Source organism: Pseudorca crassidens, chromosome 1 (assembly GCF_039906515.1).
Source record: "Pseudorca crassidens isolate mPseCra1 chromosome 1, mPseCra1.hap1, whole genome shotgun sequence".
NCBI lineage: Eukaryota > Metazoa > Chordata > Mammalia > Artiodactyla > Delphinidae > Pseudorca > Pseudorca crassidens.
The window spans coordinates 147134422-148287854 of record NC_090296.1 but is presented as its reverse complement, the minus strand read 5'-3'; the positions used below and the strand labels follow the sequence as shown (position 1 = coordinate 148287854).

Genomic DNA, 1153433 nt, shown 5'->3' with positions numbered 1-1153433 from the left:
TTCCAGGTTAGAATATCTACGGAGAACTGGGCAACAGAGTGTTGCTTCATGTTCCTTCCTAGTCTTGGAGCTTTCCAAGTCCAATGACTCCCTCCTCAGAAAGTGCAGTGGCAAGAGGAAAACCAGTTCTGCTCCCAATTTCTCCCTTATTATTCAACCCCTGAGTCAGTAAAAATGTCTGCCTCTAGCCTTTGGCAAGTGATCATTAGCTCACCTGCTGACAGAAGGTAGCAACCTTCCAAGAAGGCCCTACAGATTCCCATCACTGCTGTAACTGATAACCACAAACTCAGTGGCTTAAGACAAATAAATTTATAACCGCGTCGTCCTGGACATTAGAAGTCCAGAATGGGTCTCACTGTTCCAACATTGAATGACTACGTTCCTCCTGGAAGACCTAGGAGACAACCTGTCTTCTTGCCTTTTCTAGCTTGCAGAGGGTGCCCTGATTCCAGGGCTCACGAGTCACATCACTCTGACCTCTGCTTCATCCTCACATCTTCTCAGACTCCCCTCCTTCCCTGATTCACTCATAAGTCCCCTTGTGATTCGGGCTTTCCCAGGTAATCCAGGTTAACCTCCGCTTGTCAAGATTCGATACCCTAACCACATATGCAAAGTCCTTTGTGTGATATGAGATAACGTGTTCACAGGTTCTAGTAATTAGGATGTGGACAACTTTGGGGGCTATTATTCTGTCTCCCATGGGGGCCAGGGCAGAGTTTCACGTGTACCAGTCCCTTTGACCTTTGCAAGTGGACAGAGGTAGTTCACTGGCTTATGGTCCTTGTGATGACCACGCTGTGAGGTGGCAGTCACCCGTGGGTCATCTTGGGCTCCAGCAAAGGTGACAGTGAGGACGAGGGTGGAGAGAAGGCTCAGGAAGGGACATAGGAACAAGGACGGTAAGAGGGCATCCAAACCAATGTAGGACACTTCCATGACCCGCTGTGCTGGGCAAGTCCATCTTTAGCCTTTAGCCCTAGGGGGGTCAAGGTAAGTAGCAAATGGGAGGGAAGGTGACAGGAGGAAGGAATAGGGAAGGTAAAGTGGAGATGATGCTTAGAGGAACCTCCCTAGCATTGGAGTCCTGTCCTCGGGGTGCTGCTACCACCAGAGGCCTCACCAGACCTCTCGCCTCAGAGGACAGATGTCCTCCCATAGAGAACCCACGAGGATAGGAGCCAGTTGGCAATACTGCACCCACAGAAGTTTTATTAGTGGTGACCTAGCAGCCAGGACTTCTGTTCCAGAACGCCTGCCAAGTTGGCCAGCAAGAGACGTTTTGTGAACACGCTAGGCCAGAAGAAGCAAACTCCATTTGCTCAGGTGACCCTCTGTCTGACAGGTTTAAGAAGCACCAGAAGTTAATTTTCTGAACCTTCATTTCCCAACCGGAGTAACAGAGCAAGAGAGATGTGAGTGAGAGACCTGCAAGACAAACCCCTCCCCAGGCCAGGCAGGCCCCGGCCACCATATTCCAAGGCCTGTTGTCATTTCATCCATGCTGAGCCTTCCAGGTCCCTGGCTCAGAGAGCATGCAAACAGATGCAAGAGCAAAAATACGTAAAACGACAAAGTTGTCACCTTCTGTGCTGGCCTATCTCTGGCTTTCTGTAAGACATGTACTTTCCTTCATAGTAGGCTCTCCAAATGTTTCTGTCATCTTCATCTGTTGTCCTAACGCTCCCCTAACTTCCAAATGAGGAAGTGGTCTCAAAGGAGTCAAGGGATGCAGCTTCATTTACTAAACTTTACTAACCAGCCTTGTGATTGTCTTGGGGAGCATTGCAAAGATGGGCAGGGAGCAATTCCTACCCCACGGGACTCAGAGCCAGGAGAACTACAGGTGCAGGTGGTTAGAATATGAACACGACAGTATGACGGGCTGTGAGTGGTGACACATAGAGTTCAGAAGAGTTGTGCGGGGCGGGGGCAGGAGACATCACTCTTAAATGGGGGAAAAGGGAAGTTTCCTCGAGAGTGGAGAGTTTGTGCTGAACTCAGAAGGAAGCAGAGGTGGAAGGGAGATTGGAGGGGTGGACCCAGCAGGGCCAGGGCTTTATTTGGGAAACAGTGACCCTCCAATTGGGTTGCAGTATCCAGTTCACAAAGGACACCAGAGAGAAGAAAGGGGTGAATGAAACAGAGCATAGGCTTCTTGTTTTCAGGTGTCTGCAGTCTTGAGTGCGCTCACATGACAATCGAGACAGAAGATGACATACAAAAACAAGCAGCTCCCTTGGTGGCCCTGAGCTGCACTGTGGCATTAGGAGCCTGTCCTGGCCACTTGGTCCTGAGTCTCTTCCTTAGGCTCCTCCAATACTGGCTAAGCTGTGTGCTGCCAGGAGATTTAACTCTTTCTGCTTAAACTAGCTGGAGTAGATTCAGCTTTCAGGAGTAGGGTCCTGACTCACATAAGAGCTAGGAATATTTCCTATTAGCCAGAGGGTAGTCATCTGAGACCTCAAAACACAGCCAAATAATGGCCCCCAAAGATGTCCCCACCCTAATCTTCAGAACTTATGAATATGTTACCTTACATGGTAAAAAGGACTTTACAGATGTGATTAAGTTGAAGATCTTAACATGTGGAGATCATATAATTATGGGCATTACCCACATGGGTACCCAGTGTGATCACAAGGGTCCTTGTAAGAGGAGACTCAGAGTCAGAGGAGATGTGAGGCCAGAAGCAGAGATCAGGGTGATGGAGGCCATGCCTCTAGAAGCAGGTGGCCTCCAGAAGATGGATAAAAGGCAAAGAAATGGATCCTCCCCTGGAGCCTCCTGAAGGCACCCAGCTGTGTCAACACCTTGATTTTAGTCCCATAAAACTCATGTCAAACCATGTCCAGAACTCATGTTCAGAACTGTAAGATTAAAAACAAAAAAAATTGTGTTGCTTTAAGCCACTTAAAGTCACTATGTGTAGTAGTAATTTATTATGGCAGTGATAAGAAACGAATAAAAGTGTCACTAGGGATCTGCCCTGTGGTGGCCGAAAAAGGCCCTGTACCCCTGTGTATCCATTTTCTGGGGCTGCCATATCAAATTACCAAAAACTGAGTGAATTAGAACAACCGAAACGCATCTCTCACAATTCCGGAAGGCAGAAGTTTGACATCCAGGTGTCAGGGCTAGCTGCACTCCCTCTGGGGACTATAGGAGAGAATCTGTTCCTTGCCTCTTCCAGCTTCCGGGGGCTACCAGCATCCCTTAGCTTATGAAGCCATTGCTCCAATTTCTGCCTCTGTGGTTGCATTGCTGTCTGCTCTTCTCCATGCGTCTGTCTCAAAACTCCCTCTGCCTCGCTCCTAAGGGATGATGCCTCATTAGGATAAACGGGATTGTACTCTTATAAAGGTTCACCCAGGTAATCCAGGACAAGTGCATCCTCTCAAGATCTTTAATTTCATGACACCTTTCACCACATAAGGTAAATGTCACAGGTTCCGAGATTAGGACGTGAACATATCTTTGGGGGGCCACAACCACACGCTGGCACAGGGAGGTTCCTGGGGTCTAGAAGAAGGTAGCCAGTTGACACTGAGGTGGACAGAGGCCCTCTCTCTGGGAGCTCCTTCAAGGACTGCCCTGACTTTCCTGGCATCAGTCTGGAGGTCCCCTCATCGCTCCTCTAGCTCATGCCCTGCGGGAAAGAGTAGCAATGTGGTACGTAGGACGGTAGGAAGGAAAAGTGGGTCTTTGGAACAGGATGAGCAGGGCCTGGGATATCCTGGACCAGTCTGAAAGCTTAGCTACATCTGTTGAAATCCTGAGAAATCTCCTTAATTAATATTTAGGGCTTCTTGGGAATCCAACAGTGACTCCCACTGAGACCCTCAAGAACCTCTAAGACTGAACAGTTAGCAAAAGACCTGAAGTAACCGGACAGAGGAGGCTACATGACATTTTCTCTTTGAAACCAAATTGTAGGAGCAATTAAAAATAGTCCAGCAGATTAGTGGGTGTCAGGGGCAGAAAGAAGAAGAGGATAGGCAATGCTTGTTTAATGGGCTTAATGGGTACAAGGTTTCCTTTTGGAGTGATGAAAATGTTCTAGAACTGGAGAGTAGTGATGGTTGCACAGCATTCTAAGAATGTCACCAGATTGTACACTTCAAAATGGTCGATTTTAACATATGTGTATTTTATCACAATAAAAAAAAGAAATCCTCTGCCCCTCATGGCTGGGTTACAGCAATAATGACAAACCATCAGAACATTCTGAAACTCTCTAGACACCCCTCAACCATGAGGTTGTACTGAGTAGTCCCTGATCCATCCCAGCCCCAAGAGCACCTGCCCTGGGTGAGCCTTAGGCTTGACGCTGACAGCTGGGGGGATTCCAGCTGGTGAGGATGCCCCAACCACCCATCAGCAGGGGCAACCCTGGCCGAAGGACCCACATCTCAATGTGTGAGTCCAAGAGGCTCCTGGACTCCTCACACTTTAATAATCCCTGCCCACCTCTGCTCCCAGTCATGCACTGAAAATAAATCAGGAAAGACGTGTAACTGGAGGACAGAAACTCCTGGGGTTTGCTCTGGACAAGGGAAGGAAAAATGTGTGTGCTACTGCTCTTCCCCTGCAGAGATGGCTAGACGGAGAGGATGCCCTGCCCCCAAAATTGTTCTCCTCTGGTTCTTTGCACAGCTAAGAGGAGCTTCCAGGAACATGGCTGTCCTCCTCGGACACGCTGGGTCTGCTGGATGAAGTCTATAAGGATGGTCGATGCTAAAGGTGTGCCAGGCCTCTGCTCATGGCTTAGTCCTCCCAGCCGGCCTTCCATTCTTTGGGAAAGATTCACTCTGACATCCATTTTACAGAAACTCGAGCCTTGAGTAGTTAAAGCCTCTATCCAGTGTCTCACATCCACAGAAAGATCCAGAACCAGACAGTCTGACTCCAGAGACTGCACTTTGAACCACTGCAGGAGAATGAGAAGATAAAGGTAAAATATTTGTACTTTATGTTGCTTTTAGGGAAAAAAATGTCTTTGCTTTGTCCTTAACATGGATTTGGACTGTATAGCTATTGTTTGTCAGGGGTAATGTGTGCGCATGGATGAGAGGGAAGCAGGAGAGAACACATCTTCACCTCTTCACCTCCCACCAATGGAGAGACTTCAAGACAACCTGGGCTTAAGGTGCTAAAGCCCAACCTGGACGGTCACACCGAAGGTGCCTAAGATGTTGTCCTGGGATCTAGAATGGGTACCCCTCCTCTGGGCAATGTGAGGCTGTGGGTTATCATGTTCCAGGGTTTGGTGGAGAAGAAGGAATGATGCTGAGAGACATCAATTTGGTGCAGGGTGGTGGGGGAGGGGAGGGAAGGGAGGGAGGCTTGAGACAGGGAAACAAGGTTAGGAACTGAGACGTACCCATTAGGGGACTCCTATCAAAAGATCATTTTTCCTTTTTCTTTAGACTCTGATAACAGTCACTCTTTGAACATTTTATTAAACAACTTTTATTAAACAACCACAAATCACATGTGTACACATGCACAAATCTTAAGTGTACATCTTGATGCACTTTCATAAATGGAATACATTCACGTCGCCAGAACCCAGCCCAAGAAACAGCATGACCAGCAAACGGACCCCTCCTTTGTGTCCCTTTGCAGTTGCTCTCCCCCTCCGGCCAAGTGTAACCACATTCTTGAACTCTTAACACCAAAGGTCAGTCTGTTTCTGAGCTACACATAAATAGAATCGTACAGTAAAAATTCTTTTCTGTGTGGCTTCTTTTGCTTGACAATATTTTTGTAAGTTTCCTCCATAATGTTGCATGTGGTTTAGTTTTAGTATATTCATTCTTGTTTTTGTGTAGTATTTATTTCATTCTGTGAATATATGTATCCATTCTACTACTGATGGATTTGGGGGTATTTTCCACCTTGGAACTATTTATAAATACTGGTGCTAAGAACATTCTTATAAAAGTATTTTGATGAATCTTTCATTCATTTTTTTAAAAATCCTAGTTTAGTATCTAGCTTTAAGTGTGTTTTTCCCCAACTACACTTACACCTCATCTCCAAATCTACAGTGAAGTCTCCTATACATAGATGTATATTGAGTTGGAAATCTGAAAAGAGAAATGAAATAAAAATGAAATCCCAGATGTCTATCAACATAGAATAGGTAAGAACATGTTGGTACGTTCACCAAATGTAATACAAAATTGTATTATGGAGTTGTGGAAACTTAAGTGATGGGGCAATAAAGAGAATGAAGTTTTATTGTTTACCCCCTTATTTCCCCTTCCCTGAGACCATCGTAACTGTAGCCACAACACAGTCAAGGAATGATCATCTCATGACAGCTGATGGCAATCTCTGTGTATGGTTGAAGATGACAAAGGCCCCAAGTAAGGACAATTAGAAAATCCAAGTTCAGATTAGAGTCACACAAGGGCCAACGTCACACTCCTTCAGAAATGAACTGTCTGCTGTCTTTCTTTTCTCCCATAATCTGATTCTGTGATTTTTAAATGCAATTTCCTCTTTTGATGTAATCCATTACACACGCTGCCGAGGAAATGTTCTCTGAGATGAGTAGAGACCCATTTTGAGGAGTAGGGTTAGAACGAGAGAATCATGAGAAAGCTTAAGAGAATGAATGTGTATGGGTAGAAAAGAGGAGGGAGGAAAGAGAGACAGAGACAGACACAGAGACACACAGAGAGATAGGGAGAGAGCAAAAGGGCAAAAGAGAAAGAGAGAAGCTACCCAATCAAATAGAGTTACCGTATCTTGCAAATGGGATTTGGACACTTGTCTCAAAACTGATAGAAAAGAGCAATTTGCATGCCTAGTAAGGTGCTCTAAGCCTGCCATTCATGCATGTGAGAGTGTCTGGGAAGGAAGTACCTGGTTTGTATTTACCAACCTCTCCTCATTTAAGTTTCTGTATTTGGGACGCTCATGAGGTGTATGACAGAATTTTGAAATATGAATGAGAACTTCTGTTTCCAAATCAAAAGCTAGGAGAGAGAGACCATGAGGTTGAAAACCAAAAGTTGAACAATACTCTGAGCAACTCATAGCTTGAGGAAAACACATTAATATTGATGGCTTTTCAATAAATGTTTTTGAACAAATATCTCTTCCCAAAGGAAGTAAGACAGATTGCTTCGTTTCAGATAATTTTCCATTATTTCCTCTAAGTTTCCATAACTCACTTCCATCCATCTTGAGAAGAAAACTGCTTTCCAGGATTAAGTCTCAACAAACACCTCCCCTTTGAAACAGCTCCTGAGACTGTCAGCGTGGAGACTCCAGTGAGGCTTCTTGGGTTTTTTTTTTTTTTTTTTTTTTACATAGATCAATTTCACTGGGAGAGATAGAGCTCATTCCTCGGGGACCACTTTTCACACAGTTCTGCATGCTTATTTTCCTTCCCAGAGAAGACAAATGATGAACTGCAAAGGACATCTCTTCTTTGCCACTGTCTGGGGAGGAAGTTTTGAAAGTCAGCCTAAACTGATTATTTTCCAATTTAACTGATGTGTTTTTGTATGTTTGTTTTTCATCTGTTTCCCAGACACCTCGCCTGAGATTTTCCCAGCGTGTTCCATTTCATATGAACTTTTCAGTCAGCTGTGGACACTGTCAAAGACCAGAACAGGGACTAAATGGCCCTGCCACGGGGACAGTGGGGCAGTGAGCTGGGGCTGCAGAAGCTGCCTGATCCTTGGTGCCCTGAAGATATGAAATGTGAACCTGAAAACCAAAAGGAAATCGCCTCCTAAATGAATCAAAGCCCCATGCGATTAGCAGTGAGATAGTCAAATACAAACACCACTAAGGTGTTGTAATAAGGTCATCTAGAATTCATGAGTCTTTTGAGCTCAGACCCAATCTGCAACTTACCATTTGCACACACACAAAAAGTATGAGAAATCATCTTCTTTCCATCATAATAGCACAGAAAGAATATAGGCAGCTGAGGAACGTATACACAGGCGTAACGGGGATAGACACCTGCAAGTGCATATACGCAGTCACTGATACAGCAAAATTGTGTTGAACGCCTACACTATGCCGGGAGCTGCAGTAAGCACTGGATGTACAGTGGAAATTAAAACAGATCAAGCCCTGCCCTTGTGGAGCCTACAGAATGGTGGGAAGACAAATAATATGTGTGATGAAAAACCAGCAAACCGGGTTCACGGGAGAGGCACGGTTGGATGGAGGAGTCAATGAAGCCTGTTCTGCGGAAGTGACATTTGAGGAGCATCTAAATGATGCGAGGGAGTCACAAACTAACTTGAGGGAACATCATCCCTGACAGCAAACAACAAGTGCAAAGGCCCCATGGCAGCAATAATAAGCAGGATACAGAACTAGTTTAAGATGTGCAAATGAGTACCTGGAAAACCCTGAAACCAGAAATTCAAAGTAATGTTGTCCAGTGGAAAGGCAAAGTAGCTATTTTAGCCACATCTCATTGGATGTTTTCATAAGTTTTTTAGTGGGTAGGAATTATATATGAATAATGAAACCCAATCTATTCCATGGAACTTGTAAACAGCGGGCAGAAGCAGCAGGGGCATACCTAGTTTAGATGGACTTCTCTCAGTAGGTGATCAACCCATCCCGACTTTCCTGGGACTATCCAGGTTTTAAAACTGAAAGTCCCACATCCCAAGAAACCCCATAGCCATGGGCAAGCCTACTTAAGGATGAATAATAGCATAGGAAGCTTATGCAAAATATTCTGCAATATAATGAAAAGATGAAATAGCAATCAAAGGAAGAGAATAATCTTGGAAAATATTTGTAAGAAGAAACAGAAGTACCTTTAGAAACTATCTTCTTGCTCTTCTTAAAGAGTTCAGAGAAAAGAGAGAAATACTACATATGAGTGTCAAAATTATTCTTGAAACAAAGAAATATAATGCAAAAATATTACTTTCAAAACAGATTTATAACCTGTTTATAACACGTAATTTATAATACAGATTTAAAATCCCAGGTTGTATGAACAAAGACAAAGAAGTTGGGATAAGGAATGATTTAGTTATGGATTCAATTCTTTTTTCAAGTCAAAATACTTGTTCAGGTTTGGTTAGGGGAAGCTGAGAAATGGCCTTGAAAAATGATTATAAATTCATCTGAAAGAAAAACCGTATTAAAATAGCCAGTATTCTGGGGAGTGAAAAAGAGTTGTAACTTGCATTCATATATATTGAAGCAGATTAAAAGCAATATTGTACTGACTTGATAAAAGCAATGGAATCAAATAAAAGGCTTAAAAATAATCTCAGGTAAATATAGCTATTTATATAAGATTAAAGTAATGGATTATTTAATAAATGGTGGTGGGAAAATTGGCTAAATATTTGGTGAGAGAGGAGAGTTAGATTCCCTATCTCAAAACTTACACTGAATAAAGTCTAAGCCATTAAATACAGAGAAAATTTTTTTAATTAAAAAAAAGTGAATATACAAGAAAATACAAGTGGACATATATAGGTTCAAAGTGAAGTGATGAAAAAAAAAATTCCACGCAAACGAAAAACAAAAGAGGGCAAGGGTAGCTATACTTATATCAGAAAATAGACTTTAAATAAAAAACTATAACAAGAGGGCTTCCCTGGTGGCGCAGTGGTTGAGAGTCCGCCTGCCGATGCAGGGGACACGGGTTCGTGGTCTGGCTGGGCCCGTGAGCCATGGCCGCTGAGCCTCCGCGTCCAGAGCCTGTGCTCCACAACGGGAGAGGCCACAACAGTGAGAGGCCTGCGTACTGCAAAAAAAAAAAAAAAAAAAGTATAAATTCTTTAAACATGCCGTTTAAGGCCCAGCACAATCTAGCCCTATCCTACCTACCAGCCTGCCCCACCCCATCCCATTCATGCCAATCACACTGGACCACCTCATGGCAGAAGGGTGGAATCATGGATGAGAAATCAGTCTTCAAAGCCAGTTTGCATGGGTTGGAGCCCCAGTTTCATGACATGTGCTGACTGTATGACCTTATCTAGTTACTTATTCTGTTATCCTTTCCCACATTCTTAAGATGGGATGGCAATGATACCTACTTCAGAAGACTGTGTTGAGGATTTAATGAGTTCATACAGGCAAAGCACTTAGATCACTGTCTTGTACTCAATATGTGCTCAATTAACGTTAGTGATTAGAGAACAAGCATTCACAGTTCCCATGATGCTATACCCTCATTGCTCCGCTGGAAATGCTGTTCCCAAGTTTCACATCTCCAAATCCTCTTCTTCTCTCAAATCTCAACTCAAATCTCACCACTTCTTTAAAGTTTTTAGAGCTTTTTTCCTTTTCCTATTCACCAATTTAAAATTAATCAGTGATTTTGTGCTCCCAGTAGATTTATACAGACCCAGGTAAAACAATAATAGCACTGTATTTATTTGAATTAGCTACTTAATGTGGCTTTACCCAGTACAAGCCAAGAGTGGGCTAACCCCTCCACTAAGGGTCACAAGCAAATTCCGAGCTCTGCGGTCTTTGATACACAAGTAATGAAAAGGAAGTGAACATTCTTAAACAGAAATAAAGAAACACCACTTGTTATGCTTTCAAGCAAAACCTGCTTTCCTGACTGCCTCTTGTCCAGTCACTCTCTTATACACCTCTACATCCCAAGTGTCTAAGTACGGTGCTCAGCACTTAGGAGGTGCTCAGTAAGGATCTTTTGGACCACATGAAATGGAATGGAGTAAGACAAAGGAAGTGAAAACAGTTATGTTTCAGGGAGATAGAGGTATCCACCACCCAGATCTCTCAAACCAAGGCACATTAAAACGACGTTTAACTGTTTTGAAGGAAAATTCTAAACTGAACCACTAAATACTATGAATAAATAAATGCATTTTAATGAGCAACAGAAAGCTTATAATATCCCACTGCTCTAGCCAGCAATATGTCCCTTTTCTTGCCAGTAATATTTTCAATGGGGAAAGTATCTACAAGTATTTCTAGCTGCCTTTAATGTTATTAAAAGTACCAGTGTAACCTAGCAACCACCAAGACACAGATATTAAAACAGTCACTTTAGAATATATTCCAGTACTTTGCCATCCATTTAGTATAAATGTCTACACTCTAATAATTACCCTTTTCTTATTTATAAGAATAACATTTCCTCCACTGTCTTTTTCAGGACGCTTTCCTTTTACGTCACCCTCCCTTCAGTGTTTTGACTGATCTATTCAGAGGTGAGGTGAGAGAAAGAAAAAGTCAGTTAAAGAAAAAAGAAATGAGAAACAAAAGAGTGCCTTGATGGGACAGGGAAGGTGGTATGAAAGTATTGTTGGACCAAGTCCAACAACATGAGTTGGACTTCCTCCTTTTAAACCTGGACAGCTACTTTATTCGCAATGGAAGAGCATTATTTTGGTAGAAAATCTATTGCATCATTATGCAAAGAGTCACACAGACCCTTGTGATAAATAACTTAGGTCAATGTATATTTCAGTCTGAGGATCTTGCATTTAACTGAACCATAAGGCAATGAACAACAGAATACTAGAAATGGGGATTAAAAGGAGTCTTGAAGGTTATCTCAGCCACACTCCCACATATTTTTGACAAGCGCCACCCATCCTGGTTTAATGCTTTGGCAACACAGACCTCACTGGCAGGGTTTGGTACCACTAAAAAAACGGGGACTGAGGGACTTCCCTGGTGGTCCAGTGGTTAAGACTTTGTCTTAAAATGCAGGGGGTGTGGGTTTGATCCCCGGTCGGGGAGCAACATGCCTCGCAGCCAAAGAACCAAAACAGAAAACAGAAGCAATATTGTAACAAATTCAATAAAGAGTTTTAAAATGGTCCATATAAAAAAAATCTTTAAAAGAAAAAAAGTAGGGGGGGCTGAGATCTAGACTAAAGGTGGGTAAGGAGGACCTGAAATCCTCCCTTTCTGGTGAAGCTTGGCTGTGAATGGAAGAAAGGGCATTGGGCATTCATTCAAGGCATAGAGCATCAAACAAGATCCTTTTAACCTCCCACTCCCTATAGTTGATATCTGCGGACTTCTATGGTAAATGAAGATGGAAAAATTGCTGGTCTTAGGGAAACATTCAAAAGAGGGTGCAAAGCCTGGAGGCTGAAAAGCTAGACGGAGTGTAGTCAATGAAGTAAGAAAATCTCCTCCTAGGCATTAAAAGGAAAGGAACATAATGTTTAGAACTAATAAATGAATTCAGTAAATTTTCAGGATACAAAATCAATATAAAAAATCTGTTACATTCCTATACACTAATAACAAACTATCAGAAAGATAAATTTAAGAAAACAATCCCATTTACAATTACATCAAAAAGAATAAAATACCTAGGAATAAATTTAACCAAAGAGGTGAAGGACCTGTACACTGAAAACTATAAAACATTGATGAAAGAAATCGAAGAAGACACAAATAAATAGGTATTCCACGCTCATAGATTGGGAGAATTAATATTGTTAAAATGTCCATACTACTCAAAGCAATCTGCAAAGTCAGTGCAATCCCTGTCAAAATGCCAATGGCATTTTTCACAGAAATAGAACAAACAATCCTAAAATTTGTATGGAACCACAAAATACCCCAAAGAGACAAAGCAATCTTGTGAAAAAAGAGCAAAGCTGGAGGCATTGCAATTTCTGATTTCAAGCTATATTACAAAACTATAGTAATCAAAACAGTATGGTACTGGTATTAAAAAAAAACACACACATAGCTCAATGGAACAGAATAGAAGGCCCAGAGATAAAGTCACATATATTTTAAAAAGGAAAGGAATGTAAAATAATTGGAGATGGAGCTATATTTCTACAAATATCTTTTTTATTTATTTCACTTTGATTAAACTATTCCTCTCTGCCAAGCACTGTCCTAGGCACTAGGGTTAAAACATAATTCCCTGTGTCTAGTAGTAAAAAGAGGTTCATAAATGGAAAATCATAGTTGTAATATTTAATAAGATAATAAAACAAAGCAAGAGATCAAGAGGAGGGAGATGCTTCATCCCTGCCTCAGGATGATTCCAAGGGGAAGTGGCATATAATCATGATAAGGAGGAAAGATGGTAGAAGGTGTTTTCTAATCCACATTTTTTTCTTTGCAATTAACAAGGATAGAACTAAGGAACCACATGTAAGCTTAAATAAATAAATAAGAGCTGAGAGTATGAGAGGGTCAGTAAAGCAATCAGACAGCATCTCCTTCTGCATCTTCTACATTAGAATAGAGTACCTTGCTCCATTCTAGAGACCTTGTTTTAAGAGCATATACTGATAAATGATAGATGCCAGAAGAAGGTGAGCAGATGGGAGCATCTGAGGACATATCCTACAAAGAATATTTCAAAAGGTGTTGGTGAGTTCCGGCTGGAGCAAAGGGGATGGAGATAATCCTTGACTGCTGAGCACAGATATGAACCCTTCCCACAAACCACCCAGTCATCCATTGGTGGGAAGATGGCAGCATCAATTTCCCACATCCAGGTTTCTTGCTTCCCTTCCGCCTGCCTTATGATTGAAGAACAAATGGGACCGTGACTCTTTCCTGAAAAATTGCTGCCTGCAAGCTAAGCACCATCTGTCATACGTCCCAAGATCAATCCCTCTTTGCTGATGGCATTGGCTTCTGTCCCGGTTAGTAAATGTTGTCTAAATACCTAACATACATGGGGTGGGAGAGACAGAGGGAGAGAGGACCAAGTGGTTATTCACTGGGGTTAAGGATGGGGTAGAAAATTCATACTGGATGCAACAGAGGTCATCATAAGCCAGTGAGGTGGCGCATAGAAGGATCTCACATCTGTTGAAGAAACACCAAGGCCGATCAACAGAGAAAGCTAGTGAAGAGCAGAACCAAGGGTCTGGAGCTCTACAGTAATAGTATTAGAATGGATGAAACTTGGCATAGAATTCAGGAAGTTTGTGGAATAATTGTTGCAAAGGCCTGTGGGTGTTTGCAGATTCTCTTCACAAGCCTGTGGTCCATCAGCTTCTGTGAAGGAGCCAGAGGCAGGGCAAATAATTAGTGTCCACCTGAGAAAGCAGGCCTCCTTCTCCACTACGGTTCCATCACCCTCCTCAGCTTCTCCTAACAATATCTTACAGGAAGGACACAGACAATATGTGTAAGTGTGAGTCCTCCTGCCACACATTCTTACTGTTGTGGCTGTCACCAGTAGCTGCAGACAGATGAAGGAAGTGAATTCTGGAAGAGCTTTTGCAAATTTAGCTGAGAGAGTTGGATCCTCAGCAGAGGTTCAACAGCAGTGTTTCCTGCTGGGCTTATAAAGCAGTGGGTGTATTTTGGCCTCATGTAGGACCCGTTGTAAGCGATGCTAGAGAACTAAGGTACATCCCGCAGAGGGCAATCAAAAGGGTGAGGGGGGCTTCCCTGGTGGCGCAGTGGTTGAGAATCTGTCTGCCAATTCAGGGGACAAGGGTTCGAGCCCTGGTCTGGGAAGATCCCACATGCTGCGGAGCAACTAGGCCCGTGAGCCACAACTACTGAGCCTGCACGTCTGGAGCCTGTGCTCCGCAACAAGAGAGGCCGCGATAGTGAGAGGCCCGCGCACCGCGATGAAGAGTGGCCCCCGCTTGCCACAACTAGAGAAAGCCCTCGCACAGAAATGAAGACCCAACGCAGCCAAAAATAAATAAATTAATAAACTCTTACCCCCAACATCTTCTTCTTCTTTTTTTTTTTTTTTTTGCGGTACGCAGGCTTCTCACTGTTGTGGCCTCTCCCGTTGCAGAGCACGCGCTCCGGACACGCAGGCCCAGCAGTCATGGCTCACGGGCCCAGCTGCCCCGCGGCATGTGGGATCTTCCCGGACTGGGGCACGAACCTGTGTCCCCTGCATCGGCAGGCGGACTCTCAACCACTGCACCACCAGGGAAGTCCCCGGTTATCCATTTTAAATATAGCAGTGTGTATATGTCAATCCCAAACTCCCTAGCTATCCCTCCCCCAACCCATCCCCCCTGGTACCTAAGCACTTTCATCCTGCCTCATAGAGGTAGCTAGCCCACTGTGCAGATGCAAAGTCTCATGGGACATGGACAGAATTCCTACAACGCGGGCTACAGCTAGAGCTAGGAGAAGACGGACATAAGCACGACGAACAGGAATTCCTACCATTTGCACTCTGCAACAATCCACTGACCAGTCTCAAGAATGTTCTCTGGAGCAGGAACTGGGTGACCATTATGTCAGTAAGGCACTGCACTGGGTCCAACATCTTGAAGATCCTCTCCAAATGAAGATTCTATTCTTGGATGATAGGTGAATATTAGAGAGTTCAGGGAACCCTAAGGATGTTTTTAGGGAGAGAGGCATCCACAATCACCCTTCTCCCATGCCCTCACCCACTGGAAGCCCCTCCCACAAGCTACCTTTCATCTCCTATGTTACAGTTCAGACCTGATCATTTCTCACCTGTAACTATGACTTCAGCCTCATGACTTACAGATCATGTCACTCTCCTGCTTCAATGACTTCCTAGTCTCTCTTGATAAAATCCCTAGCGTGACGTTCCATACTCCTCTTGATAAATCTCCCTCCATTTCCAACCTTACATTCTTCTTCATTCCCATAGGAAGCTGAAGCCATAAGATGTTGAACTACTTAAAATTCTAAAACACTGTTTTGTACTTACGAGTTTTTGCAAATTCTGTTCCCTCTATCCAGCACCTCCATCCTTCCCTTACCCACCAGAAATTTACTCTCCAGAAATTCAAAGATTTGGAACAATTTGCCTGATATTGCTAAGACCCCCATTTTTTTTTTTTTAGCATATATTATATTAAGTGCTTAATTGCTTTGCTTCTCACAGGTCTGGTAGCAAGGAGCACTTTTTTTTTTTTTTGCTGAATCAGGTCTTGGTTGCTGCATGCGGGCTTTCTCTAGTTGCAGCGAGCAGGGGCTACTCTTCATTGCGGTGCGCGGGCTTCTCATTGCAGTGGCTTCTCTTGTTGCGGAGCACGGGTTCTAGGCGCATGGGCTTCAGTAGTTGCAGCACGCGGGCTCAGTAGTTGTGGCTTGTGGGTTCTAGAGCGTAGGCTCAGTAGTTGGAGCACACGGGCCTAGTTGCTCCACGGCGTGTGGGATCTTCCCGGACCAGGGTTCGAACCCGTGTCCCCTGCAATGGCAGGTGGATTCTTAACCACTGCACCACCAGGGAATTCCCAGGAGCACTTTTTAATCCTTTCTTATTGATAGTGCCACCCAGCGACTCTGCTGGGTAAAAATCCTCCCTGGCTGTCAGGCATCCTCTTTGGTCACATGAGACAGTCCAGCTGGCGGTTAACAGCTGGTGGTTGCAGCAGCCATGTTGGTGACTACTGACTTCGCACATACAGCTCAGCTTCCCTTGTTCATTTCTATTTTTATTAGCGCAGGAGGAAAAATAGCATCGGTTGGTGTTTTATAATTAGAAACATGACCTATATATTCTTGGCTGCCCCAACCTTTCCTAGAAGGGGAAAAGAAAGTGAAATTTAATTTCAGAAGGAAAAGTTTCCTAATCTGTGTACTCAGCGTTAATGCCTCCAGGTTAATTAAGGACAATGAAATGTGGTTGACTGAAGACAATGCGGGAAGGAGGGAGAGAAGTTAGATTCCAGAAGTACAAAGCTTCCAAAAGGAAATTGAAGAATAGGATACATGCCCACAGCAGTCACGGAGTTTTAAATAGCTGAATCTACTTAACTTGCAATTTAAGTCTTCTGAACACAGCCTTGGGAAAGGAATGTTTCTGTGGGACTTGGGAAGCCAATCCAGACGTTCTATTCTGGCCCTTGAGATGTGAAGGTCCTAAGTCACCACCTGTTTCAGGGGACCATGAGGTAACTTAGTGTCCAAGCAGGAAGGACCCAGACTTGCAGGTCTGTTTGCCACCAGACTCGAGAAAAGCACAGTCTCCAGATAAGTGAAACTCTTTGACCCTTTTTCCTCCTCCTTTTCTCCCGTTTCTATTTTGATGTTATTGTCTCAAAGGCCTCTTGATAACTCATCGTCTCTTTCTGTTCATTTCCAGCATGGACCCTCAGCCCTACCAAATCCATGAGCCAATGAGACTCTGGTCTGGTTCCCATACATGGGGTCTGATCCAGCCCAGATCCCAGTATCTCTCAAATGAACTCCCCGTGCTGGGAATTCACCAAGCTGAAACTTTCCTCTGGGGGCCCCATGAGCCTGAGTGGGATTCAGCCTGCTTCCAGGCACTCCCCCTGGTCAAACAGGAGTCAGGCCAGACCAGTCAGAGACAAGATCCCCTCACAGTTTCTGCTGGTCCCAATCAAAGAAAGACTTGAGACCAGACCTTGTTGCCATGGATACCATGCTGTGAAGCTTCGTGGAGATAGCCCGCTAAACTTTCATGGCAAAGCTTTCTTCTATCACCTACTGCTTTAAAATTCTTAGGGGGTCTGGTTCCAGCTCTGTGATAGCCTCAGAAATGTCCCTTTCTGGGTTTGCTTCCTCTGCAGTGAAGTGGACACAATGACTTCTGCATTTGCCTCTGCAATTCTCCACTCTTCCACTCTGAGGCTGTCCCAGAGCCTAAGAGTGCCTTTCTTTGGCCCTCAAGCAAAAGAAAATCCTACCACGAAGGTGGAGTAGATCAGTGACCTTAGCTACCAGGTAACTGAGGAAGGAAGAGACAAAAGTGGGTGACTTGGAGTGACAAGTGTTACTATTCGCCCAGTAGGTTTTCATTCCTGTATTCTGATCACAGACCATTTTTAACTTGGGGAATGTCCTCCGTAACTTCCAGTAATTCTGGTGGAGCTGCCCACCAGGTGCTCTACTCTCTCCTCCCCACATAGGGGTGAACATGTGACCAAGAGTAGGCTTAGCATGCACTGTGGCCCCTCAACAATGTGACCGCAAATGAGCCAATCCAGGACATTTACAGATAGGAGACAACTACCTAGTTCTTTCCTTTTACCTGTGGAGTGAGAATTCTAAGGATTATGGACACACCGCTACGGATGACCATTTGTTCTCAGCCACATAGAGGAAGATAAGTGAAAATGAGGGTTTGCTCAGACAAAGCAGATGAAAAGGAGGTGGAAAATGATTCTTGATCCCCACTCTTTGCTTTCCTAGACGTACCTTTGTACTTCCTAGATATTTCCCAATAAACCCTCTCTCCCACCACCAACACCCCCCCCTTTTTTTTTTGGCTAAGCCAGTTTGAAAGTTTTTATTGTTTGAATGTGAAAGTGTCCTGAGTCATATCACAACTTCTTGCTCACCCCTCCTCTCTCTGTGTCTGAAACCCATCTCCCATTACATTTCAATGCCTTGATTTCCTCCATGGCACAAAACTGCCGTTGTTTGGACTTTCTGCCAGCCGTGATGGGGCCCTTCCGAGTCTTTTAGGGGTCCTTAGCCCTTGTGACAAACAGCAAGCACAGTCCCACTCCCAAGAAATACAGTGCAGGAGCCGTATCCAGTTGTGCTCTTTATGTGGGGGGCACAGTGTCCAGGCATGTGGGAAGATGGAAGGATGAGGACATACCAGCCAAGGAAGGTAAGCCCCAACCATGCCAGAGGGAAATGAAACCCACATTTGCAACGTTTGCCTCAACTCAGCATAGACCTCCAGAAAACAAATGCCCCTTCCCCTAATCCCCTTAGACTAATCAACTTTATTAATCTCAAATAAATGTTAATTAATCCCAAATGGAAATGCTTAGGTGAACTAACCTTCTGTCCACCCAGCCTAAGGAAAGTGGCCAGGATATATACGTGTGTGTGTTGTTTATACCAGCTATATATATAATCCCACAACCTCCGCTTTTTGAAAGCTCCTGATTCCCTAGGTTGTGAAAGGATCGTGCAGTTTTAAAACCCTAAAATATAATAATTTCACACTTTAATTATTCCATGAATAACCACATCCAGTTTAAATGTGTCATTTGGCAAAGCCACAGAGACAAAGGAAAATGCTCCTAATGAATAATCTTTTAGAAAACAGCCCTGGAAAATCTTAGTGCTTTTTGGAGCACGATATATTAAATGCAATTTTAGTTTTCCAGTTTTTGCCCAGGTTTCAAGTGGCAGAAGCAATCTGATGGGCTTATAGGCTCTGTATGTAGGTCACTGGCACATTTGCATGTCCTCCCAAGATCATTTTCCATAGGGTTTCTACTCAGGGAGTGAACACATCTAAAATTAAAACTCACTTTGGTGAGACTGATATTCAAATGGGAAAAAATAGAGTGGCTCCCAAGCTGCGCTGACAATGTTGGTTCCCTTTCAAAGTGTGTTCAAGCTGATGAGAATTACAGAGACGGCCACCTAAGCTCCCAGAGCATCAAACCGCTAAAACTGTATTTGGAAAAAAAAAATTGCGGTGTCGTTTACAATTCACATTTGCCCTTTCTAGATTTATGCCCAAAGGCATCTTGTCATTTATCGTTTGGCCAATGCCTCTTGGAGATGTTTTTCTGTAATTACTTCCATGCATTTTCACAGAAACATCTGCTCTCCAATGGTGATGCCCAAGAAGAACATTAGAGGGACTCTATATCCAGAAAGTCGTGGAATCTGAATTCTCAAAATGAGAAGCGACAAAAGCCAAGGAAGGACATGGGATAGAGTTTCCAATTCTGTATTTAGAAATTCTATATTCATCTATTAAGCTACGGAGGATGCAACAGAAACTACTTTTGCATTTGCCTTCATTCTTCCCTCTTCGGCCATCCAACAGAGGGTTAATCAGACCAATGTCACTGCAGGTCCCCTCAATGGGCAGGTTGTCCTAACGGTCCGTGAAGAAGGTTGAGAGCCTGGTGCACTTGCTTGTCTGTCTTCAGTCTGGGTTTTATCATTACCCCTTCCTGGGAGATGAGAACCAGGGACAACGGCGGCTTGCCGGCCTTTACGAGGAGCTCAGGCCTTACCTCCCTCCCCTCTCCATGCTCCCTGTGGAAGACGAGCAATCAGGGCCAAGGACTCAGTCGTTTCCAGGTACTAACTGTTGGTGAAGTTCAGAATAAAGACATTACAATCTACCTCTGCTGAATGCAGTGCGGCGTCACGTTTGACTGGCTCCCCGAGTTGACCGCCTCACACACCTGTTCCCCCCTCCCTATTTGCTCCCAGGCAACATTTACTTAGGACTTGGGGATGGCCCCCCACCCCTTATATGGGTCCATGTGGAGCCCAGAGAGATGGGATTTCAATGTCGTGGCTGAATCCAGTCCTTTTCTTTGCTTTGGGCTCCCGCTCTGACCCTGTGGGTGGAAGATGAATGGAGAAATAATCACTGGGCATTTTTTCTTGTGTCTCATTGAGGCTTGATGTTAGAGGAACCCAGGGGACCACATGAGTCCCTTATGCTTCAGCCCAACTCACCTCAGTAGGGTAAGTACATGCAGTTAGGAAGGACCATCTGCCACCCCTGGGAGTATTTCTGCTTCTCTGTTTCACTGACAAATCAACTCAACCCATCCCCAGTCTTAGACTCATTTACTCAACAAACTTTTATTGGGCCCTATGACAGGTGCTGGGGAAATAAAGTTGATCAAGGTACAACTGTGATCTAAGAAGCGTATAGCATGGTGCAGACGGAGTTGTATGTACAGATAGCTACAAGCCAGGGCAATCCACACAAGCAGGTAGACGTGCCAAACAGTGAGGTAGCCCATGGCCAGATGTTCCTGGTGACGGAGAGAAGACTCCAAGTGTGGGCTGAGTGATGAGCAGGCGTCCACAGCATCGGCAAAACAAGAGAGGAGGTTCTAGGCAAATGGAGCAGTAAATTAAAAAAAATACAGGGCAAGTATGAAAATCTTAGCTTTATCTGGAAACAGTGATTGGGTATTCCAGCATGGCTAGAAAATAAGACCTAGTAAAAGAAAACAGGAATACGTGAAAGAGATAGACCAGGGCCTCATCATGGAGGTTCTTGTACATTATTCACTCATCCATTTGTTCATTCATTCTACAAATATTTATTGAACATGTTCTCGGGATCTACACTCTTCTAGGCACTAGGAATACAGCAGAAAAGAAAACACACACAATCCTGATTTCACGCAGCTTACATTCTAGCAAGGGGAGGTGAATAAGCAAACAAATTAACAGGTGAGGTTAGTACTGTGAAAAAGAGTCAAGGTGGATAAGACAGCAGGAAGAGATGAAGGATGTTGCTTTACACAGGGCGCTCAGGATGGCAAAGAACTGAAGGAAGTAAGAAAGCGGACCGGGGACCAGGTCTGACCAGTGTTGTCATCTCTACAGCTTGGTGTTCATGGGTCTAGGCTGGGCCCTCAGGGCTGCTGAGCCATGTAATCATGGGTCCCCGGTCACTTGCTTGACCTCTGCCCCACAACAGTCCTTCCAACCCTTTCCATCCCCTGGAACTCTGCACCAGCTGACCCTACACAGAGTAATTAGAGGTCACAGGACACAGCTTCTGCCTTTTGTGCCACAACCGGAAATGCATTTCTGCGTGCACCCAAAGTCAGCTCGCCAAGAGCCAGAGCCCTGGAGTTCAGTTCACTGATTCACCAATCTGATGAAGACCATTGACCAAATCATTTGCTAAATTTACCACATGTCCGTGCTTATCAGAAATGCTGTTAACCACTTTAACAGTGACTATGTAATAGCTTTAAGAATGTTCAAACTTTATTCTCAGTAGTGAAATATAATTTTCTAAATATTTCATCATCAGAAACAAAAACGTCAGCATTCTATGTGAGAATTTTTCAGTTAATGTTGATACTTTAATTATTTTTGAGATGCTTTTTTTCTTCCGGTTTTATTGAGATATAATTGACACAGAGCACTGTATCAGTTTGTGTACAGCATAATGATTTGACGTATATTGATATATCATGAAATGATTATCACAATAGGTTTATTGAACATCCATCATTTCATGTAGGTACGACATTAAAAAAATAGAAAAAACGTTTTTTTCCTTGTGATAAGAACTCAGGATTTACCCTCTTAACTTTCATATGTGATAATTATATTTATTATGTTGTACATTACATCCCTCGTACTTACTTATCTTATAACTGGAAGTTGGTACCTTTTGACTGAGTTCATCCAATTCCCCTTCCCCCCACCCTCTGCCTCTGGTAGTCACAAATCTGATCTCTTTCTCTATGACTTTGTTTTTGAAGTATAACTGACCTACAACACTATGTTAGTTCCTGTTACACAACATAGTGATTGAGTATTTCTGTACATTTCAAAATGATCACCACGATAAATCTAGTTACCATCTGTCACCATATAAAAGTATTACATAGTTATTGACTATATTCCCCACACTGTACATTTCATACCTGTGACTCATTTATTTTGCAACTGGGAGTTTGTACCTCTTAATTTCCCTCACCTATTTCTCTCCTACCCCACCCCCTCCCCTCTGGTAACCACATGTTCTCTTTATATATGATTGTTTCTTTTTGGTTATGTTTGTTCATTTGTTTTGTTTGTTAGATTCTACATATACTTAAAATCATATAGTATTTGTCTTTCTCTGACTTATTTTACTTAGCATATACCCTTTAGGTCCATCCATGTTGTTGTAAGTGGCAAGATTTCATTCTTTTTATGGCTGAGTAATATTCCATGGTGTTATATATATATCTCACATCTTCTTTATCTATTCATCTATTGATGGGCACTTAGGTTAATTCCGTACCTTGGCTATTGTAAATAATGCAGCAGTGAGCATAGGGGGTGCATATATCTTTTTGAATTACTGTTTTCATTTTCATCAGATAAATACCCAGGAGTGGAATTGCTGGATCATATGGTAGTTCTGCTTTTAATTTTTTGAGGAATCTTCATACTGTTTTCCATAGCAGCTGCATCAATTTACACTCCCACCAACAGTACACGAGGTTCCCTTTTCTCCATATCCTCGCCAACACTTGTTATTTCTTGTCTTTTTGATGATGGCCATTCTGACAGGTTTGAGGTGGTATCTCACTGTGGTTCTGATTTGCATTTCCCTGATGATTTGTGGTATTGAGGACCTTGTCATTTGCCTTTTGGCCATCTGTACGTCTTCTTTGGAAAAGTGTGTATTCAGGTCTTCTGCCCATTTTTTAATTGGGTTTTTTGTGGGGTTTTCTGATGTTGAGGTGTATGAGTTCTTTTATTTTGGAGATTAACCACTTATCAGATATATCATTTACAATTTTCTTCACCCATTCAGTAAACAGCTTTTTCATTTTGTGGATAATTTCCTTCACGGTGCAAAAGCTTTTTAGTTTGATGCAGTCCCATTTGTTTATTTTTGCTTTTCTTTCCCTAGCCTGAGGAGCCATATCGAAAAAAATATTACTAAGACCAATGTCAAAGAGCATACTGCCTGTGTTTCCTTCTACGTTTTGTGATTTCAGGTCTTCCATTTAAGTCTTTAATCTACGTTGAATTTATTTGTGTGCATGGTGTGAAAGAGTAGTCCAGTTTGATTTTTTTGCATGTAGCTGTCCAGTTTTTCTAACACCATTTCTTGAAGAGGGTATCTCTCCTCCTTTGTCATAAATTAACTGTCCATATAATGTGGGTTCATTTCTTTTTTAAATGTCTTCTTGTTGCTGTTTTTACCAATCTTTAAGCAGTTTTAGGATTTTTAATCTTTCTTCACAATTTCACATTTGTAGTTAATAGATATGACATCTGAGGTACAAGCCTAGAGTCCACTACATTCATTTCTTCTGAGAATTCTCATTCTTTTTCTCTTGATTTGAATGGTATTAACATTTTCTGTCTAATTTTTATACAAATTATGACAAGTCAACACATCCAGACTCTTCCTTATTAGACATGAAAGTTTCATTTTAGCAATGTGTTTTCAGTCAATGCTGATTTCTTTAACATTTTTTTCATCTAGTTTATCTTTAAAAAGTTAATTGCTAGAAATATATACAAGGCTGATTTGAGGGATTAGCAAGTCAATACTGATGATGGAAAGCTTTTAAAAATAGAAAAATACTTTCAAAAGCACCAGAAAGATATCAGAAGTAACAAAGATGATCTTATCACATTTACAATATGTGCGAGTGACAGAAAAATAGCACTTTACACGGAAAAATGTTCATTTATCGTGATTTCTCTTTGGCCGAACTTTAAGAATTTCGGAATTGGCTTGCCAGTTTCTCAGGTGGCAGAACAATTTTAGATTAGCTCATAATTAGGAATTCTTATTACATAAAATCAGTAACCAAACTTGAGCATTTCTGCCAAAGCTATAAAACAGTCACTTGAAAGCTCTTAAACTCCAAAGCTACAAATGATAAATACGATAAGTTTAACGAGTTGGTCATTTGATGAACTGAATTTTGACTCATTGAATTTTTGAGAATTAACTTCTGGCCAGATTGCCTGATTTTGGAAAGACCAATTCCTTCCCCCCAGGGGAGTCTGTCTCCACACCCCGCCTCCCACAGGCAGTTGGTCTGCAGGCTTGTTGTGTTCTTATCTGTTCACTCTTACTAGCGTTTCCGATTAGATAATAAATCTTGGGAAAATCCGGAGCCCTCTTAGGATCTGTCACTTCAGCTTCCTTGGTAAGACAGGATGGGACTGGGATCATGAGCTGTACCAACACCTTAACTGCAGTCGAGTCCACTTCCATTCATCCTCCCATATATCACTCTACTACGATCAGGACCTTTCCTTTCTGTCAGCTTATAATGCAGGAAGGAAGCGTCTGGATTTCTGTTGAAACGCTGACTTCTGTTTTATTTTGTTTTGTTTAACATCTTTATTAGAGTATAATTGCTTTACAATGTTGTGTTAGTTGCTGCTGTATAACAAAGTGAATCAGCTCTACGTATACACGTAGCCCTGTATCCCCTCCCTCTTGCGTCTCCCTTCCTCCCTCCCTATCCCACCCCTCTAGGTGCTGACTTCGGTTTTTAAGCGAGTCACTGGCCCAGAGGCCATCCCATTCTGAATGAGTACCTAATACTCTTGATACCTGAATCCTACCATTCTTGTTTTGAGACAATTATTCTCCATTTTACTGTAGGAGGGTCATCCCAGGTTTGCAAAAGGAAAACCTGAGGATTTCCTTGAAATTGTAAAGGCTCCCTCTGCCAGGAGAATGACAACCTAGGATGGAGAAAAAGGCACCAAACTGAAGTCAGGAGACTTAACTCCATCCAGGATGCCTCTCACTGGGTGACACCGAGTGCATTTCCCTTCTCAGCACCTCAGTTCTTATCACTGTGCAACTGGGGTGCAGGTGGGGTGATCTGCAACCTCTCTCAGCATTAACTCTCTGTGATTCTGTTATGCCCAGAGCTACTGGCCATGTCCAGAAAATGAGGCGTCCTCTGCATAAACCACTCTTTCCTGAATCACTGACAAACCACTTTTCTCACTTTTTTTTGCTTCCTGTATTTGATTTCAGACTGATTAACAAAGATCTCTATTCCAAAGAAGCCAAACTTCCATAACTGGGATAGGAAAGCCAAGGGAGAAGGTGTCCACCATCCTGGTCCAATAAGACTCCATCCCAGACACTGTTGTGTCTTAAACAAATCACCACCTCTGTGCTGTCTTTGTCTTTCCTTTTATAACACAAGGATAATTGTACTCCTCTTCTGTATTGTAAAAGGAAAATATGTTTGCCAAGATATTAAAGTATTTTAAAGTTCAAGTAGTCATTCTATCCTAACATAGCAGTGTTTGGGGCTGGATAATTCTTTGTTGTGGAGGAGCAGCCCTGGCCTTTACCAACTAAATGCTAAATAACATCCCACCCTAAGTTGTGACAACCAAAAATGTTTCCAGATATTGTCAAATATCACCAGGGGGCAAAATTGCCCCCACTTGTGAACCACTGTTATATAATAAATGTAAGATACGAATCTAAAATTTAGACAAGTTATTTAGTAAATCATGTTAATGATTTACATATACTAATATCACTTGATGTCTGGAAGTTAAGAATTTTTAGGCACATTGGTAAAGATTAAGAGCAGACCTGTGAAGGAGATGAACTTGGCTTTGAATTCTGCTTCTCAGCCTACTAGCTTAGAGATCTTAGGAAGCCAACATCACTTCTCCAAGCTTCCATTTCCTCACCTGTAGGATAGGGTTGTTGGGAGGATTAAATGTGATCACACATACTTAGCTACGTGGGTGTTGCATGATGGTAACTTTTGTTATCACAGCGACATCTGTTGGCAAAATTTAATATTACCACTCAGCTCTGCTAGAACTTTTATTGAATATGATTTATTGACCACGCACTGTGTGTGTACCAGATACTACTGAGTGCTGGAGATACAAGGATGAACCAAACAAAATCACCCTCCTCAAGTTGCTCACCCATTATTGGGGGAGGCAAGCTAGTCAATTACTAGTGCCAGTAGAACAGTCAGTGTGATGGCAGATCTATGGGGGTACAGTGGTCCAGAGACAAAGCAGTGTCTAACACTGTACTACAGAGATTCACATTCTATCGGGGTGACAAAAATGTGAACTCAGGGCTTCCCTGGTGGTGCAGTGGTTGAGAGTCCGCCTGCCAATGCAGGGGACACGGGTTCGTGCCCTGGTCCGGGAAGATCCCACATACCTTGGAGCGGCTGGGCCCGTGAGCCATGGCCGCTGAGCCTGCGCGTCCGGAGCCTGTGCTCCGCAATGGGAGAGGCCACAACAGTGAGAGGCCCACGTACTGAAAAAAAAAAAAAAAAAAAAATGTGAACTCAAACGATCTCTACGGTATGCTTTGTGCTGTAGCAGAGGTATATAAGGGAGAAGCTAACATTGCCTGGGAGAATCAGAGAATGCTTTTCAGAGGATGTGATATAATGTACAACAAGGCCTTTGAGAATAAACTGTTTAGAGATCACATTAAAGATATTTTTCAGATTTCCTGTAAATGTAAGGAAAGATGAGCAAACGTATCCATCAATGATGGAATTTTACTATTAAGACCCATAGGAAGGGTCTCACCTGATGGGGAGTCACCTGATCATTGTACAAGCATTCTCTGTTCCATTGTGTCCAGGTCTGGTACATACGCTGGCATCTTAAGGAACTGACAAGGTGATACAGTCATTAGGATCATGATTAAAGCATAAGTGACCAACATTTTCAGGGCTTACCTAGTATTGAGACTTCCAAAGAAATCAGATCCGATTGCGTTACGCGGCCACTTTCCAATACAGAGTACCCCTATTGGGCAAAGTTGTCTTCAAGTCACCTCAAAGATGACTTCCTCATGCCCTACCCATTGTCTTTGGCTAGACACTGATCCCTGGAACAATCGGCTGTGGCCCTCATGGCTGGGGTGACTTCAGTCAAGGCCTACGGCACAAGCCACAGTAATAAATGAAGTAAAGATGTGCTTCAGGTCACCGTATGGCAGAAACTTTGAAGTAGATTGGCCTGATTAGCATATAAACCTGTATCTATGTGTTCGTTTCTAACACATTACCTGTGTGATAAATTATCATAAACTGGGTAGATGACAACAAAGAATAAATTTATTCTTTTACAGGTTTGGAGGTCTAGAACTCCAATATCAAGGTAACAATAGAGCCATGTCCTCTCCTATGGCTCTGGGGGAAGAACTCTTCCTTGATTCTTCCTAGCTCCTAGTGGCTCCTGGAAATGTCCGCATTCCTTGGCTTGTACGGCTGTACCTCTCCAATCAGCCTCCATCTTCACATGGCTTTCTTCTCAGTGTCTCTGGGTACCTTCTCTTCTTCTTGAGGACACCAGTCACTAGATTTAGGTCCCATCCTAATCCAGTACGATCTCATCTCAGTCTTTTTAACTAATTACATCTGCACGCTATTTGCAAATCAGGTCACTTTCTGAGGTTCAGGATAGATGCGAATTTTTGGAGGACATTATTTGATCCATTACAAGCTGCAGGGGTATTAGATATTGGTCTCCAACTATAAGTTCAGCCTTTGATGCAAGCGTGAATTTATTTTAAAAAGTTGACTGGTGTATTTCAAAAGGAAAATATTAAACAAGCTGCTTTGAAGGACTGAGAGAGGAAGTTTTCAAAGTCATGTATGTGAATCTGGAAAAGTCATGGTAAATCTGGGCCTTAGGGCTAGGTAAAATTTCCACAGGGAAATGTAGTTGGGTCTAGATCACTTTTCAAAGAGGGAACAACAACAGCCAATGCGTAAAAGCAGACTTAGTCATTCAGGAAATAAGAGGTAAGCAAGAAAACTGTACTTAAGAGTGGGCCTTTGGCTAGACAGAAAAGAAAGCTTTCAGGTGTAATGAATTTTTTAAAAAAGTACTACCATTCCTTGTAGATTTTGTACTTTACAAATATCTTCTTCAAAGTTGTGAATCAATCGTATTTTAACTTTTATATTAGTATCTTCCAACAAAGAGAAGCATTAAAGGTTAATAAAGTAGCAAGTTTAACTTTTTCTTTATTGTTTGTGCTTTCCTTTAGTACTTAAAAAATCCTTTCTAACTCCAACATCAAAAATATTTTCCTGCATTTTATTTTTTACTTGTTTTACACACTTAAGTCTTTTAATTCATGCTACCATCAATTCTTCTAAGTATGAGTTGGGGACCTAATTTTATTAGTTTGGAGAAATTGACATTATAAACATGAATGTGGCATGACTCTCCCTTTAATCAAGCCATTTTTCTGGCTTATAAAAATGTTTTATAACAGTTTTTTGTCACAGGTGGACAAAGTTATACAAGAATGATGATTGCGATATTTTTCATAATTGTAAATGAAATGTCCTTCAAGAATAAAATGGGTAAATAACTTTCAGTGTATTTATACTGCAGTAAGCATAACAGAACTGGAGCCACACGTATCAGCAAGGGAAGTCTGAAAATTATTGTGTCGAGAGAAAATAAAAAGTTCCAGAATGATATTCTTTGAAACCACTTAAAATAAATAATAACATAAAACACACAAAACAATTCCATATGCTTAATATGTAGTAATAGCATAAAAACATGCAGGGGAACCATAGATACAACTTTATGAAGTGACCACTGGGCAGCAAGAAAAGGAATGGAATCAAGGTGGGGTTCATGGGGTGGGGGAAGTTCTCTGTTCAACTCTATCTGTAATGTTAATTTAAAAACAAAACCTGAAATGATATTGTATGATGTTCTAAAACTGAGTGAAACTGGCTGGGATAGAACTGGGTTTGAAGTACTCAGGTGTTTGTTATAGTATTTTCTATGCAGTGATTTTCAAACTTTTTGACAGTGATCCACGGTAAGAAAGTAGTTATTGTACTTTGTGACCCAGAACACAGACGCAGGTGTGTGTACACACACGCACAAACACACAGAACTGAAACCAAAGTTTCATGAAAAAATATTTACCTTTACTAAATTAACGCACTCTGATATTTTCTACTTTATTCTATTTCTTTTCTAAACAAATGTTACCTGCAGTTTGAAAACTATTGGTTCAGATTTTTGTACGATGCACCAGTATACAATGAAAATATTAGCCAACATTTTAATTGGATGAAAGCACGGATTTATCTGGAAGGCTTGTTGATAATGCAGTAAAATTCATAGCTTGCTTGAGTCGCAAGAAAACAGTAATGTGCAATGGTTTTCAAACTATGTTCAGTCATGAAACCCTTTTAAAAAGCAAAATGGTCACCATATGCAAAGAAAGAGGAACACGTGACAACCTAAATACCAGCAACAGACTCTTTCTCAGGGGGAGAAATGTCGTCCTTTGCTGCACATCTCAAGTCAAAGGGGAGCCTCTCCAAGGCCTGGCTGCAAGCTTTGGAGGCAGAGAGAGGTTGCCTTGCACAACTGAAGAGGAGAACTTGGAACTTCCAGGGCAGCCCCACAAGGATGGGGTGAGGGGCAGGGTTAGGAAGGCAACAAGGAGCTGGCAAGATGGCAAAGGACTGTGAGCCCTCTCCCTAGAACCATCCTCCAGAAAAGGTTATTAAGCTCAAGGATGTCTGTGATACAGGAATTTGCTGCTGTAGAAATGAAGGGCTGCTGCGTATCAGGGTTGACTTGGTATGGCAGAGTAGCCCACGAGAAATCCAAAACCCAAGGAAGCCAAAGGAACAGTGGCATCCCTTGGATTAAACATAAATCAAGAGGAAGATTTGGATCTCCACCAGTGTCAAAGCGAGAGATCCAACATTTCAGCTAGATCATAAAGGGCAGGCAGTCCTTGGACGGATATTAGGTCGTGAGGTCATCTTGACATGTAAAACAGGCAAACACTGCTCTGATGAAGAGGGCAAGGGTAGGGGAATGGTGGGAGACAGGAAGGCAGAATGGGATGGGGAGAGCTTGAGTGGAGGCTTAGACTGCAGCCTCCCCCCTCCAGCAACTGAGGGACCACTGGTAAAATGAGCACTCTGGGAAATGCAGTATGCAACCCATTTTACAGATCAGGAAACAGAGGCCCAAGATGACCCAATTCAGAAAACAATCTGGGAGGAGACCTTCAAGATGGTGGAGGAATAAGACGTGGAGATCACCTTCCTCCCCACAAATACATCAGAAATACATCTACATGTGGAACAACTCCTACAGAACACCTACTGAATGCTGGCAGAAGACCTCAGACTTCCCAAAATGCAAGAAACTCCCCATGTACTTGGGTAGGGCAAAAGAAAAAAGAAAAAACAGAGACAAAAAAATAGGGACAGGACCTGCACCTCTGGGAGGGAGTTGTGAAAGAGGAAAAGTTACCACACACTAGGAAGCCCCTTCACTGGCAGAGATGGGGGTTGGGGGGGAGAATCTTCAGAGCCATGGAGAAGGGCACAGCAATAGGGGTACAGAGGGCAAAGTGGAGAGATTCCCGCACAGAGGATCAGTGCTGACCAGCACTCACCAGCCTGAGGGGCTTGTCTGCTCACCCACCGGGGCAGGAGGGAGCTGGGAGCTGAGGCTGTGGCTTCGGAGTTCAGATCCCAGGGAGCGGACTGGGGTTGGCAGCATGAACACAGCCTGAAGGGGGCTAGTGCTCCACAGCTAGCTGTGAGGGAGTCCAGGGAAAACTCTAGACCTGCCTAAGAAGCAAGAGACAATTGTTTCAGGGTGCATGAGGAGAGGGGCTTCAGAACACCACCTAAACGAGCTCCAGAGATGGGTGCAAGCCACGGCTATCAGTATGGACACCAGAGACGGGCATGAGATGCTAAGGCTGCTGCTGCAGTCACCAAGAAGCCTGTGAGCAAGCACAGGTCACTCTCCACACCTCCCCTCCCTGGAGCCTGTGCAGCCCGCCACTGCCAGGGTCCCGTGATCCAGGGACAACTTCCCCAGGAGAACACACAGCGTGCCTCAGGCTGTTGCAATGCCACACCAGCCTCTGCCGCTGCAGGCTCACCCCGCATTCCATACCCCTCCCTCCCTCCGGCCCGAGTGAGACAGAGCCCCCCAAAGCAGCTGCTCCTTTAACCCCGTCCTGTCAGAGCAAAGAACAGACGCCCTCAGATAACCAATACGCAGAGGCAGGGCCAAATCCAAAGCTGAACCCCAGGAGCTGTGCAAACAGAGAAGAGAAAGGGAAATCTCTCCCAGCAGCCTCAGGAGCAGTGGATTAAATCTCCACAATCACCTTGATGTACCCTGCATCTGTGGAATACCTGAATAGACAACAAATCATCCCAAGATTGAGGCAGTGGACTTTGGGAGCAACTACAGACTTGGGGTTTACTTTCTGCATCTAATTTGTTTCTGGTTTTATATTTATCTTAGTTTAGTATTTAGAGTTTATCATCATTGGTAGATTTGTTTATTGATTTGTTTGCTCTCTTGCTTTTTGTTTTTATATATAGATATATGCTTTTTTCCTTTTTCTCTTTTTGTGTGTATGTGTATGCTTCTTTGTGTCATTTTGTCTGTGTAGCTTTGCTTTTACCATTTGTGCTAGGGTTCTGTCTGTCTGATTCTTTTCTTTTTTTTTTAGTATAGTTTTTAGCACTTGTTATCATTGGTGGATTTGTTTTTTGGTTTGGGTGTTCTTTCTTTCTTTTTTAAATTACTTTTAAAATTTTTTATTTTTCATAATTTTTAAAACTTTTTAATTTTAATAACATTATTTTATTTTATTTTTTTCTTTCTTTCTTTCTTTTTTTCTCCCTTTTATTCTGAGCTGTGCAGCTAACAGCATCTTGGTGCTCCAGCTGGGTCTCAGACCTGAGCCTCTCAGGTGGGAGAGCTGAGTTCAGGACATTGGTCCACAAGAGACCTCCTGGCTCCATGTAATATCAAACTGTGAAAGATCTCCCAAGGTCTCCATCTCAACGCTAAGACCCAGCTCCACTCAACGACCAGCAAGCTACAGTGCTGGACACCCTATGCCAACCAACTATCAAGACAGGAACAAACTGCACCCATTAGCAGAGAGGCTGCCTAAAATCATAATAAGGTCACAGACACCCAGCGGATGCAGTCCTGTCCACCAGATAGACAAGATCCAGCCTCATCCACCAGAACACAGGCACAAGTCCCCTCCACCAGGAAGCCTATGCAACACACTGAACCAACCTAACCCACTGGGGGCAGACACCAAAAGAAAAGGGAGCTACAAACCTGAAGCTTGCAAAAAGGAGAGCCCAAACACAGTAAGTTAAGCAAAATGAGAAGACAGAGAAATACACAGCAGATGAAGGAGCAAGGTAAAACCCACCAGACCAAACAAATGAAGAGGAAATAAGCAGTCTACCTGAAAAAGAATTCAAAGTAATTATAGTAAATATGATTCAAAATGTTGGAAACAGAATGGAGAAAATACAAGAAAGGTTTAACAAGGACCTAGAAGAACTAAAGAGCAAACAAACAATGATGAACAACACAAATGAAATTAAAAATTCTTTAGAAGGAATCAAGAGCAGAATAACTGAGGCAGTAGAACGGATAAGTGACCTGGAAGATAAAATAGTGGAAATAACTACCACAGAGCAGAATAAAGAAAAAAGAATGAAAAGAACTGAGGACTGTCTCAGAGACCTCTGGGACAACATTAAATGCTATAAGACTAGATGTCAATTACAGGAAAAAAATCTGTAAAAAATACAAACACGTGGAGGCTAAACAATACACTACTTAATAACCAAGAGATCACTGAAGAAATCAAAGAGGAAATCAAAAATACCTAGAAACAAATGACAATGAAAACATGATGACCCAAACCTATGGGATGCAACAAAAGTAGTCCTAAGAGGGAAGTTTATAGCAATACAATCCTACTTCAAGAAACAAGAAACATCTCAAATAAACAACCTAACCTTACACCTAACGCAATTAGAGAAAAAAGAACAAAAAACCCTAAAATTACCAGAAGGAAAGAAATCATAATGATCAGATCAGAAATAAAGGAAAAAGAAATGAAGGAAAAAATAGCAAAGATCAATAAAACTAAAAGCTGGTTCTTTGAGAAGATAAACAAAATTGATAAACCATTAGCCAGACTCATCAAGAAAAAAAGGGAGAAGACTCAAATCAATAGAATTAGAAATGAAAAAGGAGAAGTAACAACTGACACTGCAGAAATACAAATGATCATGAGAGATTACTACAAACAACTATATGCCAATAAAATGGACAACCTGGATGAAATGGACAAATTCTTAGAAAAACACAACCTTCTGAGACTGAACCAGGAAGAAATAGAAAATATAAACAGACCAATCACAAGCACTGAAATTGAAACTGTGATTAAAAATCTTCCAACAAACAAAAGCCCAGGACCAGATGGCTTCACAGGCAAATTCTATCAAACATTTAGAGAAGAGCTGATGCCTATCCTTCTCAAACTCTACCAAAATATAGCAGAGGGAGGAACACTCCCAAACTCATTCTACGAGGCCACCATCACTGTGATACCAAAAACAGACAAAGATGTCACAAAGAAAGAAAAGTACAGGCCAATATCACTGATGAACATAGATGCAAAAATCCTCAATAAAATACTAGCAAACAGAAAAGAACAGCACATTAAAAGGATCATACACCATGATCAAGTGGGGTTTATCCCAGAATGCAAGGATTCTTAAATATATGCAAATCAATCAATGTGATACACCATATTAACAAACTGAAGGAGAAAAAGCATATGATCCTCTCAATAGATGCAGAAAAAGCTTTTGACAAAATTCAACACCCATTTATGATAAAAATCCTCCAGAAAGTAGGCATAGAGGGAACTAACCTCAACATAATAAAGGCCATATATGACAAACCCACAGCCAACATCATTCTCAGTGGTGAAAAATTGAAACCATTTCCACTAAGATCAGGAACACGACAAGGTTGCCAACTCTCACCACTATTATTCAACATAGTTTTAGAAGTTTTAGCCACAGCCATCAGAGAAAAAGAAATAAAAAGAATCCAAATCAGAAAAGAAGAATTACAACTGTCACTGTTTGCAGATGACATGATACTACACATAGAGAATCCTAAAGATGCTACCAGAAACTACTAGAGCTAATCAATGAATTTGGTAAAGTAGCAGGATACAAAATTAATGCACAGAAATTTCTAGCATTCCTATACACTAATGATGAAAAATCTGAAAGAGAAATTAAGGACACACTCCCATTTACCATTGCAACAAAAAGAATAAAATACCTGGAATAAACCTACCTAAGGAGACAAAAGACCTGTATGCAGAAAACTATAAGACACTGATGAAAGAAATTAAAGATGATACAAACAGATGGAGAGATATACCATGGTCTTGGATTGCAAGAATCACCATTGTGAAAATGACTATACTACCCAAAACAATCTACAGATTCAATCCAATCCCTATCAAATTACCAATGGCATTTTTTACAGAACTAAAACAAAAAATCTTAAAATGTGTATGGAGACACAAAAGACCCCAAATAGGAAAATCCATCTTGAGGGAAAAAAAGGAGCTGGAGGAATCAGACTCCCTGACTTCAGACTATACTACAAAGCTACAGTAATCAAGATAATATGGTACTGCCACAAATACAGAAATATAGATAAATCCAGCAAGATAGAAAGTCCAGAGATTAACCCATGCACCTATGGTCAACTAATCTATGACAAAGGAGGCAAGGGTATACAATGGAGAAAAGACAGCCTCTTCAATAAGTCGTGCTGGGAAAACTGGAGGGCTACATGTGAAAGAATGAAATTAGAACACTCCCTAACACCAGACACAAAAATAAACTCAAAATGGATTAAAGACCTAAATGTAAGGCCAGACACTATCAAACTCTTAGAGGAAAACAAAGGCAGAACACTCTAAGACATAAATCACAGCAAGATCCTTTTTGACCCACCTCCTAGAGGAATGGAAATAAAACCAAAAATAAACAAATGGGAGCTAATGAATCTTAAAAGACGCAGACGTAGAGAATGGACTTGAGGACATGGGGAGGGGGAAGTGTAAGCTGGGATGAAGTGAGAGAGTGGCAGGGACATATATACACTACCAAATGTAAAATAGATAGCTAGTGGGAAGCAGTTGCATAGCACAGGGAGATCAGCTCGGTGCTTTGTGTCCAGCTGGAGGGGTGGTGTAGGGAGTGTGGGAGGCAGACACAAGAGGGAGGAGACATGGGGACATATGTATACGTATAGCTGATTCACTTTGTTATACAGCAGAAACTAACACAACATTGTAAAGCAATTATACTCCAATAAGATGTTTAAAAAAAAAAAAGGATGAGTGAAGAGGTACCAAGAAAAATTTAAAAGGATAGCAATATTGTTATCATATTGAGAAAACTTCTAAACAAATAGCATTTCGTAACAATAAAATAAATCCACAATGAATGCATAGCAACTAAGAAAGATTATTCTGTGTATAATTATCATGAAAATATATAAAGCCAGTCTATTAGAAATAGAAGGAAAAGTTGACAGAATCACAATCACAGTGGAAGAATTTAATCCATATCTCTTGTGTTTAAAAGATCAAGTTGATCAAAATTACATGATGATACAGAATATTCTAATCCTAAAGCTAGTGACCTTCTTCAATAGACACACACTTTTAAACTTCGTAATTCACAGAATACATTTTCCTTTCAAATATTTCTAGAGTATTTAAAAAATTAATTTCATATCAGAACACCAAAACTCAATTACTTCATAAAATAGAAATTGCACATTACATTCTTTTGTGACAATTCAAAAAAAAAAAACCTTTTTGAACAAAGACGCTGAGAACAAAAGCTTATCCAAAGAAATCCAAACACTCAGGAATTTTAAAATACTTTAAAAAATAACATTGATATGAAAGAGGAAATAATGGTCTCCCCTCCAACACAGCCCTTTTTATAATCACACAAAGGCATCTTGTGTGCTAGTAGCATCCCTGGCTGGGACCATCCTGTTTATTCACCCTCCCTGGGAAATAGATGATGGGTGCTCTCTCCTCCTAGCGCCCCATTACTATCCGGGCTTCCTGCCTGCCAGGGACTGGAGGTCCTGGTGTGGGAAGTCAAAGGACATTCTTTTTTCTCAACACCTACTGAAATTAATTTTGACATTTTCTCCTTCCCCCAGTTCAGAGTCTATTTATTTTGGAAGCTTGGCTTTTTATGTATTCTTTCAAAATCCTTGTTTAGACCCTCCAACCTAACAGTAACACTTTTATTTTCCATCTTTTACTATGTTATTCCTTATGTGGTTCTATAGGCTTTAAATGCTGTAGCCATAGAGGAGCTGAATCTAGAAATGGCAAGGGTAACAGGAAATTTTAAAGAAAATTTAGCTAAAATAATATAAAAATATAATTTTTATTCTGCAATACGAGTATAAACTTGATTTAAAAAAACCATGACCCAATACATCACACACACAGGTGAAAACTAGGTCAATCTCACTTAAGAATATGGATGTAAATGTTTAAACAAAACATTAACAAAAAAAGAAATCCAAAGTACAGTACATAAAAACAACACAAGATTTGCCACAAACAAAATTGTATAAAATGTATTTTGAGTATTAGAAAATGTGAACTATGTGAAATGGCAAAATGTTGATAATTGTTGAAGCTAGGCATAAAGGTTCATTACACTCTTTTCTCTACTTTTGCTCACTTTTGAAAATTTCCATAACAAAATGATTTTTAAACAAATATGTACACCATGTCAAGGCAAAATTTATTTTATTACACTCAAAAATAATTCAATATAAAGAAATCTATTGATCATCAAATCAAAGGCAGGAAAAGAAAAGGCATTTGACATGATACAAAATTAATGCACAGAAATCTCTTGCATTCCTATATACTAATGATGAAAAATCTGAAAGAGAAATTAAGGAAACACTCCCATTTGCCATTGCAACAAAAAGAATAAAATACCTAGGAATAAACCTACCTAGGGAGACAAAAGAACTGTATGCAGAAAACTATAAGACACTGATGAAAGAAATTAAAGATGATACAAACAGATGGAGAGATATACCATGTTCTTGGATTGCAAGAATCAATATTGTGAAAATGACTATACTACCCAAAGCAATCTACAGATTCAATGCAATCCCTATCAAATTACCAATGGCAATTTTTACAGAACTAGAACAAAAAGTCTCAAAATTTGTATGGAGACACAAAAGACCCCAAATAGCCAAAGCAGTCTTGAGGGAAAAAAGCAGAGCTAGAAGAATTGGACTCCCTGACTTCAGACCATACTACAAAGCTACAGTAATCAAGACAATATGGTACTGGCACAAAAACAGAAATATAGATCAATGGAACAAGACAGAAAGCCCAGAGACAGACCCACACACCTACGGTCAACTAGTCTATGACAAAGGAGGCGAGGATATACAATGGAGAAAAGATAGTCTCTTCAATAAGTGGCGGTGAGAAAGCTGGACAGCTACATGTAAAAGAATGAAATTAGAACACTCCCTAACACCATACACAAAAATAAACTCAAAATGGATTGGAAACCTAAATGTGAGACTGGACACTATGGAACTCTTAGAGGAAAACAGAGGAAGAACACTCTTTGACATAAATCACAGCAAGATCTTTTTTGATCCACCTCCTAGAGTAATGGAAGTAAAAACGAAAATAAACAAATGAGACCTAATGAAGCTTAGAAGCTTTTGCACAGCAAAGGAAACCATAGACAGGATGAAGGGACAACACTCAGAATGGGAGAAAATATTTGCAAATGAATCAATGGACAAAGGATTAATTTCCAAAATATATAAACAGCTCATGCAGCTCAATATTAAAAAAACAAACAACTCAATCCAAGAATGGGCAGAGGACCTGGGTGGACATTTCTCCAAAGAAGACATACAGATGGCCAAGAAGCACATGAAAAGCGGCTCAACATCACTAATTATTGGAGAAATGCAAATCAGAACTACAGTGAGGTATCACCTCACACCAGTTAGAATAGGCATTATCAGAGAATCTACAAACAACAAATGCTGGAGAGGGTGTGGAGAGGGGGGAGCCCTCTTGCACTGTTGGTGGAAATGTAAATTGATACAGCCACTGTGGAGAACAGTGTGGAGGTTCCTTAGAGGGCTAGGGATAGAACTACCATATGACCTGGCAATCCCACTACTAGGCATATACCCAAAGAAAACCATAATTCAAAGAGACACATGCACCTCAACGTTCATTGCAGCACTATTTACAATGGCCAGGTCATGGAAGCAGCCTCGATGCCTATCGACAGATGACTGGATGAAGAAGATGTAGTACATATATACAATGGAGTATTACTCAGCCATAAAAAGGAAAGATATTGAGTTATTTGTAGTGAGGTGGATGGACCTAGAGTCTGTCATACAGAGAGAAGTAAGTCAGAAAGAGAAAGACAAATACCGTATGCTAACACATATATATAGAATCTAAGAAAAAAAAATGTCATGAAGAACCTAGGGGTAAGACAGGAATAAAGACACAGACCTACTAGAGAATGGACTTGAGGATATGGGGAGGGGGAAGGGTAAGCTGTGACAAAGTGAGAGAGTGGCATGGACATATATATACTACCAAACGTAAAATAGATAGCTAGTGGGAAGCAGCCGCATAGCACAGGGAGATCAACTCGGTGCTTTGTGACCACCTAGAGGAGTGGGATAGGGAGCGTGGGAGGGAGGGAGACGCAAGAGGGAAGAGATATGGGAACATATGTGTATGTATAACTGATTCACTTTGTTATAAAGCAGAAACTAACACACAGTTGTAAAGCAATTATACTCTAATAACGATGTAAAAAAAAAAAAAAAAGAAGAGAAGCTCCCTCTCTCTCTCTCTCTCCCCCTCCACCATGTGAAGACACAGCAAGAAGGCAGTTGTCCACAAGCCAGTAAGAGGGTCCTTACCAGAACAGACCATGCTGACACCTTGATCTTGGACTTCCAGCCTCCAGAACTGTGAGAAAATAAATTTCTGTGTTTAAGCCAACCCATCTGTGGTACTGTGTTATGGCAGCCCAAGCTGCCTAATATACCCAATAAGGTTTTTCATGTAAATATTTAATAAAATTGTTCTGCAGATCAACCCAAAGACTAACCTCTTAAGAGCTATATTCTAGAAAATCATTATTTGGCAACTTTCATTGATCAGTTAGGAGTCATCAATGGATGCTAAAACTAGTGGGTGAACATTTTATGAGTAATAGGATATTTATAGAATTTCAAAGGATTTCCCCACATGATACTCATTAATTACAAAGGGAAAATAATAACTGAATAATGGAAAAACCTGGCAGAAAAACCGCCTTCACTAAATTAGCCAAGCTACCATCACTAGTAAGAAATAGATTTGATGTATCTCCTAATATGACACACAGAGAATACAGCAACACTGATATTCCTGCCCAAGCCTGCATCATCTGAGTCTAATCTTGATGAAACATCAGATAACTCTACATTGAGAGACATTCTGCAGAATAACTGGCCTGCACCTTCCAAAACACTCAAATTCATGAAGTCTAGGAAAGACGGAGACACTATTCAAAAAATAAATAACTAAATAAAGGAAACCATAGAGATGTGACACCTGAATGCAATGTTATGATCTGAGATTTTCTTTTGCTACAAAAGACATTACGGGGGAATTCCCTGGCTGTCCATTGGTTGGGACTCTGAGCTTTCCCTGCTGAGGGCGCAGGTTGCATCCCTGGTCGGGGAACTAGGATCCCACAAGCTGCGAGGCGCTGCAAAAAAAAAAAAAAAAAAAAAAGACATTATTGGGCAACTAGCAAAATTTGAACAAGGTCTATAGGTTAGCTAGTAGTATTGTGTCAGTGTTACTTTCCTGATTTTGATCATTTTACTATGGTTACAGAAGAGACTTTGCCTTTTTTGAAGGAAATACACACTGAAGTACTCAGGGGCAAAGGGATGTCATGTCTGCAACTTGCTCTCAAAAAGTTAAGAAGAAAAACAAGTGTGTGTGTGTGTGTGTGTGTGTGTGTGTGTGAGAGAGAGAGAGAGAGAGAGAGAGAGAGATAAAGTAAACATGGTAAAATGTTAAAACTTAGAGGATCTGGTGAAGGATACATGGGACTTTTGTGCTATTCTTGCAATTTTCTGTAAATCTGAAAATATGCCAAAATACAAAGTTTAAAATAAGGATTCCATCTCGAGGATGACTTTAGCTCCAAGTTTTGAGGTAGACACACCACTGTTGTCCTAATCCTCAGATAAAAACTACTCTTAGGATCAAATGCTTTTATGGACACATTTGCACCCATATCTAAAAATTTAGATTTATACCAACATGTATAACATCTACATTATGAGCAAACTAAAACAAGCAGAAGGCAATCCCAGGATAGGAATTTAGGTCGATCCAAAGAGCCTCTTATGTTTCTGTCCTGGAAGCCAGGTGAATAAAGCCATCTTCAGTCAACCGGTGACAGAGTAAGTATCCTCTTGGCAAGTCTGTTTCTTTGGAGGAGCGAGGAGATTAGGAAATAAACTTCTTGGAAGGTTGAAACTTAAATCTTACCAAATGGCAGCACATACAATCAAAGATACTGCAGAAGTGACGAGATCTTCCTTGTGATCTGGTCCCATCTGGACAGAAATTCCACCTGAGGCTTATGTTAAATTTCTTCTGAAGATTCAACTCTCCGAGAGGAAACAAAAACTCTCCCCCATCTTGGGAAAACTGGACAGGACACACTTCCTGTCATTGTCAGTTACAAATGGCCTGCTCTCTCCAGAGCTCCGTAGAACAGGTGATGGGAAGTCTGCTCCTTGCCTGAAGGTAGCCCCTGAAATACATGGAGTCCAGGACAGAGCAGGCAGCCATTTCCTAAGCCCTTCTAAAAGCTGAGAAGGAATGTTCACATCCTCAGAAACCGCACCCAGTCATGACAACTTTTGCCAGCTGGAGTGAAACCTGCCACACTCAGTGCTCTAAAAGAGACAAGTAAAATCTGTTCTTTTTGTTTGGCTTGAAACCAGCCCTGGAAACCATCTCACATCCTATGTACATCTAGGCCCTCGTACAGTGAGGGAGAAGGTGCAAATGCAAAGCAAAACAGTTCCAGGTGACTACTGAGTAAACCAGGTTGAATTTCATTAGAATTCGCACGTGGTCCAGCCTAAAGTTGAGTCCAAGACAAAGGACTGAGTCCAGGTGGTATACTTTGAAAATGACCGGGGAATGAGAGTGAGGAACTGGGGAGATTCCAATGGTAAAGAAGAAATGCCAATCGAAGGCGCTTATCGAGCCGGTGACTGCTGTGGTCACTGGGCCACCGTCCAGTCCTGGTTGGACCTTCTGGGGAGCTGCACAGAATGCCCCTCAAAATCTACTCAAAGGCTTCCCTGGTGGCACAGTGGTTGAGAGTCCGCCTGCCGATGCAGGGGACACGGGTTCGTGCCCCGATCCGGGAAGATCCCACATGCCGCGGAGCGGCTGGGCCCGTGAGCCATGGCCACTGAGCCTGCGCATACGGAGCCTGTGCTCCGCAACGGGAGAGGCCACAACAGTGAGAGGCCCGCGTACCGCAAAAAAAAAAAAAAAAAAGAAAAAATTCTACTCAAGACGGGGAAGAAGGAGGTTTTAATGGTGAACGTCTATCCCACACTGATCCAGGGTTATTTTGGAGGGGTTAACCCTCTCATTCTCCCAGTCTTGTGCATGCATCAGGGCTTTGGGCAGACTCCTGCGGGGATCCTATGATGTTGAGGGCAGAAAGTGTGAGCTAGGCAGGGTCGCTCAGGAGAGGTGCTGTCAGCTACACTGGAATGTGGCTGTTTGCTGCAGCGTCCCCTGGAACAAAACAGTGAGCTGAAAGGCTCTAAGGGCAGTTCTACTAGACATTCTATACGATAGAAGCTCCATGCGAGGAAAAATCTGGGCCAGTGATGGAGAACCATCGAGAGCTCAGAAACAATGTCTGTAGTTTTAATTATATTTATTTAATTTAAGAAATATTTAATGAGCATTTACTATGTGCAAAGCACTCTGCAAGGTCCTTTGAGCAAAGCAGGATAATGCATAGATAAGAAAAGGATCAGCCCTCTGTAACTTCAATATCCACTGAGAAAAATCGTGCTTTCTCCCAAGGCCCACATTACTTAAGAAGCATTCTTGAACACCTTGCCGTAAGTGGATTACTGTACAGTGGACCTCATTTTTCCATAGAAACCATGTCATAATCCTTCAGTTTATTCCTGTATAAAGATTTGGCATCAAACACATATCTTCAATTAAAAAATGTATCAAAGAATTAAAAAATGCAAGAAGGCTAAGATTTTAGAACTTTTTAAAATTACAAAAGTAAAGTCTAAGTCCTATTAAGTAGGCCTCGTTGTATTATAGACATTGTCCACACAACTTTACTGTCCAGTGTCCAGTGCTGGGTAGTGGGACAGACTGGGCATTATAATCATCCAGCCACTCTAGAGACTATCATACAGAGTGAAGTAAGTCAGAAAGAGAAAAACAAATATTGTGTATTAACACATTATGTGGAATCTAGAAAAATGGTACAGATGAACCAGTTTGCAAGGCAGAAATAGAGACACAGATGTAGAGAACAAACGTATGGACATCAAGGGAGGAAAGTGGTGGGGGGTGGGGGTTGGTGGTGGGATGAATTGGGAGATTGGGATTGACATATATACACTAATATGTATAAGATGGATAACTAATAAGAACCTGCTGTATAAAACAGAAATAAATAAAATAAAATTCAAAAAAATAAAAATAATCATCCAGCCACAATTCCAACCCTACATCTGAACACTCACTGGACTTGGATAAGTCACTGCCCCTCCATCAACCCTGGCTCCAACTCACATCCTTCTAGAACCTTCCACTAAACAAGACTTTCTCCGTCCTTTGAACTCTTCCAAAATTCACCAGGATTTACCTCTGATTTTTAGCATTTTTTGTCTCTCAGTCTTATTCTAGTATTTCAAAGGTTCATATTGAAGTAACCCTCCTCCAAAAGTGAAATAAAGTCAACTTAGTTTTGAAGTACCTTTAGCCACAACGAAGTGAGAAAGTCAGGTGGATAATGAAAACTAAATATACGTGTGTGTGCGTGTGTGTGTGTGTGCGTGCACGCGCGCATGTGTGTTTGCCTGTGAAAAAGACCTGGAAATTAAGATTTGATCCCTGGAATCATAAACCCTCAAGGTCTCAGGGTTAGAAAGGATTTTAAAACGGATTCTTGAATTCTTTCAGCAATGTTCCCACCCAGGGGTGTTCAGAGTATGCCTCAATACATGCACTACAGGTAGCCATTAATAATAAAAATATGTATAATAATTAAGTGCTTATATGCTGGCTGCTGTGCTAAGCCCTTTGAACACCTTGTCTTTTTTAACCCTCACAACAGCTTCAAGAGGTACACACTATGATTTTCATTTTATAGAAATAGAAAGCAAGGCCAAAGAGGTTAAGAAACTTGTCCAAATCACAGAGCTAACCAGGCGGAAGATCCAGAGCCTTCTGTATTTTCATCGTATTAAAACTTCACCAAGAGGGATTCCCTGGTGGCGCAGTGGTTGAGAGTCCGCCTGCCGATGCAGGGGACACGGGTTCGTGCCCCGGTCCGCGAAGATCCCACATGCCGCGGAGCGGCTGGGCCCGTGAGCCATGGCTGCTGAGCCTGCGCGTCCGGAGCCTGTGCTCCGCAACGGGAGAGGCCATAACAGTGAGAGGCCCGCAACTTCATCAAGATTCTCTCTGTGCCCTTTGGTCACAGCTCAGCTCCTTGGGGCTCCATAAGTCCCATCATTTCTCGAATGGCTGCAGACTCCATATGGAAACAGGAAGCTCTGGGCCACTGGAGGAGGGCGGAGTAAAGAGGGGAAAATTGAAGCTTTAGGCAGAAAAATAGAAAATTTTTGAAAAGTGTATCAAGGAAGAAAAGGCCATTAGGAAAGGGAGGGGTGTCAAGTTGGGAAGTGAGAGTTAAAACGAGAGGCTCCCCGCTGAGAAGGGTAAGTTTGGTGCCAAGGTAAAAGCGTGCAGGAATTCTGCAAACAGAGCCAGGAATCCAAGTTCATGTGAACAGCTCTTAAGTTGCTGGGGTGTGCCTAGGAATCATAGGAAAAAGACATCAATTTTTCAGAGATTCAAGACTTAAGAGAAAAATTATAATAAACTGGAAGCATGCTAAGGTGTGGGAAACACAGGCACTGATATCAGACAGGCCCACTCACCGCCTGTGCAAGCTGGGCAAATAATTTAACCTCTCTGAACCTCAGTCTCCTCATCTATAAAATGGGAATAGCAATAGATTCTTCACAGCATTTTATAAGGATCAAATCGTTAAAGTACATAAATAAATGTTTAGAACATAGTAGGTACTTAATAAAGAGTTCTAAAGTTTGTGACTGCAGTGGAGGATGCAATGGAGCTTGAAAAGAGCTCTGCAGCAAATCAACCAAACAGCAGGAAAGGCCTGGCTGAGACCAGAGCATGGCTATTGAAGGGTTTGGTTCAGATCCTCAACACAATTTTTCTCCCACATGCTTAAGAGTCTGGGAGGAGGAATGAACATCCTCTCCCCTGCACTTCTACCCCGATAAAAACAGAAGAGGGGGTAATTGTTATGCCATGCAAAGTGCCTTCTATGGCAGGCTTTTAAAAATTAGGTATATTATGTCTTGCAAATTCATTTTCAATTATTTTGAAATGAGCTTGATCCAGCCACTTCTATAAGCAGAACGTTAAATGCAGCAAACATGGATGTGCTGAAACAATTGCAGTCAGGGGACCCTGCGTTCTGTGCCTATGTAGTCTTCATAGTACCAGACCACTTCAGCAGATCATCAGTGAATTGCTAAAGTCAGAGGCGAGTGGAAGATGCAGTGGACACATCACTATATCATGAAACCTGTTTGTACCAAGTGAGAAACCCAGTCAATACTGTCTCTAAAATGGTCTTTAATTCTGCCACAAAAGAACAGGTATGGCTAACTGCATTTCCAATTCAGGTAATTGTTATAATTTGCCAGTTATAAATCACTATTCTATAGCATAAAAATAGTCATTAAAAAGATTCCAGGTTTAAAAAAAATCAGCTGATGGGATGACTATAAAAGCCAAATTAAAGGGGAAACAAGATTCCATTAGTGTGGAAGAAACTAAGAAAGGCAGCCTGAACTTGTACTTGCCATGGATAATGGAGGCACAGTGGTCACTCTTGGTGGTACGATTCTTTTCTGCTCCCAGAATTGTACTTTGCAATGAATTGGGATGGGGTTAAGCAATTTTTCTAAAAAGTCTTGATGAAGCCTCTACTGTTCTAATGGGGTGTAGCTGTTATGAAATTCCGATTGTTGATTATTTTGCAGAAAGTTAATTATTTATCCTTTTCAGAACAAGGGAGTGTGGGAAAGGAAAGTGGTTGGATGTGAAATTATAGAATCTCAGTGCTGAAAGTGACCTCATCTCACTTAGTTTAACTCTTCACTTTACACATGAGGTGCCTGAGAGTCAGGAAGATGTGGTGGCTCATCCAAGGTCAAAAGGTGTAAAAGTGAGGGAGCCATGACCTTCACCTGTCCAGTATAGGCTCTCCCATTAGTACCTTCACAGGGACAGGTTATACATTTGAGATTTTTAATTTCAGGGTCAGAGCACACTGCTGCCTTACTTTGCAGCATCACCAGCTGCCCAAAAGACATAAATGAATCTAACCCTTTATAAGGACCAGATTTTGAAGCACTTTGAGGATGAACATATTCCTAAAATGAGCTGATCTCCTGCACCACCCTCCAAAACAGAGAATATTGAACATAATTCAGAATACCGCGCCACAAAGATGTCTACATCCTAATATGTCAATAGTGCCTTACGTGGCAAAACGTTTTGCAGATGTGATTAAGTGAAGGATCTTGAGATGGGAGATTATTCTGGATTATCTAGGTGGGCCCTAGATGTGATCGCAAGGGTTCTTATAAGAGGGAGGCAGGGGTCTCAAAAAAAGAGAAAGGGATGACCTGACATGACAAGGGGAACAGAGGTTGGTGTGATGTAGGGAAGGATAGCTCTAGTGGAAATTCTGTTTAAACTGGGACTTAAAAGATAAAGAGAAATTTACTAGGCAAAGAGGAAAGGTGCACTGAAAGTCATTAAAGACAGAGGAAACGGCATGTGAAAAGGCCCAATTTTTGGAAAGCATGGGACAAATTCAAGGAACTGAAAGCTGATGATCAGTATGGCTGGACCGAAGAGAACAAGGCATCCACCAAAACAGAGGGGGCCGGATTATGCATGACCTTCTAGACCAAATTAATAAAGATGAACTTTATTCTAAGAGCAATGGAAAACCAGTGGAGGGCTTTAAACAGGAGAGTATTATTAGCTTTAAACAGGAGAGTATTATTAACAGATTTGCATTCTGAAGTGGTCAGTTTGACACTGTGGTTAAGGGTAGATTGAAGAGGGGGCAGGAGAGGAAGTGGGTTAGCCATCCAGAAGCATGATGATGGTGGCTTGCTTAAGTAAGGGTGATGGCATGGGGGGGGGGGAAGTAAGGGGACACATTTGAGTGATCTTGAGATGACATAATCAACAGACCTGTGTGACTGTTTTAGATGTGGAAAGTGGAGGGGGGAGGGTGGAATCAAAGACAACTTTAAGGCTCCTGGTTGCAACAACCAGAAGGAAAAACAAATATCGTATATTAACACATATATGTGGCAGCTAGAAAAATGGTACAGATGACCTTAGTGGCAAAGCAGAAATAGAGACACAGATGTAGAGAACACATGTATGGACACTAAGTGGGGAAGGGGGGTGGGATGAATTGGGAGAGGGGGATTGACATATATACACTACTGATACTATGTATAAAATAGATAACTAATGAGAAGCTGTTACATAGCACAGGGAACTCTACTCAATGCTCTGTGGTGACCTAAATGGGAAGGAAATCTAAAAAAGAGGGGATATGTGTATACGTATAGCTGATTCACTTTGCTGTACAGTAGAAACTAACACAGCATTATAAAGCAAGCATACTCCAATAAAAAATTTTTTAAAAAAAAAGATGCAAAAAAAAAAAAGCAGAGGCAGAGGTTATTATTATTTTAAACCATTTAAAACCTCAATGCTCATCAGAATGGTAATGGCTTAGTAAATTCTGCCAGCCTTTACCGTGGAATACTCTGCAGCATTTACAAAGGAGGAACTATAAGAAAAAAATAAGAAATACTCCCCAGCTAAATAAAAAAAAGCAAAGTACAGAACACAGAGTAAGTGTGCTACCATTTGGTTTTTTTTTTTTTTAAATGTGTGTGTGTGTACTTGTTCACTTACATAAGCATAGAAACCGAATATAAAAGAAGTAACTGTGATTACCACTGGAGGCACCAGGTGGGAGAAAGTCTTGCTTTTCACTGTACAATGTTGTGCTACTTCAATGTTTTAATATGTGTTTGAATTGCCTATTTTTTTAGACTGAATTTCAAGTAAATACATAACTAAACGTAAAATGCATATCTTCCTAAAAGAACGGAAGGCATGAGATAATGCCAAGAACGCAAACAAAAGACAAAGGAGACAATATCAAACAAATTAGAATTCCTGCCAAAAACTTTTCACAGGATAAAGCAGGTTATTTTGAGCTGAAGAAAGATACCATGCAGAATTCATATGTAATCCTCTTGAAACGTTACCAAAAATCATAGCCTAAAGCACATGAAATTTTAAAACTTAGAAATATGAAGATAAATTGGCAAAACTAAAATCACAAAGGGAGATCTAAATATACCTTTTGAAGAGTACAGAATAAAACCACAGAAAATAAAGAAACTAATAAAATTTAAAGTATTATTTACAGAAACTAATGAACTTTGTAACCTACAGTCTACACATCCCTTTCAAATAAAAAAATTATCTCCTAGGGCAAAGTGAAAACTACCGTAAATTCCCCAAAGTAAAAATTATATAGGATTCTTTCTCTTCCCATAATACAGCAAAATTAGCAGTTAATATTTGGAAAGCAATCACCTGGAAATTTTAAATCCATCTCTGAGAGAATACTTAAATTGCAATTCCATGTTGTTTAGAAAAATAACAGCAGTGGCACAGTGAAAACATTACATATCAAAACCAGTGGGGTATGACTAAAATTGTACTCATAATATCGATAGCCTTAAATGCGTTCATTATTTAAAAGAAAGAAATAATAACAAAATGAATACACTTAGATCAAGCTCAAAAAGCTAAATGAAAGCAAGAAAGTAAATCCAAGGCAACACTTACCAAGTTGTTTTTTATTAAATATGACAGAATCCCCAGTGTTTAGATGCAACACACACACACACACACACACACACACACACACACACACACATTGAAGACAGATGGGGAAGTTCCATCCTTTCATAGTTGGTGAAACTTTTACTAGTATACCCTCTCTTGGTTAATCACCAATATACATTAGCATGTTTAAGTTCTAAACATTTTTACCTTTAAACAAGAGACTATTTAATTTTGTACAACTTTACTAGCACAATACTGATGTCATCTTACCCTGAAGGTAAAAGTATAAATTGGGATCATTTTTTATGAAAATAAATTTGTTAATATATATCTAAAGACATAGAATTTAATTGATAATTTGACTTTTGTGTAAATATTCTAAAGAACTAAACAATTCTAGAGATGTGCAATACCTGGCTAAAAGGATTTTCACAAGAGTTATTTTAATGGTGAAAATCGGCCAACTTTAAATGTGCCACATTGGGAGAGCGATGACTGATTTATTGGTCATGCACCAGCATCCTCTGCAGCATTTATATTCACACTGAGGATTTAATTATGGTCAGGAGGGAAAACAGCATATAAACACAGTATATAGAGTCCCAATTTTGTAAAATGCCTATGTTACCGAGTCCAAGCTCGCTCTGCTCGCCGAACGACAGGCCAATGAATCGGAGACGAGGTGTTGAGGCAAAGGAATACGACTTTATTCGGAAAGCCAGCAGACACAGAAGATGGCCGACTAGTGTCTCTGAAAAACCATCTTATGGGGTCTGGATGCCAGTTTGTTTAATAGAATCAGAGAGGGAGAGGCGGTGAGGAAGTAAAGTAAAAGGGCCATCGGTCTTGCAAAACATCCCCTGGAATGGCCAGCCTCGGGGAGGGGATGTGTTAATTTCTTCTTTTCTGCAGCCATCCACGGGTGGGCAGGGTCAGGTTGTCTCCCTGTGCACTGAACAGAGGCACTTTAGTTTAACATTCAGGCAGAGGGGCAGTGTTCCCCAAAGCAAAGAAAAGCAAAGTTTAAAGTCAAAGAAACAGATCGAACATGGAGTCCAATTTAGCTCTTGCCTGTTATACCTTGGCTACTTTAAAAAATAAAACCTCCATGAATAAGATTCAGAGATTTCCAAATAAAGTCATCTTTAATATGAGGAGAACCAGTTCCTGGTTCTAACTGTGTTTAGCTGCATGACTTGGGAAAACTTATTTTTCCCTCTGGACCCGTCTCCTCATTGGCGGGGGTTGACTTAAAGTATCCCTTCCAGGTCTAAAGTACTGTGATTCTTTTATTCTATGCCTTCAAAATGACAAAGTCATTTTAGGTACATCCTGTAAATTCAGATGTAAGTACTCATATTTTGTGAATGACTATTTTATGCAAAGCACTACTGTAGAGATAGTCAAAGGCTCTGATGTGATTCTCCTAACTCTAAGGTGTATTAATAATCAATTTACGTAAACCAATTTTCATCTTATAGCAAAGGAAGAAAGCAAGACAAAACGTAAGTTCTTGTTATTTCACATCATAATTTTAATAGCTCTGTTTGTTTCATTCTTCAACTTTGAGGGTATCTTAATGCAGCCAACATCTAATGATTATGGCTTGCTTATGTACACGGTATGTTAATTTAGGGATCTGTGCAGGTATCTTTTCCCTTCGAAAATGATTTGTTATTGTCTTGTAAGAATAGGCATTTCTAGACTTTTCATTAAAGCTCCTAAGATGCGAAACATATTTTGATTCTTTCTCTTGTATCCTTTTCCTTTCTTTCTTTTCCCTTCATGTCCTTCCTTCTTAGCTCAAGATTCAATGTTCAGTTGCTAGGATCTCAACATTCTGCAGTGAGTAGATAACTTTCCTTTGAATTTGTAAGTGCAAGGTAAATGACACTGCATTTCACGCAATGAAGATGTTGGTCTTCTGCAAGCTGGCTAACTACTCGTGGGGACCTGGGAGTCAGGAGGCCTGGCTCCAGTCCCCGCTTTGCAGTATGTGACTATGTGCGAGTCACTTCCCATCCCTGGTCTCAAGGGTCTCATCTGTTATATCACACAAAAAGGAAATGGAGGGGGAGGGAACTTTTTCCAGGGATTGCGAGCTGGGGATGCTTTCAGGTAGCACAGTGAGTGAAGTGGCCAGGTGGTTACTGGGGCAAAACGCAAGAGTTCATGCCGCAACTTCGAGAGCATCTGTTACCTAATCCAAGCTCGCTCTGCTCGCCACACGACAGGCCAATAAATCGGAGATGAGGTGTTCAGGCAAAGGAATACGACTTTACTTGGAAAGCTGGCAGACTAATGTCTCAAAATAACCATCTTATGGGGTATGGTGGCCTGTTTCTTTCATAGCACAGAGAGGGGGAGGAGGTGCGGAAGTAAAGTAAAAAGGCCATAAGATTTGCAAATGTCTCCTGGAATGGCCAGCCTCGGGGAGGAGATGTGTTAATTTCTTCTTTCTTGCAGCCATCCACAGGTGGACAGGGTCAGGATGCTTCCCTGAACAAAGGCACTTTGGTTTAACATTCAGGCCTAGGGGCACGGTTCCCCGAGGCAGTCCATTATGTATCCTTTTAGTGAAGAAAAGCAACGGAAAGCAAGGGTTAAAGTAAAAGAAACAGATCCAACATGTAGTCATATCTGGCTCTTCCCTGTTACACAGCTATGACTCAGCTTCAGCCCCAGATCCAATGCTGTATCTGATTTTTTTCCAGGGATGCTAGAAATGTGGGGTTTTATGTGAAATCCCCAATTATTCAACGTTGACTACTCATTCCGTATTTTCACATGGTGCAGCCACACACAAATGGCAACAGCCCAGATTCTTTCTATAGGACAACAGTTTACCACTTCTATTCTGGAAGAATATCAAGCCCACTCCAGTGAGAAGATGCCGCCTCCACGGTCTTGTTTACAGTTCCTTCCTTCACGTGGTGGTACAGTTTCCATCACCATCAATAACAAGCCTGCATGAAGCAGCTACTGTCAACAGAGCACATGCTCGTCACTGGCAATACAACACAAGCACAGATCTCCACTGAAGCCCTAATGGACACAGATACCAGGGAACTTTCGTCCTTTAAGTACAACTTGCCTGTCTCCCCCTTTTCAAAGACTTCCCTGACTCCTGCCCCCATCGTGACCCAATCCAAGCAGAAGAAATGCCTCTCTCTTTTACCTGCTTATAGCATCTTGCCCAAAACTCTCTTTCAGACCTTATTACACCGTATTAGCATTCTTTAGTTTAGTATCTATCATTCTCAATAGGCTGTGAGCTCCCTGAGGGCAGGTTGGTGTCCTTTTTCTTTTTGTACCCTCAGCGTTTCCTTTAGGACCTTCGACACTCTTTGCAAACAGATACATCGTCCAGGTAGGAATGCAGAACACACATGATCCGGGCTGGGTGCCCATACGGAGCTTCCCATGGAGAAAAGCAAGAGTTCAGAGGAAGCTCCATTCCTCGAACTGAAAGAAGAAAGAGTGGTTTTGTGGAAGAGATGCAGTTAAGCAGAGCACACAGCTGATGCTGGGTCTACAGGAGGCCATCTGAGACGGGAAGAAGGGCCCTCCTCTCCCTGGTGGGTACTCCCCAACCAGAGTTAGGCATGACCAATGCCATGTGGTAGATTTAACCAAGATGCAACCAGGGTCTCCATTTTCCTCAAAATACAGGAAAATTTTTATGGAAACTCAAATTCTATGGTTTATGGAAAGTGGGAAATTCTCCTATGACAGTTCAGCAGGCTTCAACTCTTAGGACCCCCTCCCTGTCTGGGTTTCAGCTTCATGCGCACTTTCTATGTGGGCCAACATTGACCCAGACATGACGCCAGATCCTCCTCTAATATCTACACACACATTCCCCTCCCCACCCACGAGACGTCACCCAAGGCTCGAGTCAACGTGGCCAATGTTCCTCAGGATCTGAGAGGGAGACAGATGAAGTGGTCACATGACAGCAACAGAAACAACCCTAGGTCCCACTGGAAGCTTTCCCACTATCACCTCCTCTTCTGAAATGCTTGGTTTTTCTGCAGCCAGCCAAGCCCTCAAGTGCACAGAAGCCATGTCTACCTGCAGCGACTTTCTCCACTGCACAGGGAGTTAGCCCTCTCCTCCAGCGGGTCTCTCTCTCCACTCTCTTTATTCTTCTCTCCCCACACCAATCCTCCTGCCGCCCAGAACCAGCGTCCAGTATTTCAGTTCCCTCTTTTTGCTTCTGCTCCCCTTTGTGGCTTGAGCCCCTGCCAGCTTCCATTGCACACGGGGTCTCCGCCTCACGCCAGTGGCGCATCACAGGCTATTCCAAGCAAAGGTAGCTTCCTTCGGAAGAAGACTTCTGCTGCCTGCATCGCCTCACGCTGAGTTACAGACGCTACAGGAAATCTGACTCCTGGCCCAGGCAAGAGCCCATCCGGGGAGCAGTCAGCACTGTCTTCATTTTGTAAAGTTTAGGATGGCGGAGTCAGCCGTGAGTTCGTGGGCAACTTGGTAGAAGACACCAAACTGCAGAATTCAGGGTTTCTCTCCACAGTTTTCCTGAGCTGTTTGGAGGTGTGACAGTGAGGCTATGACATCACCTCTTTTCTTGGTTCTTTTCGTTTTCTTGAGACCGGATTGGGAAGAAGGGAACGAGGTTTCCTGTGACTGATTCAAAGAAGGGAAAGCTTGAGTGACTTTAGAATGAATTTGGCTTTCCTTTTGGCCTTCCTGTGGGAGTGAACGTGAAATGTAAAATTCCATGATTAGGCATTTGCTGATCAGAAAAGCGTCTTGGGGGCAGCCGTGAGGGGCCTCACTGCAAAGAGTGGTTCACTTGGCACTTGACAGTGAGCAAGGGATCTTTCCTCTGGGGCCTCACACTGAAACATAAACTTCTGCATTAGCCACTCCAATTCGTTTTTGTTTTAATCCATTTTCTAAGCTAATGCAGTGTTTTCAGTATGATCTCACAGTGTCCTGGCATAGGAAGGGCCATGATGTCATACTCCAGCTATTCATTATGATTCTAATATGTGAGGGGAAATGGCCAATTCTTTTCTGGCTCCATGTGTTATGGCAGTTTGAACATTCTCTATCCAGTTAAGAGTAAATCAAGATGAAAAAGACCTATAATTTCCCAAAGAGGGCTGCAGCAGACAGCCCACATAAATTAGGAGTTGCTTACTTGGAGGATATATAAACTGGGTAATTATTTTTAGGTGTAGATAACTGTGATCAAATTAAAGAGCTCTATGGATAGAAAAGAGGGGGAAAGAGTCAGGGAAAGAGACAAAGAAATAAGGCCATTGAATACATCTCAGGAATTTTGATTCCTGTATTTATTCTCAGAAGTGAGGGAGGACAGAGGAAAGAGCCAGAGGAATGGAGTAGCGTGAATATCTTCCATGTGGGCTCGTTCACAAGTGGGTCTCCAGAGTCATAGACAGTTAGTTCTGGAAGAAACTGAGGCCCAGGGTTGGGAGGTAACTTGGCCGAATCTCTCAAGTGAGTTATGCCAGAAGAAGGATGAGGGAGTGCGTCTTCCAGTCTTCAGTTCTTAGTGGTCAACTGTTTAACTTCCACTTGAGTTCTCGTAGCTGTATGTTTCAGGAGCGCAAAGTGGTGGGATTTGCCTAAGTCATTTTTCCTGTAACTTAACTAGGAGAGCTGCCTGTTGGAGACTACTTGGACTGGGGATTTTTGCCGCTACCTAAAGCAAGCCTGGGAGGGAATTTCCCCTCAGGAGCAGTGAGGGGGTGGGAAGAGTTTCAGGATGCAGGATTAGAAGGTCAGGATGCTAGCTCGGACCTCCGTGCCTTTGTTCAGGGAGGCTTGGTCTCCTTGTCAAGATGAATGAACCAAGCCTGGCTCACAGAGTCAAGTGAGAATCAAGCCAGATGAAGAAGGGAGAAGCGCTCATCAATTGCAAAGTGTGAAATAACGTGTGGTGTTGACAGTGTTAATATTATGATTAAAAGCCTGATGGAGGAGGTCTTCCAAAAGAGTGTAGGAGTCATAGCCTAGGGCTTTGGGGTCATTTGTGCAGGCTGCCTGTCAGCCACAAGAAGAAGGAGACCCAGACATCAAATACCTCCCCAGAAGGGACACGAAGGACCCAGGAGCATGGATGGTTGGATAAGCCTGCTGGGACAGTATTCTCAGAGGGGATGCTAGCAACTGCCCTGAGGTGGAGCCTCCACGTCCAGCTTCAGGGCATGTCAATCCCAGGCACCAGACAGACAGTGGGAACACAGCTCACTCAACTTCAAAAGCATCACAAAAGGCAAAATCACACAGAGTCAACTTGTACCTTGCAAGTCCCAACCGATCCAATTTATTTTTTTAGGGTGAGAACAGGTTGGGGTCTCCCTAGTGGGACCCCTGTTGAAATAGGTAGCTGGTATTTCAGCCTATATTGTCCAAAAAGCACAGAATCACACTCAGAGAGCTGAGATGCTTAAGCTCTGAGGCCCTGGAGACTAGATGGGCTGAGAAGGTGGATGAGTCATGTTTCTCATCCTGTGCGAACTCGGGATGAGCTCCTTGAAGAGGAGGATAGGCAAAGTTCCCTCTGCCACTTAGATTGCTTCCTTTCTCTCCTCTCCCTTCCTCTGGCATTTATCATCGAGTTAGCACGTGTGATGTGACTTCTCTGAACAAGTGGTGGAGCTCTGGACCGTTCTCACCAGATCATTCCCCTCAACTGTGTTTACCGTGGAGGTCCCTCAGGCCCGAACACGTGTGCCATGGCGGGCTTAATCAGTGGAGTCAGGCATGGTCAGCTGATCATGGACAGAGGCTCCAAAGAACCAGCTGTGGCCCTTCTGCCCCCAGATCCTGCAGGAGTGCCAAGGCAGAACTTGTATCAAAGTCTCGGCAAAGGACCAAGAGGAATCTATTGGAAATGACTCCAGCTAGAGGCCCCTTCTCTTATTTCCTGGCTCTATGGACATGAGCTGTCTAGCCTGGGGAAATTCCTCTCCTTTCTGGGGTTTGTAAATTACAAAGATTGGACTAGGTGAGCTCTAAGTATCTCTAACATTCTACCTGGAGCAACAACGTGCTGATGCAGGCTGTAACTAAGCACGTTCGAAAGAGACTCAACGTGCTGGACACACCCCTTTGTAGCAGCACATTGCTACATCTCTGAAATTGTAAAAGGTATTAGTGTGGAGTCCTGGATTCAAAACGGTAGGACTAAGACATGGCTGGGATCCAAAGTCAAAAGGGAGGGGTTGGGGGATGCTGCTTCACTGTGGAATGCCGGGCCCCTTGTTTATTTTATTTAACAAATATCTGTGTAGCACCTACTATTGCCAGACATTGTTCCAAGTGCTTTACAAATATTTTCTTAGTCCTAGTTACAGCCCTATGAGGAAGGCACTATTATTATGTCCATTTTACTGATAAGAAAACTGAGGCACAAAGAAATTAAGAAACTTGCTTAAGATCATACTGCTAATAAGTAAGGGCTTATTAATATATTTGCTCAGATTTTAACAGGACTAGCATTCACATTAAGGAGGAAAGAGATCAAAAGCAGCATCCCCAGGGAGGAGAATAAGAAAGCTGGGAAGTATACCCAGGATTTTTGACCCTCAAGCTCATGCTTTATCCACTTCCATAGCATTTCTCACGGTATTTTTTTTTTCCAAAAGACATTAATAGGTAACTTACGAACATATGAAAAGATGTGGATGTGACTTAAACAAAGTTCAGCCAGTCTCTTTGCTATAAGACTTTTCAGAACCTTTACGGTAAGTCCCCCACATACAAACGAGTTTCATTCTGAGAGTGTGTTCATAAGTCCAATCAAGATAGCCTGGATACCCAACTAACACAATCGGCTATATAGTACTGTACTGTAATAGGTTTAGAATACTTTTCACGCAAATAATACATAAAAAAACAAACACAAAAAATGAAGAAAACATTTTTAATCGTACAGTACAGTACCTTGAAAAGTACAGTAGTACCAGTTACATCACTGCTGCTTTTATGCTTGCTTCCAGACATCCTGGGCTTGAAATAAAGATACTGTACTACTGTCCTCTCTACAGTACTGTACAGTAAAGTACACAAAAGCACAACCACTTGTCGAGGTTGCACACACGTGACAATGTACGCCAGACACGTGAACTAACCTAAGTGATTGGACATGCGAACTCATGTTCGCATCTTTGAAAGTTTGCAACTTGAAGGTTCGTATGTAGGGGACTTACTGTACTCTGCTAAGAATCCTTATGAATCTTCCAGGGAGGTGATAGAATGCAGCATCTCTCAAACGTGTTTGATGATAGGACCCTTTTTTTCAAGGAGTAGCTCAAGGGATGAAAGCCCTGACGAGCACACTTCGAAAACAATGCAGTGGAAAGTTGGTTTGTATTCATTATATCCTCCAAATGTGATCATTGACCCCTCCCCTTCTGAACGCTTCTATCACATTATCCTCTCATTCTTCAACATGTTTAACTTGCCGTTGTGTGCAGTGTATGCACACACCTGTCTCACCTCTACTGCTAGTGGGTAAGCTCCTTAGGGCAGAGCCCTCTCTGGTTTATCTTTGTGATCTTCTCAGTAGTGAGCACAGTGTATTGCATTTAGTAGACACTCAGATAGATGCGTGTTAAATGAATCAAGGAGTGTGTGAAAAACATTTCCACGTGAGAATAATAGAAACCAGTTCCATCCCCCCCACAAAAAAAAGAAAGGAAAGAAAATGAAAACTGAGAGCTCCATTTTAGGTTAGAATTCTATGGTGGTGATGGTGTGAAAAACAGTAAAGTTCAGGAGAAAAGGCTACTTCTCTCATGAGAGCTGGTTTGTTGGTAACAGAAAGAGTACAGAGAAAAAGCAAAAGAAGCAGCAAGATTACCCAGCTTTTCAAACTGAAGGGAACATTGAAGGTATACCTGCCTGAGCCCAGCACTTTGTAAGTGGGGAAACGGAGGCCTAGATATACACTGGGACATCCTCCAGGACAAAAAAATATCAATCCTGGGCTTCCCTGGTGGCGCAGTGGTTGGGAGTCCGCCTGCCGATGCAGGGGACACGGGTTCGTGCCCCGGTCAGGGAAGATCCCACATGCCGTGGAGCGGCTGGGCTTGTGAGCCATGGCCGCTGAGCCTGCGCGTCCGGAGCCTGTGCTCCGCAACGGGAGAGGCCACAGCAGTGAGAGGCCCACGTACCGAAAAAAAAAAAAAAAAAAAATCAATCCTCAGATGTTCATAATGCTATCAAGGCTGTAAAACCAAAGAATCATTCAAAACTGACCTCCTGAAATTCTTTTTAAGGAAATGTCATTATAGGTAGGCAGGAAAAAAAGCGATTTCTTATTAGATTCTTCTCCTGTTTGGAAACAGCGTGAGACAATCTAATGTGGAAGGGCCAAAGGGCAATTTTGCTGTCAGTCCTGAGCTCCCACAAGCCTCTCCTTCTCACGTCTCCCCTCTCCTACCCAGTTACGATGTCCCAAGCTCAGATCCAGACAGTTGCATAGGAGAGTCACTCAAAAATGCTAAGCCCTGAGTTTCCATCGGTCTGTACCAAGCCCACAAAGCATAAGGCTCACAGAAGAGAAACTGCAATTTTCGTAGCTCGCCCGTCAGCCAGCTTACCCAATGGATCATTTTTCCTAAATCTTGGTAAGAGCTGATGTCAAAAAATCATACATTTTAAAAAATTCAAGTCTGAAATAAATCAGCAACAGCGGATTCCCTCAGCCTAGTCACAAACCTGCAGCCATGAAATATGAAAAGGAACAAAGGCCATGGGGCCAGAATTTTTTGTTATGGTTTTCTGTGAAATATCATGTTACCTCCCCACGTCCTGGAGTTTTCTCAGCGTTCGCTGGAAGAGACCTCCATCAGATAATGGGAAGGGAGTAAAGAGCTGCCATTGAAATTCAGAGCCTTGTCTAAACCCCACACATGGGTGAACTCAGGGGACGGTTGTCTTGAAGTTCTTCTAAGGTCAAGGGTATTTGTTTGCCAGTAAGAATGCCTGCTGAGAACACGCCACAGACAAGCTGGAGTTCCCACACACTGTTCTTTGGAAAAAATCATGATGCTGCCCTAGTTCTGTCCGATCTAACCCGGTATTTCAGCACCTATCTGAATAATTCGGTCACGCTTTCATTCCTTAATGCATAGTTACATGTCCACGCGTATTTGGGGGCCAAAATAAAGGGACATGAGAAAAATAATCTAAGTCTTTATAAACAAGGATAAATGGCAAATAGAATTTCTTTTTTTTAGATGCCTTATGTGATTTATTTAATTATAAAATCCAGAATTGTATAAACATTGTAGATATTATCATCTCATTTTACAAGTGGTGCAACAGGCTCTGAAAAGTAAAGGAAATTTTTACAATATCATTCAGATAGTAATTAATGGAGACAGACTTTGAAAACCAATATTCCTAACACTCAAATCTTGTTACATTGAATTAAAACCACGATTTAGGTTTAACTGTTATGTTCTGTTTTATTGATGCTCAATATAAGAAGTAGTAGAGGGCTTCCCTGGTGGCACAGTGGTTGAGAGTCCGCCTGCCGATGCAGGGGACACGGGTTCGTGCCCCGGTCCGGGAGGATCCCACATGCCGCGGAGTGGCTGGGCCCGTGAGCCATAGCCGCTGAGCCTGCGCGTCCGGAGCCTGTGCTCCGCAACGGGAGGGGCCACAACAGTGAGAGGCCCGCGTACAGCAAAAAAAAAAAAAAAAAAGAAGAAGAAGTAGTAGAAGATACTGATTTCTCGATTCTTTGTAAAATCATCACTGAATTTTTTTCTGTTGTCTTTTGATTGTGCCTTATATGGAAACGAGTAAGATAAATCACTTCCAAATTTGGTTTGAGGATTTAAAAAAAAAAGCTTTTTCTCATTTCATTACACTTACCATGAATGCCCTTCCTTATTCTCTCCTCTGTTTATAGAATTTCTGTTTCACATATGTGAGGGACAATCTTTGTACTTTATTAAATACTTTTATTTATATGAAACACTTTTATCCGTCTTATTTGATCCCCACAAGGTACAGTCTTTGCCCCACTGTACACCTGCTGAGGCTCAGAGAAGTTAAAGAAACCACCCAGGGTAGCACAGAGGCTGCCAGAGTCAGGATTAGGGTGAGACTGGACTTCCTTCTCTGTCCAATTCCCATAAGTATTGGGTAATCCTCCTGTAGGTTTATGTCTTCCATCCAGTGTGGATTAGGTTCTGCCAATCTTAAACATGATACGCCGGTGTCCTGCTGCAGAGATGAATTTACGAAGCCATGGCTTGGGGTAGTGATTCCATACTAGGAGGAGATCTTCCTGGCCCGCTGCTGCCGGCAGTGTGACTGTGGGCGCTCACTGGGGGGTAGCCACACGGTGCAAGCTGGCAGAGCCTGTGGTCCAGGTTTCCTCTGGCACATGGTTCCATTCAGATTCATTGTAAACAGCTCTATTTTGAGAGCAGAGTGTGGCTATTACTAATTTCTATTGCTATGTCCAGAAATGGAATCAAAACGTAGAGGAAAATCGTTAATCGTTTCCACATTAATTTTCCACGATTATCAACAAGCGTTGAATCTACCCCTGACCTCTTCTCAGACTGAACTAGAAAACAGCCTTCCAGGGCAGCCCCTGTCGGGGGCACACACACAGCTCTGGCTCTGGTCCTGGTTGTTGGCTGCTGCCACCCCCTGCCCAGCTCCATTCCAGGTTTTAAAAGCCTTCTGCCCACCCACTGGCTCGCACCACCCGGGAGAGAGTGTGTCTGGGAGCCTTGCCCTCTCCTTCGATATGATCTGCCAAGAGTTGCCTTGCTGAGGACCTGTGCATACACACAAACACACACACACCAACAAGCACACACACACGCAAGTACACACTTCAAAGCGGGGCCGGAATCTACGAAGGATTATCTAGGACACAAGATATCTAGGACACATCCCATTTCCTTCCCCACGATGAGGGCTGAACTCAGAATGGGAGGATTAGGGACTTCCCTGCTGGTCTAGTGGTTAGGACTCAGCGCTTCCACCGCTAGGTCCCGGGTTCAAACCCTGGTCGGGGAACTAAAATCCCACACGCTGCGTGGTGCAGCCAGAAAAAAAAAAAGAATGGGAGGAGTGAAGCAACTCTAAAGAGACCTGGACAGAGGCTGTATTTCCCTCTGCTTACAGTAGGTTAGAAAGCCTGAGGTTAGCCGAGCTTTTGATTGACAGCTGCCCATAGGTGTGTATTATTTCATAGAATGTAGACACTAGGGAGTGATATAAATATCAGTATTTTTTGTATCCGTTTAAGACAAACTCACTTCCAGTTGCGCTATGACATGCCTTCAATTGTAAGAGACATCCCAATATCAGAAATGTTGAAATGTGAAAAAAAGGTCTTAGAAATGACAGAACAGTCTATGTTTATTTTATGGCTGGAGGGGGAGAGGAAGGAGGCTCAGAGAGGGTCACTGGTCTATTCAAGGTCACACAGCTAGTATGGGATGCAAATCCAATTACATCTGACCCCAAAGTCAAGATTCTTTCTACAAAAACACTCCCGTGTGCTACCCACTGAATTCAACCTTTCAGACAGTAAGCCCTTTCGGAACCAACCAGAGCCCTTAGGACATTGTGTATGAAGAAGCTGATCACCAACACAGGGACCAGCATCATGGCAAGGCCACTACCCCCAGACCTGGCCTGTGCTTACCCCTCCTAGCTGCCTGTTTTGCTGAACTCTCACTATACCCAGTGCCTGAAACTACCACCTACGTCAACAGCAGGTGCTCTAAAGCAATGATGCCAAAGAGATGTCGGAAGACTTTTGTTTTTATTTTTCTAGCACAACAGATCAGAATTGTCGATAGATGGGCACTATTGGTATTTGGAGCTTGATAGCTCCTTGTCGTCAGGGCCTGTCCTGTGCATTGTAGGACGCATAACAACATCCCTGTCCTCTACCCACCAGATGCCAGCAGCACTCTTCAAGCTGTGACAACCAAAAATGTCTTCAGACACTACCCAATGTCCCCTGGGATGGGAGGGGGGCTGTTTAGTGCGGGAACTGCACCAGTTGAGAACCACCACAAGAAACCTTTATCAGTCTCTTTTTGGCTTCAACATTTTTTTCAAGACATCTCTTTAGCATCCTCATTAGCTTCTAGAGTACTACATTGCCTCTGGCCCCAACACAAATAAGAAAAAGGAAAGAAGGGGAAATAGATTCCAACTGTCCTCTAAGTCCATGGTGATTGTGGTTTCCAGTAAGCCAGGACAAGCACCGTGTTAAAAGAAGGTTTTTCTCTCTGCCTGTCAAGTGTTTTGTCAACAGCGCATCATGTCGTAAGTCTATCAGCTGTGACCCACTTCTGAAGGCTTGACCTGTCATTTCACTGCTTGACACTAGCAGCTTCTAAAGACAATTGGCCACTTATTTCTTGAACATAATCATGGCAAATACACACAGCTAAATGATCAGGAGAAGTTACAGCGTCTCAGGCAGAGAGAACCCCAAACCATTGACTGCGGGAGGTTGACAGGAGCTGAGATAACTTCCAACACAATATCTTCATTTTAAATATAGAAAACCTCAGGTTTAGAGCAGACATTGCCCTGCTCGTAACGAGAACAGGTAACCAAGTTTTCAAGTAAGAGACGAAGATTCTCCAACTAGGTAACATCCCGGTTACGCAGATTTGATTTCAAACATATCTCGTCTTCTCCATTGCCATTTTGGTAACTTAACGAGTCTAAACTATGGCTGAATCTAAATTAAAACTGGAGTCTAGTGGCTTGACTTGGAGTCTAGGGAGTTAATTCTCTTAGGACAGGCTCTGAGAAATCGGCTGAGTTCTCATTTCCTCCCTTTCAAGCAAATCCCTGAAGCATGGATTTAAGAATAAATCTAAATAGTCTTCGGCTTATTTTAATGATTATTAGTTTGCGTTATCTTTCTCGTCAACTGCCTAGAGGACATGGTGTATGATTGTAACTCGATAGTAAGGCTAAACTAGCCCACTTGACACTGGAGACGCAAATGTAGCTAGAAAAATAGCAGCTTACCCTGGTCTGCATGTATTGTATTTTTTTTCCGTGGCTATGCAAATTACCCCACAAAATTATAAAGAAGCTGCAGCTGGGGTCCAGGAAACTAAGAAAATAAATAGGTAGTCATTGAAAGAGTGTTTCTATTAAATAGAAAAATAATAAATCCTTGACCCATTTATTCCTTTATTCACCCATTTATTTATTATTCATTATAAAAATATTTATTTAGCTGCTACTTTGGGCCAGACTGGGACAAGAAAGAGAATAGAGGCGATTCAGACAAGACCTCAGAAAGCCTACACCAACCTGGGTAAACAGACAAATAAGAAGCACTGAGTAGAGCGATTATTGTGATGGGGAATATAATGCAATATGTGCAATAAGAAGCATTTCTCTTGTCCTGGGGAAATAAGGAAGGGCAGGAAGATCCCTTGGAGATAGTGATTTTGAGGTTGAAACTGGAAGTAAGAGTAACTCCTATCATCACAGCTAAATGATCAGGAAAAGTGACAGTGTTTCAGGCATAGAGAATCCCAAACCATTGATTGCTGGAGGTTGACAGGAGCTAACTTCCAACATAATATCTTCATTTTAAACATAAGAAACCCGAAGTTTGGAGCAGACATTGCCCTTCACGTAACCAGAAGAGCTAGACCCTAACCAATAAATTCGACTCCCTTGACTCACCCTTCAGGGTTTACACACCAAGCTTCCACACAACTGGAACGACTGGCTGACTGATTCCTTCTGATTCATGCATTCTTACTTGCATTCAACCATTTATCGATGACCTCTGTATGTTTTGGATGATAAAAATATGGGTCATAGACTCTGCCTTCAAGGACCTTGTACCAAATCATTATAATAAAAGATAGAAACTGCTAAATGCAAAAAGAGGAGTGCGGGCTTCCCTGGTGGCGCAGTGGTTGAGAGTCCACCTGCCGATGCAGGGGACGCAGGTTCGTGTCCCGGTCTGGGAAGGTCCCACGTGCCGCAGAGCGGCTGGGCCCGTGAGCCATGGCCGCTGAGCCTGCGCGTCCGGAGCCTGTGCTCCGCCACGGGAGAGGCCACAACAGTGAGAGGCCCGCGTACCGCAAAAAAAAAAAAAAAAAAAAAAAGGAGGAGTGCAACAAGACGTGCTGGTGAGGATGTGGAGCAACAGGAATGCTCGTTCATTGTGTGTGGGACTGCAACATGGTGCAGCCACTTTGGAAGATGATTTAGCAGTTTCTTACAAAACTAAAGGTAGTCTTCCCTTCTGATCCAGCAATGGTGCTCCTTGGTATTTACTCAAAGGAGCTGAAGACTTACATCCACACAGAAAACCTGCACATGGATGTTTATAACAGTCTTATTCATTTGCCAAAACTTGGAAACTACCAAGATGTCCAACAACAGGTGAATGGGTAAACTGTGGTATATCCAGATAACGGAATATTATTCAACACCGAAAAGGAATGAGTATCAAGCCATGAAAAGACATGGAGGAAAGGTAAAGGCATATTACTAAATAAAAAGACCAATCTGAAAAGGCTACAGACTGGATGATTCTACCTATATGACATTCTGGAAAAGACAGAACTATGGAGACAGTACAAATATCAGTAGTTGCCAGGGAGAGCAGAGAGGAAGAAATGACTAAGTAGAACACAGAGGATTTTTAGGGCAGTGAAACTACTCTGTATGATCCTTTAGTAGTGGATACATGTCATCATACATTAGTCCAAACTCACAGAATGCACAACACCAGGAGTGAACCCTAGTGTAAACCATGGAGTTTGGGTGATAATAATGTATCAATGTAAGTTGATCAATAGTAACAAAAGTACCACCCTGGTGGGGGATGTTGAGAGTTGGGGAGGCTATGGATGGGGGGAGGGGCAGAGGGTAAATAGTAAATCTCTGTACCTTCAGCTCAATTTTGCTGTGAACCTAAAATGGCTCTAAAATATAAAGTCTATTAAATAACTTAAAAACTTAAAGAGAGGGCTTCCCTGGTGGCACAGTGGTTGAGAGTCCGCCTGCCGACACAGGGGACACGGGTTCGTGCCCCGGTCCGGGAAGATCCCACATGCTGCGGAGCGGCTGGGCCCGTGAGCCATGGCCGCTGAGCCTGTGCGTCCAGAGCCTGTGCTCCGCGGTGGGAGAGGCCACAACAGTGAGAGGCCTGCGTACCGCAAAAAAGCAAACAAACAAAACAAAAACAAAAAACTTAAAGAGATGTGCAAGTGTGAAGAGCCCAGTATTTGAATGGTGTTCACAAAATGCATTAGTCAGGAGAGAGCAAGCTGCTGTAATAAGAAGATCCCCAGAGATCAGCAGCTTAAAGAACAGTAAAGTTTAGTTCTCCCTCCCTGAACAGTTAGAGATGAGCACTTCGGACAGTGCCTGCCAAGGGTGTTTTCCTCATCCACATGGTCCAAGCTGGGTAGACCAGTCTAGAATCCACCTGGCAAAAGGGGAAAGAAGCCTCCCTCTGTCTCAGCCCCTCCCTCCAGAAGTGAAAGAGGACCTCCACTCATGTGCCATTGGAGAGAATAGAGCACAAGTGGCCTCACCTACCAGCCAGAGCTTCTGAGCAATGCAGTCATGGGCCCAGTTACACATCGATGACCATGGAACAAAAGGAAAACTGAATTTTGAGGACAGTTTACCATCTCCAGCAGCAGTGGGGACTTTCTTATATTTGGCTGACCCTCTCTAATCGTGCCTCCACTTTCCCCATAAATATGTTCAATTATTCCCCAGGCCCAGAAAAAGCACACCTTCTTTCCACCTTGTCTCCTCCCTATAGCTACTTCTCTACTTCCTCTCTTCTTCCAAAATTCTTGAAAGAGTAGTGAACACACACTCCATTTGCCCTGCTCACCTCGCTTACACTACAGGATTCTCTGTAGTCTAGATTCAACCCTGACATTTCCCAATGGTCATGTGTAACAGTCAATTATGTCATCTTTTTGCAGCATCTATCGATAATATTCATAATAACAGCTAATATTTATTGAGCATACACACTGTGCTAATCCCTGTGCTAAGTGCTTCATGTGCATTTTGGTTGATGTTTCCCAAGCTATGAATCAAACTCCATCTTTCGTTCCAAGCTCTAGACTAATCTAAGTACAGGCACGCCCAAATTCATCCTGATGCAGACAGAACTCATTAGCAAAATCCCCCTGCTGGGTGTCTCCTCCTGCCCCTACAGATCCACTGGCCAGCCTTGCCACCACGCTCTGCACTCCAAGAGGGTGACCCTTGTGGACGGATTCAATGGGCTCTTGCTTCTGGCTTCCAGCCGGGTTTGGCCAATGGAGGCCCCTGGCAGGAAGCTGGAAACAGAGAGCAGCATGGGTTACCTGTGTCCTGTGTGGTCTGTGTCCCTCTACTGATGGTCACAGCTCCTGTTGGGCAGCCCTTACACCACAGCTCTCCCTGGACTCCGGTAACTTCTCCCTTCCTCCTTCAGGCCTGAGGAGCTCACAGCCCCACGGTTGCAGTCCCAGGGCAGGGCACTGTCTCTGGGACTTTTCCTGCACCTTTCAAATAGCGTTTCTCTGTGAAAGTCTTCTCACATGACTCAGCATGATTGCGCCATCTTTTCTGGCCAGAATGAAGGCTGGTGCACGCCCCCTCTCCATTCTCTAGTTCAGCTAATGGAGTTGCTACCACGAAATCTCCTACCATGGAAACCAAGACTGACGCTCGACTCCTTCACCCTCACTCCTAACACACAGGAAGTCCAGGCCATCTTCCTTCAGGAACATAGACCCTAAATCACTCCCTCTCCTGGATCCCTATTCTCATTGCCTCACAGCTCAGACTCCCTCCTCACTTAAGAACTGTCATGTTTCTAAAATGACCATTGGACCATTTCAATCCTCTATGTAAAGACATCTCCATAGTCTGCAGAATTAAGAGAGAAGTTACAAGGAACGAAATTGTACCATTTGCAGAGAAGTGGATGGACCTAGAGACTGCCATACAGAGTGAAGTGAGACAGAAAGAGAAAAACAAATATCGTATAATATCGCTTATGTGTGGCATCTAACAAAATGGTACAGATGAACTTATTTGCAAAGCAGAAATAGAACACAGACATAGAGAACGGACGTATGGATACCAAGGTGGGGAAAGAGGGTGGTGGGATGAATTGGGAGATTGGAACTGACATATAAACACTATTGATACTATGTATAAAATAGAGAACTAATGAGAACCTACTGTATAGCTCAGGGAACTCTACTCAGTGCTCTGTGGTGACCTAAATGGGAAGGAAATCCAAAAAAGAGGGGATATATGAATACGTGTAGCTGATTCACTTTGCTGTACAGTAGAAACTAACACAACATTGTAAAGCAACTATATACTCCAATAAAAATTAATTTAATGAAAGAGAGAAGTTACAATTGACACAGGGGTTTATTTAAAGGTAAGTCTCTTTGAAACATATGAACAAATGACTTCTGTGAAACTTAGAGAGTTTCTATACCATCATATAGTTACCTATATCCATACCGAAGGATGAGACTTACAGTATCTCACTAAATGTCCTGATATCATTAAAACAGTTATTTCATGCTTCTGACATAGGCCTAGACAAATTGGATCTCTAATACCTAGGCCAAATAATAACAACAGTAGCAACAGAGATTATTTCATCTTTCCCAGGTCTGTGAGTGAAAAATAAAGAACAAATCTAAACTAGGAGGAAACTAGTTGCATCCTATCTAACAAATAAAAACACACCTAATTTTCCAGAGCAAGCAAGTGACAAGTGCTATCAAGCAATGCAGCAAAGGGTCCAATAATTCTATTGGGCTAGGCTTGCTGGGAAGGTTTCATTTTGTGTTCATTTCGGGGCAGCCCCCCACCCTGAATAATGAAAGCAGAGAAAAACAACCTCTGAGCCCAGGGCAGATGCCATGGCCACCAGGCCCTGCAGAGAGGGTGTGATACCACACGTTGAATCTTCTCAGCAGGATGGGAGGACATCAGCCAATTAGAAGGAAGGATCCCGAGCCACTCTGTTCTTAGCACAGCAAACAGAGCCCAGGGTTTTAACTCCCTGGGAGCCTTGCAGGAGAGAGCCTCACATAATTTCTTATTTAGGAAAGATTTAAAGAGATTTGTGCTGGAGTATTTAATCCAAAACCCTGGAACTGTCCCAGCAGTGGGTATAGATTAGGGGACAGTTGACTTCACACATTGATATTCAAACTAGAAAGTTGCTATTCTTCCAAAGGGGCAGGGAGATGGGTGGGTGACAGCATCCCCAGCTGTGCGGGAGCTCGGATCTCGCTCTCTCAAAACATTCAGGAGTTTCTGTAGCTCTTGGCAAGCTAGCTTCCCACTTGATGGAGGACTCCCCTGAGCCCTTGGATGCCCGGGACTTTGCAAAATCAACCACAGACTCGATTGCTTTCAAGAAAGGAGCTCTATCATCTCTTTCTCTCTCTCTACCCTCTCTCGCTATCACTCTCTCTCGGTTACCTTTTCTGTTCTATCTCACTGGATTTTCATGCCACAGACTAGGAACACTTGTCAGGGAGCCCTCAGTCATAAAACCCAAGAAGGGTTGTCTATTTATAAGCCTTCTGCAGTTAGGGTAAGTTCAAGAGAATGTTTCCACTGAAAGTAAGCAAGAAGCTTCAGGTGAGCCATCACTGATTTATATTTTACACTGAGGGAACAGCATTTATCACTCTCTGCAAAGAGCCGCACACTCCCTCTCAGTGTTCTGCCAAGTCAAATACCCAGCCGGTGAACGTTAGACAACACTGAGAGGAAGTGAATGCATAAATCAAGTCTCGGGGGTTCGTAGACGACAAGCAGAGAGCCACAGGAGATGCCCACAGAACCTGGAAAGAAGGTGACCCCCTGATATCCAAAGTTAGAAGGATTGATTCATCATGCTTTATATTTAGCCTCAAACAGAAGCGATTCACTGCAAGAGAATCGCAGTCTGGAAGGTGTCGTGGATGAGACCTAGGGAAACCCAAGTCCAAGCAGTGATCATGGCGGGTGATGCCAAGGAGACAGGGATGGGGGAGTGATTGATAGCAAGGGAGGCTGGTGATGTGCCCTGCCTGTAGGAACACTGTACGAACAAAGAGGGGAACAGACAGCACAAGGACAAAGAAAGGGGCCCAAAGAACGGGGTGTGGGTTAGTCCAAGAGCACCAGTCCTAGCTCCTGGGTTGGTAGACCAATGGATGAGAACCCAGTCACAGAAACCTCAGCAGAGTAATGCATCCCATTCCTGATACAAGTCTGGACAGCCAGATAGCCCAGTCTCATCCTTCCTTCTTCTTTGTCTCATCTCTGTGAAGAGTTGATGGCTTCTATTTTCACTCCATAACCCCCACCCACTCACCTAATCCCAATCTACCGCCATAAATCTACATGATGTCATTCTAGAGGAATAACTCAAAATGGGATGGATCTTGGGCAAGTACTTATAACCAAATGGAGAAGAAAGGCAGAGGCATGGCCAAGGTCTAGACTCACCCTGGCCCTGGGGTAAAATACATCACAATATTAACAGGAGTAATCTTATGCATGGTTCTGGTTGTTTTCTATATATTCCAAATATGACTATGATACCTAGTGAAAAAAATAACAAGGTTTAAAAGCATGATAAGCAAAAAGATAATAAAGTCCAGAAAGCAATTTAAAAAGGGGCTGGTGTTTAGTGGTACAGGAGGAGAACTTCTATGATGACAGTGAGTAGAGCTAGGAGCAGATTGGGGAATATCCCCAAAGATATTAAGGTAAGTGAAGAATCAACTGTCAACACACAGTAAACCTAGCCAATGGATCTGGCGTTGGGCGTAGCCATAATCCATGGGAGGAAGAATGAAGGAGACATGGCAAGACTCCAGTTCGAATTAGACATGGGGATACAAGGCAGGTGTCCTGAATAGGAAACAGGAAAAGATGTGGAGACAAAATTAAGTCAGAGGTCAAGGGGGAGAAGAGTCTGGGGTTCCAAAATGGGATGCCAGATTCCAGCAAGAGATGGAAGCGGTGGAAGGCATGTTGTTTTGCGTAAGGGAGGAAAAATAATTTTCTCTCCACCCTTCTGAGTTCTTGGCTGGGATCCCTGGAACAAAAGACAGACTTACTAACAAGAGAAACACAAACAGAAGTCTGTTAACATGCATACCTCACGAATATATGGGAGATACCTAGAGAACAATGAGTAACTCAAAGCAGTGCCTTAGAACTCTGGCTCATAAAACATCTTCAACAAAGAACAATAATTTGTAAAGAAATGGCAGGACAAAGGAAAGCAGTTTTGGGCTTCCAAGTGCAAAGATAAATGCTGGTTATTAAAGTTTGTTATGTAGCTTCCTCTGGTGCTGTCTCAAGGTTGATGGGGTCTAAAGTTGTCTCCAGTGATTAGCTCTTATCTTTCCTGGTAGAGAGGGAAGGAGAGACACCTTTGTCAATTGACATCTTGTTTTATGACCCATAGGAAGAGGGAAGGGAGCTTTTCTTGTATCTGCTTCTTCTCAATTGCCTTCAGCTCAAAATAACCCTTGTGCCAAAGTGGCACATTTTAGGGTGGCATATCTGCTACCTTTAATTTGCCTCCGATATTTTAGTTACTTTTGTGTAACAAGCAACCACAGAAATCTCAGTGGCGTAGAAAAGTTTGCATTTATTTAGTTCACACATCTGCGGATTCAACAGAAAGTCAGCTGTTGTAGGCTGATCTCCGCTGGGTGGCTCCCCCAGTCTTGGGAAGATGCCCCACACAACTGCAGATCAGCTGAGGTCTGACTGAGGTAGGCTTGTCCTGGCTGGGCCGTCAGGCTGGTGTCCCTCTGCTCCACGTGTCTGCTATCCTCCTCCTGGGACCAGTGGGCTAGCCCAGACATGCTCTTCCCACAGTGCAAGTACAAGTGCCAAAGAGTAAGCCCAATGGCGCTGGACATTTTTTAAACTTTTGGTACCGCTGGCCCCCTAACATTCCAGCGGCCAAGGAAAGGGATTACCATACCCAATGTCAGAGGGTAGAGAAGTATACTTCACCCTTGGAGGGTGGAGGAAGGGGGATGGCAATGAGAGGAATATATACTTCTGAACGACAACTCACCAGCCCTCAGGTTTTAAGACAATACATTCAGAAACAATGAGGAATAAAAAGAAAGATTCAGAAGGCAAGAACAAGGCTAGGTCTGATTCAATCGCCACTTTTGTCGGACAAACCACAGGTTCCCCAACCTCTCCTCCAAGATAACAGGAGACAGAAGTCAGATATTAATATTTTTTTTTTCTTACCATAACTGAGACCACATGACCCCCATTTGCACGTCTAGCTTTGCCCTAAAGAGAGAGTTTTAAAGCAGGGCTTCGGGGCTTCCCTGGTGGCGCAGTGGTTGAGAGTCCGCCTGTCGATGCAGGGTACGTGGGTTCGTGCCCCGGTCCGGGAAGATCCCACATGCCGCGGAGCGGCTGGGCCCGTGAGCCATGGCCGCTGAGCCTGCGCGTCCGGAGCCTGTGCTCCGCAACGGGAGAGGCCACAACAGTGAGAGGCCCGCGTACCGCAATAAAAAAAAAAAAAAAGCTAACCTCACTTTCAAAACTTGAACATCCGTGGTAATCCTATGATGCAAACTGCTCAGCTGTCACCATCCAAATAGTTGGCCCATTTCCCAGAAATGATTATTCTTTAAGTGGGGAGTAGACATACATTCTTTTTCTATCAGTTAAAGGTCAAGTATGAATAGAAACCAACATAAGGACTTGGGATCAGGATAACATAGTGATTAGTGCGAGAGAAGGACTTCCACACACTTGCTCGGCTAAGAACACTTAACGGTGATAAAGTACAGAAGTAGGTAAGTCAAATGACATAACTCAACTCAGAATGAATCAAGTCTCCATGGATCCGAAGTGGAGCAGAAGCCTGAGGTAATGAACAGAAATGAAGTGGAGGAACTGTTGGGTTTGGGATCCAAGAGAAGATAGCAATGAAAATGAATGAATGTATGCATCAATGTGGGTGGGTGTCAAAAATGTAACGATATGTGAAAGAAGTCAGACACGAAAGCATACGAACGGTAACAATCTGGTATAAATAATGTTCAAAAACAGGTAAGACCTATCTACAGAAATCAGGATCATGTTTACCTCGGAGAGAAATGGAAAAGGTAGTGGCTGTTAGGGGGCCTCAGAATGATTTCTAGGATGCTATTAAAGTTCTACCTCCTGATCCGGGCGGTGGTTACACACGAATGCTCACTTTGTAAAAAATTAATTTGTTGTGTACTTATGATTTGACCAATACACTATATGTACATTATGCTTCCATCAAAAAGTCCACCAAAAATTTTAAATTGTAACCATTCTGCTTTCAGCAATCATGGACCATGTTATTTGAGACTGACTGACCCGTCCACTAAGCAATATTTATTTTTAAGTCTAAATGCATCAGAGAGCTACCAAGGCAGGGGCTAAGGTACTGGAGAGATAGAAAGACTGAGTGAGCTCTGGCTGAATCCGGCACTGCATTCCACGGGTGGCGAGAAAGTGGTTAAAGTTTTAAGTTCTATTATATTTTAATAAGCCAGGATTCCATGGTGTACATGCTAGAGTAACCACAAAAAGTATAATAAATGGATTGAATAGTCCAGTCAAAAGACAAAGATTTAAAGCCAACATCAGTTGTATTTCACAGATTTGGATTCTCATTTGGGTAGGGAAAAAAATAGTGGAGTACAGCACTGTGACTATAGTTTACAGCACTACGTTATACACTTGAAAGTTGGTAAGCGAGTAGATCTTAAATGTTCTCATCGCAAAAAATAAAAAGAATTATGTTAGATGATGGAGGTGTTAACGAACCGTATTGTGGTAATCATTTCACAATATACACATGTATCAAGTGATCGTACACCTTAAACTTACACAATGTTATATGTCCACTATATCTCAATAAAGCTGGGAATGGAAAAAGGAGCAGAGACAGGAATATAATCCTAAATTGCTAGTTCATAGTAGGTCAACAATTATAAAAAGAATGTGGGAAACCCATATGGATGGATGGATGGATGGATAGATAGATGGGTGGATGGATGGATGGATAGATAGATAGATAGATAGAGAAGAAATGTTTACAGATAAAACTAAAAATTTTCCATTCATAAAATGAGGCACTGAGGACTGTACAGAGAGAAACTTGAAAAACATCTACTGTAGATTGAGGATCCACGAGTTTAGAATCCTGAGAACAAAAGATTTGACCACAGGTTACACCGTCCTGGCTGGCCTGTACCGCAGAGCCATTTTCACTGAGCAGTTTGTCGATTTAGTAATAGACAGTTTCTCCAAGCACTAACGGAAAGTAACCTCTAGAAACACTTCATTGACCTGTACAAGAAGGACAACCATGTTTTCTTTTATTCAGAATGGACTGGAGGGGGAAAAAAAATAAGGAGAAATTACTTCAGAGAGTATTGCAAAGTAAATACTGACCTTACATGATCAGGTACCAGGTAGGAAGCATAATTCATGACTTCTGTGTATGTGAAATGGAATTCAATATGTGTCACCAGCCACCCCTCTCTATAAGGAAATAGCATGAATACTCTGGCCCTTCTTCTGTAGTGGAGACATTTCCACATGTGCTATAGCACAGAAACATGCTGTTCCTCTAAAATCATTTAGGGTTTGTGGGTACAGCAGGTGCCCATGTGCAAGCAACATTATAATATTTATTATTTAATTTATTTTTATGATTTTTGGCTGTGTCCGTCTTAGTTGTGGCACGTGGGCTCTCTAGTTGAGGCGAGTGGGCTTAGTTGCCCCGTGGCATGTGGGATCTTAGTTCCCCGACCAGGGATCGAACCCGCATCCCCTGCATTGGAAAGCGGATTCTTTACCACTGGACCACCAGGGAAGTCCCACAGGCAACATTATAAAATGTAAAGTTTAGCACTGGGATAAATCCATCAGAACAGGCTCAACCACAACCCCAGGCTATTATCCATCCAAGCTCAAATTATTTTGACACCTTTGTGAAATATTCATATGTCTCTTTTCAAAGTGCTTACAATTCTAAACCAGATTCATGTTAAGGAAAGAAAATGTGGCCCATGTTTCTCTCCTCTTCCCACCCACCCTGACTAATGTGGGATTGTAGCCCATGGCGAAGTCTACCCACCCGCCTCCCCAAACATCATAAACACATTTGCACACCCAACATGCCCAATTAATTTTGGAAGAACCCAGGAAGGTTCTCATGGGTATTTGCAACATGTTCCAGGCATTACCATGTGCCAGCTGCAGTTTCAGCTCTCTTGTCCTGCAATGGCCCTCTCTGTGAGTACGTCCAGAATACACCCAGCACCTACGAAGACAAGTCCTCCCTCCCTCTAATTATGCTGCACCCCCTTATCTGTTTATGCCCCCAAAAGTCTGGCAGAGCTTTGCCTGAACCAGCGCTTTCAGATTTTATGGCTGGCCCTCCACCTTCCTCCCTAGCACTCAGTTGAGTGAACCGGGAGACAAGCCTAAGTAAAAATACAGCAGGCTTGACTCAGAATGGACCTTCCTCATTGATGACAGTTTCTCTTACTTGGCCAAGATTATTCTCTTTCTTTAATTTGGTTGCTCTTCCATTAAGGTGTTTTCTGTGCCAGGGGGCTTCTTCATCCCTCGTGCATGCCAGTTCCTGACAGGGCTACCCTGCAGTTCTCTAGATGAACAGGGGCAGGTCTGAAGCCCAGTGATGGGCATCGCTGAGGCTCAGACTGAGTTCTCACTGCCAGTCATCATCATCGTATCAACATTTGTTTTAAAATTAGGCCAAAAGAATTTTTTTAATGAATTGTTTGGGGTTGCAATCTTTGTACTGAAGGAATTTAAAATACCTATTTACAATAGCCAAGACGTGGAAGCAACCTAAATGTCCATCGACAGAGGAGTGGATAAAGAAGATGTGGTACATATATACAATGGCATATTACTCAGCCATAAAAAGAATGAAATAATGCCATTTGCAGCAACATGGATGGACCTAGAGATAGTCATACTGAATGAAGTAAGTCAGACAGAGAAAGACAAATATCACATGACATCGCATATGTGGAATCTTAAAAAAAATGGTACAAATCAACTTATTTACAAAACAGAAATAGAATCACAGATGTAGGAAACAAACTTATGGTTACTGGGGGAAAGTAGGGGAGAGGGATGAATTGGGAGATCGGGATTGACATATACATACTACTATGTATAAAATAGATAACTAATAAGGACCTACTGTATAGCACAGGAAACTCTACTCAATATTCTGTAATGACCCATATGGGAAAGGAATCTAAAAAAGAGTGGATATATGTATATGTATAACTGATTCACTTTGCTGTACACCTGAAGCTAACACAGCATTGTAAATCAACAATGCTCCAATAAAGATTTTAAAACAGAAAACAAAAACCAGACCTCTTGTGGGAAGCTTTTTAAAACCTAAAATAGACAAATTGCTCTGGCCTACTTTTCAACAAGTCCTAACAAGGCACCGACAGTTAAAAAAACTGGTAGTTTTCTTTTGGTCTTCACCAGACTAGGAAAGTGTTGAGGTTTGGTTTGCAATTTTCCACTGGTCAAAAAGACCACTTTCCTAAAGGACAGCCTAGAGCTATTGGCACCTACGGTGGTCCCAGACTCTGAGTCTTCACTCCCCGCCCCGCAAAAGGGAAAGTGTTGCAAGTGATCTTTCTGCCCATAGCTAATACATTTATCATCTAAAAGAGATGTATCTTTGTTGGCCAGATCAATGACTTCCCTAATGAAAAGCACATTTCTAGACATAGTCCTACTGAGATCTCATGGAGGGCCTATGAAGGCTGGAGAAGCCGAAGCCCGCACAGCTTTCAAAGCTAACTGCGTCCAGGCGAACGAAGAATACGACCTGAGCGCAGCTGAGCTCAGCTGGCGCTCTTTTCAACCTAGTGCCTGAGTGTCTTTGTTCTTACACGTGTAAAGTTTCCCTCATTCTCCTTTTTATGGCCACAGGTTTCTGGCTGGCCTAACACCCAATAAGAGAGCACAAAAGGGCTTAGTTTTATTGTTTTGCTGTGTTTTATTGACTCCATGTTTTATTCAACTAATGTGTGCCAGAGAGGCAATAACAGTTCAATTACACCATTCAGGCTCTTCCTCTCCTCCCAGAGCCCGACCACGACCCAGTGCACTTTTATTACATCCACATGCAGATGTGAAAGGGAAGAAGAAAGGAATGACTGGGAGGCGCTTGGTTAAAGTATTAAAGCTGGAACCACTCGTTTCCCAAATGATCCTTGAAGGCCAAGAGCTTTCCAAAGAATAGCAGTTTGTTCCTTCTGTGGCCATGGCATCCGTCACCCGATCTCTTCTTGGGAGAAGAATTCTATTGCTCTTTGGAGAAGACCCAGACGAAAATTTGCCTATTTGAAGGATTGGGGGCATTGCGATGGTTTCATAAGGGCCCAGCAATCCTGGAGCCGATGGTCCAGTCTTGGAACCAGTAGCATCTCAGTGGACGTGGAGGAACTCACTCACACCTCCTTAGATTTTGCTAATATTAATTTTCATGGTGTTTGAAGTAATTCACAAGAGGTCATAGAACCTAAGCTTTAGAATCAAAGAAACCAGGGTTCAAATCTAGGCTCTGTCACTTCCTAGCTCTGTGAACGTGAATAAGGTACTTAAATTCTCTAAGCTTCTGTTTCTTCACCTGTAAAGTAGGAATAACGTTACTCACCTCAGGGTTGCTGTGGGTAGTTAGTGAGAGAATTATAAAGCACGTGACGTATCACCTGAATGCACATAAACTGGTAGCATGTTACCTTTCATACATACATACAGTTGTAAAAAAATGCCCTCAATTTTTGTAGTTTGTTTGTTGTCACTAAAACCATATCTGTGGTCTTACACATCTTTGTTAACATTATTTTCATTGTATCATAATGTCCCACTGAGTAGAGGTATCATAAATTTTTCGCCATTCCTCATTGCTAAATATGGAAGATTTCCCCAGTACCTATGTAAATAATGCTATAATGTATACATTTGTGCATAAATTAATCAGCATTAATTACTATGTCCTAAAATAGATTCATAGCTGAGGACTTACAGGGTCAAAAGTTGGTAACATTTTTAAGATTCAATACGTATTACTAAATTATTTTCCAAGAAGGGTCCCCTTACGTTTCACAATGATGCTAATAACATCTCTTATTGGCCATCAGAAATGGGAAGAAATAGCCCAATTTTGGCTTCTTTTATGAAAGATGCATAGTTGGGCAAAGTTCACTTTCCCTTCTACATAACAAAGGAAGTGGAAAATAGTGGTAACTGTACAGCTAACAAGAATTACCCAGAAAATTGAACGAAAATGAAAATTGAGTTGTCTGAATATTTTCTTGATTCTCAACATTTCATTTCCAGACATAATCTCAGTAGCACAGAACTAGTTTCTACATTTTGCAGTCCAAATGCTTTTGTCCTAAATTAGAAGAGTTACAAGCTAAGACATCCAGTCACTTTATGGAGTCTTAAGTACTCAATAGGTAGAACATGGGTGCCCAATTAATGAATTCTGAACAGTTTAAAGGCTGCAGAGGACATAGTGTTTTCAATGCAACCATTAGCATAAGGTTAGCATCACTGTGGGACAGAGCTTATGGATGAGCTATCGAAACATTCTCATTTTTGCAAGTGAGCAAAATGAAACCAAGAGAATTTAAAGGATTCGTCCAGTTGCCCAGCTGGCAAGCTGCAGGACCAGACCCACCCACAAGCAATGCTTGTCCCCATGCTGCTTCCTCTTCCTACGGCATCCATACCACCACTAGATGGTAACCCTTCCTCGAGATGGCCCAGTTCTCAACAACAGTAACCACCTGAAGGACACATCCTGATGGGAGCCGAGCAATGTGCCCTAATGAGAAACAGCAGGAAACCATTAGTCTACGCGTTAGAATCATATACTGTTAGATTCTGTTTCACCAACAGAAGACGTGTGACTTAGCCAAAGCCCCACATTCACTCTCTCATCACCCCACGTTGGACCTCCTGCCACCTCTATGCAGATAGGAGAGGAGAAGGACTGTTTCCAATGGAGCAAAGACCCCCACAAGCATCCCGGTCAGGTGAACTCTTGCTCCAGAAATCCGGAAAGCACAGGCTCCTCGTCTTTGATCGCTCTGTGGTCTAGCAGACCAGCACCCGAATCCAGCTAGCAGTCTCTTTTCATAAGGCCTGTGAGCTAAGAATGATTTTTATATTTTTGTAAGCGTTGAGGAAAAAAATAAAACAGAATAAGTGACAGAGACCATATGGCCCACAAAGCCTAAAATATTTACTATCTGGCCCTTTACTGAAAAAGGTTGCCAACCCCACTGTAGATTACAGCTCATTACTGATTTATCAAGCATAGTTTCACGGTTCCGACTCTATGTTTGCACCTCAATTTCCCCCTTGTCTGTCAGAACACCTCTTCTCAAATACTGTAAAGGGTGATATTTGGAAACACGATGCCCAGGGGTTAGCAGTGCTGCTTTCAGAGTAAGTGGGTCTGAGTTTGAACCTCAGTGACTCCATCATCTGTGAGCTGTCAGACTGTGGGCAAACTGCTTTACTTCTGGGAATCATAATTTTCTCACCTATGAAATGGAAGAAATACTAGTAACTGCCTCATAGGATTGTAGTGAGGATGAAATGAGATTATATATATGTTCATATATATTTTTATAACCTATAAATTATATTTATATAAATACATTTATGTTATCTTCATATATACATAAATTAGATTACATATATATATATTTAAATAACCTGTAAAGTCCTACGGAGATAAAGGTATTTTAACTCATAATATCGGATCTGAAATGAGATTCTTTTTTAGACTTGCCCATTTTTAAAAATACGTTATATCTTTTCATCTTTTTTTATTGAGGTATAATTGGCATATAACATATTCGTTTCCAGTGTACAATATAATGATTCAGTATTTGTAGTTATTGTAAAATGATCACCACAGTAAGTCTCTAAGTAACATCTATCACCATACGTAGTCACAATATTTTCTTTTTTGTGTGATGAGAACTTCTAAGATCTACTTTCTTAGCAACTTTCAAACATGCAATACAGCATTATTAACTAGAGTCACCCGCTGCACGTCACATTCCCAGGACTTATTTATTTTATAGCTGAAAGTCTATACCTTGGGCTGCCTTCACCCATTTCGCCCATCCCTCACTTTATTAAAGTAATAAAAAAGCATGTTTATTTTTCTCTTCAGATCACCTGTAATGACTTGCCCTTTGAACTGAAGCAATGTAAGGAAGGCAAACGTACCAAAGGGTGTGTTTTTCGACAAAGCTCAAAGATATCCCTGCAGCGTTGAGCCTGTGGACAAAATAAAGATAGTCAAAGCGAGGGGAGAAGAGTCGAGAGAGAATATGAGATTCCTGGGATAATTAATACTCACTGATTCATCGACTCATGTAACAAATGAGTTTTGTACCTGAAAGAATTAAATTAGGCTGTAAAAAATGACAAGCATATAAGGATTTGTTTTTTTCTTGTAACGAGAATTGACAAGCTACCCAGAAGATGGCCACTCAGGCCCCTTTTATGTCCCAGCTCTGCCACCTGCTGCATCTGGCTTTCATGCTCATGGTCACAGGATGACTGACTACTCAAAGCATCAGGTTCATGGAAGTAAAGAGGGCAAATAGCCAAGGGTCCAACCAGCTGAGCTTTACTTTTAAATGAAGCTCTCCTCGTGACCTCAGCATACATCTCGTGGACTTCTGCTTCCAAGAAGTAAATGTATTTCTCCCTATTCCTCCAGCTAAATACAAATAAAAATCTTGGACGTTGTACAGCAAGTCCCCTACATGGGGACCTTCAAGTTGCGAACTTTCAAAGATGCGAACATGCATCTGGTTCCAGCAAGGAACCGATCGTGTTTGTTGGGTACCTAGGCTAACTTTGTTGGACTTACAAACAAATAGGACTTATGAACCCACTCTCGGAATGGAACTCGTTCGTATGTAGGGGACTTACTGTATTTAAAATGAATGTAAGAAGACTCCGAAACATGGAGACAAGAAGACAGACCAGCTGGGGATTTCGGGACTCAAGGAACGAAACAGTGGTGGGTTCTCTGGGTTTTCTTTTTGTCCTGTATCTCCCAGATTGGGAGCCAAAGAAGCTGACAACCAAGAAATGCCAACAAGAACAGGCAAAAAACCCCACAAAAGCCTGTTCTCTCTAGCCAAAGGATCAGGAAAAGGCAACCTAGAAAAACAAATCTTTTAGACAATAACCTCTCTACTCCAGCCAAATACCCTGGAAAAGAAAAACGTGTCACAAAGTGGCAACAAGGTGCCCCAATAAACACACACACACACAGGATGGTGTCAGAGAAGGCCAAGTGGTGACCCACAACCTCCATCACTGCCAACTGATCATGAGCCCCCAGCCCACAGTGTCAGAGAGGACCATTTCAGGTGCCAGAACCCTCCCTACCCAGCAGTAAATAGGACTCCCTCCACAACCACTGGGTGTCAACAGAGGCCAAGGGGAGAACCTGGGTTCCTACCTTCACCCGACTGTAACCAGGAGGGCCCTCCTTCCCCTGCCAGCATGGTGTCAGAAAAAGACATCTAAAACAGATTTAAACAAGACCACCTGGTGTCTTGTAACATAATACCCAAATGCCCAGGAGTCAATCAAAAGTCTTCTGTCATACCAACAACCAGGAATACCTCAACATGAATGAAAAAGGTTATCAGTAGATACCACCACTGACATGAAAGAAATGTGAGTTGTCTGACAAAGATTTTAAAGCAAGATAAAAATGCTCCAACTAGCAACTGCCCATGAACACACTTGAAAGGGATCTAAAAGGCAAAGCCTCAGCAAAGAAATCAGAAGCCTCAGCAGAAGATACCTCATTGGCCAGGATGGGTCACAGAGCCATCCCTAACTGCAAGGGAATGGAGAAAATGTGTCAGAGTAGAGGGGAAAAGGGAAAACAGGGCTCGTGAGTGGTTCGGAATAAGCAATCTGTAACGTATTCTGCAAACCTCCTTACAAAATATCTTTGAAGCCAACTGCTGTATTCTCCAAACCAAACTTAGCATTTTCTGTGGATCTTTTGAGCTTTCCTTCTAGTGTTTATTGCATAAGTGTGTGTATACGGCTCCTATTCCTTTGTGAAAATAATAAGTAAATGAATTATTCCTTCACCGTTGAGCGGTGATTGATGACTATTGGCAAATGGTCTCTGTAGAAAAAGACTATGAAGACTAGAATGCTTTCATTTTCACACTGATATTCTAATTACTGCTTTTAAGCAAGCTACAAAAAGGTCAATATTTCAGGGGACACATAAAAATGTTTTCTGAAGTTGCCGTAATATCAAAGGTTGTGTGTTTTCTAAGACAGTAGATGCCATCACAGATGTTTTCTTTCAAAGTGACTTAGAAATACATGCACTCAAACAAATTAATGTTCCCCTGACTGACTCCTTTTGCCAGGAGTGATATCACAAGCCAATTTGGATAGACAAGGAGGGATGGCACAGGCAGAAACTGGAGATACCCTTTACCACCGTGTAAGATACGTGCAGTGACACCTCATTCAAAAAAAAGAAAGAAAGAAAGAAAAGAAAAAAGGTGTTCTGCGTAACTAGTATTTAACCAAAGGAGTGGGGACTGGGTGGTGAGTGAGAATATAGCAGAATATTTCCAAGAACAGAAGGAGCCCCGTGGGTCCAGATTGAAGCCCTGGTTTCATGGTGAGACACACTGTTCCAGGAGCAGAGTGAGGTGGGCTCAGAACAAGAAGGCTGCTCATTAAAAAAAAATTAACAGTAATAAAGGATGCAGTAAAAATAGTTCACCGATTCAATTTCTTATTAGGTTCTGGGTTCACATGCCTTCAAAATTTTATTTTGAGAAAGATGTATTTCTCATATATGGTACTTGTGATACAGGAGGTTGGGAGGGAGGGGCTGCAGAGGGAGAGGATAATAAAGAAGGGGCTTGGGGCAAGAGTTTTCTGTGGAAAATAAAATAAAACTAGAAGGAGTGGTAGGTGCAGAGAGAGTTCTAGAAGTGGAAAGAGCTGCTGGGTGACCTTGATCGTGCTCTGAATCCAGAGGCATTTCCACCTCCCTCTGGTCTTCCAGAGTCTTTGGCTTTGCCAGGTGGTAGAGGAAGGCCAGGGCAGTCAGACAATTTGACCTCCTCTTGGACACTCATCCTTGGAGCTAAGGAGAGCTGGAGGCCTGATTCTGGTCATGTCACTTTGAACGCAGGTTACAGGAATAGCCTCCAGCTATAGAAACACTAATAGGAATTTTGTGCAAGAGACCTCATCTGAATACATCAGCTCCAGCTGTCTTCCTTCAAGATTTAAATGCCTGGGGGGAGCACATAATCAGCCCCCTGTGGATCACATGCCCACCTGCTCACCAAGGACCCCTGGTTTGGCAATCCCATTAAGATTAAAAGAATGTTGGAACAGTGATGGTCAAAAATGGGGTCATTAATGCCAAACAGGCAAAATCCACAGAAGTCCAGTACACGAGCAGAAGTCTCGGAGGAGTGAGGCAGTTCTGAGAAATGTAAAATCACAACGTTTTCAGTCAATGGGATTAGAAATGAAAATCAGAGTAAGTAGAGAAGATTGACACTGGGAAGAAGGAGGAAAGAGGTGATCTCTCGTCCTACTCTGAGTGCACATACCAGGCACCGTGCCCTGAACTTTGGGGGCATTACCTCTTCTGTCTTTAAGAAAACCCAGGAAGGAAAATTCTAATATTTATCCCTATTATACAGATGAGGAATGTGAGTTTCAAAGCAAAAATGGGGATTTTCTTAAGGTCACACAATGGGTAAACAGATGAGGGAGTTGGAATCAGAGAGCTGATTCTCTCTTGTTAAGAGTCACAGAATTAACAAGTCACAGAGCAAATGCACAGAACCAAGGGTAACTCCATCACAGCCTTCCTTATCTATCCCACAGGCCTGGCCCTGAGCCACTGTGTTCTATGGAAGATTTCTTCTTGCTCAAGACACAATAAACACACCCATGTTTTTAAAGCCTCTGATGGAGGTCAGGAGTATAGAGACTTCCAGATTCCAGCCTATGAAGAAATGATAGGCATCACATAAGACTTCTATAATGTACTGCTGAAATATATGGGTTGAAGTACTTCTTCGACAATAAGTATAATCACAGAAATTGGTTTCAGCAAGCATTTTATGCCATGGTGGCAGGGGGAAAAAAATCTGTAATTGGTTAAACTCCCATGTTAATTCCTTACAATTTGGCCGTTGCTACAGTACATGAGTCACTGAGCATATTTTCGTTTTCAGTCCTAAGCACAGTAATGTATTATATAGTTTAAAGTTGGAACTTTTAAAGACAGAGTCAAAATTAAAACCATTTTTAATAAAAAGGCTGAAAATTATTGCACGTCATCTTGATGGTTTAAACTATATATTTAATGTTTTAGTTCTTATATCAATCATTGTTATGAAATGTTATTTATTTAGCACCATTTTTCAACTCAGTGCACCCAAACTATATTCTTTAGTCCTCCTATTAATTGGAAATATCCCGCTATATCTGATTTTGTGTGCGGGAACTGTACTCTTGTAACAATGACAGGATTCAATTTTAAAGACTCTACTGTATTATTGCATAGGGTATAATTTGTGCCCAAAAGCTTTTGTTACTATTTCTACAAACTATTACTCTTTTACGTGGGTTTCATCATAGCGTTGATCTCGGAAAACTGAAATGCCTGTCCATGTCTTTCCTGTCTTTACCAAACAATTCAGCTTTTAGAGTTACTATTTCTGAGTCTAATTTCACCAAAGGAAACCCTCACCTAGCCGTGACACAGAGTGGCCCATACGTAGCCTCAGAGGGAAGGGGATGGGGAACAATAGGTCTGTGACTGCTGCATTTTCTTCCTGGAGTCTCTAAGATCATTTCTAAATGTGTAATGCAGTAGAGGAAACATGATTGAGGGTTGGAAACTCAGAGTTTAGCAAGCCATCTCCATGGCTAAGCTCCTTGGGCTTCAGTCACTTACTCTGTGAAATAGGGATTCCAACTTCTCAGCTCTGTTCTAGCAGATCAGCTCCCTGGAGCTCTCTGGAGCTCTGTTGTAGCAGATCTACAATTTCTGCAATTTTTTTTAAGAAAGTGAGTTATGAAGAGGAACTAAAATAAAGTTGAGATACTACATGGTGAATAACAATACCGAAGCACATTTGCATGATGCTTCCTTCCCAGGTGACAAAGCGATATGACATGCACGTTCCTTTTTCAAGGATTCAATAATTCTGTGTGGTAGAGAGAAGACACAGCTGAGAACGTGGATTCACACTCTTCCTCCACTGTTGACAGCATTGTAACTTTGGATCAGTTACATAACTGCTGTGCACCTTAATTTTGCCCTCTCTAAAATGAAAATTATAATAATGGAAACATTTTTATAATTTAAGTGAGTAAAGACACGTAAAGGATGTCAAACAGCACACGGCAATGCTAAGTGCATTAATGACAGTTGATCATCACTGTCGTCACCACCATTATTTTTATGCCTTCTGTGGTTGTATGGAATCTGAGAGGCTGAGTGGTGGATGCTGTGGGTTGCCTCATTCAATTTCCATTACAACCTACTTCTCGTCTGTCTCCCCAGAGTCAGAGTCTGAAAGCTAAAAATATTTCCCAGATTTCACTAGGCTAGAGTCCTGAGTAGGATTTTGGTTACACCTTTCGGATGAATTTACAAGTGGGGAGAGAGGCAAGGCTGAAGACATTCACTTTCCTGGTGCAGTTAAACAGAGGAGTGCAATTCTGGAGTGGGAAGCTGTGGTGGAAATTTCCAGATTGGGCAGCTTTTTAACTACATAGAGGCAGAAGCTCCTCTGGTGGCGTGGCTCAGTGGTATGGTTTTTGGAGTTGTTCCCCAAAGCTGAAGCCTCTGTTTCTTCCACACCCCCTATGATACTGTGAGCTATGTATATGTCTTACTACATCTCATTTTCTTAGACTAAGTAGAGAGGATTCAGTTGTCTGCAACTAAGAAGACTCATCAATGTGGAGGGTACAAGCCACTTTGCCTAAACCACAGGCATGAACCATAGAAGGCTGGGTTTATGACTCCAATTTTAATGGTCATTTCATTACCTCACAGTAAGAGAAAGGAAAATCAGCCAACTTTAATCTGATCGTATCTCTAAATATGATCATATCTCTTCTACATTCTAGAAACTGGGCTAGGCACTAGAAATGTTTCTGAGTTAACATGTAGCTAAATGACATCACCTCAAGGAGCTTTTAATCAGTGGAAAAGACAAAACAAAAGCAAATAATATGTAATATAAGTGCTTTAATAAAGACAAATACTGTACAGCAGGAACATGATGGAGAAAGCAATTATCCCAGGAAGCCATAGTATGGGTTTCTCAGGTGAGGAGGCCAGACAGAGTATGTGGGGAGGAAGTAATTCCATGCAAAGGCAATAGCGTTTGCAGAGGCACAGGAGACATAACCATTTATGGCATTTTTAGGGTTGTTTTAATATTCAGATACAAATCAGTATAATTTTGGGCTTCCCTGGTGGCTCAGCGGTTGAGAGTCCGCCTGCCGATGCAGGGGACACGGGTTCGTGCCCCGGTCCGGAAAGATCCCACGTGCCGCGGAGTGGCTGGGCCCGTGAGCCATGGCCCCTGAGCCTGCGCATCCGGAGCCTGTGCTCCACAACGGGAGAGGCCACAACAGTGAGAGGCCCACGTACCGCAAAAATAAATAAATAAATAAATAAAATAAAATGAAATAAAAATTGTAAAGAGCCTTTATTCAGTCCACAAGTATTCCTAAGAACTTGCAATGTGCCACGTGCTGTGCTAGACCAGAACCCAGCAAGATCCTTGCCCTGGAGAAACTGACGTTCTGAGATTGAAGGGGAAAGAGCTCTTTGTTTTATTGTTTTTTTAATATCCATTGACTATTAATAGGAAGAAAAATTTTGTAACTTCCCCTCCACGTTCCTTTGCCTGTGCCCAGGACTTTGGACATCTATTATTCCAAAAAACACTCATATCTTTCTCAATCCCTGGGGTCAACATTTCTACTGCTAACAGACTTCCCAGCCTTTTCTTTCTACCCTCTTCCCTACCTGCCCTCCAATTTTTAAGTATCTCTCAAAAGCTTCCCTTGATTTCTCTGCCCAACTCTTTTTTACCCATCTCTTGCTTAAGATCTCAGAGGACTCCATAGCATATTGTGATGGAAATTGCAAAGAAATGGGAGTCAGAAATTCTGGGTTCTCACATTTTTGCATCCTTGGAAAAGTCACACCCCCTCTCTGGGTCCCCATGTCCCAACTGTAAAACAAACCTCCTGAGAGAGATGACCTCCAGAGTTCCTCTAGTACCAACAACTTGAACACTTGTGCCTTTCTGAGCCAGGGAAGTTTCTTTCAGATGCAGATATAATTATGTTTGCTGAGGATAATTGAGATGGAACATGAGTGGTAGAACATTTGTTTTTTAAACTTGTTTATAACTAAATGAGGTTGAACTAAATATGGAGTTTCTCTACCTCTGGTCTAAGGAATATAGGGGGAAAAAACACAGACAAATTCTGAAAATGCCCGCTGTGGAAGCATCTGATGGTCAACCAGATGGAATGACTTGTATGCATAATTCCTATAGAATAAATAACCAAAAAACTGATAACTATTAGTAATGAAGCACAAATGTAATTTCTAATTTGGCCAGCTGGTTTTACAGGCTTCTGTCATCATCTTGAGGATACAGAACATTTTTCAAATCTAAAGCTGAATAACACAGGTTGAAATTAAATTACAAGCGTAGAGTCTGGACATCATGATTTCCAGGGACTGATGAGGACAGGGAAGTAGTCATAAAATCTGGTTCTGCTTCTGGTTCTGGTTCCTGTTGCATCCCTACTCACTGAGTAATTCCAGGTAAGTCACCCAAACTTTTTGAATTCATGCCAGCCCTAATGACAGGGCTTTTGTGGGGTTCAACGGAGACTGTGAAAGTGGGAACATTTTGCAAACTGTCAACCACTGTACATCCTTGGGGAATTCTTACTGTCTGAGAATCCTGAACATCTGTGTTTTCTCTTGTACTTAAAAGGAACTTTAATACGTGATCTCCCATTGTTCCAGATATGGAGCTAAGGGCTTTAAATACATTTTAATTCTCACAACAGTCCTATCTTCATTTTACAGATGAGGAGACAGAGATTCAGAAAGATAAAGTAACTTGTCCAAGTTCACACAGCTAGTTAGTAAAAACAGAGCCAAGACTCAAACTCAGACCTAGTTGAGTCTAGAGCAACTAGAAGTTGTTTTGTTTGTGAAGATACCTTCATAAGATATCCCATAGATAGCCAATAATAGGGGAGGCATCTTTATCAGAATAAAACATGAGGATTCTTTATCCATTTCCCAGCAATGAAGAAGGCAAGAAATATTCTTTGTCTATAGATCGTCCAACTTTCTGGCATCTTTCCAGCCTGCACATTCTGATCATCTTCTCAACTCCAACAGAAAGTTACTGTTCCGTCCTCTCGGGTGCCATGGGTGCTACTCTGGCCTGGGTATCACAGGGAGACTGCAATGTCCTGGCCTCTTAAAAGTGCCCTCTGAGAAAATCATAATTCAAAAAGACACATGCACCCTGAGTTCACTGCCAGCACTATTTACAATAGCCAGGACATGGAAGCAACCTAAATGTCCATCAGCAGAGGAATGGATAAAGAAGATGTAGCACATATATACAATGGAATATTACTCAGCCATTGAAAGGAATGAAATTGGGTCATTTGTAGAGACATGGATGGACCTAGAGTCTGTCATACAGACACTGAAGTAAGTCAGAAAGAGAAAAACAAATATCATATATTAACACATATATGTGGAAGCTAGAAGAAGGGTACAGATGAAACTATTTGCAGGGCAGGAATAGAGATGCAGACATAGAGAACAGATGTGTGGACATGGAGGGGAGGGTGGTGGGACAGAGGATGAACTGGGAGATTGGGATTGACATATACACACTACCATGTGTAAAATAGATAGCTGGTGGGAACCTGCTACATAGCACAGGGAGGTCAGCTCGGTGCTCTGTGATGACCTAGATGGGTGGGATGGGGGGTGGGGCATAGGAGGGAGGTCCAAGAGGGAGGGGATAGATGTATACGTAGAGCCGATTCACTTCATTGTACAGAAGAAACTAACACAACGTTTTAAAGCCACTGTACTCCAATTAAAAAAAAAAAAAGCGCCCTCTGCCTTTCCGTGTCTGAGCTGTCATATTGGCTTGGAGATCTTTGGCTCCCTGGGCTGTTACCACGTTAGTATCTCTCACAAGCACAGACTCGGCAGAGCAGGCCTGTTGGTAAGTAGCTGGAGGAGTCAAAAATGCTCCGACTCAGACAGACAAAGACAAATAGCATCACTTACACGTGCAATCTAAAAAAAATGATACAAATGAACCTACTTACAAAACAGAAACAGACTCACTGACATGGAAAACAAACTTATAGTTACTGAAGGGGAAAGGCCGGTGGGAGGGATAAATTAGGAGGTTTGGATTAGCAGATACACATTACTGTATATAAAATAGACAATCAACAAGATCCCACTATATAGCACAGGGAACTATATTCAGTATCGTATAATAACCTATAATGGAAAAGAATCTGAAAAAGAATATCTATATGTATATCTGAATCACTTTGCTCTACACCTGAAACTAACACAACCTTGTCAATCAACTGTAATTTAATTAAAATAAAAAATGCTCCGACTCGATGAAGAGAAGCTAAGAAAAGCCAAGGGCCAGTATAGTCAGGCTTCCTCCTTCCAGTCATTCAACCATTATTTCCCCAGGCTGTCCCCACATCACAGGTTCTGGGGAGGATACAAGTTACACCTAGCACTTGCTCCTGCTCTCCAAGAGTTCACCTTCAAGGAACAGAGATAAGACAGAGACGCAATTTCTCTTCAAAGAATGCAGCAATTTCTGGGTGTGAATGCATCTCATTTGTATACACGTGCTATTAAAGGTGTGGGAGAGTTAACAGAATGAAAGAAGAAATTTGTTTTATAAACTGATAAACAGCACATTGTCTGGGCTGGGGAGTTGGTCTGACTTTCATCTTTATGCTTGGTTCAAAATCCAAGGCAAGGATTTACAGCTGTTTCTGCAGATTGGAGAATAGTGTATGGCCAACACCACTTCTCATTTGCACCACAGAACGTAGGAGGCTGTAACCATGGGTAAATCCAGTATATATAATGTTCACTGTTCTTATTTCTTTCTCAGAACCCTAGGAGTCTTTATAGGATAGAGTGAGAAGAAAAGAAAAAGGTAAGAAATCCTGTTTCTAGAATCATAGCATCCTTCCCTACTGGAATGTTTGTAGACGTTTTTATAGAATGCCTGGTGGCAACTTGTCATGGGGCAAATGAGGAAACTGAGGCTGTGGGAAAAGTGGTGGCTTGCCAGAGTCACACAGCTAACAGCGAGGGCTAGGGCATCCTGACCCTGTGAATTCAGATGGCCCAAAAGTTAGTTTCTGTCAACCTAAAAAGAGAGAGGAAAGAAAGAAGGAAGAAGGGAGAGAGGGAGGGTGGGAGGAAGGGAGGGAGCAAGGAAGGAAGGATAAAAAGGGAAGGAGGGAGGGAAGGAGGAAGAGAGAGCAAAAGAGAAAGAAAGAATTTATATTTGGCTCTATTATTTTAATGATCACCAATAGATGCCACATTTTAACGTAGGGAGAAGATAGTATTTTTGAGACCTACGTTATTTGCAGTTCCCCATAGATAAGGGGCTTTTATTGGAACTTGTAGCTTGAGGCTTATTTAGCCTAGCCTTGCTGCTGTGATGTTGAAAATTAAATCCTGTCTACTCCTTACCCTCTATGTCCTACTCCTGCCCTAGCCCCTAACCAGTACCACCCTTAAACCCAGGAAAGAGGGGCCCCTGCCCAGAGCCCTGAGCTTTAGAAGGTCCCTTCCAGCCCTCCTCTAGCCACGCCTTTCCCTATGAGGACAGGAGTCCCCAGGACCACGGGGGCACACCCCTTCTCAGAACTTGTATTCCACCTTCTAGACCATGCACACAGTACCCAGGACCACACAATTCTCTGCCCAAGTGTCCCTGAGCCCACATGCCACCAGTGTGAAAATCACCATGCCCTAGAGGTGACCAAAGTGGGGCTGTGACTGGCATGGGTTGAGCTTGGAAGCCCAGGTCAAACCCAGAGGTATGGGCAGAGCTGGGTCACAGGCCAAAGTCTGGAGACCAAATCTTGACTGCCACGTTCTGAGGACACCATCAATCCAAGGAATCCCGATTTCCTTCAACTCTAAATTCTAACCTGGCCTTCCAGTTCATTATGAAGGAATATTTCTCATGGTATGAAGAGAGAACATTGATTTAATAATGTGTTAGCTTGACCTATAATGTTTTAACATGGAGACATAGGGTAAGTGGCTCTCCATTTATACTCTTGCTCTGGGCCCCATACATGAAGTTCTAAGCTGTATTTTGCCTGAAAATGCCTTTCCCCTGTGCAGAAAGCATTGACTTGATGCTTTCAAGCCTAAAACCAGCCACAATGGAGGGGTAGGTGTCTGGAGGCATGTTTCTTCCTACTGTTGGTGTTTTCTCTCATGGGAAGAAAGTTCCATTAGTAATACGCCTAGCCTCTCTCTAATCTTTAACTCAGCCCAGCCCAGGAGAGATGGAGTGAGTGCACTGATAGATTTAGAAAGATCTAAATATGTATCTAAATACATTAGAATATGTACCAGATTCCTTTTTGGGAAGAGTCTAAGTGTAAAGATATCAGATCAGTCCTCCCCAAAATAACTCATTAATTCAAAATGATTCCAGTCTAAATTTCTAAGAGATTTTAAAAATTTTGTCCAAAAAAATTTCTAATATTCATCTTGAAGAGCAAATAAGACCAAAAGAAATCTTTAAACATTAAATAAATAAAGGAGATAGCTTGCTAGATATTAAAATCTAATATAACTGCAATAATTAAAACATTGTGACACTGGTGCTGGACGAGACAAAGAACACAGGCCAGAAACAGAACAAAAAATACAGAAAGAGTTACGAATTTAGTACAACCAAAAGATTTCATTCAAGTAAACAAGCAAACAAAAAAAACGAATGTATTGAATTAAATATGGTCTTGGGGCTACTGACTAATATGGAAAATAGGAAATGTAAATCCCTCCATCTTCTCATATTTTTTAAATAAATTTTCAACAAAAATAAAATTTAAATATAAAAAATATGTTCACATATACTTCAAGTAAAATGGATTTTAAAGCAGGATAACAAAAATAGAAATAATAAAGGAAAAGATAAGTACAGATTTAAAATTGAATATCTAATTTATCAACTACCTCTTGAATGTCTACTGTGTCAGGCAGTGTACCAGACACTGGCCTTGCTGGGTTTTCCCTAAGTAAGTAGACTCTACTCCCAAGCTGCTTTCCATCTGGATGGAGCCACGTGACTAGTTGGGACAATAAAATGTGTCTGGAAGAGATGCAAGCCAATTCATCGGCCTGACTCTACTCAGTCTTCCTCTCACTCCCCTGTTTGCAGCAATCTTAGAGCCACACGTTGAGGATGCTATCACGTGATAGAAGCAAACTTGATCCCACAGTCACCACTTGGAGAAGGAGCCCAGACAGGAAGGCTACCTATCCATGAACATCCCCTTGGAACTTTGTAGGAGCAAAGAAGAAATCGTTCTTATATTAAGCCATTGAGACTTGAGGTTGTTTGTTACAGCACTTTGTCTTAACTGACTAATACAATTATTGCTGAAAGTGGGATGGGCTGAGCAGGCAGGGGCAGTGAGGATGCCCACGGCGGGCTGGGAGGCTGGATATCCATGCTATACAGAGGCAAAATATTCAGAAAGACTGTCTTAAAAGATAGACCAGGAGACTGTTGATCCTGGAGGAGAAGATAGAAGACACATTAGCTGTGTACATTGGTTGTCACTTGCTGACTTTGGCAAGGTCTGATAGGAAAGGGCTGCACCCAGGAAAGAAGAGCCTAGTTTATAAGCAAAACCAAAAGGGAACAGAAAGATTTCAAACATTTGCAACAATGAAGGGTGAAAAAGCCAACTGCTTCTAGATTCCAAATAAGAACAAGATGGGATTGTACAAAATCTTTAAGTGGCAAAAATCCAGGAAAAATTCTCAAGGAATCAAATGACCCCAGGCAGTGATTGCAGGAAAGGTGTACACTTCTTCTCAAATGCTGTTTTAGATAGACTCAAGGTGGCTACCTAAATCAAGACTGTGTATGGGTGGGGAAGCAGAGAGACCAAGAAAGAAATTGGCGGGGGCCTGGGATGGGGGGTGGGGGAGATTGCTAGCACCGAGTACTGAACGAAAGCAAAGAAATCAGAAGTCTTCTAAGTCTTAAAGGGAATTATGAATTGCTAAAGAAATTAATATTTTTTTTTAAAAGGAGCTTTGTTCAAGATACAAAACTTGGGGATTCGAGTTGCAGGAAGAGGAAGAAGGCAGCAAAGATGTATAGCTCCCAAAATAGTCCATCACCTCCACGTTCACTTCCTATTTGGCCAAGGAGCATAACAGAAAAAGGAAAGGTTTTCCAGAGGATGGAGTCAGGGGCCCCAGACAGCAAAGCAAGGCAAGGCACCCACTAGCTCTCTCTCTCTCTCTCTCTCTCTCTCCTTTCCCAGCTAGGTTCCCTTCCAGGACAGAATTAAGTCTTAAAGCCCCAAGGCATTACTTACCTTGTAAGGAATGAATTAACTTCTTTCCCATGTATCTGCAATGGTTCTAACTATGACCCAACCAAGGAAGAATTGGAAACAGTCACACAAGTCATTTTCTGTGTGGCTTATTCTCTCTTGGAACCCCAGCTGAGAAAGGATTCCAGGGAGTTCCTTCCAGAGAGTCAAACCTGGGTCTAATTAGGAAACCTCCTCTACCACCAAGGCAGGGGACTTCAGGATTTCGCCATTGACAGGGACAAGAAACTGCTGTGTGGAAAGGGAACACTCAAATTATACTGACAGGTGAGGAAAAATGACAATATCATTTGAGTATAATGTAAAAGGCCTTTAAAATATATGTATCTTTTTCAGCCCAGCAATTCCACTTTTAGGGTTGCATCTCAAGAAAATAATTGTAGATAGGTCCAAAGATGTTCATTCACTGAAATGTTAGTCATGGAGCAAGTTTCTTACTGTGCAGATTTGAATATGCAAGAAATATCAATATATTTTATAATTTTTAATAGAAATCAGGGTGAGGGGAAGGGATAGTTAGGGAGTTTGGGACTGACATGTACACACTGCTATATTTAACTTGGATAACCAACAAGGACCTACTGTATAGCACAGGGCACTCTGCTCAATATTCTGTAACAACCTAAAAGGGAAAAGAATTTGAAAAAGAATAGATCCATGTGCATGTGTAACGGAATCCCCTTGCTGTACACCTGAAACTATCACAACATTGTTAATCAACTCTACTCCAATATAAAATAAAAAGTTAAAAAAAATAACTAAACGCATAAATAAATAGAAATAAACATGGCATCCCCACCCAATCATACCAGGAAGGGGGGAAACCAGTCTTGGCTCCTTTTGAAGACTCCTCTTTCTTCTTGGGGTCTCCAGTCAAAGGAATCAGGAAGCTTACATTGAGTCCAACCTTGGTGGACATGGGTGACTTCCTTTTCCAAGCTGGCAGAGCCTCGTGTAGGCCGCGTCCCCCTGCTTCTGTGCCTTGCTTGGAGACGGGAATACTTGCCCAGGCTTAGAGCCTAACCCCCGCCCCGGCCCTCACCCAATATCAGCCCTCAGCAGCCATTCGCAGTGATGCCTGCGCCCCCTCCCAACCCCTGGGGCACTGCCAGGCCCAGACTCAATCCTTCCACTCTCTCGTCTCCCTTTTATGACTCCAAAACTCCTCTCTCACACAAAGCCACTTTGCCCTTGCTCTTTGCATAATCCCCTCAATAAACTCAGACTTAACCAACAAAAGCCAGGAAGAGAGAGCTGTCTTCCTGCCTGGTCACAAAGGATCTCAGGGGCTTTGGGCTCCCTTCTTAAAAGGAGGAAGAGTGAAAACTGGGGAGAAGGAACACAAAGAACTTGCGTCCTTTCACATTCTCTACCGAGGCAAAAAGAACACGCCAAATTGTCTTTGTCAATTGTTCTGCCCCTTTATGCCAGCAAAGCAACTGGACATAAACTGTACGATTTACAAAGTGAGGCTATTAAAGGCGTTACCATCTATTCAGTGCAAGAAATGAAACAAAATGCTAGAGAAGATTTAACAACAGAAAAAAGTTATTTAAAAACAGTAAAAGGGGGGGGACAGGAAAGGTGAAAATCGGGTGACAAAAATGTTTTTAAATATACCCCACTTCTAAACACCCAGAATTTATAATGTAAGGGGGTGTGTGTAGGTAAATGAGCCTGTACCCACAAAGACATGACATGCTAAGACACAGGGCATGCACTGCAGTGTGTGGTACAATTTTACATCTTTTGTCTTTTTGCTTGCGCGTATGTAATGCGGTTTTTAGAATGACGCTCGTTTTCATGATCACATGTATCTAAGGAACCCGTACCCCTCCCTCCGCTGCGACCCTCTCTCTGGTCCTGCTTGGCTTGCAGCTCCAGCAGCTGCCAGCAGCTTTTGCTCACTCAGACTTCGAAAGAGCAAAGCCCAAGCCCTGTGAATTATAATTGAAAACATTCTTCAAGGGCTTTAAAAGCATTATTGGCTCAGGCGTTCGTGCTGAGGATGAGCCAGCCTGGGCTTCATGAGGACTGAAGGGAAGACAGAGAGCCCTGTCAGATCTGGAGGACCTTGAGGGAAGTGGGGGGTTGTGGGAGAGAAAGGAGGTGAGGAAGTTGGGGGTGGTGAGGCAGAGGGCAGGGCCAGGTGTTTCCTTGGAGTGTCTCCTTTAAAGAAGAAGCAAAATATGTGGAAGGGCCCGGGCGTGGATGCTTGTGTGTCTACCTTAAATAAGGCCTGATTCATCGTGTGGTGATGAGGATTTTACCAGAGTGTAATTCTGGACATCTAGCCTTTACCCTGCTCCCAGATTCATCTTACTGTGCATTAACCTGTGGTCCCTTAAGGCTCACCAATGGATCCTTAGGGCCAAACCAAATTAAAGATCTCTGAAGTGTGGTCCAGGAAAATGAAGGTTGGCAGGGCACCCTGAGGAGCAAGATAGGCTCTGCCACTAATAAGATGCCACCTTCTGCAGACTTTCTCCCCCAGATGAGGAGACCCCAGCCAGGCTAAATTATGCTGATCAGGGTCACCTGCAGAGACCCCTGAGGGCGGGGATGGGGTGAGGGGTGTCACCTCTCCACTTGGGCAGCTCCTGCTTGGCTGGCTCTGTGTGTGTGTGTCTCCCTGAGTGTGTGTGTCTCCCTGTGTGTGTGTGTCTCCCTGAGTGTGTGTGTCTCCCTGTGTGTGTGTGTCTGTGTGTGTCTCGGCATCTCTCTCTCACACTTCGTAAATGCTTTCATGTCATTTTTTTTTTATGTTCTACAGCTGAAAAATGGTTCGGAAACTATGACCCTTGATTTTTGCATTCCCTTTCTCTTCTATCATTTGGTGATTTTTTTTTTTTCTTTTAATCAGTGTAGTAGCAACAACCAGGTAATTCAATACCAGTATGGGAAACACACCTAACACAATACAGGAACAGCATGGGGGTCCCTGCCATGGTCAGCCCTGTGCTTCTCCATCTCCTTAGAGAGGTTAGCACCTCCTGTTTGGGTGTTAAACAAGGGTTTATTAGAAGAAAGAGAGAAATAAAGAGGGAGGTAGAGAGAGAGTGCCAGGCAGGAGGAAAAGAGGGAGAGGGGAGTGAGCCTGCGGCCTTGGGCAGTGATAAAACACGAGCGGTATTATCACCTCCATGGGCCCTGGGCACTTTTGACATCCTGGGCCCCTTCCTCCAAAAAATGATATTAAAAATTTTATTTTACAGCTGCATTGTTATAAAGACAAATTTAATCTAGCTTTGATTATAGTCACATCGTCTTTCTTCTGACTCCTGATTTTAAAAGAAATAAAGGTATTTCGACGGCTCCTAAAATGATCACGGGCCCCGGGCACTGGGCTTGCTCTTGCCTGATGGGGAATCAGACCCTAAGCCCCGCCTACCTCTGCCCCTTGTCCGTGGTCAGCTCCTTCTGGGATGGGCCTGTCCCTACCCTGACCCCACGCTTGGTGCAAATTCCTAAAAGAGGGATCTAGTTTTTGCACACCTGAGAGATGGAAAGTTAAACATAACGTTCTGTAGGAATTTTTAAGGCCTCTCTGGAAGAAAAACAAACTGCCCCTCCTCTTCCCATCTCAACCCCTGCACCATCATCAAGAGAAAAGCAGGCGAATAAATAAACAATAGCTTGGAAGAAATTAGCAGATCGTCATTGGGTGATTTTGCTCGGTTTTAGTAAAGTGCAGTTGGCATTCTTTCTGGTGTAACAGGCAATTAACTGCACAGTGGTGACAAGAGGCAGAGGCTCATTATAAAAATAAAAGAAACGTGTGACCCGGGCACCAAAAGGGAAGAGACAGGGCTGCATATCTTTCCATTCGGGGCTTTGTAAAATAACTGGCCCTCAGTCCAAACGTCTAACACACAAAGTGAGCTGGGGGGGTCTCGGAAGGGCCCCATTTAAGAGCAAGGAGTCGACCATGGATGATCGAAGAAAAAAGAAGCCCAGCAAGGTGAGGGGACAAAGAAAGAGGAAGGAGGGAGGTGCCTGTGGAATGTCAGGGTGAAATCGGGAACTCGGTCCCCACGTTTGATTTATGACATCAAGCACAGTGTCATTGCTCAATCTTGAGAAGGAAGCAGACACTGGGGGTACAGCTGCAGATGGAGGTAGGGCATGGCTCTGCAGGGCCCCTTGGACAAACGGGCTTTCAGCACCATCACAAGGTCGCTGGGTGACCTTGGGTGAGTCAGCTCAGCTCTCTGTGCCTCAGTTGCCCCATCTGTAAAATGGGGAGGATTACCTGCCTCTCAGGGTTCCTGTGAAGATGGAACAAGAGCACACGTGGACACCGCCTGGTTAGAATATGAACTCACTAAGGGTTTGCTGTGACTGCCATCACCAGTCTTCTTATTGTGGTCAGCATCTTTAGACAGCTCCTGGGGTGTCATGGAGACGGGGCGGGCAGAGTCAGGGTTTGGCTGTGAGGGGTTCCCACTAAAGAGGTGTGTTTTGGGGACTTCCCCGGCAGTCCAGTGGTTAAGACTCCGCCTTCCAATGCAAGGTGCATAGGCTCATCCCTGGTCGGGGAACTCCCGCATGCCCCAGGGCGTGGCTAAAATTTTTTTTAGAAAAAGAGGTGTGTTTTTAAGATTTGGGGGATTGGAGGAGAATAGAATTGGTGAGGACCCATTAAGTTTTAGTGATTGTTTCTCTCTCTTTCTCACACACACACACACACACACACACACTACCTCGCACAAGTTCTTCATGGCTTTTTACATCAAAGTCAGGAGATGAAGCCTCATGTAACCTACATCCAGATATAACCCATTCTCAAACTAGAGCAGGACCCCAGGTTTCCTGTACAGACGCTGACATACCCGCTGACCCCACGCCCTCCCCTCACTCCCAAGGCCCTCTGGCCATCTCCAGCTCCGAGCTCTGAGAGCTGGCATTTCTGTGGCACAAGTGCATAAAGGAAAGTAAAGAAAGCCCTGGCTCAGCTGAGGGGGCCGGATGCTGGGAACAGTCCATGGAACCCCTGCTGGCAGGGCAGAGGCGGCATCTTCAAAAGGCAGCCCTGCTAAGTGAGGTGCTGCTGTCCCCCCGGCCCCGAGCCCCGCATGTCTGAGCTCCTTCGGGGCACATTGGAGTAGCTTTCACTGGATCTCCCTACCACTGTTCTCATTAGATTTGCCTCCTAAGTGCCAGCCGTGAAGGTTCATGTAACTTTGTAGCTATAATTTCTTCTGAGAAAAAAAATTAGCCATTTCTTGTTTGCTTTTTCTACGTTAGCCAACTTCCAACTTTTCCCTTCATCACCTGCCCAGCTCCAGGGTTAACCTGCTTTTCCACACTCTGTCCATTGTGAGGCTTACACTACATCGATAGCCAAAGTTGATGGCATGCTTACTATGTGCGGCACTGTGTAAGCATCCTATGTGCATTAACCCTATTATGTTTACAAATGATGGAGGTGACACTCAGAGAGGTGAAGTCACTTGCCCAAAGTCACACAGCAGAAATGAGTTTACCCAAAAGTCAAGGCTGTCTGATTCCAGAGCCCATGCTTAGAGCGCCAACGCTCTACTGAAATGGAGAAGGACCCTATGGTCTATGCCCCCCATGTCCTCCGCCTGCCTTCTGTCTGTGGAAAAACTTCAGCCAAAGGATCAGTTTAATCAGAGAAGTGAGAAAATGCAGAAACAAAAGAAAAGCAAACACAAAACAGTCATAGTTTAGTCAGTAAGCAAAGTCAAGGACCTTTAGTTCCTTCTCAAGGGCTATAGATAATATTCTGAGCCATATCCTGTGAGTTGTCTTATAGATATTGAAATAGCCACCAGGTGGAAGAAGTTACTACATGATGACCCGACAGTAGTCATGACATAAGCTGCCACAATGCAGAGAACTGGTCTCAAGGAAATGGGAACAAACCAGCCCTGGAACTGAAGATTAACTGTACCTAAAACAATCAAGATGACACTGATCAGACCACCGACAACCAAGTTCAAGATGACTGTCAGACCTGACTGTGCTGTTTCTGCATGTATATATTTCTCCCTCCGTCTATAAAAGCTCTTGCCCACTGATTGTCAGTGGGGGGAGTCAGCCTTTGGACAGAAGAAGTCCTCCCTCCACCCCCAGCTCCTTTCCCGGTTGCCAGCAACCAAAATAAAGCAAACTTTCCTTTCCACCAACCTTGCCTCTTTATTGGCTTTTTAGTGGCGAGCAGCCGGACCCCACTTTCGGTTACACTACTAGTTCATTCGAGGCAACTTGGGAAATGCAGAAATAGATGTGCTGTTGATAAAATCCATAATTAAAGCACATGCTAGGGTAATTTAAATAGTTAAATGAGGACGTATTATGCTAAGTCTGACCTACACACAGGATTGACCGCAGTACAGCCTCAGAGAACCCAGCCAAGCAGCACGCTAAGCAGACGCCTGGTGAAAGTGAAAAGAGGTGGACGGTTTCCACTCTCTGAGCTTAGGTCGACCAAGCAGGAGCAGGATAAAGGCTTAACTCTGAAAATAAACAAACAAATCCTCAGCTATATAAAGTCAACAGCATCGAATAGAAGTCAGTGGGCTGGGCGAAACCCGGATACGGATAAACTCTGAGGATGAAAATAACAGGGGAGGCACACCGTCTTAGGGGACCCAGTGCCTATGTGGTGTCACCCATCTGTCAGCTTTCTCCCAAGACTCTTTTTTTTTTTTTTCTTCGGTACGCGGGCCTCTCACCGCTGCGGCCTCTCCCGTTGCGGAGCACAGGCTCCGGACGCGCAGGCTCCACGGCCATGGCTCACGGGCCCAGCTGCTCCGCGGCATGTGGGATCTTCCCGGACCGGGGCACGAACCCGTGTGCCCTGCATCGGCAGGCAGACTCTCAACCACTGCGCCACCAGGGAAGCCCTCTCCCAAGACTCTTTAACCAATCTCAAAAGAGGTTAGATTTTGTCCTCTTTCAAGAGCATGGCTGTAAGAAGCTTGAATTGCTTCCCCAGAGGACCGGGGACTCCGAGGGGCTCCTCAGGCTGAGTGAGACCCGCCTTTTAGTTTCTCTATACCGGTTTTTACTGCCTGCAATGTCACTTGAAGAAAGGTCTCCACCTTGTTAAAGAGGTTGAAAACCCGTGGGCCATAGGGTCAACAAGTCCCTTCCAGCTGTTGCCGCCCATCTTCTATGACAAGTCCCTTCAGCCAGTAATCACAGGCACCAGGTGTGAGGGCCCTGCCGGCACCGGCCAGCCTGTATTGATTTCTCTCTGGCCCCTACCAGGACCTGGCTCAGACACTGCACGCCAATGCTCCAGGGACCAGCCCTGAGGGATGCTCTGGCTAGCTTTCCAGCTGATGGGCAACAGCTGGCCATATGCCGGCAGCAATCTCATGGTCCTGATGGCTCATCCTCTCCCCTCCCCCATCGTCACCCAGGCCACCAAGCCAAGGTCAGTTTCCTCTTTGTCTATGGAACCTCGGCAAAGTTCGAGAAGACAGACCCAGTGGGAGGCTTCCTGGGGTGGCCAGAATAGCCACTACGTCCCGGGGAGGGACAGGTGAACCTGGCGCAGCAGCCTGCTGGCAGCCGCAGCCTCCTGCAGCTTGCACAGTCTCGGGAAACCACCACGATCAGCGGCGTCCTCGTGCTCAGCCAGTCTCAAGTGGGAAGCCCGGCCGAGGACAGGACCACCAGCCGGTGGCCCCTTTCCCATGTGGAGGGCAAGGCCAAGGCTCAGGATCACATTCAGCCTGCTCGCCTGTGTGGCCTCACACAGACCTGCATTTGGACGAGATGCATTTGCATCCTGGTTCCCCGGCTTACTAATTAGAGGACCATGAGAATTTGTTCAGCCTCTCTGCGCGTCCTTTCCCTCATCTGTAAAACAGAGGTACTAACCCCTACCTGGCTGGGTTGCTTGAGGATCTGCTGAACTATTGTAAGAGCATAACACAATGCTTGCACCTTGTAGTGGGGGGTTTTATTCTTATTAAATTTTTAACGAGGTGTGTGCATCTGATGCTGTTCAAAAACGCAAAATCTCTCTCCAGGTGCATGCTGGGGAAGAATCTATCATTTAAGTGTTTATCACAGAATCCAGGTGACCTCACTGCCCTATCCACCTCCAATTCCATCTCTGCCACTTACAAGCTGAATGACCTGGATCAAGTCTCTAAAATGAAGGGCTTGAACTAGTCAGTGGTTCTCACATGTCAGCATGGCTGTCTGGGGCCCACCCACAGAGTTCCTAATTCAGAAGGTCTGGGTTGGGGCCTGAGAATCTGTATTTCTAGTTTCCAGGGGACGCTGATACTACTGCTGGTCTGCGCTACACTCTGAGAACTACTGGATCTTAAATGTCCTTTCCAGTTCAAATGTTTTCTATTTTATCTATTTATATTACATATTTATATTTTATGCTTTTAGGATTTTATAGTCTAAGACTATATCGGGGTCTTGACTGGATAAGTTTTCCAGGAAGGCACTGCAATGTAGTATTAAAGAACTGACAACTGGAGTTCATGAGTCGGCCTGTGGAATCCTGCCTGCTTACAAAGGTGTGTGCGTGTGACCTTGGAAAAATTACTTACCCTCTTACTACATCTTTCTCATCTGGAAAATGGGGGTAATAACACTATCCTACTTTATATAATTTGAGGTAGAGACTGATCCTTGTCCCCCTGAACCCCCACAAAAGAATACTGGTTTTGTGCCCAACCCCAAGATATGGGTCATACTTGGTCAAAGCCAGTTACATTCTCCTTTGCCAGAAACTGTTGGGGGGATGGGCACAGGACACAATTCTATAAAGGGGAAGTCTGCTGGGACCTTCTAGGAAAGATGTTCATCCCTAATTAATGACAAGAATTTCTCAAGGGAAATTCTTTTTTCCCTGTCCTTTTTTCCACTGCTTTCCTGCTCAGGTTGATGTCTTATGAAGATATAATGCTGGAGCTGCAGCAGCCACTTTGCAATCATGAGGCCATCCACCAATGACTCGCTGAAGATGGCTGAATGGAAAGACAGAAAGGACTCGAGTCCTTGAGGGGAACTTTGAGCTGCTGGGCCAACCTTGAGGCCATCAACTTCCCGATTCTTGTTCATAAGAGGACACATTGGCGAGCACTTACTATATTTACTATACACCAGATATGCTATTATATCATATGATACATGTGAAGCAAGTTTTTATACAATGCCTGGGACGAAGTTCATAATCAGTAAATATAAGTTCTGGGCAATAATGAAAAATCTCAACATTTTCCTGTTGGTAGCATCTTCTTTAATTTTTAATAAAATCTCTGGCTCAAGGAAACAGAGAGGCAGTGTACATTTACTAAGTGCCCACCTGATACCCTTTTTGCCCCTGAGGACACTATACAAAGTGCATGCACAGTCCTGTCCTTAAAGACATTACAATCTAATGAAGAAGAACAAACTAACATTTTGGAAAAAAATAAGTTTTAAAAATCATTATGTATAGCACTAAGATATTTTTAATTTTTTATTTATAAATAAAAGTAATAAAAGTAAATGGCTTAAAAACTTTAACACCTTAGAAGGTAGCAAATGAAAAGTACAAGTCTTCCTCAGCCTCTCTTTTTTGCCAAGGGTCACCAGTGTTTACAATTTCTTGTATATCTTATCAGGAAAAAAATTATGTACTAACACTTACACACATATTTATCAGTTTTATTGAGATATAATTTACAAACCATACAATTCACCCATTTAATTTGAATTCAGAGTTGTGCAACCTATATTGCAATCAATTTTAGAACATTTTCATCACCCCAAAAAGAAACCCCATCACGCTCCATTTCCCCCTCTCCCCACGCCCTGGCAACCTCTAATCTACATTCTTGCTCTATAGATTTCATATACATGGAATCATACAATAAATGGCCTTTTGTGTCTGGCTTAATTCACTGAGCATAATGTTTTCATGACTCATCCATGTTATAGAATGTATCAGTTCTTCATTTCTTTTTATTTCTGAATAATAATTTTATTTCTGAATAATATTCCCCTGTATGGATATACCACACCCACTCATCAGTTGATGAACATTTGCATTATTTCCATTGGGGGCTCTTATGAATAATGCTGTTGGGAACATTCAAACATACAAGCTTTTAAAAATTACAGAAAGGGGCTCATCCTGCTATACTTCACAGTTCGTTTTTCACTTAAAAATCCATTTCAAAGATCTTTTTATATTAGCACATTCAGATTGCCGGGTAGAAAAATACGTGCGTTGGAAGTTTGATAAATGCACTGAGGAGAAGGAATTTGTGAGAGGAAAAAGCCATCTTTTATTTTGAATGAAGCAAATTTATAGAGAAAGGAAACAGCTAAGAAGAGATGACACACAGGCAACCAGAAAAGGTGTTGATGAGGTAAATGCTGTTATCACCTACTCTGGTAAATACGGTAGCTTCTCTTGCCATCTCTAGCCTGATTTCTTACCAGAAAAGCACCGACAGTGGGTGAATTGTCAGAACTGACAGATTGAATTGACAGGTGACTCTGCTTGGTTCACATGACCCTGGCCAGACGTACCCACAGCCCACCATCATTAGAGCCAGCACCTTCCCCCACCCACCTCCTCTCACTGCATCTCTTGTCTTCATCTTTTCCCAACCCAGTCCTGCAACTATCCTCCTAATCTCAGCAGATAGAAGGTAAACCCCTCACATGCCCAATCCTTGACTATCTCCCAGTGTCTTTTTCTTTTTAACTTTTTATTTTATATTGGGGTATAGTTGATTAAAAATATTGTGTTTGTGTCAGGTGTACAGCCAAGTGATTCAGTTATACGTATACCTGTATCTATTCTCTTTCAAATTCTTTTCCCATTTAGGTTGTTACATAATATCGAGCAGAGTTCCCTGTGCTATACAGTAGGTCCTTGTTGGTCATCCATTTTAAATACAGCAGTGTGTATATGTCAATCCCAAACTCCCTATCTGTCCCCCACCACCCATCCCCCCTGGTAACCATAAGTTCGTTCTCTAAGTCTGTGAGTCTGTTTCTGTTTTGTAAGCCATTTCATTTGTATCATTTCTTTTTAGATTCCACTTATAAGTGATATCATACGATATTTCTCTTTCTCTGTCTGACTTACTTCACTCAGTATGACAATCTCTAGGTTCATCCATGTTGCTGCAAATGGCATTATTTCATTCTTTTTAATTGGACTATCTCCCATTTTCTTTATGAATGAACCCCAGAAGTACCCTGGAGTGTCTGCATTTTTAACCACAGGTACAGCCTGGGATGCTGAGAGCAGCTAAAGGATGGGGAGAAGGTAAGTAAAGGGAAGACTTAGGCTCCACATTTTTTCCCTTTGTTAACTGTTATTAAGGTAGCTGACACTAGCCTACTCATCCTGAATGCCCACCCACCCTCAGGGCAAACCTCATGCATGATAATGCAGGATCTTCTTATTTCCCACTTTAACACCCAAAGCTGTTATTTTTTCCCCCCTAAGTCAGAATTGGTTGCTGTATTTGTAAGAATCCATTACGGAGGTATTCCACCTGGCGACCAAATCAGACTGTCAGCGGAGTAAGGCTGATTATACAAAAACCCATCTGTCCTCATTAATCTGGGTAATGATGTGCAGAACCCCAGCCAGGTACCCTGGAAGCTGGCGCTGAGGACCTATGTGCGGGCGAGAGCAGGCGGTGACACTGTTCTACACAGCCTCCTTCTTTGATCTGCAGGAACCACATCAGAGGCGATGACAGCCTGAGGTCTAAACACAGCCATGGAGACAAATCATTAGCTGGTGTCAGAGGGGACAGGACCAGTTTTCTACAAAATTCAAGTCTGTCCCATTTCCAAAGGCTCAGGTGACTCAGTTAATCTCTCCTTCCTTTCCCCTGTTCCGCCATCACCAACCATCACCCTTTCTTAGATGTGAAAAAAATAATCTAGCTTTTTTAAAACGTGGTTTTATAACATTGTGGATGTTTGGAAGTAAAGAATACAAATTTGTGTGTTGCAAACTTTATCATCTCCCTCGCTGACCAGCTCACATGCAGACTCTAAATTCTGGAATGACCCCATGGGCGGACATAGGCTGCCATGGTTGGGATTTGGCTGACAGGCACGTCTACCATATGCTCACGACCCCAGCTCCAAAAGAGCTCAGAGCTCTCCCTTCCCGGCAGCAAAATCATTACCCGCACAGCTCCCCGGCACCGCTTCACTGGACGCATTGTATTTGTTCAATACAAACCCAGACTTGGTACTAAGAGGGCTGAAAATACCTTTGGTTTCAAAGGGAGCAGCTGTCTATCTAAAGTAAGGATTTGGGTACTTCCCTGGTGGCGCAGTGGTTAAGAATCTGCCTGCCAATGCAGGGGACACAGGTTCAAGTCCTGGTCCGGGACGATCCCACATGCTGTGGAACAACTAAGCCCATGCCCCACAACTACTGAACCTGCGCTCCAGAGCCTGCAAGCCACAACTACTGAGCCCGCATGCTGCAACTACTGAAGCCACATGCCTAGAGCCCATGCTCCACCACAAGAGAAGCACCTCAATAAGCCCACGCACCGCAACGAAGAGTAGCCCCCGCTCGCCTCAATTAGAGAAAGCCCGCTCGCAGCAATGAAGACCCAATGCAGCCAAAACTAAATAAATTTATTTAAAAATAAATAAATAAATTAAGGATTTGTCCTAATCTGCAATTACCCAGAAGTCTGAGGACTCGCCACTTGAATATCCCCTGGGACCATCAACTTCACCTAAAACTGAACTCCTTCTTTCCCCTCCCAACATCCAAATGAAGTTCTCTTCCCAACACTTGAATTTATATTCTGGCACCATTCTCCTCACGTTCACCTTCTCACACTCCTCTCTTCCCTTCCAAAGCTGCTGTCTCCACTGGATTGGCTTCGAAGCTCTGATGGTCATTCAGCAGCTTCCATTGATTGCTACAAAGTTCAGCAATTCATTATCTCCTATCAGATGAGTGCACATGCTTCTTAATAGGGGTCCAGTCACCAATCTCTCCAACCTCCAATACAATCAAATAAAACAAGAAAGAAGATATTCGAGGGTATTAATATTGGAAAGGAAAAGACAAGAGTCATTATTTTCATAGGATATGGTTGTTGCTCCTAAGTTCCAAATAAGCCACTTGGAAGCTATTAAACTAGTGAGAGAGTTCAGGAATATATCACACACATGATGAGTAAACAAAAAATTCCATAACCAATCCATACACATGCAATAATTAAACAAAATATAACAAAAAGAGATTGCCTCCTCAAAAGCAACAAAAATGTAAATGCTTAGAATTAACACTAAACTAGAAGCACACAAGACTTACATGAAAATTACAACACTTTACTAAAGAAGCAGAAGAATACTGCATATTCTTGGATAGGAAGACTTATTGTAAAGATGGTAATTTATCTCCCAACTTAATCTATGAATTCAATTCAATCCCAGTAAAAAAAATCACCACCAAAACTAATTATAGAATGTAGTTATTCAACAATTCTATAAAAGTCTATATAAATCTGAAATCATAGTGAAGAAAAACAAAAATAATGAAGAAAGTTTTGAAAATAATAACAATTTGACAGAACCAGTTCTATAAGAATTTGAAATGTATTACAGAATTATAGTAACGTGTGTCTTTTTGTGTCAGCAGAAAAAGACAAAGAGATCAGTGGAACAAAATTATGACAGAAATCCAGCAATATAGGAACTTAGTTTATGATATTCTGTAGAGAGTGAGCGCGTTAAAGATGGGAGATAAAATAATCAATAAACGCCATTTGGAAAAATTGTCTATCCATTTGGAAAAGCATGAGGATTCAACCTTACCTCACACCACACATAGGACTAAAGATAGAATAATATCTCAAGTGTAAAAGTCAAAACTTTGGGAAAAAAAAATATATGAGAATATTTGTACAATCTCCAGAAGCCATTAAGTATAAGACTAACTAATTTAACCAAAATTTAAATTTAACCCAAAAGTAAAACTTGTTATAAAAGAGACATAGTAACAAAGTTAAAAGATAATGTACAAATGTACATACTGGGAGAAAAAACTGCAACAAAGAGAATGGGGGACATGGTATGAGATAAGAGATAAGGCAAACCATGGAGGACCTCAAAGGCCACGGTAAGGAATTTCATCTTTACCCCTGGTCAACCACAAAAGGGAAATATACAAGACAATGACAATATGCTTGGAGATTTGCATTTAGAAAGATCATTCTGGCTGCAAGGTGGAGGGTGAATTGGAGTTTAGCTGAGGTGGATATGGGTAGACCAATTACAAGGCCTTATACTACAGTGGTCTAGGCAAGAGATGATGACCAGAGTTATGGTGGACATGGAGAGAAGAGGATAGAGGTGAGAGATACTGCAGGAGTAAAGTTAACAACTCATGGTCCTGGATTGTCATGGGGCCAAGGGTGAGGGAGAGGAAGGTGTCAGGAATTACTGCTAAGTTCTGGGCTTATGACACTGGATGGGTGGTGGTTCCATGCAATGAGATAGGAAACAACAGAAGAACATGCTTGGGAAGAAAAGTCAGAGGTTCAGCTTGGGATGTGTAAGGTGAAGATAGGTTTGAGACGTCATTGCCAATGTATCTATCTGAGTTCCATGGATCCTGGTTAACAGGACAATACAAAGATGTGGCGAAGTGTGGGTCCAGGAATGAAACAAAAAGACACCAGTCCTTGACTTCAACTAGTGTGTCCTCCAATGGGGAAGTGAGATCCTCCTTCCATGAGTGATAAACAGCTTGTTCTCCCATGTGGAGACACTTCATTTGACTCTGACTGAATCTGTGGAAAGTCTTAGGAACAGGATCAGCATGAGGTCACAACCAGGTCACCAGGGTCCCTGGCTGTTTTATTACAGAAATCATGATGGTGGGATTACAAGTAAACAGTATTTTCTGCTTGTTGTTTATAACTTCTAAATTTTCTCTAATGAACTTATTTTATTAGGAGACCAAAGACTCAGTAGAGATAAAATTTTTAATGTGCTTTACAAAGAAAGAAAAATGGAAAACTGAAGACGGTAGAAGGTTATTTTTTCCTTTTTATTTCCTTTAACACATACTATTTTGAAGAATAATAAAGGTTGGGGGGGAAAACAAGAGTGGAGGGGGGCCTGGAAGGCCACCAGTGTCCCAGGTTGTATTATGACTCTGTGGGAAGGAAAGGAAGGAGGGAGAAAGAACCCTAAGAGCTGCAGGAGACAGAAAATCCACAAACACCCACTTTTAAGACTAGTGAAATCACTTCACTGTACAGCAGAAACTAACACAATATTGTAAAGTAGATATAACTCAATTAAAAAAAAAAAGACTAGTGAAAAATTACAGGTGACGTCCCACCTCACAGTAAATGAGAACACCATTTCTTAACAAAAATGTTTTCCAAAAAATGTCATTGATGTTCTTGTTCTGTTCATCAGAATCACCCAATGTGGTTTCCAATTTAGAGTCTTTAGTACTTAAACTTAACGACATCACTGAGATTAAACAAACTTCTTCCTTTCCACTGCCAGTTCTCTTATTCTCTCTCTCTCTCTCTCTCTCTCTCTCTTTTGATGTGTACCTAGTAGTATAGGTGCTCAAAAAAATATTTGTTACTGACTAGCTGACTCTGATTCCCTGGCCCTGTGGGATGTGGGCAGGAATGTCGACATTTCCTCAAGTGCAGCCAGGGTTGCTGGGCTGGCGAGGGCTTCCCCAGCTCAGTTCTGCTGAGCGCCAAATCTCCTCTGCTTGGGCGTTTGTACCTTTTGTGTCTTTCTGAGCCTTCCTTGTCCCTGAGAAATCCCTCTCAGTGCCACTCCGAGCTGTGTTTCACAGTGTGAAAAGCAGATTCTCTGATACCTGCTTCCTGAGTTTGAATCTGTAGGCTCATTTTGATCTCCAGCAGCCTAAAATTAGATGATATCACTGGGAAGAAAAGCCATCTGGCCAGCAACCCAGCCCCCAACTCTCAAGCCACCCTTCTGTCTCTAAGAGACAGCACCCAACTCGGACGAAAAGAGGGGAGAATTGCCTTGGGAAATCAACCACATCAGTGGTTCAGTGTACCACCCTTCCCCAAAAGGGAACTTGGGACTTTTGTTACATGGTGCAGTACCTTTCAATTCCAGAGAGTTCAAGTCATGTTCAAATTTGGGGTCAGAGTCCCTAACGTTCACAGCAGCACAAAATATAAAACCTGGAGCTGCATTAGCCCGTTTCGTCTGATTAGAAATTGCCTGAAAGCAGCTGATTGTAACAACATTAGAAACATCCCTTCTCTGATCCACATAAACAATAGATATAAATATGTTTGTGTGTATAAATATGTGTGTGCAGCTATAGATATAGTTATAAACATATATCAGACTAAAGAAACTAAGGAAAGTAGTCTCATTTGCTATTTTCCCCCTCTAATCAAGATGCATTTTTTGGAGTCTGCATTCAATTCCAATTAAGGGATGTTTTTATACCTTTATAGAGGAACGACTATATTAACACTACCATTCACTTTACGTAGTAATTGAATTTGATAAGGTATGAAGCTTTTAATGCTACCTTGAGTCTCAAAAACTTCTCTCTCCTGCTCATGAGCCAGGTGGCTGAGCTCAAAGTACAAAGGCGCTATTACAGGAGCTACCCAGGCACCAGAGAACCCGTATCACATCTCTGTGCACAGAGATGTGGCTGATTTTCACATCCAACATCCAACAGAGGAAGCAATTCCCTTAAAACAAACAAACAAAAAAGTAATTTGAGGGAATTGGCCTACTGAATTTTTTAAGAATTCAGAATTAGGTTTTAAACATGACAGCTGTAAAGAAGGAAGAGGAGAAATATGAAGAAATATTTTCTGTTGGAAAATATATCAGTTAGGAGGAAAAAAAGGAGGACTTTTGCAATCTCGATTGAAATTAATCATGATGCGTCCCATCTCTGTCTGCTTTTTTTTTTTATTGGATAGTATCTCTTTTTTTAATACACTTAAAAAAAAATTAAGGTATAACATGCATACAGAAAAGTATGCAGATCCTAAGTGTACAGCTCCATGAGTTTTCAAAGTAAACACACCCATATAACGAGTAACCAGGTCAAGCAACAAAATATTAACACCATTTCAGAAATCTCTCTTGTTCCTCTCACTTCACTGCCCTCACTCTCACACAAGTGTCCACTATACTGACATTTTTTTTAACAGCCTTATTGAGATATAATTGTCTGTCTGCTTTCATGACAACAAATCAGAATTTCTATAACGTCACAAAACAATTATCTGTACAAAACTTCAAAGAAGTCAGAATGAAACATCAATTGTGTCAACAGGATGAGTTAAAAAAAAAATTAACCCTTCAGATGTGAACCTGCCCTTATTACAGCCCAGGCATCTGCTAGGGCGCCCATTTTCCTCCACAGGGTATTCACGAGTTGATGGACAAAAATGCATCAAAACAGATTTTCTGGATCCTGGGAAGATGGTGGTGTAGGAAGCACCAAGAATCTGTCTCCCCATCTAGACAAAAATTGCACTGGCAGAATTTGTCTGCTATAATTATTTTGGAACTCTGGAGTTTATTGAAAGCTTGCAACTTCCAGAAGAAGACTTGAAAGGTAAATTGCATTTAAGTCCTGTCAATTTCAGATCTTAGCTCATCAGCAGTTACCCATCCCCACCCCAGCCCCATGGTAGGCAGCTGTGCACCTATTCCTAGAGCAATTGGCATAAGGTTTTCAGAAGCCAGAGTGGGCAATAAGTACCTTGTCCTCCAACAATCAGGTATCCATGCTCTGATCACAGATTGCTGATTCTGGTCATATAGGTGCAAACACAGAGGCAGGCAGCCATGGTTATGCCTCCATCATTGATGTAAGCTCTTCCCCATCCAGCTGAAGTAACTTCCAGAGGATTTAAAAGGCTGACACCTTTCCCCCCATTCATTTTTCTCTTTTTCTCCTTCAGGGAACCAGGCATTAAGGACTAGATCATTCAAAAGCAACTACCATATACAGAGGAAATAAGAAAGTCACTGAGTATTCCCAGGGAAAGATTTAGGCTCAGAAAAGGCCTGAGAAGACCTTAAGTGTACACCTCAGGCTGATCCTCAACATGACGAGAACTTACAAAAAATTTTTTAAGGTAAAACAAAAATAGCAAACCCTAGAGAAAGGGAAGAATTCTGACTTACAGAGTTATCACATTATTAGATTCAAATGTCCAGCTTTTAACAAAAAATCACAAGGAATACAAAGAAACAGGAAAATATGGCTCATTCAAAGGAAAAAAAATTAACCAACAGAAACTCCCAGAGAAAGAACAGATGACTCACCAACTAGACAAAGATTTAAAACAACTGTCTTAAAAGTGCTCAGAGAACTGAAGGAAGATGTGGAGAAAGTCAAGAAAATTATCTATGAACAAAATTGAAATATTAATAAAGAGATAGGAAACCTAAAAAGAAATGAAAAAGAAATTCTAGAAAGTCTAGAGTTAAAGATACAATAACTGAAATGAAAAATTTACTAATCAAAGGCATATTTGAGCAGACAGAAGAATCAGTAAACTTAAAAATAGGACAGTTGAACTTATTGCATCTGAAGAACTGAAAGAAAAATATTGAAGAAAAATAAACAGTGTCTAAGGGACCTGTGGGACACCATCAAGTAGACCAACACATGCATTGTAGGAGTCCCAGAAGGTGAAGAGAGAGAGAAAAGAGCAGAGAGATTATTTGAAAAAATAGTAGCTGAAAACTTCCCAAGCTTTATGAAAGACATAAATATAAACATTCAAGAAGCTCAACAAACCTCAAGTATGATGAACTCAAAGAGACCCACACTGAAACATACAAACTATCAAAAGGCAATGATAAAGAAAGAATCTTGAAGCAGGAGAGAAGCAACTCATCACATACAAGAGATCCGTAGTAATAATATCAGCATATTTCTCATCAAAAACCTTGCAGGCCAGAAAACCATGAGCTAATATATTCAAAGTGCTAAAAGAAAAAAACTATCAACCAAGAATCCTATATTTGGCAAAACTGTCCTTCAAATGTGAGGGAGAAATTAAGACATTTCCAGACAATTCCCAAAGGTGAAGGAGTTTGTTACCACTAGATCTGCCCTGTAAGAACGACTAAAAGAAGTCCTGCAGGACTTGAAATGAAAGGACACTAGAGAGAAACTCAAAGCCATATGAAGAAATAAAGATTTCAGTAAAGGTAAATACATGGACAATCATAAAAGATAGAATTGTTGTAACAATGATTTGTAACTCTGCTTTTTATTTTCTATATGGTTTAAGAGACTAATATATTTTTTTTAAAAAATCACTTATTAGTTTATGCTTTTGGACACACAATGAAAATGTAATCTTATGACATAAACAATTGAAAGAGATGGGGACAGAGCTGTGAAGGAGGTTTTGCATGTTATTGAAGTTAAGCTGCTATAAATTCAAACTAGAGCTGTGTAACTTTAGGATGTAATCCCCATTATAACCACACGGAAATAGGTATAAAATTACACACAGAAGGAAGTAAGAGAATTAAATTACCACAAAAATCAACTAAGCACAAAAGAAGACAGAAATTTAAGAAAAGGAGGACAAAAAGATCTATAAGGCATATGGAAACAACTAGCAAAATGACAGAGCTCCCTCTTTATCAATAATTACTTTAAATATAAATGGATTAAACTATCTGAGCAATCAAAAGATAGAAATTGGTACAATGGATTAAAAAAAAACAAACAACACATGATCCAACTATATGCTGTCTATAAGAGACTCATTTTAGGTCCAAAGACAGAAACAGGTTGAAAGTGAAAGATTGAAAAAGATTTTTCCATGCACATGATAACCAAAAGAGAGCAGAGATAACTATATTAATGAGACAAAATAGACTTTAAATCAAAAAAAAGGTTACAAGAGATAAAGACATTATGTATTAATAAAAGTTTCAATACAGCAAAACAATATAACAGTTATAAACATTTGTGCACATAATAACGGACCATCAAAATATAAGAAGCAAAAATTTACCTAACTGAAGAGAGAAATAGCCAATTTTACAATAATAGTCTCAATAGAGTTAAACAGATAGACAATATACAAAGTATCTTCTCCAACAACAAAATGAAGTTAGAAATCAATAATAGAAGGAAAACTGGAAAATTCTCAAATTTATGGAAATTAAACCACACACTCTTAAACAACCAATGGATCAAAGAAGACATGACAAGGGAAACTAGAAACATCAAAAAGTTAAAAATAGGATCACCATATGCTCTAGCAATTCCATTTTGGGGTATATACCCAAAAGAATTAAGAGCAGGGACTCAAAGAGATATCTGTACACCTATGTTCACAGCAGCATTATTCACAATACCCAAAAAGTGGAAGCAATCCAAGTGTCCATCAGTGGACGAATGGATAAACAAAATGTGCTCTATATGTCAATGGAATATCTTCAACCTTAAAGAAGAAAGAAATTCCCACACATGATACAATATGGGTGAAACTTGAGGACATTTTACTAAGTGAAATAAGAGAATCACAAAGACAAATACTGTATGATTCCACTTATATGAGGTACCTGGAGTAGTCACATTTATAGAGACAGGAAGTAGAACGGTGTTTGCCAAGGGCTAGGGGAGAGGGGAGAATGGGGAGTTTTTCTTTAATTGCAACATGAAAAACGTTCTGAAAATGAATGGTGGTGATGTTTGGGCATCAGTATAAATGTACTTAATTCCACTGAACTGCACACTTAAACGTGGTTAAGATGGTAAATTTTATGTTACATATATTTTACCACAATAAAAAAAATGAAAAAAGAAAACAGATTTGCTGGTGTTGGGCTAAGCTCACAGAGTTTATGAACCCAATTCCACACCCTCCCACAATGTCATTTCCCCCTTCTCTTTATTTCATCTTAATCTGGATTTCATTACCTGGAAGTATTGCAGCTGAAGGATACCGCACCCACCCCAATTCTCCCAAGGTTCATTCTCTGTGGAATATGTTTTTCAGGGGCTAAGAGGACTGGCCCTTGGAGCTCGACCACCTGGGTTTGAATCCCAGCTCTGGAACTCAGTAACTGGGTAACATTGAGTAATTCATTTATTCCCTCTATGCCCTCAGTTTTCCTATTTGTAAAATGCAGATGATAGAAAGTCCTTTTCTAACAGAGTATTTCTAAGAATTAAATGTTAAATTGTAAGTGCAAAGCTGATCAGAATTCCCAGCTCACACTGGCTGCTCAATTATTCATGTTACCAACATTCCATTAAAACAAGCATTAAAAAAAAATCAATGAGGAACCAAAACCCATGGATTTGACATTCTTTTATTTCCCAGAGCCACCCACCTTAGCTTTGGTAGTCTAAATCATCTCCCTTCCTCCAGTCTTGGCCCTTTCCAATCCATTATCCACCTCCAGGCTAAGGAGATCTTTCTGAAAGACAAATCTGACCATTGCCCTCTCCTGTCTAAAATTGTTCAGCCACCATGGCCATGATCTGGTCCCTGTCTTTTGCTGTTCTCCAAGGCTTCACTCGCACTCCGATTGCACTGAACTGCTTGCAGTTCCTTGAGTTCGCATTTTTTATTTCACATCTCAGTGTTTTATCCACACAGCTCCCCCTCCTGGAAAGTTCTTTCATGCTTGGTCCACCTGGCAAACATCAGGCATCTTTTAAAGCCCAGCTTTGAGGTCACTTTTCCATGAGTTGTTTCCTGGTCACCTTGGTATCTGATCCCAGAGGTCCTAATGCTTGAGTGCCCTTACTTGTCTCCATCTGGTGGGACCGATGCTTATTCCACCTCGTGTTCCCAGTACCCAACAAGATTCTGGCTCAAAATAGATAAATAATGTGGGATGAATGAACCTACTGTGCACCAGCAGACAAGGGGACGTGAGTTATGGTGTCTGCTCTCAAAGAACTTGGAATTAAATAAGCTTAGAGAATACAATCAATGTGCTGTTAAATGTCTCGTTAGGGGTGCAGATATAGCCTCACCTTCAAAATAAGGAGATTTGGGGAGATTTTAGAAACAAATCTCATTTGGGGAGATTTTAGAAACATTAAAATAGTAGCCAGTATCTCTTGAGCACACCTATTGTGTGTCATGTTAATTGTGTTAAGGTCATTATGTCATTTAAGCCTCATTGATTGATTAAAACAACAGTTTGAGCAGACAGAAATCAGACACTAATGCACATAACTGCAGCAGCTCTTAGTTACTGCACTCATTTACTCTTCATATTGCGTGGGTCAGTTTGTATTTACTGACCCTGTTCCAGAAGGAATGCAGAGAGAAAAACAGAGTTAATATAACCTCTGATCCCACAGCAAGACAATGGTTTTGAAAGCCAAGCTTTAAATAAATAAGAAGGGGGCGCAGGGGGGCAGGGAGAGAATCTTAACTCCAAATGCTTCTTTTTACTTAGAGGCAAGCCAGGTCACCTTGTAGACCATAGGGCTTTCCTGTAAACCATGGAATTCAGATATGAAGTAAAGAAGTTTCTGCCATAATGAAAGGGTGGAATTCCACCTTTTCTGGTGCACAGAACGTGGAGAGGAGAGAGATGAAATGAGACGTGAATCCAGGATGCAAAGGCACTTGCCGAACTTCTCTAGGGTGACTGCTGGGACTAAAAGGTCAGTATCGTTAGATGGTTATGGAGGAGTTCAAGGATAGGATACTGTGGCTAATGGTCTGCTTCCCTGGGTGTAGCTTGAGGAAGCCTGCAGAGCTAGGAAAAGTCCTACATTTAGCCTAAAAACACATCTGAAAGGGGGTAAAATGAGAAGGCAGCACTGAGAAAGAAAACTTCTAATTGCCTAGCCATGAAGGAGACCTGGAAGTTCATGTGCCCCAGAGAAGGTCATGAGGGCAGAGGTATAGACGTGGGACAAAGACACTGCAGAACGCGAGCCTCAGAATAAAAGGAAAATGACCCAGCATCAGGTGCTCATTCAAGGTCCCAAAGTAGCACAGGACCCAGCACATCCGAGCGGAAACTGGGCAGTGATCCAGGGGCAGGACCACGCCAGCCACCCAACAGAGAAATCACTCAGGACACAGAAGCCAGCATCAGGTCCCATACCCACACAGATCTAAGATGACCCCTCACTTCCTCAGGGGTCATTTGAGGAGAAGCAAGAGGGAAGAGAAAAAAGTCTGAATGACCGAACATTTATCTAAAAGGGATTCATCCATTCAGTCTACAGATATTAAGCTCCTACCACCTGCAGGGCAATGCTGTGGACACTGGGAACACAAGCAGGGAACCATGAGGAAAAGAACCTGAACTCAGAGACCTCTCATTCTCATAGATAAACACACCTCCCGCAAATAAACAAGATGTGTCCTATATCAGAGGATAAGTGCCAAAGAAGGGAATGGGAGTAGGGGTTACAGTTTGTTTTTTTGTTTTTGTTTTTGTTTTTGAGGTACGCGGGCCTCTCACTGCTGTGGCCTCTCCCATTGCGGAGCACAGGCTCCAGACGCGCAGGCTCAGTGGCCATGGCTCACGGGCCCAGCCGCTCTGCGGCATGTGGGATCTTCCCGGACCGGGGCACGAACCCGTGCCTGCATCGGCAGGCGGACTCTCAACCACTGCACCACCAGGGAAGCCCGGGGTTGCAGTTTTATGTAGAGTGATCAGGAAAGGCCTCAATGGTGATATATGAGCACAGATCTGATAAAAGGAGTCGTGGGCCACAAGGATGTCTGGGAGAAGATGGCTCTGGGTAAAAGAGACAGCAGGTGCAAAGATCCGGCCCCAGGAGGATGTTCAAGGAAAGTCAAGGAGGCCAGTGTGTCTAGAACAGACAGAGCAAGGGAGAGGGTGGTCAGAGAAGAGCAAGGGGCCGAATCATGTTGGCCTTACAGGCTTTCAAAAGAACTTTGGCTTTTATCCTGAGAGAAAAGAGAAAGACTTGACAGGTTTTGAGCAGCAGAGTGACTTTACCTGACTTGTATTGTGAATGGCTCACCTCTTGGCTAAGGAATACACAAAGAGGTTATAACTTCCTAACTCATTGAAGGGAAGAAATGAAAAAAGGAAAGAAAAAAAAAAGAGAGAGAGGTACACAGTAAATATACAGTAGTGATTGATGTGATTATACACACACACACACGCACACACACACGCACCAGTAAGCATGAACAATATAAATGGACTAAAATCTCCAGCTAAAACCAAATATTGTCAGGAAGGATAAAAGATTTAGTTGCATGTTGTTTATAACACATATGTTTTAAACAGGAGGACACAGAAAATTTTGAGAGAAAAAAGACAAAAAGAGAAAATGCTAACCAAAAGTATATTGGTTAAAAATTTACTTTAAAACAGAAAGCGTCACTGAAGATAAAGAAAACTGTAGATGATTAAAGATTCCATTCTCCAGTAAGATATTAACAATTCTGCTGCCCTCAGTGCTTTGAAGATGAATGAAAGCCTCTCTAGAGGAGGGCACATCCAGGCCTTGGGGAGTCCTGTCAATGGCATTTCAAGGGAAATGACCAACACACAGTCAATGGTACCAGGAATATAAGGAAAGGACAAAGAATATTGATAAAAACATCCTCTTCATAGGAGGCAGCTAAAACTAAAAATATAGAACGATTGAAAGTAAAAAAGATGCCACTTACAATAGCAGCTAAAAATATAAAGAATATAGGAACAAATCTAGCAAAAGATGGGCAAGACTTGGATGGGATAATTTGCAAGACTTTATTGAAAAACAATTTTTAAAAGCTTAATGATTGGAGAAATACGCCACACTCTTGGATAGGATGACTCAATATTTTAAATATCACTTCTCACCTAAATTATCTGTAGATTCCATGCAATACACAACTAAAATCCAAGCAGATGTTTTTTACAACTTTTATGAGGCAAAGCACTATTGAAGAAGAAGACAAGAGACATGTGTCACAATGTATTATTAAACTGAGTAACTAAGACAATAGGCAATCAGTGAGAACAAATAAATAAAAAGACTAGAGAGTCTAGGAACATACTTATACCTATATGAAACCTATTATAAGACCAAGTAAGCATTGCCAATTAGGAGAAAAAAGAGGTGTACTTTTTTTTTTAAGTAAATCTGTTCTTTTTATTTATTTATTTATTTATTTATTTTTTGGCTGCATTGGATCTTCATTGCTGTGCATGGGCTTTCTCTAGTTGCGGCCAGTGGGGGCTACTCTTCACTGTGGTGCATGGGCTTCTCATTGCGGTGGCTTCTCTTGTTGCGGAACACGGGCTCTAGGCGTGAGGGCTTCAGTAGTTGTGATGCACAGGCTCGGTAGTTGTGGCACACGGGCTTAGTTTGCTCCGCGGCCTGTGGGACCCTCCTGGACCAGGGCTCGAACCCATGTCCCCTGCATTGGCAGGTGGATTCTTAACCACTGTACCACCAGGGAAGTCCTGAGGTGTACTTTTTAATGAATGGCATGGAGACAACTGATATCCATATGGAAAAAAATAATATTGGATACTTACACCATACCAGACATAAAAATCAATTCCAAGTGGACTCAAGACTTGATTATGAAAAGAAAATTTTAAAATTTTCAGAAGATAACATACATGAACATCTTTCTGACTTGGGGATAAAGAAGGGTCTCCCCAAATAAAAAATATTTGTGACAAATATCATATATTAACGCATATATGTGGAACCTAGAAAAATGGAACAGATGAACCGGTTTGCAGGGCAGAAATTGAGACACAGATGTAGAGAACAAATGTATGGAAACCAAGCGGGGAACGTGGCGAAGGGGTGGTGGTGGTGGTGGTGGTGGTGTGGTGAGTTCGGAGATTGGGATTGACATATATACACTAATACGTATAAAATGGATAACTAATGAGAACCTGCTGTATAAAAAAAATAAATTAAATTAAATTTTAAAAAATATGAACATTACAGTAAATTAAATCAAAAGAAAAAAACTAAATATTTTACAGTCTCAAAAAAAATCAGGGCTTCCCTGGTGGCGCAGTGGTTGAGAGTCCGCCTGCCGACGCAGGGGACACGGGTTCATGCCCCGGTCTGGGAAGATCTCACATGCCGCGGAGCGGCTGGGCCCATGAGCCATGGCCGCTGAGGCTGTGCGTCCGGAGCCTGTGCTCCGCAACGGGAGAGGCCACAACAGTGAGAGGCCCGCGTACCACACACACACAAAAAAAATCAAAAAGTAGAATATTTAAAATTCAGCTACATTAAAATTAAGTACTTCTATTTTTGTATATTATTGAAATTTTCTATAACAAAATATTTTAACTTCTGTTAATCAAAAAACAAAATAAAGATAAATAAAAATGGGCCATAAATTAAATGATATATTTAATTCAATTAATTAAATGATAAAGGATTAATATATAAAATACATAAAGAACTTCCCTGAGTCAATCAAGAAAAAGACAAACCCAAGAGAAAATGGATAAAAAAGAGTAACGTCATCGAAGGAAAATACAAATGGGCCATAAGCCTATATTCAATTTCATTAGTTTCATCAGGCATTAAAAAAATGCTCACTAAAACCACAAGCAGAAAACTTTTCACATCCACCCAAATGGTAAAAATTGAAAAGTTGGACAATACCAAGTGCTGACAGGAGTGTGATACAACTGTAAATCTATATCCACCACTGGAAGAAGAGAAAATTACTATAATCACTTTGGTAAACAGTCTGGCATCACCTAATAAAGTTAAACATGTATATTTCATATGGCCCGTATATTCCACTCCCAGGACTATATCCTGAGTAATCCTCACACATACGCACCAGAAGATTATTTCATAGCAAGATTATTTATAGCAGGGGTCAGCCAACTTTTTCTGTAAAAGGCCAAATGGTAAATATTTTATTCTTTGCAGGTTATCTAGTGTAGCAGGACAGCAATCATTAGGCAATATATAAACAAATGAACATGACTGTCTTCCAAAAGAATTTTTTTATGGACACTGAAATTTGAATTTCACATATCCACATGCCATGAAATATTATACTTCCCTTGATTTTTTTTTACCATTTAAAAATGTAAAACCTTTTTTATGTTGAGAGCCATACAGAATCAGGTGGATTTGACCCATAGGACACTGTTTTCCTGTCTCTGTTTATAATGTAAAAAAAAGATAAAGGTAAAAAGAAACAATACAATGTCCATCAACAGATAAAGAGCTAAGTAAGTTGGGAGGTATAAACAATGGATACTATACTGTTGAGAAAATGAATGAAATTGACACATCAACACAGATGAAACTCAGCAAAGAAATGTTCAGCAAAAGAAATAAGCCAAAAAATGCCACTACGCTAGCCAAGTCTTCCAAGAGGCAGACACCAAGATGGAATTCAGCGTGCAAGGATTTTTGTTAGGGAAAATGCCTATGTGAGAGAAAGTCTGGCAGAGAGAAGGTTGAGTAGAAGCATCCTGGGCTGCCTCCATGCCATCTCAGAAAGGTGCTCCAGGGAGTCCTTGAGCCAAAGTTGGCCCACAAAGGGTCTGTCTCCCACACAGGTCTCCATTAGTATCCTCATGAGCGAGCTGTGTGTGCGAAGTGGCCTTGGCACTAACACCCATGAATTTCAGAGTTTAGAGCTAAGCATTAGGTCAATTACACTCCTGTAGAAGGAAGTGCAAGGCATGTTCTCATGGCCACCATTATCACCCATGGTATACATCCCACTTACACAAAGTTCTAAAACAGGCAAAACTAAATACAGTTTTGTTGTTGATTTATACAGAGGTAATGAAACATAAAGATAAGCAAATGAGGGACTTCCCTGGTGGTCCAGTGGTTAAGACTCCATGCTTCCACTGCAGGGGGCATGGGTTCGATCCCTGGTCAGGAACTAGGATCCTGCATGCTGTGTGGCACGGCCAACAAAAAGAAAGATGAGCAGATGAATGACATACACTCAGGTGGTGGTTTGGTCTGGGGGGGAGGGTGGGGAAGTAATTGAAGAAGTTCACACCACAGCTCAGCACTAAGGCACTGGAAATGCTTCTTCAGCTGGATAGACGGCACATGGGTGTACATTTTGTTAGTATTCACTAAGCTGCACAAGGATGTTTTATGTACTCTTTTGTATGTATGGCATATTGCCCGATAATTTTTATTGAAAAGTATCTTTTGCATATCTAAGTAATAGTATGCGTCAGTATTCAACCATGTTACAGATATAAAGCCTTTGTGCTTGGATATTGTAAGCATTAGAGATTATGTATGTAAAGTCACCTTGCTGAAGCTCAATAAATAATGGCTCTTTCCCTCCTTTCCTTCCTGCAGAAGTCATCAGCACCTGTCTGCATTTCTTCAAGTTCTTTTAGGACATGTCACGGCAGTTTCACTAAGGAAGTCTGTCAGTGGAAGTAAATCATAGCTTTTCAAAAGGACCTCAGAGAGGATCCTCTCCATCTTTCTCCTTCTCTCATCCCTGTGGGGTGTCATGACTATTATCTTAATTTCTGCCACCTTCCTGATCAACAGTCACAGGTGCAAAGGAGTCCATCAAGGATAGATCAGCCTGTATTGGTAAAATGCTCTGTGTGATTCTGGCCTGTTCCTCTATCAACTTCCTCTGAAATTCACAAGTGCCTACATTGTATTCACACAGAGCTTTATATTCTCCACCAGCCAAATTCATTGTAATAGTCACTAAAGTGACTGCATTGGACTAGAAGTTAAGACTCCTGGCTTGAGAGAGAGCAACTTGATAAGATAGAAACTTAATAATGTTAAGGAAGAATTTTCCATTTCTAGTTCATTATTATTCATCAGTAATTGAATTTAAATTTTAACAAATTCCATTTTTGCTACCACTGAGGGGTTTTTTTTTACCTGTGGATATATATTATAGTAACATATTTCTGATATCAAATCATAATTGTATTTCTGTAGTGTTGCTAATTTGGTCATGAATTCATCTTCATTTAATGGAATGCTGGTCTCAAATTTGCTTATTTTCATAATTCAAATTGAACTTTTTTTTTTTTTGGATTGAGGTAGGCATCATGTCAATTCTGTTACCCAGGCTATTAACACATGAATAAGAAAAATTTCCATGTATTTCCTTCCTCTGTTTCTTGTACATTTAATGAAACCAACCAATAAAACCATCCATCTAGGCCCACGCGTCCTTTTTTAAGTGTAAATTTTGGCATCTCTGGAAATTGGTCCTAGGTTATTATATCCTTCAAGATTTCACTTCTAATGTAAATTTTTATGGGTATACTTTCCTTAAAATTAGGCTATTTTGAGATGTTCAAATTTTCTTTTTTAATTACACAGAAAGTGTTCTATATCCTTTTCTTTCTCCCTTCACCAAAAAAGAATTAAAGAGAGATGAGATTAATTTCTTTATAATTTCCATAGTTTACTGTCTTTTCATTGTTAATTTCTGGCTTAATACAGGCTTACCTAGAAGATCTTGTGGGTTCAGTTCCAGATCACCGCAATAAAGCAGATATCAGAATAAAACGAGTCACCATTTCTTTGGTTTCTCAGTGCATGAAAAGCTATGTTTACACGATACTGTAGTCTCTTAAGTATGCAATACCATTACGTCTAAAACCAATTTACATACCTTAATTTAAAAATACTTTATTGATAAAAAACGCTAACCATCACCTGAGCCTTCAGCAAGTCCTAATCTTTTTGCTGGTGGAGGGTCTTGCCTCGATGTTAGTGGTTGCTGACTGGTCAGGGTGGCGTTTGCTGAAGGCTGGGAGGCTGTGACAACGTCTTAAAATAAGACAATTAAGTTTACAGCATCTATTCGCTCTTCCTTTCACTAATGATTTCTCTACTGCATACAATGCTATTGGATAGCATTTTACCCACAGTAGAACTTCTTTCAAAATTGGAGTCAATCCTCTCAAAACCTGCTGCGGTTTTATCAACTAAGTTTTATAATATTTAAATCCTTTGTTGTCATGTCAACAATCTTCACAGCATCTTCACCAGGAGGAGCTCCCATCTCAAGAAACCACTTTCTTTGCTCATCCATAAGAAGCAACTCCTCACCTCGTTAAAGTTTTTTTTTTTTTTTTTTTTTTTTTTTTTGCGGTACGCGGGCCTCTCACTGTTGTGGCCTCTCCCGTTGTGGGGCACAGGCTCCGGACGCACAGGCTCAGCGGCCATGGCTCACGGGCCCAGCCACTCCGCGACATGTGAGATCCTTCCAGACCGGGGCACGAACCCGTGTCCCCTGCATCGGCAGGTGGACTCTCAACCACTGCACCACCAGGGAAGCCCACCTTGTTAAAGTTTTATCATGAGATTGCAGCAATTCAGTCACATCTTTAGGCTCCACTTCTAATTCTAGTTCTCTTGCTATTTCCACCACATCTGTGGTTACTTCCTCCACTGAAATCTTGAACCCCTCAAAGTCATCTGTGAGGGTTGGAATGCACTTCTTCCAAACTCCTGTTAATGTTGATATTTTGACCTCTTCCCATGAATCACAAATGTTTTTAATGACATCGGAATGGTGAATGGAATGGTGAACCCTTTTCAGAAGGTTTTCAAGTGGCTCTGTCCAGATACATCAGAGGAATCAACATCTATGACAGCTATCACCTTAAGAAACATATTTCTTAAATAATAAAACTTGAAGTCAAAATATTCCTTGATCCATGGGCTGCAGAATGGATGTTGTGTTAGCAGGCATGAAAATAACATTGATCTCATTGTGCATCTCCATCAGAGGTCTTGGATGACCAGGGCATTGTCAACGAGCAGTAATATTTTGAAAGGAATTTTTTTTTCTGAGCAGTAAGACTTAACAGTAGGCTTTAAATATTAGTAAACCATGTTGTAAACAGATGTGCTGTCATCTAGGCTTTGTTGTTCCATTTCTAGAGCACAGGCAAAGTATATTTAGCGTAATTCTTAAGGGCTTTCAGATTTCCAGAATGGTCAATGATCATTGGCTTCAACTGAAAGTCACCAGCTGCATTAGCCCCTAACAAGAGTCAGCGGGTCCTTTAAAGCCCTGAAGCCAGGCATTGACTTCTCCTCTCTAGCTATGAAAGTCCTTGATGGCATCTTCCAATAGAAGGCTGTTTCATCTGCATTGAGAACCTGTTGTTTGGTGTAGCCACCTTCATCAATTATCTTAGCTAGATCTGGATAACTTGCTGCTGCTTCCCCTTGCACGTTTACATCATGGAAGCAGCTTCTTTCCTTAAACCTCATGAACAACTTCTGCTAGCTTCCTCACCTCTCTTTATATAACTGAAGAGAGTTAGGGCCTTGCTCTGGATTAGGCTTTGGTTTAAGGGAATGTTGTGGCTGGTTTGATCTTCTATCCAGATCACTACAGCTTTCTCTGTATCAGCAGTAAGGCTGTTTCTCTAGCTTATTATTCGTGTGTTCACTGGAGTAGCGCTTCTAATTTCCTTCAAGAACTTTTCCTCTGCATTCACAAGTTGGCTAACTATTTGGTGCAAGAGGCCTAGCTTTCGGCCTATCCCAGCTTTCGACATGCCTTCCTCACCAAGCTTAATCATTTCTAGCTGATTTAAAGTGAGAGATGCACGACTGTTCCTTTCACTTGAACACTTAAGAGGCTGTTGTAGGGTTGTTAATTGGCCTAACTTCGATATTGTTGTGTCTCAGGGAATAGGGAGGCCTGAGGAGGAGAGAGATGGGGGACGGCAGGTCGGTGGAACAGTCAGATCACGCATAACATTTATGAAGTTTGCCAGCATGGTGCTCCAAAACAATTACCATAGTAACCAAAGATTACTGATTACAAATCACCATAAAAAATAGAATAATAAAGAAAAAGTTTGAACTATTGTGAGAATTACCAAAATGTGACACAGAGACAAGAAGTGAGCAAATGATGTTGGGAAAATGGTGCCGATAGACTTGCTCTACGTAAAGTTGCCACCGACCTGCAATTTATAAAAAATTCAGCATCTGTGAAGTGCAATAAAATGATGTATTCCTGTACTATACTTTCCTCATGTTTTCTTCAGATTTAGCTTGCCTTTCCTTTTCTAACTTGGATTGAATCTTCGATCAGTTGAATTCACTTCTCATTCCTATCATTTACTTTCCTTTTTGAGCCATAACCCTTCCTTTTTCATCACTGCTTCCATAGCACTTTTATGTCTGACATGGAGAATTCTCCTTTTCACTGTTTTTTAAGATGCTTGAAATCACAGGTTCAAGTTGACTATTTTTTTTTTAGGTGATTGCAATTTTTTTTCCATGTGATTGATATTTGTGGTCACAGAAAATGGGCTATATAATTTCTCCCATTTGAAATGTATTAAGATTTTCTTTGTCATCTAATTACATTTTATAGTTGTTCAATGAACTCTTACCAAAGGGTATTCAACTATTTGTAAGGTACAAATTCCAATTTGGTCTATTTAATTAAAGCCAGTAATGCTATTATCCAGATTCTCTATATTCTCACTTAGTTTTGGCTGGTTGAACTTTCAGAGATGTAGGAAACTGTGCCAAAGTCTTTCTCTTCTTCTAGCTTTCAAACTTTTTCTTCTTGTGCACCTTATACAGAAATATTTTGTATTATAAGTCAATGACTTGCTAGTCATTGCATGTATATTCCCTTATGTCTGTAGGGAGCCTTGTACTTTTTCTCAAAATAAAATAACCTCCATCAATTTTAATGTTTTTATACTTTTAATTCTTAATTATATATTGATAGTACTAATATAGCAGTCTTCTGAGATTTTTGCTTTTTTGTTAGTTTATTTACCTGTGCATATTAGCCCAGCATTTTGGTTTTACTCTTCTCATTTTCTTTTTTTCTTCTTCCTTCCTTTCTTAGATACAGACATACCTCAGTGATGTTGTAGCTTTGAATCCAGACCACAGCAATAAAGCAAGTTACAGAAATTTTGGAGCTTCCCAGTGTATATAAAAGTTGTGTTTACACTGCACTGTAGTCTATTAAGTGTGCACCAGCATTATGTCTAAAAAAGCAATGTACATACCTTAATTTTAAAATATTTTATTGCTAAAAAATCTTAACCATCTTCTGAGCCTTCAGCGAGTTGTAGTAGTAACATCAAAGATCACTGATCAGAGATGACCATAACAAACAGAATAATAATTTTTAAAGTTTGAAATAATGTGAAAATTACCAAAATGTGACACAGAGACACAAAGTGAGCAAATGCTGTTGGAAAAATGGTGCTTGCTCGACACAGCTGCCACAAATCTTCAATTTGTCAAAAACGCAGTGTCTGTGAAGTGCAATAAAATGAGGTATGCCTTCCTATACAGGTAACACATGTGATTTTGTTTGCTATTTTATTGCTGTTTTTCGTATAGTTTTACACCATGTTTCATTTATTTTGTCTTCTTATTGAAACTGGTCATTTAAAAAATTCATACCAGAGACTCCTCCTAAATTTTGTAAAACCATATGTAAAATATATATATATATACATATATATATATTTCTCTAATGATCAGAATCAAAAATAAAATCTCTTGCATGGTTAGATGGACCTATCCAACTATCCTATCTATAGGTGATAAAACAAGTATAGTAAAATGTTAATGGTAGAATCTAGGTGGTGGGTGTATTGATGTTCATTGTAAAATTCTTCCAACTTTATGTTTGAACATGTTCAGAAATAAAATATTGGAAACTTAATTAATTCATTAATGAATGAATGAATAAATAAATAAAACCTCTTTCACTATTCCTCTATTAGATGGCACATTTTGTTCACAATTACCTGTCTGTGACTCTCACTTACCTCTCCACAGTTTAGGTAATAATCCTCAGAATTTTTTGAAACATTATAATGATGAAATTATAATTTTTACATTATGTTTGTTCTGGTTTCTTGCACTTAGTTTACAGAGTATATATAAAACAATTCTATTTAACTAGTTTAATTCTCCAAGTCAGTACTTCCATACTGTAACAAGCTCATTTTTACTTATTTTGATTCATCTCTTGGCCAACTTAACTGTTTTGTGAAATAATATTCCTCAAAGAGAGTTTATGGATATTTTACTTTCTGGAAACTTTCAGTATCCCTCTCCCACCCCAAAACACACTACCAAATGTAAAATAGACAGCTAGTGGGAAGCAGCACAGCACACAGAGAGATCAGCTCGATGCTTTGTGACCACCTAGAGGGGTGGGATGGGGAGGGTGGGAGGGAGGCCCAAGAGGGAGGGGATATGGGGATATATGTATATGTATAGCTGATTCACTTTGTTATAAAGCAGAAGCTAACACACCATTGTAAAGCAACTATACTCCAATGAAGATGTTAAAAATAAATAAATAAAATAAAATTCAAACAAACAAACAAAAAGATCTTATGGATACCCTTCACTTATGAATAATTTTGCTAATATAAAAATTAGAGGCTAAAAGATTTTTCTTTCAAAAGAGTAATTTGAAGAAGTTTGAATTAAATAAATTTTTAATTTATTTTTTTATTTTATTATTTATTTTATTATTACTGTAAGCCTGAGTATAAATAAACTGCTATTTGTTATTTTACTCCCTACGTAGATGATTTTATATCTATTTATAAAGTACCACAACATACGATGGATCTGGTCTTTCCTTACCTTTCTTTTATTAATTGTACTTAGTGATTACTTATTCAGCTTCAGACAGGTTTTCTTCTGTCTTTATTATTATTTTCCTCTTTTCCTCTTCTCCAGGGATTCTGTTCCATACATGTAGTTTCAATATGGTATTGTACTCCATGTCATCTCCTCTCACTATTTTTATTTCTTTGTAATTTTCCTCCAAATTTTGGGAACTTTTCTCAATTTGATTCAACATCAAGAGTTTTCAGACTGCTTTAGCCATGGAAAACAATTTCAACCAAAATCTAAGATGACCCAATTATAAAGAATTATTCAAAAAAAAAAAAAAGATTACCTGCTCCGTTTGAAGTGGGGATAAGGAGCCCTTACCCCACTCCCTAAAACATGTACACCCCTTACACCAGCCTCTGGGACACCCTCATGAGGACCTAGGGTGCTCAGTTCAAAAACCACTGCTCTGCATTTCTCATTAAATTTTCTGCAGCATTAACTTGTTCCTTTACTACTTCTATTATTGATTTTGATTTGATGATTTTATTTTTAATGCAAAATACTATATTTAGTTTATTAGACTCATTCTAAACTTTGTAAAGCTGTGTACCTAATTCCTCTGTACATCTGTAACTTTACAAAGCTTAAACTCTACATTTAATTGGCAGCACAGACCAAAACGTTTAAAAGTCAGACTTATTAACATTTGGAGCAATTTTAATAGCACATTTGGCATTCATTGATGTTAGGTCTCTTTGAAAAGCCAAAATAGTAAAGAAGGAATTTAATTTATAATTTTCTCCTTTAAAAAAAAGTTAAATATACATTTTAAAAATAAATTTTGAACTACTGAAAACATCTGTCCCAAGGTGGGAGGGGTGCAAGATGTGGATTCAGCTCTGGTGACCACATAAATTGAAAAAGAATGCAATATTCTGTGCATTTTTATAAGTTTTTGTGTCCAGATCTGTTATCAACTATTTTTAAAAGTCATTAAATTTTAGTTTCCTTAAAAGCTGTACTTATCACAGTAATCTCTCTTTTCATCAAAGTCTATTGTGTTTTTATCTCATCCTTGGCTTCCTGAAGTTTATAGAGCTCAAGTTAGATATTGTCTAAAAGTTTTCTGCTCTTTCCTATCATAAACTTTTTTCCAAAGTACACTGTTCCTCAGCCTCTTAAGTCCCATGTTCATTTTCTTCCATGTTCAATCCTTTGATGAGAGAGAGAGATCTCAGTCTTGATATTTGCTCATAAAAAGTGTGTGTGATTCTGCTTTGGCCCCCTCCCTATCTTTGTGGTTTCTGTAGGACTTCACATCTCTGCCTATTCCAAACCAACTTGCCTGTGATTTGCAGTTTATTTAACCTGAGGAAGGATCTACCTGGTCAACTTGCTAGTCTGAAGCAGTGTATATTTACCTCCTTGTCAAAACATTAAATGAAAAACACAGTCTCCTGTTTGCGCTAATACCACAGTTTTTCCAGTTGCTAAATTCTCATTTCTCCATTAGCATATTGGGAATTGTAGCCCAGGAGTCAGTTGGAGAGAGGGAGAGCCTGAAAGAAAGACTCTATAATGAGGAAGAATTTCCTATGACCTCTTTTTCCCTACACAGCCTTACTTTGTTTCTTAGAACTTCTTCTAAGTTCAGTAAAGTAGAAATTCCTCCTGGCTTCTAGTAAGATTTTTAATAATATTTCTGGTTTCCAGCTTTGTTGGAAATTTGAATCTCCTTCTATATTTTTATAATTATGTCAGTGGGAAACTAGGGGATGGTAAATTAAGAGTCACTGGTTTCCTGCCATCATAACCCACAAACGAGTACCGTTATTCAAATGCATTAGGCCACTGATCAAAACTGCAATCGTCCCTGAAATTATTTGGAATGACTGGTAGTGCTGAGAGTGAATTTGTCCCTTGAGTACTAAGGAGTCAGTGGAGGTCTTGTGCATATACATATGCATGTGTGTGCCTATGTGTGGCATGTGGACATGTACATGTGTACACATGATGTGGAAGTGGTAAAATAATCAAGGGATGGACAAGCAAGAAATTTCATTGAATTTAAAATTGGAGAGATTGTTTACTAATTTCTGGGGTATTCCATATAGCAACTGTTAGTGGTCACTTATTTTATCTCCCCTCTAGATTCAATTCTACTTGGTGCATGGAATTGTAAGGGGCTTTTAGAGGTTAGGTATTCATCATCTACTCACTTCTTCTTCCATGCTAACACTACCCAGTTTTATTTCAGCTTTTCAATGTCTTTATTATTCCCTTCTGCTTTGGGGAAAGTTGATGCAACCCTCAGTGCCCCGCTTGGATCCCAATTGATCTAATCCATTCGGGGTCAGACCATCTCCCCTACCACAGGGTTATTGACCTGTGGTAACTGACCTGTGGCTCAGGTAATTGACTTAAACCAATCAGTGCCTGGCTTTCCCCAGCCTTAGGGACTGATCTAAAATAAGCAGGTGACCCGGTGAGATGTGAGGAGAGGTTTGCTGAGGAATTACAGGAACAAAAAAGAGAGAACATACTGAAAGATATGGTTTCTCTTTAGTTATATGGTGTATCTATATCAAACCTGGAACAGTGATGACAATTTGCTAACGTGAAGGGAAGTCACCTTGAAGCTGAAGTTGACGCTGCGAAAAGTTGAGCAGAAATGGGAAAAATGGCTACGTCCTTGAGAAACTGTCGAGTGACTAAATCGATCCCATCCTGAGGTCACCCCACCTTTGGAATTTTCAGTTTCATGAACCATCAACCATGGCTTTTGTCACTTAAGCCACTTGGAGTTGGATTTTCATTATCTCCAAACAAAGAGTCCCAACTAACTCAGGGATCACGGGTCATGTTCACCTCTGTATTCCTTCCTTTAAACATGACAACAGCTGTTTCACTCTATCTGTTTCCAAAGTGGTTAGCCTTAAAGGAGTGAAAAGCACAGTGGTTCAGAGAAGCCAGCAGTGGAGGTCAGCACCAGGGTGTCGACCATCTCTGCTGGACTGAACCATGCCAGCTGTCCCACCCAGAGGACAGCCTTGTGATCACTTCAGTCACCTGGGGTTTCTATTTCATGGCACACATGGCATCATCAGTTGAGACCATAGTCCGTCCCAAAGCAAGAGTACCTGTCTTATCTTTGACACTTCCCTCCAGGGTATTCTTGAGGGCCCTCTCACAGAAAAGGAGGTAACTGATCCTGTAAGTGAAGATTTCCTCTGATTGTACTAGGACAACTGCCTATGGGGTACATTCCTATGTCCCTAGCACTAAACCTAAGACCTGATTCACAGACTGCTTCCCAAGTGTTTTGTCAGTGATGGCACAGGAAAAACAGCCTTCTGGAAAATGACTGAACTCTGCCTAAATAACTAAATATCCCTTCTTACAATGCTCACAGTGACCTAATAAAAGCTAATTAATTGTCTCCAAATTGTAGGATTTATTGCACAGATGTTGTAAGAAAAAGGAACAAAAAGTGGTCAACCCAATTAGGAGTAACCAGACTGGTGAAGAGGCAACCAGGAGGGCCTCCAGATAGATCACAGAAGGGGACACATGGTCAGGGGGTCTGGTTCACCCTGATCTTTCTGTTGACAAGCTGTGTAATTGTGGATGGTAACACTTCTCATTCTCCCACCAGGCAGGAGTTTCCAAAGAGCCATATAGGATTGTGGATACAAAAAAGAGTTTCAATGGCAGCATGAGTTAGAATCAATTCTAGGTTCTGGGGGCAGGCAAGGTGAATAAGGCCCTCCAGGGAACTCTCAGTCCAAAGAAATGACCATTCAGAAACTTCCATGTGACACTGGAAAATTGAATGAACAGCTTTTTCCATTTCCATACACGTTGCCCAACTAGATTCCTGTTAAAATAACAAATGGAAAATAAATTAAAAGAGATGAATATCTTAAACGTATGGAACACTGACATCCATAGTTCAGTATTTCATGATATATTCTAGTATAACTACTTGGGAAAACATAAAATTAAATCCTTACCTCAAATGATTCTTCAAAATAAATTACAAATTTACATTATATTAAGTATGTTACAATAAATGAAATCAAACAACTAGGAGACAAGATAGCCCTATATTTTTCCAGTCTTGTTTTCTTTAGTTTTATTATTTTTTAAATTTATTTTATTGAAGTATAGTTTATTTACAATGTTGTGTTAATTTCTGCTGTACAGCAAAGTGATTCTGTTACATATATATATATTCTTTTTCATATTCTTTTCCATTATGGTTTATCACAAGATATTGAATACAATTCCCTGTGCTATACAGTAGGACCTTGTTGCTTATCCTATTTTTCCAGTTTTATAACAGATAAATGCTTCTATAAACACAAAAGAAAACAAAAATTTCAGAAGAGAAAAAAAGACTGAGAAGTGTCACTGTATTTTAAAGAACTATCATATTTCATCTGTTATATGATATTTTTAAACAGCTCTAAAATTGGGATCGATTACATCATGAAATTATTTTCAGACATGAAGTAGTTTTGAAGTAGTTGTCATGACTTACATGTGCCCTAGCTTGGTTATCACTATTTGTCTTACCTTTACTTCAACTGAGTCTGTTCATTATTTGTACTACATGGCCAAGTAACGTAAGCTGAAAATAGAAAAAACGTTGCCAAATGTTCAAAGCATCGAGAGGCTGGTACTACAAATTAACACATCAAGCAGGACTATAGTTAAGGTGTTGAACACTGGAAACTTCCTGCAGACTTTGAATAGAATCTAAGTTTAACTTTAGTGACATGAGATTCAATTAAAGAAAGCACCAAGTCATGAGTTAATTCAAATAGAAAAGTGACAACATAAAAACTTGCAGATTTGGCAAAGTGGGCAGAGTGGATAACAGCTTGGAAGAAAATCATAAAGATAGTCATGGGGTATGTTTTTTAAACTACTGCATCACCAATTGGTCTTGATGACACAAAGGATGATATTGTGTAGAAAACCATAGATATCAATGAAAAACTTCAGATTCTTTGAAAAAATACAACTTATCAAAACTGACACTAAGGAGATATAAAAAATTAGAATATCCCTATATCTATAAAAGAAGTTGAATGCCTAATTGTTTTTAATTTATTTTCTTTATTTTGGGGAGGACATTGGGTCTTAGTTGCTGCACTCAGGATCTTTTATTGCACCATGTGGGCTCTACATTTCAGCATGTGGGTTTCTCTCTAGTTGTGGAGCACAGGTTTTCTCTTTCTAGTTGTGGCACATGGGCTCCAGAGCACGTGGGCTCTGTAGTTGTAGCGCACAAGCTTAGTTGCCCTGAGGCATGTGGGATCTTAGTTCCCTGACCAGGGATTGAACCCACATCCCCTGCATTGGAAGGTGGATTCTTTACCACTGGACCACTAGAGAAGTCTCTGAATGCCTAATTTTAAACCCTCCCATAAAGAAATCTCCAAGCTCAAATAGCTTCAACAGTAAGTTCTTCAAATATTTAAAAAAGAACTTCTATCTTACACAAACTTTTCCAGAGAACAGGAAAATAGTAGGAATACCTTCCAGCTCTTTTATTCATCATCCAGCATTTCTTTGAGTCCAAAACCTAAAAAATTTATACAAAAAAAGAGTATATAGTCCAATGAACATTGATGCAAAAATCAAAAATAAAATATTAGCAAATCAGGGCTTCCCTGGTGGCACAGTGGTTGGGAGTCCGCCTGCCGATGCAGGGGACGCGGGTTCGTGCCCTGGTCCAGAAGGATCCCACGTGCCGCAGAGCGGCTGGGCGCGTGAGCCATGGCCGCTGGGCCTGCGCGTCCGGAGCCTGTGTTTCGCGGCGGGAGAGGCCACAACAATGAGAGGCCCGCAAACCGGAAAAAAAAAAAAAATTAGCAAATCAGATGAGCCAGTGATATAAGAAAAAGAAAATTAATAAGGATCAATCAAGTTGGGTTTATTTTAAGAATGCAACTTGGTTTCACATTTAAAACTTAATCACCAGATTAACATAAAAATGGAGAAAACAGGTTTTTTCAAATAAGTGAGAAAGAAAGACATTAAGGAAATTAACCACCCATTCGTGATTTTTCCTTCAATTTTAGCAAATTGGGAATTAAAGGAAACTTCTTTAACTTCCTGATCAAAGGAATCTGCAAAATAAATATACAGTAAACTTAATTAATGGTGAAATATTGAAACCGATTCACCTAAGTTTGGAAATGAGACAGATGCCACTATCACCATTTCTATTCAACATTGTACTAGAAATCCTAGTTAGTATAAATAAGTAAAGCAAGAAAAAAATAAAGTTCAAAGTATTAAAGAAAGTATTGGAAATCAGTATCCTTATGCACACATGATGTAACATCCAAAGAATCTACGGATAAGAAGTAAGAGCCCTCTATACAGAAAATGTTAAAAATGTTACTGAAAGGAATTTTTGAAAGACCTAAATATTTGGAAGAGTACACCATGTCCATGGACTTGAAGATTCAATATTATAAGGATGTCGGTTCACCCAAACTTATCAATAGATACAACGTAATCTTAATCAGATTCTGGCAGATCTTCCTGTAGAAATTGACAAGCTGATCGCAGAATTTATATGGAAATGCAAAAGGAGCAAGAACGTTGGAAAACAAACTTGAAGACAAAGAACATGTTTAAATGACTTATGTTTCCAGATATGACAACTTATTATAAAGCTCCAGTAAGTAGCACTGCATGGTACTGGCACAAAACTAGACAAAAGAACTAATGGAACTGAACTGAGAGTCCAGAAGTACGTATATATGTTCACGTAAATTTTGACACAGACTAACTTGCAATACATTGAGGAAAGGATGATCTGTTCCATAAATGTTGCTGGGTCAGTTTGCCATCCAGAAAAATTAAAATATCTGAATCCCTTACTCTTACTATAAAACAAATCAATTCCACGTGGGTCATAGACCCAAATATAATAAGTAAAACAATAAAGTTTCTAGGCAGTAGCATAAGAGAACACAAAGTCTTCATGACCTAGGGGTAGGCTGGTATTTCTTTAAAAAGACACCATCTGCCCTCTCCCCCAAAAAAGCACAAACATAAAAAAGAATAGCAAATAGAACTTCATTTAAGAATTCCTATTTATCCAAAGACACCAATGAGAATGTGAAAGGCAAGCCAATGAGTGGGAGAAGAGGATTTTTACCCAGCATGTATAAAGGACCCTTACATGTCAATTTAAAAAGAGTTAACAGATCCCTGTTCAACCCTAGAAAACAGTCTTAAACAGGAGATTCACAGAAGAGAACCTCCAAATGGCTAATAAGTATACGGAAATGTTCTCAACATTATTAGTCATCAGGAAAATACATATTAAAAACACAGAGACACTGCTATACACCTGCTAGAACATTTAAAAACAATTTTAATGTAACAATGCCAATTGTTGTCAAAGACATAGGACAGCTGGAACTCTGATAGGCACCTGATAGAAGTGTAAACTAACATAACCACTTCAGAAAACTGTTAATATGTACTAAAGTATAATTTACAGCTTTAGCTATAATTTACACATAGCATATGACCCTTTAGTGTTATAGTGTTTTTTATATATATATATATATCCCAAAGAATTGCATACGTATATGCACAAAATACATTATAAGAATATCCCAGGGCTTCCCTGGTGGCGCAGTGGTTGAGAGTCCGCCTGCCGATGCAGGAGACTTGGGTTCGTGCCCCGGTCCAGGAGGATCCCACATGCCGCGGAGCAGCTAGGCCCATGAGCCATGACCGCTGAGCCTGCGTGTCCAGAGCCTGTGCTCCACAACGGGAGAGACCACAACAGTGAAAGGCCCACGTACAGAAAAAAAAAAAAGAATATCCCTAGGGCTTCCCTGGTGGCGCGGTGGTTAAGAATCCGCCTGCCAATACAGGGGACACGGGTTCAATCCCTGGTCAGGGAAGATCCCACATGCCACGGAGCAACTAAGCCCGTGTGCCACAACCACTGAGCCCGCGTGCTACAACTACTGAAAACCACACACCTAGAGCCTGCACACCAGAACAAGAGAAGCCACTGCAATGAGAAGCCTGCACACTGCAACTAAGAGTAGCCCCCACTCGCCACAACCAGAGAAAGCCTGCACACAGCAATGAAGACCCAACGCAGCCAAAAATGAAAATAAAAATAAATTAATTTATTTAAAAGAAAGAATATCCCTAGTATCATATTTTAATAGCCCCAAACTGGAAACAAAAAAATATTCATCAATAGTATATTGTATAGATAGCAGTATAATTGCCCAATGGAATACTATATTTTAGTGAAAAATAAACCAACACACAGGAAGATGGATGAATCTCAAAAGCATAATAGTAAGCAAAAGAAGAGAGACACAAAAGAGTACATACTGTATGACTCCATTTACACTAAGCTCAAAAAATTGCAAAACAAATGTATGGTGAAAGAAGTCAAGATAGTGTTTCTCTTGAGGGGTATGATGTCTTGGTGAAGGCAAAGGAAGGCATCTGGGGTGCTGGTAATATTCCATTTCTTTTTTTTTTTTTTTAATAAATTTATTTATGGCTGCATTGGGTCTTTGTTGCTGCGCGCTGGCTTTCTCTAGTTTCAGTGAGTGGGGGCTACTCTGCGTTCAGTGCACGAGCTTCTCATTGCAGTGGCTTCTCTTGTTGTGGAGCACGGGCTCTATGCGCACAGGCTTCAGTAGTTGTGGCTCGTGGGCTCTAGAGCGCAGGCTCAGTAGTTGTGGTGCACGGGCTTAGTTGCTCCACGGCATGTGGGATCTTCCCGGACCAGGGCTCGAACGTGTGTCCCCTGCATTGGTGGGTGGATTCTCAACCACTGTGCCACCAGGGAAGTCCCAATATTCCACTTTTTTTTTTTTAATTTGCACAATCTTTTGATCTATAATTTTTACTGTTACTTTATAAACCATGTAAAAATTAATACATTAAATTTAATGGTGAAACATTTGCCCTTGAAAATTTTTAAATGTTTACACAAAGAGGAGCAAGAGTTTTTCACTTTGAAGAGTCACACATGGTACAGGAAGACAGTATTCAGGTCTTTTAGCTAAAAATATAATTACAAAGGTATGTTTCATGAGGTGTGGTGTGTGTGTGTGTATTTTGGGCAAAATGAATACCCCATTCCATAAATAAATTAATGCAAATATTAATATTGAAGTGAATCAAGAAAGGACTCTATATAAGTACTAAAAGTCAACCCACACTTAAATCACAGAACATACCCTATTATGATTAGGGAAGAAAGAGTTCTGTTGTGAATTGGAGTAAACTTTACTTTGACAGATTTCATTTCTCCAGGTTTTAAAATTAGTTTTAAAATTAAATGTTGGGAGAGGTGCTCTGTAAATCCTGATGAACTCTGCAGTGGATGAGTCTTGAATCATTGGATAAACAAATGGGAGTCATATGTATATTCTCTGGAAAAAATGTTTGCCCTTTACCCCATCCACAGCCCAGTATTAGTTTCTTGAATTGATCAACTATATAAAAAATTTTATCCCTGATGATTTAGAGGCTGGATAGCTGACAAGGAGAGCTGGGCAACCAATGATGATACTTTATATTCTGCATTAAGTCCCAGAAAGGACTTTGCTCCCCAGGTCACCAAAGTCTTCATGTTTGTACTAAGCACTTGTTTTTGTGTACAGATCTTTTTCTTTTTAACTTTAAATGTTTTGAAACATGACACAAAAACAGAAAAGGACACAAACCTAAGAGATGTGTAGCTCAGTGTTTTAGCACAAAGCAAACAGCTGCCAATATTCCACTTCTTGATTTGGGTGTTGGTTACACAGGGCCTGCCCAAGTTGGTCTAAAAAGTGAAAAGATTCAAACTCAAGTATATCTGACTTCAAAGCTGTGTTCATTAAACTATTTCTATAAATGTGTGTCTGTGGTGGTGATAAGGAGGTCTACTTTAAAATGGCTATGAATAAGAAAATGTTCAAATTACCTCTTCTTTTATCACCCATTTGGTGACTAAAATCAAAGAACCATGACTAAGAAACCACTGCCACCTAGTGGCTTCCTGCCCTAATTGCAGGATCAGGTATTTGGGGCATGATTCAATTTCCAAGCAGTCTACTGCCAATTCAAAATAGCAGGATGGGGCTTCCCTGGTGGCGCAGTGGTTGAGAGTCCTCCCGCGGATGCAGGGGACACGGGTTCGTGTCCCAGTCCGGGAGGATCCCACATGCCGCAGAGCGGCTGGGCCTGTGAGCCATGGCCACTGGGCCTGCGTGTCTGGGGCCTGTGCTCTGCAATTGGAGAGGCCACAGCAGTGAGAGGCCCGTGTACCGCCAAAAAAAAAAAAAAATAGCAGGATGACAGCAAAAACTTGTTTGATCTCCCCACACACACCAAATATTTCTTTCTCAAGCAATCATTTATAGAAAGCAGTCACTTTCCTTCAGACTGCTTATCTTAGTAACATAAATATTCAATCTTTATCCTATATTCATAAAAATAACAAGAACATTACCTACTAATCATTGAGCAGTTACAACATGCTAGACACTGTATTAATCTCGTTGCATAAATTATGTCGTTTACCACTCATAACAATTCTATGAGGATTCCACTATTCTTTTTTTTTTTTTTTTTTTTTACGATACACAGGCCTCTCACTGCTGTGGCCTCTCCCGCTGCGGAGCACAGGATCTGGACGCGCAGGCTCAGCAGCCATGGCTCACAGGCCCAGCTGCTCTGTGGCACGTGGGATCCTCCTGTACTGGGGCACGAACCCGTGTCCCCTGCATTGGCAGGCAGACTCTCAACCACTGTGCCACCAGGGAAACGTGATTCCACTATTCTTATACTCATTTTAGAAATGAGTAGACTGAGATATACAGAGATTTCCCAAGGTCTGCACAGACACTAATCAAGTTGAGATTTTATTCCAGATCCCTAGGATTCCAAATATCCTGCTCTCCTATTTTCCAAGCATGAAAGTTGGACCTTTCCTCCTCACAGTAGGAAATCCACAGTTGTGAGTTCCAGTGCTAGAGATGCCAAGGACTCACTGTGGACCAAAAGCAAATCCTTTTACTTCTCAGGAACTCAGTTTTCTTATCTGTAAACTTAAAGTCTTGCCCAGATGATCTCTAAGGCTCCTTCCTGCGCCATCACCTAATGGCTCCTGAACACAGAAGAAAGGCATTAATCTAAGTCACTTGCAATATGTTTTTGTGGTTTGGTATGACTATTTTTAGACAATCACAGAATAAGAGCTCATTTCATGGAGCCAGCCACAGATTTCCCACAATCTTTGGGGGAAATCCAGGCATGAGGGATTCTAGTGCTTAATGAGATGAGGTAATACAGGAAAATATATAGCTGGAAGAAAATTTTATTAGTGTGAGTAAATGTACATTTTCAAGTGAATTACAAGACCTTAAGAAGTAAATGTATATGCCCCATGGGGAAAATCACCTAAGACTTTAAAACAGAGCATGTAGTGTTCATTTTCAAGCATTCCGAGAACTTCTGCCGATGTGAGTAAAAAGGAAAATTGTGCAGGACTTTTAACCCTAGAAAGAAAAACAAATGACCTCAGAAAAATATCTTTAGTTAAGCAAATTGAGGATACTCTGTGACAGGTGCAATTGTTAGATAAAGGGGCTTTATAACACAACATGAATTAATGTATTCATTCAGCAGAATCGCACTTATGTGAAATCTACAGGATTAGCAACATTTAAGAATAATGCATGAAACTGGCCTGGCATTCAAATAGTAAAGCATGCGCCCTCCAGCTCAACATGACTATTTTCCAAAAAAATAAAGAAAAACAGCATGTCGGCTCATGCAAATACAAGACATAACATTCTGGGTCATATAATTCCTCAAAGTATTTCTAAGTTGTCACATACCTATAACATGTTCGACACATGCATCCTAGCAAATTCCAATCCTGTGATGTTGATTTCAGAATTTACATCTGTGACAGAACTGTTAGGGAATAGGATGTCTGGTTCTTTCCATAATTATTTCAATAGCCAACCTTAAATGAATAAAATAACAGAGGTAAGACACAGAGGTACAATGAGAAAGGTGCCCCAAAGAGATGCTCTTTTCTCCTGTCTTACCTGTTTTACCTCTGCAGAGGTGCTCCTGGTATTTTTCAGTCATTAAACAAGAACTTATCGGTGTGTAAGATAAGAATAAATTCAGAGATTAGGCATTTTAGGGAACACCTCTCAAGGATGATTTCAAAACCAAGAGTATTGCAAAGAACCAAGAGATCACAGCCTTGATGGGACTAAAGCAACTAATGCATCCCCAATCTGGGTCCCATCATGCAAAGGCCCATGTGGACACAGTCACAGATGAGGAGACTGAAGCACAGTGAGAAGGAAAAACTGTGCATGCATCCAACAGACCCAAGCGTTGGTGTCTCCAAGTGTGGCCTGAAGGTCCCTCTGTAGAATGCTCCCCTGTCCATTTTAGTCTTGTTGCTGCTGTTCACACCCAGCCCAACAGCCAACACCCCCTCCCAAGTATCACCTGGTTCCCCAGTACGTACTGCCTCCTCAAGGCTTGCTCTAACCCTAGAAGGCTTAGCTCTCCCTTGTCCAACAGTGATTCATAAATCCATGGATGCTACAGTAAGGATGGACCTTTGAGACATCTAGTCCTCTCTCTTTACATCAATTTCATCCATCCAACAAAAAAATTACGTACCCCTGGCGACTAGCACCATGCCTAACACAATAGATTATCAAAATTTATTTACTGGATATAAAGATTTGCAAATTGTTCACATTTACAAGTTGAACAAGATCCATTCCTTGCTTTCTCTGAGCTCAGAGCCCAGCTGAGGAGATGGGACATGTTCAAAAGTAACTCTAACTGAACAATAAGAAACCACAGTCATTTAGAGAGGCCTCGAGGAAGCGGCACTGGCGGTATATCTTAAAGGATGGAGATAAATTTCAACAGACAGATAAGAAAATGCTTTCTCTTTTCTTTAAAATCTTTGCCTTCTAGTTTCCTTGCTCACATTCTTCTGAGAACTTCAGCCACATGGGCTTTTACTTCCAAATATATGGGCTCATAAACAATCCCCATTGAGTGTTTATGGATTGGACAGATGGGTGGGTGGATGGGTGGATGGGTGGATGGGTGGATGGATGGATGGATGGATGGGTGGATGGGTGGGTGGATGGGTGGATGGATGGAAGGGTGGATGGGTGGATGAGTGGGTGGATGGATGGATGGATGGCAAATACTCCCTGCTCAAGTTCTGCAATAGCTCCCTATAGTCTACCATTTTGGGTTTTAGCTCATCTTGATTGACTTAATTGACCAAATCCATGTCATAGTTTAACCTTCATTGTGGTCCAGTCAATGTCCTAAATATCTTGCAGAAATCCTGTACTAGACCCAATCTTTGGATTTCCCTAAAGGGTTCTTGGGCTGTAAAATGGCCTATTTACCTTCTCAAACTCTCCATCCCCCAAAGCCCAGTTCAAGTCTCACATCTTCCAGGAAGTCATTTTGACTATAGTAGCCCATAGGGAAATCTTAATTTGAATTTCTGCAAGATTTGTAATGAGAACCACAGTTTGTTCCTCAAATACACAAAGGCTGAAATCTTCTTTAGTTCAAGTAAAATCAGATTACTGTGCAAGAGATTGCTCTTCATGCACAGAAATGCATTTTGCATTTATGATGTGTTCTTTCCTAGACACCTTGCACAGATCTTTACAAGCTGCTGAGCAAGGAGTGGGGAGGGGGTGGAGGGGGGGACAGATGGAAACTGAGCTGAGTTTGAATCCAAGCTTCCTCACTTATAAGTCATTCCTCATCTTTAAAAAAAAATGGTGGGCTCCCCTGGTGGCACAGTGGTTAAGAATCCACCTGCCAATGCAGGGGACATGGGTTCGATCCCTGGTCGGGGAAGATCCCACAAGCCGCAGAGCAACTAAGCCAGTGGGCCACAAATACTGACCCTGTGCTCTAGAGCCCACGAGTCACAACTACTGAGCCCGTGCACCTAGAGCCTGTGCTCCGCAACGAGAAGCCACTGCTATGAGAAGCCTGTGCACTGCAACGAAGAGTAGCCCCCGCTTGCCGCCCCTAGAGAAAGCCCCCGCGTAGCAACGAAGACCCAACGCAGCCAAAAATACATACATAAATAAATAATGTTTTTTAAAAAAGAGTTTAAAAAATGGGATCAAGATACCTCTATTGCATCCATGTCCTGGCTATTGTAAATAGAGCTGCAATGAACATTTTGGTACATGACTCTTTGAATTATGGTCTTCTCAGGGTATATGCCCAGTAGTGGGATTGCTGGGCCACATGGTAGTTCTGTATGACAACTGAATGAGACCCCTACGTGGATGCACTTAGTATAGCACATAGCAAACTCTAATTCTTCAATAAATGCTTGGTTCCCTCTTCTATTGGAAACTCTAAACTGTGGAGGTGGGGCTTAAGGCAAAATAGCCCCCTTTATCGAAGGGTCAATATCAAACTCTGAAACTAATAGTCTGATATTTAAATAATTTGTTGGAAGATGACTTTGAAAACGTCAAGCTTTAACTGTGAAATCTCTGTATTGCAGGGTCAGCCCTCATTCTATAAAACCCTGTCATCTGGAAGAGAACAGGATGGTGTTCTATGCAGGCAGTATAAATGTGCCACAGCCCCACAGAGTCAAGGCTTTATCAAAACAGTTCAGTTCTCTTACAAGCCGAGATCCTTGACAGCTACATTGCAGCTCTGTAATTATCTACAAAATGCCTGCAGGTCACAATGGCCCTTCATTCTTCCCTGTGTCAGTGGCAGCCTTTCCTTGCTATTTGGGGTCTTCTCTTGAGCAGGTGTGAACAGTCAGACAAGGCAATGCACTGAACTTTGAGGGTCCTGAATCAGAGGGAAGTTCATTCATCCTGGTGCCTTTCGCCAGCCCTGTTTACAAACTTCCTGTGACAGAAATCTAAACGTGCTTAAGCAAAATGATAATAATAATAAAGGGTGGGGGAGGGGATTTTTCCATTCGCCCAACTGGGAAGGACAAAGTGGAGAGTGCCAAGTACACTCTCTCCACACTTCTGGATTCTGCTTCTCCCTGGGCACCGACCACGTTTTCTCCTTTTCCATGTGGGCTTCCTCCTGGTGTCTCTTCCAGTTAGCACCTTATTTCTTTTCCCTTTGTGGTCAGATTTCATGAAATGGGAGTTGACACGAGATAGCTCTGTGTTCTCCTTTCCCTCTCCCTCCCCAAACCATCCCAGACTCATTTGTGTCCCTTCACTTCATTCTGAAACTGCTCTCATTCCCGTCACCAATAACCTCCAAATTGTCCAATTGACCGTGCCCTGAAGTCTTTGGCCTTATTGGGCTTTTTTATTGCCTTTGTTTCTCTTGGCTGGCTCTCCATCCTACATTTCCATGCAACATTCTCTCCTGGTCTCTTCCTATCCCCCTGGCTGCCCGTCCTTGGCGTCCTTTACTGGCTCCCCTTCCTCTCTCCTTCTCTTAGATTGTGTTACTCCCCAAGGTTCCACCCTCAGCTCTCCTCTCTTTTCACACCATATCTTTTCTTTGAATGTGACATATCCACATTCCTGGCTTTAATTGCCACCTCTAAGTGATGACTCTCTATCTCCAACACAGATCTTTCTCTTGAATTCCAGTCTTCTAACTGATAATTGATTATCTCCTTTCCAATGTCCAAAGGCACTTGGAATTCAACATGTCCAAACTAAACTCAGCACCTACTCCATGGCCCTCAAAGTTGTTCCCCTTCTTCTCTGTATGACGCCATCCTTCCCTCGGGATCCCAAGCTAAGACGTCTGATAACCATCCTCTGCTTCCCGGTTTAATTAACCCCAGGTCCTGTTCATCTCAAGACTATATCCTTCTCCCCCCAAAACCACTGCCACTGTGTTAGTTCAGGCCTTTGTCACTTCCCACCTGGAGGACCACAAAGACAGCCTCCCTGGTAGTACTGGTCTTCAGTCTCCCCTTCCCACCTCCTTCTAGTCCAATCTCAGAACTCCTTCAAGTGTGCTCTTTCTAAAACACAACATAATTGTGATTGAGTTACCCATCCATGCCCACTTAAAATTTAAGTTGCTTCCAGCTGTTCTCAGAACAGATCCTAGGGCAAAAATGTACTTTATCCTCTTGCCCATGCCTGTTTCACCAGCCTCATCCCTCTCTGTGAGTTCTCGTGATCCAGCCTCCCCTGCTCCATGCAGATGCTCCACTGTGGACGCTCTCTCTTACCTCTGCAAGTTGGCCTGAGGTGTTTCTCTGTACAGGGTGTTTTTCCCACTTATTCACTTGGAAAGTTCCCACTCATCCTTCAAGTCTCCATTCAGCCATCATATTAATGTCCTGGGGCTACCATAACAAACTACTGCTAGCTGGGTGGCTTCAACAAGAGAAATTTACTGTCTCTCCGTTCTGGAGGTTGGAAGTCTGAAATCAAGATGCCAGCCGGGATGGTTTCTTCTGAGGGCAGTGAGGGGGAATCTGTCTCATTCCTCTCTCCTAGCTTCGCATAAGCCGCAGACATTATTTGACGTATCCATGGCATTCTCCTTGTGAGCCCACACCATCTTCACTCTATGCATGTCTATCTCTGTGTCTAAATTTCCCCTTATTATTAGGGCACAGTCATACTGGATCAGGGCCCCCTCATGACCTTCACTTAATCACCTTCACCTGATGATCTGCAAAGACTCTACTTCCACATAAGGTCATATTGACAGGTACTATAGGTTAAGACCTCAACATCTCTTGGGGGGAATGCAATTCAATTATTGTTTCCAGTAATGATCCAGACCCTCCTAGAAACACTTCCCCACGAGGCTTTAGACACTTCTTTACCCAGCAATTCACAGGCCAAGACTAAGAAAAAGACCAGGACCCGGTGAGGTAATCTAACCCTACTCCAGCCATTTGTTCTTGCAGGGAAACTGAACTATTCTTTTCATGGCCTTCCGGGCCAAGGACCAAAGTACAGAAGTTAAAGCCAAGGGTCACCCATAGTGAGGAATCTGATATGGCCCTTCCACACCCCACATTCTGCCACAGTGATGAAAAGCTACACCCTGGGGGTAAAAGTGAGCCAGAAGTACATTGGACTCCCTTCCCCCAACTCAGCAATGCAGGGAGAGTTGCTTTGATGCTGAACAGAAAAGGGAGAGAGATGGTAAACTGACATTAGTCCTTACACAGAATCAGAGCCAGAATTCACATCACCAAGTAGTCTAAATTCCTCCTTCTCTCTCTCCCTCTCTCTCCTATTGAGACACTGAAACTAGGAAAGAACCTGTGTGCCCAAAAAGAAGATGGATGTAGGGATAAAAACGAAATGATTGGTGGAAGAAATATATAGCATCTTTAGAACAAAAAACAATTTAAATCAAAACCATGTAGTATTGATACAAGCACACTGACTTTTTTTTAAGAAAGGAGAGTGAAGAACTCCTTAGGTTTTGGGGGCTTGACGCTTTTAAAATTGATATTCTAACAGTATAGCATTTTTGTTATTGAAACTACATACATTGAAAATCCTTCACTGTTCTGACATCTGATTAAATTTCTTAACTTCTTTTGCTCTTTATGTGTTTTTTTAAAACTATTTGGGCTTTTTGGGGCGGGAGGTGTTATGACACTGGTGGAGAACATTGTATTGCTTGGAATCCAGGGGTTGTGAAAACATTAAGAAGCAGCAATGTTTTCATAATGTCACAGGCAAAACAATTCTCAGGTCTTGAGTTCTACGACCAAGGCGCCAGGCGTGGCATCTGTGGCCTCGGAAAGTATGAAACCCCTTCCTCGTCTCAACATTACAGTAGAAAGTCACCCTCTTTGTAAGAAGGCAGGTGGTAAGTGAAATAACAGGATAGCTGTCACATAAAATGAGGCATTTCAGGACTTGAAGCGGCCTTAGAAATCAACATTTGTGAAAGCTTAAATGAGTCCTTTTGTAGGACACAGTCGCTACTGAGCTGTTAGTCACGCAACAGAAGCCCAGGTGGAGGAAATCAAGGTGAACAGCTCATAGGACACCTTAGGAAGCTGTAGTGTTGCCTAAAGACTTCAGTCCACTGCTACGACAAATGTTCAGATGGTTCTTAAGCTCTAGGGTCCCTTGACCACAGAGGGCTTTACCTCTAGCCGAGAGGTACAAAGGCCAGTGGTATAAACCTCTCCTAAGAAGGACAGCCAGGGGAAGTATTTTGCAGACAGCAGGCTTTGCCAGAGGGGGCAGACCAGGTAAGCACACCTTCCCCCAACGAGGCTTATTCCTTCCTGAGTAACTTCCCAAGGAACTTTCACCTCTCTGGGCCTCAGAGTCCTCCTTTATGTAATGAATGGCCTGGACAACATCATTTGTGTAGTCCCTTTCAGCATCGCAGTTGTATTGCTGCTGTAACAAGTTACCACAAATGGAGTGACTGAGGCACCAGTTTGCAGTTGTATAGGGCAGAAGTCTGAAATGGGTCTCGCTGGGCTCAGATCAGTTTGCCTGCAGGGCTATGTTCCTTCCAGAGGCTCCAGGGGACAATCTGTTTCCACGCCTTTTCCAGCTTGTAAAGGCCTCCCACATTCCTTACTTTTCCCTCTCTTTGCAGCAATGTCAGGCTGAGTCCTTCTCACTCGGCCACCCCTCTGGTTCTCTCTTCTGATTTCCTTTTCCATTTCTCTGGACCCTTGTGATTACCTTGGGCCCTCCCAGATAACCCAGGAAGCTCTCCCCATCTTAAAGTCATCTGATTCCATTCAAGTCACCTTCTACCTGCAACCGTCATTTCTCTTTGCCACTTACCCTAACATAGGCACAGATCCTGGGGATTAGGGTATAGACATCTCTGGGCGATCGTTATTCTGCCTACCACACCAATAACACAAAATTCCGTTTCTATAATAATCATGTTGCATGCCTATCACCTACCCTTGACCTACCAAGAGCCCCAAAAGTGAGTGCCACTGAAACAAGGAATAAATACTTTGACTTCTAAACCACCTGATGCTGGGAAAGCTAGAAAAGGAGAGAGGAAACTGACATTTATTGAGAGTATAAGCTACTCTGTCACATGCTTCATCTACAGCGTCGCATTTGTTACCATTTTCATAGGAGAAAACTGAGAGTCAGGTCGTTTAATTAATATGGCTTGTAAGTGGTTGAGTGGGAATTCAAATGTATGTGCATCAGGACAACTGCAGAGTTTATGTTCTTTTTCATCCATTAGTCCTTTCCCAATTGACAGTCCCCTAACACAACTAAAAGAACCACGTGGTTGAATATACTCGGTTCAAAAGACTATCCTCTATGCTGAGATTTTGTCCTTCCTATTTTTTTTTTTGTTTTTAGAAGGATTTTTTAATTTATAGAAGTATAGAAGGATGGGGTGGAAAACAAGGGCTGTTGAACTCGTACAGACCTGGTCTTGAATCTCAGCTCTGCTGCCCACTGTCCATGTTACTGAGAAGCGCTGAGTCTCTGATTGCTTCTCTATAAAAGAGGATAATAAGGTCTATCTCATAGAGCTGTTTCACAGGTGGAGATAGTGCATAGTACCTGGCACGGTACCTAATATTGCTCTGATGTTGATATTGACATGAACTCTCCCATTCCACCATCTTTGCAATGCCAACCAATCCCTGGGCTCTATCTAGCCCTGTTATGCAAATGATGCCTGTATCCACATTCCTAGGCTGCTTTCTTCCTGGTCCTGATTTTCCCAGAGCATGTTAAGCATCTCCACCTGGATGCCTTAGCAGTGTCTCAAACTCAGTACATCCAAAGCTGAACTCTGCCCTACCCCAATGTCTGCTTTGTCTCCCATTCTCTTTGTTTCTATTAATGGTGCACAGCCACTATCCAGTCACCCAGGCCAGTAACTTGGGAGTCTTCTTTGATTCAGTTTTCCCTTAAACTGATAGCTCTTGCCTCTGTAACACCTCCTCCCGCAGGCTTCCTTCTCCCAGTTCTCACGGCCACTGTATCAGTGGTATCAGTGTTCATTGCTGCATCCCACACACATACTATGACCCATGGCCTTTCACCTCCAGCTTCCCTGCCCTGGGTTACTATTTTAGAGGTATCATCACTCCCCTGTCCAGAAGCCTTATAGTTTCCCAGTGTCTCTAAAATCACATCCAGACTCCTTAGCCTAGTTTTCAAACTCCTTTGCAAGCCCCCACCAGCTTTCCTGTGCTACCTTCTTTCCTACCACTCCCTCCATATGCCCTAAAGTCCAGCCAAATTATCAAGGACCTGCTTTTGCCTCACTTCTCCCCATTGTTGCCTGGTTCCATGCTTTTGCACACACTCCTCCTTCCACAAGATCGCCTCATGTCCTGATAAGACATCCTCCAGGATCTCCTCCCTGGGCCCTCATGTCTCCAGGCAAATGCCACCTACAACAAGCCTTCTTTTCTCTTTAGCCAGTAGACTGCTCGTTTTAGTGGTTGACGTCTATAGGTCTTCACTACAAAGCTGGGTGTTTACGATACATCATTTTGAATGTAGTGGTCAAAGCTGTATAGGAAATATAAATGCAAATTGGCTTTTAGTTATGTATTCATAAAGAATAGGTGGTCACTTTTGCCTGGGCAACTAAGCCACACAATACCTGGCCCTTCTCAATGAAAGTTAGGACTGCACCCACTTACTCTGTAAAACAGAGGTCCCAGTGGCTCTCCCAGTAATAGCTGCTTCCCTGGCACCTACCAAAATCCAGTGACAAAAGTGTGACGTCTTCCCTGGTTCCATGGGAAAGAGCCAGTTTCTTAGGGGGTCCCATGAGCTGCAGGAACACCCCCAGGATCCTCCCCTTTCCTCCCACCAGGGTCAGGGAAGACAGGAAGCGGCATTCAACTTTTCCTACATTCACATGCCCAACTTGTGAGTCCGTGATCTCTCTAGGGACCCACTGGTTTAGAAGGAAAAGAAGCAACTTCTAGCTCAACTCCTGCACCTGGAAAGCGAGTTCTTTATGAAATGACTAATCCTTCCCTTTCACCCACCCCACATGCTCACAAGCCCCACATCTACCAGGAACCAGCTGGTTTTGGAAAGCTTAGCTGACTCTCCGGCTGTCAGTCAACTTCCGCCACCCTACATCATGGTAGTTTCTAGTCCCAACTGTGCCTCAGAATTACCCATGGAGCTCTGCAAGCACAGAAATTCTGCCTCCCATCCCTAACAGACCCCATCATAACCTCCAGGGGCAGGGCCCGCATCTGTACCTTTTATTTAATTGGGGCTTCCTGATATCTAGTTTGTCATGAGGAGAATGGTCCCACCACAGAGTCCCGAATTACAATATTAACTCCCACGTTATGTGACATTTGGTCCCTCCTCTTGAGGATGCTTTCCCAATACTTATACCCACATGCCTAGGACCCTCCATGTGCTCATAAATGCAGCAGGCCCATCCCTTTCCTGGAGCTGCACCATCAGGCGTTTGTAGGCTCCACTGGTGACTGCAGCGCATGGTCAGCTCAGTTCCCTTCCAGCTTGAGGAGTTCCAGAATCCTCTTCAAGTGGCTCTCTCTGTCTTCCTGGTGGGAGTGAAGCAAAATTACTATTTCTACTCAACTCCCTGAATTGGGAAATGAAATGAATCCTGCTCTACTTAGAGAACTAAGCTGAAAGTTGAGAAAGAGAAAATGATTTTTGAAGCCCAATGCCGTACACTAAATTCATAAATTTTAAAAAATCACTTTTAGCCGCGGAGCGGCTCGGCCCGTGAGCCATGGCCGCTGGGCCTGCGCGTCCGGAGCCTGTGCTCCGCGGCGGGAGAGGCCGCAGCAGTGAGAGGCCCGCGTACCGCAAAATAAATAAATAAATAACTTTTAGATCCTTTTACTAGATTTTCTCAAGTGCTTTTTTTTACTACTGTATTTCAAATCCCTACTTCTGATGCTCCTCCTTCACTGCAGATCAATCTGTTCATTTTTTTAAAAATTCTACCTGCTTCTATTAAATGCCAGGAATGATGGATCTAAAAGACCAAAGATAAATGCATGTTATCCTGTCATTCATTTCTAGGAGGAAATCAGCTATAAATTTGGTTTGCTTCAACTCCATACCTAGTACAGTTCAGCTACCACTGATTTTCCTGATGTAAGTATTTTGCAAAAAAAAAAAAAAAAAGGGAAAACAGTCTGAGATCCTTTGCTACTTGATTTTAGTATTATGAGTATCTTGTCACAGAATTCCCAATTCCCTTTATGTGCTCTTTTTAAATAGTTTCTCTTCATTCTCAAGTGTGATTATATTTTGTCTTGGGAACAAAACATTTCCCAAGGAACATAGGTCCAACCATAGAGTGGGAGGCCATGGAAAAACCCTGTTCCATCTGTAGGTATTTGGTGTACATGGCACACATCCATCTTCAGGGGGAGGGATGCAATGATGAGAAGGAGCCATAATGGTGGTTCCCCAGTTCATCTTTCCTTTATCACAGCTTAAACACTGGGGAAGAGAAAACCAAATATTTTCGGATTCTGGCTAAGCATCAGCTGGACATTCCTGGGGACCCTGGGGAAGCCCGCTGATTTTGTAGTTCAGGGTGGATAATGGTCACTTGGTATCATTAAAGCAGGGACAGGCTGCCTATAAAAGCCATGGCACCAGAAAAATGTAGCCAACAGGGAAGGACTAAAATTCTTTAAGCTCCCATGATGTGCCGGGTGCATTCCGCTTGACCTCCCAGCACTGAGAGAAGCGGGAGGTTTGGATGCCACCCGGGGTACATTGTGAAAAGCTCTAAAAACAAATTTCAAATTTGCAGTTTACCAAAAACATTATTATTACCAAAGGCTGTGAGAAATGAAGACACTTACCCTCCTCCAGCCCTACCCACCATCACAGCTTTATTTTCTAAAGTGTGGGTGATGCCCGAGGGTGCAATGAAGCTCATTGAGGGGATACACAAGAAGCACGGTTAAGAGGGAGAGACCAACTCAAAGTGAAGGAAAGATGGGCGTTAGGGGTGCATTTTGGCTCCCTACTGCTGCCTGAAAGATCACCCCAAACTTAGTGACTGAAAACAGCAAACGGTTTTTGTCTAGCAAGTTCTGTTGAGTCAGGAATTCAGAAGTGGTATAACCAGGTGGTTTTGGCTTGGGTTTCCAGTGAGGTTGCAGCCAAGATGTCAGCTGGGATTTCAGTTATCTGAGAGCTCGACTGGGTTCCCAAGCTCACTCAGGTGCTCTTAGTAGGAAGCCTCCACTTCGTGACACCTGGCCTCTCCACAGGGCTGCTGGAGTGTCCTTAGGACGTGGTAGCTGACTGCTCCCAGAAGGAGAGATCCAAAAGAGAAAGCAAGGAGAAAGGCCTGTCGCCTTTTATGAACGAGTCTTGGAAATGGATACCAACATTACCACTTTATTCTCTTCACAAAAAATGAGTCACTAAGTCCAGCTCACACTCCCAGGAGGGAAATAAGACTCCACCTATCACAGCATTTGTTCACACAGTAAGTCCAGTACATATGAACGAGTTCTGTTCTCACAGCATGTTCTGTTCTCACAGCATGTTCGTTAAGTCCAACAAAGTTAGCCTAGGTGCCCAACTAAGACAATTGGCTTCACTGTACCAACTACATCACCACTGCTTTCACACTTTATTTCAAGCCCGGACATCCTGGGCTTGAAATAAAGATACTGTACTACTGTACTCTATACAGTTCTGCACAGTAAAGTAAACAAAAGCACGACCACTTGTAGAGGATGTGCGCACGCGACAGTGTACACCAGACACATGAGCTAACTTATGTGATTGGACCTGTGAACGCACGTTCACATGTTTGAAAGTTCGTGACTTGAAGGTTTGTAGGTAGGGGACTTACTGTATTTCAAAACCAGGATTTAGGGGATTCAGGAATGGAGTGATGGTGGAGAATTCTGCTGTGCACATTACTTGGCAATAAAAACACTATTTTTACGTTCTCACACAGTTGCTTCCAGACAGCCATTTCAAAATGGCAACTCCTTCGGAAGCGTGTGTCATCACTTGCAACTGTAGGAACCTACGGTTCCATATTAACACAGTCCTGTCAACCACCTTCTGTTTGGGTGCTCAAAGCTAATAAGCAATTGTATCGACTTATTAGGAAGGTCTTACAGGTCATGGGCCTTTTGGGAGGCCCAGGCTAAGCTCACTGCCCCCAGACTGACCCCATGGCTGCACTGAATGCAGCAAATTAAACACAATCTGTTGAACACTTTGCATATTTGCCCTGTGTATTAAATTCATATAATTTTGTAGCAAGAGATATAGCTTTGTCCCTGCAAAGGCTCCCTAACTCCATCTCAGATAAAAATAAGCAAAGCTGCTTTTAGAAGCTTTGTATACTTTTTCCCCTTCTGACAGCCTTCAAGTGGCAGCATATGATTTTGTCCCCGAGACATACAAAGTGTTTTAATTAAAGGTTGTCTAAAAATACAGAACGTTTCCACAACCACGTCTGCCATTAACTCTTCTGACATTCTGGCGGCATTAAGTCCCGGAAAATTCTTTACATATTAAAAAGTATCCAAGTGTGCCTGCACACTGCTGGCTGTCTGCACTGACAAAACCAAACGGTCTGTTTGCAGTTGGTGACCACAGTAATGAGAGGCACTGCAGGGCCCGAGGTAATTTGTTCTTACAACTTGAGAAACAAGCTTAGCGATTTTGTGGCATTTTGCTGAATGTCTCTATTTAAACATCCTAAGAGGAGAAGTAACGGCCTACGTGTCCACTAGACCAATCTGGGGAACTGTTTTTTTTTGTTTTTTTTTTTTTGTCTCAGTTGGTTGCCAACTGTTTCTGTGACCTTGAACAAATCAGTTAACCCTTATTGGCTTCAGGTTTGTTTAATCTATTGAGTTGGCCAAAAAGTTTGCTCGGGTTTTTCTGCAACATCATATGGAAATCCCGAACGAACTTTTTGACCAACCCAATATAATAATAGCAGTAGCTATTCCGCAGTGACAACGTGCCAGGGAGTATGCAAAATGCTTTATATTGATGATGACACCAATCCTTACCTCATCCCAATGAGACAGGGCCTATTATTATGCCCATTATATAAGCCTCCTTCCTCTTGCTTATTTATGTCTTATATGATGGCAAAGAAAGCTTTCCTCTGAGAGGCAATGGAGGGTCGGGGTAAACAGCAATATACTCGGAGAGAGTGCCTGGGTTCAGATGCTAGTTCTGTCATTTACTAGCTGTGTGATCTCATGCTAACATGTTAACCTCTCTGTGCCTCCTTTTTTTCCCAACAGTAAAATGTGGGTAATACTAGGACCTACCTTATAGGCTTGTTAATATGAATTAAATAAGTTAACATTTGCAAAGTACTTAGAACAGTATTTGGTACATAATAAGTTTGGTTAAAAAATTATAAATCTGGATGATCTTGGGCCAGGCTTTTACTGGAAAGAAGAGGTAGGTCGGGGAATTGGGTCCCTGATTAGTCAAGGCAGAGAGAGAAGATGTGCTTTCAAGAATGGCCTCTGTCCAGACGGGCCTCTAGAGTGCTGCCTCCCTGGAGGTAAAGAGCCTTGGGGCTGCCCTGCCCGGCCAGGCTGGAAGACAGCAGAGCCTCCCTGAGGTCTCCTCCTGCATTTGCAGACACTTGCATGAATGGTAGCAAAGCCCAGCCAAACACACAGCAACAAGAGCCATGTTCAGTGCAGAGCAGAAGTCACGGCACTACATGCAGAATTCCAAGCTGCTGGTCCCAATTAGGCCCAGTCATGACACCCCTTTCCTCTTTCTCTGTAATCCCTGCAGCAACCTTGCAAATAATCTATCAAGACCCAAGAGCTTAAATCCAATTTTTGCTCTGGTCCACCCTGGCCCACAGATGGACAGCAGCCATACATGAACAAAGTCTTAGCTCTTTCATTCCTTCTTCAGCCCAAATATTCTTTGCTACAAATGAGAGGCTGCTGTACATATTCCCAAGGCTACTGTGGGTAGTGTAGGAGTTCTCCTCTTTGAGATAAAAAGTTGAAGGTCTTTGTACACAGGAACATCTTTGCAGAGGCAACCAAAAACAAATCTTTCATTCATCAGAACTTAGGGAGTGAAGTGAGAAGTGTGGATTATCAAGAGAAGAGCTGTTCAAGTGGAAGATAAGGGACTTACGGCAGCTGGAGGGCATGAGGAGAAAGCAGATCTGCATTGAACAGGTTCAGGAAAATCAAAGGGAAGAGAGCAAGAGAAGAGATAGGATGTCAAAGAGAATTTGGGGCTGAGCATTGTTTCATGGGAACAGCTGCAGTCCATGTCGGGGATACTCAGAAAAGGAGACATGGAGAGAATTTTTAAGAAGTGTTGCTATGCATTAACAATGTCTCCCCTCCTTCCACCTAGCCTCTCCCTTGGAGATTTTTCAAGAGACTAAGTAAAAACTGGCAGTGTTTTCAATTCTATTATTCTGAGGGACTTTTAATTCCTGTAATTGATACTATGCAAAGATGGGGCCACATGGGGCCCCAGTTATAGTTAGGTTTTGTATGTGTATATATATGACAGACTGGCTTTCAGTAGAACCTCAACCCGGAGATTCCATAGTTCTGAGAACATAGTATCCAGGCAAATGTTACTTAAACGAGTGTGCCACGCCCTTCTAAGAAAAACGTGCCTTTTATCTTGCGGGCCCCCATGACCAATATTAGGAGTAGCTCAGAAGGAGCATTGCACAGAGTGTAAAACAGGGACATGTCAGAATCTCCTGGGGACGCCTACACTTGTGGGGAAGTAGTGGGGTTCCAGCAAACACATGTGGGTCCAGAACCAGCTGGCTGTCATTGGTTATTATTATTAGAAATCTCTGAGGACTTCCCTGGTGGTCCAGTGGTTAAGATTCCGTGCTTCCAATGCAGCCGGCACAGGTTTGATCCCTTGTTGGTGAACTAAGATCCCACATCCCGCTTGGCCGAAAAAAAAAAAAAAAAATCTCTGATACTCCTAGGCCTGGAAAGCAAGTTCTTTATGAAACAGCTAATCCCTCCCTTTCTCCCACCCCACATGAATTCTTCAGCTGTAAGCCAATGTCACTTGTAAGACACAAGAGCGCACCATTCATTTAAAAATAAATGGGAGGGGGCTTCCCTGGTGGCGCAGTGGTTGAGAATCTGCCTGCCAATGCAGGGGACATGGGTTCGAGCCCTGGTCTGGGAAGATCCCACATGCTGCAGAGCGGCTGGGCGCGTGAGCCACAACTACTGAGCCTGCACGTCTGGAGCCTGTGCTCCGCAACAAGAGAGGCCGCGATAGTGAGAGGCCCGCGCACTGCGATGAAGAGTGGCCCCCGCTCGCCGCAACTAGAGAAAGCCTTCGCACAGAAATGAAGACCCAACACAGCCATAAATAAATAAATAAATAAATTTAAAAAAATAAATAAATGGGAGGAGCTGAGTCAGAGACCACATAGGCTTCCATGGCTGGGGGAGGGATTGAATGAGCTCTGTCCCCTCTCCTTCATAGCACTTCCTCATCTCCCCTTCGCTCACAAACTCCCAGAGTTGTTTATGAGCCCATCATCCCATCAGTGATATCAAGAAGCCCCACGGAGATTCCTGAGCCCGCTGCTAACCAGGCTTCACAGCCACCTTCCGTGCTGGTGGGGACACTCTCTCCTCGGAAACATCGGCCCCTCCCCACTCGACTTCAATGATGTCACACCGACTTCAGTTGTCCTCCTAATCCACTGGCTGTGCCTTCTCTACCTAGTCGCAGGCCTACATTCCTCTACATCCCCATTTTATTTTTCCTCAGGGACTCCACGCCAGGCTCTCAACGTATTCCCCTGCTTCCCTTCCCCAAGCAGCCCATCAATGCACCCAGGTTCATTGCCATCCAGAATGTCAGCAGGCTCCTCAGAGCTCCGAAGAGCCCTGTCTGATCGTACCCTTTAAACCTCCACTCGGATATCTCAAAGATCATCCCTATTCTGTGTGTCCAAGACAGAACCTATTATCTACCCTTCCAACTTGGTTCTCTTCCAAGATTCCTCCTCTCAGTTAACCTCAGAAATAATAAGAGGGAGAACAAACAGACACTCTCTGCTTACCAGAGCCCCAATGCCATGCCACACATATTAAAAGTGACTTCTGTAAATCTCTTACTTTGCACAAGAATTCTAACGGTTGGTTCTTTATTGGCACTGTTTTGCAAATAAAGAAGCTGGGGAACCGAGAAGTTAGAGGATTTCCCTCCATTAATAAGTGACGGCTCCACTGTCTACAGAGCTGTCAAGCCAGAAACCAGGAAGACGTCATTGACATCCTTCCCCCAGCAACAACCTCCTCATCAACTCATCAGCAGTCTGTGGCCTGTTAGGAACTGGGCCGCACAGCAGGAGGTGAGTGGCGGGGGGGGGGGGGGGGAGCCAGGGAAGCTTCATCTGTGTTTACAGCCGCTCCCCGTCGCTTGCATTACTGCCTGAGCTCCGCCTCCTGTCAGCATCATGGTGAGTTGTATATTTCATTATATATTCCAGTGTAATAACATAAAGTGCACAATAAGTGTAATGTGCTTGTTGTCCAGTTTTGCTTCTAAACAGATGTTTATTCGCTCTATTCTCTTTATCTCCGTGGCCATCTCCCTTTCCCACCTTCCGCTGTTTCTTTTTTTAATTATAAAAAAAAATTTTATTTTTTAATTAATTTTTATTGGAGTACAGTTGCTTTACAATGTTGTGTTAGCTTCGACTGCACAGCAAAATGAATCAGCCATACATATATGTATATCCCCTCCCTTTTGGGTTTCCCTCCCATTTAGGACACCACAGTGCATTAAGCAGAGTTCCCTGTGCTATACAGTATGTTCCCCTCAGTTGTCTATTTTATACATAGTATCAATAGTGTATATTGCTGATACGCCTGCAATGGCCTCTCCACCTTCCTCTATCTCCTCTTGTTCATTTCTAAAACATTCCCCACACTGCAGCCAAAACAACAGTGAATTTGATCACCTAAGCCTTTTAATATCTCCCCATCGCTTTTAGAATAAAGGCCAGGGCTTCCCTGGTGGCGCAGTGGTTGAGAGTCCGCCTGCTGATGCAGGGGACACGGGTTCATGCCCCGGTCCGGGAAGATCCCACCTGCCGCGGAGTGGCTGGGCCCGTGAGCCATGGCCGCTGAGCCTGCGCGTCCGGAGCCTGTGCTCTGCAACGGGAGAGGTCACAGCAGTGGGAGGCCCGCGTATCGCAAAAAAAAAAAAAAAACAAAAAACAAAAAAAAACCCAAATTCCTAATGATGAGAGCCTGCAACACTCCTCAGGGTCAGCTTCCCTCAACCTTCAACTCTTCAGCTGAAGGCTGGGTGCCGGTCACACTGTGTTTTCAGTTCCTGGAATGCATCTTACTTCCTCCTTCTTTCACCCAGGCTCTTCCTTCTGCCTAGAATATTCTTTACCCCCTCACTCTACCTAGTTAGTGCCTGGTCATTCTTCAGATCTCAGACCAAATTCATTGTTTCAGAGAAAATTCTCTGCCCCCAAATGATGTGTTCTTTTCCTCAGGGCATTAATCTCCCTCAGGCGTTTGTTTCACTATTTGATTGACGTCTGTATCCCTGGCTGGTTGGTAAGTTCCTTAAAGCAGCGGTCCCCAACCTTTTTGGCACCAGGGACGGGTTTGGTGGAAGACAGTTTTTCCACGGACCGGGGCGGGGTCGGGGGTGGTGTCGGGGGGGATGGTTTCGGTATGATTCAAGCACATTACATTTCTTGTGCACTTTATATTATTACATTGTAATATATAATGAAATATACAACTCACCATAATGCTGACAGGAGGCGGAGCTCAGGCAGTAATGCAAGCGACGGGGAGCAGCTGTAAACACAGATGAAGCTTCCCTCGCTCCCCGCCACTCACCTCCTGCTGTGTGGCCCGGTTCCTAACAGGGCATAGACCAGTGCCAGTCTGTGGCCCGGGGGTTGGGAACCTCTGCCTTAAAGGCATCGACCATGTCTATTTTGTTCACCTTTGCATCCTCATTTAACCAGCACAAAGCCTGGCAAATAGTTGGCACTCACTGATGTCTGCTGGATGGATGGATGATGGATGACGGATGATGGGGGATGGATGGATGGATGGATGGATGGATGGATAGATGGATGAACGGGCAACTGATTAAATAAAGAGGGAATCAGAAGCCCAACCTACTTGCCCTTGTTTTTGTTCCCCATTTACCTAAAAGATAATTTTTTCCCCTCCTTTGCATGCTCAACCATGTCTTCAATATATTGCGTGGGTGTTAAGCACCAGAAGTCGATTCCTATAAACCTAAAAAGAGGCCAGCTGCCAGACTCATGATAGCAATGAATAAAACTGGAGAGGAAAACAGAGTTCTAATCACAGCAGGAGACAGTGCAAAGAGCACTAAACTGATGTCTAGAAACGTGCTTCCAGTCGCAGCTTTGTCACACATTAGGTATGATCCCGGAGAAATCTCTCTGCTTTCTTAGCTTCTCCAAACGCTATTTAAAAAAAAAAGTTGGCGATACAATGTTGTCTTCATTTCTCAGAATCTTCACTTGGCTTATTGATGAGTTTCAGTTTGTTTCAATTACAGTATTTGAATTCTTCACACAATGACTTCACATGGGGTACAAAAGGAAGGTTTAAAATCAGAAAATTCATATACGAAAGAAGTACCTGTTTTAAATTTCATTTGGCTTTTTTTCCAGACCAGATACTAGTGTCTTGCTGCATTTAAAAATAGCAATTTTGGGCTTGCCTTGTGGCGCAGTGGTTGAGAGTCTGCCTGCCAATGCAGGGGACACGGGTTCGTGCCCCGGTCCGGGAAGATCCCACATGCCGCGGAGCGGCTGGGCCCGTGAGCCATGGCCGCTGAGCCTGCGCGTCCGGAGCCTGTGCTCTGCAACGGGAGAGGTCACAACAGTGAGAGGCCCGTGTACCACAAAATAAATAAATAAATAATAAAAATAGCAGTTTAAACGTTCTCTTTTTATTCACTGTAGTCATTTATTTTCAATTCTATTGACTTTAAACTAACATAGAAGAAGCCATGGTTATTTCACTGTCAGAATTATTAATTTCTCTTTATCATAAATGCTGCTGAGTGAAGCCATTTTATGTACTGCAGCTCATGGCTGCAGCCTATCGTCTAGGTGTCCATCATCAAAACACATTTTCTTTAAAAAAAAAAAGTTAATAAACTATAAGCACCACAAATTGACCTTCATCTTCTTTCTATAATCGCTGAATTTTATTTGTGCCCTTTCCAGAAATTACCTCGGAAAGGGAAGAAAAGCAAGCTTCAGATCTGCATTAAGTCTAATTAAGATAAGTATAGTGCATGACTTGGAGTGAGACCCATACCACCAGGAAACTGCGGTTCATTTCCTGTCTAAGTGTAAATAAACACATCCACTTTGCTGTTAATAAAAGCAATTGCAAGGCAATAAAAAGCTTAGCTGACATGAAGAAAGATGGAGGTATGAATACTTAATGACAACATGCCCCAGTTAAGAGACACAGACCTGGAATATGTTAGTCCAAACGCATGTGAATTTCCACCAGCGAGAGAAGGACCTGCAAGTTTCACAGTGATTCTGAGCTTCAAATGTGTGAGTTCCAGAAACTCAAACTCAACCAAGATTTTGGGGTTTATTTTAGATTTGGTATTTTAAACGTGGGAGGCAAGCAACGCGTAAATGGTGGATTCAGTGTTCCTTTGTCAGGGGGTGGGTGAATATTGTTGAAAAGGAGTCAAGTTACAGATTTAAAGAAATGCAATCCTCTTTCATATAAGGGTTAACTACAAAAGTACAGTTTTTAAACCTGTTTAAAAGTGTTTATATCCAGAAGGTCAAACAAGACATTTTATCCAAGGGGAAGGAAAAAGGAGATGCAGGTGGTAAGCACATTTTGTTTGGAGGTCAGGCAATCTTGCAGATTGGGGAACAGGTTTACATACGTCAGCTGGGAGACCTTGGGCAAGTCTCTTCCCTACTCTGGACTCAGTTTTCCTGGCTACACACTTTAAGATGGAAGTCCTCCAATGTCTCTTTAGCTGGAATATTCCAGGATCATATTCATAATTTCATCAAACATGAGTTGAACTTTTACTGCTTCCAAATTTTCATAAGTGAAAATTTCCCATCTGATTTGTGCATGAACACCTCTTAAGTTTGGTTGTTGAAGGTCATTTCAGATCTACTTTATGGCCTTCAGTCATTAACTCAGCAAACATTTACTGAGTGCCCTGTACCTTGTTCCTAGAAAGTGTTAGGGAGCTACCCAGCTAAAAACTAAACCCTGAAATGAATGCCTTCATTTGAAATTGGTCCCCAGAGAGGCCCTCTCAGTACATCAGATGCTCCCTGCAACTACTATTTTATTTCATTGTTTTCTAACGGTATTGGTGGTCCTAATATTAATCTGTATGAGTAAAATAAATTTTACCTCTGTCTATGACTCTTTTATGACACCGGACTGAATAGAACTTCAACAAATTTAGTAAGAATGCTGGGAAGAGTCAACTGCACAATATAGAGTCCATGGCACATCTAAAATGTACTTTGAATTGAGTTATTTGTAGTGAGGTGGATGGACCTAGAGTCTGTCATACGGAGTGAAGTAAGTCAGAAAGAGAAAAATAAATACCGTATGCTTACACATACATATGGAATCTAAGGGAAAAAAATGGTTCTGATGAACCTAGGGGCAGGACAGGAATAAAGATGTAGAGAATGGACTTGAGGACACGGGGGTGGGAGGTAAGGGGAAGCTGGGACAAAGTGAGAGAGTAGCATTGACATATACCCACTACCAAATGTAAAATAGATAGCTAGGGGGAAGCAGCCGCATAGCACAGGGAGATCAGCTGGGTGCTTTATGACCACCTAGAGCGGTGGGATAGGGAGGGTGGGAGGGAGACGCAAGAGGGAGGGGATATGGGGATATAAGTATGCATATAACTGATTCACTTTGTTGTACAGCAGAAACTAACACAACATTGTAAAGCAATTATACTCCAATAAAGATGTTAAAAAAAAAGAGTTAAAAAAAAAACAACCTTTAGATAAAAATAAATAAATAAAATGTACTTCGAGTAGCCTACAAGTATGTCTGACAGAGAGGCGGTCCTCCCCCAAGCCAGCTAAACCTGAGGTTCAACAGGCTGTCCTGGTACCTGCCAGTTAGGAAATCAATACATTAGGATACTGTAAAATAAATATATAAAATAAGAGAAAGAATCAAAGTGAAGAAGAATAGTAGGTATAGTACAATATGAGTAAAAACGCACGCGCGCGCACGCGGGCGCACGAGAGAGAGAGAGAGAGAGAGAGAGAGCGGGAGAGACTTCTGTAAGGGTGAAAAGGCAATAAACTTTTCATTCTATGCTTTTTTATGCTTTTTGGTTTCTGTATCACATACAGGTATTACATCTATTAAAATAATAAGAATTCTATAACTTACTATAAGGAAGAGTGTAATGACCAGCACATGAGGGAGTTAGACAAAATTTCATCCACAGGAAGGTGAACATGGGTGGATTCAAGGTGAAAGGGAAATTCAGTGTAAGCCTAGATTTGCTGACCTCATCTGATTAGAGTCAAGGACACTCTGGAAAGACAGAAAGAACAAAGAGAGCAAAGGGGTGAAGAGACCATAGGCTGTATTTGTGGCAGGCTGGAGTGTGGGTATTTATAGGTGAGGTAGGCATACTATTAAGCCTAACAATCTTCACTACTAAAAAATTCAATGACATTTATCAACTGTTCTATCACTCACTTAAAGAAGGAAGAGAATAAGCAAAACTCTTTGCCAAGCATTGTCTCTAATGGATAAGACTACCATGTTGAATATCCAAAGTAATCATTCGATGTTTTCTATCCTATGTTCGATGTTTTCTATCCTATGTTACATTTTGGAAAAACACTATAAAAATGAAACCCTCTGATTCTCTGCTGATTTTCCCCCCACTTCCTTCTTCTCCATCTTTCTTGCCCTGCACGCTCTTCATCTACCTGGGGGAGTTGTCCGGCAACAACAAAATGTCTAAAGCCAATGTGGTTGGGAAGAGCCCATAGCTCCGCACACCACCACCCCCATCAGGGTATAACTGCTGGTCTGGGCCTTCTCTGAGTTCTGGAGCCCCAGGTGCTGAGGGAAAGTAGCAGATTCATCCATAGCGGGTGTCTCCACCCTTCAGCAGGTGTAGAAGACGTAACCGTGGTAGAAAGTGTCATGCATTCCTCCAGATTTGGTTTGCATTGTGCGTACTATCACACTTAGGGGCATTCAGGTTTTCTGCCAAGGTCTGAAATGGGAGCTTAGAGGCCTGTTCTTGCATACCCAAATTCAAGACTGGACAATTTGCATCTGTTAAAATGTGCATGTCCTTTGACCCACCCTTTCTATTCTAGATATTTATCTTAGAAAAATATACATACCTTCCCAAAATAATTCATATACGAAGATATCTATTGCACCAGTTTATAATAATGCAAAAAATTAACTACCCATTAATATGGAAGTGGTTAAGCAAATTATGATGTGTCTGTATTATGGCGTACAACATAGCTTGTAAAAAGAATGAGATATGCATGTACTCACATGGATAGCTCTCCGAGATATATCAACAAAGGAAAAAAATCAAGGTACAGAAACACGTATATGGCAGGAGGTTTATTCCAAACATACATCTATTCATGTAAGAATATTAATGTACTGGACTTCCCTGGTGGTGCAGTTGTTAAGAATCTGCCTGCCAATGCAGGGGACATGGGTTCGAACCCTGGTCTGGGAAGATCCCACATGCCGTGGAGCAACTAAACCCGTGCGCCACAACTACAAAGCCTGCGCTCCAGAGCCCACGAGCCACAACTAGTGAAGCCTGCACACCTAGAGCCTGTGCTCCACAACAAGAGAAGACACTGCATTGAGAAGCCCACACACCGTAATGAAGAGTAGCCCCCGCTTGCTGCAACTAGAGGAAGCCCGCACGCAGCAAAGACCAAACGCAGCCAAAAAAAAAAAAAAAAGAAGAATATAAATGTATTGGAAAAATGTCCCCTGCATCAGCAAGATCCACACCAAACTGATAGTGGTTGCCAAGGGCAAAGAGATTAGGAAAAAGGTTGAAAATGAAGTATTCTATTTCTTCTACATTGTTGGGATTTTTATGCAAGAAACATGTTTTTGTGTATTACTTGTGTCATAAAAGATAGTAACCCACTAACTTTGTGAAAATTTTGAAAAATACAAAAACACATAAAGAAGAAAATTAAATTCACTTATAATCCTACTGCCCAGAGATAGCTACAATTAATATTTGAATGCATTCTTCCAGCATTCTGTGGACCTTTTTACCACGAAGTGTTCAAGTGTTTTCAAACTTTAAAATCCCCAGTACAGAGCATAAAATGACAATGCTGGGCATGAGTTGTACCTTGAAGTTACACCCTTGTTAAAAATCAGCCCAGCATTGCATGGGCAATAATTATGATAAAGTTTTTAAAACTAATACCAAGGAAAATAAGAGAAATGAAATGCCCTGAAGTGCTGAAACAGGGCTTTTGATTGGGGCAGCCTCTAAACCTTCACCTATTTTAAAATATGCTGCAATTTTGTGTCACTTTTACCAAGAAAATAAACCTTTATAATCTTTCAAATTCTTTCAGGAGCAAGATTGTTTTTAATAAAAATTTACTATGGTTTATAATACTTCCCCTCCTCTATAAAGAAACATAAAGAAACCTCTATAAAGAAACATATAAAATTCCACAACGCCAAAAACCAAGGTCTAACAAACATGCCAATGCCAGGATCCAAGCGAGATCTTTCATAACTACCAGGCAGAGGGAGGTAAACTGAGAGAAATAGCACATCTCACCTCGCAGGAAACACAGGCTTTATCTAAGCAGGTAGCACAGCCTGGAAAAAGATGTGATGTCTTACTTCTCTCATTGCTTATTCAAAGAGACAGGGTCTGTGCCAAACTCCTAATTGGGCAGTGCTGCAGGTACATTTTCTTGGTGGCCGTTAGAGTGTGACCACCACTGCCACATGATCCAGTGAGGGGGTGTCCGCATAAGTAGATCTTGCTGGGGAGAACCAGAAGAGTCTCAGAAGTACGTGTTGGGTGTTGTGTCTTTGTGTGCTCTATTAGTTCAGCATATCAGAGAATAGAGATCATTAGGTTTCAACAAAGGAGAGTTGAAACAGGCAAGTAAAGGGGAAAGAGGAGAGAGAAGGATTAATTGGGGGGAAAATGCTCATAAAAAGAGTAAAAACCCTGGACATAGTAAATGCCAAAATTGATGGTGCAGAAAATTGAATCAGTAATGTGGAAAAAAGCTAGAGAATCATCCTTAGATTGAAAAGAAAGGGAGGAATAGACTAAAATGATAAAAGATAAAAAAGATACATGGAAGATAATGGAACAGTTCTCTGACATATACACGATTGAGATTCCTGAATTACACACCATAATAAATAAGAAAATAATCATCTACAATATAATCAAAGAAAGCATCCCTTAGGTAAGTAATTCTCAAAATGTGGTCTGCAAACCTTTGGGGGGTCCCAGTACACTTTCAGATAATTCATAAAGTCAAAACTATTTTCATAATAATGTAATGATATTATTTGCCCTTTTTCACTGTGTCACTATTTGCAGTGATAGCACAAAAGCAATGGTGGGTCAAGCTCTAACACCTAAGCTTGAATCAAAGCAATGGCACCAAACTGTATTATTAGACAGTATAGTCTTTGCTCTCATGCACTTTTTTTAAAATGCTAGTTTCCTTTAATAATGTCCTGGCTGCAACAGTAAAGTACTAATTATGAAATATCTTGTCCCGTGTGAACATGTCCATTTATGTCTGAGAGATGTGTGCTATGGTCCTGAGCCTCCAGGACATCCCCAGGGATTCTCCCCTCCTAGGAGTCGCACTCCTGTGTCACCTTCTCCCACACTGAATAGTGATGACCTGAGTAACCAACAGGATACTGCAGAAATAAGGGTGTGTATCTTCCAAGGCTAAGCCATAAAGATACGGTGCCTTTCTCCTTGTGTCTTAGATCACTCCCTCTGGGGAAGCCAGATGCCGTGTTATGAAGACGTTCAAGAAGACTTACAGAGAGGACCCCATGGAGAGGAATTGAGGTCTATCTACTGTCAATAACGAGCATGAATGTACCACGCATGTGAGTGCGCCATCTTGGAAGTGGATCTTAGCTGCAGTCAAGGCTTCAGCCAACAGCCAACAACCTGGCTACAACTTCATGAGAAACCCTGAGCCAGCATCACCCAGCTAAGCTGATCCCAAATCCCTTCCCCACAGAAACTCTGTGAGATACAATAAATGGTTATTTTTGCATTAAGCTGATAAATTTTGCGGTAATTTGTTATACCTCAAAAGATAGACATGAAGTTCTGTGTCACCTACAGAAGTTCAGTGGTTGCTCCAAGATAGTTGTTAGCAGAACTAGCCACTTTTCTCATGGAATAGCATTTTTACTGAATGAATAACTGGCAAACTATAGTTATTTAGAAGCAGACATGTGGCACACTTTTTCTCAAAAATAAACAAAGTGAACCTGACACTTCAAGGACAACTGACAGCATTTGTTGCCAATGACAAAATTGGGGCTTTTAAAAGGAAATTAGAATTTTTTAGAATTTTTTAGAATTTATATCTAACACCATGGGTCTTCATAGTTTTCCAATACATAAAGTCTTTTCTGATGAGACAGTGGTGATATTAGCTAATGTGATTTTTTTAATATGGTTTAGTGAAATCTGTCAACTTTTGGAAAGTCTATAGAACTCAGAAACAATATATTTTCTAAATGACCAATGCCTGGTGTTATAAAAGATCCATTTGAACTGCAAGATAAGTCCGTGGATTTCTTTTTTACTTTTATTTATTTATTTATTAATATTTGGATAATCAGTCATTCTTCTACAGTTACCATGGTTTATTTTATTTTATTTATTTATTTTCTGGCTGCGTTGGGTCTTCGCTGCTGCGCGTGGGCTTTCTCTAGTTGCGGCGAGAGGGGGCTCTTCGCTGCGTGCGAGGGCTCTTCATTGCGGTGACCTCTCTTGTTGAGGAGCATGGGCTCTAGGCACGCGGGCTTCAGTAGTTGTGGAGCTCGGGCTCAATAGTTGTGGTTCGCTGGCTCTAGAGTGCAGGCTCAGCAGTTGTGTAGCCTGGGCCTAGTTGCTCCGTGACATGTGGGATCTTCCTGGACCAGGGCTCTAACCCGTGTCCCCTGCTTCAGCAGGCAGATTCCCAACCACTGCGCCACCAGGGAAGCCCTAAGTCGGTGGATTTTAATGTAGAGGACAAAGAGTTCGTTGCTATGGTTTCAGCGTCTACATTGCAACTCATCTTTAAGAAACTAACATTTACCAAGTTTTGATGTAATATCAAAGAAAGTTTTTCATAACTATCCAAAAAGACTTTTAAAATATTCCTTTATTCTCCAACTACATAACTCTGTTGCTGTACTTTTTTTCATACACTTCAATCAAAACAATATAATGCCACAAAGCAAATGAAGAGAAGCAGATATGAGAATTTAACTATTTTTTATTTAGTACCTGTTAAAGAGATTTGCAAAAATATAAAGGAATGCCACTCTCCTCACTGAATTTTTATTTGGAAAATACAGGTAGTTTTCATTAAAATGTATTATTTATAAGTTTTAATGAGTTTATTACTATATTTTAATGAATTAATAAATATTTTTAAATTCTCACTTTTAATTTCTAATATGGCAAATAATGATAAATATATCCTTCACAAAGGCAAGTTTGCAGGGGAGGTTTTCAAACATCTCTAAACTCAAGACCACAATGTTTGATAACAACTGCCTTATATGAGGAAAACGACATTACGTGTATGTCTGATTGAAGGGATCACCTACCTCTCTGTTACTCAGAATTGGTTTGGTTACAAATAGATAGATAAATAGATCTCTAAATATATATGTATATTTGAAATGATATAAAATATAAAAGCAATAAAGCCATTCAATAAGGAAACAAAAGAAAAGCTTAGAAGAACAGAGCAGAAAAACTGAGGTCAGATATGATCAATTATGATGATGATTGAAGCTAAACCAACATCTTTTTTTAAATGGGAGAGACTAATGGAGTATTAAACATGCTGTTTATAAAAGGCATTCCTAAAATATGGTGGAAAGTAAGCCAGAAAAAAATGGTCAAATATGTACGATTCCACTTACATGTGGTACCTAGAATAGCAAAATGCACAGATACCCAAAATAAAATAGAGGTTGCCTACTGTTAGTGCGAGGGGGAAACTGGGAGTTATTGTTGAAGGGGTATAGTGTTTCTGTTTGGGATGATGAAGATGTTCTGGAAAGGTATAGTGTTGCAGCACAACACTTCGAATGTACTTAATGTCACTGAATTATACACTAAAAAATGGTTTAATGAATTTTGTTATGTATATTATAGTACAATAAAAATGAAAAAATATATAGAAAAACAAAATTTATTATTATTGTCTTAAGCTGATATAATAGTATGCCCAGAAAATAAAGAAAAACAAACTGAAAAATTATTAGCATATACTAGTGTTTAGTAAAAAGACTAATTACAAAGTAAACACACAAAATCCAATCATTTCCTATATACCAATAGCAGTAACTTATAAAATATATTAAAGATTCCATTTTCAAGAGGAAGTTAAAAATATAAAATGCTTAGAAAGAAAAGAGCTAAAACATCCTTATATAAAGAGATCTATAAGCTTTATTGAATGACTTAAAAAGAACATCTGAAAAATGGAAAAACATGTCATGTTCCTGGATATGTAAGCATATTGTAAGTACGCTTGATATTGTAAGTATATCAATTATCACCAAAGTAATCTAGAAATACAGCTACATTTCTATCAGAATTTGATATTTTTAACTTGACAAAAAGCAAATTTACAAATTCATCTGGAAGAGTAAATGTACTAAGATCACTAGATAAAAAGATACAACGATCTAAAATGTGTTCCTAGTACCAAGATAGGCCAGCTGTTCAATTCATTCAACACTTATGCCATAAAAATCATTCAGCACATACTATGTGAGATGTGCTAAGGATACAGTGATGAACAAGACAGACGACCAGTTCCTACCCTCTTGGACCAGTGGGAGGCGGGCATTCAGTAAATCCTGGGGAAAGGAAGAGAGAGAGAGAGAGACAGTGTAAGCAAGGAAAAACATAACTGTTTTCCTTTACCTGTCTTAGGTTTATTGGCTGTAGCTCTGCAGATTAGAGTTTTAAAAGATGAATTAACAAGAGAAAAACAGAGTTTGTTAACTCATGCATCAAGTGTACATGTGAGAGAACTCAGGGATGAATAACTCAAAGCAGTGGTGATAATAGGGGGTTTATTTAGCATTTTAACAAAGAACAATAAATTTGTGGAGAAGTGACAAGACAAAGGAAAAGGGGTTTAGGCTCTTAGAGGCAGCAAACCGTGAGAAGGTAAACATATGTGGTTAAGTAATGGAAGATAAGGGCTATTTTAGTAAGGTTTTCGTGCTCTGGGCTGATAAGTGTCGGAGTCCTGGTGAGTTCTGCTCTTCCTGGTGCAGGAAAGAGAGACGCCTTTCCAAAGTCTTGTCCTGCTTTGAGGCGTAGGAGGAGGGCAGAGAGCATTTCTTGTGTCTGCTTCTTCTCTACTGCCTTCAGCTCAAAATAACCTTTATGCTACAGAGACATTCTTGGGGTGGCATATTTTGATCCCCTAGGAAGGAAAGAGAATTAAAGTCAGCACTATGGAGGAAATAAACAGGATAACATGAGAGGAACTGACAAAATAAGGATGATCCCACCAAGATAAGATCGTCAAGGAAACGGAAGGGAGACCATATAACAAGTGAGAATTAAAGGATGAGAAGTCAGGGCTTCCCTGGTGGCGCAGTGGTTGAGAGTCCTCCTGCCGATGCAGGGGACGCGGTTTCGTGCCCGGTCCGGGAAGATCCCACATGCCGCGGAGCGGCTGGGCCCGTGAGCCATGGCCGCTGAGCCTGCGCGTCCGGAGCCTGTGCTCTGCAACGGGAGAGGCCACAACAGTGAGAGGCCCGCGTACCGCAAAAAAAGAAAAAAAAAAGAATGAGAAGTCAACTGTGGGGAAGACCTGAGTAAGTGGGTTCCACACAAAGGGAACGATGGGTGCAAACACCCTGAAATAGGGAAGGCTTTTGAGGCTTCATCAGGCGGTTATGTCACACGAGTAGCATAAGCTGGCCAGAGCTAGGCACAGGAGTTAGATCATGAAGAGACTGTAGGTCATGGTAAAAATTATGGATTGTAGTTTGGTAAGCCGTATACTTCATCTCGGTAAGGATTATATTTTATTTTGATAAGGAGGAGAAACTTTATACTGGAGGCAGTATGATCCAATTTGTGCTTTTAAAATGTTCGGCTAGTTGCTGTGTGAAGAATGGATTGTAGGGAGAACATAGTCAAAGCACAGTCAAAGCACAAAACACAGTCAAAGCACATAGTTAAGTTTTTGAAGTAATATAAGAAAAGGATGACAGTGGGTTGTACATTAGAGGTGACAGAGAGAATGGAGAAAAGTATACTGAGTTAAGGGACAGACAACATTTTTTTGGAATAGATACAAATATATATAGAGAAACTGAGTACATGATAAATATACATGTTTTAAAGCAGTGAAGAAAGAATAAATTATATAACAAATAATTCAGATGTAGTAAGCTCTTCATTTAGGTAAAAATTAAGTCATAACCCTACCCAATTCTTACACCAAAATAAATTCAACCTAATTGAAAATTTCAATGTGATGCATGGCTTTGTAATTGTTTGGGGGGTAACAAATTTACTATCTGAATTTTAAGCCCTTTAAAGTACCATCCAAGATTTTGAATTTGTGAAATCATGAAAGAAAAGAGATCAGATAAGAGAATAAAAATTATATTACATGTCATTGTCATTCTTCCTGAGGCTCCTTTTGGAGATCTTTCTTGTTTAGGATGACTTAGATCGTTTTGAGGAATGCTGGTTAAGTATTTTGGAGACTAGCCCTCAATTTAGATTTTTCCAATGCTGTTCTCAGGAACAGACTGGGATGATTTCCTTTGGGGAGGAGGACCAAAGAGGTAAAGCGCCATTGTCATCACGTCATATCGAGTGACGGCATACCATCAACATGATGACCTTGAGCACCTGGGCTGAGGCAGGAAGTTACTCTCTTCTCCTGTTTCCACAGTGCATTCTCTGGAAGTCTCTGCGCGCAGCCACGCTTAAGGAGGGGGAATTATGCTCCACCTACTTGAGGGCAGAGTTATCACGCTGTTTATTTGGAATTCTTCTACATGAGAGATTTGTCTATTCTCCTTCCTTTATTTGTTTATTCAATCATGATTTACATCAGTTTGGAGTCATGGATATTTGTTTTATGCTTAGCCTATAATCTAAATACTGCTTTATTCTGCTGCTTAAACCTTTGGCCACTGGAGCTCTTTAGTTGGTTCCTTTGACCTTTTGACATACAGCCTGCATCACTTTCTTTTATCAGCACTTCCTTACTTTCTGGCACTACAAGACAATCCAGGCTCATTTTGTATATTTTCTATCCCGCACCTAGTCACTTCTCCAAGAAGCCCTGGTTGCTTTAGTTGGAAAACGGTATTAGAAACCAAGATCTAGGCACTAGGTGTGAAACTACTTTTAAAAAATAATCTCATATGATACCATGCTGTCAAGGATGTATTAAAACTGGTGTTTTCATCCATTACTGATGGAGTGAATGATACAATTTTTCTGGAAAAGTAAATTTTCAATGTCTATAGGGCCTTGACTTTTTATTCAGACTTTAATGTTGTATTCTCATGTCTTAAATGCAAACATTTTTGCTATATTACTTATAATAGCACAATATTAGAAAAGTCAGACCACATGGAAATGGTTAAATAAAAGAATAAGAGTCATTAAAAAGTAAGTTTAAGCCATCTTAAATTATTTGTTGTATAAGATGGCCGGGGAAATAAATAGGTAAGTAAATGTATGGATGCCATAGGGAAATGGTTTTTATGGGAATGAGGAACAATAACATTGTGTGTTTGTGTGTGTGTGTTGAAATATATGTTACAATTTGTTTATAGGGAAATATCTTTTAAAATGGAAGGAAATTTTCTAAAATGTTAATAGTAATGGCCTCTGGACAGAATTATGTATTTTTTCTTCTATTTTTTTCTGTTTTTCAAAAATTCTTTTAAAAGCTGGTACTTATAATCACCCAAAGCTAAACACAAAGTAATTTTTTATTTTTTTTTACCTTGTTTATGTATGGTTTATTTAGTTTAAAATATAAATTATATAATGAACTAAAATAATGGCATATAATGCAGTTTTTACATAATTGATATGATAGGAAATTATATATCATACATAAATCATCTAGATTCAAGAAAAAAATAATTCAGTGGCTTGAAAATTATATACTAAATTCTGAGGCTGAAGGTATACTTATTTACATATCTGAAAAATGAAAATAAAATTTTTTATAAAATCTGCAAAAGATATATACACTCATGACTGTCCTGTGTGTAAATCTGTCATAGATTGCTATATAAAGTGGCCCTCTAAATAATGACTGTGGGCTATTTGTATTTTATGGATGACTAATTTACCTATTCACTGGATGACACCATGATTTCTTGACAGTAAGCTCCTTATCTGTAATAGAGGAGGAAGGTCTTAACCAGGGGATTGGATCAACTCTCTCAAAATCACACAGCAAGTTGATGGCCATTACCAGATTCAACACAGCATCAAACACTAGAAAGAGCGCCGGACTAAGAGTTGGGCTATCAAAATTCCTCTGGACTGATTTGCTTTGTCACCTTCTCCTGGCCTTGCTAACTCTTTAGAAACAGACATACCTTCCTGGGTCATAGGGGGGATGAGGGAAAGGAACAGACAAATCTCAGAGTACTACAGGGAGTAGGGCACATTGAAACTACAAAGTCAAACAAACTTGGCTTTCAGATGATGGCAAGGCGGGTAATTAATTCACATGGGACTTTGAGTTCTGGGTTTGTTTTTCTCTTATGCAAATCTGGGTTTGTTTTGGTGGAGAAGTTAAGTCATAATTTTGTGTCGTCTTCCCCAGCTACAGGTCACATGACCCAAAGTTTTACCAAAAGCAGCACTTTTATTCTGTAAAGTTGCCAAGGCAACACCAGCTGCTTATGACATCATGTGACTGAGGGGACACAGGCTGATTTTAGAAGCCTAAAATTATCACTCAATCTGCTCACCAAAATTCTGAAACCGCCAAGACGGCCCCAAGCCCAAGCAAAAGCTTCATTAATACTGTTCTGTGGAAATGATGATGGTAATGAATTATGTATTCTTCTCTGAAGTCTGGTACCACAGCCTCAAATCACATACTAAAAACGTACTCAAGATCAACACATGCCGGGCATACAGGACACACCTGCTGATCTGTTTTCAGTTAAAGTTTTTCCAATACCATGATGAATAAAAATAATTTTTAGTTTTTGTGGAGTTTAAAAATTAAAATTTATTTTTCTTTAAGTCAAGTTATATCTCAAATTGTTCAAGATATATTAAAGATGAAAAATAAGAATAGTATTTTTCTACTATCATATATAATTATATAGTAATTGGGAATATATATATAGTCAATGTTTCAATATTTTTATGATAATAAACTATAGTCCATGGACCATAGCAAAAGTCTAAATTTTAAGGGTTCTCAGAGAGAATTAATTGCATAGACACATTGAAGAGAACTAAATCGTTTGTCAGGCGTTTAGAAACAGGGACACTAGTCTCAACCTCCCATTATCACCTCTTAGAGGACAAATAACTCAGAATGGAAAATAAAAACCGGATTAACAGCAAATGTAACACTTTATCATATCATGTTGCCCAGGTTTTCCTCTTTTTCATTCTCAAAAACTCACTTTTAAATTAAAATAGTTGCACTGAAATTTATGCTTATCATGACAAATGAGTAAGATTATTGTCAAAGGAAAATATCCAGAATATAAATATTCCTTGTAAACAGAAAGACTTCTCATCTCCTTCCGTTTTATTTTGTGAAGTTGAATAGCTGAGCACCCACTATGTGCAGGACAATGTACTGGGTCCTATGAGGATACCAAGATGAACAAAACATCATCCTTTCCTCCAAGGAGATAAGATAAACATACAAATAGCTAAGCAGAGATGCAAATAATTAAAAGTGAAAGCAACAGAACCATGGGAGCACAGGAAAGGCAAAGGTCCTCTGGCTGGAAGGACCAAATGAGGCTTCATGGAAAAAGTGATATTTTGAACTGAACCTTGAAGGATGAGGAAGACTTTAACAAGTTAAATGGGGAAGAGCACACCAAAGAGGGGACACAGTGTGAGCTAAGGCTGGGGAGCTAAGAGAAGAGCTTGAGAAGAGGCGAAAGATAGTCAGGAAGTTGTTGGATGGGAGTGGAAGGGTAACACAAAGATTGGGACCAGGTCCCAGAGGAAGCTGAATGCCATTCTGAGGCACTTGGACTTGATTCTGAGAATAAAAGGAAATGACTGAAGACTTCTGGGCAGAAGAGCGACTCGTACAGTAAGATCAACTGGGGGAATGTCTACTGTAGGAAGGCTAACTCAGAAGAGTGGGAGTCATATCAGGGACCGGTGGAAACCACCTAGTGAGAAGCAATGGAGATGGGAACCGGATAAGGATAAGATGTATGAGACGGGAGATTGGTAAGACATGGTGGCCTGCTGCACTAGTCTAGGGGCAAGGGAGTATTTTAAGACAACACTGATGGCTATTACATGAAGAGAACAGCACTCTGATCCCCTTGCCAGCTAAAGGGTTCTGGCTTTGTCTACTGAGCTTCCTCCCACTCCATTCCTTCCAAGGAGGGGTGTGTGTGCCTGTACACCCATGTGCATGTGTTCACGTGTCTATGTGACCGGACTTGGAAGGAAAGAAAGAGGAGAAATAGACTTGACAGGGCTAGAGGAAAAGTTGTCAGGGACTCTAGAAGAGAGAGAAATCAGGGGATGGAACAGAAGAGAATTGAGGACAGAAAGTGAATACAAAAGAGGGGGTACGACTTTGATCCCTTAATACATGACAGAGCAAAGAATCAGATTCACTTAAAATTATTTTTCCCTAATGGATGTTTAATTCTGAGGCCACACTCCAGAACTGAAACGTGTGGATCACAACTTCAGAAGGGTGACATGTGTCATTAACTGTGGTTTGCTTTGGTCTGGTTCTGAGGATGGCAAAGAAGGGAGAGGTTTTTTGTTTAATTTATTACTTTTAATATTAAATGTAAAAGCCTAAGTAGCAATGTCCAGGAGGCAGTTCTAATCATTATAAAAAAATTATTGCCCTGAGATCCATGACTATTGTTGAAATGGATTTGTTCATCTGACCAAAATTACTGATGGCTCAATAAATATGGTCAATAAGTCAAAATTCAAATTCTAGCTATGGCTGCAAAATTAGCTCTTAGAATATTAATCTGCTGTAAAATAGACATGTACATCCTAAAAATTACACCTGTATCTAAATCCAAATTAAAAGAAAATATATATAAAATATATAGTATTCTATAAAATATATAGTATTCTATAAAATATACAGTATTCTCTAAGTAGTCTTATCAAACAATTCAGTTGCATTTTTCAGATCTGATTGAACCAAAGCTGTCTGAGTAATCATTTAAACTATATGAATTTGAAGTTTGTTAGATATGCCTCTTTTTAAAAATAATTCAATTTCATTTTAGAGAATTTGAAAAATATGGAAAAGTAGAAAAAAGTTCTATTTTGCCTATCACTCAAGTAAAAACTCTTTTCACGTTGATATATTTGCTTTCATTTTTTCCTCTATATAGATTTCTTGTTTGCTTTATATAGTTTAAATTATATTTTATGTGTAAATTTGTGTCACTTAATATGAGTATTTCTATGCTATAAAAATTTCGTAATTATTATAACAGAGAAGTAACATTCCATCAAGTCAATATACCATGGTTATTTAATTATTGCCCATCATCGAAACTGTAGTTATCTGATATTTTTGCTAATAGAGAAACATCTCATTGCATATTTTTTTCATATTTAGGTTTGCTTCCTTGAAATGTGTTCTCAGAAGCAGGATTTCTAATTTAAACGTAATTTGACTTTAATCAAAATATCTTCATCTGATGTATAAATTCAATCTCTCCCATTTCTAATTTGGGGACATTCCGTAGGAAAGAACAAAAAATTGTGAAATTTCACATAGCAATCCTTACCGTGACATCATTTCCTCTTTTTCTGTTTTTCTGCAATCAAGGACTAAAGGCAGGAAGGGTAAACTGAGGCTGGTGTCAGATGCACTGTCCTACCGAAGAGGTAATTAGACACCAGAGGGAAGGGTGTGAGGACCACTTGTTTCCCAGTCCTCTGGCTCTGACTGTTGGTCTCTGGTTTCTCCACCCAGTTCTGATTGGCAGTTCCCGACACCATCTGAAACGTTTCTTCGGCCTCCTCTGTCTGGTACCCCGGCCTGTACCTCAGAGCCCCAGAATCATGGAGAAAAGCAATAATGCCTGCCTGAACTCTGTTTTAACTAACTCAAACCTAGATCATGCAATATCAATACGTGACTCTCCTCCCCAAGAAAGCATTCTAGACTCCACTTAAAGTTGATTTACATTTGCGCAACTATTTTATGTTGCTGCCCAAAACTAAAATTTATTCACACTTATCACTGTCGACCAGTGTTTTTCAACACTCAACGTGCATCAGAATCATCTGAAGGGCTTGTTAAAACAGCATTGATGGCTTCCCTGGTGGCGCAGTGGTTGAGAGTCCGTCTGCCGATGCAGGGGACAGGGGTTCATGCCCCGGTCCGGGAAGATCCTACATGCTGCGGAGCGGCTGGGCCCGTGAGCCATGGCCGCTGAGCCTGTGCGTCCGGAGCCTGTACTCCACAACGCGAGAGGCCACAGCAGTGAGAGGCCTGTGTACAGCAAAAAAAAAAAAAAAAAAAAACCCAGCACCTCCAGAATTTCTGATTCACTAGGTCTGAAGTGGGACCCAAGAATCTGCATTCCTGACAAATTCCCAGGTGATGCTGCTAGTCCGTGGCCCAGGCTTTGAAAGCCACTACTGAAGAGTTTTCCATTATGTGACTATACCACAATTGATCTATACTTGCTACTTTTGACGGACATCTCGGTTGTTGTCATTTAGGAGCTATTATAAACAATGACTCTGTGAATTTCCTTGTACACATCATTTGTTCACATATGTACCACATTTCTGTTGGGTCCCTAGGAGTTATTGGGTTATAGGGTGTGTATACGTTCCAAGTTAGTAGATCCTGCTAACAGCTTTTTCAAAGTAGTTCAACTAACTTACACTCTGAAGAGCAGTAAATATCTGAGAGTTCCTGTAACTTGCAGGGTCCCTACCAGCTTAGGCTGTGGAGCTTTTAAGCTCCTGCCAATCTGTTAACTATGCGTGGTTTTCCTTGTGGTTTTAATGTTCATTTCCCTGATGACTAATGAGGTAGAGGCCTTTTAATATGTTTATTGGACATTAGGATTTCTTTTTATATGAAGTGTCTCTTCAAGTTTTTGCCCATTTTTCTAATTGATCTGAATGAGTTCTTTATACATTTTAGATACTAGGTCTTTGTCAGTTCTATGTGTTGCAAACATTTTCTTCCATTGTGCAGTGTGTCTTTTCGTCTTTGCAGGGCCTTCTTGTGAATAGCATTTCTTGATTTTAATGGAGTCTATTTCAGTGTTTCTCAAACTATCTGTGGTGAAGGACCTTTCTTTTTCCCCCTAAATCAACTGGAAACTGAAATTTTTGAAAATACAATAAAATGACTGAATATAAACATGAGATTTTAAAAAAGGCATTCAAAAAACTTTCAACATTTTATTATCAAGCAATGTATTCAAGAGACCCCTGCCTTTCTCCCTAAGCCTCACCCAATTTTCTGAGAATACTGTACCCAAGAATGAAGTGAAACTCAGGAGAGAGTGGAAATTTTGACATTTATACTTACCGATTAACCCTTAAACAAAAGAACATTCAAGATTTTTATTGCTGAATAAAGGTCACAAAAGATATTCTTACCTTATTCCCCTGAGTTTCTTCTCACCCTGTCCTTGACCTTCACTCCATTTCTCTCCCGTTCGTGAGCCTCCTATCTCCTTGAAGTACAGGGACGGTTAGAGCCATGGATGTGTACATATGATACCTGGTAATAAAAAAATTCTTTTAAAATTATATCAAAATGTCCCCAGAATTTTTATTTTACTCCGAGTCAAAATTTCATGTGGACTAGGTAAGTGTCCTACTCATAGTATAGCTTGATTTTTAACAAAGCATTTAAAAACTCTCTTGTAGGATCTAATTACAGATAAAATGGTGCAATAAAGCAGAAAGATTATATGGTTAGGTCACAGAAAAAGGAATGTTTGAGCAATATAATTATATATATATAAAGAAATTAAAATGTGATGACTGATTTAATTGAGGTGACCCTTATTTTCTTCTCTGTTAAGAGGACTTATAAATGGTTGTGATTCACGGCTATAACTGTTTCTGTGCTTATCTCCTTCTGATTTTGAACACCTTGAGGGCAGGAGTTATGTCTTATTCATATTTGCAGTAGATTTTTTTTATAGATAGTCTTTAACAGGTTAAGAAATTTCCCTTCTATTCCTAGTTCGTTAAAAATTTACCATGAACGAATGTTTAATTTTTTTACCAGTTTGTCCTGCATCTCTTGAAGTGATCATATGACTTTCTGCTTTAATCAGTGAATGTAGCAGAATGCATGAACAGATTTTCTAAAGTTAAACTCTTCTTACATTCCTGCGATAAATCCTGTTTGGTTAATGTACTATCACCTCTACACGTTGCTGGATTCAGGTTGCTAATTTTTTGTTCATTAGTCCATGTCTGAAAATGATCGGAAGTTTCCCTTTTTCTTACTGTCTTTGTCTGATTTTGGTATCAATGTGATGCTTGCTTTATTAAATGAGTGGGAGAAAATTCCTTTTTTTCCTATTTTACGGAATATTTTGTGCGAGACCAGAACTATATGTTCCTTAACTCTTTGTTAGAACCCAACACTAAAGCCTTTAGACTTAGATATTTCTTTTGGAGAAAGTTTTTAACTATTGATTTCTTTCCTTAAAGGTTTGTATGGGAATTTATGTTTTCCATTTCTCTTGAGTCAATTTTGATGAGTTATATTTTTCCAGGAAATTGTGCATTTTATCTGTTGTTAAAAATCAGGCACACAGTTGCTCATAATAGTACCTCATTACATTTCAATCTCTGCAGCATATGCACTTACGTTGCATTGATTTAAGCCAATTTTGTAGTTTGTATGGAAGCCATAGAAAACTAATACACCACCCCTTAATGTTAGTAGTGTTTCTGAGGCTCTCTCTATGCTCCACTGACCTTCAAATTTTATATTTCTCTGGGGACGTTTTCAAGATTTTCAAAAAATCTGTATGCTGCTGTCTCCCAAATCAGCATCTTCAGCTCTGACCACCTCCCCAAGCTTCAAATTTCTATACCCAACTGCTCACTGGATATGTCCACCTCCACATTCCATGATTCCTCAAATTCAGCACATCCAAACAGAACTCACCCAAACCTACTCCTCCGCTGACATTGCCCTCTCTGAATTAGGGGTCTTCTACCCAAATACCCATGCCAAAACCCAAGTTGTCTTTCACTCACCCCTGGCTTCTCCCTCTCTTCCACGGGTCATTCAGTCATCACGTGCTTTTGATTTTACTTCCTAAGTTTATTTTTCCTCTGCTGCCCATCCCACCTACTTACCACTGTCTTAGTTCTGACACTCATTACCTTGATTGTAACAATCTCTTCTCTGATCTCTTTGCATCTCAACTTGTTCTCCTGAAATTCACCCCCCACGGAGTTGAAAGTAATGTCCTGAAAATCTAAAACAATAGCACTTTCCTACTTAAAATGGCCAAAGCCCACACGGCTTCCTGTGACCTTCTCATAGCGTGAAAGTGATTTTGCAAATAGTATCTCATTTCTCAAAACAACAGAGGAGAAAGGTAGAAAAGACTATTATTATCCTCACTTTACTAATTTAAAAGCTGAAGTACAAAAAGTTAGGTAATTGCTGAAAGGCATATAGCTAGAAGGAAGTGTGAGACAAGCATCTCCACGCCTTGGAATCTACTGGCCACCATGTGTTCTGTTTAAAGCTGACAGCAAAGAGGGGAGATAGCTACCAGTAAGAATACGAAGGCAGGTTATGAGGGGTGGGTGAGTGAAAACAAAACAGAGACGTTGTTTTGTAACGTTGTAATTATTCCCCTAATGTTCAAGTCTAAATGTCTGTTCTCCCTTGCCTGCTGTCCAAGCCACCAGATGTCTTGAAAGACAGATGTTTCAGCATGTCAAACTTTGGGCCCCTTTAAAATGGCAAGTTATGGTCCCTGAAATACTCAATTACCAAAAATAAGTGTGCTGTACTTCATAAACCTCCAGCGAAGCCATAAGCACATGGGCAAGGCAGTATGGTAGATGTCATGTCACGAGAATAATTGTAACAGATGTGCCACCATGAAGTTCTTTCTGGAATAGCCTCTACTAGAAAATACACACTCCTGTTTCCTACTCCTTATTTCAAGGCAAAAAGTAGAGCATATTAATGAATGGTCTGGACGTACAGGAAAAAATATACATTATAGAATTTGGCCAAATGTCCCTGTCAAGAGTCTGCAAGACAACCCTTGTCCACCCTTGGGATTCCAGGCTCTTGCATATGATTTTAGCCATCATGGACTCTTCTTCAAGGCTTTCACTTTTCCTTCCTCTTCTCTCCTGTCTCACCAAGAATCTATAACTCTCATTCTAGAAAAAACAAATGGCATTGCATTGACAAATGTTAAATTCTAGAACTCCTAGCTACCCCTTCATCAGTGTAGCTGTGTGACTTTCCGAGTCACCGCACATCTCATCTTGTAGGAAGAGGTCACCGACCCTGATACCCCCAGGGCTGCCCAGAACCTCTGACTTTATGCTACAGCTGTGGCTTGAGCTTCCTCTCCCTGCCCTCTAAGTCAGACTCAGCCCCAAAAGCCACATGTTCCTGTCCTACCCTTGAGACCCAAGTCCCCCATCCCTGGTCTCTTCCAGTTTCATGGCTCTCCTGTTTTAACCACTGCCAGGACCTCATCTTCCAGGTTCAAATCTCAGAGGCGGTCAGGCAGCCCTAAAAGAGCTATGGAAGAAAGTTTAACCATGCGTCATTTATGATCCTGCGTTCCTCCACTCCCCAGCAAAGACTCCCTCTATCCAGGGAGGACTTCCCCTCCTAGAACCAGCATTGCTCATGGCGATTCCCAGGTCCAGAAAGACTGAGTCAGTAAGTAGAAATGTCCTAATCCAGCCTTTGCATGAGAAAGTAACAGGCATCGTCTCCTCCACTCTGACCCATGATCCTCTTCTTTACCCTCATCGGACTGGGTTTAGCTTTGAATCTCCATCCTCTGGGTTCCTCTTTAGTAAAATAATGAATGGTCATGGATAGAATTGGAAACCACTGATGATCACCATCTCATGTTTCTCTGCAAGGCACGCATACTGTACTCCCATGAAAAGGGTGTTCACATCCTGTAAAAATGTAACTGGAAACATAAAATTATATTAATATTCAACAGGCATGGCAGAGATCTCATCACAATGAGATCTTCCAAAATCTACCTCTGAGTTCCCTGACTCGTCTCTTCTCTCTTCTTTTACTTTCTAGAGCCAGGGATAGTTTGAAGCTGGAGAGTATTGACTATGGGAGCGCCTGCTGGGACTGAGGCATAGTGGAGAGAAGCACAAAGTAGAAAAGAAAGCACTGGCCACAGTTGCTCCTGGATGAGCCATGTGGATGGCTTGAGCTCCCCTACATATTTCTCATTAGCATTCCAGCCTCAGTTTTCATTCTTTTCTCTCTGAAAACCTTGTCTCCGATTCCACTAAGAATATTGCCTTCTTCCATCCCATCACCAATCACATTATTTCTGCATCCATCCTCCATCTCTACTCCAATTTCATTCTTCCTATCCACCACTTCTCCCCACACTTGTGCCTTTGACATCATCCCCTCCAGTTCCTTGGGAGCGCTCTTCATCAGTCTTGACCTCTCTGCCCGATTTCTGAAATCTCTTCCTCTCTCCTGGCACTTCCCCTTCAGTAAATATAAGCATGCTTGACTCTCCCATTCTTTTTCAAGACTTCTACTTTAACCCTGTGTGGTAGATAGAATGATGTCCCCTCTACCCCAAACATGTCCATCCTAATCCCGGGAAGCGGTGAATATGTTACCTTACATGGCAAAAGGGACTTTGCAGATGTGATCAAGCCAAGGATCTTGAGATGACATATGATTCTGGATTATCTGGGTGGGTCCAGTGTAGTCACCAGGGTCCTTATAAGAGGGAGCCTGGAGGGTCAGAATCAGACAAGGTGATATGACAACAGAAACATGGGTCACAGTGATGCCATCGGTGGAAGAGCGCCATGAACCAAGGAGTATGGAAAATCTCTACAAAGTGGAAAAGGCAAGGAACAGATTTTCTAGAGCCTTCAAAAGGAACACGGTCCTGCGGACACCCTGATTTTAGCCCCATAAGACCCCTTTTCAGACTTCTGACCTCAATAACTATAAAATAATAACTTGTGGTTGTTTCCAGCCATAAAGTTTCTGCAACTTGTTACAGCAGCAATAGGAAACGTATGAATTCTGCATCCCTTTTTAGCTGGCCTTCAAAGAATCTCTTCTTTTTCTCATTCGAAATTCCTTACTATCTCAACTTCTTTATCTGTTAACTCCTTCAGTCTCTCCCCAGATGTCACCCAAGGTATTTTCCTACCATTTCCCATTCTGGAACACCTCCCCCCTTCCCCTTCTCCCAATTTACAGCATGGCTTCCCTCAACCTCCTGAGGATTTCAACACGCAGGGGAGGTCCTGGCTCCCCTCCCTTCTCCAGGGAGGATGTGTTCCTCTGAGGCTGTCCTGGTCGCTGAGGTCAGCTGTTCCACCTTTTCCCGGTGCACCTTCTCCTGGGCCCTACACGGTTGGTGCCATCTGAGTGATGAGGAAGCTGGTATCTTGAAATGTCTTAAATGTCCTTGAATGGAGATGTTAACAAACAGACCCAAATCCACTTTGTATTACTTCTCCTATCAGAGGAGTCTGGGTCAGTTCTCCCTGGATGTCTCCCTTCAGCTGAGGAGAACTGGCTGCCTTATGTCTCTACCTCAGCAATGCTGTTCTTGCCTGGCCTACTTTCTTTTTACACATATCTTTTTTGGCATCTCGTTTTTCTCAGCTTGGCTGACATTTGATGCCACTCCATCTCCAATATATTCGTTTTCTATTTGAGCTCCAAGTTCTGAGACAAAGAGTCTTGACTCCAACTCCTTGAAGAAGACTCAGCAGCTGAAACTGCCCTTCACTCCAAGGCAACGTGCTCCAACGTGGCCTCCTGGGTGGGGAGGGGAACCGGCAACAGCAGGCCACGCAATAGAAGCCACGCTCTGCGTCGACCGTCACACTGGGGTCTCCATTCAGGACCTCTTTTTTTTTTCTTTTTAACTTTTTATTTTATATTGGAGTATAGTCGATTTACAATGTTCTGATAGTTTCAGGTGTACAGCAAAGTGATTCAGTTATGCATATACATGTACCTATTCTTTTTCCAATTCTTTTTCCATTTAGGTTGTCACGTAATGTTGAACAGAATTCCCTGTGCCATACAGTAGGGCCTTGTTGGTTACCCATTTTAAATGTAGCAGTGTGTACATGTCAATCCCAGACCCCTTTTTTTTTGAACCATTTTTCTATTGAAGTATAGTTAATTTACAATGTTGTGTTAGTTTCAGGTGTACAGCCAAGTGATTTAATTATACATATACAGGGCTTCCCTGGTGGCGCAGTGGTTGAGAGTCCGCCTGCCGATGCAGGGGACGCGGGTTCGTGCCCCGGTCCGGAAAGATCCCACATGCCACGGAGCGGCTAGGCCCGTGAGCCATGGCCGCTGAGCCTGCGCGTCCGGCGCCTGTGCTCCACAACGGGAGAGGCCACAGCAGTGAGAGGCCCGCGTACCGCAAAAAAAAAAAAAAAAAATTATACATATATATGTATGTATTCTTTTTCAGATTCTTTTGCATGATAGGTTATTACAAGATATTGACTATAGTTCCCTGTGCTATACAGTAGGTCCTTGTTGCTTATTTATACACAGTAGTGTGTACCTGTTAATCCCAAACCCCTAATTTATCTCTTTAACCTTCCCAACTCTGCTATCCCCTTTGATGTCCATAAGTTTATTTTCTGTATCTGTGAGTCTACTTCTGTTGTGTAAATAAGTTCATTTGTCTTCTCTCTTCCTTCATTAGAAACAAGTGCACATATTTCAGCCACTACCACCTCCTCAAAAAGCCTGATGGGATCGACAAAGAACAACCACCAATAAACAAGAGCAAGCTTTAGAATATTAAAGATATAATTGCCCAAATGTGTTTCTAAATTTTCAGTAGAAGTGTGGGAAGATAAAAGTGAGGAACTCTCCTAGGTGTATGCATCAAATCTAGAAGATCAAATAATTAAAACACAAATTCCAGAAAGATATATTAGAAGAGGGAGAATCCTATACAAAAATGAAAGAAAATTTCCCCCAGCCAACAGTAAACACTGACCTTCAAATTAAAAGTCCCCACAAAGAGCTGGGGTGGAATGACTGAGAAATGACCCCTATCCAGACATCACTGTGACACTTCAGAACATCAAGAATGAAGCCAATGATCCTCAAACTCCTAGATTCTAGAGAGAGAAAAGCAGGTCACTTAAAAAGAAAGAAGAATTCAACATAAGATTCTCATCAGTGATTCTGGATGATATAAGACAATAGAACACCCTGTTCTTCTGATGGAGCAGTGCCTTCAGAAGTTTATATAACTGGTTGGTCTGGAAAAAAAATGAGAGACAGGAAACAGTAGCTCCAACCCAACAGAGCAATGAAGGGATATCCCTTGTGACACTAAAGCAACAGGCCTAGAAAAAAAAAGCAGTGCAGGTTTCAACAGCCTGGCTGAAATAAATTTCCAGGATAAATGCAATGGTCTCACATTCAGTCCACAAATATCTCCTGCATACCTAGGACACAGCTGGCACAGAGGACATGGTGAGGGAAACACTGTTCCTGCTTTCATGGAGCTGACAGTCTAGCCCAAAGGAAACTAGCCCTGGTGACTTCCGGATGCGAGGCGCAGGCTAGCTCTTCTCCGGCTCCGCCCCACGCCTCAGCTTCCCGTCTGATTGGTGAAGCCGTGCGTGACTCAGCTGCTCTCAGCTGCTGGCAATCCAGCAGATGGGATTCCAGGGGTGGCACTCCCCTTCTGTCCCAAGGCCCCGATCTTCCGTATTCCAAACCAGGGTGTATTTCCTTGCATTCTTCACCACTCCACAGCTTCTCTGGAAGGGAAGCTGCAGGCGAGAGATTAGTACCTTCCTTCCGTCTGCTACATGGGTGAAAATGGATATAACACAATCCCATCAAGGAAAATCTGGAACCGGAAATAGAAAGTTGAGAGTCCATTTCACCCTAGTACCTTCCTTTCTCCTGTGGGTGGCGTCTTCCCTGAGACAGAATTTCCCGTTTTATATCTTTTTTGATTTTCAATCAAAATGGAATGGAGGTGGAATAAAATGGAGAAAGTAATTTCGTGTGTGTGTGTGTGTGTGTGTGTGTGTGTGAGAGAGAGAGAGAGAGAGATACAGCTACCATTTTACCCAGAATTGGAATGAACTGAGAGATGAAAGAGAGAAAGAAAATTGGAAGTTAATTGCTACTTAATAGCAGAATAAGGAACTGAGGCTGGCTTGCTTTACTTATTATCTGTCCTCCCTGAATTACAAAATAAACAGGATGAAACTTAGTATTTTCTCTATGCAGACTGAAGGGTGACATTAAGAGGCTTTGGTAATTAAATTTAATTGGAAGCAGATTTATAAAAAGGGATGTGAGCTGTTGAGGACAAGCATTCTGTATCATTCACCTTCCTCTGCAGCCAATGCCGGCTATTACTGCTGCTGTAGCCGCCGTTTCTAACCACCACGTGTAACAGAATTTAGAAAGAATTGCTTCTGACAATGATCAAAATGGGATTTTACTTTTATTGATGATTGAACAATTTTTCTAAGTTCAATCATGGCTGAACTAAAAGAACACGGACCTCTTTGTAAGTGGCGGCTTTGTACAGCAGGATTTATAGTTAAACGCTGCGAATCATATTTTTGTTAAAGCTTTTATGAGAATTAGTCGTTAAAAAGCTGTTTCTCCTTTTCTATCCACCGCACAGCCAGGACTTTATAGATGTGTGAAACAGAAAACTGCTTGTCTCTAAACACAGTCACCTGCCCCTATTTCAGACTGACCTCTTCCATCAAGGCAAAGGAGTGCAATGTCACAAAAGCCAGCAGCGGTTCCACGGAGCATTCAGAGCACAGAGGGGAAATGGAAGGGTGGCAGGGAAGCACAGACAGGAAGTAAAGAAGGGGACAAATCCGGGATGACCGAGTAAGTGTCACAGGAGGATGGAAACAACATAGGGGAAAGGAAAAGGTACTTGGGTAGAAGTGGCAGCTTGAAGAAGGAGAAAGGGAAATAAGAGCAAGGGGGAAAAGCAGCAGAAAACAAGAGTGAGAAGTGTGTGGGGAACGGATCTGGCCAAGGAGATGCTGAAGCAGGAGTTCCCCTCCATGCCTGGGTGGGAGCAAAGGGACAGATGGAGAAGCAGTTGTGCGGGGAGTGAAATGGACTCTCAACTTTCTATTTCCGGTTGCAGACTTTCCTTGATGGGAGTGTGTTATATCCATTTTCATCCATGTAGCAGGCACCACACATGTCTTCTATAGGACAGGTGATTCTGAAACTAGCGTTTACTGAGCAACTATTATGGGTCTTGTCCTCCACCCAGGCACATTGCTCATTGTTATTTCATTGAATCCTCATAACTAGCCTGTGAGAGAGTATTTATCCTTCTGTAAGGGGTGGGAAAAATTAGTCTGAAGGGGATTAAATAATTCTCTTCATGGTCTAACCTGGACTGATGTTTGTGTGTGTTTAAAAAGTCCTTGTCCTGAGCAAGAGGAAGACCTAAGGGGCTTGTAAAGTAAAAAGTCAAAGCAACACATTGTCCCTAGAGCCACGGGTTCATTAGACAGAGATCCTGTTTTTAAAATTATCAGTGGTAACAGTTTTACCTAATGTTTGTCACTGCATCATGTGGGTCTCCATCTTTCCATCATCTGATAGCCATTTTCTTGCTCTGTGATTAAGAAGTAAGCCAAGGACATGTATTTTAGGCTTTTGTTACAGCACCACCTCACTCCAAGATTCCAGGTACCAAGTTTCAAACTAGATAAGTCACACTAGCTGCAACAGAGCAGATAAACTACAAAATCTCAGGGTATAAGAGAATATTAGTTTATTTCTGCACCTTATTAATCCAAAAGAGGCATTTCTGATTAGCAAGCACCGCCCCCCTCGGGGATAATTCAGGAACCCAGAGTGCTTCCACCTGGTAGCTACCATCTCCAAGGTTGATGCAGAAGGTCAAGAAGAATGTGTGGGAGGCCTGAGTATTGGGCAGATCCCCTTAGCTCGCATTTCATTGGCTAGAACTCAATCACATGACCACGTTCGTTGCCAAGGAGGCTGGGAAATGTAATCTAGCTGCAGTTCCAGAAAGAAGAGAAAATGTATAAGGTTATCAACTAGCTCTGCCACATCCCTCCAGTTCCCAAATTTTAATTTAGCATTCTCTTCTGGTTTCTAGATAGAGATATAGCCAAAATAATGATGGGTTGTTTAAAGCGCTTTTGCTTCAAACATATTTTGAGCATATACTGTATGTAAATGAGTGGGCTAGGCAGGATATGAAGTTCGCTCGGAACTGTGGATGTCAGTGGAAGGTTCTCTGTAACGTCTGTTGCGTTCTTTGTTAACCTCCTTCTTTCCAAAAGGAGGAAGGAAGCGTACATGTTGCGTCCTGGGCCTTATTTCAGTAGAGAAGATGGAAGCAGTCGTTTTGATGGAGGCCAGTTTTCAGTGGGGAGAAGGACGCTCTGGCTAACTATCCCTCAGGCAGTTTTGGTTTCCAAGGGAACCTCTGCCCACCCCAGAGATGCCAGGTTCCCTCCCTGTACTTCCGGGCATCGGTACTCTCTTGCCTGATTCTCAGAGATATCCAGGCATCTCCCCGTCTTTCTTCTCCCACGCAGCCAGCACTATCATGAGGAGAAGTTCAGACTCGGCCGTAGGCAGACGACTATACTGCAGTTTACCTCTGCCACTCCTTCCAGCCGCGTTAGAAACGCTGTGCCCTCCAAGATGGCTTCCCTGAGCCTCTTCAGATTTGATTCCCAAGGTCTGTGTCACAGATACTGCAAGCTCCAGAGCGTCCTAGCGCATCTGGCAACTATAACCTGGGCAGTCTTTGCCCACCCCCTAGGCTGGAGCCCACTGAAAGGGATCTGTGTCCCTATCCTTTCCTCTAAGTTCTCCTGAGGTCCCCCACCCCAGGACCCAGCCCACCTCCCTCCCTCTCCCCTGGTCCTTCCCACACAGCTTGCTTGCTGTGTGTGTGTGTGTGTGTGTGTGTGTGTGTGTGTGTGTGCGCGCGCGCGCGCGTGTGTGTGTTTGGTTTGGGAGCACATAGTCTCTCTTTTTTTAAACATTTTTTAAATTGAAATAGAGTTTATTTACAATGTGTGTTAGTTTCAGGTGTACAACAAAGTGATTCAGTTACATGTATATATGTAACTGATTTTATACACTCACACACACACACACACACACACACACACACACATATATTCCTTTTCAGATTCTTTTCCCATAAAGGTTATTACAAAATATTGAGTATAGTTCCCTGTGCTATACACTAGGTCCTTGTTGTTTATCTTTTTTTTTTTTTTCGCGATACGCGGGCCTCTCACTGTTATGGCCTCTCCCATTGCGGAGCACAGGCTCCGGACGCGCAGGCTCAGCAGCCATGGCTCACGGGCCCAGCCGCTCCGCAGCATGTGGGATCTTCCCGGACCGGGGCACGAACCCGTGTCCCCTGCATCAGTAGGCAGACACTCAACCGCTGCGCCACCAGGGAAGCCCTATCTATTTTATATATAGTATTGTGTATCTGTTACTCCCAAATTTCTAATTTATGCCCCTCCACCTTTCCCCTTTGGTAACCATAAGTTTGCTTGTTTTGTTCTAGACATTACATCTCAAAACTGATCAAGTCATCCTGAATGAAAAGAGCAGCCTCAAATATGAACAATTCAAGGTCCAAAGCCAGTCAAACCCACAAAATGTTCTCAGTCCTCAATAGAGCTCCTTGGGGGTTCCCTGTGAGGCGGTCCAGGGAAGACCGTTCATAGAAGAGCCCACGGACTGATGGTGTCATAAAGCCAATGTCCACATGAAGACACTCGTTCTTTGCTACTGCTCAGCACGCTGTCCCTTGGCTTTTCCAGTGACAGACTGAGCCCGCCCATGAGCCTCTGGTCCTGGTCTTGGCTTTTAAGCTCCTCCCCACCCTGGGGCTACCTTTGCCTCAGTGTCCAGAGATGGTCCTGGTCTTGGCTTTTAAGCTCCTCCCCACCCTGGGGCTACCTTTGCCTGAGTGTCCAGAGAACGATCAGAATTGGAGCTGGAAGCAAAGGACGGTGGCTGTCATCCTCCCCACCCAGCCTCTTGTTTCCCTGTGAGAGGAATCTACAGCCTCTGGAAGCCAACAGAGAGTACACTGATGCAACCCCGCAAAGAGGCATTCACCGCCTCTCGTTAATTATCTAATTCATCTGATCAATCTACAGACATATGCTGACGCCTTCTCTCTGCCAGGCCCAGTGCTGGGCAATGAGGACAGGATGACTCACACAGTCCCTCCTCCCAGGCCAGGGGATTTTTCTACCAGAAGCCTCTTGGTCCTTTCTAGCATAATCCCTTTGCTAAAACAGAGTCTGGAAGGCCCCTTCTCAATACACCGGGCAACAGTGAGAGATTAGAATTTTAACGGATTTCCCCCCCACCCCCGGAGGTATGAGTGAGGGGCTTAAATAAAAACAGTCTTGTTCAAGCCAAATAGCCTTGGACTCTGAATATGCATTGCTTCGTGAATCATGGGCTCTCCTCAACTCTGCAAGGATCTCAGGAGACACATTTTCTCCCTGCTTCGGTGGGAGTTGCTAGGAAGAAAGGGGAAGGCGGTGGTCCTCAGAGGAAGGGATGTGAACCCATATCTCCTGCCCATAAGGTTTCCACACAGCCTGGCGGCTGCTCTGGTTCCTTCATGTCGCGGAGAACTGGTTCCCTCGGTCAAAGGTCAATCCCCTACACTCACGGCTGACATTCCTAGAACCTCTCCCATCCACCCATTACCCACAGAAATCTCTCTCCCGTGTAAGAGTGAGGCTCACACTCGGGTGCTAAACTCTGCTTTCCCGATTAGGCCCTGGTTCCACCCTCTTCTCTTGGGCATGGGTGTCCCTCTAAGGTCAGCTATTCTGAGCTTCCTCCCAGAACACCTGCTCCTGGGGCCAGTCCTGCTGGGCAATCCAGAGTGGGGGGATGGGTGGCAGATTCAAAGGTCCCTGACGGAGAGCCTCGAAAAACAGGACAAAACGTTCCACTTGGTTGATTTCTCTTCCGAAGTTGAAGAGGTTTATCCTCAGTCTCATCTTAGGAGCAGGGGATGCCTTGTCTTCCTTCCAAGCCTCCTGTTTTTTTGCATCCTGTCCAGCTGTTTTTCCAGCCTGTGCAGCTGCTGTCTCTGCTCACCCAACTGCTTTTGCAGGACTGGACATGTTTCTTTCTTTGCCTTCTCTTATCTCTTGGCATCAGGCCAAGCAACAGAAGCCACTAATAGTAACCAGCTATTCCAGCCGGGGTCACCGCCCGGAGCCTTTCTTTCTCCTCCATCTATCCCAGGAGCAAGTTCTGCTATTTCAGATTCTATCTTGTCTTCAAGGGTCCCATTGGGACTTCCAGGGGTCCTGTGCTAGTTTTGCTTATTGGAGAACAAACGCTGCCCTCTCCTGCAAGCTAGGTATGGAGGAAGGGGATCCTCAGTGGTTAAAAACATGTTCCCTGCTTCCCGTTCAATTGGCTCCTCCTCTAGGGTCCTCCACTGCTTCTCTGATGCCCCCCGGGTCCAGTTTTTTGGTCTTAAGAAAGACCCACCTCAGCTACCCACTGCCCCTTCCTGGATCTGGTAGGATTCTTTGTTTGGAGGATCCAGCCGAGAACGTTTTTCCTCTTCCATAGTGGAAATCCCCATGAGGTCTCTGGATCCCCTTCCTTGTCTATAATGTAGGGCAAATTCCCAAGCAGAGGCAATTCGACCCCCCAAGGAATATTTGGCAATGTCTGAAGGCATTTTGGATTGTCACACAAGGGTGAAGGGTTGCTGCTGGCCTCTAGTGGGTAGAGGTCAAGCACACTGGTAAACATCCCACGATGCATAAGACAGCTCCCTCAACAAAGATTACCTGTCTCGAAATGTCAGTGGTGGGAGGTTGAGAAACCTTGCCCTAAGGGCTTTGGTCTCAAGGGATCCATGAGGTTCTCTCCAGCCTGGCAGTCTATGAAATTCCATCAATTTTGTCCCACTCCCACCCCAGAGGCTTACTCTACCCTCATTTCAAGTTCTGGGCCCCAAGTACTTGGGGAATATCCAATTAGTGTGTGATTTCAAACAGACTAATAATAGTAATACCTAATGACAAACTTGTATTCAACCTAAAGAAAGCCTGCCTTGTTTGTATATATTGTGGCACATTTTGTACAGTACTTATCAGTTTAATTTGTTTTTAATTCCAGCATTTGTTTGTTGACTGTTGGATGAAGCTGTCCATCAGAACTTGGAAAAATATTTTTACTAAACCTTCAAAATGCAGTTTTGTGTCCATAGAGGAATACGTGATTCTCTTTAGTGACATTCTAGTTTAAGTAGGAGAAATATTGACCTCTTTAAAGGTAAGGCATCTTACATCAGCAAATATATTTAAGAAAGGAGAAAAAATCTTATGTTTCTGTTAAGGCTTTTACAAGATTTCCTGATACAGAGGTGTTCTCTCCCCTTGACAATGTTCCAGTAGGTTATCTATAGACTTGAAAGTAATGCAATTGCCTCTCTCTAAACATTTGCCTCTCAAGTCAAAGTTCTTGAATTCAGATTAACCTCTAGAGTGAAGTCCAATAATTGACATCTACTGTGTCTGAAATCTTTGAAGTCAGAAGCCAATTCCTCCGTCAAAAGCAGGGCCCAGGGAACTCAAAGGGAAGAAGAGTTTGTGAAAGTTTGTGTGTGTGATTGCAGTGTGTGAGGAGGGCAGGGCTGTGGCAGGAAGCACGGTATCCATCAGGAGAAGGCATGGGGCAGAAAGATGAGAGGATGGAGAAAGCAAAGGGGGATAACAGACGACAGCAGGGACGAGGGGCCAGGAAAGATGTGCAAAGAGTGAAACGTGGCAAGGCCCCAAGGTTGAACAAGAAATTCCACATTCTTGAGTTAGGCAAAGCAAACTTTTTTAAATGAGAAAAATAGGAAGTTCTTCCTTGCCAGTTCCTTGATCCCTGAGTGTAGGGTAGATGGGAAGGACAGAGAGGGGTAGAGGGACCCAAGGCAGGGTGGGCGGGCCCCGGCCTCAAAAATACAGCATCATCAGGGCTCTGGGTTTTGTCTGAAGTGCTATACACTCTTTCCCCACCCAACTCCCATGATCTTCTGGTTTCCTTTTGAATTCGCATTGAGGTCAGACCCATTCAGTCCCTGAGTGCTTCTTAATCCAGGGATCCCGTGCTGCCAGCTTGCCCCCCGGCCACCTATACCCTGACTCTCAGAACCTCTTTCCCTTCTTGTTCAGCCCAGGCATTTTCTCTGAGACACTCCATCTCTGCCCCCGCCCGCCCCCCCACCCCCCCACGCTCCCACGCTCCCTCTTACAGTGGCAAGAAATAAGGTCCCACAAGCCTCTCACTCACTGGTAAATTTCTGATTCTTCTTGGCACATGACCTTTGAGGATTCTTTGTTGGGCCACAGGACTCATGTCAGAGTAAACCCCTGACAAGAGTTTCCTGCCCCAGACCCCAGGCAGTTCCATCCTCCCTGACGACTTCCTTCATCCTGGAATTTCATCTTGGAACTGGATGACTCATTGCCAGATCAGCAAGGAGGACCTCATCTCCAGTGGAATGCAGGCACATTCCCTGGCATAAGGTGGCTACCTAATTGCTGTAGATTTCACAGGTGGTAACCTGAGAAAATGTCTCAGTGTGTGTGCATGTATGAGTATGTGTGTGTGTGTTGGGGGGTGCTTTCTTGATGCTATGATGGTTTTTAGAACCTGGAGAAATAGATGGCCCACTTACTAAGCAAAGAGGACATGGCTGAGTTACTTTAGCAAACAGCAGGGGAAGGGAAAAAAAAAAAGATCAGGTCAGTGGGCATGCTGGAATGGATATATTACGAGGCCAATAGACCCACTAGAGGATTACGTTCCATGGGTGGCGTGCACCAAGGCCACCAGAAAAGAGCTGGCCAGAGGGGCACCAAAAACACTAAGCAACGCATGGATAGCTCTCTTCTTCAGGCTGGCGCTGGCTATAGGTAAGATATTCACGAAGCTGGGCAGGTTAATAGCAATCTGTATTGACGGGGCCCCAGAACAATAGAGGCAGTGCTTCACTCCCAGAAGCCAAGAGGGCACGACGACTGCACATCCAAGGAGCACCCATAGGGAGGTGTGGAGTTTGCTTATAGAGCACAGTGCTCTGAGGAGCAAAGGAGGCAACCAGCCAACAAGGGGACTGCCTAACATCTGCAATCAGAAGAAGGCATGTACGAATGAGAGTAGGAGGCTGACAGAAGTCACCCCACCAGGAAGGATCCACCATGGAAGAGGCGATGGACAGCCAGCTAGACTTGGCCAGTTGGCTTCAGCCAGCCTTTGTCATCAGCTACCCCAGAACTTGCAGAATGAGCCCCCAAATGGAGAGATGGAGGCTACGCATGGGCCCAACAGCATGGCCTCCCACCACCATGGCCAATCTAGCCACTGCCACCTCTGCATGTCCAACCAGCATCAATAGAGATCAATACTAGGCCTTGGAAATGGCCCTATTCCTGAGTGGCGAGTTGACTCTTTTGAGCCCCTCCACCCTCTCTCTAAGCTTCAGGTCCCATACCCTGTGCCCAGACTGGTCTCTGTCAAACTCAGACAGATCCTATTAAACTACCTGGCGGGCGAGCTCAGCCTTAACTTTGACTTTGGCAAATTCCTTGGTCCTTGCCGTCTTAGCTCCTGAAGTAGTTCTACTGCTATTTGTCTAATAGGTACTGCCCCCTCCCTCAACTTTATCCTTTATCTTTACCAGAAAATTGCAGATTTCATTCAAGGTAGCGTGGTGTCCAGCTAAAAATATTTGATTTCCCAACGACAGGCACGGTTCTGGCCAATGAGAGGTAGTCCCTGAATGAAAAGGCAAAGGTGCACCAGGAACATGCTTTTTTATGGTCTTCTTCACCCTTTCACCCCCGTTTTCATGCTGGAACCACAGACGAGAGGCCTGAGGGTGCAGCAGCTGTCTTGTGACCCTGAGGCATTAAACACATAACAGATGACACAGGAGAAAGCTGGAAAGAGCTGTGAGTCCTGGTTGTGTCTCTGAGCCACCAGACAAGGGCTGATCGGCTTACTCTGGGGCTCCCTGTGTGTAAATCCACTCAAATTCTGCTTAAGCCACTACAGGAAGTGTTACGGATTAAATTTCAACATATGAAAAAAAAACACATGTTGTGGTCCTAGCCCCCAGGACCTCAGAATGTGACCTTCTCTGGAGATAGGGTCCTTAACAGAAATAATCAAGTAAACATGAGGTCATTAAGGTAGGCCCTAATCCAATATGACGGGTGTCCTTATTAAACGAGGAGATTTGAAAACAGAGACAGATACAGAGAGGGAAGATGATGTGAAGAGATCATATAAAGATGGCCATCTACAAATCAAAGTAGCCAAAAAGAGATCCTTTCCTCAGAGCCCTCAGAAGAAACCAACCCCGCTGACACCTTGCTCTCTGCTTCTCACCTCCAGAACGGTAAGACAACCACCAGAGAGATTCTCAGAGCTCTTAGCAAAAGCCGAGAGTCGAGTTCCCCCCACTCACAGAGGGCCCATCGCTTTCTGAAAATCATCAACTTGTGTACAGACTGCCTGTGGCCACAAGGTCCTATCACAGACTTGATTCAATAAGATAGGGCCACACAATGACTTGTTTTTGTATTCTGACTGTCCTGGGCTCTAAAACCTGCCTATTTCTCTATTTTGAGAAGCTTCTAAGTCTGATTGATTCATTTTGGACATCAATTTGGATGCAGGAGTATCAGTATTCTGACCATGAAAGGATTAATTGGGCTGCCCTGGAAGGGACTTCATTTTAGTTTCCAAGTTTGATATATGGCCTCGTTCCACCCAAAACGTGCAGACCTGGAGTGTGCTTCACTCTCTCGTAGTGAGCTACTTGGCAGCCTCAGATTTACGAAGCAAAGGGTGAGATATTGAGGCAGTATGTGCAACATCCCACCCCTGCTACGATTTCCTCTGTCCCAAACGTCTTATAAATGCTTGAGTGAAATGTGAGGCATTCTTTCTCCCTAAATGGGAAATGCAGACTGGAGGTTTTCATTCATTTTGATCTCTTCTTTGCAGTGGAATGGCTGGAATCTAGCTGGTACTTCTATATGAATGAAGACTGAGCTCTTGAGATGAAACTTTTATGACAATAACACATTGATGTACATGCTCGTACAAACAGAAGATTTGAAACACTGCTACTAATAGTAAATGGATCATAAAATCTTCCTAGTAACAAATGTTTGTCTTGGATATTTAATTAACACAAGCTGGATCCAGTGTACGCTACATTGTTTAGCAAATTCTAATGGTTACTACTAAAAGAGTGCATTTCTTTATTTCTGTGTGTCACTTAAATATAGTTAGCGATTTTTTTTTCTTCTCAGATCAATCATTTAGTGAGTCTGGGGGTCAAATATATTCCCATTATGTGCCTTACGGCTTACTATGCTATTGCATATGTAGTATTATATGTAAACCTGCTTACAGGTTACACTGTGAGTTCTTATAAAAAAGTGCCTCAGACAGAGGCCAAGTTTTAGAAGGTACATTTCTATACTTCTTAAATATCTTCAACCTTTATGTAATAAGTGCTCAGAAACACAAGATTCTTCTAAAAACACTGTTATTCACTGCAGTAAATTCACAGTCGATGACAAATGTTTAACCTTAACTGTTGTAGAATTTCTAAACAATTTCAAAAAGGATTAAATAAATGAATCCTCTGAAATGTCATCATCCCTATAAGCAGAAATTTTGTCCCTGTCATCGATGAGTGTCAATATGTGTATAAAGCAACAATGGAGATTTTCAGATAATTTCTGAAAATTGTATATTCATTGGTTAAAACAATTATGTAAAAACCACACCCATGAGAAGGCTGGAAAAAATTCTTAAGCTACACCCACGCGCACACACACACACACACACACACACACACACACACACACACCATTTTGAAATAAGCAAGCACACTGAGGCTCTCTCTTGATAGTCACTTCTTTATATGCCTGTCATGTCTTTGCTTCTAAATGCATCGTTTGCCTAAGGATATGGAAATAGACTTTTTATAGACATAATCAAGATAAACCTAGCACAAATTGTTTCAAGTTGTATAGAAACCCTGGTCCCCAATTCTCCTACTGAAGAGCAGTTCTTTTCTTCTTTGAAGTCATCCTCAACAGATAGAGCCCCTCCCCAGGTCCTCACCTGATTCTCAGGTGAGCCTGTGGGTAGAGGTGAGGAAGGTTTGCTTTCTTAACATGGTCAGAATATTACTAGGTATAAAAGTTTCTTTTCCCCAGATGACCTTTTTTCCTATCCACCTTCCCCTGGTGGGAAGGAAGTCTGTGATAAACAGGAATATAAAAAGAGGGCTCTGACTTCAAATAGTCAAATTCATAGGGACAGAAAGTAGAACAGCGGTTGCCAGGACCTGGGGGAAGGGAGGTAATGGGGAGTTATTTATTGTTTCCTGGATATAGAGTTTCAGTTTGAGATGATGTAAAGGTTCTGGAGATATATGATGGTGGTGGTTGCACAACAAGGTGAATGTACTTAATGCCACTGAATTGTACACTTGTATGTGTGTGTGTGTGTGTGTGTGTGTGTGTGTGTGTGTGTGTGTATGCACACAATGGAATATTACTCAGCCATAAAAAAGAATAAAATTTTGCCATTTGCAGCAACATAGATGGACTGGAGGGTATTATGCTTGGAGAAATAAGTCAGACAGAGAAAGACAAGTATGTTATCACTTATATTTGGAATCTAGAAAAAATAAAAGCAAATGAATACGTATAACAAAGCAGAAACAGACTCACAGATACAGAGAACAAACTAGTGTTTACCAGTGGGGGAGGGGTGGGGAGAGGCAAGATGGGGGAGGGGATTGAGAAGTACAAATTACTATGTATAAAATAAATAAGCTGCAAAGATATATTGTACCTTTTAAAAGTCAGATTCTGGGCTTCCCTGGTGGCGCAGTGGTTGAGAGTTCGCCTGCTGATGCAGGGGACACGGGTTCGTGCCCCGGTCTGGGAAGATCCCACGTGCTGCGGAGCGGCTGGGCCCGTGAGCCATGGCCGCTGAGCCTGTGCGTCCGGAGCCTGTGCTCCGCAACGAGAGAGGCCACAACAGTGAGAGGCCCACGTACCGGAAAAAAAAAAAAAAAAAAAAAAAAAAAGTCAGATTCTTAGGTTCTAACCCAGACCTATTGCACCAAGTTTTCAGTGGAAACAAAAACCAGGAATCTGTATTTTACATGTTCCGCCAGGTGATTCTTACACACAGTAAACTTTGAGAACCACTGTATCAGGTAAATATAAGCCCAAGGCAGTAAGCTTCAACTCCCAGATGATGAAGTTAATTTTCTCTACTTTTAGATTATGATCTGAAGAATAAGGTTAAGGCAGTAGTTCTCCAGCAGGGGTGATATTTCCCCCGGTTATATTGGGAAGTGTTTGGACATATTTTGGGTGGTCACATTTAGGAATATGCTACTGGTATCTAGTGGGTATAGGCTAGGGCTGCTACAAAAAAAAGTGGTTAAAATGGTAAGTTTATGTTAAGTATATTTTAACCACAGTTTTTTTTTTTAAGTTAAACGAAAAAAGAAGGGCATGTTAGTCAAATAACATCTAGACATCGTACTAGGAGAAGCTGTCAATATTAGAAAGATTTGTCTTGTAGATGCTCCTCTCTGTTGACACAGAAAGGCTTACACTCTCTCCCACAGTACGTGGTCTCAATATGCCTCCTGCCACGGGGGGTAGGGGGTAGGGTGTTAGAACTTTGAAGACTTTGCACCCACTCTCTGGGATGGAGTTGGGAACCTCATAGGAGGACCATATAGAGAATATCAAGAGGATCGTGGCAGTGAAGGAAGAGCGAGGAAGATAAGAGAGTGGAGGGGAAACCGCACACCCATCAGAGGTAGCCTCTGTATGAATTGGAAGGAGATTCCCTGAGAAAAGTCCAGAAATACTCCTCCATACGTGCACCCCCATGTTCACTGCAGCGCTAGTCACAATAACCAAGATGTGAAACGACCCGGGTGTCTGTCAACAGGTGAGCAGATTTTTAAATGTGGTATATATTTTATTTTATTTTATTTTATTTTATTTTATTTTGCGGTACACGGGGCCTCTCACTGTTGTGGCCTCTCCCGTTGTGGAGCACAGGCTCTGGACGCACAGGCTCAGAGGCCATGGCTCACGGGCCCAGCCGCTCCGTGGCATGTGGGATCTTCCCAGACCGGGGCACGAACTTGCGTCCCCTGCATCGGCAGGCGGACTCTCAACCACTGCGCCACCAGGGAAGCCCTGTGATATATATTTTAAAATGTGGTATTTTAAAATGGAACACCATTCAGCCTGAAAAATAAGAAGGAAATCCTGCCATCTGGGACAACATGGATGGGCCTGGAGGACATTATGCTAAATGAAAAAAACCAGTCACAGAAGGACGAATACGTCATGATCTCACATATATGTGCAGTCTGAAATAGTCAAACTCATAGAAGCAGAGAGGAGGACAAAGATTATCAGGGGCTGGGGGCAAAGGGGAGGGGGAGGTAGTGGTCAAAGGGTATAAAATTTCAGTTATGTAAGATAAATAACTTTTGGAGTTGAGGGGGGCAGGAAGAAACTTTGGGAAGTGATGGGTATGTCTATGGCCTTAAGGGTGATGATTTCCCAGGTGTCTACTGATCCCCAAACTCATTGAATTAAATACACTAAATTTGTACATAAACATGTATAGGAATGCATACATTAAATGTGTACAGCTTTTTATGTCAATCATGCCTCAATAAAGTGGTTTCTTAAAAAGGGCTCCGCAGCCTTTTCTGGATTTCCAATCTACTTATGGTTTCTAATCCACTCTCCACTGCTCTCCAACAAGTCCCCTTAGGGATTTGGAAAAAGACCTGGACCCTACAGACAACTTCTTCAGCTGGCCCAAAGCCAATCTTCATGACAGAGCCTCTGCTTGGAAAGTGGGTCCAATCCTCACTGACCTCCACATCCAGCCACTCACCAAAGCTGGCCACACACCTGGCAGCAAGTGTAATGCCACCCTCATGGTTTGTGTCAGGACTCACTCCAGCATGGGCCAGTGTGATTAGGCCACCAAGAAGGTGAATGCTTCCCAAGGCCACGCGAATGGAAGGAGGTGTCCCTGCTCTTCTCCTATCTGTCCACACCTAGAGTACAGTTGTCCAGTCGTGAGCTACCGGAGCTTAAGGTAAATGGGCCCAAAGCGCATCATAAAGCCCCTGAGCTACGTAGCATGGAAGCGAGAAAATTCGAGGTCTCACAGTCAGTGCCTTCAAATCACTGACGAGTTGTCAGGTAAAAGAATAATGTGGGGCTTCCCTGGTGGCACAGTGGTTGAGAGTCTGCCTGCCGATGCAGGGGATGCGGGTTCGTGCCCCGGTCCGGGAAGATCCCACATGCCGCGGAGCGGCTGGGCCCATGAGCCATGGCCACTGAGCCTGTGCATCCGGAGCCTGTGCTCCGCAACAGGAGAGGCCACAACAGTGAGAGGTCCGCGTACCGCAAAAAAAAAAAAAAAATAACGTGACTTGATCCATAAAATGAAAGCTGCCCGGTGGAGTTTCAGCTTTTGACTCCGGGCAAGGACCAGCTTTCTCACAGTGAGACCTGCCCAAAGGCACAAGAGTGATGATTTTCCAGACTGAGAATGACAAATACTGTATGATTTCACTTGTATGTGGTATCTAAAGAAAAATAAATAAATAAACAAAGGTAACAAAACAGAAAGATTCAGAGAACAAACAGGTAGTTGCCAGAGGGGAAGCGGGTGGGTGGAGGAGAGAAATAGGTGAGGTATAAACTTTCAGTTACAAAATAAGTGAGTCACAAGTACGAAATGTAGAGTATGGGGAATAGAGTCATTAATTGTGTAAGTTCTTTGGACGGTGATAGATGACAATTAGATTTATCATTTTGAAACGTATAGAAATATTGAAACACGCTGTTGTACACCAGGAACTAACATAGTACCGTAGGTCAATTATACTCCAAAACCAAGCAAACAAACTCATAGAAAAAGAGATCATGATCCCAGATGAGGGGGGTGAGAGCGAGTGGAAATTGGGTGAAAGCAGTCAAAAGGTACCAACTTCCAGTTATAAAATAAATAAATACTAAGGATGTAATGTACAACATGATAAAGATAAGTAACACTGCTGTACACCATACACAAAAGTTGTTAAGAGCATAAATCCTAAGAATTCGCATAACCAGGAAAATATATTTTTTTCTAGTTCTTTAAGGTTGTATCTCTATGAAATGATGGATGTTCACTAAACTTATTATGGTCATCATTTCATGATGTATGAAAGTCAAATCATTATGCTATATACCTTAAATTTATACAGTGCTGTCGGTCAATCACATCTCAATAAAACTAAGATATAAAAAAAAGAGTGATGACTTCCCAAGCTCTTCAAGGAAACGGTGGTTCCAGCATTGGTGGAGGTGCTGTTTGAACTAGATTATATTTAAACTCCCTTCTTGTGCTAAGATTCGCTAAGCCACGAAGCACCTCATCTCACTCCTCTCCTTCCTAATCCAACTGCTATCTCCTCGGTCCAGGCCCTCACCATCTCATCTTGGGTCACTGACAATTTTGCGGGGAATCAATCCTGCCTACGACCAGCAACATCCTCTTCCTAAAATATCACACTCCTTCGGGTGTTTCTCTGTTCCAAGGCCCATTCCCAACCCCGTCCAATGTTCATGATTCTTTCTACCTTTCAAATTTTTGATAATCTTCCTCCACCCCAGTGAGGTCATAAACTTTGCTCCAGGTAGACCTTTCTTTTCTCTATTTTATCAGGCTTCCACTTGGATCTTTACTAAAAAGAAAAAAAAAAAAATCAACACATTTCCTAGGCAGAGGGAATGGTTCAGGCAAAGGCATAAATATGTAGAAACACAAGACATATTCAGGAAACATAAGCAAAAGCGTTTGCTCTAAAATCCCACGGTCTAAAACTCCACGACACTCCATTTAGTCATCACCTCAAACATCCTCGTTCCTCTCTTTTTAATAACGGTGTTCTAGCCACTGAGACTTAAGTCCCCAAGTCTCCCCGTCCATCCTCACTCTCCAGAGATGCCCTCTGCCACCTCACGGTGTCAATTCTGTTAGGTTGAACCACATGAAATTGTGATTAATGTAGAGCAAAATGGTCCAATATCAGCAATTTCACATGATTCAACCTAATACTTTTTCAAGGCCCTCACAACTCTCTCCTCTTCTCTCATCATCCCAGATGCTCCGCGACCTCGTGCCTCACCGTCTACCTCCCGGATCATGGCCATGGCCTCCCCACTCCAGCCTGTCGTGGCCTTTTCCCAGCCCATCTGGCTCACTACGAAAACAGTGTCCCCTGATGCCTGCAAGACACACCCCAAAACCCCCAGTCGAGCTTTCCAGGCTCTCTACCACCTAATCTGACCTGCTTTTGCAATCTTACCCTCTACTCTTCTGTTCACCTGGAACCGTCAGTGGAAGGGGCCTTCCACCCACCATGTCCAGTGATTCCCAAATCTGGCTACACAGCAGAATCTCAGGGGCAGCTTTTACTTAGTCAGCCTGTTAATCAATCCATCAGTCTAGCCTTACATTCATTTACACATGGCTTTACCATGCCTAGCACTTTAAAAAATTGCTCTAATGAATAGACTTTAATTCTAGAGAATTTCTAGGTTCACACCAACATTGAGGAAAGTACAGAGTTCCCACCTCTCCCCCGATGCCCCCACCCACCCTGCCGCACACACAGCCTCGTCCACCATCAATGTGGTACATTTGTTTCAATCAATGGACCAACACGGATGCATCATTATCAACTATAGAAAATATTTTGAATAGGTCACGTACAAAATTTCTTTAAAGATCCAAACACCACAAAAGGATATACAATGACAAGTAGGTCTCTCTCCAGCCCCTGACCCCTGACCCCCAGTCTCCCTCCCCAGAGGTCCATTCCATGTATATACAATGATACTTGTAGGTAAGTCTCGATATACAATCTGAATACAAGTGTAGCATGCTGTAGGTACTCTAATGTACCTTAACGTTTTCCTCTTAAGAATGCATATTGTTCAATAGCAACACAAATCAATCTGCTTAACTCTTTTGAACAGCACTCTGCAGAGTTGTCTAAAGTCTAGGATTTATATCTTTAACTAACCATCCCCTATTGAAGCAATAGAGGGAGGTTTTTAAACTGCAATTTCCAGGCCTCATCCCAAATGTACTGAATAAGAATTCCAAAAGGTGGACCCAGGAAGTTCTATTTCATATACATTTTCCAGGTTACTCTCATGTAGGCATCTCAAGGGACTAATATGCCAAGAAAATTGGAGATGGAAGATGCATAGTGAATTCCCCGAAGTCTCAGAGCAAAGGCAGAGTTAACAGAACAACAGCGGTGCTCCCTGAATAGGAAGAGTGGATGAATGAACAGATCTGGGAGGTACACCATAAAAGTGTGGCTGTGATAAGTAACCCCAAATATCATAGTCCTTTTTATCAAGAGAGTTTAAGTGATCATTTTCTTGCTGTACAGTTCACTGATGGTGAAGTGTCTTCTGAGTCATCGGAGGAATATTAAAGTGAGGTCATCATGGTTTTTAATGAGAAGCGTGTTTTACTGGCCTCTAAGTCCATGGGTGGTAGGTTTGGATATTTTCAGTAAGCAGTCTATTAAATTTGCTCATAACTCATTGGAGTCACTTTGGGCTGTTCTGTAAAAGCAGGAGTCTTCTGTATGTCTGCACAGGGCATGGTTAAAAGGAACTAGGTTTCCAGAAATCTCTAGTCTCCACTTCACCAAAGACTGCCTGTTGGGCAAAGCATTTAAGCTCAGTTTTTTGGGCTGTAAAATGAGGATAAAAATGATAGCCATATTATTCACTGCTTCACGGGGTGTCTGTGAGATGATTCATGTGAAAGCATTTTGAAAAGTGTAATGTCTCCTATACAAAATAAAATAATAGCATTGTATTAAAGATATGATGTCCATCAAAATGTTCAGATGTAGAAGATCTGGCCCAGACAAAATCGACAAACACCCCTCATGCTTCCGATTCTAAATTTTTTAAATTATTTTTGACCTATGAAAGTAATATAATCACATAGTAAAAAAACCCCAAAGGTCATGAGGATATTAAGTGAAAAAATAATAATGGCAAACATAAGGACTGATAGAGATAGAGAGCGCATACCATACGCCATGCATTATCCTAAATGCTCCTCAGAGCAACCCTTTGAGGTATGTTACTGTTATTATCCCCATTTCATAGATGATAAAAGTGAGGCACAGAGAAGTTTAGTAACTTTCCCAAGATACACAGCTAAGAAATGGCAGAGCCAGTTTTCTGTTATCAACCCCAAATACCAGCCTTATTCTCCAAGGATGACCACTGTTTTAACAGTTAATTGCATAACTGTATTCATTTTCTATTTGTGCATAACAAACTGCCCTAAAGCTTAGAGGCGTAAAGCAACAAACATTTATTAGTTCACTGTTTCTGTGGGTCTGGAATCAGGGTTTGGCTTAGCTGGGTATTTCTGACTCAATGTCTCTTAGGAGGCAGTCAAGATGTTGGCCAGGGCTGCAGTCTCATCTGAAGATTCAACTTGGAGAGGGTCTGTATTGGAGAGGGTCTGTATTAGAGAGGGTCTGTATCTCTCCCCAAGTTGCCTTGCCCCCCATAAAGCTTCAAGGACAATTACTACCAGCATCACCCTGGCCAGCAGGCTCAAAACCTCCTTGAGATGGAGCAAATTTGTTCATATTTCTTGGAAAGATAAGGCTTAAGAGATAAAAGCTCTGGATCGCTTAGTGCCTGATAGTCACTGACAATAATAGAGCTTTTCCCAAGAGCCAATGTTGGTAGGACTACATTTTGAGTGTGTTTTACTACAAATACGCACAGCAAAATCTCAATGGTTTCTCCCTTACGGTTGTAGAAAGGATCACAGGAGACAATCGAAAAGAAAGCGCTTTGAACATTCCATGCAAACATTATTATTGATTGAGTGCAATCTACCACTCTTTGGTGAAGAAAAATGATTTCCTTAATTTTGACCTCCCGTGCTCACACATCAGCCTTGGCTTCCCCTGCAATATTCCTGATACCACTAGAGCTACCCCGGGTAGTGGGCAATCCCAGAGCACCACCGAGGGTCAACCTCTTTGCATTTAAATGTCAGAACAATATCACCAATTTCAAGGCAGTGAAAAGACAGCAGGGAAGACCCATTTTCTTTGTCTACATCAGGGTTTCTCACCCTGGGCTGGATGATTCTTTGTTGTGCTTTGCAGGATGTTTAAGCAGCGTCCCTGGCTGTTACCCACTAGATGCCAGCAGCACTACCCCACGTTGTCATAGTCCAAAATGTCTCCAGAGATTGTCAAATCAGGGGTGAGGGGGTTTGCAAAATCACCCCCAGTTGAGAACCAGTAGTCCACATAAAGAAAGGAAACATGGACCAATAATTCGGGGCAGAGATGTCTGTTAGTTGGTATTTTGTTGCTGCAGAAAGACGGATTTCAGATGGGTAGCAGAAAGTAGAAAGGGAAACTGCTAGTAGTTGCAAGGCATAAAAGTGGTACCTCTCATCTCTCCAGCTGGAGAACCTCCACAGCAAGCGACCACCTCCACAGTTGTCATTTGTGGGACCTGGGGGATGGGACAAAAAGCCTGCCTTGGATCAAAAGTTAATGCCATCTAATGCCACTAGCATGTGTCCACATCCTCCGCTGGTGACAAGGGCCTGCCCTGCAGAGGAAACCAATAGTGAAAAGCTCTCTCTCCTCTCAAGAATCCTGGTTTTATTAATATATTCCAAAACGTCATGTCAACAAAGGGGACCTCTCACCGCAAAGAAACACAAGCCATCCAAGGGCGTGTCAGTAGCCTCGAAACCTGATTTTTTTTTTCCTCATGTTCTAAAGCAGCATATGGACCGCAAAAAAATCTCAGTGAGTAAGAGCCCATGTGAAATTCAACCAATCAAGGCTTCGATTTTTCCTCGCCTTCTCTGGAATCATTCTGCTAAAGCAGCAAAGCAAAGCTGCATCACTAAAGAAATCAGTGCAAAAAGACTCTTGGTTCTGTTCTAGGCACTTCGGAACAGCTGAAGGAAAGCGGGCATTGGACCGTAATATTGCTCCTTGCCAGGCCTCAGCTAACCTCCAGTCCTTGAGGGAGCAAAGAAGGGGGTAAACACTGCCTGGGAACTTTCCAGAGTTGAAGATGATGCCAGAAATTTCCCAAGCAGGGCCACTCCTTTCTCTCCTCCCACCCCAAAGGCCTGTCTCCTGCCTTTGCAGAGAATCATTCAAACCAAACAAATCAGGAGCTATGACGTAGGCAGTGACTAAATTTCCGGACAAATAAAAATGAATACAAAGGGGAAAAGAGGAACAGCCAATATATGTTACAGCCTACTCTTTGGACTCACCTGCTAAATGTTACCCATCAGCAGAGGTTAAAATAAAAGGCTGCCCACGTTCCAGGCAGACACCGTTCTCCAGGGGCAGCTCAGCTCAGCCTGGAAGTCCTTGGCAATCCAGCGGTATGGTCTGGTCATTCCTAAATACTCTCTAGAAGGCAGAGCTCCTGTCAAGTGAAAGCATGCAGGCTCCATCCCTTGACAAAGCCCCACAGCCAGGGAGCAGGTGTAGCCTGCCAAAAACAAACAAAAACTTCTCGCAAACAACAACAGACAGTTAACACCTGCAGCCTGTCAACACCAGTTAGCCTGCCTGACGAGCAGAAGCCTATTAGGACCAGTGCTCAAATCTAGCCCGGTCCTCGACCAGCAGAAACTGGCATCTCTGGGCTTCCCCCAAGGAAGTGACCTTCAGTGGAAACTCAGCACAGCAAGCGCAAGCCCTCAGCCTCCTTAAACTCTTGAGGGCCCTGCTGGGTGGGATGATGACCTTCCTAGGCCCTAGGCGCTTCTGCTCCCTCCTCCATAATAATATTATTCAAATTTATTTTTGATATAACTTTCAATACTTTGATACCTTGTTTTCTTAATGTGTTAGGTAAAATTGAATAGGTTTTGGTGGGCCTGAAAATTAAGACATTGTCTTTGAATATTTTCACTTCCTTTGCTTTATTTTCTTCTAATTTTAAGAGAAATTAAACCTCTTCCTGGGACCCGAAAAGAATCACAGATCCTAGGCACTGTGCCCACACATGTCTAATGAGGAAGCTCTGATTCGGTAGATAACATGCAATTAAAAAAAAAAAAAATACTGTTACCCACGGCCTAACCATCCAACCAAACACAACCTTGGCCTCTTTTGAAAGTCCACTCTATTGATAAAGTACTGACATAATACGCCTGGAAGTTGTATCTTTCAATTTGTCACTTAAGAGTGATTCCGTATAAAGGTAGACTCCGAGAAGCTTAAAAAAAAAACAAAAAAAAATCAAGTTACCACACAAGATAGATTTTCTTCAATATTTTATTTATATAGAAATACTTAAAAAATGAAGTAGCACCATTACTTAAGTTTTACCTTTATTATGTAGAACTTTAAATGTCAGAAAAATAAAACTCTTGATACAATTTCAAATCTTGTCTCAGCAAATATAATATTAGTATTTGACCATGAGGTTAAAGGCCCTTTATCATAAAATAAAATATACTTTGTTTTTTTAAACTTTGCTCAGTAAAGTACATTTAAGCTCAAGTAACATCACCTACATATACATAAACAAGTGGTAAACAAATGTATTAAAATAGAAATACTAAAACTATAGTGGTGCAACAGAATTTTTGTAACTTGCACTGAATTCTATTTATACAAATGTTAGAAAGCATCAACAGTTCCTTTTGACATGTTTATACATTTCCGTTTTTTGTAATAATATAGAATAAAATATGCTTTATATCACTGAATAGAAAATATGCTGGGTGAAGCAGATCTAGAAGATTTGTCTGAACCTATAAAATCTCCATCCCAACAGAATACTGTTCAAAACATTACACATTTTATGGTTTGTAATTCCGTCACAATTGTGTGATTATTAAAATAATACAGTGTTCTTTGCCATAAGGCCATACTAAAATAAAAAGATTTAACCCAGCTACAAAAAAGTTCACTGAACTTAAATTAAAATACTTGTAAACATCTTTGCAATATGAAATATAATTTTTCAAGTCAAAAAAGAATAAAATACTTCAATCTGTATAATGCAATTTCTCTTTAAAACTTTTAAACGTTTTTTAATATATAAGAGATATGTTACAGTTTCTTTAACTTTAATAAAGCTGCAGTATCCTGGTTTCACAGGAACTCCTGGCCCTTCCACGAACATTCAGAAAGGATCCACTGTGTTCTATAATAAGCATCGTAGGAACCCAGCCACAAAGGGGAACACACTAAAACAGTCCACACATCCCATAGCACTATTATTATCATCTTCATCATAATAATTATTGTTCATTTTTTCCTACTTTAAGAAAATGGAAAACTTGTGGGGTTTTCTTCTTTTGGAAGCTTCCTATTAAGTACAGTGTAAAAACTATCATTACTAGAATGTCGCCGTTCCTATTATTTATAGAGCATGCATTTAAGGTGGTTCGGAGGTTTTCCAGGCTACAGTACTCTTGATGCAGATATCCTGGCAAGTTCCTTTGTTTAAAAATCGAAATTTAAAAAATGAGCGGATACTACAGCTTTCCAAGCTCCTCTTCGGATCTCAGAGTGTGAGCAGGGAGGCGGGGAGGAGAAGGTGGGGCACCAAGTAGGCAGAGAGGCGCTGGGGAGTGAGGATGGAGGGAAGCGGGTTCTCCATCCCCCGCGTGGTGCGCGCCGCCTTCAAGAAAAGATGCGGATGGCCTGAGTGACCGCGGTGTGGCAGACCGGGCATTCAGGCTCACTCTTCTCACAGATGCGGTTGGCGCACTCCATGCAAAAGAGGTTGTGGCCGCAGGGCACCAGTGCGGCGATTACTTCGCTCTCAAAGCACACGGAGCAGTCGCGGCTGCCCTTACGCCGCAACCCAGAGGAGGAGGATGAAGAGCTGGAGGAGGAGCTGGACGAGGACGAGGAGCCGGACGTGTCCGACGGCTGCAGGCCCGGCAGCTGCGCCCCAAGGCCGTTGGCATAGGCGGCGTAGGCCAGGCCCCCTCCGCCCGGGTCGCTGCGCACCCGGCGAGCCAGGTGGTGCTCGCCCGCCCCCGGAGCCATGTGCAAGGGCGGGGACAAACGGGGGCAGCTGGTGCCCGGGTGCAGCCGGCGGTGCACCAGCAGCCCCAGGTTGGCGTTGGAGGGCGCGCTGGCGCCGCCCCCGGGAAAGACCACAGAGGAAGACGAAGCAGACGAAGATGCAGAGGAAGAGCAGGAAGAGGACACGGGAGCTGCAGGTCCGCCTCCCGGGGACCTCTCAAACTGGGCCCAGAGAAGTGGAGCCCCAGGCGGTGGGGCGGGAGCCGGGTCGAAGGTGGGCTGTAGCTCAGGACAGCCGTCAGGGGAAGGCACAGAAGCCTCCCCCGCCGTGTAGGTGTATCCATTGCCATTGTTGTTGTTTCCATTGTGAGCAAAGCTGAGCGCGGGGCTGGGGGGACTATAGTCCGCCAGGCGCGGGGTGGCAGCTGCACTGCCGCTGGTCCCCCCGCCGAAGTAAGAGTCTGTGGAGGCGCTGCCAAGCGAGCTGGAGCTGTCGTTGCGATAACTAGAGAAGGGCTTGCGGCCCGGAGTGGGCGTAATGCTGGGGGTGGGCTTGCTCCAGAGGCTGCCTGGGCCGGACCCGCCGGACCCATGATGCAGATCAAAGCCCACATCCGTGCCATTGGCGTGGAAGTCGTTCTCATCTGTGAGCTCAATGATGCCGCCAGTGCGCAGGGCGATGTGCGCCTCGATCTCCTCGCGAGCTCGGTCCACGTTCTCAGGCATGCCGGTCACCTCGAACACCGGCTCCTTGTCGCGGCTGGGCGTCACGATGTACGTGTGCGTCTGCTGCTGGATGCGCTTGATCGTGGCGCCCTTGGGCCCCACCACGAGCCCCACCACGCGGTAGGGCACCCGCACCTGGATGGTGGTCTGCCCCGGCAGGTTAGGCGGCCCGGGCACTGCGCCGTTGAGCGCCGTGTTCTTATTCCGCGAGGCGCGGATCATGGAGAAGTGCTCGGCGGCAGAGATGATCTCCCTCCGAGCCATGGCCACATCCTCCTTCCTGCCCGTCACAACAAAGACAGGCTCCTCCCCACGAACTGGGGTCTTGATATAAGTGTTGGTCTTCGCCCGCAGTGCTTTGATTTTACAACCTGGGAGCCAGAGTGCAGGGGACGGAGTGGGAGAGAGAGACAGACACGCCCATTACCCCGGGGTAACCGCGGGGACCTGGGACTGCCCGCGTACGGGGCAGCGGGAAGGCAGAACGCGCGATGGGCGGAAAGGGGGCGGCTCCCTCACAGACCCCGGGCCGCTCCACGGGCTGGAAAGCGGGTTCCACCCGCGAGGCGCTCGAGGAACAGTCCGTTGGCTGCCCAGCCCTCCCCCAGTGACTGCAGTCGTCCCGAGTCAAACCCGAGAATCCCAGAAAAAGTCAGCTGGGGAGATGCCGCTGGTATCCAGCGGGACGCGCCGCCGTCCGCCCTGAAGACGAGGCAAAGGGTTCGGGGAAGGCGACCGAAGGCCGAGATCCTCCAGCGCGGGGGGGACTGGTGGGAATGGGGGGCAGTCCCGGGACCCATTGTTCCTCCTCTGGGCTCCATTCCGCTTTGCAGAAATCCAGAATCCTCCTCCCATCCGATGCTCACTCCTCCTCCTCCCCCCTCCCAAAGGACCGATCAAAGGCCCCCTCCCCCAAGCATCTTATATTTAAATTCTATTTCCCGGGGTGGGCTGGGTGGGGGGCGCTAGGGGAGAAGGCAGTGATTTTCGCAGGAGAAAGTGCATCCCGCCGTGGCCGCGGCGCGGCTCTGGGAGACAGCCTGCCTGCACTTTCTTTGTCTGGGGCGCCGGCCCTTCGCGCGGCTCTTCCTCCCTCCCCAAGGCTCCCCGGCGCCGCGGATCTCGGTTCCTCTCCCGCCTTCCCCGCGGGGCGGTGGCCCGAAACCCTCTCACCTCCAGCTGCCCATCCCTGCCGGACCCACCTTGCCGCCCCACGATCTCGGCGACATGCTCGGAACTGGGCACCGGCACGCACTCGGTCATGTTCACGCTCTTCTTCCTCGGCTCGCTGTCGTACAGAGACGCGCCCTCGTCACTGTCCAGCCCCAGCAGGGAGAGCTGGTCGAGCGCGAGCTGCAGGGCTCTTTGGTCATCCAGGGTCTCTCCCCCGCCGCTGCCGCCGCCGCCGCCTCCCCCGCCGCCGCCTCCTCCGCCGCCGCCGCCGCTGCCGTTGCGCTCCAGGTCTGCAAACAGCGAGCTGGGCATCGCTCGGCCGTGCGCACCGCGCCCCCGCCGGCCCTCTGCTCGGCGGCGAGAAACTGCGGCCACAAAGGCAGCCGGGAAGCGAGTGGTCAGGGGCGGAGAGGCCGGCCGGCTGCAGAGGGCTCCGTTGCTCCTTTCTCGGCGCCGGGAAGAGTGGGTCGCTCCTTACGGTCCACGCCGGGCAGTGGCTGCGGGAGCCCCCGCCTGGGTCCCCACCCCAGATCTGCTGGCGGGTGGGGTGGGGGCAGAGCTCGAGCGGCGGCCGCGCGTGCCCCCCAAGTGCCCGGCTGGCTGGCCACAATGCCGAGCGAGAAGCGAGCAGGCGAGCGACAGCAGCGTTTCTTTAAGGAGCCCCTCCCCGGCTCCTCCACTCCCTCCCGCCCGCCCGCCCGCCAGCCCTCACTCAGCGCTTTTTCCTCCTCTCCTCCCCGCCTCTTGACTGAGCCTCTGCAGCCAGACGGCTCCAGAGGGGGACGAGGGAGGCGCAACGTCACCGGCGCGAGCTGACTCTACAATGCTACTGACACTATCGCTGGGGGAGGCGATTGGCGCGCGCTGGGCCGGGGGCGGGCGGAGGCCGCAGGCTGAGCGAGCGGAGAGCGAGCGCCCCCCCCACCGCCGCGCTCGCCGCAGCCCGCCCCGTCCTCCTCCCGGCCGCGCCCCTCCCCCGCCGCCGCTAACGCCTCTCTTTGTTGTCTAATGCGGGACCGGCAGGCTCGGGACACTTGCCTGCACCTATCAGCCGAGAACGGTCACTGTCCCCAGGTCTCCTCCCTCGCCAGACTGAGAAAAGGAAACGCGCCCAACTCTGATGCCAGGGGCTCGGCTCTAAGAGACTGGTCCTTAGAAAGTCCCGTTAGTGTCCCCCAAATAAACCACCCCTAGAACCAAAGATGCCACTGGGAGAAGCGTCTATTGTCTGCCCAAAAGGCGGTCCGAGCCCTCGTACACGAAAGGCATGTCTCGAGGTCCTGGGGCGCACTGGCAAAGTGGCCCCCGGCGCGGGCTGCCCACCTGCACGGGAGCGCAGGAGACACAAAGGCAAACGCCCGGCCGCATCGCCGCTCGTGCGCGCGCGGGCCCGCAATTCTGTCCCCTTGGGCAACACTTCGCCCAACTGGCCCTGAAACTGCGGATCAGAAAGCCAGAAACGGGTTGCAGCGCGGACCTGGCCGGCCCCGCCTCCGGCGACCTCCGGAACGCACCGCGCTGGGGTCCTGCACATGCCACGCGCGCCAGCTGAGACCCCGCGGGCGCTGATACGCGCACGAGCGCCGCGCCGGCACCGCTAGGACGCCGGCCATACCTCCAGCGGGCGGTGAGGGCGTGCGCGCCTGCTGCTCTCAGGGCCCTCCCCGCCCCACGGTCGGGCCTGCGCAGTGCGCGCGAGGAACGGGCGGTCCCTTTAAGGCGGGTGCGGCGGAGTGCGCCGGCCCCTCCCGCAGCCCCGCCCAAACGGGAGGTGTGCGCTTGCTTCCCGGCCGCTCTTTGTGCATTTCTTGGGGTGGGGGTGGCGTCGGAGGGAGGGTGCGACGGGACCGGCCGGCAGGGACGGCGAGCTGCGCCCCCTCCCGGATCTCCCGGGGGCCACCTCCGAGCGCTAGAGAGAAGAAAGGAGGCTTTGAGGGGCGGGCCGGAACGGGGCACGCTGCCCGCCGGGCCAGCCACTCGATCCCTCTCCGCCCGATCCCCCCCTCCGCCACGCACCCGGGCGGATGCCCCCGGGTCCCGGCGCGCGCTCCCCTCCTTTGTTCCGGGCGCCGCCTGGCTCGCCGGGTCCCCTGCGCCTGGCCGGGGCCGTTCCGCAGAGCGGCCGGGGCCGCGGTTCGCGGAGTCGACCAACGTTGGCGCAGCGGGACTCCTGCTGAGGACAATGAGGCCATGTGGCCGCAACCGCAGACAGGCTTGCTCGGGAATCCTCGTGGTGCCGCGGGGCGATCTCGGCACTCGAAGACAGTGGCTCCCCCAACTGCTCCCTGCGTGACCCAGGGAAGAGTGAGGGAGCGCCCAGGGCCTTGGTTTCTCATCCATAAAATAGGAGAAACCATACCAGCCCTCCCCACCTTGTGGGTTCTGGGAATAAAATGTGACAATAGGTGGGAGCGCGCTTTGCAGGCAGTCAGGCAAACGCCTTTTGAGAAAACGAACGTGGTTTTCCTTCCTTGCTCACCTGGAGCTGTCTTGGCAAAGAGGTGCTGATTATTTCCTTAGGGAAATGAGACTTAGAAGCCACTTACAGTGGTTACTTCCTCAGGATGTTTACATCAGCTTCCTGGTGTGTGTTTTTCTTCAAAGGGAAAGCTTGGTGAGGGGGCAGGGATTGGGGTGGTGGGCGTGCTGCGTCTTCTGAGACAGCCACCACCTAGACCTCCAGTAGAGAATTCTTGTATTTTTTTTAACCTGGTTTATGGACTCAAGTCCTACCAATTTGAGAATGAGGAGGGAGTGCCCTTGAGGATTCCTGCCGAGATGGAGGGCTGGGAATAAAGGGTCCTGGCTGGGGAGGGCCATAGAGGAGGCCCAGCCTGGAGTCCCTCACTAAGGGCCTGTAAACACCGAGGCAGACAGGAAAAGCCCTCCTGAGTCCTTGGCATTTGTATCTTGCCGACACAACAGGCTAGCTTTGGCCTCTCAACTCTGTTTCTAGGGACTTCATAGACTCTGGATTGCGCCAACTGAGGTTTCTTTTTTCAAATCACAAACATGATGAAGGTAAAGTTGTTCTTCAGCTTCCACAGCTGATGAGGCCTGTACCCAGGTAAATGGGGGCCCTCCCCAAGGTTGCCTGTGCTCCCCAAGGTTGCCAGGCTTGCCATACATCCTCCCCCTCCTACCTGCAGTGTTAAGCTTTCAGTTGGTCAATTCAGAAATTGATTTGGAGAACTGGATACTTCCGAGTCCCTGGGTCATTCCCAGGAAGGTGAATACACTTTGTGGAAGTGACATGTTTCATATCTCTCTTCTCTACTAGATCAGGAAGACAGGAGCTCTACCTGCCTGTAAGTGCAAATGTTCAATGAAATCACCCATCTCACCCCCACCCCATGAAGGATAAGCTAAAACTCTGACCACAGGAATTCATGGAAAGCTGCCAATCTCGAGGTGCCCACGACCTTCCATGTAGCCCAGGTCACCCTCCAAGGACCAGAATGCTTCAGTTAAACCTATACAAAGGTCAGCATGGTTTTCTGAAGACACTCACAAAATCAAAGCCCCTCCTGAGGGTAGGAGGGGGATGATTGTGGTGGCAGGAGCTGAGATGGCTGACGGATCCGGTTCCCTGTCCAGCTCTCCCCAGTGTTTCTTGCCTGCAAAAAGAAGGTCGCGTCCCGCTTTCCATCTGCTTCCGGGGTGGAGGGTGGTTTAGCAAATGGATAATGAATGTAAAAGGGTGACTCATTGTACGTTGCAAAGTCCTAAGCAAGTGTACTGGGAAGTGGGTGCTGTCCCCACTGCCACTTCTTATCTACTTGTATCCAGTACTGACTGGTCAGGGTTATTTTCTGACACTTGAACGCTATTATAAAAGTAATCATCTGGAAATTTTAATTCACAGTTAATGGCTTGAATAAGCCAAGACATCATAAAACTTGCAAAGTCCAGTTCTGTTTTTAAATAGATAATACACCCAACCCCAAAGTATCTGGTTAGACTTTCCCAGGCGCCTTTAGGACCCCAGAGCTTAACTACTTTTCCTGATACAGGACATGTTCCCTAAGGACGTCCCCAATGCAGCCATATTATTTCTTTTTATTAGCACAAGAGAGAAGCTTGCAGAATGTGATCTGGTAAGATAATAGAGAAGTTCAGTTGTCATAAAATAAGAAAAGGTAAAAACAAACCAAGATTAGCAAAAGACCACCTTGTTCTTGTTTCCAGAGGCTCCAAACTATTTTGCACACAGCTTGCTTCCTCTTGCAAACTAAGTAGCTGGCAAAAGAAACTAAAATCCTCGTGGGAAAACAAGCACAGTTTCAATCAACTCATTCAACATTATCGAGCACCTACATACTTTTTTAAAGGCACAGAGGAAAGTGCTGAAGCTACAGAAATGAAAAAGGCAGAGGAAGGCTTTCCCTTGAACACGGTCTTGTCCAAATCCAGTTCCCAGCAGGGGTGAGCGCCCAGAGGGTAGTGAATCTGCCTAGGGTCCCAGGAAGCCTTCCCAGAGATGTGGACATTTGAGTTGTACTTTCAAAGGATGACATTAATTGAGACTAATGCCTAGCATAGCATATGATATCTCATAGGGACTCAGTTAATCTTTATTATATGAATGAGTGAGCCAGATTGAGAAGGCTCGAGGTATAACTTTCTTAAGTATGTGGATGAATAACAGTCTCTGGGAAACAGCTCAGATTACTTCAGCCACAACCACATGATTCTGAATAATAATAACCACAGGTAATACTTATTAAGCACTTATTATGTGCCTGGCAGTTTTACCAAATGTTTTATAATGCAGTCTCTTATTTAATCCTCTTAACTACCGGGGTCAATACTTTTATTATCTCCATTTTACAGATGAAAATACGTTAAGTCACTTGCCCAAGGAGAGGCACATTTATTCTTTTCCTTAAGGAGTACCCCTAAAATGATGTAATCTTCAAATATTAGATCCACTATTGAACCTAAGGTCTTGAAGCTAGTAAGTGGTACTTGAGCCTGTGATCTTTTTTTTTTTTTTTTTTTTTTGCGGTACGTGGACCTCTCACTGTTGTGGCCTCTCCCGTTGCAGAGCACAGGCTCCGGACACGCAGGCTCAGCGGCCATGGCTCACGGGCCCAGCTGCTCTGTGGCATGTGGGATCCTTCCAGACCAGGGCACGAACCCACGTCCCCTGCATTGGCAGGCGGACTCTCAACCACTGCTCAACCACTGTGCCACCAGGGAAGCCCCAGAGCCTGTGATCTTAATCAACCATAAGTTCCTTCCCATCTCTGAGCCATGATTCCTCAGAGAGGAAATATTTCCAGCCCTGCTTCTGTAACGATCACATGTGTGAGGGGACTTGAAAGCATTTTGTTTTTCTGATGTTCTGTGGTTTTTATATCATTAACATGTATGTGACATATAATACATGGAACACACATATTTTAAGAATATTTTAATAATATGGGAAATGTTCTCCTTATGTTGAGCGAACACAGAAAAGGATAGGAGTGTGTGTGTGTGTGTCTGTGTGTCTGTGTGTCTGTGTTACTAAACACTCAATAAGCATTAGAAAAAGCAAATGATGTATGGAAACACAAAAGACCCCGAATAGCCAAAGCAATCTTGAGAAAGAAAAATGGAGCTGGAGGAATCAGGCTCCCTGACTTCAGACTATACTACAAAGCTACAGTAATCAAGACAGTATGGTACTGGCACAAAAACAGAAATATAGATCAATGGAACAGGATAGAAAGCCCAGAGATAAACCCACACACCTACGGTCACCTAACCTATGACAAAGGAGGCAAGAATATACAATGGAGAAAAGACAGTCTTTTCAATAAGTGGTGCTGGGAAAACTGGACAGGTACATGTAAAAGAATGAAATTAGAACACTCCCTAACACCATACACAAAAATAAACTCAAAATGGATTAAAGACCTAAATGTAAGGCCAGACACTATCAAACTCTTAGAGGAAAACATAGGCAGAACACTCTATGACATAAATCACAGCAAGATCCTTTTTGACCCACCTCCTAGAGAAATGGAAATTAAAACAAAAATAAATAAATTGGACCTAATGAAACTTCAAAGCTTTTGCACAGCAAAGGAAACCATAAACAAGACCAAAAGACAACCCTCAGAATGGGAGAAAATATTTGCAAATGAAGCAACTGACAAAGGATTAATCTCCAAAATTTATAAGCAGCTCATGCAGCTCAATATCAAAAAAACAAACAACCCAATCCAAAAATGGGCAGAAGACTTAAATAGACATTTCTCCAAAGAAGATATACAGATTGCCAACAAACACATGAAAGAATGCTCAACATCATTAATCATTAGAGAAATGCAAATCAAAACTACAGTGAGATATCATCTCACACCAGTCAGAATGGCCATCATCAAAAATTCTACAGACAATAAATGCTGGAGAGGGTGTGGAGAAAAGGGAACCCTCTTACACTGTTGGTGGGAATGTAAATTGTTACAGCCACTATGGAGAACAGTACGGAGGTTCCTTAAAAAACTAAAAATAGAACTACCAACTACGACCCAGCAATCCCACTACTGGGCAGATACCCTGAGAAAACCATAATTCAAAAAGAGTCATGTACCAAAATGTTCATTGCAGCTCTATTTACAATAGCCAGGACATGGAAGCAACCCAAGTTTCCATCAACAGATGAATGGATAAAGAAGATGTGGCACATATATACAATGGAATATTACTCAGCCATAAAAAGAAACGAAATTGAGTTATTTGTAGTGAGGTGGATGGCCCTAGAGTCTGTCATACAGAGTGAAGTAAGTCAGAAAGAGAAAAACAAACATCGTATGCTAACACATATATATGGAATCTAAAAAACAAACAAAAAAATGGTAATGAAGAACCTAGGGGCAAGACCGGAATAAAGATGCAGACCTACTAGAGAAGGGACTTGAGAATACGGGGAGGGGGAAGGGTAAGCTGGGCCAAAGTGAGAAAGTGACATGGACATATATACACTACCAAATGTAAAATAGATAGCTAGTGGGAAGCAGCCGCATAGCACAGGAAGATCAACTCCGTGCTTTGTGACCACCTAGAGGGGTGGGATAGGGAGGGTGGGAGCGAGGGAGACACAAGAGGGAAGAGATATGGGGATATATGTATATGTATAACTGATTCACTTTGTTATAAAGCAGAAACTAACACACCATTGTAAAGCAATTATACTCCAATAAAGATGTTAAAAAAAAATGAAAGAAATAGCAAATGAATAGGCTAGAAAGAAATACATCAAAGTTTGATAGTGGGGGCTTCCCTGGTGGCGCAGTGGTTGAGAGTCCGCCTGAAGATGCATGGGACACGGGTTCGTGCCCCGGTGCGGGAGGATCCCACATGCTGTGGAGCGGCTGTGCCCGTGAGCCATGGCCACTGAGCCTGCGCATCCAGAGCCTGTGCTCCACAACGGGAGAGGCCACAACAGTGAGAGGCCCGCATACCACAAAAAAAAAAAAAAAAAAAAATGTTTGACAATGAATATTCTTTAAGTAGCAGGTCACAATTTTATTTTCATTTTATTTTTCTGTATGTTTCAAGTTCATCTTTATTCAATTAATTTTTTAAAGTAATGCATGCTTAATTTAAAATTTGAATAGTGCTAAAAGTCTTAATAAAATAGAAAGCACCCTGCTGTAAACAGAAGCAAAAAAAAAAAAAAAAACTAAGCTAATCCTAGCACACATTTATTCATTTAGTTTTATTAAAGCTTTTGGAATTGTGAGAGGAAAGGGGAAAGTTTCATAAATTTTGTTAATGGGCTTTTAAAAGTAGCTTGACTTCTAAAATTTAAACATCATTTAGTTAATATCAGTAATAACCATCCTACAATATCAGAAAGGAATAAGAATAAGAGAAAGTAATTTTAAAATCTCTGATAATACTGGAATTCAAAGAGCCTGGTAGCTCACCGATCTCCAGAAAGAAGGAAATCTTCTTTCTGAGCAGAGATGAAATAAATCAGTGGAATTCAAACTTTTTTTTGCAGTTGAATCCCCTTTTTTCCCCAAAGTCTTAAGTTGAACCCTTATCTATGAAATTGACAAAAGAATGTTAAGATCTCAGGTGTTAGTGAGTGTGTGGTCCAAAACCTTCCTTAGACAGTGAGCAAACTGAGGGCCAGAAATAGATAATCTGACCCAATGTCAATTGCCCAACCCAGAGTCCTGACTTCCAATGTGAGGTGCTCTGTTCTCTTATTTTAGGAAATCTGGTATGGCCCCTAGTAAGCCCCTTCAATGTTTCATGGGCCATCTTCACAGTAGTCTTACCGTCAAAACTGCTGGTATCAAACCTAAAAGGAACTCTATGATTGCTCCCCAAGTCTGGGTAGTAAAGAATAAGGAAGGGGGAGTGTTGGCGAAGATCTAAAGGCAGTGCCACTCACCTTTCCTCCCCAGCCTCTCTTTTCTGAGCTAAATAGTGCCTCTTTAGTGAAGGTACTGTCTCAAGGAGCTGTGCAGCCCTGCTCGGGAGAGACAGGTGATGCACCGGCAGTGAAGATTCCAGTCATCACAGTGGTGCTATACCTTCTCAGAGGGACTTCCATACCATAAATAAACAAAATGAGTGCTCCGTATTGGCATATGATACAAGTCAGGCACAATGCGAAACAGCTGGACACTGTCATCAATTCTCACAGCACACCCATAAAGTATGCACTGTCGATTCTATTATAGAAATTGACTTTCTCAAGGTCACACTTCTAGAAGACTTGGAACTAGGATTGCAATCCAACCACTCCAGAATCCAAACTCCAGCCAAACTTCTCAAATAGATGTGTGTCCAGAAAAAGACAAACCAGGATAGTGAAAAGCCTCAAAATCTAGATGTAAGAGAAATAATTGAAGGAATTATGACTCTTTGGACAAGAGGAGCTTCAGGCTAACAATATTTATCCCTCAGAGTTGAGAAGGACAAACAGATTAAAATAATAAAATAAAAGATAAAGTGTCTCACAATCATAAGTGCTCAGTAAACAGAGATTTAAAAAAAAAATCAAAAGTTGGAAGGGACAAGGCAGGGAATGGACGGTTTTCTGATATTTAAAGAACTACTCAGTGGGCGGCGGGTTCTGCGAAACTATGTGGGGTGAACAAGGACAGAAGCTACTGGAAGGTGTACCGGCAGAGGATAAGAACTTGCTTAAGTGGTAGATGGGTGGGGTGGGCCACTTCCAGGCGATGCTCACAAACGCCTGAGGACCAGGAGATACCTACAGAGGGTTCATGCACTGGCTGGGCGGACAGGTAACTTTAATCAGTGGTGAAATTCCGAGTTTTTTTCAGTTGGTCTGTTGACATTCAACTAGTCACCTAGTCTCTGAGCTTCAGTTTTCTCATCAGTAAAATAGGAATATTAGTCCTTACATAGGCAGGTAACAAATGTGGGATAGTCTTTCTTGCCAGTGGGATGTAGACATAGTCTGCATGAGGGTTTTCCCGTCAGACCTCTTATAAAAGTGATAGAGAACAGAATGAAAAAAGTAGTAAAAGCTCTTAAGTCTGTTTCAGTACTTTATATGAGTCCATTGTCTCTGCTCTCATAACTGTTTTTCAAAGTAAGGAATACTTCTATAACCTAGAGAATTTGTGTGTGTACGTTAAACGTCAGCCCCAAAGTCAAGATGCTAATTGATGCTATACAGCTGTGATATTCTCACAAAGAACTCTGAACTGTCATCTAATTTATCCTCATGATAAGAGCATTTTTTCCCGTACATTTCAGTTCAAACAATAAAAATTATGTCAACAGGGCTATTGACATTTTAGCTAATAATAGAATCCATTATGTTACGTTAATAAAACAAATCTGCAATTTTATTTATTAAAATTCTACCATTATCACTGTAGTAAAAGGTATACACTGCCATATAAAGAAGATTCACTAACCCTGACAAGCAAGGAAATCAAGTGAAAGAGTGCTTTTGAGTAAGCACAATCACTAGTGAACCTAGCCAAAGAATTAAAATAGAGGTCATAAAGTAAATTCCACATCTCAGGGGAAAAAAAGAAATGTAGTCTCTAGCTGGAAGCATTATAAATGGGAAGTAAAAACCAAAACACAATAAAGCATACAAAAGCATTAAACAACCAAATAAAGCAAATACCAACAAGTTGGTAGTAACAGATGTGAGGAGAATATATTCCTTCTTGAAAAGAGATTGATTCTCAGGTTGGATTTTACCTTGTAAAGGTCAAGGTCATGGTCTCTGCAGCTAGACTGTGTGGGTTTGAGAGCTTCCGGTCCTGCTAGTTTTGTGACCTTGAGAGCATGTCTCCTCTTCCCGTGCTCAGTTTCCTCAATAGAAGTGGTGATAGCACCTGCCTCCCTGGGCTGATGTTAGGCGTGACGAGTGATGCTTGCAGAGGCACATGGTGATGCTCGCATAGCTGATAAGAAAAACTCTGAAAAAAAAAAATGAGGAGCACTTGCATTCTCTTGTGTTTAACTATGTTACGCAGCTGTAAAAAATTAAAACAGCATATAATGGCATCAGATGAGGGCTAGATAATTCCAATGGACGTAAACATTTAGAAACAAACCCAAATTGAAAAGTATTTACTATATGACAAGGGTAGAAATGCAAATGAGTGGAGGAAAAGATTATTCCAAAAATGATGCTGAGATAGCTGGCTTTTTAGAAGCACTACATTTGGGATTTTTTTTTTTAACCTCACAGCATACAATGGGATAATTTCCAGGTGGGTTGAGGAGTTAAGTATGAAAAATGAAATCACAAAAGAACTGAAAGGAAATCACTGTTTCTATAATTTTGAAGTTGGAAAAGGGCTTTCTGAGCGTGACCCTAATGGTGGAAATTATTTAGGGGAAGGCTTATATAAAGAAACTAAGAAACTGCACTGCGGGACAAAATAATGTACAACAGAGCTCCCCGAAATGTGAGGTGCCAGCAGTGACACTGGAAGGTACACAGATGAGTCTACTTTGTTTTAATTATTATATATTTATTTTAATTGTATTATAAGATCTTAGTTTACCAAATCTTAGAATTCACTGATATCAAGGCAAGAAAGAAGCTAAAGTTGGTATGTACACTTAGAAGGAAGTCAATTTGAACAAAATATTAGATAAATAATATTAGAGTTTGTTCTCAGATATTGTAAAAATATATAATGCAACTGTTCACTATTCACAATAGCCAAGACATGGAAGCAACCTAAATGTCCATCGACAGATGAATGGATAAAGAAGATGTAGTACATATATGCAATGGAATGTTACTCAGCCATAAAAAAGAATGAAGTAATGCCATTTGCATCAACATGGTTGAGCCTAGAGATTATCATGCTCAGTGAAGTAAGTCAGACAGAGAAAGACAAATATTATATGATAACACTTATACGTGGATCTAAAAAAATGTTACCAATGAACTCATTTGCAAAACAGAAATAGACTCACAGGCATAGAAAACAAACCTATGGTTACCAAAGGGGAAAGAGGGGGGAGGGATAAATTTGGAATTTGAGATTAACAGATACACACTACTGTATATAAAATAGATAAATAACAAGGACCTACTGTGTAGCACAGGGAATTATAGTCAATATCTTGTAATAACCTATAATGGAAAAGAATTTGAAAAAGCATATATATATATATATGTATGTAACTGAATCAATTTGCTTTACTATGTATATATACATATATCTATAGCAATAAAATTACAAATGTATGGGTGAATGATGACTAGAGATGGAAACTATGGATGAGAAGATGTTCCAATTAAGCTAGTTCTTTAAAAATTCATTTATAATTAGAATTTTATATAATTCCAATTAAAACACCTGCTTTTGAGGGGAAGTCTTTCAGAAGTACATCTGAAAGAACACAGAAGAACCAACGGAATAAGGAGTAAGCCTTCACAATACCAGATATTAGCATATTTTATTCCATTGAACAAACAAACAGAACAATGTGGTATCACTGCATCGAAACAGGAAACTCAGAAATAGACCCAAGAGTGTGTAAAGCTTTGGTAGAGACACCATCCTTTCAGCAGATACTTGGAGTGCCCGTCCTGTGGGCACCGGGCTGGGGTATGGGAATAAAACGGTGAACCAGTGAGAGACGTGGGCCCTGCCCCGGCTCTGTGTACAGTCTAGAAGGGAAGGTGGCACTCGTGAAATCACAGGGCAGCGCCCACGACTCTGTAAAATTGCATCTGTGACAAGTGCCATGTAGGAGGGGACCGTGGTGCAAGGAGAGTTTATAAAAAGGGGAAGTTGGCTTCTTCTTATCCCATAGAGGACTTAATCTCTGACCTGGAAATAAATGAGACAAGAACATGTTTTCCTGTATAAGGTGACAAAAGCAGCATCAATTGTTCTTTATAACATTTTTTGGAGCACTTATTATACACCAGCATCAGGCCAGCCGCTCTAATAATCTCAGTAAACCAGTGAAATAGAGACCATCATGCTTTCCATTTTTGCCCTGAAGAGCACTGAGCCTTAGCTGGCATGTGACAGGCAGACCCGGGCTGTCCAAAGCCAGAGTCTTCCCTTACTCTCTTTTTCTTTCAACAGCTTTATGGAGGTATAATCAACATACCAAAAAACTGCACATATTCAACATTTACAAGTTGATGTGTTTGGACACACAGCACACCCGTGAACGTGAAACCACCACCACAGCAAAAGTAATAGATGTATCCATCACCTCCAAAATTCTCTTGTGTCCCTTTTGTGTGTGTGTGGTAAGAACACCAACCCGAGATCTAGTTTCTCAAATTTTTAAGCGCATATTACGATATTGTTAACTATAGGCTATGTGGACAGCAGAAATCTAGAACTTATTCATCTTGCATAACTGAAACTTCATACCCATCGAACAGCAAGTCCCCATTAACCCTCACCCCATCCATGGTAATCAGCATTCTACTCTCTGCTTCTAGAGTTTGACTACTTTAAATACCTCATATAAGTGGACTCATGCAGTGTTTGCCCCTCTGTGACTGGTCTATTTCACTTAGCATAATGTCCTCCAAGTTCATGCACATTAGCAGGATTTCCTTTTTTTAAGGCTGAATAATATTTCACTGTATGTATATACCACATTTAAAAAATTCATTCGTCTGTCTATGGACATTTGGGTTGTTTCCATAACACAGCTATGAGTGAATAAATCTGCAATGAACGTGGGAGTATAGATGTCTCTTTGAAAGTATGATTTCAATTCTTTGGGGGTATATACCCAGAGGTGAGCTTCCTGGATCATACGGTAGTTCTATTTCTTTACCTTTCCACCAAGAGTATACAAGGGTTCCAATTTCTCCACATACTTGCCAACACTTTGTTTTGTTTTAAAATAGCCATCGTAGCACAGGGAGATCAGCTTGATGGTTTGTGACGATCTAGAGGAGTGGGATAGGGAGGGTGGGAGGGAGACGCAAAAGGGAGGGGATATGGGGATATATGTATACGTATAGTTGATTCACTTTGTTGTACAGCAGAAACTAACACACCATTGTAAAGCAATTATACTGCAATAAAGATGTTAAAAAAATAAAATCAAATAAAATAGCCATCCTAACAGGTATGAGGTAATATCCTATTGTGGTTTTGATTTGCATTTCCCTGATGATTAGTGATGTTAAACATCTTGTATGTCTTCTTTGGAGAAATAAAGTCATTTGCCCATTTTTTAATCTGGTCTTGGCAATGAAATCATGGATATGACATGAAGAGCACAGTCATCAAGAGCATAAGTAAGATATCTGCACAGCAAAGGAAACCATCAACAGAATGAAAGGGCAACCTACAGAATGGGAGAAAATATTTGCAAACCATATATCTGATAAGAGATTAATATCCAAAATATATAAGGAAAGACTACAACTCAATAGCAAAGAAACATAACAAAGCAAAAAACAATAACCCAGTTGAAAAACAAGCAAAGGACTTGTATAAACACTTCTCCCTCTTAATCATTACACGGTGATACCAGCTGAATTTTAGGATTATACACACACACACATTCATGTATGTACGTGCGTCCTAAACATTTGCTCTCGTGCCATATATCTAAATATTTCAAAGTTATAAATCAAGCTATCAACTGTTGAATAAAATGTGTTCTAACCTCCTATCTAGACAAACAGACCTTCAAAATGGCCTGGGAGACCAGGTTAGAATTTAGAATTCTCAGCCTCCTTGGGGTTCTGTCCTGGACCTTGGTCACACAGGGAGGGGTAGCCTTGGCCATGACCCTGTGACTCCCACTCTCTTCCCACCCCCATCGGTTTCAGACTCCATCCCACATCACAAGGGGGCCTCAAGCACAAGTGTGTGGACCTCCCAGCTCCGTCCACACCTTGTTCCCTGCAGACAGTCACTCCCTTGGATGCCCCTTGGGCCTAGAGGGGCACACACTTCAGTGCAAGACCTGGGTGGGCCATCAGGAGAGGTCCACACTGGGAGTGTACTGGGGCCTCTGGGCAGGGAAGTCCCATTGTGACTTTGTACTCAGGGGAGGGGCATAGCCAGAGGACAGCAAAAGCATGGGGCCCAGGGCAGTGGCCTCTCTCGTCTGACATAAAATAACTTAAAATATTTAAAACAACAATTTGAGTTATCAAATAGCAATTGAGATAAGTACTATTATTATCTCCATTTTCTATGTAGGAACATATGACAAGTAAACCTGTATGCTGGGGGACAGAATGGTTGTAAAGAATCTTTCCCCTTGTAACATTTTTCGCTAGCTGCTTCTTTTCCTTGCTTTTTTTTCTTTCTCCCCCTCCCTTCCTCCCTCTCTTCCTTCCCTCCTTTCCTTCCTTCTTTACACAAATATTTAGAGAGTGCCCTGTGTTCCAGGCTCTGCCTGGGCCCTGGGGTTCAAGGCTGATCAAGACAAATGCTCTCAGGGAGTTTACAACCTAATGAGGGGACTAGCATTGATCACACACAAATAAATGGATAACTACAAACGGGGACAAGTGTGCTGACAGATAAGCATGTGTTGATTTGTTGGTTGCCTCTGATTTAAGGTTTCCTGCTGAGGCGGGAAGGAATGTAAATCTGTTTTTCTCTTAAAGCCAGAGGCCTTACATATTTTCACAAACTTCCCAGTTCTGTACGGCCGGTGTAATGAAACTGTTAATATTCCCCACGTGGATTTAGGCAGAGAAGACCTAGAAGCTTATTGTTATTAAACAGCTTTGTGTCGAGGAGGAGAATCCTAGAAGGAAAATCTGCTTGTGCCTTCAACATGGGCAAGTTGGACTTCTGATCGCCCATTGGCCTTACATCTTTTCACTAACAGTATTCATGGTTTCTGGTAAGGAGGAAATAAATCCCCATGAACTTTACCTTGGGAAAGGAATGATTATATCTTTACCATACCTAAGGGTCACTTAGGCAAACATTCCCTAAGAGGCGAAAGCAGCTGGTCTTACCCTCTCTTCCTCCCCTGCCCCGTACTGAACAGTCAAGTTTTTTAAAATTTGTATTCCTTGCAGGGGAAAACCTTATTTGAGAAGTTGTATTTTAGTACACGCACAAGACACAACACACACACACACACGTTTTCCTGTACCTTTCTCAGGTTTGGTCAGGTGTCCCAGGTTGGGGGGTGCCCACGGGAACTGGCACAACCTGGGATGGGTTTTCTGCCCTTCACTACTGTGTCCTCTCCTGCCAAACAGTCTCCGGAGGACTGACCTGGCTACTGCGAATGAGCTGCCCCCGCCCCTGGGACCGCTGGGTCTGCCCCACGTTCTCCATCCTGCCTGTGGTGTCTGCCCCCCAGGCCTTTCCTCTAAGTTACCTACAGACTGCACAGCAAGTAAAAGTTTTTTTAGAGGGGTTTTGCGGGGGTGGGGGGGGTTGTTTTGTTTGTTTGTTTGTTTGTTTTGCAGGATTTGGGAAAGCATCCAATACCAGAATCAGAGTTGAGAAAAGAATAAGGAAATGGCTGGGGAGGGGAGACTGTCTTGTCTCCAAAGCATCTTTTATCCTACGAGCCTGCAACATTTTAAAAAACCTCTCATATGCCCCCAAGCAGGGAGCAATCACCAGCTTGATCAAGGCAAGTGGGATAGAAGCCAAACTCCTAGTGCAGCTTCTGAAGTGCTCCAGGACTTAACACCCAATCCACCAACAACAACCACTGTTACTACCACTGCTACTATTATTGCTACTACTAATATTATCACTACTGCTACTGTTATTATTACTGTATTACTATTGCTGCTACTGCTACTGTTACAACTACTACTGTGACTCCTCCTATTACTACTACAGTAAGTCCCGTACATACGAACAAGCTCCATTCCAAGAGCACATTTGCAAGTCCAATTTGTGTGTAAGTCCAGCAAAGTTAGCCTAGGTACCCAACTAACACAATCGGCTGTATAGTACTATACTGTAATAGGTTTATAATAATTTCACACAAAGAATACATAAAAAACAAACACACACAAATAATAAAGATAACATTTTGACTCTTACAGTGCAGTACCTTGAAAAGTACAGTAGCACAGTACAACAGCTGGCATCCAGGGGCTGGCATCGAGTGAACAGGCAAGAAGAGTTACTGACTGGAGGAGGGAGAGGAGGTGGGAGATGCTAGAGCTGAAGGATCGTCAGCAACAGGAGACGGAGGGCGAGCTGCAACGTCACTCACACCTGACATGGATGGCACAGGTTCTGGCTCCTTGCTGGATTCAGTTCTATCTACCCTCTTGAAAAAATGATCCAGTGAGGTCTGGGTAGCAGCTCTTTTTTTCTTGTCATAGATGACATGGTGGCCCTGGATTGCATTCTGAACAGCTGCTGCAAACATCCTGTACCATTCTACGTTCGAGTCCTGTGCCTCAAAAACCAACAGTGCCAGTCAAGGCCAGCTGTTATCTTCTCAACCCCCGTGTAGTTTTTCCACCAACGCAGCCCTCCATAGCTCTGCCTTGAATCCCCTTCTCTTTAAAATTATTTTCCTTATGTAACTTTTCATCATTCTCTTAGGCGCTATACAAAGGCCACCTCCCCGATGAAGCTTCCCACACCGACCCCAGAATCAAAAGCGATTCCTCTCCCTTTTCATCTCCCAGCCAAGAGTTAGGGTCTGTCTTGGGCACCCCTTTCCTTCAGCCTGATATTAATGTTCATGGACCCTCTTACCTCCCCTGCGAGGCTGTAGGTTGGTTGGGGAAATCTCTACACCACTTTCTTCTAACCGTGTTACCTCAGAAATTGCTTAACCTCTGTGACTCGGCCTCCACTTCTGGAAAATGGGGGCGAGGGGTGATATTCATTGCACGATGCCCATGAATTTAGCACAAGAGTTTTTTAAAATGCTACACGTAATCACATCATGCGGTCCCCAGCAACAAGGAAGTAGATGCTTAGAAAATGTTTGTGGAGGGATTCTCATGACAGTTCATGCATTGAAGGGTGAGAAGGTCTACAACTGGAGGGACACAGGGTCGCCTTGGTGAATGAAGTCAGCAGATGTGAGGGCCACAGATAGCCCTAGCTGTCCCCACTCACAGGGCGCAATTCTGCAGCCACACAGACGCTACTGTCCCACGGCCCTGCGATGCGGAGGCCGGGGCTCTCCGACTGCAGCCCCACTGTTCCGAGGGGAGCCGCATCTGTGGCTGCAGGCCTGACACCACCTGGGCGTCTGCCCCAGCACGTGTTGGGTGGCTCCCCCAAGGCACAGGCGTCACTGTTCTCCCAGTGTCACATCTGCAAGGAAACCCAACTGCCTTTCACAGAACTGGGCCAGCTGAACTTGAAACAGATTCAAGGCATAGAAACCGGGAAGGAAACCTCGCCATGACAAGTCAGTCTAAAGGAACTCTCATTCAACCTCACCAGCCCCTGCTCCCTGTATTTCAAAGAAAAGCATTCATCACACCTTTTTCTCTGGAGTGTTGATTTTTCCCAAGGTCAGCACTTTTTTAAAACTTTTCATTTGGATGTAATTTCAAACTTACAGAAAAGTTGCACAAACAAGAATAGTGCAAAGAACATTCATATATTCTTTACCCAGATTCACGTATTGGTAACATTTATCCCATCTGCTTTATCATTGTCTTTCCCTCTCAATATAAATATAAGTACAGATATAGATGGATAGAGATATACACAAAACTAGGGTGTACGTCATAGTGTGTACGTCATGGCCCTTTACCCCTAAATACTTCATCATACATATTTCTAAGAATAGGGGTATTTTCTTAAAAACCCATGCTACAGTTACCAACTTCAGCATTGATACAATACTTTTATCAGCTCTACTGTGCTATTCCAATGTTGTCGATAAGGGTCAGCACTTTTAAAATTCTCTTCAAAATAAAAAAAGATGAAAACCTCAGATAGGTTGAATAGGGTCATATATATTTTAAAACCCTCAGCTTTTGGAGTAAATCTTCACACACACACACACACACACACACACACACACACACACACACACACAACTGGCAGTGTTTTAAGCAGCCCACCTTGGTTGGCCTTATATCCTTTTATGTTTCTGTTATCGTTGTGACAAACTGCGTCAGCATCCTGTGTCTATTGTGTATGCTGGTGTCACAGGTGTTCTAGGAAGGGAGCCCCAGCAGGTAATTAACACCTCAGGGAATGATCTACATGGAGTGGGGTCTGGCAAAGCCTGTAAAATGTGCTCATTCTTTCAACAGTGAGCCACTGAGCACCTCCCCTAGGCTGGGCATCGAAGATACAAATATCAGAGACAATCTCTGTCCCAAATTTGCTTACATGACAGCTGAGAGCACAGACTTAGGAGCGGGGTGAACCTGGGTTGTACTTACTTGTTGTGAGATGTGGGTGGATTACCAAGCTCTGAGCTTCACTTCCTTGAGCTGGGAAATGGGGGTGATAGTAAAAGCTACCTTGCAGGGGTGCTGTGCTGATCCAGTGAGAACATCGGTCCGAAGCTAGTACAGTGCCTGGTACGTGGAAGTACTCAGTAAGGGCTCACTGGTGTGATTGGTGGGGAGACAGGCACATAAACATGCAATTATTCTATCAATACAATCAACCTATTGCTATCATGGTGGTCTAGAGCACAAAGGGATCCCCAGAGATGGAAGCCCTGTGTCTTTCAAGTGGAATCAGAGATGTCCTCAGAGGAGGCATTTGAACCAAGACTGGAAAGGTGACGTATAAGCTGACCAGAGGGAGTCTGGAGGCTGAAGGGAAGTAAGAAGGCAGGAAGGGGAGGTCATCCATGTCCCATGCAGAGGAAATTGCATGAGCAAAGCACGGACGACCAAAAGACAACAAATTACTTCATTGAGGCTGGCCTCAGAGCCAGAGGGGTGGGTCACTAGGAGGCGAGGCTGAAAAATGACCAGGGGGCCCAACGGTACCAGTGATGTGCAGGTAAAACTCCCACGAAGGATCACACGCTAATGGAATCAACCACGCTGCCTTTCATCAGCATGAGGCAGAGGCTACCAGGTGAGGCTAGAGCTGAGCAAACTAAGCCCCAGTGCGGTCCTGACCTTCCCCGTGTGGCCCTCGCTGGGGATCACGGCAAGTGAGTCAGGCAGCAGAGGGGTCAGGAGAGAGGGAACCAGCTCGGCAGGGGCGGGGAGGGGGTGTGAGAGAAACTTCAGATAATCCACCAAGTAGTGATTGAGAGTTTGACTGTGAATTAATTTGACGCCATAAAAGACCAGTCCAATCCTGTTTGACTATGTAGCATCTTAAAAGGAAAGCAAACTTAAAATGAAACTCCAAAATTAAGAAAAAACAAAATTAAAAGGGAGGGGTGTGCGGTCAGCTCACCCCTCCCTTTTAATTGCTCAAAATGGCCAGATGCTTTTTCGCGAGAAATATTTTCTTCTGACAGTAAAATGAATAACGTTCATTACAGATGATTGCAAAAGTATTTCTTTAATCTCCTTTTCCCACTTTTCCAGTAATAGATTTGCTCAGTGAAGTCAGGTTCTGTAATCTGGCCTCCACTTGGCTCCAGCAGCAGTTAGTGAAATCAGCACGGAGCAGAAACTGGATTTTTTTAGATTGCTTGTCCTGTTCGCTGGGTCTTTTCCAAAATACTGCTTTTGTTTTCTGATTTTCAAAATATGATCTTATACACATGCTCATGAAGGGATGGTGGTCCACTTCACAAAGGGATTTTAAGAGGTTATAAGAGAAGAGCGTAGGTTCCCCCAAAGCACTGATAATCGGATTTAGTTTATCACCATTGGTTTTATATAAAATTCTTGGGGAATGTAGTGTATGCATCGGAGAGGCGCAGCTGCCACAAACGCGGCCTGGGTGTCCAAACCTCTCCACGGTCCACCTTTTGAATAAGGGCTACAGACTAGCGAGCAATGGCCTTTTCCAATAGCTCTGCCCATCAGAGCTCCTTGTCCTAGACCTTGAGCACAACCAGGCCTTGCTGTTAAAGGTGCACCTCTCCCTCCCCCTTCTCCCAATGTCTGTGAAAAATTAAGACAAAAATCAAAATGCTCTTGAGAAATACCTGAATGAATTCTTAAGAGGAGTTAGAAGGAAAAACCTCCTTCCTTCCCTGCCTTTCTGTTTGGATTATGTTTGGTGTTATCTGTGGTTTGCAGAACAGCAAACTATTCAACCCAGCTTTAAAACATACCCACACTGACCCCCACACCAGGGAAATGTGCTGGAAGGACCCAGGATTCTCTGCCAAGGGCAGAAAATACAGCCCCGCCTCGCCAGGGGCCGGGACCACTGGCTGGAGGGGAAGAGCTGTAGCTCACACTTTTCGTCTCTCTGGGGCTGCCCAGTCCCTGGCGTTCTCTGCATTTCTGCTTCATTCATTCACAGGCTACCTTTCTCTGCTTATCTCCATGTAGCTCCTCAATCCAAATACTTAACAGAACTTTCCAGAGTCTCTGAGTCACAAGTTTATTTTAGAAAAATTCTGATTGGTTCAGCTGGAGTCCAATTAGCTGTAACAAGAGGAGGCTGGGTACCCCTCACCCACCACCCTAGCACGCCTCCCCACGGCATCACCTCATCCCTGGCTCTGACTTTCATCAACTATTGTACGTTTCTGCTGCCTTTGTCCCCGCAGTCCCTGTAATAAGCATTGCTGGAGGGTCTGTTGTTTTGGCCTACCTAACATCTATTTCTCCTTCTTCTGGCATCAGAACCCACCTTTGCCTGTTGGAAAAAACCTTTGCCCCAAATGGCATCTTCCACTCCCCTAACTGCCTGGCCAGTGGGTCACAATGATTCAGATTCAGAAGATGAGCATGTGTCACAAGCAGGGCCACTGAGAACCTTATCTAGGATTTTTGCTGGACCATTCAGGGAAAGAACCATTCTCTTTTTGCTGCAGTTGCTAAAGTCAAGCCTGGAGCTGCTGGTGGCCATCTTGGCTTGCCCCCAAATGAAGCCAACACAGAATAAATGCGGAACCAAGAAACAGAAACAAATTGTGACAACATGGGTTTGAGCAACTAAAGCTGAACATGTCTGAAGCAAGTGGACCCCAAAAATCTCTTCTTTGCTTAAGCCAATTTGAGTTGGATTTCTGTCCCTTACATCCAAAAGAATCCCACCTAAAACACCAGTGGAAAGAAATTACTTGCATTCTTCTTTATCGGTTTCAGCCTCATCAGCTAACACTCAAAGAATGAAAGAGCCGAAAAGCCAGTAGAGTTGATGGAGCCCGAGGCTTTATGGTGCAGAGAAGTTTCGCGCTTCAAGGGCTGGAGAAGTTTGCCTGAAGCAGGCTGACCCCTAACGTTTGCGGCCTAGAATAAGAGGACAAGTGGAGGCCCATATACCACATGTCTAAATATTTAAAGGTTACACATCAAGCTAACAAACTATTAAAGACAATATAGTCGGGACTTCCCTGGTGGTCCAGTGGGTAAGACTCCGTGCTCCCAATGCAGGGGGCCCGGGTTCGATCCCTGGTTGGGGAACTAGATCCCACATGCATGCCACAACTAAGAGTCTGTATGCCGTAACTAAAGATCCCGCATGCCACAACTAAGACCTGGAACAGCCTAAATAAATAAATAATGTATTCTATCCCTCTGCCTTGACATATATACCTTCATTTTTTACCTAGCAAGGCAGACCCAAGTTTAGGATTCTCAGGCTGCTTGGAATTCTGCACTGGAGCAGATGGGCGTAGGAAAGCCCACCACCAGCATGGGGGCAACCTCCCCTCCCATCTCACTCCCTCCAGCTACATCTTCACTGCAAGAAACCTCACACTTGCAGGCTCACCTCTCAGCCCACAGGACCAAGCTCTGCAGATCTGCCCTTCCCCCCACACTCAGTGTGGTCTGCCCTCAGGAGGACGGACTCAGCAAAGGAGCCCGAGCAGGTCCCAGAATCAAGCCTTGGAGTTTGGGGGGTAGAAAATTCCAGCAACCTGGGTCCCCAGAGAATGGCCTAAAATGGGGAGGCACAGGCCTTGAGGGCTATGTTCCTTGGCCTTTAGACTCCTCCCCTGAGAGGAAGACCACACCTGCAGAAGAGCTAGGACAAGGCCTCTGAGAGCATGGAGCCTAGGGTAGGGCCCCTCCCGTCCAGGTCTAAGGATAGTTCTTGGTGGAGGTCACACACAGGTGGCTTGAACTTAGTTTGCGGGCCCCAAGCCATGTACTGGTTTCTACCTCATTATTGGTATTTTTACACTGTCAGGGAAAGGTGTTTGCACGGCCCTTCTGACTGTGTCTTCCTGCAAGATGAAGTTCAGTGATCCCATCAGCTGAAGACATGTTTGCATTAGAAGTTCATTTTCACAGGAATGATCCTGCCCAGGCACAGATTACCCACCGTGGGGCAGTTCTGCGGGCTGAACAACTTGCAGCATTACAACTCATTTACTTCCTGATTTCTCAAAGCACTTTGGATGTTGAACATACATAAGCAAAAGTTTCCTGTATGGGCTCTTCCATGAGAATATTGGCATCTGCAGCTATTTTCAAGAGACTCAGGATTATTATAATATTGGGTTGGCCCAAAAGTTTGTTCGGGTTTTTCCATCACATCTTACGGAAAACCCAAACTAACTTTTTGGCCAATCCAATATGTTGCTGGTGGGAATAAGAGTTTGGAAGAAAAATGGACATAATGTTAAAGACCTATGGGATTCAGCAAATGCAGCTTGGAGGCTCATACACAGATGGGAAGGCCTGTGTTGGAGTGTGTGACGGATAATTGTAGCATTTATTAAAAACTATTTATAGTACATCAGAAGCAATACAGTCCAGTCATGATACACAAGCACCAAAGTGTTAGACAAACGTTTTGTCCAATCCTATCAGTGTATCCCTGTGACTGTATTTATAACCTCATTTGGAGATAACCCTGAGGTGGAACTAGAGGCTCTTCCTGAATGGGAAGCTAAGTCACATGCCCCTCTATCCCCACCCAAGCATGAGCCTGGTCCTAGGTCAGTAGGGATCCTGGCTTTGGGGCAGATGCTCTGACCTCTGACCTGGAATATCAGCTTCCAGAGACCCACATGGTCCCTCTAGCCCAGGGCTGCTATTCACCTTGGAGGGTTTGCCGTCCTCTGTCTGCAGGTATGAAACGGAGCAGGACCCTATAGTCCTTGCCCACCGCCCCCACCCCGCAATGTCCTCAGCCTGCCTTTTGTCTGTGGAAAAACTTTAGCCAAAGAATAAATTTAATCAGAGAAGTGAGAAAGTGTAGAAACAAAGGAAAACAGTCAAAGGAGACCAAATAATAATAGTTTAGTCATTAAGCATAGTCAAGGACTTTTAGTTCCTCCTTAAGGGCTGCGGATAATATTCTGAGCCATATCCTGTGAGCTGTCTTATAGATACTGAAACCCACACCAGGTGGAAGAAGTTAACTACATGATGATCAGACTGTAACCATGACATAAGCTGCCACAATTCCAAGAATTGGCCTCAAAGAAATGGAAACAAACCAACCCTGGAACTGAAGACTAACTGTACTTAAAACAATCAAAATGATGATGCTGGTAAAAAAAAAAAAAAAAAAAAAAAAAGATGCTGGTCAGACCACCGATGACCAATTTCAAGATGACTGTCAGAGCTGACTGTGCTGTTTCTGCATGTGGCCCCCTCCCTCTGCCTATAAAAGCTCTTGCCCCATGGTTGTCAGTGGGGAGAGTGGGCCTTTGGACAGGCTTCTGCCCTCCCCCACTCCCCACCTGGTTGCAGGCATCTAAAATAAAGCAAACTTTCCTTTCCACCAACTTTGCCTCTTTACCGGTTTTTGAGCAGCGAGCAGCCAGACCCCGCTTTCGGTTACAGGTACCCAGAGGTCACCTTAAAGAAAATATTTTCTGCCCCGCTATGCAAAATGCAGCAATGGCTGTGGACCTTGATTAACTCTCTTCCTGCTCCTATTTTCCTTACTTTTCTGCCAAATCCATGTAACACATTCCTTCCTTCAAAACTGCAGTGTCATAAGCCCTTGCTGGGCGTTGAAGACACAGAGCTAATAAGCAGTTAGTTCTCCAAGGCCTCTCTGACCTAGTGAAAGAGACACATATGTAGAGAGAATCATCACCCAGTTGGATGAGTATAGAATTAGTTTTGGTTTATCTTTTACTTGATTTTACTGTTCATCTCCCCATCAGACTCTAAGCTCCTTGAGGATAGATGGTGGCTGTTTTGCTTTGTATCTCCCCACGGCCTAGCACAAAGTAGGTGCTCACTAAATACTTGTTGAATTAGACAAATACTACACAGACTTTCATATCTTGTTATTTCATTCGACATTCTTAGTGCTTAAAATGTCATGCGTATTTTTCAATACAATTACATTATCACTATAAACATTAGCTTCAATGACATTTCATATATTTCCTCTATCAGTGTTTTCCAAATTCATCTGATGATAAGAATCGCCTTGGAATGTAGATTCCTGGGCACCATCCCAGTCCCACTGAATCGGAATTTTCCAGGGACCGAGACCATAATCTGTATGGGTAACCAGTGCCTCAAGTGATTGTTAACAGGAAAATCTGGGACGTTCTAATGAATTTATCAAGGATTATTTAACTGACTTCTATTTAGATGATTTCTAAAAAGTTTGTTATTCTGCTTACAGATGATTTCTTTAGAATGTATGTAACAAGTGTAATTACCGGGCCAAGTGCAGCAAATCGCTTTCCAACAGGACTATACCAGTCCATCAGCAGAGAGGAGCACCTGTTTCACTTCACCCCCTCAGCAACAGCAGTAACAACTTCTTAAATGGCCCTCATCGTATAATTGAATATTTCTCTCCTTGCATTATTTTTATTCCAGTTTTATTGAGATATAATTGACACACAGCACCATGTAAATTGAAGGTGTACAGCATAATAATTTGAATTATGTATGTCATGAAATGATAATGTTCACAATAAATTTAGTGAACATCCATTATCTCATATAGATACAAAATTAAACAAATAGGAAAAAATATTTTTCCTTGTGATGAGAACTCCTAGGGTTTACTATCTTAACAATAACATACAGCAGTGTTCATTCTCTTTATCAGGTTGCACATTACATCCCTAGTACTTATTTATCTTATAACTGGAAGTTATATATAAAGTCCTTCTGCGCTAATGTGTCATTAAGACCAGTGTTTCTTTATTGATTTTCTGTCCGGATGATCTGTCCATTGATGTAATTCCTTGCTTTATTTTGCACTGGTTTGATTCCTACTAAGACTGAACATTTTCCTATGTTTGTGGGAATACATAGTTATAATTATATTTTCTCAGAATTTTTTGATCCTATTTCTTGCCTGTTTAATTTCGGTGACTTAATATTTTTTCTTATTTATCTTTAATGAACTCTTTATATATAAAATATCAGATCTTTTCTCATGCCTTAAAATGGAAATTAAGTCAGCCTATCTTCCTTGTTAGAGCCGCAGGGACAGTCCAGTCCCCAGAAATGCAACTGTTAACTTATTTATTAGCACCATCACTCTCTCACAACCATGGAAATGTCGCTTTGATTGAGCCCCTTGGCCCCATGGGACACTGGCAGTCGTTCCTGGCAGAGAAGGGGAGCATTTGTCTGGTGATTTCCTGGTGAATGTGCCCAAGTGTAACACAGAGGGTCAAAGTCCGGCTCCTCTACTTCCCAGGCTGCGTGACGTCAGAGCAGCTCCTTGGTGTCCAAGCCCGTGAGGCTGATGCTCCCAGCTCACCGGAGTGTTGCGAGGATTCAGCAAGGTAAGGCACGTTCGGTACTCAGCCCACCATAAATGCTCAACAAACGCAACGGAGATGATCATGAGCTACCAAAGCAAAAGCTGCATGCATGGTTTGTGGCGTGGGCAGGCACCTCAAGGCGGCACGCCACAGAAAGGGGCTTGGGGCTGGGGGAGCTCACAGACATCTCCAACTTGATGGGTTCAAGTGCTTTTTTGGCTTCCGTGTGGCGGGTAGCAGGTTTATACCTCCAGCTATGGTAAACTGAGTGTGCACAAAGACGCCAATGCAACCAGCCAGCTCTTACCCTCCAGCCCCTCAGAGTCCCTGCCTCTTCCCAATCACAGAAAAGAAACAATTTGGGGAGGAAATTCCCTCCCAGTGTGACACCCCCCACTTGGGTAGCTGCTCTCACTTCTGCAGACTGCTTTCAGGTCTCCCCCAGTGCATACAGATGTTGACGCAGCTGCCAGATTTTGTTTAATGTTCTCCATCTACACGCACCTTATCCCATGTGGCTGCATTGTTGTCCCAGTTACCAGTGCTGGTGGCAGCATACTATCTCTCAGGATAGCTTAACCGTCATTGATGGTCTTAACATTTCGTGACTTTAGAACATCAGGTTAGAGGGTTTTTTCAATGTCAAATATAATGCAGTGATCTTTGTGCCCAAAGCTCTTTTATTCTGCTGAATCTTTGTCTTTGATTTCCTTTAGAGAGATTCTAAGGACAGGATCAAAGCAGTACTACACTTGGATCAGGCAAGAGGTGTCTCTCCAACACTCCTCTGGCTGAGTCCTTCCCCATAGGGTAAGGAACCCCCAGACCAAAGGAACATGCCCACTTGAAGTCCACAACCCCCCTTCCAGGTACCTGGGACCCCCAGAAGTCCCTGCCCCAAGCTCATCTCCAGACCTGCTCCTGGGTCTCTCCTTCTGAGGTCCAATCTCATCAATAGTGAGCACAGAGCTGGACCCAAGAAATGGCTAAGGGGACCTGGGATTGTGGTCAGAGTTTGGACATGTGGGCTGTGGTGTCCATACACATCCACAGGAGGTCCCTCCCAATGACCTAGAAACTAGAAAGAAAATGGGTCTGGAGACCAGCGACTGGCATTCCCCATGTCATCACACTCCAATATGGAACTCCGAGGAGTCTGAGAACTTTAAACATGAACCTGGCCTTCAGTGGTTGTGAAAATACATTTGACACAGTAGAAGGACAGAACACATTGTATTTAACAGTTCGTAACCTGATCTATGACTCAAAACTATTTAAGCATATGGGATACGAGGCTCCAATTGTACTCTTACTTGGAACCCTGGAAATTATTAGGAGGAGTCCTGGGTTGAAGGTTGTGACCATTTTTGTAGTCTCTTCTATGTCTATATTGCCACATTGCTTTTCCAAATAGCTACACTGGTTTACCATTTACGACTGTATCCATTTCATTATACTTTCTCAGCCACTGAGGATTATAGTTGCTGCTGCTATTATATCTGCTGATTCAGTAGGTGTGAGATGGTCTGTCAACATTGCTTTGCTCTGCATTTCTTTGATCACCTGCAAGAATAATCATAAAAACCACCATTTATTGAGTGTTTATATGCCAGGCACTATGATAAAACGCTCTGCCTGCATTTTCTCATTCACTCCTCCTAGGAACTCTTTGAAGTATATACAATTAGGATACCTATTTTAGAGATGAGAACAATGAGCTTGGAGAAATAAAGGATCTTGCCCAATATTGCAGTTAGTAATCAGCGCAGCCAGAATTAGAAACTTGGTACATTTGACACCCAAATCTGTGATTTTTTAATTGTTATACACATCTTGCAGGTGTCTATTTCCTAAATGTATTTCCTCTTTGGTGAATGACTTTTTTATTATTTTAAACTTTTTATTTTGGACTAGTTTTAGATTTACAGAGGATTTGCAAAGATGGAACATAGAGTTCCCACATACCCTTCACCCAGCTTCCCCTAGTGTTAGAATCTTACATAACCATGGTCCATTGGTGAAAACTTAGAAATTAGTATTGGTACATACTATCTAGGGACTTCCCTGGCGGTCCAGTTGTTAGGACTCTGCACTTCCACTGCAGGGGGCTAGGGTTCAATCCCTGGTGAGGGAACTAAGATCCCACAAGCCGCATGGCGTGACCAAGAAAAAAAAGAAAGAAAGAAACCATCAAAAAAAAACTATCAACTTCTCCTCAAAAACCAACACAAAAGATGGAGACAACCACAATGTCCATCAACAGATAAGTGGATAAAAAATTGTGGTCTATCCATACAATAGAATTTTAGCCTTTGTATTGGTTTCCCAGGGCTACCATAACAACCACCACAGACTGGGCGGCTTCAACAACATAAATTTATTTCTCACAGCTCTGGGGGGTGGGAAGTCCAAGATCAAGGTGTTGGCAGGCTTGGTTTCTTATGAGGCTTCTCTCCTTGGCTCAGAGATGGTGGCTTCTTGCTGTGTCCTCAGACGGTCTGTCCCCGTCTGTGTTGTCTGTGTCCTGATCTCTCTTCTTATAAGGACACCAGTCATATTGGATTAGGGCTCACCCATATAAACTAGTTTTACTTTAATTACCTCTTTAAAGGCCCTATCTCCAAATATAGTCACATTCCAAGGGACTGGTGGTTAGGACTTCAACATATGAATCTTGGACAGACATAATTCAGCCTAAAACAGACACAAAAAGGAAGGAAGTACTGAAATGCACTACAACATGCATGAACCTCAAAAACGCTGTGCTCAGTGAAAGAAGCCAGACAAGAAAGGTCACATAGTGTATGATTCCATCTATAGTAAATGTCCAGAAAAGGCAAATCCACAGAGACAGAAGCAGCTTGGTGGTGACCAGGGACAGGGGTGAGGGGGAATGAGGAGCAATGGCCTGGCAGGTACAGGGTTTCTTCTGGGGGAGATGAAAACATTTTGGAACCATATAGAGGGGTTGGATGTACTAAATGCCACTGAACTGTTCACTTTAAAAGAGTTACTTTGGACTTTGGACTTCCCTCATGGCGCAGTGGTTAAGAGGTAAATCTAAAACTAGTCCAAAATAAAAATGCAGGGGACACGTGTTTGACCCCGGTCCGGGAAGATCCCACATGTCGTGGAGCAACTAAGCCCGTGTGCCACAACTACTGAGCCCACGTGCCACAACTACTGAGCCCGCACTCTAGAGGCCGTGCGCCACAACTACTGAGCCCACGTGCCACAACTACTGAGCCCGCACTCTAGAGCCCACAAGCCACAACTACTGAGCCCACACACCACAACTACTGAAGCCCATGTGCCACAACTACTGAAGCCTGCGTGCCTAGAGCCCGTGCTCCAGAACAAGAGAAGCCACCGCAATAAGAAGCCTGTACACCACAACAAAGAGTAGCCCCCGCTCGCCACAACTAGAGAAAGCCTGCGTGCAGCAACAAAGACCCAATGCAGCCAAAATTAAATTAAATTTTTTTTAAAAAAGGTTACTTTTATGCTCTGCGAAATTTCACCTCAACAAAACACCCACACACAGTTACCCACTTCCCAGAACCATCCTCCTTCTCATCCTCCCATCCGTTTCTGGGGTCCACCCCCAGCCTCCTGAAGTTCGCCCTTCAGATCCCAGGGTGCACCCCCTGACTCCCATGCTCTCGGTGCTGAGGCCCCCACTGCCCTCCTGAGGCCCTGGGAACATTCCTCCCTTCCTACAGCCAACTGAAACGCTGTCCTCTCTCCCAGCAAATCCGGGTTTTCTGTTTTCCTGTATTTTCCCACGGAGCAAAGTTTGATGCTTTTGTACAGGCTGTGCCGTGTTCCCAGAGCTCATTAAACAGCCTCCCCTGAAAAAACAAAAACAGAAAACCGTCTTGTCTACATATTTCTCCTACCTCTGCCCTGGATCCCTTCCTTTCTGCCTCTGTAGAGATCTAGCTTCATCATTTATCCTCGCACACTCACGTTTCTCTCTCTCTCTCTCTCTCTCTTTCTCTCCCTCTCTTTCTCTCCTGTATCTTCAAATTCTCCCTCACGTATGCTCTCTTCCCATTACGATGTCAGCCTGTTCCAGCCTCTCCTTCATAAAGAATTTCTTTCCTTCCCTCCACACCTCTCTCCAGTTCCTGCCCTATTTCTCTGCCCATTGGTGTGAGATTCGTTTTTACCTTTTAAATTGGAGTATAGTTGCTTTACAATGTTGTGTTAGTTTCTGCTGTACAGTGAAGTGAATCATCTATACATATACATATATCCCCTCTTTTTTGGGATTTCCCTCTCATTTAGGTCACCACAGAGCATTGAGTAGAGATCCCTGTGCTATACAGTAGGTTCTCATTAGTTATCTATTTTATACATAGTAGTGTATACATGTCAATCCCAATCTCCCAGTTCATCCCACCCCGCCTTTCCCCTCTTGGTGTCCATACATTTGTTCTCTACATCTGTATCTCTATTTCTGCTTTGCAAATAGGTTCCTCTGTACCATTTTTCTACATTCCCCATATATGCGTTCATATATGATATTTGTGACTCACTCTGTATGACAGTGTCTAGGTCCACCCACATCTCTACAAACGATCCAGTTCCATTCCTTTTTGTGGCTGAGTAATTGTCCATTGTATATATGCCACATCTTCTTTATCCGTTCCTCTGTCGTGTAAGATTCTTGAAAGAACTGTTGCCTGTGTCTCCTCCTTTCACCCCTGAAGTCACAGAGGCACCCTGGTGTCAGTCTCACCCATCCACTTGAAACGACACTTTCCGCTAGGTAATTCCACCACCTTTAGCTTCCCATCCTAGCTTTCTCTTCCTCTAAGAAGCCTCTGCTGGCCCCCAAGTCTGGGATGAGACCTCCTGGGTGTTTCCCAGAGCACCCAGGCTTACTTTGGCTGGAGCACCTGTCATATTGCACTGTGGTTGCCTGTTCAGCCCATGTCCCCTCCAAGATGGTGAACACCTGAAGGGACACATCTGGGTTTAAAAAACACTCTACACACAGCTCCTGAAAGCACTTGGCATGTTGTGTCAATGGACTTATCCCCCTGTAATTTTCTAGGTGTCCAGCAACACTTATCAGATAATCTTTCATTGTTTCCTGGTTCCAAAATGCTAAACAATAATTTTTTATATTAAGCCAAGTTTATTTCTGGGTCTTTTCTTCTGCTCTGTTAACCTATGTTTATTTATTTTGAACTTTCATGTATTTTAAATACCGACCTTTTAATAATTTTATTATAAATATTTCCTCTGTTTTTTAAAATAAAGCTTGAAATTCTTTTGTGTATCTCCATTAATAAGTCTCTTGGCTTTTTTATTCTGATTATATTGTCTATAAAACGTCTCACCGAGAAAAATCCTCTTTCAATAACATTTAGCCTTCCCATATGAAGCATAGTATAATTATTTATTCAAATCTTTATTTATGTATTCCAAAAATATTTTATATATTGTTTTCTTTCTAGAGATTCTGTATTTCTGGGTACCATGTGCCCTTTCATTACTTTGCCTTGTAATATGTATATATATTTTGCTTTGTGTGTGTATATAATATATATATATTCAATCATGTGTATAAAGTATTTCAAAATAAAAAAGATCGTAATATCTCAATTGTTTTATTCTCGTGTAATGAAATGTTTTTATTAAATTCATAAGGATGATTTCTCTTTTAATAATTTCTTTCAAGTTTCTTCATCGCAGTGCGTTCAAGAATGCTCCTTTAGCTATACTTATCTAGCATCTAATAATGTACGTTATTATGCCCTCTTAAAATGATGACATCCTTGTCTCTCTTTCCAATATTGTACTCCTCTTATTTATTTTTCACATCCAATTACATTGTCTGATCTTTGTATTGCTTCAAACACTCATCCTCCGTCTGTCATTGGAAGGGAAAATCAGGGGTTCTGATGGGAGTGTGATCTAAGCTTAGTCAGAGGTACAAAGACAGCTGAGTTTCCATGAAATCCTTTATTGATGACAGTGAAAAGGAGGCGTGGTCCCAGGTGGAGGTCGGGGAGTTGATAGGGAAGGTTTCTTCCACTATAACTGATACAGACATTAGGTTGTTAAATCCACGTTCAGTTTTGACGAAGTGAACCTTCCTTAGGAATCAGAACACTGGGCAGTACACAAATATGATTCTAAGTATCATTTTTGTACTAAATGTTCTTTAATCCTGATAGCCAAAAATGGTTGTTTTTTAAGCTCTCATGCCTTTGATTAATTTCTAAACTAAGAATGACAAAGAATTGTCTTCTGGCCATAAATATCTTCTGTCTGTTTGGGAGCCCCACCTGTCCCACCCTCCTGAGCAGTGCCTAGTCTGCACTCTACCTAAATGGCTTTCTGCTCTGAGCCTTAGTTCTCTTATTGATTAAAAAGTCATTGGACTGGATGACTGCCGTGAACTTGTGGGGATGTTGACCTATGCTGAAAGCACATTTCCTATTGGTATTAGCTGGTTGATTAATGGATTTGTTGATGATACCAAAACAGAGAAGTATGTTTCTGTGGGTGTGGTTGCCAGGCATCGATGAAAAGCTATGTAGGGGGCTAGACTTGAGGCTGGGCTAGAGCTGGATCTTCCAGGTTGCTTCTAAAAACAAATGTCAAGTCCAGGATTTTAGAAATAATTATTTGAACACACAGTTGAACATCACTTCTTTTGTGAACCTTTTCCAAGTATCCTCCAGACACAGAATTTCGCATGACTTCCTGACTGCTACTTAGTATACACCTCTGTTCTCTTACTTTCCACACTTCACCTGAATTATCTTTTATTTGTCCTTTGTCCCCATGAGACAGTAAGTTCTCTGTAGTGTGGGGCTGTGGCTTATGACCTCTGTAAGGCTATAAGCCTCCAGCTAAGCCCCTGGCAGGTAGCAGCTGGTAAGAGAACTTCTGTTGAATACGTGAGTGAGACAGAGAGAGTGAGTAGGTGAGTAAATGGCTTGAAACCAGCTCTGTGGTGTAGAGCTATGCTGTCCAACATGGCAGCCACCAGCCACATGTGGCCACCTAAAATTCACTAAGATTAAATGCAATAAAAACTCAGTTTCTCCATCACGCTGGCCACATCTCAAGTGCTCGAAAGCCACACGTGGCTGGTGACTACGGTATTGGACAGCACAGATTACAGAAAATTTCCATCATGGCAGAAAGTGCTTTTGGACAGTGCCGGTCCAAACTCTTATCTGTATTACACACACACACACACCGCGGAATTACAGGGACTCTCCGGTGGAGTTACAAGGAGGGCCATCTCACTGCAAGAAATTTAGCTGAGTCACTACCAGATATGTAGGGCTCCACCGCTTTTGACGGGATGGGGGTGGGGGGAGAAGAAAAAGTTCTAGAGGAAGCAAAAGGGGATGCCTTTGCTCCTAGACACCTTCTAGTCCCTACTTCAAGCCCTCTTAGAGATCAGGATGCAAGGGGAGACCCAACTGCCATGATGTTAGCCAGGATTTCATTCCTTTCCCAGACAATAAGCCTTCCATTATATTCCCATTACTCTATACTTTCGATTTATAAAGGGAAACTCCCATGTCTCACATGATAAATCATCTTTATTTATTTAAGGCTGGGAAGGGGCCAAAAAGCAAACCGTCAGTGAACAGCATGCTGTAACCACAAATGCCTGCCTGGAGAGCCCTCGTGGAGTGCACGCATTCCCTGCCGATCCCAAAGCGCTCTTTGTTGGGCAATGTTTGCCAGGACATTTTCAAGTGTGCTGTGTGTTTGTCCCTGGGGCTTGACATTAAGCTCTGCTCATCCGTCACCATCTGAAGGTCCACTCCTTCAGGAGAGATGCCTGGCCACAGAGATGACAGCCCTCTTTAGCCAATTAGGGCTGTGCTCAGACACGGCCAAACTCTCCCATTCCCTTTTTGGAAACGACAAGCAACGGTTACTGCAGGCAATAGGGAAACGCAATCGCTGGATTCTTAATAAAAATTCAAAACTGCCCATGATATTCCAGGCAGCAGCTTCTATGAATGGAAGATTTTACAAGAAAAAGATCTCAGAATTCTGCTAAACAACAAATGCCACATAAACCATGAATTGTCACAATCTTTGGCTGGACAAATAGAAGGGGACCTTCATATCAAGAAAGTAAGTGTCCCACTATGTTTGGCCCTGGGAATCACACACCAGTCCAGGGATGGGGGCAACACATTGGGATATTGTCTAGAGGGGAACACCAGGAAAGGGACAGAAATGGTGACGAACTATTGCCTTTGTCTACGGAAACCATATTAGCTGACATTTCTCTGGACAGAAGGATGAGGATTCAAAATAAGCCATCAAGGTGAAATTATGACGAGGTAGCTCGCAAACAATAAGGATGGACTCTGGCAGCAAAAAAAAAAAAAAAATTACCTGGTGCCCCAAAATTTATTTGTGAAAGTAAATGCCTAAGAGTTTCAGATAACCACAAGCTCATTATGAGGCAACAGCATAATTGGAATATTAAAAATAAAAATGTAAATGCTCGTGAATGATACAGAGTGAGTGGGGGTGGCTAAGAGCGCCCCCAGTGCTGAAGAACCAGTGTTCACCTCCAAGTGCTATCTTAGGAAAGGGGTTCAGAGCAGCGTGATCAGGATGGCATGGGCGGGGAGTGTTGAGTCTGGACAAAAAGTATTGGCAGCACTGATGGATCTCTGTGGACCTCTTAAGGGTCACCTTATAGGGGAGAGATTAGATAGACATTTCACCTGTATGGCTAATGGTTCTGAACAGGTTTCTGAGCAGAGAAAAGAGATGTTCTCGCTCTTTTCTCTGTGCTAGGGGCACCAAGCTAGGGGCATGATTTCATTTAGTCCTTAGGATAACTCCAGCAGGTAGGTCTTGTTATCCTCATCTGACACCTGAGAAAGCTGCTTATTAAATATCAAGCTCAAGGTCACAAGCTTGTAAGTGGCATAGCTGAGATTCAAACCTGCGCCTACCTGCCAACCAGGTCCCCTTCCTCCAGGGAGTCTCCCCTGACTATGTCTCCCCTGACTATCTAGGAAGTCTACCCCCTTGACCTTTGACCTCTCTCAGGTATCACCTTTCCTCTCAGGCTTCTCCTCCTTCTCTCTCCATCCACTCCCTGGGATCTCTCCTCCTCCCCCCTCCGCAGAACCCACATACAACGTTTCAACTTTCATCACTGGCTGTTGGTGAGTCCTAATATTATCGCCTTAGCTGACCCACTTGCCAATTTCCATTGCTCCATTTCTACCCCCAGGGCAGTTTCATCACTGTTAGGTGCACAAGGTTCTGGGATGACTGAATACAGCAATTAGCATTGCTTGAACATCTACCAGGCTCAGGGTGAAGTGGGGTGTGTGTGTGTCTGGGGGGGTGATCAGAAAGCAACCAACAGGAACAAAAAGATGCTCAGAAATCATCGTTTGATTGTCAAAGAGCACATTCTCTCCATAATTAGCTAGCACTCAGTCCCCGCCTTCCAGGAATTCCCCGTCCATTGGGAGAAAAAAGACAAAGACACACTAACCAATAATTCAGGAATTGTGAAGTGACGCATGGGAGCACAGAGGGGGAAGAGTGAGGGTCTGCAGAGGTGTCACGGCCGGTGTTCTGGAGGAGTTTGAGGGGGCAGACAACATGGGGAGGGCTTTCCAGGCAAAGTCACGTTGGAAATAGAGGGTGCGGGGACTTCCCTGGCGGTCCAGTGGTTAAGACTCTGCGCTCCCAATGCAAGGGGCCCAGGTCTGATCCCTGGTCAGGGAACTAGATGCCGCATGCATGCTGCAACTAAGAGCCCGCACGCCACAGCGAAGATCCTACGTGCTGCAACTAAGACCCAGTGTAGCCAAATAAATAAATAAATAAATAAATATTTTTCTTTAAAAAAGAAAGAAATAGAGGGTGTGGAACTCCAGGCCTGGGGCCTGCACTGCTCAGAGATGTCAACATGTGCGGGGTGATTTGGGGTGTTAATCACAAAGGTCAAGTTGTCAGCTAATAACAAGCAGAGGTGAGGTGACAGGCATTTGGCGTACACACGACTTAGGCACTCATGCTTGTTTTTCATTAGGTTTGTTTACTAGAATAAGAGCACAGAGACTTTGGGAAGGGAATTTGGACTGTACCTGCTGATCAGTTATAGATGTGCTGCCCTCTGATCCAGCAACTCCACGCTCGGACTCTACCTTACAGGAATGCTCATTGTTCAGCTCAGCATTTCTTTTTTGGAAACACTGGAAACAATGCAAATGCTTTTGGCCAAAGAATTACTTGGCAACTTATCAAACATCCATACAATGGAATATGATGGAGCTGATAAAAAGGAATGAGTTAAATACATATACATCAACATGGAAAGGTAACCATGAGAAACTGGTTTTTTTTTTCAGCTGTAGATTAAAATATAGAGAGTGTAACTTCATTGTGCTTGTGTGTGTGTTCGCCCAGGAAAACATCTGAAAGTATGTCTCAAACTGTACGTAAGGGTTGACGCTACATAGGGGAGGAAGCAAAGTGGGGGGAAGGGGAGGATTTCGCTTTTTACTACACACGCTTCTGGGTTGCTTAAAAGTTTTGCAACAAACATGTAAAACTAGTCATTTAAAACATTTAAAATAATTTTTTTTACCGCGTTGCACAGCATGTGGGATCTTTCCCAACCAGGGATCGAACCCAAGCCCGCTGCATTGGAAGTGCAGGGTCTTAACCACTGGACGGCCAGGGAAGTCCCTAAAACGTTCTTGAATGAAACAAATACAAAGAAGACACTGGCCTGTAATTAAATTAAGTAAAATCTAATAAAATATCTGCTCCATTCTTTCCCCACAGGGCCTCCCACCCACTGGATCTGAGAGCATGAACTGAGGGGGCAGACACGCAGGCAGGAACTGCAGCAAGTCGGCGCCTCCCGCTGCTGGACAGTGGTGAGTGGTGAGGGAGACAAAGTTTTGCAGTTCCAGCTGGAGGGGGGCCCCGCAAGGGGAAGACAGCCCATACCGAGAGATGGAGTTCTAGGAACCGACGTGTCTGATCCATTTCTGCCCTTCACCAGGCAACCTCTCTGTCATTGACTGTCCTCTTACCATCACTGTCCCATGTGCTAAGCAGACATCTCCCTTTCTCCTCCAGCCAGCATCACTCCTGGGGCCTGGCTTCTCACGAAGTCTCTCTTCTAACATAGCACATATACACACAGAACATCAGAATCTAAAACTGCAATATTAATGAACTGTATAAACCCACAAAAAAATGACATGGGTGCTGGACCAATGCCCAAGATCATACCGTCTCTGAGCAACTGACCATACTTTTTTTTTTTTTTTTTTTTTTTTTTTTTTGCGGTACGCGGGCCTCCCACAGCTGTGGCCTCTCCCGTTGCGGACCACAGGCTCCAGACGCGCAGGTTCAGCGGCCGTGGCCCACGGGCACAGCCTCTCCGCGGCATGTGGGATCTTACCGGACCAGGGCACGAACCCGTGTCCTCTGCATCGGCAGGCGGACCCTCAACCACTGCGCCACCAGGGAAGCCCTGACCATACTTCTTAAATGCACCTGCTAGCCTTGTACACATCAAGATTTTGAGGACTTATTACAAGACCATACCATGCATTCCTCCAGTCTTTTACCAAGACTCTGACTCTATGCCAGGCTCTTTGCTAGTATATTAGTTAGCTATTGCTTTTGGCTGCTAGTTACAGGGACCCAAAATAAGAGTGTTTTAAACAAGCTATAGGGGGTATTTTTCTCTCACATAATAGGAAACCCAGAGGTAGGGAGTCCAAGACTAGTATGGTGGCTTCTTGATTTCAGTAAAAACATTCTATATTTCTGCTTTATCTTTTTTCCACCATTTTTATCATGTGGCTTCCAGTCTCAAAATTGCCTCATGATCACAACATAGCTGCTGCACTTCCAGTCATCACACCTAAATTCCAGTCAGCAGGGAGGAGGAAAAGGAAATGACAATAAAGTCATACTTTCCATATGAATCAATCTCTTTCAAAACAACTTTAATGGAAACTTTACCCAATTTTATTTGTATCCCATTGACCATCTCTATGCGCAAGGAGAATGGGAAATGTAGGTTTCTACTACAGCTTCTGACGATACAGAGGTTCTGTCAGTAAGGAAGAAAAAAAAAAGAGATACTAAGAAGACATTTCTCACAGCTGGGCCCCATGGGTGATGCAGAGATTAAGACCCTGCTCTACCCTCAAGGAGTTCAGGCTTCAGGGAGAACAATTTCCTTCCAAAACGGTTAAAAGAATAATTACATCTTGAGACATAAACTTTCATCTCGAGAAAGAGACTCTGTAATTTAGGATGGCATTATCCCAGAAGATTCTAGACTGCAGAGAATTTTGCTGAGTTTGTTTGTTTTCGTTCACTAAGAATTGTGTTTCTGCCTTTGAAATCTGCTTGGGCCCTGCTCCTATCCACCAGCATTTATGTTCCTCACAGCTCTGTGGTAGGAAATGGGAGAATTTTTTGCTAATAGCAAATGTCCACAGAATTTCTGGGCAGATTTCCCTGAAAGACAAATGACAGCTAGACGCAGAAGGTGCTGCAGTCCTGTCTGTCCCCTCCCCCTCCCCTAGGCTTATCCCAGTCATATTCAGGTTGTGGGCACCAATGGCTGCGGCTTTATTAAGAGAGGTTTTACACTAGGTTTTACACCCACTAGGGAGGGTGTAAAACCCTCTGTGCGTTATGTGGCTTTAACTCCAGGCCCAGGAGAGACCCAATTTTTCTATTTCATTTTGAGCAGATCCCTTGTTTTCTTAGATAAAGTCAATGTGGCGGGCTCTGACGGTTTTCTGCCCCCAGGGGAGAGGGGTGGATTTCAAGCTAGTTTCTTCTATTTCTAGCTCAGCCTGGGGTGGGGATTTCCCCTGATGGAGCTAAGAATAGAGGAACCCGGAGCCGGAAGCCTGGGGGTGAGCACCCCCTGCTGTCACCTTGACCTCTGCCATTCACCTGTGCCACTGCCCTCTGACTGCTCAAGGGGCAACCCAGAGGCTCGGCGGTAGGTGGGAACGTCATGATGGGCGTGGTCCTGAGAGAGGGTGGGGCACCGCAGACGGCCTTGGGGAGTCCGCAGGAGAAGTGGGGTCGGGGGCACGGGAGGAGCAGAGCAGGGCCCCACAGACACCCCGACAACCTGGAGAATGACTCGCACATCAGCGCAGGTGATGACCCAGTTGTCTTTCATTCAGCCTTAATTAGGAGCGTTCTTTCTGCTGGGCGCTAAACCAGGCACTAGACACGCTATCCCTGCCCGGGGGCGGGAGGAAGTAGAAGGTCCAAGGAGGGCGCTGTACGAAGTCAAGGAGAAGCCCTCCAGTTGGGCTGATGGGCACAGAAAGCTTCCGGGAAGAGGCTCACCCAAATTGAGTTCCAAAGGATGGATCAGGCAAGCAGAGACTGGACGGAGCTGGGGTGGGGCTCTCTAAGCTTGCTCTGTCACCTGTGACTTGACGGTAAGGCTTCCATCTTCGCACAGGGGCGCTATGAGGCTTGAGTGAGGTAATGCACTGGAGCTACTCCACTGTTGCCGTTACTTAATAAGGGGACTAGAGGGGACCCTGCTCGGTGGGCACGACCCAAGGCCAGGGAGTCAGAGTCAGTCAGTGGAACATGGATTTCCACTGGGTGGTTTTTCTTATACCCAGCATCCAAAACAGCTGAGTTCATCCTCCCTCCAAAGCTACATGCAAACCAGAGTCTGGTCCCCAACTGGGATTGGAGGGAGAATTTAAAACCCACCGTCCTGGACTTCCCTGGTGGCGCAGTGGTTAAGAATCCACCTGCCAATTCAGGGGACACGGGTTCGAGCCCTGGTCCGGGAAGATCCCACATGCCGCGGAGCAACTAAGCCCGTGCACCACAACTACTGAGCCTGCGCTCTGGAGCCCGCGAGCCACAACTACTGAGCCCATGTGCCACAACTACTGAAGCCTGCACGCCTAGAGCCCGTGCTCCGCAACAAGAGAAGCCATGACAATGAGAAGCCCGCGCACCGCAACGAAGGGTAGACCCCGCTCACCGCAACTAGAGAAAGCCCACGCGCAGCAACGAAGACCCAACACAGCCAAAAATAAAATTAATTAATTAATTAATTAAAAAAAAAAAAACACCCTCCTGGTGGGCCTGACTTAGCCTGAGGCTGCGTACAACACTCCTGGCAGACACAGGCCAGCCTCCTTTGTGGACCCACTGGGCTCAGCGATTCGGTCCACACTTACCAGTCCCCCTCCTCCTCCCTTTCTGCCCGGTCCTCCCCGTCCAGGAGTTAGGCTTTGTGGAGTCGGGCCCAGGAGTGGGGTGGCCTGACTCAGCGGCAGCGATCAGAGCCCCGGTCTCAGGCAGGGGCGTGGGCAGGGCAGGCGAGAGGGGTCCAGTGAGGGGTGGGGGAAGCATGTCTTTGGGCTCTGCCTTTTGCACAGTCTGTGCCAAAGGCAAGCGGAAGATCTGACTCAACCCAGCTGCTTCTTCTGGGCTCTCGTCACATGCTCATGGTCGGGACCACAGGCCCCAGCGACAAGGGCACTTAACCATAAGCGACCCAGCTGACGAGCCCACTGTCCCATTTCTGGTAAGGTCTCATAGGATATCTTGAAATCTTGTCCATGGGGTTGCTATGGACCAGACACTCTTTTTAATTCTAAAGTTCAAATGTAGCCTTTTCTTTTCCAAAAAAAAAAAAAAAAATCTGCCACAATTCAAAGTGAACTGTGTTTCTATAAAAAGGAAAAAAATAGTACTTTTTCAAAAAACCGTAGCCCAAACTGGAACATTTAAATATGAAACTGATGTATAAATATGCATACCCTCTCATAAAAATAGAGTGGTTTCAGTATATGTTATTTTTTCCCTTCATTGGTTGAATGTAATTGAAAATCCACCAAAAGCCATCCTGCGGTGAGTTAGCAGGTCACATCCCTCCCCCGCTTATGGAGACAACTGTTCATCCGGAGAATAGATCTTAGAGCCGCTTACAGGGGCATGGTCTGTTGATGCAATAGTTATCCAGTCACCCGTCTCCGTTACCTCACACGGAGGTGTGTTTCCAGACCCCCAAACAGAGCTGAGGAATGGGTGGAGGCCTGAAAGAGATGGTGCTGAAGGGGCCACAGGGAGCATTTCAAAGGAGGGGAAGGTGGAGAAGACCCGGAGGTCCGTGTCCCCCTCAACGAGGTGCTGGGAGTACGCTTGCTCCAAGGAGAAGCTAAGGGAGCATCTAAGCTAAGGGAGCATCTCCTTGGAGGCGAGGCAACCGCATTGTGTAAGAGGCTTGGGTTCAGGTCCTGCTCCCTCTCTGTGTGGTTCTGGCCCAGTTATTTCACATCCCTGACTCACTCTAAACGGAGATGGATGATACTGATGCAGAGGTGTGCTGGAGTGACTAACTGAAAACATGCTTGCTCAGCTAGGAAAAGACGTGGGCAGTCGCTGGGTCACCCACGGAAAAGGGCTGGACGTGGCTGGCGCTCTGGCAGTCGAAGCATTTATTTTATTTCACGAGAACAAAGAATTAAGAACAGGACCAAGAATAGCCACGAGTGGGGATGAAAAGACAAGAAGGAAGCATCTGTAGTACCAGAAAGTAAGGAAGTGATTAAACACACGGGCACACGCACGGATGGGGGTTTGTCAAAGGACAGCAGGGCAGATGGAAGGAGCCCCCCCCCCATGGCCAAAGATGGAACAATCTCAGCAACACAATAAATAAAGGAATATTGGATTATAAACAAAAGTATAACATAAATATGCATGCCTCCATACTGATGGAAATAAAAGATTGCATAAATTAATAAATGAGAGAGAAGAGACAAATGCCCCGTGAAAAGAATCCCAAATCATTCCTGTTGGATGCTTCCGCCTACAGGAGCTGGAGCTTAACTCTCCATCCCTTCAGTGTGGGCTGTGTGTCCTGGCTTCCTTCAAAAGACCACGGGATGGAAAGGGGGGGCCAGAAAGAGTAGCTTTACCATGGAGAAGCCTGACCAACACTGCTCGCCCAAGCAATCAAGGTCAACGTCAGCGGCCATAAATCACATTGACAGTACGTACTGTTGATGCCGGTGTGATAGGATGTAAACGGCACTTTACCCCTTTGGTCTTCCTCGAAAAAGGAAGACCATAACCCCAGTCTCATCGTGAGTAACACGTCAGATCAATTCCAATAGAAGGTCAACCCCTCCACACTGTCTAGGCCACCCCAAAACAAGGAAAGTTGGATAAATCATCAGCCAACGGAGCCTAAGGAGATGCAGTGACGAAATGGAATGTGGTGTCCTGGATGGGATCCTGGAATGGAAAGAGGACATAGGGAAAAACGAAGGGAAAATCCAAATAAACTGTGGGCTTTAATGAATAATAATGGACCACTGTTGTTCCATTAATTCTAACAAATGGACCTTACTGGTATGTAAGGTGACAATAATAGGAGAAACTTTGTGGGGAGAAGGGGGGTATAGGGGGACACTCTGTCCTATCTGCTCAGTGTTTCTCTAAGTCTAAAACTCTTCTAAAAAAGTCTATTAATTTAAAAAAGAAGGAGGAGGAGAGAAGGAAAGGTAATTCTTAACACACTCCTCCATAAAGAGCTGACCTGAGGGAGGGCATGGTCAGCACATAAGGTGAGGGTGACCCAGAGGAGGGGAAAATGGGGTATCCTCATACCCCTCAAAGTTGTGGGGTGGTGGGTGAACCTCCAAGATGGGCCAGGAGAAGGAGCTGGTGTCAGGGAACCGAGTCCAAGTCTGTCCATGTGCCAGGGAATTCAATAGCAACACCCAAGGTGGGGAATTTCTGGTTCATTAAACTTGATTCTGTAAAGGAGGAAAATGTCTTTGCTATTTATAACCCCAAGAGCCTTCTAGGGAAGGGGCGCTCCATCCAACGAAGGCCCTTTTGTTCTGCCAAGCACCTCTATGGATTCAGACCCGCCTGGAGCTGACTTCAAGGGGATGAAAGGGAGAGGGAGGGAGAGAAGAGATGGAGAAGAATCAGCAAAGTGGCAGAAAGCCGAGGGCTCCATGGGGTGAAAGGGGCAGTGAGAAGCCCTCCTGGAAAGTCAGCGGAAAGGACTTTTATAACAGGAATGTCAGACGTGCTGTTGTAAGTTGCTTGCATTCCTCCCCACCACCTGAACTTCCTTGGTGACCCACAACTCCCCCATAGAAGGTTCCACTAAAGCGATGGCCCAGGACATCCCCGGTGGCTTCCCTGGGAGAGAAAGAACGTGAAGAGTTTACATGGGCAATCACTTGAATGGAGACAAAGAGGCGACTGCAGGGCACAGAGCGGGAAACAATAATTCAGTAGATGTGGGACGCTGGATATGGAGCTGACTGTGAGAATGGAGACTCCCCGCTAGGGGGAACCCAGGCATCTTGGGGAGAGTTGAGACTTCCATGCATCCTTTGGGGAGAGTCTGCCTGGAAGAGGGATGTCAGCCAGTATCTCCTGGACCACCAGGGGCCAGGAGATGCCCGCTGACATCTGGGCTGCCTGCAATACTCTACCTCAGCGTTGGAGAGCTTGCAAGGGTGATTGGATCCGTGTGGGCAGCATGGCGGGGGGCACATGTCCAAGGAAGTGTGCCCGGAGGCTTTCTAGGGAAGACAGGTACCCGGAGCTTGCACTCAGTTCTCACCATGGAGCCCTGCACTAAGTAGGTCCTCAGCATACCCTAGTTCCTTTTCCAGTAAAGCTCTGCTTAAAGAACACGCCAGCCTGATTGCACCAAAAGAACACAGTGCAATGCTATTCCTTTCATGAGGGTGTGTGTTTGCTCCTCTGCTGACGGTCATCTCTTATGGGTAACGAGGAACACACCAATCACTACTTAGCAGCCACAGAAAACATCTGTTTTTCTGCTTGATATTTGGAAATAGAAATCACTGAGTAGCTAAACTGGTCGTGTGTGTGTGTTGGCGAGGTGGGGAGTGGGAGAGCAGGGAGACAGCAATAAGTGACTCTATTTAAAATCTCCCCCCACCACCACTACTGGGCATATACCCCGAGAAAACCATAATTCAAAAAGAGTCCTGTACCACTGTGTTCACTGCAAGTCTATTTACAATAGCCAAGACATGGAAGCAACCTAAGTGTCCATCAACAGATGAATGGATAAAGATGTGGCACATATATACAATGGAATATTACTCACCCATAAAAAGAAACAAAATTGAGTTATTTGTAGTGAGGTGGATGGACCTAGAGACTGTCCTACAGAGTGAAGTAAGTCAGAAAGAGAAAAATAAATACCATATGTTAACACATATATATATGGAAACTAAAAAAAAGGTTCTGAAGAACCTAGGGGCAGGACAGGAATAAAGATGCAGACGTAGAGAATGGACTTGAGGACACAGGGAGGGGGAAGGGTAAGCTGGGACGAAGTGAGAGCGTGGCATGGACATACATACACTACCAAGTGTAAAATAGATACCTTAGTGGGAAGCAGCCGCATAGCACAGGAAGATCAACTCCATGCTTTGTGACCACCTAGAGGGGTGGGATAGGGAGGGTGGGAGGGAGGGAGATGCAAGAGGGAGGAGATATGGGGATATACGTATATGTATAGCTGATTCACTTTGTTATACAGTAGCAACTAACACACCCTTGTAAAGCAATTATACTCCAATAAAGATGTTAAAAAAAAAAATATCTCCGCCACCAGCCGCAGCTTGCTGGCTGGCACAGAATAACTGGCATGGGTTAGGCTTTCAATAAGTGGTGTCTGTGGTTGCTGTACTGTTGTCAGGAGGCACTGAAGGGTGGGGGTGGGGGGGGAGATGGCGGGGCATGAGCATCGATCTCTGCAGTGGTAGAGTGAAGGCGGGTAGAGGGTTCTGGAAAAGCAGAAGCTTTAGAGCATCACCTTTGATGCTGGCCACAGGAGGACGAGCTCTCAGTTGGATGTGAGACAGATGTTTTAATCTGGACCAGACTTTTTAATACTGACATGTGACCAGTAAGTTTTTAGATCTTTCTGGGATGACATCAAAAGAACTGAAAAGAACTGCATGGTTGCAGTTGGGATATTTTTTAAGGCAGTTCCTTGTCTGTATCCCCTTGAGTTCAGATTGTTCAGTGAACCAGTTATATAGTTCTAGATGTTCATGCAGACAAGTTTAGAAAACACTTGTCTGTAGATAGATGGACATAAAAATCAAACTAGATAAGGAAAGAAAAGTATTATTCATATTTTTGTGAATAACATTACAGTTTTCAATGTAGTTTCTTTGTAACTTTTTATTTTGATGTCATTTCAAACTTGCAGAAAAGTTGCAGGAAGAGTACAAGGCGCTCCCATATACTCTCCACCCAGATTCACCGATTGTTCACATTTTGTCCCATTTTCTTTATTTTTCTCCCTTTACTGTCCGTTTATTTTTTCCCTTTCTCCCCTGATGTATATAGATCCATATATACGTATATATTGTTATTTTTATAATATGTCAACTACATTCTAATATCTTTATCAATATATTAAATGGTATTGTGACTTAAAATAATAATAAATTTTAACAATATACTCATATATTTTAGACAGACACAATTTCTGAACCGTTTGAGACTAAGTTGCAGATATTATGCCCTTTATCCCTAAATACTTCAGGGTCTATTTCCTAAGAATAAGGTAGCTCTCTTTCATACCCACAGCGCTAGCATCAAAATCAGGAAATTTAGCATTGATGCTATTATCTAATCTGCAGTCTGTATTCAAAGGACATCATTTGTCCTAATAATCTTCTTTATAGTAAATTTTTTTCCTGGGTCAGCGGCTAACCCAGAATGTCACAATTTATTTAGTTTTCATGTCTCTTTCGCCTCCCTTAATCTATAAGAGTTCCTCAGTCTTTACCTTCCATGACCTTGGTACATATTTTAAAATACAGGCCAGTTAATTTACAGGAAGTCCCTCAGTGAGGGGTGATCTGATGTCTCCTCATGATTCCATTTGGGTTATACATTTTTTTGGTACAAATACCCCAGAAGTGATGTGTCCTCAGTACGTCCTATCAGGATGCAAATGAAGTGGACTCATCCAGCTATTGGTGATGATAACGTTCGCACCAAGGGATGGTCAGATATTAAGAGAATTGGGTTGCACCGGACACTTTTATAAACTGCTTTTTCACTTAACAATTTACTGCAATTACACAGAATCATTTTAATAGATGCATAGTTTTCCATTGTCACGTCATATTTACTTATTATAACTCCTATAATTTTGCCAAATTGGAACATTTTACCAAATATCTCCTACCATGAGCAATGTGATGCTGAATGTTCTTGTAAATAATTCTTTTTGTATCCCAAAGACTAATTCCTGAGGGTGAATCCCTAGGATTGGAATTGACAAAGGCTATGAATACTTTTAAGGATAAAAGATGCCGTTCAAGGGACTCTGTCCTCACAAGCTTTGGTCAAACTTACGCTCCCCATCAGAGCGTGCGAAGGGGCCCACTTCACCATCTGTCTCCCTACACCCTCCCCAGCTTGGGGTTTTGTCGTTTCCCCAAATCTTTTGCTTTCATTTGTAATCCTTTAGTTAGAAGATTTGACCTTTGCATATATTTTGGACCATTTACATAACTTCTTTTCTTTAGTTTCCTAATCATATCCTTTGCTACTTTTTCCTTGAGTTTCCACCTTTTGTTATAACATACAGTACTTATTGTTATTATTGGATGAACAATTTGTAAATTGAGTTTTGAGTACTTTCTTGTTTTTTCTTTCCTTTGTGGTTATTTTTTTTTTAATTTCCAAATAGCTTTCCTTTATTTATAAACAGAGTACATTTATACTTGTGTTTGTAGTTTTGTCACATGCTTGTAAATATAGTTGTAAATAATTGCTCCACTGGTAATTAACTTGTGGTGTTAGGTCTTCAGGTTGAAGAGGACTACCTAGAAGCAAGCATAGTTTGGTGGTGAAGAGCACAGGCTTTGGGGTCAGGCCAACCTCGTGTTGAGTCCCGGCTCCGCTGGGTGACTCTGGGTGAGTCAGCCACACTGGGTCTCAATTTTCTCAACAGTAAACTAGAAGATAATAATAAGGTCGTGGTGAACATTAAATGAGATATTGTGTGTAAAACGCCCGCTCCTGGGCACTCAGTAAATGTCGGTTGTTAGACGGTTGTTTTGTTATTGAAACCCGCTCTACTGAGGACCACATTCAAAGAGACTGATTCACCAGGGCGTGCGGAAAGGGCAGACACAGTGTCCAAAAGTGAGCCGCTAAGGACGAGAAGCGAGGCTTTTGAAGGAGTTCACGGCAGGGCCGGGTCTCAGGCTTGTTAGGTAACATCCAGCACTGACCTGCGTTACTGGCTCTTCCAGGAGACCCTGAACCCTCCTGACCCTTCCAGGTTCGAAGTTACAGCGTCTGAATGGTTAAGGGGTTGTTGTTTTGATGGCTTGACTTTTCTATGCTGCGCAGACGTCTGTCCCGTGGTGACATCCAACAGCTATTTAAGGTCCCCAGATGTACATCTGCAGGCTGCTGACTTGGAGTTGTAGCGTCAGTTGGTAGCACTTAGGAACCTCTAACTAAGTGAAGAATGAACTTGGAAAACATTGAGCCCAGTGCCTGGCACACAGTAGGTGCTCATCCAGTGCAAGTTGTTTCCCTTTCCCCCACTCTCTCTCTCCCCGTTACTAATGGACACAGCAGATGACGGGGAAAAGCATGAACCAGCAGCCCAGTCCCGGTTCTGGTCCTGTTCATTACCTACTGTATAATATTGGGCAAGTTAGGTACCCTCTGAACTTCTCTTTGCTCCCCTATAAAAGCATGGTTTTGGGGACAACTTGCTTTCAAAGAGCCCTTCCAACTCTAATATCCTATGATGTTATCATATAAGATTTGGCATAACTGCTTATCCCCGGAAGCTCACACCCTTGAGATACTTATACACACTCAAGAACCAAAACACGAGTCGTGGGATGAAAACTGCGCCAAGAAGGAGCGCCCGAGGGTCTGCAAAAGGGCCTCCACCCGCGTAGCCTCTTATCTGACCCGCTCGCCAGGGACTCAGTGCCCCTGTAGAAGCTCCCCCCCCGCCCCCCGCAGAGGCCAGGCTCCCTACTCGGCTCCACTAACTCACTACTTGTCAGGCCCCAGCTATGCAGTTGTTGGTAGCGGGAGGGCGGAATTCTTTCCAGCCTCACGATGGAAATTTAAAGAAAATAATGCGAGACCTTCACAGATAGCTGCACACTCACCACCACAAATGGCAGCATCACAAAGACAAATATATAACATTTCAGAACTTGGGAGCGACCCATGCTCAGAAAGGGAGCAATTTGGCCGATACATGGCCATCCTGTGGTACAGCAGAGGGAAGAAAAGCGAAGTTTCTAATTACCCGGCCACAATCCTGTATTTTGATGTAAAAGAGAGGAAATAACTGAGCTCTCTTCTAGTCACAGACACACCAAGGGGCCAAGAGAAAAGCCTTCTGCCCAGATCACTGCTGAGCCCACAGCTGGCCTTCGGCCCAGGCGGGCCCAGCCAACGATCCTCAGATGAACCCCCAGAAGCCGACAGTGGCCCACTTCATCCTCCCCCCCTTTTGCAGGGGCATCAGCAGCAATTTCCTTCTCAAAACCTCTTCACCCTCTTCCGTGTCCTTTCTCACACGTATGTGTTGGAATAGGAGGAATTGGGGTCAGGGAGATCAAGTAACAACCCTAGTTTACTCAGGAATACTGCAAACCAAATCACAGCTCATCCTGTGCACTGGGCACTTCTGATCTGGGCTCCCATCCCTCCTTCACTCTGTGCTTTCTGGAGCTCTGACACATCCTTCATCTCCACTGAATGTCACCTGTGGTCACGAGGTCAGCCAAGGTCTCCTCTATGATTGGGCTGCAAAATTAACGGAATCAAGCTTCAATCCTAAGATTTTTAGGGCATGACTCACAACCCATCTCAAGGATTTGTCAGAAGCGTCAGCACAGACAGTCTGGCAGGAAAGGATGCTACCTTCCTAAGAATGCTTGGGGAACGCTTAGCTGTGCCTCAGTTTCCCTTAGCATCCCTCTGAGCTGCGGGTGCTCGAGGCTAAGAGGACTTCCCCACTGTCCGGGGAGACAGACTTTGCAGCGTTCCCTGTCTCACAGCATAGAAGCAATTATTGTAGCCCCCCCTCTCCCTGACAACCCTCACAGAAACACACGCTCCCGGCTACCAGCCTGTCTGGGTTTTACTAGTCATTCATCTTATTTTCAGGATGTATAGGCAGGAGAATGAAAGAGAGACTGCACGGCACGGGTGAGGAGAAAAGGAGAAGAAACTTGGGAAAGGGGAATGAGGGATCCTCTTGTGCTGGTGCTACCTTGCGTCCTGACACCGCTGACACTTGATGTAGGATTATTTTGACATTTCTCCTATCCAGACAACAATAAATCATAAACAAAAATCAGTTTATCAGAAAACATACAAGGACAAAATAGTAACACAGATAGTTGTGATAGTTGCCCCTCCCACAGCCTAACACAGCAAATTCCATATCTGGCCACGTTTCCCCTCCCCTTCCTTCCATGGGCGATCCTGGGTCTGCCATCTTGGTTCCTGGGCTCCTGTTCTGACAAAACGGGGTCATACCTCCAAGAGGTGAAACAGAGGGCAAACTGATTTCCTTCACTGATTTGGAAAAGGGCAGAAATGTTGCTTATGGGAAAGAAGAAAAGATTTAAAGAGGGAGAGGAGGAGTGAGGGAGTCAAAGGCCAACCAAAGTTGGATTCGAGGACAGCTTTTCTCAGGCACTGAGGTGAGGAAGTGAGAAAGCAAGAGTCGCTTCATGGGCAAGGGAGAGCTGTAAAGAGCAAAGGTAATGGGGAGAGAGGATTTGTGAATTGTGAAATTCTCCTTTGACGATCTTCGAGGGGTCCCAGGAAAGAATTTGGAAAGACATTTGGAAATTCAGTCCTTGCCTCCGACAGGGCTCTCGTTTATTCTTCAAGATCTTCATCGGAAGCCATCTCTGGAAATCTTTAGAATGACCTCCTAGTGACCTCCCATGTCTCTGAATTCCTAGTAGGCAAGTCCCATCTCGGTCCCCAGAGTCCAGTAATCTCCTCAGGAGCGACCCCTGATTTTGTGGCATTGGGTGGGAGGGGCAGTGGCTTGTGTTAGGCCATTCGGGCTGCTCTAACAGAATACCAGAGGACGATGAAAATTTATATCTCACAGTTCCGGAGGCTGGAAAGTTCAAGATCGAGGCACTGGCAGATTGGGTAAGGGCCACTTCCTGGTTCCTGGACAGCCATCTTTCACTGTGTCTTCACATGGCAGAAGGGGCAAGAGAGTTCTCTGGGGTTACTCTTCTAAGGGCACTAACCCCATTCACGACCAGGAGACTCAGTCCGTCTCTGCCTTGCACGTGCTGTAGGGACTTGAGAGAGGTTTCAGAATGTCAGGGTCCCCATCGGTTAAATGATGGGTATAACTACGGGCTGCTTAAAATGCCCTCTAGCCCTGAAGACCCTTCACGTGGAGAGCTGGCCCCCTCCTGGTTGATGTTGGCCTGCAGAGCCAGGACCTGGGCTACCTCATGGCTTCTCATTGGGTGCAGGCAGGTCTTGGGGCTCCAAAGACTCCTCGGATATCTGAAGCCTTGGCCTCAGGCCTGGACCTAAGGCCAAGACACTGCTGTCAGCTCAGGTCCCAGTAGGGTGACAAATGGTCTGGGTTTGTCCAGAGCCTGAGTGCTTAAACTGGTGAAGTCTGGGACAAACCAAGACACAGTTGGGTGCTCCTGCATCCCCTCCCAGTGTCCTCTGGGCTGCTCTTCCGCTGGGTGGACCCTGCTCCACAGTCCCACCCCCTTCCCTGCCATCCGATCACAAAGCTCTCAAGCCTTGGGCCAGCCTCTCAGGGAGGGGCTGGAAGAGGAGGGTGCTGTGATAAAGCAGCCAATAGGAATCCAGGAGGCGGGAATTCGAGTCCAAGCTCCGCCAATCACTGATGGTGAAACCTCAGGATTTAATCCCTGATTTAATCACTGTAAACCTAGGTCTCCTCATATGTCACGCAAAGAAATAGATACGGGGGTGAGTGTGTTCCTACGTCAAAGTGATTAGAGGACTGGACTCTGCAGTCAAAGAGGACAATGTTTGAATCCTGAAGGGCCATTTATAAGCTGGATGAACTTGGACAACTCACTTAACCTCTCTGAGCCCAAATTTCCTCATCTGTAGAATGAAGATAATATCCCTGTTTTGGGGGACTTTTGTAAGGATTAAGTGGGATGAGGTTAAGTAAAGCCTTTAGCCCAGTGCCTAGCACATCATAAGCACCTGTTATTATTACTACCATTGTTATTGTTTGCTACTCACTAACAGTCTGTGGCTCTAAACCACACCGAGGGGAAACTGGGGGCTCAAACCCCCTGGCATCATTTGTTAACCCAGAACATGTAGGCAAGCAAGGCTTGTGCTATAGACTGAATGCGTCCTTCCAAAGTTCATGTGTTGAAACTTAATCCCCAGAAGGACGGGTAGGCGGTAGGGCCTTTGGGAGATGATTAGGTCATGAGAGTAGGTCATGAGAGTAGCATGACACTGAACTCCTCAGAGGCGGTACTGTATGACCTTTCTCTCTTCTTCGCATGTCCAGCATGGGACCTCGCTGTCAGGCAGTCTCAGTGCAGTAACAGGCTATGGTCCTGGGGTCCTGGGGCCCTGGGCCTCCAAAGGGGGTGGCCTCGATGGAGGTTGGGGGGAAAGGCAGGAGGCTCATTCTCCAAAAGGGGCGTCTGTTTAATGATTGCCCTTTAAGATAAAGTGGAGACTGTTAGGACTACGCTGAGAAGATGTTAGGGGAAGTGGTTGAAACCACATGGTGAGACAGGCAGACAGAGCAGGCAGAGGGTGGGGCTTATTTCAAGTGATCACCTCCCACCTCAAGCAGCCTGCCCTTGCCTGGTTCACTCACTGTTTTTAGAGCTCCCCAAGTGGCTGCCTGCAGGAACGGTGTCACCTGGACAAATTGACTGCTGGGGAAAATTCCTGAAAGCAGTTTGCCAGAACAGATCAATATTTAATTTCTAATGGGCAGTTTTCAATTAGATCCTAGATTGAGTGCCGTCTGATTGGTCACCTGTAACCACTGAAGGCCTTTGCTCCAGCCAGTGGCCGAGTGCAGCTGATATTACAGCCACGATACCCTGGGTGTTTGGTCCCACTGCTACACCTAGGGCAGCGGTTCCTAAGTGGGGCAGTTTTGCCATCCAGGAGACGCTGGACAATGTCGAGATATTTGCGGTTGGCACAACTGAGAGATCTAACGGCCTCTAGTGGAGAGAGGCCAAGGATACTGCTAAACATCCTTCAGCGCACAGGACAGAGTCCCCACAGCAAACAAAGGTAGAAAAACCTTGTCTTACTCAGGGTTTCCTCTCGCTGGTGGTCACAGTCACCTCCCTGATGGCCTCTCTCCCTCCAAGTTCACTCTTAAAAGCACCTTTGTTCGTGCCACAGCTGTGCGCATGCACACACACACACGCACACCCCTTCACAGCACCGGTCACCTACGGTCCAAACTCCACCCACTGTGTAAGCTCTGCACACCCAGGGCCCACTTGTTTTTCCATTTTTCTTTCCCCATCTCACTCCAGTCTCTGAACTAAAGTCTCTGTCCTGGTGACTCTCAGACTTGACTCTGCATCAGAATCTCCTGGGGAACTTGTTAAAACCGTGGTTACTGGGCTCCGTCCCCAGAGCTTCTGATTCAGTAGGTCTGGACGGGGGGCTGCAGGATGTGCATTTCTTCTGGGTGAGGCTGCTTCTGCTGGGCTGGGGCCCACGCTCTGAGAACCTCCACCCCACACCAGCTTCTCTTCACCTCTCGTCCTGTCCCCCAGCCTCTGCTTCTGTCCAGGATGCCCTTGCTTACTGTCCTTCTACCCACCCGAGTTCTACCCTCAAGGTCCAGATCAAACGCCACCTCCACCCTGCAGTTGCCCTCCTCTGATGCCCAAGGGAAGAAATATCCCAGCCTCGGCCCTCTTTCAGTACTGTGCACCTCTCCGTGGACACTTACTTTCTTCTTTCACTGACAGTTACAGTGAGTCCTCTACACAGGAACGAGTTCCGTTCCGAGAGCGCGTTCCTAAGTCCAATTTGTTCGCTAAGTCCAACAAAGCTAGCCTAGGTCCCCAACTAACACAATCGGCTCTCTAGTACTGCACTGTAATAGGTTTATCATACTTTTCACACAAATAATACATTAAAAAACAAAGAGTAAAGAAAACATTGACTCTTTCAGTGCAGTACCTTGAAAAGTACAGTAGCACAGTACAACAGCTGGCATCCAGGGGCTGGCATCGAGTGAACAGGCAAGAAGAGTTACTGACTGGAGGAGGGAGAGGAGGTGGGAGATGGTAGAGCTGAAGGATCGTCAGCAACAGGAGACGGAGGGCGAGCTGCGACGTCACTCACGCCTGACGTGGATGGGCCTCATGTTCGAATCTTTGAAAGGTCGCAACTTGAAGGTTCATATGTAGGGGACCTACTGTATTTAAATGCATGCTGTACAAGCCAGGCACATGCTCCGGAAGAGTAGCTGGAGAGAGTTTAATCAAAGGGACTATTTACAAAGATGTGGGCGGGATTAAGGGAAACTAACAAGTATGCTGAAGCACCCAAGGCGCGCCATGACCACCGCGATGGACAAGGTGGGGAAATGGTCACTGGAATCAGGAGAGGGTCACCTGATAGGAGCTGCAGGCTCGGGAAGAGGAGCACAGACACCACTAGAGGGCAGCCTGGCAGGGAGGGAGTCTGGGGAATAAATACCCCAGCCTTTCTCTCCAGCACCCCCTGCTGTCCTGCCAGTGCCTCCCACGGGCTAAACCCAATAAGAAAACAGAAGGCAAAGGGAACATGATGCAGCCCATAGACGTCAGCCTCCCAAGGCTCAGAGCAGGTAGAGAAGGTTGGAGAGTGGACCTAGTGGGGCAAAGAGAGGGTCTCCAGCACACGACTTCTCTCCCTACTATGAAATCCCAGAGTTATAGCATCGATGTCAGAAATGTCCCCAGGATCCACGACAAGCCGGGGCTTTGCATAATAGAGTAGGTTATTAATAAATATTTGGTGAGTGAATCGTTCATCATTAGCTGGTGAGTATGTCTGGTGATTAATTTTCAGATATTTTATGGAATTTCATCACTCATAGAAGTCTCTCAGAATATTCTAAGAATGTTTATAGCTCCACAGAAAAACCTGCCAGCTGAGGTCCCCATGACGTGGCTGGGAAACCCAGCTTATCGTATTTCCCAGCCCTGTCCACCAATTTCTCACTTACATATCACTTTATCTTTCAAAGCAAAGAATATAAACTGGGGATGCATCAGGCTTGTGGAGGAATATTTTCTCAGATCTCAAGCAATCAAGGAAAACAGAAAGGAATGGAATCAACAGCAGAGATACTAGTCTTTTTAAAGTGAAATATAACCAAACTAAAATTAAAGGGAAAAAGTTGTCTGCAAAACATACTTGCATTAGAAGTGATCATGAGTTCAAATTGATTAATTTCATGTAAATAGGTAAGAAAAACAACTTGAGCTTAAGAGAGAAGTCTTCTATTCTAGCACAACTGGCAACCATTTATTGAGCACTTACTATGTGCTGGCAACTGTACTAAATGCTTTATGTATTCTATCTCATTTAATCCTCACAACTGGCATTTGAGCTCTGAACCGTTATGATTTTCATTTTCACAGATGTTGAAACTGAAGTACTGAGAGGATAAGTAAATTTTCCTGGTTCTCGTAGTTGGTAAAAGGCAGTATTGGAATTTAAATCCAAGTTGCCTAATTAAATCCAATTCTCGCTGGAAAATAGCTAAAAGTTGAAACCGTAATCACTATACAAATTCAATTCAATGACTATCTGAGTGCCATTTACACCTACTAAATTAATTATCACTTTTTAAAATTATTATTCAGTTCCATTGCTGATGAGGCACTGGTGAAAGTTATACCCACAGAGCTGGTGCCATGGTGGATGAATATACACTTCTGGGAAAGCAACAAGGCAGAACCCGTCAGAAATTAGGACCACATTCAGAGCGTTTCTACCATGATCAGAAGGCTGGTTCGCTGTCCTGCGGGAACAGGATTCTGCATGAGGGGCAAGGATGTGAGGTCTCTGGGTCTGGGCTTTGCAGTCGTGGGGCAGGAGAAAGACGGTGTCTTCAGATATGGGATCCACTGTGCTTTCATCTACATGACCAGCCCCATCTAGAAGCAGCTTCCTCCAAAGGATCGAGGTGGGGGTGGGGTGCGGCACTGGTCAGCCGACTGGGCTGGATCAGGCCCAGGATATGGTCCTACTGAAGCCCTGGGATGGTGTGACTCAGGCACTGGGACCCAGACAGATGGGCAGAGCTGTGTTTGGAGTTGTAGCCTTCCCAGAAGACTCTTCATTTGCTCTCATTGACCGGCCCATGGCTGGTCCTAGAGGTGATTCATATTGATGTCCAGATGTTGAGCAGGTAGAGCGAGGAGGTAGCGGGGTGGAGGAGGTTCCTTGCTGCACCCTTCCTGAGCTGGAGGAGAGCGGCCTCCCTGCTGCCCCTGCTGGGAACTCTGAGAACTGCAGGGGTTTTTCTGACATCCCGGATCTTGATTTCTTCTGGAGACAAAGCAGGAATCTTCTTCTGCTCCCTCCCTGTCATCTCTTTGCCTGACGCTACCTCTGTATTTTAGCAGAAGCAGCACGCCGAGCATCCCAGCTCTGCCACTCACGCACTTAAACTCTCGCTTCCCTGCTCCGTCAACACTGCTACCTGCCTCACAAGTCTTTCCTGAACCCAGAAACATAGTGTTTCGTAAAGGCCCGGCACACAACAGGGAATCGATAAATATTCACTTTCCCCCTTCCTTATTTTTATCCCTTTAACGGATTACAGGTGAAAACACCTCGGAGTGGTCATTTTATACGATAAGGCCCATCTAGTGTGGGGCTTTCACCTTCCTCACACTTTTCTTACAGGACCAAAGGGCTGGACCTGGCGGCTGTTTCCAGCCTGCAAGAGTCAATCAATCAACCAGGGGCGGGCAGGGCAGTACGGCAGGGATCCACCAGGAGGCAGCAGAGAGCCGGCCTCCGCGGGCTCCGCTGGGCTGGGGTCTGCACAGGTGACCTCAAGAGCAGGGAGACTTTCCCAGGCTCTGTCATTAGAGACTGAAGGTCTGGGGGTTATGGGCTGTGTCACCAAACTGAAACTCTAGAGGCAAAGACCTAGGTGAGCGTGAGCCCAGCATGGCTGTTAGGTTAAAGAGGAAGTAGTTCTAGGACTTCCCTGGTGGTGCAGTGGTTAAGAATCCACCTGCCAATGCAGGGGACACGGGTTTGAGCCCTGGTCCGGGAAAATCCCACGTGCCACAGAGCAACTGAACCCCTGCACCACAACTACTGATAGAGCCCGTGAGCCTCAGCTACTGAGCCTGTGCACCACAGCTGCTGAGGTGCACACCTAGAGCCTGTGCTCCACAACAGGGGAGGCCACCGCAATGATAAGAAAGCCTGGACGCAGCAACGAAGACCCAACGCAGCCAAAAATTAATTAATTAATCAAAGGCCATTTCTTTAAAAAAAAAAAAAAAGAGGAAGTAGTTCTACAGAGTCCGGAAGAAACCCTCTCAATCAGGGGAGTAATAGTAATAATAGCTGCTATTAACCAAATGTGCTGATATCATAAGGATATTATTGGGCGATCTTTATATACATATGTACATATATAATACATATGTGTGCGTGTATATATATATATATTTTTTTTTTAGGCCGTGGCATGAGGGATCTTAGTTCCCTGACCAGGGATGGAACCCGAACCCTCTGCATTGGGTGTGCACAGTCTTAACCACTAGACTGCCAGGGAAGTCCCGCCAGTATATATTTTATCTGTGGTCATCTCTAATGTCAAACCTGGTAGACTCGGGCCATAGAGATTCTTCCGGAACATAGAGGAGCCCAGTCATGGGCTTCAGGACCTGGGGCGGGAGGAGGGTACTGAGTACAAGGAGATTCTCCCAGACAGGAGGTGGAAATGGAAACCCTGCTGTTTCCTCTTGATGGAGCGTGGAAGGAAGAGAGGCGGGGGAGGAGAGGCAGTGGGTCAGACGCGTGGGTCTTGGGTGCCCCACGCAGCCCCGCTCCCAGGTTGTGGTGGGGCTGGATGTTAACATGAAGGAAAAGCCAGAAGTGGAGGGAGGGGGGCTTGTGCTCTGCTGGTGCCGGGCATGGAGCAGGCACGCCGGGTACACACGGAGACCCAGAGGCGTGAAGTGGAGAGGAGGCCTGGGTTAGAGCTCTCCAGCCCTCTCTTGGCCTGGAGGGGCCCCCGAAGAGCCGGCGTGCGACAGCCACGGGTTGAGACCCAGGGGCCTGCCATGCTAAGGGGTGAGGTGACTGCACCATGAAGGCCACAGAGTCCCCAGCTTAGTAGGGGGCAGGTGGAGGGTGTGCCTGGGACTCAGAAGGCTGAGCAGCACCCTGAAGAGCTGGGGGAGGGGCCCGTCAGCAAGGGAGAACAACTGGACCCCAACCGAAACAAGAAAACAAGCTTCGCGTTAATCTCTGCACCCAGGGAGAAGTAGCCCACGGGGCAGGCATCCCTGCCTCTATGTCTGCTTTGCCTCTTGAGCCCCAGCCACTCCCATTCTCCTTCACAGCAGCCACGCTGGCCCTCTCAGGCCTTCAATGCTGCCATGCTTCCTCCAGCCACAGGGCCTTTGCACATCCCTTCTCTCCTCCCTCCAAACCCATCCTCCTGGCTCAGTCCTTTTCTTCTCTTCCATACTCTCTTTCATAACACTTGTCATTTCATTGAGTTGTCATTTTGCATCTATCTTTGATTAACACCCACCTCCCCCCTAGGATTATAAGCGCCATGGGGGCAGGGACCACGGTTTTTTTTTTTTTTTCCTTTTTTTTTTTAATATTTATTTATTTGGTTGTGCTGGGTCTTAGTCACGGCAGGCAGGCTCCTTAGTTGTGGCACGCATGTGGGATCTAGTTCCCTGACCAGGGATCGAACCCCGGGCCCCCTGCATTGGGAGCATGGAGTCTTAACCACCGCACCACCAGGGAAGTCCCACCGTGTTTATTTTCACACATCACCGTGTGCCCAGCACCCAGGAGACACTGGCAATGACAGACCCTCCATCGGCGTTTGTTGAATGACTGGACAAACAGCTGAATGAGCAAACGTGTGGCCACAACCTTGTCTCCATTTTCGGAAGGAGGAACGGAGGTGAGCAGTGAACTGTGTTCAACACAGAAGGTGGGGGAGGGGGACGGCAGGGGGCAGGTCCTGCCCTCGCTGAAAGAAGCAGACCTTTCCCCACATCACACAAGCTTTTCCTTTACCCCCCAAGTCAGAGCAGCATTTTCTTCTTCAGATGAAGAACCTGAGGATTTGCAGGGTCTTTCGGTTTTGTGTTTACTTCCCATGATGAAAATTTTCAGCAGACAAGAAAAGTGAGGAGGACTGTACCATATCCATTGGAGAATAAATATTTTAAAGTAAATTACAGATATCATGGCAACTGACTCTCAAAGACTTCACTTTGCATCTTTGAAAAATAAGGACACTTCCCTACGTAACCCAAGTACTGTTATCGCACCTAACAGAGTGATCCGGAATTTCTTATTATCATCTCACACTCAGGCCTTGTTCATATTGTGGGCTCCAAAATGTCTTCTACACTTGGTTTCCTAGACCCAGGAGCCAAACAAAGTCCTTGCACAGAGCAGCATGTTTTGAAAACCATCTCAGATGTCTTAATTCAGACCATATGTTGACCAGCAATGGAACACAGAACCAGACGTCTCCCATGTACATTCCGGTATCCTCGGTCCTTCTTCATTCTGATCCATTCCTGGATGGCAGGCAAGTCCAGGAAGGAATCGCCACAGATCCCTGGAGCCCAGGTCCCTGGGGACACAGGGCGCCTCAGGCATATTCCAGAAGCCCACGGCAGCCCCCAGGGGAGGCAACACGCAAGCCGCACTGCGGAGGAGCAGAAAGATGAGCCATAAAGAAAGTATTTTCTTTTCCCGAACTTGCCAAGCCCTCGCAAAGCCTCGCCTTCTGAAGGAAGGTGCTGCCCCCTAGGCAGGTCCTGGGGGGCGGTGGTGAGGTCGACCTTTGAAAAGCCATCCACTTAAGGGACAAAGCACTTTCTCCGGTTCTCGACCCCAGTGCTGGCCTGGTGACCTGAGGTCGGCCAGAGAGGCTGCAGACAGGCGTTGTGTCACCAGAATGCGTGGAGGTCGAGCTGGGGGGTGGACATGGGACTTGGCTGTGCCAGTGAGATTTTGTTTAATCTTGATGGGAATTTTGTGGTTTTCACAATTGCCTTGGGATAAAATAGGACCTTGCTTCATAGTCCCTCAAGTATGCAGCTGCTGAATTGTCCTTTAGATGACGCTCTTGACTTTCCAACTTATACTTTTTCCCTTGGGCGACGGCAGGAGGGCAGATTTCCCCGCCCCCTACCCTTGGCTTCCTTGCCTCTAAGATGAGGGAAAGACTGGGAAATTCCACCCCTAAAGAGAGTTTCCCCTAACCTTCCCCCTGAAACCGTGGCGTTTGGACAGACTGATACACGTAAGACTCAGTCCTATGGGGACGGTCACTCTCTGTGCTCCAGAAAAGCTGGGGGCAACCTGGAAACATCCTCAGTGCCTGCAGGAGCCCCACTGACCAGGTGGGTGCAGACGTGGTCACCCAGGCCACCATCCGTCACACCTTTGCCCCCGAGCTGCAGCCTGGACCCTGGTTCCCATCCGGCGTGGACCCCACCACCTTCCCTGCCCATCAGGACAGGGTGCCAATCCCAGACAGAGAGCTGTGGGACTCAAACAGGCTGGAAGAGACTCCTTGCTCACCATGCCCTCCCCTCCCATTCGGTACAGATACTTCTCTGCTGTGGCGCCTGTCCTGGGAACAGGAGGATGGTTACAGCGGCCCCGGTCTCTACCCACAAGATGCCAGGATCGTCTCCAGGCGTTGCCAGATGTCCCCTAGGGACCCAAATCAGCCTCAGTGGAGAACCCCTGGTTTAGATCTCGTTTAAAAAGCCAGGGAAGTTGCAGAGCTGTGTACACCAGCAGAGAGTTTCACTCTTTGTTGAGAGGACCTCAAACCATGCACTTCAGCAGCGTTCGGGAGAGCCCCCATTCTCTTCTTGGGGAGGCAGAGTGGCCACCAGGCCGGGCCAGTCGAGTCCCCTAGGTGTCCCTCTACTCATGCTCGGGAAGCTGCGGAACAGTGCTGTCCCTAAGATAGGATGAATGGGGCGTTTCCCCCCTGGAAGTGTGAACCCATGAATGCTTTCCAGCCACCGAGGCCCTGCGTCCCCACCCTCTCCCTTCTTCCTCCCTTCCTTCTCACACCCTCATCCCCCAACCAAGGCCTCTGGCTCTGTCCACCCTGAGCTGGACTCAGGATGGGCGGCTTCTCTGGCCACAGCTAGAATGGCCCTAGCTTGCACCCGTGGCTCTCCCAACACTCTCTCCTGCCCCTCCCAGTCCGTTCTTCCGCCAAACCCACTTCCCTACCTCACTGAGCGTCCCGCTGGGCCAGGCCTTTGTTCTCAGTCTCTTGGGCCCCTTCTGGCTTCAGTTCTTCCTTCGACCATCTCCCAGCAGCCTAAACTCACCTGCTCTCGTGGCCCCTCGCCTGAATCTCCATGCCTGCCCTGCTCAGCTCAGCAATGTCCCTGCCTGCCCTGCCTGGGAGCTTCACTGGGTGTGGGCGGGGGAGGGGGGACAGTACCAATGTGCTGATTGACCTTGTCGTAAAGAAGGTCACCCAAGCCCTCCAGGCAGCCCTCCATGATGCTACAAGTCCTCCAGCAGCCCCGCCCCCTTTTTCCATGACTGCATCCTCAACCTTCACTGCTGCTCTCAGGGCGCCAGAACCACCTCCAGCCTCACCTTTTCAGGAGGATCTTTCTTCCTCCTTTCCCTGAAAAGCAAAACAAGATGAAGCAAGGACCATCAGAGGACTTGCTCTGTCTCAAATATAACCTTTTCTCCATCTTCACAGCTGCCACCCAGGTCAAGCCACAGTCACCTCCTGCCTGAAGCACCACGATACTTCCCATGTGACCTCCACAGAGCAACCAGAGTGACCATAAGTTAGCTCACGTCACACCATCTAGAATCCTCCAAGACTTCCATTGCTCCTAGGAAAAAGATCAAATTCCTCAAATGGCCTTTCGGGCTCTGCCTGGTCTAGCACCACTTTCCCCCAGGCTGTCTCTGCTCTGGCCATGCTGGGCTTGTCTAAGTTCCTCAGACCTGCAAAGATTCCCCCTGTCACAGGGCCTTTGAACATGCTGTTCTTTCTGGAACACGATTTCCTCTCCCATCCTGGCCTAGATATGCTGAAAGGTCACTTTCTCAAGAGAAACTTTTCTGGTCCCCCCAGTAGGTCAGGTTGCTTTGGTATACATTCCTTCCTCCAAAGGCACTTATCCTAGATCACTGGGATGTCTTCCTCCCCAACTAGGGTCACCAATAGCTCCTGAGTGCCTGGCACAGTATTTGGCACATGGTTGGAACTCCATAAATGTTTCTTTGTTGAATAAACCTCACCTCCAATCCTTCATTCTCAGTGGACCATGTCCCATTCTCTCTCTCTTTTTTTTTTTGGCCGCACCTCACGGCTTGCAGGATCTTAGTTCCCCGACCAGGGATCGAACCCATGCCCCCTGCAGTGGAAGTGTGGGGTCCTAACCACTGGACCGCCAGGGAAGTCCCCGTTCTCTCTTCCTCTCCCTCTCTACCCATGCCCCACACCAAAGAGTCCATTAGAGGTGAACTCTTTCCACCGCTGTTCCCTTCACCACGCACCCAGCCGGGCTCTCACGTCAGAAATGGGCATTCGTGCCTTCACAGTCCCTCTGAGGCCAACCACGAGGATGCATGGGGTAGATTCTACAGCTGCTCTCGAGTCTTTCCCAAAGGCTTGAAAGTCTTTCCACTGAACACTAGGTTGGGTGGATTTCTTGGAAACAATGTGCTTCTTACGAAAGAGATGAAGTTTAATGTTTCTCAGCAGCTTCTTCTTGGTCTGGCTGAAGGTACCTAGCTAGCTGTGCTTTTCTGCCTTTTCTGGCTCTCATTTTCATCAGAGAGACAGCATGCCAATGCCCTGTGGGGTCGTGTTGAGAGCCAAGCTCAGGAACGAGACGGGCTGAGTCTGAGATTCTGTTGCACCACTTCTTAGCTGTGTGGCCTTTAGGAATTTATGGGGATATAACTAGTACATACCTGAGTCGATTGGGAGGCAGCCTAGCACAGGGTTTGGGAACATGAGGTCTGGTGTGAGAGCATCTGCATTCTAAGACCTTAATTCTTGTGTGTAAATAATGTTAAAACCCAGAGGGAAGGTGACCAAGGGTCACTCCATTTCATGAAAGAATTAGTAATCAGTGTGTGTGTGTGTGTCTGTGTGTGTGTGTGTGTTTCCCAAGAGCCCACAAGATTTGGAAAATATACCATTTACGAATAAGCAGTGCTTCTTTGGGCCACCATCGCAGGAAAACAGATGGAATCCCACCCCTCTGGCTCTTGTCCACCTGTCATTACATGACCTTTAGCTCTCAGAAAGGGGCCCCCCCCAGTTTCTTCTTGAAGTTCCCTGAGAGTATCTCTGAGATGCGCCCTCGAGGTATGAAAACGCAGCCGTGCTCCCTAGAGCCCTCGGGGTGTTGAGACTAAACTGTGTTCTGGGCATTAGTGGGAGAGGTGTCTTTGCTCTCTCCTCAGCTGCCCTTTGGACCAGGAAGAAGGAAACTGTACGGTCTTATGTGTCTGGGGCTCAGAGATTTAGCGTGGCAGCTTTTTCAGTGTTTACTCACAGCCTGCAATGGGGTCAGGGAGACAAATCTGAAATGCAGATCCTCGGTGAACTGAGTCGCTCCCGCCTTCTCTTCCTTGCCACTGTCTAGGGCAGCGGTTCACAAATACACGAGTGTGTGAGAATCAGCTGGAAGGATGATGGGGCGCACGCCCAGTTCCTGATCTGGTAGGACTGAGGTAGGGCTGAGCGTGTGTGTTTCTGAACCGTCCTCAGGTGGTGTTGACGCTGCTGGTCTGGGGACCGCTCTTCGAGAAGCCCTGCTCGAGGGCTTCCAAATCGAATCCAAGCGACTGTCCAAGGCCTCTTTCTAGAGTAGGACTCCTGGGACCTGGGACCGTGGCTGTAAGTCATCTAAATCCCTCCCATCCTTGCAGATGTAGAGACCTTGGTGAGGAGTCAGCAGGCAGCTGAGCTGGGCGCTGCACCCCAGAGCTGGCAGTGGAACTGAGCACGGTGTGCGCGTGTGCCATTCCGGGAGCCCAGCAAGGGGGATGGGGGTGTGTGAGCGGGGACGCTGAGGGTGTCGGCCGAGCAGGACCTATAGCTGCTGGTTTTCAGCCGTGCCCCACAGACCCCGAGGTGTCCCATGGATTCTGCCAGGAGCAGCTCTCTGCGCTGGCGGCCAGGTGTGGGGCTCCTCTTCTGCGCCCCTCCCCCTGCCCTTCCACTCCCGCCTGCAGCAGGGCAGGCTCTGCGTGCCAGGCTCTCAAAACCTTCCTCCTCTCACCAGAGTTCCAACAGGTCCCTCCCTAACACCGTCCAGTTCGTGTGCAGATGCCACCTACTCAGCCAACCTCTCAGCAACCAGACGGCAGCGCCCTGAGTGACGGTGGAGGGCTACTCGGTTATCTATCTTATCTCATCTAATTATTTTTTTCTGATTATTAAAGCAATACATGTTGGATGTGCGAAAGAAACACTTGCTAGGAAAACATAATGTGGAAAGAACAAATGGTCTGTCACGAAATCCATAGGGATAGTAAATTTAACAGGCTTGTAAATGTCTTCAGATGCTTTCTGAGCATTTCTTAATGAGGCATACATGCATTATAAATACTTAATAAAGTGGATTCAAAGTATAGTTTCGTAGCTTTTTAAAAAATATTCCAATAGATCTCAACTTTCTATGTCATTAAGTAAAGATTTTCTTCAAACTTTCTAATGGCTGTGAGTGACCCACTGTTCAAATACACCATCATTTACATAAGCAATTCTTCATTGGCTATTAGGATTTTTCCCCGTGGTGGCTGTTACTCTCAGCCTTGTTTGGGTGTTTTTGTGCACTTGTGTGAATGTTTCCGTAGAGGAGATTTCTAGAAAGATGTCTAGGTTAAAGTGTATGACCAATTTATGGTAACACATACAGTTGACCCATAATGCGGGTTTGAACTGCGTGGGTCCAATTAGACCTGTTTTTCAGTAGTAAACACCACAGTGCTACCCGATCCGTGGTTGGTTGTATCAGCTGCTGCTGAGCCGTGTGTACCGAGGGCTGACTGTAAAGTTATATCTGGGCTTTAGACTGCAGGGAACTTCAGTGTCCCTAACTCCCTGTGTTGTTCAAGGGTCAACTGTGTACCATATTGGGCTGGGCCACTTCTCAAAGCTGCTTGTCCACGTCAGAGTCAACAGCTCCAGAGGATGACATGTCCCCTCTAGCTCACTTCTCAGATCTCACCCTGCTGCAAACTACGGATGGATTCAATGGCATTCTGCCACGGCTACCAACATATTACAAAACATAATGGCAGTGTGGGTCTCCTTAGAAGGAGCTATGGGTATGACAAGGAGATCGACCAAGCTATTTGTAGGGGATCTGGGGAATTTTCTTGGAGAGAAACATCCTGTAAGAAGGCAGCAAACACAATTGGTCGAGTAGGTAGCAGAAGAGGGTAACAATTTTGAGTACAGCCAGTGACGGCCAATTGAATCCATCCCAAGCTAGACCTCAGGGACACTTGTCTGGTCTGCTGGAGAGCAAGGTGCCAAGGAGTTGATTCACTCAAAACTCCAGGACACCAGGGCCCACTGCTTTGAGGCCTTTCCGACATAACGACACAGAAAGGAAGAGGCGGAAAAATTCCATCTCTGCAGCCGTGGCAGGAGCATGGCTCAGTGAGCGGTGGCAGCAGCTGGCAGGGGACTGGGGTGCAGGTGAGAGGCAGCAAAGAAGTGACGGCTTCAGAGGAAAGGGAGCCCACAGAGCAGTGCCCAGGGAAAGCGGGTCTGATTGGGGGCCTGTGTGAGACCCCCTAGCCCCCAAACCCACCCCCTGGGAGCCTCCTGCAGCATTTGGGGGAAAGGAGGAAGCAGCAGGAGGTCCTGTATGAAGAGGGCCGTCAGCACAGTGATCCCTCCAGGCTGGATGGATCCTTGCACATCACTTAAGAAATATTAACCTTTTCTGGGGAAGGGAGTTAGCTCTCCAAGAGAGAAGCCCAGGGAGAGTCTCAAAAGACTCAGAAAGACTTGAGGGTACTTTTGCCTTCTTTGGAGAAATATTTGACCAGGAAGCACGCCTTTTCTACATCAAATTCCATTCCAAATGCTACATCCTATTTATTTTGAAGCATTGAAGGTGGCGGCAGCGGCAATTTTAAAACATTTCAAAGCCTCTGAAAACAGCCAAATGAATTCACCTCTGACTGACAGGCTCGAAAGTGCAGTTGTTTAATATACGAAAATGTCTTTGGAAAGGGTAGCATATAAAATGAAAAGTGTGTATTTTCAATGATCTCATGTGATACACTTAACAGAAGAATTTTCCCAGCCCTGGTTTTTCTAGACACTCTTTTAAAAAAAAAAAAAGATAAAAGAAGGGAAGTAAACATTCATAACTAGACATCTCATAAGGTTACTTCTTTTTTCTTTCTTGCTTTTTTTAAAAATTTTGAATGAGGGCAAATAAAAAAAGAAACATCTAAATCTGATGTTCAAACAACCTTTCCAGTTTGATCCAATCCTCTCACCTTAAAAGTCCATTTATAAGTGCCCCAGATCTTTGAGCTGGTTCCTCCCTTTCTTTGCTCCTTCTGGGTTTGAAAGGCAAATAACTTCTTCCTCCAAAAATGTTCTGTCCAGAATGAACACCATATGGATGAATACTTTTTGGTGAGTTCTCTCCTTTGACCTTTAGTCTCCCAATCCTAAAAGAACAGTGTACACACTTGGAAAGAGTTAAAGAGTTTCCATATCTACTGTAAGGTGGAAGAAAGTTAATTATCCAAATGAGGCCTTGCAAATTTTACTTAAAGTTAGACTTAAGATGTATAGTGTGCATTTCCACTTGTAAATCACGAAGAAGTTAAGATAAATTTCGAAAAGAGCAAAGTATAATTTTAAATAGTTGTCAACTGAAATCTCTATGGCGGTAGTTTTCAAACTGAAGTATGCATCGGAATCACTTGGAGGGCTTGTGAAAACACAGCTTACTGAGCCCACCCCAGTTTGATTTAGGAGGTCTTAGGCGGGGGCCGAGAATTTGCATTTCCCTCAAGCTTCCAGGTGATGCTGTCTGGGGACCACACTTTGAGAAGCACTGCTCTTGGACACATCCACGCCACTAAGGCTTCTCTCTCAGGAAGGAGGAAGTGTGGCATTCCAGAGACACTGGAAGAGAGCCAGGAGAACTATGTTCTCAGTGTGCTTCTACGTGACTAATTGTACACTCTTAGGCTAATCCATACACTTCCACGAGGATTTACTGAGCATCTACTATGTGCAAGGCACAGATGGTATAAAAAAATCTCACCTTCAAGCTTTCACATAAGTAAAAGGGCCAGGATCTGTACCCAAACCACACTTACCAGAATGCCGTGAGTACCATAAAAGAGATGCAAATAATATTATGGGCATCAGAAAAAGATAAGCTCATTTGGTTGGCAATGAGAAAGGTGACATCCTAATAGAGATGGCACTGGGCCCAGGCTTTAAGAGATGGGAAGGACACAGGGTGAAGGTGGGGGGACAGCGGGAACCACAAGACATTCTTGAGCAGAGGAGGGTGTCAGGATCAAAGGTGTTGTGTTGGTCAAGGCTGTTCAGTGCTTGTGATTTGAAGTCAACTCAAATTGACTTCGACAGAAAAAGGCGAGGAAACTTACTGCCTCGTGTACCTGAAAAGTCCAGGGATAGCTTTGGTTTAAGGTACAGAATTTAGATGCTCAAAATTGTTCAGAAATTGGTCTCTCATCCATTCCAAAGAGGCCAAGGGACTTGAATACACCAACTGTCCCATCCTGCGTCACATGCAGGTGTGGTGAGGTCAAACCCACTCCAACCTCACGGACCAAGTAGGAATGAGGTGGTTTCCCCAAAGAAAAGCAGGGTGTTATTTCTAGGCTTTTGTCTACTGGGTACTGCACAGGAGAAAACAGCCAAGAACTACTATAGATGTGAATAGCCCAAACATGGGATCCAACAGGTCACTATCAGAGGGGGAGCCAATTTAACAAAAGGTCACTACCCACCTCTCAGGTCCCTTGCCAAAGGACTTGCTACAACCTGGCTTCCATTCTCGGGGTCTGGTCCAGGGCAACTCCCTGGTCCTCTGTCCCCTCCGCCTCGAGCTTCTCTACAGTAGCAGGAATCCTGCAAGGGGGACTGTCCAGGTGGGGGGAGGAGGGGACGATTGCAGTGGTGGCCCCTGTAGACCAGGCCTTCAGAGACAATTTCCGGAGGATCCATTGTCTCCAGATGTCTCATCAGGGCAGGGTCAGCTCAGCTACCATGCATCCTTCTCCCACCAGCCTTGAAGCCCAGTCACTTTCCTAGAAGGTTCTGGATCATTCCTGTCCCTTGTGGATGCTGCTGTGCACTTAGTGGCCAGAGCAGGAGCCCCTGCTGCTCAAGTTCCTCCCGCTGCACCCAATTCTGCTGGGCGCCAGGCCTCCCCCCACGGTGGGCTCCCCGGGGAGCCCGTTCCCGAGTAATGGCAGCGTCACCGGTCCATGAACTGCTTTCTCCAAGGCTCTCCTGACCCACCCGCTCTTTGAAAAGGGGAAGGAATGGGCCCCTGTGCCAGAGGTACTGGAGCAGCCCAGAGGGCTGGCTGGAGGAAGCCCTGGCTCTGGCCACAAAGGCAACATCAGTGCCTTGAGCAGAGCAGGTCTGCACAGGGATGGTTCTGCTCGGTGGATGTGGCTGCCTGGGGACCAGGCCGGGGAGAAAAGAAAGTAAAGCCTGTGGAGGGTAAAAAGGTGGAAGGAAATGGTGGCTGGCAGAGTCGTGGTAAGTCAGAGCTTCCCAGAGTTGGGAAGACAGCAGGCTGTGGTGGGAGCAGAGCACAGTGACGTTCAAACGTCCCAGGTGGGGCAGGCCAGGCCCGTGGCGAGGGCCAGAGCGGCCCTGAGTGCTGCCTCCGAAGCAGAGGGGCAGGAAGGGGAGTTGGCGCAGGGGGGGCTTCAGGAGCTGGGAAGACCACACGGAGACCCAGGAAGCTGACATCTCGGCTGGGCCTAGCCCTCCCACTTTTCTGTAGCTCCCGTTCCAGCTGGAAGCACTGGCTGCCGCGGGTTCACGAAGGATGGATGAAGGGGAGCCCATAGGCAAGCTTATCTGGCTTGGCCTTAAGCAGAATCAGTCACTGTCCAAAGGCCAACTGTACGGCGGTCCCCAAAGCGAAGGGCCTCGGGGCTGGCCGATCCCACTTGCTATGCTTTGGGGACAGCACATAATCTGACAAGGGGCGCTGGCTACAGTGTAAAACCTGACCTGAAGGAAAGACCAAGAAAAGTGAAGAAACCAGAAAGCAAGCACCCCTGGAATTTCGAGTCCTGTCGCCCTCTCCACTTTAGGTCCAGAGCGCTCAAGCTCAGCAGGATGGGAAGACCTCACTAGAGAAAAAGAAAAGTGAAATACGCAGCCTGAATTTTTGTCTTATCAGATCAACTGATTGTGTAATCAGCCTGAACTGAGGTATCTTCCCTCTCCGTGCATGTGCACTGCCTCAGGATTGTAATAAAAATAAAAAAGCAATGATAATTGCTTTTAATACATTGGGCACTATACACCAGGTACTGTGTCCTAACATGGGTTATTTTGTTTCCTCCTCCCAACAATCCCTTCCACATGAGAAATTACCGACCACCTTACATCTGAGGGATGTAAGGCTTCCAGAGACTTGCCCAGGGTCACCCAGGTAGGAGTGACAGGACCCTAAGTTCTTGTCTCCCTGCTCCTGACCCCGCTGTGGTACTGTCTGATGATATCAGGGCTCTGTGGTTCACAGAAACGTTTTTTATTTTTTCAAAAAGACAACAGATAACTTTTTGGAAAAATATGCTTCAAATGGTCATTCAAAATTACGAAATAAAAATTCTTCAAGATCACTGATTTGCAAAAAGGTAAAAGTTGCAGCTGTGGTAAAAAGGCCTTTTAAATTGGACAAGAAAGGTTGTTTGTTTATGAGAAATCACACGAAATCTGGGACAGCAGAATTAAAGCTGCTACACCTTTTGCCACGAACCAAAATCATACAAAATAATCTGTCAGACCCAAAGGCCTGGCAGAGATGTGCAAAGGGCAACCCCCAAAGCAAACGTGCATTCCCAGCGCTCCCAGCCCTGAGGCTGAGGTGCGGGGTGGAATACAACTGCCTGGCCCTCTGGAACTTCCTCAGGAACACCGGAGGGAGGGGACACATGGGCTGGGAGAAACCCCATCCCCGTGACTCAAGATCAAGTCTCTGGCTTTCCAGCCCTGGGCCAGGAATGGCCAAGCTGGGAGGGCCTTGGCCCCTTCACTTCCAGAGCCCTTCCTCGTGTTCCGCCCCCTCCTCCCTCCCGTCTCCTCTGGTCGGTGCTCTCTTGCTTCCCTGGAGTCTGCGGCACATGGCTCTGCTCGTTCCCTGCAGGGCAGACATGCCACAAGGTGAGAAGCCTCCCCACCGCTCATTCCTAAATTGCGAGAAGATGCTCTCTGTGCCGTGGGTTCTGTCTATGGAACAGGATCAAAGGAAAGTCTTCTTACTCCCGTGGTCTGGTTTATGTTTTTAGGTTGACATTCATAATCCTGTTTTTAGAATCTGATCTAAATTCTTGGCTTTTATTATTAATTTTATCTTTTTTTCCTAGCTTAGGAAGTTTAAAGTGCTCTTTGCCTTAAAAAGAAAGGATTACTTGGACTGCTTCACAATGGCACACCTTCTAATTCTGGGATTTAATAATCTATTCACCTGGAGGGCTTTGGCTCCAGGACAAGCCTTCTACGGCTCTGGGCCTTATTTGTTGTTGTAAGACAGGAGAGAAGGGAAATCTCTTATCCAGAAATTTGGATAATTTCTTATCCAAACTTACCAGCCATAAATCTGAGCCATATAATGATTTTGAATCTTGGACACTGGCAGCTTTACCTAAGTTTGAGGCACAGAATATAAATATCATAAATATAAAGATGCCCCAAACCCTCACCTCGTCCTCTGCTGTAGTGAAGATTCAGCTTCTGCTGATGATTTCCCTGACCTAACACACATCAGGCAACAGTCCCTGGAATCCTTTTGCGATGTACTCAGAGCAGGGCTTACCCAGAGGTGCAACTAAATGAGATATGGGACCATGGGCTGTGAATGTAACTTCTACGAGGCCGTAATAATTTCCTACTCCTATTCCCATACAACAGGTGTGAGGATCCAGTAATTCTCTCTCCCTCTCTGCACAGACACAGACACACACACACACCACACACCCCCACTCCATACACCCAGGGTCATAATAGGAGATGGGTATTTCTCCTCAAGTCTACGAAAACTCTGACCCTTCCAGACCCCACGCCCCTGGCCCACCTGTGCCCTGGGGTTGCCTTGGAAAAGGCATTAGGTTGATGTTGCCTATGCCTGTCCTCTGAGACCTCAGGACCTCAATGCCAAGAATCCTCCAGGAGTGAGGGTCTTGATTTTGTGGCTTCCTCACTGCCCCTGAGGCCTGTCTGTAAATGACTGCCAGAAACCAATCCCTATGTAAGAACAGGAACACCCCCATCCCACTTTGGGACTGATAACTCCTTGGTTCACTTCCACTGAATTCAGTACACTGAGGCTAGGGTCTGAGCATGCCATAGGGACACGAAGTAGAGACACAGTCTCACTATGCTGTCACACGTGGACGGGGTATCCATGGCTGGGGCCCCGTCACCAACTACACACCACAGCAGATTACTCGCATGGCAGATTAGCTATAGCCCTTGGCCTGCCTGCTCGTGGTCATTCCTGCTTGTTGTTGTCTCCCCAAACGTGGAGAAGGAAGAGAGGCAATCTATCAACCTGACACGCCACCTCCCCACACCAGCACATCTGGCAGAGCCCAAGAGAATGCAGAAAGAGCTCCGACTCTTTCTGGGTTATGCCTCTTTTCTCTATTAAATGTAGCATTTGCTGATAAAGTGTATAGTCTAAGAAGACTTTTTATAGCACATCTGGAAGTTTGAATGATATGATTTACAAATGCTATAAATCGATGTGCTAGCTTTTCCTGTGTTATCAAAGTTTTCAGATAAACCAATACGTGGTATAACTCTCCTAAATTAATTCAGATATCAGTATCTGTTCCACTTAGACAGTGAATTATCTAGCTACATTTTCCCCAAAGTCTGGGTCAGTTAGACTTGACCAGATATGCCAGGGCTCTAGTACTAAGAATGACAGAGTTTAGGGCTTCCCTGGTGGCGCAGTGGTTGAGAGTCCACCTGCCGATGCAGGGGACACGGGTTCGTGCCCCGGTCCGGGAAGATCCCACATGCCGCAGAGCGGCTGGGCCCGTAAGCCATGGCCGCTGAGCCTGCGCGTCCGGAGCCTGTGCTCTGCAACGGGAGAGGCCACAACAGTGAGAGGCCCGCGCACCACACACACACACAAAAAAAATGACAGAGTTTATTAAAAACAACAAACAAACAAAAAAACATTAATAGCATTTCAAGCCTGGTCTGATAATTTTAGGTGTTTTGAAAAAGAATCCTTCTTTTAAGTGGCTATAAAAGATATTAGCACAACATCAAAAATTACAAAATCTATTACTGACTGGATTGCATTTGCACCTTATATGGGGATCTCCCTGAATGAGGCAACTGAGGAGATTTAGGGAAAGTATTTACAATCAAGGCAATAATCTCATCATATTAGCTAATATCCCTTCAGTAAGGCTAAGAGGAAACAGCCAAGAGAATTATAGAAATTTACCTTTTTTTTAAAAAAAGAAAAAGGTATAGGGCATAACTTTAATTAACATTTATTTAAATATGAGTGATGCAATTTAGGAGGGAGTGTAAAAACAGAAGGTTTAAAGGCTAACAGTTGACCATTACATTGGTTTGCTACACAAATAAAGATGTGTAGCAAGATGAATCAGCTGGAACAGTGACTTGGTTTAACTAACCTAAAGGCAGCTGGTCTCTCGAGTATGCGGTCTCTCCAAATGATGTTAAATGCTGTGATTCAATGATTAAATATGAAGTATGTTTAAGTGGAGAATGTAATCAGAAGAGCGACACTCTGATGACAGGCAGAGGGGTGGGTGCTCAGTGTAGAGGACCCAGCCCACTGGGGGATCTGCACACCCTGCCCCTGGCACTTAGCAGGTTGCCCTCATCACAGCACGAGTCTTGCTGCCAAGGGGTTATACATAGGGTAGGAAGAAGGCACCACTGCAATATTTATCACTTCTTGCCTTGTACCAGAACCAATTACAAAAACATTTTGGAACGCCCTCTTTAAAATATGATATGGATCAAATTTATTGAAAGTGAATGCACAGAGATGATACAGCATAAAGGAATTTTCCCAGGATCGAAGCCTGGGTGATACTTCCTAACTTATTACAAAGAGAAGAATCTGCCACCAGTGGTAGTTACTTATTTTTGCTGAGGGTTCTCTGCTTTTCTGCGTGCTCCACAATCTTCTCTTCCACATAAAGACCCTTCCGCTTTCGTACCGCATTCATGTACTTCCGGGCCTGGTTCTCAGAATCAGCCTTTTCCCCAAAGTGCAAATACTCCTCCTCAGTGGTTGGTACCCAGAAGGGGTCGCTGGGAATGATCTTGTAAAAGAAGGTGACAGAACGTGCTAGATTAGACAAGTATACTTTCATCTCAAATGCCAACTCATACAGTCTTAGCTTAAGAATAAAAGTGAAGCAATGAAGAGTTAAGCTTGCTAGAAATGGTAATAAACAAATATGAAGGATCACAGGCGGTATGGACAAATGCAAGTAGATTCAACAAAACTTGTGACATACATATTATTCTTTACTCCTAGAGCCTTTACATAACACTAAGTAAGAAAACTATTAACTTTGAATAATATAATAGAAAAAACTCTCCCTCTCACTAGGATATACCTGGGTATCAGTGTCACTTCACTAATTTTGCCTTTGTCCTCAGCAAAGACCAACACATGTAAGTCCATTCTTGATTATTCTGAGCTTTTTGCTCCAAAATTCAGTGCAGTATTAGGAGCTCGGTATTGCCTACAGATGAAGACCACATTCCACAAGATCAGCTTTATCAGTAATAACAGTGAGATTCTGACTTTTATATGCCTTGTTCTTTTCGTTGTTTTTTCTTACTTCTCATTTGGGAGGAAAGAGGTGCTATTTCTCAAGTGGTCTCAAATCCCAACACTTTTCAATTTAAAATGCAGAAATTTAAGAAAAATTTATTTTATAATAGTCACTCTTCAACACAAGAAAAGGAAATTTCTGTGGACTAGGAAGGGAGAGGTTCTTGGAGGGAGAGAAGAGAGCCCACAGTAATATGTGAGGGCAAAAGCCCCAACCACTTCCCATAGGGAGCCAAGACAGCTGTGCACCAGGAGGGCCAGGCTTTTACTGCCCACTTAGGATGGGCCCAAAGCCACATAAACCAGGTGTGTGGGGACCAGAACCATCCACTCTTCTCTGGAGCTGGAATAACCATGTCTGCCCAGGGCTGTGGCTGAAAATGAGTTGTAGGTCATGAGATAAAAGCCGTCACCTTCTGAAGATCAGACTCGGCCTGTGCTGAGTCTGTTGTCCTGCACCATCCACACTGGTGAAGGCACCAAGCTGAGCCACTGCAAATGCTACAGTTAGAGCTACGGCACTCAGGAGGACAGAGGAGGAGAGAATTCCTGCTGAAAATGACCCTACCAGTAAGATATACAGAAGACAAAAGGAAATCCAGCACCATGAAAGACAGGTGCCAGACTCAACAAAAGGGAGAATGAATAATCAAATAGAGATAATAAGGTAATCTGAAGAGAAAATTCTAGAGAGTTCATTTAAAAATCCTCCAAGAAATAAAGGAGATGGGGGTGGGGAATAGCATCCACAATACATTAGGCATTTGTGAAAAAGAAAGAACTAGAAATCCCAGAAATTAAAATTTTAGACATTAAAATTAAAAAAAAACAAAGAAACTCAGTGGGTAGGTTAAACAGAAAACTGCTGAAGCGAGAATAAGTAAATTAAAAAGACATTTGATATTCAGAATATATAAAGAACTCTTAGAACTCAACAACAAAAAACCCCAAACAACCCGATAAAAAATGGGCAAAGGACTTGAATAGACACGTCTCCAAAAAGGATATACAAATGGCCAACAAGCAACTGAAAAGATGCTCAACATTATCAGTCATGAAGGAAATTCAAATCAAAACCACAGTGAGGTACCACTTCACACCCACTGGGATGACTATTTAAAAAAAAAAAATGGAAAAAAAGCATTGGTGAGGATGTGGAGAGACTGGAAACCTCATGCATTGCTGATAAGAATGTAAGACGCTACAGCCACTGTGGAAAAGTCTGGCGGTTTCTCACAAAGTTAAACGCAGAATTATCATACGACTCCGCAATTCTACTCATAGGTATATACCCCAAAGGACTGAAAATAGGAACTCAAACAAGTATCAATACATATACACGCAAGAACACAGCAACACTATTCACAACAGCCAAAAGGTGGAAAAGCCTAAAGGTCCATCAATGGACGAACAAACTATGGTATACAGTACATACAACGGAGTGTTACACAGCCATACGAAGAATACTGATACATGCTAAATGTGGATGTACCTCCAAAACAGTATGCTAAGTGGAAGAAGCCAGACACAAAAGGTTACATATTATATGATTCCGTTTGTATAAAATGTCCAGAAGAGATGAACCACAGACATAGAATGCAGACTGACGGTTACCCGGGGCTGGCAGGGGAGTCTGTGTGTAAGCCCAGACCCAGGAAGGCTTTGGCACATCTCTAAATCCAAGGCAGGCGCGGAGGCTGGAGCGAATGTAACGCACGGGTTGACGGTGCTGGTGCTGAAGTCAGATCTGCATGACTGGGGCAAGTTACTTAAAGGCATCTTGTGCCTTAGTTCTCTCGTTTGTAAAGGTGTAATATTAAAAGTCCTAATCTCCTATGATTGTACGAGGGCTAAATGAGATCATCAATTTATGTCAAGTCATGCCAGGGACGCAGTAACAGCACATCACCACTCTCTGACACTGCTGAATTCAAGACTAGGGCTACAAGTGCAAGCACAGTTGAATGGAAGTGGAAGGGGCGAGTCTGGAAAGTGGGTAGTGTCTCTGCGTGCTCTTATGAACCACCAGCCTATTGTGGCTGGAAAAACAGACCCACTCAAAGAACTGCTACTGCGTTCTGTCCCCGGGAGATGAATCCCTTTGCTTCCACAGTCATCTCTGGAAACCCTGTCTGCCACTCTCCTCTACCACCCCCAGCCACAACCACGTCACAACCTCCTAAGTGTGTCAAAGCACAGACCAGTGCCCTCAGGCTGAAGAAGGATGACATGCTAGGTATGAGGACTCAAGTGTCATCAGGGTATACGTCTACAGAGGATAAGCAAAATCTCCAAGGTGCCATTAGCCAAGTATTAGCAGGTTGCTGGGGCCCTGCCACCCCCAAGTCTAATGTGACACGGTACCAGAGTAGTGGGGTGATGCTGCGGACCTGCAAGTTCCCACACACCGGTGAGTGGATTCAAGGGTGCTGAGAGGCTGGTGGAAGCCTGGGGGCAGGACAAAGGCAGCTGCGGGTGGGGATTTTGTGGCTAGAGACAAGTGGTTGGTAGGAGAGATTCCTGAAACTGGTTGGTGCCACCACACTGGCCCCAGCAGCCAGATGGGGCTGGACCAGTCAAGCCATTTCCTGGCCAAAGCCACTGAGGATCTAGGGTGCTGTGCTGAAGCTGAGGCTCCCCTCCCCCTTTCCACAGAAGGCCCCCTCTTGCTTAGAGAGGGGCAGAAGAAAGTCAGGAAATGGAACATTTACGTGGGCAGTCATCCACAAAGACTATACTTGTAAGAGACTAGTTTTAAGCGAGTTATCAGTGCCCTCCTCTAACTAGTTGGATGATAAACCCATCATAGAATATAAAGAAGCCACATGTTCTTAGCAGGTCTCAGTGGTAGCAGTGAACACATCTTTAATCCAGTTAAAAAAAAGTGACACATTTTATAAAGAGAAATGAGTGAGGTGTTAGTTGGGAGATATCAGACTCAGACTGGCCAACTGAAGACCAGAGTGTCCTCTTTTCAAAAATGTAACTTCAGAGCTTCAGAAGGGTCCAGTTTTGCCTGGGCCCTCAGTGTATGTTTCTGAGGTTTGCTCAGTTCGTTTCCTGAGCCGCCAGGGCCGCTTTCTGTGCCCATCTCCAGCTGCCCGGGGGACTCGACCCGATGCGGGTCCACTGCCCACATCTCTTCTGTCCAGCACGGGCAGCTGCTGTTTTCACCTTCACTCCTCCTGTATCTGTGTGGACATCTGGAAGCTTCTTGCCTCGACATGCCAAACAAAGTCTCAGAAAAGGGGCAATGGGGTACACTTTACCAGAAAGTGACTGGCCTGGTCCAGTCCCACCTGACCGTGTTAGGGTCGTTTTGAATTTTCCCAGTGGGGTGATGACAAGGCGACCCCAAAGGCTGTCCAGCTGATGCTCCACAGAAAGGCATCCTTGAGGTGACAGAGCAGAGCTTGCTATCAGTTTGGAAGACAAGATGCTTTCTTCTAACTGGCTCACCCAGAATTCACGTGCCTACAGTGAGAATGTTTTTTTTTTGGCAACTCCACCGCCTAAAGAGGATGCCATTTTCTAACTCACAGGAAGAAAGGCACCCAAGTGCTAGCTGTTGCCCTGAGCATTACTACAAAAAAAAAAAAAAAAAAAAAAAAAAAAGCCTAGAAGAAAAACGCTTTGGGAGCTCTCTTTCAATACTTTGCCCAATTTTCCCTATGGTTATGGCTGGCAGGTGGCAAACACCATGTCCATGCGATTGTGATCACTTCTTCCTTACCCTAACGTGAACTTTAGCCCACCCCTCAGCAGCGAGTCTTGAGGTTATGCTGACATACATGTAGATCAGCACTGGCTGGTAATATTTTTCCTTCTGTGTCTGTTATTAGCTCCTTTTCTTCCTTTTTCATAGAAGGGTAAAACATAGAAAGAGAAATTATGAGATTGCTGACTTCAAAGGTTTCCTCATGGAAAATGCCTGTAATTTTATTTTCTCTATTTTTTGAAGCACTTTCTCTCAAAAGCTCTTGATTGTAAATTACATGGTGTGGTAGAATACAAATGAAAAAAAGTGCCTTGGAGTGAGAAGCCAGATCTCAACAACTGTGTTATTTCTAAACCTAACTATGGGGGAAAACTGAGACAGCCAGAAAAGATCAGATCAATGACACTTAATTATAATGTAGTTTTCTAGACTTTCAAAAGATTTGAAGCTTTTGGGAACAGGACCATGACAGGTGGCAAGGGGATGACAGAAGGATGGTACAAAACTGGAGCAAACTTTCCTTGACTACATTTTTCTCTCAAGTTATTTATTAAAGGGCGGATTTGTAATGATTAGCTGTAGCTAAGTCAAAAACTAATATATTTTTAAAACTACTACTAAGTATGTCAGATTAACTTTCAGCCTCCCCGCCCTTTTTTTTTTTAAATTTTGAGAAAGAAAGGAGACTGAAAAACCATCATGGTTTTCACGTTGACAAAAACTGCCTGCTTTGTAAAACTTTGCTGTTTTATATTAACTGTTCCTAAATACTTATTATCCTCTTTTTCTTTGGTATTAGTATTTCAGGTGGGCATACAGATGACCTAGGTTCTGGGGGGAGGGGTAGGTAGGCACACATTTTCTATAAAGCTTTAGACAGTAAATATTTTAGACTGTGGGCCACATGGTCTCTGTTGTAACTACTCAAGTGTGCTTGAAAGCAGCCATATAAAATACGTAAATGAATGGGTATGGCTATATCTATTTTATTTACCAAAACAGGTAATGGGTCATAGTTTGCTGACTCCTGAATGAGTTAAAGACTATATTGCCCAGCCTCCTTGTCAGATGGAGCCTTGTTAGATGTGGCGGGATGATGTGTTCTGGGCTATGGACTTGGGCAGCATCCTCTTAACGGGACTATGCCCTCTTAACGGAGTATGTCCTCTTCCCATTGCCTATTCTTAATGGCCGGTATGCAGAGGTGACAGTAGGAGGTGAAACAGCCACTCTGGACCATCCAAGTGTTGAGAAAGGCAGCAATGGAGCAGAAGCCTGGGCTCCTTCCACAGTGAGCTGCACACCAGCCCTGGACTGCCTCCTGAGACTCAAAAGAGAATCTTCTGCTTAATTTGAGCCACTCCACTTTGAGATCCTTTTGATAGAGCAGCCTTATCTGTTTCCAGAATATAGCTGACAATTGGCAAATGGTGAGAAGTTTAGTTTATAGATCTTTAAAAAAATGTGCTTTATAAAGTCACTTTCAAGGAAAAGGGTGACTACAAAATGATGAGGGGACTTCCCTGGTGGCGCAGTGGTTAAGAATCTGCCTGCTAATGCCGGGGACGTGGGTTCGAGCCCCGACCCGGGAAGATCCCACATGCTGCGGAGCAACTAAGCCCGGGCACCACAACTACTGAGCCTGTGCTCTAGAGCCTGCGAGCCACAACTACTGAAGCCCGTGCTCCACAACAAGAGAAGCCACCGCAATGAGAAGCCCGCGCACCGCAACAAAGAGCAGCCCCCGCTCACCACGAGAAAAAGCCCGCGAGCAGCAACAAAGACGCAATGCAGCCCCGAAAACCCCACGCAGACAAAAATTTAAATTAAAAAATAAATTTATATAAAAAAATAAAATGAGGTATTGTAAACAAACAATAGAATAAATGAATTCAAATATATAATTCTTCCAATAATGATGCCATTATAAGAGCTCTGAACATGTTTTAGATCTGTATTTACAGAGAAGCCCAGGGATCACTTAACCTACACGCTCTTTGTTCTGACCAAACATACTATAACCCAGTTTTCTGCACCAGTGCTGATCAAGGACATTTTCTTTTCTTTTTTGAATTTTATTTATTTATTTTTTATACAGCAGGTTCTTATTAGTTATCCATCTTATACATATTAGTGGATACATATCAATTGCAATCTCCCAATTCATCCCACCACCACCACCCACCCCCCTGCCACTTCCCCCCTTGGTGTCCATACATTTGTTCTCTACATCTGCCTCTCTATTTCTGCCCTGTAAACCGGTTCATCTGTACCATTTTTCTAGGTTCTACATATATCGTTAATATACTATATTTGTTTTTCTCTTTCTGACTTACTTCACTCTGTATGACAGTCTCTAGATCCATCCACGTCTCTACAAATGACCCAATTTCGTTCCTTTTTATGGATGAGTAATATTCCACCGTATATATGTACCACATCTTCTTTATCCATTCGTCTGTCGATGGGCATTTAGGTTGCTTTCATGACCTGGCTATTGTAAACAGTGCTGCAATGAACACTGGGGTGCATGTGTGGTTTTGAATTATGTTTTTTTCTAGGTATATGTCCAGTAGTGGGATTTCTGGGTCATATGGTAATTCTATTTTTAGTTTTTTAAGGAACGTCCATACTGTTCTTCCTAGTGGCTGTATCAATTTACATTCCCACCAACAGTGCAGGAGGGTTCCCTTTTCTTCACACCCTCTCCAGCATTTGTTGTTTGTAGATTTTCTGATGATGCCCATTCTAACCGGTGTGAGGTGATACCTCGTTGTAGTTTTGATTTGCATTTCTCTAATGATTAGTGATGTTGAGCAGCTTTTCATGTGCTTCTTGGCCATCTGTATGTCTTCTTTGAAGAAACGTCTATTTAGGTCTTCTGCCCATTTTTGGACTGGTTGTTTTAATATTGAGCTGCATGAGTTGTTTATATATTTTGGAGATTAATCCTTTGTCTGTTGATTCGTTTGCAAATATTTTCTCCCATTCTGAGGGTTGTCTTTTCGTCTTGTTTGTAGTTTGCCATGCAAAAGCTTTTAAGTTTCATTAGGTCCCATTTATTTGTTTATTTTTGTTTTTATTTCCATTACTCTAGGAGGTGGATGAAAAAAGATCTTGCTGTGATTTCTGTGAGAGTGTTCTTCCTATGTTTTCCTCTAAGAGTTTTATAGTGTCTGGTCTTATATTTAGGTCTTTAATCCATTTTGAGTTTATTTTTGCATATGGTGTTAGGGAGTGTTCTAATTTCATTCTTTTACACGTAGCTGTCCAGTTTTCCCAGCACCACTTATTGAAGAGACAGCCTTTTCTCCATTGTATATCCTTGCCTCCTTTGTCATAGATTAGCTGACCATAGGTGTGTGGGTTTATCTCTGGGCTTTCTATCCTGTTCCACTGATCTGTACTTGTTTTTGTGCCAGTACCATATTATCTTGATTATTGTAGCTTTGTAGTATTGTCTGAAGTCAGGGAGTCTCATTCCTCCAGCTCTGTTTTCTTCCCTCAAGACTGCTTTTGCTATTCAGGGTCTTTTGTGTTTCCGTACAAATTTTAAGATGTTTTGTTCTAGTTCTGTAAAAAATGCCACTGGTAATTTGATAGGCTTTGCATTGAACCTGCAGAATGCTTTGGTAGTAGAGTCATTTTCACAATATTGATTCTTCCAGTCCAAAAACATGGTATCTCTCTCCATCTGTTGGTATCATCTTTAATTTCTTTCATTAGTGTCTTATAGTTGTCTGCATACAGGTCTTTTATCTCCCTAGGTAGCTTTATTCCTAGGTATTCTTTTTGTTGCAATGGTAAATGGGAGTGTTTCCTTAATTTCTCTTTCAGATGTTTCATCATTAGTATATAGGAATGCAAGAGATTTCTGTGCATTAATTTTGTATCCTGCAACTTTACCACATTCACTGATTAGCTCTAGTAGTTTTCTGGTGGCATCTTTAGGATTCTCTATGTATAGTATCATGTCATCTGCAAACAGTGACAGTTTTACTTCTTCTTTTCCAATCTGTATTCCTTTTATTTCTTTTTCTTCTCTGATTGCTGTGGCTAGGACTTCCAAAACTATGTTGAATAATAGTGGCAAGAGTGGACATCCTTGTCTTGTTGCTGATCTTAGAGGAAGTGCTTTCAGTTTTTCACCATTGAGAATGATGTTTGCTGTGGGTTTGTCATATATGGCCTTTATTATGTTGAGGTAGGTTCCCTCTATGCCCACTTTCTGGAGAGTTTTTATCATAAATGGGTGTTGAATTTTGTCAAAAGCTTTTTCTGCATCTACTGAGATGATCGTATGGTTTTTACTCTTCAGTTTGTTAATATGGTGTATCACATTGATTGATTTGCATATATTGAAGAATACTTGCATCCCTGGGATACATCCCACTTGATCATGGTGTATGATCCTTTTAATGTGTTGTTGATTTCTGTTTGCTAGTATTTTGTTGAGGATTTTTGCATCTATATTCATCAGTGATACTGGTCTGTAATTTTCTTTTTTTGTAGTACCTCTGTCTGATTTTGGCATCAGGGTGATGGTGGCTTCATAGAATGAGTTTGGGAGTGTTCCTTCCTCTGCAATTTTTTGGAAGAGTTTGAGAAGGATGGGTGTTAGCTCTTCTCTAAATGTTTGATAGAATTCACCTGTGAAGCCATCTGGTCTTGGACTTTTGTTTGTTGGAAGATTTTTTTTTTTTTAACATCTTTATTGGAGTATAATTGCTTTACAGTGGTATGTCAGTTTCAGCTTCACAACAAAATGAATCAGTTATAGATATACATACATTCCCATATCTCTTCCCGCTTGCGTCTCCCTCCCTCCCATCCTCCCTATCCCACCCCTCCAGGCGGTCACAAAGCACCGAGCTGATCTCCCTGTGCTATGCGGCTGCTTCCCACTAGCTATCTACCTTACGTTTGGTAGTGTATATATGTCCATGCCTCTTTATCGCTTTGTCGCCGTTTACCCTTCCCCCTCCCCATAGCCTCAAGTCCATTCTCTAGTAAGTCTGTGTCTTTATTCCTGTTTCACCCCTAGGTTTTTCATGACATTTTTTTTTCTTAAATTCCATATATATGTGTTAGCATATGGTATTTGTCTCTCTCTTTCTGACTTACTTCACTCTGTATGACAGACTCTAGGTCTATCCACCTCATTACAAATAGCTCAGTTTCGTCTCTTTTTATGGCTGAGTAATATTCCATTGTATATATGTGCCACATCTTCTTTATCCACTCATCCGATGATGGACACTTAGGTTGTTTCCATCTCTGGGCTATTGTAAATAGAGCTGCAACGAACATTTTGGTACATGACTCTTTTTGAATTTTGGTTTTCTCAGGGTATATGCCCAGTAGTGGGATTGCTGGGTCATATGGTAGTTCTATTTGTAGCTTTTTAAGGAACCTCCATACTGTTCTCCACAGTGGCTGTATCAATTTACATTCCCACCAACAGTGTAAGAGGGTTCCCTTTTCTCCACACCCTCTCCAGCATTTATTGTTTGTAGATTTTTTGATGATGGCCATTCTGACTGGTGTGAGATGATATCTCATTGTAGTTTTGATTTGCATTTCTCTAATGATTAGTGATGTTGAGCATTCTTTCATGTTGGAAGATTTTTAATCACAGGTTCAATTTCATTACTTGTGATTGGTCTGTCCATATTTTCTATTTCATCCTGGTTCAGTCTTGGAAGGTTATACTTTTCTAAGAATTTGTCCATTTCTTCTAGGCTATCCACTTTATTGGCATAGTTGCTTGTAGTACTCTTAGGATGCTTTGTATTTCTGTGGTATCCGTTGTAACTTCTCCTTTTTAATTTCTAATTTTATTGATTTGAATCCTCTCCCTCTTTTTCTTGATGAGTCTGGCTAATGATTTTGTTTATCTTCTCAAAGAACCAGCTTTTAGTTTTATTGATCTTTGCTATTGTTTTCTTTGTTTCTATTTCATTTATTTCTGCTCTGATCTTTATGATTTCTTTCCTTCTACTAACCTTGGGTTTTGTTTGTCCTTCTTTCTCTAGCTCCTCTAGGTGTAAGGTTAGATTTTTTATTTGAGATTTTTCTTGTTTCTTGAGGTAGGACTGTATTGCTATAAACTTCCCTCTTAGAACTGCTTTTGCTGCATCCCATAGGTTTTGGATAGTCGTGTCTTCATTGTCACCTGTCTCTAGGTATTTTCTGATTTCCTCTTTGATTTCTTCAGTGATCTCTTGGCTATTTAGTAACGTATTGTTTAGCCTCCATGTGTTTGTTTTTTATGTTTTTTTCCCCTGTAACTGATTTCTAATCTCGTAGCGTTGTGGTCAGAAAAGGTGCTTGATATGATTTCAATTTTCTTAAATTTACTGAGGCTTGCTTTGTGACCCAGGCTGTGATCTACCCTGGAGAATGTTCCGTGTGCACTTGAGAAGAATGTGTAATCTGCTGTTTTTGGATGGAATGTCTTATAAATATCAATTAAATCTATCTGGTCTATTGTGTCATTTAAAGCTTGTGTTTCCTTATGAAATTTCTGTCTGGTTGATCTGTCCATTGGTGTAAGTGAGGTGTTAAAGTCCCCCACTATTATTATGTTACTGTTGATTTCCTCTTTTATAGCTGTTAGCAGCTGCTTTATGTATTGAGGTGCTCCTATGTTGGGTGCATATATATTTATAATTGTTATATCTTCTTTTTGGATTGATCCCTTGATCGTTATGTAGTGCCCTTCCTCGTCTCTTGTAACATTCTTTATTTTAAAGTCTATTTTATCTGATATGAGTATTGCTACTCCAGCTTTCTTTTGATTTCCTTTTGCATGGAATATCTTTCCCCATCCCTTCACTTTCGGTCTGTATGTGTCCCTAGGTCTGAAGTGGGTCTCTTGTAGACAGCATATATATGGGTCTTATTTTTGTGTACCTTCAGCGAGCCTGTGTCTTTTGGCTGGAGCATTTAATTCATTCACGTTTAAGGTAATCATCAATATGTATGTTCCTATTACCATTTTCTTAATTGTTATGGGCTTGTTTTTGTAGGTCCTTTTCTTCTCTTGTGTTTCCCACTTACAGAAGTTCCTTTAGCCTTTGTTGTAGAGCTGGTTTGGTGGTGCTGAATTCTCTTAGCTTTTGCTTGTCTGTAAAGCTTTTGATTTCTCCATCAAATCTGAATGAGATCCTTGATGTGTAGAGTAATCTTGGTTGTAGCTTCTTCCCTTTCACCACTTTAAATATATCATGCCACTCCCTTCTGGCTTGTAGAGTTTCTGCTGAGAAATCACCTGTTAACCTTATGGGAGTTCCCTTGTATGTTATTTGTCGTTTTTCCCTTGTTGCTTTCAATAATTTTTCTTTGTCTTTAATTTTTGTCAGTTTGATTACTATGTGTCTCGGTGTGTTTCCCCTTGAGTTTATCCTGCCTGGGACTCTCTGCGCTTCCTGGACTTGGGTGGCTATTTGCCTTCCCGTGTTAGGGAAGTTTGCAACTATAATCTCTTCAAATATTTTCTCACGTCCTTTCTCTCTCTCTTCTCCTTCTGGGACCCCTATAATGTGAATGTTGTTCCATTTAATGTTGTTCCAGAGGTCTCTTAGGCTGTCTTCATTTCTCTTCATTCTTTTTTCTTTATTCTGTTCCGTGGCAGTGAATTCCACCGTTCTGTCTTCCAGGTCACTTATGGTTCTTCTGCCCCAGTTATTCTGCTATTGATTCCTTCTACTGTATTTTTCATTTCAGTTATTGTATTGTCCATCTCTGTTTGTTTGTTCTTTAATTCTTCTAGGTCTTTGTTAAACATTTCTTGCATCTTCTCGATCTCTGCCTCCATTCTTTTTCCGAGGTCCTGGATCATCTTCACTATCATTATGCTGAATTCTTTTTCTGGAAGGTTGCCTATCTCCACTTCATTTAGTTGTTTTTCTGGGGGTTTTACCTTGTTCCTTCATCTGGTACATAGCCCTCTGCCTTTTCATCTTGTCTTTCTGTGAATGTGGTTTTTGTTCCACAGGCTGGATTGTAGTTCTTCTTCCTTCTGCTGTCTGCCCTCTGGCGTATGAGGCTATCTAAAAGGCTTGTGCAAGTTTCCTGATGGGAGGGACTGGTGGTGGGTAGAGCTGGTTGTTGCTCTGGTGGGCAGGGCTCAGTAAAACTTTAATCCACTTGTCTGCTGACGGGTGGGGCTGGGGTTCCCTCCCTGTTGGTTGTTTGGCCTGAGGCAACCCAACACTGAAGCCTACCTGGGCTCTTTGGTGGGGCTAATGGTGGACTCTGGGAGGGCTCATGCCAAGGAGTACTTCCCAGAACTTCTGCTGCTAGTGTCCTTGTCCTCATGGTGAGACAGAGCCGCCCCCGCCTCTGCAGGAGACCGTCCAACACTAGCAGGTACGTCTGGTTCAGTCTCCTATGGGGTCGCTGCTCCTTCCACTGGGTCCCGATGTGCACACTACTTTGTGTGTGCCCTACAAGATCGGAGTCTCTGTTTCCCTCAGTCCTGTCAAAGTCCTGCAATCAAATCCCGCTAGCCTTCAAAGTCTGATTCTCTAGGTATTCCTCCTCCCGTTGCCGGACCCCCAGGTTGGGAAGCCTGAGGTGGGGCTCAGAACCTTCACTGCAGTGGGTGGACTTCTGTGGTATATTTGTTCTCCAGTTTTGAGTCACCCACCCAGCGGTTACGGGATTTGATTTTATTGTGATTGCGCCCTTCCTACCATCTCATTGCGGCTTCTCCTTTGTCTTTGGATGTGGGGTATCTTTTTTGGTGAGCTCCAGTATCTTCCTGTCGATGACTGTTCAGCAGTTAGTTGTAATTCCAGTGCTCTCGCAAGAGGGAGTGAGCACACATCCTTCTACTCTCAAGGCCATCCGAATGAGATGGACGACTTGTCATCTCTAAGATATTCAGAAGCATGAGCTGCAAGTTCTGAAGGCAGTTTTCAGCAATGGCAGCACAAATGAAGAAAGTGTTTCACTTCTCAAGGTCATTACTTTGAAGTGGAATAAGTCTCTCTTCAGTTCTAAGCATCATTTAGCTGCACTGTCGTGTAATCACACATCTGGTCACTAAAACACGTGGGGGATAACGCTAATGTTTTTCATTAGGAACATCAGTAATATATTTACACTATAGACATAGTTCTTCAGAAGTTGCCTTTATAAATCCATTCCTTCTACTTCTTACTGGTTTGTGTTTTTATGTAAAAGTTGAGTGCCAAAAAGCAAAACCAAAAAGCTAGAAGTTTGGATAAGTGGGAAACTACTACCCCATAAGTGTGGGCATTAACAAATAACTTAAATGTTTTGTGCTACTGTTTTCTACATAATGAAGTACAGCAATGGCATCTATTCAGATATAGGCCAATAAAACCATCAAAACATCATTTAGTTTCTAGAAAAAGATGCAAGAAAAATTTCATAGTAAATCAGTGTTAAAATGTAGTTTGTACTGACAACCAAAAAAATGTAACCTAAATTAGAACAACATTAACTTTAGTTCTATCAAGTACTAAGAACGTAACTTTCTCTTTTCAAGGAGAAGCAGACACAGTTGAGTGTTTTGGACTAGTAACTTCACTTGTATCAATTTAGATGATATGAACTTGCCCAACTAAAATCAAATTTGCCCTGTCCAAAGTTAGTTTTGCTGAAGTGTCACCTTTCTTTACTTTGCCAGATTCACTTGACTATAGAATTCATTTTAAAGAGAAAGTTCTCCCTCAATTATTCCCATTCCTCTATACTGTCTAAATTTAAACTGCTCGTTGGAAGCATTCTAGAGAAAGGGACCCAGCTGGCTAAAGAAAGTGAAAGGAGTAAAAAGAGCTTAGCAATGAACCCAAACCATGAGCTTTGTTTATAAATAGTTTAAGGAAAAAGTCTGGATTTGTGTGAAGTTGAGTGCAATGCCACACTGCTGAGAGAGAGCCAAAAGGAACATGACACGGACTCTAAGAATGTTGACAAGAAAACAATCTTCATGCCAGGGAGGGCCTACCAGTGTCAGGCACTAGGCTAGATATTCCATATACCTTATATCTCAGAGGCAAAACAAACTCAGGGAGGTTCCACAATTTGTCCAAATAAGTGGCAGAATTAATATTTGAAACCAGGACTTCTCAACACCAAAGTCAATGCTCCTTCCACTAAACTATACACCTCCACGGTACAAGAGAATAATGTGAAGTTACTTAGGTTCCCTGTAAACAGTGACAACAGAACTTTCTTAAAATCACCTTTCAAACTTACAACCTACAGTTTAAGAATGCTATTCCTGACCTTCAGGCTTTGTCTTGAAACATAACACACATTGCTTTCTGCTCATGCCCTACAGCTTTCCTTCACTGCTTCTCACACAGGCACCCTCCAACCCAATGTCCTTCTCTCCTCCTTAGCCGCTAGCTTCTACCTTTCCTTTCAGGATCTGTTCACAAAGGCCAGTCTGACCTCCCCGTCCTTTCTTGTTATTATTTTCTTGCCCTAAGTTAAAAAACAATGTGTTCACAATCTTGTCTTCTCTCCCAAGCAGTGTGGACCTGTGAAGTTTGCATTTCTGATTACAGATAAGGTTTGCCTTTCACCTACCTTTTCCTACACTGACAGTGAAGTGTTTTGATGAGCCATTTTATTCCACAACACTTGAAAGCCACAGGAGCCTTGAATCTCTATGATGGGGACTGAAGAATATGTAACACGTAATAATTTAAAGGTGTCCCTTGTAAGAAGCATAACTGTTTGCCTTTAAATGCTAGAAGTACTTTTTCCCCAGAAGAAACAATACCTTAAAGTTTCACTTTCAAAATATCTGTGGTTTTCTTATCTACAATATTACCTTTGGAGGGAAAAAAGGGATTAAACGTTCTGTCTTAAATTTTACATCAAATGAAAAAAAAGAAGAATATATATGTGTGTGTGTATTACAAAGCGCATATAACCTAAGGCTCATTCAATCTGGATGAAAAAATGCCATCTGCTTTGTCCTGTCCATTTGACTGAGCAGAGCCAGAGGAAGGCCACATGGCCTGGGAAGTCGTCTGCTACTCTTGGCGCCATCTATAAGGAAGCACATCCGTAGATGCAAAGGAAGGAACGAGGATTTGGATTCTTACCTCCCAATGGCTAAATATCAGCTGCGGGCTGGCCAGGCCACTTGTCCTCTTCCTAATTTCATCAGCAAAGCCAAAGCTTTCGGCCACGGGCAGCACAGCCTTGATGATGAACATGTCCGTCCCCTCTTTCATTTCCTCTTGTAGCACTCGACCTTCTCTCTTTGACAAGACCGCATAGACCCGACCTGCAAAGCCATATACACCTTTTAAATTCATTGACCGGTTACATGTCTTGAGCGACACAAAGATGGGACTACTCCTGTACCCTGTTAACAATCAACTAATGATTAACTTTGTTCCCAATAATTTTGGTTTACAGAAGCATGGGAAATTTTCAAGTGTTTATTTAAACAGTAAAGCATGACAATTATAGAAAAATTAGAAACAAATGATAACAAAAGGTGAAATCACCCCAAACTGCATTACCCAAGGACAATCCCCTCAACACAGCGTGAGAAGCAGGAGACTTTAAAAGGACCTTTTGATATAATTTCACTACGAGGTGTCTTTGGGTCTGAAATCCAACGAGATGAGGGTGACTGGGCTTTGTAAATGTTAAGATATTCTAATAATTTCAAGACATTATTAATGTGATGATAATTATCATGATGACAAGCTATTTGGGACTAGTAAGCAATCAACTGGCTCAAGGACGTTTTTATACTAAAAATTAAAGCCGCACATATATACCTGCTTGCTTGTATTTGTTTTAAGCTGATACTATCTCAGTGGTACAAATATAAGGGTTTTATTACCTGAAAACTGATAGTCTGGAATCTTTAATGTCTGGTAACAATTTTTACTGCCACGTCACAGGAATTCTAGCAAATCCTCTTGGCTAGCACTTTTATTTCATCTTTAGGCACAATTCTTTCTTCCACTCACGAGGGAGACCCCTTCCCCTCTGACTGGCTTCTGTATGACTACCTCTGGGTGCTCAGACTATCCATTCAGCTAGTAAGCAGAACAGACTGCAGAGAACAGAGATAAACTGGAGATCACAGACAACTGGAAGGAACTTGCTTTAGCTAATGGGTACACTCATTAAAGCCCCCACTTTCACCTTCCATTTAGAAAAAATAATTTTAATTACGTAAGTGATCTATAAATATATTATCCTTAAAAATTTACACATTGCCGTGAAGCAGAGTGCAAGTCTCCTCTGACTACCACACTGAGCTCTGGACTCTGCCCTCTGTCCTAAAAAACTGGGTGGTGATCTGGTGCAGATGCCACCCACCTTACTTATTTTTTATTTTTTAGACTGGGCACTGAGGACGCAGGGCAAACTTTTCTCTCTGACTCAGATTTCCCCCTGGTGGTGGTTATTGGGAAGGATAAAGGAAAACAAATGCCAGGAAACCCACTGTGTCGCAAGGCTTAAAAATTTAAAAAAAACCTTAAGAACTCCGGAGGGCCTTCTGCATCTCTTGGCTTAGCATCAAAACAAATAAATTAAAAATTCCACCAGTGATGACAGGTACAGTTGTCCTCTTCCCCACTCCCGCGCCCGCCTCCACAGTTTCGCCTTCTTCCTGCCCCACAAGCCCTAAGGGACCGCCTCTCGCGTCTTCACTGTGTGCTCTTTCTTTAACACCCAGGCTCTACCGGTTGCCCTGAGCTCTATTAAAGCTGCTTCCTTGAAATTTCACAATAATTTTCATATTCCTATCCTAAATGTCTTTTTCTCAATCCTCATTCTCTGATTTCTCTGCGGTTTCTGCAGCTACTGATCAACACCCTCTCTGACAAATCTCTCCAATCTTAGTGTCACCTTCCTTTGACCCCTGGCCCTCTAACAACCATCATTCTACTTACTGTCTACTACAATAATTCTTAAGGGTATGACTTCTTCCTAAGAGTATTCTTTGAGGCTCAATACTCTTCTCCAAACAAACTTTCCCTTCAGAAAGCCCATTCATTTCTCATTTGTGTGGTTTAAATTATTAACTTTATGTCTGGGATTCCTGGGACTCTGTTTCTAAGCCTGGCCTCTCACTGGACCTCCAATCCCACATTTACTGGGACTGTGGCTGCCAGGGCATCTCCACGGTGGAGCGCAACTTCCTTTTAAATTCAACGTGTCTAAGACACAATACATTGCCTATTGCAAAAGGCAACTCCACTCCTCAATTTTGAAGTCATTTCTCCTGTCATTCACACTAGAAATCTCAGAGTCAGAGAATCACAGAACAGTGGGCTAGAAGGGAACTCAGGGGTCAAGTTCTACCACAGTAGTCATTTAGATTCTGCTTGCATACGTCTAAAACTCACTTCCTCCCAGGGCAGGCCATTCCATCTTTGGACAGCGCTGATTGGTAGACAATTCTTGAGCCCCAAGTTTCTAACCGTTAGGCCCAGTTTTTGTCCTATGGGACAGGTTTAACCCCTCGTCCACAGACCAGCCTTTAAGCTACTTGAAGACAGTATTCAGCCTTCTCTTCTCCAGTCTGAACACCTCCTCTTTCTCTGTCACGACCTTCCTTTCCTGTTCCATCCTGACCACTTTCCTATTTGAACGACTACAATTTATTTACATTGCTTTTGGAAAGCAGTTTCTAGAACTGAAAGCCATATTTTAGGTACAGTCTGAAAAGCTCTTGAAAAAAGCAGAATAATTAGTGTCTGTATTAGTGATCCCCTCTAGGTTACAGATGACTTGCCTGAGATTCTTATGAGAAAAAAATTATGAGAAAAGAATTCTTATGAGAAAAAAAACTTACTGTAATAGCTACCATGTGTGAACTAGTCATCTTTATTTACTCCTCTACCTCACTCTAAGGAAAGTTTTATGGTGGTTTATGGAAGTAAATACCAAACAATGGGGTGGGGAGAGAGAAAGAATGAGTAAACTGGGGCAAAGAGACTCTGAGGAGCTGGGCCGGCAGGGACGAGCCGCCTGGCTGCTGCTGCAGAGGCTGGCTGCTCCTCCCCTGCTTCACGGGTCATGCCAGCAGGCTTGGATCAATCATTATAATTGGAACTGAATGTAATTAATCATGTAATTTTGGGCCATTCCATTTTAATTCCACTAAAACTAAATCTTAAAACTGGGACACAGTGATGGATCACTGAACAATGGACACCAGCTATAACAAAACCTTCCAATACACTTGGCGCTCATGACAGCTGTGTCCAATGCTTGGATGCACTCAGGGACCCTCTCCACTGCTGAGGTTACACTGAGAAATGAATGCAGTCCTATCAATGAGGATTTCTGATCATGTGGCCCCTGACAGAATATTTTGATACCCCTTCAACTGGTCATAACACCTCAGGCATTTGTTCACTCACTCAAAGGAAGATCACAGTGCGCCCTACTGTACGCAAGGCACCAGGGAAGAGGCATCCGTCAGGAAAGAAGCGGCAACAGAAAGGTTAATTGCCTGACTGGTTTTGATCAGGGCTCCACTTTTAATGACTGCACTATAAATGTCTCAGCCTGTACTCCAGGCCCTCTATGACCTGGCAGGAACCCACCACTCCAGCTCCTGAAACTGCCAGACCCTAGAGCACAGAGCACAGACTCTACACCCTAAGCCAAGGTAAACCCCTCACTGCCCACAGGACACGTGTGAGGTTTTTCCACTCTGAGCTCACAGTTTCTCCAACTCAGAGTACTCTTAGCCCAGCTTTATAGTCAAATCCTTTTCATCATTTGAAGACCATTCAAAAACAACTCGTTCCACAAAGTGTTCTGTGAGATCCCAAGATCGAAATAATCTCTTCACCATTTGGGCGTTACTGAACCTAATCTGTTCTTTTGTGGCATTACAGATTCTTATATACATATTTTCTTCTTCCATAATAGGCAGTTAAGATTGGTCTGCAGATTCCACCATCTTTAGAGCTGAAAGTTTGGCAATTAAAGGTATGTTATTTTTTTTTCAGAATTTAGGAAAGGAAGCAGCTGTCCACAGCAATGTTTTCGCTAATAGTAAACAAACAGGAAACAATGTGAATTTCCAATTTGGGGATGATGGGAAGTAAATTACAGCACATCAAATTGATAGGATATTATGCAGAGGTTAAAATGAAAATTATGAATACTAAGTAGCCAAATGGAAGTGTGTTTATAAAACAGATAATAAATGTAAAAAGCAAAACATCAAACCGCCTCTACCATAATGCGTAACAGCTATGCAAAATGTACTATTATGGACAAAGATGGTAAAAGAAAATGAAAAATCATAGGCTGACTTCCAAGGTGGAAGATTTTTCTTTCACCTTGTGGTTTCTGTTACTGTTGGTAACACTTGCAGTATAACTTCAATTAAAAACACACACACACAAAGAAATCGGTGGGCATTTCTTATTCTTATAAACTAGGTCACACAAACCTCTTTTCCTTTTGTCACAGAACAACCAGACTGCTAAATCAAGCAAATGTGGTCGACAGGATGCAGGTGGTCTTCAACCAAATATGAGATAAAGTGTGCTGTGGACGTAACGGGGAACGTGGGCTGGTTGCTATTAGATAGAAATGGATGTTAACAAGTCACTCCCACCCTGGAAGGATGTCCTTAGTGAACTGTCAGTGCTCTGTTCACAGCTCTGTGTCCTTACTATGATAATCAGCCACTTAAAAATTCAGAAGGCATGGTGATCAAATCCAAAGTTGACATGAAGCTGGCAAAGGTAATAAATTCTTTGACAGAATCAGGATAACTAGGTAAGGACCCAAATTTAATAAGACACAGTATGGGTAAATGCAAGGTTTTACTGTTGGGTTCAACCAACCAGTGTCCAGGATTAGAAAGGTAATGCTGCACAGCAGTGTCTATAAAACCAACTGGAAAGGAGTTCACTTTAAGTTCAACAGAGGTCTTCAGTGCTGTGGTACAAAGAAAGCCAATTTAATACCTAGTTGATGAACTCAAAATCATTCCATCCATCATCAAAGCCCATTTCAAAGTACAGTCACTTTCAAAAGATTTACCCTGTTTTGAATTTTGCTGATCCAAATTTCTCATAAAATTTCACTAAAAACCCATATTTATTCACTAAATTCAATTGTATTTTACTAATTGTTTTACATACTTAAGCTTTGTCACCTTAACTTATTTCTCAAAGCAGGAACCATGCTTAACATAGTGCTGGCATATATAGCTCAATAAATTTTTGTTGAATTAATGAAATGCTGGTGAAATATAAAAAGAACTCCAAGTATGAAATAAGAATAGGTTTTTAAAAGTAGACAGTAATACTTACTAAGAATGTTTCTGATACATTAAAACACATATGTTTTAACAATATAAGCATTTATCCCTACAAATAAAATAGAAGCACTATAATAACTGTAGATGTCAGTAAAACTAACAGTAACAGAAAAAGTTATATTTTATACGTGAAGTTATTGCCAAAGGTAAAAACAATGGAGAGCAAGAATGAAAGACGTTAACAGGTTAGAAGAAATATGAAAAGAGACAATTTACTAGTCACATGATGATCAATTAAAAACACAAACCAATTCTTATGTCCGTTCAAGCTCATAAAAGGCAGTTTTCATGGGTAAAAAATGATAATAAAACCACAGTTAGGAAAGCAGGTTTTACAAGTAAAGGAGGTCATTTTCTTGGGATTATTTCCCCAGACAAAACAATTTTAAGATGATTATTTTTTCTGCAAAATTTCCCATTTTGACCATAAGCAATTCTATACATTTATAAAAGGATTCCTTATTTTAAAAATCTGTGTAGAAAAGTTTTAAAAAGAGACTAACTCATCTTACTAAATAAAAAAGACCTGACTTGTCCTTTTATTTGTCTGGTGCCAATTCTTGGAGAATTAAAGGAACCAGCAGCAGTCTGAAGTTTTCCTGGAAGATCTCTGAATACCCAGGGAGGAAGCAAAAAGCCTCAGGAACATAGAGGTCTCTTCATTTCTTTTTCCAGGTGAAGGTGGTGATTTAGAAAGAAAAAGAAAAACACAAGTGAAGAGCTGAGTATCCCGATAGAACCTGGATACTAAAAACTGGTCATCATTACCAAAGAATCCCTCAAAACAAGAGAAAACAGGCTTACGAGGAGATTCTCTAGTCTAAGCAAGAAGGCCTCAAACCAATTCAGGAATAAAAAAAATTCCAGATCAAATCTAAACACAGCTTCTTTGTAAGGCAGTGGGTGTGGTAGCCAGTTGATCTCTGAGAAATGCATTAAGAAGGCTGACCAGCGACACTGGTACAGACTGTGTACAGTGGACCCTTGAACAACACAGGTCTGTGTTGGGTGGGTGTGGGTCCACTTATAAGTGGATTTTTCTAGCTGAATCTACCGATGTGGAGCCACGTATAGGGAGGGCCAACTGTAAAGTAATATACAGATTTTCAACTGTGCGGTCAGTCAGCACCCCTAAGCCCCGTGTTGTTCAAGGGTCACCTGTACTAACCAATCCACATATACAAGGTTGAGATTTGTACGTGGATAAGGCAAGGCAAAGACATATTCTTCTCCTAAGGGAGAAGAGGGCATATAACCCTGAAGGCTAAGATAAGCATCTATTCCTAGAAAGTGCCAGAACTGACTCAGCTGGCCAGGTGAAAAGTACCAGGATGAAGATCAAAGTGCCGGATGACAAGTGACATTCAAGGGACTGCCTGGTCACATGCAGGGTCCGGTCCTAGTGGTGACTTCCTAACACAGATGGAAAAATGGACACAGAGGACTGACTCAACAGTCTGCTGGGAATTTCCAATAAATGCCAACAGCTGAACCTAGCTTCATGTGTTGTGCTGAAAAGCTGTCTTCTCAGAAAGGACAAATGCCACTCCAAAGGGATTTTGTAAGGAGAGATGGCCATTTGGGGAGGAAATATGTGTTCCTATTATGCTGGGAATAAGGGAGGGAAAGACAGGCACAGATAGATCTACATGGACCCTAGACTTTGGGAAGGCTCATTTCAAACACATAAAGGAAAAGAAAAACAAAAAACCAAACAGGCTTAAGGATAACAAACCCTAAGATAAAATTCCTTTGGGGAGTAACAAGAGTCTGAAAATATCAATCATGAATGATCCCAATGAGAAAAAAGGAGGAGAGATCCTCCCCACCCAAAATAAATAGCTCCAAAATAAATCTGTTGGGTCATGGAAGGCACTGTGTTGTGCCTTCTGACTCCTATTTTAAGAGGACAGGCACAGTAGACAGAAGAAGAAGAAAGCAAACAACTAAGGGAGGATCATAGTATGTCCTGGATGTTGAAAACTAGAGTAAGGCGAGCCTACCAAGTAACAGAGTTAAAGACAACAAAAAGGGTCACAGCTACAACTTGGAGAGGCCAGTGTAACATTAATACAGGACAGCAAGAAGGCCAGGGTTGGTTCTCAACACCTACGTTACCTCCATTCTCTTCAGTAAGGAGAATGAGGAAGAAACTACAGCAAGTAGAACAAACATGATAGAAGAATGCTGAAGTTCAAGATAGCCGAGCAGTTGATAAGCAAGTAACTGGCCTTCTTAAACGAGTTCAAGTCTCCAAGACCAGAATTCTATCTCATGGTCCTAGAGAAATTTGCCCTTTTGAGAACTTGTGGATAGCAGGGTAGCTGCCAAACTACAGGTAAAAGGCAAATGATAAATGAACTTTTTTAAGGATAAAAACACTGGTTTCCATAAACTACAGACTAGAAAGCCATATACTAATTTCCTACAGAATTTTAAGAAAACATTATAAAGATTTGTATATATTTATAGAAGCATGAGGTAAACCTTTGGAGATGACACGGACTTTCTAACACAAAATCCTATCAACCTAAGCTTATTTCTTCTTATAAGATGGTTGGTAAGTTGATAATCAGGGGAATGCTATATATACAAAGGACCTCAACTTCATCACAACATTCAATTCACTACTTATTGAGTTTCACGTCTCACCAGACAAGAAAAGGACACATGAAAAAAAATTAAAAAATGAATCAATGTGTGAAGATTATGGTGTTGAGGGACTTCCCTGGTGGCACGGTGGTTAAGAATCCGCCTGCCAATGCAGGGGACACGGGTTTGAGCCCTGGTCCAGGAAGATCCCACATGCCACGGAGCAACTAAATAAGCCCATGTGCCACAACTACTGAGCCCACGTGCCACAACTACTGAAGCCCACGTGCCTAGAGCCTGTGCCCCACAACCGCAATGAGAAGCCGGCACACGGCAATGAAGAGTAGCCCCTGCTCGCAGCAACTAGAGAAAGCCCGTGCACAGCAACGAAGACCCAACGCAGCCAAAAAAAAAAAAAAAAAAAAAAAAAAATTATGGTGTTGAGACTTCTTTTTCTTGGCATTAAAAAACCCAAAACTTCCTTCACTATTGTTGTAATGTTTATTATGTATTTTACACACACACACACACACACACACACACACACACACACAAAACCTAAGGGAAGAAATTAATTGTATAGACCCAGTTTACTCATATGTAAATATAGGAGTTCTACATAATTTCAGTCACTAAGATTTAAATCCAGCTTTTGGGGGAACAAAATAGAAAGACAAACTTATTTAAAAAAAAAAATGAGGTTGATCCTGACTTCTCACAAGTGAATGACAAGATGCAACTGCTGAACTGCATTAAAAGAAGAATGCTGTACTGCATGTGGGAGGTAGCAGTGTGTCTGTGTCTGTACGGGTGAGATGGTATCTGGGGTGCTGTTTATGGCTGCTTTATTTAAGAGGGAGGCTGACCGAAGGAAGTATATCTAAAGGACAGCAACTGGAACAATTGAAGGATTAAAAAAAAATCATATCCTGAAAACCAGCTGAAGGATGTGGAGAGTTTTCCCCTACATATAAAGCTAGAAAACGAATGCTCCCCTCAAATATATGAAGTGCTACTGCATGTAAGAGGGACGAATGGTGGTATGAATGGTGAGAAACTAGCAGGAGACAAGACTTTTTTGCTCAATATGAGAAAGACAGTTTAATCCCGGAACTGGCTGTGAGCTGCCCATCAACAGAAGTATTCAAACAGAGGTGGTATAAGCATCTGTCAGCGTAGGAGAGACTGGAGAAGACCTCTGAGGTCTTTTTTTGAAGGAATTAAGACTGCTTGATTCTAATTCTACCTCTGCCTTCTTAAATTAAGAAGGTTCTCAATGGAAATGTGAAGAACACCTGGGGATGGTCTAGACTGGTGTTCCTCGAACTAAGCTACGGATTCCGTGAGATGTTAATAGGATGCTGTATTCAGGTAAGGTTGAGAAACACCGCATATTCCAGGCCGTATCTGCAGATCTGACTCACAGCACGTACTAGCTTTAAGCCGGCCCAGAATAACCAAACCTATGTACCTGTGTTTAACTCAACTGTTTCTGAAATGCTGCTATGGGTGCTCCGTTCCTCTCACAGGAACCTTACTGTGATGCAAGTCTCAATTTCTTTTTGGGGAAGAAAACCCCCAACAATTTAGATTTATGCTTTTAGGAATTAATTGGCAAAAGAACTTTACCAAAAAGAATGTAAAGGAACCACATACTGACTCAAAGGACCTCAGAGCTCGAGAAAACACAACAATTTGGTCCACTCGCTCATCCAGTGCTCAATTCCCCCTTCTATGACCTCCTCACCGCTGAAGCAGTTCCACAACCTCAAGAGGGTAAAGAGAACTACCGTGTGGCCAGGCATGGTTCCAGGTCCCATATTTGTGTTCTCATGCTACTCTTCACAACCTCCAATGAATTTACCTTCTTTTTCAGAGGTGAAGAAAGTAAGTCTCACTGAAGTACAATCTGTCAAAAGTCAAAACAGCTACCAACTGCCAGGGTTCAATGTCTCCTGAGATCTTAAAGGTTCTTCTCCCAAAGAAAGAAAAATCAGCAGTAGGATCTGATATAATAGTTAGCAGTGGATAAAGTCCCAAATAATTTTCTTCTTCAGAAGACACCCAGAATTCACAGAAGCCCTTTGTGTTAGGAGTACAAGAATGTCACCTTATTCTCTGATCGTTATCACAACTTTGGTTACCCAGACTGATATGGTTACTCCCTTGTGAAAAACTACTGCACGGGTTTGGATGGTAAAATATATGAGAAGTTTAAACCTCATTTACCAGACCTTCTGTTGCAGAAAAGTCTTTCCATTTTTGCAAAACAAAATATCCTAAGTTGGCAAAACTTCCACTCCCTTGCCCCCAAGATTGTAATATTTAAGGCCTCTGACTTTCTAAGATCTTAGTTCCTGAAAATCATATGATAATGTAGCTTCTGCAAAAAAAAATATTACATGAGTTTAAGCTTTCTGATCTGAGAGACTTCCACTGTTATTCACGGTATTTCTCAGTCTTTACCTTTCTTGCCTTACCGAGAACATCACTGGTGGCCATGATGTCACACGTGTACATTGCTGCCATCAGACGCTGAGGTTTCACTTGCAGTGCATAGCGACAGGCTTCCTTCATGGTGGCAATGAGCTGTCCTGAGAAGGGTCCATAGCAGTCGGTGAGTGAAGACTCTCCTTTCTGGGAAGCCCTCTTCTCAGAGGGCTCGGAGCAGCCACCTTGTAGGTCTTGGTGTTCATCTCTACCAGAACAGGTTTCACCTTCCCCCTGTCCCTCTTTTACCAGATCACTTTGTTCTTGATTCTGCTTATCACTTGCTGTTTGGTCTTCAAATTTACTTAGGTCCCATTCTTCCAGAACAAAACAGACACCCATGAGAGGCTCCTCACACATGGGGCCAGAGAGGGTTGCTAGCTGGAAGCCACTCACGATACTATTGCCCAAATCTCGGTATCTACTGGCTTCTTTTGATGCTTTGCCATCTGGGCCTGTCCATACTGAATTCTGAAAATCTTTACTTTTATTTACTAATATGTTGGGCCCACATTTTCTTGGGCCAAACGACCAGATTTGGTCAACAGTGTTCCTCCATTTTCTCCCTGTTAGATGCTGCTCTAGTTTTCCTTTGAATTCCCAAATTTTCTCTTGGGTCTTCTGGTGAATCATCTGAGTGTTTTTACCCTCATTCAAAGAGGATATCAACTGCTCCATAGAACGAATCACATCACTATTTTCTTCCAGAATCTGAGTGACTTCTTCTGGAAGGGGCATGGCTCGAACACTGAGTGTGGCAAGTTTATTGGGGGTTGTCATGGTGATTAGCCCACCAGAGTACACTTGGATTCCTTCAGGGATTCTGTTTTGATCTTCTTTTGTTTGGTGTATGACTGCAACTTTTTGTTGTTTGCCTATTTCTTCATTGACCATGTCAACTGTGGGGGGTTTTGTGATTGTTTCTCTGAATGGAATAATGGGTTCAGATACACTGATTTGAATCTTTGCAAACCTACAGAGTCAAGGGAAATAACACAAGGTTATAATCAAAATGGCATCAAAACGTCTATGTAGAAATGTTACATAATGAATATTCTGCAAAAACATAGAAATATAAAAATTATTTTACTAGGAAATACTGGCAATTTACATTATATCAGAATTCAAAAACCACTTTCATTTCAGATTCAAAAGACCACCTCTAATGGGAACAGACCTTCAGGGAGTTCTTTGCATATACTAGAATCTCACTGCTTTGTTCATTCTCAAAATAAATAAACCATGTATTTAGATAAGAATGTTTTACAATGGAATATTACTCAGCCATAAAAAGAAACGAAAGTGAGTTATTTGTAGTGAGGTGGATGGACCTAGAGTCTGTCATGCAGAGTGTAGTAAGTCAGAAAGAAAAACACAAATACCGTATGCTAACACATATATATGGAATCTAAGAAAAAAATAATGTCATGAAGAACCTAGGGGTAAGACAGGAATAAAGACACAGACCTACTGGAGAACGGACTTGAGGATATGGGGAGGGGGAAGGGTAAGCTGTGACAAGGTGAGAGAGTGGCATGGACATATATACACTACCAAACGTAAAATAGATACCTAGTGGGAAGCAGCCGCATAGCACAGGGAGATCAACTCAGTGCTTTGTGACCACCTAGAGGGGTGGGATGGGGAGGGTGGGAGGGAGGGAGACGCAAGAGGGAGGAGATATGGGAACATATATATATGTATAACTGATTCACTTTGTTATAAAGCAGAAACTAACACACCATTGTAAAGCAATTATACTCCAATAGAGATGTAAAAAAAATAATAAAATAAAATAGGCATTAAAATATTTTTAAAAAAGAATGTTTTGAGTGGAGAATAAATGTTTTAATAAGGTTTTACATGAATTCTTTAAAATATTATCTGCCACTTTAAGAATCTGGAGAAGAAAAGCTCAATGATTATAACTCTAAAGAGATTAAAAAAAAAAAAAATCACAGAACTTCAGGATATCCAGTCAAATCCTGACAGTGGATTTGGCTTTGATGAGGTTCATGGTGAGGGTGGCAAGACCTAGGAGTTTGTCTAGAGTAGCACTCTCCAAAAGATCTTTCTGAAATAATGGAAATGTTCTATATCTGTACTATGATTACAGAGTACTTGATATGTGGCTAGTACAACTGGGGAAACAAAGTTTTAATTTCATTTAATTTTTTTTTTTTTTTTTTTGCGGTACGCGGGCCTCTCACTGCTGTGGCCTCTCCCGTTGCAGAGCACAGGCTCCGGACCCGCAGGCTCAGCGGCCATGGCCCACGGGCCCAGTCGCTCTGCGGCATGTGGGATCTTCCCGGACCGGGGCACGAACCCATGTCCCCTGCATCGGCAGGCGGACTCTCAACCACTGTGCCACCAGGGAAGCCTCCATTTAATTTTAATTACATTTAAATAGCCACATGTAGCTACCGAACATTTGAAATGTGGCTAATGTGACTGAGGGACTGAATTTTTAATCTTATTTAATCTTAATTTAATTTAAAATAGCCATATGTGGTTAGTGGCTACTCTACTAGACCGCATAGGTCTTGAACCTCATAGGTCTTGAACCTCAGTCTGCCACCAAGTTCAGAAAGCCCCCTTTCTCACAATGTGTCAAGCTTAGTTTCATGCTGCACTTTCTTGCAGATGAGTTACAAATTCACAGAGGGCAGATTCTGGAAACTGACATGGTCTGATTCTGATGACAATGAAACCACGCAATCTTTCTTTTTCTCTTATTTTCTGTTTACCTCATTCCCAGGAAACACTAAAGGTTTGGTCTGGTCTACTACTGGCAAGGTGGATGGACATATGTATAAATGTACATATATATATGTATGTACACATACATAAATGCGTGTGTATGTACACATATATAAGAAATTTTTGGATCTTGGAACAATACTTTTTCCCTGGGGAATGTTATTCAATAAGGAAATTAAATACTAAAAGTAAAAGGTTTTGAAATGCTTACTTTTGATTCTAGATTTGTTTTTGCTTTCTATATTTTGTGGGTTTAGGGCAGGAATTTGGTTTATCTGATTTCATACTTTGTGATAAAATTGAAAACTCAATGAATGGATGGTTTTCTAAAAACCATCAGTTACCAAAACTGATTTTAGAATACAGAACCTGAATAGATCATAATGTATGGAAGAAAATTAAAATTTTCTAAAAATAAAAGTCACTTCCAAGAAAGGTTTTGGTTTTGCCAGTGAGTTGGTTTACTTTCAAGGATTAGTTTATTCCAATGCTATATACATTGTTGCAGAATACACAAGATGGATGTCTACCTGACACTGTATTCATTTAAAATTACTCTGATACTTGAACCTGAAAAAGACAGCAGACATACACAAAACTGTAGCTCAATCTTACCCAAGAACCGAGATATAAAATCTAAGATAAAATGACAATGACAAAAATGGATATATATGTGTGTGTTTGATTTTTACTAATCACTTATTATGTATGAGGCACTGTGTTAAGTGGTTTACATGTGTTATTTCTTTAGTAGGTATATTATTATCCTCATTTTGTAGAGGAGAAAATCAAATAAGAAAGATCAAATAACTTCTCCAAAGTCACAGAGCTAGTAAGCTGGGTTTCAAATCGAGGTCTGACCTCAGAATTCATGCTCTTAGCCATTATACTATAATGAAAAATCCAATTAAACAGCATATTAAAGGAATAATTCACTACAACACTAAGTAGTTTTTACTGTAGGTTCTAAAACTTGATTTGTATTAGAACATCTGTTAAAATATCACATTAAAAGTGTCTAACTAGGTAACCATCTTTAAAAATGCTAAATTGGCATTCAATAAAATTTAATACGCACTCCTAGTTTTTAAAAAAGAAAAGCACTTAGAAATCTTAGAAACAGGAAAATATTTTTTTAGTTACCTTTATTTAGAGAAAATATGTTCAACATACTTAGAACATTCAAGAAAACCAACTGCACAGCTTTGAAACTATTAGAGTTGAGTACTATGACACTGTCCTATTTTCCTCCTACCATAAGGTCAAAAGGGCTACTAAAAGTCATATTAGTCCTTCCAGTTTCTAAGGTTCCCAAGAATTCTCCCATAGTCCTCACTTACAAGATTAATTAAAATCATTCCACACCATGGAAGGGGAGGTGTGCGTTTGCCTGTCACACCTACAAAGTGCCTCAGGGCTAGAGTTTCTTTAAATCCTGGCAGTGCAGAGCCTGTGATTACTTCAAAAGAAGTGCAGTAGACTCCGACTACATCAGCAATTTCCTGTGGCTTCCTGCCATATCTGATCATGACTACCTTGAGAGGTGTAGGATAAGAGCTCTGACAGTTTCTCTGGCCTAGAGATCACAGGAGCCTCCTTGTCTCCCACGCATGTACATAACGCATTCCTGCACATGTGTATCAAAGTCAAAAAAGCTTACATATTAGAAGGCATAGGCTCTGTCCTATGAGAGGTAAAAAAACCCTCTAGCATTATATATATGTTCTTATTCTAAGTATATAATTGTAAAATTTACCAGTCATGTAGAACAGTACACAAAACAAAACTCTACTCGATCTATGACTTTTCACAACATGAACACCATGTAAATAAACCACTACTCAAGTTAAGAAACAGAACATTCCTAGCCCTCAGAAGGCCCCCTTATGCATTCTCCCAACCCCATGAAGGTAACCGCTATCTTGATTTTCACTGTAATCCATTTTAAATTATTATTATTATTATTGCGGTACGCGGGCCTCTCACTGTTGTGGCCTCTCCCGTTGCGGAGCACAGGCTCTGGACGCGCAGGCTCAGCGGCCATGGCTCACGGGCCCAGCCGCTCCGCGGCATGTGAGATCTTCCCGGATCGGGGCACGAACCCGCGTCCCCTGCATCGGCAGGCGGACTCTCAACCACTGCACCACCAGGGAAGCCCTTAATTTATTTTTTTTAACACCTAGACATAAAACCCCCATACTGTATCTAGTTCAGTTTGGCCTGCTTTTTGGACTTTATATGAATAGAATCAAACATTTTTTTCTTCAGTTGTCTTCTTTTGCTCAATATTATGTTGTAAAATTCATCCATGTTTGCGTAGTTAGCTTGTTCACTGAGATTATTCTATAAAATTCCATGGTATGGATTTACCGTAATTTATTTGTTTATGCATTTTATTTTGAGTTTTTTCCAGTTTTGGGCTATTAAAATTTTTGTTGCTATGAATATTATTGATGCACATTTGTCCAGCTTTGTGTTAAGTATATATAGACTAGAAATGGGAATAGATTTGCCAAGCCGTAGGAAATAACTATCTCCTACCTTAGTAGATAATACCCAAACTACATTCCAAAGTAGTTGTACCAACTCACGCTCCCACTAGCTGTGTAGGTAAATTCCTACATCTTTGCCACCATTTGATGCTGTCACTTTAAAAAATTTCAACCACAAATAAGTAATTCAATTAAAATCAGTTTTAGATTTAAAGGGGGAATTTTACTTGAAATATAATTCTAAGTACCGTAAAGCATTATTTTTAAAGAGAAGTTAATGGCCTGAGAAACGTAAGGTTATTTAACATTGGATTTTAATTTGGTAGCAAAGAGTGTGAAAAGAGAGAAAATAAGTTAGTTCAAAAACTCCAAAATATAACATTTCAATACTGTTAAGAAAAAAACCCTCTGAGAATTAAGTTACTATTTTAAAATACATTATGCCTTACGATTTATCCAATTAGGATTATTCTCTAATCAACATTATAATTATACCTTGAGAAATTCTAAGAAAATGGTGACAACATGAAAGAGATGGAAAAACCTACCTTCCAATTTTGTACTAATTATGGCTATAAAAACATTTAAAGAAACCCAAATGGATGGTGCTGCAGGAGCAGCTCTTCTTATTCTACTGCATTATTAGTAGTAGTAAAGTAGTACTGTACTACAACAACAATTACCACCACCACCACCACCACCAATTTTACTAGGTTGTTTTAAGGATTAAATGAGACACACAGAGTTCAACACAGTGACTAACATGTAGTATTTAGTATGTAATCATGTTGATTATTTATAATTATTATTTTAGCTATAATTATTATTATGGTTATTAAAGTCCCAGAAAATTGAAAAATAAAAGGTAGGAAGGCCATTACAGGGTGGTTCATCAAAGAAAAACAAATGGCCAATAAACATATTAAAAAATGTTTCAGGGACTTCCCTGGCGGCGCAGTGGTTAAGAATCCGCCTGCCAATGCAGGGGACACGGGTGTAAGCCCCGGTCCGGGAAGATCCCACATGCCGCGGAGCAACTAAGCCCGTGCGCCACAACTACTGAGCCTGTGCTCTAGAGCCCGTGAGCCACAACTAATGAGCCTGCGTGCCGCAACTACTGAAGCCCATGCACCTAGAGCCTGTGCTCCACAAGAAGAGAAGCCACCGCAATGAGAAGCCTGTGCACCACAACGAAGAGTAGCCCCCTCTCGCCGCAACTAGAGAAAACCTGCGCGTGGCAACAAAGACCCAATGCAGCCAAAAATAAATTAATTAATTAAAAAAAATAAGTTTCAGTATCATTACTAAGCACAGAAAGTGTATATTAACAATGAACACCTTTTATTCATCTTCCAGGTTGGTGAAATTTTTAAAAATTATGATATACAGGGCTGGCAAAAGTGTGGGAAAAGAGACACTTTCAAATACATCTTGCTAGTTTCAGTGTAAACTGGAACAGCCTTTCTGAAGGATAATATGGATCATAAGCCTAAAAAATATGCCAGGAATGTAATATGCCACCTTTTGAATCAGCAATTATACTTCCAGAAGTTTATCTTAACCAAATAATCAGAGCTGTGTATAGATATCTGTAGGTATTTGAATACACATAGAACAGACTAGGGATTTATGGACCCAAATGTTATGGTCATAGTTATCTCTGCATGGTAACTGAATGATTCTTTTTATTCTTCTGTATTTCCCTAATTGCTACAATAAACATATATTACCTTTGGAATAAAGAGGAAAAACACAATTTACAAAAAGTTATCTGGGATGCCTATTTTATGACACTTATGTATCACCATGATAGAGAAATATAAAGATTTACCGAAGGTTTACACTGTAGAGGCCACATCAATAAGGAAAGGAAGTCTATCCTAATTACAGCCTATGTTTACAAAATACGATTTTGTTTTGTTGCCCTGATATGCTGTGTGTGTATATGCTTAAAGTAAAATACATATATATGAAAATATTTTATGACTCAAACTAAAAATGCAAAATCATGCAAGTATAGCAGGTGAATACTATTTGTCAGTTATTAAAAATTAAATCTATGATCCAGTAACACAATAACAGTTCATGTTTAAGTTGAGGGCACTTAATTTTTCTCCAAAGACAAACCACAGTGTAAGTTCAATGGGTTTAAGAAACGCTAAAGCATCCCACCGATTTTGGGGCTATCGTTTCTTCATCTCTGTTATCACCTAACCTTTCTTTTAAGTCATCCAGGCATCGCTGAAGGTGAACTTCCCCTGCTGTGACTAAAACGTGCTCTCCCGTTTCCTGAATTAAAATCTGGACACAGGGATCAGCTTGGTTTAACAGTTTCATTCCTCTGACGAGCTGAGGCATCTCACCTAGGTTAACAAAATGAAATACTGATTAAATACAAGATAAGGACTAATATAATCTAAAGATAACATCTGTGAGAAAACTGAAGGGAAAAGTATAATGAAATAAACTCTTAAAATAATGGTTTATTGTTCTTCCAAATAACATAGCAATGTGAAGAAAACTACCCTCTAGTAATTTACCTGTACAGATAGCTCACATGAGACACGTGTCACATATCACTGAGACTCCCAAAGCTGATCTATGCCACTTCTTCAAACACTCAGCAAATATAAACTACCATCGTTACACTTGTAAATCCACCTAAATGTATTACACATGTATATATACCTAGAAATGTAACAGAACTCTTCCCAAACGGTACCTATAAAACTATAAAAGCAACAAATAAGCAAAGGAAGCATTCAATATGATACTCAATTCAAGAAACTGTACCAGAAGCTCATATTTAAAATAATTATTGGGCTTCCCTGGTGGCACAGTGGTTGAGAGTCCGCCTGCTGATGCAGGGGACACGGGTTCGTGCCCCGGTCTGGGAAGATCCCACACGCCGCGGAGCGGCTAGGGCCGTGAGCCATGGCTGCTGAGCCTGCGTGTCCGGAGCCTGTGCTCCGCAACGGGAGAGGCCACAACAGTGAGAGGCCCGCGTACCGCAAAAAATTAAATAAATAATAATTATTTATGAAACTGCTTGACAGAACTGTGGATTTTAGAATAAAGCTGCCCTTTGGGTGAGAGGTGGGATACACGAAGCAGCCACTTTATCCCGTGAGCTATGGGTACCTTCTGCATTCCACTCTGCTGGTGCTTTCAGTATCTAACTGCTTGTTCCCTACAGTTCTTGGGGCACAGGTAGGGATTTGGATCCACATCTTGAGTTCTGCTGCTTTTTCACACCTTTCATATGCGTGGTGGCCACTATTCACTCTAGGCAGGTCACAGGAATTCTCTTGTTACTACTTTAGCAGAGACCTTGGCTTTGAAGGCATTTTTACGCAGTCTTGTTTCACTTCAACGTCTGAAGGAAGGACTCAGTTAATTCCTCAATGCTTGGTTTTCAACATGCCAAACAAACCAAACCACGGGAGCTTTCTGCAATCAGTGGTTTTTCAATATATTCTACCCAAGCTGTCTACCCATATCTATTCCATATCTATTTATTCTTTAAATAAGCTTTTCTTAATGGTAACTAACACTTTATAGTGCTAAGTGTGCCAGATAAGCACTTTACATATATGAACCCATTAACTAGGAGGCAGGAATGATTACTGTTCTCATTTTATAGATGAGCAAACAGGCATAGAGAAGCTTAAGGAACCTGTGCTCAAGGTCACAGACACACTGGTTTTGAAGCCTGCAGGCAGACAGCCATAGAGCCACACTCCATAATGGGTGTCGGCACCCTCACAGGTCGTGGTCATGAGCCACATATGGGATGCGTGAAATGCTGACGGAAGACAGGGAGTGGGATTTCACTGTTTGTGGGGGTGACGGATGTACCCTCATGTTTTCCTTTTCAGCATTTGTAGTTTTCCTTTGCCTAATTCCGTGGACAGATATTATCTAGTGTTAACCTTCACAGAATTTGAAATATGGCTTAAAAAGATTCTTGCACGAAGACCACTAATAATACATATCACACAAGCCCAAGGGAATAATTAAAAAAAAAAGACAAAGCTTTTTGTCAGCTCTCCATCACCAAATTACAAAACAATGTTACCAGTATGAGGACCTAATAAATTCTTTTTAAAATTTTTCCTTATAAATTTATTTGCTTATTTTTGGCTGCGTTGGGTCTTTGCTGCTGCGTGTGGGCTTTCTCTAGTTGTGGCGAGCGGGGGCTACTCTTCGTTGCAGTGCGCAGGCTTCTCATTGCGGTGGCTTCTCTTGTGGCAGAGCATGGGCTCTAGGCACACAGGCTTCAGTAGTTGTGGCTCGCGGGCTCTAGAGTACAGGCTCAGTAGCTGTGGCTCACGGGCTCTAGAGCGCAGGCTCAGTAGTTGCGGTGCACAGGCTTAGTTGCTCCGCGGCATGTGGGATTTTCCCAGACCAGGGCTTGAACCCATGTCGCCTGCACTGGCAGGCGGATTCTTAACCACTGCGCCACCAGGAGGTCCACAAATTCTTAAGAAAACAAAAACAAAAAACCCACTCACATTCACATACACACTTAAATCTGTCACTTCAAGGCAAAGGTGACAGTGTAACAATAAGCAAAGAAGCAGCTTTTTCAAAAGAAATTTGGCCTGTCTGACCAATAGAATACTGCAGAAGTGATATGTGATTCCTAAGGCTAGCTAACAGAAGGTACTGCAGCTTCTGTTTTAGTGTCTTGGACTACTGGCTAAAGCCAGTAACCATACGGTGCTCTAGGAAAATCAAGCAGCCACGAGGAGAGGTCCCTGTGGAGGAACTGAGGTCCCCAGCAAGCACCAGCTTATGAGCACCTGTGAGTGAACCACCGTGGAAGTCCAGTTAAACCTTCAGATGGCTGCAGCCTGCTGTGATATATGACTACAACTGCGTGAGACATCCCCAAACTGAACCCTTCCAAAATTCCTGACCAAAGGAACTGTGAAAAATAAGAAGTGATTACTGTTCTTTCAAGTCTCCAAATTTTGGAGTAATATGTTAGGCAGTATTACATAACTAATGCAACTATAAACCACAATCATAAATAAATAATACATATTCACCTATTTACAGATACAGTGCATATCTCCAACAAATACAAATAAGAATATTTTAAAGACAGTTATTTCATTTTCATCTCAACTTTTACAGTAACTTCTATGCTTGTGTGTATTTCATATGGTACAGAAAACATCAGCACAGAAGTTCATGTATCTATATAACCATATGCAGAGAGGGCTCTTTTCTTTTAACTGATATGGATAAAGGATGGAAAAATTCTGGAAACCAGTAACTCTGCTCTCAGGTAAACAGAATTTCTTGGATTCCTAAAAATAAAGATCCAGAGGCAGGAGTCTGAATCCTGACTCAACCACTTACTAACTGCTAACTGTAAGGCCATGGGCAAGTTAACTAGCTTCTCTAAGCTTCAGTTTACCTCATGTGAAGATGAGGATAAAAAATAGCACACGGCTGTTGAGAAGATTACATGAGATAATGTCAAATCCTCAGAATGTAGCACACAGTCAGGATCAGTGATGATGCTGAAAATAATAATGGCTTTGGGCACGTGGAGTTCTCCGTGTTTGGGTGTTGGATTTTGAGTAGACCCCGTGGGCATGGAGCAGAGTGGCGGCCACGATGACATCTGGACCTCAGCTTAGGAAGTCAGAGAAAGAAAAGTGGAAGAACAAATGCTCGGAATGCCTTCACACCAAAAGAAGAGTAAAAAGGCTGTCTTCTAGATTAGTTAACCCAGTTTGTCAGCATGAAAAAGAAAAGAGGGCCTGGGGACACATGTTCTGTTCAGAAATAAACAATGCAACTGCCCAGTGCTTCTCAGGGGCAGTACTACTGGGAAGTTGAGGTACAGGAGGGTGGGACATCCCAATAGTCATTAGACATGTAATCCGTAAAGAGAGGGGCTATCGCCCCAAAGTAAGGATGGGCATAAGAAACTAGGGCAAAGAGTAAAGGGACAATAAATATCCTCTGAGGGCTCAGAGGAATGAGACTAGCATCAAGAGAAGTATTCCCAGACATTCTAAATGTAAAATAAGATGTTGACATTGTAATAACAAGAAGACAGAACAACGGGTATAAACTTCAGACATGGAAATATAGAATGGCATACACTTCAATAACATAATCAAGAATAGGCATGGCAAATTCAGCAAGAACAATATACTTGATTGGGAAAAGTAGCAATACTCCTTTTAAAATTATGAAGAAAACCGGGTGCCCCTTTCTATCATTTTAGTTTATTTTTTACAAAGTTCAGAAAAATCTAATGCAACACATATGAGGAAATAAATTTTGGCACTCAGATGGCCAATCTTAAGTAATTCTGTTTATTAGATTACCCTGTTTATGAGAAAGCAATTAATCTTACTGAGTCTGCTATGGGACAGGAAGTAAGCTAGGTACTAGGAGCTCTCATCTCATGTAGCCAGAGCTGTACAGAAGGTGGCCCTTTAGGACGGGGCTTTTACTCGGCTTGGATAATAGCACAGAACAGCACACAACTATCAAACAGACTCCAAAAAATTACACATTTCTCTTAAAACATTATAGCTTAAATTTCTTTAATCCCTGTTTTAAAAGTAAGAAATAAGATTTAAATAAATACTAGAAACGCCTAAGAATAAATTACGGTTGCCAGACTCAAATGTTACAACTTCAATAAAACTGAGCTTTTCTTCTATTGTATGTGCTTCTTAGGGTTGGAGGCAGTTACCAAGGAGAATAAAAGAACAAACCATGAGGGGCCGGGATCTGGACAAACCCACAAAGAGGAAGCAGGCATTACACAGAATGGGGTAAATCCATGCAACAACCGAAGGCACTGTCAGTCCACAGTGACAGCCCAGAAAGCATGCCTGTCTGAGGCCCAAGGCAGATAGCTATTTACTGAGCCCAAAGGCCAGAGATGCAGTCCTCCAAAAACATATCTGCTCAAGGGTCCCAGGGATCCTCAATGGCTAGAATATGTCTTAGGAACTGAGGCAGAGACAAGCTTTCCGAAGGCCCCAGCTGTGGGGAGAGGAGGGATATACAGATGCAGGGGCAACGAGGCCATTATATACCTCAACTAAACTGCCATTTTACACATTTGTTCTCTGGTTTCCTTAAAGCAGTCTGGAGACTCTTCACTGACTACCACTAAGCACTGGGAACAGCCAAGTCACAGGGACTAGGGGGGTTAGTGACAATCATGGGAAGGAAAATACAAGAGTCAATGAAGATTGGCCAGGCAAATGGTATAAACCAAAGACTAAGAATTAGTTATTATAGGGACTGGCATATGTAGGTGTCACACAGCCAGACAGAAAGACGCAGGAAGTGCTTTCTACACAAAGAGGAAATGCTCAGTGTCCAGATAATCTAGCAAACCTAGAGGGAAGAGGATATGAATTTTGAACCAAGGAGCTTGGGGTAAGATTCTAAGAACCATTCACATAAAACATGAACTTTGCTGAGACGCCACCCTGTGCCGGGGTTCTGGGGGATGCAGAGATGACCCTGTTTCTGACATAAAGAAGAATACAGTCTCCCTGGAGGGCGAAGGTGCCTAAAGACTCCTGGTTCCTAAGACAGAGGTTAGATTCCCCTCAAAATGTTGGTGGTCTGTATGGCCTCATGGCTGGGCAGGTTACTCCTATTATATACCTTCAAGAAAATTCATAGTCTACTAGTGAAACAAATCATGAGGAACCAAGCATTAAATGCAAGTATTTTAAAAATGTAATGAATATCACAGGCTTTTAAAAACAAGGTCATCTTACTTGGATGTTTCGGTTCAACAGCAACCCTCACAATAGGAGTGGCTTCAAAGTTGAGTGGTATAAATGGCGGGCAGGAGGGCAAGGTAGACAGTGTTGCCGATTTCAGCACAAAGTCTTGAAGGCCTCCTATTCCTGCAGGGAGGAAAAGATCCATGGAGTCAATAAAAGATGATAAGTTCTGAATTTATGTTAGAAAAATAACAACATCAACCCAGTATATATGTCACAGAGAAAAAACACTAAACAAATTGGGCTAAAACATACCTACTTTGACCACAGAAATGATCATGTCCAGAAACATATGTCTGAAAATACTAATTACTTTTAAAATTGTAACTCTTAGTTTTTAAAATACATTAGTTTGATGAAGATGAGTCTCTACTGAAATAATCTCTTTTGCCAAATCTACTTGCTTGTGGGTGAAGGGGATTTAGAGAGGAGAATATCAGTTATTCCCCCACCTCCCTCTCTCGCCCACTCTCCACTTCAGGCTCCCGGCTGATAGTTGCATAAGGCTCTAAAGCATACATATTTGTCTTTGAGCAGACAGGAGCAGAGAGAATGCCCCAGAAAAGTGAGATGAAGGCGTCATATTGAACCTCACATCCAGAGTAAGAGCAGACAACATTTTAGAACAAATTAAGAAGCACAAGGGCGATTTTTGTGCTTTGGGGTTAAAGAATTAAGAATTGAAGAGGGTGTGGAAGGGGAGGCTACCTGTTTTAGGGTAAGGTGACATAGGAGAAAGGGGCAGGGATATTTAATCGGCAGTCTGCTTTTGCATCTCGAGCTTAGCAACAACTATGAAAAGGAAACAAAGAAAACAGCTTTGCTACCTTCAGCTGACAAACGGATGTACAGGTACAGGGCACCGGGGTGCCACACAATTGACCATTCAGCCTGGTGGAGGGGAACTGAATCTGACCACACAGTGTGAAAAGCCCCCTCCCACTGCCCCTTCCGAATGCCTCCAGAATTCACCATCCCACTACATTAAGGGATCGCTCCAACTGTAAGAACACCTTCCTTACATTAGGCTGAAACGTGTTTCCCCCATCTCTACACATTGTTCTTAGTTCAGTTCTCCAAAGGTCCACAGAAAACGTGCTTCAACTTTTACCAACTACCCTTTGGATTTCAAAGGCATCTGTCAGATCCTTTTAATCCTTTCCTGCCTCACACTAAACCTCATTAGCTCCTTTAACTGTTTAGCTCATGACATGATTTCTAGACCTTTTGTGTGCAGGGGATCCTCTTCAGACTAAAGTTTCCAAGGAGCTAAATTCATTCCCAGCGCCTCTGGTTTATCTATTTGGTCAAGGTCTAAACTCATTGCTGTCCTTCTTAGCCCAGCACACAGAGAGACGTATACCTGGCCACAGCTTCTTGATAATGTCCTCCATGTACCATGATGTAACACATCTGGGTCTGCCCAAGTTTCCACCAAGTCTACTAGAAATAACAACATCTCCCATGAGGCTAGGGGTTTAGGAAAACCCCACAGTAAATATTCTCTTTCAAACCTCATCCATCCTGCTTCTGACCTCTGACTAGCATGCATTTCCTTCCTGCACACACAGCACATGGTTTCAATGAAAAGATAAATGCTGGTCTCTTCTCTGTTTCACCAGGGATGCAGGCTGCAGAAGGTCAGTATATTTTGAACACTGTCTCTTTAAACTTCTGGTTTACATTTTGCTGTTCAAATCACCAAATCTATTCTTGCTACTTAGATATGCCCAGATTTGTGAACAGATTAAAAACATGAAAAAACTGAAACAAAAGAAGTCAATACCACAGTATTCCTAGTCAAGATTAAGACTTTATGGAAAAAGTTATGCTCCAAAGATAGCAAAAAAGTCACTATCTGTAATATGCCACTATTTTAACAAATTTTTAAATATAATTTAAAAATCTAAGAAAGGAACCATTAGAGTTATTTGGCTGAATCACAATAAAATGATTTAAAAATCACTTTGAGAATTTCTTGATGTACTATCAGATAATTATTAAGTGTACAACTTGATATTTATACAAAACACACTTTAAAACAAACTTTCTGTTTTTAAAATAATGCCATCAGGTACAATCTAGAAAAAAAAAATGAAGCAAAACAAAACAGACCACCGTAAACCCATAACCACACCATTTGAATACTGTCACTATATTCATTTGATGTATTTCCTTTTTTATTCCCTCCTCTACTGGCACACATAATTTACACTGTTATAATCTCCATATAATTCTGTGTCGGTTTTTTTTCTATTTAAATCACATGATTTTCACTTCAGTTGTTTAAATCACAATTATATCAATCAAGGAGGTATAATTCCTTCACATAAAGTTCACGTGCTAAAGCATTTTTCAACTGGGATTGGAGCTGCAGAATGTGTTCCCTTCAGGGAATCATTTTAGAAGTTTTGGGATGGGAAAAGTGATAGGTCAGAAAAAAAATATGCAAAATTAGCATGGCATGAATTTGTTTCAAGGATTAAAGAGGGTGCAAAGCTTTTTCCATATATGTTTTAAAAAAAGGCATATGACTAAATAAAAGAAAGAGAAAAAACAGGCTGATGAATATGGAGCAAAAGGAATTTACTAAACACCAAGAATTCTAGCTTGTTTTTATACAAATGCCAGTAATTTTTGTCTGACTGAAGATGAACAACCCAAGTCCTCTCTGGTCCTGATTCTTCTCTATATAACAAGGAGTATTAGACATTTTGAGTGAGTGAACTCTAGCTTACAGGCTGGGGTGACACCTGAGTAAATACTGAGTTCTTTCACTGGGTACACAGGCCCTCACCAGGATGTATACCATACCCTTCAAACTTTTCTTAATCAAAAATCAGCATTTTGCAAACACTGCCAGACCAAAATCTTTTCCAGGTTCTCTCTAATGTTCCTTTTTACAAAGTATTCCATTTTTAGGTTTTTTTTTTTGAGAAACTGCCATACTGTTGTCCACAGTAGCTGTACCAAGTTACATTCACACCAACAGTGTAGAAGGGTTCCCTTTTCTCCACATCTTCACCAGCATTTGTTATCTGTGTTCTTTTTGATGATGGCCATTCTGACAGGTGTGAGGTAATATCTCATTGTGGTTTTGATTTGCATTTCCCTAATGATTAGGGATGTTGAGCATCTTTTCATGTGCCTGTTGGCCACTGGCATTTCCCCTTTGGAAAAATATCTATTCAGATATTCTGCCCATTTTTAAATCAGGTTGTTTTGTTTTTTTTGATGTTGAGTTGTATTAGCTGTTTATATATGTTGGATATTAACCCCTTGTGGTCATATCAGTCGCATCATTTGCATATGTGACTGATATGACCCAGCAATTGCACTCTTGGGTATATATCCGAAAAAAATAAAAACACTAATTTGAAAAGATACATAAACCCCAATGTTCATAGCAGCATTATTTACAATAGCCAAGATATGGAAGCAACCTAAGTGCCCATCAACAAATGAATGGATAAAGATGTGGTATATATATATATAAATATAATAGAATACTACTAAGTCATAAAAAAGAATGAAATTTTGCCATCTGCAGCAACATGGATGGACTTGGAGGGCATCATGCTAACTGAAATAAGTCAGACAGAGTAAGACAAATACTGTATGATATCACTTACTTGTGGAATCTCAAAAATACAACAAACTGGTGAATATAACAAAAAAGAAGCAGACTCCCAGATATGGAGAACAAACTAGTGGTTACCAGTAGGGAGAGGGAAGGGCAATACAGACATGGGGGAGTGGAAGGTACAAAACTATTGGGTGTAAGATAGGCTCAAGGATTTATTGTACAACAGGGGGAATATAACCAATATTTTATAATAACCGTAAATGGAAAGTAACTTTTAAAACTTATATACAAATTAAAAAAAATTTTTTTAAGTATTCCAGAAACAAGCAACGTTGAGGAGCACATCTTTTATGAGACTGAAAATATTGTGTGGGCCCTGAGAGATGGATTGGTCTTCTGTCGACAACCTTTTTTCTTTAACAACCCCCTGCTGCACCAGTTGAATCAATCTAGGATGAGGGCACACTGGCAGCAGTAAGATGGTGAAATCATTACTGAATTCTAACACTGCTTCCTGGGGAGGAGCCTGTTAGCTGTCTGGAGAGAGAGGAGCATTACTATCTTCAGGAAAGTTTCGATTCGTAAACTGCTCTTTCATTGCTGGTATAAAAATAATACTGGAATTAAAAAAAACTTTGTGGGAAAACATGTTACTGCTCTAGCTAGCATATGGTCTCCTAATTGCCAAAGTTTTATTTCAAGACAACTTTAACATTACTACACTCAGAACCATCAACCTGTTCCTCTTAAACTGTTTAATAAGACTGAATTAATGGAGTCCTTTAAATCTTCACAGTAAATGCAAGTTATGTATCATGGGTGTCTATAGGGCCTCAGGCCTATGAGAGCAATAAACACTACTTTAGAAGAGATATGAGGATTCAGACAACTATTAAAACCAAACCAAACCAAACCTTTTTTTTTTTTTTTTTTAAAGTACAGGTTCCCAGAGTAGTTGGTGAGAACCTAGAAAACCTTTGGTCTCAGAAGACTACCTTCTGCTCTAGGTCCTTCTGTCTTTGAATACCAAAGAAGCTCATATCCTCTGACTCTAACTTTACGCCCTTATTCTGCACCTTTCTGGAAACTCAGATTCTGCTCTCTTTCAGTCAACTACATAGGATATCAGGGGATCCATGCACTTTATAATTCTTGTCATGGAGGGAGCAGGCAGGTAGGTACAATAAATATAAAATGGGCCTTTTCCAAGCCTGCCTGCCGAGCATCTCCAATGCAGACCAGTATTGCTGAAGTTTTCAGAGGACTGGTCCAGTCTGTCCATGATGCTAAACAAGTTCCTTAAATCAACTGCCCTTTACCTTCTTGGTGAAATAGGAGGCCCCGGGGAAAACTCCTGCAACAATGACATCACCATGTGAGGATTTTTTTCCTTCTCGTAAGGACAGATGGAGCTCATAACCAGCTAACAGTTACATCAAGATCTGGGGTCCTTTTCTCAGAAGAGAGACTACAGTAAATGGAAAATGTAACATCTTAAGAATCAAAACCTTTTTTTTAAAGAGCCGTCTAGACTTGCTATCTTCGTCTATATTCCAGAACAGGTGGAAACGTGGCCCTCAGGGTCCAGAACCAGGTAAGGGAGCTATAATTAGGTGTCACTGTGGAGTCTCAATTTATGCATCAAGACCACTTCCATTTATGCCAGACCACCATTCCTGCGAAACAGATGACTCAGTAGAGCCGGCTGTCACCAAGGGAATTAACACAGTTGGAAGGGTCTAGGACTAAAATAGTGGAAGAAATTTCACCTTGGACCTGGAGGCAATGCAGAGTACCTGAATGGTGCCTAATATTCACTCAGAGTGAATAAAAGGGCAGTTACTTCTGACTGCCTCTTGGTGTGTTATACCATGATAAAGGATGTACTAATGCTAGCCCAGGAGAAAGGATGAAGCACATTAATTAAAATATTTGAAAACAATGTTTTCTATTAGAACAGAAATAGATGTGAAGGACTGTGGGGAAGGGAATACCAGGCCAGGGACACAACATACACAAAGTGCTGGAGTGTTGTGGGAACCCAAAGTAGTTCAGAATACCTTATGCATAGAATACACCAAGGGGCTGGCAAAACAGGAGGGTGAAGGAAAACAGAGAGATTATCAAGGGATGTGGCTATCAAGCTAAGCTTAGACTTTACTCTGAAGGGTGTGGATATGGAAACAAGTAGATGAATTAGAGAGAAATGGGGTAAGCTATCAGTCTTGGTGGTTACGTAGGAGCTGGAAAGAAGGGACAGGAAGAAACGAGGATGAAATCCAGATTTCTAACTTGGAAAACTAAGCATTTCTCTACCCTTCTTTTAGGTTCATAAGTTTTTCCTATTGTTTTTTATTAGTTCTTCATGTAATAAACATTTTAACTCTTATCATATTTCTTTTTCTCCAGACTATAGTTTCCCTTTTGATTTTGCTTCTATATTTTCTCTTTAGTATCTTTTTGAGCTTTTTCTATTTGGTGTCTAAACTTCAGAGCTTACAAACTTCAGTGCTCTCAAAGAACTGATACTTATTCAACTTTCTGTTAGTTTTCCAAGAATTTAGTTTTAAGGGCAGGGGCACAACTAGGCACTTTCATAAAGTTTCTTCAATGAACAAGTGAACCTGAGCACAGTTCCTGTCCTCAGAGCTTAAAATCTGGAGGGGGACAAAGGCAGATAAACAGGCAATTACAATATAATGTGATAAATGTCATAATAGGAAAACTACGAGGTTTATGTGGGAAGAGAAACTGAGAGGTTAGACTTCCTAGCAAAGTTAACATGTAGGAGTACCTGAGATAACTCTGCAAATGCTGTGGGAGGAGAGTGTAGAGGGGGGGAAATGGCACCAGTGGAGGTCCAAGTGAGAACCCGAAGTCATTATCTACAGCTGCAGTGTGGAGCGGAAGGCAGGACTGAAAAGACATTTTCAACCCATTCATTTCCACTTCTCTGAGATCTTGCAACTGCCATCAACTTTCTTTCCTTAGTCAACATGCATTCTTGTGATGTCTGATTTGGAATCAGAAGGAGTTGAATTTAATTAAAGCTCTAACCTTATGCCAGCTACCTAATCTCTCCCTAGTTTTAGTTTCCATATATATAGCATGTGGTACTTTCATAGGGTTACTGTGAGCCTTAAGTAAGATAATCAAATAAAGAGTTACAGTCGCTGGCAGAGTGAGCACTCAATAAATGGAGGTGGTGGCAGTGGTGGTTATAATTGGTTGTAGTGGTAACAGTAGTTGTCAGTAATAGTTTTGTTAATCAAAAAGGTTTTTTTGTGTATGGTATGAAGTGCATATTTAATTTTTATATATACTATTAACTAGTTAACTGTAAAGGAGGTTATAATAACTTCTCTATAAGGTACTAATCATATCCATTTATAAGCTTTGAATCCTGTCCCACTGACCTAAATTTATACTTTGTATAGTAACACATGGTTTTAAATGATGCTCCTTCAAAGATGTGATTCCAATTCAAATGATTTCAGTAAAATGGAAGAAGTGTACAATGTTTAGCACATAAGAGGAATAAAATGCCTAGTATAGTTTAAAACAATGCTGGAAATTTGTTTTAAGATTTAAAAAGAAAAAAAAGAAGAGATATGGCTTTACCCAACCAGGAAATTGTAACCAGATTTCTTCTACCTTTAAACTCAAAACATTTCCAAATAAAAACAGGAAGCAGAGTCACTTCTGGATGCAATGGCAACTTCATCACAAGTACACAAAAGATCCTAGTTGAAATGATCAATGGAAGAAAACTAAGGAAAAACTGAATGAATAGTGAAACTAGAGAGGGCACTTCAAACTTTGAGCTATTTCTGTTAACTGTAGATCAAATTACAGAAAAACAGCAAGTGTCAGGTCATAACTCCATTCTTGAGAAATTACCGCAACTTAAGAAAAATGATTACATACGTAGTATACTAGTGGTGGTCTATTTGATAACAGACCAATGGAAATGAAGAGCCTAGAAACATGTATGTGTGAAGGTAGAAAACCTAATGAAATGGAAAAAATAATACAACTGCATCTCTATCATACACCATCTAGAAAAATAAATTTTACATGGAATTGAAAGCACAAGTCATAAGATGACATCATAAGACTGAAGACTGATAATGTCTTACTATATTATAAAATCTACAAAACAAAAATGCCATAAACAAAGTAAAAAGTTATAAAATAGATGTTTTCAATGTTTAAACAAGACAAAGGATTAGTAAGCATAATATATAAAGAACTAGTACAAATCAGTGAAAGAGACATGCAACCAACAGGAATATAGGCAAAGAATATAGTTTCAAGAAAAGACACTAAAAGAAAAGGAAGCTCTAAACATTCAAAAAACATACCAAAAAACCCTTAATCGCATTAATAATAAGGTAAATATAAATTAGAACGATGAGATACTATTTCACACCAATACAACTGGTATAAGTCTGAAAAGAAACCACGCTTGGCAAGTATGTGCAGAAATCATAGGTCTTATGAACTGGAAATGGGAACAAAAACTGTTACAACTATGCAGGAGAACGATTCTGTGATGTTGAGCCAAATACAGACTGTGCAACTTAGCAGTTTGATTTCTACTCGTATATCTCAAATCAGTGTGACTAGCGGGCACAATAGTGTACCAGTAACATACCACAAACAGTGGTACAACTCTAGTGGTACAAATCTAGGTGATTTGGTAATTGCTGGGAACATTTCTGGTTGGGGCCGACTACAGGCATTAGTGGGCAGCGCCACGGACCAGTGCCTTGGAATGTGTGCAAATGTCCCACACAAAGAATTTTCCCAAACCACACAGCTTTTGAGTATTCTGCTGGACAAACCTATTAATAATGATCCGAGTTTAGATTTAACTCCATTTTAAAAGTGAAGTATTTTTTGCACAATTTAACACATGTGAATTTTCAGGAATTTTGTTCTGAAAATGAGCTATTCACCATTTTACCAACAGCCACTCGTGGCACCCCAGTCATCAGTACCATACATCTGCATCACATTGCATCTGTAGCTGTCACATTCATGGTGACTACAAGCATGTATCTAACTTGATTATGCCATCTAGTACAGTCAAATTGGAACATTTACACACTGCAGGGTACTTTATTTTATTGAAAAAAAATTTTTTTAACCAGAAGGTAAGAAAAGAGCCTTTTTGTTAGTCCTGCGCCTTGAATGCTTGCATTGTTTGAATTGTCACACGGCAATAAACCGTGGCATTATGCTGTAAACACATTACATTTGAATTAATCAATTTAGGCCCTAAAAACTGAAACTGTGCTCTCACCTCTCGGCTGCCGGACTTGGATTTCCCTGGTTCCTGGTGTCCGCAGAGGGAGTCTTGGATTCCTATCTGATAGGGAGCTGGAATGTTTCTTGAGGTTAATCAAGGTCCTGGGAGTGAGGTGTCTGATAGCCTCAGACTGAAGGCCCTGTTCAATCTTAGTTCCATGGAAAGACCCTCATCTCCGGGTCCACTCACAGGCCACCCTGGCATTAGATGTGAGAATGCATCACGTGATGCCACCCCTGTGTCCTTTACCATTTGTAATGATCATTTTTCCAAAGGTAAATATTTTCCTCAAAGTTAATTCAGGAATTATGGAATTTAGACGGTCCTACTGAAACTTATATTCTAATATATTGTGATTTCTTTGCGAGTAGGGCTCAAAACAGTGGTTGAAGGAATACTTCACACAATTCCTGTGCTTTTTAGATTTATGTCAATAAATTTCTACTGACACTTATGTTTACAGGTCTGTGTTGAGCACCTTGGAGGAGACAGAGATGAAGAAGACCAAGATCCTATAACTTTCTCTCATTTTAGTATTATAAGTGCTCCTAAAGCACTTTTAAAACTCAGTCGCATTACTGCTGATAATTTATTCCAATCCCTGAACCTTAGAGCTTAAGATTTTTGTGACCATTGCCATGCGTCTGCATCTTGATGTGGCGCAGTTAGTATGGCATGGCACAGACACAACTTACTTGTATTAGAACCTACCAAAGAAATGTAATTCCTAAGGGGAAAAAATAACAATGATAGAATGTTAACAAAATTTTAAAAGCAAATATAGGTTATTTGAATTCAAGCCAATACTTTTTCCAATGCATGCATTACTTCCCTGTGAGAGGCAGCTTTCAAAGCAGTTCTGTTATTGTGGACCAATCACTTCACAGACCAATAAAGTAAGAATAAGTACTACAGGTTGAATTTTTTAATGTTAATATTACTACTACAAAACTACAGTAATCAAAACAGTATGGTACTGGCACAAAAAGAGAAATATAGATCGATGGAACAGGATAGAAAGCCCAGAGATAAACCCACACACCTATGGTCACCTAACCTATGACAAAGGAGGCAAGAATACACAATGGAGAAAAGACAGTCTTTTCAATAAGTGGTGCTGGGAAAACTGGACAGCTACATGTAAAAGAATGAAATTAGCACACTCCCTAACACCATACACAAAAATAAACTCAAAACGGATTAAAGATCTGAATATAAGGCCGGACACTATAAAACTCTTAGAGGAAAACATAGGCAGAACACTCTTTGACAAAAATTGCAGCAATATCTTTTTTGATCCACCTCCTAAAGAAAATAAAAACAAAAATAAACAAATGGGATCTAATTAAACATAAAGACTTTTGCACAGCAAAGGAAACCATAAATAAAACAAAAAGACAACCCCAGAGTGGGAGAAAAGTATTTGCAAATGAAGCAACCAACAAAGAATTAATCTCCAAAATATACAAACAGCTCATGCAGCTCAATATAAAAAAAACACAAATAACCCAATCAAAAAATGGGCAGAAGATCTAAACAGACATTTCTCCTAAGAAGATATACAGATGACCAAAAAAGCACATGAAAAGATGCTCAACATCACTAATTATTAGACAAATGCAAATCAAAACTACAATGAGATATCACCTCACACCAGTCACAATGGCCATCATCAAAAAATCTACAAACAATTAATGCTGGAGAGGGTGTGGAGAAAAGGGAACCCTCTTGCACTGTTGATGGGAATGTAAACTGGTAAAGCCACTATGGAGGTTCCTTAAAAAATTAAAAATAGAACTACCATATGACCCAGCAATCCTACTCCTGGGCATATACCTGGTGAAAACGGTAATTCAAAAAGATACATGCACACCAATGTTCATTGCAGCAATATTTACAATAGCCAGGACATGGAAGCAACCTAACTGTCCATCAACAGAGGAACGGATAAAGAAGATGTGGTACATATATACACTAGAACAGGGGTTCCCAACCCTCCAGCCACAGACCAGTGCCAGACCAGTGCCAGGCGGTGGCCTGTTAGGAACCGGGCCGCACAGCAGGAGGTGAGCAGTGGGCGAGCAAGCGAAGCTTCACCTGCCACTCCCCATCGCTCCCTATTGCTCGCATTACAGCCTGAACCATTCCACCCCCCATCCCCTCCAGCCCATGGATAAACTGTCTTCCACGAAACCGGTCCCTAATGCCAAAAAGGTTGGGGACTGCTGCACTAGAATATTAGCCAAAAAAAATAACAAAATAATGCCATTTGCAGCAACATGGATGGACCTAGAGATTAAGTCAGACACAGAAAGACAAATATCATATGATATCGCTTATATGTGAAATCTAAAAAAAAAAGGGTATCAATGAACTTATTTACAAAACAGGAGTAGAGTCACGGATGTAGAAAACAAACTTATGGTTACCTGGGGATAAAGGGAGGAAGGGCTAAATTGGGAGATTGGGGTTGACATATACACACTACTATATATAAAATAGATAACTAGTAAGAACCTGCTGTGCAGCACAGGGAACTCTACTCAACACTGTAATGGCCTACATGGGAGAAGAATCTTAACAAAAAAGAGTGGATATATGTATATGTATAACTGATTCACTTTGCTGTACACCTGAAACTAACACAACATTGTAAATCAACTATACGGGAATAAAATTTTTTTTTTAAAAATCATGAAGATATATAAAAACTGGGTATGGTTTGGTGCAAAGAATATATACTTCTGTAGAAAGTCAACTCTAAAGGTATCTCTAAATGAATCTGTGCTGGAATTATACTCAATATAACCCATAAGGGAAAAGAATCTGAAAAAGAATACATACACACACACACACACACACACACACACACACACACACACGGCTGAATCACTTTGCTGTACACCTGAAATTAACACACTGTAAATCTACTGTACTTCAATAAAAAATTTTTAAAAAATGAAAAAAAATGTTAATGAGGTTTTACATTATAGTAGTAATGGGTTTTAATTTTATAATATTATGAAAGCTCATCTGGTTAGTACTGGTATTGTAAAGCAATCAAACCTCTTTATAAAGGACAAAGGAATCTACACTAAAGAGTTGGATTAACGTAGACTCAGTTAAAAAAATAAGTGAAAAAAAAATAAGTGAAAACAATTAAAGATGGGGCCCCAGATTTATACATCCATTCTCATTTGCTACCCTCTTGTAAAATGACAGATCAATAAATTTCTACGAGGAAGCAGTTCTCATTACTATCTAAGAACACTCTAGTCCTATCAGTATAGGACTGGTTAACTAAATATGCTATACGTGTCCAAAAAAACCCATAGAGCCACTAATAAATTGATTTTTTTTTTTTTTTTTTTTGCAGTACGCGGGCCTCCCATTGCTGTGGCCTCTCCCATTGCGGAGCACAGGCTCCAGATGCGCAGGCTCAGCGGCCATGGCCCACGGGCCCAGCCGCTCCGCGGCATGTGGGATCCTCCCGGACCGGGGCACGAACCCGCGTCCCCTGCATCGGCAGGTGGACTCTCAACCACTGCGCCACCAGGGAAGCCCTAAATTGAATTTTGAAGACTACTGAGACACAGATAAAGCAGAATATAAAATTCTACATAGATGAGATTTATAGATAAAATGAAGAGAAATATAAAAATGAAAATTATAATAGTGGTGAGATTAAAAGTGATCATCTCTAGATAAAAAATATTTTGATTTTTACTATGAAAAGTTATTAGACACAAGCTACAAGAACTAAAAATTTAAGCTTTTTAAAGAGCTGCCATTAACAGAATCAAATGGATATAAACTATATAAACTGATATATGGCAAAGGTGACACTGTAGTATAGTGGGGATCTGATAATGATTTTAAGTCAATGGCATATCCATACTGGCAGAAACAATCAATCTGACTTCCATCTCACACCACGTACAAAAACCAATTCAGATGGATTACAGGTCTAAATCTCATAAGTTAAAAAAAAAAAATCTTCTTCATGACTTTGGAGTAAGCAGATTTCTTAAACAGGACACAAAAAGCACTAATCTTAAAAAACTGATAAATATTAGACTATATTAAAATTAAGAACTACTGTTCATCAAAAGACAACATTAGAGAACAGAAAGGTAACTCACAGAGTAGGAGAAATCTGCAGTAAGTATATCCAACCAGGGACTTTTATGCCGAATATACAAAGAATGCCTACAAATCAATACAAAAAAGGCAGAGAATCTTAAAAAAAAAAAGTAGACAAAGACTTAATGATAATTCATAAATGAGTAAAAGTCAATAGTTAATAAATAAGTCAAAAGGAGTTTAACTTCACTAGTCATCAGGGAAACCAACTACTATTCCACACATACCAGAACGGCTCAAGCAAGAACAAAAACAAGTGTTGGTAAAGATACGCAGCAACTGGAACTTTCAGGTCCACCTGGTAGAAGCATAAATCGGTACACTCACTAAGCCTGAACATAAACCTGCCCTATAACACAGCAACTTCTCTTCCAAGAGACATGTGTACAAATGTTCAGCAAAAGACATGCACAAGAATATTCAAAGCAACAATATTCATAATGGCCAAATATTGGAAATAAACTAAATGTCCACCAACACAAGAGCGGATAAATTGTGGTAGTCACACAATACAGCAATGAGAATGAACAAATCACAACGATGTGCAGTGACATGGATGAATCTCACAACCAGAACGATGAATGAAAGAAGCCCGACACAAGAGCACATTCTCTATGATTCCGTTTGTACAAAGCTTAAAAACAGGTAAAATTAATCTATGATGTTAGAAGCCAGGAGAGTTGGTACTCTTAGGGGTGGAGGGTGCAGGTGGCAGTAACTGGAAAGGCAGCTGGCTTCTGGCATGTGGGTAGTGTTCTGTTTCCAGATTCGGATGCTAGTAACACATGCATAATGTTCAGTTTATGAAAATCCATCAAGCTGTGGTTTAAGATTTGCATATTTTTCTATATGACTATTATGCATCAATAAAAGCTACTTAAAAGTGTTATTTGGCACAAAATTACAGGGGTATGTAAAGCACTTCTGAGTCTCTTAGAGACGCCATTAGCTGCAACTATTAAAGATAAACCATTTCAGAGCCTTTAAAAAAGAATTGGCAGCAAAAGAGTGAGCGCGTGGTTTGTTTCCTGTATCTTTTCCCTCCACATCATCCAAGGAAGAGTGAAAGGTGTCTTTCACTGCAGTGTCCTTACACGGATTCTTCTGAACATGTCTGTCCTTGAGCAAATCACTTCTCTATTCAAGTAAGTGCAGCCAGCCTCCTCCTGGCGGCACAGTTCTGTCTAGTCTCTGGTTCCTGATGCTCTCCAGTTCATTCATTCAGAAGACGGTCCTTTTAAATACCCACTGGAAGATACTATAAATGGTTTAGAAAACTATTCTTTGGGTTTTGGTCTGTTTCATTTTGGGGGAAAACAAAACAATCCCCAGCAAACATCACACAATTCTCTAAGGCTGCCTTTATTTGTATAAAAAACGTCCAGCACATTACCCAAGATTTTCCAAGTGTCTCATTCCATTCTTACCAGCTACCACTGCTGAAATCTAGCCACCATTAGAGAAAAATAATCTCAGCTCACATCATGGGAAATGTTTCTTTGGCTCTAAGAAAAACAGAGAATAAGTGCTGTGAAAAAGTAGGTCAGCAAAATAATGTGAAAGTTGTTTACAGCTGATTATTTCCATAATACTGTCCATGGTGGCCTTGTGTATATGGGTCTCTTCAGCAAACACCCCAGAAACACTATGAGGCAAGATTATCATTTCTAAGTGATAGGAGACCCACAAAAAGGGTATGTCAGGCGACCCTCCTTTACTCTACCAAGGCACTTGGGTATGTTTTCTCAAACAGCCACAGGTGTCCTTCTGATTTATTAACAAGCTCTGTCCCTAGTGAAACCTGTTGCAAACTAAAGAATTCCACCATAACAAAACGCAGAAATGCTAATACAGCATCTGTAAGGAAGCTTTCATAAGACAAACTAATGTGAACAATTTACTCAAGACTTCCCAGTCTGTGCCTACTAAGTAGAGTTAGATGGGCAATAACAAAATCCCACTGGCTCCCTGACCCCACCAGTTCATACAGGGCCTTCATCTTCCTGTCCATCATCTTCTCTAGGAATCCCAGGGGCTGTTCCTCATGGGCTCATGAGCTCACATTTTCCACAGATACTTAGGCACTGGTGTTCTCATGGTGCAAAAGCTCTGCAGCGGTCTCCGATGTAGGGAGAACGCTTCTGTTAGAGCATAGATAATGCTTGTGACCCAACGTCTTACAGAGGCCAACTCTTACCTTCCAAAGGTCTCAGTCATGGGAGCAACAGGGCTGGGCCAAAAGGCAAATCCAGTGACAGGTATCATGCCATTCCTCCCCGCAGAGACTAAGGCTTGGCTGCTGGATTACCCTGTCATGTCTGGTTTCTTGTTCTTTTGGAGAAGTTTCCTTCCAGGAGGTACCTCAATCATCTTCAAGGGCCCTTTCTACCAATACATGGATATGCTCCCCAGAAGGTAAGCAGTCCATGCTGAAGCTGATCCTGGGTACTTAACTATTTGAGTTCTTATTCAACATTAGGAAAATGGCTCACGGTATGTGGCTCAGGAGCAGAAGACAGCAGCAACACTACTGAGCACCCTCAGGCAGTGAGAAAAGCCTTCAGGGAGATATGGAAGCAGCCAGCTTTCCAGATCCAATACCATATCAGGTTGGTAAATGCCTCATCGGGAAAACAAAATCATCTCTAGAATAGTCTAGGTTTTAGTAAACATCAAGGGATTTCTTTCAAACTTTGCACACAACTTTTATAGCTTGTTTGTAAAACAGCATTGTCGCTGATTTAATGACAGAAACATAAAATGTATACTTCAGCAAGTCCTTAGAGCTCCTCCCTTTCACAGGTGAAGAATCTGAGGGGTACAGTGGGGAAAGACTGATCCCAGATCCCAGTCGCTGGCAGTTCTGGAAAGATCCCAGTTTTCCTGACTCCCAGGAGGAGGGCTTTTTCCTTTATGCCATGCTTCCTCAATGTGTTCCAGATAAGATGAATGACATTTTTCCAGGACCAATAAATAGTTGTAATATTTCTGCTCCTTTCCAAAATCATTGAAATCTCATTCACATGCCTTTCATCCAGTGAAGGCAAAGTAAAAGTGCCAAATCTGTTAAAGGAGAAGAAGAGAGGAGGAAGAACTGGTGGGGACAAGGAGGGAGTGGGTCACCCTATGTATCCCCTGCAGAGCTGGTTAGCACACAGGAACAGAGTGCACCAGGGTGGAGAAGATGAGGCAATAATTCCTGAAGACTCCAGTGCCTATGCCCAGGATCATCCTTAGGAGGGGCAAAAGGGCTGGGCAAGTAAACACCTGGCGCTCTGTCTACAAATATCTCCAAATAGGGAAAACTGGTTTACAATGAACATCAGCTGAAACCTTCAAGGGACAAATGAGAGGAAAGTGCCTGGCCAATGTAAACACATTCAGATAAGGAAATGGGGAGAGAGCACTAGCTGTATTTTATCCCAGCTCCTACCCCTTCACTGGCAACACTTAGAATCTCAGGTGTTCATGAACATCATTTAGCTGTGCTGTCTTCTCTTCTCTGATCTCGTATCTCCTCCCCATTCCCACTCCTGCTATGGCTTGTACTACCTCTCCACTCCGAGAGTCACCAGAATGTCTGGCATCTAGTAGGCCCTCAATAGATATTTGCTGAATGAATGAATGAACCTCATTTGTGTTAAATGTCAATTAAAATGAAGCAATAGCTGTGATTAGACTGGCAAAAAACCCAGAGCCACTACAACATAAATATAATACAATGATTGTCATCATAGCACTGTCTGAAACAGGAAAACCACCATACAACAAACTAATTATTCATTAGGAAGGAACTGGTTTAAAATACTTGTGGGGCTTCCCTGGTGGCACAGTGGTTGAGAGTCCGCAGGGGACACGGGTTCGTGCCCCACTCCGGGAAGATCCCACAGGCCGTGGAGCGCCTGAGCCCGTGAGCCATGGCCGCTGAACCTGCGCGTCCGGAGCCTGTGCTCCGGAACGGGAGAGGCCACGACAGTGAGAGGCCCGTGTACCGCAAAAAAAAATTTGGGGTACATTCATAAAATTTATTTAGCCATGAAAAAGAATATAGTAAATTAGAATGTGATAACACTTGAAGATACAGTACTGATACAATATTCTAAGATATATTACGATAAAAAAGCAAACTAGAGTAAAACAACATTCATAATGAGATTCTTTCCCTCCCCTTTTAATATAAGAAGATATACTTGGAATATGTTGGTATACTTGGTAAGAAGATATACATGGTATATGGGTAAACCTGACTAATTGTCAAGAACAACAGCTAGATTCTTAAAGTTGGCCCTTCCCAAAGAATATGGAATGGATAAAATGCTATCCCAAGTTCCTTTAAGCTCTAAACATCTGGGGTCTTATGATTTATTATGAGCAAGTTTCCCTTCCATACAAATACGGCACACTCTACAAAAACTCAATATACGACTTTGTCCTGAATTTGCCTGCGATAAAATGATGCCCAGATGACAAATAAGACTTGAGTTATTTTGTATTTTTGCATTTTGCATACAAGTCCAGGAAAACAATTTTTAAAGCCTCTGAATATCACTGAAGAAACAGTTTCATTGTGATTATACTTGAGGATGGAAAGAAAAAAAATCAGTTACTTGATACATATCAGATTTATTATCCTCAGTGACAACACAGAAAATCACAATTAATCATGCAAAAGAGCTGCAGAAGTGGAAGACCCCTGACAGCCTGTCTGCTTAAAACAACCTGCTGCAATGTGAAATCTCCTTCATAATATCCCTAAGAGAAGACGGTCACAGCAGTCCACTTCCCTGATGGAGCAGCATGAATTCAAATTTCTGTATGGGTGTGTACGAATTCACTTCCCACTATGAACATCTATTGCATGGCAAGTCCTCTGGTAGGCACATGAACATGGCACTGCCTCTACCCGGCAGGCTCTTGGCTTTCTTGTGTTGTCTTCAAATCACATTCCCTGTTATAACACCACTGCCTCTAGCTGTACTCTCTGGAAAAATACGAGCCTTTAAATACTTTTGAAAGCTCGTTTATCACACCTTCCGCACCACTGCTGTTTTCATAAAACCCCCTAAAAACTTCTGTTCCCTCTCTGCTCCGTATATAAATTTAACAGAGAAAAGTACAACATTTAGGTCAAAAAATCAGCTGCCCACACGGGTATATTTTTAGGCAGTCATTTCAGTTTCACAAAGGTTTTCAGTTTGTGGTTGCCAATAGGTTTGCTGCAAACTAACAGTCTGAGGTAGCTGCTAATTAAATCTTAGGTTTCCTTCATGAAGCCTGGGAACCAGCAGAAGGTTCCAACAACAGTCACCTATATTTGTAATATTATTCTGTTAGGAAGGATAAGGACAAAACTGAGTCCACCTAGAAATGGCAGAAGAGGATGGCAAGCTGCCTGTAAACCATATGTTACAGTCATGAAGCATAACGAGCCAAAATGTAGTTTGAAGTCAGGTTTAATCACCAAAGCAGTCAGCTTGCAAAGGTACCGGCAGACAAACACATGGGAGGAAAAAACTGGGCATCCAACCTTCTATCAAGGCTGGAGCTTCTCTGGCCTGGGGCATTTGTAAAGGGCATGGGATGGAAAGACAATGATGAGATCTGCAGGTAAAAAGGATCTCCCAGCAGGAAAGAGGACTTGGTGGTGACAGCCACTTATGACCCAGGTTTGGGGGAGAGATGGCGAAACTAAGTGAGGACTTGTCTAGGGAATTTTACTATAGAAGCCCCTTTGCTACATATTAAGTATTAAAATTATCAATTTCTCAAACGTGGGGAGGAAGAAAATTTGATAATCATATTTTATAATAATTTTGCCCTTAATATAAACTCTGTTTTCTTTAGTAACTCAAATAAAGCTTTATATATGCCGGGGTATATCTGCCTAATTCTTCAAGCACATGGGATAAAAATAGATTGGTCAGGGCCTCCCTGGTGGCGCAGCGGTTGAGAGTCCGCCTGCCATTGCAGGGGACACGGGTTCGTGCCCCAGTCCGGGAGGATCCCACATGCCGTGGAGCGGCTGGGCCTGTGGGCCATGGCCGCTGGGCCTGCGCATCCGGAGCCTGTGCTCCGCAGTTCTTGGCAGGCAGCTCTCTCACTTGCTTCTTTGGTAAGTTCATCTCATTATTTTTGGGGGGGAGGATACTTGCTCCTTAGGATGTGGTGTCACACCACCACTGAGGGCACCTTCCCTTTTTAGTCATCACTGGTCACTGGCCCTTTTGTCCCTGCTCTACTGATCATGTAACACTACTACTCCACTGACTGCAGCAGAAGCTAGCTGAGGAGAATAGGGTTGGTGATAAACTGCACCCACCCGCCCTAAATCTGATGGAAGGAGCTGGAAGAAATGTAATAACAGAGGTTCTACGGATGGTCTAGCACTGAATTTTTAGCCGTTTTGAATATTATCACTGGATTTACAATAGGCCCTGTGTTCTCTGTTGGTGAACAGGGTCAGCTGGCAGCTGGTTAAATTTCTTAGGGAGTTACTGAAGCCAACATTAAAACAAAACCAAGCACAGGATTCCCTAAAAAGTGCAAAGCACCGAGCAGTGTGCCCAGAAGAACAATGTCAGGTTATCTTATGAGTCCAAGAGCAGAATACTCGAGCAGTACATATTATTAATGAAGGGCTCACCTTTCCAGGGGGGTGGTGTCAGCCATGCTTTCCTCCCCAGGGTTTTTGGTTTACACTCTATAGGGCTGTGGCACTCCAGGACCTCAGAGGTGAGGAGAGATGTGAAACAGGCTAGAACAGGGGCTAAGAAAAGCGACCCAATCTTACAGCTGTCATTATAATCGGTGGTAAATCATTATTTTTAATCTAAATATCTTGTTGTTGATATTGTTAGGGAAGTCATCATTATAAGTATCTATCTTGGAAAGCAATGACTGCTGTATTACTATGCAAAAGATCTGCAGTTGAGATATCCAGGATTCTCAACAGTAAATACTCCTGGCACCCACAGGAAACAGCAGAAGCCGAAAGAAAATTCAAATCATGAGTATAACATACATTCACAGCAACCTCTGAAGAGTGATTTAGGAGCATTCAAAAGAGTTCTTCTGGCAATGGAGAAGACAAAACCCTGCAATCAGGTTGACTTGTGAAGCACTGAGCCTAGCTTCCTGGTGCAGGTGGGGGTTACTGACTGCAGCGCTCTTCTCCCTGAGAAGGAACCCAGTCCTCCTCCTGCACCACAGGTCACACTTTACTTCAAATCAGGGCCCAGCCACACCCTCCCAACAGGACCAACCACGAAAATAAACGACACCCAGGCTGTAAAATGGGAGGCACAGCAAACTGCCCAAGAGAGCACAGACACTCTGCAGTGCTCTTCCATGCCCTACTGAACAGTCTCTCCAGCATCTCGTCTCCTACCTGGTATGTGGAGAATTTTTTCCCACATTTGGAAGAAAATGGAAGCCAAGCAGACTGTAAGGAAGAAGTTGAAAGTTCCTAACTCCCAAATTCCTCAGAGATTGACAGATAAGGGATTACTGGATGAAATGGGGTAAAACAATCTACTCTACAGCCAAAATAAGTATAATCATAAAAACAAAGAAACGTAAAGTCGTCTCACCTGAGGATTTTGGGACAAGAACAACTTAAAGAAGGGGGTGAATAATAAGTCCACTGTTCAGCTAAAAAATTAGGAGACCTTCACTTCCCCAGACTGTGTTATTAACATGAAGCAAATGTGTCAGCGAAGGAAAAGGAAAAGACATCTGTCTTTAAACTCCCCGCCACAATGAGCTCTCAGAGACAAAGCCAGTTTGAGTTGTTGACCATACAAATGAACTCACTATATATATATATAAATCCCTCTTCCAGAAGACATGTAGTTCTTAGTAATGCTGTGTGTGTGTATACACACACACACCCTTCCCCACCACCCTCCAAGGAAGGACATTAGGTCACCTATTTTCAAAAATAAAAGATTAAAATTACATCTCTACCCAACACGGTAAGCCAAGATAAAAATCCACATGGATTTAAAAGTGACATATGTATTCATTTTGTTTGTGTAAGCAATACATACTAAACAAAAATGGAGTGTTTATCAGGGGAAAGGACAAGACTATTAACTTTTCTCTATATGCCATTGTTTTGCTTAATTCATTATGTTTTATCTCCCTAAATAAAGAGAAAAATGAATTAAATTATATAATTTAATTGTTAAAGATGGTTGAGTTTAACAATCAGTTAGCAAAATTCCTGAAAATTTAACAATTGGCCCTTGTGAGCTGACCATTTCCCTTTTCTGTGTCCTGTAGGGCCTACTGTAGATTTTCTACACCTAAGCTTTCTAGAAATAACTTTTTGGAGCTTCCAGTTTATATGAGTTCCTGTAGAAACAGTCTATAACCTTCATGGTACCAAGGCTGACTCTGCTCTTACTTGCATGCCCACCCTGTACCCCCTGCAACTGACATCTCATGATGATGTGCAACTAACTCCAGTAAGGCAGGAGCTTGCTAGGTAGTCTTTTGAGCACCCCCCCCTCCCTCCACCCCCCACCTCACTGGAACCTCAGCCTGTAGTGATTTTAGCTAATTTCTAGAGCTATGTTGTTTATCATTTCCTTGAACTCTGAATAGAGGTCACCATACCACTGGGATGCTCTGTTTTACCTTCTTATGTAAGCTATTTTTGATCTATTTTTAAGAGTGATTTCACAAATGTTCTCTATTATACATCACCTTACAAAGGAAGTTAGCAAGGGGATGATGACAAGCACCAGGGCTAACCGTAGTGCTTTTCTACAGAGGAGGCACTTGTCAGTGAGCTAAGGAGCAAACACTGTGACATATATTTGGAGTTCAAGTTTCATTTTTTTTTTTTTCCCAATAGTGAAGAAAAAATATTGTGAAATGGGTATCACTTCCACTAAGGCTGTTTGGTTAAGATAAAATGCAAATGTTTTAAATCAAGGGGTTACCTATATCCTATAGTTTGTTGCAAATTTAATTTCTACTTTGCTCCAAAGGTGATTTAAGAGATTGTATTTTAATATCTAACTGGTGAGAATTATTTTGAGTAACTTTTTATTACTAACTTCAAGTTTTAGTTTATTTTATCGTATAACAGCCAGTGCAGTTTATATTTGAGGGACTTTATTAAGATTTTACTTGTGACCTAGAATCTGATTTTAAAATCTGACTTATACATAGAGTACAATGTTTTATGTATACCTAGTGAATCCAGCTTACATTCTAATGGGGGAACTAAATAAGCCCAGAAGGTTAGAGAAGTCATGACATTTTTCTCCCTCTCAAAGTGCCGGAGACACAAAAAGAAGCTTGATGCTGACTCCATTTTCTCTTTTTAGCGGGTATTCTGCTTTAAACTACCTGGATTTTCTGGACTATTTTCCTCATTCTTGAAATATTTCTAAGAGTCTTTCTCTCCCGCCCTGCCCCCCCCCATCCGTAACTACACCCATTACTCAGGGTGTCCTTTCACCATGAGGGCCCAAGTCCACAGAAAATTTTCTCCCGTTCTTTCTTTCTAGTGTAGACGTGCACGCGCACACACGCACGCGCGCACACACACACACACACACACTCGTATACACATCTATACTGAATTCTCTGTGTTTATTTTCCATGTTTCCAATCTTTTCACTCAGAATTTTAATCTTTTTCCTTTTTAGTTCTATTAGAATTTCTTTAGCTTTCTTTTCATTCACTGATTCAGGTTTCGTCAGTACTGAATCTGTTCCTCACCACTTTGTTTTAAAATCCTAAAACCATGTTTTTAATTTCCAGTAATTTTTCCTCCTCTCAGATCATTTATTTTTTTATGACTATCAACTCTGGTTTTATGAATGCAATACCCTCCTAATCTTACTTTGGATAATTTATTTTTCTAAGTTTTCTCCAGGTCAGACGGTCCTATTTACTCTTGTCGCTCAAAGTGGTCTTTTTCTTTGGAAATGCCGTATCTTTCTATATGTCCGTTGGTGTCTTCTATGTTCACTCGAAGGGAGGAAGCGTCCATGTTAGTTTTCTGAGTGATAAACTGTGACAGATAGTACACAGGTTTTCTCTGTTCTCATCTTGAGTCTTCACAAAATGAGGAGGGAGGAGTTTAGAGTTATTGAAAATTTCTTTGCCATCGTGGTGATGCAATTATCTCTATGGTTTAAGAAAGGGCCAGCAAGTAGAATCAAAGAAGAGGGTTTACCTTTTGTCTCAAATAATATCTTTCTCATGTCCTGAGTAATATAAGCAATAATACTGATTTAATAGGGGTGTATGGGTGTGTGTGTGTTTGTGCACAGGCATGCACAAATTATCTTTAATGTCTGTGGAACATTTTAAAAATGGATACTAGATCACAAGTAAAATCTCAATAAAGTCCCCAAAATATACGCTGCACAGCTATTATCTGATTCTCTGATTCACCTAGACTTTTTCCATCCTAGTTTGCATGCCTACTGTGATTTTTAAAAAAGGAAAAAAAAGGATTATCTGTCATGAAAATTATTTAAAACATATTTCCACCTCCTTAGGTACTTACGGAAAACTGACAGTTTTCTTTGCCCCCTCTTTTCTCCTTGGCTGCATCCACAGCTTTCCCTAAGCATATTACTTATTACCCACATCTCTGTAAATTATATAAATTCATTGTAAAAAAGGAGAACAACAGAAGAATTGAGCTGCTAATTTCTAAGATTACTCCAAGCAGTAAAGTTTTCTTTTATAGAAAAGAAAGTTTAAAGTTTCATCATTCAAATGTAGCCTATCTAAAACACCTGGAAATGATTTCAAAGTCACTAGTCTAATAGGTATTACTTCCAACCTTACCATTACTGGCCTTTGAAATATAGAAGCTAAAAGCAGACTGACAGATCAAATACTATAGATAAAAGCATTCTGAAAAGCATACAGTGCTATAAAAACATATGGTGGTAGTATTAAAAATAGATTTGGACATGAAATCCCAAACTCATTCATTTCAATGATTCCCTTAAATCTTGACAAAGGCAGAAAATAGTGAGACTTTAATCCAGATCCAGTTCTGCACCTTACTGGGATCATTTCAGTCCAGTCAATTGTAATCAAATTACACTCCATCCATACATGATTAGAAACAAACTGAGAGGTTTTGGTCGAGTGCCACAGTTTTTCTCACAAAGCCATCATGCTCACTTTATTGGAGGACATTTGGAAATTACGTGATCAAATTTGAAAGTAACTTTTCAAGAGTTCCGTGTGGTCTTTCTGACAAGGAATAGCTTTATACTTGTGGCAAAGTTAAAATCTCTGGCTGTAACTAATTAGCTGGTGATAAAATAATCACAATGACAATGGACATGGAATACAAACCATAAAGAATCTTAGACTCTAACACATGCATGTTAACTGAATAAAATTTATGGCCTCACTCTCATCCATCCAGGAGTATATGGCCAAGATACAGCCAAGAACATGGAAGAAAAGGATGGCTGAAGATACAACTAATAGGATTTTTTTTAAACATCTGTTGAGGCAAAGAAGGTTAGGCACACTGCATCTTAAAGTAACAAATACAATAAAACCAGGTGCAGAAGTGTATGGAACCTACTAAAATAAATTAAATATAAGCAGATGTACCATTTTGTCCTTTAGGAATTACAAAAACGAGAATTACCCATAAATAATTACTAGTAATCATCATGCTTACTAAATAAGTGCTTTATGCTTAACTAAGTGCTTTAATAAACATTACCTTATTTGGGTTTCACAACACTATGGGCAGGAAGCCCCCACATGAATTGACAGGGGATTAACAATAGTAATGAATTTGAAAATGTGTCAGAAGACATTATGCACACTCATAGTGCAGTGCCTCTTGACACTGTGTGAGCAAGGGCCCGATACACATCTGCTGAACTGTACTAAACTAATAATATATTCAACAATAATTTTATAAGGCAAAGGAAAGAAGCAAAAAATGTGTGTGTGTGTGCGCACGCGAGTGCACGCTGTATAAAGAAAAGCTATGGAAGGATACATGCTGGTTTGTTAGCAATGATTATATCAGAGAAGCAGTTGCAGAAATGAAACTATTAATTTTTGACACTTCTATACTGTTTGGATTTTTACGATAAGCATGTATTACTTTTGAAGCCCAAATGAATGAGATAAAAATTAAAATGTACCAGCTAAATCTGCTAACAAAGGACGGATGTAACTTTTAAAACAGAAAACAATTCAAATTGTATATATCTTTTTAAATAAAAGAAAAAGAAAACACCGTAGGATTATGCTATGGTTTTTGGATCCTGCAAATTGAATTTTATGATCAAATATACTTGCTAGAGGGGAAGAAAACACAGATTCACCAGTATTTATTGAGCACTAACCATCATATGCTAAGCAGTTACCTAATAACTTAGGACTCAGAGAATATTTGTACTCAATTTATCCACAGCCTTCCTTATTTACACCCAATTAGATCGCCTTCCAGCTTTGCAGATAAGCAACTTTACACTCTGAATATAAATTCAAAGATTACTACACTTTCTAAATGTCAAAAGTTTTTAGTCATGAAAGTCTACAGCATTATTACATGTAAACTCAGTTAAGTTGTCCATATTCTGCCTAAATTTGGAGGCATTTAGCTAGAGTAAAATTTGGCAAAGCCTTTAGAAAGACTCATTTTTTCTGGTGTTGTCAACTGCCTATCATGATAAAGTACACGGCATATTTTGCAACTCAAATTCTAAAAAAGGACATTCTTCCCTCTTCTGGCTTATAAATGGTTAACCGTTACTAAATACACCTAGCTTTCAAATTAAGAAGCCAAACTTATTCTTTAGAAATACACATGGCCCTGGACTTCCCTGGTGGCGCAGTGGTTAAGAATCCGCCTGCCAACGCAGGGGACATAGTTTCAAGTCTTGGTGCGGGAAGATCCCACATGCCACGGAGCAACTAAGCCCGTGCGCCACAACTACTGAGCCTGCGCTCTAGAGCCGGCAAGCCTCAACTACTGAGTCCACGTGCCACAACTACTGAAGCTCGTGTGCTCTACGCCCCATGTGCCGTAACTACTGAGCCCACGTGCTGCAACTACTGAAGCCCGCGCGCTGCAACTACTGAAGCCTGCATGCCTAGAGTCTGTGCTCTGCAACAAGAGAAGCCACTGCAACGAGAAGCCCGCGCACTGCAACGAAGAGCAGCCCCCGCTCGTCCCAACGCAGCCAAAAATAAAATGTAAATAAATACATTTATTATAAATAAGTAAAAAAAAGAATTCTTAAAAAAAAAAAAAGAAATACACACGGCCCGACCAATTGGATGTGCTCACAAAAATCTCTTCTGTGAATTCCTTGTGTGGCTCTCCACCTACTGTCCCACTGGGTCTCTTCCACCTAACTTGGAGCCCACTCTCCTAACTCTAGACACAGTGCTGTCGCCAACACTGCTGGTGGCCATGGTGGCTGAATTGAGCTGCTCTCTCTCTGCCTCGCACTGGAAAACTCCTTTGCCTTCATATTTAGCAGGAGTGTCATCTTCCAGAAAGGACTTTAATTGAAAAAGAGTTTACTGAAAACTTATTTGAGAGTCTCCAGGTAACAAAACAAGATAAATGGAATCTCTTCCAAAACTGGGTTTGGTCTGTGGTGCTGTGGGACTGACTGGATCCTCAGCCCCAGCTCAATCCCAGCTCCTTTACCTGAAGGACATTATTCTCAGATGAGACGGAAATTCAGCCTTCCTTCTATCAGGCCAAACTGTTTTCTCAGATTCATTCCGCAAGTACTTCTTGAGCACTCACTTAGTTCAAAGCACATTGCTGGATACTGCCAGAGATACAAGGATCAGGTATCATCCTCAAAGAACTTATAGTCTAAATTTTAAATTGGTTGGATACACAAGTAACATTTCAGTGTTGACTCTTTTAAAGGATGATTTGAAAAACATAAAGGGCAGCCATTAATAGAATTAAAAATAGGATATGCCTTCTAAAACATAAGAGTATCTAAAAATACAGGAAAATATAGTAAAATATGCACTAAAGCAGCATTAAAACCAAGCATAAAGTAAAACATTTAAGGACAAGGTATATCAGTCATAACTAGAGTGACAACAGAATTCATCATCCAAACTAGCATTTACAAAAGTGAAAGAGGCGCTATTAATAACTTCTCCAAGACAACAGGCATAAACCAGGATGTCCTGAGCAAGCCAGGTGGTGACTTCTCCCTAGTTATAAAAATAAACAGTTTGCTTTACTAAGAAAGGCGGATGGAGTTAATGGGTTCAAATGATCATCTTCCTTTCAGAATCTGAAAATCATGAAGCATACTGAAAAAAATGGAAAACAAAATAGGATACACAAAAATATTCTTTCTACAATTTTTGCAAAGAACAAAGCTACAGACTTGTTAACATTTTAAGATAAATTTAAATTTGGTCAAATATTGTGAGTTTTAGAAATATTTTTATATCATTTAAAGTGAATATATACAACTTATCTAAAATTACACCAGTAAACTAACAGTTTCTACTTGTTTAGGCTTTTTATTTTTTAAAGACAATTCTATATTTTAACACAGGTTTCACATACTGGGTTCAGTTATAAACTTGCCTAACCTCATAAAGGGAATTGTTCTCCAAATTTATTACCAAAAAAAAACCACTTTGGATATACTAGACTTATGTAGAAAATTAGACTTTTACAGGCCAAATAAATCCAGAAAACAAAGTTACTCAAAAAAATGAAGATATCTTGTAAGACCTGAAGAGACCAATGTTACATTATTTCCAAACTCTTCTACAGCTATGAGATTTCAGGCTATGAACAGCCCTAACGTATCCCACATCTGGGCAGATTAATACGCCTACAAATGAAAGACAAACAGCCATACTTACTCACATGACACCCAGCCTACTGTCTACTCCAAGTTGTACATCTCTAAATTAATGCAGATCCTTGGGAGAAATTAATTCCTGGTGAATACACTGAATATCAGAAGCAACAAAGAAGCAAACCAGAAGCATAGGACAGGTGGTCACGTGCTGGAAATTCAAGTTCTTAGTACTCTGGTCTTCCATTCTCCCTTTCTGATCTGTAGTCCCTCAATTTTCCCATATATAATCTAAAAGCTAAATTGCCCGCAAACTAATGAATAATTGTAATAATAGCTCCTAGAACTTCCATAGACTCTCCTTTCCTCCTGCTCAAAATTCTATTCCATCTCTGTGCTCAGAAGGTGCAACACACCTTCTGTGTAGCACACAGCCATTTGTCTATTCACTTACACATGCACTGGAACATGTGTCCTAGTAAAGGGCACCCACTGTGTAACAGGTCTGGGCTCAACACCAGAGATGCCCAAAGAATGACGATCCTTGGCCCAGAAGCTTAGATACACCAACTGAAAACACAAACAATGTAATGGAATAAATGTTCTAAGAGAAATGTATTAAAAGAGGTATAGGAACCCGAAGGAAGGAGCCAGATGTAGCCTAGAGAAGGTGGGGAAGGCTTCAGAGACGCTGCATCTGAACTGGGTCTTGAATCTGAGTTTATCAGGTAGTAAAGGGAAAAAGAACACTTGAAAAGAAACAACATGTGCTGAAACACAGAGGTATAAAAATCTTGATATATTCACTGTTGGTGGGAATGTAAATTGGTTCAGTCACTATGGAAAACAGTACGGATGTTCCTTAAAAAACTAAAAATAGAACTACCGTATGATCCAGCAACCCCACTTCTGGGTATACATCCAAAAGAAATGAAAACAGGATATTGAAGAGAAATCAGCACTCCCACGTTTATGGCAGCATTATTCACAATAGCCAAGATATGGGAACAACCTAAGTGTCTGTCAACAGATGAATGGATAAAGAAGTTGTCACACACACACACACACACACACACACACACACACGGATATTATTCAGCCATGAGAAGAAGGAAATCTTGCCTTTTGCAACAGTATGAATGAACCTGAAGAGTATTACGCTTAGTCAGATAAGTCAGACAGAGAAAGACAAACACTGTATGATATCACTTATATGTAGTATATTAAAAAGCCAAACTCAGAGAAACAGAGAATAGAATGGTTACCAGGGGGAATTGGGGAGATGGTATTTAAAGGTACAAACTTGCACCTAGCAGATAAATAAGTCCTAGAGATCTAAACCACAGTATAGTGATTACAAACAACAAGACTGTATTATAAACTTCAAAGCTGCTAAGAGGCTAGATCTTAATTGCTCCCACCACAAAAAAGAAACGATAATTATGTGACATGACAGGGGTGTTAGCTAACACTGCTGTGGTAATCATATTACAATATATAAATGTAGCAAATCCACATGTTGTACACCTTAAATGTAAAAACTGTTAAATGTCAATCGTATCTGAAAATAAAATTTTTAAAAATCCGGATGTATTCAGGAGTGGTGAGAAGTGAAGCACAGGATTTGAGGTGGGGGGAAGCAGACAGTGAAGACTCTATGAGGTATGGATACAAAACAAGCCTAGGCTCCCAGGTGTGTGACATCAGCAGTGAGGAAGTATGAGGGGGATGGAGAAGGGGGGTGTCTCACTATCTCACCTCTTTATGGTCTCTCTTTCCAAAGTGGGTAAAACTGACAAAGTCTCACTGTTCACAACTTCTCTCTTCTTCCTTTTGAGAGGAGCCAAGCTATTTCTCCTCCTGTCCTTCCCAACAGTTTTCTTTACCCCGCTTATAAAATGAAAGACCTGGGTTCGAGTTTCAACTCTCACTGCCCAAGCTTAGAGGAGACCCAGTCTCTCTCTGAGTCTCAGACTCGCTTTTTACAGAAAGAAGAGACCGGACTACATGAACCATGAAACTCAAGGACTCAATAAGCAGAAATGCCAAAAGTCATTATAGCATATTTTCATTTTAACAATCATAGAAAGTGAGGAGAATCAGTAGCAGACATATTCTAAATAATGTCAGCTACACAACGGTGCAGGACACAACATCTGCCTACTCGGGGATGGCTGGGTAGTGTGATTTGCTAGGCAAGTCAAAACCACCTCACAGTTTTCTCCTCTGCAAAATGAAGACAGGAAATTCACACTCAAGTTTGCAGTGAGACTTAAATAAGAAAACATAAACAAAAACAAGTCACTGGACACCTGGCATGCAATAGGTGCTAAGTAAATATTGGTTAAATCTAGTTTGATATATTATCTTTCAAGTACATTTATATATGTGCCATCTGTATTAGTATCAGTTAACAAAAAATATGCAAATACAATGACATTGGTTGTGTAAACTGTTTAGAAAGTGAAATTATTATTTTAGAAAAATTGAAGGCTTCTAATTGCATGGGAGATCAGGATATTAGTGATATTTTATATGCTCCTTCATTGCCCACCAAGCAGCATACATTTTCATTGCAATGCTTTTTTCAACTAGAAACAACCCAAGGAGTCACAACTCAATTTCCAAGGTGAAGAGGAAACCAAATGGAAAAAAATATACAATGAAACAATGCCTTTAGCATTTGGAAGAGAGGTAGGAGGGGCAGGAGAAAGAAAGAAAGGGCCAAAATAAATTTAAATTACTGCTTTGAAATCATTCTTCATGTTCAAACAGCAAGCTAAACTAATTTCAATTTCTTTATCTTAATGATTCAGACATCTCAACCTCTGATAATAAAAGATGCCTGCCTGCAATGTTTGCAAGACTCTGGCCTGCACAAGAGGGTATATATAGTTCATAGTGGCTACGCAGAAGAATCCTATTTGTGTTAACAAACTTCAGTCCAGCAAAGCACAAAACCTACTCAGCACTCATATGCCCTTCACCCAACAGCTTAATACCCTTTAGAAATACAGAGGCACAGGCTACAAATTTTACACAGGGGCTCTGGCGCAGAGCACGGGCTCATGCACACGCTCACACACAGACACCCTAGTCTTTGTTCCTGTTTTCCAATATGATGAAAATCCGTGGGAAAGGCTGCCCCCTTGTGCTCATCTCAGTGCGGCCGTGGACCCTGCTAGAGCAGGAACAACTGGCCACAGATGCCTTTCAATATCCCCTGATGGCTTCAGAGAGCAGACTTATTAGCCCACTCGACCTCTGCCCAGAAATCTAGGCTGGTATAAATGATGATCATCGCTTGGGCTTTCAGAGAAAGTGGCACTGCTTCTGAGTTGGTTCAAGTCCAAGAAAACCATTCTGGACCTCTATTAAGGCACAGCCACGTGCAGCTGGTCCTTGTACATACAATCAGGATGAGAACCGCTTTTACAACGCTCCTGGTTGTTAGAAGAGACCTTTAGAGGGATGGAATTCCTATCTGTCAAATGGCCTCTGGACCTCTGGCTTTCTGAATGACACCTAGAGAAATCCACAGATAGGAGGAAGGGCAAAGAGGGTACTGAGAACAGCATAGCAACTAAAAGAGGTAGGAGAGCCCAAGACAGGAGCAATTAGGAAGGTTCCCGGAAAACCAACTAAGAGAGAAGGAAAGGCTTATCATAAGAGATCACCTGGGCTTCCCTGGTGGCGCAGTGGTTGGGAGTCCGCCTGCCAATGCAGGGGACACGGGTTCGTGACCCAGTCCGGGAAGATCCCACATGCCGCGGAGCGGCTGGGCCCGTGAGCCGTGGCCGCTGAGCCTGCGTGTCTGGAGCCTGTGCTCCGCAACGGGAGAGGCCACAACAGTGAGAGGCCCGCGTACAGCAAAAAAAAAAAAAAAAAAAAAAAAAGAGATCACCCGACTCAATCTTATTTTCTACGGATATGCTTTCAGGTCTCGAAGTTCCCACGAAAGTAGCCAACTTGCCAGAGGTCTCAGCTGGCATACCTAGTGCTTTTTCTCATGTAAGAGGCTACCTTATTGACTAGTATGGGGCCAAAAGTGTGAAGGACCTATAAATAATTTGGAAGAGTAAATTTAAGCACCCAGCATAAGAAATCTAACCTACTGGATGATAAAGAACCAAACATACAGTAGGCATGAAATCCATGTATGTGAGAGAATGACTAAGCTATAAAATTCAGCAAACCAAGGTTTGTCTTTTCAGAGCAAACAACAGTTCAAAAAAGAAAAAGAAAAAACTCCATCTTATTTTTTTTCTTTTAAGAGACTCTGGATCCTGAGAAAGGAAGGTTTATCAGAGATATTGATATCCCTTCCTCTCTTCCCCAAATCCCTCCACCCCCAAATCTCAAGTGAAATGTCCAAAGAAAGGTAAAAATTAGGGAAAGACTATGTCAACGTAGGAAAAGGTCTCATCCAAATGCCAGAAAATCTGAAAAATGGAGCTAGATTAAAGGTCACCCAGGCATCCTAGAATTCATTTATACCACTAGGAGAGCAACTGGTCTCTCCACAAATTAAAAAATAAAAGAGATCCTGGACCTCATAAATACCCCAGAGTAAGAAGGACCAGGGCAGACGTCTTTATGTCAGGGAAGACCCTGGGGCACAAGCAGTAATTCTGGCTGCTTGCCAGCTGGCTCCATTTGCGACAGCCAGGCCCGGGGCCCACAACAAAAGAGCTTATATGAAAATGGAAAGGGCTTCTCCCCAAAACAGACTAGCATTGGTACAATTTAATGGTTTAAAATGATTCGGTATTAAAGTTAGGAGACCAGAACAACACAGAGCTGGGTTAAGTCGCAGCCCCTTCCTTAGCTCCCCCATCACTAGAAATGGCTTAATATGATAAGGATGTCAATCCTTCCCAAATGAACTTGTAAATTCACACACATAAAATTATTTCTTACTATAAAACACGTGTATATATGAATGTGTGTTTATGCCTGGACAGAAGTTTGGAAAAATACACATTACACTGCATATTCTAAACACCTACAGTGAATACCCCTGGGAAGGTAGTTCACCTAGTATTTTCTATATTTACTGAGCTTTACAGTGAAAGAAGGTGATCACAACTTACTTCTGTAAATAAAATGTCTCAACATAGATATTTAATCTACTGGAATTAAATAAAATGATCTCAAGTTCATATGGAAAAATAAGTGTCCAAGAAGAGCCAAAAAAATTATTAAAATGAAAAGCGATAAAACCAGATTAAGAAAGAATGACTGAAACCATCAAAACCAGACAATACAGACTGGCAAATACATCAGAATAGAAAATAGAGCCCAGAATCAGACTACTATAGTATTTGTAGGAATTTAACAGTGACAAAAGTAGTAGTAAAACTTGGGGGTGGGGGGAAGGCTTATTTAATAAACTGTGATGACACAACAGTTATGCATCTGGAAAAAAAAAACTGGAATATTTGGCCTACGGGTAACCTGGTCCATGGCAGAGCTTGGCTGAGCACACGAGAGTTATGTAACATAAAACGGTCAAAGAACAACTCAAGAAAGAGTACAATTGCCAAAGTATGTGGTAGAGAATAAGAGAATTGAACAAAAAAAGAAAAAAAAAAAGAGGAAAAGTATCATTGGAGCTTAAGTCCCTACAAATCACACCTCTGAGAATATGGTACAAAATAACAAGTGGGGATAGACAAGCTCTCTAGGCTATGAGGTGACTGAGTTCTGCCTTCCCTTGGGAACTCCCTTAGCTCAGGAGGCTAGAAAGGGAACTCAAATGGCTCCTGGGGGCAATTTTGGCCTTTACGAAGCCTAGAACAATGCTTTTCTCTTGACTGGACCAAGGCACACAGAAAAGAACAGAAAAAGACTCAATATCTCTGCTTCTCCAACATCAAAAAGCCTTTTTCAGCCCAGAATACGCCCTCTGAATCTCCCAGAACACCTGGGATACACTGAGTGGAGAAAGAAGCAATTCGTTTCAGTGTCCACATGAGCCAAACGAAGAATTTCCAGTGATAACATCACCTTGCTGCTGGGGCCCCGGATGATCGTATCACATTAAAACATCACTATCCTGTTATCCTGAAATAAGAAATGCTCAGACCAAGCCAGGATTTTGCTCTCACCTACGAAATTCCAGAATATTTATGATGAAAAGCAAATGTGTTCGCTTCTAAAGAAATGTTTTCCACACTCTTCCTTTTGTACCTGAGAACATTTTAAACTTTGAAGAAATAAATGATAAACCCCAAGCAGCTCTGGCTGCTCATGTGTTCTCTCACCTAAGCTCAGCGATCTTATTATTTGATTAATTCATGCATTCATTCAACCAATATTCACTGAATGAAGTGTAGAGACTTATGAGGCCCAGTCCCCTTAAGGTATTTGCAGTCAGTCCCCCGCCCCCAAATTAGTTTGTGTGAAGTGTTAGGATGGTATAAGCTAAGTGCCCACCACTGAAGGAGAAAGGGACTTCCTTCCCTAATAGAAGGTGTACTGACTCTCTTCCCCACCCTATAAAACTGGAAAAAGGCCAAGTGCTTTTTAAAAGACCACCATATATTTTATTCCAGGGCGGAAAGTAGTTGCTTTCAGCTCCTACTGCTCTTAATACAATTCTAGAGGTCCAACTAAGGACTTACCTTACAAATGACAGCTTAAGAAAATTAATATATTTCCTTTTATTTTAAGAGAACAAATTATACTGCTATTTTGTGGTATGCTTTATATTTATTAATCACTATATTTTCAGAATAACATTTCAGAAGAATATATACCTATTTTTATAGTTAAAACCTTCTTGCAAAAAAAAAAAAAAAAAAAAATCAAAAATCAAACCTTAACTCTGAATCTACCCCGAACAGCTCATGGCTTTGTTGACCAGGCACGTGATGCGGCCTCTCACGGAGTATCTGGGACACCATCACCCATCTGCTTATGTCTTCGCTTTGTGTTCAAGCTTGTATACATGCTTCTCAATAGAAAATTCTCTACCTCCTCCAACTTGCAAGCCACCGCCTTCTGCCTCAGCCACTCTCCTCCTCTAACATACACTTCTGGAGTCAGGCTCCGACCCAAATGGAATGGAGTTCTAGCATCCATGTTGGCAATTCAGAAGTTTCAAGAATTCACCCTTTCTGCCTTGCTTCTCCGGGAAACTGATTCCTTCTATCATCTCTACTTAGCTCAAGCTTTCTCTTGAAGAGGTTACCAGAAGTTTTGATTCTTTGTTAACTCTGAATAACTAAGGATGAGAGGGAGAGTCAGAGAAGTAGTTTCAGTAAGAGCCAAAGCATCTGATTTCTTCTCTACCTACATTTTTTGGAGGACATTTTTCAGACAGACTTCATAAGAACAACAGAGTACTTTCCCCAGAATGTTCATGGCGGCCAACTTGAATTTTTCAATTAGATCAAAAGAGTTACGTTTAAATAAGTGACATGCTAAATTAGAAAAGTGCTCTTTAATCTTAACAGTTATGTGCTTCACTTATGATTTATTTTCTTAACAAGTGTGACAACTGGCAGTCAATTAATTAATGATAATATTTCCCATGGAAATCAATGGTAATAACCATGCTGCTTAATTAACCTGTTTGCCTTTTGATATTTTCTGAAACAAAATAAGAGGCATCATCCTGTTGCTTCCCATTATCCTCATCTGCAAGATGAAGTGAAAGATCACAGTAAGTACCTCGCCCAAAGCTACAAAGCTAAAGAGTTGCTCAGCTGGAATTTTAACCCAGAGTATCCTATTTCCAATCCATATACTTCGTACTTCTCCACTCAATCCAACAGGATAAATTCTATAAAACAGCACCAATGGTGTCAAAGAAAGATATTAACACGGTCTTCCCTTCTGACTCAAAAAAAAAAAAATAAATTAGATGATATTTCAGGTATAAAAAAGGTAAAAAGAAAAATGAAACAGACAATATAGGCTCACTATTCACCTGACGAAAGAGAATATTACCAATAATTTTTACCCCTTCCAATCACATCCTCTCTCAAGGGAACTACTCTGTTGAACCTGCTGTTTATCTTTTCATGTATTTTTTTTATTATATATGTATCTGCTTCTAAACAATAAACAATATTTACATGTTTTTAACCTTTACATAAATGGTTGACAACTGGCTTGTTTTTAAAATGCACTATTTGTGAGACTGACCCAAGTTGGTATTTACAGTGTAGTTCATTCTCATCCATGCATAATATTCTACTTCATGACTGCACCATAATTTACTTATCCATTCTTCTGTCAATGGATAATTAGGTTGTTCCCCTCCCCCCATTTTTTTGCTATCGTAATTAGTGCTATTATGAAAATTCCTGTACATGTTTCCTTGTTTGCAAGATTTAAAAGTTTCTCTAAGATATATTCCTAAAAGTGGAACTGCTGTGTCTTGCGGTCACCTATTCTTCAAAGTGGTGTACCAATTAACAATTTACATCAACAGTTTATAAATGTTTCCACTGCTCCATCCCTACAACACAGGATACTGCCAGATTTTAAGAATTCCACCATTCTAACTGTTATAAAACAGTATCTCATGATTTTAAAATACATGCATTTCCTTGATTACTTTCACATCTAATGGGTCTGCCACATTTCAGGTCATACTAGAAACATGTTTCTCCCTCCAACATCACACCTTCCTCTAAACCACATACTTCACCTTTTCTGAAAAGACCAAAAGAGATGTCGAACCTTCTTAATTACTGCCACCACTCAAAATCCATAGTTACTGTTATCACTCAGCTTCCTTCAAACTATCTTCATAGTCTTTGCAGAAATACCTTTCTTTTTGGAAAAATTTTTAAAAATTCCATTTAATCATTTACCCTCTCCCCCAAGACTATAATAAATATCTTCATAGCCAAATCTTTGTGTACAATATTAATTATTTCCCTCTGAATCAATCCCTAAAGGTAGCACTTTTGGGTCAAAGGATATGATTATTTTTCAAGATATAATTATCTTTAAAACTCTTGATATACAATGCCAAGTTGTACTCCAATGGATGGTATCAATTTAGGGGGTATAAGAGAGTATCTTGACAGTCAGTCGTCAGCTGGATAAAACCAAATTTGGCCTTGTCAACAAGACTATTGTGTGAATCATCAAGGACTGCTTCCCAAATTTCATTTAACCATTTACGGAAGTCAAATTATTTCCCCATTCTGTCATGCATTAAAAATTCTAAGAAAAGAGGTCAAAGGTCTCACCATCAGCTTCTTAAACTTGACCTCTGCTTTATCCATTACCACCTACTCTTTCAGCTTCCTATATCTGACATTTGATCTGTCAGTGTCTTATGAGTTTAGCTAAATTCCAGGCTCTGGCCTCCCCAGTGCTGGCATGACCACTATACAAATAATTATTCAACTCACAAGTGTGATTCCAATATCACTTGAAATGGAATATGACCTGTAGTACGTTTACTATTATGTGTAAGTTCTAAATACAACTGTTCACTTTTTCAACTATTGTATCTGAAATAGGCTTGGTAGGGCCAAAAACAAATGGAAGTGAGGAAACTGCAACAAGCCTATAAGCTGAGTTTATATGAGGTGGCTCAGTGACAGGTGAGCCGGCCCCCTCCCGGCCAACCAGGTCTCAGTGGTTATTTCCTCCACGTTTAGACCTGGGGCAGCTGCAAAATGTCTAACAATAGCCAATATACAGTCCCTCTATGACGGGCACTCGACTCAAGACAATCTTATATTTCCATGTCTGAGCAATACTCACTGGACTTCCCATCTCCATGTCTTCCCAAAGCCTCACTGCAATCCCATTTATTTTAGTCAAGGTACAACCTGATGATCTGCTAGCAACTGCTCACTATGGTTTCTCCATGCATTATCACATCTTCAAAATCTTATTCCCTCCCAAGCCTTCTTTACTCTCACCAGCCGACCATGTTTTTTACACTGTTGAGTTGAGAGAGGTTATATTCTATATACCACTAACCATTTGAACATTTCACTGCATCCCTCATCTTTCCCCTTTCACTACCTCTTTTTCTCTCTGAAAAACAACTATTATCAAACTCTATTATACACACACACACACACACACTTTCCCTCTCTCTTTGCCTTGACCCAACCACTCCTTCAAACCATTAACCCATGTCGCACCTTTCTTCAACTGAAAAACTTCAGCAAAAACTGTTTCAATTACCTCTTTCTTTATTTCCTCTGACAAGCTGGTCTCTATTTTATAAGTGCCATTTAAGAGTAAAAGAGGACTATCATATTTGGAGATGGAAGGGAAAAAAAATTCCCATCACATAATCATTTGTTCTCATATAATATCTAGAGTGGCAATAAGCTTACTAATACTCAATTCTTAGGTTATGAAGCTGTATTAGTCTATCTATTCAAAAGAAGTTATGTAGTTTTAGCCAGTTACTCCAGTGAGTGAAAATGAGGATTCAACAGACAAATCTTAAAATAAGCATTTTACTAAAACATATGGTAACAATTTGATCTTAGGTAACAGACAAGAGGGCTCCAGCTATTCTATAACCTGCTCAGCTGCCTTAAGGACTAAAGGGATCAACAGCTTGTCACATTTAAGTGCAACTGCAGTACACTGGTTGAAAAGTGTTGATATTAGAGCGTGTATAAAAATGTAACGATAAAAAGAATAATGCATATAAAACTAAAGAAATCCAGCCAAAGTTATAAGTAAGATTCAGGCTATAAATAGTTTCATTTGAAAAAAAATGACCCAACTCTTTTGAATAAAAAAGGGACAATAACAATTGATAACATTATCAAATCAAAACTGACAACCAACCAGGTATAGTTGCTTTCATGGTGTTAATCAAATTTCTTAAGGGCCAGAAAATTCCTGTGTCTGCAAAACAAGAAGCAATGAAAATATCCCCTAATTTGTTATTTCTTCGTGCAGCTAGTAGAAAGCTGATATCTAAATTCCACAAATATAAAATATACAAAAAACTATAGATCAGGCAAACTTACAAATACTATAAACACTTTACAGAAAAACTACTAGCAAATTGAATTCACTGCTCTATTAACATATTAAAATATACCCATCAAATAGTTTATTCCAGGAATATAAAGCTGGTTTGATATTAGGAAACGTGTTAATGTGATTCACAATATAAGTGGGTCAAAAGAGAAAAACATGTACCACCTGAAAGGTGTGGAAAACACCACGTGATAAATCTCAATATCTATCCACATTTAAAAAATTAACCTAGTAAACAGAAACAGGAGGATACTTTATTTTCATCATAAAAACTATCCAGATCAAATCTCATAGAAACACTAAAATGTTTACAGGAATTCCTATACTATAAAAGGAATAAGACACCACTCTTTTTTTTTTTTTTTTCTGCTGTACGCGGGCCTCTCACTGTTGTGGCCTCTCCCGTTGCGGAGCACAGGCTCCGGACACACAGGCTCAGCGGCCATGGCTCAAGGGCCCAGCCGCTCCGCGGCATGTGGGATCTTCCCAGACCAGGGCACGAACCCGTGTCCCCTGCATCAGCAGGCGGACTCTCAACCACTGCGCCACCAGGGAAGCCCTAAGACACCACTCTTAAGCACTGTTCTAAGGGTTACAGCAAATATACTTAAACACAAGGGAAAAAGCTATAAATATTGTGAGAAGAGATTATCTCCAAGAGAAAAACATACAGGTTACAAAACAGGAGAGAAAGTGTGATTTTTTTTTTTTATTAAAAATATACTACTGAACTATACACTTAAAAATGGTTAAGAAGGTAAATGTTGTGTTATTACATTTTTATCACAATTTAAAAATATACACATACAGATTAAAAAAAAAAGACTGGTGGTTATCCCTATGGTAAGAGATAATTCTTATTTAGCTTCCCTGAACTTTTCAAATATATCTCTATCATGACCCACATTATATTGAAAACCATCTTTTAAAAAGAACTTCTAAAAAACCATAACCCTTAGAATTCACATATAAGCCTTATGACCTCAAAATAAAAAAGACAAACTTATATAGTGAAGAAATAAAGAAAACACAAACATAGAATTGATCATGAGAAAGACAGTCTACCAGATTGAAAGAATCAGAATTTTTATGTGCCCTGCCAAGATGATTTACAAGTGAACTATTTCAAAACTTTCAAAGAAACGATGATTATCACATTCTACAGAAATTTCTCTAGAATAACAATGTCCAAAATGGTAGCCACTAGCAACATGTGGTTACTGAGCACTTGACATGTGACTAGTGTATCTGAATGAAGTAAACTTTTTTTTTTTTTTTTTTGGTGGTACGCGGACCTCTCACTGTTGTGGCCTCTCCCCTCTCACTGTTGTGGCCTCTCCCGCTGCGGAGCACAGGTTCCCGATGCGCAGGCTCAGCGGTCATGGCTCACGGGCCCAGCCACTCCGCGGCACGTGGGATCTTCCCGGACCAGGGCACGAACCCGTGTCCCCTGCATCCGCAGGCGGACTCCCAACCACTGCGCCACCAGGGAAGCCCCGAAGTAAACTTTTTTTAATATTATCTGATTCTAATCTATTTAAATAATGGCATACGGTTAATGGCTACCAATTGGACAGTGCAGCTCTAGAGGGTAGAAAAGATGGAAGCTTCCCATTTCGGAACTACCATGACACCAAGAAAATAATGTCAATTTTATTAATAATACAAGGAAAGTCTGGATGAAATACTAGAAAATTGAATCTAACAGTGCATGGAGAAAATATGAAAATGTTCAAGTATTGTTTTTTCTAGAAACACAAGGACATCTTAATAACCAGGAAATAAATATAATTCATGATATCAATTATATAGCAAGGAGAAAAGCTCTATAACCTTGTCTTCAGAGGCTGAGAATGTATCAATAAAAATTAAGTATCTATTCCTGATTTTTAAAAAAACCCAAAACTTTCCTAGCATGATTAAGAGATATGAATCAATAGGTATCAGCAAACCTGAAACTAAAATACTAGAAATATCTTCATTAAAGTCAGGAAGTAACAAGATAGAACAGCAGCTATAACTATTATTTATCATACTTTTATAGGCAATAAAAATAAAAAGAAATAAGATACATAACTCTTAGGAAACAGGAGAACAAATTCATTACATCTGCAAAGAAAACTTACTAAAATCAGTTGGAACTATTAATACTAAGAAATGCCTAGCAAGGCTGCTGGTTATTTATTGATTAAAACAGAGTCTTTCCAAGTGGAAATGTTGATGGTAAGGTATATTTAAAAGAAATTCACTAGTAAGTGAATTTAAAGTATTACAAATGTACTACAAAGGCTTAAGAGTCACAAACCGTTGAGCTTTCCCTTGAAATAATCAAATCAAATCTGCTAGTAAAACCCTTCAATGGCTTCTGCCTCTTCAGTCACGCCACATGACTAAGGAGAACACATACACTCTCTCCATTTAATCCACACTGATTTCCTATCAACCCAGCAACCAACCATGGCAAAACTAAAACCATTTCAGGAAAAGGCTAATTAATATTTATTATTTTCTTCATGTTGCAAAAAGAGCAATATCATGTTTCCTCTTAGAATATGCCCCTGAAATTTTTAAAGATTTAACCATATGGAAGAGATCTAAAAGTGTGTAAGAAAAAGCTAAAGATTTGGAATCCTAATTCAATTTCCCCTCACATTTTAATAGGAGCCTGTAGCAAACATTTATTTTTAGAGAAATTCTCAGTAGAGAACTGAACAAAAGACTATTGTGTGTTCAACACAGTAAGGTTTCTCTGGTCCCATCTATACCAACTTTTCAAACATCAGGTTGGAATTAAATGATTTTAAACTTTAAATTGACTATTTCCAGACCATAAAATCTAACTACACTTAGTCGGTGTAAGCATTCCAAGTGAGTTATAGCTGAGTTCAAGTGTGAAATCTGCATTTTTCAAGTGCCAATAAAGGAACTTTCCTTTAGACTTTGACTATATACACTGACTTGTTCAAGAATGCCATATAATGTTTTCATTTCCCTCTCCAACAAAAATTTTCATCTGCACCTGATAAATCTGACTTGGTATCGTTTCTGATGAAAAGCATATGGGTATTGGTCATATCACTCTACTATTTTCTTATTAAAATGAGAATTGTAACTTTTTATCTAAGTTAGGAAGAGTAAAAAAGAAGTTTACAGGCCTGCCTGATCACGATGAAAATCGCTATGTCTTAATTTTCAATATGTGTCCTACCACGGGCCTGCTAAAATACAAAAGGAAACAAGAAATTATCTATGATTAGTGGTGTGGTCATCTTAAAACATGTCCACAAATTCCTTGACATATCTCCCATCAAAGGTGGAGTTAGTGCCCTCTCTTTGATATGGACCAGTCTTAGCGACTCTCACTTCTTAATAAAGAGAAGGTGGCGGAAATGAGACTGAAGGCTTTAGAGGCTGGGTCATAAAAGTTGATACAGCTCCCTCCTGGCTCTCCCTATTGGGATGCTCACCTGCAGAACCCAGCCACCATGCTGTGAGGAAGCCAGGCGGCCACATGCTCCAGCCCCAGTTCCACTTCCAGAAAAGGTCCCAGCCGACAACCAGCATCAAACAGCAGACAAGTGAGTGAAAAGAGCCTTCACATAACTGTAGCGCCCAGGCTTTGAGCACTTCAACCGACACCATGTGGCACAGAGACAAGCTGTCCCACCAAACCATGTCCAAATTGCAGATTCATGAAAAATTTACAAGTGCCTTTGTTTTAAGCCACTAGGCTTTGGGTGGTTTATTATGCAGCAACAGATAATTGGAACATGTAGATTAATTCAACCACCTTCAGCCACTCAACTTACTCTTTCCATTCACCCCCTGCCCAACCACTGCCACAGGAAGACAAACCTGTTTTAAGTAAACAACAACAATGCTGACATAGAAACTTGAGAGCTAGAATCCCAGCATGTGTTACCCCTGCTGGCAATTAGCTTTCTCTTGTTCTGTTTGCTGCTCACCTCTTAACATTCCAGAATTCTTGGCCTTTTCCTCTGTCCTGCCTTAAACTTACTCCTAGCTTTGAAAGGTTGCTTTTATTAAACACGTGGCTTATGAAACTGCTACTACTGCTACATATGCTCCAGTTTTTTAATCAATAAACAAGTGAAATTTGCCTTACAAAAGGTAATTCTGACTCTCAGGCTAGTAACTAGTTCAAGATGTTCTGATAGAGCTATTGAAATGGGTTCTCAACCCAACCAAGTAACCATACCAAAAATGTACTGTTCCTTCTAAGAAATACTAGGAAGGGAAATATCCTAATAACTAAAATAAGATTTTTCTCTAAAAAACACAAGTCTGAAAAATTAAAGCCTGAGGGAACCCTGGAGATAATCTAGTTCAGGACTTTTTCAACCAGTGGTATACTGACATAAACCAGGGAAGATTTTCATGACAAAAGTACTAAGAATTTGTATCTTACTCCATCCTCACTGAAATGTCAACCTGCCATAATATAATGGCAATTTTAAACTTGAATTTTGTTTGTACTTTATTTTTACATTTGTATGCATGTATTTTACAAACAAGATGTACAAAATACGATCTTGTTTATATTTTACAGCTACAGCAATAAAATGTATCCATACGATGCTATTTAATGTTCTGTCCTTAAAGTTTAGAATGTATGATAAATATAACAAAAGCAGCCCTGGGAGTCCATAAATAGTCTTCTAAGAAAAAGAAATTAAAGTAGCTGTTCTATTTTTACTATTAGAAATGTTGGTAAAAATTACTCTAGTCCACATCATGTGGCAAAACTGAGGACCAGAAAGGTTATACAGTCGGCCTGAGGCCATATAACTAGTTAGTGGCAAAACTATGACCAGAATTTTGGTATACTCATGTTCTCTAGTCAGGCATGGGGCTCCATTAGATTTGGATTAACAGAAGGAAAACAATTACTATCTGCTTCAATTCAGAAGGTAAGTCAAAGTGGTTGGCTGGATTCCAACCCCTTCAATGTTACATTTATAATCATTCTGGAAGACTATCTTCCTCCTTAATGTAAAGAAACAGAACCTTAATGAAGGGGCCTCAGGCAACACCAGGGCAATGTGGAGGAAATGTGGCTGACAGTATGGACTGGCTATTCAAAAGCCATTCACAACCCCAATATCCCTTGCCTTAATTGTAGAGACTATAAGAGACTCAATCCTTGGCCTTCATTGCAGCTAGGGGTGATCATATGACAAAATTACAAAGAAATGAGGATATATACATTGGTCACTAAGAGGGCATTTCTTCCCAAATAAAAACATCAGTGCTATGAGAAGGCCTTTAGCCCTTGTGCCCTCTTCCTGCCAGGAATGTTGATGTGATTCCTGGAGATGCAGGAGCCATCTTGGTTCCTGGGGACAAAAGCCACAGCTGAGGATTGCAAACAGGCAAAGACAAGGAACCTGGCTCCCTGATGACATAAGAGAACCATCCCATCAGCCCTCAACTCTCTGCCCTCTATCTTAAACTTCCTACTGAGTGAAGTTTAAGACTATGCAGTTGGTTTTTTGGTTACCTGCAGCTAAATACAATCCTAATTCTTAAATAAAATAAATCTGGCTTTTCTCCTTAATCCATTTTGTCCCAAAGTTGGGTGTCCATCTATGTTATTTTTTTATCACTGAATTTGGTAAATGAATGTTTAATCACCTCCACCACCCTAGCTCGTAGCACCACCCCAAAATGTTTTTTTTTTTTTTTTGCAGTACGTGGGCCTCTCACTGTTGTGGCCTCTCCCGCTGCGGAGCACAGGCCCCGGACACGCAGGCTCAGCGGCCATGGCTCATGGGCCCAGCCGCTCTGCGGCATGTGGGATCTTCCTGGACCGGGGCACGATCCCGTGTCCCCTGCATCGGCAGGTGGACTCTCAACCACTGCGCCACCAGGGAAGTCCCTCAAAATGTTTTAAAAGATCAGTAAAAGAGAATGAGGCATGTCTCTTTTCTCCAAGATGAAGACAGTTTTAACTTGTAGTAGGTCTCCTGTAGCAGATGGCAGCGTTAAGGGCTGCCTTAGGAAGCAGACGAAAGAGAGATGGTTTCCCTACTTATAACCTAGCTGACCTCAGTCCTGAACAGCATATGGAAATCTAGAAACAGAAAGAAGGAAACCAGAACTATTGCATGTCAAGTTCCTAACCTCTACTGGGGAAAGAGCACAAACAATGAGTCTTAACTGGAGGGGATATTATAAAAACCATTCACTCAACCCTTTATTCAATACCTTTTCTTTCACTTGAACATTGTGTTAAGAGATCTTCCACCTCACCTTCCATTTAAGAAACAAAATTAATTGAATCAAGAGAAATACAGTAATCCCAAGGAAGGCTTATAAACAAAACTAGGGTGTTTTCCATTCATCTTCCCATGTCCTTCCTGATAAAATATTTTTCTGGCTACGGAAGCTCATAAAGTTATATCAATTGTTAAGGTTCAATAGCATTTTCCAAAGGGGTGAAAAGAATGGGTAATACTGATGAGAAGCTAGGAATTCTACTAATTTCATACCAAAAGCACAAAACAACAACAGAAAAGGAATGAAAAAATTTAAGAAAGAATGTGTCTCAGCAAGGGAGCGTCAAAATGCTTTGGCATATTTCCTGGACTGAAGTGGACAAAATCCAGCTGTTCTGGACCAGTAGTCTAGATCATTTCTCTAAAACATAAAAAGAATCCCCAGCCCAAGCAATCACCCAATAAATAGCTCTATAGCTGACAAGGACCCTAAGGGTTCAGAATGGGATACAACATTCCACAACACACTCAGGTTCCTGTGATGATCCAAGGGAAATTCCTTAGGCTAAGTCTTTAGGATTGCACTAAGGACCTTAAAATGTGAATTCTGCACACAAAGAGCAGAAGCCAAGCAAGTAATAAACATTATGGAGATAAGGAGGAGTACTTATGGATATATAATATAAAGCAACATTCAATGGATAAAAAATATTGCGAGAAAATAGACCTCTACATCAGAATAGTTTCCGATAATTTAGAACCAGAAGTGTCTTGTTCATCTAGACTGACTTTAATGTGAGCAGGAATTCTCCTTCTTGCTCCCAAACAAATAGAACCCCAGCTTAGGACAGAGCATTCACAGATTACTTTTTTTAAAGTAGAACTACCATAATTTACAGCAAGCTATTGTTATGCATGCTAATTACTCAAACGCACTAAGTTAAAGCCTAAGGACACCGGACAAAAATAAACAAACCAAAAACGAGGTCAAAGCCATTTCCTTTGAAGACTTCACTTAGTTTGTATGACAGGTAATCTCTCAGAATGGACTACAGATATAATACATAGCACCACCCTACCTAGCACATTTCCTGGAGGTACCTTCTCTAGATCTTCCAGTTCCCTTCCCATCAGAAGATACAGGTTTTCCAGGGTACAGCATGCCATGTGGGGGACCGGGGGAAGGTCATCTAATGGAGCTGAGAAGCCTAATGGCACCTAGGCAAAAAAATAAAATAAATAAAGGAAGATAAGTTAGAAGGCATCAAATGAAAAGATTAGTTAATACCTACAAAGTTACTTTATTCAAAAGTAAGATATAGTGCAGTCATATTGCATGTAAACCTGAAACATGTAAATCTGAAATGGCATGATACAAAAATAAGTCTCAGTTTATGAATAAATTCTGAAATAGTGAAACCTCTCAAATATTCAAAAATTGTCAAGAATTCCACATAATCATAAGCTTTATGGCTAAGTAATATAAATTCTGTTGTGACCTGGTAGCACCACATTAACTAACAAACAAAAATCCCCATAGCCCTTTGCTAGTATTTACATGAACCATGTCAAACACGAGTTCTGGTGACCACTAGGCTATTATTTCAATGCTCATTATTACTATTACCACTTAAAATCGTAATAATATTATTATAATGTCATGTCAATTATAATCCTATTATAATATCCTTTAAGCATTCAACAAGGGCTGGTGCTAATGCTGAGCAAGATGAAAATGAGTAACTCTGGAAGAGCAGTTAGACGTAATAAACATGCCATGTAATGGCCAAACAACTGCTATTGATATTATATCCTACACTGCTCATCCGGAAGAGAGCATGCTGTGAAATATTAGGGACTCATGAGAAGACACAGCACACTCACATGCAAAGATATGCTACAGGGATAAGAGATTTATGAACTCGCCCTACATCACATTTATTCTTATGGAGATACTATCTCAAATTATTCAAGATATTGTCTCGAATTATTCAGTGACCTCCATATAAATGCAAGTGCCCTGAAAGCATTTCAACCAAGGAACCAACTTATCTTTGATACCGAAAGGCCCAAGGCACTGTGCCGGTGCCAGGAGGAGAATAAAACGTCCAAGACATAACATATACAAAGATAATTACCACTGCAAACGTAGAGTGAGTGACACAAAAGCAGTACAGGCAAGTAAATTCATGAAATCTCAGAGGAGGGAGAAGATAACGTGTTAGGGTAGACCTGGAAACTTCATGAAAATGATGACCTTTCAGGCACCTGATACATTTGAATGTACATGTTCTGACTCAGGGACAACTCTGCAGGGGAGCTCTGAAGATAGGGTGGAAGAAATTTAAAACACAAGGATCAAATTGGAAGAAACAGAATTATTCATAGACAGTATGATCATTCACTTAAAGCAAACTACAGATGAATTATAATGACTAAGACAATTTAGCAAGATGGTCACAGACCAATATACAAAACTTAATTAACTGTATGTCTATAAATCAGCAACAGAAAAAATATATATTTTTAAAACAGTAACTTTTACAATATCAACAAAATATAAGAGAGCTAGGAATTAGTAACAAAAGTGATTAAAGATTTTTATAGAGTAAATGATAAAACTTTAATAAAAAACATTTTAAATGACCTAAATAAGTGAAGAGCTATACCTAATACATTCATGGATAGAAAGATTCAGCATTGCAAAATGTTGACTAGTGCCATACATGTACTGATTTAAATCAATACCAAAGTCTCCACAGGACTTTTCATGGAACCTGACAAGATGACTGTAAAGTTTATAGAGAAGAGTAGAGAGTTAGGAATAAACGAGATACAAAGAAAAACAAGGTAGAGGAATTTGGCCTTTTAGATGTCAAAACATGTAGAAAAGAAGACAACACTGAATAGAGACAGTGACAGACAAACAGAAAAGATGAAGTCTAATACTCCAGAAACAGACCAATGTACATGTAAAATTTGATTTATTACAGAATTGACAAAGAGGATTAGTGGGTAAAGATAGAATTATTCAATTAATGGTGTTGGAACAACTGGTTATTTGTATGCGGACAAAAATCAAATTGGATCCCTTTTTCATACCATATATAATACAAACACTGACTTAAACATTTAAACATGAAAGGCAAACATTAAACTTTAGAAGAAAACAGAAAATTTTGTGTCTTCAGTGTAGTCATAATTTTAATTTTCTTAAACAAGTTACAAAAAATAAAACCCATAATGGGAAAGACTGATGAATTCAACTACATTAAAATTAAGAACTACTGTCTACTGAAAGACACTAAATAAGAAGTGTGACAAGTTCCAAACTGAAGAAGGAATTTGCAAAACTTAAAAATGACAAGGAATTAGTATTCAGAATACACAGAAGAATATACAAAATTAATATACAGAATATATAAAAGCCAATATTAAAAAGTATATATTGTACAACAGAAAATTATGCAAATGACCCAAAGAGATACCTTCATAAGAGAAAACAAAAATGACCACTAAACGTTAAAAGAGTAATAAGGAAAATGTACATTGAAACCATAACAAAACATCATATCATACCCATCTGATTAGCAAAAATTAAAAGTCTGACAATACCAAATTTTGGAGAGGACGCGGAATAACCGGCACTGTTAAACACTGCTGCTGGGAGTGTAGGTCAGAACTACTTTGGAAGACAATTTGGAATTATCCAGTTAAGCTGAAGATACACACAGGCAATTCCACTATGGGCATATTACCTTGAATTTTTTGCAAATATGCACAAGGAAGATGTACAAAAATATTCAATGTAGCATTGTTTCGATTAGCACAAAAGGAAAGCAGCCGAAATACATATTCAAAGGAAAATGGATAAATATTTCTATAATGAAATACAATGCAGCAGTGAACAATAAATGAACTACAGGATAAGCATCAACATAAATTTACCTCACAATGTTAAGTTAAAAAGCAAACTGGAGAATAACTACAGTAAGATTCCATTTAAGCAAAGTACACAAACAGGATATTCTTTAGTAATGCACACACAGGTTGTAAAACTATAGGGAAAAGCAACAGAAGGATGGAGCAGACAGACTAAAGGCGGTCCTCCTATGATCCCTGCCTCCTGGTGTTCACCTCCTTGTGCAATCCCTTCCCCCTCAGTGTGAGTGGGGCCTGTGACTTGCTTCTCACCAAGGGAATATGGCAAAGGTGATGGGATGTCACTCTCACGATGACCTCAGGTCACACAAGACTCTGTCTTGCCAGTAAATTCACTGTACAGTCTCCTCTCGGGCCTGATGAAGTAAGCATCCAGGCTGGAAGAGTCCACATGACAGGAAACTGCAGGGAGCCTCTAGGAGCTGACAGCAGCCAAAAGAATCTGGGGCCCTCAGGCTCACAGTTACAAGGATATGAATCCTGCCAACAACCTAAGGAAGTCTGGAGGCAGATACTTCCCCAGCTAAGCCTCCAGATGAGAATACAACTCAGTCAACACTCTCACTGCAGCTTTGTGAGACCCTAAGCAGGACTAGATAAGCTGTATTTGGAATCCTAATCCACAGAAACTGTGAGATGAGAGAGCAGAAGCAAGAGAACTACAATTCTGCAGCCTGTGGAAGGAAAACCACATTCACAGAAAGATAGACAAAATGAAAAGGCAGAGAACTTTGTACCACGTGAAGGAACAAGATAAAACCCCAGAAAAACAACTAAATGAAGTGGAGATAGGCAACCTTCTAGAAAAAGAATTCAGAATAATGATAGTGAAGACGATCCAGGACCTCAGAAAAAGAATGGAGGCAAAGATAGAAAAGATGCAAGAAATGTTTAACAAAGACCTAGAAGAACTAAAGAACAAACAGAGATGAACAATACAATAACTGAAATGAAAAATACACAGGAAGGAATCAATAGCAGAATAATCGAGGCGGAAGAACAGATAAGTGACCTGGAAGACAGAATGGTGGAATTCACTGCTGTGGAACAGAATAAAGAAAAAAGAATGAAAAGAACTGAAGACAGCCTAAGAGACCTCTGGGACAACATTAAATGCAACAACATTCGCATTATAGGCGTCCCAGAAGGTGAAGAGACAGAAAAAGGACCCGAGAAAATATTTGAAGAGATTATAGTCGAAAACTTCCCTAACATGGGAAAGCAAATAGCCACCCAAGTCCAGGGAGCGCGGAGACTCCCAGGCAGGATAAACCCAAGGATAAACATGCCGAGATACATAGTAATCAAACTGGCAAAAATTAAACACAAAGAAAAGTTACTGAAAGCAACAAGGGAAAAATGACAAATAGCATACAAGGGAACTCCGTAAGGTTAACAGGTGATTTCTCAGCAGAAACTCTCATGAGCCAGAAGGGAGTGCCATGACATATTTAAAGTGACGAAAGGGAAGAACCTACAACCAAGATTACTCTACCCAGCAAGGATCTCATTCAGATTCGATGGAGAAATCAAAAGCTTTACAGACAAGCAAAAGCTAAGAGAATTCAGCACCACCAAACCAGCTCTACAACAAATGCTGAAGCAACTTCTCTAAGTGGGAAACACAACAGAAGAAAAGGACCTACAAACACAAACCCATAACAATTAAGAAAATGGTCATAGGAACATACATATCGATGATTACCTTAAATGTGATTAAATGCTCCAACCAAAAGACACAGGCTTGCTGAATGGATACAAAAAAAAGACCCATATATATGCTGTCTACAAGAGACCCACTTCAGACCTAGGGACACATACAGACTGAAAGTGAGGGGATGGAAAAAGATATTCCATGCAAAAGGAAATCAAAAGAAAGCTGGAGTGGCAATACTCATATCAGATAAAATACTTTAAAATAAAGAATGTCACAAGAGATGAGGAAGGACACTACATAACGATCAAGGGATCAATCCAAGAAGAAGATATAACAATTATAAATATATATGCACCTAACACAGGAACACCTCAATACATAAAGCAACTGCTAACAGCTATAAAAGAGGAAATCAACAGTAACATAATAGTGGGGGACTTTAACACCTCACTTACACCAATGGACAGATCATCCAAACAGGAAATTAATAAGGAAACACATGTTTTAAATGACACAACAGACCAGACAGATTTAATTGATATTTATAGGACGTTCCATCCAAAAACAGCAGATTACACTTTCTCCTCAAGTGCACATGGAACAATCTCCAGGATAGATCACATCTTGGGTCACAAATCAAGCCTCAATAAATTTTAAAAAACTGAGATCATATCAAGCATCTTTGCTGACCACAACACTATGAGATTAGAAATCAATTACAGGGAAAAAAACGTAAAAAGCACAAACACATGGAGGAGAAACAATACGTTACTAAATAACCAAGAGATCACTGAAGAAATCAAAGAGGAAATCAAAACATACCTAGAGACAAATGACAATGAAAACATGATGATCCAAAACCTATGGGATGCAGCAAAAGCAGTTCTAAGAGGGAAGTTTATAGCAATACAAGCCTACCTCAAGAAACTAGAAAATTCTCAAGTAAACAATCTAACCTGACACCTAAAGGAACTAGAGAAAGAAGAACAAACAAAACCCAAAGTTAGCAGAAGGAAAGAAATCATAAAGATCAGAGCAGAAATAAATGAAATAGAAACAAAGAAAACAATAGCAAAGATCAATAGAACTAAAAGCTGGTTCTTTGAGAAGATAAACAAAATTGATAAACCATTAGCCAGACTCATCAAGAAAAAGAGGGAGAGGACTCAAATCAATAAAATTAGAAATTAAAAAGGAGAAGTTACAACAGACACTGCAGAAATACAAAGCATCCTAAGAGACTACTACGAGCAACTGTTTGCCAATAAAATGGACAACCTGGAAGAAATGGAGAAATTCTTAGAAAGCTATAACCTTCGAAGACTGAACCAGAAAGAAATAGAAAATATGAACAGACCAATCACAAGCAATGAAATTAAAACTGTGATTAAAAATCTTCCAACAGGGCTTCCCTGGTGGCGCAGTGGTTGAGAGTCTGCTTGCCGATGCAGGGGACATGGGTTCGTGCCCCAGTCCAGGAGGATCCCACGTGCCGTGGAGCGGCTGGGCCCGTGAGCCATGGCCGCTGAGCCTGCGCGTCCGGAGCCCGTGCTCCGCAACGGGAGAGGCCACAGCAGTGAGAGGCCCGCGTACTGTAAAAAAAAAAAAAAAAAAAAAAATCTTCCAACAAACAAATGTCCAGGACCAGATGGCTTCACAGGTGAATTCTATCAAACATTTAGAGACAATCTAACACCCATCCTTCTCAAACTCTTCCAAAAAATTGCAGAGGAAGGAACACTCCCAAACTCATTCTAGGAGGCCACCATCACCCTGATACCAAATCCAGACAAAGATACTGCAAAAAAAGAAAATTACAGACCAATATCACTGATGAATATAGATGTAAAACTTCTCAACAAAATACGAGCAGACAGAATGCAACAACACATTAAAAGGATCATACACCATGATCAAGTGGGATTGATCCCAGGGATGCAAGGATTTTTCAATACACACAAATCAATCAATGTGATACACCATCTTTAACAATATCTTAAAAACCATGTGATCATCTCAATAGATGCAGAAAAGCTTCTGACAAAATTCACCACCCATTTATGATAAAAACTCTCCAGAAAGTGGGCATAGAGGGAACCTACCTCAACATAATAAAGGCCATATACAACAAACCCACAGCAAACATCATTCTCAATGGTGAAAAACTGAAAGCATTTCCTCTAAGATCAGGAACAAGACAAGGATTTCACTCTCGCCACTATTATTCGTTTTGGAAGTCCTACCCATGGCAATCAGAGAAGAAGAAGAAATAAAAGGAGTACAAATTGGAAAAGAAGAAGTAAAACTGTCACTGTTTGCAGATGACATGATACTATACATAGAGAATCCTAAAGATGCCACCAGAAAACTACTAGAGCTAATCAGCGAATTTGGTAAAGTTGCAGGATACAAAATGAATGCACAGAAATCTCTTGCATTCCTAGAATAAAATACCTAGGAATAAACCTACCTAGGGAGACAAAAGACCTGTATGCAGAAAACTATAAGACACTGATGAAAGAAATTAAAGATGATACAAACAGATGGAGAGATATACCATATTCTTGGATTGGAAGAATCAATATTTTGAAAATGACTATACTACCCAAAGCAATCTACAGATTCAATGCAATCCCTATCAAATGACCAATGGCATTTTTTACAGAACTAGAACAAACAATCTTAAAATTTGTATGGAGACACAAAAGACCCCGAATAGCAAAAGTAGTCTTGAGGGAAAAAACGGAGATGGAGGAATCAGATTCCCTGAATTCAGACTATACTACAAAGCTACAGTAATCAAGACAATGTGGTACTGGCACAAAACCAGAAATATAGATCAATGGAACAGGACAGAAAGCCCAGAGATAAACCCACGCACCTATGGTCAACTAATCTATGACAAACGAGGCAAGGATATACAATGGAGAAAAGACATTCTCTTCAATAAGTGGTGCTGGGAAAACTGGACAGCTACATGTAAAAGAATGAAAGTAGAACACTCCCTAACACCATACACAAAAATAGACTCAAAATGGATTAGAGGCCTACCCGTAAGACCAGACACTCTAAAACTCTTAGAGGAAAACATAGGAAGAACACTCTTTGACATAAATCACAGCAAGATCTTTTTTGATCCATCTCCTAGAGTAATGGAAATAAAAACAAAAATAAACAAATGGGACCTAATGAAAATTAACAGCTTTTGCAAAGCAAAGGAAACTACAAACAAGACGAAAAGACAACCCTCAGAATGGGAGAAAATATTTGCAAACGAATCAACAGACAAAGGATTAATCTCCAAAATATACAAACAACTCATGCAGCTCAATATTAAAAAAGCAAACAACCCAATCCAAAAATGGGCAGAAGACCTAAATAGACAGTTCTCCAAAGAAGACATACATATGGCCAAGAAGCACATGAAAAGCTGCTCAACATTACTGATTATTAGAGAAATGCAAATCAAAACTACAATGAGGTATCACCTCACACCAGTTAGAATAGGCATCATTAGAAAATCTACAAACAAAAAATGCTGGAGAGGGTGTGGAGAAAAGGGAACCCTCTTGCACTGTTGGTGGGAATTTCTGTTCTCCACTATGGAGAACAGTATGGAGGTTCCTTAAAAACTGAGAACAGAATTACCATATGTCCCAGCGATCCCATTACTGTGCATATACCCAGATAAAACCGTAATTCAAAACCACGCATGCACCCCAATATTCACTGCAGCACTATTTACAATAGCCAGGTCATGGAAGCAACCTAAATGCCCATCGACAGACGAATGGATAAAGAAGAAGTGGTACATATACACAATGAAATATTACTCAGCCATAAAAAGGAACGAAACTGGGTCATCTGTAGAGACGTGGATGGATCTAGTGACTGTCATACAGAGTGAAGTAAGTCAAACAGAAAAACAAATATCGTATATTAAAGCATATATGTGGAACCTAGAAAAATGGTACAGATGAACTGGTTTGCAGGGCAGAAATAGAGACACAGATGTAGAGACGTATGGACACCAAGGGGGACAAAGTGGCTGGGGGGGTGGGGGGTGGTGGTGGTGGGATGAATTGGGAGATTGGGATTGACATGTATACACTAATAAGTATAAAATGGATAACTAATAAGAACCTGCTGTATAAAAAAACAGATAAAATAAAATTCAAAAAGAAATAAACTTAAGGTTGATGTTTAAAAAAAAAAATGCAGAGTCTGATTCAGCAGGTCTGGGGTGGGGCCTGAGATTCTGTATTTCTAACAAGCTCCCAGGTGATGACAACATTCCTAGTTCATGTGAGTAGCAAACATGAATAGGTCTGTGTAGACAGGAGGCTGGAAAACAGGTAAGGGATACATCACACAAAAGCCACACTGAGGAGTTTGGGCTTTCTCCTTAGTGCATTGGGGAGACACTGAAGAACTTTAAGTAGGAAAGGGATACATCATATCTGCAGTTTTAAAAATGACTCTGGGGCTTCCCTGGTAGCGCAGTGGTTGAGCGTCCGCATGACGATGCAGGGGACGCGGGTTCGTGCCCAGGTCCGGGAAGATCCCACATGCCGCGGAGCGGCTGGGCCCGTGAGCCATGGCCACTGAGCCTGCGCGTCCGGAGCCTGTGCTCCGCAACGGGAGAGGCCACAACGGTGAGAGGCCCGTGTACCGCAAAAAAAAAAAAGACTCTGGTTACCGAGTACGTGTGTGTATGTGTTTGGGGGAAGGGTGTGTGTGCGCAGCACATTCTGCTCCAGAGACATAGTAATGTCCAGCCCTAGAGAAGTCACCTATAAATTCTTGGTCAGATGTGAACAGAAGCAGCAGCCAGGTGGGGAAGCAGAATGGTAGGCAGTGGTTCTGAAACTTGAACAGGCAAGGAAATCACCAGGAAGGATTATTAAAACAGATTCCTGGGTCTAACCCCCCAGAATGCCTTCTTCAGTAGATCTGGAGCAGCGCCTGAGAATCTGCACTTCTAACAAGTTCACAGGAGATGCCGGTACTGCTGGTCTTGTCTTGGGATCACACTTTGAGAACCCCTGGTGTAGTGGAAAAAGCACAGGCTTTGGGGGCCATACGGATATGAATTCAAAGCCCTGACCCAACACTTCCTAGCTGTGTGACTTTGGGCAAGTTTTTTAAACTCTTTGAGTCTCCGGTTTCTCATTTGTAAAAAGAAAATAGTAAAATAATACTAAACTCATGGCAGGATGGTTGAGTGATGATGGTGGTAAGGATTAAGTAAAGTACACAGAGTGTGTGCTTGATAAGGCAGAGTGGCTTTGCTCTGGGCTGCACTGGAAGGCAGGACCAATTAAAAAACGAAAACAAAACTGTGAGATGAGAAAACATGTATTGTTTTAAGCTGCTAAATTTGTGGTCATCTGTAACATGCAGCGATAGAAAAAAATAATACAAAGGATAAACACAAAATTCCAGGAAGGGATATGTCTGAAATATTCACTTTTTTTTTTTAGGTAGCTGAAATTAGGTTTTACGGGGATCCAATTACTGAAATAAGGAGTCATTCGTGCTGTCAATTCATTTTATCATTCCTGCTTTAGTCATCTGACACATAAGCAGTTGACTTCAATCCTGAGCCCCACGAGAGCAAAGATACACTACGTACAGAAGACAAACTGGAGTGCTCGTGGAATTTCTAATGCCCAATAAATCAGTGTTTCACTAAATAACAATTTCTTACTCCTCTTGACAGTTTAGAGAGTAAAAAAGGAAAAAAATTAACCAAGAGCACCCTTTCTGATAAATAACAAACTATCAATTATGTGTAAACCAAGATGGTAAGATGATCATCGATGGATTTTTATACATGCCATCACAGCACTTTCTCCCTCCCATAAAAGCTAACCCTATACACACCAACTGCTGCGCTCCTTCTTGCTAAATCCAAACATGTTACAGACTAGCACGAACTGCTTAGCCACCACTCAGCACTGCAATGTCCAAGGATCAGACTGCTAAAACTGATGGAATTAGCATTCAAAGCAAGGCAGCTGACGGCACAGACTTCTGTCAACTGCCATCTCCCTCTCTCTCATTCATACAGCAGCTCCCCTGGTTAACCTGCAAGGAGAGGAGCACGTGCTTTTCTGCTCGTGACGCTGCACGTCTTAGAAGCTCCTAACTTACTGCTTCTTGCTGATCCTGACTGGCTCCCTGGACCTCTGGCATTCATCCTATGACCTTTATCATTTATTTACTACATATATACCTGGTTTATGTCCAAAAATGTTCTGACGGCTCTAGCTTGTGGTTTCTTACTTGCCCTTTGGCTCAGACATATTTAGATGCTGGCTGTTCACTGACTTTCAGACCCTCCTGATCAATTTCTGGGATCTGCCTGCCAAGAAACTGTTGCCTATCACCTGCTCACTGCCCATGCCTTTGGCCTGTACCACCTAGTTTTTGGATCTTTATATTTCTTGAACATCTGCTATTGCCCTGGCTCCAACATGACATCTGTTCTTACCAGTTCCTTCCTCTAGCCTTGAGCAGAAAAGCCTTATAATTAACTAAATAAGGTTTGAAAACTTGGTTCACATACTGGTTTAATTTCCTAAATGCTACTAAGCGAGACAGATTTACCAAATGTTACTGAATTAACACAAGAGGAAGTACATGGATTCACCTGAATGTGCCTTTCTAGAGACAAAATAAATCTACTAATAAGGTAATCACCAATCTCAACCAATCTGACAAAGTATCAGAACCCTGAAACAATAAACTAACGTTTTACTTCCAATTCTTACCCGCTGCAAAAACTCAAGAGGACTGTATTTGGGCCCCAAGACGAAAATTTTCTTTCCTCTTCGAGCCACGCCACTGAATACTCGAGCAAATGCAATAAAAGCCTCTCGGTCATTTCCTTCCTGGGGCACAGGTTTAGGGGTCTCACTCTCCACCTCTTGCTCATCACCTGCCAGAAGCCAAAGGATAATGAGTGCCAGGAATGCTCTCTCCAATCCAGGGACTGCTGAGAAACTCAGAGGGAACAGGGAATATGCTATATTCAGCCCAGTTTCAGCAAGGAAACACCAAGAATGAAAGTATACTGATAAAAGCTACCTTTAAAGCTAAAAAGCCCAAGAGCTAAAGGATGAGTGTCCCAAGTTAAGTAAACATCCCGTCTCACCAAAGCCTATTTGGGAAAGCTATACCTTTCAGCTCTTCTCCCTGTGGACTCGTTTCAAGGGCACTCCCGTCCTGCGTGGGCTCCAAGGGTGCTTGGCCCTGCGCGGCTGCCAGCTTCTCCGCGTGCCTTCGTCTTGCACGCTCATGCCTCTCGGCAATCTCCTCCTGAGTGAGAGGTCTACAGGATACCACAGACACGTTAACACCTGGCAACATCAAGCATCTCTCAGTCTCTTCCAGTAGAGAAACAGCAAGTATTAACGTGGTTGGAGAAGATGACGGTTGGTCCCCAGTCCCTTCTGGGCAGAAGGTTTCTCCAAGTTCTCTCCCTCACTGCAGCAAGAGGAGAGAAGGCCTATCGGGCTTTCTCTGAGAATGCTGCATCCTCAGCTAGTCTGAGCTTATGAACTGACATGCGAGAGCCCACGTCCCCACACAGAGCCACACACGACAGCACGGAACCTTTCTTAGGTACCGATGTTCCTCCTCAATAAGGCAAAGGACAGGAAAAGGAAGGGTGTGAGTAACAGACACCGGGGCTCAGAATACCCCTGTAGAGAGACAAGCATAAGACTTCAATGAGAAACTGAGGTTTTCTCCTCAAGTACAAAAGTATACCTTCACGGAGAATTGGGGTCCAAGAAGAAGGGTCAGGCTGAACGCTGGCAACTCATCAGGATAAGAGGTCAAATAGTGATTATCAGTCATTGTGTTAGACCCAAGTACCACCAGAGAAAAGGCAGTGCGTGGGTGTGTCTGGCTGTCTGCTGGGGGGTTCATCTGGGGGGTGGGTCACGTTGCTTGATCTGTCACTTTGTGCCTGACTCCCCTGCTGTCCCCCACTGTGATTTTATGATTCCTGCTTCACCCCCTGGTCTCTGACTTGACACCTGGCTGATAATCTCGTCTCCCAACCTGCCATTCCCCATTCCCCTTCTCTCTCCTTAAGCACTAGAACCCATTCAGATGGCCATTCTGAGAGTGCACTGTCCACGTGCATTCTAAACGGCCACATGCTCTTAGAGATCCTGATGTCAGGTACCCTAAAACCCCTTTTTACTTTGTGTGGGCTACCCTGGGAGGTGAACGCTTAAGTCACTGACTGTCCACTGCTATCCTCTTCAGACACCTGCCTGCTAGACAAGACCTCCCACTAGGGCTGGACACCAATGCTACTCCCTTAGCACCTGCCCCTTGAAATCGAAGAATTCGGTTCTAGGAGTCGGCCCCTTCTAGTCAGACCCATCCCAATGCAGGTGGTAGGGCTGTGCCGTAAGACACAAAAAAATGAGAGCGCGACCTTTGAGAATGGCTTGCTCAGGTGTCGTTAGGCAATCAAACCTGTTGGCAGTTTCGCTACAAGAGATAAGCTCCTCCTTACTGGAAGCTCTACATGTTAAAGGCCTTTCAAACACAGGATAAAAGCTGCTTCCTCATAATTTCTCGTCATGGCTCTTGTTCTGTCTTCTGGAGCAACATCCAACAAAACTTCTCCCCTCTGCTTTCCTTTCAATCATCTGCATTCATGCCCTTCCCCTCCCCCTTCTCTTCTTCAGGCTACACACTCCAGCTGCTCCTTCAATCAATCCTTAGATAACTTACCTTGTTTCTGGACTTTTGCTAAAATCTTTTATACGAGTATCTGAAAAGTATGAATTAAAATATAAATGCAGAATACATTATTATTACTACAAACAGGGTGGGAAAAAAACCCCCCATGAACTTGTTAGCACATGGAGAGAAACGGTCTCTTCCAATGGGCTTATCACTATGATACGGACATTGTGTTCTTCACTCTACGTATATTATAGCACATATTAATCAAAACAAATGGCACAGGTATTATTACTCCTAGTTTACAGACGAGAAACGGAGGCTTAGGAAATTTACATAACGACCCAAAGTGACATAGACAATAAATGGAGGAGCCGTAATTCAAATACAGATAACTCCAAACTCTATACTCATTATCATCAGGCTATGTCTCCCATCCAGAAGGAATTAAAGACGATAAAATCATCATCACATTAAGTAAATGTGGTTTTATTTTAGCTTTGGTTAAGAAAGAAGCATACTTGTTCACATATAGTAAATCCTCATTCTGCCTGAGCTCATAACATGATTAGCATTTTATATTTACTAATCAGCATCAAATGCATGCAGGCTTGCTGTCCATCTACATGTTTATCCATCCATCCAGTTAACGTCTACTATGTGCCAGGCACTGCTGTGAGTACCAGGAGTGGTGGCAGAGGTAAACAGAGCAGACGGAAGAGAAGTCAGCAAGGTTTTATATGAAGAACCCATTGTGTAAACTAGTATTTATTGAGAATAAAGAGGAATTTATTTGCAAGAAAACAGAGCTCTACTAGTCAAGGAACATCTGTGGGCAGTGAGTTATTGAGGCTGTAGTTGAGCTAACTATGGATGACAGTTCTGAGGGGACGGCAGTCAGCAACAGCAGGGATGAAGGAGACCAGAGGTGAGAATGCTGACTGGAGCGTCAAATGGCAGACTGGGGAGATGAATCTGGAGAAGAAAGGAAAAGAGGCAACGACACAAAACCACCCACCCTCAGGATTCCAAGCTGAATGTTCCTGCTCTGGCCTCTGCGAAGCTGGCCAAGGGGTGGGCTGGGAGAGTGTCAGAGAAAGGGCTGGAAAGCTGGCCATAGTTGGTATGATCAGTAACCACACCACCAGGTAGCTGAGATGATGGGAACCAAGGGACCAAGGAACGCGGCTTCTATCTGAAGATCACGTCTTGTTACTACAAGAAGTTGGTTCTCAAGAAGGATGCCAAAGGAACACAAAGACTCAGGATTCAGAGGGAGAGGAACTGCCTCAAAAACTCCTAATAGGATGTTACCTAACAGGTACTTATCAGCAAGTAAGTATTCAGCAAGAATTTGATAAGAGTATAGTTGAGAACAGCAAAAGCAAAGGCCCAGAATCTAAAAAGGGCAGGCAGGTTGGAAGGCTGCCTGCCTAGATTTAGAGGTGGAGTTTAAAAAGCTGCGCAGAATGACATAGGCCAGATTCCACACAGTGACGTAGAAGACCATAGGTTTTCAAGCTAGACAGATATAGATTCAAATACTGCTTTGGCCTCCTTCTAGCTACGTAACCTTGAGTGCACTACCTAGTCTTTTTAAGGCCTCTTAATTTCCTCAGGTAAGACTGAAACATTAGACAGTTCCATTGCAGAACTGTTGTTAGATCTAAGTGTCATAATCAATGGTGAGGCAGGAATATTATAAGCTTAATAAACTGCAGCCAATTATTAGTGTTATCATCATTATTAATTACAACATAAAAGAGCAAGATCTGAGATGCTGCCTGAGGTACTAGGACCTTCTTCAGAAGTAATATTTATATCCGTTCTCTCAGGTTACTTGAAAAATTGTTACACAGAATGCCCCCAGAGTAGCTGTGGATAGCACAGAAGAGGAGCTTCCAAGCTCCTATATCGAGTGAATCTTTTCATTCCAGACACCAAAATCATACTGAAGGAAGGATGGCAAATGGACTGGCAGAGTTAGATACTGGGGCAGGGGAACCAGCTAGGAGACTGCTGCAATAACTCTCACAAGAAATGATCGGGATCTAATCATTTATACTAGTGAGGGGTGGGGGGCAGTGCAGGTGGGAAGGAGGGGAAGACACATGACCAACTCATACGATGTAGAATAGATCCTCCAAGACTCTGGAAACTTGAGAAATGAGCCGTCTCCCTCCATACACGCACAATACACACGAAGATCAGCAGAGATACTCACCCATCCAACAATCTCTACTGGGGCAGACAAGACAGGCTCAGATTAGACCCTGCCTGATGTTCAATAGAAGTTAACTGTGGCTACCACTACTCTTACTGCTCTTCAAACTGACATGAATTCAAATCAACAGTCCCAGAGCTGATTTCAACAACCATCTCCCACAGAGGTATCACAAAAAGATAAAGTACCCTGCAAATTTTATGTTCCCGCAGGGGCTGCGGCGTATGAATTCCAGGCTGAGTAGAGAAAGCATTATCTGCACCTTCCCACCCACACCCTCACTGCAGCCCCGTCAAACCTACACCACTTCCCTGGCCCAGCCCAACTTTGCCTTTATCCTTACCTTTGCTTATTCTGAGGCAAAGCCTTAGCATCAACTGCAAACATTTTGGAAACAAAGATAATAACCGGAGCAGTGTCTTCGCTTCCACATTTCGTAAAAGCTAAAGAGACAGGAAATAAAACTGTTACTGTTTTTTCCCATTATTAAAGAGCCAGATTCTTCTGAGAACAATTACGAAGTTTAGAACACGGCATCATCTAAATACATAAGCAACCTATAATCTTTTACCACTATGATAAAAATTGCATCTGGAAAAGTATAAAATTGCTAGAAAAATAGTAGAGCAAGAGCAAGAGAACTGGCAGAAATGAGGAAAGAAAAGCAAAACTGATAGGGTGGGAGAAGGGCTGGAGGAACTCCCACATAGAACTAAAGCTAGGAAACGGGCTTAACCACCCACCATAAGCCCTCAGAAATGTTTCCTGTGGAGAAGGGATAGAACTGAGAAATTTTACCAAAGGTCAATAGTCAATAGGTAGCTTACTAATAAAATACATAAAAACCAGTAGCTTTTCCAATCCCTCACAAAAACAAGTTAGAAAATAAAACAGACAAAAATATCTTATCATGATAATAACCAAAAACCTTAGAAATGAATTAAGATTCAATACTATAAAGATGTCAATTTCCCCTAAATCTATAAATTTTAACACAATTTCCTATCAACATATTGACATTTTTCTTAACCTACATAAAAAAACCATTGGTTAAGATAAAAAACCATCGGTTAGTAATTTTTTAAAAAAATCACGCCACATCAAAATAATTCACATGTAAAGAATTCAACAGTAAAATTCAAATAAGGGGGCTTCCCTGGTGGTGCAGTTGTTGGAAGTCTGCCTGCCGATGCAGGGGACGCGGGTTCGTGCCCCGGTCCGGGAAGATCCCACATGCCGCGAAGCGGCTGGGCCCGTGGGCCATGGCTGCTGAGCCTGCGCGTCCAGAGCCTGTGCTCCGCAACAGGAGAGGCCACAACAGTGAGAGGCCCACGTAGAGAAAAAACAAAAACAAAAACAAAATTCAAATAAGGAATAAAGGAAGCAAGAATTAAATATCTATCAGAAGTCTTGGCAGGGAAAACTTTGAAAGGCTGTGAGGAACAAAGTGACATGCCCTGACTTCAATTTTAAACAGGATCACCCTGGCTGCAGTGTTGAGAAAACACGAAAGGCTATCAAGAACAGCAGCAGGGATACCAGCTGGAAAGCTATTGTAATAACCAGATGAGAGATCATGGTCCAGGGAGGACCCAGGGAGGCAGAAGTGGAAATGTTGAAAAGTAGTTGTTCTGGATATATTTCAAAGGAAGAGTAAACAGGATTTGCAGATGGACTCGATGCAAGGGCATGAGATAAATGTGGGAATTAAGAGCATGCCGTTGTCATGTAAAGCCTTGAGACTGGACAAGATCAGCAGGTAGAAAACAGATGAGGTCCAAAGACTAAGCCTTGCTTTGGGGTATCCCACAGTTAAAAAGTCAGGGAGATGGAGAGGAACTGGAAAAAGGGATTAAGAATAAACAGCCAGGGCTTCCCTGGTGGCACAGTGGTTCAGAGTCCGCCTGCTGATGCAGGGGACACGGGTTCGTGCCCTGGTCTGGGAAGATCCCACATGCCGCGGAGCGGCTGGGCCCGTGAGCCATGGCTGCTAAGCCTGCGCGTCCGGAGCCTCAAGAGACTATTAGAAGTTCAATCTGGAAATTCCTTATGAAAAGTTCCAGCAAAGCAGATTTAAAAGAGCCTATATGGTCAGCTGCTATTCTTGCTGGATCTATAAAAATAATCAGTCCAAGTTTAATGAAACTAAACTTACTTTGCAAACAAATTAGTCTTAATTTGGCTATCTTGGGTAGAAATGAGGGTGATTTCAGAGAAAAAAAATTATGTTTCAATAGAAACTATAATACACACTTGCGGATATTCGATTTTAGTTTTGTTACCATCTTCGAGGTTTTGTTTTACTACTGGTAAACTGGACTGGATCCTGAATTCTTCTAGTTTCCTCAAATATTTGGCTACAACTCTCCAAAGTCACATTTCCAATTTTTCTTCCACTTTTGATTCGGAATCACTGAGAACCAAAGCTGCCCCTTTCCTGAAGCCCTGCAAACTGAAGCTGAACAACCTGCAATACACTTGAGAGAGACCACCACACAACATCCCATGTTTAGACAATCTTCAGGCCCGTTGCTGTGTAAGCCGCTCAGAAAGTTTACCTGAACACTCAAAGACATCATCAACGACATTTCACAATGCAGATGATACTTGACTCTGACATCTAGAAATCTTGACTGGCTGCCTCCTAGGTTCAGAAGTTGGTTTATAATTTGCTCCAACCATTAACCTTTTTCTTCTGTCTCCATAGAAATGCCTCTTATAAGACCCGATTGCTTGCACCTTATAAGCCTAACTTTGAGAGCCCACCTGCATCACTGCCTCCAGAAATGAATTTAACTAGACAGACTTACTGTCAGGACTGAGACTGGTTTAATGAGATGGAACAATCTACGAACTCAGCTTCTGGACTGTGACACTCCTTGAAGACGTTTCAAAGGGAGAACTGTTGAAGAGCAAAATTTGCCACCCCAGAATGTGTTTCTCTGGCATGAGGATTAATTTAGGCTGATTATTTTTAAGAAGCAGAAGACTCAGGAAGTCTTTCTTTTTATGTCCCCTTAGCTGCCTAAAGAATTTAGATAAAGGACCTGGTCCCAGAATAGAGCTATCACCAGAAAAGAATATGCAGCTATCACTGCAAAGAATATGGGACAGGTGTGGTGGGGAAAACTGGAAGGACCTAGAGATCAGAGTCCACTCTGTGTCCCAGAGTCTCTGCACAGCCCAGCAAACATTCTTTTCAACCAAACTTTTGCTTTTCCATCTTCATGTGAATTGCCTTCCTCCCCTTTGAAGTCCTAAACCACTCACAGTATTTAAGGTGAGGGTTTCGGCCAGTTATTCTGTTTTCCTGGGTCTGTCCCATGTATATATGTTATTAAACTTCTGTTTGATTTTTCTGTTTTTTTAAAAAAAAAAAGAAAAAAGAATAAATAGCCAGGGAGACAGGGAGAAAGTAGGAGTATGTGGAAGCCTAGAAGTCAAGGAAAAAAATGACTCAAGGAGGAAGGAGTGATCGACCATGTCAAATGGTAGTGATGGATCTAGTCAGATGAGGATTGAGAACTGGCTGAAAGGTATAACAAAGGACAGTCAACAGTGGCCCTGAGCACAGCAGTGACTTGGGGGGCAGGGGCTACAAAGTCAGTAGATTGGGAGAAAAAGGACAGGAGAAAGTGAGTACATACACATGCATTTCATGGAGCCACACGGAGCCTGGAACGGGAGGATCCCTCTCCTGGGGAGCGCATATACGGGGCTTCAAAAGAGCAGCACTGGGCTTCCCTGGTGGCGCAGTGGTTGAGAGTCCGCCTGCCGATGCAGGGGACGCGGGTTCGTGCCCCAGTCCGGGAAGATCCCACGTGCCGCGGAGCAGCTGGGCCCGTGAGCCATGGCCGCTGAGCCTGCGCGTCCAGAGCCTGTGCTCCGCAACGGGAGAGGCCACAACGGTGAGAGGCCCGCGTACCGCAAAAGAAAAAAAAAAAAAAAGAGCAGCACAGCCCCTGAAATCCCTTTTCCACAGTCCCTGGGGACACAAAATGGTGGTGCTGTGGCACTTTAGGAACACATTCCTGGCTATTTAGGAGGATGGAATACAGCATGATTATAAGATTATGAAATGTGATCAGGGCAAAAGGTAGCGGTCTCAGAGCCTCTGGTATCCCCACTCCACTGGCAGAGCAAAATGGCTCTAGCAAAACTGAAATGTTAGAAAACAAAAGGCAACTGGTGAAATGTTTGTGAAATTGTTTGTCTGTGGAATTGGCCATTTAGCAAACTAGCATTTAGCAAATTGGTCTAGAGTAGTCTGGACTTAGGACTCAAAAATATGTTACCTGCTGTGTTCATCTTTACCTCACCTGCTTTCAGTGCCTGGGTTTCCGGTGGAAGAGAATCAAATGTTTGCGATCCTGCGCACATCAGTTTCTCCACTCTCTCGGCTGTAATATCAAGGGGACTAGGAAGTTTCTGACACACCATAGCTGAAGTCTGCTGTTAAGGACTCAAAACCTTGAGCAAGTGCCCTCCACCATGGCAGAGAGTCACAGTATGCACTAAATACTGAGGTAACAACGTATGTGTATAAGATGCCTGGACTATAAGGCAGCACTACACCATATATCACATCTCAAAACATGGATACAATTTCAGGGAGTTCATGGACACTCTAGAGCCCAGAAAGGATCCTCATGATAGATATTCTAACACTGACATCCTATGGAACAAGTGAGGAAGGACAACAGAACTTAGGAGCACGGCTAACTGTGACCTTTTAAGTCCTCAAAATCTTTTATGTGGTTTCATAAACTGGTATAAAACAACCATCAGCCACAAGCTATGATACAAGAAGGTCCCCCACCAGAGCAAGTGTCACTGTAGGGGTATGTGTCTATCACAGCTCTGAGATCCACTGCTGGTTCACTCCCAGGACACTGCACCCCCAGCCCACTGCAGGGGTACGGCTGAGTACACACAGGTCAAGGAAGAGAAGACAGTCTAAATTCATCTATAAAATCACTTTAGTTAATGTAAGCCATTTAAAATCAAGTCTTTTTGGAATCACTAATGTGAGAGGAAGTATCAACAAGCTAACGAAAATATGGGTCTAAAATGAACCAGTGCTGTATAAAAAAATAAATAAAATAAAATTCAAAAATAAATAAATAAAATGAACCAGTGATCCTAACACAAACATCTAAATTATCTACTTATATGTAAATCTTAGTCTAAAAGTTTTTATTTTACAGATTACTAAACAAAAACTAGAAACATTTTTTAAGAACATTCAGGTTGATATTAGTATTAGTCCTATTTAATATTAATATATTCATTTTTAAAGTACTTAATACAGTTTCATGGTGGAACCTTAAATAACCCCAGAAGACTTTGGATGGAAATGCGTTATTTTCAGAGGATTTCCACATTGCCAATAACACACTGGTTTTTCTTGTTTAGTCAAATCTATGATTGCATTAAAAACCATTAAAATAAAGGATACCAAGAACAGCCTGAGATATGGGAAGCCACTGACTGCAAATAGCATTGATCTGAACTTTAGGGTCTGAATGCCGTGCCTCTCGGGCTCCAATTTTTAATCCTAAAGAAGTCACGATTTTATCAATTTTTTCTTTGTCCCTATAGTAAACGTACAGGATGGGTGGGGGGTGAGGGGTGAGGAGAGAGAAAGATCACATAAAGACACAAAGGAGCAGTGAGGAAAAGGGACTCAACATTGTTTGACACATTTATTCCTAATGTATTACTTTTACTACAAAAAAATAAAAACGCTTGAAGGGGCTCCTGCCACAGGAGAAAACTGCTCAACCTCTACCCATACACTTCCAAATGAACTTTTCTTTAAAACGTCCCATGAAGCACCATTCCACAATCTCCCTAAAAAAGCTATGTCAACTGGTAAAGCAACTGTATAAATAAATACTAAAAAATCATTATTCCATCTCTGGAACAACTTAGAAATTTACTGAAGCAAACATTCTTTTCCACTTGTATCAGGCAAGTTTTCCCCCCAAGTGCCCCATTAGTGATCCTTGATATCAAGCACCTTTCCTACTACAATTACTATTTTATTTTAAACTGAGTTTGTATAAACAAAAGTCTAATGTTTCTTTCCATCCTTTATATCTCTTCACCTCAGCACTCTATAAAATATGGCTGTTCTCTCCCTCCTGTCACCCTTTACTTGGGTTACACATACTCCTTTAAATTGTTTCCAAGCCCTGTAATCAACTCCTCTGTAAAGGCTCTGTTCATTTTTTCAGTCTATCTCAGCTTTCTGAAGTGTGACTCATCAAACTGAAAAGTGAGGCAAATTATACTGCCTAATTTATGTAACAATTTATAACAGCCTTACTTTTTCAAGACAGCATCATACAAACTCCATATATTTTCCAGGATCAACTGTACAAATAAAGGTTTCTTTCCTTTTGCCTGCAAAAAAAGGATGAATGGGCTTAAATTTCTGAATATTTCATCGGTATCTTACATATTCATTCTTGACATGTTTTATTATCAGTGTTTCATTTCTACCAGAAAATATTTACTCAACAGAAAAGTGGAGGAAAGTAGCTATAAGAATGCTCTAAAAAGCCAATAATCCACAATCAGTAACAACCCACTGTCCTCTTCCTCCAGGAACCATGGACTTCACAAACAAGACCATTTGGGGGCTATATCACTGCAGTTGTCCTTACACTGCCATCAAAGAAATACATGATACCCAAGCTGAGAGCTAAAACTTCACTCTAAAATTTCCATGGACTTTGTTCTAAAGAATGTTCTTAAACATGAAAAATGTTCAACTTCAAGGAAGAAGATATTAAAAAAAACAAAAAAAACCCCCTATTATTTCTCTTACCAAACTGTACAAAATAATAGCAAGAGCACTTTGAGATGGATAATATACAAGAGCTGGAATATAAACTGATACCCTCTTTCTCAAGAACTATTGGCAAGGTATTGGGAAATTAGGCCATTACCTTTGAATGCCTGGTTAGAAAAAGCTCATTGTCAAGACATAAAAATGTATTTATCAAGATGCCCACCACAGCTTTACTTAAAATATTGAAATATTCGTGAAACAGAAATAAAAACTATGTCCAATCTTACAGGATTTATGTAGATTCTACATTTATGTAGAATGATTATGTAAATGATGTAATAGGGTCCTTATGTGACAGGAACTGTTCTAAAGGCTTTTCTTGGATAGTTCATATAATCATCCTAACCACCCTGTAAATATTACTATCTCCAATTTGCAGATGAAAAAAACTGAGACAAATGTCACAGAACTAGTAAGTGGTGGAGCTGAGATTCAAACAGAGTTGGATTCTCAAACCATGCTTTTTCCCACTTCATACACTGGCTCCTTCTTAAATACACTGTTTATAGAAAGATTTTAATGGCAACGGAAGATGTTCACAATATGTCAAGCAGAAAAGCAGCTATATTATATAAACAGCAAAATCTCAACTGAGGGATGTATGTATCTATCCAGAAAGAATGAAAGAAATGAAAACCACAGCATTAGCAGTGCTGGCTTCTGATATTTTTTCTTTCCTATAGCTTTATACTTATAAATACCTTCTTAAGGGAATATATATACTCTTCAATGAGAATGAATTTATAAAATCCTGAATTTTACATTAAAAAAAAAATCTTCAAGAAAAGCATTCTCTGAGGCTATGTGATTCAGCAGCCTTACATCACCTCAATCGATAGAATGAAATGCTCCAGGGAGCACCTGCCTCTCCACATCAGCGAAGCATGGTGACTGACATTCAATGAGAGAAGGCCTCAGCTGAGACTAGGGATAAAGTGTGGGCCACACAGTGATGTCTGAAAGAGATGTCTCTTTATGAAGGGGACACACAAATGCCTGATGCAAAATATGTGTCTTTGAGTTCACATGCACAGGATCTGAGATTTTTGCTCCTCTTAAAAAGAAAAAACAAACAAAAAAACCCAGGCAGTCCTAAAGAACTGTATTTAAGCAATACTTGGATATAAGACACGTGAACTTTAGCCAAATATATACAGTAGAAAATCCCTCATAAACTGACTCCCATACACCAAGGCCAAATTACAGGTGTGTTACAGTACAGGTTTTCATAGGGCAACAATGGGACCAACAATCAACAGGGACATATGCCACATTACCTGATCAACCTTCATAATCTTCTTAGCCTTCGTATTTATATAATAATCTCCCCACAAGGTTTTCAAAAGAACTTCCTTTTTGATGCCAATTTTTTGACTGTAGATTTCAGCAAAGTGCTCAATTCTGAAAGAAAAGCAAGTGTTCACGTTATTAATAACAACATAAATGAGTATAGCTAACACTTGAGTGTTTCTGTGCCAGGTACTGTTCAACGTGCCTTAAATGTCATTTCAACTAACTTACAAGGTAAGTACTAATCTCCTCCATTTTACAGAAAAGGATAACGAAGCATGAGATATCACACAGGTAACAAGTGAAGCTGGGATTCAAACCCAAGCAGTCTCATTCCAGAGCCCAGCTTCCTGTCCAACTTCCCCTAAATCCATATGAATTAGAATTCATGCCATACCTCCCTTTTTTAATTCTGCATGTGTAAAACAAGAGGAATAATGGCCAAGGAAATGGAGGCTCCGGCTGCCCATTGCAGCCATGCCAACAATAAACTTTGTTTCAGCCCTTCACTGCCATAGGTACCTATTGCTCACAAAGAAAACAAACCCTAGAGCCAGAACCTGCCAAAAAAAGGCTTTTTAGCATCTGGGATTAAACAGGAAACAGATAGATACACACTTACATAACTCTCTCCAGCCCTTAGAGAAGCCAGTTAGCACCAGGTCTGCTCTACTGGAAACCCCAGCCACACAAGAGCGGTCACCTGACAAATAATGATGCTGTATATTACAGCATCTGCAGTGTCTGGGTAAAGGACCTAGAAAAAATACCTTTTCTGCAGGGAACAGTATGCTCCTACATAATCTAAGTTTTGAGTCCAACTCTCAAAGTACCAGCAACTTAAAAGACACCTGCTATATTCTCCAGTGCAGAAGGAATCCAAAGTTAACAGATTCTAGACAATTCTTTACCTGTCATTCAACAACTGTGGAATCCAGGGGTTAACTACAACCAAGTCCAATTAGCTGATATTCTCTTATGATAATAGAAGCCTGGTGGGAGCAATAAAAAGCTGCAGGAGTGGAAGTTAATAATTATGGTTGGAACCAGAAATATGAAGAGCATCAGGCAGCAGCTTAGAAGCAAAAACAGATGCTACAGAAACTGCTGAAGATGAATAACCAATGCCCCCTCTCGCTGAGGTCCAAGGGAGAGAAAAACACCCATCAGGAATCAAAATTCACATCATACAGTTATAAGCTACTAACATTCTGAAAGAGATGGCCTCAAAGGTCCATCACTTCCAAAGTAATTCACTATGGTAAGCTTTATTTCCCATTTGATCCAACAGCTTTTTATTTAGTAGAGTTTTTTTTTTTACTTTTCTAAAACTTTAGTTTCTATTATTATTTTATTTATACTTATCATATAAAAATTTATACATAAATTGTATATATAACATGTATATAATATATAATTTATACATTATTTATATATGTTAGTATCACTATATAGATATATATATATATATATATTTTTTTTTGCGGTACGCGGGCCTCTCACTGTTGTGGCCTCTCCCGTTGCGGAGCGCAGGCTCCGGATGCGCAGGCTCAGCGGCCATGGCTCATGGGCCTAGCCGCTCCGCGGCATGTGGGATCTTCCCGGACCGGGGCAAGATCCCGTGTCCCCTGCATCGGCAGGTGGACTCTCAACCACCGCGCCACCAGGGAAGCCCAGTATCACTATATCATTAACTTATAATCTTTTTCGTCTTTTTGGAGGGAACCCATCTTCTCTTTACCAATTTTCACCTCACTCCATAGACATAGCTTTCCTACTCTGGAGGGCTGAAAGGAGCACTCTTGGTCTCTCTCCCACCTCAATGGCTACTCAACAAGCAAAAAGAAGGCCAATGGCCAACACTTATTGGGCAGAGTTCCTATGCCTCAAAAAGGAAGCAAGCTCTGTCTTGCTCCCTACTCCAGGGATCAGTAAAAAGAGCCAAGCTTCCTCCTTGACTTCCTGAAGTTAAGTACACCTAGAACAAGGCACAGAACCTTCTTTCCAGAGGCAAGTCAGCAGACCCTTATCTCACCCTGGGCTTTCCATCTCCCAACACCTGATCTTTCCAGACAGGCTGCAGTCCTCCATGCAGATTCGCAGATCCATTACAGGACCTACAGGAGGGAGACAATGGGAGGCAACTACTGTGGCCTGAGGTCCCAAGCGCATTCTCCAGCCTATCTCTACCAGGGAGCCCTGTTCTTTACAGTGATGTTCTCTGGGTCCTCAATAAATACAGCCAACACTTTGATCATCATATTGGCAACTTGGGTCCATTCTTAGATGGTTAGCGCTGGAGATAATGACTGAGTGATTTGTATAAGCTTTCAACATAGTTTATATTCCTTGAACTTGAATTGTTTGTTGGCCTGACATAGGATCAATTTTTATATATCCTTCACTGACACTTAAAACAAATCCGGACTTTAATTATAATACTATTCATATGGTTTGTTGCTATTTGATGTTAAACTGTGATATGATGCAATCCCCCCAAAACCACATGACTGTGGATTTCTACTTATACTTCTATTTTTGTCTCATGAACTTTGCTGTTATGATCATTAATCTCTTTACTACAGAAATGTGCCAATTACCCATATAAAAATGATACTTATGCCACATTTGCCATAAATTCTGCTCTGCTTATCATTAAGATCGCCAAACCTACTTTCTTTTTATTCACATTTGTTTGACATATTGAACCAAAGCTTTGATGTTTACCCTCAGTCCCTTATGCTTTATGTTTATTTTATTTAGCAAATCTCTGGAAATTTCCTTCTTATAAAAGACAGTATCTCCTCAACAGGGGATTCAAACATTTACTGTCATAACTGTTCTGATTAGGTAGATTTCTCTTCATGCTTCTAGGATTTTTTTGTTGTTGTTGTTGATTTGTGCTACCCAGTCCGTTATGTTTTCTTTTATCCTTTACAACAATGTGTCAGATATATGTCTTGCTTTTAACTCAAAAAGTGGCAAACAAAGATTTTCACAAACACTGAAGCATACTATAAAATCATAAATTATAGTAAGAAATTGGCCATTTGCTTAGACCACTGTCTTCAAACCCTTTTCTAGTCCATCATTTATTTACACATACATACACATACAGACACATAAATCTTTGAAAATCTTGTTTTTCATCCTTTACATTCTTTTCAATCCCCCAGTTACCACAAAAGTTGTTTATAAACATCAAACCTTTCTTGATTATTGCTTAGTGCTTTTATTCCTGTGTCTGTCATTAGTTATAATTTTAAAATACTGACAGTTTCTAGCACAACTTCTCCATTCTTGAATTCTATTTTAATTCATTTCCTCTACCGAATAACTTCAAACAAGATTCTCAGAAAAGATTTGCAGAACATGTTTTCCAAGACTACTGACCTATCAATCTTTTGCCCTGAGTGACAGCTTAGCCAAGTATGAAATTTCTGGGCCACATACTCTTTTGTGTCCAAGGTACCCAATGGATTAATGTTAATTGCAGGATTCTAAGACACTGCTGCACAAAGACAAACAAAACTATAAGGAAGGGCTTTTCCTTGTCTTTTCTTTCCTGCCCCTGTTTTATAGGGTTGGGGGCCTCAGCTCTATTTATCTTAATCAGGAACTAGATCGTTGCTGCCACCCACACAAGTCAATGTGTTTCTGCTTTTTCAGAGCAGATTCTCCTGGAGTAACAACTATTAACAGGACAGATTTAGGCCACACAGCCACTAGTCACACTTCTTAATCCTGTCCCACTATATAAGAGTTTATAGAACCATCTGCTAAATTCTGAAATGTACTCATTTCCCACTTTTTGTGACAACTTTCCCTATTGAAGTTGCCAACCTTCCCCATTCACTGACATGTTAGAGGAAAATTGGAAGGAAATGGGTCTCCAGCTTTCATTTCCACCAACCCTTTCCCATAAATTAACATGTCAACTAGTTGAGAACAGGCACTAGCAGATCTATAAAGATGACTTTGTCTAATACAGGGGAATTCATTTATTGACTGAAAGTACGTAAAAATGTCCAAAGTTGTGAGAAGTTACCCTCATTCTGTTCATTCAAGTCTCTCCCCATTCCTTCTTGTGAGATTTAGACTAAAATTCACATAAAACATTCAATTTTTTATGAAAATCATTACAAGAAAAGGGCAAGCCCCTTACATTGTAGCTCACTAGCAAAATTTACAAATTAAGAAATCAATAGGTCTGACCCTGTTATATGACTGAAAGAATCACTGTACATTTTAGCTCAAAGAAATTCTTAGAAATTATCTTAGACCTATTTTCTTATTTTTCAGATGAGGAAACAAGGCCCAGAAAGATGACAATGGTAAGTCATCAACTACATATGAAAAGTGCAAATTTTCAAGTTTGTAATTTCCATTTTCACTATATATCCATTATCTGAATTTATCTGTCTGGTATAACCTTTATAGGCACCAAATAAACCAAGGTATCTATAATTTATTACAAACTAGCAGAGAAAAATTATGGTATTATAATTTATTATGCTGCCCAAGGCAAAATGTGTTCAGTCAAAAGGAAGTTGAAGGGCAAGTTCCTGTAAAAAGGAAGACAAGGAACAGCCAAGGGTGGTTTCACCTGGTGCATTATTTCTGGTTCTATTATCCCTGCAAATTATATGTAAGGTTAAGCCTACAACTAAAGTAAATTTCATTATATCCCCACAACTGTTTACCCAGGCCGAAGACATTTTTCTCAAAGTAAAAATCCGCTGAATTTTCTGATTTCACAAGTCAGCGATGGTTGTGGTTAGAAATGTAATCAATTACTTAGCACATTCAAAACTGGTATCACTACTACTTGGCCTGAGTGTGTACACACCCAGAAGGGGCAATTAGAAAAAACAAGGGTCCCTATATTCCATAGTGAAGATCCCATAAAAGCACTATGGTAAAAAAGCGTGAACTTCAGTGCCAGGCAGACTTTAAACTTAACAACAGCTATGCCACTCAGCGGCTAAGTGATGTTTAACAAATCAATCAATGTCTTTGAACCTTAAATAATAAATATTAAGACCTATTTAAAAGGATTGTTCTGGGACTTCCCTGGTGGCGCAGTGGTTAAGAATCCACCTGCCAATGCAGGGGACACGGGTCCAGGAAGATCCCACATGCCACAGAGCAGAGCAACTAAACCTGCGTGCCACAACTACTGAGCCTGTGCTCTACAGCCTGTGAGCCACAACTACTGAGCCCACATGCCACAACTACTGAAGCCCATGCGCCTAGAGCCTGTGCTCCACAACTAGAGAAGCCACCGCAACAAGAAGCCTGCACACCCCATAGAGGAGTAGCTCCTGCTCGCCGCAACTAGAGAAAGCCCGCACACAGCAATGAACACCCAATGCAGCCAAAAATAATTAATTAAAAAAAATTGGAAAAAAATAAAATAAAAGGAGTGTTCTAAGAATTCAATGAAATAATTTAAGTGACTAGCTCAACGCCTAGCATATGCACACCCTCAATAGTTAGTTTCTTTCCACAGTAACTTCTGCTAGTGTAGATAATAAAAGTTGATAATGTATTTGCTCATATATGCATAATAACCTCCAGATGATTCACAAGAAACTGCTGGGACAAACTAGTTTTCTGTGGGGAAATGAACTAAAAAGCTAAGGGATAGTGTGGGAGACTTTTCATTGTACGCATTTTTGTACCTTCTGAATTTTGAATTTATTCAAAGAATAAGGTTTAAAAAGTTAATTGTATATAAAATCTACAAAGAGATGCAAAACTTGCTGAACATTCAAAAATCAAGGTAATCTACTATATTAATAGTTAAAGAACAAAAATCATAGGATTATATTAATTGATACAGAAAAAGCATTTGAAAAAATTTGACACCAATTCATAGTAATAACTCAGAAAAAAAGGAGTGCAGGGGAACTTCCTTACCTTGACAAAGAACATTTACAAACAACTTAGAACTAACATTATACCTGTTGGTGGAAGACTGAAAGATGGGGAACAAGGCAAGTATGTCTACTTTCCCCACTTATTCAAACAGTGCTGGAAGTTCTTGCCAGTGCAATAAGGCAAGAAAAGAAAGGAAAATGGCACAGGACAGGAAGAAATAAAAGTTCTTATTTGCAGATGACATGACTACCTTGTACAAAATCCCAAAGCATCTACAAAAAACTCTTAGAACTAATGAATAGGTTTAGCAAGGTGACAGTATACAAGATCGACACACAAAAATCAAGTAATTATATTTCAATACAGTAGAAATGAAGATGTGAACACCAAAATAAAAAATACCATTATAATTTCTAGAAAAAAAGAAAAATTAGGTGCAAGCCTAATATAATATATATAGGACTTAAATGCTGAAAACCACAAAATGCTGATTAAAGAAATCAAAGAAAATCTGCACAATTGGAGAAACATACAGCCTCCATGGATTAGATGATTCAACATAGTAAAGGCATCAATTCTCCTTAAATTAATATACAAGTGTACCATGCACTTTCCACCAAAATCCTAGCAAAAATTTTTTTGCAGATATAGGCAAAGATTATTATAAAATGTATATGGAAAGGCACAGACCCTTGAACAGCTAAAACCATTTTGAAAAAGAAGAACGTGATGGAAATAATCCACCCAATTTCAAAACTTATTATACATTTAGAGTAATCAGGGCTATGTGGTATTGGTGGAAAGACAGACACATAGATCAATGAAACAGAATATAATACTCAGAAATAGACCCACATAAATATGTCTAACTGATTCGGACAAAGGTACAAAAACATTCAATAGAGCAGGTATAGGCTTTTCAATAAATGGTGTCAAAGTAACTGGGACACCCACAGCCCCCAAAATGAACCTCAACCCAAGTTTCACATCTTATACAAAAACTTAACTCAAAATGAATCACAGATTTAAATGTAAGAAGGAAAACTATAAAACTTCGAGAAAAAACATGAGAGAAAATATTCAGGATCTAGGGCTAGGCAGACTTCTTAATGCCAAAAGTATAATTCATAAAAGGAAAAATCGATAAACTGGACTTCCACTCAAATTAAAAACTTTGCTCTGTGAAAGACACTTATTAAGGTGAAAAGCGAAACTCTAGACTGGAAGAAAATATTTATAAAACACGTATGAGACAAAGGACTAATATCCAGAATATATAAAAAATTCTCAAAGCTCAAAAGTAAAACATAAATAAATAAAAATTAGAAAATGGGCAAAGGACTATACAACGAAGCAGGTAGTCAAGAAAATGAAAAAGCAACCTATTGAATAACAGAAAGTATTTGCAAATTATATATCTGATAAGGGGTTAATATCCAAAATATACGAAATACTCATACAACTCAATCGCAAAAAACCCAAACAATCAACTGAAAAAAAGGACAGAAGACATGAACATTTTTCCAAAGAAGACCTACAGATAGCCAACAGGTATATGAAAAGATGCTCAACATCACTAAATATTGATCATCACTATCAGGAAAATGTAAGTCAAATGACAATGAGCTATCACCTTACACCTGTTAGAATGGCTATTATCACAAAAGGTAAGAAATAAGTATTGGTGAGGATGTGGACAAAAGGAAACCCTTTGTGCACTGTTGGTAGGAAGGCAAATTGGTACAACCACTATGGAAAATATTATGGAGGTTCCTCAAAAAATTAAAAATACAACTACCATTTGATGCAGCAAGTCCACTTCTGGGTATTTATGCAAAAAACCCCCAAAACTCTTGAAAAGATATATGCACAACACCTTATTGCAGCATTATTTACAACAGCCAAGGTATGGAAACAACCTAAGTGTCCACTGATACATGAACGGATAAAGATGATGCAGTATATATACACAAAACGGAATACTATTCAACCATAAAAAAGAATGCAAACTTGCCATTTCCAACACCATGGAGGGACTTTGAGGGCATTAGGCTAAATGAGATATGTCAGACAGAGAAAAACAAGGACAAATACTGCATGATCTCACTTACATGTATGATCTTTAAAAAACAAAACCAAATAAACAAGCAGCTTACAGATACAGAGAACAGATTGGTGGTTGCAAGAGGCAGGGAGTAGAGGGTTGGCGAAGTGGGTGAAGGGGGTCAAAAGGTACAAATTTCCAGTTATAAAATAAATCAGTCATGGGATGTAATGTATAGCATGGTATAGTTAATAACACTATATTGTATAATTGAAATTTCTTAAGAGTCAATCTTAAAAATCCTCATCACACACACACACAAATTTTGTAACTATGTATAGTGATAGAAACTAACTAGATTTACTGTAGTGATCATTTCACAATATACAAATATTGATCATAATGTTGTACACTTGAAACAAATATAATATGTCAATTATACATGAACAAAAACAAAATGGGCAAAGGACATAAAAAGACATTTCAGGGCTTCCCTGGTTGCGCAGTGGTTGAGAGTCTGCCTGCCGATGCAGGGGACGCGGGTTTGTGCCCCGGTCTGGGAGGATCCCACATACCGTGGAGCGGCTGGGCCCGTGAGCCATGGCCGCTGGGCCTGCGCGTCCGGAGCCTGTGCTCTGCGACAAGAGGGGCCACAGCAGTGAGAGGCCCTCATACCAAAAAAAAAAAAAAAAGACATTTCACGCAAGAGGATACACAGATGGCAAATCAGCTCATGAAAAGATTTTCAACATCACAAGCTGTTAGGAAAATGCGAATTAAAACCATAATAACATATCAGTACACACCTATCAGAATGGCTAAAAAAAGACAAGAAAAAAAATAGGAACAATACCAAATGAGGGTGAAGATGTGGAGAAACTGGATCACCATACATTGCTGGTGGGAATATAAAATGGTACACCAGTTTGACAGTTTTCTTTAAAAACTAAACACACAACTACCCTATGACTCAGCGAATGCCCTTCTAGGCATTCATCCCAGAGAAATGAAAACTTATGTTCACATGAAAACCTACAGATGAATGCTTACAGCAGCTTTACTCATAGTAGTCCCAAACTAGAAAAAACCCAGATGTCCTTCAATGGGTAAATACTCAAACAGACGGTGGTACAAACACACATGGAATAGTACTAAGCAATAAAAAGGAACCAACCAGTGATGATGCACGTAACAACTTAAGATATGTCTCTAAAGAATTATTCTGAAAATCAAATCCAGAAAAGGTTACATATTATTCAATTACATTTCTATAACATTCTTGAAATGACAAATTATAGAAATAGAGAAGAGTTAGTCATTAAGGAGGGGCTGGAACTCGGAAGGAAGTGGGTGTGGCTATATTAGCGGAACATGAAGGCTCTTCATGGTGATGGATTATATCAATGTTAATATCCTGGCTGTGATATTACACTACAGTTCTGCAAGATGTTACCTTTGGAGGGACACAAGGTAAAGGAACAAGAGAACTCTCTGTATTCTTTCCTATGACTGTATGTGAATCTACAATATCTCAAAATAAAAAGTTTAATTAAAAAATCAATTGGATAGGGGCTTCCCTGGTGGCTCAGTGGTTGAGAGTCCGCCTGCCGATACAGGGGATGCGGGTTCGTGCCCCCGTCTGGGAAGATCCCACGTGCCGCGGAGCGGCTGGGCCCGTGAGCCATGGCCGCTGAGCCTGCGTGTCAGGAGCCTGTGCTCCGCAACAGGAGAGGCCACAACAGTGAGAGGCCCACGTACCGCCAAAAAAAAACAAACAACAAACAAAAAAAAAACAATTGCATATAAAATCCACAAAGAGATTTAATTACATTGAAACACTTACCCAAAGCCCCACCCATCTATTGCACTTGTAAATACCACATTTCCCTGGTCTGGAGAGAAGTAAAGGTGAGAATCATCCGTGTCCTCCAAGCCAGTGCTCCAGTCATACACTTGCTCTCCTTGCTCAGAATTTGGATTCACTTGCGATTCAGTCTCTCTCTCTGCTCTTTCTTCTAGCACTTTAGAAGTAAAAAGAGCTCCTGTGAGTGCATTAATCTAGGAGAGATGGTAAAATGGCAGAATGTCATTCAGATGCTTTGCACGCCCACGACAGGAGACACACTGTCTAAGCCTTGCTAAGCCTAGAATCGTAAGGCACAGTTTGAGCTCATATTAAGCACACATGGATGGTGATGACGTTTATAGCAATCATTAACTTATATGCTATCAACCCATGCTTTTCACACCCAGCAAAGCTAAATTGGAAGGCTTTTGAAAGGTCATTTTTGTGCTCAAGAGTTGAAAGCAGACACTAATCTGTCATATCTTCAACTTGTTTTCCAGGACCAAGGCCAGGTGTCACTAGAACTCATGGTTTCCAACCCCCACAATCTTCGTTTATAACCTTAGTCAACTCCCTCACCATTTCTCACAGCAGATGTTTGAACTGTTCGCCCCTCTCTTCAGGCCCTCTTCCTGACCTCTAACGCCCAACTATTTTCACTCTCAAGTAGGTAATCTTATTTCCTACCTCCAAGAGAAAATGGAACCTATTATTCAGAAATCCTGCAAGCTCGCAATAATTCAACCTATAGGTCCATCTATATCTACAATTACCACTGGCCCTTCTCCTTCCACTGCAGGGTGGGAGTATTTCATCTGTACCCATCCCTGACTATCTCTTCAGGGAACTAGATCCACTGATCCATTCTTTTTCACTGCTCTACCTTTATCACTTCCTTTCTTTAGCAAATAAATATTCTCAAGTTGGTCACATCAATGATACTCCACCATCTTGAAGAAGACATTTCAAACCTCCATGCATGGCATACAAGGTTTACCATAATCTAAACCCTACACTCCTTTCTACTAGCGCCTCTTATCACTACTTAACAGGATCTAATTCTTCAACTATAATAAATAATTTGCAGTTCTTTTAATGAAACATTGTACTATGCTTTTTTTCCTTTATAACTCTGTATATCTCATTCCTTCTCTCTTGAAGAACTTTACCATAAGTCTCTACCTGGCAAACGCTACCTCTCTTCCATCTCAAGGCCGCTTTTTCCTAACTCTCCCTTTCCTCTTGACCCAGTCTGGGTGAAGCAGCCCTCATTTACGCTCTCAAATCACATCCAGGGGTTATCTCATTGTTCTCCAAATATCTCTTTTAATTGTCTGTCTCCCCTACCACACTATGAGAGCTTTGAAAATAGGGACTCTGACCTGTCTTTATAGTCATAATCCTTAGCACAAAGTGAACATCCAAGAATTCATTTATTCAACATATAGGTATGTTAATGTTCGCTGAATAAACGAATGAATGCTTTGGTAAAATTTCATCTAAAGACAGGTAATAAAAAAAACCAAAGAGTCTCCTAATATTGCTTCATTGTGAAACCAAACCACAGGATTTTAAACAAGAGAACATTGAAACCTATTGTCTAAGCTTTATATTCAAGGATGCTTCCAGGAGATGGAGGGGGCTCCTAAGATGACACTTGTTCTATTGCCTCTCTTCTGGTATGATGACTCTGACACATGTGAATCTAAGTAAGTGAATTTTCTGTAGCAATGCCTCATACTCAACTCAGCAACTTCCTTACAACCCTTCTTTGAGCCACAATTTTTCAAATACCGAAGTAAAGGATAAAATACCTGTTCTAAAATATTCTTGAGGTGAGAATAGGCCTCCTGTGGGGTGAATTTCAGTTCCACTATCAAGCGATCTATCTTATTAATCACTAAAACTGGACGGATGTTTTCGAGCCAGGCTTGTCGCAGAACTGCCTGTGTCTGATTAAAAAAGAAAGGAAAATGTAAAGCTCATGACTTGAAATAAGTAAAGCACATTAGAAAATTCTGATTAATAAGCAGCTCATTTCCATACTCCTTGATCACAACTCAGACCATGCCAGTCAGACACAGGTGTTCACCAGACATTCACAAAGTATATAACACAGAAGCATAGAACTACAGACAAGAAACTGTCCTTGCCTTTATGGAACCGTCAATTTATTTAAGAAGGATAAATAAAATTATGTAAAAGACAGTGAACAGTTTTGTGGAATTATACACACACACACACACACAACACACACAATTTACCGAATTTTATTCAGTAAATAATCAGAAAACAAACACTCATGTTGCCAACACACAGGTCGAGCAACAGAACATTCCCCCAGAAGTCCCCTGTGTACACCTTCCTGAGCATAAACAACCTCTCAGCATTAACCACTATTCTGCTAAAGTCAGGTCTGTTCATTTTACTCGTCTTGTCAGGACACCTAAGACACTACAAAGACTAAGGCTGTGCTTCTCCAACTGGGGGACCCGGGCCCTTACAGGCTATCAGATGGGAAGTTACAGAATAATTACAGCATATCTTCTTGGAATTATCAAATTGTCTCCATTTCTACAAGAAAACCTCATTTAATTGTGCTTTTGCTTTATTGTGCTTCACAGACGTTGCATTTTTTACAAACTGAAGGTTTGTGTCAACTCTGCATCAAGCAAGTTTATTAGCACCATTTTCCCAACAGCATTTGCTCACTTCATGTCACTATGTCACATTTTGGGAATTCTCACAATATTTTACATTTTTCATTATTCATCTATTTGTTGTGGTGATCTGTGATCAGTGAACTTTGATGTTACCATTACAACTCAGTGAAGGCTCAGAAATGGTTAGCGTTTTTTAGCAATAGAGTATTTTTTTAATTAAGGTACATACATTTGTTTTTTAGACATAATGCTATTGCATACTTAAGAGACTTCAGTATATTGTAAACATAACTTTTATATGCACTGGGAAACCAAAACAAATTCACGTGACTCGCTTTACTGCGATATTCATTTTACTGCACTGGCTCAGAACCAAACCTGCAATATCTCAGAGGTATGCCTGCCATTTAAACCGTTCCTTATTCTTTTTAAAAAACATTAAAACAAATAAGGGCATTTAAGAACTAGGACACAAAGGTGACAACATTTTTAAAGATAACACATAAGGTTTCAAAGAAAAATTATTTTAAAAACTGAATTTAGAAAGCCACTCTGAGTTTCACGTCGACCGGAGTTACATGTTCACTCTGGCCTTAGGGGTGAACTTTTTGAACTTTGGTGGGAAAGAGAAGAAAGTCTCGGTTAAGGATCTGGAAGAGTAAGAGGGGGGAGGAGGAAGGCAGAGAGACAGCGTGTGTAGGGGGGGAGGGGGGCAGACTGACAAACCAACAGAAGAGACTCAGTATCTTGCTATCAATTACCTCTCACAGGTCAGAAACTTTTCCACTGGAGTGAAACCTCCAGACCCTCCTAAACACCTCTCCCATTTTTGCTGAGTCCCTCTCCAAGACGACATGACAGACACATCAAGGCACCTTAAAGTCATTCTCTCTACTATCCCTTCAAAACTTGGGGGATTTAACTCCATCACAGACCAGAACACTACCAAAAGTGAAATGGAAAACCAGCTTTCTGATGGTCAGTGAAATGTCTCAAGTGGCACAGAGTCATCGGCAGTCAGTTCCTCTTCTCTCCTCCCACCTTCTTTAACCAGCTAAATATTTCCATGTTACAATCCACTACCTGTGGACAGACCCCTTCCACAGCATCCACTACAATGATGCACCCGTCACAAATGCGAACAGCCGTCGATACTTCTGAGGAGAAATCCACATGTCCTGGAGAGTCTATCAGATTAATCAGGTACTCCTCCTCACCTGAAATGAAATTGGAAGACACACACTTTCAGTTGTGCAGGTATACAGTACTCTTCCTCAGGCAACCCAGAGTAAGAGAGCTTCTAAGAAATGACTGAATAAAGCTAAAGAAGACAAAAGCCAAAATGGTAGCTCAATCAACAGCCACCATTCCATTTTACGAATTCCCAACAATGGAACTATCAATTCCAAATAGCATTGGTATAAAAGGTTAAAGGATTTTATTATTCTAATAATCTAATAACCACTTATCAAGAGCTACTGTGAGCCAGGCACTGTGCTAAACACTTGTGCTAATCACACATGATTCCGCCCTTAAAATATCCATACAACATAAACATTCCTCTACTCACTGTGCAGATGAGGAAACTGAGACTACAAGAAATGAATGGAAAAGACACAAAGCAGGTGGCCAACAACTTCCCTACAACTTCTCAAAGAGCAGTGCGTGAATATGCGCAGCAAGACTTACAGTCAATTCGAAGTCACAAATTTAAAGAGCAGCTACTGTGTGCCAAGCAGTGCGCTATGTGCTTTCACATTTGATATACTGTATTCTTTAATCCTCACAACAAAGTTGTAAGCTCAGAGCATGACTCATGCCTATGTGTCCTGTTTTAGCTCTGAAGGTCTCACATCCCATCAAACGCCAACGTCAGTCCCACGTCCCACTAAGCCCTAAGTCAGTCCCAGGCAAACCAGAACTACTGGCCACCCTAGGTTACAGAGACATCATATTATCAATAAAACATAATTAAGTAAACTAGCCAGAAAACCGGTCGTTCGTTAGAATTCTACACTCATTCCCCATTCACTGCTAAATTTGATACAATTCTCTTTTAATGGCATAATAATTACTTAAATGATCAAACACCTGAATATACCTATACTTTACTTCTGCTCCTCCTCTTAACTCAGTGTTTTTCAACTTTTGTGTGCTCCAGAACTACTACAGGGCTGAATGGTAGAACTTATGGGGCCATTTAAAGGAATTCCCCAAGTGTGAGGTTAACAACTTGATGATCTGATTAGTGCCCTGTGTGACACTGATAACGATAAAACAACAACACTGCAGTAACCGAAGCCAGAGCTCACATTTGTGAAGTGCCTATCTGGGCACTATCTGGCACAGTTCTAAACATTTTATGGACGTTATCTAATGTTTACTTACAACAACCCTTGCAGTAGTTACTACCATTAGGCCAAGTTTACAGAGCAGGAAACTAGGGCACGGAAAAGTAAAATATCTTTCTGAGGAATATCCAGCTAGAATCCAACTCTAAGGTAAATTGCCTAAGGTCAAAAAATGGTAGAGTTAAAGTTCAAACCCAGCCACCTCCAAAGTCATACTTTTCCCCACTATCCTCAAGATGGCATATATTTAATCTCACATGCCAAGATTCCACTAGTAGAGAATTTCTGAACAATAGGGTAAGGATTCCAAAATGCAATGGGCTCAGTGGGAAAGACTGCCATCAATCAGCAAGACTGCCTTCTTCAATACCACTCCTTCCCCTGCTTCCTCTTTTCATGCAAATGGCTTTGTAAGGAATTCTGGCTCTGATGCACCCACCAGGGAAGACTCCAACCAGAGAGGACTGTGGACATCTCTAAACAAAGTCAAAGAACCAGTGCCCTGGAACAATGGCCCCCGTGTGCCTCCTTAATTGAGTCTTTTACTGTCAGGTCTCACAGCTACCCTGCAGGATAAGCACCAGGGTCCCAACCAAATAAACCAGAGAAAATGAGCAGTGCTACAAAGGCTCAGCGTTCTATCCACTCCCATCACAGAAAACCAAAGGTATGAGATTCCTGAAATCATTCAGCATTTTTGCAGCCCAACCCTTCATATCATAAACATGCTAAAGCCCCCAAAAGGGAAGAGATCTACCCAAGGTCACAAAAGCAGTTGCAAGACAGAAACACACCCGGGTCTATCTACCACTTAGTCACTTCCTATGAAGGTCACAGATGCCTCTACACTTTGCAGCTGAGGAAACAACACTTGTTTGTTCATTTGGCTAAGAACCAGAATAAGAAACCCCGGAGTGAAAAAAGACTGATGTTCACTTCCTGGAACCAATATAAACCGCTGCAACCTACTCGGAACTTCTCTATGTTCACATCACCCTGGAGAAAAAGTCAGAGATCAAGGACCAACTATCTTTCATTCAATTTCACATGGCTAATATGGGCCATTGCCATAAGGCATGGGGCCTATTGTCAGAGCAATACGGTAACAGCAGCGCACCTTTGACTAACACTTAGAGTGACACAGAGAGATACACACACACACACACACACACTTGAGATGAGAGACTTGAGCATGCTTAAAAGCTGACAGTTAGGCACCAGGACAAAGGAGATAAGTACAGAGCACAAGTCTTTCACAGTGACAGGAGGCAAGCAAAGATACTAATAATGTTACATTTTGAGGGGTAGTGGCAAACAGAGAATTCTCCCATTTTCTGTGAAACACAACGTAAAAATGTCTGCTGAGATTGTGGGAGAGGGACCGAGAGGTAGACCGGAAGAGACTAGAAGGTTTAGGAGAGCTGTTGGAGAGAATGAGCAAGGCCCGACAGACAACATAGTGGAAGTCTGCCAGCAGCGCAAGGACCAGCCGAGAACCCAGCCCAAGTATAAGGAGAAAAAAGTGTAGAGAGTTAGCTCTATCAAGGGTTACAGTTTTACTGGGAGGACAGAAGGTGAAGAAAGCAAACTGAGGACCTTGGCAAGACTGTCAGCAAAAAGACAAATCTGGGTTGTATGAGGCAGGAAGTAAACGACGGACAGTGATGAGGCTCAAGAGACTGAAGGGCTTTCTGCAGTCAAAGAACGGGTACCTTGCTACACAGGCAAGAGAGCTGGGAAGAGTAAAGATGGTGGAGAAGGGAGTATTTGAATTTCAAATGTCAAAGATGAATAGTTGTGGATGATGCTAAAATCCAGCAAGTAGCCACGCCAGAGGGAGGGTGAAGTGGAGATCTACACGTCACTATTGATGAAGCCATGCCGTTGGAGAGGTCATTTTCAGAAACGGTAAAAGCTACCTTGGTGGATTTGGGCAAAAAGGAAAACAATGAGCCAGGTGCAAAGTCATTAGTGAACGGGGACTGGGGACTGTAACCGGGAGGTGACAGTGGTAAGAAAGGGTCGAAAATAACTGGATGGACAGTAAGAGTCTCAAAGGAGATGGAGTTTTAAAGCAAGGGTGGAAGAATTAAGCTTTGAACCAGAACTAGTGAACAAGGGGAACAGCAATCCCATGTCCTAACCCAGAGACAGATGGAGCATGAAAGAATGAGAAGCACTCACTTGAAAGAAGGACAAGAAAAGCAGTGTCCTCAGAAAACAGCCAGCAGGAGGAGAGGGGAACAGCAACAAAAGATGTTGCGGATGCAGGGGTTATTTCTTTACCTTGGAATGTTTTCAGAGAAAGTTTTGAGAAGGAAGGGAACAGTGAGAGGTTGAGGGCAGAGGAGGTATCAGAAGCACAGAGAAACATGGGGAAGAGATTGCTGAGAGGCCAGATCACAGGACTTCCATCTTGGGTGGTGACCAAAGACAACAGGGATGCGGGTAATGGTGGCCACAAGATGTCTGTAAGTAGTCGCAGCAATCCCTGGTGGACAGGACACATTTACACTTCAGGGGGAATCAGCCGTGGCCAGGACTGACTGATTTCCAAAGACTCCTGGTGCAAACGAGGAGTCTGCAAACGTAATTACTTGGCTCCCAGGACTACTACCACATGCTAACTACTCTGTCTTCAGGGGAGTTTCTTAACCCCTGTGAACTCCATTTTGCACACATGTAAGATGAGGATAACATCCATCTCACAGGATTGCTGTGAGGATTAAACAAAATCACGCATATGAAGCAGCTGGCTCAGAATCCAACTATCGTGCACCCATTTTCTTAGATCTGGCATCAACTGAATGCTTCACAGAGTAAAGCATTCATTATGTTAAGAGGAAATAATCTGATCTTTAGTCAGACAAGGGACAATGGAACCCTTCCCTCCCAGCCCTGGTCCCAAAGGAAGAGGACAGAAATCAGAACCTCGGGTTAACGTTCACATATCTGGAAGGGAAGGGAAGTGACTGATACGTGTTGGCCTTGTGTGAATCTGGATGGCATGAATCAGTTTCCCTACGGCCTAGTCTTAAGAGATTAAGACCAGAGAGCCACAGAGTTGAAACCAACATGTGTGTAAACTGTCCACTTGCCCACAACCACAAAGCCCTATGGAGGTGTTTACAAAGAGGTGACCTGCACATGGATCTCTTTGCAGAAAGTCCCGCCATATCCTTGGTCTCCACGTTTGGAGTACATCCAAGCTACTGTGGCTGCCACCTGGGTAAATACTGAGTATCCCACTGAACCAGGCTGTTAGCTAGGAGCACATATGCCTGAAGTACGAACTGAAAGCCTGTAAGTTAAAGCCCACTGCAATTTGTTCTACATAGTGCTTTACAAATTTTTAGTAAGTTGCCAGTATTTTAAAAATTGGAGGATTTTACCAAAAATCTTGATGCCAACTTTTCTTGATAAAAAAAAACAAAACAGAAAAATACAGGCATCAGTCAGCTGCAGCTGACTAGCACTAGCCCCCAGCCAGGTAGTGGGGGGTGTTTCATGGGTGGGCAGAGTCTGCTCTCTAGCTCATAACAGTCCCACCCAGACCGCCTCATTCATGCAGAGCTGTTGACACCAGCACCGCGTCAAGAACTAATAATATAGTACTTAATAATCAAATTAGACTGGTGTTGGAATAAGTAGTTAACTCTTTGGGGGGAAATTTAAGTTAGACATCTACCTCACAGCTTGCATGTATACACATACATGTGAATAATTATGGTAGGATTAAATGTAAAAACTGAAAGTATAAAAGAACTGGTGGTAAACTAGAAGTAATTTTTATTTCAGTCTTGTGTTTTCATGTATATTCTACAACATACTGAATTTTCTATAATACATATAAACTTGTAAATTTATTTAAAATTTTTAAAAAGACGAGTTAGAATGAAAAATTCATTTCAGAAGTTCTGCAAGAGCAATATTTGCTCACAGGTATAAAGAGTAGGTAGAAATGACAACAATAGGCCTTCTGACAACAATAGTCCAGGAATTTCTAAGTATTTAATCCATCTGAATACATTTCTCTCATCTATAGTTGCATCCTAGGCTAAAGGATTCAAAGGTATTACATCCTCTTAGGATTTTTTATAGTATGCATATTGGGATTGGGATTATTTCCTAACTCTTGAAATGACCAGATAAATGTATAGTATCCTTGTGGGAAGGGCACAAAGAGAGGTGGCTAAGAAATAGGAAAATAACAAGATTTAACAATATGGTCCCAACATTTGTACCAAATTTTAGTCACAAATGGAAAGATGAGAGAGGCTCCATTTTCTCAAGGAAGAACTGGGGCCCTGGAAAACGCTAAAATAAGAATATCACCTTGATGGTTTTCAACACTCTATCTGTAATATGCATAGTTTTGGTATGCTTATTTGTTTACCTTAAATGAGAAAAATACCTTATCTTTCAATCCATGTGAGGATTTGAAAAAATTTTTGAAAGCTGGTTAAATTAAGAGTCAAAACAAGAAAACACTTCATTAACATTTAGTACAGAGATCCTCAACTAACAGGGCATTTGGAAGGGGCATGGGAAGGAGGGGAAGAAGTGGTAAACACAAAAATCACCTGTGGAGTTTCTTCAACCATCACGTTTCCCTCCTCCAGAAGGGAGACCCCCTTCAGGCTGTCCCACCTTCACAGCAGGAAACGCCCCATTCCAGAGAGTCAACGCTGAGATAAGGATGAGAATATACCTCATCTCTCGGAAGTTTTGAGAACATGTCTCAGTCAACATCCCCAACTTCCATCCCCATTTTGCAGATGTGGAAAGCAAGGCTCTAACTGTCAAGTGTGGTGACTGCCTAACCCACAGCCCCTTCTAGGCCATCACGGTCACAAAGAAACATGTTGAATACTTTATGGCTCCACTCCAATCACCACTGATCAGACTAGGAGATGACCATCCAACCACAGACTGGCAGTCCATAGGTGCAACCTCTGCCATAGTCTGGCATCAAAAGACAAGCTGAGCAACATCCTGCTCTTGAGATGTATGCTCGTAAACGTAGGAGAAAGCAGCAGTAAGCAACAGAACAAAGGGAAAAAAACGGGAGCTGAGAGGAGGGGTCAGGGAAAAGGGAGTTCATGAAGATGGAGGCACTAAGGGTAGGCAAAAGCTATAAAACAGAGAAAAGACTTACAGGGTAAAAACAGATAAAACAGAGAACTCAACCCAAGGATGACAGGGGAGTTCCAGAGGGAAGATCCGTTAACTTTTACTGATGGTCTCTAGAGCCATCCTGGATCCAGAATCAACAGCTGCCTTCACTTTCTTTGAGATGTCACTCCAATAATGCTCCTGCTTTTGGATTTTCATGAATATTGTTTCCAGTATCATTTCACACATATTCTGTCAATAAGCCATCCCACCCCATCCCAAGCTAGCTTAAGCCTCTGCTCTGTGCAATCAAGAAAGTATATCTAGGACAGTCTGAGAGCAAGTTACCCAAGGTCATACAGTTCAACAAAATAAAGATTAGACCATTCAATTCCCTGGGACCTATAGCCATTTTCCTGCAACACTGTACCACAAAGACAAAAGGGAACTGCAGTGACTGAAGGTCATGATACATAAAGTAAACCTTAATAAAATGGTTTAAAAAGGGGTGAAGGAACTGGAGACAAAGTCCAGAGAGCAACTAAAATTGACACTAAAGTAATCTTCAAATGAAAACAGACTAATGAGTGTGGAGAAAGGAAGGCTACAAATGTCTTGAACTCTATAAAAATACGGAGAGAAAAGAAATAAACTGACCACTGACCCATTCACTGGATCGCAGAATGACAACGTCTAAAAGGTGAGAGGTAGATTTTAAAAAATAAGGTATCAGTTTAAATACTAAACACTGGGAATTCATGTACGTAAAAGCTTCAAAACTGGTTTAGTTCAAAAACACTGTAAGACTGACCTCAAAGAGAACAGTCATGTCCCACATAGTACAACCCTTGGTGTCAGTGCCAGAGATATGAAGGATAAATCACAGGTCAGTCCATTAGGAAAATGAAATATAGCTTTATTATTTTCTTCTAGTTATAAAAATTCACATTTTGTGTAAAATTTCCAAACAGTGCAAAATAAATATTTTGAAACGTGTAAGTTTCACATAATCCAGCCACTAATAACTAGAGTTAAGGTTCTGGTATGTGTCCTTCCAGACATCTTTATCTATATACATAATATATTCTTATTACTAAAACACATTCATATCTTATAAGTATTTACTCTGCAACTTGCTTTTTGTCTCCTACTTTACCTTTTCTATATAATTACATATAGGTCAAACAGTTGTTTGAACAGCTGAATAGCATTTCACAGCATGGATGTATCAGTTTACTTAACTATTTTCCTTAACTATGTAAGGTTGTTGGTATTATTTTCCCTATTACAAACTTTTGAGTGAATGTCAATGAACATATATCTCATGTGCTTGTATGACTGTTTCTGTCAGATAAATCCCTAGAAGTGTTACTGTCAAAATGGCATCCTGGGGCTCCCCTGGTGGCGCAGTGGTTGAGAGTCCGCCTGCCGATGCAGGGGACACGGGTTTGTGCCCCGGTCCAGGAAGATCCCACGTGCCGTGGAGCGGCTGGGCCCGTAAGCCATGGCTGCTGAGCCTGCCCGTCCGGAGCCTGTGCTCCACAACGGGAGAGGCCACAACAGTGAGAGGCCCGCATAACGCAAAAAACAAAATAACAAAAGACAACAACAAAAAAAATGGCATCCTGATCTGGGGATAAAAACTATAGTGATTATGGCAATGCGTACACAGTCAAGTAAATAAGACTCTAGATCTAATAGGCAGGCCATAGGACAGAAGGAGGACCCAGCAAGGAAATGGGACAGTAAGGCTGAACCAGCAAGGTCCTAAGACTCCTGACCTTCCCTCTGAAGAAATCTATACAATCACCTGAGTGGATGGGGACAAGTGTGAGCTGCCAGTTCTTCTGCCCTCAAGCCAGTCAGAGGTCCCCGCCTGTACTCAAATGTGGACAGCCTGACTCTGATCTGACAACAGATCATCTGGAAAGGCCAGAATGAAATTTGTGGAATGTAAAGCAAAAAACCTGAGGCCTGAAACTAATTCAGGAAGAGAAAGAAGGACACAAAAGATACAAAACCATTGTTCTTTAAAACACAGATCGATTTACCTTTTGCATAATGTAGTGAAATGGCACTGGATTTCATAGTGATCCCTCGGACCTGTTCATCCTCTCTGCTGTCCATGTACCTTAACTGTAAAAATGCAACATATGCATCCGTATTTCCCAATGAATTAAAATGTAATATTAAAACGGACTGATTTGGATTTTTGTTTTAAATACTTAAACTTTTAGGCTTATTGCCATGAAGTTGTTCGTTATGTCCCATTATTACCTTCTTAATCTCTGCAACATTTTTCTTTCCTAGTACCACTTATTTCTTCCACCTTTCCTTTCTCCTGATCAATTTCTAACTTTTTATCAGTTGTAATGCAAGACAATCACAAACTGTTTACATTGCTAGTATTTTTTTTAATAGGCTTTATCTTTTTAGAGCAATTTTAAGTTTATAGAAAAACTGACTGGAAAGTAAAGAGGTTCCCAAGCATCCCCTCTCCTCCTACACACACAGTTCCCCCTATTACTTACATTTTATATTAGTGCGTAGTGTGGTACATGTTACAAATAATGAACCAATATCAATACACTATTATTAATTAACGTCTATAGCTTACATTAGGATTCAATCTTTAAATGTACTATGACGTGTCCACCATCACTGTATCATATTTGTTAGCTGTATTAATCTTTTTGAAGAACAAACTGTGGCTTCATTGATCTTTTCTAATTCATTAATTTATGGTTTATTATTTCCTTTCATCTACTCACTTTAGAGTTATTGTACTTTTTCTCACTTCTCAACTGGGAAAAATAAAAGCACTTTATTATTTCATTCAACCCAGTTTTTTTAGCCTTCTATAGACAGTATCTTCGGCCAGTTCCCCACCCAACGTGCCTCAAATGCCCAAGTCTTCCTTCAGTCTCTTAGGTCTACTTTTTTCATTCAATTTTGCTTCTCTACCTCCTCTTCTCTATATTACCAGTCACCTGATAAATCCTACTGACTATATCGTAAATTCACTGAAGGGAGGAACATCTCTATCTTTCTACTACAAATAAATTATTCCAATTTCTTTCAGTTCACAGTTAAAAACAAAGGTCTCTATCATTTCATTTCCTAAAACATGATCTTCCTTCGTCATGACCCTCAAGCTTCAGAAGCCTTCCTTTGGTACTTAGGTTAGCCTTCAACGTCTTTGTAATCTGATACATTTTTTCTACCTGCACCATTTTCTCTCTCAGTATAGGCAAACGTTCCACTCAAATCAAGCACAACCCACAAATTAGCCGTCATGCATTTTATCCACATTATTTCCCACCGTGAAGCATCTCTTCCACCTGTGAAATTTTCCACAATCATGCAAGGTTATCAAATGATTGGTTGCAAAAACTCATTCTTGCACTTATAAAATATTCATATAAAGTAACATAAAGCAATATAGAAATAACTTTTTCTCAACGATCTCTTTTATCTTGCTAAATGGACTGGCAGCTTCTTAGATGCATGAACTATGCTTCATACTTTTTCGATCTTTAAGAACACAACTAAGGACTCATCACATTGTAGATTTGCTAATACTAACTGAAATGCAAGTATATATCAAATATAACATACCTTGCCTGCCAGGCGGCTGGAGATAATGCCATTGCTAGATATAAGACAGTCAGCCAGAGTAGTTTTTCCTGTTAAAGTAACAATATTAATTTAAATTGATTTCTTTTTTTTAAAGGGTGAAGTAGGTAGATTGTATCGACAAATTTAACAACTAACCATAGAACTGGTTTAGCAAATATTTCCTGTTTACCTCTACTAAGTGAAGCAAGATACAACAGGCATTTTAATTAGAACTTTGAACAAAACGTCATCTGGAAGGACACAGATTCCAGCACTCCACAGTGCTGTAATCTGTATCGCCAACCCTGCGGATCAACCTCACTTTAAAATCCGTCAAGCAACATTTATTTTTAAGGACAGAAAAAATGGTATGAAAGCAATGTCTGTGAGAAGCTAAGCGCCATGCATCCCTGTCCCCCTCTCATGTCCCGTGCTTTGGTCACATACATTTCATTCTCCCCTTGCTGACATTATTCCCACTTGAAATGTGTGCCCCCATCTGCCATCTTGAATCACCCGTCCGGGGGGTCATCTCTAACACTGTTATAAAGCCCTTTTCTTAACCCATTACTAGCTTCCCGACCCTCCAGTTCTCTCAACCCTTAGAGTCTACTTTTTGCCTGCCTCACGTTGTGCTGCCTCAACCCCCAAATCACCTCTCTATATAGCTGCGCTGGTGCCCTGTGCATAAATCCTTACCTTCTGACATAGCTAGCAAAATACCTCGAACTTAGCAGATGTTCAATAAACATCGGACGAGTTAAACAGAATCACATAACACAGGTTCTGAGGACATTATGTCAAGGCTACAGACGTATTATATTACAAAGCCATTTCAAAATACTTGACAAATACTAAAAAACTCAACTTCTCGTTTAAAAGACAACAAAATATACTACATAGAAGAATAACAATCACTAGTTAGCTGTGTTCCTCCCACAGCAAAGTTTTAAAGGAAATAAGACTTGCCACTTAGCAAGCATCACTCTCAACTGCCCACAGCATCACTCCACTGACACGTGTGGAGACACACCCCCTTAATTACTGAAAATAAGCCATTTAGAAAGGATTCTTACCATGGTCAACATGAGCCAAAACACAGATATTCCTGATGTTAGCCGTGTTTTTCTGGAGTTGAATCATCTTATCCAAACTGTTCAGCACCATGGTCACTTATTTCCTGTGACTAATAGGTAAACATGTATTACAAATGGCTGAAGATCGGGGCGTTAAAAGATAAAAGTGTCTACTGCTGGGAGCTGACAAGACTTCTCGAGTCCCTTAAAGTAATAACCCAACGGATGCTTACTGAAGGGACAGACCCATCCAGGCCCAAGTCCAATTTGAGCACTTCAACAAATACTGTACCACGACTGTACTTGCGGAGTTTACTCATCCTTCCGGATCGGCCCTTTGCGATGAATCACAAAGCTCGTGGGGGTTGGGTGCACAGTGACACCTGGAACTCTGCCCCGTACTGTGTACTCGGGCATTATTTCTCCAGGTCAGTGATTACATACTGGAAGGGTCTTATGCAGGAGGGAGAGAAGATGCCGACATCTCTCTCTTCCCCTGCTCGATCCTTTTCCAAGCCTCTCCTATTACTCCCACTTGCTTTCACTGGAGGTAAAACACCCAGCTTCCCGACTACATTTTGGGGTCACGTGCAGGTGTACTGAACGTGTTCCATTCCTTTCCACACTGGGGAAACCAAGAAAAAACAAACCCTCAACTCTACATTCCCTTTATCCTCACTTCCTTTTTCTTTGAGAATCCCGGGTCCGCACTGAGAAACGGCCGGGCCGGCCCAGACACTACCCTCGCACGGCAGCCGCTCTCAGCCCGGGCTCGTTCCTAGCTCCGTCCACTCCCTGCCGCCGCGGCGACCCGGGACCCCCACTGCCTGGAGTTGGCGGAAGAGGACGCCCGGACGCCTGCGGGCCCGCACTTACCGGCTGCCGCCGCCCAGCCAGCCCAGCTCGAATCACAGCGCCGACCACACCACGCGTATCACAAGCCCCCTGACCTCCGCGTCCACCTTACGCCCGCGCGCCGGGGGCGGGGCTGAGAACGCACGACCTTTGACCCGCCTGCGTCTCTGGCGTCGCCGGAAGCAGGCGGAGCATCCGTTAGTCGCGCGCCCCGCCGGTTACCTGGACTGAGCCCGGTGCGGTGGAGCTGAAGAAGCTGCGGTTGCGGAGAAGCTGTGGAGCTGGTCCCGCGAGCCGGGAGCATGAGGACCTGGTGTCTGTGTCAGATTTGTACCTGCGGGTAAGAAACGGCCGGTGTGGCGGCGGCCGGGGCTTGGAAGCGAGCTGGGGTTTCGGGGAACGGAGCCCTCAGAGTGGCCGCCCTGCCAAGGTGGAGGACGCGGGCCCAGCGACGTCCCACTTATCCCCGAGTCCGCAGATGCTCGCTGTTCACCCGCCAGCTACCGCGGGTTAAGCAGTTCTGCTTTGTCAGCTCCTATCCACGGGCGCAAACTGAAACGCTGTGGCGCCAGGCGGATGATATACACCTGTGTAGCAGCGGCTGGATGTCAGGCTGCCAAGTGTGGAGACCTGATCCGACGGGGAGAGTGTATGCCCACAAAATTTTTTTTTAAATTTATTTATTTTTGGCTGTGTTGGGTCTTCGTTACTGTGCGAGGGCTTTCTCTGTTTGCGGCACGCGGGGGCCACTCTTCATGGCGGTGCGCGGGCCTCTCACTATCGCGGCCTCAGTTGTTGCTGAGCACGGGCTCCAGACGCGCAGGCTCAGTAGTTGTGCCTCACGGGCCTAGTTTTTCCGCGGCATGTGGGATCTTCCCAGACCAGGGCTCGAACCCGTGCCCCCTGCATTGGCAGGCAGATTCTCAATCACTGCGCCACCAGGGAAGCCCCTATGCCCACAAAATTTAAAATAAATAAATAAAAGGAAACGGAAGGAGAGTAGAACGGTGTGCAAGTCTATGAGTTTTCGACCTGTGTTAGGCTTTCTTCTGTTCCTAGCTTTCCATCCCCGCCTAACCATATTCCCGTTCCCAGTCCCATCCAGACTGCTTTCCTTTGGGATCTGACGGACTGAAAAGGTAGTAGGTAGTCTCCTGAAACCCAGAATTGGTCAGTGAGCCCTGCCTAAGCTGTAAGCAGTCATCTCCTTCCTCAGCTTCCTTGCTGACCCAGGGATTAGACGACTATTTGCTAAATAAATATTATGAATATGTCAATCCTGTCGTACTGTAATCCCCTCCAAAGGAAAAACACTTCACATGGTGATGGAAAGCAGTTTCCCCGTAGTTTCATGGTAAATGTTGTTTTTAATTACTAATTGGATGTAGATTAGAAGATAAGTCAGCCTTTGAGGATTTGATTCATATGTGAAAACCCTGATGGCCAAAAAAATTGATTAATTTTTTTTCTAATCTTTAAATTAATTTCTATCCAACCTAAGTTCCTTTCCCTTCCAGCTGTCAGGAAATTTCAGTCTTCATTATGTTGAAGGCTTCCTTTTTCCCAAGCAGTAAAACGGTCCAGGGAGCAGAGGCATTGCCAATGCAAGAGGAGTCTTCTCTGGGCTTTAAACATTGGTAATGCTTCCCACTGAAATGTCTCTTGCTGGAGTTCACATAATCCCTTCAAGAGTGGTGCCACCGCTGCTTTGAAGTTTATGTTTGAGGTACAAGAATCTTGGCAAAGCTGGGAGCCATTGTTGTAGGGTTCCACCTAACCAACTCTTGATATCCGGCCACCTCCTGGATCACTGATAGAATGGGGCAAAGACGCCTGCTCTTCTAAGAACTCCTTCCCCCTCATCTTCTACCTCCTTCCTCTCTCTGGGGAATCGTCCCCTCTTCCCTCTTTTGCAGTTCAGGACCACCTGTTTCCTCTTAGGACCTCATTTCCAGCAGGACATCTGATTTCATCTCTTCACGAATTGTGTTTAAAAAGACAGGAGAACGTGTTGACTTCAGGCAGCTTATATCCTCGGCCCTTCCAAAAGTCCTACAAGAAGGAAATGTCAGGGTCCTGACTACCTGCTTGAAATAAAGGAGGGGAAAAAACCAAGGAGAACAAACTCATTAATATTTCAATACATTGCCTCTCTTTAGGAGGATCAAGATTGTCAAAGAGACCACTTCAGGGAAATTTTGACCTGCATCTGCTACTTTTTCATCTTGCTGTTTGAATCTTTTTTTTTTTTCATACTATGTAACTAAATCTTTTCAAATGTCTGTTTCTTTCACTATATCAGTCAAAACAACCATCTATCTCAGAATATCGTTTTCTCTGCAATGTGTATATACAATTGCTCATGTGCGTTAAACTATGATAAGTTATTTATGTTTGCATAGGCGACATCATTGCCCACATGAAACCACAAGGATTTATGAAAATTCTGACTTGTCTTGTCCCACAGCTGAATATTTGGAAAACTATCCTACGTATGGCAGTGTTCTTCCACCTCAGAGTCTGAAGCCCAAGGAAGAATTTCCAGCATATCGTTGTAAAATGGAAGGAATAACAACATTTAAGTAAGTATCAAGAAACTGTTTGCTTTACCTATTTTTCTCCCCACTCTTCTGGGGTTTTTTGGTTTTTGAATTTTTGAATTTTATTTTATATTTTTTATACAGAAGGTTCTTATTAGTTATCCATTTTATACATATGAGTGTGTATATGTCAATCCCAGTCCCACTCTTCTGGTTTTAATAAGGTGTTTTTGTTTTAAACTCTTTAAACTATTTAGTTGATTTAAGTTGAACCAGTTGACTAGTTGAGTCACAACTTGAGGAAAACAGAAAGATGAGAATTAAGTTAAATGAGAAAAATGAGAAGGAAAGGGGATATATAAAAAGTTCTATTGATTTTGTTAACCTCCTAAAATCTCTTGTGTTTATCTGTTTTCCATTGTGACCAGAACCTAGAGGAATGCAGCAGCTTCCTAATGGTTATGTTTGTATCTACTCTAGCTTTTGCATCTCTGATCTGTTTTCTAACTTTAGCCAAGATGACCTTTTTATGTACTGTTTATTTTTTTTTTTTATTGAAGTATAGTTGATTTGCAATGCTGTGCCAATCTCCGCTGTACAGCAAAGTGACTCTGTTATACATATACAGACATTCTTTTTTTATATTCTTTTCCATTATGGTTTATTGACAGGATATTGACTATAGTTCCTCATGCTATACAGTAGGACTTTGTTGTTTATCCATCCTATATATAATAGTTTACATCTGTTGGGACTTCTCTGGTGGTCCAGTGGGTGGGACTCTGTGCTCCCAAGGCAGGGGGCCCGGGTTCCGTTCCTTGTCGGGGAACTAGATCCCGCGTGGATGCCACAGCTCAGTGTTCACATGCCGCAGCTGGGAAGCCTGCATGCCGCAACTGGAGATCCCGCATGCTGCAGCTAAGACCTGGTGCGGCCAAAATAAATTAAAAAAAAAAAAAGAAAAAGAAAAGAAAGTTTACATCTGCTGATCCCAAACTCCCAGTCCATCCCTCCCCATCCTCCACCCCCCTTGGCAACCACAAGTCTGTTCTCTATGTCTGTCAATCTGTTTCTGTTCTGTAGATAGGTTCATTTGTGCCATATTTTAGATTCCACATATAAGTGATACCACATAGTATTTATCTTTCTCTTTCTGAGTTATTTCACTTAGTATGATAATCTCTAGTCACATCCATATTGCTGCAAATGGCATTATTTTGATCTTTTTTATGGCTGAGTAGTATTCCATTGTATATATGTACCACATCTTCTTTATCCATTCATCTGTCGATGGACATTTAGGTTGGTTCCCTGTTTTGGCTATTGTGAATAGTGCTGCTATGAACATAGGGGTGCATGTATCTTTCTGAATTAGAGTTTTGTCTGGATATATGCCCAGGAGTGGGATTGCTGGATCATATGGTAATTCAATTTTTAGTTTTCTGAGGAACTACCACACTGTTTTCCATAGTGGCTGCACCAGCTTACATTCCCACCAACAGTGCAGGAGGCTTCCCTTTTCTGCACACCCTCTCCAGCATTTTTTATTCATAGACTTTTTAATTGTGGCCATTCTGACTGGTGTGAGGTGGTACCTCATTGTAGTTTTGATTTGCATTTCTCTAAATACTTAGCGATGTTGAGTAAGATGACCTTTTTAAAATGCAGATCTAATCGTGTCACCTCCCTGCTAAAACTGCTGTTATATTTTCCCGTTATATTTAATGTATACCAAAATCCCTTCATTGTTTGCTCCCTGCTTTCTTCTCTGATTTATTTTCACTGTAATGCCCTTTGCACTCTTACGGTTACATCTCATAGGACATGTTTCATTTCTTGGAAGTACCAGGCTTCTCTTGTCACAGAGCCTTCCAAGATACTATGTTACCTGCGTGGAATTTTTCCTGCCTCTTTACCCTAATTAATGCCTATTCAACCTATAGCTCTTAACTCAGTTATCACTCTGAAAAGGCTTCACTGACACTCATCCAGTTTTCAGGCTAGGTAAAGGTCCCCTATGTAAGTTCTCAAAGCATCTGCCTATTATTTATCATTAGATTAGTTTCAGTGTTCCATGAAAGCAGGAACTATGTCTGTTCTTACCTCAGCATTCTATTTCCAGAAACCTGTTACAATGCCTACTAGCTCATAGTAGGCACTCACTATTTACTCAGTGTGTGAAAGACAAAAAAGTCCATTTAAGCCTAAACTTTTCGTTTGGACTCAGCTTTTTTGATCTTTGTCAGTTCAATGGGTTCTTTTCTCTATTTTCTTAATGTGTACACTGTATTCAAGGTACAGTCTTAGGCATTAAGTGTAAAATTATCAATAAAGAGAGGTTCTTGCTTTCCAGGAACTCATACATCAGCTTTCTATAATTTAGGGTTTTTGAAATGCTCTGTAACAACTTTAATTTTTAGTGCTATCCATTTTCTTTTCATTTCAGATAGAGTTTATTTTACTTACCTAGCAAAGGTGGAGACCTTCAAACTTTTACTGCAGTACTTATACCTTTAACATTTCAGACAACTCTTGCAGTGCTTTGGTGATTCCAGTTACTTCCCTCATACTTTGGTGTGATTTGGAATCATCTAGAAAGGTTAAAATTGCAGATTCCAGAGCTCCACCTAAAATAGTCAGTAGACAATGAAGTGGATCCCAGGAATATGCTTTTTTTTTTTTTTGCGATACGCGGGCCTCTCACTGTTGTGGCCTCTCCCGTTGTGGAGCACAGGCTCCAGATGCGCAGGCTCAGCGGCCATGGCTCACGAGCCTATCCGCTCCACGGCATGTGGGATCTTCCTGGACCGGGGCACGAACCCGTGTCCCCTGCATTGGCAGGCGGACTCTCAACCACTGTGCCACCAGGGAAGCTCCTATTCCTTTCTTTCTTGATGCCTTAATGATTCATAACAGAAATTTGAAATAAATTTCACACTATTCATATTTATTGAATAAAGATTTTGCATTTAACCAACTCGAAGTGTTAAAACCAGGAAAGTTTAACCTGCCACATCTTTCTTTAAAAGGCAATTGCTTTTCAATTCTGGGCTTTCTCAGTTGCCTTGTTCAAGTAGCCTGTAATAGTAAACAAATAAAATAAAATAAAAAAAGAAATGTCCCAACTCCCAAAAGGTTCAAATATGCCAACAAAAGTAAAACTTCCATTTCTTAAATCATCATCTTTCCACTTACTAAAACATTAGATCTTTTCTTCATAGTTTGACTAGGGAACTAGCAGTATTTCCAAGAGCCATATTCGAGGGGTTTGGAACTCTTGCTTGACTCCCTCATGGTGACCATGTTGACTAGGCAGTAGAAAGCAGCTGATTCATCTGTACAAACAAAGAATCGTGTCATTCTGTTCTATACTTTTCTATAATATAAGAAGAGACTGTGTAAAGAGCAGATGTCTGGACTTGTACCGGACTTTTGATCCTTTATAGCATTACAGCTGTAGCACAGTAGATGATTGCCAGAGTTGGCAGGAAGTCTGCCCTGAAAGTATGATTCCAGACATGTCAAATGTTTTAGGATATATCAGATGAAGAGTGCATTTACCCTTTACTACTTCTCCATAGAAAGTTGCTTTGGGTTTGGAGGTAAACTTTCTAACTCTTAACTGATCTTACTAGAGAAACTAAGACTTCTAAGCTTTCTCTGTCCTCTCTACTTCCTGATTGCGTTTTAGCCTGTTCCTCTCTAGCTGGTATTTGGGAAGAGCAAAGAACAACTCAGATGTCTTGAGAAGCAGAGGTATGGGATTTCTACTATTATTTATCCACTAAATAATATTTCATAAGCATTCGTTAAGTGTCAGGTGCTATGCTAGGCACCTGGGATACAGTGGTGAGCAAAACAGTCATGATCTCTGTGCTCACAGACGTTGCAGTCTCGTGAAGGTGGCAGTCAAAAACATCACTCAAAATAAGTATAAAATTGCAACAGTGATCAAATCTATGAAGGATAGGCGCAAGGTAACTTCGGATCCAGAATAAGAGGCTTGACTTTATCAGGGAAATGAGAAAAATGAGCTAAAATCTGAAGGCTGTAAAGCAATTAACTGGATTAAGACTGTAAGAAAGTGCCTTCCAAGGAGAGAGCAGCATGTAGCAGGAAGGAGCATGAAAAGAAGGAAATTGTCAGAGAAGGCCAGCAGGAGCAGAGGAAGCAAGAGGAAGCACAGTGTGATTTGAAGCTAGTGAAAGAGGCCATGTTCAGTTTTTTCTGTATCCTTAGAGCAATAAGAAGCCATTGAAAGTTTCTTTTCTTTCTTGTTTTTTGTTTGTATGTTTGTTTGTTGAGGGGGGTACGAAAGAGAGGTGAGGAAGAGGCTAGGGAGATGAGGGCAAGAATGACCTGATCAAATTTATGTGTGAAAGGATTACTTTGGGTGCAATGTAAGAAAAGATTGGAGAGAGAACTAGTAAGTGAGTTTAGGAAGGTATTGAATTGATTTGAATGAGCTATTATGAAAGCTTGGAATGGTGATGAGAGAGAGAAAAGCGGATTTAAGAGATATTTAAGAGGCAACATTGACAGGAGTTGATGATGAACAAAATGTAGGAGGGAGGTAAGGCGTGAAGGGTTAGTCCTAGGTTTCTGAGTACAGCTGAAGAGATGGTGATGCCAGTCAGTAAAATAGGGAACAAGCCAATAGGCCCAGATTTGTTGGGGGGAAATAGTTTGATTAGGGGTATACTAAGTTTTGAGGTACCACTGAATATCCAACAGGCCACTGTAAAAACTGGTACGGAGCTAAGAGAGGAGGTCTGAGTGGAGACGTACGAGTGAGAGGTGTTTCCATATAGTTAGTAATTGCAGCTGTGGGAGTAGAGGCGTTGTCCTCAGGAGGGAACGTTGGGTGAGAAGAGGAGAGTGGGTAACCCCAGTGTCGAGGAACTGCCCAACTTCATGACTGACTATAGGAGGGCGAAGCTGCGTAGGAGACCAAGAAGAAATAATGAGGAAGGCAGGGAGAGAGAATTTCTCAGAAATAGAGGGAGTGGGCAATAATGTCAATTAGGACTTGAGAGGTTAAGTAAGATGAGGGCTAAAAAGGTCTGGTGGATTTAATCACATAGAAGTCATGGTGCACCTTCAAGCTGTGTTAGAGAAGTGACAGTGCTGGAAACCAGGTTGAAGTGGGTTGATGGGGGTGAGGAAATGGAGTTAACAAGTCTAAGAGGTTATATCGTGACTAGAGAAGGGATTCAGTGAGTTTTGGTTTTTGGAGCTTATGGACATATACAGAAAATATTGATTAATACAAGTTGGTTTAAACAAATGATACAATGAGTGAAACAGTCCATAGTGTCCCAAAGAAAAAAAGCAATTTTGAAGACTTTTAGTAATTTGTAGAGCTAACATATCATCCTTACTGTGTACTAAACACTCATGTGTATGCTGTACATGCATGCATTTGTCAGTCCTTCAAACAACCCTATGAGGTAGATGGTATTATTGTCCTATTTTATATCTAAGGAAACTGGAGCATAGACAGAGTAAGTTACCCCACATCATAAATCTGGTGAATGACAGAGCCAGGATTTGGACCCAGGTAGTCTGATCAGTCTGAGTCTGTGGTCTCACCACCCCACCAGACAACCTCAGTGTCTGCAGTACAACCTCTGCCACATAATGTTATATAATGCCCAGGGTGGCTAGGGTACCATATGACTCCTATCCCTGGCAAGGGCTTCTGGGGATCTGAAGATGGATAAGACCCACATCAACACTATGAATATGATTCATGTCTAAAGGCCAGAGTTTAGACATAAATTATTTCTTTAATTGATTACTTAATGATGAGCAAAAAGACAGCATGACTTCAAGAAGAGAGCGTGCCCAAATAGTTTATTAGAGTCTTTAATAGGATGAATAAGGATTTTGACAAAATGGACCCAGGCGATATAGTTAAAATTGTTTTCAGATTCATTAAATCTTTAACCTAAGATTTCCTTCCAGGTTAGGAAAAAATTCAATTATTTGAAGATTTTATTTATGTAAGATCCAATTAACTGAGGATCCATTGTAAAGCTGTTTTGAAAACTAGGATTTTTGACATTTATTTTTCTTATATGTAGTCACTGGATAGGACATAAAGGAATTCAATAATCTCTTTCAAGTAGCTTATCAACCATCACCATTTTAATATCTTCTTAGACTTTTCAAGTAAAAAAAAGTCTGGAAAATTTTAATACTGCATTGAAATACTTAGAAATAAAAGAACCTGTGAAGCTATGTTTCAAATGTATATAGTTCAGGTCGGATTCTCGTCCTTATGAAATAGTCAAACAGCCTCACCATGCACCAGAAGAATATAAACAAAAGCAGGGGGAGATTGATCTTGGTACTACCTACAAACGGCATCTTAATTCTTGTAGAGTGCAGCGTGTGGCAATAGCTCAGCCTTTGGAGAGACAAGTTAAAAAAGGGAAGTTGGATACTGTCCCAACCTATAAAGGTAACTTGCCATTTCAAAAATTAAAGAGCCAAAAAGCAAAAACTTACTTCCAGCTTTGAGATCTAACATCAAATCATGATTTTGGTGCATTGCCAAACTTAAGTCTCCGTGGCTTAAGAAAAAACTTTTTTCTCTGTTGTCTAAGTAGTATTGTATAGTGAGAAAAAAACAGACTATTTGCTTGATGGAGAGTTAGGAGACCTGGATTCCTGTCCAAATTCAGCCACTTAATTAGTTTTCTCTATCTCAAACCATGAAAACAAAGGATACCACTGAACAAGCAATATGTCATATCTGTCACATTATGCCACATGTAGTCGGTACTGTTCCTTTCCTTCCATCCCAGAATGAGTTGAAACTTTACTGAGCATGCTGGAGCCTTTGAGAAAGTCAAATAAAGAGCAACCCTCTTCTCCATTCAAGTTCTGAACCAACCGGTAAAGCAAAAGAGTTAGCAGGTAGAGAACCAAAATACTCCCTTTATACTGATAAAGGCTGGAATAGAGGGTGAAGCTTGCATCTGTTAGCAGATGGTCCCTGATACTGAACCTCAGAATACAATAGGCTTGTCCACCCAGTGAGACAGTGTTGGAGCACCACATAGGCAACCTGCTCCTCCGAGACTTCCAGCATGGAATACCTTCTGCCTCCTGGCAACTGACTTGGAAGAGTAAGGACTGTACAACGTACGACCAGTTTCTTTCCAAAAATCAATCTGATTATATAATAGTCTGTTACTTTTGGCAGGGAGTGGGGTCCTTTATTTTTAAACAATAGGCTATCTTGTTCATATTTTTTCTGTATTTTTTTTGTTAATAATGTAATTGCATATTTAGGCTTAAAGCCTTTTCACTAGATATGTGACATAACTGAATGGGTATGTCCTAATATAAAGCCCTTTTGTATGAGTGATGCCATCCACAATAAAAGTAATGATTTATACTTTAAACCGGTAATAACTGAATACATCCTTTTTCTTTAAATGTCACTCTTACCAGTTTAATGGGTAACTAAAGTATATGGTATCAGTATGCTGTGATCTATATGTCAGCCCAGGAGGGAGATCTATACAAAGCACACATTTTTAAGACAATGCATGTGGTGAACAAATATATTGTTATAATCTAATATAGCATATAGTAATTGCTAAGATATATGTTTATTGGTATGCAGAGGGGATAGTGTATTGTGTAATAATTTGACATAAAAGATAATTGGTGAAATGTCTGTACTAGGTCTTTTAAACAACCGTAGTAAGATTTTTTCTTTTTTTCCCCACATAGTCTATTTAAAAATACAACAATACTGATATTCCTTGATGCTGTGACTATTTACATATGACACACACACATACACACCAACACTAGTTCTGGCTTCTCATTACCTGGGTTTCTTATAGATTCCTGTACTTCCACTCCCGTAATCCAATGTTGAGGATTCCTGGGTTCCTTCTGGCCTTCTCTCTCCTCATCTTCCCTAGTGAGGAAAAGTGATCCTTGTATTTCCAGGTTTTCAGGCATGAGACAACAAATACTAAGGGCCAAGGGAATAATTCGTCGTTCTGCGTGATGATTGTACTGCAGGTTTTGTAGATACCTACTGAAGGACAGGTCTGTAGCTAAAGAGAAATCATAATGTGAAGAGACTCTGTCACTGTCACCGAAGAATTAGAGAACAGAGCAAAGGCAGAAATGGGATATGATTAAAAACAAAAACGAAAAACTCTACAAGATGGTGAGAAGGGTGACATCTAGATTCTGGAGATGTGGTTCTGTGAAACTGGTGGCTCTTAGACAGAAACATACCTACCCCTAGCAGCCTTGCTTTAGAAATTCATTCAGATTAAAATGTAGATAATGAAAATAGGTCAGTATTTGATTTGATACTTTTTAGGGATTACTCTTCTGTGTGCAGGGCACTATAAGGAATAGAGATCTGAATTGAGCATGGTTGTTGACATTTAGAAACTTTACAGTTGAGATGATAAAAAAGAGCAATAATAGCCTGAAGAATTAAATAGTCATCCGAGAAATAAAAATATGAGATATCACAAGAAGGGGCGAATAATTCACTAGAAAATTAATGGAACAATTAGGGCTTCAAACACTTAGACTAAGCAAGATATCACTCCAGGCTAGTCTGGGAATGCATCACAGACTAGTAAGTATTGATATATAGAAAGAGGAGGGATATCCTAAAAGCTAGGATGAGATGAGCAAAAAAATCATAAAGCCAGAAAAATAAGAGAGTTGTTCAGTGAACATGGTGGGAACCAGAGAATTTCAGGATCTGAGAGATTGGTGTATCCAAAAATGTAGGTTGAGATCAGCTTGTGAAGTCTTGGTTGTCAGACTGAGGAACTTAACATTTTTCTGGTAGCCACTAACATTTCTGAGTTCTGCTACCAGATAGGATATAGCAGATGGCAGAGAGCCATTACTTCCACTGAAACAGTTTAAAAAAATACATAAATTTTTAAAAACCTTTTTTAAATAGAAGCAAAGAACTAAAATTACAGAGACAGGGGAGCCCTTCCTAGATAAGTTGAGATGGCCAACTGTGTACTTCTCTGGGAGCATTTGTCAAGTCTAGGCCAAGGCTGAAGATTAGGGTAGCATCAGCAGCGAGACCCTCCTAGGGGAAGGAGCAACTGACCTGTAGGCCAGTGTGACCAACTGGAATCTGTAAATACCCCTGATGTGTGACTGGTTTTCCTTGTGGGATGTCTGCTGAGTGATTAGGGGGCATGGTGGGCTAGAGGACTGGCCTAGAAAGAGCCCACAGAAATATCCCACAGTCTCACTTGGGAGCAGGTGCTTAGGGGAGAAAGTCCCACTAAAATGAAGGCTCAACCACAAACACATCACAGGTCTTGTCCTTGAGAAACTTGTAACTAGAGGAAGACCATGTCTAACTGAAGGTGCCGCTGAATGCCAGCCGCGCTCAGTTCCTGACTGGATTAAGGTGACCTGCCCCATATCCTACCTGCGTAACATAGGAAAGAGCAAGCTGTCTTCTGTTGAAAATAACATCGATTTTAGTTTCTATGGTTTTCTTATACATGACATCCAGCACAGAGTAAAACATTATGAGAACTATGAAGAATCAGGAAATATTTAAAGAGGTGATGGTCAAGAAATTTCCAAAATTGATGAAGTAATCAGGCTCCAGATTCAAGAAGCTCAACCAACCCCAGAATAAACACAAAGCCACGTCTGGCAACTGTCGTTAAACTTCTGAAAACCAAGTAAAGATAAATTCTTAAATTATAAATTCTAAAGATAAATTCAGTTAAAGGAAGCCCGTGCGCAGCAAAGACCCAACGCAGCCAAAACTAAAATAAATAACTAAATTTATTTTTTTAAAAAAAGAGTTGAGCCTGGACCTGGACAACAGAGGAACACCCTATCCACACACACACCCACCAGATTACTGAGCACTGAATAACAAGCAACAACAGTGTACCATTGGAGAGAAGCAAGGTTACAGAGAGACATTCTCTGAGGTGCAGGTGCAAAGAGAATGCCTAAAGCTGAGGATGGCGCAGAAATTAAGAAAACCAGCCTGCCTCTCCCCCCGCTCCAAAGCACAAGATAATGCCAAAGGAATTTAAAGCTGATGGTACGCTGAAGGTAAGCCTAGCAACAACAAAAGCCAAATCTAGCTCAGCTGCTGATTGAGCTGACTTAACCCCCTTCACTAAAGCCCTGGCAAGTGAAGATGTATATCCGTTTCTGGACATAAATACTATTTACCCCAGTCTCTACTGTGCTACACACAATATCCAGCTTTCAAATACAAATTATAAATTGCACAAAAATAACATTTTATGGAAACACAGCAATGCCATTCATTTACGTATTATCTATGGCTGCTTTCATGCTACGGTGTCAGAACTGAGTAGTTGCAACACAGACCATATGGCCCACAAAGCCCTAAATATTTATTTAATGAAAATGAAAAAATACGATATTAAAATGTATGGGATGTATCTAAAGCAATGCTTAGAGGGAAATTTATAGCATGAAATGTTTGTATTAGAAAAGAAGACAGTCTTAAATTAACAGCTTAAGAGTCCATCTTATGAAACTAGAAAAATGAGCAAATTAAGCCCAAAGCAAAGTAGATGGAAAGAAATAATGAAGAGCAGCAATCAATGAATCTGTAAACAGAAGAACAATGAGAAAATCGATGAAACCAAAAGCTGAATCTGTTAAAAGATAATGAAGTTGAATAACCCTAACCACACTGACCAAGAAAAAAAAAAAAAGACGCTAACTACAGATATCAAGAATGAAAATAAGGATCTCACCATAGATTCTGTAGAACCTTATTTTACATTATTGTTTCTTCTATTTCCTTATTCTTGTCTTTGATGATTTCATCAGGTTGCTGTTCATTCCATGTTTGCCTCAAGAAGGCAAAAATTAAAATTTAGGAAGTAAAATTGACAGGATTGGAAAACGACTTGAAACAGGGAGAAGGGAGTGAGGGAGAGAAGATTAGCTGGGTGAAACCTTTACCTGAGATACCAAATTCAAAATAGTGTTTTCTTGTTGATGTGTTATTTGTGGGGAGTATGAGTCTGAGCAAGATGGTGAATTCAGTTGGGGCATACTAAACTTCAGTTTACCTCTTGTACATCTGTATAGAGGTGTCTAGTAGGAAGATAGATATGTTGGTTTGGATTTGAAGGGAGGTCTGGAGTGGAGATTCAAGTTTGGGAGTCATCAGCTTATAGGTAGGGGTAAAACTGTGAGGCTCGTTTGATGATCTGTAGATTGAGAAAGAAAGGATAGAGCCCTCTGACTTTATAAAAATTGGCCCCAATTCCTTAGTGCCATAAGACAACACAGGGAACAGAGTCCCAACTACTGAAAGAACTCACATATGCAGCTGAGGACTTCTGTCCTCAAAGAAGAACCTAGAACAGCTCGCTATATAAGGATGGAGATGGAGCTCCGCATAGAAATGTTCATGGTGAGCAAACACATGCAAGCACCTCATGGACTTAAAACTGTTCAGGAGAAAGCAAGCTTCCTGTCTAGATTTTAGTGTCTAGAAAGCAAAAGAATGAGCTGAGGCAACTGGATTGCCCTTATCTAACAAGGGTAATACTGTAGCTGCCAAATGAGCAGACTGCATTGTTAGATGTGGATGGCATTATATTTTCTTTCCATAAGTGTCATAAGATACTAAGAATAGATGATGTTAATAAAGACTGTGATGTTTTAAGGCATTGCTATAGAATGTTATTAATAAATATTCTAGAGCAAATAATAAATTTTCTAGGCATATGAGCATAGGAATATTTATGAGAGGCAAATCAGTTTTCTGCAGTTATCTGAAATTGATATTCTTGCTGATACATGCTGTCAAACCTTGTCTCTCAGTCTCCAAATTCTTGCTTCCTTTTTGAAAACCAAAGTTGTTTGTTAAGGGAGAAATATTCTGTTTTTCTCTCATGAAATTAACATCATTTTCTTGTAGACATTTTGGCAACAAAGGCTCTCCCTGTATGTTTATAGGGAACCATAGGTCTTCAATAACATCCTATGGTTTCCTTTTAGTTACTGAAAAATAGTGCTGTAATTTTATACTTTAGATTGCAAACAACAGAGATTCCTTCTTGGTGCCTCAAGAAAAAGCGAGTTTATGGTAAAGCTCTATGTGAACTGGAAATGGAAAGCTATCGGGTACAGAGGAAGCTTGAGGGAAGAGCTGCTCCCTTCATCTCTGCCATGAGCTACATGGCTTCTCTCACAGCATCTTCACTTCCCTTTACACGTCTTCTCTGACTGCCATTCTACTAACTGGCCTCCCCTGACCATGTATCATCTCTGTTTCCTTACAAGTCTATTGTGAAGTCTTCAACTTACCATAGCTCTCCACTTCTGCTTCATGGCATCCTTTTACATTCTTCTCCCACTTTTATCTGGCTCCGTATTTTCAAATTTAGGTTCACAAGAACGAGAATGTGCTTGACCCAGGTCATCTTTTCTTGCCAAGTTGTTTCTTGCCAGGTCTCTACTACCCTACAGATTGCCTGCTCTTAGGTCAGGTGTCCACTCTCATTCACACATTTGTAGCTTGAGGGTGGTGGGAGTAATCATTTGGTTGAAGACCTGGCAATCTTGGCAGAAATGCCTATGGCTGAGGAATTTGTCTCCTCAAAGGAGGTATCCACATAACAAGCATCTGAGTTTTGGCCTTTCCAATAAACAGTGCATGGACTTTAGCCTAGACTCCAATTCTTTATCTTGTATATCTTCTGTCTTTTATAAATTAATTTTTGGTATTTAGAAATACATATTTTGGGGTGAAGTCAATTCTGTAGTAGTTCTCAGCTTTCCACCTTTCTTATCTAGAAATGGAAAACCTAAATAACCCTCAGTTGAAATATAAGCACTTCAGTTTTCCATGCGTGGTTTAGGTAAGCTGCAAGAAGCAGAATTAAGGTATTTAACACTAAATCCCAGACTCAGCTCTGATATTCATTTCTAAATTCCACGTACAATTTCTAACACTTTAGAAAGCACTCAGTTTTGGCCCCTCACCTCTAGATGACCCTTTATCGTTCAGGAATGCCTTGAAGCCCGTTTTCTCCAGAGGAAAAGTTGAAGCCAGTGATCTTTCTGGGACAGTACCAGTTACCCTGTAGCCTGTGTCTTTGCTCAGGGAGTCCAGTAGGCTTCCTAGGGTACAGTGGAGTTGAAATTTTCTCTTCTTTGAGGAGTCCCTTCGAAGCAAGGAGTAATACCTACATCATTTTTGCCCACACATCAGGGCCCTTGATTTTATGGTAATCCCTGGATTTCATGTTTTACTTTAGCATTTTGTAAGTTAGAGCAAAAATCCCAACCAGTTCCTGGGAACACAACCATAATCTCCTAAACTCTGTCTTCACCCAAAACACAACCTTCTTGGCTTTCAAAAACTATCAACAATCAGGCTCAGATGTTCCATTCCCTGATGTAATCACAAGAATCTTAAAGTGGAAAGTTACACGTATTAAATTGGAGTATAGGGAAAGGAAAGTGGAAGTGAAGAAAAAAGTGTAAATCTGAGGGGAATCAGTGAAACTTCATACTTGATTGGTGTTCAGATTTCTAAAAGAAATGAAAGGATGGCAATGAGAAAAGTCAGTCATGATTTTTAGAAGGTGGTTGTTTTCTTCAGTATTTATACATGCTCTTTTTTTGTTGTTTTTTAATTTTCAAGATGATTATAGAGCTTGGGACATTCAGAAAAGTGAACTTTATAAACAAGAACAAACTTACTATCCCCCTACTGTGAAATTTGGAAACAACATTTCAGGATGACTGTGTACCTTGTGAGATAAAGCCTAGGCAAAGCTTTAAACCCAGCCCTGCAGTCAAACATTCTACAGTCCCCTTTAATGGTGATACAAGTCATCACCTTGATTACGTACCTCATCAGCTAGAATTCAAGTTTGCGAGGCCAAAAGAAGTTTACAAGCCAACCAACCAACCAACCTTTTGAGGATCTCACAACTCACTGATATGACTTCCAGGGGCTTGTTGGTGAAAATGCAAACATCTGCAGACCTCCATACACCAGAGCTCAATTTGAAAGAAGCACTGAATTCCGTGACAGTTTTCAACCATGGGAAATCCCACCACCCGAAGTCAAGAAAGTACAAGAGTATGTCCCTCCCGCAGGTATCGTGCAATTACACAGCACAAGCCACATCGATTATGTTCCATATGAGGCCAGACGTGTTGTTCCTTCCCATCAGGCCAGCTTCTCGTAGAAAAAATAACAGTGTTCCTTCCCAAGGAAAAAGCACCATGAAGGAAGATTTTCCAGCATGGGAAAGTTGTTGTCAAAGATTTATTAATATTAAGCAGGAGCAGCAGATCCCCAACCCATCTGGAAAGTTTGATGGTTTGAGCACTTTCAGATCTCACTATGTGCCACATGAATTGATTCCAACAGAGAGTTGCAAACCTGTAAATGTTCCCTTTAAGGGTTCTATTCCATTTGATGACGTAACCGTGTACTCTCCCGAGTGTGCACCAAAGAAACAGGAAATCTGCCCTGCCTAGTTATCCTTCTCCTCCAGGTTATATCTTTGAACATACAAATTCCCGAGGTCATAAATTCTTCCACACGATCGCTCCCACGGTGAAGGCCTTTTAATCATCAAATCATGTTTAAAAGGAAGCTAACTAACAGAACGTTGATTTCCCAAGGGCAAAACCAATTTTCTATGGTAGAAGAAAAAGTTTATGAGAGCTGAAAAAAATCATGTTTTAAATTTTTAAACGAGATTTAGAAAATTTGTTACAGGAAATCAGGATTTTTTTTTTTAATTTTATTTATTTATTTATTTTTGGCCACATTGGGTCTTCGTTTCTGTGCACGGGCTTCCTCTAGTTGTGGCAAGCGGAGGCCACTCTTCATCGCGGTATGCGGGCCTCTCACTGTCGTGGCCTCTCTTGTTGAGAAACACCGGCTCCAGATGCGCAGGCTCAGTAGTTGTGGCTCACGGGCCTAGTTGCTCCGCGGCATGTGGGATCTTCCCAGACCAGGGCTCGAACCCTTGTCCCCTACATTGGCAGGCAGACTCTCAACCACTGCGCCCCCAGGGAAGCCCCAGGAAATCAGGATTTTAAAACCCATTTTGTATTAATACTTTAACCAAGTTTGTTCTTTAATATGCGTTCTGAGAGTTGCATAATGTATATTCCCATCCGAACTATTTTAATCCAAACATACTTTCCGGTAGCTTGCCTCAATCTGCTATCATTTGTACATGTGTTTATAATTATGGAAATTATAGGGTTATTCATATATGAGTTATTTATAAGTGCCTTAGGACTAATAGAACACCATTGAAAATGATACATGGATTCTTTTCATTGAAAATGATGCATGGATTCTTTTTTCAATACAACAGTATTTTTTTCCTTAGATTTCAAGGCATCTGCATAGTGAACCCTGAGTCAAGTTTTGGTTGGTAGTGTCAAGATGGCTACACTGCTCTTCGCTGTATTCAAGTTAGAAAGAGGCATTGTGGTGTGACAAGTAAAGGCTCTGTGGGTTGGGAATCAAAGCACCTGAGTTCAAGTTCCAATGAAACCAGTTTCTACTTGTGCCATCCTAGGCAAGTGACTCTTGTCTTTGAGCCTCAGTGTCTTCATTTGTCAAAGAATATCTGCTCTTCCTACCTCTCAAAAGTTTTGCTCTGAGCATCAGGTCATGTGATACAACATAACGCACAAAGTAAAGTGCTAACCAAAGGTCAGGGATTGTTACTAAGTCGCTCAATCTCTTTCTGTACCTGTTTCTCTGTTTTCAAATTAGGAGAATTACCTACTCAGCACTCACTTTCTGTCCTGTAGCAAGGATTGTAAAATAACGTAATCTGCTTCAAGCTTACGAGTAGTATGATTTGAGATGAGACTTGCCCTCTAAAGCTTCACAAGCACCCTAGAAGTTCTTACAGAGAATGGAGAGCTTGGATGGGGCGAATAATGTGGTTCGAATGACAGTACTTCCAAAAAGGAAAAACCATTTGCGAGAGTAGTTTAAGGAATGACTGACAGCTCTGAAGAAAATTTTCACGGTAACCTCAGGTAATTATGCACCTAATTGCTGCTCCCAGAATCAAGGTGCAGAAGAAGAATCAGGCTTGGTATGGGCACAATTATGTCCTCCTCCTCCAGTGTGAAGACAAATGCCAAGAAGGGAAGGAGGGAAGGAATGGTGCCATTAAGTGAAGTAGAAAGAACAGACTGCAATTATAAATGCTGAGACTTTCCTAATGAATTAAAATCTGAGTGGGTGTTTTTTCTTTGATCAATGATGCATTATGGGATAATATGATTTATTTTATCTTTTCAGTCTCTAGTAGCTTTAGAACTGTTTCAAAATATATACTTAACTGAGAACAAGTCCGTCAACATTTGGTTAAAATACTTTTCATTATGTGGAAGTAGTTTGTTTTTATTTACTTTCATATTAGAGAAAATTATGTTGAATTGATATATTAGTCATAGTAATAGAGCATCATTAAATGAATTTTCATGAAATCATTTCTGCAACAAATCTTCTCTGGAAAAGAGATCTTGTTAATAAAGTATTTTCCAGGATAAGCTCTACATAATTCTCACACACACACACACACACACACACACAGAGTCACACAACATTTTAACAGCACTGGAAACTAGTAATATTTTAACTATTTAACTATCTGCCAGATTTAGAATGAATTTCCACTAAGCCAAACTTGGATAAATCGGATGAAGGAAGCAGGGCATTTGGAGACAAAATTTCCACCCCCACCCCATCCCATCTCCATCCTGTCTCCCTGCATGTCCTTGTTGTGGAGAATGAGACCACAGAATGAGACAGAAAGGCTTTGTAGTTTATAAACCCTGCAGGGACAACAACGCTAAGAGTGCACCCTAATGTACACCATGGACTTTGGGTGATTCTGCTGTGTCAGTGTCAAGTCGCCCATTGTGACACAGGTACCCTCTGGTGCGGGCAATCAATAGTGGCAGGCTGTGCATCTGTGGGGGCAGGAGGTACAGGGTTACTCTCTGTACTCTCCATTCAATTTTGTTCTGAACCTAAAACTGCTCTAAAAATCAAAGAATATTAAAAACAAAGACTGCATGGCAGGAAGTAAGGAGGGGAGTGTTTAGCAGTCAGAGGTTGGGAAGCCCAGCCCCTGAATACATCAGATTTACAGACTTCCTTTCTAAGGCCCTCTCTGAGAATCGCTGTGTGAGAGGAGTCTGGTAATATGAAGCGAGGAGGAGACCTCTGAACATTCATCAGAGAAGGGGAAGGTGAACCTTGTCATCATAAGTTAGCAAACTTCAAAAAGGCTGTTTAAAAAGAGTGCTGCTGATGTATCTTTCAAAGGGTCACAGTGTCCAATAAAACATGAAGAAACGTCCATTTTGTTAAGACTTTAGCTTTTCTTCTCTCTCCACTCAGTGGTGTTTTACATGGATGGGCAGATTTTCACCCTATGTCACAGACCCAGGACTTTCACCAATGTCGCCCCTCCCCATCCTCCCCTTCAACAGGGCACACAGTTTGATAGCTGCCAGGGCTATCTCTCCATCATCTCCAATGTCCCCATCTATACTACTTTATTTGTAGCCATTATGGAACTATAATGACAAATGACACAGATTTGGAGCACCTGGAACACTCGTATGTCGTTAGTGGGAACAGCCACTTTGGAAAACAGTTTGCTAGTTTCTTATAAACATGTACATACCATATAAGCCAGCAAATCTACTCCTCGGTATTTATCAAAGAAGAATGAAAACTTAGTTTTACACAAAAGCCTGTACGTGAATGTTTATAGAATTGTATTCATAATCACCCCACGCTGGAAACAACCCCGAGGTCTTTTAACTGGAAAAATGATACACATCTATAGTATACCCATACGAAGCCAATTCAAGGAACAAACTATTGATTCACCCAATATCACGCATGAATCTTAAATGTCTTTTGGTCAGTGAAAGAAGCCTCAAAGGCCACATAATGTATGATCCCACTTGCATGAAACTCTGGAAAAGGTAAAATTATACGGACAGAAAATAAATAATTGCCAGGGGGTGGGGGGTGGAGAAATTATTGGCTACCAAGAATCAAGATAAGGGAATTTGGGAGGTGATGGAACCGTTATGTAAGAAACTGTGCTGATCGACAAACAACTCTCTGAATTTGTCAAAACTCTTGGAACTGTAAAGCACAGAGGCAATTTGACTGCATGTAAAATTATAAAAACTATCACCCAGGAGGTGGGGAGAAAGCAAGGAGGAATGCAGACTGTGACAAATGAGGATGACTGTACTACAAATGAATCACATAACCACACTGCAGGGGGTGGGAAGGAAGGGGATGACCTAAGTCACTCTGGAAGAGGGTTCTCACTGGACACCATAAGGCAGTAGACAAAAAGAATACTGTACAAATACTGTACTCTACTTGGTAATTTCTTTTTTTCCTTTCACAGGGGTATGCGTTACCAGCTCTGAAACTACGTGTATAATAAGGCCAAACCAAGAAAATATATTGCAGATAATGAAAGCCAGGCTTCTCCCTGTCAGAGAAAGAAGTTTACAAACAAGAAAAAGGTATAGACTATAATAATGACCCTATGTGCTGGACTGGCATTCAAGGTTTCAGTATGAATGCATAGATACAGGAAAAAAAAGTGTGTGTGTGTGCGCGTGCACGTGTGTGCGTGCACATTCAAGGATTAGTGTATATGCAGTCAACTTTTTAACCCTCCCAATGGCCAAAGCTAGTATGCTTTCCCTTTTTTTTTTTTTTTAACATCTTTATTGGGGAATAATTGCTCCACAATGGTGTGTTAGTTTCTGCCTTACAACAAAGCAAATCAGTTATACATATACATATGTTCCCATCTCTCTTCCCTCTTGCGTCTCCCTCCCTCCCACCCTCCCTATCCCACCCCTCCAGGCGGTCACAAAGCACCGAGCTGATATCTTTTTATCATAAATGGGTGTTGAATTTTGTCAAAACTTTTCTCTGCATCTATTGAGATGATCATATGGTTTTTCTCCTTCAATTTGTTAATATGGTTTATCACATTGATAGATTTGCGTATATTGAAGAATCCTTGCATTCCTGGAATAAACCCCACTTGATCATGGTGTATGATCCTTTTAATGTGCTATTGGATTCTGTTTGCTAGTATTTTGTTAAGGATTTTTGCATCTATGTTCATCAGTGATATTGGCCTGTAGTTTTCTTTCTTTGTGACATCCTTGTCTGGTTTTGGTATTAAGGTGATGATGGCCTAGTAGAATGAGATTGGGAGTGTTCCTCCCTCTGCTATATTTTGGAAGAGTTTGAGAAGGATAGGTGTTAGCTCTTCTCTAAATGTTTGCTAGAATTTGCCTGTGAAGCCATCTGGTCCTGGGCTTTTGTTTGTTGGAAGATTTTTAATCACAGTTTCAATTTCAGTGCTTGTGATTGGTCTGTTCATATTTTCTATTTCTTCCTGATTCAGTCTTGGCAGGTTGTGCATTTCTAAGAATTTGTCCATAGCTAGTATGCTTTGAGCAACAAAGTCATGATAGTGTTGGATTTCAACCCCTAAATATATATCTATATATAGATATAGATATCTATATCTATAACTATAGATATCTAGATATATATGCATCCCCTGGAGTCCATGTGCATATACATAAAGTGAATAAATGGGGAAGAAGGGACAACTCTTTGCTTCCAAAGGATTCCAATTAGTAAAAGTAGACAGAGTGAAGAAAATAGAAGCTTACAATTAGAACATCTTCGTAATAATTGTTGTAGGCACAATCCACAGTGGATGCTAAAATTAAGGGGCAATATTTAAGCAGCAGCAGAATATTTGCACAGTGTCAAAGTATTGTCTCTAAAATAAGTATTTATTAATTACAAAGAGAAAAATAGTCACGTAATAGACAAGAAACTTGGCAGAAACTACCTGAACCAAGGATCAAGTCACTTGTAATAGGACTTATTGACATATTGTTCCCCCTGACAGTATGCATTAAGAAGGGCAATAATGTATAACCTCATTCTCATCTTGAGAAAACACTAGATAACCCCAGCTCGAGAGACATTCTGTAAAACCTCTAGCCAGTGTCATGGTCAAAAGTGTCACGGTCATGAAAGACAAGAAATTTGAGGAAGCATCACACATTGGAGGAGGCTAGAGAGGCAAGGCAGCAAAACACAATGTGGGATCCTGGATTAGAACTCGGGCAGAATAAAGGACAACAGTGGAAAAATGGTAAAATCCCAAAATGTTGATATGTAAAAGACAGAGTATTTGGGATTTCATCACACTGTACATGAGAGTGGACCCAAGCCTTACATTAGTGTTTAGATTGTAAAATCTGGAGTTTTTTGGTGTCCTTGCATAGTTACTAAAGATTACAAAATATTTCAAACTGCCAAGAAAATAGAGGGGATTTCCTAGAAAAATTTATCTGAGTTGGAAATAAAGTTGTAACTTTTCCACTGTCCCGATAATGCTGTCCACTCCTTGTAACCTACGTAGGCCTTAGAGAAGGAAGGAAGAGAGGGAGGGAGGGAAGGAAGGGGAAAGAGGGAACGAGTCAAGGAGAGAAGGAGGAAGGGACAGAAGGAAGGAAAGAAAGAAAAGGAAAGAAGGAAGTACACTGTTGAGATATCTGAGGTGTCCCATTGCTTATCTTCTGTGTGGCTCGGCCTCATTAGGTTAACACAGTCTTACAAGTTACTGTAAAATGGTTGATTTTTGTCTTCATCAAGTGACCTTGGAAACTCCAAGGCCTGTAGCAAATGAAGGGGAATTTCAATTCCAGCACCACGGATGTTTTCTAGAGAGACTCACTGCTAATTTTGAAGCACTATACACTTGACCCTTGCACAGTGTGGGAGTCGGGGCGCCACCCTTCCCCGCCATGGAAAATCCACGTATAATGTGTAGTTGGCCCCCGTATCCGAGGTTCCACATCCACATATTCAACCAACCTTGGATAGTGCAGTATTTACTAGTCATAGAAATCTGTGTATAAGTGGACGCAAGCAGTTCAAACCCATCAACTGTATAAGAGAAGAAAGCTATTAAAAGCGGTTACTCACCAACCGCTGCTAAAAAGTCTCTCTGTGCAGACATCTCAAATCCATCGCTAACCTCCTCACAATAGCCAGAAATAAAAGTGTGCTAGTGCCTCCTGCTCTCCCAACTACCACCCACTTCCACACCTGCTTCAGGCTGTCCGTTTGGAACTTCTTGCCACTCTTTCCTGCCCTTGACATTCTTTTAGGTGTGATTCACAGGAAGTAAATGACTGGGGTGAGGCACTGAGAGTGAATCTCTGTGTGATCCACTCTGAATCCTGTAACCCACACCCCAAAGACAGCCCAGGGCACTGAGCCCAGCAGGGTTGCTCCTGGACTCAGAGAGGCAGCCAAGGTGACCATACCCAAGGCCACCAAAACCTGAATGCAAATAAGTCACCTGCCTTTGTAAGGATGCCACTGAATAATCAAAGTACATTTATTTCTGAATTCCTAGTCAGGATTGTGAAAGAGAAATAGTAACTCTTAGGTGATAGAAACAGTAGTAAAATACAGTACACAGGAAGGTCATTTGAATGATAACAAGACAAAAGGTACAACAGCAAATGAAAATAGCAACTTTAAATACAAAGTGAAGCAGTTTAATAAGAAATTTTGTTAATCAGAAAAATACATGTCCCCTGTCTTTATTACATACTGTACAAAATAAAATATTGCACCTTTAAGTCATATAATAAATATATACAAAGAGTATTGTACAAATGATCTCTCTTTTAATTTAAAAAGCCTTCAACAATCAAGTGTGATTGATGATGAACAACTCACAGGCTGGTGTGTCCTCGTCACGTTCCCGCACCCATTCCCAACCACCAAACCCTCCACGTACAGTAGTGCTCATCCCAGTGTCAGTGAGGCTGCAGTTAGAACAAGAGACCTGGTGCTCAGGATGTGGCAGAGACTCAGCAAGCTTGTCCACAGACAAATCCAAAGCCAGAACGCACTGCTCACTTATGAGTGACCAGGGACTAGGGCCAGCACACCTGCTTCAGGTAACTTTGCTGCCGACAGCCTATAGGCAACATGCGCACAGGCAGCTGGGACCCCGAATAAAGAAGTATGACCACTTATTTGGGGTTGTGTGCCATCCAAAGCCATAACTGCTAGTATGTAAGAGCCCCCTAACCAAATCAGCTTTAGAACTTACAATTAAATACTAGTTCCCAACTCCTTCCGCAGCAACATCTTCTCCAAACTTTACCTCCACCCTGACGCCGTCACTAATGCCAGCATTGGCACGATCCAAACCCAAACCAATTCTGACCTAACCCTAATCCATAAAGCCAACTCTAGCCTTAACAATAAGTGAACCTCCATTTCTCTCACCTAACCCAAGGCTAAAACTAAAATGAACCCTAAACTTAGTCACCAAATCCTAACTCTTAACTTCTCATCCTAACTGTACCTTCCAGCCTAATGCTAATTCGCTTTGGATTTACTGACAAATCAGTTCAAATTAAAAGTTATTTACTGTAAACAGCTCTTTTCAGCTATCATGTTTCATAGTTAGATTACTTTCTCATAATTTTTCCAAAATAAAAATCCTTAGGAATACTATCTTATGCATAAATTCGGTCTAACAAGGCTTTGGTTTTTCTGTTTGCGTGCAAGAGAATAGTGCTGAGAAAAATCTCATACACAGCTCTTAAAAGAACGCTTTGAATATACTTCAAAATCAGTAGAAGAGGTTAACTTTCCATCCCCTTTAATTTCCAAGATGCCTCATTTGGTCACAGATCGATTTCCGTAGTTGCAAAAATGGCAGCAATGTTTACTCAGTGTTCTCTAAGAGCAAGGAAAAGATGCCATTCCTCCAGGATGTCTGGATCAGTCAGGGTCACAAGCCTGTCCAGAGTGACTGTCTCCTTTTCACAGACTAAACGTAAGGGTCCATAAAAATGCCATTGGAGCCAACATCTTAACAACTACTGGCCAGAGCTTCTAAAATGTAAATGCCTTATAAACCTGTTGCAACCCTAAAACTGAGAGAAGTCATCAGTTGCCGTGTTTCTCAAGCCTTCAGGATGTCGTACTCTCTACTAGTCTATAAATCACAGGAAGAGGCAGCTCGTGACAATGCACAGGTGATCTTGGTGATTTCCTGATTAGAAGGACAGGACGAGGTCCCACGTGCAATGGTGTGCCTGCTACAGTATTTTATGTTAGTCCTGGAACATATCATTTAAAAGAGTTGGAATTAAAAACCGGCCATGGGGAAATGACAGTCCCAAATTTTAACAGTGGTGATTTGCATCGACTTCTGTCTGATTGTAGAATCTAGAGGGTTTTTTGGTAAAGAAATACGTGTCTTTGTGCCAGCTACATTGGGAAGAGAGCTTTTACATTTTGTTTCATCTTCCCAGTGGCATTAGGACCCCCTAAAAGTTTTATCCTTCTTTACACGACTGACAGCACCTTTGTTTGTAGAGGTCTAGCGAACACAAATTAAGATGCTTTACAAACGTACAGTAGTGAGTTGTGTCTGTGCAGCCTCCTGCAGAAAAAAAAAAAAAAAATATATATATATATCCATTTAACACATAGCTCATTAGAGACCTAGTTTAAAAGGAAGTACATGATTTTATGAAAAGCAGAAACTGAGATTACAGGGGGAAGCGAAGAAGCTAGGCTTGGGTTAGGGCCACTGCTTGGCACTGGAGTCAGAAGTGCCCTGGACTCACTTCTTAGCTAGGCCATGTGGCTTCTCGATGCCCTCAGGGGACGTCACAGCCCTTCAGGCCACCTGCTCCTCCCAGTGCTGACAGCAGCACTAGCTTCTGGGGTGTCATGAACCCCAGGGAAAACTTATCAAAGCAATGGACCTCTCCCTAGAAAAATATATATGATTACATTCCCCACATAACTTCAGGGCATTTACACACCTGCCCAATCCCATCCAAGGAAGCCTTGTCTGAGGGGCTGAAACTCCAAGGCAGAAAGAGGCTGTGGAGAGGCTCGCAGTGCTTGTTAGAAGGCCACCGACCACCCTACTCAGTCAAATATTTTCTTCTCTAAAGGACACCAAGTTGCACCCACATCAAAGCAGCTAATCTCCTGATGTCCCAAGATACCACATCCGTTCAGAATGGTCCTGTGGACGAGACCCTGACAAGGTTGGCTCCATGCGGTCCGGTTTGCACAAGGCTTCGGGGTGGTTGCAATACCTGAGAGGGGTACGTACTATCACAGGAAGGCCCCAGGCAGTGCCGCCAGGAAGAGGGTTTCTTTCCCGGCTCACAGCGTCTCTCAGCCACCGTCTTGCAGCTCCTCGTGTGGACACAGTCCACCTTCCTAGACTGGAAGCCCTGACCACAGGCTGACGTACAGGGCCTCCAAGGGCCTGCGTGCCAACATGTGTCACAAGCCCGCGACGAGCAGTTCCTCCAAAAGGTGGGTCTGAAATGAGAAAAACAAACAAAAAGGTGGACAATGGGAGAAAGTGGGGTGTCACTTCTTGCTGGGATCAAGCCTTTTACTGTACTGTACTTTCAGTATAGCAAAGGCTTGACAATTACGACCTTATTCAACAGGAAACTCATCTGCATTGTTCCTGGCTGACTAAGCAAAGTGGTGGAGGAATCACAACCTCAATAGAGGCAAGCAAACCATGTGTTTCCGTGAACCTCTGGCACCACGTCAAGGCACACACCTCAAAAGACACACTCTCCTGATGAGCTGGAGCAGATCGATTTAAGGAAGAGAAGAAAGACACATTTGTTAACAAACTGTAAGCTCCGTTTATATAAGCACTTGAAATATATTCTGGTATGAGTATGAATTTGTTTGTGAGCAACCTTCTCTGCTAAGAGGAGTGCTCTAGTTTACATTTAGGACACACTATATAACTCGTAGTGAGAGCTAAAAAAGACCTTTTGGGAAGAAGGATCTCTTTCTAGCCTCCTTACTCTTTAAAACAGAATAGAAAGTTAATGCCCTCTGTTTTGTTGTTGTCAAAAAGGGTCCACTGTACGTGTATATTTATTTGACAACCATGTGCCAGAGAATTTTCCAAATACTTTACATAGATTGACTCCTTTAATCCTCACAACTACCCTACACAGTAGCTACTTAATTTTTTTAATTGAAGTATCGTTGATTTACAATATTATATTAGCTTCAGGTGTACAACATAGTGATTCAATATTTTTATACTTTATACTCCATTTAAAGTTATTATAAAATACTGACTATATTCCCTATGCTGTGCATTACATCCTTGTACCTTATTTATTTTATACCAACTGGTTGACACCTCTCAGTCTCTTAGCCCTGTCTTGCCCATCCTCCATGCCTTTCCCCCGCTGGGTAACGACTAGTTTGTCTCTGTATCTATGAGTCTGTTTCTGTTATAGTCATTCGTTTTATTTTTTAGATTCCACATATAAGTGACAGCATATGTATGATATTTGTCTTTCTCTGTCTGACTTTCTTCCCTAAGCATATATACACTCCAGGTCTATACATGTTGTTGCAAATGGCAAAATCTCATTCTTTATGGCTGAGTAATATTTCACTGTATATGTACCACATCTCCTTTATCCATTCATCTGTTGATGGCTACTTAAGTTGTTTCCATATCTTTCCATATCTATTATGGAAAGATATGGAAAGCCACTCCGTGGCATGTGGGATCTTCCCGGACCGGGGCACGAACCCATGTCCCCTGCATCGGCAGGTGGACTCTCAACCACTGTGCCACCGGGGAAGCCCAATCTTTTTGAATTTGTGTTTTCATTTTCTTCAGGTTTATACCCAGGAGTGGAATTGCTATATCATCTGGTAGTTCTCTTTTTACCTTTTTAAGGAATCTCTATACTGTTTTCCATAGCGGCCGCACTAACTGACATTCCCACTAACAGTGTACAAGTGTTCCCTTTTCCCATCCTCAGCAGCATTTATTATTTGTTGTCTTTTTGACAACAGATATTCTGACAGGTGTGAGGTGATATTTCATTCTGGTTTTGATATGCATTTCCCTGATGATTAGTGATGTTCAGTACCTTTTCATGTGCCTGTTGAATGCCCTCTGATTTTTGAACAGATATTTACCCTGAAGGGTGAGCCACCTTAGTGGACCCACTTTGGGGTATCTGCTCTTGTTCCCTCGGGCAGGGTTCCTGGAACTGATGTACTTGTACCACATGAGAATGTCTCCCCATCCCCTAAGATGACTGGAAGAGGGCCCTAACCTGAGCTGGTTCAATCACTGTCTTTCTCCCAGGAACTTGGAAGTTGCTGGAACAAGACATATAAACCTGAAGGCTGGAGTAGTGGTGGCCATACTCTGCCACATGGGCCAGAGAAGTAGAATAAAATAACATTCAGAAAGAACAAAGAATGAAGCAGAAACACACAGAGCTGCAGAGCTGAGAGGAGAAATTACTCCTCATTTCTTGGTTACAGTCCTTCCTGAGGTCTCACAGCATTATCCCTTTGGATCGAGACATTTTTGTGTTCCTATAAAAGGCTCCCTATCAGCGCACATAATCCATAAGGAGTGTTGAAACACCACTGGAAATGTAATAAGGCGGAGAAAATTCTGATCACCTGAACTTCTCTAAGAGACTATTACACATAGTTGGAAGCAATACTTTGATTAGCCAGTAGGGGGAGACTCTATCAAAGGGTTTACTTAATACTGTCCCATCAAACTGTTTATAAGATTTGTAAGAGGAAAAGGGATGAGGGTGTCCTGTTAACTGCAGGGTTTTTGTTTTCTCCAGTGGGTATGAAGCTTAGGGGGCCAAAAGTTGAGTTGCTTTGGACAAGAGGGCAGAGACTGAGTACTCTTCAGCCATCCCCTATGCAGAGATCAGCTTTTCTACTGAAAACAGTTGAACAAATATTCCAAGGATACTCAAAGAAGACATTTTAGAAGATACCAAATTGCTCTGAGAATAGTGGTCCTATCTTAATAAGAACTCTCCCACCCTCTTTGTATAACTCATTCCAAGTTGACTTTTGTTGTTTCCAGCCCAAAGGACCTTAACTAATACAGCCTCTTTTTCTGGTTTGTTAGAAGACAGGGCCAGTGGGAAGTCAGAAGAAACTATTTAGCTTCCTAAATATGAAAGGTGAGGGGGACGCAAGGAGCTAGAGACCAAGGCAGATGCTGAAACCCAAGAGGCTGGTCATTGAGGACCCAGTAAAAGAATGCAAGATCGGTCCAGCAGAGAGCATCACTTCCTTCCGGGAAGGGATGGGACTGGGGATGGGGATGCCTGAGCTAGGGGGACACAGTCTGGGCACCAACACTGTGCACACAATTGGAACTCGTGTTTTTCTATGCAAAACATGAAAGTAGAAATGGCAGCAGAAATCATAACAGTAACCCTGTTTCTACTAGTCTGTCTTAATTTCTCATTCCTATTCAGTCCAGCTCTGCTCCTACCTCAAATAACCCGTTTCATCATCAGCCAGATGGAACTACTGATTCTGTAGGGCAGTAGATTTCAAGTCTGGCTTACTATCAGAGGTATGTAGGCAGCTTTAAAAAGACATAGATTAGGAAAGAATTAAAAACAAAAGACAAACAAACGAACAAAAGAGATACAGATTGGCAGGTTCCACTCCTCCCCAAGATTCTAATTCATTAAGTCCCAGCTGAGGCCCAAGAATCTTTAAAGAAACTTCCCAGGGAATTCTGACTCATGGCTGAGGTTAGGAATTACCTCTTTGGGGAACAAACTCTCTGGGTCCTCCAGCACGTCCTCAGATCCCTGTGTTGTCTTCTTGCCATAATGTGGGCTAGTTTACCCTGATAATTCTCACTCCCTTTATAACTCTTTTCAGTGGAAGCCACACCTCCCAAACCCTTCCCAGGGCCAATAATAGAGGCTAGCAGATGACCTGCTCACCACTGATTCTCTACCAGTGGCCACTAACAATGTTACTCCTTGTAACACACCCTCTAATATTTACTGAGGCCGTACTATGGCAACTGGGGGTCTCCAGCCCACCCACTGCATTGTAAAGTGAGATCTAGTACCTCACCTACCTTCAGCGAGCTCACAGGAAGCATGCCCAGTCAGCAGAAGAGGTCTGTGGGGGGAAATGAGGCCAGAAAACTGCAAAAGAGACCCAGAGAAGCTCTCTAAAGTAACCTAGTCCTTCTTCCATAAACCACCAGATATTTGGGGAAAACTAACAGCATGAAAGAAAAGTACTAGGACACTAGTACTAAAAGCTGAACAGCCAACCCTGGAGGAAGCAGAAACAATAGAGAAAATGAAAGGCAACTTTACTCTTTTCCCCCTTCAGGTCTAGGAATTTTTCTTCTATTACTTCTTTTATGTCTACCCTTTCAGTTCATTTCCATATCTCTTTCTCTAAAACCCCACTTAATCAGATATCCTCGTGATAGATCCTTCCATGCTTTTATCCTTTCTATTCTATTTTTTGCTTCTTGTTTTGGTTGGAAAGTTCATGGCGTATCCGAGGGACTGAAAGAAGGACAGTGGCTGGAAGAGTGAGACAGACTGAGGTCTCGAATGAGGGTGTGCAGGGAAGTAGGACTTGACCGTGCAATATTTTATAGGGCACACTGTGGATTTTAGTCAACCTTTTCCCTAAGAGCAAGTGAAGCCTCTATAGTGATGTTAATCTAGCAGGGAGATGGGGTGTGGTGGTGGTATGATCAGATTTGCATTTTGGAAAAGATTACTCTGGCTGCAGTGGGGAGACTGGGTTGGAAAGGAGCATGGATGGGTGGAGGGAGACCAGTTGGATGGCTTGGCCAGGGGTGATGGTGGTAAAGATGGAAAAAGGTGGATGGGTTGGAGAAAAAATACAAAGAGCCAAAAGTTATATAAAAAGTAACCAGAAAAGTACAAATTACAATAAGATATTTCATCCATCAGATTGGCAAAATTTTTAAAATACTGAAAAACCTATATAAAGTTGATGAAAAGGGGGACTCTCATATACTGTTGGTGTAGACATTTTGATGGTTATTTAGTAGTGTCCAAATGAGCATGTCTGTCAATTCAAGTCCATGTCTAAAATGTATCCCATAAGAATATTACCCTTTGTGCATAAAGATGTTCCGGATGTTTACCGCAGCATTTGTTTGTAATAGCAAAAAAATTGGAAACAATCAAATGTCCATTAGAAATGGAGTGAGGTAATATTAAGTACAACAATTCAAAAGAATAAAGTGACTCATGTACTTGGATGGGAAATAGCTCTATAATGTATTGATAAGCAGAAAAAACAAGTTTCAGAAAAATATATCCAGTATGTTATAAAGAAAGCTCAAACCACGTAGGTGTTTGTAATATAAATATATCTTTGAGCATGCAAAGTAAAATATCTGGGATGATACCTATCAATCTGTGTGTGGTCTCCATCTTCCGAACAAAATTGGAAACTGGGTTTTCTGTTGAGAATAAGGGCAGCTGTTCCAGACATTTTCCATTTGAGGAGAATGGTTCTGGCTGGAATTGTTTTGGGAATAGGAAATGCAGCTGACCCTACCCTGCCAAACCTTACTGAAGGCTCAAAATAGAAACAGAGCCAGTTGTCAAGGTCATCTCATTTTCTCCAGCAAGACTCAGGATGTGGAGGAGGAAGGAAGAGCCATAGAGTGAGCATCTTCTATGACCAAGGCTGCTTAAGTGCTTCACACTAAACCAATTAATCAAAGCTTCCCCCAAACAAGATAACCTACAGACTAGGAGAAAATATTTGCAAATGATGCGACCGACAAGGGCTTGATTTCCAAGATAAAGTAAGAGCTCACACAGCTCAACAACAACAACAAAAAAACCAGAAAACCCTATCCAAAAATGGGCAGAAGACCTAAACAGACGTTTGTCCAAAGAAGAAATACAGATAGCCAATAGGCACATGAAAAGATGCTCAACATCGCTAATTATTAGAGAAATGCAAATCAAAACTATAATGAGGTACCACCTCACACCAGTCAGGATGGCCATCATTAAAACGTCTACAAATACTAAATGCTGGAGAGGGTGCAGAGAAAAGGGAACCCTCTTACCCTGTTCGTGGGAGTGTAAGGTGGTGCAGCCATTGTGGAAGACAGTACGGAGCTTCCTTAGAAAACTAAAAATAGAATTACCATGTGATCCAGCAATCCTACTCGCAGGCATATATGCGGAGAAAACTATAATTCAAAAAGATACATGCACCCAATAGCCAAGACATGGAAACAACCTAAGTGTCCACTGACAGATGAATGGATAAAGAAGATGTGGTACCTATATACAATGGAATACTACACAGCCATAAAAAGAATGAAATCATGCCATTTGCAGCAACATGGATGCAACAAGAGATTATCATACTAAGTGAAGTAAGTCAGAAAGAGAAAGACAAATACCATACGATATAACTTATGTGTGGAATCTAAAATATGACACAGGGCTTCCCTGGTGGCACAGTGGTTGAGAGTCCGCCTGCCAATGCAGGGGACACGGGTTCGTGCCCCGGTCCAGGAAGATCCCACATGCTGCGGAGTGGCTGGGCCCGTGAGCCATGGCTGCTGAGCCTGCGTGTCTGGAGCCTGTGCTCCGCAATGGGAGAGGCCACAACAGTGAGAGGCCCGTGTACCGCCAAAAAATAAAATAAGATAAAGTAAAATAAAATACGACACAAATGAACCTGTCTTTCAAACAGAAACAGAATCACGGACATAAGAGAATAGGCTGGTGGTTGCCAAGGGGGAGGAGGTTGAGGGAGGGATGGAGTGGAAGGCTGTTGTGAGCAGATGTAAGTTTTTATATATAATGGATAGACAGTAAGGTCCTACTGTATAGCACAGAGAACTATATTCAATATGATAAGCCATAATGGAAAAGACTATTTAAAAAAAAGAATGTCTATATGTGTATAACTGAATCACTTTGCTGTACAGCAGAAATTAATACAACATTGTAAATCAACTCTACTTCAATTAAAAAAAAAAAACCTAGCATAATTTCGCACCGACAATAATACCCCATTGTGCAGACTAGGAGGTTAGGTAGTCCAAGGTTACACAAGAAGAGAGTGGTAGAACTCCAAATTTCCCCATTAGTGTGCCCTCTTGGCTTTCTCCTCACTTTCTCTGGCTGGAGCACGCTCCTCTGGGGTAGTGGAGTCGCCAGACGGAAGGGGTCTGGGTGACCTCTGAGTGACCTCAGGGAACAAAGTTCTTCTACCCCTAAATCATCTATCAGCTCAGACTTTTATAAAAGAGGGAAGCATTTTTTTTCTTGTGTAAGCCCCTTAACAAGATAAAAGTTAATTTTATTCTCTGCTAAAGTAAATTTTATTCTCTGCTAATAACGTTGGATGTTATTCTGTGCCAACGTCCTAATCAAACAGTTTCTAAACAAAGGAATAATGTAGTTCATAGAAAACACTAGGTTACAGATTTAATCTGTAAGCCTAAATGAAATATTATTAGGCTTCATCAACTTTGTATATAGAGGGAAAAATACCTGTCTATTCTCAATGCTACTTTTTCCTTTCTCTTTGGGGTGTCTCTATATGTTGAACATCCAAATAATTTGTGATGATAAATAGTACATGTTAATGAGTATTTTGGTATAATACATACTATTGAGGATGGCACCATGAGAAATCATAATTTAGTAGGAACTGTCCATTATGAGAGGTGGTATAGAGGACAGATGATGCCACTTTCAGGCGGTCATAGTCACTACTGAGGTGGCAGAGGTTGTGTGCTGCCCTAGGGCGGGGCCGGTACCTCCTGTCATCACAGCCGGACTCAGAACGGTTGGAGTGTTGACAAATTATATGATGCTGCTGCTGCTGCATCCTCACAGCGCGACCCAGGCAACGTCCAGGACACTGGAACAAAAGCACAATGCAGTATAAACAACACTGGGAGCTCATGCATGCTGGGGTTCCAAAACCATGTGCTGCGGCGGCATTGCTAAGGACTAGCTACAGGGGATCAGCTGTACCCGAGGGAAGTTAGGGAGGATGTAAGCCCAGCTCTAAGGACCAGACAGCCCTCCTTTAGAGCCAGAAGTTTCCTTTCCTCTTTTCCCCCAGAAACTTAGACCACCTCTGGGCAGAAGGGGAAAGGACAGGGCCAATCTGTAATTGACCAGGCTTAGGTTCAGAAATGACTATGCTTAAAACCATAAGCCATGGGCAAGTTTGGGTTTTCCTGCTCAGAGCAAAAATGAAGGCTATGTGTTGAGGTGAGTTTAATTACAGAAAAAAATATTTTGACATGCAGTTCTTAAATTTTTCTGTACTCATAACACCTATTAATTTTTCTTGTAATTTGTTTTATGCTTGAAAAGGTCTTTCCCATCCTGGTAGTTCTAGTCCAGTTTAATTACTTTTACACTGAGCACTTTAATCAAGTCAGAATTTATTCTGATGTACGCCGTGAGTTTGGGCTCTCATTTTACTTCTTTTTCTTACATTAGTTGACCAATTTCCCTCATACAATCTTTTTTTTTCCTAACAACAATATTGTGATATAATTCACATACTGTACAAGTCACTGTTTAACGTATACAATTTAATGGTTTTTAGAGTTGTGCAACCATCACCACAATCAATTTTAAGACATTATCACCATCCCCAAAAGAAACCCTGTACCCTTTATCATCTACTCCCAATTCCTCCCATGGCCTCTCCCCCTCTGGCCTAGACAACTGTTCAACTACATTTTTCTCTAGAGATTTACCTATTGTAGACACTTCATATAAATAGAATCATACAATATGTGGTCTTTTGTGTCTACCTTCCCTCCCTGACCATAATGTCTTTAAGGTTCATCACCTTGTAATACATATTAGTTTATTCTTTTTAATGGCCAGATGATATTCCATTGTACAAATACACCACATTTATCTATCTGTCAGTTATTTCTAATTTTTGGAGTTTTATTATGGGTTTGACTTGAGTTATTCCCACTCTTTGGTTCTTATAAATAATGCTGCTATGAACATTCATGTACAGGTTTTTCTGTGAACCTGTTTTCATTTCTCTTCGGTACATACCTAGGAGTAGAATTACTGGGTCATATGGTAACCCATACATTTAACCTTTTGAAGAACTGTCAGACTGTTTTCCAAAGTGGCTAGACCATTTTTCATTCCCGCTTGCGAAGTATTAAGGTTCCAATTTCTCCATGTCCTCATCAACACTTACTACTATCTCTCTTTGTGATTAGCATTTCCCTAATGACTAATGATGCTAAGTTTCTTTTCCTGTTCTTATTGGCCGTTTGTAAGTCTTTATTGGAGAAATGTCTATTCAGATCCTTTTCAATATTTTAATTAGTTTATTTGTGTTTTTATTATTGAGTTTGAGTGTTCTTTATATATTTTAGAAACAAGTTCCCTTTCACATATATGATTTTAAAATACTTTCTCCCACTCTGTGGGCTGTCCACTTTCTTGATCATGTCCTTCGTAGCAAAAAAAGTTTTTAATTTTGATGTGGTACAATTTATTTTTGTTGTTGTTGTGGCTTATGTTTTGGTGTCATATCTAAGAAACCATCTCCTAATCCAAAGCATGAAGATTTATGGCTAAATTTTCTTCCAGGAGCTTTATAGTTTAGGTCTCTGATAAATTTTGACTTAATTTTTTGTATATTGTAGGCTAGGAATTCAGGTTCTTTCTTTTGTATGTGGCTATTCAGTTGTCCTGCACCGTTTGTTGAGGAGATTATTCTTTCCCCATTGAATGGTCTTGTCACCTTTGCAGAAAATCAGTTGACATAGATACATGGATTTATCTCCAGACTTTCAACTCTCTTTCATCAGTCTATGTGTCTATGCTATGCGAGTACCACACTCTCATGATTATTACAGTTTTGTAGTAAGTTTTGAAACTGAGAAGTCTGAGCCCTCCAACTTTGTTCTTTTTCTAGATTGTTCTGGCTATTCTGGGCCCTTTATATTTCCATATGAATTTTAGGATCAGCTTGTCAATTTCTGCAAAGAAGCTGGGATTTTGAAAGGGATTGTGTTGAACCTGTAGATCAACTTGGGGAGTGCTGTCATCTGAATAACATTAAGTCTTTTGATACATAAATATAGGATGTCTTTTCATTTATTTAGATCTTCTTTAATGTCTGGGGGAAAAAAACGTTCTGTAGTTTTATACTATTTTTTTTTTGAACTATTCTTCCCTCTATGATGAGCTGCCTTTGAACTTTAAACTCATTTTACATGGGTCTGTTTCTGTACTCTAATTATATTCCATGACTCACGTCTATTCCTCTACTAATGCTGCACTATTTTACTACAAGAGCTTTGCAGCACGCTTTGACATCAGATAAGGAAAGTCTTTCTATACCTCTAGTAATTTGCTTTTCTAAAAATTTCTTGTCCTCACTCATTCTCCCATATGAATGTCAAAACTATTGTAAGTTCTGAAAAAAGAATTCTACTGTAATCTGAATTGGAATTACATTACATATTTCAGTTCATTTAAAGGAATGGACTGTTCAACTTTTCTGTTATGTGTTTCAACAGTGTGTTACATTTTTCTTTATAGGTTCTGTGATGGTTAATTTTATGTGTCATTTCTCACCCATACCTGATCAGGTGAAATTTAATGAGGCTTTGGACTTGGAATCGGTGTTGGAATGGGTTAAGACCTCTGGGGATATTGAGATGGGGTGAGTGTATTTTGCACATGAGAAGGACGTGAATTTTGGGGGGACCAAAGGGCATAATGTTATGGACCCATTTGTATCTCCTCAAAATTTATATATTGAAACTCTAGCCACCAATGTGACTGCATTTGGAGATAGGGTCTCTAAGGAGGTTAGAGGTTAAATGAGGGGGCCTTAATCTGACAGGAATAGTGTCCTTATAAGAAGAAGAAGAGACACCAGAACTCTGTGTGTGTGTGCACAGAGAAGAGACCATGTGAGGATGTAGTTAGAAGGTGGCTGTCCACAAGCCAGAAAGAGAAGTCTGACCAAAACCAACCCCGACAGCAGCTTGATTTTGGACTTCTAGCCTCTAGAACCGGGAAAACATAAATTTCTGCTGTTTAAGGCACCCAAGCTGTGGTTTTCTCTTATGGTGCCTGCAGACCAAGACAGGGTCTACTACACATTTCTTAAGCATTTTTTCCCAGGTATGTTTTATTATAACAGCATTCAAGGTGGTATTTGGAATACCGGTTCTGAGACTTCTGTGCACATATTACTAGTGTTCCTCTGCTCCTTTTCTTGAAGCCTGCTCTTGTCCCTATTGCCTCAAATCCATCTATCCAACACGAAGGTCCTCCCACGCTGGGCAGCCTGAGAGTATGTCCTCATCCACTCCCTCTGGCCACAGCCAGAAAAAGCAAGAGGTGGCTGCGAGAATCAGGAACTTGATATTAAAACACCTTTGTTGCAAGCTTCCCAGCAAGAGGCATCATAATAAAGTGAGCCCATCTGAACCCCATGGATGACCGAGGCAGGAAGGTCAGGCCGCCACGCTCCCTGGGTCCCAGTCCAGTGGAAGATGAGTGTGTTCTCTGCACGGCCTTCATAAGCATCGTATCCAAGACCCTGGCCAGCTCAGAGGATGGTCCGGAGCAGCCCAGGCGACCGAAAGAGAGGCCACCATGGCTGCAGATCCGCCCCTCAATCCCCACCTGGGTGAAACTTCAGAGACTGGACTGTCATTCCTGGGGCACGTCTCCCCTCCCTCACTCTTCTGTCTTCCGTGTTGGTGGGGGAGGGGGATAGTTCTTGTTCGAAGAAATCCTTGGTTCTTCCAATTCTAGTTAATAAACTTGATGCTCCAGAAAGATGTATCACACTCTGCTTTGCATCATCCCTGCACAGAACTGGGGCTGTGCATTTTCCAGTTAGACAAGTGTGTAGCCATGTAGTGCTTGGAGTTAATCAGAACAACTAAAGGGGAAAATGACCTAAGAGAATTAGCACAATGACTCCCAGCAGCAACAACTGCTGCACTGCAGGGCAGAAATGCAGGAAGTGTGAAGTACCTTCCTGCACTGACATTACCGAACATTTTCAGAAGGGCCGAGGGGAACTTTTGGTCCCTGCAGCCTGTGTTAATTACAACAGAGAGGCCCATGAAAGGATAAGAAGGTCCCGTGAACCAGCCTGTGCGTGGTGTGGTAAGGTCCCTGTGCAGCTGAGTTTCGTGACTGTCACGCGGCAGTTGGGCTCTCCTCTTCCCCCGTGCAGAGGGGCCCTGATGCATGGGTTTATTTTATTTTTTTTGATGTATACCATTTTCAAAGTCTTTATTGAATTTGTTACAATATTCCTTCTGTTTTATGTTTTGGTTCTTTAGCCGCGAAGCACGTGGGATCTTGGTCCCCGACAAGGGATCCAACCTGCACCCCCTGCACTGGAAGGCAAAATCTTAACCACTGGACCACCAGGGAAGTCTCTTTTTTAATTTTTTTTGATGCATGGGTTTCACCACAGGGAGTGTATGATTATAGTAAATGATCATACTTTCAAAACACTAGATTTGTCAGCATTACCTGGTTCCCTGGTTCAATAAGCCCTGGAACACACGGGTGACTGGAGCAGGGGCTTCTTCCCAGAGGCCTCTCTCTGGGGGCACATGCTCTCGGAGGCATCACCTGTACAGTCCCATTGGCTCTTGTCCGCTTACAGGTCACTTGCCGACTGCGGAATCCTTCACCGCAAGACACAGAGCACTCTGACCATGTGCCCGTGAACCACCTAAGAACAAAAACTACAGGAGCTTAGTAAGGACTGGTAGGACAGATCCAACAGGGAGTGCCTTCCAAAGGAAAAATTGATCCTAAGATGATGCCTGTTTCAGGGCCCTCACACGTCTCTCTGGAAATGGGCAGCAGCACAGATAACTCGCAGCCATATGCTCAGATTTTCTTTTACTCAGAGAAGCAACAGAATCACCACGTAGAGACAAGCAACATAGGGGTGGGATAGAGCCGTCTTCAAGTATGTAAGGAGCCGTGACTTGTGTGGCTTCATAGAGTACAGCTAGGGCAAAATTAGGTGGAAACTTCAAAAAGGTGGATTTCAACTCACTGAAAGCAAAGGGAATATTACTGGATATTACTAAATCACCTATGTGCTCTTTGTGCTCTGAGACATTCGCATGTTTTCTAATGTAATTGTCATCTTGTTCCCATTCTTGCAATGAGGACAGCGATGTCCACAAGGTTAAATAGCTATGGTCCCATAACTAACATGCCAAGAAAGCTGGGACTGCTTCTAGATTTATCTGACCCTAAAGTTCATAATGATTATAGAAGACTGAACTTGGAAGTGGACACCTTGGAGATATTGGGTGCTCTGTCACTCAAGATGTTCGAGCTGCCACCAGGATACTGAAGAGTAGGGATTCCTAACCTGAGCCCCATTGTTCTGCCAGGGAACCATGGACTTGGATGGGAAAAGGATTACATCTTTATTGCCACTAAGCTCTAACGGCAATTGTATTGCCTTCAATTGTAAAAATGTAGGCAACAACATCTAGTAGTAATAGCAATACCTGTGATTTTGTTAGCAGTAGAAATCATAGTTGCTTTCACATGACATGAAAATTGTGGCAGGCATCCAAAACAGCAGTTATATTCATCACCATTTCAAAATCAATTGTACTAGTAGATCCTGTTATTTAGTGTGTTGAGAGAAGCAAATTTCCTATTACATCACACATTTGAAACTACTTCAGTAACTATATTTCAATATAATTAATTGGATTCCTCTGTAGTCAAGTATATTTTATTTTTATAGATTTAAAACCCTTGATTGAGAAGGGAGCCATAGGCTTCTCTAGACTACGGAGGGATCCGTGGCACTGAAATGTGAAGGACCCCTGATGTAGAGGGATCTAGGGTTAGATGATCTCTACTGTTTCTTCTAGGTATGAAAGTGTATGACAGTTTTTTCTAGGAGTGGCTAAAGGCTTGAGAGTACTTAATAAATAAGGATAAATTTCCCAATGTGAATTCTCATTGTGAGAATCAACAATTGATATAAACCAGTTTTCTTGGATCAAATTCCTCCTAGTTATTCTAGCATCAGTTTGCTGCTTCCTGAGGGACAGATGACTCTTGCACAAGCTCTTCCTTTGAAGGATAGGAAGAGCTCATGCAAGAGTCAAGGTGCCTACGGCACTGCAAGAGAGGTCAAGGTGCCCATGGTATCCACGGCTCTTCTAATAACGTGTTCCGAGGCACCTCTTTTGTTTCACGGTGTGACCATGCCTCCCACTTCTCCTCCAAGGCACAGATCATGGATCCGGGGTGGGCATTTGCACAGAGCAGTGAGCTGTACAACATTATGTACACCTCCGATTCCTCCTCAGTAAAATGAGGTTGATTAATAGTGTCTGCCTCACAGGTTTGTGCTCAGTAAGTACTACTACTGTTTGGTTTTTGTCTTGGTTTTTTTTTTGTTTGTTTTTACTGTGAATTTTGGCATTGTGAACAAAAATATTGCCTGCCATGTCAGTAAACAAAGGATGTTGCAGCCATCAAGCCATCACATTACAGCTGCCCTGACGGTGCACCACCCCGAGGAGACTCAGGATGCGAAAGCACAGGACACTGGCCCCAGATAGTGGAGGTGCACATCAAAGGAATGATTTCGGTAAGCCCAGACTCTTGCATCTTCCCATACAGACAAAGGCGCTAAATTCCTTAACTTGAGATAGCTGGTTTTCTTTAATTAACAGTAATATTTTGATGTTCCAACTACCTGGTCTTTTGTTGCAAAAACTCCTATATATCTTGGTTCCCCACTCCCCACCTTGCCACTTCAGAACAGTTTCTCAGCATTATCTGCGATGCTATGTCCCAAGCCTGAAGTCCTCAGAATGTCCGTCGAATAAAACATACCTCTCGACTTTTAGGTTGTGCATTATTTTCAGTCGATGGCATCATTGGTCAATTATCTGCTAGGGACTATGCTATTCAATCATTCATTCATTTTTTTAACAAATATTTTTAGAGAGTGTACAATGGGGCGATCACTGTGCTGAGTGCTGGGGATAACTCGTTAAACACACCAGCTGTGGATTTGGGTCTCATAGAACCGATGGTCCAGTATGTGGGCAAGACAGGCAGATTGTGGTAAGAGCTGTGCAGAAGAATGACATGGAAATAGAAAAACACAGGGGTGTTTTTCTACCCCTGTGCTACCCCTTCTAGCACAGGGGTCTGGGTTAGTTTGGGGACTAGAAAGTTTTCCTGAAAATAGATGAATAAGAATAACTAAGTGAAAAGAGAGTAAGCAGTATGTGCAAAGGCCCTGAGTCAGGAGACAGAAACGGTATATCGAAGGGACAAAAAAGACTATTGTGGATGGAGATCCAATAACCAGGCTGGGAGACACAGCAATGAGGCAGAAAGGCAGCCTGAGACCCAAGCACGCAGGGACTTTTATTCTTTCACTCACCTATTTGGTCAGGCAGCAAATAGGTACTGGGCACTTACTATGTGCAAGGCATTATTTTAGACATTGGGGGACAAAATGAACAAGATAGACACAGTCCCTATGCCAGGAACTTTGACCTTTGTCCTAAGAACAATGGGAAGGCATGGAAGGTTGTTTATTTTTTTTAAACATCTTTATTGGAGTATAACTGTTTTACAATGCTGCGTCAGTTTCTGCTTTATAACAAAGTGAATCAGCTATACGTATACATATATCCCCGTATCTCCTCCCTCTTGCGTCTCTCTCCCACCCTCCCTATCCCACTCCTCTAGGTGGTCACAAAGCACCGAGCTGATCTCCCTGTGCTATGTGGCTGCTTCCCACCACTAGATACCTGTTTTACATTTGGTAGTGTATATATGTTCATGCCACTCTCTCAGTTCGTCCCAGCTTACCCTTACCCTTCCTCGTGTCCTCAAGTCCATTCTCTAAGTCCGCGTCTTTATTCCTGTCCTGCCCATAGTTTCTTCAGATCCATTTTTTTTGTTTTTTTGTTTAGAGCCCATGTATATGTGTTAGCATACAGTATTTGTTTTTCTCTTTCTGACTTACTTCACTCTGTATGACAGACTCTAGGTCCATCCACTTCACTACAAATAACTCAATTTCGTTTCTTTTTATGGCTGAGTAATATTCCATTGTATATAGGTGCCACATCTTCTGTATCCATTCATCTGTCGATGGACACTTAGGTTGCTTCCATGTTCTGGCTATTGTAAATAGAGCTGCAATGAACATTGTGGTACAGGTCTCTTTTTGAATTATGGTTTTCTCAGGGTATATGCCCTGTAGTGGGATTGCTGGGTTGTATGGTAATTCTATTGTTAGTTTTTTAAAGAACCTCCATACTGTTCTCCATAGTGGCTGTATCAATTTGCATTCTCACCAGCAGTGCAAGAGGGTTCCCTTTTCAAGTGAGGAGCATCGTGATGAGTTTGTATTTAGGGTTTTTTTTTTAAGGTTTTTTTCTAATGTGAACCGTTTTTAAAGTCTTTATTGAATGTGTTACAATATTGCTTCAGTTTTATGTTTTGGTTTTTTGGACGTGAGGCATGTAGGACCTTAGCTCCCGACCAGGGATCGAACCCACACCCCCTGCATTGGAAGGCAAAGTCTTAACCACTGGACTGCCAGGGAAGTCCCATGGGTTTGTGTTTTCAAAGATGGTTCTTCTTATAGAGTGGACAAGGCACTCTAGAAAGGAGACAAAACTCAGGAGGCTCCTGGAGTGGTCCTAGTGAGGAATGATGATGGCTTGGACTCCATTGGTAACAGTGGGAATTGACAAGAACGGATGGAAGTGAGAGGAAAGTGGGAGTTCAGGATGTTGTCAATGTGATCTGGAACACTGGGGACGGATCAGATTTGGTGGAGATCATGAGTTTGACTTTGGACATTTTTAAAACCATTGATTTGTGTTGTCTGTGACACAGAAAGGTTAGTAATGGTTTTACCCCTGGGGGTAGAGTCTACAGAACTGTGCTTTTAACTAGTGCCTCTCATGATCTGGCCCGCTGACTTATCTCCTGGGTAAACCCATGAAATCAGCTTCACTGTGCTCTTAAGTTACATTGTGAGTGCAGGAAACAGATTTGGGTAGCAATTAAGAGCAGATGCTGTGAAAGCAGACTACCTCAATGTGAATTCTGGCCCTTGTAACTGTGCGGCCTAGGGGAGTTGTTCCATCTGTAAAATAGAAAATGAACGACATCGACCTCAGAGGTGACTGTGAAGTGATCCACATAAAGTACTTAGCAGAGTGCCTTGTATGGTACATGCTAAACAAATCACAGTGGTCGAGTTATTAATTCCAAATGACTGGGCATTTTAAAACAAGCCAAAACCTGGTACTGATGAGATGACTACACATACCTCGAGGGGCAGTCCCAGATGTTACAGGGCTGGAACCCAGCCAGCGGCTTCTGGAGGTGCTCACAGAAGGCCTCACTCACTTCCTGCCCGTTGGCCATTACACACTGGGGTCTCTGAACTCGGGCTCCCAAGTGGCCGCAAGTGGCAGAACAATGTGTCCAGCTACCAAGCTCCCAGAAAGTCTCTGCAGAAAGAAAATGAATGTCATGACAGATGAGAAATGATGATGGGCTGGAGACAACCCGGCCAAAGACCACCGCCAGCTGTTTTCTGGTTACCTGCCTGTCTGGTGCTCTGAGTAGCAGACAGAGAATAAGCCATCATACAGTGCAAGGGAGTCCTTTAAATCTCCTTTTCCCTCAGCTAGCTTACTGTAATAACTGGTGGGAATGGCAGCCAGAATGGGGCCCTCGGACCACAGCCTGGGTGAGGGGATACTGCAGACCAGCTGGATCTGCCAGAAAAAGCCCAGAGAGAAGGCGGAGGTATCCTGTGTAGTGCGCTGGCTCCTCACGACTCTCCAAGCAGAGCCAACAGGACAAGAGTGGAGGGTCTCTCAGGGGATGCCCTAAGGATGCCCCGTGGGTTCTATTTCTCCAAAGTGGATCAGGCCGAGAAATGAAAGATGTTTAGCAGGGAGCAGGGATTAAGCAGAAGTGTTAATGTTGCATTTCAATTCCATTCTTACTTTTCCATTAATTCTGAATCTAAATTTCAGATTATTCCTGAAACTGCATACATAATTTGTCCTGGAGACATCTGGAAAGGTGAAAATGGGAGTTTCCTTTAGAAACGTTGAAGCTGACCCCCTCCAATAATTATAACGGTTTTTACTTTAATCCCCCTTCCAAGCAGCCTTTTCCTTCACTTTTGACACTTGGTAAAAAGACAAGGTAGGACATGATGATGACACATTTGTGTATGATCACAGAAAGTGCCAGATTTTTTGTAATAATCACAAGTAATTGATAGCTACCAGCTGTGTCCGCAGGCTCCCTCACAGAGGGACTGATTTCTCTAACTTAATTGTTTTCCCGGTTTTCCTTTTGATTTTGGAATATTTGTCCTAAGCTGCATATGGTATCATTTGCAAAGGAGAAGAGAATATATTTTTAGTTGCCCCCCCCAGGATTACAGTTTATTTAAAACAAATTTAAAAAACAGCTAAGTTTATTGAGAATTTTCCAGGTGATAGGTACTGAGTTAAACACTTTAACATCAATTTTCATTTAATCCTTATGGCCATCTTGTGAATTAGATTAGTTTTACTTGCAGAGGTGGACACTTCAAAAAGCTAAGTGACTTTCCCAAGATCCTTCAGCTGGATTGGGGCCCAGTGTGTCTGTCTCCAAATCTAACTCTTTCTACTCTGTCACATTTCACAAAGACACCCTGATGATTCAAGGCAGGACACACATGCATTTCTTTAAAAAAATATATGCATTTTTTTACTGAGGTATAATTCATATACAATAAAATGCTCAGATATCAGGCATGTGGTTTTATGAGTTTTCACAATTGTATGCATTTATGTAACCGTGATCCAAAGCAAGGTATATAACATTTCATCACCCCTAAAATTTCCTCCTGCCTCTTTTTTAATCAATTTCCCTCTCCTCCAGGCAACCTACTTCTTCATTTCTGTTAATATACATCAGTACTATCTGTTCCTGGACTTCATATGATACGTACTCTTGTATGTTTGGCTTTTTTTGCTTAACATAATGTTTTTGAGATATACCCATATTGTCCTGTATATCAGTCATTCATTCTTTTATTTTTATTGCTGAATAACATTTCATTGTATGAATACACCCACAAAGTTACACCTTATTCTCGTAAGTATTTTTGATTTTCTTAACTCTACCTCTCTCCCTTGGCCTCCTAAAGAGTTTTGCAAGCTGGAAATACCTAGATTAGGTTCTTGTGACCAAGTACTGATATGTGTGGAAAAAAATATTTGTGAAAGAAGACAAATGAAAGAATTGATTGCACAGTTCTTAGCAAATCTTCCCTCTGTTAATATTTACCAAGTTAGCAATTGTTTTGCAACTGGAAAACCAATGTCTGCATTACCACAAATAATGGTGCAGATTTGGGATATGACTTCTGTGGGCTTCTTCAGGAGTGAATTTTTTTTAAAAAACGTTCAATATGGAAAGAAAATGTTGAACCCCCGAAGGTTGAGGGGGAAGGAAAAAGCTGGCTGGACGCCTAGGAATAATTTTACTTATTGCAAAGTGCAAAACATGGAGGGTCTTTTAACTAATTCCTTTTCTTAGCACATGCCTTACCACCAGCAAATCCCCCAAAAAAGCCCAAATCCCAGACCTGAAGGTAGGGGTTCTCTTGTTGGCCCATTACTGTTGGTTTCAGTGTGGATGCCTGGAGCATATGCTGTTTATGGTCCTTGGGAAATAGAAGTTTACTGCCTGACTGTCTTTGTTCTGAGAAAAAAAAAGGAACACTTGTTTACCAATTAGAAGTTATCTAATTCTTGTTCCATCTTGGGTGTTCTGAAAGACGACAACTCCTGGGAAATAATTCCTTTCCAATAGAATACTCTGTCCCAGGACACTCAGGCTCACACAGATCTGGGAGCTATGTGTGGGGCTGGGTGTGCGGAGAGCCACGGGGGCTTAGTTAGAGTTATTAACTACGCTAACATGTAGCATCTCTGCGTGTTTTCAGGGTTTACAGCCTAACTAACAAGGTAGGAAAAAATACATTCACCAGAATTCCAAAAGGGACTGGAGGAAGCAGCTGGGGCTTATAGGGCTCTTCCCCTCCAGACAGCTTTGGGAACAGAAGGGGTGATGTTTTACAGGGGACCTCACATGGTGAGGAGTGCATGAGTGTAAGAGCAGAAGGATGGTGGAGGAATGCTGTGTATTGTGTGATGTAAGACATTCTTGATTCCTCAGTCATGTGACCAAAGTCACAAGCTGCTTGACTGGAGAGACTTCTGAGAGAAGAGGTGTGCAGGGCAGAACTGAGACACCCACACAGACTCATGAGTGGAGAGGGGGAGAGGCAAGGAATAAGGCTGGGACTTCACAGGGAGCTTGGGGAAGGCACTGGAGAATCAGACAGGTTAAGCTTCCCCATTTGTTGACAATCTTCCATATTAAGATCCTAGAGGACCACAGAGGCTCTTTGGGAAGGGCCACATGGAGGTACACCAGTGCCCTTCTGATCAGCACTGAGAGTCAAGGAGGGCAGTATGGAGAACACTGAAAGAGATGACTATATATTTGGGCTCTAGTAAAAACTTTCCTTTTTCTTTTAAATAAGTTTATTCATTTCTTTATTCATTTATTTTTGGCTGTGTTGGGTCTTCGTGCACGGGCTTTCTCTAGTTGTGGTGAGTGGGGGCTACTCTTCGTTGTGGTGCATGGGCTTCTCATGGCAATGGCCTCTCTTTTTGCAGAGCACAGGCTCTAGGCACGCGGGCTTCAGTAGTTGTGGCATGTGGGCTTAGTAGTTGTGGCTCACGGGCTTAGTTGCTCTGCGGCATGCAGGATCTTACCGGACCAGAGATCGAACCCATGTCCCCTGCATTGGCAGGCGGATTCGTAACCACTGCGCCACCAGGGAAGTCCTCTAGTACAAACTTTCAATGAGTAGCAGGTTTCCTCAATTTATACAATGGGATAAAAGATTACTGCCTGGGCTTCCCTGGTGGCGCAGTGGTTGAGAGTCCGCCTGCCGATGCAGGGGACACGGGTTCGTGCCCCGGTCCGGGAAGATCCCACATGCTGCGGAGCGGCTGGGCCCGTGAGCCATGGCTGCTGAGCCTGCGCGTCCGGAGCCTGTGCTCTGCAGCGGAAGAGGCCGCAGCGGCGAGAGGCCCGCGTACCGCAAAAAAAAAAAAAAAAAAAAAAAAAGATTACTGCCTCCAACACTGTGCTATTGTAAATATCTAAAGAGTTCAGGAACATCAAAGTGCTTTGTGCATGACACCTATTCCAACTCCCCATCTATTTATGTCTCTGGGCTCCTCTAACTGCCAACAAGAAAAGCCATGGAGAAAGCTCTTTCCATCATCCTCTTAGTTTGGCTGTGGATTCTATAATCTCATACCAGTTCTGCCAGTGACTCAGTTTTATTCATTTATGAAACACTTATTTAATACTTACACCTGTGTTAGGTGCTGGAGAGACAAAGGACAATAATAAATGATCCCTAACGTCAGTCTAACTGACTTCTGTGATTAACTCTCAATCACTTCCAAACTCTGGGGGGGAAAGAGAAGTATTATTTATTGAGTCCTCAAACCCCTGCAAGTTAAAGCTCATTCTGGTGACAAGACTTCGTGAGCTCCAGATCTTATCCCTGACAGACAGCAGAAGAAGCAGCCAGCTTATCACCCTGTGTGGGGGGCTCACTGCAATGACCTTCCCCAAATTACAGTACTGACCCCACTACAAGATGTCTTAAGACTCAATTGATTAGTATTTGTTGGCCACCTACTGTGTGCCTCATACTCTATTATATTGTTAGGACTGCAAAAGAAATACTAGACATGGTCTGTACCATTAAGGGACCCACAATTTAGCTGAGGAGACATAAATGAAAGAGGAAACAACTGGAGACCAATGTGTGTTAGGACTTAGGGACCAAGGGGTGAGACCACAGAAAGGAGAGGTCCAAAAAAATCAGAGAAGGATTCACACGGGAAATGGGAATTCAGTTGGCCCTACAGGATGGGAGGTATTGGGGCAACATGATAAAGGCAGTGAGCAGTATGAGTGCAATGAGCACTTTTCCTGGGTAAGCAATATGAATGGCAGCCACACTTCCAGGGAAGCAACATGGGGTGTGTGTGTGGAGGGGGGTTTGGAACACAGGGCAGGAAACCACGTTGCCTAGAACAGAGTTTAGTGCTAGCTTACAGTGGAGGTCAGGGAAAAGAAGCAGATGTAAAGGCAGAATATGAAGGATCTTGATTCTGGGCAGAAAGTTTATATCCCAACGTAGGTTCTTAGGCAGAGAAGGAGCAGCAAGAAAGTCACAACCTTCTAAGAGAAGAACTGGTAAGACAGAGTATTGATTTAGTGCTCGTTTGTAAGTGGGCAGTGGCAGCAATAGTTAAAACCATTTAATGTCCACTTGTTTACTCCTTGACCCCAGAATCAACAAAACCAGGTCCTACTTTGTACATATTATAGGAAGCACTTGAAGGACAACAAGAATTTGACGCTTACCCAGCAAGTGGAGGATGGATGTTGCCATCGCCTTTCCAAGAGCATTGGTGGCTGTACAGACATAGGTTCCTTCACTTTCAAGGGAAACATTCTGCAACAACAGGGATCCATTGAAAAGCAAGGAATTATTGTCACTCAGAGATCCTCCTTTCTTCAACCAAGTTACATTAGGTTGAGGGACACCTTTGGAAGAAAAACAAATATGACAAAGGCAAACTCCTTTAAGAATAGGGCCACAGGACCATATGCAAATACCATTTAGCATTTTGACCACAAGTCAGGAAATGGGTTTAATCACATATAATAGGAAAAACAGCTCTTTCTATTTCTATAGCTCCTCTGTGGCAGATGGGGGATGCTGCTGAAGCAAAGGGCTTTGGTCTGCTGAGCACCAGGTTGGTTTATGTATATAAGTCAAGGAATAGGAGCCAAAGAGGGTGGGCTTGCTCTGTATTGGGAAGGGAGCGAAATTTGAAGTTGAATGGGGGTAACGGGAGAGTGGTTGGAAAAGAGGAGCTGATCAAGCCGGATGAATGTGGAGGCAGAGACACAGAGAAATTCCTAGCAGTGGGTTGTCACAAAGAAGCCTTTTGGAAACAAAAATATTGAATATGGATGTTTAAGTGGTTCGCTGTGCAAAAGGCAATGCAACGTTCCTCCCTTCAGGTGGAATACAAAATCTTTAGGGAAGTAGATTTTGTTCATCCATGCTTTTGTGAAAGAGGATAATTTCAGGGAACAAAAAGAAGTATTGCATTTTAAGTTTGGGTCAATGTAGAGGTGAGCAGACTGTAAGCAACACCTCTGGACACAGAGAGGAGTGTGAGGAATTGAAAGAATTTCTTCCCCCACATCTTGAGAAATCTTAGCCATTTGCTGGGCTGTGGGATGTGAAACTAAGAGGAATCTCATTTCGTTCTTAAGAGCTGGGGCAGCCTCCAGTGATCCAGCAGGGTTACTGGTTTTGAGGATGTCCTTTTTTCCTGCAATGCTCTGGCTAGAGAGGCTATGGCAGACATGGCAAGGCTTTCTGACAAGAAAGAGATATCATCGCTCTAATCATGACATCTGCAATGCACCTTACAAGAGGCAAAACACATGCTCCATGAACACTGAGACACTTTCTCACGGTTATTCCCAACTCCTGGGAAGCAGTCATTGTTAGCTCTGTCTTACAGCTGAGGAAGCTGGTCAAGTCAAAACTAGCTCAGAACCTAAATAAACAGAGAAGTGCTAATCACAAGTGCATATATATAGTTTTGTAGTTTCTTCTACAAATATAAACACATGTAGTTTCTTCTAGTTTCTTCTACAAATATAAACACATGTAGTTTCTTCTACAAATATAAACACATATAAACTTTTCTAAGGTCAACAGCTAGTAAACACTGGATCTGAGATTCACACCCACGCAGTTTACTCCAGAACTTACCTTTTAACCACAATGTAGGTAGGTCTTATATATTTCTTGATAGATTTATTCCTAGGCATCTTATACTTTTTATGGCCATAGTAAGCAGGCTCTTTTAAAATATATTTTATAGTTGTTTATTCCTGACAATTAGGAAAGCAATGAACACTCGCGTCTTTATCTTGTATCTAATCATCTTACTAAAGTTTATTATTTTGAATAGTTTTCAAATGATTTTGTTTTTTAAATGTAAACAATCACATCACTTATATGTAATGACAATTTTATCTTTTTTTCCCTATATTTATACCTATAATTTCTATTAACTATTGCATTGTATTAGCTAATGTCTCTAGAACAATGCTGAATCATGTTACAGCAGGCAAATTTGCCTTGTTTCCAGCTTTAAAGGGAACATTACTAATGTTTCATCCTCAAGCACGTTGTTTGCTTTTGTTTTCTGTTAGCTGTTGTCAAATCAAAGAAATTTCCTTCTGTTTCTAACTCACATGGAAATTTCTAAACCTTTGAGCTAATATTTATTTTAATTGGAGTTTTTAAAAATTAAAGTATTTAAAGTTATTAATTTTCCTTTGAGTACAGCTTTGACTATATATATTTTGAGATGAAATAAACCATTACCATTATTTCACTCATTCAAAAATGTTTACAAAGTGCTTATTATATGTGAGACTTTATGCTGGTGCTAAGGATATGTGAACTAAGTTTCCTTAAGAAACTTGATTTTAGAAGCCTTAATTTTGTGGTCTTCTAGGATCTTAAGATGGAAGATTGTCAATAAATGGGGTAGGCTTAACCTGTCTGATTCTCGAGTGCCTTCTCCAAGCTCCCTGAGAAGTCCCAGCCTTAATTTTTAAATTTTAATTCCCTCCTTTGGAGGGAAACAGATGATTGCAATAAAAGGACACGAGGGCTTATGATAAACGTAAACACTGGATGCCACTGGCACGTACAAGCTGTATTCAATGCAGACTGGAGAGAGGGGAAAGATTCTCACATGAAGGAACATCTAAGCTAATACTTTAGGACAAGTAGAAACATGTCAGGTGAAGGGGGTGGATGTGGTGGTGAGACTGTTTTAGCTAGAGGGAACAGCGTGCAAAAAGGCACAGACACGAAGGAAAATATAGTGCATTTGGGGAATCATAAATTGCTTTTTTATGACTGGAGCTTAAAGTACATGGAGTAGGAGTGAGGAGAGATGACTACAGAGGTCAGCAAGTACCCATAAAATGAAAATTTATTATCCACAGTAAGGAGTTTGGTGGCATTTATCCTAAAGGAAATAGGAAATAGTTTCATTCTTTTAAGCAGTGGTTAAAACTATCAGATTGCTGCTTCTGAAACATCGTTCTGGATGTGATGTAAAACGGGGACGAGGGAGGCAAGGGTCAGTAGGACCACTTAGGTGGTTACAGAAGCAATTGAGGTGAGATGCAAAGAGTGCTGAAACAATGGTGGGAGTGAGGGATCTGGAGAGAATAGATTCACTTAGTAAATATTAAAGAAGAAAAATCAGTAGGATTTGGTGACTGACGTTCTATGCGGGAGTGAAGGAGAAAAAGGATTTAAGGATGACATGCAGATAGAGGGTGGTACCATTCACTGAAACATGGAAAATAAGAGGAGGAGCAGACCTGCGTGATAAATTCTTATAAGCATGTTGCAGCCTGAGAGGCAGGCGTCGAATTTTACACATACTCCTAGGAGCCTGCGGGAACACTGCGGGGACGAGGACCGGTGGGCGCCATTGTCGTGCTCTCCCTCTGCTGTGCTCCAGAGCTTCCGAATCTCCCAGAAGAGAGCTTTTACACAAGTCTGCCCTGATTTTTGTGGCTGCCACCTGCAGATGCCTCTGGAGGACAGGGGAGCCTGTGTTCCTGGTCCCTTGAGACCGTAATAATTGGTGTCACCCAGAAAAGAGCTCATACTCCTATCTGGCACCTTGATTTTTGTGATTGCTGTCAGGGGACACCTCTGTATCACATGGCTCTGGTGGCCAATGGGGCTTATACTTGCGGGTCCCACAGGATTGTGGCCAATGGAGAAAGAGTACTTAAACAGGTACCACCCCCCAGGGCACAGCAAGAGGCCACAGACCCAGGTCCTCCTCCTTTCTGTGAAGGAGGCCTATGAGCTAAGCATCATGACTGCGCCCGAGGGGCAGGCTTCTGATTAAACATGCATCTTGGGGCTGACTGTGATCCCTCGCAGAGACCTCTGAGGGTGGGAGCTGTCTTCATGCTCACTCTCTGCCATGCTCCGAGGTGCCAGTGTTTCCTGCAGGCAAGCTATACGTGCATCCAGTGCCCTGGTTTTTACCTCTGGTATCCTGTTTTTATTTTTATTTTATATTGGAGTATTGCTGATTCACGATGTTGTGATAGCTTCGGGTGTACAGCAAAGTGATTCAGTTATACATACACGTGCATCTATTCTTTTTCAAATTCTTCTCCCATTTAGGTTATTGAAGAATACTGAGCAGAGTCCCCTGTGCTATACAGTAGGTCCTTGTGTGTTGTCCATTTTAAATACAGCAGTGTGCACATGTCAATCCCAAACTCCCCATCTATCCCTCCCCCCAACCACGCTTTTCCCAGGCCAACCATAAGTTCATTCTCTAAGTCTGTGACTCTGTTTCTGTTTTGTAAGTAAGTTCATTTGTATCTGGTACCCTGGTTTTTGTGGCTGCCACCCAAGGGATGCTCCTTGATCTGGTGGCTCTGTTGGCCAGGGTTGGAAGGGGTGGGTGTAGGGTTAGCGGTGGGATGGAGGGGTGGGAGGGTAGGGAGGAGGCGGGGGGTGGCGGCTTGCATTCCTGGGTCCCACAGGACTGTGGCAATCAGAGAGGCAGTGCTTGGCAGGCTATCACCGCCAGGGCACCGCACAGACAACGGACTGCAACACACCCCCAGTCTTTCTGCGAAGGAGGTCTCTTTGCTTGTCCTGGAGCTTTGGCCCGAGGGCTGGCTTCAGGTCTGGCTCACATTTAGTGGCCTATAGAGCTGCTTTCAAGGAATGTAGGCTGTAGAATGTAGCGCCCCTTGGCACTCCCCCTCCGCCTCGCGCCAGCTCACCACTATCACCCAGAAAAGGAACTTACACACTCATTTGGGGCCCTGATTTCGGCAGCTGCCACCCAGGGGACCCCTCCAAATCTTCCGACGCTGGTGGGCATCAGGGGTTACACTTACAGTCCCACAGGACTGTATATATCTACATACTTAAAGGAAAAACTGATCCTGAGGGTCTAGCTTGCAGTCAGCCTGAATCTAGGTTCTGAGAGCCTCCCGTTTGAGACACTGACAGGTCTTAGCACATCCTCAACTATGAGGAGTTATTAAATACATACAGTAAGTCCCCTACATACAAACCTTCAAGCTGCGAACTTTCAAAGATGCAAACGTGCGTTCGCGTGTCCAATCACGTAAGTTAGTTCACGTGTCTAGAGTACATTGTCACGTGCATGCATCCTCTACAAGTGGTTGTGCTTTTGTGTACTTTACTCTACAGTACTGTATAGAGGACAGTAGTACAGCATCTTTATTTCAAGCCCAGGATGTCTGGAAGCAAGTGTAAAAGCAGCAGTGATATACCTGGTACTTTTCAAGGTAATGTACTGTAAGATTAAAAATGTTTTCTTTATTTTTTGCGTTTGTTTTTTATGTATTATTTGTGTGAAAAGTATGATAAACCTATTACAGTACAGTACTATATAGCCGATTGTCTTAGTTGGGTACCCAGGCTAACTCTGTTGGACTTGCCAACGAATTAAACTTACGAACGCGCTCTTGGAACGGAACTCGTTCATATGCAGGGGACTTACTGTAGTAGGCTGCTTGGACAAGCACAAAGGTTAGAGAGACAAACAGGAGCTGAGGCAGAGCTGAATGACAAGGTTCATCTCCTGCATGAGGCTACTCCTTCAAAACTGGAAAAGGTTATTGCTTCATCTCTATAGAAGCCAACACAGAGACACAGAGGGGTTGAATGGATGAAAAAACAAGACCCATCCACATGCTGCCTACAAGAGACTCCCTTTAGATGTAAGGATACACACAGACTGAAAGTGAAGGGATGCAAAAAGATATCCCATGCAACTAGAAGTTAATTTCACGAGGAAACCTGGAAAATCACACAGATGTGGAGATTGAAAAACATGCCACTGAACAACCAATGGATCATCTTGCTTTTCTAGATTTTCTTGGGGACACAGCACATACACTACCTAAGACTGACCTTGGTGATGCAGTGGATGCTCTCGTGTGCTTCTTGAGTGCTAGTTCAATGCCATTTTTACTGCCTAACCTCAGCATTCTGACTCAGAGCTCTAATGAGCAGAAATTCCTCCTGGCCCATCTAGATAGATCCCAACCAGCAACTCTGCTCCCAGTGCTGACTATACTTGGTATCTCTTTTACACACTTTATTTTTATTTCAAAGGGTAACATTAGGAAGAGCAAATCAGGTCTCCCTCTTTTTTGCCTGAAGACCACAGAAGTAAATCTGCGGTTTCCTGAAAGCCTCAGACCATACTGCTCAAAAATGTCAAGGGTAAAGATGAGAGACTAGGTTAAATTTCTCTTGGGATTCCTTTCAGCTGAAGGATATGTGAGAGAAATTCATCCGTTCATCCATCCACCCACCTGTCACTTTATATATTTATTCAACTCACTTTTATTATGTACCTCCTATGACCAGCACTCTTCTTGAGCATTATGACTGCTTTAATCTCTCACCTCTCCAGTAGATCATGAGGATAGCGCCTGGCAAAGGGTAGACAAATGAATATTTGCTGAATGCATAAATGAGTGAACTAGGGAATGGATCTACTAGAAGAAAATTATATCCCAAAGATACGTCAGCATGACTTCCTGGTTATTCACGCCAGTGTTCGCTTCCAAATGGCAAAGATACAATGCTGACTCTATTATTAAAAATCTTCATAAATTCAGACACTGTTATTTTGGAATCTGTGGTAATTTAGAAAAAGGCGGTATTAGCTGGGAGGAAAATAACCTCCGTAAATATTTTGAGGCGAAAAATGTAAAACATTTCAGAAATCCCTTTAAACACTTAACTAGCCTCCATATATGTGAATTTAAATTATTTATTAATTAAAGGGATTCCTTTAAGACCTCTGCTAAGTCATTCTCTCTTGAGTAACTGAACATTTTTTAAAGCAACACTAAGTTTGAAAGTATTTTACAATTTAAGGATATTCAGATTTATCTCCTGCAACTAGTCCCAATTAAGGGGAGTTTTCTCAAATTATAAAACCTCTTGCAGTGAGAGACCCTGAAGCACTTCATATGTATTGGCTTATTCTTTACGCCTCTATCATAAGAAGCATGCAAGCAACAGTGCTGTCAATTCTAAACTGAAAAGAGGTGTACTAAAGCCCTTCAGCGAGGTAAAACAAGCCACGCGGGGTCCTCGGGGAAGAGCACTCCAGGCAGAGAGAACAGCTCACGCTTCAGCCCTGAAGCAGGGTTCTTACCATGGGGTCCCTGAACCTCATGTAGGTCCATAGACGGAATTCAGGGGTTTGTGACCTTTCCACTTACTCCAGCTGAGATTTAGCATTTCCATCAACTATGAACATAAGCAACAAACCAAGGTAGCAGTACCTTGGATGCTGAAGCCAATGGAAATCACAGATATTTTCATATCACATTATAATTCTTACAGATATCTCACAATATCTTTTATACCATCACTACTTCAAAACTATGGTATTTATTGGATGAATGTTAGCTTTTCAATTGAATGCATTAGTAAAGAAACATATTATTAGATCGCATACTTGCTTTATTAATATTGTGATATCTGTATTTTGATTATAATTGGTTTTCTTTATAATATATAGTCTGCATCTGAAAGCACTGTTCTGAGAAGCAGTCCCCTAGGCTTCATCAGACTAGACTTCAGGGCATGCTTCTCTTACTTTGGAAAAAGATACACTGTGGCTGCAGGGATGTGAGCAAGGTCAGAGAAATGGCAGGTCGGGTGGGGGCTCAGATCATAGAGAGCCTTATAGGTCATTGTAAGGCTCTGGTTTTTATTCTAAAGGCTTTGAAGAGTTGTGTGTTCTGACTCTTGATTTTAAAGGACTACTTGGACTGCTACGTTGAGAGTAGATTGTAGGGGGCAAGGGCAGAGAGGGAGACCAGCGAGGAGGCTGTGATTACAATCCAGCCTAGAGATGATGGTGGGTTGGAGCAGCTTGGTAGCAACTGAAGTGGTGAGAAATGTTCAGATTCTGGATATATTTTGAAGGATTTCTCTGGGGAATGGGGGATTGATGGATAGAGGGCTATGTCAGAGAGAAATGCAGGTCAAAAATGATGTCAAGATTTTAGGCTCACGCAACTGAAATAAAGGCACTGCCATTCTCTGAGACTCAGAGAAAAACTCCATGAAGAAGCAATTTTGGGAGCAAAACTCAGGCATTCAGTTTTGGATAAGTTAGGTTTGAAACATCTGATATGCACTGAGGGATGCTGAACAGGCACTTGGATCTGTTCACCTAGGCTTAGAGGAAAGGTCTGGGCTGGAAATACAAATCTAGGAGTTGTCAGCATACAGATGACATTTGAATTCTTGAGCAAGAATGAGATCGATGAGGGAGTGAGTACAGCTAGAGAGCAGAAAACGTCTGAGGACTAGTCCTGAGGTACCTTAACTTAGAGATCAGAGATGTGAGGCAAAGCCAGCGGAGGAGGCTGAAAAGGAACAGGTGATACGGTGGGTGTAGAACTGGGAGCGTGGTATCCCAGAAGCTGATGAGAAAGTATTTCACGAAGGAGGGAGGGAAGAGCCACTGTCAAATGCAGTCACTGTCAAAGGGCCAAGTAAAAGGTCTGAGGATTGACCACTGAATTGGCAATGCACAGACTTACATGGTGGGCCTGTTGGTAACCTTGACGACAGCTCTGAAGGTTGAATGGTGTGGATAAACTTGGCTGGAGTGAGCTCACGAGAGGATGAGGGGAGATGAAATTGGAGACTGTACAAACTACTCTTGAGGCGTTTTGCTATGATGGAAATCGAGGAATGAGGCAGTAGCTGGAGGGGGGAGTGGAGTCAAGGTCAGGCTATCTAAAGGTGGCTTCACTCACCTGGAATTTGCAAAATCTTCCTAACCATTCTCACTGCTCCCACACTGGCCTTCCTTTCACTCTTTGATTCCCTAGTCTATTTTCAACATGGTAGCCAGAGTGTTTTTCCTAAAACATAAGTCAGATCATGTCATTCCTCCAATGGCTTCCATCTCATTCAGAATAAAAACAGAGTGCTTATGATGGCTTATATGGCGCTACGTGATCTGCCTCTATCATCTCAAAAAAAAAAAAAAACCAGAAAAAAAAAGTGCTGAGAGCCAGAGAGAGACAGATTCTTGATGAAATCATTTATGTTCCTGAATCTAGATGTGTCCAAAGTTAGTGCACCCTAGGACTTTGCAGTTTCCAGAGCCAGTAACTTCTCTATTTTTCTTGAGCCAGTTTGAGGTGGGTCTTTGACACTTGTAACCATGGGCGTCTGGACTAAAAATGTAGGTAAGAAAACAACCCAGATGGCCAAATGGTCACAGCAGCACGCACTTCTGGGAACAAACTGGCATCACCGTATTCCAAAAGAAAATGTCGGAGATAAGAAGTTTGCATTGAGGAGGATAAGACCACAGCAGAATATGGCCCGACCTCTTCCTCCTCACTCTACACAACTAACCTGGCCAAGTTCATCAGCTTTTAAGAACACAGTGATAATTCCTATGCTGACAATGCCCACATCTGCCTGTCCAACCTGAACCCGTCCCTCGAGTTCAACACCAACAGTTCCTGGACATCTCCCATCCGCGAGTCCCAAAGGTGCCTCAAACGCAGTAAGTCCCACAGCAAATTCATTTTGCTGTAGGCTTGTTCCACATCTCCCTGTAGGCTTGTTCCGCATCATCATTTCAGCACCGCATCTATCCAACCTCCCCACCTCGGAGCCTCAGAGCCACGCCCGGATCTCGCCTCTGCATCCTTCATGTTTCATTTGCCACCAAGTTAGAAAAAAAAATCACTTCTAACTTAGGATGTTCCTGGATCATCTCTTCTTCTCCACTCTCACGGTCAGTGTTGTGGCTCAGGGCCAGAGTTCCTGCCTTAGTTACTGAAGCAACCTCTTAGCTGGATTCCCCACTTCCCAACAATTGTTTTTTTTAAAATTTTTATTGGAGTATAGTTGATTTACAACGTTCTGTTAGTTTCAGGTGTACAGCAACGTGAAACAGTTATACACATACGTATATCCACTCTTCTTTAGATTCTTTTCCCAAATAGGTCATTATAGAGTATTGAGTACCTCCTACACCATTGGTGGGAATGTAAGTTGGGACAACCATTATGGAAAACAGTATGGAGGTTCCTTAAAAAACTAATTACAGAACTACTGTATGATCCAGCAGTCCCACTCCTGGGCCAACAATTCTTCATGCAAAGTCGGAGGGAGCAAAGTGCTGGGCCCTGACTGCCTTCAGAAGCTCGTGGCCCTGGCATTGTCAGTTCCACATCACTTAGCTCCAGCCACACTCCTAGCCTGACTTTCCAACCCTCCTGCTGGTTCTCTCCTTGCACAGACCTCAGACTGTAGCCAATTCCGTGTCCTGCAGCAAGCCTGCCCTTGCATGCCAGCTGTCCTACTCATGCTCTTCACTCTGGAATGTTCCTACCTTTTCATCTTCATGGGTCTGGTCACACCTCCTGGGACCTCCCACAGTGAGCTGCCTGTCTACTCCTCCCAGTTCCTACAGCGTTGTATTCGTGCGCACACTATCGCATTGACCACGTTATGTCATGGTCAGTATCGCATCTTTCTGGGAGCTCCTTGCTGTCAGCTGGGCATGTAGGAGGTGCTCAGAAGAGTGTGTTGAATTGAAAGCATTCAAGGCTCTTTTTGGCGACGGCCATTCTGACCGGTGTGAGGTGATACCTCATTGTAGTTTTGATTCGCATTTCTCTAATAATCAGTGATGTTGAGCAAAATTGGGTCATTTGTAGAGACGTGGATGGACCTAGAGTATGTCGTACAGGGTGAAGTAAGTCAGAAAGAGAAAAACAAATAGCGTATATTAACGCATATATGTGGAGTCTAGAAAAATGGTACCGATGAACCTATTTGTAGGGCAGGAATAGAGATGCAGACATAGAGAACGGACATGCGGACGTGAGGGGGGAAGGGGAAGGGGAGATGAATTAGGAGATTAGGATTGACATATATACACTACCATGTGTAAAACAGATAGCTAGTGGGAACCTGCTGTATAGCACAGGGAGCTCAGCTCGGTGCTCTGTGATGACCTAGATGGGTGGGATGGGGGCGGCTGTGGGAGGGAGGCCCAAGAGGGAGGGGATAGATGTATACATATAGCTGATTCACTTCGGTGTACAGGAGAAACTAACACAACATTGTAAAGCAATTATACTCCAATAATAATAATTTTAAAAAAAGCGTTCAAGGCTCTTGTTATGGACTGGATGTTCATGCTTCATTCCTCCCACCTCCACCACCAAATTTATCTGTGGAAGCCCTAACCACCCATAGGATGGCATTTGGAAATGGGGCTTTGGGAAGGTAATGAGCTTTAGATGAGTTCATGAGGGTACATCTCCCATGATGGGATGAGTACCCTTATAAAAAAAAAAGGAAGATAGTGGAGATCTCGCTCTCTTTCCATCATGTGAGGAAACACTGAGAAGATGGCTGTCTGTAAGCCAGGAGGAGTTCTCACCAGACACCGAGCCTTCCGGCACCTTGACCTTGGACTTCCCAGCCTCCAACACTGGGAGAAATAAATGTCTGTTGTTTTAGCCACCCAGTCTATGGTATTTTGGTATAACAGCCTAAGCTAAGGCAGCTGTAGAGGAGGACTTGACTCTGGGGTTGTTGCCTGTCATAGGGCTCACCCGTCCTCAAGGCCTTAGGAAACAGGTTCTGCTGCATTCACACCCCTGGCTGGCTGAGACCCTAAGGGAAGGACGTCACCTTACAGCATCTAGGGGGCGCAGTCTCAATTCCTGCAGTGCCATCCTGCTCTGGCCCACCAGCTCGGCGTGACCAGGCTCCTCTGGCTACGCAGGGCTCCTGACAACCTCCAGAGCCTCTCCGCAGTTCAGCCGACCCGAAGTCTGAGCTGCAGATGATTCCATGAGGGGAATGAGCTCCCGTTTCAGGGTGCTCCCTGAAGGCACCCCATCTCAGTTGTTCTGAAACGCGGAGCAGGGGCTGGTGAGGATGGTGGTGTGAACGCTGTGCTCAGGAATTCTGCGGTTCATCTCAGCAGAACTTACCGTTCAGCAGAAATGTTTTAAAAAAGGGAAACCTCCTAGCATGATTTTTTTGGAGTCCATTTTGGTCACTAGTTATTCTGATTCTCTATGACTTCCTAGTTGCTTTCAGTCTCCCGTGCCTGTGCTTACATCACTTGGTGTAGGAGACGACACATCTGCCACTCAGACTGTCCCCCCACCAACAGTCGCCTACACCTTTACACAGACAAGAATCCATCACATCCACTGAATGCTCTGGGAGTGCCTACCATGTGCCCGCACGCCTCTAGGTGCTGGGGTCCTAGCTTTGCTGGAACGCCAAACATCAGCTTCTCCCACCGCTAGGCTTGCAGCAGAGTACAAGGAGGGTAAGACTCCTCTCGGGAGTCGGCCTCTTTTTTCAGCAATCTAAGGAGACACACTCTATGGGCCTCTCACTTCGTATGAGGCCTCAGGCAACCATCAGCCAGAGAGTTTCCTCAGGGCTGAGACATGCAGATTGACCTCAGGAACCCCAGAGCAGTGCATTACACACAGCAGGCGTGTTGAAATAAACTGAATGGAACAAACTACAGGTCAGAGAAATTGTTCTGATCTACAGTATATAACTCTGGTTTTCTTTTTTCTTTCTTTTTTTTTAAGCTTTAGAGCTCTTTCATTTCATTTTTTAAAAAATATTTATTTTTAAAATTTATTTATTTTTACTTTTTGGCCGCACGGGGTCTTAGCTGCAGTGCGCAGGCTCTTCGTGGCCGCACACAGGCTTCTCTCTAGCTGAGGCGTACGGGCTCAGTAGTTGTGGCGCACAGGCTTAGCTGCCCCGCGGCACGTGAGATCTTAGTTCCCCGACCAGGGATCAAACCCATGTCCCCTGCATCGGTAGGCGGATTCTTAACCACTGGACCGCCAGGGAAGTCCCTCTGGTTGTCTTCTAAAGAGGGTGATGCATCTCCTTCAGAATATCTTGCAAGGTTTAGATGCGTGCATTTGTAGGCAGGCGTTGCGTAAGAAGAAGAGAAGAATCTAGAGTTCCTATGGCGATCCCAGGAGGTTAGGGGTGAGGACAGGAAGGCTGAGGGTGAAGGAGAACAGGGAGAAGAAGGGCTGAGTAATGACATGCCTTTGCCATGACCCCTGCATCTTCGGCCTTGCTTGAAAACCTTGCCAAATGCTTGGTATTAATGGATGTCCTCCTGTGAGCAGAAACCAGTCAAGGAAGTAAGTTTTTCATCCTTGGTTGATGGAGGGCAAAAGAGAGACCATACCAGGTCGGTGCAACAGAGAGTGAGAAGCAGAGGGTCCAGGGCAGTGTAAGCCCCCCAAGAACTCTCCGAAGTCACTTCCAGAAGGCTTTGGAATCTCCAAACCCTTCTGGAACTGACAGGGGCCAGAGACAATTTAAACCTAAACATCCACATGGCAAGGGTATGATACTGAGCTTACACAGATAGTCACGTTCTACACAGATAAGGAATTTCAGAAAACAAAACTAAACTTGGCAACTTTTTAGATGTAAAGGGGGAGACAGGTCTCCAGTGCTGAGGAAAGGAGCTGACCCTGCAACTCAGCACCTAGAGCATCACTGCACCTGTGAATGTTTTCAAAGAACCGCAGAGGCCAGAGGAAACTCAAATGGAATTCTTTATGGTCTTTCAAACCTACAAATGTTTGCTCTGTTGAAACAGCCATAAAATGTCAGAAACAGTTTAAACTTATTTATCTAACCTCAAAGACAGGCTATTTCCCCCAAGACTTACAGCTCTGAAATATTCAACGTTCTGTTTCCACAATGCTGAAATCGTTTTTGAAAGGCAAATGTTATGGAAAAAAAGTTCAGATCTGGAGGGGCTGTGGAAAACACGTGTTGCAAAAAGTCTGCACCTCTGGGGTGTCTTTAAAATAGTCACTGTTTAAAGACAGATTTCCTTCACCCTTGAAGGGCTCATGAAATATTCTATACTATAAAATCCTTGGCCTCTTCAGACTGCTCTAAAATGCTAAATTTTTCTATCAATGTATCACATATATTACACTTGTATGTTTTGTTCATTGGTTTGTTTCCTCCAGCTACTCAACACTCATACTGTCTTTTTTTCACAGATGAAAACTGAACATTAAGCTACCACTAGTCACCTCCAGGGCATGGGAAGAAATGATGTTGCCAGTTTATAAGATTAGAGGCAAACTGAACACAGTGTAGGCAAAGCACAAAGGGAATCGTTACTAATCAATGAAACAAGAGTTCACAGTTTCAGTGTCAAAGAGAATATCTCAAAGCTACTAGCACAAAAGGTACATACCCTTGACTGGTGCGTCAATCTTCACAATGCAGTACATTTTGCAAGGCATTTCCCTCTTTTGAGTTAACTGCATACCCTTTTGTTCTTTTGGCAATAGATATGTGTTTTTTGGATATAAAGGATTATCCTTCAATGAGGCCATATCCAGAACTTCCTCCAGATATAAGGCTCTGGCTTTTACCATTCACAGAATTCTCTTGAATAGCTACGGAAGTACTTCCTCTTTAGTAGAATTACGTTAACAGATGGGCATAATCAGGTCCCCAAGTAATTTGATCTGAGGACCTTAGAAACAATCTGGGTCATAGCATCGAGCCCCAATTCCATAATCCAGAGTCTTTCCTCAGAGGTCTTTGAAACGTGTTCATTTTGCCGTAGAGGAAGGGTGCCAGCAAGTCCCCTTCCTGGTGTGGTCAGCCCTGGCCTCTCAGCAACCCTGGGCTCCTGCTTGGCTTGGGACTGAGCAGTTCTCTTTAACTCCAACAGTCGCACCTCACAAGCACTACACAGTTCACTGCTGGATAGTGTCCTCTGGGGTCTCGTTTAAAGGCTAGAAAGGACCCCTGAGAGTTATTCTATATATTACCTGAAAACCGAAAACCTCCAGGGGTTCCCTGAAGAACAAGACTCAAAGTCAAAGCTGGTGCAAATCAAGCGCAGGGATGCATGCTGGAGTTTACAAGTGGTGACAACCACTGACCCCAGCACAGGGAATTCCTCAACAGCAGCTCAAATGGGGCTACTCTTGGGACATTCGGAGGCCCTTCCTGATCAACATCAATTTTGGTAATCTATCAATGTAACGCTGGGACGTGGATCGACAAAGAGCTTTGATACGTTCCTTAAAAGCTACAGTCAATGTATGGCTTGTTTGGAAGTCATACACCATGACCTACAAGTTGATCTTGCTGTGGCCACCAGCAAACCCTGGGAACCACGTGTGGGCTGCTGTCAGTGGAGCTCCCGGGGTGATCTCTCAAGGCTTGGTTGACTCCCCAAGGCTCCCTTTCCTCCTCCCTCAAGGCACTGACGCTTCTCTTGTGTCTCTGAGCTGCCCCACTTACCCTGCTGAGCAGTTCCTCTCTCCTTAGGAGTGATGGGGAGTAAGATTCGGTTTTCCTAGCTCCATAGCTTTGACACTTCTTGGAGGAGAAAAGCGCAAAAGCCCTTCAATGTACGGGTACCACTGCTCACAACAGCTCATCCTCCGGCCCCGGGAACCTCACCGTTCTCACCTCACTGTGGGTAATCGCTAAGATTTTCTACGTGCCTTCTCTCCACTAGGGACTTAGTTGCTATTCTCTTTTATCACTTGGAAAGTTTCTACTAATTCTTAAAGAGCCATCTTAAGGCCGCTCTTCCATGACCCCCTCTGACACTGAAGCTGATTGCTCCTTTGTGGACCTTTGAACATGCTGACATGCCTATTCCACCTTCAGAATGAGCCCAGAGCATGGCCCCGGCCCTGCCATTTAACAGGTTTCTGGTTCACTCCTTGTTACCCACTGTTTCCTGAGGGAGAGTCTCTCATTTTGAGACAACATTTGAGATAAGTTCCAGAAGACACTTTGGCCCCAGTTACTGGCTAAAGCACTGGCTCTTAACCTTAACCTTGGCTACACGTTAGAATCTTCTCGGGAGCTTTAAAAAACCTTGGTTCTCAGGCCATATCGCAGACAAATTAAATCAGACTCTCTCAGGGCAGGGTGGGGTGGGGTCGGAGGTGATGTCCAGGCCTGAACTGACACTACCCATGGTAATAAAATGGCTTGAGCAGATTGTCTGTCAGTCATGAAAATGAACACATGGGTATTCAATTATCAAATACATAACTGGCGGGAATAAATGAATGAAAAATAAGAAGAAAGAGACGGGCTCCTAAATTGGGATGTTACTAAAGATGCTGAAATTCTATTCCGGTCCTCTGTTATTGCACCCTAATGTGGGGTGTTCTCCTCACAGTGACTCTTTTTCTAATATCAATAGTTCCTGAGTGCCTTTTTCAGGCTGTACCGAGAAGCTTTTTAAAATTTCTGGAGGTTGAATTCCAACTAATTTTCCTCTCCTCAAGTCCCCACCTTCTGTGGCACCCTGCTCTCTCTCTAGGAAGGCGCAATTAGGGCAGAGGAGTGAACGTGGACAAACAAGTCATCCAAGGGCTTCTGATGGTTCTGTGTGTTTAACACGAGAAGGATTCCTCCAGAGTCCACAGCTATCCTGAGCTCTCCATCCATGTCCAGGGGATCTCAGAGCATAAAAGAGCTAAAGTTGAGACCCCTGGGGGGCAGAGAGCAAGTAGGGCCTTTCTAACAAGATAAGCAGATACGATTGGTTTGAGGCGTTGCCTCTTACTGCCTTTAAAGGAAAGCTCCCCAACTGCTCCCTAGCAGATCTCAGACAGGTCTGGGGAGCTCAGCACCGACCACTCTGGCTTCCGCTCCGACAGCATCTGAGGAGCCAAGAGGACACAGGGCCCGCCCCAGGCACCACTCGGAGACCCGGGGGAGTGAAGCAACTTGTCACATTAGAAACCTGAGCTTCAGAAGATCACCAAGAGAAGACCTGAAGTCGGAAAGCAAAGAGGAGGAGCCCAGGAGGAACCCTGCCTACGGGATCAGCATCCAGCAGGCTCCCCCAGGACCGAGTCATTACAATTTAGGTGGGCTTAATGCGTCTTCATATCAGAACTGTGGTAATGAAAAAACCATGGGGGTAAAAGCTATCATGGCAGAGAGCTTACATATTAGTTTGGGAGTCATAAGCCCTATTCTAGTGTTCCAACCAGTGGCTTTCAAACAGTAGCAGAACCGATTCTTAACCTTTTTTTTTTTATGTATATATAAGGAAGTCCAATTCACAAAACTGCAGAAACGTGGAGGTCTGTCAGTTGTACTGTATGCTGTGGGAGAGGGTAGGTAGGATTGAAAGGTAAGTTTGGGGTCCCTGACAAGGCTCCATGGAACCTATAGTTTGAAACTCGGTCTCTCCACTGGTCTGTTGATGGCGCATAGAAGAAAGGTGCATGGTTATTTGGAGGACAGAGAATAAATGGACACAACGTGAAATTACATGATAAAAGGCCTCGTTTTTACAATGTGAGGGGTGAGGTTAACACAGGGCTGGGTGTCTGTGAAGTTTTCAGGGCAGAGAAACATATTGGTGGGACTGACGACACGAGTGGGGAACAGATATTTGGGGAGGAAAGAAGTGTTGCTGATGACAGGACTGGCCCACGAGAGCTGTGGTCTGAATGCTTCAAGAGAAGGCGGGACTCAGTCTCTGCAGAAACAGAAGCCCAAGCACATGGCTTTTTTTGCAGTAAGTATGAAATTTGATAGGTGCTTGAATAGCCCTTTCTGTTTCTCATTCTGCACATCTAGCTACCTTATGCCAGCATTTCCTTCTACTTCTTGACTGTGTAGAGATTCATGTTTCCTCCAAATGGGAAATTGAGATGGATCAAAGGAGAAGAAAATCATGTTCCAAGGAGCATTCAGAATCTTCAGTGGATCTTCAAAGAACAGAAAATTGCTTTACATAATCCAAGTATGAGTACAAAGAGGTCTGGGGCAAGTATATCAAGGGTTAGGTGAGGCAGTGGGGAGTCACTACCGCATGGTGCATGACTCGCCATGTTCCTTTCCTGCTACTGCAGTGATGGGTGAGGTATGCATCAAGGTGGGGCCTCAATCCTCCTGGGGACAGAGGGGGGACGCTCAGGTAGACCTCTGGCCTAACATTGGCTGGCATCCTGCAGGCTGGCGAGAGGCCAGCCTCTCCGTGGACTCTGCCTGGATCCTAGATCTCCCACCATGGGACAGCTCTCCAGTGGGCACTGGCTGCTGCTCATACCTGAGCCTCTGAAACCTTGTCCCTAAGCTGCAGCACTTCCTAAGTCCTGCCTCAGACCCCTGCTTTGACACTCTCCTCTCTGATTAGACCACCTGGGTGCCCATTCTGCTGTCTCAAGCCCAGAGCCTCCTTCTCCCTCCAGTTCCTTTGGAGTCACACAGACTTGGGATTAAATCTTAGCTGCCACACTCGTTACATATATACACACGGGTAAGTAACTGCACGTAGGGACTTCGCTGGCGGTCAGTGGCTAAGGCTTCGCCTTCCAATGCAGGGGGGGCGGGTTTGATCCCTGGTCGGGGAGCTAAGATCTCACATGCCTCGTGGCCAAAAAACCAAAACATAAAACAGAAGCAATATTGTAACAAATTCAATAAAGACTTTAAAAATGGTCCACATCAAAAAACAAAAAAATCTTTAAAAAAACAGTAATTGCACATCCCTGAGCATGTTTACTCTTTAGCAACACAAAGATAATGATAATATCCACCTCATAGCCTATTCAAGCAGACACGTATTAGGTACTCAAGTTATTGTTATCTGGGGTGATGAGTGTTGATGGTTTTTTAATATTTCTTACTGAGATGCTGCCTGTCAGCATATAATCCTTAGCTCTTTGCAATGTAGTTTCTCTCCATGTTTGACTTACCTCTGTGTCAACGTCCCAGCCCTAGCCTGGGGACGACTGTGTCCCAGATCCTCAATTAATGACACATCCATTGCTAACTGCTTGATATGCCTGCTCTCTCTTGGATAAGCTCTCCAGAGGCACGGAATCCTAATTTAATATCTTGAGTGCCTGGCTCCACAATCCAATCAATGACCAGCGATGCGATTTCACTGAGCTTAATTTATGGCTTTCTGCAGTTTCTTTTCCCCCCCAACTTTGCATCCATACTGTAGACAGAACGTTCTCTTTAAACACAGATTGGGTCATACCATCACTCTACTTAAAACATTTCTTGGGACTTCCTTGGCGATCCAGTGGTTAAGACTCCACGCTTCCAATGCAGGAGGTGCGGATTTGATCCCTGGTCAGGGAACTAAGATCCCACGTGCCGCGCGGTGGAGCCAAAAATTAAAAAACAAAAAATTTTTGCCTCCCCGCCTCCAATAAAAGGAAGTCCAAGGGTTTTAGCGTGGCATTAAAAGCCCTTCAAAATCTGGTCCCAATGTGTACTTCCAAACCCACCTCTTCCCACCTCCCTCACACCCTCTGCTTTAAGTCACGTGGATCTGCTTATGGTTTTGCAAATAAGCCAGGAGCTCTCATGTTTCTGTGCTTTCGCACATATGTTGTTTCAACAAAAATGGCCTTCCTTTTTGTTCCAAGTGGCCTGGTTATAGTGTCATCTCTTTTGTCAGCCTTCTCCGATCCTTTGGGAGCCTTAACTATTCTCTCCTCCATGTGGCTTCATAAAAACTTACATTTCGCATTTGCTATATCATAGTTTCCTTGTCTATATATCTGGAAAAACAAGATTTTATTCATCTCTGTACACTAAGGAACTAGATTGGGCTTAGTAGATGCTTAGTGAAATGCTTGCTAAATGGATGGAAAGATGGATGGAGTTTCCAGCCATCTGTGATTGATTGTTTGATTGAATATAGGGTTCAGAGAGGAGAATGGTGAGAAAATGTCTTTATCATAGGCAGACGTAGGAAAAACAAGGGAGGGGGGATAGGCTTTTTGAGTGGGAGAAGAGCATTTAAACATACTATAAAAAAATTAGCTATTTCAAGGATTGTATATGGTGTAAATAAGAGATAAACGTAGTACAGAATAGGGGATACATTTCAAAAACTAGAGATGAAGCAAAATAAATTAGCTTTAATTTAGAATATGGTCAAAAGCACTAAAATGTTCGGTTCATAAAACAAGAGGAAGCAGATTATCCTCAGGTTTTCTCTAAGTATTCTGAAACTTATATGGAAAATGTTGTGGGTAAATGTATTTTTCTGGAGAGAGTTTTTTGCGGGGCGTGGGGGGTGGTCAAAGGGATTTGTGACTTAAAGATGTTAAATCACTGCGACTGAGTTCCACACTGCATAATGTCAAACAGTAGTTGTCGGGGGAAAATAACTGTCAGACACATGAGGCTGTGTTCAGGAATTTAAGCATATAATCTTGCTGCACCACAAAAATTTTCTCAAAGTCCTCCCCTGTAAGGGAAATCATTAAAGCCAGTAAAGAAAGCTAACAATTCACTTAGACATCAGCAAAACTCTCGGTATATTTCACAGCATCTTAAGCCTAAAAAATTCTCCGGATTAAGAAGATACTTTTAAATTTATGTAATATGTTTCTTCTGAAACTGACCAGCATCTCTTAGGTATGAATGGCTTACCTTCTCCCTGTTCATCTCATGGAGCACCAAGCACCCTGCTGCTACCTGCTTAGACCCTTGCTTCCCACCATCTGCTTGTACACACACTGTGTGCACTCAGCTTTGTACCTTCTACCTACTTATTCCCCCATCCTCTCCTATCAATGGGGAACTCAGAAATGACAGAGGTGTAGGGCTTACATCTATATCACTAGTAAGTTTAGACTTTCTAGAAAGCAATTTGCCTTATTTGCTTTAGTTCTTTTTAAGCAATAGAGCATTACACCTACAGCTAAAGTTCTGTCCCTAAACTGTGCTTTCTTCTTTTCTCTCCCAGGAGTACCAACAATCCTGACATTGGTATATGTCCTTCCCATGAATGTTTGTATATTTTTGCCATATAGTCATACACCCATAAATAAAATATATGATTGTGCCGTAAGTTTTAACTTTACATGCTAATATATTGGATTATGATTTTAATGAGATATAATTTAAATACTATAAAATTCACCCTCTCAAAGTATACAATTCGGTGTTTTTTTTTTTTTTAGTGTATTCATAAAGTTGTGCAACCATCAGTACTATCTAATTCCAGAACATTTTCATCACCGCAAAAAGACACCCGTGCCTATTAGTCATTACTCTCCATTCTCTTAATCGGTCTCTGTGGATGTGCCTACTCTAGACATTTCATGGATATGTAATCATACACTGTGTGATCTTTTGTGTCTGGCTTCTTTCACTTACCATCATTTTTAAAGATTCATCCATGTTTTAGCATGTATCAATATTTCATTCCTTTTTACGACCAAATAAAACCCCATTGTACGGATATACTACATTTTCTTTATCCATCCATTAGCTGATGGATATTTAGGTTGTTTCCACTGTTTGGCTGTTAGAAATAAAGTTGCTATGAGCATTCGGGTACAAGTTTTTGTGTGAACATGTTTTCATTTGTCTTGGGTATATAACTAGGAGTGGAATTGTTGGGTCAAGTGTTTAACTTTGAGGGAAATTGCCGAACTATTTTCCAAAGCATCTTCCTAGCTTAACCTCATTCCAACCTGTGGGCCAAGAGAGTTTCTTGGAGACTAAAGAGGAGCCCAACACACAAGAACATTTGAGAGCAGAGACCCAGATCAGCTGCACCTCTCATGAGCTTAAGGAATAAGAAAAACAAGCAACACAATACACACCTAACACGAAATTATAGGATAAATAACGCTCTTGCTAAGCATTAACGCACGAAAACATAAAATATGCAGCTCTTGATGTTTACTGGTCATTTTCCTCAGACGAGCTTTCCTTTCTTACCAGAAGGTGGCAGAGAGGGTGCAGTTTAAACTCCCCACCCCTCTCATTTTTAGAAGAAACTTTTTTTTTTTTTAAGAATAAGACAAATAACTCTCGCAAATAACTTAGAACTTTTAACCCTTAGAAATGCAGAGTCTCAGGTTCTATTACTTAATATCATGATTAGAAATATCATATAAGAGTGACTAGGGACAACCACTATTGATATCTATACCACATGCATTAAATAAAACATATTTGGCTATAACAAAGAACTATGAATCTGTCTAAAAGGTATGAATAGATAAGCTCACTCTGCTTAGTAGAAAACATTTTAAGGGTAACTGAAACATAAGAGAAAAATTGATACATGCCACTGACTGACAGTAATAATGTAATCTCAGTTTGCAATATGAAAATGTAATTTTAGAAAGCAGTATTCAAGTTTGTAAATGTTATAATGCCCTCCTCTCTCAAATGGGGCTGAGTTAGATGATAGCCCAGGTCCCTTCTTCCACTAATATAGTGTATTTCCTATTTTAGAGATGAGAGCAGCACGGACACGGGACTCACCTATGGTCATATACTAGCCAGTGACAGATCTGTCTGTAAAACCCAAGTCTTCCGACCCTTCATCATTACTTCAACTTCACTTAAAAAGATGAATCTTCATAAAAGCAAAGTTAGCTACGACTTCTGCCCATAAGAAAACACAGTAAGTTCACTGCAGGCTTATTTAAAATGGCACATAACTCAAAATGAGGTGTTTATTTTGAAAAGGAAAGACCTCCTGATGAGTTCCTGGCGTGTAGGCCATAGGGGATGACTGCCAAGTAAAGCAAGACCAAATGGGCCCATTCCTAGTAAGAGCTGAAGCGGCGGGGGCGGTGGTGGGGGGAAGAGGCGGAGGAAGACTGCCAACACCAAGCTGCATCGCGGGCCTGAGGGGGCACAGCACAGGGTCCAAGGGACTGCAAGAGTCAAGGAGTGGTCAGAGACGGCACACACGCTGACTGGGCCTGGCCGGAGAATAAACCAAGACAAGCTTAATGGTCTTAGCTGGAGGCTTCACTCACGAAAACAGTTTCCACTGAATCCAGTCCCTGACTTACGACAGCAAATAATACACCACAGTCCTTTCAATGGCTCGTCGCCCCAAAAGCCTAATTGTAAACTATTGTGGGGAAGTAAGAAATTTAGAAATAATGTTAAAAGTTGAGGTTTCTCTTAATAGAAGTCAGATCTATTTTGAGAATCCTCTGCAGGTGCAGAGCTGTAGAAACTCTAGACATTTGTGGCTTGGCAACTACAGAGTTCCGCTCTGCTTCTCTCCCTGCTGCAGCCAGAGAACGCCGCCTGTTCTGTGATGGGAGGTGTGTTTTGCCAGAAAGCTCACATATTTGTGGGTGGAGTCAGTTGGGAGGCTGGAGGGATTTTTCAAAAGTCTGCGTAGGCCAAACACGGCAGGGACTTCCAAGGGGTGAAAAACAATACCTTGGGGGTTAGCAACTTTCCACTGCTTGTGAAGCCAAAGGTGCAGCTCTGGAAACACGGCAAGTAACTAACTGACAGTGACGGGGAGGGAGAGCCTTAGAGCTGGATGGCTGTGTCCTGGGATCCTGTCATTACGTGCACCTTTACTCTGGTACCGAGACCAGCCGTAAGGGCTCCTCCGGTTGCCCTGGGCTCTCTGGCCTCGGCAAGATTCATCTTAAGGGGCTGCAACTACAGGTACCCCGTTAGAACTAGGAAACCAGGCAAATACAGTTCCCCAGAGAATTAAATCAATGCACAGTAAATGACAGGCACATGCAAGGTCACCCTAACATAGTAGATCTTAATTTTGAGGAGTTTATAAGTCTCTCTGAGAAACTGATCAAAGCTATTCACACAGGCCCCCTGGCCCCCATAAAATGTATGTGTGTACAGCGTATAATATTAATCTCAGTTGGGGCACGCATGGGCCCGGGGTAAGACTTAAGAATCCATGGCTTAAAGAGACAGAATGGCCCTAGATGAAGACAACGTCAGACTGAAAATGGCATTTCTATTAAAGAAAGAATGAGTCAGTTAGAAAGACGGTTTAGCTGCTGTAGTAAACAAAGCAGAAAGAGCCACTGAGGCACAGACTGGTGATGCTCACCCAAGGACAGTCCAGGACAGGCAGTCTAGGCCACAGAACCCTGACATTCCCACTCTCCGACGTGGCCTTGCCTAGCACAGCCTTTGTCCAGCTGGAGGACACAGCTAATGATTTCCAACAAACCTCCTTGCTCCAACTCCACACTCACCAAGCAATCACCTGCTAGAAGCTGGCCTTTTGCGCAGATCTGCCTGCCAGGACAGGGTGTTCTGGTCTTGCCAGTGTGAGCATGCCAGTGCACAGGGCAGGTCCTGAACCTGTCCTCATAGTCCTCAATGAGGATGATTAAACTGCATTCTGTCTTACACACTGGTCTCATGAGCTGCTGTCAGCTCACCCTTGAGAGACATATCCTCTGTCGGGTGCTGGACAATCAGATTTTTAAGCTTGCAGGGCTGTCTGAGCTACCAAAATGCCAGCTGGCGACTCCCGGCCACACTGGGCTGGCCTTGTGCTCTCCCACTGGGAATGACCATGCTCACCTCTTACAGGACATTGGATGGTCACGTTTGCTCGCTGGGGTGCTTCCACGATGCCTCCAATCACGACGGAGAGATGGCTGTGCTCCGGTCTGGTGATATTTCTTCCAATAGACAAGATGGCAGGTGCCTCTTAATTCAAAGGGAACAGGAAACTATGTTAGGTTCAGGCTTTTGCTCTGAGTAAACCATGCTGCATTTGGTAAGCTTTGCTGAGTTCTCTGAGAGCAGGGGCGGAATCCTGGCTCTCTCCGCATCCCTCGTGGTACCCCATGGGGACTTGCACATCCACAGCCTGGAGGTGCTCAGGGGACGGATGGACAGATGGATGCATTCAAAGAGATATCTACAAAGAGGCTTTGCAACGACCATATACAGACTGTGAGGATAGTTTGGTTTTATAACCAAAATTGAGGGTAAAGTCCTCTTTGATACTTCGAAAAAGAAGGAATTCAGAAGTTCATGCAAACAAGACATGGCACGGCAGGAATAACATCTCTGCAGTGCAGCCTTGGATGAGTTAGAACAGGACCAAAACACACGAGGGATTGGGACCATCTGACTCTCTTCCTGGAAGGAAAATGTGAAACAAACCTGCATAACACTTGCATGGAAAAGATGAATCATAAAAACAAGGTCATAAAGAATCAGGAATTCATTCACAGACTTTTATTTTCCTGGACTTTAAGAACAATGTACTTCTACCAGATTCATTTATGAACTCACTCAGGAAACATACTTTGTGCCTGGGCCGGAGAATGGGAATATGAAGTTGGAAAACAACCATTCTTGCCCTCAAGCAACTCACAGACTGGTGGGAGACACCATTACCATTACAGGGTGATGGCTGTTGAGGTAGAGAAAGGTGCTGGTTGCCCAGGTGTCTCTCAGGAGCATGTGGGGGTCAGGGAAGGCCACATTCCTCTACTGCAGAACTGTTGCGTGGTTCGTTTCCCTCCTCCACCCCATTAGCAGGTAAGCTCTTGGACGGAGAGGCCACATCGTATTTCTTTAATCTGTTTTATCACCAATGCATAGGACATGAAAGAATTACAACACTTTGGTGCTTGGTAACCACGTATTCTGGAGAAGAGAACATGGGAATGACCATGTTTGGGTGACCAAATGTTCCATTTGCTCCTGGAGTGCTTGGGGCACTGAAATGCTATCCTGAGAATTGAAAAGATAGGAACTCTTGGGCTGGGAAAGGGCTGTCATTGTCCTACGTCCTCTGGCCCCTGAGGACCTTGCACCAGCTCTCCCATGAATCTGAGCTGTTCTGGGATGGACTTACGGGGAAATGTGTGAGCTGCAAGAGAGACTTCTATTCCTCCCAGCAATTCCAGAACCTTGGAACTGAGGTTTTCTGGAAAAGAGCTGATGCTCACAGGAAAGTACAGTCCAGGAGGATCAAGGCACAGAAAATCAAGGCCTGAAGGCCCTACCTTGGGAATGCAGCCAGGAGAGGGACTTAGCATCAAGCCTTGCACGTTCACAGAGCTTTTAAGATCAACTGGTCCAACCTCCTCTATTTAGAGATGTGATGTACTGGCTACATCAATGCTTAGTTGTCTAAATGCTGGGTTGCAATCCCTGATATTGTCTTCTCCTCACCTTAGTTTATTTGAGCCATAGATACCAGAAACCACACAGCAGAGATTTGGAGGATAACTTTCTTATTTTAGTTTTAATCCCAGAATATGAGCCTGACACAAGGAAGCATTGCTTACAACTTTGCCACCTAAAAATGTTCCTTCATTAAAAAAAAAAAGCACACTTTTATATTAAAGTGACTTTCTCTACATCCTGGAACAATTTACACTAATTTACAATGCCAATTTCCTGAAAGTGTTTCTAAGGATTGGGGGGTATGCCATTGCGAGGTATACATCAACCTTTAAAGGATAATTACTCTCTTTCGCCGGCTGGTGGCGCTTTAAAAATGAAAAGTCCATACTATCAACACCGCCGATTAAACCCTGTCTCATTAATTCCCAATTCTTAGAAAGCAAACTCCAGAGCAGCTGTTTTCAAAGTGTGGTCCTCAGGCCAGCAGCACTGGCATAACCTGGGGACATGTCAAATATGCACATTCTCAGACTCCATCCCAAGCCTGCTGTGTCGGAACCTCTGGGAATGGGGTCTAGACATTTGGGTTTTAACCCCACCTCTCGGTTATTCTGCTGCATGCAAACTGCTGCTCCAGAGTTTCATGTTCAAAACAAAACAAAACCCAGGCATTCCAGGTTTCAACAATAGGCATTACCTGCATACAGCACAGGAGAACTTTCCACGTCCGAACCCAGATGATTAGCGACAGAACATCCATATATTCCTTGTTCCTTCTTTGTAGGTTTCTGTATCTGTATTTTCCCCATTCCATCCACAATGACTCTGTAGAACAGAGAAAGAGGATGCGCTCATGTAACACACTGAACTCTTCTAGAACCACAGCAACTCACAGAGAATGAAGACAGCAAAATGATTGACTTTGGGCTGGCAAGGATCCCAGAAGATGATCTTGTCAAGCTTCCTGCCTATAAGCGGACAACTATATAGACTAGAGGGTGGAAAAGTCCTTCCTGGCTGAGACTCAGGGAAATGGTAGAGCTGGACCGTACTTGGTGATCCAATCATCCTACCTCACTTTGCATGAGAACAGACTTTTCTGGATGGACTCAATGCTTAATCTACCACGTTTGAAAAAAGACAAATGAGATTGCAAACGAAGTGTAAGATTCCTTTAATTGTAAGACTATACATTTCAAGAAAACGCAACTGCAATTTTTCTTGGTACATTACATATTTTTCTTTCAAGTTGAAAAATATAGTTTTTGAAGTACTATATTTTTCAAGTTGAAAAATATAGTACTGAATACTGAGTGTACTCAGTACAGTATTCAGTACTATTCAGTATAGTACTGAATACTGAATAGTGAGTTTAAATCATCTGATTCTTCCCTTTCTTTTATAATTTGTTAGTCATTATTAAAATTTCACTAATGTTGCACCTTACAAATCCATATGAGACGTGTGTCATTCTCTACAGGAAAATCAAAAGTCCAAGTAAGGTAAACTCTAGGTGAAGTTACAAAAGAAGTATAGCAGCGATTATTAGGCACACACAGTCTCCACACTACTGTTCCTTAATAGTATGGTCTACTGGGAAAGATGATCTCAAACAGGGATCAGCATTGATTCCCTTGTGTATAGTTCAGAGATACTAAGTGATGCTGTGTCTCCTGCTTCTCTATTTCTCAGTTCTACACATACTGAATTTCACTTGTCTGTCATCATTATTGACCCACACCTTACTGTGTTACAGTTGACTTTAACAGGTACGACTCCTTTGAAAATGTTAGAAACATTTGCAGTGGGAGTAGCAACTCTGAAGACTAGGGCTGCTTCTAGGCTATAGGATATCTGTATGAATTTGAAAAAAAGTTGACCCTCACCCTTGGCAAAGGTAGCCTCAAAGTTCAGGGGTTGGTGAGCAGAGGGTTCCCTTCTGTCCACCTCCTTCCCTTCCTCTGGAGAGACAATGCCTTTCACAGCTTTGTGGGCAATTTGTGAGCTCAATTTCAGCCAGAGATTTGCCCATTCAGCCGGGTACCTTTGTGCAAAGTACAAACTGTATACACATGTATGGTGTTCCTGAACATGATTTTGGCTATGGAAGGAAAGGGAGAAATAGAAAATCCCCAAGTGTTCAGTGAAATATAAGTTATAAGAGAGTGGAAGAGGTTTTTATAAGAAAGCAAGAAGGAAACAGTTGAAAGGGAGAAGTTAAAGACAGCAAAATCTGTCAATGGCCAATTGAATCTCCTTTATTAATTTTTTTAAAATTCAGGGTTGACCCACTCTACCACTTATGAACAGAAAATAAACATTGTGCCATAAATTATTATATTCTATAGCAATTTTCACTTCATATTATTTTAACTGGGGTTTCTCTTCTAATTCTATATGAAATAATAAATCTTTTGGTTTATGAGACTAGAGGACCATCCTATATGACTGTCAGTAGAGAATGATTTCACTATTGTTTATATTCTTTCAAATTTCTTCAGAATAAACGTGGAAAACAAGAAAATTTCTTCAAATTTTACTTCCTTTTTATTATAGCAGTTTAAAAGTCGTTGAAAATAAAGAACTTAAATTCACTTTCTCCTGAAGTCACAAGTGAGAAAACAGAGATAATGGATTCTACTTAGTTAAGGATATGCCTAAAATTGGATAATAAGTTATTAACTTTTTAGTTTTTTTATGAATGAGAACAAAGTCCTCGTTTCTAAATCTGTCACGCTTAAATTATGCTCTTATTTGAGTCCTCAAAGGATTAAGTCCAGTCTTATGACTGTCACTCCTATAAACTCATTTTTATCCAAGTGACATAACCTTCAGAAATACATAATTTTGAAACTCTCTTCAGACTGGCTTCCATTATTACAGCTCACGATAATAAATAAAGAACATCTGTAAGTTTCATTTTCCAATGTTTACAATACCCACTCTCCTAAAGAATCTATGGGCTAGCTGTATTGTGTTTCCTGAAAATAATTTGTTTAGTGAATAAGAACGTTTAAAAAATAAGTTTACGGTGTTATTTAGAATGCCAAAGATCTATATCATATGTAACGTTTAATCGATGTTACACCTTCTGTGTGTCAACATTTTCCCACACAAAGGCTTTTAAAATTATATTAAAATGTTTAAAAACTAAACAAAATTTAAAATAAATAAAAAAGACAAACGAGCAAACCTTAATTTGCCAGATGTTAAGCCCTCATTTTCTGCCCCGATCCTTCTTAACGAACTGCAGACGTGGACTTTTCATTTCAGATTTTCACACTGGAAGTGAGTGGACCTTTAGTTACTGCTGCCCGGCAATGGTTATTATCTCACTATCACGGTATGAAAAAGTCAGTGGAGGTAACAAGGCTCAAGGTGCATTATACTGGATTTTGACTATGCTGTTAAGAATCAGGACTACACTGTGTGAGTTCCTTATGGCTTCCCAATATCATACCTGCATGTAAATACCCCTTGGAGAATCAGAGTCGGTCAGGTGTATCCTCACAGGTGACGTAATTATTCAGGAAATGAGAAAGAGTACTTGTTCTGCTTTCATTTTATTTTAATTTTTTCTTAATGATTTGAAGCTGCTAATAGGTTGTCTGGATCAGTGCTCCATATACTATTTTTTTCCCTGCCCCTTCGCACTTTACAGAGCTTAGCAATATGGACTGTTCTGACCACTAAACACTGTATGTTTCTTCATGAACTGAACGGGGCCACTTCATTTCCTGTCACCTCATGTTGCTCGCTCATCCTATGCTCCAGCCATGACGAACCTCTAACAGGTTCCAGGACATTCCATGATCTGTCATCACCCCGAGCTTTAGCATACGTTGTTCACTTTATTTGGAATGCCCTTCCCCACTCCAGGCAAACTCTGCCTTACCCACTGAGTCCTGGAGCAAATGTAATTTCCCCAGTAAAGCTTTCCCCAATACTCCCAGAGTTATCTTTTGCCCCCTCTGGGCTTCTTCTGCTCTGGTTCATATATTTAAAAAATATATTTATAAAATATCTTTTTATTCCCACCAGACTGTGATCTTGTCAAGAGCAGGGACCAAATCTTACTCACAGCTGTGCATTTTCTATGCTTAGCACAGTGCCTGGTATACAGCAAGTTTTCAAAAACAGTCAATGACTAAATGCATGAATGACTAGAACAGAACAGAATAATGGTAGAGAATAAATGTACTAGGAGGATGCAAGCTCTCCTGCAACCCACAAATGAAATAATCAAGGGTGGGCAGAAATCAAAACAGCTGAATTGCCCAGAACAAAACCAGGAATATGGCAGACCTAGCTATTACTAGGGCTAGACTTGCACTGTCAAATCCCTATTAAGCAGTAGTTGATTAAGAATAAAAGTATAACTAATAACTCTACTTGACAACTGTGTATACACTAAAATGTTTTCTTAAATTATTTCGTATGTACGTTTGTATGACTTAGCGCTTCTCAGATGATCCCTTGGTTTTCTTGGCCTCAGTTTTACAGCACAGTGAGAAATCACTGAGATTAGAAATAGTCGAGCACGTGTGAACCTTCCTGCCGGGTGGTGCCACCCAGTATCCAGCCTGGACCAGTCCGTGGGCTGAAAGTTCTTTAAGGAATCTGATCTTGGCCTTTGCTGCATAACCTTATTCTTAACCTGAAGTAATAACAAGGCTGATCTTTCCATAGACATCATCCCTAGTGAACCTACCCACAGCCTTCCCTTCCTAGCTGAGATTTCTTACTCAGCTGGCGTCCAAACGTACTCCACGCCCATACTGTTTCCTCTTAAGGGAGAGAGGCTCTCAGAAACATAATTCCATTTCAGAATTTCTTCAGTTGAAAAGATTTGTGAAATTCAGAAAAGTATATCTAAAAGTGAGAACTTTGTTGCATAAAGGAGTTTAAACATAAGTTGAAAAAATTAATTAGGTAAATTTGAGAAAAAAATGGAAATAAAAATAGATATTTTAAAAATTCCCTTAAAACATTAAAACTCTTAATAGCCATATAGGATTGTTTCAATATCAAATGGCTGATCCTCAGAGCATGCAGAAACACATCTGAGTGGTATGTCAGAACCTTTATAGGATTTCCAGGAGTCTCAGCCTCAGAAACGAATGTTAATTCCATTTGAACAAGTCAAACACTCTAAAATCAACTCAATTCAACAAACATTGACTTAAACTGACCAAGCTCTACTACATCCCTGTAGTACTTTATGGCCACAAGTCAATTAATCAACCTTCTCAGGCTCTTGTTTCCTTATAATTTCTAAAGTGAAACTGTTGAGCTGTCCTCAAAGGGTAGTCCACGGACGCCAGGACTTATTATTTGAGTGAGCTCAAAACTATCCTCATAATAGTAAATACTAAGCCATTATTTGCATTTTTCACTGTGTTGACATTTGCACTCGTAGTAAAAGCAGTGGTGGGTAAAACTATTGGTACCTGAACTGGAACCAAGGCAGTGGCACCAAAGGGTACCAGTAGTCACTGTATTCTTGGTATCACACACTTGCAGTAAAAACAAAAATGCCAGTTTCCCTTAAGAATGTCCTTAATGAAGCAGCAGAACTTATTAATTTTACTATAACTTGACCCTTGAGTGTAAGTTTTTAAATATTCTGTACGACAGAATGGGAAATACAAAGCACTTCTGCTGCATGCCCAAGTGTGTTGGTGTGACTGTGTGAACTGCTAGCTGAACTAGCTGCTTTTTCATGGCATACCACTTTACTTGCAAGAATGACTGACAGACAAACCATGACTATTTGGACTTGGGTATTTGGAAGATAATTTTTTAAACGAACAAAAACGAGCTGGCCACTTCAAGGAAAACAACTGACAGTATTTGTTGCCAATGATAAAATTCGAGCTTTCAAGTGAAAATTAGAATTTTGGAAAATCAGTAACCTTCACTGTGAGTTTGACTGCTTTCGAAAACTCAAAGACTCTTCTGAAAAGCTGGGTAGTAATATTAAAGAATATACATCTTTTTTGTACTGTATAATGAAATGTGTCAACATTTGGAAGATGCGTATTCTTGCTGTTTTGCGAGTCATAATTAATGGCACTGGTCCTGTCATCTCTGCTGTCTCAGCTGTGAACCTTCTCTAAGGGCACGCTAACCTTGAACTTAGCAGATACAAGGTCACGTGAGACCTCCATCCAGAAGAGGGGTTTACAAATGGTCTTCCCATTCATAATTGGGAGAAAAAGTCAAATACTGATCATGAGAAATGGCTTATGAGTGGTGACTGGCAATTATGTAACTACTGTTTTTATATTCTATGGAAAACTCCTAGATGATGATTTGATGTGTTAAAAAATACATCATAAGTTGCTAAATGGTAATTTTTAATTATTTGTTCAAAAGCTTACAAAAAGCTTCCCTCTGTACTGAAAAACTTTTTTTTTTTTTTTGCGGTACGCGGGCCTCTCACTGCTGTGGCCTCTCCCATTGCGGAGCACAGGCTCCAGACGCGCAGGCTCAGCGGCCATGGCTCACGGCCCTAGCCGCTCCGCGGCATGTGGGATCTTCCCGTACCGGGGCACGAACCCGTGTCCCCTGCATCGGCAGGCGGACTCTCAACCACTGTGCCACCAGGGAAGCCCATAAACAGCTCTTTTAAATGTTTCATGGTTTTAATTTCTAACATCACTAGATATAAGTCATATTACCAAAAGCTCTTCGGGCTTCTCATCATTGTTTTAAGTTTAAAGGGGTCCTAAGACCAAAAGATTTGAGAACTGCTAAGTTAGTTGATCTGGAAGGTTAATTCTACTTCAAAAACTTCATTATACTCTTGTGCTCAGGGTTCCAGGCAAAACAATAAAAAATTAGATTTGTTATATCTTTTCATTCTAAGACATAGCCTAACAATTTAATTTAAAATTTACCTACATTTCTTTTAATGTTTCACATATTAGGTGATGCACAAAAAAACGACGTGATAAAAATAAAACCTGCATTTTTTAAAGTAACTTATGGTTTACAAAACAATTTAACATCTGGTGTTTTGTGTCTCTCAACAATCCCTAGAGGCAGATAAGGTGCAGCTTGAGCTCTTAAACTCAAATTGAAAGAAAGCAAAAGGTCTATAACCCTATGTGTACAAACAGCAAGATCTGGAGACAGAAAAGAACACAAAAGTGAATTAATATTTGTTATTCCGTTATTTTGTGTAAAATGAATGAAATGTGATATTTTTGCACTGATATGGGTAACTATCACAATAAAATAAGGTGACTTAATATTGTGTTTTGAACATCTCAGAAAACTTTGATCCTTATCATCTTATTTTTGGATTTTGTGACATGAAAAACTGCGTGATATAGAAAATTACTTCAGATTCTCAATCTTTCTACCAAAGCTATTATTTGTGTGATCTTCAAACATCGCTGGCAGTGTTCAGGAGATAAGGTCCCTGGTTCTGACTGGCCGTGAATTAGTCATGAGATTCTGTTTGTTTTTTTTAACATCTTTACTGGAGTATAATTGCTTTACAATGGTGTGTTAGTTTCTGCTTTATAACAAAGTGAATCAGTTATACATATACATATGTTCCCATATCTCTTCCCTCTTGCATCTCCCTCCCTCCCACCCTCCCTATGCCACCCCTCTAGGTGGTCACAAAGCACCGAGCTGATCTCCCTGTGCTATGCGGCTGCTTCCCACTAGATATCTATTTTACGTTTGGTAGTCTATATATGTCCATGCCACTCTCTCACTTTGTCACAGCTTACCCTTCCCCCTCCCCATATCCTCAAGTCCATTCTCTAGTAGGTCTGTGTCTTTATTCCCGTCTTACCCCTAGGTTCTTCATGACATTTTATTTTTCTTAGATTCCATATATATGTGTTAGCATACGGTATTTGTCTTTCTCTTTCTGACTTCACTCTGTATGACAGACTCTAGGTCCATCCACCTCACTACAAATAACTCAATTTTGTTTCTTTTTATGGCTGAGTAATATTCCATTGTATATAGGTGCCACATCTTTATCCATTCATCCGATGATGGACACTTAGGTTGCTTCCATCTCCTGGCTATTGTAAATAGAGCTACAGTGAACATTTTGGTACATGACTCTTTTTTTTTGCGGTATGCGGGCCTCTCACTGTTGTGGCCTCTCCCGTTGCGGAGCACAGGCTCCGGACACGCAGGCTCAGTGGCCATGGCTCACGGGCCCAGCCACTCCGCAGCATATGGGAACTTCCCGTACCGGGGCACGAACCCGTGTCCCCTGCATCGGCAGGCGGACTCTCAACCACTGCGCCACCAGGGAAGCCCCATGACTCTTTCTGAATTATGGTTTTCTCAGGGTATATGCCCAGTAGTGGGATTGCTGGGTCACATGGTAGTTCTATTTGTAGTTTTTTAAGGAACCTCCATACTGTTCTCCATAGTGGCTATACCAATTCACATTCTCACCAGCAGTGCAAGAGTGCTCCCTTTTATCCACACCCTCTCCAGCATTTATTGTTTGTAGATTTTTTGACTATGGCCATTCTGACTGGTGTGAGATGATATTTCATTGTAGTTTTGATCTGCATTTCTCTAATGATTAGTGATGTTGAGCATCCTTCCATGTGTTTGTTGGCAGTCTGTATATCTTCTTTGGAGGAATGTCTATTTAGGCCTTTTGCCCATTTTTGGATTGGGTTGTTTGTTTTTTTGTTATTGAGCTGCATGAGCTGCTTGTAAATTTTGGAGATTAATCCTTTGTCAGTTGCTTCAATTTGCAAATATTTTCTCCCATTCTGAGAAATGGAAATAAAAACAAAAATAAACAAGTGGGACCTAATGAAACTTAAAAGCTTTTGCACAGCAAAGGAAACCATAAACAAGACCAAAAGACAACCCTCAGAATGGGAGAAAATATTTGCAAAAGAGATTCTGTTTTCCAACGACCTCATCAGAAAAGTATTAACCCCTACCCTGCCAAACTCATGGGGCTGGTGTGAGTTCAAATGAGATACCACATCTCCTAGATATGGAAGATTCTGATTTACAGTTCCTACACAATGTAAGATTACTATAAGTATGCTTTTTTAATGGCCTTATGTTGATTTTATTTTTAAATGTTAAGTGACCTGCAAAGAGAGAGTCTGTACATGCTTAAATTCAATCTTAACGGTATCCAGTCTTGTATCACAGCTATGTGATAATGACTGGGACAGTACGATTTCATTTTGAGAATTCCCATGCACATGTGAAAACCATACCCTGACTTTTTTTTTTCATTTAAAAATTCCTTTAGGGGCTTCCCTGGTGGCGCAGTGGTTGAGAGTCCGCCTGCCAAGGCAGGGGACACGAGCTCATGCCCCGGTCCAGGAAGATCCCACGTGCCGCTGAGCGGCTGGGCCTGTGAGCCATGGCCGCTGAGCCTGCGCGTCCGGAGCCTGTGCTCCGCAACGGGAGAGGCCACAACAGTGAGAGGCCCGTGTACCAGGAAAAAAAAAAAAAATTCCTTTAATTGGCAGGTGATTGTATGGAATACATAGAGTAGCAATGCATTTTAGAGTATATAATGTAAGTAGAAGTAAACTGTGTGATAAAAGAGCACATGAGAGAGGGGAAAAGGAAGTATGATACTATTAAGATTTTTTTGTTTTGAGACACATTTTATAAATTGAACTGTAATTATCAGGCAATAAAATTCACTAACGTTAAGTGTACAATTTGATTTCTGACACACGTATACATTCGTGTAGCCACCACCACAGCAAGATACATAACATTTCTATAACCTCAGAAAGTTTCCTTTGCTCCCTTGCAGTCAAGTCCCCTCCCCCAAAACCTTAGGACTATGACAACCATTGACCTTCTATCGCTGTAATTTTGTCTTTGCTACAAGTTCATATAAATGGAATTATTATAAAGTATGTAGTCTTTTATGCTTGGTTTCTTTCACTTAACATAATGGTTTTGATATTCATACATATCGATGTATATATATCCGTAGCTCCTTCCTTATCTATGATGAGCATTTGCCATTTTATGAACATACCGTAATCTGTTTACAAAGCCATCAGGTGATGGACATTTGGCCTATTTCCAGTTTGGGGCTATTATGAATAAGGCTCTTAGAAACATTCAAGTATGCATTTATTTGATATGCTGCTTTCCATCCTTTTACTCTTAACCTATCTGTGTTTTTACATTTGAAGTGCACTTCTTGTTGACAACCTATATTTTAGTTGTTGCTTTGTTATCCTCTGACAATCTCTGGCTTTTAGTTGGAGCTTCTGGATTATTTATATTTAATGTATAATCTTATACTTTACATAATATATACATAAATAGAAGAACACCTTGACAAACTATCAAAAATTATTCAAAAATCCACAAAATAACCAAACAGAACTAAAAATTATATATGTGGTCACTGAAATGGAAAACTAAGTGGGTGGGCTAATATCCACTTAGTTTTTTACAATGCTGAAGAGACAAGCAGCAAACTAGAAAGTAAAAGAGGCAATATGAAAGAGAGGTTAAAACACAGGGAAGATTGAGACAGAGAAATTCTCACATACATTTATTTGGAATTCTAGAAAGAAAGAAGAAAAAGCTATATTCAAAAAGAAAATGGGGGGCTTCCCTGGTGGCGCAGTGGTTGAGAGTCCGCCTGCCGATGCAGGAGACACGGGTTCGTGCCCCGGTCTGGGAGGATCCCACATGCCGCGGAGCGGTTGGGCCCATGAGCCATGGCCGCTGAGCCTGCGCATCCGGAGCCTGTGCTCCGCAATGGGAGAGGCCACAACATATGTATCCTCAGTACAGAAAGTGCAACAAATTTCAAGCAAGATAAATAAAACAAGACACTCATGTAGATTTACCATCATAAAACTGCAGAGCACCAAAGATAAGAATAAATTTTGAAAGATAAACAGAGAAAAAGAACGTATTACCTACCAATGAATAATAATTACACTGACAACACACTTTTCAGCAACAAAAATGGAAGCCAGAAAACAATCTTATCTATAATAGGCTGAGAAGAAAGTAACTGTTCTCCTCGAACTGGTAGCCACTTAGTCCTCCACTTTAAAATGATGGTGAAGTAAAGACTACTTTGATTTTCTTTCTTTTTATTTTTTTTATACTCCAATATATCTTTATTGGAGTATAACTGCTTCACAATATTGTGTTAGTTTCTGTGGTACACCAAAGTGAATCAGCTATATGTATACATATATCCCCATATCTCCTCCCACCCTCCCTATCCTACCCTTGCAGGTGGTTGCAAAGCACTGAGCTGATCTCCCTGTGCTATGCTGCTGCTTCCCACTAGCTAACTATTTTACATTCCATACCCTAACATTTTTGAGTTTCTTTCCTAAAGAATCCTGTTGGAAACACATTCTTAGAAGGGATTTGAAAATATTTTCAAGAAAGCTGGAAGAAGAAGCATTAAGATGGTATTACAGAGGAAACACTGTATTCTTATTTTACTTACTTTTCGGAGGGTCGTAGCAATGCTCCATCCTTGGTCCACGTATACGTGGCCTCACCGGGGGTAACAAGCTCACACAGTATATTGATGACCTCCGTCCTTCTTGTAATGTAGACTGTATTTCCAATCCTTGAATGTACTGTTTTATTAAAAGAAATCGAGGCGGGCTGGCTTTGCCTCAAGAGAACAGGCCCCTTTGGCTTGAACGTCAGCTTGCCCGAGTTTTTCGCATTTGAGCTTTGGGGCACACTTCCCGTTGCCCCCCTTAGGTGAGCCGTGGGAGGCGCCTCCCCCAGGATGCCCCGCCACTGCACGTGTGCAGGCTGCGCCTTCGCTAACCCGGCCACCAGCTGATATATCACCTGGGACGCAAGGTCGTCACTGACCTCTCCAGTCTCCATGAGCTGACTCATGTTCCTTATCAGTTCATCAAACTGGGCGGTATCCATGCTGTAGGCTCCCTGTTTAACTGCGGCTTCAAACTGCTTTCTCTCAAACTCCCAGGAGTTGGCGTTTCCCGCAGAATGGCTGCAGTGGCCCAACAGAGCTCTTAAGAGAGGCTGGTGATGAATTCGGCCATCGTCCAAATAAAGCTCATTTTGGTGACTCCACTTCTGCCTCATCTTGTGCCACGTGGCTCCCAAATTATTGGCTTCATTGTGGTCCATCCCAGGATATTCCCTTGTGTGCCCTCTGAGGGCTGGGGGCGCAATGAGCCGGTTGTCAGTGCCAATGAGCTTGAGCACCACTGTCTCTTGGGCAGAGCCTGCGATACACCGGTACGTGCCGATGTCGGGGGCTGCCAGGCTGTGGATTTTCAGTGAGCCTGACTTGGTGATGCCGAGTCGTTTGGAGTTCTGCAGACAATGGCCATCCTTCTCCCACTGGATCAGAGATTTCTGGAACCGTCGCACTGGGCACTTAATAATCACAGATGTGTTGGGCAGCAAATAGGCTCTGCTCCCGACGGTCAGGTTCAGGCGCTTCTCTTCCCTTGTCTGAATGTAGACTCTCTGGACACCAAGGATCTGAGGACCCTGCTTGCCAAGGTTGGTCTTCATCTCTGGTTGCATTTCTGTAGGAAAAAAAAAAAGAAAGAAAAGAAAACACAAACATCTCAATAATGAAAACTTTTTGACTGTAATCTTCCAAGGCTGGCACAAGTCAACAAATTCTTTTTTCCTCTTTTAAAACATTTGAGAACTAAAACATAAGTAATTATATATATATATTATACATCCTTAGATGGGGGTAAATTTCACAACTATCTGGTACTTAAGCAGCAAAGAATGCACGTTTGAATGAATTGCACGGAAGCATGTAAATTATTTTACAAAGCTCTGGTTTGGGGAGGCATGAGGTTAAGTGGTTAAATGTTTCCATCAGTAAGGGGATGTCTGATATGTGGGGCCTCCACCACCTAGGGGAGGAGGCCCCTGAGAATCTAGTATGGCTTGGCCAGGGGTACCCCAAATCTGAGGGAGGCAGTGATTGGGGAGATGAGTGAATGCGTTTGAAGGATCTGAAAAGGAGGATGAAGCCGGCCAACTGCAGCATATAACCCAAGCGGGTCAGTTCAACTAGCTTGGGGGCCTAAAGAAGCAAGTGATCAAAGAAGAAAAGGTAGGACAGGCACTTGGAAGCCAGATGAATCTGAGTTTGGATCTTAGCGCCATTTGCACAAGTCATTTAACCTCTCTGAGCCTCAGTTTTCTCACTCATAAAATGTGGGTAATGTTAGCACCTTCGTCAGAGGCATGTGACAGGTTAGAGCGTTTATATCAAGTGCACAGCACATTAGCGGGCACTTAAAAGCTCTCATATATGACTATTGTCAGCGGACAAAGGCAGGTCCAGCCAGCAAACAACAGGGCAAGCTGAGACGGATCAAGGGTCGGCTGACTCTTGCTTGTTCCTGGGCACTGGCTGCAGTTAATGGGCTAAGGCCAAAGAGGACACTCCTCAGATCCCATCCCCCAAGAGCAGGGGCTCTGTCCACCTGCGGGAAGGAAGGCCTCAATGCGTCCCAGGGCGATTCTGAAGTGAGTAGGGGGGCTTGATGCAGGTGGGAGACTGATTCCTCTTGGAAGATGTACTTAGGTCCATGGGCAGATGGTGGAGCGTGGGCTAGAGGGCCTGGAAGGAGGAAGTGACAGAAGAGAGACTGGATCCACGGAAATGGCACTGTGGAATTCAGGTCATGAGACGGGGTGGGGGGAGGGTGGGAATCAGAAGCTTGGAGGACCCCGGTTACGGCTCCTCCTGGTTGGAGCACTGGCAGGGATACGCCGGGAGGAGAACCAGATTAAGACTCTGCTTAGACAGACCTCTCAGGCCCTGGGCACGAACTAGAGTGTGTTCACCAGTACCCTGGTTTGCCAGAACAACTCCTGGACTCCTCTCAGGTGGCTCACGATCCCTTTAGAGTCTGCCTGCCTGCTGGGGTGTGGTGGTGCCCGTACGTTCAGAAAAGCAACAGGGTCGTGGTAGAGAATGTTCTAAGTGAGGGACAGGCATAATGAGTTTGCATGCAAATTCCACAGAGATGCAATTAATAGGCCAGGCCCCTTGTCCACGGTTCTGCTCCCCTCGGCTCATCTCTAAGGGGAGCGGGGTGGCCTGCCATGCGTACACCTTTCCCTAGTGGGACGCAGACCCTTCACAGAGGGTGTCAAGCTCCCCTCAGCCAGTTAAGGCATACAGGTTTTCTTTCGGTTGGCAATATAGAGTTTTGGACTTACCGCTGTTCAACAGTGATCAAAAGCAGAAGGAGGATTCCTGGTAAATTGACGGTTCATCTATTATTATAGGCAGAGGTGCTACGCCAAATACTTAACCATCTGCATGGTGAGGGTGCCGTCAACCAGAGCAGTTGGCAGCTGTGGCACTGGACCAGGTCTTTGCAGCGTTCCCTCTCCCAACATTGTTACACTATGAGGAGGTCAGACGGCTCCTGGCAGGAGGGTCCCAGCAGCTGGGAGACAGTCGTGGGGCTCAGGCAGAGGCTACTTACTAACCATTTGGGAAGTATTTCCCTACTTTAACAACCAGTTACAACTCCGGTGTGTAGCGTTTCAATGTCAACTCTGACTAGGCAGTGGCTCTCAAACTTTGCTGCACATTCAAAACACCTGCTATTATTGTTTTTTAATCTCAATACCCTGGGTCCCACCTCCAGAAATTCTGACTTATGGGGAACAGCCTGGGCATCAGACTTTTTTAAAAGCTCCCCAGGTGACTGAAATGGGCAGCAAAGGTTGAGCACCACTGCCCCGGAGCGTCCCACTGCATTAACTCAAAGGCAATCTGATGGGATGGGACTGGTGAAGAGCGAAGGGAAAATCAGAAAGAGCATCTGTGTCTTCTGTGTGAACCCTGCCAAAGTCTTTACAACTTGCGGTGTCCTCTGTAAGGAGGAGGCAGGAGGATTTCTTTGCGGTCTCACCATCAGGAACTCTTATACTTTCCTCTGAGTAATTAGTCCATTTCCTACCCGATAAACACTGAACCGTGTAATCGACCAGGTTGCCTTTTCCAAGATAGTTATGTTCTCAAGTTTAGAGCTAAATTTGTGCCCACACATAACAGAAGTGCAAAATTCAAGACATAATCCTATATTAGCCTTGTTTGTTTTCCTTTTTTTATTACTCACCGGTTTCTAATTTTACTTATCTGGTTGCATTTTATGAATACTTAGCAGTAGCCTATTGTCACAATGCACGGTATGTATGTATGTCTACACATGTACATATCCATTACATCTACATATATGTGTTTATATGCACCTATAAAGATCTCTTTTTACTATCATTTAAAAGGATTCAGTTGAACACCCTGTCTGGTCATTAATCCCTCAGTGGCGGACAACGGGAAAGATAAATGTGCACGTGGATGGCTTTGAAACCTGTTCTTCAAAATCAGAGTTTAAGCTGGGTCAAAGTCAGACTTTTGAACTCATGCAACTGAGAGAGAGGTGTGGAGACAGACTCTGAGGGCTGCTACAGATGAGGCCATAGCTTGAACGTTCCTGCTCTCACTGGGAAGGTGCAGAAGCCCACATGGGGAACGCAGCACATGCCTGGCTCGATGCTTCAGGCTGGAGATGAGCTGAGGCTGGTATAAGCCCACACAGCATCCTGTGTGGACATGGGTTCTAATTGCCATGGAGATGGTTTCTAATTACCAGGGAGAAGGGTTCTAATTGCATTCAGGTCCACTGGTAGCCAGATGTCCCTCAGCTGAGCTTGGGGCTTAAAGCAGATGGGACCTGACTCCTTCCAAAGCAGGCTGGGGAGTCTGCAAGTGACAGGCAGTGTTCAGCCTTGGTAAAGGACCTGCCCATGGCTGGGTGAGCCACACGAGCAGCCCAGCCGCTCCCTCTGGCTGCATGCCCATCTGCTGGAAGGCAGGCCCTGTGGCCCCAGCTCCATTCCCAACCAGGCCTGTTTAGCAATTCCTCACGCTGGGTATGCAGCAGTTCAGTTAGAATGTATGCCTGGGGAGGGGTCTGGGATCAGGCTCTGCCAGGTCCCACAGCGTGGGCCAGTTCCTCTCTTGGGACTCCGGTGAGTTCCTCTGGAGCAGTGCCTGGAGCGTGGCCTCATCAGACACAGTTCTTGGGGAAGAAACTGGTCTGGTTTCGGGTGACTGCCTCCTCCTGCATCTGAATACGCCCCCAAACTGCCACACTGGACGAGCCTGATGAGACAGAGAGTGGCCAGGCAGCGATGGCATCCCTCCTGGAGGGCCTGCGGGCAGTGCGAGGGTACCCACCCATCCCTCCACTCTCCCACTGTGCTGGATATGAGAAATGCCACATCTTTTGGCGTTTCTAGAAAACGAAGAGATCTTTCTTCTGGAGGTCCTCCTTCTGGCCTCAGGGTCAGCCTGCCCTGCCCAGTAAAGGCCAGCTCTGGTGCCCGAGGCTGTTTAGCACAATTGCCTGCTCGTGTCCAGCCCTAATTCGAGTTGTGTCCCTGCCACGATGCTAAGTCTTGGCGCCATGCCAGGTTTCTGCCCCAAGCCGTCTGTGCTGGATGTTTCCACTTGGTCTCACCATCACTTGACTCCTGCCGCTCCCGAATGGGCTTTGGCTGCAAAGCAGCCTCTAAGCCTTCCTATTACCCTGTGGAACCCAGGCCCCTCAGAACCCAGCCCTGGATGGGGCTGCTTGGTTGGTGCTGACCCGCATTGCTCCCACTGGCATGGAGGATCTCACAAGCCCCTCTGGAGCTCTATCAAGAACCCGGGCAGCTTTTTTTCAGATTCTCTTTAGGGTAGAAACACAGGTAGCTGAGAGGAGGCTACGAGGGATGCTATAGGCGGGACTGGTTAAATGGGCTGTGAAGCCCCATGAAGATTACACAGTAAGTGTCTCATCAGGCTGAAGGAATGGCTTCCATACTTGGTTCTCATGCACTTTTCAACCGACGGTAGATGAGCTTCTGCTCACAGCACCGCACTAAAAGCTCTCAGGGAAAGGCCACCAATGGTCCCCTAGTGACAAATACAATGTCCCTTCAGTATTCGTACTTGACCCTTCTAGGACACATGGTGCCCGTAATCACTCAGTTCATGGAAAAGTCTCGCCTCCCCGCCATCTTTTTCAACCCTTCTTCTGGTCCTTTCCCACCACTGTTCGTTGCCAGCATGCTGCTGGCTGGCACTACTACCCCTCAGGCGTCAGTGCTTGGCCACTTCCTCCCTTTCTCTTCTTGCTCTAAACTTTTCTTTGGATGATCTTGTAGTTGTAACTAACAACTCTAGGTTGATGGCTCCCAAGTTGATCTGTCTAACCTAGACCTTTCTCTAGAGCACAAGATCTAATAGTCCACTGCTGACTGGAAATCTCTTCCTGCTACTTCAAGTTTAAAATATTGTAACCTAAACACTTTATCTCTGCCTCCCTCACCCATTCCAACAGTCCTCCTCTTCCTATATGCCCTAAGTTAATGGCTTCATCTTCTATCAACCTCCTCCAGGCAGATTCTAGAGTCATCTTGATTTTTCCCTGTCCACTGGCATGCTGGCCCTTCCTCTCACAGACTCACAGGTCGGTGAGACTGTTACTATCCATTCCCAACTCTGCATTCAATGATGCCACGTCGGCAGCCAGAAACCAACCATGACGGGAGTATCTACACCACAGAAATCAGCAAAGGTAACAAATGACAGCAACCTCTCCCTCCTCGCCACCCACCTTGCCCCAGAGCTGCTTGTTAAACACTGACAAGCACACCACGGTCCTTTTCGCTCCCAACTCTAGCCAGCCATCAGGTACTTAGATGGGACATCTGAAACACTGTTAGAATGTAGCCTCACTGCTTCTATCCTCACACTCTCTCACCTAGAGATCGTCATATCCCCTTGACTAGACTCCCTGCCTGCACTCTCATATTTTTCCAATATATCCATATATGAAGCACTATTGACAATAGCCAGGACACGGAAGCAACCTAAACGTCTATCAACAGAGGAATGGATAAGGAAGATGTGGTACATATATACGATGGGATATCACTCAGCCATAAAAGGAACGAAATTGTGCCAGTTGCAGAGACGTGGATGGACCTAGAGAGTGTCATACAGAGTGAAGTAAGTCAGAAAGAGAAAAACAAATATCGTATAATATCACTTATATGTGGAATCTAGAAAAATGATACAGACGAACTTACTTGCAAAGCAGAGACACAGATGTAGAGAACAAACGTGTGGATACCAGTGGGGGAAGGGAGGCTGTGATGAATTGAGAAACAGGGACTGACACATATACACTACTATGCATAAAACAGATATAATAAGAACCTGCTGTATAGCAAAGGGAACTCTACTCAATGCTCTGTGGTGACCTAAATGGGAAGGCAATCCAAAAAAGAGGGGATATATGTATACGTATAGCTGATTCACTTTGCTGTACAGTAGAAACAAACACAACATTGTAAAGCAACTATACTCCAATAAAAATTAATGTAAAAAATATATCTAGACAGCTGTCTGAGTAAATAAACCAAAATAAAATCTGACTATGTCACTTCCCTCTTTGATAAAATCTAAACTCCTCATTATGGCGCTCAAGACGCTCTACAGCTCACCTTTCACCATAACCCACCTTCAACCTCAGTTCTAATCCCATGGAATTGCCTGCAGTTTCCCCAAACACATCACTCCATTTGTCATACCCCACTTTTGCCGACACTGTTCTCTTTTCCCAGATTCTCCTGTGTCCCGTGTGGATCTGATTAATGGACGCAGCTTTCAGAATTCTGTTCAAAGCTTCCTCCTTTTTGAAACTCTTCCTCACATCCCCCAGCTGCAGTGAGCACTTCTGCATCCTTTTATGATACCATTGGCACTTTATTCTCCTTATTTGTTTATATATGTCTCTCTCCTACTAGACTATGAGTTCTTAGAGACAAGAGAAGGGATCCTTTTCATTTTGTATCATAACATCTAAAACACAGTAGCATTTGATGAATGAGTCCTGAAAGAATTAATAAGGAAATGCTATCCTCTGACACTGAAAACAATATATGCCCAGGCAGAGAGATCATCTCTGTCCTTGGGGCACAGCACAGTGTCTGGTACATGTAAACAAGAGTAAACAGTAAGAGTAAACAGTAAGAGAAAACTCTTACTGTTTACTGAATGAATAACGAATGACTGAGCAAAAGATAAAATAAATGTATGCTGTTGGATGCTGCAGGAGGTGACACAAGCCCACGAGGGGTGCTGGCGAGCGAGCCCTGTGCCTGTCTGGGTTTGCAAGGGCTACAGCTATGTCAGGCAGGCAGGGGTGGGTGTTACTGGAATCTGAGAAGGCAAAGAGGAAGAGTAGAAGCTCTCTATAATGAGAGCTGAAGAGGCAGACGCTGGGCTGGTACAAGGAGGAAGACCAAGAGCTGGAGAGAAGCGAGTGGGTTTGAGATAACCCGGGAAGGGGATGAGGCATATGTTTCTTGACATTTTCATCATATAGTACATGCCCGGGTGCCTCCCTTCCCTCAAAAACAATTTTTTTTGGCCGCACCATGTGGCATGTGGGATCTTAGTTTTCCGACCCGGGATCAAACCCGCGCACCCTGCAGTGGAAGCGTGGTCTTACCACCGGACCGCCAGGGAAGTCCTCCAACTATTCTGATGTCAGTACTTGGGTGAAAAATAAGAATTCTTCACCAAGACTTGGGAACCTTTAAAACCAGGAGCCATAATTGAAAGAAGTCTAAACTCAAACACTATATTCCTATTATCTTTTGTTTTCTTTAGATGCCTGATTGGAAGCCAAGACAGGTAGGCTTTTAATAGCAATCTGAGGATGATCCAAGCCTGACATATTTGAAAAGCACGTCTTTGGGTACAACTCACTATGATAAGTGCTTTGGGGGCCTACACGGAAAAACTGTCCAGAGCTACTATCTAGCTACCCCATATAAACTTATACCCTAGTAAGCCAGAAGACACAATACTAGTTACTCTGTTACATTTTATCCTATCTTAAAGCTATAATAGGAATTAAAGTGGTAATGACATTAAAAATAACTAATACTTCTGAGCCTATAGTATGTGCCCGGCACTGTTTCTAAGCACTTTCTAGGCATTAATTCTCAAAACAATTCTATGAGGTAGGTACAACTACTATTCTCATTTTATAGATAAAACACTGACGGGGCTTCCCTGGTGGCGCGGTGGTTGGGAGTCCGCCTGCCGATGCAGGGGGCGTGGGTTCGTGCCCCGGTCCGGGAGGATCCCACGTGCTGCGGAGCGGCTGGGCCCGTGAGCCATGGCCGCTGGGCCTGCGCATCCGGAGCCTGTGCTCCGCGGCGGGAGAGGCCACAACGGTGAGAGGCCCGCGTACTGCAATAAATAAATAAATAAATAAAATAAAATAAAATAAAAAAAACACTGAGACTCACAGAGATTAAATAACCTGCCCAATGTCACATGATGAGATACTGATAGAAATGAGATTTGAACTCAAGTTGGCTTAACCACATTGTCATATTACTTTTCAGAGATTAAGTGCAACTGAGAAAGATTACTGGGAAAGGCAGTGTTTGTACTGGTCCTTGAAGAAAGGGAAGAATGTCAGTTGCTAGATATGGCAGAGGGAAGAATTTAAGCAAGGGGTAAAAGCTGGAGGTGTGAGAATGCAGGGAAGGTCTGGGGAGAAGCAGGCAGGGGGACTGTATGGTGCACCACTGGCCTCTAGGGGGAGCTCAAGACATCTTGCCCCCCCACCCCCTCCACCCCACTGCACATTAAAAGGGTCAAAACAGGGAGCAAGAAGATTCTCTCCTCCATAGAGGATGGGTTTTACTTAAACTCAAGGCACTGATTAGGACACATTTCTAGAAGTGGAGCCTTGACAGGGAATAAAGATCCCAGCATAGCTGGGCTTGATCTTTCTTGTCTTCACACCTCTTCCATAACTGAGGGATTCGGCCTAAAAAGAAGACCATACTTTTCCAGTCTGGTGAGCAAAGGGGGTGGATGTGACATGAAGGAGAGAGGACCGGCGGAATAGAGGAATAAAAGATGAGTTTATCCACAGAGAAATGGGAACTTGGGGCCAGCAGAGTGGTTACAAAATAGCTGCTGTGATGAATTTCTTGGGAATTCTCAGGAACAGGAAAAACACCCACACATTATTGCCCAGGTAAATCAGATAGCATGAATATGAAGTATGTCTAATCAGGATGGTGGTATTCTTTTCTTCAGCAAATCCCAGTAGCTCAGGTCAGGGAACTAAAGAACAAGCAAATAAAAATCACCTAAAAGGTGATGTCATCCTAATCGCTTTGAGACATGACATTATGGATTCTTTTAAAGGAGATTTCACGAAGTACCTAAGCCTGCGTGTGACCTGCAGTGGTAGGTCAGAAAGTATGTATGACAAGAGATGTTCAGTTTATATCTAGAAAGATGGAATTCTGCTTGAACTGGCGTGGTGAAATGCATTGATTTTGTACACTGTTAAAAATATCACGCATGCACATTTGTCAAATACGCACACAAACCGATCTTATGATCATGTTTGTTCTTTGCGTTATTTTGGTTAAAATATAAAAGAGGTTTCTTAGGTTTTAAAATCATGTGGATGTGATAAATTACCATGCTTTATTATCTGAAACAGTCAACTCTGTGAAATAGGAGCCCTACTCAGCTGTTATCTGATCTGTGACACAAGATAAAATCATTAGTTCCTTTACATCCCCTTGTTCTCTCAACTTATCTTGTGTGTTATCATTTATATACATGGTTGTAATTAAAGTTAAAAATGATGACACCGTAAAAAAAGATCACCTAAAAGGTAACCCACCAGGGTTGAAGGTGAGCAGGGTGATGGAGGTGGTGGGTTAAGGAAGGGCATAGTGATCTGACTCTAGAATTGGTTAAGTGAGTGATGAGGAAATGCCAGCCAAGAGGAGTGGTTTCTAGTGCAAGAGCAGGAAGTTTGGGGACAACAGGGAAGGAAGAACCAGAGGTCACAATGAAGCGTTAACTAAACAAGCAGGGGCCAGGTGGGGAACGGTAGAAGAGCAGGAAGCTATTTAAGTACCAATGAGGAAGTCTAGGGTGTCACCCTGCCAAGGGGATGGCTGTCAGTGAAACTGACCATGTTGGGAGATTGGGATATCAGGGTGTGAGAAAGTCATCCGCATGGATGCTGGTTGTCCTAGGTGTTGGCAGATGTTAGAGAGAAAGAATGGACCTGGTGGTGGTGTGTCCTGGCGAAAGGTAGAAAGGATGCTGGAGGTCGGCACACGATGCATTTGAAGGTGGGATGAGGGCGGTGTACGTGCTAAGTGTGTGATGACAGAGGGAAAATGGTGCAGAGGCAGGAGGGGTAGGGAGAATGGGTCTGTGCCAAGCTCATCCCATTGGCTCTGATACGGTGGTGGGGGGAAGAGGATGCCATAGGAGCGTGCAGAGGGAGAAGCCAAATTTATGCAAGCCAGGGCCATTGATCCAAGGTGATGGCATCAGGCCAGGCTACAGCTGAAGTGGAGGCCCAGCTTGGGGTGACTTGGCTGTGCTGGGAGAATGCATTCCTGTCTCTTGTCTGCTTCCATGACCTACATGTTGGCAAGCTAGAGAATGAGACAGGGTCAAGGGGAAATATGACTGTCTTTTTTTCCTGCTTTTTTTTCCTCCCTAAAACATCCTTTTACTCTGCTTTCTACCGTACGCCGTAACAATTTACAATTTCATCTTCTACCATATTGCACGTCCTAATAACCACAATGTATTCCCACATGTTATTCTGTTATTATTTTAGAGGAAGCTGCCGGAATTTCATCTTACTCTCCTCTAAGACAGTTTACGGTCCAGCCACGTTGCTATGCAACCACCCACAATTAATAAAAATCAGCTAGGTAAGCAGCTGGAAGCAGGACACTGCGCCACACGCCACAGACATTCTTGAATTCCAGGATACGATAAAACTTGGGGATCTCGAATCTTTGGAATCTCAAGATTTTGAAAACTTGTTCTCAAAGAGTTTCCGGGGAAAAAGAAAGAATGTTGTCTATGAATCACCACAGAGAGGTGGCCAAGAGCGTGGGCTCAGGAATCAGACAGATTTGTGGTCAAAGAGGCCAAGAGGCCCAACTGGCAGCTACAGATCCTTGGTCAAATCTCGGACCTTCTCTACGTCTTGGATTACTCATCTCTCAATGGGGATAATACCTGGCTCACAATGTTGCCGGGGACTAAATAAGACAACGCAATAATGCCTGCAAGGAACTCCACAGAGTAAGTGCTCAATAAACGCCAGGGATACTATGACATTTTTTAAAGTTACTATCATTTTTCTTACTTGGTAAGTTTCTTCAGGAAAGTTGCTGGTAAACTTAGTATATATACATACATATACGTACATACATATATGTACGTATATGTATGTATATACACAGGATGCATTTGTTAAGCGGATGGATATTTCTTCAAACTGACTTTTCTTACAGCTGTATCTTGGTCTTCAATATTATACCATTTGCCGCTTATAACAATCCTGAATTCTGCTTGATTTGCTTTACCTACAGATTAGAAACGTGTTGCTCTATGGAAGACGAAGCCACTCGGGGAGAGGAACAGAATCGGCATATCTGGGGAAGCGTGGACTTTCCATACTTACTCCTGCACACAGGCATTCGGCAAGATCTCGCAAGAGGGGGCCCAGGAAGATGCCTGCACACGGTCTCACTGAGGGGGACACGCCGGCCTTTGGCTGTCAGCCTTTGGCATACCTGCTGTCTCCGCTGGGTTCCAACACCACAACTGACAGAACACTGTAATGAGAATTGGGCGACAGAGTCAAACGGAGTGTCAGCAGACACATCCCCTGCAGCAACAGCGACGTCTCCTACGGTGAAACAGGAGGGGTGTTATGTATGGGTGCACCAATAAGTAAGCACTTCCTAGGCTTGAATATCTTTTAGGAGATGGGGAGATTCTCCCTCACCCCACCACTCCCCATCGCTCCCCTCCCCTCCCCTCTGCCTTTTCTTTTCTCTCTTCCCTTCTTCCCTCCCTTCCTTCCTTCCTTCCTCCTTACTTTCTTCTTTCTTTCTTTCTGAGATAGTAACTAATTTCTAGTGATTTATTATCGTGCGGTTTTATGGTCTTGTAATTGATGTCTAATTTATTTTTTAGATGTCTAATTTATTTTATTTTTTAGATATTTATTAATATAGTAGGATGACTTTGCTTTTTAAAAAATGACATAATATAGACAATAATATGGTATTAACTTTGTATGGTGAATAGAATTATTGTGGTGATCTTTTCATAATGTATACAAACATTGAATCACTATGTTGCACACCTGAAACGAATATATTATATGCCAATTATAGTTCACTAAAAAAAAATTAAAATTAAAAGATGACATACACCCATGATCAAGAATTCAAGGAGTAGGAAAGTATAAAAGGAAAGTTTTTGTTTTAAAAAACACCCAAACTGCTCTATGTAAGAGAACATTAATATTTGATAATCACTGTGTCTATAACATTGATATTTGGTAGTCATAATTACATGTGTACATGCAATTTTAATTTAAAATTTTACTGCAATTTTATTAGGTATATTAGAAAAAAATAAACTAAAATAAGATTAAAAGAGTTGCTGAATGGCGGATTTTTTTCCACTGTTAAGTGATTAATTCCCAAAAGAACTCTCCGAAGTTAAGAAAGAAGGTGAAAGAAACCAACAAGAGGTTTGGGTAGTTATTTTTACTGACACATTTTGACTTAACAAGAGTATCTGGTAAGCACATTTACCTTTGCTCTCACCCATCTCTCCTGTGCAACATTCAATTTGTTTTTGTTAAATTATTTAGCTAACGTCAAGATTTTCTGATATTTACGTTCTGTTCTGAGATGCAATTGCTGGTTGATTGCTCTTAATTCTGTGCTTAGATGAATTTACGATTCATCTTCCATCTTTTTTCACCAGCATCTGTGCCTTCCTGGATTTTTTATTTTTAGTCATCTCGATGCTTCATCACGGCCCTGCAAGTTTTTCGAGACGGGCTCATGGGTACGCATGCTCTGACTGCCTCTCTTGCCTTTCCACATGAAGAACAAATAAGATGAAGGGAAAATACCTGAGTCATACTTCCTTTCCTTTTGAATTGTGCAGACACTGCTTCACTGGTCTCCTTGCATCTAATGCTACTGTGAAGGTGTAGGAGGCCAAGCAGGGAATTTTTGTTGTTTATTTGTTTGCCTTTTATCCTCAGAGGCCTTTGGCTCCTTTCTTTACCAGTGAAGTTCAGCACATAAGCAGGCTATGTCTTAGTGGGTCACACTTTAGTGGCACGTGGTATACCATTATGACTTGCAAATTAAAGCTTTTATTAAAGGAAACTAATTCCCCTTAATTATCTCTGAATATTTTTCTGTTCCATTTGTTTTGTTCTTCTCACAAATACCAATCACACTTATGTCTAATCTCCTCTCTCTGCCTTTCCATATCCATCATTGCCTCTAAAAACCCATTTTACATCTTACTCTTTTTCATATCATTTTATATGAGTTATTCCAGCTTGTACACCGTAGCGCTCTGTTTCCAGTCGTTTTAATTACTTTTTGTTGCTTGTAAAGTAACTTTTACGTCTGCTGTTTAAAGTTCTTCTTTTCACTTTTTTTCCCTGCCTATTCCAAGTTGTCTTTTCATCTCCTTCTGTTGACTCATAATCTCTTTCTGAACTCAAACCTCATTTTAAAGCCACTTTCCCCCCAGACATCATGACTATAATTTCCTTGGGAATATGGAGCCTGTTTTTCAGAACTTTTCTCTGGGTAATACTTTGTGATACTATGCTGTTCGTGTGACTCTTGCCTCCTGTTCCTTTCCCCACACCTTAACTTCTTTCTTCCCCTTCAACTTTTTTCCCCCAGTTTTGATGCATAGTTTTTATGCCGGAGCTTTTTTTTTTTAACTTCTTTATTGGAGTATAATTGCTTTACAATGGTGTGTTAGTTTCTGCTTTATAACAAAGTGAATCAGTTATACATAAACATATGTTCCTATAGCTCCTCCCTCTTGCCGGAGCTTTTTAAATGCAGCTGGCTGTTTGGGAATACCATGGGTTTGGGGAACGAGCTAGGGCATTTCCATAAATTGGCTGTCTTCAACAGTCTGTCACCAAATTTTTATTTCCTTTGCCCATATATCTCTTCAGATGTTGGCATTGGAAGGGTCGGTGTGACTCAGGGAACAGCCTCTTAAGTAACTTGTTCACTGTGTCATCATCCAGCGATTGCTGCCCTCCTTCCTCCACACCACTCCATTTCTGCAGCCTTCCTTGGCTGGGAGGCCTAAACATGTGGCTTCTCCTGCAGCTCCATCTCCCCCACGGCTCTGCAGGGACAATCACGGTGTTTTCAGGGGCAGCGCATGGTCCCCCATCTAGTGTCTGTAATCAAAGAACCATTGAGTAGGCCTTTCAGGACCCTCACACTTACTCCTAGGGAAATCTATATCCTGCTCGTGCCTGAGGAAATCTTTGTCATCCCTCAGCCTTCCCTCCCTCATTTTGGTCCAGATTTTATGGTCTTTGGCAGGTGTATCTCATCATTCATAGTTTGGGTTTGTGGCCATTTCATTGTTCATTAAAGACAGGATGTTCCTGCTCTTTCATCCTCTTTGTGGGTATTTTGTTGGGTTTCACAGAAGGGGAATGGAATTTTTTTTAAATGCCTTTATTGTCCTCTTTAACAGAAAGCCCTAATTATTAATAGTTTTTCAGGGCTTCCCTGGTGGCGCAGTGGTTGAGAGTCCGCCTGCCGATGCAGGGGACGCGGGTTCGTGCCCCGGTACGGGAAGATCCCACATGCCGCGGAGCGGCTGGGCCCGTGAGCCATGGCCGCTGAGCCTGCGCGTCCAGAGCCTGTGCTCCGCAACGGGAGAGGCCACAGCAGTGAGAGGCCCGCATACCGCAAAAAAAAAAAAAAAAAAAAAAAAAATAGTTTTTCAGTACAGAGGGAAGCTTTTTGTAAGCTTTTGAACAAATAATTAAAAATTACCATTTAGCAACTTATGATGTATTTTTTTAACACATCAAATCATCATCTAGGAGTTTTCCATAGAATATAAAAACAGTAGTTACATAATTGCCAATCACCACTCATAAGCCATTTCTCATGATCAGTATTTGACTTTTTCTCCCCATTATGAATAGGAAGACCATTTGTAAACCCCTCTTCTGGATGGAGGTCTCACGTGACCTTGTATCTGCTAAGTTCAAGGTTAGCGTGCCATTAGAGAAGGTTCACAGCTGAGACAGCAGAGATGACAGGACCAGTGCCATTAATTATGACTCGCAAAACAGCAACTTTATGCCAAAGCTTCTATGATTTATTCCATAGAAATATGGTAGATTCCTCTGGAAGAGCTCATGGGAACAACATACTCTGAGTTCTTGTAACTTTGGAACTATTTGTCTGCGACCTTCAAACTTGAAGATCAGTTGGGCAGGACAGAAAATCCTTGGTTCACATTTCCTCTTTTAGTACATTAAAGATGTTACTCCATTGTTTTCTACTATGAAGTCGTATTGTTGCGAAGTCTGATGCTAACCTGATTTTCTTTCCCTAGTAAGTGACTTGGTCCTTTTGCCTAGAAACACTAACACATTATTCTTTAATCTTTAACATCCAGTGTCTTTAGTAGAGTATGTCTTGATATTGACCATTCTGGGTCAATTTTCCCAGGTATATGGTGTGCCCTTTCAGTGTGGTGCTTGGAATCTTTTATTTATAGTTTTGTACTGTTACATTGTTTCGGTTTTCTTTTCTCAGGACTCTAATCGGGTCTCATCCTTTAGACCAAACTCTAAAGCTGCATTTTCTACAACACTTTTCTGGGACTCAGGCAGACTCAGATATTTCCCCTCAATTTTCACTTATTTCTGTAGACGGGACAACTTTATTGGACTTTATATACAATTTTTTTCATCGGTCTGCCTCATTCAACTGTGAGCTCATTGAAGACTGTATTCTTGATTGTCTCAGATTCCTGGTACCTGGAGTAATCAATCATAGCAGTGCTCAGTAAATGACTGTGAAGATGCTGAGCTGTGGCGATAGGCATACTCAATTTAGAAGATTCTACAAGTCTATTTATTTCAGTCAACAAATAAGAGCATTTCTATCCTAAGTACCTGATTAATCAATAAGCTGAAACTGTCTTGTTGATAAGATAGTGTGTGTGTGTGTGTGTGTGTGAACATCCCTTTCATGCAGTTGTGTGCTAGTAAATGTTTCACAACAGGTTCATGGAAAAGAGGGCCCTGATTGTAACATTTGCCAATTTCTGTGGTGTAAATATTCCCATCAGGGCTGATTTCAAGCTGTCATCCAAATGTCATTGAATACAAGGTAGGAAGAGATCACAATTGGTTCTTGAAAGCTAGTATGAACTGGCTCCAACACACCACTGCCTTGCTGAGTCATAATAAATCTATTGAAAACTGGAAAGCCATATTTGGAAATCCATGTGTCCTGGACATATCTTGAGCTGTACTTTGTAAAATGTCTCATGTATAGAGCTCTTTCCCTTTTTACTTAGCATATGGACATATTTCAAGAATTGAAGAGTTGGCAGGTATAGGTTAACTGAATACAGGAGGCAAAGTCAGAGATGATCAGAAGTGTTGGAAAGATGCTGGTGCACTGACAGGGACAGGAAGTAGGTGGGGGAGCTGGTTGGGAATGAAGAGGGTGTCCCTTTGCTTTCCCATAATGAGGATACATCCTACCTGGGGAACTAAGGACAGGTACTGAAGAGAAAGTCAGACACTGTTCCTGGAGACAGAGAGTCACCTATAGAAGTCAGAGAAGAAGTCCCACCACAGAATCATCGATGGAGGAAAAATGCAGTGATAAAAATCAAAGGGTCAAATACTGAGCTTTTTGGAGATTTGGAAGAAGGCAAACCAATAGAAAAGATGCAGTCGAGTAAGTAGGAAAAAGAAATAACACCAAGAAACACCCTGAAGGAGAATGATGAAAGTGGACAGAATGGCCAAATGCTCCGTCAAAGTAGAGAGAACAAAGAATGAGGCGAGGCTACTGGATTTCAGTCAAAGGAATAGGGTCACAAAACAGTCCACAAGGGGTATGTGGATTGCAGAAATCCACCTTTAGGGAAGACTGCCCCATATAAGTGTCGATGTTCCTTGTGTTTTTTTTTTCAAATTTATTTATTTATGTAATTTATTTAGTTTTGGCTGCGCTGGGTCTTTGTTGCTGTGCGCGGGCTTTCTCTACTTGTGGTGAGCAGGGGCTACTCTTCGTTGCGATGCACGGTCTTCTCATTGCGGTGGCTTCTCCTTTTGTGGAGCACGGGCTCCAGGCGTGTGGGCTTCAGCAATTGTGGCACACAGGCTCAGTAGTTGTGGCTCACAGGCCCTAGTGCGCAGGCTCACTAGTTGTGGCGCACGGGCTTAGCTGCCTTGCGGCATGTGGGATCTTCCCGGACCAGGGCTCGAACCTGTGTCCCCTGCATTGGCAGGCTGATTCTCTACCACTGCGCCACCAGGGAAGCCAATGCTCCTTTTTGGTAACTAGAAAAGCAGTGTAAGAATTGAAGGATCCTTTCTGCCTAAAACTGGGTTCAGATCTAAGGAAATCAAGGAAAAGGAATGAGCCAATGAATGAACAAAGCCCAAACATGCCATGAATAGAGCTAGTGTCGGGGAGAGAGGAGTATTCCAGCTGCAGCCTAAGAGGCCTGGCTCGGCGAAAAGCGGAAATTCTGGTGTGGCTTTTCAGTCTCTCTGGGTTCAGGGGTAGTGGCCAGTTCCAAAGTGGAAGGGCCTCACCCAGAACCACAAGATTGATGGCTGCCCTGGAATGAGCCATCCCATGCCAGAGGGACGAGCCTGGCAAAAAGCTTCAGGGATGGTGGCAATTTGGCATCAGAGTCTCTGCCAAAACAAAGCAACTCAGAAATGAGAGAAAATTTCAACCATCACGAGTAAAGGTGAATTCCGTAGGAAACACAAACTGCTGGGCAACACGTGGGCCTAACTGGACCCCAAGTCTGAACGCTGGCTCTGCCTTCCTGTGCACGTGGGCACACCTGCTCCTCCTCCCACATGCAGGTGTCCTGGAGATGTGGCCTTGGCTAGGAGCAGGAAGATGTCCTGACTGTGCTTGGGCTGACCTCTTGGAGTGTGCACAGGCTTGCTCTCGCCTTGGTGAATGGTCGCCTAGGAAACTCATCTGCCTCAGGTCCAGCCCAGCTCACGTGGCTAAACTCTTCTGTCTCCTCTTCTTTCTTCCAACAAAATCTCTTCCAGTGAATGATTTTCCTGTCCTCTGTTAGCTGGCCTGAGCTTTACTACAGCTCACTACTTCAACACCATTTTGCATTTCCCCTGTCTTTGCAAACGCTCTTGAGGAAGAGTATTTACCTGCTCAGAGGTCTATAGGGCCCAAGGATCTCATGGCCACTGGCCTCAAGGACGCTATAGGCCAGAGGAGAAGACCATGTGGACGCTCAGGAAATGCTGTATGATTTTAGGGAGTGGAAGACTTCACAGAGGAGGGAAGCTTAGAGCTGGGCCCAGGATTTGAGGGTAACAACAAGAGCAAAGACACAAGGCAAGCCTGAGTAAACGTGGTAAAGGGTGTTCATTCAGTGAAACATACCCAGCAACTACAAATTCCATTATTCACAGAGGGACTGGACAGGAGAGGAAAGCAAGGATGTCAGCCCCAGCCTCTCCTCTAAAAGGCCAGTGAGAAGAGTTTGTTCAGGAGGTAGGATGGAACTGTGAAGGCCTCTTTTTTTCTCAGAGGAAATAAGAGAAGAGGTGAGGAGGGTGTGGTATTTTAGAGCACAGCAGGGGTTCTAGGTGCTCCCGGGCTGCATCCGCTCACGCCTTGTCTTTCCCTTTTCCTGCCTCTTCCTCTTGGGTTAGGGCAGCACTTGCTCAGAGAAGTTATTTCCCAGAGCCATCCCTACTTTGGACACATTGAAGGGCTAAGCAGCCCTCCCAAGGATGAGGGGCAGGTGGGGAAATGCTTCTCAAATGGTAATGTGCCTGACAACACCTGGGGATCTTGTTCCAATGCAGATTCTGATTCCTTAGGTCAGGGTGGGACTCGAGAGCCTCAGCTCTAACAAGTTCCCAGCTTCTAAAAAGATGCCCATTTGGCTGGTCCCGGTGTCACACTGAGTGCAGTAAGGTGACCAGGCATTCGCGATGCCAAGAGTTCTCTCCACAAATGCATGGCGATCCCCTCCCTGAAGTTCTGCCCCTAACCTATGGAGACAGTAACCGGAAGCATTTAATGAGGGTTTGGGGAAACATTTAGGCAGACCCTCAGTGACCTGGATGAGGACCATGACTTGTGGCTTGTCAGTTAAGATAGTTATACATACTAGCACTTAGTTGAGCTAGACAGTTAAAACAGGAAAAATATAAAACTGTAGAACACGCAGATAAAAGTACTGTCAATCCAACCTATGCCAGAAGGATGCTCAGGGGGACGGGAAGGGTCCACTCGGTTAGGTGTTTCCATACCTAATATCTCATGTTATCCTCAGAACAACCACTGTGTTAAAAGAAAGGAAAATGGAGGCTCACACAGGTTAAGGATATGGAACGAGGTCACCTGCAGGCATTAAAGCTTGTAGGTTCCATCATGGGTCTGTTTGGCTCAAAAGCTCTTGTTCTTGCATGAGAGATATGAGTGTACACAGTTTATTCTAAACTTGGGTCACACAAACTCAGGTTTGAATCCTAGCTCTACCCTTGGGAAGGCGACTTCAGTCTGAATGTACCTCTGTTTTCTCACCTACAGAAATGGATACATCAACTCCCAGGGCTGTCGTAGGATGAGATGGGAGTGGTATCATACAATAGGTTGCAACCGTACCATCACTGAATTTAGGACTCAGGGAAGTTCATAAATGTCAGTTACTGTCCTTTCTTATTTCTTGAGATTATTTCTAAGGTTAGACTGCCCCTCTGATCCCAGAAGATATACATTTGGGGCAGTGACTGGAGATTAGAGGACCCTCATTACGGACCTCAACTACCTGCTTCAGAACCTTTGCTAAAACCTCAGCCTATAGACAGTAAGGATGCAGCAAGACTGGAAGAAAGAGCTGGAATAAGAATAAAGGGGGCTGCTGCCGAAGAGGCAAGAGACCTTTTCTTCCCTCTTTGTTTCCTGGTGCGCGAAGAGAGGGGATTAAGAGCGCTGCTTAAAGGAGCTCCAGAGACGGTCCCGAGCCGCGGCTAAAAGCGCGGACCCCAGAGACGTGCAGGAGACGCTAAGGCTGCTGTTGCCGCCACCAAGAAGCCTGTGTGCAAGCACAGGTCACTATCCACAACCCCCTTCCGGGGAGCCTGTCCAGGCCGCCACTGCCAGGGTCCCGGAATCCAGGGACAACTTCCCCGGGAGAACGCACGGAGTGCCTCAGGCTGGTGCAATGTCCAGCTGGTCTCTGCTGCCGCAGGCCCGCCCCGCACTCCGTGCCCCTCCCACCCACCCCCCCACCCCCCACCCCTGGCCTGAGTGAGCCAGAGTCCTTGAAGCAGCTGCTCCTTTAACCCCGTCCTGCCTGAGCGAAGAACAGATGCCCTCAGGTGACCTACACGCAGAGGCAGGGCCAAATCCAAAGCTGAGCCCCTGGGAGCTGTGAGAACAAAGAAGAGAAAGGGAAATCTCTCCCAGCAGCCTCAGGAGCAGCGGATTAAAGCTCCACAATCAACTTGATATACCCTGCATCTGTGGAATACAGGAATAGACAACGAATCATCCCAAATTGAGGAGGTGGACTTTGAGAGCAAGATTTATGATTTTTTCCCCTTTTTCTCTTTTTGTGAGTGTGTATGTGTATGCTTCTGTGTGAGATTTTGTCTGTATAGCTTTGCTTCCACCATTTGTCCTAGGGTTCTATCCATCCATTTATTTTAAATTTTTTCTTAATAATTATTTTAATAACTTTATTTAATTTTATCTTACTTTTATTTTACTTTATCTTCTTTCTTTCTTTCCTTTTTTCCTTTCTTCCCTCCCTCCTTCCTTCCTTCCTCCCTCCCTCACTCATTTTTTCTTTCTTTCTTTCTTTCTTTCTTTCTTTCTTTCTTTCTTTCTTTCTTTCTTTCTACTTCTACCAATTCTTTCTTTCTACTTTTTCCCCCTTTTAATCTGAGCCGTGTGGATGAAAGGCTCTTGGTGCTGCAGCCAGGAGTCAGTGCTGTGCCTCTGAGGTGGGAGAGCCAACTTCAGGACACTGGTCCACAAGAGACCTCCCAGCTCCACATAATATCAAACGGCGAAAATCTCCCAGAGATCTCCATCTCAACACTAGCACACAGCTTCACTCAACGACCAGCAAGCTACAGTGCTGAACGCCCTATGCCAAACAACTAGAAAGACAGGAGTGCAAACCCCACCCATTAGCAGAGAGGCTGCCCAAAATCATAATAAGTCTAGAGACACCCCAAAACACACCACCAGACGTGGACCTGTGCACCAGAAAGACAAGATCCAGCCTCATCCACCAGAACACAGGCACCAGTCCCCTCCACCAGGAAGCATGCACAACCCACTGAACCAACCTTAGCCACTGGGGACAGACACCAAAAACAATGGAAACTACGAACCTGCAGCCTGCAAAAAGGAGACCCCAAACACAGTAAGATAAGCAAAATGAGAAGACAGAAAAATACACAGCAGATGAAGGAGCAAGATAAAGACCCACCAGACCTAACAAATGAAGAGGAAATAGGCAGTCTACCTGAAAAAGAATTCAGAATAATGATAGTAAAGATGATCCAGAATCTTGGAAATAGAATAGACAAAATGCAAGAAACATTTAACAAGGACCTAGAAGAACTAAAGATGAAGCAAGCAAAGATGAACAACACGATAAACGAAATAAAAAATACTCCAGATGGGATCAATAGCAGAATAACTGAGGCAGAAGAACGGATAAGTGACCTGGAAGATAAAATAGTGGAAATAACTACTGCAGAGCAGAATAAAGAAAAAAGAATGAAAAGAACTGAGGACAGTCTCAGAGAACTCTGGGACAACATTAAACGCACCAACATCCGAATTACAGGGGTTCGAGAAAAAGAAAGGGACTGAGAAAATATTTGAAGAGATTATAGTTGAAAACTTCCCTAATATGGGAAAGGAAATAGTTAATCAAGTCCAGGAAGCACAGAGAGTCCCATACAGGATAAATCCAAGGAGAAATACGCCAAGACACATATTAATCAAACTGTCAAAAATTAAATACAAAGAAAACATATTAAAAGCAGCAAGGGAAAAACAACAAATAACACACAAGGGAATCCCCATAAGGTTAACAGCTGATCTTTCAGCAGAAACTCTGCAAGCCAGAAGGGACTGGCAGGACATATTTAAAGTGATGAAGGAGAAAAACCTGCAACCAAGATTACTCTACCCAGCAAGGATCTCGTTCAGATTTGATGGAGAAATTAAAAGCTTTACAGACAAGCAAAAGCTGAGAGAGTTCAGCCCCACCAAACCAGCTTTACAACAAATGCTAAAGGAAATTCTCTAGGCAGGAGACACAAGAGAAGGAAAAGACCTACAATAACAAACCCAAAACAATTAAGAAAATGGGAATAGGAACATACATATCGATAATTACCTTAAATGTAAATGGACTAAATGCTCCCACTGAAAGACACAGATTGGCTGAATGGATACAAAAACAAGACCCATATATATGCTGTCTACAAGAGACCCACTTCAGACCTAGAGACACATACAGACTGGAAGTAAGGGGATGGAAAAAGATATTCCATGCAAATGGAAACCAAAAGAAAGCTGGAGTAGCAATACTCATATCAGACAAAATAGACTTTAAAATAAAGACTATTAGAAGAGACAAAGAAGGACACTACATAATGATCAAGTGATCAATCCAAGAAGAAGATATAACAATTGTAAATATTTATGCACCCAACATAGGAGCACCTCAATACATAAGGCAAATACTAACAGCCATAAAAGGGGAAATCCACAGTAACACAATCATAGTAGGGGACTTTAACACCCCACTTTCACCCATGGACAGATCCAAAATGAAAATAAATAAGGAAACACAAACTTTAAATGATACATTAAACAAGATGGACTTAATTGATATTTATAGGACATTCCATCCAAAAACAACGGAATACACATTTTTCCCAAGTGCTCATGGAACATTATCCAGGATAGATCATATCTTGGGTCACAAATCAGACCTTGGTAAATTTAAGAAATTTGAAATTGTATCAAGTATCTTTTCTGACCACAACACTATGAGACTAGATATCAATTACAGGAAAAGATCTGTAAAAAATACAAACACGTGGAGGCAAACAATACACTACTTAATAACGAAGTGATCACTGAAGAAATCAAAGAGGAAATCAAAAAATACCTTGAAATATATGACAATGGAGACACGACGAACCAAAACCTGTGGGATGCAGCAAAAGCAGTTCTAAGAGGGAAGTTTATAGCAATACAATCTTCCCTTAAGAAAAAGGAAACATCTCGAATAAACAACCTAACGTTGCACCTAAAGCAATTAGAGAAAGAAGAACAACAAACCCCCAAAGTTAGCAGAAGGAAAGAAATCATAAAAATCAGATCAGAAATAAATGAAAAAGAAATGAAGGAAACGATAGCAAAGATCAATAAAACTAAAAGCTGGTTCTTTGAGAAGATAAACAAAATTAATAAACAATTAGCCAGACTCATCAAGAAAAAAAGGGAGAACCCTCAAATCAATAGAATTAGAAATGAAAAAGGAGAAGTAACAACTGACACTGCAGAAATACAAAGGATCATTGAGAGATTACTACAAGCAACTCTATGCCAATAAAATGGACAATCTGGAAGAAAGGGACAAAATATTAGAAGAGCACAACCTTCCAAGACTGAACCAGGAAGAAATAGAAAATATAAACAGACCAATCACAAGCACTGAAATTGAAACTGTGATTAAAAATCTTCCAACAAACAAAAGCCCAGGACCAGATGGCTTCACAGGCAAATTCTATCAAACATTTAGAGAAGAGCTAACACCTATTCTTCTCCAACTCTTCCAAAATATAGCAGAGGGAGGAACACTCCCAATCTCATTCTACGAGGCCACCATCACCTTAACACCAAAACCAGACAAGGATGTCACAAAGAAAGAAAACTACAGGCCAATATCACTGATGAACACAGATGCAAAAATCCTCAACAAAATACTAGCAAACAGAATCCAACAGCACATTAAAAGGATCATACACCATGATCAAGTGGGGTTTATTCCAGGAATGCAAGGATTCTTCAATATATGCAAATCAATCAACGTGATACACCATATTAACAAACTGAAGGAGAAAAACCATATGATCATCTCAATAGATGCAGAGAAAGCTTTTGACAAAATTCAACACCATTTATGATAAAAACCCTGCAGAAAGCAGGCACAGAAGGAAATTTCCTCAACATAATAAAGGCCATATATGACAAACCCACAGCCAACATCGTCCTCAATGGTGAAAAACTGAAAGCATTTCCACTGGGATCAGGAACAAGACAAGGTTGCCCACTCACACCACTCTTATTCAACATAGTTTTGGAAGTTTTAGCCACAGCAATCGGAGAAGAAAAGGAAATAAAAGGAATCCAAATCAGAAAAGAAGTAAAGCTGTCACTGTTTGCAGATGACTTGATACTATACATAGAGAATCCTAAAGATGCTACCAGAAAACTACTAGAGCTAATCAATGAATTTGGTAAAGTAGCAGGATACAAAATTAATGCACGGAAATCTCTGGCATTCCTACACACTAATGATGAAAAATCTGAACGTGAAATCAAGCAAACACTCCCACTTACCATTGCAACAAAAAGAATAAAATGTCTAGGAATAAACCTACCTAAGGAGACAAAAGACCTGTACCCAGAAAACTATAAGACACTGATGAAAGAAATTAAAGATGATACAAATAGATGGAGAGAATACCATGTTCTTGGATTGGAAGAATCAACATTGTGAAAATGAGTATACTACCCAAAGCAATCTACAGATTCAATGCAATCCCTATCAAACTACCACTGGTATTTTTCACAGAACTAGAACAAAAAATTTCACAATTTGTATGGAAACACAAAAGACCCCGAATAGCCAAAGCAATCTTGAGAACGAAAAACGGAGCTGGAGGAATCAGGCTCCCTGACTTCAGACTATACTACAAAGCTACAGTAATCAAGACAGTATGGTACTGGCACAAAAACAGAAAGATAGATCAATGGAACAGGATAGAAAGCCCAGAGATAAAACCACGCACATATGGTCACCTTATCTTCGATAAAGGAGGCAGGAATGTACAGTGGAGAAAGGACAGCCTCTTCAATAAGTGGTGCTGGGAAAACTGGACAGCTACATGTAAAAGTATGAGATTAGATCACTCCCTAACACCATACACAAAAATAAGCTCAAAATGGATTAAAGACCTAAATGTAAGGCCAGAAACTGTCAAACTATCAGAGGAAAACATAGGCAGAACACTCTATGACATAAATCACAGCAAGATCTTTTTTGACCCACGTCCTAGGGAAATGGAAATAAAAAAAGAAAAATAAACAAATGGGACCTAATGAAACTTCAAAGCTTTTGCACAGCAAAGGATACCATAAACAAGACCAAAAGACAACCCTCAGAATGGGAGAAAATATTTGCAAATGGAGCAACTGACAAAGGATTAATCTCCAAAATTATAAGCAGCTCATGCAGCTCAGTAACAAAAAAACAAACAACCCAATCCAAAAATGGGCAAAGACCTAAATAGACATTTCTCCAAAGAAGATATACGGACTGCCAACAAACACATGAAAGAATGCTCAACATCATTAATCATTAGAGAAATGCAAATCAAAACTACAATGAGATATCATCTCACACCAGTCAGAATGGCCATCATCAAAAAATCTAGAAACAATAAATGCTGGAGAGGGTGTGGAGAAAAGGGAACATTCTTGCACTGCTGGTGGGAATGTGAATTGGTTCAGCCACTATGGAGAACAGTATGGAGGTTCCTTAAAAGCTACAAATAGAACTACCATATGACCCAGCAATCCCACTACTGGGCATATACCCTGAGAAAACCATAATTCAAAAAGAGTCATGTACCAAAATGTTCATTGCAGCTCTATTTACAATAGCCCGGAGATGGAAAGAACCTAAGTGTCCGTCATCGGATGAATGGATAAAGAAGATGTGGCACATATATACAATGGAATATTACTCAGCCATAAAAAGAAACGAAATTGAGCTATTTGTAATGAAGTGGATAGACCTAGAGTCTATCGTACAGAGTGAAGTAAGTCAGAAAGAGAAAGACAAATACTGTATGCTAACACATATGTGTGGAATTTAAGAAAAAAAATGTCATGAAGAACCTAGGGGTAAGACAGGAATAAAAACACAGACCTACTAGAGAATGGACTTGAGGATATGGGGAGCGGGAAGGGTAAGCTGTGACAAAGCGAGAGAGTGGCATGGACATATATACACTACCAAACATAAGGTAGATAGCTAGTGGGAAGCAGCCGCATAGCACAGGGAGATCAGCTCGGTGCTTTGTGACCACCTGGAGGGGTGGGATAGGGAGGGTGGGAGGGAGGGAGACGCAAGGGGGAAGAGATATGGGAACATATGTATATGTATAACTGATTCACTTTGTTATGAAGCAGAAACTAATACACCATTGTAAAGCAATTATACTCCAATAAAGATGTAAAAACAAAAAGAATAAAGGGGGCTGGAATATGAGTCCCATCAGTTCAAGGAAAGCCCTGCGAGGTATTCTGGGGAACTGGAAGTTGATTTTTCCGACCTGTAGGAGGTGACTTGATGGATGCAGTGATGGGAATACTTTGAGGTGTTAGATGGTGTGGAGATGAAAGAGCGGTACAGAGGCCGGGAATCTGGTGGGCAGTGTAATATCAAAGAGAGAACCCTTGGGATAAGGTTAAAAGGCGTGCATTCTGCTCCTACCTTGCAGCTTATTTCAGCTATTTGGGTTTAAGTTTTCCCACCTGAAAAATGAGGCATTGCTACTAGACTATAATAAGTCCTGGCAGCACTAAAATGATAGTTTGGAATTCTGCTTATTGCAATTAACGTGAACTTGAGAGGGTAAACGGTAAAATCAGCAATGGTATCAACGGAATGCAAAGGAGTAAAGGTGTGGAAAATTTTCAGGAGGTTGAAATGTCAGGGTTTAATAAATAATTCTATATAAGGAGACCTAAGGCAGAGAAGAACCAAACCGATTTTGAGTTAATCCTGGAATACAATGACTTTGGTTCTTCCAAAAGAAAGAAGTAACGGGATTTGGTTTAGGAGAAACGTGTTGAGTACAGTTTAAGTAATATTGAGTAAAAATTGAAAACGGATCATTATGTGTAGGTCTGGACCAGGGCACTTACACAACCCAGAGAGTGAGTAAGTGCTTCCTGAAATTTTGCACACTAGACATTCCACTCACCTCAAAGTAGCCCCAGCTCTCATCTCAGGGAGGAAATATCGAAAGGCTGAAAAAAGGGAGGAGCAGAAAAGAAGGGACTGTGAAGTTTGCAATGGCCCTTACCTTTGACCAGTCTCCCACAGTCAGATGCGGAGGACAGTCTGTTCTGGCACAGGACTTATGAGAAGATGCCTTGGGTCCTTGACACAATTCATCTGAGAGACTCAGAAAGCTGCCATCCGTTAACAGCTGCTGACAGGTGACCCTGCGATTCTGAGTTCCCCCACCACAGGTCCTGGAACACTGAGAAGACAGAAGGAGGTGAGTCAACGGGCTTGGCCCTCTTCAACTTAGTGCAATGCAGGGCTCTTACAATCATCAGCCTGGCGGCCGTGGAGTCATCAGTCTGCCATACCTGCTGCCATTCTTCAATATGCCAGCTAGGAGGGCAATCAAACTGATTGCATGCTTGTAAGGCATGGGGCTTCTCATCTTGGCATTCCTCAGGAGGGGAGGGGGATTCCCCAGGGTGCAGGCAGTACACTTCTCGGGTCTGGATTCCAACGCCACAGGTAGCTGAGCAGGGTCCCCAAGAGCCCGTGTGCCATCTGTACCAAAAAAACAAGTGGGCAACATTAACTGTCCAATGGACTCTGTGCAACAACCAGAGCATGGACAAGTTCCTCTCTGGACTTCCAGACTCCACCCGCCACATCCAGATCCTGGAGTCACAGCACCAACATATGCAATTCAAGTCCAGAAATACAATGTTTCAAGGCAAGAAGTGTCAGAAAAGGGTTTAAAGATTTTACCTGTTTGGGAAAGTCCAGAGTACATTTCTCTCCATCCTAACCTACCACCCTACAGCAATAATAAAATCTTAGTTTTGTTTTGAATAGAGCCCCAAGGCAAGGATGAATTATATAGGTGCCAAAAGAATTTTAAATGCTTAAAAGCACACTTCAGGAAATTTTCAGGGCACCTGGATTCATTATTTGGAATATCCCTAAGAAAATTCTTTTATGTTAGGATTATAACATATATATGTGTATATATATATATATATGTATGTATGTATATGAAATGTGATTCCTTTCCAATAAGATCTTGGAAAAATCAGGTTTTCTCATGAAACATCTGTAAAAATTAAAACCCAAGGCAGGTGCTCATGATACATATTTCCAAGTTGCCTTCAAAAAAGATTCTCTCAATTCACACTCTCACCAAAAGCAAGTGAGACGGCCTGGTTTCTTACAGCCACACCAACACTGCACAATATCATTTAAAAAAGTCTCTGCCTGTCTGATGGGTAAAAAATTGTATACAATGATTATTTTAATTTGTGGATATTTAATTCTTAGTAATCATGAATTTTTAACTAGTTACTGTAAAGATACATCATAAGGAAAGAATTTTTAAATGCTTAAAATGTACATTAATAAAAAACTGCTTGCTCCAGGGTAGTTTGTAACAGCAAAAAAAAAATTAATTAATTAATTAAATTTTACAAAGTGGAAGGAGGCCATCTAAACATTTAATAATAAAGGGCAAAATAAATAATTGTCTATTCATAAAGCACCATGCTAGCAGCCATTGAAAATAAAGTAGATATACAGTTACTGACATGGAAATACATTTATGTATTTTTATTAGAAAATAGGTCGCATGCAGAAAAAGAATATGGCTAATTACACATTGAAATGTTAACAGTGATGATCTCTAAGTGATAGGATTTTTATTTTCTTTATTCTTGCTGGTATCTTTCTCCTGATTTTTCTTATAATAAACATTCATTATCAGAAAAAATAAGTTAGTTCTTTGAAAAGTATTAGTGTTTATCTAAAGGTGATTTTTCAGTTTTTCTGATTTCTAACTTTCTATAATAAACATGTTTTACTTATGTGACTAAGAGAAAAAATGAAGAACAGTATTAAAGACAAATAGGGCAAAAAGAGTAAAATCTTAATTTATGAAGGCAAGAGTTCACAATGATGATATAACAAATACGGAGACTGAATAACAAGCACAAATATGTATGAAATATGAGATGTTAGATATAAGAAAAATGGAAGGATATGTAATAAAAAAATTTTAAGCTGTGAAATACTTCTCTAAGCTCCTGGCTTATCAAAAAGGTGAATTTTAATAAGAACATAGAGAACTAAATAATACATTTGAAAATTTTGATGAAATACATGTTATTAGGCAACTACAAAAAGTTCTATTCAAGAAAGGGACTAGAGCTTGCTAATTGTGTGATTGAGTGCCTACAAATTTCTAAGAAACAAGTGAATTCCTATGTTATTTAAAATGTTCCAAAGTAAAGAAGAGGATTAAGTATTTTAATGTACATTAGGAAGCTCGGTAAAACCTGAGCACAAAATCTGACAAATGTATATAAAGAAAATATTTTTTATGTATGGCTATGTATTCTGAATTCTAAATAAAAGAGAAATATAAATCCTAAGTAAAATGGAAGCAAGTCAATCAAAGGATTAAAATAATACACAGTACACGCTATGGACTGAATGTTTGTATCCCTCCCCAAATTCATATGTTGAATCCCTAACCTCCAATGTGATAGTGTTTGGAAATTAGGCCTTTAGGTCGAAATTAGGGTTAGAAGAGGCCATAAGGGTGGGGCCTTCCTGATGGGACTAGTGCCCTTGTAAGAAGATAAACCAGAGAGCTCGCTCTCTCTGTCTCTCTCTCTTTCTGCCATAAAAGGACACAGCGAGAAGGCAGCTGTCAGCAAGCTGGGAATAGAGCTGTCATCAAACACGGTACCCTGCTGGCACCTTGATCTTAAAAGTTCTAGCCTCCAGAACTGTGAGAAAATAAACTTTTGTTGTTTAAGCCATCTAGTCTATCACATTTCTGACCACAGTGGAACTATATTAGATAATCCCCCAAATATTTAGAAATTATGCAATAACCTTTTAAATTACTCATGGGTCAAAGAAGAAATCACAATGAAAATTAGTATTTTTAAATGCATGTTAAAAAACATGAAATGTCAAAATCTGTGGGATGCAGCTAAAGCCATGATTAGAAGAAAATCAATATCTTAAATGTACATATTAAAATGCAAGAAAGGCTGAAAACAATAATCTATTTCAAGAAGTTAAAAAAACAGTATATTAGACCAAAAAAAGTAAGGGAGAGGAAACAAAAAAAGAGATGAGTACAGAAATGAGTGAACTAGAAAACAAAAGTTGGCTGTTCAAAAGACAAATAAAATTGATAAATTTATGGTGAGAAGAACAAAAATAGAGACAGCATAAACATAAGGAATTTAAGGGGAATCTCAGAGGCATTAAAAATAATAAAAGTATAATAGGTGTAAAATGAAAAACATTATGTCAAACAATAAATAAATTTAAATAAATTTAAAAATTGAATTTTTTTAACTTTAGAATTAAAATATTCAATTAACATGCAAAAAGGCAAATGAATATATAAACCAGCATTTATATTCCTTTAGCACTTACCCTTAAATTATAGCATATATCACTATAAATGTTGATAACAAAGTCTAGAGTTTCTTGTTATCTCTACTCCTTTTCTTGATCAAGATGAAAGGGCTTCTTGAACTATTCTCATCTGTTACTGTTGTCTAGAATTCTGTTTCTCCTGACTTATTTTAATCATTCCTGTTTTGTTTTTTTTTCCACGGGTTTGGTTGAGTTCATTATATTTTTTTATTCTGCTTTCTCCTCTGCTATCTTTTATCCTTAGAGTTACCCTTGGAAATTTAAAGGGCCTATTTAACATCTCTAGAGTTAATCAAAATTATTTCCATCTTCACAAATAGTACAAGGGGCTTAAATCACTTTAACTCCACAATCAACATTTGACCCAGTTTTACAATCAACCCAGTTTTTGTTGTCCAATATCTATTTCAAATCCACATTCAGATATTATTATTGACTTGCACAGTCAGTGATTCTTTTTTAGATAGCTGTCTTTACAATGTACTTTGGTCAGTATTCATTCTTATATCTCAGACCGTCCCTCTAGGATCAGTTTTCTGCTTAATAAACACATTCTTTTAAAATTATCTTTAGTGAAAGTTTGCTGCTAGTAAAGTCTCCTGGTTTTGCTCACCTAAAATTTCTAACATAATAGTAGTTAACATTTATCGATCACTTACCATGGGTCAAGCTCTTTTTAGAGTACTTTACATGTATTAACACATTTAATCCTCAGATCACCTATAAGGCCACGGTTTGCTGACCCCATTACAATCTGAAAATACCCTTGTTTCATCTTTGAAATATTGTTCACTAAGTATGTGATTCCAGGCTGACAGTTATTTCCTCTGAACCATCTGAAGATAATATTCCATTATTACTAATGAGAAGAATACTGTCAGTTTTTGCTGTTCCTCTTATACATCTCTTCTCTCTGATTGCTTCTGAGATATTTTGTTTGTCTTTGGAGTTCCGAGGCTTCCCAACCATGTGTCTAGGTGTTTATCTCTTTTTTATTTTTCCTGCTTGGGATCTGTTGTAACTCCAGATTCTCAGGATTCATATTTTTCATTAACTGCTGCTCCGTGGCATGTGGGATCTTCCCGGACCAGGGCACGAACCCACGTCCCCTGCATTGGCAGGCGGACTCTCAACCACTGCGCCACCAGGGAAGCCCCTCTCTGTGCTTTTTTCCAGGTAATTTCTTCAGATCTCTCTTCTACTTCACCTGTTTGCCCCATTCCGTAACTTTTAAATGTCAGTGATTTTATATTTAACCTCTAGATATTCTATTGGGTTGAACCATATGAATTTGCCAATATTTGACCATTTTTAACCAATGAAATTTAAGTTTTATATGGTTCAACCTAATATTTGGTTCTTTAAAAAAACTGTCCAAGTATTTTTGATAGGTTGTTCCTAGCTTAGGTTTTCATTTCCAGTTTTATACCTTTAACTATTTTAAACAAACATTTTATATTCTGTATCTGATAATTCCAACTATCTGATGCTCTGTGTATCTGATTCCCCACTGATTCTCCCATGTTGTTTATTCCTGAGTATTTTGATTTTTGATTATGAGGTCATTCCTATTAGGTCTTGGTGGGAATTTTAAGTTCTAGGTGGAAGTTACATCATTCCTCTACAAAGAATTTGCATTACGTCTGTCAAAACCAATGTGAATTAATTTTTCAGATCACATAGTCAGATAAATATAACCCCCCACCTCCTGCATATAGGGCTGTTGGTAGCTGTCCCCAGGGAGGTACTAACTTTTATACTGGGTTACCACTCTAGATTCATGCCTCAGCTTCGTTTTGGCTACTGAGGATTTCCCCTACTTTCTTACAAGCTTAATTCTACATTTCAAGTTATTTTTAAAAATTTTACCTAGTATTTTAGGAGCTTTAACAAAAGGGCATTCAGGATTTCTAGTCCATCACAAGGCTAAAAATGGACGCCCACATTCATATACTTGAAAGTTTAGCAAGTTTAGCTCTAGGATGATCATGACTTTCCCTGAGTTCTCTAAATATGTTATTCCTTTGTTTTCTGGAAACTCCACTTGTTAATACGTTCTTGGGGTTAATATGTCTTTCATGTCTTATAGCTTTTAAGAATTTCTTGTCATCCTTGATTTTCTGCAGTCTCACTTGCCCTATCAAAGTGGGGATTTGTTTTCACTTTTTTCTCTTGATACCAGAAGTATTTTTTCCTGAGTTTTAGTCAACAGTTTAATATCTTGCTTCTCTGCCATTATTTCCCTATTTCTGCACTTCCTTCTCTTTTCCCCAAATCATCAACCTTCTGTGGTTTGATTCATTTGACACCCTCAGCACTATCTTCAAGTCACCAACTCTTTCAATTGTCTACAGCTTATTCTTTGATTTCATTGACTGTTTTTCATTTCTAGGTTTTCTAATGCTTTCTTTATAATACACATCTATTCTTACCACATTCCTGCCTATTTCTATTTCAAAATTTCTAGTTCTTTACATAGATATTATTTATTAGTTATTTCTCCAAAAATCCCAATAATACTTAGTTTAAAGTATTTTCAGATTGTTCTTATATTTTAATTTCTTCTGGAGTGAATTCATCTTTCAACTATTGAATCTGTGGGCTATCTTCGTAAGTATTAGATTTTTTTACATGCTTTGGAACTTCATTTTGCAGCCTCAACTGGAAGAGGGTATTCTCTCCCTCCACCTCCTTCAATCCTTTTCTCTGTCTCTTAACCCTTCCTGTCTCAGTTTTGTTTGCCTCCATCTAGCCCTCCAGGGTCTCCAGTCTAGAACGAGGTCTTATATGGACAACGTAGCACAGAAGCACTATAAGGACACTGACATCCAACCACCAAGCCAACAGGTAATCTGGGGCGGTATCTGGTCCCGGGCCTCTATCTGTGTTTGTCCTTCCTCTCCACAAGTGAGCAGCCTCAGGTAAACAATGGCTTCAGGCTGTGATTAGCAGCAGCTTTTTTTCTTTTTTTTCACAAAGAAGCAAAGAACATGGGTCCGTTCCCACGAATTAAAAGGAAGATGTTAAGTCCCTGCTAGCCATAGGACTGGATATAATTGGAAGTACATAAGTTAACCTATTAATTAGCCTATTAATATCTAAATTTCCAGGAGCTTTAGAGGTGAGGGAAATCACCAGTAGTAGATATATAGGTCATACTTTGAAGACAATCAGACTACATGGCTAAATAATTAGAAGGCTTTTGTTACACTATTAAAACAACTCAGCTTAACTATGTAAGTTATTTGAAGTTACTTCAGGATGATCAGTCTTTCGAGAAAGTATGTAACTAGAAGAATCAATTAGTGCCATAAGGAAGCAGAAGTGGAACCATTTTTATTCAAGAAATGGATAACAATTTCTTATTAACAGACAGTGAACTAAACACAGAATTTTTTTTTTAATTCAAGAACTGGGTAACAAGTCGGTACAGAAACACATTACTCTTGCCTCCTGTTTCCCTACTTCCCTGTCTAGCTGTGTTGAATCCTGTCATAGAAGAAGGCTCTTCTCGGACTAGTGGGACCATTAAGTAACCCCACATGTCTCTATGAACCGCTGGCTCTCTCTTGGAAAAAGCAAACTCCATAAATAGCAGACACTCAGCAGTTATAGGATAGACCAAGGGGAGTAACCCCATAAAAGCAAATAAATATATAACACCCCACCTTGGAGAGTTCAGGCTAATACATCAAATACATTTGCCTTTGGGTAAATAAAGAACTACTGACTGTCCAATCCAATCTCACTGGTAAGTTTCACCCTGCGGTAATATTTTACTGCTATTGCCCTTGGAGTCAGTAAATATTTGTATGTAAATATTGTGCAACACCCTGTTCCTGTTATTCCTACACCACTGGTTTCTAGAACCTAAAACATTTTTGTAAGATGACCTTTATTTTGGCATCAACCCTTTGTCTCTGCTGGTTTTTTTCCAATATGACTCTCAACCTTCAAAAAGTTTATTAAATTTGCAACTTCAAAATGAGGAATACGATTTCTCTTCACATGAAAGCAGACCCTTAATTTTGTAAAGTGGCCAAGATATATTGTGTGTTGCCCTAGTCCTAGCTTGAAAGCTCTGTGAGCAAGATGCTGAAGAAGATCCTGTGTAGGATCTCTCGCCGAGCCTGAGGGAAGGAAGCGATCCTGCACGTGGGCTGGTGCGTGAATAAACCAGCGTGCTTCCATCAGCAGCCTTGAGGAACAGTTTCTAGACTTGTCAAATCTTGCCCTGATTGGTAAGCCAAGGAAGGACAGCTCTGCAACACAAACTCAACCCTGCCTTGGCCTCCTGGGCAGGTCAAGCAAAGGCTGTTATTCTTAGAGCTAAAACAAACCCTGAGCATTTCAAACAACTCTTGAGTAGGTATGAGGATAATTGCAAAAACACTAGGCAGAGTCCTAGAGATGTGAGTGAAAAATGCAACCTGAAAGCATGACTCAACAATGAGAGACTAGAGCTGAAAGGGACCTTGGTGATCATAAAGTCTGACCCCTTTCGCCAACATTCAGATTGAGAAACTAGGCCCAGAGAGCTAAGGGACATGTCTAAAATGCCTTGATGGAGGTAGAACTAGGGCTCTATCCCCTTCCCCTGACCCATTCCCTCTTCTCTCTGGACTATTAAGACATACCCCTACCAAGTATCTAAGGTTAGGGTCCATTTCACATTGTTGGACTTCATTATACCAGTGAGAAGTGAGCCACTGCTTACTTTTATGGGAGAGTATTAGTTTATTTCCTGGAGGAGGGCTCCAGGCAGAGGGCACGGTATGTGCAAAGGCCCAGAAGCCATGAATGACCATGAACATGGGTCATAGTGAATAATTTAGTGTGGCTGCTGGGCAAGTTCCTCAGCGTTAGCACGTGTGTGTGTGTGTGTGTGTGTGTGTGTGTGCGTAGCGTGTGATGAGGTGAGAGTGGTCATGACAGGAAATGTGGTTCAAGAACCTAAAACCAGGGTAACAAAGACTTTATTTGCTGTTATGGGTTGAACTCTTTTCTTCAAAAAGCTGTTGAAGTCCTAACTGCTAGTGCCTAGAAATGTGACTTTATTTGGAATTAGGGTCTTTACAGATGATCAAGTTAGGATGAGGTCATTAGATATTGGGCCCTGATCCAATATGAGTAGTGACCTTATAAAAGGGAAATTTCGATGCAGAGACATACAGAGGGAAGGGGATATGAAAACACATGGGGAATGCCATCCACAAGCTAAGGAACGCTCAAGCTACCAGAAGTTAGGAGAGAGGCACAGAACAGGTTTTCCCTCACAGCCCTCTGAAGGAACCAACCCTGCCAAAACACCTTGTTTATGGACTTCTAGTCTCCAGATTGGTGAGACAATAAACTTCTATTGTTTTAGCCACTTAGTTTGTGGTACTTTGTTATGGCAGCCCAAGGAAACAAATACCTATGCCAAAGTAAAGAATGTGGATTTTCCACAGGTAAAGGGAAGTCATTGAAGGGTTTTTTGTGGAAGTTCACACGGACATTCTACAATTTAGAAGGATCTTTCATAGTCACATGTGTGCATATGGATCAGGGAAACATTAGAAGCAGGAGTTATTTAGGAACTAAGAAACCGTTCCGTCAAAACATCTGAATCAAGGCAGTTAGGAATGGATAGGACCTGGGAATTATCATACTAAGACAAATATCAAATGATACCACTTATATGTGGAATCTAAAATATGGTACAAATCAACATATCTATGAAACAAAAACAGACTCACAGACATAGAGAACAGACTTGTGGTTGCCAAGAGGGAGGGGTTTGGGGAGGGAAGTATTGGGAGCTTGGGATTAGCAGATGCAAACTATTATATATAGGATGGATAAACAACAAGGTCCTACTGTACAGCACAGGGGACTATATTCAATATCCTGTGATAAACCATAATAAAAAAATATGAAAAAGAATATATATATATATATATATATATACGTACAACTGAGTCACTTTGCTGTACAGAAGAAATTAACACAACATTGTAAATTAACTATACTTCAATAAAATTTAAAAACAAAACAAAAACACCTCTGCAGAACCCTGGAGCACAGAGGGGCATGATTTGGGAAGCAGTATTTTTGAAGGATGCTCTGAGCATTTCTGGAACAGACAGCAGAGGCACAATGATATTCATGACTACAAATGTAAAGGCAGAGTCAACATCTTGATGAAGAATATTTGCGGCACTATATAAACAGTAAAAAGGAAATGACAAGCTAAGGAAAAACTATTGCAGATTCACATGGAAGCAGGCTTTAAATGGGGGATACTCAAGTGGAATTGTGGCAGGTTGGGTACCTCATTTAAGGACATTTATTAAAAATTTGTAATTGATCTCATCATCTCTGTCACTATGCTCCCCATTTCAGGGTTTGAGCAGTCTTTTAAAAATGTGACTTTATCATCTCATTGTTTAAAGCCTCCAATGGCTCCCCACTGATTCTCTGGGTCACATCTAAATGCCTACCATGGCCCTGCCGTGTCTGATCTCATCTCAGGATACGCTGACTTCCTTTCTGTCCAGTTTCCTGACCACACCAACTTCTTCCTTTCCTCGGGGTCTTTGCACATGCTGTTCCTTCTGCCTAGAACACGCCTTCCTCTACACTGCCCCTGGCCAACTTCTACTCCTCTTTCACATCTCAACTCACATAGAACTTCCTCAGAAAGGCCTCCTCTGACCACCTGCACCCAACCCTCAGCCCCCACCAATCTATATTAGGTCCTCATGTTACTCTTGTTCCTGAGACCTTTTCTGTTTCTTTATAGCATTTATTATAATTTAAGTAATATACTTATTTATGTTTCTGTTTGCTTAACTCTTCCTTCTACCCCATTTCAAGACTCAAGTTTAAGGAACCAGTTTACAAAATCACACAGAGCGTGATTCCAATTTCGTGGGAAAATATGTTGAGATATTAAACTATGTTTTTCACCTCCTGTATTTCCCCTTGTCTCTTACCCCAGTTCACATGGGTAGTCTCCATCTTACAGGGCCTCAGAGGAGGGATGGGGCAGGGGAGGAAAACAGAAACTCCAGCTTTTCCAAAAATATCTGAATCATTGGTTCCAATATTAGAATAAGAAAGAACTGAGAAACGTAAGGTAAGTAATTTGGATTACTAAGGTTTTTAATACTTAACGTGAGTGCAATTTCCCTAAAGATGAAAGGGAGCAGGCTTCAAGATGGCGGAAGACTAAGACGCAGAGATCACCTTCCTCCCCACAAATATATCAGAAATACATCTACACGTGGAACAACTCCTACCAAACACCTACTGAACACTGGCAGAAGACCTCAGACCTCCCAAAAGGCAAGAAACCCCCCACGCACCTGGGTAGGGCAAAAGAAAAAAGAATAAACAGAGACAAAAGAATAGGGACAGGACCTGCATCTCGGGGAGGGAGCTGTGAAGGAGGAAAGGTTTCCACACACTAGGAAGCCCCTTCACGGGCGGACACTGTGGGTGGCAGAGGGGGGAAACTTCGGAGCCACGGAGGACAGCGCAGCAACAGGGATGCGGAGGGCAAAGCGGAGAGATTCCCGCACAGAGGATGGGTGCCGACCGGCACTCACCAGCCCGAGAGGCTTGTCTGCTCAGCCGCCGGGACGGGCCGGGCTGGGAGCTGAGGCTCGGGCTTTGGAGGTCAGATCCCAGGGAGAGGACTGGGGTTGGTGGCGTGAACACAGCCTGAAGGGGGCTAGTGCACCACAGCTAGTCGGGAGGGAGTCCAGGAAAAGGTCTGGAACTGCCAAAGAGGCAAGGCACTTTTTCTTGCCTCTTTGTTTCCTGGTGCTCGAGGAGACAGAATTAAGAGCGCCGCTTAAAGGAGCTACAGAGACGGGCGTGATCCGCGGCTATCAACGCGGACCCCAGAGACGGGCATGAGATGCTATGGCTACTGCTGCCACCACCAAGAAGCCTGTGTGCGAGCACAGGTCACTCTCCACACCTCCCCTCCCGGGAGCCTGTGCTGCCCGCCACTGCCAGGGTCCCATAATCCAGGGACAACTTCCCTGGGAGAACGCACGGCGCGCCTCAGGCTGGTGCAACGTCACGCCGGCCCCTTCCGCCGCAGGCCCGCCCCGCACTCCGTACCCCTCCCTCCCTCTGGCCTGAGCGAGCCAGAGCCCCCGAATCAGCGGCTCCTTTAACCCCGTCCTGTCTGGGCGAAGAACAGATGCCCTCAGGCGATCTACATGCAAAGGCGGGTCCAAATCCAAAGCTGAACCCCGGGAGCTGTGCAAACAAAGAAGAGAAAGGGAAATCTCTCCCAGCAGCCTCAGGAGCAGCAGATTAAATCTCCACAATCAACTTGATGTACCCTGCATCTGTGGAATACCTGAATAGACAACGAATCATCCCAAATTGAGGAGGTGGACTTTGGGAGCAATGATATATATTTTTTTCCCCTTTTTCTCTTTTTGTGAGTGTGTATGTGTATGCTTCTGTGTGTGATTTTGTCTGTATAGCTTTGCTTTTACCATTTGTCCCAGGGTTCTATCTGTCTGGGTTTTTTTTTGTTTGTTTCCTTTTTGTTTTCTCTTTTAGTATAGTTTTTAGTGCTTGTTATCATTGGAGGATTTGTTTTTTGGTACGGTTGCTCTCTTCTTCCTTTCTTTTTATTACTTTTTAAATTTTTAAAAATAACTATTTTTTATTTTAATAACTTTATTTTATTTCATTTTATTTTATTTTTATCTCTTCCTTCCTCCCTTTCTCTCCTTCTCTCTTTCTCTCTTTCTTTCTCCCTTTTATTCTTAGCCATGTGGATGACAGGCTCTTGGTGCTCCAGCCAGGCATCAGGGCTGTGCCTCTGAGGTGGGAGAGCCAACTTCAGGACATTGGTCTACCAGAGACCTCCCAGCTCCACATAATACCAACAACGAAAATCTCCTAGAGATCTCCATCTCAGCGCCAAGACCCAGCTCCACTCAACGACCAGAAAGCTACAGTGCTGGACACCCTATGCGAAACAACTGGCAAGACAGGAACACAAGCCCACCCATTAGCAGACGGGCTGCCTAAAATCGTAATAAAGTCACAGACACCCCAAAACACACCACCAGACGTGGACCTGCCCACCAGAAAGACAAGATCCAGCCTCATCCACCAGAACACAGGCACTAGTCCCCTCCACCAGGAAGCCTACACCACCCACTGAACCAACCTTAGCCACTGGGGACAGACACTAAAAACAACAGGAACTACGAACTTGCAGCCTGCAAAAAGGAGACCCCAAACACAGTAAGATAAACAAAATGAGAAGACAGAGAAACATACAGCAGATGAAGGAGCAAGGTAAAAACCCATCAGACCTAAAAACTGAAGAGGAAATAGGCAGTCTACCTAAAAAAGAATTCAGAATAACAATAGTGAAGGTGATCTAAAATCTTGGAAATAGAATGGAGAAACTACAAGAAACGCTTAACAAGGACTTAGAAGAACTGAAGAGCAAACAAACAATGAAAACCAACACAATAAATGAAATTAAAAATTCTCTAGAAGGGATCAATAGCAGAATAACTGAGGCAGAAGAATGGATAAGTGCCCTGGAGGATAAAATAGTGGAAAAAACTAATGCAGAGCAGAATAAAGAAAAAAGAATGAAAAGAATTGAGGACAGTCTCAGAGACCTCTGGGACAACATTAAATTCACCAACATTTGAATTATAGGGGTCCCAGAAGAAGAAGAGAAAAAGAAAGGGACTGAGAAAATATTTGAAGAGATGATAGTTGAAAACTTCCCTAATATGGGAAAGGAAATAGGTAATCAAGTCCAGGAAGCGCAGAGAGTCCCAAATAGGATAAATCCAAGGAGAAACACACCGAGACACATATTAATCAAACTATCAAAAATTAACTACAAAGAAAAAATATTAAAAGCAGCAAGGGAAAAACAGCAAATAATATACAATGGACTCCCCATAAGGTTAACAGCAGATCTTTCAGCAGAAACTCTGCAAGCCAGAAGGGACTGGCAGGACATATTTAATGTGATGAAAGGGAAAAACCTACAACTAAGATTACTCTACCCAGCAAGGATCTCATTCAGATTTGACAGAGAAATTAAAACCTTTACAGACAAGCAAAAGCTAAGAGAATTCAGCACCACCAAATCAGCTTTATAACAAATGCTAAAGGAAATTCTCTAGGCAGGAAGGAGGAATGGATACAAAAAAAAGACCCATATATATGTTGTCTACAAGAGACCCACTTCAGACCTAGGGAAACATACAGACTGAAAGTGAGGGGATGAAAAAGGATATTCTGTGCAAATCAAAAGAAAGAAATCAAAAAAAAGCTGGAATAGCAGTTCTCATATCAGACAAAATAGACTTTAAAACAAAGACTATTACAAGAGACAAAGAAGGACACTACATAATGATCAAGTGATCAATCCATGAAGAAGATATAACAATTGTAAATATTTATGCACCCAACATAGGAGCACCTCAATACATAAGGGAAATACTAAGAGCCATAAATGGGGAAATCCACAGTAACACAATCATAGTAGGGGACTTTAATACTCCACTCTCACCAATAGACAGATCATCCAAAATGAAAATAAAAAAGGAAACACAAGCTTTAAATGATACATTAAACAAGATGGATTTAATTGATATTTATAGGACATTCCATCCAAAAACAACAGAATACACTTTCTTCTCAAATGCTCATGGAACATTCTCCAGGATACATCATATCTTGGGTCACAAATCAAGCCGTGGTAAATTTAAGAAAATTGAAATAGTATCAAGTATCTTTTCTGACCACAATGCTATGAGACTAGATGTCAATTACAGTAAAAAAAAATCTGTAAAAAATACAAACACATGGAGGCTAAAAAATACACTACTTCATAATCAAGAGATCACTGAAGAAATCAAAGAGGAAATCAAAAAATACCTAGAAACAAATGACAATGAAAACACGATGACCCAAAACCTGTGGGATGCAGCAAAAGCAGTTCTAAGAGGGAAGTTTATAGCAACACAATCCTACCTTAAAATACAAGAAACATCTCAAATAAACTAACTTTACACCTAACACAATTAGAGAAAGAAGAACCAAAAAAATCCCAAGTTAGCAGAAGGAAATAAATCATAAAGATCAGATCAGAAATAAATGAAAAAGAAATGAAGGAAACGATAGCAAAGATCAATAAAACTAAAAGCTGGTTCTTTGAAAAGATAAACAAAATTAATAAACCATTAGCCAGACTCATCAAGAAAAAAAGGGAGAAGACTCAAACCAATAGAATTAGAAATGAAAAAGGAGAAGTAACAACTGACACTGCAGAAATACAAAGTATCATGAGAGATTACTACAAGCAACTATATGCCAATAAAATGGACAGCCCGGAAAGATGGACAAATTCTTAGAAATGCACAACCTTCTAAGACTAAACCAGGAAGAAAGAGAAAATATGAACAGACCAATCACAAGCACTGAAATTGAAACTGTGATTAAAAATCTTCCAACAGACAAAAGCCCAGGACCAGATGGCTTCACAGGCAAATTCTAGCAAACATTTAGAGAAGAGCTAACACCTATCCTTCTCAACCTCTTCAAAAATATAGCAGAGGGAGGAACACTCCCAATCTCATTCTACTAGGCCACCATCACCCTGATACCAAAACCAGACAAAGATGTCACAAAGAAAGAAAACTACAGGCCAATATCACTGATGAACATAGATGCAAAAATCCTCAACAGAATACTAACAAACAGAAACCAACAGCATATTAAACGTATCATACACCATGATCAAGTGGGGTTTATCCCACGAATGCAAGGATTCTTCAATATATGCAAATCAATCAATGTGATACACCATATTAACAAATTGAAGGAGAAAAACCATATGATCATCTCAGTAGATGCAGAGAAAGCTTTCGACAAAATTCAACACCCATTTATGATAAAAACCCTCCAGAAAGTAGGCATAGAGGGAACTTACCTCAACAGAATAAAGGGCACATATGACAAACCCACAGCCGACAACGTCCTCAATGGTGAAAAACTGAAAGCATTTACACTAAGATCAGGAACGAGACAAGGTTGCCCACTCTCACCACTCTTATTCAACATAGTTTTGGAAGTTTTAGCCACAGCAATCAGAGAAGAAAAAGAAATAAAAGGAATCCAAACTGGAAAAGAAGAAGTAAAGCTGTCACTGTTTGCAGATGACATGATACTATACATAGAGAATCCTAAATAAGCTACCAGAAAACTACTAGAGCCAATCAATGAATTTGGTAAAGTAGCAGGAAACAAAATTAATGCAAAGAAATCTTCTGCATTCCTATATACTAATGATGAAAAATCTGAAAGTGAAATCAAGAAAACTCTCCCATTTACCATTGCAACAAAAAGAATAAAATACCTACGAATAAACCTACCTAAGGAGACAAAAGACCTGTATGCAGAAAATTATAAGAAACTGATGAAAGAAATTAAAGATGATATAAATAGATATAACATGTTCTTGGATTGGAAGAATCAACATGGTGAAAATGACGCTAATACCCAAAGCAATCTACAGATTCAATGCATCCCTGTCAAACTACCACTGGCATTTTTCACAGAACTAGAACAAAAAATATCACAATTTGTATGGAAACACAAAAGACCCCGAAGAGCCAAAGCAATCTTGAGAAAGAAAAACGGAGCTGGAGAAATCAGGCTCCCTGACTACAGACAATACTACAAAGCTACAATGATCCAGACAGTATGGTACTGGCACAAAAACAGAAATATAGATTAATGGAACAGGATAGAAAGCCCAGAAATAAACCCACACATATATGGTCACCTTATTTTTGATAAAGGAGGGAAGAATATACAATGGAGAAAAGACAGCCTCTTCAGTAAGTGGTGCTGGGAAAACTGGACAGCTACATGGAAAAGAATGAAATTAGAACACTCCCTAACACCATACACAAAAATAAACTCAAAATGGATTAAAGGGCTTCCCTGGTGGCGCAGTGGTTGAGAGTCCGCCTGCCGATGCAGGGGTCACGGGTTCGTGCCCCGGTCTGGGAAGATCCCACATGCTGTGGAGCGGCTGCGCCCGTGAGCCACGGCCGCTGAGTCTGCGCGTCTGGAGCCTGGGCTCCGCAACAGGAGAGGCCACAGCAGTGAGAGGCCCGCGTACCATGAAAAAAAAAAATGGATTAAAGTCCTAAATGTAAGGCCAGACACTATCAAACTCTTAAAGGAAAACATAGGCAGAACACTTTATCACACAAATCACAGCAAGATCCTTTTTGACCCACCTCTTAGAGAAATGGAAATAAAAACAAACAAAAAAAAATGGGACGTAATGAAACTTCAAAGCTTTTGCACAGCAAAGGAAACCATAAACAAGACGAGAAGACAACCCTCAGAATGGGAGAAAATATTTGCAAATGAAGCAACTGACAAAGGATTAATCTCCAAAATTTACAAGCAGCTCATGCAGCTCAATATCAAAAAAACAAACAACCCAATCCAAAAATGGGCAGAAGACCTAAATAGACATTTCTCCAAAGCAGATATACAGATTGCCAACAAACACATGAAAGAATGCTCAACATCATTAATCATTAGAGAAATGCAAATCAAAACTACAATGAGGTATCATCGCACACTGGTCAGAATGGCCATCGTCACAACATCTACAAACAATAAATGCTGGAGAGGGTGTGGAGAAAAGGGAACCCTCTTGCACTGTTGGTGGGAATGTAAATTGGTACAGCCACTATGGAGAACAATATGGAGGTTTCTTAAATAACTAAAAATAGAACTACCATACCACCCAGCAATCCCACTACTGGGCATATACCCTGAGAAAATCATAATTCAAAAAGAGTCATGTACCACAATGTTCACTGCAGCTCTATTTACAACAGCCAGGACACGGAAGCAACCTAAGTGTCCATCGACAGATGAACAGATAAAGAAGATGTGGCACATATATACAATGGAATATTACTCATCCATAAAAAGAAACGAAACTGAGTTATTTGTAGTGAGGTGGATGGACCTAGAGTCTGTCATACAGAGTGAAGTAAGTCGGAAAGAGAAAAATACCATATGCTAACAAATATATATGGAATCTAAAATAAATAAATAAATAAAAGGTCATGAAGAACCTAGGGACAAGATGGGAATAAAGACGCAGACCTACTAGAGAATGGGCTTGAGGACACAGGGAGGGGGAAGGGTAAACTGGGACGAAGTGAGAGAGAGGCATGGACATATATACACTACCAAATGTAAAATACATAGCTAGTGGGGAGCAGCCGCATAGCACAGGGAGATCAGCTCGGTGCTTTGTGACCACCTAGAGGGGTGGGATAGGGAGGGTGGGAGGGAGGGAGACCCAAGAGGGAAGTGATATGGAGATATATGTGTAACTGATTCCCTTTGTTATAAAGCGAAACTAAGACACCATTGTAAAACAATTATACTCCAATAAAGGTGTTACCAAAAAAAAAAAAAAAAAGATGAAAAGGTCGTTCCAATTGGATATAGCCTCAGCACCACCTCCCATATACTTGATGTTCTTGGACAGCTCCGGACAGACTTGACAAAGTGGGTATCCTGATGCCCAGCTAGATCCTAATAGTCTTACTGTATTGTCTCTTCTGCAATTTTCTGTTAGTGTTCTGGTACGGATGACTCTGGAATTCAGAAACCTGGGGGTGGAAATGAGATGTCCAGGAAAGAAGATTTCCCTATGCTGTTTCTGGGTCTTGCTCTCCAAAGTATGTTTGTAGGTCTTTACTGCCTCCTCTCAGCTGAGCACAGCAAGACGGTTTTAACGCAAGTCAAGAAGTGCCCCGTATTTCCTTAGCCGACAACTTAAGTCAGAAATATTGCAATGGACCACATCTTTATCCATTCCTCTGTTGATGGACATTTAGATTGCTTCCATGTCCTAATGAGAACCTACTGTAGAGCACAGGGAACTCTACTCAATGCTCTGTGGTGACCTAAATGGGAAGGAAATCCAAAAAGGAGGGGATATATATGTATACGTATAGCTGATTCATTTTGCTGTACAGCAGAAACTAACACAACACTGTAAAGCAACTATACTCCAATAAAAAATTTTTTAAAAAGAAATACGGCTAGATAAAACCCTGTGCCTGGCTCACTGCAGGTGTGGTCTCCCCAGGGATGAAGCATGCATTGAGCTGGCCTCTTCCCAAGACTCTGCAGGTTAGAGAGCAAGACCCACAAGGAAAGGGCCCGTCTGTGGGATACATAAGACTGGATCTCCAGGATGCCCTGACTTATTTGATCCTCACCCTCACCACTTCAGACCAGGAAGGCAGGAGTTTCTGCCTCATAGCCAACACATCTCATGGAATCAAAATCAGAAAGATCAAGAGAATTCCACAAGCACAACTTATTTCCTGAATAAACATAAAAACCTACCCTTACTCCCGTATGGCACGGGACACAAACTTCCTCAATTACTTAGGGTCCTAGACATAACTAAACTCACCTTTAGTGAATACAGGTACCTCATCAGATGGGTGATATAATTACTAAGAGGCAGGAAAGAGAATCTGGCAACAAGAGAGAGGAGGTGATTGGGAATGGGCTTTAAATTCTTGGTTTTAAATTTATCAGAGAAGAGTGGTGAAGATCATAAAGGTAAAGGATAGAGAAGAGAAAAAAATGGGGCCTGGATTTTGGAAGGTCTTGTGTGAGAGACCAGTGATGCTGAGTTATAATCCTCTGTAGCCAGCAACACGCAGGGATAGAGGAACAGGGGGAAAACCTACCCTTCCTTCTGATAAAATTCCCCAGGATCTTAAAAGGACTTGTGAAAGGAAGCAGATTAACTTTTAAGTTCAAACTTGGAGACCAAAAATAAGTCAACCTCGCCTACCCTTTGGGGCCTGTAACATTACAGCCCATAATCTGAGATCTATGGTAAATCGTGGGAAGGTAAGAACACACTGGTGTGAGTTCTAGGTAACAAATAGGAGATCACTCAGTCATTCAACAAATATGGATTGAGCACCTACTGTGTACCAGTGCCAACCCGACCTCAGATCCTGTGCTCTTGGATGTGGCTTTGGGCACAGAAATGTTCTTGAGGAGACAGACAGGAGACAGGACAAAACTGCTGACCTCATGGTTTTGTCAGCAGCAGGCCAGTTCATGTTCATTCATGTTTGATGCAAACAGAAGTCAGACTAAAGGGGTTTCCTGCTGAATCTGGCAGTATCTGTGCATCTTAGCAAGAATTTGGCTGGGGCATAACTCGAACAGAGAAGGGAGAACTCCGACGTAGGCCAGGCAGATCTACTTTGGGTGGACCCGCCAGTCTCAATGCACACACGTGTTTCTCTGCAAGGGAGGGTGTTACCATTCAGACGGTGTGTCCTGGGAGCATGAGACAGCACATACCTGGGTGGGCAGGGTTCCGTGTTACAAGCCTGACTCATTGCTGGAGGACGGTGGACCATATCACACAAGGAGTCGTTGACCGTCTGCTGGGTCTGGATGTGTAAGCACACTGCAATGGCTTCTTGATAGCCTGGAGGTTGGAAAGAGAAAAAGTGCAAATGACTTAGAATAACTCGTGCGGAAAAAAGAAAACAGGGTCTTGAGACTTCTCGTTCTTAAGCTACTGCCCTTTTGACCATATTACGTGGCTGCAGGCTGCATTTCAGGGTACACGTGGAGCAAACGACTTTGCATTTTGCAAAGTCTCCCAGTCTTTGATATTCTCTCCATCACCTTTTAAACTCAGTCCCTCTACTGTCCCTCCCCCAAATATACTCACTTTAAGACATTAAGGAGCATCCCGACTCCCCATCCACCTTCAGATTGACCTGCATTCCAAATATACTCAAAGCTAGGAGTTCCCTCAAATGAATCATCAAAGTGTTCCTTCCAAACATATACAATAATTTCCCTAAGAGGAATTTTCATATCAGCTCCTAAAGAATAACACTTGCTTTATATCATTGAATATGTGCTAAATTTGGTGTATAACCCTTATTAAAATTGTCATTAGAGTTGGAGTTCCTGTTCACTAAATACTATCATTAGTAATATTTCTATTACTAGCAAAAACAACAGCAATGCCTCCCATTGGGAAAGTGATTTGCAGTGTATGAAGTGCTTTCAAATACACTATTTGAGCCCACCATAATCTTGTGAGGTCAAAAGAATGGTATCATTATCTCCATTTTATTAATTTAATCATAAGGAAACAGTTGAGAGAGAAATGAAGACCGCAAAAGAGTGGTACATTCAAAACTGAAAATCAGATTTCCTGCTTCCGAATTCAGTGGTCTTTCTTTTGTACCCGAGGGATTCCAAAATGCAATACAGCCAACCAGCTTCCCTGTTCAAATATGAACTTTCACAGGCACATTTTTCCTTTGAGGTTAGACAGGTCTGTCTGACCCCAAAGCCCATGTCTCAACCACTCTTCTTTTTTTGTTGAGACAAAAAAAAAAAATTATTGGAAAATCAGAACTGAACAAAATATAAATGAAACTTTTGATGAAAAAAATCAAATGAAAATTGTAATAGCGACTGACTATGCTATTTGAAATACGCAAATGTATTCAGTTTCATGCAAAAATGTGTGTTCCATTATGTTATAAGATTGTGGTTCTTTTTCCAAATGCCATGTTTCAATTCAACCATTTTACAATATTTCGCAGAATGCAGTACAGGCCAAAAGTATATATAAAATATGTATTTGAGATGTTCAGTTCTTTTCACTAAATTTTCTTTTGCTTTCTTCGGTTGTAATCTTATGCTCCCATCCATGGCAGGATGCAGTCTTAAATCTCCATGCATCTTCCATGAACCTTTTTCTTTTTTTAAATAAACAGTGGCTAACCTGAAATACAAGGAGACACTGCTACAACATCACACCTTGGGTTCTCACCAGCAAATGTCAAACTTTCTTAGTGACTTTACAGATGTTCATTTTCTAGCAGGTTTCATTTCTTTTTAATCTGAGAAAAATTCAGTTGTCTTTCACATATATTTTAATTTGTAATCAAAATTATTTAGAAACTACACTTAGAGACTATTTTGAAATGTTTTCTGGAGACTGAGGGGGTGAGTCTGAAAGCACCAAAGTTATCTCATTTTAACCATTTTGATGGACTTTCACAACATTTGTGACAAATCTCTGGGTCTTAAAGCAACTTTACTCAAAAAATATAGAAGTTTAAGAGGCGATTTAGGATACTTATTGAGGTAGAATGCATTTTCCAAAGACGGCCACGAGAATATGTCCCTTCCCACGTACTGGGCCTACAATATGACTTCACCACTTTTCACTTCAAGAGGATTGAGTTAACCTTTATCCTCAAAAGTAAAAATTATAAAAATAAGTTTACTTCATCTTATACTTAAAATGTGGATAGTAATCGCAAATATGCATTTAGAAGTCATAAAATAAATCAAGTGTTGAAATTTCGATGTAAGTTTTCTAATAAATTCCTTTGGTAGCATGAGGCAACATCCTTCACTTCACATTTGACTTCTACAATGTCATATTAAGAGGGTTGTTTTTTCTTTGGCAAAAAAATATCCAAAGCCTACATCAAGAAATGAATTCATAATTAAAGGGTAAAAACACAGACTCTATGATGGGAAGCAGAGCCAATAAATGAGCTAATACATTCCCTTTTGTTGGTTTAAGGTTAGTTTGAGTTGGATTTCTTGCAAACAAATCTTGACTAATTCAACATGCCAAGTAACATCACACAGACACACACACACACACACCCAGTAAAAAATACTTGGAGCAATAAAAAAATCTATAGTCAGAACCTTTAAGATGACACCCACTATTTAACATATCAAATTATTTTTCAAAGTGGGAAAATGATTTGAATAAGAAAATTATGTTGATAAAATACCAAATAGCCTTGGCCCTTAGAAACAAATGTAATATGCTCTTTTTAAGCACCAGTGGAACATTAACAAAAATTGATCCTATATGAGTCTATAAAGAAAACTGCACTAAATTCCATAAGCCAGAAATTATGCAAGTAACATTCTTGACCATAATAGAGTCCAACTATAAATGAATAATAAACAATTAACCCACCCCCCAATCCAAACATTAGAATTTTTTAAGTCATTTCCTATAAAACTCCTAGGTCAAAAAGAGTGACCAGGTTACACATTATTTGTGACAAGAAAAAAAGAGAAGAGGAAGTCTTAAAGCAACCTGAGACTAGATGAACATCTCTTGATGATGGTTTTAATATCATGAAATAGATGACTTTTTTCCAAGAAAATCTAAATTATGAAATTCACTTTAAAATTAAGACCTTGTATATAACAATAAGCAGGGGGGAAACTTGAAAATGATGTTAATGATCCAGCCACAGTGCTCCCCCCTCAATCCTGCCCCCAAGAGGGAAAAGCAAGAACTGAATTTAGACAGTTATAGATGCAAATTCTTCCAAACTTTTAAAACAGATAGCTTCTATGATATGAACTATTTAAGATTATTAAAAGGTATGGAAAACTCCAAGTCATCTCACAAAACTAGTATAAAACTGATGATAAAAATCTAAGAGAAAAAAAACCCAGATCTACTTCATATAGTGTTGCTTTATACAATGCTATATGACAGATGCAAGCCTAGGGCCATATTGAAAAGAACAGTTAGCATAGGTTTTTCCTTCTGCTGATTAGCCAGTATGATAGAATAACTACTGCTATAAGCTCCCAGGTAATGAAAAAAAGTAGAACCATAATATGGTATGGACCCAGAGGAGTGCCATTCTGGTATGAAAATGCAAGTTTTATAGCACTCCAAATAGGTGAGTTCTTTTTAGGAGCCAGATGAGAAGACAGCTGGTAAAAATTAAGGACTGTTGAAAGCCATTTGGCCTTATGAAGGGCATCATGAACATCACTGGAGCCTGAAAGGAAGTGACCAGTTATATCAAGAGTAGCTGGAAGAAACTACAGCTAGAGGCCTGTTATGATTTGAAGGGATCTGAAGAGAACAAAACAGCTATTGCTGATGTACCATGTCGGGAACACATCTCCATAGGAAGTATGCTAAAATGAGCCCATAGTGGGCCAAATCAGCTTGCAGTCCTACTTTCCCATTTGCACGAAGGCATCTTGTACTCCACCACGCTCAACAGATGATACCTACGTGCATCAATATCATTCATACATGCATGGAAAACCCTAAATTAAATACTAGCACATTGTAATCAAGTCAAAAGTATAATAAAAGAATACTACATGTGACCTCAAACAACTGGGCATTCACATACCAAATCACTCACACACAAATATTCACACACACTCGAACAGAAACAACCAGATAGGAACTTCCTGCGATCAAGCAGATACACCCACCCACCCTCACATCCATCCTCGCCTTTCCCTTGCCAGTTTCCATTAGGAGCTGCTCCTGCAACTATTTAAGACTGAGCTCCACAACCAGGCTACGAATTTCACTCCCTGGCATCTTAGGACATTTCTTGATACTTTGCCTTTTGCTTTCATTCTGGAACTTTCTCCTTGCCTTTTTTTTGTATGTGTCTACTTATTTTATTTTACTTTTAACATCTTTATTGGAGTATAATTGCTTTACAATGTTGTGTTAGTTTCTGCCGTATAACAAAGTGAATCAGCTATATGTATACATATATCCCCATATCCTCTCCCTCTTGTGTCTCCCTCCCACCCTCCCTATCCCACCCCTCTAGGTGGTCACAAAGCACCGAGCTGATCTCCCTGTGCGATGCGGCTGCTTCCCACTATCTATTTTCAATTGGTAGTGTGTATATGTCCATGCCACTCTCTCACTTTGTCCCAGCTTACCCTTCCCCCTCCCCATGTCCTCAAGTCCATTTTCTACGTCTGTGTCTTTATTCCTGTCCTGCCCCTAGGTTCTTCAGATCCATTTTTTTTTTTTTAGATTCCATATATATGTGGTAGCATACAGTGTTTGCTTTTCTCTTTCTGACTTACTTCACTCTGTATGACAGACTCTAGGTCCATCCACCTCACTACAAATAACTCAGTTGCGTTTCTTTTTATGGCTGAGTAATATTCCATTGTACACGTGCCACATTTTCTTTATCCATTCATCTGTCGATGGACACTTAGGTTGCTTCCATGTCCTGGCTATAGTAAATAGAGCTGCAGTGAACATCGTGGTACATGACTCTTTTTGAATTATGGTTTTCTCAGGGTATATGTCCAGTAGTGGGATTACTGGGTCATATGGTAGTTCTATTTTTAGTTTTTTAAGGAACCTTCATACTGTTCTCCATAGTGGCTGTATCAGTTTACATTCCCACCAACAGTGCAAGAGGTTTCCCTTTTCTCCACACCCTCTCCAGCATTTATTGTTTGTAGATATTTTGGTGATGGCCATTCTGGCCAAAGTGAGGTGACACATTGTAGTTTGATTTGCATTTCTCTAATGATTAGTGATGTTGAGCATCCTTCCATGTGTTTTCTGGAAATCTGTATGTCTGCTTTGGAGAAATGTCTATCTAGGTCTTCTGCCCATTTTTGGATAGGGTTGTTTGCTTTTTGATACTGAGCTGCATGAGCTGCTTATATATTTTGGAGATTAAACCTTTGTCAGTTGCTTCTTTGAAAATATTTTCTCCCATTCTAAGTGTTGTCTTTTCGTCTTGTTTATGGTTTCCTCTGCTATGCAAAAGCTTTGAAGTTTCATTAGGTCGCATTTGTTTATTTTTGTTTTTATTTTCATTTCTCTAGGAGGTGGGTCAAAAAGGATCATGCTGTGATTTATGTCATAGAGTGTTCTGCCTATGTTTTCCTTTAAGAGTTTTATAGTGTCTGGTCTTACATTTGGGTCTTTAATCCGTTTTGAGCTTATTTTTGTGTATGGTGTTAGGGAGTGTTCTAATTTCATTCTTTTACATGTAGCTGTCCAGTTTTCCCAGCACCACTTATCGAAGAGGCTGTCTTTTCTCCATTGTATATTCTTCCCTCCTTTATCAAAGATAAGGTGACCATACGTGCATGCGTGTATCTCTGTGCTTTCTATCCTGTTCCATTGATCCATATTCTGGTTTTTGTGCCAGTACCATACTTTCTTGATTACTGTAGTTTTGTGGTATAGTTTGAAGTTAGGGAGCCCGATTCCTCCAGCTCCGTTTTTCTTTCTCAAGATTGCCTTGGCTATTCGGGGTCTTTTGTGTTTCCATACAAATTGTGATATTTATTGTTCTAGCTCTGTAAAAAATGCTATTGGTAGTTTGATAGGGATTGCACTGAACCTGTAGATTGTTTTGGGTAGTATAGTCATTTTCACAATGGTGATTCTTCCAATCCAAGAACATGGTATATCTCTCCATCTGTTTGTATCATCTTTAATTTCTTTCATCAGTGTCTTATAGTTTTCTGAGTACAGGTCTTTGGTCTCCTTAGGTAGGTTTATTCCTAGACAATTTATTCTTTTTGTTGCAATGGTAAGTGGGAGTAATTGCCTGATTTCACTTTCAGATTTTTCATCATTTGTGTATAGGAATGCCAGAGATTTCTGTGCATTAATTCTGTATCCTGCTACTTTACCAAATTCATTGATTAGCCCTAGTAGTTTTCTGGTAGCATCTTTAGGATTCTCTATGTATAGTATCATGTCATCTGCAAACAGTGACAGTTTTACCTCTTCTTTTCCGATTTGGATTCCTTTTATTGTGGCTAAACCTTCCAAAACTATGTTGAATAATAGTGGTGAGAGTGGGCAACCTTGTTTTGTTCCTGATCTTAGTGGAAATGGTTTAGTTTTTCACCATTGAGGACGATGTTGGCTGTGGGTTTGTCATATATAGCCTTTATTATGTTGAGGTTGGTTCCCTCTATGCCTACTTTCTGGAGGGTTTTTTTTTTTTTTTTTTTTGCAGTACATGGGCGTCTCACTGTTGTGGACTCTCCCATTGCAGAGCACAGGCTCTGGACGCGCAGGCTCAGCGGCCACAGCTCATGGGCCCAGCCACTCCGCGGCATGTGGGATCTTCCCGGACGGGGGCACGAACCCCTGTCCCCTGCATCGGCAGGCGGATTCTCAACAACTGTGCCACCAGGGAAGCCCTCTGGAGGGTTTTTATCATAAATTGGTGTTGAATTTTGTCGAAGGCTTTTTCTGCATCTATTGAGATGATCATATGGGTTTTCTCCTTCAATTTGTTAATATGGTGTATCACATTGATTTGCGTATACTGAAGAATTCTTGTAATCCTGGGATAAACCCCACTTGATCATGGTGTATGATCCTTTTAATGTACTGTTGGATTCTGTTTGCTAGTATTTTGTTGAGGACTTTTGCATCTATGTTCATCAGTATATTGGCCTATAGTTTTCTTTCTTCGTTACCTCTTTGTCTGGTTTTGGTATCAGGGTGATGGTGGCCTCATAGAATGAGTTTGGGAGTGTTCCTCCCTCTGCTATACTTTGAAAGAGTTGGAGAAGGATAGGTGTTAGCTCTTCTCTAAATGTTTGATAGAATTCGCCTGTGAAACCATCTGGTCCTGGGCTTTTGTCTGTTGGAAGATTTTTAATTCCAGTCTCAATTTCAGTGCTTGTGATTGGTCTGTTCATATTTTCTATTTCTTCCTGGTTCAGTCTCAGAAGATTGTGCTTTTCTAAGAATTTGTCCATTTCTTCCAGGTTGTCCATTTTATTGGCATATAGTTGCTTGTAATAGTCTCTTACGATGCTTTGTATTTCTGCAGTGTCAGTTGTTACTTCTCCTTTTTCATTCCTAATTCTACTGATTTGAGTCTTCTCCCTTTTTCTCTTGATGAGTCTGGCTAATGGTTTATTAATTTTATCTTCTCAAAGAACCAGCTTTTAGTTTTATTGATCTTTGCTATCGTTTCCTTCATTTCTTTTTCATTTATTTCTGATCTGATTTTTATGATTTCTTTCTTTCTGCTAACTTTGAGGGGGTTTTGTTCTTTCTCTAATTGCTTTAGGTGTAAGATTAGTTTGTTTATTTGAGATTTTTCTTGTTTCTTGAGGTAGTATTGTATTCCTATAAACTTCCCTCCTAGAACTGCTTTTGCTGCATCCCATAGGTTTTGGGTCATCATGTTTCCATTGTCATTTGTTTCTAGGTATTTTTTGATTTCCTCTTTGATTTCTTCAGTGATCTCTTGGTTACTTAGTAGTGTATTGTTCAGCCTCCATGTGTTTGTATATTTTACAGATTGTTTTCTGTAATTGACATCTAGTCTCATAGCACTGTGGTCAGAAAGGATACTTGATACAATTTCAATTTTCTTAAATTTACGAAGGCTTGATTTGTGACCCAAGATATGATCTCTCCTGAAGAATATTCCGTGAGCACTTGAGAAGAAAGTGTATTCTGTTGATTTTGGATGGAATGTCCTATAAATATTAATTAAGTCCATCTTGTTTAATGTGTCATCTAAAGCTTGTGTTTCCTTATTTATTTTCATTTGGATGGTCTGTCCAATGCGGAAAGTGGGGTGTTAAAATCCCCTACTATGATTGTCTTATTGTCAATTTCCCCTCTCCTTGCCTTTTAAATGTACCCAAGGCTCCCTGTCATTAAATGACAGCACACTCACACACCTCCCCCTTAACCCACTGTGCCTTCTAGCCTTCTACTTCTGTTTTCTTTATCGTAAGTTTTGCCACAAGAAAATCTAATCTATTCATCTCCATTTCATCACCTATCACTCTCCTCTGTCCTTTCAAGTCTGACTTTGTCTCCACCACTCCATGGAACTGACCCTGTAAGTCCTCAGTGACTTCCCCTTGCTGGACCCGGTGCTGATTCTCAGTTTACCTCACTTCACCTCTCAGTGCCCTCAACACAGCCGACTCTGGTTCCCACCACACCACTCCCTCCTGGTTTTGCTCCTATCTGGCTGACCTCTTCATTGCATTGACATTTGTGGCTCAGTATCCTCCACCCAGCCATTGGATGTTGAATTTCCTCAAAGCTCATTCTTAGACCCTCCCCACAGCTCACAGGTGTTCTCTTCCTGAAGATTTGCATACATGCCCCTGGCTTCAATTCTCTCCGTACACAGATGACTCATAAATGTATATTTCCAGACTAGATCTTGCCACTTTGCTTCAGATTCACACATTCAACTGTCTCTTTAGCATCTCCATTTGGAAGTCTAAAGGCACTTTAAAATCATTATGTCCAAACTGAAGTCATGATTTCTTTCTGCCAAACTGGACCGCCTGTCGGCACTCATCATCTCAGAAAAGAATCTTAGGACTCAGACCTGCCACCTCACTCCCACTGGCCCACTCCACTGACAGACTTTTTCCCTTCTCAACATCTCTCAAAGTCACCTGCTCACTCCATCTCCATCATCATCACCACTCCAGCCCAAGCTCTTTCCTGGACCAGCAAAATCTTCTTTGATGGTCCCTCTTACATCTGCTATGAACCCTTCTAATCCCTTTTTTACAATACAACCAGACTAACCTTTTTGAAATAAACATTTGATCATTAACTCCAACTTTAATGACCTGAATTGCTTCTCATCGATCTTGGGATAAAGACCCAAATCAACACGGCCGGTAAGGCCTTAACTGTCTGGCCCCTGCATTCCTCTCTAGCATCATCTCACATTAAACTCCGCCTTTCTCAGTACCTCAGCTGTGCCCGACTTCTTCAGCTCCTGGAATGTCCCATGTGCCCTCCCGCCACGTAGGGCCCTTCCACATGATCTTTTTTCTGCTGGAAATTCTCTTTGTACCACCATCTCCAGCCTCTCTTTTGCTTAATTAATTCCTCACCTTTCAGATTTAAGTTCGAGAGTAATTGTTCTTAGGGAAGCTTTCCCGGACTTCCCTAATTAGGTCAAATTCCTCCTATTATATGCTTTCATAGCACCACATACTTCTTCTGTAGCTGCTATAACCAGCTGTAACTTTACATATATGTGTGTGTGATTATGTGAGTAACACATTTCCCTCACTAGATTTGAGTTCCAAAGGTAGGAACTACTGAGTCCATATCACCTAGCCAAGTGCTTGGCACAAAGAAACGTGCACTAAACATTTATAAGCTGTTGTTTTTGAATGAAACAATAGAGAGATTCCCACTAATGTCAAGACCAAGGCAAAGTTAGCATTATCCACATTATTTACTATCGTTTTTGAAATTCTGGACAATGCAGTAAGATATAAAACATAAACAAGATAAATAACTATTGGAAATAGAAAGAGAAAAATCATCATTAATTGCAGATGATTATTTACTTGAAGAATTCAAAAGAAGGCACTCGGAAACTGTTAGATGCATTAAGGGCTTCAGCAGTTTAGTCAGATTTTTTTTAAAAAGGGGAAAAAAACAGTATTCTAATATAAGATGAATAACCTATTATTATTATATTATAAACCAATCATCCCACCAACATTTATCGTATACCATGTGTCAGGCACTGTGATTAAACACCTCTCCAACATAACCTTGTTTAAGAATCACAGTTAATTTCGTTTCTTTTTATGGCTGAGTAATATATGGGGATATATGTATATGTATAACTGATTTACTTTGTTATAAAGCAGAAACTAACACACCATTGTAAAGCAGTTATAGTCCAATAAAGATGTTTAAAAAAAAAAAGAATAACAGTTAATCCTTTCATTAATCCTAATAAGGTAGATATGGCTCTTCTCATTTTACAAAAATAAACCTCTACAAACTTAAATAACTAGCCCAAAGGGAGTGGAAGAACTAGGGTTCAAAAATGGGGCCAGGCCTCAAAGTCCATGTGTATGCTACTAGCCTGTGCTTTTAGAAAATACAAGGGTGAAAATGAAAGGTCATAAATGCAACAAATAATATAAGATACCAAAGAAAACTTTAGTGAGGAATGTTTATGAGGTAGTAAATTACAAAACCTTACCAGAGGGTATTAAAAAGGTAAGCATAACTTCTAGAATGTACATGTATGTACACACGCACACATATACACACACACATACAAATACACACACAACACAATGCTGTATACATACATACATACACACACACACTCTGGAAGATGGAAATTGAATACGTCTGCATGCTTCATACTTTTGGGAATTGAAAAAGAATTCTCTGTTGCCACTCCAGTATGAAAGCAGATTTGTAAAACGTTCTTAATCATCAGTAATGACAACAAACGGATTTACTTTTATTTCCTATATGATGTGAAGGCAAGTTAGAATATACAAATACACAATAACAAGATGTGACTGTGGGCTTCCCTGGTGGCGCAGTGGTTGAGAGTCCACCTGCCAATGCAGGGGACACGGGTTCGTGCCCTGGTCCGGGAAGATCCCACATGCCGCAGAGCGGCTGGGCCCGTGAGTCATGGCCACTGAGCCTGCGCGTCCGGAGGCTGTGCTCCGCAGCGGGAGAGGCCGCAACAGTGAGAGGCCCGCGTATCCCAAAAAAAAAAAAAGATGTGACCGAAAGTTTATCTTTTTGGAAATCTATAATTTGCATATCTTATTTTTCTACAGAAACAGGAATGTTGAAGAAATAACTATATGCCTGTGGAAATTCTACTTTCCTGTGGTTTTCAGTCACTGCAGACTTACCCTGCCTATTATCCAGGGTGAGGGTTAAAAACCCACATTCAAAACCACACGTAAGTGGACTTGTAGAGGCCAAGCCTCTAAAACCACATTAAAATGGATCACAGAGAGGCAAGCATCACCGCCTATAAGTAATGGAGTAGAGACAGTAAAGCCGAAATAACCGAAAGCTGCACTCCATCAGGACAAGGACTATGTCTTCATTTTGTACCCTGATCCTGAGCCCAGAAGCAAGTGCAGAGCATGGAGTCTAGCACAGAGCAGGTGTCTGGTTTCCTGCATTTATAGAGGATTTTATAATCCTCCAAGCTTTCCAGTTTTTATAGAATTTAGTTATGTATTTAAAAGGAAATTTTAAGCTTGAACCCAAGAAATTAAAAACGTTACTTTTTACAAAGTTAAGAAGCTTATTATAAGCGCTGACAGTTCAATCAACCCTCTCTAAAGAACAACAATTAAGCTGTTCGTTTTCTGTTTTGGACTGTGTGATGCCCTCTGATCCTCAGCTTCCCCAACTGTAAAATTTGGGTTAGTGGGTATCCAAGGTTCATCTTAATGATCTAATTCTTAATTACACAGCTCAAGGCACCCTCACAAGGCTAAATCCTGTTTAACTGAAAGTTGAAAGATTACCAAGTTGAGGGCTATTAAAATAGGTAAAATGCATTCCAGATACACAAGAGGATGTCAGAAATAAATGGACACCTTCCCATCAACCATCTGAATACTGAAATGTATTTCTAACATGAGCAAGGCATTTTTCTCCTCACAATAGGCCAAAAGGTCCACAGTGCCCATAAGGATAAACTGCATTAGTCAAGTTTCACAAAAACTTTTATGTTTGAAACAGATCCTGGTCATGCTATTACTCCTAAGTATATACTCAAGAGAAATGAAGACATATGTCCATACAAAAATGTGAACATGAATGTTCAGAGCAGTATTTTTCATAATACCAAAGACATGCGAATAATCCAAATTCTAACTGGTGAATGGTGAAATGTGATACAGCCATACAATGGAATAGTATTCAGTCCTAAAAACAAATGAAGTACTGACTTATGCTACAACATGGATGAACATTGAAAACACACTAAGTTAAAGAAAGGGGTCACAGAAGATCACTTATTGTGTGATTCCATTTATATGAAATGTCCAGAATAAATAGAAAGTAGATTAGTAGTTGCCAGAGGCTGCTGCTAGCAGGGAAATGGGGGATTGAGGGAAAATGGGGAGTGATTTCTTAAGGATACAGGGTTCTTTTGGGGGGAAAGTGTTCTTTCTAAAACTGATCGTGATGATGGCTGCACAAGTTGGCGAATATACTTAAAGACACCAAATTGTATACTTTAAATATATAAATCGTATGGTATGTGAATTAATAGCTTAATAAAGTTGTTACCCAAAAAACAGAAAATCATTCCAGGGGGATCCAGGCATCCTGGAGGTGGAAACTAGGGATGTCTTAGTGGACACTGGGAACACCGCAGATCCTAACATTTTGGCACCAGGCTCCAAAAATGAGGTCTAATAGACTCTCCCAGCTGAATCAGAATTTACCTGGTCAATTTTCCTTGGGCAACTCCTAGTAGCCTGCTGAGTTCCAAGGACCCAACAAGCCATATTTTCCCATCTGGAGAGGGCCTTCCCGGTCAGGAAAAGAACTGAAGTCAAGGATAACAGAGTACTAGATGCAACAGTAATTCTATCAATGGCAGTATTTAAAAAGCCTGAGATTAACACAGTAGTTTTGGGGGATGCAAGCAATAGCAGGGCTTATTTCTGCTCTCATACTGAAAGACAAAGCTCCAAGTCTCTGGTGAAAATACAGCAATGTAGTCGCTCAGAAGTGGTAGAGACAGCTGCGTTTTGTAGTCATGTAGTAGAAAGTTCCAGACATCTATAATTGCAATTGAATAGGAGAACATTTTTGCATCCCAGTGACTATCTCTAGAGGGTTTCCTCAGATTCATCAAGAAAGTACTAGCTCCCAGATTGCCAAGGGCATATCAGTCTTAAGGTTTCCAAGATATAACAAAAGACGTGGCCAGGACCCTGAACCCAGAGGGAGCAGTAGTTAGGTTTTGGGGCAACGGCAGACATGTGGCAGTGTGCAGGTAACTGAGACTTACGTGCCCGGAAGGGAAGAGACACAGCAGACACTTAGGGTGAACCAGGCTAAGTTCCTGGCTAGTTGGGATGGGCTTCTAGGAACCAGGGAGAAGCAAGTAAGAGATAGAGAGAATCTGGAGGCAGATAAGGGTTCTTCTCCTAACTTGCACATGTGTACCTCCAGGCGAAAGGCAGTAGCTTAGCTGAAACCTGGGGGTAAAGCACACAACACCTCATCTGGGTCTATTGACAGGCTGGTGTCTAGGATAGGTGGGTTTACAGGTTGATTAGACAAGAAAGGAGAAAGACAGATACCATGAAGTCACAGTGATTGGATGGCAAGGATTGAGAATGTCCTCAAGAGCCTGAGGGGCAAAAGAGGAGAGGCTTGGGCACAATGACTGGCCCATGAGCTCTAAGACCCGATCGGGAGCTCCTAGTGGGCGCGGGCCGCCAGGAGGAGTGGAGCCTGCTCTTGAGCCAACTGCCTCCTAAGGCAATAGCTTCCTTATCTTTTCCACCGTTGGCTGGGACTGAAGTCAGAGCATTTCTAGCCCCCAACTTTAGCCATGACAGCTGGCAGGAAGGCACAGTCAAGAGTCAGTGATAGGATGTCAGGGGCCTGGATTCCTGATGAGATGAGTCTCCTTCATGTTAGTAGAGGATCTAGGTTTCCCATTGATTATTTCTGTCTTTTTCCTTCCAACAGAGAGAGAATGACTATCCGGACTCCCACGCCCTGCTCATCCACTTCCTTTTGGATCCTGGAATGCTTAAAGCACCTTGGGGCCAACTTCCACCCCAGTGGGGTCCCCTGATTATATTACCACTTCCTAATCCTAACAGGGTCCCCTGGCTATGCATGTTACCCCACACGTACACACATAAATCATGGTGACCAGTGTGCTCTGCACTGGTTTCTGGTCCAATGTGCAGGTATGGACCTAAATATTTTCTAAGGATGGCTTCTGACCAAGAGTTGCATCAGATAGGGCAATCCCAGGCTGCCTCAATCTGTAATTCTGTTTTATGCACAAGATTGTCTTAACTAATCATTTCTGCATTTTCCTATTTATTCTCTATTAATCAGTGACCTCTCGTTCCATCTCAGTTAGGCGGATGCTTAGGCCAAGGAGCACAGGCTACAGTGCCACTAGTCCTTTATCTTTCTAGAATAATCACGATGAAAACTGAAAGAAAGAAAAGGCATAGTTGTCAATTATTCAACCTTAACCTCCTTTTGACTTCTGCTAATTTGCATACTTGGCCTACCCGATTTAGTGATTTCTCAAACCATCCGCAATGCAAGACCTAACCGTCCCTTAAACAGAAAAATCACATACCTCCCAAACACGTGGCGGTGCAAGGGGTGAAGCCAGCATACTCCCAGTCGTAAGTCATCTCACTGTCCTGCTCCTGCTGGGAGGCGGCCAGCTCACGGGAGGTGGGGCTCTCATCACAGGGTTCCAGGTGGCAGGGCCGCTCGGTGGGCAGCCGGGGGCCTTCACACTCTTCCTCGGGTAGCTCGGTCTCCGTCTGCGTGAACGTCAGGAGCACGCGGCACTTCACCTCTCGCACCTGAACGCCCGGCCCACACGTGGTGCTGCAGGCGGACCAGGGCTCTGGAATGAACCTGCGTGAAACGGGGGAGCCCCGGGTGGGGGGAGGACATGGGCAGTCATTCAAGAGAGGCCACAAAAGGAGCGACAAGCATCGTATGAAGGAAAAAAGTAACTTCATCCAGAGGAAATTCAATATATTTGGAATGCTGTCCTTTTGTTGGTGCTCAAAAAGGTGTCGCTGACAGATGTTCCAACCCCGTCAGCCATGGAAAGAAATTTGTACCAGAGATACACTGAACTTTTGTACCCATTTTATAATTCAAATTCTGTGCTCTGACCTTTGCAGATCATCACTAAAAGGTTTTCTTTAAGATCTGGTAATAAATAAACCATTGTGTAGAGATCATTTCTACTCTGATTTCTTTTATAGTATGGAGATGTTCACCAGTATTTATTCAAGAAATCTTTATTGAGCTTACCCTTTCTTAACAGGCAGAGTTTTATTAAAATGTCTCGATATTTAGGAGCTAAACTGTAGGATAACAAATGCCTTCTGAAGAGTGGATGAAGCTTTAATATTCTTTTCTATTTAATATATAAATACACAAAACTTCTGAATCTTCTTGAAAATATCCCAGGTGTTGCCCAATCTGACTGAATAAAGCATTTATTTCTTATCCTGAATCATTATCCACTAAATCACAGGGTGTCACCCCTTTGGTCTGTAGACCAAAGGCCTACAAAGGTCAAATCCAGCCTACCTGTTAAGAATGATTTTTATAGTTTTCAATGGCTGGGGGGAAAAAAAAGAAGGATAATATTTTGTGTCATGTGAAAATGACATAAAATTCAATGTGTGTCCATAATTAAAGATTTACTGAATACAGCCACGATCACTTGTTCACCCACTGTTTACGGCTGCTTTTGTGTTACACGGCAGAGCTGAGTGTGTGCAATATAGACTGTTTGGTCTGCAAAACCTAAAAGAGTTATTATCTGGCTCTTTACATAAAATGTTTACTGATTCCTGCACTGAATTTAAAACATAGATTCAATAGGGACATATATTTTAAAGATACTCTGAAGGAACACTTGCATCATAAGATATTAACAAGTAATAGGCTGGAAAGAGTGCGGTAATAGAATAAGTCTGGGAAACTTTGCTTTCAATAAGGTTGAATAGGTTTATTTACTGCAAAACTTTTCCAAAAACTATGATATGAATGCATACCATACATATTTAAGAGGGGAATATAATGGGCATCATTTCCTAAACTTAAGTGAATATACGCCTCTATTCATGGGATAATGTTGTACTAACTAACTTCAGAAAATGCTGCTGAGATGTTTGCTTAAAATGCAGTTCCAAGGCTTAATGTTTAAAATCTCAGAATGATATGGTTACAAGGGTCTCTCAGAGTCATTTAAGCTTCTTTCCCTAGATAAGGCTTCATTACAGTTGTACACAATAGCACATACCAATCAGCAGAATTGAAACACCATTGCTTTAGATGAGCCCAATAAAGAAATATCAATAACTCCTCCCTTTCCGCATTTTTGTTTCCTGGGTTGAAAATTGTTAGTGGGAAACTCTATTCTCTAATCCTCATTTTCCATGAAAGGTTTTGCTTAACTTCTCAGGATGGAGAGGTATTGGAGTAATATTTGCATGTTTACTCTCTGCTTGTTGCTTTCCCACGGTAGAACTGGAAAGGAGGAGACTGATTAAATTTAAGATGATGCATCCATAGAATGTAATAAGATGAGGTCATTTAAAAGAAGGAGATGAGTCTATATGATTGATAAGGAATAGTCTTCTCTTGAAGACTGTTAAATGAAATAAGTGTGGGATATATATACTATGATCTTTTGTCTAAATACACAAAAGGGCATATATATACACATATATAGTGTATATACTATATATAGTATATATTTATAGCTATATGTCTATATATGCTGATTTACATATAATTTCTCTTTTCAGGAAGCAATTGCAAGAGTTGGGAACTGGAGTGTGTAAAGGGAGGCTTTTACTTTTTGTTTTGCAGCTTTAAAATGTCTGAACTTTCTAACCATATGAATACGGTACTTCTATGATCATTAATATTTTTCTCTTTTTGCCTTTGTAATAAAAACTTAAAATTTGGGATTACGTTTTAATGGGAAGTAGATTTTTTTCACTCAGACTGGACTCCTGTGTCTTGTAGATTCAGAATCCTGAGAGGAAGGCTCACCTCAATTCCCAACAGGGCAAATGATGGTTACACTTGATATTTTTCTAGGTGTCCTGGATCTTTCAAGTTGTTTTTCTGTTCAATTTTTTAATTAAAAAAAATTGGGGGGATGGTGGGATCTTAGTTCCCAGACCAGGGATAGAACCCGGGCCCTCAAAAGTGAAAGCACAGAGTCCTAACCACTGTACCACCTGGGAATTTCCTCAAGTTGGTTTTCAAAGATCCTTTTAAGGGTCCTCTTAAAAAACAAATGTCAGAGCTGTCCAAATTAGCCATGAATGATTTGGGGGAGGTGATGTGGGGAGCCACAGCAACTCCAAAATGTATGCATCTTCTAGCATGATCTTCTTCTATGTATTATTTTTTATTTAAAGGAAAGACAGTATAGTGTTCATGCAGTTCTGAATCTTGTTTTGTTTTTGTTTCTCTCCCACAGTAATTTTTTTTAAAGAAAAGAATGGAGCGCAGTTGCACACAAGCATTTGAAGAGCAATGTCTGGGCACAACAAAACCAGAGAAACAGAGCATGTTCCCTATGTCTTTGCACAACAGAAGAACTTAAAAGAAGAGCAATTCACTAACATGAGAGCTTAGACACAAGATGACAAAACAACAGAATAAAATGGAAAACTATAGAGCTGAAGAAACAAACTATGAAACATAACATTATTAGAAACTAACAAATAATTCAGAACTAAGAAGAAAAACAGAAGAAATATAGCTGAAAATCAAATTAATGACATAGAAGCAAGACTTGGAAGTGAATGCAGTGTTGAGAGAGAGAGAAAGAGAAGCTTTTAAAGCAATTAGAGGGGTGAAAGGAGGGATGGGCTGCAAAGGAAGCTTTTGGGGTGATGGGAATGTTTTGTATCATGAATGGGGCTGGGGTTTTATGGTTGTGTACATCTGTTAAAACTCATCACTTTGAATAGACAGTTTTTGTATGTAAATTATACCTCTCTAAAATTGATTTTTAATGCAGTTTTTAGAGATAAAATGAGAGAGAACCTAAATAATCCAATATTGAAGACAACTGGATTCTTCAAGTAGAGGTTTCAACACATGAAACAGAAAAAAAGTGTTCACAAATAAAATATGCGAAAAATGTGCCTAAAATACAGCTTGGAAAGGTACGCTGTCTTCCAGGAAAAAGTGATGAAAAAATGATTCACATAAAAACCTAGAGCTTTCAGCAGAATAATGCCCCCCCCCAGAGATGTCCACACCCTAATTCCTAGAATTTATGAATATGTTACCTTACATTGCAAAAGGGATTTTGCAGATGTGATTAAGGTTATGACCTCAAGATAGGGAGATTATCCTAGTGGGCCTAATCTAATCATATGAGTCCTTAAAAACAGAAAAAATTCTCTGGCTGGAGTTAGAGAGATGCAGCAGAACAAGAGGCAAGAGAGATTCAAAGCATGAGAGGTACTCAGCCCGCTGTTCCTGGTTCCAAGATGGAAGAGGCCAGGAGCTGAGGAATGTAGGAGGCCTCCAGAAGTTGAGAACAACTCCTGGCCAACAGCCAGCAAGGAAATGGAGATTTCAGCTCTGCAACTGCATGCGCCCGAATTCTGCCAACTCCCTGAAGGAGCCTGGGAGTGGATTCCACCCTAGGGCCTTCGGAGAAGCGTTCAGGCTGACAGACGTCTTGATTTTAGCCTAGTGGGATCCAGAGAAACCAGTTGAATCCAATGGGTTTCTGACCTACAGAACTGTGAGATAATAAATTTGTGTTGTCTTAAAGCACTATGTTTGTGTAGATGAATATACCTGGCTTAAAAAAGTAAAACTTTGAGGATGAAGAAAGAATTGTATAAGCATTACAAAAAAAGTCCCTTATAAGAATAAAAAGTCAGGTGGACTTCAGACTCACAACATTCAAAACCAGAAAAGGATGGAGCAAAAGCTTTGAGAGAGGGAATCTGGGTCCCAAGAATATTATGTCCAGTCAAATTGTTACTCAAATACAAAGGCCATAATTTTCTGTAAAATAGGAACAGTAATGGTACCAACCTAATGGGGTTAGGTAAGGATTAAATGAGATGTCAGAGTGAAAAGTTCAATAATTACAACACAATAAAAAATGACAACTAACATTAATTGCATTATTATTCATGTGAGATACTGTTCTATGTACTTCACATATATTTTATCATTTACTCATAACAACAACCCCATCAGGAAGTATTGTTATTATTCCCATTTTACAGATGAGGAAACTGAGGGTAATTTGTCAAAGATTACAAAGTAGCTACTGGCGTTATCTTACCCTGCCTCAGCAGTGAGAGATCATAGGTGAGAGATGCATTTTAAGATCATCCAAGATGACAATAAAAGGATGCCAGGAAAATTCAACAATACTATTTGGGGGCATTTACTTTTCTTATTTCAAAAATGAATAAACAAACACCAATACCCACTTGATAAAATAATCCTTTGCTCTAAAAGAAGAATGTAAACTGTATTAGTGAAAGAAAAGCATATTTTGGGGAAAATATTATCAGAAACAGAAGGAAATGTATAGCATCTCCTTAAAATTTAATGACAATAAAACTCAAGGAAGCATTCTACAAAACAAAAGATAAATGATGGGGTTAAGGAGTCAAAACATGGCTGGGAAAAAAACCTCTGGCTTGGTTGAGAAAAGACTGAAAAATACAAAAATAATGCAAAGTTTGCTCTATGACAGAAGAAAATCCAAATGAATAGGAGGAAATACATTCAATGAGGAGGAGGGCAAGTGCTTTTGTTTGAAGGGGAGGTGTGCTTCCAAAACATGGAGGAAAAAAGACAAAGAGGTGGGGGAAAATATCACATGTTAAAAATAGAGAAGAGATGCAATACAGACAGTTGATGAACCTTTAGAATAAATAAGAAAAATAACAGAAAAGAGGCACAAATACAACAGAAGAAAACTTTCATGCACCCAAGAAAGATTTGAATCTATGTCTTAAAAGCCCTCACTGTTTACCAAAATTATTGAAAAGAAAATAGAACCTGGACTTATTCTAGAAAAATCCTCTAATTTTAAGTATATGGGGAAAATCTTATATCTAAGCAGAAAAAAAAAAAATGGTTCACAACACAAGGAGGAAGGACAGTTTAGGCGCAAATGTTTCCTTTTCAATATCCAGAGCCGTATGTCCACAGTTTTAAGGAAAAAAAAAAAGAAGATAGCTTATTAAACAAGAGTTCATATTCCTGCTCATTTGAGGGTATAAGAAAGGCATCCTTAAATATAGAGGGTCTTAGAGAGTATGCCATCTGTATAATCTCCCAGAAAAAAATGCACAAAGATCCCCTCCAATTTAATGAGAATTTCATTTTTAAAATTACTATGGGGGAAAAACAAAAAACAAAACAAGATTCAGCACTGCCTGAACACTATAGTGTCTTTGGTTTAAATTTTAAAAAGGAAATTTGACAGTAGAAATTAAATGCCTTCAACGTGCCTATCTTCTGGCCCAGAAATTCCACCCCAGCAAATGTGTCCCAAGGAGACCATTAGAGATGAAGAGATGGGCAATTTGAGATTTGCTACAGTTTTATTTATCATAGTAAATAATTAGAAACAAACTGCAGACATCCAGAAAGATCTCTCTAAAAATGTAATTGTGATTACATCACTTGTTAAAAATCCTTAAATGGCTCTCACGGCCTCCAGATGAAGTCCAAATTCCTTTATAAACCATGGAAGACCTCCAAGACTTGCTTACTTTCCTAGCTGCCATTACCACCTACTTCTCCTCCAGCCCCCCTCCACGCTTAGTACCTCAATGTCCAGGTGCGGCCCCCACAGGCCAGTTGGCCAACATGCAACCTCGATACCTGACATGCTGTTCTGACATCTGTGTACGTCTTAGGGCATCATTTCATGTACCACCTCTCCCAGGAAGCCATCCCTGACCCCCTAAGCCTTACAATACTGTAATATAATCACTAACTTCTCTATCTGCCCTATTAGACCAACCTAAGGATGGGAGAGACTTGAATTCAGGTCTCCTAACATAAAGTTGGAGCTCTTCCTAGTATCACATGCCAGAGAATCACCATCCACCACTTGATAGCTCCGAAATGTTGGATAATTCCTTAATCTATGCCTTTGTTCCCTCATCCCTAAAATGAAGCGAATAATAATGCCTCCTTAAAAACTGCAGTTCCCTGGCTTAGCTTTATAAGCTATAATTTTTATTTTTCTAATTAAAAAGAAAAGCCTTTTGAACATCCACTTTCTATGTAAATTCAGAGCTCGGGCCATAGTTAACCACAGAGGCAGAAATATTTAGCTCCTCCAGGAGGGTTTGGGAGGCTTTCCTCAAGGGATCTGAAATACAGCTCACTGTCAACAAGCAAGCACCCCCAAACCACAAGAGACAGGGGTAATAAAAGGATGAACTGGAAGCTGAGATATGTTGTGGTTTTGTTTGGAAATCAAGGGAATGACTAGAGTCAGAAGTGGAAGGAGGAAACCATAAACTTCACACTAGACGGCCAGGAACAGGCCAGAAGCTGCCAGACAGTGTGAATTATAAAGGAAAATTGCAGAGAGACCACAGAGGGAAACAGGGAGGAAGGTGGAGGGAGGCAGCCGCTCAGACCCGGGAACAGGTGCTGGGGCCTCGGTTTTCCATGATGGGAAGAAAGAAGTGGTGTCCTACAGGAGGAAAGGGTGAACCAGCTTTGCACAGTGAATACGGACTGGAAGAGCCACCAGTAAAGTCGGGTGGGGCTGACAGTTCATGCAGGCTTGGGGATGGATACGGGGCTGGAACCCGCTAAGCTTACACGATATGGGCCTTTTCCAGTTAAGTAAAACAAACCGTATTTTCAGAACTTAAAAGGGACCCTCAGGACTATCTGACCCAATGGTTCCCAAATGTGGATGCACCCCACTCCCAGTCACCCAGCGTGCTTGCTAAAAACGCTGCTGACAAATCCACAGAGATGGAAGTAGAACAGAGATTACCAGGGGCTGAGGGTAGGAATAGGAGGGTGGGGAGTCAGTGTTCAGTGGGTACAGAGTTGGGGTTGGTGACGATGAGAAATTCTGGAGATGGATGGTGGTGACGGTTGCACAACAATGTCAATGGACTTAATATCAATGAACTGTACACTTAAAAAGGGTTAAAATGGTCCATTTTAGGTTATGTACATTTTACCACCATTTAAAAAATACCTGGCAGAGCCAAAAGAAAAAGAAAGTGCTGGTGACTGGGACTCACTCCCAGAATGTCTGACTTGGTGAGGTCCACAAATCTGCATTTTAAATAGCACCACAGATGCTTCTACAGGAAGCAATTTGAGAACCACACTTTAAAAAGTGGTATTGTGGTTATCAAAAAAGATCTTTCTAGTTTAGAGCTACATACTGAAATATTTATGAATGAAATGGTATGCTGTCTGGGTGTGCTTCCAAAATGGCCCAGTGGGCTGGAGGTAGTAGTGTAGATGAAGCAAGAGTGGCTCCAAGTTGATAACTGTTGCAGGTGGGTGATGGACACATGGGGGTTCGTTACACTCTTCTCACCTCATTTATACAGCCTTGAAATTTTCTATAGCAAGGGAAAAAAAAAACCTTCTTAAAAACCAAGTGGGGGGGAAACCTTCAGCATGGTGGAGGAGTAAGACATGGAGATCACCCTCCTCCCCACAGATACACCAGAAATACATCTACACGTGGAACAACTCCTACAGAACACCTACTGAACGCTGGCAGAAGACCTCAGACCTCCCAAAAGGCAAGAAACTCCCCACGTACCTGGGTAGGGCAAAAGAAAAAAGAAAAAACAGAGACAAAAGAATAGGGACGGGACCTGCATCTTGGGGAGGGAGCTGTGAAGGAGGAAAAGTTTCCACACACTAGGAAGCCCCTTCGCGGGCGGACACTGCGGGTGTTGGAGCGGGGAGCTTCGGAACCACAGAAGAGAGCGCAGCAACAAGGGTGCGGAAGGCAAAGCGGGGAGAGATTCCCGCACAGAGGATCAGTGCCGACCAGCACTCACCAGCTCGAGAGGCTTGTCTGCTCACCCGCCAGGGCAGGCGGGGGCTGGGAGCTGAGGCTCCAGCTTCGGAGGTCAGATCCCAGGGAGAAGACTGGGGTTGGCGGTGTGAACACAGACTGAAGGGGCTAGTGCACCACAGCTAGCTGGGAGGGAGTCTGGGAAAAAGTCTGGAGCTGCTGAAGAGGCAAGAGACCATTGTTTCAGGGTGCACCAGGAGAGGAGATTCAGAGCACTGCCTAAACAAGCTCCAGAGATGGGCGCGAGCCGCGGCTATCAGCGCGGACCCCAGAGACGTGCATGAGACGCTAAGGCAGCTGCTGCAGCCACCAAGAAGCCTGTGTGCAAACACAGGGCACTACCCACACCTCCCCTTCTGGGAGCCTGGGCAGCCCGCCACTGCCAGGGTCCCATGATCCAGGGACAACTTCCCCGGGAGAACACAGGGTGTGCCTCAGGCTGGTGCAACATCACTCCAGCCTCTGCCGCTGCAGGCTCACCCTGCATTCCATACCCCTCTCCCCCCGGCCTGAGTGAGCCAGAGCCCCCTAATCAGCTGCACCTTTAACCCCGCCCTGTCTGGGCAGGGACAGACGCCCTCTGGCGACCTACACGCAGAGGCGGGTCCAAATCCAAAGCTGAGCCCCAGGAGCTGTGGGAACAAAGAAGAGAAAGGGAAATCTCTCCCAGCAGCCTCAGAAGCAGCGGATTAAATCTCCACAATCAACTTGATGTACCCTGCATCTCTGGAATACCTGAATAGACAGCAATCATCCCAAAATTGAGGCGGTGGACTTTGGGAGCAACTGTAGACATGGGGTTTGCTGTATGCAACTGACTCGTTTCTGGTTTTAAATTTATCTTACTTTAGTATTTAGAGTTTACTATCATTAGTATATTTGTTTATTGATTTGGTTGCTCTCTACCTTTATTTTTCATATATAGATATACATATATTTTTCCTTTTTCTCTTTTTGTGAGTGTGTATGTGTGTGCTTCTTTGTGTGATTTTGTTTGTATAGCTTTGCTTTTACCATTTGTCCCAGGGTTCAGTCTGTCCTTTTTTTTTTTTTTTTTTAGTATAGCTTTTAGAGCTTGTTATCATTGGGGGATTTGTTTTTTGGTTTGGTTGCTCGCTTCTTTTTTTTATTACTTTTAAATTTTTTATTTTAGTAGTTTTATTTCTTCTTATTTTCTTTTCCTTCTTTCCGCCCTCCTCCCTCCTTCTCTCTCTCTCTCTTTCTTTCTTTCCTTCTTTTCTCCTTTTTCTTCTGAGCCATGTGGCTGACAGGGTCTTGGTGCTCTGGCTGGGTTTCAGGCCTGTGCCTCTGAGGTGGGAAAGGCAAGTTCAGGACATTGGTCCACTAGAGACCTCCCAGCTCCACATAATATCAAACAGCAAAAGCTCTCCCAGAGAGCTCCATCTCAACGCTAAGACCCAGCTCACTCAACAACCAGCAAGCTACAGTGCTGGACACCCCATGCCAAACAACTAGGAAGACAGGAACACGACCCCACGCATTAGCAGAGAGGCTGCCTAAAAGCAAAATAAGGTCACAGACACCTCAAAACACACCACCGGATGCAGTCCTGCCCACCAGAAAGACGAGATCCAGCCTCATCCATCAGAGCACAGGCACTAGTCCCGTCCACCAGGAAGCCAACACAACCCACTGAACCAACCTTAGCCACTGGGGACAGACACCAAAAACAACGGGAACTACGAACTTGCAGCCTGCAAAAAGGAGACCCCAAACACAGTAAGTTAAGTAAAATGAGAAGACAGAGAAACACACAGCAGATGAAGGAGCAAGGTAAAAACCCATGAGACCAAACAAATGAAGAGGAAATAGGCAGTCTACCTGAAAAAAAATTCAGAGTAATGATAGTAAAGATGATCCAAAATCTTGGAAACAGAATGGAGAAAATACAAGAAGCATTTAACAAGGATCTAGAAGAACTAAAGAGCAAACAAACAATGAGGAACAACACAATAAATGAAATTAAAAATTCTCTAGAAGGAATCAAGAGCAGAATAACTGAGGTAGAAGAACGGATAAGTGACCTGGAAGATAAAATAGTGGAAATAACTACTGCAGAGCAGAATAAAGAAAAAAAAATGAAAAGAATTGAGGACAGTCTCAGAGACCTCTGGGACAACATTAAATGCACCAACATTCGAATTATGGGGGTCCCAGAAGAAGAAGAGAAAAAGAAAGGGACTGAGAAAATATTTGAAGAGATTATAGTTGAAAACTTCCCTAATATGGGAAAGGAAATAGGTAATCAAGTCCAGGAAGCACAGAGAGTCCCATAGAGGATAAATCCAAGGAGAAACACACCGAGACACATATTAATCAAACTATCAAAAATTAACTACAAAGAAAAAATATTAAAAGCAGCAAGGGAAAAACAGCAAATAACATACAATGGAATCCCCATAAGGTTAACAGCAGATCTTTCAGCAGAAGCTCTGCAAGCCAGAAGGGAGTGGCAGGACATATTTAAAGTGATGAAAGAGAAAAACCTACAACCAAGATTACTCTACCCAGCAAGGATCTCATTCAGATTTGACGGAGAAATCAAAAGCTTTACAGACAAGCAAAAGCTAAGAGAATTCAGCACCACTGAACCAGCTTTACAACAAATGCTAAAGGAACTTCTCTAGGCAGGAGACACAAGAGAAGGAAAAGACCTAAAATAACAAACCCCAAAAATTAAGAAAAAGGTAATGAGAACATACATGTCGATAATTACCTTAAATGTAAATGGATTAAATGCTGCCACCAAAAGACACAGACTGGCTGAATGGATACAAAAACAAGACCCGTATATATGCTGTCTACAAGAGACCCACTTCAGACCTAGGGACATATACAGACTGAAAGTGAGGGGATGAAAAAAGATATTCCATGCAAAAGGAAATCAAAAGAAAGCTGGAGTAGCAATTCTCATATCAGACAAAATAGACTTTAAAATAAAGACTATTAGAAGAGACAAAGAAGGACACTACATAATGATCATGGGATCAATCCAAGAAGATATAACAATTGTAAATATTTATGCACCCAATATAGAAGCACCTCAATACATAAGGCAAATGCTAACAGCCATAAAACAGGAAATCGACAGTAACACAATAATAGTAGGGGATTCTAACACCCCGCTTTCACCAATGGACACATCATCCAAAACGAAAATAAATAAGGAAACACAAGCTTTAGATGACACATTATACAAGATGGACTTAATTGATATGTATAGGACATTCCATCCAAAAACAACAGAATACACTTTCTTCTCAAGTGCTCATGGAAATTTCTCCAGGAGATATCATATCTTGGGTTACAAATCAAGCCTTGATAAATTTAAGAAAATTGAATCATATCAGGTATCTATTCCGACCACAATGCTATGAGACTAGATATGAATTACAGTAAAAAATCTGTAAAAAATACAAACACATGGAGGCTAAACAGTACCCTACTAAATAACCAAGAGATCACTGAAGAAATCAAAGAGGAAATCAAAAAATACCTAGAAACAAATGACAATGAAAACACGATGACCCAAAACCTATGGGATGCAGCAAAAGCAGTTCTAAGAGGGAAGTTTATAGGAATACAATACTACCTCAAGAAACAAGAAAAATCTCAAATAAACAACCTAACCTTACACCTAAAGCAATCAGAGAAAGAAGAACAAAACCCCCTCAAAGTTAGCAGAAAGAAAGAAATCATAAAAATCAGTTCAGAAATAAATGAAAAAGAAATGAAGGAAACAATAGCAAAGATTAATAAAACTAAAAGCTGGTTCTTTGAGAAGATAAAATTGATAAATCATTAGCCAGACTCATCAAGAAAAAAAGGGAGAAGGCTCAAATCAACAGAATTAGAAATGAAAAAGGAGAAGTTACAACTGACACTGAGACATACAAAGGAACGTGAGAGATCACTACAAGCAACTATATGCCAGGAAAATGGACAACCTGGAATAAATGGACAAACTCTTAGAAAAGCATAACCTTCTGTGACTGAACCAGGAAGAAATGGAAAGTATAAACAGACCAGCTGCAAGCACTGAAAGTGAGACTGTGATAAAAATCTTCCAACAAACAAAAGCCCAGGACCAGATGGCTTCACAGGCGAATTCTATCAAACATTTAGAGAAGAGCTAACACCTATCCTTCTACTCTTCCGAAATACAGCAGACGGAGGAACACTCCCAAACTCATTCTACGAGGCTACCATCACCCTGATACCAAAACCAGACAAAGATGTCACAAAGAAAGAAAACTACAGGCCAATATCATTGATGAATATAGATGCAAAAATCCTCAACAAAATACTAGCAAATAGAATCCAACAACACATTAAAAGGATGATACAACATGATCACGTGGGGTTTATCCCAGGAATATATGGATTCTTCAATACATGAAACTCAATCAATGTGATACACCATATTAACACATTGAAGCAGAAAAACCATATGATCATCTCAATAGATGCAGAAAAAGCTTTTGACAAAATTCAACACCCATTTATGATAAAAACCCTCCAGAAAGTAGGCATAGAGGGAATTTACCTCAACAGAATAAAGGCCATATATGACAAACCCACAGCAAACATCGTTCTCAATGGTGAAAAACTGACAATTTCCTCTAAGATCAGGAACAAGACAAGGTTGTCCACTCTCACCACTATTATTCAACATAGTTTCGGAAGTTTTAGCCACAGAAATCAGAGAATAATAAGAAATAAAAGGAATCCAAATCAGAAAAGAAGAAGTAAAACTGTCACTCTTTGCAGATGACATGATACTATACATAGAGAATCCTAAAGATGCTACCAGAAAACTACTAGAGCCAATCAATGAATTTGGGAAAGTAGCAGGATACAGAATTAATGCATTGAAATCTCTTGCATTCCTATACACTAATGATGAAAAATATGAAAGAGAAATTAAGGAAACACTCCCATTTACCACTGCAACAAAAAGAATAAAATACCTAGGAATAAACCTACCTAAGGAGACAAAAGACCTGTACTCAGAAAACTATAAGACACTGATGAAAGAAATTAAAGATGATACAAACAGATGGAGAGATATACCATGTTCTTGGATTGGAAGAATCACCATTGTGAAAATGACTATACTACCCAAAACAATCTACAGATTCAGTGCAATCCCTATCAAATTACCCATGGCATTTTTCACAGAACTAGAACAAAAAATTTCACAATTTGTGTGGAAACACAAAAGACCCCGAATAGCCAAAGCAATCTTGAGAAAGAAAAATGGAGCTGGAGGAATCAGGCTCCCTGACTTCAGACTATACTACAAAGCTACAGTAATAAAGACAGCATGGTACTGGCACAAAAACAGAAAGATAGATCAATGGAACAGGATAGAAAGCCCAGAGATAAACCCATGCACATATGGACACCTTATTTTTGATAAAGGAGGGAAAAATATACAATGGAGAAACGACAGCCTCTTCAATAAACAGTGCTGGGAAAACTGGATACCTACATGTAAAAGAATGAAATTTGAACACTCCCTAACACCATACACAAAAATAAACTCAAAATGGATTAAAGACCTAAATTTAAGGGCAGACACTATCAAACTCTTAGAGGAAAACATAGGCAGAACACCCTATGACATAAATCACAGCAAGATCCTTTTTGACCCACCTCCTAGAGAAATGTAAATAAAAACAAAAGTAAACAAATGGGACCTAATGAAACTTCAAAGCTTTTGCACTGCAAAGGAAACCATAAACAAGATGAAAGACAACCCTCAGAATGGGAGAAAATATTTGCAAATGAAGGAACTGAGAAAGGATTAATCTCCAAAATATACAAGCAGCTCATTCAGCTGAATATCCAAAAAACAAACAATCCAATCCAGAAATGGGCAGAAGACCTAAATAGATATTTCTCCAAAGCAGATACCAGATCGCCAAGAAACACATGAAAAGATGCTCAACATCACTAATCATTAGAGAAATGCAAATCAAAACTACAATGAGGTATCACCTCACACCCATCAGAGTGGCCATCATCAAAAAATGTGTAAACAATAAATGTTGGAGAGGGTGTGGAGAAAAGGGAGCCCTCTTGCACTGTTGGTGGGAATGTAAATTGATACAGCCACTATGGAGAACAGTATGGAGGTTCCTTAAAAAATCTAAAAATAGAACTACAATATGACCCAGCAATCCTACTACTGGGCATATACCCTGAGAAACCCATAATTCAAAAAAAGTCATGTACCACAATGTTCACTGCAGCTCTATTTACAACAGCCAGGACATGGAAGCAACCTAAGTGTCCAGCGACAGATGAATAGATAAAGAAGATGTGGCACATATATACAACGGAATATTACTCAGCCATAAAAAGAAACGAAATTGAGTTATTTGTAGTGAAGTGGATGGACATAGAGTCTGTCATACAGAGTGAAGTAAGTCAGAAAGAGAAAAATAAATATCGTATTCTAACACATATATATGGATTCTAAAAAACAAAAAAAAAGGTTCTGAAGAACCTAAGGGCAGGACAGGAATAAAGACGCAGATGTAGAGAATGGACTTGACGATGCAGGGAGGGGGAAGGGTAAGCTGGGACAAAGTGAGAGAGTGCCATGGACATATATATACTACCAAATGTAAAATAGATAGCTAGGGGGAAGCAGCCGCATAGCACAGGGAGATCAGCTAGGTGCTTTGGGACTACCCAGAGGGGTGGGATAGGGAGGGTGGGAGGGAGACACAAGAGGGAGGAGATATGGGGATATATGTATATGTATAGCTGATTCACTTTGTTATAAAGTAGAAACTAACACACCCTTGTAAAGCAATTATACTCCAATAAAGATGTTAAAATAAATAAATAAAATAAAGAGTAAACAGTGACAACAACAACAACAAAAAAACAAGTGAGGGACTTCCCTGGTGGTCCAGTGGCTAAGACTCCGTGCTCCCAAATGCCGGGGGCCTGGGTTTGATCCCTGGTCAGGGAACTAGATTCCACATGCCGCAAGTAAAGATCCCGCACGCCGCAACGAAAAGATCCCACGTGCTGCAACTAAGACCCGGTGCAGCCAAATAGATAAATAAATATTAAAAAAAAAAAAAACACAGCAGTTGAGGGGCATTCCCAATAGAGAGGAAAACATGATTAAAGGGATGGAGGTGAGTGGCAGCTTGTTGCCGGCAAGGAACAACCAACAGTCCAGTGTGGCTGGAGCATCCCATTCAAGGCAAAGTAATGAAGAGGTCAGAGATGAGGCTGGGAGCTGGGAAGGCTAACACCCTGCTACAGCTTGTTAGCCTGGTGAACTAGCGTAAGTCTTCAGGGGATGGGGAACACTGGGATATTCTGAACATTGTAAGTAAGATCAGATTTGTGCCTTAGCTACACTACTTTGGGTTAGAGGATAGATTTCAGGGGACCAAGTGGGGAGCAGATTAGAAGGCTGTTGTAAGTGTCCTGCTAGTGATTTCAGGACCTGGACAGGATGGTAGTACGAATGGAGAGAAGGAGCTGCAACAGAGAAAGATTTTAGTAGATATGACTGCACAACTCAGTAGTTAACTACAGATAAAGGATGAATGAGCAAGAGGCAAGGATGACTGCAGGCTTCTAGTTTGGGGAACTGAGAGCAAACCACTCAACCAAGAGAGGACAAGCAGAAGGACTAGCAATTGTGATCTAACTGTGTTTTGAGAAGAGCCCCTGGTAGGATGCATCATTCAAGACTGAGAATTCCATGACCGTCCTTATATGACAGCTACAGACTCCCTTGCAGGTGTCTCAAGTCCCTTTCCTTCTATAGGTTCCTTCCCTTACAGAATCATAGGAGATGAGAGCTGGGAGAAGGTTCCAGTGGCTTTTAGCCTAACACCCTCCTTGTACAGCTGGGAAGTCTAGAGACGGTAACTGACTGGTCTAAAATCCTTATTATCTTTTTAATACGTTTAAGGCTGTTCTAACTTCAGATGAAAAACAACAAAAATCAAGCACATACATTTAACCGTTCCTTTCCATCAACTTGACCACCAGTCTTCCTTCTTTAGTAGTCAAAGACCCATTGCCCCATTTCCTTCCAATTCAGAATTCATTACTTACAGTTCTGCAACGTTCTACTTCTCTACACTTCGAATGCTACTGCTCTAAAATGAACTGAGAAAGACTTTCTTGTCAAACAAAACAGCCTTTTCTCAGTCCCCACAGTTGTTCCTTGGCTTTCGGTGAGGTTTGAATACTACCTGCTACACCTCTCCTTAAATGCTTTGCTCCCTTGGTCTCTCTAACAGTGGGCTTTCCTTGGGTTTACTCCTTCATGCTCCACTTCTTCTGACTCCAATTCTAGATCTCCATGCTTCCATCATGAGCCAAACACTCTTCTCTTTTCAATCACTTACTCTGGGGTCATTCACCTCACGGTGTCCACAGTGTCTTCTGGGTTCACATCCAGATCGGACAGTAGTCCATGTGGAAAAGTTGGGCATGTGTCATAAGTGTGATGTGCCAATTCTCTTGGCCCGCATCACTAGAGGCACGGAGCCTTCTCAAAGACAAGGAGCTCCTGGAGGGGCTCACTGCTGGGCTGAACTACAGTTAAAAGGGACACTGACAAATGAGAGAATGTTCTGAAAAAAGCAATGGGGTTGGTAAGGGATCTAAAAACAACATGTGAAAACCGCTGGAAAGGCTAAGAATGACGAGCTTGGGAAAGACAGTGCTCTTGGGACCCAGCTTTCTGCAAATTTGTGAAAACTTGTCACGTGGGATGCAGCATAGATGTGTTTTTCTCTGTTTCAGAAAGCAGAAATTTGCAGGAGGTTGTATTTTGGCTCAACAGGAAAAAAAATTCTTGCAAATAACTCACGTTGTTCAACCCAAGAATGAGCTGTCTCTCAATGCAGTGAACTCTGCCCTTGCTGAAAGTGTTGAAGAAGAAATGCCTGCTCTGAGAGGGAGACCAGCCATATCATCTCTGAGATCCCCTTTCCCCTGACACCCTGTGAATCACTCTCCCTGTGATAGCCTGTCAGCACCACGGACTTCACATACCTGATGGGGAATCAGCCGTCCCATCCAATCCCTCAAGTCTACCATTCACGCTGTTGTTCTTCTAGATTGCTGGGTTAGATTCAACATCTTTGATTCCTTGTTCTTTTTAGGTCCCTATACCTCCACCTTCAGAATGTTTCTTTAATATGCTCTTAATACTTTATTTCCATGGATACCATTACAAACCCCATGTGGAGAGAAGTCATTGGATTTTTGAGTTGGGACGGACCCTAGAGAGATCAAGCCCAGCCTGCTCATTTTATAAGTAAGGAGAATGAGACACAGAAAAATTAAAGACTTCTCTAAGGTCACATAGTCAAAAGTGGTGGTACTAGGCTCCAAGATTTGTAGTGCCATATTCTTTCCATTGCCCCATACCACAGCAGCTCTGGAATTTCTCCTTTTAATCACTCAGACCACCCTGATACATTTCGGCCTAACTGGTCTTATAGACATTGGCCATGACTTAACCATGGAATGACTTGGTTTATTTGTTTAATACTGTCTGTTTAATGATGGTCTTTGGTCAAATCATATGTGTTAATCTAGATCTAGGAATTATCCTCAGTCTCTTAACTGTAACGGACCACTGGGTCTGCTTTGAGTTAAACAGCACTGTTCTTTTCTGGGCTTCTCACAGATACTGCCAAAGCAGGACTGCTGAATTGTGAAATAAAGAAGAATTCTAGCCAGCTCAAGCTCTCTAGAGTCTGCAAATCCAGGTCACTTGGATTTGAAACATATCATTGTACTCCAATGAGTACAAAAATTACATATATCATGTTAGCTGGCTATGCTCTGATTACTTCCCATAAAAGGTCCTGGACTCACGTTGGTTCTTCGGTTGCTATTCTGGTCTCTTCTAGTTCTTGTGCTTGTTTCAGCCAAGGTAATTTCGCTTCCACTGGACTTTTTTCTGACAAAAAGGGAACATAAACAACGAGCTTAATTATTGTTACTCATTCAAGAGTTGGATATGTGATTGCTATTTGCTGAAGATTTCATCAATTAAGAGGTCACGCTTTTCAAATGCACAGTACATGAAGTGGCTTCTGGATGGAACCAAAAATTTCTGTCATACATTTTGTTAATTAACACATTATCAAAATGCAACCAAACAACCCCACGACACAGCTGATACATTGTCCAAGTTAGCATAAAAATGCCTTTTATAAATCAGTACCAATATCTGTTGTTTGCATATTAAAGCTCTTACTTCAACCGTTATCAATTTGTTTTCTTTTTCCACACATTTTTTTTTGCCCAATGAATGAGGAAATTAATAGAGAAAAGCAAATACCATAGAAGGCTTAGAAAGTTGGGAGGAGGAGAGTCAGTGCTATGGTTTATTCAAACTTTAATTGCTATAATTGTTGAGGGAAATGATTACTAATTACCACTGGCCTGCAGGAGCAAGCTGGTGCCCCTCTCTGTCCTTTGAAGCTTCCTAAGATGTGAAGAAAGAAACAATCTAATTATAAAATGAGAAAGGAAATAATTTTGGACTACTCCAGGGAAATCACAGACACTAAGAAAGTGGCTATAAAGGTACCACTGACTGCAGAAATACGGAGAAAAGATGTCACTGAAGAAGTTATATAATCAGTGTTGTACTTTGCATGGAAACCAGTGATTTTTCTGGAAGGCAGACATCATCAAATAAGTATTTTTTGAATAGTTAGTTGCCTATAAGGCTATTTGGGTAAATAATGCACCCAGAAATAATGAAGAAGAATTTTATCATCCTCTCCAAAGTACTGAGGAAGACTCCTTGGCACTGATACTTGGGAGTAATTCTTTTTCCATTTCCAAAAGGAAATACTTGTCACGAGGACTGGTAATACCTTGCTAAAGTACATATATGGAAATAATCATGTCTAGAGAGGAACATACATCCAAAAGATGATGCCAAGACTTCCTTACCCATGGATGCTACCCATTTCTGCTAATTCATGTGGAACAAGTGGGAACTACAAAATAATTTCTAAGTGCATCTATAAATCTAGATTGGGAACTGAAAGTCTTCATTCATTCATGGTAGGCAACAGGACATATGATGAAGCTGGCATTGTTCCTTCCTCAAGAAATGTACACTCTGGTGGAAGGCATGTGGGAATTTTCCTTCTCCTTTTTCTTCAAAGCAGGGACTGCATCAAATTATTTTATGCCCACCAAGAAATGTTCATATAAGCCTAGACAGGAGCCACTCTATATGTACTGAATCAATAAGAGCTCAGTTTCTTCTCCAGACCAATTAGTCACATAGGTCTAACTTCCTTATCTAGGTGGATGGGTCTACTGTAATCTGTCAGTAAAACAATTTTTATAAGAAAGTTAGTATGTTGAAATTCAAATGCTGCAATATTAGTAAGAGAGCTGGAAAACACCGTTTGATTTAACTTTAAAATGCACCACAAACTTACCTTTCGGTTTGTAACACGGGATGGGAATGATACATTCTTCTTTGATGTGTAACTTCAGTTGTGGATTACAGCCACCAACGTGCTGTCCACGATGGTTGATACACAGAACAACGCGGTAACGTAACCCCCGGCCACAGGTCACTGTGCACTTCAAAGATGAAAAGAGAAGCCAATGAAATTCTTGTTCATGAAGAGATCCACAAAGGTACTAAGGTCTCATGCACAGGAGAGTCACTAATCTACATGAATGTTAAACACAAAAGACCGTTAGATAAACATTATGTAAGGAAGGGGGTGGAGGCTGATTTCCCATGATTCTTATGCTTCAGGGCCCCTCCCTTGCAAGGCTTCCTTCCCATTCTCCATTCGAGAAGTACTTCAGGTGAGGTCACAGCGCAAGAAAAATTGAAATGCCCTGAAATCTTTCTACGCAAATATGAAAGAAACTTAATACAGGTTTTCTCAAATTTGATTAAAAATTCACATGACATCATCCAAAACAATTTGTGAAGACAAAAGAAACTTTTCTAAACTATTAATTTAAAAAAATATCAAATTTTGCTCAACCATGCTAGAGGATTATCCTTCTATTCTGTGTATAGAAACTGATCTTCCAAAATCGTTGTCATGTGAAAGGGCCATCGAAGAGTATTCAGCCAAAAAGTTTAGGAAAAATATATTCTAGATGTATCAGGCACTTAAAATTAATAAAAACATGATGCTATTTTCTCTGAGTTTTTAGGAAATTTGTGTTGTCAGGATTTTTTTTTTCTTGAATTATTTGTTTATGATTTGGAAGGTACTCTTGTCTATGAATGGAATATTTTCATGTCATGAACATCCAGGATCTGTTTTCAATTTATGTACATTATGTTGGTGAGCATATATGTATGTATATGTGTGTGTAGTTTTTTTTAAAATCAAGACTTTATTTTTTAGGACTACTTAAGGTTTATAGAAAAATTGAGCAGATAGTACAGAGAGTTTCCATATGCCCCCTTTCTGCTACATACAGTTTTCCCTATTGTTAATATCTTGCATTAGTGTGGTACCTTTGCTACAACTGATAAACCAATACTGATACATTATTATTAACTAAAGTCCAGAGTTCACATTAGGGTTGTCAGCTTAAAAAAATTTGTAATTTCTTACCATTTCTTTCATTATTGTACATAAACATTTACTTAGATACCCAATATTTGTGCTTTGTATTCTTTCTTCTTAAAAAGTCACCTCCTTGGTAGGGGAGGGATGGATTGGGAGTTTGGGATCAGCAGATGTAAACTATTATACATAGAATGGATAAACAACAAGGTCCTACTGGGTAGCACATGGAACTATATTTAATATCCTGTGACAAACCATAATGGGTTAAGAATATGAAAAAGAATGTATTATATATATATATATATATATATATATCTGAAACACTTTGCTATACAGCAGAAATTAACACAACATTGTAAATCAACTATACGTGAACAAAATAGATTTTTTTAAAAGTTATTTCCATATGGTATAAACTTCAGGTCCCACCAATCCTGGATCCACCCCTGGGAGAGGTCAAGAAGCCTTGGGCATGTGCTAGAGAACACACACTGTTCTGCAGATGTGATCTCACTAACCGTCCTGACACACTGGCAGGTTAGCAGCTTCACTCCCATTTAACAGATGAGCAAATGAACAGCCCACCACCTAAGGACCTTGCTCAAGGTCACGCAGTTCCTAAGAGGCAGAGTGGAAATCCTTCCTAGAGCCTCCTGTTGTCAAAATAATGACTTCACTGCTGCTTCATAAAGCTTAAAGATTCTTTCCTGAGTCCATGGGTGCTTCTTCAATTGTCACAGATGAGTTGCAGAGGATATGGAGGCCTTTTTCAGCACAGACCCATCTCCAAGAAGAGCAGAATAGCAGGAAACCTCTCTTATTCCCTCATGCCACTCTTATGACCACTGAACAAATACTGAATGAATTTAGTGAGGTTTGAGATTATATTTGACGTCTGGGAAACTGATTCACCTACCCCCACATTCACCTATTGGAAATATATGTGATCTTAAGAGGCTATTTTATATTGGCCAAGAAAGAAAAAAAATTCTGCCCCAAAGAGAAAGAAAACAATATGATTATAAGGTATAACTACCCTAGAACTGGTCAATCCAAAGGAATATTATTTCCTCAGTAGCTTCTCAGGAAGCTGAACACTTACCCCAATGATGTGGTCAGTGTTTACGACATTCCCAGAACTCCTCTTTCAAGCGGAATACATCCTTAATGATAGCAAATTCTCATCACTGAGAATGTGTTTGATTTTTAAAAAGTGGAAAGTATGAAGAGGCAAGAAGGATGAATGAGATGCGTTGGTTAACAGTCCTTCATTTGGGTATTGTAAGTGACAATAAAGTCATGATATAGATGGGGTGGGGGTGGTAATAAAAGCTCTAAAGACGGCACAAAACAAATGGGTAAGACCTGTAAGAGTGGAAAACAAGCTCTGCGGGTTGTAGAAGTAATGTTGATTTTTGAGGAGAGATCACAATATGATTTTTGGCATATAACTCGAGTTCAAAGAACCGAACGACCTTGCCATAATAAAATCCTTCCGTCTCAGTCTACTGACTTATGTGAACAAGGCTTCCCAGCGTGTATGTGCAAAACAAACTAAAACAAGAAATCAACAGTTAAAATTAAGAATAAAATTACTGCTGATCCCATGTTTCATTCTGGCAATGGACTATTTTTTAAAGCCCCACTCACCTTCTCGGAAGACTCATTTCAAAGGAAAGTTTACTTTTTATGTATAATAATCATTCACGAGAAATCGAAATACATTGAATTGTTATTTTGGTTGTGTACTAAAGTTAAATTTAATAATAACTTAATCCAGGGGAACATTTCTAATACTTAAAGCCTTACGGCTATAGGAAATTAAAATAAATTAATTTCAACGGCTACATGTATTTTCTTAGAGAAAAGTAGTATAGGGTAACCAATAAAAGACTTTAAAGCATAAAAGTACATTATATTAGGATAAATTCTGTGGGGGGGAGTGGTTTAAAAATGTGAGTTCAAGGGGAAAATAATGCAAAACATTCAAATTATTCAAGAGCTTGTTCATATGTTTTTTAAAAATGGAAGATGGCAAGGATAGAAACCATCATGGCATTTACATTCTACTGGACATATTTTTTTTAATGCTATAACACTTTTATTTTAAAATGTCAGCCTTCAAGACGTGTTAGAAATGACATTCTTCGATTTTTTTTAAGTTAAACTTGTGATAAAAATTTTAGATGTCAACCTAAATATATATGAAGGGGTATGTAATTTTCCAAACTTCTTTTGGTACGTGAACAAAAAAGGATGGATAACTACTGCCCTACTAAGTACAAATGAAGCAGTAGGGGGTGATGATTTTGAGCCAGGGATATCAGAAAAGGACTGTGATGAGATAGCATCTGTAAACTGGGGCTGGAAGCGGGCCTTTCACCCAGAAAACTCACTTATCTCTACTCTTCAAGTTTCAGTTCAAGTGCTTCCTCCTTTCGGAAACCTGCTCTGACACCTTCAAGTAGAGTGAATCACCCCACCTCTGTGTGCCGGCAATACAGGATATCATACAGCTCACTGCAGCATCACACTGCATCACAACTGTTCATTTGCGTATATGGTTTCTGCAACTGGATTATGAGCTTTTGGTGGGGGGGGGGTGGGTAGAAGCAGGTTTTATTTACTCCCTAGGATGGCAGCTGGCACACTCAATAAATAAATAGATAAAGGCATGTGTGTGTTGAATTAAACATGTAGGGATCACGCAAAAGAGCTAAAGAAACATGAGTCAATTATGTCTCACCCTCTAGCAAATTAAAAGTTTAAGCTTAAAATATTAAATACCAATACCTGCAATTTTTTGACTAATCCAACTACACTTTATTTGCTCTAGAGGTTTACTTGCTCATCTCCCTAGAGAGGAAACTAAGCTAACCTAACACGAAGCCTTGTTATATCTCTGTGATGTTGCCCTTTTCTCTTTTCTCACCACCTGACACCTCAATGGCTTCCAAATAGGCTGCCTGCCTCTGGTCTTTCCCAGCATCAGTCTATTGCCTCAATTACTTAAAATATATTACATTTATTTTCTTCAACAAAAATAGCGAAGCTTCTTAGTAACCACCAGACTAAGAACATACCTCTAATGTCAGTTTTATCATCTCCATCTGAATTTTCCAATTCTTTTTTTTTTTGATTTATTTTTGGCTGCATTGGGTCTTGGTTGCTGTGCGCAGGCTTTCTCTAGTTGCGGCAAGCAGGGGCTACTCTTCGTTGCAGTGTGCGGGCTTCTCATTGCGGTGGCTTCTCTTGCTGTGGCTCCCGGGCTCTAGAGCGCAGGTTCAGTAGTTGTGGCACACGGGCTTAGTTGCTCCACGGCACGTGGGACCTTCCCAGACCAGGGATCGAACCCGTGTGCCCTGCATTGGCAGGCGGATTCTTAATCACCGTGCAACCAGGGAAGCCCCAATCTTCCAATTCTTAGTCACGTGGGTTCTCTCTTTAATCCAGATGAACTAGGGCCTTTTTCAACATCTAGTCATTCTGTGTCATTTCTGCCTTTGCTCAGCCGTTTCGGCTTGGCCCTACCTCACAGTGATGTCTTCACTAGGCTCTCGTTTGGTTAAATCTTAAAGATGGGTCAAGCACTACAAGGGCAACAAAGACTTCCCGATCAACTCTGCTCCAATGCCTGTTCCGTTCAGATGTACCATGGTTCTTAATTAATTATTCTTACCTGCGTTGATGCCTGCAATGTTCTCTCTTACACTGTCGTCCAACTGGCTCTTCCCAAGCTCTTTGGGAGTAGGAACCCCGTTCATATACAACTTCTGCCTCCCCCAAGTTGCCCAGTACAGTGTTGGGAGCATAGCAAATAATCATTAAAATCTGAGATTGAATTAAAAAGTGGCGTGTACTCGGGACTTCCCCAGTGGCACAGTGGTTAAGAATCCACCTGCCAATGCAGGGGACACAGGCTCGAGCCCTGGTCGGGGAAGATCCCACATGCCGCGGAGCAACTAAGCCCGTGCGCCACAACCACTGAGCCTGCACTCTGGAACCCCGCGCCTAGAGCCCGTGTTCCGCAACAAGAGAAGCCACCGCAATGAGAAGCCCACGCACCACAACGAAGGGTAGCCCCCGCTCGCTGCAACTAGAGAAAGCCCGCACACAGCAACCAAGACCCAATGCAGCCTAAAATTAATTAATTTCTAAAAACAGTGGCGTGTACTCAAATCTTACCTGAGACCACTCCATGGCAATCCACTTGGGACAGTCGAACAGATTGCAGGTTTGCATAACCTTGGGTTTAGGCGCATACATGCACTTCCATTCTTCCACTTGCAGTATCTCTCCATGCATGGACTCCTCCACACACACGAAGCTCCGTCTTTGAATCCCACCTCCACAGGACACCGAACACGCAGTCCAAGGATTATGTTCCCAGCTCAAAAGCAAACAAACGAAAACACATTATTTATTTGTTGCTTGTTTCAAGTTTGCAAAGTTGATTGCAAAAAGTACAGCCTTGGGATAACAGTTGTGGTTCAGTTGAAAGAGCACAGAATTGGAACCTTAAGACTTTAATCTTAACTGCTACACACAATCTGCAGTCCCAAGGTACTTAACTCCTCTGACCCGAAGGTTATTGTCAAATGGGAGTAAGACACCTGCCCTCATGTATTACCACAACAGGGCCATTGTGAGAATCAAATAAATTAAACTATAGAGTGTGAACACATCTTCAAACAGTCTCTAAACTATAAAACACCAATGGACAACATTACTAGGGAATCACAGAATCTCAAAGTCGGAAAGAACCATCCTAGTCATCTAGGTATAAAAGGGAATGCAGATTTCTGATCAATTGCAATGCTTGAGGTCCCTCTATAATACCCAGTTATCAAGATACGCTTGACATCTCCAGTGACAGAAAACATCACCCTCTGAGCCAGCCTATTCCATATAATTCTTAGAAAGATCTTTCTTATTATGGACTTGAAGTCTGTGTTCCCTTATCTCTCTGTGAAGGGTCTAATAACTGTCCCTCTTACATTTTAGTCTATTGCTACAGATACTACAGTTCCTTGCAAATTACTTAGAGCATATGACAGAAAGAAAAAGGAAACCTGTAACTCACCGAGGGAGAGGCTGGAAGTGGTCATAGGGCATGATCTCTTTAAATCCATCACTACAAATGAAATCATTGTGAGAATATAATTTCTAATCAATTAACGCATTTATTAATTTGACTAGTACAGGTGTGACATCCCAAAAGACAGAGCTCTTTCAAATTAAAAACTAAATATGCCGAGTGTTATGAACCATTTCCCCCCAAATTCAGCCACGATCTCCTTAATTTTTAGGAAAATCTCTGACACACAACATCCCCAATTCTATATGAAAATGTAGACAATGGAACTAGTAATATGTATTCATCAAAGGAAAGAGTTTCTCTTAATTTAGATAAATCTATTTATTCCCTTTTATCATCTTAGCAGGTTAGTCTGATAAAATATATTAATGACAGTAACACACTGTCATATTAGCAGGATCTTTAGAAAACCATTTTGTTTCACAGAATTTGCCTTTTGAAAAGGCCTCTATTAATAATTACATACACCTGGGATTACCGGACATGCACTGCTTCCTGATAGGAAGTGAAATCCACTGAGAATGCTTCCTTTTCCACTTGCACACTTCTGCCTTAGCCAGCTGGCAGATAAGTGGGGGATTCTGGGACTTGACAGTATGCTGTTATTTTAAGATACTGTAGTAAAGCCAGGAAACTTCCCCAGACAATCCAAGTCATCAGGTACTAAATTATGCAGCAGGATAGTTTATGCATAGCTTTACTGCTCTGGCATTAAAACTCTTCACTTCCTTGCACCATGCATTCTTTATACTGAACTTAATGTGTACACTTCAAAAGTCAAAACGTGGTGATCGGTGACCCAGTTTAAAAAGCTAAAATGGTGAGTTACTGATATTTACGGCTGTCGGATGGACTAGACACTGTACTTGGATGAAGAGAACGTTCATGCTGTATGTGCAAGAGATGCTCAAAGAGGTTCATTATAAACAAAGATCACAGCACATGGACACATAGCCCGCAAGAGAGAACTAGACTGAGTAAGCTGATGAGCCTAATTCCTACTGACCACGGTTATAAATGTGAAGACAGGTACCCGCCACCAGTGTACGTTCAAGGTCACGCCGTGGCAATGTGTTGCCTGGCAACGGTGGGTCAGTCCCAGCTGCAGTTGATTTGTTTCTTTTTAAAGGAAGAAGGGTATGGGCAGTTATGCAAACCTTGATGGGCAAGGATCCATGCTGCACTCCTTCAGTTTTGGTTTTGGTTTCACATTCTCAGGGTAGTAATGGCAATAATGGTCAGGAACCACCCTCTTCAACCGGATATCCACACATTCAGCAGAATTGAGCTGATACCCTAAAGCAGCAGAACAAGAAAGTCTGAAGATCGCATCCATTCGGGGTTTACTTGGCAAAGTTATCACTTGGCACACACTTTTTTATTCCTCTTTAAGAAACTTAACTCAGTGGTTCTCAACTCTGGGCGTATAACAGAACCACTTGGGAGGCTTTTATTACACCAACGCCCAGGTCCCTTCCTGGTCCAATTAAATCAGAAGCACTGCAGCCAAGAAATCAGCATTTCCACTGGTCAAAGTGGAAGGAGCGGGTGCTTTCTGTTGCCATGATTGCGCTGAGACCAAAGAAATAAAGTTGTTCCTTTATTCCCAGGCTGCGGGGTAGTAGAAGCAGCAGATCCCCACTGCTTAATCCCAAGGGGGTGTAAGGCTCTTTAGCCAAAGCACCTATGGAGAGCTAACGATTGGACTGAGTGCTATTTTCAGTTTCCCGAACTACTTTAGGTTTAGAGTTGTTGTGGGGAGCGAATAAGATCACGTGCGTCAAAGCTCTGTTAAAAATGTAAATCTCTAGACAGATGCTAGGTGATATGGTGCAGCAGCAGCAGCAAAAAAAAGACTTTTTAAAAAAGACTCTCAGGTTCTTCTAAGATGACTACCATGGGTGGCCAAGATGGAGAATGACTACTTGAACTGATTGTGTGACTCTTAGCACTTATAACTAAAAGTTACAATAGACGCCTTTGAAAATGTTTGGAGCTCAGGTACAGAAAGTAGTTATTCATTGTCATGTCTCCTCATCCTGGCACTGTGCAAGGCTCTCTTGTTTCCGTATACTTTCTCTTCTCCCATCACCCCTCCCATTACAATCCCCCAGAGACATCTATTTATTGTTTATATGTGCTTAACTATACATCTGTCTTATGTAATTTTGTTTTGTGTGTATCTGTTTTGACTAAATTAATGATACTGTGTTTTAAGTCCTGTTCTGTTTTCTACTTTTCTCACTCAACATTACATTTCTGAGAACCACCCTTGTTGCTTCTTTCTTTTTTATAATATTCCATTGCTTGTACATTTTACTAATTTCCTGTCCTGGGGTACCTAGGGGTACCCCTGATGACAATGAACTTTCTAACTGGGAAAATAAGCATTGTCTATACAGAGAGGAACAAAACCCTCCCCGCCTACATCTGCCTCTGCCTCATAAGCCTTCAAAGAAGAAGGAATGAAGACTTATTCCTGATTCTATTAAATTCAATTTGTACAGTCTCTGAGGAAAGTGAACATTCCACAAGGATGAGTGCTATAAACTTAAAAAACAACTCACAAAATGATGCTTCTAACTTCCTGAAAGATTTGATTCCAGGTTTCCTGTCACTAAATAAGTGTCATGTTAAGTTTTTAAAAAAGTAATTTTTCAAAACCAGAATGAGCTCTTCACCAAAAAAAACACCCACAAAAAAAACAAACAAAAAAACCCCCAAAGTTAAGTTCTCAGCCTCAGCCAACTGGTCTAAAGTTCTAAAAATACATTTAAAGGCCCAATTGCTGAGAGGAGTCTGATTTTATAAACCAACAGACAGCTTTCTACAAGTCGAGGCTTAAATGTAAGCTGAGTGTGGAAGGACAGACTGGTATGCATTATAAAAAGCAAGGTCAAAACCACAGGAACGAAAATCCAAATGGAGTCAATAAAGTATTACTTGGGTGCCAATATCTGCTAGAAAGTCTGCAATATCAGATGACAGTGGCAATCTCGGTACTTTCTCCAAACTAATCTCAAGTATCCCACATAGATGATTGCAGACAAGACCAGGAAAGTCCATCCAAATACCTTGGAGACCAGCGAGCTAATTTTCCTGATTACACCAAAAACCCTGAAATGCCACTTAACACAAATCATGTAGATTTGATTACTAACATAATTGAATTTTGGTAATGCTTTCCTTGTGGGTTTTATGGGTATGTTTTTATTTTTCCCCAAGACAGTAAGAGAATGAGATTACAGCTCCTTGAGTTAAAGAAAAAAATCTTTGCTCTAAATGGAAACATATTTCTAGGAGGAGACAAGGAGCATACAGGTGTTTATAATTTGGGGAGAGACAATTAATTTTCCTCTTTAATTTTGTAGCAGTACAGAGATATCTAAAAGAGAAAGAAATAAGGCAGACTGCCTTCCTACATTATGAACAAATGTATTGAAATTCTGCCAGTGTATAGAAAGTGGTAGGATATTGGGGGACCCCCAAAAGGAGCCTAAAATGTTCCTTCTGTCCTTACAGCCAACGCTACCTTTGGTGGACAGTCACACAGCCAGGAGCTTCCATTGAAGGTTCCAGCAGGACTGATCTTGTCTTTCCTTGGGCACCAGCTATGAGAAACATCTATTCTCCTCCCAAGAACTGAACCAACTGAACTAATAAGCTTAGTCCCATTATACATGTCCCTCCCAGAACGGAAAGCTTCTCTTTTAACTTAGGTGTCCAAATGAGAACGTCTCTCTGTGTGTGAGAGCTAGGGAATAAATTAAAAAGAAAGAGATATTTGTTTTTCTGATGGGTAAGAATTAAAAATCCCCCCTATCTCTTGGCTTTTATTCTGGAGTCCATGAGAGACATGCAAACATGTTTCCAGCTCTTTGCCCAAAGTAAAGGGTGTTTTCTACATCCAGTTTTCACCTATGTTCAAGAATAAAGCAAACGCACATTCATTAAAACCACTGCATTCCAGGCCACTGAGTAAGATGCTGTGTGGTTACACATCTCTAATTACCATGCTACTCTTTTTTTAACATCTTTATTGGAGTATAATTGCTTTACAACGTTGTGTTAGTTTCTTCTGGATAACAAAGTGAGTCAGCTACACATAGACATATATCCCCATATCCCCTCCCTCTGGCGTCTCCCTCCCTCCCACCCTCCCCCTACCCCATCCCTCTAGGTGGTCACAAAGCACCGAGCTGATCTCCCTGTGCTACGCGGCTGCTTCCCACTAGCTATCTATTTGGTAGTACCACGCTAACTTTAAAGTCAGCTTCAAAAAAGCAAACGTGTCATTTCTAACTCTGAGCTCTAAATATTCATGAACAAAGTCTGTGCCTCACCTCCTCCACATGTCACAGTGCAGGGAAAGAAGTCAGTTTGTCTCCACTGATGACTGATTGGCTGGTAAAAGAAGAACTGGACCACGCTGTCCTTGGCCGCAGTGTACCTGGTCTGGACGGAGACAACTTTGATAACATATTCGCATGCAAGGAGCTAGTGCCTTCCACATCTTTCAACATCAGGTGAACACAAGTCACCTACGTAGACAAACACATCTATCACAATAAACTCTGGTGCATGAAGAGTCCCAGAATTTTAAGATGTGACAGCATTTCGATTAGATTTGTCATAGATGGGATCTCAGAGGATCTTTGACCAATCTCCTTGGAGTCATTTTTCCAGATAATTCTATGCCTATGAATGAGCTCACAAAAATGTAGGTGCATTTTTAGTTTATTTATTTAAGTTTTATTTTTCTTCCCAATACATTTGATTTTAATTTCCATGAGAACAGGAGATGAGACAGGAAATGTAATCTGGGTTTGCTTACAACATGGCACAAACTGCGATTCTTACGTTTATAATAACAACATCTTTAAGCATCTTTAAGCAGATCCTTCTGAAAAATTCTTCTGAAAGCACAACTATAGAAACTCAAATGTACACAAATCCATGGTGTTTGCATAGAAGCCTTTCAGTATCTCATTAAAATAGAGGAGGGGTACCACTGAGAGTGAGCAAGCAGTTATAGACACAGGTAAGTTTACTTTCAGGTTATTTTACTCAGGCAGCAAGTCCTCTCCCTACGTTTTTTTTCCTTCCCTCCTGATTGAACAAATGAGTGAATTGAGGAAAAGTCCCAGAACACAACACAAAAAGAAAAAGAGAGGGAAAACAAAGGTTAAGCTGTGGGAGATAGATCCAGAAATGCCAGCATCACATGGAGTTCAAGAGAAAGAATAGAAAAAATAATGAAAAGGTGATATTTGATTGCATCATTGTTGAGAATTTCCTAGACCTTAAGAAAAACAGAAGTACTCAGTCTAAAAATATTCATAAAGTTCTGAGCAGACATTGTAAAAAATACAACAACAAGGATAAAGAGAAATTCTGAAAGTTATCAGAAAGAAAAAAAATGATTCCCTACAAAGGAGTGAGAATCAGAATGGCATCAGACTTCTCACAGACAATAATGGATGCAAGAAAAGAAAAGCATACCTTCAAAGTGATGAGGGACAATAGTTTTTTAATCTAGAATTCTACAACCAAATTATTCATTGCTAATCAACTGTCAACTTATAAACAATCTATGATCAAATTATCAATCAGTAATCAGTGAAATAAAGTTTTTCTCAGACACAAAATGACAGAAACTTTATCACTCAGAAGCTCTCACTAGGAAAAAGAAAAAACTATGAAAGGATATACTGAAAAAGAAGTAATATAAATCCACAAGAAAGTAGTGAGATGCAAGAAGCAGTAATGGTGAAATAAATCAGTAAAACTTATTAGTAAATCTAAATAAGGGTTGACCAAAAAATAAAACTTTGATGTATTTAATTATAAAATAGTAAAAAGAAATTGTAAAATTATAAAATGGTGAAAAATTCCAGACACGAGATGTGTGTGGAGGGAGAGAGGGGCAGGGTTACAGTGATGGGATGAGGATAGCACAGAAAAGACTTCTAAGTAGTTCTGCTTCTGGCTATGGAAGAACGGGTTTGTTTCTGATGAATCCTCCCACTGAGAATAAGTAAAAGTGCTGCATAGAATACTTTTTAATGTACTTGAAGGCATCAGAAAACAACCGTAGTAGTGAGGATGTGCAAGGCCAATATCCCAGACACAAAGGAAGCCCAGACATGTGAGCATGACATTTGGTACCACCTTTAGTACCACCTTTCTGCTCAAGACATTTTCCATTTTACAAGTGGTAACTGAGCAGCTGAGAAGCTGAGCAGGCCTGTCAGACTCAAGTGGCTGAGGCAGCAAAACCTGGAGCTCCAGGCCCACCAAGGTGAGGAGTGTTGGTAAACAGCCCAGGCTCCCAGCTGGGACCCCAGAAAGCTGTATCCTAGGAATAAGAGTAGACTGGAAAGGACTTCCCTGGTGGCGCAGCGGTTAAGAATCTGCCTGCCAATGCAGGAGACACGGGTTCAAGCCCTGGTCTGGGAAGATCCCATTTGCCACAGCAACTAAGCCTGTACACCATAACTACTGAGCCTGTGCTCTAGAGCCCATGAGCCACAACTACTGAGCCCGTGCACCACAACTACTGAAGCCCACGTGCTCTACGGCCCATGTGCAGCAACTACTGGGCCCACATGCTGCAACTACTGAAGCCTGCATGACTAGAGCCTGTGCTCTGCCACAAGATAAGCTACTGCAGTGAGAAGCCCGCACACTGCAATAAAGAGTAGCCCCCACTCACCACAACTAGAGAAAGGCTGCGTGCGGCAAAGAAGACCCAATGCAGCCAAAAAAATATACTGGAAATATTCCAGTTTTCAAAGGGAATGATGCCCAGATTCAAATTATTTCAGTCCCTTGGATGAAGGTGATTAGCTGCTAATCTGTCTTCTAGAAGCAATAATTAATCCAGTCTCAAATGGTATCTATAATCTTTCCTCTACTATATGCAGCAAAACTTTAACCCTAGATATACAACAAAGATAAAATTTAACACCAACTGAAAAGGTGGGAAAATAGATATATAATCAGAAAAATAGGAAATCCAGATATGGGCATTAACTGATAGAAACTTAAAAGTGTAAGTATACCACTACCATTTCCTGTAACTCTGGCCTTGGCTTCATGTCTTATTTCCCGGCTTGAGGGCCTAGCAACACCTCATTCTATTCCTATGGTCAAAAATCATGTGTTAGCACATAGCTTTCGCCTCAGGCTCTGTTTTTAAGAAAACTTAGACAAAGATACTGTGACTAAAATGTTCAAGAAATTAAATGACAAGATGGAGAATTTCACCAGAAACAAAGAAACTATAACAAAAATAAAATGTGATTGTACAAATAAAAAGCAAAATAATTTAAATAAATCTCTCAATGAATAGACTTAGTAGACTAGACTGGGGTTCATCAAATATTATCTTAAAGAACCAGATAGTAAAAGTGAGTTTTCAGGCCACGTTATCTCAGTTGCAATTATTCAACTCTGCTGGTGTGGTGCAAAAGCAGCCACAAGTAATATATAAATAAATGAGGGTAGCTGTAAACTCCATTTACAAAGACAGTTGGTCAGCTTGCTGGGCATAATCTGCTGACTTCTGGATTATATACACCTATTCAGAGAATTAGCAAACTGACAGATAAAAAGAAAATGGAAATTAGACATTTGAGATAAAGGTATAATTGTAGTCCCAGAAAAAGAGAATAAGATAGAAGCTATATCTGAAGAGGTCATAAATGAGAAAATCTTCCAAAACTGATGACGGATATCAAGCTACAGATCCATGAAGCACCAGGAACCTCAAGCAGAAGAAAGTTATTAATTATATCAGAGTCAAACTGATGAAAACCAAAAACAAAGAGAAAACACTTGAAAGAAGGCAAAGAAAAAAGACACATTACCTTCTAAGGAACAAAAATAAGACTAAAAGCTGAATTCTCAACAGAATAAATGGAAGCCAGAAGACAATGAAGTAATATCTTCAAAGTGCTGAAAGAAAATATTTCACAATGATAAAGAGGTCAAGTCATTAGAAGAGGTAATGATTCTAAATGTGAGTGTACCTAACCACCTAACCTCAAAATATATAATTCAACAATTGACAAGAAACAGAAAAAGTATAGACAAATGCACAGTCATAGTGGTAGTTTTACCAGGTCTCTTGTGGTAACTAACAGAATAAGCAGACAAAAATCAGTAAGGCTATAATTTTGCATGAAACCATTAATAAATATGACCTAATTGACATATGTAGAACATTGTGCTCAACATCAGAAGACTACATATCATAGTCTTCCAAAATCTGCTACATTCTGAGCCACAAATTAAGTTTTAACAAATTTCAAAACATTAAAATAATATAATGTTATTTGACTATAGTAGAATTAAGGTATAAAATGATGAGATTACTTGAAAATTCCCACATACTTGGATGCTACACTTCTAATATTCTATAAGTCACTATATCACTATATCATATATATCACTATGGAAATTACAATACCACTTAACTGAATGATGAAGAAAAAGACTTCATATCAAACTCTGTGGAAAAAAATCTAAAGCATACTTTGAGAGAAATTTACAGAGTTAAAAGCATATGTTATGGAAAAATTGGATGAAAATCACTGGTCTAAACAGCCATCCCCAAAAGTTAGAAAAGGACTTCCCTGGTGGTGCAGTGGTTAAGAATCCACCTGCCAAGGCAGGGGATTGGCATTGGCAATGCCAATGTTCGATCGCTGGTCCAGGCAGATCCCACATGCCACGGAGCAACTAAGCCCATGCGCCACAACTACTGAGCGTGCACTCTAGAGCCTGCAAGCCACAACTACTGAGCCTGCCTGCCACAACTACTGAAGCATGTGCACCTAGAGCCCATGCTTCGCCACCGAAGCCCAGAGAAGCCACCGCAATGAGAAGCCCACGCACTGCAACAAAGAGTAGCCCCCACTCGCTGCAACTAGAGAAAGCCTGGGTGCAGCAATGAAGACCCCATGCAGCCAAAAATAAATAAATAAGTAAATAAATTTATATAAAAAAAGGTTAAAAGAAGAATAACATATTGAATCCGGAGAAAGTAGAGAGATGGTTACAATAAAAATAAGAGCAAACATTAATGATATGAGAATGAAACTACTTTAAAGTGGTTTATAAAGCCAAAGGGTATTTCTGTGAAAAGTCTCATAAAATTGATAGACCTCCAACATGACTGATTAAGGAAAAAAAAGAGTAGGGACAAATAATAAAAATTAGGAATGAGAAAGAAGACTTGCTACAGATTCTCCACACAATGAAGAAATAAGACAATACCATAAAAAATCTATGCCAATAACTTTCAAAAAGCTAGTTGAAATAGACAAATTCCTTGAAACAAAACTGACACATAAGGGAATAAAACATCTGATTAGTCAAGTAATAGCAATCTCACACAAACTGTTACAGAAAATAAGAACAGAGGAAATACTTCTCAATTTGTTTTATAAACCTAGTGTAAAATTAATACCAAGACCCAAAAAAGGCGTTACAGGAAAAAACAACCCCCAAAACAAAAACCTCTCCTGGAAACAAATACCGAAAAAGAATCACAAATAAAATAATTTAAAGTCATTGGGAAAGGGAACAACAGAGGTTCAAGATGGCGGAGTAGAAGGACGTGTGCCAACTCCCTCTTGCGAGAGCATCAGAATCACAACTAACTGCTGAACAGTCATTGACAGGAAGACACTGGAACTCACCAAAAAAGATACCCCACATCCAAAGACAAAGGAGAAGCCACAGTGAGATGGTAGGAGGGGCACAATCACAATAAAATCAAATCCCATAACCGCTGGGTGGGTGACTCACAAACTGGAGAATAATTATACCACAGAAGTCTACCCACTGGAGTGAAGGTTCTGAGCCCCACGTCAGGCTTCCCAACCTGGGGGTCCAGCAATGGGAGGAGGAATTCCCAGAGAATCAGACTTTGAAGGCTAGCAGGATTTAAGTGCAGGACTTCAACAGGACTGGGGGAAACAGAGACTCCACTCTTGGAGGGCACACAAAAAGTAGTGTACACATCAGGACCCAGGTAGAAGGAGCAGTGACCCCATAGGAAACTGAACCAAACCTACCTGCTGGTGTTGGAGGTTCTCCTGCAGAGGCAGGGGATGGCTGTGGCTCACCACGGGGACAAGAACACTGGCAGCAGAAGTTCTGGGAAGTATTCCTTGGCGTGAACCCTCCTGGAGTCCACCATTAGTCACACCAAAGAGCTGTAGCCTCCAGTGCTGGGTCACCTCAGGCCAAACAACCAACAAGGAGGAAACCCAGCACCACCCATCAGCAGACAAGTGGATTATAGTTTTACTGAGCTCTGCCCACCAGAGCAACACCCAGCTCTACCCACTACCAGTCTCTCCCATCAGGAAGCTTGCAAAAGCCTCTTAGATAGCCTCATCCACCAGAGGGCAGAGAGCAGAAACAAGGAGAACTACAATCCTGCAGCCTGTAAATGAAAACCATATTCACAGAAAGGCAGACAAAATGAAAAGGCAGAGGACTATGTACCAGATGAAGGAAGAAGATAAAATCCCAGAAAAACAACTAAATCAAGTGGAGATAGGCAACCTTCCAGAAAAAGAATTCAGAATAATGATAGTGAAGATGATCAGGGACCTCGGAAAAAGAATGGAGGCAAAGATCGAGAAGATGCAAGAAATATTTAACAAAGACCTAGAAGAATTAAAGAACAAACAAACAGAGATGAACAATAAAATAACTGAAATGAAAAAGACACTACAAGGAATCAATAGCTGAATAACTGAGGCAGAAGCACGGATAAGTGACCTGGAAGACAGAATGGTGGAAATCACTGCCACAGAACAGAATAAAGAAAAAAGAATGAAAAGAAATGAAGACAGCCTAAGAGACCTCTGGGACAACATTAAACACACCAACATTCACATTATAGGGGTCCCAGAAGGAGAAGAGAGAAAGGATCTGAGAAAATATTTGAAGAGATTATAGTCGAAAATTCCCTAATATGGGAAAGGAAACAGCCACCCAAGTCCAAGAAGCATAGAGAGTCCCAGGCAGGACAAACCCAAGGAGAAACATGCCAAGACATAGTAATCACATTGGCAAAAATTAAAGACAAAGAAAAATTATTAAAAGAAGCAAGGGAAAAATGACAAATAACATACAAGGGAACTGGCATAAGGTTAACAGCTGATTTCTCAGCAGAAACTCAACAAGCCAAAAGGGAGTGGCATGATATATTAAAGTGATGAAACGGAAGAACCTACAAACAAGATTACTCTATCTGGCAAGGATGTCATTCAGATTCAATGAAGCTTTACAGACAAGCAAAAGCTAAGAGAATTCAGCACCACCAAACCTGCTCTACAACAAATGCTAAAGGAACTTCTCTAAGTGGGAAACGCAAGAGAAGAAAAGGATCTACAAAAAGAAACCCAAACCAATTAAGAAAATGGTAATAGGAACATATATATCAATAATTACCTTAAATGCGAATGGATTAAGTGCTCCAACCAAGAGACACAGGTTCGCTGCATGGATACATAAACAAGACCCATATATACGTTGTCTACAAGAGACCCAAGTCAGACCTACGGCCACATACAGACTGAAAATGAGGGGATGGAAAAACGTATTCCCTGAAAATGGAAATCAAAAGAAAGCTGGAGTAGCAATACTCATATCAGATAAAATAGACTTTAAAATAAAGAATGTTATAAGAGACAAGGAAGGACATTACATAATAATCAAGGGATCAATCCAAGAAGATATATTATAAAATTATATTATAAATTATATTTATATATAGTTATATTATAAAAATATATTATAAAATTATAAATATATATGCACCCAACATAGGAGCACCTCAATACATAAGGCAAATGTTAAGAGCTATAAAAGAGGAAATCAACAGTAACACAATAATAGTGGGGGACGTTAACACCTCACTTACATCAATGGACAGATCATCCAGACAGAAAATTAATAAGGAAACAAAAGCTTTAAATGACACAATAGACCTGATAGATTTAATTGATATTTATAGGACATTCCATCCAAAAACAGCAGATTACACGTTCTTCTCAATGGCACATGGAACATTCTCTGGGATAGATCACATCTTGGGTCACAAATAAAGCCTCAGTAAATATAAGAAAAATGAAATCACATCAAGCAGCTGTTCCGACCACAATGCTATGAGATTAGAAATCAATTACAGGGAAAATAACGTAAAAAACACAAACACATGGAGGCTAAACAATACGTTTCTAAATAACCAAGAGATCACTGAAGAAATAAAAGAGGAAATCAAAAACTACCTAGAGACAAATGACAACAAGACCACGATGATCCAAAACCTATGGGATGCAGCAAAAACAGTTCTAAGAGGGAAGTTTATAGCAATAAAAGCCTACCTCAAGAAACCAGAAAAATCTCAAATAAACAATCTAAACTTACACCTAAAGGAACTAGAGAAAGAAGAATAAAACCCAAAGTTAATAGAAGGAAAGAAATCATAAAGATCAGAGCAGAAATAAATGAAATAAAAACAATAGCAAAGATCAATAAAACTAAAAGCTGGTTCTTTGAGAAGATAAACAAAAATGATAAACCTTTAGGCAGACTCAAGTAAAAGAGGGAGAGGACTCAAATCAATAAAATTAGAAATGAAAAAGCAGAAGTTGTAACAGACACCACAGAAATACAAAGCATCCTAAGAGACCTCTACAAGCAACTCCATGCCAATAAAATGGACAACCTGGAAGAAATGGACAAATTCTTAGAAAGGTAAAACCTTCCAAGACTGAACCAGGAAGAAATAGAAAATATGAACAGACCAATCACAAGTAATGAAATTGAAACTGTGATTAAAAATCTTCCAACAAACAAAAGTCCAGAACCAGATGGCATCAGACGTGAATTCTATCAAACATTTAGACAAGAGCTAACACCCAATCTTCTCAAACTCTTCAGAAATTTTCAGGGGAAGGAACACTCCCAAACTCATTATATAAGGCCACCATCACCCTGATACCAAAACCAGACAAAGATACTACAGAAAAAGGAAATTAGAGACAAATATCACTGATTAGCATAGATGTAAAAATCCTCAACAAAACACTAGGAAACAGAATTGAACAACACATTAAAAGGATCATGCACCATGATCAGGTGGGGTTTATCCCAGGGATGCAAGAATTCTTCAATAAACACAAATCAATCAATGTGATCACCATATTAACAAGTTGTAGAATAAAAATATGATCATCCCAATAGATGCATGAGAAGCTTTCGACAAAATTCAACACCCATTTATGATTAAAAGTCTCCAAAAAGTGGGCATAGAGGGAATCTACCTCAACGTAATAAAGGCAGTATATGACAAACCCACAGCAAACGTCATTCTCAATAGTGAAAAACTAAAAGCATTTCCTCTAAGATCAGGAACAAGACAAGGATGTCCACTCTCACCACTATTACTCAACATAGTTTTGGAAGTCCTAGACACAGCAATCAGAGAAGAAAAAGAAATAAAAGGAATACAAATTGGAAAAGAAGAAGTAAAACAGTCACTGTTTGCAGATGATATGCTACTATACATAGAGAATCCTAAAGATGCCACCAGAAAACTACTAGAGCTAATCAATGAATTTGGTAAAGTTTCAGGATACAAAATTAATGCACAGAAATCTTTTGCATTCCTATACACTAACAACAGAAGATCAGAAAGAGAAATTAAGGAAACACTCCCGTTTACCATTGCAACAAAAAGAATAAAATACCTAGGAATAAACCTACCTAAGGAGGTAAAAGACCTGTACTCAGAAAACTATAAGACACTGATGAAAGAAACAAAGATGACACAAAAACAGATGGAGAGATACAACATGTTCTTGGATTGGAAGAATCAATATTGTGAAAATGACTATACTACCCGAAGCAATCTACAGATTCAGTGCAATCCCTATCAAATTACCCCTGGCATTTTGACAGAACTAGAACAAAAAAATCTTAAAATCTGTATGGAGACACAAAAGACCCCGAATAGCCAAAGCAATCTTGAGGGAAAAAAACGGAGCTGGAGGAATCAGGCTCCCTGACTTCAGACTATACTACAAAGTGGCACTCATCAAAACAATATGGTACTGGCACAAAAACAGAAATATATATCAATGGAACAGGGTAGAAAGCCCAGAGATAAACCCACCCACCTATGGTCAACTAATCTATGACAAAAGAGGCAAGGATATAAAGTGGAGAAAAGACAGTCTCTTCAATAAGTGGTGCTGGGAAAACTGGACTGCTACTTGTAAAAGAATGTAATTAGAACACTCCCTAACACCATATACAAAAATAAACTCAAAATAGATTAGAGGCCTAAATGTACGACGAGACACTATAAAACTCTTAGAGGAAAACATAGGAAGAACACTCTCTGACATAAATCACAGCAAGATCTTTTTTGACCAACCTCCTAGAGTGGTGGAAATAAAAGCAAAAATAAACAAATGGGACCTAATGAAACTTCAAAGCTTTTTCACAGTAATGGAAACCATAAACAAGACAAAAAGACAACCCTTAGAATGGGAGAAAATGTTTGCAAACAAATCAACGGACAAAGAATTAATCACCAAAACATATAAACAGCTCATGCAGCTCAATATTAAAAAAACAAACAACCCAATCCAAAAATGGGCAGAAGACTTAAATAGACATTTCTCCAAAGAAGGCATACAGATGACCAAGAAGCACATGAAAAGCTGCTCAACATCACTAATTATTAGAGAAATGCAAATCAAAACTGCAATGAGGTATCACCTCACACCAGTTAGACTGGGCATCATCAGAAAATCTACAAACAACAAATGCTGGAGAGGGTGTGGAGAAAAGGGAACCCTCTTGCACTGTTGGTGGGAATGTAAATTGATACAGCCACTATGGAGAACAGTATGGAGGTTCCTTAAAAAACTAAAAGTACAATTACCATATGACCCAGCAATCCCACTACTGGGCATATACCCAGAGAAAACCATAATTCAAAAAGACACATGCTCCCCAATGTTCACTGCAGCACTATTTACAATAGCCAGGTCATGGAAGCAACCTAAATGCCCATCAACAGACGAATGAATAAAGAAGATGTGGTACATATATACAATGGAATATTACTCTGCCATAAAAAGGAACAAAATTGGGTCATTTGTAGAGATGTGGATGGACCTAGAGACTGTCAAACAGAGTGAAGTTAGTCAGTAAGAGAAAACAAATATCATATATTAACGCATATATTTGGAATCTAGACAAATGGTACAGATGAACTGGTTTGCAAGGCAGAAACAGAGACACAGATGTAGAGAACAAACATATGGACACCAAGAGGGGAAAGCGGGGGCAGTGGGGGGTGGTGTGTGTGGTGGTGTGATGAATTAGGAGATTGGGATTGACATATATACATTAATATTTATTTTAAAAAATAACTAATAAGAAACTTCTGTATGTAGAAAATAAATAAAATAAAATTGAAATTAAAAATATCATACCTCGTGATATATAAAAGGATAATCTTTTTTATTAATAAAATAAATACTTATAAGTTAATAATAAATTCTAATAAAAAATAATAATGACCAATTGAGGTTTATTAAAGGAAGGTAAGATTGGTTTAACATCTGAAAATGAATGTAATTCACTATATTAAAAGGAAAAAAAGAAAAAATGTGATCACTTCAAAAAATGCAAAAAGGCATCTAATAAAATTTCATGCTTATATACGTTAATGATGCAAACTAGGAAAAAATGTATTTCATCAGATAAAAACATCTACAAGAAATTTATAGAAAACATCATACACAATTGGGGAATTATAGAGATCTTTGTCCTGAAAGTGAGAAGCATGACAAGCATAGCTGTCATCACTACTTCTATTCAGCATTATACTAGATGTCCTAAGTAACGGAATATAGCAAGAAAAAATATTAAAAGCATAGAATAATTGGAAAAAAGAAACAGAGTTCATTATTTGCAGGTGTCATAACTGTGTATGTACATAATCCAAGAGAATTCACAAACTTAGTATTAGCAAGTGAATATAGTGAGAATATAATGTCAATATACAAAAATCAATTAGATTTTCATACTCTAGCAGAAAACAAACAAAAAAATTTTAAAACATTTACAATAACATCAAAATAACAAACATTTGGGAATTAATTTAACAAAAGATATGCAAATCACATACATTGAAAATTATAAACATTATTGAGAAGAATTTAAAAAGAACTCAACAAAGGGATGAATATACCGTATTTATGGATTGGAAGACTTGATATTGGAAAGTCAATTTTCTCCAATTTGACCTACAAATTCAATGCAATTCCAATCAAAATCAGCCGAATTTTATAAAAATGTAGAAGCATATTTCTAAATTGATATGGAAATGGAAGGAGTCAAGAATATCAAAGAATATCTTCAAGAACAAAGCTGAAGTACTTACACTACCAGATATCAAGACTTATTTTAATGCTACAGTAATTAAGTCACAATGGTATTGGTGCAAATAGGTCAATGAAACAGAACAGAGTGCAGAAATAGACCCACACATATATAGTTTGCGATTTAAGAGAAATGGGGAAGGCATTGTCTTTTCACCTAATGGTTTTGGGTCAATTGCATAGCCATGGGAAAAAGATATCGATTCCACTTCACAACATATACAAGTATCAGTTCTAGTTGGATTATAGCTCTTAGTATGAAAGGTAGAACAGTAAGATTTCCAGATGAAAACATACGAGAATATTTTTGATCCTAAATAAGGCAAAGATTTTTTAGCCAGGATACAAATAGCTTACACATAAAGTTTAAAATTAACAACCTACACCACAGCAAAATTAAGAACTTCTGTATGGGGAAACTGATAGCCCTAAATACATTTAATGGAGAACAAAAATTGAAAATAAAATGAATTAAGAATTTAGCTCTAGAAGTTAAAAACACAATACCAAAATAAAACCATGTAAAGATAAAGGAAACAAAAATTAAAATTTACAAAATAGAATTTTTTTAATGAACTCTGAGAGTTACCAAGCCTCGAATCTAGCTCTTAAATGTCTCAGAGACAAATCTTTGGATGGTTTGAACAAAACAAAAATTAGACAAGGAGCCAATGAACAAGTTTAGGAATGAAAGAGACATAGGTACTGTTGAGTTTGTTGTTTTGTTTGTTTTTAGTGATGAAGGAATGCTATGATTACTTTTGAAAAGTTAAGTTTGAAAAATTAGATGAATTGGACACTTCTCGAGAAAATAATAAATTGCAATATTGACTCAGAAATAGAACCCTAAATATATCAATAAACCTAAGAGATACTGAAATGGTTTTCTAAGTCTTGTTCATTACCACCAAAAAGAAATAGAATAAAGGAAGGAATGAAGGACAGGAAGGAGGGAGGAAAGGAGGGAGGGAGAGAGGAAATGAGGGAGGGAGGGAGGGAGGGAAAGAAAAGGCATTAAGCCCCGATGTTTTACAGAAAGAAATAATCCTTATTGTTGCAGATGCATTTACTTGCTTACCAATATCCATTTCCCTTTCCCTTTCTGCCAGAGGCTTAATTTTGCTCCAAGGTTCCTTCCCCCCACAGGTGTCTCAGATAACTCTCTTTGCAACTTTCAAATATACAATAGAGTATTGTTAACTTTAGTCACTGTACTATACATTACATCCCCAGAACTTACTTATCTTGTAACTGTAAATCTGTACCTTTTGACTCCCTTCACCCATTTCACCTGCCCCACCCTCTTCCTGCCTCTGGCAACCACCAATCTGTTCTCTGTACCTGTGAGTTTCGATTATTTTTGGATTCCACATGTAAGTGAAATCATACAGTATTTGTCCTTCTCTGACTTATTTCACTTAGCATAATTCCCTCATAGGTCCATCCATGTTGCTGCAAATGGTAGAATTTCCTTCTTTTTATGGCTGAATGATATTCCTCTGTGTGTGTGTGTGTGTGTGTGTATATGTACATATAAGAAAATTGTATATATATATATATATATATATATATATATATATATATATATATATATATATATATACCACATCTTCTTTATCCATTCATCCATTGATGGACACTGAGGCTGTTTCCATGTTTTGGCTATTGTAAATAACGTTGCAATGAACATGGGGATGCAGATATCTTTTTGTCACAGTGATTTTGTTTCCTTCAGATATATTCCCAGAAGTAGAATTACTAGATCATATGGTAACTCTATTTTTAATTTTTTAAGGAACTTCCATACTGTTCTTCATAGTGGCTGCACCAATCTACATTCCCACCAATAGTGCACAGGGTCCGTTTTTCCCATATTCTCACCAACACTTGTCTTCTCTTGTATTTTTGATAATAGCCAAGCCAACAGGTGTGAGGTGATAGCTCATTGTGGTTTTGATTTGCATTTCCCTAATGATTAGTGATGCTTGGCACATTTTCATGTGTTAGCCATTTGTTATGTTAGCCATTTGTATGTTAGCCATTTGTATGTCTTGTTAGCCATTTGTATGTCTTCTTTGGAAAACTGTCTATTCAGGTCCTCTGTCCTTCTTTTTTTTTTTTTTGGTAATAACACAATTCCGAAAAAAAAATCAATCAATCCATATATTTTCCTCAAGCTACACCCTACTCGTCGCTTAAACTTATAATACTGATGAAAGGTCATTCAACTCTAGTTCTCTACATTGTCATTTTAAAAGACAATGCAATTGTTTAGAGGTCTATTAATATTATAATATCTTTAAATGTCATTAAAACATGATGCAGTATTATCATTCTTCCTTGGAAAAAGTCCATGTTACTACCACTGAGAATTTCTGACTGTAAGAGAATTTTAATCCAAACTCCAGGAAGGAGTCATACTTGGGTATTTGTTCTTCAATTCCAAGAATGCTGGCATTATATCGTATTATTTTAGAGAGCAAAACAGGCAAAAAGGAAGATAAAGCATTCTTTCTTCAAAGTAAATAAAAACTACAAATTAAATAATAATGCCCCTTCCTCCAATCCTAAAAACTTTAGAAAAATGAAGTTATTAAATCTGCAGGGAAGTTTTTCTTCCCCAAGATTTTGTTTTTGCTTTTGTGTTTTGTGACCGGGCAGTAGAGTCACAACAAGTGCTCATCCTCTATGAAGACGATCGCAGAGATGCAGCTTCTTCCCTTATAACTGCTCTGATCTTCTCCACAAGCCCCCTCCTGACTAGGGAGGGAGGGGAAAACAGCTTAAATGGAGTTCAATCCTAGGAGGTCATTCTGGTTCACTCGTTTAAAGAGTTCTCTTTAGGTACCGCTGTTTCCAGTGGGGAAGCATCCAGGCTTTCTGCTGTGCCTTTATCCAGACCAATCTCCTCTATGGTGGTCTTTGATGTAGGACCTCACAGAGGTGGGAAAGGAAAGAGGCCTTGGATCCATGCCTGGAGGTCCTCATCCTGTCCTTGGGCCCACAGCTGTGTCCCTTGTCCCTCTGGCCACTGGGTGGCCCACAGGGAGCCACAGTGCCTGTGAACTCAGCTGTGTTCTTCCCCAGCCAGGGTGGGTGGGCTCCTCTGTTGCCCTGCCCAGTCCACATTACTCTTGTGCTCAGTTTCTTGGTGGTGTGGCTGGGACTCCTCCCCAGTCCCTGGCCTGGCTCACAGACCCTTACCAAGGAGACTAGATGCTTTATTGTCCAAGCCAGGACGTTTCTGAGGATGAAAGGAGGAGCTTCTAAGAATTAAGTCAGGGCTGCAGGTGGAAACTGGGTCTTTTCTGACCAAACTAGGATGTCCGGTCCCTCTACATTTACCCCTCCGCTGCAGGATCATTTTGCCCCCACCATGTCAAGGCTGGCCAGCCAAGAGTACATGGAATTTTCTAGATACCTTCCATGCCACACAGGAGCTGAGGGAGACTCCGGGGAGCTGGACTTAGACGCAACCTGTGACTAAAAATTTCACGGCACTCATGCCAATTCCATTCCAAGGTAGCTTCCCCCAGTGGTAGATGGAGATGGCCACCCTAGGAGGCGTTTTCCTCTTGGGTTCTAAATGAAAAGTGAAGCAAATCTCCTCCTCTGCCTTTAGCTTTGAAACCTACTTAATATGCTTCCCTGCTCTGCAGAGTGACTGCTGTCATAATCCACGTCTCATTGCCTTGCTTTCTCCATCCTGTCCCCAGTTTTCCTCTTTTACCCACAATGACCTGAGGCAGAGGAAGCCGACTCTCCACATCCCGGCTGGGGTCTCCCTACAATAGATGCTCCTGCTGAGTGCAGGGCGCTGAGGACACTAAGCCCACAGCTCAGCCTTACTGAGGGGAGAGGCATTCTCTATATTGCAGAAGAAACACTTTGATTTAGTCCCCCAACCTTGGTCCTTGAAATGTTATGGGAACTAAATCAATTTACAGAAGGCTTATCTCCTTCCGTAAGCCTGATGTTCAAGACAAAAGTCTAAACTAAAAAAAAAGAAGAAAATCCTACCTTAATAATCAAAAGTTGAACATGAATGCTCTTTGCAGTCCTGCTAACAACAGCCCAATCATTAACCACTACTTTCAAACCCCCAGGGTGAATAGGTCCACTGACAAGGGAGATGGTCAAGTACAGAATGGCAGAAAAGGGAAATTAACAAATGTAAATTACATTAACATTTACAAGCCTATACTACTCCTGTTTGGTTAGGAAAATGATTTTATAACAATGGTAAGAAAATGAATTCAAACTCAACTGCCTTACTTGGCCACTTCTAAATAATTTCCAAAATTTATGGAATAGATTTTTCTGTAAAACTCTTTTTTTCATATTTGTGTATATATTACACCAATAATTTAGCTGTGAATTATGGTAACTACTAGAACAGTATCTGAACTGCTTTAACCAAGAAATTTCCTTCAACAGACCACATTACAGTAACTATCATGTAATATTTCAACAGTTTCTACCTTTGTGATTCATGGTAAATGCTTAAAATGAGGTGGAATTCTGATTGGGAGACATGATGAAACAGGTAAATTTTCTTTTCTGTTAGACACTGTTATGGGCTGAATTGGATCCATCCCCAAAAACATATGTTTAAGTCCTAACTCACAGAACCTCAGAATATGATCTTATCTGGAAATAGGGTCTTTGCAGATCTAGTCAAGTTAAGATGAGGTCATTAAAGTGGGTCCAACCCAGTATGACTGGCATGCTTATGTAAAGGGGAAATTTGGGCTCAGAGGTGGACATGCACAGAGGTAAGGTGGTGTGAAGACAAAGGGAGAAAACCTGAGGATCCAAGAGGCTAGGAAACAAATTGTCCCTCACAGCCCTTACAAGGAACCAGACCTGCCCTCACCTTGATTTTAGAGTTCTAGCCTCTAACACTGTGAGACATAAACATCTGTTGTTTAAGCCAACCAGTTTACGGTGCTTTGTTACAGTAGCCTCAGGAAACTAACACATGCACAGACTCTAAAAACTGTCCTGCTGTGTTTTGAAGCACCTGTGAACATATGAATTTAGCCAGCGACGGCATCACATTGCAAGGCTGAAATCTTCTCTTTGAGAGAGAGGAAAACAGGCAGTTTCAAATCCTCTCGGCCCTGGATAAGTTAGACATGCTATCATAACTCCCCAGAAAGAAAAGAAAGACTTTGTAGGTAGAAAATATACAAAATATCTGGAGCTGTGTTTGGAGGAAACCAGAGACAGAGGCCTGCCTAGCTGAAAACTAATGGGAAAAGAAATCAGAAAACATTTTCCTACAGAAACACAAAGTATCCAAATGGGAGAAAGAGGAAGATTTCAGACCACAAGGAAGAGAAACTTTTTTTTTTTCCTTGAAGATGGACGTGTTTTTTAAAGAGGGGAAAAGCCACCAGCAATAATTAAAATACTTAACCACAGAAACAGATGTCTTTCTCAAAGCCATTTAAGTTTATTTTACTAGATTATTCTCATAAGCATATACTTAAAATTGATATGCACAAGTATCTACTCACAGATATTCAGTAGATTCTCACTGAATGGATAGTGCCTCTTACAGTCCAATCAACAAAGCATACAGCATCAACGACTGGCTCAAGACTCTCTACTGCTCCCTGGTGGCAACATGCACATATTGCAGAAGCAAAATAATACCTCAGGGGCTCTCATGAAAAATACCCGTGACTCAGTAACAAGAGTCATCCATGAGAAACAGATCATTCAGGAAAATAAGAACGTACAGTGAGAAACCCACTGGGAAGAAGAAAAAGTGCACTTTTCAAGAATGGTCCAATCATGAAAATATAGCTTCTGAAAAAGTAGAAAAAAGAAGTTTTGTCTCATTGGTGCAGTGAGTTGCCAGATTTCAGAATCCGCACAATAACCACAAAAGACTCTAACATCCCATGGAAGACTTCATATTTCACTCTCTATGTCAGAATATAGTCGTTTTCAACAGTCCATTTATTAAAAGTCCATGAAATGAGGTCTAATCTAGGAACGGTATAAAAGAGGGTGCCTTTATATCTCAGTGCACCCATGGCTGAGCGAAATTAGCACTCAGGGGCAGAGCTGGTTTTCACATTCTCTCTCAGGTTGAAGCCAGGTCTTCCTTTTTTTTTAATTCAGCTGCTCTTGGTTGATTGGAATGGAAAGAGATACAGTGAAATACATGGCTGACCATCATCAGGGACCTAACACACACTTTTAACCTCCCACTCAAAGGACAGCAACCCCTTGATGGCATCCTGGGCCAAGCAGAGATGAATGGAAGCAGAGTTCCTTATCTTAGTAACAACACAGGCTGGGTAATACTACAGTGCTCTGAGGAAAAAAAAAAAAAAGTAACTAATGGAAAAGGATATTTCCTAGAAACCCACAATATTTGGACAAGCTTATAAGGCAGGGAAAACCATCACAGTCATTCTTGTTTCATCAGAGTGTCTCTGATTTTGCCAATTTCTCTTCTACCGCGCACATCACGTTCATGAAAGAAAATGGCTGTAGGCACAAAAATGAGTTCCTATTTATGCATGAGTCCGACAGCTGTGTGTAACACCCTCTTTGATAAATAAGTAAATATATATATATATATATATATATATATATTCTTTAAAAGAAAACCTTTCCAGTCAAGGGAGATCAAAACCTTTCCGAAATTGAAGTTAAAGCCTGGAATTGTTTATTAAATCTGAGGAAACTAGAACTCCGAGACAGGAAAATAGAAGGCTGAGTACAAATTCAGACAGTGGCAACATGCTGCTAAAATGCATTCTATTAAGAGGTGAATATATAATTGGGGCAAGAAGGTGTAAAGTAATTTTTAATTACACAGGTGATATATGACTGTATTTTTTTAAGAACTATTTTAAGTATTAAAATATTATAAGTAAAACTAAGATCACTCCCCCAAAGCACCAATTCCCTCTAAAATAGCCATTGTTTCCTCAGTGTTTTCAGTTAGGAATGTATCCTCTCAAATTTTAAAAAAATGTATACACACACATATTCATATACATACACATGTGTGTACACATACACTTGTAGAAGTAAACAGTTTATGTGTATATGTGTTTTTATGCATGGGATCAATAAACAGTACATTTTCCATGCTAATACTTTCACCAAACAATATCTTAAAATTTTAACCTTTGTGGCTATTTCTCCCATCCCATCACTGTACTGTCTCCTACTTGGTCAGATATCTCCAGATTGACTTGAGAAGAATACAGATCTTCTGAGTAGGAATGAGAAGAGAATTTTTAAAAAGGGTGTGTGTGTGTGTGTGTGTGTGTGTGTTTTATCACTTGAGCATCAAATGGGAAAACCCTAAGAGAAGCAAACCAAGCCCAGAATTTATGTATAACAATGGATGAGAGAGAACAGAAGGAAAGAGAGATGACTGTTGGCTTCCCCAAAAGCCTTTCACAAAGCTACTGTCAAAGAATTACATTGGGTTGACACTTCAAGGGTCTGACACAGAAGTCATTTCAATGTCTAGGAATGGCAAGTCATGTCCAGGAATGGCAACTTAAATGTCTACGAACGGCAACTGACACTTACACCTTCAATGTCAGGAGCACATCAGGGCCTGGTGTGGACCCTGGCAAATGAGGACATGTGCCCTAATGAAAAGGCTGCTGTTACCCAGCTACAGCCAATTATCGCTATGGCAACATGCAAGCTAGTTGTCAGATCTTCCCATTTTTAAAAAGACGCAGGTAAAAATACTGGTATTTTAATATTATAATCTCTTGATTTTTTTCAAGGTTGACTACTTAAAACCCAAAGATTCAAAACAACAACTCCACCCAGGCCGACCCTTGGCTGGTCACACCGTAGGCCAACAGGACGTCAGTTTGCAACTCTCATCTAATTCCAAAGGTATTTCTCTGCTGGCACAACCGATGTCTCAATGAAACACTCTTTGACAAATTAATGTGGAACACAGACAGTTCTTTTGAAGGCACTGGGTCTTTTCACAGGTAAAGAAATCCCTGGCAATTAGAGCTCTTTTCTTTCTTCCCTTTCCATCCTGAAGTTTCCAGAAAGGGATAGGACAAAACCATCCACTGAAATGCCCTTTTTTGCACGTCTTAGGTATTTATAGTTTTATCAGAAGAATTTCAGATTGTGTCACCTTGGAAATATATTGGCCACTACATTTCATATCCTCTGAGTGAAGGAAGATGCCCCCGATGTACCCAAGAGAGGAAACACAGAGTCGTGGTTACAAGGGAAGAATAATTCTTGTGAGGGGACCTCGTGACAGGTGTCCGGACAAGGGCTCATTATGAGACACTGCTGAGGAAACGGGAAAGGGGGTCAAGGAAGGGGGCCTCTGCCTTCTCTGCTCCCCTTTGCAAGGACAGCAATAGCACAGTCGTGGTTTAAGACACGGAGCATTTAACCACTGACCATTTTCACTGAAATCCATCTGGAGGTTTAAAACTGAACACAGCAACTAGAGGTTATACATGCGAAAACAATCATTCCCCTATAAAAGTGAAGCTTGTTTTTTAACTATTGGGGTTGGGGAACAGAAACTACTTTAGAGAGATGAAGTTTTTAAGAACTGACTGTCAAGGTAAAAACATTAATGACACATGCCCTGTATAAAAACAGTCACTGGCTGCCTACTAAACAAACGTGTTCTTTTTAAAATTCAAGAAGTGCGGGGCCCCAGATGCATGACGTTTATGAAGAGGCGCACCCTACCTTGAAGATGAAATCAGCCATCAGAGGTCCTGGAATCTTAAAGGCTTGCCTCTCGGAGCCCCTCTGAAATTCAACTGTTGTGTTTTCTACAACAAAGGCTCCAGGGCTGTTAAAGCTGTGCTCTCCTTTGCTTCCTTGAAGTGTTTTTGATTCAATGACTAAAATTTAAAAATAAAGTTTCAATGAGAGAATATCTTAAAAGCATTTTATTCCAAAAGATATTTTACTACAAGTAATAGCATCTGATATCAACACAATATCAATACATCCACTCAGTTTACAAACATTGATCCAAATTGGTAGAATAAATATATAAGCTTCTTAGTTATCTATAAAAAGAAGCAAACAGGAGTGCTAGGTCCAGTGAGGTCTACCCCAACTCTTTGGAGTCATTTCTATAATAAGGGGAAGAAGAAAACATCTCTTTCTTTGTATTTTTTCATGATGTAGCTATTACTTAAAATAAAGCGATGTTACTCATTTTCTCACCCATTCAGATAGTAAGCCTAGACTTTTAGTTAGACAAAACCACAATAAATTCTAAATTTGCTTAAAATTTTTTTTTTTATTTTGAAGTAACTGTAGATTCACAGGAAGTTGCAAGACCAGTAAAGAGGTCGTGTGTACCTTTCATCCAATTTTACCCAATGGAATGGTTGCATCTTACCCAACTATAATACAATATCAAAACCAAGAAATGGACATTGGTACAATGTGTGCATAGAGTCCTATGCCATTTTGTCACACGTGACCACAACCAAAATACAGAACTACTCCATCACCACAAAGATCTCTCTCATATGTCACCTCTTTATTCACATTAGCTTTTAAAGGAACAGTAGTGCTTTTAGATCTCTTACAGAACAATGCCGACGGTTTAACCAAAATAACACTTCTACCTTATTTCAGTGATTTCTTTCTTTCCCTTCTCTCTTTTTTTTCTTTCATTTTGTAAATGTCACCATTCTTAGTGGACCTGGTCCATCTGCATTTCTGGCTCCAGATCTATTCCTAACTCACTGCCTTGGGTTTTCATTGCCTCATTTCTAAAACGAGGAGTCAGAGCAGGCAATCTCCCAGGTCCTCTGCTCCTCAGACACCTACACTTGACTCACTGGTACTCAATGGTTCTTTAACCATCTCGAACAAAGGACACAACAGAACCAGAACTCCATTCCATCTCAAGCTTAAAAAGCTGATAAAAACACAACAAAATGATCTGGATTTTATGAGGCTGCGATCCACACGTGCTGTGCTTCGGTGGTGTTCCTTTGCCGATTTCCCTCTGCCACCGGAGCAGCTGCAGGAATTCAAGCGCCCTGGTCAGATTGCATAACAGGCATTAGGAGACATCCCTGATTATCCCTGACAGGCAGGCTGGGAACTTTTCTGGGAAAATTCAAAGGCTGGACATGAGCTCCTTGATCTGCAGGAGTCATTAGCAGTCAAAGAATCATGCTGGGTCCTCTCAGGCACACAAAACCCCTACCACTTTGGCCCTGATCTCCATGACCGCAGTAGATTTTTGGAAAGTGTGAGATTAAATTCACTTCCTAGTTCCAATAAAGATATAAAACAGAGGGTTAGAAAGTGAACTGTCAGTAAAAATGAGACGGGAAACTGGAGATGGTAGGAGATGGTAGGAGGGATGAATTAGCCCTCTAAAAGTAAAGGAGGGAAAATCATGAGCATTTGGGTAATATCAAAACACAACATGAAGCTGGACAAAATCCATCCACGCAAAGAAGAAGGCATGCAAAACACTGCTTCTAGACCGAGACTTAGCCTGCAGTGACTTGATTCAATTCAAATAGAGCGCAATGGATTCGATGGCTGTGACTGTTCTACCACTGCGCTAACGTTCTGGATCAAAGCTCTCCAAGTTTCACCGGCTGCAGAGCTACGGCAGCGGCTGTCAGAATCTGGAAGTGCCATCTGGGGGGAAGGGAAGACCAGGGTGACATCCATCTTTTAAACCTGTTAGTTTGGTTTTGATGTTTTGTTTTCTGACGTTGAGTCTATTCTATTACGTCAAAGGTGTCCAAGATCTTTCGTGGCAAGGATGTGAGGACACAGGAGCAAAACCAGTTTTCAAGTGCATGTGAAGTACCCAAACCGCTCTTCTCCGATTCTCATAAAATATCTTTATATCAATTATTTCAAAAGGCTTCCCACTCTCTGGGTCCCAAACCCTGGCTGCCTACATAGGAGGTCAAAAGCAGGTGCTCTGACCTCAACTGTGTAACTTGAGTCAGAAGTGGGTGGTCAATAAAGACAAGGGAAGTGATTTGATGAAGCCAACTTTTTATAGTTTATGGATGCAAACGATTCTGATAGTTTGGATTAACAAAGCCCCTGTGATGAATTCACAGTGAAGTGGAGGTCAGTGTTGCTCTTCAAAAGCTGTCATTTTTATCGGTGGTAAACTTGCTTCTCCTCAGTGCCTGTGCCTCTTAAATTGGCAGAAAAGGAGTTTTTGAAAATCAACAATTCAGATGATGTGTTGACTTATGGATACGTTTTTTAAGTTTTTATTAGTGTCTGGCACCCCATGTGTGTACTGCAGCCCTGTGTTGTGATGTGCAATTCACAGCTCATGAGAGCCGCACACACAGCCCTTCAATTCTCAGAGCTTCCACAGACCCTCTGCGGTTTCTACAGCAAGACAGACAGTGCTGAGTGGAGACCCCAGGAAATCTATAAACAGCCCCACCACTGTGAAAGGCAGAGGGTAAGAGCCTCCTTTCCTGCTACCCATTGCTGCCTTTTTTCTCCTCTTCAGGCTTAAAATGATGGAGGTGGCAAGGAGCCAAGAAAGAGATGATCTGTATCCTCAAATAGATAAAAGAGAAACATCGTATGATTTCGCTTATATGCGGAATATAAAAAAGAAATGATACAAACAAGCTTTGGCATTTATTAGCTGACTCAACAAAGAAACATACTGGAAATCCCCTCATCTTTGTTGCTTAATCTGAAAAATGAAGTTAGTGTTGTTGTGAGAATAAATAAAATCACATACAAAAAAAAACAGGATCAGAAATCAAGACCCTCTTAAATCCCCAAACCTTTACAACTCAAGTCTACCATGGTACCTTTAAATATTTTGACCCACACTTGTTATTTTTAAAAGAAATGACTAGAAAAATGATGAACGCTGCTAACTGCTTCTAGCTGAAGGGCTTGCCCTGACAAGTATCCGTCCAGGCTTCTTTCGAAAGAGACAGGGTCATGCTAATCATCCCAAGAGGTCTCCTTAAATTCTAAGAAGGCCACAAAAGTATTGTTAGGTAAACATGTAATGAGCATTTAGCACAGCTGACTTGGTTATAAATACATCAAACTTATGCTTCGAGCTGTATATTACAGTGTATGCATACTTTATTCAGTATTCATTTCCTCTGATTAGTCATTATGTTCAGGGTTCATGTTTATATTAATACATCTCTACATATGGTCGTCAGACTGCACTTAGGGGACCAAAAAAATCCCAATTCTTACCATTGATAATGGAGGTTTTCAGTTTATGGCATCTTGGCTTCTTGAGTTTAGTGCTAGTCAAAACACATTTAATGCTGAAGTTTTGCTACAATAAGATCTCTTTTGCAGGAACCCTCTTATTGTTTCCATTTTTGAAATTTTAGGGAAATCTGGAGCTGTGTGCTTGATATAATGCTGAAGCCAAGCTTGCGAAAGGACTAGAAATTCCGTATTTAAACACCTCTAGGCGATATGCAAGATGGACATTCTGTAATTTAATTCCATTCCACAGCAAAGAGACTAACAGTACGCTGCTGGGTGTTCTCCGTTCTTAACGATGCAGCCTTTTGGAGGGTGCATATACGGATCTTATAAAGAACGATTTATTACTGCAAAGTGAGCTTAATTTCAGGAATATTATCTTTGAATAAAAAATTAAGAAAACACTTGTATACATCAAGAAAATAAAGCCGCTTCTATATTTAGGTGTTCAGAAATGGTAACTAAATCCTTTGTAAATGAAGCCAATTCATTCTATTCACTGGCAGAGAAGGGTAACTTTCAGAAACACTTCTAGAGCCACTTTTGAGATTGTTCAGAAGGAGATATAATCCAAGCAACAGATCTGTCACCTTTGGAGAAATGGGAATATATTTGAGCTCTGTTCATGGAACCATGCCAGTCTTGAGTATAAAGTTATGTTTAATATGTCAGAACACATTTGTATGTAAATGAATATTCTACCTCAAAGTATTCATCTTTACCTAACCTGTTTACTGTGTACTTATTCTGTTTTTAGAGCTTATAAAACTCTTTTTAGAGCTGAATGTGAAAGAACTGTCTGTAGTATCACGAGAAAATCAGGCCCAGTCACTGCAATTTTTAAAATTTTTTTAAAACATCTTTTCGATATGCCATAAAATGCACCCATTTAAAATGTAGTTTCATGGCTTCAGCATATTCACAGAATTGGGAAACCATCATCACAATCTAAGTTTAGAACATTTCTGCCACCCCCCCAAAGAAACCCCATATCCGTTAACAACCCCAGACCTGCCACCAACCCAACTCACCCCAGCCCCAGGCAACCACCAATCTACTTTCTGTCTCCTTAGATCTGCTTTACTCTGGACACTTTATATAAAGACAATCATAAAATATGTGGCCTTTTGTGACTGGCTTCTTTCGCTTAGCATAGTGTTTTCAAGGATCATGTCTATTGTAGCATGTGTCAGTACTTCATTATTTGTTAGAGCCAAATACTATTCCACACGTGCCCATTTTATTTATTCATCAGTTAATGGACATCTGGGCTGTTTTTACGTTATGGCTATTATGAACTATGCTGCTATGAATGTTCAGCACTTCACAGTTTTGAATCCAGGATGCTATTTTACAATGTGATCACTCACAATGATTCACAAAATTGGGATCTACATGATTTTCACCTGTTCTCAAACATCAAGGCTGCATTTACAAGGATGAAGATCTACTCTCATCAAGAGCTGTGGGCCTTAAGCCATTTTAAAAAGAAGCCTAAAAAATGTTTTCATGCTTCATTGTAGAGAAAGCCTTGAGTGAACTGACCATTATGTGGCTATAAACACTTCAATATTTTAGTTAAATACATCAGTCACATTCTTTTAGTCATAATTCATATAATAGAGTAAGGGTTGAAAAAGACCTTCCAATAATTGTTCACCTCATTGTCCTAAAGATATTCTCTTGCTTCCCTAATTTAGGTCATAATTTACTAAAGAATTTCTTTCTTTTTCCAAGATGTTAATCTATACCCTTGGTGACCTTAAACATTTTGATATAAACTTTTCTCAAAGGACATTTCTGGTTAGACTGTCGGTACTGCAGCCACAATATACAAACACATATAACACACCTGGACAAACACATTTAAAAGCTACCAAAAATGCTTGTGTCCCTGAGAAAATTTTACGATTTGAAAATCTAAGATGGTGGCTCAGAAAAAAAATGGCAAACTATGTCACCTTTTAATCCGGTAGACCTTGATTTGTGTGGCTTTAAAACAGTTACAAATAGTGTTTCGTACTTTTTACAGAAAGATAGAGCTGAACACAGTAAGCTTCTTCAAGGCCAGGGGCTCAGTCTTGACAAAAACTCATTTTCCTGGGAAAAAGACGAAGAAAGCCCTGCCTATGGCCACAGGAAACCTTGGGAGAGAAGCAGACAAACTTTGGTATTTCTAGTTCCTTTGGGTCCTAAGAGCCCAGAAAAGCTAAGACAGAAAGATGCCATGTGACTTTGGCCAAAGAAACAATACAATTTCAAACCTCTATTGTTTCAGACTCTTAGTATTCTGGGAAACCAGTGTTTACTTTCAGTGCCCCCTAGACCTGAGGTTGTGATATGCTGGCAACGGAGCATGTACTTGTCAGCTATATTCACTGATACAGCTCTGTGTTTTAAATTTCGTTTTGTTATTTTTTATCCCAAACTGCTAAGATCTCCAGAAGACTCTAGACTCCTAGTTTACTCTCCACACAAAAAATAGTTTATTTCACATATAACTTGATTTCCTCACCCATGAGGAGATTAATTTCCCACTAGGGCATGAGAACTAAAAAATTCAGGGTCATAGATCATTCCCTAGTGATATAGACTATTTCAGACTGGTAAAAGTTCATCTACCTACCTGTTAACACAAAGAAATATATATATGTTTTTGGCTAAATAAATTTTCAGGAAAGAAAAACATGTTAAGATTAAATTCTACTTACAGAGATGTGCAGGTCCTTTCACTGTAATTCTCACACTTCGACTTCCCAAAGGAACAGCAATTACATTTTCTTCCCCTAAGAAAGAACACAAGACAAATGTAATGAAACTTGTGCACTAAAGGGCCATCCAAATAAGCAACTCAAAACTGGGAGCATCTGTCAAGTGTTCTTAACTATATTTCATTTCCATCTTCAGTCAAGAAATCTGTGGAAAGCAGCTACTGTGTACGAGGAATATTAATACTAATCACATAATTTCATTTAAATACATTTTTAAAAAACATTCAAGAAAAGTTTAAATAAATGCACTGGTCTAACTGAGTGAGTCCACAAACTAGGGCCCTCAGGTCATACCCATGCATCTGAGGCTGCTTTTGCCCTACAAAGGCAGAGGTGAGTATTTGCAACAAAGACAATATGGCTCACAAAGCCTAATATATTTACTATCTGGTCCTGCACCAAAAAATTTCCATAATGCCTGGCCTAGATAATTACCTAGTGGAAATCCTGGTCCCTGTCGACTTTTCCTTCATGCCGTTACACATTTTGAAATTAATTTTCATTGGCACATAATAATCTAAGGGCATATGAAATTCTATCCCCCAGTCCCCTATTTGATCATTAAGTGTATTATTAAATGATATTAGTACATTATCAACAATATGAATTACTTCAAGCAGATGTTGTGTTTTGTTTGTTTAACTTACAGAGAACCATTTGTTTTGAGAGCCTCTGGGGTGAAACTGTTGGATCAAAGGATGTCACTATGTTTGTTGACTTGTTCATAAGTTTTATTAAATAAAAATACCTATTTATTACTGAAAATTAGAAAACGCATAAAAGCATACCAGACAAAATGAAACTATTTCCAGAGATCATCACTTCTAACACTTTGAGAAATATCCTTTCTGGATTTTCTGTTTGTTTTTAACATACATACATTTAAAAAAAGCGCAATGAACACTACTTAAATATCCACCATTTGGGGAGGGGTTAAATAAACAACAGTATATCCATCCTAAGGAATACGCTACAACTGATAAAAGTAATGATAAGAAGCCACATTTTTTTTAGCATCTTTATTGGAGTAAAATTGCTTTACAATGTGTGTTAGTTTCTGCTTTATAACACAGTGAATCAGCTATACATATACATATATCCCCATATCTCCTCCCTCTTGCATCTCGCTCCCATCCTCCCTATCCCACCCCCTAGGTGGTCGCAAAGCACCGAGCTGATCTCCCTGTGCTATGCGCCTGCTTCCCACTAGCTATCTATTTTACATTTGGTAGTATATATATGTCCATGCCACCCTCTCACTTCATCCCAGCTTACCCTTCCCCCTCCCCATGTCCTCAAGTCTCTACATCTGCGTCTTTATTCCTGTCTTGCCCCTAGGTTCTTCAGAACCATTGTTTTTTTTTTTAGATTCCATACATATGTGTTAGCATACAGTATTTTTCTCTTTCTGACTTACTTCACTCTGTATGACAGACTCTAGGTCCATCCACCTCACTACATATAACTCAATTTTGTTTCTTTTTATGGCTGAGTAATATTCCATTATATATATGTGCCACATCTTCTTTATCCATTCATCTGTCGATGGACACTTAGGTTGCTTCCATGTCCTGGCTATTGTAAACAGAGCTGCAGTGAACATTGTGGTACATGACTCTTTTTGAATTATGGTTTCTCAGGGTGTATGCCCAGTAGTGGGATTTCTAGGTCATGTGGTAATTCTATTTTTAGTTTTTTAAGGAACGTCCATACTGTTCTCCATAGTGGCTGTATCAATTTACATTCCTACCAACAGTGCACGAGGGTTCCCTTTTCTCCACACCAGCTCCAGCATTTATTGTTTGTAGATTTTTTTGATGATGGCCATTCTGACTGGTGGAAGCCACATTACTTGATGTGGAAAGACTGCCAACATATATATTGATTAATGAAAAAAGAAAGTTAAAAAACAATTATATGGACAATGATTTCTTGAATATGACTTCAAAAGTATAGGCAACAAATGAAAAAAATAAATAAATAGGACTACATCAAAATTAAACTTTTGCATATCAAAGGGTACTATCAATACAGTGAAAAGGTAGCACATGGAATGGGAGAAAATATTTGTAAATCACATATCAGATATGTTCTGGTTAATATCCAGAACATATAAAGAATTCCTACAGGGCTTCCCTGGTGGCGCAGTGGTTGAGAGTCTGCCTGCCGATGCAGGGGCCACGGGTTCGTGCCCCGGTCTGGGAAGATCCCACATGTCGCGGAGCGGCTGGGCCCGTGAGTCATGGCCGCTGAGCCTGCGCGTCTGGAGCCCGTGCTGCACAACTGGAGAGGCCACAACAGTGAGAGGCCCGCGTACCGCAAAAAAAAAAAATTCCTACAACTCAAAAACAATGACAACAAAAAGGAACCCGATTTAAAAATGGGCAAAGGACTTGAATCGACTTTTTTTTCCAAAGAGGATATACAAATGCCAATAAGCACATAAAAACATGCTCAACATCACTAATCATTAGGGAAATGCAAATCAAAACCACAAGGAGATAGCACTTCACACTCATTAGGCTGGCCCCTATTTAAAAAATAAGATAAAATAACAAGTGTTGGTCAGGATGTGAAGAAATTGGAACCCTTGTGAACAGCTGACGGAAATACAAAATAATGGTTCAACCACGGTGGAAAACAGTTCCTCAAAATATTAAATATAAAAGTACTATATGATTCAGCAATTCCACTTCTGGGTATACCCAAAAGAACTGAAAGCAGGGAGTCAGATATTTGTACACCCATATTCATAGCAGCTTTATTCACAACAGCCAAAGGTGGAAGCAACCCAAGTGTCCATCCACAGATGAGTGGAAATCTATCACGCGGTAAATATACACAAGGGAATATTACTCAGCCTTAAAAAGTAAGGCAATTCTGACACATGCTATGTAACGTAGATGAACCACAAAGACATTATGCTAAGTGAAATAAGTCAGTCACAAAAGGATAAATACTGTGTGATTCCATTTATATGAGGTGTGTCAAGTTCATAGAGACAGAAAGTAGAATGGATTTTGCCAGGGGATGGGGTAAGACAGATTATCACAACCTATCTCCAGAACTGTTTTCATTTTGCAAAACTGAAAGCCTGAGTCCACTGAACAATAAGTCTCGGAAGTGGCGGCAGCTGAGACAACAGCAGCGGCGGCGGCAGCGACGGCGGCTCCGGAGGCCGCAGTCCTGGTCCTGGCTTCGGCCCCAGCCCCACCGTGGTGACGCTCGCTGAGCTGCAGGTGCTCCGGGCCGCCCTCCTGGCCACGGCCTCGGGCTACTCCGTCAGCATCGATGCGCGTGCTGAGGAGTGCTTCTTCGAGCAGGTCACCTCGGGCACCAAGATGGGCCTCATCCTCGAGGTGGCTGAGGGCGGCTTCCTGGACGTTGACGTGGAGATTACAGGGCCTGATAATAAAGGAATTTGTAAAGGAGACTGGGAGTCCAGTGGGAAATACACATTTGCTGCTCACATGGAGGGAACATATAAGTTTTGTTTTAGCAGTAGGATGTCCACCATGACTCCAAAGATAGTGATGTTCACCATTGATATTGGGGAGGCCCCCAAACCACAAGACATGGAAAGAGAAGCTCACCAGAACAAGCTAGAAGAAATGATTAACGAGCTTGCAGTGGCGATGACAGCTGTAAAGCATGAACAGGAATACATGGAAGTTCGGGAGAGAGTACACAGAGCAGTCAATGACAGCACAAACAGCAGAGCGGTCCTTTGGCCCTTCTTGGAAGCTCTTGTTCTAATTGCCATGACACTGGGACAGATTTACTATCTGAAGAGATTTTTTGAAGTCCGGAGGGTTGTTTAAAAAGCCTTTTGCTGATGATCCCAAACTCATAATTCACTATTTACCAAACGTCTTGGTCATAATAATGTCATTAGTTTCTATGTTTTTATTTTCTAAACTGTACATTCACAGCTTCTGTTTCTTTGCGATTAACAGATATTGGGGGAAAACACTTTTTTAGGAAAGTTATAGTGAAATTTGACATGTGATTGGCATGATTTCATATTTGAATTCTTCCTCCATTATACAGGTCCTTCCAGAACTCAAACACTGTAAGTGGAATATAGGTGCATAGTCCTTATGATATCTTCTTTCCTTTTGTTTTCATAAAATGCAGCTTGTTCAGGATAGTACTTTACTGATAGCACTTTACTAAAATGACTGCATTCTTGGGATCCCTTATCCTGCAGTTCAAGTCATTAAAGATTCACTTTGTTCAGTCCTTATGAGAAACAACAATCTGAACCTTGACATTTTCTGTCCAGCCTAATGGCACAGCTCTGTGACTTAGAGGATGCTACCTGGTTGGTACTTTTATACTTTGTCTATCTTGCTTTTGCTTTAAAGATAAGACTTAAACCAACAACCTTTTTCCCCTTTAAAGTTTTACTTTGAACCTCAGAACTCAATCGCCTCCACTTAAAATTGTTCATACAAGCAGCTAAAAACCATTTTTTGGTTTCTGCCTAACCTTGTAAGAAGTGTCTATTAAAGACAATTCTCTGGGTGTTGCAGTGAATGGTGGTTCTTTTTCTTTCTACGCTGGCTCATCCACTTTCTCTACTCTTGGCACGGAGGAGGTATGCATTCACATAATTGGAAAAATCTGGGTTTCTGATGCCAAAGGGTTAAAAGCCTCTTGGATTTCTTTGCAGTGATATACAGCCACTATTTTATTTTTGATCACTGGCATTTGGCCACTGTTCAATTAGTGCACTGAACATTACTGTCAGTACTAGGGTGTTTGTTTCTGTTTTTCTTGGGTCTTTCTTTTTTGGCACATGTGAATTTTGTTTTGTATAAAACGAAATGACTTTCTCTTGGCCTCTGATGATGGGTTTAAAATTAAAGGAGCATCTAGTTTTGGTGTGGGGATGATCCAGGATTATGTTGTGACTGATGTATATTAGCTACGTGTACATTATTTTTGGATCTTCGCAAGGGGAAAACTACAAGTAACGAGTTTTATACAATTAATTTAAATTTGTTACAGGTTTTCATGTTCAGGATAAACAATTTTTCAACCTTGGGTGAAAATACTTGCAACAGTTTAAGGTGACTGTGTTTTACCTTAGGACAACCGTTGCATGCCAATTTGTGTGCATGTGTGTGTGAAAACACTTCAAAATTGAGTTAAAAGATGTAAATTTAAAATTGGTTGTGTATCTAATCTGCCCCAGGTCCAGTAAATAAACAATACTTAAAAAAAAAAAAGTCTCCATTCTCTTTCACCAAACCATTGACAGCTGTTACCTCTGAGAAAAGAAAAGAGTTCTAGGAGTGCGTGAAGGGAAACATTGTTCTACACGTTTTGAGTTTTCTATAATGAAAATGTACTGCTAAGTTACTTTTAAAATACCATTTAAAAAAGCTAAAAACACTATTTACAAAAGAAAAAAAGAGAAAGAAGAAAATAAAGAACCAGGGCCCAAATGTTTTGCTGGATGAGTTTGCAAACCCTTAAAGCAAACAAGTAAGCTGCAGATATAGGAAGAATGAAAGTTTCCCAGTAGTGATACACAGCTAAAATAACTCAGATACCCAAATCACACACAGAGATCACATAAATCAATATGTGAACTAAATCTTAATTATGACTGTGGATGTAAAAATAATAAAATAACACAAGTAAATTCCAGAACTCTATCATAAGAATGATACATCATGACTAAATAGAGCATATTATAAAAATGAATGATTGAGTCAACATTAGGAAAATTATTAATATAACTGATTATATGAACAGATCAAATGAGTTAAACATTATGATCATTTTAATGAATATAAAAAGGTACCTAACACTAATAAGAACCTGCTATATAAAAAATAAATAAAATTCTAAAATTAAAAAAAAAAAGTAGCTAACAAAATTCAGCATGCATTACAATGATTCCTTTCAAAGCCAGAGACAGAAAAAAAACCCTCAATTTAATAAAGAATCAGAAGCCATGAGCAGATTTAATGGTGAAACATTAGAATTATTTCCACCATAGTCAGGAACAAAACAAAGATTATCATCATCATTTTTTTCCCCACATTGTTATCCTTGTCAATGTAATTACAAAATAAATAACTTAGAGGAATATATATTGGAAATAAAAAAATTTAAAAACCTTATTTGTAAATGATATAACTACTTTAAAATTCAAGAAGAAAAAAACTACTGTAGACCAATGTCCCTAATGGATATATTATAGATGCAACAAGTCTCAATAAAATACTGGCAAACCAAATCCAGCAGCACTTTAAAATGATCATACACCATGATCAAGTGGGCTTTACCCCTGGGGTGCAAGGATGGTTCGACATATACAAATCAACAAATATGATACATCACATTAACAGAATAAAAGAAAAAATCATATTATCATCTCAATAGACACAGAGAAAGCATTTGACAAAATTCAATCATGATTAAAAATTCTTAACAAATTAGGCATAGAAGGAACATATCTCAAAATAACAAAGGGCATATATATTTGTTATATATGACAAACCCACAGCTAACATCATACTCAATGTGTTTTTTATGTATTTTCCAAATTTTATACAATAAACAATGCACTGATTTTTTTCTATAATGTTATTTTTTTAATTATTCAGGAAATTTTCCAGTGGCTTCAGATTTTAAGATGGCATCTACAATAACAGAGGGTGACCAGGATCTCCAAGTAGAGTCAGAATGACTACAATTCTTAGTAAGCTGAGGCTGACCAAAATGCTAAGGACAGTAACCAAACACATGTACTTCACTGTGTCATTAATTAAGGTAGAAGAGTCAATAATGTTATGTTGATGAATAACACAGAGTACAGACAACTTTTTATTTGCTTCTGACTTCTGTCAAGAAATACCTCTATTTAAAAATGATAAAAATAAAGAAACCATAAAATAAACTTTAAATAGGCCCGTAGATGTGAAGTCTTCATTTTTCTCTCTTCTGTACTTTCAAAGTTCTCTGTAATGAAAAGGGCCTGGAAGCAATGATTCCCCAGGAATAATAAGTATTGCCTATATCTTGGGCTCTAAATACAATTCCCCACTGAAAAGAACCAAGGCTCCATGAAAATACAGGCAATTCTAGGTCTGGAGAAGGAAAAAAATTCAAAGAGAGCCTAAAACACCTTGTTGTTTTAGAATGCAAGGCAGTGTTTAAAATCCAACGGAATTATGTCAAAAGGAGTCACCTTGAACTGCTCCCATTGGCCACATTTTGGACTATATGAGGCCCCAAATGAATATTGTCTATATTATAAAACATTGAATAAATAAAAATCCCTGAATAGAGAGTGAGAAATGAAAAAAATGACTGGTGAGCTTCTTTACAGAAGAATGTCTGCAAGTAAATGTAGAGGTAATGATAGAATTAGAAAATTACCACTTGCAACCAAACCCCAGTGTAAGTACTGTTTCAAGCCAGGAGCAACAATAGATGCTAAACCTATCATGTGAGAAGTGGTTGCAAAACAGAATATTTAACACTTTAAGATAACACCCTGCAGGTTTCTTACAAGGAAACATGGATCTACGTAACAGAGTGATCTGTATGTCCCCACCTTAGACAAGTGATCAAACATAGCATTACTAATACTGGGAAGGCTGACATCACACAGATGTTCAATCCAGTTCTAATCAAGCCCTGGACCTCACGGCTCAGTTCATAGGAAATACTTGAGGGAGATCAACAAATTAAACGGCAATCAGACAAACACAGGATATGGGAAATGCTATAAGACAACTGGGATGAACGCTTTAAAAAGTCAATATTATGAAAAAATAAATGGTCTAAATAAAAGAGACATCTATGTAACAAAAATTGTTTTGAAAATAATAAATTAGAAAGCTTTCTTGAGCTGAAGAAATCCTGTTTGGGTAGATTAACTGGGCTAAGCGCTCTCTCAAAATCTTTGTGAACTAGGCTATAGTGTCTTTGAGAAGCATTTATCCTATGTAAGTGTGTGCATGTGTGTGTGTATGTGAGTGTGTGTGTGTTCCAACTACCATCCATTGACAATTACACACTTAAGTGAAACCTCTTAGACTAGAACCCCTGGCACTTTATTTTAGCCAGATGGTTCAAACTCGGGGGAAATGTGTGTAAGGAGCAATGAACCCCCAGTCGCCTACAGTACTAACTTGTGGGGAAGTGCACATTGCAGGGCAGCTGGGCAAGGCTAAGTTGGAGCAACCTGTAAGAGTCCCCACGTAAGGCTTTAATGTCATTAGGACATCCCTGGTGGTCCAGTGGTTAAGACTCTGCGCTTCCCATGCAGGGGGAGCAGGTTCAGTCCCTGGTTGGGAAACTAACATCCCACATGCTGCAGTGTAGCCAAAAAAAAAAAGAAGAAGAAGTAGGGAAAGGATTCAACGTCCTTAGATTATGGAAAAGTAATCTATGCCGTACAGTTTTAAATGCATTCTCCTCCTAAACTGCAATTCCCTTCTGTTTCTGTAACTCTCCTACAGAACAGTTGGATACATCTGCCGTCCCTGTGGTACTTTTACAGGGCACTGCCTCCCAGGATCACCTGGAGAACTTATTAAAACACAGATTCCTGCTCCTCCCACAGAAATCCTGACCCAGAAGTTTAGGGTGGGGCCCAAGAATTTGCCCATCCAGCAGCCCCCATACCATGCTGCTACAGAGCATCTGGGAGCTATGTTTCCAATAGCGCTGACCCAGGGTGAGGGAAAACTCCAGGTCCAGGAAGCAGGGATGGTTCTGTAGTCACAAACTTTTCAGCATTTCTTTACTGTTCTGCAGGAAATGGCACAATTCTAGGTCTGACCAGAAATAAAGTGAGAACCCTTGTGAGGTAGACAATTTTAAGGAGGGAGGGGCCAGCTGTACCAAATGTTCTACCGATGAGGGCTTAAAGTGCTGATGGATGAAGCAGTAAAGAGCTTGTTAATGGGCTTTGTAAAGGCAGTTTCAACTGGGTAGTAAGCACAGGAGGCTGTGGTTTGAGGAATAAATGATGACAAAAAAGGAGAAACAGGAAATGTAAACAGTTTTTCCAAAACTTGTCAATAAAGGTAGGTGAAAGATTAGGGTGGTAGCTGGAGATATGGAGTTTAAAAGATGGGGCTTCCCTGGTGGTGCAGTGGTTGAGAGTCCGCCTGCCAATGCAGGGGACACGGGTTCGTGCCCTGGTCTGGGAGGATCCCACATGCCGCGGAGCGGCTGAGCCCGTGAGCCATGGCCGCTGGGCCTGCGCGTCCGGAGCCTGTGCTCCGCAACGGGAGAGGCCACAGCAGTGAGAGGCCCACGTACCGCAAAAAAAAAAAAAAAAAAATGTATGTATATATACACACATACTAATATACGTATACATATATTATGTATACATATATACACACACACATATTTTGTAAATTATACTTCTATTTAAGATGGAAGACATCTGGTCACATTTAACCCTGATGGGAAAAGGAGACAAGAGAGGATAAAGAAGAGAGAGGGGATGATGGGTGGGATGAGATCCCTGAGGAAGTAGAGGGGGCTGGAATCCAGGACACAGATGGAGGGATTCATTAGCCTTGGAAAGGAAGAAAGACACTTGTGACTCTGTGATGGGAGGGAGCAAAGAATGGATGGGTGCAGCTGCAGGGCGAGGTCTCTTCTGATGGTTTCTGTTTTATTGAGGTTTTTTTTTTTTTTTACAATCTTCTCTGGAGTTTAGCATAGAATCAGTTTTTGTAAATGGTCCATAAGTGCTTGAAAAGACATTACATTCCGTCAAAATTCAATGGTCAATAATACCTGTTAATGTAACATTACTAATTCTGCTGTGCAGCTCCTACTGACTGAAGTGTGTTCAAGTCTTTCATAGCAGTTTTATTTGCTTCAATTTCTTCTTACAGACCTATAGGGCTTTGTTTTCTTTATACAGTTTGGTGTAATGGTATTCACAAATTTTTAAGACTGTTTTTTGATTATTGGTGGATATAACATACTCCTCTTTGATTTTTTTTTTTTTTTGCCTGAGATTCTACTAGTTCTGATATAAATACTGCTATCATGCTTTGCTTGTCTCCCCTGTTACAATGGGACACTTTTAAGCCCCAGACAAATGGCCTCCAGGTTAATTCCCCCTCAGTCTGGAGCTAGACCCAGATCTCATAGGAGCAAGCTGCTTCTTGTGCTTCAGGACAGGTTAAGCATAGACCACTTAAAACCTCCTCTCACAAGTCTGCATATGAGGCCACCAATCAGGTCTGATTCTGAGGCTGCTTTAAAATGTTATACTTTCTAATGGTGTAGAATCCAATGGTTGAGAACACACCAGATGGAGGAAGGCTTCTTCTCTACCCCATCCTACGATGTTCATAACAGCAAGTCCACGTCTGGGAACACCCAGATTTGGTGGTGGTGCTGGGAACTGGTTCCTGGGAAACACTTTCATTATTTGGAACTATTTCAAAATTTTTTCATTGAAATTTGGGGTAAGAGATCATTGCTACTGCTACTCACTGTGCCATCTTCCAGGGCTTCTTCTCATCACAATTTTAATGTCATTTGCATTATTTTTACTCTACAAACTACTGGGAGAGGCAATATGGAATCGTGGTTAAGATCACAGACCCTGGAGCCAGACAACCTGGGTTGGAATACCAGTTCCGCCTCTTACAATGGCTGTATGACTTTGGGCAAGTTCCTACCTTCCCTGTGTCTCAGTTACATCTGTAGAAAGAGGATAATAAGAATACTTGTTTCAAGGGGTTGTTGAGAGGATTTAATAACATAATACACGCAAAGGGCTCAGAAGAGAACTTAACCACCAGTAGGACTGGGTAAGCAAAAGTTATTAACGCCACGCTGAGCACATACTATGCCCCCAGGCACGATCCTACGTAACCTGAGATACATGCCTCCTTTGTTCTAGTAAAAACCCATTCCTACAATTAAGAAAACTGAAGTTTTGCAAGTTTAAGTGACTTGCCCAAGATCACAGACTTCCTAATTAGTAGGGCTGAGGTCGGAACCAAAAACTGCACTCAACTTTTCTACTGTTGGAACAAGTTATAATTGTTTAAACCCAAACTCTCCCATCACAAGTATATTCTTTACAGACTTTGATTTTATGAGTTTCACTTATTTGATTTTGCAATCACTGGGCTGACCCAAGGATCTACGAAGTTTGCTTCCACTGACTTCCCTCCCACCTACCTTCCCTCCCACCCATAAACGCTCAAGTCCAGCTGTTCCATCATATTTTGTCTGTTTCTCATTTCCTGCCGCAGAATCAGTTTTGCTAAGTAGCAAGATGTACAGGAAATAAATTGTCCACACAACATTAACTAATCAATAGACATCAGTTTCAGCCCAGAAGGACTGCAATTTATACCAGATCACTTATTTTCACTATAAAGTCAAACTAGAACGACACCAACCTAAATACACACATTCCGTGGTAACACAAGAAAGGAGATGGACTCTTTTATTACTCTCACTTCAACAACCTCATTTCCACTTTTCCATGCCTGGTTTTTGTTGTTTTTTGATTTTTAAAATCTGGTTGGGTATTTTGCCGAACAAGACTTTCGGTCAATAGCGTATTTCCTGTTACTTTCTTGACCCTGCATGTATCTTCTTCAGCTTTTTTAGGTTGAAACACACACACACACACCCTCCAATCTCCTCTCCATTCCCAAAAAACAAAGGAGTTATTTTTTTAAAAAAGGAAGAAAAGTACCTGAATAAATGCTAATGCTAATAATAATAATAACCCTATGGAAAAATAATACTTATTTTCCTTTAAAGCGAGATAATGGGTATGAAAGCATTCATTCTGTAAACTGAAAAACATATAAACACAAAAATTGTGTTTATTAATGCTCTTACACACCCATAACCACTTGGCATCATTTAACCTAAAACGACATTGTGTAGAACAGGGGCTGACCACTTTCCAAATTAGGGTAGCCAAGTTTGATTCGAGTCTATCGGTCCCTCTGTGGGTGTGGTGGGGGACTGAGGGGACAAAGGAAGGGAAAGCCAGTGTGTGGCTCCACGGATTCTGAACCTGGAGGACTGTCCACATAATGCCTTTTGACACAGAGGTGGGATAAATGAGACGTGCCATGGAACAAACACGGGCAAAGTAAAAATCAGAAATTAACAACCGTCTTTTCAAAAGTAGAGAAGGGACATGGCAGGGATTTGACTTGGTGAGAGCAACCGGCTGCACGCTGGAAACCGATTCCCATCCCTACACCCGCCCTGCGATGACATCCCTACTCCTGCCCTGAGCTGCTCACGTGCTACATCATGGATGTCTCTTATTGCTGAATCTGCAAATGAGTGTCCTTAGCTATTAGCCCTGGTGTCTCTGTAGAAAAAACCTGGAGGTATATCTCTTTAAGGGCTTAAAATGCCTTTACCCCAAAAGAGCACGGTAACAGGCCGAGTGCCTAACAGTGTATACCTTGCTGCTCGTTTCCAGGACTAGCTTTGAATAACATGCGGTAGAGGGGGCTATGTTACATACAGCATCTAACAACATCTTTCTGTCCAGATGTTCCCCAGCATCCTGCCCTTCATACTGCATCTAAGAAATCAAGAGCCTGGTGAGGACTAAATGGTCATTTGCCTTCTGACTCTGTAATGGGATGTAGAGGTTCAGAATATGTCACCCCCAAATATGCCACTTTGGCATACTGATTATTTTGAATTAAAGGTACTTGAGAAACAGCTAGTGCAAGAAGGACACTCTGACCCTCTACTGGAGGAAAGCAGGAGATAAATCTCAGGGGAAGCTACCCTCCCTGTACCAGGGTGGGTAGAAGGCATCCTTATCACCAAAGACAGGGAATTTGGGGCCAAGAAGGCTGTGTAAACAAAGATAAATACGTCAAATCTCCTGTGCTCTTTAAGAAGACAAGCCATCTCTGTGGAACCTGTTCATTAAAGCTTTGGAAAATTCTTCATATGAGATCCTACGACTTACTTCTCTAACCTCCATTTAATCCCAAGATCTCTGTGTTTGAAAAGAAGGAATAAATTACAAATATATTTCATAGACTTTCAGAAATAAAAGATGTCTTACAAATCATCTATGCGAACAGTCTCAGGACGCAGATGAAAAAGCCGAAGTTCCTGTGATCTTGCCTGAGATCGCAGATAGTGGCCAAGCAGAGGATATTACCCTAGGCTTTGGCTTCCAGTCCAGTTCTGTTGCACAATATTATTTAGTCTCACTGAAAACATAATAGGAAGCAGAGCTGTCTCCAGCAAAGAGCCTGTATTCATTCGTGCAACAGTTATTGAGCTCCTGTGACGTGCCCAGGGCTGTACAAGCACTAGGAATAAAATGGTGAAAATCCCAGACACGGTGTCTGCTTTTGCAACGCCTGACTAGTAGGAGAGACCAATTAAACAAACAAATACAATTGTCCCTCGAACAACACGGGGGTTAAGGGCACTGAACCTCCACGCAGTTGAAAACCCGTGTATAATTTATAGTTGGCTCTCCGTATCCGTGTTTCCTCTGTATCCAAGGCTCCGCATCTGGGGATTCACCCAACGGAGAATCATATAGTACTGTAGTCTTTACTATTGAAAACACTCTACGTATAAGTGGATCTGCACAGTTCAAACCCATGTTATTTACGAGACAACTGTAAATGAAATAATTACTTCTTGCAATAAAGGCTAAGAAGGAAATAGAAAAGAGAAGGGCTGGCTTCAGGTAGATGGGTCAAAGAAAACCTCTCTGAGGAGGTGACCCTTGAGCTCAAGGTTGAAAAAGAGGTAGCCCAGTTAAGAGCTGGGAGAAGCATGTTCCAGGCTCAGGGACTGGTCGAAGCAAAAGCCATGGAGGAAAAGGGCACCTTGCATTCTAAAATCATCCAGAAAGTCAGTAATGACGGGAGACTAGTGAGTGAGGGGCAAAATGGTACACATGACATAACATAAGAGCCTGATCCACAAGACTTTGAAAGTCATGGAAAGGGGTATGGATTTTATTATAAGTGTAAAACTAAAGGCAATTCACAAAGAGGTATTAAGCTGGGGAGTTCCTGGTCAGTCCGGCTACCCTGTGAAAATCAGCCTCAATGACACTCTTTCTCAACAGCACCTACATGTCATTTTCCTCTTTTTTTTTTCATGCGGAGGACATAGAAGAAGCATAAAAACATGGGAAAGAGCAAGGCAAGGGCGAAAGCCCAGGGCTCTAGATTTTCAGTCTTGGGATCTTCTTCCATGCCATGCTCTCTCTCGTGAATTAAATGGGGAAACATCCCATTATAAAGAACAGGGTCTGGGACTTCCCTGGTGGTCCAGTGGTTAAGACTCTGCACTTCCATGCAGGCGGTGCGGGTTCGATCCCTGGTCGGGGAGCTAAGATCCCACAAGCTGTGCGGCACAGCCAAGAAATATTTTTAAAAAGTAACAAAGTCAAAAATAAATAAAATGAACAGGGTCTTTGGTTTGAATATTCTTTTGCCACACACAGTTCTAGCATAAGAGTTTTATCCATCAGAATCTTGCCCAAGAAAGATGAATAAGGAGGCAGAAAAAAATGAAATAAGAAGGCAGGAGGAAGGGAAACCAATCTGTTTAGCATGCCAGCAAGCCAATACAGTCTTCTTTGTTATGGAATAAGTTAAATGCACAGGTTATCTTTGGAAATGACAGTCAAAGGAGAAATGAAGAGTGTATGAAGAGAAAACCTTGTGAGAATTACCCTGTGAGGCAGCCCCACAGTCCGCCTAGCCCAGGATGCTGTATCTGTCGGGAGTACACAGGGATGCTTTGTAAGAAGGTGTGGTTATCTTCACAATGTCCAAAGTTAAGCGTCATGCTGGTGTTCCAGCTCAGCCTTAGGCATCACTGTATCAATAGGCTTAGTTGCCACCAGGGAAAAATGTACAGTTGACCCTTGAACAACGCAGGGGTTAGGAGCGACAACCCCCTCCAGTCAAAAATCTGAGTATAGGGACTTCCCTGGCGGTCCACTGGTTAAGATTCCGTGTTCTCAATGCAGGGGGCACAGGTTCAATCCCTGGTTGGGGAACTAAGATCCTGCATGCCACACAGTGCGGCCAAAAAAAAAAAAATCTGAGTATAACTTACAGTTGGCCCTCCTTATACCCAGTTCCTCATATCCGTTCGCAGTTCCGAGTGGGTGGGTCCAACCCACCACAGATTATTTAGTCGTGTAGTATTTACTGCTGAAGAAAATCCAAAACCATGCAGTTCAAACCCGTGTTGTTCAAGGGTCAACTACATCAACAGCTCATATCAGACAAGCTGAGCTTATTTATTTGTCTCATGGGTGCATGCCCTTGTGTGGACACGACCAAAATAATGGGCAAACCTGGTAAAACAAGTGAGTCCCTAAGTACCAAATCAAGATGCTCCAAATAGGGGTGTTGCTGCTTTTAGAGTTTTCCCTCTTTAAAAACGGAGTGGCTTCCAGTTCCCTGTTCCAACAGCCAAAGTTATCGATGCCAGTTGTTAGTTCAGTCTCTCTCCTTCTGCCTGTGAACAGGAAATATGCATGCTGTATGTGGATTAGTTTCTGATACTTCTCATGGCAAAGCTTTTGGCTCCAGGCTCTTACACCTTGAATCTGCCTCCCTGCAGGATGGAAACGAGGGCCCCTGAGCAACCTTGTGCTCTTTCTCCAGAGCAGGGCTGTGCGAATAGCGTCTCCCGGCCACGGCCTCCTTCAGTGTAAGTCCCGGGGAAGATCGAAATGATTGCTTGGCAAGGTGAGGACGGAGGAGCCTGGTGGACCCCACAGGTCTGGTGATGCACACTTAGGGATTGACGTGGCTTCGTTTCCCACATTTCTTTCACACAAAGCACGATTATAGGGAAGTGCTTCCATATGGCCCGCGGAAAACCCCAGCCAAAAAACAGCTTCAGCTGGCCAGATTCAGAGCAGCAACAGACATGAAGGGGCCGTAAGGAAAAGCGAGGATGAGAAACACCGAGTTTTCATGCAGGCAGGCATCTCTGCTAAGTCTAGCCTCAGCCCCAGCACAGGCATATAGAGCCTGAAGACTCGTCAGCAGCCGGCGGGATGCCCCCAGCTCTCACCGCATAGCTCTCCTCGCTGCATTCAGGGATCTGTCTGTGAGCTCCAGCTGCCCTTCCTTTGCAGAAATTAATCAAAAATATTAGATTTTTAGGGGCCCTTCTCCTGGATTGCCCTGAACTGGCATCAGGGGTCTGAGACCCCTTCAAAAAAATCAGAATGGCAAATTTGGGGCTTACGGGGACACATGCATTTTTCTGGAGAGAAAATGCATAATTATCAATAGATTCTCAAAAGGATCTATAATCCCAAAGCTGAAATTCAATGAGAGAGAGAGAGAGGATATGAAGTACCTTATCAAGAGTGAGGAACGATACAGTCAAGCAGGTAAGCCCCTCTCAGCCAGCACAGCCCCCATCCCATCCCCTCCCACCCCAGGGCCTCCTCCACATACTTCTCCAAAAAGACTGGTCTTGACCCAATTTCACTCAGCTTCTACTCTGGTTCAATTAGAATTTTCTCAATTTCTAATCTCTCTCAGACCCTGACAAGATGACATCTTTTCTGATGAGATTTCCACACTTTTTAAAGCCAACAGTAACTGTAGACACTTCCCCAAGGCCTGAGCTGGTGATGATTTTCCCGCATTAGTCCTCTCATCCCAAAGCTGTCCTAGTTAACTCTTCACAGCCCTGCCTGGTTCTTCACTGTCTTCCTCTGGATCTTATTCTTTCCTCTATCTTTAGTTTCTCGTACAATTCACTGTGTTTTGACACCTTTGACAAGACTTTCCTCCACACCCATCAGTAGCTCTCTCAAAAACAATGTGCCGGCGGACCACGTGTTGATTTCGAAATCTGTTTACATTTAATGTTATGTTAGAGGTGTGACATCTTTTGGTACCCATATGAGCAATATCTCCAATAAAAATATTGCTAGCATTTACTGAGCTCTCTCTAGGTGCCAGACACTATGTGGAATGCTCGGCATGACTGAGTTATTTAATCCTGACAATAACCCCACAAAGGCGGTACAACCGCTGTTCCCAGTTTAAAATGAGAAAGTCAAGATACACAGAAAAGTTCAAAAACTTGCTCTGTTTACAGAGCTAGTAAACAACAGGCCCAGGATTTAAACCCAGGCAGTCTGGCCCCAGACTCCGATTTCTTAACCATATTCCTTAACTTCCCTATTCCTTAGTTTTCTCACCTGTAAAATGGGTCGGACAATGTCAAAACCACAATGTAAGGGGGCTGGTGGAATTAAATGATATGCCTGAAGAGAATGTTGGGAATTATAAAGCATTAGATCAATATTACTAATGACAGAATGGATGGAATGTGATATCCTTGGTTTCCCAGCTCCTTAGAAGCCAGTGTGTCATATGCCACAGTTCTGGTCAGCAAGGCAAAACTCCCTGGGGAAGACTTCCCTTCCTGACTAAAGGGCACAGTATTAAAAGAATGCCTTTTGCGCCATCTTCTTCTTTATCATCTGCTGTGTGGATGTGTTGTCTGAGTATTAAATAGTGACTTAGCAACCCCAGATGAAAGCCATACTCTAAGCTGGTGAAGGAGAGACAGGAGCCTGGTTCCTCAAAAACATAGTAAAAACAGCTTCCCCAAACTTGACTGCCAGCTCCAGACTTCTTGTTAGAAGAGATATGTAAACTCCTGTATCTATAAGTTGGGTCTTCTGTGAATTCCCATAGAATGCATCTCTCACTGGTACCCACCACTCAAAGCCAGCTCCTTCAGGAAGCCCATGGATCTCATGGTTTCCAATCTCACCTAGGCCCCCTTGCAGCTACTCCTCTACTTCATTACTGTCTTTTTTTTTTTTTTTTGGCTGCGTTGCGTGGCTTGTGGGATCTTAGTTCACCGGCCAGGGACTGAACCCGGGCCCCAGCAGCGAGAGCACGGAGTCTCGCTGGGAATTCCCCTCCTTACTGTCTTTGATGAGTTCCTTATCCGCCTTTCCTTGATGGGAGCACGCTCGAGTCCCTGATAGCCCTCACTCTTTTCTTTTTTTATTGAAATATAGTTGATTTACAATACTGTGTTACTTTCAGGTATACAGCATCTTAATTCAGTATTTTTGCAGATTATATTCCATTACAGGTTATTACAAGATATTGGGTATAATTCCCTGTGCTATACAGTATATCCTTGTTGCTTATCTATTTTATATATAGTAGTTTGTATCTGTTAACCCCAAACTCCTAATTTGTCCCCCCCCTTTGGTAACCACAGGTTTGTTTTCTACATCTGTGAATTTGTTTTATTTTTTTAATTTATTTTTTATATTTTTTATTTATTTTTTATTTATATTTTAGGGAGCCTGAAATCTTTTCATAATTCCTTGGCACCATAGTATTAGCTCACAAAACACCCACTCGTGCTTATTGTCTGCAGCAGACAATTTATATGATAGTATTTTTTGCAATGAAAGAATACTAAACCTGTTTCTCAAGTCACTAAGCACCCTCCTGCTACAACTATTCCCAAAGCTTGCACAGATATTTTGTTGTACTTAAAATTTTGTTTTTTCTACTGTTAATCCCTTTGCCAATGTTTTATCCTAAAGAAGAAGGAAGTGATGTAGAGATCATAGCTTCCAATGAAGAAAAGGATGGCTGAGAGTAGGGTCATCTGCCTCATCTTTATCCTTCAGTCAGTCTTAACTATGTGTCAGACACTTTTTCATATATAGTCCAATTTGATCCCCACAATGACCCTAAGAGCTGAGCATAATTATTTTTCCCATTTGTGAATCTGTTTTAGAGCCCTCACTCTTAAGCAGCTAACTCTACCTCCTAATGAACAGAGTTTTTAAAGAAAAGACAAAACACTGTATTGGAACACAGTTAATTTCTCAAGGGTGCCTGTAGTTATCCAGTTCTTGACATGGTGTGGGTGTGTACCCCTCCCTTATTCCTGGGAAAATCCTTCCCTTGATACATTCTCTCACCTTCTGTTCACTCCTAAACCCACTGCATTCAGGCTTTGGTTTCAGCCAGAAGTTCGTTGAAACCACTCTTGCTAAGGTCACAAATTTGGCTTCAAATTGCCAAAGAGAAATTTTTGGACCTTAATTCCAGCTCACCTCAAAACAGCATTTAACATGGCCGACTATTACCTCCTTTTTGGAATTACTTATTCCTTCAGCTTCCATACTGCTTTGGCTAAGTTCTGAGTTTACCTACTCTTTTCATTATCTTTTCACTTGAATTCCCTTAAACGTTTTCCCTGGCTAAATTGTCATGACTTCCTGATAGATTCTATATACTCTCTTTGGAGGGACTCAGCTAATTTATAGCTAAAGACCACCAAGATGGGGATTTTGCCACTAGCAACAACGGACTATCATGTTTCAGATCAACTCTTCCACTCCAAAGACAATCAACATCTGTTTGAAGGTATCAGATAGGTATCAAGGCACTGAATACTTAAGGGGCCAAATTTCGGGAAAGAAGAAAAACCCAAGGAGGTGAACGTTTGTCTTTTTTTTTTTTAACATCTTTACTAGAGTATAATTGCTTTACAATGGTGTGTTCGTTTCTGCTTTATAACAAAGTGAATCAGTTATACATATACACATGTTCTGCCTAGAGGGGTGGGATATGGAGGGCGGGAGGGAGGGAGACGTAGGAGGGAAGAGAAATGGGAACATGTGTATATGAACATTATCTTTGATATGCATCTCCTCTCCATGCATTCCTTACCCTGATGAACAGCAAATAAATCCACCCAGCTGCTCAAGCTGGAAAATCTGCAACACCCTACCTCTCTTTTCTCTCTTAGTCTTCGTTCAAAGAATTATCGAACTCCACTGACTCTCTTAAATCTCTCTCCCATCTGTTTCTTCCTCTGCCTCTCCCACCACACGACTCCCGACCAAGGTCTCATTATTTCAAACGCCCTGGAATATTTAAAAACGGCATCCTGCTTAGCCTCCTTGCTTCCTGGCTCACCTCCACATGCAGCCAGAATTATTTCATTAAAACACAAATCTAACCATGCCACTCCACTGCCTAAATGGCTTCAATGACTCCATTTAACCTGAAATGTGAAGCACAATGATGAAGGCCTTTATGGTTGTCTGCTGTCTCATTCCCCCACCCTAACCAAGGTGCAATCCTAGTAGTTCCTCAACAAAGTCCAGGCTTCCCTCTAGGGTCACACCATGAACTTTGTGCTTCCTCTGCCTGGAAAATCCTCCCCACCTTCCACCCCTCCTGTAAGGTTCTCCCCATTTTGGAAGAATAAGTAAAATCCCTATTTCATAAGTTACATCCAAATAAACACGAAGAAATAAAAGAGTTTAAAGTAGGAACACACAGGGACTTCCCTTGTGGCGCAGTGGTTAAGAATCCACCTACCAATGCAGGGGACACGGGTCAGATCCCTGGTCTGGGAAGAACCCACGCGCAGCGGAGCAACTAAGCCCGTGCACCACAACTACTGAGCCCGCGCTTTAGAATCCGCGAGCCACAACTACTGAAGCCCATGCACCTAGAGTCCGTGCTCCTCAACAAGAGAAGCCACCATAATGAAAAGCCCGCGCACCACAACGAAGAGTAGCCCCCGCTCACCACAACTAGAGAAAGCCCGTGCGCAGCAACAAAGACCCAACACAGCCAAAAATAAATAAATAAATTTATAAATTTATAAAAAACTAAAAGTAGGAACACACACAAAAAAGCACTGGCAGAAGGCGCACATGTATAATTTTTTCCCTTTAAGGCAAGGGTCAGCAAACTACAACCTGAGGGTCAAATTCAGCCTGCAGGCTAGTTTTTGTAAATAAAGTTTTATTGGAACACAGCTGTGCCCACTGGTTCACGGGTTGTCTGTGGCTGCTTTTGCCTGGCAACAGCACAGTGTTGAGTCGTTGAGACAGAAACCATATGGGCTGAAAAGCCCTAAAATATTTACTCTCTGACCCTTTACAGAAAAAGTTGACTGACGCCCAAATTTTTTTAAAAAAATTTAAAGCAGATATTATTGAACTTAAAAGATGGAAAAGTCTGAATATGTAGAACTTAGAAACTACTGATTCTACAAACACAAACAATATTGAAAGTCAAATGACAAACAGAGAACATTAGAAATAGGTACAACAGACAAACAAATAGTATATATGCATGATACAAGTGAGGAAAAGATCACCATCCAAATAGGAAAAAGAGTAAATGACTTCAGCAGCTAATTGAAACCTGAAGAAGTATAAATGGGCAAAACATGCATGACGGTATTTTCTACCTTGTTAGCAATCAGAAGGGGGCAAAAAAAAATAATGACTCATAGTTTACCTTAAAAAATCAGCAAATTAAAAAAAAATAGTTATACTCTGTATTGGCATATATTCAAAGAAACAGGTAGTCTTAGAAGAGGTAACTGGAATAGGGACTTCCCTGGCAGTCCAGTACTTAAGACTTCGCCTTCCAATGCAGGAGGTGTGGGTTCGATCCCTGGTGAGGGAGCTAGGATCTCACATGCCTCCTGGCCAAAAGACCAAAACATAAAACAGAAGCAATACTGTAACAAAGTCAATGAAGACTTTAAAAATGGTCCATATCAAAAAAAATCTTAAAAAAAGAGGTAATGGGAATAAAAATTTGATATACTACCCTTTTTGGAAGAAATTTGTCTTTTAGAACACGGGTCAAAAGTTCTTTCCAACGAAAAAGCTTAGCGTTGGGAAAATGTTATTCTAGTATCAGACGGTCTAAAGCACATGTTTTATGGTAACATCGTATCGGGTTTAAAACCTACTTTTTTCAGGAGAAACCTGTGACTTTGATTGTCCCCGCACCAGCCTGCAGGTGGCGCCGTCACCAGCACAGACGCCACAGTTGTCTTCCTTGGCGTTGCTCCCCAGTTGTCGGTCGCAGCCCACTGCCTGCAGACAGACAGAAGCACGGCGGTCAGGAGCGGGTAGAGATACGGGGATGTGAGACCTTCTGTATGTCAGAAACCGTATTTATGGTGTTATCCTTCTTAAATGTATGAGTTGGCTCTCTTTTATGAGGATATACTTTTTAAAAGATATAATAATATATAAAGCTTGACAGTACCCTGTCATTTATATGATTCTTCTCCAAAGGCCAAAGAATTAAAAAAGACTTGAGACTGTCCCTTGACACTCCCACTCTTACTGTTTTATTTATAATTTTATTCAGATATTTTATGTACATAAAATGAATGGAACATTACAGATATTTCCTCTCTCCTCTTTCACCACCTCTTCCCTCTCTTTCTATCCCTACCCTAGTCCTATTCTCTCATTTCTTCCCCCAAATGACCACTATTCTGAAGTTGATGTATATCCTTCTGGTCCATAGTTTTATTTTAATTTTTTTTTTCTGTTTTTAATCTCAATCTATACCTGTATCTTAATACTGACGATATATCCATATCTCTCTATATTCTGTATTTGTATCTTTGCTTTCCTTCTGTTTATCATTATCTATACCTATACCTATCTCTACCTGTATGCCATTATATATATATATGTGTGTGTATATATACAATCTTTATAAAATCTTTTATAAACAATTTTTAAAATGTAAGGAAGGAATTAATGAGAGCGCTATCTCATAGAATATGCTTATACTGATATCCTTCAGTCTCTTGTGAATTACTGCTTTTGTGAGTTGTGTGTATTTGCTAGACTGTGAGCTTCCTTGTATGAGAAAAAGGGCTATGTCTTATATTTCTTTTTATTTTACAAATATGTCCTTTACATGATGTGCGCCCAATAATATTAACTGATGAGCTAGTTTATCTCTACCTCTGCATACACGTTCAACTTTATTTGTATTTATATGCCTGGTGTGTAAGTGCAGAGACCTCAGAGGCAAACAGCCCACTTACAAAACCTGCCCTGTCCTACCGCCCCTTTCAAGCTGCAGGGTGTTGAACAACTGAAACTCTAGGAGACTCATTTTCCTCAAGAGTAAAATAGGGACAATAATACATACTCCACGTAGGGTCTACTAAGAATGAAATGAGAAAATATATGTGAAACTCTTAGTACAGTGATTAGAATACTCAAAGGGCTCATCAAAAGAGAGCCCCTTTAATCTCTCTCTGTTTTTCATTTTGTTTTGACTGCTGGGTTGAGCCCCTATGCTTTGGTTTGGAGAACTGCTGGATCAGATTTTGTATCCAAGGTGTTGAAGAGAATATAAAACAGGACGAAGTTGGAACCACATCTATAGACTATTCTTTCCAAAATGCTGGTGCTGAAGGGAAGGAAAAAGATCAAATGAAAGTTTCAGGGCGAGGTAGGAAAAGTTCCAAGGAAGTTTAAGGAAAAGCCTATGATTAGAGATATTTTCAAATTCACAAAGGGCTGTCATGAAGAAAGGGTTTACATTTGTTCTGTGTATTTTCAAACGGTGAAAGCTACAGGTTTAGGGATAATTTAGTTCAATATGAGAAAGTTTTTAAAGGCAGAGTTATCCAACAATAAATATTCAACCATGGGCTAGGTAGGAGACTTTTTGGCAGGAAAATTGGAGAGGGGATTAAATTATTTGATGAGCAGCTGAATCCTTTGAGACCCTTTCATCCTGATTATATGATTTTTATAAAGATAATAGTAAAATATTAATAATAATAGCTGATTTTTATTGAATGCTTACCACGTACCTGGCATTATGCCAAGTATGTTATACACATTATTTCATTTAATCTTCATAGCAACCTCCTGATACCTTCTATCTCTATTTTACAAATAAGGCATCTGAGGGTCACTGAGGTTATATGACTTTCCTACGTTACACAGCGAGTGTATTGTTTTAAAACCTGTTTTAAAACCCAGTTCATCTGACAGCAGAATCCTAACACTATGCTATACCTTCCTCACCTTTAGTATCAGCAGATGGACAACAATGAACCCAGGTACATAGGCCATTATGTTAACATTTACAAGTACATGTGGAATAACTTAAGAGTGATTGATTTTGGAAACACACTTGCGTGGTTGAGATTCAATCAGTGAGTAACTTGTGTTCATGCAACTTTCTCAAAGGGTAGTAATTCTACCATCAAATTATAGAAACACTGTTCCTCGGCCAAGCTCTGTCCTCACACATCTGTGTCCCTGAGCACTTTGCATTTCATAAGAATGAGAATCACCCTTTATCTGGTCCATCCAGGAAGGGTGTGGGTTTAGGAGCTAGGATGGGTTTGTTTTGAAGAGTGTTTAGAGCCTTGCAAGACCCTGGGCAATCGAATACCCCCCTGAGCACTGACATTTATTTCATAATTTTTAAAGCTAGAGTTCATCCAAACATTACAGCCAAAAATAAGCATGTGAAAACATCACAGAAAAATAATATCTGAAAAGGAGGTCTCGTTGCCTTGTGATTCATAGGGTATAAGCCAGAACTGCCCTTGAATTTGAGGGACTACCGAATTTTCACTCTCACTTCACATCCTAATGAACACTGAGCAACTTTCTAAGAATTGCCTCAAGTATTTTCAACTTCTGTGGCTTTTCCTGAAGTCAAGATCTCTAGTTGTAATGATTTAAAAACCACTAATCGATAAACATAGCAATAAAATTTATTAACATCCATATACAACCAATTTCTATAGAGCCAGGCACTACAGAGTATAAATTAGTAAGACAAGATTTATATTCTACGGTGTAGTTAATGAGACAAGTTATACAAGATAGGGGATAATATAAACAAATATTTAAGATATATGAGCAGTGCTCTGGGGAATAAATACACATATATAAATCATCACTTCAGCTAAGGATTATTTCATAGTACTGGCATATGATTTCTTAATCAGCTCATAGAAGTCAGTGTTTAAATAAGGGTCGTTACTCCGTATGAAGCAAAACATGAATTTTCCAGCTCAGTCAAATATAATCCTTCAAGAAGCAAAGAATTTTTTGAGTCAACTTCTGCTTGAGATCTCTGAAAACTGGATTCTACCTTACAAAAAATTCTAACATTCCTGCCTGAAAAATCAGAGGATATGGAGCTATGGTAATCATTAGGAATATTCATAAATATTTAGCTTCTCCAGCCCATGGAGGACTGCACTTCCCCACCCCCTTAGAAATTAAGTGTAGTCATTGACTGCCTTTAGCCAATGAAATATGAGTCTAAGTGTCTGTGTCACTTCTGTAAGAAGCTTCAAGGGTCAGTGTGTGAGTCACACATTCCCCTTCTCACTGCTGTAGTTATTATGCAAAACGTGTTCCAATAAAGCCTCCCTCAGTCTGGGTCTCTGAGACGTTCAAGAGCAAAGACTCCTGCTGACCCACGTTGGCCAAGGAGCGTGAGCTAAAAGTCACCTTTAATTGTTTGAAGCCACAGAGCTTTAGGGGTTGTTGGTTACTGAAGGAAAAACCTAGCCTGTATTATACTAGAGTACTATTTAACTATTAATGGATAGAGCAGGGCCATTAACATCAAAGGGTTGCTTGAAACTGGCCATTTCACATTAAAATCCAGATTTCTGGCTCCTGTTGACAAATGAAAACTCTGACATGTTTATACACGGTTGCCCCCTTGAGCATATTAATGAGCAGATATGTATTCTCCAGCTCATGACAGCCCTCATCACTCACTATGACTAGACTTGAGCAGTTTTCTTCCAGAGTGGAGGGTAGATATTTGAGTTTCAGCCTCTATACTAAACTGTCTAAGCATCACTCACCTATCGTGCTGACTGCTGTCTACTAGAATCACATCTTACTTCCAGTTAGAAAATTTGGCTATATTTGTAGCAATACAAAATGTACAAATATCATCAGTATAGCGCCATGGCTAAGAAAACATTTTGGAATTCGGTTTCCTGGGTTCAAATTCCAGCTCTACCATTTTCTAGCTGTGCCGTCCGGGCAAATGACTTAGCCTCTTCAAATTCCAGTTTCCTTATAGACAGAGTGGGGATAATGACTATCCCAGCTTCATAGTGTACGATGAGCTAACACAGTAAAGTGCTTAGACAATGCCTGACACCTTGTAAGCACCCAGTAAGTGTTAGATGCTATTCTTTTTACTAGAAATACAAAGTGATTTCTTCATTTACACAGTTGTCAAGGAATTCAATAAATGTGAATGATAAATCAGACTTGTTCTGCAGATCTGGTTCCAACCAGGTCCTGTTTCTGATAAAAATCAGACCTCCAAAGCAGAAGCAAATTTCATTCAGTGTGTATAGTTGTCTCATGCTGTCTGCTGTGCTCAGACTCACAGTAGGTTCTTCCCAGGAGCACGGTGACAGGGTCATGTAAATGAGCAAACTGTAAACACACTTGCAAAGATGATTTGTAGTCTCTGTCAAGTGAACATCAGGGCTCAGTTCACTGATCCTAAGGCAATCAGAGAGAATCACACAGTTTACTTTCTCCCATCCTAATGGCTGTGGACAGCCACAGCCACATTGTATGGGAAAGGGAATTTACGTGAACATTGTCCTGTGGAAGGAAAGATACTGAATTCAACTTAGAAGCGTCTGAGTCACTTTTGAAGAAGGACATGCAATTCTTTTGACCTGAAGAGCCTTTGCCAGAAGATCACTCAGCTTTCAGAGAGGTATCACCTATGACTGCCCAAAGAATCCACTTACTCATGAGACTCAACAGAAACATGATAGGAAGCACATATTTTAAAGGAACTAATTCGGCACTGAAAACCAACTTTATCCTGCAATCCCCTTCAAACCCTGGAAACTACTGGAGCAAACTATGCACTTCAGACAAATAAGAGGGAGCTCTGGTCAGTGCCCACAAGGAGAAACCAGGGAAAGAGAACCAGTGTAGCCTACAGGGCTCCTGGTGACAGCGGTTCTGCTGGGCTCCTGAAATGTTGTTCATGAAAGAACCAATTTGGTTTTTTTTAATGAACGTTAATGTTTTTTAAATGTATCACATAAACTAGTTGTACTTATTTTCATGCTGCCTTATAAATTAAAAAAACACTATAAAACCATCTATTTACATTCGTCCTTAATAGCAAAATCAACTCTTTCTTTTTTTTTTTTTTTTTGTTTGCTCAATACATTATTTTTTTTCAGTTGGGGTGTAGTTGCTTTACAATGTTGGGTTAGTTTCTACTATACAGCGAAGTGAAGTAGAGTTCCCTGTGCTATACAGCTCATTCTCATTAGTTATTTATTTTATACATATTAGTGTATATATGTCAATCCCAAACTCCCAATTCATCCCACCCCCATTTCCCCCCTTGGTGTCCATATATTTGTTCTCTATATCTGTGTCTCTGTTTCTGCCTTGCAAACAGGTTCATCTGTACCATTTTTCTAGATTCCACATATATGCCTTAATATACGATATTTGTTTTTCTCTTTCTGACTTACTTCACTCTGTATGACAGTCTCTAGGTCCATCCACGTCTCTACAAATGACCCAATTTTGTTCCTGTTTATGGGTGCATAATATTCCATTGTATATATGTACCACATTGTATATATGTACCACATCATTCGGCTGTCAGTGGGCCTTTAGGTTGCTTCCATGACCTGGCTATTGTAAATAGTGCTGCAATGAACATTGGGGAGCACGTGCCTTTTTGAATTATGGTTTTCTCTGGGTATTTGCCCAGTAGTGGGATTGCTGGGTCATATGATAATTCTACTTTTAGTTTTTTAAGGAACCTCCATACTGTTCTCCATAGTGGCTGTATCAATTTACATTCCCACCAACAGTGCAAGAGAGTTCCCTTTTCTCCACACCCTCTCCAGCATTTATTGTTTGTAGATTATTTGATGATGGCCTTTCTGACTGGGGTGAGGTGATACTTCACTGTAGTTTTGATTTGCATTTCTCTAATAATTAGTGATGTTGAGCATCTTTTCAGGTGCCTCTTGGCCATCTGTATGTCTTCTTTGGAGAAATATCTATTGAGGTCTTCCGCCCATTTTTTGATTGGGTTGTTTGTTTTTCTGATATGAGCTGCATAAGCTGTTTGTATATTTTGGAGATTAATCCTTTGTCAGTTGCTTTGTTTGCAAATATTTTCTCCCAGTCTGAGGGTTGTCTTTTCATCTTTTTTATGGTTTCCTTTGCTGTACAAAAGCTTTGAAGTTTCATTAGGTCCCATTTATTTATTTTTGTTTTTATTTCCATTACTCTAGGAGGTGGACCAAAAAAGATCTTGCTGTGATTTATGTCATAGAGTGTTCTTCCAATGTTTTCTTCTAAGTTTTATAGTGTCCAGTCTTACATTTAGGCCTTTAATCCATTTTGAGTTTATTTTTGTGTATGGTGTTAGGGAGAATTCTAATTTCATTCTTTTACATGTAGCTGTCCAATTTACTCATCACCACTTATTGAACAGACTGTCTTTTCTGCATTGTACATTCTTGCCTCCTTTGTCATAGATTAGTTGACCGTATGTGGGTGGGTTTATCTCTGGGCTTTCTATCCTGTTCCATTGATCTATCTTTCTGTTTTTGTACCAGTACCATACTGTCTTGATTACTGTAGCTTTGTAGTATAGTCTGAAGTCAGGGAGCCTGATTCTCCCAGCTCCGTTTTTTTTTTTTTTTTTCCTCAAGACTGCTTTGGCTGTTCGGGATCTTCTGTGTCTCCATACAAATTTTAAGATTTTTTGTTCTAGTTCTGTGAAAAGTGCCATTGGTAATTTGACAGGGATTGAACCTGTACATTGCTTTGGGCAGTATACTCATTTTCACAATATTGATTCTTCCAATCCAAGAACATGGTATATCTTTCCATCTGTTTGTGTCAACTTTGATTTCTTTCATCAGTGTCTTATAGTTTTCTGAGTACAGGTCTTTTGCCTTCTTAGGTAGGTTTATTTCTAGGTATTTTATTCTTTTATTGCAATGGCAAATGGGATTGTTTCCTTAATTTCTCTTGCATATTTTTCATCACTAGTGTTTAGGAATGCAAGAGATTTCTGTGCATTAATTTTGTATCCCGCAACTTTACCAAATTCATTGATTAGTTCTAGTAGTTTTCTGGTGGAAACTTTAGGATTTTCTATGTATAATATCATGTCATCTGCAAACAGTGACTGTTTTACTTCTTCTTTTCCAATTTCCATTCCTTTTATTTCTTTTTCTTCTGTGATCGCCATGGCTAGGACTTCTAAAACTATGTCGAATGAGAGTGGCTAGAGTGGACATCCTTGTCTTGTTCCTGATCTTAGAGGAAATGGTTTCAGGTTTTTTTTTTGTTGTTTTTTTTTTTGCGGTACGCAGGCCTCTCACTGTTGTGACCTCTCCCGTTGCGGAGCACAGGCTCCAGATGCGCAGGCTCCGCGGCCATGGCTCATGGGCCCAGCCGCTCCGCGGCATGTGGGATCTTCCCGGACCGGGGCACGAACCCGCATCCCCTGCATCGGCAGGCGGACTCTCAACCACTGCGCCACCAGGGAAGCCATGGTTTCAGTTTTTCACCATTGAGAATGATGTTTGCTGTGGGTGTGTTGTATATGGCCTTTATTATGTCGAGGTAGGTTCCCTCTATGCCCCCTTTCTGGAGAGTTTTTATCATAAATGGGTGTTGAATTTTGTCAAAAGCTTTTTCTGCATCTACTGAGATGATTGTTTGGTTTTTATTCTTCAGTTTGTTAATATGGTGTATCACACTGATTGATTTGTGTATATTGAAGAATCCTTGCATCCCTGGGATAAATTCCACTTGATCATGATGTATGATCCTTTTAATGTGTTGTTGGATTCTAGTTTGCTAGTATTTTGTTGAGGATTTTTGTGTCTGTATTTATCATAACTTTGTTTAATGGTTTACAGGCTACACGTGAGTTTTCAGCATGATTCAAAAAAAATTACTTTCTTTCCAGTGGTACCTTTAGTTCATGTCTGCCTCTCTTGTCCTCAGACCCTTCCTGCTGCATTGAGAGCCTTAAAGGAAAGGCCGCACGACAGTGTCTCAGTGACGAGCTGGGTTTACATGTTCAGCAAAACTGGGCAATATTAGACCATCAACAGTTTGGTAATAAGGATGATGAACTGTACTCTATGGGTATCTTTTCATCTGTTCAGATTATCCTTCTTATTTGAGAATACGTTTTATTTTTCCAGGCAATTCTGTAATTATCAATGTAACAGGTTCTTGAGACCTCCACACCTCATAAGATAAAGAGTCAATATCCATACCATTTCTTTTTTAACTTTTTATTTTATATTGGAGTATAGTTGATTAATGAAAGAATAAATTTAAAATAGGGCCTATAAGGAGAGTAACATCTCCTTTATACAGACTGAAGAGACCAAGGCTCAGAGACAGTAAGCAGTCACAGGAAACTACTACATCCTGCACCAGGCAGTGTTCACTCCAACCATGTCACTGAGACTGCTTAAGCTGAGGTCTTGGTCGAAATGAAGCAGGCATATTTCAGTTCTTTTCCCTCTTGACTTCTCTGAAGTATTTGGCACTGCGAACTTCCTTCTTAAACACTCACCCACCCATATCTTGTTTTTTCCCAGTTTTCTATTAAACAGAAGACTGTTTTGTGTAGTCTCCATCATGTGTACCTCTTCCAGTGCTTGCCCCTGAAATGATGGGGCCAGAACTCTGTCCTTGGGAATCTGCCCTTCTCACTCAGTCCCTAAGGACATACATTAGCTTTAACCATGGGACGACCCCCAGATCTATATTCCCCATCTAGAATTCTCTCCTAAGCTCTAGATTCATGTATCAACTTGGATATCCACAGGTACAGCAGGCTCATCATCTTCTCCCCACATACTTGGTCCTCACTCAGTATTTTCTGTCTTGGTGAAGGGCTTCATCATCTACTTAGTTATTATGTCAGAAATCCAGACATCATTCTCAACTTCTCTCTCTCTTTTTTTCCCACATCCAATCAAACATCCAGCCCTAAAAGATCTGCTTCTTTAATCTGTAGAATTTGTCTCCCCTTCTTCAGTCACCCTACCTCCACCTTACTTTAAGCCCTTGTTATCCCAACTTGACCTATTATTATCTGCTCCAACCCTGTCTTCCCCAAATAATCTGCTACATTGCCACTTGAGTGATCTTTCTAAAAACAATCCCAACTCAGCTATTTCTTATAAAATTCTTCAATGTTTCCTCTCCTCTTACAACTATCAGAATAAGTTCACGATTGGTTTCCACCTACATCTGTTGCCTCAATTTCAAGCATTATCCCACAGGTATTTTTCACCTCAGCTCTACAGAATGAGTCAAAGATGTTTAAACACACCTACTATCACATCTCTTCACCAGCGCTACTCCTTGTGCTTGGGATTCTCTTCCTCATCTTGATATATGTAACTTCTACTCAACTTTTCAAAACCTCGGTGTCAAAACATTACCTTGATCACATTGCTCTTCCTTAGCCCAGATTAAACTGTTTGTCGGTAACAATTATTTTTCATTATAAAAGCAATACACACTCATTGTCAAAAACTTGTAAAACAAAAAAGCATAATTCCACTGACAAATAATAGCTATTATTATCATTTAGTGGAAGAGCTCAAAAGTTAACTGGTGGTTACAAAGGGAAACCATTGACAGCATATGAGATAGAAAAATGAAGTAGTAAACTCTGACCTTAGGGAAGATTAAGCAACAGCAAACATCAAATAAGATGGTTTAAGAGTAGGAAAGAAAGGAAGAGAGACTGGTTAGGCTACCAAGGGAGACTGACTAGTTTAGTCTTGGGGTAGAAAGGTGAAAGTGAGAGAGGAAAGAAGAGTAAAATGTGAGAGATTTGATAGAGGTACCGGGATAGAGGACACGCAAGCAAATACACTCGGTGACTACAATATGAATTCAGGAAGGTAACACTGAGAATTGTGGTGTCATAAGCAGAAATGAATAGAAATAGCAGTTAGAATAACCAGTGGATCTGGGAAGAACAATACTAGTTCATTTGAGAAGGGGTGGGGATTGGAGGAATTCCGACGGTGTATTGGAGGAATTTGTGGAATCTCCCAGAATGGGTATCAAGCTTGAACTAGAAAATTCAGGATTGGAGGCTGAGAGAGAAATGAAAGAACGACCAAGAGTTATGAAAAGCCTCTGCATCTGCGAGTAGATGAGACTCATTTATTCAACCAGTTTTTAAGTGAGGACCTTTGATGGGGCCAGACATTGTCAGGGTACTGGGGTATGGCAGTGAGTCTAAATGTACCAATTAAAAAGACAGAGAATGTCATAGTAGATCACAGAACAAGATCCAACTATCTGTTGTCTGAGGAAACCCACTTTAAATATAAAAGCATCTATAAATTAAAAGTAAAGGGATGGAGAAAGACACAGTATGCTAACATTAATAAAAATAAAGCAGGGGTAGGTATATTAATTTCAGACAGAGCAGACTTCAGAGCAAGGGGAGTTATCAAGGGCATTTATGTAATGATAAAGGTGTCAATACTCCAAGAAAACATAACATTCTTAATGTGCATATGCCTAACAATGGAATGCCAAAACACACGAGGCAAAAACCTACAGAACTGCAAGGAAAAGTAGATGAATCCACTATTATAGTTGGAGACTTCAACACCCCTCTATCAGAAAGAGGATAGATCCAGCAGGTGGAAAACATTGAGAAGAACTAAATAAATGGAGAGATATTCCTTTCTTGTGGATAGGAAGGTTCAATATTATCAAGATGTTAGCTCTTTCCAACTTGATTCCACAAAGTTATTTTGTGGGTATTAACAAACTGATTCTAAAGTTTACATAAAGAGGGAAAAGACCCAGAACAGTCAACACAATACTGAAGGAGAAGAACAGTGTCAGAGGACTAACACTGCCCAACTTCAAGGCTTATGAATAAAGCCAAAGTAATCAAGATGGTATGGTATTGGAAAAAGAGTAGACAAAAAGGTCAATGGAACGGAATAGAGAGCACAGAAATCAACTGACATGAATACAATCAAATGATCTTTGACAAAGGAGCAAAGGCAATACAATGGAAAAAATAGTCTCTTCAATGAATGGTGCTAGAACAACTGCACATCCACATGCAAAAAAAATGAATCTAGACACAGACTTACATCCTTCACAAAAACTAGCTCAAAATGGATCACAGACCTAAATGTAAAACACAAAACTATAAAACTCCTAGAAGGTAACCTAGAAGAAAACCTAGGTGACCTTGGCTATGATGATGACTTTTTAGCTATAACACCAAAAGCATGATCACTGGAAGAAATTACTGATAAGCTGGACTTCATTAAAATCAAAAGCCTCAGGACTTCCCTGGTGGTCCAGTGGTTAAGACTTCGCCTTCCAATGCAGGGGGTGCGGGTTCGATCCCCACGGGTTTGGGGAGCTAAGACCTCACACGCCTCGCAGCCAAAAAACCCAAACGTGAAACAGAAGTAATACTGTAACAAATTCAATAAAGACTTTAAAAATGGTCCACATCAAAAAAAAATCTTAAAAAACTAAATGAAAATCAAATCAAATCAAAAGCCTCTGGTCTGTAAAAGACACTGTCAAGAGAACAAGAAGACGAGTCACACTGGGAGACAATATTTGCAAAAGACACATCTGATAAAGGACGGTTATCCAAAATATATAAATCACTCTAAACAGTAAGAAAATAAGCAACCCAATTAAAAAATGGGCAAAAGACCTGAACAGACACCACATCAAAGAAGATATATAGGTGATAAATAAGCATGTGAAAAGATGCTCAACATTACATGTCATTAGGGAATTGCAAATTAAAACAACAATGTGATACCCCTACACACGTATTAAAATGACCAAAATCTGGAACAATGACACCACCAGATGCTGGAGGTGATGTGGAATGACAGTACTCTTACTCATTGCTGGTAGGAGTGCAAAATGCAGTCACTTTGGAAGACAGTTTGAGACTCTCTTACTAAAATAAACATACTCTTACCATGATGCAGCAATCATACTCCTTGGTATTTACCCAAATGTACTGAAAAGTTGCGTCCATACAAAAACCTGCACATGATGTTTATAGCAGCTTTATTCATAATTGCCGAAACTTGGAAGCAACCAAGATGTCTTTCAGTAGGTGAATGAATAAATAAAATGTGGCACATCCTGACAATGGAATATTAATCAGCACTAAAAAGAAATGAGCTATCAAGTGATAAAAAGACAGAGGGAAAATTTAGATGCATACTACTAAGTGAAAGAAGCCAATCTGAAAAGCCTACACTGTATGATTCCAACTATATGACATTCTAGAAAAGACAAAACTATGGAGGAAGTTAAATGATCAGTGGTTACCAGGGGTTAAGAGTGGGAGGGATGAGTAGGCAGAGCACAGAGGATTTTTAGGGGAGTGAACATACTCTGTATGATACCACGATGACAGATACATGTCATTATACTTTTGTCCAAACCCATGGAATATCCAACTCCAAGAGTGGACCCTAATGGAAACTATGGACTTCGGGTGACTATGGTGCAGCAATGTAGGTTCATCATTTGTAATAAAGGTACCACTCTGGTGGGGGAGCGTTGAAAATGGTGGAGGCTCTGCATGTGTGCGGGCAGGGGGTATATGGGAAACATCAGTACCTTCCACTCAGTTTTGCTCTGAACCTAAAAAGTTTTAAGTCCTTTTTTAAAAAGGTGGGGAAGGGGAGAGAAGAGTTCAGGAAGAGCCTGGAAAGGTAAGCAAGGATCCTGGATGTCATCATCAATGCAAGGACAAGCCATTTAGGGATTTTGGTGGGAGGAGTTAAAAACTCTAATTTAGGCTTTAAGACAATCAGTTTGGCTGCTGTGTGGAGAATGAATCAAATGGGGACAGTGTTGGAAGCTGGGAGATCAGGACAGGAGGCTATTGTAGTTTAGGCCAGAGCTAATGCGGGGCTTAGACTAGGAAGGAAATCAGTGGAGACAGAAATGGTGGATTCAAAAGAGGCTTTGGAGGTAGAACTGACAGGACTTGACAATGGATTAGATGTGTGGATTGAAAGAGAAGAATCAAGAATGACTCCAGGGTTTTGTGGTGAGCAACTGGAAGCCGCTTTCTAGATGAAAAGATGTAGGAAGGAGAAACTAGTCTGAGGAACAAGACCACGGTTCATCTAAGCATATGAAGTCAGAGATGCCTGGCAGTGTCTGACGCTTAGTAGATGGTTAGGTTCATTTGCTACTGTTACTACCATTTTTGTTATGAACATAATAGGGTAGATGGAATACTAGGCATTCATTATGTTTACAATTTTTTTTTCCAGTGATCAAAGGAATGGGGTGGAATCCTATCCTTTCCCTACCATCCCCATACTGTCTCAGCAACCCGTCATAGTTCCCTGAATCCTCAGACCCATTACAAGCCGTGGGGGATTATACGTCAGACACACTCACTGCAGCTCTCCAAAGTCCACTCTGAAAAAGTCTGCTGGAACACATTCATGCTAATTAATTAATATATAAGTCATTGCTCCCAAAGACCCAAAACAATGAATTAGTTTTAATAAGAAAGGTCAGAGAACCTATCAATATTAGCCTTCCAAAGCAGTGACTCTCAAAATGGGGTCCCTGGGCCAGGAACATCAGCATCTCCTGGGAACTTGTTAGAAATGCACATTTTCAGGCCCTACCCCAGACCGACTGGATCAGACACTGTCATTGGGGCCCAGAACACTCTGTTTTAACAAGTCCTTCATGTGATTCCGATGCACTTTCAAGTTGGAGAACCACTGATCTAGAAAAACCACAAGTCATATATTGCAATCTTTTGATTCTACAGGGGCAAAATTTACACTATTTTAAATAAGTAAAACATAAGCTACAGGTGAGTAACACTCCCTAAAAAAATTTTACATTAAAATGATCAAAGACAATATTTCATCTGCGTGAACAAAAGTGCAGAAGAAAAAGATTACTGAGAGTGGTCGTGGCACATCCTTGAACCAGGGGTACAGGAAGTAGGTGTGGCTTACCTGACAGATGCCGCTGATACACATGTCCAAGGAGTCAGCATTGCAACGAGTTCCATCCAAGACCTTGGGTGCCAGCTCCACTACCAAGTTCTGTCCCCGTGCGTGACACTTGAGCGCACACGGGGCAGCGGGATCGTTGTACTCTGGAAGCCACTCATAATAACGTCCCTGATACTGAACATCATTGTAGGCTGAACACTGCTGGGCTCTGAAGTCCTCCGCATCCGGAGGGCAGTCCTGGGGGCAGAGAAAAAGGGCCACATGCACATCACCCAGTGAGATGGGCCAGCAGAAGGCTGAACAAGTGTACCTGAGTCTCATGACAGCAGACCCCAATTGCTTCTCTCCCCGAAGTCACTTCATTCCTTCACTTTTTTCTTTTTTTTTCCTTCAAAACAGAATCTGTAGTGTGGAATTCTACTGGTACCTCTGTGATAAAGGAGGGGATCATCTCATTTATTCTGATTATTTTTCCACCCAGGTTGTTTTCTCCAGTTAATGAAAGCTTACCATACTTAAATGCCAAATTTTGCTCTATTTTAACCATACTGAATATAAATTTTCAAATGCATTACACAACCTCCTTCTTTTTGAGACAAGGGAAAATGGAATGTTTCTGATTTTTCCAGGTGACCTAAGGTCTTCATAGGAAATATTAATTATCTTCCATGCCTTTAGGAGCCATTTCAATGTAAAGGATTGTTACTAACTGGCCCCAAACTGCTGTGCTCTGTGGGGACTTGTGTTTGTTTCATTGCTTCTGTCATTGTTATTTAGTTCATCACCTTTCCTCTGTTGTTTTCAGACCCCCAGCCATCGCTCTTTACTGGTACCCAGTGCCTGCATTCAACAGGCTCTAGAATGGAAAGAGATAATGAGGCTTTTTCAAATTCTGTCTACAACAAAAGCAAATAAATCCCAAGTTAATACCCCAAGGAGTTCTCATAATAATAGGACAAAGTGTTTGTACAAGTCTTGATGACTCAAGGGTCTTTTTATTTAATTACTAATCAGTCTCATCAGATATTTCCAAAGCAAGATGCTGGATGATAAAAATGTTACTTTACTCTTCAAAACTGAGCACACTGTGATGACCTAGAGGGATGGGATGGGGGGTGGGGTGGGAGGGAGGCTTAGGAGGGAAGGGATATATGTATACATATAGCTGAGTCACTTTGTCGTACAGCAGAAACTAACACAACATTTTAAAGCAAATATACTCCAATAAAAAAAACAAGAGGAAGGAGTCCTTGTAAGTTAGGCATAGAGAACAAAAATTGAGAAGCAACTCCAAAAAGCTGTAATGGCCATTCAGCAGTACCTAATAATGACTTCAAATCTACTTAAATCCAAACTAGAAAGTGATGAACAAGAAATAATGGCCACTCAACAGGGGGCTGCAAATAGACACAGGGGTAAAGTACTTTTGAAACTTTAGATAAGGGAGCTTATTATTTTTACAAGTTTCCCCAGAAGGACAAATCACCCCCAAAGTACAATAATGTTAGCTTAAAATTATTAGAAGACACTTGTTTTAGATTATATTATACTAATAATTGTTTTTCATTTATTTTTCCAAATAAGCCAATTAATTCTAAAAGCTCAGCAACGAACAAAGCAAAACAATAAGACAATTCAGCGTAAAGTTTATTTAAAATAGTCAGGGTTTCCCTGGTGTTGCAGTGGTTAAGAATTCACCTGCCATTGCAGGAGACACGGGTTCCAGCCCTGGTCCGGGAAGATCCCACATGCCACGTAGCAACTAAAGCTGAGTGAAAAATGCCAATCCCCCAATCTTACTCACATGATTACATCTTAAGCATCTCAACCACTGCACCCAGGGAAGCCCTGGAGTTATTCTTTATCTTGCCTGTGTCAATATCAATATCCTGGTCCTGATACTGTACTATAGTTTTGCAAAATCTTACCATTGTGGGAAACTGGGTAAAGGCAACATGGGACGTCTGTGTATTATTTCTTACAACCGTATGTATATCTACAATTATCTCAAATAAAATGTTCAATTAAAAAAAAACAAAACAAAAAAAAGTTGAGCACAAACTTCCCAATTAATGGGAATGAATTCATTGTATACAAACTTGACTACTTACATTACATGCTTTCATTTACATGGCATTCTTCCACTGTCAACACTACGTCTGTCTAGTCTGGTTCAGATGGGTTGCATGCCCTGGCTCAAGACAATCTAGGGATTCTTGTGTCTAAAGTTTAGTTGACATTTAGGAATCTTGGATGCCAAGCATCCATCTGCTCTCCTTTCCCTGAGAAGCATTTCTTCATATTAGTTAAGTTCAAGACAACACTTATTTATTAAATACACTTTATGGGTTTTGCCTAGGTGACATGCTGTAAGGAACACAAAAGAAGAATATAATCCATCAGTTACCCAGTGAGCTTGTTATCTTACTGGAGATGTAGCACCTATGTGCATGGAATACATTGAAACAGTGGGTTATTACTGGAATTTGTAGACTTACAGTAGGACTTTGCAATGAAGGACATAAAATTGTTATCCAAGAGTTAAATTGAAATGTGAATAATTGGAGTTAATAAGGAAAGAGTAAATCTAATAAGGAAACAATAGATCCTAGATCAGGAAGACCTGACTCAGTCAGGAGTGGGTAGCCAGCCTGGGAGGCATAGAAAAGAAGGAGGAGGAGGAGAAGGGAAAGAGATAGGGGGAGGGGAAGAAGGAGAGGGAGGGGAAAAGGGAGTAAAGCACAGCAGATAACAACCAACACCCATTTGAGGACCATTCTGAAGACAGGGGTCTCCTTTCCTCCCTAAAGCCGTGAGAATACATAAACCTGTATGGACAACTTAGGGAGAGAAGCCAAGACAGGAGGATTATCTAAGAAACTGAGTTTTGTGGGGTTTTTTGCGTTGCGCGGGCCTCTCACTGTTGTGGCCTCTCCCGTTGCGGAGCACAGGCTCCAGACGTGCAGGCTCAAGTGGCCATGGCTCACGGGCCCAGCCGCTCCGCGGCATGTGGGATCTTCCCGGACCGGGGCACGAACCCGTGTCCCCTGCATTGGCAGGCGGACTCTCAACCACTGCGCCACCAGGGAAGCCCTGAAACTGAGTATTTTTATTTAAGAGAGACAGACCATTACCTAAGAGATGATTTATATAATAGGAGTGGACCAAGCTTTAATTTGGGTTACATATTTAATTTTCCTCCTAGATAAGCAGTGACTAGGGACTCAGGAGAAACACCATTTCTGTATAAGCAAATTTGAACATTTTATCTTCATATCCATGTTATAGTATGAGTTAAATTTCGTGATCCTCTTATATAACAAATGCCAAATTTTCCAGCATAAAAATAAATTATTGTAGGTGGCTACTATCAGCTAGAATAAGCAAATGATGCATCATGAATAAGTAACATTTCAGAAGGCATCTGAAGGATGATGTGATGTGAATAGGACAAGATATGAGAAACGATATAAGGAAAAAAGAAACAGCAAAAATAAATTCAGTATCTATGAGGCACAGCCTTGTCCAGCCAGGGTGAAACTTGTGAGTTGAATAAGATGTAAATCTTACCATCTTTTGGAGGTCCTGAAATGCAAGTAAGAGGAATTAAAAGCAATAGGGATCCACAGAGGAGAGCAACATTAAAAAGGGATAGAATAGGTAGCATTTTAGGAGGGCCAGTATGGTAGCAAGATGGACTGGAGTTCTGCACATAGATTTGAGAGGAAGTGGCCCTAGCCCAGAGTAGAAGAAATGGCAATGGAAAAAAATAAAAAAATAAAAATCCTCTAAGAGAAAACTGTCAGAAATTAGCCATTCATGGGATCCAGAGTATAAAAGATCTTTCAAGGGTCACATCAAATGTCACCTCTTCTGGAAAGCTGTCAGGGAGCCCAGGGACCCCACTGTGCAGAATTAACCATGCCTCCCTCTGTGCCCATATAAAAAATGTGTTCATGCTACAAAAACACTCTTACCAAATGATGATACACTTATTTTTTAAAATATGTTCCCTTTGCTTTCTCCCAGCTTTACCTTTAATTTCATATACCCTGGTATAAAAACATACAAGTAGTGAGTGAATTCAGGCATTAGGCCTCCTTGCTGACATGCATGACTGCCCTTGGAACTTCTCCACTTGCTCTATATGCCCCTAATAAGGATAATTCTTTCCTGAGGCCTCTGGGGCCCAGCCCTGGCTGGAAGAGCCCATGCTGAGTGCTGATCGGAGGGTCATGTCTGAAGATGGCGGTTACCTGGAGCCCCAGTACTGCACATAGGCATGTTCTGTTCCCCTAATCTCCCTGGCCCTTCAGCCCAAAGTCCCATCTCCCCTGACAGAATGAATGCAGGAGGAGCCGCGGAACCGATGCCTGATTTCTCAGGGAGGGAAGTGTGGTCCTCGTTTCCTGGTCATGCCTCCCACTCTGCCACGTGAAGCATGGGTTCCTACATACCACGAGTGGAATTTCTTTGTCTATGAGCTCTGAATGCACGTCCCTAACACATCCAGACTCCATAACAAAAGAACTTTCAATCGTTCCTTGAATGCCTGGAACCTGCTTTTTTCCCAGGTTCCCTGTCTTCTGCTTTTTTTCCCCTGTCTTCCGCTGACGCTGACGTGGGCAGAGGTCAGAAATGTAGCTGTCAGGGTCGTTAAGCCAGATCCTCCCCTGTGCTGGGGATCCCTCCTGGGCTGCTGGAGTGGAAGGCCCATGGGCATGGAGGACATCATTTCAGTTGCCTCTGCCTCCAGCTCCCTCCCTGCCCTTCTCTGACCTTTGTCCCTGGCCAGCTGTGCATATTCAGAAGGCCCTTCCTACTGTTCTCGGGGTTGAAGTTTCTATAATGGTATAGGAAAGTGTAATGTTCCTGCAATTACCTCTGCAATTCATGTGCTCCTGGGCTGTTAGAAGTGACCTTGCTGCTGTCTGGGTGTCATGTCATTATCTGACAAAGCTCGAGACCTCTTCACACTTCTTTCCAAGAAGCATGATGTTCCTGTGCTATGCGGCTGCTTCCCACTAGCTATCTATTTTACGTTTGGTAGTGTATATATGTCCATGCCACTCTCTCACTTTGTCCCAGCTTACCCTTCCCCCTCCCCATATCCTCAAGTCCATTCTCTAGTAGGTCTGTGTCTTTATGCCTGTCTTACCCCTAGGTTCTTCATGATATTTTTTTTTTTCTTAAATTCCATGTATTTGTGACCGCCTGGAGGGGTGGGATAGGGAGGGTGGGAGGGAGGGAGACGCAAGAGGGAAGAGATATGGGAACATATGTATATATATAACTGATTCACTTTGTTATAAAGCAGAAACTAACACACCATTGTAAAGCAATTATACTCCAATAAAGATGTAAAAAATAAATAAATAAATAAACGAATGAATAAATAAATAAAAAGAAGCATGATGTTGTAGCAGAGTGATCAAGAGCGCGCACTTCCAAGGAGCCTGGAACCTGACTGCCTGGGATTAAATTCAGCTCTGTGACCCTGTGCAGGTTACCTAAATTTCCTTCCCTGTAAAAGTGGAGATAAAAATAACACCTACTCTGTAGGGATTATGAGGATTAAATTTATTTATTCATGAAAAGGCACTCAGAACAATGCCTAGCATTTAAGAAGTACTTAATAACTCTGAGCTATCATTGTTGCTATTAATATTATTACTGATCTTGGGTAGGGGTTAGAAAGCTGATACACATATGACAAACTCCATGGTCCGGAGGGAGGCTGAGAGCCTGAGCCTTCAAATAATCACGTGGAGGGACAGAAGAATTAGCAACCTCGGGAACAGGACTGAATGTCAGGTCTCTGGGGCTCACCGGCGGTGTCTTCTGCTTCTCCATAAAGCACAATTCACCTCCCTATGTGGCCATTGATGGTGACATCGCTTGGATGGGAATGGGAGATCCTGCGCTCCCATCAGATGGGATGCTCAAGTCCCCAGAAGTATAGGTGTGAGCATCTTTGAATCACGAAGCAAGTTTCCCTCCAAAGAGTGCCTGACCTGGGAATCACTAAAGGCAGCTTCCTTCAAAAGAGTGGGTGATGAGCCCCATCCCCAGGGAAAGGGGAGCCACTGACTAGTGAACGAGCATGGTGCATCTTCAGTGAGGCCATTGGAAGACAGGGAGAAGCAACAGCAGGGTTCACAACTCAGTTCTCTCTCCACTTGAGATAGGCTGCAGAGTAGTTCCCACCCCCGCTCTCTGGACTCCTTGGGGTGATAAGAGAGATGAAGATTTCAAGAGGGTTATTCTAAATCCCTAACTAATAAAGCAGGAAGCATCTCCAGGAATGATATGTAAAAAAAGAAAAAACAAGATGTGACCATATTCATACACTGAGTTCACTGTGGTTACAACCACTTACGGCACTTGACGCCCTTGAAACGTTTCTATGTTATATTCCATGGAATATACCCGTATAATCACTCCTGTAAAGGAACAGACTTCTTACAGATCATGGACACTGCAGCTGGGACTGCGTTTATCCACATATGGTCTACAGCAGGGCTTGAGTATCACGGCTGCAGACACTTGGCGCATGGAGATGGAGGGGTGTCCTGAACACCACAGATGTGAAAGACCTGCCACAGGGCTCCCTTATTTCCCTGTGAGGAATTTTGTTGGAAACTCTGCACTTGCAATGGCAAGCACAGAAATTAATGTCATTTTCTTATGAAATCTCTCTACGGACTCTCTTAGGACACCAAGTCTGAGAAATAGAAGACGGTGACATTTTCACTGCTGTCCTCCCCCACTAGCTCCCACCTCCTAAGCATCTATTTCTCACCAGCCTGGAGGCTGTAAAGGTTTCTGCAGACTCTTCCGAGGGGACATCAATTAGAGACCATGTGTACTCCCAAGACCCTCGGAGCCTCAGGGGCATCAGATCTTCACTCAAGCGCACCAAAGTTCTAACCATTGCAACTAATATGCACCAATTTTAGTAGATTATATTTTATCTCTACATTGCATGGCACAACACTCCTAGACCCTTATAACACTTGTGTTGAAAAGATGCCTTTTTGGAACTAGCTAGAGCAGAGTCAGTCTCTCTCTCTCTCTCTCTCTCTCTCTCTCTCTCTCTCTCTCTCTCTCACACACACACACACACACACACACACACACACAGAGAGAGAGAGAGAGAGAGAGAGAGAGACAGAGAGACAGAGAGAGAGAAACCCTAGAATGAAACCTCAGAATGGAACTAGCTAGAGCAGTCTCTCTCTCTCTCTCTCTCTCTCTCTCACACACACACACACACACACAAACAGAAAGAGAGAGAGAGAGACAGAGAGAGAGACAGAGAGAGAGAAATCCTAGAATGAAATCTCAGAATGTAATATCTTGATCTGGACATTTAAAATGAATTCCCCTAGATAGCTTCACAGAGTATTCCTTGATAGCATATTGTTGTGAAATTTATTCTGGAATGACTGCAAGGAATTTGCCAGACCAATTTGTCTGAGAAGCCGAGCTGTCCCATTGTGTTAATCAGAATAATGCAACTTCCCCAAAGATGGTCAAAACCTAATCCCTAGGACCTGCGAATAGGTTACCTTACATGGCAAAAGGGGCTTTGCCCAAAGCATCCTTTGACTAAGGTTAAGGACCCTGAGAGGGGGAGATTATCCAGGTGGACGAACGTTGCTCAGCTGTGATCACAGGCAGATGTGACTACATAAAAATGGACAGAGAGATGCAATGTTGCTGGCTTTGAAGTTGGAAAAAGGGGCCACAAGCCAAGGAATGTGGGCAGCCTCTAGAAACTGGAAAAGACAAAGAAATGGATTCTTCCCTAGAGATTCCAGAAGGAATGCAGCCCTGCCAACATCTTAATTTTAGCCCAGTGAGACCCATATCAAATTCTGACCTCCAAAACTGTAAGATAATAAAAAATTTGTATTGCTGTAAGCCAAGTTTGTGGTAATGTGTTGCAGCAGCAATTAAAAAATAAAATGTACCCAGGCAAAAGGTAGTAGATGGAAACGTCTTGTGTGTAAAACCCTGAGGCTGCTAATACATCCACGTGCTGGTGTAAGAATGAATGCCAGGGGACTTCCCTGGTGGTCCAGTGGTTAAGACTCCACGCTTCCAATGCTGGGGGCAGGGGTTCAATCCCTGGTCGGTGAACTAAGATCCCACATGCTGTGTGGTGAGGCCAAAAATAAATAAACAAAATTAATTAATTTAATTTAAAAAAACAAGAACGAATGCTAGACTCTGCTTGTACCTAAATGCCAGCCTGTGTCTGTGCTTGGTCAACCTCTCTCCCTCCTTCATCCCCACCTGGATTCCAGCTCATTTAATTGTGCAACCACGTGCATGTGTATCTCTCCATTCCTCAAGTCCATCCTGTCATAGGACATGTGAAACCTATTTGCTTTGTCTCCCAAAATCCCTCCTAGGACATAGCGGCCACAAATCTGGCTACCTCAGGGCTGGGTGATATTGGATTTTGAGTGCTCTATAAATAAGCACGATTTTCCCCACCAAAGTTTGAGAGAGAAACGTTTCTGCTTTGCCACTGATTAAAACAGACTGAAAACGTGGCTCGAGCTCCACAGACAAAAGGTCCTGCTAACACTGCCTATTCTCCACTCCCCAAGTCTAGAGCTTGAGGCTGTCCAACGAGGAAAAGTTTGGGTCCATAGAACAGAAATGCTTACCCAGGACTGCTGTCTCACACTGGCCCAGGACAGAGAAGGAACAGAGATGGGCAGTCCCTCCAGTAAGTGAAACATTTAAAATAAATGACATAGCTAATTGAGAAAAATGGATTTTTTAAATAAAAAACCTAAATCTGGGCTTCCCTGGTGGCGCAGTGGTTGAGAGTCCGCCTGCCGATGCAGGGGACACGGGTTCGTGCCCCGGTCCGGGAAGATCCCACATGCCGCGGGGCGGCTAGGCCCGTGAGCCATGGCCGCTGAGCCTGCGCGTCCGGAGCCTGTGCTCCGCAATGGGAGAGGCCAAAAGAGTGAGAGGCCTGAGTACCGCAAAAAAAATAAATAAATAAAAATAAAAACGCCTAAATCTCACTTAGATCTTCAGACTTTCAGAATTTCCTTTGAATTCCTGTCATTTTGATTTGGGTGTATATCACAAACAACCGAAATGTTTTACGTAGAAAATAGGATTGGTGCTTTCTGACATTTTATTTTGCATTGCACATTTGTATATTTGAATTTTAGTTTTTGTTTGTGTTGATCACTGTAGAATGAGAGCAAGGTTTACAAACCCTTCCTCAGGTGTGGTTTTCTTGAGTCACCTACAGTACTCCTTAACACAGTTTGCAGGGAGTGGGACAGGTGTTTTGGAGCAGGAGAAACAGCACTAGACAAGTTCAAGTTCAATGCTTCCTTTGCAGCCTTTGGAAAATAATTTCACCTCCCCCGGCCCCAGTCCCCTCATTTGAAATAAAGAAATAACCACACCTCGTATGCCAACATCTCAGAGACAGTTGTGAGGGTCAGGTGAAATCCTACACACAGAGCACTTTGAACTTTGAAGGCATTTACAAGAATTAGGTATTGTTTCTATGAATTCAGAAATTATTAAATGCTTACCAAATTAGATCATACATGCGAAGTGGCCTAAAAGGGTAGTATAAATGGCAGGTATGAGATACACAAAACCTGTTGTCAATTAAATGAATATTCAAATTTTCCACAATGAGTACCAAGAGGCCATCAGCTTTACGGTACATAATAACTTCAAACATGAACATATTTTATGGGATTATATATTTTTATTACATATGGAACTTACATGATTGCTGCACGTCTTGTATCGAATATTCTGCCCTTCACAATTCCTGAGGAAAAAAAAGAAAATAAGGATTTCATGGAAGTTGCAAGTAGGAAAGAAAATACAAGTGAAAACGAGGCACACATAAAACTTTTATTAGTGCCCATTACCTCAAAGACTCAAAGTTTAAATTCTAAGAAATAACTTTCAAGGATCAGGAGGCCAAAAAGTCTCATGGAAGTGTCACATTAAATACAGTGAATTCTTTAGTTGAATTAATGTAATAATATTACTTAAGCACAGTTTTTACCCTAGGGTCTATATAACCACTGAAATTAATGTACACTGTGTGTGTGTGTGTAATGTGTACATATATGTTTTCTTTTTCTATGAAAAAGAAGGTAAAACTACAGGCAGAAGTATTTGTGTAGCACGTCCCTGAAAGGGAATTTCTCTTCCTCACTCACTGAGGTCACCAAGTTAGCCGGGCCCTCTATAACCTCCCTCTCTAATCAGTACAATGGTCTCTGTCAGAAATTTGCCTGAGGCAATGCTTATATCTTACTTCAGCCACCAGCCTTATTAAACAAATGCTACAAAACATAGTGTTGGGGCGGACTTCTTAGGATACCGATCCTCTAGGATCTGAAGTCATATACGCATGTATGTATATGCTTGAGAATCCTCCAGGGATGACCTCCAACCACTTGCTTTGGGACCCAGCCACTCATCTTCCAGGCAAGCTTTCCTTTTGGATGTTTGGAATTCTATCTGGCAGGTCCTTTCCTCAGTGCAGTGCTTGCTGCTCTGTATTTTACATTAACTCCTTAAAGATAATTCATCTGTGAATGGGACCTTTCCCAGTTTTTCCACGGAGTTATGTTTTTACCCTTTATGTGTCCCTGGCCAATTCAATGGCAAATTTGGAGCAAGAAAAGCTAAACACAGGCTTAACTCGCCATCTTGAATTAAAAGTCAAGCGTTAATTTGTTTTAGAATAGTTAGTCCTGGAAGAAGAGAACTTTTTTTTTGGCTGTGTTGGGTCTTCATTGCTGCGTGCGGGCTTTCTCTAGTTGCGGCGAGTGGGGGCTACTCTTCGTTGCGGTGCGCGGGCTTCTCACTGCGTTGGCTTCTCTTGTTGCACAGCACGGGCTCTAGGCGCGAAGGCTTCAGCAGTTGTGGTGCTCGGGCTCAGTAGTTGTGGCTCGCGGGCTCTAGAGTGCAGGCTCAGTAGTTGCGGCGCACGGGCTTAGTTGCTCTGCGGCATGTGAGATTTTCCCAGACCAGGGCTCAAACCTGTGTCCCCTGCATTGGCAGGCGGATTCTTAACCACTGTCCCACCAGGGAAGTCCCTGGAAGAAGAGAACTTTTAAAAAGTGGATCCAAAGAGAGCCTTTTTTGCTGGTGTGATTTAAATATAAGCCTATATGAAATGACTGAACAAGTCTATTTCAGCAGCATATAACTCACTGCACATACTTTCTGACGATTCTATTTTTATCAATTACAAAAAGAGTAAGTGAAAACTACTAATGTGCCAAGAAGTATAAAGGAGGAAAACCAAGCATTAATCCCATCATTGGGACTTCCCTGGTGGTCCAGTGGTTAAGAATCTGTCTTGCAATGCAAAGGACACCAGTTTGATCCCTCATCGGGGAACTGAGATCCCACATGCCTCTGGTCAACTAAGCCCAAGTGCCACAACTACTGAGCCTGCTCGCTCTGGAGCCCATGAGCCCGTGGCAACTAATGAGCCTGCAGGCCACAACTAGAGAGAAGGCCACGCACCGCAACAAAGAGCCCGTGCGCCACAACAAAAGATGCCACGTGCCACAACTAAGACCTGACACAGCCAATAAATAAATATTTTAAAAATCCCATCATCAAGACCTTTACCCTTAATAATCTGGCATTTCATCTTCCAGGGTTTCTGCCCTGATTTATTTACAGTTGTGAAATCATACAGCCCATTCAACTTCGTATTCATTTTAATCTCATATTATAGCCTTTTCCCATTTTATTAATAATTCCTTGGGAAAAAATTGTTTAATGACTACATAATAGTCCATAATACAGACATTACTTGTTTTGTAGTTTGTTTTGTTTTGTTTTGTTGTTTTTGCGGTACATGGGCCTCTCACTGTTGTGGCCTCTCCCATTGCGGAGCACAGGCTCTGGACGCGCAGGCTCAGTGGCCATGGCTCACGGGCCCAGCCGCTCCGCGGCACGCGGGATCCTCCCAGACCGGGGCACAAACCCGTGTCCCCTGCATCGGCAGGTGGACTCCCAACCACTGCGCCACCAGGGAAGCCCCTTTTTTTGTAGTTTTGAATTTGAATTTTTTTAATTGTGGTAAAATACACGTAACATAAAATTTACCATCCTAACCATTTTTAAGTATACTCTTCAGCATTGTAAGTATATTCACATTGTTCTACAGACATTACCTTTTGTGGGTACTTGTGCTGCCTCTTCTTTTTCCCTACTTTTAAATTTTACATACATTAAAATTCACTTTTTGGGGGTGCACAATTTCATGCGTTTTCACAAACCCATACAACTGTGTAAGCACTACCACAATCAACATGTGGAACAGCTCCATCACCCCATAAATGCCCTCAGGTTGCTCCCTTGTAGTCAACTTCTCTCCACCCTCAGCCTCTGGCAACCACTGGTCTGTTTTATGCCCCATTAATTTTGCCTTTTCCAGAATGCCACATAAATGGAATCATACAGTGTATAGTTTTTTGAGACTGACTCCTTTCACTTAACGTAATACATAAGAAATCCACCCATGTTGTTGCGTGTATCCATAGTCTGCTCCTTTTTAATTGCTGAATAGTATTCCACTGTGTGTATGTACAACAGTTTATTTACCCATTCACCAACTGGATATTTGGGTTGTTTCCAGCTTTTAGCAATTATGAAATAGAATGTTGTAAACATTCACATACAGGTTTTGTGTGAACATAACTTTTCATTTCTCTTGGGCAAATACTAAGAAGCAGGATTGCTGAGCTGCTTATTTTATATAATAATGCTTTGCTAAGCATCTTTATGCTTTCATTTTTGTTCACATTTAGGATACATATCTAGAAATGGATAACAAATGCCATTCCTTTTATCTTATGACTTCTTCATGTATGCGTTTTTAACTCTTGGCTGGCTAAGTATTATTTGATTGATTGTTTTTTCAAGAAGGGTAAATGTCTCCCATATTATTATTAAACTTTGTATTTCACATAGGAAAGGCAAGGCAGTAAGATATATTACTTTTTTCATGTTCCTTTTTCCTCAAAACTGTAGACACGCTTCATTGACCTTTGACATTTAGACTCCCAGAAGAGAAGTCTGATTTTTATTCTTTTGTACATGTGTTTTATTTTTCTGCCTGGAAGCATATAGTGTTTTGTTTTGTTACTATTTGAAGTAAAAATTATAGTCAGGGTGTACCTAGTTGTGTGTTTATTTTCATTGATTTTGACTAAAAATGGTTGGCCTTTTTGACTAGAATACTCAAGGTCTTTACTTGCAGTGCCACATATTATTCTCAGATTATAATTTTGATTACTGCTCTTGTTCCAAGAATATCTGTAAATCTTAAGTTAGAGTCCCCTTTCTCCGCTCCTATTATTTCCTTATTGAGCTATGATTTTCTCTAATATACATCTCATTTGTTTGACCTTCTCTTATACTTCCAAGAAATCTCCTACAGATATCCCTCCACATGACTGATTTTCTTTTTCCTGTAGTGATTATTTTGTATTTTATCGTCTGGTATGCTTTTTTTTTTTTTTTCCGGCCATGCCACACAGCTTGTGGGATCTCAGTTCCCTGACCAGGGACTGAACCTGCGCCATGGCAGTGAAAGTGAAAGCCCAGAATCCTAACCACTAGGCCACCAAGGAACTCCACTGATACACTTTTTGATACTGCTTTTTCTTTCTTTGCAATCCTTCTTAAACTCACCCTTCTCCATCCACATCTCATACCATCCTCAGCTTACTTTCTGCTCCAATTGCATCATGTACCTCAGTCTCTTCATATCTGTTTTCTGGGAGGTGCAGTCCCTAATGGGATTTAGAAAGTATACAGGAGAAAGGCATTTTGCAGTGGAAAGAACAGCACTACGGCTGCCTCCAAAAGCATTACCTAAATGATACTTAAATTTCTGAACTGGAATACAGACAAAGTGTCCAATTAGTTGCCTCTTTTTAATATAGTTCTCTTGACTTGTAGTTTAGAACACCTTCCTAGATTATCACAATAGTCTGACCCAGTCTTAGTGTTTTCTAACACTGTATATTTCCATCTTTGTGACTCATCAGAGGTATAGGACTTGCAAATTTATTAAACTCTCAGCCAGGCTACATTAAATTTTAAACATTCTAGAAGCACCAAACTGGGAGTCTGGCAGGAAAAATGTATTAGGGTGGAGAAAATTTATTAGGGTGGAGTCATATATCCTTTTGACCAACCTCTCTTGGTCAAAAGGATGTGACTCCATTCTCCTGGGAAACAACAGCTATGCCAGTGGACAAGGTCATTTACTTACATGACTTATTTCATTGTGCTTATTATGTGTGGATAAAAGAAGAAAATAAATTACATAAAAAGTGAAAGGGTAATTTGAAGTACTCTGCTTTTTTTGGAAAAGCCCCAGTTGAGGAAAGCAGCTAATAGATGAGGGAAGTGATAACCAAAATCTTCTTGTATTATGCTGACTTATAACCCAAAAGCTTTTGATTCCAATTTCAAGGGGGCAGGTAAATTACAAAAAACATGGCTTAAGAGAGTATTTGAATTGATCTAAATACGGGAATATAAAAACTGTGGAAACTTACAAAGAATGACATTTTCTTTAAAAGTGTATTAGAACTTCAGAAATAATTTTTCAGATGCATTTTTAGTAACTGTTTAATTTTAGTTACTTAAACGAAAAACAAAACCAATTTTGAAAAATTCAACACTAAGAGAAAAGAACATATTTGCTGATGGCAGCTCGTGTCTCAGGCCTGCCGTGTAGACCGTATGGTCGTGGTCTACACCCCACTGCCATCTGCTATGTCCTAGTTGTGAGGCACTAACTTGCATCTTGAGTGTTGGGCCTGAAAATCTAAACCTAAAATGTAAGTATATCTCTACTAAAAATGCTACTATAACTGCAGCAAAGTGATATGAAAAAAGGAGCATTTCATTGCATGAATTCTCAAAATAGAAAGTAGCGTTTTGGACACATTCCTTCTCCAATGACTTCTTATGGTGAACCTACTATGTACTAGGATGTGGATATAAAGATGCAGTAGGATTATCCCTCAATTCCTTTAATAAGTCAGCAGTAAGGCTGTTTTTTTTTTTAACCCAACCATCTGGTGGACATTTTTCATGTTCTACTTCATTTTGTCCAACCTAACACACACTGAACCCACTGACTGGCCTCTGTTGATGTGGAATGCTTTGGTTACAATTTAGTGTGAAAATGAATGGCCACTTTATGAAACAGGCATAAAATGAAATGCAAGTTATTTTAAAGTTAAGGACACTGGAGTCCTAATTCCCCAAGCAGGAACCTGCCAGCTTATTCTGGAAATAATTCCTTTGGCTCAAAGCAACTGAGCTGCAGAAATATTACTTCCAAGTTTTTAATTCCATTCTAATTATTATTTGCAAGAGCTAATGGTTATCAGAAGTATATGAAAATTCAAGAACATCATTTCACAATTATGTATTTTCTATCCACTACAACATTCATAACACCCTGAAATTGAAGATTTTTGAAGCCATAAATTTATGAATATATAAAAAACATATGTTGATTCCACATGAGGATACATTAAAAACATTAATAAAATTTCCCTGGAGTTTATAGCACCATAATTTATTGCATTCATTTGCTGATGCACTGACTCAAATACTAGTGTCTTAAAAACTAAGAAGCATGTGTTTTGAAGAATAGAAATATATTAATTTTTTAAAATAGCAGTTAAACCTGTCTTTCCCATGGTTGGCACTTGACTAGAATATCAAATTGCAAATTTCTGCGAGAGAAAGAGACATTCTGGCTGGCGTATGGTTTGCAGCGCAAAAGAACTGAGTGTGTATTTAAATGTAATTAAATTCTGAAATAACTTTATCCACAAAGAAAGAAATGAGCAAAATTGCCACACTCACTCCCTTTCCTAAATCATAAATTTAAAGGGGCACACTGATAAAAAGAGAAGGCATTGAAAGGTCTTCTAAAGCTTTGGGAGAGCTTTTTGTCTGTTTTTTATGTAACCACCTCCACATACCTCTTCCAAGAAAAATCGACCACAAAAGCTCAATATTTATGAAGAATTTAATGAGAAGCTGTTCCAGGATAAGGAGACCTGATAAGCTTTCCAAGGGAAGTAGGTTTCCTTCTTAACAATCACAGAGCACTTCCAAAATTACAGTGAAACGTCTCAATATGGGAGTGGGTATGTTAGGTTTGGGGCTGCCTAAAAGGTGGGGAGCAGGAAAGACAGAATTATTAACAACCCTACTGCCTTTCCTTTGAAGTAATCTAATTTAATTTTTATGCAGAGAAATAACGTTACTGTCCCTGTTTCTTATCAGAATCATGGAAAGACTGGGTGCACCACAGGCCTGGCCTTATGCCAGGAACCAAGCTGGAGAACAAATATTGCCTCACCATACACTTTTCTTAATGTACATACCTCAGAATACACTATTCTCTCATTTAATTTTATTTTTATATTTGGTTTAAGATCTTCCCTAGCTTCAGATATGTATTCAAACTAGATGAGCCCGGGGAGCAAGCAAAAATTTGGAGATTCCCAGGCCTAAAGGTAAATTTTAAAATATAGGTTAGGATGTGTACACAAGCAGACTAAAGAATACTGCGTTAAGTCCTAAAAAATGAAAAAGTCAAGCAAGTACTACTTCAGGAATGGTGACTCGAAACACAGTAGCAATATTTAGGATAGAGCTGTTTTGGGGTTCCTACAATTATTTTATTATGAAATGTTTTAAGTCCAAAAAAGGTCGGGAGAATGATGCAAACTCATGTACACACCAATAAGCGTCATCATTTCTTGAAAGTTTTCTTCAGATTTATTTTTAAGACATGTGTCATTACAAATATGGTGGAAGCCCCCTGCCAAACCTCCTCAATCTTATTCTCCTGCCTCCCTCCCTTTGGTTAGAGGTAACTAAGTAAATGGTATCATAATTTACATAACGTTTCACAGCTTTTTTTTTTTTTTGTCCCAACACTATGTTTTTGAAAATATCCATGTTGATAGACGCATCTCTAATTCATTCATTTTTATGGCTCTAGAGTAATCCAATTTATAAATATAGCTCAATTTATCAATTCTTTCTACTTTTTATTGATCAATTTTCCTAAAAGTCTATGAAGATTTAGGTTGGTTCTGCAATGAGCAATCTTATACAATCACCTAGGGTACATTTGCACACGTTTCTCTGGGATATATACCCTAGTGGGACTGTTCTGTTGTGGGCATTTACAGCTTCACTAGTACCAGATAATGACAAACTGCCCTTTAAAGTGGGAATACCAATTTTCACCCCCATTAGTAGTGCAGAAAAGTTCTTGTTTTTACACATCTAGGGCAATATTTGGCATTTTTAAACTTTAAAAAGTTTCCCAGTCTGAAGAATATGAAATATCTCACTTTGTAATTTTTGCATTTTTTTTGTTAATGAGGTTAATATTTGTTTTTGACTATGCAGGTTCCCCTTCTGCGAATTTCCTGTTCATATCCTTCTCCCATTCTTCTACTAGTTTGCTTTGCTTTTGTTTTATTGTATTTAAATATCTCAGACACTAATCCCTTATTGGTTATATTCATTATCAAGATTTTCTCCCATTCCATGCTCTTCTTTTGGTTTATGGTATATATTTTTACAATGCAAAACCTGCTTAAACTTATAAATATTTTCCTTCCCAACTTATGCTCTTTTTGTCTTAGTTAAGGCATAATTCACTACCCACAGATCATACAGATATTCTCCTATATATTCTTCTTCTAAATGTTTTCAAGATTTGCTTTTCATAAGTATATTTTAATCCACCTGGAATTTACTCTTTAATAGATGGACATTTTCTAATATTTTCCTTTGGATATTAATAATCATATTTGAACCTCATGTATTGAATATTCATCTTTTCTCCACCATTTTTTAAATTGTGGTATAATTGGCATATAACATTAGATAGTTTCAGGTGTAATTACACAAATTTTTCATGACATCTTGAAATCCTACATATGCATGCTTCTGTTTCTGGGCTCTTGATTTTCCTACGTTGGCCTATTTGCGCCCATCTTACTACTATAGTTAAATTTTTTTTTAATGTTAGTGTTTGGGCAAGTCTTTTGTTCTCCTTCAAAACTGTTTTTATAATCTTTGCACTTCCATATGACTCTTGAAATTACATTTAATTTAAATATAATTTAGGAGAAACTGGCATTTTTATGATATTGAGGCTTCCTAACATGAACATATTATATATCTCCGTTTATTTAGGTGAGCTTTTAAATATTTCGTAAAGGCCTTGTATATCTTTTATTGAATTTATTACAAGGTACCTTATATTTTTTAAGTAGCAAAAACGGTGTCCTTTTGAAATCTGCTTTCTTATTAGTTTTTCCTACTGTGTAAGCATATAGTTGTTATTTGTGCACTAACTTTGTTTCCAATAATCTTAATGAATTCTTTCATTAGTCCTATTATTTTATGTGTAGATACTCTTGGATATTCTGTCTAGACAATCAGGTAGTCTATGAATAATGAGAGTTTTGCTTCTTCCTTTCTAATTGTTATACTTTGTATTTCTTTTTCTTGCCTTATACTGACTAGGACCTCATGTACAATAATGAATATGAACAATGACAGTAGCCATTCTTATCTCATATCTAATGTTAAAGAAAATGCAGTAACATTCTATAGACTAAGAGAGTACATCTCTATTCCTAGTGTGAGAAGATTTTTCATTTCAATTATGAATGTGTTCATTTTATCAAATGCCACTTTTGCATCGATTTAGATAACTGTATGACTTTTCTCTCTTAAATTTTCCATGCTGTGCCGGCTGGTGCTTGCAAATATTTCCATGTGTATTATCTATTTTAGATTGCAAGCTTATCATAAGCAGGGCTCTATTGATAGGGATAGGAATCCTACACAGCCTGGCTTGGTGACCCGTCTCTCCATATCTTTTACTACTGCAGTAACCTCAGGGCTGTCAAGGGTAACAAAACTACTTTTCATATTAATTTCTCACCTCCAGGCTTCCACAATCAAATGGGATATAAACATCCAACTCAATATATACAACATATGGAGATCAATATGCATGCACCTCAAATTCTTGGGAGAGTAGGTCCATTGTTCCAAAGTGGAAAATTTTTTCATTTAATGTTGAGACCAATATATTTAAATTTCCTATGTTGGTGTAGGGCTTTTATTTTTTTCCAGTCCATCTGTTTAGTAAGTATATAGACCTCAACAGTCCTGTCTTTAAATTAGGGCTGGAGTTCCTATACTGTGCCTCATATACACACAAGACTTGATCTCCTGTGACTGTGAAGGAATTAAAACTCAAAAGCCTGAGTTCTAGAGACCAGTAAATCCCATCTCCATCCCCAGGGTAGGCACAAGATCAGTTATGCACTTACTGGTCTGGCCCTCAGTTTCCTCTTTGTTTTTTGGCTCTGTAGATTTCATTTAATTTCTTGTATGTTCAACTTTACTGCTTTTTTATTAAGACAATGTTTTTAGAACAGTTTTAAGTTCACAGCGAAACTGAGGGGAAAGCACCGATATTTCCCATATATCACCTGCCCTCACACATGCATAGCTTCCTCCCCCGTTATCAACATTCCCCACTAGAGTGGTGCCTTTGCTACAACTGATGAACCTACATTGACGCATCCTAATCACCCCAAGTTCATAGTTTACATTAGGGCCCATGCTTGGAGTTGGATATTCCATGGGTTTGAACAAATGTATGACACGTGTCCATCATTATGGTATCATACAGAGTATTTTCACTGCCCTAAATATTCTCTGTATTCCATCTACTCATCACCCCCACCCCCGACCCTTAAGCCCTGGCAACCACTGATCTTTTTACTGTCTTCATAGTTTTGCCTTTTCAAGAATGTCATATAGTTGGAATCATATAGTATGCAGCCTTTTCAGATTGGCTTCTTTCACTTAGTAATATGCATTTAAATTTTCTCCATGTCTTTCTATGCCTTGATAGACCATGTCCTTTTAGTGTTGAATAACATTCCATTGTCTGGATGTACATTTTATTTATCAATTCACCTTACCGAAGGACATCTTGGTTGCTTACAAGTTGGGCAATTATGAATAAAGTTGCCATAAACATCTGTGTGCAGGTCTTTGTGCAGACATAAGTTTTTAACTACCTTGGGCAAACACCAAGGAACATGAACACTCACTCATATTGTAAGAGTATGTTTAGTTTTGTAAGAAACCGTCTTACTGTTTTCCAAAGTAGCTGTACCATTTTGCATTCCCACTAGCAATGAATGAGAGTTCCTGTTATTCCACACCCTCACCAGCATTTGCTGTGGTCAGTGTTCCAGATTTTGACCATTCCAATAGGTGTATAGTGGTCTCTCATTATTTTAATTTGCAGTTACCTGATGACAGATGATGTGGAGCATCTTTTCATGTGCTTATATGCCATCTACATACCTTCTTTGGTGAGGTGTCCGTTAAGGTCTTTGCCCAATTTTTTAATTGGGTTGTTTGTTTTCTTATTGTTGAGTTTTACAAGTTCTTTGTATATTTTGGATAACAGTCCTTTATCAAATATGTCTTTTGCAAATATTTTCCCCAAGTCTATGGCTTGTCTTCTCATTCTCTTGACATTATCTTTTGCAGAACAGAAGTTTTTCATTTCAGTGAAGTTGGCTTATCAACTATTTTATTCATGGATCATGCCTTGGGTGTTGCATCTAAACAGTCACTGCCTTACCTAAGGTCATCTAAGGTTTTCTCCTAGGTTATCTCCTAGGAGTTTTATAGTTTTGTGTTTTGCATTTAGTTCTTTTATATATTTTGAGTTAGTGTAAGGTTTGTGTCCACATTCAGTTTTTCGCATGTGGATGTCCAGTAGTTTTAGCACCATTTGTCGAAGAGACTATCTTTGCTCCATTGTATTGCCTTTGCTCCTTTGTCAAAGATCAGTTGACTACATTTATGGAGGTCTATTTCTGGGCTCTCTATTCTGTTTCATTGATCCATTTGTCTATCCCTTCAAGACTAATACACTGTCTTGATTACTGTACCTTTATAGTAAGTCTTGAAGTCAAGTAGTTTTAGTCCTCTGACTCTTCTCCTTCAGTATTGCGTGGACTATGCTGGGTCTTTTGCCTCTCCACATAAACTTTAGAATCAGTTTGCTGTTATCCACAAAATATTATGCTGGGATTTTGACCGAAATTGCATTGGATCTAAAGATCAAGTTGGGAGAAACTGACATCTTGACCATATTTAGCCTTCCTATCCATGAAAATGGAATATCGCTCCATTCAACTTTACCTAAAAAAGATTTATGTCCTATTTTACCTGGCCTTTCTAGGTGTTTTTAAAAATAAATTGAATACTTTATTTTAAAATAATTGTAAATCACATTGATCTGTAAGATAATGAAAAGAAATCCTATGACCCTGTTTCCCCAAATGATAACATCTTACAAAACTGTGTTACAATAACACAACTGGGATATTTACATTAATACAGTCAGAATACAGAACCCTTTCATTACCCCAAAGATCCCTCAAGTTGCCTCTTATAGTCATACCTTGTTTCCAACCACCCCCAACTCTTCTTTAATACCAGGCAATTACTGATCTGTTCTCCATTTCTATAATTTTTGCCATTTTAATAATATTATATAAATGGGATCATATGGTATGTAACCTTTGGAGAATGGCTTTTTGTACCTCAGCATAATTCTTGGAGATTCATCCAGGTCATCGCCTGTATCAGTGGTTCATTTCTTTTTACTGCTGTGTAGTAGCCCATGGTACGGATATACTATAGTTTGTTTAACTAGTCACCCACTAAAGGGCATCTGGGTTGTTTCCATTTTGGGGATATTATGAGTAAAGCTGTTAAAAACATTCAGGTTTTCATGTGAAAACAAGTCTTCATTTCTCTGGGATAAATGCCCAGGAGTACAACTGCTGGGTTGTATGGTAGTTGCATGTTTATTTTTTTAAGAAACTGCCTGTGGCTGTACTATTTTACATTCTCACCACCAGTGTATGAGTGATCCAGTTTCTCTGCATTCTTGTCAGCATTTCATGTTGTCACTTAAAAAAAAAAAAAAGGTATTCTGACAGGTATGTAATAAATAATGTCTGATTGTGGCTTTAATTTGCATTTCCCTAACAGCTAGTGATAATAAGCACATTTTTTTGTTTGTTTGTTTGTTTGTTTTGTGGTACGCGGGCCTCTGACTGCTGTGGCCTCTCCCGTTGCGGAGCACAGGCTCCGGACGCGCAGGCTCAGCGGCCATGGCTCACGGGCCCAGCCGCTCTGCGGCATGTGGGATCTTCCCGGACTGGGGCACGAACCCATGTCCCTTGAATCGGCAGGCGGACTCTCAACCACCGCACACCAGGGAAGCCCAATAAGCACATTTTCATGTACTTATTTGACATCTGTGTATCCTCTTTGGTGAAATATCTGTTCAGGTCTTTTATTCATTTTCTAATTGGATTGGTTTTTATTGTTAATTTTTTAAAGTCCTTAATATAGATCCTAGTCCTTTATCAGATATGTGGTTTACAAATATTTTCTCCCATTGATCTAGGTGCCATTACCACCAGTACCACATTTGTGATTACTGTAGCTGTATAAGTCTTGATAACAGGTAGACTGATTCCTTCTACTCTTTTTTTTCAGAATTGTTTTAGGTATTCTATGGCTTTGCCTTTCCATATAAATTTTAGAATAATCTTGTTTAATCTACATAAAAAAAACCTTGCTAGAATTTTGAGTGAAATAAACCTATAAATCAATTTGAGCCCAGCTTTCTTCCCCACTTGGTTCCCAGAATATTGGAATCAGAGGATCTCTGTCTGAGAAATCAGAGCAGCCCAAAATAAAATACCTAAAAACATCATCAGGCAATCAGATAGACCAGCCACATCTCCTTAAAATTAAGCTGGAAACTCTTTTCCTTAAACATCAACAATAACAACAACAAAACAAAACAAAACAAAATAAGGGTCACCAGAAATCTCAGAAAGGTCTCTACATGAAAGATAGTGACAAAAACAAAACAGAAAACAGTAATTTGGAAAGAATTGAGACTATGCAGGGAAAAGAAAACTCCCCCCAACCCTGCCCCACAAAAGTCTTTTTATATGCTCAGAGATAAAAGAGAAGATACTGCATCTGAGAATCAGGGACAGACTGCTTTTGTTAAAAAAAATAATTCAAGGAACAAAAAATATATAAGAAGAAAATAGAGAAAGAGGAAAAAAGAGAGAGATAAAATACTTACAGAATTGGAAAATAAGTTTAGGCAAATCTCCCAGAACGTAGGGCAAATGGGCAAAGAGAGGAAAACAGTAAGTCTAATATCTGAATAATATATACATAAACATCTTTTAAAAACTAATCAACAAAAATTAAAATTAAAAAAAATATCTTCATCAAAAGTCTATATCCTCCAACATAGCTTTCAATAGTCTTCACAAAATTACGCATCCTTACCTATCCCACAGACCCATACTGTAGTCAAGCAGGCTTTTTTATCAGTCTTGGGATTTATTAATTCATTCACCTATTTATTTATAGAATAAAATATACTAAATTTCCTCTAAACATCAGTAGTAATGTTGGACACAGAATAAAGAGAAGAAAGACACCATCTATGCCACCTAAAATGTTTTTTCAATTGTGGAAATAGAAAAATAACAAAACAACACAATGAAATAAACACTCTGATAAAAGTATGTTCACAGGATCCTATAGAAACACAGAAGAACTGCACCTAACCTAGTAAATGGTAGAAACTGGCAACAAATGCTTTAAGGAAGAAATAGAGATTCAAAGGACTTTCCAAGGTCAACTACGTGTTGTTAACAACCAAAAGGAGAAAGAGGATGCTTTAGGCAGAAATAAGAGCATTGGCAAAAGATGTGAAGTGATAGGTGAGCACACATTCACTTATTTACTCATTCAGTTAATAATGTGTGGGTCCTAATCATATGTTAGATGTTAGACCTTAGAGTGGTGAAGTAAATGTCCCTTCCCTAAAAGGAGTATAATAAGAGGAAGCACAAAAGAGGAACATCAAATTTAGACCAAGATGTCAAGATAGGTTTCCTAAATGAGGATGACCTTGAAGAATAAGTGAGAATTAACCAGATACCACACTGAAAAAAGACACAAAAGTATACGTGATAAGATGCAGATGATTAAGACAATAGGTGTACAAAGAAGGGCCAGGTTTAAAATGAAGGAAAGAAGGTAAGGTAACAAACACACCATAGCAGCACTTTGAAACATCATTAGAAAATAAATCAGAGAAAAATTCAAGTGGCAAGGATCTTGAAAAGCACTCTTAAACACACAGGAAAATAAACAACAGATGAAAGCGACTAGAGTGAAAGTAGAAGACAAACAGAAATAACAAGTGTTCATGGAGAAAAGGACAGAATAAAGAGGCAAGAACCAACAGTAAATGATACACGAGAAGAAAATTTTTCCTACAATAAAGAAAGATCTAAATCTGTATAACGAAAGTGGCCACCATGTGCCAAGGAAAAATAAATGAAAAGAGACTGATAGCTAGATGCAACATTGTAAAACTCCTAAGGGAAAAACACAGCCTTCTGTAGGCAGCCAGGCAGAACAAATAGGTTATCTACCAAAGAAGACAAAAAAATTAAGCCAGCTTGAGAGGTCTGTGAGCAACACTGTATGTCAAACTTTATGGAAAAAGAACTTCTGAGTCCTGAGAGGGAAAATTTGTGTCTCGGGAATTTTATACCCAAATAAGCCATTCACTGTTTATGTGTAAAGTCAAGAGAAAGACATTTTCAGATATATTATATAAGGACTCATAAAATACAAGACCCACAACTTTTTCCTGAAATTAAGAAGGCTATAAAGTCTTGCTGCTTGAAGTGTGGTCCATGGACAAGCAGCACTGACATTACCTGGGGATTCGTCAGAAATGAAAGATCTTGGATCCCACTCCAGACCTACTGAATCAAAGTTTGTATTTCAACAAGATCCCTAGGTGATTCATATGTGCATTAAAATTCCAGAAGCACAGCTCAAAACATATCCCTGCAAACAAAGTGATTCGGAATTAAGAACTGAAAATACTGACAATGAACACTGAAATAATGTATGCACACAAACACAAGTTTCAACGATAGTTTGAAATATGATTATGAAAGAAAAGATATAAAGGGAATCAATGGTGCCAAGAAACTGAGTATAAGATCCAAGATTATAATAACAAAGAGTAGGAATGAAGAAGAAAAGCATAAAATACACATCAGCTTACAAATGGAAATCAAAAGAAACCAGCATTTTATTATTGGCATTGACAGTTATAAAGCAATTATTAAAGTATGGCTTTCAAACATCTTACATTTAATCATCAGTAATATAAAAACAGGAGATATATATATATATATATATTTCCAAATTACCAGAGGTAGAATTCCAGCAAAAAAAAAAAAAAGCATAAAAGAAAAGAGAGAATGAAAGATTTTAAATAGTGATGGTAAGTCAAGCACATATATTGAGCTCTTTCCCCCTTATAAATGCCTAGTGAAATGACCAACAAAGTATATTAATAGGTCAACAACTCTCCGTCATAGCTGGAAATTCACACAGGCTATACACAAGCCAGAAACTTCAACGTGCATGTGAACAAGACTAAATTAAAGGACGGTATACAAATATACTATTCACTATACACAAAAGAGAAGGCTGCCTTTGAAGTAAGTGGAACAGATCCACAGGAGAACCCACCAATACTCACTAAATCCAATTGACAGATGATGTAGCCAGAACTCCTGGCAATCAATGCCGTGGGAGTGGCTAGTATAAGACAAAAATGTAGACGCATATAAGATCCAACTGGATAGGGGGCCCTGTGAAACACTCAGTGCCTGTATGGGTTGGGGTACTCTGGAAGGGTTAAGGGAAATGTAGGTACTGCAGAGACTATCTCCAAATAAAGGAAAGCCACAAAAATTCATTAGCAGAAAGGCAATGTTCCTTCCCACAAATGCCTTCCACTGCAGCTTCTATTCATTCTCCATATTGATACAAAGCTGCAATAGATTTAAAGCAATGATTCTTACCCAAACAGAAGAAAGGCATTTTTCCCATGGAGAGTGAGAACTCAATTAACAAAGGACTTGATAAAACCCTAATTCTAATCTAGATCCCTGATATTTGGAGATAAACACACACACACACACACACACACACACACACACACACACATAATTATACATATAAACGTATTAGATTTTTAAAAAATTGTTCTTATTTCTTTAATAATGATCCTAGGATCCTTTTCCTCCTACCTGGATAACTCCCTTTAGCAATTCTTTTAGCACAAGCCAGACAGTAAAGAATTATCTCAGTTTTTGTTTGTCTCAAAACATCTTTATTTCACCTTAACACTCGAAGGATATTTTTGCTAGATAGAGGATTCCATTGTAATAGTTATTTTCTTTCAAGATGTTAGGTAATTTCATTATCTTCTAATGTGAAGTTAGCAGTCAACATTATCTTTTCTCCTTTGATGGTAATGTGTCTTTTCTCTCTGGCTTCTTTTAAGATTTTACCATAATGTGTTTATGCATATTTATTCTCTTTAGGGTGTGCAGAGTTTCTTGAATTTGTGGCTTGATATCTTTACAGCAATAACTTTTGGAAATTATGGGAAATTCTTGGTTACTATCACTTCAAATAGTACTTCTACTCTATTCTCTATCTCTCTTTTCCTTTTAGGACTCCAATTATACATGGTTTAGACCTTTTCATCTTGTTCCATATATCCCTTACTCTATGTTCTGTGTTTTCCCCCCACCCTATAATTTAGCCTGGATATTTCTACAAACCTATACTCTCTTCTACTGTTTCTAATCTGCTATTATGGCCATCTATTTAGTTCATAATTTTAGTTATCACTTGCTTCTATTCTCAAATTCCCATATGATTCAATTTTATGGATTCCAGTTCTCTGGTGAAATCGTGTAAGTATTTATTACAGGGTTTTTGTTTTGTTTTTTTTTGTAAACACACAGGTCCAATAACTCTAGTACCTGTTTCTATAATCTGTTTTTCCTCTTGCTCTTGTATCATGGTAAGATTGGCAATGTTTTATTGAATCACTGGCATGATCTATAAAAACTTGTATAATCTCTGGTTGGTGTCATCTTCCTCCAGGGTGTCTTTTTTAAAGCTTCTTGGAGAAGGATGGAATAACAACAAATTTTATTACTCAAATTAGGATTGAGCTAATTCAAGACTAGGTTTCAGTCTTTGTAATATCTAGTCTATTTAGGATTGGTTTTCCCTTTCTCCTAGGGTATAGTGCTTCATGGATACAAACTGATCACCTGAGATGTTTACCAGGGCTTTGAACTCAAATTTGAAACTGACTATGAAACTGCCAATAAATCTGCTTAATTTCTCAGCCTCTTAGCAGCTGCCTTCTGCTTGGCTTTTCTGCCTCTTACTGCTTAAAAACTGGTGGATACTAGGATGAAAAATGTGGCTCAGATAAAGTCATTTTTCTGCATGTCGCTTACTTGCAGGGATCTTGCAGTCTCAAGTTCTAAGTCCATGATTATGTTTTACTCCTCAATTTCTGGTTCCCAATTACCCATCATTAGATTGTTAATATCTGTAATAGTTTTTATTACATCCAAAGTATGGTCCAAAGTGGAGTGAGACAAATAAGGGCAAAAAAGTAAATTTTTATAAAGCTACATGAATTCAATTTAAAGGCAGGTCTTTCAATCTAAGATTATGTCCTACCTTTTAATGTTAAAATGAAAAGATTCTGATTGTAATTCTTTCCTGAAAAGTCTGTGATGGTAGACCACAGGTGAGTTTTTGTTTGTTTTTATTTTTGTCTTTATTTGACCAAATAAAAAACTGACAACCTATATTAGTTCCAAATATGCGTTTTTTGAAAAATTTACTAGTATTTGAAATCCAAAAGTCTGAGAATCAGATTCTTTACCTTCTTCTTCAACATTGGCCCATTCTGCTTTCTCTCCTGTCTATTGTCTTTTAGGCATAAAAGCTGCTTTTCATTTCCTGCTCCAGCACCTTTACATATGCTGGCCTCACTATCTGGATTTTATGTCCCATAACCCTCCACCCTTCATATAATTGACTTCCTCTCAGCAGTTGGGTCTCAGCATAGACCCTCGGCACAAAGGACTTCCCTGGATAGGTATTATCTACCCCCTTGACACAAATTTTAATTACACATAATTTGATTACATACTTGTTTATTGTTTGTCCCCCTAGATTATAAGAACCATGAGGACAGGCTCTGTGTTATTTTAACTCACAGTTGTTAAACTCCTCCCACACCAAGGCATAAAAAGCATCCTGGAGCTGCAGACTTAGATAGTATAAGGATTTCTGAAGATTTCTTTGAGAAATCTATGCTATGATCCTACCCCCTCACCCTGCTCCAACAGAAAGAGAAGGGATGAGGGCTTCAATCTGCGAACCCCCAATTGAGAGGAAGAAATTTTAGGGGCACCAGCTGACACATGCCTCTTGCAGTTGGTTGGTGTCTAACTCACACCTGAGAAATTTAAGGGCTGAGAGCTCAGCTGCAGTGGCCTGTGTAAGCAGAGCAGGTGTTGCTGCATTGGCTCCTAGAACTGGAGAGTTTGTTTAGCAAAGTTCACAGGAGGGCTCCCAGTGAACCAGATGTGGGCCGCATGCAAGAGAGCCAGCATGGGGTTGTCTTAGGAACGAACATACCAAGACAGCCGCTGAGGGGGTGAGTAGACATAAACAGGAAGAAGCCGGGAGTATGCCTAGGTGTCCAAGATTAGGAAAGAGCAATGTTACCAAGTCAGAGGATTGTGAATACCACATCTCAAGTGAATTGCAGGCAAGGATCCCAAGGGACTGGGGGGGAAGGAGGAGACACTGTCTCAGAAAAATCCATCAAAGTGCTCACGATAGATGAAGCTGGCTTTAAACACCTACTAAACCAGAGAACGTCAATACCTGGTCACTAAAATCAAGGCAGAACTCCCCTCCTCCTTCTCCTCTCCTCTTGCCCAAATCTCCTTTTCTGAGTAAGTACAGAGAAGGCAGAAGGGGCTGAGCAGTAGCCCTTCCTACCCCAGAGGCTTTCCAGTAGCAGCCGACCCCGGTTAGGAAACAGAAGACACAAATGCACACACACACTGAGATAGATCACTTGGCAAAGTCATATTCTAGGCAAAATCAAAGTGATTTTTTAAATTAATAAAATAACAGACATGGAAGCATTTTGGTTGTATGACAAGATGAAAGTGGCCATTCATGGTCCTTAATATTGATATATTCCTCTAAATCTTTTTAACAGATACAAGTACATACCACCTTTTTTTTTTTTTTTTTGCGGTATGCGGGCCTCTCACTCTGGACGCGCAGGCTCAGCAGCCGTGGCTCACAGGCCCAGCCGCTCTGCGGCATGTGGGATCCTCCCGGACCGGGGCATGAACCCATGTCCCCTGCATCGGCAGGCGGACTCTCAACCACTGCGCCACCAGGGAAGCCCCCATACCACCTTTTTAAAAATTTTGCCTTTATCTCTTTTGCCAGTGGATAAGTAGAATTTATGGAATTTTTGTTGTTTAAGTGATGCTTGATGCTGAATAAGGACCATTGATACCGGTGATTCAAATAGAACCTTGACTGAGCTCAAAATTTTGAGCTTAAGTAGTCTCATCCCTTCTATTACTCCTGATAATTGCCTTGCCATTTATCACAGGATATGGATTTTTATATTTTGAGGGCAGGGCATGAGGGATGAATGTCAAGGAATCATAAAATGCTCTAATATGAGGGGTTTGGCTTTTATATTTAGTTGGTGACTGGGGAGGTATATACCATAAAGAAAAGACAAACACAAATAAACCCCACTCTTTTCCCACCTGAACCCTACCATTCTTTGCAAATTATTCAGATCCCTCAGATTTGGACTGGGATGCCAAAATCTCACCTTCCCATGCCAGTCTCCATGCTGGAAACCTCTCCCTCAAATGACTGACCAGCGGTGGGTAAGAACTTGCTCCCTACCTAAGAAGACCCTCCCTGACCCTTGCCCACAGGAACAAAGGCCCCCTATTACAAACCTCACCAGGATAAATACATCCCGGTACAATGCAACATCCATACGGTATGACACACTTAGAGGGCCTTTATTTCCTCACCAAGGTAACACAGAAGAAGCAGCTATACCACTTTGCCATTGCGAGACTAATCCCCGGACTCAGTTCTGCAACCATTTACTTAGGGTTCCAAGCTCTGAGTCAGAACTTGCCCTAAAATAATGACACCAACACTAACTCCAGAAGCCTTCCCATGCTTTCCTGGAGTGGACTCAGAGACCTCCTTCTCAAAGGCCATGTCTACAGTCTCACATCTGCCCTGCTCTGTGCTGTCTCAAGGAAAAAGGAGAATGTATGTGGTCACTCTTTAATATGCCATAACACAGCGACCTTGATGGAGTCCAGAGCATTTCTGCTCTATACCTTATACATTCAGGGAACGGCCATTCCCTCTTTCACTGGACAACATCCCCAAACTGAAGTTGGCTGCCATGATCTTGGAGTCTTCTTTTGTCCAGAACCAGCACATCCAGTTCCATCCACTTGGGGTTGTCTTACCTGAGAGCTCAGGTAAAAATCCTTGGCTGGGACTGACACTACCCCGTGAAGAATTACCTCAAATTGTCTCAAGAGCAATGATAACTGTGGGTTTCTTACAATGTACGTTTATTTTTTAAGAAGCTGATCTTACATTTTAACAAATGTTGCTTAACATAAACATTTCTAAGCTGGGAGCACAGACCTTGCATTACCTTCTTAATCAATGGGTTGCTTAGAGAAAGTGAACCGAAAGTGATTAAAATGGCAACAACTCAAGGGTGGAACACAGAAGACTTGACCTCTTACCCCAGGTCTCAACAACTTTGGGCCAGTGACTTATCAGGCCGGCCTCCCCTCCCTTAAAGCCCAAAGTGTGGAGTGCCCCAGCTGCTGCAAGCTGGGAGTCTCATGTGGAGGGGTATGGCCACACTCATGAAAATGTAGCGATTACTATTTAAATATGGTAACTTGGTAACTTACACCACCATCATGGTACCTTCCAAAGCCAAGAAGCCCAGTTGTCTTCCCAACCTCACCCATCCAAAGGTGCTGACACCCCACAGAGAAGAACAGGAAAAGCCACCACTTACCTGCCCGTCAAACATCTCCGCAGAGAATAGGACGCTCCTCCCCCACAAGTCCGGGAGCAGTCACTCCAGTCACCCCAAGCATCCCAGTTGCTATCTTTGTCTTCATCCGAACGAGTGTTTCTTGAAGTCTGTAGAGTGAAAAAATGCAATAAATTATAGACAAAATGCTAGAAATATCCCAAAAGCTTTCCCAGCTTTTCCAGAGTCTTACTCTAAGCTGTTCACAAAGACTAAAGTTGCCTAAAAATGCATTGTTTTGGAATGGCTACATTAAAACACACACACACACACACACACACACACACACACACAAGATAGTTTTATATGGAAACTCGTGACACATGAGTACCTTTCCATCTTATGAAGGTTTTATCCAGATGGCTTCCAAGCTCAGTTTTAAATTTGAAATTTTATCATTCCAAAATTTAAATAAATTGGCTAAATATAAATAATATTTATTACTATTATTTTGTTTTTATAACTTACATAGCAGGGTCCCAGCTTGTACCTAAGAAATTCTCTCCATTGTCTGTCATATAGACGGGTGCTTACTCTAAAGAAACCATTTTGCAGGAGGATTTGTGGAACCTCCTGAGAGAGGCTTCACCCCAAGAAAACAAAGTAGATAAAGCTTCAGGGTCCAAGAAAATAGAGAAAGTTCAGTTATGAATGCTGTTTGTATTAATTTGTCTTCTGAACTTGCCACCATTGACTTATATCAAGATACTCTCAAGAAAAGAGAACAGGGGTAGTTAAAAAATTTTAAATATATAGATAGATTTAGATATGAAAAGAAATGATGTACAAAACATTACAAAGAGGCCTAAAGGAGACTCGAATAAATGGAGAAACACGTAGTCCTAAACAGCTGGACTCAATACTGTAAAATGTTAATTCTCTCCAAATTAATCTATAAATTTATGATAACTCCAATCAAAATCCCAAAGGGGATTTTTTTAGACCCTAACAAAATGATTCTTTAGAACTTTAGTTCATCTGGTGGAGTAAATGTCTACAAGAGCCAAGAAAAAACTGTACAAGAAGGAAAATTAGAGGGAAATTGCCTCAATTCAAACAGTATAGAATTGGCATAGCAATAAGCATTCAGATCTATTAAGGTAAGAAAGAGAAGAGTCCAGAAACAGACCCAAGTATAAGGACATCACACAGAACCACAGGTCGGTGTGATGAATGGTTTAAAAGAAAATAATAGATAACTTCTTCACAAAAGACACCAAAATGAATTCAGATATATTCCAGAAATTAATATTTTGAATGCTGAACCCATAAAATACTAAAAAAAGCTATAGATTAAAAGTCATACAGGCTTGATGTAGCAAAGAGTGTCCTAGATGTGTCAACAAAGGTAGAAAACTCCAAAGCAAAAGACTGATAGATTGAATTACACTAAAATAAAAACACACATAGCATTTTCTCCCTCTTCACCTATAGATAAAGGAGTAAGTATATGAACATCCACACAAATGCTGTAGTAAAAGTACAAGTATGTGGGCTGGAAGAAAACCCACCAAATTGCCTCTAAGGATGGAGGGAGCACGACTCGGCGTGCACCCTGTTGGGGAAGGACACAAGAAGAACGCCAACAGAACGTTTTATTCCCCTCCCAGCCCTCCCCCAAAAGATCTGAAGCAACTATGACAAAAAGTTCACCTCGATGAAGCCAGGTGGTGCTATAATAGATGTTAGTTTTATCTGAACTTTTATGGATTTTGAAATTTCTTTTAAAACATACTTTGAGGGGGCTTCCCTGGTGGCGCAGTGGTTAAGAATCCGCCTGCCAGTGCAGGGGACACGGGTTCGAGCCCTGGTCCGGGAAGATCCCACATGCCGCGGAGCAACTAAGCCCGTGCGCCACACCTACTGAGGCTGCGCTCTAGAGCCTGAGAGCCACAACTACTGAACCCGCGTGCCACAATTACTGAAGCCCAGGTGCCTAGAGCCCGCGCTCCATAACAAATAGAAGTTACCGCAATGAGAAGCCTGTGCACCGCAACAAAGAGTAGCCCGCTCACCGCAACTAGAGAAAGCCCGCGCACAGCAACGAAGACCCAACGCAGCCAAAAAAAACCTTTGAGGGTAAAAGGCAATCTTTAGAGAAGAATGTAAGCCTATATCATATTTAATACAGGTAAATGTGTACATGCCTAGGGAAATGAGTAAGAGGTTAATTAAAATGTTAGCAGTGGCTACTTCCAGGTGCCAGGAAATTTAAAATTCTTTTGTTCTTTTGTCTCTGAATTTTAAGTTCTTTTTTTTAAGCCAACACTTTAATATTTTAATTGAAAACAAGCAAGGAAACAAACAAAACCACATCCTGTTGACATACAGAAAAGCTCAAGTCAGACAGGACTTAATAGGTGAGTTCTAAGTTGGAAACCAGGAGAGTTTATGAAGGAAACCCTGACATACTAATAAACCGAAGCATGGGACTCAACTAGATATTGCACAGATTTCCTTAAGCCCTTAGGCCAAGTTACCTCATCCAACCAAAAAAAAAAAAAAAAAAAATTAAATTAAGAGAGGGATCGTAGAAAGGACCTTCAAATGTGAAATGAATAAATAATGACTGGAAGCAAGGAGGAGATTTTCCAATAATTTTCATCCATATCTCACCGGTCAGTGGGTTTCCTGGCTTCTTACCAAGCTACCTATTTATAGCACAGTAAGCAGCCCTACTAGAGGCAATATTTCAGCAACAGTCAAGTGAAAGGAAAGAATACCTGGCAACTGATCAAGTCTGTCATCGGGAATAAGGGCCAATTAAACCCATACTATTTACTGTTCTAATTAGACCACTGTTCAGTTCGATTTTCTACACTAAACGTCACCAAACAGAACTGTGTCCTGTCTATAATGTAATATAAAATAAAGTTTGAATTCATAAAAAATACAATAAGCAGTTTAATACACTCATCTGGGCTTTTAGGTTGGTGAGTCCAAATCATTTCGGTAAATGTTTAAAATACACACAGCTGAAATTGATTTTTCATTTTGTCACTCGATATACTGATAGGTTGAATGTGAAAAGTTGAAAAACATCATCATATATAGTTTAAAATGAAAGTTGAGAGTTCTTTGCAATATTGTTTTAATTTGTTTTTATTCCCACTATCCCATCTGTTCAGTTTATAGTTAGAGTCAGGTTTCTTTCCATAACTTCTCCACCTTTACTTACAAGAAAAAAAAAAAGAATCTTTATTCTAAAATAACTAAAATAGGCAAGTTATAAATGCAGACATTTGGTTTCTTTGGTTAAATCAGTAAGATATTTTTCCCCTAAGAAAACAGACAGAAACTGACATCTCAAGAGGGTTCCTTGAGTTTTTCTCCTCTCCTTGGCCATGAAGATGGGCAGATTTTGCTTTGAAACCCCACTGCTATTTCCTACCAGCCAGTCCTCCTGCCCTTCTCATCATTCTTCGTTTTCCAAAGAGTAGCAATAATATCCCCGATTTCAACCCAGTTCTCATCTCTCCCCTTTGATGCCAGCAGCATGATGATAACACAAACGTTCAGAAAAAAAAAAAAAAAATCTCATTGGAGCTGAGCAAAGAGTCCCCAGGGTCATTTCTGAACATTTATATTTGTGTATTCTTCTTTATAGCCACACAGAACCTGCTTCCCTGGAACTTACATCCTCTAGAGCAGTGGACAGTGAATCTCCATCCTCTTCTACAGAAGAAACCTTTTCAAGCTTTCTCAAACAATCTGGTACCTTCAATTGTCCCAGCTCTCTCACGAATATCTCCTCTCTCTGCACACTCTGCAGTCTGCACTTTTTTTATTTTCAACTGTAGCATCCAGGACATAACAGTGTATCTGAGAATAATACAGACTACATAGTGTCCCTATTACCCAGGTTTCTTTTGATGAAATCTAAGTGTCCATCTCTCCTTCTTCCCTCCTCTTCTCTTCCTCCCTTCGTCCTTCCTTCCTCCCTTCCTTCCTTCCTTCCTCCCTTCCTTCCTTCCTTCCTTCCTTCCTCCCTTCCTACCTTTCTAGTCACACCATTTATTGGATTTCATGATGGAGGCAGTATCACATAATGGTTAAAAGTTGTGTGACTCTGGATAAGTTTCTTAACCTTTCTAAAACTCATCTATAAAATGGAGATGACATTTTTACTCCAACAGGATTTAAATAAAATGCCATGTATAGAATGAATCACACAGCATCTCAGTAAATGTAATAAGTAAATGTCTCAATAAGCATAAGGTATCCTTCTTCAAAATAATGTCTTTTTCCAAACAATGACAGGAGAGCCAGCTCTCTTGCATTTTTACTTAGGCAAGGCTTAACAGTATTCACTACTGAATTTCCTCTTGTTGGTTTTGGCCCAGGATACCAGCCTGCTGAGATCTGTTTGCATCCTGATCCTGTCACCCCATCTACAAGCCACTTTGCTCAGCTCTGCAGCTCCCATGCTCCACCCAAGTCCCTGATAAACATGCTGGACACAGCTCCCTAATCTTACAGAATTCCATGTGCACATTTCTGCTTTTTGAAAATAGTAAGTGGACCCTCATGCCAAGTAAGCAGCCAACTAATCAGACTTGGAATCGGTGAACACAGTTTAATGTTACAATAAAAATATGAAATAAAATCCAATCACCATCACCAAGTGTTAGGAGGCAGAAAGAGTGGTGGGGTGGGAAGAAACCAGCCGTTAGGAGGAACTGGATCAGGGACCATAGGGTGGGGTCTATATTCTTGGGCTGGTGGTGAGTCTCCTGAGAGAAGAGGTACTGTATTTAGCAGCCCCACTTTGGCCAGCCCCAGCTGTGAAATCTAGTGACAATAAAATATGGTTGACTGATATCAGCCCCATGTTTGACCGGATGGTCACCCTGCAGAGGCAACTTCTATGTGTGTAAGTTGGGTACCACTCATTCCCAATTCCTTCTGTTCAGACATCCTCATGATCTGTCGTAAGTAATTATTTAAACTCCAAGTTATTAATATTTTATAAGGTAAGTTGTTAACTGAACCCTATCTATAGACTTCTTCCCCCAAGTCTGAGCCAACCAACATCATATCACTCAGTGACCCTGTTCTGGGCCAGACTCTGAAGCGGGCATGGAGAAAGAACGGAAGAATCTGGCCCTGCACAAAGCGGCGACCATGTATGTACAGAGTGAGCAGCCCTTGCCAACATTTTTCCTACATTCTTTCTAACCTTCTCAACAAACCCTTGAGGTGGATATTACCAATCCCCATTTTATAGCTGAACAACTGTAGCTTCCAGAACGACGTGTCCGAGGTGTGGGGGAGCCCGGGCAGAACCCCTTCCTGTCTGACCCAGACAAGGCCTGCCTTTTGCTCGTGGATGCTCCTCCCCTGCCCTTGTGGACCAGAAATCCAGTCAAGGGCAGCAGCCAACCTATCATCACTCGTAGCTAGCATTTCACATCCTGGATCGAACACAGCTGCTGCTGTGATTCACTTGACCACAACATTCTTTTGATATCTCAATGAAGTCGTTTTACTTTTTTTCCCCTCTCTATATTGCAAGCAGAGCTACACTTTTGTTTTTCAAAAAATATTTGATTTTATCTAAGTTATTCCACGAGGAATACGCGTTCTTGACCGACGTTCACAGACCGGGACGCGTTTGTTAATTTTCTCACACAGACGTATACCAAGGGCTTGCAAAGTTCAAGGCTCGGGGAAGATGAGCATGGATCAGGCCCTCAAGACAGTGAGTAGCACGTGAGAGAGGCTGAAGGGTTGGGCAGAATGAGCCCTCAGTCACTGAGAGCAACAGACACAAGGACCCAGAGCAAGGAGATGACAGAAGTAATTTCTACCTCGGTTAGGAATGCCGGGGCACATACTTTCCAGGGAACACACTAATTCTGCTGGAAGCACCTGGCAGAGCCTCACAGGTCCCCATCAGCTTCTCTCATGTACTGGGATTGCAAGTGCATTCTTAGTTTTGATTCTTCTTTATTTTCTAATTATAATGGAATTACAACACTTTCCTATTTTCTTCCTTTTGCTCATCTATATTTCCCAGTTTTATATGATGAACATGTATACTTTATGCAATAAAACACCCAATAAAAGTTCTTTTTATAAGGGGTGGGAGGAACACTAAAGAGGAACCTTATGAAAATATATCCAAAGAGGCAAAATGCACTTTGTGCTGTTTGGTTAAAACTATCAGGCTTAAAGATCTCTTAGAAAGTCATATTTTCCTAAGTAAAGTTCTAGCTAGGGAGTATATTTTGGATGAAAAATTCAGAAAAGATATTGTTTACTCATTATATAATAGGACTGGTAGAAGCCAAAAATATTGTAGGAATAAGTGTGCTCACATTCTCATAAAGACTCGAGGACTTCTTGCCTTCTTGGATCCCCATGCATAAATCAAATCATAAAATATTTCCCTGACAGGTCTTAAATCTGTGACTTATAATGAACAGCACAGCTCTACCAGTCTTGCAAAAACGTTAGCAATTAAACACAGATTTCACGTATAAGGTCACTTATCGGAAATGCTATATTAACAGGTCCATATTAAAAACAACTCAAAATAAAATAGGTTCCACTGGGATGTCACTTCCCAGACATCAAATAAAGGTTTATTCCGGCATTACCACAAAGGTTATTTAAGGAAATGACAAACGACCCAGATTTTAACAGTAAATACATTCTTTCAGGTCAATACTACCTTAAGATCTTTAACAACAAATTTTTAAAAATATGAATTAGGTAAATGACATAAAATGTCACTGAAGCTGTCACAGAGACTCAACAACTCAGTTCAACCAGAATACCTAAAACACTAACATAGCTAAAGCTACATGCTAGGCATACACCTCTGTCTTCTTGGTCCATTCTATCCTCTAATGGAAGGTACATATATCCACACATCATTACCCTGATGGTCAATGACCACTTGCTAGCATCTGGTCTACCCTTTCCTAGCCAATGTGTTACCTATTATTTTACCACCTTCTTAAAGCCCTTCACTGATTCCTCAGGACACATGTTCTGTACGTCCAGGCTCTCCATGACCTGCTCTGTCTCATCCTCCTGCAGCTCAGGCTCACACTGCATCCCATATTCCAAGCACACAATATTTCTCATTATTCCCCAAACACAAACACGTTTGCTAAGTCCTGCTTCCTTTGGCAAACCCCAAAACAACACCAAGACCCTCCTCTTAGAGCAGCTCTATTTGCAGGTGACCAGTGAGTAAAGATACAGAACTAACTAACAAGCCCTGCTTCCCTGAGGCTGAGGTCAGTATGGTCCAGGATTGCTTCTGAGAAAGCATCCTGCTCCCTGGATTTTTCCTGCCAGCCCCACTATATAGGAGGCTGGCCCCAGTTCTGGGATTCCTCACCTCCTTGAGTCTCCTCCCCTAGTTAGCCAGGCATAGACTGACCTGGTTTTATGTACTCCTGGTTAAGTACTCCAGTCACCCTGGCTCTCAGATTGCTGGATTAGAGATTGATTCCACCTATTGTTCTAGTAAAAGAAAAAAATACCTCCCACAAATGTTATGAAGAGGTTCCAAATCATGGCAACCAAGGCTTCTCCACATCAAGATGAAGGAACACCAACTAAACACTCTAGACTTCTGAGAGTGAGACAGGCCTTCTGTATACAGCAATCCAGTCCGTTATATTAGGTCAGAGAACTAGGTCCCAGGGGGAAAGAGGGCAGATTCAGATGGGGATAATTTGAGAAGCATTTTAAAAACACACTTTGCTGTACAGCAGAAATACAACATTGTAAATCAACTGTACCTCAATTTTTAAAAAACCCACACACACTCTTTACTAAGATGAGAACACTGTACAGGGAAACCACAGGGCTGGTGCAACACACCGGGTCTGGTACCAGGCAGGCCCTGTGAATCAGTCAATTCACATTATCTGCCTGGGCCTTGTCTGCAAGATGCGGTGAGGGCAGGCAGAGGCTGTAGGTAAGGGGCTGGTTGACAGAAGCTAAGGCCTTTGGTCAAGAATTACAGCCCACAGCAGCCTCACCAAGTGGGAGCTGGGGAAACAATTACACTTCTCTCCTCCCTCTCTCCAATCCCCTGCAGTGCTCACCATTGGCCAAACCCGACCAGGAGCCCGAGGGCAAGGGAGACCGCTGATGCAGTCCGTCCAGGTCAGCCCCCCCGGGTGAGGCCAGCACAGGGTGGGGAGCAGTGGAGAGCGGATCTGGAGAACAAAGGGAAGTTTTCCAACGCAGCAATTTATTGACTTCCTGGAATATTTTTGAGCAGAGGAGTGACTTCGGCAAACTGTATTTTGGAAAAATTACCCTGGCAGGAGTGTGGGGAAAGATTGAGGGAGGAGAGTGCACAGCTGGAAGGCCACTGTATAGGACAGGCAAGAAACAAGAGCCCAGGCTAGACACTGCCAGTGTCTGGAAGAGGAGGACATAGACTTGAGGGGTTTTGTTGTTGTTTATTTGTTCAATTTTTTTATTGAGACATAATTGACACGTTAACATTACATTAGTTTCAGGTGTACAACGTAATGATTAGTTATTTGCACACGTTGAGAAATGATCACCGTAAGTCTAGTTAACATCCATCACCATACATAGTTACAATTTTTTTTTTCTTGTGAGGAAAACTTTTAGACCTACTCTTTCAGACATGAAGTCTTAAGGAGCTAGAACCAACAGGACCTGGGTGCTGACCAGATGCAGGGAGAAAGGAGGCACTAGGATGACTCTTGGGCTTCCCGATTAAGTGATTTGTGGGAGATGTTCATCTCAGCCTCACAACCATCCTCAGCGCTACCCTTGAGGTGAGATGCTCAGTGCCCTTGGGTACAGAATGCGAGCAGTGCCTAGACTACAGCTAAGATAAAGGAAGCATACTGGTGGTCCCAGGAGGAATCTGGCCTGTGGGTCCGATCCATCTAACTATAATTGTATGGTTTACCAAAGAAAGGGAATTATTTGTTAATGTTTAAAGATATGGAGATTGCACATAAAAATCTCGATTTCTGACTTCTCGGGAAAAGGAAAGAGGAAATCAATATAGGCGCCACATCCCAACATGGTAATAACTCAGACGAAGGGTGGCCACACAGTTTTGAAGGGGCACATGCCCTCCAATTTGTACAGTCTCCATCCAGCCACTATGAGGATTCACAGTACCTGCCTGACCCCTGGGGGTCCAACTGGGAGCTTGCTGGTGATGAATGACTGTTGGTTTGAAGGTAAGCAAGAGACATGTGTATTTGTACTGATGTCAGATTCTTCAGTCTCGCTACAGAACATCATGTTCTAGAGAGTAAGAAACATACACACAAATAACAAAAATAAAGCAAAACAGGATGCTTTGTTGTCTTCACCGGACACTGAGTTCAGCCATGTGCACAGAGAAGCAGCGTTTAAGAAGTTATTCTATGGTGCTCAGTGTCTAAACGCTACTCCCTTTGCACCCCGGAGCTTTGTCTCTGGGGTATTTTAGATATAAAATATTAGTGTATTTAAGAAGCTCAAATAAAAATGCCCGAAGCATAGACAAATCATATTCTAGAACACGCCTGTGCTATCACTAACACACAGATCATCGCTGTCCGCAGGGAGCCCATCCCAGGAACTACACAGACCACCTCTGTACAGCACCCTCCCACAATCCTATATTAAGGATGAGAACATCTAGGTTACTTTATTTCCATTAGTGCAATGTTCCTGGCTACTAGACAAGTTAGAAAACAAACATAGCCTCCGATTGTAGCGAGAGGCATAAATAAAAGTGACCTAATACAATTGGGTTTAGTTTAGTTTTGTTTTGACTGTATTTTTTTTGTTAAAAAGAAATTCCTAAATACAAAGCTACTTTACATGAAGACAGACTTAATAGGATATTATCGATGATACTTTGGTAAGTCATCATGAAGCATGTACGGCACAACATCAGGTAAGACTGAATAGAAAGGAGAAGCAGATGTAGCCAAATATAAAAGTCTGATGGAGAGTAATGGTAGGCTGGGTAATATGGACCAACCATCCCACTAAGAACAACTAGAAAAGCACAAATATCCTCCATAAATGAAATAAAGACATTTTCAGACAAACAAAAATAGAGAGAATTCACCATAGGTAGACCAGTCCTAAAGGAAATACTAAAAGGTGTTTTTAGGGTTAAAGGAAGCTTGGAGATATGGAAAGAAATTAAGAGCAAAAAATGAAATGGTAAAGAAGAATGTGGGTAATTCTAAATAAAGAGCAACTATATAAAACAGCATTTATCATGGCTTGTGGAGTTTAAAATATTTATATGGCATTAATATATGACAACAATGGCATATGAATCAGAAGAGTAATAAATGACATTAAAGTACCCTAAGATCCTGTATCACCTAAAAAGAGACTGAAAGGACCAATTAATACTTGACTTTGATAAGTCAAGAATACATGTTTTGCTAAAAATAGAATTATCATATGATCCAGCAATCCCACTCCTGAGCATATATCCAGACAAAATTACAATTCAAAAAGATACACGCACCCCTATGTTCATAGCAGCACTCTTCACAATAGCCAAAACATGGAAACAATCTAAATGTCCATCGACAGATGAATGGATAAAGAAGATGTGGTACTCACGGCTAGCAGGGAGGGAGTCCGGGGAAAAGTCTGGACCTGCCGAAGAGGCAAGAGACATTTTCTTCCCTCTTTGTTTCCTGGTGCGTGAGGAGAGGGGATTAAGAGCGCTGCTTAAAGGAGCTCCAGAGACACGCGTGAGCCGCGGCTAAAAGCGCGGACCCCAGAGACGTGCAGGAGACGCTAAGGCTGCTGCTGCCGCCACCAAGAAGCCTGTGTGCGAGCACAGGTCACTATCCACAACCCCCTTCCGGGGAGCCTGTGCTGCCCGCCACTGCCAGGGTCCCGGAATCCAGGAACAACTTCCCCGGGAGAACGGACGACTCGCCTCAGGCCAGTGCAACGTCACGCCGGCGCAACGTCACGCCGGCCTCTGCCGCCGCAGGCCCGCCCCTCACGCACTCCGTGCCCCTCCCTCCCCCGGGCCTGAGTGAGCCAGAGGCCCTGAATCAGCGGCTCCTTTAACCCCCTCCTGTCTGAGCGAAGAACAGGCGCACTCCTGCGACATACACGCAGAGATGGGGCCAAATCCAAAACTGAGCCCCTGGGAGCTGTGAGAACAAAGAAGAGAAAGGGAAATCTCTCCCAGCAGCCTCAGGAGCAGCGGATTAAAGCTCCACAATCAACTTAATGAACCCTGCATCTGTGGAATACATGAATAGACAGCAGATCATCCCAAATTGAGGAGGTGGACTTTGAGAGCAAGATTTATGATTTTTTCCCCTTTTCCTCTTTTTCTTAGTGTGTATGTGTATGCGTCTGTGTGAGATTTTGTCTGTATAGCTTTGCTCCACCATTTGTCCTAGGGTTCTATCCATCCGTTTTTTGTTTTTGTTTTCCTTATTTTAATAACTTTATATTTTATCTTTATGTTACTTTATCTTCTTTCTTTCTTTTTTCCTTCCTTCCCTCCTTCCTTCCTTCCTCCCTCCCTCCTTTCTTTCTTTCTTTCTTTCTTTCTACTTCTACTAATTCTTTCTTTCTACTTTTTCTCCCTTTTATTCTGAGCCGTGTGGATGAAAGGCTCTTGGTGCTGCAGCCAGGAGTCAGTGCTGTGCCTCTGAGGTGGGAGAGCCAACTTCAGGACACTGGTCCACAAGAGACCTCCCAGCTCCACATAATATCAAATGGCGAAAATCTCCCAGAGAACTCCATCTTAACACCAGCACACAGCTACACTCAACGACCAGCAAGCTACAGTGCTGGACATTCTATGCCAAACAACTAGCAAGACAGGAACACAACCCCACCCATTAGCACAGAGGCTGCCTAAAATCATAATAAGTCCACAGACACCCCAAAACACACCACCAGACGTGGACCTGCCCACCAGAAAAGACAAGATCCAGCCTCATCCACCAGAACACAGGCACTAGTCCCCTCCACCAGGAAGCCTACACAACCCACTGAACCAACCTTAGCCACTGGGGACAGACACCAAAAACAACGGGAACTACGAACCAGCAGCCTGCAAAAAGGAGACCCCAAACACCGTAAGATAAGCAAAATGAGAAGACAGAAAAACACACAGCAGATGAAGGAGCAAGATAAAAACCCACCAGACCTGCCAAATGAAGAGGAAATAGGCAGTCTACCTGAAAAAGAATTCAGAATAATGATAGTAAAGATGATCCAAAATCTTGGAAATAGAATAGACAAAATGCAAGGAACATTTAACAAGGACCTAGAAGAACTAAAGATGAAAAGATGAAGCAAACAACGATGAACAGCACAATAAATGAAATTTTAAAAACTCTAGATGGGATCGATAGCAGAATAACTGAGGCAGAATAACGGATAAGTGACCTGGAAGATAAAATAGTGGAAATAACTACTGCAGAGCAGAATAAAGAAAAAAGAATGAAAAGAACTGAGGACAGTCTCAGAGAACTCTGGGACAACATTAAACACACCAACATCCGAATTATAGGGGTTGCAGAAGAAGAAGAGAAAAAGAAAGGGACTGAGAAAATATTTGAAGAGATTATAGTTGAAAAGTTCCCTAATATGGGAAAGGAAATAGTTAATCAAGTCCAGGAAGCAGAGAGAGTCCCATACAGGATAAATCCAAGGAGAAATAAGCCAAGACACATATTAATCAAACTCTCAAAAATTAAATACAAAGAAAACATATTAAAAGCAGCAAGGGAAAAACAACAAATAACACACAAGGGAATCCCCATAAGGTTAACAGATGATCTTTCAGCAGAAACTCTGCAAGCCAGAAGGGACTGGCAGGACATATGTAAAGTGATGAAGGAGAAAAACCTGCAACCAAGATTACTCTACCTGGGAAGGATCTCATTCAGATTTGATGGAGAAATTAAAACCTTTACAAAGAAGCAAAAGCTGAGACAGTTCAGCACCACTAAACCAGCTTTACAACAAATGCTAAAGGAACTTCTCTAGACAAGAAACATAAGACAAGGGAAAGAGCTACAATAACAAACCCAAAACAATTAAGAAAATGGGAATAGGAACATACATATCGATAATTACCTTAAATGTAAATGGACTAAATGCTCCCACCAAAAGACACAGATTGGCTGAATGGATACAAAAACAAGACCCATATATATGCTGTCTACAAGAGACCCACTTCAGACCTAGAGACACATACAGACTGAAAGTAAGGGGATGAAGAAAGATATTCCATGCAAAAGGAAACCAAAAGAAAGCTGGAGTCGCAATTCTCATATCAAACAAAATAGATTTTAAAATAAAGACTATTAGAAGAGACAAAGAAGGACACTACATAATGATCAAGGGATCGATCCAAGAAGAAGATATAACAATTGTAAATATTTATGCACCCAACATAGGAGCACCTCAATACATAAGGCAAATGCTAACAGCCATAAAAGTGGAAATCGACAGTAACACAGTCATAGTAGGGGACTTTAACACCCCACTTTCACCAATGGACAGATCATCCAAAATGAAAATAAATAAGGAAACAAAAGCTTTAAATGATACATTAAACAAGATGGACTTAATTGATATTTATAGGACATTCCATCCAAAAACAACAGAATACACATTTTTCTCAAGTGCTCATGGAACATTCTCCAGAATAGATCATATCTTGGGTCACAAATCAAGCCTTGGTAAATTTAAGAAAATTGAAATTGTATCAAGTATCTTTTCTGACCACAACGCTATGAGACTAGATATCAGTTACAGGAAAAGATCTGTAAAAAATACAAACACGTGGAGGCTAAACAACACACTACTTCATAATCAAGAGATCACTGAAGAAATCAAAGAGGAAATAAAAAAATACCTAGAAACAAATGACAATGGAGACACGACGACCCAAAACCTATGGGATGCAGCAAAACAGTTCTAGGAGGGAAGTTTATAGCAATACAATCCTACCTTAAGAAAGAGGAAATATCTCGAATAAACAACCTAACCTCACACCTAAAGCAATTAGAGAAAGAAGAACAAAAAAATCCCAAAGTTAGCAGAAGGAAAGAAATCATAAAAATCAGATCAGAAATAAATGAAAAAGAAATGAAGGAAACGATAGCAAAGATCAATAAAACTAAAAGCTGGTTCTTTGAGAAGATGAACAAAATTGATAAACCATTAGCCAGACTCATCAAGAAAAAAAAGGAGAATATTCAAATCAATAGAATTAGAAATGAAAAAGGAGAAGTAACAACTAACACTGCAGAAATACAAAAGATAATGAGAGATTACTACAAGCAACTATATGCCATTAAAATGGACAACCTGGAAGAAATGGACAAATTCTTAGAAATGCACAACCTGCCAAGACTGAATCAGGAAGAAATAGAAAATATGAACAGACCAATCACAAGCACTGAAATTGAAACTGTGATTAAAAATCTTCCAACAAACAAAAGCCCAGGACCAGATGGCTTCACAGGCAAATTCTAGCAAACATTTAGAGAAGAGCTAACACCTACCAATCTCAAACTCTTCCAAAATATAGCAGAGGGAGGAACACTCCCAAACTCATTCTACGAGGCCACCATCACCTTGATACCAAAACCAGACAAGGATGTCACAAAGAAAGAAAACTACGGGCCAATATCACAGATGACCATAGATGCAAAAATCCTCAACAAATACTAGCAAACAGAATCCAACAGCACATTAAAAGGATCATACACCATGATCAAGTGGGGTTTATTCCAGGAATGCAAGGATTCTTCAATATACGCAAATCAATCAATGTGATACACCATATTAACACATTGAAGCAGAAAAACCATATGATCATCTCAATAGATGCAGAGAAAGCTTTCAACAAAATTCAACACCCATTTATGATAAAAAAAAAAAAAAAACCTGCAGAAAGTAGGCATAGATGGAACTTTCCTCAACATAATAAAGGCCATATACGACAAACCCACAGCCAACATCGTCCTCAATGGTGAAAAACTGAAAGCATTTCCACTAAGATCAGGAACAAGACAAGGTTGCACACTCTCACCACTCTTATTCAACATAGTTTTGGAGGTTTTAGCCACAGCAATCAGAGAAGAAAAGGAAATAAAAGGAATCCAAATCAGAAAAGAAGAAGTAAAGCTGTCACTGTTTGCAGATGACATGATACTATACACAGAGAATCCTAAAGATGCTACCAGAAAACTACCAGAGCTAATCAATGAATTTGGTAAAGTAGCAGGATACAAAATTAATGCACAGAAATCTCTGGCATTCCTATACACTAAGGATGAAAAATCTGAAAGAGAAATTAAGGAAACGCTCCCATTTACCACTGCAACAAAAAGAATAAAATATCTAGGAATAAACCTACCTAAGGAGACAAAAGACCTGTATGCAGAAATTTATAAGACACTGATTAAAGAAATTAAAGATGATACAAATAGATGGAGAGAATACCATGTTCTTGGATTGGAAGAATCAACATTGTGAAAATGACTCTACTACCCAAAGCAATCTATAGATTCAATGCAATCCCTATCAAACTACCACTGGCATTTTTCACAGAACTAGAAGAAAAAATTTCACAATTTGCATGGAAACACAAAAGACCCCAAATAGCCAAAGCAATCTTGAGAACGAAAAACGGAGCTGGAGGAATCAGGCTCCCTGACTTTAGGCTATACTACAAAGCTACAGCAACCAAGACAGTATGGTACTGGCACAAAAACAGAAAGATAGATCAATGGAACAGGATAGAAAGCCCAGAGATAAACCCACGCACATATGGTCACATTATCTTTGATAAAGGAGGCACGAATGTACAGTGGAGAAAGGACAGCCTCTTCAATAAGTGGTGCTGGGAAAACTGGACAGGTACATGTAAAAGTATGAGATTAGATCACTCCCTAACACCATACACAAAAATAAGCTCAAAATGGATTAAGGACCTAAATGTAAGTCCAGAAACTATCAAACTCTTAGAGGAAAACATAGGCAGAACACTCTATGACATAAATCACAGCAAGATCCTTTTTGACCCACCTCTTAGAGAAATGGAAATAAAAATAAACAAATGGGACCTAATGAAACTTCAAAACTTTTGCACAGCAAAGGAAACCATAAACAAGACCAAAAGACAACCCTCAGAATGGGAGAAAATATTTGCAAATGAAGCAACTGACAAAGGATTGATCTCCAAAAAGTATAAGCAGCTCATGCAGCTCAATAACAAAACAACAAACAACCCAATCCAAAAATGGGCAGAAGACCTAAATAGACATTTCTCCAAAGAAGATATACAGACTGCCAACAAACACATGAAAGAATGCTCAACATCATTAATCATTAGAGAATTGCAAATCAAAAACTACAGTGAGATATCACCTCACACCAGTCAGAATGGCCATCATCAAAAAATCTAGAAACAATAAATGCTGGAGAGGGTGTGGAGAAAAGGTAACACTCTTGCACTGCTGGTGGGAATGTGAATTGGTACAGCCACTATGGAGAACAGTACGGAGGTTCCTTAAAAAACTACAAATAGAACTACCATATGACCCAGCAATCCCACTACTGGGCATATACACTGAGAAAACCATAATTCAAAAAGAGTCATGTACCAAAATGTTCATTACAGCTCTATTTACAATAGCCCAGAGATGGAAACAACCTAAGTGTCCGTCATCGGATGAATGGATAAAGAAGATGTGGCACATATATACAGTGGAATATTACTCAGCCATAAAAAGAAATGAAATTGAGCTATTTGTAATGAGGTGGATAGACCTAGAGTCTGTCATACAGAGTGAAGTAAGTCAGAAAGAGAAAGACAAATACTGTATGCTAATACATATATATGGAATTTAAGGAAAAAAAGGTCATGAAGAACCTAGGGGTAAGACAGGAATAAAGACAGAGACCTACTAGAGAATGGACTTGAGGATATGGGGAGGGGGAAGGGTAAGCTGTGACAAAGTGAGACAGAGGCATGGACATATATTTATACACTACCAAAAGTAAGGTAGATAGCTGGTGGGAAGCAGCCGCATAGCACAGGGAGATCAGCTCAGTGCTTTGTGACGGCCTGGAGGGGTGGGATAGGGAGGGTGGGAGGGAGGGATACGCAAGAGAGAAGAGATATGGGAACATATGTATATGTATAACTGATTCACTTTGTTATAAAGCAGAAACTAACACACCACTGTAAAGCAATTATACACCAATAAAGATGTAAAAAAAATAGGTAAAGAGAAAGCTTTTTTCCCTACAATAAATGATAAAATAAGAAAATAAAAAAATTTAAAAAAAAAGAAAACAAGTGGCTAAATTCTTTGGTAAGACTACTGAAGAAAAAAAGAGAGAAAATCAATTGCAAGAATGAAATGTGGAACATCACCTCAGATTCTGGAAGCACTGAAATGCTAAGAGGATGAAAGCCAATATCTTTATGGTAATATAGTTCAGACTTTAGATTCAGGCCCAGCTCCCCAGCCTTGAGGCAGGGCAAACTCTGCACAGTGTAATTTACCCTCCAGTGGGCCCCACAGGATAAGGCAAGGCTGGGACTTCACTTGAAAACCCCCTTGGCTGTGCTCTTTTCCTTTCCCCTTCCCTATCTTGCTTCTCCCACTCCCTAACTGGATTCCACTGAAGATGCTTCCTGAATAAATCACTTGGATGTGAATCCTCATCTCAGCTCTGTCTCTCAGAACTCAAGCCAAGTAACTTCTAAGACTCTACACACATAAAATACTGATAAAAAAGTACTGTGACCCAAACATGACAAAATACTAGCATTAGTTAATTCTGGGTGGTGGATATATATGAATCTGTTATACTAGTCTCTGCATTTTTCTTTTTCTTTACATAGTTTTTTCCAATTAAAACAAAAAGTAAGCACTCCTGGGAGGCTATGGAGAGGGAGAATTTCTGAGGAATTCAAGTAGTGACAGCAAGTCATTTGCAGGGGAAATGTCTGCCTTCTCTACAATAACATTTAATGACGTAAGACAGGGCAGTAATCCCTAAATATTATAAAAAAAGAAAGAAAAGGAAGGAAGGAAGGAAGGAAGGGGGGAAGGGAGGGAAGGAGGGAGGAAGGAAGGAAGGGAGGGAGGACAGAAGGAAGGAAGGAAGGAAGGAGGGGAGGAGGGAGGGCAGAAAGAAGTAAGCAAGGAAGGGAGGGAGGAAGGAAGGGACGACAGAAGGAAAGAAGGAGGGGAGGGAGGGAGGAAGGAAGGAAGGGAGGGAGGGAGGGAGGAAGGGAGGGAGGAAGAAAGAAAAAAAGAACCATCTAAGAATATTGTATTACACTCGTCCAAGACCTATTCAAGAATAAAGGCACTTTACCAACATTTAAACCTTTTGTGCATCAAAGGATGCTATTAAGAGAATGAAAAGGGAATCCAAGAAAGGCAGGAAATATTTACAAATCATATATCATATAAGGGATTAATATCCAGAGGGCATAAAAATAAGTCAACAAACAAAAAAGAAACACCTCAATTAAAATTGGGCAAAGGACATGAATAGACATTTCTCCAAAGAAGATATAGAGATGTCCAATAAGCACGTGAAAAGATGCTCAACATCGCTAACCATTAGGAAAATGGAAATGAAAACCCACAATGTGATAACACTTCACACCCACTAGGTTGACTATTATTAAAAATAAACAAACAAAAAAAAACAAGTGTTGAGGAAAATGTAGAGAAATTGGAACACTTATGCTTTGCTGATGAAAATGCAAAATGGTGCAGCCCCTGTGGAAAATAGTCTGATGGTTCCTAAACAAAAATATTAAATAGAATTACCATATGATCCAGTAATTCCATTTTGGGGTATAAATCCAAAAGAACTGAAAGCCAGGACTCAGACATTTGTTCACCCATGTTCACAGCAGCATTATTCAAAATAGCCAAAAGGTGGAAACAACCCAAATGTCCATCAACAGATGAATGGATAAACAAAATGTGATACATACATACAATGGAATATGATTCAGGTCTAAAAAAGAATGAAATTCTCATACATGCCACAACATGGATGAAACTTGAAGCCCATTATACTAGTGAAATAAGTCAGACAAAAAAAGGACAAATACTGCCTGATTCCACTTACATTAGATACTTAGAGTACTCTAATTCATAGAGACAGAAAGTAGAATGGTGGTTGCCAGGGGCTGGGGGAGGGAAAATGGGGAACTATTCTTTAATGGGTACAGAGTTTCAGTGTGGAAAGATAAAAAACGTTTGGAGAAGAATAGTGGTGATGTTTGCACAACAATATGAATGTACTTACTGCCTCTGGACTGTATACTTAAAAATGGTTAAGATGATACATTTTATATCATGTGTATTTTACATAAAATAGAAAGAATAAAGGCAACACTAACATTTTTAAATGTAGGAAAAAACATTCAGGAAATGGAGCCTTTCTTTAAAAAAACAGATGAAGAACTCTAACCAAGAGATGATTCAAAAATTTAAAAACAGAATTATAGAAGTCACATAAAAGGAATGAAGGTGCGTATTTAATCAATTCAAATACTGAACCATGAATAAACAACAGAAAATTAAGGTTGTAGAACAGAATATGTATTATATTAAATTAGTATGCATATGATAAAAATTGGGAGGTGAAAGAAGGAAAGTTGCAAGGAAGTCAAGAAATATTGACTAAAATTTAAACATGAAATTTGAAAACATAATAACTCCAACCTCCAAATGTTTTTCATAATCTTTTGTCATATTCTAAGAGATATCTTTGAAGAAATAATTTATCATTATTCTGTGAAGGAACATTCATCCCAAGTTTGGCAAGTCTTTCAGTTTCACTTCATTTCCTTATTATCTATTAAATTCACAAAAATTAAATACTTTAATTATAAAATGGCATGAATCATGTGATGGCATTGTTATCGAATTATGTCAATTTATTTATCCTATCCAAAATCCTATTCATACATGTGTGTGAAAATGTCTAGAAATGCTCTTTACCAAATATGAACACTAGTTATTTCTAGAAAGTGAAATATAGGGTGATTTGTAGTTTTCTTTTTTTTAATGTTAATTATTTTTAATGTTAACAATTTATTTTTAATGTTAACAATTTAATGTTAACAATTTTTTTTAATGTTAATTATTCTGATAAATAAATAAATCCAACCTGCATCCAAAGAAGTCATTCCACTGTGGCTTCAAAACCCAAGGCAATTCAGGGTCTCTCTGGTTAACGATTGCCAAGAAGCCTGCATTGGTGTCTGGTATTCCCATGAGCAATATTTATGGAAACTGTCTCAGGGCATCTCAAGGCTGAGTGAACAAGGCCCACAGTCAGAGGCTACGGATTATTAACTTCCAGCCTTAGACATCTCAACAAATGTTCTAGAAGTGAGACAGGCTGGGACCTGGGACCTGGGACACTTTGCTGCAGTGCTGCAGTGCTTGTACCTGGACGAACATCTCCTAGAGCAACAAAATACCAAGAAACTCTAAGGGACTAAAAATAACTGCGTGCATGCACAGTTGGGGCAAATTATGGACAACAAGATACAAAAAGACCAAAAAAACCCAACTGGCACTTCTGAAGAGCTGGGAGCAAAAACAGGGTGTCACTAGCAAAAGCAGAGTGCTGTGCGTGCCCCCTGCACTCACCACCAGAGGGGTGGGCAAAACACCTAAGCCAACCCTCCAGCCCGACCCCTGGACATGCCCCTACCCTCACGCCATATAAGGAATCAGCTCACCCCCCACCTCAGGAAGCAAGCAAGGGAAACTGTTACTTGTTTTTGCTCCCTCCTGGGGCCGCAGGAGCCCCAATAAAGCCTTGCCGGAATACCTTGTCTGGCCTCTTATCAATTTCTATTGACTGGGGAAGGCCAAGTACCCTGGTCGCTAACAGAAGGATATTTCTCAGTTGGGTACTTTTATCTCCCAGGGGCATTTGGCAATGGGAACATTTTTGGTTGCTGCAACTAGGGCAAGGAGGTTGCTACTAGCATCTAACGGATAGAGGCCAGGGATGCTGTTAAACATCCTACACTACATAGGACAGCCCACCACAACAAAGAATTATCTGAGCCAAAATGTCAACTGTGGCGAGGTTGAGAAACCCATTTGAGTAGGATGCATGTCCACACAACCCAGATTCTTTACCCTCATGATGACTTATACTGGTTAAAATGAAAAAAAACACCTATTTTCTAAACCAACTTAACAACCAAGCATCATTAAAATACTCAAACTTCAGCTAGTCTTAACAATGCAAAATGCTTTACTTTCACTCCCCACATTGGAACAAAATAATACCCTGCATATGTATAATGCTTCTTACCATTTTAAAGCAGGTTCATGAAGATTACTTTATATATTTTCTTGCCCTACATTAAGAACCGCAAACTAGTCTTAAGGAGCTCCTAATTTCAACATAACTCAAACCATATTCAAAGCATTCATATTTGAAAATCCACAGTAGACTTTTCTTTCCAAGGAAAAAATAAGCCTAGACTTTCACGTTTAATGATATCAAGTATTTAAAAAATTCTTTTTTGACTTTTCTCAGTGACTTACTTCCATCCATGGTTAGCCATTTCACATAGAAAAACACAGGTTTTGTGCCAACAACTCATCAAGAATATTGCCCAGACCACATTTTAGGGGCATAGGCTTGAAACAAACTCCCACAAGAAATATTATTTGACAGTTACAAAAGTAAGTAATAAAAGAAGCCAGCTGTTGTTTTTATCTCATGCCTCTCCTTCTGGGATTAGCTGGTGGTCTGCATGTCCTGAGCCACCTGTGGTCACCCCAGGTAAAGAGAGAAAACTGAGACATTCTGCATATCTGAGATTGGTGGCCCTGTGACTGGAAGAGATGACAGCAAACTCCTAATTCCTTCACTAAAAATGGTAAGGAGAGTCTCCCTAGTTGGATAACAATGGCCTTGTGTAGGTCACTGCTAAATGGTTGAGGGTTGGATCCACTGAATTTTCATGAACATTAGCCAGAGTTTGGGCAGGTTTAGCAAAGTTAAAATTTTTTCGCCCACTCAACAAAATTCACCAAGTCCAATTTAGTCACTGCCCTCAAGAAGATTCATCTAGTTGGAAGATAAAACACATACACATACACACACATATATGGATTTATAATACAATCTTACATTAAATCAATCATTTATTTGATTTGATCGTGTATTTAATTAACTTTAAAAATATCCAGTGGGAATTTTTAATAATAGAACTTAAACTTTCAGAATCACCAGAGACAATGAACTCAAGCAAAATATGATCTGTAGAGCAAAGTACCAAAAATAAAGAAACATATCCCAGATTTTGGCTGTACCCAAATCTATGAACATGATAAAGAAATAAACCAAAAGTAACAGAAATGAGAGTAAGTATAAACAAAACAGGGCATTTTCTTTTCAGCATTTTTATTTCTTTATATCCTATGTCATTGATTCCGTTTTCTACAATTTGAATTTTGTTCTTTGTTGCTTCTAATGCTATCGAAATCCTGCTATTGCATCATCTGTTTACATTCTTTCCTTAGCTTTTAAGCCCTTTTATCATCTCATTTTGTGTTTTCATACACTCAATGTTTTCTTCAATTTTATCAATAGCCAAAGCAAATGTTAAACTATTTGTTTCCTGCAATAAATTACCTTCTAAATATTCCTACTTTAGAATATAGTTTTGTGTTATGATGCAGAATCTTTTCACATTTCTCATGTTATTATTATTGATTTTTACTCATTGTACAAGGAAAAATCTATTCTCGGCTGGTGTTGCCTCAGAAAGTTCTGGGGCAGATTCTTGTTGTATGGACAGATTCTCACTTCTTACCTGGACACTACAGGCAAATTTCTTACACCTAGGCTTGGGTGATACATGAGAAGTACGTAGTGAATCAAGACTAAAAGTGATCCCAAAGAAAGAATATCACCTCTGCATCACATTAGTTACAGTTACCAAGATATGGAAGCAGCCTAAGTGTTCATCAACAGATGAATGGATAAAGAAGAACGATAAAGAAGATACCATATATATATATAAAACGGAACACATTTATATATGTATATAACGGAACACTACTCAGCCATATAAAGGAATGAAATTTTGCCATTTGCAGCAAGGTGGATGGACTTGGAAGGCATTATGCCAAGTGCAATAAGTCAGACAGAGAAAGACAAATACTGTATGATATCACTTACATGCGGAATCTAAAAAATACAACAAACTAGTGAATATAACAAAAAAGAAGCAGACCCACAGCTATAGAGAACAAGTGGTGATTACCAGTGAGGGGGAGGGGCAATATAGGGGTGGGGAGTGGGAGGCACAAAGTATTGGGTGTAAGACAGGCTTAAAGATGTATTCTATAACACGGAATATTGCCAATATTTTGTAATAACTGTAAATGGAAAGTAACCTTTAAAATTGTAGCATTTTTTTAAATTAAAAACCTTTAAACGTAAAAAAAAAAAAAAAAAAAAACCAGTCTCCACACCATATCAAGTGAACCTCCTGGCACAGCTGCTCACCTTCTTAGAAAGGACCCGAACATGTTGGGGAAAATCTACATCAGAGAAAGGTACACATACCCACAGGTTTATGTTTGGTGTGGCTCCTTTTGTGCTTGATTTACCTGGACCAGGAGCTTCCGAATATCAACTCACAACAGCCAGCAAGGTTCCAAGAGGAATCACATCTGTCTCCCTGTCATTTTAGACTTTATTTCAAGGCCACTTTAAATTTGATTCTGCTTCTAACCTGCTGGATGACCCCCAACACTTGGTTAAGTCAGTATATTAGTTTTTCCCTCTTTCCCATAATAATATAAAACGCCAAAATTTTAATGATCTTGAGGTTGCATTCATCAATGACTCAAAGATACAATCCAACCTCACCTAGTCACCTTAGTCCTTCAGTTCTCAGCTCAGTTGTCACTTCCTCAGAGGAACCTTACCTGACTTCAGTCTGTAATTACAGAGCAAACCATGTGATTATCTGATTAATGTCTGTCTCATCAACTAGACTGTAAGCTCCATAAAGTTTGATATTTGATCTGGTTTCATCTGCCAGTGTATCTCCAGAACTTAGCATGGTACCTGACATACAAGAGGCACTTAATGAGAGTATTTACTAAATGAAGGCGTGAATTAATAATTTAGTTAATAAACAAACAGGTGCATAAAGTTTCAATCATAAATGTATTTGGATAAAAAGTCATGTTTTGAGACAATAAATCAGGGAATTAAAATTTCTCCAATACAGAAAAATTTCTCTATGAAACATTTTGAAAGAGAAGTGGGCCAGAGCCCTGACCGGTGAATTTATCTCTTTTGTTTATTGTCTGACGTTTATCCTTCTCTAAAATAGCTGTTGATTCTGGTCACAACACTAAGGTATGCCGCAGAATCCACAAGGGAGAAAGAAACATATCCTACCCACGTTCTCACCAAGAATGGGCTCAGACTGGTTCGTTTCTTTATTGCCAGTGTTAATACTCTTTTCATGACTAAGCAGGAGCTTAAGGAAAGCTAATTCAGTTTTCTGTGGAGCTGGGTTGAGTTAGCAGATACGTTCATTGTAATTGATTACGAAACAAAACCCTCAGGCTTGTAATAGCTGATACCTGATTCTGGTTCAGCTTAAATCCATAATCCACTGGCTTCAAAATTTGTGTGGAAATATGGGGATTTGCAAGGCCATGAAAGAGGAGGAACCAATTAACATACAAACATCCAAACCGAAGCTTCCAGAAGTCTGGTTTTACACTAAACGAGCCTTCAACATCTTTCCCAAGGATACAATGAAGGAACACAAATGAATATCGATAATTTAACGTGGAATCACAAAGTGTTAGAGCTGGAAAAGGACCCTCAGGCTTATTACTTTTACAGATGGTAAAACAAAGGCCCAAGTGGAAAAGCTACACAGTCAATCCAGTGACAGAGGGCTTGGATGAGAATTCGGTTATTTCCTCTTGCAACCCAGGACGCTTGCTCACTAAGCACAAAGCTCACTCTCATGAATTGCTAGTCTACCGCCATCTTTTACCTTCTCCACTCTTCATCCTAAACATCTAAGCCAGATGTGTCCCTTTAAAGCATCATTTCACATCTGTCACACCCACTCACTGCTCAAACTATTTGGTACCCTCTACCCACATTTTTTGTCCTACTACCCACAGGACAAAATCCAAAGTCTTCAGCTCGGCCATCACGACCCTCCCCTTCTGCCTTCCACCGGCATCCCCATATTACTTCCCTCTATGCTTCCACATGTAACAGCCACTACAGTTCAACTGTTCTGGTCATCACTGATCATCACGCTGGCTATGCATACATTTGCTGATGCCATTCTCCCTATGGTGACACGTTGATGGCTGCCCAGAATCCCTGTCAGCGAACTCTTGGGACCTCAGCTGCAGGAGTATGTTATCAAAGAGCCTTCAACCTTCAGTCTTGGAATTGACTCAGTTACAGAAAAGCATCTCTCTTAGGGCCATGCCCCTATACAGGGGCAGTCCACATCCAATGAGTAATCAAAGAATTGATATAAAGTCCTGGCCATCTCGGTCCAACTTGGGACAACTCTAGAAGCTTTACTTGCTCCAGAGTTCCTGGAGGTGGGTTGAAGCTGTGTTTGGGTCTACATTACAGCTGAACTTCTTCTCCCTCTGCACTTCCTGCTTCCTTCCCTCTCTTCCATGGGTGTAAATCCCAAGGGAACTCCCAAATACACATCTTGCATCCTAAACTCCGCTCAGCGTCTGCTCCCCAGGAAACCCAACACACAACATTTCATCTCCAAAAATGCCTTCCTCCATTCTCTTTCAAGAATGGAGGCCACTCCTCTTCAGAAAGTCTATAGCACGTATAGATCATTTCACTTATTTTACATTAATATGAACCACGGCACACCTTTAATTATATCCTAGGCACTTGAAGTTGAAAGCATCCACTATGTTTTACACCTGTTTGTATCCCTAAGAACTAGCACCATGGCATGTACACAGTAAGTGACCAACCCACAAAGACAATGTCAGTGATAATGAAGAGGTAACAGATCTTGAGTGGACAATCCATTTGAACTCATGTGTCATTCTCCTTCCCCTACTTGACAAAATTCCCAGAGAGCAGAGTACTGCTATCCCCCTAGGCCTCTTAGGGCAGGCACTGAATAAATGTCCAACACAACTCTGATGCAGCACTCCCTTTAAAATGAAGGAGAATAAGTTTGCTTTTGTATTCTCAGGCACGAGAGAGGAGGTTAGGGAAGGAGGAGACATGTTTTGCTTAAGGGGAATGACATATGAGGAATGTCATACAAGGTCTCTCTTCCAGGCCTAGAACACTCCAGAAGATGCTGAGCAGACACTTGCTGAGAGCTGCCGCTCTGGTGCCAGGGAGTCTGGGTCCGCCAGATCTGATGACCGCCCCACCGCAAGCTGCCCTCATCCATCTAGAATGACCCATGGTCTGAAATAGGAGCTCCTTCTCCATCCTGGAAACAGCCAAGCAAAACTATTCCTTTTGTCTCCTTCTCCTGGAGAACAAAGGATGTTTGCGAGCCATGGGTTTGCTTTAATTAAAACAAAACTGGATCACAGTAACTCTTATGAAGTAGACAAAAAATAAACAAAAACCCATTATGAGCCGTCAGAGCCGAGGCTTGACTTTTGTGATATATGAGCATGTTCTGAAAAGGAAAGAGAAATCTCCTATCCTCCAGGAGAAATCTTAAAAGCTAACCTCAGAGAAAGTCCTCCAGCCAAGGTCACTGCCACTACTGCTCTGAAAATGGGAGAGGTATAGCATCCAGCCTTCTCTTACATGCGCGGACAGATCTGGCCGGGTAGCTGACAGGAAATCTAACACGTGGGAAATGGAAAAAGTTACTGAAACCATTTCTCCTGCTGGGGCAGAAACAGTCTACAGTGGGGACAATACTACTGCCTTGAAGTGTCAAATAATGAAATGTTGTTTCAAGGCTCTTTCCAAGTGAGGAAAGAGGAAGTGAAAGATGAACAGCAGGGGAAAGCAAAACAGGAACAGGATGCAAGGGGAGAATCAGGGAAGCAGAAAACCTCAGGAATGGCCAGAAATGACTCTTAGCTGACGGGGATTTCAGAGGCTTGCAGCAAGAGGGCAGCCCAGTACTTCCTTATAGAACTTAACTTCCAGATTGCACCTAGACCACATTCTGTGGGCAGTGTCCTTGGAAAGCCAGTCTAGACTGTCACTTCTGTGAGCTTTGGACATTTTCTTGATGTCCAAACACAGATAAATTATGAGACAGTTCCAGTCCTTTCATTTTCCCCCAGAAAAATCCACAACAAAGCCTTGTCTTACTGAAAATTATTTATTCCATTGCATGTTAAGTAAGAAAAATTCCTATTTTACTTCACTTTTTTAAAAACTGAGAAATTACTTTAAACCTGAAGTGTACTGTTTTCACCTAAGGCTACTAGCTTCATCATGTAACCACCATTGTAAATATCATTCACATTACACAATGCCCTTCATAAAATGACCCTGGTTTACTAGATAAGAGTCAGGGGCATGGGCTTAAAAGTGAAATAGACCTTGGCTGATGTACTGTCACACAAGAGCCGATGGTTTTGGTCCAATTAGTTATCCTATCTCAATCTAAACTTGCCCATGGGTATAAATAGTGTCAGACACTAAGACTGACCCCCAATATCCATGTCCTCCTTCTTTTTTGCTAACAGAATCCCAAGTGGTCAATCATAATTCAATATGACTAAGCCTGTTCCCACTTTCCCAGCCTCCCTTGCATTCTGGGTGGCCATGTGACCCAGTTCTTGTCAATGACAGGTAAGGGGACATCTGCTCTGGGTGTTCTGGGCAAACACTGCTTTCTTGATTAATGGGACATCAGTGGTCCCATCCCTCTTCTCCCCTTCTTTCCTCTTTGGAGCTCAGTGTGGTATCTGAAGCTGCAATAACCATCTTGCAACAATAAGAGGAACAGCCAATGCACTGAGTACAGAGAACAGAAGAAAGGGAGCCTACATGTTCTATTGTGGCACTGAGCCACTGTACCAGTCCTATTTGTTTAAACAACTATTGGTGTGGTGTTATGTTCCTGGCAATCGAAAACCCTCATAACTGATAAAGGTTGTTGTGAAGATTAAAGAAAATACTCTATGAAAGTCTCTTGGTAAAGCATCTGTTACATCTTAGATTTGTCTGGCTTCAAAGCCTGCCCACTGCCATGAAAATTACATTTATCCGTAACATATATTGCCCAATGACACTAGATATATCGAGTGTCACTCTATGTACTTTTTGTTTCATTTATTAATGCAAATAATTTCATATAAGAAGCAAACACTCTCTTTTGACATTACACAAATGCCTTCCCTAGAAAGGCATATATAGGAAATCCCAAGCACTAAAATCTTGCTGACAAACCACTGATTGAAAATTAATGCTCAGAGACAACATTTACTTGAGTGTCCATGAGAGACACATATGGGATATCTAATGGAGGGGGAAAGAATTCTACTTTACACAGAGTGGGAATGGAGAAAATCATGGAATCTGAAGTATTCCAAAGTATGTAAATTTGAACAAAATATTTTTGGTGTCCTTGGCAAATGTTAAATCATGAATGTGGTTTAATCTTTCTATGGCAGTGCTCTGTTTTTCTAGGATGATTAGAATGAACTGTGCTACATAAATGAACTTTCCACATGAAAAAAGTTGTTTACCCCTTTTGGTATTATTTGAATTAAAGAAATCTTTTCTTGTTAAATCCATTATTATTATAAACAGTATTATAATCCAGTATTATTATAAACATATTATTATAAACAGTACTATAAACAGTAATTATTATTACACTAGATAGAAATAAAACACTTTTAATAACCTCATCCAATCTCCTCACACAACTATTATAAAGTTGGGTGTTATATTTTCAGGCTAGTGTTAGTTAGACACTAGTAACACATATCTACCTTTTAATTAGTTTCCCTTCCCCCAAACTATGACAGGCAGAGAGATTAGACTGTTGTAAACATTAAACTCATTACAAAAGTAGGTGTTTTTGTGCAGGGGAAAAAAATGAATATATCACTCAAAAGGCAAAGGAAAGCACACGTTTTAATAAATGTACTAAAATCAAAAGACATAAATGTTAGATTCCTGTTTTCACTCATGTAAATTCAAGGCAAATGGACACAATAGTAGAAGAGATAAAAATGGAATGATGAGGTAACAAACTCTTACCAAAAGGAAGATGATATACATAAAGTTAGATGTAAGGACAGTTGCAATACCATAGGAGAGTTAAAAAGTAAGTACAAGGGCTTCCCTGGTGGCGCAGTGGTTGAGAGTCTGCCTGCTGATGCAGGGGACACGGGTTCGTGCCCCGGCCCAGGAAGACCCCACATGCCACGGAGCGGCTGGGCCCGTGAGCCATGGCCGCTAAGCCTGCGCGTCCGGAGCCTGTGCTCCGCAACGGGAGAGGCCACAACAGTGAGAGGCCCGCGTACCGCAAAAAAAAAAAAAAAAAAGTAAGTAGAAGCAGCAACAAACAGAAGAGATAATTCATAAATAAAAATGCCATAAGAAGTAGAAAATTTTTAAAGCATTTCCCAGAATGCTGATGAAAAGGATAAGGAAATTCAAACAATAAGAGAGAAAATAATACATATGGAGATCAAAGAACAATGTTCTAACACATAACTTGTGTTTTTAATTGTAAAGAGGGAAACTTTTCTGAGCTGAAGTCAGATTGCCACACCAAGGTTGCAGAGGCTCATTTTAGGCAAAATCACTGAAAAGCACCACTCACATAAACACATCCAGGACAGCTGTCTGAAGTACAAAGATTTAGAACTAATCCTACAAGCTTCTAGACAGGAGAAACATACATGATTACAAACTAAGAAAAATCCTACTGGCCAAGAATTACTTTATTATTTTTATCTGTTATTCTACTTTGTTATTCCAAATTTTGTGTTATTTCTCATTTCTTTTTTGCTAAGGCTAACCAGAGGTTTATTCATTTTATTGCTGTTTTTTCCAAATAACCATGTTTAAATTTAGCCTTTCAAATGTTTTTAACTTCTAATTAACAAAATTCTGCTTTCACTTATATTAACTTTTCCTTCTGAATTCCTTAGGTGTATTTTGCTTTTCTAATGTCAGGAGTTGAATGCTTATTTAGTTCCTTTCTATTCATTCTTTCTTACGAAGTTTCCTCTAATTACAGCTTAGGCTGTATGTTTTAACATAACACATTCTTTTTATTTTTCACTTTCATTATTTTCCAGATAACCTACAATCATGGATTTTATTTAATCTTTGATCAAGTAATTATTGGCTTAGGAAAGAGGCTTATTTCATTTTGAATATGACTGGACTTACTTAATTTCTACTTTTTGTTACATATTTCTAGTTTTATTGCATTGTGATAAAAAATGTAGTATATACTCTAATATGGGACATTTGCTGACTTTTCTTTGCGAGCTAGTATATTGTATTTTTGAACTGACTCCTGGGGTTTTTTTAAAAAGAAGACATGTTTTCTGTTTGGAAAGAATAGGGCTCAGTATACATCTATTAGATTAACTATGTTGAATATATTTCAATTTATATCACCTTGCTGATTTCACCTTTCACTTTCAATAGTTTTCGAGTTGATTTTCTCAAATGTTTAGATTGATCATAATTTCTTCAAATAATTATAGTTTTGTCTCTTCCTTTATAGTCTTTATACCACTTATTTTTCTTTTCTTATTGCATTGGCTAGGTATTCTCGTTTAATACTTAGTATTTTTATATGATTCTATTACGCCTTCCTTATTTCAATAAGATGTTTTAACACTAATAGGATGCTGGTTGACAATATTCACTAACATATTTTCCTTACAGTACTAGTGAACTGAAAAAAATTTTATTGGTATTCCATATTGAATACATCACATCCCTTTATGACAACTTTTGAGACAATTCCTCAGTCTGTTAATGACTAAATTTTTCATCTGATGATGACAGAAATTTAAACTATATTTTCATTCCTAGAAAAACTACACTTGATCATGATGTAGAAAAAACCAAAAAAACCCTCGTGGATTTCATTGATTAATATTTTATTTAGGATTTTAGCCTTTGGCTCATGAGATTAAAGTATAATTTCCTTCTCTGTGTTATCTTTGATATTTCAGTATTATACTAGCCTTTTAGAACATTTTCTATCTCTTTCTACACCCTAGAATAGTTTGTATTACATAGGAAATACACGTTTCCTTCAATGGTTGTTAGAATTCATATAGAAAAATACGTTGATGACTTTAATAGATAACTGGCCACTTTTTCAACTTTTCCAATGGATATTGGTCTATTTATATTTTTTATTTTAGGAGTTTGAGTTTTAAGATTATCCATTGTATTTAATTTTTCAATTTTGTTATAAAATTATACATAGTAACTGCTCATAATTTATAATCCTTTTTATATCTGTGATTCTGTTTCTGATATTTATTTGTGTCTTCTTTAATTCTTAATCAGACTTGTCAGAAGTCAGTGTATTTTACTGGTTTTCTCAAAGGAAGAGTTTTTAGCTGTATTGATGAAGTATATTGTTTTGTGAATGTTACTCTTCTATTTCAACGTTTTTGCTCTTATCTTTACTTTCTTTGTGTTACTTTCACATCCTTTTATGTGTTTGAGTTGAACATGTGTTCATTTATTTATTTTTTTAATAGATCTTTACTGGAGTATAATTGCTTCACAATACTGTGTTAGTTTCTGTTGTAAAACAAAGTGCATCAGCCATATGCATACATATATCCCCATATCCCCTCCCTCTCGAGCTTCCCTCCCACCCTCCCTATCCCACGTCTCTAGGTCATTGCAAAGCACCAAGCTGATCTCCCTGTGCTATGCTGCTGCTTCCCACTAGCTAACTATTTTATATTTGGTAGTGCATATATGTCGATGCTACTGTCACTTCGCCCCAGTTTCCCCCTCTCCCACCTTGTCCTCAAGTCCATTCTCTACGTCTACGTCTTTATTCCTGCCCTGCCACTAGGTCCATCAGTACCTTTTTTTTTTTTAGATTCCATATGTATGTGTTAGCATACAGTATTTGTTTTTCTCTTTGAAAAAGGAACCCTCCTGCACTGTTGGTAGGAATGTAAATTTCTTTTTAAATTTAATTTTATTTATTTTTTATACAGCAGGTCCTTATTAGTCATCAATTTTATACACATCAGTGTATACATGTCAATCCCAATCGCCCAATTCATCACCCCGCCACACCCACCCCCCCGCCGCTTTTCCCCCTTTGTGTTCATTTATTTTTATTTTAAATCTTCCCTGCTTTTTAAACCAAAACATTTCTCTCAGTACTGTTTTCACATGGGGGTTAATTTTTTAAATATAATTATCTGACCATTAGATATTCTACATCTTCCATGGTGCAGCTAATCATTGGGAGGACCTCAATGCCAGGATTGATCGAAAATCCAATGTAATCCCAGCAGGATTGCTAAAGAATAGAAGGACTGCTTTCCCCTATTATGGATACTAGATTATTATGCAAGATGATATGTTAGACAAACCTGAGGGAAATTTTTGCCAATATTGCTAATTTGTGCCTTAGCAATATAAAGTTTAGTCAATTTTGCATCTTCCTGTCCTAAGAATGCCTACTGCAGATCAAGTCAAAAGGGAATATTTCTCCCTTGTTCTCACAATATGCATAGCTTTCCCAAATCCCTTCTGCCAAGTAATTAGATCAAAGTAAGAGGGACTGAGGCACTTGCAAACTTTATTGGTAACCTCTTTCTAGGCAAAGACTCTTTCAAATTCTACTGTATGTCTTAAAGGTGAGGCTGCCTTCCGTCACCAGCAGATTATGAATAACCCAAACCCGGTTTAATTTACTAAGAGTCCTTTGGTAGCTGGTTTGACAAACACTGCTCAGTAGCAAACAAACAAACAAACATTTAGGTTATTGAGATGGCAAAAAACATACATATGTTTTAGTTTATGAAAAATCTCTCATTGACCCCAAAAATGTCCTTATAAATCTTATAAGAAGACTCTTAATGGGAGAAGCTTCTGGAACATAATCATTCATATGAATCTGGTAAGCAGATTAAGGAAGCCCAACACTGAAATGCTTCTTTTTCAAAGTCAAATATCGTGATCTTTGTGGACTAAAAGCTACTTTTTTATAAAATCAGTAGCTTTTTCCATCTTATAGTAAGGAATATGTTTTTGCTCCTGAGAAACACTGTTAGTTTATTATCTTATGGACCCTGTGAATTGTGTAACTGATTGGGTTTATCCCTCCAAGCTGGCTGCTAGAAAGTTCAGAATTATCAATAAATATGTACCCCGTCCTCTCCTGTAGTAAGCATGTAGACCTGTATGGTGTGCATTTTTATTTTAGTCTCATTTCTGGCTATAACATATTTATTTTAGTCTTATTCTTGGCTATAACATATTTTATTTTAGTCTCATTCTTGGCTATAACATATGCCTTTATCCTTGTCTTTTCTTTGTCACCTATTTCTGGTTTATTTCATATCAGATTTTCTATCTCTTTATGGGCTGCCTTGTTTAAAATTAGATATAATTTTTTAAAAATAAAAACACTTATTCTGCAACATTTGCATAGTGAGGTTGCCTGATACAGTTTTGCTCCCCACTAGATATACACAATTACAGGTGAAGCTCAGAAAATAGCATACTCAGACCAGAAAACCAGTATGGGGAGTAGAGGCTCCCCACCTTCTGGAGACATTCAGAGAGAAGCTGGACCACCTCATAACAGAGATGTAATATCAAACATGACATGTTTTGCCCTCCCGACCAGCATAGGAGAAGTTAGAGAAAAGATACTTTTACCATCTGCAGCCATCATTCCGTAGGTGAGATGAGAATTACCCGGGGGCAGGCTGCCCCTGATGCTTTCTGGGGTCTGAAAGCATCAGCTCCAACAGTGATTTGTGATTGCATGGTTTGGAGGAGAAATGTTCTAACTCCTTTGTGCCTTGGTGTGTTCATATCTATAAACCATGAGACTATTTGCTGAACATCTCTTCCTCCCAGAAATAGCTACACCTGTACCTGAGCTGGCAGGTATAAATGAGCAGAGGCAACTTGTCACAAAACAAGCACACAGGTGTTGTGATGCTGAAGAGTTACAGCAGTTTAGTCAAGGAACTACTATATGAACACCTCCATGGCCAGGGAACCTAGACCCCCATCTCTGGCTTTCCTAGCTCTGCCCTTGTTATGCCCATACTAACTTACTGACAGCTTGAGGATGAAAAATAATTTAATTAACAGAATGGTTTTTTTTAGGCTATGATTCTTGCCCATGCCATTAATTATGGAATAATGTCTACAAATCCAAATTAGCATAATAGGTGACTCAATAAAATCCTTACAATTGCTATAATCACTCAGATCACAAAAACTCAAAAGAGAATTCTTTTTTTTCCTGCAAACTGCAAAATATATGTCGAAAACTTTTTCCCCTTTAAAGAACTCACACAGATGCACCATAAATTGTTGCCATAAAATTACTGTCTGGACTTAATATCGTTATGAGTTCATAGTCTATATTTTATAGTTAAACAGTTTCAAGCTGTAAAGCATTATTATAAAACAAAAAATATTAACAACTTTTGTTTCAGAGACTCACTATTCTGTTTACGCGAGGAGGCTCACCATACTTCCCTCCGGTCTGAATACCAACCTTTCATTAAATGTCCGCCTGCAATGTCTATTCCTCATATACCATTCCAGATGTCTATCCAGTGGGAAGGGGTCCCTGGGCCGTTTTGTGGTTGATGTCTGAGTTACCTTCCTGCTTTTACTGGGCACTAAGCCAAATAAATGATCTAAAGCATTCAAAATAGACGTCAAAATTAATAAATTTTACTCATATGAAATTCAGGATCATGCACCCTGTATTATGAAGTATGAATGCTGTCAACAAACTAAAGGAGATTTTTAAATAAAGTCATCCCCCTGTAAATTTAATCAACACCATTTTCTCCAGACAGTGAGATAGCTTCCATCAGACAAAGCATAGCGAGTATGGCACAATCATTTGAAAGATTTGCACTAAAATGTAGCATATTGCCAAGCAAGTTATTTTCCAAACCTCTAGACCCACGAAATTTGTCTGGTGAGTTAAAATGACATTAAATTCCACTCACATGTGCGCAACCCACAAAAATGCCAAAGGACAATGAACTTAGCACCGGCCCCAGAATTCCAATCACATTTAGAAGCTGTGACTCACAGTTTCTCTCCATCAAGGTCAGTACCTAACATGTAGGTACCACCTAAGTCCCTCACCCCCAGGAAGAGAACGTTCCTCTCTACTTCTTTGCTTTCCATCAACACCTCTACCATAGCATCACATTAGGATTACTTTTGACCATTTGCCTCCCCCGCCGGGCTACGAGCTAGCTGAAAACAGAAACTGTCTTGTTAGTCATTTTATCACCAACAGCTGCTGTATAGTAGGTGCTCAACTTGTTGGATTGAATAAAAGATCCAGTTCATTTTTGTTTAGGAGGGTTTAAGGAGACATTTTACATTACCTTCCCCATTTCAGTCTTGTGATTACACCCAGACAGTAAATTTAACGAAATGCTGAAAATGGAAATAATGTGGCAGGTCATAATGCCTGCCAGCTCAGGAATTCCTTAAAAGTGTGTTTCCCCAATACAATGCTGTATTGTGCTCTTTCCAAGGGCCATAATTTAGCCAACCCATTTGGACAGATTCTAATGAACCAAATGTCATGTATGACAATATCCATTACCTGTGCTCACTGCAGTCTGACAGCAATCACATTCAGAGAAACACTATATCCTAAGCTGGCTATTTCTAAAGAAACATACCCCTTTAACAAACACAACGAAAGATAAACAGGAATGTGTGATGTTCTGATGAAAATCCAACCCGATCTAAGAAGCAGAAAGATAATCTAGCACAAATGAGGAAAATTCAACAAATTCTGTGAAATGTCAATGGAATAAAAATGACGGCTTTATGGAATATAACGAACTGGTTAAAACAGAGCTGAACATTGTTTATATAGCTCCTAATACCGTTCTACAGTATTTCTTGTAATTCACACTTATTATCAAGTGTAAAAGCAATAGCCCTGGTATACATTATTGCCAATTATTCAAACAGAATAGAATTTTCTTGGAAAATCCATTTTTAAGGAAGAACGTTGATCCCAACCTGTTCCTTTAAATCCCAGTTTTACTCATATGTTTTGATCTGACAAAGGAAGCATCTGTTAAATGGATAAAATATACAGAGACGACTCATTTATCTGACACCATTAGGGAAATGAGTGACTTTCCAGGTAAAGAAGGATGCCCTCCAGAGTATCATGTTTAACGTAACTCTTTTTAAATGGAAAGCACACATTAAAGCCTTTAAATTAAGGACAATAATTTTACACCTTCTTGGTACTCAGCATTATTTCAGGGAATACCCATTACTATAAAAGCAATGGGTCAGTTTGTGTGATTCTAACTGCTCCCAACCACTAAGCTTTTGAGCCCTCAAGGCTGGTTGTGAAACTGAGCTATGGTTTTTCAAACCCCAATCTCCATCCCAGCTTCTGACCCCCTTCTCCCTTCTTTCCCCTTTGCCATACAGAGTGACTTAGGCACCATTCTGAGGAGGATGCTCCAGCCTCAGTCCTTAGTTCACCATTCCAGGCTTCGGATAGCATTTCAGATTCAACTCTGCAGGCTTTATTCCTGGAGTTTCCACTTGGACAATGCATTGGTTTGGAACTTCCGAGGTGGCCAGTTCTCCTGGCCTTATCACTAGCACCTTCTCTGGGTAATCAGTACCTGCAAGTGACCCAGCACATTCTAAAATGTTCCATGTCATTTTTTTTATTATTATTTTCCTCTTACTGTACGCATTTTATTTAAAATTTTTATTTGTATTTTTATTGCATATATATAATATACAATATTTATGTTATATATTTATAGTACATATATATATATAAAACAAAATTTACTATTTTAACCATTTTAACCATTTTAAAGTGTACAGTTTTGTGGCATTAGGTACATTCACAATGTTGTGCAATTATCTCTATTTCCAGAACTTTTTCATCATCCAAACAGAAGCTCTATATCATTAAACAACTCCGTATTCCTCTCTCTGCCCAGCCCCTGGAAACTTCTATTCTACTTTCTGTCTCTATGAATTTGCCTGTTCTAGGTATCTCATATAAATGGAATTATACAATATTTATCCTTTTATGTCTGGATTATCTCAGCAAAGTGTTTTCAAGATTCAACCATATTGCAACACATATCAGAATTTCATTTTATTTTAACAGAAAAGTAAACAGAAATATAAAACTGAGATAAACCAGAGTTTCTTCCCCGTAAAACAAGAAGAAAACTTCTTCTTTTGCAATGGCACTGGAGAAAAATGAGGAAATAAAATCTTACAAACTTACGGAATGGTGGCAAAACCATGGGAAACTTTAGGATAACAAGATAATGGGAACGTGTGGTCATCTTCCTGCAGTGTCCTTCCCTCTTCACACTCCCTGCATTCCTGGCTCTTTCTTCTCTACCTAACCTCCATCCGCGGCATTCCTCAGGCCTCAGGCCTGGGCTCCTATCCCCTACTCTACCCTCATCTGTTCCTGTATCTTTATTTTTTTTTAATTTAATTTATTTTTTATACAGCAGGTTCTTATTAGTTATCTAGTTTATACATATTAGTGTATACATGTCAATCCCAATCTCCCAATTCATCCCACCACTACCATCCCCCCCATGTCATTTTTAAACATCAGATTTTTAATGTCAGTTTTTAGATGTTATCCATCTCTTAAAGAAAAAAAATTAGGACCTACAGGTCAGATACCACACCACTAGGTTACCTGCTCTGTGACAATTCTGTTCCTCTGAAATTAATGCAAAAACCACAGACCTGGGTGGTCTTTTTCAAACTGAGATCCATAGAGGTCCAGTATTTTTGAATTTTCTATGCTGAGTTTCCACTACAGATATAATCTAAAAAATTAATCTAAGCATGTTGAGGCTCATCTGAGGGTGGGGACACATTATAGCCAAATGATGTCCCTGTTCCCTTTTGTATTTACGTTGATGATTGTGTTCAAGCCGATGGATCACCCAAAGTGATTGGGTTTTCCTTTCAAGGAAATCTTTCTCAAACCAGGGTGCAAGGTTCTCAGGTTTTGAGTGTTAACTGCAACGGAACATTTCTAGGGGGTTCTCTTCCTTTGTCAAACATGTCCCAACCTCAATTTTTTATATCTTTTTAATCACAAAATTATTCTATTAAATGATTTAACATGAGCAACTTTAACGAGTAATGCAAATTACTGTTTCAAACTAACACTTTATTGATTAGTGTTTGTACTGACAGACAGGTATTCGTGTTCACATTACAGTATGCATTTCACCCAAATGTAGAGGGAGGGGAATCAATGTGTGTGTGTTTGTGGAGGTGAAATTGAACACCTAAACATATGCATCCCCCAAGGCTGAATCCTGCAGACTTCTCTGCTCTGAAAAGTGAAAAAAGGAAAAGGTTCCCACAGGAAAATAAAGTTTCTCCGTAGAAGACAAAAGTAAAGGTGAGGTCTTCTATCTCATTAGTGAAGTTCTTCAAAGAAAAACAAGAAGAGCAATGACCCATCAGACATAGAAGAAGGTGGTCGCTTATTAAATAAGTGTGAGTCTTGGACATCCATTCCCCAATCCTTTCCATTTATTAAAATTGCCCCCAACCTTCAGAGTATCCCAGTATTGGTAGCCACTCCCCCTGAGTGGTCCTTCATCACTATTTAAAAAGAATATTTATCATGTTTTAACGATCAAAGTATTATACTGTTATTTGCAGAAAACCTGGAAAATATATTTAAAAGAAAATTTGAAACATCCATAATTCTACAATCCAAAGATAACCACTGTTAACAGCTTGGGGTATTTCTTTCTTTTTTTTTTTTTTAACATCTTTATTGGAGTATAATTGCTTTACAATGGTATTGGGGTATTTCTTGATGTTCCTCTTTCCGTCCACATATGAACAAAATTGGAGACTTGTATGATTTTGTGACCTAATCTTTCAACTTATGGATATAATATTAATGTGTCCCATGTTATTTTGAAAGTGTATATGTAATAAAAATTTTGTAATATTCCATCTTAGAAATCCCATAATTTACTCGACCATTTCTTTATGGTTTAATATTTCGATTAGTCCTGGTTTTCACATATTATAAACAATGATGAGATCAATGTACTTTTGCATAAACCTTTTTTTTAAACTTAAAATATTCCCTCGAGTAATTCTCAGAAAAGACATTAGCTGGGTCTAAAAGTAAACATATTTTTGAGGTTCCTAATAAAGGTTGCAAAACTGCTTACCAAAGCATTGCACTTATTATTATTCAATAGCATCACATAAGCCTAATCTTTCCCATCACAATCAACAGCACTGGGTTTTCATACTTTTTCTTTTTTTAAGTAAAGCTGGGGGGTGATGCTATTTGGTCATTGCTTGGATTTACATTTTATTGATTATAAGGGAAGTTGAATCTTTCCATATGACTTAGTGGATCTTCTGCTTTCCTTTTAGAAGAATAAATTATTTTCCTTTACCATCTGTTTTCCTTAATTTTTCTTACAAAGTATTTTAAACAGTAAGCATTTTAACATAATTTGTATTATATATTTTCCTTTAACTTTTCATTTGAATGATTTTCAATAAATATACATTTTAAGCCTTCTAAGTAGTCAAAGTCATCAATACACTTCATTTTCCATTCATTGTGAGTTTCTCCATCACAAATTTGAGAAACATCTATTTTTACAGTCTTATTATATTTTTATGGTTTAATTTTTATTTAACTCTCCAGTCCATATGGAATTTGTTTTGGCATATGGAAAAGACTCTTAACTTCCTTTAAATAGTTAACCAATTGTTCTAATACCACTTGTTGACTCTATTAAATGTTTACATTTACTGAAAGTATTTGAGGCTATATGTTTACTTCTAAATATAGATTATAGTTAATTATGATTTTTGAGATAGTATTCTCTTTTTTGTTATTTCCTACAAAATGTGTAATTACACTTCTCATCTCCTCTTTGATAAATCATTGCTTTAGGAGAATATTTTTAAACTTCTAAGTGTTTATAGTTTTTTGGCTTAAAACATCTTTTCTTAATGTTTATTTGGATTACTTAGACTCAGAGAACATGGGCTATATTCATCTCCATATGTTCATTTTTTCTACATCTGCATTTCCTAAATTCTAAGATGCTGCTTCCCACTTTTTTTTTTAATCAGAATGCAATACAATCAACATAGATATTAGTGATATTTTTGGATTTTTTCACAAAAGCTTTTAGTAAATCAAACATGTCTTATAGCATATATTTAATTTCTTCTTCTCTTCCACCTGATCTCTTCTGTCATTTGTGAGTACATAGGTTAGTTCTCTGAGATGTGTATAACATAGCTACAATCTCCTTCTCATCGATTTTATTTCCCTGTCCTTTTCCCCTGTTACTAAATTTCTGAAATCTGTTTTCACTGATTCAATTTTCTGCTGAATCCAGAACGCTTAATACCTCCTGCATCTTGATTTCCTTTGAAACTATGCTTTTCCTCTTTTTTAGTCTTTGTTCACCTCAGCCTGCTATGCCACCTGATGGTCTAAGTGAGTTTCAGAGAGGTAATGACTTAAAAACAAACCAGTCAGTGTGCTGTATTTCTTAGGTTTCTTGTTGCAAATCTATTTCGGAGGGAGGCAATATCTAAGAGTGTTAAGAGAATTGGAGGTTCCCTTTCTCTCAAACTGAAGAACATTTTTTTGCTTCTGTGACATCCCGTGCTTATACTTTTTTAGAGAGAGTAATCCATCTAGAATCAGATTAAAACCGAGCAGGAGTTAAACGACGGTATGTTGTGGTGGTGGGGAGGTCTCTCAGAGACCTGTAGGGAAAGACACCTTATTCACCCCAATACTTTACTAAGGAATCTCTGAGTCTGAGTCACCAGCAGGTGCATATGGGGCAAAATGACCGTGGGGTCCAACACCACTAAATGCTCATGAGCATTAGAGTATGCCAGGTATTTAATGATATTGATGATCAGATGAATTCTGGTGTGTGTTTGTTTGTTTTTGGCCTCACATCGCAGCATATGGGATCTTAGTTCCCTGACCAGGGATCAAACCCACGCCCCCTGCCAGAGTCTTAACCACTGGACCGCCAGGGAATTCCTGAATTCTGGTCGTTTAAAACAAGATTTCCTGCACTGTGTGGCAAGAGGGAGGCCTAATAGAGAGATGTAGAGCATCGCTACAAGATCACACATGGCAGACCAAAATGAAACTTCAAGGCAACCTCTGATAGCTCTGCCAAATGGGTCAGCTTTGCTAACTTAAAAAGAACTTATGAGGCTTCCCTGGTGGCGCAGTGGTTGAGAGTCCGCCTGCCGATGCGGGGGATGCGGGTTCGTGCCCTGGTCCGGGAGGATCCCGCGTGCCGCGGAGCGGCTGGGCCCGTGAGCCATGCCGCTGAGCCTGCGCGTCCAGAGCCTGTGCTCCACAACAGTGAGAGGCCCGCGTACCGCAAAAAAAAAAAAAAAAAAAAAAAAAAAAAGTACTTATGCTCCTAAATAAATTGCAACATTTATATATATCGATGTATCTGTATCGATATATATAACTAAACTGTATAGAAAAAAGACTTCCTGTACTCTTCACCTGAACCTGAGAGAGAACAAAAGGATTTTTGCATTTATTTTTTAGGCTTCTTATTCTAATATTCTGCAATAAAATTTGGCAAGTTTAATGAAGTATTTTTTAACTTAAAAACTGTGACTATTTTGTCTTAAAACTAAGAGAAAATAAGCTGTTAAAATATTTCTGCTAAGAATTTACCCCAAGTTCATGGCATTAATAAATCCATGTCTTAAAATGGGTTGAATGTGGGATGCTTGTGTACTAAGAGCACTAGCCTGTAATGGGGCAGGAAATTAAGCTGCTCCAAGTTAGGACACAAAATAGACTCCACTTGTAAAATATGTTAATGGTAACACAGTTTCACTTGCAATTGCAGGGCATACTTAGTGTTATTAAAATATTTTAGTGCTGAACACAGTCATTCAGAATGCAACGCCCACTGACACATTCTTCTCTTTGTAAATGCTGGAACTCCAAAACACCTTTTGTCACCAACCTCTAGATCAATACTTCTCAAACACGTTCTGGTTTCCGAATGTGTGAAACATCACGGGATGCTTTTACAAAGCCCCATGGAATACTAGTAAATTAAACTTTAGTTTATTGTTCATATAATTTTGGACTAATGAAAACTATTTTATGTCATATTTTAATCTGGCAAAGAGGTCAGGAGCCAAACACTGAAGAACCATCTATAGAATAAACATCTAATTGCAAAATATTTTTCTAATCAAGTTCTTTCCTGTGAATTTGATATTTTTTAATTTGCATTATTTAATTTTAGGTATGCAACCTAGTATGGGAAAAAAAATGAACTCTTCCCTTGAGAAAGACTAGGTTTGATGAGGTCATTAATTCTTCCAAGCTGCAACTTCCTTATTAATAACATGAAATGATACTAGCCACCTCACAGGAATGTTGTTTCATTTTGTTGTTGTGTAATTGTTACCCTTTTACTTTTTATTATGGAAATTTTCAAATATACATAAAGATAGAATAGTAAAATGAACCCCAAGGATCCCTCATTCCACCCCACAATCAGCAACCCAAGGTCAATTCTAATCCATCCACCACCCACCTACTCCCCATTATCTTGAAGCAAATGCAAAATATCATGTCATTTTATCAGTAAACATTGTCATGTGCCTCTACAAAAGACACTCTGTTTAAAACATAATCACAATGCTGTTTTCACATCTTAAAATTTAGCAATTGGCAATAAAATATCAATTTTCCAATTTTCTTATGTCATAAATGGTATTGTCATTTGGGGTTCCTTGTTTGTTTAAATCAGGATCTAAATAAGGTCCACATACTGCAACTGGTTGATATATCTTCTACATCTCCTTTCATCTTTTTGGTCTCCGTCTAGTCTTTTTTTTTTTTTTTTTTTCTTTAACAACATATTTGTCGAAGAAACTGTGCTGTTTGTCCTGTAAAGTTTCCTCCTGTCTGGATTCTGGTGTTGCAGACCCATGGATGAGTTTAACGTTTCTCTGTACCTGTTTCTCTGTTAGTTCTTATAAATGGGCAGGTGGACCTAGAGCCTTGACTTTTTTGTTGTTGTTTTAGCCACGGGGTGCGGCTTGCTGGATTTAGTTCCTCGACCCTGGGATGGAACCTGGGCCCCTCAGTGAAAGCGCCGAGCTCTAACCACTGGACAGCCAGAGAATTCCCTAGAGCCTTTATTTTTTAGGAAGGTGGTGGGAAGCACGAATGGTACTGTGCTCTTCCAGCACACGACGCATCACGTTTGGTTGTCTCTCTTCTTGTGATATTCGCAGCTGTTGATATTCAATGCCTAGAACCATCAAATTCATTAGGGGTTGCACCGTGATGACATGCTCATTCTGTCACCCCGTCTTTATTTACTAGCAGGAGTATTTCTGTTAAGACAAAATCTCCTCCTCTACTATTTGGTCACAGTCATATAGAGAAGGATAAATGTTTGGGGGTTTTTCTCCCCTTATTCGTTTCCAGTGTCATGAGTTGATACCCTAACACCTGCCAACATTGACTAATACATTCTAGTGTCATTGTTGACTTAGGAATTTAAATATAGTTGATAGATATATATATATCCTTTGCAGTTTTTATTCTTTTTTTTTTTTTTTTCCAGTAGGCGGGCCTCTCACTGTTGTGGCCTCTCCCGTTGCGGAGCACAGGCTCCAGACGCGCAGGCTCAGCGGCCATGGCTCACGGGCCTAGCCGCTCCGCGGCACGCGGGATCCTCCCGGACCGGGGCACAAACCCGTGTCCCCTGCATCGGCAGGCGGACTCTCAACCACTGCACCACCAGGGAAGCCCTGCAGTTTTTATTCTTACTGATACTCAGATTGTCCCAATTTATGCTCGTAAGCGTCTCTACAAGTTGGCTGAGCCCTTTTGATCGGACTATTAGTCTGGACAGCTTCCTTACTACCTGGTAATTACATGATGTCCCAGGTTAATTTTGCATATCTCCACCCCCCACAGACCTGGAATAAGCCATTTTTCCATGGAGTTCTGGTTCCTTTTAAGTAGAAAATGGTATTTAGAGACCATAATCTGGACATTAGGTAAGTTGCTAGTAAGTTGGCCATTTGGTCACTGTTTTTAGGACTTTTCAGTGAATGGAGTGAGAAAATACGTTCCATTTTGTTTTTGTTTAAGATAAAACACCTCAGGAGTTTCTACAGAGACTTACAGTTCCATTTTAGGACTATAGGGTTTTTACTTAATTTCTTCTCTCTTATATTTGTATCCCCTCGCTCCTTCACTGAGAATCTGGGTTCTCAAGAATGCCAGAAATAAAAATTAGATTATCCACCTGTATCGTTCATTTGCTTTATCCCACATTACCCCCACAGAAGTCTCAGAATAGCACTGCCAATGCTACCGTCAACAATGTGATCCCTACAAAAAGTTTTATGATTTTATTTTTAGTTCTTTTTGGCCTTGGATATACCCACTTACAGTCAAATTAATATGTCTTAAAGTTACTTAGAATAATTCTTCTCTATGTGGTTACTGCCCTCAGCTGAAAACACAGATTTTTTTCAGTTGTGTTATTTTACTTTTTTATTTTTAGGAATCATACTTTTTAAATCTAATCTTGTTTTAGAATTTTGTAAATTATTTGCTTGATTCCAAATTCAAATGGATACAGAGGAGCTTAGCTTCTATCCCTTGCCCCTGTACCTTATTCTCTCCCACCTTTTTTTTTTTCAACTCTTCACAAGTTTCATCCCAACTTGTACAGGGGCCACGCTAATCCTTCCCATATTGTCAGTTTTACTACATGTGCTGCACAGAGCACACACAGAGGATTTTTTTTTTGAGGAGTAACTGTAATTATAACTCACATGTAATATCTGATACAGTTCCTGTATATGGAGGCTGCTTAATAAAGGCAGCTATAATCTTAGTTTTTGTTTTTTTAAATACATTTATTTTATTTATTTATTTATCTTTTGCTGCCTTGGGTCTTCGTTGCTGCGTGCAGGCTTTCTCTAGTTGCGGCGAGCGGGGGCTACTCTTTGTTGTGGTGCGCGGGCTTCTCAGTGCGGTGGCTTCTCTTGTTGTGGAGCACGGGCTCTAGGCACGCAGGCTCAGTAGTTGTGGCGCACGGGCCTAGTTGCTCAGCGGCACGTGGGATCTTCCCGGGCCAGGGTTTGAACCCGTGTCCCGTGCATTGGCAGGCGGATTCTTAACCACTGCGCCACCAGGGAAGCCCCAATCTTAGTTTTATTTGAACTAGAAAAAAGCTTCCTCTTCCCTAGCTTTCGAGATTGGAATTGCAGGAGTTATTCTGGATGCAATACTATTTCACATCATTACATCCCACACCCAGCACACTGTCTGGCATGCTGCAGGGATTCAATCAACATTTACTGAGGGAATGAATGAATGACTGTTCCTTATCCTACTGCTGCTACCAGCACGGATGTCAAATATGAAACGCCTAAGTTCACAGCATTATAATCTTTCATGGGAATGGTGTGTTGAGGATTAGGTTTTTATAGAGAGCACAGTTGTATTAAATGTATGTATTTAATATATCACAGCTCTATTCAATACACGTGTATTTTCATGTAGCAGAAACCTAATTCAAAGGCAAATTTTTGAGTCAAAAATCTTGCCTTTTTTTAATGAGAAAGGAAAAATTTCTCAACCATTTTAAACTTTGCAGAATTAAAAACTTGTCAGTGTTACATCCCGGAGGGAAGAGGTTAAGAGAAGGATACACTCAAAGGGACTGGGAGTTCTGTCCTTGTTGGTGGTCTGCCACATGGAAAAAGTTGAGAATTGAAAGCAGAGAAGCCAGTGTCCAAAAACAGAGAACAATCTGATTCTCCAACCAAGCCTTTGGGCTAACAGTGTTTGGAAGAAAGAACATATTTCCCCACAGCTGCAGGTAGAGAGTAAAAAATAGAAATGAATATACACACACATGCACACAAGAAAGAAATCAGGATAGACTCTTTGCTATAACCAAGGATAAATAACATTTTTGAAGTATTTATTCCATTCCTTAAAGAAAACTCAGAAATAAAGGTATAGTTAGAATTTCTCCAAGTCTTGTCACTGCTGGAAGTCGGCCTTCTATCCAGTCGGTGTCCATGGGAGACACAGAGAAGTTACACAGGCTCGCTCTAGAATTGCTCTTATTCTAGTAGAAGAGATGAGACATCCACATAAATAATTACAAACCCAGATGAAGTCTTGGGGCCCTAAGCAAGGATGAGCTGCTCCTCTCCAAAGAACAGAAAGAAAGCGCTTTACCCTGAGGACTTCTCTCAAAACTACCTGGAGGAGATGCTGTCTAAGCTGGGCACTGCAGGAAACACAGACACTCAGAGAGGAGCCTGGTCGGCCAAGGGCCTGGCACAGGCAAGGCTGGAAAGGACCTGCGGTCCATTTTGGCCAGAGCACTGGGCACACAAAAAGAAATGGGGGATAAGGGACCAAGCTATGTAGGGACTTGAATGCTGGTCAGGAATGAGCTATTTCAGAGAAGGAAACCAATGGGACCCACTTAAGGTTTTTGACAAGGGATGTAACCTTCAACAAGCAAACGTTCATTATGCGTCTACTAGGTGCCAGGCCATGAAGTAAGATCTGAGCTTATGGTGATGAAAAGACACAGTCCCTACCCCGAAGAGGCTCAGAGCCCAGTCGAGAGCCAGAGGAGGAAATAATCCCTGTGCTGGGAGCACAAGAGGGGGAATTAACGTCAGAACCTCGAAGGAGAGGTTAAAGTCCTCTTTAAGGACGTGGTAACATCCTTAATGAGTTAGATCCAGTTCGGGAAACGGAGGTGTCTGTTATGTTATGTACTTTAATTTCCACATAACTCAAATGTATTCCTGAAAGCAGCCACATGTTACAAACTTCTAGAAGTGGAAACCTGTCCAAAACGATCGTGCATTTGTGCATGTGCAGAATGACGAATATAATTGAAACGGTTTCTGGGAAGAGGCAATATTAAAAGCCATCCGTCACTGTCCTGGGCTGTCACTGCCAACCCTGGGGACATGGGGCTCATCGAAAGTGCTCCAAACCTCAGATCCTGGATCATGTTTTCTTGAAATAGTTCATGATGCAGCATCTCCACGCGATTTGCTGTTTGGATAAATAAGTCACCCAGACCACCACTAGAAATTCAAACTGACCAGGCGCACTCTCTCTTTACACCCACTCCTCTCTCCTCACTCCCTCCTGCCACCCAGGAAGGTTAGTGATAGCCTGCTTGAGAGGCAGAAAATGCTACAAGAAGAAAGGTCCCAGGATGCTAAAGAAAGGAAGCAAGCCAGCAGACCTCATCTCACCTGGGTGGGCAGTAAAGGTGAGGATGTTATCAGGGGACTTCCTTGAGGAAGTAATAGTTGAGCTGAAGGATGAACAAGGGTTCAACAGAGATGCCAGGTGAGGGGAGGGAGAGGTGAGGGGAGGGAGCGGGGGGATAAGAAGCAGAGGAGGATGTTCCAAGCAACTGGGACAATTTGTGCAAAGACAGCAGATGGAGAAGACCCAAGCGAATGGACACATTGAAAGCTTCATTAATAAAACCAGACCTGAAAATTCACTGGAAGGCAATGCCGAGAGGATGTCCAAATGGGACATCCCTAACACCTACACCCTTGTCCCCCACTTGCCCTTGGAATGTCCCACCAAGCACAGTAGCCAGCAGCACCTCGACCTCAGGGCCACTGATCTCCATCGGTAACTCCAGCCCAAGAGTGCACAGAAAAGTCCAGCCTGGAACGTTGGGTGATCAACTGTTCCAGTTTGCCTGGATTATCTCAGTCCCAAGAAAACTAGGAGAGTTGGCCACCTATGAAAGTTGACACGAGACTCATATTACAAGTTTCATAAAAGGTAATCTAGAGAATAACACTATAGACACTTTCAAGGTACTTCCCCAACCGGTCTCAGGCATCCACGTGCCAGAACCATTTCCCTACCACCTGGAAGAGCCCTCGAGAATGCCTTCACTACCCAAAGCCCACACCCAAGGAAACACAGTGCGGAGTGAGGAAGCTTCAAACACGAGCAGACGAAAGCATCCACGGAGTGACCCAAACCTCACAGAGCCTCAGCCCATCAGGAGCCTCTTTGCAAGCACGCCTGTACTTCTGTGATGTAGGCCAGAACCGGCCCAACAAAAAGAAACATTTCCAAACTCGAAATAAGCCAATCAAAACATAATGCTTAAAACTCCTCACGATAGGGGAAAAAATTCCATTGTTGCCTCGATATCCAGCCCTTCCAACTTCAGCTCGGAGAAAATCAGCGGTCTTTTCTTGCCTGACATGGCTCTGTCTCGGCCGGCCAGCAAATCAACTCACCTTTGCTTTGTAGCTCCCTCAATCTCTGTCGTCCTTGACAAGAGAAAGAAATAGCATGCTTCCAGTGAGTCCTCCACCTGCCACGTACTCCCCACCCTCATAGCAAGCCTGCAAGGCCAGCTTCCTGGCCCTAGCCCAGCATTGGCCCAAGATAGCAAGACACCACTAAAACCCACTCCCTTTGCTATGCCTGAAGAAGAGAGACCACAACAGAATGCAAGCCCTGGCATTCACTTAAGAGAAACACGCATTTCGCAGGAGAGCAGAGAGGGGGGCCCACTTGCTTTCTTTCATCCAAGGATTGAGGATGACACAGTAGAACGACTGGAAGTGACCTAGTCTCAAAGTGCTTGAAGACCTAGAACATCTCTGGGCAGGGACTGGCCAGATCTCAGAGAGAAGAGAAGTCTGGGCACAGCCAGCAAGGGCCCTGTCTCTCAGCAATCCTGACTGCAGTGAGGGACGTGTAGGGGAGACTGCATTTGGGACCATTTTGAACTTCACCAGCTTGTATCTACCATGTAACCCACCTGATGAAAGTGATTTAAAAAATGGCACAGTATCCCAAAACTGAGTCAAGAAAGACAGCGTTAGAAGAGGAAAATGTGTGCACGTTTCAGAGGCTGGAACTGACTCTCCACTTCACAGACCTAATTCTTTTATGCTTGAGAACGAGCTGATGTGTGAAAAGCTCGAGGATAATGAAATTCAGACTCCTCATGTGCCAAAGTCGATCAGAACAGCACGTACGGTCGCATGTGCAGTGTTCGCATATTTGCAGTGCACTTGAACTAGGAATCGAGTACGAGTCATTCCAATCAGTGTGTCCCTGTCTTCTCCTAACAGACCATGAGCTCGCCTCATTAGATAGCTAAATCTTTGGAATACTGAAGGAGCGTAACTACATTCGACCAACATTACTCACTAACAAAGGAATGAGCTATTCAAATTCAAATGGCTCGCTGCTTAAAAACATTTTACACGTAAGCCAGAAACAACACAGAAAACTCTCCTCTGTGGAGAACGTGTGATCTAGATCCCCAAAGACAATGACAACACCCTATATGTCCAAGGACGAAGGCCATTTCCCTTCACTAGAAACTTCAGAAGTTGGTATATACTTCCCAAGTTAAAAACTATTACATAAATAACTTGGAAACATCAAGCAATATTTCTGAGGCCTGCCAACAGTTTAACCACAATGAAGCTCCCGGCCAAGATATTCATGAAAAGTTCAGAAGAAGTTACTTTGAGAAAGATGGACTCACAGCAAACAGATTTCTTGTCCTTATAAAGAATGCATAAATCAATAATTAAATAAGGAAGAGGAAAATTTGGTTTGTCATAATCGTTGAAGAAAAAAGACATTTAAAAGACGTCTAGAAAGAAGACTACACAAAGGCTTCATTATTAATATATTATTGTTACGACTCGTATTAAAAATTCATTCAAACATTGCTCTCATACTTTTCTTACCCGCAGATTAGATGTAAAAATGTCTTAACTGAGCTTCAGGGCAAAGAACAGGCACTTGGCTTTGCTACTGCCTGGCTGTGTGATGTTGGGTAAGACACTGTTCCTCTCTGGGGCTCAGATTCCTCACCTGAAAAAACAGAGTCCCTAAACTTCCTTCCAACTCTGTCATGCTACAATTCCAGATGCCTGTCAGGGCTGGGCACATCCAGCCCTCTACCTCCCTGGTGATGGAAACAGTAAAGAAAATACAAATTGGAGAGGCGTTCTGAAATGAGAAATCACACAAGTAGGCAGTCGATGGCATCCAGGGGAGGAAAGCAAAGAGTCAACTATGACTCCACTGATGACGTCGTAAGGCCTTAGAATGCTGACAAACACAGAATTTTACAAACATAGCATTTTACAGATGTAGAATGATTCGCACCAAACCCTGGATTTGACTCCTGGAAAGGAAGTGAAATTCTTGAAAAGGATGCCCGTCTAAGGTGAGGGGGGGTGTGGAAGTAGGAGATACTGGAAGTCAGATTTTAAGAGCTAAAAGGAGGAGGAGGGGACTTCCCTGGTGGCGCAGTGGTTAAGAATCCACCTGCCAATGCAGGGGACACGGGTTCGAGCCCTGGTCCGGGAAGATCCCACATGCCGCGGAGCAACTAAGCCCGTGCGCCACAACTACTGAACCTGCGTGCCACAACTACTGAAGCCCGCGTGCCTAGAGCCTGTGCTCCGCAACAAGAGAAGCCACCGCAATGAGAAGCCCACACACCACAACGAGGAGTAGACCCTGCTCGCCGCAACCAGAGAAAGCCCGCACGCAGCAACAAAGACCCAACGTGGCCAATAATAAATTTTTTTAAAAAAAAAGGAGGAGGAGGAAGCAGCAGGAGACAATAAAAATTTGGAAATCAAGGTCGCTGAAAGCAACGGTAGATCAGAGTATAGCTAACAGCAATGTTAACTTGAAAAAACATCTTGAATCCACTTAAACGTGGGCAGAAAGAGACGAAACAAATGCCAGATCAGCCAGGGGCTCCTTACCTGGAGTTACAGGGGAGACAGAAGGTAACAGGGGAGAAAGGATGATGGGTATAGACAGTATAAAAGGACCTCTGCGACGTGGAATCAAGGTGGTTCTCTTCCAAATGTCTGCAAGCTTATGTTAGAATTTACCCTAGGTTAGTTTTAGGAAAGTCAGAACCCACCACTAACTGAACACCCAGCCTTATCCCACATGCCTGGAATTCAAGTTAACGCTTTGGGTGTCTTTTGTTTTTGTTTTTCAGCCTTTTGGTGCTTTGTAGCCTAAGGTGGCAAGGTAGACATTACATCAACATGTGCACACGAAAAGACAATCCTCGGACCACAGGAAAATGCACACGGGCATGAATTTCTAAGTGTGCTTAACCCCCTTTCTCCCACCACGGCTGCCCACAAGGAGGAAGCACATTATAGCCAATCCACAAAATCGGGGAAGACGTACCTTCCACATTTCCCTGCACCTAACAAACGCTAAAAAATAAGACACAAAAAGAAAAGAATATTTGTGCAAAACAACGAGTTCCCCTAACTTTAAAAAAAAAAAAAAATGACTTTCAATGGAGAAACACGAATCCTGGGACAGACTTTTAAGTCAGTCCCATGACAACTCAGGAAGCCCCACGTCTAAAGCTTCAGTGAGTTAAAGGGCAGGATGGGAAGACTCGCCATCCTCTTTCCCAGAAAGAGACTTCGGCAGACGCTGAGCAGCTCTCAGTTCTGCCTCATCAGCGATGGAGAAAGAACAAACCGCAGAATTCAAGACTCCACTTCCTAGAACCGGCCAACACTCAGCTGCTTGCCTGTGAACAGGTCCTCTGGGGGACAAAACTCTAAAACCACCATGAGGAATGACCAAAGAATCTAGCCCAGAGGCTGGCTGCCTAACAAGGCTTTCCACCACAAGCCTCTTAGCAAGTCATCCCAAACTAACACATTTTAACGACCTTGTACCACGGATGCAACCGAATGTCAGAACGCTTTCATTCCAAGGATCTGCTCACTACGTGGGAAGGCGGTGCCGTTTTCATCTCCACTACCACGTTTCACCCAGACCTTGAAAACAATGTCATTCTTACTGTGATAATAATTCCCCCTATAAATGCTATCAGAATGGTTAATTCCAAATTCCCGAAGGAGCTAAGAATGAGCTGATGAGGCAACCCATGAATATGAAATCATTCCCTTGGATGTACTAAGGTCTCCAAAGCCCTATTCGCTATAACAGTGGAATCGGGATTTTTGGGAAAAGAGATAATTTTCTAGGCGATTCTTCTGAGAGAAGCAACTGGATGTATCTCAGAGTGGGGGAGTCTGAGGTGTGGAGTGTAAGTTTTAGTTTTTTTCACATGACCATCCGGGTGCCCTTGAGTAAGTCATTTGCACATCCAGAGGCTCTGTTTTCTTGACTTGTAAAATGAGGCATTTGAGCCAAAGTCTCCACCAGTTGTAAAATTCTATGATTCTCTAAGTAACAGTTTACTGCATCGCTGGCAAGCCTGCCTCGATAATGAGAACGATCCAATTAACACTCTGCGATGTAGAATAATCATTTTGTAATTCCGAAAAATAGACTATTTGGGGGGGAAGGAGTTCGGATCATGAAATACGGTCGCTTTGTTTTTCAAGACCAATGAGGCATCTGCGGTCCAAAGATGTTGGATAACTTCGTTAAATTACAAGCTAATTAGTGGCAGAAGCAAGGCGAAGGCTGTCTGACTAGTCCTGCATGCACTGAACCGCACTGCTACCCAGTTGGCTTCAGAACGGCTTTCTTCACTAGAAGCCGTCTCAGCCCCCTGTATAACCCACAGTGTGCCTGTTATGTGACTCATTAAACACAACCTACATCACAGCTGTGCTTTACTGGCCTCAGGGTTATTCGTTTTCCAGACACCTACTCCAGGAGACATTTGAAGAGTGACCTGAAGGTCTTCATGAAAATACACCAGAATAAAATACTTTAAAAAGTCCTACAGGCTGTATAAAAAAATAAACAAAATAAAATTTTTTAAAAAAAGGATTTATTGTATAACACAGGGAACAATATTCAATATTTTGTAATAACATATAGTGGAAAATAACCTGAAAAAAAATAATAGATATATACACCTGAATCACTTTACTGTACACCTAAAAGTAACACAATATTGTAAATCAACTATACTTCAATAAAAATGTTCTTAAATTAAAAAAAAAAAAAAAAAGTCCTACAGGGGTCGTCGAAGAGAGCAAACACACCATCTGCTTGCTTCCCATTTTACCAAATGAGTATCTGATAGGCAGGAAGTTCCTAGTGAACCCAGTTTTGACCCAACAACTTCAGTAACCAGACAGCAGCGCCTGCAGCGTAAGCACTTTGTCACTCTGATTTCAGGCTGTTGGGACAGCAGGACAGTGCCTCTGGCACATACCCGTAAACTCCACAGGTAGGTGTACTTAAGCGACATGACAGCACAGACACTGACTGCCCTGGGTGGCAACTCACACAGACCTAGACCTATTTCTGACCATGGAATGCCAGCAGCTGCTGGGATGGAACAAAGGCTACTCTGGAACACCGCCTCCACCACACCCCAGGTATGGAATCTTTGGAGGGGCTGCCCTGAAAACCTTAGAGGGACAACTTGGGAACTTCTGTGCAAGAGCAACGCTGCATGCCACCCAATATGCTGCGATCTGTTCCAATATGAGGCAGTTCGTTCCAAAGAGCGCAACAGACAGACATTAAACCCTAAGTTATGTTGCATCCAGGAACTTGGTTGAACCCTTCAGACATCATGGTGTGTGAAAGAAGCCAAACACAAATGAGTAGGTGCTGTATGATTCCATTTATATAAAAAATAAAAGTAAAAACCAAAACGAATCTGTAAGAGTGATAGAAGTCAGGATGGTGGTTACTTCTTGGGTGAGGGATATTGGCCAGAAGGGGTCCAAGGAGCTTCCTAGGGTGCTGGGAATGTTTAATTGCTGGATCTGGGTGGTGGCCACAGAGGTGTAAAGTTATTTAAAAACTTACCAAGTTCTACACTTCAGATATGGGTGTACTTTACCTATATGCTTGTTACACTCAGCCATAAAAAGAAATGAAATTGAGCTATTTGTAATGAGGTGGATGGACCTAGAGTCTGTCATACAGAGTGAAGTAAGTCAGAAAGAGAAAAACAAATACCGTATGCTAACACATATATATGGAATTTAAGAAAAAAAAAATGTCATGAAGAACCTAGGGGTAAGACAGGAATAAAGACACAGACCTACTAGAGAATGGACTTGAGGATATGGGGAGGGGGAAGGGTAAGCTGTGACAAAGTGAGAGAGAGGCATGGACATATATATATACACTACCAAAAGTAAGGTAGATAGCTGGTGGGAAGCAGCCGCATAGCGCAGGGAGATCAGCTCGGTGCTTTGTGATGGCCTGGAGGGGTGGGATAGGGAGGGTGGGAGGGAGGGAGACGCAAGAGGGAAGAGATATGGGAACATATGTATATGTATAACTGATTCACTTTGTTATAAAGCAGAAACTAACACACCATTGTAAAGCAATTATACTCTAATAAAGAGGTAAAAAAAAAGAGTTTATAGAAAAAAAAATTAAACATATTGTGTGAGGTCCTTTGACATTAATGGAGAATATGCTTCTTCCTTTTCTTTAGCATAAGGATATCTGAGATTCTCTGAATTGAGTCTTTGCAAATAATATTACTAGCAATAACAATAGCTAGATTAAGGGCTTATATGCTCCAGAAACTGTGCAGGGAGACATATGAATTATCTCCTTTAATCCTTAAAACATTTCCGTGAGGTTGACACCATCATATATTTCACAGATGACAAAACTCAGGCACAGAGAAGTGAAGTAACTTGTCCGAAGTCACACAGCAAATAAAACATCAGAAATGGAGTTCAAATCCAAAGCAGTCTGACTCCTGAGTCAGGATAGGGGGAGTTTTCAAACTGAGTCATATCTGATCTAACTTTTCCCCTGAGCCTAAGAAGCGCCCTGATATTACAGTGCAGTCTGCACATTCAGTATTAAGAGAAAAGAGAATCAAGGCTTGGGCTGATGGGTTAACAGTCCTAGATGATTACATTCTTGAGGTTCATTCAACAGATACACCTAGTTTGGTACAAAGGCCTATTTTCTTTGCCTTTAGTAGCAGAGGGTAGGTGCTATTATTGGCTTGTTATAGTTTGACCTTGTTCCTTTCCCTTAAAAGAAATACACAGTGGGGGCAACACAGAATGTTTTCATATGCTATTCACTGGAGCTCTCTAGAACACTGTGTCCCAGGACAAAATTTCCAAGGCGTGCCACACACTTTTAAGATCTGCTTTAGGCCTTTTGGAAAGGCTAAAGGGGCTTACTTTCCTCTTTTGCTAGCTTTTATATTGTTATTATATTAAATATTATTTATCTGCAGAACCTGGAGAAGGCATCAACCACTCTTTAATTAAAAAACACAGAGCTCGTGATTTTCCAGACACTCTCTCCTATCCTTTACTGCCTCCTCAGTTAGGTTCTCTTATGCTCTCATATGAAAACCTGTTAGAGCATTAATTTCTTGATTAAAAGGAGCCATAAATCATAGGCCCTCTAAAAATCCATCGGGGAGAAGGTCCAAAAGCAATGTGATGGTTTAGGCCCTCTTAGCAACCAGGCCCAAATGCCTGTCCAAAGGATTAACTGGGGTCTATAACATGAATATCGAATCATCTTCCACCTCACCCCTGCTCCCTGTAGTAACTATTTGTGGACTCGCTATTCGGGGAACTTAAATGATTGATGTTGACAATTTTTTTTTTTTTGCGGTACGCGGGCCTCTCACTGTTGTGGCCTCTCCCGTCGCGGAGCACAGGCTCCGGACGCGCAGGCTCAGCGGCCATGGCTCACGGGCCCAGCCGTTCCGGGGCATGTGGGATCTTCCTGGACCGGGGCACGAACCCGTGTCCCCTGCATCGGCAGGCAGACTCTCAACCACTGCGCCACCAGGGAAGCCCTGATGTTGACAATTTTGATTAAAAAAAAAAAACTGGTCTCATCCCACCCCTGCCCCTGACTACCTGGACAGCGTCCTGCTCACAGCTGGGTGCACTGGTTCACAGCCTGCACCTCACCCCAATCCCAGCTCCAGAGCTCAATGTACCAAGCACAGGTCACGCAGTAGAAGCTGAGGATAAATCAATGCTGCCTCCCCCTGAGTAGGGGGATACAGAGCACCCTGCAATAGATGTCTCTACTCGCCCTCCATGCTCTATCCTTCATCAACCAGTTACGCTGCCTGAGACTTTAATCCTCCTCCCAGCCTCATCTGCGCTCTGCCCACCTCCAAGCCAGCCCCAGAGCCGCGTACCACTCCCTGCCGTCACATCTTACATCTACCCATGGCGGCAGACTGACCTGCCCAGAGCTCCTCCTTCCAAGCAATATCTTTCACCCCCTAACTAGGCCCTGCGCAACACAAGCCAGAACTCACCAGCCTTGACCACACAGATCAGGACAGCACAGCGGACCTCGGTCCCTGGGCCATCTTCCTCCACCCCGTCATGTCCCGTGAGAAGACACGCCCGCCCCATACCTCACCCACACTTGGCCCCTTAGGTGCCAAGGTCTACCAAGATCTTTCAACGTCACTCATCATCCTAAATCCTAGCCCAGTGTGCACCACTGCCTCAGAAGTTCAGGCCCTATCAGCTAGAAACCTCTGCCTTTGGCAAAATTCTCTGTTTCAAACGAGTTGTGAGTGATTTCAAAGACATGTGTAATCTTCCATGCTGTCAGGGCATCCATGTAAGTCGAGAATGGAGAGTCACAGTCCCGGGTGTGCGGTTTCTGCATCTCAGCCAAGCATGGCCTCACTCTCCAGTTGGGTTTCGTGCAGTGACTTAAATACATACGCATGTGCACACACACGCGCCCTCACACAGAGGCACGCCTATGTTTTCCCTTTCTGGAAAATGGGCTTGGAAAAGAAAAGTTTTGGTGCTGGTAAAAGAAAGAAAGTAAGAGCTAAGAGGGCAAAGAAAGTGAAGCTTAATCAGAATACAGAACTTTTGGATAACTTCAGAATTACATGATGAATTTGGCAATAGCTGAAATGAACGAACTTAAATATTTATATTAATATGGAAATATTTCTGATGAAAATAAGACAATGTGTCACTCAAGGCAATGCCCCAACCAGAACAAGAACCACACACTGTGCAGGAAGCTACATGCAAGCGTGAGCAGCCCAGCGTCTTGGGGTCCTTCCTGGTGTAACGGGTCTATTATATAAGTGGTGCCAAGGAGGAAATATAATTATTTTGAAGTTATTTTTGAGAAACTGTTTCCTGCCCATTGGCAAATGGCAAAGCCAAAAATAGGCTCTTTAATGAAGTTCTTACCTGGTCATCATAGCGATACGTGAGGAACTGCTCCCCTGTTGTATCTTCCAGAAAACTTCCCTGAGGGGAGAGTGCAAACTCAGGAAGGAAATAGGCCCCAGGAGACTTCTCTGCTGTGGTCTGAAAGGCAAGATCACTTGGTTACAAATAAGGCCCCAGTAAGGACTCCCAACAGGCAGTCTCTGAAAAGGGGTGAGTCCAAGAGAATCCACCCACCAAAAGGCTGTACCAAGAAAAGGGAAGTGCTTATTTACAATAGCCTAGACGTGGAAACAACCTAAATTTCCCTCGACAGACGAATGGATAAAGAAGACATGGTACATATACACACAATGGAATATTACTCAGCCATAAAAAAGAATGGAATAATGCCGTTTGCATTATTTCAAATGGCATTAGACCTAGAGATTATCATACTAAGTGAAGTAAGTCAAACAGAGAAACACAAATACCATATGATATCACTTATACGTGGAATCTAAAATACAACACAAATGAACCTATCTGTGAAACAGAAACAGACTCAAAAGACATAGAGAACAGACTTGTGGTTGCCAAGGGGGAGGGGAGTGGGGGAAGGATGGATTGGGAGTTTGGGATTAGCAGATGCAAACTAGTATATATAGGATGGATTAACAACAAGGTCCTACTGTATAGCACAGAGAACTGTATTCAATATCCTGTGATACACCATAATGGAAAAGAATATAAAAAAGAATGTATATATATGTGCATATATACACATGTATATACAGATATGTGTATATATACACATATATATCTGTATATATATGTACAACTGAGTCACTTTGCTGCACAGCAGAAATTAACACAACATTGTAAATCAACTATACTTCAGTAATTTTTTTTTTTAAAAAGGGAAGTGGCCTCTCTTGGCAAAGGCCATGTGAGACACACCAGGTATCTGTGTTGAGGGGCTGTTAGACCAGGATAGCACCCTGGGCCACCTCAAATCAGCTCACACCGTATTTACTCCCTGACACCTGTTTCTTCCTCCTGCCCACAACCTTCCAGCAAGGCAGCCACAGTGAGGTTGACTTGCTTAAGCTCTGTTGTTACAAATCCATTGTTTCTAGGACGTGCTTTCTTTCTCTTTCCTTTTCTTTCTTTCTTTCTGTTTTTGATTGTTGGGTGAAAGAGTGAGAAACAAACTTATTTTTTCCATACTATAACAGAAGTGCATGTTCCTTGCAGAAACTTTAGAAAAGTCAGATGAGTGCAAAAGAAAATAAAAACCGCCCATAAATACTCCAACCTATAATAACCACTTTTAATTGTTTTGATGTATTTCCTTTGAGACTTTTTTCTCATAATGTTTTGTATGTTTATATAAAAAAATCCAAGATTAAATACACATGGAGTTTGCAGAAAGACTCCATTGGATTCAGGGAGCGCTCATGCCCTGGCATCTGAATCGGTAGACGTAAGCCCCATTTGTTGGGGTCAAGGGGAGACAGGAAGGACACCACCTGTTGGAGAATATGGCTTGGATACAATGGCCCAATGGACTTGCTACCAGCACTTGCCACGTCCCCATCCAAGGGAAGTTGGAGCACGTAGAGGGCTTCTCCGGATCACTGCCTTGATGGGTTCAAGGAGGGACGAGATAAAGGAGATGAACCTCCAGTGCTTAGCCCCACATAATCAAAAACACCGGTCCGTGACTCTGCCCCCAACAGGGTACCTCACTCCCCCTGCTCCAGAAGGAGTGAGCAAGAAACAGAGTGAGAGGCCATGGGTGTCACTCCGAGGAAATCATTTTCTGCAAATAGGAGGAGTGGGGAATAAAAGTACCCCTCTAACACCTCTGTTCCACCAAGGGTCACAATTCCAAACTGCAGCAGGAACTGCGGTTAAAGCAAAAACAGCCATTTGAATGCTACACGTTAAAAAAAAGAAATCAAGATGTGATAGCTTTGTTAAGGCACTTCGAACAGATAAGTCTGTGTTTTGGTTAGCCCTACCCTGTTCAAAGAATTTCAAGATTTTCTCATTAAATTTCATTCACATGAGGGGCTCAGCACCAAACGAGAGACAGGAATCTTCCCAGAGCCCTGCAGCCCCAGATCTCCTTTGCCCTCCTTCTGAATGGCTTGCTTGAGGCCCAGTGACTCCTACCTGAGTGCAGGAAATTGGAAAAACGCCTGTGGATGTCCTACCTGCTACACTGTGAAGCCACCCTTGACACGGGGTCTGTCACCCCAGTGTTCAGACCACCACCGGGTGTTCTGTGGAGGTTTTCTCTGTGATGTCACCTTCCTGTGGGGAGGCTCTGCTCTGAAAGTTAGCATGGTCACCCTGAGGTCCACAGCAAAGCCACAGTGTCAACAGCCTGGAAAGGAGGTCTGATCAGGCCCAGGCAAGGGCACAGAATACATCTGTCAGACCTGGCCAGCCAGCTCTCTAAGTGCTGGAGATTGTTCCTAAGTAACCTTGGGAGGAAAAGGAAGGGGAGCTCATGCCACAGCCTCCACAGAGACAACCGGACTCTCACACGCTTTAGCAGGTTCTATGGGGCTCTGCATGAAATATCAGAAAAAGCAAAAAGGCTTCCTGGTAGTAAAGCTTTCCAGTCCTCAGTATTCATTAGGGTGGGAAAAAAACAGCAGACACTTACGACTTGATTATAACTATAGCTGATTACCTTCCACATTGTGAGCCACTGTTCCAAACTTTACATTGTATTTATCAGGGTTTAAAAAGGTGAGGCGGGAATAAAAACTTCCACGTGAAAATAAGAGGTGAATTTGATGGTGAAATGTATGTCTCTGTATGTTTCCTAGGAAGTTTGAGTATGTGTAGAAGTATCATTCTTCTCACCAAGGATAAAAACACATCTAGGTAAACCTCAGGGCCAAATTTTATACAACTGCTGATAAAGAATGGATTCTATCTTAACGTAATTCATGGACACTGATTACCAAAATGCTTAGCGAAGAATCGATAAAAGTTAGTTGTTGTTGTTGTTTGCCTCTATTGGCTTCAGAGATGGTAGAATCATAGTTTTAAAGGCCTGAAGAGGCCTTAGAAGTCATCCAGGTCAAACTCCTTTTTTTAGAAATGAGTAAACTAAGGCTCTGAAAGTGAAGAGACTTGCCAACCACCACAGAGCAGGAGCCAGGGCTGGAACATGTTCGTGGCCATGTGCAAAGACACAGTTAGATCGTTTTACCAAAGAGTGGGGGCTGGGAGCAGCCTAGGATCAACACCTGAAATCAGCTCCCCAAATACACAGGGCCTCCCAGTATGATGCTTATCTTTAGTTGACCATACAGTCAACACACATTTATTGAGCACCTACTACATGCCTGAAACTGTTCTAAGTGCTATGACTACAATGACGTACAAGAAAGATAAGTCCCTCTTTTCATGAAGGTTATACTCTAGTGGGAAGAGATACATAATAAAATAAGCAAACAAATTCATAAACAAGAAAATTAAAGCTCTAAGTGCTATAAAAGAAATAAACAGGGGGATATGAGAATAAGGTTGGGAGAGGGTTGTTTAACTTTAGATAAGAAGATCAGGAAGGCATCCCTGAGAAGACAAGATTTAAGCTAATACCTAACAGGTAAGAAGGAACCAGTCACGCAAAGAGCCAAGGATGAGCATTCAAGATGAAAAGAAGAGCAAGTACAAAAGCCCTAAGGGGGGAAGCAGGTCAGTGGGACTGCAGATCAGAAAGGAAGTCAGTGCGGCTGGATCCAGTGTGAACAAGGAAGAGAGTGCATGAAATGGAAATAGGAGAGAAAGGAGGAGCTGGGACATTCAAAGCCTTACAGGCCATGGCAAGGAGTTGAAGAACTATAGATTTCAGCTAACACTGACTGCTTTGTGGAGGATAGGTTAGGAGGATGCAAGATGGAATCATATAGGTCAATTAGAAGGCCGTGGCACTAATCCAGTTGAGAAGGGATGATTCCTTTGACTGGGAGGATGGCCGTGGTGAAGGGGAGAGGTAGATAGACTAGAAGTTGCTGACGGGTGAGAAAAAGCAAGGTATCAAGGATGACTTCCGGGTTTGGGCTTGAGCAACAGGCTACAAAAGATTCAGTATGAGGGACTTTGCTGGTGGTCCAGTAGGTAAGACTCTGCGCTCCCAATGCAGGGGGCCCAGGTTCGATCCCTGGTGGGGGAACTAGATCCCACTTGCATGCTGCAACTAAGAGTCCGCATGCCACAACTAAAAGTCCGCATGCCGCAACTAAAGATCCCGCATGCTGCAACAAAGATCCCACGTGCTGCAACTAAGACCCAGCGCAGCTTAAATAAATAAATAAGAGATTTAAGTACTAAGAAGAAAAGTTCTTTAAGGAAAAAAAAAAAGATTCAATGGGTGGGTTGCCCTGAGGCAGGAAAGGATCTGCTGGGGAGGGGCAGAGAGTTTGGGTCTATTTGGGTCACATGAAGTCTGAGATGTGTATGAGACATCCATCCATGTGGAAAGCTTGAGCTGGCTGTTCAATATGCAAGTCTGGAGCTCATAAGGGAGGTCTAAGGCTGAAGACAGAAATTTGGAAGACATTGTTTTCATTTCCTACACATATATATTTACAGCATCATACTGGAAAGGACCCTCCCTAGAGAATGAGTTTGGCGGACAAGAGGGCTTTGTCTGGAGCCCTCAATAATTTTAATATCTGAGGACTTCCCTGGTGGCACAGTGGTTAAGAATCCACCTGCCAGTGCAGGGGACACGGGTTTGATCCCCGGTCCGGGAAGATCCCACGTGCCACAGAGCACCTAAACCCGTGCACCACAACTACTGAGGCTGCGTGCCACAACTACTGAAGCCCGCATGCCGCAACTACTGAAACCCGCGTGCCTAGAGCCCGTGCTCCACAACAAGAGAAGCCACCACAATGAGAAGTCTGCGCACCGCAACAAAGAGCAGCCCCTGCTCGCGGCAACTAGAGAAAGCCCGTGCACAGCAACAAAGACCCAAAACAGCCAAAATAAATAAATAAAATTAAAAATTAAAAAAATAAATAAGTCTAATATCTGAACGTGAGTAGAAGAGGAGGAGCAAGCAAAAGAGACTAAAAATGATGATCAATTAGAGTAGAATCAAGGAAAAAAAGACAAATATTGGGTCATGGAAGGATTCAGCATCAGAGTGACCAACGGTCTTGAATGCTGCTAAGAGACTGAGATGAGGCCACAGACGTGTCCATTGGATCTGACAGCAAGGAGGTCACTGTTGACCTTAACAAGAGTAGTTACGGTGATGCAGCAGGGACAACTGTCATGGTTTTGAGAGGTGAATGGGAGAAGAGGAAGTAGAGACCGTGATGAGAGACTCAGAAAGGGGGCATAGCTGGAGGGAAACATAGAATCGCAGGTAGAATTTTTAAAGATAGGAGACACTGGAGCAGGTTTGTTTCCTTACAGGAATCATCCAGTAGCAAGAGAGAGAATGGAGAAGACAGAAGAGGTAACTACCGGTGCAAAACCCCTGAGAAGGAAGAGGAATGGGATCCAAATTGATTGCGGAGGCTCTGGCTTTTGTCCAGATGAGGGCCCTTGGCCCACAAAAGCCTTCATCAGGCCATGCTCCCTAGCCGATTTGGAGCCTCCATCTCCCCTGCGCCTACTCCTTGGATACCCTTCTGCGAGGTCTCAGGGACTCCTGGTCCCAAGATCATCCGTTTGTCTCTATCACCCTCTCCGACCACCCCTCACCCACCCCGGCCCCATTCAGCTTTCTCACCTCTGAGCTGGCTCTCTTTCCTGGGCTCTGCTGCAGCTGCAGCCGCCCTACTGCTGAAAGAAAGTGCAGCCACATTTCGTCCCAAATTGCTGCCTTCTGTGGCGAGGGGGGACTGTCCTAAGCCTCTGTAATCAGAGTATTTGTCTGTTGTGCTTCTTTTTCTTTTATTTTTTTTAATTCTCTTCGAACTACCAGAATTTTTTTTTTTTTTTTTTTTGGTTGCGTTGGGTCTTCGTTGCTGCATGCGGGCTTTCTCTAGTTGAGGCGAGCGGGGGCTACTCTTCATTGCGGTGCGTGGGCTTCTCATTGCGGGGCTTCTCTTGTTGCAGAGCACGGGCTCTAAGCTCACGGGCTTCAGTAGCTGTGGCACGTGGGCTCAGTAGTTGTGGCTCACGGGCTTAGTTGCTCCGCGGCATGTGGGATCTTCCCGGATCAGGAATCAAACCTTTGTCCCCTGCATTGGCAGGCAGATTCTTAACCACTGCGCCACCAGGGAAATCCCCAGAGTATTTTGTCTGTTGTGCTTCTATACTATTAACAGCAACTACAAACATTTCATAAGCTCCAATGAGCTTTTTTTTTTCTCTGCTTAAATTCGACTGGGTAAAATGATGTATGTTTGCCCTACATTTTGTTCATTGTGTTCCTATCCCAGGCTTCTGTCTCTCCCCCAAGGCATCTCAGTGCAGCATTTTGGAGGAAGTTCCACAGGGCTGAGGACTGTCTCCATCATGTCTGCGTTCCCCAGGGGAGATGCCTGGTGTAAGGTCATGAGAGTGAAAGACTGCTGGCCTGCACTACCTGAGCTATGGACTAGGGGGCCTTCTTCCTCACCAACCCCCCATTCTCCTGTGGGAGTTAAACGCTGCTAATCCCTGGGCTAGCCCAGATTCTCTCCAGGCTCACATCACACTCCGCGTTACTGATAAACTGATTTTACATTCACCTCTTTTTATCAAAATCCTTATTCCTGAGTCAATTTTTCAATCATTTGGGAGTCGAGGCTACAGCCTGATGCCATCCAAGTCCTTTCCCTCTATAGTGGCGAGGGTGCACCACCATGCTTGTTGAAGAGCCGTCCTGTGGCATCCCATAATCATGAAAGCTCAGTGCTGGGAGGGACCGTCTCAGTCATTTAATCCAGCCTGTCCACCTCAGCAATCCTGCCAGATGTCCTGCAGCCTCTGCTTGAATTCCTTTAGTGATGGGGAGCTCACTCTCTTACAAGGCAAAAGGGCAAAAGAATCTAGGAAGTTCAGAGATACCAACCTAGTCTGAAGTGGCCCATTGCTCCCCAAGGGTGGAATGAGGTACCTTTCCTCTGTCATCCTCCCCGACGTCCTTCCCCTGCCTTTCCCTCTCCCCAGAGGGAATTGAATTCTAGAATCTGAACAGAGTGGAATTTGGGAAGAGACAAATATTTGAGTCACAGAGCTAAATAACTGGAAGAAATTTTAGAGACAGTCTAATCCCAACCCCTACTTTGGAGCAGGAATTTCTCCTGCAGCATCTTCCACAGTCATGCACATAGACTCAACAGAGGCCCTTTGAAGAGAAAGCTGGGAAGGAAGGAAACTCAAGTTTATTGAGCATCTACTGTGAGCTAGGATTTGTGAACACTGCCTCTATCTATCCTCACCGCTAGGCTGTGAGGTATGTGTCACCAGCCTCTTTTCGCACAGGAAGAAACCAAGACACAGGACATCAGGACATTTAACTAGGGACACACAAAGTCCCAGCTGCTGAGTGAAAGTTCACCCCCATCCCAGTCCCCCAGCTCCCTCAGTGGAAAACAGTCTTGGCAAAACTGGACCTTCCTTGAAGGAGAAATGGCTAAGTTGACTCATGGCTTCAGAAAGCAAGCACCCTGGGCAGCAAAGAACACACGCTGACATTCTCACCACATGGGGGTTGACTTCCTAAATGTCAGGGAGACTCGGTGTTAGGCGCCTCCGCACACAACAGGGTGACCAAAGACCAGGCCCCTTCAGCAGCAAGAGTTGACGGCAGGGTGGGGGGAGGGAGGCCGGACCAGGAAGTGTGCAATCTTCCCAGGGCGCAGATCCAGGGCCGAGAAGAGCAACTGCCAAAATGCATCATCCCACCAGCCACTGTCCACAGCTGCCGAATCACTGGGGATGGGGTCCGAGTCATCGGGGACAGGGTCAGAAGGAATCCAGACGGCCTCTCCAGGGACCTGAGGAGGCAGCTGACCCACATCCCCCCTCCAGCTGAAGGCTTTGACTTTGGCAGGAGGAAGGAAGTATGGGATGGGGATTCAAGGACAGGATTTCAGCGTCCTAGCCTCCATCTACAGCCTGGAAAGGACAAGGACAGAGGATGTCTATCAAGACTTGGCTGATGGCGTGGAAGGAGAAACAAGTGGAGGAGAAGTGGGTGGTCCTATATATAGAACAGAACCCAATGCTCCTCGAAGGTCGAGCAGTCACCATGAAAAAGAATACAATGGGATTCTCACTGAATTTCAACAAGCCAGTTTAAACCCTTCTCCCAGCCTTGTCTGAGCACTACAGGTGGACGTTTGTCTCTCTCCAGAGCGTGAACACAGCCAAACGCCACACCACTGACCTCTACAGAACTGTGGTCAATGAAGATCACTAAGTTCTCTTTCCTACCTGCCACTGTTAAGCCCTATCTGTATTCGGGACCGAGAGCCTGACTGTACCATCTCCGGTCATTCACGCCCTCTTTAGATCTGGCCCATCCTTTCAGCCTGTCAAGGCTCTTTTTGGATCCTGACTCCATCTACCAATTTTTGCATCGCTCTCTCCCTGCTTCTCATCAGCCCAAATTTGAGCAGTGCTCTCTCTATCTGTCTCCTTGTTACTGCCACAAACACTGAGCTGGAACAAGGCTGAGAACTGGGCTCTTCACCAGGCCAAGAGAAGTCTGTCTCCAGGCTGACAGTGACGGTACTCACTTAGGGTCCTCTCATTTCATATATCCCCAACTTGCCCACTGGGGATTCAAGAAACACCTTGTCCGATTCTGCCATGACACAGACAACTCATGGAAGTAAGACGCTAGATGGAAGAACTGAGATTCCAACGGATCTTCCTAGGTCGGGACGAAAGCTAAAGGCTAAGAAGGGACAACACTGAGCCATTATTGCAGAACAATTCCCCGTGACACCAGGGCTTACAGAGGACAGTTACGGTCACGGTCAGGAATACGAATGCATAAGAAGTCAATCTCAATTAATGGCAACCAAGATCTGCAGCAGACAGTTAGCACCAGGATGGGAGGTGCGGACCACTCCTACCGGGGGAAGGTCCTTTTAAATGATAATATTTGGTGAGTCGGAAAGTGTGTGTTCCAGGTGGAAGAGGAGAATCCCCAGGCTCTGGGGACAGTCTGCCAGGAACACATTCTCTGGAGGGTCTCTGGGGGCTGTTACTCCCGGCCTGGATTACACATGGGACTTTACAGTTTGTGCCCTCCAAAGTCCATGAGGGAATAATCAAGTCAACCAAAATTATGTAAATTCAGCATACCAAACACATTTTTCTTCCAAGAAGCAGGATGTGCATTTTGTTTCCTGAACCTGAAACAAAGACTCAAAAAGAAACCTTCGGGATCATTTTGGTTTTTCAAGCAGGATGTTGTCATTCCAAGATATTTCAAAGTCCTGGGGGTCCCCAAACTTCCTGATTAAATATAAAATGTATTTACTTTGCCAAGGTTGAAAGGGTAGGCTGAAAGAAAATGAGTTTTCACATTTTTTTGAGTCTTTAAAAAAAATTAATGCTAGGAATTTAAGATTCATCCTTTCTGTTTACCATCAACTAATGAATACATTCTCTGGTTCTTGTTGGGTTGAAAGGCCCAACATCTGAATGAACATCTGAGTGTGAGTACATCTCAGCCAAAATCCTATGTCGTTTCAAACTTCAACTTCGCTCTGAGTCACATTTTCAGCAGACCCTTCTGGATCCCTCTCAGTGCTGGAAGGTGGGTGATGCCTTGTGGGTGTGCATGTTCAGAACACGCTGTTCCACGGAGAAGGTCTTTCCTTGGATTTAAATTTATCATATTAAGACTCTCTTTAGCAAACTGGTATGTGGATCTTACAAATGTCATTCATATAGGGCTTCCCTGGTGGCGCAGTGGTTGAGAGTCCGCCTGCCGATGCAGGGGACGCGGGTTCGTGCCCCGGTCCGGGAAGATCCCACGTGCCGCGGAGCGGCTGGGCCCGTGAGCCATGGCCGCTGAGCCTGCGCGTCCGGAGCCTGTGCTCCACAACAGGAGAGGCCACAGCAGTGAGAGGCCCGCGTACCGCAAAAAAAAAAAAAAAGACAGACAAATGTCACTCACAGCACTACTCTTCCATCTGCCACTAAACACAAATTCTCTCTCTCTCTTTCTCTCTCCTTCCCTCCCCTTCCCCTACACACACACACACACACACACACACACACACACACACACACACATCTTTAATCCGCCCTGGCAAGCAGGGCCAAAAGTAATCAGTGAAAAGATCTTGCTGGAACACATTTCACCTTTCAGTTCCCTGAAAGGAGAAAACCTGAAAATGAAATCACAATACTTCTTTATATATCTGAGCCGTCTTTAGCCCTCAGCACAAGGCTTTGTGCATAGGAGACATTCAATAATTAATTTTCTTTCCTAGAAAAACTGACATAGGTTGCCCTTTCCACCCCCACAGAGCCCTGCAGGACTGATGCCTGATTTTCTCTCTGCCACTTTGAAAGACCAGAATGCTCTGGCTAAAGCATATGCTGGCATTTCACAAGGGGTTATTTAAAAACTTGACCATTATTCTGAATGGGGAGAGGAAAGAAAGCCTGCCCCTGCCACATATACACAATACAGATCCTCTTTCCCTGGAGGCCACCCCTCCCACAAAATTTTATTGAAGAGTCCATTTTTCAAGGACTTGAAGGAAGCTGACCCCGTGGAAAGAGACTCAATGAGCAAAATGTCATGTGGAAATAACTCTAAAACACCTCAGGGGGAAAAATTGAAAATTGTATTCCATGAACAGGGCTCCACTGGTAAAGAAAAACGCTGGATGGATGGTCATCGCAAATCTTAATTAATTGTAAACTCCCTACCCACTCTTTCCTTCTCCCAGTCTCTCCCCTCCTCCTGGTGCAGTCACACTGGTAAGGGGTCATGCTCTTCCCCACCAAAAGCCAGTTAGCAGAGAAGGGAATGATCATTTATTTGAGGAACGTGAGCAACTGTTGTTGCTGAGAAGTGCTGTGAGAACGACCCAGAAAAAGTGCCGTGGAGAAGTGAGGTGTTTCCTGGGGGAATTTCTGTAATTCCCTCCCAGGCATCACTTCCACTCCAACAGGGGTTCAGGGTTGAGGGAGAAACAGTCTCGTGGCACCCAATCTGGGCAATGGAATCTGCACTTTGATCACAAAGCGAAATACGTATTTTCCCGCAGCCTCTTCACCACTGACACTCATGATTACCTCTCTGCAGAGACAAGGCATCTTTGCTTTTAAAATAAGAGCACAGGGACTTCCCTAGTGGTGCAGTGGTTTAGAATCCGCCTGCCAATGCAGGGGATACGGGTTTGAGCCCTGGTCCAGGAAGATCCCACATGCCACGGAGCAACTAAGCCCGTGCGCCACAACTACTGAGCCTGCGCTCTAGAGCCCATGAGCCACAACTACTGAGCCCACGTCCTACAACTACTGAAGCCTACGCACCCTAGACCCCGTGCTCCGCAACAAGAGAAACCACTGCAGTGGGAAGCCCACGCACCGCAATGAAGAGTAGCACCCACTCGCCGCAACTAGAGAAAGCCCGGGTGCAGCAATTAAGACCCACTGCAGCCAAAATCAAATAAATAAACTTATTTATTTCTAAAAATAAATAAGTAAACATTAAAAATCAATAGAGTACAAATCAGTATTGTACTTTACCCAGGTGGCGGAGGGAGGGACTCCTCAAAGCAGCAAATGTTCAGGTATTTCTTGAGGGTATGTCCAGGGTCTATTCAGTCACCTGATCAACATACTGTTTCTTAAGCCCCAAGGCACCTGTTTACTAGGCACAGAGGCCGTTTTTGACATGGAGAATTCATCAGTCAACGAAACAGACAAAAATCACTTTTCTCAAGGAGTTTATATTCTAATTCGGGGAAACAGAAAATGAACATAATATATAAATAAGTTATATAATGTGATATAGGAAAAAGAGGTTGGAAGTGCTGGGGGCTGGGGGTATAAAGTGCACTTTTAAATAGAGCGGTCAGGGGAAGCCAAGGTAGGTCAGGGTTCCTTAGGGAATCACGTTTTATTTTCTGGTTTTCTAAACAGACAAGTTGGAGCCTGCCCTTTTCTTTGGAGGCTTCAAAGGATCGAGTCTCTCTAGGAAACTGGCTGGGATCTGCCAGGCCCTGGAGTCATCTGCTTCTACCTACAGCAACGGTGGGACCCTCTGCTCCTTGGCCCCAACTGCCCGTCTGCCTCTCCACCACCCTGCACTGCAGCCAGCCCAGGCCTCAGCACTCCACCCTGGCTGTTCCAACGTCTGCTCCCGTTGAGCCACAGCCCACCCCGCCCAGGCCCCAATAGTACAAGCACGGGCGTAAGTATGCAGAAAACACCATTACCGGACAACAGACTGACTGCATGGGCATGGTGTCTGTTGCCAACGTCAGAGTCCATCACTAAGCATGAGGCAAATCTGCGTCTATCCCAGTACACGAGCTTATACAAACTCAGTAGTGAAAGAAAAAGAAAGGAAGGGAGGGAGGGAGGGAGACAGGGAGGAAGGGGGAGGGAGGGAGGCAGGAAGGAAGGAAGGAAGAAGGAAAGAAATAAAGGAGGAAAGAGAGAAAAGAAAAAAAGCATTACCAGCTCTTCCCAATTTGCCAATGAGACACCACCCAGCCTGACACAGTCCAGAAACACGTCGGGGACATAGTCATGTTTATTCAAGGTCTTTCTCACCCTCACGGCTTTCTTTCTTTCAGGAAACAGCTTGTCTGTGTGGCTGAAATCCTACAGGCTTTCAAAATGTAGGCTTCCAAGAGAAGAGAAAGACAGAAATGTGCTGTTTGCACATATTCTGAAAAACATTTATGTTCAGCCTAAGCCAGTTTGTTTTTCTGAGCTTAGCAGGGCAGGAAGTCTTCAGTGCTAACGCATCAGCAGAGCTGCCAAGTTTGCTGTCTGGATGCTCCTGCCTTTCAGAATTCTTAAACAAGCAAGGCGATAGGAAGATAGCGATTTACAGTCAGGATGTCTTTGCTCCATGTGTATAAAATGGCATCACTCTAATTTCCATAAACTACCAAAAACTTCTGAGGGTTTAGCATAAAATGTTAAGGATTTCTTGAAAACAAAAGGTGATGCTTTTTGTAAAATTAAAATGCTAACATTAACCCCTACAATTCAATGGTACCAAAGCCATACTGGAGGCATAAATCAGAAGAAATTGTGACAGACTGTCTTCTGTTTAAAAACAAAAAAAAGGAGAAATGCAAACTACAGTGTTTGATCCAAGCAAAGTGTTGGGTGTAATACACGTTTAGGGATTTAAGCTGGTATATTTTTAAGGAATAATTTTAATTTCTTAATGATATATGGAATGACACGTAAGTTTTTCGCATGCTTAGACTGCCATCACATCATCCCCTATTTGTTTGACATGAAAATGTCACTTTGTTTTAAATCCTGAATAAACATAGGATTAGTTTTACAAACGGTACCGGATACATGGAAAGTCACATTCATAAGCCAGACAAACCTGGAGACACTGGACACCTGTTACAATCGGTGATGGACGCTCAAGTCTAGAAAGGGGGCCAGATTTGTGGTGGGGAGCCCAGGGGTCCAGCCCACCTCCACAAGAAACTCCGTGGCTCCCAGCACGTTTCCTCACGTCTCCAGGTCTTACCACATCATTAAACGGGGGAGAGCAGGCTAGATGAGCTCCAGAACACCCCAGGGTAGGAGGAAAACTGGGCTAGAAGATGAAGGGGCAGGGCTTTTGTTTCTTTACCTAATTTTTTATATTACTAAATTAATAGTGTTGGTATGAATTTAGAAAAAGTCTCCTGAGCAGAAAAATACCCAGTAGTCAAAACGTAAAACTCTGGTAGCCTTTGTAATGAGGGTCACTGCAGTTTCTTACACCAAAAGCAGTCCCAGGAGAGACATGCAGAGTGATCCCCTGGTAACTGAAAGGGCCCTCAGAGACAGCTGCCCATGAAGGCAGGGTTAAAACAAACAAACAAACAAAAAAAAGAATAACTTCAGGATAAAAGAGTCAAAGTGGAAAACTTTAACCATTGTCTTCCCCCTAACAGCCAGCAGGGATAGGGAGAGGGGGTCTCTGAGAGAGGTAGCAAGTGTATCTCGATAAGGTGTATTCGTGCTCGCAGAGACTCACTTGTTAAAATAGAGCTAAAAACCTTATACCTCCCAAAATGGCTGTGACCATTTAATAAAATAATGCATATGGTTGTATAACTGTAATTACTTAATGTGTAAGAAGCTATACACACGTATGCTACTATGATTGTTGTTATCACAAAGTTCCAAAAACAGTGGATATATGTATGTATATGTATGGCTGGTTCATTTTGCTATACAGCAGAAACTAACACAACATTGTAAATCAACTATACTCCAATTTAAAAAAAAATAATTAAAAAAAAAAGAAGTATGGGGGACTGCCCTAGCAGTGCAGTGGTTAAGCCTCCGCGTTTCCATTGCAGGGGGCGTGGGTTAATCCCTGGTCGGGAACTAAAATTCTGTGTGCTGCACAGCCAAAAAAAAAAAAAAAACACCAAAGGAAATTCTGAAAGAAAAGTATTAAGTGGTGACATATTACAAAAAAAAAGTATGAAATCCATTGATGAATATCCGAATTTCTTAGCTTAACTTTCAATCTTAATCTAATTTGCACAATATCTGTTACAATCCCACTGTATTTCAAATGTACTTCTTAAAGTTTTTCCAATAAAAGTGAATTTTCTTTGACCAAACAAACCCAAACAAACCAAAACAAAGTTCCAAAAGCAAGTGTTTAATATTAGTAGTAATATAAGCATGTACTGAGTATCTCCTCTCTGCAGGCGTTGTGCAGAGACTGAACGAGAGACAGTCCGTGCTCTCAGGGAGCTCACTGTCTAGGGTTGGGTGTGGACTGAGAAACAGATCAGTAAATAGGCCCTTCAAAGCCATGTGATGAGGGCCATTGAGGAGGGGGAAGGACAGGATGCTACATGAGCACGTGAGAGGGACACTGCGCTCGAGGCGGGGAGGGTGGAGTCAAGGTCACAGAAGGCATCACAGAGACAACAGCCAAGCTGTGATGGAAAGAACACATAGGCACTCATCAGGAAAACAGAGAGAAGGATGGAGGAACAGAACCTTCTAGAACAACATGGGTGTAATGAACAACAACGGCAAGCTGGATGAACAGCCTGCATATCTGGAGCGTGGCATGGGAGGGAAGAGGAGAGAAGTCGGAGAAGCAGACATAGGCTGGATCTCAAAGGGGGTCTGGTGGGGCAGACCACAAAGCCAGTGTTTATCCCTAGGAAGCACCAGAGGGATATTAAGTAAAGAAGTGAAACTATTATTACAGAGAACGAACTGGAGGGGGAGTGAGACAGAAGTCGGGGAGCCTAGTTAGGCTCCTCTATTAATCCAGAAGAGAGATGACAGTGGCAATGAGGATAGAGAGAGGAAAATGAGCCATAACAAAATAATGTATCTCAGAACTCAAGCTAAGAAAACAATTATGCCAGCATATCTGAAATACTGGGAGAAATTTAAAAGTTTTAGAAAAAATTCTAAATAATCAAAATTGACTCTAAAAAACAAAAACAGAAAAATCTCAATGGTCCTTCAACTATTAAAGAAATAGAATCAGTACTTAATATTCTTCTCATGAAGAAAACAACAGGTTCAGATGGTTTTAAGGTGAGCTCTACAAAACGTTCAAAGTGTAAATAATTCCAATCTTTAAATAAACTCTTCCAAAGAACAGAAAAAAAGGAACCCCCATAATTCATTTTTACGAGATTATGACCTTGATAACAAAACCAGACAAGAGCAATATGAGAAAGAAATTACATACCAATCTCACTCTTGAAATGAAGGCAAAATTCCTATATAAGATATAAGCAAAATAAATCTAACATCGTTTAAAAAGAAACCATCAACAGTAGAATGGATCAATAAATTGTGGTCTAGTTATACCCTAGAACACAAGAGAGGAGTGAAAATGAATGATCTCAGCTTCACACATCGACAGAGATGACATTTTAAACCATAACACTGAGCAGAATAGACACAGTATGATTTCATTCATATAAAATTCAGAAAAGGCTAACACCACATAATACGTTATTTGGGGATACATACTCAAATGGCTAAAACAAAATTCACCTTTTGCGGGCTTCCCTGGTGGCACAGTGGTTAAGAATCCGCCTGCCATTGCAGGAGACACGGGTTCGAGCCCTGGTCTGGGAAGATCCCACATGCTATGGAGCAACTAAGCCCGTGTGCAACAACTACTGAGCCTACGCTCTAGAGCCCGCAAGCCACAACTACTGAGCCTGCATGCCACAACTACTGAAGCCCATGCGCCTAGAGCCCATGCTCCACAACAAGAGAAGCCACCGGTGAGAAGCCCACGCACCACAACGAAGAGTAGCCCCTACTAGCTGCAACTAGAGAAAGCCCACACGCAGCAACGAAGACCCAACACAGCCAAAAATAAATAAATAAAATAAATAAATTTAAGGAAAAAAGATTAAAAAATAATTCACCTTTTGCTGTGGTGGTGTCTGAGCAGAGAGGAGGATGCAGTAAGGAAGGGACACACAAGAGGCTGCAGTGGTATTGATAACATCCTGTTTCATAAGCTCCATGCCTGGGCCACCTCATGTGTGGCTGTGCAGGTTGGGCACCACACCCTGCATATGGCCATCTTCCTATAAGCATCGTGTTACATAAAGTACTTTGTGAGTGTGTGCAAAATAATCATCATAATAAAATAATGTTATAAAACTTAAAATACATATGTATGCAAAATAATTAGAATCAAATAATTTATATAATAGTAATATAATAAGAAAATAAGTTTTAAGTCAGACCTGTAAGCATGTTTATTTTTAACACTAGATAAATATAGTCTTTTATATCAATAGGAAAGTGGTAGATTAGCCAATAAATTCTTTGGGACAACAGGTAAATTAGGAAGAAAAAGGGCAAACTCAGATTCCCTCCTCAATCAATGCATCAAAATCAATTCCATATGGATAAAAAAATGTAAATGTTAAAATATATATGTATGTATGTATACATATATATATATATACACACATATTTATGTGTATGTGTGTCTGAATGTGTGTATACATACATTCTAGAATATATATACTCTAGAAAATGGTGGAATTTTGTAGAATCAAGAATTGTGAAAGAAAAGTCTGGTATCATTCTGGTTGTTTTCCCATCGTAAGTTACTTTACCTTTCATCTGGAATTTTTGAACAAATTTATAACAGCGGACAGAGTATTTGTGGTGACAGACAACAACTAGACTTAATCACAGTGATCACTTTGAAACATATAGAAATATTGAAATACTATGTTGCGCATCAGGAACTAACATAGTGCTGTAGGTCAATTATACTTAAAAAACAAAGAAACAAACAAACTCATAGAAAAAGAGATCAGATTTGCGGTCACCAGAGGCGGAGGGTGGGGAGCGGGGGAACTGGATGGAGACAGTCAAAACTTCCAGTTATAAGACAAATAAGTACTAGGGATGTAATGTACAACGTGATAAATACAATTAACACTGCTGTACATTACATATGAAAGTTAAGAGAGTAAATCCTAAGAGTTCTCATCACAAGGAAAAAAAATATTTTCTATTTCTTTAATGTTGTATCTATAGGAGACGATGGGTGTTCACTAAACCTATTGTGGTCATCATTTCACGATACATGTTAAGTCAAATCATTAGGCCATACACCTTAAACTTATACAGGGCTGTATGTCAATTATATCTCAATAAAACTGGAAGAAAATATAAAATTTAATAATCCAAAAAGAAAAAATAAAATAATTTAAGAGGTCTAGGGAATTCCCTAGTGGCCCAGTGGTTAGGACTCTGCACTTCCATGGCTGAGGACCCAGGTTCAGTCCCTGGTCGGGGAACTAAGATCCTGCAAGCCGTGTATCAGGGCCCAAAAAAAAAAAAAAAAAAAAAGTCTAACTTCTGGCTTCCTAAAACAGTCTCTACTGACTGTGTTCTTTTCATGTGCGGGCCACGCTTTCCTGTTTCTTTGTGTGTCAAATTTTTGTTGAAAACTGGACATTTTAAATAATATAATATAGCAACTATAAAAAATCTTTTAACCTTCACCCTTAGAAGTCAGAAATTTCACCAGAATATGTATACGTCTCTGTTTGTGTCTTTTTTCATTGGTCCTGACTGTAGCCCAGTGAGCCCTTTCAGACTCAAGTCTCTTCATTCAAGGAAACTTTCTACCAATAGTTGCTTCATTGTTGTCCCTTCTCCATCCATTGCTTTTTCTCCTTCTGCTGTTTCTATTGTTTGAATACCAGGTCTCCTAAATCTGTTCGCCAAGTCCCTTAGCTTTTCCCTCATGATTTACACTGTGTGGGTTTCCATTGTTGTAGATGGTATTTCTTCCACGTGGATGTCCTTCAGCTCATTCACTGAATTATTTACTTTGAAAATCTCATTTGCTTTTAGTTGAGGAAAGCCATTTGGGGCTGTAGTGGAATCTCCTTACATTCTCTTCGTTGGTAGTTTTTCCAGTTTCTTTCTGTCTCCTCCAGAGCAGTTCTATTTCTATACAAGAGAAACACTCCATATAAGAGTTCTGTGTAAGAGGTGTCTGATCTGAGTGGGCTGCTTGTTGTTTCTCTTTCTGGTTGCTGAGCCCCCTTAGATGTGCTGCTTTTATACTCTTTTCTGTATACACATTGGTGTTCAAATATGCTAGAACCACGTGGCCACCATCCCGCCATGGCAGGGAGGAAGCACAATCAATGCCCCTGAGGGACCTTAGAGACCCAGCTGGCTAGATAGCAGTCTCCTATCAAGGCACCAAGAGAAAACCTCTCTTGGGACTTCCCTGGCGGTCCAGTGGTTAAGACTTCGCCTTCCAATGCAGGGGGTGCAGGTTCGATCCCTGGTCGGGGAGCCAAGATCCCACATGCCTCGTGGCCAAAACAACCAAAACATAACACAGAAGCAATACTGTAACTAATTCAATGAAGACTTTAAAAATGGTCCACATCGAAAAAAATCTTAAAAATTCAATAAAGACTTTAAAAATGGTCCACATCGAAAAAAATCTTAAAAATTCAATAAAGATTTTAAAAATGGTCTACATCGAAAAAAATCTTAAAAAAAAAAAAGAGAGAGAGAGAGAAAACCTCTCTCTTCCCAAGCCCTATTCTCTTCCCAGACGGAGAAAAGTTCTGAGCCACCTTTCAGCATTCATTAGGGGCTGGGAAAGCCCGAATCCTCTCTCGAGACCAGCCTGCTTGCCAGCCCCAGAACCTATCTATCCTTTGCCAGAGGGGCAGCTGGCTTTAGACGGCTGTAGGATTATGCGACCCTGAATTATTCCGATATAGCATTCTAATATACAGAATGAAATATATTTATATACATATCAGATCTTGATGCGGTGAAAATCTTTAGAAGTATAACATACTTCTAAAGGCAGAAACCATACAAATATTATAGAGCTAATATTAAACTTGAAATTGAAAAGCAAGTAATCCAACAGGAAAATACTTTAAACACACATAACAAAAGATTCTTAACTTCTACATATAAAAATAGCTCTTGCAAACCAGTAAGGAGATGAGGAAGAGATTAATTTTAAAAATGGGCAAAAGACACGAATAGGAAACTCACAAAAGAAGAAATGAAAAGAGCTAATAAACTTATGATATCACTAGCAACAGGAAAGAAAGTTAAAACACTTATCAGATTGGCAAAGATTTTTAAAAATACACTACCCACTGCTGGCAGGGATCAGGGTTGAAACACATTTTAGCAAGTTGGACTTTCAAATGTTTAAATTCAAATGAAGAACAAGTGACAATCTTAACTTTAAAAATGTACACCAAAATTGCTACACCCCAAATAAAATCTCAGAACAAATACATGTTTAAAAGTTTAAATGGCTAAAACTACAATACAAATAGAACACTGGGGCTATGAAGAAGCAGTCTCAGGCTTAGCAGATTCATTCATTATTTTTGAGCACCAGCTCTGTGCCAGGCCATAGAAGAAGCACTAAGGACACAGTGGTAAAGGAGACAGATGGAATCCTGCCCTCAAGGAGTTTACATTCTTAATAAATAAATAAATAAATAAAGTCTAATTCATAATAAAGAAATTATTATGAGAGCATTTCAGACAAATTTCGCTAAATTTTTTTTTTTTGCGGTACACGGGCCTGTCACTGCTGTGGCCTCTCCCGTTGTGGGGTACAGGCTCCAGACGCGCAGGCCCAGCAGCCATGGCTCACGGGCCCAGCCGCTCTGCAGCATGTGGGATCTTCCCGGACCAGGGCATGAACCCGTGTCCCCTGCATCGGCAGGCAGACTCTCAACCACTGCGCCACCAGGGAAGCCCAAATTTCGCTAATTTTAAAACAGGCAAATTATATGGTTACTTAACCTCCCCACCTAAAAACTAATTTTGAGGGGTATGTTGAAACATTACTCAAAACACATTTAAATCATAAGTAGCTTATCAGTACAGTAAGGGGAAGAGGGACAGAGCTTCACCTGCTCCAGCCTCTGTAAAGATTCAACTCCACATTGGTTATCTTCTGGCAAGGAGAAGAGAACAGAGGAAATTAGCTGGTTACGGTCTAAGTAAGGGAGGAAAGATGGGGCAAGGTATGCTGATCCCATCTCTTCCCTAGAGGTCCTTTAGGGCTGCACTATCCAATAAAGTAGCCATCAGGCAACGTGGCTATTGAGCATTTGAAGTGTGAGTAGTCTGAAGTGAGACGGGCTGTAAGTGTAAAATAAACTCCTGATTTCAAAAATTCAGTATTTAAAAAGCAAGGTAAAGTATCTCATGAAGAATTTGTATGAATCTGAAAAAGAATATATATACACATATATATACATATATACATCTATATACATCTATACACATCCATATATATATATACACACACACATATATATAAGGCTGAATCACTTTGTTGTACACCTGAAACTAACACAACATAGTAAATTAACTATACTTCAATTTTATTTTATTTTATTTTATTTTTTTTTCTTTGCAGTACGCGGGCCTCTCACTGTTGTGGCCACTCCCAGTGCGGAGCACAGGCTCCGGACGTGCAGGCTCAGTGGCCATGGCTCACGGGCCCAGCCGCTCCGCGGCATGTGGGATCTTCCCGGACCGGGGCACGAACCCGTGTCCCCTGCATCGGCAGGCGGACTCTCAACCACTGCGCCACCAGGGAAGCCCTATACTTCAATTTCAAAAAGAATTTTTATATTGATTACATGTTGAAAGGATAATATTTGGGGGTTTTAGGTTAAATGAAATATAATATGTTACTAGAATTAATTTTTTTAGTGTGGCTACTAGAAAATTCAAAGTTACATATGTGTCTTGCGTTACATTTCTATTGAACAATGGCAGTATATAGGATCTTGGAGTAGTTCTTACTTCCCTGAAAGTCCTGAGAAGAAACCCCACTGATCTAAAACAGGTGGGCGTTTCCAGTACTCCTTACTCACCAGGATGCAGTCTTGGGTTCAAGACTAAACAGATGATCCCTAAATGGGCTGCAGAGAGGAATAATCAAGATCTCGAGGCATTGCAGAAACTCCATGCCTAAGAAGGAGGTCCTATCCACTCACCAATTATTGGCTCTAATGAGAATGGCCACCAACCTCAAGCCAGCATGAAAAGCTTAACTGCAAGAGTGCATTTTAAAAGGCCCATGTTCCAGTGCCAAAACGAAGTTGAGCAACTCAATTCAGCTTAATTCTTAAACAAGAAACCGTAAGACAGCACAAACGTTCTAGCCACGATGCTGCCTGCCACCTAAGACATGAAACGTCTTCCATTTTCAGCAGCTGCCATTCAAACATAATTAATTCACTGTGACTACATCTAAGTCTTACATTTCGTGGATGCTGACCATCACTACAGATCTGTTTGTCCCCTCCCATAGCGAGGCAATGCCAACAGTAAATAATGGACTAACGTCACCCGTTGTGTTTAGGAGTAAGTGAAATGAAAATGAATCACAAACCTTCCTTATGGAAAAGCAGTTCTGTTCTGATGAAAGTGTCTTTAAGTGTTCAGAAGGAAAAATGGTGTAGCGCCTCCAAGGCTTGCCTGCATCTACTCAGGGGTTTCTGACAGGTTGTAAAAGAGAGGCGTCTGCTACTTGGCGTAGGGCAGAAACCCAGGCTGTGGAGACCCTGGCTTAGGCCAGACCAGGAGGAAAGCGGAGGGAGGACGAGCTAGCTGCCAGGAGGAAGCTGGAAAGAGCTCAGCATGGGTTTCTACACGTCCATGGGGAAGTCGTTTGCAGGGAGGGATGGGTTCATCTTCCTGGGGCCTCGCTCTAGCTTTGCTGTCCTCAGTAAAAAGACAAGAGAAGGAAGAAACAGCCACATTACTGAACGGCTATTATGTGCCAGGCACGTATTAGATGCTAGGCATAGTTCATCCAACTTAATCTCACATCAACCCTGCAAGGCAGTTAATATCACCCCTCTGTTTTAAAGAAGGGGGAAAAATTGAGGTTCTTGAGGTAAAGAGAGCTGTCTAGTGTCATGGTTAGTGAGTGGGAGAACCTGTTGGAAAACTCGTTTATTTCCTCCTCACAGAGACGTACAGGATACAAAATCATTTTCTTGGGCAAAAAATATATGAGGCTAAACATCTAGAAGAAAATATAAGAGGGTATCTGTGTGGGTATCAAGGTCAGAAGGGATTTCTTTTAAAAGACACACAAAAAGGCAAACTATAAATGATAAGATGAATAAATAGCCAAGTATTTATTCATTCAATAAATATTTCGGAACATCTGCCATCTGCCATAGACTGCTCTAGGCACTCGGGGTCCATCATCGAACGAGAGAGACCAAAACCTCTGCCAACGAAGGATTAGTATCAAGCGTATATAAATGATGTCTACAAAGAAGTGAGAAGAAGACAAAAAAGAAACTCATGGGCAAAAGGTACGAACAAGCAATTTACAGAAGTGGAAACCCACATGCCAGTGAACATGAAAAAATTGCATATTTCACTAGCAATCAGGAAGATACAAATTATAATGTCAAAGAGATACCCTTTCATAAATATGAAACTGGCAAAAAAGAAAAAGCCTGACAATATCGAGTACTGGAGATGATACGGTACAACAAGGATTCCTAGATTTTTGGTTAAACTATAAATTGGTACCATGACCTTAGATAGTAATTTGTGTAGCTAGTAAAGTTGAAGATGGTGTATCATTTCACTCAGCAATTCCTTTCCTAGGCACAGACCTTAAAGAAATTAACATATAAAAACAACATGTAGGGCTTCCCTGGTGGCGCAGTGGTTGAGAGTCTGCCTGCCAATGCAGGGGACGCGGGTTCGTGCCCCCGTGCGGGAGGATCCCACATGCCGTGGAGCGGCTGGGTCCGTGAGCCATGGCCGCTGAGCCTGCGCGTCCAGAGCCTGTGCTCCGCAACGGGAGAGGCCACAACAGTGAGAGGCCCGCGTATCACAAGAAACAAAACAAACAAAAAAAACACATGTAATAGAATTGTCCATAAAAACAAAATTGGAAACACCTTAATTATTGATAGATGTGCAACAGGAGGATGAAAAAATACATCCTGATGTCTTCATACAATGGAATACTACACAACAGCAAAAATAAATGAATTAAAGCTACATTTAACAACATGGATGAATCTCACTAACATAATATTGAGCAAAAAAACCAAGTTCAGAGTATTCATAGTATTCCATTTACATAAAGCTTTAAAAGTATAAAACAATACTACATATTTTGTTCAGGAATATGTAGTAAAATTATAAAGAAAAGGAAGGTAATTATAAACTCTAAATTCAGAATAGTTACTACACCTGGGGACAAAAGGAAAGGAAAAGAGGAAAATGTACCTAGTTCTTTGTATTGATAATGCTTTATTTCTTAAGCTGGGAGAAGGTACATGAGTATGCACTGTATTACTAGTTAATCCTTTCTAATTCTTAATTATTACATAAAAATTTAGCAAACTAAGCATAAATCTCAAAAAAAAACAGAAGTTGCTTACGAGAAATCAGAAAGGATTCCCAAAATATAAATTAATGCTGTTCTTTATAAGTTGGAAACAGTTAATCTTTGCTCTGGATTTCAAATCCACCAGGAAGCCCTAACTTGGAAGATCAGCACAAAGTGTGCTGCCAGGGACATAAAGCACTGTTCTGTGAAGGAGACGTCTTAACTGTTTTTCCTAAAAGCAGAATGATAAAACAAAAACAAAAAAATTAGATCAAATGGTGTCAGGCTGTCAAAGGCTAAGCCAGGCCCTGGAGATGTCTCAGGGCAAACGCTGTCCTATATAAGAGGCCCAGGTTTTGAAAACATGGTGCAAGTGTGGAAAAGGCCCAGAATGGTCAGGGGAATGAAGCACTCCTGAATTTGGAGAGTGAGGGTATGGGAAAAGCACAGGGTTCACTACTGGATGAATTCAGGGCACGGCTGGATCAGGGACCCAGTAAGGCTACATCAGGAACCGTTCTGTGCTTCTCACGCTATTTACTTGTCTCCCCAACTCGGTATGAACTTCTTCCAAGGCAGAGGGCAGGTCCTCAAATGAGTCCTCACAGTGTCCAGGGATCTATGCTAGACTGTGAGGGGCCCAAAGGTAAAGCAGACATAGACCTCAAGGAGTGAGGGAGAAGAGCCAAAGGTGAAGTCCAACAGAGGAGAAGGGTGTGTACAGAAAAAACTCAGTTGCAACGTCAAACAGGATAAGGGAGAGATGAATGGTGGTGAGAGGATTGGGAAAGACTTACCAAACATCTTGAATCTTGAGAGAGATTGAATCTAGAGAGCTAGGATTAAGGACAGAGGGGTGGGACTTCTCTGGCGGTGCGGTGCAGTAGTGAAGACTCCGCACTTCCAACACAGAGGGCGCGGGTTCAATCCCTGGTCAGGGAACTAAGATCTCACATGCCGTGCAGTGTGGCCAAAAAATAAATTGAAAAAAAAAATTTTAATAAAAAGAAGAACAGAGGGGCAAGTGGAGAAAGGCTTGAGAGGAGGGGAGAACAAGTAGAGGAAAGCAAGAGGCAGCACTTCTGTTTGACAAGAGTGTGAATACACGACCAACCACACTATTTGGAGGAACCAGTAAGCCACATACAAGGGCAGAGTAAGAACTCAGCAATACCTATCTCAATCATAAACAGAAGTTCTGACCAAGTACAGTCGGCCCTTCACATCCACAGGTTCCACATCTGCGGAGAGAAAATATTCAGGAAAATGTTTTCCAAAAAGTTCCAAAGCAAAACTTGAATTTGCCATGCACCAGCAACTACTTCCATAGCATTTATATTGTATTGACAGCTATTTCCATAGCATTTACATTGTACTAAGTAGTATAAGTAATCTTGAGATGATTTAAAGTATACGGAGGATGTGCCTAAGTTACATGTAAATAACTGAGCATCCTTGGATTTTGGTATCTGCACGGGGTTCTGGAAGCAATCCCCCACAGATACTGAAGGATTACGTACCTACTTCCTTTCATTCTTCCCACTAATGCTAAATTTCACCTTGACTCAAAGAAATGACCAGTTTTATTAAGCAATATCTTAATCTGAATTTGTGGCCAAAGTTCAAATATTTCCAAGTGAATTCCCTTATACCTCAATACCTCTGATAAAGATTGGGCAACCTTACAAGGCCTGCTTGGGATGTCTTCCTCTACCAGTATATAACGAAGGCAGTTTGGTCCAACTGACAACAGGTTGGGTAATGAGTCAGTAAGAAAAGTGGATGGGAAGCAAATCAGAATAGATTCACATTTCTTTACAAGTTATAAACAACACATTTCTGTAACTGGAGAAATAAACATAGCTCACTTCTAAGAGAGCAAACATTTGTAGGAAAGTCATTAGATGACATCTGCTCTCTGATGGAAAATTTAAGGAAAACAGCGTGATCCAGACCAAGTCAAGGGAAAGACCAATTAGTATTATTTAGACTACATCACCATCATGCTTTCTTGTACAAGAAACAATCACTGAATCTCTCTACTCTGTAACTCCAATGTTCTCCAACTTGACACCAAATGCTTCCTTCTTCCAACACACCAGTCTGTAATCTATTCAGTACTCAGTGCCAACAGCAAGGATGAACATTTTTGGTAGGCTCCTTTGGCCGACCTCACATATACTGGGGAAGAAGGGTAAAAAGGGATGGAAGAGAAGAGTGAAAAAGTGAGAAAAGAAGTAAAATGAGTAAAGGAAGATGTGCCTGAAGTAGGGACAGGTAGAGGGACCCAGCCACTGGCCACTGGCACTGCTACCATACATTGTCTGAGAAAGACATCAAGTGAAGTAGAGAAGCAAGTTTATCGTAGCTCTGACCCTCACTTGTTCTGACACCTTGGTTAGGTCTGTCTGGGGCTCCATGATCTTTGAGGCTCTGTTTATCCTATCCCTGAGTTTTCAAACACAACTGGCCTACCACATACTATGCCATAGAGGGTGCAGAGAAGCCTGCTACAGTGACTCCACCCCCGGAGCCCCAGGGTCAAGACGTCAGCATTCAGATAACTGAGGTAACCAAGTCGCCCTACCCAGAAACTGTCTCAAACGGCCAAAGGAAAACAGAACAGGGGAATATCAAGTTTTGAATAATCGTTTTGAAATGATGCCAACCATATGATAAAAATTTTAAGGATTTTTTTGGTGTTACATCAAGTATCGGCAGGACCCAATAAAGAATAAGTCACTAAGGACAGATTTTTAAATATCCCTTCTTAAGAAAGTGGTACATGGGATTGTTATGGGAGTATGTTAATGAAATTGTACAAAAATTTCTAGATGTGGAAGGTTGACAGCTGGAGACCATGACAAAGCACAGGGAAGCCAGGAAGACCTTCACTTGAAGTCTCTCTCTTACCAGGGACCAACAGCGGTCAAAGGTAGCTGGCAGAGGGGCCATACCAAAATGAGCCTGTATATAGGACTATGGTCCCAGCTCCCACAATTAGTTCTTTAGGATGCTGGATGAATGAAGTTGCGATTTAAAAAAACTATATGATCAAGAGTGATATTTTAAAGTATTTAACAATTGCTAAGGCACAGGTACCAACCGATAAAACAGATGGCAGCCGTAACTATCGATCAGCCAGGTAGGTAGGTATGGCTGGTAGGTACTTGCTTAACTAATCCCAGATCCATTCCTGACAATCTTAAAGATAGATTTCTAGGGTACGCAAGCAAACCATCAGGGAACCTGTGGTAGCCATTAGCGCTGTTCACTAAATGTTTCCAGTTCTCCTCTTGGGTTCATGGTAGGAGTGCATGTTCCCAACCCTTTGAAGTTAGGTGTGGCCATGTCACTTGCTTTGGCTAACAAAGCAACAAATGGCTAACAAAATGTGAGTGTCACTTCTATACAGAACCTGTAAAGAACCAATGCTCAGCTTGCCACATTTTCTATTTTCCTCTGAAATGGTAACCAGCAATGTTTCAGATGGCAACAGCACTGAGGAGAAACGTGACAGATATACAAACGAGTGAGAAAAAGCCCTTTGTGTATCATGCCACTGAGAGTTTTTTTAAAGGTTACTGCAGCATGATTTAGCCTATCCTGACTGATGTATCACTAGTTTGGGGAATAATGCAAAAGGCAATAGGGCCATTGCAAACACTCATTCAAGGACAAGTGAACAGATTAAAACCAACTTGGAGGGAATTCCCTAGTGATGCAGTGGTTAAGAATCCACCTGCCAACGCAGGGGACACGGGTTTGATCCCTGGTCCGGGAAGATCCCACATGCCACGGAGGAACTAAGCCCATGCGCCACAACTACTGAGCCTGCATGCCTAGAGCCTGGGCTCCACAACAAGAGAAGCCACTGCAATGAGAAGCCCACACACCACAACAAAGAGTAGCCCTCATTCACCACAGCTACAGAAAGCCTGTATGCAGCAACAAAGACCCAATGTGGCCAAAAATAAGTAAATAAATAAAACCAACTTGGAAACTACAAGCATCTGCAGCATTAAAAAATAATACCAGGGGCTTCCCTGGTGGCGCAGTGGTTGAGAGTCTGCCTGCCGATGCAGGGGACACAGGTTCGTGCCCTGGTCTGGGAGGATCCCACATGCTGCGGAGCGGCTGGGCCCGTGAGCCATGGCCACTGAGCCTGCGCGTCCAGAGCCTGTGCTCCGCAACGGGAGAGGCCACAGCAGTGAGAGGCCCGTGTACCGCAAAAAATAAAATAAAATAATACCAGAACATGCAAGAGATAATTTTTTGGAAACAAAGTGTGTTTTTTGGAAACAAAGTTTTACTCTAGTTTTACTCTGCTCTCTAAATTTTAGATAGCATTTGTTGTGAACACTTAAGGAAATTAAAGTAAACATGAACTTTGAGAAACAAGATATAAAAGATGAGTTGATAACTCAACAGTTTTAAATGAAAAGGAAGCTGGCATAAGAAAACAATGTAAGGAAATAATCTTAATGCATTAGAAGGAGTAAAGAGCAGAAATTACAGAAAATTAACTGCATGCAGTTTTTTAGCATAGTAAGATGAGAGATCAATAAAAGTGAAGAAAGAGCAAGGGAAACTAATCTAAACAACATAGAAAATACTATGAAAATAAAATTAACAGAGCATCAAGGATCTATGGTATAGTAACAAAAGATATAAAATTTGTGTTATCAGAGTACAGAAAGGAGAAGAGAAATAGTATAGGGCTGAAAAATATATTTGAAGAAATAATGGCTAAAATTTGGGGAAAAGCACAAAACCAAAGATTCAAGAATCTGACTCCTTAAATAGAATAATACCAAAGATATACACAAGACATACCATATTAAACATCTGAAATCTAAGGACAAATAATCTAAAAATAAACTAGAGAGAAACAATGTATTACCTTTAGGGGAACAACAATTCAAAGACAGTGGACTTTTCATCTGAAACCATAGGGGCCAGAAGGAAGTAGCAGACATTTCAAGGGCTGAAATAAAAGAACATTTGGACCAGAATTCTATACCCAGCAAATATACCCTTTAGGAATAAAGGGGAAATACATACATTCTCAGATGAAGGAAAACAGAATATGTCACCAGAATACCTACCCTTAAAGAAAGCATAAAAAAAGTGCTCTAAAAAGAAGGTAGGGGCAGAGTCAAGATGGCAGACTAGGAGGATGTGGAATTCGCGTCTCCGCACAACTAGGGCACCTACCAGGCACTGGTGCGGGGGCCACAGACACCTAAGGGGACGGGAGGAACCCCCAGTGACCGGGTAGGATGTGGGGCATGGAGGGGAGTGAGGGAGCAGGAGAAGTGGCGGGATGGGACTGGCGCCCCTGAGGGGCGTCTGGGGGAGGGGAAGGGATCCCATGCCCAAAGGGAGAAACTGGGGGGACGACTGGGAGGCCCCAGAGGATCAAAAGGGAGTATGGCCAGGTTTCTCCTGCCCACGTGGGCCCCCCGGGAGCCTGCTGAGATCCCACTCCTGATCCTCTGCCCACAAAGGGCCCCTTCAGCTGTGCGGGTCCTGAGGGAGTGGGAGGGAGGGCAGGGGGAGCAAAAGTAAAGGCCGGACCTACAGGACTGGCTCCCCTGAGGGGCGGCTGGGGCAGGAGAGGAGTTCCTACACCCAGCAGACCCACCCACCATTAGGGGTCCAGCAGGGATCTGGGAGACCCTGGGGGAGACCCGGAGGGGGTGCATGGAGGAATGGAAGGGAATGCGGCCAGTGCTTTCCCTGTCCACTTAGGCACCGGGTAGCCTGTTGGTCTCCTGGGCCTAACTCTGCCCCCAGAGCTTCCCTCCTGCTGTGCAGAGCCCAAGCCCCACCCCTACCCCCGCACCCAGGGCCCTACCTTTACACTTGGAGACCCGTTCTGAGAACCCCTCCAACCCACTGGGCCTAAACCCCACCCACACACCCTCACCCAGGGCCTTACTCCGAAACTCCGGAACTCCACACTCCAGAGGTCCCCCTTTGGACATGCTGCCTCTCCCCTTCCAGGCAGGTCCTAAGCAGAGGCCCCGCCCCATACTTGAATGTTGCCCCACCTAGGTCCTGCCCCCCAAGGCCTTTTCTGGCTGGAGGGTCCTGAGCCTAGGCCCCGCCCCACACTCAAAGGTCACTCCCCCACCCCCACCCCCCGCCTAGGTTTGCCCCACCCTAAACCCCGCCCCTGCCTAAGTTCCACCCCGACCTAAACTCAGCACCCCATAGCCAAGGCGTTTTTTCTTTCTTTTTTCCTCTCTCAGATTGGGGTTCTGCCTTACTTTGTTGTTGACTCATTGTTGAGTCATTTATATTTTCATTTTTCCTAATATACGTTTTTCTTTCTAATTTTATTTTGTTTTTGATTCTTTGTTATTGTACTGCTCCGTTTTTTCTTTTTCTTTCTTTTTTTTTGGCACGCCACGCAGCTTGTAGGATCTTGGTTCCCAGGCCTGAGGTTGGGCCCCAGCTCCTGTGGTGGGAGCTCCAAGTCCAAACCGCTGGACTAACAGAGAACCTCAGACCGCAGGGAAGGTTAACTGGAGTGAGGCCTCCTAGAGGTCTTCATCTCGGCACCAAGACCTGGTTCTATCCAACTGTCTGCAAATTCCAGTGCTGGACGCCTCAGGCCAAACAACTAGAAAGACAGGAATACAGCCCAACCCATAAAAAAAAAAAAAAAAAGAAATGAAAAAACGAATGTTACAGACAAAGGAGCAAGATAAAAACCTACAAGACCAAATAAATGAAGACGAAAGAGGCAACCTACCTGAAAAGAATTCAGAATAATGATAGTAAAGGTGAAACAAAATCTCGGAAACAGAATGGAGAAAATACAAGAAACACTTAACAAGGATCAGGAAGAACTAAAGAGCAAACAAACAGTGATGAACCACACAATAACTGAAATTAAAAATACTCTAGAAGGAATCAATAGCAGAATAACTGAGGCAGAAGAACGGATAAGTGAGCTGGAAGATAAAATGATGGAAATAACTGCCAGGGAGCAGAATAAAGAAAAAAGAATGGAAAGAATTGAGGACAGTCTCAGAGACCTCTGGGACAACATTAAACGCACCAACATTCAGACCGTAGGGGTCCCAGAAGAAGAAGAGAAAAAGAAAGAGTCTGAGAAAATAACTGAAGAGATTATAGTCAAAAACTTCCCTAACATGGGAAAGGAAATTGTCAATCAAGTCCAGGAAGCGCAGAGAGTCCCGTACAGGATAAACCCAATGAGAAACATGCCAAGACACATAGTAACCAAACTATCAAAAATTAAATACAAAGAAAAAATCTTAAAAGCAGCAAGGGAAAAGCAACAAATAACATACAAGGGAATCCCCATAAGGTTAACAGCTGATCTTTCAGCAGAAACTCTGCAAGCCAGAAGGGAGTGGCAGGACATATTTAAACTGATGAAAGGGAAAAACCTACAACCAAGATTAGTCTACCTGGCAAGGATCTCATTCAGATTTGATGAAGAAATCAAAAGCTTTACAGACAAGCAAAAGCTATGAGAATTCAGCACCACCAAACCAGCTCTACAACAAATGCTAAAGGAACTTCTCTAAGCAGGAAACACAAGAGAAGGAAAAGACCCACAGAAACAAACCCAAATCAATTAAGAAAATGGTAATAGGAACATACATATAGATAATCACCTTGAATGTAAATGGATTAAATGCTCCAACCAAAAGACACAGACTGGCTGAATTGGATAAAAAAACAACACCCTTATATATGCTGTCTACAAGAAACTCACTTCAGACTTAGGAGCACATACAGACTGAAAGTGAGGAGATGGAAAAAGATATTCCATGCAAATGGAAACCACAAGAAAGCTGGAATACCAATACTCATATCAGATAAAATAGACTTTAAAATAAAGACGGTTACAAGAGATAAGGAAGGACACTACATAATGATCAAGGGATCAATCCAAGAAGAAAACATAATAATTATAAATATATATGCACCCAACATAGGAGCACCTCAATACATAAGGCAAATAACAGCATTTGCTGCTAGCAAATGGAGAAATTGACAGTAACACAATAATACTGGGGGACTTTAACAACCCACTTACCCCAAAAGACAGATCATCCAGACAGAAAATAAATAAGGAAACACAAGCTTTAAATGACAGAGTAGACCAGATAGACTTAATTGATAGACTTAATTGACATTCCTCCCAAAAGCACAAGAATACACTTTCTTCTCAAGTGCACATGGAACATTCTCCAGAATAGATCACATCTTGGGTCACAAAACGAGCCTTAGAAAATTTAAGAAAACTGAAATCATAACAAGCGTCTTTTCCAACCACAACGTTATGAGATTAGAAAACAATTACAAGAAGAAAAAACAGTAAAAAACACAAATACATGGAGGCTAAACAGTGTGCTGCTAAATAACCAAGAGATCACTGAAGAAATCAAAGAAGAAATAAAAAATACCTAGAAACAAATGACAACGAAAACACGACGATCCAAAACCTATGGGACACAGCAAAAGCAGTTCTAAGAGGGAAGTTCATAGCAATTCAAGCTCACCTCAAGAAACAAGAAAAACCTCAAATAAACAATTTAACCTTACACCTAAAGCAACTAGAAAAAGGAGAACAAAGAAAACCCAAAGTTAGTAGAAGGAAAGAAATCATAAAGATCAGAGCAGAAATAAATGAAATAGAAACAAAGAAAACAATAGCAAAGATCAATAAAACTAAAAGCTGGTTCTTTGAGAAGATAAACAAAATTGATAAACCTTTAGCCAGACTTATCAAGAAAAAAAGGGAGAGGACTCAAATCAATAAAATGAGAAATGAAAAAGGAGAGATTACAAGTGACACCAGAGAAATACAAATGATCATAAGAGACTACTACAGCAACTATATGCCAATAAAATGGACAAGCTGGAAGAAATGCACAAATTCTTGGAAAGGTACAACCTTCCGAGATTGAACCAGGAAGAATTAGAAAATATAAACAGACCAAACACAGGTAAGGAAATTGAAACTGTAATTAAAAATCTTCCAACAAACAAAAGTCCAGGACCAGATGGCTTCACAGGTGAATTCTATCAAACAATTAGAGAAGAGCTAACATCCATTCCTCTCAAACTCTTCCAAAAAACTTTAGAGGGAGGGACACTCCCAAACTCATTCTACGAGGCCACCATCACCCTGATACCAAAACCAAAGGTATCACAAAAAAAGAAAATTACAGACCAATATCACTGATGAATATAGACGTAAAAATCCTCAACAAAATACTAGCAAACAGAATCCAACAACACATTAACAGGATCATACACCATGATCAAGTGGGATTTATCCCAGGGATGCAAGGATTCTTCAATATATGCAAAACAATCAATGTGTACACCATATTAACAAATTAAAGAATAAAAACCATATGATCATCTCAATAGATGCAGAAAAAGTTTTTGACAAAATTTAACACCCATTTATGATAAAAACTCTCCAGAAAGTGGGCATAGAGGGAACCTACCTCAACATAATAAAAGCCATATATGACAAACCTACAGCAAACATCATTCGCAATGGTGAAAAACTGAAAGCATTTCCTCTAAGATCAGGAACAAGAAAAGGATGTCCACTCTCACCACCATTATTCAACATAGTTTTGCAAGTCCTAGCCATGGCAATCACAGAAGAAAAAGAAATAAAAGGAATAAAAATTGGAAAAGAAGAAGTAAAACAGTCACTGTTTGCAGATGACATGATACTATACATAGAGAATCCTAAAAGTGCCAACAGAAAACTGCTAGAACTAATCAATGAATTTGGTGAGGCTGCAGGATACAAAATTAATGCACAAAAATCTCTTGTATTCCTATACACTAACAACAAAAGATCAGAAAGAGAAACTAAGGAAACAATCCCATTAACCATCACAACAAAAAGAATAAAATACCTGGGAATAAACCTACCGAAGGAGGCAAAAGATCTGTACTCAGAAAACTATAAAACACTGATGTAAGAAATCAGAGACAACATAAACAGATGGAGAGATATACCATGCTCCTGGATTGGAAGAATCAATACTGTGAAAATGACTCTACTACCCAAAGCAATCTACAAGTTCAATGAAATCTCTAACAAATTACCAATGGCATTTTTCACAGAACTAGAACAAAAAATTTTACAATTTGTATGGAAACACAAAAGACCCCAAATAGCCAAAGCAATCTTAAGAAAGAAAAACGGAGCTGAAGGAATCAGGTTTCCTGACTTCAGACTATACTACACAGCTATAGTAATCAAGACAGTATGGTACTGGAACAAAAACAGAAAGACAGATCAATGGAACAGGATAGAAAGCCCAGAGATAAACCCATGCATATATGGTCACCTTATCTTTGACAAAGGAGGCAAGAATATACAATGGAGAAAAGACAGCCTCTTCAATAAGTGGTGTTGGGAAAATTGGAGAGCTATATGTAAAAGAATGAAATTAGAACACTTCCTAACACCATACAGAAAAATAAACTCAAAATGGATTAAAGATCTAAATGTAAGGCCAGACACTATCAAACTCTCAGAGGAAAACATAGGCAGAACACTCTATGACATAAATCATAGCAAGATCCTTTTTGACCCGCCTCCTAGAGTAAGGGAAATAAAAACAAAAACAAACAAATGGGACCTAATGAAACTTCAAAGCTTTTGCACAGCAAAGGAAACCATAAACAAGACCAAAAGACAACCCTCAGAATGGGAGAAAATATTTGCAAACAAGGAAACTGACAAAGGATTAATCTCCAAAATATACAAGCAGCTCATGCAGCTCAGTATCAAAAAAACAAACAACCCAATCCAAAAATGGGCAGAAGACCTAAATAGACACTTCTCCAAAGAAGACATACAGATGGCAAACAAATACATGAAAAGATGCTCAACATGTCTAATCATTAGAGAAATGCAAATCAAAACCACAGTGAGGTATCACCTCACACCAGTCAGAATGGTCATTATCAAAAAATCTACAAACAATAAATGCTGGAGAGGGTGTGGAGAAAAGGGAACTCTCCTGCACTGTTGGTGGGAACGTAAATTGATACAGCCACTATGGAGAACAGTATGGAGGTTCCTTAAAAGACTAGAAATAGAACTACCATATGACCCAGCAATCCCACTACTGGGCACATACCCTGAGAAAACCATAACTCAGAAAGAGACATGTACCACAGTGTTCAGTGCAGCACTGTTTACCATAGCCAGGACATGGAAGCAACCTAAATGTCCATCAACAGATGAATGGATAAAGAAGATGTGGCACATATATACAATGGAATACTACTCAGCCATATAAAGGAATGCAACTGAGTTATTTATAGTGAGGTGGATGGACTCAGAATCTGTTATACAGAGTGAAGTCAGTCAGAAAGAGAAAAACAAATACTGTATGCTAATGCACATATATGGAATTTTAAAAAGCAGTACTGATGAACCTAGTGGCAGGGAGGAATAAAGATGCAGACTTACAATATTATGACATAGTGAGTGTGTTTCATGTTTGGTAATTGCAATCATTGTTGCTTGTGTTGTGGTCATCCATTTACAATGTTTGCTGTCAGTTTATTTATCCCTTGTAAAAATAAAATACAGTGTGTGTGTGTGAAAAAAAAAGATGCAGACTTAGAGAACGGACTTGAGGGCACAGGGGGGAAAGGGGAAGCTGGGATGAAGTGAGAGAGTAGCACTAACATATATACACTACCAAATGTAAAATGTATGGCTAATGGGAAGCTGCTGCATAGCACAGGGAGATCAGCTCGGTGCTTTGTGATGACCTAGAGGGGTGGGATAAGGAGGGTGGGAGGGAGGCTCAAGAGGGAAGGGATATGGGGATATGTGTATACATATAGCTGATGCACTTTGTTGTATAGCAGAAACTAACACTACATTGTAAAGCATCTATACTCCAATAAAGATGTAAAAAAAAAAAGAAGGTAAGTGATAACAGAAGGAAACCTGGAACTTCAAGAAGGAAGAAATCACAGTGTAATGGGTGAAAATAGGGTAAAGATAATAGAATATCCTTCTCTTCATGAGCTTTTTAAAAAAATATGTTTGAAAGTTGAAACAAAAATTATATCATCTGATGTGGTGCTCAATGTATGAAGAGAACATATTTAAGGCAACTACCATATTAAAAACAGGCAAAGGTAAAACCTAAATGGAGGTAAAGTTTCTACACTTCACTCAAAGTGTCTGTGATAAGATAACACAACCATGAGAAGGTAGGGGAAAGAGAGAGAGATTCAAAACCTCTATAGATAAATCAACATGTAATTCTAAAAAAAATGTTCAAGAAACCCACAGGAAGGCAATAAAAAGGAAACAGAGGAATAAGAGACAGAGAAAACAAACAATAAAATAGCAGGCTAAAACCCTACAAATATAACATATAGTTATAACAACAATACCATGTAATTATATAGCATATAATTAAAATATAGCAATAGTTACTTCCAGTGCAAATGGTTGAAATACACCAAATACACCATATACCAGATAGAGACTGGCAGAATGGATTAAAAAAAAAAGATACACAACTCAATGATATGCTCTCTCTAAGAAATCACTTCAGGTATAATTACACAGACAGGTTGAAAGTAAAAGAATATTAAAGTAAAAGAAAAATATATTATGCTAATAGCATATTTAATAGTAATTTCTTAAAAGGAGTGGCTACATTAAAGCATATAAACTTCAGAGCATAGAAAATTCCCAGGGACATAGAGGAACATTCCACCAAAAAAAATAGGAATACTAAATATGTATGCACCGAACAACAGAGCTCCAAAATACTTAAAGCAAAAACCGATAAAATTGAAAGGAAATATAGATAAATTCACACTTATAGTTGGAGATATCAATACCACTCTCTCAGCAATTGATTGATAACTAGATAGAAAATCAGCAAAGCTATAAAAGAATTAAACAACACTGTCAGCCAACAAAATCTATTTGACATTTAAAGAACACTCTACCCAACAACAACAGAATACACATTCTTTTCAAGTGCCCATGGAACATTCACTAAAATAGATCATATTTTTGGACATAAAACAAACCTCAACAAATTTAAAAGAACTGGAATCATACATTGTGTTCTCTGACCATAGTGGAATCAAACTAGAAATCAGTAACAAAAAGGTAACAGGAAATTCTTCAAATAGAAACTAAATAACATATCTCTAAATAATTCATGGGTCAGAGAGAACTGCTCAAAGGAAACAAAAAATTCAAAGAAATGGATTAAATTAAAACAAATCAAATTTTGTGGAATACGGCAAAACAAGTTACAGAAAGAAAAATTTATAGCACTAAATGCTTACATTAGAAAAAAGGAAAGATCTCAAATTGATGATCTAATTCCACCCCAAGAAAATAGAAAACAGAGGAAAAATACAAAACAAAGCAACCAGAAGAAAGAAAATAATGAAGAGCAGAAATCACTGAAACAGAAAACAGAAAAACAGTAGAGGAAATCAATGAAAAGAAAAACCTGATAATTTGAAATGATCAACAAAATGTGTCAACAAAAAAAAAATTGACAAAGAAAAAAAGCAAGACTGACGAAGAATAAAGAGAGATGATACAAACTACCAATATCAGGAATGAAACAGGATATCACTATAGATCCTGCAGTCATTAAAGGATAACTAGGGAATACAACAAACCACTCTACATGCATAAATTCAACAATTTAGATGAAATAGGCCAATTCCTTGAAAAACAGAAACTCCAAAACTCACCCAACATAAAAAAAATAATCTAAATAGTGCTATAACTATTAAGGAAATTGAGTTCATAGTTTAAAGCCTGTCAAATAAGAAAGCTCCAGGATCACACGGTTTCTTTCACTGGAGAATTCCACCACACGTTTGAAGAATTAACACCAATTCTACACAATCTGTTCCAGAAAACAGAAGAGGAGGAAACACTCTGCAACTCATTTTATGAACACGGTATTACCTGGATGTCAAAATCAGACAAAGACAGTACAAAAAAATAAAACTGCAGGTGAATAACTCTCATGAATTTAGATGCAAAAATCCTCAAAACAAAATATTAACAAGATAAAATTCAGCAATATAAAAAAGAATGATACATCATGACTTAGTGTGGTTTATTCTAGGAATGCAAAGCTGTTTTATTATTTGAAAGTCAATCAGTAGAAAATACCAAATCAAGAGGTTAAAGAAGTCACAAGATCTTATCAACTGACAAAGAAAAAGGCATCTGACAAAATTTAACACTTATTCATGATAAAAATTCTTAGCAAACCAGGAACAGAGAAGAACTTCCTCAACTTAATAAAGAACAAAGATCTACAGGCAATGTCATACTTAATGATGAAAGGCTAAATGTTTTCTCCCAGAGATCAGGAATAAGGTGGGATGCCCACTCTCACCACTCTTATTCATAGAACTGGAAGTGACAGCCAGCACAATAAGGTAAGAAAAGAAAACAAAGGCATACAGATTGAAAAGAAATAAACTGTCCTTATTTATAAGTGACATTGTCTGTTTAATCACCTCCTATTCACCTTATTCATGAGGGAGGGATTCCCACCCTATGGTTATAGGAATGGCCAAATACACAACATATGACACTGGACAGATGAGACAGACAACAGTCTGTTAATCACATATACTCACAGCCCAAGGGAAGAGCATACCGCATGCCATACAGGGCCCCATAGTAGTTTCACTCAGGACAGAATAAACAAGCGGGAACAAGGGAGCCAGGCTTTGTAGTATCAAGAGAGTGAGGTGGCCTTCGGTTCTCTCAGGAGGATGTGGTTGGCTTGTCTGAACAATTTCACAGGCTGCAGGGAACTGAAACTCACTACTCAGTTATAACTAGGAACTCTGCCTGGACCCCTACATAAGGAAGGTTGTTTGTCTAGGAGACCATATCCATGGGAGCAGAGTGGGGAGGGGAACTGGCAGATATGCATTCAAGGCCATCCTGGGTTTGCCAGATATCAAGGCAGCACATAATACTGGGCCTTAATTTTAGACCTTACACCACACTGTCTGCATAGAAAATCCCAAGGAATCTACCAAAAACCTCCTAGAACTGATATGTAAGTTTAGAATGGTTGCAGCATACAAAAGCAACACACAGAATTCAATTGTATTTCTGTGTTTTAGCAAATAACATGTGGATAATGAAACGAAAAACCCCACACCATTTATAACCACTCCAAAAAATATGAAATATTTAGGTACACATATAAAAGGACATGTTCAGAATTTTACAGAACACTTATGAAGGAAGCCAAAATAGATCTAAATAATAAAGAAACAGACCATGTTCATGGGTTGGAAGACTCAACACAGTAAAGGTGTTAATCCTCCCCAAACCAATCAATAGGTTTAACACAATTCCTATCAAAATTCCAGCAAGATTTTTTGTATACATAGACGAGTTTATTCAAAAGTTTATATGAAAAAGCAAAAGAATAGCTAAAATAATTTTGATAAAGAAAGAGTAGAGTGAGAGGAATAACTGTACTCAATTTTAATACTTACTATATAGCTACAGTAATAAAGATACCATGGTGCTGGAGGAGGGGTAAACACATAGTTCAACGTGAACAAAATAAAGTGTCTGGAAACAGACCCACAGAAATACTCCCAGTTGATTTTTGACAAAGAAGCGAAAGTAATTCAGTGGGACTTCCCTGGTGGCGCAGTGGTTAAGAATCCTCCTGCCAATGTAGGGGACATGGGTTCGAGCCCTGGTCCGGGAAGATCCCACATGCCACAGGGCAACTAAGCCCATGCGCCACAACTACAGAGCCTGTGCTCTAGAGCCCGCGAGCCACAACTACTGAGCCCGCGTGCCACAACTACTGAAGCCCGTGTGCCTAGAGCCCATGCTCCACAACAAGAGAAGCCACTGCAATGAGAAGCCCCCGCACCGCAACGAAGCATAGCCCTTGCTCGCCGCAACTAGAGAAAGCCCACACGCAGCAACAAAGACCCAACACAGCCAGAAATAAATAAATAAATAAATAAATATTTTTAAAAAGTAATTCAGTGGAAGAAGGACAGTCTTGCTCTAATGCTGAAACAATTGGACATCCACAGGCAAAACTGAGTCTTGACCTTAACCTTACACCTTATACAAAAATTAATTCAAAATGGATCACAGACTTAACTGTAAAACTATTAAACATTTAGAAGAAAACACAGCAGAAAATCTTCAGGACCTAGCAAAGAGTTCTTAGCCATAACACCAAACACCATCATCCACAAATGAAAAAAATGATAAGTTGGACTTTATCAAAATTTAAAACTTTTGTTCTGCAAAAGATGCTAATAAGAGGATAAAAAATCAAGCTATAGACCAGGAGAAAATATTCATGAACCACATATCCCATAAAAGGAATTCTAACATACGAAAGAAGTGAAAACTCCTTTATATATATACTCACTATCAACGAAAAAAGAATCTATGAGTTATAAATATTGAACACAGATTAGGGCTCCATTTGCACTATTACTGCCAACTCTAGTCTCATATTAGTTTTCATTAAGATCACTTTCTTTCTTGACCTCACCAGGGATTGTCAGTCGATGGATTCCTTCACTGAATCTCAGAATTATGTGCTAATCCCACAGTCTTATATTACACAACAAAGCTCTGAGCTCAGTGAGTACTTCCACATGACAGTCAAAAAAGAGATACCCGTGTCCTGTGTGCCATGTGTCTTTTGAAAGACAAGCTTCCCTTGGTAATTGCTGAAGTGGAAAGAACTCAACATCTATCTGTGCTGGCCAAGGAAGAACCTTGGGAGCCAAGGCTTCCTTGATACACCTTGTGTCCTGGGGTGGGCATCAAAGAAGATCAACTGACAAGACAGGAACAAATTAGCAGTGAGGCCAAAAAGGACAGAGGCACGTGGCCTGTCACCAAAGCCCCACTGAGGAAAGACTGAGTGTTATATCAGCATATCACCTGTACTGCTCTGTCTGTGTACACATAAGTGTATGTGCCTATCTATTACTTTTAACAGTTAACTATATAATAAAGTGTGGCTGGTTCACTCCCTAGCATGGGTTGGGCTCTTCCCCTTCCCCACCCCCAAATCTTTCAGCTGTCTTTCAAAGTGTCTGGTTGCTCCTAAATGTCCATCGACAGAGGAATAGATATAGAAGATGTGGCACATATATACAATGGAATATTACTCAGCCATAAAAAGGAATGAAATAGTGCCATTTGCAGAGATGTGGATGGACTTAGAGACTGCCATACAGAGTGCAGTAAATCAGACAGAGAAAAACAAATATCACATAATATCACTTATATGTGGAATCTAGAAAAATGGTAGAGATTAACTTATTTGAAAAGCAGAAATAGACACACAGACATAGAGAACAAACGTACAGTTACCAAGAGGGTAAGGGCGGCGGGGTGGGATGAACTGGGAGATTGGGACTGACATATATACACTACTATGTATAAAATAGATAACTAATGAGAACCTGCTGTATAGCACAGGGAACTCTACTCAACACTCTGGGGTGATCTAAATGGGAAGGAAATCCAAAAAAGAGGGGATATATGTATACGTATAGCTGATTCACTTTGCTGTACAGCAGAAACTAACACAACACTGTAAAGCAACTATACTCCAATAAAAATTAATTTAAAAAACAACAGGGCTTCCCTGGTGGCACAGTGGTTGAGAGTCCGCCTGCCGATGCAGGGGACACGGGTTCGTGCCCCGGTCCGGGAAGATCCCACATGCCGCGGAGCGGCTGGGCCCATGAGCCATGGCCGCTGAGCCTGCGCGTCCAGAGCCTGTGCTCCGCAATGGGGGAGGCCACAACAGTGAGAGGCCCGCGTACCACCAAAAAAAATAAATTAATTAAAAAAATTAAAAACAACAAAATAAAAAATTTTAAAAAGCAGAAAAAAAGTGTCTGGTTGCTAAGTACCTCACTAAGGATCCACCAGGCATCAGCCAGATGTATAGTGGGCACCACCGAGGTAAGCAGCCTCCCCACATGAGGGACTGAACAGAGCCCGCCAGAGCACAACCGCCTGCCACTCCACGTGTTCCTTCCCCGCTCCATGCACCAAATGTTTTCCTGGCTCTGACAATGGAAGCTGCTAATGCATCCCAGAAAGTGTTTACAGAGTGTGCAGCACAAGTGCTCCACCCCAAAAGCCGTGAACAATGATGCCTGCCACATGCTGGACCTCCCAAGGATGGGAAGGAGGGCTTACAGGTCAGTTCAGAGCCACTGGGCTACCTCTGAGATGCAACGCCATCAAGCCTGTCCTGAGGAGCGAGGCAAAGGCCTGGCTGGGGTCCTGGGAGGGCCTGCTTTCATCAGAGGGCCATCGGGGGAGGGAGTAATAGTTGCTGGTTGCTACCAACCACTGCTCCATGGAAAGGAGGCTCTGCATTCTCAGTGTGAAGTGTGTGCACTGAAAGGAATTTCATTTGAACAGCCACAGGGCTTTGGACCTGCTTCACTCTGCCCATCCCAGAAATTCCCCCCTCTCTTCTCTCTCAACCTCAGCGAAGGGTGACTGCAATTATTGCCAACGAATGAGCAACGCTTCCTCCAGAAAGGCAGTCATGCCCCTCACGTACAGGCTGGCTCCTTTCCACCACTGGCTTCAACCTTCCATGCCAGCAAAGGGGAAGGTCATCCTCCAGCCTCACGGAGAACCAAACCAAGCAGGAAGAGCGTCTTCACAGGCCCTGCCTTCACCCCCACAGAGGATTTGGACAGTGCTTTCTCCCTGCCAATCTCACCTGGAGTCTTGTCCCCCAGATACCACTGAGCACCACCAAGTTTTGCTTATAATTTTATCCCCCTCCCTTTCTGATGCCTTATTTGGGGACTTTAATGTATATGGGTCTCTCTTTTCATAAATTATAGACTCATCTCTTATTCACTTTATAACTAGCTTAAAAGGTATCTCTAAATGAGCCACACCAACCCTCAGAATTCCCTGCTCTGATAACCAAGGTGGCCATTTCTATCTGGATTTAAGGGTGACAGAGTTTAAAATGTCTGGACTGCTACTAAACTGACAACAATTTTGAGTGATATCAAATGCTGGTGAGTATGTAGAGAGAAGGGCACTCTCCCGGACTACTAGCGGGAGTGTGCACTGGCACAACTTGGTAATAAAGAAAAATATATGTGAATAAAAATGTTGAAGATTTCATTATTGATCCTATTGGAAAAACTATAAAAACAACTCAGAGGCAAGATCAGAAAATGGGGAAGCTTAGTTCAATCTTACCCAACACCTGGACCTATTATTCCTCTTAAGGAGAGAACCATCTGTGTTTACAAAAACCGGCTAGACAAGAAGTTGCTAAGTTCCTAAAGACAAAGATCAGTAATAGCCAAGGGGAAAAAGAAAAGACAGACTGTTCCCCCCTAGAACTAAATAGGAATTAGTGTGGGGAGTGAGCAGACAGAAAGGAACAATGAAGAAAGAGAGTGGGGATACGAGAACAACATTCCTTAATACAGAGAATAAAATGTATTGTCCATTATCCATGGAAATTCAGAAAAATGTCAAACTGTTAAGTATCCTTGCAACATTCATAAAATTGAGCATTTAAAAACAAAACTTTCTGCATACTCTCAAGAAAAATAAATCAGAAATTCAAGCAAAATAATAAAAAGAAGTTTGAAAAATTACAAAATACTCCCCTTTGCTGTCCTACCAAATTTTTAACTTTTGATTGCATAGAAGGTTTCTAGGCAAAGGTTAATTACCAAAATTGATTAAAGAAGTGGGAAAAACCTGAATAATCCAATAATCCTATAAAAAGCTTTTAAAAGTTGTCAAAGAATTACTTGCCCCAAAATGTTCTGGGCCCCATTTATTTTTACTATCAAGGTAAAATTTTACTATTTATTTTACTTTCAAACCTTCAAAGAATAGCTTATCCCTGTGCTAAACTGATGCAGAAAAGAGAAAAAGATGGAAAATGTTTCAATCCATTTTATAAAGTTAACAAAAATTTTTATATTAAACACCTGGAAAATATAGTACCAACCAACATTACTTATGAATACAGATGTAGTACTTTTCAACAAAATATTTGCAAGCCAAATCCAGCTGAATATTTAAAAGACAGTATATCATGGCCAAGCACAGTTAATGCCGGGAGCACAAGGATGATTCAATATTAGGAAACCTATTAATATGATTCATCATGTTAGCAGGTCATACAAGTAAAAGAATATGATAATCTAGATAGCTCTGAAGAACCCTAGTAACCAAGCATATTGGAAATTGTAGCTTTAAATGGACACTATTGGCAGTAGTTGGTTGTGTGGGGGAACATAGCGCCCCAGGAAAGCAGAGCTACACTAGGTGATGGCCAATCAGAATTCGGAAGCTGTACTAGGAGCCTCATTTATCAACCCCCTCCCTCCAGCCAAATATCAGAGGAGGAAAATCAACACACACAAAAGTCGATGGAGAATGGGGTCTATTAACTAGGGCAGTGTTTTTTTTCAAACTGGAAATATAGCCCATGAGTAGGTGATGAAATTAATTGGGTCTTAACCAGTCATTTTGTCATAGAATCAACTGGAATGGAGTGGATATAAAAACAGGTATCACAGTGAACCACTCATGGAAAGAATCAGCATTGTTTCTTGAAACTTTTGTTCCAAAAATATGAATGCATAGATAGGTACATGCATTGAGTCATGATGTAAAATGCACTTCCTCCTGTGGGTTTTTTTCAGTCAAAAAGCTGAAGTAACACTGACCTAGGGGATTGAGAGGAATCAATTTCTGGACTTCTACTTGCAACAGACTAAGATTGAAGGCTAGAGTTAAAGTTATGAGTAAGATGGGAAGGCAGGTATCATAGCCTCCCTATCCAAGAGGAACACCGATCTCATGAAGTAAAGCTGGCTTCACGTCACGAGGTGAGACTTGGCTACAATTCCTCATTAGCGCCGACTCTTCCCAAATCAGTAATGTTAGTGTGTGATGGTGGTGTGAGTGTAGCAACTCAACTATGCTCTCTGGAGCTATGCTGCCTCAATGAAAAACCTGGCTTTGCCAGATGAGAGTTGATTAATTATTCAGAAACAGTCACCCCTCACCCCACACATACATATGATCTCTAGGGGAGGAGCAGACTTGCCCACCCCAATAATTTTGTGAGGGTTCTTTGGGGAAAGGCTTATAATTTAGTCAGTTTTATTTTTTTAATATTTTAATTAATTTTTATTGGAATATAGTTGCTTTACAATGTTGTGTTACTTTCTGCTGTATAGCAAAATCAATCAGTTATACGTATATACGTATCTCCTCTTTTTTGGATTTCCTTCCCATTTAGGTCACCACAGAGCACTGAGTAGAGTTCCCTGTGCTATACAGTAGGTTCTCATTAGTTACCTATTTTACATGTAGCAGCATATATGTGTCAACCCCAATCTCGCAATTCATCCCACCCCCTTCCCACTTTGGTATCCATAAGTTTGTTCTCTACATCTGTGTCTCTATTTCTGCTTTGCAACTAAGTTCATCTGTACCATTTTTTTAGATTCCACATACAAGTGATATTATTTATTTGTCTTTCTCTTTCTGACTTACTTCACTCTGTATGACACTCTCTAAGGTCTATCCACATCTCCGCAAATGGCACTATTTCATTCCTTTTTATGGCTGAGTAATATTCCATTGTATATATGTACCGCATCTTCTTTATCCAGCCTACCCCAATAATTTTGGACTTGGCCATACAACCTGCTCTGTCCCTACCTCTGACTGTGTCTTCAGCTATGTGAGTTGCTTCAGCCAGTGGGGTTTTACAGAAATGACACAAGCAGACTGCATAAGAAAGACCCTTATGCCTTTGGACTTGCTCTCACGTGTCTCTTTTATCACCATGAGAAGAACATGTTCTTCTCAGCCTGCTCATCTAAGAAGAAGGATGAGAGACCCATGGAGCAGAGCCCCATTAAAAAGAGGATCCCTATCAGAACAGAACCCTCACAAGATCAATGCATACAAATTTTTAAAAATAGTAACAAATACAAGCAAAATGCAATCAATGAACATATATCTCTAGATAAATTACTCCCAAAAAATCACAAATAAATTATAAACAACCTGATCTTGCTTTAAAAAGTTCAGGAAGAAATACAAGAATTTAAAGAAAACATTTTAAGACAACAGAAAAAGTAAGCTTAGGAAAAAAATGGCAAAAATTGTAAAAACATTACAGATTTGAGGACCACATTAAAAAACCTTTCCTGAAACACATGCACACATGCTTATGAAGATTAAAAATTATTTACATTATGTCCAGATGAAAATATGGACTTTGGAATAAGGAAGAAATCATGTACGCATCATGGCAGACAAAGTGAGGCACATACAAGGGTTAAAAATCAGATTGGCCAGAGTTCTCTTCAGTAATACTCAATGACAAAAAATACAGAATCAATATTGACAAAGACCTTAAGAAAAAGACTGGGAAAAGCTTTCTTTGATTATATGGTTGAAATTTTTCCTGTTCTTTTTAAGAAATATTAACGTATGTTAGATCTCCTTTGTTACCATTTTTCTATAATCACGTGTATGTTTGTTTTCTACTTCATCTTATAGGAGACCCACTCTGTCTAGTACGTCCCCAGTTGCTTATTCCATTGCACGCGCTCTATTTCTGTTGTTTGTAATGGGATCGGCTGTTTGCTGAAAAACGGCAGGAGGATGACATGAGGTATGAGACAGGGGGTGAACTAGACTAGTCCACAGCTTCGATTCTGCACTGTTGTCGGGCTCTTTCTCTTACTAAAGACGTGCTTTCCTTTTCTCTAGAGCTACACCTTCCTTTTATTTTCAACATCCAACAGTCAGGGAGGTTCTCGAGAAACCCCCTTACTCCACAGCATTTTGGTCAGAAAAGTGCTGTTTTCTTCCTTCCTACGTTATCCCACTCCACCTTCCGTGGTCTCTCCCTGTAGGAGTTTATGTTGTACAACTAGATGATAAAAATTCTGTGTCAGCAATTCTCCCCTTCAACTCTATGTCCCTTGCCATTTTTGGTGTCAAACCAGGCCTCTTTAGGGACAATACCCGCTTATTTTTGTGTCCCATCAAGGCCCTCAATTTCACTCTTCTTACCAAAAGTTTACTAGATAGGCACAATTTGTGACAGTCCTCATTAGGGAAACCTCTGTCCTGCTCAGAACGCAAGGAGACACATGTCAGCCTGCAGGGTCCTCTCTCACTCAGGTCTAGATTTCACAGTACTCAGAAAACAGTACTTCAGAGTTCGTGTTTACAAACAAGTACCATCTCCTTGTTTTAATGGAGAAAAACTTCGTTCTTTTTGTTGCTGTTTGTTTGTTTTATATAGTTTTGAGGGAAGGAACTTGTTACACCTCCATTATGCCATTGCCATTGAAAACAACAGGGTTTTTGTTCTTATAACTTGCCCAAATAACTTTAAAGACCTTCTGGACTGGTCAAAACTATAATACTGAAGAGAAAAGTCATGCCTTAGTAGTTACTAAACACATTACAAAGCTATAAGAACTTTAAAAGTATGATATTAGCACAGGAAGCAACTGACAGAAATTTTAATGTTTAAAAAGAAATATAAGACTAGAAGAAAACATAGATTACACCTATTTTCTCTCAGTAGGAGTTTATTTCTAAGCATGATGCAAAGGCAAAGAATTCTTAAATTGAGATTCCTAGACTAGGCGACTTGAAAATTTTAAATGTCAATTTATCAAAAACATAAATAAAATTAAAATATTAATGACAAAATGGGGAAATTATTTGCAGCATATTAAAGACAAAAGACTCATATTCTTTACATATAAAAAGCCATATACAAATTAATGAGAACTCCTCAGTAGAAAAATAGGCAAAAATATGAAGATAAAATCTTTTATTCTATTTCTAATGTCTCAAGGAGACCATACCCAAAAGCAGTAATACAAATGGCCCAAAAGTATTTTTAAGAATCTCTCACTACTAAGATTTCCTTAAATCCTATATTGCCAACTATTGCAGAGTACACATTGACAGACGCTTTCTGAAAGGCAACTTGATAGTATCAATCAAAGGTCTTAAAACTGCACATAGCTTTTGACCCCAAGATTATGCTTCAATACATATTTTCCTAGAAATGTTTTCAAAGCAAATAATAATAACTGCGAGCAAAGATGGATCTGCAAACATATTTTCATAGCAGCATTATTTGCAACAGCAAAAAACTGATGAATTTAAATGTTCAGCAGTAAAAGAATTAGTTAATAAAATATAGCACACCAAATGATGCAATACTATGAAGACATTAAATATTAAAATAAAAATATTTAATGACATGTAGAAATATTCCTCATGTTGTTAAATCTTTACAAAGCTATAATCAAAATACAGTGTAACCACTTTTTAAAAGATACATATATATGTTAATATTCTAAGAAGAATATTGGAAATGTATGCAACAAAATCCTAACAACTGTTAGAATGAAAGGTGGTTTTCTTCATCTTTGTCCTTTCCTGTGTTTTCCACATTTTTTTATAATGAATATGTTTATGTTTTTAAATCAGGGGGAAAATGAAAATTTCAAAAGAGAAAGTGAAGAGAATTTAAAGAGACCTTTAATACTATAAATGAGTTTTTATTAATAAAATAGAGTAATTCTTCCTTTTAAAAATTTTTTTTCAAAATAACATGTTATTATATTTGTAAATGAAGGCTTGGAGAACAGATGAATTTCTGAGCATTTGACCACAATAATTTATAGCATACATTAGCTGGAGCTGTTCAGTGCTGACAAATTCCAGAAAGTAATTGCATAAAATACTTGGGAGAGGAAATTGCTTTATGCTTCCATGCTACTTATGGAAATTAGCATCTTTGTAAAAATAAACTGAGAGCAATCACAATCATAAACCTTGAAATGTGGTTTCCAAAAGATGTTAGCTCTGCTGCTTTAGGATCCATTAGCAATGCAGAGGGGAAACACTGCCTACTTTTTTTTTCTCTGTTATGAAATAACTGCATACAATTGGTTTTTTCCTCCTGGATCTTTAATCCCTCCCTTTCTCCTTGCTGCCTCCCTTTGCAGTGCATATATACTGAAGTGTTCACTTTGCTCAGAAGAAGCTTCCTAATGATCCTGTTTCCTTCTCAAAGAGTATTACATATTTCCTTTTTTTTTTAACATCTTTATTGGAGTATAATTGCTTTACAATGGTGTGTTAGTTTCTGCTGTTTAACAAAGTGAATCAGCTATACATATAAATACATCCCCATATCCCCTCCCTCTTGCGTCTCCCTCCCACCCTCCCTATCCCACCCCTCTAGGTGGTCACAAAGCACTGAGCTGATCTCCCTGTGCTATGCAGCTTCTTCCCACTAGCTATCTACTTTACATTTGGTAGTGCATATATGTCAATGCTACTCTCTCACGTCGTCCCAGCTTACCCTTTCCCCTCCCTGTGTCCCCCAGTCCATTTTCTACATCTGCGTCTTTATTCCTGTCCTGCCCTTAGGTTCTTCAGAACCATTTTTTTTTTTTTAGATTCCATATATATGTTAGCATACGGTACCTGTTTTTCTCTTTCTGACTTACTTCACTCCGTTTGACACACCCTAGGTCCATCCACCTCACTACAAATAACTCAATTTTGTTTCTTTTTATGGCTGAGTAATATTCCATTGTATACAGGTGCCACATCTTTATCCATTCATCTGTCGATGGACACTTAGGTTGCTTCCATGTCCTGGCTACTGTAAACAGTGCTGCAATGAACATTGTGGTACATGACTCTTTTTGAATTATGATTTTCTCTGGGTATATGCCCAGTAGTGGGATTGCTGGGTTGTATGGTAGTCCTATTTTTAATATTTTAAGTAACCTCCATACTGTTCTCCGCAGTGGCTGTATCAATTTACATTCCCACCAACAGTGCAAGAGGGTTCCCTTTTCCCCACACCCTCTCCAGCATTGTTTGTAGATTTTGTGATGATGGCCATTCTGACTGGTGTGAGGTGATATCTCACTGTGGTTCTGATTTGCATTTTTCTAATGATTAGTGATGTTGAGCATCCTTTCATGTGTTTGTTTGCCATCTGTATATCTTCTTTGGAGAAATGTCTATTTACATCTTCTGCTCATTTTTGGATTGGGTTGTATTTTTGATACTGAGCTGCATGAGCTACTTGTATATTTTGGAGATTAATCCTTTGTCAGTTGCTTCGTTTGTAAATATTTTCTCCCATTCTGAGGGTTGTCTTCTCGCCTTGTTTATGGTTTCCTTTGCTGTGCAAAAGCTTTTAAGTTTCACTAGGTCCAATTTGTTTATTTTTGGTTTTATTTCTGTTTCTTTAGGAGGTGATCTTGCTGTGATTTATGTCACAGAGTGTTCTGCCTGTTTTCCTCTAAGAGTTTTATCGTGTCTGGCCTTACATTTAAGTCTCTAATCCATTTTGAGTGTATTTTTGTGTATGGTGTTAGGGAGTGTTCTGATTTCATTCTTTTACATGTAACTGCCCAGTTTTCCCAGCACCACTTATTAAAGAGGCTTATTCAGTCCCTCACATTTTGCAATCCACAGCTTCCCCTGAAGCTACTCTCTCAAACATAACTGACAATTTCACAAGATCAGGGTGAATTTTCACCTTCGTGTGTCCCTAAAACTAGCTCAGAACCTAAAGGAATCTTCAATTCTTCCCTCTTTCTCTCTCAGTCCCACATAATCACTTGTCAAGTTCTATCCCTTCAGGTTCTAAAATGGTGCCCATAATCACATGCTCTTGCTGAGGACTACTCCCCCCTCCCCACGGCCCCATGCTCTCTTGCGAACTGAGCTGAAGTTCTCATCAGTCCCAACCTGCACTGGTGCCAGCGGCATCCCAAGTATCTTTCACTCAAGTGTGTTCCCAGGGGTCCAATGGAGTCTTACTGGTGTCTCCCATCACCTCCTGGTCAACGCCCACAGGACTCCATGCTGCCCACTGAATCAAGTCCTCTTCATCGTTAATTTATTTAGTGTGCTCGGCAAGGTCCTCCCCAGTGTAGCCACGAACTATCTTCGTTCATCCTTATTTCATACCCCATGCTGTCAAATACCCTACTCTTCAAACATACAGTGTCAGTGGAAACAAAGAGGACAAAACAGATTAAAGAGACATTTCTTTCTTTCTTTTTTTAAAGTCTTTATTGAATTTATTACAATTTTCTTCTGTTTTATGTTTTGGTTTTTTGGCCGCAAGGCATGTGGGATCTTAGCTCCCTGACCAGGGATCGAACCCGCATCCCCTGCACTGGAAGGTGAAGTCTTAACCACTAGACCACCAGGGAAGTCCCTAAGAGATATTTCTGAGATGGAACAAATGGAAGTTAGTGGCCGGATGGGTACAGGGCAGGGGCAACAGAGAAGAAGGTATCTAGAGTGGCCCCAGGATTCTGGGTCAAATGACTAGAAGATGGAGAATCCAGGCACTGAGACAGAGCTGGGTGGGTGGTGAGGATTTCCATTTAGGAAATATTGTGTCTGAGGTCCGCAAGGAATATCCTGGTGGAGCTAAGTAGCAGCTCACAGATATACTGATCTGCAGCTCATGGAAGAGGCTGACAGAAACCTCTCAGAGATACTGGCTGTCTTCCATTTTAGTGAGGTTACCGAGAAGAAAGAAGGGAAGGAAGGAAGGAAGGAAGAAAGAAAGAAAGGAAAGAAGGAAGGAAGGAAGGCAGGGAGGGAGAGAGAGAGAAAGAAAGAAAAAGAGAGAGAGGAGGGAGGAAGGCCAAAACTAAGCTATCAAAATTGTCTTTTATTTTCAATGTTTACATTTAACAGTTGATGTAAAATAATAGACTTTTTTTTATCTGCGCCACCAGGGAAGCTCCCAATTTTTCTACAATTTAAATGTTTTATTTGCATAATTTATCTGCTAGCGGTCAGGGCCTCTAGACACAGAGTGTCAAGTGATGACAATGAGCTCAATCAATTGATTGTTATTCTCTTAAACGTCTTCCCTGCATAGGGGACAGCGGGAAAAGTGTCACAGAACTCGCCTGGAGAGTTCTGTGGAAGGATGATCAGAAGGTATGGTGATCACGCATATGAGAACAAAGAAAGAAACAGATGAAAAGGATGAAAAAACAAAAGGTCCTACCACAAATTAACTGATATCATAAGAAGCTACTGTAAAGGGTGAATCCAAGTGTCTATGGATCTCTAACCAAGGCTCATGGAGGACCCGATTCAGTCACGAGGGAACTGACACAGGCCACCGTCTCAGACTGAATGTGCCACCTCCTTCTCCTGGGTCAGAAGAGTGATTTGGAGGAGCCAGGGGATTTCTGTAACTCACAACGAACACCCAAGTGTGGATTCTGACTTCTGATTTAAAGGAGATGGAGTGAAAGCGAACGTTAGGATTAATGTTGGTGGTGTCACAGCGGGAGAACTGCCACCAATGCCACCAAAACCACAGCCAACACCAAGACATGAACCTACTAATACTGGAGCTTCCACCGTGGTAACAGCCACGGAGACAAAAACACCACCAAGACCAGAACCACCAAGATATCCGGAATCACTGAGACCAGAACCACTCCCAACCCCAGGACTGATGAAAACCATAATGATTAAGATCAGAAACAGCGACAAGACCAAAAACAATGCCAGAGAGAACCTCTGAGACCAGAACCACCTAACGTAACAACACTTAAAACATCAGACCGGAACCACTGGAATCAGAGACCAGAACTACCACCAAGACCAGCATGGCCCTAGGACTAGAACCAACATGTCTAATTTTAGTATCAAGATGCTGACCCTTCCCAATGCCGAAACACTGGAATTTAGGGGGCAAAGCTCGTGATAAGGAGGAGCTAAGTACACACAGTCTCAAGAGGGCTACCAACATAAGGTGACCTCTCCCTGAGAGCTCCCTAAGAAGGGATACCAGCTACCACCTCACTCCTTCCCCTCTAAGAAGGAGGACTGAGATGTATTGAAGAAATAAAAGAATCACTCATTGAGACTGGGGATGCCTGCAAGGAGAGACTGGCTATCCTCTCTCCAGGTGGGTATGAGCTTAGACTGGATCCACTGATCTGTCCTAGCAGAGCAAGGACCAGAGAACTGAAGGGAGTTGGCAGGACAGAGAGAGGAGCCAGCGCTGGAGCATCCCACACCCCCACCAACTGCACAGCAAGGATGTGAGCACTTCCTGTGGATTAAGTGGACAACACCAAAGGAACCGGGTTTAAGCCGTCCTGCCAGCACCCCACCCAACAGGGTTGCCTGGAGGCAAGAAGATCCCAGCAGCACGAGGCAAGCCGGAGCTGGACCTCCTGCTTCAGGAAAGGCAGGTCCTGCAGAGCGCTCTGAAGAATTTACATGTGCTACCCAGAGGGCAGAGAGTCCATGAGAGCTAGAAGAATTTACATGTGCTACCCAGAGGGCAGAGAGTCCATGAGAGCTAGAAGAATTTACATGTGCTACCCAGAGGGCAGAGAGTCCATGAGAGCTAGAGACGGTGACAACTACCAGAGAGAGGCATCCAGTTAAGTCAAGAGCTGTTTGACCTTCTCCCCATCCCCTCTCCTTGCTCCCAACCCCAGCTGGACCGAGAATAACTAAAAGGAAGAAAGAACCCCACACCAGTCCTTACCACCGGTTGAGGTGAGAAGAGAATGGACCACAGTACGACCCCACTTCAGGTACCTGGAGCCACGTGTCAAGGCTAGACTAGACAGAAGGGAGATAAGATTTAAATCAAGCAGGGAATCAAAATTTTAAATTGGACTGGACTTTTAATAAATGAAAGGGAATCTGCCCAAGATTGCACGAGGCATGGAAATGGAATGGATTTGGCAAAGCAGGGCTGGAGCCCATGATTTGCTCCATATTTCTATCCCCCTGAGTTGAGACTTCTCAATGAAGAAGGCTGGAAGAGAGAGCTGGAACAGCAGCACCTGTCTTCTCAGGGAAGATCAGGGTCCCTAAGGAGCAGGCCCAGAGCAACAGGAAGCTCCCAGGGCCAGGGTGTAACCGGAAGATGGGAGGCCTTTCCAGCTGCCTGAGTGAGGGAAACGGTGAGCTCCTCCAGAAACAGTCAAGAACGAGTTAGAGAAACACAAGACTGCTGACCTCATGGCTTGCTCTGCAATCTATCACAATTATTTGTGGCCAGTGAATATAAAGGTTTCAGTTTTAGCTGATTTAATAAAGAAAATCTAGTTTTTATTAAATGAGTTGGCACATTCCTTGCTCCTTGCAGCTCAGCCTCACACGGCTATTAACTCTCCACCAGCCTCCTGGTGGCAGCACTTATAAGGAAGGGGAGAGACCAAAGAAGACCCCCAAGGGCCCCCCAGACACCCAAATCCCAAGATACCTCAGAGGAGCAGCTTTGACTCAAACTCAGGCTGACCCTAGGGAGATAACCAAGTGTCCAACCCTTGGGCACCCCAAACTGACTTAGCCTTGCCTAGAACATTCTCCAGGCCCCGTGATGGGACCAGCCACAGCCCCAGCAGAAATCACAGGCATCTCGCTTGTTTCAAAGGGTTAATACAGCAACAGCACTGACTTAGTACACTTACTACATGCCAGACAGTTTTCACTTTGCTTGTTACTTTTTTCCTCTTCACAATGGATTAACTCCTCCAGAAAGTTCTATGAGGTAGACACCCCCTCTCTACAAATGTGGACACTGAGACGCAGAGACGTTTGTATAACAGGCCTTGAAGTGGTGGAGCTGGGATTCCAACAGCTGACGCTGTGGATGATGAAGACCGCTGGCCTGAAATCTCCGCTTACAGCCTTCCGTGCACACTGCCCCAGTACATGGAAACAACACTGCAGCGGCACAAAGATATGGAAAAATGCAAAAGCGGTCAGTGCGTGACTCAAGCTGGGCAAACACTGCCCTTGGCCAAAGGTCAACAGACTGCCTCAAAACACATTTAAATTTTATAGGGTGGAAGAAGGCAAAATGAAACTCGGTGCCTTGAAGACTCAGCCTCATTTGACCAGGAACAAATCTCTGGGGCTCTCACAGCCTGTTTCAGATCTGCTGATGGGATGGAAAAGCAAGTCTCCATCCTTTTGCCCCAACACTATACCTCGCTGACCACAGAAATCCTAAAGTTACCCTGAAAATATTACCATGTGTTCTAATAAAAGCTATCTATTGAAATGCAAATACGGGGTAGCACCAATAAAATGAATAATGGGGGAGAAGATGTACCTCACTAACCAGCTCTGCATGAGCCCCCGAAATCATGGGACACTGGAGCTGAAAGAGGCCTTAGAAACACTAAGTACAGGAGTGAAATGAGAAGCAGAGAAGTCTGACTAATCTATCCCAGGGTGTACCTCTTTATATATGTGTATATGCTCATCTAATAGACGTTAGAGCCCTTATTACGTGCCAGGCCCTTTGCCAGCCCTGGGAGTACAGAGGCCACCAAGCCATGGAATGAGAAGTTACATGTGCAAGGAGGGGTTGCCTTGCTTTAATTCACACAAGGTACCGTATGGACCAGCATGTTCTAATTCACACAAGGTACGGTATGGGCTAGCAGCATACCTCAGGACACAACACTAAGAAGTGCTCTGCACCTTTAGATCTGGGGGTACAAACTGCTTGGCTGAATCTAGTCTACAAATATATGTCTGGCTTTCAATGCTTTAACAACTGAGAGATAGCACAGGAAGTCTGGATAACCAGCTATCTTGCAAACTAGTACGATCCAGCAATCCTGAGTTTGCATTCTCCCTTGGCAATGATCAGCCGGAGTTGAGTAGAGATTGTTCTTAATAGATGGAGCATGTACCATCAACTTTGCCACAGTCTCCGCCATTCCCTATTGTCTCTCAGGCAACGCTAGCTCCATTCGTTTGAGTCTGTCCAGTGGGTAACTGAGGATGCGATGCTTGAGCCGGGTCCCCCTGGGGCTGGTGGGAAAGACAGGATGCTAAAGAAAAGACTGCAGCGCAGGCGCATTGGCAGCCTCTTCTTGGTCTTCTCCAGCCCGCAGGAGCTGGGTCCATCGCTGGCACAACTGGTGGCGCAGCGCCTGGCACGGGGCCAAGGCCAACTGGTGCTCGGTCTGTCCGGCAGCAGCCTCGAATCGATGTGGGCCCACGAGCTGCCCGCCGCCGCTGCCTGCACCGGGCCTGCCGGCCTTGCGCACTGGACGCTGGGCTTCTCCGACATGCGCTTGGAGCACTGCGAGAGCACTGATGGCCTCCAGCAGCCCCACCTGCTCTCCACACTGCCCAGCCCCGCCAACCAGGTGATCACCATTAACCCCGCGCTGCCTGTGGAGGAGGTGGCTGAGGACTCGGCCAAGCAGGTGAGACAGGCCTTAAGAGGGGACTCCATTCTGCTTTTCGACCTGCTGATTCTGGGTGTGGGTCCCGATGGCCACACCTGCTCACTCTTCCCCGGCCACTCCCCCCTTGCAGGAGCGGGAGAATTTGGTGGCCCCCCCATCGGCGACTCCCCAGAAGCCTCACACTTCCCGGGTTGAAGGCAGCTCCAAGTGTCGTCTTTGCGGCGACTACAACAGGCAAGGCAGACATTCTGAAGCGTGTTTTGGACAAGCAGGAAAACCTGCTCCCCGCAGCCCTGGTCCAGCCCCGAGCTGGGAAATTCTGCTGGTTCCTGGACGAGGCAGCAGCCGGACTCCTGACCACGAGTGCCTTCAGGAAGCATTCCACGTTGTAACCGTTGTAACCCGGTGCCCGAGAGATGCTGCAGCTGGGACCATGCTCAGCCGGAGTAGGCGGGACCTTCCAGGGCTGGGACCCGCTGCCAGCCCACTCCAGGCTTCATTTTAGAAAAGCCCTGTAGTGCCACTGGAAGCCGATAGGGTCTGGCCACCAGCCCTGCCCAGGGGCTCAACCCATAGGCCCCTGGCTCTGGGTGACAGTTATTAAAATGAGCATTTGAAGAAAGCAAGAGAGAGAGAGGGAGGGAGGAAGGGAGAGAGAGAGAGAGAGAGAGAGAGAGAGAGGGAGAGAGGGAGGGAGGGAGGGAGGGAGAGAGGGAGGGAGGGAGGGAGGGAGGACTGCAAAACAGTGTGATATGTGTTGATAGACGTAAACACAATACTTAGTGGCTGAGCTAACGCCACAACCTGGCCTCTGCCCAATCATTATGTCCTGGCCTATAGCAGCCAAGTCTCTACAGTGCACATGCAGACAGCCGTTCCAGGCTGAAAAAGACAGGATCCATCACAGCCCCAAGTTATCACTCATATATAGCATCCACAGTGGTATCAGGCACAGCGGTATTAGGACTCGGAGAGGACCGGAGGGATTGGATTATGCTTACAGCTAAGCCAACCAGAAATACCATTTGCTGAAGGTAAGAAACAATTAGATTCTCTTTGGCATAAGATGAACATTAATCATACCACATCTTAGGTGATCTAGAATGAAACTCCTAAGTGAACAGGGGGATGCCTACCATTCCCCTTCCCCTCCCTATTACCTGCAGGAGGGCAGAGTGCATGAAGACCATCCGTACCAGCAGCCACCAGGGGCTCTTCCAGGAAGCCATGGAGTCCGGTCTCCTGGGGAGCTCACTCGCAGCCTAAAAAGGAGGAAAGATTTGGTTTCCAATCAGCTCTGGACCCAGTGGCAGCACTCATGACTTAACAGACCAACCAAAGGGAGGAACCCTGCGCCCCACATAATGTCTTGGAAAGGTTTGTGTTGGCCCAGGATGGAGCTACCTATTACAGGGTACAGTCTCTCTGGGGCTCTCTTTAGGAGGAGTCCACATCAAAGTCAGGAGGGCAGCTAGACCAGCCTCCAGTGTGCAACCCGTACCTCCAGCCCTCCAGAAGCTGAGCCATCTCTGCACCAGCCACTTCCCAGCCCATGTGTCAGAAGCAGGGTGTGGCTACTGGCATCCCACTCAGGAAGCCTGCATGGAGCCAAGGGTTAGGGCACCTGCCAGCTTCCGCTGCTTCAGGCAAAACTGAGTCTATGCCCAACTAAGCCAGCCCAGAGAGGGGAAGGGAACTGCCTAAGGTCACAGAGCAAGACGGTGACTTTTCTAGGACTGGAATGCAGGTCTTCTGACGGTTCAAGGCTTTCCCCACCAGAGGACACCGTTCATCCTCAGAGCCTCAGCCCTGCAGCCAGAGAGGCCTGAAAGTTGAGTTAAGGGAGGTTCGGAGGGCACAGCCTCAGGGCCATACTAGCACAATCTCCTAAAAGTAGATGAGGGCAAACCAGCAGAGGCCCTCTGAGACCAGGAGGGCAGCGGGGGCTTTCTTCAGAGTTCTCCTGACAGTTTGCAGGGAAATCAGAACGAGGCGAGCCTGGAAAAGCCGAAAAGCCGAGATCACCCTCGCCTCTCGCTTCGCCTCGCGGGCGCCTTGGCGGAGCCGGTGTCCGGGGGCGGGTCGGTGGCTTCTCTCCATCTGGAGAAAGCATTAAGGGCCTGGCCTAATGCGATCCGCAAATGTGCTGCTGTTTCCGACCTGAGGCGGCGACTCTGGGCCGAAGGGAGGCGGCCAGTGCGGGGCCCTGGGACCGTGCGGTCCCCTCGCTCGCTCGCTCGCTCGCTCACAGCAGCCGTCCCGGCGCGCACTCCCCACAACTACCCGCCGCCTCGCAGTCCCCGGGCCCCCGCCGCGTCCCAGTCCCGCACGTCCACTTGCCACAGCGGGCGCGTCACTCAGCCCCTGGCGCTCTAGGTGCTCGCATCCCACTTGCCAACCGGCCGGACCTTCCGACGCCCAAGACCACTAGGTGCTGTCAGCCCGTTTTCTACCTAGAAAGCCCCAAATCTGAAAACCCCCAACCCGGTGGAGTTCCCCGCAGTCAAGCACCCCTGAATGTCTCTCCCCCAAACCACCGGGACCCCACGGGAGTTTACCCGGCCCGAGGTCTCCGAGCCTTGCCGAGCGCCCCGGTCCTGAAGCTCCCGGGAACACAGCAGTGCACCCTCCCGCTCGAAGCCCCGCAATCCCGCTCAGAAGCCACCGCCCCGTCTTGCTCCCCCGGAGAGAGCCTTCCCACCCCCGGGCGCCGAGCTCCTAGCACCCACCTGGCGCCGCAGAAGCGTCTGGGACGTGCACCCCGGGCCGCGCGGGCTCGGCGCACGCGGAGGAGAGGCGGACAGAAGCGGCCCAGTCAACACCTCGTGCGGAATCCGGGACCGGGACCTTCCCCGACGCTGGCCTCCAGCCCGCGGCGCCGCAGTCGCCGCCGCCGCCGAGAAGTTAAATGGGGCTGGGACGGGGCCGCCCCGCCTCTCCCGCCCCCTCCGGGCGTGCGGAGCAAGGCGCTGGCGGGGGCCCAGAGGCGGAGGGCGCGCGCCGCCACCTGCACCGCCCGGCAAGTGCACGGCGCGCCCGGGCGCCCGCCCGCCCTCGCGTCGGCCCCGCGCCTTCCGCCCGTGCGGGGGACGCCGGGGGCGTGAAGAAAGTGCGTGAGGGGCCGGGCCGGGCCGCTCGGAGCGCGTGGGGCCGCGGCGACGGCGAGACTCGGCTGGAACGCTCCGCCGCCCGCTTCCTGGAAGCCACTCCTCGCCTAGGGCCGGCCGCCAGGCGTGGTGCCAAGAGCCGGGATTGCCGACGCCGGCACCGCCGCCGCCGGCAGGCGCGCAGGGGAAAGGCGGCCGCTGCGCCGCGAGCCAGCCGGGGCGCTCCGCCTCAGCCGGAGCTGGGAGCGGGGATGCCATCGTCCCCTCCCCCAACCCTCGCACTTCCCCGAGCCTCCACCCGCCCCGCCAGGGCCCCGGCGCCGACTCTGCTAAGTCAGGCCCAGCGGCCACACGGAGGCTTGCCCGGAACCGCTGGCTCGTGCCTGCGAGCCTCCGGAGCTCCGGCCAGGCGTGACCAAAGTCGGAGACCAGTGGCCCCACCCGGCCTGCGCCGCCTCTGCCTCCGGAGGCGCCCAGCGCAGATCCTGTGCAGGGGCCGGTGGACTCACCACCCGGACTCTTGGCTGCCAGGGACCACCAGCGACCGACCAGTAGGGCTGCCTCGTAAGCGGGTACCTGGTGCCACTTCCTATGAGCCGAGCTTGGGTAACAGAGCTGCTCAGCTGCCCAAACCATGGGGTGCCCAGGCTTGGGATTTGGGGTGGAGGTGTCAGGCACCAGGACTGGGGTGAATTTCCTCGTGGACTTGTGGAAGTGAAGTAAGGTGGAACGCTTGTCCCTGGCCTTGGCCTAATCTCAGAGGTATAAATCCAAGGGCCCGGGATTGAAAGTCTCACTATGCCCCCGGCTAAGTCCTACCACAGTCATCATTTCCTTGGGTGCCTAGTGTGTGCCAGCCACGTGCCAAGCTCTTTATGTGCAGCTTATCTTCACAAGGGCCCCGTGGTGACAGTAACATTATACCCATTTCACTGATGGGAAAGCTGAGGCCCAGGGGATAACATAACTTGTACACAGTGAGTTGCAAAGTCAGGGTTGGAGCCCATCTCTCTCTTCTCTCTAAAGCCTCCATTTGGTCATCTCTGAAGTTGCTTTCCTGCCTGTTCTGTGTTTGGTACATTACAGGTGGTGTTAGAGCTTTACGGAGAGGAGCTGGCCCTGCACGCCTACCTCCCCTATCTTGCCTTCCTTAACTCGGTGACTTCCTCTGGCCAAGAGGAGGATCTCCAGGGCGGTCCATGTAAAACAGCTGGAATCTTGCGGGAAGTTAGCAGAGGACGTTCAGTATGAAGGAGGCAGAGGAGCAGGCGGCCGTGGGGAGACTAGTCATTGGGTGGGGGCGGGGGGGCTGGGCTAAACCAGAAAGAATGCACCCATGTACAGTCGATTCTCCTATTCACCATTATCAGTTATGTTCTTATAAAGTAAAGGGAACTTTATAGTGAATTTGGGAATACCAGACCATTGATCCTGGGGAAGATACAGGGTTAGATTCCTGCCAGCCTCTGGTCACCACATTCTCTTGAACCAATCAATACATATGTGTGTTTCTCCCTAAAGACATCTTGCTTAATATGTATTGATTCATTCACACTGAACCCACAACGCGGGCCTGAATGAAGTTTATCTAACACAGGTATCTTATCTAACACAAGGATTTTCTCCACAGGGCACATCACAGCCGCCTTCTGCTTAGGGGCACTAGACAGCACTTCAGCACTGCTCTGGAAGGCCATTTTAAACAGCAGAATCACCAAGAAAATAGACCAAAATGTGAAAAGTGGCACTGAATAGGCCCTCAAAGGGTACCTGTTTACAGTATGAGAGCTGAAACAAGAAGGCAGAGCATGGCCTTGATGGACCTTAGCTGGGAAAATGCATATCAGGCAACTCCAAATGTTCACCCCTCATCAGAGGACCATGAAAGTGCTGCAAGCATTGATTTGGGGGCTGCAAATAACTTTTAGCAAATAGGCAAGTTCACAAATATGGAATCTGCAAATAATGAGGATCGACTTTGCACTTCTCCTATCAAGGTAGGGTAGAGGAATAATGATGTTAACATTTCCAAACACTTACAATGCACCAGGTGCCGTTCCAGGTACTTTGCTTGTATTAACTCACTCACCACACCAGCCTATGAGGTAGGTATAACTTTTATTCCACTTTACAAATGAGGAGACTGATGTAGAAAGATTTAAACCCTGCATGTTCTTAGCAACTAGACTATACCGCTTCTCACGTCACTCACATTCCCAAATGGAGTCCATTGCAAAAATTACATGCATATTCAAGACGAAATGGAGAATTCAAAGAGACATGCTTGTGCAGTGGCAGCCCTGCACTTCCTGTGACTCAGGAAGGCACTGAGAAGGCCTCTGGGGTGGGGGCGGGTGGGGGTGTTGGCAACATCTGAGCTGCTCTGCTCTAAAGTACTAGTGGCTCCTGTCTCATTTTCCCTTGGGCGCTTTTGATTCTGGAGCCTCTAGGGCGTGGCCACATCAAGCAGGGAGGCCAGGGCTGAGGCTTGCTCTCCTACAAGTGCCCTTGAGTATCAGGCCAGCCCCCTCAAGGAACAGCTGGTCGGTAGTGAAAAGCAGAAGGGAAAACACCAGTTCCCTGCTGGAAGTTCTGCCTTCCTGTTCACCCTAGCAGGTCTTGCAGTCAGTCCTACGTGTGTGGCTAAGGCACTGTGAGTCAGGATCACAAATTCCTCTACTCCTCCTCTACGTGTGAGCTGGACCTCACACGTGCAGTCCTCAGATTCACCGTCTAACTACCCCAGAGGGCTCTCCATCACCCTGCCCAAGTGTAGACGCAGAGCCATCCCTCAGGCGTTTGCACCCACTCTCCCCTCTTCCCTGAAGCCTGCCCAAATATTTAAACAAGACATTGCCAAAGGCATGGAGGTGGGGGAAGAACAGAAGAGAACGAACCCCCACAAAGTGTCTGATCAGGCCACTGGGTGTGACTGCCCAACCGATCTATCTCTGATGGGGGACGGGGCTCAGATCCTTCCCTGCCTAGCTCCTGGACTACCTCTCCGCATGAGAACCCCACCGCCTGGGGACAAAGGCAGTGCATTTCAATCCTGAGAGGTGTAAGAAACCAAGTTCTATTTCCTCCCTAAAATCCATCTTCTTGAGTTCCCGGTTTCCCTTATCTCAGAGTTTCCTACCCCTACTCCCTGCATTGCCTAGTGACTGCAACGAGCCAAGCACAACAATGCAACATTTGTATGAGAGACAGAACCAGGGAAGTTCCTGCTAGTGAACTTCTGATGCTTCTGTGGGGGTATGTGTGTATTTTACCCTACGAGAGAGGTGACATCCCTTCAGGGCTTGGGCCTGAATTTGTTCTTGATACAGAATTACTCTTTCTGGTTGCAGAACTCATGAGATGGACTTGGAAAGCACACTCAAGAAGACTGTGTCGAAGGCTTGGAGAAAAGGAGCCCTTGGAGGCAAATCCTATAGAAGTGAGAGCTGACTGAAGTAGGAACGAAGGATGCATCAGGGGAAACGTCAGGTGAGCATGGTGTCTTAGGGGTGCGAGATTGCCGAGGGAGTGCTCTCACAGGAAAGATCTGTAAGGGAGCAAGGGATGCAGGATAGGGAAGGGTGGAGAGCAGAGCAAGCCCGTGCCCCAGGGAAGGTCTAGCCCTCTCCCGATCCTCATGGATCGTGGAGCCGAAGCTACACCATAGAGTTGCCCTGTCTCCAGGCAACAGGACTGGGTGGTTGTACACACATGACTGTCATTGCTTCCGCTGGAACTGGATGGCGGTAGAACCTCCTAAGCAGCTCTCATAAGCCAAAGGCGATGCTCCAGGGCAGGTCTCAGGTATAAGCCCTGGGCTGCCACACTCACATAAGCTGGGAGGTGGGTGTACCTGTCAACAACGAGGGTCTGGACAGGGCTCCGGCACCAACAGCATCTACCACAACTGGCTTCTCAGGTGTGCCCCGCCCCACATGGGAAGCAGGCTCAGCCAGTGGTGATAGTTTTCTGCCTGTCCAGAGTACTTCTTTGGAACAAAAATTTGCTTTCTAAAACGTGTTCAAGGCTTCTGCCTCATAAGCAAAAAAAAAAAAAAAAGCCCCTGGGAGGAGGTGTGACAGGAGTGGTTCTACTTGGTGAGGGGCTCTGTGTGCTTTGGCACACCCCCCCTTCCTGGTTTTTCCTCTCATCCTGCACCCAGATCTCCGAGGAGCTGGGGATCAGATCACACCAGATCCGTGATTTCATGCCTTCTTAGAGGTGCCAGATCCGTCATTTCAAGTCAGGAGGCTTAGGAATTACGACTGCTGCAGCACTGGAGGTCTGAGCCAGTCAAAATCTCTGTCAGGACGGTGAGGTGGTGTTAGACAGACTCTTTCTAGAAAATTCCAAATCTTTGGGATTGGTCAAGGGAAAGCTATAGTCCCCCAAAGTGCTGCAAAGGAATAGAGTTGGGATTTGTTGACCCTTCTCAGGGCCAGAAAACTCTCCAGGCCCCAGACCCGAGGCTGATTTTCACGTGGTCTCCAGGGCTAGGAAGGTGCTGACCTTAGTTTTATGTGCATCTCATAATCTGATAAACCTGTACGTATACACAGACATATCTGTGCACATAGACTCTACCATGGAACATGAGCAAACCATAGGCACTCTAGGAAGAGTGGATTTACTAGTGCCTTTGAATTCATCCCCTTTACCCTTGACAAGAACCTTATCTTCTTCCCCTCAGAGGCACAAGGCCAGTGTAGAGAACACTGGAGCTGTGGTCAGGAAATGTGCTACCTGTCCAGGCTTGGCCACACACTGGGGGACTCCAGGTAAGTCACTTCACCTCTCTTAGCATCACTTTTCTCCATTATTTTGTGAAATATAAAAATCAGGAAGTTCTAAGAGGTCCTTCCACTTTAACTTCAGAGATTGTTTCTATACTTTGCTTGTATAACATAGAAACATCTTCCTAATCTAGAACCCAGCTCTGGAAGTCTCTCCTCATTTCCCCACAACCAGAACAAAAAAGGCCTCTGAGCATCCAACTGACATCAGATTTAAGCATATTGCATATAAGCAAATACTTACGTCTCATTTGAGACTATTGATTCTTTCTTTGCACATAGTTCTCACATGTTTGTCATCTAGTTTTCAAGGGTAAATTAGAGGCTAGAATTAGAAAGGGACAGAATACCTCCAGAGAAAAGGGATACTAACAGCATAAAGGTGCTACAGGAAAACTGTGAAAGGCACAAAAGAAATAAAAGACACCATAAGTCTGGTACAGTTTTGTTCATCTTGGGGCCTGAGAGTATCACAGTATCATTGTACAGGGCTGTGTTCACGCTCATGAATCCAGGTTATCTATGAATTCACTTGTTCCTTAGATTCTGTTGATGGATGTATGGAAGTACAGGCTACATTTTAGAAAAATATTCACTCACCAAAGGGTTAGATTGTAAGAAAAGGAAAACAAAAGCGGGCACCATAGATTCCTTTAACGATTCACCCTTAGCTTCCTGAAAAATTCACACCTAGCACATCATCTCTGACAACTCGAGGAGTCCAAGGGTTTTCTCCAGAATTGGTTAATTTGAGCAAAAATAACAGAGTGCAAAGTACTCTGTACACTTTTTGGTTTAAAAATGTGATATCGGTTTTCTTACAAGTCGTCAAGAAGAGTTGTGCACAAAAGCATTTTCTCCCATGCTGCATGGCATGTCACTCACCCTGCACCACAGAATGAGACCCACTTGTTTAGTCTACTTCCCTACGTGTCCCTTACTCTGTCAGACTGGCAATATTTGGGTTGGAAACACCACAAAGAAATACTTGAAACGTCTTTTTTTCAAATATAAGTTCAGTAAAAACATTTCTATGTATTAAGTTTTGCAAAACACACTTAACTTTGGGAGAGTTTGGATAGCCAATTAAGCATTTTTATCCCTGCTTTACCAAGACTCAGGCAAAAAATGTTCTATGGATGAGTGTGAAGAACCAAATTCCTTCAGATGCCACCATCTATGTCCAGTCAGCTTTAGGCTTAAAGAACAATTCAGTTCAATGCAGCAAAATGCAGTGTATATTAGTTGACAATCTATTTTTGCCAGGTTATGTTCTAGGTCCTGGGAAAACAACGGTGTGGTAAGATACAGCCCTGCCTGAAGGAGCAAACGAGATACTGTTTTCCACAATGGCTGCACCAACTTACATTCCCACCAACAGTGTAAGAGGGTTCCTTTTTCTCCACACCCTCTCCGGCATTTGTTATTTGTAGACTTTTTAATGATGGCCATTCTGACCAGTGTGAGGTGGTACCTCATTGTAGTTTTGATTTGCATTTCTCTAATAATTAGCGATGTCAAACATCTTTTCGTGTGCCTATTGGCCATCTGTATGTCTTCTGTGGAGAAATGTCTATTTAGGTCTTCTGCCCATTCTTTGATTGGGTTGTTTGCTTTTTGGTTGTTGAGTTGTATGAGCTGTTTGTATATTTTGGAAATTAAGCCCTTGTCAGTCACATCATTTGCAGGTATTTTCTCCCAGTCTGTAAATTGTCTTTTCTTTTTGTTTATGGTTTCCTTTGCTGTGCAAAAGTTTGTAAGTTTGATTAGGTCCCATTTGTTTATTTTTGCTTTTATTTCTATTGCCTTGGGAGACTGACCTAAGAAAACATTGGTATGATTTATGTCAGAGAATGTTTTGTCTGGCTGTATTTTTAATAATCCAAGCAAGAGCTCATGATGGCCTAACCTGGTACAAGTAGTAGTGGAAATAGAAGAAAATAGACGGATTTGCGACAGTTGTAAGAGACGTAGAATTGTTAAGACTTGGTGAATGACTTAAAGGGTAGAGAGGAGAGACAGTCAAGGCTGATACCCTAATTCCTGCCATGGGCCATGGGTGATGGCAGTGTCATTCGTGGACACTGGGAACATAAGAAGAAGAGGAGTATATTGGCTGGAGAGAGGCAGTGCAGAGATGATGGCTTCACCTGGAACGTTTTGAGCTGGAAATGCCTCTGGGTCTAGAATCAGGAAGACAACCTGGGCTGGAGATTTAGATCTGTGACTCCTCAGCACATGGTTGATACTTGAAGCCATGGAAGTTGATAGTGTGGGTGAAAACAGGCAGCTAGCTAGCTCATTCACCATCTAGCCATACATCTGTTCATGGAAAGGAATTTGTAAATGTTCCCTAGTGTGCATGTAGTATGTCTATAATTTCTCCTAAACAGTGAAAATATCACAAGTTTATTTCTTTTTCTCAAAAAACCAAAACCAAGGAGCAATCACTGGGAGCCACTCTTGATTTCTGCCTTTGTCTTCACCATTTGCTCTTATGGTTCAGTGGCTCCGGCCTGAAGGATGTTCTCTCAGCTCTGTTCCTTTGCTCTTTCATCGTGAACTTCCGCCTGAAAGACACACCCACCCCTGAATCCTCCAAGGCAAGTTTGACATTCGATCCGAGCCTGGGTCTCTGGTTTACCATCAAAGCAAGAGAGGGACTTATTCAGCCTTTCCCATGAAACTGCTAAATGCTATTTCATTAAATATGTACCAGAGCAGTGTATTTTTATTGTTGTTTTTAAAAACCAAGAAAGAAACCAAAAAATCTCCATGAAACAAGTATCCCCAAATTCATGTATGGTGTCAGGAAGATTGAGAACAAAATGACTAGTGTTCTGCAAGGCATCAATAAAGAAAATGGAAAAGAATTTTTCCTTTCAAAAAAAAAAAATGCTGATATTGACATGAAATGTCAGGTCAGGTAGAGACTTCTGATCCCAGATGATTTGAACTCAAATGTTTCACTCATCCTACCCATTCCCCACTGAAATCACTAAATGAATATTATATAAAATTCTATATGAATGCTGGAAACGGAGAAAGGGAATTATCCCCATAACTGAAACTCAGCGGGTTGATGAGATACACTAGTAGCCATTGCTCTGGCGACAATGGCCCTCGTGATGAAGGAAGAGAGCTGTGTACTGTGAATGTCCTCCGTTCACCCTGCCAGGAAGCTAAGGAAACCGTGGGTATCTTGTGGGAGACTCCGCATCACCTTTACCACGTCTGGCCTGGGACCTCACAGGAATGGTCCCTCTGTAGGTGTATCTCCCTGTGTGGTACCCTCTTGGCTGCCTCTTGCTAGCCTCCTCCTCTGGCTTCCTCCTGGCTATGTAAACCAGAGACTCTGGTTTTTAGAATGATCAGTTTAATGTATACAAGATGTGTCACCTTTCTGGTGAAGGTTCTGGGGAGGACTAACCCCTCCATCTTTGGAATCTCAAGAGTCACAAGAGCCTTTGAAGAACGGTCATTTTCTGAGCTGCATCCAGTTGCATTGGGAGAGCCAAGAGGCAGAGGGAGTATAGCTGAGAGCAAGGCAGCCCCGCGTCCTCTCGTTGTGGGCTCTCAGCTATTACCATTCCTGTGGCTTCACACTGACAGTTATAAGTATGTACATATAGATCGAATAAATATATGTAGACTAAAATGGGATTAAATGGTAGGATAATAAACCTCACTGAGATGAAAAGTATAGTAAGTGCTGGTGTTCAAGGGGGACCAAGAAACGGAACTCCTCTGTCCAAAGCTTGAACCAATGGAGCAATAATAACAAAGTGTAGGAAGACCACACATCGCCTTTATTCCTGAGCTTTCCGTGTGCTCTCCACTGATGAGCAGCTCCCGAGAAGGGGAGGGGAGGGGCTGAGCTACATTTGCTCAGTTCTTCTTTCTAAACTCATCAGTCAGATCAAGTTCCCCTGGACCCAGGGCTCACGAGCTAGAGGGTGTAAAGAGGGAAAGAAAGTCATACGAAAAGAGCTGCGTCTACATGGAGGAGGCATCCCAAGTGGAGGAGAAGTGTCCACCACACCTACCCCAGCACTCTTTGGATTTTTCTTCCATTAATCTCTTGGGCTTGGTCATTAAGCCTATGCTCAACTGGAAGAAGACATTTCCCACCTTCATGAGGCTACTTCTGCCTTACCAGCTACTGCATTTTTGGGTATCCTCATTGACAGGGTGGATTTTGCCCCTAGAGAGCTCTGAAATGAGTTGAAACTGTATAATAACTAAATGAACACCACTGTATTCGCTTCCTAGGGCTGTCGTAACAAATGACTACAACTGGGTGACTTAAAGCAACAGAAACTAGTTCTCTCACTGTTCTGGAGCCCACACGTCCAAAATAAAGGTGTCAGCAAGTCCGTGCTCCACCGGAAGGCTCTGGGGAGAATCCTTCCTCGCCTCTTCCTTGGCTTCTGGGAGCATCACTCCAATCTTTCTCTGCTTTTCCCATGGAAGCTTTCCCATGCTTTCCCCATGGCCTTCTGCCCTGCGTCTGGCTCTGTGACAAATCCTCCTCTCCTTTCTATTATAAAGGCACCAGCCATTGGATTTAGGACCCACCCTAATCCAGGTTGATCTCATCTTAACACCCCATCTGCAAAGACCTGATTTCCAAATTCACATTTTCAGGTACTGTAGGTTATGACTGGGACATATCTTTTTGGAGGCCATTAATCAATCCACTGCAGCCACCAATACTAAAGTTTACTAGATATTCTATTTCCCACCTGAAATTATGTCCAACGATGTCCGACATAGCTTATCAGAGGTTCTACAACGGAGACCAAACAACATTAAGATACTCTAAGAACAACATACTAGTATAAATGTAGACATATAGACATATACAGAATATATAAAGAATTCTCACAAGTTAATAATAAGCAATTTAAAATGGTCAAAAGATGGAGTTCCCTGGTGGTCTAGCGGTTAAGACTCCACGCTTCCACTGCAGGGGGTGCGGGTTGGATCCCTGGTCGGGGAACTAAGATCCCACATGCTGCGTGGTGTGGCCAAAAATATATATAAATAAATAAATTAAATTAAATGGTCAAAAGATTTGAAGAGACGCTTCACAGAAGAAGATACACACATGCCCAGTAAGCATATGAGAAGGTGCTCAACGTCATTAGTCATCATCAGGGACTGGCCCGTGGGAGGCACCAAGGGGGCTCAGACTTACAGTGCTGTACACTGAATAAGAGGTCTTCCAGTTGCCAGGGTAGCCACATTCCCAGAGACATTAACAAAGGTGGGGCCTTGGACTAAGACACTGACCACCTAATTTGTAGCAAATGGGTTCTAGTTATCACTACTGAAAAAGAAACAGTGGATGCACATCCCTGGTCCAATCAACTGTGGCCAGTGGATAGGGTCACAATGTTCAGGGTGGCTGATGGGTCCCTCCACAGTGGGTAAAGTAGAAGTTATATGTGGGGCAGACACGCTAAAAGATCAATCTGACAGGTACAGACATAGCACAGCCTTTAGAGTTGAGCTCTGTGATATTCATTCAGCGAGTCACTTGCCTTCTCTAAGTCTCAATTTCTTCACCTGCAAATAGGAACATTGCAACTTGCCTTAGTGCTTTTAATGAAGATTAAACTAGAAAATGCACGTAAAGCAAATGACACAGCTGGCCCAGGAAGGTGGTCTTTCTTCCACCTCCATGGAGGTGAACATAACCGATTATTCCTGCTCGTGGGGTGGGAAATGGAAGTGGCTCCTGAGAGGAACACTTTAAGCCTGAATTACTCCAAGTCCAAAGGAATGTCCCCAAGAACCCTTGGTCCCAGGACAATCCCAGGAACTGGAACAAGTTTTCCTAAAGGAGCCATAACATCCACTTTGATTCTTAGCCCCCTCTCCACGGTTTACCTCTGAGGCAGAGAAGAACCTTTATGTCAGTGGAACTTGGCTTGAGTTTGGGGGCCTCTTCCAGGCAGATAATTCCCCATGCACCTTTCTACTGGACACACTTCATTAGGGCTTGCCCTCGAATACTCCCTTGATTCTATGTTCTGACATCTCTCTAATGCTCCTATTTTGGCCCTCTAGACTTGGCCTTGAGGTTAATATTTGATCTCCTTTGCTGATCTCTTGTTAAGAACAGACTTGGCTTTTTATTCCCCCTTCCTGCTCTTTGTACTTTTACTTACACTGAGTAGGATCACATGTCCCTTGTCAGCCCATTGAGACCAACCCTTGGTGCTGCCCAAAGGCCAGATCTCAAGCTGGCCTTGCTCAGTACCCCCAAGGGGAGATTTCAACAAAACCTAGTTATCCACTGGGATCTAGACCACGCACATGGCCATGCGTGATCTCATAAGGACAGACACCAGGTGAGTCTCCTGGGACTCACTCCACTTGCCTCTACAGCAAAACAAGAGATAAGGAGTAGGCAAAAGTGAGGATGGGATCCCAGCTTGAAGCTAAGCAGTGTCCATGCTAAGGGTCACATACACCTGGCAATACCTATTGAACTGAAAGATGTGCCTGTCAGGAGTCCATTCGTTTGAGGGATGGAGAAATCTCAGAAGAACATATCCTCAAGGAAGAGGAAGCCACATAAATAAACTTGATCCATTTAAGAATATCTAGTACTTATTTATATTTAGAACTGTAGTAGATTAGTGTCCCTGCCTCCTCACCTTTGCCCACAGGTCTGGAGGTTGGCTAGGGTAACTCAGTTCTGGTCCATGTCTCTCTCTGGTAGGCTAGCTTGGGCATGCTCTCCTGGTGAAGATGCAGGTGCAAGAGCACAGGTGGGAAGGCTGAGTGCTATTTCAAGTTTCCGTTTGTATCCAGCCTGCTACGATCCCACAGACCAAACAAGTCACAAGCTGGACCCCGAGTCAGAGTGGGCACAGGAGGAGTTTGCAGCTGTGCACGACTGTCTTAAAAATCAATTCAACATTAAGAATAACCAAGGCCTTTTTACCAACACAGTGTGTCATGTTTATTGGGCTATTCACAGGTCAGCTAAAACACCATGGAGGGAAAAGACCGGATGCCATCAGTAATGTCAGGAAACAAGATATTTAGCGGTTCTTAGTTTCAAGTGTCGCATTCCATCACAGCTTGAGGAACATGGGCAATTCACTAACAAAACTGCAGTGGGTGCATTTGTTTTTAGCAACAAGGAGCACATACATTTATTTAACCAATGACTTTTAGGACAGTCAGCAAAAAAAGAAGATGGTATTTTCATGTAGCTAAGACAAGAAAATCATTTATACAAATTAAATGGATACAAAATACATTATAAAGAGAACACACATACAAAAGTCATTAAGCTGGTCAAAGAGCAGGAATGCCACAGAACACCACACTGAGAGGACACTGGTGTGAATTCATTTCCGTTATGAAAGTACGTCCAAAGTTTGAGTTACACATTTACTGAGGTAAAGGCACAATCACTTCCACGTAATTAATGGGGAAGAATCCAGATTCCCCATGGAGCACTCCTTCATACCAGTTTTCATCTATCTGATTGGTTAATGTAATGATATCCCCTTCTTTAAATCCTAGTTCTCCTTGGTTTTCTGGCTCAAACTCATAGAGACCACGACAGCAGGGCTGGTCCATGGGAATGTGAGAACCTGTCCACATCACATGGAGACAAAAAGCACAGGTTAACACGACAAATCACCCAGGGAGCATTGCAAAGGTGGAGAGTTGCAGAGACCACGACAGCAGGCCCCTGCCTTCCTTCCCAGGACAAGGCCGGCTCAACCCACCTCACAGGTGCTGTACTTGTGGCCTCTGCCCTCCTCAGCTCTCCCAGCTGCCCTAGATGACCTCCTGGGCCCACGGCTTTTCTCATCAGTTCTCCCGGCCAGAGAATTCAGGCCCAGCCCCTGTCCTTGAAGCAGCTACTCAGCTCTGCCTGGAGCCCAAGGGAGGTGCAGAATTACAAGGCCCAACCCCTGCCCTCAGGGAGCTCATAGTTTCTTTCCCGGAGACTGGAAAACACATGGGAAACATTTAAAAAACAAAGGTGAGGTACTGTATCACCTATAGCTCAGAGAAGAAGAGAGCAGGAAAGGCCTGGGTGGTCAGGGACATTTTCCTAGAGCTGGTGACCAGGAGCTGGAACATGGCAGGGCGTGAGACTGGAGAGGGGTGAGGAGAATCTCTACAGACCAGCCTGCAGTCTTGGGACTGTTGTACTAAGCCAGAAGTTCTCAGAATAACATCTTTTAAATAATTGCTTTTTCATTTCAAAACTAAAACTAAACATGGTAAAAAGAGAGAAAAGACATGCAAAATTGAGAAAAGTTAGCTGTAAACCACTAATGAAGAGGTTACCAATGTTAAATTAACATTATGGCATAGAAGCTTCCAGGTATCTTTATGAATTTGTTTGTGTATGTATTTACATATAGCTGTTTTCATAAAAGAATTCCTACACATATTACTGTGAACATCTTTCCAGGTTACATTTAATTACTGACCAGTTGTCAACTGTTACCAGTATAACATAATTTCTTTAACCGATCTCCTATTATAGGATATTTAAAGGTCTTCCTTTCTTCCCTTTCTTCCCATCCTTCCCTCCTTCCTTCTTTCCTTTCTTTCTTCCTTCCTTCCTGTTTCTTTCTCTCTTCCCTTCTCCATTCCTTCCTTTTCATTTTCCTGTTTGTTTTCTCTTGGCTTTCATTGATAACTCTTTGAAAAATATCCTAATGTATGTGTATTTACAAATATGTACATTTAATTCCTGAGGGTAAACGTCTAGAAGGAAATTGGCTGTTCATAGACATAAATTTTTCCAAGACTTTCAAAATTTACTATCAATGTATTTTTTCTATGATTTTTTTGTCCTAAAAGTACTAGGAGCCCCTAATATATTATACACTTTTATACTATAAATATTGACCTTATATCTGTCATGTTTGATACAAGCAGTATTCCCAGCTTATTATCTGTTTCTTTTTTTTTCTTTTATTTTGTTTTTGGAGTGTGTACTGGGGATGGGGCAGGGATGGGGGTTTCTGTTTTGTTTTGGCATACATGCAGAAATTTTATACAACATAAGCAGTCAAACTGATGAAACTTTTCATTCATGGTTTCCCTTCTACAATTATATATGAATATTCAACTAAATTTATCCAAGTACTTTTTTTAAATTAATTTTTAATGTGAAAATGTTTTCTTTCAACCCGTTTGCATTTTTGCAAGTAAAGGTATTATTTGCTTTTAATAATGTTTAAGCAGTTATCACAACATGATTTATTAAATAACCCATCTTCTCCACTGATTTCAAATACTGCTTTTATCTTTATCAATATCATACATTTAATTATCATGTGCACTTGGATCTATTTTAGGATCTTCTACTTTGCTCCACTGATCCGTTTCAGTAACTGTACCACACTACTTTAAATACTGTAGCTTTGAAGTAAAGGTTAGTAATTAGTAAAGCAAGTTCCTCATTATTACTCTTCTACAGGCATATGTTGGAGATATTGCAGGTTTGGTTCCAGACCACCGCAATAAAGCAAACATCTCAATAAAGCAAGTCACCCAAATTTTTTGGTTTCCCAGTGCATATAAAAGTTATGTTTACACTAAACTGTACTGTGTTGAGTGTGCAGCAGCATTTTGTCTAAAAAAACAATGTGTATACCTTAATTTAAAAATACTTTATTGCTAAAAAATGCTAACCATCATCTGAGCCTTCAGCGAGTCCTAATCTTTTTGCTGGTGGAGGGTCAGCCATGCTGATGGTTGCTGACTGGTCAGGGTGGTGGCTGCTGAAGGCTGGGAGGCTGTGGCAACTTCTTAAAATAAGACAACAGTGAAGTTTGCTGCATCAGTTGACTCTTCCTTTCACAAGTGATTTCTCTGTAGCAGGCAACGCTACTGGATAGCATTTTACCCACAGTAGAACTTCTGTCAAAATTGGAGTCAATCCTCTCAAACTCTGCTGCTGCTTTATCAACTAAGTTTATGTAATATTCTAAATCTTTTACTGTCATTTCAACAGCCTTCACAGCATCTTCATCAGGAGTAGATTCCATCTCAAGAAACCAGAAACCCTTTCTTTGCTCATCTATAAGAAGCAACTCCTCATCTGTTAAAGTTTTATCATGAGATTGCAGCAATTCAGTCACATCTTCAGGCTCCACTTCTAATTCTAGTCTTCTTGTTATTTCCACCACATCTGCAATTACTTCCTCCTCTGAAGTCTTGAACCCCTCAAAGTCATCCATGAGAGTTGGAATCAACTTCTTCTGATAATGCTGATATTTTGACCTCTTCCCATGAATCATGAATGTTCTTAATGGCATCTAGAATGCTGAATCCCTCTCAGAAGGTTTTCAATTTACTTTGCCCAGATCCATCAGAGGGATCACTATCTGTGGCAGCCATAGTCTTACAAAATGTATTCTTAAATAATAAGACTTGAAAGTTGAAATTACCCCTTGATCCATGAGCTGCAGAATGGATGTTGTGTAAGCAGGCATGAAAACAACACTGATCTCATTGTACGTCTCCATTAGAGCTCTTGGGTGACTGGGTGCATTGTCAATGAACAGTAATATTTTGAAAGGAATCATTTATTCTGAGCAGTAGGTCTCAACAGTGGGCTTAAAATATTCAGTCAACCATGTTGTAAACAGATGTGCTGTCATCCAGGCTTTGCTGTTCCATTTCTAGAGCACAGGCAGAGTAGATTTAGTATAATTCTGAAGGGATTTAAGATTTTCAGAATGGTAAGTGAGCTCTGGCTTCAACTGAAAGTCACCAGCAGCATTAGCCTCTACCAGTAGAGTCAACCTGTCCTTTGAAGCCAGGCATTGACTTCTCCTCTCTAGCTATGAAAGTCCTAGATGGCACCTTCCAATAGAAGGCCATTTCATCTACATTGAAGATCTGTTGTTTAGTGTAACCACCTTCCTTAATGATCTTAGCTAGATCTTCTGGATAACCTGCTGCAGCTTCTGCATCAGCATTTGCTGCTTCCCCTTGCACTTTTACATCACGGAGACAGCTTCTTTCCTTAAACCTCATGAACAACTTCTGCTAGCTTCAGACTTTTCTTCTGTAGCTTTCTCACCTCAGCCTTCATAGAACTGAAAAGAGTTAGGACCTTGCTCTGGATTAGGCTTTGGCTTAAGGGAATGTTGTGGCTGGTTTGATCTTCTCTCCAGATCACTGAAGCTTTCTCCATATCAGCAATAAAGCTGTTTCACTTTCTTATCATTTGTGTGTCCACTGGAGTAGCACTTTTAATTTCCTTCAAGAACTTTTCCTTTGCATTCACATCTTGGCTCCTGTTTGGTGCAAGAGGCCTTGATTTTCACCTATCCTAGCTTTTGACATGCCTTCCTCACTAAGCTTAAGCAATTCTAGCTTTTGATTTAAAATGAGACGTGCGACCCTTCCTTTCACTTGAACACTCAGAGGCGATTCTAGGGTTATTAATTGGCCTAACGTCAATATTGTTGTGTCTTGGGGAATAGGGAGGGTGAGGAGAGGGAGAGAGATGGGGGAGTGGCAGGTTGGTGGAGCGGTCAGAACACAGACGTTTTTCAAGTTCATCACCTTATATGGGCACAATTTGTGTCCCCCCCAAAACAATGACAGTAATAACATCAAAGATCACACATCACCACAACAAATACAATAATAATGAAAAAGTTTGAATTATTGTGAAAATTACCCAAATGTAACCCAGAAACACAAAGCGAGCAAACACTGTTGGAAAAATGGTGTCCACAGACTTGCTCGATACAGGGTTGCCACAAACCTTCAATTTGTAAAGAATGCAATATCTGCAAAGTGCAATAAAACAAGGTATGCCTGTATTTAAAAATTTCCTATTCCCACAAAATCATTCAACCAGGTAAATTTTAGTATCAGTGTATTGAGTTACCCTCATCTTGACTTTAACTGGGTCATATTTTTTGAGTAATAGTAAGATTAATGTTACAAGATTATTTTTAAATGAATGACCATTGCATGCCTTGAGGAAACCACACTTGTTTCTGTGTTGTACATTTATGCTACGTCTAGACTGGGTTTGTTACTGTTTTAGATTTTTACCTCTGTATTTTAAAATGAAATTACTTCCTTTTTATATTCTGGCCATGTTTTGGTATAAGAGCATTTATAAAGTAAATTAAACTCTTTTCTCTATTCTCTAAAACATTTAAACTTGAAGATTCGATTTTAAAATGCCCCTAATTATCTAGGCCTATGGATTTCTGAAGACAGAAGGCTTTCTAGGATAGCTTATGATAGTGGCTTAGTGTGTCTGGGAAGGACATATGGTCACCCCAGTCCAGTTCCCTACAGATCCTAAAGGGGACATGTGGCCCCAGTGGTTCCCATGGTTCCATGCAGAGGAGCCAAAGGTGAGAGAATGGGCAGGAGCTGAGGGGCTGCCCTGGCCAAGTGAGGTGATGCCCCTCGCAGAGGGGGTGGAGGGCAAGGACCACTGGTGAGTTCAGAGGGAGACCTGATTGTCCCAGTCAAGATGGAGGTGGAAGGAGGCTGAACCCCACCCCAGGAAGACCACACACTGCATCCACGTGAGGCCACCACATGGACAGAGGCCACTACCAGTGTACGGAACAGGCCATCCAGGAGGAGACCAGGGAAGCCTGCACACCACAATAGCAGACACTTGTTCCTCTTTACATCACCCGAGCAGAGTGAGGTCTGCAAAGCAGGGAATGCAGCACCCCAGAGCCAGACCAGGCCAGTTTCACGGGTTTTGGCCTTAAGAAGAGGGCTTAATCCTTTCCCATGATTGAAATATCTGCACACGTGTGACCTCTGCCATGCTATGTTTTCCATTTCTATTTCCTTTTTCTATTATTATGAAACATTCTTATTTCTCTCCCTGTCCAGACTTAAACTGAGAGTTGAAACAAGCTCTGTTAGAGATTGTGTTCCTTCCTCACCAAGTCTTTTCCATCCAAGTAAAGAGAGAAGATAGATTTGGGATGGTCAAATGAGAAGCCCCTTTGTCCTGGCGAAGGGACGGGAGGTGGCAGCACCCCTTTCTCTGGGGGCAGTCCTCCCTCGGTGCCACCCCACTGCTAAACTTCCACGCACACTGTCCACCCCACGTGGGAGTGAGAGCCAACCCCCCCACTGGCATAAGGAGCGTTTCTCACCTACTGCCTTCCTGCTGCAGTGGTTCTCAACCTGGCGGCACATTAAAAGGCCCACTGCCCAGGCTGACCCCAGACCACTTAAATCAGTAGCTCTGGCAATGGGACCCAGACAACGGGGAAATTTTAAAAATTTCTCAGGTGTTTCCAATTTCCAAAGGAGGTTGCGAACCACCAGACTCATGGCCCTCTTTCCCTCCATTTCCTTTGACCAGAGCCCGGGAGTGTCAAGGAGCTCGTGGGGAAAGGGAAGAGCGTGGTGGCGGGTCGGCGGGGGTGGGGGTGGGGGAGGTTCTTCTTCCTCTGCAGGTGGGAAGCTCCTTCCCAGGTGGTGCTTCCAGGTAGGTCAGCATTTTAAAATCTGGGCCCCCTGCACTATTATCTCTAGAATCTACCTGATGTTTCTAGCATGTAGATGGCTCCTTCCATGACAGACGCCCCCATCCCACCCCAAGTCTGTATATTCCTCTTGTCATAATGATGGTAATTGGGAAGTAGAAGGGTTTAAATAGGGGGCCCAGTTCATGATCTTGAATATGAACAGAATAACCTTCAATGATTTCAATGATTTCGAAACAAGCAGAACTTTCCATTTTCCTTTGGAAATACAGCTCCTATCTGGGTGGGCAGGGGGGCTGGGAGCTGGGCACTGAAACCCTGCAGCAATTCAAGCCTCTGAGTCAAAGTCAATTTTATTAATGAATAACTGTTTCCATGTGGTCTATTAAAATGATTAGTATTCTTTTATCATTTCTCCCACTGTCAGTTTTTAACAGAGACGGAGTCAGGTGCCAAAGCACATAGTGGTCTTGGGAAGCATTTCCCTGAACACAAAATGTCAATGCTAGAAGGGTCTCTGGTGGTCTTCAGTGAACCCTCCTCTTTTTGAAGACGAGGTCACAGCAGCCTGGCCTCAGAGCTAATGGCAAAGGCAGAAAGAGACACCAGGGCTCCAGACCCCAGCCCATGACCTACCCTCCTGATGTCACCTCCTATGTGATCTATGCCACTGCTAAGGGTTGCCAAGAAATTTCACAGGCTATCATGCTGACTTACAGGGCTAATTGTGTGTGTGTGTATATATATATATATTTTTTTTCCCCTCCCATTTACTTTGTAAGCTACCTACAATGACTAAAATAAATACTAAATGGCAGGCATGCACTTATCCCAATCACCACCTATGTGTGCATACGTGTGCACCCCCTGCACACATGCACTGAACAGATCGGGGGTAAGACACATCACTCACTTCTCACTTCATTTATTCCAGGCGAGGGACCATTGCCACACCGCCCACTTTGATTTCCTAAGAGCTGGGAAGTGACCAAGCACTCACATCACACTCCATCAGCAAATGAACCCAAAACATGGCATCTCTCCTGAGACCCCTGAGTGGAAAGCCCCCGGGCAAGCGTTCCCTGACTCAGACAATAAGACACGAGCACCGGGCTCTCCCCCACCTCTGTGCTGCGTCCCCTCCACCCACTGAACACAGGTCTCAATGGTGCGGGCACCCGGCAGATCCACACCCAGCAGAGCTTGGTCTGGCTGTCCTGAATTACACCCTCAGCAGGACAATAACCTCCGATATCGTCCAATGCATTTGTCACGCTGGGTCGTTTTTGCCGTCTGGGGCCCTCAACCCAAGTAGCCATGGCTGCCCTTACTTTAGGGAGAAGGTGGAACCTGCACACGAGCAATCAATGTTTAGCTGGTAAATTCCAAAATAATGCCATTTCAGTTGTGAAATGGTCTGAACGCCAAGGCTTTCAGGCTTTCATGCCAGAGCCAGGTAGGCTTTTATGAGATTTGAGAAGTGGTGGGGGTGGGGGACTTCTGGGGCGGAGAGACTTCTACTTCCAAGGAAGCAGAGCTTGAAGAACTCCAGAGCATAGAGGTTTGTATTACAAGCTGTGGGGAGGGAAGGGCTGTTCCCTGCCACCCAGAGAAGAGATAGGAGCTCTTTCTGGAGTCAGGGAGGAGGCCTGGTGAGAGAAGAGGGCAGGGAAGAAGGCTGAACTGCTCCCTGGATTCCACCCTGGGTGGGGGGTCTTAGCCCCACTTCCCACTGGAACTGTGGGGGAAGGCAGGCCCCCAAAGTGCTCTAGACTTGGGGGCACTGAGCACAGTGGAAATGGTGGGTGGTATCATTAAACAGAGACGGCGTCTGAGGGGGCCGCCCTTGGCTCCCCACGAACTGTGAACACGTGTCAAGTCCCGGCAGGAAGTGAGGAAGTGCTGCAGGAGCAGCTGGACCAGAGATGGCCTGGGGGTGGGTACCCAGGCTCCGAATGCAGAGATCCAGCAACCCAGAGGCAGAGAGTCAGGCCCCGGACCCAGGCCTGGACCTGGAGTGACAAGTTATCTCAGCTGTGGAAGCAGTTAAGACCCCCGACACGCTTCCCCACCTGCCACTGTGATGTTCCCTAAACTCCCCCTGCACCCAGGCAACATCTCGGGGTACAGAAGGAGGTAGGAGAGAACCTTGGAGGAAAACCAACAGTCCTTGCAGGAAATTTCAGCCGAATGACTAGGTTTAAATCCTGAATTGACAAAGCAATAAATGGATAGTCTGCACTTTGTATTGGAAGAGACTGCGTTACCTTGAAATGGCAAGATTACATTTTTTTCCACCATTAGAAGAAATGGAAAAAAGATTAAATTTTTTTTTTTTTTTTTTTTGGCCAACAGTAGAAATGGAAAAAAGATTAAGTTGTTTCCGCCATCAGTCTAAACGGAGGCTCGTAAGCAAGTTCAGTTAAAAAGAAATCAAGTTTGTGCCCATTTGCGTGATGGTGTGTGAATTTTCCCTCTCCACAAAAGACAAGTCAGTGTCACCACGGATGGAACCCAAAAGTGCAGGCAGAAAAGGTGACATGTCCTCAGTGAGACCTTTTCAAACTGGACTAGGCACAAACGTGGGCGAGGTGCCTGAGTGCCCAGATCTTCCCGTAATAAAGGAGGGGTCCTACCCAGCACCCCATCTTTGTTGAACACCCACTCCCCTTTGCCCTGGGGTCTTGCTCCACCACCTCCATCTCTATGCTTTCTCGTGCTTGGTAGTTGGCACCTGAAACTGCTGAGAATTTGTGCACGTGAGCTCCTGGCAGCCGAAACCCCAACCCAGTCTTCCTTGTTAAGGCACTAAAACAGAGATTATTTTAACAGCGAAGAGGGAGTGTCCCTGTTAAATATTTATTATTCAAGCTCTGTTCCACCCCATTTGGGGAAGAAAAAAAAGAGAGAGACCCTACCACAAGAATTGTAAGGTGGCCGGTCAGTCAGTACTACATCGGCAACACACAATAGGTCAGGAAACCCTAAAAGAAATTTCACTTCCCTCTTGGCAATAATGTGGACCGGTTTTTAATAATATTGGGCCCCCTCTTGTTTTAACAGCAGGAAAATTCTTTGGATGCCCTTCCCCACCCCCGCCTTTTGTTTCCCAAAGTCCCTGCTGCCAAGGGCTACTCACGTGTACAGAATTGCTGGGCACACTTTATTCTGGTAGGATAGCCCCACAGTGAATTAATTCTGCAGTCCCAGTCAGCTATGGGGATGAAATACTAACCCTCCGTTTTTCAGTGAACACCAAGTGCCAGGACAATATTCGAAGTGGCTGTTAGCAGATTTAATTCTCAGAGAAACCCTTTGATGAGGTGCCATTATTTCCCCCAATTTGATGGATGGGGAAAACTAGGTTCAAAGCAATTAAGCAGCAGGGCTGATATCTGACCTCCATCTAGGTCCAGAGTCCGTGTTCTTGATCGCCACTTCATGCAGCCACTCTGAAAATTGCTGGCTGGTGAGTTTACGCCCACTCAGTTTCTGAGCCAATCCCAGCCAAGGGGATGGTCCATCACCTAGGTTAGAAAGAGCCTGTGGGTCCTCAGCTGGGCAGGCTCCGGGAGTTCCCGTGCCTTGGGATGCTCTTTATTTATTATTGTTTTTGAGAAAAATATTGTTTAAAATCTTTTTTAATGAGGTATAATATATACAGATAAGTGCACATATCGTAAGTGTAGAGTTTAATGAATTTTCACAAACTGAAACATCGGTGCAGCTAGCATCAAGATCAAGGAATAAAACTGTAGTAGCATCTTAGAGCTCAGTCATGTTCTTTCCTCCCATCAGTACTCCCCCAAAGGTAATCACTAGCCTGACTCCTAAGGCTATACATTAGTTATGTCTGTTTTTTGAGTTTAACGTTAATGGAATCATACAGTATGCACTCTGGTGTCTCGTTTGTTTCACTCAACGTTATGTCTGTGTGGAGTGTGACTCAGTTCTTCATCTTGTTTAATTTTGTGTGTGTGTGTGTTTTTTTGATGGATATAACAATATGGTTCAGGATTAGATCCATATAGTCTATAAATAAAGACAACGTTTTGGGGGGATGTGTGAGGAATGCTCTTTAGGAGCATCCTCCACCTAAATCCTTCTCTGATCCTGGAAGGCCTGCCCACATCCCAGCTCGCCCTGCCCATCACTTGAGGGATGTCCTTCAGGTATTTATTCTCTGTGCTGCTTCAAAGTGAGCAACTCAGGCTTCAATCAAAAAATAATAATAATAACCAAACAAAAACAGGTGTCTACTCCAGGTGGTGGACGAGACACTAGAGTGGAGGTGGCATCAGATAAGGCTGGCGTTTCTGCAGCCCAGCCGTCTCCTGTGCTCCCTCCCTCTCTCTCTCTCTGCCATGTGCCAAGACCTGGGAGCCTGTTCTCCAAGGCTGTGTTTCTCATCCTGACTTTGAAGGAGATAAAGGTGGAGGTAGGAGTGGTCAGTGGGGCAGGGGACATTCTTCTCTCCGTAGCACTAAAAATCACAGCTCTTTTGCTGTACTTGAACTTGGCTAATTTCCAGATCACCAAAGGAGCCCACTGTACTCTCTTCTCTGCTGGCCCTGACTTTGTGGATTTCGTTACCTGGAAGCATTTGGTCAGAGCACCCCAACTGAAAGGCAAGCTACAACCCCCACCCCTATTTTTTGGGTTGGAGTGGGGAAGGGGCTGGAGAGAGAAGGAAAATTCACACAACTGCTGTCCGCATGAGTGCCTATCAGGGTACAAGGTATGGAGTCTACGGAAGCTACTGACCTGAGGAGGGCTCTTTGTCTTTTAGTAAATGCCCCAGACGGCTGTGCCTTTTGACTTTTTGTTCCTGCTTTTTATAGTTTTTCTCTTGCCTCCCTTGTAGTCAGGCTGCGACCTGTCACTTTTTCCTGCCGACAGTGGGCCTTCCGAAAGCAGTCCCCAAGGCCTTTCTAATCTGCTGCTTCCAGTCTGCTGTAGGCTGGGAAATCAGATAACCAATTATGTAACATTAACAGCTGCTGTGTCGTGGGCTCTTGCTCTGCAGCAAGTACCGCGCGTGCCCAGCACCTCTTATTTATGTGATCTAATTTAATCCTTAGAATAACCCTATGCAGTTGGGGTGATACTTCCTGTTCTTTTGATGACAGAATTTTGACCCAGAGGTGAGAGCCGGAATTTGGCCCTTCCTCTGACTCCAAAGCCCACTGTCACCAAGACAGGTGACACCTATCTTGGCTGGGTGAGCTTGTTTTCTGCTCACTTCCTGGTCTCAAATTTGGAATGCAGAGGTATTTCCATGACTTCTGCTACCCAGGGGCAGCTAAGGAACAGAGAGGAAGGTACCTGAGAACAGGTAAAATCGGCAATCAACCCTGAGACTTACTATACCTGTACCATCTAACTAGAGAGTTCATCTCTTAACGTGTTGGGGCAAAAACACTAACTTGGAACTTTCGAGTCTATTTCTGGTTCACACTCATTCTCAAACACCGAGTGTGCACTATGGGCCAGGCACCATGCCCAACATATTAGACACCATCTCTCTTGAATTAGAAAGAGCATATCTGGTTCAAGTTCCCTTCAAAAGGTGTCATTTTTTTTTTCCTATCTAAAATCTCAAGCTCTTGCAGCAAAAATTTTTTTGAAGCTAACACTTTTCCTTGAGCTGACCCAGACAAAGCACTGGTATATAACTCTGATAAATACCACAAAACCCATTTTGTTCAACATCTGTAAGTACTATTTTTGTCCATTTGGTAAGAACATATGGGACAAAAACTTCAGATCCCTGGGTTCTAGCTCTGGGTTAGGTCACCTCTGGGCCCTGATTTCCTTACCTGAAAATTTTAAGTATTAATCTATGGTTAATGCTATGGACTGAATGCTTGTGTCCCCCCAATATTCAGATGTTGAAGTCCTAATCCCCAAAGTGGTGGTATTTGGAGGTGGGGACTTTGGGAGGTGACAGGGTCATGAGGGTGGAGCCCTCATGAATGGGGTTAGTGCCACCCTGTGTACAGACACAACGAGAAGACAGCCATCTGCAAACCAGGAAGAGGGCCCTCACCGGACACCGAATCTGCTGGCACCTTGATCTTGAACTTCCCAAACTTCAGAACTGTGAGAAATAAATGTTTGTTGTTTTAAGCCCCTCAGTCTAGTATTCATTATAGCAGCTCAAGCTAAGACAGTTAAGTAATAAACTAGTAAGTAAAGTCTAGTAAAAGTCTATGAACTACCTTTCTAGAAATAAGAACTCTGTATTTATCCATAGGAGATGTGATTTATTAAAATGACTTGTCAATGGAACTCAAGCTTAATCATTACAATCTATAAAAATAAGCATGTGTAATTTGTTTTTACCTTGATACCAATCCTCCACCACTTACACAGGTTATATGAGATGGGTTGAACTAGTAAAGTTTGTGCCCACCCCCCTCACAAAGCTTTCCCTTGTGTACGGAGATGACTTTTGCAGATTTCTCAGAAGCCACGGCCCATTTACTTAACAAAGTTTCCTGGGAGGTGACTCCTCGACTACAGCCAGGTCCAGTGCTTGTGGGTTGGCTCTGCCACTCTGAACTAAGGAAAAAGGGAAGACAAATGACAGCCTTAATCAGAGGTGGCTTCCTGGCCACTGGCATGCGGATCAGTTTGCAGATGGTGTTTTGCTTGGCCTGCTCCTTGCTTTGTACAGTGTGGATTAGTTGACAATATTTTAAAAATAAGGAGATTGCACATAAATATATGATTTCTGGCTTCTCTTGGAAAATCATAAAGGCTGGCTATCCTAGGTCCACGTTCTCAGGCAACAAGCAGCTGCTGTTTGGACAGGGCAAGTGTTCTCTAGGTGGCTGCAGACTCCTCTGCCTGTGGTGCTCCTGACTTGGCGGTCTGTCGTCAGACATCTTTCACTGGCCTGGCACTGTTTTCTTACACTTTCCTACGTCTCTCATTCCCATGATCTGGCATCAGGGTTTGCACCTGAGGCCACACCCACTCGACAAGCGCAGGAGGTATCACAAACAAGTCCAGGATTCAAACGAAAAGTCCTCTGGAATTGCGGTGCATGGCTGCCCTGTTTGTAATCCCTGGAAACTGACTTCTACTGGCTATTTTTTTACTATTTAGATAACGGTATTTTAAATTTCAGCTTAAAGACCAAGCATACCATTGTAGAACATATACTAAGATTTTTAAATACGCATTTGAGACAATATAACCATTTCAGCCAAGAAGTATTAAAATTCCTACAACTAAGTTAGAAATTACGTCCTACAGGCTTTTCGAAAACTCTTTTTGCAGACTATTTAGAAGAGTTACAGGAAACCATTCCCTGCAGCGAGAAAACCTTTCTCTCTAAAGCTTCCTTGAGATGAAAAATAAAACAAGGACTCTTCCCCTTTCGCACATCGATGACTACCGATCAACAATACTCATCAGAGTTCACATTTTAATTTTTAATAATATTTTTTAAAATACAGAAAATATAAAAATGTTCAATCTGCACTTTTCAAATTTTTACGAATGCTGAGCACGCAGAAAAGATAACTATTGCAGCCACAGAATTTAGAGCTGGCAAGGAAACTTGGAATGTATTAAGTCCAATCACTTCATTTAGGGACAAGTAGAAATCAGTCTAGAGATGTTAAGAAACTCTTCCCAAAGTCACACAGCGAATGAGTGCCAGAGTCTGAATTCCATCGTGGGGCTCCTGTTTTTTGCTTATTTCTCTTTGTCTATAACTCTGACTCTGAACCACTACCGATCATATACAGAAATGGATATTGGGGGAGGGCTGGTGGCAGGGGGGGAAAAAAAAAACAAGAAAAAAGTGGAAAGGACAGAAGACAAAAAATGAAAAATAGCTGCTGACTGAGCAATCATCATTGTCACTGCTGTGTGAAATTTTAATTTCCTCTTTGGAAATTTAGGTTAAAAATACATCTATTTCTATTTACAGAGTGCTCGTCTTCTTTAAGTTTCACACTTCACACTTTACTTTTGAATAAATGTTTATTTTCTAATGTAATCCTAGAGATTTCACTCCGATGAGGGGAACGACTTAGGCTCTAAACATTATATCCAAGCCCCCTCAGAAGTGTGAAGGAATTTATACAAGTCTCTTTGTACCTACAGGGAGTTAGAATGTCTTAATATAAGCCATTGGAGAGATTTATTTTTGCCTCGCTCTGAAATGCCTGTAGCACACATTTGGAAACCACATTTGTTCACTCATCTCAGCCTTCCACATTCTTAACGTCCGTCTCAGTTTGGTCCATATTAACCCTCAGCTGTGATTATATAAAGTGGTGTCCTCTTTAAGAACAGCAGTGAAAATGAAAACCTTCACAAAGAAATGAGTTGATTAAAAAAATGTAGAAGATACTCTGTCTTCTAGTCTTTACCTTTAGAATTCAGCAAGTGATAACTTACCCAGGGTAGGGAAGATACTTGAGCATAGGTCACAAGCTCCTACACTATTTTCCTCAAAACCAAGGGTTTTCTGGGAACGACCCAGGCACGCATTTTAGCACGAAGACTTTTCTTGGCCTCCCTTTCTCTTTGGGGACACAGAGGCAGCACACGCTGCTGAGGCGTCATGACCCCACACTCAGGGGCTTGGACAGGCGGTGGTTTCTCCTAGCCAGGGCCTAAACTTGGATTTTTGTCTGCAATCCATCATTTCAAGATGTGATTTCCAACGCCCCCCCCCACCACCCCTTCTCCATTTCTGGCTCACTTCATTCATTCTCCTAAGTACCTAGAAATGATATTATCAAAGATTCCATCTCAGTCCCACAACGGATTCTGCCTAATTGATCTATGTCCTTTCATCTCCCTTTTTTTTCTTTAGAAAGAAGAAATGATGAAGAAAATGTTCTTGGAATTCACTTCTGGCAGAGTCCTGTGAGCTTTGCTTTAAATTGTTAGTGAAATGCTTGACATTTTTCCTTCGCTTTATAAACATTATGTGCAAATCATTCAGAATCCTAATGGAAGGTAATTTCCCATTAATGCAGGCTATAAAAATGCCATTTTCTTCTGAAACTGTGCCTTAGAAACAAACAGTACAAGATCTCTGCACATTTGCAAATTCTCCCCACAAATCAACGAAGCCCGATGCTGAAATGGGGACGAAAGCTACCACCCAAGGGAACTTTCTAGAGGCAGCCTAGAAAAGGCAGAGGCATGTCATGGAGTTGGTCGCAATGGAGAATCCAGTTGTGGACACTGAGCCTTCTTAAAGGCCATCTTTGGCACATCTGTGATCTCTGACTGACCATCACCCTTGTAACAACTTAATCTGCCTAGGGACCGAGCTACTGGCCAAGAAGGAGGGGACGTAAGCACTGACACGCACAGTCTGGATGAGGAAGCCAAGGAACTCACTGTCCTATCAGTGTTTTCTTCTTCCAAGTCAGATGCATACAACAGACTCCCTTTGCAACCACTTGCTGACCCAATTCCCTCTGATCAAGAATCTTGGAAAGAAATCATTCCCGATGCTCTTGAACATTCACTAACATTTCCCAGTATTCTTTCTTAAAGATATAAAATAAAAAATCTTTATGGTGAAGTGCCCAGCTCTGCTACTTACAGGCTCTGTGACCTCAGGGAAATCTCACTTAACCTCTCTGAGTCTCCACCTACTCATCTGTAAAACGGGCATAATAATGGTACTAGAAATGTGTCTGAAGTATTTAATACATGACCTGACCCCTAGTAAGGACCCAATACGTGTAACTGCTATATTGTTAAATTATTATTTATTACTGCTTTATTTTTTATCACTTCCTCGCAATATTGTTACGAGTATGAAATGAGTTATGTATATAAAGCATCAAATAATAATACCTGCCTTATTTTTGGTACTCAAATGCTATGTCCTTATGTCCTTAAATGTTACTTTAATTAAAATACTTTTTCATTTTTATTTTATGCCAGTCTGTGAGGTCAAATTTAGTATAGGTAGATGAAAACACCTTCATCAAAGGAAAACTGAGTTCTCTCTCATAGCAAATGAGAGCATGGTATCTTGGAAGCTTGACTGGAGGCCTCATCTCCAAGAACTACCCCCCTGTTTGGATGCAGGCTGTAAGGGCAGAGAAGGTGGGGTAGGGATTGAGTCCTGGGGTCCTAGGGTCTGCTGATTCTGCTTCATTCAGATATAATACAGGGAGGGAGGTGGGCTGGAGTTGGGACTCATTTTCAAAGTTTTTAATTAGTTTGTTTATATTCAGCTTCTTTCTAAACAGAAATTTTGAAATGGATTACAATGACATATGTATTCAGAATAGAGGTTTTACAAACCAGAAATAGAAAAGTAAAGCCATCAAAAGTAGGGCAACAACATATTTTCATCCAAACGCGAGAACCTGTGAGTAAAGGTGGGAGGGGACTATTAAAAATGATACTAGAGCAACAGACATACACTGGGACTGTCCCAAGCAAACTTGGGTGCATGGTCGCCCTCGACAAAGGGGAGGAGGGCACATGCACTAGCTGCGGTCATTTTATTTTTTATTTTTTTTATTCTTATAGTTTTTGCTTTTTTTTTTTTTAATCTTTATTGGAGTATAATTGCTTTACAATGGTGTGTTAGTTTCTGCTTTATAACAAAGTGAATCAGTTATACATATACATATGTTCCCATATCTCTTCCCTCTTGCGTCTCCCTCCCTCCAACCCTCCCTATCCCACCCCTCCAGGCGGTCACAAAGCACCGAGCTGATCTCCCTGTGCTATGCGGCTGCTTCCCACTAGCTATCTGTTTTACGTTTGGTAGTGTATATATGTCCATGCCTCTCTCTCGCTTTGTCACAGCTCACCCTTCCCCCTCCCGATATCCTCAAGTCCATTCTCTAGTTTAATGACTGCTGTGCTTGAACTTCACATCTGGCATTGAGCTTCCTGGGGGCAGGGAGAATAGAGAATATAATGGGGCACACAATTTTCTTTAAAGAAGGAAGTGCACCTATTCTTCAAAAGCCATCAATTTTCTCATTATGAAATACATTTCTGTTTATTCAAATATTCTTACTGAAATGCAATTTAGAGAATATCTTGAAAACAGGAAAATATTGCCTATAATCCTACCATTTAGCCTGGTCTACATGCAGATATTGATTTACAAAGTTGTAATCACAGAACACTTATAACTCTGTGTCTTTCTTTTCAACTTAATATCAAACCATAAACATTTTTATGCTACTACCTAATTTCCATGTTAGTAACTTTGAATAGCTGCATACTACCCCATTTGATATACCACTGCCCACTTAACCATTATCCTACTACTGACAAATATATATAAATAAATATTGGTCATTAGGCTGTTCCCATTAACAACTTTTTCTTCCTCTATATAGTACTGTAATAGATAGAGGAATATGCTTTTGCTTAAATTATTTCTTTAGGATACATTTCCAGGAATGAAGCCACTGAGAGTACATAAACATTTTTCTTAATTTTGATATATACTGCTAAGTTGATTTCCCAATGAGTCACCCCAGGGGTTGGCGGACTACGGCCTTCAGGCCAAGTAATGTTTTAATGGAACACAGCCACGCCCATCCATTTTCATATTGTCTATGGCTGCTTTCACACCAGAACAGAGTTGGGGAGTTGCAACAGAGACCACATAGCCCACGAAGTGTAAACTATTGGATTGGCCAAAAAGTTCGTTCGTGTTTTTCGTAAGAAAACCCGAACGAACTTTTTGGCCAAACCAATATTTACGACCTGTCCCAGTACAAAAAGAGCTTGCTAACCCTTAGATTATCCTAATGTACGTTCCCATACCGCCTGCACATGGTACCACATTCTAACAGAAATGAATTATGTGGGGTCAGACATTTTCTTCCACAACATATTTGTAGTAGATGTTCGTGCTAGAAACTGCAAGCTGGCCATCAAAACCCTCTCTTTCCTTCTTCACAGTAATATAATGTTAGGATGTGGCTCTCCAGCTAACCTCCCCCCCAGCCTTTGCAGCTAGTTGTTGTCCTGTGACTAAGCTCTCCCCAGTGGGATGGGAGTGGAAGTGATGTGAACCACCTTTGGCTCATCTCCCTACGAGGAAATCTCTAGCCCTGGACTTCCATTCTTAATTTCTATCTTGTTTGAACCATTGCTCTCTTTGAGTTTCTGTATGACAGTAACTACTATTACCCTAACTACCATGCAAAAACTGGTACCAGAAGTGGGGTATTGTCATGATAAAAGCTAAAATTAGTGGCTCTGACTCAGTGGCCAGGTAGTGATGAAGAAGAAACAGATATAATCGGTGTGAAAGCTGGTGACCCTTGTTAGGGTGTGGAAAAACATATGGTAAAACTTTTGCCTATGATAACTTTCAAAGCATACCACATACCAGGGGCTCTAAAGGAAGGAACTGGAGAAAACAGAATGTTAGTGGATGTTACCTCCCATCCTTGGTACATCTAGCAAATTATTATACGAAAGAGAAGAACTGCCCAGTTTGCAAGCAAAGATAAAAGAGAAGAGAGAAAAATCAGACGTTGGGTCCCAGCATATTAGAAAAGCTTCTGTACCCCAAGGAACAGAGGATCAGCAGGTTGTGCTCCAAATCATTCTCAGAGACTTCTCTCAACCCAGTGAAGGCACCTAGTTCCACAGCAAAGATTCATCTAAAAGTATTGCCTTCTCACTCAAGTCTGCTGTTTCAGATGGCCTCGAGGTAGCCTCAGTAAGTTAAGAAAGGTTAGACAAGAAAGGAAAGAAGTAAGGCAGTCTTAAGAGCTACATCTAAGAAAGAAACTTGGATGTGATTACCGGCACATGGAACTGCCTGGGAGATACAGATCAGAAGCTATTCCGTTTTTGGAGGCATTGAATTGTGAAAGGAAGTGCGGGTCTAATCTGAAAACATCTGCATCTATTGAAACTTGAAGAACCCTCAAGGCCCCTAAGCGGCAGTAAGCACAATTCTCACAGGAGGCAGGTTTCCAAAGGCCACTCCGGATGTGAAGTGAAGATATGGAAGCCATGAAGGACTTCTGAGAAGGCAAATCTAGGGACCTACAGGCTAAAGGACAGGAGTGATTCCTCCTGCCACCTTCCAAGGGAGCAGAACCAGGGTCTAATCTTCTTTCACTGACACAGTCCTTGCCATTCCTGTCCAGCAGAATGCCATCGTTATTACAGACTACTGGCTGCTTTGGATTTCCCGATGTAACTAGGTATGGCTGCCCAGCTAGAGACTGCACTTCCCAGCTTGCTTTGCCACGATCTGTGGTCATTGGATCTGAGTTCTCATCCCTGGAATGTGAATGTGTCACTCCTGCCTCACTGGCTTAAGAGGAAATGTCTAGCCTCGCCTTCTGTTCTCTCTCCCCTTCCTTCTGGCTGGAGTGGCAACAACTAGGACAACTTGGAAGCCACAGGATGACGAAGATGGCAGAGCTACCATCAGCTGTGTCTCCTGAGTGACTCCACGGACGAGAACCACCCATCCTCTTGGAATATCCTCCCTGGATTGTTGCATGAGTGAGAAAATCTTATTTTGTCGAGCATTCGTTGTACTTTGGGTGTCTCTTCTTTTTTAAACAGAAACTAGTGTTACCCTAAAACAATACAAAAGAACTTCCCAGAGAACTGTACCTGAGTATCCTCTTGATAATATTTTAATGAAATCAATTTTATTCAAATAACTTTAAATATAACTTTACATCAAAATGTAAATGGAAAAGCAATACTACATGCTATAAAGAGACCGTAACCGTGCGCATAATTATGAGGAAAACTAGACAATTTTATTAAATTCAAGGTAGGTACTTTTGCCTGCAGAAGACTTTTAGCCTGAGGTCTATCTTCTCTGTTAAAGCTGGACATAAAAATATTCCAGCACAAAGCTGTAGCTTTATCTCCTTGAAATCAGAATGACTAAAAGAGAATTGAGAAAAAGAATAATTTTCTCATGATGTGATTCAAGGCTCTCCAGCTCTATATCCATTTAGCACCTAAAGCCATCTTGGGTAACAAACAGCAGAGAGATGCAGCCAGTGGGACGTATGACACTGAATGACTTGAAGTTTGCATTAATCCAGCAGACTGAGTGCAAGATCGCAGACTTCCTTTCATGTATCGAATCACTAATGATTATAAAATGGGTATGTCTTTAATTCCACACAGTGGATGAACAAGAATGAACACTGTTGGTAGACCACAAATTATGAGGAATACAAGGAATACCTGAAAGATGGAAAGCAGCAGATGGAGGAAATGAAGCTCAAAATGGTTCCCAAAGAGAGATGCAACAAAAGTGGATTTGGAGGATGCCCAAAACTCAGAGTAAGTGGTCTGGGGAGCTGGATGACTGGTTGGCATTCTGGGAAAAGAGCAGCTTGGTTAAGTCCTCCCATCCTGGCTTTGTACCAAGTACCTGGGAGCCCAGGCGTCTGCCTCCAGGAAGGAGTATTGCGTGCAGGGACCTGAAACAGTGCCATGAGGAATGTAACCAGACAGACAACTAGAAACCAGTGCACCTCACGCAGCGGAGCATCCCTAATCCCTCAAAACCGTGGAAAATAGGCAGCAGTAACAGACGGCACCATAGGCAAACTAACATGGAATCTCAAATTAACAGTTGTGCACAGAACCAAGAATCATTGTTTATCCACTAATGCTTGGCAAAAATTGAAGTCTAATGACACAGGTATGGGGAAGCATGTATTGCTCCATTCATGGTAGTGTACCCGTTTTAGCAGGTAATTTGGCAATATCTACGATCACTTAAATGCATTCACTCTAACTCAGTAATTTCATTTCCAAGAAAGACTTGCCCATCAGCATGTGCAGGCAGATAAAGGACATTCTTTTTAGCAAATAACTGGAAACAACCTTAATGTCCATTAATGGGGAAATGGTATATATAATGGAGAACTATGAAGCCATTAAAAAATAGTGGGATAACATATATACAATGGAATATTAGTCAGCCATGAAAAAGAATGAAATAATGTCATTTGCAGCAACATGGATGGACCTAGAGATTGTCATACTGAGTGAAGTAAGTCAGACAAAGACAAATATCATATGATATCGCGTATATGTGGAACCTAAAAAAAATGGTACAAATGAGCTTTTTACAGAATAGAAATAGAGTCACAGATGTAGAAAAAAAACGTATGGTTACCAGGGGGAAGAAGGCGGGGGAGGGATAAAATGTGAGATTGGGATTGACATATACACACTACTATATATAAAACAGATAACTAACAAGGACCTACTGTATAGCACAGGGAACTCTACTCAATACTCTGTAATGACCTATATGGGAAAAGAATCTAAAAAACAGTGAATGTATATATATGTGTAACTGATTCACTCTGCTATACACCTGAAACTAACACAACATTGTAAATCAACTATACTCCAATAAAAATTTTTTAAAAATAGTGGGATAGATCTATATGCATGACATGGAAATAACTCCAAGAAATAGTGATACATTTATAAAAGCTAACCACAGAACAATACATCTAGTATGATCTTGTATTTAAAAAACAGCAAAAAATCTAAAACGGTGTGTATATCGTGTATCTATCTATGCACATAAATAGATATGACAGTGTTCATACCAAATTTTTAACAATGGCTACTCTTAGAGAGGGGCTTGGGATGGAGTGGGCGATCATAGGAAACTAGAGCATGATTTATACCACCTGAATTTTATTTTTCTCAGTTTGATCATTTTATTTAGGAATATATTTGTGCCATTTGTCTAATTAAAAAATAATGATGCAGCACTTAAGGCAGTGCCTACTATATAGCAGGTGCTCAACATATGCTAATTCAAACTTTTTTAAAATTAGTAAAATATTTGGAAAGTGTTAAAAATGTAAATATAAAGGTTAATGTAGCATGATGTTTCTATGGCCAAGGTTTGACACATTAGAAGGCAATAAGTAAAGTGATGGAATTCTTCCTTGATATAAGTACTCGAAACAAGGAAGCACGAAAAGGGGCATTACTAGGGGAAAAAGGGAATTCGCCAAATAATAAGAGAGAAATCTGAGGTCTCAAGATAATCACACAGAATACAACAATAAGCAGTAAGTAAACGCTTCCAGCAGAGCTGTACCGAAGGGCACACAGCACCCACAGAATGGTCATCTCACCTGTTGTCTTTGCTGAAGAGGTGGTGGATACCCCATTGAGCGCACTAGGACTCCTTTTCATGGGCCGTGGCTTGTATTCTCGCCTGGGGACGCTGGATGCAGCCGATATTCTGTAACACAGATTTGAAGGTCAGGCAGACAGCTGATGACGAAAGCAAAGCCTCCAAGCCTGCGTTTGCTCTGCTGTAATAAGCCTACAAATTTAGGTCCTAGGCAATGGTCGTGAAGGGGGTGATTTTTACACGTTGATTCGTGAGTAGTCCAAAGTGATAGCTTTGATATCCCAAATGTAGTTTTTCAACTATATGCAGATATACCTCGTTTTATTGCACTTCACAGATATAGCGTTTTTTATAAATTGAAGGTTTGTGGCAATCCTGTGTACTATAGGTGCCATTCTTCCAAAAGCATCCTGTGTACTATAGGTGCCATTCTTCCAAAAGCATAGCTAGAGAGGAGAAGTCAATGTCTCGTTTCAAAGCTTCAAAGGACAGGCTGACTCTCTTTTTAGAGGCTAATGCAGCTGGTGACTTTCAGTTGAAGCCAATGCCCATTTACCATTCTGAAAATCCTAGGGCCCTTAAGAATTATGCTGAATCTACTCTGCCTGTGCTCCAGAAATGGAATAGCAAAGCCTGGATGATAACACATCTGTTCACAGCATGGCTGACTGAATATTTTAAGGCCACTGCTGAGACCTACTGCTCAGAAAAAAAGATTTCCTTTCAAAATATTACTGCTCATTGACAATGCACCTGGTCATCCAAGAGCTCTGATGGAGATGTACAATAAGATCAGTGTTGTTTCATGCCTCCTAACACAACATCCATTCTGCAGCCCATGGATCAAGGAGTGGTGTCGACTTTCAAATCTTATTCTCAAAGAAATACATTTTATAAGGCACTAGCTGCCATAGATAATGGTTCCTCTTATGGATCTGGGCAAAGTAAGCTGAAAGCCTTCTGGAAAGGAATCATCAGTCTAAATGCCATTAAGAACATTTATGTTTATGGGAAGAGGTCAGAATATCTATGTTATCAGGAGTTTGGAAGAAGAATTCCAACCCTCATGTATGACTTTGAGGGATTCAAGACATCAGTGGAGGAAGTAACTCCAGATGTGGTGAAAATAGCAAGAGAACTGGAATTAGAAGTGGAGCCTGAAGATGTGACTGAATTACTGCCATCTCACGATAAAATTTTAACAGATGAGGAGTTGCTTCTTATGGATGAGCAAAGAAAGTGGTTTCTTGAGATGGAATCTACTCCTGGTGAAGATGCTGTGAAGATTGTTGGAATGGCAACAAAGGATTTAGAATATTATAAAACTTAGTTGATAAAGCAGCAGCCGGGCTTGAGAGGATTGACTCCAATTTTGAAAAAAGTTATACTGTGGGTAAAATGCTATCCAATAGCATTGCCTGCTACAGAGAAAACATTTGTGAAAGGGAGAGTCAATCAACGCAGCACACTTCGCTGTTGTCTTCTTTTAGAAGTTGTCGCAGCCTCCCAGCCTTCAGCAGCCACCACCCTGACCAGTCAGCAGCCATTAACATTGAGGCAAGACCCTCCACCAGCAAAAAAGATTAGGACTTGCTGAAGGCTCGGGTGATGGTTAGCTTTTTTTAGCAATAAAGTATTTTTAAATTAGGGTATATACATTGTTTTTTTTTTTTTTTTAGACACAATGCTACTGCACACTTACCAGACTACAGTTTAGTGTAAATATAAGTTTTATATGCACTGGGAAACCAAAAACTCTGTGTGACTCACGTTATTGCAATATTTGCTTTACTGTGGTAGTCTGGAACCAAATTCCCAATCTCTCCTAGGTATGCCTATATTTGTAAAGTATTTGTCTCTCATAAAGTCTCTGAGGCATCTAGCAAGTACCAGGGATGAACTGGCACTCAACAATGTTAGCTTCCTTCTCTTTTTCCTCATATAAAGATAGAATTAAGGAAAGATGCTCATGTGAGCAGTAGATGAACTACCTGCCTACAAAAGTGGATAGTTCAGAGACTGTACATACCTTTTGTCTTCCCTCTATAATTACTGCATTGATTTAAGCAAAAATCTCTCCAAATTTATTCATTATAATCATCCTGTGTAAAACAATTTTCTGTTATCAAACCTGGTCAAAAATTAGGGTAGTTTTTTAACCCAGTATTTTAATTAATAGGTTTACCATGCACACTACATATATCACTAATTTTCAGAAAAGTAGAGAATACACCTATCAGTAAAGTCACAGGGAACCCAGCAATGTTTCTTTGACCATTCAGAGGGTATTTTCGACTCTTTCAGTATCTCTCAGAGTCAATGTTATGAACATGGGCTGGTATTTATGCTGGTGAAGTAAAAACACATCTTTTTCGAGACATTTACATACTATCTGAATATCATCTCACTCCTCTCGACATCCCTAGATGTTGGGGAGGGAGTATATGCCATCCCACCCTCAGCTAAACCCTCATCCAGTCAGCAGTGAAGCCAGGACAGCTCTGTAAGGGCTGAATTCGAAGGCAAGTGAGCAACTTTGGTTGCCCTAAACACAGGTCATGAGTAAGGGCTTGAGTGAAAAGAAAAAGGAGAAAAGCTTCCAGATCCCTTTTCCCAGTTCTGTCCTATTGGCCAAAGCCATGTATTTATTATCTCAGTGCTATCCCACACCCAACCATGAAAGCCAGCTGAAGAAAATTCAAAACAGAATGGGGCAGTGGGAAGGGGAAGATGGAGAGAAAGAGAGAGAGACTGATTTCGATTGATTTTAACTCTGCAGCCCTAGGCTTACAATGAATGCGAAGGCTCTTACCGCATCTGTAGCTTGCTCTGTAGCTCCTGCAGAATCTCTGTGGACTGTTTGTGATAGTCTAAAGCTGCCTCTATAAACACGGCCAACTGGCTGACTTGTTCTACCTGCAGCAGAAGTGGAAAATTACTCCATGGAGGCCAGCGCCTGTGTAATGTTCAGAAAGAGAAGAGACCAGCAACAAAGACCCGGCTTTGCAGGGAAGCGCCCTGTCTGCCTGGGCTCTGGTCTATTTCATTTCATTTCATCACGAAGTAATGATCACACAGGTCATGGTATAGAGCTATAAATGCTGGAAAAACATGTTCAAATTTATTTGTGATTATGAAGTTGATTTAACTCAATAAAAAAAAGTCTACTTTTCCAATTAGATGATCTTCTCAGGAGATGTTTATGCTATAAAGTTCATGGGTCTGAAAACGGAGAGATAAAGCTTTTCCAATTACAACTGAAGCCAAGGTTTAGTAAATGAACTGCTTCCTTAGCGAAGTGTCTCTACGGGCACTTTCTAGCTAAGTCACATCAAGAAACTAAGTAGAAGTTCCCTGGTGGCGCAGTGGTTGAGAGTCCGCCTGCCGATGCAAGGGACACGGGTTCGTCCCCCGGTCCGGGAAGATCCCACATGCCGCGGAGCGGCTGGGCCCGTGAGCCATGGCCGCTGAGGCTGCGCGTCCGGAGCCTGTGCTCCGCAACGGAAGAGGCCACAACAGTGAGAGGCCCGCGTACCACAAAAAAAAAAAAAGAAAGAAACTAAGTAAATTAAGCTGTTCTCAGATAAGAAGGGAAGCCAGGAAGCAGGGCACGCACCAGGCCAAGACTTGCCAGCCCCCTATATGTTTTTGTTGCCCCCTATATGTTTTTGTGGCTATCAGCGCAAAATCATTTCCCTGAAGAAAACAGCCCAAAGGAATGAACTAGAAAGACTCTGGCAGCTCTCTTTCCCATGAACCAAGACATTCATGAAATTAGTGACCAAATTACAGTGGACGCAAAAAACTAAAATGAAAAAGTTACGTTACATAAAAAAGCCTGGAAGGCCTGGGGATGCATAATTTGAGGAAGAGCCATCTCCAGTAGGGCACTGGGGCTCCCTTCCCTGCTTCCCTACGTGTTTGAGGGGCTGCTACAGAAAAGAAGGATTCATTAAGCTGATTTCCACAAGCCTCAGAGGCAGGACCACTGGGTTGAGGTGATGGGACGGGGAGGGGGTGGGAGGCAGCGTGAATCCCGTGAACTCCAGAACCAGACAAAGGCACAAATCAAAATCAATCCCCCTCTTTCCTAAGCTTCCCCATAGTCTATGCATCACCTCCTTACTTCATTTGCTAATCAGCTTAGCGGAAAGTCTGCCTGTTTATTCACCCTTACACCCTCACCCTGCAAAACCAATCATGGACTCCTTTGCCTTCAAAGATCTAAGCTATTTTCATTTGCTATTATCGACTGTGCTTTAGCTGTCTATACTTTCATTTTCCTTGCCCATGTACACCATTTTAAACAGGGGTTCATGTTCATGTAAGATATACATGGACTTCCACTTGAGCCGTACTGTGATCAGCGTCTGCAAGATGAAATCCCACTGTATTACATTTATTTTACCACACTCTGTGGCTGGAAGAGCAACAAGCCTAGCCTTAAATTTCCAAAAACTCAATAAACAAAACAAAGACAGCCTGGCCCCTACAAAATCCTAAGGATTTCTTAAGTTTCACCTCTTTGGCTTTTACACGTACTTTTAAATAAGTCCAGCACCACAGCCTAACGGGATCACAGTAGAATCTGCTATGGATTCCTTACAGTGTAAGAGCTGTGTGCTGGTTAAAATCTGCACCACACTTCTCTAGCTTTAGTAAAGTTAATTTATATATGAATACCCACTTTGAAATATGCTTGACATCTTATAACTTTTAAGGGAACAGTGAAAGGTAGTTGAATGAATATTCCTTGAAACACACTTGATGTTGGGAGGGGGGATCACCAGCTGTCATCTCTGATGTGACTAAAATACTAGATTATGTATTCCAGAGAGGCATTTGGATTCATTGGATGGCTGACTTTGGGAAGGAAATGGATCTTGGGCTCCCTTAAAACCTGGAAGACAACAGCAGTGCTGTACAGCGCCTGCACACAGTAGGTGCTCAGTGCAACCACGGAAGAGGTGGTTATGAAGATGTAAGTCTCTTGTTGACAGTGAAGCCATGTGGTGCCCCAAGTGGATTAACTGCCTTTCCCTGCCAGAAAAATGGAAGCTTCCAGCTGTCCCCAGGCCATGAGCAGTGAGCTGTATGCAGGTGGCCTCTGCTTCCCAAACCCCAATGAGAATTCAATACCTGGACTGGCAGAATCAAGGTTGCAATAAACCCAGGCCTGGCAAGAGTCAAAACCTGTCCAGAAGGTAAAACATTTCTTCCACTGGCCACACCACTCAATTTGGCAAATTCATCTATTGAAGCAGGAAACGTCACCTGGGATGAGAAGAAAAACTTAGTTCCACCGCCACCTGAGACCTGTGCTGCCACTTGGCTGGTGCCGTCTTGAGAGTAAAGTGTGACCTCACACCCCGCAAGGGTTCCCATGACACACACAGTGGAACAGAATTACCAGAGAATTAGCTCCGGTCTCTGAAAGTAAAGTGCACTTGCTGTTACAGATGAGGTCACACCCAGCTCAGACGCCTCAAGTGAGAAACTCATGATGCAAACAGACTTCCCTATGGGACAGCTAGAGGTGAAGGAGGCAGAGGCCAGACAAAGGCAATGCTCGCTGACAAACGGGCGGGGTGAGGACCATGACACTACCTGGGAGGTACACGGAACCATGAAACCAGAAGAGCTTTTGGTAGACAGAAAAGTGGCCCCCACTTTTGGAGAAAGTCCTATTTCTCCAAATCTGTGAATATATTACTAGATGGCAAGAGGGCCTTTGCAGATGTGATTTATGTAAAGGATCTGGGATTAGGAGATTACCTGCATCACCTGGGTGGGCCCAATATAATTCCAGGGTCCTTTAAGAGGAAGGCAGGAGGGTTAGAGTAAGAAAAGGAGATGCGTCAGTGGAAGCAGAACCAGAGTGAGAGATTTGAAGATGCTTCACTGCTGGCTTTGAGGTGGAGGAAGAGGCTATGAACCAAGGGATGCAGGTGGCCTCTGGAAGTTGGAAAAGACAAAGAAATGGATTCTTCCCTACAGCCTCCAGGAGGAATTCAGCCCTGCCAATACCTTGATTTTAGGACTTCCAACCTCCAGTCTTCAAGATAATAGATTTGTGTTGTTTTAAGCCACAGATTTGTGATGATTCAGCAGCAATAGGACACTGCCATTTCAGAGCTGCTTTGGCCTATTCTCAAATGAAGCAAAATCTAACAATGGGACTAGCTCTGGTCAGGGACCCCTGTTTATTTATGGGTGATGGGAGTTGTTACCTTGAGGCTCATAGGAACCAAACTCATGGTGCTAATGAACCCACTGAGGCTGTTGGAAGTACCTTAGCTCTGGGGATGGGGGCAGAGACTAAGAGCGGGAGAAGTTCCCAAGAGCTGTGGAAAGTGTCCAGGGACACTTGGGTGGGATCTGAGCCACTGGGGGAGCCTGTGGACCAACAGCCATTGAGGGGGCTTGTGGAACTTTGGTTGTACCAAAGGAAGAATGGCTCAAAGGACTCCATAGTAAAGGCCCTCTAAGACCAACTCTCTGCAACAGGGATATGGAAATTGGGGTGGGAGAGAAGGAGCAGGGCTGAGAAATCTCCTCAGACCTTCCAACAATCAGTTACCAAGGGACTGGTCGGTAGCCAGGTAAATGGGCACAGAGGCACACTCTGAAGACCACGGAGAGAACAGAGAGAACTTGACGTGAATAGGTAATGCCCCGCCCAGATCCTTGGAATACACAGTACACACAGCATGCGTGAATGCAGAAATGTGCATCTCCTGGGACTGGCAAGGTGTCCCCTTTCACAACTGAAATGACGTACTTCCAATGGAGGCCACTTTCGACGTGAATGGTGGTAATCCAACTGATTTCTGGCTCTGTCATATCAAAGACTCCACTATTTTTGGATTCCTCAGAGAAGCTGGAGGAAAATTTCTCAGGAATTTTGCAGTCTGGTCTTAAACAGATGCCTTTTCCAATAAGGCAAAGGCCTTTATTTAGAGTTTCTGAGAAAGTTTGAGTCAGGCCATTAAATTCGTATTAAATTAATAACATGGATAGTAATCCTCTACACTCTTATTCTCCACTTTATACTTCTAAAGAATTTCTTGCATGCAGGGGTTCATTTGCCTGACACCGTAAAGGTGAAAGTGACTTTCTAGGGGCATATACCTGAACAGAGGCAAAACCACAAGCAGGTTTCAGGTCTTTCACTCTCTGTCGGGAGTGCTTTCTTTCTACTAGTCCAACACTTCCTAAATGCCTTATTCGATACATCACAAGTCCCTTGATATGTCAATAATAAAATAATAATAATAACAGTGGTGTGGAAGAGTGCAATTGTCAAATAAATTTGAGAAACTGCCTTGTGTATCCTCTTTTAGGAATCTCTTGGAGATTAGTTTTTCATATATTCATATAAAGACTCTGAAAAGTCTTGTGATAAAGCAAACCTGTTTCACTTTGGTTAACCCAGGCTTTCCCAAACTTATTTGACCATAAAGACATTATTCACGCAACACACGCTACATCCCATGGAATGAATTTTGGGAAACACCCCTCTAGACCAATGGAAAGAACCCAGGAATCCGGAATCTAGTAATTCCACTTGTTCTGGGAGCCCATGGACAGAGGGAGGGTCCCCAGGCTGGGGGTTTGTATCAGGAGAGCTTAGAGAATATTACAGGTGCCTGGACTCATCGGTCTGAAATGGCATCTTCTGTGTGATATTTCTGGCCCCTGCCAACGTCAAAGACCTACATTCCATTATGTCGCATCGTGAGGAATAAACTTCTCTGCGAAGACAGAAGAGGAGAGTGTTAACAGGCCTAGGGGTGATTTAGCATTCCCAAGAAATGGCGGTGGAGACTGGGAAGCAACTGCTGAATATCCTGTACCCCCACCTCAGAGCTAACTGTGGGGGGGCAAAGGGGCCCCTCTCCTAGGGGAGGGCTGCTCTGGGTGCCTCATCCCAGCCTGGCACAGCAGAAAGAACCAGCCCTAGACCTGCCCTTCTGGGCTCCTGGGAAATCTCATGGACCAAAACACCTGCTGGCTTGCATCTGCGTGTAGAGTAGGAAGCTACTCAGCTCCGGACAAGAGGTGATGTGATGCTCAAGGGCTCCAATCCAGCACTTACTGACAAGACCCCGAAGGACAACAGCATGGCGCCAAAGGAGACCCTCCTCTTTGATTACCCCATCCCCAACTCTGCCAAAAATAGGTAGAAAAACAGATGCCACTTTCCCTTAGGAATGAATGTTGGAGTAAACAACTCAGGGCCTTCTCACCACCCCTTCCTTCTTTCCACGTGACAGGAGGAGGAGTGATCCGTCCAATTGGTGAGATTAGGGGACCCTGACACCCAGGGCGACTGGACCCTGTGCTGGAAAAGCAAGAGGGGCCTGGCCCTGGGGTCTGTATTCTTGAAGAAAGTGGGTTTGTGAAGCAGCTTTTCTGCTCTGCCCACCTCACTCTCCCTGAAGGTGGCTCTAAGGTCTAGACGAGGTCTGGGGTAAGTAGTTGGAGGCCAGTGTGGACCCAGGCCCAAGCTGCCCACTGGATTTTCCAGACGGTCCTGTCCTCTAGGCAGGAGGCTGGTTTGTCATGCTTGTTTGGCTGCCCTGTTTGTCTCTCAGTTGGGAGAATGCAGATGTGAGGACAGATGAACAACCACATCCTGGAAACCTCTAGAAAATCCTAGGAAGAGTTGCGTGATCTGCATTTGGAGACCCGGGAAAGACCAAGCCTGTTAGTTCCGGTTGGAGTTCTCACACCAGACAGATCTCTGGCAGACAGATTTTGTAGGCAGTATCTGGTGAAGCTTTTATCGTGTCTTAGCCAGGGCTATGGGACGTGAGGGCTGGAGAAGACACTGCCTGTTGCCTGGAGAGTGAGACTTTGGGGTTTGCATTGTTAGTGCCAGACAGAGTTGGGCTGGTGGCCCCAGAGCTTCAGACATGCCACCTCAGATGGTCTCCCCTCCTTCAAGCTACTCTGCTTTTCACTTTCTCTTTGGAGGGAACACTTGCAAGCCCTTTCCCCAGTCCAGCTTCACTCCTCCTACTGTGGATGAGATCGAGGAATGTTCATTCATTAGTAGGATGAGTTCTCTGCTCTGCATGGCCAGAGGTTGTGGATCTCAGCCTGTGTCTGGGTGTGAGTCAGGCTGGCTCTGCACCGGGGAGGCTTTTGCCAATGAGGGTGCAATGAGCAGAGACTGCAATCGGGACGTGGGTTGGCCATGCCATCCCCTCCAACACAGGTGACCAGGAGGCCTGTATCTTACAGTCATTGGGTGTTCTCATCAGTTGAAAGGGCTTCCCCTTGATTCCAATCTGGTTTTTGTGTCAATTCCTCAATCAGTCAGAACCCAAAAGGATGATCAGTTCTGACGGATACCCCAAACCTGTAGCCCACAATGAGATAAGCATGTCCCACTTGTGTTTGGAGAAAGTGCCAGGGCCTCCGCTGCCTGCCACCATGTCCCTGAGGCCACGTGTTTGACAGAGTCTGTCCTCAAGAGGCAGGCATATACCTGGTCTCTAGCAGGTACCAGGTCAGGTGGAATGTCCAATCCATTGGGCAAAGGCAGGGCCTGCAGACCCACTGTGTTTAATCCGGGAATTAGACAGATCCCAGCCATCTTTAGTTCCTGGATGAAAACCCAGCCATCACCAGCCACGCTGAAGCACAGCTCTTCATTCAGAGCTCCCTCACCATGAAAAAAAGCAGACATGGATACAAAAGTCTGAGTGATGAAGGATGGACATGAGGTTGGTGACCCAGAGGGAGCAGGAAGGCAGGGTTCTGTGAGTTGCAGAGCCACTGGGCCTGGCCTGGTTGCTGGAGAAGGGTCAAGGACAGGCCTGAGGGTTCAAAGCATGCCTCATCCCACCATGTATTGCTTCTTTGTCTTTCCCCTGATAAGTCACACCCACTATTTATCCCCAAGCACCACGCAGTTTCAGTATTAGCATGTCAGGTCCAAGGGGAACTGGAGAACATTTTCTAGACCTTGCCTCATCAACAGGACTGCCAGACCACCTGGATATGGCCAGACACTGTCATGGGAAAAGACAAGGTTGTCCCTTTCTAGGTCTACTTGCTGTTACCCCAAGAAGAGAAAGAAGGCAGTCTTCTGGAGCTTCCACGATAACTTGTGAGTCTCCTCAACTATAAACCTGGGAGGGGCAACGGTAAGAGCAGCCTCCCTATCATAAGTCACTCAGTAAATGGTAGCTTTCGTCACTGTCATCCTCGTCTCACCACCATCAGTTTCCTTCGCACTGCCATTATCTTGAGAATCAGCAACCACGGCACGCAGGGTAACCACTACAGTTGAAAATGGCGCTAGGAAAGGTGGGAAGAGAAAGAGGTGGAGCCTACTTCCAAGGCAGCCTTTGAAAGTCCTCCACCGTTTCATTATTCTGGTCTCCTCCCATCTCAATGGCCAGTTTCCATGGCTGCCAGTGAAAGACGTGGACCCAGGCCCTAAAAGGAGGGAGCAGCCCATGCTCCTCAGAGCTGAATGAAGGCACCCCCCACCCATCCCAGGAAACTTTAGGGGAAACACTGCAATTCATGCCTCTGCAGGGCCAACACCAGGACCTCCGTGGGGCTTGAGTTATAAGCTAGCTCTTACTTCTCCCAGGGTGGGGTGGGCAGGGGTTAACTCATTTGTGACAAGCAGAACACTGTCAACAGATGGACAAATGACTGAGTTCTTATAAGGAAGGGATCATTTCTCATTTTGACTGATACTGAAGGGAAACGGAGGTCTCTTGGGTCAACTGCCAAGACCAGAGCAACTGAGACAGGCCTCCCTGATGGAGTACTTTGCAATAGCTCAACACAGATCATGAATAAAGGTCATGCATAAAGCGCGTGGGTTAGACAGCACGTCTGACACATGAGATTCAACCTCAGAGTTTAAATCTACCTCTAAAGTACCCAGGACTGGAAGGGCAATGTTTGCTGCAGCCTGATAAGGAATACATGCATCTGATACCTCACACTTGAAAAAATCAAATATGGCAATCCAAGACAAAACCAAACCAAATGGCCTATTGCTCGGGGATAATTTCAAGGAAATTTCTATTTTTAAGGGAAAGCAAACAACAAAGAAAAACAGGGAAAACTGTTATCCCTCTTCCCGTTTCTCATAAGATGTAAAAGAAAAAAAACCTGGTAAGATATTTAAAGGAGAAGCATAATAGAATGCACTTTTTGGTACTGAGGTTTAATCATGGGGATTTCACATTGTTTCCTCCAGGGTTAATGTCTCGTCAACAGTGGACGTAATTCCCCCACAACACCATGGCAGATAAAAGGTGCTCAGTACATTTGGTTTGACTTGACTTGAAAGATGCAAGACCTCAATGTACCTTTTAATCAATTATTAGAAGTGGAACACAGTGTTGCAGAAAAATAAACCCTCTGACTTGTTCCAACAGGTTTGAAAGTCCAATAGGTCCGAAGCTAATGCTGGGCTGAGGTGGCTCGTGGCATCACAGAAGCTGGACTTAGGGTGGGAACTCCAAACGGGGCAAGTAGCCAAGGGCTCTTCCCATCAGGCAGTAAAAAATGCCAAGTGACTTCTCATTGCCAAGGCAAAGAAGGGTGGCCTTCAGCCCTCACGGTGCCCACTTGGGGGTTACCATCCTCTTTAGTTACATTTAATCTAACTTTACTTGGACAAATAAAATAAGAGCTGGTGGCAGGAATCACGGTACGATAGGATGTTAGCATTTCTGAGGGGTATGTGTCAAGACCTTCACAATCCCCAAGTTCACAAGCACCACTATGGTACAGCTGAAAAACTTAGGTCATGCTTTTATATCCCAAAGGTTCACTATGACAAGTAAAGGCATCAGAGAGCTGGGTGATGAGTGAGGCTCTCCCACTAGCCAAGAGAGCTGCTCCTCCTCAAACATCTGCCTCACTGAGCGCTCTTCACAGTCTTAGCAAAACTGCAAATTACCACATGACTTGGGCTTTCTATTCTCCTGCAAAACCACCAATGCTATGGCCTCAAACACAAAGGCTGGTCTACGATGCACTTCTAAGACAACCCCACCTCCCCAGGGCCAACCCGAGCACATCTCTGAAGCAATTCCAGGATCAACAGGACTTCTCCAGATCTGAGATTTGAGTCAGGACTTGCTGGGTATCTGAAGCTATTTCTTAGGCAGGAGATAATGGTTATGGAAAATTCTGGAAACTATGTAACAACTAAGGCTCCAGAGCTTCTCAACATGCTGACCCTAGTCATACAGTCAATGTTTTCATTCACATTAAAGTCTCCTGTTTGGTTTAAATACTTACATCATTTTCTAAAAAATTAAACATGCTTCTTTCAGCCAACTCCTTTGACTCTTCAAATTTTTCTACTGCTTGTCTGACTTCTTCATCTGGTATCTTACCTACTCGCTTCTTTTTATAATCGTAATCCAGGCGGCGGCCTTCCAGCTTTTTCAGGTGATGCTAAGAGACAAAGTGGTCCTTTAGAGAACTGTGATGCTCAAACACAGCACAAAGAAATATTCAGCATTTCTGTGAAAATAGTCATTGCTTTTTCTTGGCATAAATTCTAGGGGGCAGGATCCCACCTTACACTTCTTTTGCACGCACTCATCATCTATTAGAGGCTCCCTTCACCGCCGGTCTACAAGGGATATTTGTGGAATGAATGAATGGGTAGACGGATGGATGGATGGATGGATGGATGGAAGACAGAATGAATGAGTGTCTATATGGAACATAAAGATGCAGTATCAGTATGCAGATTAATTTTCCAAGGTTCTCTATAGGACCCCTCACTTAGGCTCCATTAATGTCCAGATAATTTCCAACCAAATTAACTATATCCAAAAAAAGTATGTTTCTTTTGGTACTACTGTCAACTCCTCACTAAGAAGTAGATTATAAAAACACAAATTTCTAGTATCCTCTAGAATACTTATGCATCTTCCATAAAGTTCCCAAACAATTACAGAACAAGTTGAATAAATGCCCTCGATGAATGTGATACAGAGGACAGATGCTCACAGGCAACCTCTGAAATGATGGAATTTCTTTTGAAAAATATGATCTCTTTAACAAAGTAAAACAAGTATAAATATTAGAGGTGTCCATTCGTGGAATGCAGTGCCTTGTGTGGTAGTAAGTTTCCCATCACAGTTTGTGTTCAAGTAGAGGGATCCCATGTCAGAAATACTATAGAAGGGATAACTGCACAGGGCAAGGGAGTTTATGACCATAACCCCTGGAAAACAGATATTTGATATTGAAAGTGTATGTGAAAACAGATTGTCCCACTGAAGCACGTAGGTAACTTGACTATTCTTTTTAGTGGGAAGCACTGGTTCTAACCTCCATAATGATAGGGTGAAGAGTATATAGGACAAAAAGTCAGAATCATCTCTCTTCTGACACGTTCTTCTGACTCTGGGCAAGTCTCTGAATCCCTCTGTGCCTCCACATATGTGGCTGTAAACGGGCACAACCAGGCTTAGTCTGGCTACATATGGTTGACGAAACATTTATAGAAGCCCTTTGAGTCCACAAGACCTTGTACAGATATGTCAGTCATGTGTTAAATGAACAGGCTCTCCACTCCAGATGTCCAAGATATATAGAGCACAGTTGAGACTATGAAAAGCCTTCTGAATATTAGACTCTTTAATTCTTGATCATCTATAGGATTTAAGTTTAAATTTATACAGTTTCTCTATCAAACCAGAGTTGAAGAACAAGAGACACCATTTAGAAAATTATTTTTTTGCATAGGGAGAAACATTTAAGGATATGTGTATTTTGTACATTTCTCCCACTCACTGCTCAGGATCCACATTTGTGTCCATGACTAGCTACCCTACTGAACCAGGTCAAGTGGAAGAGCAATGTCGTCCAGTGGACTTTCTGTACAGCTTTCTTCAAGGTCAGCAGCACAAGAAGAAATGGCATATGATGTATGTCAGCAAAGGAGGTATTTGGTTCTAAGGTTCTGCATTTGGGAAAGATGTTTTGGCATCCCCGCAACACAGAATGTCTCTTCTCTAGAATCATCTGTTCAATAATAATCTGTGAGCACAAAGGCTGCGCTAGTCATGCAAAAGTGAACAAAACATGCCTCCTTACGCCAAAGCACTTGCTGCTAAACAATAGAAAAAGAGAAGCAGTGATGCTCACAGCACAGGAGGCACAGAAGGAGCACCTGACTAAGCCGGGGAGAGAACAAGAGCTTCCCCAAGGACCGAACATCTGAGCTGAGATCTGCAACGTGAGATGACTTAGCCAGGAGAAGGTGGAAAAGGAGAAAGACAAAGAATAAAAAGAGAGCACAAAGCAAAACACCCCCTGGGGACTGTAAGTAATTCATTGAGGCCTGGGCAGAGAGTTCAAGTGGGAAGGGGTGAGCGATCAACCCGGAGAGAGAAGGAGGGGCCAGGAATTAGGGACTACGGTGCTGGATCTTTACCCCCAAAGTCAGTGGGCAGCTACTGGGGGCTTGTACCTTAGGAAGACTCTGGCTGTAGTGTGGAGGGTGGACTGGAGGGGCCGAGATGTGAAGCCGGGAGTCAAGGGCTGCTGTGCTGATGGGTTTAAACGTTAACCCGAAGAAGCCTATAGAGAGAAAGGGGAAGAAGGAAGATTCCGGAGAGAGGATGCCGGATGTGGCAAAGGCCCTGAGGAGATGAGGATAATGGACTCTGGGGCCCAGTGGAGGACTGGCCTGAGGGGAAGAGGGCAATGGGAGTAAGGAGTTGAGGAGGGTGCTGGGGGGGGGGAGGCTGGGTGGGGGGTCGGGTAGCAGAATATCCTAGGAGTTCCTGAACAGTTGCTTTCATTTTTCTTTCAGTCTTCCTGAATTCCCCTCCATAGCCTTTGGTTTTGGTGTAAATTCTAAATGCCTATACGGGCATCCAGGACTTTACATTAGGGAGCTCTGGAATAGGGCCCAAGGATTTGCATTTCTAACATGTGATGCTGATGCTGCTTAGGGACCACACCATGAGAATCTGGGCCTGAAGAAAGGAAAAGGGGACATCCCCAAGGCTTGGATGACTTCCAAGCTGGCCCAGGCTGCATTCAGATCACTCCTCAAGGCACCACCAGGAAGGTCTTCTGGGCAGCTTCCCCAGGGGGTGCCCAAAGAAGGTCCCGATGCAGCCTGTCCCTCCAGAGTAGAAGTCCCTGGCAGGGTAGAAGTCTCAAGACTGTTTCTGCATATCTGCAAAAGCACCAGCAAGCAAGTGGCATGTGATTACCTACAGGTCCCTGAAAGCTCCCGTGGATGCTCTGGAGGGCCATTTTAACATTTTCCTGATACAACATGTTGATTCCTAGGTACTGATCTCCTTAAGAAGTGATGGAAAATAACGATCACTAGTGCAGCGTATCAAAAGACGCAGCTAGGGAGTGTTCTAATTCCATGTAGCTGCCCAGTAACAGCCAGGACATGGAAGCAACCGAAGTGTCCATCGACAGATGAATGGATAAAGAAGATGTGGCACATATATACAATGGAATATTACTCAGCCATAAAAAGAAACGAAATTGAGTTATTTGTAGTGAGATGGATGGACCCAGAGTCTGTCAAACAGAGTGAAGTAAGTCAGAAAGAGAAAAACAAATATTGTATGCTGACACATATATATGGAATCTAAAAAAACAAGTTCTGAAGAACCTAGGGGTAGGACAGGAATAAAGACACAGACCTACTAGAGAATGGACTTGAGGATATGGGGAGGGGGAAGGGTAAACCGTGACAAAGCGAGAGAGAGGCATGGACATATATACACTACCAAATGTAAAACAGATAGCTAGTGGGAAGCAGCCACATAGCACAGGGAGATCAGCTCAGTGCTTTGTGACCACCTAGAGGGGTGGGATAGGGAGGGTGGGAGGGAGATGCAAGAGGGAGGGGATGTGGGGATATATGTATATGTATAGCTGATTCACTTTGTTATACAGCAGAAACTAACACATCATTGTAAAGCAATTATACTCCAATAAAGATGCTAAAAAAAAAAAGATGCAGCAAGTATGGTATGATTTTGATAATCAAAAATCCAATACACGGAATTCGCTGGCAGTCCAGTGGTTAGGACTCTGTGCTTTCACTGCTGATGGTCCGGGTTCCACCCCTGGTCAGGGAATTAAGATCCCACAAGCCGTGGGGTGTGGCAAAAAAAAAAAAAGGTATTAAAAAATAAAGATTGCTTTTTAAAATATCCAGTACAAAGTTATGCAGTCATTTTGTTATGTGAGAAATGACTGTAGAAATATGTATCTTGAACTTGGCTTCTAGCTGACTTCAATAAGGTACAAAATCAAGGGCTAATTGATCCTGGGACTCTTTCCCAATGAGCCAAGTAAACATAACTGAGTTATTTTTTTACCACCCACAATAAGATGATGCTTTCACTGAGTTGCTATAGAAATGTTCTAATGATTTTAAATAGTATAAACATCATACTAAATAGCAACAGGCAGATTTATAGCCTAGAAAACTTACCCCAATCTCTTTTAAATCTTTGTCTTGTAGTAACTGAAGTGGATCAATAAAAGTTTGCTTTACATTAATATCAAGAGAGTCTTTCACCTCAGCCATTAGCTTCATGGATTCGCCAACTTCTATCAATGCATTGCCTTCAATAGAAAATACAAATAAAAATGGTTCTTTAGCAGACCTAACTCTAAGTTAACAGTGATATTTGTTTAATTTTTTCCCAAAAGTTTGTGATGATCAATGGTGTGTAACAAGGTCCTCAACTCTGGGACCTTTGAATCTTGACCCAGAGAAAAGAAAATGTAAAAACGAGAAAGTCTTTCTAAATATTTTCCACATTTTCCTCACTACTTCTGCACTTTCTCCACCGCATAGAATAAACCTCTAGAATAAAACTCTGAGGCTCAGACAGACTGAGGCACTTACCGTATCAGCCACTAGATGGGGTTAAAGCTTCTTTTTTTAAACTGGTAGTTTTGTGAACTGGCACCAAGGGTTCCTTAGAGGCGCAAGAACAAAATCCGTCTTTGTAAACAATAAAAGGATTCATTCATCAGGGGTTAAGTATTAACCAATAAAGATTACAACAGAAATAAATGAACAAAACCTCATCTCAGCTTCTAGCTGCTAGGTCTTCTTGAGGCCACTCCTTGTATTCTTGAGATGGTTCTAAGTTTCCCTACCCCTTCTGATGTCAAAGAAAGTCTGGCAGTGTCACACAGGACAGCCTTTCAGCAGGGTGGGAAGGGTCTGCTCTTGCAGTGAGGTCCAGGCCAGACATGCCAGACTTGGGCAGCGATGGGCAGCTTTAGCTGGATTAAATCCTGGTATTCGGCACCCGCTAACCTGCAGTGATTTGAAAGCAGGCATCCTGGTAGCTGAGCACTATGAGGGTTGCAGGTTTTCTAGAAGACATGTCTGGGAAATGCTGCACTAAACTGAACTCTTTTTCCTGTAGTTGGGGTCTTCATAAAAAGTTAGAGCTTGGGGTCTCTCAACTCCCAGGCTTGAAGAAGACCTGAAATCCCAGCCCAAGAATTTGCATTTCTAGCTAATTCTGACCTTCAAGTTGTTTCACCTACGAGTCATAGGCACGTACAGTTGATTCATCTGTAAAACAGGGATAGCAATATCACCTCACCTCACTTTTTATTTTTTTTAAGGAATAGCATAGACAGTGTATGTCACAGGACCTTGCAAAATGTAAGTGGAAACCATTACTCCAAACCACAGCTGACCGAGACTCCATTGTGGCGCGTGGGTAGCTTTGTTCCTCCTGGGAGGCTGTGTCTCCTTAACTAACTCCCCAGAGTCTGGTTCTAACTCATTCTGAGATGGAAATGAGAACGTCCTTTCCCGGCCTGAGGACTCTTTCCTGCCCAGCTGGTCAGAAATGGAGGATATGGCTTCTGACCCCACTGCTCACTCTGCCACCAGTGCCCACACCCCAGAATGTCAGTTAATTTAGCTTTGACGAAAACATTTCTAAATATGTTTCTTACAAGGCGCCAAAGCTGACATTCTGAATATTAGCTGTCACCTCCATGGGTTTGATACCCCCTCTCCTTGCTCAAGATTCCAATTCCACGAGGACGTGGGACTCAGCCTCCACCAGTGGAGGTCTCTGCCCTTGAGGAAATTTCTGTGTGGCCCCAAGAAGAAAGCATCCGACAGCACAGTCTTTCCCTCAGAACAGCAAGCAACCCCTCTGTTCCTAATGCCCTCCTGATGTCAGCTCTCTCTCGCTGGGTACCTAGGAAGCTACCAAATTGTCTGCCCTTCAAATCCCCTGCCCTGTCACCTGACCAGACGCACTGCAGGACTGTCCGTGGATGTCAGGGCCTGCCTGGCGGTCTCTCCTGTTCCCTCCACTGGTCAGCCTTCAGGACAAGGAATAGGCCATCTTGGCCCCATTCACCCAGGAAATAAAATAAAATTCACATTATACTGCTCTGAAGGATACTGTTACCCTCTGTGACTAACTAGTGTTTTAACATATGGGATTTTTTTTTTAAGTTTTCAAAAGACTTTCCCCCCATTTTCCTAGATGAATGACTATGGCCTAATACCGGAATCGTCAATTTCCATATCTTGCTTTGCTACCACTACATGAGTAGCAAACGTGCCAAATTCTCCCGGAAGATTTAACATATCAAATTCGACTCACACCCAATATAATTATCAATTTAAAGTAATCTCAATCAAAATTTAATAAGGTTTTTGGGGATTCCCTGAGGGTCCAGTAGTTAGGACTCAGCGCTTTCACTACTAAGGGCCTGGGTTCAATCCCTGGTCGGGGAACTAAGATCCTACAAGCAAAAAAAAAAATTTAAAAAGTTTCTTGTTTTTTAGTAGAGGGGACTTAAAATGACTCTAAGTTTCATCTGGAAAAATAAAACAGATGAGTATGTCCATGAAATTTTTATAACATCTAGGGGAAATTTTAGTTAAATATATTAAAATATATTTTAAAATGACAATATTTAAAACAACATGACACTTGATCAAAACAGGGTACAGACCAAGAAAACAGAAGAGAAAGACCAGAAACAAACTTAAAATATATAAAATTTTATAACAAAAAAGTTATAGAAAATCAGCAGAAAAAGGTTGAACTTTTCAATAAAATGTTAGGGCAACTGGCTATGTATTTGTAAGAACACAAAATGAAAACTCTATTGCACAGTACTCATCCATTAAATTCAGGAGCTTGGGAATTTAAAGGTAAGAAAAGAAAACATATATATGAAAATAAAGTATAAATAAACATTTACACAGCTTATTAGTGAAGCGGGGAGGAGCGGAAAAGTTTTTCTAAACATGATACCAAAGCTATAAACCATAAAAGAAGACCAATGAGCACCACTAAATAAAAAGCAAATATCTTCTTCCATTAAAATGACCTCCACCTACAACATCAGAAGGTACATGCCTACCTGGGGCAAAACTTCATCAACATATGAGACAGACAAAAAGCAAGTATCCTGACCACTGAAAAAGCTCATAAACCAGTAAGAAAAAAAAAAAAAATGAACACCTTAATAGAAAAATAGGCAAAGGACACAGATATACAATTCACAAAGATGATGACAAACGTGAAAAAAAAAAATCTACCTCACACATAATCCAAAAAATAAAGTTAAAACAGCGCCCAGATATCAGTTTTATTTGCTATAAATCAAATTATCAGTTATTTAAAAGGAAACTAAAAAGACAATTCCCAGAGTTAGTACCTGTGCTGAGAAACACACTCTCATACCTTCCTGGCAGGAGTGTCAAAATGGTATAACCTTTCTGGAGGGTCATTTGGGACTATGCTTCAAACACCTGAAAAATCGGGCATACTCTTTTTTTTTTTTTTTTTTCTGGTCAAGCACTAATGAGTTTATTTAGTAATGTAAAATCCAGTGATGATTAATTTTTCATAGCTGCCTACATATACAGGTTTTCATGGCATACAGGTTGTCAAGAGAGCTCTCCAGGTTACAAAAGATACTTGTCACCAGATTTTTTCTGCTAAAATAATAACTTTAATGGAAGATATGACAAAAAAATTAGATAAGATTTGGTACAGTATAAGACACCAGCAGGGTACAGTGCCAAATTAAGAACAGAAAAAAGGTCTTTAGAAGATAGCAGGTTCTAATATGTATAACTGTTTCAATTTGTGTACTGAAACTAACACATATTGTAAATCAACCATACTCCAATAAAAATTGTTTAAAAAAAGGATAGTAGGTTCTAGCTATTTATCAAACTATATAAACCTATAAGTAAAGCCCTACCAAATTAGTGTACCAGAGGTACCAAATTTGTATACCAAAGTAGTGGGACTTAGAAAGATTGCATTTCTTTTTTGAAATTCAAAGCATCTCTAGGAACTAGAAAAGTTATTTTACAGATGACTACACTAAAATTTTAAACAACAAATGATCTACTAAGGCAACGTAAATATGTTTCAAGACTAGAAAAACTATCCCCATACTTTCCTGACATCACTCTAAACATAAGAATCACAGTATGCTAAAATCTCAAAGCCAATATATTAAACATATTTGATATTTGGGGCTTTCTGAAATTATTTTTAGAATTTTACTTTACAAGTGGGAAATGCACTTTTAATTTTTTAATGACATTTTCCTCCTAGAGATAGAATTTAGACATTTATATCTTTTCAGAGCAAAACAGTCATCAAAATAGGAGACTAGCATAGTACCAGCCTACAGATAATGGTTACACATGCATGTGTCTTTATTAGTCTCCAAACCATTAGGAATTTATTTCAAACAAGGTTCTCTAAGCCTTCATTATTTGTATGCAAAATCCAGAGAAAACCAGTTTATCAAATTACGACTTCGTGGTCACGATCAGGGAAAATGTTACTCTTCCCTGTGAAGAAATACATGTCAGTCGTTGCAGAGGCAATTTAGACCTCTTTTATTGTCTGTTACCCAGGACAAACCTTTGCCAATATCTAATTACCCACGGAACCAAATTTAAATAAAATAAAGTATTAGAAGGTAGCCCATATGATGGGTATAATTTAGATGATCTCAGCCTAAATTTATCTTTTGCTCCTCAATAAAGCACACTGACTCAGATATACGTTCCACAGATGATATGCTTTTTCTTAATCAGTGCAGAAATAGAATTTGTACATCCTGAAAATATGTTTATCTGTCTATCCATGAAGAAAGCTTCCTCTTATTTGCCTCTGTCTTGTTTTGAATATATAATTCAGAGGTTTACAAACTTTTCCAATGACTGTATTTCAGCTTGTGTTTCATCAGGGAACATTTGAAAGGATGTTTTTATTTTACAGGTTTACTATTTGAAATTCATTATTGCTCAAGTTAGTAGTCGTGGGCAGTTTTCCTGTAGAGAGCAATTCCAAACACAATGAGTAGATGCCTGCTGGCCCGAATCAATAGGTTGTACCTCTTGTCCTTTCCCTATATTTGACCACACACTATTCTGTTGTCCATGGCCTCAGGCAAATCAAATTGGTCCTTTCTTCCCACCCCTCCCAAAAGGCCAAAACAGTTCAATGGCTACGTTTTAAATAAGATTTATAACTGCCTGCAATAATCCTTTGAAGTTTTCTTACTAGAATGAAACATGAGTTTTAGGAGAGTTTCTGATTTAGTTGAAGTGGGGGGGGCGGGTAACAAGCAATAGTCACAGTATTTTTTAAAAATATAATAATTCAGTGAAGATTATACATCAACTGATGTTGCCCTAAGTTTTCTCAGTTTTAAATGATTTTTTTTTAATTGCTAGGGAACAGGTTTAGACACAGGAAATAAAATACAGGCCAGTCCATTATTTACATGCTCTTCATCTTGGCCATGAGGTCTTCCAAGCTTTCACCAGAATCTTCCACTGTTACTTCAGGTACAGAATCTTCTTGCTTTGGGGGAACTGTATATGCCACTGTAATTCCTTCAGGTAAGTCAGGAATTGGACCTGAAGAATTTTTCAGTTCCTCTTCTGAAACCTCAGGTACCAACTGAATACCCCACTCATTGTCGTCATGTATTATCTCTTCCTCTTCTTGAACAACCTCCTGTGTGGGCAGTGCTGCTACCTTTTTCTTATATTCTTCCTGTTGCTTCCTACAACTTCTGTCATCACACTGAGGATTTGGCTTCATGGACATAGTAGGGAAAAAATCCTGCATTGCATTGTATCCAAGGTAAAAACTAACCGTACCAAAATTTACCAGAAACTTTAACACATTTTGTACCAAGATCCCAGCAACCACTCCCATAGTGGTAGGAAGACTGGCTGCACAAACACCTTCTCGTTTCAGTCTTCTCATCAATATTTGCAGCAACTACAAGTGGTGGAGTACACACAAAACAAGCAGATTCTCCAGGAATTATGAGCTGTATATGCCCTGAAACTGCATTTTCACTGACCCCAGACTCCATCCATGTTTGTCCAAGCTCATTACAAGCTGTATTTATTGTCATTCGAGCTTCAAAACTGTCCACACAGCTAAGAACTAGGTCAACAGGTTTTCCTTCTTCTAATCCACCATTACTTATTCTATTCATGAAACGTTCAAAGTTTTCTACTGTGGTTATATTGTAGTTGTGTACTTCAAAAAGAACATCAGGATTAATGTTCCTCAAAGTATGTTCTGCTGCTTGAACTTTACTTAATCCTGCTTGATGAGGTTGGAAGAAAAGTCTATTCATATTGGCCAGTTCCACCTTGTCATAGTCGAAGAGTAGCAACTTACCAATGCCACATCTTGTCAGCATTTCAGCAGTCACGCTGCCAACTCCACCAACACCTACTATTGCTACAGCAAAGGTACGGATTTTCTCATAGTCACTTACAATTCCCATTCGTTTCAATGCCATCAGGCGGCTGTAGGGGTTGGAATCCACCACTTCGGGGCTCATCTTTTCGACGCAGGCCCGACCGCCTCCTCCATCGCCGCCCCCCAGGGCCCGGCGACTTCTCTCCTGGGCCAGTTCCCGCTCCGGCTCCTCGACCCACTGCTGCAGCCGCTCCACAGACTCGGCCATGGCTGCGACCCTGGCCGCCAGTGCTCCCAGCCCCGGTCGTCGACGTCGCCGCCGCCCCACACTGTTGGCCTGCTGGGCCCGCGAGGGGTACGCGAGGAGGCACCTCGCAACGGCCTTCCTAGCCCACAACCCTGAGGAAGCCCTCCCGGCGCCTCCCGGACTGACAATCTCCGCCGCTCCTGTGGGCCTCCCGGCCGGGCATACTCTTGACCCAGCAACTTCACTACCAGGAATTTCATCTAAGAACATAATCTTGGATATTCCCAAAGCTTTATCCATGAAAGTGCCTGTCGTAAATGCTATGTAATTTTTTTTTCACATAAAGAAGAAAAATCTAAATATCCTAAATGGGATTGATGGAACAAACGGTGGATACATGGACTATTATGCAGCCTTTAAAAACAATGTGGTAGAAGACTGTCTTATGACATGGACCATGCTACAGCCAGTGGGAAGAAGCAGATTACAAAAGGGAATTAGGGTATGTATACTATAACCCCATTTTAATTTTTTTAAAGGTGTATGTGAATATATATATGAGAATAAACAAAAGGTATAAAGGATATACAGCAAAGTGTGTAATTGGGCCCATCACTGGGTAGGGAACTATGGGTGATGCTGGCATTTTCCTTTATTTTACTTGCCTATGTTTTCTAAACTTCCTGCGATAAACATGTATTACTTTTCTTTTAATTTTTATTTATTTATTTATATTTTGGCTGCGCCACTCGGCATGCAGGATCTTAGTTCCCCAACCAGGGATCAAACCCGCGCCCCCTGCATTGGAAGCACCAGGGTCTTAACCACTGGACCGCCAGGGAATTCCCGAACATGTATTGCTTTGATAATATGAAAAAAATAACAAGCGTTGTTAAGATGAAGGTTTTGTGCATGGCCTAAAATCGACAAAGGATGCATTCTCAGCTCTCCCGGGTGATGTGGGAATACTCACCAAAAGCGGAGCCTTCCCCGAGCTCCTTCCCGTATTTCAGCATGCAGTCGCCCAGCAAGCCTTCCGTCTGTGGGTACCCCGTGGTTTTCACCTGTCCTCGGATCTTCGACACAGTGTTCAGCATTCCTAGCTTAGCTCTGTATGCTTAAAAACATTATCATTTGTAATTCCTTAAAATGGCACGGCGGAGTGACAGGTACATAGCATGTAACAAATGGGGCTGGAGAAATCAAGGTCGCCCTAGACAAAATGTCAGAGCCCTGAGACAGGAAGGTAACTTGTGTCACCAAGTTACTCGCATGGTTTTCTAGATTCTTAACCAGGGTGGGTGCTAAGGGCACTGTTGCACAAACGTGATGAAAAATAGAAATTACGGCGCACACTGTGGACTCCCAAATAATAGTAACCGGGGCTCTCATTACCCCACCCACAGCTCACTCACTGAGTCACACACTGACACCTGGGCAGACAAATTTTCCTGGGGACCAATTGCAAACTAACAACAGAATTGCTGAGGTGGGTGTTGCAAACCAACTGGTGGTTAACAGCCCCCCACCCCCAAGAGTGTATCCAGACTGATAATATTTAACTTCATGGTACAGGGCCACTGCGCTGCACACTTCTGTCTAGGAAGCCTAACCAGTAGGAGACAGATGCCCCCATGGGGAACCGGAGTCTGTGTTGATGGTCCCTCAGGTGCAGCTCCACTCCTGGACCCAAGGGAAATGACAGGTGGCCACTAAGTCCTTTCTCTGACTTAGGCCATGAATGTTTGCTAATCCCAGCTCTGTGCGACACACCATGCTAATTACTGGGACTCCAGAGAGACCTAAGACAGCCTCTGACCTCAAGGAGCTCACAGTCTAGTTACTGGAAGGCAGAAAATACAAGATGTAATTATGCAAATAAAGTCTGATGTGGTGTACAGAAAGGAAAATATAACAATACGCTGAATAAAGATGGAAAGATGCCCCCCAAAAGTGCAGAAATAGTGTAAGATGAAGAAGGGGGAATGCTTATTAAGAGTAGGCTGCTTTGACCAAAGAAGAAATTAATACAGGACAAATCAGGAAATACCTAGGGGGAAATGTGACTATGAACTGAACACCAAGCTAAGGATTTGGGAATTTATTCTGTAGGCTAGGTGGTGGGTGAGGTAATTTTAGGTTGTAAAAGGGTAAATTTTTATTGTCTTTTATTTTAATAATTACATATTTATTGTGCATGCAAAGCACCAAGGATCCTGTTAAAATGTAGAGTCTGATGCAGTCAGTCTGGGATGAGCCCAAGTTTCTGCATTTCCCACAGTCTCTCAGGGGATGCCGATCCTCCTGGGCCATGGACCACACTTCGAGTAGCAAAGCTTTAGACACTCACGGTGCCAGTCTTTTTGAATCTTGCCCACCTCATCCTTGAAGCACTTATCCTCCTGGTCCCCAGGCACACAGGCGTCACTCTCCCGCCACACAGACACACAGACACACAAACACACACACACACACACACACACACACACACACATACACACTCTGCTCCTCTTCCCCACTGTCAGGGCGGGATGTGGGATGCAGCAGTCCTGTGACTGAGGGCCACTAAATGGAATGAGAGGCCGCTAGGCCTCCCTTCCTCTTCTCCAGGAATAACCAGAGGTGTCTGGCCAAGTGGACACTTTGGCCAGTACCTCCCTACCCCATTCCAGTGTCAGCTCATTGAGGGCAGGTTCCCTTCCAACTCAACCATATATCCCAGGACCCAGGAAACCCCCTTGCCTAGAGGGAGCATTTGCTAAACATGTGTTGACTGATTCATCAGGAAAAGGGACTTGTGTGGTTCAATCACGGATGAGGCCCAGGAACAGATATATAATTATGCTTTTTAAAACTATAATCAGCTGTACAATTTTAAAGAATTCTATACCTGCCATCCTGCCTGGACATAATATTTTATTCAATGTATGTTTTTAAATTTATTTTCTAGATTTTCAGATGGTTGGATGTGTGCTGATTCCTACAGTCAAGGCAATCACGATAATTATGTGCAAATAATAAATTCATACAAAGTAAAGGCAGATTTGGAAAGCCACAGAATTCAAAGCTTGTACGCCCTCTATTGGTTTCTATAGTTTAGAACTTAGGAAAACTTCATCAAGGGATGCTGCTTCAATACCTAGGAGTGAAAAGACCTCCTGTCCAGAAGCTGCGGTAACACTGGACCTTCTCATGTTTCTCATGTTTATCATACCTCACTTCATCAGCATTTAAGCCATGAAGTGAAAGCCATTTCAAAGTCACAGGCACCGTTAGAACAGGATGGCAGAAATTTTTAAAAAAAGAAGAAAAGAGGAAACAGCTGAATAAGAAAACATGGACAAAATATTTAGTGGGTTTCCGAAGCACCTCATAAAAAATGTCTTTGCTTAGCAGTGTCTTGCTGGTAAGACCAAGACTCCACCCAAATAACGTCACCATAGTTCACAGAAGTGTCTGTTCTGTTTGTCATCAGCTAGGATTCACTGCAACTACCTTTAGTCACTCAACTTAAAAAAACTGAATTTCATTATTCGGACACAGAGGACATTGTTTCTAGATCACGTCAACCATACGCTCAGTAAACCTAGATTATTAGAATCTGTGACAGCGAATGAACAATTGAATATTTCAAGACATTTTCTAACTTTACCTGGATTCGGCTGAAGATATTCTGTAGCTTTTGAAAGAATTTCTGCAACAGCTTTATTGGTAACGTCTATTTTCTTAAAAAAAGAGAAACACATGAAGATATTGGTAAATGACCAACACTGAATTCTACAGAAAAACAAACAGAGAAACAAATTTGATCAATTTAATATTTATAACACCATTTAATGATTTTAATCCAAATGGACATTTTCAACATTTTTGGAAGAGGTAATATTTTCTTAACTTTTTGATTCTGGGACATCCTTCCAATACTTGTTCCTCCCAATGATGGTGGAGAACACTAACTTCTTATTCAACGTTAAAATGAATATTAATGTAATATTTAGGAAACTTGGACAAGTTATTATGCTCCACTAGATTATCGGTTGTGCTTGAAGGTCTCTCAAAACCAAGACTAGACATTTCTGAGCCAAACTTTCCTTATTTGCTGGGTGAACTTGAATTTCTGTACTTGTATAAGGACGCCATAATAAGGATTCATGTGAGAAACGACCTCAGTAAGCCAACGACAAAAGAATCATCATCACTAGTATCAATATTATCACTGAAATACATATTCTTCTGTTCTGTGGGCAGAAGATGCTAACAACAAAGGTTTCCCTGCCAGGTTAAGACTGAATCTTTCCTTCCTCAAAACCATTCCTGTATACTCTGGCTGTTGGTTAACCAGAAAATGAATGTGAGACTACACAATAAAAGTTAACTATGCGCATTTCAATAGCTTTACTTTATACCATCAACAGCCCAAAAGAAAATGTTTTAAAGGAAAAGGAGATCCTGCTCATAAGAGCAGCAATTAAATAATAAGCAATAACGAGGAAGAAATTTTATGAGAAATGTACGATACATACTTGAAAAGCCACATTCCTAGATGGGAAAATTCAGTTTTGGAAATAGGTAAATCCTCCCCCAATTAACATGTAAAAGTAATTCAAAGCCTATCACACTTTCAATTTTTTCTTTTTTTGGTTAAAACTTGGCAAATTAATAATAAAGTTAGATTCATACATCACACTACATACAGGATTAAAAATATGGACCTAAAAACAAACTGTAAAAGTACGAAACTATGCAGGAGAATATTTTGAAATACGGGGGTGGAAAGGATATTCCAGGCATCACCGAAATCCAAGCATCATAGATGAAAAGACCTAAGTTCTGACTCCATAAAATTTCAAACGGAACGGTGAAAAGACACAATACACGAAGTTTGATAAAAGTGGTGAACAGAAACGAAAATGCAAAAAAATAAAGGGTTAGTATCTATTATACTCCGTACTCCCATTAGAAAAAAAAAAGCAACCTGACTAGAAAGAAGGCAATCCACAAAAGAGGAGAAATACAAGTTGCTTATAAACATTTGACAAAATATTCAGGAAAATTATAAATTAAAAGGAGATACTTTCCATTCACCAGATTCACCCCCCAAAAATCTTTTTTAATTGACTAGATGCCATATAAGGTATTATACAGGTATGGAGTAATGGGCCCTTTCATATACAATAGGAGTGCTAAATGATACGATCTCTTTGAGATCAAGGTGAAGTACCTATTAATGTACCATCTATCATACTTCCAGGGGCTTAGCATCTAGAAACATACCAGTAAACTGCACGGAGGTAAAAAGATGTTTCTTAGACCATTTTACATAGTCATAAAAACGGAAAACAACTTAAATTACAATCAATAGGAGATTGACTTGATAAATTGTGAAACATCCAAGTAAGGAAAACTCTTTAATCACAGGGGGAAAACACACAGAAGATCTATAGGTACTGGGAAGATGTCCACTGTACACTGCTAAGGAAAAAAGCAAGCTGGGAGTGATGGCTAATACAAAAAAACTCATTTTTGTCATTTAAAAATCTATGATCTGTTCAGGGTCAGAAGCTTTCAACGAAGCACTCTCATCCAACCTGAAATTGTATTTGTTCCCCTTAGCTGAATGCTTAAATTTGGGGCCCCAGGAAGGTTTAAAAAGACAGTACAGAAATGAAGAAATGAATCAAACCCATATTACTGACACACGTGTGCTAGCTGTGTGTGTGGGAATGTGCCTGTGTGTATGTGTACCTGACCTGGTAACGAGTTTTGTAAACTTTGAACTCTCTTCAGTATGTTCAATTGTTTATGAAGATCTTTGAAATGTTTAAGAAAATTTGATAACTTAATGTTTACATTTTATTAGAGTTACAAGAAATGTAAGTGCATAGGAGAATCCTGTTTTAGATTTGATGTTACGTTTGAGGGACTCCTATGCACTGCATTTGTATTGCAGGAATTTGCATTAAGGGAATTTGCTTAATTATGTAACTAGTTGGTGACAAATGTATAAGGATTTCATCTCTTCAGCTTATGACTTAATGGAAACTAAAATGAAGATTAACTAAAAATGATCATCATTTTTATACTGAAATTACTAATTTATAAATAAAATCTATATGTGCAGTTTAAGGCTTAAGAAGAACTAGGTTTTTTATCATATAATATCGCTTATATGTGGAATCAAGAAAAATGGTACAGATGAACTTATTTGCAAAGCAGAAATAGAGTCACAGATGTGGAGAACAAACGTATGGTTACCAAGGGGGGAAGGGAGGATGGGATGAATTGGGAGATTGGGACTGACATATATACACTACTATGTATAAAACAGATAGCTAATGAGAACCTGCTGTGTAGCACAGGGAACTCTACTCAGTGCTCTGTGGTGACCTAAATGGGAAGGAAATCCAAAAAAGAGGGGATATATGTATATATATGACTGATACACTTTGCTGTACAGCAGAAACTAACACAACATTGTAAAGCAACTATACTCCAATAAAAATTAATTTTAAAAAAAGAAAAAGAAAAAAACCTAGGTTTTAGACTTATAACTTTATATATATTCAATATTAATTAAAACACAATGTAGAGTGGTCATTCCATGTATACAACCCTCTTTGGACATGAAAAGCCACCAGGTATCTAGGAGTCACCTCTGAGGGGTGAGGATGAGAGGAGGTAGAGGCGGGAATACTTTCTACTTAGACTCTTCTATTTCTTTTGGGAAAAAAATGCCAAGAAACAAATGGCCTAAAACTCACACGCCTTGATGTACACATACTGGTGGTGCTTCCAGGACAGCCCAGGAATCAATACAAGGAATAAACCCTTTACAAATTAAAGAGGATGCCACCAAACATGTTGGCAAAAATAGGCAATCAAGTTGAACACTGAAAAAAATAACTCACGTAGTTTAAAAACAAAAAAATTAAAAACAAAACCTCCCTTCTAGAATAACTGAGGACATCGGGGGGTGGGTATGTGTGTTCAGGTTAGGAAAATGCAATGCAAATATCTCAGCAAACCATCAGGACAAACAGGGGAAAGCAGAGAGGTGAAAATTATTTTTGTAAAGCCTACCTGGTGTGAGGGCGTCTTTGTTGGTAGATTAAATCTGGAATTTCCATCTGTGTTGGTACCCTACCCCTGAGGTGCCCAAAGCCTGTGCCACTGACACTCCCAGACCTCAGCCCTTGGGTTAGAGAGCTGCTGGCAGCCCTGATTTCTGACACCTGTTCATAATAATCTTTTTTTTTTTTAATTTAAAGAATCGGGAGATTGGGATTGATATATATACACTAATAGGTATAAAATGGATAACTAATAAGAACCTGCTGTATAAAAAAATAAATAAAATAAAATTCAAAAAAAAATCCACATCTGTCATTATATCCTTCTAATTCCTTATGCAGTTTGTGTTTTCCCTTTTCCCTCTCTTGCTCACACTTAGTAGAGGTGGTCTTTCAAAAAAAAAAAAAAGAGTTCTTGGTTTTATTTATTGATTCTACCTTTTTGTTATTACGGTTTTATATTTTATTAATTTCTCATTTATCTGTATTGATTTCTTCCTTCCACCTAGAGTGATTTACTTTGCTGTTAGTTTCCTAGCTTTTTGGCTGGAATGATTTATTCACTCTCTTCCAACAATTTATTTTCTATTAAATGCATTGAAGACTTAGCCATATATCACAGATTTTGACATAGACAGTTCTCATGACTAAGTGATCTTTAATTTTACTTTTCATTTCCTCTTGAAACAAGAATTATTTTTACATGTTCTCCCATTTCCAAACATCCAGAATTTGGCAACTATACCTTCCTTGTAATCCTTGTGTTCTATGATTTTACTGTGAGAAATCTGTTGAGTTTTTTTCCCATATCCCAATAAATAACTGATTATTGAAATTGTTTTAAAGAAATTTGAAATGAATTCTCAATTTGAGGAATGCAAATATCTATATGATTTACAAAGTTAACAGTCATACTTTATGAAAATTCTCTATGAGCCTATTATTTAATTATCTGTTATTTTATGAGAAAGGTATGCAAAATCTTCTACTCTGATTTTTGTCAGTTCTCTATGCATTGACAGCTGTTACCTTACATATTCAGATGCCATGTTAAATGATGCATAATGGTTCATAACTGCTATAATTTCCTGAGAGATTACATGATACATCTTTCTATAATTTTTTAAAACCTTCTTTTTCCTTTTAGTGGCCTCATAATTCACCTCTTCTAGAAAGTCCTTAAAACTTCTTGACCTATTAAATATTTCCATGCTTTTCCCTGCTGTAATAAAACAGATAATAGATTTTCTTTTTGTATTTCTTCTGTCACTCATTCAGGTTTGGGGAGGGAAAGGAAGTAATAAACAAGAGGGGTCTCAGTCCAACAACCGAAACTAAAATTATTGAAATGTACTTTTAAACTTAACATCTCAACTGAATCATTTTATTAGTAATAAAGTTACACAAATATCTTTATCTATCAAGAGATTTTTAAAGTAATTTTAGGTATGCCAATGATGTTTAAATGTTCTATGTTTTTCAATCTTCAGAAACTAACTTTTTCCAAAAGCAAAACAAAATAAGCTTTCTATCAAGGCCTTAACATTTCTAGAAAATTAATTGTGCTCACCCAGAAAATAAGAAGCTCCCTGGAGGACAGTGTGGCCAGATCCAGGGTATCCTGAAGACAGTAACCCCTACACCCCCAAGGCACAGTCTGGGCCTGGACTTTCTTCCCCAGAATCTGCTGAAAGCTCTACTACCTGCTATAGCCTGTATCGTCCATGTTACACCTGAGGAAAGATGCTTTGCTTTCTCTCTGCCCTCTCTCACCTGGGGACTCTAATTATTAAAACTAGGCTATGTTTAAAGGTCCCAAAACAAAGGGGAAAGGACCTGAGGAAGCTGATAATTAGTGATGGTCCCACTTCTGCCTTCACCTAAACTACTTCACACAGTTGACCAGGAAGCTTGTTCAGGGACCGAGACTCTACTGTCTTCCTTTGTCATGTGTTAACAATCACGTCTGTAACGTGCTCATTGTATTTTTTAAATGCTTTCATACACGTTAATTTTTCTGCATAATTCTCAAAACATCCACATGAGGGCTTCCCTGGTGGCGCAGTGGTTGAGAGTCCACCTGCCGATGCAGGAGAAGCGGGTTTGTGCCCCGGTCCGGGAAGATCCCACATGCCGCGAAGCGGCTGGGCGCGTGAGCCATGGCCGCTGAGCCTGCGCGTCCGGAGCCTGTGCTCTGCGGCGGGAGAGGCCACAACGGTGAGAGGCCCGCGTACCGCAAAAAAAAAAAAACATCCACATGAGGCAAGCAGAGCACATATTATCATCCTTGTGTCACCCGTCAGGAAACTCTGAAACCAGCTTATCCAAGTTGATTGACATGGCTGGTTCCAGTGGATAAAACTTACTTGTTGTGCAGCTGCTGAAACACGTGGGAACAGGGTCAGAGTCTTCCACACATTATATCAATATTTATATATTCGAAGAGCCTCCTCCCCGTAACACATTTCGACTCTCCAAGATATTAAATCACAATCACTTTGGCCTACACTGTTTGCCAAGATGGACCATCTTTTGAGCATTCTGACTCTTGTCCACTAGAGGGAACCAGTTAGCCAATATCCCATCTCCCAAGGTCCAGGGTCTTTATTTGGACCTTGAAGTATAAAAGAACTGCCTTTTGGACTCCATAATCCACACCTGAATTCAAACATCCTAGATCCCCACTCTAATATCCTTTACAGTATCAGTATATATCACATCACAAGGAAAGTCAAATTTATAAGATAATTTACATTAAAATGTTCTCTTACCCTTTCCATGTCAAGAAATTCATCATCTAGTTTCGTTCCTTCAACGCCACTTATTTTTTCACTAAACAGCTGTAGAAATAAACACAAGTAATTGTACTGTACAATCATTTGTTATCACAGTATTTTACCCAAATTATTACAAACAAAAACAAAAAAACTCAGGTTCAGCTTGTTGGACTTTTTTGAATTAAGTCATTTAAGAAAATTGTTGGAATGAGTAACCATAGCTAAGAACGTGGGAAGATACACATTCCTCATTCATTCAACAGATATTTATTATGCACCTACTATATGTAAAACACATGGTAGTTGCTCTAGTAGAAACATAAGTAAGATTAATCCTGGTCATCCAGGAACCCACAGTTCAGCAAAAGAGTTCATATACCAACAGTCAACTAAATTACAAGGGAGAGGGCTTCCCTGGTGGCACAGTGGTTAAGAATCCACCTGCCAATGCAGGGGACACGGGTTCGAGCCCTGGTCCGGGAGATCCCACATGCTGTGGAACAGCTAAGCTCGTGTGCCACAGCTACAGAGCCTGCGCTCTAGAGCCCGCAGCCACAACTACTGAGCCTGCAAGTCACAACTACTGAGCCCACACACCACAGCTACTGAAGCCCACGCGCCTAGAACCCAGGCTCCGCAACAAGAGAAGCCACCGCAACGAGAAGCCCACACACCGCAACGAAGAGAAGCCCCGGCTCGCTGCAACTAGAGAAGGCCCGCGCGCAGTAACGAAGACCCAACACAGCCAAAAATAAATAAATAAACTTATAAAATACAAGGGAGAAACAATAAGAATACAAAATAATAGTACAGAACACAAATTATTGTAAACATCTTAAGTGATAAGCATTTCAGTGATTCATAGAAAGGATTCTGCGAACCTACAGTGTAAAAGGTAAGGGTGGGATCCATCCAGGACTTGTTTCCTAGAAAGCTTGGCATCTGAACTGGCTTTTTAAGGACAGGGGACATTTCAACGGGCAGGACTGAAGGAAGGCCTTCTGGTGTGAGGCAGCATGAAAAAAGACCCAGAGGCAGCAATTCGTAGGGCAGTTTCTCAACCTTGGCACTCTGATATTTATATCAGATAATTCTTTGCTGAGGAGACTGTCCTGTGCATTGTAGGATGTTTAACAGCATCCCTGGACTCTACCTACTAGAGACCGGCAGCACACACAACCCCATTGTGAAAACCAACAATGTCTCTGGACAGTTGAGAACTACTGATATAGGACCGAGTGTGCTCAAGAAACAGCAAGAAATTTGGTTTAACTGCAATGAATGGTACTCAAGGGAGAATGAAGGAAAATAAAAGCTGAAAGGTAGACAGAGGCCAGACCACACAGATTCTCAAATGCCAAGGTAAAGAATATGATTGAGAAGTCCCTAGAGTTTCTTCATCAAACAATGCAGTTGGAAAACCTTTTAGAAAACCAACTTTGGCTCCAGTGTGGGTTGGATTAGAAAACAAGGGGACTGGATGAGCAGTAGAAAATATGTTAAGTCACTTTCTTTAGAAAAGTACACATCTACAGGATTTGTTTACACCTCTAAAATACTTTATATGAATATAAAACTCAGTAGTAAAGGGAGGTGGGTACCACCAATTAATGGTAAAAAAAAAAAAATTGTAGGTTGTTTTAAATGTTAAGTGTGGTTTTCTGCTACTACTTATACACTACCACTATCAGACACACAGTGTTACTGTTTAATAGGAAGAATATACATGCAGACAGTATTTAACTAAAATTTGAGAGGGAATTACTTAAAGAGAGATGAAAGATTACCAAAAAAAGGTATAACTCCCCATCTTCCCTGTTTCTATGTCTTTGCCATCCCTCCTAGACAGAGCTGGAGTCTATTTCCACCTTAATGAATCGAGCTGGGCATGTGACTTGTTTTGACCCATAAAAACAAGCCTAGGCTCTACAAGATCTTGTGTGCTTTCACTCATTCTCTTGAAACCCTGCTGCCACCATGTGAACAAGCCTGAGATAATTTGCTAGGTGGTGAGAGACAAGTGGCCCCAACACCTTCAGTCAGGACAACTAGTTAATTCCCCAAACCAGAGCTCTTTAGTTTGACCTCCAGCTGACTGCAGACACTGTGAAAGCCCAGCCGATACCAGCTTAATCTGCTGACCCATGGAAGCATGGGCCATTTACATGGTCATTGTTCTAGACCACTAAATGTTGGAGCACTTTGTTACTCAACAGAAGCTGACAGACACACTAAGACAATAGTTTTTGTTTTCAGGCTCAGTATTGAAGTCAGAGAGGATTATTCTAATGCCTTGATACCAGGGGTAACCTTCAACAAGAACAATTGAGAATCCCATTGCCATACACCAAGCAGTGTTTGAAACAGATATCCATCAATTAAGTCCCCCAAATCTCTTTTTGTTCAGTAGTGAAATCATTTAAAATATTGGTTCTTAACTTTGGAGGTAATTTTCTGAAAATTACACAACCACACCTGAGGAAAAACCCTCCACGTTCTGTTGCATGGTAAATTGCAAAAATGGCCATAATGCTTTGCAGTTCCTCCCATCAAGATATGGATTTTATTTCTCCACCCATAACTTGCTTTGGTCAACTGAATAGAATGTAAACAACCCTGTGTGAATATTGACTTTGGACCTTATAGATACATTACAGCTATAAAGAGACTTGGTAGATACTTCTGCTCACTCTCTGAGGTCCACTGTGACCATCTCCATTGAATAAGCCTGAGCTTGCCTGCTAGAGAATGAAAGACTACTTGGAACAGAGATAGACATCCCAGCTGAGCCACCCCAGAGCACCAAAACCACAGCTCACCTGACCACTGACCACCAAGAGGTCAGTGAGCCTGAGCCCAGCTAAGATCAGCCAGACCAACAGACCCACCCAGTAAATCCCTGCTCAAATTGCTGACCTACAGAGTTGTGAACTAAATAAATGGGTTTTAAGTCACTATGTTTGGGGGCAGTTTGTTACACAGCAAAACTGACTGATACAATTACCTGCAATTTCAGAGGGCTACTGGAACCACAGAAGCCCATGCATATATCCTTGTTTTAAAATATCCCTTTGAAAATCCTTCTAGTATTGAGAGTTAGACCTGAAACCTACCCAGCCTGAATCAGTTCTCACTGGTTCAGGTTATACTTGTTCTATTTTTAGAAATCAGAGTGTCTAATAGAAGGAGTGTTCCCACTTTTAAGAACAGAAACTAATGAGATTAATATTTGTTTCTTATTTGGAAGGAGACACCAATATGGGATTTTTTTCAACAGGAGTCATGGTTAAGAGTCATGATCATTCCTCTGTTTTTCCTGAATTCCCCAGTGATGTTCAGCTGTTTTGAAAAGTAAGCATAAATAGACGCATGGGGCTTCCCTGGTGGCGCAGTGGTTGAGAGTCTGCCTGGCGATGCAGGGGACACGGGTTCGTGCCCCGGTCCGGGAAGATCCCACATGCCACAGAGCGGCTAGGCCCATGAGCCATGGCCACTGAGCCTGCGCGTCCGGAGCCTGTGCTCCGCAACGGGAGAGGCCACAACAGTGAGAGGCCCGCGTACCACAAAAAAAAACAAAAAAAGACACATGGTATTAGCTCTTTAGACCACTTGATGATATTTAATTCTTCATCATTCAAGAAGTATTGTTGAGCATCTACTATGTGATAGGGAGACATAAAGATAAGAAAGACAGGGGTGATCACTACAGGGCTCCTGATCTCATTCCAGAGTTACAGAAACTGCAGTCCTATTTCTTTTAAGTGTTGGAAACTATATATAAATACTGAAGCTTCTACTTCTGGTCAAAATGACTAGATAAATTCAACTATGATACATGGCCTATGCCCTCAATACATAGCAATGAAAGATTAAGTATCAAAAGAGAAAACCAAAAAGATAAGCAATGCTTAAAAAGAGAATAAAGTTTTTGTAGGGACAAGAAAAGGAACAGAAACACAATATGGTGAGCAGGGTTGAAGCCTCAGTCTTGCTGAGCTTCTTGTCTGCCACAGGCTCTGGCAGCCAGCAGTCTGGTTCCTTTTGGGTAAAAAGGGATCTAAAGTGGTCCATGAGACAAGAACCTGGAATCAAGCTCTGCTCAAAGCCAGGGGATGGGCAGGAAAAGGAGGCTGGAAAAAATATCCAGATGCAAACCACTGTCCGAGGTTAGTATGTTTGGGAATCTGCAGGCTCATGGAGACTGGAGAGCAAAGAACCAATCAAGTTACCACCGCCACCCGCCACCAGCTCTGTGGCTAGATTGAGATATCCCCAATATCACCATAGAGCAGAAACCATCATTCAGCATCTGGGCCTTAGGAAGCGAGGTGGAAGAAATCACAACCACTAGATAGAAGGGTGCACAGAGGGATTACAAGTGACAAAAAGACCCCCTCCCCAATTAAAAGTTAGCCTCTAAATCTAAATTCTAAGGCCCATGAATCAATATAACATCAAGTAAGATAGCCAAAAAGATCACAGATCACAACATGAATTTACTCCTGGTGAAAATACTTTTATGAAACAATCTGACAAAGACTTTATATGTTTAGACATTACCAATATGATAAATGAAGGAATAACTTCTATTAATAAAGAGCAAGTAATTACACAAAAGGAGGGGATTCTTAAATAGCTCTAAAAAATTAGAAATCTTGGAAATAAAAAAATAGATCGTCATGAAAATGAAAAATTCAAGAGATGATATAAACTCCAGACTGGGCATAATCAGAGAGAGAACTGGTAAACTGGAAAATATTACTAAGGAAACTCATCAAAGAACAAAAAATTTTAAAGGACAAAGAAGTCTTACTTTCTTAATATGAAATGTCAATGAATACGGAGCATAAGTGAGAGGCTCCAAGATATACCTGATAAGCATTCCAGAAAAAAGGACATCATATGAGAGAATCAATATTTTGATTTAATAGCTCTTTTTTTCCTACAATTAAAGGAAGATATGAGTCTACAGTTTGAAAGTGCACTCAAGTGCTAAGCAAGATAAATATTAACTCATACCTAGACACATCAAGATCTCAAGAATAAAAATTTCTAAAACTACCACAGGGGGAAAAACAAACAACCAAAGCAACAATAAAAATGACAGATTTCTCTTTGGCAAGAATAGACGCCAGGATACAATGGAGGTAAAGCTTCAAAGTGCTGAGAAGAAATAAGTGAAAATCTAGAATTTTATGTCTCCCTAAACTGTTGTCTAATAAAGAGAACAAAATAAAGATATATACAGACTATCACAGTCACTAATAAAAGTAATGCTAAAATACTTCATCAAGGAAATAAAAATTGAACCAAAATGGAAAGTATGGATCACAAGAAACAATGGTGAGAACAGGAACTGAAAAACTATGGTGGTAAATGTAACTATTGATTAAAAAATAAACAAGCAAAAGGGAAAATTAAATCCTTAAGCAATAATAACATAAGGAGTGGGAAGGGTGTCCAGTGGATATATATATATTTTTTTTTTTACGGTACGCGGGCCTCTCACTGTTGTGGCCTCTCCCGTTGCGGAGCACAGGCTCCGGGCGCGCAGGTTCAGCGGCCATGGCTCACGGGCCCAGCCGCTCCGCGGCATATGGGATCCTCCCGGACCGGGGCACGAACCCGCATCCCCTGCATTGGCAGGCGGACTCTCAACCACTGTGCCACCAGGGAAGCCCTCAGTGGATATTTTGAACAGGCTAAGGTTTGTCTGTGTTCAGGAGGAGGTGGGAAATGGGCATAAATGTAACACTGTTATAATAATGTATGAGAAGTATCTGCTTTATATAATTAATGGTAGCTACTAAAAGCACACAAAAAAATAATACACATATAATACTATGTGGGTTATAACATAGTATCCATACCAGCACATTTGGAAAATCAGTGTTTTCCAATCCAAAAGAAAACAAAGGCAAAGGATATGGAGGGGAACATAAAAGATGACCAGGGGAAACTACAAAATAAGACAGTAATCAGAAGTCCAAATAAATTAGTAATCATTACCTATGTAAATCAATTCAATTCAACCCATGAAAGGATAATTAATAGAGTAGATTTTTTAAATCCAGCTATATAAAGCTTTTAAGAGACACACCTAAAACACAACGCACAGAAAGAGTGAAAACAGATAAATTATACATACTAGGAAAATACCAATCAAACTAAACCCGGACAACAATAATATCAAACAAAAAAGACTTTAAGGCAAAGCATTAATAAGGATAGAGACTTAACCTAATAATAAAAGGAGCAATCCACCAAAATTCTGTTATAATATAATCCACCTAACAGTGTAACTTCAGGAAAAAAAAAAAAAGTAAAGCAAAAACTGAAAGAAATAACTGAAACTAACAAATCCACAATCATGGGGATTTTAACACAACTCTAACAGAAAACTGACAGGTTAAAAAAAAAAAAACTTAGAAGTGATATAGATGGTTTGAATGATCAAATTAATAACCCTAATCAAATATGCACGAATACATAAATCCCTCCGGTCAATAAACAGACAACGTATAGTCTTTGCAAGTATAGATAGAACATCAGAAACACTGACCATTTACTAGGTCACAAATCAGTCAGTACCACAAAGAACATATTTTTAACCATAATGCAATTAAATTAGAAATCTACAATATAAATAACTATGTAGGTATAAAATTTTAGAATTCAGTCCTAAATTACGATGAGTTTAAAAGGAAACCCTAAGAGGAATTAGCAAAATAATAATAACAACAATAAAAATACTATATGTCAAAACCTGTGAGATGCAGCAAAAGCAGTGTTTAGAAAGCACTGTATTACTGTATTTTTTTAAAAATTCATTTTTTTAAAAAAACACCTCAGTGTTTCAAACTGACACATATCATTCAATCTAATTCAACAAATATCTGAAAGTCTACCAACTAGGTCAATATGCTAGAGATACAAAGATCAATCAATCTACATTCCAGCCACTTACAGGCCCATTGAGAAGCAAAAGTAAATGCCCACAACACAATGAGATGCAGATAATAGAGATGCAGAATTTGCTGTTCAAACTCAGATGGAAGAAAGCAAATTAAATGGATGAAAAGATGCCAAGAAATTTCCAGAAATGAGCCTAGAAGAATATATGGAGTGCACCAAGGAGACTAGAGAAGAAGTGGCATTTCTGGCAGAGAGAATAGCATAGGCAAAGGCATACCTTATTAAAATATATATATATATATATATATATATATATATATATATATGGGCTTCCCTGGTGGCGTAGTCGTTATGAATCCTTCTGCCAATGCAGGGAACACGGGTTTGAGCCCTGGTCTGGGAAGATCCACATGCCGCGGAGCAACTAAGCCCATGCGCCACACTACTGAGCCGGCGCTCTAGAGCCCGTGAGCCACAAGTACTGAGCCCATGTGCCACAACTACTGAAGCCCGCGCTCCTAGAGCCCGGGCTCTGCAATGAGAAGACACTGCAATGAGAAGCCTGCACACCGCAAGGAAGAGTAGCCCCCGCTCGCTGCAACTAGAGAAAGCCCGCACACAGCAACGAAGACCCAAAGCAGCCAAAAATAAATTAATTAATTTTAAAATATATATATATATGAAGGCACTTAGGAAACAGCATAACAATACAATAAAGATAATGAAAATGGAAATCTGACCCCAAATGAAAATGAACATATAAGCATATGGGCAGAGGTCAGATTATGAGGCTGAATTTAATCCTGTGGGCAATGGATTTTTAAGCAGGTGAGTGATATGACTGGGTCTGCATTTCAGGAATATTACTTGAATGGTCCATGGGAGAATACACTGCAGGGGAACCAGAAGGTGGACAAGGAGATCCACTGGGAGATAAGAAGGGACACACAGAAGATGAAGAGGTAGACTGGGGAATAGTGTCCAAATTTCACTCTAAAACTCTCTTATCTTCTTCAATTTTAAACACAAGTTGCCCTCACCTATTCAGCTTCTCCGTGCCCAAACACTGCCTCTGACCTGGGCTGACTAGATGGAACTTGCGAATCTAAAATACACATAACTAAGGGAATGTGTCTCGTGTGGTCTTCCCCTGGTGAGAAAGAGGATTATGCTGCAAATTAGACCTATCCCAGGATTGCGTGTTGCTATAATCAGAGATAAATCTTCATTCACCAATAACAGGAAAATAAAAACCATTTTCAAAGACTACAATCAAGCAGTGATGTAAAAGAAATTTATTTGGGGGACATGAAGCTTTTGCATTTGGCTTTTCATCTAGATGTGCTGGGGTTTTAGTGGTAAATGTTAACACAGCCTTGGCCTTATTCTTGTGCAAAAATCTGTTTTCAAAGAAACCTTGGCTTCTCTACCTTCTACCCTTTTATGAAGCAAGAAAGTAAACAGCAAGAAAGCCAGAACCTAGGAGAAAATGTAAAAAAGCAAATTTTATACCTCAGGATTTTAGAATGTGCTCTAGAACAGTATTTTCCAATATGTGTTCCACAAAACACTAGCGGCACAGGATATGAATAAAGGTCAGACAAAAGAACAGCTCTTTCACCATATAAGCTTGGAAACATGGGGATAAACAAAATTAAGCAGATTTCTTTACTAAAACACTTTTCTGAGACTTTAAAATGTAAATGGGCATTGCAGATTTCCAAGGGGGTGCATATAAGATAGAGCATTTCCCACCCTTATGTGGTCATGAGAGATGTCTCATACAAGGAAAAATCTCAGTGGAGATTTTGAGAAGTCCTGAAACAAAAATTTCACCTTCTCTACTAGCTCCTTTTTTTTTTCTTCTTTCAACCACTTAGTAGCTCTGCTCTGCTCTTATCAGCTTGGAAAATATGGCAATACTCAAGTATAAATATAAATAATTAAGGAGACTTGTAAGTTGTTAACATTAGGAGATGAGCACAAGGTATTTGTGAGCTCTCTGTACTAGTTTTGCAACTTTTCTGTAAGTTTAAAATTATGTCAAAATATAAAATTTTTTTAAATCTCTGAAGGCTTCAGAGAGCAACCAAGGCAATCAGGATCTGAGGGGCCAAAATCATGAAGAAGGGAAATGCACGGAGAAGAGCCATGCATTCACAGCTGCTTTTCCCCTTTGGGGAAATTCCTGCCTTGCAACACACGATGTAAAAAATCTGAACAGAAAGCGTTCGCCTAGAACCTGCAGCAGTCTCACTGGGCTGGGGAGAGGAAAATTGAAGTGTGCTGCAACCTAGGAAACCAGGATAGAAGAGGCCAAAATTCCAGGAAAATAAGGAAACATAAAGAAGTAAACCCGACAGGTTCTGTGCAATTTCCCCTCAAGGCTTTTGATAATTCTTAAGCTGTATATGCACAAAGCAAGATGCTAAGCTACCAGTACTAAGAGGCTGCTAGAAGGCTAAAGATCTAAGTGGAGGTTTCTGCATTATCACAGTGATCAAGGGACAAAATTAGAGTTCCGGATGCCCAATAACGAGGAACCTCAGTAAATGGGTTTTTGGTTCAAACCCTGAAGGCCTAAGGCCCAGGACTAACTGCAAGGTAGAAAGAGACATGCCCTCACAAAGCCTGATATGTAAACTTGAATCATTACAATCCCTGTTTGCATCAAGATTCTTGACCTTTACCCTCATTATGTGCCAGAATAAAATTTCTCTCTGGAGGAAATCTTCGCATATAGTATCTGCCATTAAAATAAAAAATCTTCTAGCATGCCAGAAGACCGAACCAAACAACTGAAAATCAAGGGAAAAAAATCCAATAGGCAATCCCAATACCGACATCAAAACTATCTTTAAGATAGCTATGATTAATAAACCCACAGCTAACATCATACTGAGTTGTCAAAAATGGAAAGCTATCCCTCTAAATTAGGATCAAGACAAGGATGCCCACTCTCCCCACTCTCATTCAACTTGGTATTGAAGGCCTAACCAGAGCAATTAGGCAAAGAAAAGAAATAAAAGGCATCCATATTGGAAAGGAAGAAGTAAAACTGTCACAATTTCTGGATGGCACAATCTTATATATAGAAAACCCTAAAGATTTCACATAAAAACTATTAGAAATAATAAACACACACAGTAAAGTTGCAGGGTATATTATCAACATAAAAAAGACTGTTGCGTTTCTATATGCTAACCACAGGCCAACAGAAAAAGAAATTAAGAAAACAATCCCAGGGGACCTTCAAGATGGCAGAGGAGTAAGCCGTGGAGATCACCTTCCTCCCCACAAATACATCAGAAATACATCTACCTGTGGAACAACTCCTACAGAACACCTACTGAACGCTGGCAGAAGACCTCAGACTTCCCAAAAGGCAAGAAAATCCCCATATACTTTGGTAGGGCAAAAGAGAAAAGAAAAAACAGAGACAAAAGAATAGGGATGGGACCTGTTCCTCTGGGAGGGAGCTGTGAAGGAGGAAAAGTTTCCACACACTAGGAAGCCCCTTCATTGGCGGAGATGGTGGGTAGGTGGGGGGAAAGCTTTGGAGCCATGGAGGAGAGCTCAGCAACAGGGGTGCAGAGGGCAAAGCGGATAGATTCCCACACAGAGGATCGGTTCCAGCCAGCACTCACCAGCCTGAGAAGCTTGTCTACTCACCTGCTGGGGCGGGTGGGGGCTGGGAGCTGAGGGTCTGGCTTTGGAGGTCAGACCGCAGGGAGAGGACTGGGGTGGGCTGCGTGGAGACAGCCTGAGGGAGCTAGTGCCCCACAACTAGCGGGAGGGAGTCCGGGAAAAAGTCTGGACCTGCCGAAGAGGCAAGAGACCATTGTTTTGGGGTGCATGAGGAGAGAGGATTCCTTCCCCGTCTGCCCACAGAAGGCAGAGCACTGCCTAAACGAGCTCCAGAGATGGCCATGAGCCGTGGCTATCAGCTTGGACCCAAGAGATGGGCATGAAACGCTAACACTGCTGCTGCAGCCTCCAAGAATCCTGTGTGCAAGCACGGGTCACTACCCACACTCCCCACCGGAAGCCTGTGCAGCCCGCCACTGCCAGGGTCCTGTGATCCAGGGACAACTTCCCCGGGAGAATACACGGGGCGCCTCAGGCTGGTGCAACGTCACAGCGGCCTCTACCACCACAGGCTCACCGCACATTCCAATTATGACTACCGTACCGTCCCTCCCCACAGCCTGAGTGAGCCAGAGCCCCCTAGTCAGCCGCTGCTTTAAACCCCTCCAGTCTGGGCAGGAACAGATGCCTGAGGGAGACCTACACACAGAGGTGGGGCCAAAACCAAAGCTGAACCCCGAGAGCTGCGTGAACAAAGAAGAGAAAGAGAAATCTCTCCCAGCAGCCTCAGGAGCAGCAGATTAAATCCCCACAATCAACAGCCTCAGGAGCAGTGGGTTCAATCTCTACAATCAACCTGACGTACCCTGCATCTGTGGAATACCTGAAGAGACAATGAACAGTCCCAAAACTGAGGCAGTGACCTTTGGGAGCAATTGTAGACTTGGGGTTTGCTGTCTGTGACTGATTTGTTTCTGATATTTATGTTTATCTTAGTTTATCTTAGTTTAGTTTTTAGCACTTGTTATAATTGGTGGATTTGTTTACTGGTTTGGTTGCTCTCTTTTTTATTTATTTATTTTTTTTACATGAATTTTTTTCTTTCTTTTTCTCTCCCTTTTCTTCTCAGCTGTGTGGCTGAAAGGGTCTTGGTGCTCCGGCCTGGTGTCAGGCCTGAGCCTCTGAGGTGGGAGAGCTGAGTTCAGGACACTGGACCACCGGAGACCTCCCAGCCTCACGTAATATCAATAGGCTAGAGCTCTTCCAGATATCTCTGTCTCAACACTAAGACCCAGCTCCACCCAACGGCCAGCAGGCTCCAGTGCTGGATGCCCCATGCCAAACAACTAGTAAGACAGGAACACAGCCTCACCCGTTAGCAAAGAGGCTGTCTAAAATCATACTAAGTTCACAGACGCCCCAAATCACACCACCAGACGCAACCCTGCCCACCAGAAAGACAAGATCCAGCCCCACCCACCAGAACACAGGCACCAGTCCCCTCCACCAGGAAGCCTACACAAACCACTGAACCAACCTCACTCACTGGGGGCAGACACCAAAAACAATGGGAACTCTGAACCTGCAGCCTAAGCAAAATGAGAAGACAGAGAAATTCACAGCAGATGAAGGAGCAAGGTAAAAAGCCACCAGACTAAACAAATGAGGAAATAGGCAGTCTACCTGAAAAATAATTCAGAGTAATGATAGTAAAGATGATCCAAAATCTTGGAAATAGAATGGAGAAAACAGAAGAAACATTTTAAAAGGAACTTACAGAACTATAGAGCAAACAAACAATGATGAACAATCCAATAAATGAAATTAAAAATTCTCTAGAAGAAATCAGTAGCAGAATAACTGAGGCACAAGAACAGGTAAGTGACCTGGAAGATAAAATAGTGGAAATAACTACCGCAGAGCAGAGTAAAGAAAAAAGAATGAAAAGAACTGAGGACAATCTCAGAGACCTATGGGACAACATTAAACACACCAACATTTGAATTATAGGGGTCCCAGAAGAAGAAGAGAAAAAGAAAGGGTCTGAGAAAATATTTGAAGAGACTACAATTGAAAAGTTCCCTAACATGGGAAAGGAAATAGTCAATCAAGTCCAGGAAGCACAGAGAGTCCCGTACAGGATAAATCCAAGGAGAAATACATCAAGACACATATTACTCAAACTGTCAAAAATTAAATACAAAGAAAAAATATTAAAAGCAGCAAGGGAAAAGCAACAAATAACATACAGGGGAATCCCCATAACGTTAACAGCTGATTTTTCAGCAGAAACTCTGCAAGCCAGAAGGGAGTGGCAGGACATATCTGAAGTGATGAAAGGGAAAAAGGTACAACCAAGATTACTCTACCAGCAAGGATCTCATTCAGATTTGACAGAGAAATTAAAACCTTAACAGACAAGCAAAAGTTAAGAGAATTCAGCACCACCAAACCAGCTTTACAACAAATGCTAAACGAACTTCTCTAGGCAGGAAACACAAGAGAAGGAAAAGACCTACAGTAACAAACCCAAACAATTAAGAAAATGGGAATACGAACATACATATCGATAATTACCTTAAATGTAAATGGATTAAATGCTCCAACCAAAAAACACAGGCTTGCTGAATGGATACAAAAATAAGAGTCATATATATGCTGCCTACAAGAGACCCATGTCAAATCTAGGGCCACATACAGACTGAAAGTGAGGGAAAGGAAACAGGTATTCCATGCAAATGGAAATCAAAAGAAAGCTGGAGTAGCAATTCTTATATCAGACAAAACAGAATTTAAAACAAAAACTATTACAAGAGACAAAGAAGGACACTACATAATGATCAAGGGATCAATCCAAGAAGAAGATATAACAATTGTAAATATTTATGCACCCAACATAGGAGCACCTCAATACATAAGGCAAATGCTAACAGCCATAAAGGGGGAAATTGAGAGTAACAAATAGTAGTAGAGGTCTTTAACACCCAGTTTCCCAAAAGGACAGATCATCCAAAATGAAAATAAATAAGGAAACACAAGCTTTAGATGACACATTAAACAAGATGGATTTAACTGATATTTATAAGACATTCCATCCAAAATCAACAGAATACACTTTCTTCTCAAGTGCTCATGGAACATTCTCCAGGAGAGATCATATCTTGGGTCACAAATCAAGCCTTGGTAAATTTAAGAAAATTGAAATAGTATCAAGTATCTTTTCCAACCACAACGTTATGAGATTAGATATCAATTACAGGGAAAAAAACTGTAAAAATTACAAACACATGGAGGTTAAACAATACGCTACTGGGCTTCCCTGGTGGCGCAGTGGTTGAAAGTCCGCCTGCCAATGCAGGGGACATGGGTTCGTGCCCCGGTCCGGGAAGATCCCACATGCCGCGGAGTGGCTAGGCCCGTGAGCCGTGGCCGCTGAGCCTGCACATCCGGAGCCTGTGCTCCGCAATGGGAGAGGCCACAACAGTGAGAGGCCTGCGTACCACAAAAAAACAAACAAACAAAAACAACAATACGCTACTAAATAACCAAGAGATCACTGAAGAAATCAAAGAGGAAATCAAAACATACCTAGGAACAAATGACAATGAAAACACAATGACCCAAAACCTATGGGATACAGCAAAAGTAGTTCTGAGGAAAGTTTATAGCAATACAGTCCTACCTCAAGAAACAAGAAACATCTCAAAGAAACAACCTAACCTTACATCTAAAGCAATTAGAGAAAGAAGAACAAAACAAAAAAAAAACCCAAGTTAGCAGAAGGAAAGAAATCATAAAGATCAGATCAGAAATAAATGAAAAAGAAATGAAGGAAACGATTGCAAAGATCAATAAAACTAAAAGCTGGTTCTTTGAGAAGATAAACAAAATTGATAAACCATTAGCCAGACTCATCAAGAAAAAAAAGTAGAAGACTCAAATCAACAGAATTAGAAATGAAAAAGGAGATGTTACAACTGACACTGCAAAAATGCAAAGGATCATGAGAGATTACTACAATCAAGTATATGCCATTAAAATGGACAACCTGGAAGAAATGGACAAATTCTTTGAAAAGCACAACCTTCCAAGACTGAACCAGGAAGAAATAGAAAATATAAACAGACCAATCACAAGCACTGAAATTGAGACTGTGATTAAAAATCTTCCAACAAACAAAAGCCCAGGACCAGATGGCTTCACAGGCGAATTCTATCAAACATTTAGAGAAGAGCTAACACCTATCCTTCTCCAACTCTTCCAAAATACAGCAGAGGGAGGAACACTCCCAAACTCATTCTACGAGGCCACCATCACCCTGATACCAAAACCAGACAAAGATGTCACAAAGAAAGAAAACTAGAGGTCAATATCACTAATGAACATAGATGCAAAAATCCTCAATAAAATACTAGCAAAAAGAATCCAACAGCACATTAAAAGGATCATACACCATGATCAAGTGGGGTTTATCCCGGGAACGCAAGGATTCTTCAATATACACAAATCAATCAGTGTGATACAGCATATTAACAAATTGGAGGATAAAACCCAAATGATCATCTCAATAGGTGCAGAAAAAGCTTTTGACAGAACTCAACACTGTTGTATGATAAAAAAACTCTCCAGAAAGTAGGCATAGAAGGAACCTACCTCAACATAACAAAGGCCATATATGACAAACCCACAGCAAACATAATTCTCAATGGTGAAAAACTGAAACCATTTCCTCTAAGATCAGGAACAAGACAAGGTTGCCCACTCTCACCATTATTATTCAACACAGTTTTGGAAGTTGTAGCTACAGCAATAAGAGAAGAAAAAGGAATAAAAGGAATCCAAATCAGAAAAGAAGAAGTAAAACTGTCAGTCTGAAGATAACATAATACTATACACAGAGAATCTTAAAGATGCCACCAGAAAAATACTAGAGCTAATCAATGAATTTGGTAAAGTAGCAGGATCCAAAATTAATGCACAGAAATCTCTTGCATTCTTATACACTAACGATGAAAAATCTGAAAGCGAAATTAAGGAAACACTTCCATTTACCATTGAAACAAGAAGAATAAAATACCTAGGGATAAACCTACCTAAGGAGACAAAAGACCTGTATGCAGAAAACAATGACACTGATGAAAGAAATTAAAGACAATACAAACAGATGGAGAGCTATACCATTTCCTTGGATTGGAAGAATCAACATTGTGAAAATGACTATACTACCCAAAACAATCTACAGATTCAATGCAATCCCTATCAAACTACCAACGGCATTCTTCACAGAACTAAAACAAAAAATTTCACAATTTGTATGGAAACACAGAAGACCCCGAATAGCCAAAGTCATCTTGAGAAAGAAAAACAGAGCTGGAGGAATCAGACTCCCTGACTTCAGACTATACTACAAAGCTACAGTAATGAAGACAGTATGGTACTGGCACAAAAGCAGAAATATAGATCAATGGAATAAGATAGAAAGCCCCGAGATAAGCCCACACACATATGGCCACCTTATCTTTGATAAAGGAAGAAAGAATATACAATAGAGAAAGACAACCCTTCAATAAGTGGTGCTGGGAAAACTGGACAGCTACATGTAAAAGAATGAAAGTAGAGCACTTCCTAACACCATACACAAAAATAAACTCTAAATGGATTAAAGACCTAAATGTAAGGCCAGACACTTTAAAACTCTTAAAGGAAAACATAGGCAGAACACTCTATGACATAAATCACAGCGAGATCCTTTTTGACCCACCTCCTAGAGAAATGGAAATTAAAAAAATAAACAAATGGGACCTAATGAAACATAAAAGCTTTTGCACAGCAAAGGAAACCATAAACAAGATGAAAAGACAACCCTCAGAATGGGAGAAAATATCTGCAAACGAAGCAACTGACAAAGGATTAATCTCCAAAATATACAAGCAGCTCATGCAGCTCAATATCAACAAAACAAACAACATAATCCCAAAATGGATAGAAGACCTAAATAGACATTTCTCTAAAGAAGATATACAGATTGCCAAAAAACACATGAAAGGATGCTCAACATCACTAATCATTAGAGAAATGCAAGTCAAAACTACAATGAGGTATCACCTCACACTGGTCAGAATGGCCATAATCAAAAAATCTACAAACTATAAAATCTGGAGAAGGTGTGGAGAAAAGGGAGCCCTCTTGCACTGTTGGTGGGAATGTAAATTGATACAGCCACTATGGAGAACAGTATGGAGGTTCCTTAAAAAACCAAAAATAGAACTACCATATGACCCAACAATCCCACTACTGGGCATATACCCTGAGAAAACCATAATTCAAAGAGTCATGTACCACAATGTTCATTGCAGCTCTATTTACACTAGCCAGGACATGGAAGCAACCTAAGTGTCCATCAACAGATGAATGGATAAAGAAGATGTGGCACATATATACAGTGGAATATTACTCAGCCATAAAAAGAAACGAAATTGAGTTATTTGTAGTGAGGTGGATGGACTTAGAGTCTGTCATACAGAGTGAATTAAGTCAGAAAGAGAAAAACAAATACCATATGCTAACACATATATATGGAATCTAAAAAAAAAAAAAGAAGAAAGAAAAAAATGGTTCTGATGAACCTGGGGCAGGACAGATATTAAGGCGCAGACATAGAGAATGGACCTGAGGACACGGGGAAGAGGGGGAAAGGGTAAGCTGGGACAAAGTGAGAGAGTAGCATTGACATATATACACTACCAAATGTAAAATAGATAGCCAGTGGGAAGCAGCTGCATAGCAAGGGAGATCAGCTCAGTGCTTTTTGACCACCTAGAGGGGTGGGATAGGGAGGGTGGGAGGGAGATGCAAGAGGGAGGGTATATGGGGATATATGCATACATATAGCTGATTCACTTTGTTATACAGCAGAAACTAACACAACATTGTAAAGCAATTATACTCCAGTAAAGATGTTAAAAAAAATACACAGAAAACAATCCCATTTACAATCGCAACAACAACAACAAAAATACCTAGGAATAAATTTAACCAAGGAGGTGAAAGATATGTACACTGAAAACTGTAAGACTTGAAGAAAGAAACTGAAGAAGACACAAATAAATGGAATGATATTCTGTACTCATGGATTGGAAGAATTAACATTGTTAAAATGTCCATATTGCCTAAAGCAATCTACAGATTCAATGCAATCCCTATAAAAAATCCCAAGGACATTTTTCACAGAAGTAGAATGAAAATTTCTAAAATTTATATGAAATCACAAAAGACCCCAAATAGCCAAAGCAATATTGAGGAAAAAGAACAAAACTGGAGGTATCACATGCCCTGATTTTAAACTATATTACAAAGCCACAGTAATCAAAACAGCATGGTACTGGCAGAAAAAGAGATACATAGATCAGTGGAACAGAATTGAGAGCCCAGAAATAAAGCCACGCATACATAGACAACTAATATGAGACAAAGGAGCAAAGAGTATACAGTGGAGAAAAGATAATCATTTCAATAAATGGTGTTGGGAAAACTGGACAGACACACGAAAAAGAAATTAAACCACTATCTCACACCATACACAAAAATGAACTCAAAATGGATTAAGGACTTTAATGTAAGACCTGAAACCATGAAACTCCTAGAAGAAAACATAGGCAATACACTCTTTGACACTGGCCTTAGCAATATATTTCTAGATATGACTCCTAAGGCAAGGGAAGCAAAAGCAAAAATAAACAAATGGCACTACATTAAACTAAAAAGTTTCTGCACAGCCAAGGAAACCATCAAGAAAATGCTTGACTTAAATAATCTAATTTACTTTTGTAGAAAATTGCAGCAAACATGACAGAATAAAGACTGTTTTCAAGTAAACATGGAACATTTACCAAAACGGACCACATGCTGAAAGCACGCATAAAGCACGTCTCCAATAATTTCAAAGTCTAAAACCATTCAGAATATGTTCTCTGACCACAGTGATATTAATATGGAAATCAATATCTGAAAATTTTCCAAATATTTGGAAATTAAGCAACACATCTAAATAACCCAACTCAAAGATGAAATCATGATGGGTGTTAGAAAATATTTTTAAATAAATAATACCAAATATACAGATATATCTAAGTTTGTGCAATGTAACTACAGGTGTTCTCAGAGGAGAACAGCTCTATAAGTCATCAGTTCTCAAACTCTTTGATTTCAGAATTCCCTTATATTTTTAAAAATAATTTAGGACCCCTACCACATGCCATACATCAAAAACAATCCCTCACTGATCTTAAAATAAACGTCAAAGGTAAAGCTAAAGATTCTATGCATGAACATAACCTTGGGATAAGAGATATCTCAACCAGTTCCCCAAATACTAACTATATATAAAGAAAAAGATTGATATGTCAAAATTCATCAAAAATAAGAGAAGACTGAGAGAGTGGAACATCAAGCCACAGAGTAGAAGATATTTTCAATACATTTATCTGACAAAAAAACACATTCAGATATTTAAAAGAATTCCTACATTAAAAGAAAAGCAACACACTCAATATTTTTTAGAATAGGCAAAAGCCTTGTGGAGGCAACTTCACAAAAAGGGGATATCCAAATAGATAAAAAGCAGTGGAAATACTTTCACCTCATGATCATCACAGAAATACAAATTAAACCTCAGTGAGATGCCACTACATCTCTACCAGAATGGCTAAAATTATTTTAAAACAACAATACAAATGCTTCCAGCGATTAATGAAGCAACTGGAACACTCATACACTGTTGGTGGGAGTATACATTGGTACAACTACTTTGGAAAACAGTTTGGCAGAATCTACTAAAACTGAATATATAAAGAGCCATACCCTAAGACTCAGTGATTCCGTTCCTAGGTAAACACCCAGCAGAAATTCTTCATATGCACACCAAAATTCATGTACGAGCAGCATTATTCGTAATAACCCAAAACTGGTAACAACTCGAAGGTCTATTAGGAGTAGACTGAAAACTACATCATGGCTATTTCTATAATGTGATACTGTACGGCAATTAAAAAAGATACACCTGCCACATGCAACAACATGGGTACATTTCAGATATAACATTGAGTGAAAGAAGCTCATGCTGTGTGATTCTAATTATATAAAGTTCAAATATAAAAGTAAACATACTGTATTATTCCATTCACATAAAACTTAAAAACAGGCAAAACTAACCCATGATGATAGAAGTAAATGTAGTGGTTACCTTTAATTATGGGTTACCAGAGAGACTTCCAGGGAGCTGGTCATGTCCTATATTGGGAACTGGTTTTGTGGATGTGTTCACGCTGTTAAAATACATCAAGCTATGTATGTATGATCTGTCAGTTCCCTGTATATATATTTTATTTCAATAAGAAAATGTTTAATTCACCCTCCCATGAGCCCTGCATTTAGTGTTGTCAATATTTGCATATATCATATTATCATGATTTATTTACCTAAAAGGAAGCTTAACAAACAATGCTGGTCCACTTCTTCCTCCTTTGTCTGAATAGTAGAAATAAAGTTCATGTCTGATTATCCATGTCTTGAAGTCTCTGTTCAGGAGAATTGTGACTAAACCATACAAAATTAAATAATCTATATTCAAAAGAACAAAAAGCCTGGGGGTTATTATATGGTGACTGTGTTCCCTGTACCCTAAATGTTACTTCAAGTTTAATCATTACAGCAGCAGGATGAAGAAATTAATTAATGTCAAGAAGAGAAAGTAGATAGATAAATACATATAGAAAATACTGCAGACATTGAATCAAGATGGTGGCTTGAATACACACATCGTTCTCTCCACTGTACCAAATACCTTTAAATAAACCTGAATATATATATGTGTGTGTGTGTGTGTGTGTGTGTGTATATATATATCAAGACAGAGAGAGAAAGAGAGAGAGGCGTATGACACATCCATAACAGTGCTGAAAAACAAAAAGGGTGCCAGCAGCAGATCAGAAATGGTGAGAAATTCCTAGAAGACAGAAAGCAGATGGGATCAGAGAACTGAAGAAATAGACCCAATATAGACAAGGTAGAAAACTGCTCCCAAGATAAAAATTAATACAGAGAAATTCCAAATCTAAATGAAGTGAACATAGAAAAAACAGAGTGAGCCCCCAGGGACTCATCAGGAGACTTGATAAAATAACTATACAGAAAGCAACAAGGATCAGTGGAAACCCTCCAGCCCCATCCCTGTTCCCACATCTATTTCCTAGGGCAGGTTCTGCAGTTACTCTATTTTAGTTCAAACCCCTGCCCTACTGCTGATTAGAGAAGTAACTGGGCAAATCACTGAAGCTCTCTGTGCCTCCAGTTCCTTATCTGCAAAATGTAGAGGTATAAGGGCTATTAGATGTACATGGGTTATAACCCATATATTAGGGTTAATATATGGAAAGCATTTAGAACAGCATCTGACACTGTTAAGCCCCATTAAATATTAACCATTATCAACTGACCAACAAGCAGCTAGGGTGTGTGTCCTGCACCCACACTCTAAAGAGAGTGAACTACTCTAATCAGATGGGCCCCAGAGTGGGTGTGAAAATCTCAGAGAAGCCAGAGAACCTTCCAAACATCCCAACAACCTCCCTGTCTTGTCCCCCATGGCCACTCACCCTATTGTAAAACCCACCAGTCCCCACACCCACCCATACACCCACTCCTTTCAGTGTTTCCCTAAGACTCTTAGGGAAACAAAAAACCTAAGCAAGCCACCTACCTACTGAGCCAGGCCCAGTCCTTCATCCTCGTTGTCTGACAACCAGGAATCACAGAAATTTGAGGAAAACTAGGAGCATGAGAGCAAACATCAAAGATGAAACTTTAAAATGATCCAAAGAAAACAGAGAGAATCAAGGTACAGAGGGGAACTTCTAGAAGTTCTCATTAATGCTCACAGATACACTTGAGAAGATACTGCATGCATAAAACAAGAAAAAGGAGCCGTCAGAGGGGGAAAAAGCTTAATAAAAAAGTGTGAGGGCTTCCCTGGTGGCGCAGTGGCCTGCCGATGCAGGGGACACGGGTTCGTTCCCCCGTCCGGGAAGATCTCACATGCCACGGAGCAAGCCATGGCCGCTGAGCCTGTGCGCCCGGAGCCTGTGCTCCGCAGTGGGAGAGGCCACAGCAGTGAGAGGCCCACGTACCGCAAAAAAAAAAAAAAAAAAAGTGTGAGCATTTCATGGACACAACTGAAATACGAATTGCTTATTGAGAAGACAGAGTTGAGGAAATGTCCTAGAATCTACAGACCAAAAAAAAAAATTGAGAAGTAGAAAGAGGTGTGACCCAACCCTCTCTTGGCCCAGACACCCACCTTCTGGATGCCCCACCACTGCATCAGGAAGGCCTGCTGTCCTCAGGCCCAGTTTGGCCTTGGGCTTCCTGCAGGAGCTGATTCTGAATTGTGGATCCACTCTGGGAAAAGGGGTTACAAGTAGAGTAAATATTCCCAGTCTGCACAGAGGCGGACCCCTCTCAGCTCTCATGCCTGGAAACTGGAGGTTATTACTGACGGTGGGGACTAGTTGAATCTCTTCTACTTACTTTTTTGCACACCCTAGCTTTTTCTGAAAAAAGGATACCTGTGGTGTGGCCAAGGTAGCCTCCTGCAGTTTGCACTATATCGGGCAGAACTTCCTCCAAGTTGGTGGCATGTGGGTGAAGACTTCTCTAATTTTCAGCCCTAATGCTGGCTTCCATCCATTTTTATATTCCTCTGGCCGTTTTCAATTAGGGTTGATAGATGAGGTTAACATTTTTCCCCATAAACTTCTTTACGTTTCTTTAAAAGTTTGCCAACATGTACTCAAGTCAATAATTATTAGTTGCAGGCTTCTATGAACCTGACCTTTCAAAAAATTTGATTCTAACTGGTATTATCTGTTTGATCCTTTCATAGCAAAATGTAAAATTTTCTTTGTAGAAGACCCTGCATGGTTAAGGCAGAGTCTTTCAGGGAACGCAATTAATCATGAAAGTCACACTCCTTCTGGGAAACTTTGTTCCCAGAACCCACTCGTGCATGCAGGCCAGACAGGACAGCGTGGGAACCCAAGGTTTCACTGGGATTTGGGAGGAGTTACTCTTTCCCTTTCTTCCATTGTGGGATTTGTTCTGTTGGGTACCCTTTTCATTGAGGTAGGTAGGCAAAGATCTGCTAAGTGTCAAATAGCTCAAGGCAAGTTACAAAAGATCAGATGAGAAAATGATAAAATAAGCTTGAAATTATAAGACCCAATTTAGCAAAGAAAATGTATTTCATTCTCCTTAAGCCATCCTAGGAAAATTTCACCACCTTCAAAAGGAGGTAGGGGGGCTTCCCTGGTGGCACAGTGGTTGAGAGTCTGCCTGCCGATGCAGGGGACGTGGGTTTGTGCCCTGGTCCGGGAAGATCCCACATGCCCCGGAGCGGCTGGGCCCGTGAGCCATGGCCGCTGAGCCTGCACGTCCGGAGCCTGTGCTCCTCAACGGGAGAGGCCACAACAGTGAGAGGCCGACGTACTGCAAAAAAAAAAAAAAAACGGAGGTAGGAAGTTGACACTGAGAATGTTTTATTCCTAATGCTCACCAATAAATACCAGTCTAAAGAGAGTTCTAACACAGATGATATACCTGAGTTTTTTAAATGAATAAGCAGGGACCCCTTGTTTTAAATAAAAAATTGTAGAACCAAGGCTTGACCTGTGATAGTTTTTTCTTTTATATAGATGGTACTTTATAAAATTGAAAAAAATGAAAAATACAAAATGTAAAATATTACCAAATCTTACTAAAATTTTGACTTAATTATAAACATTGAGAAGCAATGGCTCCCCCTATTCCCTGTCACTTTACAAAAGTGACAATAGGTTATACGTATATATCTGCAACCACCCCCAGAGAAGAGACCTTTGCATTCTGACCTCTAGGCACCAAGCTAAATATAGTATTTGGGTGTTAATCTATTCCCTCCTCAGTACTTTGGAGACATTGCAAATTCATTGTTTAATGCTGCTAAGGAAAGTCTTAGAGATGAATTTTTGGTAACTTTTTTCGGACTCATTTATTTTTAGGAGTCTTCATCTTAGAAAAAAATTTACTATCTACTTTATAAAGTCAAGTGTTTTTTCCTCATTCGTTTTTCTTGGTCTACATGGAGCCCCTGTAAGTTGGACAATCAGGTCAACAGGTCTGTGAATTTTTTTGAAATATATAGACAGAAGCAAAGGACCAGAGTCTTTTGGTTTAAGTTAATAGGAGGAAGATAGAGAGAAGAAGAGAGATACTGCTGCTCTGAGAAGTAACTGCACCCCCAAACTCAGGGCAGATCAAAGGTCAGAAAACCCAGGGACCAGAAGTAGGGCCCTAGGTATGAAGGGGACCCTCCTCAAGAGGACCCTAAAAAGGAAGTTTAGTGCCACCAGAAATTTTTAAAGTACATTCATTGCGCCAATCAAGCAAATGTTAACCAGAGAGGCCCGGGAGGAAATGAAGCACCTGTGAAGAAGTCCGCTCTGAATACCTACCAGGACCCAAGAAGAGTCACCTGCACAGTCACCAAACAAGTAGAAGCTTCCCTGCCCTGCTTTCCCCTCCTCCCACCCCACACTCCAAACCCCAGGGGCCAGCTTCTCTAGGGCAGGCAACTCAATGAGAGAAAAATGCAAGCACAAACTGTCCCGGATGGCATGGCCTGCCTGAGTCCTGCCCCAGCTGGGGAAGGGAGAAGATTAACTCCAGTCATCACTCGAGTCGTGATAATCACGTGGACCTGGAAAATCCAATGGCTGGATTGAGGCTGTGTTACATGATTTAAGGCAGTAGTCTTCAAACTTGGGAATTTGTGGAGACTGTGCGTGGACAGTTTTAAGGGATTCAGTTTCCAGATTCTCAATCTCTGTATGTACTCCTTCCCACCACCAATTTGCCTGAGAAGGCTCCCGGATCTGTAACCCGCCTTCTGCCACTTTACAAAAGAAAAGCACAGCCCACATCTCCCATTTCACTGGGTATTGGCCAGGGTGAGAAAACCTCTGATGAATCTTCAACCTCGCTCACTCCCTGGAATCAACACTGACATGTGCTCAAGGCTTTCACCTTCCAAAACGTAACCTTCCCTTCTTTCCCCACATTCCCCTCTGGCGACCTACTCTAGTCCGTACTTCTCAGGACCGCCTCGTTAAGGAGCCATACACACAGACTGTCTCCACTTTCTCACTTTCCTTCACTTCTCAAGCCATGTTGGGCCAGCACTGTTAGCTGCCTACTCAATACAATCTCTGAGTCTTGCTAATAGTACCCAGATTTTGCTCAGATGGCAATGTGCCCAGTCCAGGCGAGATCACTCTTCCAGAAGTGGTAGTCCCATCCCTTGTTCTCCTAGTATTCCTCACAACTACTGTAGTCATGTGACTCATTATGGCCAATGAGACCCAAGTAGAAGTCGGCTGGGGGATTTCTGGGAAGGGTCCCTCTGAAATGACTGTGATGTATAAGGCTGCACATCCAACTTGAGACTGTAAAGAAAAGGCTTCAAGAACTGCAGAGATACATTAAGCTGTTGAACACACACTGACAGCCTCCTACCTCTGGACTTTGGGTTATATGAGTAAAATAAGCCCAGATCTGTACACAGCTACAGTTACTTGCAGCCAGACTCATTCCTAATTGATGTACCTTATAACTGATACACCTTCACTGGCTCCATTCAAACTGCTCTCACCCATGACCTTTTAATTTCTGAACCCTCAAAATAAATCTTAGCTCTTCACTTACATGGGCTCTCTGGGCATGTTGACTCTATTGACCAACCTCTTTCTCAAAGTACCTCTTTTCTTGGCCTGTGGGACCTAAGTTTCTTCCCCTTCCTCCCTGGACACTCCTTAATTACGTTTGTAATTTCTTTCTCTCATCCCACACACAGTCCTCCCCTCCCCACCCCCAATTCATCAGCCACCAAGTCCTATACATCCCAAATATCTCTTGATTTCATTTCCTTCTCTCCATTTCCATTAACACAGCCTCAGTTCAGGCCACCATCATCTCACCCCTGAACTACTCTAAGTGCCTCCCAGATGGGCTCCTCTAATCCCTCCTCCACACTGCTGCCAGGGAGGTATCCAAAATGTCAAATGAATAATGTCATTCCCCACACCGATTCAGCAGCTCCCTGTTGCCTTTAAAATAAAACACATACTTGGGGCTTCCCTGGTGGCACAGTGGCGAAGAATCCACCTGCCAATGTGGTGGATTTGAGCCCACAGGTTCGAGCCCTGGTCCGGGAAAATCCCACATGCCGCGGAGCAACTAAGCCCATGCACCACAACTACTGAGCCTGTGCTCTAGAGGCCGCAAGCCACAACTACTGAGCCCATGTGCCACAACTACTGAAGCCCATGCACTTAAAGCCCGTGCTCCGCAAGAAGAGAAGCCATCGCAATGAGAAGCCCGAGCACCACAACAAAGAGTAGCCCCTGCTCGCTGCAACTAGAAAAAGCCTGTGAGCAGCAATGAAGACCCAACGCGGCCAAAAATAAGTTAATTCATTTTTTAAAAAAAACCAATGCATACTCCTTAACACAGTGTACCACACCCTCTGTGATCTGGCCACCTCATGGCTCTCCAGCCTCATTCTCTGCCACTCTTGACAAGCATTACACATGCCTTCATTCCTAAATTTTTAGTCCCTTGAAGCATCCTGTTCTTTCCAGCCTTGGTACGTGCTATTCCTATTCCTATGGAAGGCTCCTCCCATCTAGCTAACCCCTAATGATTGCTTCATGGCTCAGCTCAGGTGTCACTAGGATGTCCGGCCTGACCCTGAGACATAGTTGGGTGACTCTCCTGCAGGTCCCCTGAACACAGCAAGTGCTAACACAGCACTTATCACGCTGCACGGTCCACCAGCCTCCTGCAGTGTCCTGTGAGATCCTTGGGAAAAGGATCTTGTCCATCCTACTCATGATGGCATCCCCAGCACTAGCACAGTGCATACCGAAGAGTAGGCCTCCTGGCCCATAACTGCCCGCACAAAATGTACTGAAGGGTCACTGAAATAATTTGTGGACACGTTAAGGATACTGTTTGAATTTCTATTAGTGACACTTTTCTCCAATAAAAGTCCAGTAAAATTTGGTCCTGAATGATAGCAAGGATATAATCATAATATCTCGAACCATGTGATCTCCTGGCCTGTGATCTCCTGACCTTCAGTGAAGTTAAGAAGATTTAAAAAAAAATTCTCATCATACAGTTGCTATATGGCAATAATAGAAAAGAAAAGCATGATGATTAATTGAAGGAAAGCAAACCTGTTGTTTTAGTAACGTCAAGATAAGAAAAAAAAAATTAGTAACATGATTTTGTCTGGGTCACTTTACAAGAGTTATGTGGAATGTGATCTCAGAAAGTTTAAAAAAAAATCCTCCTATAAAAATAAAACAGCTGGGCTTCCCTTGTGGCGCAGTGGTTGAGAGTCCGCCTGCCGATGCAGGGGACATGGGTTCGTGCCCCGGTCCGGGAAGATCCCACATGCCGCGGAGCGGCTGGGCCCGTGAGCCATGGCTGTTAAGCTTGCGCATCCGGAGCCTGTGCTCCGCAACGGGAGAGGCCACAACAGTGAGAGGCCCGCATAACGGAAAAAAATAAATAAATAAATAAAACAGCTGAACAGAAAGTTACAAGTAAAAAGCATGAATCTATATGACTTCTCTTCGGAAATGGGAAGATACCTCTTTCATGAAAAATCAACAAAGAATACAGTATTTAGACTTTTTTAAGACAACAGATCAGCAACTTGTAAGTGCTGAAGCTTTTAGGAGAAAAGTCTAATTCACCCACCATGTTGCAAATAAAAACCTCCAGGGCCACAGAGGCTCAGTAGATCTCCCTAACTGTGCACACGATCTCTCATGCTGACCTTACTCACTCCCCCATACTCCAACAAGAGCCAGACTTATGTGAAACTTCAAAACAGGTGGAGAAGAAATCACCTTATATAGTCTAATCCCTTTCTATAGCCATCACATCCTTTGGCCTCAGCTGTTTGGTTAAATTTAACATTGCTGAACACCCAATATGACCTTCCCCATTCATTGGAAGGTTTTGGTGATTGCTGGGGTAGTTGTTGCTTTTGCCAACACATGGGCCTCAGGGAGGAGAATCCTCACTGATTTCACATTCAGTTGGTTTTGGAGATCGGAGGCCATTGAGAGATAAGGATAACAGCAAAACCAAAACAAAACAAAATAAACCCAAGCACTTGAGATCACACCAGATGCTTAAGTCAAGGTTGGGTCCGTATCTGCTGAGGGCCAGATTTCATAAAAGCTCCCCAAGCCTGGCCACAAGGAACACAATAAAACTGCTAACGTGAACTCATTCACAATTCAAAAATTAAGGTGAGAAAGACTCAGTGCTGCTTGTAATGGCTTGGGTCCACCACCCCTGCCCCCTTCAATACTGTTCCCTCATATAAGAAAAGCTGGTCTCGGGCAGGTTCCTGGTAGATGCAACTCAGGACCTTCCGTTCTTCTCCAAAGAGCCTCCACTCTCCTCCTGGGCGCCCACCCTGCGCTTCCTTAACAAACCCTCACACACAACCCTGCCCTCCCAAACTATTCTCAGGGTGTCTTAAAGTACCCCGCTTGTTTCCACAGTGTCATTTGAGCTCAAGGCTAAAGGACTAAAATCAAGTGAGACATCATTGATATTGTAGCAAATGAATAGTAACAATACAATGTACAGCTGGTCTATTTTGAGATGCTGATAAGGGGAAAAGAAAAGGTAAAAAGGAATGTTACATTCTTTTCCTTCCCATGAAAACTTTCATGACCTTGCTCAACACTTCACAATGATACTTCCCCTTTCTGGGGTTTGTCCCTGAAAAATTGTGTGTAAATCTGTTTTTCATAACTCAAAACATATTTTTAATTCACTTTTGAAGCTTGTTTACTTAAAGGCATCATCAAAGAATCCTTTAGCAAAATGAAAGGGTTCTAATGACGTAAAGATCACCCTTATAGCTATTTGTAATATACATTCAACTTTGGGAATATCTGCTGTTCCCAAAATGTGGACCATCTCTATGGTTTAGGGAAAAAAGGTAACTATTTAGGCTTTTTAAAATTTTTTTCTTTTTTGCCCTTTTATTTCTTTGTTTTTTAAATTGGGGTATAGTTGATTTACAACAACTAGCACACACAGTTGTGTACAACACAGTGATTCAAATGTTTTATAAGATTATACTCCATTTAAAGTTATTATAAAATATTGGCTATATTCCCTGTGCTGTACAATATATCTTTGAAGCTTATTTATTCTATCCATAGTAATAATACTTTTTTCAATCGTACTTGCTCTTGCCCACACAGACTTTTTCCTACAGTCACACAGGAGGTTTTACTGGATACCTTAATCAGGAAAAGACCTTTCTGTGATCTCAAAGCAGATTTCAGAGCCTGTACATAGTCTGTCCCTTCTTTGCCAAACTGAAATTACTGACTCAGAAAATTTAGTAATTTTGCTTTTTAAAATGCAGCTATAATGACAAAGCAAGGAAAGAAAATCAGTGGCTCAAACTCAATTTCAGAACCAAATTAAGGCAGCAACATTAGTGTGATCACAAAGCATATGAAATGCCTAAGGCAGGTCCAAGAAACTTGCAGAAATGAGGACAGCAAAGGCCAACGTCCTCCTCCACCAGCCCTGCAGCGAAGGGACAGGAGGAGTGTGGGCTGACTGCCCACATCACTTTTGTGGAAGACGTCATTTGAGGAGATTGTCCCTAAAAAACAACACTTTGGGATCTGTACTTCCAACTTACATCACAGTTGTTGAAGGCGCATTCTACTACAGGGCAAATACAGTAAGTCCCCTACATACAAACCTTCAAGTTGCAAACTTTCAAAGATACAAACGTGCATCTGGTTGCAGCAAGGAACCTGTACCAGCAACGTCAGGTGTGAGTGAAATTGCAGCTCGCCCTCCGTCTCCTGTTGCTGACGATCCTTCAGCTCTACCATCTCCCACCTCCTCTCCCTCCTCCAGTCAGTAACTCTTCTTGCCTGTTCACTCGATGCCAGCCCCTGGACGCCAGCTGTTGTACTGTACTACTGTACTTTTCAAGCTACTGTACTGAAGGGTCAAAATGTTTTCTTTATTATTTGTGTGTGTTTGTTTTTTATGTATTATTTGTGTGAAAAGTATTCTAAACCTATTACAGTACAGTACTATAGAGCCGATTGTGTTAGCTGGGTACCTAGGCTAACTTTGTTGGACTTACGAACAAATTGGACTTACGAACATGTTCTTGGAACGGAACTCATTCATATGTAGGGGACTTACTGTAAGTAACACCTGGGATGAAAGTTGCAAGCACCTAATCAGGTCAAAAGAAAAGCTTTCTATTAGCAGCTTCTGCAGACTCCTCTCACTCTGAAAATGTTAGGGGTCCTCCAAGGTCTGGTTTCAACTCTTCCCTCATCTCTTCTCACTCCCCTGTATTCTCTCCTGGGAAATTACATACACTCTCAAAAGCTTCACTTACCATCAAGCACCCAAATTATTATCTTTAGCCCCAAATCACTGCCCTGAGTTCCAGATCCACATATCCAGCCGCTTCCTGAATGTCCCCATCCAAATGCTCCCTACTGAGCTCATCATGTCCCTCTGTCCCTCTGCACCTGCTCCTCCCTTGCCCACCTGTCCAGACAGCACCAACTTCCTAGGTGATAAGAGCAGAGGCTACAACAAAATCTCCCATGTTACGACTTCTGGCTTTGACCTCAAAAGTGCATATACATCCCAAATTAATTCAACCTGACTTCAGAAAATAATCAGACACAAAACAAAGAGCAAACACTGCCCCAAAGTCTCCTTGCCTAGGCAGCAACACTGGCCTCCACTAGCCTCAGCTTGGACACAGCCCCTGCTGAGACCCTGGGACATCAGAGAGAGAGACGAGGGAGCTGACCAACACTCCACGCTGACCCAGAATTGGCAACAGAATGAGCATTACAGTTTTCGCATTATTGTAGGTTGTTCTAATCTGAACAGTTTGCTGCTGGTTATTTGTCTATTCACTCCCAGCCCCAGCGGCACCCTTCTGCATCTCCTCGGTCATGCCATGCCGAGGCTGGGACTCTGCAATCTACATTTCTCAGGCTTGCGTGCCACTGGCTTCTAGTTATGTTCTGATGGTGGAACGGGGGAGGAGGGAAAAAAAGGCTCTGTTCCTGCTTTCAGCATCCACCTAGCAGCCGCAAAAAAGCTCCACCTCCTAGTCTTGGCACTTCTAGCAGCAGCTCTGGGGTGTCCCCTTGGGGATTCAAGGCACAGCTCTCACCACCCCCTCAGGGCACAGCCCCCCCCAACCCGTGGCAGTCCCTCCTCTGACCTCTTAGCTTTTGAGATCACAGTTCTTCCCTTTGTCCCCCAGGACCTAGAGGTAGCAGCTGCAATTACTTCAGCATCCACTTGTGTTGTTTCAGCCTCCCAATCCCTGTAGAGTCAGAAATCCCTCGTATTTGAAATACTTAGCATGATTTCTGTATCCTAAAGGGACTCTGAGTTATGATACAGAATTTCTTTTGTTGTGTGGTTTGTTTTCTTTTGTTATAGATTTTATAGTTTGCTCACAAAATATCGCTTTCCCATGGCAGAAGTCTCTACCTTTGGTTACCATTTATTCTGCCAAGGAGACCGCTTTCCAGAGTGGAAATGGAAGAACACATATCAGTAAGAGGAAACTGAAACCTCAGAAAGAGGCCAGCCGGACCCGCAGATAATTCTGGGCCCAGGATCCATATAACTCAACTTTCAGATTCTCAATTCAACTTTACACCGAATATCTGCGAGGTTAAGCGAAACACAGGCCTGTTTTAAATGTTTGGTTTTTCTCTCTATGGACACAAATACATTTTAAGATCTGATGAAAAAGAATACTGCTGACCCCTCTCCCTCCTTTGGCCCCTTCCCCACAAGCCACCATCCTATGGAGTCCTGTCCATCGTACCTCCAGCTGCAGGAGCAGTCTCACTCACCAGCACCTGTCCCCGGGAAGACAGCAGCCTCCCACTTTTCAGGTACAGGATGCTGGGATAATTGCATGGAATTAATCATCTGCCTGGAAAATGACAAAGCTTACCTCCCCCTACAGACAAATTAATAACAGGTGGATTACACTGTTGGGAGAGAATTCTCCCCAGGTCTCTCTTGCTTCTGCATGTCTTACAAGCAGAGGCTTTGCTCCTCCCTTGGTTCCAGACTATCTTTTCAAGGATGTTTGTATAGTGACCAGTCTTAGAAGATACGATGTTTCTCTCCGGGGAAAAGGACAGGTTTGTTTACTTTCCAGTAAAATATAGAGGGTATCTCCCTTTGGAGCAAAGGTCAGGCAGACCTTTAATAAAAGGTTCAGGTTCCCTAGGCTCAGGGTTCCTCTCCTATAACACAATCTACTTCAGGTACAGGAGTTACCCAGCCCTTTTCACATCTGTCCTGGGGGACTTTGGACTTGGGAGCCCGCACAAGAAAATTCTGCTACTCTTGCTACTGCTATGTTTTGTGAGTAATAAAGTCATTTGTCTCAGACCCAAAAACCTTGTATCTTTTGCAGCATTCATGAAACTGAACAGGCTAACTTGTTAGCTTGAAAGTAGAGGAAAATTTTAGACCCTCTACAGCAGTGGTCCCCAACCTTTTCGGCATCAGGAACCGGTTTCGTGGAAGCCAATTTTTCCATGGACTGGGGGCTGGGGGGGATGGTTCAGGCTGTAATGCGAGCGATGGGGAGCAAGAGGGAGCAGCAGAGGAAGCTTCACTCACTCGCCGCTCACCTCCTGCTGTGCGGCCCGGTCCCTAACAGGCTGCGGACTGGTACCAGTCTGTGGCCTGGGAGTTGGGGACCCCTGCTCTATAGTTCTTAGTATACATCACTGAATGTGAAAACAAAAACTATCAAGCTTTAGAAGATGAAATAAAGAACAGCTTCATAATCTGGAATGTCTTAAACAGAATACACAAAAGCATTTACCGGGCTTCCCTGGTGGCGCAGTGGTTGGGAGTCTGCCTGCCAATGCAGGGGACACAGGTTCGAGCCCTAGTCTGCAAAGATCCCACATGCCGCGGAGCAACTAAGCCCGTGAGCCACAACTACTGAGCTTGCGCGTCTGGCGCCTGTGCTCCGCAATGGGAGAGGCCGCGACAGTGAGAGGCCCATGCACCGCGATGAAGAGTGGCCCCCGCTCGCCACAACTGGAGAAAGCCCTCGCACAGAAACGAAGACCCAACACAGCCAAAAATAAATTAATTAATTAAAATTTTAAAAAAGCATTTACCATAGAGAAAAAAATAGATAAATTTGACTACATTAAAATGAAGAAATTCCATTCATCAACAGACACTATTAGGACAGTGAAGAAGATGTTCACAATAATAAATAATATTGACATACAACTGAAAAAGGCTTATATACAGAATGAATATATATCCTATAAATCAATAAGAAAGATACAGAAAATCCAATAGAAAAATTGGCAAAATAGTTGAGCAGACCCTTCACGGAAGAGGAAAGCCAAATGGCCAGTAAACATATAAAAAGGCGCTCAACCTCAAAATCAGGGAAATACCAATTAAAATGAAAACCACCATGGAAAATCATTTTGGAAAACAGTTTGCCATTGTTTAGTAATGTACACCATATGATCCAGCCATTCATAGCAGCATTATCAGTAACAGCCAGAAAACTAAAAACAACCCAGAAGTCCACCAACAGGAGGATGGATAAATACATTAGGTATTCTATACCACGATAAAAATGAATGAACTACAGCTACACAGAACAACGTGTCCCCACTCGCCACAATTAGAGAAAGCCGCGAGCAGCAATGAAGACCCAACACAGCCAAAAATAAATAATAAATAAATAAATTTATTTTTTAAAAAAACAGGTAAAAGTAATCCACTGTATTTAGGGATATTTAGGTTATACAATTATAAATAAAAGCAACACGTGATTGCTACAAAAGGTAGGACAGTAATTACTTTTAGGGTGAGAGAGGAGTACATAACTCTGAAAAGCTCCATGGGGACAATGTTCTATTGTCTGGGGTGCTAGCAATGTTCTATTTCTTGTCCTTGATGGGATTACACTAGTGTTCAGTTTATAAATAAAGCAACAATCTGTACACTTATGTTTTATACCCTTAAAAATTAGTAAACACAAACACAAAATGACTGAGGAAACAATATCCAGGTCATGAAATTGAACATTGCCAGTAAACCAGAAGCTCCCACACACCCCTTTCCAACACAACCTCCTCCTTTCCCTCATCGGTTGTCACTATCCTGACTTTTACCCCCAAGTGTACATTATGAAATACTACGGTTTACCTCAGTCTGCTTTTGACTTCTACCTAAACGAAATCAATTGAATATTTGCATTTGAGTCTGAAAACTGTTCTTGATAAATCAACTAATTACTGTGACGCATATGCTGCTTTGGACATAATATCTTCGTAGTGAACTAAACATAGTTCAGTTGAAACAGAGATAACGTGCTAGAACTTTACAAGTGTGTGTGAAATCGTGAGAACGCCAATTTACATTAAGCCAAAGAACATTATCCGTGACATAAACTCAGTGGTGGTAATTTGAATTTTACTGGGTTAGTAGTTTTATCTGCATTTAATTTGAAATAAGTTTGGAGTTTATAACTTGTCTTAAAGCTCTAAGCATAAGTTTTAACACTTACTTTTATGTTCATCCCTATTTAAGTAACAATATAATAAAACTAGATTTAACTCAACACAAGGAGTCCCTTATAAAAAGGGGTCCTGAGTTCACACAGATTTGAGAAACCCTGCCTAGGAATTGGCTCCCATTCTTCCACCTCACCCTCCTGCCTGCACCCCAAGACAAAACCACAGCTTGCTACCTACAGCCAGGAACAGTCAAGCAGAATGCTTTCCAAACCACCCATGTCATCTCTGTGAAGTATGTCAGGCACTCTGCCTGTTACCTTTGGAATTCATTCCGATTCCATTTGTCAAACAGATGATCAAAGCCGGGGACCAAAATGAGGCAGCAGCAGCCAAGCAAAGTGTAAAAACAGTTTATTTGGGCCAGGTGACAATTCTTTGAAATGCTAGTGACCATCATCCGTAGCTCATACTTTGGCATTGCTACTGCTTAATTATGAACTCAACCGCAGAAAGTCCTCACCCAGTACATTTGTTTCCTACAGCTGCTGTAAAACGTTACCAAAAACGCAGGGGCTTAAAACAACACAGATTTATTTCCTTACAGTCGCGGAGGTCAGAAGTCTAAAATTGGTATTTCAGGGCTACCATCAAGGTGCCGAAAGGGCTGGTTCCTTTTGGAGGCCCCAGGGGAGAATCCGTGCCTTTGCCTTTTCTAGCTTTGGGAGGTCACCTTCACCTGCATCCCTTGGCCCCTGACCCCTTCCTTGCATCACTCCAATCTCTTTTTGCGGTACGTGGGCCTCTCACTGTTGTGGCCTCTCCCATTGCGGAGCACAGGCTCCGGACGCACAGGCGCAGCGGCCATGGCTCACGGGCCCAGCCGCTTCGCAGCATGTGGGATCTTCCCGGACCGGGGCACGAACCCGTGTCCCCTGCATCGGCAGGCGGACTCGCAACCACTGCACCACCAGGGAAGTCCCTCCAATCTCTTACATCCACCTTCACTTTGCCTTCTCTTCTGTCCTGCCTCTGTCTTATCAAGGACCCTTGTGATTACATCAGACCCAACTAGGTAATCCAAGGTAATGCCCCCATCTCAAGATCCTTAACTTAATCACATCTGCAAAGTCCCTTTGCCATATAAGGTAACATTCACAGGTTCCAAGCCTTAGCACAGGGACCTACCACACTCAGGTAGCAGAAGTCTGACCTACCACAGTTGTGAACAGGAGGAACGCACTTCTCCTTTGCTTAAAGTTCAAGGGTTCAAAAGAGGCACACAAACTCCTGACCTAAAAGCAATTTCGTTACTATGTGAATGAATCCTAAATTACTGTGGTATAAAAAGAAATACAGGGCGGGTGGGAGGGAGACGCAAGAGGGAGGGGATATGGGGATACATGTATACGTAGAGCTGATTCACTTTGTTATACAGCAGAAACTAACACAACATTGTAAGGCAATTATACTCCAATAAAGATGTTAAAAATAGAGAAAGAAAGAAAAGGAAATACAGGCACTCCCCTGGTAGTGCAATGGTTAAAAATCCACCTGCCAATGCAGGGGACACGGGTTCGAGCCCTGGTCCGGGAAGATCCCACATGCCACGGAGCAACTAAGCCCGTGCACCACAACTACTGAAGCCCATGCGCCTAGAGCCCATGCTCCGCAACAAGAGAAGCCACCGCAATGAGAAGCCCGCGCACTGCAACGAAGAGTAGCCCTCACTTGCCGCAACTAGAGAAAGCTGGCATGCAGCAACAGAGACCCAACGCAGCCAAAAATAAATAATAAATTAATTAATTAAAAAAGAAATACATATGGCTTTTATCCCTGGTTTCCCACACAGAGCTCTCCTAAGACCTTTGGGATTTCCTGAGTGATAGGAGTGTCCTTTGTCATTCTCTAGGAGTCCCTTTTGAGCACAGCTGAGTCTATGCTGATGACGACTTAGGGTGGGGCCCCTAGATAGCCTCAGGATGGGGCTGGCCACCAGAAAGACCCAGTGAGTAGAGGGTTGAAACTTACCATCCCACCCCCTTGATCTCCTGGGGAGGGCAGAGTGGCTGGAGGTAGAATCAATCATCAATGGTCGAGGATTTAATCAACTGTGACAGATGTGTAAACCACAGAGAGCAGAGTAGCGTGAAGTCAAGTGTACAGTAGAGTATGATGAAGGTGCTCTGGACAGGTAGGAAAGGCATCATAAAGGAAGTAGGATGACAATTTTGCCTTGGAGAATTCACAGCATTTGGAGGAGGTAAGAAGAAGGGAAAGGGTATTTCCAGATGAAGAAAAGCATAAGCCAAGGCACCAAAAAGCAGATATTGAGCCTGTCTAGGGACAAAGGTGACACTTCCAATGTGGCTCGACCGTGGAGGGTTTGGGGCTCAAAGGGGGGTTGAATAAGATGATGAAAGCTCTGACACCATGTCACGTTATTCCATGGTCTTTATTCCAGAGTCATGATCTTTCAGAAAATAAATTTCCTTTTCATTTACCAAGTAACAAACACCCCACAAGTTTAATGTTCAAAACCTTGACCTAGTTCTATCTCAATTATACAATTTCTCAAAGACCCTTCCAACCCCATGCCTCCGAGTTCTGAGCTGTGGTTAATGGACCCCTAGTGGAAGGCAGAGCAGGGAAGACATCACCAGTGCACCCAGTAGAGAAGTACAGATTCACAACAGGAAAGCACAACTGTTGTGCAACTTGAACTCTGATTAAGTCATTACACAGTGGCTGAAACCTGTCTGAAAAGGAGTATTTGGATTTGTCATGAGAACCAATGCTACGTAGGCATGTTTTTAAAGGATTGTTTTCAAATTGCTCTATCGTTTAGAGAGAAAAGAGATATGACCTTTTTAAAATGTGAAAAGCAGAATAAAGACGCAGATGTAGGGAACGGACTTGAGGACACAGGGAGGAAGGGGAAGCTGGGACGAAGTGAGAGAGGAGCACTGACATATATATACACGACCAAATGTAAAATAGATAGCTAGTGGGAAGCTGCTGCACAGCACAGGGAGATCAGATCGGTGCTTTGTGACCACCTAGAGGGGTGGGATAGGGAGGGTGGGAGGGAGACGCAAGAGGGAGTGGATAGGAGGATATATGTATGCATACAGATGATTCACTTTGTCGTACACCAGAAACTAACACAACATTGTAAAGCAATTATACTCCAATAAAGATATTTTTAAAAATTAAATATTAAATAAAGGGAAAAAAATTTCATCCATTCATTAAAAACAATATCAAGAAAAAAAAATGTGAAAGGCAGGAGAAATATTGCCAGTTGCTCCTTTATCTAGTTAATGAGGATTCTCTAAAGTGTTCTCTGCAGAATAACACCTTATCTGGAGGGAGTTGGTGGGGAGAGAGATGGAGTGAGGTGACAGCCAGGCCAAGGGGGGAAACAAAGTGCTGATCACATTGTGACTCTGTGTCGGGGGCGGGGGGGGGGGGGCGGGAGGGGGTGTGTGTGTGAGAGAGAGAGAGAAAGAGAAAGAGAGAGGCAGAGAGAGAAAGAGAAGGGGGATGGGCTGATGGAGGGAGGGAGGAAAATAGAGAGGAGGAGGGGTGAAGGTCAGGGAGATGATGCTGGCGTCTGACTACACTGTTGGTGCCTCTTGTTTGGCTTCCCTCACAGAGCAGGAAGATAGAGAAGCTTTCTAGGTCTAAGCCACAGGAAAGCCTTATGTGAGCAGCTTCCACAGAACAAGGAACAGATCTTCTGACACCAGTAAGAAGGAGAGCTCCTGCTTCCACGCTGCGGCTACTGCTCAAAAGCAAACTCTTTGGAACATAAGCACCTCTAGGTATTTCTGACCCTAGGAGTAGTTTAGAAATGAAAATTATTGGGATCTCAGAGAAGGCAAGGATTAGATTAACATTAGACATGTAGAATGGAAGCAACCTAAGTGTCCATCGACAGATGTATGGATAAAGAAGATGTGGCACATATATACAATGGAATATTACTCAGCCATAAAAAGAAAAGAAATTGAGTTATTTGTAGTGAGGTGGATGGACTCTGTCATACAGAGTGAAGTAAGTCAGAAAGAGAAAAACAAATACCATATGCTAACACATATATATGGAATCTAAAAAAAAAAAAAAAATGGTTCTGAAGAACCTAGGGGCAGGACAGGAATAAAGATGCAGACGTAGAGAATGGACTTGAGGACACCGGGAGGGGGAAGGATAAGCTGGGACAAACTGAGAGAGTGGCATGGACATATATATACTACGAAACGTAAAACAGATAGTTAGTGGGAAGCAGCCACATAGCACAGGGAGATCAGCTCAGTGCTTTGTGACCACCTAGAGGGGTGGGATAGGGAGAGTGGGAGGGAGACACAAGAGGGAGGGGATATGGGGATATATGTATATGTATAGCTGATTCACTTTGTTGTACAGCAGAAACTAACACACCACTGTAAAGCAATTATACTCCAATAAGATGTTAAATAAATAAACATATGTAGAGTTAAGAAAATAGGAATATTAAACACACTTCATTCAAGGTTGCTTTTTTTTTTAGTCAGCTAAACTATATATCTCTACTTCTTACAATATTATGTAGCTAACGTCAATGCACCTGGGTTCCAGAAAGGCTACCTCACCCACAGTCCCACCAAGATACTGGCAATAAGAGTTCCTGAAGAGTTTTTTTTAATCCCCATTAATGGACAGAAGTAGGGATGGGCCAAGTCCCCTGAAGTGACAGGTGGCATTAATTCCCCTTGAGAGGACCTGTCAGAGCCATCCTAGACCTCTTCATGGGACGCAGGTCTGAAGACCCCTATACCACATGCTTTTCCACGGGAAACTCCCACCGCAGTGAGCCTGTCTTACTGGTAATGTGCAGAACTGCATGCCAAGTGATTGTGCATCCAAGGGCCTGACTCCACTAGGTCCAGCATTGGCCCAAGGGACAAACTCCCCTCTGACCCTGGACCCCTGCGAGCTTGCAGCTGTCCATGCTAGGGCGCCACGCCATAACCGCCGTATAGGGTCGGGGTGCTGGGAGGAAATCCCAGGAGGGATGGGAAAGGTCAGGAGTGTGGCTTCTCGGGAGCCAACGTGAGTCGGGCACGGGAAAGGAGTACTGGGGGAGCAAACTGGGACATTTCACTGGGACCCTGGAGACTAAGCAGCTGGTGGGGACGCTCACAGTCCAAGAGGATAGGCATCTCCAGACCTTGGGATTTTATGGGCAGTAAATACCAAAAATGGCAGTAGTAGTAATAATAACAATAAAATATAAAATATAATATTTATCATAAATTAGTTATCCAATCATAATTATATTATAAAATATTACAAAATATGTTACATTCAAATAAAATAATAGATATAAAATATAATAATGATATTATTATTAATTTTATTATTTTTACCATCTAACAAAGCGTCTTCAAGTTTTCATTTTCTTAGAAAGGGCACTTCTTTTTTATTGCTGTTTCATTTGAATAAGGACCTTTCAATACCAAAATTATAGGAAGAACATAATCTTGGAAATCAGGCAAATTCAGATTTGATAGAAACTCACATTGTTCTCTTATTTGTCCTTATACTTTTCTCACTTACTAAGGACCAGTGAACACTTCGAAGGAGGCCAGTAGTTCACACGTGGAGCTGGAGAGCTGATGGGACTGGACACCAGGCACTCCTGCCAGCTCTGTTTCTACCTGTCCTCCTGCAGGGAGCTCTGCAGAGGAGGTGCCTTCTACAAGAGCAAGGCCTAAGGCCCAGACACTGCGGTGCCAGCGCCCACCAGCATCCCTTTCCTTCAATCTGCTCTTCTGATTGGCCAGTTTTCTTTGGGGAAAGCCTAAATGCCATAACTCCTGCCTGGTGGTAGACACGCTCTAAGTAGTCCTTCCCAGAGCCAGAGAAAGGATTAACTGATTGCTTCCCTCTTCACTCTGGCTGCCAGCAAGCCCAACAACACATCTGAGGATCAACAACAGCACCTCCACGGACCTTCTTACCTGTGTCTTTACATGTAACTAAATTCACGTAGACCTCCACAAGCCTTGCCTTTACCACAGCTATTTATATTTTCCCTAATCACGACTCATTATTCTTTTTTACACTTTACATCTAAAATTTCTTGTAAACTGTTTCAAATCCTACGTGGTACAAGAGAATGTAAATAATATAAACCCCCAAAATGTTTACGTTAAAATTATAAAAATTTGCTAAAGTAATTCACTGATGACTGAGGCAAGCATGACGTCTTTTACATAATAACCGAAGTGCAAAGCAAAAATCACTTATGCCACCAGATGAGGCATTAGGGCCCAAACTGGTATAAGCAAAGCTATTTTTTTCCCCTGAAAGATAAAATATAGTGAGCCATCAGCTTAATTTAAAATTCACACAGCTTCTAAACAATAAGAGGCACTTTTCTTTCCCATGAACAAAGACGTTTTATTCATATGTGAATAAAGCAAAGATTCTTTCTATTCTATCTACATGAAGCAATTCTGCATTTCTATACAAAATGAGCTATTTTGCACCAGGCAGAGCCATATTACAGAACCGTTGTGCACTCTGGATGAAGTTGTCTGATTGCACATGCATTAATAACAAAAAGCACTTTGTATTATCAAATAAGAAAAAAAAATCCTTAAGCTTTCCATGACACTCTCTTCTGTTTTTCCTTCAACACAAACCCATACATTAATGCATTCACTTCTAACCCAGAACTGGGTGTGCTCCATAAGGATGGAGAAAGTGTGTGGGCCCATAGTGAAAGGACCAAATAAAAGAAACGTGAACCTCCATACCAAGTATTTTGGAGCGGTTTTTGGTTGAATTTTTTCCAAGGGTGTAATTTTAAATAGGTTTTGTGAAGTTCGGGGTGGGAGGCGGGGCTTGGGGAGAAATCTCCCCGAAGTGATTACAAACTCATTTAGACAGCAAAGGATAGTTTCTACTTATTTTAGGGTTAAATCCCTGAATTATTCATATTTCAGGATAATGAGGGAGGCATTATAAAAATAGCATATTCTTTAAAGAACTTTACTCTTTCTTCTCCAGAAGTTTAAACCATCTTCTTAAGAGTGTAAATATAGTTCTTAAATTTAACAGGAACAAACACTGACCAACCTGTTCAATTTAACAGGAACCAACATTTATCATACCAATAAAACTGGATTTGAAATATGAAGCTTTAACTTAAAAACAAAATTCTTCATTAATTGCTCCACTTTTGAGCAACAAATTACTGAGAAGTTCTGATCTCCTAGGTGAATAGCTAGTAAGAAGTGAGACAGCAGAAAGTATAAACTGATTTAAAGCTAGAATCCATAGTGATCATCTGGAAGCAAAACATGAATATCATCATAATAGTCCTTGCCATCCCCCGGCCCTCTACAGTATTCATGGGAGGGATTTCACTGCAACAATATCCTTGGATTCTAATCTTAGTACATGTAGGGCATACCTCCCCATTCTTCACCTCCAAAGCAAGTCAACCTTTATTTTCCTGCCTTCTTCACCCAAGACAAGGCTTGAGCAAAATGGCCTGTTCCATAGACAATTCCACTGCCCTCATATTCTGTCCCACCCTTTCCTAAAAAAAAATGTGTATTTCTTAAATGTGTGATTCTTTTAAAAAGCATACTAAAACACTCAGTGTGTATTTAAAAACATTCATTCCATAAAGGCTCACAAAGTGCTTAATCCCCAGTAAGATGCTGGGAGAGGTGACTTTCCAATAGCCTGTCTCCTGCTCCTACCTTTGCCCCTCTGAAGTCCATTCTCAAAGGAGCAACCAGAATGATCTTGTTAAAATTTAAGTCCACCTTGCCCCTCCAATATTCCAGAACCCTGCAATGGCTCCTCTTTTCACTCAACGTAAAAGCCGAAGTCTCTGCAACAAGGCCCCGCAGAAACAGCCTCTCATCCTCCCTGACCATCCTTCTTCTCCCCCTCGCTCATTCTGCTCCAGCCACTCTCCTCCCTGGTACTCAAACACCTCAGGCAGGCTCCTGCTCCAGGGCCTTTGCACAGGCTGTTCCCTCTGCCTAGCACACATTTCCAGCAGATATCTGCACAGCGAACTTCCTCGCCTCCAAGTCTTTGCTTAAATGTTACCTTCTCAATGAGATGTACACTGACCATCCTATTTAAAATGCAACTGCCCCATGCCCTACCTCTACTGCCCCAATCCATCTTCCTTTTGTTCTACATTTTCTTTCTCTCCAAAGTCCCTATCACTTTTGAACTTACCATGTAATATACTTAACGGTTTTGTACACAGATACACCCCAAACACCTAGAAAAGTGTCTGGTATATAGTATGTACTCAGTAAATATGTTACAAATGAACAAATGAATACTTGAAAAGATCCGAGATGAATCACTAAAAAGAAATTCAAACCAATGAAAGATATCAGTAAAGGTCGTTAGTTGAAAATAAGTATACACAAAAATAGATTTTCAAATTTCAATAATAGCCAGTCAGGAAAATTACGTATTTTTAAGCAGGAGAATTATTTATATAAATAAAACCTGTTGGGACTTCCCTGGTGGTCCAGTGGGTAAGACTCTGCTCTCCTAAAGCCGGGGGCCCAGGTTCGATCCCTGGTCAGGGAACTAGATCCCGCATGCATGCCACAACTAAGAAGTCAACATGCCACAACTAAAGATCCTGTGTGCTCCAACTAAGACCCAGTGCAGCCAAAATTAAATAAATTAAAAAAAAAAAACTTATTACAGTAAACAAGTAAGAACAGAGCTGTGATGCTCCCCACCTGTCAGCCACTCCTAGAAGCCCTTGATCTCTGAAGGAGAAGGGGCTTGAAAAGCCACACGTTAAAAAACGCACAGGAGAAAAGAGCAATTCACACCAGCAACAAAAAACGTTAAGAACTTCAAATACTTAAGAAGAATTTGTTAGACCTATATTGAAATAAAACCTACAAAATACTTACTGAGGGACATAAAAGAATTCAAAAGTAAATGGCAAGATTATGATAAATTCGTTAAGTGGGAGGAGTCAAAATCCCAAACCAGCTGTTTTTCCACAGATAATTACATAACACAACCCCAACAGCAAGGCTTAGGTCAATATTTTGAGTAAACTGACAAAGAGATCCTAAAACCCATCTTGAAAATAAAAATGTAAACAACAGATAGTGCCCAAATCAATAGCAAAAGCAATGAACAAAATAGAAGGTTCAGAAATAGAACCAATATGTAGGACCTAGTCTTACATTACAGGTAGCATTTAAGTTCAGTAGGAAGAAGCCAAATTATTTAGTAAACTCACTAACCATATTGATGACAATGAGAAAATTTTTTAAAATTGCTGTAACTATAACTTCAAAAAAATTCCTGATGAACTCATAAATATTTTAAATATTTTAAAAATGAAATGATATAAATGAAGCCACCATAGGTAGGTGAATATTGGTGCAGTCTCAGTTAGAAGCCTTTCTAAAAATGATTTCAAAATCAGAAACTATGATAAGAAAGACTAATAAAACTGACTACAATAAATAAATAAATCCTATTACCTTAAAATAATTTCTTTTTGTCAAAAGACACCATCCAGTCATTAGAGAGTAAAAAGACAAGCTAGAGAGTAGGAAAATACATGTGCATAACATATAACAGCAAAGAACCAGTACCCAGAATATGTTTTAAAACTGCCACAAATAAATGAGAAAAAGAAAAATATTTTTAAATGGACACAGTACTTGAACAGGTATGTCACTAAAAAGGAAATTCAAGTGGCCAATGAATAAATTAAAATGTTCAACCTCTTGGTCTCCAGGGAAACGTAAATTAAAACATCAATGAGTTATTACTACATATTTACCAGAGGGGCAAAAAATCTGAAAGTCTGACAATACCAAGTGCTGACAAGGGTGCGAACTATATAACGAAGTTCTTAGAAATCAATAAAACACAAACACGTAAAATGTTAAGCTCTATTCCTGAGTCGTATGGGAGACAGGTGTGCTGAGAACTAGGACCAACACAAAACTGAATCCAGGAAGTAGGTGCAGTTAAGTGCAGCAGCCTCACCCTGTCTCCTACTGGGTGTTTCCTATCTACACTCACATTCCATGAAATGTGGTAACTGTTACAGACCTCACTCACTCTAGGTACCAGAACTGCTGGAGCTCTGAGGCAGCCCCAAGGAAGGTGCCAAAGGTTTCTCTTGTGATTATCATGCTCTGTAAATGTCCACACATTTGGTCAGCAATCCTGCTTTCCATTTCCACACTGGTGAGGAAAATGCATCCTCCTCGGAGAAGGTGATTACTGAACACCAAATTAGACCCTCAGAGAGAAGGCTGTAACTCAGATACACAGTTGTCACAGTCTAAAACCATAGCCACATCTTCTGATGACGTTAAGTCATTCTCCAGATCAGAAGTTTACATTATTCCTAGAGAGTAATCTGATCTTTATTACATTTGTCTGAATGTGAAATAACTGCAATTAACATTACTGATAAAATACCTATTTTCCTAATGAATCATCAGGTTTCTTTCCTCTCCTACAAACTGTCCAAAAGGAGGCTGGTAAGTCTTAAATGCAAGATAGGTTCTCATATGCCTACAACAAGTAACTAAGATCTTGCAACCAAACAAGAAAATGAATAAATCGACCTTCAAATGTCTGTTCTCCTCGTGACATCAATAATCCCATTCTGAATTCCACCTTTACATTCCCATTAAGGACCATAATAAGCAAAGTGAATTTTTTTTAAAAAAATTTGTAAGTCAGGAGGAGACAAAAATATTGGAGCAAAAAGTACTTTTATGATGCACTTTACAGATCTAAAATTGGAATTTACCCTAAGATACAGCCTTCATAATTTGGGTTGTTTATACAGGCATACCTTGGAGATATTGTGAGTTTGGTTCAAGACCACCACAATAAAGTGATGATCACAATAAAGTCACACAATTTTTTTTCTGTTTTCCAGCACATACAAAAGCTATGTTTACACTATACTGTAGTGTACTAAGTATGCAATAGCATTATGTCTAAAAAAAATGTACATATCAATTTAAAAATACTTTGTTAACAAAAAATGTTAGTCATCATCCAAGCCTTCAGCAAGTCATAATCTTTCTGCTGGTGGGGGGTCTGCCTCAATGTTTATGGCTTCTGACCGGTCAGGGTGGTGGTTGCTGAAGGTTGGGAGGCTGTGCCAACTTCTTAAAACAAGACAACAGTGAAGTTCCCACATCAACTGACTCTTCTCTTCATGAACAATTTCTCTGTAGCAGGCAATGCTGCTTGGTAACATTTTATCCACAGTAGAACTTCTTTCAAAATTGGAGTCAATCCTCTCAAACCCTTCCACTGCTTTATCAACTAAATTTATTTCTAAATCTTTTGTTGTCATGTCAACAATCTTCACAGCATCGTCATCAGGAGTAGCTTCCGTCTTAAGAAACCTTTTTTTTTTTCTTCATCCATAAGAAGCAACTCCTCATCCATTCAAGTTTTATCAGGATATGTCAACAATTCAGTCACATCTTCAGGCTCCACTTCTAATTCTAGTTCTCTTGCTATTTCCACCACATCTGCAGTTACTTCCTCCACTGAAGTCTTGAATCCCTCAAAGTCATTCATGAGGGATGGAATCCATTTCTTCCATACTCCTGTTGTTCTTATTTCTATCTCTTTCCATGAATCACAAATATTCTTAATGGCCTCTAGAATGATGAGTCCTTTCCAGAAGGTTTTCAAATGACTTTGACCATATCCATCAGAGGAATCACCATCGATAGCAGCTATAGCCTTTCAAAATGTGTTTCTTAAATAATGAGACTCGAAAAATTTAAATTACTCCTTGATCCATGAGCTACAACATGGATGTTGTAATAGCAGGCATGAAAACAACATGGATCTTGTTGTACATCATCAGAGCTCTTGGGAGACCACGTACCTTGTCGATGAGCAGTACTATTTTGAAAAGAATCTTTTCTTCTAAGCAGTAGGTCGCAACAGTGGGCTTAAAATATTCAGTGGGCTTAAAATGTTGTAAATAGTGGGCTTAAAATGTTGTAAACAGATGTGCTGTCATCTAGGCTTTGTTGTTTCATTTATAACACAGAGTATATTTGGCATAATTCTTAAGGGCCCTATGATTTCCAGAATGGTGAATGAGCACTGGCTTCAACTTAAAGTCACCAGTTGCATTAGCCCCTAACAAAGCCTGTCCTTTGAAGCTTGGAAGCCAGGCATTGACTTCTCCTCTCTAGCTATCAAAGTCCTAGATGGCATCTTCTTCCAATAGAAGGCTATTTCATCTACATTTAAGATCTGTTGTTTAGTGTAGCCACCTTCATTTATTATCTTAGCTAGATCTTCTGGGTAACTTGCTGTAGCTTCCACATGAGCACTTGCTGCTTCACCTTGCCCTGTTATGTTATGGAGGCCAGAGGAGAGGGAGAGAGATGGGTAACAGCAGGTCAGCAGAGAAGTCAGAACACACAAATTTATTGGTTAAGTTCAGTCTCACATGGGCGCAGTTCGTGCCACCTCAAAACACTAGCAATAGTAACATTAAAGATCACTGATCACAGGTCACCATAACAAATATAATAATACTTTAAAAGTTTGAAATATTGCCGGAATTACCAAAATGTGACACAGGACACAGAGTGAACAAATGCTGTTGGAAAAATGGCACCAGTAGACTTGCTTGACACAGGGCTGCTACAAACCTTTAATTTGTAAAAACAAAAAACAAAAACAGTATCTGCTAAGTGCAATAAAGCAAGGTATGTCTCTACTGTTAAGTTTCACAGAATGTAAAAACACAGCGTTTTTTTAGACGGATTTATTCAATTTACTTTCATAAAGTTGTTAACTGTGCCATAAACAGTGTTACAAGCTGGTGGCTTTCAAAAAATTGAATAGTTCCTGCCTGTTTTTGATAAGCAAACAACAGCTTTGGAACACTGAATAAAAATCAGGTGGAAACAACAAAAAAAGGTGAATGGATAAAGAAGATGTGGTACATATATACAATGGAATATTACTCAGCTATTAAAAGGAATGCAATTGGGTCATCTGTAGAGATGTGCATGGACCTAGACACTGTCATACAGAGTGAAGTAAGCCGGAAAGAGAAAAACAAATATATTAACGCATATATGTGGAATCTAGAAAAATGGTACAGATGAACCTATTTGCAAAGCAGAAAAGGTAGTATTTTCTACTCTTAAGGTCATGAACAGCATAAACCAGTCCCAAAAAAGTTGTAAATCTCAGGAACAGAGAGAGAGCAAAGAAAAATATTCCAAAATTTACGACTATAACTTTTACCAAAGGATCTTAGCCTTCTAGAACGCAGAGCCTGAGGCAAGGATTAAAGCGCTGACAATTTATTCCAGAGGCGCAAGCCCAGGACTGTGAAGGTGAGGAGAAACAGGGAGTGAGGCAAGGAAAGATACTAAAGAGTGTGCAATAAAGCATGTGATCATGCTGACACTTTCAAAATAAGCCAGGAAGACAGCAGGTCACCTGGCAGGTGTGTCCACTTGGTACTTGGGACTTCCTCAGAAAGAGTTGCAAGAACAAACTGGACCTCAGAGTAGCCCATGTAAGGGAGGAAGAAAGGGAAATCCATCTGCCCAGCTCCCTCCTATGGTCTCCCATTGGTTAAGGTTTACTACAGGGAGCCGACAATAGAACACTTCTGGGTTTCACCATCTAGGCCTTAGCGGCCACTCCACAGCCAGGTCCTATGCCCACTGTGTGGTGTTCCACCCAAGACCAAAAGTGGAGGGAGATTTAGCACTTGATAGGACTCGGCATGTGGGGCCCAAAGGATACGTCAGCCCAGGGCTTCACCTCTGAACTCCAGCCTGCCCTGAGAGCTCAGCAAGTTGCAGCAACAGTGGCAGCTGTGTGCTCAGGGAGGAGAGGCTCAAAAGGAGGTGGCAGGGAGAGAATCTCATTAGATGCTCCAGGTTTGGGTTCAGTATAGGACCTTTCAAGAAATAAATCTCTGTCCAATTGCTTTAATGCACTCAGCAATTTCTGCCTCATTTATTCATTCATTCATATGTACATAATGAGTGGCTATCACAATCCAGTTCCCGTCTATGCTAGGTCCCAGCAAATCAATAAGACAATTCCAATCCTCACAGAGATCCAAATCTACTCAAGGAAACACGCATCATTCACTAAACAAATTATTTACTGAGTGCCTCGTTCGTGTGCTAGACACTCCTCTAGGCCTGGAGACTCAGTGATTAATAGTAAAATGACCACAGAATGGTAAACAATGAGAACTGTACTAATTATAACCCTGAGTAAATGATTACTAGTGTTTTAACTAGTCGTTCTGCGACCCGAGTCAAGTATATGAAATCACATCAGTATACAGGGGTTTAAGAGCAGACAAATAAACAACAATTATACAACACACCAGGGCTTGGGCACTAAATGGGGAGATCTGGATAAAATCCTGGAAAATGGAACCAGAATCCAGGAACCTAGCAAGTCCCTGACATTTTGCAAGATGTGTTATTTCAGGAAAAGGTGCCAGTCTGCTGAAAACACTGACATATGAAATTAGACAAGATCCCACTGAAAGGAATGGGGTAGGGAAGTCCTGCTGACTGCTGGTGTGGCAACCACTTGCTACAAGTGAGGGGCCCGCTGAACGGACTCCAGCTCAGATAGAATCACTCTGGAGGAAGGACCCACATTCTGAGTCCAGGTCCCAATCTCCAACCAATTACCTGGAGCTTGACTACATTTTGGTCCCCAATAGTTTGTAGGGGACCGAAGGTGGCCACAGTCCCTTATTTGGGGTGTGGGATAAAGAAATAAATCCCTGTGTTGAATATAATGATTGTAATAAGGTATAATGATAGTAATAACCTTTGCAGGCATTTTTATGTGCATATGTTTCATTTATTTTTTAAGCCTTATGAGAATCATACATATTGAACCAGTAACTATACTTTAAAATATTTAAGAGAAATTAATTAACAGACTATATAAATGGTACTGTTTGTGGGATTTAATTGGTTAAATTTATAAGTTTAGCACTATTCAAAGAGCAAGTGAAATGAGTGCTTTTCATTTTAACACAAATATTACTAGATTTACAAATAAATTTACAAGATTTCCAAGTTGTTTTTAAAAGCTTACAGTAGAATCGGTTTTTACATTTATAACTTTAATGAATTAGATACTGGATAAAATACAGGCATACCTCAGCAATATTGCAGGGTCAGTTCCAGGCCACTGCAATAAAGCAAGTCACACAAATTTTTTGGCTTCCCAGTGCATACAGAAGTTATGTTTGCACTATACTGCAGTCTACTAAGTGTGCAATAGGATTGTCTAAAAAGTAATGTGCATATCTTAATTTAAAAATGCAAAGCAAAAAAAAAAAAACCCAATTAGTAACAATAGTTTCATGTGATGTACAATAGTAACATCACAGATCACCACAACAAATATGATAATAATGAAAAAATTGAAATATTGTTAAAATTATCAAAATGGGACACAGAGACATGAAGTAAGCAAATGCTGTTGAAAAAATGGTTCCGATAGACTCGCTCAGTGCAGGGCTGCCACAAACCTTCAAGTTGTAGAAAATGCAGTACCTACAAAGCACAATAAAATGGGGTATGCCTGTACTGGTAATCAAAAATCTCTCTTTCTGAGCCCTCAGAAATCAAAAACCAAAGGGACAAGAAAGACACCATAGGCCAGGTAAGTACAAAATGCTATAAGAACACTGACAATGGAGCAACCAATTCTGGGGGGAGGGTGGTTGTGCAGGAAACAGAGGCAAAAATTCCTAAAGCCGCAGGTGATGTTTCAACAGAGTTTTGAGAGAAGGAAAACAGCAGGCGGACAGTGGAGGGAGGCTGAAGGGAAGCATACATCAGCACAGAGGAGCATGGGCATGGCCCACCGGGGTAAGCCAACAGGGCACGGGGAGGAACCTGCAAGTGGTTCTGAATGGCTAGAGCTGGGTCAGCAGACACAGGTACGGGAGGGGTGGGCCCGGCAGCAACGGGAACCAATAGAGGTTTATCCTGAGGGGCCTCTGAAGGATTTGTTTTTTTAACATCTTTATTGGAGTATAATTGCTTTACAATTGTGTATTAATTTCTGCTTTATAACAAAGTGAATCAGTTATACATATACATATGTCCCCATATCTCTTCCCTCTTGCGTCTCCCTCCCTCCCACCCTCCCTATCCCACCCCTCTAGGTGGTCACAAAGCACCGAGCTGATCTCCCCGCGCTATGCAGCTGCTTCCCACTAGCTATCTATTTTACGTTTGGTAGTGGGCATGACATAATCAGATTTGTATTTTAGGCAGATCCTTCTGGCAGGGTATGGAAGATGGCCTGCAGGGGGAGAAAAGGTGGGTGTATAAGCAATGTATGCCCTCAGTGTACAGTGATGGTGGGTACAGAGAAGAGTTAACAAGTCTTAAAGTACTCAGGAAGTAAAATCTACAGAATGTGGGCCCTGCAGAGATGTGGCTGTGGAGTGTGTGCCTAGCACAGTGCCAAGGAAGTAACTAAAGACAATCAATTGAACAACAAATTTGTTCAATGGATTGCACAAATGATGAATAGAATAACGGCAACAATATCAAAACGTGTCGTTTAGTGGAAGTTACTGGGTGTTGAGCCCTTTGCCAAGAGTTTTGCCTTTACTGTCCGATTTCATCTTCACATCAGTCCTTTAAGGCAGGTTACATTTATTGTCCTCATTTTGCAAATGAGAAACCAAGACACAGGGACATTAAATTACTCGCCCCAGCTCACCCAGCTACTCGGGAGAGGAGGCGGGATTGAAACCTGGGTCATCAAGCTCCAGAATCCTTTGCCCAAAGGTGAAGGATGGTTTTACAGTTTCTAGCAATTGGAGTGATGAAAAGGTTTGGGTGGGGAAAAAAAAGTACAATTTTGGACAAAAATTTAAGATGTGTGGTAGGGCTTCTAGATACAGATGTTTAGGAAAACTGTCAATAGCTCAAGAGAAATGCCAGGAAGCACAAACACAGATGTGGGAATGATCAATAGGAGGTCCCATGGATCATGAGAGTGGATGGGATCACGGAATATGAACAGAGTGAAAGGAGAAAGAGGACCAGGTGATCACGGATCACTCCTAGTGATCACTGGTTTTAAAGACATGGGAAGAGAAAGAGAAGCCGGAAAATAAAATAGAGTGGTCAGAGAGGTAAGAGTTCCACCAGCAGAGTGGTGTGGCAGGAACCACAGTAGAAGGCAGAAGTAGAAGCCTTCGAGAAGGAGGGAGTCAAAATGCACAATAAAGAAAAGTGGCCAAACGAGATAAAGACAGAAATGCCTATTGGATTCTTTTAAGAAGACGTGGGTAACCTTCAATTAACTGAAGCAGCTCGAGAGAGAACGAGAGAAAGGCAGATTACACTGGGTGGAGGGGGATAACGCGATAAGGAAGTAGAGGCAAAGGGTAGAGATATGCTTTGTAAAAGTCTAGCGGTGAAGGAAAGAGGGAGATGGGAGAGGCTTGAGGGAGACAGAGCCATGGGAAGGATTTGCAGAAGAGGCAACGCTGATTAAGAGTCAGTAAAGGAGAGGTTGAAGATGGTGGGGAGAGGCTAGGATGGATGCCGTGAGGTCTCAGGATCGCAATGATTCTGGAAGAGCCACCGCAAAGAGTGGAAGAGGAAGCCATTCGGGGACATGATAAATGATTAGTGACTTCTCCTGAAGCCAAAGCCATACATTTGTAACATCAGCACAGTTATAAGATCTCCAGCAGTTCCTGGCAGCCCCTGGTAGGAGACAAGACAGATGTCAGATTGCTCCAGAAACATATGAAAGATGAGGAAGTGACGGGTTTGCAGGGGCCTGCGAGAAAGGGGCTGTGTGCCGGGCAGGCAGGAAAGGAGGAGAAGCCATAAGATATCCGAACGAGCTTCAGGAAAAGAGCAGGACCTGCCAACACTGCTGAGCTACATCAGAAATAAGCTGAGTCGAACTTTCCTACTGACCTGGAATCACAGCTAAGGTCCAAACTGAAGACCCAAAACTCATAATATCCCACGTTCAAAGTGACCAACAAGCTTCCACCCGTGAACAAGCTTCCACTGCCCTGCACTTTCTTAGAGATGCCAACACTGGTCCTGCCCCCCACCCACGCCAACTGCTCTCCCTCCCACCTGAACACTCCCCAAATCAATAGAAGGAGAGGATGCAGGAGAGGAAGGTAGTAGCCGGCCTTGTGGGTAAAAGGGTCCTTCAGGGTGAGAGGGATATGCAACACCTAAGCCAGACGAGTTGGGTTCAAATCCCATATCTGCCACTGGTAAGCTATGTGACCTAGGGCAATATATATCCACTCTGGTCCTCAGACTTCTCGTCTACAAAAGGGGTATGATAATACCTACTCCAAATGGTTGTTACAGGGATTAAATCAGTTAAATTCTTTAACATGCTTAGAATTGCACTATGTAAGTATTAGCTATTTTTCTTATTTCTTCCCCTTCTCATGGGAAACCAATGCAGGTGCTTTCCCTTCCCCAAAGTCAAGTCACGGGGTCTCCCATGGGGACCACTTGCAACATTTGGAGATGCCTTCAAAGAAGGAACACTGCTCTCCTTGGCCTTCAGAGGGTGGGAAAGAGGACTCCAGTTAGTTCCCCTGTCTCAACAAGAAGTTGCAAGGCAGGGAACAGCAGGAGAGGAGCCATGGGGCTTTCCAGGAGCGTCAGGGCTAAGTAAGGAACACAGCACCAGGAGAAGAGGGTAGGATTCTATACCACTGATGGCACCAAAGGGAGAAGACCCAGCTCACTCTGGAGGAGGGGGTCTTCCGCAGTCAAGGCGCTAGGGCAAAGCTGTTCACCCCAAGCAGAACCAGAGCAAGGCCAGGACCTCCCCCCAACACACACCACCTCCAGGTCGGAGACACAGAAGAACTTGGCCTCTGCAGCTGTCCCTCTTGCACCCAGCACCAGGGGAAGAAACCCCTAGAAGGAGGAGAGGGAAGAGATTCCTCAGAGCCTGAGCACAGCCCCTCCTGCACCCCAGCAGCCAGGATCCCGCCTCCTCCAGCCACACCGCAGGGAACAGGTTAGGTCACAGTTTCAGAAACGAAGGGTGCTGTAAACACGGAGACTGGCAGGAAAGCTTTGGCTCTAATCAAGGTATCCTGAGGGTCGTAATGTGCAGAAGGAAAGTAGAATTTGCTCCCGCACAGTGGAGAGCACTTATCGGCAAAAATAAAACCAGGTCCTATGTTTGTACAGAGCTGAGACCTCTCCTTAAATAAGACAAATATGAAAGACCTTCAGCCGGCAGGTTCTCCATGGCCATCCTCACCCCCCCTGCTCCACTGACTAATAAGCGCATCACAAACCAGCCCCACAGGGCTGAGGCTGCCGTCCGCTTGAGGCCCACAGCCTGGAATATCTGTGGTCAGCCTCGGGCGGTAGACCCAGCCTAAACCTGGCCCACGTGTTCAGTATACAAGATTGGGCTTCTGCCCCACTTTCTCAATTATGCTCTGATTTCACTCTGGAAAAGTCCAGACCTTTTGGCTGATGCCCTGACAACTACCCCAGCTTTCTCCAACCCTCTCTTCCCGAGGACTAAACTCTTTCCTTGCTGGAACCTCCCCTGATGGGAGTTTCCATTCCTCTTCTTAGAACCACGGCAGCACTTCTCCCTCTCCTGCCCCCTACCACCACTATTACGCCCCTGGAGTACTGCCAAGGCCAAAGTCACCACAGCCCACTAGACTTACTGACCACAGCACTAACCTGGCCTGACCCCCAGTCTCCAGGCCCACCCCTCCCATCCTGCCCACTCCAGCAGTTCTGGGCTATAACAGTCAAGACCATGTGGGTATGACTACACTGGGAGAGGGAGGGCACTTACAAATTGGAGGGCAGATGCAACAGGATCAGAGGAATAGTTGGTTTCAGAGCAGAAGCGGATAGGATGGCATTTAAGATTTCAAGGTGAGGCAGTGAGTGATGCCAGAGTCTCTAGTCTGGCTATGGGAATGGGTGGACACAGTGGGGGAAAGGAAGGCTGCCAGTGTGGAGAAGGGTCAATAACTCCTCCGCTTATCGGCTGACCCATCCAAAACAAAGCTGGCGTGTCACAGTGCCAAGGCTGGGAAGAGGATAATTTAATCTTGACCCAGAGGAGAAGGGACCATGAGGGTGTTCAAGTGCTTCTTTTTGTGTCCTTTTAACATTTTATTTTGGAAAATGTTGAACATATCACAAAAGTAGACAGAACATCGTAGTGAACCGCCAGTTAGCCATCACCCAGCTTCAACAACTGCTGAAAATTCTGCCCATCTTATTTCACTAGTATCCCCCTCCTGGTCCACCCCCCGCCCCCCACCGTTGATTATTTTAAAGCAAATCCCAGACATCATATAATTTCATTTGCAAATAACTGAGTATGTATGTATCTCTAAGAAGTAAGTGCTCTTCATTTTTTTCAACATTACCAGAAATCATTTTCACACCTAAAAATACTTAACAATAATTCCTTAATACCATCTGACACCCTCTTGGTGATCATATTTCCTCAATAGACTTATGCCTCTTTACAGATGGTTTGTTTGAGATGAGAAGCAAATAAGGCCCACGTGTTCATTGGATTGATTTGTCTCTTAGTTTGGTTTCCCCCAGAAACAGCTTCCAAGGCAAGGATTTAAGGGCGAACTTAAACAGTTTGGAGGTGTTAGCAGGAAAACTAGTGGAAGAATAGGAAAAGGAGCCAGGGAAGGGAAGAAAGCCAACGAAGGGTACACACCACTGGGGACAAATGGAGCACGGTTCCTCTGGACAACTCTGGGACACAGTGTGGGGCACCCCTGTGCCCTACCCCAGCCCTGGGAGATGGGGAGGAAGCTTGGGTATTTATCCACCTTCCCCATCCATCACTGGCTGAAGACTGTTTCCAGGGGCATTAACTCTCCAGGCCATAAATTCTCTGGCACTCTGCTCTGCTTGCCATGCGTAATCCTACAGACAGAATGAAAGCCCGTGGGCAGAGGGTCACCAGAGTTCCCAGCAGGGTCTCAACTGTAGCTGCTGCAGTCCACTAAAAGTTTCTTTCATCTACATTTCCTTCTCTGTCTTGTTCTTTGCCCTTTATTTACTGAAGAAGTGTGTCATCTGCCCTTTAGAATTTCCGCATTGTAGATTTGGTGGATTGCATTCCCATGGTGTTATTTAACATGTTCCGCTATCTTCAACATTTACTGTGGATTAAACAGTTAGAGACTGATCAGATCCCGGTTCTATCTTTTAACAAGAATACCTATGGGTGACGCCATGACCTTCCAATTGCATCACATCAGGAAGTAAGGGTCTCTAACAACTAAAGGTTTGTCTAGCTTTAAACAAATTTTCCTCCTCTTTCATTGGTTGGCTATGTTCCTTAATTCAGCATATTCCCAAGCAGGCCAACTTCTTCCAAATGCTATGGAAGCTGAGCAAATATGAAGTAGACAAGTCAAGCTCTGTGTCATCCAAAGGCCTCGCTGGAAAATTTCAAGGAGGGTTTGCTTGTGACTTAGAACACACACCCGAAGATGTCATTTATTCTCCCACTCCTTAGAGTGTCTTTCAAATACCAACCTCCTTTTGAAACCAACTTCCATACCAAAACAGTGCAAGCACCACATGTATCTCTCTGACTTTGAATTCTGCATGTGTGAATCTGCTTACACTGTAAGCTTCAACAAATTCCAAAGTGGAGAGATGCTTAGACCCTCTCAATCTTACCTACACCATTTTATGAGAAAAGTCTGCCTTACTGCATTGTAATGCACATAGAATGCACGCTAAAGAAAGAGGCTAAGGCTCGTGAAGAAATGCTAAAATTAAATTCAGAGAATGATCTAGCCCAAAGGAATGCTTCATACAATACTGACAAGTTGAAAATCTTCAGTAATTGATGTCTGGTAAAGAACCTCATTGTAGTTTAATTATCCGAGGTCATTTCTACTTGCCTCCATCAAACCTTCTCCAGACCAGAGTCCATGTTGTCAATTCACTCATTCAAGAAACACTGACCGTTGGAGCTCAGGAAGGGTGCCAGGCTCCAGTGGGAAAGAGTTTCTCTTTATCTCCTCTGTGATGCCAGTTCCTTCAATGTCTCACAATATTCCAGCCTACACATCTTCTTAAAAAGGCATCAGGGACAGTGATCTGTTTTTACTCAAAACACTCTGACACCAAATGTGTGGCTTCTTCTTCCACCCAACAACCAATTCCCTAATTCTCCAATACCAACTGAGTGTCCTACAATTCAATCCTGACACTAATTACCTGGAGTTGGCATCAGACTCCACAGGTTTCAAGGCTGCCCTCCCTTCAGATGCCAGACACAAGGGTCGGGTCTCCAGTTACCCACACGTCTGTCCCACTTGGCTACAAGGCTGGGGATGCCCACAATCTCCTCCTTAAGTTTGATAATTGGCTAGAAAAGCCGACAGAACTCAGGAGAGCACTTTACCATTAATAGGCTATTATAAAGATACAACTTAGGAACCGCCAGATGCAAGAGATGCACAGAGCAAGGCAGTGAAGCGGGGAGCAAAGAGCTCCCACGCCCCCTCCGGGCGCACCACCTCCATGTGTTCACCAACTGGAAAGTTCTCTGAACCTCTTCTTTTAAGAGTCTTTACTGAGGGGTCATCAGGTAGGCATTATGGATTAAATCTTTGTCCGTTGGTGGTTAACTCAATCCCCACTCCCTCTCCCCTCCCTGGAAGTCAGGGGGTAGGGCTAAAAATTTCAACCCTCTATTCATGCCTTGTTCTTTCTGGTGACCAGCCCCCATCCTAAATCTATCTAGGAGCCCCGACTCAACAGTAATCTCATTAGCATATTAAAGACACTCATCACTTAGGAGGTGCCGAGGATGTGGGGAGCTGTGTGCCAGGAACCAGAGACAAAGACCCAGGTGTCAGAGCACCCTCTCCCTCTTCACTATGCCTATGGTGGATATTTCAAAACGTATAAATGACATTTTCTACCCACTGCATTTACCAGAAAAAAAACAAACTCTTATCCCCAGGAGACCACCTGAGTGGCTTCCTCTCCACACAGAGGCCGAGCCATTTTGATGACTCCCAGTGTCCTTCTGGCCTTTATCCATTAGTGACCAGCATCTAAGAGTCACCTGAACAGTGCAGTGTGTCGACAGCAAAGCCTTTGCTAATCAAGGTCCTCAGAAAATAACAACAACGAACCATCACAAAGCATTCATTAATGGGGCAGAGCAGGAGGGGGGCAGCCTAGACCCACGGAGAAGGGGAGGCCAAATATCCAGGCGTGGCGATGTCTTGAGGGTCCCAACTTCGTCCTTCTCTCTGAAGTTAGTTCTCACACAAGGCCATCAGTCTCTTCCCAACGTCTTAGCTGACCTCTGTGGGCCAAACAATTCTGTCCCTGATGACCCCGTTCCCCCAGCCTGCCAAAAAATGCCCAGGCCCTGGAGATAGGTTCAGTTCCCTCTTACCTGTCCAGCTAGCTAGCCATCTCCTTTCTCTCTAGATAATTCCCACTAGACTCCACTGACAACAGGTACAAACCTGTGCCACAGGCTGTTCTCTCTCAAATGGGCGTAATTCCCCTGCTTGATTTCACCTGGAAAGGGCATGCTGGTTCAGCCTCTTCATTTTAACTAGAAGTGGAGGCCCATAGGGGTTAAGTGACTTTCCCAAGATCACCAAGCGGTGGCAGATTGAAATCTAAAACGGTTGTGCCCCAGGGTTACTGGACCATTCAATATGAAAGGACGCTTGTGTTTGTAGTGATGGAAGAATAATGCAGTTTGCAAATACATAAAGTTGCCCCTAGGCTATCAAACACTGGCTAAGGACTGAGTAATAGAACAGCTACTACTTCGGGGGCACGAGGGAGAGTCTTCATCCCCATCAAAGGAAGCAGTAAACATCCTGGAAAAGCAAACTGGATGAAAGTGGAAAAAGGGATGGAGAAATGGAGGTAATGGTAGTTGACCCTGGATAATGGAAATTAAGTGGTTTTAGCCTTTTTCCCTTAGCTTTACTGTGATGCTTGAATTTTCTTCTCAAGTAGGTATTTATCATCATAATTAGGGAAAGTAGACCAATAAGCCTGATTCCTAGAGTCACACCCGGAAGCCAGCCTCATTTCCTGGGAGTCATACAAGATATAACAGCTGCCTGGAGAATGCCATCAGAAGAAACAAAGCATTCCGTTAAGCCATGAAACGTACCAGCTCTTCACAAGGCATCCCATCCACCAGCACAAGCCATGCTGGACTCTCAGGGCACCGTTATTCAACCCCGGTGCACGGCATTATAGCTTCAGAACTGGCCAGGATCTTTGTCAAAAAGTCAACTTCAGTCTTCCGGGTCAGGGGAGGCAGGTAACTTACAGTGCCTGGATGCTCACTAAAGTCCCCTTGAAAACTAAAAATAGCAACAGGTCTGGACAAGATAAGAGTGCATTTACCATATACCGAAATCAGAAGGATCTTCCACTGAGGGGAAGGAATTCAGGTATGTAGTCACTGACAAGTGCGCATCAGCCCCCAAACCAGAAGTGGCTGCAGTGTGAAGCTGAGTACATTGTTCAGAGAACACACCCTCTCCATACAGACACTGTAGATTTCTGTGCTTACCATACAGTCTTCTAGTAAGTAGCAATCCCATGACCGGCTCTAACAAATTCAGTATGTAGAGCACCACAGCGTTCCCGCACATGGAAGTCAGGGTCTTGAGGAAAAGGTGCCTTTTTCTAATTCACAAAGAGCACCATATAGGCTAGCCGTGGCCTCATCAATACCCTAACTCCACTGGCTGCTCCTCCCCTAAACTCCAAGGGATTCAATCCAAAGCACATAACCAGCCCGACACTGTTGGGAACCCCTTTCTGAAGAAGTCGAGTCCCTATGTCTCATCAGTAACTTTCTTGCCTCATCTATCCTGAAGCAACAGCTTCTAGAGAGCAACCCAGCAAGGTGCAGAGATGACCAGACCAACTGCATTCCTGGGTGACCCTGGAGTAGTGCCTGCAGGCAGGTATACGTTTTCATGCAATGAAAGTTTGATCAGAGGTGGCCTCGGGCCCTGCAGGGCCCATGTCCATTTTATCCCTTGTCAGAAAATGGACAGTTGGGGGAAAAGAAGCTATGTCAGCCAAAAACAGCTGCCCGAGATGTGTGACAGACCAGAACTGTCCCATTGGAGACACCGGCTCAGCCGCTGGCCTCAGTCAGTGAGGTCAGGGAGGGCCCTGTGAGTGAACAGTGTCTCACATCCAGGAGCCAACACTAGGCTTATTCATGGGTAAGTAAATAGAAACACGACAGTCTGAGGCCTATGACCAGAAACTGGAGCACAGGAGAACAAAAATAATTCCTCGAGGAATAAGAGCAAAGACCTTCTTGCACATAACTTTACTGCAGGGAAGAGTAAAAACTGCTTTGGGTCTGTGATAGGAAATGAGGGCACCTTCCTCCAAAATAGGCCAAGTACAAAATAGAGGAGGCAAATGTATCCAACAGAATGAACTGAGGAAAGAAGAGACCACAGAGAAAATTAAAACATCAGAGCCCAATTATAGGAAATTCGAGGCCGAGAGGAATGTGCTGAAAAACAGCATGAGGACACGACTAGACACAGCCCAAAGGTGGGACAGCCAGCCTGGTCATTTCAACAAACCGATGTCATGAGAGAAAAGAGAACAAAAAGAAAAAACTCAGGTGAAGGGAACTCTTCTAGATTATAAGAGATTTAAAAATGACCAAGCAATTCCACTCGTAGGTATATACCCAAAAGAACTGAAAAGGTACTCAAATATCTGTACACAGTATTGTTGTGTCCTGAATGTTTGTCTCCCCAGCCCCAACATCCATACGTTGAAGCACCAACTCCCAATGTGATGGTTACTTGGAGGCGGGGTCTTTGGGAGGTAAGTACATTTAGGTAAGGAGGATGGATAAGGATTGGTATCCTTATAAAATGAAGAAGAGTCCAGAGCTCTCTCTTTCCCAAAGACATTTGGGAATAATTAGGGAAGTTTGCCTATAGGCTGGGCGTTGAATGATATAAAGAATCATTGTTAGGTGTGATAATGGTAGCATAGTTAAGGAGAAAAACGCCTTTATTTTTCAGATGTGCACACTGAAGTATTTGGGAACGAAATGTTATGATGTCAAAGTATTTCAGGAAAAAAGGAAGATGAAGCAAAGGTGGCAAAACGTTAACAATTGTGAGATGCAGGTGATGGGGTCGGGATATTAACTGTATTTTTCTCTTTAGTTTTCTATATGTTTAAATTTTTTCATGATAAAGGTAAAAAAAACTCCCAATCAAAATCCCAGCAAGTTATTTTGTAGATATTGACAAAATGATTCTAAAGTTTTACATGGAGAGGCAAAAGACGCAGAATAGCCAAGATTGATACTGAAGAACAAAGTTGGAGGACTGAGGTTATCACACTGTAAGGCTAACTATAAAGCTACAGTTAAATAAGACAGCACGATATTGGTGAAAGAGTACACAAACAGATCAATGGAGCAGAACAGAGAGCTCACAAGTAGACTCCCATAAACATGGTCAAGTGATCTTTGACAAAGGAGCAAAGGCAGTACAATGGAGCAAAGATAATCTCTTCAACAAATGGTGCTGGAACAACTGGAATGACCAAAGGACTATAAAATTTGGAATCATCTAGATCCGCTTTGCAAATTGGGGCAACTCCAATCTACCTGGCAGCAGCTTTGAGAAATTTCTGAAAAACATAAAGCAGGCAAGAATGCCTGAAGCAAGGATGGATGGATCCCTCACTCACTGGTCAGACTGGCACACACAATGGGATAAATAAAGGGCCACAGGGTGGAAGTCCCACAGATGCCCCGAAAAGAGCACTTGTGGTAGCTACTAATGAAGGTGGCAGAGTGCCTTACCTAAACTTGGGAAGACACACGAAGAGGAAAGGAAGCATTGGCAAAGCAATTAAAGAAAACCCTGCCAGAGACTTCCTCCAGTTACATTCATTATTTCCACAAATATTAAGTGCCTGTTACGTGAATCTGGGGCTGTGAACACAGCAGCAAACAAAACACACTTGGTGTCTAACTTCATGGTGGCTGTGCTATCCAATCCATACCCACTAGCTACATATGGCAATTTTAATTTTAATGAATTAAAATTAAAAAACATTTTAGAATTCTATCACAGTCGCATTAGCCACATTTCAAATGCTCAATAGCCATGTGTAGCTAGTGGCTATCAGATGCTCCCAGGAGCAGCCCCCAGCCAATGCTAAAGGGGAAGTTGGTAGATAAACGCCCCAGCCTCCTGCCTCTGGTTGGCATAACTCTGACGTGGATTCCACGCTGTCTCTGAGATGTATATGTGTAACTGATTCACTTTGTTATAAAGCAGAAACTAACACACCATTGTAAAGCAATTATACTCCAATAAAGATGTAAAAAAAAAAAAAGCAATTATACTGCAATAAAGATGTAAAAAAAAGCAATTATACTCCAATAAAGATGTTTAAAAAAAACAAAAAACCCAACAACAACCAAAAAGCTGCCTCCCCACAAATCCCTGTTTCAAAGTCTTATGGGAACCTTCAAACCCAGGCAACAATATACACAGTCCAGCTACACTACCCCCCACCCCCAAACACCCTAACCAACAGAATATACTACCTCCACGTAAGTGAAGCAGCAAGGGTGTTCCTTCAGTGTTGATCCCAAATGTGCTCATCTCTGAAGGATCTCGGAAATACACACCCAGCCCTTAAACCATAAATTACTAAGTGCAGACCTTAATGTATGCAGTATGGAAACACGTAGCATTGTGGAGGGGTTGAGGGAGAATTGAGAGACCTAAGTCATCACCCAAGCAGGCCTTCTGCTCCCCAGGGACCCAATAGTGGGTTCTCACATACGGACCTTAGGAGGGTGGAGCTTGGCCAAATTCTGCTTTAAGGAGCAGAGTTTGATTTTCTGTCCCAGGCAGGAGGCCAGCGGAAAAACGTAACAGCTAGTGTTTTTTGCATGTTTATTACATGCCGAGCCCTGTGCTAAATACTTCAAATGCATTAGCTCATTTACTCCTCTGAGTCCACCATGTTGGAGCTGTTTTTCTCCCCATTGTACAGAAGAGGAAACTGAGGTTTACAGAAGGGAAGGGGCTTGCCTAAGATTACACCACTACTACACTGCTGCGCTGGGACTCCAACCAGGTCTCCCTGACTCTGAACCCAAACTCTTCACCAACAGGTAACACAGCTCCCTTCTAAATGATTATTATAATAAAATCACCATTTGTTGAACCATATTATGTGCAAAGCACTTTAGATACGTAACTTCTTATCCTCACCACAACCCTCCAAGTCAGAATTGAGCCTGATACTATGTAAGCTTCATACATACATTAGCCCATGGTTCTGATGAACCTAGGGGCAGGACAGGAATAAAGACACAGAGGAAGAGAATGGACTTGAGGACATGGGGGTGGGGGGGAAGGGTAAGCTGGGACGAAGTGAGAGAGTAGCACTAACATATATACACTACCAATATACAATGGAGTATTACTCAGCCATAAAAAGAAACGAAATTGAGCTATTTGTAATGAGGTGGATAGACCCAGAGTCTATCATACAGAGTGAAGTAAGTCAGAAAGAAAAAGACAAATACCGTATGCTAACACATATATATGGAATTTAAGTAAAAAAAAATGTCATGAAGAACCTAGGGGTAAGGCAGGAATAAAGACGCAGACCTCCTAGAGAACGGACTTGAGGTTATGGGGAGGGGGAAGGGTGAGCTGTGACAGGGCGAGAGAGAGTCATGGACATATACACACTAACAAACGTAGTAAGGTAGATAGCTATTTGGAAGCAGCCGCATGGCACAGGGATATTGGCTTGGTGCTTTGTGACAGCCTGGAGGGGTGGGATAGGGAGGGTGGGAGGGAGGGAGACGCAAGAGGGAAGAGATATGGGAACATATGTATATGTATAACTGATTCACTTTGTTATAAAGCAGAAACTAACACACCATTGTAAAGCAATTATACCCCAATAAAGATGTTAAAAAAAAAAAAACATATATACACTACCAAATGTAAAATGGATGGCTAGTGGGAAGCTGCTGCATAGCAAAGAGAGATCAGCTCGATGCTTTGTGACCACCTCGAGCGGTGAGATAGGGAGAGTGGGAGGGAAGCTCAAGAGGGAGGGGATATGGGGATATATGTACACATATAGCTGATTCACTTTGTTATACAGCAGAAACTAACACAACATTGTAAAGCAATTATACTCCAATAAAGATGATTAAAAAAAATAATAATAAATAAATACATTAGCCCTAGGCAGAGTTATCTCCATTTCACAGGTAAGAAGACTGAGGCACTAAGAAGCATTTCCCCAGGGACTTCCCTGGTGGCACAGTGGTTAAGCATCCACCTGTCAATGCAGGGGACATGGGTTCGAGCCCTTGTCTGGGAAGATCCTGCATGCCACGGAGCAACTAAGCCCGTGTGCCACAACTACTGAGCCTGTGTTCCAGAGCCCACGTGCCACAACTACTGAAGCGTGCACGCCTAGAGCCTGTGCTCCGCAACAAGAGAAGCCACCGCAATGAGAAGCCCGCGCACTGCAACAAAGAGTAGGCCGTGCTCATTGCAACTAGAGAAAGCCCGCACACAGCAACGAAGACCCAATGCAGCCATAAATAAATAAACTTAAAAAAAAGAAAAATATTCAGGTTTTTTTTTTTTTTTTTTTTTTGCAGTACGCGAGCCTCTCACTGCTGTGGCCTCTCCCGTTGCGGAGCACAGGCGCCGGACGCGCAGGCTCAGCGGCCATGGCTCACGGGCCCAGCCACTCCGCGGCATGTGGGATCCTCCCGGACCGGGGCATGAACCCGCGTCCCCTGCATCGGCAGGCAGACTCTCAACCACTGCACCACCAGGGAAGCCCTACTCAGGTTTGTTTTTTAAAAAAAAGAAGCATTTCCCCAGCAAGTGCCAGTGCAGAGAGCCAAGCCGGCTATATTCTCCTTCCTACCTGGGTGGGGCTCCTGGATTCCATCATGCTCTTCATCTTACCTGCGGAGAGACCCAGCTTCCTCCTCTGCAAACCCTGCCTGGTCAATGCTTAGAGGTAACTACGACTGATCGAGATGTCCTACCTGCTCAGAAGAAACCCAGCAGCAGTCCTCCCAAGGCTCTGCCCCTTCCTTAACCTGCAAGTTGTCCCAGGTCCTGTCTTCTCAGAGTGACGTCACCCCATCCCATTAGCTTTCGGCTAAATGGCTTGGCCCTCGCTCTCTGGTCCCATGCAATCTCCCCTGCCTCGTACCCACCTTTTCTCACTGCCCCAAATGCCCTCAAGAGATCTCAATGAACGAATCAACAGCCTTATCAAAGAGAAGACATATCGTGGAGACTACAGGGCTTTTCGTCCTTGGAGAAGTAAATTAAATAAATCCAATAATATTTGTTCCTTAGTCTATGTTGGTCTTCTGATATTACACTCCTTATTTTGATGATAAGCTTCCAAGAATTTTTCAATTATGGCAATTTCAGCTGATTTCCATTCCCAAAGAACCCCCGTCTAAATCTACCAAGAAGAATAGATACACCACATTTCTTTAAAATATGCATGTTTGGCAACTCAAAAGGGTACCATCTGCTTCACATAATTTCTGCATGAAGTTTCTGAAAAGCCTACACAACATATATGATCCACTCCTGCCGCAGTAGGAGCCAAAACATTCCACTGCTATTGTACAAATCGACTCAGGTTAACTGTGGCTGAAATTGGCCACGGACCTTGCAACGATCAACTCCCTTAGAACTCGGCTTACCAATTAAAATATACATATTTAATCAAAGTCATGCTAGAGAGGAAAGATAAACATGAAAATGACATCACCCTCAAGAATCATTTTTGAGCCCTGGGAAAAGCAAGTAGAGAACTGGCAAGAAAAGCAAATTGGGACTCTTTCAAAATGAAGCAAAGGAGAAGGCAAAGTAAAGTCGGAATAATTAAAACAAGAAGGGAATGATGATGGGAGTGGAGGGAACCCAGCGAGGGGAGCAAGCACTGTTTCCCTGGTGAGGAATTACAATGCGGCACATGGCAGAATGCCTAACAACCTGTAAACAGAAAACACTATGTCCCCATCGGAGTAAACACATCAAGGCCATTCCTCGCCAGCACTGTAAACTCTGGATAGAGGAGTTCGTTGGTGTGTGCCAGACGGTGAGGCATGACCAGAAGTGACTTTGGGGTATGCAAGTCTCCTGAATTACAAAGTAAGAATGTATTCCACAGCGAGTCCCTTCCCAGGTCACCAGGATGAATCAGAATTGTTAAGTGATTGGAGATCCTCCAAAAAACACACAACCCAATTGCAGATGCAGACAAAACGTTTTTAGTGTTCTGTCCAGGGCTGCAGAAATGTTGCACACCAGCATACGTAAATTCCCTAGACTTACAGCTCAGAGCAGAGGTTGGCAAATGTGTTCTGTAAAGGACCAGAGAGCAATATTACAGGCTTTGTGCTCTATGTTGTCTCTTGTCATAACTATTCAATTCTGCTTTACGCCATAGACAGCATGCACGAAAATGAGCCTGGGTGTGTGTTCCAATAAAACTTTATTTACGGACACTGAAATTTTAATCATATGTAATTATTAGGTGTCACAAAATAGAATTCTTTTGATTTTTTTCAGCCATTACAAAATGTAAAAATCATTCTTAGCTCACAGGTTGTACAAAAAAAAAAAGAAAATAGGTAATGGGCTATATTTGACTCACAGGCCAGTTTGCCAACTCCTGATTTAGAGCTTCTATTTAATAGAGGCTAAATAGGTGACATATGGTTCAAATGAATGATAAAGACACCTTGGATTTATTCGAAGATTGAAAATCATGAGGAAGAGACTGGAGGGTAGCACCGGATTTATCTCATGCAATGGTGACAAGTACTGTACTGCATTTGTCTTGGAATCACTCAAGGCCTGTCCTTGAGTCCTTACAAGACCACCTGCCAGCTGTATGACCTTGAGCAAGTTTTACTTAACCTTGCCAAGCCTAATTTCCTCCCTTGTAAAAGGAGAAATAAGACTAGCACCTTCTTTTTTTCCAATAATCATTTTTTTAATTGAGGTATAGTTAATTTACAATGTTGTGTTAGCTTCAGGTGTACAGCAAAGTGATTCAGATGTGTGTGTGTGTGTGTGTGTGTGTGTGTGTGTATTCTTTTTCAGATTCTTTTCCATTATAGGTTAGTACCTTCTTGGTAGAGGTATCAAGGAGATGAAATGAGATGCTGTCTCTAAAAATACTTTGCACAGTACCCAGCACTTCTACCAAATGCAGCTAATTAGCATTATGATTATGCTCATGGAATGATTAGTTGATTGACTACAAAACATTTTTCCTGGATATGAAGATAACATTTCCTGGATGTGAAGAAGTCCCGACTCCTAATTTATGAAAGTCAAAGCTCAAAACAAAGTAGATGCCAGAGGCAAATATCAAACTAATACAATAAAAGAATATTTTAATTTTGGTGCAACCAACACCCCAATGATTCAGCTATTAGGAGTCTGGAAACCTCCAATTTCTATAAAAGTTGTAAGCTTGAATTCATGAGAAAAGAATGTAAGCATAAACAGTCATTCAGTCACTCAACAAGCACTTCTAAAGACTTCCAGGACAGCCTACCTGCCTGGGTTGTAGAAGTGGTAGCCACTGACCAAGCCTGCCTCTGCTTCTGCTTCCCGTCTCCATCCCTCACCCCATGACAAACAGAGTGGCCAGCTGTGGATGGTCAAATAGCTTCTATCTCCCGCTGCTCAACCCTGGCCCCAGTCAGCACCAAACAGACAATTGCAGCAGCAGCAGCAGGTGACAAGGAAGATGGTGGACGGCTGCCGGCCTGTGTGCTGGACTATGGTACAGGGTATTGCTATTAAGGAGTCAGCAAAAAGAAAGGATGAGAAAGCTGAAAGGAGGGTGATGAAAGGTGTTGATGACCTAGACTTCTTCATTGCTGATGAAGCAACAGAAAAACCTTCATATGCAAAAAAGTGGCCAATCCGCCATGGCATTGTTGAAGAATGGGACTTGATGAAAAGGTTTATGGATCAAATGATCTTTAAATATTTAAGAGCAGAACCTGAAGACCATTTTTTTTTGACTGAACCTCCACTGAATACTCCAGAAAACAGGGAATATACTGCTGAAATGTTCTAGGCTCGTACATTTCTGCACAGGCCATTCTTGCCTTAGCTGCATCCTGGACCTCAAGACAAGTAGGAAAACAATCTGTTGATAGACAGTGGCAACAGTGTCACCCATGCCGCCCCTGTGGCTGAAGGGTATGTGACTGGCAGCTGTGTTAAGCACATTCCAAACACAGGATGAAAAAGAACATATTTTATTCAGCAACTGCTGAGAGATGGAGAAGTAAGAATCCTTCAGAGCAATCTTTGGAAACTTTAAAGGAAACTTTAAACTTTAAACTATAGTTATGCCTGCCCAGATTTAGTGAAAGAATTTAACCAAGTATGACACAGATGGAGCAAAGTGGATTAAACAGTATACTGGAATCAGTGCTATCTCAAAGAAAGAATTTTCCATTAGTGTTCGTTATTGAGAAATTCTTGGGACCTGAAATTTTTTTCATCTAGAGTTTGCTAATCCAGGTTTTACTCAAACGATCTCAGAAGTTGTAGATAAAGTAATTCACAACTGTCCTACTGATGTCAGACGTCCTCTCTACAAGAATATCGTCCTCTCTGGAGGCTCAACCATGTTCAGGGACATCGGACATCACTTGCAAAGAGATTTGAAAAGAACTGTAGATGCCAGGCTGAAATTAGGTGAGGAACTGAGTGGTGGTAGATTGACACGAAAACCTATCAATGTACAAGTCATTACACCCAAAATGCAGTCACAGGCAATTTGGTTTGGAGGATCCATGCTGGCTTCCACACCTGAATTCTACCATGCATGCCACACCAGAAAGGATTACGAAGAAATTGGGCTCAGCATTTTTCATCACGATTCAGTGTTTGGAATCATGTAAAATTGACTTCATAGTTATTGGGGTTAGGGAGATGAGGAAGAAATCATCTTTCTGATTGCCTTTTTTGCCTGGATGGCTGGTTTTGAGATTTTAAACTTGACTTGAAATAACAGGACCACACTCAATTACACAGGAATATTTTAGTAAGTTTATCAACATGGGGAATGTAAAGGAGAGCCAAAATGATTAAATGTGTTTCTTCAGATTCAGTATTTGAATCGTATGTGTAACAAAAAGAAGCAGGGGTTCGTTCTTTCTGTGCCCTGATAGGTTCTATACTATTGAATGAGCCAAGATTTGATGGGGTTTATCGGTACACTATAAATGTACCGATAAACATACATGACGCTTGAATTGAACACTTCTAAGCGTAAGATGCAAAGAGCTTGCTTACGTTTCATGCTTTTTATCCTTTGAGGGAAAAAGTCACGGGGAAACTAGTATTTGAGGGAAAAAGTGACCACGTAAAGGACAAATTCAAAAAGTAGCCTATGACACATGGCATAGACACACACACTCATGGGATTCCAGTTACTAGGAAGAGCCTCCATGCCCTGTGCCCCCCAGTGTTTTTCTTTGCAAGTGCTTTTGGAACGAAGAAGCTATTACCTTAGATTAACTGATACCTGCTAGTGCTTTCTGTTTAACTCTCATTCTGTTTCTTGCGGTAAAAACAGGACTGTTGGACCAGTATTGCAGTTCTATAGGGTCATTTCTTATTAAAAAAATTAATCATTTAATTGGTCATTTTTGAAGCCTAACATCATTCTAATAAAGGCACAAATTTCTTTTGAATACTTGTTTCAAGTTCTTTTTAAGTTAATAAATCTATTTTCTTCAAACCTCTGCAACAGTTCTTGAAAATCCAACAACTGTAGCAAACTGACTTTTTATGTGTTCTAAACAAATAATTGTTAACTTTTAATATGTCAAGTGCTTTCATTTTGATAACTGGATCTCCACTTGATATTTTCATTTGTATAACTCTTTTGCAGTCTGAGAAGTTTTTTTTTAGTTCCAGTCTCTGACATATCATGGAAAGTTAATTTTCATTGCATTTAAAGATATCTGGATCATGAAAAAAAGTGATGAAAATAAATTAAAACTAAATTAGCTTTAAAATTTTTAATAAAAATGTAGACTTCTGTGTGAGAAGCAGCTTGCAATGTCTGGTAGAAGGGCCTAAAAAGTAACCAAAATGATTTCAATACAACAAAGGTGACATTATTGATGTGTGTACACCCAGGGTTCCGGGAGCAGTGATGGCAAGCAATAGCTTTGGAGAAGGAGGAAGAATAAAAGGAAGCTGGGTGAACTAGTTCTCCAGGCTCTGAAGATGGGGAAGAATTTTCCAGGCAGAAGTAACAGAACAGGCAAAGGACAGAATGAGCCCAAAGCTGCTGGAGAACGGAGGTTGAGCGTTGCTAGAAAGAGCTGAAACCATCACACTCCAACTTAAAGAACTGAGAGTCTACCCTACGCCTGTAGGAACTCCATGGCAAGGCCTGGAAGGGGAATGACAAAGTCAAATTTATACTAGTGGCAACCAGGTACGGTGTTCACTTAGGCAAGAGCCATAAGCCCCCGTGGAACAGGGGAATGTGGGGGGGATGGAGAGGAGGGGGTGAATGGGAGAAATATTTAGGAGGCAGAATCTACACAGGACTTACTGACTGCATGTTGAGGCTGGGAGGAATGAAGAAGAGAGGAGAAACTGAAATAAGAAGCCATAAAAAATAGCCAAGAAGCAAGAAATGATGGTAGATTCCAGGAGAGATGGGTGGCACGGTCTGCTGATCTACAATAATTGTCGGGGCAAAATGGATGTCAGCTTCAAAGCCAAGAACAGCCAGGGAACAGGGAGAGAAAAGCAAGCAAGGAAATCACACCCATCTTATGCACACTGTCAAGCATGTGCAGATAAGTGGGAGACAGTGGCCAACAGCCAAAGCAGCAGGCAGCATACACTGCTGTATCAGACATTCACTGGATACGTCCTACATGTTCCTTAGGTAGTTCCTGGACACTTGGTACACACAATAAAATACATATAAACAAACAGATTCAAATGTGATTTAATACTGCATTTTAACCAGCTATCTTTTTAAAGTAATTATGGTGGCAAACAAAAATATTGCATACCTTTTCTCTTTATTCCACAGAGGAATTAATTTATCAGACTCTGCATTAGTTAATTCATTCTTTTTTTTTTTTTTTTTTTAATGATTTCTACCTCCATAGTGCTTAGGAATCATTTGGGTAGTATATATATCTCACTTTAGTTATATTTTTTTGTCCTTATTGAATTTTGTTACAATATTGCTTCTGTTTTATGTTTTGGTTTTTTGGCTGCAAGGCAGGTGGGATCTTAGCTCCTTGACCAGGGATCGAACCCGCACCCCCTGCAATGGAAGGCGAAGTCTTAACCACGGAAGTCCCAGTTAATTCATTCTTGAGCAATCACGTTCATCACACAGGAAGGCACAACAAATGGAGGGGACTTCATAATTGCTGAGGTCAAGCCCTCACTCTAAGATGAGAAAGCTCTGTGACCTTGAGGCCATCCCTTCACGTCTCTGGGCCTCCTCTCATTTGATAACACTTCTGAATGAGACTTCAGGCCAAACACTGGGACACAGGGAGGATTTGGGTCCAGACACTTTTCAAGGGCTGTTCATCTTTTCTCATTTGTTAAAACGGTGAAAATAGCCACTACTTGAGCAAGTGGCTGTGAAGATTACATACATGTAAGTTCCTCCTTACAGTCTGTACAAACTAAAAATGTTCAATAAATGGAAACACCCATGAAGAACCTTTAATATTGGTTTCATTATTGCCGTTTAGAGATGAGGAAACCAACGTCAAGGAGAGTGAAGTTACTCTCCCAGTCACACTTCTTGGCAAACGTGGGAAACGTAGTTTTCGCAAACCCAGATGCTACTCTTCGCAGTACTCCCTGCTACCTCCCCTGACAGTGAGCCCCCGGTCCCCCGATTAGTCACCACAGCCAGCTGGTGAGGCTCGTAGCCCCCCCATTTTGGCACAACCACTGTTCAAATACAGGCCTCCAGTCTCTGCACTTCCCAGTTCCTTCCACCAACAGCCATAGAGGTTCAGTTCCTGCAAGTTCAGCTTCAAGACACAGTGGAATGGAGTTGAATGAAAGGTACATTTAATATACCTGATTTAACAATACCCACGCAGGCGGAAAAGAAAAAAAGACAAGAGAAATTCCTTTATTTTCTCAGTTGCTCCTACACCCGCTTCTACTCCTTCAAAATAAACCTGGGCCTCCATCCACTGTCCCCCAGGAAAGAAATCCACCGCTGAAAATCAGGAAAAATAAAAGTAAGTTATGGGGGCTTCCCTGGTGGCGCGGTGGTTGACAGTCTGCCTGCCGATGCAGAGGACGCGGGTTCGTGCCCCAGTCCGGGAGGATCCCACATGCCGCGGAGCGGCTGGGCCCATGAGCCATGGCCTCTGAGCCTGCGCGTCCGGAGCCTGTGCTCTGCAACGGGAGAGGCTGCAACAGTGAGAGGCCCGTGTACCGCAAAAAAAAAAAAAAAAAGTGAGTTATGGGCTTTGAGCTCCCAAGGGTCTAAGTCTTTGCTATTTATGGCCAAATTATGGAATCGTATAGGTCGTTTCGCTCTGAAATTTCTGCATTACGTGCTGACTGTTAACACTACTCCTAGTCCTGGATGTCGTGCCATCCTATTGAGAACTCAACCCTTGAAGAGACATGACCACGAGGTTTAGACAACGATTCAGTCTTTTCTTGGAAAAAGCACTTCATCTAAGACATCAATTTGAATAGCAGGGATCCAGGATAAATAAAATTCAAGGATGTTGTTTAACTTTTGTTAAGCAGATTTTACGAGTTACATAAAATTTATCAAATTCTGTCTTAAGATACATAACTTTTACTTATGAGGTCTGAAGGCTCAATGAGAGCACCAGGGAAGAGCTTCCATCTGCCTTAGACTATTCTAGACACTACCTATTCTTGCATTCTCTTCTCAAAATAGTCCCAAATAGGTCACTATGAGCAAAGGGCTCACTCCCCCTCATTTCTTGCCCATGTTCCCACAGTCGTGTGAGGCTGCCCACTCACTTCAAAGCCTGCCTTCTACTGCTCTGCCCACTCAGCACTGTTGAATTCGTATCATGACTAGACAGCTCTCTGCCCTCACACCTGATCATTCCACAGTTCCCACATTACGCTGGCCAAGCTCCTTCGAAGAGAGCCTAACACAACAGCACATGGGCGAATGCTCAACTCGGTTCCATCCAATCTGCCTTCCAACAAGGTTTCCAGGAACAGTCCCAGGCGAAAAGCCAAGAGCTGTCTCTACAGAAACCATATTTATCTCCTGAGCCAGTACTGGCAACACCACAGGCGACCAGGAATCATCCTTCTACTATTCAAACCAGAGGAGATGTCAACCTGCCTATGAACCGTTTCAGCAATATGTGCTAGCCTAAGACGTTCAAAAAAACGTCGCCAACCATTTGGCAATGGACCATGGTAATTCATCACATGTGTTTCTTTTGGCCTGCAGAGGTTTTTAAAACTTTAAATTAATTGCCAATATTTCAAAACTAGGAAACTTCATTTAAAACATCTGGATTTTGCACATTCCTCCCCCAACATCAAGAGCATCCAGGCAGACAATACGTTGGAGTTCAACAGAAGCAGCCATCCAGGTTCCAATGCTGACAACTTGCTGAATGTTCATTCAACATCAGCAGATGGTTCCATGCAGTGTTCACAAGGCTTAGGATGCCATAAGGGACAACCAGGACAAGAAACGACCAGACAGTCATACCTGCTAGGAAGGGATTTTATCTGGGTAACTCAAAGGACTTCCGATTCAGGGAAATGGAGTACATATACTTTTCTCTATTCCTCCCACTAACTACCACCAAAATCCTGGGCATTATATATAACACAAACCCAAGAAGGCCCTAACATGTGGAAAGAAGGAGGCACACTGAGTAGGCACCTCAGGGCCCAAGAAATGACACAGTGGTGAGCTTCCTGAGTTTTTTTTTCCCCTCATACATCCAAGACTTGGAGCTGAGACAGCAGCAACCTGGAAATACCAACAGATGCAGGAAAATAAATAAATAAGTAACCTCAATAAAGGCCTGCTCTCTCCAGCCAAAGGATCATGCAAGGAGCAGTCTAGCAAGACACAAGTGTTTAGATCATACCTGCTCTACTCCAGCTCTACTCCAAACGCCCCAGAAAGAGCTGTGACCCCTACCCCCATCCACACTAGCAAAGGATGAGTGGAATGGGGGAACTTGCACCTCTGCCAAGTTGTAATGAGGTGACCCCCACCCCCGCAATCTCTCTTCCCCTGGATGGTGCCAGAGAAAGTCAAGTAGGAAGCCAGTACTTTCATCCCCACCAGGTAGCAACAAGCTCCACCCTGCACACACCTCCAATGTCAGCGGACAACATGTGGGGGAGCCTGGACCTCCACTCCCACAAGTAAGACACCCTCTCACCCTCCTTCCTGGGCTGTATCAGAGGAGGCCTCGTGGAGAATCAGGACTTCTACCACCACCCTATGGTAATGAGGCCACCCCCGCCCATGGTGTGAGTTGAGGCCACATGGGCAACAGATACAAGGCATTTCTACCTATCCCAGCCAGAGAGGTATCAGCGCAAGCCTACTGAGGTGTCAGAACTCCCGCTCCCACACAGCAATAAGGAGGCACAAACCCTGAATGTCAACAGTCTAAGTGAGAAACTTGGACATTTACCCCCACTGGGAAGTAACAAGGCAATGCCACCACCTTTCCTTGCCAAGGCAGTGGGAAAGAAAGCCAGTAAAAACAGACAATTTAAATAAGATCCAGAGTCTCATAAAATAATACCTAAAATGCCAGAGTTTCAATTTAAAAAATCCTACCGTCATGAGAGTATGGCCAAGATGGCGGAGTAGAAAGACACTGAGCTCACCTCCTCCCACGGACACACCAAAATTACAACTATTTACAGAGCAACTATGGATGAGAATGACCTGAAGACTATCAAAAAAGGTTTTCCACAACTAAAGATATAAAGAAGGAGCCACAGTGAGACAGGTAGGAGGGGCAGAGACATGGTACAGTCAAGACTCACACCCCCAGCTAAGCAACCCACAAACAGGAGGATAATTATAACTGCAAAGATTTTACCCTAGGGGTGAGGGGTCTGAGCCCCACATTGGGTTCCCCAGCCTGGGGGTCCTGCACTGGGAATACAAGCCCCAGAACAACTGGTTTGCATACAGAAGAGCCAGAGGGCTACAGAAAACAGACTCCACTCTTAAATGGCTCATGCAAAATTTCACATGTCCTGAGACGCAATGCAGAGGTAATAATTTGAAAGGAGCCTGGGTCAGACCCACTTTCTGACCTTGGAGAGCCTCCCAGAGAAGCAGGAGGCAACTAGGATTCCCTTTGGGGGCACAGATGCTGGCAAGCACCAGGTTGGAGCCCTCCTTCTAGCCTATTAGCACTGGGGCTTACCCACCCACCAGCCAGCTGGTACCAGCCCCGGGACCCCCAGGACCCTCAGCCAGCCATGTCAGGACCTGGCCCCACCTACCAGCAGGCCAGCAGCATCCACACGAGGCAGGGCCTGGAAGCCAACCAGCCCAGGGGACAGTCCCACCTACAAGTGTACCCACAGTAGTCAGCCCTGTCTCAACAGAAGGGCCCACTCAGTCCACACAGAAGGCACTGCTAGAGCATATAGCTTTGGTGGCCAGAAGGGAGTGTGCTGCTGAGCCCCATAGGACATCTCCCACATGAGGCCATTTCTCTGGATCAGGAAAAATAACCAGCCTACCTAATACGTAGAAATAAAAATAGTCAGGCAAAATGAGGTGACAGAGGAATATGTTCCAAATGAAGAAACAAGATAAAACCCCAGAAGAAGAACGAAGTGAAGTGGAGATAAGCAATCTACCCGATAAAGAGTTCAAGGTAATGATCATAAAGATGCCCAGTGAACTTGGGAGGAGAATGGATGAGCACAGTGAGAAGTTTAACAAAGAGCTGGAAAATATAGAGAAGAACCAAAGCTGAAGAATACAACAACTGAAATAAAAAATATACTAGAAATAATCAACAGGTGAAATGATACAAAGGAGCGGATCACCAAACTGGCAGACAGAATAGTGGAAATCACCCAAGCTGAAAAGAAAAAAAAAATTTTGTTTTAATGAGGATAGTTTAAGAGACCTCTGAGACAATATCAAGCATACTAACATTCACATTATAAGGGTCTCAAAAGGAGAAGAGAGAGAGAAAGGAACAGACAACTTATTTGAAGAGATAATAGCTGAAAAACATCCCTAACCTGGGAAAGGAAACAGACATCCAGGTCCATGAATCACAAAGAGTCCCAAACAAGATGAACCCAAAGAGATCCACAGCAAGACACATTATAATTAAAATGGAAAAAGTTAAAGACAGAGAGAATCTTAAAAGCAGCAAGGAAAAGCAACAAGTTACATAAAAGGGAACTCACATAACACTTGTCAGCTACCTTGCAGCAGAAACTCTGCAAGCCAGAAGGGAGTGGCATAATATATTTAAAGTGATGAAAGGAAAAAACCTAAAACCAAGAATACTCTACCAGGCAAGGCTATCACTCAGATTTGAAGGAGATACAGAGAGTTTTACAGACAAGTAAAAGATAAAAGAGTTCAGCATCACTAAACTGGCTTTACAAGAAATGTTAAAGGGACTTCTCTAAGCAGAAAAGACCACAACTAGAAATATGAAAATTATGAAAGGAAATATGTCAATGGTAAAGGCAAATATACAATAAAGGTAGTAGATCAGCCACTTTGTAGGAAGGTTAAAAGACAAAAGTAGTAAAATCATCTATATCCACAATAAGTAGGTAAAAGATGAACAAAAAGATGTAAATGTGAAGTCATAAACATTAAATGTGGGGCGAGGGGGAGTAAAAATGCAGGGTTGTTAGAATGCATTCAAACTTAAGAGATCACCAACTTAAAATAATCATGTATATACATATATATATGTGTTGTTATATAGAAACCTTGGGGTAACCACAAACCAAAAATCTGTAATAAAAACACAAAAAAGAGAAAGGAATCCAGACATAATAATAGAACAGTTATCAAATCATAAGGGAAAAAAGCAAACGAAGAAGAAAGGGACACAAAAGAACTACAAAAAAAAAAACAGAAAACAATTAACAAAATGGCAGTAAGTACATACCTAATCAATAATTTCTTTAAATGTAAATGGACTAAATGCTCCAATCAAAAGATATAGAGTGGCTGAATGGATATAAAAATATAACCCATATATATATTGCCTACAAGAGACTCACTTCAGATCTAGAGACACACACAGCCTGAAAGTGAAGTGATGGAAAAAGTTACTCCATGCAAATGGAAATAAAAAAGGAAGCTGGGGAAGAAATACTTGGACGAAAATAGACTTTAAAACAAAGACTGTAACACGAGATAAAGAAGGACATTACAGAATGATAAAGGGATCAATTCAACAAGAAGATATAACACTTGTGTGTGTGTGTGTGTGTGTGTGTGTGTGTGTGTGTATCCCCAACATAGAAGCAACTAAATACATAAAGCAAATATTAACAAACAAAAAGGGAGAAATTGATAGTAACACAATAATAGTAGGGGACTTTAACAACCCACTTACATCAATGGACAGATCATCCAGACAGAAAATCAATAGCAGCAAGAGTAGCACCACTAAACTCAATCCCTGGGAACTATACTCAACATCTCAATATCAAGCTGAGCTTTGAACTGTATCTGTCAGCATATGTAGTTTACCTCAATTTAGTTTATGCATCTCTTAGCAAGATGTGTGCTAAGGTAATTGCATCTCTACTTTACTCCATTTCGGCTTATGAAAGGTTTCATAGGAACATTCTACTTTGGATAGTGGGAGAAACCTGTACACTCAAAAATGTTATACATAGAATTCTAAAAAAATTCAAGTAACACACAAGAAGGCAAGGAAAAAAAGACAAGAAACAGAAAACAAACAAACAAAAAAAAGGTAGCCTTTAGCCCTAACATATAATTACATTAAACGTAAATGGTCTAAAAACACCAATTAAAAGACATATTGGTGCAGTGAATTACCATGACCCAACTATATGCTGTCCACAAGAAACTCACTTCAAGTAAAGCAATATATGCAGGTTAAAAGTAAAAGAATGAAAAAATACATATCATGCAAACATTAACCAAAAGAAAGCAGGATTAGCTATATTAATATCAGATAAAGTAGACTTCAGGGCACATAAAATTAGCAGAGACAGAGAGGGACATTAAATAATGATAATGAATTTAAAAGGGTAAATCTACCAAGTAGACATAGAAACCCTAAATGTGTATTTACCAAACACTTGAACTGCAAATTATGCAATGGTAAAACTGACAGCAATGAAAGAAAATATAGACAATAGATATAATTATAGATAATTATATTTGGAGACTTCTCTCAACAATTAAAAGAACTAGACAGAAAACCAGTAAGTATATTGAATTCAACAACACTATTGACCAATAGGATTTAATCAATATTTACAGAATATTCCACCCAACAACAGCATATACACACTATTTTCATGTGCCTTCAGAACATATAACAAAATAGACCACATTCTGAGCCATAAAATAAACCTCACAAAATTTTTAAAAGTCAGAATCATATAGAATGTATTCTCTAATGACATTGGGATCAACCTAGAAATCAAAAACAGGGTTAAACAGGAGAAATTACAAACACCATAAACAATCGTGGATCAAAGAAAAGTCTCAAGGGAAGTCAAAATGTACACTGAATGAATGAAAATTAAAATACAACATATCAAAATTAGTGAAATACAACTAAAACAGTGTTGAGAGGAAAATATATAGCCTTCACTGCATACGTTAGAAAAGAGAAAAGGTTTCCAATCGTCTGCTTCCCTCAAGAACCTATATAGAGAACAAAATAAACCCAAGCAAGTAAAAGGAAGGAAATAATAAAATAAGAGCAGAAATCAATGAAATTGAAAATGGCAAAACATTGGGGAAAATGAAATAATGACCTGGTTCTTTGAAAAGATCAATATAACTGACAAACCTCTAGCAAGACTGACAAAGATAAAGGGAGAAGGCATGAAATTACCCATATCAAAAGTCAAAGAGACCCTGTACACATGTAATAAGGGAACTGATGATAATGATGAATAGGGGAATACTATGAATAACTCTCCACACATAAGTCTGATATGTGTGGAGAGTTATCCTAAATGAAATGGACCAATCCTTAAAAAACACAAACTAACAAAACTCCCAAATGAGAAATCTCCAAGCCCAGATGTTTTCACTGGAAAATTCTACTAAATGTCTAAAAAAGAATTAACATCAATTTTACATAATCTCTTCCAGAAAACAGAAGAGTAAGCACTTCCCAATTCATTTTATTAAAGTAGTATTACCTGATACTAAAACTAGACAAACACAGTACGAAAAATAAAGACCAATATCCCAAAAATATAGAAACAAAAATCCATGGCAAAACATTAGCAAATAGAATTAATTCATCAATATATAAGAAGAAATATACACCATGATCAAGTGGGTTTTATTCTAAGGGCACCCAACTAGTTCAATTTTCAAAAATCAATTAATGTAATCCACCATATTAACAGGCTAAAGAAGAAAAAAACCACATAATCATATAAACTGATGTAGAAAAAGCCTTTGACAAAATTCAACACCTATTCATGATTTAAAAAACACTCAGAAATAACAGAATTAGAGAACTTCCTCAACGTGTTAAAAAGCATCCACGAAAGATTCATAGCTAACATTACTCTTAATAGTGAAAGACTGAAAGCCTTTCCGTAAGGGTGGGGAACAAGGCAAGGATTCCACTGTCAACGCTCATTCAAAATAATGCCGGAAGTTCCAGCCAGTCAAATAGGCCAAAAAAAAAAGTAAATAAACGGCATATAAAATGTAAAGAAGGAACTAAAACTGTCCCTATTTATAGGTGACATGATTGTTCACAAAAAAATTTCCAAGGAATATACCAAAAAACACAAAACAAACAACCCCCTCACAAAAAAAATCCCTCCCAGAACTAATAAATGAATTCAGCAAGTTCACAAGTGTAAATTTAATGAAGCATGTATAGAACTTCTACGCTAAAGATTCAACATAGGAGTCATGTCAATGCTCTCTAAACTGATACACAGTTTTAGTGCAATTCCTATAAAAATTCCAGAAATATTTTTTGTAGATATAGATACGATTATTCTAAAATATATATGAAAGACAGAGGAGCTACAATAGCTAAAACAATTTTGAGAAAGAAGAATAATGTGGAAAGAATCAGTCTGATTTCAAGACATCATGTAGTGACGGTCAAGACTGGGTGCTATTGGCCAAGGGATAGATCAGTGGAATAGGACAGAGAAAGCATGAATAGATCCACACAAGTATGCCCAACTGATTTTGTCAAAGGTTCAAAAGCAATTCAATGGAGGAGGGATAACCTTTTCAACAAATGGTGCTGGGGTAAAAAAACACTCATAAACCAAAAAAAAAAATGACCTTCAACCTAAGTCATACCCTATAAAAAATTAACTCAAAATGGACAACAGGCTTAAATGTAAAACACAAAACCGTAGAACTTTTAGAAAAAAACATAGGAGAAAATCTTCAAGATCTTGGACTAGGCAGAGTTCTTAGATACCATAAACATGATCAATAAAAGGAGAAATTCTCAAACTGCATTTCATCAAAATTTTAAAGTTTTGCTCTGTGAAAGAAGATGAAAAGACAATCTACAGACTGGGAGAAAATATTTGCAAACCATACATCCAACAAAGGAGGACACCCTAGGACATTATAGAGAATTCTCAGAAGTCAACAGTTAAAAAAAAATTCCAATTTAAAAATGGGCTAAAGATGTGAACAGACATTTCACCTAAGAGGAGATACAGAAAGCAAATAAGTACATGAAGAGTTGTTCAACCATTAGCAATTAGTGAAATGCACAGTAAAACACAATGACGTAACTCCATACATCTAATAGAATGGCTAGAAGAAAAAATAGTGACAATAAATCCTAGAGAGGATGTGGAAAAGTTGGAACCCTCATACATTACTGGTAGGAACATAAAATGATAGTCACTCTAGAAAAGAGGGAAAGTTTCCTAAAATACTAAACATGTAACTACCACGTGATCTAACAACTGCACTCCTAAGCATTCAACCCAGAGACATGCAAAGTTATGTTCACATAAAAACCTGTACATAAATATTTATAGCAGCTTTATTCCTAAGAGCCAAACTGGAAACAATCCCGATGTCCTTCAACAGGTAAATGGTTAAACAAACCGATATCTGTAATAAAAAGGAGAAAACTATTGGACTTCCCTGGTAGCACAGTGGTTAAGAATCCACCTGCCAATGCAGGGGTCACAGGTTCGAGCCCTGGTCCGGGAAGATCCCACAAGCCGTGGAGCAACTAAGCCCGTGTGCCACAACGACTAAGCCTGAGCTCTAGAGCCCGGGAGCCACAACTACTGAGCCCACACGCCACAACTACTGAAGCCCTCGTGCCTAGAGCCCATGCTCCGCAACAAGAGAAGCCACCGCAATGAGAAGCCTGTGCACCGCAACAAAGAGTAGCTCCCACTCACCGCAACTAGAGAAAGCCCACGTGCAGCAATGATGACCCAACGCAGCCAAAAATTTAAAATAATAAGTAAATAAATAAATTTATTTTTTTAAAAAAGGAGCAAACTGGTGATACATACAACAACCTGGATGAACTTCTACAGTATTACGCTGAGATAAAAAATCCAAGCCAAAAGGTTACAGACTATATGGTTCCATTTATGTAACACTTACGAAATGACAAAATTATAGAAAGGAGAACAAATTAGTGGTTGTCAGGCATTACAGAGCAGGTGGGGGCAGAAGAGGAGTGGGCAAGGCCTTAAAAGGGCAACATTCATGATCCTTACGGTGATGAATCTGTTCTGTATTGAGCTCAGCAAGGTCACAGGTGTAAATTTAACAAAGCATGTACAGGACATGTATGCTAAAAACTACAAAATCCTGATGAAATAAATCAAAGAGCAAAATACATAGAGAGATATACCATATCCATGTATTAGATAATGTAAATGTAAATATCCTGGTTGTGATAATGTACTATAGTTTTGCAAGATGGAAAAATCTGGGCAAAGGGCATAAGGTATCTGCATTCTTTCTCACAATTGCATGTGAATCTGCAACTATCTCAAAATAAAAAAGTTTAATTTAAAAATACATGGGATTATAAAGGAAACCAATTGTACTGAACTCAGTCATCAAAATACCAAAATATTTATCATACAGTTTTTTAAAAGTTAAGCAGTGTGATAGAGAGGGCATATGCCTATTTGAATTGGGTGGTCAGGGAAGACTTCTGGGGCAAAGTGGTAATCTGTGCTATGATCTAAATGACAATGAGGAAACACTTTGCAAAGATCTAGAGGAAAGGCATGCAAGGCGGAGGAAACAGCTCTGGCAAAGGCCCAACGAAAAGAAGACCTTAGCACATCAAAGGAACAAAGAGAGGCCAGCGTGGCTGAACAGCAGCAGGAGAGGGAAGGGAGAGGCCAAGTTATGTGAGGCTTCACAGGCCAGAGGAGAAAGTTGGGCTTTTATTCTAAAAGCAACTGGAAGCCACTGAAGCACTGAAGACTTGTAAGCAGTCTAAATTACATTAACAGAATGACAGAGTCTGAGATACATTTTTAGAAGAGCATTCAGGTCACTGTGGGTAAATGGATTGTACCTGGTAGGAAGAAAGGTCTGGAAATTGGTGAGGAGGCTCCAGCAACCATGCGAGCAAGAGGTGATAGAACAAGGATGGTAGTAGCAGAGCCAGAAAGAGGTAAAGTGAATGAGGGATACATTTTTAAAGTAGAACCAAGCGGAAGTACTTTCTGATGAATTAGAGATAAGAGAAAGAAAAAAATCAAAGAGGAATCTTGGTTTTGTCTTATTTTACTTGAGCAGTTGAACAACTGACTGAAATAGAAACCACCAGCAGGAAAACAGGTTGGGGTGATGAAAAGTAAAGAGTTCAGGTTTGGACATCTTAAATTTGACAACCTTTTAAATATCCAAGAGGTGAGGTGATGTAGGCAGTTAGACTTATGAGTTTGTTATGGGTCTGTGTTCAGGAGGAGTGTCTGGGCTAGCAATATAATTTAGAGAGCAATGAACATATAGATCATGTATAATTCCATGAGGCTGGACAAAACACCTTGGCAGAGTGCAAGGCTAAGAAAAAGGGGAATTACTCCAAGCCAGAGCCCTGGGGTACTCTAGGACTTAAGTTTTCAAGGGGACAAGAAGGAGCCATTAAAGGAGATCTGAGGCAACAGGCACTAAAGCCAGAGGAAAACCACACAAGTGTAGAAGGAGCTGTAAGCAGAGAATGGTCCGCTGGGTCAAAGGCTGCTGAGAATCAGACGGGGAAGTGGCCATCCAATTTGGCAACTTGGAGGTAGGCCAATCACCACCTAGGTAAGGTGGTCTCAGACAGATGGAGAGGAAAGTCAACTGGAATGGGTTGAGAAGAGAATGGGAGATGAGAAAGTAGAAACGGGGCATCAAAAAACTTTCTCAGTACATTTTGCTGGGAAGGGGAGAGAAGAAATAGGATGGAGGTGAAGCGGGATCTCGGACCAAGGAAGGATTTTTTTCCTTTCTTTTTTATCAGATAGGCGATAGTTAGGGGAACCACTGACTGAAACCGCCCACCCTGGCCAGGCCCAATAGTAACCACTTGCATGAGTTATCTTACAACAGGAGGTCCTGGCAAGGAACATGGAACTAACAAGCCACCACCAACTGGAAGAATTCAGGAAAGGTCAAAAGGAGAGAGGAGACACCAGTCCATATGTCCTTCCAACCTCCCAGAAACCCCCTCGCTGGAATCTATCTTGGCTGAGCGATGCGCTCACCACCAGGAAGGACCCTGAGTCAGAATGATTGGCCAGAGACAACCCGGAAACTAACCCCATCCAATAAAACCCGAGATAGCAAGCCACGTGGCAGAGCAGTCCTCCAGGTTCTCTTACCCTCTGCTCTCCACCCAGGCGCCCCTTCCCAATAAAGTCTCCAGCTTTGTCAGCATGTGTGTCTCCTCCAACTATTCATTTCTGAGGGTTAGAAAAGAGCTCACTCTCGGGCCGTGGAAGGGGCCGCCCTTCCTGCAACAGTACTAGAGAGCATTCCATATGCCGATGGAAATGATCCAGGAAAGAAGAAAATATAGTGCAGAAGAGAGATGCAACAGGAGCAAAATCCCTGAGAAAATGAGAGGAGACAGGGTCCAAAGCAGAGTGCAGAGACCAGCCAGGTGTACCCTGTCCTTGTTACACTGGGAGAAACAGAGGAGCACCCACGCATTAGCTGACAGGTCCCTCCAGACTTCTGAACTGTGGCCCATAAGGAAGAAAGAACACAGACGTGGATGAGGAGATGTGACTCAGATATCAGGTTCATGAGTAGGGAGTACCCAAGTCATCCAGCCTGAAATAGCAGCAGCTTCTACCACTGACAGGATGATTCAATCAGGCAAAGCACTTGGTGACATCAGTGTTTGAGAATGATTTAGCCAATGCCGGTGGGAAAGACACCATCATCCAATGAATTACAAAGTCAGAAGGAACAACACTGGGCTCAGGAAAGTCACTGCTGCTGGTGCTGCGGTAAAAACATGGGATGACCCTGGGAATTGCAAGGCAAGAGCTCATCCGGAAGGCATCTCACAGAAGAACTCCAAGAATTAGAATTGCAACAACGCCTTCTCAGTCATCCCCAGAGCTTCCTCCAGCCCCTTCCCCCCAACTCAACACTTTCCCAGGTTTCTAGTGAAAAAGAAAATCTAGCTATCCACATTTGGCTGATGTATACTCTCCAGAATAAATTCACTTATTATTTAGCCAAATAAAATCGTGTATCAGTTCTGTTTATCAGCAGTTTTATTTTCTGGGTAAAGCATGCCAATGATAGCATCCCCCAAATACACATGATACACCCCCACACTCACTTAACGCTGGGAAATATAACTTCTAGTCAGTTTGTTAGGCAAGTTGAAAAATGAATCTGAAAAGAATAGTACATACACACACAAAAAAAATCCCTGCTTTTAAATGCATTTTTAATCAAATTTCAAGTGATAGCCTCAATTACAGTTACTTTAGAGAAAAGGCATCAGTGGTAAGAAATGCTTGGATTATACTGTGTTCTTCAGATATTAAAAAAATTAAAACAAATTTAGTTTGAGCATCTACTCTAGCACCCTGAGTTAAAAATATACGGATAACACATAGATTTATGGATTAATTTATCAAGCAGTCTATGTGGAAAGGAGCAAGCATGTTTTAGCTTAATACATTTTCTGATGCAACTAAGTAAAAAAAATTAATCATTATGGATTTTGCAAAGTGCATTTTTCTTTATCTCTAAGGAGAAAGTGAAACAAGAGACATTCACTGCCTCCCTAGAGATTCTCATAATTTGCAAAGAATATCCTTCTCAAGTGTTTACCCCTAAAGGGTCAGCCTGTGCATTTAGTCATTACAGGGAGAATGTTTTGGCCCCTTATGACCACTCATCATTTTTCTGATTAATGCATCAAACGAGAAGGGGGGGAAGGTTACAAAAAAACTTTGTTAGGGGCTCCCCATTCCCTACTGCGTGCCTGGGTCACATGAAAGGGCACTGCTACATAAGGGCAAAAAGAAGTAAATTTAACATGAAGCCCACAAGTGTCATCACCATCTTGTGTCATCGCCAGCTGGTTAGTTAGGGGAGAGAAGAATAAGAGGAAAGAATAAAACTAAGCTTTCATGGGATGGGGAATAAGGCTCCTAGAAGTCCATAAAGGGAATAAATCTGGCTATTAGCATAGCATCCAGGTCAGCGCAAGCACAGATGTGGCCTAAGCATCCTACACCAACAATAAATGCTGTCAAGAAAATTATGATGAAACAAACATAATTAATACAAATCAATGAGTGGTGACATATCATTATTGTAAGTTATATTTTTATTGGTCAGGCACAATGCTTAACAAGAAACCACAATGCCATCTCTAAGCTATTTGTATTTATCGCTAATAACTCAAGCTGCATCTCTACCAGTAGAAAAGTAAACCACTCGATTAAGAACCCTTTTCAGGGACTTGCCTGGTGGCATAGTGGTTAAGAATCCACCTGCCAATGCAGGGGACACGGGTTAGAGCCCTGGTCCGGGAAGATCCCACATGCCGCGGAGCACTGAAGCCCGTGCACCACAACTACTGAGCCTGCACTCTAGAGCCCATGCGCCACAACTACTGAGCTCGTGTGCCACAACTACTGAAGCTCGAGCACCTACAGCCCATGCTCCACAAGAAGAGAAGCCACCGCAATGAGAAGCCCACATACTGCAATGAAGAGTAGCCCCCGCTTGCTGCTAGAGAAAGCCCATGTGCAGCAACTAAGACCCAATGCAGCCAAAAATAAATAAATAAATAAAATTTTATTAAAAAAAAATACACCATTTAAAAACAAAGAAACCTTTTCAAGAGAAGAAAGGTATTTAATTACGATCTTGGGACACCTGGGTTATAATCCCAAATGCTGAAGGAAAGGATTAATTAAATCTCGTTATTCACTCAACTTGTACTCTTCTCATTTTACTTGATTTCCTCCTCTTTCCTGTTAGTCTCCACATGTTGCCAAAATGATGCAGAATCCCTGGGGTTTACAATTCTTCGTTCTCTGTAAAGTAAGGGGATTTTTTTTTTTTTTCCTGCAGAGATAGGTAAGGTATCAAGAAAGAAGGACAGGTAACCAGGAAGTTATAAGCTATTTTACCTTGCCTATCATTGAGAAAAATCATCTCAATTTGTCATGGTACTGGTACGCTTATTTGTAAAAGGTCCACTTTATAATCTTTGTCTTTCTCTGAAATACTTTAAGTGAATTACTTAACAATTTCAGAACTGGGATATATTATATAGATACATATATAGATAGATATGTACTTTTGTGTGTGTGTGTGTGTGTGGTATGTGGGCCTCTCACTGTTGTGGCCTCTCCCGTTGCGGAGCACAAGCTCCGGACACGCAGGCTCAGCGGCCATGGCTCACGGGCCCAGCCGCTCCGCGGCATGTGGGATCTTCCCGGACCGGGGCACGAACCCGTGTCCCCTGCATCGGCAGGCAGACTCTCAACCACTGCGCCACCAGGGAAGCCCGATATGTATTTTCTTGAGATATAATTTATACCATACAAGTCACAATTGAAAGTATACAATTCAATGGTTTTTAGTATATTCACAAAGTTGTGCAATCATCACCACAATCAATTTTAGAACAGAGACATGGCTTCTAAATCCTCTAATTCATTATACAGAGAGAAAACTAACAACCAGATGGGTTAAGTCACGTTCCCCAGGTCACAGAGCTAGTCAGTGGCAGAGTCAGTCCTGGATCCCTGGGAAGTATTAAGCCATTGACATCATCCAGACTCCCTTTCCCCTGCCTAGGAAAGTTCTTCATGAATTAAAAACTGCTGTGAAAGTGTTGTCTGAGAAGAACATCTGGCATTTTTTTTATTGTGCTCCCTTTTATTATATTAAGCCTGGTCTAATTTCTCCACCAAATCTGTCATATTGCAAGATTTCTGAGAAAGACCCCCAGAACAGATAAAAATGTATCTATTGGGCACTTTGACCACAAAATGAAGCCCAGAGAAAATCTGTGATGTCTTTCTTTTCAGATAAAGTCACAAAGGATTTCAGTTCACACACAAAAAAGGCTAAATTAGACCCTCTGCTCATTTCTTTTTTAATGGGCTGATTATGGGTAGTTAAACTAAATGACCTCATCACTAGCACATTATTTCACCAATGCCAATAACTTCCTGGGATTTCAACCATTCACTCTGGTTAGTGGTCAGAAACCAATTTCAATCATCCAAGAGCTGTGTCTTGCTCATCTCTGAGATTTGCTCCCATGAAGTCCATATCCAATAAAAGAATATTTTTCAAAAGCGGTTAGTTCCTTGCCAGTGCTAAGTAAGCCAGCAAGTACGCTGACACTGCCCTGACCACAGCTGCACTCGCCTCCAGGCTGCCCACCCCTCAGTACTGAGCTCACAGCAGCACTTGCTGACTGTTCCCACCTTTAAATGCGCCCACCTCTCTAGGTTTCCATGACACTCCTCTCTCCTGGGTTGTACTAGTTCTCTCTCTCCTTCCTGTGCTCCTCCACCCCAAAAGTTTCACTTATTTAATAAATATTTATTGAGTGGTTACTGTTTATCAAGTCCTGGCCTAAACATTGCCCCTAAATGTTGGTGCTCCCTTCAGTCTATGTGCAGCTCACTGTGCATTTTCTCACTTTTATTTGCACTTACATTTTTAAATCTCCATTTAGGCTGGAAATCCCCCCAAACTCTGTAGTTCCAGTCTTGGCCTCACCCACTGGCTCCCAGGCCAATGACATCTGAATGTCTCACAAACCTCTCAAAGTGCTCAAACCCCACAGTGAATCCACCATCGCCCTGGTCACCTAATTGGCCCCTCATCCAGGACTCCTTATCACCCCAATAGTACTGTCCACCCCAATAGCACTGTCCACCCAGTGCCCCCAGCTGGAAACTGAGCACCACCCAGTTTCTTCATGGAAGGGATGCAAGTGAGGGAACAGCACTGAGACCGACAGAAGAGAATCCTCCAATTCCAGCTGCATTTCAGGGACCAATTTGTGGAAGAAGCAGGATGAGACCTCATCTGAAATGTGAATTCTGAATGAAATCTGTAGAAGAGATCCAGCAGTGCAGGTGTGGGATAGATTTTACAATGTCAGCTCTGCCATAGCTAGAAGAAACTGAAATCTTAGAATACAAATTTGCTTGTCAACAGACACACACACACACACACACACCAACTCCATGCCGCCCTCCTGTTTCCTCCGCTTAGAACTCCTAACCTTTCCACCCACACCCCCTACCACAATTCCTTCGCATACTTAATTCACAAATGACGCGACTCTTCCTCCGGGAAGCTCTCCCTGATGCCCCTACTGTATTATCTGGCATCCCCTGTGCGTGGAGGTGTGTCTAACACTATTTGTTTACGTGTCTGTCTCAGTGTCTCCCCACCAGACTGCCGGCTCTTTGCGAGCAGGAGCCTGGCGCCCAACCCCGGGCCGACACCAGGAAGACGGTGGGGAGAGGAAGGACTGCTGTGTAGCGTCCCAGCCCGGGAGCCGGACGCAGTCGGGCGGGGTCCATTTCGAGGCGCGCGCTGGGAGCGCTGCGGGACGCGCTGCGGGGCCCAGCCGAGCGCCAAGTACACAGCATCCCGGGATCCGCCGACGCCCGCGCGGCCGCCCCCAAGCGGCAGGACGTGCCCCGGAGGCTCCCAGCCAAACGGGAGGGAGGCCCGGCCGGCACCGCACTCTCTGTGGTCCACCTCCCGGCGCGGGTTCAGTAGAGGCACCAAGCGGAGCCTCCAGGCCTCGGGACGCCCACTCTCTCTCCAGTGCCCGAGACCCCGCGGCCCGCCACCTCTGTGCTCTCCTCCGCAGAACCTCTCAGAATTACAGTGGCTCGGGGTGGAGCTGGGGGCCGGGGGCTGGGAAGGAGGAGGCGCCAAGGAGCGGAGGAGACAGCAGGCGGCCCCTCACTCCACCTCCGCGCCCGCCTAGGCGGGAAAAAATGGAGCCCTAAGAGAGGCCCCTAAGGGCGCCAGAGCCCCAAAGGCCCCGGAGCCTCGAAGGGCCCGCAGCTCCCTAGTCCCCCTCCCTCTCGCCTCTGTGCCTCCCTACCTGGCTGGCTTTGTGGAACTGCTTCTTCAGCCCCGCCACCGACATCTCGACGGCGCCCGGCCGGGGCTGGATGGTCTCTGGGCTCTGCCGGGCCACGCGGCCGCGACACGCTGGGGAAGCGGGCGCCGGGGCCGGTCCCCGCGCGGCTGGGCTCCCCGGGCCAGCCTCCCACGGCCACGGCCACAGCCACAGCCGCTGTCACACTCGCACACACGCGCACACGCTGATGGCAACACTGCGTTCCAAAGCCCCTGCGCAGCCCATTGGCCAAGCCGCGGCGGTATGCAAATGAGGCCGCTGGGGCCGCCCACGCTTCATTGTTGCGTGGAGACCCGGGAAGACTGGAGCTGCTGGGAAAATGGGCCTGGGAGGCTGGGCGTGGGGATGTCCTGGGGTCCGGAGAGCAGAGCCACACAGGGCTGCTTGCTGGGCGTTGGACGGGATGCATCTGGCATTACGATTGCCCTGGATGGGGAGAGAGAGATCACCTTTCTATGCTTCTGGGACTTGGTGCGAAACCTGCTTTTGCTCATAGGCAATATCGCCTCCCTCAGGCGCATTTTCGGTAGGTTTCTGGTTTTTAAAAGCGACGCTCCGAAATACGCCTAAGTGGGGAGAAATGGAACGGGACAGAGGACCTGCAGTAGGAGGAATTAGTCTGTGGGCGGCTGGTCTGTCTCTTCTTAACCCCATTCGGTACTCTGGGTACAATCTGGTCCTCTAGGAGCCCAAGAGTTATTGGGTAATTTGTTAAATACCGCGCTCGCCTCCATAGAGCGCTGAGCCCACTGTCAACTGTATTAAGAGCAGCTATCTCCAAGGAGCCTTGAACAGTTCGCTTTGTATCCAGGGGAATTCACCGGAGGACGAACCCAGCTCCCTCGGTAACTCCTACCAGTTGTGTCAGTTACAGAGTGTCCTTTTTCAGAGAGACCGGAGCGCCCATGTGCGCGGAGGTCCAGCCAGGTGTCTGGAGCATCCCACTGATCTTCATGTCAGAGCTGTGCCCAACAGGTCAGCATCTAAGCGGAATCTGGCCTCCAAAAGTCATTAGGGCTCCCAAAAGACCTAGAACCCACTCTTAGCAACGCTTAACACTGAAAGATACAACCCTCTTCCTCCTCCAGTCTTCACCTAAAAGAAAGAAGCTCCTCTCTCTGGACCCTCAACAGATCCCATCTGGGATGACCAAGAGCCCCGGTTTACACCTGTTCCCTGGCGTCCACTCCTGGCATCCTGAATTTCTCCAGGATGAAAGTCACGTGGGCTCTCCTTTGCCATTAGCTCCCAATTCCCTTATCCCTGACTTCATCCTAGTGAGGATTGGGCTGGTAACTACATCTCCCTGTGCCTGTTTCCTCACTTTCCTTTTAGAGGGTGCAAACAGGAGCATTCTTCCTCTGATATGGGAGAAAACAAGGAACTTAGTGAAGAAGATAAAGGCGGCCATCCAGAGGATTAATTAGTATGACTTGCATGAGTGCTGTGGGCTTGACTGGCCTACATACAGCTGACATCAGCCACAGATAGGTAACTAGAAGGTATGAGGGTGGTAACAGCTAGGTCCAAATAGCATAGCAAGATGACCTGTCCACAAAACAGGCTGAACCCCACTCAACGGCAGGCTCTGCCCCAGGGGAACTGCCACTAAGGCAGGGGCGGCTGGGGGCCGGGCCATCTGGAAGGGGCTCACCTGCCTTCTTTCTCTGTGTCCAAGAGTAGTCTAAGTAGAACAGATTTGAAGGGACTTCTCCCTAAACGAGTCTGACTCTGTGCCCTTTGGGAAAGGGGGTGATTTATTTAAAACTTTTTGGCCTTTTTTCCTTGGTTGATAGCATATTCCAATTCAGTTAATTCTGGTAATTTATCTCTTCATTTCATCAAGTATAGAATTATAAGTGTATTCTCATCATTTTTTTAATGTCAGAATCGTTCATGTACGTTTTTCCTTCATAAAAGTATTTGTGATTTTTCTTAGTTTTTTCTGTGATAAGACTCAGAGGTTTGCCAATTTTGTTGGTCGTTTAAAACAGTTCTTGGGACTTTCCTGGAGGTTTAGTGGTTAAGACTCTGCACTTCCACTGCAGGGGGCACAGGTTCCATCCCTGGTCAGGGAACTAAGATCCCGCATGCCACACAGTGCAGCCAAAATAAATAAATAAATAATAAAATTCTTTTTTCAGTTCTTGAGTTTATTCATCATTGCTATAGATTTTTTTCTCTCATTAATTTCTATCTTTATTATACATTCCTTCCTTCTGTTTTGTTCAGGAGATTGAAGTTATTCACAACAGAAACTGATCCTAAGCTGGAAAAGAATGTATTGGAGAAGGATTATCAGGCAGCCCAGAGGTTCAGGGGATGTAGGGAACCAGGTGGGGGGGGATGAGCAGGAACTAGGAATCTGAGTGGTCAGATCTCCAGCATGTCCAGGGGTGCTTGTTGGGATGTGCTGGTTCCACCACATGTTCAGGCTGTGGCTACCAGAATGAAGGCTAAGCTGTTTCTGCTTCTTTCAGGTACTCACTCCAGATTCAAAGTTCCAGGGGGCAGCATCTGATGAGCTAAGTCTAGATGTTATGCCCCGGCTCTAGAGTCTAAGACCCACACCATGGTGTATTTCCCCAATATAGGAAGAAGCTTCAGATGCCAGGTAGCCAAAAAAGGTATCTACAAACAACAGCAACATGAATGCCCACGAATGTTTATCTGGGAACTCCTTAATCCTTTCAGTTGAATGTGTTTTATTTATTTCTATACTTTCTTGTTTTATAATCAACACATGTAAAACTATGAATTTTCCTCCTGAGTACGGCTTTGGCTTCACACTTTGTTTTCATTATGTAGTATAGTTCTTCTGATTGTTTTAAATAAATTTTTAATTGCAATTATAAAGAGGAAATAACTCTTTGATCCAAATGTTATTCAAGACAATTTTTTAAATCTTTTCTAGGTGGTTTGATTTCTATTATTCATGATATATGAAATTTGAGACTTGTGGTACTATTGTCAAATAACATGTCTTGAAGGTTTTTTTTTAACATAGTCTATTATGTTTCATTTTATAAATGTACCACAGAGGTTTGAAATAATGTGTATTCTCAGTTTCTAGGATACAGTTTTTCAGTTCATGGGTAACAGGAGCATGTGTTCTACCAAAGCTCCTAGCTCAGAGGGAGATTTCAAAGACGTGCTAGCTGGAGCCACATTGGCCAGTTCAAGGCTTGCCTTTTACATCACCATCACCCCTCCAGGACCCAAGGGCCCATAGCTCCTCGATCTGTTTAGGGAAGGAGTATACAAATGTCTTGGGCTATCTGACAGAGTTGTCTACATGGTATGAAACCAATGGGAGAGTCCTGAAGCACAAACAAGCATCACCCTAAACTGAAGGATCTTTGGGCACTTGGTGGTCTTCAAGGTAAATGAAAAGAGGGATGCTGTGGTTGTCTCTGGCACTCTGGACAGATGACCCATGTTCTGGCAGAGGCTTGGGTGTTCTCCTATGTTCCTTTCCTTGTAGTCCTTGGCTCTCCCCTCCACTTTCCCTTCCCTGGTCCACAGAGTACTATGCTAATGTGCATTCACATCTGTCTGTCTTGTGGTCGGGCCAGCTTTTGAATCTAGTATTTGCAGCTCTTGTGTCTGGTCCTGGCATGAGTGTCACATTTCTCAGTGTGGGCAGGAGCAGAAGAGCCTTGGGCAGGGGACTGAGGGGGAGAGAAGCCTACTGATTAATGTCTCCGAATATTATCCCATCATGTATCTCATAAATCAAGTCTTCTGAGCTTATTGTTCAAATGTTCTGTGTCCTGATTTCTTCTACTTCGCTTACCAGAGACTGAGAGAAGTCATCTACAGTCTCTTGTTACAATTATAATTATGTCTGTTGTGCCTTCATTTGGGAGTTTGCCTTTAAATATTTTAGGGCTGTCATATTTTGCCTGTGTTTGTGACTGCCATATCTTCCTTGTGGATTGGAATTTTATCCATATAAAATAACATATCTGTCCTACAGATATGTTATTTTACTGTTTTACTTTGTCACATGTAATTTTTTTGTATCCCTACATTTTGTTTGTATGTGCTTCATATGACCTAATTGGTCCTTTTCCTCCTGTCTCTTCTTTTTTCCAGCTTTATTGAGATTAATTAACATACGTGTCATATTACATAAGTTTAAGGTGTACTGTGTGATTTGATACACATATATATTGCAAAATGATCACACAGTAAGGTTAGTTAACACCTCCATCACCTCATTTGTCTTTCTTTTTTCTTTTTCTTTTTTTTTTTTTTTTTTTGGTGACATGAGAACATTTAAGATCTACTCTCTCAGAAACTTTAAGTATACATCCTTTACTTTTGACCTTTCATTTTGTTTGGCATGTGCTCTTATAAAGAGAATAAAATTTAATTTTGTTTGTGGGCCAAAATATGTTTTAAATGTATTTTCCTAGAGAGATTTAAAGCATTCATATTTATTATGAAAAGGATATATTTGGTCCTAGTTTTGTCATTTTATGGCATGTTATCTGGGGTTTTTTCCCCCCTTCAAATAGCTCCTTCTATCACTAGTATCTATTTGCTTCAAAGGTTTCCTTTGCTTTTTCTTCCCCTCTACTTTTGTGAGTTATGTACCCAATTTTTACCCACTAGCAGTTATCATTGTTCTATAAAATATTTGAACATATATTGTCTATCAACATCAATAATTAAACGTTGTAGGGAAGCCATAGCATGATTAGAATGAGCAGCGGCCAGGGCGCATGGACTAGGGCCACCTCGTCACCTCCTTCAACTTAAACCAGATCATGCTCTAGCCCCAGCCAGGTGAAAAGCCTCCAGCAAAGACCAGAGTGGGTCCAGTTGCCTTTGTCTGATACAGAAAAAGAACCAGTTTGAGACTAGGATGCAGGGTGTTGGTTTTAAGCCAGGGAGGCAAAGATGGAGAGAAAACAAACAGAAATTTTGAGATAAAAGAAGAGCGAAATTATTTTAAATTCAAAATAAAAGTTTTCACAAGTATATATTTTCCATGATACAATAACACCTAGAATTTGAAACTATCAAAAAGTCAAAAGGAGGAAATTTTACCTTTGGAATCACCATTGAAACAACTGCTCTTAATATTTTTTTTTTACAGCCTTTTTCCCATGCAAAATTTAAACACAGCAGGGTCATGCCTATGTGTACTACTTTATTTTCTTTATTCTCTTAATTACATGAGCATTTTCTATACTGTCTAGTCTTCACACACATTATTTTCATGACAACTTAATAACCACTTATGTAGACATGTCAAATTATATTTGATCATTTTCTATTACTACTCACTTAAAGGATTTTTCCCCAAAATTTTTCATCACTTAAATAACGCTACATTAAACATCTTTTTCCATATTAGGATTTCTTTCTGTATTTAAGAATAGTTCCTTAGAATGGATTCCCAGATGTGAAATTAGTGCATCAAAGACTTGAACAGTTCTAAGTGCAAACTGCCATTTATGTAGCATAGTTATAATTGCTCCCACCCTCCATGGTCATTAGAGGAAAATCTTACAAAAAGGGAGGGGGTGTCAAAGAGACATGCATCTACATCTTCCATTTGCCTTGAATTCCATGACTTGAAGCCTGTGGCCTGATATAAGCTCCAGATTGCAGTTCTTGGCAGTCTTTGGAGAGCTGAGTTCAAATACTGACGTCTTAAATAATCCTAAAATGTTAGTTTAACCATGGCCTCTCAATTTCCAGCTTTACTCTTTTTTTTTTTTCTTGAAAAAAACCTCTCACCCAGACTCCTTTCTGGGGAGGCACTCTGGGTTACTCATGCGTGAAAGGGTGGAGCTCTGGCCCATTATGTGGCATTGGTGCATTATGCCAAGTATTTAGATAGACCAGACCTAGAAGCATTCCTTCCCTCAATTTAAAATCTCCACATACCTGGTTGCGCAGAAAGTTGCGAGCATGGCTATTATTTTGCGTTCCTCGTAACTTCACAGGCCTTTTATTTTGCACGTCTGGGAAAGATGTGTGCCCATCGATGAGGTAACAGAGCAGACATGATGAATCCCAGATGCTGAACATGGCAATTTGCCTTGAACTTGCAAGATCACAACTGGGAACAAATGTATAGATTTTCTTCACTTATTGTTTTACATGAAGCTGATGGAAAATCAATTGATGGGTTCCAGAAAAGGCCAGAGAAATCTTTCCATTTTAAAATGTAGAGGAAAAACACTGAAGTATTTTTGTGTGTTTAAAAATGAGGATTGGGCGAAGGGCTGCAATAAGCACACAGTGAAAGTAAATATAATTAACTGGTGAATTAATGTCTTTCATAGTTATACACAATGCATGACTCCATTGTTCTGTACTCTAAAAATGTTCAGTTAGAATTCTGGGTCATGGTGTAATGCTAATTAGAATTTGTTAATTGCATAGGTGCAGTTTTCATTTTCACATTTTACCCCAGAAGATTTACTTTTAAACAAACGCCAGGGATGAGGAATTAGTGAGTGGTGACCTCATGGCTTTTGCAAACTACTGCTGCCACCTTGTGGTGCTTCTGAGAAGTGGCAGAGGTAAACCTTTAGGAACCATAAGTTTATCAGACAGTGGTCAGTTGCATGTCATTTACTTATAATTTCAAAGTTTTTTAAGAGCACACTAGCACCTCTAGTCTTGTCACAGAAGCTCATCTGAATGGTGTTGAGTGCAAAATGCTGCTTCAGTTTGGATACCCTGAGATCCTGGATCGCTTCTGGGACTTTGGCTAATCAAGGGTTCTCTTGCAGTTCTTACTGTGTAAGAATCTCAAGAAGAGCTGTTCTGTCACTAAAACTTTAACCAGAGAGGTAGGAGGAGAATAAGTAGAGAATGATGGTCATGGTACTAAAGGAGGAATTTCAAGAAAGAGGAAGTGGCCAATAGAGCCAGTGGTTACTAAGCAGCCCCCTGCATCCCAATTCTATCATTATCTATCCCCTTTTCCTCAATTTACTTTTTCCTCTTTACTCTAGATACTATTTTAATAATACCTAATTTTTAATTTTGTATCATCCAGCTCCACTCCCAGAATGAATAAAAAAGCTCTATGGCCGCACTGTTCAATAGAACTTTCCATGATGATGGAAATGTTCTCTCTCTGTGCTGTCCAATACTGAGAACCACTGGCCAACTGCGGCTATCAATCACTTAAACGGTGGCAACTGTGGCTCCCAATTTCTACTTTATTTGGTTTTAATTAATTAAAACTTAAATAGCCACATGTGGCTAGTGGCTACTGTGTTGCGCAGAGCAGCTCTAGAAGGGTAAGAGACTATTCTACTCTATTTACTGCTGTGCTCCCAATACCAGAAGATGACATGGAGGCCTAGAGCCACTCCAGAAACATATTCATTTAGTGAATAAATGACTATGAAGACGCAAAGTAGTGTATTAGATTTAGCAAGAAGTTGTGTGTTTGGGGGGCGGGGGTGATTAGGGAGGAGCTGTGGTCAAAGTAGATGGAGTTGAAAAGCCAAGGAAATGTGAGAGGTTGCTGTTCGTGTTGCGTATTCAAGGTGATATGAGCAACGGTCCTGCCCTCACATCAAGGTGATGTGAGCAACTGACTCCCATGGAATGGCGAGAGTCAGCTCTGCAGCCAGAGGCTGGACTAAAGGCCAGGAATCCTGCCAGGATGGTCAGCAGAGGGAGGGACCACAAGAAACAGGGTTGTCCCATAGGCACATCTGGGCGGGCATCCACAGCAGTGCTGCCATGGAGGACAGGGAATTCCCACCCGCTGTGGCCTTGTCCTTGAACCTGCAAGTTCCCCAGCTCGTTAAGTGGACCATGAGGTTGATAACAATGACCTGACAGGTATGGTAGGACTCAGGGAAACTTTGTCAAATGCATGAGACAGTCTCATTAGTATCATTATTACACATGGCTTATTTCTCTTCTGGTCACTGCTCAGAGTTGCATAGAAGTCTGTGGGCCCTCACTGGCAGGAGATTCTGGCCCTGGACCCCAGGAGTCCAAGCTTGCACGTATCCTCTACCCGTCTCTACTCCAGGCACCTACTGGGACTAATGCTCTAACTGTGTCCCCATTCCCCTTGGGAAAAATGTCAAATTCCTTTTATAACATGTGCCAAATGAAGCACTGAAGGACATTAAGACATCGATTCTCAGGACCTAGAGGTAATAATTATGGAATTGTAGATCACTGAATCATTCTAAGAAAACCCAAAAAAGACACATTCAATTTTAAGAAAACAATGCTTGCTGGGCTACTAAAAAGTGTGCTTTTCTCCACCCATTTTCCTATAAGCCCCCATTTTTCAGGGGATAAAACAATCCCCAGTTGAATTCATATCCTCTTTCCACTGCCCTTGTGAGAAGAAACTGGGGTTCCCTTTAAGTGTAGGATTTGATGCATTTACAGATGTAGCAGAAATGCCCTTAGCATCTGATATTTCAAGAATCTCCCACTTGTTCTGTATGTGCCTCTTGTAATCATACAAGAAAAGTTTACACAGTGTCTGTGTTGATTTGTATTAATATTTTTAAAGTTGGTTCATTGCTGTTATGATTACTGTCTATAGGGGGCAGCGAGGGACCTCAAAGTGAAACAGCAGAACTTCACGCATGGTCAAATGTGAGATTCCATAGCTCTCTAGAGCAGTGCTTCTCAATCTTTAATGTCTACATGAATCCCCTGGGTATCTAGTTAGAATGCAGGCTCTGATTCCCTGGGTCTGCAGTAGGCCCCAAGGCCTAAGATTCTGCATATCTAACAAGCTCCCAGGTGATGCCAGTGCCACTGGTCCAGGGACCACATTTTGAGTAGCAAGGCTGTAGATGACAGTCTTATAGAGACCCCAGAGGCAGCTTTTCTTATTTAACACACGCTCATTATATGAATAGTGGGCATGCACCATAAACAGCTCCTTGTGTTTAAGCAAACTGGATGGATGGAAAACAACTGAGTTACAGGTATGTCTTTCCCTTGGCCATGGGGGCAACATTTTCTCTCCTGTGGCTCAGCAACTCTGCTGGTAAACTTCAGAGGCTGGTATTATTTGTCATCACCTTGGCCCAAGTGGGTGTTGGATTCTGAAACTGATTTTGTCCAAACAGTAGAATGTGACCTCACCCCTGAAGCATGGAACCAGGGGCCCGCAACCACCTTCTGTGGCCTGGGCCATATCAGGCCCCTGGATGTGCAAAGGGAAGAAAGTCGCAGTGTATATGGTACATGCCCCTGTGCACTCTCACGGCAAGCCTGTGAGATACGTACAGTCTCTCATTCAAAGCTCAGAGAGACAACGCGTCCCCAGCAAGAGGTGATTGATCCATCTCTCAAACTCAGGCCTCGGAAGTCCACCCACTGGCCTGGAGAGAATCAGGACTTTAATGTGTATAAATACTCCTTGCCCTAAAGTCCACTTCAGTAAAGTTCATTCAGTTAACACACACGTATTGAGCACTTGCTATGCACCTGGCCTTGTGCTGGGGGCTGGACCAGCAGAGATGAATCCATTTGTCCTGTAGGAGCAGACGTTTGAAACTTGTGAGTAGGTTTCCAAGGAGAGTCTCAGGCAGCCTTAGGAGAAGCTGGAGTCGAGTGAGCTGACTGGTGTCTGTCCCTACCACTGGCCCCTCAAGGTGCTTTTCCCTGACCAGGGCAGTCATATGGTGTATTACATAGAGGCTGGATTCTTTTGTGCCCTAACATGATCCTTATTTCTATAGTAAGCTGTGACTTTATTCTCCTCCCAACCAGACTCTGAACTGGAAAACACAGCTTAGTAAGCATGTATTGTATTGGTTAGCACCATTCCATTCTCGTGACTTTTCCTTCCTCCTGACCCTTATGCACCCTCTGCCCACCCAGGCCGGGGAACAACAGAGCTGATGCAGCCGAAGTGACGGAGGACCATCAGGGGTACTGACACACACGCTGCCCCCCATCCTCTTCGTGGGCTGGAAGCTTACCTCAAGCAAGCTGCTGGAAGATGAAGCTTTGTCTGGCCCATCTCTGTACAGGCGTGTGCGCGCGCGCGCGCGCACACACACACACACACACACACACACACACACACACACACTGACTAGTACAGAACCTAATGAACTCTGTCACCCCACAAAATTTGAGAAGTAAATGAGTGACTTAAGATCTCGCCCGTGGGTTGGCAGAGCATGAATGGATTGACGTTTAAGTTCATTAGTTTTAGGCAAAACTGACCAAAGTTGTTAGAAGTGAGGATCCTGGTAAACTGTGGGAGGGGCAGTCAGGGCTGGAAGGGGTCCCAGGGAGGCTTCTGGGGGCTATTTATGTTCCATTTCTCAGACTGGGTGCAGGGTACGTGAGAGGGTTCACTTTGCTGAAATACATTAAGCTGTACTCGTAAAGTATGTGCACTCCTCTAGATGCACACACACACACAAAAATACACGAAGTTCATAACTTTGAAAGATTTTCACTACATAGAACAGCCATTTTAAAAACAGGAATTGAATCATAATGCTTAAATCAATGACAATGAACAAATGCCCTGAATTTTCTCCTTTGCAGATCCATTGCTTCTTAAAAACAAAACAAATCACCAATTACCTAATCTTGGCCACCCCCGTGCAATACATTTAAGGCTAGAAACTTCAAAAACAGCCCATCTCTTCTCTGTTTTCCATTCTGCTTTTGCTCTCCCCCCACTGATGCTTGTTGAACGACCTCACCTGATTTTTATATAGAAAATTGAGTCCATCTGGTGTTAGCTCCCTCCAGCCCCCTCCTGCCCACTTGAATGTGATCCTGGGAACCCACGTTTTCCTCCCCTGCTTCCCTCTGATGGTGAGGGAAAGGAGCCCCACCTCCTGTTCACCTCTCTGTAGCTCACTCCCCAGGAGTCTGGCCCTGACACACACCTCCAGGAGGGGGGCATCCCCTCCTCACAGGCAGCAAATGCTGGATGTTCCAGACTTGGCCCCAGCCCATTTGCAAGGTCTTCAGTTTCAGGAAAAGAGCCCGAGCTGCTTCCCCACCCCCCCGAGGACATTGGTAGAATCATCCCCTGAGATCTGAGCTTACCTTTTATACAATCTTGACCCTTTGACTTTTGTCTTATATTTCCTGACTTCCAGACATATGCGGGGCCTAATTTTAAGTGGCTTTGGAAGTTTAGATGTTCGGGCTTTTGCAAATAATTTAATTTCAGGCCTGAAATGCTCAAGTTTCTCTGAAAACCTAGAACCTTTTAAACTCTTTAAACTGGGTGCTTCAGCTGTACAGTCTGAGAGTTGGAGGCCCAGGCCTGGTCTTTCTGTCCTCCATAAAACCCAGCTAAAGTGTCTAGCAGGGAAGTACCAGGTGCCACCCAATCTGGGTTTAACCTGCTGGAGGGCTCTGGAGAAGCCCAATTTGCCTGAAAGCTAAAATATCCATTCCCTTAATGATACATTTCCCCAAAATTCATAGTTGTATGATCTATTTTAGTTCACATATGATAAAGTAGTCTCTAGCCCCTACAGCATCCATGCATTCCCATGGGCACCCAACCTGGGGAGTGGAGTGTAAGCTTGCTTCCTCAACTGGACATCTTCTTCAGGACACAACCTGCACAACTGCCCATGGCACCCCTGTCCACTCTTTTGGAGATATTTTAGGTAAATTTTGATATCTTTCTGCTTCCTCTACTTTTGATCATATCAGTAACTATTTTTTAGCCACTCCTTCTAAGGATACTTCAACTTTATTTTCATGTTTATAGTACATATTTAACAAATGCCCAGAATTTATACCCAAGGTATCAGATTTATCTCTTTGAAGTGTCTTAGTTCCACTTTACTCTTTAAAAATGTGTTTTACAGGGCTTCCCTGATGGCGCAGTGGTTGAGAGTCCGCCTGCCGCTGCAGGGGACATGGGTTCGTGCCCCGGTCTGGGAGGATCCCACATGCCGCGGAGCGCCTGGGCCCGTGGGCCATGGCCGCTGGGCCTGCGCGTTCGGAGCCTGTGCTCCACAACGGGAGAGGCCACGGCAGTGAGAGGCCCGCGTACCACAAAAAAAAAAAAAAAAAAATGTGTTTTACAGAACTTGGTACACCATAGGGAATTATTAATCAAATTATATAACATATAGAAGGTTTATGCCAAATTAGTGAGGCCTGCCCAGATGGTTAGAATGAAGAGGCAAGAGATATAACATCAGTGTACTCAGCTCCACTGCACTTTGTTTTTAAAGCTATATAAATAAATAAAAGGATTAGGCATCACAAAATACTAATTAATACATCCAACATATTTAAAATATATTTGTGGTTTTTCTCTCCTCCACTCTTTTCCTAGAGCCCATGCCTTGCAAGGCCAAGATAATTGAAAAGCATGCTCATAACATAACCCGAGTCTGGGAAGAAGGTAGACACTCTTTTTTTTTTTAACATCTTTGTTGGAGTATAATTGCTTTACAATGTTGTGTTAGTTTCTGCTGTATAACAACGTGAATCAGCTATATGTATACATATATCCCCATATCCTCTCTCTCTTGCGTCTCCCTCCCACCCTCCCATCCCACCCCTCCAGGTGGTCACAAAGCACCGAGCTGATCTCCCTGTGCTATGCGGCTGCTTCCCACTAGCTATCTATTTTACATTTGGTAGTGTATATATGTCCATGCCACTCTCTCACTTCGTCCTAGCTTACCCTTCCGCCTCCCCATGTCCTCAAGTTCATTCTCTACATCTGTGTCTTTACTCCTGTCCTGCCCCTAGGTTCTTCAGAACCTTTTTTTTTTTTTTTAGATTCCATATATATATGTGTTAGCATACGGTATTTGTTTTTCTCCTTCAAGGCAGACACTCTTCAGGATAATAAAATACAGGAGATATGCCAGCAGCACAAGATATCTGATATATTTTAGATAATCCACCTGGAGACCAGATGACCATAATGGCCTTTCTCCATCCAACCAGCAGGATGTGAGATTCCCTCCACCCTGTCTGCAGCAATGGGCAAAAGAGAGAAATCCACTCCAAAGGACTAATCCACAGACTGACAATGCACACCCAAGGTCATGGCCAAAAGCAGCCATTTTAGGGAGAATATGAGGAATAAAAGGACTGGGGATGGCAAGGAAGAGTTCCAAGGGAAACTGTTTCCGCTCATGCGCTGAGTAGTTATTACAGACTGAGGTCAAGCATGGAAGATATACTGAGAAGACAAATAAACATGATTGTCCATAAAGGTCCCTTAAAACTCCATGGCCTACTGCTCCTAAATGGTACATGGGCATGAACTGGGTAGACGAATCGCTACCACCCCTTTTTACTCCGAACAGATTGATTCTATCACTAGAACATAAGTTAAGAATTGACTGAAGGAGGTTTTCAGCTAAACAAAGCAGACATAACACATGTTTATCTCCACCTCTTCCCAAAATCACACAGAAGGACACTAAAAGAATTAGAAAGAGAACAAGAGAAGAGATGACAGACTAGAGATGTCAACCAAATTTGGGGAAATTGAAAACAGTTGAATAAATGGTGCTGCCTTAGCTGAGCTCTGAGAACAAAAATCTGACTGCCTGCAGAGGAGATGAAACTGGTGAAAAACTGATTCCCAGTACAGAAGCCTGGAAAGTTTCAGAAATCAAGGCACAGGCACCTTCAAAGAGAAAGAATAGGGTGGGTTTGGCAGTGCAGGGCGGAAAGCAGAACTGGTTTAAACCTCTAAAAAGGAGGAGCTGGGCCCCCAGATTCCAAGCCCAGGCCACAAAGCCACGGGAATGACCCTGCCTCTCTTTGCAGAAAACAGGAGACTCATCCTCCAGAGAGGCTGGACCAGAGAAACACCGGGAATGGAGAAGTAAAAGTGGGTGAGGCCCTCCTTCCCCCACCCCACCCCCACTCAGTTCTGAGAATGCTGGCTCCAGGAGGGCTGTCTCTAAGGGAAAACCATGGAACTGATAGATTAGTTGGTGTGTTTGACTGCACAGGAAGACTGTTAGAGTTCTTCTAGAATGTTTGGGGCTGAATCAATGATAAATAAGTGCTATAAAACTAAGTGAACAAAAAATAAGGCAATTATTTAAAATGATATAATAAGGGAAATAAAATCATAATACAGGGACTTTCCTGGTGGTCCAGTGGGTAAGACTCTGCGCTCCCAATGCAGGGGGCCTGGGTTCAATCCCTGGTTGGGGAACTAGATCCCACATGCTGCAACTAAGAAGCCTGCATGCTGCAACTAAGAAGCCTGCATGCCGCATCTAAGAAGCCTTCATGCCGCAGCTACAGAAGCCCACAGGCCGCAACGAAGATCCCGCGTGCAACAACTAAGACCCGGCACAGCCAAAATAAATAAATAAATATTTTTAAAAAATCATAGTAGTGGTATTATGATACCAGTACATGGTATAGCTGTGAACAATATTTGCATAATTATAATAATGACAATACAAAAGATTAATTTGACATAAAACTATATAAATTGGGAAGATGGGGAGGGGCATGTATGGTGGTTTAGGAAACATAATAGTATTTTAACAGTAGGAGGTCAATAGATGACTTCTAAAATTAAAAAAAATCACAACTAGTAATATAAGCATGTTGTATAGAAATAACAAAGTTTAAAAAGAGAGAAAGAGAAGAAAAGGCTGAAAGATTTAAAAGCATGTATTCTGAGTGGTGGAGATGGGGAGCAAAAATTGAGGTACAGGAAGCCTGGGGTAAAGGACTGCTTCCTTTCCTGTAAGGCAGGGACTATCATTTGACTTCTAAAATTATGTACACGTACTGCTTTAGTAAGAATTAAATTACATTTCTAAAAGGAATTTGTTGGACATTCTTTAGAATTAGGTGTGCATGTGCTCTGGGTTGAGAGGGAATTAGACCACCCCTTTGCTCCCCTAATCACCAGCAGATGTGTGGATTTCTTCAGAGTCTGAGAGAGGGATGATAAGAGACCACAACATGGACAGCAGCCTAGCAGCTGACCAGTGAGGCTGATTTGCTTTACGGGCTGCTTCATTCTTCCCTCCAACCTAAAGGCCATAGATGTCTGGGATTACGAAACTGTGGTGCAGTGCCTCCTATGCCCGTTTGAATTCCATAAAACTTAGTCAAGAGGTTCCTGCTTTGGCAGCTGAACAATGGTTTCCAGGGGTATAAGTATCCCCAGCACAAATGGTAATGTTGCTTGGAGGGGAAAAGAGATTTACATAGAAGCAGCAATGATATCTGTGCTAGAGCTATTGGAAAGGCACCCAATTTGGAATGGATGTGTCAAATGAGGACTGGGATCACACCTTATTTTGCAACATAGAAGACACTTCCTATTCAGGCCTCCCAGAGGAGATGCTAGGAGAGGTGGCCTAGAAACTAGTGTGTACACCTTCGTTGTGGGGTGCAATTAGAGGGACGGCGAATTCATGGAAAAAATGGAGCTGGTCTTCCACATGTGCTGGTGCAGTGACTAGGTAGGCGTCTGGGGGGCTTAATTAGTGTGTGCATGGTATAGTTTTTTCATCCTTTAGTTTTAACCCATGTATGTCTTTATTTTAAAGCAGGTTTCTTTTTTTTTTTTTTTTTTTTTGCGGTACGCGGACCTCTCACTGTTGTGGCCTCTCCCACCGCGGAGCACAGGCTCCAGACGCGCAGGCTCAGCGGCCATGGCTCACGGGCCCAGCCGCTCCGCGGCATGTGGGATCTTCCCAAACCGGGGCACGAACCTGTGTCCCCTGTATCGGCAGGCGGATTCTCAACCACTGCGCCACCAGGGAAGCCCTAAAGCAGGTTTCTTGTAGATAGCATATAGTTGTTGTTTTTTTTTAATTCAAGCTGACAATCTCTGACTTTTAATTGGAATGTTTAAACCATTACATTTAATGTAATCATTAGTATGGTTGGGTTTATATCTACCATCTTGCTATTTGTTTTCTATTTCTCCCATCTGTTCTTTGTTCCCCTTTTCCATTTTTCCTATTTTCTTTTGTGTTAATTAGGTACTTTGGGGGATTCCATTTTGTTTCCACTATTGGCTTTAACTATAGCCCTTTGTTGTATTTTTTTTAGTAGTTGCTTTTGGGTTATAACATTCACCTCTAACATGATAGTCTACCTACAAATAAAATTACACTATTTTACTTATTATACATATTATACATGAAGCTTAAAAGAGTATACTTCTATTTCCCCCTCCTATCCTTTGTGTTATTTTTATCATACTTTTAAATTCTACGTATGTTATAAATACCGCAATACATTATTATTGTATTTACTTTAAAAGGTCAATCATCTTTAAAACAAAATTTCAAATTAAAAAATGTATTTTATATTTACTCACATATTTAACATTTCTAGGGCTCTTCTTTCTTTTGTATAGATCTCAGTATCAATTTGGTGTCATTTTCCTTCTGCCTAAATAACTTCCTTTTTTTGCTCAGATCTACTGGCAGTGAATATCTCAGCTTTTTTGTGTGGAAAAGTTCTTATTCCACTTTCATTTGAAAGATATTTTCAAAGGTATTTTTGAAAGATATTTTCACTAGGTATAAAATTCTAGGTTTACAGTTTTCTTTCAGTGCTTTAAAGATGCCATTCCATTGTCTTCTGGCTTGCATCTCTTCTGACCAGTAGTCTACAATATTTCTCTTTGTTCATTTGTATGCACCATTCCTTTAATTTCTAACTGTCTTGTGAAGTTTTTTTCTCTGTATCTCTTATTTTCAGAAATTTGATTTTGATGTTCCTTACTGTGGTTTTCTCTGTTTGTTCTACTTGGGGTTTGCTAAGAGTGTTAGTCAGCTTGGACTTCTATAACAAAATACTATAGACTGGATGGCTTCAATAACAGACATTTATTTCTCACAGTTCTAGAGATTGGGAAGTCCAAGATCAAGGTGCTGGCAGATTTGGTTCCTGGGGAGAGCCTTCTTCCTGGTTGCAAGAGGCTGCCATTCTCACATGGCAGAGAGGGAGAGAGCTCTGATCTCTCTTCCTCTTTGTATAATGGCACTAATCTCATCATGGGGGACTCCCACCTTCATAACCTAATCTAAACTGAATTACCTCCAAAGGCCCCACCTCCAAATGCCATCACGTTGGGGGTTAAGGCTTCAGCATGTGAATCTGAGTGGGGTACACAAACATTCAGTCAATAACAATGAGCTTCTTGGATGTGTGAGTTTATATATTTAAACAAATTTGGAAAACTTTTGGCTATTTTTCCTTGAAAAATTTTTATTGCCTTCCCCTTTTCTGGAACTCCAATCACACATTCCTCAGGCTTTTTCTCAATCCAGCTCTACCTAATCAGCCTTCTAACTAGAGTGATTTATTTTTTTTCTTAGAATCATTTAGTGAGTTTCTACACTATTATTTGTCAATATAATGGTGAATTTTTTATTTCTTTTTAAAAATATTTCAATGATTTTTTTCAGCTTTATTGAGACATAACTGACAAATAAAATTGTAAGATTACTTAAAGCGTACTATGTGATGATTTGATATACATATATATTGTGAAAGGGTCCTCCCCACTGAGTTAATTAACACATCTATCCATCACCTCACACATTTACCTTTTTTTTTTGATGAGAACATTTAGGTTCTATTTTCTTAGCAAATTTCATTTATACAATACAGTGTTCTAACCTATAGTCATCGTGACATATATACATTAAATCCTCAAACCTTATTCATCTTATAACTGAAAGTTTATGCCCTTTTACCAACCTCTCTCTATTCCTCCCAACCCTTGCAACCACTTTTCTGCTCTGTTTCCATGAGTTAAACTTTTTTCCCAGAGTCCACATACAAGTAATGCCATGCAGTATTTATCTTTCTCTGTCTGACTAATTTCACTCAGCATAATGCCCTCCAAGTTTGTCCATGTTGTCACAAATGACAGGATTTCCTTCCTTTTTAAGGATAAATGATAGTTACATGTGTACACACAAACACACACACACATAATATTAATTCTTCCAATCCATGAGCACAGAGTATCTTCCCAATTATTTGTCTTTTGAATTCTTTCATCAATGTCTCACAATTCTCAGTGTAGAGAATTAATATTGTTTAAGTGTCCATACAACCCAAAGTGCCCAAAATGTTCCACAGATTCAATGCAATCCCTATCAAAATCCCAATGACATTTTTCACAAAACTAGAAAAAACAATCCTGAAATGTGTAAGGACCCACAAAAGACCCCAAATAGCCAAAGCAATCTTTAGAAAGAAAAACAAAACTGGTAGCATCACACCTCCTAATTTCAAACTATATTACAAAGCTACAATAATCAAAACCATATGGTATTGGCAAACAAACAAAAAAGACACATAGATCAATGGAAGAGAATAGAGAGCCAGAAATAAACCCACACCTATATGGTCAATTAATTTATGACAAAAGAGCCAAGAATATAGAATGGGGAAAGGATAGTCTCTTCAATAAATTGTTCTGGGAAAACTGGATATCCACATGCAAAAAAATGAAGATCTCTATCTTATACCATACATAAAAATCAACTCAAATGGATTTAAGACTTGAACATAAGACCTAAAACAATAATAAAACAATAAAACTCCTAGAAGAAAACAGGCGGTAAGCTCCTTGACATCAATCTAGACAATGATATTTTTATTTTGGACTTAACACCTAAAGCAAAGGCAACAAAATCAAAAATAAACAAGTGGGACTACAAACTAAAAAGCTTCTGCAGAGCAAAGGAAACTATCAACAACCTACAGAAGACAACCTATAGAATGGGAGAAGATATTTGCAAAGGACATATCCAATAAGAGATTAATATCCAAAATATACAAGGAACTAAAACAATTCAATAGTAAAAACAAAAACAAATAACCCAATCAAAAAAATGGGCAGAGGAACTGAGTAGACACTTTTCCAAAGAAGACATTCAAACAGCCAACAGATACATGAAATGCAAATCAAAACCACAATGAAATATCACCTCACACCTGTTAGGGTGTCTATTATCAAAAGTCAAGAGAAAACAAACGCTGGTGAGGATGTGGAGAATATGGAACACTTGTACACAGTTGGTGGAAACATAAAGTGGTGCAGCCACTATGGAAAACAGTATAGAAGTTCCTCAAGGAATTAAAGATAGAACTACCATATGATCCAGCAATCCCACTTCTCAGTAGACGCCAAAGGAAGTTAAATCATTATCTTGGAGAGATATCTGAACTCTCACAACAGCCAAGATATGGAAACAACCCAAGTATCCATCAACAGATGAATAGATTTAAAAATGTGTGGTATATACAGTTGGCTCTCCGTATCCGCAGGTTCCGCATCTGCCATACAGAGGGTCAACTGTACTATGACATTTTATATAAGGGACTTGAGCATCTGGATTTTGATATCTGCAGGGAGTCCCATGGACACTGAGGGACAACTGTACATTCAATGGAAATTATTCAACCGTGAGAAAGAAGGAAATCCTGCCATTTGTAACAGCATGGATGGACCTTGAGGGCATTATGCTAAGTGAAATAAGTCAGACAGAGAAAGACAAATGCTGTATGATATCACTTATATTTAGAATCTAAAAAACGCTGAACTCACAGAAACAGAGTAGAAAAGTGGTTACTAGGGACTGGGGGTAGAGGAAATGAGAGAGATATTGGTCAGTAAGTACAAACTTCCAGTTATAAAATGACTAAGTTCTGGGGAATCTAATGTACAACATGGTGATTGTAGTTAATAATACTGTATTATACACTAAAGTTGCTAAGAGAATAGATCTTAAATGTCCTCACCACAAAAAAAGTAATGGTAATTATGTGATGTGATGAAAAGTTAGTTAACACTATGACAGTAATCATTTTGCAATATATATTGAATATATGTATCAAATCAACATTTTGTACACCTTAAACTTACACAATGTTATATGTCAGTTATATCTCAATAAAGCTTGAAAAAAATAAAATAAGAAGAAAAGGAAATAGATCACAGAAAGAGAAAGCTGAAAAGAAGGCTCAGGACCAGATTGAGGGTTCTGTAATCCCTCAACTTTAGTGAATTGTTCATGCTAATACAATTGCACCTAATGTAACCTAATCTGGGTGAACCCCACAGTACAGATTCTTTAGTACGTACTGCTTAGATAGGAGATTTGATCCATGGGGAAAAGCCAGTGAAGTAGAAATTGGAATTAGGCTCTTAACTGAGGAAATGAAAGTCTAGATGATCATTGAAATACCACTGGAGAAAGCTCTTCTGATTAAAACTACAGTGCTGGGCCAGCCACTCACATGGTTGGTTGTGTGGACTGTTCCCTCGGACTTAGATCACACAGGGCTGTGAGCAGATGACTATGGGGGAGGGGCACTGACCCATGTGCCTCTGAGGACCCAAGACTGTGATGTCCCAAATGAAGAGTGAATGGAGCAGGGGTGCTGGTTGAATGCTCCTCTCTCACATGTATAACAGTTGCTAGTAGTCTGAGACAAATGATGTAGACACCCAAATTTTAGGATGGAATGGAAAATGTGGCACCTAGAAACGATTATAGTTGTTCTCAGAGATGGCACTGTTCTTTCCCCCACACCGTGTCAATTTCCTCTTGCCTCAGGAATTCCTGAAGCCCTACTTTTCCCATTTCAAGTGTTTTCTGCCATCTCCCTAAGAGTGATTTGGGCAACGAAGACACATGGCCAATTGCCTTTCTATTAGGGATGCTCAATGTGCAGACATGAACATGCTGAAAATACCCAAATTCATGAAACCAAATTAGTGCGATCCCTGAGGAACATACGTGATCACCTTGCACGTTTGAGGAGATCATCCGTTTCCTCCTGCGAGTTTCTCTGCCTCCCTGCTCAGCCCCCAGTAGTTTCTCAGGGTAACTTAGAGGACCCTGCTTGGCCTGCACAATCTAGAAGAATTTTGTTGACCATGGTTTGGGCAGCAATGTCCCGGCACGAGTTCAAGTTCTCCAAAAGGGTAACTTTCATAAAGTTTTATTAGCTAAACCCTTGCCCAATATGAAGTTTGCTCCCAATCCGCATACTTTTTCTAAATCCCTTAACAGTGAACCAGATCCCATGAGCTGAACAACAAGCTAGGAGTGTTTAATTCACTTTGTTTTCTCCCTTAACATTCCATGGTTGGTGTACCATCAGAATCCCTGCAACATTTTGTTCTACCTACAATGTACAACCTGATAGGGTCTGGAAAATTTAGATGGGGTGAGGAGGATTCAGACAAATCAGATTCGCTGGGCGGGGAAGAGTCACTCTGTGAGCAACAACCATTGGCTTCCAGAGAATACCAGACCTCTCTAGAGAAAGGGAAAGGTCAGGTTCATATATTTCCTATCTTTCATATTGTAGTGCCTGGTACAATTCACTCCAATAGGGAGTATTCTCCTTTTAAGGCCCCTCAAGATACCCTGTACTAGGTGGATGCTGGTGTCTTAGTTTCATCTTCATAGTTCACATATCCATGGAAAACTGGTTAGATAAGAGAGAAGACCCATTTTTCCAAACTTCAAGTATGTCATTCCTGCAGTAGATCCAAGATCTGAGGGACAGAGATTAGATTAGCATTCCAGGCAGAAATAAGAGCATAAGCAAAGGCCCTGTGGCAGGAGAGGGCACAGACCGGAAAGAAAATCAAGGTGCTGGACCGCCAAGGCAGAGGAAGTATGGGGTGGAAGAGGCTGGGGCAGTAGTTAGAATCAGACTACACAGGGCCTTATAGGTCCTGTTAAAGATCTGGGTCTGAATCCTAAAAATAATGAGAAATTATTGAAATTTTAATAAAGCAGGAAGCAGATGAGCGGCCTGATCACATTGGCTGCATCTGTGGAGGAGCTCTGGCGTGGAGAACAGATTGGAGGGGCACTGGTGTGGAAGCAGCATTTCAGACGTGAGGCGCTGGCCGGTTGAACCACGGTGGTTCGGGGAAGCAGCAAGGAGTGAACAGATTCCAGCAACATCCTCGGGCAAAAGGGACAAGACGTGGTGACGGACCAAATGCGGGGAAGGAGGTGTCAGCAATGACCTTCCTGCCTTGGAAGCGCCCAGCGCTCAGCTCAGCTTTCCTCCTTCTCTGCTGCCTCTTCTGGAAGAGGCAGACCCCCCAGGGAAAAGCAGCGTCAAATGCTAAGTTGATCTTTTAGGTTTTCCTTTGCCTCCCGGATCTTAGCACTGTCCTTTTTCACTGCTTATTTTGGGTCTCTGAGGCCTCAGAAAGACTTTATATTTTGTCCTGTTTTTCTAGCTTTTCTCTGAGGGAGGCTTGGCCCGTCACTAGCTGAAATGGAAGAAACAGTGTCCAGTCGACCTCAGAGACTCTGATCTCTGCCCCGCCCCGTCCTGATCCCTCACAGGGTCACTGAGCTCTTGCAGTTGGGAGACCCAAGTTCTGGCCCAGACTCTACCACTGACTTTCCCTGTGACCTTGGACATGCCCCTTCCCACTCTGGGCCCCACTTTTCTCATGTGGTGTCTACCTCACATGCTTGTGGTGTGAGGTAGAATGTAAGTATATCAGGATGTTTGTTCAAGGTGATGTGACTTGTGGTCTCTAAGACCCACCTGAGAGCCATGTCCTGTAGTTTCTGCCACCAACTATGACCTTGGGCACCCAGGCAGATCAGCAGTCACTCTGCACAGTCTGATGTCCCTGGGGTCCCTCCCAACTTCACAGCAGCTAGCCTAGTTTTGCAGGGCCTGAAGCTTATGTAATTTGGTAGACCCTCTTAAAAAAGAATACCATAGAACAAACACAAAATCAGTTATAAGTGAATATACTTTTTAGAGTGGAAAAAGAAATGTTAATGAATTCAAATTTAAGAGCTAATAAACACCTATATTAGTCAGGGTCCAGGCTGGAGGCAGAATACACAAAGTAACTGGAATGTAAGAAATGTTTAATACAAAGAATTATTCATTGGTTAAAAAAAAAAAGATTTATTGGTAACAGTGGATTAACTTAAAGGGTAAACAGAACTCTAGAGGATATAGGACTAGTAGATAAACGGAGCAACCATAAACTATAGGACTGAAAGTACCCAAGGAAGGAACAAATTTGGAAGAGCTCCCCACCCTCCCATCCCCCAGGGCTGAGATTCAGACCTTGATGGAGAGGGTATGGCTGTGGCCCAGTGGACGTGCAGAAGTTCGTTGAGGTGTCTCAGGCCAGGTCTGACAAGCAGTAAGCCACCTGCTAGGCTGTGGACTAAACTTACTCAGGAGCTCCCTTCTGGGGTGCAAGCAGAACTTGCTGAAAAGCTTCTGCAGGGGAAACGCACTGGAAAGTTGCCCATCAGGCGAGATTTGTTGGCAATCCTCCAGCTGGGTGCCTGGGAGATGTGCCAGGAGCTGGCTGTGGTGCTGGCAGTAACTGCTGAAGCCACCCGTTGGGGTGGCCCTGAAACTTGCATGGGGATAAGCACCATGGGGTGTGGCCAAAAGCCCCAGAAGCCAGAAGAGAAGCAGGAAAATCCAGAAGAAAGAAGAGAAGCGTCTTTGTCCTCCAGTGTCCCTTCAGCACCCTCCTCCGGCAAAGCTTGATATGATGCCAGCAGGCAGTGGGGAAATGGTTACATGGCTCAGCCCAGTATCACAAAGCGGAGCAAAGAAGGGTGGGTAGGAACTGAGAAGCCATAAAGTGATGGCTGGCACAATCCAGGAAAATGACCTATTTCATCACCATCATCATCACCCATTAATTGCTCGACATAACCTTATTATACATTTTTCTTACCCTTTCTGGCTTCATACTTTTGACTTTGAATACTTACTCATATGACACTTATTTTGTGACACTGTTTTCTACAGCAAGACTAGAAAAGTAATCCAGTATTTCTTCTAGCATGCTTGATGGAAATCTATTTTTTTAGTATTGATAGTTCAGAAAGAGTAGCCTCCACCTTCAAAGGCTTTTGTTAAAGTCCCTTCTGTAACTGCACTGCTGGTCTCTTCAATAGCTTGGAGTGAGGGCCTAGGGTGCTACTGGCTGTTGAGTGGGGGACACGGGGGTGGCTTCCCAGCAGGGAAGGAGGAAGGGACAGGGCACATGTAGAGGACGGACACCCAGCTCGAGCAGCGCAGCCGAGCAGAGGTGTGCTGGGGTGGCTGCTTTCTCCACTTAGTCCTGGAGGGGAACCTGCTGAGCCTGGGAAGGGACCCCCAACAAGCTAGAGTCTTTGAGGCTTAAGCTTCACTAATTTGACCATCAGTCCACTTCTGCCACTACAGAATAGCACAACTGACTTCCTACCTGTCCTCGGAGGACTTTGGGTGGTTTCTGAAATTCTGCTTTAACCTCAAATGTTGTGGACATTATTCAAAGGCCATTACTCTTATGGAAGAGTTTTAGAAACCAGGCAGCCTCTTGGGATAAATGTCCAGATCCCTCCCAAGGGGTTATTTTAGAAGCAGCAGCGGTCACGGCAACTCTAGCCAGTTATTTTTTTAAGGACAGTTATCATGAGTACTAAGGCATAGCAAGTAGAGTTATTTTTATCTTCTTTTATCAACTAAATCACTTCTTTCAAACATGAACTAACTTTTGAAACAGGGATGGCTGTGGTCAGAATCAATATTTCCCCCAAGACAAGCCTACTTCAGAGAACAGTGCATCTCCTCCAGTTTTACTGAGATCTAACAATCCCAGACAGGACGCACGCAGGAGGACGACTAATGATTTTCCAGTTCCGGTCCCGCCCCTCCCTCTCCAACACCCCTCCGTCCAACCTATATTCTGGGCCACTCTTTCTTGGATGGAAAACTAGAAAGATTTGACATGTTGTTAACTATATTCTTGTTCATGGTTTTTACCCCAGATTTCTATACATTCCTGAGTAGAAAAAAATACAGGCACTGGAAAGTTTAAGGCTAATTTTTCCCAAAGGTTATTCTTAGTGTGGGCTAGAGGATAGGGAGGTGGATGAGGGGAGAGCATTTATCCCATGAGGAGGGAAATTGAGGCCCCAGAGAGGCTTACTTGCTTCAGCCATGTCTGCCCTCCATCTGGTATTCTTAGATGCCAGCTACACCGATCTCCCTAACCTTCTCTGCCACCTTATTTATATTCATCTCTATCACAAGAGAAAACTCAACTATCACTCAATATCCAGAAGCAATAATTTTTTTTTTTTTGCGGTACGCGGGCCTCTCACTGTTGTGGCCTCTCCCGTTGCAAAGCACGGGCTCCAGATGCGCAGGCTCAGCGGCCATGGCTCACGGGCCTAGCCGCTCCGCGGCATGTGGGATCTTCCCGCACCGGGGCACGAACCCGTGACCCCTGCATCGGCAGGCGGACTCTCAACCGCTGCGCCACCAGGGAAGCCCAATTGTATGGTTTTTTAAATGAGCCAAATAAAAAGATAGATGACAGATAGAAAATATTTGCAACTTATATCACAAAAAATGAACTTCAATACCTAATATAGCCAGACCCTAAAAATTCTACATACCAACATTATCCAAGTAGAAATACAGTAAGAACAAAAGATACTATTTGTAGCAGCCACTGAACCTTTGGAGTGCCAGAGAAAGGCTGGGGTGTAGGAACGGGTGGGAAAAATCTGTCTCCAAAATTCATATGTTGAAGTCCTAACCCCCAGTACCTCAGAATGCGACTGTGTTTGGAGATAGGGTCTTTAAAGAGGTAACTGGGTTATAATGAAGTCATGGGGGTGGGTCCTGATCCAATATGACTGGTGTCCTTATAAGAAGAGGAAATTTGGACACAGGCATTGCACAAAAGGAAGACACAGGGAGAAGACAGCCACCGACAAAGCAAGGAGAGAGGCCTGAGAAGAAATCAACCCTGCCGATACCGTGATCTTGGATTTTCAACCTCCAGGACTGTGAGAAAATAAATTCCTGTTGTTTAAGCCCCTAGTCTATGGTACTTTGTTATAGCAGCCCTAGCAAACTAATAGAGCCCTGAAGCAGCTCTGTTTGTGCTCAGAGAATCACAGAAGATTCTCTCACTTTCTGTCTTCAGGATGCTCCCAATTGTTGGCTTTCTTCTTTCAGCCCAGCTTCCTGAAACATAGCTACTGAAGGTTTGGTGCCCCAGGGAAGGGCTCCGACTGGTCCAACAGGAGTCAAGTCTCCATCCATAGACCAATCACTTGAGGCCAGGAGGGTGGTATAGAATGATTGGTTCAGGCAGTCTCAATTGATCAAAGGTTCTGCCTGCCACTGCCACTGGTCTTGCTAATTTAAAGCAAGCCAGACTTCCTATCTGAAGCTCCCCACTCCCTGACCTTCCAAAGTATCGCCCTGAGGAGAGCCACTTGCATGACAGATGAGGTAGACTTGAACCAGTGGCCTCTGAAAATCCAGAAGGACCCTGGACCCTCTTTTAAAACATACATGTTCCCGGTAGCAGTTACATGTTGAATTAATTGTTATGCTATTAATTTCTTGGTTGCTTCCTTTCTTTTTCTTTGTAGACGAATTGAGCAGAGAGTCCTAGATATTGTGGAAAAGTTCAAACAATAGTTCTGAGAGGGAAGTGAGGGGAAAGAAACAAGTTTCATGGACTTAAAACTTTTGCTGGGGCAGCCTCTGCCCTTTGAGTTCTAAGAACTCTTCGTGTGAGATGTAGAGTCCACCTAAATATGTGGACTTCTCATTTAGATGATACCTAATCTAGGGGGTCTTAGATCAGTAAACAGAACTGACGGGTTCTCTGAAACTATTTATCTCTTAAGGTACCATAATCTCACTGTGTACCCCAAAAGAGAAAGTCAAAGAAACCTCACAGAATTCCAGCTTCTAGGTTCCACCATCAATTGAAAATTGTGTACAAAAGCCCTATCTTCCCTGGGTCACTGGCTTTTAGAAGTTTCTCAACTTCAAAGGTTTACTTGTAACAAGTAGCAGCCAAACCTCATGCTGTCTAGTCACCCACTAGGATGGAGTCGTGGGAAGAGGACTGGGAATGGATCAAGACGACGACGACAGGTGGTTGGACTTTCCTGGTGGTCCAGTGCTTAAGACTCCATGCTCCCAATGCAAGGGGCATGGGTTCAATCCCTGGTCAGGGAAGATCCCGCATGCCACGTGGCATGGCCAAAATAATTGAAAATTTAAAAAAAATTTTAATTAAAAAAAAAAGACAAGAGGTGGTCAAGTTCCAGGAGAGCAACAGGACAGGTGATGGTGAAGCAGGGGGTGGGGGTTGGGGGGAGGGGGGTAGGCAGGGAGTTGGGTCAAAGGAACCAAGGCTAAGAATTTGAGGAACAATGGGCAGATACCCAAAGTACAAAATCTGGACCATAAGACTGGGCCAATGTCTAGGCAAGGAACTTGGGTAACAGGCCTGGGGCCGCAGCAGCAAGTCTGTCTGAGGATCCTGGATAGAGGCTGCTATGCCAGAGACTCCCTTCTGCATATGGCCCTGGCCAGGTTGGGTGCCAATGGGATTTGGTAGTGTTTATTAAAATGTTTCCATGGTCCCCCATCTGCCTCTGAATCTCCTGGTTGGCTTATTCAAAATACAAATTACTTAGCTTCCCCTCATCCAGAGCCACCTCTTCCTACCAGATCAACCATAGGGCCAGTACTGAAGAAAGAGCCTTTTCATAACTCCCCACCATTATTTTTATGTACTTTAATTTTTAGAACTTTACTGAAGTAGAGATCTGTGCCTTCAGAGAGGGGTAAATAGACATGACTAGATGGAAAGGTATTCTTGATACTGGAACAGCAGTCAGAAGCACTATTTCCCCAACTTAGTAGGTCTGGAAAGTTTGGCCCATGAGCCCCTGTCTCATCACCTCACCTTGACACTTCCAAGCTCCCCATTCCTACTGTCCCTACTCGAAAGCTCAGTATGACTCCCATATCCCAGAATGACAGACTTGAGACAGGAAGTCCTCAGGCTCCCCTCCTCCAATGGGTAGGGACTTAAAATAAGGTCACTGCTCCTGGCAGACTGGCTCAGGACAAGGCATTCCCACCAACCTTGGCTCTACCTCCAATATGAGACCCAGCTCACAGGGTGGGCTGCTTTGACTCCCATTTTTTAGTGTGTCTCTGCTAGTGCTTTGGGGAACTGAGGCTCTGGCCCTAATTGCTGACTGTTGGGTTTCATTTTGCCTCCACCATTTCCGGAGACTCTGCTTTGTGCCTGGTTGTATATGCCCTTCAGACTCCATCCAATCAGCCCCATCCCAAGTGTCTGTCTAGTTCCAAACCTAACACATGGTAAATGCTATGAGAGGTAGCATGGATCTAAGGTGAAACCACAAGACCACAGGTCTGTCTTGGTTCTGCTGTCACCCTTGGGAAGCCCTGGGTCAATCAGTTCCCATTAGAATACACGGACAGCTGTGTAACTTTAGACCACCAGTCCATGAATCCAGATAACTGAGACAACAACTGTCAACCCCCAAATCTAAGATATTCCTGTGGGTGATCTATAGGACCTGTATGCAACAATGAATCAGCTCCCTCTCTGCTTCACTTTGATACCCCAAACAAAGCCTCACTCAGAGGTTCATTAAACTGCCATATTGAAACTTTAGAACCAGCCATATGAAAAAAAAAAAAATCACTCCAGTTGCAAACATTAAGCTTTTGAAGGAGACCAAATACACACTTACTCAATACAGCCAGGTCTCAGCTTCCCCATCTGTAAAACTAGGCTCAGTCCCCAGATCCCTCAGGATGACCAGCAGCTCCCAATGCCAGGAAAGTGCTTCAACAACATCAGGTGAGCTGTACAAATGAGAGGTAATTTGACAAGTCAGCCAGCACGGAGCAGCCAGTCAAGTCAATGCAAAGTGCTCTAATGCACTTAAAAGCCCAGAAGCAAGCCCAGGCTGAGTAATAATGGCCTAAACACCACCAGGGATTTCCCCAGGTCTAATTTCCAGGCCTGATGGCCATGGTGTTCCATCTCCATTGGGCTAATTAAGGCACAGGAGACAGAATCTGACAGAGAAGCTCACCCTGGCCTTGGTCTAGATTTATGGAGAAGAGAAGTTGCCAAGAAGGTAAATTAGACATCAACAGGGCTTCCCCCAGGATGCTGAGGTCTCAGGAGCATTAAGGCTGTGAGATTTAAAGTGAATACAGATCAGGGCTATGCAGAGAGACCAGGAGGTGTGGGAGTTAGAGCAAGATCTCTTCCATTTGCTAACCATGTGGTGCTGGTGTACTCCACTATTCCAGTCCTTCACTTCTTCATCTATAAACTATAGCTAACGTTATCTATCCCAAAAGGTTGTTGTAAGAAATGAAACATATGTAAAATGGCAGTATTGGGCCTGGCACAGAATGAGTGCCCAGTAAATAGTAGCTATTTTTATATTATGTTATAGTTGTCATGTTTTCTGCTATAGTGAAATATTCACACAAGACCTGAGAAGTGAAAGACTATTTATCTTTCAGACCCAAAGACCCAGCCGAGCCCTGATTGGGACATATGTTCCTTTGGGGAAGATATGTTTACATGGGATGTATCTGCCTAAGGGGGCTACTTTTTCCTCTCAGCTTCTTCGAATACCAGTCACTTTAGCCAAATTTATACAATTTATCTCTCCCGCAGAATTCCTTAATCTTAGCTTGAGATGCTCCCCCCTCCCATTTCTAACCCCTTTCCCACCAGTGCCATGAGCCACATTGGACCATCATACCTGTTCTCCCAACATCATACCTATGGACCACCATAGCCTGTTCTCCCAACAAGTACAGAGGAATCCATACCTCTCTCCTAGTCATTCTTATCACTAACTTTCCAAAATCAGTTTATCTACATAATATCCCTGATTCTGAGCCAGGAAGGTAGGTGCTAGCCGTTAAAATTCTCAGCTCAATGGAGGAAGAGTAAAGAAATTTCTATTGAGTAGAGCTGTCCAACATATATACATATACATATATGCACACATACTTTGTGAGAGAGAAATTCAAAGGGCCAAAGTCTAAATCAAAGTCCACCAAGTTCAAACATTAGAAGACACATTATTATTAAGAGTTTACTTCTCCCCAAAATTAATCTGTAGATTAATTCCAATCAAATTCCCAAAGGATATTTTTTGTTGAAATAGATGAGTTAATTATAAATTATATGTGGCAATGCAAAGGACCTAGAGCAGTCAAAGGAATCTTGAAACAGAACGAAGCTTAAGGACACACACTACCTGATTTCAAAATGTACTATTAAAGCCACAGTAATCAGAAGAATGTGGTATTAATGTAGAACAGATAAATAGGTTAATGGCAGAGAATGGAGTCCTGAAATAGGCCCACACATATAAAGACAATTGATTTGCAATGAAGGCACCAAGGCAATTCAATGGAGGAAAAGAAATTCTTTCAATAAGTAGGAGCTGAAACAATTAGATAAACATGTGGGAAAAAAATGAACCTTGACTCCTGTTGCACACCACACACAAAAATTAATTTGAGATGGATTATTGATTTAAACATAAAAGCTAAGACTACAAATTTTCTAGGATAAAAACCCAGGAGAATAGGCAGATATTCCTTATAAAAGACACATAAGAAATAAGAATTTTCTTATACAAGAAATTTTTGATAAACTGGATGGCCTCAAAATCAAAATATTCTGCTTATCAAAAGACACCATTGAGAAAATTAAACGGAGAACCACCTGCTGGGGGAAAATAATCACAATACATATATATCTGAAGAAAGACTTGTATTTAGAATATATAAGGGACTCCTACAAATCTACATCAAAAGACAAACAGTGCAAGTAAACATGGGCAAGAGACTTTGAACAGATATTTCACAAAAGAAGGTATACAAATGACCAATAAGCCCATGAAAAGATGCTCAGCATCATTTGTCATCAGGGAAATGCAAGTTAAAACCATTATGAGATACCATCTCACATCCACTAGAAAGGTTATAATTAAAACAATTTACAACACCAAGTACTGACAAGAATGTGGAACAACTGGAACTCTCATATACTGTTGGTATGGACTAATTTGCTGGTACACAATTACTTTGAAAATGGTTTGGCAGTTTCTTATAAAGTTAAATATACAACCATCCTATGACCTGCTAGGTATTTACTTAAGAAAAATGAAAACTTTTTTCCTAAAAGAGACATATAAGAATGTTTATAACAACTTTATTCATAATAGTCAAAAACAACCAAGTGTCCGTCAATAGGAGAATGAATAGACAATAGTAAAATATTCACATAATGAACTACTTTTTAGCAATAAAAATATAACAACTGATACATGCAACAACATGTATGAATGAATCAATGTACATACATGAATTTGAGATTCACGGATGAATCTCAAAAATATTATGTTTCATAAAAGAAGCCAGACAAAGAAGAGAACATACTGTATATTCCATTTATATGAAGTTCAAGGATAGGTAAAATGAATTTGTGGTCATAGAATTCAGAACAGTAGTTACCCATGGGGGATAGGATTTACTAAAAGGGGGCATGAAGGAACTTCCTGGGCTGATGGAAATAGTTTATGAATTGATTATAATGGTAGTTACATAATCACTGATCAAACTTCATCAGACCATATACTTAAGATCTATGCATTTTACTGTATGTAAATTTTACCTAAAAAAAAGAAAAAGACCTTTAAACACACATTTCATTCTAGTTAGTCGGTTTGCTTTTTCACAGTGGGATGTTAGTAATTCAGAAGCTGGAGCTAATGAGTGAATTCATTGAGGATAATGAAAGCCAAGTTTCTCACTCTTGAAGAAGAGCGTTACGAAATATGGAAACAGGAAGACTACAATAAACCTTGGAGTGTTAGATTGGAATAGAGGAATCAGAATGAATGGTTTATAATATAAGGTTTTTATTTAGAGATTGATATATTTCCTAGCCCTGAAAGCTGGGAGGGGCTCGAAGCAATGACTCCAGTAGCAATGAACACACCCAGTGCCCAGATTTGATTTCTAAATACTATTCTTCTCTAAAAGGAGAATGGCTCCTTGAAGAAAGCGTTGATTCCAGGAATGGGGCAGGGATAGTACAGTATGAATCTGAAACATCTCATCCCACCAGAAAATATGGATGTGTTAAAAAAAAAATGGTGGGAGCATGTCTGAAGGACACAGGAGCCTACCTGACAAGGCTCCCACTGGCTGAACCTTAAACAATTTGGGAGTCCAATTAAATAATCATGAGGAAACAATTTGAGCATCAAATTGGGTGAATCCTAACCCACGGAATAAAATAAAGAATCCACAAATCCATTCTGACATAAATAAATATATGCTGACAACTCTTCCTTATGCATAGAAGAAATAATAAATGGAAGAATAATAGTTTTTAAATTATCAGTGAAAGCTAGAATTAGTGGGTGAAAGTTTGATGAGTAACAGGGTGTTTACATAATCTCAAAGTATCTCCCGTAACTACAAAGGGGATGATAGAACTTTACAGAGAAGAAACTTGGTGGACACCTTCTTAACCAAGTGATCAAAGTTAACATCACCAAAATTATGACAAACTGACAACAAGTCCCTCCTAATATGATACATAAACAATAACACAACATCACTCCTGGGGCACATCTGCCAAAAATTAAAAATTTAAAGCTAATCAGAGGAAACACCAAAGTAACCCAAATCAAGGGACATGCTATCAAATAACTGACCTGTAGTCTTCAAAAATGTCGAAATCATGAAAGGAAAACAAGCTCTAGGAACCGTTCCAGACTTAAGAGACTAACAATTCATGACGACTAAATGCAATGAATAATTCTGGATTGGATTCTGAACCAGAAAAGAATAGCTATAAAAAGGAACGAAATTGGGTCATTTGTAGAAACATGGATGCATCTAGAGACTGTCATAGAGAGTGAAGTAAGTCAGAAAGAGAAAAACAAATATCGTATATTAACGCATATATGTGGAATCTAGAAAATGGTACAGATGAACCGGTTTGCAGGGCAGAAATTGAGACACACATGTAGATAACAAACGTATGGACACCAAGGGGGGAAAATGGCGGGGGAGGGGGTGGTGTGATGAATTGGGAGATTGGGATTGACATGTATACACTGATGTGTATAAAATGGATGACTAATAAGAACTTGCTGTAAAAATTAATAAATAAAATAAAGTTGAAAAAAAAAAAGAAAGAAAGACAACCTGGTCCTGGGCAGGGGGCATGGACACCCACGTGCTTCTCTGGACGAAGCACTACAAGGAGATACCACCACATGCCTGTTGGAACATCTAAAATTAAAAAGACTGATTGTGTCAAGTGTTTGTGAAGATGTGGAGGAACTTGAACTCATATACTGTTGGTGGAAATGTAAAATGGTACAACTATTTTGGAAAACAATTTTTCATTTCTTGAAAAATGAAACAAACACCTATACCATATGACTAGTCATTCCACTCCTAGGTATTTACCCAAGAGAAATGAAAGCATTCAATACGTGTACATGAATATTCATAGCAGCTTTATTTGTAATCACCCCAAACTGGAAACAACTCAAGTATCTATCAACAGATAAATGAATAAAAATGTAGCATATCCAAAAAAAAAAAAAAAAAAGAATAGCTAAAAAGGACACAATTGGAACAACTGACAAAACTGAATATGGACCATGGGTTGACAGAGAGTATTGTATCAGTGTTAAACTTCCCAGTTGAGATCCTTGTACCGTGATTATGTAAGAGAATGTCCTGGTTCTTAGGAATACAGACTCAAGTATTTAGGGATAAGGGGGGCTGTCTTAGCCAGTTTGGGCTGCTATAACAGACAACTGTAGACTGGGTGGCTTATAGACAACAGAAATTTATTTCTCACAGTTCCGGAGGCTAGCAAGTCCAAGATCAAGGTGCCAGCAGATCTGGTGTCTGGTGGGGACTCCCTGGTTCACAGATGGCCGTGTTCTCACTGTGTCCTCACATGACAGAAGGAACAAGGGAACTCTCTGGGATCTCTTTTATTTAAGAGCACTAAGCTTATTCAGGAGGGCTCTACCCTCATGACCTAATCACCTCTGAAAGGCCCCATCTCCAAATGCCATCACATTGGGGATTAGGTTTCAATGTATGAACTTGGGAGCGGGACACAAATATTCAGTCTATCACAGGGTCCAATGTCTGCTACTTACTCTCAGGTGGTTCAAATAATAACGATAATATGCACTTATATATGATATATAGGTATGTGTATGTGTGTATGTGTACAGAGAGAGATTGATAAGAAGCAAGTGGGAGAAAATATGCAAACAGTTGGTGAATCTAGATAAAGGGTATACAGAAGTCCTTTGTATTGTTTTTGCAACTTTTCTAAAAGTTTGAAATTACTAGATCAAAATTAAGTTTTATGCATTAGTTATTTTGACTCTGTATTCTTTTTAAATATAGCAAGAATGAAGGTATTTTTATTCCTTTCCCAGACCTCAAAACTCATGGAAAAAAATAGAAGATGTGATCACTGATGAGGTGAAGCTGTCCAAATCTGAAATCTGGATGGAGACAAGAGATCAGGCTGAGAGCCAACACATGCTTCTCCAGCTGGGTGTCTAGGGAAGAAGAATCTGAGAGAAAATTGATAGTGCAGGACCTTTATCAGGGACTGCTCTTAAATCAATACCTCTGGAAGAAAGGGCATGGAAGCAGGATTGGACAGAGAAAGGAAAAGAATTGTAATGCTATCTTGATAAGAGCCTCAGTCCTTCCCCTGGGGAATCTCTGGAGCTGGGATGGCTCTTGGGAAATGCCCCTGGTTTAGACGAGGGGGCTGAACCTTTATATCCCTGCGTGAACCAGTCATGGGATGACAGCAAAGGAAGGAGAGGGAACCCAAGAGAAGTTACAGAAAAGGGGAGAGTGGATATAACATGATCTCAAGGGAGACCCGATTCAAATCAGGTGTGAGGATAGACTTAGAAAGATGTAGATATGCTTCTTCTGGACTAAGCAGGAAAGTGAAGATAAATCACTTTTAAACAGTAAGCAGGTAAATCAGCTTATTCATGGACATCTAAAGACCTAAGATATGTTTGAATTGAGATAAAATTATGCGCTGTTCCCAATCCCAGTTTATTTTATGATTTATGAACATAGATGAGTTTCTTTCATGTGCTGCAGAAGATACAATAAAAAGCTAGAGGTGATACTGGGCAGACCCCCTGGCATTTGTTGGTGGAAATGTGGGCTTGTCACAAGTCCAAGCTGGGCTCCTGGTCCAAACACCAAAAAGAATGAGCCTTTCCAACATCATGGTGCTGTGCAACTTGTCTTGGAATCTGGACAATGCAGTAGCCCAGCTCTTGTAGCATTCCCATGTGCCTTTGAACCTGGATCCAAGAGATTTGTAGCAGCCCACATGGACTGACAACAACATTCCTTATGTTTTATTAATAAATTTTTCTCGATTACTTTACGGTATATGCAAGATTCTCAAAAGTGATTGATTTTATCAGAGCCAGCTAGCAACGAAAAGTATGACCAAGATGAACTATGTAACTCACTACAGGGACTGCTTGAGTTTCCAAGTCTTTTCTTCTTGCTTTGTCTTGAAGGCTAGTTTTACAGCATGAATGCAGCTCCTCTCCCTCTTCCTTAGGAAGGTCCAGCTTCATGCTGTAGGGTACATATCCTGTTTCAAGGAGTCGTGGATTATTGCCCCTTTTAAAAATCTTTCATGCAGTTTTTCTCTTATGACAGGGTTTCTCAACCTTGACACTATTGACACGTTGGGCTGGATAATTCTTTGTTGTGATGGAGAGTGGAAGAGGTTCTGTCCATTACAAGTTTAGCAGCATCCCTCGTTTCTATCAGAAGTACCCCAACTTCCCGCCAGTTGTGACAAAAATGTCTCTGGATGGTTCCAGATGTCCTCCCAGGGGCAAAATTGCCTCTGGTTGAGAACCACTGTCTTAAACTGAAATATTTTATAACTGCTACACTTTATAGCCTGTCTGTTTACTCCCAATACAAGGCTTTTATAAAAACCTGGGTGAGGTGTAATCCCAACATCCAACTGTCTCCCCAGGCATCTGTCCATCTCTCTGTGTTTGTAAATTGCATGCCTCATTGATCCTTCTTTTCACAGAGTCCATTATCTATTCGTATTTTGACTCTAAGAGATGTTTGCACAAATCATGTCTGGTAATTTAAAAGCATCATGGTCTCAGTAATTTAAAAGCTTCCTGCCAGCAGGCATTTCCCACTATTGACCGTGGTCTTCTGGAAAAAAGTATGTTGCTTTTGCATGAGTATGGTTGGATCTCCCATTCTATTCCAAAGCTTCATCTTGTCTACAAACAAAATAATTGAGCATTTAGAGTTTGTATTCATTTGTCTGCAATTTTAGTCCCTTGGAGATGCTGACCGGACAATATCTCATGATGCTGCTGCAGGACAGGAGCAGCAGCAGGCAGTAGACTTCTACACTGAGAGCAACGGGAAGATTATTGTCCTATCTCTGCCTCCTCCCTTCCATTCTGAATGGGTTTTCTTTTTTAAGTCATTGGCATACTTCCTAATTTCAGACAGGTTTTGTGGGTCTAGCAGTGTTTGGAAATCCATATTGTGTATTGCATATTAATAAGCTATTTTTTTCCTTTTCTTGGAATAACTTTGCAATCTGGAAATGATTCCATGTGGTAGAAATTGGTCCTCCCAATTTTGCTTAGAGAAGAAAAAAGAACATAGGCTTAGCAGCTAATTTCCCTATAATACTAAGTAAATTTAGCAAAGGCCTTCCCTCTGAACCAGCTGTTTCTCTTTCCATGTCTTCTATAAGCAATCCACTGCTACGCATATATCTGGAGAGAACCATAATTGAAAGGATGCATGCACCCCGATGTTCACTGCAGCACTATTTACAACAGCCAGGACAAGGAAGCAACCTAAATGTCCATCGACAGAGGAATGAATAAAGAAGATTGCAGAGACATGGATGGACCTAGAAATTGTCATACAGAGTGAAGTAGGTCAGAAAGAGAAAAACAAATATCGTGTAGTATCACTTATATGTGGAATCTAGAAAAAATGGTACAGATGAACTTATTTACAAAGCAGAGATAGAGTCACAGATGTAGAGAACAAACTTATGGTTACCAAGGGGGGAAGGGGGGATGGGACAAATTGGGAGATTAGGATTGGCATACATACACTACTACATATAAAATAGGTAACTAATGAGAACCCACTGTATAGCACAGGGAACTCTACTCAGTGCTCTGTGGTGACCTGGATGAGAAGGAAATCTAAACAAGAGTGGATATGTGTATACGTATAACTGATTCACTTTGCTGTACAACAGAAACTAACACAACATTGTAAAGCAACTACACTCCAATAAAACAAACAAACAAACAAACAAACAAAAAACTCCATGACACGTTCTGTATGTTCCAGTCTTACAACAAGGTCATACATCTGAGCATTCTGTCCTTCTCTCTCTGGAAAATCGTTCAACTCATATATTTGTTACTCTGTCATTCGTTCAAATAAATTAATGAGAGAAAAGAAATGAAGACATGTATACAAATAACTAAGGCAGAGAGTAGAAAGCAGTATGTGTATCATGCAAGACTTATCAGTTAAATATTATGAGGGTTCATTTATTTGGGTTGCTTTTACTTTGTGAGGTCCTGAAATATTTCTTACTATGATTGTCTGTCCTCAAAATATTAAAGGCACAATTCAGTGTCTTCTGCTGTTATGGCTTATCTGAGGGTCATGCTGAACCCTCAGAATAATTTCCTGTGGCAAAAAGATCATGGCTCTGCAGGCCCAGGGGACAGGGCAATCTCAGTAAGCTGCCTCCTTTGCTGCACACAAGCGGGCCCATCTTCACCTCGTGGCAGGTTACTGGTGGGGTTAAATGTATACTACTGCCACAAAGTAAACAGAACAAAAAGTAAGTTTCATGACAGATGCGTCTGGCATCTTCTCAATATTTCTTCTCCAGTGGTGTCTTTTCCTTCCCACCCTCATTAGAGAAATCCACCATTAGTCAGTTCAAACACTAAAGAATTTTAACTGGAGTATGAGGGAATTCAGAAGGCCCAGAGCTGGCATGTTCCTTATGAGTGTAACAGCCATTCTTCCGGCCCTGTCCCTAGAGTTTGGGTTCTTCTACTCTTCAGGCAAGGCCACGAAGATCTTTGAGAAGCACATTTTACATTAGTTTTATTCCTGACTGGGTTCGGGTTCACGTTTAGGGCAGAGAATGCTAATTGTCCCCTAATATCCATCCTCTCCTTCTTCCTTTTAGTAACAGAACTTCCTGAGTTTTGAATGAACACTTGCCCAGCAAGTTAGAGACAGCATTTCCCAGCTTTGTAGCTAGGTATAGACAGGTGTCGCAAGGTCACCAGAGAGTAAGTGGAAGAGCTAGGAGTCAAATATACATAAACAAAGAAGATAGTCTATCTATTTTCTCACCCTGTCTCCCAAAAGTGAAAATGATGAAAATAAGGAGGCCGTTTGTGGATAAAGGAGAGAATTCTAGGACAGCAGTTTGATTGTTCTCTTCCTTTCCAGAAGTGATATTGATGGCCACCATGGAAGAGCTGGGAGGGGCAGGTGTCATTTGCCAGAGAAGGTGAGCTGGGAGAAGAGCCAGTGCAGGGCATGATAGGAGTCTGCTATGCAAAGGTTTGGTAGGCAGCGCTGGGTATCCAGAGCAGGCAGGTTAAGGGGCGGGAGGGAACTGGACCCAGACAGCCACGTCCAGTATGGCCATTCCTTTTTTTTTTTAATACAGCATGTTCTTAATAGTTATCTATTTTATACATATCAGTATGGCCCTTCCTTGACCACATGCAGCAGCCTCGAGCTGGACTGAAGGAAGTGGGTGGCTGTCTCAGACACAGAATCTCTGATATGCCAGGTTTAAAAGAGGCCTTGCCAGATAATTAGTCCAACCTCTGGCTCACCATCTGCATCTCATCCCAGCACTTCTTGAGCATGTCCATCAGTACAGACCCTTTGTTGAGTACCTGTTCCCCTTTTGAAAGAAAACAATCCTGCAGAATTGTTAGAAAAAAATAATACTTATTTGCATCCTACTGTGGACATACATCTGGCATTATGATTTTTAAAAATTAATATTTATAGGTCAGTAGTATATTTGTCTTTATTTGCAAGGCTGCTTTAAAATTCACAGATACATATCCCTTCTGGTGTTTGAATGTGAAAGTGTTTTTTTCTTTAGATATTTTAAAAGGTGAGAGTCTGTGGCCCAAGAATTTTCACATGTAATGCTATCCTTCTAAATGGATTTATGGAAAGTTATCTCAGGACTTCTGCTTTTTTGCTGCTGTTAAAAGCTGCTGGCTACAATGTCTCTGCCTTGTGAAAAAATGTGGGGTTTTATTTTAAAATTAGATCCTAGGGTTAATTTAAAGATTATGCCAAGTGTATGTTCCAAATCCACTCATTCCATCTGACCTGCAGGAACACATCTGCTCTGTGTTCGCCCCACCCAACTTCTGACGGTGGCATACATCTGATTCCTTTGATTAAAGAGAAGAGTTTGTTAGGATGTCATGTACAGTATATCAAAGGAGATCAGGCACCCGTCTGCAAGTCAGATGACAAAAGGAGTGATCAGGACGGTACGGCTAAGCAGACATGGTGAAGAGTCAGCTAAGGGGAATGAGTCATAATTTGGAAAAGTGTTCGTTACCGGTGGTTTTGGTAACAATCACGCACAAGTCCCAGGGTGTGTGACATTAAGTGAAGCAAAGTAATTTCCCCAACATCCATCTGTCCCCAGCACAGAATTCCAACCAAACTGTAGAAGCGGCGTGGTCAGGGAGATTCCACAACATTTGGCAATAATTTTCCAAACGGGGATTTGTCCAGCTGTTCAGTCAGTGGATCCAGATTAAGAAAGCGCCTTACCTTTAATCAAAGCATGATGAAAAGCTTTTGTTTCTGAACAGCAAGGCCTAAGAACGTCATTTCCTTTTTATCTGAATCAAAATATACATTGTTTTCTGTATTTTTTTTTTTTAACTTCTAGAGTAATTGGCCTCCACACTGGACCATCACTTGCACTCTCTGTATCTCTTGAGATGTAAGCTATCCATCTTGGTGCTGAGACATAGGAAGAGTTAATGCTTCCTGCATGGAGCTGCTTCCCAGACTGTTAAGTTCTTACTGCTCAGCGTGTGATATACCCCAGCAGCACCAGCTTCCTGTGGACCATTGTTAGAAATGCAGGATCCCAGGCCTCACCCCAGACCTACTGAATCAGAACCAATGGTTCTGGCGGGTTGGACAGTGCATTCTTTTCCTTTCATGGCCTGATCATTCTTAAAAGAGGAAATGATGTCTTGTTATTTATTTAAAATACAAAGCAGGTACTCTGTAAACTGCTTCTGTGTTACACTCATTCTTCAAAACATATTTATGAAGTATAAACAACAAGGTCCTACTGTATAGGACAGGGAACTATATTCAATATCCTGTGATAAACCATAATGGAAAAGCATATTAAAAAGGAATGTCTTTATGTGTATAAGTGAGTCACTTTGCTGCACAGCAGAGATTGGCACAGCATTGGAAATCAATTACACTTCAATTTTTAAAAAATTTTAAAAAATACATTTATGAAGTGATGAGTATGTGTCAAACCCAGTTCCAGGAGCTAGGATAAAAGAGTGAATGGAAAAGGGTCTGTCCCCTTGGAATTTAAATTCTACTGCAATAGACGTATTTCTGGGAAAGCCCTTTTTCTCAGTCTTCACTGTGACGTGTGTCTTCACAGGTTTTTTTACACAAAGCCCATGTCTCTTCTGTTTTCAGGTGCCCCATCCATTAACAAACAGTGTCCCAGGTGGAGAGTGCCCAGTGTGCCTGGATTGTCCTCGGGCCCCTCAGGAGGCTCCATCTCCCTTTCACAAGCCTGAGGCTGAGGGCAGGTTTCCTGATCTTTGTTTTACACGGGTCTCTATCCCAATTCCCCAGGCAATTCAAAGAGCCTCAACCCAGCAAGCCAGGAAGAAATTCCCCCTTGTGACTATGAATGTTGTTTCAGAGGATAAGGAGGGGGAAAGTGGAACACAGTTCTGGATTTTAAGTCCTGCCTGTACATGAAGCCCAAAGGAAGCTTCAAGGAGAGATTTTAGCTGTCTCCTTCATCTCAGCCCTGGCATCCTCTGCTGAGGACAAAGGTCTTCCCTGCTTACCTCCCCAGTCTCTGGTGGGCGTAGTCATTCATGTGCTGCTGGGAACGCCAGAGGGCAAGACACTTCTAGAGAAGCCTGGTTCATCCTGCTGGCAAAGCAGTGAGTTAGGGACTGTTGATGGAGAGGGCAGCCAAGGCTGGATCTCACTTAGCACCGTATTACACTAAAAGGCATGGAGGAATTAGCTGTTAATCCAGCCCCGCGGAGCTGTATTTAGTACCCCGTGGAGCTGTATTTAGTACAGTATTTAGTACTGTATTTAGTACCCAGATTTTGACACGTTTAATTTTATCCAAAGTTCCTGAAGCTGAGGGAGATTTGTTTTTCTATTCGCATATCTTCATGGATATTTAATGAAATATGGTAGAGGAAGCCCATGTGCTTTTACTTTACTCTGTCAATTTCTACAAAAGTCAAGGAATGACTCTACTACCCAAAGGAATCTACAGATTCAATGCAACCCCTATCAAACTACCACTGGCATTTTTCACAGAACTAGAACAAAAAATTTCACAATTTGCATGGAAACACAAAAGACCCCGAATAGCCAAAGCAATCTTGAGAACGAAAAACGGAGCTGGAGGAATCAGGCTCCCTGACTTCAGACTATACTACAAAGCTACAGTAATCAAGACAGTATGGTACTGGCACAAAAACAGAAATATAGGTCAATGGAACAGGATAGAAAGCCCAGAGATAAACCCACGCACATATGGTCACCTTATCTTTGATAAAGGAGGCAGGAATGTACAGTGGAGAAAGGACAGCCTCTTCAATAAGTGGTGCTGGGAAAACTGGACAGGTACATGTAAAAGTATGAGATTAGAACACTCTCTAACACCATACACAAAAATAAGCTCAAAATGGATTAAAGACCTAAATGTAAGGCCAGAAACTATCAAACTCTTAGAGGAAAATATAGGCAGAACACTCTATGACATAAGTCACAGCAAGATCCTTTTTGATCCACCTCCTAGAGAAATGGAAATAAAAACAAAAATAAACAAATGGGACCTAATGAAACTTCAAAGCTTTTGCACAACAAAGGAAACCATAAACAAGACCAAAAGACAACCCTCAGAATGGGAGAAAATATTTGCAAATGGAGCAACTGACAAAGGATTAATCTCCCAAATGTATAAGCAGCTCATGCAGCTCAATAACAAAAAAACAAACAACCCAATCCAAAAATGGGCAGAAGACCTAAATAGACATTTCTCCAAAGAAGATATACAGACTGCCAACAAACACATGAAAGAATGCTCAACATCATTAATCATTAGAGAAATGCAAATCAAAACTACAATGAGATATCATCTCACACCAGTCAGAATGGCCATCATCAAAAAGTCTAGAAACAATAAATGCTGGAGAGGGTGTGGAGAAAAGCGAACACTCTTGCACTGCTGGTGGGAATGTGAATTGGTTCAGCCACTATGGAGAACAGTATGGAGGTTCCTTAAAAAACTACAAATAGAACTACCATATGACCCAGCAATCCCACTACTGGGCAAATGCCCTGAGAAAACCATAATTCAAAAAGAGTCATGTACCAAAATGTTAATTGCAGCTCTATTTACAATAGCCAGAAGATGGAAACAACCTAAGTGTCCATCATCGGATGAATGGATAAAGAAGATGTGGCACATATATACAATGGAATATTACTCAGCTATAAAAAGAAACGAAATTGAGTTATTTGTAGTGAGGTGGATGGATCTAGAGGCTGTCATACAGAGTGAAGTAAGTCAGAAAGAGAAAGACAAATACCGTATGCTAACACATATGTATGGAATCTAACAAAAGAAAATGTCATGAAGAACCTAGGGGTAAGACAGGAATAAAGACACAGATCTACTAGAGAATGGACTTGAGGATATGGGAAGGGGGAAGGGTAAGTTGTGACAAAGTGAGAGAGTAGCATGGACATATATACACTACCAAACGTAAGGTAGATAGCTAGTGGGAAGCAGCCACATAGCACAGGGAGATCAACTCGGTGCTTTGTGACCACCTAGAGGGGTGGGATAGGGAGGGTGGGAGGGAGGGAGACGCAAGAGGGAAGAGATATGGGAACGTATGTATATGTATAACTGATTCACTTTGTTATAAAGCAGAAACTAACACACCATTGTAAAGCAATTATACTCCAATAAAGATGTAAAAAAAAAAAAGAATAAGAAATATTAGAGCGGATCACTTGAGCTGCACGCTGGAGCTTGTGCACGCCCTTGCTCTCTCTGTCCTGCAAGCACAGAGGAAAGGCCATGTGAGGACACAGTGAGAAGGTGTTCATCTATAAACCAGGAAGAGAGGCCTCAGGAGAAATCAACTCTGCCAGCACCTTGATCTCAGAATTCCAGCCTCCAGAACTGTGAGAAAATAAATGTCTGCTGTTTAAGCCTCCCCAAAAAAACAACAACAAAAAAAAAAGTCAAGGGACTACCTTTATAGAAAAAATTAAACAAATATTGATGAAAAGCACTTCTTAACACTCTAAAGAGGTGGCTACCCTAAAACAAAAGCCAAAAGTATGTCGAATGGCAATAAGCTAGTAGCCCCTCTAAGCAAAGGAACAAAACAGAGATTCCCTATTTCCTTCCTTCATTCTTTTTTTAATGTGGATTTTTTCCAGTTTTATTGAGGTATAATTGGCAAATGAAATTTGTATGTATTTATGTACAACACATTGTACACCTTAAACTAACACAATGATATGTCAATTATATCTCAATAAATCTGGGGGGAAATGTATCTGATTAGATTTCCTAACTATATTTTATTCTTTTCTTCCTCCCCCCAGCAATTATTGAGCATCTACTCTGTGGAAGTAAATGAAGCCCAACCAAATGAAGAAAGCAAAGGCTATTTATTCTGAACTTGCTGTCATAAGGGAGTCAACCACCATCACGTGCATTTTGGCAGAGACTCAAAGGCAGGCAGAGACGTGAGTAAGCTATACAGTGGGAAAACACAGAAGGCTTCAGGTGTGCCCTGATTGGAGGCTGTTGGCATGGAGGAGCTGGAGGTGGGCTAACTAGAAGCAGGGTATCCTATGTGATTGGTTAGGGATGCATATTTGGCTTTCTCTGGTTGATCCTAAGGTGGAAACCAGGACAAAAATTAGGGGAACTCTTAGTTATTAATGTCCTGGACATTTGGGGCCAATTGTTAGAGAAGTTATTGTTTAGTTTCCTGGATTGTTGCTAGAGATAGCACTTGGTTTCCTGCAAGTCTGGCTTATAGCAGACCAGCTTCCTGGGCTAATTACTGTAGATAAAGGGTTTTGTTTCCTGGGCAGGTTGTGGGTAAAAGTTCTGTTTTTATATTTGGTCATTGTCCATGTGTACATTCAGTCTCTCAACTAGGTCCCAGATGCTAGGTGCTGGGACACAAACATATATAAAAATGATGTCTGCTCTCAAAGAGTTTACTGTCTAGTAGTTACCATTGTTATTAATTAATTTATAAAGTTTCTTCTAGTGCAATAAGACATGAAAAAGAAATGCGTAAAGATCAGAATAAAAGTTTACCTTATTATTTTCAGGTGGCTTAAGTGCAGTCTTTGGTACTAGCATATGGGGTAAGGCATACTTTTAGGCCAGTGGGTTGATATTTGAGGCAAGAAGTAGCTTATTTTGTCACTGAAATTATAGTATTTACAACATGACACAGACCTTCCACTTATTAGGCACACACAAGGCCAGGTGAGAACTGACCCTCGGGGGTAATTTATAATCTCTAAATACACCACAATCCCGTGCACCTTAAACTGGCTCTGGGAGAGGAGCTCCATCTCATACACGGGAACAAGCAAGACATGCCACATCCAAAAGGGCAACCTACACAGGAATGAGGAACCCACAAAGATCATACCAAGGCAAACGTCTTAAAGACCTTCTTCATCTTCACTTTTAGGATATCATTAATATGCCACAGCTGTTGGTCTAAGACACCACTCCAAGAATTGCCTTCTTGAGGCAAAGCCCTGAGGAAGGCATGGAAGGAAGGATAGTCCATTCATTTCCCTCCTGTTCCCTGAAAAATCAGTATCTCACTCCCTCCTCTGCTCAGAAAAAAAGAAGAGCTCTCTCTTAAAAGAGGAACTGGCTTTTTCTGTGAGGTACCAGATGGTGGAGATGGGAGCAGATTCTTGAGGCAGCCCGTATCTTATACAAGAAGGGACCATGTCACAACTGATCTACAACAGCATGAGCTGCCTCAGTGGTAATATGCTTTCCATCCAGGCACTGAAAACTGGGTAACCAAGCTTGCCAGGGACATGAGGGAGAATGTGGTAGACCATGTAGTAATGTCCTCAACACCCACACCCCACTGTGTAGCAGCCATATTCTATGAAAGCTCCAAGGATGAGTCCTTCTTGGTCTAAGTCAACCATGACAATCATAAATCTTTGCCATGACATTTGTCTGAATCAATCAGCTCATAGCACTCTTCAATGAGCATGTGACCCAATTCAGGTCTCTGGGCCATAAGGTGAGGCACTTCTGAAAAATAAAAAATGCTTGCTCGCCTTTTTGAAAGCACTTTAGAAAAGGACACTCTCTGATCTTCTGGAGGGCATGCTGTGCATATGTGAAGCCAGGAATTTCTGCAGCCATTTTGCCACCATAAGGGAGACCAGCTTTAGGATGAAGGTTTCCAAGAGGATGAAGTCAGAGCATAGAGATGGTAAGAAACACCATCCTTAATTTCCTCACTAAGCCACTGGATCAAACCAGCCCAACTTCTGCTCTACAAGTTACAAAAACCAATGAATCCCTTTATTGTCTGAGCTATTTTGAGTTGGGTTTTCTATTTCTTGACCTTGAACAGAACTTATACAGAGGGGATTCCTCTTCTGGAAGAGAGACAGGCCCAGCTGACTTCTGAGGATGTTTCATTCCTCCAAACATTTCCCAGACAAGATAAACATCCCCATCAAAGACTACTGCTGAGCAAACAAGTTACATATTTAACCCTAATTTCAAGCTAAAATGGAAACCTAGACTCTAGGGACATTAGGAATGCTTCCCCCTCAAATAAATACATATTGCATAAGGGACTGAATGGGGTCTGGGGAGCAGACAAAAGGAGGAAGAGGCTTGGCCAAGGCCTGTGATATTCAATACTTAACAATACGCTTAATTTGCCCAGTATTTGAGACTGTTATAGCAGTCCCCTATTTGCTTATAAATTTGCTTTTGTTTGGGAGCAGCAGCTCTGCTGTTTCTCAGACACATCAGCATCCCAGCCACAAATGATGATTAAGGTCTCAGAAGGCCTATGGTCTACCTTTTCCCTAAATCCCTTAAGAGGACTTCCCACTTCTGTAGGCAACATCCCCACCATGTGTATTTTACACACCAGGGTGCATGCCAGAGCCCTGAAACGGATTCAAAACATGTAAACTCTGGGATCCAAGATAACTTATTTTGAAATAAATAAAGACACGACTGTCCATGTGGATATTTCCCCTCTGTCTTGGCTCTTTTACCTTCTCTGGTTGAGAGGATGAGCTGAATCCTAAACCTGAATTTGAACCTAAGTGTTCTTGTTACTGTTGCAGAAACACCAGGTCATATTTCCTCCAGAGCATGGACAGAGGAGATGAGGTCTGTTGTTTCTCTTACAAGAAGGAATTCGGGGGGGCCTGTGAGAATCCCGGGGTTATTAGAGGCCTCAGCAGTCACAGTAGGGGAGGTGTCAAGAAAAATTCTGTAAACTCTGGACTTCCTAAGTCCACACTTGGAAACAGGTACCAGAGTGGGGGAGCTCGGGAGTCTCCGAAGATTCCTCTGAGATGGGAGTGCTTCTGCAGCAAGCTGAGGAGAGGGGTTGGCAAGCCTTTATCAGGCCGCAGCCAGTGAGCCCCTTGGTTCTGTCTAAGAGGGCACAGTGTAGAGGAGATGCTCAGAACCCCTGGGATGCCGGCTTCAGTAGACGCCTTTCCTTGTCCCCCAATCATGCATCCCTGCCTGACAGTCCCCGGAGGCTCTCCTTCATGCAGCCTCAGACTGGTGGGTGCTGAGACGTTTACAGAGTTATTGACAGGTTGCCCCTGACACCCTAGGGAGAGGCCAGGACCCTTAGCTGAAAGTGCATTTTCAGCTAAACCTCAGCTTCACCCCTCATCTTCCTCCCTATCTGGAATTGAGTGGCTTAGCATGAGGCTTAGCACAATTCTAAGGTCTCGGAAGAGCCAGCCATTATTGCTGTTACGTATCTGCCCTTGCAGTTGTACCAATACAAAGCCTTTAAAGAATCCACTTCCACGTTGATGTTTTTTCCCACACATGTGGCTTTGACACCTGTCAATCATCTTCCACTCTCCTCACTCTCTCCCATAGACAGTAAATCACCAAAATGCAGCCTTGCAAAGGGGCCCAAAGACAATGGTGTGAACCAGCCTCTCTCAAGGTTTCAGAGCTATTCCTACCCCCTGGCCAACTGATACCTCTGTCTCCACCTGGTGACTCTGATGAAGGAGAAGTGCAATGTGTCCTTCTATGGTACCTCAACCTGGAGTTCTGTGCCTGTTCCCTTCTCAGAAGGTCTATTCAGAGGCCATGACTTGTTCTCCTCCCCTGGCAGCTGCCATGCCCACAAGACTGCCTGCCTTTACTGCCAGTCCCCCCCTCTCTGCTACAGGACCAGCTGAGTGATAAGAACTCTGAGGACCAGCTGACAAATGTGGGGAGGCAGGACCCGGTGAAAAGGGAAGGCTCTTTCTACACCTTCAGTTCCCTTGAGTGACCATGTGATGCCTTTGGTTAACGGGCAGGGAGGACACACTGCAGAGCAGAGAGGCTGCATCCCCAGCCACAATGTAACTGTAACTAATGTGAACTCTGGAACACTGGCCAGATAGCCTCTCCCAACTACCCACATCAATGGAGGCCTACAGAGGCATGGATGATCCAGAATTGTGGATAATGGATAGAATTTCTGTGTGGTGGTAAGGTATGTTGCTGCTATGTTTGAAATTGTGTGTACCCTGGAAATTAGCTTCAGACGTCACATTGGAGCTGAGTTTTGAAGTCTCCCTGTTTCCCATTCAGGTCCTCCATTACCTCCCAGGCTAGGGAATGGAAGAAGGGAGTGGGCACTGATTCTTGTGTTTGAAGATGTCTCCACCTGTATCTAGTTAGAGGAGTTGATTTAGTACCACAAAGCCTTAAACGGAGAAAAGACTCTCCATACATGTCCTACAGGTGGGTTGTGGGGGGGGGGGGAGTTGATAAATAATATTCCTTTTTTTCTTTCCTAAATATGGAACCAATTGATAAATATAAGACATGTGAAGCAGATGGATAGAGATTTTAAGCCATCAGTTTTATTGTTAACAAGCTGATGAGAGAACGTGTCTTTACATTCATGGCCAAAAGGGCTTGCCAACACTCGCAGTACCTACACCCCCTCCATATCACCCCTGGACAGACCTTGGGAGCCCAGGCAGGGACAATTCAGGTCAGTAACGGACACATCCTCCCCGAGGATGGCAGCCTGGTACCTGTCCCAGGTGAGAGGGAAGGAGAGTAACAGGCTGCTGATAGATCAGCTCCTCCAAATGGGGAAATGTAAACCAGTGTATGTCAGCTCTTTTCTAATCAGATAACTCACTGCACTCCCACGAAGAGAGTCAGGAGTGAGACTAGAGGTGAGGAGTGTCCCTCACTGATGTAAGTCCCTGCACCTGAAAACATGTGAAAGCCAGGTTTGCCCTGTAAACTGATATCCCTCCTCCCACAGAGAATCATTATGGCTCTTCCAATAAGAGCTGTTAACATGGTGAAAGTCAGGAGAGTCTGTAGTCGAATGCTATCATCTGGCATCCTATATGGGTACAACAAGCCACAGGCAGAAGAGCTGCAGTTACTCACGGCACTACTGGATGCAGAGCTCGCCTCTTTCCTTTCATACCTTTCAGGTCCAAGGTCTTTACTCAGGGACCATGGCCTGGGGCAGCTATGGGTTGAACCTGGGTGGGGATCCTAGAGAGGGCCTGTGTCTATGAGTGTCTGCCTAGCAACCTCTCACAACATTTCACGAAACATGCAGAGAACCGTTTGACACGCACCGCCTTCTGCCTGGATCCTGCCTGTCCCTGCCCCTTGCATAATTTACTCCTCTGCATCCTATGGTCTGAGCTGATTAGCTCACTGGTCACTTTCTCAGGAAGGCTCTCTCCTAACACCCTCACCCCCACTCCTCAAGTCTTTACTGTCTACTCTCAAAGAACTATGTTCCTTTCCTTTGGAGCATTTATTTGGGACATGCTTTTGTGTCTGTTGGTGTGATTCTTTGGTCAATTTCTGTCAGCCCCAATAGACTATCAGCTTCGGGAGGATGGAGACTGTGTCTGGTTTTGCCTCCTCCTGTATCCTTAGCACAGTGGCTGGTACATAGAAGGAGTTCAAATATTTGTGGAAGAGTCGAATAAATGAAGAAGTGAATGATTTTACTACCACACCGGAGAACAAAGATTAAAACCAAGGTAATCCACTCTCCCTGTCTGTTAACACATGGCAAGACCGAAAGGAATCACATGGAGAAGCCATCAAGAACTTGAGCTCTCAAGGCGCTACTGGGAGTCTAATCCCACTTTTCAGTCATTATTAGTAGTGTGACCTTAAGCAAATAACATAACTTGGCTTCGGTTTCTTTTCCTGTTATCAGAGGATAATAAGAGGGCCCACGTTATAAAGTTGTTGTGAGGATGAAACCACATGTAAAGTGGCTAAAACAGTGCCCAGCACTCAGTATATACTGGAGATGATTATTCCTCAAGGAGGGAAGGTTGGTGGGTGGGTTGAAGTTGAGAAAGATCCAATAGAACGTATGTTCTCTTCAGATAGAAGGTGAGGTCATCTGCTGGTGATGGGCTAAAGGATGAAGCAGATGCAGGTTTGAAATGGCTATTACAAGATTGGGAAAGGGAGGTGACTGCAAGGCAAAGTTGAGGGCCCAGCTAAGGCAGAAAACTGTGAATTTAGAGCAGCACCAACCAGCGGAATTGAATAATTTCCCAAGCAGCTCTCAGCAGCCAGAGAGGAGGAGCAGGAAGAGGGGAGGGTTGGAATGATCCAGAATTAAAAGCAGGGCAGGGCTTCCCTGGTGGCGCAGCGGTTGAGAGTCCGCCTGCCGATGCAGGGGACACGGGTTCGTGCCCCGGTCCGGGAAGATCCCACATGCCGCGGAGCAGCTGGGCCCGTGAGCTCCGCAACGGGAGACGCCACAACAGTGAGAGGCCTGCGTATCGCACCAGGGCAGAGGCAGGATATTAGCAAGGAACAGGACCTGCTACATGCAAGAATTTATGATAAAGGTGACATTTCAAGTAAGAGAGTGAAAAATTATTCAATAAACAATAGTGGGACTATTGGGTAACTCTTTTGGGAAAAGACAAAATCAGATTGTTGCCTAATATAACATATCAAAATAAACTATAAATAATTAGAGTTGAAGGTGGAAGGAAGTAAGGAAAGAAGGAAGAAAACAAAGTAAACTATAGGTGACAGTTTATACAACCTTGGCAAGGGGAAGGCTTTTCCAAACCCAACAACCAAATCAGAAGTCATAAATTAAAAGATTAATATGACTAGAGAAAATGTAAAGCCTCTATGCCAGAAAATTAATTCTTAGAGTTCAAACTGGGGAAAATATTTGCAATGTAATGAGCAAAAAAGTATTTGCGATTCAGTCAATATTATGACATAGTGTGAGTGTGTTTCGTGTTTGGTAATTGCAATCATTGTTGCTTTTGTTGTGGTCATCCATTTACAATGCTTGGTGTCAGTTGATTTATCTCTTGTAAAAATAAAATACAGTGTGTGTGTGTGAAAAAAAAAAAGTATTTGCGATTCAATATATAAAAGTATCCTTTCCAATCCATAAGAGATGAAGGCAGTAACAGAAAAACAAAGGACTTGCATAGACATTCACCGAAGGAGAAATGCAAATGGTTAATAAACATATGAAAAATCAAGAAAGTATTCATCAAAGCAATCATATGTTAGATCTTTAGGGACAAGATAGCTTGTGCAATCGATAATGTTAATTGGCCAAAATTTTTTGAAAAAAATAAGTTAGGTTTTTACCTATGTTAGATAGACTAAATGCAAGAGGAATTAAAGATTTAAATGTAGTGAAAAAAATTTAAAAATGAATGGGAATAGAAAATTATATATTTATATTCTTGATAAGGAGAAAACCTTTCTTGATGTAATACCAAAGCTGACAATTTTGACTTAAGTAAACATTTAAAACTCCTAAAAAGAAAGCTTAAAGCTAAAGGACAAGCAGGAATGAAGTCTTCATAACATGATAAGCAAGGGGCTAATAATATTATATCAAGAGCTCTTGAAAATTAATGAGAAAAAGCTGAACATACCAAGTAGAAAACGCCAATACCGAATTTGGGTGAGGTTGTGGGGAAATAGGCATTCTCATGCTTTGTAGGTGTGAGTGTAAATTGAAACGACCTTCTGGAAATCAGTTTGCCAATGTGTATCAAAGCCTTAAAAATGTGCACACTGTTTGACCAACCACTACCTTCCTAGGAATCTATCCTAAGAAACTCATTATGTATGTGTACATAGTTTTGTTTATAGTGCCATTCATCACAGCTTTCTTTTATGGCTAACAGTTGTAAGCCACCTTAATGTCCAATAGAAGAACTGATTAAATAATTTTGGGCAGAACCTACAGATGTGAAGAGATTCATGATCTACTTTTAAGCGGATAAAGTAAATTACACACAACTATGTATAAAATAGATAACTAATGAGAGCCTACTGTATAACACAATGAGCTCTACTCAGTGCTCTGCGGTGCCCTAAACGGGAAGGAAATCTAAAAAAGAGGCAATACATGTATCCGTACGGCTGAGTCACTTTGCTGTACAGCAGAAACTAACACAACATTGTAAAGCAACCATACTCCAATAAAAATTAATGAAAAAATAAAAATAAATTACAAACAATACGTGTAATATATAAAGAGTCATCACCTCTGGGGATAAGCTTACAAGTCATTTTTATTTTCCCTTGGTGGCTTCTCTATATTGTCCAAATTTTCTTCATAACCAAATACTGATTTGTAATCAGAAGACAGTAAATGTTACTTTACTGGGGGACAAATGAGAAATAAGGGGGATAAAATATCGTATTCTTAAATATTCCAGTTCTCTCAGATCTCTCAACCCTGTGGATACAAATGGGGACACATCAGCAAAATTCATTCCGGTTTCAGTGTCTCCTGACCCATCTCGAGCCATCTTCCTGGCTCCCTCAAAGCCTCGGTATGTTATTTCTTAGAGGAGGAGGAAGAGTATCACAGGTGCTCTCCATCTTGAGCTCCATCCCCTCCTTCAGGTGCGCTGCTGTGAAGCCACTTGAGGGCGCCTGGGACTGTGACAGTGTGACCAAAGGGACCTGCCCAGGCAGGATGCATGCCCCAGGATGCGATCTCCTGGAACTCCAAATAGAACTCCAAATAGCAAGCCGGAGTGCGGCCCAGGGTGCCTGGTATCCTCACACGCCAAGCCCCTGCCAGAGTAAGAAATCCTCCTCTCCCATTCCGGTCACATTTTGAACTTGGGCCCCATTATCCCCCAGAATCCCTCCACTACCCCCACCCCTACCCCGCCTCTTGAAAACACTCCCTCTGCTCCTGCCTTCAGCCCTTCCCTTAATGAACCTCGCACAGAGTCCTGATCCAGTCCCATCAGAGCCTGCTGTTTCTGAGACACATTGTCCTCCCTCCCTCCTCCCTTACCAGAAATGATAGGGCAAATAAGCCCTAGGAAAAGTCACACGATTCTCCCAGCTTTAACAGTGGACAGAGGTTTACTGTGTTCCTGCCACGTGCAGAGCGTGTTGGAAATGAGTGTGAGCACACACCCAGGTTCTTCCACCCCCTGGCTTGCATCCTAGCAGTGAGGGGTTTGTGTCACCATCATCTGACTAGGGAGAGACAGATTTTTGTGGTGAATACCCACTTTCTTAGCCTAAGATTCACCTGATAATTGCATCTTCTGATGCTGTCGGGCTTTGGTTATGTGCAGTCTCCTCACTTCAAGGAAGCTGTGCACTCCTCTGTGTGGCCCCCAGGGTACCTTGTTGCTAACAGGTCTGAGTTTCCCCAGAGATCCCTGCACCAACTCTGCCAAGCACTGGAAAGGTGAAACCAAGATGGGACCCAGTACTCAGGAAAGCTGCCTTGTCTGCTGCAGAGAACACCCACCACCGAACACACTCGCCCACACGGCTTCGCTTTCTGCCACGGATGGTGAAACCTGTCCCATGTCTGCGGTGGGGATGAAGCCTGAAGGGCGGGGCCTGGCACTGCCTGGTAATGAATGCCGCAGGTATTTGGTGAGTCTGGGAGCCCATGGATGGGTGGAGGGTGGGGACAGTCTCCGGTCAGTATTTAAGTGACAGGAAATTCCTATTGGTAGGATGACCTCATGCTGACAGTGCTGGGGAGCGCCTGCCCCAGGCACAGTCTGGGAAGGGCAGCGTCCTGTCCCGGTATGCCACTGCCAGAGGGGTCCTCAGAGGAGGGCACAGGGAGCGCCTTCAGAGTCGGAGGCTTAAGCCATTTGCAGATTCCAGAGCCTGGATACAGCACAGTCAGGTCCTGCTAGCCCAACTCCTTGCTGTATCCCCTCGTGTTGGTTTTTTTGGGCCCTCCCACGGGTGCCTAGGAAAACCCGGACACCACACCACAGCGGGGAGAAGATTGCACCCGAGGTGGCTCTAATTAGACCAGAGGGCTGGGCACGCGCCTGTCGAGTGACAGCTGGAGGACCCTGGGCAAGTGTCCGTAACCAAGACTCACTCCCAACCCTCGCCCAGGACCGGTCATTCCTTGTAACTCTGGAATCAGCGATCAGGACCCACCCAGCGTACAAACTTCCCTTTGGAGACAAGATGGGCCAGAGGGAGAAGGAGTGGATAGCGGCTGGGACCAGGGCCGAGGGCAGGGTTGCACACTTCGGGCAAGTGACTCAGCCTGGGACGCACCATCAGTAGCAGAATCCAGGGCTGAGGGCTTTGAAATCGTCCTGGGGAGGCCAGGGGCTCCTGCGAGAGGCAGTAGCATCTCCAGCTTGCCCTCCAGGCCACAGGTGGCATGGGTAGTATGTGATCCTCAGTGCTCAAGGGCAGAGGTCCACTGCAGTGAGCCTCTCCCTCCCCCCACCTCCAGCAGAGCAGACAAGGCCCCCGGGCACCAGGCAGCATGGGTGCGCTCGGTGGTGTGGAGGAGCAAAGAGCCGTCCTTTCTCTCTTTAAGCTTAAGGGGTCATAGGGACTTCCCTGGTGGTCCCGTGGTAAAGAATCCATCTTGCAATGCAGGGGACACTGGTTGGATCCCTGGTCAGAGAACTAAGATCCCACAAGCCGCGGGGCAACTAATCCCGGGCGCCTCAAGGAGAGAGCCTGCACACCCTGGAGCCCACGCTGCAACTAGAGAGCAGCCCGTGCGCTGCAACAAAAGATCCCGCATGCTGCCACTAAGACCCGGCGCAGCCAGAAAAAGAAAAAATAAAGAAATAAATTAAATAAATTTTTTTTAAAAGGTAATGAACTTTAAAAAAAAAACAAAGGGGGGGAAGTGGGGGTCATATACCTTGTGTGGGCTTCATTCCTTGTCTGTGATTTCTCCTGATGTGTGCTGTGAATGAACCCATAGTCAGACTGGAGACCGATGAACAGATTGATGGAATGACTGTAGTAGCTGCCTCTCCAGGTCTGGAGGGGTCCAGAAGCAGCCTCCCACCTCATCCAGTCCTTGACCCAGAGGTCAGGAGCACTTTCCCACCCCCAGCATGGAGTAAGGAGGGGATGGGTGAGCTCCAGAACCTGAGGGGCTCTTCTTCACCCAGAAGAGGGGAAGTGAAGGCCACCTGGCACAGTAGTAAAGGTAGTAAAAGCACTCTTGCTTGCCCTCCCAAGGAACTCAGCTCAGAACTTAACAGTCATAGAAAAATGGGAAATGGAGCGTTATGTGTCCCAGACTATGGAAGGAGCCCTGTGGAGGACGACGTTTCAGCAGAGGCTTTGGCGGGAGGGGACTTTCAAGCCTTCAGACTGTTCAGTACCCGCTCTTATTTATGGTTCTTGAGCTGTTTAGCCTGAGTGATAAGCATAGGAGATATAACTCTTAGAAGATACAAGAACATTTGACAAGGAACACCTATGAAGTGCCCCAGCCTTGAGGAAAAAGAGGGAAAGAAACGGGGACTGGAAACCTGGGCAAAGTGCCTGGAGAAAGCACTTGCCTGCACCCCTAGAATGTCAGCTTCCCAAGGGCGGGGATTTTTTTTGTCTGCTTTGCTCACCACTGTGTCTCCAGCAACTAAAATAGTGCCTGACACATAGAAGACACACAATAGATATCTGTTGAATGAATAATGCAAGGGGGTAAACCCCAAACCTGCCACTGCTCACCTCATAGCAGAGTAACCACTTTGCTGGGAACCAGTCCCTGGTTCAGCCCTGCTCTCTGCTGGGTGTCAATCCTCATTCCCTCAGTCAATAAAACTCTACTGGTGACTTCCACGCAACAGGAATGGCAGGTGTTGGGGAGGACATTGTGAACCAGATAGAATCTCTCCCCTCTGGGCACTCCCAGTCGGGGGTGGGGGGAAACAGACAGGAGACAGATGTCATCAGCAGGTGGCTGTGTGGGGAGAGGAAGTGTGTGCATCACAGGGCGGACACAAGTGACAGGGCTGGGTGAGCCCAAGAAGACTGCACCCAGTGCTTGGGAGTAGGACTTTGAGTTCCAGGCAGATCCAGGCTTGAATCCCAGCTCCACCCTGGTCTAACACTGGGCAAGTTACTTAACCTAAGTTTTCATTTCTTATCTACCAAATGGACATGATTTCCTCCTCATAGTTTTGTGTGAGGATGGAAATTGAAATAGTTCCTGTTAACTGCTCAGCCCAGGGCCAGATTCTTCATACATGCTACTGATGGTATTATTATTATTCTTAAGGTATTTAAGAGGAGGTGACATTTGAGCTGGGGCTTAAAGGAGGACAAGAAAAAAAAAAAAAAAAGAGTAGCTCTAGATGAGAATGAGTGAAGTTATGGTAACTGAGTTTGTCTCTAGAGGGTAGGAGAGCCAGGAGAACTGCATTCATGGCCTCTGTTTGCCCTAGGAAGGAAACAGAAAATATCTGATGAGAAGAGTAGGATGGGGTTTGAGTGGGAAGTGGGAGACATTTGGAATAGCTGCCTTTGGGATGGGAGAGGAACCTAACAGGGAAAAGTATAAGAGTTGATGGGATCTGTCAAAAAATCCAGTTATAAGGCTGAAAATCTAATATTTTAATGGGTCAGTCAACAATGTTCTGGCCAGGAGTGAGAACCAAGGAGGCAAATAATGGGGCTGGACTGAAATTGGAGCTGGTCAGGAGGTGCTGGAGAAGGGGACAGGACTAAGAGACAGAGAGAACTCCTGAGTGTGTTGTTTAAAGAGACTGACCAGTGATTCCAGGACCTGGCACAGAGCCTACCATGTAGAAGTCATCCCATAAATATCCACTGAATTCATGAAGGAAGGAAGGAATACATGAAACGAACCTATGTTCTAGTTTAGCAAAGAAAACAATTGAAGACAGATGTAGGAGCCTCTGGTCATTGCCTTCTAAACCTATTTAACTACTGATAAAAGGACCTACTGTATCCTTGACCTCAGGGCAAGCATCATGACTGGCCTACACTGTTTAGAGTAATCCTGTTCTCCTTTGTTTTGGCCAATGAGATATACAGGAACTCTGGACCACAGCCCTTCACAGTCAAAAGACATGGCTTTCTGTCTCTGCCCCTTTCTATCCTGGGACACTGGTGACAAAATATGACATCTGGAGCTGCAGCAGCCCTGCTGCACCCCAGGGAGATAATCAATGGACAAAAAGCCAACACACTGAGGATGGGAGAGTACAAAAACAGGCAGAGGCCGGGTCTTCAATGGACTGGCTGAGCTGCTGTGCCAGTCCTGTGCCAGTCCTGGAACCACTTAACTCCAGACTTCTTGTTAAGTGAACAGTAAATGCCACTGTGGATTAAGCCATTTGTGGTTTACTCTTTCTTTCAGCTGAACACATCCTAACTGACACAATGGGCAGATCCACCATTTGCACAATTCACATTGTGGTCTATGTGGAAGCACCCCAGGAATTCTACAGAGTGGCCTCTTGTCAATTGCAGAGGGCTGGTAGCCGGGGAAAGGGGTCTGAAGGTCTTGAGGACTTTGCAAAGTGGGTTTCTAGGATGTGAAAAGACAAAAAGACAACACTTCAAGCTCCTAGGTTCCCAGGATGCTCTTCCCAGGGGACTTTACCACCTCCACTCCTGTGTTTCCATCCCTCACTGACCACCTACAGGTTCTAAACCTCAGCCAGCAGGAATGCAGGAAGCCAATCCTCCCAGCCCCCACCCCTGATCCCTTTGCCTAGAGCCTGGGGTCTTCACTGGTGCTTCTCTTGGAGTCTCCATCCCTTGGCTTTGGGGAGGCACCCCTTTGACATCCTCTTCCACATGGAGAAGGGGAGGTATAGCCCGTGCATAATGAACTCCCCTTAAGGCCAGCAACCTTCTTGTGGATTCTCCTCTTGTGAGGCGGGGGAGTAGGTGGGTCTATGGAAGCAAGATTTGTCCTTGCACCTCCCAGCAAGCTTTGCAGATAGTGGCCACTCCTGCTGGAAGACCCCTGGATTCTCGCAAGATTGAGTAGCTTACTGACTTAACTGCAATTCCAAGCCAACAGGAAAATCCCTCTCTCATCCTGTTACTGCCTTGATTATTCATCCTCTATCCCTGTGGGTATATATTCAAATCCACACTGGCTACATGTTCAGCCTTTTCTCCCTGCTAGATTGGAAATCTTGCAAGTTGGAGGTGCAACTATACTACAAGTACCTGGAGCCAAATTTATCTTCTATATACATTTGCCTTGGGTCCCTTAATCCTACTCTAGAAAACTGATGCCCTGCTGATCACTTTAGCCCAACTTTTGAACTACTGCTGACTGTGTGTGTGTAGGATGGAAAAGTACTTTTTGATTGTCTTAACTTTATGAAGGACTAAACTCTCCAGAGACCTAGACCAGCCCGGATGAATAATGTGGTTCCAGTAGAAGCAACTGAAATCCTAACCACAGAGTAATTCTCCTAAGAGCGCCCGGATCTCACTCATTCCTTTCCTGTAGCATGTAGAAAGCTACTTTGTTGGCACAGACTGGCTGACCATTGCATCATCGAGACGCAGCACAGTGACGGGCAGCCACTAGGTCCTCAATAAATACTTAAAGAATGTATGAATATTGATATCAAGGGTCAGATTTTGTGGTTAAAATATTAAAATTCCTTGCTTTTCCTAGAGAATATATTAATGACAGCTAATAGTGTTATGGATAGTGCAAGCTTTGACTAAGATAAAAATTAATTATTTAAGTCCATATAAAGAACTACAAGCAAGTCAAGTAGAGCAGGAACTGAAATGCATCTTAAGGACATTTAAGATGGGGGTCAGTGGCGACCTGGGGGAGGGCAGTTTCAGCAGATTGGTGACAGGAAAGGTCAGATCGCTGAGGTCTGAGGGATGAATGAGGAAACAGAAACGGAGAGAATACAGGATAGACATTTCTTTGAAGAAAGTGAAGAGAGAAAGAGAAGAAGATTTCTTAAAAGTGCACCCAGCATTTTTCTACTACCCACTTTCCCCTCTGCCCCCCTCTCTGGCACCTGAAACAACAGAAATAAAACCAGCTTATCAAAGTACACCCTGAGCCAAGCTCCTCACATGAACCTCATGTCTAGAGCTTCAAGGGCTAGATGTTTGGCTAGGAGTCATGACTCTAGAACTACTGTGAGAAAGAGGGTGTCTTGGGTGCCTGCTTCAGAGGTGTCTTATTACACATTGTCTGGGCTATTCCTGAGAAACCCCTTCATTGCTTGAAAAAAAGCCTATGGAGTTTCTATAAAATTCATAAACTTACTCTGTTTTTCATTTTAAAATCCAGAGGGATTCCATATGGGAAGGAACAGTTTGGGGATTCCTTCCCAATTGGCCACAGGTGTGCCCTAGTTCCTACCACCCCACCCTGCCCCCATCTCCCCAGCAACATGAGTAGAGACATGGGGGAGGATTCTCTCTGGCCTCCCAGCCATCAGTGTGCTGAATATTCTGAGTGTGTCTGCACTTCTGGCTGAAAAGAGGCTGCCAGGTGGACAGGGATGCCAGGAGTCTGGGCTCTGGTCCTGGGGCAGCAGCATGCCTGCCAGGTGGAAACTTAGCATCTCCTAAGACCAAATAAACAGGTACCTCCCAGAAGAAGGGGACGTGAGCACACTTTTGATCCCTCTAAGCCACACCTTCACTGGATTTTTGTATGGCTGTGGGCCATGCAGTTCTGCTTTAATTCCACAATGAACCAGGCTGAGGGTAGCCCAGATCAGCTGTGTTGACCTGAAGACTTTTTCCCTCCACTTGTTTCACTTCTGTCCTTCAAGCTAAAGTTTCCTGGTCTTTGGATCAATGGCTACCTGTCAGAAGTATGTCTGGCAGTGAAAGCCACTCATAACATCTCCAATTAGAAGTATCTATTTTTAAAGTCTCTAGTTGGTTAAACACTAATATGGAAGAGACACAAAGAACACACTGCTAAGTGGACCCTCACTACTGGATATGTGAGATTTAATAGATTCATCATTTAAATCATTAAGTGCTCACCAAAATATGCCAAGTAGTGACAATTATCTTAGCCAGTCACTTTTCCTAATTCTTCCTGTCTGAATCCTTCCTGGAACAGCCCAGCTCTGAGCCTACAGAGTCCTCTGCTGTGACTTCATCCTTGTGCTGAGAGATGGTGTAATAAAGTGGTCTTAAGATGCAGGTAGACCTGGGCTGAGTCCAAGCTCTGACACCCCAGAGTAGGTGTCCTTGGAAATCACTCCCCTCTCTGAGGTACAGTTACGTCACAAGGGCAATGGAGATGACAGCATCTAGCTCGAGGCGTCAGCTAGATGAAGTGAGATACCATCCACCAGGCACCTACCACAGTGCCTAGCATTTCAACAAGGGTGTTAAGTGGATGCGATTTCTCTCTAAGATGGAAGGGGCTCAGTCGGAGCTGCTGGACCACACACGAGGTAGGCTCAGGCGCACTTCGGCATTTGTGAGGCAGAGACAGCAGAATGGTACCACATAGGGCAGACGCATGGTTCTTGGAGGTGAGCAGCCAGCAGCTCCTCTCTGCTGGATCTCTGTATGGTTTGCAAAGGGGTGAGACAGACAGTGAGGCTCGGTAGGGGGAGAGTTGCAAGTGCTGTGCCTCTAGCCACTGAAGAAACTACACCTCAATTCGAAAGAACTGTCTGGAATGTAAAAAGGTCAGGAACTTTGGAGGGAAGGCAGTCATGTCATTTTGGAATTTATGCAATTGAAGCAAGGGCAGACTGGGTGGGGTAACGAGGCTTTGGAGACAGACAGAACTAGGCTGGCATCCCAGCATGACCACTTATCAGCAGAAAGCCATGGCAGGCCAGTTTCCTCATAGGGGAGGGTAGATAGTAAGACCCATCTTACAGAATCACTGTGAGATAGTGCAGATGGACACCTCACTCAGAACGCCCATCATGATCAAACAACATTAGGTCATGAATCTCTTAGGTCAGGAAAGCAAATGCCAAACACTTTGGAGAGAATATGGCTTAAACCATGGTTTTTACCTAAAAGGAACTATTTCTTCAAAAAAGGAAATCTTGAACATTTTGAACAATCCACATGAACACAAAATGAGGGTGCTACACGGGAAGTTCACTCATTAGCTCAGTTGTTGAAAGCCCATGTACCTTAGATGGAAGGAGGTTACCTATCCAGGGAAAAATTGAATAGCCTTCATTTCTGCTTCTTTACCACCACCCCCATCTTCAAGGCAAACTCACCCCCACCCTGCTTCTCCATCCAACTGCCATTCCATCTCTTCTTATCTTGCTCAGTGATGCTTATTCAGCATCTACACTTGCTGTCTACACATCCCACCACTTAGCTCCTCCTCAATCACCTATGATTGGCCACCCCCACTCCAACGAGACTGCCCTTGCCAGCATCACACAGGGACCCTCTAATTGCTTCATTCAGCAACCTCCTCATAATTCTTAACTTCCCTGGCCTGGGTACCATTTCCATTCAGTTTAGAAAACATTTATTTATACCTGCTCTATTTGGGCACAAAAAATGCTATGGCAGCCATGAATGCTAGTCAGCCACTTCCTCTTATAATTCTCTCTCTCTTTTTTTCTTTTTTTTTTGGCTTTTATAATACTTTTCTTTCTTCCTCCTATATTGTTTGCTGGCTCATCTTCTCCAGTCACTGTTTTCTGACCCGTACTTGGAAAGACACTGATGAAAGAAACTGAAGATGACACAATCAGATGGAAAGATTTGGATTGGAAGAATTAATATTGTTAAAATGATCATACTACCCAAGACAATCTACAGAGTCAATGCAATCTCTATCAAAATGCCAATGGCATTTTTCACAGAACTAGAACAAATATTTTTAAATTTGTATAGAAACACAAAAGACCCCAAAGAGCCAAAGCAATCTTGAGAAAAACAGAGTTGGAGGACTCATACGTCCTGACTTCAGACTATACTACAAAGCTATAGTAATCTAAACAGTATGGTACTGGCACAAAAACAGACACAAATATCAATGAAAGAGAATAGAGAGCCCAGAAATAAACCCACGCATTTATGGTCAATTAATCCACAACAAAGGAGGCAAGAATATACAATGGAGAGAACACAGTATCTTCAATAAGTGATGTTGGGAAAACTGGACAGTTACATGTAAAAGAATGAAATTAGAACATTCTCTAACACCATATACAAGAATAAACTCAAAATGGATTAAAGACCTAAATGTAGGACTTGAAACCATAAAACTCCTAGAGGAAAACATAGGCAGAACATTCTTTGATATAAATCATAGCAATATTTTTTTATCTGTCTCCTAGAGTAAAGGGAATAAAGGCAAAAATAAACAAATGGGACCTAATTAAATGTAAAAGCTTTTGCACAGCAAAGGAAATCATCAACAAAGAAAAAAGACAACCTACTAAATGGGAGAAAATATTTGCAAGTGATATGACCTATAAAGGGTTAATATCCAACATATATAAATGGCTCATACAACTCAACACCAAAAAAATAAACAACCCAATTTTTTAAATGGGCAGAAGAACTGAACAGACATTTTTCCAAAGAGGAAATGCACATGGCCAACAGGCACATGAAAAAGGTGCTCAATATTGCTAATCATCAGGGAAATGCAAATCAAAACCACAATGAGCTACCACCTTACACCTGTCAGAATGGCCATCATCAAAAAGAACACAAATAACAAATGTTGGCGAGGATGCAGAGAAAAAGGAACCCTCGTACCCTGTTGGTAGGAAAATGTAAATTGGTGCAGCCACTGTGGAAAACAGTATGAAGGTTTCTCAAAAAACTAGAAATAGAACTACAATATGACCCAGCAATTCCACTCCTGGTATACATCCAAAAAAACCCAAAAACACTAATTCAAAAAGATACGTGTACCCCAGTGTTCATATCAGCATTATACAATTGCCAATATATGGAAGTAACCTAAGTGTCCATCAACAGATGAACGGATAAAGATGTGGTACATATATACACAATGGAATACTACTCAGCCAGAAAAAGAATGAAATTTTGCCATTTGCAACAATATGGATGGACTTCAAGGGCATTATGTTAAATGAAATAAATCAGACAAAGACAAATACTGTATGATATCACTTATATGTGGAATCTAAAAAATACAACAAACTAGTGAATATAACAAAAAAAGAAGTAGACTCACAGATATGGAAAACAAACTAGTGGTTACCAGTGGGGAGAAGGAAGTGGGGGAGGGGCAATATAGCGGTGGGAGAGTAAGAGGTACAAACTATTAGGTATAAAATGAGCTACAAGAATATATTGTATAACATAGGCAATATAGCGAATATTTTATAGTAACTATAAATGGAGTATAACCTTTAAAAATTGTGAATCACTATATTATACTATATTGTAACTTATATAATACTGTACATCAACTATACTCCCATTTTAAGTTTTTTTTAAAAAATAAATAAATGGGGTTCCTTCTTGATTCCCTTCTCATTGCAATTGACAGGCTCTTTCCCAGAGATCTAATGATCAAATCCAGCTCCAATCTCTCTTCTCAGCTATTAATCCTCTTTTCCTGCTTCCAACTGACATTTTCAATGGAGAGTTACAGGAACCTCAGATCCCACCTGTGCAAAGCAGACCTGTTTCATATGGCCTGGGAGCACCCCCGCCCACACTGGACCAGCACCATCAAGTTGCTCCCAGCCTCCCCATCCTTCTTTCTGTCCCTCCTTATCAGCTCCCTCCTGCCCAGGGCTTTCACCTCCTGGCCTCACTGTCTGGAACATGCTTCCTCCCTCTTAATCTGGTCCCTACTGTCCAATCTCTCAGGCCCCCAAATCATCTATTACATTGTTAGAAATGCAGATTTCTTGCAACCCACCTCGGATATCCCAAATCAGAATCTTGGGGGAAATGTCCTGGAATTGTACATTTTTATGAAGCTCCCAAGTGTTTATGATGCACTCTCAAGTTGAGAGTCAAGTTGAGAAGGGCCAAAAAAAGAGAGTATATATTCTAGACACATTACAAGCGATAGTTGGCAGGATTTAATGATCGTCTGGATATGGAACGTGAGGCAGAAGGAAGAAAGAAGAACCCTTTGGAATTTGAAACCCGGAGAATGAAGTACCAGTAAGTGAACTATAGGAGCCCTGAACAGATTTTTGTGGGTAAGGTATTTCACTCCACTGTTACAGCTTCAGTTTAACATGCTAAGGAGACCCCAACAGGAAATGAATAAATGCATTGCTGAGGTCTTTTCTGAAATTCATTATTTGCTTAAATTCAAAACTAGCTTTTATTCTTTTCCTCTACCTAATGTTGAAACCCAAGTTGGAAACCCAAATGAAGGGATAATACAAATGATTTTGAAGTAGATGGGCCTGTGTCAGTGTTGACTAACGAAAGGGAAAAGTATTTGGAGTTAAATTAAAGCATGAGCTGAAAAAGAAGCTGCTTAATTAGAGAAGGAGATGTGCTGATACATTTGAGCTCTATTTTCTAAAACAATTATCCTAATTTACGTTTTTGAATTGCAAAGGAAATAGTTACTCCTGAACTCCCACCTTCCACTTGCCAAAAATATTTAAGCCTTCTTGGAGAGTCTTTTGAAAGTGGTCTCTTTTATTGGCACAGTTGTTTATTTGTATTTTAAAATACAATTACAATGTATTAAGTTCTCCACAGAATCGATGCTGTGATCATTGACATGCAAGATTAAGTTAATGAGAGAAAAAGTGTTTCCTAATTGTTCAAACTGTAAAGTTAATTCACTGAAATTCATATTAGTTGTCTTAACATGGCCTAGCAATGTAGAAAATTATAACTCAATCCAAGTTTTGCAGTTCCTAAAGAGAATTAGGGATGAACAAATAGTAACTGAACCGCTGACAATTAGAGATAATTCTATTGTACATAAGGAGCCAATGTAGAGTGTTTTATATTAACATTTGTATTTCAGGACCCATACTTTTATAGATATGAAAGTATTTAAATTTGCTGTCACATTCCTTTATGGCCTTAAATCAGCAAAGCCCCAGCTTCTGCCATGACTGGAACCAAATGTTATTTTCTAAAGAAAAGAGCTGCGGGATCAGGGAAGTGTCAGGCAATTCATCAGGAGGAAGGAGGACAAGATGCCAAGACAAGCCCTTGATGCGTTAGGGCATATTAGATACTTAACCCATTCCATAAAATAGAAAGGCTTTTTTTTTTTTTAATGGAGAAAACATCTCTGAAGTCAGGCTTTCTTCTCAGTATAAAGAGCATTTGGGGTCCTAAATTATAATTTAACAGCTAGAGATAGAATGACCTTTAGAGCTAGTGATCTAATGCAGCACCTTCCTTTGCAGATGAGAGTGTGGGATGGGGAGCCCTGAAACCTGGTCAATGGCAGAGCTAGGAGCACTTCCCAGGCTCCCAGGTCCCTCCCTGAGGTGAGGCCACCACCTGGAGCCTTCCACATCTGTGCATACTTTTAAACTAAACAAAAGCACTGTTTCTAATTCACCAGGTTTCTAATGGACACCATCATAATTGACTTTACCATGTGCCCAAATCCTGGAATAAAATATAGATGGAACATTACACTCAATCTAAAATTAATGTTTTTACTATGGAGAACAGTATGAAGGTTCCTTACAGAAGTAAAAATAGAGCTACCATATAATACATGCACCCCAGTGTTCACTGCAGCACTGTTTACAATAGCCAAGACATGGAAGCAACCTAAATGTCCATTGACAGAGGAATGGATAAGGAAGATGTGGTACATATATACAATGGAATATTACTCAGCCATAAAAAAGAATGAATTAATGCTATTTGCAGCAACATGGATGGACCTAGAGATTGCCATACTGAGTGAAGTAAGTCAGACAGAGAAACAGAAATATCGCTTATATGATACATCACTTATATGTGGAATCTAAAAAGAAATGATACAAGCGAACTTATTTACAAAACAGAAACAGACTCACAGACTTAGAGAATGAACTTATGGTTACCAGGGGGATGAGTGGGAGAGAGGGATAGTTAGGGAGTTTGGGATTGACATGTACACACTACTATATTTAAAATGGGTAACCAACAAGGACCTACTGTATAGCACAGGGAACCCTGCTCAATGTTCTGTAACAACCTAAATGGGAAAAGAATTTGAAAAACAATAGATACAGGTACATGTATAATTGAATCACTTTGCTATACACCTGAAACTAACACAACACTGTTAATCAACTATACTCCAATATAAAATAAAAAGTTTTTTAAAAATAAAATAAAATTAATGTTTTGAAGTTAAAACAATTATCTCAGTATGGAGCAATTTTCATTTGGAAAATTTCTGTTGTGTATGTGGGTGTGGGTATATGGTGTCGTCATAACAGAGGTTTTGTTCAATTCAGTAAAGAAATATGAAGGACCTGCTGGGTGTAGGTCCCATTTTAGAGATAATGGAAGAAGGCAGAGGAATGTTATGGAACCAGCCTTCAAGGAGCACAACGTATAACCAGAAGATAGACAACCAAATACATAACACAGTGGGTTAAGTATAGGATAGAGGGGATGGTGTGCTGGAGCCAGCTGGCAAGAGCCCTCTTGTTAGCAAGTACGCATCTTGTCCCAGTTCAGCTTTCAGCATCTTCACATTGATAGCCTGAAACTGACCAATGCTATAAAATCAGGGTTCTGGACAGCCCATGGTTAAACACTTATCACTGCAACACTGGATAGAAGGTATCACAGAAAGATGTGTTTTGGAGGATGAATAGGAATTTGAGGGAGATCCTTGGGTGAAAGAGGGTCAGGGGGAAGAAAAAAGTAGTCCAGCCAGAAGAAATACATATATAGGGGCATCGCTTGTTTAGGAAATATTGATACAAGTGGGTCAGTGGCTCTCAAACCTTAATGTGCACCAGTTTCACCTGTAGAGCATGTTCAAACAACTTGTTGCTGGGCTCTGACCCCAGAATTTCTGATTTAATAAACCTGAGGTAAGGCCCAAAGATTTGCATTTCTAACCAGTTCTCAGGCAACGTTAATGCTGCTGGTCCAGAACAGAGGCAGATGATGGAACACCCCGCGCACGCAAAAAAAACTTGGATTTTTCTCTAGTTCTTCACCTGTCAAAGTGCAATCTGGGGGCAGCAGCATCAGCATTAACTGCGAGCTTGTTCTAAAGGCAGATTCTCAGGCCACCATTTCAGACCTGTTGAACCAGAATCTTCAGTATAACAAAATCATATTGATTCATATGCATATAAATTCGATAAGCACTGCTCTACATAGCCCACTGATTCTCAATCCTGGCCCTAAATTGAATCACTTGGGGAGCTTTCCAAAAATACTTATGCCCAGGGCTTCCCTGGTGGCGCAGTGGTTGAGAGTCCGCCTGCCAATGCAGGGGACACGGGTTCGTGTCCCGGTCCGGGAAGATCCCACATGCCGCGGAGCGGCTGGGCCCGTGAGCCATGGCCGCTGAGCCTGCGCGTCCGGAGCCTGTGCTCTGCAATGGGAGAGGCCACAACAGTGAGAAGCCCGCGTACTGCAAAAAAAAAAAAAAAAAAATACTTATGCCCAGGCCCTACCTCCAGAGACTTTGATCTAATTGATTTAGGATCTGGTCTGGGCACGGGTATTGTTTAAAAGCTCCCTAGGGTATTCTAATGTGCAGCCATGGCTGTGAACCAATGCTCTCGCCATAACCCTCAGGTGGGAGAAGGGTTCCTTGTCAGGGCAGCTGTTGTGAATATTCCATGATGAAAGTTTGAAAGAGCAGCCAAAAGGTGCAAAGTCATCACTAACTGCTGAGAATGTAACTGGGGAAGGGACAGACAGGTCACCCTCTTTCATGCCTCTCCCTACTCGCCCCACAAACCTCAGTCTCTTTTTCACTCCTCTCTTCCTTTTGCTGAGCTTTGACCTATTCTGTCTTCCTTCCTCTTTCTTACTCCCTTAACGATATATAATATTAATTAACATAAAAAAATGAGCATATCATTTCAGTATGCAAAGTGCTTTAACATATATAATCTCATTAGATGATATGAAAAGGAGAGTGTTTTAAAACCGTAGTCTTTATCTAATAAGGTTGCCTGGCCTTGATCTGTCGTTTAAATAACAGGTGAATTGAATGGTTTGGATTTTACTCTCTCTAAAACGAATACCAACTATGAATTGAAATGCTTTGTATTTGCATATGGCCCTTGACTGACACACACCCCCCCCACACACACCCCTTAGAACTTGACCCTAAACAGGGAAGTGAGTTTCTCACCTTATTGCATGGGACACACCTATGCAGCGTGTATTCTGAGAGCACACTTAGCATGTACATATTAGATTCTGTAGTCTTCTCGGACAGTTTGGCCATTCCAAACGGCTTTGCCATCTAATAAAAGCCATTAGCTCTGAACTTCAAAAGCATTAGGCTAAGTGAAAGAAGCCAGACATAAAAGACCACCTATTGTAAAATTCTATTTGTATGAAATGCCTAGAAAAGGCAAATCTATAGAGACAGAAGGTAAATTAGCAGTTACCTGGGGGCTGGCAGGGGTGGGGGCAGAAGTAACTGCAAAAGAGCATTGAGGGGTTTTTTTGGGGGAGACGGGGTGGCAATAGAAATGTTCTAAAATTAGATCACGGCTACAGTTGCACAATTCTATAAATATACCCAAAACTACTGAACTGTCCTGGCAAAATGGATGAATTCCACGATATGTAAATTATACTTCAATAAAGCTACTTAAAAAAATAACAACAACAAAAATTAGCATTAAGTATTTCTCCACCTTAAAATAAGTTTTTCCACCCTCATCCTCCTCTAATACTATTCAGTGAAGAGGAGGGAGCAAAACGGTTTTAATGCAGACTAACTGATTTAAGAAAAAATATATATTTACATTGCCCACTGTTTGATAGCATTTTTATTTGCCTCAAAGTACTGTTAGGCTTGGCACGGCAAGGAAAGGAGGGGAAAGACAAAAAGGAGGAAAGTTTAAAAAGAAAAGAAATAAAAGCTATGTTACGTTGTTAAAAATAGCTGTCTGGGAAGCTTCTGGCCGGCAGGGGAAAGCAGAGCTGCGGGAAAGGGTTAACCCCGCGGGCGCCGACATCTGGCAGGAGCGAGGGCGTTGGCAGAGCCTGGTCCGCCCGTACCAGTCTGTACAGGGGAGCTGTCCCGCCCGCTGATTTATCATCCCCTAATGTCACGGGGATGGGATGTTGAAATTGCGGCTAGAATGTGAAATACAAAAAACATGAAGATTATGATTTAGCGTCTGGGGAAGATCAGCGTTAGCCTTTGGAGAACAGCTCGTAAATGGGAGACATCCTTGGCAATCGCCTGTGGTTTTCAAGACTCCAACTCTCAAGGAAAGCAAGCTCAGGAATTGGGCCGCCGGAGTGTGCTTCTGTTAGAGCAGACAGAGGCAGAGATGGAATTAAGAACAAAGCCACTTTTGTGCCGACATGGAGATGGTGCCGGTGCTCACCAGGAGAACCAAAGTAAATTTTAATTAAACAGAGACCTGATGTTGAAGGATAAATAAGACAATGTGGGGTGTAAACAGCTTAAATCAGTGATTTGAATGACACCTGCGGGTGTCTAGACATGAGGTGCATCCCGATAATTTGTAGTCTCAGAAAAGATACAGATGAGTAGGACGATATCCCCAAATTTTGCTCATTAAAAGTAATAATAGCTTGAATTTTTAGGAGGTGCTAAATAAGAGAACTGAGTAGGGAAATGATGTTAACAGCTACCCATGGAGGAAAGGGTAAGTTAGCAAAAGAAATACAAAACCACATGTGTGTAAATCTTGTATCAAAGATATGGAGAAACACTACCTTCTGTGATTTCTTTTTCCCCGACTAGATTTTAGATACTGTGTTGGAGCTTTTTTGCATTTCCACATGTCAGCACGCCCCCGTTTACAGGGGAAAATGCAGTTTCCACATTGTTTGTTGTTATAGAAATGAGCGTTGACAAGCGTTCCCTCAATGCTTACCGTGTGTTTTAATTACTTCCTGTCATATCGAATGCATCCACAATATGGATTTTAAGAATTCGCCTCAAGACATGGGTGTGCTACACTGAAAGTTAAACAGGAGAGTCTGACTACTAAGTCTTGAATATTCATTCATTTGTTCATTCATTTATTCATTCATCCAGAAAAAGCACAGCCACAGGCACTGTACAAAATGGCAAGTTGGACCCTGCCTTCATAAGGCACCCAGTCTGCCCAATAGAATCACATGGAAAACTCTGTGTGTATTGGGGGCGGGGCGGGGGTTGTACTGAATCCATTTTGCAATAATAGATAGAAAAAATAAATAATGATTTAGAGGGGTGGGATAGGGAGGGTGGGAGACAGGGAGACGCAAGAGGGAAGAGATATGGGGAGATATATATATATATATATATATATATATATATATATAGCTGATTCACTTTGTTATAAAGCAGAAACTAACACACCATTGTAAAGCAATTATACTCCAATAAAGATGTTTAAAAAAATAAATAAGGATTTAAGGAGTTCTTTTTCTGTCTGGCAATATTGGGACATAGCCCAGAAATCAGTACTTCAGATAAATGAGGATAATCTCTCTTCAGAACCAATTAAAAATTATAAAAGAATTTTTGCTAGGAATCACCCTAAAATATAGAGCTCTCTCCCCTGCCTGCCTTGATCTCATTTGGTCATGCTGACCCTAAATTACAGTTACCTTGGCACAGAGAGGCAGGAGCCTGGGAGTTTCTTCTTTGTTTGTTAATTTCATATCACAGTTTTACTTTTTTATTCCTGTGTGACTTGGGGCAGGCTTGTTAATTGTGCTTCTTCCTCTGTAAAAGGAGGGGTGGATGTCACTAGATGTTCTTTTTTTTTCTTAAGGAATTTATTTATTTAATTGTCGCACCATGCACGGCATGCAGGATCTTAGTTCCCCAACCAGGGATCGAACCCGTGTCCCCTGCAGTAGAACCACAGAGTCTTAACCACTGGACCACCAGGGAAGTCCTTTTTTTTTTACACATGGGTTTTCGCTTTTTTTTTTAAGAATTTATTTAATTGGCTGCACTGTGCATGGCATGTGGGATCTTAGTCTCCCAACCAGGGATTGAACCCACGCCCTCTGCATTGGAAGCACAGAGTCTTAACCACTGGACTGCCAGGGAAGTCCTGAGGTTGCTTTAAATCCTACCTCTAGATGAATGGAGTATAACTGTACATTCACACACCTACCAATTGTGCTACTATTTCTAAGGCAGAGTGAAATTTCCGCTAGCATGCCTTCCCAAATTTCTAGAACACTGGCACAAAATACATCGTACTTTGCATCAATCCAAGTTCATTTTATTCTTAAAACTGGTATCAAGGCATTCAGCAAACATTTACTGAGAAGGTACCTGTTCTGTTCCAGGCCCTAAGCGGGTTGCTGGAAATAGAGTGGAAAAGCCTGTCCCCACCAGGGTTAGTCCTCCAGTACAGGAAGCTTGGCCGGGAGAATGTCAGAAGTGAGCCCTGAACAGCCTGCCGGCCTCATGACACTCCTCCTGGATCTGTATGTTTTGCCCTAGCTAAAGAGCTAAAAACACAGATGAAATCCCACCATGCTTTCTATGAAAAAGAAAGAAAACAGGGTTGATATTGCTCCTGTTCATACCCTCTCGAGATATTTTACAAAGGGTTGCTATTATTTTTCTATTGTAAATGCAATCCATGCTTCTTATAGAAAACTGGAAAAATACAACAAAGTAGAAAAAAGGAAAACCAATCAGCATTCGTTGCCCCACTTTAGAGTCAACCACTGGCAACATTTTGGCCTAGTTCCTTAAGGTTTACAGTCAACAAATAGTTATTGAGACCCTATGCCAGGCACTGTGCTGAGTGCTAGGAATGGGAAAAGCGTGACCCGTTCACCCTCACAGAACTCACCGCCTAGGGAGAGAGACCCTGGAAGTGTGATGACCCGGAAGTACACACTGGAGGGACTTGACCTCAGGGCACTTCCTCAGACTCTGGGTGTAGGAAAAGGTTTCCAAAGGAAGAGATATTTGAGACCTGAAGAATCAAGAGGAGTCATCCAGGAGAAGGGAGAGGTGGCAATGGGAGGAAGGCATGAGTGAAATGTGGGGTTTAGGATGGTTGGAGGGCAGGGGGCAGGGGCCTCCAGGAGGAGGGGTGATAAGAGATGCTTCTGGGGAGGGAAGCCAGGCCCTGCCAGGCAGGGTGTTTTTATCAACCCAGTTGTTATTTTTCTGTAGCTACAAGATTGGGTCCTGCTTCTCTTTTTGTTCTTATTTTTAGACTTAATGCTATAGCATAATCATGTTTCACATTATTATAAACGATTTTTTTAACTCAGTTTTTTTGGGGTTTTGTTTGTTTAGTGTTCAGAGAGTTGTGCAACCACAATCAATTTTATTTTCTAGTTTTATTTTTCGGCCGTGCTGTGCGGCATGCGGGATCTTAGTTCCCCGACCAGGGACTGAACCCGTGCCCCCTGCAGTGGGAGCATGGAGTCTTAACCACTGGATGACCAGGGAAGTCCCTATTATAAACTATTTTAATGGATACATAATATTTCCCCAATGGATGAGGCATCATTTACCTAATTTTTTTTTTTTAAAGAAAGCTTGTTTTTCTTTGCTTCACATTCCACTCCCTTTGTAGCTCTCCAAGGTCTCCAGATAATGACAAATTGGAAAATTCTAAGCAGGATAAATGTGCTAATGTTTTTTTTACTCCAAATCAGAATTTGAACCATCAGCCAGAACCCACCACCTGCATGACTCCTGGCAGCAGCTGTTTAGAGTCCCTTCCAGAAGTGAAATCAACATAGCTTTCATTCCCTCCTCTCAACAGCCCACTCCCACATCCAAAGAAAGATCAACTCACAGAATCCGTTTCTAGGTAGCACCGAGTCCCACCTTCCTCCCACCCCTGGGCTCTGAGCATTCCCACCTCCCTTCCCCTCCTCTGACGGAATCAAAGATTGAAATCAGTTGACAAAATATCAACCTTTTATTAAAGCAAAAGCTTTAGAAGAAAAAAAAATCTCAGGCAAAAATAATGTACGAGGGACTTCCCTGGTGGCTCAGTGGTTGGGAGTCCACCTTCCAATGCAGGGGACGCAGGTTTGATCCCCGGTGGGGGAACTAGATCCCACATGCATGCCGCAATTAAGAGTTCTCATGCCACAAATAAGGAGCCCACCTGCCACAACTAAGACCTGGTGCAACGAAAAATAAATTAAATTTTTTTTAAATGTGTACACCTTAAAAAAAAAATAATGTATGAAAAAACTCACTCCTTCATCTCTCTTAACCCCAAAGATGCCACAAGCACTCATTCATACATTTATTCATTCATTTATTCAACAATTGCTTGTTTATTGTTTGGCTGCCTTCTGAGTATAGAGGTTGAAACCTATGTGGCCACTGCCGTGCAGACCTTACAGTTAAAGAAGAGTCTGACGTTCAACAAATAAATATCAAGAAGCATTTTATGACCTACAGTGGTAGGTGCTATGAAGGAAAACATATGTGAAGGAAAAAGCATGGCAAGTTTTAGGAAATGGAAGGAGGCAATGTGGCCAGAGCATGGTGAGAGGGTGGGGGAAGGTGGTTGGATGAAAAAAAGAGATTTTCTCCTTTTTTCCTCTTTCTCCCTAACCACAACCATAGAATGTCTTATGCGAGATGGAGCGTTTCTACCCATTTGGAAACCAGCGGGCTTGTCTTCAGACAGGGTGGGCTTGGCATTGGGGTAGCGAAACAAGACATGTAGCCTTCAATTCATTCCATTTCTTATTTCCTTTGGTTTCTGAGGCCCTGAGGGTCAGTAACCTGGTTATGAAGGCAGCCCTCAGGACAGTTAAAATACTAACACCACACATGAATGAAGTTCTGTTTATGCACCTGCCATTTACGTACAGCTCATTGGTTTTCCTTCTGTTGATTGTTCTTAAAAGGTATCTTAAGATAGAATATTTTCATGAGCCCAGATGTTAATATTAATGCTATATCCAACAGCCACAGATTCTCAGAGAAGTAAGCTTGCCTTTAGACTGTATTATTGATTTACTCTGTCCAACCGAATCAGTTGGAACACGTTGGGTTACAAGTGATAGAAAACCCAACTCAAGTTGGCTTAAGCAAAAAGGGAATTTATTGGCTTATGTTACTGGAGAGTCCTGGCGTAGGGCTAAGTGTCAGGCACAACTTAATGCAGGGGCCAACCGATATTATTAGTACTCAGCACAGCCCTGTTCTTCCAGTGTGTTGATTTTGTTCTCAGACAGTATCTCCCCTCGGGGTCAGAAGGCGGCCACTGCAGCTCATCTTGAAAGCCCACCACGAAAAGGGAGCTGAAGACCATCAGGGCCCACCCTGGGAGCTGGGAGCCGGGAGGGAGGCCCACCCAAAACACAAAGGCTCAGGGTAGGGGAGGCATGGGCCCCACAGAAAGAAGCAAAATACTGGAATTTTTTTAATAGGAGAAAGGTAAATAGATCTAAGAGTCTCACCCCCCAAAAAATCACTATCAAAAACCTAACTTTTGATAGAACCCATTTATGCTATTTGGTAGAAGAAAATCTCACAGAATAGCGGAGCTGGAAAGCAAACAAAGGAGTCATCTGGTTTGATCCTCTTTCTTTTGGCAGGATCAAATCCAGATCTTTCCAGGCGGATGAAAATGTGTAAATGTTTCCAATGAAAGAACCAAGTCTTGAGCCTGGGCATCTCATGATTCTCAACTCTAACACCACCCCCTCTTACCTCTTCTTCTCTCCATGCCTTCAACAGATGAAGAAGTGGATTCTATTCTCATTTTCTCCAGTATAAATTCTGCTCTTTACTGCTTCTAAGGCTTCAAATTCCACCATAACATGTCAGATTCACATCATTTTATCATTATGTCATCCGGCTTCCTTCCTATTTTTTTCTTTCATCTTAATTCAGGTTTTGTATCTGGAAAGCATTCCTGAATTTTATAGAGAGGATAAAGCGGATGCCACGTAAAATGTATTTTTTGCAGTAAATATTTTTCAGAAATGTGATTTTGCTCTCCTACCTTGTATAAGTTCCTAAACCTCTCTGAGCCTCCGTTTCCATATCTATAAAATGGGGATAATAATAATAATAAGCTTCATAGGTTTTTTTTTGGTGAGGATTAAAGCACTTAGAAGTCTGTATCTGGCATTTAGTAACTGTTCGGCAAATGTTAGCTGCTGCTACTATCATTATATCATTATCATTATTTTATAGAGTCTTCTCCTCTTTCATCCTTGTACAACCAGGCTTTTCTTCAGATCTGTTTCCTCATTCCCCACAGAACAAAAATCCAAACTGGACGCTCACTGTGTCTTGACCCTCTCTCCGGCCCAGCTTGACTTTAAGTTGCCATTTGATTTGGTTTTCCGTTCGATCGCAAAACTGGGAAGAGTTCAGTGGGCCAGGGACCTAAGTATATGGAGAGAAAGCAGGGATCCTTGCACCTGGATTCTCCACACAGGGCCCTGGTCTTGGTGCATAAACAGCTCTCCTCTCCTGCCAACACTGTGAGCCTCTCCTTGGACCCCAACCCTGGGCCTCGGCCAGCAGCTCTTACAACACCTCTGTGCCACCAGGGGCCTGAGGCTCAAGGAAGCCGCCCTTGCACGAAAACTGCCTTCCTGCCTTTGCTCCAGATCTGCCTGCTGTGCCTCCAGGGGCTGCTGGCTGGACATTTGCTGTTTCGACAGTATATACGAACCCCCTCACCTCCCCCCACTCTCCCAAGCCTCCAACATAGTGCTGCTTCTATAAGCCTCAGGCCCCAGCCCCGGGTCTCCTCTCCTTCCCTCCAACTTTCACCCCTTCAAACTAGAAGACGTCCATGATGTCCAGGATCTGCTCTACTCCTCCCATGAGGTTTTGCTACTTTCTCAGGAATCTGAGTTACCGCTTTCTTTCATTCTGTACCACTTACTCTCAGTCAGACAGAAATTCCTTGAAGTTTTCTGACATTTGCTTGGCACCCTTACCCAGCTTCTAGCATGAATGCAGACTTCCCCCATTTTTATGGCTCTTCTAGAACTTAATTTAGAGTTGTAAAGAAAGGCCATGTTACCCTAAAGACTGAGTGTCCCATTTTTTTTCTTGTTCAACCTTTCTTCAGTGAAGAATTTCAACTTTGAAACACAACTTCTTTTCCTGTTTGTGGTTGTGAGAGAAGGTAATATTGAACTTTTTTTTTTTTTGCAAAATGTTCAAATTGGAGCCTCAGTCAAATCCTGCTCTGACCACACCCAGGGGAAATGGAGAAGCTGTAATGAACAGAACTGTCCCAGGGAAAAGAACACAGGAGGATGAAATGGGAATGGTTTCTCCTGGGTGATGCAGGGTCCGAGCAAGTCAGGGCTTCTGAAGGAGGCTGCCTTCAAGGGCTCTGACTTGCCTGCCCTGTGGGCCAAAGCCTGCTTTAGCCGCAAGTTTACTATGCAGAGACAGAAAAGGAAATTCATCAACAGAGATAATGTCATGTGTATGGCCACTGCCAAGAAGGAGAGCCAGAATCTCTCTCTGGTCGGGCTTCTCCTCGGCCTTTCCTTGTCACAAGGGTGGAGCCCAGCCAGGTGAACCAACCTGACCACCGCCCTGCGTGTGAGCCCGTGGCTGGCTTGTGGAAGCATGTCCTTGCAGGGCTCCCATGGTTCCTCCTCAGCCTGAATGAGGATGCCCACTGTCATCAAGCCAGGTTTGCAGGCGAAGTTCCTGTCCCATGCAGACACACAACTTGTAGCTTCCTTGGGAGGGTGGAGGGTGTGGGAAGTGACTCTTTCCAAACATTTCCATCTTATTTTCTCCTCTGATGCCCATCCAGGCAACCTGCATTGCATATGTTCTTTGAGGTCAAGAGGCTGGCAGGAAAAGTTTCTACAGGGGCTACACGAGGAGGATGGAACCACAGAGCATCACTTAGGGCTCATCACTTTGGCTTAGACTCAAGGCTGACTAGGACTGCTGACTATACCTTGCTTACTGTCAGGTAGGCAATGGAGGGGAGGAATGTTGGCTGAGGACTGTTTTTTTTGTTTGGCCGCACCACACAGCATGTGGGATTTTAGTTCCCCGACCAGGGATCGAACCCATGCCCCCTGCAGTGGAAGTGCAGAGTCTTAACCGCCGGACTGCCAGGGAAGTCCCAGCTGAGGACTTTTGATATGCGGGAAACTTCCAAAGGACGAGGTTGAAGCCAACTAGCTGGGTGGCGCCAGGTGATTTTCTTTCACTCTCCCAGTCACAGTCTCAAGAGTAAAATGGGGACTGGACAAGACAATTTCTACAGCCCTTTATGGCTCTGACATTCTGAGATAGTACAGTGAAAATAAACTCAGCCAATTACCTAAAAGTCTCTGTTCTCAGAGGAAATGGGGAAAGCTGGAACCTTTGGAAGTCCTCTTTCTCCTGCCAGGGCCATAACACAGTGCCTGGAAGTGATATAAATCTCTTCTCCCATCTGTGGGGGCCCTGATGGAGTGAGCACCTTGCTTACGGTGCTAGGCATGGCCGTAAGGCTTGACATCGGCATGGAGTCCTGGGTGCCCGTTGCCTTGTACTGACAGGAAAGCCGAGGCTTACTTCAATTCGGGGACCATTCCTCACCTGCCACTACGTGTGAGGTACCATACGGAGGGCACTGAGAAGTAGAAAATACGTTCTCCACCCTCAAGGAGGTTTCTAGCTAATCTGAGCTTCTTTAGTTACTCAACGCTCCTCCTTTTCCTTGTTTACTTCCAGGTCTTTGCCTATGATGTGCCCTCAGCCTAAAACACTCTCTCTTTATCCCTCTGTTGCTAGGCCTGCTGTCTGTAGCAATGCAGGTTGCATACTGCATAGCTCTAGATCTATGTATGCAGATGTAAATGGTGCCTTCAGAAATGTGCAGTGCATAGCCTGTACAACTGTACAGCATGGCTTTGACTGCCTTCTCCACCCCGTTTCTCCTATCTGGGGGTAGCTCATAGTCATCTCAGTTTTCAGCTTAGTCATTATGTTTCCTTCTTTCTTTCTGTCCTTCCTCCTTTCCTCTTTCCCTCCATCCCCTTCTCCCTGTCTCTCATAATTACTGAGCATCTACTATATGTCAGGACCTGTGCTAGGAGCTGGGTATATAGTTGTAACAAAACAGATAGGGTCCCTATTAAGCTTACATTCTTGTGAAGTAGTTATACTTTTCTTCCTCCAGGAAGTCTTCCCTGACTGCAACCATGATTGCCTCGGGTGCCTACTGACTGATGAATGGCTCTGACTTGGGAACCTTTTGCTCTAGAACACAGTGCCTCTGGTATGGAGAGAATCTGAGAGGGACAAGTGGGGTTGAAGAGACTAACCTGAAGCCCTAAACCTAACTGGGCTGGAGCTCCATCCCGTCCAGATTCCTGTCCTTGGGTGCACCCTGGGGCATCCGTGAAGATCAATAGTGAAGCAGCAATTAATATGAGGCCAAGGGCATGGCTCTTCCCTGCCAGGGAGGCCACAAAGTTCCAGAACATCTCAGGGAGGAATGAAGCACCACTCAGGCCTGCCTCCCGGGGCTGCGAAACAATCCTTAATGAATCCTCTGCAGGGGAGGGTGAAATCACCTGCAAGGAGGCAGCTCAGCCTCAGGTGTTCTCCAGGAGGCTTAAAATAGCGGGGCTCCCTCCACAAACACCTTCCAACACGGTTTAGGATGGTGAATGCCAGGAAACTAATGAATCTGAGCTTAGTGAATTAATTGTTGATGAAATAATGTGAAAAGTGTGCTTACTGTTCATCAGTCTCTACAGAAATTAATTAGCCCTGCTTGGCAGCAAGCAGGATCAAATTTTCAACTTAATTCATGAATTTGGCCAAATTGTCTATGGGAAGCCTTGCATGGAGGACCTTCCACAGCTGCTCCGTGTCCAGACAGGCCTTGCCTTTCATAGAAGACATGATTGCTTTAAGAGAGTCCCAACAAGAGGAGAGAGTGGTGGAGGAGGAGAGAGGTCTGATTGTGAAGCTCCAAGCAGACCCACGCCTCTCCAGGCCTCCTGTCTCAGCCCTCCCTGGTGAGTCCTTCATCTGAGGAAGGTCTGTTAGCTGAATTGAGGGGTGACGATTCAGAGCAACAGGGTTAACCGTCAGGCACGGTCTGACTTCACATTTAATTATTCTGTGCTCTGTGTGCCAACTCAAATTGCAGGATGATATGAAAGAAAAATAAATCTAATGAGAAGTGTATTTTTTTTGGACTACTTTTAAATAGGGAGCAGAGAACTTCTCGGGCCTGGCGAGACCAATCTGCGGAACTGGCTGGCACGAGGCATGAATGGGCGCCTGGATGCCCAGTACTTGGGCACAGAACTGCTGGCTATTGAGTGTTCGGTCAGCTTTTGTCACCATGGGAGTCAGGCTCTCTCACTGCAGCCACTGCAAACAGGAATCCCCACCAGGCTTTCCCCGCTGAGCAGCAGAATCTGATGTAAACCTCTAAGCAGAGCGACTTGAGTGTCACCAGTCTCTGAAACATTTCCGAGAGAGAAGCGAGTGATTGAGCATCTATGTGTGTACATGCTTCTTTCTGTTGCTAAAACACCAGTTTTCTCATGGAAAAGCCTGTGAACCACTAAGTTAAAACAGGAGCAGACAGTGCTTTGTGACCACCTAGAGGGGGGGGATAGGGAGGGTGGGAGGGAGGCTCAAGCGGGAGGGGATACGGGGATATATGTATGCATAGAGCTGACTCACTTTGCTATACAGCAGAGACTAACACAACATTGTAAAGCAATTATACTCCAATAAAGATGTTAAAAAAAAAACAGGAGCAGAGGGTAAGAGGATGTGTTCCAATCTCACTGAACACTTCTGGCCAGTCTCAGGAGTCAGGAGAGGACAAGAGCCCCCAGGGTCATTTCTACTACTTATACTTACTCAGTAATTCAAGCAATAACTAAGCAGGACTATTCTAGGCATTGGGGATACAGCAGGGAACCAGGTAGTCAACGCCATGCTCCCATGAAGCTTATTTTCTATTATGAGCACAGACACAAGCTATCAGCATCTGGTTTCTGATTCTGCTAAAACTTAGACTTGTTAACATTTTATGATGGACCACTTTACTGAACTCTGAGTTCTATATTAGTTTCTGTTTCTAAAACAAAATGCACATTGCCTAGTAGACACGTACATTGTCACCTCCCTTGCATGCATGGCTGTTTAAATTCATACCTGTACTAATGCCCTCAAATTTAGTCCAAAAAGGTTGTGATCTTCTAAAGACAGCCAGAATCAGCAACCATTTTAGGACACCGTAAGCCAGGGGAGGAAGTCTGTTTGCCCGTGACATTGGCTGTTTGGAGGTGACCTTGGGTCCCTGAGAGGCACACCCTTGTAGGTTTATCAGGCCACATGGAAGGACTCACTCGTGCACCAGATCCGCCACTATGGTCAGGAAGAGCATCTTAGAGGGAGAATGTTGGAGCCCGAGCAAGCGCCTACCTCCTCCCTGTAGGCATTTGCAGCTGCAACCCTTCCCTTTATGAATTTGTGATGTTCTTACCAGCTCACTCCGTGACCTCAGGCTGTGTCTGCCCTTTGTTTACCTCTGTTCTCAAACTGCCAGATATATAATTCCATGATTCCCTCAGGTTGCTTCTTGGGAGAAGGTAGATTGCATAAACAAAGGTGTGTGTGGGGACAGCTCTAGCCCGAGAGCTAGGCAAAGCAGTCGGATGTGCTGGAAAACCAAGGCGTGGTCTTCCTTCAGCCCAGCTCCCCTGCTAAACTGACAGTCACCGTTCCATAACAAATGTCCTTTGCTTTCTTCTCCTCAAGTCACCTGAACCACTATTCCCTCATCTTCTCAGACTGAATGCCTTTCAGGCCCCGCTCACACGCTAGCCCAGCTCTTGAGGGCTGCCCGGATGGTGTCCTCTGGAAGTAATTTCTTCCTCTTTTCTGGCCTCTCACTGCTCCTGAAATGCAGCCATTTGTGTATTATCTTGCCTGCACATTTCAAAGTCCTCAAAGGAAGACCCTGTGCATTCCTAACCAAATTGTCCCCTACAGTCTTCACACTGAAGAGGGACTCAGTATGTGTTTGTTTCTGTGTCTATTCCACCCTGGGAACATTTGAGGACAAATTACTGTTTACAGAAAATGGTGAGCTTTAATGAAAGAGGTCTTAATGTTAAGTCCAATTGTGCTGAACATCCAAAATTTTTTCTTTGCTGAAAGCAAATAAGAAGAGTGATCCTCCTTGGCGTCCTATCACCCAGAAATGTGACTTGGTAAGATCTCTCAACATTCCCTCTCTTTCATTCTTTCTGCAGTTTATATATTACTCTGCCATAGATAACACAGACAAGGGGGTTGGCATTGAGAGCCAGAAGACCAGGGTTCAAATCCCAGCTGTGCCTCTTACTAGCTGAGGGATCCTGCACAAGCCATTGAATCCGCCTGAGCTTCATGTTGCTCCGCTGTGAACTGGAAATAATAATATCTGTGTTGCCTACCTCCAGTGTGGATGTGAAAGTTAAATGAGATGGTATAGGTGCCAGCGCTTTAAAATGGTTTACCCCAGTGCGTTCACCGTGTGAAAACCATCAAGCCGCACAGATAGAACATGTGTGTATCTATCATACTCCAGTAAAAGTTCTTTATAAGGTAACACTTTGTACAGACATTTCCAATTGTTTATATACTGTGTACTGAGGAAAAAGATGAAAGAAGGATTTAAAGTTGGCTATAAGTCACTAACAGTCTTGAATTGATGTTGAGTTTGTAAGGGAACTAGCCATTTCGGTTCACTGAGACAGCTTCACATTTTGTTAGTCATTACGTCATAATTCTCAGTGTTTTAGTTTTACCATAGTCAAATACAATAGAACCATCTTTTGGCAGTCTGGAGACTTGCATTTGAAGTAAAACTTAGGAGTTCTCTATGGAAAAATATATGATATAGAGAAGGATGAGTTCTCTCATTCATGTACATTTTATCTTTAAAATAATAACTGGGATATAAGAACTATTATAATTGCTTGGTGTTTTGTTTGCTTGTTTGTTTGTTTGCTTACCACTTTATACTCAGTGCCTTGAAGAGTGTCCCCATTTACTTAAGAACTAAGGAGTTCGTGGGACACAGGACTTCTGGTGCTAAAACCAAGAACGTCCAGGACAAACTGAGATGGTTGGTCACCCTACTGGCACATGGAAGATGCTCAGATGTTGGTGGAAGGCAAGAAGACAGGCAAGAAATTCAGGAAGAGTGCAGCATTAGTGGTGAGCATCACTGCCTTCCAGGACATTCAGGAATAAATTTTGGTACCACAAAACTCTCCTTTCCTTTAAGTTTTCTAAAAAGGTACCTTATGCGTGCATATTGTAAATGTTTTAACATTCATATTTAAAAGCCACTATTCTGCACTTTAAACGCCATTAGGGGATAAAACCGGCCTTCTACAAAATGGTTAATGTTTGGAATTGCATTGCTCAGACCACAGGCAGATGTAAAGATGTGGAAGCTACAACTTTAGACATTATTGTCCTCATTCTTTCCTCCTGACTGCAGGATTTCATTCTAAAAAAGAACCATGGAAATGTTATTGTAGTCTTTATCACTGGACAATTAAATTCAAAATGCAGGATTAAGAGTGGGTGTTGTTTTCCTGGCCAAAGGCTTATAGGGCTGGAAGAGACCTCAGCAATCCCTCCAACCCCTTCTATTACCAATGGGAAAAGTCAGGCCAGAAAAAAGTTGGCAGCAGAGCCAGTCGAGGATGATCCTCCTGATTTCCTGTGCATCCCCCTTCCCCACGTTGCCTTTTCCTTTTACTTTGCTGCTCTTGGCCTCCTTGTCTTCATCTTATGGCATTTTAAATCAAATTATAAAATCAGATTTGAGGATTTCCTATGCTTCCAGGACATGTGCACCTACCTCCAGTCTAAACCTAGTTGCTCTTATCTGACTCTGCCTCCCAAAGATTTCCAAAAAATTAGATACTGTATAGGTCGAATGAGGGTGACTAAGAATAATCAATATAAAAGCATTTTAGCCACTTATCTCCAATGAGCAGATATGGCATTATGTATTCTAATTTGGGGGTAAACACTGAAGAATGAGACCCTACAAACTGGCTGTCCTCTGACCCTGTGACTTTGACATGACTGTGGAAAGAGAAGCAAATTGAAGTGAAGTGAATATACAGGACAAGGGATGAGAACAGAGCAGAGAAGCCTGTGCTTTGTATAAGAGACCAGAAAGGTTAACACAGCAAACCTTAACTAGTCTCATCAAGATAAAAAGATAGTAAATGCAAAATAACGACATGAGTGATGAAACAGAGGACACCACTATATGGACTGAATGTTTGTGGCCCTTAAAAGTCCTATGTTGAAGCCCTAAACCCTAATGTATTGGAATTTGGAAGTAGGATGTTTAGGAGGTAATTAGGTTTAGATGAAGTCATGAGGGTGGGACCCCTCGATGGGATTAGTTTTCTTAATAAGAAGAGGAAGAGATATACCCCAGAGCTCACTTTCTCTCTGCCATGTAAGGGCTCAACAAGAAGGCGGCTGTCTGCAAGCCAGAAACAGGGTCCTCACCAGAAGTCAAATCCTGCCAGACCTTCAACCTCCAGAAGTCCAAATCTCAGTCTTCAGACTCCAGAACTGTGAGCAAATTAATTCCTATTGTTTAAGCCACCCAGTCTATGGTATTTTGTTATGACAGCCCAAGCAGGCTAAAGCAACTACATTCACAACTCTCCCAACAGCCTGGCCTCTCAGCTCCTTAATCACTTGTTTCCTGTAATGTTGACCTCCATCCTACCTAACCCATGTACTCCCTGGACCAGGGACTCTCAACCTTGACTGCATATCAGACTCACCCAGGAAGCCTGGACTTCACCATAGCCCATTAGAATTAGAATATTTCTCAAGTTGGGACCTGTTATTTAAAAGTTCCCTGGGTGATTCCAATGTGCAGCCACAATCAAAATCCACTGAACTAAATACATTCAAGCACATTCAAATCAATAAAAAGAAAACCTCAGAAAATGGGGAAAGCATAAAAACAAGCAATTTACAGAAGAAATATAAATGGCTATTAAATATGTGGGGAAATGGTTAACTTGCTAATGATCAGGGAAATGTACACATTTTTTTAAAAGATTGCTCTTGGGACTTCCCTGGTGGCAAAGTGGTTAAGAATCCACCTGCCAATGAAGGAGACACGGGTTCAATCCCTGGTCCGGGAAGATCCCACATGCCACGGAGCAACTAAGCCTGTGCACCATGACTACAGAAGCCTGAGTACTCTAGGGCCTGGGTGCCGCAACTACTGAGCCCACATGCTGCAACTACTGAAGCCTGTGCACCTACAGCCCATGCTCTGCAACAAGAAAAGCCACCGCAATGAGAAGCCTGTGCACTGCAACGAAGAGTAGCCTCTGCTCGCCACAACAAGATAAAGCCCACATGCCACAACGAAGACCCAACACAGCCAAAAAAAATTTTTTTAATTAAAAAAATTTTTTTAAGTCTTTTAAAAAATTAAAAGATTGCTCTTTTGGCAAAAATCACAAAGACTGATAATATCCAACGTTAGTAAAAGCGAAGGGCATATTCTCAGAAAAATCTTCTAACATATCCTTAGATCCAGAAATTTCATTTCTGGTTATCTCTCCTATGAAAACAACCACATAAGTACATAAGTATCTACACAAGCATACATAGAGCCAGTCTTTATAGCGCTATTTGTAATAGTGTAGAAATCCAATAATTATAGAATAGTTCAATAATTGGAGTACATCCTTACACGAAAAATTATTCAGCTACCAAAAGAATGGGGTAGAAGGATAAGTATTGACATGGAAGGATATGAATCTATACACACATACATGTTATCAATCATATGGGGGAAATAAAGCAAATTTCAGAATAATATGTCTGGTATAATCTCACACTTGTTAAAAAAATTATCACTACACATAGAGATACATGTACATTTATACATACATAGAAGACTGTCTTAAAGACCTTTCAACAGTAACTACCCTTAGGGGACTGGAAAGGAGTAAGGGGACTTTTGCGTTTTACTTTATATTTGCGGCTATTTTTACAATAAACACGTATGAACTATTCTTGTAATATAAATAGTCTGATATGAGCTCAAATGGAAGCTTTATAATGAAAAGTTTCCTGTGCCAGAAGGTTGCGGCCATTTCAGGGCCATGTCTTTATCATCACTTACCCTTAAAAATCTTTCAGGGAATCCCACAGCTAGCGGAAAGGGGCTGGGTTTTCAAGTTCTTTTTTAGAATTATTCTCCTCAGTTTTAGGAAAGACTGCTATGCCAGTGATTCATTGCTGGTACAGAAATACACAACCTGGCTATTTTGCGATCAATGTTTCAGTTATGTGGATATTAGGAGAGTCTTCCACTGTTAAAGGATGAGGATGAAAATGAGACTGTAAATGTGGTCAGCAGCCAGAAAAAAAGCATATGAATATCACAGAGCTGGAGATCGGTGGTCAAAGCAAATCCAATGTCAGAAAAGGTAAAGAAAATACAGAGATGATGCTGGGTAGTAAATAGGTTTCATCTCACAAACAAACACAATTTATTGATTGTGATGTTTGGGAGTCAGGTCATGAAGCCCCTGAGGCTATATTGTGGCTCAACTGGAAAGTCCTCAAGATCAGTTGGTGATGTCTGCCATGGACCCAGGAAGGGAGAATGGAGACACAGGTAGTGCAGTAATAACAGGAAAGAAGCATGAATTAAGAAATGCAGTGTTGATTTAACTTTTGCAACCTAGGGTTCATAACTATAATTAACAGAAATGAACGATTTCTACATGATCCGCACCATCTAGCATAATGGCGTAGACATGCAGATATTCGAGTTCTTGAAACAGCCACGTGCATCTTGAAGACACTGATCCGTGTTAAAATTCAATTTCAGTTCTCTTCATAAAGGGTTATTTGGAAGTTCTCATGAACCGGCTGATGAACACATTCATGGCTCTCTGTGCCACCTTAAACAATAAATATTTATTTTTACTGAGTCCAAACTACAAAAGAAAGTAGATGATAGAAATATAGTTTTCTCCAGAGAGGAGGGGATGGCGGTCTGGAATAGGTATGGAAAGTTCCCTTCAAAAACATTCTCCATAAGCTCTGCACCAGTTAGACTGACCTGGATGAAAATTCAGAAGTCCTTGGACAGAGTCAAACCTCATTCCAGACAATCCTTTGCTGATGTCAGTAACTAGAGAAGAGGCATTTTGACTGGGCAAAGAAGTAAGAAAGGATTCAGCCTATCACTTGGCAACCTCTGCCACCTCTTTTCTCCATTCCCTGCACTTGAAGCATGCCTTGCTTGCTGTTTCTTGACTCTGATGGATGTTCCTTGGTGCTTTCACAGGCTCCCACATCTTGGCATGTGCTTTTCCTTCTGCCTAGAATTCTTTCTGCTCTTTCTCTATTGACAACTTCTACTCACTCAACTTCTCAGCAAAGCCTTCCCTGATTCCCTCAAGTATGAAGGACCCGTTAGGAAGAACACTTACCTTGTTTTCCCCTAACAACTTTTCCCACTGTTTCCCAGATCCTTTCTTTTCCTTTCTTTCCTTTAATCACTGAGACTCTAGCATTTATTTATTTATTTATTCATTCATTCATTCATTTGGCTGCGCCAGGTCTTAGGTGCGGCACGCAGGATCTTTCGTTGCAGCATGCAGGCTTTCTAGTTGCCGCACGCGGGCTTAGTTGCCCCGCGGGATGTGGGATCTTAGTTCCCCGACCAGGGATCAAACCCACGTCCCCTGCACTGGAAGGCGGATTCTTAACCACTGGACCACCACGGAAGTCCTTCCAGATCCTTTCTTGATGCCTCTGTTTCATCCCTCATCAAGGTTGGATTAACACGAGTAGCTATGTGCAAGGAACACTTATCACCCTCTGGAGAGAGCAAGCCTCTCGATGGCAAGAACGTGTCTCCATCCTTGTATGCTTCCTGCACCTGCCTCCTCCTTATTATACTAAGTGTACGTTAGTGCAATAACCATAGACTTTCCTGATATGTGGGAACTCAAAAATATATCCTCAGCAAATGCAAGGGGCCTGCTATGGTTGGATTTCTCCGTAATCAAAGAAATTACAAGGGAAACATTTGATAGATTTAACTGTGTGAAAAAAATAATAATAAAAACTTAGAAAATAAAACACCATGGATTTTAAAAGAAAGCCATTTTAAAGTACATATGATACACTCAATTTAAAAAATAAAGACCTCTGTCAAATAAGTAGATATACAGCCAATTTGCATGGGAAATAAATGCTTTGAAAAAGTAAGTAAGGTAACTCAGCATAAGCACATAGCTATTAAAATTAGGACTGTAATGACTGATAGAATATCTTTATGAAGTAATGTTGAGTGAAAAAATATATACATATATATAGTTTATGATATCATAGGTAGAATTTATGCACAAAGAACACATCATAAGGGTACATCCCCCAGAATAAGAATTTTTAAAGTGGTGTGTTGGAAGAATGAGATTGTGGATAATTAATTCCTTGTCTTTATTACTGTTGGTTGTATAATAAGTAAAACTGGGGAGGAGGGACACAAAGTGAACAATCTCACTGAACATATTATCAGTTTACCATTGCCTGTGGTTTAGGCTCTTAATTGAATGATATTAAGAAGGCACTTCTTTCTGCCTGGGGTCAGTTTCCTCTTAATTTTTTTGAATTTTATATCCGCATATATATTTTTATGTATTTATTTATATTATTATTTCTTTGGTTGCGCCGGCTCCTTAGTTGTGGCATGAAAACTCTTAGTTGTGGCATGCATGTGGGATCCAGTTCCCTGACCAGGGACGGAACCCGGGCCCCCTGCATTGGGAGCACTCCAGTCTTAACCACTGCGTCACCAGGGAAGTCCCTCGCATATATTTTTAAGAGATAAAAATGCTCTGAAAAAGGATTTCTACTTCCAGCAATGGCAGACTAGCTTGTTGCCAGCTGACCTTCCTGTCAAAATCAAGTAGAAAAACTAGATAAATACGAAGGGAAATAAACCGTATTTGAAGTCATCTGAGATCTATGCAGGCAGCCGACCTGAGAGCAGGGAAGCACAGAGAGGTGAGCCTGCCGGAGGTGCCACTTTTCTCCTCAGGGCATTCGTCAATTATAAGGCAGCAGCTGAGACAGTGGGATCCCTGCAGAAAGCTGTGGAGGGGCAGCTGAGAAGCCAAACAGAGCTTTCAGCAGTCTCAAAAGGCTATGGTGAAATGAACAGTTGGGGACCACCTGAGGTAAACACCCCCCAGGCTTTCATTTGGAGCCCCTGTGGCTCTAGGAATTAAGGGAAAACCAGAGAGAGACTAGCACTCACGAAGACTAAAGCCCAGCTTTGCCTCATGGTAAGGGATATTAACATGCTTCTCCCAGTAGTAACTGATAGAAAAAGTGGACAAAAGATAAGCAATGATGTGGAAAGATCTTAATAAAGTTGATATGATTACAAGGGCACACACACTTTACCTAATAAATGCACTACTCTTTTTAAGTGTACATGGGAACATCTACCAAAATTGACCATATGATGCTGGGTCAAAAATTATGTCTCAAAAAATTTCAAAGTTTTGAAATTACACAGCATATGTTCCAAGATCACAGTACAATTACCTACACATCAATAACAAAATATAACTTTTAAAAACCCCAAATGGGGCTTCCCTGGTGGCGCAGTGGTTGGGAGTCCGCCTGCCGATGCAGGGGGCGCGGGTTCGTGCCCCGGTCCAGGAAGATCCCACATGCCGCGGAGCGGCTGGGCCCGTGAGCCATGGCCGCTGAGCCTGCGCGTCCGGAGCCTGTGCTCCGCGGCGGGAGGGGCCGCAGCAGTGAGAGGCCCGGGTACCGCAAAAAAAACCCCAAATGTTTGGAAATTAAGTAATATACCTCTAAATAACCCATGGGTCAAAGGGGAAACCATAATGAAAATTGTAAAATATTTTAAATTAAATGATAATAAACATATGATATGACAATGTGTGGGATACAGCTAACACTAGGCTTAGAAGAAAATTTATGGCTTTAATACATATGTTAGAAAAGCAGAAGGTCAATTACCTGAGTGTTTATCTTGGGAAGTTGGGAAAACCCAAATAAAGGAGAAGAAAGGAAATAATAAAGGTAAGAGCAGAAATTAATGAAATAAAGGGCAAAAGGACAGTTGAGTGGATCAACAAAGCCAAAAGCTGAGTCTATATAAAGAACAATAAATTGATAATCCCTTGGCAATACTAATCAAGAAGAAAAGAGAAAAAGCATAAATAACCAATAACAGGAATGAAAAAGGATACATCACTACAGTCCTCACAGGCATGAAACTTCTCAACAAGGGAATCTCTCAATCTAAATATATAAAATAATAATGCTAAATTTCAAAACATTTTATAATAGCAATTTTAAAATGGTAGAATTACTTGCAGATTCTACCAGCTTTCTTTCCTATTTTAAGATGGGACCCTGTATAAATAAATTTTCATGATCTCATTAACCCTGGCTTGACAAAATACTCAGTACAACTCTCACAAGCATAGAATGTCTGGTAAACTTGGAATTTCAGCAGTTAGATATTAGGAAAGATAGAAAATCTCCAGAATTATACAATCTAGAAGCTTGAGATGCTCAAGACAGTCTCTTACCTAGACCTCACCTTTAAGGTGAAATATACATGAAAATATTTGAGAAGAGAAGGTAGAACCCCAAACTTCCTCAATCACCAATTAAACTGTCAGTATAGCCTCATATGTATTTCGGGTGATAGCCTAAATGGCATTAAATCTTTACAGTGCTACATGATTTTGAACACCTCTGCAATTAGAACACAAAAGGAAACACAATGTTTAGATTTGTAACCATTTTAAGAGCACTCATCATGGTTATGTTCCCAAGTTTTTATTAACCACCTTGTGATTATGAATTACAACCTATTACCATGCTGTTAATCTAAATGTTTACCTTGCTGGGACAGCAAAGCCCTCTAGATCAGTAACCATCTCTCGAATGTTTTTAAAAACTCGCCTTTTGTGTGAAAATGGCTGGACTAGCTCCCTTCTCACTTTGTGTTTTCCAGACCAGGGGCCTTGTTCTGAGGAAAACAATCAACAGATAAAATAGGTGAGCAGTATGGCAAGTTCAGGTCAAGAGCACTAGATTGAGAACCCAGGAACCAGGTTGTCATTCTAATATGTAATTAATTTAGTTCTAAATGTAATGAACTGTGTGACTCTGGGTATGTCCCTTCCCCTAATGGGCTTCAGTTTCCCCATCTGAGAACTGATGTGGATGGTCCAGCTGATCTCTGAGGGAGGGGTCTACTTGGGCTAAGCAGCAGAGGCACATCGTCCGTTTACGGAGAAAGCCCCAGAGACTCATTCCCTAGGGCTGGCCCCAGGGAAAATGGGCTCCCCTTGTTGGCCCTGGACTTAGAGGGACAGATTGGAGGATGTGAAAACAAGGCTCCTCTTCTTTGTGTTTAAACATCCTGCTGTGCAGGAATACCATCAAGTAACTCGAAAGCACCTCTCCCTTCCCCTTTCCTCCCCTCTCCCCCTGCCACCAGCCATTTATCCACTTGAGAATGCTAAGTCCAAGAGGTGAGGAGGGTGCCAGCTTGCCCTACAGTCTAAGAGGCATCTGGGTAAGTCGAGGTACTCCAGAGAAATAGAACCAATAGGATGTGTATGCATACATAGAGAGAGAGATTTATTTTAAGGAACTGGCTCACAAAATTATGGAGACTGGCAAATCCAAAATCTTCAGGGTGGGCCAGCAAGCTAGAGACTCAGGGAAGAGCTGATGGTACAGCTCAAGTCCAAAGTTCTGCTGGCAGAATTCCTTCTTGATCAGTGTAGGTCAGACTTTGTTCTAATAAGGCCTTCAGCTGATTGGATGAGGCCCACACACAGTATGGAGGGCAATCTGATTTACTCAAAGTCCACTGATTTAACTGTGAATCTCATACAAAATCTCCCTCACAGAAACATCCAGAACAATGTTTGACCAAATACCTGGGCACTGTGGCCCAGCCTAACTGATACATGAAATTCACCATCACAAGTCGATCCCTTGTCGACTCAGCACCCATACACGTCTCCTTAAACGATAGTTAATCTCAGAACAAAGACAATAACAAGATCATACTTCCACCTAACATGACACCACTATCCTGTGAACAGCTGCAAACACACTAACCCTTTCCCCAGAAGAGGATGCAAACTCCTTGAATAATATTTACTCTTCTCCTTAATATCTCGTATCTTAAATACTGTGATGTAAAGTTAACCATACCTAATTTACACAATGTTATATATCATTTATATCTCAACAGATCTGGGGAAAAAATTTTAAAACAGCCCTTAAATGCTATGATATAAAGTCAATACAGCCATCTTATGCTACATGATACACACACACACATACATATATTCATAACAAAATAAGGGAGAAATACTCATTTCTGTACCTGGTTACCTGCTCATAGCTAGTTTTTATAACTACGTTCTCCACTAGGCATTCCATATGCCCTTTGCTTTTAGCAAACACCTCAGCTGGTCATGATTCTTTACCTGGTGGGTAAAGAACCCTGAAGGGTCTGAGCCATTAGTAGTCCTACTTGGATTAGGTTTTCCATTGATCTTAATCACAGGGCATGGTAACACTAATAGATGCCCTAAGGCATGTCCTATATTCCAAATACTCTCTTCCTTACACCCATTGTGGAGTAGTTGTCCAATTTCCCTTTGATAGTCAGAATCAATCACCCCACCCAACCAGTAACTCCCTTCTTTGCTTGTTGACTTAAAGCCATAAGGAGCCCAAAGTGGATGGGTGGCACTCTTAACTTCCAGTCCAATGGAATCATCATGTCTCCTGGTGGAAGAATTCTTCCCTTTTAGAACAAAGACCTCTAGGCCAGCAGAGCACAGCATCATGGAGACAGGAAGCAAAAATCTTGCTAGTGGGTCACTAGGGGTAATAATGGTTCCCCTCCCATTTCCACCCCTGGATTCCTTGACCCACGAATCCTGGCTATCGAGAAACAGTACCACAAATCAAATGTTGATTCAGAGCATATACGGCCTCCTGGAGAACCCTGTCCCAACCCTGCAAGGTATCGCCGTCTAGCTGGTGCTATAACTTAGTTTGCAAAAAGCCATTCCACCATGCTATCAAGCCAACTGCTTCAGGATGGTGGGTAACATGATAAGACCAGCAAATCCCATGATCAAGAGCCCACTGTTACACCTCATTTGCTATCAGGTGAGTTCCTTGATCAGAAACAATACTGTGTGCGATACCATGACAGTGGATAAGGCATCCTAAAAGTCCATGGATGGTAGTTTTGACAGACGCACTGCATATAGGGAAGGCAAATCCATATCCAGAGTTAGTGTCTGTTCCAGTGAGAACAAAATGCTACTGCCTACAAGACAATATCCAAACACACAAGGCCACCCCAATTCCAGCCCCTGCTTACTTCTCCAGCCTCATCTGTCATCACTGCACCCCCCCAAATTCCCTGATGGAGCCCCCAGAGACACTTCTTTCCCAACTTTGCCATGATCTTTAATAACTCTGCATCTTCACCCACCCATTCACTGACTCATTTGTTCATAGATTCATTGAGTCATTAAGTATCCATTGGGGAGCAGGTCAACAAGGTCTTTGCAGATATGTGTTAAATAAGTTAATGCTCTAATGAGATGGCTGGTATGATAGGGAATGTAGTCAGTGCTAGGACAGGAGAAAAAAGTGCCTAATCCACAGGGTAGATGAAGACACCCTGAGGACGAGACATTTCAATTGAGACCTGAAGAATGCATAGGCATCAGCCTGGTGAAAGAAGTCAGAAGGGTGTTCTGCCAGAGGGGGCAGAATATGTGAAATCCTGGCAGTGAGAGTTGCTGTGACAGAGCAACGGGAGGAGGGGGAGGAGGAGGGGAATGGAACTGGGAGACACCCAGAGGCTGATGCAATATTCTGAGCAGGAGATGATGAAGGCTTGAGATACATGGATGGATTGTAGAGATATCTAGTAGAAGAAACAGAACCTGGTGAATGATTGGCAGTGGAGAGTTGAGAGAATGCAAGAATATTTCCAGGTTTCTGGCGTAGGCAACTAGGAAGAGAGTATCACTAGCTACTGAGATGTTCACTATTTATCCCCAGACCCTGGGAAATATTTGTTGACTAAATCAATGAGTCAATGGAAGAATGAGAATAGTTGGGAAGGAAGATGAGATGACGCCTTTGGTTTTGGATATGGTGGTTGTAAGGCACCTGTGGGATATCTGAGTGGAGATGTCCAGGAGGTCATATTGCGTATGCAAGTCTGAGCTCTAGAGAGAAGTCTGGGCAGAGCCTTTGCACGTGCTATTCTGTCTGTAAAGTGGGAATAACAGTGTCTCCTCTGATCCCCACAAGAATCACATGAGGGAAGAGGGCTTCCCTGGTGGCTCAGTGGTTGAGAGTCTGCCTGCCGATGCAAGGGACACGGGTTCGTGCCCTGGTCCGGGAAGATCCCACATGCCGCGGAGCGGCCGGGCCCGTGAGCCATGGCCGCTGAGCCTGCGCGTCCGGAGCCTGTGCTCCGCAGCGGGAGAGGCCACAACAGTGAGAGGCCCGTGTACTGAAAAAAAAAAAAAAAAAAAAAAAAATGAGGGAAGAAGTGGTGCTTGGAAGAAATCATATGCTGGAAGAAACGGTTTAGACTTGAAATCAGACAGACCTGGTTTTAATCTGTGCTTGTGTCTGTATAAGCTGTGTGTCCTTGGGTAAGTCACTTAATATCTCTGAGCCTTGAGTTTTCATCCACAAAATGGAGTTGATACCACCCCTCCCTTCAGGTTACCTTGAAGCTTAGCTCGGCTAAGGATATGGAGCTCCCTTTATACCTGGTGCTGTGAAAGGGCTCAGTATGGCAGCCATCCCTGCTATTGTCTTTTACATTGTGTTCGTAATGCCCTTAGTCCTTGTCATTTCTTTTTTTTTTTATTTAATTTATTTTATTTTATTGGCCGTGCCATGTGGCATGTGGGATCTTAGTTCCCTGACCAGAGATCAAACCCAGGCCCCCTGCAGTGGAAGCGTGGAGTCTTACCCACTGGACCACCAGGGAAGTCCCTAGTCCTTGTCATTTCTAATTACTTTGAAGAGGTGTGACTTTGAGTCCCTCTTTCCTCCACCCACTCAAAAGGTCAGATGTGCATCTCTGTCTCATGGGTCTTCCCACCTTTCTCCCTCACAACATAGTTCTATACCGTGGCTTCTCCATATAACTAGACCAAAAACATAGTAAAAGTCCGTGTCAGTTTCATGTGGAATGTCAGCTTCCTGTGGCCAGCTCCACAGAACCAAAGGCATTCCAAGCTCAGGTTCTAAAGCCAGTAAGAACTACTTTCAAACACCCACCTTGCAGCTGGGTAACCTTGGGCACCTTGTTTAACCTCTCTGAACCTCTGGTTTCCTTATCTGTATAATTAGAATAATATTAGTGCCTGCCTCACAGACTTGCATGAAGGAACAAAGAAGGCTGTGGGAAAGCAGTTTATCAAGGAATCTCAGTGCACTGGGGTGAATGAATAAGATTGATTTATTTATTGAAAACTTGCCATTATTAGTCATGGTCTGTCAAACCCTCTTTTCCTATTGGATAATAGCACCCTTGATGATATTTCATTCTGGTTCCAATATAACTTCTTGGCTACTTTTTGTTCATCCATTTTTCTGTTATTGTTGCTTTGAAAACAGTCTTGTTTCATTTCATAAGATTTAGTCTTGTTCAATGAAAGATGACGGATTCTGGATCCAGCTGCCTTGGTTGTAATCCCAACTCTACAATTACTAGCTGGGAACTTTGGGCAAGTAACTAAACCTCTCTGTGCCCCCATTTTCCTCATCTGTAAAATGGGAATAATGATAGTACCTACCTCATAGGATTGTTGCCACGGTTAAATGAAATCAAAGCCCTAGAAGAGTGCCAGGCACACAAAGTGTGTAAGTTTTGCTATTATTATACCCAACTCAAAGACCCTCCCCTTCTCTTCTCCAGGCAAGGCTAGATCTGTGGCTTTGTCTGAGTTCTGTGGTCTCTCTCATCAGCCTTCCCTCTCCATCTTTCCAAAATGAGACCAACATTGGGGCCTGGAGGAATAAGTAAAAGATAGCTATTGTCCCACTTGCCCCAGCCAGGGAGACCTTCTTTCCTACACAGCAGTAATACACTACACATGGGCTTGATGCTGGCAGGTAGTGCATTCAATAGGCCTGCAAAGGAGGGCTCCCTCCCGGGCACCCCCCAGAGCCATTGATGATCCCTTTAGACTCTTGGCGTGTATATTCCTGCCCCAGTTCACAGCATCCTGTGACATACTTCTGATGTCCCATTCAGCAGTGGTCACTGGCTCCCAAACTCACCTACCCTCAGCCCCCAACTATTAAACCCATGGACCTGTGCAGAATCGATTTTATGTTCCACCTGGGACTGAAACTCCAAGGCCAGAGGCCAAGGAGTGGGGAGGTAAGTCCTTTCCCCTCTCTACCCACAGCCCCCACCATGCAGCTCACCCCACGGGCCCTCTCCCACACCTGGGCACTGCTGTATCAGGCTGTGTCAAGGGCTCATTGGTTCCTGACTGAGCCAGGACTCCATCAAACCCACATCCCACCAATTTGACAAGGGTTTCCCCTGAGGCATCCCTCCCTTGGCTTCAAAGAGAGAAATAGCCCTTTCCACTCCCCTGACAGGCTAAGTCTGTCCTCCTCCAGGCCTCCTCTTCTAGCCAGTGTTGAGAGGCTGGGGCTGGTAGGGTGATGCCCACACTTTCTGCAGAGGTGGTTTCCCCAGCATCCCTATGCCACAGTTCCCCAACCCCAGAATGCAGGCTCCTTGATCCCTTTGTTTCTTAGCTGTAGGCTTTGGTCACCAATTCAGGCACATGATAATCACACCATCCTGTGAAATTTTTTTTTTTTAAAGAGAATTTGCACATTGCTCTCAAAATATATTTGAAAGAGTGAATGAAAAACAGGCATATTACAAACCAATATTATAAATATAATAATAAAGTTATAAACTAAGTGACAATAACTAATGCAATAATAAAAATATGAAATTATTATAAATATAATTTTATAAATAATATTTAAGGGACTTCCCTGGTGGTCCAGTGGTTAAGAATCTGCCTTCCAACGCAGGGGACGCGGGTTTGATCCCTAGGCAGGGAACTAAGATCCCACACGCTGCGGGGCAACTAAGCCCGAGCACTCTGGAGCCTGCGCTCCACAACTAGAGAGAAGCCGGTGCGCCACAACAAAGATCCCGCGTGCCGCAACTGAGACCTGACGCAACCAAATAAATAAATAAATATTTTTTTAAATAATATTTAAATTAAAACCTTTTTATAATTAAATCTGAATGAGCCACATGAAACTGCTGCTTTTTGTAGGTCAAGAGCAGTCATGTGTTGGTAATTTCACGTGGATCAACCTAATGCTTAACTCTTTCGTGGACCAGGTATTGTTTCAAAAGCTTTACAAATAACCAGTTAATTCTAATGATGATCTTACGAGCAAAGAATTATTATCAAGGCCATGTTACAGCTGAGGAACCTGAGGCACAATTTCTTACTCAAGGAACCTGCCAAGGTCACACAGCTGGTGAGTGCCACAGCCTGAGTTTAAACCCAAGAAGGCTGACTCCGGAGAGCATGCCCTTAACCACCACCCTGCTCTTCAGAAGCAGTGATCTGATAAACGATTAGCTTCCAATGTAGGCCTTTGCCATTTTTATTCCAAAATCAGGGGTGGATTATGGACCCAAACCCTGCCAGGCAGAGACCGTGAGCTCAGCAGGAAACAACACCCTCGCGCAAAAGGAACAAGGTACAGTTCTCCCTGAGCAAACATAGTTAAGCAGACATGGCACCATGTCTTTTCCTCCCAGCACATCTTTTCTACCTCTCTCCTCCTGGTCAGTTTTCCCATCAGGAAAATGGGCACATGCAATGTGCACTCATGGCAATAGATGCAAGCACTAATTAGCGCCTGAAATGTGTGTCAAGATCCCCTGCTAGAGGTAGTATAATAAGGGCAAAGTATTCTCACATCAATTCCAGTTTTGCATCCTGTGGCTCGTTCCTCTCTGGGCAGGAGGTGGTGCCCCGTCTTGTTGAGATCTGATTTCTAAATGCAACCATGTGTTTTCTTTCATCCAAATGACTGTGCTCATCTCAGGAGCAGCCTTTAATTTTCTTCTTGGAACCAAGGACCATCCTTACTTACAGCAACAAAAGGTCCCTAGGACGGTGAGGTAAGATTTGAATTAAGATACCTTGGCATATTCCACTCCACAGCAATTAACGGGCAACAGGTTTTTAGCAGCACCCACTCTCTTAAGAGCAGTTACTCTTTGCCTCAAGAATCCCTATGTATCATGTTATCAACTTGTCCTGATTAAGCAGCCCCCAGAGGCTGGCTCTCTGCAAAGTGGGAAACCAGGTCGACGTCATAGTGAGGACCTCTGTCCTCTGAGGGTCCAGCCTGATGGAGAAGCTATGTGGTAATCAGGTCTTGATCTGCATCACTGACATCAAATATGGCCCAGGCTGCATGATTCAGAAAGGGCTGGCTATCCAGTTGGCCCATTATCCAGTTTATTCCTTACTCTCACCTGCCTTTTGGCCACCGTTGTTCATTAGCATCTCTCCCAGGAGAAAAGAGAAAAGGAAAGAAGAGCCAACTTTTGCTTGTCCGTTTGGCTCCTTGTCAACAACTCTGGTAAGTGTGTAATCTGATGGAACCGTGGTCCAAGATGAGAATTTGGATTCTTTCCCTCTCTCTACCCCTTGCCAGGCATGTGAACTCCTGTTAAGGCTTCAAGTCCCAGCCTTCCTGAAGGCCCCCAGGCAAAGTCAGAAGTTAGTCACTCCCTCCCTGGCTCCTGGAGCCCCTCTCCAGGGCTAGAGAACACTCCTAACATTGTGCAGCAATGATCAGGGCCCTCATCTGGCCGCCATTGGCCAGGGAGTTCCTCGAGGGTGGGGTGCGCTCTTTCATCAGCTTAAGTCCCACAGGTTCCGGGCCCAGCACTTGGCACAGGACAGGGGTGTAAGAAATGTATGTTGAATGAACAAATAAACCCAAGTAGACCTTCTTTACTCTTTCCTCTCAAAATCAAGAGTTAATGATGTTTTTTTTTTGGTTTGGGGGTGTTTCTAGATTTTGATTGGGGGGGAGGGGTGCCCGTTTGTTGTTTTTAAGAAAACAACATCCCAGAATTTCTAGAGAGGAGAAGGCCTTTTTTTTTAATACTCTCTTTTTTTTAACTAATTTATTTATTTTTGGCTGTGTTGGGTCTTCGTTGCTGGGCGCAGGCTTTCTCTAATTGCGACGAGCGGGGGCTACTCTTCATTGTGGTGTGCAGGCTTCTCATTGCAGTGGCTTCTCTTGTTGTGGAGCATGGGCTCTAGGCACGTGAGCTTCAGTAGTTGTGGCACATGGGCTCAGCAGTTGTAGCACGTGGGCTCAGTAGTTGTGGCACACGGGCTCTAGAGCGCAGGTCAGTAGTTGTGGCGCATGGGCTTAGTTGCTCTGCGGCATGTGGGATCTTCCCGGACCAGGGCTCGAACCCGTGTTCCCTGCATTGGCAGGCAGATTCTTAACCACTGCGCCGCCAGGGAAGTTCCAGGAAGGCCTTTTTAACAGACTGTTTCACATCACTCATTCAGCAAATATTTGTTGACTATCCCTGATGTACCAAATGCTATTTTATATTTTAGATCCTGGAGAAACAAAACAGACAAAGCCCCTGCCCTTGGGACACTTACATTCTAGTGATGGCATTCTTTCTCGGGTACTATATTGACTCTCTTCTCTAATTTCCTACCTTATATTCACCTCTCTAGTCCTTTTCCCTGAAGACAATGAACCATCTCAACAGTTTTCACCAAATAAGCAAAAATACGCAAGGTACAATTACAAAATAAACACTTAGGTAAAATGGCAGGCACCCCTTTTTGCCCTCTTAGTGGCCCTCAAAATCCATGCTGCTAAGTAAGGAGCTTTTTAGGAGACCAGGTGTCAGAGGCAGGAGGCAGGAGGCAATTTCACAGCACAGAGGCAAGTGGCAGGACAGTGTAGCCTTCCCCAAGGCCAGCCACCTCCTTTGACACAATGGCAGCCAAAGACCCCTGGGCCACCCCAGGAAGGACTGTTCCCCAGGAAGGATGCCTGTTCTGAGCAGGGAGGGAGAAGAGGAGACTAAACCACCTCCGGTTCTGCCTGAGTCAGGTCTTTAAGGGGAAGAACATTTAGCTTATCTAAAATTCTGTGAATTCCCACAGCCTCAGGCAGACCCATGTTCCAACATAAGCACAAAAACAAATTCTAAAGCCAAGTAAGTGACTGTTGATGGTGGTGATGAGCCACAGGTACGTATTATCGGGACCACTGCTTTTCCCTGAGGATTCTCTCTGTGAGGGTAGGGGATCCACCCCACAACTGTAAGGTTCAGACCTTTCTTTTTTTAATAAATTTATTTATTTATTTATTTATTGCGGTACGCGGGCCTCTCACTGCTGTGGCCTCTCCCGTTGCGGAGCACAGGCTCTGGACGTGCAGGCTCAGTGGCCATGGCTCACGGGCCCAGCCGCTCCACGGCACGTGGGATCTTCCCGGACCGGGGCACGAACCCGTGTCCCCTGCATCGGCAGGCGGATTCTCAACCACTGCGCCACCAGGGAAGCCCTATTTTTTTAACTTATTTTTATTTTTGGCTGCGTTGGGTCTTTGTTGCTGCACGGGCTTTCTCTAGTTGTGGCAGGCGGGGCTACTCTTTGTTGTGGTGCGCGGGCTTCTCATTGCGGTGGCTTCTCTTGTTGCGGAGCACAGGTTCTAGGCGTTCAGGCTTCAGTAGTTGCGGCACGTGGGCTCAGTAGTTGTGGCTCGCAGGCTTAGTTGCTCCACGGCATGTGGGATCTTCCTGGACCAGGGCTAGACCCCGTGTCCCCTGCACTGGCAGAGGGATTCTTAACCACTGTGCCACCAGGGAAGCCCCCAGCCCATGTTTGAGCAACAGCTTTTAGAGCTTGGTACGTAAATGGTGACTAGCAGATGGATCTGTTCGCACAGTCTCAGCATGTACTGCCGACACCTAAAGGGAAAGAGATACGTCGTGGCTGAGGACGTTCCTCTGGTCTTGCCATTCTGACGATCGGCTTTAAAACAACCAGAGCTGTGATTTAAAAATTCCCAGGCAGTCCAGTAAGTTGACTCCGCGCTTCCACTGCAGGGGGTGTGGGTTTGATCCCTGTTCGGGGAACTAAAATCCTGCATGCCGCGTGCTGCGGACAAAAAAAATAAATACATAAAATTAAAAGGAAGATCTTTGTGTGGACAAAAAGGCAATAGCCTTTTTTTTCTTTTTTTGGATGAGTTGAAGTGATGATTGAAGTCGTTTTGGCTTTCCTGGTGTCTGGGTGGAAAGAGAACACATGTGTGACTCTGCCCAAAATGACAGCCTGCCTACAGGCTCTATCAACGGCCGGGGAACAGAGTCCTCACGCGGCATCAGTGAGTTCCACAGAGGCTGGGAGGTATGCAGGTAAAAGCGTGGGTCTGAGGTGGGGGGCACAGCTCTCCAAGGCCTGTTTCTGAGCAATTGGTGGGAACAACTGTTGAGAAATATTTCTATTTCTGCCCAACTATATTCGCCCAGGAGAACTACATACCATGACTTCTGTCTCAGAACAATATTTGCTGCTATTAGCCACCCATGGGCTTCCTGATGAGGTCTTTTGGCTTCGTCTTGGGGGGGGGGGGTCTCTGTCCTTGTCTCGAGTCTGTCTCCCCCTGAATGACACTGTATGTGGGGGCCTGTTTCCTCTCAAACCCATAGACGTGTGCACGTTTGGCTGTGAGCGAGTATGCAGGCACACTTACCCCTCTTTACAGACCAGGAAGGGCTCTTGAAAGTCTGTCTCAGAGACTTTGGGAAATGTGGGCAAATTCCACACTCAGGGCATTCTACAGAGGGGACGGGCAGGTGGCAGCCTTGAAGGCTTGCTGGTGGGGAGGGGCTCCTACAGGCACCCTGGGCCCCAGGAAAGCCAGACCCGGAGAGAGAACCCGGGGACTAGACAGTTTTCCCAAAACAGACTGCCTTGCAGTCGCATTCAACATTATTCAAAGTGACTCGGAGCTAAAGCTCTGCACTTGGGCAACAGAGGGCTGCTTGTCCACTGGGCAAGGTCTCTGACACACTGCTAGGTGCAGGAAAGGGCGTTTCTGCCACTCTGCGCTGTTCAGGTGCAGATGTTCCAGGCAGGCAGCCTCGGAATCAAGCTGACACGCATCCCACAGCATGACAACCACGGCGCGAGGTTCTCAGGAAGGGCTGAGTGTGTGCATTAGGTCACTGAGCTCTGTTACCATTTAACCAGCCTCAGCCTGCGTCGTGGTGACACACATCTGCTGACTGGACGGATCAGTGCATCGCGCTGTAGGCTGACTGGTGGGCCATGCTTGAAAGACTCCTGGCATGTGCCCCTGCCTGCATTTTTCACTCTTGACTGAAAGCATATGCTCCGCACAATCAGGACAGTGTTAGCATGTGGGTCCGGGGCGGCTTCCTACACATCTGGCTGAGGCTGGCTGAATCACTTCCCCCGGGAGGGTGGCTTTCAGCCCTGTGACATCTGGAGAGTGGCAGGAAGTGTCTGGATTCATCCCAGAATGATTTTTATCTCCACATGCTTTTCCAATTTCATCAGGGCCTCTGTGCCACATTACGAATGACATGTGCCATAGGCAAGAATGACAGATAGAGAAAAATCATCTCTGACCCTTAAAAGTTGGTCATGTTTTATGAGGAAAGAGCTTGGGCACAAAAGGTATGACAGTGAGAGCCCAGAGATGGCTTGAAATATACGTCACTTACGTTTTAGGTCTGGAAATGAAAGCATCCTTCCCAAACGACTAGTTTATCAAAGCAATGAAAACAGCATTTAAATTTTTCATTTTTCTTTTTTTATTGAGGCATGACTTACATAGAAAAATGCACAAATAGCTTCAAATCTTAAGTGGACACCTTTGATGACTTTTAAATTTTTATACATGTACATACTCACGCAGCCACCACCCAGACCAAGGTTTAGAACATTCCCAACTCCCCAGAAGGCTCCCGTGTACCCTTCCCTGTCGATGGCCCACCCATGAAGGTCCCCACTGTTCTGGTCTCTATCGCTGTAGAGTAGTGAAAAGGGCATTTTTATTTTGGGCTCTTACAGGTTAATAAATATCTCACTATACACAAACAATAGAAATTTTGTAAATTGCCACAAACTTGCATAGAGGACCCAAGGTCAAGGTTCAGATAAAATGCTTTTGTAGCACCCATATGTTACAGCATGTAGGGGTCCTCCTATACCTGATATTTCACAACTGTGAAAGAACATATTCCCAGAGGAAAACTCCTTATCTTTACTGGGGAGAATTCTGGATTTGTTCTTGTTCCTGAAGCCTATCCGTATCTTGCAGCTGAGTTCATGCATTTGCAAATGTACGACCACATGCCTTCCGGTTCTCCCCTGTTTGAAGGACATCCAGGCCCCAGGCCAAGAGCCTGGGCTCTCAGACCTCGCTCTGCCCCTCCCCCGGTCTTACACCCATCCAGGAATGAGGCCCTCGTCGCAGCTTGCCCCTCTCCAGAGAAGACGCTTAGTCAGACCCAAAGCTAGTCGCTGCAGGCCCCACACTGTCCTCAGGAAATACCAAGAGAAAAGGCTGCCGGAGAGAAGATTAAACCCTCTGAGTATTCCAATATCCCATTTCTAAAGTCTGCAGCCATTGTCATTGGACTGAGTGGACATACCTGCCCACTTTGCCCGACAAGTTGCCCTCTCTTGGAAATAGCCATGGCTGCCAGCACCTGACCTCAGGTAGACTGGCCTCAGCAACATGGATGCACCTTTTCTGGAGGGTCAGACCCTTTGCCACTCTACTTTTTTTTTTTTTTGCGGTACGCAGGCCTCTCCCTGTTGTGGCCTCTCCCGTTGCGGAGCACAGGCTCCGGACGCGCAGGCTCAGTGGCCATGGCTCACGGGCCCAGCTGCTCCGTGGCATGTGGGATCTTCCCGGACCGGGGCACGAACCCGTGTCCCCTGCATCGGCAGGCGGACTCTCAACCACTGCGCCACCAGGGAAGCCCGCCACTCTACTTTTATTTTTAGATTTGAAGACAAGCACTTGGAAGGATTTTCATTTAAGTTTGGGGCGGGGGGGTGCTGTGCTAGCCACGGGAAAGTGGAAGTGCTAATGGAAGAAGCCTAGAAAAGGAGTCCGGAACCAGGGGTGTTTCTGCCCACGTACAACCCTGACCCGTGATGGGACCTGGACAGGCCACAGCCTCTCTGCCCCCAGCTCCCCATCTGTATGATGCAGGCCATTGTACAAAGAGACTAATCCGAGCTGTCTTGCCTAGGGTACGGATGGGGGAGACCCGCTGGGAACGTGGCGTCTAACGGTGTGGGTTTTTGTCTAAGTCTTAAGCTGTCCTTCAGCTTCTCTAACTGTAAGATGAGGGGTTGAACTCCCTCACACTCCCACAAGGGCCTGTGTGTTCAACCATGCTGATGACAAGGAGGTTTTTCAGTTGCCCGAGAGAAAACATTCCTTCCACAGGAGCTCCAAGCAAAGGGTGTGTCTGATGGGTCACCCTTCCTGCACCTACAGGAAGACTTGGGCAAGGTGGGACTCTGTAGGTAGCTTCGAAGACCCCCAGGTAAGAGGGAGAGAACGTGCTTTTCCATGCATGAGGAGGGTGGACTTTTCCTTCTTGGTGGCCAAGTTCACTGTCCATGCAGACCCACTGCCAGCAGAGTGACTTTCCACAGACTTGTCGTGTTTTGAGAGCTGGTCCTTGGCAGGACTAGAACACATCCCTGGGAGAGAACACTTGTGGGTTTTCTTTGTTGCCGCATCGTGGGGCGCTCACTGTCAGACCAGGGAAGCCCTTGCAGACACTCCGGTCTCTGGTCTGTGGGTGGAGTCTACCTTGTCCAGAAATCTGCTAAGAAGGTTCTTTTTCAGGACTTTAAAGGCAGGATGAATTACTGCATTTGGTCTTTTTTATCTATTGGGCTGGTCTCATCCAGGTACCTCCTACTACCAAGAATGGAGTTCATCTTGTAAAATGTGCCAGATTCAGCTTCCAGAATAATTAACCATATATGTGTGTATGTGTTGCTGTAATGCAAATACCCTACAACATCAGGGGTTCTGTTGTTCGCATCCACTTCTGCACCACGGAGGCCCTCAGCCATATGTGAGAAAGAAAACTCTCTTACATGCTATTTGAAGCATCTTCTTCTTCTGTCATTGTCTTGGATTTACCTCACCCACAGGACCCTTTCTGGGTCCTATGCCATGCCATATTCAACACGGATTGTATGGGAAGGTCTCCTTTCTTGCTGTTCATTGTTTTCAAATCAATAGGGATGGGCTCTCTCTCTCTTACCCACCGTTACTCAGAGTTTACACGGTAAGCACATCTTCATCAACACCATTCATATAGCTCTGAGTAGACCTGTTCCTACTGGCTACTACACAGACCTGTGCTCATGCTATGAGCTCTGGCACACATAATACAAAATGCCCCCTGCATGGCTCTATCAGTGTTACATCTTTGGACCATGCACTTCTTGCCCATAAACTCTTTCTCCACCCAGCAGTCTGCATCTCTGATCATCACTGTGGCCATGAGGGAACTTTTACAACATCTGGTTGTTTTTTTTTGGTGAAGGGAACTATTTCCAGGCTGAGAACAACTTAAAAATGTCTCCCCCACCGTGCAGATATCATCAACTTTACCAAGCTTCCTGTGGCAAGCTTTCCCAGGAATTTGCTGCTTAACCATTTCATACCACTCTATGTGGGCTGCAGTAAGATCACTGGGAACTGGTTTGTCTCAGGACATCCCTCATTCACATGAACCCTCAGTGGTTGTGGGACAGTGACTTACACACACAATTGATGTTCAGTGGATGAATGAGTGAGCTTGGCATCTTTTAACTTAAATCAAATCTCCAATGCAGACCTACTAATCTTTAATAAAATAAGCTTTGGTTCAAAAGAAGTCTGTGTCTGAAGTGAAGGATTTTTACTGCAGAAAAAAGTTGCCATCCTCTTTAACAATAGGGATGTCGGTGCAGGAAGCTCTGGAATGAAGATACGTTCTTCCCACCTCTGAGATTCTTCAAATCTTTTTTTTTTGCCATGCTGAGAGGCATGTGGGATCCTAGTTCCCCGACCAGGGATCAAACCTGTGTCGTCTGCAGTGGAAGCACAGGATACTAACCACTGGACCACCAGGGAAGTCTCTCAAATCATTTTTTATGAGGTGGGTTACCTATAAATAATGTCAATTTCTGTTACTTTTCTCCTCCTATTTCCTCCTCCTGAAACATCCTTTTTTCCTTTTTACTCTATCCCCAACTCTGAGTGTCTGATTATGTCTATTATCCAAGATCCACCCTCCAGGAAGCCCTCCTTGATCTCTCCAGACTCACTTTATTAAGGTATTTCTTTGGCTCTTACAGAGTTCTACTCTGATCTCAGCCCCGTGGATCTTTGCCCAGTCCCCTTACTTGATGCTACGTGGAAAACTCCTGGAGAATAGGACCAGGCTCTCCCCCAACAGCATCGCACATGGTAGGCAGTTGGTGAATATGCAGGAATGAATGGTTCCAATGGGAGTCCCTTTGTGCTGTTCATTTGTAGAAGTGATTCAGATTAGCTTTGGGGAACAGAGATTTCAATTATTACAATCTTCTGTTTCCTCTTTTCCACGTTTGAAAGTCAAGCTGTGGAAAGTAACTCCCATATTCGATTATTAATCTTTAGATATACATATCATAAAATTTATCTTTACATGTTCATAGCTGGACTTTTTGTTATAGTCAAAAACTGGAAACCATCCAAATGCCCATCACTCATAGAATGGATAATAAATTGTGGAATTTCACAAACAGGACAATTATAATGAGCAATCTACGACTGTATGCAACAATTTGGATGCATCGCATAACACTGAGTAAAAAAGCCAGACACAAAAGAGTGTAATTCCATTTATGTACAACAACAGGCAAAACTAATCTTTGCTGTTAGAGACAGTAACTGCCCTTGGAGGAGTAATGACTGGAAAGGAGCTCGAGGGAGGTTCTACGGTGCTGATAGTGAACTGTTTCTTGATTTGGGTATGACTGCACACGTTTTCAGCTTGTGACCATCTACTGAGTATTACATCTATCACACAGGTGTCTGTCTCTAAGCAGATCTCTGCCACATGCACTGTTTTTGGAGAGATGTTGGCCTGGATCCCTCTTTCCAGATAGATGTCAAAAATCAAAAGGTATCGGGAATCAAGCTCTACCAGAATAACAGTTTATCTGTGTAACAGTTATCAACTGCTGTATAAAAAATTACCTTCCCCCCCAAAACACAGTGGTTTAAAAGAGCAAACATTTATTATCTCATAGCTTGTGAGGGTCAGGAACTCGGGAGCAAGTTAGCTGGGTAGATCTGGCCTAGAATCTCACATGAGGTTTCAGCTGAGATGCTGGCAGGACCTGCAGGCATCTGAAGGCTTAACCGGATCCTATAGGATCCAATTCCAACATGACTCATTCACATGGTCGTTGGCAGGAGGCCTCAGTCCCTTGCCATGTGGATCTCTCCATAGGGCTGCTTGAGGGTCCTCACAACATGGCAGCTGCCTCCTCCAGAGCGAGTGAGAAGCAGTGTGAGGAAAAGCCATGATGTCTTTTATCACTTAACCTCAGAAGTCACATAACATCTTTCACACCACACTGTATTCATTAGAAAAAAGTCACCAAGTCCAGGGGCTTCCCTGGTGGCACAGTGGTTAAGAATCCACCTGCCAATGCAGGGGACACAGGTTCAAGCCCTGGTCCGGGAAGATCCCACATGCCGCAGAGCAGCTAAGCCCATGCGCCACAGCTACTGAGCCTGTGCTCTAGAGCCCGTGAGCCACAACTACTGAACCCCCGTGCCACAACTACTGAAGCCCGTGCACCTAGAGTCCGTGTTCCTCAACAAGAGAAGCCACCACAATGAGAAGCCCGTGCACCGCAACGAAGAGGAGCCCTGCTTGCCACAACTAGAGAAAGTCTGCATGAAGCAACGAAAACCCAACTCAGCCAAAAATAAATTAATTAAATTAATTTTTTTAAAAAAGTCACCAAGTTCAGCCTACACACAGGGGAAGAGAATTAAGGTTCACCTCTTGAAGGGAAAAATATTTTTAAACTGTGGACATATTTTTGAAACCACCAAAGTCCACCCACTGACCAAAATTTACATTCTTCCCATGTGCAAAAGACACCCCCTTCCAAGGCCACCAAAAGTCTCATCCCATTTGAGGGTCAGCTCAAAGCCCAGCATCCCATCATGAAAATCAAGTCCAGGTGCGGATGAAACTCCTCAGGTATATATAGCTCCTTAAGTGCAGCTCCTTGAGTAAAGTTCCTCTCGATCTGAACTAAATATACAAGTTATCTGCCCCACCCAGAGAAACACACACTCAACATAAGATGATGTAACAGGTATAAGATAACTGCTATTAATGCTTCTGTTCAAAAAGGCTTAAAACAGGAGGCACAATGAAGTCACTAGTAAGTAGCAGTTCTGAAATTCAACTGGGCAAATTTTGTAAGTTCCTTGATTAGGATTCAGTCCTGTTTCTGCTCAGAAGTGATTCTCATGGCTGTTGGATCCACCTTCTGTGTTTTCCTTCCTTTTCCATGAAAGGTGACATATGTTTGTAGCTGCGTAGTTTTCTCAGTTTGCTTCTCAATAGAATTCTGGGAGTCCAAAGGCCTCTATTCATTTTGTACTGTCTCTGTCCCTCTCTGTCCAAATGTAATTTTTTTTTAACCAAAATGCCATGGAGGCAATACCATGGCTCCTGATCCTGAGGTACAAGAGCCTCTCTCCTGAGACACAGGCCCTGAAGAGAATGTGCCGCTATATTTCAAACTGGTGTCTGGCCACCATACCCCAACACACCCTCTCTCAACTTGTCACTAACATACCCATGAAAACAGGGGAAAAAAAGTGTTTTCAATTCACATTGCTGAAAACTGACACCCCCTCCGCCCCCACCAAAAAACAAAGAAAAGAAAATATTGGGAGGAACTGATATTAAGGCAAACAAAGCAGAAATTTTATATACTTACTTTAGTTTTCAGCTCATGGAATGATCTGGCTTCACTTCTCAAAACAGAGATCAACAGAAAAAAAGGAAGATATCTGTACCTTCCTTATCATGACCAGAAACCCAGGCAGCCCACCTCCTGGGCACTGCACTACAAGAGCCCTTCTGCCTGCCCTGCCCCACACCACCCAGTATAATCATGTCTACAAACCCACACAGAGAAGAGCAACCTTGGCAGAAAGAGGTCAGGCAAATGGTGACACATACTGTGTATATCAAGATGCGGTCTCCACAAGTGAGGCAGTGGAGACAAAAGGATCCGGGTAGCAGTGCATGCTGGGAATTGTAGTTTTTATGCTTTACAGTACTTCAGAGCCCAAGAACAGGGAAGTTATCATGAGCCCTAAAACCAACTAAAACGAGAAATTTCTAAATACAGTAAGAGTGAATACAAATGTGAACATCTTTTTCTTGAAGAGAATTAACATTTTGAAAAATAATAATAATAATCTGATATAAAACCCCGACTGAGTTTATAAATGAAAGAAACAGAAGAGAGGAAGACTGAAATACCAGTTAACTATTGACCCTAACAATGAAAGAAGCATACGTAAAACTTTAGGAAGACTTGAACAACTTACAAAAATTAAAAACTGAGTATGTGTTCCAAAACACTAGACTTCCGCCAGCGGAATTAATATACCTAGAAACACCAAGAAAATGTTAAAGAAGAGTAATAAGGTATACCAGTGATTCTCAAACAAGTATGCATCAGAATCACCTGGAAAGCTTGCTAAAACATGGAGGGCTAAACCCCACCCCAGGGGTTGTAATTCAGTAGATCTGGGTGAGAGCTGAAAACTGGCATTCCGAACAAGTTCCCAGGTGACACTGAAGGTTGACCACACTTTAAGAACCACTGAAAATGTATCATAAAATTACAACAATTCATGAATGGATAAACAAAATGCATACCCATACAATGGAAATTATAAAAAGGATCAAAATATTGATTTGTCCTACAACACTGATGAACCTTGAAAAAATTATGCTAAGTGAAAGAAGCCAGACACAAAAGGCCATGTAGTATATGATTTCATTTATATGAAACATCTAGAACATGCAAATCCATAGAGACAGAAAGCAGATTAGTGGTTTTCAGGGACTGGAATAAGGGGGGAAATGAGGAGTGATGCTAATGGGTATGGGATTTCTTTGGGGGGTGATGAAATTGTTTAGGAATTAGGTAGTGGTGATAGTTGTACAACCTTAAGAATATACTGAAAACTACTGCATTTTACATTTTAAAATGGTGAATTCTTGCCATCTGTGATGTGAGTGGACCTAGAGGGTATTATGCTAAGAGAAATAAGTCAGAGAAAGATAAATGCCACTGATTTCACTTATATATCGAATCTAAAAAACAAAAGAACAAACATACAAAACAGAAACGGACTTACAGATACAGGAGACAAACTAGTAGTTACTAGAGGGGAGGGGGGAGGGGGATAGGCAAAATAGGTGAAGGGGATTAAGAGGTACTAACTTCCAGTTATAAAATTAAAAAGTTGTGAAGAGGTAATGTACAGCACAGGAAATATAATCAATAATATTGTAATAACTCTTTACAGTGACAGATGGTAACTAAATTCAAAGTGGTGATCATTTTGTAATATATAAAAATATCAGATCACTATGTTGTACACCTGAAACTAATATAATACTGTAAGTAAACTATACTTTATATATGTGTGTGTGTGTGTGTGTTAAACTAAGATATATTTTGCCTGCTAAACTGGCAAAGAATAAAAAAATAATTTTTCATAGGTTAGAGTCCAGACTTCTGGGAGGGGGGCCGATCTGACAATGCACATCTCAGACCTTTAAAGTTTGAGACTCTGCAATATCACTTACATGAATTTATACTAAAGAAATAGTTAAGAGTGTGTCCAAACAACTATCCACCAGGTGGTTGATCAGCAACCTTGTTTAAGATTTTGGAAATCAGAAAGGAGCTATGTGTTAAATAATAAAGGTTATGTTGAAATATGGTCCATCTAGCAAACGAAATACTATTCAGCCATTAAAAATGATGTTGTAGGGAATTCCCTGGTGGCGCAGTGGTTAAGAGTCCACCTGCCAATGCAGGGGACACAGGTTTGAGCCCTGGTCCGGGAAGATCCCACATGCCGTGGAGCAACTAAGCCCATGCGCCACAATTACTGAGCCTGTGATCTAGAGCCCACGAGCCACAGCTACTGAAGCTCTCGCGCCTAGAGCCCGTGCTCCACAACAAGAGAAGCCACCGCAATGAGAAGCCCACGCACCACAACGAAGAGTAGCCCCTGCTCGCTGCAACTAGAGAAAGCCCGCGCGCAGCAACGAAGACCAAACACAGCCCAAAAAATAAATAAATAAATTTATTTTTTTAAATATAATGTTGTAGAATTAATATTTATTGCCATGGAAAGATGTTCATAATAAACTGTCAAGTGGAAAATACAGGTTACCAAATAGTATATACAGCAAAAACCAACTTTTGTTTTAAAAGCTGTGCATGTGATATAAAAGATCCAGAAAGCTGTATACCCAGCATTACAGAGGGTGTCTCTGGGTGAGGAGAATACCATGGATTCTTCTTCTTTTAAGCTATTTTTCCTGCAAGTACTATATAGTGCTTTTGTAATAAGGAAACAATTACTTTTCACTTTTTAAAGGAATGTAATGTAAAACTGAGGCGGACACTCCGTTGTCTGAGATGACACTCTCAGATGCATAGGAAATGGAAACCAGGAACAATGTGTAAACTGCAGAGTAAAATATGGATGGCCTTGGAGGCCCGACTCGTCCAGCTGTATTCCCACCATAGTATTCTTTGCATTGTATTTCTACAATATTCTTTCCCCTGTATTCCTACAATAATATTCTTTATGCTGTTTTCCTACCATAACAGCACATGATTCTGCTAACCAAAGGGGTCTGCTCTTGGGGACTTCCCTGGTGGTCCAGTGGTAAAGAATCCGCCTTCCAATGCAGGGGACACAGGTTCGATCCCTGGTCGGGAAACTATGATCCCACTTTCCATAGGGCAACTAAGCCCGTGCACCACAACTACTGAGCCCACTGCCACAACTAGAGAGCCAGCATGCCACAAGGAAGATCCCATGTGCTGCAACTAAGACCCAACGCAGCCAAAAATAAAATAAAATAAGTCATAAAAAGGGCTCTACTCTTGAAAAAATTTGGCAACTTCAAGGAAAAGATGCTTCTTGAAGAGTATCGTGTGTTCTTAGAGGAATTTTTATTTCCCTAAATATCTTATCTTGGAATTCAGAGACCCCCCAAATCACTGAGCAAAGGAGGATGTAATGACATCAAATTAGAGCAGCTTAATGGACTCGTCTCCACTAACGATAATAACTAACATTTATTCAACACTTACTACTTGCCAGGCTCCATTCCAAGCATTTTCCACGCACTAACTCATTTAATTCTCACCACAACGCTATACACTAGGTACTACTATTAACCCCACCTTAGAATGGGAAACCGAGGCACAGAGAGGTTAGGTAACTCGCCTAAGCTCACAGGATTCAAATCTAAGCATTCTGGCTGTAGTCTTGTCAGACTTTTTAGGGTCTCTTTAACAACAAATCTATACTTCTGGGTCCAAAAAACATCTTGCCATCGTCATTTGGGAAAGCTTTCTTACCCTGTCACTGGGCTATCATTACTCTTTCTGAGAGAGTCAGGGTGGTCCTAGAGAAATGTCCTGTATCATCTATATCCATTTGCTCCTTCCTGATCCTAAAGATGTGGGGTTCCTTGGATCCCCTGGATCTCCTTTCCTGTTCCCCAACCCCACTGTCCCATGGGTTCACATCCGGAGAGCAAGACAGGGGTGAGCCACCACTGGGGCTTTTGGCATGATGGAGCCTCATGGCACTGTATCCTCGGGGGATTCAGAGTTTGCAGATCAAGTCCCAGTCTCTCCCACCAGATGCTACGCACTGGGCACATCCAGAGCCAGAACCTGTTGGAAACCCCAAGGTGTGGGCAAGAGTCTGAATTTTCAGGAAATTATTTTATTGAGTGACAAATGGGGCAGGGAGCACAGGAGGAGTCCACCTTCGGTGCAGGGATAAGGGGTGCCTTGTCCATAGAGAATTTAAAAACAATAACAGAACTAACTAAAAGTCGATCTGCTTTCTATTATCTCCATTGCCAACAATTCTAAACCATGTCAGTGATAAAAGACTCCAACCTGGTGGATGGGACCACTCCCCCTGACCCCACCCACAAGCCCTGGTACACCATGGCTTTGGTTCCTAGCTTTTCTGATGTTCTACCATTTTATTTGTGAGGCTGACCATCAACCTCCCATATCCTCTCTCTTCACTGGGGTTCTTGGTACCCCAAGTAATGGGTGAGGAGGATGAGAGGCTTTATTTGGGAGGGAGGGAACAAGATGGCCTTTAAAGGCTGTGTCTGTCCGCTTCTTCTCCCCATGAAGGTGTCTGGGAAAGAGGAGTTGCAAAAACAGGCATGGGGCCCAACTCTGGCTTTTCCCCTGAGGGCAGACGTTGTCCCCAAACTTAGAGTCAGGCTCATGCTGGGAAAGGGAGTGTCTTTGAGACCCAGCCCTGATGTCCCAGCTTCTCTTAGACGTTCCCTGTGCCCCAAGGCAGAGTTAGTCACTTCCTTCTTGTGCTCCCACAGCACGTCGTACACCCCTTTGTTGGAGCGCTGGGGCACACTGGAGCACTCATAGATCACTCCACTCTCCAGGCAGCTCCCTGAGGGCAGGAACTTACTTGTTCATCTTTGTTCCCCAGTTCTGACGTAGCGACTGACACAGAGCAGATGCTCAAAAATGTCCAGTGGAACTGAAAATGGAATCACACCCTGTCCTCATTTTGCCCCACGAAACTTGTGTGCTATGGGTCCATGAGAAATATGGTCTGGGGCGAGGCATCATTCATTCATTCATTCATTCATTCCACATACACTTGTGTATTCTTTTTTTTTTTGCTTGTTTATTCTTATGTCATCATCATTATGCTTACGTGTTGTTTGTTTTTCTTTACTGTCATTGATCTGAGTAATTTCATTTGTTAAAGACATTAATTTCCTAAGCTGATAGAGGAACAGCAATTCAATACAAAGCGGGGACGTTTCTGGAACGAAATTCGAACATTGCAGATGGGAAGCTGATGCTGTTCATTCACCCTGTGGTGACAATGGGGACCTGCAGAAGGAGTGGAAGAGGAAGTGGAGGTTGGGTCATCCTCCCCGGGGGGCAAATCTGATGAGAATTGCAGTGCCCTAGCCATCCCACCCAAGGCCTACCTGGGGAGAAGGACTGTGAGGCCTCAGTGCAGTAAGGGAATTACTTACTAATAACGGGTGGGGATGAGCTGGGAGGAAAACGTGACAGGACTCGTTCAGTCTTGTATAGGCCACACCCAGTTTAGTCACAACTTCTGAACCCGAAGAATGTTAAAGGGACACAGCGGAGGTTGTACCTGGGGTTTAAAATTTTTTAATGTCCACCTGCTCAATCCTCTACCAGCAAACGCCCCACACTGCAAGGATGGTCTTGAGAGAAGGATCTGTCCTGAAGAACATCCAATCTTTTGACTGAAAAAAACGAGTGGCTGATCTGATCTACTTCCTCCCCTTTAAGCAGAAGAATGAGAGCCATGTTAGCAGCAATCACTGTGAAAAAAACCTTCTGCCAAGATGAAATTCAACCTTCGTGGGCATATGCTGAGGTGGCACTTTTAAAATATATTTTCTAAGCACCTGAAATGTAAAAGCATGTAAAATAAATAAAAGCCAATTAACACTAGCATCTGGGGAGATGCTGCTTGGGGAAAAGAGAATGGAATGTAGGGGAAATCCTTGGGAAGCACGCAGCTGATAGCTTCAGCAGCACTTCCTGAGGCCTGGCTTTGACCTATTCTGAGAACCTTCCGTGGCCTCTCAGGCAATATTAGCACAGGCAGGGTTTGCAAACCAAAGTCCCATGGGTCAAATCCAGCTCACAGATGTGTTTCATTTGGCTTGAACAGTGTATGCATTTTTTAAAAGTTGAAATCTGTAAATAGGACGTGTGCTTTCTAGCTTACCACAGTCCTCACCACTCCCAACTGTCTTACATTGTCTTGTCCATAGCCAAGCCTCTGTGGGCACCTAGATCTGTGACCCCTATGCCCTAGACTCTGGTTCTCAAACTTGGCTACCCACTGGAATAATCCATGGGAGCTTTATAAAATACCCATGTCTGGGTCCTACCCTCAAAGATTCTGATTTAATTCACTTGGGGTACAGCCTGGGCAGTAGCTTTAAAAGCTCCCCAGGTGATTCTAATGTGCAGCAAAATTTGAGAACAAATGCCCTTAAGAAAGCAAACTGGCTGGAGAGCTCTCACCCCAGGATGTTTCCCACCAGGCACTGCTTATCTCCAAATTAACTGGTTCCTTTTACCCAAGGCTGGGCTACCTGGTCAGTAGAAGCACTTCCTCACCTAGACCCTTGCATTTAACCTTCTCTGAAGGGGCTCCAGGCCAAACTCCTCAAAAGATCCCTGATGATTTGGGAGATAATGATCCCTTTTGAAATAAGGAGTTAGGGCCATTTTTCTAGAGCTTTTAATAGTTGGTGATTTAGCCACAGGCACATTCAGAATCAGCCAACTTCTGCTTTTATTTTTTTTATTTTGGCCGCTCCAGGCGGCCTGTGGAATCTGTTTCCTGACCAGGGACTGAACCTGGGCCACGGCAGTATAGAATCAGCCAGCTTCTATTAGGCATGAGGGACTTTCTGACTTGATTCCTCATCTTAGATTTATAACAACATCACAAAGAAGGTATTACTCTCCCATTTTATAGGTGGGCAAACTGTGATACCTAGCTCTAGGGCCATAAAAGCCCCATTTTGTAATTCAGGCCACAGTTGAATTTATGTCAATAAACATTCAGTGCCTGTTATGCCGCCTGCAGAGGGCTATCTTCCAGAACAGCCCTAATGACTGTTAACAGCCAGCATTTGCTCTGATTGGTCAGTGTCTGTGCCACATTGGTTGGTAAACATTTGAACTTAGAGTCAATGGACTTGTATTAGGCACCAAGCACTTTGTCATATCACACCTGTTGCTGGATCCACAACAAAGGTGATTAAAATATGGTCCCAGTGCTTAAAGGCTCAAGCCTCAAGGGAGAAGTAGACACTGTGAAATACTTATAATAGGATCTACTGCACGATAGAAGAAGGTGTAAACTGAGTGCTGTGAAAGCACCAAGAGGGAAGCAACTATCTCTATTTGGAAACACCAAGGAAGGCTCCACAGAGCAAAAGATAGTTAGACCTGCATGTTGAAGGATGAGTAGGAGTTTCCCAGGCAGAGAGGGGATTAAGGGTGGAGGTACTTGCTGAGCAAAGGCATGGAGGTGCCCCACGCACACCATGTTTGGAAAACTTGGCTTTGAGTCAGGAAAAGAATTTCAGGTTCCCCTGCAAGTTAGTTTATCCTGCTTATCTATAAACCTAATGGTTCTGGATGTCCTTAATTATTTTTTCAGTATTTTGGCCCATCAGGGTGAGTTGCAGATGAGTTTCCCAGCTGCAAAGACAGAGCTCACTGGTGTAACATCCTTCATCTGTTACCTAGCACCTTTCCCTTTTCAAATAGCATTCCAGACATCTGAACGTGACCCTTAGCTCCAGCAGAAAATAATCTCTTTTTCTCTCTTACAGTTACGGGCACACAAGCATTGCTAATTACCTTATGTTAGCTAATTCCAACAGCAGCGTTATTTTAAAAATCACAGGAAAAGAGAGAAATCAGAGAAAAGGAGCACACAATGTAAACACATACTTTGGAATATTTGCTTAAAATCATCTTGGGACAGTTAGAACCTAAATCATCCCACTAATTACTACACATTAGTGTCTATAATTCCTCTTAGCCATGTCTTTTATTTTATTTTATTTTATTTTTTTTTTTTAATTTTTGGCTGCGTTGGGTCCTCGTTGCTGCGTGCAGGCCTTTCTCCGGCCGCGGCGAGCGGGAGCCCCTCCTCACCGCGGCGCGCGGGCCTCCCGTTGCGGAGCACGGGCTCCAGGCGCACGGGCATCAGTAGTTGTGGCACACGGGCCCAGTCGCTCCACGGCATGTGGGATCCCCCCGGAGCAGGGCTTGAACCCGTGTCCCCTGCACTGGCAGACGGACTCGCAACCACTGCACCACCAGGGAAGCCCTAGCCATGTCTTTTAAAATCCACACTTCGTCCCTTAACTCTGGATGACTCTCGATGCTGTTCAATTCAGAAATTATGGATTTTTAATATTCAAACGTGAGTTATCTAGAGGCTTATTTGATCTAATTATGGTTCCACCTTCCAAAGTGAACGTATCATCAGGAGTACCGTCCAAGATCAGCCAAAATGTCTGTACATGAGCCTCAATTCTCCTTTTCACGTGCATGTGTTTTAGCCCAGAGCAATGTACAGGACTTTGATATCTTCAATATTTTCAAGCTGGAAGATCTGTGCAAGATTAATTACAAACTTAGGGGCCTAATGCAGCTCAGCCCTTCATTATCATTAATGAAGCTTTTTCGTCTGTATCAAGAAGAGAGCTCTAATTGGGTTTATTTCTTACAGTAGAAATACAAGTATCCCTCAGAAGTTTACTTTGCCAACCTATTTTGTCAAGTAAACCTGCTAATTCATGCAAACTGGAGGATCCACTGAGAATAAATAAATTTCATGACAGTAGCTGGTTGGGGGAAGCCCCAATGAAAATCCACTACATCACAACATGCATTTCGTTCATTAATCTGTAAGTAGAACCTGGCCTTAATTATTCATGATAATAGCCCTTAATATGCTAGTTCGCTGCAGTGTATTTGGTATCAGTAATGGAGGTCTCTATCCTTTAAGAACTTATTACAACCCTCTGCTATTAAATCTTCACTGAGAGGTATTGTAAGAGCCTGACCAGGGTTTTCATGGGAATGTCATGTTCGAAGCATAATAATCAGGCTTTGCTGTTCTGAAAAGTCTTTCATCCTAAGGATCTCAAAGTGCTTTATGAGCCTTCATTAGTGCCAGGAATACCCCGAAGGCACCAGGGTTTTACTATCTTTGTTTTTTATAGGTGAAGAAACAAGACGCAGGCTGGTGAAGTGACTTGCCCAAGGTCACAAAACAAATCAGCAGGACATCTTGGAGGGCACAGGCAGGTTTAGGCAGTGACTGTTTTTCTTCAGCCTTGCAAGAAACCAGTTGTGCGACTTTTGAGCTAGAGGGTCATGGCCGTGACTTTAAATGTTTGGGTGGCCCCCATCCGCTCCAGCACATACAAGGCACAGAAGAGGACCTCAGTGCCTGCTGAAGGGAGGAATGAATGATAGTCTTACTGGTGCTTTCAATTCAAAAATTCCTTATTAGCTACTCAAACTCTTTTATATACAATTTCTCTCCCACTTTGTACAGCATGTGGAAGAGTCCTGTGAAGTATGCTAAATATGCTGCTATCTCTTTTACAGTTGCGCTATGAAGAATTAAGTGTTTGTAGGTTTTTGTTCTTAGGAAGAGAGATTTCCATCTCCCATATTACAGGATTTTAATAAACGTCCTTTGCTCAAGTTAGCTTCTGCTGTTATATTGGAGAGTTCTAGATAATTAAGTGGTAGGTTCTCCTCATAAATCCAGCTATTTTTTTCTAAACCCTCAAGCTTCAAGAAAACCAAGAGAGAGCTTTTAAAAAATTATTTTTTATTGCAAGTGACATCTATAATATGGGTCCCACTTTGAGGTTGGTGGGGGAGATCTTTTTTGTTTGTTTTGCTTTAAATGTGTGTATTTGATCCCAGCTCAGATTTACATTTAAAACATTTTAAAAGTGTACGCACTCCCAATTGTGTGGAATGTCAGGAAACGAGTTCATTCAGCGAGGAATGAGCTTTCAGCTCTGTCCTTTGTGACAGATTCCAGAGCGTCTCTACCTTAAGGCAGGCGGGTCACCAGGCCGCTTCTGTGACCCCCCTAACCTGTACCAGGCTGCCGGCAAGCACTCCTGTCAGCTCTGTTTACTCTGGCAAGACTGATGGCATCCAGGTGGATTTCCCAACCCCCACGCCTCCTCACTCTACGCCCCCACTTCCCCCGCTCAGGCCCACGAAGATGGTTGCATTTGCCAGTTGAATAGCTAGGCAGTGAGTTGCTGTGCAAAACTACAGTCTGTGAAAGCGGCTTTTCTCCTGAGTTAAACCAGGGCCTCCACCTGATTCCTCCGCCCTCCCCGCCACCAGCCCCGGCCCCAAACTCTGTCCTCTGGGTTTTAGGAAAATGTGCCTTTTGCTTGTTACCGCCCCTGCCTCTCCCTGGATAAAGTCACTTGCCTGGGAGGGCTGCACTGTTAGGTAGATAATCCTGTTAAGCATCTGGAGGGCCTGGTCAGGGGATGTTCAGCTCAAGAATGTCAGGAGTAGATGGAATGGTGCTGGAGGTGGGCTCCCGGCTCAGGGCTGAGCGTAAACAGGCTGCTTCCCTGCTGGACATCAGCCTCCAGTCTGCCAGCTCCCACTGGCTGGTGATAAGCTGCTGACCCTAAGGACTAACTGCTATGATGGCTATTACGTACCAACAAGTGTTGTTTGGGCCCCTTGGATGTGGGGCTAAACACTAGGGACTTACTGCGAGTAAGACTCCATTCCCAGGTACTGTGTGCAGAGGTGGGGGAGAGGAGGGGTGAAGTTAAAGGACAAGAAAGCAAACGCTAAATAACATGTTACAGAATCCAGAAAGAGAATGATCCCTGGGGAGTGGAAGGATTCGCGATGGTGCTTGAAGGAACAAAATGCACCAGGACATGGAGGAGAAAAGGGAGGGTGTTCCTGACAGGAGAAATGCCCTAAGCAAAGGGGCTCAGGCAGGAACTAATAAGCTGCATTCGGAGAACAATAACAGAGGAACATGGCTGGTGCCAGAGTTCCCACTGGAAAGTAATGGAAAAGCAAGGCTGCAGAGCCAGGGTGAGGCCGCGTGAAGAGGGCCTTGAGTGCCAGGCAGAGGGGTTATTCAGCAGGCCAAAAGGAAAAAGTTCTGGAAGGATTACCCAGGAAGGTAGGAGGTGACATGATCCAGGTGGTGTTCTAGAAAAATTAATCTGGCATCAGTGTGCAGGTGGAAAGAGACTGAAAGCAGGAAGCCAGTTGACTGTAGTAACCCACACCCCATTTGATAAGGGCTGGGAGGTGGCTGCTTAACCTATTCACAGTCTAGAGCCTTCTTCAACCCCCACCCTCCACACCCTTCCACGGTTAACTTCATTCATCCCTTAGGTCTTGGCTTAAAGGCCACTTCCTCCAGGGAGACTTCCCTGACCAACTTCCGATCAGGCAGAGTACCCCTGCTATATGTTCCCATAGAAGCCCGCTGGCTTTGTTATAATTACCTCACTGTGTTGTGTGTGTGTGTTAGAAAAAATATATATAACATAAAATTTGCCATCTTAACCATTTCTAAGTATACAGTACAGTAGTGTTAAGTATGTTCACATTTTCATGCAACTATCACCACCATTCATCTCCAGAACTCTTTTATCTTGCAAAACTGGAACTCTGTACCCATGAAACAACGCCCCATTTCCTTCTCCCCTATCCCCTAGCAACCATCATCCTACTTTCTGTCTCTATGAATTGATCCCTCTTAGGTACCTCATATAACAAGTGGAATCATACAGTATTTGTCTTTTTGTGACTGGCTATTTCACTTAGCATACCGTCCTCAAGGTTCATGCACGTGGTAGCACATGACAGAATTTCCATCCTTTTTAAGGTGAAATATATTTCATGGTATACATATCATATTTTGTTTATCTATTCATCTGTTGATGTACATCTGCAGACTTTTTAAAAAATACAATGAACTCTGAACAGAACAGAACAGAATAAAAATAGCAGAGTGTACTCTGGTAACAGGGGTAAGTATTGAGAGGGAGAGTCGCTTATCAGAACTCCAATATAATGAGATGAGCAATACAGGAAATAAAATTTATATAATGTGCCCAGAATTTAGTAATATGAAACAAATCCCTTTTTTTTTTTTTTTTTTTTGTGGTATGTGGGCCTCTCACTGTTGTGGCCTCTCCCGCTGCGGAGCACAGGCTCTGGACGTGCAGGCCCAGAGGCCACGGCTCACAGGCCCAGCCGCTCCGCGGCATGTGGGATCCTCCCGGACCGGGTCACGAACCCGTGTCCCCTGCATCGGTAGGTGGATTCTCAACCACTGCGCCACCAGGGAAGCCCCCCCCTTCTTGATCTTGTGCATAGTACAAGTGTTAAGGTGGGTGTTGCTGACTTTACGTACTGACTCTTCTCACCTTAAACCACCACCGTGAGTGAATGAGGAGTGATAAACTGCTAGTTCTCCAGGCCACATTTCCCCAGGCATTCTTCACTCTGTGGCAGTATCTGTCTCAGAATACACACAGGCTGGCTGAGTAGGACCAGTCCTCTTGGCTGCATGATCCTAGAGGCTCTCATACAACCAGACTAATCCTCTGTCCACTGGCCACCGGAGTCTGGATTTATCTCCTAGTATGAGCCTTAGAGCCCTTTCCCTCCCAATACCCTTCAGTTCTTTGCTCCCAGAAACTCATGTTAAACCCTAGACAGTTATTCCTTTAGAGCAGGTCAATAGGGGTTTAAGGCAGCTGTCTGAAAAGTTTATATCTTGTAGCTACAGGTACACAAGTGTGGGGGAGGACACATGTCGCACACACACACACTCACCCTGGGGCCGAGAAAGCAGAAAAGAGAGGCTGCAAGTATTCCTTGGTGACTATGGGATAGAAAGAAGACAATATGGGTAAGCAACACCTCAAATCCTTTCCCCAGTCATTGGCAGGGACACCACCCCCTGCCCTCCATGTTATCACTTCGTTCTGGCCATTACACAGACGTTTGGTGGACACAGCATGATGTAAGTCTGCACTGCAGTGCAGAGCCTCTGTGGGGAGGGCCTCTGCTGACCTATGTCTAGTGCATTTGATTGCCCCCAGGCCCCGGGACTGCACTGGGCCAGGAGTAAAGTCATCAATAAACATCTCTGCCTGAGAGAACCAACCAAATCTGTATAAACAAGAACTGTGAGCTGGAGATAACTTTGTGCATACCGCCTGATTTTCAATACAGGTAATTTTCAATACAGGTAATAAAATAGAAATTCAAAATTAAAGAATCATATCTAACGCTTGCTTGCTGTAAGTGAACTATAAAATTGTTCTTGGAAATCAGAACACCTATTGAAATGTAGAGACACTGAAGACATGAAACCGATACCGAACTTCTAATATAGATTATACATTTGGAAGCAGGACAGTCAAAATTGAGTTAAGTTTACACTTTAAGCCCCTCTCCAACTCTAACCACATGACAATGATAGATAAAATGTAAAAACAGAATACTAAAAATGTATAATCATGCTCAAAAAGAAAATAAGCACTTCCACGGATTATATACTTATCAGAAATACAAGCTTACAAGTAGTAAGCAGTGGTACTTTTGATGGGTTCACGAGTACCCCGTAAGAGATGGGCAACCAAAGCCAGGATCACTGCAGAACCACACAGATCCAAACACTGAGCAATGACATGGCTTTTCTCAGGTCCTGGATGCTAAGTGGAGCTTCTCTCACCTCCATAAGTATGTGGCTTTTTTAAGAGGTAGCAAGCAGTCTTAGTCTACTTTTTTTTTCAGTCTTCTTTAATGGGTAAGGGAGTCCCACCTTAATCTCAGTTTTATACAGTGATAACTGTATCTGGTCCCCACTCTTTTTAAATGAACAGTGAGTAGATGAATTCAATCCAGATGAAATGACAATAAAATAGCTACCTGAAAATGATTTTAAGATGACTGTTTCAGGGTCTTCATAGAGCTAAATGAATGAGTAACAACCATAAAAGAATAAAAGAAAAGAACAAAAAAGTTATGAAACAAAATAGGCAGAAATGAAACACGAACAGGGGAATATGATAAAGAACTTATAATAAATCTTAGAATTGAAAAATATATTTATTAATGTAAAATATATTCTTCTATATTGAACACAAAAAGAAAAGTAGAATGTTGAGAGATAATACCAGGAAATTTACCCAAATTGAGCATAGAAAGATAAAGATAAATAACAAAGAGCAGTTCAGAAGAGAGGTTCCAGCATACGTTTAACAGGAGTCTGGAGTAAGAGAATAGAAAAAATGAGGAGAGCAATAGTTGAAGAAATGCTGGCTGAGAATTTTTCCTTAAATTGAAATGCACACCAAATTGAGCAGGATAACTTAAAATAAATCATTCCTAGGCACATCTTTATGAAACTGAAAAAAAATCAGGGATAAAAAGAAAAAAATTATAGCTGTATAAGAGGCAAGACAGGTTTCCTGCAACAGAATTATGTTAGATCAACAGTGAACCACTCATCAACAGTATCAGAAACCAGAAGACTTCTAATGGAATAAACAACCATCCGTTCAGAATTCTTCGCACAGCTAAACTACCATTCATGAGTCAGAGCAAAATAAAGGCTTTTTCAGATTTACAAAGTCTAAGGGCATGTGCCATTCACAATCCTCACTGGAAAGACTACCAAAGGGCTTACTTCAGCAAGAAGAAGAGTGAACCCAAAGGGAGGCAAGGCGGTATGAACAAAGAAACAGAGCCCAAAATAGGGGAAAATGTATTGGTAGATTAACTGTTGACTGTAAGTTTGGGCCAGAAGTTACCTGAAGATGCATAAGATAAAGAGGAAGTGTTGAAACATGAGCCAAAACAAAGAAATAATTCACCAGCATTAATAAGAAAGCAATTGGTCTGCCCTAGATTCTCTTTGTTCAGCCATTCAGCAGAAGAGGAATGAGTAACCTGCATCTATTGATTGCCTTATACTCCAGTCTTATTCCAAGAAAGGTTTAGGTTAGCTAACCTTCAGCTATTCCTGGTCTATCCTTCATTTTCAGATCCAGGAACTTCCTAAGGGAGTCATTGGCAGCCTTTTGATCGAACCTTTGGCACTAGTCCCAGGGAGGGCTCTCCATGTTAAAATGAATCATGGGATGTGGGTTTTTAAGCAATCCAGTCCCTCAAGTCTTCCAAACATAGTAAAGACTTTAAGAAAAACTCAAACTCAAAGGAAGAAGAAACATGGGACCTATGAAAAAATTCTGCAGCACTAAAGAATATGTAAGACCCCAAGGGAAACCCTTCCTCCTCAAGTAGGTAAACTTGAAGATAAAGCTGCTTTATATTTCCAATGATGTAAAAGAATTCATCACATCAGTCAATGAACAGGTCAGCATAAAAAGAATGCAACAAAATTATACCCATAACAGCTGAAATTCGGTCTTCATTAAAAGTAATAAAAGCAGAATGAAAACTAGAGAGAATCTATTCATTCAAATAGATGATAATGTCAAGAATGATATACCAAATACAGAATAAATCAATATAAAATATTTTAAATGAAACAAAAGAAGACAAGAGATATTAAAAACAGAACACAGATCTGATAGCCAAACTATGAAAAAAACGTTCCTGATAAAGAATGAACAGCTGGTTAAGAATTGATTATCAAAGCTCAATTTGGATATATCAAAGCAGAATCTGGAGGGAAAAAAACCTGACATTGGAAATCAAGAGGACTCCCTGGATTATCCCAGATAAGATCAATAAAAAGGAAACAATATTAACACACATCCTCATGTATTCTTAAACCTCAAAGGAAAGAATACACTATAATCTGATAATCAGTAATCAGGTCTTTGTGAAATCTCCTACCCTGCAATGTGAGCTGGACTTAGGGACACTCTTCTAACAAAGTAGAGAGGAAGTAACGGGATGTCACTTCCATGATTAGGTTACAAAAAGATTCTGCCTTCCACCTTGCTCACCATTTCTTGTTCTCTCTTGCTTGCTCTACCATGTTGTTGTAAGCGGCCCTATAGAAAGACCCATGTAGCGAGAAACTGATAACTCTGGCAAACAGCCAGCCAGGATCTGGCGCCTGCCAAAAGTCACATGAGTGAGCTTGGAAGTTGATCTTTTGAGGCCTGCCAACAGCCACATGGGTGAGTGAGAAGCAAATGCTCTCCCAGCTAAGCCTTGGGATGACTGCAGCCGCAGCCAACACCTTGACTGCAGTCTTATTAGAGACCTTGTGCCAGAGGTCCTAGCTAAGCCGTGTCCTATGTCCTATGAGACAATAAATGTCTGTTATTTTAAGCCACTAAATTTTAGGATAATTTGTTACACGGCAATATATAACTATCATACCTATTGTCTGATTATATTTTATTATTTTTTAAATTTATTTATTTATTTTTGGCTACGCTGGGTCTTCGTTGCTGCACGTGAACTTTCTCTAGTTGCGGCGAGCAGGGGATACTCTTCATTGCGGTGCGTGGGCTTCTCATTGCGGCAGCTTCTCTTGTTGTGGAGCACGGACTCTAAGCACGTGGGCTTCAGTAGTTGTAGCACATGGGCTCAGTAGTTGTGGCACACGGGCTTAGTTGCTCCACGGCATGTGGGATCTTCCCAGACCAGGGATCGAACCTGTGTCCCCTGTATTGGCAGGCAGATTCTTAACCACTGCGCCACCAGGGAAGTCCTGTATTGTCTGATTATATTTTAGATTTTAGAAGAATGGGAAGAGGAAGAGAAAGAAGAGGGAAGTCCAGGAGGGCATAATATTTCTTTTTTCCATCAAAGGGAGTCAAAAGATACCAGCTTTGATTAAGTACAGAACAAAAAATTTATAAAATGTTTCAGGAAAATTATTACTAGGATTAACAATATGGTGATTGGCTTCCAAATAGCCAAAAGTAAACAGAACATATTTTGTGTGTTGAAATAGCATGAAAATAGCAAAGAAACACTGAGAAAGCGTGAAATGAAATCTCTTAAGTCAGAGCAAGTATAGCAATTAGACCAGGTACCATTTTGGAGAACAAGGAATCTCAGGCTGGTTTAAAAAAGAGAATCTAACAATATTTACTTATTTGGTAAACAAATATATCTATTGAGCCCCTACTGGGATACCTGATGAACAAGCCTGATTCAATCTGACATTAAATACAAACAAGCAATTATAACACAGGATAGTAAATGCAACAATGAGGGAAGTACAGGACATAAGAAAAGTTGACTGATGTAACCTTTTCTACCTTAGTATTTTTAACCCCTTTTATTTTAGACAATCCACATGTCAGCACCACTCTCCAAACAGCCTTTCAAGATTCCCAAGCCCTAACCCTAAAGCACACACAGACAAATAGAAATTACATTAGCTATAATCTCTGATCATAGTGTAGTAAAGTGATAAAGCGTAAAGTTTAAGACCAAAAAAGAAGGCATTAATAAACTGGAAAGCCTTACCTAACATCTGGCTCAAAGAAAAATACGAATAGTACAATAAGAGATGATCCAGAAAAAAATAATTATGGATATATTACATAAGAAAATACAGCAAGTGTGGTTAATGATATATTCAGAGTTGAATTTGTAGCATGAAATTTTTTTTTAAAGAATTTAGCATTCAACTTAAAGTTCTAGATGTAGAACACTAAAGGAATCCTAAGAAAAATTAGATCAAGAAAATAATAAAAATAAAACAAGGTGACTTGTTGAAGGAACTAATAAAATAGACAATATAGTGACAAGTCTGATTAAGAGAGAAAAGGAAACAAAATTAGAATTGAGAAAATTGACATAACAATAGCTATATTTTTAATTATTATATCATTGCACACAATTATGTTATTTAATTTTAAAATAGCAACTAGATGGATAGTTCTCCCTAAAAATAAATAAAATCATTGAAAGCAGAAGAAACAGAAAACTTGAAAAGAGTAATAAAAGAAAATAAATATTAAAAAAAAAACTATTAAAAATACCTCTCTACCCCTACCAGCAGATTTCAGGAATAAGGGAATACACAGGTGAATGCTGTCAAATCTTAGAGGAACATAATTTCCATGTTATGTAGCACTGGGAAAAATGGGAAGCTACCAACTGATGTTACAAAATAAACATGTCCATGGACTCCAAACTTCTTTGACTTACATACACACAATTACAGGCCAATTTCCCTTACAAATAGAGATATGAAAACCTAAAATGGAATGGAACTCCAAAGGACATTAACTCTACCATTCAGTCCCTCTACAATCATTCACTGAACACCTATTACTGGGCAAAGATGATACACCAAGCATTATGCTAAACCCTGGGAGATACTAAATCAGTAAGATATGGTCCTTGTCATCGAGGAGCAAAGAGTCTAATTGTGTGTGTGGTGGGGGGGGATATAAAAACAATTAAAATGTGTTAAATGCAAAGGAAATCTATTCTCAGAGTACAGCATGGAATAGGGACATCTAGCCCAGCATGGAAAAGGAAAACAGAGGGCTCTCAGTAAAGACTTCTTGGAGGACAGTGAGCTTAAACCAAGCCTAAAGGAAGAGTAGGAATTAGCCAACAGGGAGGTGGGGGGAGCAGTGTTCCACCTCAGCCGGTGGGGTTATTCCAGGCAAAAGAGATAGGAGTGGAGGCATGGAGACAAGCTTGCTTATGAAAAACGACCATGCACCACAATGGTCTACAGGCCTAAGACAGTGCAGATGGTTTTTGATACTGTATGTGTAGGGTCTAAACCAAAGGAGGCAGAGTGTGAAGTATAAACAACAGGAGGCTGAGGACAGAGACTGAGGAACATGAAAAATGCAGGTGGAGAAAAAGGAGCCCATGAAGGACATAGAAAATATCTGGTGAGAGAGGAATGAGGAGAACCAGGAGCATGAGATGCCATGGAACTCAGGGAAACTGTGGTCCACAGAGACTAATACAGCAGAGAGTGGTGTGGACAGCTGAAGAATGCCCATCAGATGAGAAATCGAGGAAGCGAGCAGCAAGTGTAGCCTACTTTGAAAAGCTTGGACAAGAAGAAGAGAAAGAGTGGAGAAGGTGTGAGATCAAGGGAATGTTCTTTTTTTTTGTTTCTCAGGGTTGTTTCAGATATCTACTGCTGCACACCAAACCACTCTAAAGGTTATGACTTAAAACAAGGATTTGTTATTTCTCAGGATTCTATCAATTGATGCAGTAGCTCTTCTGCTGGTCTCTCCTTCGGTCACTCTTGGGCTATATTCAACGGGTGGGTCATGTGCTTGGGCTAGTTGGGACACTAGGCTTCTCTCTCCACATGGTCTCAGATCCTCTCTCCCAAACTGGTCAGTCACTCTACAGGGCCTCTTCCATGTGGCCATTCTCTCCAGCAAGACAGTCTGGACTTCCTTACAACATGGTGGCTGGGCTCCAAAAGGGAATACAGTAAGTCCCCTACATACAAGCCTCTAAGTTGTGAACTTTCAAAGATGGGAACGTGCGTTCACAGGTCCAATCACGTAAGTTAGTTCACGTGTCTGTCATACATTGTCACGTGCATGCATCCTCTACAAGTGGTGGCGCATTTGTGTACTTTACAGTACTCTATAGAATGCAGTAGTACAGTATCTTTGTTTCAAGCCCAGGATGTCTGGAAGCAAGTGTAAAAGCAGCGGTGATGGAGCTGGTACTGCTAAGAAGGGCCATCTGTTGTACTGTACTTTTCAACGTGCTGTACTGTAAGATTAAAAATGTTTTCGTTATTTTTTGTTTGTTTTTTATGTATTATTTGTGTGAAAGGTATTCTAAACCTATGACAGTACAGTACTACATAGCCGATTGTGTTAGTTGGGTACCTAGGCTAACTTTGTTGGACTTAATGAACAAATTGGGCTTACAAACGCGCTCTCAGAACAGAACTCGATCGTATGTAGGGGACTTATTGTAATCTAAGAGAGATAAGCTCAGTGTTGCCAAGCCTCTACTTGCATCACACCTGCTAATGACCTTTTAGCCAAAGCAAACTACATGGTCAAGCCTAGAGTCCACGTGGGAGGGGACTACAAGAGGGTGTGAATAGTGGGAGACTTGGAAGGACGAATCTATCGATATAACAGTTCACTGTAATCGTGTTTCTTTTCCCCTTAAAGTGGGAGAGAGTTTAAAATGTTTATAGGCTGGGCCCAAAAGAACTAACTGAAAGGGAGACACTGAAGATACAATAGAGAGAGATTATCACTAATAGAACCCCAGAGGGTGCACTTGGTGGGGGAAGGAAGAGGAACAGCATCCTCTGAGACTGGAGGAGGTGAGATTTAAAACAGGTGTTTAGGACTTCCCTGGCAGTCCAGTGGTTAGGATGCCACACTTCCACTGCAGGGAGCATGGGTTCCATCCCTGGTTGGAGAACTAAGATCTCGCATGCTGCATGGTGCAGCCAAAAAAAGAGAGAGAAAGAGAAGAAAGAATTAAAAATTAAAAAGTAAAATAAAACAGGTGTTTAAATATATTTTGGTTAAATCACTGAGGGGGAAAAAAGGGGAGTTGTCCATGGAAATGGGGCACTGGGGTAGAGACTTGGTATCGATGGTAACACCAACCCCACCATCATTTTGCTTCTCCATCAATGCTCAGTCTGCATGTTGAAGCTGAGGAGGCTGATTATAGTATTGATCCGGGGGGGGGAGGTTTTAAAGAGGAATTTTATTTTATTTTATTTTTTGGCCGCGCCGTGCGGCATGTGGGATCTTAGTTTCCTGACCAGGGATGGAACCCATGCACCCTGCAGTGGAAGCTCCGAGTCTTAACCACTGGACCACCAGAGAAGTCCCCTGACCCAGGTTTAGAATTTGGTTGTTGGATGCTGCAAAAGGATAGTGGTGCCGTGGAGTTATGGATTACCGGAGACGGTAATTTGAATAATAGAAATGGGGTTTTTACTCCACAGGTAAGAGACAGAGGCCAGGAAGAGACTGATAGAGGAAATAGAAGAGTCAGGAAACTAGAGGTCTTTATAAGTTCAAAATACACTGAAGTGTGAACAAAGTTGTGAGAAAGGGAAGAGAAGTTGAAGGCCGAGGAGGTCCAAGAATCGTAGGGTCAGATTACTGGGTAGGCAGACCACATGAACACTGAAATCCAGGAATGAATGAAGGTCCAGTTGGGGTGGAAAGTTCTAAGCCAATCCCCAGGGTCAGCGGTGAACGATGGGAAGTGACCAGGAGGTGACAGTTCTGCTGAGGGGCTGCTCACAAGGACAGAGACTGGGTCTGTTGTGTCCTCAGGCACCAGTACAGTGTCTGACACATAGAAGGCACTCAGTATCAATAATTACTGTGCAATAAACAAACGACTTTAATCTACGTTCTTCACTTAACAGCTGAGAAAACTGAGGCTCCCAAAGCTATACAGCTAGTGTTCAGCTAGCCAATGCTTCCCACCTCCTTACAAAACCACACTGAATATGGATTTCCTTCTCAACCTTCCCAGAGGCAGCTCATGATTTTATTACTTTATTATCCCAAAACTACTGAAGTGGCATTTGTCATCCCTTGGGTGCTGGGATGGAATATCTTAAAGTTGAATGACTAAAGGGAGTGGCTAAAAACCTTCCCTGAGGCCTAGAGGGACTCACTTGTTAGAAATACAACACATGCATTTTCAAGGCACATTCCAGGAAGCTGGTCCTGTAACCATATCCTCGCCAGTTTGCCAACATTTCATTGTTCTCTCTTCTTCAGGTGCTGTGGTCCCATCTTCTTTGTTAAGATTCAGAAAATCAGGAAGTGACACACACGCACCATAGCTGTCCACCCACAGTCACCATAGATTTTTCCATAGACTCTACAGGCTTAAAGAAATTAATTAGCCTTCAGCTGAGTAGGTCTGGGCTGTTAAAGCCTTCCCAACTCTTATCTTTAAAGAAAAATGAAAACATCTCCCCCAAAGGCTATTGTCCATTATGGAATCCAACTGAAGAAGAAGGAGGGTGGTGACATGCTCCTCTTTCCCGCTGGACCAAAATTTCAAAGCTTCAAATGTGTGGTATATCTAACCAAAGATAAAGATTTGCAGGTGTTTTTTGCATAAAAGCAAGAAGGGCAGATGTATCTGAAACGTGTTTCTAACCAAATGGGACATCTGCAATCCATTAGGGGTGTCCTGAAGAGAGAAAGTGAGAGGGGAGGTTCAGGCAGAAAGCCTGCTTTGCAGAAACACAAGCATGAGGACGTGTGTGGACCCTTCTGTCAGGATCTGAGGACGCCGAGGTTCTAAAACAGGTTACCTTTACAGGGGTAAATTTACATCTCTACCCAGTAAACCAGTTCCTCTTTTTCCTTTCCTTCCATCACGTTATCTCTGAAATGTCAGTGCCTTCTCTTTACTCAAGTACACCTACATGTTTTAGTATTTAAGATTTGGCAGCCACCTCAGATAAAGAGAACATTCCCCTCTTGGAGCGTGTGGACCTTCCTTTCCCAGCACTCACGAGGGCAATCGGTGTCTTGACTCGGCTTCTTACACTCCCACAGAACAAAGCAAAATTGTCACCACGGCATTACTTGCAGGTTACTCACTGGCTGTTATGTGCTCTGTTTCAGACTTCCAAGAAAACCACTAACTTTTATTAGAAGGTGTGTAACAAAGGCTGTTGCAAAATACCCACAGCTGTGAAAAGGATTCTGAGGAGTGTGAATCCCAGAATGGACGTTATGAAGGTCAGTAGATGTTAATATATAGGATCTATGCCCAGAGCTTGATTTTGGTCTCCCTTTGAAGTCTTAGATTGAGCTTCAGTGACTGGGTCCAAATTGAGCATAACATGTAACTGGCATGCTCCTTACACGAGTTCCTTCATAAGCATACAGGTCTATTTTCCTGTATAATGTCTCTTACTTACTGACTCACCTTTTGATAAACCATTAGTACCGGGGCATTTTGTTAATTACTAAACTCCTGGTAACAGACAAAACTGGCCTGTTAAAACTTGTGTTGTAACTTGAGGATTTAAAGCCACACCTCTGGGAAACGTCGGTATCAAAACTGACTTGGTGTCAGACACAAGGTGTTAGAAGCCACAGTTTGACAAAGTGGATTCCCAAGTGCAGTTGGCAATTACATTTTTAGAAGATTTCAATTATGCCATTTACAAGAAGGTACTTTTAAGAAGCTACAAGTCAGGAGTATGTTTTTAAATCTCTTCATATATACTTTTATAGGTAAGCCCATATTTAAGAAGCACCGACTGCATACAGAAGAGCACTGTTCTAGAACAGTAAAAGTCAACAGTCCCTACCCTCTGAATCTCAAAAGCCAAGAAGAAAAGTCTCTTCAAAAATTAAAGTATGTGGGGACTTCCCTGGTGGTCCAGTGGCTAAGACTCTGTGCTCCCAATGCAGGGGGCCGGGGTTCGATCCCTGGTCAGGGAACTAGATCCCACATGCATGTCTCAACTAACAGTTCGCATGTCACAACTAAAGATTCTTCATGCTGCAACAAAGATCCTGCGTTCCACAACTAAGACCTGGCACAGCCAAAATAAATAAATAAATAAATAAAATTTTAAATTAAAAAACTAACTAAAGTATGTGGTCAGTGCATTTCTGGAAAATATTTTACTTAAGATCAAGGAGATAATCATGACTACAGCATCAATGTGCTTTAATTAGAAGGATCTCCTCACTTGCCCAGGGTCTGTGGATTGAGGGCCTGTGTTCAGAAATTCTCTCCTAATCGTCTATCACCAAGGTCATCTAAGAGTGAAAGAATGAACAAAGACTGTTATCCACATAGGGCACTTGGTATTTAATTTATCCTTTATCCCAGAATAATCTTCCAGTAAAACTGAATGTAACACCACAGAGCAACTGGGTCCGTGTGCCACAACTACTGAAGCCCACGTGCCTAGAGCCTGTCCTCCGCAACAAGAGAAGCCACTGCAATGAGAAGCCCTCGCACCGCCACGAAGAGTAGCCCCCGTTCGCCACAACTAGAGAAAGTCCGCGCACAGCAACAAAGACCCAACACAGCCAAAAATAAATAAATTTATAAAACAAATCTATATCAGCTGAGAAGCTTTCCATTGAAAATAAGGGGGGAAAAATCTCAAATTGGCTTAAATTATAAAAGTGATTTAATTGTTCACAAATCTAAGAAGGCTGAAGCCTTCACGCATGGTTTGATCAAAGCTTCAGCTGAATTTCCCTACAATTCTCTCAACTCTACTCAAGCTGCAGGTAACATCGGGGATTACATGTCTCCTTCTTCATGCCTATGGGGAAAGAAGAACTTGGCCTCCCATGACCATCAAACAAAAGTCCTGAGCTTTGAGCTCATTGGACTACCCTGGAACCAATCCCTGGGACCAGGAAAAACTCTGTGATTGGGTCACCTGAACCAATTACCTGTGGGATTGGGGCTGGGTACCCACCCAGAAGAAATGGCTGCGACATGCTTTAGAAGGAATGAAATGGAGGTTGAGGAGGCAATCACAGCATAGTATCTGCTGCAATCCTTTTTCATGCCTAGATTCTGGATTACTAATTAATTTTTATTCAGTATCAGAAATGAGGGCTGCAAAGAGGAATCTATTTCCTCTAAATTTAATAAATCAAATTTAAAGATGGTTTTACTTTTTCAAAATCATAAAATGCATAACTCTAAGTTTGTTTTTTCATAGCTCTCTTTTCCCTTAAGAATACACTGAAACTCCCAAAGAAATATTTTAGAAGTTTGCTATCAGTTAGTAATTGAGAATGATTTAAAGTCCATCCTATAGTCCATCTTCCCTAACCCTTTCTTCCCAATTTCCAAAAGCAATATGACCTAGCTTGGAATTCTCAGTTATAGTAACCCAAATATTTTCTCCTTCAACTTGAATAATAGGTTGTTAAATTTGCAGAAGATGCCATGTTCCAAGGTATAATGAACCTTAAAAGTTTTCTTCTGACACATGTTCACCCGCCTCCCAAAACTGTCCTGTCCTGATAAAATCCACTCCAAATTCATCGACTCAATATGCAAAGTGCCAGTCTAAGGGATTTTCAACAACTAAGTATCTCTTCTACACTTTACATAGAAATAGAGCTCCTTGAGTTCAGACTTGCTATTGTAGTACTAAATAAAGTGTCCAGGGAGGAGTCCACCTGTGATATTTTCTTTCCACTGCCTTGGTGAAGAGAGGATGAGCTGTTTGGAAGGCAGGCCACAGCCTTCTTATGACTGTCATTGATTGTTTAAAGGCCATGGAGGACAGAATAAATGAGAAGCTAACTTCACGCATCCCAGACATATCAAAACAATGGTGGCCAAACTTGCAATGTTTTCTCCAAGCATTACACTTGAAAGAACCATCATAAGCCTTCAATCTGTCCGCGTCAGAAATGAATATTCTTTCCTGATTGCAGAGGGTGCCACGGATGCTCACAAACTGCATCACTGTCAGACGCACTCAGGGAAGCCGTTTAGAATCAGGCCTGGGTTTGTTTGCAGGTTGGAATTTACAACAGTATTTATCACTCTTCCTTACTGACATCCCCCTCCTTGAGATTTGGCAGTCTTGGCTACCAAAACCCCAAATGCAAGACACAGTGCATTCCCCTTGGTGTAGCAGGACCTTCAGGGCATTTTGGTCCCCTCAATCCCTGACCTTGTGTGAGAGGTGGAGAAACAGGAACAGTTTTCTGCCACCAAAACCCTGTGCCACCTCTGGAATGGCCTCATCTCCTTCCTCGCAATAGGGAGCAGCCCAGGGGCTAGAGGGAAGAAGTTGCGACACCTGGGCCAGGCCTGTGGCAAGCCAGCCTGTCCCCCAGCAGGCAGCTGGGGAAGGGGGGGCGCGCAGCTTGGCCTCAACGCGGCTTAGTCAGGCTCCAATGCTGAGCTGAGCAGCAGATGTGCCCAGACCTGCCAGGTGTCTGTGTCTGGGCTGGGAGGGGACGGAGCAAATGTGACTCTTGTCTTCCAGTGTTTCCCGGCACCGTCCTCAGAGGAATGTGGAAGACTCCAAGTGAGGCCACCTCAGAAGACTTTCGACAGAGCCACAGCTCTCTGCCCACGCTGCCATGTCAAAAGCCTTTCCCTGTCCTGCCCCTTTGGCCCTCAACATAGTCCTCCTGCCAACTGCCCCAGGGCTAGCTCCTCCTCCAGGCCACTGGTAAGCTCAGGAGGGAGACAGCTACCCACCTGCCCTGCTGTAATATGCTGTTCCCATCAGTGGTGCCCAAACCTCCATAGGTAAAGGTGGGGTTTTTTTTTTCCCTTTTTAACACGATGATCCCATGATTAAAAATACCCTTTTTTAATTAAAAAAAAATTTTTTTTCAAGTTCATTTGTCCCCACTGGGGAAAATTTTTCTTGTGAGAATTAGTTTCCCAACGAGAGGCTATTCTGAATTTCACTGAACTATTAACAACTAGATGGAGACTTATCAGGGTATAAATATTATAGATGTTTACCAGTCCATTAGTGGGCTCTGAATCTAACACACAAAGGTTGTTACTTGTCTCTGTGTGGCTTCTGAGAATTCCATTTAACCGTTAGGCGGGCTGTGAGCCATTCGCCACCAGGAGTCATATTCACTCTACAAATGTTTACTGCACACCTACTATATACTACAAGCCCAAGCCTCAAGAAGACATCCCTGTATACAGCAGAGGGTGCAAATGAACAGCACATAGGCCAGATTCAGCCCCAAAACATATTTTGTTTGACTCACACCATATTTATCAAAAATTTGAATTAGTTGCCAACTTTTAAATATCAGAATATTTCCAGCTTCTCTTGCAAACTTGGGAAATCTGGCAAAAGTGAGCCCACATTCCCAGCTGATGACAAGCAGAACAACAACTGATCACCTCACACATGCACTGGCTCTCGGTTCACACAACCCCCACCTGCCCTGCTTCCCCTGACGCAACCTGTCCCACCCCTCAGTATACACCAGTGGTTCTCAGGATGGGCAATCTCAGCACACCCACCTCAGGAAAGGCCTCACTCAGGAAGACAGCAACCCAACCAAGTCTCTCATTTAAGAAGAGCTGCTTCATGCCTCCATAAGAACAGGTCACAGGGATTTTCTTATTTTGTGCCTTCTCGACTTTTACCCTTTTTAATAAAGGTCTTTTTAATCTCTGGTATCAGTGAAAACATTCCGTTTTTCGTGCTTGCTACAACAAAAAAATTGGACACAAAAGAAAAATGGCAAGGTGGAAGCACAGAAGCACACAGAAGCAAAAAGGGAGGACTGTGAGAACAGGGTAGGTCCTCAGGATGCCCCACTTGCCAGATGAAGAAGCTGAGGCCTAGAGACAGGAAAGTCATGCCCAGGTCCCATTACTGACCAGTAGGAGAACAGAAGCGTGATCTGGACGATCTTTACCCAGCCGGGGCCACATTCTTTTCTATATTCAAGGATGGTTTCTCCGTCCCAGGTTCTGCTTACATGTTTCCAAGGAGTGGCAGAGAAGCCCATCAAATCTGGGAATAAATATGAGAACTGATTTCAGGAGTCACATTTATCAGGTATAGGATTCTAAATGAACCTGCAGAAGATTAATTCGCAACTTTCATCTAGTCCTACTGATTCCATATATGGGGGTCCAAACTGTCATATTTGAAGAAATGTGTATGTGGATCCCAGTGGTGCATCTTGGGAGAGGTGGCCTATTTTCACCTTTTCAAATCGTGTATTGCCAAAAATCCTCCTTGTCTGTAACCAGAAAGAGTTAAACAGGTTGATCGTGATATTTGTTGCTAGTGAAAAGTTTTACTAAAATATAATTCAGTTGCCACCCACACAAAGATACTGACAAAAACCAACAGACAGATTAAAGGTATTTAAGTGGGCCATTGTCTGGGTCTTAGACATTTCAGTGTATTTATAATAAGCATATACGGCCATTCAATAATACTGCAACCAAGGACTCCTCTGGTAACAAATTTAAATTAATTACAAAATCAGTTTTATGTGCAGGAGAAAGGAAGGAGAACAGCGTTTGCAGAACAGAAACTACCTATTTAGCTCTACCAATCCAGCCAGAAACAGGGCTTCATACCTACTTTTAAAGATGAGGACAGTATGAGGCCTAGAAAGCTGACTTTCTCAGTTTCCAGTTGCGCGAACCAGCTACACCCAAGCCATTCTAACTTCAAAACCTGAACTTTGTCTGCTGCAGCAACTCATAACACAGAAGCCACTAAGATGAGTAATGACCAAAGAAGTTAAGACAAGGACACATCACAACCAGGCTAGAGAATGTAATAAGCACAATTAGAGAGGCAGATACAAGTGCTTGGGGGTCAGAAGAGGACAAAAGCAAACAGAGTGGAGGATTGGTGGATCAGGGAGGGCTTCTGAGAAGCAGTGACATTTGAGAAAGGTCTTGAAGGATGCACTGTGTTACAACAAGCAGAGAAGAGCAGCAAGGAGAAAGGTCGAAATGCTGGGCGTGGGAAGGAGGAGGACACAAACGGAAGGTAAGCAGTTTAGGTTTGGAATTCACAAAGCAAAGCTTCATAATAAAGTCAGCCATGTGAGAAAATGAATCTTGCCACCACCTGTAAGGCAGGGAGAGCAGAGTCCATCACATGAGGCCAGACAGCCTCATACCTGCAAGGAAGGGCACCACACTGCAGACCCAGGACATGGCCAGAACGCCAGCTATGTGTGTCCAGCCTGCAGGGCACAGGCAGCTCTCACAAGGGCTCTCTGGACCCCATGAAGCCCAGATACTTTCTTCCACAAGCACCACGGTCGCTCCTTTCCCTCCTCTTCCATTCAGAGGCCTGCGCCATTCAGAGCTAGGACCAGTACCCTCCATCTGAATGAGTGCAACTCGCTTCTTTTCCCCTTTCATCTCACATCTTTTTCCACAATGTGCAAGGGTTTTGTTTCCCTCCAAGGACCTCCACTAGCAGCAAGGTAGGTGGGTTAACTTGGGGGAGAAGGAAGTAGGATTCCCCCAAATCCAGCCTTCAGAGAATCCTTTTAGGGACCTGAAAAGGGAGAGGCCTGACTCTCCTCAGGTTCTGTGTCTGCCCCAGGGCGGGGCAGAAGAAAAGCTGGGTCCTGCTTCAGCAGCTGTGGGCCATCTCTGTCAGCTCCTAGGGGTGAAGCATCCCCTGTCCCCAGGACAGGAAACCGGTTCTCCCGGCAGGCCCCCTCCCCATCTGCTCATGGCGGCCAAGCTCCTGTTTGGTTTTCCAAGACATTTAATTTCATTTCGTCCTTACTACCCAATAAGAGAGGTGAAAACTTAATCCCATTTTACAACGGAAGCAATTGAGGCTCAGGGAGCAAAGACTTGTCCCAGGAAAGTGGTAAAGCTGAGACTATAACTCCTTAGACCACAGAAGGGAAGCGGGGATGCCTGTTGGAGTTCGTAATAAAACTTCCTGGCGCCCCTCTTTTTCCACATCCTGGGACACGTCCCCAAACTTCCTCTGGAAATAAAGTTTCTGGTGACGAGGGTGGCACAGCCCTCTTCTTGGCCGCGGTGGGACCCGAGGGCGCCCCGGAGCAAGCAGGGCGGCAGAATCATCCCCCGACATGGGAGCCAGAGAACTTCAGAGCATTTCGCCCTTCCCCGGGACAGGCAAACACCGACACGTCTGTGTCTTTACCGACAAGTGCCTTCAAGCCCGGCGGGGGCAGACACCTCCTCTCCGGCCGCCGGCTAGGTCTCCGCTGTCTGCGGGGGCCACGGCCTCGCATCAGCTGCATCGATTTAGCGCGTTAGTGGGCCGCGGGAGCAGGAGGCGGCTTCCCGTGCTGCGCAGCAGCGCCCGAGCCTCGGGCGACTCGGCAGCCCAGGAGGAGGGGAAGGGGAGAGGAGGAGGGGCGCCCCCCCCGGGGCTCAGGGGGCGGGCGTGCGGGCACACGCGGTGCGCGGCGCTCCGGAGGGCGGGGGCGGCCACCGCGCCGCGCGGCCTGGGAGCACTGGGAGCCGCCCACTTCGCCGCGGCGGGCCCCGACGGCCGGAGCTTGGATGCGGCGGCGCCCGCCGAGCCGAGGCGGACGCGGGGCGGCCCGAGCCGGGGACACGCGCCGGTAGCCCCGGCACTGCAGCGGCCGCAGGATGGCCGAGGTAAGCGTGGCGCCCTCCCCGGGCGCGGGGCCCCCTCAGCGCGCAGGGCGGGGCGGCCGGGGACGCCGCTCGGACCCCGGGCAGGTCGGTACTCAGGGGTGCGCCAGGGGCCATCTCCCCGAGGGCCACCTGCGCGGCGGGGGCGCAGTCCTTACCCGAGGCAGGGTGTGAGGGAGCGTCTCTGCGGCGGGGAGGGCCCGTGGGGGCGCCCGAACCCGTCGCCGCCCGACGTCCCGGAGCCGCCCGACGCGCTCTGGGTGAGCGACCGGGGTTGGCGGGCGGGGGCGGGACCCCGGCGTCCCCGGGGCAGCCCCGGCGCGTCGAAAGTGCGGGGTCGGGAGAGACTGGGATGCCGCCTTCCGCACTTCTTCCCGCCCCCTCAGCACCTCGGCTTTCGGTCCAAGGACATTGGGACTGTTTCAACCGCTTTTACCTCAGAATTAATTAAACAGCTGATTTTTAAAGTGGCCTTTTTTTTTTTTTTTTTCTTTTTTACCTGGATTTTGTTTCCGGAGAATTAAGCGTGCGGTAGCCTTCGGTCACTCGGAGAACTGCGGAGCCGGGTGAGGGATAGTGACGGGGCCTCCTGTCCGGGGCGGGGGGGGAGGGTTGTCTACAAATCTTTTGTACAAAACTGCAAATGAAGACGCAGACAGGTCGGCTCAGGAAGCTTCCGGGACAGGATAGATTCGAGGGTGCAAGGTCAGGTTTTTATAAAGGTTACAGCTGACCTGCCGGGTGCGCGGAACAGTTCAGCGCTAGCTGTTCCCCCCCCCCCCCGGTTCAGGCAGCCCCAGAAATTGGGGTCAGGCTCGAGGGTTTCCACGTCCAAGCCAGACACAGTGGGCTCTGGCTACTTGGGGACGGGCAGCCTGCAGGTGACAGGGCTGGACCGGGCTTCGGAGCCGGCGGCGGTACCCCCGCCGCACTCGGCATCGCCTGCAAGCGCCGGGGCGGCCGGTCCCGCGTCGCGGGTGTTGAACCTCGGCCGCACTCGGCTTCCCGGCCCCGGGGGCGCCGCGCTCGCTCGCCACCCGAGCGCCCAGGCGGATCCCCGCTGCCGACCGAGCGGCGGGGCAGGGGACCGGGGGTGGGAGGTGCCCGACGGCGGAGGAGGAGGCCGCGGCGTGGTCCCCGCTGCCCCTCGGGCGCTGCTGGCCAGACCCCGAGCCCCACCGGCCGCCTGGTTTTGCATAACCTCCTAAGGATTTGTCAGCCAGATGTGACAAGATTGTCGAGCAGAGAATGAAGGAGGAGATCTGATATTAATCAGTGCATAGCTTGGAGCCAAACTTTCTCAAATGCGGTGTAGAAACATGTTCTTCTCATTTAAGGCATCTCTTTGTGGCTGCGGGGCTGCCACCGGTCTGACTTTGACAGTTAAATGGAATGCCAACTAGCAGCCTTAATTGTATGAGTAAAGTTGTGTGTATTGTTGGGGGGAGGATCAGACACTCTAAGGTTCAGTAATGTCCCCTAGTTTTATGGCCATGCTCACCGCAGTCCTCTGAAGACAGGGCATTTAAATCGGGCCAGACGCGCCTGGTCGCAGCCAGGCCTCTGCTGTTAACACTTAAGGGGCCTAAAAGAGGCCCCACTGGTGTCCTGGGAATCCCTGTCAGAGTGTGAGTGTGTGTGTGTGTGTGTGTGTGTCACATAGAGCAGATCTAGCAAGAATTTTTTAAAAATATATTCTTCTCATCAAAGCAACAAAGATTTTGGTTGGACAGTAAGTGAATTGAAAAACAGCATTTAACAGATCTTTTTTTTTTCTGGTGTCCTTTTATTCCTTGCTGTTTTAATTTGATATTGGATTTCATGGGATCTTTTCATAAGATTTCTTAGATTGCTTTTTGCAAATACGTGCTTACGTGTTAAAACTTTTGTTCAGTGATAAATATACTGGCTCCTCAGCTGTCCCCAAATCTGTTGATATATGTTACTAAAATTTCATTAAAATTGAATATGTCAAAATAAAAATTTTGTGCATGATGTAAAAGAGCATTACTCCAAATGTTACAGATTGTCCAGGATTTGATTTTTGCTTTAAATAGGTGTGAAAAGATAGCCACAACTTTTGCTAAAATAAATTTTGATAAATAGCTTTATCTTTTTTGTCATACTTAAAAGAATAAGATGTGAGTCATTATTTGATTTCTCATCTAATAAGTTTGCTAACTTTAATTTCCCCAAGAAAGTGTTACTATTTCAACTCAACTGTTGGTTGAACATGTTCTGTTATAGAAGAGGTGGTGAGATCTTAGAACAAGTACTGCTCATACTCTGGGAACTCAAATATGTTCAGACATCTGCATAATTTAATTTGGAATATCACCTGTACCCAGAGTTCCTATTCCCTTCAGAATAGTAAGGATTTAGCAATGTGCCCCTTCTTCAGTCAGACAGAGAGAGTGGTTAGTTTGAAGTGGTTATTTGGCTGTTGACATCTACTGGGATGTGGAACGATGATCTGTTTGCTCTGGTTATAATTCACACTAGAAAGGTTAACGAAAATGGAGTAATTGCAGTGGAAGCATAAAGTTTACATAGAGGGTTATCTTTATTTTATTTTAATTTTTATGCCTCTCCCATGTATCAGTTAGGCCTGCGTCCCAAGCCCATGCCCATATTCTGTACCTCAGAAGCATCAGCTTGGAAAGAAGGACGAACCAACCCATTGGGTGAGAAAAGCCATATCGGTTTCCCTGTGGAACAAGTAATAATTGTCCTTTAAGCATACACTTATTATTTCTGAATGCCTGTGGACAAATATAAATGGGAAGACATTTTAAAAGTTTAGTTTGTCAGTAAAATTAAACCACAGCATATGGGGTGAGGGGCATAAGTGTCTTCTAGCTTTTGTGTATGGCTTTAGAAGTTGTTTTGACAGTAGCCATTAAAGAGTTGCCCTGAAGGTTCCACAAGGTAAATTACTTGCAGGAGGAGCATGCTTTACCCCAGGGTGAATTTTCACCTCTACAGACGTCATTTAGAATGAGTTACTTTTGTCAGAAACAGTTCTGTTTAAAAAGAACTAGAAATATCTTACCTAAGGTGAAATCTCAGTGCTAGAGTCAATAAATTTTCTAAATTACTTTATTCTGAGTATTCTGTAGATTTTTAAATTTTATTTATTTAGATATTTTATTTTTGATGACTTATCTGAGAGATATTAAAACTAACTGATTCTGCACAGAAGGGGCATCTGGAAAGGGTTGTTTTTTTGGGTTTTTTTTCCCTTTTAAATCGGTTTCCACCTGAAAACCTTATTTCCTCTTATCTTGTCATTCTTTGAAGCCCTTTTTCCTAATTCTGGAAATTCCACGATTCGGGTGCAGCCCCATTTCTCTACTCAGACACACGCCTATTTTATCCAAAAAGGGTGGGTCTAAACAGTGCAGACCTGCTTCACCAGGGTCCAACTTGGGGCCTTCTCAAACTTCGCACAAATAAGCAAACCAGCTATCGCTGTTCCCGTCCACACATGGACTCATTATTATAAACCAGCCTAACATATCACAGGAGGACGCTGCCTTGGGGGTTGATAATTTCACTCAGCTAATGTGAGAGAAAAGTAAGATGGACAAATAAAATGTTGTGAAGGCCAGGTCCAAACAACCTATGTGGAGGGAAATGGTTGTCTCAGGTAAAGTTAATTCAGGCTGCTAACTTCTTTCATAGAGTTATATTAGTTTGTCTCCTCTTACACATTATTTGTGTGAGCCTTCAGTACATGCTAGCAAACATCAAAATTATTTTCCAGGTCTACATCAGCTTCCAGAAGCATTGTCCTTGCTCTGTAGCCCTCTGATTATTTCTTTCGTTATTCATTATGAGGATAAAATTTTTATACAGACAGCTCTCTTTCACGATACACCATGCTGAATGTTAAGACAGTGATCAGGATGTCATAAGTAAGTCTGATCTTTTCTCTTCAAAAATTTCAATTGGAAAATCTAGGGGTGTTTTTACACTTCATTTTTAAAATCTAGTTCTCACTAAGTCCCTAAAAGAAATATTGGCAAAATTTTACTTAGCGATGTTCATAATGTCCTCGTTATTTTACATCAGCAGCAATGGTGAAGTTACATTGTTTGTATAGTTGAAATTATCCTGAAGTGTAAATGTCTTTTTTTGTTTTGGTTTTTATTTTTTTCCTTAGGCTGACTGTTGTATCCAGAAGTTCCCTACATGTACAGTTAATGTCCTTTTGTTTTTTGTTGTCAAAGTTTTCCAAGGATTACAACTGAGGTCTCTGAAACTTGGGTTATAAAAGAAAAAAAATGTCTCCGTATCATTTATATACCTGTATAGTTTTTTGTTGTTGTTATTTTTTTTAAGAAGAAATATTTGGTTTGGTTTCTAAGGTAGGATTCGCAGATTTTTCTACTTTTTATATTTTCTGTTTTTAGAACTAATAATTTTAAGGAAAAAGGCACAGCTGTTAAATTATTTTGGCACAGAGTTTATACTTTGATTTATAGAGATCAAAAGAACAAGTATTTTCCCCATCTCCCTCTTTGAACTAAGCAGCAAGAGAAAACACTACAAGTGCCTCGTGCATACTTTCTACTAACAGGTAGACTTGGCCCAACATCTGTTCCCTGAGTTCTACCTCCCACCTGCCATTTCTCTGCCAGACCCTTCTCCACCCTCTCAGTCTTCTTTGACCGGCCTCTTTTCATCCCCATCCTTGCAGCGAGAAACCAGATTCTGTCAGTTCTCCTTTAGTGTCATTTTTATGTTGCAAATGCTACCTGCCTGGTTTCTGAGCCTTCCCAGGGTCCCCTCTTTCAACCATGCTCATGATAAATGGTGTCTTCCCATTGTTCAGAACGCTGATGGTTCCATGAACCCAAGAGAGAGACTCATGGCTGCCCATCTGGACAGCACCCCCCGCTTTTTGCCTTTCTCGGTCGCCTCTTGTTGCCCATGACAGAAATCTGTGCTCTGTGGCCCAGCCTCCTGGGCTTGACAGACATGTACAGGGTGAGCCTTCTTTACGCCTAGGACTGTGGCATTTCCTGCATGCACTGCTGAGAGCATGCCTGCTGCCTCCTGCAGAAAGCCTCCTCTGGGCTCTCTGCATAACACTGCTCTCTCCCTCTACGCCGTCTTACTCAAAACTAAAATTTGGGGGAGAGGTGGAGTCCTGATTTTTTTTTTTTTTTTTTTTTTTTTTGCGGTACGCGGGCCTCTCACTGTTGTGGCCTCTCCCGTTGCGGAGCACAGGCTCCGGACGTGCAGGCTCAGCGGCCATGGCTCACGGGCCCAGCCGCTCCACGTCATGTGGGATCTTCCCGGACCGGGGCACGAACCCGTGTCCCACTGCGCCACCAGGGAAGCCCCTTTTTTTTCACTTTTTATTATAGAGTATTTCAAGCAAAATTGGACTAGTTTAATGAAGCTTGGTGATACATGCTTGGGCATTCAGCAGTGATCAACTTTGGGCCAATCCTGTTTCGTCTGTTTTCCCTACCCATTCTCCTCACCGTCACCAACACTAAATTCCTTTGAAGCAAATCCTGAGCATTCATTCATAAATACTTTAATATGTAGCTCTAAAATAAAAGGCTCTTTTGTTAAGAAAAGCAGTATAGCATCTAAAAATTAACAATAACTATGTAATGTCATTAAATTTCTAAAGTGTTCAAATTCCCTTGATAGTCCCTTTAAGTTTATATTATCATTGGTTTGTTCAAATCAGTATTCAAATAGGGTCCATAAATTGTGTCTATTAATCTATAGGTTTACATTTTACTTTTTTCCTTGCAATTTATCTGTTGAAAAATCTGGGTCATTTGTCTTGTGGAGTACTCCCCAGCCTGGATTTTGGTGATTGTTTCCTCGTGATATCATTTAAGCATTCCTCTATCCCCTATACCAAAAGGCTTGATCTAATTCAGATTTGAACTTTTTGGGCAAGAACACCCCATATGTAGTAGTGTGTATCCTCCAATGCAGACGCAGGTGACCTAGTTGTTGTCTTTTTCATTAAGAGTTGCAGAATGCTGATATTCTAATTCTTCATTTATTTATTTACTGGAATACTATAAAGAGAATCTTTGCCTCATCAGTGATTTGGTTGCCCTGAACTACAATTTGTATGAAAAAGGATACATGCTTAATTCTTTCCCTTTGTTTAACATCTTTTGGTTCCATAGCATCCTCTAAAGGGGGCCAGTGAGTTTTGCATTTGTTTTTAACTGCCTTATGAATTGCTAGATTTTAATATAGTAAATGACTCGCACTAATTTTTGGCAAATCATATTTTCTGTTCAGCAATTCTTTTTTTAATGAAATTTTTAAAGTGTGTATTTTGTTGTGTGACTATGATACAATACAGCAGTTTTTTTAAATGTATTTATATATTTATTTTTGGCTGTATTGGGTCTTCGTTGCAGTGCGTGGGCTTCTCATTGCAGTGGCTTCTCTTATTGCCGAGCACGGGCTCTAGGCACGTGGGCTTCAGTAGTTGTGGCACACGGGCTCAGTAATTGTGGCACATGGGCTTAGTTGCCCCATGTCATGTGAGATCTTCCCAGACCAAGGCTGGAACCCGTGTCCCCTGCATTGGCAGGCAGATTCTTTTCTTCTTTACTTTTTAAATTTATTTTTTTATACAGCAGGTTCTTATTAGTCATCCATTTTATACACATCAGTGTATATATGTCAATCCCAAACTCTCAATTCACCCCACCACCACCACCACCCCCCGCCGCTGTCCCCCCTTGGTGTCCATATGTTTGTTCTCTACATCTGTGTCTCAGCTTCTGCCCTGGAAACCAGTTCATCTGCACCATTTTTCTAGGTTCCACGTATATGCGTTAATATACGATATTTGTTTTACTCTTTCTGACTTACTTCACTCTGTATGACAGACTCTAGATCCATCCATGTCTCTACAAATGACCCAATTTCATTCCTTTTTATGGCTGAGTAATATTCCATTGTGTGTATATATATATATATAATATATATATATAATATATATTATATATATATACACCACATTTTCTTTATCCGTTCATCTGTTGATGGGCATTTAGGTTGTTTCCATGACCTGCCTATTGTAAACAGTGTTGCAATGAACATTGGGGTGCATGTGTCTTTTTGAATTATGGTTTTTTCTAGGTATATGCCCAGTAGTGGGATTGCTGGGTCATATGGTAATTCTATTTTTAGTTTTTTAAGGAACCTCCAAACTGTTCTCCATAGTGGCTGTATCAATTTACATTCCCACCAACAGTGCAAGAGGGTTCCCTTTTCTTCACACCCTCTCCAGCCTTTGTTGTTTGTAGATTTTCTGATGATGCCCATTCTAACTGGTGTGAGGTGATACCTCATTGTAGTTTTGATTTGCATTTCTCTAATAATTAGTGATGTTGAGCAGCTTTTCATGTGCTTCTTGTCCATCTGTATGTCTTCTTTGGAGAAATGTCTATTTAGGTCTTCTACCCATTTTTGGATTGGATTGTTTGTTTTTTTAATATTGAGCTACATGAGCTGTTTATATATTATGGAGGTTAATCCTTTGTCCACTGATTCGTTTGCAAATATTTTCTCCTATTCTGAGGGTTGTCTTTTCATCTTGTTTATGGTTTCCTTTGCTGTGCAAAAGCTTTGAAGTTTCATTAGGCCCCATTTGTTTATTTTTGTTTTTATTTCCATTACTCTAGGAGGTGGATCAAAAAAGATCTTGCTGTGATTTATGTCAAAGAGTGTTCTTCCTATGTTTTCCTCTAAGAGTTTTATAGTGTCCAGTATTACATTTAGATCTCTAATCCATTTTGAGCTTATTTTTGTGTATGGTGTTAGGGAGTGTTCTAATTTCATTCTTTTACATGTAGCTGTCCAGTTTTCCCAGCACCACTTATTGAAGAGACTGTCTTTTCTCCATTGTATATCCTTGCCTCCTTTGTCATAGATTAGTTGACCATAGGTGCGTGGGTTTATCTCTGGGCTTTCTATCTTGTTCCATTGATCTATGTTTCTGTTTTTGTGCCAGTACCATATTGTCTTGATTACTGTAGCTTTATAGTATAGTCTGAAGTCAGGGAGTCTGATTCCTCCAGCTCCATTTTTTTCCCTCAAGACTGCTTTGGCTATTCAGGGACTTTTGTGTCTCCATACAAATTTTAAGATTTTTTGTTCTAGTTCTGTAAAAAATGCCATTGGTAATTTGTTACGGATTGCATTGAATCTGTAGATTGCTTTGGGTAGTATAGTCGTTTTCACAATATTGATTATTCCAATCCAAGAGCATGTTATATCTCTCCATCTGTTTTTCATTTCATCTTTGATTTCTTTCATCAGTGTCTTATGGTTTTCTGAGTACAGGTCTTTTACCTCCTTAGGTAGGTTTGTTCCTAGGTATTTTATTCTTTTTGTTGCAATGGTGAATCAGATTGTTTCCTTAATTTCTCTTTCTGATCTTTCATTGTTAGTGTATAAGAACACAAGAGATTTCTGTGCATTAATTTTGTATCCTGCGACTTTACCAAATTCATTGATTAGCTCTAGTAGTATTCTGGTGGCATCTTTAGGATTCTCTATGTGTAGTATCATGTCAGCTGCAGACAGTGACAGTTTTACTTCTTCTTTTCCAATTTGTATTCCTTTTATTTATTTTTCTTCTCTGATTATCATGGCTAGGGCTTCCAAAACTATGTTGAATAATAGTAGCGAGAGTGGACATCCTTGTCTTGTTCCTGATCTTAGAGAAAATTTTCCACCATTGAGAATGATGTTTGCTGTGGGTTGGGCGTATATGGCCTTTATTATGTTGAGGTAGATTCCCTCTATGCCCACTTTCTGGAGACCTTTTATCATAAATGGGTGTTGAATTTTGTCAGATGCTTTTTCTGCATCGATTGAGATGATCATATGGTTTTTATTCTTCACTTTGTTAACATGGTGTATCACACTGATTGATTTGCATATATTGAAGAATCCTTGCATCCCTGGGATAAATCCCACTTGGTCATGGTGTATGATCCTTTTAATATGTTGTTGGATTCTGTTTGCTAGTATTTTGTTGAGGATTTTTGCATTTATATTAATCAGTGATATTGGTCTGTAATTTTCTTTTTTTGTAGTATCTTTGTCTTGTTTTGTTATCAGGGTGATGGTGTCCTCATAGAATGAGTTTGGGAGTGTTCCTCTGCAATTTTTTGGAAGAGTTTGAGAAGGATGGGTGTTAGCTTGTCTCTAAATGTTTGATAGAATTCACCTGTGAAGGCATCGGGTCCTGGACTTTTGTTTGTTGGAAGATTTTTAATCACAGTTTCAATTTCATTACTTGTGATTGGTCTGTTCATATTTTCTGTTTCTTCCTGGTTCAGTCTTGGACGGTTATACCTTTCTAAGAATTTGTCTGTTTCTTCTGGGTTGTGCATTTTATTGGCATAGAGTTGCTTGTAGTAGTCTCTTAGGATGCTTTGTATTTCTGCGGTATCTGTTGTAACTTCTTCTTTTTCATTTATAATTTTATTGATTTGAGTCCTCTCCCTCTTTTTCTTGATGAGTCTGGCTAATGGTTTATCAATTTTGTTTATCTTCTCAAAGAACCAGCTCTTAGTTTTATTGATCTTTGCTATTGTTTTCTTTGTTTATGTTTCATTTATTTCTGTTCTCATCTTTATGATTTTTTTCTTTCTGCTAACTTTGGGTTTTGTTTCTTCTTTCTCTAGTTTCTTTAGGTGTAAGGTTAGATTGTTTATTTGAGATTTTTCTTGTTTCTTGAGGTAGGCTTGTATAGCTATAAACGTCCCTCTTAGAACTGTTTTTGCTGCATCGCATAGGTTTTGGATCATTGTATTTTCATTGTCCTTTGTCTCTAGGTATTTTTTGATTTCCTCTTTGATTTCTTCAGTGACCTTTTGGTTATTTAGTAACATATTGTTTAACTTCCATGTGTTTTGTGTTTTTTACGTTTTTTTCCCTGTAATTGATTTCTAATCTCATAGCGTTGTGGTCAGAAATGATGCTTGATATGATTTCAATTTTCTTAAATTTACTGAGGCTTCATTTGTGACCCAAGATGTGATCTATCCTGGAGAATGTTCCATGCGTACTTGAGAAGAAAGCGTAATCTGCTGTTTTTGGATGGAATGTCCTATAAATATCAATTAAATCTATCTGATCTATTGTGTCATTTAAAGCTTCTGTTTCCTTATTTCTTTTCTTTTTGGATGATCTGTCCATTGGTGTAAGTGAGGTGTTAAAGTCCCCCACTATTATTGTGTTGCTGTCGATTTCCTCTTTTATAGCTGTTAGCAGTTGCCTTATGTATTGAGGTGCTCCTATGTTGGATGCATATATATTTATAATTGTTATATATTCTTCTTGGATTGATCCCTTGATCACTATGTAGTCTTCTTTGTCTCTTGTAACATTCTTTATTTTAAAGTCTGTTTTATCTGATATGAGTATTGCTACTCCAGCTTTCTTTTGATTTCCATTTGCATGGAATACCTTTTTCCTTCCCCTCACTTTCGGTCTGTACGTGTCCCTAGGTCTGAAGTAGGTCTCTTGTAGCATATATATGGGTCTTGTTTTTGTATCCATTCAGCAAGGGCAGGCAGATTATTAACCACTGCGCCACCAGGGAAGTCCTTGTTCAGCAATTCTTGACGAATCAAGGTGTCTGACTTTTTTTCCCCAGTGAAACCATGTGCTCCCCTAGAGTGGACACTGGGAGTTCCTCATCTTTGTGTCTCCCTGAGGCTCCCCACTGTTACCTGTACATGGTAGATGCTTTAAAAAAAAAAAACAGCGACCTCCACAAAAAAAGCAATTTGTTAGGGCTTCCCTGGTGGCGCAGTGGTTGAGAGTCCGCCTGCTGATGCAGGGGACACGGCTTCGTGCCCCGGTCCAGGAAGATCCCACATGCCGTGGAGCAGCTGGGCCCGTGAGCCATGGTCGCTGAGCCTGCGCGTCCGGAGCCTGTGCTCCGCAGCGGGAGAGGCCACAACAGTGAGAGGCCCACGTACCGCAAAAAAAAAAAAAAATTGTTAAATAAATTGGTTTCATTTTTGTCAAACTACTAATGGAAGGTGAAGACATGATGAACATCTGGTCCATGTGTAATTCTCCAGGTGGGCATCAGTCCAGTGCTGCCAGCAGCAGATAAGCTACCTCACACAAAAGGACCTCATGGGTTTTCTTCTCCCTTCATCCCAGTTGTCCTGGGACACCTGGCAAATGATGTTACTATTTTCAGAATCCTAGTTGTACCTCTGTGGTTTCGCATATGTTAGAAAAACAATGAAAAACTTAATGAAAAGTGTAAGAAGAGCAAAATGAGAGGAGGGAAAGTAGGGAGCAAAAAAACAAGAAATAAAGCCAGTTCTAGTAAGAGAAGTTAGAAGTATAAAATGTGTGTTAAGAGGCAGAGTAGCTCCAAAGAGCAATGGGGTAGAGACCTCCCATCCTTGAATCAAGCATTTTCCCAAACCAGGAAGTCTAACTCTGCAGCCACAGAGAGAATGGGAATACAATTTCACTGGAGATGAAAAGAAAGTAAGTTCTGTCCCCACAAGCTAAGGGTGGTCCATCCGCTTTAGAAGATGTTTTGTATTATAGATGGGCAGTTTTTGATATGCACTGTAGATTTCCAGGACTCGAACATATGAAAAGCCATTGTCTATATTCAACATTTAAAAATACAACTTGGAAAAACCCGCATCATTTTTATTCTAAAGCTTGGTGACTTTTAAAAAGTGCTTTGTGATTTAGCTGACTGGGTCCCTTGATTTCAAGTTGGGAAATTATGTTTCTCAGAACTGAGAATCTGACACAGCCTTAGAATCTCACATTTAAGAGAGGACCATAGACTCTAAACTTGGCCTCAGTGATCTCAACTAGTTAGCAGTTTTTCACATGATTTTTATGTGTCACTCTCCACAGTCGACAGGAAGATCAATGTGTAAATTAGGAACAGCATTTGGCTGCTAGTAAAAGAGCTCCTTAATAATGGTTGCCATCCTTTCTGCTCAGCCATCCTTAGGGCTTGACTTTGAGGTTGACCTCAAGTTTGCATCCATGAGGTCCAGCCATCGTGTTCTTGTTCCAAGAAGGAGGAAGGAGGAAAGGCAAAGAATTCCCCCAGCTGAGTCAGCTCTCATTTATTTTTATTTTTTTTAACATCTTTATTGGAGTATAATTTCTTTACAAATGGTGTGTTAGTTTCTGCTTTATAACAAAGTGAATCAGTTATACATATACATATATTCCCATATCTCCTCCCTCTTGCGTCTCCCTCCCACCCTCCCTATCCCACCCCTCTAGGTGGTCACAAAGCACCGAGCTGATCTCCCTGTGCTATGCGGCTGCTTCCTACTAGCTATCTCTTTTACATTTGGTTGTGTGTATATGTCCATGCCACTCTCTCACTTCGTCCCAGCTCACCCTTACCCTTCCCCATGTCCTCAAGTCCATTCTCTACGTCTGCGTCTTTATTCCTGTCCTGCCCCTGGGTTCTTCATAACCTTTTTTTTTTTTTTTAGATTCCATGTATATGTGTTAGCGTATGGTATTTGTTTTTCTCTTTCTGACTTACTTCAGTCTGTATGAGAGACTCCAGGTCCATCCACCTCACTACAAATAACTCAATTTCATTTCTTTTTATGGCTGAGTAATATTCCATTGTATATATGTGCCACATCTTCTTTATCCATTCATTTGTCGATGGACACTTAGGTTGCTTCCGTGTCCTGGCTATTGTAAATAGAGCTGCAATGAACATTGTGGTACATGACTGTTTTTGAATTATGGTTTTCTTAGAGTATATGCCCAGTAGTGGGATTGGTGGGTCATATGGTAGTTCTATTTTTAGTTTTTTAAGGAACCTCCATACTGTTCTCCATAGTGTCAGCTCCCATTTGTAAGGAGCTTTCTGTAAAGCTCCACCCAGCCACTTCTGCTTGCACACATTGGTCAATCCTTAGTCACCTGGCCACCAAAGGAAACGTGGAAATTAAGGTTCCTTTACTAAGGCAGATCAGGCAAAGGATATTGGATGGGTGTCTGTAATTAGTAAGCATGGTGTGGCTTTCTCATTGATTCATTCATTATTCTCTTAATACCAGTGGAAAGCTTACCAAGTATCAGGCCCAGTGCTAGCCACTAGGTATTGGTTTGGAGTTTCACTTTTGTTGCCTCTATAAGGGAATGATTCATTATAGAACAAGTTTTTGGAGGTTTTTATCATAGGTATTTTTGGTAGCTCTGTCTGTGCAGAGTCAGATCACTAGAGCCCAGAGGACCTAAGATCTTGCTTGTTGTAGACCTGGTAGCAACAACAGTTTCACTGTGCTAATTGGTCTTTTCAACTCTCTATCTGTATATCCTCATTAATATGACTAATAGGGCTCTGAGATAGGCAGGAACAGATACCCAGCCCATTTTATAGTCAAAGACTCCAAGGCATGGAGCTGAAGGTTATATGGCTTAACAAAAAGTAAGACATAGACTGAGGACAATCATAGATTGTACTACCTCTCAGTGAAAGATGCTCAGTGTGATGAGGGGGAAGGAGTTTAGGCTCCCCAGCTCTGCCTCCAGAGGTGTCATTTTAACAGGCAAATCATATTAGTTTCGTACTTTTTTCAAAGGCTCACTGTTAGACTTAGGACAAAACCATACTCCTTGGCCTGCCCCACAAGATCCTATGCACAGTGGTCTGTGTCACCTTTCTGACCCTCATTTTCTACCATTAACCTTACTAACTCCACTCCAGCTACCCTGGTCCCCTTTCTGTTCCCTGAGCACTTCCAACCTCTTTTATGCCTCAGAGCCTTTGCACTTGATGTGCCCGAAACACTCCTTCAATCTCCAGTTCTTCACTGGCTCCTTGCCATGCCTTAGGACTCAGTTCAAGTGTCACCTCCTCAAAAGCCTTTGATGATGACCCTGTCTAAAAGGCACTTACCACTACTCCTGCCTCTCCATGCCACCCAGTAAAATTGCTAGCAAAGCTTTCTGCTTATTTCTTCAATAGCACTTACCTTATTCTGAAAAGGTATTGTTTGTTTACTTGTTTATTCTGTCTCTCTCTTGTAGAATATAAGCTCCTTGAGGGCAGGGACCTCATCATTCTCATTCAACACTTTAGCCCCCAGAGTTTAGATCATAAACACTCAGTAAATATGTATTCAGGGAATGGGGTTTCTTTACCATGTGGAACTTTAATATCCTTATAGTTTCTGTCAAGATTAAATGAAACCATAAATATAAGTGCAGTTAGTACCAGGTACTGATAATTCAAGATGTAATCTATGCTCAATATCCAGATTTGAGACCACCCTCAAGTAGCCTATAAGTTCCTAGCTTCCTCATCTATACAACGGGGTGGTGGTAAGAAATGAGATAACACATAGGTACTGCTTACTGCAGTGCCTCACATGTAATAAATAAGCAATCAGTAAACTATGTAACCTTGGGCAAATTAACAATCTTCCGTAAGTTTGTTTCCTGAGAATAATTCCCTCCTCACAGTGATGTAGTGAGGATTGAACGTGATCACCTATTACATACGAATGCCACCATGTGGAAGGGCAGATGCTGGAAGAATAGCTAGTCTCGCCTTTGGACTCAGAACTACCCAGTAGAATTTTGTGTGATGACGGAAATGTTCTTCTCTCTGCTGTCCTGTGCAATAGCCACTAGCCACATGTGGCTCCCAAGCACTTGAAATATGACTAAGTGACCAAAGAACTGAATTTTTTATTTTATTTTATTTTATTTTATTTTATTTTAATTAGGTAGCCACATGTGGCTAGTGGCTACTGTTGGACAAGGCGGACTAAGTAACTTAACCCTACAAAGTTGTCTGGCTAGTATGCAGTTCAGTTTTGTTCCTGAGCCAGATCGCAAATGACTCCCCTCAAAGGGTCAATACCATGAATCTGGAAATCCCAAAAGTCCTCTATGATTTTTCTCCTCCCCACTTCCGTCTGGTCCCCCAAGAGTATCCCCCTGAATTTATCTTCAGTGATATGAAAGTGTTTGCATGTACTAGAGATGAAAACAGCTTTGAAGTGGACAGTTTTTACTCTCAAGCTCAATAATTCAAATCCCATCAAAGGCCTGCACTGTCTAGCAGTGGATGTCTGTGCATCTGCCCCACTGTGTGCCTGCACTGGCCACTGCTAGGAGTTCAAGTCAGCATCTACTGACAAAAGGCGCATGGCAGCATCTCCCCAAGCTGAAGGTAGAGGGTATCTGGGAGAGGAAGTGGGACCCTCAAATCTACCTAAAATCTAGGTCATAACTTTCCATCCCAAAACTGAAAATAACCAAATCATCCATCCTATACTAGGTGTGTTCGTAATTTTTGGGTGAATGAATGAGCAAATGATAGTTACAAAAAAGCAAACCAGAATTTTGAATGTTGATTTGTAGCACATCAAAGTGATTAATAACAACTCGGAAATAGTCTGATTAAAATGAGTGCGTAAAAAGCAATAATCACATCTTGATGAGTTCGGAATGTTGTAAACATCTATCTGTCTTATGTTTCTGAAGAATGGAACAAGTATCAGGATTCTGAAAGAAAGGATGTAAGTTTTAAGAGTTTTCCATTATTGATTTACATGAGTACTTTTTGTCCTGTAATTAGAATTTTTGATTTGATTTCATCTTAGAAGTTTTAATTTGTCTGTAGATAATGGTGCTATAATTTTACTACATCGTGGGATTCTGAGATAGGTGGAAAAAACCCAAGGGCTTTAATATTGGAAGTTTTCTTAGACACTGTAATTAGCATTTTTAGTTCATAAATAATTCTTCTGAGATTTATTTCCATAGATGTTTAATGAGCTTTATTAAGCCTTATTCAAACAGGTTCATATAGAACCACATGAATGTTTCTTATAAAGCAGCATTCATACATTGGAATTACAGATAAAACTGCTTAAAATTCAGTCCGCAAACTAGAAGCTGCTATAACTGTGAATAGTCAGGTTAGATCAGGGAGTGTCAACTGGGGGCAGTTTTGCCCCTAGGGGCATTTGACAATGTCTGGAAACATTTTGGCTTTCACAGCTGGGGAAGGGAGGTGTTACTGTGGCACCTGGTGGGTAGAAGCCAGGGACGCTGCTCGACATCCTACAACGCACAGGACAGCGCCCACCACAAATAATTATCCAGCTCAAAATGTCTATAATGCTGACGTTGAGAAACCCTGAGTTGGTGTCAAGAGATGCAGAAAAAAATGAGTTTCAACCTTAGGCTATGAAATGTGCTTGGAATTGTTCCCTCTGTAGTTTCACTGTGCTGGGCCTAAGATAGTGTCACTCAGAGTTTCCTGGGGGCTTCCCATGAGTCAGCCTTCTGAGCAGACTCTTTAGGGAGTGAAGGAAGTATGTGCTCAAGGACATCTTTCTCTAATTCAGGCAGGTCCTATTTTCCAAGTAAATAAAATGTGAATTCACTTTATATAGTTCCAATACCTTGTTTTTAAAGAATGAATAGCATCTTGAGGGACATAATCCAAAATAAGAACTTTTCTTCTTTTAAAAATTTCCATTAAAACAGTCATATTTGTAGAATGTAGGTGGTGAAATATTTCAGAGGTTTAGTACTAAGTGTGCTGGTAGCTATTGAGAGTATAGATGATTGGTTTGCCTGTGAGCTGACATTCAGGGAGTCGCAGGGAAGTTTAGAAGCTGGACAACATAGGAATGCTGCAAACTGAGGTAATGACACTCTTAAATTTTGACAGTGTGTAGTAGAAACTAAACCATTACTCATTTTTATCCTTTAACTTCCAGTCAAGATAACTATATAATTATGTGTGCAGGTATATAGATGTGTGTGTTTGTATATTTATCAATAATACATTTGTATATGTGTACACAAGTAGAAACTATATAACCAAAAAGTAAAATAATTTCTGTCATTAGAGCAATATTTCTTGATCTTATTTTTCATTATTCACCCCCCCACACGCATCTAAGGAGACTTTAGAAATTTTTTTCTAATTGTGCCTACCACAATGAAATTTTAGTTTCACACCATATACTATCTATCTGTTTATGTATGTATATGTGTGCTCTATACATAAAAAGAATGGAATAGTTTTCACCCTTTGGGGATGGTATACCCCAGATGAGAATGTATTCATTATTAGAGTGAGAGACTGTTCTGATCATCTGGAGTTCTTTATGTTATATTCTATGACTTTACAAAGAGCAAAACCCTTTTACCCATATTTCCTGTTTTTTGATAGCCTGTTGAAGGGATTAGGTAACACTGTTGCTGTCTGCTGTACACCTCAGTTATAAACAGCCCTATTCCTTCACCTGAAAATCTCTGTCTAGTTGTTCTGTTCAGGCCCATTGTAATCCAAAAGAAATTATAGATAACGGTCAAATCATGTAAAGTTTAACCTGTATTTAAGGAAGGTCACTGGTTTTTTAAAAGACTTTATTTTTTTAGAATACTTTTAGATCCATAGAAAAATTGAAAGGAAAGTACAAGGATTTCCCATATATCCCCTACCTCCACGTAGTCATAGCCTCCCCTATTTTCAACGTCCCTCACCGGAGGGTACATTTGTTATAATTGATGAACCAACATTTGACACATCATAATCACCCAAAATCCATGGTTTAACCTTAGAGTTCACTCTTGGTGTTGTACACCCTATGGGTTTGGAAAAATGTACAATGACAAGTATCTATCATTATAGTATCATACAGAGTATTTTCACTGCCCTAAAAATCCTCTGTGTTCTTCCTGTTCATTCCCCAACCCTTGCCAACCCCCTGGCAACCACTGATCTTTTTACTGTCTCCATAGTTTTCCCTTTTCCAGAATGTTTTAAAGTTGGAATCATGCAGTATGTAGCCTTTTCAGATTGGCTTCTTTCACTTAATAATATGCATTTACATTTCCTCCATGTCCTTTCATGGCTTTATAGCTCATGTCTTTTTTGTGCTGAATAATATTCTGTTGTTTGGGTGTACCACAGTTTATCTATTTGCCAACTAAAGGACATCTTGTTTACTTCCAAGTCTTAGAAATTATGAATAAAGCTGCTATAAACATCCATGTGCAGGTTTTGTGTGGGCATAAGTTTTCAGCTTCTTTGGGTAAATACCAAAGAGTGCAGTTACTGGATTGTACGGTAAGAGTGTGCTTAGTTTTATAAGAAACCACCAAACTGTCTTCCAAAGTAGCTTTATTACTATTTTGCGTTCTCATCAGCAATGAATGAGATTTCTGTTGCTCCACATCCTCACAATCATTTGATGCTGTCAGTGTTCTGGATTTTGGCCATTCTAATAGGAGTATAGTGGACTGATTTTTTAAAATAATATTTTTATCAAAATATAATTCACATACCATAAAATTCACCCTTATAAAGTATACAACTGAGTGGTTTCACTGTATTCATTGAGTTGTGCAACCATCACTACTACCTGATTTTAGAACATTTTCATCACCTCAGAAAGAAACTCTGGGGCTCCCCTGGTGGCGCAGTGGTTGAGAGTCCGCCTGCCAATGCAGGGGACACAGGTTCGTGCCCCGGTCCGGGAAGATCCCACATGCCGCGGAGCAGTTGGGCCCGTGAGCCACGGCCGCTGAGCCTGTGCGTCCGGAGGCTGTGCTCCGCAAAGAGAGAGGCCACGGCAGTGAGAGGCCCACGTACCGCAAAAAAAAAAAAAAAAGAAAGAAACTCTGGTCAGAATTTAGACTATCTGTGTTTCAAAGGGTACTGTGAAGAAAGTGAAAGGATAAGCCAAGGATTGGAGAAAATATTTGCAAATCGTACATCTGGTAAGGGGCTTGTACCTAGAGTATATAAAGAACTCTTATGACTCAATGCTAAAAAGACAACCCAATTTAAAACTGGGCAACAGATCTGAACAGACATACAGATGGCCGTCAAGCACATGAAAAGATGCTGAACACCATTAGCCGTCAGGGAAATGAAATCAAAACCACAGTGAGATACCACTTATGCCCAGTAGGATAACTACAGTTGAAAAGGCAAACAGCAACTAGTGTTGGTGGGGATGTGGAGAAATCAGAGCCCTCATAGACTGCTGGTAGGAATATAAACTTTGAAAAACAGTTTGGGATTTTTCTCAAAAAGTTAAACATAGAGTTACTATATGATCCAGCAGTTCTGCTCCAAGGAGTATATCCCACGCACTGCAACGAAGAGTAGCCCCCACTGGCCGCCACTAGAGAAAGCCCGCCCACAGACACAAAGACCCAACGCGGCCAAAAATTAATTAATTAATTAATTTTTTTAAAAAGATGAAAACAAACAAAAAAGATAACCCTTTCCCCCCACTACCACCCATTAGCAGTCACTCCTCATCCCTACCTGCTCCCCACGACCCCGGTAACCACTAGTCTGCTCTGTGCCTCTGTGGATTGGCCTGTCCTTGACAGTTCACATAAATGGAATCATTCCACCTGTGACTGTTTGTACTTGGCTTCTTTCATTAGCATAATATTTTCAGAGTTCACCCATGTTTTAGCAGGTGTCAGTACTTCATTCTTATGGCCTAGTGATATCCCATTGTATGGACATACCACATTTTGTTTATCCATTCATCAGCTGATCAATATTGAGGTTGTTTCCACTTCGGGGCTAATATAAATAATGCCGATTATTTAAAGTTCGGATACAAGTTTGCGTGGACGTATGTCTTCAGTTCTCTTGGGCTTATACCTAGGAGTGGAATTGCTTGGTTGTATAGTAACTGTGTTTGTGAGGATCAGCCAGACGGTTTTCCAAAGTGGCTGCACCATTTTACAATCCCAGCAGCAACTGATTTTTGAGTGAGGACTAGTTATGTACTCCTTAAAGTGTCCTAGGCCAGATTCTCCTCTTCCCTGTCCCCACCCAAGGCCACATAGTCCCTTAATTGTCACATGGAGGGTTTAAACCCATAGTCATAGGGCTCTTTCATCCCCTCCAAACACAGAGACACTCCCCAGTGTTAAAGCTCTCTTGAATCATACAGATTCCACACAGTGGTGCTTCCCAGGAATATCACTGACAGAGCTCCTGTGAGAGCTTTTTCTCTTTAATAATAGATTACGTTCCTCAGGCCTCTATCCCCTTTTGAGAAATTCATCTTAAAAATGCACGTGAAGTGGGCTTCCCTGGTGGCGCAGTGGTTGAGAGTCCACCTGCTGATGCGGGGGACACGGGTTCGTGCCCCGGTCCGGGAGGATCCCACATGCCGCAGAGCGGCTGGGCCCATGAGCCATGGCCACTGAGCCTGCGCGTCCAGACCCTGTGCTCCGCAACGGGAGAGGCCACAACAGTGAGAGGCCCGCGTACCACAAAAAAAAAAAAAAAAAAAAAAAATACACGTGAAGCTTTGTTCTTAATACTAGAACTTTGTTGTCACGTACATCTCTAGTTTCAGTTTCAGTTGTGTGTTTGCACACTCCACACCCCCACACCACACCCGACACTTCGACCTGCGCCTGGGCATCGATGCAGGGCTTGTCCAGCCTGTGTGCGTCTGTTAGTCACACAGTCCAGTGAGCGGGGTCGGGGAATCATCGTCAGTGTGGTCAGCCATTGCATGTCCTCAAATCTGTCTTGATGTTCAGCCTCTGCCTCATTTTGGGGGGTAACGAATTACACACGTGTGTTACTCTCAGTTCTGATCGCTCTCCTATTTACTTGCATCAGGGTAGCTGGTGTATACCTTTCAGGGTTGCTATTCTGGTCAACTTAGAGATTCAGTGAGAATGTGACTCTTCTTCACCCTTTCTGTGTCCTTAATAACAAGCAAGATGTTTCCTTCCCACCTGTAATCCTTTCTTATAAAGAGTTCTGGGATTTTAGCCCATTCTCGCATGCAGAACATCTGTGTAGCATGTTCACCGTCTCCAGGTCTGGGGCCAGCTTCCCCGCTTTCCAGGATACACTCTACAGGTCTGGGCCTGGCACAGAGTGGGCACACATCACTCAAAGAACGTTGCTCAGTGGAGGAGTGTGTTTTGTTATGTAAATGTGATGTGTGTTCCACGCCTCACTAACATGCCAGGTATCCCTGTGTTCTCTTCTGCAGGCCATCGGCTGTACTCTGAACTGTAGTTGCCAAAGCTTCAAACCAGGGAAAATACACCACCGTCAGTGTGAGCAGTGCAGACATGGATGGGTGGCCCACGGTAACTTTATTTTGCCCCCTCTCTTGGTCTTTAGTGTTCCCTTTAAATAACTTAGTTATTCAGGAACAGATTTAATATCTAAGAATGACAGCTAACATTTGTAAGTTACTGCTATGTGCCAGGTAACAGCCTAAGAGCTTTATATATGTTATCTCTTTGAATCTTAACAACTCTATATGATAAGTGTTTATCAACCCCCTTCTAAAGATGTAGAAAATGGTGCTTCAGGGCTGTCATTCTGCAACAGTAGAAATGCTCTGTGCTGTCTAATATAGTAGCCTGTAACCCAGGGCTGCTAGATGGAAAAACAGAATGCTCGGTTGAATTTGAATTTCAGTTAAACTATACATAATTTTTTAGCCTAAGTATATCCCAAAGACTATTTTTGGTTTAAGTGTATACCACTTATTCATTTTTTATCTGAAATGTATATTCAAGTTTAATTTTTATTTGTTTTTTTATTTGCTGTACCTGACAGCCCTACACTAGCCACATGTGGCTACAAGTACTTGAAATGTGACTAGCACAACTGGTGAACTGAATTTTTAGTTTTATTTTATGTTAATTTAAATCTAAATTTGAATAGCCATCTGTGACTGATGACTGTTGCATTGGACAGCATGGAGTTCAGTGGCTTAACTTGCCCAGCCCAACAACTAGATAGTGGCAGACCAGGGCTCAAACCCAGATCTGTTGGATTTCCAAGTCCAGGTTCTTCCCCAGACCCCGTGCTTCCTGGTTTTCCATCCTCTTGATTATGCACCTGCCGCCTTCGTTTTTACCTGTTTTCCGTGCACGGTCCCTACTCGTGGCTGTTTTACTCCTTAGGCACGCCACAGGAAAGGGAGAAAAGAAGCCTCTCAGGCTAGTCCATTTTATTTTAGAATTTCCTGAGAATAACTTGGAGCCAGATAGCTATTAAGATTATTAATTGTTTGCATATTTGTGGTTTTTCTACTGGAACAAATAACTGAGAGTTAGCGCTAACCTACTTCTGTGCACTGTTTCTCTTAAAAGTAGAATCTTGAAAAACGATATTTCTTCAATTCACTTTTTCAGCTCTAAGTAAGCTAAGGATTCCCCCCGTGTATCCAACAAGCCAGGTGGAGATTGTCCAGTCCAACGTGGTGTTTGATATTAGCAGCCTCATGCTGTATGGGACCCAGGCCATCCCTGTTCGCCTGAAAATCCTACTGGACCGGCTCTTCAGTGTGTTGAAGCAAGATGAGGTCCTCCAGATCCTCCATGCCTTGGACTGGACCCTCCAGGATTACATCCGTGGATACGTGCTGCAGGTATGGGGACCATGGGCACTGTTCTCCTAGAATGTCTTCCGAAGCTCGTGTCCTTGGAACTGATGTAACCCCGTTGCCTACAGTGCTACAGCCATTGGTAGTCATCCTTCCCTTTCATAGTTATTTCTAATGTCTTAAGCGCTACCTCATGTGCTGGGTGAAATCCAGTGCCTTTCCTCAAGGTATCTGTAAGACTTGAGGATGCGGGAGCATTACATATTCTCTGCTTTAGGTTTCACTCAGCCAGCTCTTCCACAGTCAGCCATTTGCCCCATCCTTGGTGATGCCTCCGTTTCTTTTATTATCCTCAAACTATTTACTGACACAAGACATCATGTTTCAGATTTTACTGAGAGTTTGGGGTTGAGGAAGGGAACTTACATTGCAGAACCGCACAGCAAACAGTTACAATTTCATGCCACACCTTCCTGTTCTTTAAAGCCCTCTGCCATCCATCCTACTGCCAATTTTCCTTCCCAGGCTCCATCACCTTGTGATATGTCTCTTTGCATGCTCTGGCTCATTCTCTCTCTGCCTCTCCAGTTCCTTTTGGCCTCCTCGCATTTTCTCTACGTCTCTCCATCATTCCATGCCTTTCGGCCCTTCTCTCATCTCTTTCCTTTGCAGAGTGTTGTACCTCTTTTTCTGTACCATACTGTGGAGGGTAGGCCTTATGCTTCCTATCCAGAGAGGCTATCAAGGTGTTTCAACAGCAAAGAACATATTCCCTGGTGTGAATTCTATCATTTCTCTGACATATGAAACAGCTACAACATTTTATTTCTTGTCACTACACTAGAAAATGTCAGCTAACTTTGATAAAAATTTCAACGAAATGGGTGGATGAATGTTATTTCCAAGACTAACATACACTTCAGTCTAACTCAGCTGGGCCATAACCCTGAAACAAACACTAATAACAGCCATTTATTGACTTAGACCCTCTTCCAGTAATCTCACAAGGTAGGTAGATTGTCCCCATTTTCCAGTTGGAAAACCAGAGACTGAGTGCTTCTAAATCTTGCTGAAGTCACTCAGCTTGTATGCAGCAGACTGAGAATTTGAACCCACTTCTTTCGAACTCTGACAATGCCTCCAGTCTTCCTCTGGAAACATGTTTGCTCACCTCGAGTGCAGGACCCCCAGCAGGCTAGAAACCACCTTTTATGTAGAGCAGCATTATGATCTTACATTATGACATAGATCAATATTTAATGATCCTAATAATCTTGCTTTCTAGTGTTAGGATTAAAAATATGGAATCAATTACCTTGAACCTCTAGTGCATGAAAAATTTATGATGTTACATTCCTCATCATCTTCAGAACTCTTACATGCACTGTGAAAAATCTCAGTAGGCCATCAAATACATGTTCTGTGATAAAATATTTATTGTAGTTTTGGGAAAAGTTAGGCCTTGCTAGAGTTTGAAAGATCTCCAACACTCCAGTGTAATTACAGCTCTGCCTTGTGAACATAGGCAATAGATCAATACAGGTTCATTTGTTTTTCAATGTTAGTTGCTTAGGAAAGATTATTAAACTTGCAGCGAATAAATACTTGAACTATATCTAGGCCTGATTGCCTCATCTATACTCTTTAGATAAAGAAGCTACTATTGTTCAAATGATACATATTTTAATTTTAGTGGAGGAAAATTATGCCTGATGCAAGACAACCAATTGGTTTGAAATAAGATGGAAAATAATCACCAAACTTCCCTTAGGCTTGAGTGATATTTTATTTCTCTCTTCTGGACCACTGCTTACGTTTGTGCAGTTTATTTTCTGCACAGAGTTTCTGTCCTAGGACAGTGGGGTGAGCGAGGGCTGAACTCATCAAGCCTTGTGCTCGCAGGGGTGTCTTTTTCTAATATGTACAAAAGTGCCGTGTGGTGCTGGTGGAGGCCCTGACCACACACGTGGTTCCTTTCTTAGAGAAAAGGGTAAGGAATAGTCAATTAATTGCCCTTCTTAATTCTGGTTTGGGTTTAGGATGCATCAGGAAAGGTGTTGGATCACTGGAGCATCATGACCAGTGAGGAAGAGCTGGCCACCTTGCAGCAGTTTCTTCGTTTTGGAGAGACCAAGTCTATCGTTGAGCTCATGGTAATTCAAGAGAAGGAAGAGCAGTCCATCATCATCCCGCCCTCCACGGCGAACGTAGATATCAGGGCTTTCATCGAGAGCTGCAGCCACCGGAGTGGCAGCCTCCCCCCTCCTGTAGACAAAGGAAACCCCGGCAGTATACACCCCTTTGAGAACCTCATAAACAACATGACCTTCATGCTGCCCTTCCAGTTCTTCAACCCCGTGCCTCCCGCACTGATAGGGTCAGTGCCCGAACCATATGTGCTGGAGCAGGGTCAGGACCAAAGTCAGGACCCCAAACAGGAAATCCACGGACCCTTCCCCAACAGCAGCTTCTTAACTTCCAGTTCCACCCCATTTCAGGTTGAAAAAGAGCAGTGTCTAAACTGTCCAGGTCCTGTTACTACAAAGGAAGACAGTGCCCATTTAAGTGACTCCAGCTCATACAACATCATCACAAAGCTCGAAAGGACACAGTTGTCCCCAGAGGGCAAAGTGAAGTCCGAGAGGAACAGCCTCGGCACAAAGAAGGGCCGGGTGTTCTGTACAGCGTGTGAGAAGACCTTCTACGACAAAGGCACCCTCAAGATCCACTACAATGCCGTCCACCTGAAGATCAAGCATAAGTGCACCATCGAAGGCTGTAACATGGTGTTCAGCTCCCTGAGGAGCCGGAACCGCCACAGCGCCAACCCCAACCCCCGGCTGCACATGCCAATGAACAGAAACAACAGGGACAAAGACCTGAGGAACAGCCTGAACCTGGCTGCCTCTGAGAGCTATAAGCGCCCCGGTTTCAGGGTGACTTCTCCAGACTGTCGACCTTTCCCTGGCTACATTGGTTCAGGGGAGGATTCCCGGAGCCAGCCAGCCTTCCCAAGCATTGGCCAAAACGGAGTGCTTTTTCCCAACCTGAAGACGGTCCAGCCGGTCCTTCCTTTCTACCGCAGTCCGGCCACCCCGGCTGAGCTAGCAAACACACCTGGGATGCTACCTTCCCTCCCTCTGCTGTCCTCTTCAATCCCGGAACAACTGGTTTCCAACGAGATGCCATTCGATGCCCTGCCCAAGAAGAAATCGCGGAAGTCCAGTATGCCCATCAAAATAGAGAAGGAGGCTGTGGAGATAGCGGATGAGAAGAGGCACACTCTCAGCTCAGATGAAGACATGCCCCTGCAGGTGGTCAGTGAAGACGAGCTGGAGACCTGCAGCCCCCGGTCAGACAGAGCCCCACTGGGAAGCTTAGGGAAGCCTGGTGCTGAAGGAGAGAGGCCCTGCCATCTCAAACCGGCGATCGAGTCCAGCGGAGCCCTCCGCCAAACCCCCGAGCAGGCCACATACAACTCGGAGAGGGAGACTGAGCAGAAGTCAGTGCTGACCGTGGTGCCACGGGACGGGGAGGATGGTGGCCATGAACCTCACCTCGCCCCCGGGGTGGATCCCTGTGTCCCTTTTCCTGACTACGTCAAACTGCAGCAGCGCCTTCTGGCTGGGGGCCTCCTCAGTGCTTTGTCCAGCCGGGGGATGGCTTTTCCTTGTTTTGAAGATTCCAAAGAGCTGGAGCACTCAGGTCAGCACACATTAGCGAGGCCGAAGGAGGAAAATCGCTTCCAGTGTGACATCTGCAAGAAGACTTTTAAAAACGCTTGCGGTGTGAAGATGCATCACAAGAACATGCATGCCAAAGAGACGCACACGTGCACGCTGGAGGGCTGTAAGGCCACATTCCCCTCCCGCAGGAGCAGAGACAGGTAAGACGTCTGGTGGCAATCATTTCTTCCAAGGCAGTGGTTCTTAAACTTTAGCATGCCTCTGAGTCACCTGGAGGGTTGTTAAAACAGACTTCTGAGCCCTCTCCCTAGAATTTCTGCCTCACTTGGTCTGGGACGAGATGTGAGAGTTTGCATTGCTAAGTTCCCAGGGGACACTGATGCTATTCCAGGGACCACAGATTGAGAACCGGTGTTCTATAGATCCAGATTCCTGGATTTTCAATTCCAGAATTTAAACTCATTTAGCCACAAAACCTGACCTGAAATGATGTGAGGCTATTTTAATCTTTTTAAATCTCCCTTTGTGTGGATTTTTTTACTATATATTCCATACAGAAATGTTAATGGATTTATTATGGGGGCATTGCCATGACATGACAGTATATGCATCATTCTGCCTTTTTAAAGCCTGAGAAATTCTGGATTCAGAAACATCTGGCCCCAAGGGTTTGGGATAAGGCGTCATGAACTAGTTCACACAATAGAGGGGGAGGAAGCGGGGGAGCTTTTAAAGTTAGGATTGTAGCTCCCCAAAACTTGTCTGATTTTCATTTCACACTATGAAGTCCACAGAATGAAACGTTTTCTCCGATTTCTATTTAACCACTATTTTTGAAAGGAAGAATAACTGCCTGATTGAAGATTTTTGAAATACTAAGATATCAAAGAGTAAAGGCAATTAACAGGTTATTTCAGTGTCTGTGATGTATAGTTCAAAGATGAGAAGTCTTTCAGTGCCGGGTTTTCATGACCCCACCACACAGAGTCAGACTGTTTGTACAGAGCGCCCGGGTATAGAGTATCTCTCATCGCTCTGGGGACACAGCACTGGCGTTACTATCTTACTTGTGCTTTTCTTAATGAACTTGAGTCACATAACCACTCTTCAGGTCGCCTTCCTCCCCAGCCTGTAAAGGGAAGAGGAAGCTTACCAAAAGATGACCCCAGGAGGCTTTAAGGAGAGAACCAGCTCACTGATGAAATGCAGCATTGTGGATGCTAAATGGTTCACAGAATATCAAAATGTTACATTCGCTCAAACAAGCTTGACTTCGAGCAGCTCAACACCACCATTGCCTCAGTCCAAGTTGTAGCACCTAATTTATTAAGAGGGTGAAAATGTATAGACTCCCACACACATTCCTGGACAGGGCCCCTAAGAATACACACAGTGTCTTGAGCAGAGAGGATGCGGCAGGGGTGATATTAGTTAAAATTCCTGTTTCTGTTGCTGGATGTTGCACCAAACCACCAAGATACCCAAATTAGTGAGCCAGTGCCCCTCCTCCACCCTCCAAGAAGGGTGTTCGATCATGAATAAGCTGTCGTTATAAAGAAGAGATAGTCATATCGGTCAGGTTATCCTTGATGTTTATGATACTGTTCTGACCTACATTGTCTACTAAATTAGAAGACATATTGAATTTCAGATACTATTTATATTTATTTTTCATATATTTAACATTTTCTTATTTTGGAACCTCTTTGTGATGCAAACCTCCTGCCCCACCACAGGAAAACATCTTTCGTTCTAAATGTAAACCACTAATTCTAGTAGTCTAGAACTTGGACTGCATTTTCCCTAGAATCTGTGATTAAAATGATACTATTTTAAACAGGACTTTGTGAGCAGTCCCGGGCCCACCACCATTTTTCTGAGTCAGAGATGAGAATTGCATGGCTGTAATGATAACTGATGTCCTCTCTTCAAGCCGCTGCTACTGCCAACAGCAGTTCCTAGGACCCATCACAAAGGGACGAGGACAGCACTGTGGATACTTAGCCAACAAATAGTTAATGACCTTCTGTGTTAGGTGCTCTAGACACAGTTCCTGCCCACGAAGGCCAGTGGGGAAGACAGAGCAGTAAGCAGGTGATTACAGCTGAAGGTGGTGGCTGCTAGAAGCGGGGGTATTCTGTTACGGGCACATGGCGGGGCGCCTAACCAAACTCTCTGAGAAGTTAGGGATGGTTTCCCAGAGGAGTTCTGTCTAATCCAGCAGCTTGCAGAAGTTTTGGTCTCACAGCCCCTTTACAAATTCTTAAAACCTCAAGACCCTCAAGAACTTTTGTCTATTTGGGTTTATATCTATCAATATTTACTGTATTAGAAATTAAAATTGAAAAAATATGTATCACATCACTTAAAAAACCTATTATACGTTACCATTACATTTTTATGAAAAATAACTACATTTTCTGGATCAAAAACTTAGTGAGAAGTGGCTTTGTTTTACATTTTGCAAATATCTTTAATGTCTGGTCTGGTAGAAGACGACTGGGTTCTCACACCAGCTTCTGCATTCAATCTGTTGCAATATCACAGGTCACGTAGCCTCTGGAAAACTCCACTCTACACGAGTGAGAGAATGAGCCTGAAAAGGGAAAACAATGTCTTAGTATCATCATGAAAGGAGTCTGACTTGAGGGACATCCTGAAAGGATCTCAGGGACCACTAGGGGTACCCAGACCGCAATTTGAAAACCACTGGTCTCAGCTTATCTAAATAGTCACAAACGGGAGGGAAGAGTTGGAGGGGGAGGTGTAGAGGTTGAAGGGAAGAAATGCAGACCTGGGCAGTAGGCACAGCATTAGTCCTGGAAACAGAAAGCCTGGCACGTGGTCACAGAGTTTTTGAAGCTGTGGTACTCACTGGTCTCAGGGGACATGGCACCTTGGGAAGTGCATCTAACCCTCTGAGGATGGTTAAGGAGGAGAGAGGGCTTCCCACATGTTAGCTCTTGGTGTTCATGGGATCCTCAGGATTGAGCAAAGGGCCCAGAGGTTTGCTTTGTTGCATCAGGGACCTTTCTGTGCAAGGTGTTCCAGTAAATGTGTTTGTCAGACGTTTTTTTTTGACCACTTGTGTATACTGGAACCTGTATGTCAATCTAATGTCTGGTTTTCTGCCGAGACATACCTGCCCCTTCAACCCAGGGTGCTGACATAATCACAGGGCAGAGTTGCAGTTGAGAAGAGCTGCTTGCAAAGTGGGTGATCTGGGAGTATAATTCTGATTATGTCCCAAGAAAAGAATGTATAAGAGGATTAAAAAGAAGTTCAGAAGTAAATTTGATACATTTTATGAGTAACACCCCTTCCATATGTCCTTGGAGATTTAGAAGAGAAAATTTGATTCCTTGTCATTTAGGTGAGGGTGTTTTTCCCAGTTTGACCCTGGCATGCCTTCTGATCTGCGTTGGGGGAGGTATCTTCCCTGTTTGGAATAATCTCCAATCACCTTTAAGACTGTACCCTCTGGTAAGGGGTGTTTTTGCTCATCAGTAGTTAGGGGATCTCTGAGCAAGGCTGACATTGATTGACAAGTTACATCCAAATGATACCTCATGAGTAAAAGGCATGTGTCATAATGGATACTTATTATCTGCCCTTTAGGAGTAATCATTGGGTAGATGATTGGCAGTGTGCTCACAGTGCTGCATTTGCAAGATTTCTGTCTGGTATACAGTGAAATGTTGCAGATATGAACTAAATTTAGCACACACACATGTGCACACCCCCCACACACACTCATGCACACACATACAGTTTCTAGCCAGTCAGATTATCACACCTGTGGAACTTGCGTGGGGGTATGTATGCAAATCCTCTAGACCACCATGCAAGCCACATAGGAAATTTTAAATTTTCTGGTAGCCACATTAAAAAAGTAAAAAGAAACAAGTGAAGTAAGTGTTAGTAACATATTTTATTTCACTCAGCCTATCCAAAATATTGTCATTTCAGTATATGTCATAGCCACCTTTCAGGAGCTCATACACTTATGAGTAGCTGTCACACTGGACAGTGCAGCTCTAGAAGATAATATTTCCTGGTTTCATTGAAATAAAGTCCTCTGCTTAGTTCCTTATTGTCTGTGACCAGTTTTCTTCTGGGATCTCCTGGTTCCAGTGTCCCAGTTGAACTGGCCTAACTGAAGTAGTCCAGCCATTCTCTAAAGATGAGGTACCAGAACTTACGTGTCAATCAGATCGTGGAAACTGAAGAGAACTACATATTCTGTTGACCTTTCTGGTCAAATGCTAACTTGTGACAGGTGGTGAACGGCAGTGGGCAGTGTCCACCACACACACACTGTATCACTTCTCTCATGCCACAAGCTTTCCCGGTATCTGCGTAGCGTCTCTACTCAGAATGAAGGCTGTCTTTAACACACCAGAAACAACAGCCCAACCCATTGCTAACCGTCTTTTCACTCTTGTAGACACAGTTCAAACCTAAACCTCCACCAAAAAGTGTTGACTCAAGAAGTGTTGGAGAGCGGTGAAGACCATTTCCGTGCAGCTTACTTGTTGAAAGATATGGCTAAGGAGGCCTGTCAGGGTGTGGCTTTCACACAGCAAGCCTCCCCGACATCTGTCATCTTCAAGGGAACGAGTCGGATGGGCAGCCTGGTTTACCCAGTAGCCCAAGTCCACAGCGCCGGCCTGGAGAGCTACACCTCCGGTCCGCCAAGCGAGGGCACCATCCTGGATTTGAGTACTACCTCGAGCATGAAATCGGAGAGTAGCAGCCATTCCTCCTGGGACTCAGACGGGGCAAGCGAGGAAGGCACCGTGCTCATGGAGGACAGCGACGGCAACTGTGAAGGGGCGAGCCTGGTCCCCGGGGAGGATGACTATCCCATCTGCGTCCTGATGGAGAAGGCCGACCAGAGCCTTGCCAGCCTGCCGTCTGGGCTGCCCATAACATGTCACCTCTGCCAAAAGACGTACAGTAATAAGGGGACCTTCAGGGCTCACTACAAAACTGTGCACCTCCGCCAGCTCCACAAGTGCAAAGTCCCGGGCTGCAACACCATGTTCTCGTCTGTTCGAAGTCGAAACAGACACAGCCAGAATCCCAACCTGCACAAAAGCCTAGCCTCCTCTCCAAGTCACCTCCAGTAACGAGGTAGTGGGCCACGTTTGCTCAGATAAGCCTTTGTCGTAATTCAGGAATCAGGTAGTCCAAAGAAAAGCTTCTAACTCTGTTTAGTTACCATTTGGGGCAAGCGAGGCGAAGAATATTTGAGTTGACTTCGTAGTCTTCGACAGCAGGATGAGCAGAAGACGAGCCTCGTGAGAAGTTGCCATTGGGGTGGCGTTTCCTATTATTTTTCTTAGCCCAGGAGATTTACCACTGACATAACAAAAACTTGCAGAAACGTGGTTTTCCCCAGATTTGTTTACACATTCCCTGGGAGAGCTCCAGGTCTGCAAGTTGACAGCAGGGTCCCAGGACCTGGGGGCAGCTTGAAGTGAGGCTTGTAGTATTAAGGGTCAGTCGAGTGTCCTGGGACACAGACTGTCACCAGGGGTGACACCAGGAGCCACTCCCAAAGATCACATTTTTGAGTTCCTGCTTTAATGAGTCAAATCCAAACTGGAGTTTGGGAAAATGACTGTTTGAGACTATCCCTCCATTTAGATTGGAGAATTGCCTTTTGTCCCCCTGAAGATCTCATGTGTTACTCCAGGGAGTTCTCAAAGGAAGCATGTTGGCCTCTAATACGTAGGAACACAAATGTTACCCAGGATCTTAGTTCTCGCTCTGTAACACGCGTTAAGAAGCTAGGGGGAAATACTTCATGCACTTAAAAATAGCGGTCTTCAATTTAATTTAAAATGTTTGCTAATATTTAATTTGTGTTTATGTTCTGTGAGTGTTTGTGGTGAGTGCAGACATGTCACAGTGTGACCTCTGGGTCTCTGCTCAAAAGCAGAACAAGTGACAACCTAAACTGCAAAACCACTGCCCATTTTTGTTTGGTGACCTTCAGCGTCTGTTCATTGAGATCCCCTGTGGAACAAACGCAGGCATGATTCTGGCAGGACCATTTGTATATATTCAGCCAGAGTGTTTAGAGAATGTGGTCCTGATGGTGGTTGTGCATTTTCATTATCACTGGATCCCTCAGTCTTCACCCTTTTATAAATGTGTAAGATTAGGATGAACTTTTGAATTTACATGGTAGAAAGAAAAGTAGGACATTATTGCCATACTGTATGTCTTAATATTTAACTTATTCTGAAATATATTCTGTACCATTATACACATTTGCTGTTGTAGAAAAGAAGCATAATAGGTCCTGTGAAAGGAGACCCTGTCCTGAAATTCGGCATTTACAATACCCTAAAAGTCCATGGTTGGGAAAAAGAAATTGATTTTGTATTAAAACTTCAAGTTAATCACCTTTTTAAACTCATGGTTGGTTTGAGTAATGAAAAGCATCCTTAAAGAGAATTGGGGCTTTATAAGAGATACTATTCCTCTGACCCAAAGGTGAAAAAAGCCAATAACCTCTGATTACTGATTATTTCAACATTTTTTTAAATAAATGTGATGACTTAAAATTTGTCTCTGCTTAAAGTGAGATGTATCTTTCAACTGTTTTGTTACCCAGCTGTTTAATATTCCATTGTCCCCAAAGTGGAAAAATTTGTATACAAATGAGTTTTCTATGATTTAATAAAAATATATGACACACTTTTTGTTTAAAAAGGCAAACCTTTGTCAAAGCAGTTTTGTCATACATACTGCGTGTTGTGTGAGCGCATGTGATCATCATACACACACACACACACACACACACACACACACACACACACTTATGAATTTTACAGATCTAACCACTCAGGGAAGGTCTGGTGGACAGGAATCAGTAACTACTGCCCCATCCTAACAGGAACTGCAGCGGTTCATGAGTTGCAAAGAAATCAAGTGGTTACTTCACTGGGAGGAGGGGCTAGGTATCACTTATCAAGGAAAATACAGGGATTTTTAAAAATCTGTGCTATCAAAGATAAGTCTTATGGCCAATGCTCAAAATGGAATGTAATGAAAGATTTAAGCCTCTTCTTTCTTTCTTAAACACGCAGGGTTTTTTTATTTTTTTTAATTTTTATTGGAGTATTGTTGCTCTACAATGCTGTATTAGTTTCTGCTGTACAGCAAAGTGAGTCAGCTATACGTATGCATATATCCCCTCTTTTTTGGATTTCCTTCCCATTTAGGTCACCACAGAGCATTGAGTAGAGTTGCTTGTGCTAGACAGTAGGTACTCGTTAGTTACCTATTTTATACATTAAAGTAAGTTTTTATTACTTATCTTTTAACAACTTTGCCTCTTTCTTCTACCCTTCCAACATACAGATAAAAGCACAATCCCACCTACCCATCCAGCCCCCCTCTCAGGTGATGTCAGTGTCCCTGCTTCTTATTTCACTGGGAGAATAGGAGTCATCAGAGGGGAACTTTCTTAGCTACCGGCATCTGCACTGCTCCCGCCCGGCTCTGGGCCATGTCCTCTCTTGCCTGGACGACTGCTGTAACCTCCTCACTGGTCTGCTGCATCCATTCTCATCTCCTGCAGTATCCAGAATGTCCTTCTAAGTTACAGATCCGGTCCTGTAGGGCCCCAGCTCGAAACCCTCCAAGGTTTCCCTTTAGCAGTTAGTGTAAAATCCAGAGACCCTCCCAAGGCCTACAAGGCCCTAAAACCTTTTCCTGCCCCTGCCGCTTCTCCATTCTCTTTTCATTACAGTCTTTGTCAGCCATCTCTCCCTCCCTCTCACCATAGCAGCTGTTCCAAACCTCCAGTTTGCAAGGTCCCACCCCGTGGACTGGTCATATTCACAGAGCTGACCTCACTTCCTGCTCTCTGAGAATTAGGTGGGAACCCCTTCAGCTTCTCCCCCGGTGCCCACCAGCCCCCATCCATTTGTCTGTATTCATACCCATCTTCATGTGGTCACATCTGCCTGGACCTCCTGAGAATCTATCTTGTGCCTGGCAGACAGTCAACAGCGAGCTGCAGGCCTCTGTGAGAAGGTGACCAGGATCCCCCCTGCACTCCCACCGCCCATTTTGCCCTCACACGCAGACCCGTCACAGCCTCCTTAGGTTCATCACCTCCCACTGAGGGATCCGAGTCTCCCTAACTCAACCTTTCTGATTTTATCCATGTGTGCCTGGGTGGCTGTGTTAGTCTGGGTCCTCTAAGAAGCAGATGCCAGTAGGACTAAATGTACAAGGATGGTATTAAGAGACACTCTTGAGAGAAAATAGGGAGCTGGGGAAAGCGGGAGGAGCCAGCAGATGCAATGCAGGGCTGACCCCAAGTGAAGAAAGGAAGGAGGGAAGATTGGGTGAAAGTATCTTGAGACCGCCATGTACCTGAGGAAGGTTCAGCACGGCCTTTGGGGAGTCCCTGTGTCCAGATGAACCATCTGAGCAGTCGGCCCCGATCTCCCGGGAATGGGTTCCCTGGGAATCGTTTCCCTGCCATGCTCCGTCTTGGCTGCGAGCAACCCATGGGAAGTGTGGCCACTGTGCAAACGTGGCAGTGGACGTAGAGCATGATAGCTGTAGCAGTTGGCCAAATCTTACCTTTCTAAAGCCCCTGGGTCCTGTTCAAGGTGCATTCAAACCTATATTTTTCTTTAGACTCAAAAGAAGTGTTCACTTTCTTTTTGAAGACTGATGCTCTCACCTCATCCCTCCAGCTGCCTCAAGGTTGTCGTTCCATCACTTTTCTCCTCTCCCATTCATTATCAAATTCGTCTTTCTAATGGTCCCATCTCTCTAGCCTGTGACATTTGCAAATCTCTCTCATCTCAACGATTAAAAGAAAGAAAAAAGAGCTCTCTGTCCCCGCTCCCCCGATCCCTTCTGGTGACTCTTCTTTCCTTCCTGTGCATCCAATTTCCTTAGAATAGTAAGACTTTGCCTCTGTCCTCTGGCTGCACTAATCTTGCTCCCGGACGGCCATATCCAAAGGACACATTTGGTTCTTTGGTGAACCCTGGTCCCTCCCTGGCCTTTTTCTCTCCTCATGCTCATGCTCTTGGTTGTCTTATTCATCCCCATGACTTGCACCCCCAGCAGGATCCCTCCAGAGCTGCCCTCTGGACTGTTGGTTATCATGGAATAACCCACAGCATCTCCAGTTCAACTTGTCCTCAGCTCAGTTTGTCGTTTCCCCACCAATCAAACATTTTTCTCCTTCTGTTTCCTCGGATTGAGGGAGTGGTGCCATCACCTGGCCAACCCAAACTAAAACCCTGCAGCCGGTACTGAGCGTGGCTAGGAGCGTAGCCGGTACCGAGCGTGGCTAGGAGCATAGCCGGCACTGAGCGTGGCTAGGAGCATAGCCGGTACTGAGCGTGGTTAAGAGCATAGCCGGTACTGAGCGTGGCTAAGCGCATAGCCGGTACTGAGCGTGGCTAAGCGCATAGCCAGTACTGAGCGTGGTTAAGAGCATAGCCGGTACTGAGTATGGTTAAGAGCATAGCCAGTACTGAGCGTGGTTAGGAGCGTAGCCGGTACTGAGCGTGGCTAGGAGCATAGCCGGTACTGAGTATGGTTAAGAGCATAGCTCTTTAGGTCTGACTGTCCTTGGCTGTTCCACATACTAACCTGGTGACCTTGGCCAAGTTACAGCTTCCCTGGGTCTCAGTTTCCTCATCTGTATCATGAGTATAAAAATATACTCATGAGCTTCGATAGTTCATGATGAGACTCAGATGACGTGGTGTATATGAAACACTCAGCACAGTGCCTGGCACGTACACCCTCAACAAACATTAGCCGTAAGCATCGTCTTTGTCACCATCATCATCCCTATCCCAGACTTCTCCTTTCATCTCACTCCCAACAGCAGCACTCAATCACCAAATCCAAACGGCTCTACCTGCGAAAACGCTCTCACATCCTTCCCCTCTTTCCTGCTCATCATCGATGTCAGTTCATCAAGGCAACCCTCCGCTCCGTTCTCTGAGAGTATTTCAGCAGCATCCTATTTTTATTTCTCTCTCAAATCCAACCCCCAGACAGCAGCCCAAGGTCTGACGGTGCCACCCCCTCCAGGGACCTACCGTCCAGCCAGGCCTCAGCCAGGCTGACCCCCTGCAGTGGCCCCACAATCCTGGGGCTAGTCAGGCCCCGAAGGCCCTGCATATGCTGCTTGCTCTGCAGGAATCGCCTTTCCAGTCTCTGACCCACTAACCCTTGGTCCTCCTTTGAGACTCAGCTCAGGTGTCATCACTTCCTGAAAGCCCCTGGTGACCTCGCTGTCTCTCCCTCTCAGTGTTGAGTGAAGTGAGCCAGTTCTTGGCACCCATGTGCTGTCAGGTTTACCCACAGACTTGCCCTCCCCCACCCCAGCCCCTCCTTTGGCAGGTCTACTGTCAGCATTCACCCCTCACCAAGGGGCTTTACTTGTGACCTCTGGCTGTCAGTCAACAGAGAACCCTCTACCGCGTGCCAAGCATGCAGAGCACACAGTGGTAAATGTAATAGACATGGTCCCTGCTCTTGTGGAGTTTAAAGCCCAGCAAGGAAGACCGATAATAAACCAAAAGATTTTAAAATGACACAAGCTGAATTTCCAGAAGAGAGGTCTCTCTATCTTCAACCTCTCTCACTAGCATCCCTTCCTGCAAGGCCCACCCAACTGAGGGCATGGGGTCATGACCTCCCCGTGACCCCCCTCCTCAAGATTGGGCACTCTGTCTCCACACCCAGGTGCGTGGCTGCTTAAATGTAACTTAACTGTCAATTGCCTGCAGGTCCCTAAACCTTCAGCCTTGTGGGTCATCCTTCTGTTTATATTCACATTAAATAACGCCCACACTTTAAGAAGACTCATCTCAGCAATCACTTTCTCCATCAGCCTTTGAACATTAAAAACACACAAGCCTCCCAGATTCTGGGAGCAGACTTTCAAATCAATACAACTTCAACTGACAGATGAAAACTAGCTTCTTTGCCCTTAATCCTAGGGATCTGATAATATTCACTCCTCCAATCAAGCTTTCAAAAACCCTTTTCTCCCTCCTCTAGCAGAGCGTCAAAGACCATGGGGGCATAAATATGGCCTCTCTTAAGGTTTATTCTGAATGAGCTAATCCACTCACATCCAGATTTTCCCTGATCTCTTAGACTCTACCTCTATTAGGAAATTGTATAGGTCACTGTTTTTTTTTCCTTTTTTAATTGAGATAAAATTCACATAACGTAAAATTTACCATTTTAACTATTTTAAAGTATACAATTCAGCAGCATTTAGTACATGTACAGTGTTGTGCAACCACGACCTCTATCTAGTTCCCAAACATTTTCATAACCCCAAAATACAACCCTGTACCCATTAACAATCACTCTCCATTCCCCCTTCACACCGGCCCCTGGAAACCACCAATCTCCTTTCTACCTCTATGGATTTGCTTATTCTGGGTATATCATATAAATGGAATCATAAAATATATAGTCTTTTGTATCTGGCTTCTTTCAGTTAATGTAGTGTTTTCAAAGTTCCTCCATGTTGTAACATATCATTCCTTCCTATGGCTAAATACTATTCCATTGTATGGCTATACCACAACTATTTTAATTTGTTTTTCCACTTAGTGGACATTTGGATTGTTTTCGCTTTCTGGCTATTTTGAATAATGCTGCTCTGAACATTCATATACAAATTTTTGTGTAGACATACGCTTTCAGTTCACTTGGGTATGTACCTAGGAGTGGAATTGTTGGGTCATATGGTAACTATATGTTTAACTTTCTGAGGAATTGTGAGACTGTTTTCTAAGGTCACTGATTCTTAAATGTAGTTGCACGTTGGCGTCACCTGGGCATCTTTTAAAAGTACCACTTCCTAGGTCCCATCCTCCGAGGTTCTGATGTAATCAACCTGCTTTGTGGCCTTTGCAGGGAGAGTTTCAAAGCTCCCCAGATGCTTCTCCTCAGCCCTGGTTGAGAACTTCCAGTATACAGACAAAGAGGACTCAGAGATGATGTCATTAATCAATAACTCCTGAATCTGCCGTCAGAAGTCAGTGTTTTCAGACCTGCTTGATTGTGAGAATTTTCTGAGGCACTTACTAAAAATACAGATTCATAGGCCCCTCCTCTGGAGATGGCTTAGGGAGTGGGCCTCGGGGGGATCCTGGGAATCTGAAGTTTTGACGCCCATTTCAGGTCTACCTTATGATCTGGCAGGTTTTGGAAACAATATCATAGATCCTTGCTTCTCAAAGTGTAGGCCTCAGCCAGCCACATCACCATCACCTGGAGCTTGTAAGAAATGCAAATTCTCATACAGCTAAATCAGAATCTGTCTTTTAGCAATTCCACAGTGATTATAAGCACATTCGTATCTTTCTTTTTTTTTAATATTTTTTGATGTGGACCATTTTTAAAGTCTTTATTGAATTTGTTACAATATTGCTTCTGTTTTATGCTTTGGTTTCTTTGGCCATGAGGCATGTGGGATCTTAGCTCCCCAACCAAGGATCAAACCCTCACCCCCTGCATTGGAAGGTGAAGTCTCAACCACTGGACCCCCAGGGAAGTCCCAAGCACATTCGTATCTTAAAAGCACACGTAGACTCCTAAATCTCAAGCTGTATCGTCCCTGGACAAGTGGTTCTCAAAGTGGACATGCATTACATCATCTTAAAGGCTCATTGAAGCACAGGTGGCTCTCGGAGCTTCTCATTTAGTAGGTCGAGGCATGGCCGGAGAATCTACACTTGTAACAGGTGATGCTGATGCACTCGGACTGGGGACCCCACTTTGAGAATCCCCGGTCTAAAGTCCAGACCGGGGTCTCTCAATCTCAGCACTGTTGACATATGGGGCCAGATAATTCTTTATTATCTGTAGGGGGCTACCCTGTGCATTGTAGGCTGTTCAGCTGCTTCTCTGGCTTCTACCCACGAGATGCCAGTAGCACCCCCAAAATTGTGACAGCTAAAAATATCTCCAGGCATTGCCAAATATCCCCTAGTGGGGATGGGTAACAAAATAGCCCCCAGTTGAGAACCACTGGTCAAGACCGTTCCTAAAAGGGAGGGTCTGTCACTCATCCCGTTCCTGGGAGAGGAGAGTTGTCCCCTGGCTCAGGCAACCTCTCTCAGCCTCTTCTCCCACCCCCTCAGATCCTGGGGGGCATCTACAAAGGAGCCTGAGACGCCCTGGGGCAACATCTTTCACCCAGGATTTACTCACAGGGAAATGAGACCCTGGTCCCAGCTCCCTGGCAATTGTGGAGTACAAGAGAAACGTCTGAGTCTCTGAACACCAGCTTTATAGTCCTGACAGGTAGCCCAGCCCCTGTCACCCTCCCTCCTCACCCATAACTCCTTCTGTGCAAGGTCTACTTTTGTCTACTCATTAAAACCATATTTTCCAATAAACTTTTTTTTTTCATTTTTTGGCCACGCCTTGCAGCACGCTGGATCTCAGTTCCCCGACCAGGGATCAAACCCGCGCCCCCTGCATTGGAAGCGCAGAGTCTTAACCACTGGACCACCAGGGAAGTCCCCCAAGAAACTTTAGAAGTGGCTTCAGACAAATTGTATAAAGAACTAAATGCCAATTGGTCACCTGATGCTTTTAAAGCTACGTCCTAGAAATCTGTGATTGATTCTTAATTCATCTGTATTGCTATATTTTCTTTATGTTCTTTGCAGAGGGCTGGGAATACTAAGAAAAAACAAACGATTTTTTAAAGGAGGTGCTTGGCTTTCCAATCTTCTTTGATGCTTGGCCACCTTTCAGATTGTTGGTGAATAGTGCCCTCTGCTGGAATATCTTGGTTATTGCAATTGGCATTGTGAGCTGCTGGAGTCCTGTCTGTCCTGGGAAATAATGTGTTTGGAAATTCCCCTCATGTCCTCCAATGCCAAGGCCAGGTGAAAAGAAGACATGTTTCCTGAATGTTCTTAAGCCCGCTTCGTGGAGTTGAGTGTCTCCACCTAGGGCACTGGTTCAGGGTAAGTTCACACAGGCTCCTTCTGTCACTCCCCAGTTTGGCACTTGCCTTCCTAGAACAGAAGGTGAAACCAGAGCCCTTCCAGCTCTCCAGCCTGCCTGCATGTGGAGGAGTGATGTGGTGGGAAGGACACGTTTAGGGCCCCCAGGCTCCTGGCTTCACCTTCCACCTCTGCACATCCCTAGCTGTGGGGCCTTAAACATCTCTAACGCTTGGAGACCTCATTTCTCCATCGACCAAATGGTGGTTTCAGATTGTATTTCATAGTGTTCTAGGAACCTCACAGGGACCTCACAGGCCAAAGGGGGTATGAGGAGTTGCCAAGAGGGCAATGACCAGCACCAGAGGAGTTCATTCCCCTTCTGTCTAGTCTCATATGTTAGGTTTTAATATTTTGTGTTCTGCTAAAATATATATATATAAGTATATTATATATATATGCCACACCTTCTTTTTTTAATACTTATTTATTTATTTGGCTGTGCCAGGTCTTAGTTGTGGCACGTGGGATCTTCATTTGTGCATGTGGGACCTAGTTCCCTGACCAGTGATTGAACCCAGGCCCCCTGCATTGGGAGCACGAAGTCTTAGCCACTGGACCACCAAGGAAGTCCCAATATGCCACGTCTTCTTTATCCATTCATCTGTCAACACTTAGGTTGTTTCCATGTCTTGGCTACTGTGCATAATTCAACAACAAACATGGGAGTGCAGATATCTCTTCGAGATAGTGACTTCATTTCTTTTGGACATACACCCAGAACAGGGATTGCTAGATCATATGGTAGTTCTATTTTTTATTTTTTGAAAAACCTTCATACTGTTTTCCATAGTGGCTGTACTAAGTTACATTTGCACCAACAGTGCACAAGGGTTCCCCTTTCTCCACATCCTCACCAACATGTTATCTTTTGGCTTTTTTTTTTAAACTTTTTTTTGTTTTACACACACACACACCCTGTATTTTATTTTTACAAGAGATAAATCAACTGACACCAAGCATTGTAAATGGATGACCACAACAAAAGCAACAATGATTGCAATTACCAAACACGAAACACACTCATACTATGTCATAATATTGACATTCAGTCCAGGAATCCTCCACGGTAACAGCTCCTTTACTTGCAGTGAAAATTGATTTGTATATTTTTTGCCTCTGAGTCCTTGTGGGATTTATTTTATTTTATTTTTTTATTATTTTTTTTATTCAAACAGAAAGTCACAAAAATTATAATCATCCTCATCAGTTCACTCAGTCCCATGTAATTAATTTTTTTTTCATCTTGATCTTTTGGTAGCACTTTTATGAATTCATCAGTTTTCCATTAGAGTTCTGAAAATGCTTATTCAGTTCAGTAGTATGGTCAGTTACCAGAAACCTGTACTTGTTGGAGTCTTTTCCATTAATTCCTTGAAGATGAAACTCTTTTATAGGAACATTTTTGCAAAAGCAGCAGAGTACACTCAGAACTGTCTGTAAATGACAAAACACTTTAAAATGACCACGGTTAAAGATTTGATGAAAGTTCATAGTAATGCAATTGACAAGGAAATTTAGTTATTTCTGAGATATACATTTTAAAGTAATAACTAGAATTATGACTTATAACATTATACCAGAACATATAAGATTTTTAGAAATTTCATGTAATGTCTGAAACATTTATATTAACATATTTCCATACAAATAACCCAAAGAAAGTTTAGTATTAGTTGGGGTTTTTTTTTGTTTTATTATACTGCAGGTTCTTATTAGTCATCAATTTTATACACATCAGTGTATACATGTCAATGCCAATCGCCCAATTCAGCACACCACCATCCCCACCCCACCGCGGTTTTCCTCTGCTTGGTGTCCATACGTTTGTTCTCTACATCTGTGTCTCAACTTCTGCCCTGCAAACCAGTTCACCTGTACCATTTTTCTAGGTTCCACATACATGCGTTAATATACGATATTTGTTTTTCTCTTTCTGACTTACTTCGCTCTGTATGACAGTCTCTAGGTCCATCCACGTCTCAACAAATGACTCAGTTTCGTTCCGTTTTATGGCTGAGTAATATTCCATTTTATATATGTACCACATCTTCTGTATCCATTCATCTGTCGATGGGCATTTAGGTTGCTTCCATGACCTGGCTATTATAAATAGTGCTGCAATGAACATTGGGGTGCATGTGTCTTTTTGAATTATGGTTTTCTCTGAGTATATGCCCAGTACTGGGATTGCTGGGTCATATGGTAATTCTATTTTTAGGTTTTTAAGGAACCTCCATGCTGTTCTCCATAGTGGCTGTATCAATTTACATTCCCACCAACAGTGCAAGAGGGTTCCCTTTTCTCCACACCCTCTCCAGCATTTGTTGTTTGTAGATTTTCTGATGATGCCCATTCTAACTGGTGTGAGGTGATACCTCATTGTAGTTTTGATTTGCATTTCTCTAATAATTAGTGATGTTGAGCAGCTTTTCATGTGCTTTTTGGCCATCTGTATGTCTTCTTTGGAGAAATGTCTATTTAGGTCTTCTGCCCATTTTTGGATTGGGTTGTTTCTCTCTTCTCCTTCTGGGACCCCTATAATGTGAATGTTGTTGCGGTTAATGTTGTCCCAGAGGTCTCTTAGGCTGTCTCCATTTCTTTTCAGTCTTTTTTTTTCTGTTCTGCAGCAATGAATTCCACCATTCTGTCTTCCTGGTCACTTATCTGTTCTCCTGCCTCAGTTATTCTGCTATTGATTCCTTCTCGTGTAGTTTTCATTTCAGTTATTGTATTGTTCATCTGTCTTTGTTTGTTGTTTAATTCTTCTAGGTCTTTGTTAAACATTTCTTGCATCTTCTCGATCTTTGCCTCCATTCTTTTTCCGAGGTCCTGGATCATCTTCACTGTCATTATTCTGAATTCTTTTTCTGGAAGGTTGCCTATCTCCACTTCATTTAGTTGTTTTTCTGGGGTTTTATCTTGTTCCTTCATCTAGTACATAGCCCTCTTCCTTTTCATCTTGTCTATCTTTCTGTGAATGTGGTTTTTGTTCCACAGGCTGCAGAATTGTAGTTCTTCTTGCTTCTGCTGTCTGCCCTCTGGTGGATGAAGCTACCTAAGAGGCTTGTGTAAGTTTCCTGATGGGAGGGACTGGTGGTGGGTAGAGCTGACTGTTGCTCTGGCGAGCAGAGCTCAGTAAAACTTTAATCACTTGACTGCTGATGGGTGAGGCTGGGTTCCCTCCCTATTGGTTGTTTAGCCTGAGGCAACCCAACACTGGAGCCTACCTGGGCTCTTTGGTGGGGCTAATGACAGACTCTGGGAGGGCTCACACCAAGGAATACTTCCCAGAACTTCTGCTGCCAGTGTCCTTGTCCCCAAGGTGAGCAACAGCCCCAACCCCACCCCACCCCCCGCCTCTGCAGGAAACCCTCCAACACAAGCAGGTAAGTCTGGTTCAGTCTCCCCTGGGGTCACTGCTCCTTCCCCTGGGTCCCGATGTGCACACTACTTTGTGTGTGCCCTCCAAGAGTGGAGTCTCTGTTTCCCCCAGTCCTGTCGAAGTCCTGCAATCAATTCCCGTTAGGCTTCAAAGTCTGATTCTCTAGGAATTCCTCCTCCCGTTGCCTGACCCCCAGGTTGGGAAGCCTGACGTGGGGCTCAGAACCTTCACTCCAGTGGGTGGAGGTCTCTGGTATAAGTGTTCTCCAGTCTGTGAGTCACCCACCCAGCAGTTATGGGATTTGATTTTACTGTGATTGAGCCCCTCCTACATTCTCATTGTGACTTCTCCTTTGTCTTTGGTTGTGGGGTATCTTTTTTGGTGAGTTCCAGTGTCTTCCTGTCGATGATTGTCCAGCAGCTAGTTGTGATGCTGGTGTTCTCGCAAGAGGGAGTGAGAGCATGTCCTTCTACTCTGCCATCTTGGTTCCTCCTCCTCTTTTGGCTTTTTGATAATAGTCATCCTAACATAATCAGAACAGCATGGCTTTTGTTAAAGAAGGGAGTCTCTCTGACCTAAAATCCAAGCCACCAGAGAAGAGACTTGAAGATATAGTAAAGTGGAATCTTTTCTTAAATATCGGGATTTTTCTGAATGCAAAAGTAATACAAACTCATGGGGGGCTGAGGGGAGATGGACGGAAATACAGAAGAAGACAAAAGTTTAAAAATCCCACCCTGCCATCATCCTTCCATCTTTTTCCTTTCTTTTGTTAAAAGAAAAGTCGTGTTTGTTTAATTATTTACTCTTCTTTTTATCTAAGTAATATTTATTTTGGCTATTATATTTATATTTTCTTAGATATTATATTTATATATTTCTAAGAGCTCCATATTCCAAAGGAGTAATTCTTCTTGGGATGTATGGTTTTCAACTGCCTACGTTCCTTTCCTCCTTTGCTTTTGCTGTTTCCATGCACAGAACCTATGCAAGTTTCTTTCTGATGATTTTTCACCTTTCGGTGGGGCTGGTTACTTGCTGAAGGATAGAGTGGGTATGAGTGAGGCTGAGCAGAGGGAGGGAGGAAATGGAGAGAAATGCTCTATCATTTTAGTCTATAAGGAGATGTCTTGTAGCACTTAGGAATGCTTTGAAGCATACAACAGAAAATTCAAAAAATTAGTGTCAGACAGAATTTATTTCAAATAACAAGAAATGTAGGCATAAGTAACTGCTGGGATTTGCATAGTGGCCCAGCCTGGCCAGGGCCACCATGTCTGCAATTCTCTTGATTTTTCCCTCATTGTCAAGGAACAATGAGGCCTCTCTGACTCCAGTCACCAACCTGAATTGAAGGTAGGAGGAAGGGGTAGAGGATTGGCACTAAATAGGTTTTTCTGTATTATCAAGAAAAGCAGTTTTCCCAGAAGGCCCTAGCAGATTCTACTTCTGTATCATTGACCAGAACCATGTCACATGGCCATATTTAGCAGCCAGGGAAGCAGGGAAAGCAAAGATTTAGTTTTCCTTTCCTCTGTGGTGGAGGTGGCAACAATGAAAGAGTTTGGAACTATCTACTGAGTTAGCCAAGTAACAGAAACAGACTCACAGACATAGAAAACAAACTAATGAATACCAAAGGGAAAAGGGGTGGAGGAGGGATAAATTAGGAATTTGGGATTAACAGATACACACTACTATATATAAAATAGATAAGTGAGGACCAACTGTATAGCACAGGGAACTATATTCAATATCTTGTAATAACCTATAATGGAAAAGAATCTGAAAAAGAATATATATCTTATAAATAAATAGAATATATATATTCAGTTGTACATATATAACTGAATCACTTTGCTGTACACCTGAAACTAACACAACATTGTAAATCAACTATACTTCAATATAAAGAAAGCCAGTGGGGACTTCCCTGGCAGTCCAGTGGTTAAGACTCCACGCTTCCACTGCAGGGGGTGCAGGTTCAATCCCTGGTCAGGGAACTAAGATCTCATATGCTGCGTGGCACAGCCAAACAAACAAACAGTGGTTTCCACATCTTTCCTTTGTCCTGGGACTAAGTCTCCTTTCATATTCCATTTTTCAACTGGGTGGTTGGCTCAGAGGTTGAGTCACTACTCCCTGTGCTACAGTCTGGAGATTACTGCCTCTTCTCAGAAGCCATACAAACTAGGTCACCAGCAACAAATTTGGCCTTCCAGTGTCACTTCTCCTTCAGCTCCATTTCCCCTGCCTTTCCAGTGTCCACCTGGCCTGTACAGGAAGTGTCCTTCTTTCATGATTGACACCTGCTTCTGGATCTCACTGCTGCCATCTAGAGTCTCCCAGGTGGACGAGTCACTCCCAAGGGGGTGCAGAAGATGATCAAATGGGCTGAAGGAAGAAAACATGGAGCTTCAGTTGATCTTACTTTTATCTTGACAAAACAAAGAAGTTCATCTTTACTGACCTTGAATATACGGCCAAACAAGGGCACCCTTGTTTGGCTCGTGTGTCAGGTGGACATGTGGTACATATTTGGAAGACTGGAAGCTAAACACGTAGAGAAGTTGACAGTGGCTCTCACACTCCTTCTTTCCCTCTCAGTGTGTTGCAGAGTAATGCAGTTTATGGGTGCCCAGTTTAGAGGATTAGCAATTATACTATCTAATTTTAAAACCTAGCTAACACAAAGTGAACAAGAAGTTTACAGAAATTCCTGCCAAAACAAAAACAAAACAAACAAACAAAAAAAAACTATGGTGTTATGGAGTGGAAAACTGCACAACCTAAAAGTTGAGAATTATGTTTTATTCAGTGGATTTGCTGAGGACTCAAGCCCGGGAGGCAGCCTTTCAGATTGCTCTGAAGAGGTAAGAGAGGAGCCCAGGATATACAGGAATTTTTACAACCAAAACCAGGTAGTCGGAACATCAAAAGATTACTGTTAATTAAAGAAAAACCGGACATCTCAAGTTACTCAATTTAGCACTTTTCTATGTATGGGAAGATGCAAGAATCTGGGCTCATTGAAATCATTCCTTTGATATGCACCTCAGCTATCTGGGGCCAGAATCCTGTTTTTCTCCAACCTGAATCCCCTCAGGGTGCACTGTTGGGGGTGGCTGCAGTGGCTGCATCCTTTGTTTACTAATATGGCAGGAGACACTCATTGTCCACAGCATGAAGACAATACTAAAGCAAGCACAAACAAAACACTAAGATCAAAATGGCAGACATAACACCTCTTTTACTATTAGAAGTGAACTTTTCATCAGCCACATTACAGAGTAAAAACTACAACAATCTAATCAGATCTACGGGAAAAAAGCCAGATTTTATCCAAAAAAAAGTATTTGAAGCATGGATTCTCATATGAGTAAAGATGTGCAGTTAATAAATAAAATTTAAATGATCTGGTTTTGGGCTTCCCTGGTGGCGCAGTGGTTGAGAGTCTGCCTGCCGATTTAGGGGACATGGGTTCGTGCCCCGGTCCGGGAGGATCCCACATGCCGCGGAGCGGCTGGGCCCATGAGCCATGGCCGCTGGGACTGCGCGTCCGGAGCCTGTGCTCCGCAACGGGAGAGGCCACAGCAGTGAGAGGCCCGCGTACCGCAAAAAAAAAAAAAAAAAAAAAAATGATTTGGCTTTAAATATTGTTTAGTCCATTAAAATCTCATCAGTTTAAATTTTCTCCTTCAATCTGTTTTATCATTTATATAATTCATGAACATACCAATATTTGTATATAAATTACAGGGTTATGTGTTGGGGTGCATCTATTTTATTCTGATAGTGGTTTACAATCAAAACTGTTTGGAGAAGACTGCCCCTAGCAATGAACTTTCAGGTCTCTGACCTTCCTCAGATCGGGAGGGTTCTTGGTCATTAACTACACAACTCACTCAAGCTATTGTAACCAGAAAAGGAATTTATCAAAGGGCATTAAGTGGCTCACAAAACCTTTAGGGGAGCCAGACAGCAAGTCAGGTTTGGAGGCTACACAGCCAGGAGCAATGCTGGTCTAGCCACACAGTGTGATTCACCCAGCAAAGACCTTTCTTCTTTTACAGTGAAGACCCTATGCCAGCTGGGACCTCCGTCACTGGGTCTGGATGCCCTGAAACTCCACCACACTGCACCCAAGGCCAGACCCCTCCCCAGCCAACCTTCTAGAAAATGAAATCCACAAAGTTCCTGCCTCCTCCTGGCTCTCTTTCACATCAAAGAAAGTCTTATGCCCATTTCAGAGCCTCGATCACATTCTTTTTTGATGGTTGTTTTTGATGAGGTTTGAGGTGGGGAGTAGGAGGAGGAGGAAAAAAAAAAATGCCTTTACTTTGCCAATTTTAATAGTAATTTTCCAATTTGGGTAATTTAAACATGTAATTTAAAAGAAACATTTTCTTTCTCCTTTCTTGATCAATCTGTCCAGAAATCTGTGTTATTTTTTTCCTTCAATTTGTTTATCAGTAACACTAGTTCATTTTTCTACTTACTAATATACTACTTTTATCCTTATTAATTCCTTACTTCTGCTTTTCTTGTGTTTATTTTCTGTTTTCATAAGTTGAATGCTCAATTCATTTATTCTCACTCTAGTGTAAGAATTTGGTGCTAAGAATTTAACTCTTATGGAGGTTTTAAAATATAATGTTATTATTTTTAAGTAGTATAATTTTAACTTTTATTTCTTCTTTGATCCAAGATATAATAAAATTGTTTTGTTTTCATTTCCAAGTTTTACAAGATTATTTCTTTGTTTAATCTTAGGTTATTACTTTCTGATTTTATTGCATCATGGTAAGATGTAGTGTGACCTGTACATTTTCAGCTTTGAGGAATTAATTGAGGTTTTCTGTGTAGCCCAGTATACAATTAATTTTTGTAGGTGTTCCATAAACATTGGAAAAATTAGACCCAATAGGAGATTCTTTAATTTCTAGGTGGACCTTTAAAAATACTTTGTTATTAATTTCTAGTTTTATTCTGTTATCAGAAAGTATTATTAGTAATTTTCTACTTTATGGAATTTAATATTTCCTTTATGACTTTATACATGATCCATTTTTGCTAATGATCTGTGTGTGCTTGAGAAGGTGTATTTCCTATAATCAGGGTGTGAAAGTTTTATATATGCGTAAAATCTACCTTATTGATTACATAGTTCGTCTTCATTATTCCTGCTTATTTTGACCATTTGACCTGTCTTGTACTTGTAGTGGTATGTTAAAGCCTCCTACCATTAGTGTTTTCCTATCTGTGTCTCCTTGCAACTACAGTGTAGTTATAGGTGGTTGCTGCATTATTTGGTGCATACCTATCTATAATTGTTGTAGCTTAATTGTGAGTCATAGGTTCTAGCATCTTTATTTGTTATACTTAACGCTTTTTGACTTAAATACTGCTTTGACTGATATCAGGATTACAACTCCAGCTTTCTTTTCCTTTCCATTTACCTGGTATATTTTGCCTATTTCTTTATTTTTAACTGTTCTGAATGACTTTCCAGTGTCTCTTGTATACCTATCAGCTTTATGAGCCAACTTAAAAATCCTTTTCTTTTATTAGGTGAGTTCAGTCCACTCACTTTTATTGATATGACATATATGTTTGGCCTCAATTCTGCCTTATTATTTTATGTTATAATTACTACACATGTATATTTATTGTATTTCTTTCTCTATTGGATGTATTTTGTTTGTTCTAATTTTTAAATTTTCTTTTGATATTTAGAGAGGTTTGCCAAGTCACAGAATATTTGGTTAGTTGTTACCCTTATATTTAGACCTTTTACAGTAACCTTACTTTTTATTTTTAATATATATTTTTACATTTTTTATTTTATAATAAATATATTTTTTATTTTATATATTTTTATATATTGGGTTTGTCAGTTATGAAAAGTATCCAGTAACTCCCACCTGTTGCCCACACAACAATCCATGAACTTATTCTATCATCCCCAAGACATATTATTCTTCCACTCTTGCCACCCCCCCCTTTTGTTTTAGTCTTAGAGCTAAAGTTACATGTATTAAATGAATTTGAAGTGTGTAGTGTTCTCTGTCTTCTAGTATGCCAAAGGCACAGGTTAGTGGTGGTTTCACTTGTTTTTCTTGTCAATCTGTACAGTTTTTGGAGGAAGCATGGAAAGATATAAATAGGTGACCACCGTCATCCAGGGATACCTTAAAGTTCTCTTGAATTTTGAGAACCCAAAATAAAATTCCTCCTGTGAACACGTGCTCTTCTGACTCACGAGAACTTGGCAAGCTTCCTTTCAAGTCGCGGAATAGTGCTTCTTTATGTGCTCATGCATTTCATCAGATTTGAATGCTAAGAGTGTCATCCATGCCTTGTGTTTGCCCCCAACATTCTCCTTAGATCACTCCATGCATGGCTCAGGTGCTGATGGCATTCTGCCTTTATCTTAAGGTAAAGAACTTGTTACAGTTCAGTGATCAAGCCTCTCAAAGAGAAAAGGGAGGAAGCCAGGGCTGTGGGCCAAGGTCTCTACATAGTTTTTTCTCTATGTCTGGTAAAGATTCTGTGCCATGAGCTAGGCCCTCAAATGCCACTGATATTTATAGACAAGAAGATACTGAGTTGAGTGTTGCCTATCTGTCCTATTGCCCACTCTCAGTGTTCCCTCCCATCGTAAAAAAAAAAACAAAAAACTAGGAATTCTTAGATTTAAAAATCCACAAGTTCAACTGCCTTCTTGGGAGGGGAATTATAAATTAATACTTGGCATTCTTCTTGATCATGTTCCAGCTCACTGTGACTTCCAGAAATTGATGTTCTGTCATGCGACTGTCCTCTTCTGTAGAAAAGAAATAGAACATTTTTTAGTTTTTTTATTCCCTTGTTCATTTCCATTGGGATTGAGAGAGAAGTAGGTTGCCTTTACTCAAGTCACCATTTAACCCTAAAATTTTATATAAAGATATTACACTTTTACAGTACCATGTAAATACAATGTTAAGAAAAAGTCCATAGTGTCATTCTTAATAGATGTTATCAGCTCGTTAACTGCCCACACTGTGTGCCGGACTCCAGAAATAAGACATGGGTCCTTGAGAAATTTGCAATCTTGTGCATCAGGAAAAGGATGGATATGTAAGATAAATAATAAATAAAATGCCTAGTACAGATACCAAATGCTATAGCCTTTGAGAAGCGTCTAAATCCTAGAGGGGAGTTTTGATGCAGGATATGAACAGAACTGGGCCCCAAAGGGAGGGAGCCCTTAACCAAAGGGAAGTTGGGAAAGGGGGGAAATGAACACAGGTAGTACCTGGGGCATATGGTGTGGTCTGTGTGAGAGATAGTGATGCTTTCTTTTCATCGTTAGCTGATGCAAATTACCTGCTTTCTTTGAGAGCCTGGAAGAAATTTTGGTCTTCCCAAAGCTGGGGGTACAGTTATTCATTCATCACCTCTAATTTTCTTTGCTTTCTCCTTGAAGGAATGAAATACTGCACACTGGTTTAGCCTTTATTAAAGAGGAGAGCTGTTTACCTCAGAAACTTTGGGCTTCTCTAAAGTATGGTTGGCTGATGAATTCTTTCAAAAAGAATTTGAAAAAGAATGGATATATGTATAACTGAATCATTTTGCTGTACACCTGAAACTAACACAACATTGTCAATCAACTATGCTCCAATATAAAATAAAATAAAAAAGAACAGACTGAAGCTACCAGATAAATGATGGCAGATCTTTTAACCAGGGAAAAGCCCATTCTGTCAGTAGGTGCACCCTAGAAAAAAGAAGGAAATACCAAGCAATAAATATTTCATGCCCTTAAATTTAGAGAACATGAAATGTATGAAAGAAAAGATTAAAAGATAATACAATAGACTAAGAAGAATAGCAGGGAGATTTCAGAGAAAAGGAAAGAAATAGAGAACAAAAAGAAAAAAATGTCTCTATATAACTAGCTCATATATGAGAATAAAAATCAAAGAAGATAATGAATTACACAAAAAAATGTCTCACAGAAAGGGAAAAGGCAAAGAAATAAAACAATTAGAGGTAAAATGATGGATATGGAAGACATAGACAGGTAAATGATACTCCTAAATAAAGAATAAACACATGTTAAAAAAAATTTCCAAAATTAGAACAGATGAAAACACCCTTGAAATGAAGAAATAACTATATCTTCAAATTTAGTCAATTGAAGACAAAAAAGTTGTGGAGGAAAATATGATACAGTATCATCAAAACTGAGACATAGCCTGGAGAAGTTTCTCAACTCTAAAGATAAAGAATACTATTAGCACACAGGCAAGTCACCTATATTGGGGAATAAGCCCAGGCAGGGTTCTGATCATCTCTAGAAAGACAATGCCAGAAGACAGGAATGTTAGACAAGAATAAAAACTCCATGCTTCCACCTAACAGGATGCTACCATTTTTTGTACAATAAAGCTATCACACTCTTCCCAAAAAAGCAATACAG

General features: G+C 42.0%; 7 protein-coding genes, 1 long non-coding RNA gene, 1 other non-coding gene and 3 pseudogenes across 21 annotated transcripts; 7 read left to right on the top strand and 5 right to left on the bottom strand.

Moving 5' to 3' along the window:
• Nucleotides 1–205380: 205380 nt before the first annotated feature.
• Nucleotides 205381–209662, bottom strand: MEX3B (mex-3 RNA binding family member B). The gene is made up of 2 exons (XM_067698500.1): nucleotides 209037–209662; nucleotides 205381–208205 (listed from the first exon to the last, which is right to left on the bottom strand). The coding sequence occupies exons 1-2, from the start codon at nucleotides 209317–209319 to the stop codon at nucleotides 206758–206760; spliced, it is 1731 nt and encodes a 576-aa protein (XP_067554601.1). The 5' UTR covers nucleotides 209320–209662; the 3' UTR covers nucleotides 205381–206757.
• Nucleotides 209663–281276: 71614 nt separating this feature from the next.
• EFL1 (elongation factor like GTPase 1) lies at nucleotides 281277–416129 on the bottom strand. Of its 5 annotated transcripts, none has more exons than XM_067698459.1 (20): nucleotides 416003–416129; nucleotides 415127–415236; nucleotides 414051–414118; nucleotides 412484–412568; nucleotides 404050–404183; nucleotides 402118–402255; nucleotides 400301–400515; nucleotides 390518–390641; nucleotides 388713–388789; nucleotides 387840–387976; nucleotides 386701–386823; nucleotides 382725–382824; nucleotides 378630–378781; nucleotides 378222–378388; nucleotides 366926–367064; nucleotides 320760–320891; nucleotides 315200–315347; nucleotides 307723–308705; nucleotides 297432–297616; nucleotides 281277–282099 (listed from the first exon to the last, which is right to left on the bottom strand). In XM_067698459.1, exons 2-20 carry the CDS (start codon nucleotides 415215–415217, stop codon nucleotides 281911–281913), a joined length of 3387 nt encoding a protein of 1128 aa, XP_067554560.1. In that variant the 5' UTR covers nucleotides 415218–415236; nucleotides 416003–416129; the 3' UTR covers nucleotides 281277–281910. The 5 variants fall into 5 exon arrangements, 4 of the variants coding, with proteins under 4 accessions (XP_067554560.1, XP_067554569.1, XP_067554577.1 ...); XM_067698468.1 differs by lacking the exon at nucleotides 416003–416129 and adding an exon at nucleotides 415789–415923; XR_010932737.1 differs by having other exon boundaries at nucleotides 281960–282099; nucleotides 307709–308705.
• On the top strand, nucleotides 415250–433886 carry SAXO2 (stabilizer of axonemal microtubules 2). The gene is given in 10 exon segments (XM_067730010.1): nucleotides 415250–415554; nucleotides 415909–416198; nucleotides 416289–416321; nucleotides 418449–418563; nucleotides 424788–424987; nucleotides 432209–432293; nucleotides 432295–432469; nucleotides 432471–432737; nucleotides 432739–433053; nucleotides 433055–433886. Coding segments are annotated over 10 exon segments (1881 nt in total). The 3' UTR covers nucleotides 433151–433886.
• Nucleotides 433887–440031: 6145 nt separating this feature from the next.
• On the bottom strand, nucleotides 440032–806576 carry ADAMTSL3 (ADAMTS like 3). The gene is made up of 29 exons (XM_067698448.1): nucleotides 806371–806576; nucleotides 804802–804903; nucleotides 747259–747378; nucleotides 689713–689840; nucleotides 668217–668262; nucleotides 658437–658673; nucleotides 644319–644445; nucleotides 622473–622547; nucleotides 616240–616397; nucleotides 595372–595483; nucleotides 592186–592324; nucleotides 591014–591064; nucleotides 590116–590320; nucleotides 584824–584971; nucleotides 583232–583316; nucleotides 564854–565143; nucleotides 550242–550371; nucleotides 530729–530921; nucleotides 530437–530616; nucleotides 514426–514579; nucleotides 502296–503367; nucleotides 491529–491656; nucleotides 489266–489394; nucleotides 465115–465297; nucleotides 459908–460091; nucleotides 455083–455287; nucleotides 450336–450439; nucleotides 442806–443020; nucleotides 440032–442118 (listed from the first exon to the last, which is right to left on the bottom strand). Exons 2-29 carry the CDS (start codon nucleotides 804868–804870, stop codon nucleotides 442012–442014), a joined length of 4974 nt encoding a protein of 1657 aa, XP_067554549.1. The 5' UTR covers nucleotides 804871–804903; nucleotides 806371–806576; the 3' UTR covers nucleotides 440032–442011.
• Nucleotides 625563–626606, top strand: LOC137207073 (transmembrane emp24 domain-containing protein 2 pseudogene; annotated as a pseudogene).
• Nucleotides 803234–804033, top strand: LOC137207067 (6-phosphogluconolactonase pseudogene; annotated as a pseudogene).
• A 3164-nt stretch (nucleotides 806577–809740) lies between the features above and the next one.
• LOC137202845 (uncharacterized) lies at nucleotides 809741–813627 on the top strand. Its single transcript, XR_010932815.1, has 3 exons — nucleotides 809741–810237; nucleotides 811439–811526; nucleotides 812808–813627. It is a non-coding gene; the product is annotated as an uncharacterized lncRNA (long non-coding RNA).
• A 4865-nt stretch (nucleotides 813628–818492) lies between these two features.
• On the bottom strand, nucleotides 818493–1101955 carry SH3GL3 (SH3 domain containing GRB2 like 3, endophilin A3). 8 transcript variants are annotated; one of them, XM_067698383.1, is made up of 12 exons: nucleotides 963243–963472; nucleotides 873991–874059; nucleotides 867802–867874; nucleotides 865123–865266; nucleotides 857638–857771; nucleotides 853443–853601; nucleotides 843970–844073; nucleotides 841156–841265; nucleotides 831521–831592; nucleotides 831078–831128; nucleotides 829793–829988; nucleotides 819023–819160 (listed from the first exon to the last, which is right to left on the bottom strand). In XM_067698383.1, the coding sequence occupies exons 1-11, from the start codon at nucleotides 963285–963287 to the stop codon at nucleotides 829960–829962; spliced, it is 990 nt and encodes a 329-aa protein (XP_067554484.1). In that variant the 5' UTR covers nucleotides 963288–963472; the 3' UTR covers nucleotides 819023–819160; nucleotides 829793–829959. The 8 variants fall into 8 exon arrangements, with proteins under 8 accessions (XP_067554513.1, XP_067554503.1, XP_067554493.1 ...); XM_067698412.1 differs by lacking the exons at nucleotides 829793–829988; nucleotides 831078–831128; nucleotides 831521–831592; nucleotides 963243–963472 and adding exons at nucleotides 991835–991949; nucleotides 1098700–1098835; nucleotides 1101941–1101955 and having other exon boundaries at nucleotides 818493–819160; XM_067698402.1 differs by lacking the exons at nucleotides 829793–829988; nucleotides 831078–831128; nucleotides 831521–831592; nucleotides 963243–963472 and adding exons at nucleotides 991835–991949; nucleotides 1098700–1098835; nucleotides 1101600–1101740 and having other exon boundaries at nucleotides 818493–819160.
• On the bottom strand, nucleotides 862028–864298 carry LOC137202581 (ubiquitin-like modifier-activating enzyme 5). Its single transcript, XM_067698342.1, is given in 2 exon segments — nucleotides 862028–863441; nucleotides 863443–864298. Coding segments are annotated over 2 exon segments (1212 nt in total). The 5' UTR covers nucleotides 864171–864298; the 3' UTR covers nucleotides 862028–862957.
• Nucleotides 916763–916835, top strand: TRNAR-CCU (transfer RNA arginine (anticodon CCU)). The gene has a single exon. It is a non-coding gene; the product is annotated as a tRNA-Arg (tRNA).
• Nucleotides 941223–942338, top strand: LOC137202738 (actin-related protein 3 pseudogene; annotated as a pseudogene).
• Nucleotides 1101288–1134257, top strand: BNC1 (basonuclin zinc finger protein 1). 2 transcript variants are annotated; one of them, XM_067698355.1, is made up of 5 exons: nucleotides 1101288–1101444; nucleotides 1122498–1122597; nucleotides 1123657–1123892; nucleotides 1125887–1127733; nucleotides 1131981–1134257. In XM_067698355.1, the coding sequence occupies exons 1-5, from the start codon at nucleotides 1101436–1101438 to the stop codon at nucleotides 1132663–1132665; spliced, it is 2877 nt and encodes a 958-aa protein (XP_067554456.1). In that variant the 5' UTR covers nucleotides 1101288–1101435; the 3' UTR covers nucleotides 1132666–1134257. The 2 variants fall into 2 exon arrangements, with proteins under 2 accessions (XP_067554456.1, XP_067554465.1); XM_067698364.1 differs by lacking the exons at nucleotides 1122498–1122597; nucleotides 1123657–1123892 and having other exon boundaries at nucleotides 1101304–1101444.
• Nucleotides 1134258–1153433: the final 19176 nt, after the last annotated feature.

Bases quoted from the DNA above. Each gene is read 5' to 3' on its own strand.
- MEX3B (XM_067698500.1), bottom strand. From the start codon at position 209,319: ATGCCCAGCTCGCTGTTTGCAGACCTGGAGCGCAACGGCAGCGGCGGC. The intron at 208,206-209,036 runs GTGGGTCCGGCA...TCTGGCTCCCAG, and splicing joins CGAGATCGTGGGGCGGCAAG to GTTGTAAAATCAAAGCACTG.
- EFL1 (XM_067698459.1), bottom strand. From the start codon at position 415,217: ATGGTGCTGAACAGTTTGGATAAGATGATTCAACTCCAGAAAAACACG. The intron at 414,119-415,126 runs GTAAGAATCCTT...TTACTTTAACAG, and splicing joins TTTGGCTCATGTTGACCATG to GAAAAACTACTCTGGCTGAC. The intron at 404,184-412,483 runs GTAAATCGATCT...ATTTCATTTCAG, and splicing joins TTCACTACATTATGCAAAAG to GTGAGGAGGAGTACCTGATT.
- ADAMTSL3 (XM_067698448.1), bottom strand. From the start codon at position 804,870: ATGGCTTCCTGGAAGAGCCCCTGGTGGCTGCTGGTACGGATGGTCTTC. The intron at 689,841-747,258 runs GTAAGAACTTCA...TTCACTCTACAG, and splicing joins CGTATCGCTATGATGACCAG to ACTTCAAGAAACACTCGTTC. The intron at 668,263-689,712 runs GTAAGTGGTGGC...TTTTTTCCTCAG, and splicing joins CGGAGATGTTTGACGGGCAG to GAATTGTGAAGGGCAGAATA.
- SH3GL3 (XM_067698376.1), bottom strand. From the start codon at position 963,287: ATGTCGGTGGCGGGGCTGAAGAAGCAGTTCCACAAAGCCAGCCAG. The intron at 867,875-873,990 runs GTAAGAGAACAT...TCTTTTTTTAAG, and splicing joins AATTTCTTGACATGGAAAGG to AAAATAGACGTTACCAATAA. The intron at 865,267-867,801 runs GTAAAGTTAGAA...AATGTTTTTAAG, and splicing joins ATATCTTCAGCCGAATCCAG to CATACAGAGCTAAGCTAGGA.
- BNC1 (XM_067698355.1), top strand. The intron at 1,122,598-1,123,656 runs GTAACTTTATTT...TCACTTTTTCAG, and splicing joins ACATGGATGGGTGGCCCACG to CTCTAAGTAAGCTAAGGATT. The intron at 1,127,734-1,131,980 runs GTAAGACGTCTG...TCACTCTTGTAG, and splicing joins TCCCGCAGGAGCAGAGACAG to ACACAGTTCAAACCTAAACC.